The sequence below is a fragment of the Bos grunniens genome, chromosome 5 (assembly GCF_055505025.1).
Source record: "Bos grunniens cultivar Pamir isolate PY7600 chromosome 5, Bosgru_T2T1.0, whole genome shotgun sequence".
In the NCBI taxonomy this organism is placed as follows: domain Eukaryota; kingdom Metazoa; phylum Chordata; class Mammalia; order Artiodactyla; family Bovidae; genus Bos; species Bos grunniens.
The window spans coordinates 11303381-12456813 of record NC_141169.1 but is presented as its reverse complement, the minus strand read 5'-3'; the positions used below and the strand labels follow the sequence as shown (position 1 = coordinate 12456813).

The 1153433-nt window shown below is 37.8% G+C and overlaps 3 protein-coding genes, 1 long non-coding RNA gene and 2 pseudogenes across 16 annotated transcripts; 3 read left to right on the top strand and 3 right to left on the bottom strand.

Moving 5' to 3' along the window:
* Positions 1-342057: 342057 nt before the first annotated feature.
* Positions 342058-419435, bottom strand: LOC147371327 (uncharacterized). The gene is made up of 2 exons (XM_086398885.1): positions 419242-419435; positions 342058-342657 (listed from the first exon to the last, which is right to left on the bottom strand). The coding sequence occupies exon 2, from the start codon at positions 342653-342655 to the stop codon at positions 342197-342199; it is 459 nt and encodes a 152-aa protein (XP_086255011.1). The 5' UTR covers positions 342656-342657; positions 419242-419435; the 3' UTR covers positions 342058-342196.
* On the top strand, positions 342443-844832 carry PPFIA2 (PPFI scaffold protein A2). 11 transcript variants are annotated; one of them, XM_086398872.1, is made up of 32 exons: positions 342443-342697; positions 346825-347075; positions 446000-446053; positions 639710-639811; positions 650934-651098; positions 655663-655737; positions 692831-692947; positions 716612-716833; positions 727557-727703; positions 728781-728915; positions 735076-735159; positions 735406-735537; positions 737060-737122; positions 741248-741339; positions 746230-746365; positions 747716-747936; positions 757118-757355; positions 760229-760258; positions 764798-764928; positions 766878-767032; positions 779259-779352; positions 805695-805776; positions 810135-810335; positions 820842-820904; positions 822508-822537; positions 824557-824732; positions 828394-828491; positions 836368-836543; positions 837625-837693; positions 839705-839864; positions 841058-841149; positions 843434-844832. In XM_086398872.1, exons 2-31 carry the CDS (start codon positions 346827-346829, stop codon positions 841114-841116), a joined length of 3756 nt encoding a protein of 1251 aa, XP_086254998.1. In that variant the 5' UTR covers positions 342443-342697; positions 346825-346826; the 3' UTR covers positions 841117-841149; positions 843434-844832. The 11 variants fall into 11 exon arrangements, with proteins under 11 accessions (XP_086254998.1, XP_086254997.1, XP_086255003.1 ...); XM_086398871.1 differs by having other exon boundaries at positions 824539-824732; XM_086398877.1 differs by lacking the exon at positions 655663-655737 and having other exon boundaries at positions 824539-824732.
* On the bottom strand, positions 451147-451538 carry LOC147371326 (translation machinery-associated protein 7 pseudogene; annotated as a pseudogene). Its single transcript, XR_015163460.1, has one exon. The product of XR_015163460.1 is annotated as a translation machinery-associated protein 7 pseudogene (transcript).
* Positions 760894-762909, top strand: LOC147371325 (intraflagellar transport protein 22 homolog pseudogene; annotated as a pseudogene).
* A 740-nt stretch (positions 844833-845572) lies between the features above and the next one.
* Positions 845573-1024555, bottom strand: ACSS3 (acyl-CoA synthetase short chain family member 3). Of its 2 annotated transcripts, XM_086398883.1 has the most exons (16): positions 1024144-1024555; positions 993833-993977; positions 970273-970461; positions 966153-966287; positions 960415-960555; positions 950114-950194; positions 949938-950033; positions 923798-923949; positions 910394-910497; positions 891456-891551; positions 888723-888786; positions 874810-874891; positions 872238-872360; positions 849124-849223; positions 848867-849042; positions 845573-847724 (listed from the first exon to the last, which is right to left on the bottom strand). In XM_086398883.1, the coding sequence occupies exons 1-16, from the start codon at positions 1024449-1024451 to the stop codon at positions 847656-847658; spliced, it is 2061 nt and encodes a 686-aa protein (XP_086255009.1). In that variant the 5' UTR covers positions 1024452-1024555; the 3' UTR covers positions 845573-847655. The 2 variants fall into 2 exon arrangements, with proteins under 2 accessions (XP_086255009.1, XP_086255010.1); XM_086398884.1 differs by lacking the exon at positions 970273-970461.
* A 141-nt stretch (positions 1024556-1024696) lies between these two features.
* LOC147371322 (uncharacterized) lies at positions 1024697-1054383 on the top strand. The gene is made up of 3 exons (XR_015163461.1): positions 1024697-1025400; positions 1029353-1029470; positions 1054009-1054383. It is a non-coding gene; the product is annotated as an uncharacterized LOC147371322 (long non-coding RNA).
* The last annotated feature ends 99050 nt before the right edge of the window (positions 1054384-1153433 follow it).

Sequence of the window (1153433 nt, the reverse complement as noted above, 5' to 3'; positions counted from 1 at the left end):
AGAGACTCAGACACAACTGAGTAACTAAACATGCATTTCTTCCCTATAAGGTGAGAACAAAAATGCTTGTTGTCCTGATATTTGGTTTAACAAAAAAATTTATACATTAGAATCAAACAGAATTTGGTTGCAATCATAATCTCTCTACTTATTAAGTATGTGTTCTTGGGCAAGTTATTTAACCTTTATTAATTTCAGTTTTTTCATCTGAAAATTGGGATTTTCTGAGAAAATCATGATATATGATAGATGCCATAAACATGTTGGCAGTTGTAAGCAATCATTCAATTTAAGAACATCTTTTGATCACAAATGCTAGTAAATGTTTTGATGCCTGTTGTGATGTCTTCCTATAGGACTTGCCAAGTATATTTAAGTAATTTCATGTAATAATTATTTCTAGTTCAAAGTAGGGATCATGATTTGATAAGTATGTTTTTCTATACAGTGAATTTATTTATAAAATATTTTTAAAGTGTCAAAACACTTGGTAGTTAAATATCCTTTATTTGAAAGAAACACAATTTATTGGAATTAGGACTGTTGTGAACATCCTAGGACATAAAATATTCATTCCCAAATATAGGTGGTTATTTAGTGTCAAAAACTGATTAAAGAATGTAGCTAGTAAGTTATTATTAACTTTTGCTTGTTGTACTTATTATTCTAAATTGAACTTAAAAAAAAAAAACTCCTATTTTTGAACTTCAAAAAATATCCCAAACTTTAACTTGACATTTCATATTATGTTTTTTTAAAAATAAAGAACTAAAAAGTTTGTTTCTATCTTTGAAACATATAAACATAAGAGATGAAACTAACACACATGCAGACACAATCATTTTTTTTTTTCTTTCTGATACAAAAATAAGACTATGTTATGTGCACTTTACTGCGTCTTTTCTCAGGTCATGTCTCCTGTTTACATTGTGATAGTCCATCTGAGCCAGCTGAAAATTGTCAGGCAAGCTAATGCATTCTTCTGGGGATTAGCTAACATCCTGTGACATGTATTTATCACAGTGATGCACATTTGGCAATGATTGGAGATATTTTCAATTGTTATGACCTACAGGAAGTGTGGGAAGTGCTATTGGCATCCTCTGGGTAGAGGCCAGGGATGCTGCTAAAAATACTACACTGGACAAGATAGGCCCCCATAACAAAGATGAATCCAGTCCACAATGTCAATAGTGTCAATTTTGAAAAACTCTACTTAACTGTATACTTTCGCACCTCTTTCTTTTCTGGTTTTTTAATACCAAGTTGTGAAAAAGCCATTTCCTGTCTTGGTTATTATAAGCCTTTTCAGACACAAAGTTTCAAATAAAGTCTCAAGTTTTCTTCCAATATTTTTATTCTTTTTACATTTAAGTCTTTAATCAGTCTGATTTTTGTTTGTTTGTTTCATGCTGTGATTTGGAGTTCCAAGGAAAAAAGCCAATTTGCCAGCACCACTGATTAAATAACCTCTCTTCTTTCTGACTGTATTAAGATACTATCGCTTGGTACTGGGTGATCTTTATTTTGTTTCACTGATATAGTCACATACCCTCATACCAACAGCTCATAGTTTTAATTATATTGATTTTAACATCTGGTAAGCTGGTCAGGCTAACCTCCCCTTACTTTTACTATATCATACTTTTTGTTTCTTTTTTAACAGTTGTGATTTTTAAGATGATTTTTTCCAATCTTGAAAAAAATCTTTGAAAGGTATATAGTCTTTATATTGTAAACATAATTTATTTATAGGAATAAAACATTTTAATAAGTTTATATAGATATTTTATATAAAATAATAAATCAAATATATTGTTTTTTACTTCTATCATAGTTTTGCTAATATATTTCTCTATTTTTATTGCTCTCTAGCTTTTCACTGGCTAAATCTACTTAAATTTATTTATCTAATCTATTGTTGATGGATATTTGACTTGTTTCCAGTTTTTGGCTCTTTTAATTTGCTATAAATGTACTGACACACATCTCTTGATGTACTTACCTGTGAATTTCTTCTGGGTATATATATATATATATATATATATATATATATAGTAATAGAATATCGTGGTCACAGGGCATGGCCCATGTTCAGCTTTAGTACATACCACCAAAGAGTTTTCCAGCATGGTTCTTCCAATTCGTATTTCCACCAGTAGAGTCTGAAAACTCCTATTGCTTTGCAACTTTGCTAATACTTGATATTGTCAATCTTTTCAATTTTATACATATTGGCATTTGTACAGTTGTATTTCATTTAGGTTTTAATTTTCCTGATGTCTAATCTTCTCCATAATGGTACATTTTTTTTTTTTTTTCCAATTGATGAATCTATACTGCAGTCCATGGGGTCACTAGGAGTCGGACACGACTGAGCGACTTCACTTTCACTTTTCACTTTCATGTATTGGAGAAGGAAATGGCAACCCACTCCAGTGTTCTTGCCTGGAGAATCCCAGGGACGGGGGAGCCTGGTGGGCTGCCGTCTATGGGGTCGCACAGAGTTGGACACGACTGAAGTGACTTAGCAGCAGCAGCAGCAGCAGCATACTGACACATCATTAACATCTAAAGTTTAGGGTTTGTATTAGGGTTTACTCTTAGTGCTGTATATTCTATGGGTGCATTTGATTTTTTATTCTGACCTAAACAGTCTAATTTAAACATTTTATTTTGTTGTGCTTGATGATGACATATACAAATACAACACTTTTAAAAATAACCTTCTGTCCAGCAAACTTGTTAAATTTACTTATGGATTAAAATTTTCTATAGATTTTATGGAATTTATAAAATGCTGTCAAATTATCTGCAAATAATATTACATTTCTTTTCTGATTTTTCAGGTCTATTTTTTCAATTTTTTTTGTATCTTGCATTTGCTTTTCTTGTTTTAGTGTTCTGGCTATGCCTCTAGTACAATAGAAATTGTGATATGCTTTATGTTTCCAAACATTTTTTAAGCTGAACTTGAATATCCTGAAACTTTTGTGGGGAGGTGAGGATAGAGGGTATTAAGATAATGCATTCATACTCTAGCAATCTAAGTTATTTAAGGGTGAGTTTATTTTGTTTCTCTTTGGATGCAGGATCACTTTGCGGTCTCTGGGTCTAATGGCCAGAGTGCCTTAACTTCACTGACAGTTACAGTGAAAGACACAAGGGTTGCTATTGTCATGGGTTACTGGTTCACTTGCAAACAGTGTAGGGCTTTCCTGGTGTCTCAGACAGTAGAGTCCACCTGCAATGCAGGACAGCCGGGTTTGATCCCTGGATTGGGAAGATTCCTGCAGCTCACTCCAGTATTCTTTCCTTGAGAATCCCATGGACAGAGGAGACTGGTGGGCTGTAGTCCATGGGGTCACAAAGAGTCAGACATGACTGAGCAACTAACACTTTGCAAGTAGTTTCTTCACTGTGTGTTCCCTTTGCTTCTCAAAAGCTGGTACTCTTTAGTGACTCTAACAAAGAGAACTCAACTTGTCTATCTCACTTATCAGTTCTTTGGGAAAAATTAGCTTATTTTCTAAGGAACAAACATTGCTGTGAATAAACGTAAGCCAGGCTCTCTTTGGAATCAAGAGTTGGCTTTAATTTTCAGTTCAATTCTCTGCTGCTCTTACCTTGACTCTTGTCTGTACAGCTCTGTTCTTTAAGATCCCATCAGCACGCACAGCCTTGCTCACCTCCTCCAGGTACTGGAACCTGTTTGGTTTGAGAGAAACAGAGTTAGAGGGATTATATTTGGTGGACAAGGCCTGAGACAGCCATCTTCCTTATCTCTCATGTAGAAAAAACAGCAGCTGTTTCCAGCATTTTTGTTTATAAAAGGATAGTGAATATTCTCTATTAAGTTACCTATAAGTTTTATCCTATTTTTAGATATCCTGAAAGGAATAAAATTTTGCACATTTTAATACGAGAGAAAAATCCCCCTATTTTCAAGGCGTGTCCTTTTCAGTACGATAAGTGCTGCAATTATTTGAAAGAAAATATTACAAATAACTCATCTGAATGCTGAAATGTGAGCATTAAAGACTATTTATAGTGAAGGCCATGTCTAGTAAATTCCTTGTATTCTTTTGGAAGAAATGTTTGTAGAATTCTTATCAGGAATATGCTTTCTATGACACTTTAATAGTAGTTCTATTTTTATCTGGAAAGAAATGAACCTAACAATACTAATTTTCTAATTTAATGGATTTTCTTCTCTTAAATAGGCCCAGTTCTCTAATCTGGGGTGTGAAGTAGCTTGCTTTAGCCTGTGCAGAAAAGTGTGCTTACATTATATATAGGAAGTACATTCAAGTAAAATATGATCTTAACCTCTCTTTGGGAGCTGAAGAAGTCTGTTCCTAATTTCCTTTCATGTATCAATTTAGAGGCTGGTTTTGCAACATCAAGGCTTTTAAATTACACATGAACAATTTTCTGTGATGTGTCAATTGGTAGGAAAGGACATTTTTTTAAATGCATGAAAAAATACAAAGAATATGTTTTTATTGATTTAGTAAGTATTTCATTGTGTGCCCACTCTGTGTGTGCTCAAATCACTGGAAAAACTGGTGAGCAAGACAAATGAAATACCAGTCTGAAGTCTTATTCTACAAATGTAAGAATATAAAAATTTCTCACTTGAAAAAAATCAAGCATTTCTTTTAGTCTGATAGTAATTAAAGAAAAAAAAAAAACAAAAAACTGAAGACTTGCCCCTCACTAGATATTGTTTCATTATTGCCAAGGACATCTTTTAAAATAACAAATTTGATCCATTATTCCTCTGTTTAAAAACCTTTGATAGTTACCCAGGGATAAAGACGTTTTAATGTTTTCACCATATACCTAACTGGCCTGGTTTTCTGACATTTCCTCAGACTATAACATGGAAGCACCCAAACAATAAATGGCAGTAATTATTGAGTGTCATCTGCCCTATATTGGCATAAATTAGCTTCCAAAATACACCTGTGAAAAAGAAAGACAGTATCTGCCTTCATGGAGCTTACAGTTTTAAAGGAAAGAGAATTAAAAGGAGATCATATAGGGAAGGTTTTATTTTCTAAGCCTGGGAACGGAGGCTGTCACTTCTGTCCATGTTTTTTCACCAGAACCTGGTCACACTGCCAGGGAGTCTGGAGATGTGACATAGCCATCTACCCAGGAGGAGAATGCAATGGGTGAGCATTTGGCAATTTTTGCCACAGTTTTTGATAAACTTTGTGCATAAATGAAAAAGTGAATGAATAGTGCTTTTAAATTTCATAGGAAAAGGAAGACAGACCTCAGAATATAATCTCTTCCCTTTTGTAAAGGTATTTTCTTCGTGTTTTGTTTGGTGAAATTCTGGGTGTTCAGTTAGCCGAGACACTTAAGTTAGACAAAGAATGAAGAATGTTGAAGATCAATGACTTATCGACAGGAGACACAAGTAATGCGGGCACTTTCATTTTGCTTCTTCTTCCTGCCTATAATGTAGTCAATGCAAAATTAAAGTGTTGAGGTGGTTTTTCTTCCTTCATACACAGATTTTGACTTGGGTTCAATTAATTGTTGTACAGAATTCCTTGCAACAAGAATAAAAAGCTGAATTATAGTCACAAATGAATGAGTAATGTGGCATTTTACAATCTACGTGAATATAATCATCATTTAAGTGCTCACAGATCATTAAAGTTAATCTTCCATTACAGCGTTGCATGATTCCCTTATTCATTTTCTGAATATAATACTCGAATACCCTAATCTTTTTATATTTAAAAGTTCATTTTAAATGAATCCCTGTTAAATCAAAGAAATTATATCTTAAAGTGCATTTTCTTTTATACATCTCTAACAAATGTCATCGCCCATTATAAATATGAGTGTTAGTGGTTACTCATACTTGGTTGATTTTCTGTTGTTACAGTGAGAAATTTCCAGGGTTCAAGTATATTATTTGATAAAAATCAAACCATCTGAGAACTAGAAGATATAGAAAAGTCACCTAGCCAAACACTTTCATTTTACAGATTAGGAAATTTAAGTCTAGAAGATAAAGTAACTGGACTGAGGTCCTAGAACTTTCTAGCAACAAAGTGGAGTTTGATCCCCATGCTCATAGTCCAAAGATTTCTATTCTCATTAAATTTAAACTTAGTATATGTAAAATCCTCCTATTAAACATATATTAATAGTTTCTTTCCCAAATAGATACACATTTGTGTTTATAGTGAATATATAAAATGAATAAAATCAATATTGATAGATAATTATACAAATATTCCAGTGAGTTTTTATTATTTTACTACTAAGATCTCTTAGTGAAATATATGTGCTGTCTAATGGTGGGAGAGGCTTGCATATTGGGACATAGTAAGGGTTAAGCCTATATGAGAAACCTATATGCGGGTCAGGAAGCAACAGTTCGAACTGGACATGGAACAGCAGACTGGTTCCAAATAGGAAAAGGAGTACGTCAAGGCTGTATATTGTCACCCTGCTTATTTAACTTACATGCAGAGTACATCATGAGAAACGCTGGACTGGAAGAAGCACAAGCTGAAATCAAGATTGCCAGAAGAAATATCAATAACCTCAGATATGCAGATGACACCACCCTTATGGCAGAAAGTGAAGAGGAACTACAAAGCCTCTTGATGAAGGTGAAAGAGGAGAGTGAAAGAGTTGGCTTAAAACTCAACATTCAGAAAACGAAGATCATGGCATCCGGTCCCATCACTTCCTGGGAAATAGATGGGGAAACAGTGGAAACAGTGGCAGACTTTACCTTTTTGGGCTCCAAAATCACTGTAGATGGTGATTGCAGCCATGAAATTAAAAGACACTTACTCCTTGGAAGAAAAGTTATGACCAACCTAGATAGCATATTGAAAAGCAGAGACATTACTTGGCCAACAAAGGTTCGTATAGTCAATGCTATGGTTTTTCCAGTGGTCATGTATGGATGTGAGAGTTGGACTGTGAAGAAAGCTGAGCACCGAAGAATTGATGCTTTTGAACTGTGGTGTTGGAGAAGACTCCTGAGAGTCCCTTGGACTGCAAGGAGATCCAACCAGTCCATTCTGAAGGAGATCAGTCCTGGGTGTTCTTTGGAAGGAATGATGCTAAAGCTGAAACTCCAGTACTTTGGCCACCTGATGTGAAGAGTTGACTCATTGGAAAAGACTCTGATGCTGGGAGGGATTGGGGACAGGAGGAGAAGGGGATGACAGAGGATGAGATGGCTGGATGGCATCACTGACTCGATGGATGTGAGTTTGAGTGAACTCTGGGAGTTGGTGATGGACAGGGAGGGCTGGCATGCTGCGATTCATGGGGCTGCAAAGAGTTGGACACAACTGAACTGAACTGAAGGGTTAAGCAGGAATTATTTAGAAAATGAATATCCCCAGAAACACTGTCGCAGTACTGCAATCCATTCACATACATACACGCAACACACACATACATACACTTTAAACTAACTGTCGTGTTTTTGATCAGTGATGCTCATCAGTTACCATGATCACTGTTGGTATTTAAGTGTCCATCATTCAGTCATTCATAGATTCACACATTTAACAAATACACAGAGTGTACACTGTGTGTCAGGCACCAGAGATGCTTAGTGGATATTTTAATAGCCATACAGAAATATGGAGAAAGATATTAGAATCCTGAACCCACTTATATACACATCATAACTTCTAAGGGCTGCATTATACATGTAGGATAAAATTGAAAGAAAGAGGTCCTTGGAGGGAATTGCAGCTTAACTTGAATGATCTTAATCTCTGAAATTAGGCTAAGGCAATCTCAGTATGCCTGTGCCCCTAGGAGACTAGAAGCAGTATACCTTAATCCTCTCTAGAAGAAGACAACATAATTTTAGTATCCAAACTGTTTCTACCAACAATTTGTCAGCTACAATGCCTGATACTAAAAGCCTAAATAAGAGAAACCAACATGAAAAAAATAAAGCAGTAAAAACACTTGAAAGAGTCAGGCCCTATGATCTTAAGGAAATTGTATTGGGAAAGATGTTTTGTTGTCTATGAGAAGCCCCAGTAGGGAAATCTCATACACACACACACACACACACACACACACACACACACTTCCTGGAATTCTGAAATAAGGTCATGTCATATGCAGTAGATAATGACATGCCTCTTGAAAGGTCATTTCTGGAAATGCATTTGATCCCTGATAGAGTGCTTGACCATAAGACATCAAGTGACTATTCATCTAGAACTGTCCACTGTAAGACATATGAGATCACCCAATTCATAAATAAAATCAGGCAAGACCAGTACTAATCTTAGAAGATAGAAGTGCTACGTCCAGACTGAACTCGGGCAGTCTGCATGAGCAGGTAGCTCAGACCCCCACACCATCTCCCACTCTTGTCTGGTCCCCTTCCTCAGTTGACACCTGTTTAGGGTATCCCTTATATGCAGCTGACAGAGAAGAAAAACGCCTGAGCTGTGCTGGCCGCAGTGCATGGTTGTCAAGATCAGAACACATGTCGACTCGCAGGCGGTGTCAAGTAGCCTGGCCTTTTCGTTAGGGGCCTGAAGGGGACAGACAGGAAGATCAGAAACAAAAAAAGGATTGGGGTAGAGGCACACTCATGGATATATAGGAGTGAGAAAAAGTATGAAGTTTTTATATCATGTGTTATCTCCACAGGAGAGGGGAAGGGGTAGGAGAGAGACTCAGGAGGAAGGGGATACAGGTATACTTATAGCTGATTCATATTGTTGTACAGCAGAAACCAACACAATACTGTAAAGCAATTGTACCCCAATTAAAAGTTAAAATAAAATTCTCTCTCTATATATATACTCCTTAAATGTGAATTTTTAAATTTTTTCTTAAGATTTTTAGGTCTCAGTTGATAACTGATAGATATGAATTCATATTTAAGCATATTTCATCACATCAGAAAATAGATTTCATCACATCAGAAAATCAGAATCTATTCTCCGGTTCTAGAAGCTAAAGAAATCCAATATCAAGGTGAAACTGATTTGGTGTTTAGTGAGAACACTTTTTTTTATTTGCAGATCGCGATCTCCTCACTGTGTCCTCACATACTAGAGACAAAAAGAACTCTTTCTCTTCTTTTAATACCACTGTTCTGTCTGATCCAGGACCCACCATTGCAACTTCCTTTAACCTTAATTACCTCCTAACTACCCTGCTTCCAGATTCAGTTACATTGGGGGTTAGGGCTACAACATGTGACTTTGGGGGGAGATATAATTCAGGCTTCCCTGGTAGCTCAGACAGTAAAGAATCTAACTGCAACAAAGGAGACCTGGGTTTGATCCCTGGGTTGGGAAGATCTCCTGGAGAAGAGAATGGCTACCCACTCGAATCGGAGAAGGCAATGGCACCCCACTCCAGTACTCTTCCTGGAAAATCCCATGGACGGAGGAGCCTGGTAGGCTGCAGTCCATGGGGTCGCTGAGAGTTGGACACAACTGAGCGACTTCCCTTTCACTTTTCACTTTCATGCATTGGAGAAGGAAATGGCAACCCACTCCAGTGTTCTTGCCTGGAGAATCCCAGGGACGGGGGAGCCTGGTGGGCTGCCGTCTATGGGGTCGCACAGAGTCGGACACAACTGAAGTGACTTAGTAGTAGTATCCACTCCAATATTTTTGCCTGTAGAATTCCATGGACAGAGGAGCCTGATGGGCTATAGTTCCTGAGGTCACAAACAGTCAGACATAACTGAGTGAATAATACTTTCACAGTTCAGTCCATAGCAACATATTTATAAAATGTCTATCAATATTTATTTTATTGAAGGAGTCACATGCATAAAACATGAATATATCCATACAAAACATATAACTATGCCTTATAGAAATAAATAGGTAATACACAGTTGCACATGACATTGTCTATATTTGTGTTTAATGTATAAAATAATGGGTTTCCCTGGTGGCTCAGGCAGTAAAGAATCTGACTGCAATGCAGGAGACCTGGGTTCAATCCCCAGGTCAGGAAAAAATAATACACTTAAGTTTTTCTTATAGGAATATAATTCTTTCTACAATGAAAATGAGATTTTTGCATCTATTTACCTACAGTGATGGTGATTTTTAAAGAAAGCCACAAAAGATGCTATTGGAATGCACAAGTGTTTATACGAGAATAGATGACTGACACATTATTTAAAGATTTCCTCTTCTTATTTGTTTTCTTTACCCCCCACTTTTTCCACCAAGGTAGCAGATTGCTATAAATAACAATACATTGGTGAATAACTGCTGTTTTGTATGTTATTAATTTTTCCATTAAAAAACCACATGGTCATATATTCCAGTTTCAAATATAATCTCAAAGATAGATGGTCATTCTCTTCCTGGTGAATATCGAGGAAGAAGAAAATAAAAAAGAGATTATCATGGAGGATAAAAGGTAACACATGAAATTACCCAGCAAGTGTTTCTGAGATCAGATGAAATAGTTTTTTGTTTTTTTTTTCATAATGATTTCAAAACTGTCCTAACACCCTCTGTTTCATATCTAATGGGAATCCAAAGGGGTACTGGTCTAGCTGAGCTGCTTGATTTGGTTAGAATATTGCTGGGTATGATGCTGTTATTGATGGGTATGAATGAATCATAAAATCAGTTTCTTTTCTGAAAAAAATTTTATAAATTTTTTACTCTTTGGGGCCTGAATTTTTTTTCGCCATTTGGTTTTTTATGGTTAAAATCAGGGGGTTAACATAAAATATCTCTTCCCACTGGGAAAGTACAAAGTAAAATATGCCATACATCAGAGAAAATAAGTATGGGTGACAACAGTTGAAGGTCTACGGTCTAAAGGGTTTTATTTTTATTTTTTAATTTTTATTGAAATACAGTTGATTCACAATGTGTTAGTTTCTCATATATATATATATATATATATATATATAGAGAGAGAGAGAGAGAGAGAGAGAGAGAGAGAGAGAGAAATAGTTCCCCACTTTATATAGCAGATCCTTGTTATCTAGTTTATATATAGTAGTGTGTATATTTAAACCATAAATCCTAATTTATCCTTCTCCCCCATATAGACAGAGAGAGACAGAGTATAGTTCCCCACATTATATAGCAGATCCTTGTTATCTAGTTTATATATAGTAGTGTGTATATTTAAACCACAAATCCTAATTTATCCTTCTCCCCTACTTCCCCTTTGATAATCATGTTTGTTTTCTGTATCTGTGAGTCTATTTCTGCTTTGTAAATAAATTTATTTCTATTATTTTTTTTAGATTCCACATATATGATATTTGTCTTCCTTCTGTTTGACTTACTTCATTTAGTATCATAATCTCTAGGCCCATCCATATTGCTGCAAATGGCATTATTTCCTTTTTTATGCCTAAGTAATATTTCACTGTATATATTTAATATATCTTCTTTATTCATTCATCTATCAATGGACCCTTAAGTAGGTTGCTTCCACGACTTGGTTATTATAACTAGTGCTGCTGTGAATGTAGGGGTACATGTATATTTTCAAATGATAATGTTATCTGGATATAGGCCCAGGAGTGGATGGCTGGGTCATATGATAGTCCTGTTTCTAGCTTTTAAAAGAGCCTCCATCCTGTTCTCCAGAATGGCTGCACCAATTTGCATTCCCACAAACAGCTTTGGAGTGTTCCTTTTTCTCCACACTCTCTCCAGAATTTATTCTTTGTAGACTTTTTGATGATGGCCAGTGTGACTGGTATGAGGTGATTTAGACAAAATGAAGCAGAAATATGTTTCAGACGAGGGAACAAGAGAAAAACCCCAGGGGAACTAAGTGATACGGAGATAGGTAGTTTACCAGAGAAAGAGTTGGGAGAAATGTACCTGACACTAAATAAATCAACACTGTTATAAATTATTTTTAGCTTATTGACCATATTTCTTTACTCAGTTCTCTTAAATCTGTTGACAGAGGTGTATCTGTGATGCTGACCCTGGACATTCAGAGTAGTCCATCTTTCTTATTGCACTAATGAGCTTGTTTGAATGTATGACCTAAAGTGGACCCATCAGAGTGTCTCCTGTGGACTTTTTTTTTTTTTTTGGACTTTATTTTTCTTAAACCAAGACTCAAGCTTAAGTATTGTACCACTAGTATCTATCTTCTAAAGAGAGCAGGGAGAGACAGTCTGGCAGGAGGAAGAGAGAGAAAGAGAGTGAGAAATTTGACATTTTGAATATCTAAGTCCATTTACGCCATCAGATCAGATCAGATCAGTTCAGTCGCTCAGTCGTGTCCGACTCTTTGCGACCCCATGAATCGCAGCACGCCAGGCCTCCCTGTCCATCACCAACTCCCGGAGTTCACTCAGACTCACGTCCATCGAGTCAGTGATGCCATCCAGCCATCTCAGCCTCTGTCGTCCCCTTCTCCTCTTGCCCCCAATCCCTCCCAGCATCAGAGTCTTTTCCAATGAGTCAACTCTTCGCATGAGGTAGCCAAAGTACTGGAGTTTCAGCTTCAGCATCATTCCTTCCGAAGAAATCCCAGGGCTGATCTCCTTCAGAATGGACTGGTTGGATCTCCTTGCAGTCCAAGGGACTCTCAAGAGTCTTCTCCAACACCACAGTTCAAAAGCATCAATTCTTCGGCACTCAGCCTTCTTCACAGTCCAACTCTCACATCCATACATGACCACAGGAAAAACCATAGCCTTGACTAGACGGACCTTTGTTGGCAAAGTAATGTCTCTGCTTTTGAATATGCTATCTAGGTTACTCATAACTTTCCTTCCAAGGAGTAAGCGTCTTTTAATTTCATGGCTGCAGTCACCATCTTTTAATTTCATGGCTGCAGTGATTTTGGAGCCCAGAAAAATAAAGTATGACACTGTTTCCACTGTTTCCCCATCTATTTCCCATTAAGTGATGGGACCGGATGCCATGATCTGTTTTCTGAATGTTGAGCTTTAAGCCAACTTTTTCACTCTCCACTTTCACTTTCATCAAGAGGCTTTTTAGTTCCTCTTCACTTTCTGCCATAAGGGTGGTGTCATCTGCATATCTGAGGTTATTGATATTTCTCCCAGCAATCTTGATTCCAGCTTGTGTTTCTTCCAGTCCAGTGTTTCTCATGATGTACTCTGCATATAAGTTAAATAAACAGGGTGACAATATACAGCCTTGATGAACTCCTTTTCCTATTTGGAACCAGTCTGTTGTTCCATGTCCAATTCTAACTGTTGCTTCCTGACCTGCATACAAATTTCTCAAGAGGCAGATCAGGTGGTCTGGTATTCCCATCTCTTTCAGAATTTCCCACAGTTTATTGTGATCCACACAGTCAAAGGCCTTGGCATAGTCAATAAAGCAGAAATAGATGTTTTTCTGGAACTCTCTTGCTTTTTCCATGATCCAGCGGATGTTGGCAATTTTAATTGACTCCTAGACCATCAGTCAGTGAGCCATTATTTTCTATCCTCTTGTAATCCCTCCTTTCTTTCCTTCCAGTCTCCTGACCTCCTTTTTCTTTTTTCTCTTCTTTTATTTATACTAGTTTAAATTGGCTTTCTGTCACTTGTCGTTTGACCAATACATAGGGAAGAAATGAATATAATAATAATTTTAATATAGATTCAAAAGATTGGAATGGGGAATAATGCAAGGTAGACACAGCATTGAGACCTGAGGTAATTGTTTTTTCTTATGTAATATTGAATCAGTCCTATGAAATATCAGCACATATTCTATATATTTAACCTTAATACAAATTACTTATAGGACAAAAATCACCCTAAACAGTGCCTGCTTATACAACAAAATTTATTTTGCTTCTTGAACTTATTTATTATGAAGGAAATCATTATGTGTAAACCTTTATTCAAGGAATTTGCTCTTGTATAATACACATATTGAAGTTTAATGTCATTAATGGAATTTCAATAAATTACAGCTTCTTGTTTAGATGAGAATCTATCATTGAAGAAAAAGATTCATTCATTCATTCATTGATTTCCCCCCAGTAAGCATCAGTTTAATGTTTACAAGGGTAAAGAATACCACGTTTAGAATCTTGTAGGCTTGGACTTATGATTAAACTTGACATACTTATAGACTCACAACAGCCAAATGGAGTGAGGTGATTACCTGATAATAGTTTTCAAAAATGGTACCTTGGCGTTTACGAAGATTTGTAGAAAACCTACTGGAATGAGTGCTGTGACAGTGAATGCAGAACATAACATTCAAAGAAACTGACAAAGTTCAGTTTCATTTGTGCTCTTACAAGAAAAAGGATTCAGAAGAAGCCTTACAGTGGATCAGATTTGAGTATCTTAAAATGTTGCCAGCAAATAATGCATATAGGATCTCATTAAAGGCCTGTTCACAGCCACATTATTTAATAGAATATGTCTGTATTTGCATGGATATGGCATATATTCAACACATCCTTGTCAAGCCATTAAGAAAAATAATGGTTTTGTATTACAGGGAAGCAAGGAAACGTACATTTCAGGACTTAACATTTCAAGACTGTCAGAATCTCTGTATTAACTCATTGACTTTTCCCTATCTCTCTTGTCTTTATTTCATAATGAAGATACAGTTTCAGAATTTTTTGTTGTTGTTGCTGATTTTACTTAGGGAAAGAGAGATAAGAAAAATGTTTAAAGCTCTAAAACTCTAAGTCTCATTAATCTTTCAAATCTGAGGTTAAGTTCTACCTGCTCTCCAAATATTTGTTTGATTTACAGTCATTATTCTTTGTTCTGAGATCTTGTATTATCCTTACTAATTGTTCAGTATTCAATATTGAGGCCACTGGAGGTGGGAATAAAAATCATATCTCTATACTACTCAAATTCTGAGGCCGTTAAACAAGACAAATGGGGCAAACAGGATAAGAAATATCACTTTCATTACTGATAAACTTGATATAGCTAAATGTGTCATATCTTACAGACAAACAGTGTTCACCAGAATATTATAATTCTACTGCAGCAGAAATATCAGCCACTTACCAAATCTCCATATGCTTTCAATATTTCCTGGCTCTCTTATGTAAAACTAAATAATGTGATGAGTTCTAGAGAATGGGTTACGATGTATATGGTATATTACTTCCAGGTTAAAGCATCTAAAATGTGCCATGCAAGGTTTTGTCTTCACATTAACATTACCAGAAACTCATATGCTCAAATGGTACAATGATAAGATGCAAGCCAACTTGATCTCTGAGTCATTGTTTGGAAGTGAGGAGCTTTGCAGAGCTCCTGACCCAAGCCAACTTTGTACATGATGCCACTGAGATTTTCTTATCTCGGAACTGCCTATTTCACTAGAACTAGAACTCATTCCCACCTGGTTACAACTTGTAGAATGGGGCAGCAGAATGGAACACATTCTTTCTGTAGAGAAAAAGAACAGCAAATGACTGGGTTGAACTTTCTTTTCATTAACTCATGGATCATCATGGAGGTGGAATGGGTAATGATATGCAAAAATAGTGGAGCTCCTGCCAGATATAAGTAAATACCAAGAGTGTAAAGAATTTCCCTAACATCTAGCAGCTCTTTTTCTTTAGTGTAGTGGGTTTACGTAATGAGCCCGTGGATTACCAGCACTGTGGCTCTTCTCTTCGGGGGACGAAGTCACTGGCCTACCAGAAGTCCTGCTTATAGCTTCATGATACCGCTTCTTCCATATAAACTACTGCTCCTTGAATATTTTTCTCAGACCACTGATGGGCAGTACAATTTTGTTGCCACAAGGCTTTGAAATTGGATAAAAATTCAATATTAAATTAATATTCGGGTCACACTTGTAAAATACTGACAATTCATTTCCAGGTCTATTTCTCTCCCCAGATTGTTCCAATGTCGCCTATCAGGAGCTTATGACAACATCAAATGACAACATTAAGGTATTCAAATAATGAAGTCAACATGGAGATACCCCAAATTTAAACCTGAACACCTTCATTTTATCAATCATCAGGGAGAAGTTGACATTCAAAGAAATTCAATCCTCTTGCACGTAAAAAAATTCAAAATATAAAGGGATTGAAGTTTAATATCAAATACTCATGCTCTTGTTTTTTAAATTTCAAAGAAATTAAAGTTGAGGATTTCTTCTTCTTTCTCTTTTGCATCTCAGCTTGGAAGAATTTCCTGGGTTCAGGGTAATTTAGGACTTTGTCAAGAGCTGCTCCCTGGGAGAACTCAGGAGTTAATTAATTGAATTCCAAGTCTCTATGTGGCTCACTTCTTTTAAAATCCAAATACTTTTTAGAACACACATAAATATAGCTCTGCTCCCAGGCCTACTGAATTTAGAAAAGTAACCATTTCCCATTTAACAGAAGTTATTCCCAGAAAATGATATTGCCAAGAGCCATTAGGAAAGCTTCAGTTATTTGAGAGGAAGGGATTAGAATAGGGAAAGCATCACTCCCACAGTTTAGTCTCACTAGGATCCTTGTTGCTGCTGCTGCTAAGTTGCTTCAGTCGTGTCTGACTCTGTGCAACCCCAGAGACGGCAGCCCACCAGGCTCCCCCGTCCCTGGGATCCTCCAGGCAAGAACACTGGAGTGGGTTGCCATTTCCTTCTCCAATGCATGAAAGTGAAAAGTGAAAGTGAAGTCGCTCAGTCGTGTCTGACTTCTAGCGACCCCGTGGACTGCAGCCCACCAGGCTCCTCTGTCCATGATCCTTGTTAGCCTACACTAGAAACCTGGGATTCATGATCGTGAGTCTAAGCACAAGAAGGGAAATTTTCACATTAGACTGTGAGTTTTGGCATCATAACATTATCATACCTAGGAACATAATGCTCATGCTTCCTATTTATGCATGATGAGTGAGGTGTCAGGCACAGTGTCTGGCTTAGCCTGCTGCTATAGCAAACTATCCCATAAACTTAAAAAAAAAATCTTTTTTAAAAACATGTTAGCTACTAGTCACTTTAGAGCACCTGTGGGTCTGTTGCACATTTCTATTTTATTCCAGGATTCAGGCTGAAGAATCTTTGCTTATTTGGGACATGCTATTGTCAGAACAGAGGGAAAAGAGTAAGCAAAATGGCAACAATAGCAGTGGCTGTTAAAGCAGTTGTGTGGACGTGATGGATATCCCATTTGCTCACATGCTGTTGGACAAAGGAAGTGATGTGGCCAAATGCATCAAAGTGACATATGTGTACTCTTTCAATGGATGCACTGCAAGTCTATGGCAATGATGAGATTCATAATTCACCTACAGGAAGTAGGCTTAGTATTTGGGAACAATACAAGTGATTACTACCTCTTCTTTGCAAAATTTAAGACTTGTAAAGGAGATCATCTAATTTAATTGCTGGGTCTTCCTCATCCATTACACTAAATGTATTTTAAGTTCTGTTTCCTTTTTGAGCCCCATACTTCAAGAGCCTTAGTATTTATTAAAATGTGGGTTTTGCCTAGTGTAATAGCATCTAAAATCTCTTGTGAGAAGACATTAATTTTCACACATTTTCAATCCCTCTTGTATGGATTTGTTTAGGCACCAAATAAACTATCCTCCTAGGAAGTTTTATTATAAATTATTTGACATGTAGTTTTGAATGGTGTATTTTTGGTGTTTCGAATATACCTTTTGGATATTAACTTCCAATTTAATAGCAGTGTAGTCAGAAAATGTACAGTCAAGATAGTGATTTTTGAAATTTGTTGAGAGAGGTTTTATAGTTTAGTATGTGATGGATTGTGTAAATAAACCATATATGCGTGAAAAGAATGTGTGCTTCTAATTTGTAGGTGCAAAGTTCTGCATGTATTCATTTAATACAGACTGTTAGTTGTGCTTTTCAAACTTACTCTATTATTAACTTTAGAGTTTATTTATATAACTTAAAGAGTAAGTTTCTGCATGACTCATCAATCACTGAGAAAGGCATATTGAAATACTTCATTATAATAGTTCATCAGATTCATCCTTTATATTTGCCTTACATATGTTGAAGGTATTTTAACAAGGGCTTTCAGTTTTATAATCATATGTCTTTCTGTTCTGTTGAATTAGATGCCACATAGCCTCCTAGCAAGAGTTCCTTTTCTGGCCTCCTTTGCAACCAGCTGTATTCTTGTACCTAATTTGTAACTAATTATTGGGAGCAAAAGTGTAATAACTTATCACCTACACTGGAAAGAAAATGACTGCAGTCTCTCTGTTGGCTGAGACATGGACATGTTGGTGACCAAGCTTTATGCACCAAAAAACAAAAACCAGATGAACAACACTCCCACTGATGGTGGACCAAGGAAGCTGAAGGTCTGAGTCTTTTAATGACTTTGCTCCCTTTGCTACACTAACTCATCTCTTGCTCCTGGACTGTCTGTCCCCTGATAGAACAGCTGTACTCGAAGTATCACTTGTTTCTGCAGCTTAGGCTGTACCCTAACCAAGTTAACTGGCTTGAAGTCAAATTGGTCTGATAGGAAGAGCATCGCCCCAGCTCTCTTTTCATTAGTATTTTCCTGGTGTAATTTTTTCTAGCATCTTAGATGAAACTTTGCAGCCTATTATATTTTAGTTGCATCTTATAAAGCATATATAGGTAGAATGTTTTCTCTTCCAGTGTGAGAATCTCTGGCAAATTCAATATATTTAATTTTATTATTATTGCTGATAATTTGGGGCTTGTGTTAACTTTATTTTTTCTCTTTTGCCACATTTTTGTATCTACAGTGTTATTCAGAAGCTCTATTTTTTTTCTAATTCTTTCTTCATTTAATTTTGTCAGTGATATTGTAACATAGTTTTTACAATGATGTTTTGATCCAGTTTTGAGTTTTGTGTAAATTAAACAGCACACTCCTAAATACCTAATGGGTTAAAGAAAAAAATCAAAAGATATCTTGAAACAAAGATGAAAACATAACATACCAAAACTTATGCAACAAAAATAGTTCTAAATGGAAGTTTATTGTAATAAAGTAACAACAAATAAAAAATCTCAAGTAAACTAATACTTCAAGAGATTAGAAAGAGAACAAACTAAGCCTATGGTCAGCAGAAAGAAAAAGTACCAAAGGTCAGAGCAGAAATAAATAAAATTGAGAATAGAAAAACAACAACAACAACAACAACAACAAATGAAATCAAGTTACTTTTTAGAAAAGATAAGCAAAATTGACAAACCCTCAACTGGACTATGAAAAAAGAGAAGACAAACATGAATCAGAAAAGAAAAATGAAACACTACAACTGATACTACAGAAACACAAAGAATCATAATAGTCTACTATGAATAATTATACACCAACAAAGTGAATAACTCAGAAGAAATTAATAAATTCCTAGATACATACAATCCACCAAGACTGAATCATAAAGTAAAAAATCTGAACAGACTGGTGAGTAAGGAGATTGAATCAATAATCAAAAACTTACCCAAAATCAAAAGTCTAGGATCAGATGGCTTCATTGGTGAACCAGACTTTCAAAGAAGAATTAATACGATTCTCAAACTCTTCCAAAATATTGAACAAGAGGGAACATTTCCAAACTCATTTTACAAGGCCAGAATTAGAACATTGTATATTTAAAAACTTCTTTCATATTAATGCTTATTTTTTCACAGACTATATTTTCCAAAGATGGCCATGATAATATAGTCCATCCCACAGTCCCTTCTGCAATGTGATCTTGCCACCACCTCAACAAGAAGTGAAATCAAATCTGGATGAACACTGTGACAGCTTTGACCAGTATTCCATGGTAGAGATGACACTTGTTTCAATTCTGAGCAAGGCCCTTAAATGGCTCAAAAGTCTTTCACTTAACTACTTCTTGGGATTAACATTATTAATACTCTTTGGTTTAAGTGTGTCCCAGGCAATATCCAGGATACTTCATACTAAAGCAAAATTTTTTGTTTACCTGAAATTCAAATTTAAGTGGGTATCCTATATTTGTTTTTGCTGAATACGGCAACCTTACTTGGAAGCCAACAAACATAACAGAAATGTGATTAATATGGAATTACCATCCTTGAGGCCAAACTGAGTGGCTAGAGCCTGGAAGATGAGACACCATTTGGAGAGAGAGAAAACCAAGGAGCAATAGGCAGTTGACATATCAACAAAGACGACATCTAGGAAGTAGCTCCTCCAGCCCCCAGTGATTTCAACTGATCCCAAGTGGATCAGAGATGAACCACCTGGCTAAGACTTTCTCCAATTCCTGACTGTAAAAGTTTAAAAAAAAAAAAAAAAAAGAGGGAGAGAGAAAGAGATCTTTTTTAAGCCCCAAACTTTTGGAATGGTTGGTTATATTTATTAAAATAAATCTGGGGGAAAAAAAAAAAAAAAACTCATCTTTGTAGGTCTAAATTTGTTGTTAGTCCTGCTGAATCTTTTTGATTTTGGTCATCTTTGGTGACGTGCTTGTATCTGATTGCTTTTGATTGGTGAGAATCCTAAGTACCAGAATTGAAGATATTTCCCTGGAGGGAAAGGGAAACTTTGCTGGAACCAGATCTCAGGTTTAATGCAGGTGTCTCAATTACAGCTCCTTCATCTTACCAGAGGCCCAAAGTTTAGTATTATGATCTAAACAATTATATGGGCAACTCTACCTATTCAGGTTTCAGCTCTTGGGTTGTTGTCTTTTATTTTGAATAGAGGGGTGGTGACACGGAGATTTCTCTTGGTTCCTGTAAGTTTAGGTTTTATGCGGAAGTGTTTTTTAGGAGACATCCTCTCAGGTATCTGGCGTATTGCAGAATTTCCTTTGGCTGTTTCTTTAGGGATTTCAAAGACAGATTCTGAGAGACAGATTCGTATTCTGAGGTCCGAAAGGAATTACATCACCTCCTTGGTGGTTGTGAGTGAGCCCCAATTCCATAGGAACATCAATGACCCTCTCTAACACCCAGCACGATAAGAAGTTTGGGAAGAATTTTATTTTTTTAGGCCTTTCACTTAACAAAGAACAAGATGGCTCAGTTTGAGGCTTTTGTTCATTGGCTTTTGATGTCTTTAAATTTTGTCCCTAATTTCTTCCTTGGAATATAAAAAGGAAAGGAAAATTATCTCACATTTGGGAACCTTGCTTGTTATTATTACTAGCATATTCTAATTTGACATTTGATCCTATTTGTAGAATTTAGATAGTTTATATTGGACAATACTAGTTGAGTTTAATTTGAGATGGGAAATGGAAGCGAGGGTGTCCTGTTGGCTTTAAGTACAAAACAGCCTTGTAGTTAATTCCAAGTGGAACAGTCCTCCACTGTAATTAGTTGTACCCAAGGAAAAAATCATAAAGTTCAACTTTTGATGGCTCTATGCCTTCAGTTTAGATATTGTGCAGTTTTATATAGTTATATAACTTTACTTATCACATGAGTGATTGGACTGCTAAAATATTTTGAGCCATAGATCACTTCTCTGATTAAATAGAAAAGAGTAGCTGCTTGGCTAAGTAGGTCGTTAGCTGAAATTTTCCAAGTAGATTCTTCAAGTTTGATTTGCAAGTTTGGCTATGGGACTTTTAGATAAGTCTTCTGAGTTAAAGTTTTAAAAATTTCTGGAGCTAAGAATAAAGATTTTTCTTCCTTGTCATCAAAAGCAGTCTGTAAATGTCCCTATTTCATAATAGTTAGATTAGCTCTAAACTTTTCATTATGAAGGGATTAGTCATAATTCTAATTTTTGTCTCAACCAACTTAATCGTTATTCTAAATCATTTCAGAAACTGAGAAATGAAGTGTACACTGTCCACCAATGATTCCAGGAAGGTACTAAAAGAAGTAAAAGTTTGGTAAGGGGAGAAGTAGGCCTATGAAAGAGGAAACAAACTGTCATGATTCTCCTGTGATCTCCATCAAAAGGACCGATAAACTCCCATTTGACCATAAACTTAATGTTTAAATTCAGTGGGTTAAGGGGATTAATAGCTAAAGAAGATTTGTAGGTGGATGCTTCTTCCCTACTCTGGATATTCCCTTCTATCTGGAGGGAGTTACAAAAGTGTAACCTTCCTGGCCTCTGTCCTACTTTCCCTTACTTCCTTCTTGCCACAGATGTAGGAAGAGTTATTTTATTGGAGAGCTCAGAAAGAGATGGCGTGCATGTGTATTTTAGTTTCTTTCTCTCTTTCAATCTTTCTTTATCTCTTTAATACAGGTGATTTTAGGATTCCTTAGAGATGCTCTTTAAAAACTTCTGGGCCCCCTTTCCAGAAATTTGATTCAGTAGGTCTGTGACTTTGCATTTTTGACATTTTCCCCGGTGATGCTGCTGCTACTGGTCCAGGAACAATGCTTTGAGAAACACTGTTGTAGTACAATTTTGCCCAGAGACAGCACACATTTCACTCTGCTCCTCACCACTAACAGTTATGCAGAGGCAGCTTCTTCCCCAATGGGAGGGTTAGCACTAGGGTTACCTCTAACAAGGTTGGTGTCTGTCCAATTCTGGGTCAAAATAAGAATGCCTTCTTTGCCACAAATGGAAGTACCCTCTCCAGTTTCGATCTTCTAGCTGCCTTAACATTTTGTCTATATTTTAACTTGATTGGGATTTGAATAGGAAAGAAGAGCGCTATTGCTCCCTGTCCTCAAAATCTGAAAATGAGTATCTGTGCTCTTGTGTTTCAAAAAACAAAGATAACGGCATCCAGTTCCATCACTTCATGGCAAATAGATGGGGAAAAATTGGAAACCATGGCAGATTTTATTTTCTTGGGTTCCAAAATCACTGCAGATATTTGACTGAAGCCACAAAATTAAAAGACACTTGCTCCTTGGAAGAAAAGCTAGATAAACCTAGATAGCATATGAAAAAGCAGAGACATAATTTTGCCGACAAAGGTCAGTATAGTCAAAGCTATGGTTTTTCCAGTAGTCACGTATGGATGTGAGAGCTGGACATTTAAGAATGCTGAATGCCAAAGAATTGATGCTTTCAAACTGTGGTGCTGCAGAAGACTCCTGAGAGCCCTTGACAGTAAGGAGATCAAAACAGTAAATCCTAATGGAAAACAATCCTGAATATTCATTGGAAGGGCCGAGGCTAAAGTTAAAGCTCCAATACTTTGGCCACCTGATATGAAGGGCCAGCTCATTGGAAAAGACCCTGATCCTGGGAAAGATTGAGGGCAGGAAGAGAAGGAGGTGGCCAAGGATGAGATGGTCAGATAGTATCACCGACTCAATGGACATGAGTATGAGCAAACTCCAGGAGATAGTGAAGGACAGGGAAGCCTGGCATGCTGCAGTCCATGGGATTGGAAAGAGTTTGACACAACTTATCGACTGAACAACAATAAACAACAACAATAAATGCTCTCATGTAGTTTACCTATGTGGATTTTAGGAAATTTAGAGAGAAGGACAATAGTTCTCCATCTCTGTAAAGTCAGTATGCAATCCAGTAATGCTCTTTGGGCACTTGAACCCAGTGCTGATTAAATAAAGAAAATCATATATATAAATACTATTGTCACATCCAAGACAATGAAATGTTTCACTGTTAACTAGAATTTTAGAAGCTATCTCAAACATATGAAATTCCTCTTCTGCCAAGTGGACCATTAGCAACCTGCTTTGAAGGGCTGATGCTGCTGAAATTATTAAAACTGGACTTTCAGAATGATGTCCGGTGGTCGGTAAGATCTTGATATATGCTCTCCTGGGAAGTTAATTTTTCAGGTTTGATTAATCATTCACTTTATTCCTTCAAGGTTTTCTATCTCATGCTGGGTGGATTACAGTCCAGTGACTACTCTGAGCAGCTAGGCAGCTGGTGATAATTGCTGTTAATTTCCTAGTATTTGGCAACCGATTGTTTCTTGACAACTGGAGGGAGATAACGTAAGAAAGTGTCAGAAGGGAACTGCAAAAATAATACTTTTTTTTTGCCTGATTATAAAAAGTGATACATGCTTATAGCTGAAAGTTTAAAAATATGGAAAATATAAAGAAAAAAGCAAGAATTTAAACACAATCTTTGTAGTTATAGAAAAGCATAATTTTTGCATAATTTTAGTGAGTTTCTCATCTCTCATTCAGAGAAGGCAATGGCAACCCACTCCAGTAATCTTGCCTGAAAACTCCCATGGACAGAGGAGCCTGGTAGGCTGCAGTCCATGGGGTCGCGGAGAGTCGGACACGACTGAGTGACTTCCCTTTCACTTTTCACTTTCATGCATTGGAGAAGGAAATGGCAACCCACTCCAGTGTTGTTGCCTGGAGAATCCCAGGGACGGGGGAGCCTGGTGGGCTGCCATCTATGGGGTCACACAGAGTCGGACATGACTGAAGTGACTTAGCAGCAGCAGCAGCTGCATCTCTCATTATCTTTCCTTACATATCCTGATATTTACATACACACCACCACCATCACTTCTGCTAAAAATCTAGCATCATTCTGTTTTTCCAGCTCTTGATTCTACTTTTCTCCTTTTAAAAGTCAATCATCAGCATTTTCCATCTTTAATTTTCAGAAGGATTATTTCTCATGGCACTATAGTATTCTATTTTATGGTTGTGGAGTACACTGGTTTAAGAAATAACTAGGAGAAAAATGTTAATCAAATTGGCAATTGATACTGAAATTCATCGTAGAATCCAGTGGGACTGATTCTCGAAGCAGTCCGACAATGTTACTTCGCTTGTTAACTCTAGCCTCAGAGGGTCTACGCAGCCAAAGAAACAGGCCTAGTGCTGTAAGACACATGCTCTGTTTTTACTGTATATATTAATCACTCAAAAATTCATATATGGGAAAACGAACATTTATTTCATAATAACTAAATCTGAGTCCTAGCCTAGATCTATCTTCCTGAGTTTTAGATAAATTCACTCATTATCAGGACTTTCCTTTCTCCCAGGTATGCAATGTTTCCATAGTTCAATGCAGTGTCAAGATACTTTCTGCACGCAAGTGTTGTTTAAGGTATAATGCTCACTGGTCCAGCCTACAGGGGCTCCTCTGAATGCTTAAAGATTACCCTGAAAAATCAGTATTAGCCAGGATTCTTCAGAGAAGCAGAACTAATAGGGTCCATAGAGATAAATGTGAGGAGATCTTATTATTAGAATTGGCTCATCTGGTTACAAAAGCTGAGAATTCCTACAATATGTCATCTGCAAGCTGGAGAACCAAAAATGCTAGTGAAATAATTCGATCCTAGCTAAGGCCCGAGAGCCAGGAACTTGGATATCTGAGGGCAGGAGAAGATGAATGTTCTAGCTCAAGAAGAGTAAATTTGCCCTTCCTTTGCCCTTTTTTCCATTAGGGTTCCCAATGAATTGAACAATGCCATACACATTGGTGAGGGTGGATCTTCCTTAGCCAGTTTACTGAATCGAATGCTAATCTCTCCTGGAAACACTCTCACAGAAACACCTGGAAATGTTTTACCAGCTCTCTGGGCATCCCTTAGGCCTGTAAAGTTGGCACATAAAATTAACCATTATAGCATCCTTGGTGAGTACTCATTGGGCGCCTGTTTTTTAGGTGTAGAGCACAGGTATTTCTTCAGAGTCTTACCAACCTCCTCAGATTCTACCCCAAGTACCTAGGGATAGAATGCACTTTCTGGCCTCCAAATTTATTTTAGTGTGTGGAATATATCTCTTTTATTTTCATGCTCTATGAAAAAATATTTTTATTGAAATAGTTGTTAAGTAAAATAAGAAGAAACACTATCTTGCAACTGTTTCTGTTTTGGTGAGCAAAAATGTCTAAGAAATAGAAGTATCAAGGACTTAGACCTGAGTGAAAAGGACATTATACAAAGTTTAATATATATATTTTGAATACAAAAATGGATGAATGAATGGTTGAATTGTTACCAAACTATGAATACCAAGGCTTTCTCTAGTGTGTTATAGTACAAAAATCATGTGTTATTTTACTTCACAACTCTGAAGTATAGAAATTATTATTCCCATTTTTAACAGAAATTGGTGGTCAAAATAGTTTTTATCTGCTCAGGGTCACATTTGTTTAAAAAAAAAAAAAGAATCAGGTGTGTGGAGTTTTCATTCTAGGATAAGTGTTTATTTTGCCAAACATGACTCATACAATGGAGTAATGACTAGAGAAAGAAGAAATAGTACAAAAGTCAAAGGACGTTGAGTATATAAAAATTCATAGCAAGCATTCAGAGAATGGAGACTGATGACTCAGGAATGAAGGAAAAAAGTCTGTACTTTCTAACTAATACATATGAGACATTGCATCAAAGGAGTCACTCAAGAGAAAATATGCTTTGTGAAACAGGATGAGAGAATATTTGGAAATCACAACAAAGCCACACAGATAAAGAGTTTAGAGAAGTGAAGTAAGCAGGAGAGTAGAAAAACAAGCTGCTCTACTGGAGCTCTAAAATCAATAAGCATGTTCTATTATAGGAAATTTAGATTTCTGGGAAAAACAATGTAACAGTGTAATAAATTCCAAGTGGCACTGATTCCAAGAATATAATATAGTTCCTGGAAAGTACGAATGGTTGAATTAACTCCCAACTGAGTGTTGTAGGCCTAACATGATCCACTGGGAGATGCGCTCATTGAGAATGGGAGGTAACAGACAGCCTACCTTCTTAATCTAATCTTCTGCATGCTAGTTGTCCCTGCTAATGTATAAGGAGGTGAATGATATTTCCAGAGAAAGGCTATCCAAAATCTTAAAGCAACTGTGCAAAGTGATTTTGAACAGAAAACTTTGAAGTACTTCAAAGAACAGTGATGTTTTTAAGTGAATTCAGATATTACAAGTGGTACTGTAAAAGGTCATTCGGAGTCTGAATCATAATGTCAGAATCCTTGGCAAAGAAATTAGCCCACCTCACAGGAATCACAAGAGTTTGCTTTTTGCCTGAAGACTACATGACTTGTCCAAAAAATGCACTGAACTGAAAAGGGAGGAGAGATTCAAATTCTAAGATGAACAAAATTGAATACAAGTATTTTGTAGAGATTAGAAATACTGGCTATAAATAAACATAAACAATTCTTTAGAAGAGGCTACTAAGAAAATGTATGGTCTAAGATGTCTATCATAGACTAATGTTTAGTATATGGTTAATAAAAAAAACTAAACATGAGATTATTGCATAATATGGTAAGGTTTAACCTGGAGAATCCCAGGGACGGGGGAGCCTGGTGGGCTGCCATCTCTGGGGTCGCACAGAGTCGGACACGACTGAAGCGACTTAGCAGCAGCAGCAGCAGCAACCTCAGTGATGTCATGAAAATTGTTGGAATGGATTCACAAAGGAAATAAGTAATTGGAGATAGTAAAAAAAAAAAAAAAATTACAGATTAGGAGAGGAGAGCCAGCAGTAACCAACCTCAGGAAGACATGCTAACATGTGTTGGATTATAGAGTGAATCAGGGCTGTTACTGATAGACAGATGTGAGTACATTCTCCTCCTAACGGCAGTACATATATTTTACATCCATTCATCTTTATGGGGTTGCAAACAAGTCTTGACTTTTTCAGTACTGAGGGTGTCAGCTATATAGGCATTACCGGTGAACAGGAAAGCATTGGAAGGCAAATTGTAACAGAGCAGGAGGGTAGGAGTGGAATGTCTGGCACCTGAGGAAGAATTCTTCTGAACGAAAGAAAATTTCTGATCATCAAAGGACAGCAATGGCTTTGACTATAATCGGAAACTGAAAGAAAAGTGAGTCTGTAGTTTACTTCTTACCATTTCCCTCAACACAGGCGATTTTGACCAGATCTCCTTGTCAATATTCTGAAATTTACCAGCTGGAAGATATATAAAGATTTTTCCAGGAGTCATGGTATACTGATCTTTTTAGTGGATAATTTCTGTTTTTTAGGCTGTTTATTATAAAGAAATCTACAGTGGAATTATAAGACATGATTATATTGGAGAAGAGAATTTAGCTACATATTCTTTGTAGTTACATGATTAATAGGCTATAAAGCCCGAGGGAAGCCCACACTAGGTAGCTTCCTTGTAAAATCTGTAACAGCCTTTGTTAGTGCTGGTCACTCTAACCTAAAACAGACTTCATAGGAGAAGTGATTTTAGGAAGATGGCTCTGATGGGGTAAGGGCATCCCAAGTTTTGATTTGGCATTGATCATGGCTCCTTTCTTGGGACCTTTGTGAGGTAGGAGTAAAGCTCGGTACTAGATAAAACTTATTCTTTGTGGGTCTGACTGAGAATTGTGCCCTGTGGAGGAGGGTGAGGCTATTGAGCTAAAGAAGAACTGAGGCCCTGTAGCCAGGCAGGTGAGACTGATGAGCTAGCAAAATCTGTCTTTGATTTCATGTCCAAGTGGCTTCGAACGCTGGAGTGTTTATGCGAAGGTAAAAGGAGAGATGAGCTGAAGTAATATCATTATCATTTCAGTGCCAAATACGTAAAGGCTGCTTCTCTATAATCCTTACATTTGAAGGTGACAGACTAACAGATGGAAGGAATGGATGACGCATTCCTGACACAGAACACAGAACTGGCACCAAGGCAAACTGAGGGACTCTCTGGACATCTGCTGTAAGTCTCAGTTGGCTAAAATCAGAGTATCTGACAAGTTCTTGACTTGCTTTGCTGGTGACTTCATCTCTCAGAAGGCAAAGAGAGCAAGAACAGAAATTGCTATTCCAATTTTGAGCATCTCTTCAAAAGAACTGGTGGAATAGAAGAGATGGAAAGTCTTGAGGAAAAGAAACAATATTATTTTGTAAGTTACTGTGCCATGAAGGGAAGACTGGGCCTAACCTGACCTATAATACAGATATTGTGGAGGCTAACTCCATAAAAATCAGGAGAAAATAGGCTTCCTTCCATGAGCTAGAGCTCTATAAAGGAAGAGACCTGTGAGTGTATTGGTTTTCTACTGATATCACAAAATTACTACATAACTGATGGCTTAAAGCAATTATTACCTTACAGGGTTGTGGGTTGGAAGTCTGGGCACAGTGTGATTTAAACTGGATTCTCTGCTCAAGGCATTGAGAGGCCAAACTTAGCATCCTGGTTTATTTAGGCTAGAGTCTTATCTGGAGGCTCTGGGGAAAATTTCAAATCCCAGCTATTCAAGCTGTCAACCAAATTCATGGCCTTGAGGTCATAGGACTAAGGATTCTGTTTTCTTGCAAGCTGTCGTCCAGCGGCTAGTCTTTGTTTAGAGGTTGCCTGTGGTCCTCCTTCGGCTTTTCATGTGGCTTCTTTCTGTAACAGCAGATCGAGTCCTCTGACTTCTGCTGAATCTTTCAGATTCCATCTGGAGAAAGGCTCTGCTTCTAAGGGCTCGTGTGATCACACTGATACACATGGATCACCCAAGGTCGTCACCCTTTCTTCAGGTCTATAACCTTAATTATGTCTTCAAAGTTATTTTTCATGTAAAAGTGGGGAGATTAATGCATGGCCATCTTTAGGGGTCAGCCATTCTGCACAATAAATGAAGATTTTCTTGATATTGTTTAAACTATACACAGGATCAAAGTAAGGGATGGAAAGTGCAGATAAAATTTGCCTTAAGCTCAACATTTTAAAGAATTATGGGTACCAAGTTTTTAGAAATTTAAATTTTAAGAAGTGTCAGGAAGACTAATACCCTGAATGAGCTGATATATCTGAAAATGTTTAAAAAAAAAACAAAAGAACGATTACATTTATATTTTCATTAAGATGATAGAGAATTTTAGGCTTGGAGCCAGCTGAAAGAAGGATACTAATGAATATCCAAGAGTTGAGGGAACTTTTCCTTTAAGATAAATTATCTTCACACTGAAAAAAAATTTACTCAGAAAATATAAGAACTAATTGTTTCAGCTGCTCAAATGGGCTGCACCTTGGTGTACTCTAGCTGAATTATGTGCTAGGGCAGTGAGAGGACGCAAGGGAAAAAACACCAAACACAATCTCCGATACTGAATGGGGGAGATTCAAGAAATGCAAAGCATGAAAGCATTGGCTTAGTCTTGTTCCATTCGGTGTTTTAGAAAATGACATACACAGGATACAGAAAGATTTGCTTACAATTATCTTGTTTTTTAATGAGGAAGATAAGGGTTAACACACATTAAACCTTCCCAGAATCCTGATTTGAATGTTTATTGCTGGAAACTAAGATGGCAACCCACTCCAGTGTTCTTGCCTAGAGAATCCCAGGGACGGGGGAGCCTGGTGGGCTGCCGTCTATGGGGTCGCACAGAGTCGGACACGACTGAAGCGACTTAGCAGCAGCAACAATGAATACTCATTCAGATATTATGAGTTGATGTTTACATAAATGGTGGCCAAATGATATTCTTAAAAGGATAAGGGAGGATTGACAGTGCCTGAAGACTCTGTGTGTGCATGTGAAACAGAAATAACAAGATGATACATAACAAGTTCTCATTTCAATCACTCGTCTTTCCACATTAAGGAACTGAAAATTGTTAATGAGAAAAAATATAAATTGCCTCTAGCCTGATCTGTGGTCTTTTTATTTCAGAATTTGGTAATTACAAAAAGATTGTGCCATGTTCTTCTTATCCTGAACAATTTATACTTAGTAACCACTTTTTATTTCAAATTGTAAATTAAAATAATATATTCATTTTTTAGCAACTGATTTTTGAATACCCGTTATAGGTCAGAGCTGACTTCAGGCATAGTTGTATTCTTTCTCGAATCTCTGCTTGCTTGTGGGAGCAATTTTATTTCTGAAATGTGTTACTAGAGATGATTTCCTCCAGTGAGGATCTGTTGAAGCTAAACTTCCTCAATTCTTACGTGTCTGAAAATGCCTCTATCTCACAAGCATACTTAGTTTAGCTAAGTATAAAACAATATAATTTTATTATAAAATAAAATTCTCTTATCTTATTTCACATATTTAAATGTATAATTCCCTATTCTTACAATACTTTCGATGCTATTCAGAGAGCTATCATCTATTAATTATAATTATTCTATTGATCATCTGTTTTGTCTCTTTGGTGCTTCTTCTTGTCTTCAGCATTCTACAATTCCATTTTGATGTGTCAAACCATGGATTTGGCTTTGTTTCATTTCCTTGGAATTGTTTTTATACTACTCGATTGCTGATTTTTTATATCATTTATCAGTTTTATTTTGCCTGGGAAATCGCATGGACAGTGGAGCCTACTGGGCTACAGTCCATGGGATCACAAGAGTTGGATACGACTTAGTTACTAAACCACTATCAACTCTATATATCTGTTAGCCATTTTTGTTCCTTGAAAATTTGATTTTACTCCACTCTCTCTACTTTTTACATTGTATACCTTTACAATTTGTCTTTTAGAGTCTTTAATCTCTCTTTTTAGAAAACATTTCTAACTCTGCCTGCCTGTTTCAGATAATTTCTTCAGTTCTAACTTCGATTTTGCTAATTATCTCTTTTTCTTTTCCTTCTGGTTTTATTGAGGTATAATGGACACACAGTACTATATAAGTTTAAGGCACACAGCATCATGATTTGCTTTATATACATTATGAAGTGATTATCACAATAAGTTTAGTAAACATTCATTCTATCATATAGATACAAAATTAAAGAAATGGAAAAAATGTTTTTCCTCTGTGATGAGAACTTTTAGGGTTCACTCTGTAAGTAGCTATCATTATAACATAGAGCAATGTTAATTATATTTATCATGATGTACACTACATTCCTAGTACTTATTTATCTTATGAAAGTGAAACTGTTAACGTCTCTCAATCGTGTCCAACTCTTGGTGACCCCATGGACTGTGGCCACCAGGCTCCTCTGTCCATGGAATTCTTTAGGCAAGAACACTGTAGTGGGTTGTCATTTCCTTCTCCACAGGATCTTCCTGACCCAGGGATTGAACCCAGGTCTCCCACATTGCAGGCAGACTCTTTACAGACTGAGCAACCAGGGAAGCCCATTAGCTGGAAGTTTATTCATTTTGACTACCTTGACCCAATTCCCCTTCGTTCTCATCCCATGTCTCTGGTAATGACTAATCTCTTTTCCTATGAGTTTATTTTTGAATTATAATTGACCTGAAACACTATCTTTCCTCCTGTTATACAACATAATGATTTGTTATTTCTATATGACTATCTCTTACGCAATTGGTCTACTATTTGATGAAGCCACTGAAGCTTATTTTTATTTCACAGACTACATTTTCAATTTCTGTAAGTTCCTTGGCTTCTTTTCCAAAGTTGCCTGGTTTTGCTTTCTATAGATTTATTTCTCTATTTTCAACTCTGTGCATGCTTCTGTGCTAAGTCATTTCAGTCGTGTCCAACTCTTTGTGACCTTATAGTCTGTAGTCCGCCAGGCTCCTCTGTCCATGGGATTCTCCATGCAAGAATACTGGAGTGGGTTGCCGTGCCCTCCTTCAGGGGATCTTCCTTACCCAGGGATTGAACCCGTGTCTCTTAGGTCTCCTGCATTGGCAGGTGGGTTCTTTACCACTAGTGCCACCTGGGAAGCCCTTTTATTAACTTTATCTGTATAATTATTTAAAAGATACATTTGATAGAGCTACCTCATGACCCTGCAATCCTACTCCTGGGCATATATCTGGAGAAAAACATTATCCAAAAGGATACATGTACCCACAATGTTCATTGCAGCACTATTTAGAATAGCCAAGACACGGAAGCAACCTAAATGCCCATCAATAGAGATGGATAAAGATGTGGCACATATACGCAATGGAATATTGTGCGCTTCCCTGGTGGCTCAATTAGTCAGCCATTAAAATGAATGAAATAATGCCATCCATGGATGGACCTAGAGATTGTCATACTGAGTGCAGTAAGTCATCAGAGAAGGAGAAATATTGCATGACATCCCTTATATGTAGAATATAAACAGAAATTATATAAACGAACTTACAAACAGAAAGAGACTCACAGACTTAATGAACGAACTTATGGTTATCTGTACACACTGTTATATTTAAAATGGATGACCAACAAAGACCTACTGTATAGCACGTGGAACTCTGCTCAATGTTACATGGCAGCTTGGGTGGGAGGGGAGCTTGGGAGAAAATGGGTACGTGTGTATGTACGGCTGGGTCCCTCTGCTGTTCACCTGAAACTATCACAACATTGTTTGCTAATCAGCTATACTCCAATGCAAAGTTAAAAGTAAAAAAAGAAAGAAGTATCCATTTGATGATTTTTGAACTAATAATTACATTATCTGAAATTTATAAGAGTAATTACCATATATGTTGCTTTCACTGACTCTCACTGACAATGTCTGTTTCTTCCTATATTATGGAAATTTATATATTATACTTGTTTTCATAGGAGATTTATCTATAGGCACCCTGTGGGATATAGGAGATACATATATATATATATATATATATATATATATATATACACACACACACACATACACATATAGAATATATATACACACACATATATATAGTCAAACCCTGAAATTATATAATGGCAGAACTTAGAGAATTTTTAGGGGGAATCATTTATTCTATATTGGACAATGCTTTATTTGTTAGGAATTTAGTGATCTGGATATGAACGTAAGAATCCAAGCTAGCTTACACAGGAAAGGGGTTTAGTGGGGACAGATGACTTACAGAAAATCATAGAGTCCAGTTACTGGTAGATAAATAATACCTAACTCACCTGTCTGGATATATGTCTCTCTCTCTTTCTCTCCTTATGAATTATTGGAAAAAATGCATATTGGATCAATTCATAAGGTCTGAAAGCATGTTCATATCATACAAAATGGATTCTAGAGGACCTGCTCTTCAGACAGCTAGGAAATTAAGGAAGGAATAATTATAGTTTTGAGAGACTGGAAACTCTTTTTGGTGTTGTATAGAGCCATTAGCTCTCAGTTCTCCAATACTAGGCTATTTAAGCCAGTCATATTTGATCCTGGATGCTCTCAGCACGTGAACAGATGCACCCAGTGAACACCACAATCAGAGAGCAGAAACATTATGAAAAACCTAAGTTATGATTCTTAGAAAAGGAGGAAACTGCATGAGGTGCAACTACCCCCAAGGACTCCCTCATATATCACATCGAGCTTATGGGGGAGGGCAGTAATTCTCTGCCATAGTGAGCAGCACACCAAGGAGTGTGCTTGTCATTGCCCTCTGATGCTACAGACCAGAGGCAGCACAGTGGCCAGAACACAGATGTATGAGCTATGACACATGATTCCAATGTAAGATCCAATCCATGAACTCAAGCCAAAGGTTGGTCAGCAGCGTACTATTGGCAGCCCAGAGCCCTGAGTTCACCACATGCCCCATGTCAAAGAGCATCACACACAGTCAGCTTGTCCGCGCCATTCTGGAAGCTCATTCTTACATAAATAATCATGTGGAAGAAATGATAATACACTGGCTTGCAGGGAGCAGTTCTCTCTCTAGGTTACCTTCTTGGAAATAAGGCCTAGCCCAGGGGACCCTAAAGTGACCTCCTGGGCATGAGTCCTGGAGCTCTTTGGGGCCTCTGGTTGAACGCATGCATAGGACTGAAATTGGGAAAGTGCCTGGAGGGGAGGCACAAGGAATAGGGGCTGTAGGAGACCTAGCCTGCGCCTGAGAGTTGCTACCTGGATATCACTGCAGGCTTCAGGCTTTGGGAGGAGGACTTTGCCAATTTTGAGAAAGACCTTTCAACATCTAGGGCTCCCTAAAGAGCAGAGCCTGGGGCAGGGGCTTCACTTGCCTGGATCCAAAGGAGGTACTGGTCTCCACTGTGAGCTCTAAAGGGCCAGGGAAGAAATGCTTTCTTCACTGTTTCCTCAATACCAAACACTTGTTAAATAATTTGAAGAACGAATGGATTGGAACTTAATTACCACACACATGAAGGATTAATTAACCATGACAAAATTTTGACTTAGGGTTCTAGCCCTTTACATGTAAAGTATATATCATAATACCTTCCTCATAAGCTTTTTTTTTTAAATTACTGTGATAATTCATGAAACTACTTAGAACAGTGACTGGCAGAACATATATATAATTAATACATATTAGTTGAACATATAAGTGAATAAATTAATCCATGAATGAAAAAGGAAAAACTTTTTAAAAGGATTTTTTCTGCTTCTGGAGCTCTAATTAGTCATTATATTCCTACCTTCTGACTCTAACATGATTTTAAAAATTAATTTTAGAAATGGTAGGTCCTGGCCCTGATTTGCCCTGGTTGGTGCTGGAGAATATGTAGACTTTCTCTCCACTATTCTTTTCTTATTTTTATTTTTTCTTTTTTAAAGAAAAGAACTTCTGAGATTTCTGGGACCAGTATCTAGCTTAGTGTCTACATACGGTGGAGGCTTAATAAATTTTGTAGATCTTGGTTGCTTTCACTGAAATAAAACTGATTGGTTACATTACTGTTACTCTGGCCTTGAGGGAGCCAAGGTCTGTATATAAGTTCCTAGGATTTTCTTATCTGCCCTATGTGTGTAGAGGCCTTGAAGATTCTGAGAAAAATCCGGGTTGAGGTTTAGAGACTTCCCACTAGAAGAGCTGGAAGTGAACTTAGAAGGGTTAATTTCCCTGTAATATTTCCATTTTTTTCATCTCAAAAATAGCACACTCAAAGGCTCAAAGATTACAGAAAACATAACTTAAATAATCTGAAGTCTGTAGAAAATGCTAATTTTTCTTTTATTCTTAAGTTATGTATACTGTATAACAAGCAGAAAAATGTTGGATATTTAATTTATCTGTAGGACTCTAACTCATATTAACAAAAAAGTAAGCTGAGAATTGTTCATATCATACTTTTCCTTGGAATGTCTTTGAGGGCTAAGATTATTCTTTTGTACATACACAAAACCCTCACTCTCCGGTGTATTTTATCTTAAAATAACAACCACTGTCTGAGAAAAATGTATAATTCCTTTGTAGCTAAAAAGCTAGAAATATCTCTGCAGAGGTTTGGCATGTTCTGGAGGAGAATAAAAGGAAATCTATGTGATTTTATTTGAACTTAAGGTTAAAATAATCAAAATATGTATGCCTTTAAATTTAAAAATCATATTAATGATTTTGTATTTAAAACATCATTAGTATATAATAACACATAACTGGTGTCTCAAAACATTTCTCACCTTACATTGGGCTGCACTAGGATAGCAGCTGTTAGGATGGTCTGACAGAAATTGAGGAAGCTGCTCTTTTCCTCTGTTGTCCCACATACCCATGAATTCCCAGAAACCCATGAATATGGGGTCAACTTCAATAATGGTGCAACTGTCCTCCCCAGAGCATGTCATGATTTTCTTTATCACAGAGATTCAACCTGAACATTAGCATCATGCTAATTGATAATATATAGTTGACATTGGAGAGTTTACTTTCCTACTTTGGCCACCTCATGCGAAGAGTTGACTCATTGGAAAAGACTCTGATGCTGGGAGGGATTGGGGGCAGGAGGAGAAGGGGACGACAGAGGATGAGATGGCTGGATGGCATCACTGACTCGATGGACGTGAGTCTGGGTGAACTCTGGGAGTTGGTGATGGACTGGGAGGCCTGGCGTGCTGCAATTCATGGGGTCGCAAAGAGTCGGACACGATTGAGCGACTGAACTGAACTGAGCTGAACTGAAGGAAATATGGAAAATAAATAGATGAGTTGCACCATGAAGAATGCATAGCTGGACGACAGCTATTGTTCCTTGATTGTGGATGACTAATCGACATAGCAATTGTCCATCTACTAATTTAAAATCACTGTTTGAACATAGCTTAAAATAATTCCCTAAATATTTTCTTACTTAGAAATCTTAAAACAGAGACAATGACATGTATGCTTCTGATTGGCACTACGATCATTACTTAGGTTTCATTAATCTGGGATGGAGAGCACTTTCTGGGAAATGGCATTTGTTTCTATTGAGTCTCGCTATCAGACCTGTGAAATATATCAGTATACCACACACAGAATCATCTGTAAAGGTAGAATATGTTCCAAAAATGAGGAGGAGGGTGACATTTAGCCGATTTTCTTGTTGCATTTGATAATGAAAAGCCACAACATTCAAAATATTTTCAAATGCCAATTGCTCCCCACTGTATGCTTTTTATTCTTTCTTGCAATTGTAACTGGTTACAACATCACTAATTTACTTTTAGTTCACTTGTGCTCATTTAAGCTATTTTGGTATTGTGTGCATGCAAAATGAATTATTAATGAAGAATGCAAAGCAACGATCTTGCTTTTTAATAAATGCAGTATGTGTGTGTACCTGTGGGTTCTAATAGGAAAAGAAAACTACTATTGTTGATACTATTCTTCTGGAATAATTTCATCAATTCAGCCCAATGCATATTATCCACATCTAGATATGGCTAACATTAAAGATATACTGTAGATAGTTACAAAAAAGTAATAACATCTAAGTGAATAGCAGAAATTATTGTCTATTTAAAGCGGATTAGTAGATAAAAAGGAAGTTCTAAGCAGGTATATGTTCCCTATATATCTGACAGATTTCCAGATCTTATTTTTAGAAAAATATGTCACCATTACTTTAAGCTATTCACCACTGAAATAAGCAAGATTACAGACAAAATGCAGCTGTAGTAACCTAGCTTAGGCTTAACACATACTGGAAACATAGGTTTGATGTTAATTTGGGAAAAAAATTAGAATTAAGATTGCCCCATCCCCAAGCTCCTTCAACATTCTTAGCAAGGGATATTCAAGAAATTTTAAAACATCAGCTTGGCAATTAACTACTTTTGCTATTAGCCATGCTACAAGCTTTGCCTCAGAGCCTACAATCTGAGCTTTTGTCGGAAGTCCATCTCTCTTATGTGGGTCCCTACCACAGTTTTGTACCAATTTCTTTCATAACAGTAGATAGCATCACTAACTCAACGGACATGAATTTGAGCAAACTCTAGGAGATGGTGAAGGACAGGGGAGCCTGTTGAGCTACAGTCTATGTGGTCAAAAAGAGTTAGATACACTTAGTGACTGAACACAACAGCTTTCATATTGAATTTAACACAGCTCCTATATTTTATGGTTATGTTGCATTTCCCACTTTGGGGTACCTGTATTAATTTGCTGGGGTCACCATAACAAAGCACCACAGACTGGGTGGCCTAAACAACAGATAATTGTTTTCTCAAAGTTCCGGGGCTGCAATTTTCTCCTCTTATAATGATACCAGTCATATTGGATTGACTTCAAACCAGTCAATCCTAAAGGAAATAAGTCCTGAATATTCATTGGAAGGACTGATGCTAAAGCTGAAGCTCCAATACTTTGGCCACCTGATGCAAAGAGCTGTAATTAAGTTATATCTTTACTTTATAATAAAGAAAGCTGAACGATGAGAAATTGATGCTTTTTAACTGCAAGAGCCTCTTGATGAAAGTGAAAGATGAGAGTGAAAAAGTTGGCTTAAAGCTCAACAGTCAGAAAACTAAGATCATGGCATTGGGTCCCATCACTTCATGAGAAATACATGGGGAAACAGTGGAAACAGTGGCTGACCTTATTTTTCTGGGCTCCAAAATCACTGCAGATGGTGACTGCAGCCATGAAATTAAAAGATGCTTACTCCTTGGAAGGAAAGTTATGACCAACCTAGACATCATATTAAAAAGCAGAGACATTACTTTGCCAACAAAGGTCCGTCTAGTCAAGGCTATGGTTTTTCTAGTAGTCATGCATGGATGTGAGAGTTGGACTATAAAGAAAGCTGAGTGCCGAAGAATTGATGCTTTTGAACTGTGGTGTTGGAGAAGACTCTTGAGAGTCCCTTGGACTGGAAGGAGATCCAACAAGTCCATCCTAAAAGGAGACCAGTCCTAGGTGTTCATTGGAAGGACTGATGTTGAAGCTGAAACTCCAATACTTTGGCCACCTGATGCAAAGATCTGACTCATTGGAAAAGACCCTGATGCTGGGAAAGATTGAGGGCAGGAGGAGAAGGAGACGACAGAGGATGAGATGGTTGGATGGCATCACTGACTCAATGGACATGGGTTTGGGTGGACTCTGGGAGTTGGTGATGGGACAGGGAGGCCTGGCATGCTGCGGTTCATGGGGTCACAAAGAGTTGGACATGACTGAGCAACTGAACTGAACTGAACTGAACTGCGGTGTTGGAGAAGACTCTTGTGAGACCCTTGGACTGCAAGAAGATCAAATCAGTCAATCCTAAAGGAAATTATCCCTGAATATTCATTAGAAGGACTGATGCTAAAGCTGAAACTCCAATACTTCGCAATGATGCAAAGAACTGACTCATTGGAAAAGACCCTGATGCTGGGAAAGATTGAAGCCGGGAGGAGAAGGGGATGATTGAGGATGAGATGGCTGGATGGCATCACAGATGCGATGGACATGAGTTTGAGCAAGCTCTGGGAGCTGGTGATGGACAGGAAGGCTGGTGGGCTGCAGTCCATGGGGTGTCAAAGAGTTGGACACTACTGAGCAACTGAATGGGACTGAACTGAACATCCTCCTGTCAATGGTTGTTCAGCAGCTAGCTGCAATTTGGTGTTCTCATAGTAGGAGATGAACGTATTATAATGAAGCAAACTTGAGACTCTATCAGTTCAGTTCAGTCGCCCAGTGGTGTGGATCCTTTGCAACTGAACTGAATTAAACAACTTCATTTTAACTCAGTCACCTCTTTAAAGACCTTATCTCCAAATGAAGTCACACTTTGAGGCCCTGGGGGTTAGGATTTCAACACATAAATTTGGAGGTGGCTGTAATTCAGCCTATGACAATTCCCATCTTTTCTTCTCCTTTTCACAACAGCAACAGTGATTCTTATTATATTCATAGCTAACACTCATTGAGTATGTCTTACATGCCAGATACTATTCTCACTGTTTCACTTCTAATGTGTCAAAATGACTGGAGCTCTGATCCCACCCTTCAAATTGCAACCTTGTGACATGAAACTTGTTACCCTCTGCCAGAGTCTCTGACCTTAGCTGGTTGATACTTGACTTTGCAGAGGCGGGCTTGTCTGGTAGTTTTAAGTGTGGGCTCTTGGGCTGGGCAGCTCAAATTTTAATTATAGCCCTGCCCTTTACTGTTTGATTGATCTTGGGAAAGTTACTAAGCATTTCAGTTTCCTCATCGGTGTGAAGGAGTAGGTAATATTAGCTATAGAGTTGTTATTGATTAAATGAAGTACTCCAAGTAAAGCATTTAGTTTTTCTGGTATGTGGTAGGCACAGTGAAACACTGAGATTAATGCATCCTGCAACAATGCAATTGTGGATAAAAATGTGATTGGCAATCACCTCCCATCCTCTGCAGCAGCCTTAGGCCAGTCATTTCATTAACTTCAAATAGTGTAACTTCACATTATAAAGGTTATGTGTTTTGGATCTCACATATGGTATTAGGGTGTACAGTTTCACTGTACTTGTTATATTTTACCTCATTACAGTTTCATTTTTCCTGACACTGGAATTCCTACTTCTGTTTCTATACTTGATAATAACATCTGTTATTATCATTTATGTAGGTATTACCTTCCCGAATTGCCACCTAACTGTTACTCTGAATACTACACCAGCCCTACTATGTTTCTGACTGCCGCTTGTCATAGGTTTGCCCCACTCCACTGGTGTCAAATTCCTCATCTGGTTTGGTCATTCCAGTGCCGACGTTCCATACTAGAATAAGGCATGAACACTTAAGCTTCATCATCTGTTGTAAAGAACTTTGCTGTTAGTTTACTCCAGCTACTCAGCAATACTCTACTCAACAGCTCTACTGTTTTTTCAATATCTCATCCCATAGAAAGCTGTCAATAAAACTCTTTGTTTCCATGTGCTCAAAGTTGTGGGCATGGTAAAAGTATGTTTGGAAGGTGTTATGGTACATGAGTTAAGTCTATACCTCTGGAATCTATTGATGGGTCTGAGTATCAGCTCCGTCATTCACTAGCCTAATGATAGGAGCCTTAGTTTCCTCATCTGTAAAATTGGGGTATTTGCTCCATGGAGAGGATACAGTGAAATAATTTACTAATTAATTACATGTGCCAAATGCTCTGCAAACACTATCTTATTTGATACCCACAACAACTCTCGTTTCATTTATATGTGTTACGATTCAACAAGAGTAGACCTTATCATTCTTTCTACACTGTTCTACTTTTTTTTTGTAAAATATCTTCTATGATTTTGATGTTCAAATCTTATTTATGAGCCTCCTGAACAGTGAAAGTGAATTATGTTTTGCATCATGCTAAAATAATCTCTTATTCCTGATAATTACACACTATTTTTGAATAAGTCACCTAATAAATTTCTTAAAAGTGATTTTATAATGAAGCTTTATCACATGGGGACATGTCAGGGCAATTTAAGAGAAGTGTATTTTTCACTTTTCTCACAGAGTAGTCATATTTGAGATAGAAATCCCATGAATAAGAATGATGATAGCAAATGACACTGACCAGAAGAGATAACTGTTTTCAGTAGAAGTCATTTTGGGACTATCTTTCTTTTTTTTTTCCCTGAAAAAATGTTGCATTAGTAAAAGTTGCATTTGAAAAAAAAAAAGAAGGTGCATTCATGGATTGGCACATCTCGTATTTAATTTTGTCTTATTTTAAAAGATGACAGTAGAAGCATTTTAAGAAAACAACTGTAGTAGAAATGCCACACATTAGAAAAAGGTGAGACTGACTGGCATCAGAACTGTAGTCTATTTGGGCTGTGAAAGAACCTGCACAATGATCAAATCAATGCTCTCAAGATAAAAATAAGGAAACTGAACTCTGAATATACCCTGTGCTTTGGTCAAAATCACACACATAGCATCAGAGTTAGGTTTAGGACCTTGATCCTACGTTGCTAAAAATATATAATTATTGATGGATGTTGAAAAAATAGTCCTTAAAACTTTGTGTACTTTTTACAGCTTTATTCTACTATAGGGGCTTCCCTGGTGGCTCAAACAGTAAAGAGTCTGCCTGCAATGCAAGAGACAAGTTCGATCCCTGGGTCAGGAAGAGTCCCCTGGAGAAGAGTCACTACCTACTCCAGTATTCTTGAGAGTCCCTTGGAAAGAAAGGAGATCAAACTAGTCAATTCTAAAGGAAATCAACACTGAATATTCATTGGAAGGACTGATACTGAAACTGAAGCTCCAGTACTTTGGCCACCTGATGCAAAGAGCTGACTCATTGGAAAAGACTCCAAAGCTAGGAAAGATTGAGGGCAGGAGGAGAAGGGAGTGACAGAGGATGAGATCATTGAATAGCATCATTGACTCAATGGAGATAAGTTTGAGCAAACTCTGGCAGATAATGAAGGACAGGGAAGCCCGGCGTGCTGCCGTCCATGGGGTCACAAAGAGTTGGACACTGTTCTGAGCAAATGAACAACAGAACTCTACTGTAACAACCATGTTAGACTTACCTCATTTAGGTTCACATGCCATTACATAATTAATTCACCTACTAATTTGTGTATTTGTATCAAAGTCAGTCTTAGCTCTACACTGTACCCTCTTTGTCAAAACACTCATTTATGCTGTGTGCAGTCATTCAGTTTGCTCTTGGCTGTATTTTTGAATACATGAATGAATAATGTTATGTGAATAAATTTCATTTTGAATTCATTTAGAATAAAACCTATGTCTAACCTCAGGGGAAGCTGCCATGACATATGGAACCCAAAACACCTATCTATCCTTCCTCTTGAGAAGACAGAGATCATCTATCCAAGAACTGGTAGAAGGGGTCGTTGTGAGGATGACCACATTTCCTGTTATTGTTCCTGTTCTTATTCTTCTCAATGTTACCACATGGCAACATTTCAGCGTAGCAGACTTTGCTGAAAACATGAAATTTAATACTACTCAATGAAAACTGCTTATAATGTCTAAAACATCCCCTTTACCCATAAGGAAGTTCTCCTCTGGTTACTTCATTTTAATTCTCTCTCTCTCTCTCCTCTGCCCTCCCCTCTCTGCACCATTCCCCTCACCAATGCCCTGTCTCACTCTCTTCCTTCCTCATCTTCTTTTTTTAAAATCCTATTTCTCACCCTGATCCTCCTTATTTCCTTTCTTTTCTGTTCTTTCTCCCTGAAATTCTCATCGGTTTATTATGAAGTTCTGTTTAGCTATGGCTTTTGTCTACTTCATTATTGTATAACCTAGATTCAGCTTCCTCCCTAATGAGGTTACATCCCTCTAGCAGATTTTGGAACGAGGAGTTTTGCTTCACATCTGCTGCTGAATCAGTTCCATGCTGCAGCTGCTAATCTTACCGCCTCGTCCTCTTCCTCCAAGCGATGTTTCAGGTAGATGTTATCCCATACAAAGAAGCCTGTCCCTCCCCGCCCGCCCCACGCCCCCCCCCAACTTTTAAAAGCATCTAGGGCATCTGTGTTGTGATAATAATGTTTTTTTTCATCTTAACTTTAAAAAAATCTTGCTTTACTTTTGTATATGTCTTTACTCTTCATGTATGTCACTATTTGACCCTGTGTGTGTGTGTGTGTGTGTGCACGCGTGCTAAGTCGCTTCAGTCACGTCCAACTCTTTGCCACCCCATGGACTGTAGCCTGCCAGGCTCCTCCGTCCATGGGACTCTCCAGGCAAGAATACTGGAGTGGCTTGCCATGCCCTTCTCCAGGGAATCTTCCTGACCCAGGGATTGAACCCATGTCTGTTACATCTCCTGCCTTGGCAGGTGGGTTCTTTACCACTAGTGTCATCTGGGAAACCCACTTGACCTTGATGTTACCTAATTCAGTGCTTGCTCCTCTGGGCACTGAATTAGGATATTTCTAATTCATATTCTACTTGATTTCCACACCATTGTAGCAGGTGGTATTTGATAGGCATTCATGTTTCTTCTTTGAAGAAACACAAATGACTTATTGTATGATTCTAGTCTCAATTTTATTTCCTAACCATTGGCTTTGGCAAGTAGCATAAAAAATTAAGCAATTATGTAGCTAGAACTTTAACACAAAAAGAAAATTGGTTCTGTGCTAATAATTAACAAATGTTATATCTAATTTTATAGTTTTACTTATATTATAGAATTATATAACACATTTAACATCCCCTGAAATGGCAAGGCCCTGGGAACTCAAACAACTTCAAGGTTGTAGACCTGTCAAACTTATATCCAAAAATCAACCAATCGTTTCCTACCACAACTTGTTTTTCATCCTTGGTTTCCATGGTACCATCATACATGTCCCCTTGACCAACACATGGCTCATCCTTGACTGTTCTATTTCCTTCATTTCTTAAATCCAAATCTTCAATGTCTGCTTATTCTAACTGTTGAATATATCCTGAATATTTTATTGTCAGCCTATCCCTCCTGATAGAGACTGAGAGTCCCTTGGACAGCAAGGAGATCAAACCAGTCAATCTTAAAGGAAATCAACCCTGAATACTCATTGGAAGGACTGATGCTGAAGCTAAAGCTCCAGTATTTTGGTCATTGGATGCAAACAGATGGCTCATTGGAAAAGTCCCTGATGTGAGAATGATTGAGGGCAGAAGGAGAAGAGGGTTTCAGGGAATGAGATGGCTGGAAGGCATCACTAATGCAAAGGACATGAACTTGGGCAAACTTCAGGAGATGGTGAGGGACAGGGAGGCCTGGCTTGCTGCAGTCCAGGGAGTTGCAAAGAACTGGACGTGACTGGGCACCTGAACAGCAACAGCAATCCCTACAAATAACACATTACAACAACCTGCTAACTGGCCTCTTTGTTTCTAGTCTTGATTTTGTTCACTCTGTTCTTCACACTGAGTAACATTTTTAACATGAAAATCTGAGTGACTTCTTCCTTGGCTCAATTCAATATCTCTTAGTTGCTTTTAGGATACAGTCTAATGTTACATGCTAAATACAACAAACCCATGCATTCGGTTTTCCTTTCACCATTTCCAAGAATCCTTGGTTTCTATTGGCTCCCTATGATTTTATGGATATTGATTCCATCCATGGTCCAAGCATTGAGCAGGAGACCTGGGAAAGACAAAACAGTCCATGCCTATACCTAGCTTCCATGTGATCTAAATTGACGCAACAAAAGTGAATCTCAGGATTTTTTTTGTAAACAGTAGTCACTTTCCCCTCCTTCCCCCACCTTTTTTCAATGCTGAGTGTAAAGAGGAAGCAAAAGTAGATTTGGAGAGCTGCCACTAGTCACTTTAGGACTATCACTGCAGGGGTTAGCTTGCCAAGAGTGAATCAGTGGTATCAGATTTAAGAAAAGGAAAGACTGAAGTGAACCCTAGTTTAATTGACTGCCACTGAACTGAGGATTTAGAGGTGATTTTTCTGTTGCTTGATGCTGAAAGCATCTTAATTGATACCTGTTACCTTTAATTTAAACTGTACAATAGAATTGTATGGAATTTCATTCAGGTCACTCCTTCTCTCTTTTCTGGGTCATTGTGCACACAGTTCTCCCATGTTGAACAGTTTTCTCTCTTTTATGGCCTTTAAAACACTTGGATAATCTCCAAACATTTTTCCATCTGAGTTTTGGTTTCAGAAAGCCTTCTCCCAGTTTCAGAGTTCATACTGCTGTTGTCTCTACCATCAGTAAAATTAAGCACTTTCATGATAGGGATCATATCTATATCATTTATTACTACATCTCTGGCACCTGGTTCAGTGCATGGCACACGATCATCATTTATTTATGCACTCAGTAAATATTTATAAAGTACCTAATATAAACCTGGGACTCTTCTATGATCTGGGTTTAGCATTGTTTATATTACAGAAAGAGTCCTCTTGTCATAGAGTTCATATTCTAGGGGGTGGATATACACAGCACATCATTAAAACAATAAATATATAACAGGTTGCTGCTACTGCTGTGTAGTTGCAAAGTTGTGTCTGACTCTTTTCGACCCCATGGACTGTAGCTTGCCAGGCTCCTCTGTCCATAGGATTTCCTGGGCAAGAATACTGTAGTGGATTGCCAGTTCCTTTTCCAGGGGAATTTCCTGACCCAAGGATCAAATCCACATCTCCTGTTTGGAAGGCAGATTTTTGATTGCTGAGTCACCTGGAAAGCCATATAATAGGCTAGATGGTGATAATGGCTATGAAAATGAATATATTGGGGGAAAGCAGAGTAAATGAATAAATAATTTTAAGAAATTGGGCTTTTTGTTTGCTTGTTTGTTATGTTAATTTGAGAAACTTAATTATTCTGGGTATAGTTGACCTAAAATAGATTGCCAGATATTTCCCCAAGGATGGGTTTATTTGGGATCAGCAGAAAATTGCAATTTAGGGTACACAACCATGGCCAGCTGTGTGCAATAACCCTATGGCAAGGGTAGGAGAACACTTCATAGAGGGGGAAAGGAAGTTGGGATGGTTGTAACAGAGTCCACAGCTTTTCATTGGCTGAGACCTTGCCAAGAAAGAAGAGTGTCCATTTTTCCTTCCTGTTGGGCTTGGCTATTGTCAAAGGATGTGAGAGCTCCCCCTTCTGGCCTCCTGACTCTAGTGATGTTTTTGATTCATTTTTTACACACTTAAACTGTCCCTAAAATTATTTTCTAAAGAAAATGCTTTACTTTTTAAAATAAATATTCAGTAGTTAGGAGAACATTATTTAATCATCATCTACCAACATTTCTCTTAAACCTCCATCCAACTCTACATTTTTAATGCAATAAAATTATGAAGTAATAGTCCTAAGAATCTGTTTCACCTTCTTAGCCTTTTATTCATTGTGTTTGAATAGCTCAGATTATCATTAAAGTATAGGTTATTATAACTTAAAATAATAAATTCTAAAGATTATTTATGAATATTTAAATTCCTCAATCATATCTTTGAACAAGTTGTCACTTTAAAATTGCCTTTAAAATGATATCTCAGTCACTTTCACATTTTCTTTCCAGAATCATGAATTATATATTATACTATAGAAATATCTATGAAACAGGCCTGAAAAAGAGGTAGTTCATAACATCTTTGAAGTGGTTTTAAATTACCGTAATTTCAGCTTTTGAGTCCTGATATAAAATTCACTGAAATTAGATACATATGCTATGTAATAAAGGAAAGAGGTTTGTGTTACTATTTTTATGTACGCTGACTTTTAAAATATATTAAAAAACTTCTACTTTTTCAAATTATAGGTATTTGGAAATATACGTTTTTAATTTGATAGCAATATTTGTGTCCTGTGTATGTGCTTTTTAAGATTTACATATGGATATTTATTGATTTATAGTTCTTTTAAGAAGGTCCACTTTCCTTTGCAATATTAACAAAAAGCCTAACATATTTTCTTTTGTTACTTTATATAAAAAGGCAGTAGAAAGGTATCTTTAATTAATAATTTATGATGCCTACTATGTGAAAATTACTCTGTGCTCATTACTTTTAATTATTTGAGTCAGAATATAAATATAACATTATTAAAAATATCAACTAGAGTCATTAAGTTATATCATTGAAGTAAAAATTATATAGTTGTTTGGAAATCTTTCTGTACAATGGAGATGGATTCTGTAGCTCAGAGATTTAAAGGGCCGAGCGAGAAAGGATGCTTCTTCCAGAGGATAAATATGACTCAACTGGAGAACCCTCAAGAGTATCTAGACTTAAATGGATATGAGACAGTATAAAAAGTTTGCTTAAATATTTACTTGCTTGGTAACAGTGTGAGAAGCAGAGTGCTAAAGTGACATTTTGTGCTATTTCACTCTCTCAACTTTGCAACAGCGAGGCTTTCAGATTTCTCTGCTGGTTTTGCATTATACTCAGGTTAGAATAAAACCTATGCCTCTAAAATTTCCTGTTTGCTCAGTACACATTGTCTGGGCTACTGGGACAAGTAGGGCTCAGCTTACATGGTGGATCATGGCAGTTTGGTAGCCAGCCTCCTAGATTGTTCCTAATGATTCCTGCCTTTTTGTATTCATAACTTTATGAATTGTACCAGGGTTGAGATGGCTGGATGGCATCACCGACTCGATGGACGTGAGTTTGAGTGAACTCCAGGAGTTGGTGATGGACAGGGAGGCCTGGCATGCTGCATTTCATGGGGTTGCAAAGAGTCGGACACGACTGACTGACTGAACTGAACTGAACTGAACTGTCTCTGTGATCAATAGTGATTAGCAGAGGTGATGGTATGTCATATGGTTAGGTGTAAAAGACAAGAGCATCCATCCTAGGACTTCTCTCAATCTCTCTCTCAAATGCCACTTTAGGGAAAGTCATAATGCTGTGTAAGCAGGAGAGGCCTCTATGGAGAGCCCCAGGTGGTAAAGAATTAAAACTTCCATCAGAAATTACATGAATGGACTTGGAAATGGATTTTCAGCCCCTTAAGAGGACAGCAGCTTTAGTTTATTTGACTGGAATGCCCTAAGAGATTTCAAGCCAAAACCACACAGCCAAGCCCTGCTTGAATTCCTGACCCTCTTAAATTATGCTGAGATAATACATGTTTGTCAAAGTAAGCTGATGATTTGAAGGGTATTTTGTTACATAGCGGACTTCCCTGGCGGCTGAGATGGTCAAGAATCTGCCTGCAATGCAGGAGACTGGGATTTGATCCCTGAGCCATGAAGATCCCCTGCAGAAGCGAATGGCTACCCTCCCAGTATTCTTGCCTGGAGAATTCCATAGACAAAGGACCCTGGCGGGTTACAGTCCATGGCACTGCAAAGAGTTGGACAAGACTGAGTGACTAACAATTTCACTTTCGCTTTTGTTACACAGTAATAGATAGATAAACCAGTCCATTCTGAAGGAGATCAGCCCTGGGATTTCTTTGGAAGGAATGATGCTGAAACTGAAACTCCAGTACTTTGGCCACCTCATGCGAAGAGTTGACTCATTGGAAAAGACTCTGATGCTGGGAGGGATTGGGGGCAGGAGGAGAAGGGGACGACAGAGGATGAGATGGCTGTATGGCATCACTGACTCGATGGATGTGAGTCTGGGTGAACTCCGGGAGTTGGTGATGGACAGGGAGGCCTGGCGTGCAGTGATTCACGGGGTCGCAAAGAGTCGGACACGACTGAGTAACTGAACTGAACTGACTGAACTGAATAGATAACTAAAACACCTGTAAATTGTTTTTGTCTTGTGGTTTTATTTTCCTACAAATGTGATACTTGATCAAGATGATCACAATATTTCCCTCAGTTTGATGAAACTTGAAAGTGTGTTCAGTCATGTCTGACTCTTTGTGACCCCATGGACTTTAGCCCACCAGGGTTTCTCCAGGCAAGAATACTGGAGTGAGTAGCCAATCCCTTCTCCAGGGGATCTTCCTAATCCAGGGATTGAACCCAGGTCTCCCACATTACAGGCAGATCCTTTACCATCTGAGCTACCAGGGAAGCCCAACTAGGCTACAGGTTCAGCATAATGAATTTTAAATAATTCAAATCTATTCTTAGGGTAAACTCAGGAAAACTTAGACACTTGCCATGTTTTCCATGAAGTAGAAAATGCTTATTTTTTCAGCTTTCTTTTTCTTAAACCCATGGACATGTCTTTAAGGAAGGAAAAGAAGGAGAGAGAACTTGAAAGAGGGATTGTGGAGGGGGGCTATCTTGAGGGCTTTCTATATTTCAGACCTTGTGCTAGACAACCTATATAATCTTGTCAACAATGTCAACTCATCTTGCCAACTTCCTTTTTACACAGAAAAGTTAGATAACATCATGCAGCTAAAATATTCACAACCAGAATTCAAGCACAGGTATGCTTGAGTCCAATGACTGATTTTAATTATACAAGGCTGTTAAGTGAAAACATTAAGGACTTAAGTCCACAGTAGATGAATGCCATTTTGTCCAGTTCATTTAAAATATTTGGGAAATCCACTATAAAAGGGGGAAAATATCTGTATGGACAGATTTAAGGATAAAATGAGAAAGCAAATGCAAATAAAGCTTTTACCACTGCAAAGCACAAGGCAATGTAAGACAACGATTTTTGTAGGTTTTGTGATGGATTATCTATTCATGAAAAAAACTGCTGAGTAGAAGTAATTTTAACAGTTTCTATGAAAAAATGAGTTGCCTCCTTAGCGCAGTAGGCAGCACGTCAGTCTCATAATCTGAAGGTCCTGAGTTCATAGTTTTTAATACATATTAGCTTGATAATCTACATGTTTCTACAAGGCAGCATAGATTTTAATTTTTTATATACATGTATTCAATATATACTTATTTCTTACATTTGGGAGTCTATTTTTAAAATATTTCTATACATACAAAATTTGTGAGAGAAAAAATAATCTTCAAGTATAAAAATAATCTTCATTCTACACTGTCTGAAGTACAAGAGTGTTGATGAAAGAGTTTTAAATTGCTGAAAACCTAAGTTTTAATGTCAGTTTTGATTACTTTAGTTTGCCTTATTTTTGCCACTTGGTTTTGTATGTGTATATCATTTTCTGACTGCTTAATTTTAGCTGAGGCATTACCAATGTGCATTTCTGGGAATGATTTGTTTTGACTAATATCAAAATAGATTTGAAATTGTTCCTTTCAACTGAATGTTTGGTGGCATATTTGTACTTTTACTGAAAAACAATGTCAATTCTGAAAGCATCCATATTTACTGACAAAGAGTACTAACTTGTGGTTATAGCTAATTAAATAAGGGAGCAACTGAATAATGCTACATGTAAGCTATTGATTTATTATAGGGAAATGAAGAATCGAGTGAAAAAACCTGGAAATGGAAGTTTGGCCGGTTCTTAACAATTGCTTTGTAATTTTCAGAGCCACAGATTATATCTCAGTATTCCTATACAGAAATGTTTGTTAAATTCTTTTTGAAAGTATTTTGAGCTCCTTGACACAAAAGACCAGTAATTTATTTTGTACCTACACATAATGTGTTAAGACTAGAGGTCACACAGCTGGCTGGTTAAGGCTTCTAACATGGGTTGTGGGGCAGGGTACATACTTATAGCCAAAGAATGGGAAATTGTGATTAAAAAAAAGAAACTACATAGCAGCAGGCTTGTGTTGGCTCCATATTAATTAAATCCTTAATAACTATATACATTTAACATAGGAAAATTTTTTAGACTTTTTTACTTATTTAAAAATAAAATAACTAAAAATTAATAAATGGATTAATGAAGTTGGAGAAGCAACTACGAACCAGTTATTCAGGTTAAGACAAGGCTTTTAAATAGTATCCTAACAGACCTGGGGAACCACTGAAGAGTCTTAAAGAGGAGATGAACACATCAGTTTTAGATTATAGAAAGATCGTCTGATAGTAAATGAATTAAACTAGAGGCAATAAGACTGAATCTTAGCTGACCCAAGCAAGAGATGCTAGTTTGTTAGTAAGAATCACTAGAGTTAGGATGCAAATCTGAATGGTTGGCATGTTAGAAAGTAATATAAATAAAGTAATATGCTAATGTTTGGCTGTAAGTAGTAGCAAACCTGTCTTGCAGTGGTAAATGTCTAGTTTATTATTTTAACAAACTCCTAACAGTAGATGATGGCTGAAGTTGGTTCAGAACTTGGTGATATAAGGACCAGCGTCTCTGTAGTTCTAAGGAAAATCTCCAGCTTGTTTTCTTTTGAATACCAATGTGATGTGGGATAATAGCTGAAGAGAAAAGGGTTCTGCTAGGTCCATATATTCCTTTTTTCCCATGAAAGGAAACACTTTCCCAGAAATTCCTTCAGCAGACTTCCTTTTAAGTCTTCTTGACCAGAGCTAGATCCCAAAGTCATCCTACCTTGAGGGGAGGCTGGGAACTCAGGGAAAAATATGGTCATGATTTAGTATCATGATTCATAACTAGGGAACCACATTGCTTCCCTAAATAAAATCATGATGCTACCACAGAAGAAGGGAGAATGAACAGTGTCTTCCAAATTTAGTCATTTTGATCCAAGTGGCACAGTGAAATAGGTTTCTGTGACTCTCTCTGTATTTAGGTATAAATGGGCTGCTTCACTGTGATAGCCTTAATGAATATGCAACCTAAAGGGATATGAAAATTAAATTAAAAAATAAAGTTTCTCAATTTAATTTTCCTTATCTCTTATTTTCATTTATATCATCCACCCACACAACCTGTACCCACTAAAGCATCTCTCTCTTCAGCCATGCTGCTATAAATCTTTTTGTTTCATGATGATAAAATATACGATTTTCATGTCAATGAGAAGAAACTGAAATACACGCTTCAGAATTAGAATGTCAAAGAATACCATACTACTGATTTGCATTTAAAATTTTTCATTATTCAGAATTTTATCATTTTAAACTTTTTTCATGAAGACAGTGGGTTTTCTTGCATTACTAGTTCCTCAATAGGAAGAAAATCCTATGATTATGCAGCCTTGCACAATCTGCTTCAGTTCTTTGACAACAACTGTGGAAAGGACAATAACTCCGGGATCCTTCATCAGCTGCAAGAGCTGTAGCATCTGGCATGTTAATCAGGGATTTTTGTAAAGTCAGTAAAAACAAAATATCTCCTATGTATTTTTAATTCATTTAAAAAAAAAACTGAATGCCATAGACCTTTAAATGTTATCAATTTAGTAATGAATAACAGTAATCAAGCTCTTTGTCTGTTGAAGTGCAAGTCCTATATGATTCCCTAAGATACAGTAAAAAGAGCTTGCTTCCTGATACTATGCAATAAATATTACTTAATTTATCTTTAAGGGGAAATTGAATGTCTTAAGCAGTTTTGTTATAGAGTAATATTTTTGAATAGGAACTAAAAAATATATGTCTAAATATATATAATCAGAAAAAAGAAAAGCTAATCATCATAGTCAATGAAATTAAATGCATGTCATGTTTTCTATTTTCAAATTTTATATTTACATTATGATATACTTTTACTTTTATGTACTACAAATAAAAACTAAGATACAAATAGATGTGCCCTATTCCATAAGGTGCTAACATGTTAGATTATAGGCTGAATAAAAATATCCCACTCATATGAAAAACAAAACAATTGACAATGTAATTTTTAGAGTCATTGAATTTTAGATTATAGATATCATTTGAGATCAATTCCTTAAATCTACTTTCAAAGATAAAGAAATACATAGCTCAGGTCATTGAGTTACCTGTTTGAGATCTCATGGTTTATTAGGGACAGTCAGCACCAGGATCACAGACTCCTAATATTCAGTGTTCGATCATGATACCAAATGCATTTTCCTAATTAAATGGATATAGTAATATCTCAGTCCATGGGGTTGCAAAGAGTCAGACATGACTGAGCAACTTCACTTTCACTTTTCACTTTCATGCATTGGAGAAGGAAATGGCAACCCACTCCAGTGTTCTTGCCTGGAGAATCCCAGGGAAGGGGGAGCCTGGTGGGCTTCCATCTATGGGGTCGCACAGAGTCTGACACGACTGAAGTGACTTAGCAGGAGCAGCAGCAGTCATTTCTCAAAACAAGAAGTCCTTCAACTGTACCCCAACGTCATATTGGCCTATTATGCATCAAAGATGCCCCTAGGTAGTTACTCTTTGAACCTCAATTTGTAGAAGGGCGGAATCTGTGGGAGAATGGGAGACAGTTGACTGATAATCATTCAAGTTTTGTCTCATTCATCATTCATTCACATAATAGGTATATATGGAGTATCTGTCAAGTGCCACAGAGGGAGGAGGTGGGACTATAATAATGTATGAGACATGAATTTATTCTCATGGCCTTTTCATTTAGAGAAGATAAATAGGGATTAAGCAGGCAAAGAAATAAACAAGAATTGTATTTACCTGAATACATTCATTCGAAAAGCAAAGGAGAAAAGGAACGATACACCCATTTGAATGCAGAGTTCCAAAGAATAGCAAGGAGAGATAAGAAAGCCTTCCTCAGGGATCAGTGCAAAGAAATACAGGAAAACAACAGAATGGGAAAGACTAGAGATCTCTTCAAGAAAAATTAGAGATACCAAGGGAACATTTCATGCAAAATGGGCTCAGTTAGGACAGATATGGTATGGACCTAATAAAAGCAGAATATATTAAGAAGAGGTGGCAAAAATACACAGAAGACCTATACAAAAAATATCTTCACAACCCAGATAATCACGATGCTGTGATCATTCACCTATAGCCAGATGTCCTGGAATGTGAAATCAAGTGGACCTTAGGAAGCATCACTACGAACAAAGCTAGTAGAGGTGGTGGAATTCCAGTTGAGTTATTTCAAATCCTGAAAGATGACGCTGTGAAACTTTACTCAATATGTCAGCAAATTTGGAAAACTCAGCAGTGGCCACAGGACTGGAAAAGGTCAGCTTTCATTCCAACCCTAAGAAAGGCAATGCCAAAGAATGCTCAAACTACCACACAATTGCATGCATCTCACACACCAGTAAAGTAATGCTCAAAATTCTCCAAGCCAGGCTTCAGCAATACATGAACCGTGAACTTCCAGATATTCAAGTTGGTTTTAGAAAAGGCAGAGGAACCAGAGATCAAATTGCCAACATCCGCTGGATTATTGAAAAAGCAAGAGAATTCCAGAAAAACATCTATTTCTGCTTTATTGACTATGCCAAAGCCTTTGACTGTGTGGATCACAATAAACTGTGGAAAATTCTGAAAGAGATGGAAATACCAGACCACCTCACCTGCCTCTTGAGAAACCTGTACGCAGGTCAGGAAGCAACAGTTAGAACTGGACATGGAACAACAGACTGGTTCCAAATAGGAAAAGGAGTACATCAAGGCTGTATATTGTCACCCTGCTTATTTAACTTACATGCAGAGTACATCATGAGAAATGCTGGGCTAGATGAAGCACAAGGCAGAATCAAGATTGCTGGGAGAAATATCAATAACCTCAGATATGTAGATGACACCACCTTATGGCAGAAAATGAAGAACTAAAGAGCCTCTTGATGAAAGCAAAAGAGGAGAGTGAAAAAGTTGGCTCAAAGCTCAACATTCAGAAAACGAAGATCATGGCATTCCGTCCCATCACTTCATGGCAAATAGATGGGGAAACAGTGAACACAGTGGCTGACTTTATTTTGGGGGGCTCCAAAATCACTGCAGATGGTGATTGCAGCCATGAAATTAAAAGATGCTTGCTCCTTGGAAGGAAAGTTATGACCAACCTAGACAGCATATTAAAAAGCAGAGACATTACTTTGCCAACAAAGTTTCGTCTAGTCAAGGCTATGGTTTTTCCAGTAGTCATATATGGATGTGAGAGTTGGACTATAAAGAAAGCTGAGCACTGAAGAATTGATGCTTTTGAACTCTGGTGTTGGAGAAGACTCTTGAGAGTCCCTTGGACTGCAAGGAGATCCAACCAATCCATCCTAGAGGAGATCAGTCCTGGGTGTTCATTGGAAGGACTGATGCTAAAGCTGAAACTCTGATACTTTGGCTACCTGATGTGAAGAGGTAACTCATTTGAAAAGCCCATGATGCTGGGAAAGATTGAAGGCAGGAGAAGGGGACAACAGAGGATGAGATGATTGGATGGCATCACTGACTCAATGGTCATGAGTTTGGGTAATGGTCGGGAGTTGGTGATGGACAGGGAGGTCTGGTCTGCTGCAGTACATGGGGTCGCAAATAGTCTGACATGACTGAGTGACAGAACTGAACTGAATACATTCATTAAAGGTGTTTATTAACACCTTAAATTTCTCAACTCTGAGAGACCCTACACACTGTTTGAAGTAGATGAAAAATATACTGTTTTTCAGTATTTTTCAAATTTATATAAATTTCTTTAGTAAGGATATTATTGGAGAAGGCAATGGCACCCCACTCCAGTACTATTGCCTGGAAAATCCCACGTATGGAAGAGCCTGGTGGGCTGCAGTCCATGGGGTCGCTAAGAGTCGGACACCACTGAGCGACTTCACTTTCACTTTTCACTTTCATGCACTGGAGAAGGAAATGGCAACCCACTCCAGTGTTCTTGCCTGGAGAATCCCAGGAATGGGGGAGCCTGGTGGGCTGCCGTCTATGGGGTCACATAGAGTTGGACACAACTGAAGCGACTTAGTAGCAGCAGCAAGGATATTATTTAGCCTTCTCCTAACATTGCACACTAGAAAATTGTGAATAAAACACACCTAGGTTCCTATCTACACTCAAGTATACATCATATTTGTGACTTAAACTTTCATCAGCCTATCTCCTCACCTTCAAAATAGACTTAGCACTATGCCTAATGCATACTAGGTACTCAGTAGATGCTATTCCATTTTTTCCCACCATTCTTAGGGTTTGCTCTATACTGAGAAGTATATACAGTTTCAGTGTCGGAGTTAGGCCTGAAGAAATCTCCTATCTAAGGGACCTCTAACAAGAATATAATTCTGTTAGAAGTATAGAGCGAGTAATTACTAAGAGTTATTGGGTAGTAATATCTTGATATCATGTCCTCTAGCTGAGGACATAATCATATCTTCACTAGGCCTTCCTACCATTTTGCAGATGATAAGACCAACAAATCCCATGGACACTAGCCCTTTGCCTATGTCTTTGCCATTAGTCTGATGATTAGAAGTAGTGTTGTGTGGGACAAAATGTCGATATATTAGTAAGTCCACAGATGGTGATTCTGAGAGAAGTATGATGAGGAAGAAAAGGATATTCAAAAACATAATAAGTGCCTTTTTCAAAAAGGCTTTTTCACTCCCTCCTTCATGATGGAAGAGATCCAGTGTAGTCAATCTGTCACCTTCTAGCTGGCTGATTTTATTAGGGCATGATAGCATGCTGAGGTCCTAGAGTTAGTCATCATTTCTAAGAAACTGGGTGACAGCGGTGGAATACAGATCAGTCTTCAGGAAGACAACCCTGTGGTGCTATGCCCATGTGTATTCTTGTTCATGTCATGATGGCTGCCCACCTCATGCGCCCACTGAGCAAGCTCCAGTTTGCTCAGAAGGAGGTTAACCTACCTTCAGTGTAGGGGAATATGTACATCAGATTATTAATGGTTGGCTTCACTGTGGAAATGTTTTTGTTGAGTATTTCTTCCTTAATGTTCTTGGCCACAAGTCTTTAATCTTCTTTCTTACAAGTCTCTAATCATTAGCCATAGCCCAATAACAATTGGTACTGCTCCTTCCCTCAGGCCATCTATCTTTGCAAGCAAAGTGGACAATGAGGTTATATCAGCCAATATTCCACCAGCTGAAAAGATTTCCTTCAGTTTCTGACCTTCAGAGTCTTTCAAAATGTGGCTAAAGCAACCCCCTTTTGGATCTGTGCCTGGGCTTTAGCCATCTTCCACCTATTTGTCTGTGTCATGTGGTTTTGATTATATTTACTGTAGGGCAAATTTTAATAAACAGTATATATCAATACTTTCTTTCATAATTTTTCATTAAAAATATTACTATCAATACATGCATACTTCTTCTATGTGATTTTTTTTACATTAATTTAGGAAACCTGGATAGTTCTATTGTCTAACTCATCAGTTACTCAGGACTTTTAGTAAAATTGAGTATATATATTTTTTCCTGGTTTTGAAGATTGTCCATAATAGAACTTCGTTCAAACTGTTTAACCCTGCCTCAGTGATCAATCAGACTCTATTCCTAAGAGTCACCCACACAGCTATTTAAATTAATAACAGCAGTAAATTACTTTGAATGTACTCTAAGTTAGTTGCCAAGAACTTAGCAGAGTTGGGCAAAATATGCTTTCTTTCTTTGAGAAATTTGGAATGTAGCAAAGAGAAAATTTAACACAGGTAACAATGACACGAGTTAATTTGTAATAAATGTGGCATAGTAAAGATGTGATTCAATTATAAACGCAACCTGCCCCCATCCTGTCTCCATCACTTCCTCAGTATTTTGTTGTTGTTGTTCAGTCACCCAGTCGTGTCCCACTCTTTGCGACCCCATGCACACCAGGTCTTCCTGTCCCTCACCGTCTCCTGAAGTTTGCTCAAGTTCATGTCCATTGCATCTGTGATGCCATCCAGCCATTTCATCCTCTGATCCCCTCTTCTCTTTCTGCACTCAATAGCATCAGGGACTTTTCTAGTGAGTCAGCTGTTCACATCAGATAACCAAAATACTGGAGTTTCAGTATCAATCCTTCCAATGAGTACTCAGGACTTTAAGATTGACTGGTTTGATCTCCTTGCTGTCCAAGAGCCTTTCAGGAGTCTTCTCCAGCACCACAGCTCAAAGGCATCGATTCTTCAGTGCTCCACCTTCTTTATGGTGAGCTCTCAAAACCCTACATGGCCACTGGGAAGACCATAGCATTGACTATATGGAACTTCATTGGCAGAGTAATGTCTCTGCTTTTCAACACACTGTCTAGGTTTGTCATAGTTCTTCTGCTAAGAAGCAAATGTCTTCTGATTTCATGGCTGCAGTTACCATCCACAGTGTTTTTTGATCTCAGTGTTCATCCATCTTCAAAGCCCAGATCAAAATAATTTCTTACATGAGGTCTTATTTATTGACTATACTTCACAGTGATCACATTAATTCCATTATATTTCATAATATTAACTATATAACGAACACTGCATTTCCACTTTGTGCTAGATAATGTAGTAGGTGCTTTAGATTTGGAAGGTGTATTTTTCAAATTTTGCATGGAATGTCATTCTCATTTTACTGATGAGAGAACAGAGACTCAAAGAATTTTTGTCCTCTGAAGTTATTCAATTAATAATTAGTAGAATTAGAATTTGATCCTTTATCTTTTTGGCTTCTATGGCTCAGACTTTTTCCAACTTATTTCCTCTTCACTCAGATTAACACTAACTTAGATGCCACACTTTTTAGCTTCCCATTGAGCCATGTGTATTATTTTATTTCCTCAATGCCCATTTGTTAACAAAATTCTGTTAACATGTTGCCTGTACTTATTTAATGTCATAAACAATTCTTTTATATATTTAACAAATTTTGTGGTCCAATACTCCCTTAAAAAATCTTCTCTTTTACCTTGAAAATTTTTCAGTACATACTTTACTATTTTATCACTAGTTAATCCACAAAAATAGTGAGTTTAGCAAATAGTTCATAAATGTTCTAGTTTAAAAGGTCATGAGAGCCACAGTTTGATTGGCTCTACGTGATACTTAATTTTGTCTAAAATACTCACTTCATTCACTGTTCGTTTACTCAGTGTCTATGAGGGCATGGTTATAAATAAGTGAGGGTGAGAAGAGGCCAAACAGGCAGGAAACTGATTCTAGATTGCAGTGTTCCTGGAGCATGTGACACCTAACCTGAGATCAGATGGTGAGATGAAACAGAGGAAGAGCTTTTTAAACAATGGAAAAAGTATGTGTAGAAGTTCAGTGATTTAGGGAAGCATAAAGAATTACTAAAATAGAATATATGTGTTGGTATGGAGTGGGACTTGGGATTATGTGACACTAAATTGGGAGACCCAAGACCTGAGTTGTGTGGAGGGGGATGGTTACACAGCTTCTGAGAAGTCTGGACTAAGTCGTGAAGTCAGCGAACTGCCAGGAGACTTCAAAGAGGTGTATGGTACTCAGAATTGGGTGGTAGAAAGATTATTTTACTCTGGCTTCACTTTGGAGGATGCATTGAGCAGTGGAAGGTGATAAGACAAAAAGCAAAGAGCCTAGTTAAATGGACAAATTAAAAAGATACTCGAGGTGGAACCAGCAGGACTTTGTGATTGAATGCAGAGATTCAGGAGTATTGCAGACTAACAACAGTAGACCAGCCACATGCAACCTGAAGCTACAATTTTTTGAAGAAAATATTAAGGCATAATAAATGCAAAGATGATTATAATTATAGGTGTTACTTCTCGATAAGTTCTATAGTGGGAATGAAATATTTTATAAACAGTATTTTAAAATGGCCTTCAGAAAAAATAAATAAATAAATAAATAAAATGGCCTTCAGATGTGATCAACATGTAAAGGCTGTTTGAGGTTTCTGAAATGCCATAATTTGCTCCATTCCTGGTTTAATTCACAAACAATATTTACTTAGTCAAAGAGAGTCAGGAAGACAGTGATTCTTCATTATATGCAGTGGCTTTGGCTAGTTCAAACCTAATTAACTACTGCTGCTGCTGCTGCTAAGTCACTTCAGTCATGTCCGACTCTGTGCGACCCCATAGATGGCAGCCCACCAGGTTCCCCCATCCCTGGGATTCTCCAGGCAAGAACACTGGAGTGGGTTGCCATTTCCTTCTCCAGTGCATGAAAGTGAAAAATGAAAGTGAAAAGTGAAAGTGAAGTTGCTCTGTCATGCCCGACTCTTAGCGACCTCATGGACTACAGCCCATCAGGCCCCTCCGTCCATGGGATTTTCCAGGCAAGAGTACTGGAATGGGTTGCCATTGCCTTCTCCATTAACTACTACAGTAACATTATTTCTGACAATGTATTTCAGAAATATGTTGCTATTATATGCAATATGTATTTCATTGTTATTATATGTCCTTGCAGCTACAAGACCCTAGTACTACACAGAAATCCATTTTTTTTATCTGGTATTCATTTCCTCACTGCTATTAAACCTTGAATCTTTCCAAATTATTGCATTAACATTTTCTATTTTCCCTCAGATTATTCTGTTGTCCCTATAGGTGAAATGTGTAAGATGAAAATTAAACTAAAATTAAACATAATCAAACATGATTTCATCAAACCTCAATACATATTCTCTAATGAATGGAAATCTTTTTTCTCATTATACACTAATGTCCTAAGAATGAAAGGAAATTACATAGAAAAATCACCAATAAAGAAAAGGCAAAATGAATAAACTAATTGCAATGAGAGGACAAATAATTAATCTGTGAATATTTTTATGTTATTTAATTACAGTGCACTCTGTGGTGCCAATATTACTCAGTTATTTAATTCAAGTTACTGTCACTTGAAGTAATGTTTATTTTGTGGTACAATAGAAGGCAAAAACCATTGGTATAGTAACACTAATTAGAATTTTTTCATCATATTGGTGGGTTAAAATTGTTTTTAATGTTTTATTTATCTCTACCTACCTTTGAAAATATTTGGATATCACGTTTGAGAAAACTTTCATATTTTTTACCTTTTTTTTGATTCTACCAATAATTCTGTTAGAAAATTGTTTTTAATCAAGAAAAATTGAGATTTGGTGAGGTTAAGTAACTTTTCTGACAATACAAGCTGGTAAATATCAGAGCTGGCAGTCAAACTTAGATGTTCTGACTGCAAATCCTATTTTCTTTCTTACATCATTATGCTTAAAAAATGAATAATCATAATGGCTCATTTTCTATTCCACTGACACTCGCTGAATGCTAATTAAGTGTGTTCAGGTAGCGCTGTGCCACTCCAGGTGTAGAGTTGAACAGAAGCTCTCGTCCCAAATATAGGTAACTTCAATACATCTGGGATATGTCTTTTCATTTACATTTTTGTTGCATTAGTACAATCTCCAGTAAAGAATTTATGAATGTAAGCTTAATAAAATGAAAATATGCAAAGAAGTGCAAAAGAAATGCCATGCACTGTGAAAAAATGTGAAGAATCAAATTACAGTTCAGTTGGTTTTCACTAGATTCCAGTGGTAGGAAAGGAGGTGATAGTCTATATTAGTAACTCATCTTTGAGTACAGGTTCCTCCCCACTGTGGTACTAAAGAAAAGAGTTAAATAAATCCAATACGTGTAAGAACCCAAGTATGGCCTTCTGCCCTTTGTAAGATTTTGCACAGCTTTCTTCTGTCAAACCAACAATGCAGCACACCTCATTGCCCTATATCACAGGAACTAATGGAATATTCCAAATGCCACATTTAAAGTAACCTCTCTTCAAAGAGAGCCTATCTTTCACAAAGGTTTGAGAGATGAACTCTAAGTAGCTTTTCACACACACATACGCAAAACAAATACATATTTCTAACAGGCTTCCATGTAGTCTGGGGAGCAACTTATTTTTGAAGTAGGAATGGGACTTACTGGGTTTGTCCTTAAAAAGTAGTCTTAAAAAAAAAAAATGATGTCAAAACTATCTTTTACCTATTGGAGGTAAACATTAAATCTAAGTTTATCACATTAAAAAACTTCCTCCATTATATAAACTTGAGTCTTGAGTGAGTTTAGATAACGTTTTCAATTATAAATAGTGATTTTATTAGGGATTTACTAGGAATGAAATGATTGCTGATAGAGCAAGCAATATTCTCAGCAGCAAGTTAATAGACTATAAATAGAAATCCTCATAGGTAAATGATCAATACTCTGAAATTATAATACTCTGAATGCAATTATCTTTGGGAATGTGAACATTTTAATATGCTTGCAATTTTCATTTGTAGTGTTTTTTCCCAGTTTACTTCTTTTCATAGCCAGAGAGAAAGAGAAAGGAAAAAAACTGCTTATTTATTTCTGGAAACAGTTATTAGTGCTACTTGCTGCTGAGATTCCATTGGAACCGACTGAAAGCTTAAAGGATACTGATAACTCTTCTTTCTGAGCATGAGATCACTGAAACAAAACAAGCCTCAAGAAAAAACCATACAAATTCCAAATTTTTGAACTTAGGTAAGAAGCTTCAATTTTACATCCTGAGTAGATTCTTGGTAATTATTAAGGAATTTTTAAAGAACATATCTTGAAAAGTACCAGTGAATTTACTCTGTCTTTAGAAATCTGTATGCAGGTCAGGAAGCAACAGAACTGGACATGGAACAACAGACTGGTTCCAAATAGGAAAAGGAGTACATCAAGGCTGTATATTGTCACCCTGCTTATTTAACTTATATGCAGAGTACATCATGAGAAATGCTGGGCTGGATGAAGCACAAGCTGGAATCAAGATTGCTGGGAGAAATATCAATAACCTCAGATATGCAGATGATACCACTTTTGTGGCAGAAAATGAAGAACGAAAGAGCCTCTTGATGAAAGTGAAAGAGGAGAATGAAAAAGGTGGCTTAAAGCTCAACATTCAGAAAACTAAGATCACGGCATCCAGTCCCATCACTTCATGGCAAATAGATGGGTAAACAGAGGAAACAGTGGCTGACTTTATTTTGGGGGGCTGCAAAATCACTGCAGATGGTGATTGCAGCCATGAAATTAAAAGACGTGTACTCCTTGGAAGAAAAGTTATGACCAACCTAGACAGCATATTAAAAAGCAGAGACATTACTTTGCCAACAAATATCCGTCTAGTCAAGGCTATGGTTTTCCCAGTGGTCATGTATGGATGTGTGAGTTGGACTATAAAGAAAGCTGAGCACCAAAGAGTTGATGCTTTTAAACTGTGGTGTTGGAGAAGACTCTTGAGAGGCCCTTGGACTGGAAGGAGATTCAACTAGTCCATCCTAAAGGAAATCAGTCCTGAATGTTCATTGGAAGGACTGATGTTGAAGCTGAAACTCCAATACTTTGGCCACCTATTGTGAAGAGCTGACTCATTTGAGAAGACCCTGATGCTGGGAACGATTGAGGGCAGGAGGAGAAGGCGATGACAGAGGATGAGATGGTTGGATGGCATCACTGACTCCATGGACGTGAGTTTGAGTAAACTCTGGGAGTTGGTTATGGACAGGGAGGCCTGGCATGCTGCGGTCCACGGGGTTGCAAAGAGTTGAACATGACCGAGTAATTGAACTGAACTTAAATATTTAGAAATGCCCTGTATTAGGTTGTTGGAAGATTTGAAAGCATTAGCAAGTGGGGAAAAAGTGACCTTGTGCTGCTGATGGCAGGTGAGGGAACTCCTGAGTCTGGTCACTAAGAGGCGATGTTTCTCTCTGTTACCACTATGAGAAAGTGGTAACACTTTCACTGTTGTTTGCCAGACACAGTAAGTCAAACGCTGAGATGCTGAGGTTTGCAGCAGAGAAAGGGTTTTTCATGAGGCAGCTAAGTGAGTTAATGAAGAACAAGTCTCAAATCGGCCTCCCCAAAAGAGACGAGTTCAGGATATACATAAACTTAGGAAGTAGGGTGGTCTGAAGTATAGGGAACATGGGGAAACATTATTGGAGATAAGAAAAAGGTGAGGTCATCATCATTCTATACAGACGCAAGTAAGCTACAGGCTTCTTCATGAAATGCGCATTTATAACAATTCTTAAATCATTTGACTTATCCAGTTTTTCCTTTGAAACCCAACTCCTTCACTAAGTCAAATCCCTCCTCCATTTTCTTCTTCCTCAGATTTTTTAGTCTGTTCAACATATTCTGTTCTCTGTACATGAGGCTCAAAGCTATTCTACGCTAATTGTAGTCATTAATACACAGCACACAATGCTCCTTAGATATTGCAAAAAGATTACATTGTACTCTGGGAAAACTTTCTAGAATCAAATATATTTCCAACATTTTTGTTAATTGTCTTATTCATATGTAGACCGAAGTTTCAACTTTCAATATTTTCCTCTACAGTTTACAACTTTTAATTTTAACTTAAGTTTTAAGTGTAACTTTTTATACTAGCACATGAGCTTTTCTAGGGCTCTTAATTCAATTATTTCCATTAAAATCTTTTAACTCATTTTTGAAGACATCTTTTAACTTAATAATGTGGGGGAGATAATAGCCAAAATACATTTAAATGACAGAAATGCAAAAACACGGTCCTGTTGGAAGAAAAGCTGAAATAGGATAAGTTAATTTTTAATTCTCTTTTCAGATTCACAAGCAATTTATTTTTTGTTAACACATGAATACATATTCACTGTAAAGATTTTTTATTTAGATATAGAAAATTGATTCTACATGACAGCACTCCATGGAAGCACATATTCAGATAGAGAAATTTGAACTGGAGAGAATGTGGCCAAACGGATTTCTGTTCCTGCTCCTCACTCTCTCTCCAGTAACAGAATAAGACATCCATACCCTGTACCAGGCAACTTTACAGTCCCTCCCACTGTGGGAAGACTCCCTTCTCCTATCCCTTATCTGGGTTTAGCAAGTGACTTGCTTTGACCATATATTAGCAGATATAATGCAAACAGAGGCATGGAAAACCTTTGTAATTGTGTCTCCTTTCCACTGTCATGGGAAGAACATGCCATGTCAGTACTCTGGTCCTGGGAGGAGGATGACAAATACACGGAGCAGAACCAGCCAAGCCAGGATGACCACAGATCAGTCAACTCTCACCTTTTCCAGTGAATGAGCCAGTTGACACCAGCAGAGGCACTCAGTGAAGCCTGGACTAGAGCAGACCCTAGCCAACTCACAACTTGTGAATAATAACAACCGACAACTAGTGAACTAAAAAACATTATTGTGTGCTGAGATTTTTTTTTTTAATGTGTAATTATTGTAGCCATAGTTAATGATATAGAAGAATATTTATATAAATAACTGAAACATAAGTTTCACATAACAACTATTTTTGCATGCTAGCTTAACTTTATTGAATACTATGTACTCTGATTGTTCTATAACAATTTTATTTTCCCTCTTTTTTTTGTTTCTATTTATCCATCATTTAAAAGTGATGAATATAGTAAAGTTTCAGGATATAAAATTAATACACATAAATCCCTTGCATTCCTATACACTAACAATGAAAAAACAGAAAGATAAATTAAGGAAACAATCCTATTCACCATTGCAATGAAAAGAATAAAATACTTAGGAATAAATTTACCTAAAGAAACAAAAGACCTATATATAGAAAAGTATAAAACATTGATGAAAGAAATCAAAGATGACACAAACAGTTGAAGAAATATACCATGTTCATGGATCAGAAGAATCAATATAGGGAAAATGAGTTTACTACCTAAAGCAATCTATAGATTCAGTGCAATCCCTATCAAGCTACCAATGGTATTTTTCACAGAACTAGAACAAATAATTTCACAGTTTGTATGGAAACACAAAAAACCTCAAATAGCCAAAGCAATCTTGAGAAAGAAGAATGGAACTGGAGGAATCAATCTGCCTGATTTCAGACCATACTACAAAGCTACTGTCATCAAGACAGTATGATACTGGTACAAAGACAGAAATATAGATTAATGGAGCAACACAGAAAGCCCAGAGATGAACGCATGTACCTATGGACACCTTATCTTTGACAAAGGAGGCAAAAAAATACAATGGGGAAAAGACAATCTCTTTAACAAGTGGTTCTGGAAAAACTGGTCAACCACCTGTAAAAGAATGAAACCAGAACACTTTCTAACACCATACACAAAACTAAATTCAAATGAATTAAAAATCTAAATGTAAGACCAGGCAGTATAAAAATCCTAGAGGAAAACATAGGCAGAACACTCTCGGACGTAAATCACATCAAGATCCTCTATGACCCACTTCCCAGAGTAATGGAAATAAAAGCAAAAGTAAACAAATATGACCTAATTAAACTTAAAAGCTTTTGCACAACGAAGGAAACTATAAGCAAGGTGAAAAGACAGCCATCAGAATAGGAGAGAATAATAGCAAAAGAAACAACTGACAAAGAATTAATCTCAAAAATATACAAGCAGTTCATGCATCTCAATGCCAGAAAAATTAATGACCCCCCCAAAAATGGGCCAAAGAACTAAACAAACATTTCTCCAAAGAAGACATACGGATGGCTAACAAATATAACTAAAGAGCCTCTTAATGAAAGTGAAAAAAGAGACTGAAAAAATTTGGCTTAAAACTCAACATTCAGAAAACTAAGATCATGGCATCTGGTCTCATCACTTCATTGCAAATAGATGGGGGAACAATAGATACAGTGAGAGAGTTTATTGTTTTGGGCTCCAAAATCAGTGCATTTGGTGACTGCAACCATGAAATTAAAAAACACTTGCACCTTGGAAGAAAAGTTATGACCAAACTAGACAGCATATTAAAAAGCAGCAACATTACTTTGCCAACAAAGGTCTGTCTAGTCAAAGCTACGGTTTTTCCAGTAGTCATGCATGGATGTGAGAGTTGAACTATAAAGAAAGCTGAATGTATAAGAGTTGATGCTTTTGAACTGTGGTGTTGGAGAAGATTCTTAAGAGTCCCTTGGACTATAAGGAGATCCAACCAGTCCATCCTAAAGGAAATCAGTCCTGAATGTTCATTGGAAGGACTGATGCTGAAGTTGAAACTCCAATACTCTGGCCACCTCATGCAAAGAACTGACTCAGGAAAAGACCCTGATGCTGGGAAAGATTGAAAGAAGGAGGAGAAGGGGATGACAGAGGATGAGATGGTTGGATGGTATCCCTGACTCGATGGACATGAATTTGAGCAAGCTCCAGGAACTGGTGATGGACAGGGAAATCTGGCATGCTGCAGTCCATGGGGTTGCAAAGAGTCAAGCATGAGTGAGCAACTGAACTGAACTGAACAAACATATAAAAAGATGCTCAACATCACTCATTATCAGAGACCTGCAAATCAAAACCACAATGAGGTACCATGTCCCGCCAGTCAAAATGGCTGCAATCAAAAAGTCTACAAACAATAAGTTCTGGAGAGGGTGTGGAGAAAAGGGAACCCTCTTACACTGTTGGTGGGAATGCAAACTAGTTCAGCCATTATGGAGAATAGTGTGGAGATTCCTTAAAAAATTGGAAATAGAACTGCCATATGACCAGCAATTCCACTGCTGGGCATACGCATTAGAATTGAAAGAGACACGTGTACCCCAGTGTTCATCACTGCACTGTTTACAATAGCTAGGACAAGGAAGCAACCTAGATGTCCATTGGCAGATGAATGGATAAGAAAGTTGTGGTACATATACACAATGGAGTATTACTCAGCTATTTAAAAGAACACGTGAGTCAGTTCTAATGAGGTGCATGAAACTGGAGCCTATTATACAGAGTGAAGTAAGCCAGAAAGAAAAATACCAATGCAGTGTATTAATGCATGTATATGGAATTTATAAAGATGGTTATGACGACACTATATGCAAGACAGCGAAAGAGACACAGATGTAAAGAACAGACTTTTAGACTGTGAGAGAAGGCGAGGGTGGAATGATTTGAGAGAATCACATTGAAACATGTATATTACCATATGTGAATTTGGATGACCAGTCCAAGTTCGATGCATGAAATAGAGCACTCAAAACTGGTGCACTGGGACAACCCAGAGGGATGGAACGGTGAGGGAGGTGGGAGGTGGCAAGGGGCTTTGGGATAGGGGGACACATGTACACCCGTGGCTGATTCATATCAATGTATGGCAAAAACCACCACAATATTGCAAAGTAATTAGCCTCCAATTAAAATTAAAAAAATAATTTTTTTTTAAAGTGATGGTTATAATCAGCTAGAAGAGATTACATGACCACTACAGGGTCTCCATCCCAAATATCTTCTCATTGTGTCAGTTCACCTGGACTTTTCATATGCTTGGTGACATCTTACGTTCTATCTTTAAATGCCACATACTCAATTTTGAGATGCTGTTACTGTTTAGCTAACAGACAAGATTGGCAAGGCCAAGCCCAAGGCTTGATTGATCCAATTCATGAAGATACAATGAGTCACTTGTAGATTTAGACTATTTATTACTAACATAGGCAATGAAAAGAAGATCAGGCCAAAGGTGCCAGTTCCTAGTGATTCATGTTCCACACACTAAGAAGGACAATAATGAAACCAAAGGAGCTGGAGAGAGCAATAAGATCTGTTGGACCACCACTGCTGAGGAACCAAAGACAGACTATCTATGTGGGTTTATATTCTGACAGTATACTGAGGGAGATGGGGTAGAAAGCCTCAAACTTCATCAAAACCCAGAGACCAAGAGAAACTGCTTTGTAGACTGCCTCCCAGGGGGACAACGATGAGTAGGAAATGGCCTCATAGCAGATCCTTAGAGTCATCGCATCCTCTTGTATTCTAAAAGAATCATAAAGCATCCTGCCAGGACTCAGATCTAAGCTGTGATTCAAGTGAAAGTGAAGCCGCTCAGTTGTGCCTGACTCTTTGCGACCCCTTGGACAGTAGCCTGCACCGAGCTCCTCCATCCATGGGATTTTCTAGGCAAGAGTACTGGAGTGGGTTGCCATTTCCTTCTCCAGGGAATCTTCCTGACCCAGGGATTGATCCCAGGTCTCCCGCATTGTAGACAGATGCTTTACCGTCTGAGCCACCAGGGAAGTCATATGTGCAAGGTAACAAGGACATCATGATAGAGTTATTCCTCTGTAGTTAACACATTTGATTTTTGTTACAGCAAATGCTCAAAGTTCACAGATGTTACAGAAGTATGACATGCCTCCAGGACTCTATGTAAAAACAGTAATGGCCTGTTTTACTTGTTATCACAAATGGCTACACAATAAACATATTAGCATCTTTCTTTTAAATACACTTAGGAACTGATTTTTACCCCTGACCTAATAATTGTCTTCTCTTCAGTGATTAGTATTATGCTGTCCAAGGTATTTGAAAGAGTACTTAAACCTCCATTGGAAGGAAGACTAACTTTCTGTTTCAACTGTGAACTAAACACGGACTTAGTTTGGACAGTGACGTGGGGCTTCTCATGCAACACCAATGATTTTCATTCAGATGCAATTTGTTCATCCAAAGATTTTAACATTTCATTTCATTTGATATTATCATATTATTACCATGCTCCAGTAGTTTTTTGATGACATTTAGGATTTTCTATATATAGTATTATGTTGTCTGCAAACAGTAACAGTTTTATAAATGAATCCTATAAAGTTAAAGGACACAAAATTAATATACAGAAATCTGTTGCATTTCTATATATGAACAATGAAATATTAACAAGAGAAATTAAGGAAACAATACATTTACCTACCATTAAAAGTAACCAAATACCTAGAAATAAGCCTATTTAGGGAGGCAACAGGAATCAAGACCATCCCTAAGAAAAAGAAATGCAAAAAGGCAAAATGGCTGTCTCAGGAGGCCTTACAAATAGATGTGAAAAGAAGAGAAGCAAAAAGCAAAGGAAAAAAGGAATGATATACCCATTTGAATGCAGAGTTCCAAAGAATAGCAAGGAGAGATAAGAAAGCCTTCCTCAGTGATCAATGCAAAGAAATAGAGGAAAACAACAGAATGGGAAAGACTAGAGATATCTTCAAGAAAATTAGAGATACCAAGGGACCATTTCATGCAAAGATGGGCTCAATAAAGGACAGAAATGGTATGGACCTAATAGAAGCAGAAAATATTAAGAGGTGGCAAGAATACACAGAAGAACTATACAAAAAAAATGTTCATGACTCAGATAATCATGATGGTGTGATCACTCACCTACAGCCAGATGTCCTGGAATGCGAGCCAAGTGGGCTTTAGGAAGCATCACTACGAACAAAGCTAGAGGAGGTGATGGAATTCCAGTTGAGCTATTTCAAATCCTAAAAGATGATGCTGTGAAAGTGCTGCACTCATAATGCCAGCAAGTTTGGAAAATTCAGCAGTGGCCACAGGACTGGAAAAGGTCAGTTTTCATTGCAATGCCAAAGCGTGCTCAAACCACTGCAGAATTGCACTTATCTCACATGCTAGTAAAGTAATGCTCAAAATTCTCCAAGTCAGGCTTCAGCAATATGTGAACTGTGAACTTCCAGATATTCAAGCTGGTTTTAGAAAAAGCAGAGGAACCAGAGATCAAATTTCCAGCATCAGCTGGATCATTGAAAAAGCAAGAGAGTTGCAGAAAAACATCTATTTCTGCTTTATTGACTATGTCAAAGCCTTTGACTGTGTGGATCACAATAAACCGTGGAAAATTCTGAAAAAGATGGGAATACCAGACCACCTGACCTGCCTCCTGAGAAACCTGTATGCAGGTCAGTAAGCAACAGTCAGAGTTGGACATAGAACAACAGACTGGTTCCAAATAGGAAAAGGAGTATGTCAAGGCTGTATATTGTCACCCTGCTTTTTTAACTTATATCCAGAGTACATCATGAGAAATGCTGGGCTAGATGAAGCACAAGCTGGAATCAAGATTGCTGGGAGAAATATCAATGACCTCAGATATGCAGATGACACCACTCTTATGGCAGAAAGTGAAGAAGAACTAAAGAGCCTCTTGATGAAAGCAAAAGAGGAGAGTGAAAAGGGTGGCTTAAAACTCAACATTCAGAAAACTAAGATCAAGGCATCTGGCCCCCTCACTTCATGGCAAATAGATGGGGAAACAATGAAAAAAGTGACAGACTTCATTTTGGGGGGCTCCAAAATCACTGCAAATGGTGACTGCAGCCATGAAATTAAAAGACGTTTACTCCTTGGAAGGAAAATTATGACCAACCTAGATAGCAAGTTAAAGAGCAGAGACATTACTTTGTCAACAAAGTTCTGTCTAGTCAAGGCTATGGTTTTTCCAGTAGTCATATATGGATGTGAAAGTTTGACTGTAAAGAAAGCTGAGTGCCAAAGAGTTGATGCCTTTGAACTATGGTGCTGGAGAAGACTCTTGAGTGTCCCTTGGACTGCAAGGAGATCAACCAGTCCATCCTAAAGGAGATCAGTCCTGGGTGTTCATTGGAGGGACTGATGTTGAAGCTGAAACTGCAATACTTTGGCCACCTGATGCAAAGAGCTGACTCATTTGAAAAGACCCTGATGCTGGGAAGGATTGAGAGCAGGAGGAGAAGGAGACAACAGAGGATGAGAGGGTTGGATGGCATCGCCGACTGAATGGACATAAGTTTGGGTAAACTCCGAGAGTTGGTGATGGACAGGGAGGCCTGGCCTGCTGCAGTTCATGGGGTCGCAAAGAGTTGGACACAACTGAGCGACTGAACTGAGGGAGGCAAAACCCAAAAACTATAAGACACTGATAAAATATGTTGAATATGACACAAAAAGATGAAAAGATATACATTGTTCTTGGATTAGAATAGTCCATGTTGTTAAAAAAGACCGTATTACCTCAGGTACTCTGCACATTCAATGCAATTCCTATCAAATTACCAATAGCATTTTTCACATAACTAGAATGGAAAAAATTAAAAATTTGTATGGAAACACAAAAGGTCTCAAATAGTCAAAGCAATCTCGAGAAAAACAGGTGAATGGAGCTGGAGGAATCATGCTCCCTGACTTCAGACTGTACTATAAAGCTACACTAATCAAAACAATGATGGTGTCACAAAACAGACATAGAATCATATTGATTCTATCAAATGGGATAGAATGCCCAGAAATAATCCCACACACTTACAGTCAGTTAACATACCACAAAGGAGGCAAGAATATACAATGGAGAAAGGACATTCTCTTCAATAAGTTGTCCTCAGAAAACTAGGCAGCTATATGTGAAAGAATGAAATTTAAGCATTCTCTAAATATATATAAAATAATGTATAAAAACAAACTCAAAATGAATTGAATACCTAAAAGTAAGACTGGATACTATAAAACTGCTAAAGGAAAACGTAGGCAGAACACTCTCTGACATAAATCACAGCAAAGTCTTTTGATTCATCTCCCATAGTAATGGAAATAAAACCAAAAAATAAACAAATGAGGCCTAATTAAACTCAAAAGGTTTTATACAGCAAAAGAAACCATAAACAAACCAAAAGGTCCACAGAATGGAAGAAAATATTTGCAAATGCTGTGACCCGCAAGGGATTAGTCTCTGAAATTTACAAACAGTTCACGTGGCTTAATATAAAAACAAACAACCCAGTCAAAAAATGAGCAGAAGACTTAAGTAGACATTTCTCCAAAGAAGATACACAATGACCAAAAGATACTTGAAAAGATGCTCAACATCATTAATTATTAGAGAAATGTAAGTCAAAACCACAATGAGGTATTACCTCATACCAATCAGAATAATCAACTAATAAATAACAAATGCCGGGAAGGGTGAGGAGAAAAGGAAACCCTTCTAAACTGTTGGAGAGAATATAAATTGGTGCAACCTTGTGGAGAATGGTATGGAGGTTCCTTTAAAAATTAGATTTTCCATACGATGCAGCAATCATTCCAATCCCAAAGAAAGGCAGTGCCAAAGAATGCTCAAACTACAGCACAATTGCACTCATCTCACACGCTAGCAAAGTAATGCTCAAAATTCTCCAAACCAGGCTTCAACAGTACATGAACCAGGAACTGGTAGAGGAGCCAGAGATCAAATTGCCAATAACTGTTGGATCATCAAAAAACCAAGAGTTCCAGAAAAACATCTGTTTCTGCTTTATTGACTATGCCAAAGCCTTTGACTATGTGGATCACAATACACTGTGGAAAATTCTTAAAGAGATGGGAATACCAGACCACTTGACCTGCCTCCTGAGAAACCTGTATGCAGGTCATGAAGCAACAGTTAGAACTGGACATGGAACAACAGACTGGTTCCAAATAGGAAAAGGAGTACGTCAAGGCTGTATATTGTCACCCTGCTTATTTAACTTCTATACAGAGTACATCATGAGAAACGCTGGGCTGGAAGAAGCACAACCTGGAATCAAGATTGCTAGGAGAAATATCAATAACCTCAGATATGCAGATGACAACACCCATATGGCAGAAAGCAAAGAAGAACTAAAGAGCCTCTTGAGGAAAGTGAAAGAGGAGAATGAAAAAGTTGGCTTAAAACTCAACATTCAGAGAGCTAAGATCGTGGCATCTGGTCCCATCACTTCATGGCAAATAGATGGGGAAACAATGGAAACAGTGGTTGACTTTATTTTGGGGGGCTCCAAAATCACTGCATTTGGTGACTGCAGCCATGAAATTAAAAGATGCTTACTCCTTGAAAGAAAAGTTATGCCCAACCTAGACAGCATATTAAAAAGCAGAGACATTACTTTGCCAACAAAGTTCCATCTAGTCAAAGCTATGGTTTTTCCAGTAGTTATGTATGGATGAGGGTCTAAGAACTGATGCTTTTGATCCGTGGTGTTGGAAAAAACTCTTGAGAGTCCCTTGGACAGCAAGAAGATACAACCAGTCCATCCTAGAGGATATCAGTCCTGAATATTCTTTGGAAGGACTGATGTTGAAGCTGAAACTCCAATACTTTGGCTGCCTTATGGGAAGAGCTGACTCATTTGAAAAGACCCTGATGCTGGGAAATATTGAAGGCGGGAGGAGAAAGGGACGACAGAGGATGCGATGGTTGGATGGCATCACTGACTCGATGGACATCAGTTTGAGTCAACTTCAGCAGTTGGTGATGGACAGGGAGGCCTGGAGTGCTGCAGTTCATGGAGTCAGAAATAGTCAGACACGACTGAGTGACTGAACTGAACTGAACTGCAGCAATCTCATTCTTGTGCATGTATCTGGAAAAGACAAAAACTCTAATTTGAAAAGATACATGCACCCCAGTGTTCATGGCAGCATTCTTTACAATAGATAAGACATGGAAGCAACTTAAGTGTCCATCAACAGACAAATGGATAAAGATTGGTGTACATATATACACAATGGAATGCTGCTGCATCTGCTGCCGCTGATCACTTCAGTCATGTTGGACTCTTTGCAACCTCATGGAGTGTAACCCACAGGCTCCTCTGTCCACAGGATTCTCCAGGCAAGAATACTGGAGTGGGTTGCCATGCCCTCCTACAGGATAGAATGGAATACTAAGATTTTTTGTCTTAGAATGAAATAATGCCAGTTGAAACAACATAGATGAAACTAGAGATTATCATACTAAGTGAAATAAATCAGAGAAAGATAAATATCATATGATATCACTTATATGTGGAATCTAAAAAATGATACAAATGAACTCATTTACAAAACAGAAATAGAGTTACAAACATAGAAAACAGCTTTATGTCTACCAAAGGAAAAGGGGAAGGAGGAAGAATTAACTAGCAGTTTGGGATTAATAGATACACACTGCAAGGAGATCCAACCAGTCCATCCTAAAGGATATCAGTCCTGAATATTCATTGGAAGGATTGATGCTGAAGCTGAAACTCCAATACTTTGGCCACTTTATACGAAGAACTGACTCATTGGAAAAGACTCTGATGCTGGGAAAGACTGAAGGCAGGAGGAGAAGGGGATCACAGAGGATGAGATGGTTGGATGGGATCACTGACTCAATGGACATGACTTTGAGCAAGCTCCGGGAGTTGGTGATGGACAGGAAGGCCTGGTGTACTGCAGTCCATGGGGTAGCACAGAGTCGGACATGACTGAGCGACTGAACTGAACTGAACTGAGATACACACTGCTGCTGCTGCCGCTGCTGCTAAGTCACTTCAGTCGTGTCTGATTCTATGTAACCCCATAGACGGCAGCCCACCAGGCTCCCCCGTCCCTGGGATTCTCCAGGCAAGAACACTGGAGTGGGTTGCCATTTCCTTCTCCAATGCATGAAAGTGAAAAGTGAAAGTGAAGTCGCTTAGTCGTGCCGGATTCTTAGCCCCTCTGTCCCTGGGATTTTCCAGGCAAGAGTACTGGAGTGGGGTGCCATCACCTTCTCCGGAGATACACCCTACTATATATAAAAAAGATAAGCAAGAAGGAGCTATTGTATAGTAAAGGGAATTATATATATATTACTAGGCCTTCCCTGGTGGCTCAGACGGTAAAGAATCCACCTGCAATGTGGGAGACCTGGGTTTGATCCCTGGGTTGGGAAGACCCTCTGGAGAAGGGAATGGTTACCCACTCCAGTATTCTTGACTAGAGAATACCATGGACAGAGGAGCCTGGTGGGCTATAGTCCATTGGCTCACAAAGAGTCAGACACGACTGAGCGACTTTCACTTTCACTTTATGTATTAGTATGCTAGATAAAGATATTAATTAAACAAAAAATAGTTGGAAATTTGTATTTCAAATAGTATTGCCAGATGTAAGTTTTCTGTGATCAGACTTTCAGAGGAGGCAAAATATTACATTAGGTCAGTGAAGATACTTTGCATGATGGATACATGTCATTATATGTTTATCCACACTCAGAATGAACCTTAAAGCAAAATGTGAACTTGAGTGACTGTGATGTGTCCAGTGTGGGTTCATCAGTTATAACTAGTGCAGTACCCTGGTGGGGGATATTGATAATGGGAGAGGCTACGTCTGTGTGGAGGAAGGGGTATACAGGAAATCTCTGTACCCTCTTGATTTTGCTATAAATCTAAAAATGCTCTTAAATAAACAGTCTTTCAAAAAGAAGACAAAAATCTATTACAGTTCAACCATTATGTTGTACTTATTAAAATGTGGTCTATTTCAAAGTAAATTTGGTTTCCTTATAAATATAGAAAAATTTGAATTAGACCTTTACTTTTATATACAGTCATAAAAATGTCTTTTTTTTTTCAGAATTAGTATGATTAGAAAATTACAGAAATAATTACATTCATTATTTCATGAACATACATGGCTTGATTGTTCTGAAGGAAGTAAAACAATTAATTTTGCACATGGTTTCCACAAATGTTTTGACTAATAAATTCTTCAAGATAGTAATTTATGTCCCTTAAGATATGTTTTGTAGGACATAGGTAAAAGTAAAAACATCCCACAATATTAGAGCTAACTCTAATGATTTAAAATAGCTATTCTTGATGAAACTTTGCATGACAAGTTTAAAATTAGATAATAGTTGATGCAAAGTTGTTAAAAATAAAAGACGGGGAAAAATGTGTTCCTTTAACATATATAGTCAACAGTTTCAACACTTTATAAAAAGAAGGTTGTTTCACACCTTTCCTAGAAACTGCATTGAGAAAAAGTGCTATTTTTTGTTTCCTTTCTTCTCAGGATAAAATTGTACTCTTAATTTAGGGATCCCCCATGTTTTTGAACCACAGTCTTCCATTTTAACCTTGTGATATGTCACTTACAATTGTACCAAACATTCTTTGACTCACTGATGTCAGAGATAAAAATGGTAATGGGATCCCAATATAGCTTTCTAGTTGGGATTCCTATATATATTTAAAGTAATCTAGAACTGAGAGTACTCCTTTTGGCAGGGTGCATGGATGCAGTCTTGCTCTGGTAGGTCATCAATGAGTAGGGTGTTTTCCTGCCCTATCCCAGTAGGACATGCTGCTAATGTTAACATTCATGCATAATTCAACTCGTGTCTTCTGATTTCCCTAGACTGTGCCTATTGTAGCAAAAGGAAAAAAAAAAAAATCACTGAAACAGAAAAAAAATATATGTAATGAGGCAAATAAACTGCTCTGTACGAGGAAAGGAAATATTTCAATATATTTTTTATTGATATGTTGCTGCTGCCGCTGCTGCTGCTAAGTTGCTTCAGTTGTGTCCGATTCTGTGCAACCCCATAGATGGCAGCTCATCAGGCTCCCCGGTCCCTGGGATTCTCCAGGCAAGAACACTGGAGTGGGTTGCCATTTCCTTCTCCAATGCATGAAAGTGAAAAGTGAAAGTGAAGTTGCTCAGTCGTGCCCGACTCTTAGCGACCCCATGGACTGCAGCCTACCAGGCTCCTCCGTGCACCGGATTTTCCAGGCAAGAATACTGGAGTGGGTTGCCATTGCCTTCTCCGATTGATATGCTGCTGCTGCTGCTGCTAGCACATACTAAAAAAACCCTGACACAAAGGCTAATATAATGAAAATTAAGGCTCTTTCCATTACATGCCCACAATACCACCATCCTCAGAGGAAATCACCATGAACAGACTTTTGTTTTTTTTTCCGGAAGTAGTATTCTATGTGTTTGCAAATATAGAAAGATATATTTTTAAAGGTAAAATAAGGGTATACCTTGAGAAATCATTTTAAATTAATATGCCATACATAAGTATTCATATGAGTAGAACCATTGAACATATTTCCAATGGATATATTTAAAATATTTTACTGGCAGTAGCTGGTTCTCCCTAGATTCAATTTACTGACAATAATTCAACATTACCTATAAATTATGTTAATAATCTACAAGATTCCTATAAGGAATACATTATTCAAATAGGGTATTATTAACTTGAATAATAACAATAATGAATAAATTACTGTGAGTGCTTATATTAAATCATTGAGTGCTCACTATGTAGCAAACCCTCTTCTAAGTGATTTACACCCGTTAGCTTATTTAATCATTATGACAAAAGCCTACAGTTTTTTCCATTTTATAGATGAGGAAGCTGAATGACAGAAAGATAAGTAACTTGTGAAAAATCACAGCATATAGATAGCAAAAGCTGAGTTTTAACCCAGATACTCTGATTTATGTTCTTATGTACCCTGTTATATTAGTTATCAATATTTAATTAAAACTACTTTATTGTTCTTAATTGAAAATATTCTAAATATCATAAAGCTTTTAAAGAAAATTTCTATTACATCATAATACTCCCTTTATTTTTCCTTCTCTGTCTTTCAAACACAAAAGACAAGAAATCGCTCTATTTTTTCTGTCATAATATATACTCCATGAATCACTCTCCACAATTGATAATCCTCTAAGTCCTTACTCTTTCCAGTAGAATGCTCAGAAAAAAAGTTTCTATGGGGCTGTCTTGGCAGCTACATAGAAAATGCTGGATTTATCTTGTATATCTAAGTTATAACATCAAGCTTTTGGCCTCATGCAGATCCATCTGAAAACTGACTTCCTGTCTGTTTCAGCATCGTGTGCCTCAGCTATGTGACATTTAGATAGCTATTGGGCTCTTCTTCCTGGCTTCTCTCCTACCTTCCCTGTCACTCCCATCAAAACCAAGGATCTTTTAGTGATATGTTACCTCTTCTGGGACCAAACCTTTCTTTAGAAGAGTAACTGTGATTTTACAAAAAGAAAAAGTCTTCATCAGTGCTCTGGAAGTGTTGACCCACATTATCTTCCTCAATAGCAACATTTTGCTAACTGTGTCTGAACGCAGCTGTGCTTGACCAAAATACTTCTGTATACACTTTCCAGTTGTCCTTACATAGCAGAAGCTAAACAATATTGCTGGAAAGAAAAATAACTAAGATTTGAAAGTTTTTGGGAAGATCTCAGCTTCCTTTGAAAATTACATCCAGTTCCTATCATTGTAATTAGGTATTTATTTTAAGCCCTATATCTTAAGTTATTAAATCCTTGGATTATGTCTAATCAGAAGTTGAGTCACCTGAATGAAAATGGAAAGAAAAAGGAGGGTGCCACAGGAAGATGTTCTTAAAATTATTCTAAGAAGAATAAAGGTCTAGAAGTATGATTTAGTCCTTCTCACCTGACGGGGGAGATCCTATATATGGTATTTTACATTCAATTTTATGCAAGGGGCAATTTTAATCACTTAATGATGAGCTAGATGGGAAGGACTGGAGAAGAAAACGGCAACCCACTCCAGTGTTCTTGCCTGAAGAATCCCGTGGACAGAGGAGCCTGGTGGGCTGCTGTCCATAGCGTTGCACAGAGTCGGACGCAACTGAAGCGACTAAGCGTGCATGCGTGCATAGGAGAAGGAAATGGCAATCCACTCCAGTGTTCTTGCCTGGAGAATCCCAGGGACGGGGGAGCCTGGTGGGCTGCCATCTATGGGGTCGCACAGGGTCGTACTGAAGTGATTTAGCAGCAGCAGCAGATGGGAAGGACTGCTTGGTGTCAGTTTCTACGTTTTTCATAGGGCGCAAGTCGTAAAATAGTTTTATAGGTTTGTCAGGAACTAGAGATTTTAACTGCTTAGTTTAACTGCTTATAAATATGTGTGTATGTGTGTGTGTGTATACATATGCCTATTTTTGAGAAAATGTGCTATTGAAACCATGTACAAGCCTCTGTGTCCTTGTCTTTTGACGTAAAATGTTAACTCGAGAGTTAATGATTGGGAAATATGAAGATGAAGCGAAAAATAGCTGTTGGGTTAGAGAACTGATAACAATTTAGACTATAATTCTGCTGCATAGCAGAATCACCGAGCTCCTAGTTTTCTGACAGATATAGATAAAGGCGTGACACACATTTCTAAGTTGTTTTTACAGGAAGCAGACCCCCTGCAGATGAAAACTGCTGACCACAAAAATATAGACCTTAGGCTGATTGAAACCAGAAGGTTGATGATGCTTGAAACTTCACCTTGATGCCAACCAATCCAAGAACTGACCATGAGCTGATCATGCTCTGCTCCTTAAACACTACATAACTCCTCACCACCCACTCCAAGGTCGGTTACATGGTCCTCAGGGCATTAGCCCCCTGTTGCCCCTCTTTGCCTGGCAAAACAATAAAAGCCAAACCTTTCTATTCACCCAAAACTCTGTCTCTGTGTTTATATTTGGTACCCGTCAATAGAGGCCAAGTTTTGGCAACATTATTTGGCTGGATTAGTTTCATTATAATTTTGTTGTGGTCATTATGGCTATTCACAAATCTTTCACTTCTCTGCCTTTGGCACGTTGGGAAATTGTGACCAGATATAGTATGCATAACTACCACCTGTTACCATACCAGTGCAGGATGGAGACTCTGTCAACCTGGGTCTTTTGAGTGACCTCTGTGAACAGCCATTCTGATGACCTACATTGGACATGTAGCATGAGAGAGAAACATTTACTGTCTCAAACCATGGAGACTTGTGGATTATCTGATACTGCAGCATAACTTAGCTATCCTTGGCTTATCCTAACATTCATGATTTCTGTCTTTCAAATATATCTCCATGTATGCTGAATAATTTTCTGACAAAGGTCCATATAGTCAAAGCTATGGTTTTTCCAGTAGTCATGCATGGATGTGAGAGTTGGACCATAAAGAAAGCTGAGCGCTGAAGAATTGAGGCTTTTGAATTGTGGTGTTGCAGAAGACTCTTGAGAGTCAGTCCCCTGGACTTCAAGGAGATCAAACCAGTCAGTCCTAAAGGAAATCAACCCTGAATATTCATTGGAAGGACTGATGCTGAAGCTGAAACTCCAATACTTTGGCCACTTTATACGAAGAACTGACTCATTGGAAAAGACTCAGATGCTGGAAAAGATTGAAGGCAGAAGGAGAAGGGGATCACAGAGGATGAGATGGTTGGATGGGATCACCGACTCTAGGGACATGAGTTTGAGCAAGCTCTGGGAGTTGGTGATGGACAGGAAAGCCTGGCATGCTGCAGTCCATGGGGTCACAAAGAGTTGGACATGACTGAGTGACTGAACTGAACTGATGCTGAATGATTTATAATTTGTTAAAATTTCTAAGAAATATCTTGTTGGAACACACTGGTTTTGTTATTCCAGTCATCATATGGTATTGTGTCATTAAATTACATTCCTCATAATTCTCATTCTTGTTTCAACTTCTAAGAGAATTCATACTTGATTCTCCATGCTACCTCTTGTTCAGATCATACTCATATGTTCTCTGACTTTATTGTCTTAGCCATCATGCTTTCATATAACCTTGGCAGTTAATATTAAGGAGCGCCTCCACTGACCATATGTTTGATTCTTAAAATTAATAAACAATCTTGTATAAATTGGTGCACCTGATGCATACTCATCCCACTGCTTATAATAGAGGGATATATCAGTCTTCTGAGAAGCTGCTCTGATCTCACATACTAGGAAAAGAAGTTTTCCCTCCCTCCATTTATAACATGGGGAAGACTTTCATTGGCAACACTGACTATAAATTCTTTTGGGGGTTGATTCACAAAGTCATGTAGTTTAACACCATTTAGCAATAAGGTTCAGAAATAATGCAATTAACTAAATTACCTTTTAGTCCAACAACAAAGCTTTAGATTAAGATGGATATTGAAGAACAGAAATTTTACACCAATCATCAGAACCAATAATGTTACATATGACATTCATTTCTCTTTTTGAGAAATATGACATTATTTCTTCTTTTGCAGTCACTCTCTTGTGACTTAATTTGGAGCATTTAAAAATATTTCCATAGATAATCTCTCCACCAACTGATGCTCTCTGGATTTTACCTCTTGTCCATCTATCTTGTCTTCTATCCTACCTCAGGCATGAGTTTCCATGGAAATACCTCTAAGGCCCTGTCCTTTCCACAATTACAACCACTCCAAATTTCAATTTCATGTAATCTACACCCTAACCACATCCTTCTATTTTTATTGTTTACCTTGAATACCCAGACCTCAAGCCTCCTTCAGTTTAACCAGTACTCTCACTGCATTCATATAACCTTTATTTCACTGTTCTTCACTCTCTACGTATCTTTTCTCCACTAAGATTAAAATTGTGATCTCTGATTGTAATTCCTTGTGTATATTCTCTATTCCCTTTATTTTATGTTATTCTTGCTTTATTTTACTTCCTTAGGAAAACACAAGTTTTGTCTAATTAAACTATTCTCCTATACCAGGCTTCCACCTGTGCAACATAAGGCTGGGGAGAAAAAGCACAGCTATGCTAACTTGTCTCACTTTATATTCATGACTTTGAGTCACAGATGAATCCTTCATTCTGCCCAGCTCTCCTACTCTGCATTCCTATTCATATTTCCTCTCTTTTAGATAACTATTTATTTTCTTCTCCTCCTTAAAATATCCATACCTCTTCATCCTCACCTCAATTCCTAGTTCACAGAGAGAACTGTAGCAAGTATCAGGGAATTTTCACATGAAAACCACTACTAACCATTTACCAGTATTAGCACACTCATACTCCAGTCTTCCTGCTTGCTGCTGTGTGAGTATTCAAAGTGTTTCTATTGAAAGACTACTCCTCTGTTTATACAGTAGATGCCATCTTCTGTCACCTACTCAATGCCATCGTTCTAGAAATCCTCTCCTCTCCAATATGTTAATTTTTTACTTGCTGGTGGATTAGTTTGCAAATATATTGTTACTTCTTCTGTCTGAACATATTTCTTTCCCCATTAATTTCAGTGTTGTTTTTCCAAAGAAGATATACAAATAACCAATAGGTATATGCAAAGGTGCCTAACATTATTGATCATCAGGAAAATGTTAAGTAAAACCCACAGTGAGAAATCACCTCACACCTGTCATGATAATTATTATCAGAAAAAACAGAGATACCAAATGTTGGTGAGGATGTGGAGAAAAGGAGCACTTGCACATTGTTGGTGGGAACAGAAATTGGTATAGCCATTATGGAAAAAAATTAAAATTGAACTGCTGTATGATCCAGCAATCCCACTTCTAGTAATGAAGTGAAACAAAATCACTATCCCCAAAAGACATGCACTCCCACCTTCACTGCAGCATCATTCACAGTAGCCAAGACATAGACACAATCTGAGTGCGTTTTCAGATGAATAGATAAAGAAAATGTAGCATATATGTCCAGTGGGATATTATTCAATTTTAAAAGAGAAGGGAATACTGCCATGTTTGACAACATGGATGAACCTTGAGGGGATTATACTAAGTGAAATAAGCCAGATATGGAAAGACAAATACTGTATGTTATTACCTGTATGTGGGCTTCCCTCATAGCTCAGTCAGTAAAGAAACTGCCTGCAATGCAGGAAACCCGGGTTTGATTCCTGGGTCAAGAAGATCTTCTGGAGAAGGAAATGGCAACCTACTCCAGTATTCTGGTCTGGAGAATCCATGGTTAGAGGACTTTGGCAGGCTATAGTCCATGGGGATTGCAAGACTCGGACACAACTTAGTAACTAAACCACCATCACCTATATGTGAAGTCTAGGCTAAGAAAAGTCAAACTCATAGAAACAGAGAATGGCAGTGGTTACCAGTGGCTGAGGATGGAGAACATGGGAATACGTTAGTCAAAGGGTAAAAATCACAGTTATAAAATAAATAAGTTCTGAGGAACTCACAGTACAGCATGGTGACTGTAGTTAATAATTCTGTATTATATGCTTGAGATTTGCTCAGAGCAGATCTTAAGTGTTCCCATCATACACAAAAGTATCCATGTGAAGTGATGGATGTGTTAATGAACTTGATTGTGGTAATAATTTCACAGTGTGGATATGTATCAAAACATCAAGTTGTACACTTTAAGTATATACAATTTTACCTATCAATCACATCTCAATAAAGCTGGGAGAAAATTCACTATTTCAAATTAATTCTTTTTATTTTTTTTTTATTTTTATTTATTTTTTTTTTTTTAAATTTCAATACTTAGTTCAGTGCCGGCCCGCCCGGCCGACGCTCCCGGGCCGCGGCGGCGCACCGAGGCCGACGCGCCGCCGACACCGCGGGCTGGGCGCTCGGCGTCAGCCCCCGACGGCAGCACCGCTCCGGCGCCAACCCCTACGCAGACTCCCTAATTCTTTTTAGAGTAGAATATGATCTATCCCAGACTTAGCCACACATTTATATATTTTAGCTTCTAATTATTTTTCATGTTGTCTACAGTTTTCTTATGAAAAATCTATTTTTATACCTTGATTTCATAATTAAAAATGAAATACTATTCCATAAAATAATTGGTATCCCTGATGTTGCAAGCTAACCCAATAGAAAATATACTCTTCAAAGAATTTGTCAAAATCCTATAAACATGTATTATTCCAATTGTATTTTTCTGTCCTCACAAGTCCTTTATAGAAAAAAAAAAGGACATAATGCTATAAGTGTTTCAGATTCATCTGTGTATTTGTTTAAGAATTCTTCTAAACACGCAAAGGAAGTTGAACTTAAGGAGTATTATAAATGGTACACATTATTCTATAGAGAGGAAATATCTCATTTAAGTCATATGCCTGCTTAGTCTATAAATAATTCACAGATATCTTTGGCTAGCTCAAAATAGAGTCCTGCTAACTCATAAACTAAAAGTGGAAAATGTAAGAAAATAACAAAATGGGCAATTCTAGTTGCATAATTTTAATGGCAGATTATTGCAAAGTTTATTTGAATTTTTAACTGGTTTTCTTTATGAATTATATTTGACATATTTTAGATGAGCTCTTTACAGCATTTCATTTACAAAAATAATACCACACTTAATCCTTGCTTCTGGTTAACAGAGGTATACTTGTTTACTCAGAAAATGCTCTAAGATTCTAAGATTTTATTAGATTATAATTTATGATATTATAAATTGTTCCCTATATATTTAAGTAAAAGTTGCTACTTGTAAAATATTTTGAGCACCTTTATGATATTGTTTCAGAGTCAAGTTTTTGAGCAATAAAAGAACTAGCCTGATGAAACTGAATTGTGAATCACTCCATTTCACTGGTTTTTACATTTTTATATGCATGAGGAAAACTATGCCTGGAGTCCCTCTCTCTATATATAAATATCTACATACATATGCATATACATAGCAAAATTTTACGACATTCAACTAATTGAAAACACTATCAGACTTCTTCAACAATCACATACAGTTTTACTTGTGATCTTGATTTTTTTTTTTTTTTTTCTGAAGAAGCAGACAAGGTGAGAAGGTGAGGTCATGAGACTTAAAAATGGAGTTATAGTTATATTAAGTGAGCTTTCCCTTACAAAATAATCACCATCGGGGACTGTATGTAATGTTTAAAATATTTTAGAGCACCTTCTCAAAATTATTTTGGAGCTAAATTTATGGATAAAATAATTAGCTCATTGTTAGGCTTCATATATAATGAAGTAATAGTAATATTGTTAGTCGCTCAGTAGACTGTAGCTATCCAGGCTCCTCTGTCCATGGAATTCTCCAGGAAAGAATACTGGACTGGGTAGCCATTCTCTTCTCCAGGGGATCTTTCCAACTGAGGAATCAAACCTGGGTCTCCTACACTGCAGGCAGATTCTTATACCATCTGGGTCACCAGGGAAGCCCCAATAAATAATGGAAATATAGCTGAAATTATATTCATATTTTTAGAGTCAAAACAGCATTCTGAAATTTTAGTATGGTAACTATGGGCTGCATATAAGTTTGAAGAAAGAAAACTTGAAATAGTAAAAAAAAAAAATGTTTCATTTCATATATTGAATATAAGTTCTACTAATATGTGTTATACATTGCCTTAAGGAAATAATGGGGAAAAATGATTATGGAACACAATCACACATGCAAGAATTACCTGACATTATAATATAAATGTAACCGAAATTAGAATCCACTCATCAGTTGTATCATTTCATCAGTTCTTTTCAACCTACCATTGGTTTAAGACATGAATTAGCTACAGGCATGATCTATTGATTTCCATTGTCTAGAAAGTAAAATATTTCTATTGAGCCAATGCACCAATACTGAAGTTTTTTTGACAATATTTTTCTGACAACTGCACAATATGCTTCGGGCTTTGTTTAGAAAACCTATTTAAGTAAGATATCAGATCAGTTGTGGCTCTCTTTTGTAGTAAAATCAATACCATGACATTCTTCCATTAACTTTCTCTCTCTCTCTCTTTTTTATCTCCATAAGAGTAGTCATTTCTAAAATTTTTGTATCTTGTATTTATATAACTATGTAAATTAGCATAAACTTTTTAAAAAGGCATAAGTAAACAATAAAAATGTTGGTTGAGTGTAGAATAAAAAGAATAAAACTAAAAATGCATTTTTTTTTACACAGTGAACTTGCCATGAACAAAACTAAATTCCAATTATTTAAGTAGCTTATAGGATAACTAAATGAACGATTAACTATTAACTAATCTTAAGTAAAAATTCTGGCATTCGTTCACAAGTCTTTCAATAGTACATTATAAAGGATTGAAAAATTCTTTGTTACTGAAATTTCAAATATCAACTTTTTAAACTACATTTCTCATGCTACTGAATTCTGTTTCTTGTAATTTTCACTGTGAGCTGGGAGGTAGTATGATATAATAGTTAAGAATTTGGTGGTGGTGGTTTAGTTGCTAAGTCGTGTCTGACCCTTGAGACCCTGGAGTGTAGCCCACCAGGCTCCTTTGTCCATGCGATTCTCTAGGCAAGAATACTGGAGTGGGTTGCCATTTCCTTTTCTAGGGGATCTTTCCCACCCAGGGATTGAACCTGGGTCTCCTGCATTACAGGCAGATTCTTTACTGACTGAGCTATGATGGAATTCCATTTATTTTAGTCTTTATAAAATAAATGAACAAACCAAACCAAATAAAACCAAATAGGCAGATACAGAGAACAAATTAGCTGTCACCACAGGGAAGGGTAGGGGAGGGTAAATGGGTAAAGAGGGTCAGTTATATGACGATGAATGGAAGGAAACTAAACTTGTGGCTGTAAGTACCCTGTAATGTACACAGAAGTCAAATATAATACTGCACACATGAAATTCATACAGTGTTACAAGCCAACGTTATTACCTCAATAAAATAAAATAAAAAATGAACACATTAAAAAAGAATATCCCTTAGTGGCACGTTAAAAAAAGAATTTAGGCTTTTTATTTAAACTATATATATCAAATGTTAAATGTGCCACTTTTAAGTTTTGTGACTTTTAGTAAATTAAATTCTCTGACCTTCAATTACCCCCCATGTAAAGTGGGGAGAATAAGGGTACTTGATCAGAGGTTGATTGAGGTTTAAATGAGACTGAATATGTAAAATGCTACTGAAAAAGAAAGCCTTCAGTAAAGGTAAAGTATTCAGGAGAGCATTCAATACACGTTGGCCTGTCAACTTGTAAAATTTAAGTCCTTTCTAGCCTTAAAATGGTAGATTTCTATTATTTGGGGTAATGTCTATGTAAAGCAAAGTAGAAATGTAGTCAGTTATTCGGTGAACAGAGAAAATATCCAATCTATAATCAAGGTTCATGAACAAATTGTAAGGATTAGTTTTATATTAATGACCTATTGAATAAGTACTCACTTTTCAACTGTAAGAGTCAATCTCATTAAATCTTCCTTTTAAAGTATTTATATATGTCACAGATATAGTTATATTGTATGCTAAATTGTCTTAGTTTCCAATTACCTCATCCTTTTCTTCCAAATTATATTTTTCATGTCTCCTTCACATTAAAGATTTTATAATTAGAACAAAGCATGTATAAAATTCAGTTGAGCTCAGTCACTCAGTTGTGTCCAACTCTTTGCAACCCCATGGACTGCAGCACGCCAGGCCTCCCCGTCCATCACCAACTCAAGGAGTTTACTCAAACTCATGTCATTGATCGGTGATGCCATCCAACCACCTCATCCTCTGTCGTCCCCTTCTTCTCCTGCCTTCAATCTTTCCCAGGATCAGGGTCTTTTCAAATAAGTCAGCTCATCACATCAGGTGGCCAAAGTATTGAAGTTTCAACTTCAATATCAGTACCTCCAATGAGTATTCAGGACTGAATTCCTTTAGGATGGACTGGTTGGATCTCCTTACAGTCCAAGGGACTCTCAAGAGTCTTCTCCAACACCACAGTTCAAAAGCATCAATTATTCAGTGCTCAGCTTTCTTTATAGTCCAACTCTCACATCCATGCATGACTACTGGAAAAATCATAGCTTTGACTAGATGGACCTCTGTTGTCAAATTAATGTCTCTGCTTTTCAATATGCTGTCTAGGTTGGTCATAACTTTCCTTCCAAGGAGAAAGCGTACTTTAATTTCATAGCTGCAGTCACCATCTGCAGTGATTTTGGAGCCCCCAAAAATAAAGTCAGCCACTGTTTCCACTGTTTCCCCATCTATTTCCCATGAAGTGATGGGACGAGATGCTATGATCTTAGTTTTCTGAATGTTGAGTTTTAAGCCAGCTTTTTCGCTCTCCTCTTTCACTTTCATCAAGGGGCTCTTTAGTTCTTCGCTTTCTGCCATAAGGGTGGTGTGATCTGCATATCTGAGGTTATTGATATTTCTCCCAGCAATCTTGATTCCAGCTTGTGCTTCTTCCAGCCCAGCATTTCTCATGATGTACTCTGCATATAAGTTAAACAAGCAGGGTGACAATATACAGCCTTTCCCTATTTGGAACCAGTCTGCTTTTCCATGTCCAGTTCTAACGGTTGCTTCCTGACCTGCATACAGATTTCTCAAGAGGCAGGTCAGGCGGTCTGATATTCCCATCTCTTTCAGAATTTTCCACAGTTTATTGTGATCTACACAGTCAAAGCCTTTGGCATAGTCAATAAAGCAGAAGTAGATGATTTTTTTGGAACTCTCTAGCTTTTTTAATGATCCAACAGATGTTGGAAGTTTGATCTCTGGCTCCTCTACCTTTTCTAAATCCAGCTTGAACATCTGGAAGTTCATGGTTCATGTACTGTTGAAGCCTGGCTTGGAGAGTTTTGAGCATTACTTTGCTAGTATGTGAGATGAGTGCAATTGTGCAGTAGTTTGAGCATTCTTTGGCATTGCCTTTGTTTGGGATTGAAATGAAAACTGACCTTTTCCCATCCTGTGCCCACTGCTGAGTTTTCCAAATTTGCTGATATATTGAGTGCAACACTTTCACAGCATCATCTTTTAGGCTTTGAATTAGCTCAACTGGAATTCCATCACCTCTACTAGCTTTGTTCATAGTCATGCTTCCTAAGGCCCACTTGACTTCACATTCCAGGATGTCTGGCTCTAGGTGAGTGATCACACCATCGTGATTATCTGGGTCATGAAGATCTTTTTTTATAGTTCTTCTGTGTATTCTTGCCACCTTTTCTTAATATCTTCTGCTTCTGTTAGGTCCTTTATTGAGCCCATCTTTGCATGAAATATTCCCTTGGTATCTCTAATTTTCTTGAAGAGATCTCTAGTCTTTCCCATTCTATTGTTTTCTTCTATTGCTTTGTACTGATCACTTTGGAAGGCTTTCTTATCTCTCCGTGCTATTCTTTGGAACTCTCAACTTAATTTAGTTTGGAATAATGTTTTTATCTTGTGTTTGGTGAAAAGACACATTTTTTTTCCTTTTCTAAAATATGTTTATTCTCTCTCTCCTTAGTACTGTCAAAGTAAATATTTGCTAAAGGTGATAACATTAATGGAAAGATGGGTCCACTTTCTCTTCCAATAGAAGAGCAAAATAGACTTAAAGTTAACAACAGAAAAACATTATTGGAATTTACAATTACAGAGGGTCTGACAGCAGAATATAACTAGGCAATTGTTTTAACAATTTAGAGATCATACACAACATTTACTTCATTTCACTCCATGTCTTGAATTGATAGAGTAAGCTATCTTACTTATAAGCAAAACAATCTTTATTCAAAATATGCTGTGGAATTTTTCCTTCAAAATTAATATCTCTAAAAATGTGTGCATGATGAATGAAATTTTATACCTTTAGTGATAATCTTCACAATTCTCAACTATTTCTTACTGTGAAGTACAAAGTAGCTATAGTAAAATAAACTTGCATCAGGCTGTCCATTGTTTTCTTTAAACTGTTCACTGATTTCTCAGTTTTGGATTTAAGTGCCTGACCTGAAATTGCCTCATTGATTGTGATTCACCTCTGTGTGCTTCTTCTAGTAATTGGTTGTCAGAAAATGTGGCTTATACATTAAATGTTAATGGTTTGTATAGGATTGGGAGATATTTGTGATGACCCAAGAATAAAACACCTAGTATATAATGAAATACTGATAAACCTTAATGACATAAATAACATTGCAACTAGCAAATTCCATGAAAGCCTTATAATTAAAAATGGCCTTATAGTCACAGACATTCATAATTCTAATATTGCTCAAATATTATCTAAAATATGGAAGAAATTAACATATATATATATTAATGATGAATGAGGAAATCTCAAATATGCTGTTGGAAAATCAGCTTAACCTAAGACAAAGAAAAGACTTCTGCCCTCTTCTCTCTGCTAAGTCGCTTCAGTCGTGTCCGACTCTGTGCAACCCCATAGATGGCAGCCCATCAGGCTCCGCTGTCCCTGGGATTCTCCAGGCAAGAACACTGGAGTGGGTTGCCATTTCCTTCTCCAATGCATGAAAGTGAAAAGTAAAAGTGAAATCTCTCAGTCATGTCTGACTCTTAGCGGCCCAATGGACTGCAGCCTACCAGGCTCCTCGGTCCATGGGATTTGCCAGGCAAGAGTACTGGAGTGGGCTGCCATTGCCTTCTCCACCTCTTCTCTCTAGTTCTCTGTTAATACTAAATTTAGACCAGGTCTCACAAGCATAAATGCCTGAGGGAACTGTACTGACATACTAACTCTACTAACATTAACTGCTAACATAAATGGGTAAAGAGAGTAGTGTAATAGACAATAAATGTGTTTAAGAATCCCATGCATGGCATCTACCTATTTTCGCTGCTGCTATTAACAAACAGCCTAAACAGATCACACCTTGGTTAAGACTAGTTTTAACAGTTTGGTTTAGACTGTGTCTGCATTTTTGTCTAACTTGTAGCACCTATTGCCTCTGCCTTCCATCTCCAATAACTCAAATATACTCTGCATGTCACTACACTGTTCTACTGGATAACCAAGCTGATATTATCATTTCCTGTTGAAAATGTCCTCAGTTTCCTTCTCATGTTCTGCTTAGTTGCTCAGTTGTGTCCGACTTGTGACCCCATGGACTGTAGCCTGCCAGGCTCCTCTGTCCATGGAATTCTCCAGGCAAGAATACTGGAGTGGGTTGCCATGCCCTCCTCCAGGGGATCTTCCCAACTCAGCGATTGAACCCAGGTCTCCCACACTGCAGGCGGATTCTTTACCATCTGAGCCACCAGGGAAGCCCCAAAATACTGGAGTGGGTAACCTATCACTTCTCCAGGGGATCTTCCCGACCCAGGAATCAAACCAGGGTCTCCTGCATTGCAGGCAGATTCTTTACCAGCTGGGCTGCCTGGGAAGCCCCAGTTGTATTTCTTTCTTGATGCAAACACTTCACTTTCCAGTACTATCTTCCACCTTTGGCTTCACTGCAGCAGCTCATGCTCCGACATACAAATGTCTCACTGAGCCCTTCAAGTCCCTCAAGATTTTTCAAGACTAACATCCACCTTCTAATATCCCTCACTCCCTAAAATTTATGTGGGATATAATCCGTTCCTTTAAAACCAACTGTTTTGCATCCAGGACCCTGAGTCTACCTACATCAGTACCACTTCTCACACTGTATTGCAAATTTTAGTGTCTATGTAGGCTTCCAGGACAAAGAAAATTCTCATTCATGTTTAAGCAAAACCTAACAGTATCTAGTATTCAAGGGACTTTCGATTAATGTGTGTGTGTGTAGAAACAAATGAATGAGTAAGCTAGCCATGTGGTAAAATTAAAATTTGAATATGTGTACATCAAAGCATGGCAAATGTTTCCTATAATTTTTTACATAGTGAAGATTGCTTCCAACAAATGTGAAAGCATAGATATACACAAAAATGAAGCAAGAGTTTTCAAAGGAAACGTTTCCTTTATTTCCGTATTAGCTGAGATTAGTCTGTACATGTTATCTACCATTGTTTCTTAGCCTTGACCCAAATGACTTTCATATCTGCAATTCTTTTATGATTTGCTACTTTTCTGTAGAATTTTCACCTGCTTTTCATTTAAGCAACAGAACTGTCCTTGAAATCTCAAAGTTTTTAAAATAACTGAGTTATTTAGCCTACGTTTTTGAGATAACAGAATGAGAGAGTCATTTCCTAGGCAGGTTGATAAGAAGTCTAGGGGTCCCCAAGGAGAGAGGGGTCTGGAATCCTCAAGGAGGAAGAAAGGACAAACTTTTTTTTCTTTCTCTACATTCCTTAGGATTATATAACAATAATGTATCCTGCCTGAGGACAGTCTCTGGATTAAGGACAGTCTCTGGATTAAATTTTCTGTTATCTTAAAATGTAAATTATGGGAGTAGACCTGGTCTTTACAAGGATGTATCCTGCCTGAGGACAGTCTTTGGATTAAACCTTCTGGCTAATTCTGTTATCTTAAAATATAAATTATGGGAGTAGGTCTGGTGAGGTCTTTACAACCTCCAGACATTCTTTGGATTCATTGGAGAGTATATAACTTCATTGTTAACACTAGCAAGCGGGTACTCTTTCTGCCCCCTTCTGATGCCTATGTCAGAAGCTTTCTCTATCTCCTTTATACTTTAATAAAACTTTATTACACAAAAGCTCTGAGCGATCAAGGCTCGTCTCTGGCCCCGGATTGAATTCTTCTCCCCCAGGGGCCAAGAATCCTGGTGTCTTCGTGTGATTCAACAACCTTTCAAGACTTTTCTATGATATTCTGCGCCTGGGTCTCAAATACACCTCAAAAGACACCCCCAAAAAAGCATAAAAACTTTCATTTGGTTCACAAATGTGTGTGTTTAATAGTGGGCTCAAGGTAGTGACTTAAAAATTCACTGTAGTATTCTAGAACATATATTATTACCTAGGAATTTATAAAAATCTTTATTTTTCTTTGCTAGACTTAAAATATTGCTACTGCCTATCTCTGTGATTACTCTGCTCTATTATGGGAACAACTTTTAATTGAACTTCCATTAAAATTGATTATAAAGACTGATGAAGGAATAAAGTCATTGTTTACTTTTTAAAATAAAGGCAATGGTGTATGTCTAAGATATGCCATAAAACTTTCTTTTTTTAATTTTTTGTATTTTTTCTGACATCTTTAAAACATTATCTACATTTTTATTAAATTACACTTCAAAAATGAGAAACATTTACATTTCATATTGTTGAGTCACTTTAACACTTCTTTGTCCTTCTCCAGTTCTCTGGTGTACTACAAAGTTCTAAAACTGTTCTCTGTGATTTCTGTGTTCACCAGAGAGCTAAAATTATGAATCAAAACTTTAGTGTCAGATCCAGTTAGAATAATATCTCTGCCAATTAGTTCTATCTTGATTAAGATATTTAATGTTTCTAAGCTGTAGAGAAAATAATACTATTAGAACCCATGTCATAAAGTTGGAAAGATTAAATAATAAAATGCATGTAAAACAGATTGCAAAGTGTATAGCACATAATGAACATTCATAAACATTGGTTGCTGGAATAATAATGAAGTCAATGATGATGATGCTATTTTCCCAGTGCCCATTTACATGGCAACACCCTTGCAGTCTAGCTTCTGCCTACATTGCTTTACATATATAACAACTGCTGCCTATAGTGATAACCATTCATCATATCCGTCAATAAGACATTCTAATATGCACCAAGCATTATTTAAATGGATGGCTTGGCTGGTAAAGAATCTGCCCACAATGTGGGAGACCTAGGTTTGATCCCTGGGTTGGGAAGATCCCTAGGAGAAGGGAAAGGCTACCCACTCCAGTATTCTGCCCCGGAGAATTCCATGAACTGTATTGGACACAACTGAGTGACTTTAAATGTAAAAAAGTGAACAAAAATCCCAGTTTTTTGAAGCTTACATTTGGGCTGAGAGGCAATAAAGAATATGAACATAAAAGTGCACTGTGCTGTATTTTAGGTGTTAGTAAGTGCCATGGGGAAAAAAAAAAGGCAGGAATGGAGTAAAGATAAATAGGAAGCAAATATGAAGTTTTAAATAGGGCAGTCACAGCCCTCCTACTAAGAAGGTGATATTTGAAAAAACACAAAAAGGGGTGAGCAAACAATGTCAATTTCCTAGGAAAGTGTATTTCAGGTATACAGCAAAAGCTTGCTAAGTGTGATGATCAGTACAAAATCAGAGGGTTATAGAGGTCAGGATATGGCTACAGATCAGTTCCACTGTGATAGAGGGCATTACCATATTTTGCTTTTCTTCAGGGGAGTGGAGGTTTTGAGCTCTTGATCAAGTCTTTTCAGTTTAGGATTGCTGTATGCGCCTGCTTACAGAAGCAATGGGACAAGAGAGCACCAGAAGGCACCCAGGTGTATCATTTGGTTTCTACACAGATCCTTTACTGTCCTTATTGTGTGAAAGCATTTCGACTTCCTACTGAATGGAGTCAGTATCCGATGGAGGATGGTGAACATCTCTTTTTGCCAGTTGCTCCTTTGATATTGGAAATCTAAAGCTCTGACAGCAGCCATATCTTAAAATTCAGTGGGTCCTTCCAACATCTCCTGACAAGAGTGTGCCTCCTTTGGGCACTGAAGCCTCCAACACTGATGAACCCAGAGTGATGGGGCCAGGAAGCACAAAATCCTCCAGTGAGTCTTTGGAAGGGATGGTATGTAGGAGAACTCCTACTTTCTGGAAGGACATATGTATCTTTCCTATTTGAGAATATAACGCTATAGAATGGTCTCTGATTTAATGAATGCACTATGTCCCGAGGGGATAACACATCATCTTTTCAGAGTACTTTCTTCAGTTACACCTTTAGAAGATGGTTGCAGCTTTGTATGAGACTAGCTGGTTTCTGGATGGCATGGTGCAAGGCTTGATCAATAGATTCTATGATCATGAATTCTATGATTCTCTGAATCATCTCATATCTCCTTCACCATTAAGAGGGTCCTCTGGTCAGTTGCTATGCTGTGTGGGATTTCATGTCTATAAATTGGACATTTCAGAAGCTCCTCACAGTAGGTTTGCCTGAGGATCTCCAGGGAGGAAAAGCAAACCCAACCCATAAAAATTTCTCATGCTATGAGGACAAAGAACTGGCCTTTCCATGATGGAAGGCAGGTGATGTAGCCAAATATTCTGCCTGACCTTACTGACAGTTACAGTAATTGCTGCCTCTTGGTTTCTGGCAATTAAGTGCTAGTTTGTGCTTCCCAGACGGCTCTAGAGGTAAAGAATACACTTGCCAATGCAGGAGACATAAGAGATATAGGTTTGATCCCTGCATCGGGAAGATCCCCTGGAGGAGGGCATGACAACCCACTCCAGTATTCCTGCCTGGAGAATCCCATGGACAGAGGAGCCTGGTGGGCTACAGTCCATGGGGTCACAAAGAGTCAGACACGACCGAAGCAACTTAGCAAGCACACACATGTGCATGTGTGCTCAAGTCATGTCTGACTTTTTGCAATCCATAGACTATAGCCCCCCAGGTTCCTCTGTCCATAGGATTTCCCAGACAAGAATACTGGAGTGGGATTCTTTCTAACCCAGTGACTGAATGCATGTCTCCTGCATTGCAGTCGGATTCTTTACCACTGACCCACCTGGGAAGCCCCATTAAGTACTACCTCTAGCATCTATTATTTCTAGGTTCCCATCATTCCATGAACATTAACAACACCAGCTTTCTAATCTCCTCTCTTACCATCCTTCCTGGACTAGAGAGGATATCCATCAAGGGACTTCTTAGTGATAATACCCCTCTCACTAAACATTGGTGACTTGCTGAATGGCGTGTTCTTTGGATCTTCTCATGGATTGTAATCTTCTGGTGGATTTTTTGCCCTTACAGAATATAGCTATTTCACTATGCCCACTTCTTTCAGCTTCTTAATTCCTTCCTCAGTTATCTTCCAGGGTAACGTAGGCATTTTTACTTCACTTAGACTCAACCATCATTCTTTCCTAGCATCTAAGAGCCACTACAGGAAGAACTTTGCTCCATCTGATGATGTTCTTAGTAGAGTATTAAATCCACACCCTGAGAAAATGCCTTGCCTCCTCAGTCAATGAATTCTTCCTTATCCTGTATTATGTTCTGGCACTCTTGAACAAGCCCTCTTCAAATGCAATCCCAGGAGCATCCCCTGGCTCCTTTTGGTAAATGCCTGCTAAATCTTGCAATTCCTTATTATATATTGTTTCTATCCCCCCTTATCAGCCTGAGCATATCCTCAGCTGGATTTTGTTGGGATTTAACATTCATTATCAGCTTGGTGTCCAGGAGAGGAGGTGGAAGAACACTTGGTGCTTCATAAGAGGGAGAGGCTCTGGCAGCTTATTCCAGCAGAGTGACATGTTAGCTCTTACCAGTGAAGGGTGGATCACCTCTCTGCTAGACCAGAGAGTCTGAGTGGGCAAGGAGTCTCCATCTAGAGGTATCCATGTCATAGTTTAACATCTCAGGGTTTCTCTACCAGGCCCTAAGCTTTGTAAAACAGACTTGCCTTGACTGAGCATTTAAGAATTTCTGGGGTTTTGTGCCTTCAATTCATCCAGGTGCTATGTCTGTTCATCTTGTTCAGGTAATAACCTCTATCACAAAGGCTCTCTGTCCCACTTGGCCATTAACTGCTTTTGAATAGCCCTCAGTCTCTCTTAAAAGAATCTACTGTATAGCACAGGGAATTCTACTCAAAATTCTGTAATAACCTGTGTAGGAATATAATCTAAAAAAGAGTGGAGATATATATATATATATATATATATATATATATATATATATATGTATAACTGACTCACTTTTTTGTACAGCAGACACTAACACAACATTGTAAATTAGCTATATTCCAATAGAAATTAATTTAAAAGATAGCCTTAAGTCTCTCATTATCTTTCCATAAAGTATCAGTATAATTTAGCTGTACTCAGTTAACTTCACTGCCTTTGTAGGTATCCTCCCACTCCCAAATTTTTCAACGGCCTACATTATTTCATCTGCCAGGTTAAAATCTCCATTGGGACTGTTTTCTCACTTTTTAAATTTTCAAGTCACTACAGGTGAAATTTGTGCCAGTGACTATCCATGTCTCATTTATCAACCACAGTGACACTCTCTTCACCTTTTGGGCAGTGGGTGAGCCAACCCCAAATCCCCATCTTATTGCCCTCTTTCTCAAATCACCCTACTTCTGATATCACTTATAATAGTCCAGGTTCATCAACAAGCAGGTAGTGAGGAGCATTAAAAATAGGCAAGGACTTTAGTACAGAAAATGCCGTTAAGGCAGAAAATGAGAGGGAGCTGGAAAAAGCTGGTAGAAGCAAGTATGACCCAGGGTAAAGGAAGATTGAAGGAAAGCAGATTAGTCTGCCTAGGGAATTTTAGAAGCTTCAGCAAAGTCACTAGAGAGTCCTGGAACTATTTCAGGATGCACTCAATCATTGACTGGGAACAGCCAATAAGGAGTGTGGTGTTATTGAAGTTATAGTGGTAGGTTCAAAGTGCAGCATTTGATACCTTTGGCCAGTTAAGCTCCCTAGAATTGGAGGTTTGTACGTGCAACCTCATGCTTGCCATAATAGATGAATAAAATACAACATAGTAGTTCAGGGGGTGGAGAGGAGTGGATTATGAACTCAAAGCTATAGAGGTGAGGCAGGTAATACAAATTAAAAAAATAGGCAACTTGGTTACTGGAAACACTTCTCAAGCTTGAAGATAACTTAGTCTCAGTGTTGGAAAAACAAAGTTTGGTGTTGGGAGGGAATGATTGTTGCATGCAAAAATTGGAGTTCGCCATGGCTGCCTGGGGAGGCCTTACAAACAGCTATGAAAAGAAGAGAAGCAAAAAGCAAAGGAGAAAAGGAAAGATATAAACATCTGAATGCAGAGTTCCAAAGAATAGCAAGAAGAGATAAGAAAGTCTTCTTCAGCGATCAATGCAAAGAAATAGAGGAAAACAACAGAATGGGAAAGACTAGAGATCTCTTCAAGAAAATCAGAGATACCAAAGGAACATTTCATGCAAAGATGGGCTCGATAAAGGACAGAAATGGTATGGACCTCACAGAAGCAGAAGATATTAAGAAGAGATGGCAAGAATACACGGAAGAACTGTACAAAAAAGATCTTCATGATGCAGATAATCACGATGGTGTGATCACTGACCTAGAGCCAGACATCCTGGAATGTGAAATCAAGTGGGCCTTAGAAAACATCCCTATGAACAAGGCTAGTGGAGGTGATGGAATTCCAGTTGAGCTATTCCAAATCCTGAAGGATGATGCTGTGAAAGTGTTGCACTCAATATGCCAGCAAATTTGGAAAACTCAGCAGTGGCCACAGGACTGGAAAAGGTCAGTTTTCATTCCAATCCCAAAGAAAGGCAATGCAAAAGAATGCTCAAACTACCACACAATTGCACTCATCTCACACACTAGTAAAGTAATGCTCAAAATTCTCCAAGCTGGGCTTCAGCAATATGTGAACCGTGAAATTCCTGATGTTCAAGCTGGTTTTAGAAAAGGCAGAGGAACCAGAGATCAAACTGCCAACATCCACTGGATCATCAAAAAAGCAAGAGAGTTCCAGAAGGACATCTATTTCTGCTTTATTGACTATGCCAAAGCCTTTGACTGTGTGGATCACAATTAACTGTGGAAAATTCTGAAAGAGATGGGAATACCAGATCACCCGATCTGCCTCTTGAGAAATTTGTATGTAGGTCAGGAAGCAACAGTTAGAACTGAACATGGAAAAACAGACTGGTTCCAAATAGGAAAAGGAGTATGTCAAGGTTGTACATTGTCACCCTGTTTATTTAACATATACAGAGTACATCATGAGAAATGCTGGACTGGAAGAAAAACAAGCTGGAATCAAGATTGCTGGGAGAAATATCAATAACCTCAGATATGCAGATGACACCACCCTTATGGCAGAAAATGAAAAGGAACTAAAAAGCCTCTTGATGAAAGTGAAAGTGGAGAGTGAAAAAGTTGGCTTAAAGCTTAACATTCAGAAAACTAAGATCATGGCATCCGGTCCCATCACTTCCTGGGAAATAGATGGGGAAACAGTGGAAACCGTGTCAGACTTTACTTTTCTGGGCTCCAAAATCACTGCAGATGGTGACTGCAGCCATGAAATTGAGAGACACTTACTCATTGAAAGGAAAGTTATGACCAACCCAGATAGCATATTCAAAAGCAGAGACATTACTTTGCCAACAAAGGTTCATCTAATCAAGGCTATAGTTTTTCCTGTGGTCATGTATGGATGTGAAAGTTGGACTATAAGGAAAGCTGAGCACCAAAGAATTGATGCTTTTGAACTGTGGTGTTGCAGAAGACTCTTGTGAGTCCCTTGGACTGCGAGGAGATCCAACCAGTCCATTCTGAAGGAGATCGGCCCTGGGATTTCTTTGGAAGGAATGATGCTAAAGCTGAAACTCAAGTACTTTGGCCACCTCATGTGAAGAGTTGACTCACTGGAAAGGACTCTGATGCTGAGAGGGATTTGGGGCAGGAGGAGAAGGGGACGACAGAGGATGAGATGGTTGGATGGCATCACTGACTCGGTGGACATGAGTCTCAGTGAACTCCAGGAGTTGGTGATGGTCAGGGAGGCCTGGAGTGCTGCAATTCATGGGGTTGCAAAGAGTCGGACACGACTGAGCGACTGATCTGATCTGATTGTCAAATCATCTGATATTATTTTAAGAAGCCAGAAATGTAGATATTAATATCTATATATATTTATATAGATATTAGTTCTAGACACTGAAAACTAATTTCAAAAAATCCTATTAGGCTATCAGAATAGATGGCATCAGTAAGTTGATGTTGGCTTAAAGACCTCAAAGTTTGTACTCCCCCATTTAACTAATCCTAGTAGGATTCATTCTTCTCAGCTTCTTCTCTATTTACAGACTACAGGGAGAACGCTCTAGCTCATTCTGCATTCCCAAATGTGAGGTGGGATAACCCTAGCTTCATCACCTACTCTTTCTTCTCTGTGCCTCTTAGTGTTTGAGTTCCTGGCAGTGCTGCACACAGATACCAAGTGAAGCATGTTCTGCTCCCTGTGCTGTAGTGCTGTCACGGCCACTCCCAAGGATTCCTTCCACCCTTCCCTAAAAGTTTCTGGTGATCCGCTGCTTTGAGTTTTCTCTAGCCCTTGCCAATATCCTTCCCAGACATATTTGTCACCATTGTGTACCGGTCACCATTTCAACTCTAAAACTCTTTTGCTAGTTTTACACTATTATACTCTTTGCTTTAGACAAAATACTTTCCATGTGTACATACCTGTAGCTTGCCAGCTTTCTTCTTAATGCAGATGTACAAATGGAGATGATAAAAATGACAAATTTTTTCCCCTTGCTTTAGATCCTCATCATCAAAATTTTTCTAAAGCTAGAACAGGTTGAGACATCATGTCTGCTACATTAAAATGTGTTTCCCGCCCCGCGCCCCCCCCCCCCCCGCCCCCCGCACCCGTGAGAAAATACATAGTTTTTATCTGAATCGTAAAGGAGTCCTTGACCCAGAAAATAAATATGAAAATTTGTGTTCTTTGGTGTTTTCTTTTTTCGGACTTAAACCCCCGCCCCGCCTCCCTTTCTTGGAAGGAAATGTAGTTGGCCCCAAGCACCCTTGGGGCACATTTTTGTGTTCTCTGTTTCAAAGCCTTGACTTCCTCATCTACCAATAATAGAAATTTAGAGAGGTAAACGTTCTCTTCTGCACACTCCTCCATGTCTGAACCATTCCGCCTTTAGAATTAGTCCCACTCAATAAATACATGATTGCATTCTTCCACCTTTCTTTGCTGAAGTGTTCATCCAAAGAAAAAGCATTTGAGAGGTTGAGGTCTATTCGCAAACATTATTTTCAACCCCTAGCAACCTCAATCTAAACTATTTACTTGCTAAAATGCTAAATGTTAAAATGCTAAGAGCAGTGTAAGCTGAAAAAGAGGAATTATTATCTTAGCATGTGTAGATATAGAAGTCTCATTCATCCATTTCCTTATAAAAACAATTCCACATAGCTTACATGTCCCATAAGAATGTTATTGAAGATGTTGTTCAGTGCATTAAAGACGGTCTTCAGTCCACCAGAGAGGGTCTGTGGGATAAATATCACTCTGATCTCAGAACCACGAAGAGTTATTATTGCTTTTCTTGAGAAATTAGTTATTTTTATCTTAACATACTAAGAACATAGCTGAATAAATGCCATTCTTCTGGAAAGCTTGGAGCCAATGTGCGAACCCTTCAGAAAGGTTAATAGTATTTATGTTCTGTTAAGCTCATGCTGGTCCATTTTACTTCCCCATGCTTGTTTCTCTTTGTCTTGTTTCTCTTCTCGTTTTATTGTAGAATTTAATCTTACCTTGTTATATGGCATCATGTCTAAAATCACTGTATCTCTTAAGTCTTTTCTGAACCAAAGCAACATACAAATACATTGAACATAAAGTCAACACTCCTCCAACTAACAAGTTCCTAATTACCCTGAATGGCCACATCTGAGGCTTAAATATCATGTGAGATCTTATGAGAGCCTTTAGCCTGTCTGATTGCAAGACATATTACCACAGGTAGGATTAATTTTAGAGTTGTCTTCTGAGTACATGGTGACATTTATTGAAAACACATTGCAGAACGAACGCACCGAGTGAACTTCGGATATGTTTGCCAGCAGAAATCTTGTGAAGTGTGGCTGCAGAGGCTGACCTTCTTCAATCCCTGGTTCTCACGGGTGTCAGTTGTGTGAGATGAAACTTCCTGCAGAACTAATCTGAACTTCTAACCCTAGATATTTGTAAAGTAGAGAATAATTTGCTGCTCTTCCATCTAGATAGGGGTAAAGAGAAGAACATCATAAGCAGGCCAGGGTTTCACTAAATTTCTAAGGCTTCAACTCTTTCTTAGATCAATAACTTCTCATAAGAAAACACAGACCTTGGTTGATAGCGTCTTTATTTATTTATGTTTTGCTTGTAAAATAACAATTGTTGATTTCTCCAGTATTTTTTCCCTGCAAATTCTATGCTGTTTTATTGCAATGTGGATAAAATTACTCCTGCTATTTCACATGCTATCACTTAAAATGCCATTCACGTAGCTTACATTTAGTTAGACTCCTAATAGGTTAAATGGCCCCATGAAAATTTTCTATTTCAAAACGGTGGATATCACATCTCCACTGCCTAGGACCCTTCAAAAGCTCCCCACTGAATTTGGAATGAACCTAAAATCTATATCATGATATCTAATTCTCCCCTAATTTAAGGTCTTCCTAACTCCTCTGACCTCCCCCACCCACCATTCTCCCTTTTATTTCCTGGGCCCAATAATACAGATCTTCTTTTATTCCTCTAATGACCAACAGGGGTTTCCTCTCAAGCTTTTGCACTCACTCCTCCCTTTTCATGGAAGTGTCCCTGAGAATCTTGAAATGGCTGGTTCTTCTTCTTTATAAATAAACCTAAAGAGAAGACTTTAATAAATAATAGTCTATAATAGCAGAGAAGGCAATGGCACCCCACTCCAGTACTCTTGCCTGGAAAATCCCATGGATGGAGGAGCCTGGTAGGCTGCAGTCCATGGGGTAGTGAAGAGTCGAACACGACTGAGTGACTTCACTTTCACTTTTCACTTTCATGCATTGGAGAAGGAAATGGCAACCCACTCCAGTGTTCTTGCCTGGAGAATCCCAGGGACGGGGGAGCCTGATGGGCTGCCGTCTATGGGGTTGCACAGAGTCAGACACGACTGAAGAGACTTAGCAGCAGCAGCAGTCTGTAATAGACTACTTCCTTTTGTTTCCACCCAATCACCTCATCATATTATTCCATTGTTTGCTCTACACAAATTACACTAGTTTGTTTTCTTTTTATTAGTTTACTTACTTCCTGTTTGTTTTCCTTTTGGTTGACAGTAAGCTCCTTGAGGGTAAACTAGTTTGTCTAAGTGATTGTTTTTCTCCTTTCTGTGACAAAATCTAGTTGGCTCTCAATTAACACTTTTTACTGTTATTTTACTGAATGAAATAAAAAAGTACAATGGCTTATACAAACCATTGTATGTATATTGTGCTGGATATTAACCTCAGCTGTACTTTCTGACTTGGTGAATAGATATCCTAGGCATGTCTTCTCCCGCTGTTCTCTAGCAGCTGGACTGAGGAGGAGGACTAGACATGCTGAACCTTTTTTCACTCAGTGACAGGTTGTTTTTTTTTTCCTACCTGCAAATATCTGGATCTGTGAAATATCTCCATCAGTTTTAGAAGGTTCAAATACATGGCAGAAAGGGCAATCTGTAAGATTTACTTCTCAATTTGGCAAATCTCAATGGTTTCACTTGCAGTTCAAGTATACTTTGTACTTGAGCCTCTTAATTGGAAATAATATATATTTTGCTTGTCTGCTTTATTTTAAAGTTAGTCTCAAAACCCTGAAACCTGGAGTCACACAATGTGATTATATAAATCAGAAAAGCATTAGAATAAAATTGGTTTCTAAATTCCATGCGACAGAGTCTTTATTCTTGTTTAACCACATATTTGATGGTAAGACTACTTCATGATGTAACCTCATATTTTGTTCAAAGTATATGAAATACTGTTGCAGAAAGTCACAATGATAAAGTAATATTAACTAAGTTCATATCATGTGCCAGGACCGACCTTCTTTTCTAAGTACATTGATGCATTATCTCATTTAATCCTAGAACAAACTTCCTAGTTCTATTTTACAAATGAGATGATGGAGGCAAAGAGTGAAGAAATAGTGTGGAATTAGACTTTCAGTCAAAGTAATCTGTTCAATGGACTTTGTGACTTTCAGAAGGGAAAAAGACGAGCATTTTCTTCCCTCTCCACAGAGGAGTCTGTGGATCACCACCTACTTGCTATTTGCTGGGATCACAGTCTAGGCAGATTGTGAAATCTTCGTTCTTCCCCAGGATTTTCCTTCACTTCTACCCAGAATTCTCCTGCCCGTACTGTTGCTCATTCCTTCCTTAAACATTTGTATTTTGTTTTATTTTTCTTCCTTCCTTCTTTCTTTCTTTCTTGAAAGACAAATTTACTCAGATTTGGATAAGGAGGTGGGGGAGGCAGTACCAGCCAGTCACTTGAGGATCAATAATGCCATCAAGGCAGGAATGAACTGCCTCAGAATGTGTTGAGGTGGAAGCTTCCCATACCCTCCTGGGCAGTGTGTGGGGGCACAGGGCATGGCCTGTGACCTTCCACTCACAACTCAGATCACACAGAGCGTTAAGAGCTCACTTTACCTTCTGGGCAAACTGTGGGCTGAGTGAAGGAGCTGTCTTTCAATCAGGCGGAGGCAGACTCCTCTGTCCTCCATTCTGGAAGCACTCAAAGGGCTCCAGCTGCTGGAGCATCGTTTTCTGGCCTCTTTTGATGGCTTTTTATAAAAACATTTTCATTGGAGTATAGTTGATTTACAATTTTGTGTTAGTTTCAGGTGTATGACAAAGTGAATCTGTTATACACATAAATACATCCACTCTTTTTAGATTCTTTTCCCACATAGGCCATGACAGAGTATTGAATAGAGTTTCCTGTGCAACACAGCAGATTCTTATTAGTTATCTGTTTTATATATAATAGTGTGTTTATGCCAATCCCAGTCTCCCAATCCCTCCTTTTCCCTCCTCAACTCCTGGTAACTGAAGCTTATTTTCTATATCCATAAATCTATTTTTGTTTTGTAGATATATTAATTTGTACCCTAATTTTTGATTTCACATATAAGCAATATCATATATTTGTCTTTCTCTGACTTACTTCACACAGTATGACAGTCTCTAGGTCTTATCCATGTTGCTAAAAATGGTATTATTTAATTTTCTCTGCTTTCTCTGATTATGAAAATATTCTTCCATTCTGAACAATTTTTAAAGAGTAAAGATACATTTAAAAAATTATAAAAATTTCCTATAATCTCTAAATCGCTAACAATTCTTTCTTTTTTTCCAGTCTGTTACCATGTCTTCCCTTTATAATTAGAAGCTTTGTGCCCACATATCCTTATGTGTTGTTTCAGGTCTTCCTAGAAATAGATGCCAATGGGGCTAAACATGCAAGAGATTTACTGGAAGAAATGCCTGTGCCAGGACAAAGGGAAGAAGATGGGGAATCTTTAGATCATGACGCAGGCCTGATCCCAGGGAAGGAGCGTAGGAAGGAAAGAGGATGGAGTAGGAAGAGTTTTAACTGTAAGGCAGTTCTAAAAGGTTCAGTGCAATGGCAGATCACAGACATAGCAACTGCAGCTGTTCATCAATTATGCTCTGCATGGTTCATTGTTAAGGTCACCAAATGGCAACCCACCCCAGCATTCTTGCCAGGAAAATTACATGGACAGAGGAGTTTGGTGGGCTACAGTCCATGGGGTTGCAAAGAGTCAGACACACTGAGTGAGCAACTAAGCAGGCACTCATGAGGTCATTATGGGAGGGGTCCTAATGCAGGACTGCAATCTATTTAAGCAGATGGAAAAACCAGAACTCAGAAAAAGGCCATATGAGGACACAGCAAGAAGGTGTCAGTTGCAAGCCCAGGAGAGAGATCTCACCAGAAATGAACCAAGCTGGTAGCTTCATCTTGGACTCTAGCCTCCAGAACTGTGAGAAAATAAATTTGTGTTTTTTAAGCCACCCAGTCTGTGGTGTTATATTATGGCAACCTGAGCAGACTAACACTGCTGCCCACAGGATGGAAATTCAGGGAGGTAGCATCTGGAAGTGTGAGTCCAGTGGACTCTACAGCAGCTCTGAGAGAATGGGACAGAATCAAGTCTTCCACTCTGCATTTATTATCATATTATTCATTAGGCAGGCAACTCTGGAACAGCTGAGATTGTTTTAAATGTGAGTAAACTATAAAGAGGTGGCAAGAAAACAAAAATAACTATGCAAAAAAAGATCTTCACAACCCAGATAATCATGACGGTGTGATCACTCACCCAGAGCCAGACATCCTGGAATGTGAAGTTAAGTGGGCCTTCAGAAGCATCACTACGAACAAAGCTAGTGGAGGTGATGGAATTCCAGTTGAGCTATTTCAGTCCTAAAAGATGATGCTGTGAAAGTGCTGCACTCAATATGCCAGTAGATTTGGAAAACTCAGCAGTGGCCACAGGACTGGAAAAGGTCAGTTTTCATTTCAATCACAAACAAAAGCAATGCCAAAGAATGCTCAAACTACTGCATAATTTCACTCATCTCATATGCTAGTAAAGTAATGCTCAAAATTCTCCAGGCCAGGCTTCACAGTACATGAACCATGAATTTCCAGATGTTCAAGCTGGATTAAGAAAAGGCAGAGGAACCAGAGATCAAATTGGCAACATCTACTGGATCATGGAAAAAGCAAGAGAGTTCCAGAAAACATCTATTTCTGCTTTATTGACTATGCCAAAGCCTTTGACTGTGTGGACCACAACACACTGTGGAAAATTCTTCAACAGATGGGAAAACCAGACACCAGACCTGCCTCTTGAGAAATCTGTATGCAGGTCAGGAAACAACAGTTAAAACTGGACATGGAACAACAGACTGTTTCCAAATAGGGAAAGGAGTACTTCAAGGCTGTATATTGTAACCCTGCTTATTTAACTTATATGCAGAGTACATCATGAGAAACTCTGGGCTGGATGAAGATGAAGCACAAGCCGGAATCAAAATTGCCAGAAGAAATATCGATAACCTCAGATATGCAGATGACACCACCCTTATGGCAGAAAGGGAAGAAGAACTAAAGAGCCTCTTGATGAAAGTGAAAGAGGAGAGTGAGAACATTGGCTTAAAACTCAACATTCAGAAAACTAAGATCATGGCATCTGGTCCCATCACTTCATGGCAAATAGAGGGGAAACACTGGAAACAGTGTCAGACTTTATTTTGGGGGGCTCCAAAATCACTGCTGATCGTGATAATAGCCATGAAATTAAAAGACACTTGCTCATTGGAAAAAAAGTTATTTCCAACTTAGACAGCATATTAAAAAGCTGAGACATTATTTTGCCAAGAAAGGTCTAGTCAAAGCTATGGTTTTTCCTGTGGTCATGTATGGATGTGAGAGTTGGACTGTAAAGAAAGCTAAGCGCCAAAGAATTGATGCTTTTAAACTGTGGTGTTGGAGAAGACTCCTGAGAGTCCCTTGGACTGCAAGGAGATCCAACCAGTCTATCGTAAAGGAAATCAGTCCTGAATATTTATTGGAAGGACTGATGCTAAAGCTGAAACTCCAATACTTTGGCCACCTGATGTGAAGAACTGATTCACTGGAAAAGACCCTGATGCTGGGAAAGATTGAAGGCAGGAGGAAAAGGGGATGACAGAGGATGAGATTGTTGGATCGCATCACTGACTTGATGGACATGAGTTTAAGTAAACTCCAGTAGTTGGTGATGGGCAGTGAGGCCTGGCTTGCTGCAGTCCATGGGGTTGCAAACAGCTGGACATGACTAAGCGACTGAACTGAACTGAAACTATACAATTCCAATAAAAATTATTTTCCATTCACATTCTCATTAATAGTCTTGGATATTTAAGTTAACATTGCAAGAAAAGAAATAAAAAGGAAAAAAAATTAAAGCAAAAAGATAAAAATAACGTAATATTGAATATACTATCAGTTCAGTTCAGTCACTCAGTTGTGTCTGACTCTTTGTGACCCCATGAATATCGGCACACCAGGCCTCCCTGTCTATCATCAACTCCCAGAGTTCACCCAAACTCATGTCCATCGAGTCGGTGATTCCATCCAGTCATCTCATCCTCTGTCATCCCTTTCTCCTTCTGCCCCCAAACCCTCTCAGCATCAGGGTCTTTTCCAATGAGTCAACTCTTCACATAAGGTGGCCAAAGTATTGGAGTTTCAGCATCATCATCAGTCCTTGCAATGAACACTCAGGACTGATCTCCTCTAGGATGGACTGGTTGGATCTCCTGGCCGTCCAAGGGACTCTCAAGAGTCTTCTCCAACACTACAGTTCAAAAGCATCAATTCTTCGGTGCTCAGCCTTCTTCACAGTCCAACTCTCATATCCATACATGACCACAGGAAAAACCATAGCCTTGACTAGATGGACCTCTGTTGCCAAGTAATGTCTCTGCTTTTTAATAAGCTGTCTATGCTAAGTCACGTCAGTCTTGTCCGACTCTGTGCAACCCCATAAATGGCAGCCCACCAGGTTCCCCATCCCTGGGATTCTTCAGGCAAGAACACTGGAGTGGGTTGCCATTTCCTTCTCCAATGCATGAAAGTGAAAAGTGAAAGTGAAATCGCTCAGTGGTGTCCGACTCCTAGCGACCCCATTGACTGCAGCCCACCAGGCTCCTCCATCCATGGGATTTTCCAGGCAAGACTACTGGAGTGGGGTGCCATTGCCTGATCATAACTTTCCTTCCAAGGAGTAAGCATCTTTGAATTTCATGGCTATAGTCACCATCTGCAGTGATTTTGGAACCCCAAAAAATAAAGTCTGACACTGTTTCCACTGTTTCCCCATCTATTTCCCATGAAGTGATGGGACCAGATGCCATGATCTTAGTTTTCTGAATGTTGAGCTTTAAGCCAACTTTTTCACTCTCCTCTTTCACTTTCATCAAGAGGCTTTTTAGTTTCTCTTCACTTTCTGCCATAAGGGTGGTGTTATCTGCATATCTGAGGTTAGTGATATTTCTCCCAGCAATCTTGATTCCAGCTCGTGCTTCTTCCAGCCCAGCGTTTCTCATGATGTACTCTGCATATAAGTTAAATAAGCAGTGTGATAATATACAGTCTTGACGTACTCCTTTTCCTATTTGGAACCAGTCTCTTGTTCCATCCAGTTCTAACTGTTGTTTCCTGACCTGCATATAGGTTTCTCAAAAGGCAGGTCAGGTGGTCTGGTATTCCCATCTCTTTCAGAATTTTCCACAGTTTATTGTGATCCACAAATCACTGCAGATGGTGACTGCAGCCATGAAATTAAAAGATGCTTACTCCTTGGAAGGAAAGTTATGACCAACCTAGATAGCATATTCAAAAGCAGAGCCATTACTTTGCCAACAAAGGCCCATCTAGTCAAGGCTACAGAATTGGCAATGGCATCCCACTCCAGTACTCGTGCCTGGAAAATCCCATGGATGGAGGAGCCTGGTAGGCTTCAGTTCATGGGGTCGCTAAGAGTTGGACACGACTGAGCGACTTCCCTTTCACTTTTCGCTTTCATGCATTGGAGAAGGAAATGGCAACCCAATCCGGTGTTCTTGCCTGGAGAGTCCCAGGGATGGGGGAGCCTGGTGGGCTGCCGTCTCTGGGGTCGCACAGAGTTGGACACGACTGAATTGACTTACCTGTAGCAGTCAAGTCTATGGTTTTTCCAGTGGTCATGTATGGATGTGAGAGTTGGACTGTGAAGAAAGCTGAGTGCCGAAGGATTGATGCTTTTGAACTGTGGTGTTGGAGAAGACTCTTGAGAGTCCCTTGGACTGCAAGGAGATCCAACCAGTCCATTTTAAATGAGAACAGCCCTGGGTGTTCTTTGGAAGGAATGATGCTGAAGCTGAAACTCTAGTACCTTGTCCACCTCATGCGAAGAGTTGACTCATTGGAAAGGACTCTGATGCTGGGAGGGATTGGGGGCAGGAGGAAAAGGGGACGACAGAGGATGAGATGGCTGGATGGCATCACCAACTCGATGGGCATGAGTTTGAGTGAACTCTGGGAGTTGGTGATGGACAGGGAGGGCTGGCGTGCTGTTATTCATGGGGTCACAAAGAGTTGGACAGGACTGAGCAACTGAACTGAACTGAACACAGTCAAAGGCTTTGGCATAGTCAATAAAGCAGAAATAGATGTTTTTCTGGAACTCTCTTGCTTTTTCCATGATCCAGTGGATGCTGGCAATTTGATCTCTGGTTCCTCTGCCTTTTCTAAAACCAGCTTGAACATCTGGAATTTCACAGTTCACGTATTGCTGAAGCCTGGCTTGGAGAATTTGAGCATTACTTCACAAGCGTGTGAGATGAGTGCAATTGTGTGGTAGTTTGAGCCTTCTTTGGCATTGCCTTTCTTTGGGATTGCAATGAAAACGGACATTTTCCAGTCCTGTGGCCACTGCTGACTTTTCCACATTTGCTGGCATAATATACTATAACACATGATTAATATAGTACCTGAGTCTTTCTGCAAGAAGGTACTTTTTGCCTTCAAAAAGACATTTTGCTGAGATTGACCAAACTAGAAAGTAGAATGGTTTGAATAACTTTTCTTGTCATTCATTTTTTAAAGATCAAGTGTGAATAAACATAAATCTGATATATTTTAAAATCTTGAATACATAAGAAAACAATTTTCTACATATTTGGACATGACATCTCTGAGCCAGTAGATAAGTTCCTAAATTTTATTTTGCACCTACAATGTGTTTAGTATATGGTGGGGATAAAACAATGAAAAAGATAGATGATAGTTCCACCCTTAGGACTTTCCTGGTTGCTCAGATGGTAAAGCATCTGTCTACAATGTGGGAGACCTGGGTTCGATCACTGGGTTGGGAAGATTCCTGGATAAGGAAATGGCAACCCACTGCAGTACCCTTGCCTTGAAAATCCCATGGATGGAGGAATTTGGTGCAGGCACTATCCATGGGGTCGCAAAGAGTCGGGCACAACTGAGCAACTTCACTTTCTTTCATTTTTCACCCTTTAGAAGGTTATAGACTAAAGGATTCCTTATTAGAGTTTCACTGTAGGTGTCAAGGTTAAATATCTGTTACACCTTTTGATGTGTTTTGAGGCCTGTGTATCTGCTCTAATTCCATTACCATCTGCATCATCAAGAATAATAGCATAATGAGAGGAAAAACTGTCCAGAGTAGCTGTCATTTTATTCAGTTGAAACACACTGTGAAGATCAGAACAGATCAGATTAGTTGCTCAGTCGTGTCCAACTCTTTGCGACCCCATGGACTGCAGTACGCCAGGCCTCCCTGTCCATCACCAACTCCCGGAATTCACTCAAACTCACGTCCATCGAGTCGGTGATGCCATCCAGCCATCTCATCCTCTGTCGTCCCCTTCTCCTCTTGCCCCCAATCCCTCCCAGCATCAGAGTCTTTTCCAATGAGTCAACTCTTCACATGAGGTGGCCAAAGTACTGGAGTTTCAGCTTTAGCATCATTCCTTCCAAAGAGATCCCAGGGCTGATCTCCTTCATGATGGACTGGTTGGATCTCCTTGCAGTCCAAGGGACTCTCAAGAGTCTTCTCCAACACCACAGTTCAAAAGCATCAATTCCTTGGTGCTCAGCTTTCTTCACAGTCCAACCCTCACATCCATACATGACCACTGGAAAAACCACAGCCTTAAGTTGGAAATACAAAGAAAAGTGAAAATGAAAGTCACTCAGCTGTGTCTGACTCTTTGCGACCCCATGGACTACAGAGTCCATGGAATTCTCCAGACCAGAATACTGGAGTGGGTAGCCTATCCCTTCTCCAGGGGATCTTCCCAGCCCAGGGATTGAACCCAGGTCTCCTGCATTCAGGGAGAATCTTTACCAGTTGAGCAACAAAGGAAGCTGAAGAATACTGGAGTGGGTATCCTATCCCTTCTCCAGTGGGTCTTCCCGACCCAGGAATCGACCTGGGGTCTCATACATTGTAGATGGATTCTTTACCAACTGAGCTATGAGGGAAGCCCAAAACATAAGAACAAAGAAAGGAAACAGTGTACATGAATCAAATCCAGTTCAAACTGAATTCAAAGTCTACAGAAACGGGACCTTGATAAAAAAAAGTTAAAGTGTTTTATTATCCTCATAAGTTACATTCTATAGACTATTTCTGTAATATGTTCTAATGTGGAAAGATATTTACAAGATAATAAATAATCTCCAGTGATGGTTCTATGAAGATCTACAAGACCTTCTAGAACTAACACCTAAAAAAGATGTCCTTCTCATTATAGGGGACTGGAATGTAAAAGTAGGAAGTCAAGAAATACCTGGAAGTAACAGGCAAATTTGGCCTTGGAATATGGAATGAAGCAGGGCAAAGGCTAATAGAGTTTTGCCAAGAATGCACTGGTCATACCAAAGAGTTTCTTCCAACAACACAAGAGAAGACTCTACACATGAACATCACCAGATGGTCAACACCAAAATCAGATTGATTATATACTTTGCAGCCAAAGATGGAGAAGCTCTATACAGTCAGCAAAAACAAGACCGGGAGCTGACTGGGGATCAGATCATGAACTCCTTAATGCCAAATTCAGACTGAAATTAAAAGTAGGGAAAACCACTAGACCATTCAGGTATGACCTAAATCAAATCCCTTATGACTATACAGTAGAACTGAGAAATAGATTCTAGGGATTAGATCTGATAGACAGAATGTCTGAAGAACTATGGACAGAGGTTCATGACATTGTACAGGGGGCAATGATCAAGACCATCCTCAAGAAAAAGAAATTCAAAAAGGCAATATGGGTGTCTGAGGAGGCCTTACAAACAGCTATGAAAAGAAGAGAAGCAAAAGGCAAAAGAGAAAAGGAAAGATATATCCATTTGAATGCAGAGTTCCAAAGAATAGCAGGGAGACATAAGAAAGCCTTCCTCAGTGATCAGTGCAAAGAAATAGAGGAAAACAATAGAATGGGAAAGACTAGAGATCTCCTCAAGAAAATTAGAGATACCAAGGGAACATTTCATGCAAAGATGGGCTCAATAAAGGACATAAATGGTAGGGACCTAACAGAAGCAGAAGATATTAAGAAGAGGTAGCAAGAATACAAAGAAGAACTGTATAAAAAAGATCTTCACCACCCAGATAATCACGATGGTGTGATCACTCACCTAGAGCCAGACATCCTGGAATGTGAAGTCAAGTGGGCCTTAGGAAGCATGACTATGAACAAAGCTAGTGGAGGTGATGGAATTCCAGTTGAGCTATTTCTATCCTAAAAGATGATGCTGTTAAAGTGCTGCACTCAATATGTCAGCAAATTTGGAAAACTCAGCAGTGGCCACAGGACTGGAAAAGGTCAGTTTTCATTTCAATCCTTAAGAAAGGCAATGCCAAGGAATGCTCAAACTATACACAATTGCACTCATCTCACATGCTAGCAAAGTAATGCTCAAAATTCTCCAATCCAGGCTTCAACAGTACATGAACCACGAACTTCCAGATTTTCAAGCTGGTTTTAGAAAAGGCAGAGGAACCAGAGATCAAATTGTCAACATCTGCTGGATCATCAAAAAAGCAAGAGAGTTCCAGAAAAACATCTATTTCTGCTTTATTGACTATGCCAAAGCCTTTGACTGTGTGGATCACAACAAACTGTGGAAAATTCTCAAAGAGATGGGAATACCAGACCACCTGACCTGCCTCCTGTGAAATCTGGGATGACCCAGAGGGATGGTTTGGGGAGGGAGGAGGGAGGAGGGTTCAGGAAGGGGAACACATGTATACCTGTGGTGGATTCATTTTGATATATGGCGAAACCAATACAATATTGTAAAATAAAAAATAAAATAAAAAAATAAACTTAAAAAAATTAATTAATTAATTTAAAAGAAAAGAAGCAACAGTTAGAAGTGGACCTGGAACAACAGACTGATTCCAAATCAGGAAAGGAGTACATCAAGACTTGTATGCAGAGTACATCATGAGAAACGCTGGGCTTGATGAAGCACAAGCTGGAATCAAGATTGCTGGGAGAAATATCACTAACCTCAGATATGCATATGACACCACCCTTATGGCAGAAAGTGAAGAAGAACTAAAAAGCCTCTTGATGAAAATGAGGAGGAGAGTGAAAATTTTGGCTTAAAACTCAACATTCAGGAAACTAAGATCATGGCATCATGTTCCACCACTTCACGGCAAATAGATGGGGAAACAGTGGAAATAGTGACAGACTTCATTTTTTTGGGCTACAAAGTCACTTCTGATGGTGACTGTAGCCACGAAATTAAAAGACACTTGCTCATTGGAAGAAAAGCTATGACCAACCTAGACAGCATATTAAAAAGCAGAGACATTACTTTGCCAACAAGGGTCTGTCTAGTCAAGGCTATGGTTCTTCCAGTGGTCATACATTGATGTGAGACTTTAAAGAAAGTCGAGCACCGAATAATTGATGATTTTGAACTGTGGTGTTGGAGAAGACTCTTGAGTGTCCCTTGGACTGCAAGGAGATCCAAGCAGTGCATCCTAAAGGAGATCAGTCCTGGGTGTTCATTGGAAGGACTGATGTTGAAGATGAAACTTCAACATCTTCAACAACTTCCAGTACTTTGTCCACCTGATGCAAAGAAGTGACTCATTGGAAAAGACCCTGATGCTGGGAAATATTGAGGGTAGGATGAGAAGGGGATGACAGAGAATGAGATGGTTGTATGGCATTGCCGACTGCATGGATCTCAGTTTGAGTAAACTCCAGTAGTTGGTGATGGGCAGGGAGGCCTGACTTGCTGTAGTCCATGGGGACACAGAGTTGGAATCAGTGAGCAAATGAAATGAACTGAAGTGAATATCCCCTAGGACTCAGTCTTACAGAAAGTAGCTTCAGTTCAGTTCAGTTCAGTCGCTCAGTCGTGTCTGACTTTTTGCGACCCCATGAACTGCAGCAGGCCAAGCCTCCCTGTCCATCACCAACTCCCAGAGTTTACTCAGACTCATGTCCATCGAGTCAGTGATGCCATCCAGGCATCTCATCCTCTGTCGTCCCCTTCTCCTCCTGCCCCCAATCCCTCCCAGCATCAGAGTCTTTTCCAGTGAGTCAATTCTTCGCATGAGGTAGCCAAAGTACTGGAGTTTCAGCTTTAGCATCAATCCTTCCAAAGAAATCCCAGGGCCGATCTCCTTCAGAATGGACTGATTGGATCTCCTTGCAGTCCAAGGGACTCACAAGTGTCTTCTCCAACACCACAGTTCAAAAGCATCAATTCTTCGGCGCTCAGCCTTCTTCACAGTCCAACTCTCACATCCATACATGACCAGTGGAAAAACCATAGCCTTGACTAGACGGACCTTTGTTGGCAAAGTAATGTCTCTGCTTTTCAATATGCTATCTAGGTTGGTCATAACTTTTCTTCCAAGGAGTAAGCGTCTTTGAATTTCATGGCTGCAGTCATCATCTGCAGTGATTCTGGAGCCCCAGAAAATAAACTCTGACACTGTTTCCACTGTTTCTGCACCTATTTCCCATGAAGTGATGGGACCAGATGCCATGATCTTCGTCTTCTGAATGTTGAGCCTTATGCCAACCTTTTCACTCTCCACCCTCACTTTCATCAAGAGGCTTTGTAGCTTAGCAGGCAAATTACTCAAAGACCTTTGCCTTCCAGGGTAAGTCCTTGTTTTTGCTCTGTCCATATGACTTTTGTGAAAGGAATGTTCTTATGTGAATGAAACAGAAATGGGTCACTTGTAATAGCTAAGTGTTTGACAATCTCTAGTTAGGACCACAGCGGGCAGGCATCTTGAGGTAAGTGGTTAATTTAGCTCCTCACAGTGTTGGCTTCATGAGTTGCCAAGTTTACCTGATGATAGAGCTACTTCTGTAAAGTAAAGCAGTATTTTCATAGGAAAGTAATCCAAGGGCTTATTTCTCTGGTTTCAAAGGATCAGGCTTACCACTTGTCACAGCTTTACAGGAAAAGTGTATCTTATCTTTCTGTTTAAGAAGTGACAAGTATATTTCTGGCCTCTGTCGTGTTAGTAATGAAAATCTACATTTACTAAGTAATAAATTGCTGAATTTTTACTAACTACTCACAATAAAATTACATTAATTATATAATTATTTCTAAATTGGAATATATGTTGTCAAGTCAGGTAATACTTTCTTGTTTTGGTATTTTTCCAGAAATAAGATCTGTGAAATGTAAAATCTATTTGCAGAGCAATCATTGATCCAGAACATCTGAATAATACTCTGTGTAGAAGCTTCAAGAGTTTCTAAAAATATTTAGAAAAATTTTATGTCGTGGCAGGCTAACAGGGCCAAACAGACCTGAAAAATTATTATTGTAAATTCACACAATTGGGTTGAGATTTTGCTTTCAATTTCACATTCAATCTATTTACTTTCTCTGAATACACACACTCACACACATATATAATTGATTTATGAAAGAGAATATTGAAAATATTAGACTGATTGTACAAAAATGTCAGACATACTACTATAGACCTTACAATGCTGTATTTTAGCTGTGTCTTTTGTACTTAAGAAGTGTTTTACACAGTTGCTTAGCAACAGTCTGGTCATTTAGTTCAAAAGTGGTTTCTAAATCACAAAGCTTTCTGTCAAACAAATCAAATAATCTGATTTTCTTCATGTATAGGGGAAAAAAATGCAGAGGTCTTTTGTCATGCATGAAGAGCTATAACATTAAATGCTGAAAAATAACATTCTGACTAGATTACTTGTTGTGATCTTTAAGTCTTTCTATCTAATATATTAGTAACAATAAAGTCAATTGTTCTTCACTCTATTCAGTTGCTGGTTAATGTGACATCCAATTTATATCTGAAAGGTTAAGTGTGTAGAATGACTAATCTTTTAAGAAAAAGCTGTTTGAAAATGCATTCCTTTATTTTCTGTTTTTGTATTGCCTGAAGAAGAGATTAAGTAGGGACTTAATATATAAAAACATAAACATATAATATATGCATAGCACTGATTCCTATTATGGAAAACTTGTAACATCCTGCCTGGTAGAGCTTTGTGCATATTTTATCCTCCACACTAGTCTCTGTGTTCCTTAACACAGAACACTTTCTTATTCATCTTTGCGTCCTAAACCTAGTAGTATCTTGTATATAACAGACTCTACATTAATATGTGTCAAGTTGAGTATTTAATAATAGTAATAATCATAATAACAACCATGATATTTTTGAGCAGTTACCTATGTGTCATGTATTATGTCAAGTACTCTATTTCAACTGTAGAAGTATGGTTATTTTTCCTATTTATATTAAGGACAGAGGAGAAGGAAATTTACACTACAGCAATGAAATCAATGACCAAGAATTTGCAGTCTTCTATATTGTGATAAACAAGATACATTTAAGTGCTTGTATTTTTAAGCACTTTTATATTTATGGGTTTAGAAACTGTCTTTCACAAACTTGGATCTCAAAACGTATCAAGAATAACTGGCTATCCCTTAGTGTGGCAGGTATCCTGATGGTGCCTCTGCAGCATCTACCATCTCTTCTGGTAACAATATACTGCTTTTATCTTGGGGAACCTCCTCTCCTCTATTCTCAGTTCCTGTGGTTATAGTGGGACAACAGAACCCATCCTCCAACTGCAGGTGTGGGAGCATGACCCCGGCTTGGTCTGTGACAGGGGCCTCCCCTTGGCTATCTGAGGTATCAGTTCAGCAATGAATATATGATCTAAACGAAGGAAACTACCCGTGGCACTCAGTGTTTTGTTGCAACTGGAGGAACTGGTTCTTTCATCGCGACTGCTGAGCTGGTTGGATGTCACCAAGAGCAACTTGTAGTCCCTATTTCTTTAGCACTGTCCCTTTGAGACTGAAGCTAATGAGGAAGCACAGCTGTGGCAGACATCACAGAATGACTTTTCCAGACAATACCTACCGAAAAGTGATAAAATCATTGGGTGAAAGTTTGAGAAGAAACAAGTTGTTTACATAGTCTCAAAAGTGGCTCTTCCAAGTTATTTATCAATTACAAAGAGAGAAATATTAACTAATGGGGAAACCTGGCAGAGGAAACCTTAACCAGGCGATCAAGGTGAACATCTTCAGAAATAAGATATATTGGCATTGTTTTCCTTCAATATGATGCACTTGGAGAAGAAAAAAGTCATTACTTCTATGGTGTTATTGCCAAAATTGCATGACCTCAACCTAATCATTAGATAAGGAATACCGGAAAAACTCAAATGAGACCTATCTACAAAAGTGAGTGATCAGTATTCATCAAAAGTATCAAGGTAATGAAAACAAGGAAAAAATGGAATTTTTACAGTAGGAAGAGACTGAAGTGACAAAACAACTTAATGCATGGTAGCATTGTTTATTTCCCAGTTAGACAATTGCATTATGGCTATCTAAATGACTAATGTTAGGGAAAGCTAAATAAAGGATATATGTGAACTCTTTGTAATAGTCTTCTGAATTTTCTGTAAGTTAATAAGATTTTCAAAATAAAATGGTTAAAAAAACACAAAGAAATGGAATTAAGGGATAAAGAACAATAGATTCCTGGCACCTTATATACCTCTATCCAGCTATATTTGAATACACTAGGCTTTTCAGATGCATAAACTAACTGAAAAATTCTTTAATCATTTTAGCTGGATTTCTCTCATTTCCAAGCAAAAGCCATATGCCAAATATATATCTCTTACCTTTACCAGGGAGTTTACGGTGGCTTGTCTAGAAAATGCCTCATGACCAGTGAAATGTTTCATAGAAGGGAGTTTTCCAGGTTGCTTCTATAATCAAGGCAGCAATTCTTTTACATTTTAATACTTTTGCATGGAGGCATTTCCATACTGTATTTCTCACTTTCATGTCTTTGTGGTAGAGTGTACTGAAGATGATTTTTCATTCTTCCAGCGATTTTTGAGGCATCACTCTAAATTTAAATCATCTTACATCATAGAATGTGTTGGTATCATGATCAATCGAGGTGCAGAAATGTATGTTTCTACATAGATTGACTCCTGATTAAGATTTATTTTGTCTCATGATTTTTATGAAACCCCCTTATCTTTATGGCTTTACAAATATTTTTCATCTGATAACCTTTTTATAGCAGTTCCTTCCCTCTGAACTTTCTACTATATATTTGCTGTTGGAGAACACAAACTTGTTGCAATAAAATCTGATGAGGGCGTCTCAGATGATCAGAATGGATGCTCATAATTAATCTGAACTGATTGCACTTCTTCTCACTGCCCACATGCATCTGTTATTATCTATTCTTTTATTTTTCCTTCTTCAATCCAGCAGCAGCTACACTGTACTGTCATTTCCTTGGCTTGGAATCAATACTTTTCCTGCCAAGTGCCATAGATCCTACAAAGTGCTTCTGTTGCAGTAGTAATTTTGTTACCTGATATAAATGAACAGCATAGCTTCAGAGTCTTTACTATAAATAGCATGGAGTCTCTCAAAGGTCTCCCACTGATTGTGAACCAGATTAATTTAACCTCTACTAAGAGTCTTAATTCATAAATTGACATTTTAGCAGTCATTTCTAAATTTTTTCCCATCGCAGTGTCAACTATTTTTTCTTATTGTTTGTAGGTACTGGCTCTTAATTGTTTATTCTTTGTTTACTTTACAGCACTTTCATGTAAATATATCTCCGTTTAAAGAGGAAAAGAAGAAATAAACAGGAAGATTCAGAATCTTCCCCTATTTCTTATTCTTGTGAACTATTCATTGCTTAAACCTCAGAAAAGAATGTAACTGTGAAGAGACTCTTCTGTGCTTTTTGTCAATTTTGATCAGCAGTTGTTAAGCAAATTTATTGATCGCTGACTTTGCTCAGAGTCTAGTGTTCAGTAAGAGAAATGATGTAATGGAGAAAACTTTGGGCAGGGAGCCAGGAGAGGTAGGTTTAATCCCAACTATGCCAATATATTTCTGTGTGCTATTGTGTAAGTTCAATTCCATTTCTGAAAATAAGCTGGACTACATAAACCTAAATTGATCTTATTTCCAATATTTTATGAGTCTACAATACTGTGTTACTTGAGGAATTCACAATTTAATTGAGATGTACACTGAGAAGAGTAGCATTGCCTGCAATTTTTGTAAGAGTTCTGTAGCACAGGGACCATGTCTTGCTCTACAGTCCTTAGTCCAAGTACAAAACTCAAACAGAAGTTCCAGTTTTTTCCAACTGAGACACAAATGACAGATGACATTCACATTCATAATACCGACTCAAAGGAGTACACAGGATTATGGACTATTCCATATCTAAATGGTAGCTTGCACCCTTCTCTGTCATGTCTAAACCCAATAATATTCTTGAATCTGTTCATTTATTAAAAAATCTTGTGAGCATAAATGATATACAATAAACTTTGCATACTTCAAGCATACAATGTAATATGTCATTATATGGATACACCTATAAAATGATCACAATCAGTATAATAAACATATCTATCAATTCCAACAATTTCCCTGTGATTCCTTATAATTCCCTTTCTACTTCTTCATAGTATTTTTCCATCTTCAGACTGCAACTGACATGGTTTCTATCACTAAAGATTAGTTTGAGTTTTCTAAAATTTTAAACAAATGAAATCACGGAATGAGGAGATACTATTTTGGCAAGAGGTGAGGTCCGGCTTTTTGTACTGAATAATAATTTGGTATCTATTCATCTTGTTATAAATATAAATAGATCATCACTTTTTATCCCTGTATCATTCATATTTTATTATATGAATATACCATAGTTTATTAATCCTTTTCACTGTTGATAAACTTTCACTTGTTTCAAGTATTTGACTAATATAAAGTAAAGCCTCTGTGAACATCTGTGTATATGACTTGTATGGACATACATTTTCATTTATTTTGGGGTAAATATCCAGGAGCAGAATAATTGGATCATATGGTTGCTATATAGATCATATGGTTGCTATATGTTTACCTTTAAAAAAAATTTCTAAACATTTCAAAGTGATAGTTATACCATTTACATTCGTAGTAGCAGTGTATGAGTGTCCCAGTTTCTCCACATCTTAATCAGTATTATAGTCAATCATTTTAATTTTAGCCATTTTAATAGGTGTGGTGGTATATCACTGTGGTAAATTTCCCTTTCTTTAATGAATAATGATGCTGAGAATTTTGTGTGTGTATATGATAGATATCTGTGTATCCCTTGTAATATGTCTGCTAAAATTTTTGCTCACTTTTTACAAATTTGGGTTTTCTGTTTTCTTATTAAGTCTTGAGAATTCTTTACATATTATTGATGTAAATTATCAGATATATGACTTATACATATTTGCATTCAGTCTGTAGTTTGTATTCTTTTTTATAGTTTCCTTTGAAGAGCAGAATTTTTAAACTTTGCACTCATTTATTTTTAAAATAATAAATGGCTTGTATATTTTTGAAGAGTAATTTTGGAATACTACCCCTGAAAATAGGAGATGGCAACACAATAAGTTACTGTATGTAGAAAGATTAGGAAAGAGCTAAAGACAAATACTAGAAGTCCAATATCTATTCATTATCTCTCTAATTTTAGAGCTCCTAAGTTTTAGCAGAGCATATGGTTATCACGTACAGGATATGTTCCCAGTTTTCTCCACAGTTGGCATACCCGGGTGACTAAGTTCTGGCCAACAGGGCATAACTGGAAATAAAGAATGTCATTTATAGGCACATCCATAAAAGGAATTATATTTGCGGTCCCTTACCTTCTCCTTATTTCCTCATTGTGGCAGACAGTAAGTACTGAAACAGCATCTTTTGTCCCAAGGATGGAAGTCACGTATTTAGGACTACACATTGCCTTCTAATCTCAGAGAGATGAGAGATGAATCTACTTTCTTTGTTTCTATATTTTTTGATTTCTTTGTTATAGTAGCTTAGTAATTAGCAATGTCAAGATTATTAAGGAAAAGAGGTTATCATAAATTTCTAAAGAAGTATAGAATTTTGTTTCATATATTTTAATTTTTCTTAAGCTTGATAATATATGGACAACATTTTTAAATACTACCATTGGACTATTTTTTCCTAAATAAACTGTGTATGTTTTCACCTTATAAGAATGTTCAAAGGATTCATCTGCCAAATGATGTTTTTATATGTAACCTGAGTAAAATGGAATTCTTCAGAGATCATTTAAAAATCTCATGGATACTCTTCCGGAATGGTAAATAAAGTATCTGATCGCAAGATTAGGAATTATTGCCTAATTACATATTCAGTGGTTGCTGCTGCTGCTAAGTCGCTTCAGTCGTGTCCGACTCTGTGCGACCCCAGAGACGGCAGCCCACCAGGCTCCCCTGTCCTTGGGATTCTCCAGGCAAGAACACTGGAGTGGGTTGCCATTTCCTTCTCCAATGCATGAAAGTGAAAAGTGAAAGGGAAGTCGCTCAGTAGTGTCCGACTCCTAGCGATCCCGTGGACTGCAGCCGACCAGGCTCCTCCGTTCATGGGATTTTCCAGGCAAGAGTACTGGAGTGGGGTGCCATTGCCTTCTCCGATTTACTTCCTTCCAAACAAATTTGCTGATACACACATGTATGCATGCATATATACATACACATATGATGATCAGATCAGATCCGTCGCTCAGTCGTGTCCGACTCTTTGCGACCCCGTGAATCGCAGCACGCCAGGCCTCCCTGTCCATCACCAGCTCCCGGAGTTCACTCAGACTCACGTCCATCGAGTCAGTGATGCCATCCAGCCATCTCATCCTCTGTTGTCCCCTTCTCCTCCTGCCCCCAATCCCTCCCAGCATCAGAGTCCTTTCCAATGAGTCAACTCTTCGCATGAGGTGGCCAAAGTACTGGAGTTTCAGCTTTAGCATCATTCCTTCCAAAGAAATCCCAGGGCTGATCTCCTTTAGAATGGACAAAACTGATAACTCAGTCTTTAAGAATTGTACGGATCTGTTTTTTTAATTGCATTATTAGGTCTAAGATTTGTACATTTCCCAAGGTCTGAGCATCTTCTGGTTAAGGCTTGACTGAGGTTTTAAGCCTTAGATTAGCATGTGGGAGTTGTGGTAGTTTTGACCTTAATAGTGTTCAGAAGCCTATGAGGTTCTTGAAGTCAAGTGTTTCCTGTTTTGCAGTTGACTTTTTATCATCCAGCCTGGGGAGCTTGCCTTGATCTTAGCCTTTTGTAAGGGTTGTCCACGTGATTTTATGAATTTGCCAGGTCACTACACTTTAGGAAGGCTTTATTCACAGGCTTGTGGCAATTTTTATTTAGGTGAGCAAGTTCTATGCAGGCAAGGGGCTACCTTTAAATCAGTAGGACTATAGTAGCAGCATTAGGAAATGCAGGAGGACAGTATTGCCTTTAGCAATCTGGCACAGCAGAGGCAAGGATTCAGTTACAGACAAAAAGAGAGTAAATTAGATTATGTGACTGTGTCAACACATTTCCACAATTTTAATAGTTTAAAACAATACAAATGTACTATTTCGCTGTTTCCAGGGTCAGGAATCCAGGCAAGTGCTGGCTGAATCTTTTGCTCAGGTCTTCAACTGTTCCAATAAGGTATAAGGAGGGGATGCATTTTTCATCTGAGGTTTGAGGACCTCTTCCAAATCCATTGGCAGAATTCATGACATATTCCAGTTTTTCTCTTAGACCAACCCAGGGGAATCTTTCTCTTATACCTCATTTTATTCTGTGTCTCTGCCTATCTATCTACGCATTTATGTGTTTACTCATCCAGCTGTCTGTCTAGTTATCTACGTATATATCTACATATTATTTATTATTGTGGCAAGAATATTTAACATAAGTTCTACTCGACAGATTTTTAAGTGTACAATACAGTATTATAAATGGCAGGCATAATGCTGTATAGCTGACATCTACAACTTATCCACCTTGAATAATCAAAACTTTTTACCTGTTGACTGGCAAATCCCTATTTCCCCCTTCCCCCCGCCCCCTCCGGCAAATACTATTCTACCTCTGTTTCTCTAAACTTGAGTTTTTTAGATGCCCATACAAGTGGCAGTGTTTATCCCTCCGTGACTGCCTTATTTCACTTAGCATAATGTCCTTTAGCTTCATCCATTTACTGAATGGTGCTGGGAATGCTGAAAATTCACATGTGCAAGAATGAAATTGAACCCTTATTTGATACCACACACAATATCAGCTAAAATGTATTAAAGACTTAAACATAAAATCTAAAACTCTAAATCTCTAGAGGAAAACAGGAGGAAAGCCTTATGACAATGAGTTTTTTGGATATAACACCAAATGAAAATACAATAAAAGAAAACATAGACAACTGGGACTACATCAAACTATAAAACTCCGCACAGCAAAGAAAACAACCAACAAAGTGAAAAGGCAACCTATAGAATGAAAGGAAAATATTCACAAATCATATCCTTGATAAGGGGTTAATTTCAAAACATATAAGGAACTCCTGCAACTCAATAGTAAAAAAAAAAAAAAAAAAAAGACTAAAAAGTAGGTTAAGGCCTTGAATAGATATCTCTTCAAGAAAGATATACATATAACCAGAAAGGTGCCCAAACTCACTAGTCTTCAGGGAAATGCAAACTAAGACCATGGTGTGAAAATACCTCAAACCAGTTAGAATCGCTATTACATATTAAAAAAAAAAAAAAAAAAACAAGTGTTGGTAAGTCTATAAAGAAACTGGGATTTTTAAATGCTATTCATTGAAAAGAAAAATGGTGCAGAACTATGTGGAAGTTCCTCAAAAAAGTTAAAAAAGGCAGTATCATATGAGCCAGCAATCCCATTTCTGAATATATGTCCTAGAGTTGAAATCAGGATGTTGAAGAGATACTTGCACTTTTGTGTTCACTGCAGCATTATTCACAACAGCTATCTCCATAATGGCATTTATAGCATAATGGCATTACCTGATATCTCCAATGGCAGGTGGCATTTAGACCACCTCAATACCTGTCAAAAGATGAATGGATAAAATGGATAAAGAAAATCTGGTATATGTATTAATAGAATTTTATTTTAGCCTTTAAAATGAAAGGAAATCCTACCACTTCACTTTACTAAAAGACTTACTGATCAGATCAGACTCCCTTAGGATAATCTCCCCGATTTAAAGCCAGTTGATTAGGGAGTTTAATTAAAGATGATTCAAAGAAATGGAAATATATCCTATGCAGTTGGATTGAAAGAATTAATATTGTTAAAATGGCCATACTACACAGAGTCTACTGACTTGATGCAAGCCCTATCAAATTGTCCATGACATTTTTCACAGAACTAGAACAAATAATCCTAAAATTCATATAGAACCATACAAGATCACTCCAGTATTCTTGCCTGGAGAATCCCAGGGACAGCAGAGCCTGGTGGGCTGCTGTCTATGGGGTCACACAGAGTCAGACACAACTGACGTGACTTAGCAGCATACAAGATCAAGAATTGCCAAAGTAACGCTGAATAAAAAGAACAAAGCAGGATATGTAACCCTCCCAGACTTCAGACAATACTACAAAGCTATCCTAATCAAAAGAGCATGGTATTGGCACATAAACAGACATATGAATCAATGGAACAGAATAGAGAGCCTAGAAACACACCCACACACCTATAGTAAATCAATCTTTGACAAAGGACGTATGAATATCGTTGTTCAGTCATCCAGTTGTGTCTAACTCTTTGTAACACCATGGACTGCAGCATGTCAGGCCTCCCTGTCCTTCACCATTTCCTGAAGCTTGCCCAAGTTCATTTCCATTGCATCACTGATGCTATCCAGCCATCTCATCCTCTGATGCTCTCTTATTCTTCTGCCCTCAGTCTTAACATCAGAGACTTCTCAAATTAGTCAGCTGTTTGCATCAGATGACCAAAATACTGGAGCTTCAGCTTCAGCACCAGTCCTTCCAACAAGTATTCAGGGTTGATTTCCCTTAAGATTGACCGCTTTGATCTCCTTGCTATCCAAGGGACTCTCAGGAGTATTCTCCAGTACCACAGTTTGAAGGCATTAATTCTTTGGCACTCTGCCTTCTTTACAGTCCAGCTCTCATAACCATATGTGACCACTAGGAAGACCAGGGAGAAGGCAATGGCACCCCACTCCAGTACTCTTGCCTGGAAAATCCCATGGACAGAGGGCCCTGGTGGGCCACAGTCCATGCGGTCCCTAAGAGTCGGACACAACTGAGCGACTTCAATTTCACTTTTCACTTTCATGCATTGGAGAAGGAAATGGCAACTCACTCCAGTATTCTTGCCTGGAGAATCCCAGGGACGGGGGAGCCTGGTGGGCTGCCATCTATGGGGTCGCACAGAGTTGGACATGACTGAAGTGACTTAGCAGTAGCAGCAGCAGGAAGACCATAGCCTTGACTATACAGAGCTTTGTCAGCAGAGTGATATTTCTGCTTTTCAACATACTGTCTAGGTTTGTTACAGCTTTCCTGTCAAGAATCAACTGTCTTCTGATTTCATGGCTACAGTCATCATCTGTAGTGATTTTAGAGTCCAAGAAGAGGAAATATATCACTAATTCCACCTTTCCCCTTCTGTTTCCCATGAAGTAATGGGACCAGATGCCATGATCTTAGCTTTTTTAATATTTAGTTTTAAGCCGGCTTTTTCACTCTCCTCCTTCACCCTCAGCAAGAGGTTCTCTAGTTCCTATTCACTTTCTGCCATTATAGTGGTATCATCCACATCTCTGAAGTTATTGACAAGCAGACCATCTTACTTATAAGTAAGGTGTCTCCTGAGAGACTGGTATGTGGGTCAAGAAGCAACAGTTAGAACCCTGTATGGAACAACTGTTTGGTTCAGTATTGAGAAAGGAGTACAGCAGGGCTGTCTGCTGTCACACTGTTTATTTAACCTATGGGCTGAGCACATCTTGAGAAATGCTGGGCTGGATGAGTTACAAGCTGGAATCAAGACTGGTGGGAGAAACATCAACAACTTCAGGCAAGAATATATAACAGGGCAAAGACAGTCTCTCCAGTAAGTGATGTTGGGAAAGTTGGAGAGCCACAAATCAATGAAGTTATAATGCACTTTCACATCATACACAGAGTTTTCTCTGACATAAATAGTACCAAAGTTTTCTTAGTTCAATTTCCCAAGGTAATAAAAATAAAAGCAAAAATAAACAAATGGAACCTAATCAAACTTATAAGCTTCTGCACAGAAAGTCATAAATAGGGTGAAAAGACAATCTATGGACTGGGAGAAAACATTTGCAAACAATGTGACCTACAAGGACTTAATTTCCAAAATATACAAATAGCTTATACAACTAACAACAACAAAAGAAAAACCCAAAAAACCCAATTGAAAAATGGACAGAAGACCCAAATAGACACTTCTCTAAGGAATACATACAGAGCCAATAGACACATGAAAAGTTGCTCATCATCATTAATTATTAAGAAGGGCAAATCAAAACTACAATGAGGTACCACTTCACACCAGTTAGAATGGCCATTATTAAAAAGTCTACAAATAAGGGGTTTCCTGGTGGCTCAGCGGTTAAAAAATAAAAAGAAAAAATCTGCCTTCCAATGCAAGAAACATGGGTCTGATTCCTGGGCTGGGAAAATCCCACATGCCACAGAGCAACTCAACCTGTGCACTACAGCTATTGAGCCTGTGCTCTAGAGACGAGGGGCCAAAACTACTGAGCTCATGTGCCACAACGACCGAAGCCTGTGGGCCCTGGAGCCTGTCCTCAGCAGCAAGGTAAGTCCCTGCAGTGAGAAGTCTGCTCGCCACGTAAAAGAGTAGCCTCCTGCTCACCACAACTAGAGAGAAGCCCACGCAGCCATGAAAACCTAGAACAGCCAAAAATAAATAAATAAATATATTATTTTTTAAAAGTCTACAAATAACAAATGCAGGAGAGGGTGTGGAGAAAAGGAAACCCTCCTACACACTTGGTGGGAATGTAATTTGGTACAGCCACTATGGAAAACAGTATGTAGGCTCCTCAATAAACTATAATTAGAGTTGCCATATCATCCAGCGATCCCACTCCTGGGCCTCTACCCAGATAAAACTATCATTCAAAAGGACACATGCTTCATATATTCACGGCAGCACTATTTGCAACAGCCAAGACATGGACATGAACAGCCTAAATGTTCATCAAAAGATGAATGGATAAAGGAAATGTGATTTATGTATATAAAAGGATATTACTCAGCCATACAAAAGAATAACATAATGCCATCTTGCAGCAACATAAATAGACCTAGAGATGATCATACTAAGTGAAGTAAATCAGGAAAAAGAAAAACAAAGACAAATATCATATGATATTACTTACATTTAGAATCTAAAATATGACACAAATGAACTCATCTATGAAATGGAAACAGACTCACAGATATAAAGAACAGACCTGTGGTTGCCCAGGGGGAGGAGTGAAGGAGGGTTTGATTGATAGTTTGGAACTGGCAGATGCAAACTGTTATATATAACATGGATGAACAACAAGATCCTACGGTATACAACAAGGAACTGTATTCAATGTCTTGTAATAAACCATAATGGAATAAAGTATGAAAGGGAATATATATATATACACCAGAGAAGGCAATGGCACCCCACTCCAGCACTCTTGCCTGGAAAACCCCATGGATGGAGGAGCCTGATAGGCTGCAGTCCATGGGGTCGCTGAGGGTAGGACACAATTAAGCAACTTCACTTTCATGCATTGGAGAAGGAAATGGCAACCCACTCCAGTGTTCTTGCCTGGAGAATCCCAGGGACAAGGGAGCCTGGTGGGCTGCCGTCTATGGGGTCACACAGAGTTGGACACGACTGAAGTGACTTAGCAGCATATATATATATACACAACGTTGTAAATCATTTATACTTCAGTAATAGTTGATTTTTTTAATAGTTTTAAAAAGACATGAAAAGAACAAAAAAAAAAAAAAAAGAAAAATTACCAGATCCTCAAGAGAAATGTGGAAGACCATTAAAAACACCAGTGTACATGTATGTAGTAGGACTACCACAAGGAGAGGAAAGCAAGAGAGACTAACAATTAAGGAAATAAAGGCTAAAAACTCCCCAAAACTGATGAAAAATAAGCATGTACTACAGCCAAGAACCTCACTAAACTATAGGTAAAATAAATGCCAAGGGTGAAACACCCAGACCAATCACAGACAAAATGTGGAAAAACAAAGAGAAAATCTTGAAAGGAACAAGAGAAAAGGAATCATAACATCAAACTGACTGCTCATAAGAAACAACAGAAGCCTGAAGGCAGTGGGATGACATATTCAACACACTAAAAGCAAAAATTGTCGCACATAGACTGTTATGTCTAGCAAAACTATTTTTCAAAACTGAGACCGAGAAAAAGCCATTCCCAGATAAGGAAAAACAGAGAATCTGTTGCAAGTAGATCTACCTTAAAAGAAATATTAAAAGAAGTTCTGCAGACTGAAAACAAGTGAAAGATAGTAATTCAAAGCCACAAGAAAAAACAGAGTGCCATTAAAAGTAATTTTGTAGGTAGTTATTGAGAGAGTCAATTCCTACACAGGTTGATAAGAAGTCTGGGGGTCCCCAAGGAGAGAGGGGTTCGGAATTCTCAAGGAGGAGAAAAGGACAAACTTTTTTGTCTATATTCCTTCACTTCAGTTCAGTTCAGTTGCTCAGTCATGTCTGACTCTTTGCGACCCCATGAATCGCAGCATGCCAGGCCTCCCTGTCCATCACCAACTCTTGGAGTTCACTCAGACCCACGTCCATCGAGTCAGTAATGCCATCCGGCCATCTCATCCTCTGTCGTCCCCTTCTCCTCCTGCCCCCATCCCTCCCAGCATCAGAGTCTTTTCCAATGAGTCAACTCTTCACATGAGGTGGCCAAAGTACTGGAGTTTCAGCTTTAGCATCATTCCTTCCAAAGAAATCCCAGGGCTCATCTCCTTCACAATGGACTGGTTGGATCTCCTTGCAGTCCAAGGGACTCAGAAGAGTCTTCTCCAACACCACAGTTCAAAAGCATCAATTCTTTGGCACCCAGCTTTCTTCACAGTCCAACTCTCACATCCATACATGACCACTGGAAAAACCATAGCCTTGACTAGACGGACCTTTGTTGGCAAAGTAATGTCTCTGCTTTTCAATATGCTATCTAGATTGGTCATAAATTTCCTTCCAAGGAGTAAGCGTCTTTTAATTTCATGGCTGCAGTTACCATCTGCAGTGATTTTGGAGCCCAAAAAAATAAAATCTGACACTGTTTCCACTGTTTCCCCATCTATTTCCCATAAAGTGATGGGACCAGATGCCATGATCTTCGTTTTTTGAATGCTGAGTTTTAAGCCAACTTTTTCACTCTCCTCTTTCAACTTCATCAAGAGGCTTTTTAGTTTCTCTTCACTTTCTGCCATAAGGGTGGTGTTATCTGCATATCTGAGATTAGTGATATTTCTCCAGGCAATCTTGATTCCAGCTTGTGCTTCTTTCAGTCCAGCATTTCTCATGATGTACTCTGCATATAAGTTAAATAAACAAGGTGACAATATACAGCCTTGACGAACTCCTTTTCCTATTTGGAACCAGTCCGTTGTTCCATGTCCAGTTCTAACTGTTGCTTCCTGACCTGCATACAAATTTCTCAAGAGGCAGGTCAGGTAGTCTGGTATTCCCATCTCTTTCAGAATTTTCCACAGTTTACTGTGATCCACACAGTCAAAGACTTTGGCATAGTCAATAAAGCAGAAATAGATGTTTTTTTGGAACTCTATTGCTTTTTTGATGATCCAGCAGATGTTGGCAATTTGGTCTCTGGTTCCTCTGCTTTTTCTAAAACCAGCTTGAACATCTGGAAGTTCACAGTTTACATATTGCTGAAGCCTGACTTGGAGAATTTTGAGCATTACTTTACTAGTGTGTGAGATGAGTGCAATTGTGCAGTAGTTGGAGCATTCTTTGGCATTGCCTTTCTTTGGGATTGGAATGAAAATTGACCTTTTCCAGTCCTGTGGCCACTGCTGAGTTTTCCAAATTTGCTGACATATTGAGCACAGGACTTTCACAGTATCATATTTTAGGATTTGAAATAGCTCAACTGGAATTCCATCACCTCCACTAGCTTTGTTCGTAGTGATGCTTCCTAAGGCCCACTTGGCTTCACATTCCCGGATGTCTGGCTCTAGGTGAGTGGTCACAGCATCGTGATAATCTGGGTCATGAAGATCTTTCTTGTATAGTGTTTCTGTGTATTCTTGCCACTTCTTCTCAATATCTTCTGCTTCTGTTAGGTCCATACCATTTCTGTCCTTTATTATGCCCATCATTGCATGAAATGTTTTCTTGGTATCTCTAATTTCCTTGAAGAGATCTCTAGTCTTTCCCATTCTATTATTTTCCTCTGTTTCTTTTCATTGATCGCTGAGGAAGGCTTTCTTATCTCTCCTTGCTATTGTTTGGAACTCTGTAGTTAAATGGGTATATCTTTCCTTCCCTCCTTTGCTTTTTGCTTCTCTTCTTTTCACAGCTATTTGTAAAGCTTCATCAGACAGCCATTTTGCTTTTTTGCATTTCTTTCTCTTGGGGATGGTCTTGATCCCTATCTCCTCTACATTGTCATATGGATGGATGAACCTCCATCCATAGTTCATCAGGTACCTTATCAGATCTAGTCCCTTAAATCTATTTCTCACTTCCACTGTATAATCATAAAGGATTTGACTTAGGTCACACCTGAATGTTCTAGGGGTTTTCCCCACTTTCTTCAATTTAAGTCTGAATTTGGCAATAAGGAGTTCATGATCTGAGCCACAGTCAGCTCCTGGTCTTGTTTTTGCTGACTGTATAGAGCTTCTCCATCTTTGGCTGCAAAGAATATAATCAATCTGATTTCAGCGTTGGCCATCTGGTGATGTCCATGTGTAGAGTCTTCTCCTGTGTTGTTGAAAGAGGGTGTTTGCTATGACCAGTGCGTTCTCTTGGCAAAACTCTATTAGCCTCTGCCCTGTTTCATTCTGTACTCCAAGGCCAAATTTGCCTGTTACTCCAGGTGTTTCTTGACTTCCTACTTTTGCATTCCAGTCCCCTATAATGAAAAGGACATCTTTTTTGGGTATTAGTTCTTACAAGTCTTGTAGGTCTTCATAGAACCATTTAACTTCAGCTTCTTCAGCATTTCTGGTCAGGACATAGATTTGGATTACTGTGATAGTGAATGGTTTGCCTTGGAAATGAACAGAGATCATTCTGGGTTTTTTTTGTTTTGATATTGCATCCAAGTACTGCATTTTGGACTCTTTTGTTGACTATGATGGCTACTCCATTTCTTCTAAGGGATTCCTGCCCACAGTAGTAGATACAATGGTCATCTGAGTTAAATTTACCCATTCCAGTCCATTTTAGTTTGCTGACTCCTAGAATGACGACATTCACTCTTGTCATCTCCTGTTTGACCACTTCCAATTTGCCTTGATTCATGGACCTAACATTCCAGGTTCCTATGCAATATTGCTTTTTACAGCATTGGACCTTGTGTCTGTCACCAGTCACATCCACAACTGGGTGTTGTTTTTGCTTTGGCTCCGTCCCTTCATTCTTTCTGGAATTATTTCCCCACAGATCTCCAGTAGCATACTGGATCATACCGACCTGGAGAGTTCGTCTTTCAGTGTCCTATCTTTTTGCCTTTTTATACTGTTCATGGGGTTCTCAAGCCAAGAATACTGAAGTGGTTTGCCATTCCCTTCTCCAGTGGACCACATTCCGTCAGACCTCTCCACCATGACCCGCCCATCTTGAGTGGCCCCAAATTGCATGGCTTAGTTTCACTGAGTTAGACAAGGCTGTGGTCCATGTGATCACATTGGCTCATTTTCTGTGTTTCTGGTTTCAGTCTGTCTGCCCTCTGATGCCCTCTCTCAGCGCCTACTGTCTTACTTGGAATTACATTAAATCAGTATAAATGTGAAGTAGACTCTTATAAGTTAAGATGTGTATTATAAATCCTTGAGAAACTAATATCTAATACAAATTACTCAAAATATAGTTAAAATCTGTTTGTGACTAAAATTTACACTAAACAAAATCTGCTTAATATAAAAGAGGCCAATAGGGGAGAGACCAAGACGTGAGTTGGAAGACCCTCAGTACATGTCCTACTATGGACATGCCAAAATTACAACTATTTACAGAGCAATCACTGATGAGAAAGCCTGAAAACTAGTAGAAGATGTCTACAACTAAAAATACAAAGAAGAAACCACAACAAGACAGACATGTGAGGGAGAGACACAGCACAGTCAAGATCCACATTTCCTGGTAGATAACCCACAAGCAGGAGGATAATTACAATTTCTAAGGTTCTCTTCAAGGGCTGAAGGGTTTAAGCTCCACATCAGGCTCCCTAGCCTAGGGATTGTGCATTGGGAATATGAGCTCTGCCAACATCTAGCTTCAAAAGCCAGTGGGATTTGCTTTTTGGAGAACCAAAAGGATGTAGGAAAGGGAGACTCTGCTCTTACAGTGTACACAAACCTCACATGCTCTGAGATCTATGGCAGAAGCGGTAATTCAAAGGAGCCTGGAGGAGACTCAGTTGCTGATTTTAGAAAGCCTCTTGGAGAGGGCAGGAGACAATTTGGATTCACGCTGGGGACACAGATGCTGGCAGTAGTCATTCTTGGAAGCTCATTCTACCATGAAGACACTGGTGCTAGCAAGTGCCATTTTAGAGCTCTCCTTTTAGCTTACTAGTGTCAGAATCCAGTGCCAACTGTGGCCTGTATACACAACTCTCAGGACTTTCCAGCCAGCCTCACAGGGACACAAACCCACCCATTGGTAGGGTGTCAGCTGCCACAGCTCCCCACCTCCACCAAGACCCCCGCCCACCCTGGGACTTAGCACTGGCCACCATATGACCCGGCACCTAGTGACACAAACCAATGGGTCAGCACTATCTCTGGATCCTTCAGGACCATACATCCAGTCAAGTTGGGACCTGACCCTATCTACCAGTGGGCTGGCTCTGGGAGGACCTGAGCCCCGCATCCAGCCACCCCAGGAACCAGCTCCACTCACCAGTGGCTGGTAATCTATATATTAGACAACAAACAGAACCAGGGACAAACCATACCTACCAGTGTACCCACAGAAGTTGGTCCCACCACAACAGAAGGGCCAACACAACCCACATAAAGAGTGCCTCTAGACCATAAAGCTCTGAGGAACAGAGGGGAGTGTGTGCTGGACCCCGTAGGACATTTTCTACATCAGGACATGTCTTCAAGATTGAGAAAATAAATGACCTACCTGATACTTAGAAAGAAAAATAGAGAATCAGGCAAAATTAAGCAACAGTGAAACATTTTCAAAAAGAAAGAACAAGATATTTCAGAAGAAGGGCCAAGCAAAATGAATAAGCAATCTACCCAATAAAGAATTCAAGTTAATGATCTTTGAAAGTGAAAGTGAAAGTCACTCAATCGTGTACAACTCTTTGTAACCCCATCGACTATACAGTCCATGGAATTCTCCAGGCAGCCTTTCCCTTCTCCAGGGGATCTTGCCAACCCAGGGATTCAACTCAGGTCTCCTACATTGCAGGCAGACTCTCTACTAGCTGAGCCACAAGGGAAGCCCAAAAATACTGGAGTGGGTAGCCTATCCTTTCTCCAGTGGATCTTCCCGACCCAGGAATCAAACCGGGGTCTCCTGCATTGCAGGCAGATTCTTTAGCAACTGAGATATCGGGGAAGCCCCCAATGATCTTAAAGATGCTCAACTAACTCAAAAAAAAAGAATGGATAGTGACAAGTTTAACAAAAACCTGGAAAATATAAAGAAGAACCAAACAGAGATGAAGAATGCAATAACTGAAATAAAAAGTGCACTAAATGCAACAGCAAATTAAATGATACAGAGAAACAGGTCAACAAATTAGAAGACAGAGTAGTGGGAATCATCCAAGCTGAACAAAAAAACAAACAAACAAAAGCATTAAAAAAAAACTAGAAGAGTTTAACAGATTGCTGAGAAAACACCAAGTGTATTACATTCATATTGTACAGGTCCCAGGAGAAGAGAGACAGAAAGGGATGAAGAACATATTTGAAGACATAAAAATCAAAACTTTCCTAATCTAGGAGAAGAAACAAGTATTTGAGTCCAGGAAGCACAGGGAGCCCAACAAGATTAAACAAAAGACATCCACATCAAGACTGTTGTTCAGTTACCCAGTCATGTCTGACTCTTCATGACCCCGTGGACTACAGCATGCCAGGCCTTTCTGTCCCACACCATCTCTCAAAGTTTGCCCACATTCATGTCCATTGCTTTGGTGATGCCATCTAGCCGTCTCATTCTCTGACTCCTTCTTCTCCTTCTGCCCTCAATCTTTCCCAGCATCAGGGGCATTTCTGAGTCAGCTGTTTGCATCAGATGACCAAAGTATTGGAGTTTCGTTTCAGCTTCAGTCCTTCCAATGAGTATTCAGGGTTGATTTCCCTGAAGATTGACTGGTTTGATCCCCTTGCTGTCCAAGGGACTCTCAGGAGTCTTCTCCAGCACCACACTTTGAAGGCATCAGTTCTTCAGTGTTCCACCTTCTCTACAGTCCAGCTCTCACAACTGTTTGTGACCACTGGGAAGACCATAGCTTTAACTACACAGACTTTTGTTGGCAGAGTAACGCCTCTGCTTTTCAACACACTAAGTTTGTCATAGCTTTTCTGCCAAGAAGCAATCGTCTTCAGATTTCATGGCTACAGTCACTGTCCACAGTGATTTTAGAGCCCAAGAGGAGGAAATCTGTCACTACTTCCACATGTCCCCCCTCTTTTGCCATGAAGTAATGGAACCAGTTGCCACGATCTTAGCTTTTTTATATTTAGAATTAAGTCAGCTCTTTCACTCTCCTCCTTCACCCTTATCAAGAAGCTCCTTTGTTCCTCTTCACTTTCTGCCATTAGAGTGCTATCATGCACATATCTGAGGTTGTTGGTATATCTCTGGCCTATCTTGATTCCAGTTTGTAACTCATCCAGCCCGGCATTTCTCATGATATGTTCAGCATATAGATTAGACAAACAGGGTGACAGCAGACAGCTGTCATACTCCTTTCTCAATCTTGACCCAATCAGTTGTTCCATATAGGGTTCTAACTGTTGCTTCTTGACCTGCATACAGGTTTCTCAGGCAATATGTAAGATGGTCGGCTATTCCCATCTCTAAGAGCTTTCCACAGTTTATTATGATCCACACAGTCTGAGGCTTTGGTGTAGTCGATGAAACAAAGATAGATGTTTTTCTGGAATTTCCTAGCTTCCTCTATGATCCACCAAATGTCAGCAATTTGATCTCTGGTTCCTCTTCCTTTTCTAAGCCCCGCTTGATTATATCAAATTTCCTGGTTCGCATAATGCTGAAGCCTAGCATGCAAGATTGTAAGCATGACCTTACTACCATGGGAGATGAGTGCAACTGTCCAGTGTTTATCACATTCTTTAGTACTATCCTTCTTGGGAATTGGGATGAGGATTGACATTTTCTAGTCCTGTAGGCCACTGCTGGGTCTTCCAGCTTTGCTGACATATTGAATGCAAAACCTTGATGTCATTATCCTTTAGGGTTTTGAAAAGTTCTGCTGGAATTCCATCACATCCACCAGTTTTATTAACAGCAGTGCTTCTTAAGGCCCACTTGACTTCGCTCTCCAGAATGGCTCACTCTGGTGGCTGACCACACCATCATAGTCATCCTGTTCATCTGGATCTTTTTGTACCATTCTTCCGTGTATTCTTTTCATCTCTTCTTGATCGCTTCAACATCTACTAGGTCTCTATCGTTTATGTCCCTTATTGTATCTATCTTTGGGCAAAATGTTCCCTTGATATCTGCCATGTTCCTAAAGAGATCTCTAGTCTTTCCCCTTCTGTTGTATTCTTCTAGGTTTACACTCTATTCATTGAAGAAGGCCTTCCTCTCTCTCCATGCTGTTCTTTGGAATTCTGCATTTAGTTGGATACACCTTTCCCTTTCTCCCTTACTTTTTGCTTTTCTTCTTTCTTTAGCTATTTGTAAGGCCTCCTCACATAACCACTTTGCGTTCTTGCCTTTCTTTTTCTTTGGGGTGATTTTGTTTGCTGCCTCTTGTACAATATTACAGACCTCCATCCACAGTTCTTCAAGCACACTGTTTATGGGTTCTAATCCCTTGAATCTATTCATTACCTCCATTGTATATTCATGTGGGATTTAAGTCGTAACTTGCTGGCCTTGTGGTTTTCCCTGCTGCCTGATTTTTTTCTATGAAAAGCTGATAATCTGAGCCACAGTCAGCTCCAAGATCTTGTTTTTGCTGACTGTATACAACTTCTTCATTTTTGGCTACAAAGAATGTAATCAATTTGATTTCTGTATTGGCTATTTGGTGATGTCCATATGTAAAATCATCTCTTGTGTTGTTGAAAAATAGTATTTGCTATGATTAATGCATTCTCTTGGTAGAATTCAGTTAGCCTTTGCCCTGCTTCATTTTGTACTCCTAGGCCAAACTTGCCTGTTACTCCAGGTATCTCTTAACTTCCTACTTTTGCATTCCAATTGTCAATGATGAACAGAACATCATTTTTTTTTTTTTTTGGTGTTCTAGGATGTCTCCTAGGTTTTCATAGAACTAATCAACTTCAGCTTCTTTGGCATTGGTGGTAGCGGCATAGATATGGATTATGTGATGTTGAATGAATGGTTTGCCTTGGCAATGAACCAAGATCATTCTGTCATTTTTGAGGATGCACCCAAGTACTGCATTTTGGACTCTTTTGCTGATTATGAGGGCTACTCCATTTCTTCTTTGGGATTCTTGTCCACAGTAGTAGATATAATGGTCATTTGGATTAAATTAGTTCCTTCCAGTCCATTTTAGTTCACTGATTCCTAAGATGTTGATGTTTATTCTTACAATCTGCTTGACCACATCCAATTCACCTTGATTCACGGACCTAACTTTTCAGGTTCGTATGCAATACTGTTCTTTGCAGCACTGGATTTTACTTTCATCACCAGACATATCCACAACTTAGCGTCGTTTTCACTTTGGCCCAATTGCTTCGTTCCTTCTGGGGCTACTAGTAGTTCTCCCCCACTCTTCCCCAGGAGTATACTGGGCGCCTTCAGACCTGGGGGACTCATATTTCAGTGGCATATCTTTGTGTCCTTTTACACAGTTCATGTGGCTCTCACATCAAGTATATTGGCGTGGTTTGCCATTCCTTCCTCCAGTGGACCATGTTTTGTCAGAACTCTCCACTACGACCTGTCCGTCTTGGGTAGCCTTACACAGCACGGCTCATAGCTTCATCAAGTGATGCAAACCCCTTTGCCATGACAAGGCAGTGATCTACAAAGGGGCCTCATCAAGATACAGTATAATTAAAATGGCGGAAATTAAAGGTAAAGAGAGAATCTTAAAAGCAGCAGGGGAAAGCCACTAGTTATGTATAAGGAAACTCTCGTAAGATTATCAGCTGACTTTGAGTGGAAACTCTATAGACCAGAAGGGAGTGAAACAATATATTTATTTATTTATTTTTTGAAACAATATATTTAAAGTGATGAAAAGAAAAAACTTACAACTAAGGATGGTTCAATATCTGCAAATTAATCAATGTGATACACCATATTCCAAATTGAAAAGTAAAAATCATATGATTATTTCAATAGGTGCAGAAAAGCTTTTAATAAAATTCAGCATCTATTTATGATAAAAACCATTCAACAAAGCAGTGGGAATATAACTCAACATAAGAAAGGCCATATATGACAAGCCCATAGCTAATATCATATTCAGTAGTAAAAAGCTGAAAGCATTTTCTTTCAGGAAGAAGACAAAGATCTAGGAGAAGACAAAGGTGCCCAACCTCGCCACTTTTATTCAACATCGTATTGGAAGTCCTAATCACAGCAATCATGAAAAAATAAAATAAAATTGAAAAGGAAGAAGTAAAACTGTCACTATTTGTAGATGACATGATACTACATATAGAAAACCCTGAGGATGCCACAAAAAACTCTTAGAACTCACCAGTGAATTCAGTAAATTTGCAGAATACAAAATTAATTGCAGCACTATTCATAATACCTGTGATATGGAAGCAGTGCAAATGACCAGTGATAGATGAATGGGTAGACGGGTGTTTGTTTGTATTTGTGTGTGTGTGTGTGTGTGTGCGCCAAAAGAAATAGTCAAAGAAGAACAAAGTTGGAGGGCTTAAACTTTCTGATTTCAACCCTACTGCAAACTATAGTAATCAAGACAGTTGTTATTCCAGCAGTACTGACATAATTATAAACATATGCTCAATTTATTTTTGAAAAGTAAGAAAAGAAAATTAAATGGTGAAAAAAATACTCATTTTAACAAATGCTGTTGTGACAACTGGATGACTACATGCAAATGAATGTAGTGGGACCTTACCTCAAATCATATACAAAAAATTATAATATAATACAACACAATATGATAAAATGAAAATAACTCAAAATTGATCATAGACTTAAATGTAAGGTCTACAAATATAAAACTCCTGGAAGAAAACACAGAAGTAAATCTTAACAACCATAAGCTAGGCAATGGTTTCTTTGGTACTACACAAAAAGCCCAAATGATGAAAGAAAAAAAAAAATGGACTACATTATTTCAAACTTTTGTGCTTCAAATGATACCATCAAGAAAATAAAATAAGCTTCACATACTGGGAAAATACACTGGCACATCATATATTTGATAAAGGGCTTTTATCCAGATATTTTAAAAGGACTTTTCAATAATAAAAAAAACAAATAATGAAAATTTTAAATGGACAAACAATTTAAATAGACATTTTTTCCAAGGAAGGTATATTAATGATCAACAAGCACATATAAACATGTTCTACATTATAAATGAAAATTAAAAACACTATGACATACTACTTTACACCCACTGCTGATGCTGCTAAGTCGCTTCAGTTGTGGCTGACTCTGTGCGACCCCATAGATGGCAGCCCACCAGGCTCCCCCGTCCCTGGGATTCTCCAGGCAAGAACACTGGAGTGGGTTGCCATTTCCTTCTCCAATGCATGAAAGTGAAAAGTGAAAGTGCAGTCCTTCAGTCATGTCCAACTCCTAGTGACCCCACGGACTGCAGCCTACCAGGCTCCTCCGTCCATGGGATTTTCCAGGCAAGAGTGCTAGAGTCGGGTGCCATTGCCTTCTCCATTACACCCACTAGAATGGCTATAATAAAAGAGACAGACAATAACAAGTTTGGTGAGGACGTGGAAAAACTGGAACTTATACCATCATTGGGGGTAGTATAAAGTGTAGCCATTTTGCAAAACAGAATGGTGGCTTTTCAAAAAGTTAAACACAGTATTATCATATGACCTGAAATTCCATTCCTAGGTATACATTCAAATGAAATAAAAATATATGTCCACACAAAAACTTGTATATGAATGTTCATAACAGCAGTATATAGCTCCAGAGTATAAACAACCCAAAAGACCATCAACTGACAAATGGGTAAATGAAATGTGGTATGTCCATATGCTGCTGCTGCTAAGTCACTTCAGTTGTGTCTGACTCTGTGCGACCCCATAGACAGCAGCCCACCAGGCTCTGCTGTGCCTGGGATTCTCCAGGCAAGAACACTGGAGTGGGTTGCCATTTCCTTCTCCAATGCATGAAAGTGAAAAGTGAAAGTGAAGTCGCTCAGTTGTGTCCGACTCTTCTCGAACCCATGGACTGCAGCCTACCAGGCTCCTCCATCCATGGGATTCTCCAGGCAAGAGTACTAGTGGAATGTTATTCAGCAGGAAAAACTGAGGTACTGATATATGCTGTAACATGATGACTATTGAAAATATTATGCTAAGTTAAAGTCAGTCACAAAAGAACATATATTGGACTATTTCATTCATATTAAGTAGCAAGAATAAGAATATTTATAGAAATGAAATGTAAATTGGTGGTTGCTTAGTGCTAGAGTTTAATGGGGAGAATGGAGATTGATTGCTTATGGGAACAGGTTTTTTCCCCAGGGAGATTGAAGATGTTCCCAACTAAGATTTTCACAATGGCTGCACAACTTAGTGAACACACTGAAAAATGTCAAATTGTATACTTTAAATGGATAACACATAAGTATGTTAATTATATCTCAATAAAGCTGTTTGAAAACAAAAAACAACAAAAAGAGCTATGATATACAAGGCCTGAGACTTTGCAAAGCTGTACAAGACAATGTATTTAAGACCACCTGACAGAAGCTGGTCCATTCTAAGCCTCTGGGGTTACAAGCCACAAGGGGGGAAAAAAATCACAGGTAAGTTTTACCTTAGAGATATGCTGGCAGTGATTCTCCAGTTGAAAACACTAGAGGACTAGAGAAAACATTTCTTACGCCAAAGATTTCAGAAGCATCTACCCTTATTAAATGACCTAAAGTAGGAGGCTAAAATGCTTACATTTTAGTGTGAAATAATAATTGCTTACATAATAGTGTGAAAGCATACAACCCCAAAGAGAAATTGATTAGAAGGGATGGAATTAAATTTAAAGGCTAGACAGGGAAGGAGTAAGACAGCATATGGTGACTGGAGCTGACAGCAAATTTCTAGGCTTCATAAGAACGCAACAATAGCTCACATTCTGCATGAAAAGACAGCATGAGTAGGTGGCTTTCCCAGCGCCAAATGAAAAACACTTAGTGAAAAACATTAATCCCTCAATGGGAGCTTTCTCCTGATTTTGTTTATCACAAGTGTGTTTAAATATACACTGACAATGAGTAGTCTGACACTCAGCCATGGCTAAAATAAATGTTTCCCAATTTCTTCTCCTTCCTTCAAAACCAATTAAATTTCTGCTGTGGTCTATGGCAGTGATTTTTTAAACTCTGACTGGACATTAAAATACCCTGGGTCAAGATGTCCTTCAATGGGTCAATAGATATATAAACTGTGATATATCTTTGTGTTGGAATTTTATTCAACAATAAATAAATGAGCTCTCAAATCATAAAAAGACATGGAAGAATCTCAAATGCTTAGTGGTAAGTGAACACACTATATGATTCCAACCAGGGTATTCATGTGGAAAGGCAAAACTATGGAGACAGTAGAAGAATCAGTGGTTTCTAGATGGTGGGTGGAGGGAAGAAGAGATGAATAGGAGGAACCCAGGGGATTTTTAGGGCAGTTAAACCATTCTGTATAATACTGTAATGGTGGATACACATAAAAATTTTTTAATAAAGCACACAAGAGACTTTGGCTGAGATAAGCTGAACTTTATTGGTGCTGTGGGATTTATACTTTACTCAGTAGACAAAAACTGAAACTCTAGCTGCAAGTGTTGAGACCTCTTCTTGCAGAGATTAAATGATTCATGAAATTGGGGAAAACTTTAAATTAATTAGGCCTTAAAGTCATCTGAAAAAATTATTTTAGTTTTAAATATAAAATTTCTTTGGACTGCTTTTTCACATTTTCCTATGAATTAATAATGCAAGAGATTTATATTCAAATATGGCACGTATCTTAGTTGTTATTTTATCACTAGTATACTTAAAGTCACTTAATCTTATTGCTGAAGCTGATAAGCTATAATGACATGAACTGATGTAATTTGGGTTGGGAAATAGTAAAGGGTATTAATTTGGATTGAGAAACACTTGAACTTAATTTGATTGATGTATTAGGATGGGTTTAGGATGGATTGTGCAGCTTTTTCTGGAATATACCTTACCAAGCATAAGATCAAAGATAGTCTGAATAGGAGTTACTGGTATTTTGGTGGGAGCCTCTTGGGTATAGTAGTGGGATAATCCTAATGAAATTGCTGATATGCTTACCTGAGAGGGAAAACCACACCTAGGTAAATCATAAGTCAGATGATCAAGTCCTACAGCTGAGAGAAAAAAAAGTCCTGGGAGGTTGACAATGGCCGCTTCTTACTCTAGCAAGTCTTGCCTAGAAAGGAGGTTTCCAGGATGGGCTGTATATTAGATTCACCCAGAAAACTTTAGATAGTATCAATGTCTTGCTAACACCCAGGCTAATTAAAGAAGACTATCTTTGATGAGAACTAGCATCACAGACAAGTAGGCATGGCATTATTCAGTGAATTTTGGAGAACACACTGAATGTATGTAGATTACCCATTCTTTTCTTTGAGTGCAGAGAAATGTATTAGCTATACCACCTTCTTCAGGATCAGGACCTCATGAGTGAAACCTACAGTATTCCTTTTAGGTTTGTAACTGGGTATATATATCTGACAAATTTAGGGTAAGTTATTAGATTGCCCTTCTCTTAGATTTCATTACTAATTAAAGCTAACAATTTGGTCTCTGTTATGCTTCGAAGGTTGTCTCTCCATGGTTCTAGCTGGGACCTAATTGATGAGCTCCATTGTTGTTCAGTTGCTAAGTCCTGTCAGACTCTTTGCAACCCCATAGACTATAGCACGCCACACTCCTCTGTCCTCCTGTCTCTTGAAGTGTGATCACATTCATGTCCATTGAGTCAGTGATGCTATCTAACCATTGCACACTCTGCTGCCCACTTCTCCTTTTGCCTTCAATCTTTCCCCAAATCACAGTTTTTCCAGTGAGTCAACTCTTCATGTCAGGTGGCCAAAGTATTGGAGCTTTAGTAACAGTCTTTCCAATGAATATTCAGGGTTGATTTCTTCTGGATTAACTGGCTTGATCTCTTTGCTGTCCAAGGGACTCTCAAGAGGCTTCTCCAGCACGACAGTTCAAAAACATCAGTTCTTCAGCACTCAGCCTCCTTTATGTACCAACTCTCACATCTATACATGACTACTGGAAAAACCATAGCTTTGATTGTATGGAACTTTGTTGGCAAATGATGTCTCTGCTTTTTAATACACTGTCTATGTTTGTCATTGCTTTCCTTCTAAGGACAGAGTGTCTTTTAATTTCATGGCTGCAGTCATCATCTGCAGTGATTTTGGAGCCCAAGAAAATCTGCCACTGTTTCCATTTTTTGTACATCTGGAATTTCTTGTTTCACATACTGCTGAAGCCTAGCTTGAAGGATTTTGAACATTACCCTACTAGCATGTTAAATGAGCACAGTTGTATGATAGTCTGAATATTCTTTGGCATTGATTTTCTTTAGTCCTGTGGCTACTGCTGAGTTTTCCAAATTTGCTGGAATAATGAGTGCAGCACTTTCACAGCATCATATTTTAGGATTTGAAATAGCTCAGCTGGAATTCCATTACCTCCACTAGCTTTGTTTATAGAGATGCTTCCTAAGGCCCACTTGACTTCACACTCCAGGATGTCTGGCTCTAGGTGAGTGATCACACCATCATGGTTAACTGGGTCATTAAGATCTTTTTTTGTATAGATCTTCTGTATATTCTTGCCACCTCTTCTAAATCTCTTCTACTTCTGTTAGGTCCTTACTGTTTCTGTCCTTTATCGTGCCCATCCTTGCATGAAATATTCCCTTGATAGCTCCAATTTTTTTGAAGAGATCTCTAGTCTTTCCCATTCTATTGCTTTCCTCTATTTACATTTTTTCATTTAAGAAGGCTTTCTAATCTCTCCTTGCTATTTTCTGGAACTCTGCCTTCAGTTATGTATATCTTTCCCTTTCTCCCTTGCCTTTCACTTCTTTTTTTTCACTTGGCTGTTTGTAAAACTTCCTCAGACAAGGAAACAACTTATACAATTAGCTCTGTACCATCGTGATATGTCTGTGAAGCACTTAGGAACCAGAGTACTCTCAAGGAACCAAGTCATAAAGAATACAGATAGTTTCATGTGTATAAGGTTAATAAGTAGCCTCTGTTCTAATCTTTTGTCCTCTTTCTTACACTCAAATTCTCTCTTCTAATTATTTGCCTCAGGCTGCATACTGCACATTGCCTTCATTCTTTCCCTTCAGATAGGCAGTCTTGTCAATGAGTCTTTTCACAGCTCATGGTGACTCTAGGTTTCTGTTAACACTGGTTCAAACACTAATTGAAATGAACAATACCTTATAACTCCAAGAACCAATACCAACAAAGTAAGTCCCTGAATCAGAAAACATAAACTTCTGAAAGAAACAATAAGGTTAGGTTATTTTGGAATTTATGCCCACTTTTGTTCTCATTAGCAGTGCTTGCAGGGAAGTCACAGGTGCACAGGAGGGCAGTTTAACTCTTCATCAGAGCCTGGGTCTGGGGAGGCTTCTCAGATAATTATCGGCTGGGAAGATATCCCATAGTATACTTATAGAATCACTAGGTTTTTTTTTTTTTTTTCTTTTCTATTTCCATATTTATTCCAGGTCTTCTATAAAATTTCAAAAAGCCATGGAAACTTTTCAACCCATAATTGCAAAATTATAAACATTCTCATTGTAAAAATAAATGAAATAATTGTATTTATCATTTTGAGAATCTGAGGAAAAGCCCAATTCATTGTAGTTTTAGATGGTTCAATTGTATATATTAAAATTCAGATGAAATAGGAGCAGTTGTTTAAACTTCAGATGTTGTTACTGCAGGTAATACTACCTTGGGAATGATAATAATCACAATCATTGTATTTCAACAATGATTCTTTTTTAGGTACTAATTATTGTTCTATAATGCTTATAGATCATGGCATCTGGTCCCATCACTTCATGGGAAATAGATGGGGAAACAGTGGAAACAGTGTCAGACTTTATTTTGGGGGGCTCCAAAATCACTGCAGATGGTGACTGCAGCCATGAAATTCAAAGACACTTACTCCTTGGAAGAAAAGTTATGACCAACCTAGATAGCATATTCAAAAGCAGAGACATTACTTTGCCAATAAAGGTCCATCTAGTCAAGGCTATGGTTTTTCCAGTGGTCATGTATGGATGTGAGAGCTGGACTGTGAAGAAAGCTGAGCACCAAAGAATTGATGCTTTTGAACTGTGGTGTTGGAGAAGACTCTTGAGAGTCCCTTGGATTGCAAGGAGATCCAACCAGTCCATTCTGAAGGAGATCGGCCCTGGGATTTCTTTGGAAGGAATGACGCTGAAGCTGAAACTCCAGTACTTTGGCCACCTCATGCGAAGAGTTGACTCATTGGAAAAGACTCTGATGCTGGGAGGGATTGGGGGCAGGAGGAGAAGGGGACGACAGAGGACCAGATGGCTGGATGGCATCACTGACTCGATGGACATGAGTCTGAATGAACTCTGGGAGTTGGTGATGGACAGGGAGGCCTGGCGTGCTGTGATTCATGTGGTCACAAAGAGTCAGACACGACTGAGCGACTGAACTGAACTGAACTGAACTGAATGCTTATTTTTTAAAAATTAGAGCTAACACCTATCCTGCTCAAACTCTTCCAGAAAATTGCAGAGGAAGGTAAACTTCCAAACTCATTCTATGAGGCCACCATCACCCTAATACCAAAACCTGACAAAGATCCCACAAAAAAAGAAAACTACAGGCCAATATCACTGATGAACATAGATGCAAAAATCCTTAACAAAATTCTAGCAATCAGAATCCAACAACACATTAAAAAGATCATACACCATGACCAAGTGGGCTTTATCCCAGGGATGCAAGGATTCTTCAATATCCGCAAATCAATCAATGTAATACACCACAGTAACAAATTGAAAAATAAAAACCATATGATTATCTCAATAGATGCAGAGAAAGCCTTTGACAAAATTCAACACCCATTTATGATAAAAACTCTCCAGAAAGCAGGAATAGAAGGAACATACCTCAACATAATAAAAGCTATATATGACAAACCCACAGCAATCATTATCCTCAATGGTGAAAAATTGAAAGCATTTCCTCTAAAGTCAGGAAGAAGACAAGGGTGCCCACTTTCACCATTACTATTCAACATAGTTTTGGAAGTTTTGGCCACAGCAATCAGAGCAGAAAAAGAAATAAAAGGAATCCAAATTGGAAAAGAAGAAGTAAAACTCTCACTCTTTGCAGATGACATGATCCTCTACATAGAAAACCCTAAAGACTCCACCAGAAAATTACTAGAACTAATCAATGACTATAGTAAAGTTGCAGGATATAAAATCAACACACAGAAATCCCTTGCATTCCTATATACTAATAATGAGAAAATAGAAAGAGAAATTAAGGAAACAATTCCATTCACCATTGCAACGAAAAGAATAAAATACTTAGGAATATATCTACCTAAAGAAACTAAAGACCTATATATAGAAAACTATAAAACACTGGTGAAAGAAATCAAAGAGGACACTAATAGATGGAGAAATATACCATGTTCATGGATTGGAAGAATCAATATAGTGAAAATGAGTATACTACCCAAAGCAATTTATAGATTCAACGCAATTCCTATCAAGCTACCAACAGTATTCTTCACAGAGCTAGAACAAATAATTTAACAATTTGTATGGAAATACAAAAAGCCTCGAATAGCCAAAGCGATCTTGAGAAAGAAGAATGGAACTGGAGGAATCAACCTACCTGACTTCAGGCTCTACTACAAAGCCACAGTTATCAAGACAGTATGGTACTGGCACAAAGACAGAAATACAGATCAATGGAACAAAATAGAAAGCCCAGAGATAAATCCACGCACATATGGACACCTTATCTTTGACAAAGGGGGCAAGAATATACAATGGATTAAAGACAATCTCTTTAACAAGTGGTGCTGGGAAAACTGGTCAACCACTTGTAAAAGAATGAAACTAGAACACTTTCTAACACTATACACAAAAATAAACTCAAAATGGATTAAAGATCTAAACATAAGACCAGAAACTATAAAACTCCTAGAGGAGAACATAGGCAAAACACTCTCCGACATACATCACAGCAGGATCCTCTATGACCCACCTCCCAGAATATCAGAAATAAAAGCAAAAATAAACAAATGGGACCTAATTAACCTTAAAAGCTTCTGCACATCAAAGGAAACTATCAGCAAGGTGAAAAGACAGCCTTCAGAATGGGAGAAAATAATAGCAAATGAAGCAACTGACAAACAACTAATCTCAAAAATATACAAGCAACTCCTACAGCTCAATTCCAGAAAAATAAATGACCCAATCAAAAAATGGGCCAAAGAACTAAATAGACATTTCTCCAAAGAAGACATACAGATGGCTAACAAACACATGAAAAGATGCTCAACATCACTCATTATCAGAGAAATACAAATCAAGACCACTATGAGGTACCATTTCACACCAGTCAGAATGGCTGCGATCCAAAAATCTACAAATAATAAATGTTGGAGAGGGTGTGGAGAAAAGGGAACCCTCTTACACTGTTGGTGGGAATGCAAACTAGTACAGCCACTATGGAGAACAGTGTGGAGATTCCTTAAAAAACTGGAAATAGAACTGCCTTATGATCCAGCAACCCCACTGCTGGGCATACACACTGAGGAAACCAGAAGGGAAAGAGACACGTGTACCCCAATGTTCATCGCAGCACTGTTTATAATAGCCAGGACATGGAAGCAACCTAGATGTCCATCAGCAGATGAATGGATAAGAAAGCTGTGGTACATATACACAATGGAGTATTACTCGGCCATTAAAAAGAATTCATTTGAATCAGTTCTAATGAGGTGGATGAAACTGGAGCCTATTATACAGAGTGAAGTAAGCCAGAAGGAAAAACACCAATACAGTATACTAACGCATATATATGGAATTTAGAAAGATGATAACAATAACCCTGTGTATGAGACAGCAAAAGAGACACTGATGTATGGAACAGTCTTATGGACTCTGTGGGAGAGGGAGAGGGTGGGAAGATTTGGGAGAATGGCATTGAAACATGTAAAATATCATGTATGAAACGAGATGCCAGTCCAGGTTCAATGCACAATACTGGATGCTTGGGGCTAGTGCACTGGGACGACCCAGAGGGATGGTATGGGGAGGGAGGAGGGAGGAGGGTTCAGGATGGGGAGCACATGTATACCTGTAATGGATTCATTTTGATATTTGGCAAAACTAATACAATTATGTAAAGTTTAAAAATAAAATAAAATTAAAAAAAAATATGAGAATACAAAAAAAATTATTTAAAGTGTATATTAACTGCTCTCTTGGATATGTAATTTTGTTTAAAAATAGTCGCCACAGAGTTTTACTTCTCTAGTGAACTATGTACAAATTGAGTTTTGCTTTTCAAGAAGAGTGTTGAAAGGTAGCTTGTTACAGAAAGACTGTTTCATTTTGTTTCCTTCCCCATGCGTTTCAATTTTTTTCATTTGGTTGTACTTTTGTGAATGCTACCCACTCCAGTATTCTTGCCTGGAGATTTCCATGGCAGAGGAGCCTGGCAGACTACAGTCCATGGGGTCACATAGAGTTGGACACAACTGAGCGATTAACACTTGTACTTCATGTTGTAGGACTTGAAAATTTCCTAGGGAGATGAAAGTGCCTATTTTGGTTTCCTTTTTTATTAACCAGTCATTGATTCTAAGTAGTACTTTTGATAGTTGAAAAGCACTGGACAGAACCTCAAAAGACCTGTATTTGGTTCTAACTCTCTAACTAATGAACGGTATTACTTTGGGCTGGCCACAATATTTCTGAACCTCATCTGTTTTCTGAAACTCATCATAGTTTTCTCATCCATGAAATGTTAAAATACATTTTCTTTAGTTACCCTTCTAGCTCTGACCTACTCTTCTATGAATGATTCTGTGGCATAATTCTTGCTTTATGGTTATTATGATAAACAATCACACAACCAGAGAATTACATTTTAAAATATCTATGAAACAGCATCAGAAGTTCACTGACAATGAGAGAGATTGTACCACAAGAATCTGACACAGGATCCTAAAAACTGCTAGTAAATCTTGATTTATCCACATAGGTGAGTTGATCTAAATGGTCTCTGGATTTGTCTGAATAGAATGGTATGATAGTAAAGGTGAAATAAAAGATATGTGCAGAGTAGGGTCTTTTCTGAGAAATCTGAAAGTAAGTCTCCCAAATACAAATTTAGGAAAGCTTCGTGGTTGGGGTCTACTCCTGGTTTTGTTCATTTATTCCATTATCTTTAACGTGTGCTTTGGAACAGGGATGTATGGATGATGGAAGGCATGCAAGACAGAAGTCCAGACTCTGAACTGGTATGACATCACTCCCATTGCCTTCCAGGGGTCAAAGCAAGCTACATGACCAAGCCCTGTGAGGAAAAAAGGCTTCATCTCTTAATGGGAGAAGCTGCAAAGTATTGAAGCTATTTTTCAAATCTATACATCCTTAATTGTTATAAGATTAACATATAATATATACCTGAGAGTTTTCATGAGCATTGAGTAAAATACAGTGCTTGTTTCAGTGTCTGACAAAGAGTAGCCACTCAACAGATGTACCTGTTTATCAGCGACAAGCTGCTGCTTCTGCTGCATCGCTTCAGTCGTGCCTGACTCTGTATGACCCCATAGACAGCAGCCCACCAGGCTCTTCTGTCCCTGGGATTCTCCAGGCAAGAATACTGGGGTGGGTTGCCATTTCCTTCTCCTATCAGCTACATAGCTATTGTTTAAAAATATACGGAATCTAGAAAAATGGTCCTGAAGAACGTATTTACAGGGCAGCAATGGAGAAACAGACATAGAGAATAGACTTATGGACATGGGGAGAGGTGAGGAGGGGGTGAAATGTATGGAAAGAGTAACATGGAACCTTACATTACCATATGTAAAATAGATAGCCAACATATATTTGCTGTATGGCTCAGGAAACTCAAACAGGGGCTCTGTATCAACCTAGAGGGGTAGAATGGGGAGGGAGATGGGGGGAAGGTTCAGAAGGGAGGGGATATATGTATACCTGTGGCTGATTCATGTTGAGGTTTGACAGAAAACAGCAAAACTCTGTAAAGCAATTATCCTTCAATTAAAAAAAAAAACTTACCTGTGTTTGTTGTTCAGTCACTCAGTCCTGTCTGACTCTTTGCGACCCCGTGGACAGCAGCACGCCAGATTTCCCTGTCTTTCATTATTTCAAGTTTGCTCAAACTCATGTCCATTGAGTCGGTAATGCCATCCAACCACCTCATCCTCTGTCGTCCCCTTCTCCTCCTGCCTTCAAGCTTTCCCAGCATCAGGGTCTTTTCCAGTGAGTCAGTTTTTGCATCAGGTGACCAAAGTATTGGTGTTTCAGGTTCCAGCATCAATCCTTCCTGTGAATATTCAGGGTTGATTTCCCTTAGGATTGATTGGTTTGATCTCCCTGCAGTCCAAGGTACTTTCAAGAGTCTTCTACAACACCATAATTCAAAAACATCAATTCTTTGGCACTCAGCCTTCCTTATGGTCCAATTCTCACATCCATACATACTGGAAAAAATAGAATAACCAAATCCTGTTACTTCTACTCCTATTTTGCACTATTTCTTCTCTACATTCTCAACAGTACCTGTTGCTACTGACTGAATTGTGACCTCCATCTCACCACATTTATTGAAATAACTTATTAAATTATAAGCAGTTGGCCATCTATCTCTGTTGAGGAACTATAAACTCCATGAGGGCAGGGAGCCTGACTTTCTAATTTATAGTTGCACTTTTATTTCTTGATACACTACATTCTCACAGTAGATGCTCAACAAATATTTGTTGAATATATGAAGAGAAGATTAAACTCTAGGTACAAAGAATATTTTGAAAAAAAAATCAAAATCTTGTTACTCTGCTTTTTTGTATTCTTCCAATGGCTCCCCAAAGTGTTCAGAATTAAAGTTTCTTAGTTTAATTTTCCAGAGAAGGCAACGGCACCCCACTCCAGTACTCTTGCCTGGAAAATCCCATGGACAGAGGAGCCTGGAAGACTGCAGTCCATGGGGTCGCTGAGGGTCGGACACGACTGAGCGGCTTCACTTTCACTTTTCACTTCCATGCACTGGAGAAGGAAATGGCAACCCACTCCAGTGTTCTTGCCTGGAGAATCCCAGGGATGGGGGAGCCTGGTGGGCTGCTGTCTATGGGGTCGCACAGAGTCGGACACGACTGAAGGGACTTAGCAGTAGTTTAATCTTCGTGGCTCCATGATCTAACCCTTGGCTCTGAAACTTCATCTATCACTCTTTTGGTACAAGTAACCTATTTGCTAGTTCTCTGTATCACTTACTGAAAGATGTCTCCTTCCCCTGGAGTAGCCAGATATCCCTTCGTTACCTGGCCTGGTTCTGCCTGCCTTTAAGGCTTAGGTCAATAATTTCCTTCTCTAGGACATCTTCTCTGAAGTTCCATCATTAGTCAAACATCTCTCCTTTAATGGCATGCGTAAGCCTGTCACAACAATTATCAATCCACAGATCCCATGCTACATTTTCATCTCCATTAGACCAGCAAACATCTAGCATATAGTAGATGTTTCATAATTACTATGTGAATAGACAGAGGCAGGATAGCAGGTGTGGAGGCAATGAAGCTTTCAAATTCATAGCCAGGAGTTTGATGAAGTATCCCTTGTAAGCCTGGAGATGTATATTTCTTCTATTATTAAAGTCTCATTAGAGTTTCCCCCACTCAAAGGACTAAATTGCCTTTCTTTGTTCTTGAAATAACTTTGTTGTGAGCTTGGTATTACTCTATCCCCAAAAGACTACTGTCCTAACCTTTTTTTTTTTTTTTTTTACTAAAGCCTGACTTCATTTCTTTTTGACTGGTGCCTTATGTTTTATTCCTAAACAATTTCATATGAGTCAGACTACTCCAAATAAAGCTATGTTTGTATGATGCCAAACAATTCATTTGGTAGTGACTAAATTATTTTGGCATTTTGAGCACAAAGCCAGCCTCAGCTTCTTTAATAATAATAATGATACTTTGTTAGTATAAGTGCCTCCAGGAAGAAAGAGAAATCCAACATCAATTTGACAGGACTAATGCTTAAGTGGGTCCTGCTTCATTTGTTTTTCAATAGAAAAAGAAAAGTGATAGTCATACAAAGCACTGTGTGAATCCTGTGTGTGTCATTGATGCATCAGTTAAAGCAGCCCTGGGCAACCTTTTACTTACTCTTCTTTGATTTACTGTATTTGTTGAAGTGGAATACAAATGCATTCTAAACAATTTTAGGTCACCAAAGGATTTCCCCTATTTCCCAGCTATAGGTCAAATTTTAAAATTCTTAACCAGAGGAAGAGCAAGAAAAAGACACACAATTTAGTAAAGAAAAACATAGCAGAATTATCACAAATAATGCACAATATATGAGTAACCACAGTTTCCCATATTTTAAGAGTAAGTTGGAGCTAATCCTTTCATAAATACACTTGATAATTTCAGAAGATGAGGGGATTCTTTCTAGAAAAATTTTATCTCTTGCTTTTCTTTGTTATGTTACCTAAGATGAAGCATGTGCTTTCACTGTGTATTAATTAATTCCTCTCCTTATTGCACTAAAATGCAACCTAGGATGAGCAGAGGCATCCTTGATGAAAACTGACATTCTCTTTATTCAGGAGAGAAAAGTGAGGCCCAAAGAACCCATGAGACAAGGTCATACAGCTGCGGACAAAGAATATCATCTGACACTTCCATAAACAAGGCTGTCAGGGCCATAAAGCCATCACCCACTGTGACTGCCCAGAGGGTACACCCTGAAGGGAAGACAGTGTGGAGAAAAGCAGGTACGTATCAGGAGAGTGATTTCCATGAGCTTGGCATCTTGAGTTCTCCCATACATAGAAAAGCACTAAAATCATTAACTTTGAGTGTTTTTGTGATTAACAGTAATCTTTTGATGTTTTATTACTTTTTCATAAAAAACTATATATCCTGGCTTCTCTGCTACATCTTTGGAACAGTCCATCACAGCTGTCAGAGAGGCAGTTTCCTGGGCTTAAGTTCTCAATAAGTCCACCAAATAAAACATAATTCTCAAATTTTAGGTTGTATTTTTTTTTCAGTCAACAAAGGTATCTAATTCAAGAACTAAACTAGATACTAAAACATCAGTCTCTTTCTATTCTTTCTACTACATCAATATATATTTTTATTCTTTATTATTCTTTTGGTATCATCCTTCTGATTTCGTAGTAACTATGCTGCTGCTGCTAAGTCACTTCAGTCGCGTCCGACTCTGTGTGACCCCATAGACGGCAGCCCACCAGGCTTCCCCGTCCCTGGGATTCTCCAGGCAAGAACACTAGAGTGGGTTGCCACTTCCTTCTCCAATGCATGAAAGTAAAAAGTGAAAGTGAAGTCGCTCAGTTGTATCCGACTCCTAGTGACCCCATGGACTGCAGCCTACCAGGCTTCGCAGCCCATGGGGTTTTCCAGGCAAGAGTACTGGAGTGCGGTGCCATTGCCTTCTCAAAACTATAAATTGTTTTAAAGGTAGCTATATTGTGGTACATATACACAATGGAATATTACTCAGCCATTAAAAAGAATACATTTGAATCAGTTCTAATGAGGTGGATGAAAATGGAGCCTATTATACAGAGTGAAGTAAGCCAGAAAGAAAAACACCAATACAGTATACTAACACATGTATATAGAATTTAGAAAGAAGGTAACAATAACCCTGTATGAGAGACAGCAAAAGAGACACAGATGTACTGAACAGTCTTTTGGACTCTGTGGGAGAGGGCGAGGGTGGGAAGATTTGGGAGAATGGCATTGTAAAATGTATATTATCATATGTGAAACGGATCGCCAGTCCAGGTTGGATGCATGATACAGGGTGCTCGGGGCTGGTGCACTGGGATGACCCAGAGGGATGGGATGGGGAGGGAGATGGGAGGGTGGTTCAGAATGGGGAACACATGTACACTCATGGCAGATTTAAGTCAATGTGTGGCAAAACCAATACAATGTTGTAAAGTAAAATTAATTAAATAAAATACTTAGGAATATATCTACCTAAAGAAACTAAAGACCTATATATAGAAAACTATAAAACACTGGTGAAAGAAATCAAAGAGGACACTAATAGATGGAGAAATATACCATGTTCATGGATTGGAAGAATCAATATAGTGAAAATGAGTATACTACTCAAGGCAATTTATAGATTCAATGCAATCCCTATCACGCTACCAACGGTATTCTTCACAGAGCTAGAACAAATAATTTAACAATTTGTATGGAAATACAAAAAGCCTCGAATAGCCAAAGCTATCTTGAGAAAGAAGAATGGAACTGGAGGAATCAACCTACCTGACTTCAGGCTCTACTACAAAGCCACAGTCATCAAGACAGTATGGTACTGGCACAAAGACAGAAATACAGATCAATGGAACAAAATAGAAAGCCCAGAGATAAATCCACGCACATATGGACACCTTATCTTTGACAAAGGAGGCAAGAATATACAATGGATTAAAGACAATCTCTTTAACAAGTGGTGCTGGGAAATCTGGTCAACCACTTGTAAAAGAATGAAACTAGACCACTTTCTAACACCATACACAAAAATAAACTCAAAATGGATTAAAGATCTAAACGTAAGACCAGAACCTATAAAACTCTTAGTGGAGAACATAGGCAAAACACTCTCCGACATACATCACAGCAGGATCCTCTATGACCCACCTCCCAGAATATTGGAAATAAAAGCAAAAATAAACAAATGGGACCTAATTCAAATTAAAAGCTTCTGCACAACAAAGGAAACTATAAGCAAGATGAAAAGACAGCCTTCAGAATGGGAGAAAATAATAGCAAATGAAGCAACTGACAAACAACTAATCTCAAAAATATACAAGCAACTCCTACAGCTCAATTCCAGAAAAATAAATGACCCAATCAAAAAATGGGCCAAAGAACTAAATAGACATTTCTCCAAAGGAGACATACAGATGGCTAACAAACACATGAAAAGATGCTCAACATCACTCATTATCAGAGAAATGCAAATCAAAACCACAATGAGGTACCATTTCACACCAGTCAGAATGGCTGTGATCCAAAAGTCTACAAGCAATAAATGCTGGAGAGGGTGTGGAGAAAAGAAAACCCTCTTACACTGTTGGTGGGAATGCAAACTAGTACAACCACTATGGAGAACAGTGTGGAGATTCCTTAAAAAACTGGAAATAGAACTGCCTTATGATCCAGCAATCCCACTGCTGGGCATACACACTGAAGAAACCAGAAGGGAAAGAGACACGTGTACCCCAATGTTCATCACAGCACTGTTTATAATAGCCAGGACATGGAAGCAACCTAGATGTCCATCAACAGATGAATGGATAAGAAAGCTGTGGTACATATACACAATGGAGTATTACTCAGCCATTAAAAAGAATTCATTTGAATCAGTTCTAATGAGGTGGATGAAACTGGAGCCTATTATACAGAGTGAAGTAAGCCAGAAAGAAAAACACCAATACAGTATACTAACACAAATATATGGAATTTAGAAAGATGGTAACAATAACCCTGTATACAAGACAGCCAAAGAGACACTGATGTATAGAACAGTCTTTTGGACTCTGTGGGAGAGGGAGAGGGTGGGATGATTTGGGAGAATGGCATTGAAATACGTATAATATCATATATGGAACGAGTTGCCCATCCACGTTTGATACATGATACTGGATGCTTGGGGATGGTGCACTGGGACGACCCAGAGGGATGGTATGGGGAGGGAGGAGGGAGGAGGGTTCAGGATGGGGAACACACGTATACCTGTGGCGAATTCATTTTGATATTTGGCAAAACCAATACAATATTGTAAAGTTTAAAAATAAAATAAAATGTAAAAAATAAAATAATTTGAAAAAAAAAATCCCGAGGATGCTTTTGCCCATTAAAAAAAAAAAAAAGGCCCCGCGGCATGACGCGAGCACGGCAGCTCCGCCCCCTGCGTCTCTGGCCTCGCCGGCCTTGGGGGGATGGTACCAATTAAAAAAAATAAAAGAAAAAAAGAAAAAAAAGAAAAAAATAAAGGTAGCTATACATTTTAAAAGGAGTGAGCAATTTAGCTTAGCAAAATTATTTTTAAGAAGAATTTGTTTAAAAATAAAAGAGAATTACTATCTTGTCCTAATTTCAAAAAGCATTCTTTTTCATGGTATTTTACATAAATAAGAGAAATTACTATTTAATATATGTTACTATGAAGATTGTAAGTCTTATTAAGAGGTTATTTGGGGATATATACTATAGGGAAAATACATCTTGGAAGTAAAATGTATTATCTATTTTTAATTTGTATTGAATTTTATTTTTACTTGATGCATTGAGAATTGCTTGGAAGTATTCTAAACCATTGCTCTGGATCTGCCTATGACATCTTACGTTGCACTTAGCATCTAAAATAAAATAAATCTATATATAGAAACTAAGTATATTTATGATCAGTCTATTTTGCAGTTCTGGCTAGATCACTATTAATGCAGACAAGATATAAATATGTCTGTATAGTATTAAACAATAGCTGAGTTCCTTTCCTTTTAAACTAAATCCTTTGTATGCACATTCAAGTGCTATAATGTATATGAATTCTATACAGTTTACTATATTTGTAAATACATGAAAGAACTTGCAGTTTTATTTACAAAAGTAGGGTTATTTGAACAAGAATACAAATGTTGTATATTTCAAGATAAAAATTACATATAGGTAAGTCTGGAAAATAACATGGACGGAGGAGCCTGGTGGGCTGCAGTCCATGGGGTCGCTAGGAGTCAGACACGACTGAGCGACTTCCCTCTCACGTTTCACTTTCATGCATTGGAGAAGGAAATGGCAACCCACTCCAGTGTTCTTGTCTGGAGAATCCTAGGGACAGGGGAGCCTGGTGGGCTGCTGTCTCTGGGGTCACACAGAGTCAGACACGACTGAAGCGACTTACCTTACCTTACCTTAAGTATTTATATAGGTATTTCGTTTAAGATTTTGTCCATTTAATGTCTCCTAATTTTCTTTTACTTTTAAATGTGTATCTAATTCTTTGGAGATGTCATTGTCAAAGAACAATTTCACATGGTTCAATTATTTCAGAGCTCCTACTAATTAGGCTTTTGTAACATTGAAGGCTCAGCAGGTAAAGAATCTGCCTGTAATGCAGGAGACACTAGAGATGCGGGTTTGATTGCTGGGTCAGGAAGATCCCCTGGAGGAGGGAAATGGCAACCCACTCCAGTATTCTTGCCTGGAAAATAACCATGGACAGAGGAGCCTGGCAGGCTACAGTCCAAAGATTCACAGAGTCCTACACAACTGAGTGACTAAGTACACACACAACACTATGAGGGGTAGGTATTATAATTTTTATTAGGGGAGAGATAAAAATGTAGAAATAATTTTGTAAAATATGTGTTTCCTCAGGTAGTTTTATTGTCAAAATAGATGGGATGAGTCCCAGGTTTCTTGAGTTTATATTTTACTACCTGTCATGATCATGGCATCCGGTCCCATCACTTCATGGGAAATAGATGGGGAAACAGTGTCAGAATTTATTTTTCTGGGCTCCAAAATCACTGCAGATGGTGACTGCAGCCATGAAATTAAAAGACGCTTACTCCTTGGAAGGAAAGTTATGACCAACCTAGATAGCATATTCAGAAGCAGAGACATTACTTTGCCAACCAAGTTTCGTCTAGTCAAGGCTATGGTTTTTCCTGTGGTCATGTATGGATGTGAGAGTTGGACTGTTAAGAAGGCTGAGTGCCGAGGAATTGATGCTTTTGAACTGTGGTGTTGGAGAAGACTCTTGAGAGTCCCTTGGACTGCAAGGAGATCCAACCAGTCCATTGTGAAGGAGATCAGCCCTGGGATTTCTTTGGAAGGAATGATGCTAAAGCTGAAACTCCAGTACTTTGGCCACCTCATGCAAAGAGTTGACTCATTGGAAAAGACTCTGATGCTGGGAAGGATTGGGGGCAGGAGGAGAAGGGGACGACAGAGGATGAGATGGCTGGATGGCATCACTGGATGGACGTGAGTCTGAGTGAACTCCAGGAGTTGGTGATGGACAGGGAGGCCTGGTGTGCTGCGATTCATGGGGTCGCAAAGAGTTGGACATGACTGAGAGACTGATCTGATCTGATCTGATCTGATGTTTATACCTTATCTCTTTCTCTAGTGAAAACAGAGAACTGTGTTTAAATTAACTTTAATAGCTACACTTTCTCAAAAGAACTGTTTATTAAATAAGAGCAAAATGATAACTAGCATTTTGAGTTTGTTTCATCATGTCTGTATATGCATGCATGTGTTGACTTAGGAAAAGTTCATGATAATAGGAAAGTGAGAATGGTTCTGGAAGAGCATAAGACTATTTCCTGCAAAGGCTATTTGTCTGACCTTGGGAGAAAAATAAAGAAGTGACCAAGACAGGAACTCCGGGGCGAATGGCAGGAGGAAACATTGAGGAAGAAAGCAGTCTAAAAAATATCCCTGAATCAGCCAAATAAGCATTTGTTTGTAAGTAAGAGAAACTCAGCTCAATATGGCTTAAGCAAGAATTCTTATTACAAAACAACCCAGAGACAGATTTAGTTTCAGGTCAGCTAAATCCAAGGTTTTGACATTTTTGATGTCATCAAAATTTTCTCTACCTCTCTTAGCTCTGTTCTTGGCCTGTTACCTAGGAACAAGTTCTGTAAAAGAGGAATAAATTTAGGCATTATCACTGGATCAATGTTGATTATATCCTTGAAAAAGGATGAAATCACCCAGGAGAAGGTCCCAGAGAGAGAGGAGAAGAGGACCTTGAAGAGAATCCTGGAAATCACTAGCAAAATTTCAGGATGAGGGAAAATAGTCAAGCAAAGATTCTGAGAAAGATTCTCCTGAAAATAAAGAAAACTAGGAACGTGGGGTCCGTGGGAATGATGAAGGTGCCATACATTTTCTGACTAATTTACAGCAGTTTCTCTTTATCCAGAAGTAGTCTCTATACTCAGGTATGGCCGCCAGGATTATATGACTTGACTCCTGACCACAGCTGAACGCTTTAGTGGATCCAGTTGAGCCAAGCTGGCCCTGTCAGGGTCTTTTTTTCCAATAAATTTAAATTTAGAACTGAGAGACACAGATACCACACATGCAGGCTGGTTCAAAACAAACAAGTAAAACAAATTAAGTAAAAATGAAGCCAGGAACAAGTCGGGAAGTAAAAGAGTTTAAAGGGTCTCAGCAGAGAAAGAAGCAACTGTTGGAGAAGGTTGAGGAGCAAAAAGCATACAGACTGGGAAAGGTTTTGTTTTGTTTTAAAGTTGTAATGTCTTAATGTATTTGCCTCGCCATTCTCACCAGATGAACTTGATTCCTGAACCACAGAAAAAAAAAAAAAAAAAGAACTCAGGAAGGAGATCAAACCAGTCAGTCTTAAAGGAAATCAACCCTGAATATTCATTGGAAGGACTGATACCAAAGCTGAAGCTCCAATACTTGGCCACCTGATGCAAAGAGCCAAGTCACTGGAAAACACCTGATGCTGGGAAAGATTGAAAGGAGAAGGACAAAGGGGTGGCAGAGGATGAGATGGTTAAATAGCATCACTGACTCAGTGGACGTGAATCTGAGAAAACTCTGGGAGATAGTGAAGGACAGGGAAGCCAGGCATGTTGCAGTCCATGGGGTTGCAAAGAGTCGGACACGACTTAGCGACTAGACACCACCAACGAGGTAGAAAATTCCTCAACTCCTTGCTACCAACGCTGGAGCTATCAGCATCTTTGTTCCTTCCTTTGTTTTTCTTTGTACTGTGTCACAAAGGAAAAAGGTGTCTCTCAGGTAATTTACCCCACTCTAATATAAGTAGACCCCAAATTAAATAACGTAATATGTGAGGCTCACTTTATAGCAAGATTAATGAAATGGAGTCCAAGCCTGCACAGCAACCATCCTGAGTTCCAGGGATCTGTCTGCAAGGTACAAGTCCAGTTTGTTCTGGCTGCTGTTCAGTACCATTTAGTGCTGCTCCCCACTCTGGTTTAAATATATATGAAGATGATTTGAGGGCCTGAAGCTGGCTGTGACTTCCAGGATAGCACTTGCAATTCCAATGTTCCTAGTCATTTTGCCTCTGAGACCAGGACTGAAAAATACTGAAAGCATCACAATACTCGTATCAGATAAATTAGACTTTAAAACAAAGGCTGTGAAAAGAGACAAAGAAGGTCACTACATAATGATCAAAGGATCAATCCAAGAAGAAGATATAACAATTATAAATATATATCCACCCAACATGGGAGCACCGCAGTATGTAAGACAAATCCTAACAAGTATGAAAGGAGAAATTAACAATAACACAATAATAGTGGGAGACTTTAATACCCCACTCACACTTATGGATAGATCAACTAAACAGAAAATTAACAAGGGAAAAAAAAAAAAAAAAAACATGTATCTATAAAGTTCACTAAAGCAAAGCACAGTAAAATGAGGTATGGCAATAAAAGGCGTTAAATTTATCAAATACAAAAAAAAAAAAAAGAAACTCTCCAAGCCAGGAGGGAATGGCAAGACATACTTAAAGCGATGAAAGAAAATAACCTACAGCCCAGATTATTGTACCCAGCAAGGATCTCATTCAAATATGAAGGAGAAATCAAAAGCTTTACAGACAAGCAAAAGCTGAGAGAATTCAGCACCACCAAACCAGCTCTCCAACAAATACTAAAGGATATTCTCTAGACAGGAAACACAAAAACGGTGTATAAATTCGAACCTAAAACAATAAAGTAAATGGCAATGGAAAAAAAAAAAAAAAAATCTGCAAGGCTTGCAGTTTCCCTGCCTGACTCAAACCCCCTTCTGTATACTTCTCTTTGCCTCAGAAAACAAAAGTTCTGATCTGCTTTAGTTTGAGAAGAGAAGCTGGAGGCAGGACAGGAGCCTACTGCCAGGATCCACTGGGCTGCATGTTTCTCCTCTTTTCTCAGGCACTTTCTCTAGGGTTATTGTGTCCTCATTGCCAAGCATAGTGCTCAGCACATAGTTGGATTGCCACAGAATTTTGCAGAATACGTGGAAGGATGAATAAATGAATGAACAGGTGGATGATTTATGCAGGTTTGGCAGAGGCCAGGATCCAGAGTACAAGGAGAGGGATATATTTTCAGGAAGAGGAAATTTTATTTCCATTAAAACCTTTCTATTCTGCAAGAAAGGGACAATATGGGATTCTGCCTCACACACTACAAAGAAAAAAGAAAATCAGATAATAGATATTTGATGTTCTTTTAAATTCTCAGAATAAGGTTCTTGTGAATAAAGAATTATAATAATTGGGAATATCTTTCAATGTTTACTTCTAATTTTCATTTACAAGTGAATTAATTAAAGTAGCTTGATACAATTTTCTTATTTTGGAACAACCAGAATTATTAAAATAAGTTATCATGATTTTAACAGTTGCAAGATTTAAACTAAGCATGACTATTAAAGCAATGTATCTTGTGTTTGAAAATAAAGTGGCTTATTTACATTGCTAAAATTAAAATGTGGTTGGGTTTGAAAAAAACCTTTAGGTTTTTTTTTTTTTTTTTTTTTAGAAAAATATGTATACATATCCTTTTAAAATACTAATGTTCACTTTCTGCACCTTCGTTCTTTAAAACAGGCAGAAACAAAATCATATTCCCTAATTCTCTTGGAATTTTAATCTAAGGCAGGAAGAAGCAACTATTTAGAATGGGCTTTATTTTTATTGTATGTCTAACAGTCCCTTGGACAGCAAGGAGATCAAATCAGTCAATCCTAAAAGAAATCAACCCTGAATATTCATTGGAAGGACTAATGCTGAAGCTGAAGCTCCAGTCCTTTGGTCACCTGATGTGAACTGCTGACGTTGGAAAGACCCTGATGCTGGGAAAGATTGAAGGCAGGAGGAGAAGAGGACAACAGAGGATGAGATGGTTGGATGGTATCACTGACTCGATGGACATGAGTTTGAGCAAACTCAGGGAGATAGTGATGGACAGAGAAACCTGGCGGGCTGCCGTTAATGGGGTTGCAAAGAATTGGACACAACTTAGCAACTGAACAACAGGTTACATTGGTCCTGAACTTTTTCATATTGCTTGGTTTTATCTCATTATGAAACTATCCTTGGAACACTCTATCTGTTTGATAGACCCTTTCTGATGAATAAAAAAGTAAACTGCTCAGAAATCTATTTTCAAATTGCAAAAGGTTGGAGATCCTTTAGTATACAGGGGAGAAGATCAAAAGAAGTGTAATTTTGTTACTTTAATTGCACTTGGCCTCCATGCATAGAGCAGAAACCAAAGTTATAGTGGTAATATAGTTTCTGTGGGGCACCTGTTAGGGACAGTTTCCAGTTATGGTTAATTTTGTGTCAACTTGAATGAACTAAGTTATGTCCAGGTAGGTGGTAAAACATTATTTCTAGTTAGCTCTATGAGGGTGTTTCTGGAAGAGATTAGCATTCGAAACAATAGACTGAATAAAGTTCTCATCTCTGTAAGGGTGAGAATCATCAGTTCTCTGTGGGTCTAAATAAAATGAAAAAGCAAGGTAGAGGAAAGATGAATTCTCTCTTCTCTCTTCTTGAGCTGCCCTCAGACACTGGCACTACCTGCACTCAAACTTATGGACTCAGACTAAGAATTATACTATTTGCTCTGCTGGTTCCCAGTCCTTTACACTCAATTACACTACCGGCTCTCCTTGTTCTCCAGCTTATAGATGGCATACTGTGGGACTTTTAATCCTCCATAGCAGTCTGAATTAGCCTTTAATAAATCTCTTATATATATATATGATATAATTATTATAATAATTATTACATAGTTAATACATTATTATATATAAAGCCATATATATATATACATGGCAACCCACTCCAGTACTCTTGCCTGGAAAATCCCATGGATGGAGGGGCATGGTAGGCTGCAGTCCATGGGGTCGCTAGGAGTCAGACACGACTGAGCGACTTCACTTTCACTTTTCACTTTCATGCACTGGAGAAGGAAATGGCAACCCACTCCAGTGTTCTTGCCTGGAGAATCCCAGGGATGGTGGAGCCTGGTGGGCTGCCGTCTATGGGGTCGCACAGAGTCGGATACGACTGAAGCGACTTAGCAGTAGCATATGCAGACCATGTACACACAGAACTTAGCTTGAGGGGAAGAAGTCAGAAAACAGAATACCAATGTGTATGTTGGTTTTTGTTGATCACATTTGCCCAGGAATCACAGAAGGAAATGAGCTTAAAAAAGAATTTGCTAGTTCTGCAAGTAAGAAATAACGGGACTATATATCCCAGAAACTCAAAGTCTTAAAAAGCTGGCAGAGATGTGTTTTTTGAACCTAAACAGTGGCGATAACATCGAAAAACTCTTTAAGCAGCAAAGATATATGTGTGTGTATGTGTGTGAATGGGGGTGTGTGTGTGTGTGTATACCTATAATCACGTGTGATGCCATCTTACCACACTACATGTATCAGAATGGCTAAAATACAGGACACTGACAATATGAAATTCTGCTGAGCATATATAGCAACAGAAACTTTCATTCATTTCTACTGGGAATGCAAGATGGCACAGCCTCTTTGGAAGACAGTTTGATAATTACTTAAATATAGTCTTTCCATATGATTCATTAATTCTGGTCCTAAATATATACATACCAAAAGGAGATGAAACCTTATGTTCGCACAAAAAACTGAACATGAACATTTATGGCAGTTTTCTCATGATCGCCAAAACTTGGAAACAACCAATATGGCCTTCAGCTGTAAATCTTAAATTTATACAGCGATGTATGTCAATTCTTAATAAAAGTGGAAAAAAAGATGTCCATCAATAGATGAGTGGATGAGCAAACTGTGGTACATCCACGCAATGAGGTATTATTCAGTGATAAAAAGAAATGAACTATTAAGCCAGGAAAGACATAAAGAACCCTTAGATATATTTTGTTAAGTGAAAGAAGCCAGTCTAAAAAGGCTATATTCCGTGTGACTCCAACTACACAACATTCTGGAAAACTCAAAACTATGAAGACAGGAGCAAAACCGTGGTTGCCAGGGCTTCAGTGAGCCCTACTCTCTGAAAGTAGGTCAGACACTAAGATGTGGAACCAGCACAATCATTTCAGCTTTGACTGGAAATTTCTGCTGATATTTGAGTAGGCTTGATGAAGGATGAGGTTCAGCAATCAGCTTATTTCTCATCCTCAGCAAGGCCAAGGAAAACTACTTGAAACAAGAGTGAGAATCTAAGTGTTTGGTACAAATAGTTTGCATCTTTATGAGTTTTAATTCCATGTAAACTTTGGTAATATTCAAGGTAAATATTTACCTTCTTATTACACTATCTTATGTGAGGACAAATAGTTACCTTTTAGAATGTATATTGTGTGTGTGTGTGTGTGTGTGTAATTAAGTATATTGGACTCAGAGCTGCACACCTGTAAAATTAAGAATCTGTGGATATCACCCTTGTAAGAGATCTGAAGGAGAAGAGACTTGGATTGTCATAGTATAAGTGAACATTGCAGTAGTACAGTATAGTGGGAGGAACCTGGGCTTGGGGTCAGGCTTTACTGTTAGGGCCACTGAAGAATTTTTGTTAACCTCTATGAGCATGATTGGGCTTCCCAGGCACTAATGGTAAGGAATTTGCCTGCAGTGCAGGAGATGTAAGAGATGCGGGTTTGATCCCTAGGTTGGGAATATCCCCTGGAGGATGGCATGGCAACCCACTCCAGTATTCTTGCCTGGAGAATCTCATGGACAGAGGAGCCTTGCAGGCTACAGTATGTGGTGTTGTAAAAGTTGGACATGACTGAAGTGACTTAATGTGAAGTCAAGTGGGCCTTAGGAAGCATCACTATGAACAAAGCTAGTGGAGGTGACGGAATTCCAGTTGAGCTATTTCAAATCCTAAAAGATGATGCTGTGAAAGTGCTGCATTCAATATGCCAGCAAATTTGGGAAACTCAGTAGTGGCCACAGGACTGGAAACGGTCAGTTTTCATTCCAACCCCTAAGAAAGGCAATGTCAAATAATGCTCAAACTACCACACAATTGCATTCATCTCACACACTAGTAAAGTAATGTTCAAAATAATGCTTAAAATTCTCTAAGCCAGGCTTCAACAGTACATGAACTGTAAACTTCCAGATGTTCAAGCTGGATTTAGAAAAGGAACTGGAGATCAAATTGCCAACATCTGCTGGATCATTGAAAAAGCAAAAGAGTTCCAGAAAAACATCTACTTCTGCTTTATTGATTATGCCAAAGCCTTTCACTATGTGGATCACAAAAAACTGGAAAATTCTTAGAGATAGGACTACCATACCACCTGACCAGAAATCTGTATGCAGGTCAGGAAGCAACAGTTAGAACTGGACATGGAACAACACACTGGTTCCAAATTGGGAAAGGAGTACGTCAAGGCTGTATATTGTCACCCGGCTTGTTTAACTTATATGCAGAGTACATCATGAGAGACACTGGGCTGGATGAAGCACAAGCTGGAATCAAGATTGCTGGGAGAAATATCAATAACCTCAGGTATGCAGATGATACTACCCTTATGGCAGAAAGTGAAGAACGAAAGAGCCTCTTGAAGAAAGTGAAAGAGGAGACTGAAAAAGTTGGCTTAAAACTGAACATTCAGAAAACTAAGATCATGGCATCTGGTCCCATCACTTCATGGGAAATAGATAGGGAAACAGTGGAAACAGTAACAGATTTTATTTTTCGGGGTTCCAAAATCCCTGCAGATAGTGACTGCAGCCATGAAATTAAAAGATGCTTGCTCCTTGGAAGAAAAGTTATGACCAACCTAGACAGCTTATTAAAAAGCAGAGACATTACTTTGTCAACAAAGGTGAGTCTAGTCAAAGCTATGGTTTTTCCAGTAGTCATGTATGGATGTGAGAGTTGGACTATAAAGAAATCTGAACATGAAAGATTTAATGCTTTTGAACTGTGGTGCTGGAGAAGACTCTTGAGAGTCCCTTGGACTGGAAGGAGATCCAACCAGTCCATCCTAAAGGAGATCAGTCCTGAGTGTTCATTGGAAGGACTGATGTTGAAGCTGAAACTCCAATACTTTGGCCACCGATATGAAGAACTGACTCATTAGAAAAGACCCTGATGCTGGGAAAGATTGAAGGCAGGAGGAAAAGGGGACGACAGAGGATGAGATGGTTGGACGGCATCACCGACTCCATGGACCTGAGTTTGAGTAAACTCCTTGAGTTGGTGCTGGACAGGGAGGCCTGGTGTGCTGCAGTCCATGGGGTCACAAAGAGTCATACACGACTGACTGAACTGAATTGAACGGAAATGATTTAGCATGCACGCACACACCCAAGGGCAAGATTATATGTTAAGAAAGATAATTCAGAAGAAAAGGGAAATATAGGAGTGAAAGGGAGGAGCAAAAATAGACTGTGAAAAATCATAAAATGCAGTTGTTAAGTGACAGATAAAATCTGTGATAAAAATGCAAGTAGTCCATTTCTTATGATGGAAGTCAGGTAGAGAACACAAGTATTAGTGCAGTAGATTGAAGAATACCATGGTGAGAAAATGAGAATGTTCTGACAGACTAGGATATATCACTTTACTTCCTACTCTCTAAAAATTCTGAAAAAGATCTGATTTTTGAGCTTTCTTATTTCATGGGAGAGAAATGGACAAAGAATAAGAATACCATTTCTCCAAAGAAGATATACAGATGGCTAACAAACACATGAAAAGATGCTCAACATCACTCATTATCAGAGAAATGCAAATCAAAACCACAATGAGGTACCATTTCACGCCAGTCAGAATGGCTGCGATCCAAAAGTCTACAAGCAATAAATGCTGGAGAGGATGTGGAGAAAAGGGAACCCTCTTACACTGTTGGTGGGAATGCAAACTAGTACAGCCACTATGGAGAACAGTGTGGAGATTCCTTAAAAAACTGGAAATAGAACTGCCATACGACCCAGCAATCCCACTACTGGGCATACACACCGAGGAAACAAGAATTGAAAGAGACACGTGTACCCCAATGTTCATCACAGCACTGTTTATAATACACAGGAAATGGAAGCAACCTAGATGTCCATCAGCAGATGAATGGATAAGAAAGCTGTGGTACATATACACAATGGAGTATTACTCAGCCATTAAAAAGAATACATTTGAATTAGTTCTAATGAGGTGGATGAAACTGGAGCCTATTATACAGAGTGAAGTAAGACAGAAAGAAAAACACTAATGCATATATATGGAATTTAGAAAGATGGTAACGATAACCCTGTATGCGAGACACCAAAAGAGACACAGATGTATAGAACAGTCTTTTGGACTCTGTGGGAGAGAGAGAGGGTGGGATGATTTGGGAGAATGGCATTGAAACATGTATAATATCATATAAGAAATGGATCACCAGTCCAGGTTTGATGCAGGATACAGGAAGCTTGGGGCTGGTGCACTGGGATGACCCAGAGGGATGGTACATGGAGGGAGGTGGGAGGGGGGTTCAAGATTGGGAACACGTGTACACCCATGGTGGATTCATGTTGAGGTATGGCAAAACCAATACAATATTGTAAAGTAATTAGCCTCTAATTAAAATAAATAATTAGTGATATTCTGTTTAACATGAATCATGTTAAAGTTTATTCTTTAACAGATTTATTGAAATACAATTGGCAAAAATTATATAGATTTAAGGTGTACATCTTGATTATTTTTAGGACCTTACTTAATCCTGCCCCTGCCAGATCTATTAACATATAATTGACAAATAAAAATTTTGTATATTTAAGATATAAAAAAAAGAATAGGAATACCAACATTTTTTTTTAAATACCAACATTTATGGAATATTACTACATTCCACATACTCTAAAGAAATTTTTCTTGTTGTCACATTTTATCCTCATAAAACTCCTGAAATAAAGGCATTAGTGTGACTATTCTGTTGAGAAGAAACTGGGAGACAGAGACAATAAGCTCTTTGTCCAACATGATATGTTGAAACGACAAAGTCACTATTTAGCACAAAAGTTCGTTTGACTTTAGACTCCCTGCTCTTTCCATAACTCATCACTGCTTAAACAATTGAAAACCACATGCATGAAAACCTATTTAAATTCATTTTAATGAAAAATTAACACTAATATGTTTTTTAAGTACTTATTTTATTTTTTTAATATTTATTTTAATTGGAGGATAATTACTTTACAATACTGTGGTGGTTTTTGCCATACATCTTTCCTAGGGTGTAAATTTTATGATAGTGGTTGGACATTATTATAATCTTTCTTTCTTTTCAGTTTTCAAGGACGTAAGATCACATTGGCACTCTTGTAAGTACTTAACAGGCAATTCCTAAGGGAGGGCACTTAGAAACTAGTATGTATTTTTTAGAGTTCAAAATATGCCTTAATTTGCTAATTCATCCATTGTATTATATAATTTAATACCCAATAATTACTTATAATTTTTGAAACTGACAACACACCATATATTTAATGTAAAAAATCCACTACTATTTTCACAAAGCCTTGAATTTCAGGTAAAATATCCTCATTTTGAAAATAGTGCAATGTCAGAAAGTAACTGTACAGATGCTGCTGAATATAAGTAATTCTTTTCCATTTTTCTACACTAGGAAAATACACTGTGTATTCTTCCATTTTATTAGTGTTTACGGTTATTTATAAACCAACAGCTTAACTTTAACAAACATTTTACAACATTAGCAGATAAATATTTGATGCTATCCATACATAGGAGACTCAATAAGACTTGAGAAATCTTTATAAGTTGGAGAAAAGAAACCTCTATTCTGCTTTCTGTAGCTATTATTAATATTTTAAAAATCTCAGAAACATGTACATCACCAAAAGAGATTCTGTTATATACAAAGTTAGTAGAATGCAAAATAATTTCATGGCAGTCAAAACAAACTACACAAGGAACAAACTAATAATATATGTAACTCCACTCCCCTCATCCTTTTCAATGATGGAGACAAGTCACCAAGACAGAACAGGTCTTAGAAAATGTGAAAAAACATTAAGCCTGCTCAAAATGAAAATTTTCAGAAAAAGTATTATATGATATGTAGGGATGTATGAGACAAGTCTATTATGTTTCAAAACACAAATTATAACAATTAGAAATATTTAGACAAATTATTTTATGATGAACATTCTGGATGGTACATTATAGAAAGCCTGGATTATGTTGACTTTTTGAAAAGAGTATTGAGCTTCATTCTGGAAGGCAGTTAAGTAGAGCCTTTTGACCCCATAAAGTTTTATTCTTTGGGAAATTTATTTTAGTTTTATGCTTACTCCTAGGGTGTGTCATTTTACTCTATGCATAGTTCCCTTTGTTAAGATTTGGGCTTCTAAGAATTTTACCTGAGTAATGGCCTTACAGGGAAGTTCTCTTCACTTTCTTCAAGCTGGAATATCATGGTATGACCATCATTCAATCATGCAACACTAGGTCTTGCCCTTTGCATTAACATAGCTATTGATCAAAGACTAATAAGGAACCCCCACATAGGTTTCTGGATCATGATCCTTAGAGTTGAAATTGGCATCCATTTCATCATCCTTAATTCCAATCTGTGATCTTTAGTTCAGGGAAACCATGACTTATATTCTCTATGTAGTTTTATAATTATTTACATAGAGGATAGGTCCAATATCAATTACTCCATTGTAGCTGGATATAGATAAATTGTTTCTTATTTGTTTTTTATTCTCCCAAGACCTCTTTTCTTTCCTGAAATGTATGTATTGAGTCAATTTTAAAGTCATAGGCATCCTTTGTATGTTGTAAACGTGTCAGCCGCTCAATCATCTCCCACTCTTTGCAACCCCGTGGACTGTAGCCTGCCAAGCTCTTCTGTCCATGGAATTCTCCAGGCAAGAATACTGGAGTAGGTAGCCATTTCCTCCTCCAGGGGATCTTCCTGACCCAGGGATCGAGTAAATCAATACTATGCTTTGTAACTTATGCTATTTGTTGTTAACTGAGCTTTCTAGCCTAAAGCAACATGCTGCAGGTATTAAACCAAAGAAAGCAAGCAAATAAAAACCCTATAATTGTGCAATTCATGGGAAACAGCCATATGACCACTTTCGTTTTTCCCTTTTTAAAACTTTACACGTATTTTAAAGTAATTAACCTCCAATTAAAATAAATAAATTAAAAAAAAAAAAAAACTTTACACATTCCTCAATTGAAAAGGCCTAGAGCCAAAGACTGGGCTTCCCTTGTGGCTCAACTGGAAAAGTATCCACCTTCAATGCAGGAGACATTAGTTCAATTCCTGGGTTGGGAAGATCCCCTGGAAAAGAGATAAGCTAACCATTCCAATATTCTTGGTCTTCCCTGGTGGCTCAGATGGTAAGGAATCTACCCACAGTGTGGGAGACCTAGGTTCAATCCCTGGGTTAGAAAGATCCCCTGGAGGAGGGCATGGCAACCCACTCCAGTATTCTTGCCTGGAGAATCTCATGGACAGAGGAGCCTGACTGGCTACAATCCACGGGGTCACAAAGAGTCCAACATGACTAAGTGACTAAGCACAGCACAGAGGCAATGACCACATACTAATATCGAGCTCTTCTAGCTCTCACATAAAATATTTTCACACTAAAAAGGGAGCCTTCTTGAAAACATGATTGATTTCAAGTCTGTGTCCTGAAATGCACAAGAAGGGCCTGGGACATCCCGGTTTTGCTAGAAAATAAGTTATAGAAAACAAATGGGGAGATATCAAAGTTCACAGGAAGTATCACTGACCAAAGATGAGACAGCATGAATCTCAAAAAAAAAAAAAAAAGACTAAATTTGTTTAAAACAGAGTGAGTACAAAAGGTCATAATTTTATCACAGTATTTATAAGAGAAAGTAACAAAATTCACCCCATACCACAGGAAATAGCATAGAAATTATTCCAATTGGATTTAAAGTAGGATACTTCTTAAAAAAGAATTAATAAATTATTCTACCTTTTCAACATAAACTGTAATTCAATGTAACAAAAAGACCCTAGTAGGTGAAGAAAACTATCCTTTATAAAAGAATTATTCCAGGTAATAAATGTAGAACAAATAACAATTAGAAAAAACACTGTTTTGCTACTACTAACAAAAGAACTGATTTAGGCAATGGTCAATAATGGATGTTAAAACTATTAAGTAAAGATGGAGAATTTTGCAATGAAGGAATCAGGCTGTAACCATCTGAAACTGTATATCAATCAATATCACTGAATTGAGGCAACTGGAGAATATGTGCCTCCAAAGTGATACAATATGATGTACAAAGCATCATAGCATCATCTACAAAACATTTTTACAAGAAAGTAAAAAAAGTACTTGAATGAAATCAAGTTTTTAAGGACTTATATCCAGTCTAACAGAATAGAGTATGAAATGCCATAGGAAATAATCACCCAAACCAGACAGTGGATCATCTATAAGATAACTAATCTAATTTCCTCAAAAAAGCAATGCCCAGAAAAATAGAGTGGAAGGAGGGGAGACTTATCTATATTAAAAAAAAAAACATAAAAGGGAAAGACAGAAAGAGAATGACTTAGGAAATACAATTTGAATAGATCATTTGGATTAGATTCTAATGCTCAAAACAGCAAATTTAAAAGATGTTTTTGAGACAATTCTAGGCATTCTAGTTGATAATAAGAAATTGTTAGTTTTGTTAACTGTTCATAGTAATAATGACATGGATTTTTTGCTTTTGATGTGTACTAAAACAGAGTGAAATGATACACTATCTGGGATTAGCTTTAAAACATTTCAGGCCTATCCCTTCTCTTACCACCCTTCTTTTCCTGAAAAAAGGACAAGGAAGGTAGACTAATACAGTAAAATATACAGGGTTCTTGAAATGGGTGATGGAAATCACAGGAGTTTATTTTACTGTACTATAGTGTAGGTTTGGAATTTTATTAATGTAAATTTATAAAGAGATAATGAAGATACCTGTGAAGTTATATTCTACTGTCTTTGAAAAGTTAAAAACAGGCCTTATTTTAAAATGTAATGTTACTTTTCTCAATTGTCTTAGATAGGAACTTGAACTCAGTTCACATGTAGCATCAATATGATACATATTATATCCAGCAGAGAGCTCCAGTACTCTTGCCTGGAAAATACTATGGACGGAGAATCCTGGTAGGCTACAGTCCATGGGGTCACAAAGAGTCGGACACGACTGAGCGACTTCACTTCACTTCACTTTATTTACTTCAAGGAGATCCCAACCAGTCCATCCTAAAGGAAATCAGTCCTGAATATTCAGTGGAAGGAGTGATGATGAAGCTGAAACTCCAATACTTTGGCCACCTGATGCGAAGAACCAACTCATTTGAAAAGACCCTGATGCTGGGAAAGGTTGAAGACAGGAGGAGAAGGAGATGACAGAGGATGAGATGGTTGGATGGCATCACTGACTCAATGGACATGGGTTTGAGTAAACTCCGGGAGTTGGCGATGGACAGGGAGGCTTAGCGTGCTTCAGTCCATGGGGTCGCAAAGAGTAGGACACGACTGACCTACTGAACTGAACTGAACTGAACTGAAAAGATTTATGGAAGTGAGTATTATCATGGGCCTGAAAAAAACAAGAACAGGGAATGGAACAGTGTTAACAGAATCTAAGAGAGCTGAAACCCTGGAAATGGGCCACAGGAAAGCAGCTAGCGCCATGGAAACAAGGTGTGTGCAGGCAAAGCATCATCTTTTTATCCAGTGCTGGTGTTTTCCATCCCCGCAGAGAGCAGAGGCAGCAGGCCACAGAAAGCAGGCTTCAGGGGCACAGAGCAAGGCAGACATGGGCAGAGAACGGATGGTGGATGAGTCAGGTGAGGAAAAGTGCAATGGGGAAAAGCATTAATCTAAGTGTTCATTCCACTGAAAATCTGGCTTTGGTTTGCAATAAGTTCAGGTAACTTAAGGTGAAATTTTACAAGTTTTTCAGAAGCGTCATAGTATGGGTAATACCTGTCAAATTTGTGCATTTGTAATCCATAAGTTGTGCATTATTTCCATGACTTGGCTCTTCTGAGACAACATGGATGGACCTTAAGGGTATTATGCTAAGGGAAATAAGCCAGAAAGAGAAAGACAAATACTACACGGTATTACTCATATGTGGAATCTAAATAAAAAGTCAAACTCACAGAAACATAAAGCAGAAAAGCGGTTGCCAGGGACTGGGAGGTTGGATAAATAAGGAGAGATTGGTTCAAGCTTTGAACGAAAAGACGAGCAAGGTCTGATGTTCTACTGAATAACACTGTGACTACAATTGATAACATGGTACTGTATAATCTAAATTGCTAAGAGGATAGAACTTAAAAGTTCTCACCAAAAAAGATACATGTGTTAGATGATGCATCTGTTAATTAACTAGAGGGGAGGAATTCTTTCACATGTATACATATATCTAATCATCATGATCTATACTTTATAAATGTTACAGTTTTGTCAATCATATCTAAATAAATGTTAAAAAATCATTCATTGCCTTATGTGGAATTACTAATATGTTACATTTTAATAATATTTGATCACTATATTTATATTTTCAGTTCAGTTCAGTTCAGTCACTCAGTAGTGTCCAACTCTTTGTGACCCCATGAATCACAGCACACCAGGCCTCCCTGTCCATCACCAACTCCCGGAGTTCACCCAAACTCATGTGCATAGAGTCGATGATGCTATCCAGCCATCTCATCCTCTGTTGTCCCCTTCTCCTCCTGCCCACAATCCCTCCCAGCATCAGGGTCTTTTCCAATGAGTCAACACTTCACATGAGGTGGCCAAAGTACTGGAGTTTCAGCCTCAGCATCAGTCTTTCCAAAGAACACCCAGGACTGGTCTCCTTTAGAATGGACTGGTTGGATCTCCTTGCAGTCCAAGGGACTCTCAAGAGTCTTCTCCAACACTACAGTTCAAAAATATCAATTCTTTGGTGCTCAGCTTTCTTCACCATCCAACTCTCACATCCATACATGACCACAGGAAAAACCATAGCCTTGACTAGACGGACTTTGTTGGCAATGTAATGTCTCTGCTTTTGTATATGCTGTCTAGGTTGGTCATAACTTTCCTTCCAAGGAGTAAGTGTCTTTTAATTTCATGGCTGCAGTCACCATCTGTAGTGATTTTGGAGCCCCCCCAAAATAAAGTCTGACACTGTTTCCCCTTCTGTTGCCCATGAAGTGATGGGATCAGATGCCATGATCTTAGTTTCCTAAATGTTGAGCTTTAAGCCAACTTTTTCACTCTCGTCTTTCACTTTCATCAACAGGCTTTTTAGTTTCTCTTCACTTTCTGCCATAAGGGTGGTGTCATCTGCATATCTGAGGTTATTGATATTTCTCCCGGCGATCTTGATTCCAGCCTGTGATTCATCCAGCCCAGCGTTTCTCATGATGTATTCTGCATACAAGTTAAATAAGCAGGGTGACAATATACAGACTTGACATACTCCTTTCCTGATTTGGAACCAGTTCATTGTTCCATGTCCAGTTCTAACTGTTGCTTCCTGACCTGCATATAGGTTTCTCAAGAGGCAGGTCAGGTGGTCTGGTATTCCCATCTCTTTAAGAATTTTCCACAGTTTATTGTGATCCACACAGTCAAAGGCTTTGGCATAGTCAATAAAGCAGAAATGGATGTTTTTCTGGAACTCTCTTGCTTTTTCAATGATCCAGCGGATGTTGGCAATTTGATCTCTGGTTCCTCTGCCTTTCCTAAAACCAGCTTGAACATCTGGAAGTTTACAGTTCATGTATTGCTGAAACGTGGCTTGGAGAATTTTGAGCATTACTTTACTAGCATGTGAGATGAGTGCAATTGTGCGGTAGTTCTAGCATTCTTTGGCATTGCCTTTCTTTGGGATTGGAATGAAAACTGACCTTTTCCAGTCCTGTGGCCACTGCTATTTTAGAGTATACTAAAATGTCCTTTTTCTCAGTGTTACACTTTCTCCGTTACTTGCCAAACTTCTTAATTATAATACATTTTAACCTTTGTCTAAATAATTATGGACACTTGAAAGAAACCCGAAGCTAAAATTACTGTTAATCTTTAATTCAAATGATAATTTACAGAACTCTACAATGAAGGTGTACCTGAGAAAATAGCATACAATAATTTTAAAAACTGTGACATGAATATGATGAGAATTTAAATAAAAGACTTGTGTTGGAAACTATATTGGCAAACACTACATGGACCAATATCATGCTATTTCTTTTGATTTCAAAACTGTATCAAATTAGCAAGATAAGAATGACTTTGGTCAAGAGATTCTGAGTATCACAGTCCCATTTGATTTTGTGCATGGGCTATATAGCTGACTGAATAAAAGCTACGTACAAGTCAGCACTGAATCTTTGTCCATTTGACCCATTATATTCGTATGCATGTTAGTCACTCAGTCGTGTCCAACTCTTTGCAACCCCATGAACTGTAGCCCACCAGGTTCCTCTGTCCATGAGATTTCCCAGGCAAGAACACTGGAGTGGGTTGCCATGCCCTGTTCCAACATATTCACATAGTTTTTAGGAAAAGACAAATTATACCAGGTCAGTTAAACAGGCAATGAAGACTTTCTTCAAGACAATCACAATGGAAAAGAGAGACGGTTGTAACAGGGCAGAAATATTGAACTCGACTCCACTGAAAGGAAAAGTGGAAAGTACTGAAGGACACAGGGGTGTGGGAGGGGAGACTCAGTCAGTGTGAACGGGCCATCTGTGCTTACTAATTAACACTTAAAGAAGTTAGGTTACTACTCTCCCACAGACATGGGGAGACAGGAATAAAATCTTTTCTGATGATTACATTTCAAAAATAAAAATGAATCCCAGGTCCTTGAGAAAGACATTCCTGGGCTGTAGAAGATTTACAGAAAACTTTTCTGTCCTTTACAAAGGACAGAAAAATAATTTACAATTGCAAGTTTTCTTTTTTTTTTTTAAGAGCTTAAAACAACAAAATTTATTAATCTCACAACTTCTGTGGGTCAAGAATTCAGAATTGCAAGTTTTCTAAATTAAATGTTCTAAGTAGGGAGCTCAGGGGCATATACTCAGGAGGAAGCATGCTTAATGTTTGGACAAGCTGAGGGAAACATTAAGGTAAGTCCATCTTGGTCAACTATATCAATATTCTAAATACTGGATGGAGATGCTGCTGCTAAGTCGCTTCAGTCGTGTCTGACTCTTAGCGACCCTATGGACTGGAGCCTACCAGGCTCCTCTGTCCATGGTATTTTCTAGGCAAGAGTACTTGAGTGGGGTGCCATTGCCTTCTCTGGATAGAGATGAGGGTGCCATAAAACAATGTATTTCGTATTTGATGTTTTTCAAGGCATTTATGGATATATTACTATTCAAAGTTAATCTTATGTTTAACTTTGAAAGAATCTTGTTAGTTGGACATTTTGTTTTACCTCAAAGAGCTATTCTTCCATAAAACTAAGGCTTCCATATAACAGGCCAAAGGATGTGAGGACTCTATTCCAGACTGAAAAAGCAGCCAAATTGTTGTCATAGATAATGAGGGGCCAGGAGCAGCCCAACTGTTGAAAACGTAATAGGCTTGCCTGTTAACTAGAAAGGAACTCTGTACAGCAGGGCTCCTTTGTGGGAGGATTGGCATAACCATAAACCGTAAATCAAAGCATAAAAAATCATTGCATGACAAAAAAAAATTCTTTCAGGCAATTCAGTGAATAAAATCCATCAGATAATTGTTTTCTTCTCTCTTTTCTGTTTGAGATGCAATTAGTATCTCAAAAGGCTCTAGTTTCTTTTGGCTTAAAACTTTTTACCTTCTGCTTCTTGAGCTGTCTCTTTTTTTAAGCTAGGTGAAAGTATATAAGGAAATATGTTGTTAGAGTATTTAAGGGAGAATAATTCTATAAAATCTCTTGGAAAAGGGAAAAATAAGTGGTATTTTTGACCGAAGAAAGGGCAAATCTAAGGTTATCGTCTCTTAGATATGACCAAAAATGCTGCAATTAAAGGCATTTGGATAAATATGCTTATATAAAACAAAAGAATGACTATTTAGGTATAGAAAGTACATTTGCAAAAGGAAAAAAACAAGAAAGGAAAAGTCAACAAAGGATTATGATGAAAAATTGCAAAAGTAGGGAAAAGAAGCCATTTTCTGAAAATGCTGAAGTCCACTCTATATCTCAATGAGAAACTGAATACTAATATTAGAACAACTCTACTTTATTTAGCCTTTTATTATTTAGAGTTATGTAGCTGTTCATGCTTAAGTTAATCATTAGAACATAAAGTATAGCTCACATTAAGGTTACACATTAAAAATCAGGTTACACATTAAAAATATATATATATATATATATAATGCTTTTTTTTTTTTTCCTTTTCAAGCTCATTCTATCTGTTGCTAAATTTGAAGCTATTCAAAGCAAAGTGTACCAAAACTCTCCCTATCAATTACATCTATGACTGTGGCTTTTTGTCTGTTTAATCACATGAAGGATGACTGGATGAGTCACAACTTGCATATCTGATCAAGGATTGTACTCTAAACTTCAAAGCAAATACCAACAGTCTGCCTGGCATCTTCTTCTGGGTGTCAGAAAAGCACCTCAACATATCTGAAGCTAAATTAAAACCAATGCAATCCTTTGCCATTGCTCTCTATCCCGTGAAAGGCAGCATCCTGCTCATTTCCTTTTCTCATTACCCTCTTTATCCAGTGCTTTTCCCATGGCCTGTGATGATTACATTGTTTTAAATATCTGTTGAATCTTTATGCTTCTCTCCATTTATACTGGAAGTGAAAGTTTCTCAGTCATATCCAACTCTTTGCGAACCCATGGAATTGTCCAAGCCAGAATACTGGAGTGGGTAGCCTTTCCCTTCTCCAGGGGATTTTCCCAACCCAGGGATCGAACCCAGCTCTCCCACATTGCAGGTGGATTCTTTAGCAGCTGAGCCACCAGGGAAGTCCATTTGTACTGCCACCACCTTTATCCAAATTAGCATCATTGACATCTACCTAACTGTAACTGCCCAGAACATCCATATCTTTCCTCATTGTCCTTTCATCACCTTCTGCACCAGAGCATTTTTGCCACTTTTCACTACAGCTGGAGCACATTTTCTGGAGTGTAGAGCTAACAACCACATCTACCTCTTCTTTCAAGTTTTCAGTGGTTTCCCTTTGCTTTTAAATAAAACAGAATTAATTTCTATGACTTTCAAGAGTCCTATCTTGCCAGCCTTTCTCTCCTTTGCTGTTTCTCAGCAACCACATTGGCTTTATGTTACTTTTTTTTACCATTTCACTAACAAACTACATATAGTCATACATACCGTAAACTTGGTTCCAGACTATTGCAATAAAATGGATTTTTTGCCTTCTGAATGCTTATAAAAGTCAGGTTTACACTACATTTTAGTGTGCAATGACATCATATCTAAGCAAACAATGTATATACCTTACTTAAAAAAAAAAAAAACTCTATTGCTAAAAAGTGCTAAGCATCACCTGAACCTCTTTTGCTAGTGGGGGTCTCGCCTCGGGGTGGATGGTGGTGGCTGACCAGGGCGGTGGTTGCTGAGGGTTGGGGTGGCAGTGGCAATCCCTTAAAATAAAACAACAATTAAGTTTGCTGTGAATATCTTTACAGAAAAATGTCTACTTCTGCTTTACTGACTACACCAAGCCTTTGACTGTGTGGATCACAACAAACTGTGGAAAATTTTTGAACAGATGGGGATACCAGATCACCTTACCTGCCTCCTGAGAAATCGGTATGAAGGCCAAGAAGCAATACAGTTAGAACTGGACATGGAACAATGAACTGGTTCCAAATTGGGAAAGGGGTATATCAAGGCTATATATTGTCACCCTGTTTATTTAACTTATATGCAGAGGACATCATGCGAAATGCCAGGCTGGATGAAGCACAAGCTGGAATCAAGATTGTCGGGAGAAATATCAGTAACCTCAGATATGCAGATGACACCACCCTTATGGCAGAAAGTGAAGAGGAACTAAAGAGTCTCTTGATGAAAGTGAAAGAGAAGAGTCAAAAAGCTGGTTTAAAATTCAACATTCAAATAACTAAGACCATGGCCTCTGGTCCCATCACTTCATGGCAAATACCTGGGGAGACAGTGGAAACAGTGACAGACTTTATTTTCTTGGGCTCCAAAATCACTGCAGATGGTGATTGCAGCCATGAAATTAAAAGACACTTGTTCCTTGGAAGAAAAGCTATGACCAACCTGGTGGTGGTGGTGGTTTAGTCACTAAGTCATGTCTGACTCTTCTGACCCCATGGACTGTAGCTAGCTAGGTTCCTCTGCCCGTGGGATCTCCAGGCAAAAATACTAGAGTGGGTTGCCATTTCCTTCTCCAAGGATGACCAATCTAGATAGCATATTAAAAAGCAGAGACAAAAAATAAAATAAAATAAAAAGCAGAGACATTATTTAGATGACAAAGGTCCAGTCTAGTCAAAACTATGGTCTTTCCAATAGTCATATATGGATGTGAGAGTTGGACCATAAAGAAAGCTGAGCACTGAAGAATTGATGCTTTTGAACTGTGGTGTTGAAGAAGACTTTTGAGAGTTCCTTGGACTGCAAGGAGATCAAACTGGTCAATCCTAAAGGAAATCAATCCTGAATATTCATTGGAAGGACTGATGCTGAAGCTGAAGCTCCAATACTTTGGCCACCTGATGCAAAGAATTGACTCATTAGAAAAGACCCTGATGCTGGGAAAGATTGAGTGCAGGAGGAGAAGGGGGTGACAGAGGATGAAATAGCTGGATGACATCACTGACTGGATGGACATGAGTCTGAGCAAGATCCATGAGTTTCGATAGACAGGGAAGCCTGGCATGCTGCAGTTCATGGGGTTGCAAAGAATCGGACATGACTGAGCAACTGAACTGAACTGAAAGTTTTCTGAATTAACTGACTCTTCCTTTCATGAAAGATTTTGCTGTAGCATCAATGCTCTTTGATAGCATTTCACCCACAGTAGAAATTCTTGCAAAACTGGAATCAATCCTCTCACATTGGCTACTGCTTTGACAACTAAGTTTATGTAATATTTTAAATCTTCTCTTGTCATTTCAACAATATTCATAGTGTCTTCACCAAGAGAAGTTTCCATCTCAAGAAACCACTTCCTTTGCTCATCTCTAAGAAGCAACTCCTCATCCATTCAATTTTTATTATGAACTATCACAGCAATTCAGTCCCATCTTCAGACTCCACTTCTAATTCTAGTTTTCTCACTATATCCACCACACTTGCAGTTACTTCCTCCATCGAAGTCTTGAACCCCTCAAAGTCATCCGTCAGGCCTGGTATACACTTCTTCCAAACTCCTATTAACATTGATATTTTGTTCTTTTCCCATGAATCATGAATGTTCTTAATGGCATCTAGAATGGTATATCCTTTCCAGAGGTTTTCAATTTACTTTGCCCAAATCCATCACAGGAATCAATATCTATGGCAGCTATAGCCTTAAGAAATGCATTTCTTAAATAATAAGGCTTGACAGTTGAAATTACTCCTTGATCCACGGGCTTCAGGATGGATGCTGTATTTGCAGCATGAAAACAACATTGATCTCATTATCCGTCTCCATCAGAGCTCTTGGGCCACCAGGTGCATTGTCAGTGAGCAGTCATATTTTGAAAAGAATCTTTTTCTGAGCAACAGATCCCAGCAGTGTGCTGAAAATATTTATTAAACCATGTTGTAAACATGTGTGCTGTCACTCAGGATTTGCTGTTCCATTTAGAGAGCACAGGCAGAGCAGATTTAGCAAAATTGTTAACAGCCTTATTTGGGGATGGTAGATGAGCATTGGCTTCAACTTAAAATCACCAGCTACATTAGCTCCTAACAAGAAAGTTAGTCAACCTGTCCTTTGGAGCTCTGAAACCAGGCATTGACTTCTCTTCTCTAGCTATGAAAGTGCTAGACGGCATCTTCTTTCAATCAAAGGCTATTTCATCTACAATGAAAATCTGGTTTTCAGTGTAGCCACTGTCATTAATGATCTTAGCTAGATCTTCTGGATAAGCTGCTGCAGCTTCTACATCCGTTCTGTTTCACCTTGTACTTTGATATTAAGATGGCTTCTCTCCTTAAACCTCATGAGCCCACCTCTGATAGCTTCAGACTTTTCTTCTGCCGATTCCTTACCTCTCTCAGCCTTCATAGAATTGAAGGGAATTCAAGACTTGCTATGGATTAGACTTCAGCTTAAAAGAATCTTATGGCTGGTTTGATCTTCTATCCTGACCACAGAAACTGTCTCCATACCATCAAGAATGCAAGCTAGCTTTCTTATCATTTGCGTGTTCACTGGAGTAGCACTTTTAATTTCCTTCAAAACTTTCCCTTTGCATTCACAACCTGGCTAATTGTTTAATGCAATAGACCTAGCTTATGGCCTATCTCAGCTTTCAACATTAATTCTTTCCTCATTAAGCTTTTGTTGCTAAGTCACTTCAGTCGTGTCCGACTCTGTGCAACCCCATGGATGGTAGCCCACCAGGCTCCCCTGTCCCTGGGATTCTCCAGGCAAGAACACTGGAGTGGGTTGCCATTTCCTTCTCCAATGTGTGAAAGTGAAAAGTGAAAGTGAAGTCGCTCAGTCGTGTCCGACTCTTCGCGACCCCATGGACTGCAGCCCACCAGGCTCCTCCATCCATGGGATTTTCCAGGCAAGAGTTTTGGAGTGGGGTGCCATCGCCTTCTCCGTCATTAAGCTTAATCATTCCTAACTTTTGATTTAAAGTGGAAGATATGCAATTTTTCCTTTCACTTAGAAACTTAAAAGCCATTGAGGGTTACTAATTGTCTTAATTTCAAAATCATTCTCTCTCAGGGAACAGGGAGTCTGAGGAGAGGGAGTAAGATGAAGGATCTGCTAGTTGGTAAATGGAGCAGTCAGAACACACACATTTGTCAATTACGTTGGCCATCCTATATGGGTATTATTTATGGTGTACCCAAACAATTACAATAGTAACATCAAAGACCACTGGTCACAGATCACCATAACGGGCATAATATTAATGAAAAGTTCTGAAATATTGTGAAAATCACCAAAATGTGACACAAAGACATAAAGTGAGCAAATGCTGCTGAAAAAATGGTGCCAACAGACTTGCTCAATTCAGGATTGCCATGAACCTTCAATTTGCAAAAAAAATGCAGTATCTATGAAATACAGTAAAATGAGGCTTGCCTGTATCCTGTTCTCACCTAGAGATATATGCTTGCTGGTCCCTCTGCTTGAAATGTCTTCCCCTTAAATGACCATGTAGAATCCTCTTTAAGGTCTTTGCTCATATACCACTTCCTCAGTGGCCACCTTATTTAAAATTAAAACTTTTACCCCAACTTCTACACTTCCTATTGTTCCCTCTATTCTTTCAATGCCCTAGTTTTCCTCCATAGCCATTATCTTGTATACTATATATTTTGCTTATTTTGTTTCTTTTATGCACTGTCCCAGTGGGATGTAATCTTCCTGCCTGAAGACATTTTCTCTGTGTACTAATAATAACAAAGAGCCTGAAAGAGAAACGTAGTGCTACACATTCTCCATTTGCTTTACCAGATCTGCTTCAAGTTCTTCTCTTAAATGTTCTGTGCTATGGGAGGCTGGCCTCTACAGATTGCCAATCTGGACTTCCTTGCCCTCTGGCTTTACCCGTGTGGAATTTTGTGAGTAGGAAATACTTTCAGAGATTCAGAGGAGACAGGAAAATTAGGATGGCTGTTTATTCCCTTTAAAGTACCCAAGTAGCTAGTGGCTGTGCTCTCTAAGGCCACAGCTGTCCCATAACACCTTTCCAAAGGTTGCAGCATCCCCGGATCAGGTAACTACTAGCTGTCCTTGCCTCTCAGGGAACATGTCTCTGAATTCCTAGGTTTTCATCCTGTTTCTTTGGTTTCTTCATCCTTGTCATTTATCTTTCATCAAATTTCAGTTATTCACTAGAGTATGCCAACTATTTTCTGTAGGTATGCTGACTGATAAACTAAGCATTCAACAATAAGACCAAAAAAAAACTGTTAATAAAGCTATTTCTAGGAAAATTAGATGTGTAAAGCATGGTATATTTCTAAGTACACTGTTAATGCTCAATAAATGGTACTAATTATTAAGCCAAAATGTATTCTCAATATTGGCATCTTAATAAATTCTGTATAGCATATAGAATATAATATAACATTTTAGAATTTACTATAGCATGCAGTATAGCATTTTACTAAATCCATCTGCCCTTTCCCAGATTAAAATATGTCATCAATAACTAGAACGTAATATAGTAACAACTTGATTAAGACATAGGTCTTAATGATTAATTTGCTGTCCTTTTATAAAATGCACTCTTTAAAACTGCTGGAGAGGCAAAAATATATTTACTTTGTCTTATGTCAACTGGATGATTCCTCTGTGTACAATAATATAGTTCAAATACAGCTCAACTTATGATGCAAGAAGAAGAAGATAAATCATAGAACAATGATTCTAAAAATAGCCAGCAATTACATGTGAGCAATCTGAGTTTCAGACTGCTATAGCAAAGCGACTCACTTCTACTTAATTCAGACAGTAGCCACAAAATCCAAATGGCTTAATATAAAGCTATGGGGAATTCAATGATTAAAGGTAGGTTTCAAATTCTGTGTTCTTCTACTTAACGTTGTGGTGTGTATGTATATATATATGGAAGGTAAAATCTACATGATATTTATGACTTCTACAAATTCTCCCTAGTGGAGAAATCAAAGTTGCAGCCTTCTGTATGGAATTCCCCTTGAGCTCACACCTGAGCAAAATTTAATCTCTAAGACATTGCATGGAACCCCAGAAGATCTTTAATGAGCTTAGATAAGAATTATGCTGATGACTACAGGGAATCTTGCAAGCTCTTCACTGTCAAGAAGATAAGAGGGAAGACAAGGGTCTTTGGTAAAGAAAAAAAAAAAAATTCTGTAGTTTCACTTCTATAGCTACATCATGTAATTTATTTCATGCTATAATTATAATTTTTAAACTACATAATTAATAATTTTAGTCATTTAGTCTAGACATCTACTTTTATCAGCAGTACAAAATACATGATTCCAAAAAATCTGATGTTGTTTAAGGCCAAGTGTCCCTTGAGACATTCCAAATAAATCCATGTGGAATCTATATTTCTGTCATTCCTATTCACTATGATTACAAAAGGCAAAAAAATTCATATTCCCTTATTTTCCATAAATTCCTTTAATTCAAATTCTTCTGTGTCAACTACCTATTACATTTGTCTTCCAGATTTATAGCTAAGCAATTTGTCAGGCATCTCTCCACTCCTGGCACACAGAAACCAACCAGCTGTTTACAATTTTTATCCTTTCCAATTCTTTTGGCCCAGTGACAATATCTTACCTCAAAAAAAATCATTGATGCCTTGGAATATAATGATGAATAATAAACTTCTTTGGAAATCTCAATATGCACTATACACAAAAATTGTTGAAAATTTTATTCTATTCATCTAATCTCCAAATTGATTTGCACCTTCAACAAACAACATATTTCTCTTTTTTTTTTTTCCCACCCTGTCTGGAAATTTTTTCTCTATATTCTTATATCTCGGAGCTAGCAATGTCATACTTTCTGACTGTCACTGACATTCAGCTCTGGAGTATACAATGTCCTTGACCGTCTTCATCCGATGTCTCATTTCTGCCTATGCTAACTGTTTGAGAATGTGGGCAGACCCATAGCCACATTTCACAATTGTAGGGTCTGCTTAGGATTCTCCTGGAGTTGGGCAGTGTGGAAAGTAGGATTTCTCTGTTGATAGGCAAGATAAACAAGTTTAAAATCCTACAAAAACATTTGGTAAGTACACATCTAATGTCATGATAGAATTAATAAGGCTGACTACCACTACAAATGTGGGTACCCATGATATCACACCACAAAAAGTTGCTTCTGGGAATGAAAGGCCATTCCGGTTCTCCAATCTAATGATAAAAATGGCCACAAGTCCAGTTCGTTCACAGATTAAGATAAGGAAACGCCTTATGCTTCAGGGAGTTTAATTCTGAACATTTCCCACTCCAGAGTAAAATAAAGACTACTATGCTAACTATTTAACTTTTATGCAGGATGAAAGTGAAAATGAAAGTTGTTCAGTCGTGTCCGACTCTTTGCGACCCCATGGACTATACAGTCCACGGAATTCTCCAGGCCAGAATACTGGAGTGGGTAGTGTTTCCCTTCTCCAGGGGATCTTCCCAACCCAGGATACATCATGCTAAATGCTGAGCTGGATGAATCACAAGCTGGAATCAAGATTGCCAGGAAAAATACCAACAACCTCAGATACGCAGATGACACCACTCTAATGGCAGAAAGTGAAGAGGAATCTCTTGATGTAGGTGAAAGAGGAGAGTGAGCTGGCTGGAAACTCTGTATTCAAAAAACTAAGATCATGGCTTTGGGTCCTATCATTTCATGGCAAACAGAAGGGGAAAAAGTGGAGGCAGTAACAAATTTTATTTTGGGGGACTCCAAAATCACTTGGACAGTGGTTATAGCAATGAAATTAAAAGACACTTGGTCCTTGGAAGAAAAGCTATGACCAAACTAGACAGTGTATTAAAAAGCAGAGACATTACTTTGCTGACAAAGGTCCATATAGTTAAAGCTATGGTGTTCCCAGTAGTCGTGTATGAATGTGAAAGCTAGAGCATAAAGAAAGCTGAATGATGAAGAAATGATGCTTTCAAATTGTATGATGGAGAAGACTCCTGAGAGTCCCTTGGACAGCAAGGAGATCAAACTAGTCAATCCCAAAGTAAATTAATCCTGAGTATTCATTGGAAGGACTGACTGATGCTGAAGCTGAAACTCCAATACTTTGGCCACCTAATGCAAAGAGCTGACTCACTGGAAAAGACCCTGATGCTGGGAAAGACTGAAGGCAGGAGGATAAACGTGTGACAGAGGGTGAGACTCTTGGATAGCATCACTGGCTTAAAGGACATGAGTTTAAACAAACCCTGAGAGATAGTGAAGGACAGGGAAGTCTGGCATACTGCAATCCATTGGGTTGCAAAGAGTCGGACATGACTTAGGGACTCAACAACAAAAACAATGCTAATTGTTGTGAGTGTTCATCTTAATTTGTCTAATCTACCTGCATTTTTAAAGATCTACAATGTCTAAGTTCAATGAAAATCTACAGAAGATTCTTAAAGTTAATTTAAACTTGTTGATATTAAAGTAGCTTCAAATGCAGTCAATAAGAAGATCAATAACTGTTTTTAACTCAATAATTTCATTAATTCAATAATTTTATTAATACTTTATTAATCAGACCATATGATCTTTTCTCCTCATAGAATTCCGATTCCCTACTTTGGCCACTCCCACTTGACCAACTGGAAGCTAGTCAAGAGAGGCAACAGCTGTGGCATATCCCTTTGCTAAATTGTAATACCTCATGCTTATGCCTGATGGTGAGGTAAAGGGGAAAGCGGATGAACTGGAAAGAGCAATGAGAAAGGTACAGATGATCTCTATGGTGTCTTTTGGCTTGAAGAGTCTGGGGCCTGAGATTATACTCTAAATTACTCACTTAATTGTGCTTCTGCCTAGACAGTGCTCTTTACATACACCCTCAGCAATTATAATAAAATTAAGTTTTGAGATAATTGCTGCATCAGGCATATTATAACATTTCTTTCCAAGGTTTTTTTTTTTTTATGGAATTCATAGACTGTTACATTTTTCTCTTCATTGACTACTCACTACTCCAATTTTGCTTTCATATAAAGATATATATCAAAGTAATATGGAATGCAACTTAAAAATACATAATATTGCAAATCACAGTCTCCATTGCTAATCCACAGTAGTAATCATTTCTCATTCATTCAGTCGTCTCATGATATTTACCTACAAATTTCTAGGTAACATGTTAATATCATTACTTATTAATTTGTGTCTTTGTATAATAAATATTGGTTTACTTTTATTGCAGGTAAAGATTTTGTTTCCTTGTATTCTTGCTATTCCCTTTCTTTCACATAATAAAAAAACTCATAATTTTTAGTTAAATCAGTATTCAGTGTTCAGAATACCATGGCTATGTAAATGTTAAATTTTATTCACTGTTGAGTATATTGTGATTTATATTTTCTTTCTTGACTATATTTTCAAAAAGTTAGTGACTTTTTCTTTTTTCATAAATTTGTTATTGTTGTTATTGGATTCTCTGGTGAAAGTCTATAATCACAAAGATGACAAAATATGAAAAGATAATGTTGAAAAAGACACACTCATGGGAAATTCAAAATGATAACAGTCCATCATATGAGAGTTTTGTAGAGAAACAGAACCAATATGATGTGTGAATATATGTAATATGTCTATCTGTCTATCTATCTACCTATAGAGAGCGAATACGGAGCTGGCTTATACAGCTATGGGCACTGGCAGATGTCTAATGTGGAACAACAAGGTCAAAAACCAGGAGAGCTCGTGGTGCAGTTCTAGTCTGAAGGCCAAAAGATGAAGATTCAGGAAAGCCAATGGTACAAATAAACTCCAAAAGTAGCCTGCTGGAGAATTTGCTCCTTCCTGCTCAGGGGAGGCCATTCTTTTTGTTTTAATTAGGCCTGTAACTGATTAGACAAGGCTCACTCACACTATGGAGGGCAATCTGCTTACTTACACTTTACTGAATTAATTATCAATTTCAACCAAAACTACTCTCCAAGTTGATACATAAAATTATAATCATTACATCCATGATTTTATAAAGTACAAGAACTATATTGAAAATTACATCCCAGCATAACCATGTTTCCCCTAATATGCATAGCTTAGGAAAATTTTGAGAAAAAATATAATCTCCTTCATACATGATTATTTATTTAAAAGAATACTTGACTTTGTTGTATCCTCTGGGGATACAAAAGGTCAAATAAAGACAGGATATGAGCTTTGAGTGACTAGACATGAAGCAGAGGGAAAGAAATAAACTGTAATTTTAAAAATACTTTTCCTGTGCATGACATTTTAGAGGAAAATCAAAGTGCCTCATGTTTGGGGATGTGGCACATGAAGGAAGAGTGCAAGCCTATGGCAGGGCAGGTGAAGGACTAGTTTCTGAAGGTATGTAAAACATATTAACAAGTGTAGTTTTAGTCCCATGGAGAGTAGAAAAAACATTCAAAATTCTTGAACATCTAGGCAGCATAAGCAAACTACTTTCTTTGGAAGCAGCTCTCAGTTTTATGAAGAGAACAGGCTAGAAAGCAGATAGGATTTAAGAGTCAGTTTTCTGTGGATTCATATTATCTTTCCATCAGTCATAATCTGAATGGTCTGGTACAAGTTCCTTAAGCTCCATCAAGGCAAACCATTCAATATCACAGTAATCCAAGTCTATGCCCCAACCAGTAATGCTGAAGATGCTGAAGTTGAATGATTCTATGAAGACCTACAGGGCCTTTTAGAACTAATACCCAAAAAAGATGTCCTTTCCATTATAGGGGAAAGGAATGCAAAAGGAGGAAGTCAAGAAACACCTGGACTAACAGGTAAATTTGGCCTGGGAATACGGAATGAAGCAGGGCAAAGGCTAATAGAGTTTTGCCAAGAGAATGCACTGGTCATAGCAAACACCCTCTTCCAACAGCACAAGAGAAGACTCTACACATGGACATCACCTGATGGTCAACACCGAAATCAGATTGATTATATTCTTTGCAGCCAAAGATGGAGAAGCTCTATACAGTCAACAAAAACAAGACCAGGAGCTGACTGTGGCTCAGATCATGAACTCCTTATTGCCAAATTCAGACTTAAATTGAAGAAAGTAGGGAAAACCACTAGACCATTCAGGTATGACCTAAATCAATTCCCTTATGATTATACAGTGGAAGTGAGAAATAGATTTAAGGGACTAGATCTGATAGATAGAGTGCCTGATGAACTATGGAATGAGGTTCGTGACATTGTACAGGAGACAGGGATCAACCATCCCCATGGAAAAGAAATGCAAAAAAGCAAAATGGCTGTCTGAGGAGGCCTTACAAATAGCTGTGAAAAGAAGAGAAGCGAAAAACAAAGGAGAAAAGGAAAGATGTAAGCATCTGAATGCAGAGTTCCAAAGAATAGCAAGAAGAGATAAGAAAGCCTTCCTCAGTGATCAATGCAAAGAAATAGAGGAAAACAACAGAATGGGAAAGACTAGAGATCTCTTCAAAAAATTAGGGATACCAAGGGAACATTTCATGCAAAGATGGGCTCAATAAAAAACAGAAATGTTATGGACCTAACAGAAGCAGAAGATATTAAGAAGAGACGGCAAGAATACACAGAAGAACTGTACAAAAAAGATCTTCACAACCCAGATAATCACGATGGTGTGATCACTGACCTAGAGCCAGACATCCTGGAATGTGAAGCCAAGTGGGCCTTAGAAAGCATCACTACGAACAAAGCTAGTGGAGGTGATGGAATTCCAGTTGAGCTCTTTCAAATCCTGAAAGATGATGCTGTGAAAGTGGTGCACTCAATATGCCAGCAAATTTGGAAAACTCAGCAGTGGCCACAGGACTGGAAAAGGTCAGTTTTCATTCCAATCCCAAAGAAAGGCAATGCCAGGGAATGCTCAAACTACCGCACACTGCACTCATCGCACATGCTAATAAAGTAATGCTCAAAATTCTCCGAGCCAGGCTTCAGCAATACATGAACCATGAACTTCCTGATGTTCAAGCTAGTTTTAGCAAAGGCAGAGGAACCAGAGATCAAATTGCCAACATTTGCTGGATCATCGAAAAAGCAAGAGAGTTCCAGAAAAACATCTATTTCTGATTTATTGACTATACCAAAACGTTTGACTGTGTGGATCACAATAAACTGTGGAAAATTCTGAAAGAGATGGGAATACCAGACCACCTGACCTGCCTCTTGAGAAATCTGTATGCAGGTCAGGAAGCAACAGTTAGAACTGGACATGGAACAACAGACTGGTTCCAAAGGAAAAGGAGTATGTCAAGGCTACAGAGTGTCACCCTGCTTATTTAACTTCTATGCAGAGTACATCATGAGAAACGCTGGACTGGAAGAAACACAAGCTGGAATCAAGACTGTTTGGAGAAATATCAATAACCTCAGATATGCAGATGACACCACCCTTATGGCAGAAAGTGAAGAGGAACTCAAAAGCCTCTTGATGAAAGTGAAAGTGGAGAGTGAAAAAATTGGCTAAAAGCTCAACATTCAGAAAACGAAGATCATGGCATCTGGTCCCATCACTTCATGGCAAATAGATGGGGAAACAGTGGAAACAGTTGTCAGACTTTATTTTGGGGGGCTCCAAAATCACTGCAGATGGTGACTGCAGCCATGAAATTAAAAGACGCTTACTCCTTGGAAGGAAAGTTATGACCAACCTAGATAGCATGTTCAAAAGCAGAGCCATTACTTTGTCAACAAAGGTCCATCTAGTCAAGGTTATGGTCTTTCCTGTGGTCATGTATGGATGTGAGAGTTGGACTGTGAAGAAGGCTGAATGCTGAAGAATTGATGCTTTTGAACTGTGGTGTTGGAGAAGACTCTTGAGAGTCCCTTGGACTGCAAGGAGATCCAACCAGTCCATTATGAAGGAGATCAGCCCTGGGATCTCTTTGGAAGGAATGATGCTAAAGCTGAAACTCCAGTACTTTGGCCACCTCATGTGAAGAGTTGACTCATTGGAAAAGACTCTCATGCTGGGAGGGATTGGGGGCAGGAGGAGAAGGGGATTACAGAGGATGAGATGGCTTGATGGCATCACGGACTCGATGGACATGAGTCTGAGTGAACTCCAGGAGTTGATGATGGACAGGGAGGCCTGGTGTGCTGCGATTCATGGGGTCACAAGAGTTGGACACAACTGAGCAACTGAACTGAAATGAACTGATCCTAGGTTCTCATTTGCAAAATGGAGCTAATAATATTTCATGAGCTGTTAAGCAAATGGAATACAGCATGTAAAGAGTCTTTGAATACTTGACATTTAATAGGGGTTTTGTAATTTGCTAGTGCATGGTCCTTCCCTTATTCACATATATTTATATTAAAGCTATAAACGATATGAAATATAAATAATGTAGGTTTATATATATTTGAGCCCATAGTTCAAGATGATTTATACACGATTTAATTGCAGGGAAGTGTAAGAAGTTTGAGACTAGTAAACAGTCTGTCAATCAGCCTGTAACAGCTCTGAGTCCAGCAACATCAGAATGTAAATGAATACCTTGTAATCGAGTGGAAGCAGACATCTGCAGATGTACTGACCACCTAACTAACCAGATATTCTAAGATCCATGGGTGTAACATTAGGCACGGTCATAATACACACAAGGGAGAAATTAGTTTTTATCATATAAAAATGTTTTTTTAGTTAGTGCTATGGTTCACTGGATACCACAAAACCACAGATGTGGTGTCAATCTTTAAGAGATGTGTATAACTTATATTTTCTACAACTGAGAATACATAATATGAATATACTTATTTGAGCCACTCATATGGCTAGAAAGCTTCCTTCCAAGAGATTCATGTCATTAATCTTTTGCTTCATTCAGGCATCTGCTCAAGTGTAACTCTTCCAAAGGCACCTCCTTGACCATGCCATCTAAACAGCAGTTTTCCATACTAATTTGAAAAGTTATGTAGGCACCCCAATGTTCACAGAAGCACTATTTACAATAGCCAAGTCAAGGAAGCAATTTAAGTATACGTAGAGAGATGAATGGATAAAGAAGATGTGGTACATATATACAATATAGCTGTGAAAAATAATAAAATTTTGCCATATATAATAACACGGATGGACTTGGAGGTTACTATATAGAGAGAAATAAGTCAAATAGAGAAAGGCAAATACTATATGTTATCACTTATATGTGGAATCTAAAATATAAAACAAACTAGTGAATAAAACAAAACAGAAACGAATAAATATAGAAAATAAACTAGTGGTTACCAGTGGAGAATGGGAAGGAGAGAGAGGCAAGATCGGGGTGGGGGGGGCGGGGATTAAGAGGTATATATTTTATATTAACTATAAGTGAAGTATAACTTTTAAAAATTATAAGTCCCACTCATATACCTGAAATTTGTATCATAGTGTAAATCAATTATATTCAATTTTTTAAATAAAATTTATAGAAAAAATAATTAAAAAAAGAAATGCTCAACTAGTGAATGCACTAGTAGTGCTGATAAGATTTGGTCTTGTAGTCTTGTGTTTATCTTGGATTATTCTCAAACTCTAAATTGCCACATTTGAAATCTTTCACATGTTATAATAGATGTTTATACATATAGGGACTTCCCTGGTGGCTGAGAGGTAAAAGCATCTGTCTACAATGTAGGAGACCTGGGTTCGATCCCTGGGTTGGGAAGATCCCCTGGATGAGAAAATGGCAATCCACTCCATTGTTCTTGCCTGGGAAATCCCATGGACAGAGGAGCCTGGCAGGCTACAGTCCATGGGGTCGCAAAGAGTCGGACACGACTGAGTGACTTCACTTCAGTTCTTCACTTTATACATATTGAGGTACTGTATATAATAGTAAGAAAGTCAGAAAATTTCTAAAAGTTTATGGATTAGTATATGGATACATTCTAAAAGTATACGGATTAAAAATAAGAGTTGTTATTGTTGTTTAGTGACTACGTTGTGTCTGACTCTCCTGCAACCCCATGGACTGTAGCCCACCAGACTCCTCAGTCCATGGAATTTCCCAGGCAAGAATAATTGAGTGGATTGCTATTCGCATCTCCAGGGGATCTTCCCGGTCCAGGGACTAACATGCATCTCCTGCACTGCAGGTGAATTCTTTAATGCTGAGCCCCCCAAATAAGGGTACATCTAGATATTTTGCCTTCTCAAAAAATAATATACAGTAGACCTCTGAACACAACTACACTCATCTCACATGCTAGGAAAGTAATGCTCAAAATTCTCCAAGCTAGGCTTCAACAGTACATAAACAAGAACTTCCAGATGTTCAAGCTGGACTTAGAAAAGGCAGAGGAACCAGAAGTCAAATTGCCAATATCCATTGGATCACAGAAAAAGCAAGAGAGTTCCAGAAAAACATCTACTTCTGCTTCATTGCACTACGCTAAAGCCAATGACTGTGTGAATCACAAGAAAATGTTGAAAATTCTTGAAAAGATAGGAATACCAGACCGCCTGACCTGCTTCCTGAGAAATCTGTATGCAGGTTGAGAAGCAAAAGTTGGAATGGGACATGGAACAATGGACTGGTTCCAAATCATGAAAGGAGTATATCAAAGCTGTACATTGTCACCCTGTTTATTTAACTTATATGCAGAGTAAATCATGTGAAATGCCAGTCTGGATGAAGTACAAGCTGGAATCAAGATTGCCGGGAGAAATACCAATAACCTCAGATATGCAGATGACACCATCCTTAAAGCAGAAAGTGAAGAAGAACTAAAGAGGCTCTTGCTAAAAGTGAAAGAGGAGAGTGAAAAAGCTGGTTTAAAACTCAACATTGAAAAAACTAAGACCATGGCATCTGGTCCTATCACTTCATGGCAAATAGATGGGCAAGCAATGGAAACAGTGACAGACTTTATTTTTCTTGGGCTCCAAAATCACTGCAGATGGTGACTTCAGTCATGGAATTAAAAGACGCTTGCTTCTTGGAAGAAAAGCTGTGATAAACGTAGACAGCATATTAAAAACTGGAGACATTACTTTGCTGACAAAGCTCCTTCTAGTCAAAGCTATGGTTTTTCCAGTAGTCATGTATGAATGTGAGAGTTGAACTATAAAGAAAGCTGAGCACCAAAGAATTGATGTTTTTGAACTGTGGTGTTGGAGAAGACTCTTGAGAGTCCCTTGGACTGCAAGGAAATCCAACAAGTCTATCCACTGATGTTGAAGCTGAAACTCCAATACTTTGGCCACCTGTTGTGAAGAGCTGATCATTTGAAAAGACGCTGATGCTGGGAGAGATTGAGGGCAGGAGGAGAAGGGGACAACAGAGGATGAGATTTTTGGATGGCATCACGGACTTGATGGACATGAGTTTGAGCAAGCTCTGGGAGTTTGTGTTGGACAGGGAAGCCTCACGTGCTGCAGTCCATGGGGTTACAGAGTCAGACACACCTGAGCGACTGAACTGAGAGCTCTGAACAACATGGATTTAAACTGGAGGGGTCCACTTGTATGCAGATTATTTCAATATATATTTTGGAAAAAAATTTTTGAGATTTGCAGCATTTTGAAAAAAATCATAGATGAACTGCATAGCTTAGAAATACTGAAGGAAAACAAAAAAGCAGATATGTCATGAATGCATAAAATATATGTACATACCAGTCTATCTCCCATAGGTATAAGGTGAGTGGTAATATAAAATTAAGAATGTATTAGTGTTCTTACAGTTTTATAACTTTATTTTCAAAGGATTACATTACTACATAGTATGGCTCTCTCTATCATAATTGAGAAATTGTGTAATTTACATCAGCCTAGCATTACCAGTAGGTACCTTTTTTAAACAAAGTAACAATGTATCCAATACTGTAATAAGAATTTGAGTGTAGTACTGTATGCCAAAAAATTATGCAACAATCCATTCATTAGTGTATAGGCTAGGATATCTTGAAGCAATTGTATTGATTATACTAGTCTATCTTAAAGCAATCATATTACTTCTTCATTATCAATGTATGGATCATTTTACTTGTAAATAAACATAAATTTCTTTTCTCATTATCTTTTCATTTCTGATGTCTAGTGCTAGTAATATGTAGACCAACTCCAGTGTTTTGGATCATATAAGACAGTATTGATGTAGGTACTGACAAATAATTCATTTTGAAAACAGAGAATGTAAACACAGTATCAAAAAAAGACTGCAAATGTATTTTCTTTGCCTGATGACTTTCTTATAACATTTTTTCTCAGACTTACTTTATTGTAAGAATAAAGCACATAATAGCATATAATGCATATACAATACAAAATATGTGCTAATCAACTGTTTACCTTATCAGTAAGACTTCTGGTAAACCAGAGTCTATTCCCAGTGTAGTTAAGCTCTGAAGGAGTCAAAAGTTATATGCAAATTTTCAACTGCATGGGGTGTTGATGTCCCTTCCTCTCGCATTGTTCAAGGGTCAACTGTGTATCCATCTTTATTAACCTATTAAGCAAAACAATGCCCAAATTTGCATGTTATATCTACAATCAACCTGGAAGTTACTATGCATAGGGTATTCATAATTACTTTGAAACTTTGCTTATTAATTTTTTATTTCCAAATTTTCTGCAGTGAGGTTTTACTCATTATTATAACAGAAAAAATGAAATTCAGCAAAAGAAAAAGGGTATTTGTTAGGGCTACATTTATTCAGTTCAGTTCAGTTCAGTTGCTCAGTCATGTCCGACTCTTTGCGACCCCATGAATTACAGCATGCCAGGCCTCCCTGTCCATCACCAACTCCCAGAGTTCACTCGAACTCATGTCCATTGAGTCAGTGATGCCATCCAGCCATCTCATCCTCTGTCATCCCCTTCTCCTCCTGCCCCCAGTCCTTCCCAGCATTAGGGTCTTTTTCAATGAGTCAACTCTTCGCATGAGGCAGCCAAAGTATTGGAGTTTCAGCTTCAACATCAGTCCTTCAAATGAACACCCAGGACTGATCTCCTCTAGGATAGACTGGTTGGATCTCCTTGCAGTCCAAGGGACTCTCAAGAGTCTTCTCTAATACCATGGTTCAAAAGTATCAATTCTTCAGTGCTCAGCTTTCTTCACAGTCCAACTCTCACACCCATACATGACCACTGGAAAAACTATACCCTTGACTAGATGGACCTTTGTTGACAAAGTAATGTCTCTGCTTTTGAATATGCTATCTAGGTTGGTCATAACTTTCCTTCCAAGGAGAAAGCATATTTTAATTTCATGGCTGTAGTCACCATCTGCAGTGATTTTGGAGCCCCCAAAAATAAAGTCTGACACTGTTTCCCCATCTATTTGCCATGAAGTGATGGGACCAGATGCCATGATCTCAGTTTTCTGAATGTTGAGCTGTAAGCCAAGTTTTTCACTCTCCTCCTTCACTTTGATCAAGAGGATTTTTTAGTTCCTCTTCACTTTCTGCCATAAGGGTGGTGTCATCTGCATATTTGAGGTTATTGATATTTCTCCTGGCAATCTTGATTCCAGTTGTGCTTCTTCCAGCCCAGCATTTCTCATGATGTACTCTGCATATAAGTTAAGTAATCAGGGTGACAATATACAGCCTTGATGTACTCCTTTTCTGATTTGGAACAAGTCTGTTGTTTCATGTCCAGTTCTAACTGTTGCTTCCTGACCTGCATACAGGTTTCTCAAGAGACAGGTCAGATGGTCTGATATTCCCAGCTCTTTCAGAATTTTCCACAGTTTATTGTGATCCACACAGTCAAATGTTTTGGTATAGTCAATAAATCAGAAATAGATGTTTTTCTGGAACTCTCTTGCTTTTTCGATGATCCAGCGGATGTTGGCAATTTGATCTCTGGTTCCTCTTCCTTTTCTAAAGCCAGCTTGAACATCTGGGAGTTCACAGTTCATGTATTGCTGAAGCCTGGCTTGGAGAATTTTGAGCATTACTTTACTAGCATGTGAGATGAGTGCAATTGTGCAGTAGTTCTAGCATTCTTTGGCATTGCCTTTCTTTGGGATTGGAATGTTAAGAAATAATTTCAATTCAAATCAATATTTTCTTTTCTTTTTTTTCTTCCTTTTTTTAATTTTAATTTAATTTTATTTTTAAACTTTACATAATTGTATTAGTTTTGCCAAATATCAAAATGAATCCACCACAGGTATACATGTGTTCCCTATATTTTCTTAGTTCACTTCCTCAAGGCAATAGAAATAAAAGCAAAAATAAACAGGTGGGACCTAATGAAATTTACAAGCTTTTGTACAGCAAAGGAAACCATAAACAGAATGAAAAGACAACCTACGGAATGAGAGAAAATATTTTCAAATGATGTGACTGACAGGGTTTAACTTCCAAAATATAAAAACAGCTCATACAATTGAACAACAACAAAACAACCCAATCAAAAAATGGGCTGAAGACTCAAATAGACATTTCTTCAGGCATGCAGGTGGCCAACAAGCACATAAAAAATTACTCATCACTGCTAATGATTCAGTTCAGTTTAGTTCAGTCGCTCAGTTGTGTCCGACTCTTTGCGACCCCATGAATTGCAGCATGCCAGGCCTCCCTGTCTATCACCAACTCCCAGAGTTCACTCAGACTCATGTCCATCCAGTCGGTGATGCCATCCAGCCATCTCATCCTCTGTTGTCCCCTTCTCCTCCTGCCCCCAATCCCTCCCAGCATCAGAGTCTTTTCCAATGAGTCAACTCTTCGCATGAGGTGGCCAAAGTACTGGAGTTTCAGCTGTAGCATCATTCCTTCCAAAGAAATCCCAGGGCTGATCTCCTTTAGAATGGACTGGTTGGATCTCCTTGCAGTCCAAGGGACTCTCAAGAGTCTTCTCCAACACCACAGTTCAAAAGCATCAATTCTTCGGCGCTCAGCTTTCTTCACAGTCCGACTCTCAAATCCATACATGACCAGTGGAAAAACCACAGGCTTGACTATACAGACCTTTGTTGGCAAAGTAATGTCTCTGCTAATGATTAGAGAAATGCAAATGAAAACTACAATGAGGTAGCACTTCACAGTGGTCACAATGAACATCATTAAAAAGTTTACAAATAACAAATACTAGAGAGAGTGTGGAGAAAAGGGAACCCTCCTATACTGTTGGAACTATAATTGTGTGCAGCCACTATGAAACACAGTTTACAGGTTTTCAAAAAACTTAAAATAGAGTTGCCATATGATCTAACAATCCCACTCCTGAGCATATATCTGGACAAAACTGTAATTCAAAAAGATGCATGTACCACTATATTCACAGTGGCACTATTGACAATGGCCAACTCATGGAAACAATCTGATCTCTGACAACAGATAAATGGAAAAAAAATATAGTACCTCGATATAATGGAATACTACTCAACCATACAAAAGAATGAAATAATGCCATTTGCAGTGACATGGATGAGCTTAGAGATTATCATACTAAGTGAAGACAAAAAGATAAATATAAATTCCATATGATATCTCTTATATGTGGAATCTAAAAGTGAGAGTGAATGAAAGTGAAAGTGTTCATCACTTAGTCATGTCCACCTCTTCATGACCCCATGGACTGCAGTCCACCAGGCTCCTCTGTCCATGGAATTCTCCAGGCAAGAATACTGGAGCCAGTTGCCATGTCCTCTTTCAGGGAATTTCCCAACCCAGGGATCAAACCCAGGTTTCCTTCATTGCAGGCAAATTCTTTACCATCTGAGTCACCAGGGAAGTCCCATGGAAACTAAAATATGACACAAATGAACATATTTGTGAAACAGAAACAGATACACAGACATTGAAAACAGACCTGTGATTGCCAAGGGGGAGGGAGATGAGGGGTGGACAGAGTGGGAACTCAGGTTTAGCAGATGCAAACTATATACATATATACACACACATATATATAATGGATACACAAGGTTGTACTCTATAGCACAGGGATCTGTATTCAATATCCTGTGATAAACTATAATGGAAAGAATAGGAAGAAGAATGTGTGTATATATATATAAAGCTGAATCACTTTGCAGAAACAAATACAGCATTGCAAAATCAACTACATTACAAAAGGAAAAGAAATAATGTCACTGGTGATTAAACTGGTAAGAACTTCTAAGAATATTACATAACACATTAAATTTATTTTATTTCCAATTAAAATATAGCCATATGGGAAAAGTGAATATTGTATATAACAATTTAAGCAGGGGCTGGGAGAATTGATAAGTTGATCATGCTAACTATGCCTCACTGATTTTTTTGAAAAATATTTCTCGCCTACTATTTTAAAATTTTTGAAGCAAAAGCCTTTTTTTCTTGGATTTTTTCCATTTACAACAAACTTTGAACATTTCCAAAAGTTTCAAACTTCCTATTTCTGAATAGCTATGGATAATCTGGGGCTTCCCTCCTGGTGGCTCAGAGGCTAGAGCATCTGCCTGGAATGAGGGAGACCCGGGTTCGATCCCTGGGTTGGGAAGAGCCCCTGGAGAAGGAAATGGCAACCCACTTCAGTACTCTTGCCTGGAAAAGCCCATAGTTGGCGGAGCCTGGTAGGCTACAGTCCATGGGGTCGCAATGAGTCGGACACGACTGAACGATTTCACTCACTCAGTCACTCACTCATGGATAATCTGATCTGGAACTACAATGGGTCCTCAACTTGAATGCTTCACTTGGAACTTTTCTGAACTGCAAAAGGCATGTTGTATTAGGAGTTAGAGCTTCTAGTCCCAAAGCACAATATTTTTATATAATTTATGTCACAGAGGTTGCAAACAGGATGCCCCCTTATCACATCCTGCTTCAAGTCATGTTTTCTTTGGCTTACATGGTATTTCAATGACAATTTAAAAATGCTTCATTTCTTAGCAACTGAAATTTGGGATTCTCGGCTCCATTCTTACTATCCTGCAGGACAGAAAATCTTCTGGAATAAAGCAACTGCAGGGCTACCAGGATGAGGGCTTCACATTTAAGTTTGCCACACAATATCTGCATTGCTCGTGTGTCTTACTTGCCAGACTACTTTACAGAATTTGAATTAATGATCACTTCTTTAAGCTATGTCCGAAGTCTTGCCTGACAGAAAGTGATTTCCCAAAGTGCTTGCTATGTCATCAAATTTCCATAAATAAACACATTTTTTGGTTTATGAAACTACAGAATTTTCAGGCAGAGAGCAGATATGTATCATGGAAAAGGTTAATAACTTCATCCTCATGTTAACAAAGGTAGTGTATTAATGCCCGAGTAGTGAGCAGAGATCTGAGAGAGGGCGATATAGAGAATATGAGAGTGTTCACAAGGGATGCACTTAGAAGCAATAGGTACCAAATGTCTATAAAAGTGTGAGTGGTCAGGCTGCAGAGAGTTAAAACAACAGTTCGCAAAAAATAAAAGAGTTAATTTACTTTTTAAGTTAATGGGTAACAATTCCCTGACCTAGATGAACACAAATAGGAGCAGATTACAAAGCTGCTACATTGGCTCTTGAACTATTTTGAGTACATTGCAGATTTTTTTAAATACGTGCTTAAATATACATCTTTTTTTTTAAAGAAGAATCTGCAGAGGATTCCCAAATTGAATGCTTCACTTGGAACTTTTCTGAACCCTGAAAGGCATGTTGGCTTAGGGGTTAGAGCCTCTAGCTCCAAAGGGGTTGTATTTTTGACACAACTTATGTATCACAGAGGTTGCAAACAAGATACCTTCTTGTCATACTCTGTTTGAAGTCACGTTTTCTTTGGCTTACAAGATATTTCAAAAGTGTTAAATGATTTAAAAATATACAATAATATGTTTAATATTCTATGGTCCATTGATCTCAGAAGTGCTTTTTTAAGTCTCATGTTTCCCTTGCTTTTCAATAGAAAAAAAATTGAAATCTGTTATTTTCTCTTTAAGATACAATAATTAGTTTTTTTTTACATTGAGTAAACATGATTAAATGGTAATGAAACCATTCCTACAGCCATTAATAAAATGTGAATTAAGTCTATTTTTAAAAATTCCCACGTTGTTCTTTCAGTAAATCTATTCAACTCTTTGAACTTTGTCTCAAGTAAGTTTGGAACTGAGATTTACCACAGTGAGCCATTATCAGAATCATTTGCTGCAGTAAAAGATGATGAAAACTGACTCAGGGAATATAGGTCTAATTGAGGAAACAGAGTATATGCTCTCTTTACACATTCAAAAACATTTATCAAAACCTGATTACTTGATTATATATTAATTAAACTACTCCTTGCTGAGAAGATTATATATATATATATATGTGTGTGTGTGTGTGTGTGTGTGTGTGATCATTGTTATATATATTGTTGTTCCCATCCATAAGGAGCCAGCACCTTAACCAAGCAGAAAGTCAGCTAACTAGAACAACCCGATAACAGTTGTAATGATCTTGTGGCAAGTACAAAGGGAGCACAGTTCATTTCAGTTCATTTAGTTGCTCAGTCATGTTTGACTCTTTGCGACTCCATGGACTGCAGCACGCCAGGCCTCCCTGTCCATCACCAACTCCCAGAGTTCACTCAGACTCATGTCCATTGAATTGGTGATGCCATTCAACCATCTCATCCTCTGTCGTCCCCTTCTCCTCCTGCTTTCAATATTTTCCAGCATTGGGTCTTTTCTAATGAGTCAGTTCTTCGTATCAGGTGGCCAAAGTATTGGAGTTTCAGCTTCCACATCCGTCCTTCCAATGAATATTCAGGATTGATTTTCTTTAGGATGGACTGGTTGGATCGCCTTGCAGTCCAAGGAACTCTCAAGAGTCTTCTCCAACACCACAGTTCAAAAGGATCAATTCTTTGGCACTCAACTTTATAGTCTAACATCCATACATGACTGCTGGAAAAACCACAGCCTTGACTAGACGGAACTTTGTTGACAGGCAATGTCTCTGCTTTTTAATAAGCTGTCTAGGTTGGTCATAACTTTTCTTCCAAAGAGCAAGCATCTTTTAATTTCATTGCTATAGTTACCATTTGCAGTGATTTTGGAGCCCCAAAAAATAACGTCTGACACTGTTTTCACTGTTTCCCCATCTATTTCCCATGAAGTGATGGGACCAGATGCCATGATCTTCATTTTCTGAATGTTGAGCTTTAAGCCAACTTTTTCATTCTCCTCTTTCACTTTCATCAAGAGGCTCTTTAGTTCTTCACTTTCTGTCATAAGGGTGGTGTCATCTGCATATCTGAGGTGATTGATATTTTTCCCAATAATCTTGATTCCAACTTGTGCTTCATCAAGCCCAGCATATCTCATGATGTACTCTGCATGTAAGTTAAATAGGCAAGGTGACAATATACAGCCTTGACATACTCCTTTCCCAATTTGGAACCAGTCTGTTGTTCCATGTCAAGTTCTAACTGTTGCTTCCTGACCTGCCTAAAGATTTCTCAGGAGACAGGTAAGGTGGTCTGGTATTCCCATCTCTTGAAGAATTTTCCACAGTTTGTTGTGATCCACACAGTCAAAGGCTTTGGCATAATAAAGCAAAAGTATATGTTTTTCTGGAACTCTCTTGCTTTTTTGATGATCTGATGGATGTTGGTAATTTGATATCTGGTCATTCTGCCTTGTCTAAATCTAGCTGGAACATATGAAAGTTCACGATTCACATACTGTTGAAACCCGGCTTGGAGAATTTTGAGCATTACTTTGCTAGCATGTGAGATGAGTGCAATTGTGCAGTAGTCTGTCAACATTCTTTGGCATTGCCTTTCTTTGGGATTGGAATGAAAACTGACCTTTTACAGTCCTGTGGCCACTGCTGAGTTTTCTAGGTTTGCGGACATATTGAGTGCAGCACTTTCACAGCATCATTTTAGGATTGAAATAGCTCAACTGGAATTCCATCACCTCTGCTAGTTTTGTACAAAGTGATGCTTCCTAAGGCCCACTTGACTTCACATTCCAGGATGTCTGGCTCTAGGTGAGTGATCACACCATCATGATTACCTGGGATGTAAAGATCTTTCTTGTAGAGTCCTTCTCTGTATTCTTGCCACTTCTTCTTAACATCTTCTGCTTCTGTAGGTCCATACCATTTCTGTCCTTTATTGTGCCCATCTTTGCATGAAATGTTCCCTTTGTATCTTGAATTTCCTTGAAGTGATCTCTAGTCTTTCCCATTTTATTATTTTCCTCTATTTCTTCGTACTGATCACTGAGGAAGGCTTTATTATCTTTCCTTGCTATTCTTTGGAACTCTGCATTCAAGTGGATATATCTTTCCTTTCTTTTCTCCTTTGCCTTTTGCTTCTCTTCTTTTCATAGCTGTTCGTAAGGCCTCCTCAAACAACTGTTTTGCCTTTTTGCATTTCTTTTCCACAGGGATGGTCTTGATCCCTGCCTCCTGTATGATGTCACAAATCTCCGTTCATAGTTCTTCAGGCACTCTGTCTATCAGATCTAGTCCGTTAAATCTATTTCTCACTTCCACTGTATAATTGTAAGGGATTTGATTTAGGTCATACCCGAACGGTCTAGGGGTTTTCCCTACTTTCTTCAATTTCAGTCTGAATTTGGCAATAAGGAGTTCATGATCTGAGCCACAGTCAGCTCCCAGTCTTGTTTTTGCTGACTGTACAGAGCTTCTCCATATTTGGCTGCAAAGAATATAATCAATCTGATTTCTGTATTGACCATCTGGTGATGTCCTTGTATAGAATCTTCTCTTGTGTTGTTGGAAGAGCTTATTAGCTGTGACCAGTGTGTTCTCTTGGCAAAATTCTATTAGCCTTTGCCCTGCTTCATTCTGTATTCCAAGGCCAAATTTGCCTGGTTACTCCAAGTATTTCTTGAATTCCTACTTTTGCATTCCAGTCTCCTATAATGAAAAGGACATCTTTTTTTTTTTGAGTGTTAGTTCTAGAAGGTCTTGTAAGTCTTCATAGAACCATTCAACTTCAGTCTCTTCAGCATTACCAGTCAGGGCATAGACTTGGATTACTGCGATACTGAATGGTTTGCCTTAGAAACAAACAGAGATCATCCTGTTGCTTTTGAGATTGCATCCAAGTACTGCATTTTGGACTCTTTTGTTGACTATGATGGCTACTCCATTTATTCTAAGGGATTCTTGCCCACAGTAGTAGATATAAGGGTCATCTGAGTTAAATTCACTCATTCCAGTCCATTGTAGTTCGCTGATTCCTAAAATGTCAATGTTCACTCTTGCCATCTCCTGTTCGACCACTTCCAATTTGCCTTGATTCATGGACCTAACATTCCAGTTTCCTTTGCAATACTGCTGTTTACAGCATTGGACTTTACTTCCATCACCAGTCACATCCACAACTGGGTGTTATTTTTGCTTTGGCTCCATCTCTTCATTCTTTCTGGAGTTATTTCTTGACTGATCTCCAGTAGCATATTGGGCACCTACTGACCTGGGGAGTTCATCTTTCAGTGTTCTATCTTTTTGGGTTTTCATACTGTTTGTGGGGTTCTCAAGGCAAGAATACTAAACTGCTTTGCCATTTCCTTCTCCAAGAGGGAGCACAGGGGATGGATAAATTAATATTGCTATGAGAATCAGAGAGTTTCCCCCTAAACATAATAACTGTGAATTGGAGTTAGAAGACTATGATATTATCAGATGTCACAGGGATATAGAAAAAGCACATTAAGTAGTTTCAGGGAGCCAATAAACAAACTCATGATTGAAAAATAACTTTGATGAAAGATAAGACTGTAAAAGGGTATTGAAACAAGATAGCACATTTCATACTGAGACCTTGTTGAAGGAAAATTGAGGACAATTGCAAAATAGTCCAAGAGTCTCAGAAGTTACATACGCCTCAAACAATTTAACGTACTGGAGTTTTTTCTAAGAAAACAATGTGGATAGAGTCTGACACCGCAGCAATGATGGGACTCACAGGCTTTTCTAGAAACAAACATTTGGAAGAATCTTTAAGTGGGAAACAACAGGGACCTGAAATAGGGATGGAAATTTGGAACAGACCTTTAGAATTACCTACATTTTGATATTCAAGGATAGGATTTTATAGTTAAAGGAAACTCAGTTATACAGAGACCAGCTTCCAATGTCTCTAACTCTTTCAGGAGTTAACTATTTCTCATATCCCCATCTGCAACATTCCCATTGACTTTAATCACTTGTGAAGAAGTCAGTAGACTCAGAAGCCTGGGGGAAGTGGTTGGTTGACAGCTGAGTCTTCTGGAGAGAGAGCTAGGTTTCTACATTTGTATCCATTTCTTCATTCCTCACCCTTTGGTATCTACTGTTCATACATTTTATTTACACTTTTCAGGACAAATTTATGATGTTTATGTAAAATGTGAGTCTTAGTATATCTAATATATACTAAGACAACCTCCTATCAAAGGAAAGTTTTTTATTTATTCTAGCTTCTAAATTCAGAAATGGCATGTGAAGTCAGACAGCTTGACTGCAAACTTTACCTCCACCATATTCCACCATATTCTATCTGGGTGACCTTTGGCAATAAACTTAACCCTTCTCTTTCTCAGTTTCAGTTCAGTTCAGTTGCTCAGTCATGTCCAACTCTTTGTGACCCCATGAACTGCAGCATACCAGGCCTCCCTGTCCATCACCAACTCCTGGAGTCCACCCAAACCCATGTCCATTGAGTCAGTGATGCCATCCAGCCATCTCATCCTCTGTGTCCCCCTTCTCTTCCTGCCCTCAATCTTTCCCAGCATCAGGGTCTTTTCAAATGAGTCAGCTCTTTCTCAGTTTAGTCATCTGTAAAAATTTAAAACAAATTAAATTTACCTGTTATGGCTTGAATTGTGTCCCTCAAATATTTAAATATTGATGTCATAACCCCTAGTATCTCAGAATAGCACCTATTTGGAAATAGGATCATTGCACATATAATTGTCATTGAACATATAATTAAGTAATAATCATTTAATTATTATTTAAATGATGTCATTTGGGAGTAGAGTGGGCTCCCAATCCAATGTGACTGGTGTTCTTATCAAAGGGGAAATTTAGACACAGATGTGGACAAAGGAAGAATGATACAGCGAGATGGAGGCACAGATCTTTAGGCCAAGGAATGGTAGAGAGGGCCAACAAACCCCAGAAGCCAGGAGACAGACATGGGACAGATTCTCCCTATAGCCATCAGAAGAAACCAAACCTGGGATATTTTGACTCTAGACTTCTACCCTCCAGAACTGTGAGACGATGTATTTCTGTTGTTTAGATCACCCAGTGTGTGGTATTTTGTTAAGGCAGTCCTAACAAACTGATCGGAGAAGTCAGTGGCACCCCACTCCAGTACTCTTGCCTGGAAAATCCCATGGATGAAGGAGACTGGTGGGCTGCAGTCCATGGGGTCGCTACAAGTCGGACACAATTGAGTGACTTCACTTCCATGCATTGGAAAAGGAAATGGCAACCCGATCCAGTGTTCTTGCCTGGAGAATCCCAGGGACGGTGGAGCCTGGTGGGCTGCTGTCTATGGGGTCGCAGAGAGTCGGACATGACTGAAGCGACTTAGCAGCAGCAGCAACAAGCTGATATTACTACCTCATAGGACATTTGAGAGAATCAAATGTAAAGCTTATGGAAGGATTTTTCTGACATAATTAGCTAACATTTTAAGCTATGTACTGAAATGAAAATAAAACTCTAGGTACAGTTGCTCTTTGTGATATACTCCCCAATTATGACAGCTACCCAGATCTAGTCTGTTTTCTATAAACCAGGTAAACTAAAACTTAGCACTGAAATAACCAACTCATGATTAAAAAAAAAAAAATGCAGCGTGAACCCTTCAGGAAGACTGCTCCCTATCCAAAGAATGCTGTCATTTTATTTTTTAACCCTTTCAATTTGATACAAAAGCTTCAACTCATTTTCAGCTTTTCTATTTTCTTCATTTTATTTTTTGTGTGTATGTTCAGATTTTCATAGCACAGAATTTAGACTATGTTAATGGTCTCCATATTGTTTTCCTGTTTATTGTAAACTTAGCTGCTCCCTGAAATGCTTTTCTGAGCAAGTCATTACCTTGCTAGAAAATGTAGTGTTTTCAAAAATTGGTTTAAACTTTTAAACTTGACATTCAAGACTCTTTATGATTAAACTAATATTTAGTTTCCCAAACTCATATTTCACAACCAAAGTTTATTTCCATATTCTCACATAGCAAAAAAAGAAAAAAAGGCCATCTGTGTTTGCATTTCACCTTCTGCTAAACAAATATTGTGGTTCAATTTTTTAATAAACTGTCTTCTTTGTTCCCATAATACTTCACTACTATTGTTTTTATTTTTAATAACTATGTTAGATGTAGGAAAAAGCTTAAAAGATAATATGATGCATACTTATACACTAATTACCCAGAATAAAATATGAAGCATTAAAAATATCTTCAGATGATTCATTATGTGCTCCTCCCTAATCTAACCTTCTTTCTTAACCCTCAGAGAAAGCCAGGTTCATAAATGTCTTTATATTTGTACAATGCTTCTATCTTTAAAAATACATAATATCATTTATACATTTTGTATGTTATATTTATGCTGTATGTATCCTTCTATAACATTTTTCTGCCATATTATGCCTTTGGGACTCATTCTGTTGGTTCATGTAGCTCTAGATCATTTATTTTTCCTTTTGTATGGATTTTTATGTGTGTATCAGAAAGAATCCATTGTACTGTTGGTGGATATTTAGTTCATATCTGATTATATTTCATTCATTTATCCTTCATTAAACAAATAGTTATCAAGCATCAAAAATATGAGGAAAATGAATTTGCTGTCCTCCTGAAGCTTATGTTCTAGTACAAATCCATCCTCTTTTACAAACAAACATGAGCTTATCTAGAGCAAATTTCCACTGATGAAATTGCTGGGATATTTGTTATACATATCTTTAACATCAGTAGAAAGTGTCAAATTTTTCTCCACAGAGATTGAACCAAAATATTAGAATCTTACTTGATCTACATCCTCTTTAATACTCGACAGTGTCAAACATAAATTTTACCAACCTGAAATGGTTTCTCCTTATGGTCTTAATATGTAATTCCCTAATTACTATTGATACATAGTTTATAGGACACTTACATTTTCTGTGTTTTTGTCTACTTTTTCTATTTTTATATTTGACATTTAAAAACTGATCAGTAAAATTTCTTTACATTTTTTGCATGCTAATCTTAATGCCTTTAAACACAGTTTTATAATTTTCTCTACAAATGTCTTAATATTATTTTCAATATATTAGCCTTATCCTATATATTAACTTTTGGAAATGACACTTATAAATTACATTTTCTAATTGTTTGTGTCTGTGATTAGATTTTGTTTAGAGATCTAAGTCAGGGATTAGCAAATTCTTTCTATAAAAGTTTGGTTAGTAAATATTTTAACTTTGTAGACCAAGGAGCAAAACCCATCAATTATTCTCAACAAACAGCTAAGAAGTTTTTTACATTTTAAATCATTTTTATCTCACAGTTCTTAAAAAAACAGGCAGCAAAATAGATTTTCTCTACAGGCTGTGTAGTTTGCCTGTTGTTTGACTAAATTGTGCATGCGTGCCAAGTCACTTCAGTAATGTCTGACTCTGCGACCCCATGAACTGTAGCCCACCAGTCTCCTCTGTCCATGGGATTCTCCAGGCAGAAATACTGCAGTGGGTTGCCATTTCCTCCTTCAGGGGATCTTCCCCCCCGCCCCGCCCCCACTCAGGGATCAAACCTGTGTCTCTTAAGACATACATTGGCAGGCGGGTTCTTTACCACTAGCGCCACCTGTGAAGCCCAAGTGTCAGTACAGGGAAGCAATAATCACTGATCTCCAACGCCTGTGCTGCTGCTGCTAAGTCGCTTCAGTCGTGTCCAACTCCGTGCGACCCCATAGATGGCAGCCCACCAGGCTCCTCCGTCCCTGGGATTCTCCAGGCAAGAACACTGGAGTGGGTTGTCATTTCCTTCTCCAATGCATGAAAGTGAAAAGTGAAAGTGAAGTCGCTCAGTCATGTCCGACTCTCAGCGACCCCATGGACTACAGCCCACCAGGCTCCTCCGTCCATGGGATTTCCCAGGTAAGAGTACTGGAGTAGGGTGCCATTGTCCTCTCCGCCTGTGCAGTGCACTCTAAATTCTGTTGTTAAGCCTGGTGTGCTGCATTCCTTGGGATCACAAAGAGTCGGACACAACTGAGCGACTGAACTGAAGTGTGATAACCTGTAGATTGGTGTGAATGCTCTAGTTGGGCAATCATACTGTCTAGAATGTGGAGTACTTGTACTTATCCTGCTAGTGATCATAAAATGACACCTTTTCTATGGTATTTGCTTAGGATTTCCAGAAAAATATTTAGTAAAAGTGTGTTATGTACACTTCTGTTTTTTTAATTAATTGATTTTATTCTTTGGCTGCATCGGGTCTTTGTTGCTGCATGCGGGCTACTTTCTAGTTGCAGTGCACAGGCTTTTAATTGTGGTGACTTCTCTTGTTGCAGAGCACATGCTTTAGGGTGTGTGGGCTTCAGGAGTTGTGGCCCCCGGCTTAGTCATCCCTCACCATGTGGGATCTTCCTGGAGCAGGGACTGAACCCATGTCCCCTAAATTGGCAGGTGGATTCCCAACCACTGGACCACTAAGAAAGTCTTACACTGTTGTTTTTTGTATAAAAGGGACCATCTTAATATTTCACCATTCAGACCAGATCAGATCAGATCAGTTGCTCAGTTGTGTCCGACTCTTTGCGACCCCATGAATCGCAGCATGCCAGGCCTCCCTGTCCATCATCAACTCCCGGAGTTCACTTAGACTCACGTCCATCGAGTCAGTGATGCCATCCAGCCATCTCATCCTCTTTCGTCCTCTTCTCCTCCTGCCCCCAATCCCTCCCAGCATCAGAGTCTTTTCCAATGAGTCAACTCCTCTCATGAAGTGGCCAAAGTACTGGAGTTTCAGCTTTAACATCATTCCTTCCAAAGAAATCCCAGGGCTGATCTCCTTCACAATGGACTGGCTGGATCTCCTTGCAGTCCAAGGGACTCTCAAGAGTCTTCTCCAACACCACAGTTCAAAAGCATCAATTCTTCAGTGCTCAGCCTTCTTTACAGTCCAACTCTCACATCCATACATGACCACAGGAAAAACCATAGCCTTGACTAGATGAACCTTGGTTGGCAAAGTAATGTCTCTGCTTTTGAATATGCTATCATTGGGTGTGATTATTTGTTATGGGCTTGTATTGAAACATTTGTCAGATTAAGGGATTGTCTTCTTTTCCTAGTTTCCTGAGGATTTATTATTATAATTATGACTATTATTCTTATTTTATTATAAATGTATATTTCAGTTCAGTTCAGTTGCTCAGTCATGTCTGACTCTCTGCGTCCCCTTGAATCGCAGCATGCCAGGCCTCCCTGTCCATCACCAACTCCCGGAGTTCACTCAGACTCATGTCCATCAAGTCAGTGATGCCATCCAGCCATCTCATCCTCTGTCGTCCCCTTCTCCTCCTGCCCCCAATCCCTCCCAGCATCAGAGTCTTTTCCAATGAGTCAACTCTTTGCATGAGGTGGCCAAAGTATTGGAGTTTCAGCTTTAGCATCATTCCTTCCAAAGAACACCCAGGACTGATCTCCTTTAAAACGGACTGGTTGGATCTCCTTGCAGTGCATATTTAACCATGTTTAATTATTTTTCTTCATTTTAAAATTAAAATTATTATATATTCCTCTTATGACTAATGCAAAGCATATGGAGATATTTCTCATATTAAACTTTTCAATTACTTGTATTAAGGCTTTGCTGAATAAGATTTGCTGCTATTTTATTGAGAATTTTTCATCTATGATATATATGAGATTAATCTATAAATTTCTTTTCTCCTATTTCTCCTTTTCTGACTTGGGGATCAATGATGTATTAACTTCATAAAGTGAATTCAAAAGTATGCTCACTTATGATGCTTTGAAAGAATTTACATGTAAGTGAAATTATCTTGTTTCTTGAAAATAGGCTTCACCTGAAAAAATACTTGAGCTCAGTAGGTTTAGGTACGTATGTGTGCAGTTTTTAAATGATTGATTCCATTTCTTTAATAGTCATATAACAGTTGAGATTTTTATTTCTTAAAAGTGAGGTTTGATAAGATATGTTCTAGGAAAAATTGCCCATATTACCTAAGTCTTCAAGTTCACTGAGAAAGTAGATTTGTACTACTTTGAGTTTTAAGACATTTATTATATAAAATTTCCAAACATTCATCAAATAGATTAATAAATTTCCCTATATCCATTTGCCAACATCAATTAAAGTATATAAACATTCTACTGTTTAATTTCATTTATTTTCCTGACATATACTTTTTTGGCATAAACATTTTAAAACAAATCCAATAAACCATATATTTTCCCATAAATAATGTACTGTGTATTAATTTTAAAATTAATAATAATAAATATATTCTAATATCCATCTGCATTAAGCTTTCCTCTATTTTTTTGGAATGCATCCTTTGGGAGAAAGAACTAAGCTTCTAAGCTTAGTCTGTTTTTTTTTTTTTTCCTGTAATTTCTCACTTAGAATTAATTAGTTTCAATGCTCATATGGCCCTGTTAGTCATTTTATCTTCATAGCTAAAAACTATTCTGTAATTATAAGATAATACTTCATACAGAAAAAAATATGCAACTTGAAATTAAGACAATCTGAATTTTAATTCCCACTTACTACCTATATGCAATTTGCAAGTTATTTAAGTCTTTGTATCCCTGTTTTCTTAATTGGTTCAACAGAGAAAAGTATTTTTATTTATCTCCTACTGATAATTCAAGAATTTAAATATATACTAATACACTTGTAAATTTTAAAATGCTATAAAGAGTGTCATTTGCAAAAGCAATTATGAAATGCTCTGATTAAATCAGTGCAAACGTCTCTCAACTTCTGGACTCAGTGTGCATGATCTTGATGGCATATAAGTAGCCCAATCTCTGTGTATTAGGGATCAAGTTATAAATTTGTTCTGTAATATTTGATATGAGCAGAATTTTGCAAAGGACATAATTTAATAAAAGTCTTACTGCTGTTGGTTTGGAATTGAATAACAGAGGTGATGATATTTTCCATTCCTCTTTTAAAGATTATGTTCTACCCAATGGCAAAAAGAAGAATATTCTACTGTCCCAGTAGAATTTATACTTTGAAAATTATGGCAGAGGTGGTAGGACTGTATGTATTCATACATTTTCCAGCTACCATTTGCAATCTCTTCCATTCATTCTCTTACTCATTTTCCTAACCCTTGTATTAAAATATTCCATTGGCTTCTAGGCTTAAGCCAATTTTTGGCTGCTGAGATAAAAATGAGCAAGAAGTATAAATGGAAAAGTGTGTTATGTCATCTTTTTTCTATATGCTTGTCTAATTGTGGTACTGGATACATTTGGGTGATGATGGAGTTAATTTAGCTTAGTAAAGAGGAAGAAAAATGAAGGCATCAAGGGTAAGTGGGTATCCTAATTGAACTTATATAAAGACATTTGAAATGCTGAAATATGAGAAACTTGTTTCTATTTCCTGCCTTCCTCCCAATCAGTTTGCATATATACAGAAATGTGTTTGTTCGCAAGGACTGTTTCAAACTCTTAGTGTATGCAAGTATGTTTATATACATGTACACCCCCCCCCTCCACACACACACAACCCTTTGGCATTTGCAATTTTGTCTTTGTAGCAAATGATGTGATTTTAGTCCAAAAAAGATATGATGAAATTGTCTTAGAAATAAAGGACATGGATATATTGTCTCTCTACTCTTCTTCTCTGTTTAGGATGATATTTGAATCTTAAATATCTACTTTCCACAATTGCTTATAACATATATTAATGTGACTATGGCAAGAGCCCATGTCAGACTGCTCATGCCAGCTGATGTCCAGTCATTAAAGAACTTTATCAGTCACCATGATGCTCAGAATTGAAAAGTAATTTTATCACACTATAGCTGGCCATGAATAAAAGGCTAGTGGCCATTTTGAGTGTTAGCCTTTTGTTTCTACAGAATATATAAAACTGTAAACTTGATCCAGCTAATAAAGTCTTGCACTTCTGCAGATACTATAAAGCTGTAACAGTTTTACTAGGACTATAACTCACTTACCATCAAAGTATCAAAAACCTCTGAGTTCTTATTTTTCACATCACACTGGAGAGTAGATATTGAATCAGCAACAATAACAACAAGAAAACCATGCAGGATATTGGCAACCTGCTCAAGCCACCATAAGATGAAACCTAACCTTGCTAAAGCTTTATACTATAGCTATATGATTCAGCTGGTCCTAATATATGCCAGTGTGACATACCAACTGGGTGTTCCGATTATTCAGGCACTTCTTTCGACAAACGAACTTCTAAAAACACTGAACTTTATCATTGTTTAAAGCTTAATAATAAAGTGAAATATGATCAGGAACAAGATACTAGTTAATATAGGGGAGAGAAAGGAAGGTTTTTGAAAAGTGGAGGCAGTGAAAAATTGGATGGGGAGAAGGACAGCACAAAATGGCTTATGCTCAAACGCTTCCACTTATTACTTTTGAAATCTCTAAAAAGAGTCCTATAATTTACAAGTGAGGGTAAATGTTGTCAAAGGGATTTTAGAACACAGGGAATATACAGTGTTGTCTCGGCTTAGGAGACAAAGTATGATGTTGAGTGATCAGAAGCCTTACTTCGATTTCTGTGAGGATCATCCTACAGCTCTGACACCATGAGAACTGAAACATTATTAATGTCCAAGAAAGCTTCACATACAGATGGAAATAAGTAGAAGAACTTGAGAGAATGTCTTTGGAATCATATAAAATACACATTGGTGACCTTCAGAAACAATTGGAGATTGGGGAAAGAGCAGAATGAGTGTTGTGCTGAAGTCATTCTCTTAAAACTAGAAGGTGGAAAAATAGGGTAACAACAATAACCTAATACATATAAGTTACATAGATAACAAGGGATGGTACTTCATGATCTGATCTTAATAGCCACTGGTATAGAAGGAGAATATGTTTTTATGTATCTCATAAGGTTAATAAATTATACATATTTGAATTCATATTCAAAAAAAAGAGAAATTATCTCATATTCAGGGATTTTTGTGCAGACATTAACCATTTAAAAATAATTGATAAGTAGATGCTCTAATATCTGAAATTCAATATCTTTGTGGTTGAACATCTAAACATATTTTTGTTCATTGTTTCATCTGACTTTGACTTTTAGCGACTTCTTTCACATTTGATGATCTTTAATAGACTTTATGGCTTCATCTTAGCCATTGAGAATCAAGCATACCACAAATTGGGAAATCTTTTCTCTTAGACAATTTACTTCTACATTTACTAGTATCCACACTGAGATAATTTTAGCCTCCTGATGATCATAGTCAGTGTGGGGAATTATAGACTTTGTGTCTCAACTTCATTCCATCCAAGGATGAATATCTTTCAGCAGTGTTATTGCTGGAAGATGTCCCCAGAACAATCATTTTTAGGGTCATATACTGTTCTATTACCAGATCATATACATATGTAACTTTTACTATGAGGAAAATAATTAAAGACATCCTTATCTCTTATGAAACCAGCTCTGCCTTTTGGGGAGTGTTCTATTTAGGACATAGTTAGACTGTTGTAACAATGGCTTATCAAGTGTACACTTAGTCACTTAAAAACATAATGTGTGAAGCAGAAGTAACATTAACTATATACAGGCCTTTGTCATCACTATCTCCTAGAGCTTTCATTGTTAGAATCTACAAAATAATCTGAAATACTAGTGTGTTATGCTTCCTTTTTTAACTGATATTACTCTTTTCCCTTTTAAAAAACCTTGCAAGTCACCAATTAGAGAGTTTTCAAACAGTGTAAAATATTTTATGTCTGGGGTTTTTTGTTGTTAATATTAAAGTTTATGATTTTCTCATTTTGAAAAAAAATGTATACTTGGGCAATTATATATTTTAAAAAGAGGAAAAATGACAACTGTGATTCCCTCATATAGAAAAATTGTTGTTGTTCAGTCAATAATCATGTCTGACTCTGCGACCCCACAGACTGTAGCATGCCAGGCTTCCCTATCCTTCACTATCTCCTAGAGTTTCCTCAAACTCATGTCCATTGAGTCAATGATGCAATCCAAATATCTCGTTCTCTGTTGCCCCCTTCACCTCTTGCCCTCAATCTTTCCCAGCATTAAGGTCTTTTCCAATGAGTTGGTTCTTCGCATCATGTGGCCAAAGTGTTGAAGCTTCAGCTTCAGCATCAATCCTTCCAGTGAATATTCAGGACTGATTTCCTTTAGGATTGACTGGCTTGATTTCCTTGCTGTCCAAGGGACTCGCAAGAATCTTCTCCAGCACCATAGATCAAAAGCATCAAATCTTCAGCACTCAGCCTCTTTTATGGTTCAACTCTCACATCCATATATGACTACTGGAAAAAATCATAGCTTTGACTATATGGACCTTTGTCAGCAAAGTAATGTCTCTGCTTTTTAACATGCTGTCTAGGTTGGTCATAGCTTTTCTTTCAAGGAGCAGGCATCTTTTAATTTCATATCTACAGTCACCATCTGCAGTGATTTTGGAGCCCAAGAAAATAAAGTCTGTTACTGTTTCCATTGCTTCCCCATCTATTTCCCATGAAGTGATGGGGCCAGATGCCATGATCTTAATTTTCTGAATGTTGAGTTTTAAGCCAGCTTTTTTACTGTGCTTTTTCACCCGCAACAAGAGGATCTTTAACTCCTCTTCACTTTCTGCCATTAGAGTGGTACATTTGCATATATGAGGTTGTTGATGTTTCTCCCAGCAGTCTTGATTCCAGCTTGTACTACATCCAGCCCAGCATTTTGCATGATGTACTCTGCACAGAAATTATGTAAATAGGTTGACAATATACAGCCTTGACACACTCCTTTCCCAATTTTGAACCAGTCCATTGTTCCATGTCCAGTTCTAACTGTTGCTTCTTGATGGGTATACAGGTTTCTCAGGAGATAGGTAAGGCTCACTGGTATTCCCATCTCTAGAAGAATTTTCCAGTTTGTTGTGATTCACACAGTCAAAGGCTTTAATGTAGTCAATGAAGCAGAAGTAAATGATTTTCTGGAATACTCTTGCTTTTTTTATAATCCAATGGATATTGGCAAAATACCATTATCATTTTGAATTATTCAGTTTCAGCATACATAGGCATTATTACTAATATCTTTTCATTTAATATGAATAACATATTTTCCTTTAGGTAATATATTTCAAAATGAGTTCATGTGATCAACCTAGCAGTTCAAATAAACTTTAAAAGTTGAAACAAAAAATGACACAAAATTTTAGCACCCTTATGTAACCACTCTAATACTTTAATAAACACTTTCAAGATCTCTAAATAGAGACACACAAATACACACACCGTTTCCATATATAGCATATTATATAATATTATGATATACATGCTGTTCTGTAACTAGTCTTTTCTCTATGTTCCTAACTGCACAGGAACAATATTTTTTAAAAAATTACAATGAGGAGACAACTCAAGAGGATAGTTTAGTTGAGACACAGTGAAAACTTTATATGTATCATATTTATTCTTATCTTTTCAAGAGATCTTTCAAATATGTGCCTTTATAAACTAGTGCCATATGTAATTCGGTTGATTTTCATTCATTCTTGCATGCACTTATATATTAGGCATTAATTCTATTATCGAGAGTCCATTATTTTGAGTGCTAGAACTAGATGCTGGGAAACAAATGTAGCTCTGCCCTTGAGACACACCAGCTCAGTGAAGAAGAAACAGAATTAAATATATATGTAAAACATATTCATGACCTATATAGAAAACACTAGGGGTACTTAGAGGAACGGGCAATTTTTCCTAAAGGGGGAAAATGGTTTAAAAACTTTAAGGAAGGCCATCTGAGTTGAGTGCTGAAAATAAAAGATGCTTGTTTACATTATGGACTTGAAAGACTCAGAGTATAGGAGAAGAAATATGAAATAGTATCTGGTATTCAAGTTACAGCAAGTTCAATAGATTCAGTAAATCAAAAGCATAAGAGTATTAACCTATAGGTAGCAGTAGTAAAACTGCTTGCAGTAGTAAAACTAAGCAAACCTAATTAACAAGAAAGTTAATCAGGTTGAAAAAGACATTTTTCCAAATTCATTTTCAGTGATAGGTACTCCTTATATTATCAGTCATAGCAATATTATATGCTCTCCTGCTATGATGGTGAGATTAGATATTCATTTCAGTAAACACTTGAGTATGTTTTAATTAAAATGCCTTCTGAGAAAATGGAATGTCACAGTTTTAAATAGAATTTCAGGTTGCCATAGTAATGAATAAAACTGCCACTATTTATTCAAAATAACATAAAAACATCTTTAAAAATGGTAAATCATTTTCAAAGCATCCTGATCATTAGTTACTGATATTAAATTGAATTGCATTAACAATTAGTTGAATGTTTCATGTGTGAGAAACTGCAGAAAATGTATACAGAATAAGAGAAAATAGAGATACCTTTCAAAATCTTATGTGTTAAGATGGAAACAAATGTTTAATACAGCTTCTACAAAAGAGAAGACACTTTCCTGTTGCTCATCAGATCATTTGTTAAGTTCAAATCATCCAGTAAAAGTATTTTTTGTTGTTGTTCCCATGAAAGTACGCAAGCCACGGAAACATAAGGGTCGCTAACTGAGGGGAACAGTGAGTGACATAAGAGAGTCCTGCGTTCTAGAAATATGTAGCTCCTGTGGTAGAATTCCTGCAGGAATATTTTTTGCACACCTTCTGACACCAGAAACAAAAGACCAACTGCAAAACTGTTTAAATATTTAGTTTCTGCACAATATAATGAATGCAATTAAAATCTATGTGTGTGTGCTCAGTCGCTTCCATCATATCCAGCTCTTTGAAACTTCTTGGGTATCCCCCCAGGCTCCTCTGTCCATGGGATTTTCCTGGCAAGAAAACTGAAATGGGTTGCCATGCCCTCCTCCAGTAGGTCTTCCTGATCCAGGGGTTGAATCCGTGTCTCCTGAGTCGCCTGCATTGCAGGCAGATTCTTTACCACTGAGCCACTGGGGAAGCCCAATACTTTCTAATATAGTTTGAAAATTAGTGTAGTAAAATTAATACATAATCATGTCTATATTTATCCAATAATAACTGAGACTGGTATTTTTTTTTTAATTAAGTTAGGAGCTTGTGGTTAAGAATCCAAGTTTAAAAGTTAAGAAGAATGCCAGTCAATGGTTTCAAGGATATTATTCAAGGCTTGAAAGCAATTTCCAGAAATTACAAGTGTGCCTACTACTAGTGAACACCATGCTGCTTTCTCTTCTTTTAAAGAAGAAGATTAGTTGCTCAATTGTTCTAGTTGATCTTTCTCTGGCCTTCATTTCCTTATCTTCAGAATGGTGAAAATAATGCCTAACGCAAATTGATCAATGATTTTAAGGATTCGAGCACAATGCCAATAAGCCTTGTTTCCCTTCTTTTGCCCACCATCTTCAAGTTTCATAAGATTTCATAAATCCTACTTTGCCATAGGAATTTACAGAACAGTGCTTTCTTTGAAGCTATAATTTTGAAACTAAGGAAGAGTTAAAAAACTCATACAGATTTTAAAAAATGAGCCGACCACACATGGCGAAGCAAAGTAATTGCTTTCATCGATAAAAAGATGCAAAAATATTGTGAGATCTTTTGTCTTATTAGTGCTGACATGATTCATTACTTTCATTTAAGAATCCCATCCATATTGTTTTGCTTTTATGTCTTTGCATTTCCTAGATTAGTAAAAGAAAAAAAAAGTGTATTTTTACTTTTATAATGTTTTATTTGTATGTTTAAAGAATTTGAAAACTATAGCTGAAATCCTCCTTACATTTTAATGTCTTTCAAGGTTAGTCATTTATCAGTGAGGTTTTCAGGAATTTTTTTATGAAGTAATAAAACAGACATAAGCATATCTTATCCATAAAAAAAGTATGATAACTTGGAAAAGGAACTTAACTTTTAAATATAATTTTTTTGATTAACTATTTTCCTCATTTGTTTCAGCAATGCTTCACGGGTAACACATCTTTTCTTTAAGGTATGATCAAAAGAAAAAATTAAATTCTGTCAGAGGAAAAAACTGCTAGGCGTTCATAAGAAACTAATATTTTTGAACTAGCCCTGGACATATTAGTATTATTTTTAAAATAGTAAAACAACATAAAATGATGTCTGCTACTGCTAAGTCACTTCAGTTGTGTCCGATACTGTGTGACCCCATAGATGGCAGCCCACCAGGCTCCTCCGTCCCTGGGATTCTCCAGGCAAGAACACTGGAGTGGGTTGCCATTTCCTTCTCCAATGCATGAAAGTGAAAAGTGAAAGTGAAGTCGCTCAGTCGTGTCCTACTCTTAGCAACCCCATGGACTGCAGCCTACCAGACTCCTCCATCCATGGGATTTTCCAGGCAAGAGTACTGGATGGGGTGCCATTGCCTTCTCCAAAATGATGTCTACTAGCTAAAAATTATCCAAAAACCAGATGGCAAGAAAAAATTATTTTGGGTATCATCAATTAGTTCACATTAGTTCGAGAATTTTAAGGAAAGAAAAAATCTTAAAAAAATTTTTTTTCTAGTGTTAAAGATAATTACCCTGATACTAAGGTGGTGAAATCAAAGCATAAAAATTAGGTGCTAAAATTAGAAAATTGTGAGTTTTCATCTCATATCCACTGCATATATTGGGTATATTATTAACTGATGTAAAACCCAGTTTCCTCAACTATAAAATGGAGAAAACAGTTAACAACTACAAGTAAAATATGAGATTGTATGTGTGACACCTTTTGCAAACACTTTGTGTTGTTGATGGCAAACAATCAATAAATGTTATCATTGCACTTATATTTATTTTTCAGCATATAGTGTTTCATTCAACCTAACCAACATAAATTTACTTCATATTTTTATTCTCTTTGCATGGTTGCACTGTTGATCAAGGTAAAGCTAGCGGTGAAGCTTCAGGAAAAATACAATTTTCAACTTCATTTCTGCATTTCCCTCAAGTTTTCATGACCATTAGAAAAACATTACAACAAACATTCATACTTTTTTCCAAGGCATGCTATAATATACCAAATAATCAGCATTCTGTGAGGTGAAAGTGAAAGTTAGTCCTGTCTGACTCTTTCCAACTGCATGGACTATAGAGCCCCTGGAATTCTCTAGGCCAGAATACTGGAGTGGGTAGCCATTCCCTTCTCCAGGGGGTCTTCCCAACCCAGGGATCAAACCAGGGTCTCCTGCATTGCCGGTGGATTCTTTACCAGCTGACCCACTAGGGAAGCCCTTGCAAGGTGAAGGAGGGAACAAAATGACTACAGTTTCCTTGAGTACTTTAGTATTTAAAATACTTGCACATTCTGAATGGATATATGTTTAAGACACAGGAGTGTATCTTTATGCCACAGAATGCCCTGAAAAGCATAATGACAGATATTTAAGGATTAAAATATTAAAGGTAATTTTACCACATTATAGGAATATTCCTGAATTCCATCTAATTTTCAATTAAGTACAGTAACTTCAACCAAGTAACAGGAATAATTATACACTAAATTTGTATAAAACCATTTCATGCATACCTTTATAACTTTAACACATCAGAGGAAGGGCTGACAAATGTTTTAATCAGTGTTTTATAAACTATTTGGGGAAAAACTTGGCAATAAATTGGAGAAAACCAGTTTAGAAAGGGCTTACTGCAGTGTTTATCACATACAATCCCTCACTGTATACAATAATCACAACGTTTTATTGTTTCTGTATATAGGGATTTATATTTAAAACATTTATTAGTCTTAGAATGAGTTTCTGCATTATGTCATCAAATGTGTAGGTTTCTTTTCTCAAATCATGTTATAAATTCCTAAAGGACAGAACTCCTTTCCATCTGACTTTGAATGCACATCAGTCAGTACCTGGTACTCACGGCTGCTTGACTGGATTAAACTGAACTGCATTCAAGACTTCTGGAGTCTGATTTTAGGAGACTTAAATTCACATTCTAGGTCTTCTATAAATAATCTGTGGGAAACTGAACTGGTTGGAAACACCGACGCTATGATTTCTCAGCTCTGAAATAGGCATCATAACATTCTCTGTCCTGCTGACCTCTAAGGTCTATTTAGTGCAATAATATGAATGAAAGCCTTTGTTTTACCACAGAAGTATTGCCTCCTTTCTATCAGTCAGGAGCTGTCCTTTACCGAGTGATACTAAATTATAGGGCCCAGATTTTACAAGGCCAACCTTGGTTGGCAAAATAAACAGTCTTATTCCTATTTCTTTTATCAAAAACAAAACAAGCTATGTCCTCTAATATTAACTGATACACTTTTCTATAGAACCAATTATACAGTAAAATTAAGGAAATTGCCAAGGACAGGAGTATGGCTATTAAAATGTTGAGACTAATTTATACATCTGGATAATTTTATTACTTCTAGTACTCATTTCTAATTTGCACTGTACATTGTCAACTCTGACTGTTTGCATTTGATTTGCTTATTTATAAATTGCCCTGAACTGGGTTTGTGTCTCAACTGGGCAAAATTTTTTCAAACATAAAATCCTTCATAAACCAACTACAAACTTTTATTAGTGTTTTTATTATAGTATTTCTTGTAATTATTTTATTGAATTATTCTCACTATGATACCTAACATATATTTGACACTTTTATTAAATTCTCCATAACTACCTGTGTGAATGTACTACTTTTTTTTTTTTTTTGAGAAAAGACATGACTTTTAATATTGTCTTTGAGGATAATACCTTTTTAAATATAAATTTATTTATTTTAATTACTTGAGGTTAATTACTTGACAATATTGTATTGGTTTTGCCATATATCAACATGAATCCGCCATGGGTGTACACATGTTCCCCATCCTGAACTCCCCTCCCACCTCACTCCCTGTACCATCCCTCTGGGTCGTCCCAGTGCACCAGCCCCGAGCATCCTGTATCATGCATCAAACCTGGACTGATGATTCGTTTCACATATGATATTACACATGTTTCAATGCCATTCTCCCAAATCATCCCACCCTCTCCCTCTCCCTCTCCCAGAGTCCAAAAGACTGTTCTATACATCTGTGTCTCTTTTGCTGTCTCGCATACAAGGTTATCGTTACCATCTTTCTAAATTCCATATATATGCGTTACTATACTGTATTGGTGTTTTTATTTCTGGCTTACTTCACTCTGTATAATAGGCTCCAGTTTCATCCACCTCATTAGAACTGATTCAAATGTATTCTTTCTAATGGCTGAGTAATACTCCATTGTGTGTATGTACTACAGCTTTCTTATCCATTCAACGTACTGTTTCTTTATGGACACTGGTGACACAGAATACACAAGATAGTAACTAAAAAGAAAAAGAAGCTTACTGTATGTGAAGGATTTTCATTTTGCTAAAGGAGTAATGACTTGACTTTATCCTATAATCAGGATTTTAAGCAAAAGAGTGGTATTGTCAAATTTCCATGATTGCCCTAATAGTAATAACCCAAGGTCATGACAACCCAACATATCAAGAGATTCTGAAACTTCAGTATGGAGAACATTCAGATCTCATTGTTTAATAAAAAAATAAATTAACAAATGGCTTGCTACTTCAGTTTACTGATTGCTGTTAAAGATATTTATCCCTGATGGGACATGATACTGGAAATAAGGAGTATCAATATTAGTCTTTTCTCAATAATACCTTCAGATTTCTCACACATTCATCAGCCTCCATTCTTAGCCCACTTTGTCATTATCATGATTTTTTCTTTGTTCTACTATATCAAAAGTACTAATTGGCATGCCCCTGACATCTTATCTTGATTTGATTTGTATGTCGTTCTCACTTCTGAGAAGTTTCAGGAACTTTACTATCCTGTATAACATATTATGCAATTTTTCTTACACTTTTTTGTCAAAGTCAGAAATTCCACAACTTATTTCTAGAGATGTTCAATAAATGTTATTTATTCTTTTTAAGGCTGCTGGAAATTTTCAAAATAAATTAAAGTTGCTCCATCTTAAATAAGTTGATGAGGGGAAACAAAAATTTCCATTTAAAATTGTGAGTGTGTGGTATGCAGGGGACCAAAGAATCTATAAAGTCAGATTTGGTTTAGAACAGCTATAGTTATTGTGTTGGAGGTTGGATGGGGTGAGGCAGGAAGCCCACAGGATGCATTTCAACAGTATCAATAAGCTAAGTGAGTGAGTATAGAGTGCAGGGAAGAGATTTATAAATGAGTCACAAAACACAGAAGATGACATTAATAGAAGAGCTGCTGGCTAAATGTGGAAGATAATATAAATAGAGAACGGTCATCATTGAGTGAGACCTGGTACATGATATGGCTATTTCTGTCATTCTATGTAGGATCTGATGCTTTTGAACTGTGGTGTTGGAGAAGACTCTTGAGAGTCCCTTGGACTGTAAGGAGATCCAACCAGTCCATTCTGAAGGTGATCAGCCCTGGGATTTCTTTGGAAGGAATGATGCTAAAGCTGAAACTCCAGTACTTTGGCCACCTCATGCGAAGTGTTGACTCATTGGAAAAGACTCTGATGCTGGGAGGGATTGGGGGCAAGAGGAGAAGGGGACGACAGAGGATGAGATGGCTGAATGGCATCACTGACTGGATGGACTTGAGTCTGAGTGAACTCCAAGAGTTGGTGATGGACAGGGAGGCCTGGCATGCTGCGATTCATGGGGTTGCAAAGAGTCGGATACGACTGAGCGACTGATCTGATCTGATCTGATGTAGGATCTCATATATCATTGCTGGGGTTATAAACTGGTACTTCTTTCTTCCTATTTTCTGTTATGCTACTCCAGTGGAAGTGCTCTTGGGAAGGACACCGATGCTTTGTATGTTGCTACATCCTTATGGTTAATCCTGTTCCCATTTTATGTGACCTCGTAGCAGTGTTTAACAACATTGATCACTGTGTACTCCTTAATATACTTTTGTTTCTGGCTTTCTGGACACCACACTCTTGATTACTTTCCTGTATAATTGCTACTTTTTACCAGTCCCTCCTCTTCTTGACCTTCTATTTTCTTCTCTATATATAATCATGTCCTTATAGTTTTGTTCAGGATATTCTAACTTTTTCCAAATTTATATTGCCTGCTAAGAATTTACTAACTCCAAACTCCCCTTTCTCAAACAGAGAATGAAGCTGTTTCTTTGATATCCAATGGCACCCCACTCCAGTACTTTGCCTGGAAAAATCCCATGGATGGAGGAGCCTGGTAGGCTGCAGGTCCATGGGGTCACAAAGAGTCAGACATGACTGAGCGACTTCACTTTCACTTTCCACTTGCATGCATTGGAGAAGGAAATGGCAACCCACTCCAGTGTTCTTGCCTGGAGAATCCCAGGGACAGGGGAGCCTGGTGGCTGCTATCTATGGGGTCACACAGAGTTGGACACGACTGAAGTGACTTAGCAGCAGCAGCAGCAGCAGCTCATACAACTCAATAACAACAATGACCCCAAAAATAACTCAGTCAAAAAATGGGCTTAAGACTTCAATAGACATTTCTTCAAAGAAGACATACCCATGGCCAATAGGCACATGAAAAAAAATGCTCATTGCTAATTATTAGAGAAGTGCAAATCAAAATTACAAGGAGGTACCACCTCACATTGGTCATAATGACCATCATTAAAAAGCCAGAAAGAAAAACACCAATACAGTATACTAACACATATATATGGAATTTAGAAAGATGGTAACAATAACCCTGTATACGAGACATCAAAAGAGACACTGATGTATAGAACAGTCTTTGGACTCTGTGGGAGAGGAGAGGGTGGGAAGATTTGGGAGAATGGCATTAAAACATGTATACTATCATGTATGAAATGAGTCACCAGTCCAGGTTCGATGCACGATACTGGATGCTTGGGGCTGGTGCACTGGGACGACCCAGAGGGATGGTATGGGGAGGGAGGAGGGAGGAGGGTTCAGGATGGTGAACACATGTAAACCTGTGGCAGATTCATTTTGATATATGGCAAAACCAATACAATATTGTAAAGTTAAATAAAATAAAATTAAAAAAAAAAGTTTACAAATAACAAATTCCAGAGAAGGTGTGGAGAAAAGGGAACCCTCCTGTACTGGTGATGGAAACGTAGGTTGGTGCAGCCACTGTGGAAAACAGTATAAAAGTTCCTCAAAAAACTTTAAATGTAGTTGCCACATGATTCAGCAATCCCACTCCTGGGCATGTATCTGGACAAAACTATAAAAAGACACATGCATCCCTATCTTCAAAACAGCCCTATTTGCAATAGCCCAAGCATGGAAACAACCTAAATGTCCATTGATAGATGAATGGATAGGAAGATGAATATTACCTACCTACACAAAAGAATGAACTAGTGCCTTTTACAGCAACATGGATGGACCCAAAGATCATCACACTCAGCTAAGTAAGTCAGAAAGAGCAAGACAAATACTATATGATATCACTTAAATGTGAAGTCTAAAATAGGACACAACTGAACTACGAAACAGAAACAGACGCAGATATAGAGAACAGACCTGTGACTGCCAAGGGGCAGAGGGGGTGGGGAAGGGTTGCGTTGGGAGCTTGGAACTAGCAGATGCAAACTATTACATATAGAGAGGATAACAGCAAGGTCCTCTCATATAACACCAGGAACTGTATTCAATATCCCATAATAAATCATAATGGAAAAGAATATGAAAAACCCTGTATATTTGACATCTTTACTTGGGTGCCAAATGGATATTTTAAACTTGTATGAACATACCCAAAACTATGCTCCTGAGCTTTCTTCAACAAACTTTTTTGTTAGACATCATTTCAGTAGATGGCAACTCAAACTTCCGGTCACTCAGGATAGAAGTCCTGGGATTATATTTGACTTTTATATATCATTAAACATCATATACATTTTTTAAGAAAATCCTTGTCTGCTTAACCTTCAAGTGCAGATATCCTCCACTTTCTGAAATTTTACATTAGTCCATTTCACTTTTGTGAAAGATCTAAATACATTAGTACACACTGATTTTCCATAAAATAAAAATACTCTTTGAATTTCTTTTGGAGAGTGAAACTGGGTATTCAATTCTTGCTCGAATGAATTTTCAATAGAATTAAATTCTTCCCTGTCCTTGCTCAACAGTCCTTTCAATACACTTAAACCTATTATACTTTACCCCATAATGCTTATCACCTTCTAGCATACTCTGTAATTTACTTGTCACATGAATCGTTTGCATTCTACACCTACCTGTAAACTCGGATGAAGGAAATATCCTTTATTTTCATTCACTAATATACCATGGGTACAAAATGATGCTTCTCACAGTATTTAAAAAAAAAAAAACTTTTTGAATAAATAAACCATTCCACAAATCACTTTGGCATTGTTTTATGATATAGAACATTTACATACTCTCCAGCAGTTTCACTTCAGATTACACATACCCAAAAGAAATGTTGGCATACACTAGGAGATATATACAATCCAAAACATATAAGGGACTCCTGCAACTCAATAGTAAATAAGAAAATAACTCAGTTTTTAAAATGGGCAAAGAACGTGAATAGTTGTTTCTCTAAAGAAGTCATCCAAATGACCAATATTATAAAAAGATGTTCAACATCATTAATTATCAAGCATATGCAAATCTAACCACAATGAGTTATCACCTCATATCTTTTAAGAAGGCTATTATCCAAAAAACAAAAAAACAAATATTACAAATGTTGGCAAGATTGTAGAGAAATGAAACTTTTGTACATTATTGGTGGGGCTGTTCAATACTACAGCCACTATGAAAAACGAAATGGAGGCGCCTCAAAAAATTAAAAACAGAATGACCATACAACTCAGTAGGAGCACTCTGGGTATATATCCAAAAAATTGGATTCAAGATCTCAAAGATGTATTTGCCCTCCCATGTTTGTTGCATTACTATTTACAGTAGCCAAGATATGGAAACAACTCAAATATCTATTAACAAATGACTGGATAAAGAAAATATGGTACATGCATGAATGTAATATTATTCAGCCATAAAAAGAAGGAAATCAAGCGATCTGCAACAAGATGGATTAACTTGGAGGACATTATGCTAAGTGAAATAATCCAGTCACAGAAGGAAAAATATTGCATGTAAGGTATCTTAAAAAGTCAAGAAATAGTAATAGTAAGAAATAGTCAAGTATAGGAAAATATGCAATGAATCTTAGTAACAATATTGAGAAAAAATGCAGGTTCAAATAGACTACATATGGTGATAATAAATATAAAACCCAGAATACAAATTTGATTAGGAAAGGAATAAATAGTAAATATAAATTAATGTTATAGCTATTTCTGCTTCATTGACTATGCTAAAGCCTTTGACTGTGTAGATCACAATAAACTCTGGAAAATTCTGAAAGAGATGGAAATACCAGACCACCTGACCTGCCTCTTGAGAAACCTGTGTGCAGGTCAGGAAGCAACAGTTAGAACTGGACATGGAACAACAGACTGGTTCCAAATAGGAAAGGGAGTACGTCAAGGCTGTATATTGTCACCCTGCTTAAACTTATATGCAGAATACATCATCAGAAATGCTGGGCTGGAGGAAGCACAAGCTGGAATCAAGATTATTGGGAGAAATATCAATAACCTCAAGATATGCAGATGACACCACCCTTATGGCAGAAAGTGAAGAACTAAAGAGCCTCTCTATGAAAATGAAAGAGGAGAGTGAAAAAGTTGGCTTAAAGCTCAACATGCAGAAAACAAAGATCATGGCATCTGGTCCCATCACTTCATGGCAAATAGATGGGGAATAGTGGAAACAGTGGCTGACTTTATTTCTCTGGGCTCCAAAATCACTGCAGCCATGAAATTAAAAGACACTCCTTGGAAGGAAAGTTATGACCAACCTAGATAGCATATTAAAAAACAGAGACATTACTTTGTCAAGAAAGGTCCATCTAGTCAAGGCTATGGTTTTTCCAGTGGTCATGTATGGATGTGAGAGTTGGACTATAAAGAAAGCTAAGTGCCAAAGAATTGATGCTTTTGAACTGTGGTGTTGAAGAAGACTCTTGAGAGTCCCTTGGACTGCAAGGAGATCCAACCAGTCCATCCTAAAGGAGATCAGTCCTGGAGGTTCATTGGAAGGACTGATGTTGAAGCTGAAACTCCAAATCTTTGGTCACAGGATGGGAAGAGCTGACTCATTTGAAAAGACCCTGATGCTGGGAAAGATCAGAGGCAGGAAGAGAAGGGAACGACAGAGGATGAGATGATTGGATGGCATCACCGACTCAATGGACATGGGTTTGGGTGGACTCCAGGAGTTGGTGGACAGGGAGACCTGGTGTGCTGTGGTTCATGGGGTCACAAAGAGTCAGACACGACTGAGTGAACTGAACTATAGCTTTTAGTTGGTATTACATTTTTGGTACTATTTGTTTTTATAAAGAAGGAAAACAACTCAGAAGACTATATATTAACCAATGTTAAATGGTGTAACATGAGCTTCATAATATTTTACAATAAGCTATTTAACTAATTCTCTGCACTTAAGTTCCAAACAGAGAAAAAGAATAATATTATTTGGAATGTGGGGAGAAATTGTTTATATTTCTCTTGGTTGTACATCAACTGAATTTTCAATCTCTTTTCATTAGAAGGCCTCCAACTCTCCAGGGCAATTATTGCTTCCTTGTCCTGGAGTCTCAGATCTTCTTCTTCTTCTTTTTTTTTTCTTATTTATTTATTTATTTTGTTGCACTGGGTCTTCATTGCTGCACGCGGCCTTTCTCTATCTGTGATGAGCAGAGGCTACTCTTTGTTGTGGTGTACGGGCTTCTCCTTGCGGGGGCTTCTCTTGGTGTGAAGTACAGGCTCTAGGCACTCGGGTTTCTGTAGTCACAGCATTTGGGCTCAGCAGTTGCAGCTTGCAGGCTGAAGAGCACAGGGGCTCTGCAATTTTGGTGCAGGGGCTTAGTTGCTCCACTTGAGGCATGTGGAATCTTCCCAGACCAGGAAGCCAACCTGTGTCTCCCCTACATTGGCAGGCAGATTCTTTCTTAACTATTGGACCACCAGGGAAGTCGTGAATGTCTCAGTTCTTATATAGGCATGCTCAATAAGCTATTTGAATAAACCTGTATCTGTGACCCCATGGACTGTGGTCCGCCAGGGTCCTCTGCCATGGGGATTCTCCAGGCAAGAATACTGGAGTGGGTTGCTATGCCCTCCTCCAGGGGATCTTCCCAACCCAGGGATCCAACCAAGGTCTCCCGCATTGTAGGCATTTTCTTTACCATCTAAGCCCCCAGGGAAGCTCAAGAATACCAGAGTGGATAGCTTATCCCTTCTCCAGGGAATCTTCTCGACCCATGAAACAGACTGGGGTCTCCTGCATTGTAGGCGGATTCTTTACTAGCTGAGCTACCAGGGAAGTTCCGTGATCCAGAATACCAGAAGTTCAAAACATCTCCCCACTCATGTGGTTTCAAAAATAGAAATGTATTCTCAGCATGTAGATAAGAGAATTTGGTTTGACAATATATTCTCTTTAAAACTGGTCAAAAGCAAAAGTAGCTTAATTTTAATAACACCAGATTCTCTGGTTTTTGAACTAATTTATGAAAAAAAGTAGAAATGTGAGTAATTAACTACATGGATGAATTAAAATGAAAACAGCTACAAATATGATGAAATAATATTTAAAAATCAATTTCTTTGAAATACTGTCAAATTTAATTCAGGATGTTTTGGCCACTAAGAACTCTCATTTGGCTCTCCCAATACAGATAATCATTTTATTGCTTTTAAAATATTTCTGTGTATTTTAAAATTCAGCAATATCTTAGGTTATGAATTTTATTTTACCCAATAGACATAAGAAAGCAAATATGATGATGATGGTGAAGATAATATACTATTTATCCATGATACTTTCTGAAAATAATAATTAAAAATATGTCATGAGTGCTTGCAATATAATTCAAATGAAAAATAAAATCTGGATCAAGTAATTGACATAATTTAGGAAAGAGCTAGAGTTTTAGCCATTATAATTAGTCATATTTTTCTTACTGGAACAGTCTTATGAAATATATATCTAATATTTATAATAGTTCCAAGAGAATGATAGGAGTTTTGTATTTCCAAACATGCTTAGCAATACATGAATAATATGTGGCAAATTCTGTAGAAACAATTAAAATTATTTTTTTTCTTCCTTTTTTAATTTTATTTTTTAACTTTACAATATTGTATTGGTTTTGCCATATATCAACATGAATCCGCCACAGGTATACATGTGTTCCCCATCCTGAACCCTCCTCCCTCCTCCCTCCCTGCACCAGCCCCAAGCATCCAGTATCGTGCGTTGAACCTGGACTGGCGACTCATTTCATATGTGATATTATACATGTTTCAATGCCATTCTCCCAAATCATCCCACCCTCTCCTTCTCCCACGTATAGAACAAAAGACTGTTCTATATGTCAGTGTCTCTTTTACTGTCTCGTATACAGGGTTATTGTTACCATCTTTATAAATTCCATATATATGCGTTAGTATACTGTATTGGTGTTTGGAATCAAAGAGTAGATGACAAATAGGAAAGCCAAGTTTTTTGAGTAGGAAATATTTTATTCTTTCTATAAGAAGTTATAAAGTTTATCACTTTCCTGGTTCTTTACACTGCAAAAAGACTAGATAAAATTAACATGAAAAACTGTCTCTAGTGATAAAAATATAAATGCCATCACTAAAGACTTAGTAAAAATTTTTAATGAAGAAATGGTTTGTGATTTTATTAAGTATGATACTTTTATGTAAAAATTTCCATCTTGATTTTAAAACACTGGTTAAAGCCAGTTTATATTTTAAAATTTTAAAAAATAATAATATTTCACATGAAGCCAATGCCCCAAAATAAATCAGGTTCATTTATTGTGTTTTCCTAGAGATGTTAGCCAAAATTAGCCTTGACCATTATTATAACTAATTCAGGTGACAATGATAAGCAAAGCAGCATTAAAATTATTTTCACATTAAATAAGTATTTTCTAATGATAAAATTAAGTACATTAGAGTTCTTTTAATATGTGAGTAGTTGTCTATATACTCACAGAGCATAATCTGTTTGATATTGATAAACAACCTGCTGATTATTTCCTTTGTATTAAATATAATTCCATTTTGACCAATAAGAAAGCTATAGCCCTCTTGAAAAGAGAGAAGAAAACCAAATCAAAGGGGGTTAACTGATTTGCATGCTCTGAGATGTTACCAGATGTTGCACTTAATAATAAATGAAGTCATCACTTTCAACAATCTGGAAAATAAACTGAAATAATTATGTTTCAATTTTGATTTAACTGAAAAACAGTTAATGGGAAAGGAGCAAGCATTCTCCCAGTTGAAAAAAGTTGTAGTTCAATGACAACCAGGTCAAGTGTGTATTTTTCACAATGGCCTAATTTATTGTTATGCACATCCACTGAAGTGAAGGAGACTTCAGTGAGCCTGAAAGCAGAGCCCTAAGAATAAAACTCACAAAGCTCTATATTGACAGTTGCTAGATACTATTTAATAGCACTGTTTTGAGATTAATACTTATTTTTTATCTTATTTTATATCAATAGCTAACATTATCACTTTAACTTGTTTTTCTGGTACATTAAATATCACATTTAATCACCAATATATACCTGACAGAGGTTGATGCTATTATGATGCCTATTTTAAATGTAAGGCAAGTGAGGCTTATTCACTTGCCCAAGGTCCCACAGTAAATGACAGAATATGAATTTCTACAGTCTTTCTAATTCAGAGCCTGAGATTTTTCACCCCTGTGATGCTGACTTCCTATGTGCTCATTATTAAAGCACTATTTACGATGAGGAATTAATATGTACATCACTTATTTGGTTTAAGGAATATTTTCAAGAGAAACATAACAACTGTTTATATGGGCATATAGCGTTGTACCCACAATCTAGTAGCATGAATATGTAAAAGGCCCAATATTCCAAAAGACAGAACTAAAAATATCTAGCAGATAAGTTTAAATATTTTTTTTACCTGATCTTATAAGCTAGTAGTTGTATACCTAACTAGAGCAACTCAGGGTTAACAATGTACAGTTGTGGTGCCGTACACACACAGATCTGGTGGGCGTTATTCATGTTGCAGACCGTGTAACTGAGATGAAGCACTATTAAATAAATATCCAACTTCTGTATTCGTACTTCCAGCACATTTTAGACTTTTGATTCAAAGAGCTACCACTGTAACCCATACCTTTTCTATGTATCTCACTAAGCAGAAAATAACCAGGGATTAGTATTTACCTTCTCCTAATCAAGGAACTAAAATACAAATTAAGAAATAATAGAATCTTACATGTGTGCTTAGTCATTCAGTCATGTCCGACTCTTTGTGACCCCATGGACTGTAGCCCACCAGGCTCCTCTGTCCATGGGGATTCTCCAGGCAAGAATACTGGAATGCTTTGCTATGTCCTCCTCCAGGGGATCTTCCCAACCCAGGGATCAAATCCAGGTCTCCCGCATTGCAGGCAGATTCTTAACTGTCTGAGCCACCAGGGAAGCTTACATAGTCAGGGCTTTAAATATGTTCAAAGACAGACTAAAAGCAATATGTCAACTGGAATAGGTTAGATTTTTCTAGGGAAGTAAGAGTTCTGGAGTCTGTTTTAATCTGATTTCTGGTTTTCCTTACTAGAATTTACTACTAAACTATTTTATACATAAGTTTCCTATCTCTAAAATGAGAGCTACAATAGCATCTTTCTCATAATTAACTTTGAGAATTTAATGAGGTAGCGTATGTAAACCCCTAGGCATGGTGGTTATGACATAAACTAGTTCAATTAGTGTTCAGTAAGTATTAACTAGTTTTAAAACAAAGTTGCAAATATGGCAGAAATAATTGCTTGTTTTATAAATAATTCTTACAAATTAATTAGAAAAGATAAAATAAATTATAATTATAATATAAGTAGGCAAACAAAAGAGGAAATATAAGTAGCAACTAAATGTTTATTTTTAAAAATTCAGCCTTGGTCATTATCAAACAAATGCAAAATAAAAAAAGCAATTCTTATATACTCTTTAAATAAAATTAAGCTGCAATACTTTGGCCACCTGATGTTAAGAGCCTATATTGGAAAAGATCCTGATGCTGGGAAAGATTGAAGGCAAAGGAGAAGTGGGCAACGGAGGATGAAATAGTTAGATAGCATCACTGACACGATGGGCATGATTTGAGCAAACTCTGGAAGATAATGGAAGACAGCGTAGCCTGGTGTGGTGCCGTCCGTGGGGTCGCAGAGTTGGATACCACTTAGTGACTGAATAAGAACAACAACATTCAGGAGAACATGATACAAAATAGTTTTATCCTTCACTGATGGTGACACTGTAATCACACAATTGTATTAGAAATATATTAGGCAATTATTAAAAGAAATCTTCATGTGAATAACCTTTGATCTAATAATATCTGTGCTGTGGATCTTATCTAATGAAATAATCCTGATAATAAGAACAAATATATATGTTTGGGGCACATACAGGAAAAAAGTTACTGGAGTTCAAGAGTTTAGAAAATATATTCTGGAGGGACTTATATCTCAGCCAAATCTTGATGGATGAGAAATGCGCAGAGTCAGAGAATACAGCATGAGAAGAGATATTATAGAAAAAAAATGTCATGGAAGAGGCAGTTTGGTATTATTATAATGTAATCTACCAGGCAGAGGTAGTAAGAGATGAAGGCAGGGAGATAGATATTCAGGTCGTGGAAGAGCATGCGTACAATACTTAGGGAAATAAGCTCAATATTTCCTCTCTTGCTCTGGGTCATGGGCCTCTTATCACTCAACAAAACAAATTAACTGACTTCCCTTCAAAACTGTATATATTAAGAAATGTACTTGATTATTTTGTGCACAATTTTCGACAGCTCACTAAGAACCTGAAATCTAATAATTGACTCACCGAATCCTGTGACAAGTGAAAAGCAAAACAAAGCAGCAAAAACTAATCTCATTAATTAAGTAAAAATTACTGCAGAAAAAAAGAAGCTGTAATTTCTTTACCAGAAGGTCTACCAGTAAATCTCACTTGTTCTAATTCTGAAATAAATTCCAAATCAATCCGCTTTTTCCCCTTCCAAAGCCCGCTCCCAGACCTAAACCACTGTTTGGCTACCTACAAGACCTCTTAGTTTATATCGTTTCCATTCTGCCTTCCTAAAATCTATTCTCTGCCTTGCAGCCAGAGTGATCTGTCTAAAAGGCATACCAATTCATGGTTGCCATTGATTAAAACCCTAAAGGCATTTTACTGCACTCTGATTAAACCCACAGCAAGTACCAGGGCCCACGAGATTGGTGCTCTGGCCAGGGTTGACGTCCCTAGACTCACCTGATACTCTGCTTTCCTGCTGTGCCTAAGCTCTAGCACTGATTTCTTCATCCTCTTCCCCTGCCAACTTGTTTCCGATCTCAGGTCTGTGAATCTGCTCTTTCCTCTGTGTTATACACTTCTCCCAGCCTTCTCGTGATTGATTCCTTCCTAGCATAAAAAAACTCAGCTCAAATGTTTATTATTGAGAAAGGAATGCCTTAATAACCCAAACAAAAGTACCCTCCCATCACTATATTAATAATGTATTTTATAGTGACTATTAATACCTGGTATGCTGTGATTATTTATAATTATTAGTCTTTTTCTCTCTTTCCCCCAAACACCTCTGAATAGAATTTGACTGTTTAGTTCCTACCATCCCTATCTGCTTGGCAAACAGTAAGTAGTCCATAAATATCAGTTAAATCAAATTCTCTAAATAACTGAGATTATGTACAGTGCAGTATTTAGACTAAGTCTAAAATATTAGCTTCCATGTGTGTCCTGAACAGATGTAGAAAGGAAAGGATAATATCTTTTAGTATTGTTTCATGTTGACATTTCTGAGATGAACAATTAACCTCTGCAAATGGATTTAGGTGTACATGCAGTGCTTTGTTTTTCAATTACCATTGTTAAAGAAATGACAAGCAATGTTGCTTAAAAGTTTGACATTTCTGTATATATAAAGGGAACATAAAACTCTCTATATGTTTCCTCTCTCGCTCCTCTGCCAAGTTATTTTCTTGCTTATTTGAAGTATAAAACAGACATTGCTGAAAACTGTTTCTCAGTGTTGCTACTAAGTAGGCTCAATACAGTCAGTCCCAAGGATTTGGAATTAGTGAAATAAAAAAAAATTAGAATTATAGATATTTAAATGCTGGAAAAACAATGACTAACATGTAGCATAACTTCTTTTTAAAATTCGTTATGAAATATAAGGGGGATGACCATATATTTTCATGTGTCTGGGCTTGTCCTAGGTTATGTCTGCTGTCTTACCTTTATTATTTATGCTTTAATTCTCAAAGTGTCTGAAAAAAGACAGCAAATTATATACTAACTATAACTACAGACAATATTTAACTTTGGCAGCATTCCTTGTCAAATGGTAAGAAAGGATAATCATAGTATCTACTTTTATAGGTTGCTTTTTTAAAGCATTTGCTGTATGTCATGTGCGTAGAAGGGGACCTGCATTTGATGCATGTGAATAAATGTTAGCCTTCACTCTCTAGTTCCAAAGGAAAGGATGGATGAGCAAAAGCTGCTCAACTAGGCAAAATGACAGCATTCAGCGGATCCAGAAGCACTGGCCTATCACAGATACCTTCTTCTATCTAGCTGTGTTCAAATTTTCACCAGATTTTTCTGTGTAAATGGGAAGCCAAATAATCACCCAGACCACCTGGAGTCCTTTGAAATGAAGCTTACTTTGTTGGTGGATTTTCCTGGCATTTGATTTCAGTAGGAATAGGTTATGTTGAACAAAAGACTTTCAAAAAATACAACATTCAGACATTATCTGGTCAAGAATAGAGTAATACATTTTTTTTTTTCATGTGAGGAAGGAATTAGATTTTGAATCATGTGAGAACTGCAAGACTGAGGTAATCTGATTAGAAGTATAGTGCTTTAGTTAATATAGGTGTTCTAGGCCTCTTGTTTTAGAATAGCATTCACTCATTTATCTTAGGTAAATCACCGTCAGATTCAATAGACTCACAATTGAAATGAAATTATATGTATTACATTCATGGTGAACACCAGAGGGCTGCACTACTTCATGTATTCATGTCTTATATTTTATAATAAAATAGGATTTGGGGATTCCTTTTTTTTAATGTTCAAGATATTAAGCAAAATTTAAGAAATAAAACACTTGTTTTCTTTATGGGAAACACAAGTTTGTTGTTTAATTTATGCATGGAGAATTCAATCATAATAAATATGAAACAGTTTACTTAAATTTCTCAGGAAACATCATCAGTAGCAGAAACATAATTGGTCAGGAGATAATCACTCTTGAATATGTCTGTGTAAAAGTTCATTATTTATTTCAGGATGACAAGTTACCAAGGTATTTATAATTATTTCTTCATTTATAAATCAATTATGGGAGGATTTTGGAGAAACTGCTGACATATTTGTATTTTTATCATTGTTATCCCATTCTAAAAATTCATCTATCAGCAGATACTTCTGAGAAATCTATAGATGAAATCATCCTGATTATTGATAGAGAACAGTTAGTTCTTCAACTCCCAAATTTTGAGTCAGAACAAAGAATTTTCAATGCTTATATTTTTAGTCCATACTTCTTCAGATTATTGTCTTCTAGGAGTATATCTGTGGGAAATGTTTTGATTTTTTTTTAATTTATAAAAAGTATCAAAGTGACAAATATGGTGCATTTAAGTTGTTCATTACAGTGCAAAAGCAGATGCTTAATTTGAACTTAAAATCAGTATCACTCGCTTGGATTTATAATCCTTCCTATAGACTAAAACAAAAAAGTAACGATCATTTGCCAATAAATTGGTTGTGAAATACTCTGAGCCAGTGGAAAATATCTGGTTTGTGGATGACAGGAATCCTATATGATTGTAAGGAGCTAGAGAATAATGGTTTGTCATAAAAGGGTACTACTGTGAAAACAAGAAACTGATGACAGATACTCCAGAAGTGACAAAGAAAGTTACAGCCCAGGCAAAGAGAACTCCTAAGAAATAACATGTCTGATATAAGCTGTCAGGTAACAACTTCTGTGTTAGGTAGGATTTATACATCCAACAAAACTGATAGATTGTTGATTATGAAACGAATTACTGAAGATGTGATTAGACTCCATTGAAAGGGCAACCAGAAAAATGTAGTGCTACCACTTTGTCAAAGTAACCATTTGGTTATTTTAGATACTGACTTTCTTCTACAAACATGAAGCTGGCAAAACAATTGCTGAACCCCCTAACCAGTCATTTTTAGCGCATTATCTGAAATTAATCAGTAGAGTTGCTACATGCTAGCTTTGGAGATGATTATCAACCTGGATCATGCATTTGTTCATTTATAAAATAATGACAATAACCACATAAAAAAGCATTGTGCAAAACCCTGGAGATCCCCCTTTGTCAGAATAGCTTGTTTTCTTTGACTAACACAAAATACTTTTTGGGTCAAATGGCATACAGGTAACATGGACCTAAAAAATTGGATTTATTATTTAATTCTCTCAAGTTAGAGTTGATTGACATTTTTTCAGCTGTCTTATAGAAAGAACTGATTGATAAGACAACTAAGCAAATTTCAGAAATATTTCACAGTAAAAGCACTATTTATAACATTTATTGTGCTTTTATTACAGATGAGGCTATATGTTAAATCGTTCCTCACAACAACCTTAGGTCATTTGTATTAGAGTAGGTAATCTACTTTAGGCTTTCCCTAGTGGCTCAGACAGTAAAGCGTCTGCCTACAATGTGGGAGACCCAGGTTCGATCCCTGGGTCGGGAAGATCCCCTGGAGAAGGAAATGGCAACCCACTCCAGTATTCTTGCCTGGAAAATCCCACGGACAGAGGAGCTTGGTTGGCTACTATCCGTGGGGTCGCAGAGTCGGACATGACTGAGAGACTTCACTACCAAGATCACTGTCACTAATCTACTTTAGGGGCTTCCCAGGTGGCTCAGTGGTAATCTGCCTGCCAATACAGGAGATGCAGGAGACACAATTTTGATCCCTGGGTTGGGAAGATCCCATGGTGTAGGAAACACAGCAACTCACTCCAGTATTCTTGCCTGGAGAATCCCACGGACAGAGGAGCCTGGCAGGCTACATACAGTTCATGGGGATGCAAAGAGTCAGACACAATCAAGCACACACACACAAAGTAGAAAAAATCTACTTTAACAGATAGCTCATCCCAATGGCTTAGCTAAGTAGTCAAAGGAGATTATTATGGTAGGTGGAAAGCAATACTCCACACACTGACCTGACAACAGCCAGTGAAATCAGAGAGAAAGCATTCAAGAAAAACACTCTCTTTTTAATAATCTCGGTTCAGAAGAGACAAAGATTACTTCTGTCCAGATTGCTTCAGTAAAACCTACACTAATAACATGGCCACAGCTGGCTATAACAGTAACTGAGAAATGGAGTCTATAGTTGGGCAAATCTTGCCCAGCAAAACCTGACTAACATGGAATTGGAGAGAGTTGAATAGCCAACCTGCTTGCCTAGCATGTGTTAATGTGATCCTCATTTTACTGATGAGGAAAGTGAGTTATACAATTGTTAAGAAACTTGCTCAAGATTACATGGCTAATAAGTGATTTTGTTGAGAACGTGTTGCCTTTTTGTTTCCTATATCTTTAATTCTCAATTACTATTTTAATTAATTTATAGTTAATTGCAAGTTGCTTTTTAAATTTCTTTAGTTTTCTCACGTTTATATTTTGCATTTCCCTAGCTAGCATTTATATTTAACAACAGAGACTTTGCTTCTTCCCTTTTTTGTAACATTCTAATATCTTTGTGGTTCTGAGATCAACTCATAATTAATGTTCAATAAATTTTATCTGAAGATCTGACTACAGGTTAATGTTGAATCTAATTTAGAAACATAGGGTATGATGTAGAAATTGACATAAGAAAGAAAGGGTAGTAATCACTGAGTTAAGTGTCTTGGCAAATTTTCAGAAATAAATTACAATGTACCAAGTTGAATTATTAGCACAATTTCTGATTTACCAAAGATATGATGCATGTGACATAAAATACAACTAAAATTTTTTCTTTTGGTATCATTTGGAAAGATCCTTTCTAAATAAGCTGTTCATGCTGTATGATAAATAAAGGAATGATTGCTATAGAATGCTTAAGCTTATTTTTAAAATGCATCAAGCTCTGACTAAATGAATAATAACTATACACTTCTAATTTTTTTCAGAAACAACAGAAGCATTTTTCCAATAAAGGAACAAAATTTATTATGCAGGTAGTAATAAAAATATGCCACAGTAAGTACATTGTTAACTTACTGAATAGTCTCTAAAATATTTTATATTAATACAATGTTTCCCTTTCAATTTCTGTAGAATACTTTAAATCTAGACTTAAATGGGCAAATGTGTTGAGTATGTCCTTTTGGAAGAGAGAGGTCAGATTAAAATATGATCATATTGTAATTGTAGAATTGATGGAAATATTAAAAAAATTATATGAACCATTCTAAAACTTTATAGGTTGACTACATGTTGAAAAGATAGAGATAAAGCTTGGAATTAAACAAATGTTGAGTTTTACATAGGACATCTGGAAAAGTAATGTCTTTGCAAAAGACAAATTAAGCGGTCCTTATTTTGACACATTGAAATGCCTGGTCGCTGTGCTGGTTGAATTTAGAAGTTTCTTTATAGATTGCTTTCAAATCTTGAATATGCTATTTCCCCAAATTGAGGCACTTACATATGACTTTTGAAATTTTTACCATTTTGCAAACTCTATTAACTATTGTCTACTAAATATATTTAAATTGACTTTTTTTTTCACTTAGACTTAAAGGAAAACTTTATATCATGCTTTAAAGAAAAAAGCATTATTTTTTGAAAAAAAAATAAATGTAAATAAAAAGTTTAATCAATAAAAATAAAATTTATTAAAAATTTAACAAACATTCAAATTTTTTCCAGATAATTATTACTTAAAAAACATATATATCAAGTCTAGAAAGGTGTTAAAGACAAGCAGTAAAGTGAGATTTTCCTTTTGAAATAATTATAAATATTGAAGAGAATATTTGTCTTAGTATTTGATTTAATTTTTTAACATAGTGTTCACATAAATGAAATCATCTTTTACCACCAGTGGTATGATCCACAGTTGGGATGTATCAAGAAAAAGGTACTGGAAATTGTATTGGTATGGAAAGCATCAGTGTTTCTAAGGGAATTTGACTACATCTTGAGTTTTTGAGTTACTGCTACAGAGAATGAAAAAAATGGTTTACTTAAAGACAGTAAAATAGGTCAGGAATTTTTGCTACAGCCATTCTCTCTGCCTCAAGTATCTTCACTGCCATTTCTGCCTGTTAAACACTTCTTCACCTTTTAAATCCCAAACTTAGTGCTACTTCTTCTAAGAATTCTTTCATGATCACAGTCAGCAAAACATTTCTTCTCAGTTTATGACTGTTGACCTGGAATCTCAACTGATTTAATATATGTTCCAGAGTTTTCGCTGTTTAGTTATTACCAACAGTACATTAAAATAAACTGACATGCAATTGGTTGACCCTACCCTGCCCATTTTTTCCCATCATATTTTTTAGCAGTGTCTGAAATACATGTGTAGAGCACAGAGCTTTCACTTTAAAGTGCACACAAAATAGAAAAACAACCAGTATCAATCTACCTCTTTCCCACTGTCTTTTTCCAGGCACAAGAGAATAAACCCTCTCTTCACGGGCAGTATGAAGAACAACACTTCCCAGGTGGTTCAGTGGCAAAGAATCCTTGTGCAATGAAGGAAACATGGGTTCCACCCTTGGGTCAGGAATATCCCTAAGAGAAAGAATGCAACCCGTGCCAGTATTCTTACTTGGGAAACCCCATGGACAGAGGATGCTGGCGGACTATAGTCTATGGAGTCACAGAGAAGTCTGACATGACTCAGTGATTAAACAACAACACATGAAGATATTCTGGGCCTCTGCTGGGCACTGAAGTGACCATCAGTTCTGTCATGGCCCATTCGCAGTCTGTCAGATGTGTGAAGCTTTATGAAAACAGCATTATCCATTGGAAATTACAGGTTAGCTATATGAAATATGAGCAAGAAAAAGAGTCTCAGCCCTGTGGTTTAGAGAGCATAGAGATAATGAATGTTCCTGCTTCTATAGTTTTGCCATTTATTATTGGATATAAATGCATAGTATAAAATATGAATTTATTTCATGTTTGTTAACATTTTGAAATTTTGTTTGCTTACATTTAACATCTGCCATGGGCCTCATGATGATATCAATGGCCCATGAAAATTAAAAGTCATAAAATCTTCTTAAGAGGCATCAGCATCTACATCAAATATAAGTATTCATTTTAAGAAGATGGTGTTCCACAAGATGAGATTTCACTCTGAACCATGACTTTTTATTTAAAGCAAGTAAGTATTCTTCTAAATTAATTTCCTATTTTGCCCCAAATTTCTTTTACATGCAGAAGTGAAACACTAACCGTTAATGTGTTGTTCATTAGCAGAACTTTGGAAGCTGGTAAAGGATGGATAATTGTTTCATACCAACAATTAATTTTTTGTCAGTGTTATCTGATGCTTCAGAGAGAAAATCAGTTGTTGAGTTAATCTACAGTTTTCATGAAATCAAAGTAAAATATTAGAAGTTCATTTTGTACAAAGTGAAATACCTGACATAGTTATTAATACTACTATATTTCAGTTTAAAATTCAACATTAAACATAAAATGAGTGGTTTTGTAGTGAAAAGTTAAATTTTGATGGAGCACAGTCATGGAAAACTTGTTTTCTTATCAAACTCAGAACCCTTTCGAGGAGTAATATGGTTTGATTTTGATTACGGAACACCCCAATTTATGATTGCATAGAAATAAGCTGTGATATTCTACTAATCGAAATAAAATTGTCAACATTCACAAGTATTTTTTATACACTATTTATACTACCTAAACTATTTTACAATGACAAGTGAAAGTGTTAATTGCTCAGTCGTGTGCAACTCTTTGTGGCCCAATGTACTATAGCTCACCAGCCTCCCCTGTCCATGGAATTCTCCAGGCAAGAATATTGGAGTGGGTAGCTATTTCCTTCTCCAGGGGATCTTTGTGACCCAGGGATCAAACCCAGGTCTCCTGCATTGCAGACAGATTCTCTACTATCTGAGCCAGAAGCTGATGCTAAATACTGATACTTCAGCACAGCATTACGGGCTTGCTTTCTTTGCTGCCCATCACCAGCTGGATCTTTTAAATGTTGAGCCTTTGATGAAACTACCTTGTAAATTAAGTGCCTTAGAATAATAATGAGCTTATTTTATGAATTTGTGTTTTAAATCGGTTGAATTTGGCCAAAATTATTTAGAAGCCTAAAACCAATAAATGATGCAATAACAATCTACAGCTTTTGGAGATTTTAATAAGTTTCAGTTACTGAAATTGACACCTGCAAACAGGAATGGATGTTTCCTATCAAAGCAAGGGAGGCAGTGAACAAATTAGATGATGGAAACATAAGGGGTAGGAGAAGGCAATGGCACCCCACTCCAGTGCTCTTGCCTGGACAATCCATGGATGGAGGAGCCCGGTGGGCTGCGGTCCATGGGGTCGCAAGGAAGTTGGACACAACTGAGCCACTTCACTTTCACTTTTCACTTTCATGCCCTGGAGAAGCAAATGGCAACCCACTCCAGTGTTCTTGCCTGGAGAATCCCAGGGACGGGGAAGCCTGGTGGGCTGCCATCCATGGGGTTGCACAGAGTCAGACACAACTCAAGCAACTTAACAGCAGCAGCAACATGAGGAGTATATGAGATGTAGTTTTGAAATAGGGCCATTATTATTATATATTGATTTGTCTTAAAGCTCTTTGAAGGAATTGGTATACTTAACTGAATACACTTATATTCTATGCCAAAACTGAATGAACTGGAGAAGCCTAATGATTTTGTAGCATCTAAATTTTGTGACATGTTTAAAGAAGTAAATATAGAATTTATTTATTGTTTGTTGTTAAGTCACTAAGTCATGTCCGACTCTTTTGCAACCCCATGGGCTATAACCCACCAGGCTCCTCTGTCCATAGGATTCTCCAGGCAAGAATACTGGAGCAGGTTGCCATTTCCTTCTGCAGGGGATCTTCCTGACTGAGGAACTGAACCCATGTCTCCTGCTTTAGTGGTGGCTTAGTCACTAAGTCGTGTCCAACTCTTGTGACTCCATGGACTGTAGCCTGCTAGGCTCCTCTGTCCATGAAATTCTCGAGGCAAGAATACTGGAGTGGGTTGCCATTTCCTTCCCCGGTGGATCTTCCCAACCCAGGAATGGAACGCAGGTCTCCTGTATTACAGGCAGATTCTTTACCGACTGAGCTACAAGGCAGGTGGATTTGTTACCACTGAGCTGCCAGGGAAGCCCATTTATTGTTTGCTGTAAACTGTAAGAAAAGATTTTTGTGAGTGGAGGCATTTGAAAATCTGTGGGTTGAAATGACTATCTATTTCGGTATATAAAAAAAAAGTAGGGAGAGCCTCCATTTACTAGAATCTTCTCTGAGCTTCCTTTACCTCAGTGCCTATATGGAGATTATTTTCTCAAAGAAGATTATGGTCTCTAGAAGAGCTTCAGTTAAATATGTCAACCATAGCAAATGTATTAACCATAAATGCAATTTTGAAGATAATTCCAAAGGACAACTTTATGAAAAATTTTAAAAGAAACCCCTTATTCTTCAGAAATAGCAGACATGACATCAGAATAATACACATTTATGGATCACATTAAAGATTATGCACGCTCAGCAAGAATAACTTTGCTTATGGAGTATACCAGTGATTTTAAAGAAACTGTTATTTGAAGCAAATGTGTACAAGTTCACAAATATGTGTACATCTCTAAAGAGTTTCACTAATTGAATCCAATAATGTAATCAAGAAACAAAACACTACCAAAAGACATGAGCGCTATTTATGCCCTGCTCTACTTGTTATTGGGCTTCCCTGGTGGCTCAGAGGGTAAAGCATCTGCCTGCAGTGCGGCAGATCTGGGTTCCAACCCAGATCCCTGGGTTGGAAAGATCCCCTGGAGAAGGAAATAGCAACCCACTCCAGTACTCTTGCCTGGAGAATCCCATGAACATAGGAGCCTGGTAGGCTACCGTCCATGGGGTCGCAGAGTCGGACACGACTGAGTGACTTCACTACTTATTATTAAGCTATACATTTGTTTTGTTAGTTTTCAAATTTTACATAAATGGAGTCATATACTACGTAGCCTTCATTTGGCTTCTTATCTAAAAATATTGATAATAATCTTTTCATATTCCCTAATAGTTATACTTGTGGGTATTTCATTCTTATTGCTCTGTAGATTTCCATTATGTGAATATACTAAATTTACTTATACATTCTCATTTTGATGGACATCTTGGTAATTTTCATTTGGGCTAGTGGATAAAAGTATTTTATGAATATTTTAATGTATGTTTTTGAAAATATATTAATGGCTTAGTGTTGAGTATATAAGTAGAAGTAATAAGGTCATATGATTGTAGTTATGGTTTAATCATTTTATATATCCACCACAAATAATAAAAGAATTTTGCAAGTCAATATTTATGTACTGATTTAATTTTAGGTCTTCTTATCCTCTCAAAACTGTCCCAGTTCAACAATAAAATAAATGACCACACTAATAATAACATTTTCTACTTTATCAGTCTGCAAACAAGAAGGGATTATTTTGTTGGGTGTGCTTTTTGTTCCCCAAGTAAAAGGAAACAATTATTCACTGTGAATAAAATATATCAGCAATTAAAATTTTTCTTTGAATGTAACTCAAGTTGAACACAGTTCAAAATGGAGCATTAACAGAACATAAAATGTTCCTTGCCATTACTCAAATTTTTTTTCAAATAGCGACCGAATCCAATTTCATGTGAGTAATCAGAAGCAGAAAAAATGGTTTAAAAACTAAAATGATTCCTTTTTTAAAATCTCTTTTATTTAATGGGCAAATAATATTGAAAAAGAAATAGTAACATAATTCAATATTTTGAATACCAAAACTTTCCATATTTGAAACTATTACTTAAAACTAATACTTGAAATAATTACTTGAATACTACTTTAATTACTTAAAACTAATACTTGAAACTATTACTTAAAACTAATACTTGAAACTAATACTTAAAATATTACTGTGCAAGTATAATTTAACACAGTGCTATTGCTTTTGCATAGCATTCAAAAATAGTTTACATAGAAGTATTATAGAATGAAAGAATCCTATTTGAGGTTTTTGGCTAACTATTCTTAAGAACCTATGTAATTACTTTTTTTTTATATTTAAAAGCCTTCTTTCCTATTAGTAAATAAACACATCTTTTGAGATAATATTATATAGCTAAATATATTATAAATAACCAAGTTTTAAGCTTCTTCCTATGAAGTGAAGTGCTTTGGGTTTGTAAATTTTAAATGTGTGTTTTAAATGTTTATTGTCAAAGGGTTCCACAAATAGCAAATACAGCATTCTCCAGTTACTTCATAGCTTTCAGTACTGATTGGCTTTAAAAGAAATGGTGAACTGTCAAAGGAAGATGAACTATGACATTGAAGGCATTAGGCTCCCGTCCAACAACCTGTTATGGTTGCTACAGATTCTTGACTTTTTCCACAGAAACACATCTTTAGGCTCCCATCCAACAACCTGTTATGGTTGCTACAGATTCTTGACTTTTTCCACAGAAACACATCTTTTGATATGGTGCCCACTGGTAAAAGTGTAACTAAATCAAATGATACTATCCTTTAGTAGGGCGTGTGATCATTAATCCTGATTTAGACTGCTTTTATGTATTTAACTGGGCTTCCCTGGTGGCTCAGCGGTAAAGAACCTGTCTGCAAATGCAGGAGAGGTAAGACCCGTGGGTTCAGTCCCTGATAGAGGAAGATTTCTGGGAGAAAGAAATGGCAACCCACTTAAGGTTTCTTTCCAGGCAAATCCCATGGAGCGAGGAGCCTGGTGGGCTACAGTTCATGGGTCACAAAAGATTCAGACATGACTGAGCAGCTAAACACACAAAGTATACAACTATTTGGTTTGAATTTCTACAAGCCATAAAGCCCTAGTAAATTCTTTCATTTATTTAATAAATATTAATTGAGAACTTACTTTGTGTCCACCACTGACTAGGTATCTGGACTATAGTAACGAAGTTAGATAACAACTCTAGTGAGAGGAAACAGATGGGAGGATATTTTAATATATGTTTGAGGAAATTAAAACGGTGTTGTGAGAGAAGACTATGTACTTACTGTATGGTGAGAGTAATACATCTTACATATGAAATAACGCTTAAGATGAGAACTTCCAAGTGAAAGATGATTTCAATTTTCCAAGTTATTTCAATGAGAACAGATGTTAACAAGACAATTCTATTCATATACTAAATAAATCATCGGTAAGAAGAAACAATATTTTAGTTATCAAAGTGTACAATAAGCAAATTACCTATCAATGTGCATTTCCGCCAGCCTTTTCAAAGTTCCATGAAGTAGTGCTCCTTTTTTCCTCAGTAGATTTTTTTATTAAATCACTTTGGAAATTGTAGCATACTTTATTTTACTATTACTAAATCTCAGAGTGGTAAAGAATCTGCTTGCCAATTCAGGAAACATAGGTTTGATCCTTAGGTCAAGAAGATCCCCTGGAGTAGGAAATGGCAACCCATTCCAGTAATCTTGCTGGAAAATTCCCTGGACAGAGGAGTGAGTAGGACCCAGCTGAGCTATTGTGTAGGACACACACAAGCTGTTACACTATTAAAGTGTCTAAGAAGTCCTGCAGTACAGAAACCTATTTAATTTTATTTAACCCCAAACTTTCCCAGTATTGTATTTGATATTTCACATATATATTTCATAAGCATTTATTAAAACCTTAGTAAGTTTTTGATGCATGAAATGCATTTTGAGGCATATTTGGAAAATATGTCTATATCACCAAACACTAAAAAGAGATTTGAAAATTTTAGTCACAGTCTAAAGGTACACTTTAGACTATATCTGGAACGGAAAAAAAAACCAGATTGCTAAGTCTCTATTGAATTCTGAAGGACTTAAGTCATTGATATTTACTGATGGTTGACATGAACAAGTATTATTTAGTTCTATATTTAGCTCTTATGTCCTGAATATACCTATGAACACCTGCAAGGAAAGGATACCTGAGAAACAATTATTTAAACATTATATGTAATAAATATTATATACTTAATAAATATATGCATATATTGATATTTATTTACTTAGTGTTTCATTCAAATAAATTATTGTTGAAATGGAATATCTTAGAATATCATGGAGCTATTAATTTATTTAAATATATATTGTTGTAAAACAGGTTTAAAAATTTTCCTTATTTGTTTTGCATCCATTTTTGAAGAGATTTCCATAGCCATAACACCCTTGCTATGCTAAATGCATTTTAATTCCATAAGCCCAGCAGGATTAGGTATAAAATTTGCATAAAAAGAGGGAGGAGTTGGTCAGGATCATATCTTATTTTAAAGCATTTTATTTAGTATTTTTTGGAATATGGAAAGCATTGGGAATTTTACTCCAATTAGTTTGCTTCATTCAAGTGATTAGCTGAGTATATGTTTCTGGAAAAAACTACTTAGCTTGTAGAACACTGACTTTGTTAGGCAGGTACCAAATGATGTAGGCCATGTTGAAGATTTTTAATTCAATCCTTGGATCAAAAGAAAGACTGAAGATCTTCCAAGTACCATAATCATATTTCCAATTAAACATGATTTGAGGGGAATAGACTGAATTAAGGAAAAAACAGTGAGCTAAAGGTCAGTATAAAAGTTCAGTCTACTATTTTACCTACCTTTTGATTTTAGATCTCCTTCTTTGCCTGTTCTCCCAGTTTAAGCAAAAAATCCTGAATCTCCATTATGAAAGTTACACTCATCAAAACAAGATATAGAAGAACATCAAAGGAGAAAGAATCAAGAAATGGATTCTCAGTATAGGGCAGGTGGAATTACTTATAGGCAGGGGCATAACCAAAGGGAACCATGGAGTATGAATGCAATAGTTGTAGGCAATGTTTCAAAACCCAGAGCCTTAAAAGTCACTGCTCAAATCAATTTCACCTAATTTCTATTTCTTGGCAAGATCCTGAAAGAGAAAACAGTTTGTAGAGGTAAGGAGATAAGTAGGACAAATAGTAAGGAAAACTATTTTAAAATGATAATACTTAATCTTGAATGATATTTTAGATGTGTGAATTTTTATGTTGACTCACAAATCTGAAAATAAATCATATTCAAGTTGATTAATTATTTTTGCTAAATTCAGGTCATATTTAGTTTTCAAGTAGAATTTATCACTTTTGAAGTAACTTGCAATTTAAAAATGTATTGCTTACTTTCAACTCACCTCATGTATATTATGGCCAAATAGAAGTTATATCTTAAAAGAAAAGAATAATTATCTTTTAAATTATGTTTATAGTTTTAATAATTTTCCTTAAATTGTTTTATTCTGCAAAGCCTTTTGCTTTGATTGTATCAAAGAAAAAGCTTTATTAAGTCAAATATTTTATGTGAGATAGAACATATAGCTTTACATGTCTAAGAAATTCAACATATTTTACTTGATAATTGACACTCATGATTTTAAAAGGTTTTCTTGTGCAACTCAGAAAAATAAATAAAATGTAATCAGGTTAATAAACTATCTTTTATCTTTTATTTCTTTTTTGTACATCAATTCAAATTTTCAGTTCAGTTCATTTCAGTCACTCAGTCGTGTCTGACTCTTTGCTACCCCATGAACCGCAGCATGCCAGGCCTTCCTGTCCATCACAAACTCCTGGAGTTTACCGAAACTCATGTCCATCGAGTTGGTGATGCCATCCAGCCATTTCATCCTCTGTTGTCCCCTTCACCTCCTGCCCCCAATCCCTCCGAGCATCAGGGTCTTTTCCAATGAGTCAACTCTTTGCATGAGGTTAACATCAAGTATTACATGAAATAATACACTTGTGGCTTGTGGCTCAGATGGTAAACAGTCAGTCTGCAATGCAGGGATCCCAGGGTCAGGAAGATCCCCTGGAGGAGGGCATGGCAATCCACTCAAGTATTCTTACCTGGGGAATCCCAAGGACAGAGAAGCCTGGTGGGCTACAGGCCAAGGGGTCGCATAGAGTTGGACATGACTGAGCGACTAACACACATTACATGAAATATGTTCAATTCATTCACTTTTATCACATAAATAGTAGCCTATCAGTACTAAAAAATTAAGTATGCAACAAAATAACTTAATGTAAGCATTTTCAAAGAGATATAAAAATATGAGAGTGGATGGGAGAATGGTAGGCATCCTGAAAACTACAAATTGCTAGAGGCAAGCTCTACACTACATTTCTATTTGAAAAGCACACCCAGATTAACTATGGGTCTCATATTTTGAAGGAAAAAGGAAGTAACAACTTAAGGATATTATTATTATGGGGTAAAATTGCTAATCATTATAAAGAAAGAAATATTTTTTGAAAAATCCTTCCATCTTCAAAAGTGATTCATCATCTGTTCAATTCAGTCACTCAGACGTGTCCAGCTCTTTGTGACCCCATGAACTGCAGCACGCCAGGCCTCCCTGTCCATCACCAACTCCTGGAGTTTACTCAAACTCATGTCCATTGAGTCGGTGATGCCATCAAACCATCTCATTCTCTGTCATCCCCTTCTCCTCCTGCCTTCAATCCTTCCGAGTACAGGGTCTCTTCAAATGAGTCAGCTCTTTGCATCAGGTGGGCAAAGTATTGGAGTTTTGGCTTCAGCATCAGTCCTTCCAATTAATATTCAGGACTGATTTCCTTTAGGATGGACTGGTTGGATCTCCTTGCAGTCCAAGGGACTCTCAAGAGTCTTCTCCAGCAGTTCAAAAGCATCAATTATTCAGTGCTCAGCTTTCTTTATAGTCCAACTCTCATATCCATACCTGACTACTGGAAAAACCAAGGCTTTGACTAGATGGACCTTTGTTGGCAAAGTAATGTCTCTGCATTTTAACATGCCGTCTTGGTTGGTCATAAATTTTCTTCCAAGGAGCAAGCGTCTTTTAATTTCATGGCTGCAGTCACCATCTGCAGTGATTTTGGAGCCCCCCAAAATTAAGTCTGTCACTGTTCCCATTGCTTCCCCATCTATTTCCCATGAGGTGATGGAACCAGATGTCATGATCTTAGTTTTCTGAATGTTTAGTTTTAAGCCAACTTTTTCCACTCTTCTCTTTTACTTTCATCAAGAGGCTCTTTAGCTCTTCTTCGCTTTCTGCCATAAGGGTAGTGTCATCTGCTTATCCGATGTATTGATATTTATCCCGGCAATCTTGATTCCAGCTTGTCCCTCATCAAGGCCAGTGTTTCTCATGATGTACACTGCATATAAGTTAAATGAGCAGGGTGACAATATACAGCTTTGACATACTCCTTTTCTGATTTGGAAGCAGTCTGTTGTTCCATCTCCTGTTCTAACTGTTGCTTCCTGACCTGCATACAGATGTCTCAGGAGACAGGTCAGGTGCTCTGGTATTCCCTTCTGTTTAAGAGTTTTGCAGTTTGTTGTAATCCACCCAGGCAAAGCCTTTGGCATAGTCAATAATGCAAAAGTAGATGTTTTTCTGGAGCTCTCTTGCTCTTTTGATGATCCAATGGATGTTGGTAATTTGATCTCAGGTTCCTCTGCCGTTTCTAAAACCAACTTGAACATTTGGAAGTTAATGGTTCACGTACTGTTGAAGCCTTGCTTGGAGAATTTTGAGCATTATTTTGCCAGCGTGTGAGATGAGCGCAATTGTGCAGTAGTTGGAGAATTCTTTGGCATTGCCTTTCTTTGGGATTGGAATGAAAACTGACCTTCTCCAGTCCTGTGGCCACTGCTGAGCTTTCCAAATTTGTTGGCATATTGAGTGCAGCACTTTCACAGCATCATCTTTCAGGATTTGAAATAGCTCAACTAGAAATCCATCACCTCCACTAGCTTCGTTCATAGTGATGCTTCCTAAGGCCCACTTGAGTTCACATTCCAGGATGTCTGGCTCTAGGTGAGTGATCACACTATCATGATTATCTGGGTCATGAAGATCATTTTTGTACGGTTCTTCTGTGTATTCTTGCCACCTCTTCTTAATATCTTCTGCTTCTGTTAGGTCCCTACCATTTCTGTCCTTTATTGAGCCCATCTTTGCATGAAGTGTTCCCTTGGTATCTCTAATTTTCTTGAAGAAATCTCTAGTCTTTCCCATCCTATTTTTTTCCTCTATTTCTTATGACTGATCAATGACTAGGCTTTCTTATGATTCATCATGTCAGGATATTCATTGTAAAAGATTCTGGATGTTGTCAGCAAATCTCACAAAGCATGAAGAAAATAGAAGGGAGTCATTATGTATCAGCATAAAAGAATTTAACCAGACTAGGGCTTGAGGCATGTGACAGGATGATTAGGTATCTCTTCAGTTGAATGTGTCACAGGAAAAAGTAATGACTTTCTCCTCTACATTTCCAGAGCATTTGATCATACTTGTGTGAGCATGAGTGTGTGTGTGTGTGTGTTTATTTTAAAACTGAAGTCTCCATCCATACAGCTTATTGTTCTTATTTTAAGTGCATGGATGGATGAATTTTGCCCTATGATTTTTAACATGAATGCACTCATTTAACAACTACCCAGATCAAGATATTAAATTCTAGAAGTTCCCTCATTCTGTGTTTCACCCCACTGTCCTTCTACTAGAATTAACCAATATTCTGATATCTATCACCATTGGTTTCACCTATCCTTGAAGCTAATATACATTGAGTTGTCCACTGTGCATGAGTTCTTTTAATCAACAGTTTGTGAGATCTATTGATGTGTGGTTGTCACTAATTTGTTCTTTTTTATTGCTGTGTACTATTCCTCTATGTATGTATAATACACAATCTGTATACCCATTCTATTATTTAGAGCCATTTAAGTTTTTTCAAATACTTGGGTACTGTAAATAAAGCTCCTACAAATAAATCATTTATAAGACATACACAGTCTTGGGAACACCAAAATATTTAAAAGTAATGGGTCTAAGATAAATATAGGTTTAATTTTCCTAAATACTACCTAAAAGTTTGCCAACCTAGGTGTACTGATTTACACTATATTCAGCAACATATGTGGGTTTTCCTTACTCCTCTGTCCTAACACTTGGGATACACTCTCATTTTAATTTTTGCCACTCTGCTGGTTGATCTATGGTTTTAACTTGCATTTCTTTGATTAATAATTTGAAACTTCTCATATGCTTATTGACAATTTGAACATATTCTTTTGTTAGATGTTTGTCAGTCTTTTGGCCACTTTCAATTAAATAGAAACTTTTTTTTCAAAATGAGATTTTAAAAATATTTGCTTAGTAAATTTTTTATATTCTCAGTATGAGTCCTTTGTATAATATATTTACAGTGAACAATTTCTTAAATATATCTTATTTATTAACAAAATAATTTTTGATGAACAATTCAGTTCAGTTCAGTTCAGTCGCTCAGTCGTGTCTGACTCTGCGAGCCCATGAACCGCAGCATGCCAGGCCTCCCGGTCCATCACCAACTCCCGGAGTCCACCCAAACCTATGTCCATCAAGTCGATGATGCCATCAAGCCATCTCATCCTCTCTCGTTCCCTTCTCCTCCTGCCCTCAATCTTTCCCAGCATCAGGGTCTTTTCCAATGAGTCAGTTCTTCGCATCAGGTGGCCAAAGTACTGGAGTTTCAGCTTCAACATCAATCCTCCCAATGAACACCCAGGACTGATCACCCTTAGGATGGACTGGTTGGATCTCCTTGCAGTCCAAGGGACTCTCAAGAGTCTTCTCCAGCACCACAGTTCAAAAGCATCAATTCTTCAGCACTCAGCTTTCTTTACAGTCCAACTCTCACAAACATACATGACCACTGGAAAAACGATAGCCTTGACTAGACGGACATTTGTTGACATAGTAATGTCTCTGCTTTTTAATATGCTGTCTAGGTTGGTCCAACTTTTCTTCCAAGGAGTAAGAATCTTTTAATTTCATGGCTGCAGTCACCATATGCAGTGATTTTGGAGCCCAGAAAAATAAAATATCTCACTGTTTCCACTGGTTCCCCATCTATCTGCCATGAAGTGATGTGAACGGATGCCATGATCTTAGTTTTCTGAATGTTGAGCTTTAAGCCAACTTTTTCACTCTCCTCTTTCACTTTCATCAAGAGGCTCTTTAGTTCTTCTTCCCTTTCTGCCATAAGGGTGGTGTCATCTGCATATCTGAGGTTATTGATATTTCTCACGGCAATCTTGATTCCAGCTTGTGCTTCATTCAGCCCAGTGTTTCTCATGATGTACTCTGCGTAGAAGCTAAATAAGCACTGTGACAATATACAGCCTGACATACTCCTTTTCCTATTTGGAACCACTGTGTTGTTCCATGTCCAGTTCTAACTGTTGCTTCCTGACCTGCATACAGGTTTCTCAAGAGGCAGGTCAGGTGGTCTGATATTCCCATCTCTTTCAGAATTTTCCACAGTTTATTGTGATCCACAAAGGCTTTGGCATAGTTGATCAAGAAGAAATAAATGTTTTTCTGGAACTCTCTTGCTTTTTCCATGATCCAGTAGATTTTGGCAATATGACCTCTGGTTCCTCTGCCTTTCCTAAAACCAGCTTGAACATTTGGAAGTTCATGGTTCATGTATTGCTGAATCCTGGCTTGGAGAATTTTAAGCATTACTTTCCTAGCGTGTGAGATGAGTGCAATTGTGTGGTAGTTTGAGCATTTTTGGCATTGTCTTTCTTAGGGATTAGAATGAAAACTGACCTTTTCCAGTCCTGTGGCCACTGCTGAGTTTTCCAGATTTTCTGGCATATTGAGTGCAGCACTTTGACAGCATCATCTTTCAGGATTTGAAATAGCTCAGCTGGAATTCCATCACCTCCACTAGCTTTGTTTGTAATGATGATTCCTAAGGCCCACTTGACTTCACATTCCAGGATGTGTAGCTCTAGTTGAGTGATCACACCATCATGATTAATCTGGGTTGTGAAGATCTTTTTTGTACAGTTCTTCTGTGTATTCTTGCCACCTATTAATATCTTCTGCTTCTATTAGGTCCCTACCATTTCTGTCCTTTATTGAGCCCATCTTTGCATGAAATATTCCCTTGGTATCTCTAATTTTCTTGAAGAGATCTCTAGGCTTTCCCATTCTATTGTTTTCCTCTATTTCTTTGCATTGATCACTGAGGAAGGGTTTCTTATCTCTCCTTGCTATTGTTTGGAACTCTGCATTCAAATAGGTATATATTTCCTTTTCTCCTTTGCTTCCTACCTTTTCACAGCTATTTGTAAGGCCTCCTCAGACAGCCATTTTGCTTTTTCGCATTTCTTTTTCTTGGGAATTATCTTGATTCCTGTCTCCTGTACAATGTCATGAATCTCCATCCATAGTTCATCAGGCACTCTATCAAATCTAGTCCATTAAATCTATTTCTCACTTCCACTGTATAATCATAAGGGATTTGATTTAGGTCATACCTGAATTGTCTAGTGTTTTTTTTCCACTTTCTTCAATTTCAGTCTGAATTTGGCAATAAGGAGTTCATGATCCGAGCCACAGTCAGCTCCTGGTCTTGTTTTTGTTGACTGTATAGAGCTTCTCCATCTTTGGCTGCAAAGAATATAATCAATCTGATTTCGGTGTTGACCATCTGGTGATGTCCATGTGTAGAGTCCGGAGAAGGCAATGGCACCCCACTCCAATAATCTTGCCTGGAAAATCCATGGATGGAGGAGCCTGGTAGGCTGCAGTCCATGGGGTCGCTAAGAGTCTGACATGACTGAGTGACTTCACTTTCACTTTCCTGCATTGGAGAAGGAAATGGCAACCCACTCCAGTGTTCTTGCCTGGAGAATCCCAGGGATGGGGGAGCCTGGTGGGCTGCCGTCTATGGGGTCGCACAGAGTCAGACACGTATGAAGCGACTTAGCAGATGTGTAGGATCTTCTCTTGTGTTGTTGGAAGAGGGTATTTGCTATGGCCAGTGCGTTCTCTTAGCAGAACTCTGTTAGACTTTGCACTGCTTCATTCTGTACTCCAACGCCAAATTTGCCTGTTTTCCAGGTGTTTCTTGACTTCCTACTTTTACATTCCAGTCCCCTATAATGAAAAGGACATCTTTTGGTGTGTTAATTCTAGAAGGTCTTGTAGGTCTTCATAGAACTGTTCAACTTCAGCTTCTTCGGCGTTACTGGTCGGGGCATAGACCTGAATTACCATGGTATTGAATGGTTTGCCTTGGAAATGAACAGAGATCATTCTGTCATTTTTGAGATTGCATCGAAGTACTGCATTTCGGACTCTTGTTGACCATGATGGCTACTCCATTTCTTCTAAGGGATTCCTACCCACAGTAGTAGATATGTGAGTTAAATTCATCCATTCCAGTCCATCTTAGTTCACTGATTTCCTTGAATGTCAATGTTCACTCTTGTCATCTTCTGTTTGACCACTTCCAATTTGCCTTGATTCATGTACCTAAGATTCCAGGTTCCTATGCAATATTGCGCTTTACAGCATCGAATCTTGCTTCTATCACCAGTCCCATTCACAACTGGGTGTTGTTTTTGCTTTGGCTCCATCCCTTCATTCTTTCTGGAGTTATTTCTCCACTGATCTCCAGTAGCATATTGGGTACCTACTGACCTGGGGAGTTCATCTTTCAGTGTCCTATCTTTTTGCCTTTTCATACTGTTCATGGGGTTCTCAAGGCAAGAATACTGAAGTGGTTTGCCATTCCCTTCTCCAGTGGACCACATTCTGTCAGACCTCTCCACCATGACCAGTCCATCTTGGGTGGCCCCCACAATAAGTTTAATTTAATGTTGTAAGGTTAGAAATTTTTAGTCAATTTTTTGTGTGTCTTACTAAAGAAGTGTTTGCCTACTCTAAGATCATAAAGATATACTCCTTGGTTTCCTTCTATCTGTATTATTGTTTTACCCTTCTCTTTTGTATCAATAGTTGTAATTGAATTTCTTCTTTATTATGGTAAACATAGGAGCAGATCTTTCTTTGTTATTTATATTTTCTAGTGCCATTTATTGAAAAGACCACTCATTCTCCACTGTCTGACACTGGCATATTTATTTATAAATAAAATGACTCAGTATGTATAGGTCTACTTCTTGACTGTCTATTCTAGTCATTGGTTTATTTGACTAGCCTTATGGTAACATCACATTGTCTGAACTGTTATAGCTTTATAGTAATCCTTATAATCTGATGGTGTAAATTCTATAAAATTACTTTCTAAAAATTGTCTTCAATATTGAAACTTCTTTGGTTTTTCAATAAACTTTGGGAACTCTAATTAGGTTAGAGAAAGACCAGTTCATCTTTCAGCCTGTACACCTTTACTACAGTAAGCAAGACTTTGTTATTTTCCTATAATATTACTTTTTTGCTCTTCCATTAGCCAAAATTCTTCCATAGAAAAACTGGAGAAATTAGCAGTGAGATGTAGTTTTTATTATGGGCAATTATAAATTTTTTAACGTACCACTGAAATTTTCCAGAATATCTAGACTCATCAAAAGATATGAAAGAATAAGAAATTCACAGTGTATCTGACCTCATTTTGACACAAAGGTCATTGAGTTAAAATTCCAAAGAATTAGCTAGGAAATTTTTAGTTCATCAGTTGAAGCTTTTAGAAAAATACTATAAGAGGGTTGTGATTTTGTTTTAATGCAATTTGAAAAGATCTTTATGCAGATTTAAGATTCAAAAACTTTTTTTTTTAATTTTAAAATTCCTCCATATATTCTTAGCAAAAGAAAAAAGGAAACAATTTGTTAGCTAGAAAAGTGTTTGATTTAGGAAGGTTTTGCTCTTATTTGCTGGATTATAGGCTTGATCATGCTTTAATGCAAAGACTTAAAAGGGAAAACTTGAATGTAAAGGAAAGAGAAATGATAACCTGTGGTGTGAGTTGAGGTTCCTGAGAAGGCAGAAAGGTGCAGGATAGAGCACAGATAGAAGAATTGGGTTGGGATGTGATGAGGGACAGCTCCATTGAAATGGGAAGGATAGATAGAACAATGTGGACAGATGGTTTGCAAGATTGGTGGAAGAAACTTAAATGACTTTTTCTTTCTTTTCTTCTGTGAAATAGCAAGGGAGATCACTTGATGACAGGGAAGGCCCAGAGGACAGGATGCACAGAGTGGAGAAGTTTGCAAATAATCTACAGAGTAAGAAAGCAATTTGACCAGAGAAACTTTGTAGATCAGTTGTTGGGTGGGATTCAAGGTTACTGTTAGTTTTGTTATTATACATTTGCTTACTATAGAATTCCTTCCAGAAGTAAGTGTAAAATTGTCCTCTTATGTCACCATAAGTTATTGCGTTTTTAAAAGTCTTTTCAAAATGTTATCTCACAGAAGTTTATTTCAATACAAGTCTAGGTATTCTGACTTTATAGGCAAACAGTCTTTGATACAGAATGTTGTTATACTTGGAAGTTTTAAGAAAAGTCTTTATTTTAATGTTCCTAGATTATAAAACCTCTTGTTCTGTCTGTGGTAAAGAAGGAAAATAACTGTGAACCATTACTTGTATGACTGATTATCAGCTACTTAAAAGTATTTTAAAGTCATTGCAGCTTTTTATCACCAAATTAGAGTTAGAATTATATATCTACATAGGTAGATATAGATGCAGATATACATAGGTGCTCCCCTCTAGTCAGATGAGTTTCCCTGCTATCTGCTTTATATCCTGTTTTTTGAATTTTTATTGGAGTATAGTTGCTCTACAAGGTTGTGTTAGTCCCTGCTGTACCTAAATGTCCGTCAACAGGGGAATGGATAAAGAAGATGTGGTACATATATATTACTTTTAATTGTCAGGTTTAGAACTATTAATGCCTTATGTGTGCATAAAACTTTAAAGTTTATGAAATATTTTCTCTTCTCTTGCCCAAGTTCATGCAACCATTATGCTATAGATCTACACCACAAATGCAATTCTTCTGAATCGAATTCCAGTGTTGTTTCCACTATGCTATAGGAGGAATAGTAATACACATTTACCTAAATTGATTTAATTATACTAGGAAGATTGGCTTGTATATATTCCCACATCTGCTGTTATTTGAACATTACTATTCATATACTTGCTTTTATCCTTTAGTATTTCATAAATATATTGTATAAACTCACTATAATTAGTCAGATGATGATTAAACAATGGATAAATGTTCTAAAAGGATCCTTTAATCATTTCTTTCTTACTTGTCTTAGCAAAATAACATTTTATAGTGTATATGTAATTTTACCTTAATTTATTAGTTTTATAAATGTAGAATCTTTTTTCATTCCAGTACTTTTTAGAAGGGGCATACTTGGATTTATAAAAAGGAATATTAAATAACATTCAATAACCAAGAATTTGAATACCTGCTTTTTAACTCTGTATATTTTAGGGAACAAGCACAAGCTTTGAAGACACACTTCATGGTTTAATGTCTATACTAGTTGAGATTCAAAAAGTAAACAGCATGACCAAAAAGGAAAATAAAAGCTTCTATTACCTCATGACCCACATGAAAATTTTTGTTGCTTTTTGGTAAATACTTGTTGCTGTTGTCCAGTTGCAAAGTTGTGTCTGACTCTTTGTGACTCCATGGACTGCAGCATGCCAGGCCTCCCTGTCCCTCACCGTCTCCCAGAGTTTACCCAAGTTCATGTCCATTGAATCAATGATGCCATCCAACCATCTCATCCTCTGTTTCCCTCTTCTCCTTCTGCCTTCAATCTTTCCCAGCATCAGGGTCTTTCCCAATGAGTTGGCTGTTTACATCATATATAACAGCAAAAAATAGGACAACTGAAATGTCCTTTTGAAAATCGTTTTAAACTTGAAATATTAAGACAAGGCCATTTTAAATTTCAATCTATGTGAAGGATTTGAACAGATATTACTCCAAAGATGATAAGCACATTAAAAGATGCTCAATTTCATTAGTTATTAGGAAATACAAATAAAAACCACAATGAAATATCATTTTATAATCACTAGACTTGCTGTGGAAAAAAATAGATAATAAAAAGTGGTGGCAATGCTAAGGTAAAATTTGAATCCTCATACATTCTTGCTCAGAAGACAGAATGGTGCAGCCACTTTGGGAAACAGTTTGTCAGTTACTCCAAATATTACACAGGAAGCTATACAGCAACTTCACTCTTTGGTATACATCCCAGGTAAATGAAAATATATCCACATAAAACTTGAACATGAATGCTTATAGCAGGCATTCATAAAAGACAGAAAACAGCAAGAACTCAAATGTCTATCACCTGATGAATGGATAAACAAACATGCTATAGACATAAAAATGAAATACTATTTGGCAGTAAAAAGAATTAGGGGTTCCCTAGTGGCTCAAACAGTAAAGAATGCACCTGCAGTGTGGGACCTGGGTTCAATCCCTGGGTCAGGAAGATCCCCTGAAGGAGGATCTATTCTAGTATTCTTGCAACCATTCTAGCAACCCATTCTAGTATTCTTGCCTGGAGAATCCCCATGGACAGAGGAGCCTGGCAGGCTACAGTCTATGTGGGCACAAAATGTCGCCCAAGGCTGAATGGCTAAGTACACACAAAAAGGAATTAAGTATTGATACATACTACAACATCATCAAACTTGAAAGCATTAAGTCAAAGGAAAGAAGTGAGTCAGTGACTTCAGTATTGTATGATTCCACTTATATGAAATGTCCAGAATAGCCAATAAATAGAGATAAAACATAAATTAATGGTTGCTTCCTATATGTAAAGAAAATTGCACAAGTTAAAGAAACAAGGAAGACTTTATTCAAGGCTATTGTAATAGAGGAGAGAAACTGAATCTCTAAACAAAAGATGTGAGGATTGTTAAGTGACTAAGGGTGTACGAATGCCAAGGTCAGTCGCTTCTAGGAAATAAATACAGGACTCTATTGACCACTTTTGGTTCAAGGTCACAAATGGCCTTGTCTCCATCCAAACTTCTCCATCTCTTTCACTCATTTTCAACGCAGTCTGACAGCTTTTCCATCCTTCCATAGTTCCCTCTATTTCTTTATACACAAACATTTCAAGGACTATGGCAAACAGAATATGAGTTGGCATCAATACCCAGAGACCCAAAGTATTGTCTTACTCTCCTTCTTTCTCTCTTGAGTAAATGGGGACCTATGGGAGCCAGGTAATAAGTGGAGTTTTGGTGAAAGTCTGCCCCGCAGTGAGTCTACTGGGTCTGCACACCCAGTCAGTACTCATTTTCTCAATTCCTAACCATTAAGTGGAATTACTGTACTTGGCTGTAGGAGTGACTCCACATTGAGTCCCTGGTCTATGCGTATGTGCATGCTCAGTCGCTTCAGTCGTCCGACTCTTTGCGACCCTACAGGCCGTAATCTACCAGGTTCCTCTGTCCATGGGATTTTCCCAGCAAGAATACTAGAGTGGGTTGCCACGCTCTTCTCCAGGTGATCTTTCTGATCCAGGTATTGAATCTGCATCTGCTGCATCTCCTGCATTGCAGGTGGATTCTTTACCACTGAGCCACTGGGGAAGCCCCCCCTAGTCTACGGCATAAGAGCTAATGAAATTTGGAAAGTCAGATGGAATACTTGGAAGCTACCCCCCTTAACCTCGATCCAAGAAAACAATATGTTTTTCCTGAGGAGTATGATGAAGGTTAGCATTTAATTTGCTGTTGTGGTCATTGCAGAATTAAGAGAATTACCCGTAGACTATTTCAGGCTCTACCAACTAGCAGTTCCAATAGCAGCTGTTGTGTCACTGCTGGAGCAGATTAATAATACTTCAGGCACATGGTATGTGGTTATTTAGTTCACAAGTGCATTTTTTAATATTTCAATTATAAAATAAATCAGAAAGTGTTTGCATTCATGTGGGATGGACAAAATTTAGAGTTTTTTCCACAGGACTATGTCAACTCTACTGCCTTGTATCATACTTAAGTCAAAAAGATTTGGGCTATAGATAAATTCCATATAAACGATACCAAACTACATTGATGGACACAATGCCAATGTGACACAGTGAGCAAAAAGTGACCTGAGTTAAGAATTTATATAGATCCGTATTATTGATCATTGACTTGGTCAACTGGTCAGCAGCTTAGGTGAAAAAAGCCTGAAAGGTCAGAGACAAAATCTCCAGCAGAGGTGTGCAAATGGACATATGGTGCAGGGCACAAAGTAAAGTAAAATTTTGTATTTACCTTACACAAGAAAACATCCATGATGGAAGAGGCACTGAATAATGAAGTAGACAAAATGATTTAGCCAGTTTTCTTCAGCAACCACCCCCAAAATGGGATGTTAAGCACAATAAAAAAGTGGCCAAAATGGCAGACATGGAGGCTATTTATGGGCCCAATTTTACAAAGTATTTCACCAATGAATATCTAGCTACAGTTGCTTCTGAATGTGTAACGTTAAAAAACAGAAGCTAGTGCTGAGCCCTCCACATGAGGCTACTCCTTAAGAACCATCCGGCTATGACCCTCATCAGCAGAAGTCTTTAAGACAGTTCTACATATGAGAGCAGGGAGTAATACATGTGAAACCCTGGTGATCCACTTGGGATTCCTCCTGATAGTCCCTGGTTCCTTGTAACTGGACAGGCATGCAGTACACTGAGAAGGGTATGACTATCAAGTGTTCAGACCATCAGAGGGAGCGTTTTATAAGGATTTTTTTTTTAACTTAGTATTGATTAATTTACTCAATGTTGATGCCTTATACTGCTAAGTCACTTCAGTCATGTCCGACTCTGTGCAACCCCATAGACGGAAGCCCACCAAGTTCCCCTGTCCCTGGGATTCTTCAGGCAATAACACTGGAGTGGGTTGCCATTAGGCTAAAAAACAAACTAATTGCTTATTTTTAGAAAAAAATTTGTTTTCTCTATAGACTTTATCCATAGACTTCTGTATGCACTATATAAAAGTGATAATGCAGATTACCTTGAACTCAGGGGGTATTAGCTCTGTAATACCTTGTTACAAATTCTCACAGTTTTATCTAGTATCATACCACTGTCTCACCATATTTTCATCAGTCGCTTCCCATATTAATTTAGATTAAGATTAATACAAGATTTTACTTAGAAACATATTTCAAAGATAATGATTCATCCATATATTTTCACTTTCAAGAAAGTAACGAATTTTAGAAACTATCTTCCCTTTGTTGGTTACCCTTAAACACTATTGTGTTGAATAGCATCTGTTTACCCCATCCACCTTTTTACACTCTGTTTTCTGACCTAAGAGACTGACCTGCATATCCTATATCAATGGGTTCCATTTCTGTATAGCTTGCAGGACAAAAAATTGGGAACTGTGGCAAAAGATAAGAACAAAATATGAAAATAATGTTGGAAAACTTGTTGCCATGAAATCTTTCCTGAAGAGGTTCTTTAAACTGGCTGTTTTTCTCAACAAAAGTTGTATTTCTTCTTGTCAGCCTTTTAAATATGATTATGTGCTTACAAGTTCTTTAAACTATTTCTCCTTTCTGTCTCCTTTGAGGTTAAAGTGCCTGCCTGGAATTCAGGAGACCTGGGTTTGATCCCTGGGTCAGGAAGATCCCCTGGAGAAGAAAATGGCAACCCACTCCAGTACTCTTGCCTGGAGAATCCCATGGAGGGAGGAGCCTGGTAGGCTACAGTCCATGGGGTCGAAATTCACTTTCACTTTTCACCCTCAGGTTATTACATTAACCTTTATGGTTTTCCAATATCCTTCTGCTTCTGTTGTAAATAATATTTTAAATAAAAGTATTGCAGTGGGTGGTATAACTACAGCCATGAAATTAAAAGATGCTTCCTCATTGGAAGAAAAGCTATGACAAACCTAGACAGTGTATTAAACCTAGACAGTGTAGCAGAGGCATCACTTTGCTGACAAAGGTCCATACTGTCACCCTGTTTATTTAACTTATATGCAGAGTACATCGTGAGAAATGTTGTACTGGAAGAAACACAAGCTGGAATCAAGATTGCCGGGAGAAATACCAGTAACCTCAGATATGCAGATGACACCACCCTTATGGCAGAAAGTGAAGAGGAACTCAAAAGCCTCTTGATGAAAGTGAAAGTGGAGAGTGAAAAAGTTGGCTTAAAACTCAACATTCAGAAAGCGAGGATCATGGCATCCTGTCCCATCACTTCATGGGAAATAGATGGGGAAACAGTGGAAACAGTGTCAGACTTTATTTTGGGGGGCTCCAAAATCACTGCAGATGGTGACTGCAGCCATGAAATTAAAAGATGCTTACTCCTTGGAAGGAAAGTTATGACCAACCTAGAGAGCATATTCAAAAGCAGAGACATTACTTTGCCAACAAAAGTTCGTCTAGTCAAGGCTATGGTTTTTCCTGTGGTCATGTATGGATGTGAGAGTTGGACTGTGAAGAAGGCTGAGCACCGAAGAATTGATGCTTTTGAACTGTGGTGTTGGAGAAGACTCTTGAGAGTCCCTTGGACTGCAAGGAGATCCAACCAGTCCATTTTGAAGGAGATCAGCCCTGGGATTTCTTTGGAAGGAATGATGCTAAAGCTGAAACTCCAGTACTTTGGCCACCTCATTCGAAGCGTTGACTCATTGGAAAAGACTCGGATGCTGGGAGGGACTGGGGGCAAGAGAAGGGGACAACAGAGGATGAGATAGCTGGATGGCATCACTGACTCGATGGACGTGAGTCTAAGTGAACTCCGGGAGTTGATGATGGACAGGGAGGCCTGGCGTGCTGCGATTCATGGGGTCACAAAGAGTCAGACACGACTGAGTGACTGATCTGATCTGATCTGATCTGATCTGATCTGATGGTTTTTCCAGTAGTCATGTATGAATGTGAGAGCTGAACTATAAGAAAGGCTGAGTGCTTAAGAATTGATGCTTTCCAATTGTGGTACTGGAGAAGATTCTTGAGAGTCCCTTGGACAGCAAGGAGATCAAACCAGTCAATCCTAAAAGAAACCAACTCTGAAAATTCACTGGAAAAACTGGTGCTAAAGCTGAAGCGCCAATATTTTGTCCACCTGAAAAGAACAGTTGACTCTGGAAAATACCCTGATGCTGGGAAAAATTGAGGGCAAGAGGGAAAAGGGGCAACAGAGGATGAGATGGTTGGATGGCATCACTAACTTAATGGACATAAACTCAAGCAAACTCATGGAGATAGTGAAGGATAGGGAATCCTGGCGTGCTACAGTTCACAAGGTCACAAAGAGTTGGACACGACTTAGCAACAACAAAATATAGTAACTCAATGTCTCTCAATGTTTCTTCATTATCTCTCTCCTACAGAATTTTTTTAGACATTGCTTTTTCTAATTGTGCCACCCCCACATCCTGCCCTTCTTCCATCAAATGCTATTTTGATATTTCAGATTTTTTTTACACTCAAAACTCAACATCCCCCACTTAGGGATACCCCTATTGAGAATGAATGGAAAAGCGATAAAAGAATAAGTAGCCTAATGGGGTTTAAGGGTCTTATATTCATTTCATCAAGGACCTCAATTTGGGGGAGGGAACAGGATATAGTAGGCTTACAGGATATGTGATATATGCCTTAAACCTCAGCTCATGTATACCCAGAATGCATAGATATGGGAACAAAGAGATGACAGTGAAGGTGGCCTCTCTCAATATTACATATGGTAACATTTGGAGAAATTTTTATTTTTGGCAATGCAACATTGAACTTGGTAGGTGTGGGGGCTCTAGTGCTCAAAGAAGGAATGTTAGTTCAAAAAAAATACAGTCATGATTCCAACAAATTGGAGGCTAAATTTTCTCCTGGCCATTGGGGGAGGGTTCTCATGTCCCTAAATCAATAGAAGAGAACTAACTGGGGTCATTGATCCCTTTAGTTGGGATGTACTGGACAAAAAGAAGACTGTTATTGGAATCCAGGGGTTCACTGGGTGTCTCTTTACACTTCTATGTGCTTGTTCATAACCCTGACCAGTGAAATACTGTGGCAACACAAGGCGTCAGATTCTATAGGAAAGATGATTTGGATTACCATGCTAAGGAACTCTGTCCAGAAAGTTACTGGCACAGGGTAAGGAGAATATGGAATATATCATGAATTAGTTCAGTTCAATTCAGTTCGGTGGCTCAGCTGTCTCTGACTCTTTGCGACCCCATGGACTGCAGCATGCCAGGCCTTCCTGTCCATCACCAACTCCCGGAGTTTACTCAAACTCATGTCCATTGAGTCGGTGATGCCATCCAACCATTTCATTCTCTGTCATCCCTTTCTCCTCCCACCTTCAATCTTTCCCAGCATCAGGGTCTTTTCTAATGAGTCAGCTCTTTGCATCAGGTAGCCAAAGTATTGGAGTTTCAGCTTTAACATCAGTCCTTCCAATGAATATTCAGGACTCTTTTTCATTAGGATGGACTGGTTGAAACTCCTTGCTGTCCAAGGGACTCTCAAGAGTCTTTTCCAACACCACATTTCAAAAGCATCAATTCTTCAGCACTCAGCTTTCTTTATAGTCCAACTCTCACATCCATACATGACTACTAGAAAAACCATAGCTTTGATTAGATGGGCCATTGTTGGCAAAGTAATGTCTCTGCTTTTTAATATGCTGTAGCCCTAATCAGTGAAATACTGTGGCAATGCAAGGTGTCAGATTCTATAGGAAAAATGATTTGGATTAACATTCTAAGGAACTTTGTCCAGAAAGTTACTAGCAGAGGGTAAGGAGAATGTGGAATATATTGTGAATTAAGACATTTATAATCAACCTAGATCTTTTAATCAGTTAAAGAAGTGGTGACTTAGCCATATTTAATATTATTTAACTCTTTTTTTCTCTCTCTTTTTCTCCTACTTTCTTATATGAAAACTGGTTGCAGTTAATATTTTAGATGTCAGATAGGAGTTTGACTGACTGAACATGCTGTGGGTCTCTAAGTGTCTCTTGTATTTGCAACACATTCAGGCCAAAGACTACAGTGTATACTGAGAAACAAAAGAATGAATGGTGCCATATATCTTGCTTGTCTTATTAGATTCGCTCTTCACTCTACTCTCCTTCCTGGAAAGTACACCTGTTATTGACCATCTCTGAAGGCTCTCTTGTCCTCTTCCAGTTGAGTTTTGCCAATAAAGAATCCCAGGCAGATGATCAGAGAGAAGGAAGACAGACATGCTGGGTATTTAGTGTACCAGTTCCTCCCCTATGGAAGTCTTCAAAGGTTTTCACACTGCTAACTCTTAAAACAATCTCATTAATAAGCCTCTTCAATTTATCCCAAATGAATATACCATCTTTATCCTGCTGAGACCTTGACTTATACATTAACTCTGATATACTGATATTTCTGTTTATATGAGCCTAATTGCAAGATAATATATTTATATTAGTTATATCACCTATAACATGGTATTTAAAGCTAAACTGGAGGAGACAAAGAAAGTAATCTTAATCTTGAAAGCTATAAAATTAATTGGTAGTGTGTAAAAAACAGAACACAATCTGACATGATAAGTTGAATAATAACAGGGTAAGACATATGAAAACCGAGTTTGTTTTCAGAAGACTGCATGGTAATTTACATACTATTCAACTCATGGACAATAATCTTAATTGAACTATTCTCTATATTTGCATTTTTTCCACTCACATGCAGGTATAAATCATTGCATGCTTAATGAGTCTTAATGTATAATGTATTTGACTTGAAGTGAGTGAGTGAGAGTCGTGTCCGACTCTTTCTGACACCATAGACTATACAGTCCATGGAATTCTCCAGGCCAGAATACTGGAGTGGGTAGCCTTTCCCTTCTCCAGAGGATATTCCCAACCCAGGGATCGAACCCAGGTCTCCTGCATTGCAGGCGGATTCTTTACCAGCTGAGCTATCAGGGAAGCAGTATGTGACTATAACCCTGTATACGAGACAGCAAAAGAGACACTAATGTATCGAACAATCTTATGGACTCTGTGGGAGAGGGAGAGGGTGGGAAGATTTGGGAGAATGACATTGAAACATGTATAATATCATGTATGAAACGAGTCGCCAGTCCAGGTTCGATGCACGATACTGGATTCTTGGGGCTGGTGCACTGGGATGACCCAGAGAGATGGTATGGGGAGGGAGGAGGCAGGAGGGTTCAGGATGGGGAACACATGTATACCTGTGACGGATTCATTTCAATATTTGGCAAAACCAATACAATATTGTAAAGTTTAAAAATAAAACTAAAAAAAAATAAAAACTAACAATTCTATTTATAAATTTTATAACCCCAAATATAAAACTAGAGGTCAATTAAAATATTTTTAAAATATAATTAAGATTATTTTCTTAGGAAAAGGAAAGTGAACATTGCTCAGTCATGTCCAACTCTTTGCAACCCCATGGATTATAGTTCATGGAATCCTCCAGGCCAGAATACTGGCGTGGTAGCCGAGCGCTTCTCCAGGGGATCTTCCTGGCCCAGGAATTGAACTAGTGTCTCCTGCATTGCAGGCAGATTCTTTACCAACGGAGCTATCAGGGAATTTTCTGATTAAATGTATCATCTTCACTGTTTCTTCCCCCAGGGTATAGCACAGTGAATGACCTACTTTCATGAATTATAATAAACAATCAATATTTATTGAATGAACAAAACCTAGTTTAAAAAAAAAAAAAACTACAAAAGATAATACATAAAGGATCCAAACACCTTATGTAAAATCTAAGCATCTAAGCTAAATTCAAAATAATAGGAAAATGAATATAATGTAAAATTGTTGACAATTTTCAAATTTTGTTTATATAATCTTTTAGAGATATAAAAGATAAAAAAGTAATCATTATCAATAACAAAAACATGAGATTATTCTAGTCAACTCTATCAATTAAAATGATGCATGACCCAGACATTTAAATTAATAATCACAATTTTCTAGAATGGGGAATGAACAACTTGGATTTTCCTCTTTGTAGTCCAATGAACTTTGTTGATTTAGTCCATTTTGGAAATCCACATCTTTCAAATTTGCATTGTGACCCATCAGATTAAAAAGCAGAAATATCTGTTCTATAATTCAGAGTAATCTCTGTATATAATGATGTATGTCTACCCACTTTATATATGAGAATGTATATTTATGGAACCAGCTATTGAGTAATTTTTATTAACTTAAACTGCCCATGACATTCTTGCTTATATGAACTGTGTCTATGTCATGACTTGATTGTCCATAAACCAGAAAGGTAAATGTTTATAAGTAAATAAAGGGAAGTTTTTAAAATTATCAACTAAAGTAATCATCTAACAAATTATATTAAACTCCTCTCTAGTGATTTTAATGAAATTACTAAGAACCCTAAAGGGAAAAAAATCAAAGTTCCAATCTATGTGTTCAGAAAATTTCATTCAAATAAGAGAGATAAAGAATAATCATCCTTCCCTGTTTCCTCAAGGCAGCCTGAATTTCTACCTGTGCTCCTGGCTTAATTAACAAGACGCTGCATTTATTTTCAAAGGTGGTGTTGCCATGTCAATAAATCATATGGTCACCCCAGAGATAATGCATACCCAATAACTAAAATATAAAGTGGTAAGTAATAACTATTAGGATATAAGCACAAACCAAGTACCACTGCAATTCCTATTTGGGTGAGTTCTATTCTCCCTGGAGACCAGGGAAGGCTTCAAAGCAGAGGTGGCAGTTATGTCAGATCTTAAAGAAAGAGGAAGATTTCAATAGAGATAAGATGTATGGAATTTAAAATGTGTTTATACTGAATATGGGAAAGATAAGATGTATGGAATTTAAAATGTGTTTATACTGAATATGGGAAAATCACATTAAAGTTTGAATGTATGTTAAATATGGATTTTTTAAAATAACAAATTTGTTTCTCTTTATTACTGACCTTGAAGCCACTATTCAGTGGAAGAAATTTTAGATTTTAGTTTTATTCAGTTTCAACCCTCTCCCATGAAGATAATTTAATCAAGAGACAGACAATAAAACACAATGCTCAGTCTCTCACATTTTTTACTTTTTCATTCAGAAGAATATTTACTGTGAACTATTTGCAATGTTTTAACATGGTTGATTTTTTGTTAGAATTTTAAGAGTAGTACTATTGGTGTTGTTGTTCTGCTGCTGCTGCTGCTAAGTCGCTTCAGTTGTGTCCAACTCTGTGTGACCCCATAGACAGAAGCCCACCAGGCTCCGCCGTTCCTGGGATTCTCCAGGCAAGAATACTGGAGTGGGTTGCCATTTCCTTCTCCAATGCATGAAAATGAAAAGTGAAAGTGAAGTCATTCAGTCGTGTCCGACTCTTAGCGACCCCATGGACTGCAGCCGACCAGGCTCCTCTGGCCAGGGGATTTTCCAGGCAAGAATACTGGAGTGGGGTGCCATTGCCTTCTCCAGTGTTGTTGTTCAGTCAATTCTAATTAGTTAAGACTGCTATATTTTTTCACTCCAACAATATTTCCATCACAGTTTCCTCATCTTGAGTGAAAGGAGAGTGGCTGCTGGTATTTAGGGGTTCCGCTGAAAATGCTGTTGTTGTTATTGATTGGTTGCTAAGTCATGTCAGCTCTTTGTGACCCCATGAACTACAGCATGCCAGGCTACCCTGTACTTCACCATCTTCCTGAGTTTGTTCAAACTCATGTCTATTGAGTCAGTGATGCCATCCAACCATACCATCCTCTGTCACTCCCTTCTCTTGGCCTCAGTGTTTTCCAGCATCAGGGTCTTTTCCAATGAGTTGGTTCTTTGCATCAGAGGGCCAAAGTATTGGAGCTTCAGCTTCAGCATCAGTCCTTCCAGTGAATATTCAGGGTTTATTTCCTTTGGGATTGACTGATTTGATCTCCTTGCTGTCCAAGGGACTCTCAAGATCTTCTCCAACACCACAGTTCAAAAGCATTAAAAGAAAAAAAAAAGAAAACACTCAGCCTTCTTTATGGTCCAACTCTCACATTCATACATGACTAGTGGAAAAACCATAGCTTTCATTATATTGACCTTTGTTGGCAAAGTGATGTCTCTGCTTTTTAATTTACTATCTAGATTTGTCATAGCTTTTCTTTCAAGGAACAAGTGTTTGTTGTTGTTGTTGTTGTTTTTAATTTTGTGGCTGCAGTCACCATTCACAGTGATTTTGGAACCCAAGAAAATTAAGTCTGTCACTGTTTCCATTGTTTCCCCTTCTATTTGCCATGAAGCAATGGAACCAGATGCCATGATCTTCATCTTTGGAATGTTGAATTTTAAGTCAGCTTTTTCACTCTCCTCTTTCACCTTCATTAAGAGGCTCTTTAGTTCCTCTTCATTTTCTGTCCTTAACATGGTATCATCTGCGTATCTGAGGTTATTGATATTTCTCCCAGCAATCTTGATTCCAGCTTGTGAGTCATTCAGCCCAGCATTTCACATGATGTACTCTGCATATAAGTTAGATAAGCAGGATGACAATATGCAACCTTGACATACTCCTTTCCCAATTTTGAACCAGTTCATTGTTTCATGCCTGGTTCTAACTGTCATTTCTTATTCTGCACACAGATTTCTTAGGTAATTTCTAAGAAGACAGTCTGGTATTCCAATCTCTTTAAGAATTTTCCAGTTAGGTGTGGAAAGCCTTTCCACACAGTCAAAGGTTTTATCATAGTCAATGAAGCAGAAGTAGATGTATCTTTGGAATTCCCTTGCTTTAGGTTAAGAGTGATATGTTTTTGAAGATCACCCTTACATCATATAGAGTTCTGTTATGCTAGCTATATCAGTGCAGCAATGGCTTCCCAGAATTACTCCTACTACTCTCCACTGTGATAGCTCAGCCTACTTCATGACATGAAGATGGCAGGGCAAGAGGATTTAATATCATATGAACATGTCTGATGGCAGCAGAGATTAGAAGTGTGTGGGTATTGATGGAAGAGAAAAAATCTATAATGTATTAAATGTTCAGAGCCAGAAATTAATCTGTTAAAAAATGTCTTCCAATTATCAAATTATAAAATTGCCCAGGGAGTCTCTCTCTGTCTCTCTTTGTCCACCCTCCACTCTCTGTGTCTGCCTTTGTCTGTCTGTCTCTCTCTCAATATATATGAGATTCTATGTCAAACAATTCTATGATTGACATAGAATTGATCGGACTCCAGTTTTGTAGGGCACAAACCTGCAGCAATACTACCAAGAGTTAGGTCTGAAATCAGAGACCAGTAATACACAAAATCCATTTCCTTTCAGTTTGGTTAAAGCATGATGGTCCTTCCTTATAGACTTAGTTTCATCTCAGTACTTTCTATGACTTCCTACTTGGGTGACTCACCTGCCTCAGTGACCTCAATACCATCCTCAAAACCTAGCAGTCAGCACTCTCACTACCTTCCAGGTCCCACCTCAATTCATGCAAGAATTTTGAAAAATCAAACCTTACCATTATTGTCTGACTCAGAGGTTAAAGGGTCTGCCTGCAATGCGGGAGACCTGGGTTCAATCCCTGGGTCGGGAAGATCCCCTGGAGAAGGAAATGGCAACCCACTCCAGTATTCTTGCCTGGAGAACCCCATGGACGGAGGAGCCTGGTGGGCTATAGTCCACGGGGTCGCAAAGAGTCGGACACGACTGAGCGACTTCACTTTCCTTATATGATATGACCATCTACTCCAATATTGGGACCCAAGGTTGATGTGGGAGAAAACACCTGGGAGATAGTTTTATACACTAATCCGAAAGGAAATGGATTAGGGCATGCTCTCTATTTCATTATCTGACTCTACATTCCATGTCAAAGACTAGAAAGAAAAATCAGAAGAGGAGTTTTAGCAATTTTGCTTTCTTCTGTCTCCCTGCTTCCACAATTGCATGGGACAGAGAAGGACTGGCTTATTCCCATTCTCTATATCTTAACTCCTTTCTAGTAAGAACAAAGAACCTTCAAGCCTAGTTGTCACAGGAGGAAGAGGCATCTTCTATTTGCTATGGCTATATACTTTATTGCATGTTCAGATGAGTCTGACTCTTTGCAACCCCATGGACTGTGGCTTGCTAGGCTCCCCTGCCCGTGGGATTTTCCAGGCAAGAATACTGGAGTGGGTTGCCATTTCCTACTCCAGGGGATCTTCCTGACCCAGGAATCGAAGCCACATGTCTTGAATCTCCTGCATTGGCAGGTGGATTCTTTAGCAACCATGCCCCCTGGGAAGCCCTCAAAATGTTAAATGGGAGCTGAAACAGACTGGTCTTTTTTTGTTTTTCCTCTTCATAGAGCCCATTCTTCATGTTCAATGTCTTACTAAAAACAGGGAGATTCTACCCTCTCTATACACTTCCTGACTTAGTTCTGGAGGTGGGAGGTGGAAAACTCAAACATGATTTAAGGGGGAAATTAAAATGCATGTGGGTCATCATTTGCAAAATATTAATCATGGTACACAGCTTGTGTCTTTAAGCAGATTTTCTTTTTCATTTATCTTGTTCATAACCCAACCCTCCTTTTCAGAATGGAAACAGAAAAATGATAAAATAAATCCTGAGATACTTTTTAAGAGTATATAATATAAAACTGATAGTTTTTAAAAAAGAAAATCTCTGCTCCAGCCATTGTTAGTACCCTTTGAAACTATGAATTTTATTTTCCTGGGATAAAAGAACTTTCATGAGCAAAGTCCAGGAAACAATGCCTATATAAGAGTATTGAAACTTTTATGCATATGAATAAAAATAATATCAGTACTCTGTCATAACTTATAGCATAACTCTCAAATCACATCTCTGATTTATTTTCTTTTAAATACATATTTAATAAAAATAAACTGTATAGGTTAAAGTATCAAATGGTAACACAGAGTCTCAACTTATCCCACAGAAAATTCTGTTATTCTGATGCCTAAAAGTAATATAATAAAAACATCCCTTAGCTTTTGTCATATTTTCTGTGATAGGAAGAAAGGGAAGAATTCTGTCTTGAAAATCACTTTTAAAATTATTTTTTCCTATCACTGCAACTATTTATATTAGATATTTGCTCTATTGGGATAATGAGCTTGTTAATTTTCTTTAAGATCAAAAATCTGGAGGTTACAGGGTCCAAGTCCAGCAGAGCTACTCAAGAATATCTTCAGGGAACCATGCATCTATCCTTCTCTTCTGCCCCTAACACATACCTTTTCTTCCCTGACCTTAAGAAAAGTGCTGAACTTCTGGTCATCATTTTCAAGTTCTAGAGATGAGGAAGGTGATAAAAGAGGGTCAGAAGCAAAAGCCTTATTTTCAGGAGATTCTGACATTTCATTCATGAGGTAAGTCCTGGGGTATCCTTCTACATCCTACTGGTCAAAACTCTATATCCTGACCAACTCTGTAAGGAGGTTGTAAAGAGACTGGAGTAATTAGTGTTTTGCTTCCTAGTCCACAGTAAAGGGATGAAGAAAGGTTTTCAGTAAGCTATGAGTATAAGCCAACTGCCAGCAGCCCACACTGGTATAAGGCTGTCTTTTGGCATGAGTTCAAACTTAAAGGATCTTTGAAATTACAAATTACATTTCTGTGATAAAGATTTATTTATAGCAAATGTTCATGATTTGGGGTAAAGAGTGCATTAACTAGTGACTGTACCATTTTACATGCTATGTAGCATCTAGTACAATTAAAAATAATTCTGATCTATCATGGCAAAACTTTCTTCATGACTGAGACAAAAATTCTCAGTCAAGAACATAGTAAGCTGACAATATTTTCAGTTACAATAAAAAGTTAAGGTGCTCAATATTAATTTTTTCCCAGGAAACAAAAGCAATTGATTTTCAGCTGAAATTCTACCTGAGCCTCAGTGAAAAAATCTTTTGGTCAGCATATTCAAAGGAACACAAAAATTAAAAAAGGAAAAGGCAAAAGTCATGAATGAGGATGAACTTACTCAGGAGAATGTCATATGTAGCTCCTTTATTTCCTACAGGTAAAATTTTTATTACAGCTACAGTTAAAGGAATTATACTGGATTGTGCACGATAACTATGACAGGATAAGTTTGAGGATAAGGGTCAGATGGCATCTTAAATTTGTCTGAAATAACTGACCGTACAGTGACAGACACCTAGTGACGAGAATACAGTAGCAAAGGAGAGCGATGTCAAGATCTTTGATCCATGCTTTGAACTCAGCCTCCAGAACATGATATTACTATGCGTCCTGAGTTTAGGGGCTATTAGGGTAATCAAGAATCACAGTCTAGGGTGGTGGATCTCCACTGTGGTAGAGGAACAGCACTTTAGCAGTGGCTACAATAAAAGGTCTAGATATCAGTGTGTTGAAAAACTAATGCTTTTCTAGTTGACATACTGAACCTCAGAAGTGGATTTATTTTAGTGACAAGTGTGGCTCTTGGCTATTATGTGAATACTACATTTGGGGATTAGCGGAAAACCTAACAATATTCAAGAAATAGCCACAGGTTAAAATGTCTTAGAACTACTTCCCTCCTTTGCACAATGGAGCATTAAAGGCTAGCAAATCATGAATCTTATGTCCTACAATCAACCTCAGGCAGGGTGCTGGCTTGCTGCCTGAAGATGACCATAACTATGATAGAACATTCTTTTATCAGCCCTTTGTCCAATGTGTAGCTGCCGTCCCTAAAAGGACAGAGAGCTGAGAGAAGGAAAGGAAGACTGTGGAGGAAGGCTAACCTACTTCAAAGACCTCTTTGCCAGGTACTGTAATCTACAAATGTGAAACTAAAAGAATAAAAACTTAAACACTGTGCATGACCAAGTCTACTTAAGTCGGATGACAACAAAAAATACCTTACCCTATGGACCTTACATTCTAAGAGAAATGAATGATATAGACAAAATATAGTGAAACAGTGCAAGACTTATGGAAGCTTCCCAGGACAGATCCTTACCCCACCTCACGTCCTCAGCTGACATTTTGTCTTTAGGAAAACTTTAGGCAAAAAGTAAATTTAGTCATAGAAGTGAGGAGATGCAGAATCAAAAGAAAAACAATCAAAACAGGTCAAAATAATAGTTTAGTCATTAAAGAAAATTCAAGGACCTTTAGTTTCTCTTCAAGGGCTATAGATAATATTCTGAGCCATATCCTTGGAGGTATTTTGTAGAGACTGGAACCCTCACCACGTGGAAGAAATTAATTACATAATGACTAGACTGTAGCCATGACACACACTGCCACAATTCTGAGAATTGGCCTCAAAGAAATGGGGCAAAAATCAATCCTTGGTGGTGAAGGTTAAATGCACTTAGAAAAATCAAGATAGTGCTGATCAGACCACCACCTAATTTCAAGATAACTGTCAGAGCTGACTACACTGTTATACATGTAGATTCCTCTGTCTGCAGATATACACCCGAAACTCCCTTTTAAAAACTCCTTCCCCTTGATTGACAGGGGACCTTGGCTTTCCCCCCAGGTTGCAGACTTCCTGAATAAAGCAACTTTTCCTTTCTACAGCATGTTTCTCTTGAGTATTGGCTTCTGAGTGGCAAGCAGCTGGACCTGAGTTTGGTAATAGTCTATACTAAACTACTTTATTGAGTATTCATAGAATGCCTTTGAGTGAATGATGGTTGAGCCAAGATCTGAAGGAAAGGAACTGAAGCATTTTTTTTTAATTATATGAGATTTTTTTTTTTTTCCAGGTATCAACAGGATTTGGGAGCTCTTCTTCCTAAAATGTACATAAACCAAGGTTGTTGGAACTGCCTGCTAACCATATAAAATAAATAGTAGGTGGGAGAAAATAATCCTCAGTTTAAAAAAACAGTTTGGACATCTGGCTTTGACATGTGGAGAGAGACAGTGACTATACTGTACTTTATGATACATAAACTGAGACTGGAATATAAAATATTTAATGTCTCTTTCTATCCTAAAATTTAAGTGGTTCTTATTCTAAATAGTCAAGGACTAACTGCCATTGTAGACTTTGATATAAGTGAAAGTCTAGGCAAGTACATTTTTATAAGAGCTTCATTTTTCTATAATTCATATAATTTACAATTCATGGGCATACAATTCAATCACTTTCAGTAGATTTACAGAGTCATGCAACCATCACAACAATCAATTTTTATCCACAACCCCCCCAAAAAGACCCTGAACCTATTAGCAGTCTTTCACCACTTTCCTCAAACCATTCTTTCTAGCCCTAGGCAATCATTAATCAAGGTTCTATCTCTATGGATTTGCATACTCTTGAGTATCTAAAATGGCATCATAAATGGCATCATCATACAATATGTGGTCCTTTGTGATTGGCTTCTTTCACTTAGCATACCGCTTTCAACGTTCATCCATGTAATAACATTTATCACTACCTCATCTCCTTCATTGTCATATAATAATATTCTACTGTATGGATATACCACATTTTATTTATCCATTCATCAGTCGATTTACATTTTACTTGTTCTTACTCTTGCTTGCTATAAGCATTTTTGTGTGGATTGTGTTTTAATTTCTCTTGGGCATATATCTAGGAGTGGAATTGTTAGGGGAAGCACACTGATTGAAACTGCCCACTCTGGCCAGGCACCATAGTAACCATTTGCATGAGTTGTTTTATGACAGGAGATCCTGATAAGGAATACAGAACTAATAAGCTACCACCAACCGGAAGAACTCGGGAAAGGTCGAAAGGAGACACCGCATGTCCGTCCACTTCCCAGAATCCCTCTCGATAGCATCCATCTTGGCTAAGCGATGTGTGAGCCACCAGGAAAGACTCTGAATTAGAATGATTGGCCAAAGACCACCTGGAAATTAATCTCATCACCATAAAACCCAAGACTGCGAGCCATGCAGCAGAGCAGTTCTCCTGGGTTCCCTTACCCTACTGCTCTCCACCTACGTGCCCTTTTCCAATAAAATCTCTTGCCTTGTCAGCACATGTGTCTCCTTGGACAATTCATTTCCGAGTGTTAGACAAGAGCCCAGTTTCTGGCCCTGGAAGGGGTCCCCCTTCCTGCAACAAATGGTGACTCTGGTGGAACTCTTCTTCACTGAGACTGACATCCTGACCACTCGGGGTACTCAGGGGCCAGCTTGCCTGCCAATGGACCAGATCCAGCGGCCGCAACTGGGACCCTTTTGTCCCTAGTCCCCTCTGACGCAGACAACTGGCCAGAGTGCCCCAACTGGGTAAGGAACAAGAGACTTTATTGACCTCTCTCCCCTTCCCTCTCTCCTTTCCTTAACCCTTCCTATCCTTCCCCGTTTTTCTAGTCCCCCAGTCCTGAATGCAGGAATCTGGTCGAAAGGCCTCAGCCTGAGCTGAGGATTGGAGACTGATCACCATCCCTTGGCAGAGAACTCAAATTCTGGTTGTGGTCTGGTCTGATTTCTGGTAGGGCTGAGTTCCAGTCCTCCCTTTTCTGGAGGCCCAGGGTAAAGTCACATAACGCCTGGGTATCTGCAGGTGGCAGAAAACGTCTGTAAGGCCACCCCTTTTGCCCCCCTCTCCCGTCTCCTCCCCCTTTTTCTTTCAACCTGGCTTCCTTTCCTCCCTTTGAAATCTTTGAAGACCTGAGATATTTTCCTTTACTCTGTTAGTACTTGGATCTGAAATTCTGTGTCTCTATAGGACGTTTTCTGAGAGACTGTATTCTTGTATTTAAGGGAGTGTCTGATGAGGACTGCCAGGTTTATATGTGTGTTTTAACTCTGTGTTCTGTGTTGTGGTTTTTGATGGCCATTTTGCTTTGTCTGGCCACCATTTGGTTTAGACCTGCCGCCATTTTGTTAGAACTTGATTTTCTTTCCCTGTGCCTTGAGACCAGGGCTCTCAGGAACACTTATCTAGACCATCTCTAACTCCTGACACTGAGGAAAAATGGGAATGTGCCTTTAAAAGTTTTATTTATTCCAACGGTTTTTTTATAAACTAGTAAATTTTATATTGTAATGTCTAATTCATGACTAAACTTAGTAAATGAAGCTAGATCTTGCATTGTGTCTGTCTAAATATGTCTCAGTATGTCTTTATCTCTGGATAATATTTTTGAGGTTAATTTGTAAATGAGCTCTATTTAATTGGCTTAAAGAAAGGTAAGCACTTACAAATCAAATAATTCTAAATTAAACAATAAATTCCAGGTTCATGTGAACTGGTAAATATTCAGTATTAAATACCTGATATTAATGTTTGTTTGTTGATCTATCTAATATAGACATGTCTTAGAGTACTTAACATTAAATAGAATATTTACATTATACCTAGGTTTAATATAAGTTAAATATTATATCTGTTACAAGTTTGTCGACAAGGAAATTACCTTGAGTGAAGAAACTTCTAAAAAAATGTAAATGAGATATGAGCTTTTTTTTTGATATGAGTTTTATATAAACTCTATTAAGAATAATTATTCTTTAGGAATAATCTGTCTAAAATAGTCTCTCCAGATTGGCATAACTTGAATTTCTAAGGGTTGTGCTAAGTGTTGGAAGTCTATTGAGTAAGTTAGGTCATTTCCAAATAAAACAAGATTTTGAAACATTTACTACTAAACACTAATTTCCTTTTACAGAGAAACTAAAGAGATTTGGGACTATAAATGGATAATGTTTGGTGCCATACTAAAATGTTTTAAGAAACCAAGGGTTTTAGAAATTATCACCGGTACTTATGCTCACCAATCTACAAAATGCTAATATAAAAGTTAGTTCTTGGTTGCTAAAGGAAAGTAGGAAGTGTGTTTTCAGTTAAAAAAAAAAGTATGAAAAAGTATTAAAAAGAATTATGCATGATCAGGATTTTCTAAAATTGGATTACAATTAGTTAGATTAATGGATGTTGTTAGAAATGGCACAGCCATAAGAAAACTGGTTAGAGTCAACCAGGACCAAGATGGCAGAGCTGACTTTCACTAGACCTTGAGCCTTGGTATTTAGGCCTATTGTGACATATCAACAAGCTAAATGATACACTCATTAACATTGACTAAATCTGACCAAATGTTCTAAACCCTTTTAATTGATCTTTTCCATAAAACTTCCTAAGTCGAATTCTTTTGAAGTTCTTTTGACCTCTAGCTAACTTTGGGGTGCTTCAGAGGGCCCCAAAGAGAGATATTAAACTGTGTTTATTTGGTTGGTTAAACTACGTGAAAAAGATTATCAAATGAGTAATAAATCCACTCATGTTATAATGTATGGTAAAATTACTAATACAGATATCCTAGAAATTATATGGAGTTTTAACATTCTGATATGTCCCGGTATTCTAATGGAAAACCTGATGACTTCACAGAAGTTAACAAAGGACAGAATGAAACAGTGAATATGCTTATTACTTTTATGGTTTCTATCTGAAAAATTACAGGTTTGAATCTTGTGTTTTCCAGGAGTAGGGTAAACCTTCCTCTCAAACTAATTATGAAAATAATTTGGTAAAATTATACATTATAAACAAAACAATTATATTTTCTCTCTATCTGACTCCTCCAGAAATTTGAAACTCTTAGGTTTCCAGTAAGTTTATCAAATGAGCTAGGAAGTTTATCTCCCTAACAGGTACAAAAATCTCAAGGAATTTTTGAGACCTTAAAAAGGGAAGAATTCACCTAGATTTGTTAGGCAAAATCTGTGATAAGCCTTTGGTGTGCGTTTCTCAGCCCTGTTTTATTTTAAAAGTTCAGTCTGAGATTCTATACATGTTTCAGCAAAATAAAAAGTCTATGATCAATTAATTCTTAAAGAACACCCTAAGTTTGTTTCTGAAGCTTATCTCAGTAATCTATCTTTGGATGAAGATCAGATGTCTCATGACTTGCAACCAGGACTGGAAAAAGACATAATTTAAGGGACTGTCTCCAACCTGGATGGAAGGACTTTTTTTATCAGGTACTCTTAACTGGCTCATGCACAATGAAACTGAAGGGAAATTAACTCTTAGATTAATTCCTACTTCCAAAGTCCCCTACACTGGATTGGTCTATAGAGAAGACAGCTGACCTGATCTCACCTTAAAATGATACTCAAGCAAGAGAAACTACACTGCACCAGGATGAGAAGATGACAATATCAGAGGTAGACAGCTTGCCCAAGATGCTGGACCTGATTCGTATGATCATTTATGTTTTCTTGACTTCTTAGACCTTTGCATATAAATCAAATGCTTTTCTATCATAGGCCTGATTCTATGCTAGTTTTAGAAATCAATTCAATTGTTGGGTTTGTGGCCAATTACCTGTGTCTAGTTCTGGGTTACCTTGGTAAATTTCTTAACTACAAGACTCTAACTGGTTGGCCCTGAGAAAATTTACTTAAAAAAAAAATTATAGTCATATTCAGGTCACTGTGATATTACTAGATGGGATCCCCTCACTGGGCCAATTAATAATGCCTGCTCAGACTCTGGCCATAAATTTGAGCTGTTTTTTATTACTCAAGCTCAATCAAAGCAACAAGAAAAGTTTCAGCAAAGGAGGAAAAAAATCTCCCACAATTATGGGATGGATCTATATATATAACACCAGACTATGGTAATTTAGGTTTAAGGTCTCCTCTGTGTTGGAAACAATTAAATCATGCAGGAGGAGAAGGGGACGACAGAGGATGAGATGGCTGGATGACATCACTGACTCAATGGCCATGAGTCTGAGTGAACTCCGGGAGTTGGTGATGGACAGGGAGGCCTGGCATGCTGCGATTCATGGGGTCACAAAGAGTCGGACACGACTGAGCAATTGAACTGAACTGAACTGAAGGATAATCAGTCTAGTAACACTAGAAAACTGGGCTATGTGCCTTATAGACGGTGGTGCCAATATATAATTTCCCTGGAAGATAAAGATTCTACAGAGCAGACTAAGTCAGATGACCTGAGATATACTGGGCTACATCTAATGGAAGCTCTTAACTTAAGTCTTACTTGTGACTTTACTAGTACTGCTGGCTATGTTATTTGTATTTCACTTGTTTTACAAAATTGCTGTTTCTTACACTGTCAAATGTGTGTCTGAGGCCTCTAATAGAATAATATATAGTCCCATATGAGATTGATAATGGTAACAGTGTAACTCTAGATATGGGAAGAAGCAACAAGAGGGAATATTTTCCTGGACCAAGAGGCTAGTAAGACAGGTGGTCCAGAGAATTTTGGATACTGTTTTACGGCCTAGTCCAGTAACAGCACACTGAGTGGCCTGTCAACAAAATCTTTGCCAAACCTGAGAATGGACATTCTCAGCACCAGGGGATAAAATGGTCATGAAATGCCTCCCTCAAAATCATGGTCAAGTTTATGAGCAAAAAGGGGCTCTTCCAACTGAAAACTGACACTTGCCATCTACATCTACAAAGATTAAATCATGGCCACTGCAACTGCTGACTTTCAACACCCCTGAAAGGAGTTCAGGGTGAAAATCAGGAATGAAGCATTCTGTGCTCTGGGAAAAACTGGCAGAACAGGCCTTCAGATAGTTAGATCTTTTCAGGAGAAGATTTTACGAGTTTCAATTCTTGCATCTTCTCATACCTTGAAAAACACTGACGTCATTAATGGTGACATCTGCTTTGGCTATTAAGGAAAAGTTTACAATTAAAAGTCAAAATAGAGTAACTATGGTTCAGACATCCTGGGAAATAACTAGGCGATGCTATGGGTGTACTTTCAGATTAGACCTTGTGTTGCTAACACTTGAGTTTTCTGAGTCGTGTCAGGCTTGGATGCCACCATTCTCAAAACAATGTCTGCTAGAAGCTAGTAACCACAACCTTACTTTTTATAAAGCTAGGTAACTGGCTACCTGGCTACAAGTCTCCCCGAAGTGCCAGGTCCAGACTGGGTTTCAGACCTATTCTTCTAAAAAGAAATGAGATTTATTTTGTCTATTAAAATTCCAGTTATCCCTCCTCTAGCTACTTCTAATTGGGTCTGTTACACCAAAATGGCAGACCAAGGGATTGAGATTTTAATCATACAAGGCTCAGATCTAGGACTTGGAACTCAGGAATACTTCCAATTCAGTGTCTGTTCTCCAAGCTGAGGCAGTCCGATGCTCCATTTTGACAGGAAGTTATCACAGTCATAGTTGCCTAGTTCCCTAAATTAAAACTGAGCAGGACTCTGTGGGGCTGTGGAGTAGAGATCTGTCCTGTATTCTCCTTTCTTGTCTGTAGGATATATGCTTTGTTCAGGCTCCTTGACCTTCCCTGAGTTCCAAAGGGTGGATTCAAACAGTTGCTAATCGGGAAAGGGAGGGGATCCAGAAACAGAGGAGAAACAACCAAATGGTGGTACAGCCTTGAGACAGGGTCCTGGTTCCTACTCAAAGAAATATGCATAAAACAATGTCTTTGAGTTCTTCTATAGAACTGGAGCCCCCATCCAGGTGGAGGATGGTAACTTTAGACTGAACACAAGATTCCTGGAGCATAGCTCTGTTGCTTCACCACCAACCATCAAAAAAAAAAAAAAAGTCACAAACCCTGCAGCCCTCACCCCAAATGTTGCCTCCTCTTTCTGGGGACCAGTGATGTGGTCATCACTGTTAGGTCACCTGTTTGGCCCCTGTCTATTTCATCTCTGAGAGGAGCCAACAGTTTCAAACTAAATTGCTGTTACTGCAAGGGTGGAAGCTGGTTTCAGATGTGGAACACCCCAACTTAGATCAGGTAGAAAGAGACTTCTGCTCTGCTAGGCAGGCCTACGCCCATGCACAGCAGGAAGAAGTTACAGAAGAAAGAGACCTCTGCCCCAATTCCCAAGAAGTATCTTGAGTATGAAGTCTCTCAGGGGGGAGTTGTTAGGGGAAGCACACTGATTGAAACCGCCCACCCTGGCCAGACACCATAGTAACCATTTGCATGAGTTGTTTTATGACAGGAGATCCTGATAAGGAATACGGAACTAATAAGCCACCACCAACCAGAAGAGTTTGGGAAAGGTCGAAAGGAGACACCGCGTGTCCGTCCACTTCCCAGAATCCCACTCACTAGCATCCATCTTGGCTGAGCAATGCAGTGTGCCACCAGGAAAGACTCTGAATTAGAATGATTGGCCAAAGACCACCCAGAAACTAATCCCATCACCATAAAACCCGAGACTGAGGCGAGCCATGCGGCAGAGCAGTTCTCCTGGGTTCCCTTACCCTACTGCTCTCCACCCAGGTGCCCTTTCCCAATAAAATCTCTTGCTTTGTCAGCACATGTGTCTCCTCGGACAATTCATTTCTGAGTGTTAGACAAGAGCCCAGTTTCAGGCCCTGGAAGGGGTCCCCCTTCCTGCAACAGAATCACTAGGTCATATGATACTATATGTTTAAACTTTTGAGGAAATAACAGACTATTTTCCAAAGTTGATATAACATCTTATATTCTACAAGTAGTGTACAAGTGTTCCAGTTTTCGACATGAACATTTTAAAATAGTACCAACAGTGTATATGTATTAATCCCAATATCCTAACTCCTCTCATTCCCTCCCTTTCCTCCTTGGTATCTATGTATAAAACAGACAACTAAGGAGAACATACTCTATAGTACAGGGAGTTCTACTTAATGCACTGTGGTGATCTGAATGGGAAGGAAGTCCAAAGGGAGGGGGTCTACAAATATGTATGTCTGATTAATTTTGCTGTAAGTAGAAACTAACACAACATTGTCAAGTAACTATACTACAATAAAAATTAATTTAAAAATACGGGATACTGAAAAAAAGAGTCATGCAAAGCACCTAGAGGCTTTGTAAATTTTAATACTCCATATTATTTATTGAAGAATTGCTTTAAATTTTCTACCTTACCACATCTGAGCGTCTCACCTTTTCTGTCTGGAGAGTTTTGTGTATATGTGGACACTGTAAACAAACCCACATGGCTGCCGTTCTAGTTCTACATGGATCAAAAGGTATTGGCCATTTACATGTTACTTGTTTACAGTTCAGTCTTTTTCAGTAGATTTACAGAGTCAGGTAACCATCACAACAATCAGTTTTTATCCGCCCCCAAAAGAAATCCTGAACCTATTAGCAGTGATAATATTATCCACTGACAGTGCCCCGAGGGGAGTTTCAGTTCAGTTCAGTCGCTCAGTCGTGTCCAACTCTTTGCGACCTCATGAATTGCAGCACAGCAGGCCTCCCTGTCCATCACCAACTCCCAGAGTTCACTCAAACTCACGTCCATCGAGTCAGTGGTGCCATCCAGCCATCTCATCCTCTGTCGTCCCCTTCTTCTCCTGCCCCCAATCTCTCTCAGCATCAGAGTCTTTTCCAATGAGTCAACTCTTCGCATGAGGTGGCCAAAGTACTGGAGTTTAGGATGGAGGAAAAACAGGAAGCCTTCTATGCTGTGGAGTCTGGCCCTACGTAATTAAGTGAAGTAAAAAAGCCCTAAATATTCATTGGAAGTACTGATGCTGAAGCTGAAACTCCAATAGTTTGGCCAACTGATGCGAAGAACTGACTCATTTGAAAATACCCTGATGCTGGGAAAGACTGAAGGTGGGAGGAGAAGGGGACGACAGAGGATGAGATGTACATGAGTTTGAGTAAACTCCGGGAGCTGATGATGGACAGGGAGGCCTGATGTGCAAAGAGTGGGATCACAAAGAGTTGGACACGACTGAGCGACTGAACTGAACTGAAAAAAAGTAAAAGGGTTAGTTGCTCAATCGTTTACAACTCTTTGAGACCCATGGTGTCTGTGGTATTCTCCAGACAAGAATACTGGAGCAGGTAGCCAATTCTTTCTCCAGGAGATCTTCCTGACTCAGAGATCAAACCTAAGTCTCCTGTATTACAGGCAGATTCTTTTCTGTCTGAGCCACCAAGGAAGCCCAGATAGTTAAGATGCATATCTAAAGAAAACAATTTCAGTGAACCCAGATTCTTGCATCTTCCCACACACAATAAAGCACTAAAATCATTATCTTGAGTTTGTCTGTTCTTTGTGATTAGCAGTAATCATTTGACGTTGGACTACATTATTTTCTTCAGCAAAAAAAATTCATATACATTTTGGTTCCTCCTTTACCTCTTTGGAGTAGCCTCAGAGCTATCTGAGAAGCTGTTTCCTGGCTATACTTCTAAGTTAGGTCCCTGAATACAACTTAAATTGCAGCTATTAGGTTGCACATTTCCCTTTCAGTTCAGTCACTCAGTCCTGTCCAACTCCTTGCGACCCCATGGGCTGCAGCACACCAGGCCTCCCTGTCCATCACCAGCTCCTGGAGTTGACTTAAACTCATGTCCTTTGAGTCGGTGATGCCGTCCGTTTCAGTTAGCAGTGGCTAAAACCTGAGTAATGATGTGATGTTACTGTGTCTTTCAGCCTGTCACATCATTTTTGTCACAACACTGTGTGTTCCAAACAGTGTTGCCTGGATCCCATAAACCACTGGGGGAAATCCCCTAATAGGTGGCCCCTTTACTCAACCCACCTACACAGTGCTTGGTGATAAAGAGGTTTTTGCAATTCTGAAAGCTTCCCTGGGGGCAACATCCTCAGGCCTGCCACTTGTGCGTAAATTTGTTTCTACTTTTGGGAAAGGTACCTTGTTTGCCCTGATAGAGAGACAGTCACTCAGTCATGTCCAACTCTTTGCAATCCCATGGACTATACAGCCTGCCAAGCTCCTCTGTCCATGGAATTGTCCAGGCAAGAATATTGGAGTGGGTTGCCATTTCCTTTCCCAAGGAAGGAACTTCCAGCTCCAAGGAAGTTGCCGTTTTCCTTCTCCAAGTTATCATGCCATCTGCCATGATAACTCTCAGGCAAATATCTAATGGAGCTCAGCTCACATGGAATCCAGACTCCTAATTCAGTCCGGCATGGGGAGGGAAAAAAGCACCCTACACAAGCATATCAGAGTCATGGCTGGAAAGAAACAAACAAAATATTCTGAATTTTATGGATGATTTTTTTTTTTCAACAATGTTCACAGCAGTCCATATAATTTGATTTCATAAACACTATTTGGATTACTTAAGTGTGACATTCCACTGTCACATATGCATATGTGTAGAACACTTAGAATGCATCATCATATTTACTCTAAAAGATACCCTGGAATAGATATTATTAACCCCATTTTGCATTTGAAGAAACAAAGATGAAGATAAGCTAGGTAACTCAGAAAAAGGCACAGATAAAGGAGAGAATCGGGATTTAAATCTATGCCTACCTAATCTCCCAATAGCAGAAGGCTGTGCCAATGTGTTTTTAATCATTTTCCAAACATTGAACATGTAGGTTGTTTCCAATATCTTGCTAAGAGTTAAAAGTAATGCCACAATGATACACATGGATATTAATCTTTGTCAGAATTTTTATTGCCTCTAGTTAGAATAGTACAAAGTAACACACTAGGTCAAAGTGTATGCAGTATTTTTAAAGATTTTTTTTTAAATATATGAGATGAGATTGTTTCTCAGAAAAGTTGTTCTGGGCCATACTCGCAGTAGGTGTTAGAGTGTTTATTTTGTGCACTTTCACCCACACTGGGCTTCCCTGGTGGCTCAGAGGTTAAAGCATCTGCCTCTAATGCGGGAGACCTGGGTTTGATCCCTGAGTTGGGAAGATCCCCTGCAGAAGGAAATGGCAATCCACTCCAGTACTCTTGCCTGGAGAATCCCATGGACAGAGGAGCCTGGTGGGCTACAGTCCACGGGGTTGCAAAGAGTCGGACACAACTGAGCGACTTAACTTTCACCTACACTACTATTCTTTTCTCTTTGTGAATTTGACAGGTAATAGAATATTAATTTAAGCAATTTAGAACATTAAGCAATTCATGATGAGGATGAAAATTTTTGTATGTTTATTAGCCCTTCATATATCATCTATGAATTGTCTACTCATATCTTTTATACACACACACACATATATAAAAGCAATGATAAAGAATGTTCAAACTACTACATATTGCACTTATCTCACATGCTACCAAAGAAATGCTCAAAATTCTCCAAACCAGGCTTCAACAGTATGTGAAGTGTGAACTTCCAGATGTTCAAGCTGGATTTAGAAAAGCCAGAGGAACCAGAGATCAAACTGCCAACATCCACTGGATCATCAAAAAAGCAAGAGAGTTCCAGAAAAACATGTACTTCTGTTTTATTGACTATGCCAAAGCCTTTGACTGTGTGGATCACAACAAACTGTGGAAAGTTCTGAAAGAAATGGGAATACCTGTCTCCTGAGAAATCTGTATGCATGTCAGGAAGCAACAGTTAGAACTGGACATGGAACAACAGACTGGTTCCAAATCAGGAAAAGAATACATCAAGGCTGTATACTGTCACCGTGTTTATTTAACTCATATGCAGAATACATCATGAGAAACACTGGGCTGGATGAAACACAAGCTGGAATCAAGATTGCCAGGAGAAATGTCAATAACTCAGACCTTCCTTTGTTCTATTTTCATGGGCTTTTTTCTGCATTGTCTTTTAGCCACCATCATTCTGGACTCCTTTTCCTTATTCTAACTACATAACATATATATACATATATATATATATATATATATATATATACACACACACACACACACACACACACATATCTGGAGAAGGCAATGGCAACCCACTCCAGTACTCTTGCCTGGAAAATCGATGAATGGAGGAGCCTGGTAGGCTGCACTCCATGGGGTCGCTAAGAGTCGGACAACGACTGAGCGACTTCACTTTCACTTTTCACTTTCATGCATTGGAGAAGGAAATGGCAACCCACTCCAGTATTCTTGCCTGGAGAATCCCAAGGACGGGGGAGCCTAGTGGGCTGCCGTCTATGGGGTCACACAGGGTCGGACACAGCTGAAGCGACTTAGCAGTAAATATATATGTGAATATATATATATGTGTATCATGTATATATCATATATGTATGTATATATATCTTCACTGTTGTTGTTTATTCACAAAGCCATGTCCGACTCTGTGACCCCATGAACTGTAAAGCATGCCAGACTTCTCCATCCTCCACTATCTAGCAGAGATTGCTCAAATTCTTCTTCACTGAGTCAGTGATGCTATCTAACCATCTTATCCTCTGCCACCCACTTCTCCTTTTGCCCTCAATCTTTCCTGGCATCAGGGTTTTTTTTCCCAGCGAATCAGCTCTCCATATCAGGTGGCCAAAAGTATTAGAGCTTCAGCAACAATCCTTCCAATGAATATTAAGGGTTGATTTCCTTTAGGATTGACTGGTTTGATCTCTTTGCTGTCCAAGGGACTGTCAAGAGTCTTCTCTAGCACCACAATTTAAAATTCCCTATGCTATACAGTAAACCTTTGTTGCTTATCTAGTTTATGTATGGTAGCTTGTATCTGCTTAAATTCTCATGCTTAAATTTTATGATGGTTTTCTTGTTTTAAAAGGTAATTATATTTAATAATATTTTCACATTAATTTTTTCCTTTATGATTTATTTCATGATTTTGTGCTTAGGAAGCTTTATTATCTCTCTCCCCTAGATCACACACACACATGTTCCTCTATAATTTCATTTGTTCCTTTGTAGTTGTGATGTAGGAAATAGATGGGCTTCAGCTTAGATATTTATAACTGGCCTCTAGTTTACATTTCATGGGGCATGAAGAAGAGGGTTTCAGGCTGGATACTTACACCTGTTAGCATTTTCTGGGACAAGAGATAGTTGTGCTCTAGTTAAGACATTTACAATCAGCCTCCTGTCTGCCCTTCAAAATGGATGCAGAAACAGGGTAATAGCAAGTGTTTGTCGCTTGTAAACACTTTAAGGTAACAGTCATGGTGAGAGTCAAGGTAATAGTCATGCCAAGGACAAAGAGGGGTAAAATCCTGTTTGACTAAAGGGTTAAGGGATCTCTCCTCCCCCCACTTTCAGGACATTGGAGGCACTACACATGTGCAGAAAGGCTCCCTGTTGGTCAAAAGTCAAGGGATAACACCAGATCATAGAGTCGTGTGCCTCCCAAAAACCTTCAGTTTGAGATCCATCTTGGCTGAGGGGTGCATGCCTACTCAGGAGGTTCCCAGGGTAGGTCAGGTGTGGAAAAAGAAATCAGATAATTTGCCTGAAGGAAGACGAAGACCCGAAAGAACTGACTAAAATGATTTAATCGCTCTTATTTTGCTCTTCTTCATGAGGCAGGGATGCCCACATCTTTTCTCTCCAGCTGTGCATCTCTGTCTTGCTTCTGTCTTAACTAAACGAACCATTTCTCTACGTGCACTCGTTGCTGTGCGATGCCTCTAATAATTAAACTCTGTACCTGCATTTGCAGTTTCTGCCTCCGTGATAAATGCATTTCTCACTGGCCGCTAAGATCCAGGAAAACACAGCTTCTAGCCTCTAGCCCTTGCTGATCTGGTGGCTGGGATTACTGATTCTCATCCAGGCTACCCAGGTTCAGTTCTTGGGCAGAGAATTCAGATCTGGTTTCACAGTAGAAGCTGTAAAGTCCACTTGCTGTTGCCTTGCCAAGATCAGTTGTATGTTTCACACATAATTCTTCAAACTGCTTGGCATTATTATATGGTATGAGGTTAGAATACAAGTTTTTTCTCACATTTTTGTACATATGTCATGTATTGATTTCTTCTCAGTAGTTCTTAGTAAAGCTTTTAATTACACCTATATTACAGACATTATCCTCTACTTTTCTTTTTATATTTTTGTACTATTTTTCTAAATTTTTGTATCATTTTAATTTTCCTTTATTATCTGCAAGGATGCTTATAATTCAATAAAGCTAAATAATCAACTAAAATCATAGAGTTGATAACTGATGTGGCCAAACCTGGATTTGAATGCAAATTTTCAAGCTCTAATGCCATGGAGCTATCATCATGCCTGTCTGTCTCCATTTATTTTCCTTCCTTTACTTTCCTTCTTATTTCAGATAGCATGCATTGTTCATATATTTTAGTGACAGCACATAGTAAGTGCAGTCTAACATTTTCTCACATTTATTGAGGTACTACATTTTTAGAGTCAACTGTCTTCTACATTTTTAAGGCAATGTCCCCAATATGCCCTGCAATAGTCTTTTAATTACCCTAAGGCAATTTCCTTCCCTCAACACTTCCTACAGTTTCCTTTTTCATGAATAATGAAGCTATATCTTAGTAGTTTGCTGTTCAGCACAGACAAGATGTGGATTTTCCCCTTGGGCTCTTCAGGTCCACCTGGATGCTGCTAGAACACTCCTCTCAGATCTTCAGCTCAAGGACAGTTCAATGTAGGCATTTCCCATATTTGGCTGCCTTTAGCCAGTGTGGGCCTATAAGATTAAGGAATGGGCTTGTTCTTCTCATTTTCCCTGTTCTTCGAACTCTGAATGATGGCATTTCCCCTCCTGGATATTTTTGAGATAAATGATCTTTGTTTTGCTAGCCCCAGAATGGCTGCCCCAACATACAATGCCATTCACGTCCCAGGACTGAATCCCTGTCAGGAAAATTTCTCAGTTGGCCAAGCCACATCATGGATACTTAGTCTCCAGGGCAAATGCTTAGAGACAGGTCTAGTAATGACCTAACACTAAACAAAACAGATTCAGCTTTGGTGCAGATCGTGTTGCTCCAACGGCACCACCATTCATGTGATTGGGCCTGAATTTCAAATTAATGACTTCCCTGTGTGGTGGTGTTTGTTCCATCCACCAAAATATAGAGCAGCTCTGAGTCTTTGCAGAGTCTCGTATATCTGCTGTGTGGCAGAGGGAATGCCTCCCAGAATATGGCAAATCAGAATCAGTACTCTCCCTTCTAGAGGCATCGTGACTCGGACACTTGCGATTTCATGGGTAATCTGAAGGGAAAGTAGAGGAGGCGGATGAGTCAATCACTGAGAAGTGTTAGTCACCAACGCAAGAGAAAAGCCATACTTGTATAAGAGTTCTAATATTACACAAACTACAAAGAGCTACAAACTTGTGACGCATCCATTCAATCCATTTCCCTGAGAACTGTTGTTGTAGTTCATGACTTCAGGCAAGCTAATGCAAAATTTCTGCCTACTTCTTGCCCAGGCTTTGTACTTTTTCCTGTCTATTTCTCTTCATGGAACCCAGCACTATCATGTCTTTGTGAGACATAACCAGTGGTTGTAGGTTGACTTGTTAGAGTCAAGTTTCCCTCTCTTACCATTTTGCTCTATAGTTTCCAAGCACTCCTAATTAGTTACTATGCTTTTCTTCATTTATGAAGATAAATGCAGATAAAAGTTGCTGCTGCTAAGTCACGTCAGTCGTGTCGAACTCTGTGTGACCCCACAGACGGCAGCCCACCAGGCTCCACCGTCCCTGGGATTCTCCAGGCAAGAACACTGGAGTGGGTTGCCATTTCCTTCTCCGGTGCATGAAAGTGAAAAGTGAAAGTGAAGTTGCTCAGTCGTGTCCGACTCAGCGACCCCTTGGACTGAAGCCTACCAGGCTCCTCCATCCATGGGATTTTCCAGGCAAGAGTACTGGAGTGGGCTGCCATTGCCTTCTCCGAGATAAAAGTTACACGGGCCCTAAAAAAACATCCGAATCATTTTCCATTCCTTCTACTTCACTTATCTTTAAAAGGCACACATGATGAAGTCCTGTACCTATTCTCTTGGATCAACAGTTTGTGATTTAAGAATATCTTCTATTTTGTTTCCTCCTCCTCATTCAGTTATTATTTTGAAACAATTTTCAAAATATAAGGCCAATTGTTAGCAGTGTTTTCAGTGGCTTTCCCATAGTCATATAACTGATATATAAGTAGTAGAGCTCAAAGTGGATGTAAGGATGTGAATCTTGTGAATCTGCAGTTTAAAATTCTTGCCAATATAGTCATTACCTCATTGGAGGTTATCATTCATATTAAAGATAATGATCACAAATTAATATGAAATATATTTTGATAAACTATGACATAATGTGAATCCTTCATAAAGCTAATAAAATAACCGCCTTGATTATATTACATTTTATAACAGCTGATTAAAGGGAGTAAATGAGACAATAAATATAAGTGGTTAGCACAGGGTCTGGCACATAGTAAGTACTCAATTAGTCTGTGCTATTATTATCTATTAAGTGGCTAACAGATGCCAAGTAAGCATTCACTCTATAGCCAAGGAAGCCTTTAAAGCAAATTACTTAATTGTTCTGGATTTACTTTGGGGCTTTGATATTTGCCTTAGGTTTATTATATTTACCCACTATCATTTCCAGTATAATTTAAATAATGGTATATTATCAAATGATTTAGAATTTATGTGTCAGAGTGGTCTGGTTTTTGGTGTTTTTTTTTTTTTTTTCATTTATTTAAGTTCCTTTACTTGTATGCTGCAATTAACCAGCCAGGAACAGAACTGTGTTTGATGGAAAGAAATACAGTCTCACAAGTCCAGTTATAACATTTGTCATAGTTTCTGTTTGAAAAAAAAATGTTTAAAATGCTTTTATGCCCTAATATTTCTTACATACTTTGTATATCAAATGAAGCTCTGTGATTGAAAATAAGCAATTGCTGTGTGATAACATGGCTTCAGTTAGTACCAGATACACATTAAGGCCATAGCTGGGTAAGGGTAATTTCTAAATCTTCAAATGTTTAAAATGAAAGTGTATAATAATTCATTTCCCAAAAACATTTTTTACAGAGGGTGCCTAACAATTTCTGTGTATGAAACACTATCAGGCTGTATTTCCATTAGTAACCTAGGGTGAAAATGACAACCACAGCAATGCTCTTAATACTTTCTGTTCACAGAAAGTCTTATTTATGGTTATGATTGGGATTCCAAGACTCAGATCTTTCTGTTTTTCACAGTCTTCAAAGACAAGACCTTTCATACACCGTTTCCTGCCTGCTGGCTGGCAGCAGTGGCTAATCCTTTCAATTGTCCACAGCTGGCTTTCTGTCCCTTCTGGTGGGTGTCATGCTGACCTCTACTCATTCTTGGGTCTGTGTGAATGACTCAGACACAAGAAATGGAACATATGTGTACTGCTAGCCATCAGGCAGGGCATTCTGTCTATTCATTTTCCTTTTCTGCCCTAATATAAAACAAGCCCACGTCAGAAGAGGTATCGTGTCTGAATATGAAGTGAGACGAACTAGGGCAACATAACATGTAGGGGGTGACATATCCCTTGAGGAGAGGCAGAGCCCATTTTCTTTGAGAAGGAAGGCTTAACCTGCAAGGAACACATATCCTTCTGTGTTATTTAGTTGTCTTCATTGAGTAATACAGATGAAGAAGCTTGATTACATTCGGAATCAGGGACATTTCCTTCAGGAATTGGAGTTTGCTTGTGGTAAATCACTCTCTTTTCAGTATTCCACATCTCCAATTTTTTTTTTTCTCCACTATAAAGAAAATCTCAGTTATTTGTAGGTCAATCCCACTAAGGTGCTGATCTGAGAGTAATCTAAGGGAAAGATTTTCAGACTACATGTATGTATGTATATGTGTGCACCAAGAGGTAAAAGAGAGAATTTGAAGCTCCAGAATAAACATAGTTAGGAGGGAAGTTAATTTCATGTTAAAGAACCTGCCTATCTACTCAACTAAATAGAGATATAGTCTAGTTGCACTATCTAATATAGTGGCCACTGGATATATGTGGCTCTTATTTAAATTTTAAAATGCATTAGATTAAAAATTGACTCTTCAGTCTTACTGCTGCTGCTGCTAAGTCACTTTAGTCGTGTCCGACTCTGTGCAACCCCATAGACGGCAGCCCACCAGGCTCCCCCGTCCCTGGGATTCTCCAGGCAAGAGTATTGGAGTGGGCTGCCATTTCCTTCTCCAATGCATGAAATTGAAAAGTGAGAGTGAAGTCACTCAGTGGTGTCCGACTCCCAGCGACCCCATGGACTGCTGCCCACCAGGCTCCTCCGTCCATGGGATTTTCCAGGCAAGAGTACTGGAGTGGGGTGCCATCGCCTTCTCAGTCTTACTAGGTGCATTTCAAATGCTCTGTAACTCCGTGAGGACAATGGCTAATGTACTGGACAGCACCTAACAAAGCAGAAATTTCCAATGGACATCAATGGCAGTCACAGCACGGGTGACACTCAGACCCCTACTAGATTCTGACTGGTGGTTCACTGTCACCTATCCATGATTCCACAGTTCAAAGTGACCGCCTCACCTTCAGGCCTCATGTCAACGCTGCAAGCAGGAGAAAAGGAAAGAGGAAGAGCCAAAAAGCTGATTACAGCTGATTCTATCCTCATTTTTTTTTTCCAGAAAAATAATAGCTTTTCCAGAACCTCTTTATAGCACATGAAACTGAAATAGGTCACACGGCCTCCCCTGACTGGGAGAAGCTCTAGGGTGGTGAATGTTTCTATTGAAATATTGCTATTAAAAACAACATCAGAGTTGTGATGTAAGACAGAAGAATCAAGTGAGTAGGCAACGTCCGAGTCCAAAACTCATGGATACCTCTTTTATGGCATCAATTTTACACAATTTTAAATATTTGCTTTAAATTTTGGGGAAGCAAATTTTAAGCAATATAGAAAACCATAGTACACATTAAAATAAACATAAATATGATGTACTGAATGGTAGAAAGTAAAAATATGGTTTGTTAGAGCTTGATAATACAAAGAAATGTCTTTGGCATGACCACTTCAGTATATACCCAAACTTTGGGATCCTTGTTCCTCTTCTGCTGTTAGGGAGATTTTAGCTAATTAAATATAGCATAATTATATTTAATTAATTATATATACATCCATACTAAATATACATACATATACATAGGAATGTGTGTGTGTGTGTGTATATATATATATATATATATATACACATTTAGTTAATAATATATACATACACACACACATATATATATATACACATATAGTACTTCCTTTTGATTTTCATAGGGGAGTGTAAAAAGCTGGTAAGTCTTCAAGGTGTAAGGAAACAACGAGCTCTCCACCATGATGAGAGTTGAAAGTATCTTGGTTGTTTGGGGTTGTGTGGGGACCAAAGCTTTATGGAGTCCTTCAGATAAGCCTCAACCACAATTAAGTACATTTGTGATAATAATCATCTCCCTTAAGAGGCTCTTTAAAATTTATATACCATCTTCTTAAAATTAGAAATTAGACTTTGGATTTCCAAATAATATAGAGAGAAACCATCAATTTAATTCTTCTACCATCAAATGATTACTCTCAGGTTGTGACTATGCATTTATTAGCACATTTGTTTTGAAAGTCCTATAATATATCTTTTCAAACAACATTTGTATGTATAGAGAGGTGGGTAGAGAATGAAACCTTTTCTCCTTTCTGGCAAAATAAGCAATATTAGGAATGGCTTGCCTTTTTATTCCAATCACGGTAACTATTTTAAAAGTATAGTTTCTTTCACACATGCACGCTAAGCTGCTTTAGTAGTGTTCAGTAGTCACAGAGTTGTGTCTGACTCTCTGTTACCTCACAGACTGTGGCCCGCCAGGCTCCTCTGTCCATGGAACTTCCCAGGCAAGAATACTGGAGTGAGGTGCCATTTTCTCCTCCAGGAGATCTTCCCAATACAGGGATCAAACCCATGTCTCTTATGTTTCCTGCACTGGCAGGTGGATTCTTTGCCACTAGCACCACTTGGGAAGCCCAATTTCTTTCATGGCCATTACATTCAGATCTTCCAGGATCTGAGCCCAGTTGACTCACAATGTCTTTCCTTAAGCCTCTACTTTGAATAAACTTAATAACTCATACTTCCTTGACAATGCTATTTGTTCCCTCTCAGAATTTTGATAATGTTGTTCCCTTCACCAGCATGGACACAGGCTTAATGTACCACATGGGTGGGCACAATGAAGGCAAGTCTTAGTTGGGAAGAGCTATGACTTTGTAGAATAAGAGACCAACAGGGGATCAATTGTCCATGATTTTCCTGACTTCCCCTTCACACATTCTAATATTTACAGTTTAAAAATGGGTTTTGATACATCATCATTTCTTGATGACTTCATCATGAAAGTTTCATATTAGTCACAAAGACTAAAAAAAGAAATGACCCTTCATATTGTCTCTGTGGGTACACTGTTTAAGTCATGATTTAAAATATTTCATGTTTAATGTTCCTCAAGATGCAGCATTTTATTCTGTTGCTTGGACAAACCTCTACAAATTACTCTGCTCCGTATACTTCTAGGAAAAGAAAGCACCAATATAAGTAATCTCTCCCTTACAATTAGAATTTCACATGGATCCTAGGATGTGTACAACACAGCAAATAGCAAGAAGTGAATAAATTTAATCATTTATGTCTCAAATACACAGAAACTGAAGCAGTAGACATTTTACCTTTGCTTTTGTTGGAATGACAAGATTGGACAAAAATTCAAAAGGTCACTGAATTCACTAATTTTTTTAACTTTTACAACCAAACTATATGGTACATACATCAGTTCAGTTCAGTCACTCAGTTGTGTCTGACTCTTTGTGACCTCATGAATCATAGCACGCCAGGCCTCCCTGTCCATCACCAACTCCTGGAGTTCACTCAGACTCACGTCCATCGAGTCAATGATACCATCCAACCATCTCATCCTCTGTCGTCCCCTTCTGCTCCTGCCCACAATCACTCCCATCAGAAGGGTCTTTTCCAATGAGTCAACTCTTCGCATGAAGTGGCCAAAGTACTAGAGTTTCAGTTTCAGCATCAGTACTTCCAATGAACACCCAGGGCTGATCTCCTTCAGAATGGACTGGTTGGATCTCCTTGCAGTCCAAGGGACTCTCAAGAGTCTTCTCCAACACCACAGTTCAAAAGCATCAATTCTTTGGTGCTCAGCTTTCTTCACAGTCCAACTCTCACATCCATACATGACCACAGGAAAAACCATAGCCTTGACTAGACAGACCTTTGTTGGCAAAGTAATATCTCTGCTTTTCAATATGCTATTGAAGTGAATAAAATGGTACATACATAAAAGTACACAAATCAAACTGTATTGCCTAAGTGGTAAAATAAACACACCTAGGTAACCACCATCTATACCAGAATACAATAGAGACCCTGCACTTTGAAAAGATTCTTCCACATCACCCTCCAATGTTCACTCCACAGATCACCACTATTCTGACTTGAGTCACCAAAAACTATCATTGTTGCTTTTTTTGCATTTTACTATTTCTGTCCTTTATTAAGCCCATCTTTGCATGAAATATTCCCTTGGTATCTCTAATTTTCTTGAAGAGATCTCTAGTGTTTAAGAAGAGGAGGCAAGGATACACAGAAGAACTACACAAAAAAGATCTTCATGACCCAAATAATCATGATGGTGTGATCACTCACCTAGAGCTAGACATCCTGCGATGTGAAGTCAAGTAGGCCTTAGGAAGCATCACTACGAACAAAGCTAGTGGAGGTGATAGAATTCCAGTTGAGCTATTTCAAATCCTAAAAGATGATGCTGTGGAAGTGCTGTACTCAATATGTCAGCAAATTTGGAAAACAGCAGTAGCCACAGGACTGGAAAAGGTCAGTTTTCATTCCAATCCCAAAGAAGGGCAATGACAAAGAATGCTCAAAGTACCACACAATTACACTCATCTCACACGATAGTAAAGTAATGCTCAAAATTCTCCAAATCAGGCTTCAGCAATACGTGAACCATGAACTTCCAGATTTTCAAGCTGGATTTAGAAAAGGCAGAGGAACCAGAGATCAAATTGCCAACATTCACTGGATCATCAAAAAAGCAAGAGAGTTCCAAAAAAACATGTACTTCTGCTTTATTGCCTATGCCAAAGGCTTTGACTGTGTGGATCACAATAAACTGTGGAAAATTCTGAAAGAGATGGGAATATCAGACCACCTGACCTGCCTCTTGAGAAACCTGTATGCAGGTCAGGAAGCAACAGTTAGAACTGGACATGGAACAACAGACTGGTTCCAAATAGGAAAAGGAGTACGTCAGGCTGTATATTGTCACCCTGCTTATTTAACTTATATGCAGAGTACATCATGAGAAACGCTGGACTGGAAGAAGCACAAGCTGGAATCAAGATTGCTTGGAGAAATATAAATAAACACAGATATGCAGATGATACCACCCTCATGCAGAAAGTGAAGAACTAAAGAGCCTCTTGATGAAAGTGAAAGAGGAGAGTGAAAAAGTTGGCTTAAAGCTCAACATTCAGAAAACTAAGATCATGGCATCCAGTCCCATCACTTCATGGGAAATAGATGGGGAAACAGTGGAAACAGTGGCTGACTTTATTTTGGGGGGCTCCAAAATCATGGTAGATGGTAACTTCAGCCATGAAATTAAAAGATGCTTACTCCTTGGAAAGAAAGTTATGACCAATCTAGACAGAATATTAAAAAGCAGAGACATTACTTTGTTAACAAAGGTCCATATAGTCAAGGGGATGGTTTTTCCTGTGGTCATGTATGGATGTGAGAGTTGGACTGTGAAGAAAGCTGAGTGCCAAAGAATTGATGCTTTTGAACTGTGGTGTTGGAGAAGACTCTTGAGAGTCCCTTGGACTGCAAGGAGATCCAACCAGTCCATCGTAAAGGAAATCAGTCTCGGATGTTCATTGGAAGGACTGATGTTGAAGCTAAAACTCCAATACTTTGGCCACCTGATGTGAAGAGCTGACTCATTTGAAAGAACCCTGATCCTGGGAAAGATTGAGGGCAGGAGGAAAAGGGGATGACAGAGGACGAGATGGTTGGATGGCATCACTGACTTACTGGACATGAGTTTGGGTGAACCCCGGGAATTGGTAATGGACAGGGAGGCCTGGCGTGTTGTGGTTCATGGAGTCACAAAGAGTCAAACACTTAGAATGTGACTCCATTCTAAGCGACTGAACTGAACTGAACTTGTGTTTTATGGGAGGAGTAGAATCATAAAGTCTATGTTTTTTGCTTGGATTAATTTTGTTCAACACAATACATCTGACATGACCCATGCTGTTGTGTGTAACAGTGATTTTTTTTCAATTACTCTGTAATAATCCACTTTAAGAATGTAACACTATTTGCTTACTCTATTGCTGATGGTGATCAGCCCTGGGATTTCTTTGGAGGGAATGATGCTAAAGCTGAAATTCCAGTACTTTGGCCACCTCATGCGAAGAGTTGACTCATTGGAAAAGACTCTGATGCTGGGAGGGATTGGGGGCAGGAGGAGAAGGGGACGACAGAGGATGAGATGGCTGGATGGCATCACTGACTCGATGGACGTGAGTCTGAGTGAACTCCGGGAGTTGGTGACGGACAGGGAGGCCTGGCGTGCTGCCATTCATGGGGTCGCAAAGAGTCGGACACGACTGAGCAACTGATCTGATCTGATCTGATCTGATTGCTGATGGTTATTTGTTTTTTTTTTTTTTTTCCAGCTGAGTGTTACTATGAAGGGTGCTATTATGAATATACAGCACTGTATTCATATTATGTAGTTCTGTTTACAATTCTACTGTGTATCTGCCATGTATTATATCTACCTGGGGATGGAATTGAATAGATGATTAGAGTCTGTTTTTTTAGAAACCAGAAACCAGTTTCCCAAGGAGATTGTACCAATTTACTCCCCAGTAGCAGTATATAAGAGTTCAAATTTTTCCTTATCCTCAAGGACACAGCACTGACAGCTATACCTACTATTTTTTAAGGTCATCTTTTGGGTGTAGGGTCATATCTCATTATTGGTTTTCATTTTACTTTCCCCTGATGATTATGGATGTGAAACACTCCTTTATACACTTAAAGGCAATTTGGGTTTCCCCTTTTGTGAAGAGCCTGATCAAATCATTTCTCTATCATTTTTTTGTTTTGTTTTGATTCTGAAAGGGTCATCTATTTCTTTATTGGTGGATTTTTTAATTTGAAATATTCTGAATGAAAGGTCTCTTTAGTTACAAGTATTACAAACATCATCTCTAGGAAGATTGGCTTTACATAGTTCCTTTTGATAAATAAGTTTTTTTAAAAATGTATTGCAACTGGAGGGATATCGCTTCCATGCAGCAGAACTTAATAAAAATTTCTATAGGACTGTTCTTGTCTCATTCATCAGTATTTCCTCCTTCCCTTTCCTTTTCTGATGGCCTGTTTAACCAATTTGTGCCCACAAGTTCCTGTAAATCTGTGCTGTAAATTCCTTTTATTCTCCTATTCCAATCCCTAAATATATTTTATTTTCAGATATCTATTTCAATTGTGAATAAAAACACATTCATGGCAGGAAAATATTAAAATATTTCAAGACCCCAAAGCTTTATAAAGAACATGTGTTGCTTGCTGAGCTGGGTGATAAGAATGAGGAAATTGCAAGACTTGAGACGCTGAGGGATAACTGCATTCTGCTGAAGAAGAGCTGTGAAATAAGGAAACTCCGAGGGCAGATTCCAGAGGTTTAAAAGCCCTAGTCCTGAGGCTGGAGAGGCCTGTGCGGAAAGTTTGAGGGGAACAAGGAATAGAAGGTGCTTAGAAAGATTTTTCTGGAGTTCTGCTATGTGGTTGTGAAAAATTACCATTTTCAGTAAAATGTACACTGCAATTATTGCTTTCTAGAATTGTATCTACTTTGGGGAAGGGTATGCAAAACGTTCTTACTCAGGATGGGAAAAATAAATGAGATGACGACCACGGGAACGACATTGCACTTGCAGTTCTAACAATATCTGCATGGTTAAATACGCTATTAATATTTTTCAGTTGCATTTTCAGTAAACAATAAAAAATGATTTATAGCTCTACAGCAATGTATTTATTACAAAAATAAAATTATGTCATATTTCCAGTCTATTATACTTCTCTAAAATGTAGACATGGGAGAATTATACTAGATTACATTTGATTTGGGCTTACCTTCGATAATTAGTCTTTTTTGCTACATCCTTTTCATATTGTTATTAAATCACATTTAAATAGAAGGTCACTTGCTATTTTGTATCAATATTTACAAGTAGGATTTGTCTTATTTGACCTCCTTGTTTTTTCCTCTCAATTTACATAATTTAACTTAAGAGGCAGTGTGTTTTAATGTGTCCTGCAAAGAATACTGATAGGACTAAATAGTAATAGTAATAATTGCCTATCTTTTATATTGACATTTCTTTTTGAAAAATGAATGCTGCACCTTCGAAGGGTACTATCAACACTTTTATGTTTTAAAATTGTATTTCATCATGGTGTATCACTAATCTTCCCTTGATTCTCTAATGTTTTCTTTTCTATAGGTCTAGAAACTGATAAAATTTACTGAACTACTGTCCCTCATAGATAACTCCTGCCCTCCTTTTCACAAAAGAAAGACTTTCACCTAAAATTACTACCAAAAGAATTTCAAGATGTTTACCGGTTTCTATGCACGTAAAATCCTTGTAATGTACAGTCACAAAGGAACATACACTTACTGCTAAAATTATTGTTGGGGAGAACTGAGCTAATGGGAGGGAATGTCAACACGCTGCCAAGTGAAAAAGCAGAAGACGATTTTCATTGAGAACCTGGGTGTCAAAGCAAGAGTTTTGATGGAACACATTGCTTAGGTTTTCAGCGGAGATTTTCAAAGTCATGAACTTTAAATGCTGTTAATTCCAACATTTTAAAAAATGACAGATAACTCATTTTATGTTATCTTCTACCAAAATAAGTTAATTTTTGGTCTTTGTCTTGCTGTCAAGAGCTGATTAGATAGCACAGAATCTGAGTACTAAAAAAAATTCCTTTTTTAAATTAAGGAATTCATATCCACAACTTTCCAGAATGAAAAAGATGTCTACTGTTATGCCACTGGGATGAAGAGATTTTTTTTTTTTCTAATGGAGTGCACATAAAATCATGGAAAACATTCAATAGACACAAAGGGAATTTGCTGAAGTGCCTCCTCCTGTTTAGAGTATGGACATATGTCTCAGGAAATTACTGTTGCTGTATACACTGCCTTCTACACGTCTATAGACAATGACTACCAAAAATTCCCAGCAACCAGTGGGAAAAGTTACTTTGCATGAATTTCAACACCCAAGGAAGGTGGCCTAAAGATTCTTTTATTTTTTTCATTAGTCTAGAAAGAATGTTAATGAACAGGTGACAATTCTCACCATACTTTTTTTTTTTTTCTCTTCAGTTTGCCTTACAAACTGGTGTTTAAATAAAGCAGACATTACTATTTCTGTATATTTTACTGACTCAGGGGAACTGTGTCATACAAGATCAATGTAGAGTGTCCCCAGTCCTGCTGAATGTTTGCTCAGCCATCTGTTTCATGATTTTTCACTTTGCTTCTTTTATCTGACTCCAATAAGCAAACAGAGAAGGCAATGGCACCCCACTCCAGTACTCTTGCCTGGAAAACCCCATGGATGGAGGAGCCTCGTAGGCTGTGTTCCATGGGGTCAGTAAGAGTTGGACACGACTGAGCGACTTCACTTTCACTTTTTACTTTCCTGCATTGGAGAAGGCTGGAGAAGGCAATGGCAACCCACTCCAGTACTCTTGCCTGGAGAATCCCATGGATGCAGGAGCCTGGTGGCTATTGGAGAAGGAAATGGCAACTCACTCCAGTGTTCTTGCCTGGAGAATCCCAGGGCAGGGGAGCCTGGTGGGCTGCCATCTCTGGGGTCACACAGAGTTGGACACGACTGAAGCGACTTAGCAGCAGCAGCAGCAGCAGCAATAAGCAAACAGAAAGGTATCAGCAGTCTCAGTGGTTTTTCTTTCATCCAGTATGTATCATCCGGATGATAATTTTGTTCTCTTGAGGCCAAATATCATTAAAAACAAAAACAAATTACTAAATGCAGTATGTTGTGGAATGAAGAGGGAGGGTTTTGAGGCCAAGAGTCTTCAGTTTAAAAGTGGCCTTATCATCTACTTGGGAGTATGGACTTAGTCAAGTCACATATTTTCTGTGACTTGGTTTCCCTAATATAAAATGGTGATAACAACACCTAGCAGGAGGTGCTGTGTAATTAGATATATGAGATATACAATGTTCTTAGAATACTACAGGCATGATTTAAATGATGCCAGAAGTTAAAAAGCTAGGAGTTAAAAGTAAAATTTAATTTCTCTGTCCTTAAGCAGCTTAGAATATAACTGGAAATACGCCACGCATACACACAATCAGTTTTAGAATACAGTGCATAATTTCACCAAATGATCGATAGGGATGGTGACTAGGGAATTTTAGAAGCCCAAGAAAAAGATTCAATGACATTCTTAATCTAGTGACCTTTTCTGAGCCAAAAACACCACAGTGAAATTCTTGTCTTAGGCAGGCTGTCTTGACAACAGTTGCCCCAAGACAGCAGCTGCAGCTGTGGAAAGTCAGAAAGCTACTGCAAAAATCTAACAAGGTGTTAAAGGCCAGAATTGTACAGAAAGATAATTCTGTTTACGTTAAAATTAACATTTAAGTACTGAGGGTGGCAAGCAGCACAAATAGGTAATTCGCTCACCAAATGTTACACAGAGATAAGTGTAATTTTCTTCCACAGAGAGATGGGTCGCATCATTGATTTAAAATGAATTAAATTGCATTGCGCTACTTATTAATCCATAGAAAACCAACTGGGGCTATGAATAAGTATCTTTCCAAAATTTTTCCCTAGCAACTTCACACCCTGGTGCTAGTGTTGAATTTAATAAAATGGGGCCAAAGAAACTGTAGCAACTGAAGCATGAAGCTTAGCTGCAGAGCTGAGGGAGGCCATGCAGGGCTCTATCAAGACCATTTCCCCAGGATATGTAATATCCACAGAATGTGCCTCATTTTTGCTCTCCTACAAATTCTTAGTCCTCCCTTTACTCTCGGCCTTCCACATACAGATACTGAAAAGATAATACTAATTCTAGTGTCCGGTAGAGTAATACAGTAACTGTATTATTCTCCATTTGCTTAGTACTTTGCCGTTGTCAAAGTGCAGTCACATACAATTTCAGGAGTTGTTATCGTCTCTTTCCTAAGTTCCTATGGATATTTTTCAAAAATATTTTATTTTTTCAAAGGCTATATAATATTCACATATTATTGGAGGCTTTTTCTGAGAATTAAATTTAAAAGGTCATTTAAGATGTCACTATTTTCAAATCACTTTAGAGATATTAGAGGAAGTTAAGTCAGACTTAGAAGTTAAGTCAGAATAATTATGTTTCTTGGTAGGAAAGACAACAGAAGTGTGAAGGATCTGAATTTTGTTTAAGAAATCAAACTGAAGTGTTTGAAATGGGGCCTTGAAGATTCTGGGCAAGAGAGAAAATGGTAACATTTCCCCCTATATCTCAATTCAGCTTCCTTAGTGCATCAGTGTAACATTATTCTGGTTTCATAAGTCTTTACAGAAAGAGATTGGAGTTTCTAGGACTGTAAACTCCAACACTGGGAAGAATAAGTATTCTCTGAGTACTAAAACTGTTTCAAATACAGCATCCTCAAGGACAAATGCCAAAGTTAACAAGTATGTCTTGTTTATCATCAACTCTAATAAAGATGAGCTATGCAAGTCGCAATGTAGCTACCAGCATTTCTAACAAGAAATTGAGTATTTTTAAGAAGTATTGCCTTGAGTGGATGAGTGGAGATTCAGCTCTTCAACTACAGGATATCACTGGTAAAGCATAAGAAGCCAAGAACAAGTGAAATAGAGAGTCTTTTACCCTCTCTTGCTCTCTCTCTGTGTATAAGGCGGGGGAGGGGGGACACTTAGTACAGATGAACAATTGAGGTTAAAAAAAATTGAAAATGACTTTCATAAGTGCTGTAAAGCATTGTGAATTTCAAAGCAAATAGTCCAAGATTTTCATTAATACTACATTTCCTAAGAGTTTAAAAATCATATTTGGGGAAGGTATAGAAATAATTAAGACTTAATCATGTTATCTCTATTTTTTCAGTCAGTTCAGTTCAGTCACTCAATCGTGTCTGACCATTTCTGAACCCATGGACCGCAGCACGCCAGGCCTCCCTGTCCATCACCAACTCCCGGAGTATACTCAAAGTCATAACCATTGAGTTGGTGATGCCATCCAACCACCTCACCCTCTGTTGTCCCCTTCTCCTCCAGCCTTCAATCTTTCCCAGCTTCAGGGTCGTTTCAAATGAGTCAGTTCTTCGCATCAGGTGGCCAAAGTTTGGAGTTTCAGCTTCAACATCAGTCCTTTCAATGAATATTCAGGACTGATTTTCTGTAGGATGGACTGGTTGGATTTCCTTGCAGTCCAAGGGACTCTCAAGAGTCTTCTTTAACACCACAGTTCAAAAGCATCAATTCTTCAGCACACAGCTTTCTTTATAGTCTAACTCTCACATCCATACATGACTACTGGAAAAGCCATAGCCTTGACTAGATGGGCCTTTTGTTAGCAAAATTGTGAACCATTGCAAAGAAAAGAATAAAATACTTAGGAATATATCTACCTAAAGAAACAAAAGACCTATATATAGAAAACTATAAAACACTGGTGAAAGAAATCAAAGAGGACACTAATAGATGGAGAAATATACCATGTTCATGGATTGGAAGAATCAATATAGTGAAAATGGGTATACTACCCAAAGCAACCTATAGATTCAAAGCCATCCCTATCAAGCTACCAAAAGTATTTTTCACAGAGCTAGAACAAATAATTTCACAATTTGTATGGAAATACAAAAAACCTCGAATAGACAAAGCAATCTTGAGAAAGAAGAATGGAACTGGAGGAATCAACCTGTCTAACTTCAGGCTCTACTACAAAGCCACAGTCATCAAGACAGTATGGTACTGGCACAAAGACAGAAATATAGATCAATGGAATAAAATAGAAAGCCCAGAAATAAATCCACGCACCTATGGACACCTTATCTTTGACAAAGTAGGCAAGAATATACGATGGAGAAAAGACAATCTCTTTAACAAGTGGTGCTGGTCAACCACTTGTCGAAGAATGAAACTAGAACACTTTCTAACACCATACACAAAATAAACTCAAAATGGATTAAAGATCTAAATGTAAGACCAGAAACTATAAAACTCCTAGAGAACACAGGCAAAACACTCTCTGACACAAATCACAGCAGGATCCTCTATGACCCACCTCCCAGAATATTGGAAATAAAAGCAAAAATAAACAAATAGGACCTAATTAAACTTAAAAGCTTCTGCACAACAAAGGAAACTATAAGCAAGGTGAAAAGACAGCCTTCAGAATGGGAGAAAATAATAGCAAATGAAGCAACTGACAAACAACTAATCTCAAAAAAAAAAAAAAGCAACTCCTGCAGCTCAATTCCAGAAAAATAAATGACCCAATCAAAAAGTGGGCCAAAGAACTAAACAGACATTTCTCCAAAGAAGACATACAGGTGGCTAACAAACACATGAAAAGATGCTCAACATCACTCATTATCAGAGAAATGCAAATCAAAACCACAATGAGGTACCATTTCACACTAGTCAGAATGGCTGCGATCCAAAAGTCTACAAGCAATAAATGCTGGAGAGGGTGTGGAGAAAAGGGAACCCTCTTACACTGTTGGTGGGAATGCAAACTAGTACAGCAACTATGGAGAACAGTGTGGAGATTCCTTAAAAAACTGGAAATAGAACTGCCATATGACCCAGCAATCCCACTGCTGGGCATACACACTGAGGAAACCAGAATTGAAAGAGACACGTGTACCCCAATGTTCATCGCAGTACTGTTTATAATAGCCAGGACATGGAAGCAACCTAGATGTCCATCAGCAGATGAATGGATAAGAAAGCTGTGATATGTATACACAATGGAGTATTCAGATCAGATCAGATCAGTCACTCAGTCGTGTCCGACTCTTTGCGACCCCATGTATCGCAGCATGCCAGGCCTCCTTGTCCATCACCAACTCCCGGAGTTCACTAAGACTCACGTCCATCGAGTCAGTGATGCCATCCAGCCATCTCATCCATTAAAAAGAATACATTTGAATCAGTTCTAATGAGGTGGATAAAACTGGAGCCTATTATACAGAGTGAAGTAAGCCAGAAAGAAAAACACTAAAGCATATATATGGAATTTAGAAAGATGGTAATGATAACCCTGTATGTGAGACAGCAAAAGAGACACAGATGTATAGAACAGTCTTTTGGACTCTGTGGGAGAGGACAAGGGTGGGATGATTTGGCAGAATGGCACTGAAACATGTGTAATATCATATGTGAAACAAATTGCCAGTCCAGGTTTGATGCAGGATACAGGATGCTTGGGGCTGGTATACTGGGATGACCCAGAGGGATGGTATGGTGAGGGAGGTGGGAGGAGGGTTCAGGATGGGGAACATATGTACACCCGTGGTGGATTCATGATGATGTATGGCAAAACAAATACAATATTGTAAAGTAATTAGCCTCCAATTAAAATAAATAAATTTATATTAAAAAAAAAAAAAACAACCTAAAAGATGATGTTGTGAAAGTGCTGTATTCTCTATCTTTTGGTCTGTTCAAATATGTTGTGAATATAAATTTAATCTACAGCCTATATGAGACCTTGTCCAGGGATATATTAATATGACAATACCATAATAATAATGTTTAAGTATTATTAACATGAGAAGTCTGTGCATTGCCCATGTTTTTCACCTGCTAGGTGAGATGATCGCAGAAGCTGGACATTTCGCAAGAGCAGTTTACCAAATACAACTTGCCATACTTAATGCAAAAGTTAATAGTTAGATTTTACCAAAAGATGAAAAGTCTCAGGCAAAAATAGAACTGCATTTGACACAATTGTTGTTGTTTGGTCACTAAGTCATAGAATATGACACCATAACAGCAACCATAATTCAAGTCTCTCCAGAGCAAACCAAGAAATCGCATCATTCTGATTATATAAAGACTGCAAATGCCCATTTGATTTAGCAATATGAAGCTCAAAGTTAATCTTAGGTAGACAATATCACTGTGGGTTGTAGAATGAATGGAAGCTAATAAAATGGAGAGATCATAGATGAATATGTCAGGAGATTGGTTGTAAATAGGAAGAGACCTAGAGTAGTAATTGGGAGAAGAGATGGGTCCTTGAAGGGAATTTAAAAGATAGATGAGATTTGAGCAGGTTTATTTATTTCAAATAATAAGGAGTCAAAAGAAAATAAGAGGTTGATAATGAAAGAGAGAAAGAAGATCAATAGAACAAAACAGAGAGAGAGCTCCAAAACACAGGAATATATTTTCAACCTATTTAAATGAATTTTCAACGTTCTATAAAAAGTTCATTTGTACTTGTGTGAAACAAATCTAAAGTGAATCAGAACCAACAGAAATAACAGAAAAAATTACTCTTATTACTCTTATTAAGAAGGGATAAAATAATAAGTTATGAAGACAAGCCTTCAGCAGTTTGAAATGAATTTCCTTATAAAATACATTAAATAAATGAGAAAATATTACGAAGATTGATCTTGGCAGTAATGGGTTTTAAGTTTTATGAAATGCTGTGATAATTAGGATAGAATTTTCAAGTGGAAAATGAGTGATCATCCTTAGAGATGCAAAATATCCCTGAAACTTATAACAAGAATATCATTAAAGTACTCAAATAAATATAATTCTGGCTCAAAATAATGAGCTTTCATTTATCATCCTAATAAATTTTAGGATCCTAATAAATCCCAATAAAATTTACCTCTAAGTGTTTTTCTAGAAACTAAAATCTGTTTTATGTTTTTTACAGTTTCTGGATGAGAACTTCTAAAACTTCTAGAATTGAAAAAAAAATGCTCTTAAAGAGTTGAAAACCAGTGAAACTGCTGTTCAAATGAGATATAATTGAAAAATTCATTTGTTTAAAACTTTGATTCAATTTAGTCATTATTTCAACTTCTCACATAACCGTGTAACTCAATAAAGGTTGAGTTTATTGCCTACATTAGGCTGTGACATTCCATTCTTTTATTATTTATGCCAGTACTAGAAAGAAATCAGTACCTGTTTATCTGCTATCACTGATAAAAAGTAGGTTTCTTCATTATTAAGGTACATGATATGGTGACTCTAGTAAAAAACCTAATAATGAGAAATCCTATATCATATAAGAATGTGACTTTCTCATTGAGTAACAGTACAAAAATCAGTCTATCTTTTTGATATTTCACTGCTGCAAGTGAAACTGAATGAGTTTTCTTTTCTACAAAGATACAGCCATCCTATCCTCTAAGGCATTTTATCAATACTATTACTATCAATGATATAGTGTGTTACTAAGTTATTTTACCCAATGTGTTCAAAATTTTAATGAAATAGTTTTCACTTGCTGTCAAAGTGAGACAACATAATTTAAATGATTTTTATTTATAGTGGTGAAAAAGTTACAATGTGGGTAAGAAACTCATTCTTAATGCAGTGAAAGACTACACATAAGAGATGCCACATCTGCAGACACTTTGAGAATAACAGACAGATTTCAAAATTAAATGTCTTTTAATTGAAATAAAACATGTTTTAACGTGTGACTTCAGTCTGATTATTAAGATTATTTCAAGAAAAGGCAGAGCAACGTAAACTAAAGAAACATACATTTTGACTAGTTTTACTCTATTTTAGTGATTATCCATATGTGATTTAGTGATTATTCATAAACTGTAAAGCTGTATACAAAGATTTTCTTAGTATATTTGCATTCTGGCAGTTATTAATAAATTAATTTTATCAAAACTTGTGATATCAGGAAAGTAAACATTTAGGATGGATTTTATGAAACTGTGAAATTTTATTTTAATTTGCCATAAAGTTTGATAATTACATACCCACATATCCTGACACCAAGCTCTTTTGAAGTAGCATATTCTATGTATTCATTATTTAACTAATATATTATTAATTAACTAATTTGATGTTTTTATTGTTTTTGTGATGGACTAGGTACTATAAAACCAGAGGGGTCACTGGTTGCTAAGATGCTAAAGAATTTCCCTGCAGTGCAGGAGACCCAGGTTTGATACCTGGGTTGGGAAGACCCCCTGGAGAAGGGAATGACAGCTCACTCCAGTATTCTTACCTGGAAAATTCCATGGACAGAGGAGCCCGGTGGGCTACAGTCCATGGAGTTACAAAGAGTTAGACACAACTGAACAACTAACAGATGCTATAAAAGTATATATTAACTGTAGCTCATCATTTCTTAAGCTACATGCATTTAATTAGGTTTTGAAAAACTCTAATTACAAAATAATTCTTTCAGTGGCTTCATAGAGTTGACTAAAATTTTTCCCATATTACTGAAATAGCTTTCCTTAAAGCATCTTTTTGTTCTTCACTGTGAACTTAATCATATAATGTAAAAGTAAAGGGAAAAAATAACTTGAAAGATAATTCAGTATGGCATGTAAAGTGGAATAATTCTCCAACACTATACCACATTAGGGGAAATTTCTATTTCAAATGAATTTGGAAGCCAGAAATGCAGGGAAATTAATTTGTGTAGAGGAGGGCATTTATCCTAAAGTGGGGATGAGGGATGAAGGGTGCTTGTGAGTAAGAAGTAATTGGGAATGGTGATAGTAGCCAAAGGCCAGAGCTTGTCAAGGGGAATTCCTAGCCCATAGCAATGCTTCATGCCAGGCAAGAGTCGTTTTCCAGGTCCTAGTGGTCATCTGGCTTCCTGGAGCATATAAAGAGAAGCTGGAGTTGGGCAGCAGAGCCACTTGCAGGAGGTGGGAATCAGGAGCACTAGGCAGGGTATCGCCGAGAGCTATATGCACGGAGGTTCAGGGGAGAACTCCAACCTTGTGAGGGGACTGGAGCCGTCCGAGGAATTACAGTAGATCTTCAGACCTGTGGTTGCCAGAGGGGAGAAGGGTAGACGAGGAAAGGACTGGGAGTATGGACTTGGCAGCTGTAAACTATGTACACTATTAAGTATAGGATGGATAAGCAACAAGGTCCTACGTATAGCACAGGGAACTATATTCAATATCCTGTGATAAACCATAGTGGAAAAGGATATTTTTTAAAAAAGAATGTGTATATGTATATAACTGAGTCACTCTGTTGTACAACAGAGACTGGCATAACACTGTAAGTCAATGATACTTCAATAAAAGATAAAATAAAATATTGCTGAGTCTCTAGGGCATGCAGTCACTCACTCCTGTCTGACTCTTTGTGACCCCATGGACTGTAGCCAGCCAGACTCTTTTATCCATGGGATTCTCCAGGCAAGAATACTGGAGTGGGTTGCCATGTCCTCCTCCAGAGGATCTTGCCCAGTCAGGGATAGAACCCATGTCACCTGCATCGCAGGCAGATTCTTTACCACTGAGCCACTGGGGAAGTCCCGGGTCTCTAGTGAATAATAATAAAAAACCTAAGTGTGGACTTCTGCTTCTGGCCAAGATGACGTGACAGAAATTCAATTTAACCCAAAAACAATGAAAAAAATATATGGACAAAATCTGTAAATCAAAGATATTCAAAACATTGGACATAAAGCAAGGAAGGACAGTGATCCCTAAGAGATATGACAAAAATGAGATGAGACTTCTCCCAGCTTTTTGCCGTAAGAGAGTTCTCATGCTGTGTACACAGGGAGGGGGGACCTAGGTAGAGACCACCATCTCCCTGAGTTAAGTAGTCGGAGCTGAGGTCAGGAAAGCTGAGGTCTTTCCACAAAGGTGGAAAGAATTCTGCAAATCAGAACACCTGGGGGGGGGGGGCGGGGCGGGGAACCTGCACAGAGCTCTGCAGTGGATTCCCTGAGTACTGAAGACAATACTGATCAGTGCATGGCTATGAGAAGACTACCTAGACTGGGGAGAGAAATGCCCTAAAGGATGGGGATGTTGTTTATAAGCATGACATGACACACAGTAACCCTAAAAGCAATAGGTTAATGGATTTCTTTACCAAATAGCTGAGAATACATCAAAAAGGACAGAAGACAAATAATGAGAGATAAAAATGTAAGCAATACATTAAACAGATGAGGGCCAGTCTCCTGAGTATGCAAAACAATCCATAATTAGTTAAGAGAAAGATAACAGCCCAGTGGAAAATGAAGAACCTGGGAAAGTTGCAAAGTACGTGGAAGTGTGATTATTAAGGGATCATTTCTAATTTTAAAAAACATTTTTCTATATTCTATCAACGTGAGTCTCAGTGAACTCTGGGAGTTGGTGATGGACAGGGAGGCCTGGTGTGCTGCAATTCATGGGGTCGCAAAGAGTCGGACACGACTGAGCGACTGATCTGATCTGATCTGATCAAGAAAAATGTGGTTGAATATATTTTGGTACACCCACAAACTGAAATATTACTTAGCACAGAGAAAGAACAAGAAAAACATCTATATCCAGATATGAGGAGACAAATAGGACAGATTATTTTGAAAATAACAAACTGAAGAATATCAATATAGTATAATCCTACATTTGTAAAATATGTGGTTATAATATAAAAAGAAGATGGAAGTTTATAAAATTATATACCAATAATGAATAAATATAAGAAAATCACATACCAAATGCCATCATATATGATTATATGGATGTATTAATAAAAAACTGATTTGTAAAAATATACAGTTGATAAACAGCAGTGTTTACATCTGCTGTGTAAAACAGATTTATCAAACAGGTGGTGTTAATATAACTGGATTGAACACTTTTGTTAATAAGACAATGAATGTTGAAATTACTCTTTTAAAAAACTAGAAATTCCACTTGCAAAAGTTTGGAATAATATATGTATAGTCACTCTTTATAATAGGCAAAACTTAATGACTATTTTTAAGGGACTGCATTAATAAATTAAGGCTTTAAAATAGAAGTAACATTCTGAAATATTTTAAAAGAATATGGTATATAAGAATTTTTGCCCTTCCAGATCAGCTCTCCATCTCTCCACTAAGTTTGTGCTCCCTGGTTGTGTAAAAATGTCACCAATAGACTACTTTGACTTTGGTTTGCAGTTGCTGCTGCTGCTAAGTCGCTTCAGTCTTGTCCGACTCTGTGCGACCCCATAGACAGCAGCCCACCAGGCTCCCCTGTCCCTGGGATTCTCTAGGCAAGAACACTGGAGTGGGTTGCCATTTCCTTCTCCAATGCATGAAAGTGAAAAGTGAAAGTGAAGTCACTCAGTCGTGTCCAACTCCCAGCAACCCCATGGACTGCAGCCCACCAGGCTCCTCGGTCCATGGGATTCTCCAGGCAAGAATACTGGAGGGGGTGCCATGCCCTCCTCCAAGGGATCTTCCCAACCAAGGGATGGAACCCCCATCTCTTACATCTCTTGCATTGGCAGATGAGTTCTTTACTACTAACTCCACCTGGGAAGCTGAGTATGGGAGGCAATAAATCATAATGGTTGAACTTAAGAGATTCTGGAGTCTGACTTGAGTTCCAGCTGTACAACTAACAAAGAGGGGCTACAGGAAAATGGCTTAACTTCTTTCAGTCTTAATTCCACATCTCTAAATAAAGAAGGTGTTGTCTGCTCCACTGGGTTATCATGAGAATTAAATGAGAGGATGAATGTAACATACCAGTCAGAAAGACTTGGGTTGTTGGTAATGAAAGGCAATCTTCACCGATTACTCACCTGTACCACATATTCTAGAAACTCTGTATTAACTGTTTAGTCTTCAATAGCTTTATGAATGGAGACCACTACATATGGTGATATGTATATATTTATATCCTATATAGTGCTCAGATTGTAGACAATATTATATAGATGTTTTATATTATTGTCACTGTCATCTTAATTTCCTAAACTTAAAGATGAGGGAACTCAGAGTTTAAATACTGAAGGTTAGTTTATTCAGCAAGAAATTTACCTTTACTGTGAATTTAGAAAGTGGGACTTTAGAACACAATCTTTATTTTATGTGCACTTACTAAGTAACACCTATGATTGTTACTGTTAAAGTATTTGATTTCTGTATAAGTGAATGTGTATGTTCAGAGACTATGTCAAGGAAGACCATTCATCAAGCCATTATTTTAAAAATACAATTTTATGAATTCATATGGATTGGAAGAATCAATATAGTGAAAATGAGTATACTACCCAAAGCAATTTATAGATTCAATGCAATCCTTATCAAGCTACCAACGGTATTCTTCACAGAGCTAGAACAAATAATTTCACAATTTGTATGGAAATACAAAAAAGCTCGAATAGCCAAAGCTATCTTGAGAAAGAAGAATGGAACTGGAGGAATCAACCTACCTGACTTCAGGCTCTACTACAAAGCCACAGTCATCAAGACAGTATGGTACTGGCACAAAGACAGAAATATAGATCAATGGAATAAAATAGAAAGCCCAGAGATAAATCCATGCACCTATGGACACCTCATCTTTGACAAAGGTGGCAAGAATATACAATGGATTAAAGACAATCTCTTTAACAAGTGGTGCTGGGAAAACTGGTCAACCACTTGTAAAAGAATGAAACTAGACCACTTTCTAACAACATACACAAAAATAAACTCAAAATGGATTAAAGATCTAAATGTAAGACCAGAAACTATAAAACTCCTAGAGGAGAACATAGGCAAAACACTCTCCGACATACATCACAGCAGGATCCTCTATAACCTACCTCCCAGAATATTGGAAATAAAAGCAAAAATAAACAAATGGGACCTAATTCAAATTAAAAGCTTCTGCACAACAAAGGAAACTATTAGCAAGTTGAAAAGGCAGCCTTCAGAATGGGAGAAAATAATAGCAAATGAAGCAACTGACAAACAACTAATCTCAAAAATATACAAGCAACTCCTACAGCTCAACTCCAGAAAAATAAATGACCCAATCAAAAAATGGGCCAAAGAACTAAATAGACATTTCTCCAAAGAAGACATACAGATGACTAACAAACACATGAAAAGATGCTCAACATCACTCATTATCAGAGAAATGCAAATCAAAACCACTATGAGGTACCATTTTATGCCAGTCAGAATGGCTGTGATCCAAAAGTCTACAAGCAATAAATGCTGGAGAGGGTGTGGAGAAAAGGGAATTCTCTTACACTGTTGGTGGGAATGCAAACTAGTACAGCCACTATGGAGAACAGTGTGGAGATTCCTTAAAAAACTGGAAATAGAACTGCCATACGACCCAGCAATCCCACTGCTGGGCATACACACTGAGGAAACCAGAATTGAAAGAGACACGTGTACCCCAATGTTCATCGCAGCACTGTTTATAATAGCCAGGACATGGAAGCAACCTAGATGTCCATCAGCAGATGAATGGATAAGAAAGCTGTGGTACATATACACAATGGAGTATTACTCAGCCATTAAAATGAATACACTTGAATCAGTTCTAATGAGGTGGATGAAACTGGAGCCTATTATACAGAGTGAAGTAAGCCAGAAAGAAAAACACCAATACAGTATACTAACGCATATATATGGAATTTAGAAAGATGGTAACAATAACCCTGTATACGAGACAGCCAAAGAGACACTGATGTATAGAACAGTCTTTTGGACTCTGTGGGAGAGGGAGAGGGTGGGATGATTTGGGAGAATGGCATTGAAATACGTATAATATCATATATGAAACGAGTTACCAGTCCAGGTTCGATGCACCATACTGGATGCTTGGGACTGGTGCACTGGGACGACCCAGAGGGATGGTACGGGGAGGGAGGAGGGTTCAGGATGGGGAACACATGTATACCTGTGGCGGATTCATTTCGATATTTGGCAAAACCAATACAATATTGTAAAGTTTAAAAATAAAATAAAATTTAAAAAATAAAAAAAATAAAAATACAATTGTATGAATTCAAAGTAAATTATGTAGGTATCTCTGTGTATATCTGTATACTCTTTACCTTTATACATGTGGATGTTAGTATCTATCTATAAATGTATACATATATACACTAAAATGTGACAATTTCTTTATACATGTACAACAAAAATTAGCATATGCATTTGGTTATTTTGCTTGCAGTTCCTAATGTAAAGAACATATATATATTTTCTTGTAGCCAATGAATAATAGTCAAAAGTTTAAAACTCGTTTCATTGAATAAAATAATTAAATATATGTGTTAACAATATATAACAGAGAAAATAAAGTTGTTTTCTATGGATATGAAGAAGAATATTTCTAGCTACCTGAGAGGCATTTTGGTTTTGTGCTAGCACTAAACTTATGTGATTATAATTTTTATCTGCAGAATGCTATTTTACACATTAAATGAAAGAGTATACCTTGTTCATTTCTGTTTTATTTAGAAGCCTCTGATATTGTTTAATATAGTTAGTTGATCTTTTAAAACCTATCTCTTATTGTATCTCCCTCATGAATAGAAGTTGCTTTAAAAATACTGGAATATGTCTCAAATGATGGACATAACACAAATTAATAGAATCTCTGACTAATGCAGAACTTCTTCTAATGTAACCATGGTTTCATAATTTCTATTGTTAGTTCTCTGTTCTAATGGAGAAAGGCAAAACTGCAGGACTTTTTGATACCAGGATAATTTGCATATAAAATGACAGAATAAAATACAAAAGGAAGGTAGCTGAGCTTTATGTGAGTATGGATTTAAGTATACATCTTAATTTCCAAAAGGTGATATGGATTCCTATGCCAAAGCAGTGCCTCTAATTTGAACTACAATCTGTTGTGAAGAATGAAATTCATGATGAAACATTAAGGCAAACTGTCAGTACTAATGCTTAAATGTTGTGATTATAGTTTCTATTTGAGGGTAGAGACCATTTTGCTTGAATTATTTGCTGGCAAATTTACTGTTCAAATAATACGGTCCCTAAAATGTGGTATACAACAAATAGCAACAATCAATAGACTTGTGATTTATGTATCTGTTGTAGGTATTTTCATTGTTAGTTTATTTTGTATAAAAAAATAAAGAGGGCAAACCTGTGGGAAAAATATTGAAGATGCAAATTACAGATTATGCTTTTCATTCACTCAGTGGCAGGGAAATTTTAGGCATACACCAGCTTCACACATTAATTGGAAGAGAGTAAATCTTCTAAAAATATGTAAAATAAAAAGCACAAGCTTCTTTGGTAAATAATATTGAACAATACTATGTGATGATGAAGTTAAATTACACATCATTTATATTGATGGACAGATTTGTGACATGCTGATTGAATTAATAGCTATAATGTGAAGTTTAAATTTAAAAGCTCCCAGAGCAAAACCTTCAAAGATAGTAAATTAAGTTCCCTTTGACATATCAAACATTGATGGACACAGAAAAGGATACTTCTTTTTCGATAATGTTGCTCTTACCCTCATCAAATTGTATCCAAATAAACAAAACCCTCCAAACTTATCCTTTAGAATGCTGTATCAGAGTTCCTAGTTAGGTTTTGGCAAGTTTTTAAAAAATTCTTTAAACTGAGATATAATAATGATGATCTAATGACCGACTCGGTTAAATAATTTCTTGAAAAATATCTCAGTGTGGCATTTTAAAATGCCCATGACATTTTTTTTTATGGAATTTAGAAAGATGGTAACAATAACCCTGTATACAAGACAGCAAAAGAGACACTGATGTATAGAACACTCTTATGGACTCTGTGGGAGAGGGAGAGGGTGGGAAGATTTGGGAGAATAGCATTGAAACATGTATAATATCATGTATGAAACGAGTCGCCAGTCCAGGTTCGATGCATGATACTGGATGCTTGGGGCTGGTGCACTGGGACGACCCAGAGGGATGGTATGGGGAGGGAGGAGGGAGGAGGGTTCGGGATGGGGAACACATGTATACCTGTGGCGGATTCATTTCGATATTTGGCAAAACCAATACAATATTGTAAAGTTACTACAGGCTTTACATATATATTTCTTAAATTGTTTAGTATTGGAAAACATTTCTTAACTAATCAGAGATGCAGATTACAGGAGTAAACGTTGTATTTGAGTTCTAGCTTTAATCCTAAAGCACTGCGCAAAATGAAAAGAGTAATTTAATACTTATGGCCTGACTACCTTAAACAGAAGGTTTTATTATTATTTGTGTCAGTATTACTAATCAATGACTAGTGGATTTTTTTTTTTTTTAGTTCACAATAAGATAATGAAATGGTGTCATGTGTCGTGGTAGGCAAGAATTGGTCTTACTATGGAAATCATATTTTTCTCAAGTTCCTTACATGTGAATAAATTATTTGCACATGAAGGAGTTAGAAATTTACAAATGTATTTCAAGCCCTCCCATACTATATCTACTACTTAACATTTTATCTGATCATACTTGAAATTCTTTGAAGACATGCAGTATAATTAGCTTTATTATATTTGTGTGTATATACATATACGTGTGTTGTTGGACTTCACATGCACACAAGCATGTTTAATCACTAAGCTGTGTCCCAATCGTTGCAACTCCATGGACTATAGCCCACCAGTCTCCTCTGTTTATGGGATTTCCCAGGCAAGAATACTAGAGTGGGTTGCCATTTCCTTCACCAGGGGATCTTTCACACACAGGGATTGAACCCATGTCTCCTGCACTGCAGGAGAATTCTTTACCGCTTAGCCACCAGGGAAGCCCATATGTGTGTGTGCATACATAGAAAATCTAAATACATGTTTTTAATGTATGATACAAAGATAAGCAAATGCTTTTCTTCTGTGTGTTCTGCGCATTTTTAAGTTAAAGTTTTTAAAAGTACCTTTACTCATTTTCAAAGATCTAAATGAAAGTGTAGTTGTAGCCCTCTGTTTAAAGCTGTCATATAATGACTACATTTTAATGCATTTTCCTTTTACAATAATTAAATTGTAAAGTGCATGGCCAGATTAGCTCCTGATGTGAACAGTTTGCACTACAGTGATATCACTTAGGAATTGATTTATCTTAGAAAACTGACAGTGTAATGGATATAACATCATTAACCTTGAAACCAAGATCTATAATTAGCCAAAGTTGAAAGGAACAAAGGTCACCATCCGAAGGTTATCCTCAATATCTTGATCTAATTTCTAAAGGACAAACTACTTCATCTAACACCCATTGTCGAACTGATCAGAAAACAATCATTGTAAATTAGTCTAAACTAAATCACCTTGTCCATCTGTAGATTTCCTTTTTCCCATAATAGGTAAATGACAAAGGAAGGGAATATTGGATTACTCTTGTTGATGTCCACCTGGTGCCTGCCCCATAAACATATGCAGCCTATTAAGCCCTTTGGTGTTTTATTAATCTTGGCCAGATTGGCCAATGTGGTTGCTCCTTTCTAAAAGATGTTCTTCCTTCATCAAGTATAGATTTTTCTGAAGTTTTTCAAGAAAATGACATCATTGCAACCCTGGAGTCTTGAATAGTTTTCCCACTTGAATAAGTTTAAGCATATCTTGAAATGTAGCCTTCAATTTACATGATAAATACATCATTCCAGTAAAAGACAAGAAAATAAATAAGTACAACTATTATTTCAGAAAATCTTCATGTAATGTATAACATGGGTTTATAAGACAATATAAAGGAAGATATAAACGTAAATGGGCTTCCCAGGTGGTGCTAAAGAACCCGCCTGTCAATGCCAGAGACATAAGAGCCACAGGTTCCACCCCTGGGTCAGGAAGATCCCGTGGAGGAGGGCATGGTGACCCACTCTAGTATTCTTGGCTGGAGAATCCCATGGACAGAAGAGCCTGGCGGGCTACAGTCCGTGGAGTCGCAAAGAGTCAGACACGACTGAAGTGACTGAGCATGCTGCTGCTGCTGCTGCTAAGTCGCTTCAGTCGTGTCCGACTCTGTGTGACCCCATAGACGGCAGCCCACCAGGCTCCACCATCCCTGGGATTCTCTAGGCAAGAATACTGGAGTGGGTTGCCATTTCCTTCTCCAGTGCATGAAAGTGAAAAATGAAAGTGAAGTCGCTCAGTCGTGTCTGACCCTTCGTGACCCCATGGACTGCAGCCCAGGAGGCTGCTCCATCCAGGGGATTCTCAAAGCAAGAGTACTGGAGTGGGGTGCCATTACCTTCTCTCGTGACTGAGCATGAATGCATGCAAACTTAAATACCTAAAATAAGTGTGCATGTAGGAAGTAACTATAAGTAATATGAAGAGACTGGGTAAAATACTTCACAGAGATAGTTATTGATAAACGAAAAATATTCTTTAGTTGCAGGCTCATTTTACAATGTCATGATAAGTACTTATTCTATTAGTCATATCTTCAGCTATTTATCCAAATTTAAATATGCATAATGCCTTATGTACAGTTTTCATTTCTATTTAAATTATATTCATATGGAATATTATAATCTATTCATTAAAATTAGAGTTTTTGATATAAGTATGCTGCTGCTGCTGCTGCTGCTAAGTCGCTTCAGTCGTGTCCGACTCTGTGCGACCCCAGAAACGGCGGACCACCAGGCTCTACCGTCCCTGGGACTCCCCAGGCAAGAACACTGGAATGGGTTGCCATTTCCTTCTTCAATGCATGAAAGTGAAAAGTGAAAGTGAAGTCGCTCAGTCATGTCCAACTCCCAGCAATCCCATGGTTTGCAGCCCACCAGGCTCCTCCGTCCATGGGATTTGCCAGGCAAGAGTACTGGAGTGGGGTGCCATTGCCTTCTCCGGATATAAGTATAATGTAATGTCTTTTCTAAAATGAACCAAACATAAACAACACATTTAAATTCTTTTAATATAATGTTTATGGCAATAAACATAACAGGATATAATAATATTCTTAAACACTGATGGGAATAGAGTATTTTCTTACAGTTAATGGAGAAATTAAATTAAATTACATTTTCCCATATTAGAAAAACAAACTCCCAGTTTTAATCCCAATATAATTTTAATATTCAGTTTTTGATAATACAAACCAAAATATTCAAATCATCTCAGAGTCTTAAGAGATTTTCCTATAATTGTCTTCTGTTTGAAACAGTAGCTTCTGTGTAGTAATTACTTTTATTTTTTTTCTATTTTTTTAAATTTTATTTTATTTTTAAACTTTACAATATTGTATTAGTTTTGCCAAATATCGAAATGAATCCGCCACAGGTATACCTGTGTTCCCCATCCTGAACCCTCCTCCCTCCTACCTCCCCATACCCTCCCTCTGGGTCGTCCCAGTGCACCAGCCCCAAGCATCCAGTATCGTGCATCGAACCTGGACTGGTGACTCGTTTCATACATGATATTATACATGTTTCAATGCTATTCTCCCAAATCTCCCCACCCTCTCCCTCTTTTAGTGGCCCATATTTTATTTAAAATTTTGAAAATGTTTCCTTCTAAGAAAATGCAAAATCCCAAGATTTGGAGATGAAAATATTTTCTCATAAATGCTATCCTTGATGGTATCAGAAATTAACCTGAGACTGTTATCACTGCTCCATCAAATAAGTGACATTTTGGTGAAGAAGGAGGAGTAAACAAATAAATAAAACTGAGTTTTAACAAATACAACTAAGTCTGACTGAGAGTGAAGCAGTTTTGAAGTTATTCAAGTAAACTATCTTTGCATATTTCAATTTACAATTCTAAATGTAATTATTTTTTCTTTTCATGAGTAAGTTCAGTTCGTCAGCCACTTTATGCATTAGTAGAGTGATATTTAAGCACATACAACTTTATACCTTTTTAAAGCAAAAATAATACCTTATAATAGTTTGATTAGATACTGTTTGCTTTTTAAAAATTGAAGTATTAGTTTCAGGTATATAGCAATATAATTTAGTTACATATGTTATATACATATATTTTTTTCAGATTCTTTCCCATTATAGTTTATTACAAGATATTCAATATAGCTTCCTGTGCTATATAGTAGGTCCTTGCTCCTCTATTTTATATACAGTAGTATGTATCTGCTATTTCCAAACTCCTAATTTATTCCTTCTCCACCCTTTCCCCTTTGGATACCATCAGTGTTTTCTATGTCTGTTGGTCTATTTCTGTTTTGTAAATAAGCTCCTTTGTATAATTTTTTCAGACCTCACTTATAAGAGATATCGTATGCTATTTGTTTTCCTCTAACATTTCATTTAGTACAACAATCTCTAGGTTCATCTAGGATGTGCAAATAGCATTATTTCATTCTTTTGAATGGCTGAGTAGCATTCCACTGGGATTCCCTGGTAAAGAATCCACCTGCAATGCCGGAGACCCTGGTTTGATTCCTGGGTCATGAAGATCCCCTAGAAAAGGGATAGGAGACCCACTCCAGTATTCTTGGGCTTCCCTCGTGGCTCAGATGGTAAAGGATCTGCCTGCAATATGGGAGACCTGGGTTTGATCCCTGGGTTGGGAAGATCCCCTGGAGAAAGGAACAGCTACCCACTCCAGTATTCTTGCGTGGAGAATCCCCAGGCAAAACAGAGGGGCCTGGCAGGCTACATACCGTAAACACAGTACAGCATGGTATTCCACTGCATATACAGTAACTCCTCTACATGTGAAAGACTTCCATTCCAAGAGCACGTAAGTCCAATTTGTTCCTAAGCCCAAAAAAGTTAGCCTAGGTACCCAACTAACACAGTCAACTATATGGTACTCTACAGTAACAGGTTTATAATACTTTTCACAGAAATAATACATAAAAACACACACAAAAAAATACTTTTAATCATACAATACAGTACCTTGAAAAGTACTGAAGTACAGTACAATATCTGGCATATAGAGGCTGGCATTGGGTCAATAGGCAAAAAGAGCTACTGATTGGAGGAGGGAGAGGAGATGGGAGACGGCAGAACTGAAGGACTGTCAGCAAGAGGAGATGGAGTTGTTGTTGTTCAGTCACTCAGTCATGTCTGACTCTTTGCAACCCCATGGACTGCAGCACGCCAGGCTTCCCCATCCTGCATTATCTCCTGGAGTTTGTGCAAATTCATGTCCACTGAATTTGTGATGCCATCAAATCATCTCACCCTCTGTCACCCCATTCTCCTCCTGTCCTCAAACTATCCCAGTGTCAAGATCTTTTCCAAAGAGTCGGCTCTTCGCATCAGGTGGCCAAAGTATTGGACCTTCAGCCTCAGCCTCAGCCCTCCAATGAATATTCAGGATTGATTTACTTTAGGATTGACTGGTTTGATCTCCTTGCAGTCCAAGGGACCCTCAAGAGTCTTCTCCAGCACCACAGTTCAAAAGCATCGATTCTTTGGCACTCAGCCTTCTTAATGTTCCAACTCTCACATCCCTACATGACTAATGGAAAAACCATAGCTTTGACTATACAGACGTGATATCGCTGCTTTTTAATACACTGTCTAGGTTTGTCACAGCTTTTCTTCCAAGGAGCATGAATCTTTTAATTTCATTGCTGCAGTCACCATCTACAGTGATTTTGGAGCCCCCAAAAATAAAATCTGTCACTGTTTCCACTTCTCCCCCATCTATTAGCCATGAAGTAATTGCACTGAATACCATGATCTTAGTTTTTTGAATGTTGCGTTTTAAACTGTTTTTTCACTCTCCTCTTTCACCTTTATCAGGAGGCTCTTTACTTCTTCTTTGCTTTCTGCCATTAGAGTGGTATCATCTTGCATATCTGAGGTTGTTGATATTTCTTGATTCCAGCTTGTGAGTCATCGAGCCCAGCATTTTGCATGATACACTCTGCATATAAGTTAAATAAGCAAGGTGACACTACACAGCCTTGAGGTACTCCTTCTCCAATTTTAAACCAGTCAGTTGTTCCAAGTCCAGTTGTAACTGTTGCTTTTCGACCTGCATATAGGTTTCTCAAGAGGCAGGTAAGATGGTCTGTTATTCCCATCACTGTAAGGATTTTCCACAGTTTGTTGTAATCCACAGTCAAAGGCTTTAGCATAGTCCATGAAAGCAGAAATAGATGCTTTTCTGGCATTCTCTTGCTTTCTCCATGATCCAATAAATGTTGGCAATTTGATCTCTGGTTCCTTTGCCTTTGCTAAATCCTGCTTGTACCTCTGAAAGTTCCTAGTTCACACACTGTGAAGCCTACATTTTGGAGGAGATGGAGGGCAATCTGCAGTTTTACTCACTGACTCACAAAGATGGCACAGGTTCGGGCTCCTTGCTGGAACCAGATGCATGCTTGCGACTTGAATGTCTGTATGTAGGGGACTTAGTGTATATACCACGTTTTCTTCATCCATTCATCTGTTGATAGACATTTAGTTTACATCCATGTCTTGGCTACGTATAGAGCGCTGCTCTGAACACTGGGGCACATGTATCTTTTCAAGTTAGATTTTTCATCCTTTCTGGATCTATGTCCAGGAGTGGCATTACTGGATCACATGGTACTCCTATTTTTAGTCTTTTAAAGAACCTTCATCCTGCTCAAGTACTTACATTCTGAGAAAATGGAAATGACAACTATATTAAAAAGCCTTTTATAAATTCATTAATAAACTAAATGGTATGTTGGTGGCATACATGCTAACATAAATTCTACGTAATTTAGCTAGGTATTTTCTAGATGAAATCTCAGAACTGAGAGGGTAAAGCAAAGTATGTTTATCTATCAAGACCATCCCTGACATTTATCTGTTTACACAAATTTGCTCTATTGTATGTGACCTCTACTTTTTATCTCAGCTGCAAATACTAGGTTTTGCCTGATTTCTCAGGTCTGGAATTACTGGTGCTAAGAATAGCTGGCATTTATTTAGCTGTGTATATAAATGATCTCCTTTATCCTATGATGCAGATACTCTTTTATCCCAATTTTACACATAATATAATGGGAAATACAGAAAATCGTTTGCCTAAGGTAAGCTGGCCTATGAGAAGACGTGAGACCAGGCACCCTGTTTAGGTGATGCTTTTAGTACTATATTTTATTTCCTTACTCAGGCAGATGCTCTCCCTTGCTCTTTCAACCTCTGAAGGACTGAAATTCTGCTTCTGTCTATTTTGGAGTAAAGCCCACATGCTGCCAGGCATTCTACTTGCCCTGCTTGATACTGGATTGTGACCTATTATGTATGGACATGATGACTCAGATGCTCTGCTTGCTGAATTATTTGTGTATAGTTTATCACTGCACCTCAGTGGTATATCTCTCTGCCTGATTTTAGTCCCAAGACTCTCTCTATATCCTGACTTCCTCCTACACTTGCTGAACTCCTTCAAGATTATTAAAAACAACTCAGTTACATGGTGCTGCTGCTGCTAAGTCGCTTCAGTCGTGTCCGACTCTGTGCGACCCCACAGACGGCAGCTAATGTGGAGTGAATATTGAGTCATGATGGTAAAAACAGAAAGAAAAATTGAGAAATATTTTGTAGTTAAAGCCAAACAAATCTAAGTATTACATTAGATACTGGATCGAAATTTAGAAATAAATGGAGATTCCAAAATTATGATTCTTACTTATTGGGAGGATGGAGGTGTCATACTCAGAAAATGGACACCATGAGGAGTTAGGAATAAAAAAAGGAAAGAAAGAAATTTGGTTTTGGCTACATTCAGTTTGAGGAAAAGGAGAAATATGTGCAGAGTATCTTGACACAACCATGTTCACAAGTTTATCAATAACTCTGCAAGATATCATGATTTTTTCTTTTACTTTTTAAAATATTTCATAGAGAGATCAAGTAGGAGCTTCGTAAGTTGCACTAAAATCTACACAATATTCAGAAATTTCATTGTAAATTTAATTGTAATTATTAGACAAAGGCATAGATGATATCTACTCGTCATTTTACTACACTCAATTGATAATGAATTTTAAAAAACACATCAAATACTCTCATTAAGGCAGAATCTGCTTTACAGATATATTCAATTCATCTCAAAAACTTTCAGTGTCAAATTTAAGAATACTGTTAATAATTTTTATTTGTGACTTTAATAACTTTAAAGTGGAATAAATAATCAGTCTAAAAGTTCCTGACTAATGATCTTAGGTCTTAACTGCAGGTAATTTTTAGATGTCATAGTAAGTATCTTAGATGTTATAGCAAATATCTTAATATAGAATTCTATATTATAAAGAAAGAGAGGTTTGAAGGAAGGTATTTTAAGATTTATTCCTGGTAATTAATGCATTAATATTTATAGAGCAAAAAATTGTTGTTTTCTTTGACTTTTTCTCATTCTCTCTTTGAATTATTTAATTCAAACACTGAAATCCAATTCAACAGAAATTAATTAAAGGAGAATTATATTCTTTGCTATAGCTTTAAAACTGAATGCCCTCAGATTCTGAAGGGGTCTAAAAGACACTAGTATAATTTTGTGCTTTTTAAAGTTTTCAAATATTATTCCAAATTTGTCAATTTTACTATAACCTGGAAATATCATAATAGTCCTAAAATCACATATGAAAATAAACAAATGCAATAAAGAAATAACAGTTTTGAAAAGAAGTTCATTTTGCATTTAAGCTTTTCTGTAACTTCATAGGAATATAGAAGTGAAATGCTTTTTTTTAATGTAGTTGACTTACAATATTATAATAGTTTCACTTGAATAACATAGTAATTCAATATATATTCTACTTCATGTAAAGTTATAAAATATTGACTATATTCCTTGTGCTTCACATTACATTATTGTTTCTTATTTATTTTATTCACAGTAGTTTACATCTCTTAATCCCCTACCCTTATCTTGCCCCTCGCTGCTTTGCTCCCTCCAAAGCTAACCACTTTTTGTTCTCTGTATCTGAGTCTGTTTCTGTTTTGTTATATTCTATTTATTTTTATTTTCACATTCCACATATAAGTGAAAACATATATTATTTGTCTTTCTTTGTCTGACTTATTTCACTAATCATAATACTCTCCAGGCCCATCCATGTTGCTGCAAATGGCAAAACTTCATTCCTTTTTATGACTGAGTAGTGTTTCAGTATGTGTGTGTGTGTGTGTGTGTGTGTGTGTGTACGCATATATCTTGCTTCTTCCTTATCCATTCATCTTTGAGGGGTACTCTCAGTGTCAACTGAGGGACATTCAGTTGCTTCTGTATCTTGGTTATTATAAATAATGCTGCAATAAGCACTGGGATCCATACATCTTTTTGAATTAGTGTTTTGGTTTTCTCAGATATAAACCCAAGAGAAGAGTTGCTGGATTATCTGGTAGCTCTATTTTTAATTCTTTGAGGAAGTTCCATGATGCTTTTCATTATGGCTGCAACAATTTACATTCCCATCAACAGTGCACTTTTCTCCATATCCTTTCCAACACTTGTTATTTGTTGCATTTTTGATGATAGCCATTCAAACAGATGCGAAGGGATATCTTGTGGCTTTGATTTTCATTTCCCTGGTGATTAGTGATGTTGAACATCATTCCATGTGCCTACTGGCCATCTGTCTTCTTTAGAAAAATGCCTATTCAGGCCTTCTGCATTTTAAAAGTAAGATACTTGTTATATGTTTCTAGGGTCAAAACAAATTTTTTTTTCTCTCTCTCTCTCTACAAACACACACAGACTGTGGGTCTATGGTTTGAAAAGTACCATATAATAATTGATATTTATAGTTATAAACTGATATTTATAATGATATTTGTAACTGAGTCCCATACTACTGATGAATCATCTGATGAAAGATATGTAATAAATATTTTGGGATGAATGAATATTAGAATGTAAACTCCATGAGCACAAGCTTGTTTTGTCTTGTTTTGCTTATTCATTGCTACATTCTCAGCATCTACAACATTGTCTGGAATATCATAGATGCTTAATAAAGCATACACGGGATGAAAGAAATTAAATTTATAAATAAAAGGTAATAACAGGGAAAATTATCTGAGCACAAAAATATATTTCAGACTACTTGGATTAACACTGCCCTCCAATCCCTATCTTCTTAATTCTCAACCAAGTATCAAGTCACACTTTGGATTTCTAACTTAATTTCTTGTTCTTCCTCTCCTGTATTTATTTTCATATAAAATTAATATAATGTCAAAAGATCTTTACACCAAATGTCTTTTGGTTTTTTTTTCATCACTAAAGCTTTAGTGATGTTTGAATAAGTTAATAGTTTCATGTCTGATCATTTAGATGTCTCACTCCTCTGTGCCCAGGTCATTCTCTCAGTCAGATGATCTTTCTCATTATTTTATCCTTTTCTCTGCTTCTCTCATGCCCCAAATAAATTCTGTATATTTGTTCAAGTTATGTACTCATACTTTCCCTTAGAGTTTCTACTGTAACTCATAAGGAACAGTTAAAACCAAATTCATATTTACTTGAGACATTACTAGTTTGATCTGCATAAATTTTTACTGGCTTATAATTTTGCTTTTTCATGCTTAAATCCCTTGTGATTTTGTCTTATTTATCCCTTAAGGGGCCAAGGACTGAGGCACCCCAGTTTTCTCTTTGCATTGTTCATATTAAGTAATATAATGTCATCATTCAATATATACTCGTTCTGTGAAAAATTTCTTGATGTAGTCCTTCCTTTTCATTACTTATATAGAATGGGGAAGGGGAAAACACCTGAAAATGGCAACAATATCCAAATAATAGTGATGTGAACACATTAGAAAAGGTATAGTTTTGAAGAGTATATTTATGTACTACTTGGGCTGCTGCTGCTGCTAAGTCGCTTCAGTCGTGTCCAACTCTGTGCAACCCCATGGACTGCAGCCTACCAGGCTTCTCCGTCCATGGGATTCTCCAGGCAAGAACACTGGAGTGGGTTGCCATTTCCTTCTCTTGTTGGGCTGAAAGAATAGCAACTATTTCAGATATATGACAGAGGGAAAAAAGGCATAGGAAGTTGTGATGATCTTTCACATTTCTATTAGGTCTTGACATGGCCACTTCTGCTCATATTCCATGAACAGAAAGAAGTAACATGACAAGGTCCATGTCAGTATGGAAGGGATACATACTCCTTCCACAAAGGGCAGTAAAATGAGCATTGCAACAGGTAGTGATTTATAATCTTCTTCAGGGAATATTGTGAATAATGGCAAACAGTAATAAAATATACCATGATATGTTTTATAGTAAAGTAACAAGATTTGTTTTCCTGTCCCAAACCAAAAAAAAAAAGTCTCAATAATATTGTCATCATATATAAACTCAAGTCTCTTCAAGTTATAAAGATTATACAAATAGTGTATAAAACTAATGGCTATTTATTTAAATAATATACTATATACAACTCTGATTGGGCTTCCCAAGTGGTGCTAGTGATAAAGAACCCACCTGCCAATGCAGGAAACACAAGAGACGCGGGTTCCATTCTGGGTTGGAAAGATTCCCTGGTGGAGGGCCTGGCAAGCCACTCCAGTATTCTTGCTTGGAGAAACCCATGGACAGAGGAGCCTGATGGGCTATGGTCCATAAGGTCATAAAGAGTCTACTGAAGTGACAGCATGCACACACACAAATATAGCTCTGATTATTAATATTTTAATATTATTATTAATGCTAATATTAAAATGAGAGTTGGACTATAAAGAAAGATGAGTGCCAAAGAATTGATGCTTTTGAACTGTCGTGCTGGAGAAGAGACTCTTTTGAGAGTCCCTTGGACTGCAAGGAGATCCAACCAGTCCACCCTAGAGGAAATCAGTCCTAAATATTCACTGGAAGGACTGATGCAGAAGCTGAAACTCCAATACTTTGGCCACTTTATACGAAGAACTGACTCATTGGAAAAGACCCTGATGCTGGAAAAGACTGAAGGCGGGAGGAGAAGGGGATAACAGAGGATGAGATGATTGGATGGCATGACGGACTCAATGGACATAGTTTGAGCAAGCTCATAGAGTTGGTGATGGAGAGAGAAGCCTGGCGTGCTGCAGTACGTGGGGTCGCAAAGAGTCAGACATGACTGAACTGAACTGAATTAATATTTTGATCTCTGATTGCCTCAAGAATCTCATATTATAAATACTCACCTCAAATAAATGCACTTATGCATATACCCTGGTGGCTCAGAGGGTAAAGAATCTGCTACATTGCAGGAGACCTGGGTTTGATCCGTAAGTTGGGAAGATTCCCTGGAGAAGGGAATGGCTACCCACTTCAGTATTCGTGCCTGGAGAATTCCATGGACAGAGGAGCCTGGTAGGCTGTCGTCCCTGGGGTCACAAAGAGTCAGACATGACTGAGTGACTTTCACTTTGATTCATATACATGCAAATTTTGGATACAATTTTGAGATTCTGGAATTTTCTAATGCCCAATTAATCACCACCTAGAGCTCTATTGACTCCAAAGAAAGGAACTTTTATAATATCTTTTCAGCTTCCTTCCAAATCTTTCATACCATTAGTAGCTACATTTCTTGGATGGCCACTATTTCAACCTGTAATCTTCTTAAGCCATAGTGATTTTTTCCCTGCAATTCCACTTCAGTAAAACTCCCCTTGTTAAATATTCTAGTAATGTCTGTTGCTAAATCTACAGAACATTTTCCAGTTTTTACCTTACTTGATTTCTCAGTCATATCTGACATTGGTCACCACTCAGCCCTTCCTTCAAATGTTTGCTCTCTTTCCCTGGTATGCATGACATGTGTATGTGTGTGCACACACTTATATTCAGGCATGTTCAACTCTTTGCGACCCCAGGGAATGCAGCCTTTGCATTCCCCAGGGAATGCAGGCTCCTTTGTTCAATGTATTCTCTAGGCAAGAATACTGGAGTGGATTGTTATTCCCTTATCCAGGGATCTTCCTGACCCAAGGATTTAACCTGGGTCTCCTGAATTGCAGGCAGATTCTTTACCACTGAGCCATAAGGGAAGCACCATCTGTGACATATACTCACCTAATTTCCTCCCTTGTCTCTGCCGAACTTGTTAGGATTATTTCTTAAATATTTGTATTTATTGAGGTTCTATGATTCGACCCTCATCTTGTTTAATTCTATACACTCTTCATTGTCGCAAATGTCACCAATGATTCTCAAACATTTATCATTGGCCCGGGTTTCTCATTTGATAGATTATCTTTTTCAGCTCTTTTTTAGTATCTCTAATTGGACGGCTCACAGTCAGATAACAAAATTCAACATGATCAAAAGTGAATTCACTCTGTTTTCACTGAAAATACTCCTGCCTCTTTCATACCCCCTTGAAGGATTGTTCCAACTTCATATCTTAACCATAGCTTGTTTTGTTCCCAATTTTTACCCTTTTCCTTCCAAAATGTGCTCTAACTTTTCTTGATTTAAAACTTTACTAGACTTTGCATTCCCCTCAATACATTTTAAGCTCTTTAATAAGATTTACATGTTCTTTCACACATGGTCCCTGCTTAGATTTCCATTCACTTCTGTCAGTCTAAGCCTGTCTTATCTCTATACAGCAGCCAAACTGGCACTTTCCCCTGTTTCCTATGCAATCTATAGATTATCTGCCTCTGCTTACTTGCCCTTGCTGTTACATCTGCACACTATTCATTCACAGATTTATTTAGAAAATACTTCTCATCCTGGTCTTCCACAAGTAGATTAGATGGTTACTTGCTATGCTCCTACATCACTTCCATTATATCTCTTCATATTGTGTGACCCCTGACTCCCTACACAGCCACTTCCAAGATGATGTATGGACACCTAAAATTATGAGTGAAACCTTCATTTACAAATGTATAATATTATAACATAAGTTTCAGTACCAAAGACCCATTTTACAACTTCAAAACTCTAAAATTCATTGGGAAAGCAAATGCAAATAAAACACTGATGTATGCAGCAACAGTTATTTACTAACCATGGTGAAATGATTACTGAAATAAATTGAGTTACACAATATGCCAGTTTGCATAATTTCAAGATTACTCAAAGGGATCTTAGCAACACTGTAACCCCAGCTTGCCGGAGTCCACTTTATGGTTTCCCTGTGTAAATCTAAGTTGGGCCCAGTTACAGCTTGGCACTGTTTGATGATACTTGTCTTTCACAACATATGTTTCTGTGAGATGATTTTGCATTCTGTGACTGAAGGAGATTTCAGAGAGCATCCAGGAGGATGGCCCTTGGTTAATATCAGGGATTTTTGTTGCTGCTGTTATTGCTGCTTTTAGTTAGTTTGTTGTTGTTTTTGTGAGCCTAATCGAGAGAGTTAACACTGGAAAAATATAAAGATCCCCAAATTTCCCTTCCCACTTCCCAAGACAAAGTGTCATATGAGACATCACCCTGAGGGAATGGTAGCCTCCAAGTACATTACCAGCAAATGATGTCAGAGGTCACGGGATAGAAAAGCTCACAAAACAAAATAGTCAAAATCATTCATTTTATCAAGTCTATTAAAAACACACCAAAGCAAGGAAAAAGAGATAAGATATGTTAACACACATACGATAAGGTGCAGTGGGAAAGATCACACTATTTGAATGCTGGGTTGCTGCTGCTGCTGCTGCTATGTCGCTTCAGTCATGTCTGACTCTGTGCAACCTCATAGACGGCAGCCCACCAGGCTCCTCCATCCATGGGATTTTCCAGGCAAGAGTATTGGAGTGGGGTGCCATTGCCTTCTCCGGAATGCTGGGTTATCTATGTTCAGATGTCCTCTTCCTTCTTCTGCCGTATCAACTACACTGACTGGCGATGTGGTTATAAAGGCCAGAGATAAAGTCTGAGCTGGTGCCAAAATGCCAAAAGATGCTCTGGGTAAATGACACACACTTGTTCTACTAGAGAGATGGAGGGACGAATACACCTGGCCAATAGCTCTAGCTCTCCAATTAGCCTAACAAATAGCTAGGGATTTTATATGGTTACTTGAGCAGGTGACATAAAGGGTCACAACTGAAGTCACTAATGGGTGGCCAAATAAAGACTTCATGAAAGATAATTCTCATGTGTATCTTGTGTATCTTTATCTTTCTCAAGCCTACATTTGTATTCATTTTGTGAATCTTTAAACTACATCAAAAATGAGGATTACCCATATCAGTTATTTTCATCATTTAAGCTTGCACATGTCCTGAAGTAGTGAGCATTAAGGTAAAGCTCATTTTCACATTGGTGATTATTATTTTCCAATGATTTCTCATCCAAAGAATAGCAGTGATCACTGATCTCAACTTCATGCAGTTTATTTGTGCTGCCAATTGATTCAAAGAAATAACTGGATTAGTATCAGTGATACCAATGATCCAAGTAGGTAGGTAATCATGAATAAGTCTGAGTCAAGTTCTGCAAGATTTATATTTAATAGGAGGCATCAAAAAGTAGATATCAAAATTGAACCAGTGCCTGCTTAGTTTCTTTAGGTACTTGAGCCAGAAAACCCAGGAATTAGTGTTACTATATGCATCTGTAAGAATGGAGTTATATCAGAACTCTCAGCATAAAATTCCATGATTCTACAATTCTAAAGCAAGGCTCCCTGAATTGGAGTAGCAGCAAAAATTAAAATCTTTTCTTTCTAAATAATAAAACAACTACTGAATGCATTTAGAATGTTTCTTTTAATATTTTCCCTCACAGTAGTCTAAAGAGTAACGTAAGATAATTTTTCCCCATGAAATGTTATTTTTTCCTTAAAAAGGAGAAAATGTTACTTCATAAGGCATCACTATTCTAATTTATGTTTTCAGTGCCCTTATGTTGCTCTTCGATTTGATGTTACATAGTACTGAATGATGCAAAATAAAATTATCTGAAACCTGTCTTCTCTTATCATATTTTGACTTCAAAAAATAACAATTTTTGCTCTGCTACAACACTAAGATTCCTTAGTTATAAATTTAAATCCCTGTGACTATTTGTCAAATTGCTATATATTGTAATAATCTCATATAAATGCATAGATAAAGGCTGATTAATGTAGCCTCACAAAAAATTTATCTCGGTAGAATTGATACTCATATATTTGTGTGGAAGCACAAGAGTCAGCAACTATGTGTTTAAATAACTTTCATATTCTTCAGTTTGCTCTTTTAGACAGGTTAAAAGAAAAATGTGTAGGATAAACACAAGATACATGAAACCTCTATAATAAACAATGCTAACTGTGAGAGAATTGGGTACTGACTGTTATGACCATTGATTCCAATTAATTGCATTTTTTTAATGTACACATAACAGAAAGTTTAAACATAACATAGTTACATACTTTTTATTTCCACTGTCACTTTCACAAATAGTATGTGAGAGAAACTGGCTAAGTTTTTACCAAAAGGCTCTTTATTCTTTTTCCAGCCTTAAGGATAGACTGTCTTCCCAGGCTCTCTTGTAATTGAATGCTGCCATGTGAGTTATTCTCACCAGTGGCAAATGGAAAAAGTACGTATCACTTCTGGACCAAGGGTTTTAGAAGTGGTATGCTTATTTCTCCCATTTTTTGGACCATGTAGGTTCAAAACCCAAAGAAATGGTAGATATCAGACAAGGACCCTAAATTATTGTATGGACGAGAGTAGCCCACTGACCAATTCTTACCTTGGAATATTGAAAGAGTAAAAAATAAAGTTCACTTGAGTTTGTGACCCATTATTTATTTGGGATTGTTTTATTGCTCGCTCTAAATTATACAGCATAATAATATTATGTGGTCTTATTGTTTAATGGAAATAAATTCATGTTCTCACAAAACTATAGGTAGGTAAAGTGTATGGTAGAAGTTATTTATATTATCAATCTAAGCCATGTTAAATTTTAAATTCAACAGTAAGCATAATAAGAAAATGCAATTTAATTCTTTCAATAATGCTAGCATTAATATATATAACAATATGAATACTATTCATAATAGTTAATAAAGTGTCATGAACATAGACAAACTATGTTCATAAATGGTAAACTCTATAGCTGAAATGATGTGACACTGAAATTAAAATGTCTATTACAACTGTAAATATTTGCTTTACTTTGCATCAAAATTATATTTGAATTTAAAAGACAACTTACTGCAACTTCCTCAATCTTTGCTACTGTCATAGCCGTACTTAATTACTCATTTTCTTTGGTGCCTGATCTTAGCACACTTTATCTTGACATACAAAACCAAAGTGCTCATTATTATTATTATGCTATTATGTTACTAATATACCATGTGATATTTGGAATATCCAAAGAGATGGAAGGGCTGGCCACCACAGTAAATATGAGAGTAGCTGTATGACATGCTCCCCTTGAAAGAACATATAGACAAAAAAATGGTATTTGAAATAAAATATGTAGAATAAGAATTAATAAGTGTGGTTAGTGACACTGAATGCCTCTATGAATTACTTTTTTTCATTGAAGGTAGGCACTAAAATTAATGAAAGAGGTGGGTTCCACTACTTCTGCCTAAATGTAATTAACTTCTTAGAAGATAAGCATATTTTATCTTAACCATTGTTCCTTGGCTTCCAAACACCAGTAGGAGTAGAAGATAATCTCAGCATAATAATTAGTTTTATATTTGTGTGGGAGACTTTTTGCCTTAAATATATCAGTTGTTTTCTTGTTCTGTAATCATACTGTTCCCAAATTCCTTCAGATTTATTTATTTAGTGTTCTCAGAGTGGGATTCCTGACCGAGCAGTATTCTATTACCTGGGAACTTACTAGAAATGCAAATTCTCTAGCCAAACCACAGATTTGTGGTTGTTGTTCAGTTCAGTTGTGTCAGATTCTTTGCGATCCAATGGACTTACAGCAAGCCAGGATTCCATCTTTCATCACCTCCTAGAGTTTGCTCAAAGTCACGTCCATGGAGTCAATGATACTATCCAGCTCTCACATCCTCTGTTGCCCTCTTCTCCTCCTGTTCTCAATCTTTCCCAGCATCAGGGTCTTTTCCAGTGAGTTGGCTTTTCTGATCCGGTGGCCAAAGTTTTGGAGCTTCAGCTTTAGTATCAGTGCTTCCAGTGAATATTCAGGGTTGATTTCCTTTAGGATTAACTGGTTTGATATGCTTGCTGTCTAAGGGACTCCAACACCACAGTTCAAAAGCATTAATTCTTTGGTGCTCAGCCTTCTTTATGGTCCAACTCTCATATCTATACATGACTACTGGAAAAACCATAGCTTTGACTATAAGAACCTTTGTTGGCAAAGTGATATCTCTGCTTTAAAATATGCTGTCTAGGTTTGTCAGAGCTTTTCTTCTAAGGATTAAGTGGCTTTTAATTTTGTGAGTGAAGTCACAGTCCCCAGTGATTTTGGATCCCAAGAAAATAAAGTCTGTCACTGTTTCCACTCTTTCCCCATCTATTTGCCATGAAGTGATGGGACCGGATGCCACGATCTTCATTTTTGAGTGCTGATTTTTAAGCCAGCTTTTTCGCTCTCCTCTTTCATCTTCATCAAAATGCTTTTTAGTTCCTCTTCACTATCTGCCATTAGGGTGGTATGATCTGCATTTCTGAGGTTATTGATATTTCTTCGAGCAATCTTGATTCCAGCTTGTGATTCATCTAGTCTGGTATTTCCCATGATATACCCTGCATATAAGTTAAATAAGTAAGGGTGACAATATACAGCCTTGACATATTCCTTTCCCAATTTGGAACAAGTCAGTTGTTCCATGTCCAGTTCTAACTGTTGCTTCTTGACCTGAATACAGATTTCTCAGGAGGCAGGTAAGATGGTCTGATATTCCCATCTCTTGAAGAATTTTCCACAGTTTGCTGTGATCCACACAGTCAAAGGCTTTAGTGTAGTCAATGAGGCAGAAGTAGATGTTTTTCTGGAACTCATTTGCTTTTTCTATGATCCAACAGATGTTGGCACTTTGATTATTCATTCCTTTGCCTTTTCTAAATCTAGCATGTACATCTGGAAGTTCTTGGTTCACATACTGTTGAAGCCTAGCTTAAAAGATTTTGAGCATTAGCTTCCTAGCATGTGAAATGAGCTCAATTGTACAGTAGTTAAAATGTTCTTTGGCATCGCTCTTCTTTGGGACTAGACTGAAAACTGACCTTTTCCAGTCCTGTGGCTATTGCTGAATTTTCCAAGTTTGCTGGCATAATGAATGCAGCACTTTAACAGCATCATCTTTTAGGACCTGAAATAACAGCTGGAATTCCATCACTTCCACTAGCTTTGTTTGTAGTAATGCTTCCTAAGGCCCACTTGACTTCACACTCCAGGATGTCTGGTTCTAGGTGAATGATCACACCATCGTGGTTATCTGGGTCATTAAGATCTTTTTTGTATAGTTCTTCTGTATATTCTTTCTACTTTTTTTAAAATCTCTTTTGCTTCACTTAAGTCCTTACTGTTTCTGTCTTTTATTATGCCCATCTTTGCATGAAATATTTCCTTGGTATGTCTAATTTTCTTGATGAGATCTGTAGTCTTTCCCATTCTATTGTTTTCTGTTTCTTTGCATTGATCACTGAGGAAGGCTTTCTTATCTTGCCTTGCAATTCTCTGGAACTCTGCATTTAGTTGGCTATAACTTTCCCTTTCTTCTTTGCCTTTCATTTCTTTTCTCAGCTATTTGTAAGGCCTCCTCAGACAATCACTTTGCCTTCTTGCATTTTTCCCCCCTTGGGGATGGTTTTGGTTACTGCCTCCTATACAATGGTATGAACCTCTGTCCATAGTTCTTCAGGCACTCTGTCTATCAGATCTAACCTCGTGAATCTATTTGTCACTTCCACTGTATAATCATAAGGGATTTGATTTAGGTCATACCTGAATGGCCTAGTGGTTTTCCCTAGTTTCTTTATGTCTGAATTTCACAATAAGGAGCTCATCATGATCTGAGCCACAGTCAGCTCCAGGTCTTGTTTTTGCTGACTCTGTGGAGCTTCTCCATCTTTGGCTACAAAGAATATAATCAATCTGATTTTGATATTGCCCATCTGATGATATCCATATGTAGAGTTCTCTCTTGAGTTGTTGAAAGAGGGTTTTTGCTATGACCAGTACATTCTCTTGGCAAAACTCTGTTAGCCTTTGCCCTGCTTCATTTTGTACTTCAAGACCAACCTTGCCTGTTAATACAAGTATCTCTTCACGTTCTACTTTTGCACTCCAATTCTCTATGATGAAAAGGACATCTTTTTTGGTGTTAGTTCTAGAAGGTCTTATAAGTCTTCATAGAACCAGTCAAATTCAGTTTCATTTGCCTATTTATCCATAGACTTGGATTACTGTGATGCTGAATGGCTTGCCTTGGAAATGAACTGAGATCATTTTGTCATTTTTGAGATTTCAGCCAAGTACTGCATTTCAGACTCTTTTGTTGACTATGAGGGCTACTCCATTTCTTCTAAGGGAGTCTTCCTCAGAGTAGTAGATACAAGGGTCATCTGAATTAAATTTGCCCATTCCTGTCCATTTTGGTTCATTTGATTCCTAAAATGTTGATGTTCACTCTTGCCATCTCCTGTTTGACCACTTCCAGTGCACTTTGGTTCATGAACCTAACATTCCAGGTTCTCATGAAGTATTGTTCTTACACCACCAGACACATCCACAACTGGGGCTGTTTCCACTTTGGCTTAGCCTCTTCATTCTTTCTGGAACTACTTCTGTGTTCTTCCCCAGTAGCATTTTGGGCACATCTGAACCTTTAGGGATGGGGCCCCCAAATCTGTTCTGTAACCATTCCTCTAGAGATTCTCTTGCATGCTAAACTTGACAGCCACTAGATTAGAACTAGTGTACAACTAGTGTAGGGTTGACTATATCACCTAAATGTTATTTACGCCCTTTGCAGTGGTTTTAAGGGTGAGAATGTGAGAACATATAGTTTCTAAGCTGAGGATGACCATAAAGACAATTTATTCTCTGTAAAATAGTCTTTACTATATGCTTCCTGCCATCCATTATCAAAATGTTCTCTTTTGTGCTATCAATTCTGAGTTGGCCTTCAACTCTGTTGTGTCAACTATATGTGGGCATTATATTTAGAATTAATATTTGTACTTCTTATATGAATAGGAATCAGACAAATCAAGACTTTTCTTGGAAATACTATTAATAACAACTTTGTGGCTATACTTGGCAAATGTTGATTACCAAGGAAATTGTAGGGAAGGAAGGAAAAAATTCTTGTACAAAGAGACATGTCAACTGTCTCTAAAAATAAGAACGTTTCTGAGGTATAAAGAACATTTTATATCTTCCAGGGGAATTCCAGAGAATGAAAATTATGAGTACTGATATATGATCAGTATGAAAAATCTGTTATTAAATTAGATCTATCTGAAAATGGGCTGGGGTGCTTTGTGACTTAGTGAGTTTTCCTGTGATTAAGAATATTTAAGTCAACATCACATAGTAGGTTGACTGGGTGATCTAGATCCTTGCTACCCAAAGTGTAGTTTCATCCAGGAGTTGTTACAGATGCAGAATCTCAGGGTCCACCCCAGTCCAAGTGAGTCAGAATCTACAATAGAACAAGATCTATGGGTGATCTATGGGGCTTCCCCAATGGCTCAGTGCTAAAGAATCCGCATACCAATGCAGGAGAAATGGGTTCAATCCCTGGGTTGGAGAAGACCCCCTGGGGGAGGAAATGACAACCATTATACTTGCCTGGGAAATCCCATGCACAGAGGAGCATGGTATGCTATAGTCCATGGGGTCCCAAAAGAGCTGGACATGATTTGGTGACCTAAACAATAGCAATAAATATGCTGTGTTTGAGAAACAGTGCTCCAGTTGACATCTAATGAATCCTTACATTAAGATTATACTTAATTCTAATACTTATACTTAATTCTAATACTTAATTCTCTTATACTTAATTCTAATAAGATTGTGTTGTGATACAGAATTTGAGTAACAGTCTAGAAGAGAAGGGGGTAAATATGTGAGCTTGAGCTCACATTCTACTATGAGGTCATCAACTTAATTAAAGGGCAACCCACTCCAGTGTTCTTGCCTGGAGAATCCCAGGGATGGGGGATCCTGGTGAGCTGCCGTCTATGGGGTCGCACAGAGTCGGCCACGACTGAAGCAACTTAGCAGCAGCAGCCTAACATAAAATAGTATGTTTCTTGAATACTGTACTTAATGTAAGTGAGCAGTTATTTGAATAGTATTTCTATAGTTAGCTTTGGACTATTTGCCTAACACAAAAGTGAAACATATCTTTTGGATTTATTGCACTACATCATAAAAGTATTTGTACTAACTTCCAAATTATACACAATGTTGAACCCTTCTCCCAATTTTCTTTTGCATGTCCTCTTCTTTATACTAAAACTAGGATATCTTAATTTCCCTTACTGAAACCTTTCCTTTTTGTTTAGAGCAGGTACCAGTTTTGTCTTCTGCATCCTCTCTATCCCTGATGGGTCTGTATGAATGGACAGAAGAGGCAGAAAGAAAGGAAAATATGTTACGGGTTGTTCAGGTATGAGACAACTGGAAAAGATCCAGGGAGCAGACCGCTCAAAGCTAAAATTTACTCTGGCAGGGAGTACTTAACACACAATTCTCATCTCCAAAGCTATGAATGGAAAAGAGCTGGAGAGGTAATGAGAAGTGACAGATGCCGCCACACCCTAGATTGACTCAGGTCTCTACTACCGCAACTACCATGCCCTTGGTCTTGAGAGAAGGAAGCCGGTTAAAGAAATGACAAGCACGGAAGGCCAGAGAGCCAGAAGGTGCTAAAGCCTGTTCTGTCCCTACCAGTACGGGCAACACACGTCTTCTTGTAGAGACCATTGTGCGTGAAGCCAGGGCAAGGAGGAACGCACCCGCCTTGTCACACCTGCCCAGCCCCAGCCCTTGCCTTTGCCGGGGGCACTGGGACCAGCGCACGCCTCAGCAGCTTTGAGGGAGTCGTGTGTATCCGCGAGTGCGTGTACGTGAGGAGGAGAGCAAAGACGTGATTACTTCAGAATTTATTTAAGGGCCGGTGGAAACCACTGCACCAGCTTCCAGGGGAAGCCCTTGTTTCAGAGGAAGAGGAGGTGGCGGCTGCCAAGGAGGAGGAAGGGGGTGGAGGTGGGGGAGACAGACGGAGGAGGAGGAGCGGCAGCAGCAACCGCACAGGCAAGTAAGAAGATGCTGTAGCATCCGCACCGGCGCCCAGCAGGTTGGTTCTCCCGGCCAACCGATGCCAGCAAAGAGGCTGGGAGGCGAAGCTGGGTGTGGGGGTTCTGACTGCTTGCCCTTTTGGAGAAGCAGCAGCTCTTTTAAGTGAAATAAGACACCTTTAGCTTGGAAATAGGCAGAGGGCCAGGAGGGGATCTGCCCTGCTTCTCGCATCCTTGCGGACTCGCTTCCCTTTAGCTTTTCAACTCCTGGAGGTAGACATAAACTCCAGAGGGGCTCCGGGTCGGGGGCTGGTTGGAGAAATTCCCTTCCAGGTTCTCCTCACACCTCTTCCCAAAGCTCACGTTTGCGGGTGACACCCTCCAGGTGGCCCGGTGGCGGAGTAGCGCCGCTTGGTTAAGTTTCTACAAGTCAAACCCAGTCCCCACATGCCGACTCCCCGCCCCGGGTCTCCAGCTGCACGCGAGGAGCTGCGGCTGCTCTGGCAAACGGGTCGCTGCTGCTTTAAGAGCCGCCTCCCCCTCTCCTCCCTTTGACAATGGTCTGAACCGAGCTCTGCTTCCCAAAGCAAAATTTGTAATATGCCATTTTTCCGATGGACGCTTCTCCTTTTGGCTGCTGACGGAGCCGCGGGAAGATGCCGAGCTGCTGCCACGCCAGCCTGCCGGGGCACGTTCCGGGAGAACGCCGGGGCACCCGAGTGTCTAAGCTGTTTTTCTCCTCCCGTTGCTAGGGAAATGGTCCAGGAGTGCCGGCTGTGAGCCTCCCCTCTCGTCAAGCCTGAGACTGCGGTTGTCATTGCTCAATTGAAGAAGCGGGACCCGAAATTACAAGACATTAGGTACAGAGACTGTGTTTGAGTTACCTGGTTTCCCATCTGCTTTATTTTTTTACCCCTTCCCCCTCCCCAGCCCTGGCCCCACCCCGCCCCCAGGGAAGATGAGATGCAAATTCCCTCCTTGTCAATTAGTGTTCCTTACCTTTTGCTTTCCACCCCCACCCTCTGCCTTCTCCTATTTCCTCTACCTTGGCTGTCTCTTGTGGGGCAGGATGGACAATTTTGGTGTGCAGATCATGAAGTCAACTTCTTCAGGGTGGTGGGGGGGTGTGGCTGAGAGAGAACTGTCCAGCCAGCCTTATGGGGGTGAGCTGGCTCTTTGGCCAGCTGTAAATGCACTAGGGTGAAGATAGTGCAAAATGCTGGCATTAAAAATATAATAATATTTCCCGAGGACAGGGGACTTCAAAGAGTTAAATAGGAGGAGGAATATTCATGTAGTGTAATCAGACAATGGCTAAGATTTCTTTCACCGAATTATTCCTTGTGGATTAAGTGAGGCGGAGATAGGTAGGTTCTAAAGACTAAATCTTTGCAGAAGAAACTGACTACAGAGAATAATTAGATTTTTGTCTCCAGTAGGCTCTAAATCCTAATTATCTGTTTGAATAAAGTGAGTCATTGACAGAAAAAAAAAAAAGCTTTTGTAGTACTGTCATATCTGGATACATACTGTTGGAATAGCATATATTGCTAAGAAACACTCTGGATCTTGAAAGCCCTTGGGTAATGACTCCAGTGGGCATTCAAAAGTTTTATTTTGAAATCAGAGATTTAGAAGACAGTCAAGGTTATGTGCTAAGAATAAGGGAGTTGGTTTTCCTGGTATAAAATTCTTCAAGCTAAATTTCAGCACTGAGATAATTAAAACAGCTATTTTTCTTTTTTTTTTAACAAAAAAAAATAAACAATGTCTCTAACTAGCCCTTGAAACCTTCAGTAATTAAATGACCAGGGCATCAACACCTAGGAAGAGTATAACATAATTCATGTACCAGTTGATTTTGGGAAGGGAATGATGAAAAGGCAAATATCAAAGCAAATTGTTAGTATGCTCTCTCTAGTTTATTAGGAATTATGTCATACAATGAAGTTTTCAATATTGAAAATGATTCTAAAAGTTAAAAGTGGCAATATGAGGATGAAATAGAAGATAAGTTGAATGATCATAGCCTTCTGTACTATGCAAGTTACACTGAATACAGATTTTCAATTGCTTTTAACACCTAAAATGTACACTTAATAAGTTATAGTATATTTCAAAAAATATACAACTGTTTTGTAATTTATATTAGACGTAATATCAGTTTTATTGCAAGAAGCTAAACTAGCTCATGAAAGTTGCCTTGTTTTTTGTAGACAAATGTTTTCCTTCTAATTTTGATGAAAAGACTTTAGATTTACTCATGCGGGTTGACTGTGAGGGAAAAAAAAGCATCTACCATGTGTTCATCTTATTTTCTAAGTAACTTTTGAATTGGATTTGAAAAGTCTAGAGCACCCACTGGAATTAAACCTTTAGGCATAGAAGCAGAATAAATCATAAAGGTAAAATGTTCTTTTTGCAAAGGTTAATGTTGGCCATTTTATAATAGGAATAAATAGTTCTTTATAATTTTACTATGTGTTTTCAGTCAGGTATCCTATTGGAACTATGGGCTTGTTTTTTAAAAATGCCTACATTATTATTCCTACTTTACAGAAAAGAAAACTGAAGTTTGGAGACATGGAGTGAACTGCTCTGGCTCACATGCCTTGGGAATTGAATTGAATCAAGTTCTTTTGAGTGTAAATTTAATGGACTTTCTAAATCCCTTAGCTGCTTCTCATCATAGCATCTTCCAACTATGTCAAAGACCAACTTTTATATTTATTGATCAAAGAGCCTAAAGTTTCTGAATGTCTAATGTCTCCTGATGACGATGGTTGTCAGAACTAGAGTAGCGTATTCAGAAGAAAGCTGTAGCTGAGGTAATTGCTGCAGTTAAGTTTTTCCTCATAATTTAAAGTTATTATGAGTGACTTAGAGTAGAGGTTGGCTCAGAGCTTTCTTTCAGGAAGGACACATTTAGAACACAACTTTGAAAATGTCCAACCAACCTTAAACTGAAACCCTGTAAGTGTTTCGGCACTGATTGTCACTGTACAACCATTTCCTCGCCCAGGATTTTGTTTTAACCTTAAATGTCAGTAGAAACACATTGGCTCTTTATAATGAGTCCTCAGAATGACACAGCTGTTCAGTGTTGTGGATTTTATGCATGGCATGTGAACCAACTGCTTTAAATATTCAAATATATTAGAGCTTTTTTTGGTTTGTTTTCCAATTTCGTTTTAATTAATGTAAAGAAATTTATAACAGAAAAGAGTCTCACTTTTCCCACCTTTGTGCTATTGTTCGAATGAAATTCAGGTTGAGAAAAATAAAAAATAATTTATTTGCAACCATTAAGTGGTTAACAATATTAGCAAATGCATGAGTGTGATTGAGTGTGTACATGTGTGTTTTTAAATATTCATACGTCCTATTTGAATCACTTACTTTAGTTTAGGGTGAAAAAGAAATTGAACAAGTCAAGTTCTTGCCTTCAGGGAGCCCAGTGTTTTGAATGATGAGCAGTAATTCAAAGCATTACTTTGAATTGTTCTAAAATTTACCCCTGCCTTAATCCTTCTGTATAGGCTGTCAGTGACAGAATACTTCCTTTTATCTTTTTAAAAGTATCTCCTAGTTTTCAGTGGGCCTTGACCAAATAATGCACAGATAATTGAATTTCTCTATTTAATAACTCAATTTATATGAAGAATTACATAAAAAGTAATTAACTATTGAACTGTTAAATCTTGACATTTTATTTGAAAATATCACCAGAAATATTTTCCCCAAGGACAGGAATATGTAGACAGAAAAATAAATTGACCTTGTATTATAAAACCAAAGAATGCTGCAGGATCAACAGCCAAACCAGCCTTTCTCCACATCAGACTTTTGCAAAACCAAGCCCTCTAATTAATAGCTTCTGGCTTCAGTGCAACTGAAACTGAGATGGATTTGATGTTTTCTTAAACATAAGAAAGAAAAGAAAAGAGTAAATGAGATAATTTCTGATTTTTAAAATGCTACACAACAGGTCAATGTTACATCTTAATGTCTGTGTTTTCAATTTTAAGTAAATTAATTTAAAAATATTCTGAAGAGTTCAATTATTTTATGACTAGCTGCTACTGATTAGCAGTTAGGATGTAAACTTTCTACATTAGCTAATGTAATTTATGGCATCTGTTTTGTGGAATATTTGAAAGAGTGTTAGTTTGTATGGTTTGGATGGAAAGCAGACAAAGTAATTTGCAGGAAACAAAAGAATAAGAATAATTAGTAGCATAATAATCTAAACAAATTTATGCATTTCAGTCTATATCCTAAAGCATGTGTCTAATTCAGTCAGCATTACTTATCTACTCTGTGTAGAATATTGTAGGAATTCAGGAAGAGAGCTTGTAATAATAAAATGGGAGTTGTAAAGTCAAGAAGCTTTAAAATAGTTGTATGAAAAAAACTTGATAAAATTAAAAAGTAAAAGCTGATTTTTACATAAATGAATACCCAATTATTTTCAGATCTTCTAAATGAAAGAATGAACATCAATTCATTCATTTATTTAAGTAACACAAACATCATTTGCTTCCTACCTGTTAAATGTCAGCCACTATGCTTGCTTTTAACAATGTAATAACAAATAAGGGTAAGATGGAGGTATTAGCTATAAGTGATTTGTAAATTTGAATGGGAAGAAAGGTGATCAATTAATAAGTGTTGTGTGACATCTTATTATAAATTGAATGAGGTGGGGTAAATCATTTAAAAAAAAACAAATTTTGAGAAGTAAATGAAATCAAGCTGTGTTTTTGTAGGTAGGAGATATGTAGATTGTCATGCAAAGAGACAGCATGTTTGAGGAAGTCAGTGAATCATATTTCACTGATGTCAGATTTTTAGTATGGTAGGATTTGGGGCATTGAGGAGAGGAGAAAGGCTGATGAGCTGCAAAGAGTTGGGTGAGCTGAGAGTCAAGTGGGTTTATTGGAAATCTTGTTTTACTAAGATTTCTCTCCCCTTTAATTTCTTTAAGCAATGATGTGTGAAGTGATGCCCACGATTAATGAGGACACCCCAATGAGCCAAAGGGGTTCCCAAAGCAGTGGCTCGGACTCAGACTCCCATTTTGAGCAGCTGATGGTGAATATGCTGGATGAAAGGGATCGTCTTCTAGACACCCTTCGGGAAACCCAAGAAAGCCTCTCACTTGCCCAGCAAAGACTGCAGGATGTCATCTATGACAGAGATTCGCTCCAGAGACAGCTCAATTCAGCCCTGCCACAGGTATGCCTCCTGGGAGCTTCTGTCCTTCGTACTGCAGCTGAAAATGTGATAAGATATAATATGCTTTGCTTTATTTCCATTCTGATAATTATTTTTTCCCTTAGTAGAGATGATATGCAAATTTTGGTGAGAAAAATTTAAGAATAGATCATTAGTTCACATGCAACTTTGCCTCAAACAAAACAGTGGCACTTTGGTGGTGGGAGATTTGAAGCATGAGTCCCTATCTGGTGTTTCTCTTGAAATTTTATCTGTTTTTTGGTGGAGGTAGAAGATCACCTGTTGATCAGCTTTTAATTACCAGAGTGTGAGAATAGATAGTTTTCTCTTTCTTGCTTTTTAAATACTTTTATGATATTTGGGCTTCCCTAGCTCAGCTGGTAAAAAAAAAAAAAAAAAAAAATCCACCTGCAATTCAGGAGACCCTGGTTTGATTCCTGGGTTGGGAAGATCCCTGGAGAAGGGATAGGCTATCCACTCCAATATTCTTGGGCTTCCCTGGTGGCTCTGATCGTGGGAGACCTGGGTTTGATCCCTGGTTGGGAAGATTCCCTTGGAGGTGGTCATGGCAACCTACTCTAGTATTCTTGCCTGGAGAAGCCCCATGGACAGAGGAGCCTGGGGGCTACAGTCCATGGGGTCACAAAGAGTTGGACACAACTGAGCGACTTAGCACAGATGACATTTGGAAAGATGTATTTTACATTTTCAGTTTCGTGGTCTGTCTTTGGATATGATAGTGCTTGGAAGTCTGTTTTCCAATAGTTTTTGTCTTTCTTTAGAGAAGGTTAATACTGCTTAAAAGTATTGAATTTATTGATGTATTACCCTCCCTTCGAAAAAACATTTCAACCAGTTTCTTTAAAAAATAAAAGTATTTTGGAAATAGGAGAATAGACAAAAGTTCAGCTTTATTCTCACAAACTTAAAACTGTTAGATTTTAACAATTTTATTTATAAGTAAATATTTAGAAAATAATTATTTTATGTAATAACATGTTATATGCATTATTTATATGTATTGTAATAATATTATTATATGTAATAATATAAAATAACTTATTTTTACTATATTATTGTCATATACTTATTTTACAGAAAAAGATATTTTAAGGATTTTCAGCTAATTTATGTACAAATTTAATAATTAGTCAGTTCTCTTACTTAAGAATTGCATATTTTAGGTATGAGAAGCATCATAGAATATGAACTAAGTTTTTAATAATCACCCCTCAATAAATGATATTTTTCTTTTAAAACACGTTTGATTCGCCCTTCACTTAAAAGACAGTACAGCAAATGCTGAAGAGTTGATCTTTCTCCATAAATTTATATCTTGTAGGTAATATCTTTTCATAAATACTGAAAATTACATAATCAATGTTGATAAAATTCTAAACCAGCCATACAATAAATGTGTAGTATGATGTTGAGATATTTATGACTTTCAGAATAAAAAGGATCACCTAGATTGCTCTGTCACATTCCCATTAGGTAATTCCATAATTCCTGTCCCAGTTCTTTTCATTTTCAGTCTGCTTTGTGTTGAAATGCAATAATACTTCCAATAACTCTAACCTGTTGACTTACACTAACTTGTTTGCACAGAATGCATTGTATTGGTTCATTTCAAAGGACAACTGTCATACCTTCACCAAAAATTATATTTTTCAAACTAGACATTTCAGTGCTTACAACTGTTCTTCATACAGTCATTTCTAGAATGATTATCATCATGCTTACTCACCTCTAAAATTATCTGAGTTGGTTAATGCTGTTGTTAAAATATGGTCTTATAACCAATCACACTATTCATTACCTTCTGTGATGAGCATAGAATAGGGCAATCATTTCTCTTTCTGGATAGAGTGTTTCATTAAGAATCCTAGAATTGTATTATATTATAATTTGGGGGGCAAGTTCAACATAATTTTATTATGTATTAGAATGGCAAAAAACTGAAGTTTATAACTGAGTTGCAAAAATGCCATGTGTTTTTCCCACACTCTGTAAGTGTAGGACTATACAGGTACCCCTCCTAAAGTTATCTTTTTATATTTTATTTAAGCTTGATGCTATCAATTTGTGATCCTAACACTATTAAGATGATTCTAAGAATAATTTGGGTCTTACATTTTTTTTCTCTATCATGGTGATATGATAGAGACACGGGTGAATCTTTTATAAAGATGTTGTAAAAATAAAATATTAATGCTAGAACAAGGTATTCAGGAGGGAAAGGAGAAAACTGAAAATGTTTCGTATATAACTATATTGTGTAGATAAACCTCTTTTGAATGGTATAGGAATGAAAATATTTTAATTATAGCATTCAGTTATGTTGAAAATCTGTATAATATCATCAAAATTTGAAAGTGAAAGTCACTCAGTTGTGTCTGACTTTTTGCTAATGGGATTCTCCAGGCCAGAATACAGGAGTGGGTAGCCATTCCCTTCTCCAGGGGATCTTCCCAATCCAGGGATCGGACCCAGGTCTCCCACATTACAGGTGGATTCTTTACTGTCTGAGCCACACCTAAATTTAAAATTTTTGCTTTTAAAAAAAATAATAAATAAATAAATAAATAAAAATAAAATTTTTGACTTTTAATTATACTGGTACACAATATCTTATTCAAACCCATTGTGTTTGAAAGTTCAGAATTTTCCTTATTATGCATGTATTGTACAACTTAAACTATGATCTCCTCTAGCCAGATTCTAGGAAACACTATATAATTATACACTTCATATTTCTGAAGAAATATGAGAAATTCCTACTGTGTGAAAAATATTAAGACTATAAATGGCCTCATACTTACAAATAAATGTCAGTTTTCAGAGTGTTTGAGTTTTGGAATTATAGATTAGGGATTAGGAGCCTGTACATTTAATGGGTATAGTTCTAGTCTCTTTTATAAACACTTTGACACAGTTTTCAATATTTATTTGTATTTTACTATTAGAAATATTTAGTACCCTTAGCAACCCACAGGTCATTAAAGATAGTGATGGTCCTGTCATTTGTTAAAGCAAATATTTAATAACCTAATCTACAACTTCAGGGATTTAAGTTTTCTGCAAGTAACAGAGGAATACAAAATTCTTCAATTTGCATCCTTGAACCTTTTAAACTATTTTGTAAGCAATGTACCTGAACTGTTTGGTGGCACTACATCTGACATTCGCTTGGGAGAAGAAAATGACTCCCACAAATGTGAGTTTTTCAGTTCAGTTCAGTCACTCAGTCATGTCTGACTCTTTGCGACTGCATGGACTGCAGCACGCCAGGCCTCCCTGTCCACCACCAACTCCCAGAGTTTACTCAAACTCCTGTCCGTTAAGTCAGTGATGCCATCCAATCATCTCATCCTCTGTCGTCCCCTTCCCCTCCTGCCCTCAATCTTTCCCAGCATCAGGGTCTTTTCAAATGAGTCAGCTCTTCACATCAGGTGGCCAAAGTACTGGAGTTTCAGCTTCAACATCAGTCCTTCCAATGAACACCCAGGACTGACTCCTTTAGAATGGACTGGTTGGATCTCCTTGCAGTCCAAGGGACTCTCAAGAGTCTTCTCCAACACCACAGTTCAAAAGCATCAATTCTTTGGCGCTCAGCTTTCTTTATAGTCCAACTCTCACATCCATACATGACCACTGGAAAAACCATAGCTTTGACTAGACAGACCTTTGTTGAAAAAGTGTCTCTGCTTTTGAATATGCTCTCTAGGATGGTCATAACTTTTCTTCGCATCTTTTAATTTCATGGCTGCAGTCACCATCTGCAGTGATTTTGGAGCCCCAAAAAATAAAAGTCTGACACTGTTTCCATATTTTTTTGCCACAAAGTGATGAGACCAGATGTCATAATCTTAGTTTTCTAAATGTTGAGTTTTAAGCCACCCTTTTCACTCTCCTCTTTTGCTTTCATCAAGAGGCTCTTTAGTTCTTCTTCGCTTTCTGCCATAAGGGTGGTGTCATCTGTATAGCTGAAGTTATTGACATTTCTCCTAGCAATCTTGATTCCAGCTTGTGCTTCATCCAGTCAGCATTTCTCATGATGTACTCTGCATATAAATTAAATAATTAGGGTGACAATAAACAGCCTTGACATACTCCTTTCCCGATCTGGAACCAGTCTGTTGTTCCATGTCCAGTTCTAACTGTTACTTCCTAACCTGCATAAAGATTTCTCAGGAGGCAGGTCAGGCGGTCTGGTATTCCCATCTCTTTAAGAATTTTCCAAAGTTTATTATGATCCACACAGTCAAAGGCTTTGCCATAGTCAACAAAGCAGAAATAGATGTTTTTCTGGAACTCTCTCACTTTTTTGATGATCCAATGAATGTTGGCAATTTGATCTCTGGTTACCTCTGCCTTTTCTAAATCCAGCTTGAATATATGGAAGTTCATAGTTCACATACTGTCGAAGCCTGGCTTGGAGAATTTTGAGCATTACTTTGTTAGTGTGTGCTGCTGCTGCTAAGTCGCTTCAGTCGTGTCCAACTCTGTGCGACCCCATAGACAGCAGTCCACCAGGCTCTGCCGTCCCTGGGATTCTCCAGGCAAGAACACTGGAGTGGGTTGCCATTTCCTCCTCCAATGCATGAAAGTGAAAAGTGAAAGTGAAGTCGCTCAGTCGTGTCCAACTCTTTGAGACCTCATGGACTGCAGCCTACCAGACTCCTCCATCCATGGGATTTTCCAGGCAAGATTACTGGAGTGGGTTGCCATTGCCTTCTCCATGCCAGTGTGTGAGATGAGTGCAATTGTGTGGTAGTTTGAGCATTCTTTGGCATTGCCTTTCTTTGGAATTGGAATGAAAGCTGACCTTTTCCAGTCCTGTGGCCACTGCTGAGTTTTCCAAATTTGCTGACATATTGAGTGGAGCACTTTCACAGCTTCATCTTTTAGGATTTGAAATAGCTCAACTGGAATTCCATCACCTCCACTAGCTTTGTTCATAGTGATGCTTTCTAAGGTCCGCTTGACTTCACATTCCACGAGGTCTGGCTCTAGGTGAGTGATCACACCATCATGATTATCTGGGTCGTGAATTTCTTTTTTGTGCAGTTCTGTGTGTTCTTGCCACCTCTTCCTAATCTCTTCAGCTTCTGTTAGGTCCATAGCATTTCTGTCCTTTATTGTGCCCATCTTTGCATGAAATGTTCTCTTGGTATTGTGAGTTTTTAGGCAGAAATAAAGTATGTAAAATAAAAACTACAATAACGTAAAAGTGAAATTTGTTTTAGGAAATGGATAGAATTTCAAAGCTGAGTCAAATTTCATGACATATTATGTTTTCAATCGCCTATACAATATTTTTTAGTTGATGATTTCATGCTTTGAATTAGTCATTTTCTCTCCTATCATTTTTTAGGAACAAATGCAGTGGTGATTTTTACACTCCTAACCATGAAAATATTTTGTAGTCATATTGTTTTCTTTTTCATTATGTAATTAAAGATAACCGTGTTTAACAAGAATTGATAATTCCACATCATTCCACATTTTAGGCCTGATGTTTCTAAGCAACACACTAATGTCTAATACACAGATCCATTTTAATGAGCCATAGAATCTGAGATTCAAGATGCTCAAACTCAGTTATCACCTGCTGCTGCTAAGTCGCTTCAGTCGTGTCCGACTCTGTGCGCCCCATGGACTGCAGCCTACCAGGCTCCCCCGTCCCTGGGATTCTCCAGGCAAGAATACTGGAGTGGGTTGCCATTTCCTTCTCCAATGCATGAAAGTGGAAAGTGAAAGTGAAGTCGTTCAGTCGTATCTGACTCTTAGCGACCCCATGGACTGCAGCCTACCAGGCTCCTCCATCCATGGGATTTTCCAGGCAACAGTAATGGAGTGGGGTGCCATTGCCTTCTCCTATCATCTGCCTTTCACTCAACCAAAGATTCTCTAACTCTTCACCCAGACACTTGATAGTCCTCATAGCTGACTGCCCAAGAATAGCCCAAGAATACTGGACTGGGTAGTCTATCCCTTCTCCAGTGGATCTTCCTGACCTAGAAGTCAGACCAGGGTCTCCTGCATGGCAGGTGGATTCTTTACCAACTGAGGTATCAGGGAAGCCCCTTTCCAGCATCGTATTTAGCATATACTGAGGGTCTTCTGTGTATTACTGAATGATTACATATGTTTGTAAAGGGGATAGAAAAAAAAAAAAAAAAGAAACATAGTTTTTTTTTTCCCCAGAGAACTTAGGAAATAGGTATAACATTAAAAGATCAAAATTAATATAGTACCCGAAGATTACAGAGGTACTAAAAGTATTTGTACCACAACACTGATATGTAATAAACTACATAAAGTTTCATGTGGAAGATGATATTAGAGATATTTTTAAGAGAAGGTTAGAAGGGACTAGAGGATATTTTGTATCAGACAGTACAGTTATGCAGGGATGATCCTGCTGAAGGATATGTGGGGACTGGAGCTCTGCTCCAGGCTAGGTGAGGTGTTCCTAATTCCCATAAAGGAACCAGCTGGGCTAGCAGTATCCCTGATTAAAAAGAGAAGAGTAAATAGGGATTAAATAAGGAGAGTGACTCGGAGAAGGCAATGGCACCCCACTCCAGTACTCTTGCCTGGAAAATCCCATGGATTTTCCATGGGGTCGCTAGGAGTTGGACACGACTGAGCGACTTCACTTTATTTTTTCACTTTCATGCATTGGAGAAGGAAATGGCAACCACTCCAGTGTTCTTGCCTGGAGAATCCCAGGGATGGGGGAGCCTGGTGGGCTGCCGTCGATGGGGTTGCACAGAGTCGGACACGACTGAAGTGACTTAGCAGCAGCAGTAGCAGCAAGGAGAGTGACTGAGAAGTTTGTTGTTGAAGGGCTGTAGGGTAGGAATGCATCTTTTGTATAGTGACAGTGGAGGATTCTAGCCTGTTCATATGTGTGGTGAAAGGTAAGGATGGACATTTGTATACAGAGTAATCAGTAGAAGCTTGAGTGAACTAGTGACATGATAAGGCAATAATGAAGGGATATTGTTCTGCCATTTTGATTCAGAATAGGTTATATAATACTTGTGTATCAGTTATCTATGGCTAAAATAATGCTATGTAACAAACAACATAAAACCTAATTATCATGCAATATAATAGGTTTAAGGAATTCAGCTGACCTTTACTGGGCTTCCCAGGTGCTGCTAATGGTAAAGAATCTGCCTGCCAATGCAGAAGATGTAAGAGACATGGGTTAGACTCATAGGTTGGGAAGATCCCCTGGAGGAGGATGACACCCTACTTCAATATTTTGGCCAGGAGCATCCCATCTACAGAGAAGCCTGGTGGGCTACAGTCCATGGAGTTGCAAAGAGTTGGACAAGACTGAGTGCCTGAGCCTGACCTTGACTTGGATTGGTTAATCTTGGCTGGGCTTACTAGGCCACTTGTTGTCTGAAAGTTGACTCAGTTAACTGTATGTTAACTGGCTATTGTTTGATCTAGGATGGCCTTAGCTGGACCGACTTGGGCCCCTCAACTCTAAGTTTGTATCTGATCCTTCAATAAGATAGTCTTTGCATGTTTTCATGGTGATGGCAAAAGAGTAAGGGCAAAGCAAAAAAAAGCAAATTTACGCTTCTGCTTGGGTCATTTTTTTTTTTTTTTTTTTGGTAATACTCCTTGGCCAAGCCAAGAGACAGAGTGGAAAGCAATATTACATGGCAAAATTCCAAGGATGGATGCAACACAGTTACCATCAGTGTAACTAATCTACCATAAATAGGTGTTAAAAGAGTCATCTGGGTCATTATTATGTTAGAAGAACTTATTGTGATAATGTAATCATTCTGATGAGGTGTGGGAATTTGAAATAGGACTGTGAACCTTGAAACTAAGAAAGACATGTCAATGTAGAGAATACTGGGGAGAGAGAATGGACATAGCCAGAATATGAACTAAATGGCTGTGATTTGGGACTTGTTAGAAGATCTGAATTTGAATTGGAATTCTTCCACTTATTAGCTGAGCTGTCAAGGGTAAGTGACTGACTTCTCTGAAACTCTATTTTTTTAATTGGAAGGAGAGGATGATATCTATCATATGAGTGGTTAAAAGGAGGTGTGTGTATGTGCTTCAGAAACCTTAAACATTATTAAATGTCACCTGGTATTTTTCATAAATTGTGATGTGCCAGTATCTACTCTGATGAGGAATTAAGTTAAAAGAGGCTACTTGTGGAGAAGAGGGAAACATTTATACTTTAACATTAAAAAAAAAAAAATATTTAAGTGAAACTTACAGGAAGTGACAGAAGTCACTCTTATTCCAGAGACGCTGTACCTAGGTATATTTTTGGCTTGCTACTTACTAGCTTAATAACCTTGGTCAAAGTAATTAGTTCAAATAATGATAGAACCTGCCTCATAAGGTCATTATGAGACATAAATGAACTGGAACATGTCAAATGATCAGTTCCGTACCTCACAGATAGTACATGCTCAATAAATGTTAAATGCAGCTATTGATGTTATTATTACCATAGATATTACCATCATTATCCTTAGCCAATCTTAATGGCACAATTTTCCTAGGTAATAATGAACACCAGCACAAATTGAACACACTAAAAACCCTACTCTCCACAATCATTATCAAATTTTGTAAGTTTTTGATTGATCTTATTTTAAAAAAATCTTAACTGCATTTTCTTTAATTGTTTTCCCAATTTCTTCACCTCCTTGATGGCCAGTCTCATGTCTCTTGATTAAGTCAAACAACAGCCTTCCTGTTGTGCTAAGAAGATCACATCTGGATTGAGAGCTCCTTCCTTTTCAGTGAGACTTAATGCCACCACACCACATACAGAAGGGTTTTACCCCTCACTCCTGTCAAAAATAAAGATACTATTATCTTTTGCTATCTCTGATTATGGTTATTCTATCTTAAATGTGTTTCTCTTTCTTCCAGTTATTTTTCCCCCAGCCAAATGAAATGGTATTTACCCTCAGCCTTTATTGCCTGTTATTTATGGCCTTTTATTTGTCTTTATTTATAACTTTTTTGTGTGTGACTGTGCTGTGAGGCATGCAGGATCTTAGTTCCCTGACCAGGGACTGAACCCATGCCCACTGCAGTCGAAAGGTGGAGACCTAACCATCAGACTGCCAGGGAAGTCCCTCTCTTTTCCTTTTTAGCTCTTATAATCAGGCTTCTATCATCACCATTCTCCTGAAAACACACTCCTGTGTGCCACCGATGTGTGCACATTTGGCAAATCCAGTGATCCTCTTTCATTCTTCATGTTCATGGCCTCTTTGTGTCAAAATGTGCTATTAATTATCTCATCTTGAAATTCTCATGTCCTTAATTCTTCATAACCATTCTCCTCATAGGCTACAAGGTGTGGTGTTCTTTAGTACTCACTCTTTTCCTACATATTCTCATATACTTATTTATATCCATACTCATCTTTATTTACCTATGTTCTCCAACCTTAAGCACTACCCTTCTTGTTTAATCCTTCCCTCCAAATCCCCGATCCCCTCCTTTGTATCTCTTCCTTTGACTTTTTTTTTGTCTCCTGTATCTTCAATTTCTCCCTCTCCTTCTCAATTGGCTTTTTGGTAACATATTCAAGTCTATTCCTTACAAGTACAGTGATGGTAAGTACAATAACAACAAAAGGCTTCCTTAACACCGTGTCTCCATTTAGCTACAAATCTCTTTTTTTCTTTATTCCCCAACTTGTCTATTTTCACTGTCTCAGTATCTTCATCTTCTATTCACTTTCTGAGCATCTGCAGTTGGGCTTTTCTTCTAAAACCTTACTAAAAATTATGTTACCAGTTACCAACTGATGAATGTAGGAGGTTTGTTTTATTAAAATTCACTGCAAAATGTGACATTGTGATTAACTCCCTTCTCAAAAAATACCTCCCAAAATAAACGAACAACAAAAATTTCACTCTTAACTTTCATGATACCACATTGTCTTCATTCCTAAATCTTTCAAACTTTTTTCTCCTAATACTTTTTTCTGTGAGCAATTCCTCACTTAGCCACTTTTAAAATACTAAATAATAAATAGAAGATGACTGACAGTAATATCTAACATTTCTGAACACTCCATCTATGCCAGGTAATATTTCATTTAAGCATCCAGATATTAAAATGGGAGGCTGTCTTTCTGTTTGAGGGGAGGCTAAATAAGTGAGGTGCAAGACTTTATTCGCAGGAGGTGCTAAGATATAATCCAACTAATTAATCCAATATTAGCTTAAACTCCATTTTAAGACTCTACAGAAGTTGGTAAAGCTAGAAGAGAGACAGAGCTGTTTTGCATGGCAGCTGGTCTGCTGTGCATAATCTACCACACCACGTATGAAGCATGGGGTGATTTCTGTTCAACTTAGTCAAGTGAGAAGGGCTTCATGAGCAATGTTCAGAGAGCTTGATGTGCTTCCTCCACAAGTTGAAGAATATAGAGGCTGAAGTCTAGAAGCCACAGGTGTGGCCAGAAATGCCCCTTTCTCTACAGCAGGTTGAAGAGTCACCTGTCAGATAAACTGCAACTCCTCCAATATCAACACAAAGGTTAGTTTTTTGAAGAGCAAGAAGTTCCCTCGAAAGGGGATATTACTTAGGGTAATTTCTGTGTAAACCCACAAAGTAGAATGTTAAAACCCCGAGTTTCTAAATGGTAAGCAATGAGAGACAAATTGGGATACTGACTTCAGAGAAGATACTGAGAGCAAGTCAATGAAAACCAAAGAAGAATCTACAGAGGGGTTTTTTGAGGAAGCCACAAATGCACCTCGGAAGAAGGACCACTGATTATCTATCTGCCATTCAGAAAGCCCTGATCCTGGATGACATGTAGGTCAGCCCATACCACTGTGATCTTTCTCCCCAGTTTCCCCTTCCACGGCCCTGATTCTTAGAATGGTCAGAAACTACTGCTATGAGTAGGGGATGTCAGGGTAAAGAGAGACCATACCCTCATCCTCCAATGCAGACCTGCTTCAAGGCTTGAAACAAGCCTGAACTATGTGTGGTGGGTGGATGGGAAGGATGGCAGGGGCAGGGAAGGACAGAGCACATCTTTAGATTGGGATCGGAGCTCAGAAGTAGTATGTTATTGAACTAGCACTATGGAATTGTGAGACTGCACAATTTCAGAACAAAAGGAAAGATAGTTTGTTTTCTAAGCATAAGCAAAAAAACGTAAGACATTTGGTGAAATTTCATTTGGGGCTAATTTCTTTACCTGAGGGAATAGGAAGAGATATAATAATATTAATTTCAGAATCAATCCTTAAAACATTCCAATGAGGGTGTTATCATTCCCATTTTACAGATGATAAAACTGAAGCATAGACAGGTTAAGTAACCTGTTCAACCAGGGTTCTATTCATGGCTTAATTTTGTTTTACTCTAAGTCATCTTTATTTCATTATATTCATAAAGAAGTATTTAACTTCTCTAGAAACCTTTAGGGCTTCCCTTAGCCTAGCTCAGTCAGTAAATAATCTGCCTGCAAGGCAGGAGACCTGGGTTTGATTCCTGGGTTGGGCAAATACCCTGGAGAAGGAAATGGCAACCCTCTAGTAATCTTGCCTGGAGAATCCCATGGACAGAAACCTTTAAGAGACATGGGCCACAGAAAGCACTCATCAGAAATACTCTTAAGTTCTAACAAGGAAGGAAGGAAGGAAGTAAAGTCGCTCAGTCCTGTCCGGCTCTTTGCAACCCCACGGACAGTAGCCCACCAGGCTCCTCTGTCCATGGTATTTTCCAGGCAAGAGTATTGGAGTGGGTTGCCATTAAAGAAATGTGAAATGATTATTAGATCTGGTATAATTAGACTGAATATAAGTATTCAAGGACTCCAAATCTTCATATTTATGTTACCATGAATTTGCTTTTTATGTACTCAGCATACTTTTATAGCCCAAGTGACTTCACTTTCACTTTTCATGCACTGGAGAAGGAAATGGCAACCCACTCCAGTGTTCTTGCCTGGAGAATCCCAGGGACGGGGAGCCTGGTGGGCTGCCGTCTATGGGGTCGCACAGAGTCGGACACGACTGAAGTGACTTAGCAGCAGCAGGTCCATCTAATGAGTAGGACAGTATAGGCTTTATGGAAAAGTATTTAATTAGAAATTACAATACCTGGATTCTAGTTTCAATTTTTCCAAACCCTGTGACAATAGAAAACCACTGAACTTCTGAGGCTTCTGTTTACTTACATATAAAAGAAGGAATTCTAATACCATTTAATATGTTGTATACATTTGCCAATTTCAAATGATTATAAAGAGTATGCACCTCAGCTTTACTAATTTATTCACAGCCACTTAATACCCAATTATGGTTTATTCAACAATATTTTAGGGCCTACTCTGAGTCAGGTTCTGTGTTTACAGTATAGAGTGGCTGATACGTACTTTTTTTTTTCTTTAAGACTTTACCCAATTATGGTTTCTAGGAATCTGTTATGGTAATAAGAATCTAATGTCTATAATCCACTGAATATTATATTTATTTGTAAATTCTTTGAAACTATCATTTCTAGTTATTTTATTGCCTTTTATTCTCAACTGTGATGAACTGTCCATGTTTCTATAATAGGCTAGTTCCCTCTTTTGTGTTCTAAATCTCCTCCCCTCTTGCAATTCTAGGACAAAACATTTTCCCTCTTTTTTTCTGCATCAACAATAATGTGTCCATCTCTAATGAATTATAACCAACAGCATTAAATATTCCTATATTTCTCCCATTTAAAAAATATATTAACAACCCTGCCATACCAAGCTGTCACCACATTTATCTTTCCATTTGCTGGAAAAGTTAATTTTTTTTCCCCTATACTTGTTCTAATTTCTCTCTCCTTATTTCTCTTGAATCTACACCACTCAGGTGTTCATCTCAACAACTTCATCTAAACTACTCTTGCAAATATTATTTATAACTTCCGTATTGCTAAATATAGTGATAACTTTTCAGTTTCCATTTTTTTTTTTTTTTTATCATTAGACACTTTCCTTGTACTTGGCTCTAGGTCAGCCCACTTGCCTGGTTTTCCTTCTACCCTCATTGGTTATTCCCCAGTCTTTGTTGTTAGTTGCTTCTCATCCCCCTGACTCATTAATACTTTTTACTCCCTGGGCTCAATACCTGTACCTTTTCTCTTTTTATCTCTATTGACACCACTGGTTATTTCTTCCATCTCCTGGTTTTAGACAACATCTAAATATTGATAACACTGGAATTTACATTTCTAATCCAGACATTTCCTCTGACCTTCAGATTCATAGTCAAAATGTAGCAATTTAAAATGTCCAAAACTGAGTTTGTCATCTTCAATTAATCTCATGTATCTCAATTAATAGCAATGCTAATCGTGTGTGTGTGTGTGTGTGTGTGTGTGTGTGCTTAGTCACTCAGTTGTGTCCAATTCTTTGCAACCCTATGGACTATAGCCCACTAGTCTCCTCTGTCCATGAGATTTTCCAGGCAAGAATACTGGAGTGGGTTGTCATTTCCCTCCAAGGGATCTTCCTGACCCAGGGATCAAACCCAGGTCTCCTGCATTGCAGGCAAGTTCCTTACCACTAAGCCACCTGGGAAGCCCAATCTTATGTGGGCTTAGGCCAAAATATTGGTGTCTTTCTTCTTTCACATTTGTATTCAATTTAGCAGTTAAACATTTCAGTTTTAGCTTCAAAGCATATGTAGAACTGAACCACTATAATCACCTCTACAGCTGCATCTTAATGCAAGTATGCTTGGATTTTCCTAATTGGTCTTCATGCTTGTATCCCTGTACTGTATCAGTTTATTGTAAAAAGAACAGCAAGAGAGATCTGGACTCTGATAAAAGGTAGGTCAGATTTTGTTTCACATCTGTTCAAGTCTCTGAAATGCTTTTCCATCTCAATGTAAAAGGCCAGGTCTTTAACCTGGTTCAAAGGTCTAACATCTGCCCCCTGCTCTTTATCTGTCTGATATCATCCCCTGCTATTATCTAGTTCACTCAGCTGTACTCCTACCATCCTGATGTTCTTTCTTTTCAACATGTCAGGCATTCAACTGACTTACGACTTTGCCATGACTCTTCCCAAAGCCTGGGAAAGTTGCCTTTCCATAAACACATGCTCTCTCAGCTCATTCTGGGCTTTACTCAGATATCACATTCTCAGTGAGACCCTGCCTGATCACCCTATTTAAAATTATAATCTCTCTTTCTGCTAAGTTGTGTCTGACTCTTTATGACCCTATGGACCATAGGTCGCCAGGCTCCCCTATCCATGGAATTCTCCAGGCAAGATTACTGGAGCGGGTTGTAATGCTCTCCTCTGGGGCATTTCCCAACCAAGGGATCAAAGCTGTAGGTTTCTTACGTCTCCTGCCTTGGCAGGTAAGTTCTTTACCACCACCACCACCTGGGAATAGCCCCTGCTTAATACTCCCAGTCCTGCTCTAGTTTTACTCTATAGCAATTATAAGCATCCATCATAGTGCATATTTTATTTCTTTGTCTTGTTTATTATCTCATTCTCCCTCACTATGTTCTATTCTATGAAGCCAGGAGATTCTTTTTTAATGGTTCACAGCTGTGTTTTCTGCCTACAGCAGTATCTGGCATTTAGTTGTTCAAAAATACTAAATAATAAAATGAACACAAAAACCAGTTCTTTGCTTTTTTGAACACATTTTCTGTATCCTGTGCTTATTTGGCAAGTCATATAGTCATAAACATGTTAGATAGCATATATTAAGTATCTTCATAAAACAGAAGAACAAATATAATTTATAAAGCCTTATGGCTAGAGTGTTTATAACAGTAAAGTTATAGTATATATGAGGCTGGTGTTAAAACTATACCTCAAACCCCCTCACATAATGAAATGAGTTTTATATCAAGAGGTGGTGGCATTTTGAATATTTTACAAATCAGAGCATGGAAGATCAGAATGTAAATAACTTTCTTTGAAGATATGAATAAATTCTTCTGACTTCAAATTTGTTTTTGCATTTTAATACTTTTTACTAAGGAGTTTAGCTCCTAAATCAAGTCAGCTTTCATAAAAGAAATGGTAAAAATAGCTTTTGATGTTATAAAACTACTACCACTGTTTGGTATCTATATCTGACTTTCATTATGAGAAAACAATAAGAAAAGTAGAATGTTTGGGTTAGTTTTTTTTTTTAAGCCGTTTATTGTTCCACTCATTCTCATTTTCTCAAAAAAGAAAATATTAAGAGAAAAAGGCCATTAATATTCTCAAGATGAATTTCTAACCTGAATTTTCCAATAAATCTTATAGTCTACTTTAGTATACTTGATGTTAGCATCCATGTGATTCATTTGTTTCTTGTTCATCTTTGAAGAGAAAATCTAGATTCAATAACAAAGATATTGAAATTCACACTATTTTACTTGCCCTGGATATTTATTTTCAGAGCCTTATGGCTCAAAGCTAGGTAGCAACAACAAAAATGCTGTAGTTTGGGAAAAGAGAGTTTAGACTATAGTGAAATTCTTCTAAAACATAACTATCACACCCTGAGTAATTATATCATCCATCTTTGTATTGATTTCTAAAATTTAATTTACACAGAAGGCAATGGCACCCCACTCCAGTACTCTTGCCTGGAAAATCCCATGGATGGAGGAGCCTGGTGGGCTGCAGTCCATGGGGTCGCTAAGAGTCGGACATGACTGAGCGACTTCACTTTCACTTTTCACATTCATGCATTGGAGAAGGAAATGGAAACCCACTCCAGTGTTCTTGCCTGGAGAATCCCAGGGATGGCGGAGCCTGGTGGGCTGCCATCTATGGGGTGACACAGAGTTGGACACGACTGAAGTGACTTAGCAGCAGCAGCAGCTCTGTTCACTTATTCTGTATGGTCCTTAGCAAAACCTTACTATTTCTTGTCCAACAATTTAACAGTCATAAAGATTATGCAATTTAATCTTATTGAAGATTAGCATGTCAAAGGTACATAGGACTCAAATTTTAAATTACTCACTGTATTCTAATCCAAGTTTTATTTGTGATCCTAGTGATTTTTTTTTTACATTAAAGTCTACTAATTTCTCCCAAACATGACAGAATTTATTAAATGAGATTCTGTTCAGTTCAGTTGCTCAGTCGTGTCCGACTCTTTGCGACCCCATGAACCGCAGCATGCCAGGCCTCCCTGTCTATCACCAACTCCCGAAGTCCACCCAAACTCATGACCATTGAGTCAGTAATGCCATCTAACTATCTCATCCTCTGTCGTCCCCTTTTCCTCCTGCCCTCAATCTTTCCCTCACTTTTCAAATGAGTCAGCTCTTCGCATCAGGTGGCCAAAGTACCGGAGTTTCAGCTTCAGCCTCAGAACTTACAATGAACACCCAGGACTGATCTCCTTTAGAATGGACTGGTTGGATCTCCTTGCAGTTCAAGGGACTCTCAAGAGTCTTCTCCAACACCACAGTTCAAAAGCATCAATTCTTCTGTGCTCAGCTTTCTTCACAGTCCAATGCTCACATCCATACACAACTACTAGACAAACCATAGCCTTCACAAACAGACCTTTGTTGACAAAGTAATGTCTCTGCTTTTTAATATGCTATCTAGGTTGGTCATAACTTTCTTTCCAAGGAGAAAGTCTTTTAATTTCATGGCCGCAATCACCATCTGCAGTGATTTTGGAGCCCCCCAAAAAAATCAGCCACTGTTTCCAATGTTCCCCCATCTATTTGCCATCAAATGACAGGACCAGATGCCATGATCTTCGTTTTCTGAATGTTGAGCCTTAAGCCAACTTTTTCACTCTCCACTTTCACTTGCATCAAGAGGCTCTTTCGTTCTTCTTCACTTTCTGCCATAAGGGTGGTGTCATCTGCATATCTGAGGTGATTGATATTTCTCCCAGCAATCTTGATTCAGCTTGTGCTTCTGCCAGCCTAGCATTTCTCATGATCTACTCTGCATATAAGTTAAAAAGCAGGGTGACAATATACAGCCTTGACATACTCCTTTTCCTAATTGGAACCAGTCTGTTGTTCCATGTCCAGTTCTAACTGTTGCTTCCTGACCTGCATACAGTTTTCTCAAGAGGCAGATCAGGTGGTCTGGTATTCCCATCTCTTTCAGAATTTTCCACAGTTTACTGTGATCCACACAGTCAAAGCCTTTGGCATAGGCAATAAAGCAGAAGTAGATGTTTTTCTGGAACTCTCTTGCTTTTTCGATGATCCAGTGGATGTGGGCAATTTGATCTCTGGTTCCTCTGCCTTTTCTAAATCCAGCTTGAACATCTGGAATTTCACGGATCACGTATTGCTGAAGCCTGGCTTGGAGAATTTTGACCATTACTTTACTAGTGTGTGAGATGAGTGCAATTGTGTAGTAGTTTGAGCATTCTTTGGCATTGCCTTTCTTAGGGATTGGAATGAAAACTGACCTTTTCCAGTCCTGTGGCCATTGCTGAGTTTTCCCAATTTGCTGGCATATTGAGTGGAGCACTTGCACAGTGTCATCTTTTAGGATCTGAAGTAGCTCAACTGGAATTCCATCACTTCCACTCGCTTTGTTCATAGTGATGCTTTCTAAGGCCCACTTGACTTCACATTCCAGGATGTCTGGCTCTAGGTGAATGACCACACCATCATGATTATCTGGGTCATGAAGATCTTTTTTGTACAGTTCTTCTTTGTGTTCTTGCCACCTCTTCTTAATATCTTCTGCTTCTGTTAGGTCCGTACCATTTCTGCCTTTATTGAGCCCATTGTTGCATGAAATATTCCCTTGGCATCTCTAATTTTCTTGAAGAGATCTCTAGTCTTTCCCATTCTATTATTTTCCTCTATTTCTTTGCATTGATCGCTGAAGAAGGCTTTCTTATCTCTCCTTGCTATTCTTTGGAACTCTGCATTCAAATGGGTATATCTTTCCTTTTCTCTTTTGCTTTTCACTTCTCTTCTTTTTACAGCTACTTTTAAGGCCTCCTCAGACAGCCACTTTGCTTTTTTGCATTTTTTTTTCCTTGGGGATGGTCTTGATCTCTGTGTCCTGTACAATGTCACGAACCTCTATCCATAGTTCATCAGGCACTCTGTCTACCAGATCTAGTCCCTTAAATCTATTTCTCACTTCCATTGTAAAATCATAAGGGATTTGATTTAGGTCATACCTGAATGGTCTAGAGGTTTTCCCCACTTTCTTCAATTTAAGTCTGAATTTGGCAATAAGGAGTTCATGATCTGAGCCACAGTCAGATCTGAGCCCGGTCTTGTTTCTGCTGACTGTATAGAGCTTCTCCATCTTTGGCTGCAAAGAATATAATCAGTCTGATTTAGGTGTTGACCATCTGGTGATGTCCATGTGTAGAACCTTCTCTTGTGTTGTTGGAAGAGGATGTTTGCTATGACCAGTGCATTCTCTTGGCAAAACTCTATTAGCCTTTGCCCTGCTTCATCCTGTACTCCAAGGCCAAATTTGCCTGTTACTCCAAGTGTCTCTTAAGATTCTGAATAATAGCTAATTTCTTTCTTGGTCCATGAATTAGGATAGATTTCTCCCAAAATTAAATTTTAAAATATTTTTGCCTCCCGTACTGAGATCCCTTATCCTGGAACTTGGAATGGGTGCCATGGGAGCAAAGTCAATCTCATCTCTCTTGGCTCTTATATCCTCCTCCCTCTTCTTTCAGAAGGTGCTGAAGAGATTTCAGGTTGCTTTCAAAAGCAGGTATAAGAACTGACAGTTATTCCTAGAGTATTTGGCAGAAGACTTCTGCTTTGAAGTGTTCCTTTGCCTGTAAGCCCATGTTAATTTTGCTATTTGCCATCTATTTCTGCTTTACTGACTATGCCAAAGCCTTTGACTGTGTGGATCACAATAAACTGTGGAAAATTCTGAAAGAGATGGGAATATCAGACCACCTGACCTGCCCCTTGAGAAATTTGTATGCAGGTCAGGAAGCAACAGTTAGAACTGGACATGGAACAACAGACTGGTTCCAAATAGGAAGAGGAGTACGTCAAGGCTGTGTATTATCACCCTGCTTATTTAACTTATATGCAGAGTACATCATGAGAAATGCCAGGCTGAATGAAGCACAAGCTGGAATCAAGATTGCTGGGAGAAATATCAATCACCTCAGATATGCAGATGACACTACCCTTATGGCAGAAAGCAAAGACGATCTAAAGAGCCTCTTGATGAAAGTGAAAGAGGAGAGTGAAAAAGTTGGGTTTAAAACTCAACATTGAAAAAACTAAGATCATGACATCTGGTGCCATCACTTCATGGCATACAGATGGGGAAGCAATGGAAATAGTGAGATATTTTATTTTCTTGGGTTCCAAAATCACTGCAGATGGTGACTGCAGCCATGAAATTAGAAGATCCTTGCTCCTTGGATGAAAAGCTATGACCAACCTAGACAGCATATTAAAAAGCAGAGACATTACTTTGCCGACAAAGGTCCATAGAGTCATAGCTATGTTCTTCCAGTAGTCATGTATGGGTGTTAGAGTTGGACCATAAAGAAAGCTGAGTACTGAAGGATTAATGCTTTTTACCTGTAGTGTTGCGGAAGACTCTTGAGAATCCCTTGGACAGCTAGGAGATTAAACCAGTCAATCCTAAAGGAAATCAATTTGGAGTACTCATTTGAAGGACTGATGCTGAAGGGGAAGTTCCAGTACTCTGGCCACCTGATGAGAAGGGCTGACTCATTAGCAAACACCCTGATGCTGGGAAAGATTGAAGGTGGGAGGAGAAGGGGATGACAGAGGATGAATGGTTGGATGGCATCATCGACTCCATAGACATGAGTTTGGGCAAGCTCCAGAGTTGGTGACGGACAGGAAGGCCTGGCGTGCTGCAGTCCATGAGGTCGCAAAGAGTTGGACAAGACTGAGGGACTGAACTGAACTGAATAACAAGACTATTGTTATTTTTATATATGGGAAACATTATTTAACAGTTCTATTAAAAATGCCATTTAAACATTTTATTGCCTGATATATTCTGTTATCAGAATATGGTCTTATGAACTATACAATATATTCCATACAAAATATTCCATCGCAGTTTCCATCGCCAGAGGCAGAAAAATTTTACCTACTGATGTCTTTTTCTTAGAAAATATTTGATCTCTAAAATCCTATTTTTCAGAACATTGTTAAGTAAATTTAATTTTTCTTCTAAAAATTCAACTTCACTTTACAATTCCAAGTTTAAAGTTCTATGTTGGTATAAATCCAAACTTTAATGCCCCCCACTATGTATAAAGTTCCCATTTCTCTTCACAATTCTATAATTTTTTGCATATGTTTTGAGGTTTTTATTAGTTGTATTCAGCTGCGTCCTTGTTCTCTTCATGGTCAATTTAATCTTATGTCATCATGAAGTTTCTTAGACGGGAATTTTCTCATCAATTCTGTTGTCTCTGAGTAATAGTATTTTAGCAGATTTCTTTTTGGTTAGCTTTTGCACTGTACATCTTTTTCTATCCTTTTACTTTCAATGTGTCTGCATCTACACATGTATCACTCACAAGCAGCATTTAATTTCTGGATTTTGTTTTTATGTAGTTTGTCAATTTTCCTTTTAAAATTATTTGGTCTTTTTATATTTACTGTGTTTACCTGGATATTTGTACTTCATCTATTGTCTTACTACAGGCTTTTCATTTTCTCTGTATGTTTTGCATTTCTGTTACTAACATTTCATGTCTCCTTTTGAATTGATTAACAATGCTTTTTTAATCATTCAGTTTTCACCTTGTACTACTCTGGCAGTTTTACACTGTTTTGCTATTCTTCTAAAAGTTAATGTATAGATTGCAACATCTATTTCAGTGTACCAAAATGTAATGTTAACGTGTACTTTTCCTGCTTTATATTTCCATGTGTATGATATGAAGATATTATTTTGTAGTTGTCTATAGGCAATTTTTATTCCTTTATTTTTTTTTTATACATTTGCCATTTGTGTTACTAATCACTCTTTCTGAATCTTAGATCTTTCATTTGAGGTCATTTTTATTCTACTTGATGAGCAGTCCTTCCATATTTCCTGTACTGTTGATCTAAAGATAACTCATTTCTCAGCTTAGGACTTTCTGAAAATGCCTCTATTTCACCTTTTTCACTGGATATAGACTTTTAGATTAGCAGTATTTTTTTTTTGATGACTCAACATATCATTTCATACTGAACTTCATCATTGCTATCGAGAAGGTAGTTGCCAATTTAATTGTGGCCCCCTTAAGGATAAATGGGCTTCCCTGGTAGCTCAACTGGTAAAGAATCCACTTGCCATGCAGGAGACCCCAGTTTGATTCCTGGGTTGGGAAGATCCCTAGAGAAGGGATAAGCTACTCATTCCAGTATTCTTGGGCTTCCCTGGTGGCTCAGATGGTAAAGAATCTGCCTGCAATGTGGGAGACCTGGGTTCAGTCCTTGGATTGGGAAGATCCCCTGGATATGGGAACTGCTACCCACTCCAGTATTCTGATTTGAATTCTATGGACAGAGGAGCCTAGCAGTCTACAGCCCAGGGGTCACAAATAATTGGACAAGACTGAGTGACTTTCACTAGGATAAATAGTACTTTTTGTTTTTCTTTTTGGCTGCTTTAAGGGATTTCTTAAATGAGTTTTAAAATGATGATCCTTACAATGAAATGTATTTTTTTTTCCCTGTTTTGTGTTCATAGATATTATTGACATTGTAACTTAGTGCCTTTTATTATTTTGGGAAAAGTTTTTTTTCTTTTTTTCCTTCCATTCTTGAGTTCTACTTCCCATATGCTTATTCTTCTCATTTTGTATTCTATGCCTCCTATAGCCTGTCTGTATTATCTACATCTTTGTCTATGATTTGTCAAAAATCTTATTTGTACCTAACTTTTGATTCACTAATTTTCTCTGCTGTGTCTAATCTGTTGTTGAGTTCATTTATTTGGTTCTTTATTGTGTTTACTTTCCTTTTAGTTCTACAATTTCCATTTGTTTTGCTTTTAAAATTTTTGGTTTCCTATAAAAATTTACCATCTTGTCTTTTATCACTGAGTGCTGGAAGCATAGTTATTTTGTCTTCAATGTCTGTACCTCCTATGCCTATTTCTGTTATTTTCTATTTTTTCTTATTGCTCATTCCTACTGTCTTGTCATTTCATGTGCATGGTTATTTTTGACTCTGGCAGTCATTTATTTTAAAATTGTTAGTGGAAGTCATTTTAGTTCTAGGATTATATTATCTTCCTCTACAGGAAATATCGATTTATTTTGGCAAGGTGCCTAGGAAACACAGCAATCCTTAATTGCTGCTGCTAAGTCGCTTCAGTCATGTCCAACTCTGTGTGACCCCATAGACGGAAGCCCACTAGGCTCCTCTGTCCCTGGGATTCTCCAGGCAAGAATACTGGAGTGGGTTGCCATTTCCTTCTCCAATGCATAAAAGTGAAAAGTGAAAGTGAAGTCGCTCAGTAGTGTCTGACTCTTAGCGACCCCATGGACTGCAGCCTACCAGGCTCCTCCGTCCATGGGATTTTCCAGGCAAGAGTACTGGAGTGGGGTGCCATTGCCTTCTCCATAATCCTTAATTACCTCCATTCAAATAATTTCTGGGAAGATCCTTCTAGATTACAGGCCTTCAGAATCTCAACTCCAAATGAGGAGGACTCACCAGGGCCTTTCTACCTTGTCAGGAATTGACTCTAATATCTGTCTCTCTAGCCTCATGAAGCTGCAAAATGTGCTGATCCAGTCCCTCTAAAATTAGGGGAAAAAGCAACTAAAAGTCAGAAACCTAACCTCCTGATCCCATACTCTCTATTCTTTACTATCTTTTGTGTCATATTAGATTATAGGTGAACTTTTTTTTTTTTAATGTGAAACATTGGTAGTTTTCCTTATCAACAAAGCTGATTTTATTTGCAGTCTGCCATTATTGGAAGCAGAAGTCTACAAGCTTTAATGAGCTCAAAATGTAATTAATTGAAAAGACAGCTTAAGACAATTTTCTTAAAATAAACATAACTGGTTCTGTGAAAAAAAAGTAAGCAATTATCTTTCTTAATTCATTTCTGATGTATTTCTAGTCTTGTTACATGTTCCTGCTGGATTCTGGTTGTCAGTAACTATTCCAACAGTGTTGAAAAAATAATCTCTTTTGCTCCAGCATTTCCTCCTGCAAATACATACTCCTCACAGCTGCAAACTTATCTATTTAAAATTCAAATATGATTATACTACTCCCTTTCTTAAAATTCTTTCATGTGCAAAAGAAGACAGTGAGAAACCTCCCAAACTATCAGACCCAATAAACTAGTTCAGCAAGGTTACCAAATAAAAGAAGAATATACAAACATTATGTTCCTACCTAGTATGAAAAAGTAATAAAAGAAAACAATTCTATCCACAATAACATAAAAATAAAATAACTGAGAATAAATTTAGCAAAATACATAGCTTGTATGTACTGAAAATGAACACTGAAAAAACACATTAAAAGTTATAAAATATTGCTAATAAAAATTAAAGAAGATTTAAACAGAGACATTCCATGTCCATATTTCAAAGACTCAAAATTAAGAAAACACATATGCACACATTGATCTATATACTGAGCACATGTGTATGCTTAGTTGCTTCAGTCATGTCCAACTCTGCAGCCCTATGGACAATAGCCCTCCAGGCTCCTCAGTCCATGTGATTCTCTAGGCAAGAATACTGGAGTGGGTTGCCTGCCAACCCATGTCTCCTGCATTGCAGGTGGACTCTTTACTGCTGAGCCACCAGGGAAGCTCCATATTGAGCACAATTCCTATCAAAATGTCTGCAGACATTTTGCAGGTAGGGAGAAAGTGATTCTAAAATTTATATGGAAAGGTGAAAAACCTCAAATAGCCAAACAGTCCTGAAACATGACAAACTGAAGGACTTTCTAATTTCACAACTTATCCTAAAAGTGCTATAATCAAGCTAGCTTAAGAATAAACATGTCCTTAAGATATAATAAGCACAGACATAAGGATAGAACATGGAAGATGAGAGAATCCAAAACAAATTCTTCAATTTACAGTCAATTGATTTTTAACAAATAATGAGACAGTTTAATGTGGAGAATACAGTTTTTTCAACAAATGATGCTGGGATAATGGATATCCACATAAAAGCATTATTTTAGACCTTTATCTCATACCATACACAGAAATTAACTCAAATGGCCCAAAGATGTAAACGTTAGAGCAAAACAGTACACATTTTAGGAGAAAATGTTTGAGGCCTTGGATTAGGCACAGATACATAGTACTAAAAACAATTCACAAAATACTGATATATTGGACTTCAACAGAATTTTAAAATGCATACTTTAAAAGGACCATAAAGAAAAATGAAAAGACAGAGACAACTAGGAGAAAATATTCCCAAAGTGTTTACCTGATAAAGGACTTGTATTCAGAATATAATAAAAACTCTCACAATTCAATAATGAGATATTTAAATTATTCCCAAATAGAAAGTGATATCAAAAACGTAGTCACTCATATTGCCCCCTCAACAACAACAATTTGGCACCAATTCATGCATTAAAATGCCTTTGTGGAAGCTGTGGGATTCAGCACTACATGCCAAGAGACCTGAAAGGGGTCTCCCCCATTGTGTATTGAGTGATAGACATATAGATCCTGCGTCCAACTGCAGATCATGCAGTGGTCCGTGAACCATCTCCAGCCCCTCTCGGCTGTGGGCTTCCCCGATGGCTCAACAGGTAAAGAATCTGCCTGCAGTGTAGGAGACACAGGTGACACCTTTTCAATCCCTGGGTTGGGAAGATCCCCTGGAGGAGGAAATGACAACCCACTCCAGTATTCTTTCTTGCCTGAAAAATCCCATCGTCAGAGGAACCTACAGGCTAAAGTCCAAAGGATCGCAAAGAGTCAGACATGACTGAGTGCCTAAGCACTCATGCCTCTTGACTGTGGTACGTAAGGCATTAGAGAACACTGTCTTAGACAATCACCAATAATCAGGAGAGGCTTTGCGGAAATCCAAAATTCCAGTAGACAGGCTGCAGCACCAACAAAATTGGTACTTTCACTATGGAAAAGAGTATGGAGGTCCCTCAAAAAAGTGAAAATATACCTATCATATAATCCAGCAATTGACTTATGTTTGTCATGAGATAGAAGGAAATCCAGTCCTGTAAAAAACACAGATGGACTTTGAGAGCATTATGCTAAATGAAATGAGTCACATAGAGACAGAAAAACCCTAAGTGATCTTACTTATATGAGGAATCTAAAAGAGTTGAAATCATAGGAAATAGATGATCATAGATTGTATGAATAGAATGATGGTTGCCAGAGATTGAGGGCAGTATGTGAAGAGAGACTAGGGAGATGTTGATCACAGGGTATAAACTTCAAGTTATAAGATGAATAATTTCTCAGGATCTAGGGTACAGCATGGTGACTATAGTTAACAACAGTGTATTACATTACTGAAAATTGCTCTCAGCACAAGGAAGAAATAGTAATTATTTGAGGTGATGGAGGTGTTAACTAATCCTAGTGTGGTAATCATTTTATGATGTATAAGTGTATCAAATCATCATGCTGTACACTTTAAACGGACACAATGTTATATGCTAATTATATCTCAATAAATCTGGAAAAAATTAAGATAGTGGAACATTTAAAAAAGTGGGCAATTTGAATAGATGTTTCACTAATAACGATAAGTGGCTATCAATGAACACATGTAAATATACTCAGTACCTTTAGTCATTTGGAAATCCAAATTTAAACCAAAATGAGATTACAGTTCACATCCAGAGAATCCTATAATCAAAAACAGAGCCAATACTAAGCGCTGATGATATTGTAGAAAACCTAAAACTTCCATGAATTGCTGATTGGCATCTAATATAATACAGCCACTATCAAAAACATTTTGGCAGTTTCCTAAAAAAAATAAACATAAGTTCAATTTAGAAATCTACCAGGAGAAATGAACTCATATGTCCACATATAACCTATTTACATATGTTGGTAAAGGCATTATTCGTAACAACCAAAAATGGAAGTGGCATAAATATCCCTCAACTGGCAAATGTATGGACAAAACACTGTATATCTATGTAATGAAATGCTACTCAGAAATACCAATAGCGAACTACTGATACTACAGTATAAATGAAACTAAAAAGATCATGATAAGGGAAAGGAGCCAATCACAAAAGATTGCAAACTGTATGATTCCATGTATATGAAATATCTAGAAAAGGCAAAGCTATAGAGATGGAGAGTACACTAATAGCTTCCTAGAGACAGAGATTGGAAGACGGTGGTTGCTATGACCAGTGCATTTGCTTGGCAAAACTCTGTTAGCCTTACGGAGTTTCATTCTGTACTCCAAAGTCAGGTGGGCCTTAGGAAGCATCACTGTGAACAAAGCTAGTGGAGGTGATGGAATTCCAGTTAAGCTATTTCAAATCCTGGAAGATGATGCTGTGAAAGTACTGTGCTTAATATGCCAGCAAATTTGGAAAACTCAGCAGTGGCTACAGGACTGGAAAAGGTCAGTTTTCATTCCAATCCCTAAGAAAGGCAATGCCAAAGAATGCTCAAACTACCACACAATTGCATTCATCTCACACGCTATTAAAGTAATGCTCAAAATTCTGCAAGCCAGGCTTCAACAGAATGTGAACTGTGAACTTTCAGATGTTCAACCTGGCTTTAGAAAAGACAGAGGAACCAGAGAACAAATTGCCAGCATCGACTGCATCTTAGAAAAAGCAAAAGAGTTCCAGAAAAACATCTACTTCTGCTTTATTGACTATGCCAAAGCCTTTGACTGTGTGGATCACAGTAAACTGTGGGAAATTCTTCAAGAGATGGGAATAACACAACACCTGACCTGCCTCCTGAGAAATCTCTATGCAGGTCAAGAAGCAACAGTTATAGAACTTGACAAAGAACAACAGACTGATTCCATATCAGGAAAGGAGTATGTCAAGGGTGTATATTGTCACCCTGCTTATTTAACTTATATGCAGAGTACATCATGAGAAATGCTGGGCTGGATGAAGCACAAGCTGGAATCAAGATTGCTGGGAGAAATATCAATAATCTCAGATATGCAGATGACACCACCCTTATGGCAGGAAGCAAAGAACTAAAGAGCCTCTTGATGAAAGTGAAAGAGCTGACTTAAAACTCAACATTCAGAAAACTAAGATCATGGCATCTGACTCCATCACATCATGGGAAATAGATGGGGAAACAGTGGAAACAGTGGCAGATTTTATTTTAGGGGGCTCCAAAAACACTACAGATGGTGACTGTATCCATGAAATTAAAAGATGCTTGCTCCTTGGAAGAAAAGTTATGACCAACCTAAACAGCTTATTAAAAAGCAGAGACATTACTTTGCCAACAAAGGTCCATATAGTCAAAGCTATGATTTTTCCAGTAGTCACGTATGGATGTGAGAGTTGTACTATAAGGAAAGCTGAGTGCCGAAGAATTGATGCTTTTGAACTATGGTGTTGGAGAAGAGTCTTGAGAATTCATTGGGCTGCAAGGAGATCAAATCAGTCCATCCTAGGGGAAATCAGTCCTGAATATTCACTGGAAGGACTGATGTTGAAGCTGAAACTCCAATACTTTGGCCACTTGATGTGAAGAACTGACTCACTTGAAACAACCCTGATGCTGGGAAAGATTGAAGGTGGGAGGAGAAGGGGACGACAGAGGATGAGATGGTTGGATGGCATCACCAAATCAATGGACGTGAGTTTGAGTAAACTCTGGGAGTTGGTCATGGACTGGAAGGCCTGGCGTGCTGCAGGGCATGAGGTCACAAAGAGTTGGACATGACTGATGACTGAATTGAACAGAGGTAAGAAAATGAAGTGACTCCAAGTGAACACTAGGGGTCTTTTTTAGGATAATGGGAATATTATAAAATTGTATTATGTTGATTTCTGGTCCCATTACTTCATGGGAAATAGATGTGGAAACAGTGTCAGACTTTATCTTTTTGGGCTCCAAAATCACTGCAGATGGTGATTGCAGCGATGAAATTAAAAGACGCTTACTCCTTGGAAGGAAAGTTATGACCAACCTAGATAGCATATTGAAAAGCAGAGACATTACTTTGCCAACAAAGGTCCGTCTAGTCAAGGCTATGGTTTTTCCTGTGGTCATGTATGGATGTGAGAGTTGGACTGTGAAGAAGGCTGAGCACCGAAGAATCGATGCTTTTGAACTGTGGTGTTGGAGAAGACTCTTGAGAGTCCCTTGGACTGCAAGGAGATCCAACCAGTCCATTCTGAAGGAGATCAGCCCTGGGATTTCTTTGGAAGGAATGATGCTAAAGCTGAAACTCCAGTACTTTGGCCACCTCATGTGAAGAGTTGACTCGTTGGAAAAGACTCTGATGCTGGGAGGGATTGGGGGCAGGAGGAGAAGGGGACGACAGAGGATGAGATGGCTGGATGGCATCACTGACTTGATGGACGTGAGTCTGGGTGAACTCCTGGAGTTGGTGATGGACAGGGAGGCCTGGCATGCTGTTATTCTTGGGGTTGTGAAGAGTTGGACACGACTGAGCGACTGAACTGACTGAACTGACTGATAACTATATAACTCTATCCATTAAAATCATGGCAGTGTATACTTAAATCAGATTAATTTTGTTGTATTTAAATTATTCCTCAATGAAGGTGCTAGAAATATCTTTGTGTGGCTCTCAGTCCTTAGAAACTTTATTGAAAATAAGAATCACAATGCTTGTTGCCAATGACATCTTCATCTCTGGATATTTCGAATTCATATTTTTAATAATCACCTTAGATAACTCATATAATTAGATTTGAAAACACTAATCTGGTAAAATAAATTATTAATCTTCTTACTATATCTCAAAATCTGATCTCAAATCTGCCTTTCTTCCTCCTCATATTCTATTGACTGCCTCATAACTTAAAATACAAGTCTAAATTTCTTATTAATGCTGTCTTGCTCAGTGTCATTTCATTTATTTTCTTCTCCAAATACAGTGTAATCTCTTGAGAATATAGAGATTTTATCTTATATCTCCATATCTCCCCAAATTCCTAACACAGTGCTAAGCCTTGCCTTATCTAACAATCGTTAGATATTTGAAGAGGTTCATGTGGGTTAGAGAGAAAATCAAACTGTGAATACCACAAGCACAGGGAGAGCACCTGTCATTTTTACAACACGGTTCTCAGATTTGAGTGCTATCAGTTCAGTTCAGTCACTCAGTCATGTCCAACTCATTGCTATGCATGGACTGCAGTATTCCAGGCCTCCCTATCTATCACCAACTCCCGGAGCTTGCTCAAACTCATGTTCGTCAAGTCGGTGATGACATCCAACCCTGAGTGCTACATGTACCTTAAATAGAAAACAGTGGTAACATGAGACCATGGTTTTATCTAGGACAGTACTGAATGTTTTTAAGCTGGGAGACACTGTATTCCTACCCTTAATGATATTACATATCTTCAGAAGATACAGATTCCTAATCAAAACATTATAATAAAAGGTACATGTTACAGAGAGTCATGTGACTAGTAGTAATGGAGCACAAAGGGTAGATGTTTAGGTTATACTGGGGAGTTATGGGTACTTTCCTTTATAGAAATGAAAAAGGTAAATGAAAAATATCTGTCCCTTCAAGGAATGCCTAGTTTATTTAAGGTGACTGATGATCAAACCTATATTTATGATGATGTATGATAGATGTTTGACAATGATGGAAGTATGCAGATAATGAACAAGGGCAAAAATCTCAGAGTAGTGGAATAGTGGGAGGGAAGCATGTTGATTATGTATTATATTAGTTGACTCCTTTAAATGTTTTATTTTGTTCTCAAAGAGTTTAATATAAAATAAAAATTTTTTAAATAAAAAATAATATGACAGGAAGAAATATAAAAGAAACATCTGGATTAAAACAATCCCATAAAAAGAAAAGAGTTCTGAAAGTAATCACTTTATTTTTATTTTATATATAGTAAGATAAAATCTCAGAAACATATGTTTTCTCTCTCACACTACAGGTAAATATTAGAAGCAGGGTTTAAATACAGGTTTCCCTAATTGTTTTATCATTTTATTTATTCATTACAAAATTTTATTTATTATGTTAAGGACACAGTATAAGATGTTAATTTTTTTAAGTGCACAATACAGGACTGTTAACTATAGGGACAATGTTGTAGAGCAAATCTCTAGAACTTATTCATTTTGCACAACTGAAACTTTCTACAATTTTATCTTTGAAATGCAATCTCTCTGAAAGCACTTAAGATTTAGAGTCAAAGATAGTAGAGAGCCTGTAATGCGGGAGACCTTAGTTCAACCCCTGGGTTGGGAAGATACCTGCAGGAGGGCATAGCAACCGACTCCAGGAGAATCCCCATGGACAGAGAAATCTGGTGGGCTACAGTCCATGGGGTCGCAAAGAGTTGGACATGACTGAGCGACTAAGCACAGCAAATACTCAAGAGCAATATTAAACAGTTGGTACTTACTAGTAGTTTTCTTGAAAAATTATTTAACTGGAAACTTTAAGTAAAAAAATTCTTAAGAATGCTGACATACTTTAGAACCATAATTTTATCTGTATCATCATCATTATAAATTTAATATATTCTATATAATCCTACTATATAGAGACCTCAAAGGGATTGCTATCTTAATTTATAACATCTCTTCAGTAAGAGATTTGTCAAAAATACAAGATCAGCTATAACTATGAGAAATTTTTTTGGATGTTCTGAGCTGAAGATAACTAAGCAGAAGATATTAAGATATAAAGAAGATATTAAGATATTAAGAAGAGGTGGAAACAATACACAGAAGAACTGTACAAAAAAGATCTTCCTGACCCAGATATCATGATGGTGTGGTCACTGACCTAGAGCCAGACATCCTGCAACGTGAAGTCAAGTGGGCCTTAGAAAGCATCACTATGAACAAAGCTAGTGGAGGTGATGGAATTCCAGTTGAGCTATTCCAAATCCTGAAAGATGATGCTGTGAAAGTGCTGCACTCAATATGCCAGCAAATTTGGAAAACTCAGCAGTGGCCACAGGACTGGAAAAGGTCAGTTTTCATTCCAATCCCTAAGAAAGGCAATGCCAAAGAATGCTCAAACTACCACGCAATTGCACTCATCTCACATGCTAGTAAGGTAATGCTCAAAATTCTCCAAGCCAGGCTTCAGCAATACGTGAACCATGAACTTCCAGATGTTCAAGCTGGTTTTCAAAAAGGCAGAGGAACCAGAGATCAAATTGCCAACATCCGTTGGATCATGGAAAAAGCAAGAGAGTTCCAGAAAAACATCTATTTCTGCTTTATTGACTATGCCAAAGCCTTTGACTGTGTGGATCACAATCAACTGTGGTTAAATTCTGAAAGAGATGGGAATACCAGACCACCTGATCTGCCTCTTGAGAAATCTGTATGCAGGTCAGGAAGCAACAGTTAGAACTGGACGTGGAACAACAGACTGGTTCCAAATAGGAAAAGGTGTACGTCAAGGCTGTATATTGTCACCGTGCTTATTTAACTTCTATGCAGAGTACATCATGAGAAGTGCTGGACTGGAAGAAACACAAGCTGGAATCAAGATTGCCGGGAGGAATATCAATAACCTCAGATATGCAGATGACACCACCCTTATGGCAGAAAGTGAAGAGGAACTCAAAAGCCTCTTGATGAAAGTGAAAGTGGAGAGTGAAAAAGTTGGCTTAAAGCTCAACATTCAGAAAACTAGGATCATGGCATCTGGTCCCATCACTTCATGGCAAATAGATGGGGAAACAGTGGAAACAGTGTCAGACTTTATTTTGGGGGGCTCCAAAATCACTGCAGATGGTGACTGCAGTAATGAAATTAAAAGACGCTTACTCCTTGGAAGGAAAGTTATGACCAACCTAGATAGCATATTGAAAAGCAGAGACATTACTTTGCCAACAAAGGTCTGTCTAGTCAAGGCTATGGTTTTTCCAGTGGTCATCTATGGATGTGAGAGTTGGACGGTGAAGAAAGCTGAGCGCTGAAGAATTGATGCTTTTGAACTGTGGTGTTGGAGAAGACTCTTGAGAGTCCCTTGGACTGCAAGGAGATCCAACCAGTCCATTCTGAAGGAGATCAGCCCTGGAATTTCTTTGGAAGGAATGATGCTAAAGCTGATAACTCCAGTACTGTGGCCACCTCATGTGAAGAGTTGACTCATTGGAAAAGACTCTGATGCTGGGAGGGATTGGGGGCAGGAGGAGAAGGGGACGACAGAGGATGAGGTGGCTGGATGGCATCACTGACTCGATGGACGTGAGTCTGGGTGAACTCCGGGAGTTGGTGATGGACAGGGAGGCCTGGCGTGCTGTGATTCATGGGGTTGCAAAGAGTTGGACGCGACTGAGCAACTGAACTGAACTGAACTGAGCTGAATATCAACACAGTTTATGATACATGTTTTGCTGATTTTTCCATTTTGAGTCACATACTAACCTTGTTCAATTTTGGTCTGTTCTTGGAAATTACTTTCTTATATATTGCTTTTTTTATGCTTTGCTGAAAATGTTCACTTATCTACACCCACAATTATTTAAAGTTCAGTTTAAATAGATCTTTGTCATCTCTCAAACTAGTTTAAAGGGCTTTCCTGGTGGTTCAGTAGTAAAGAATCCTCCTGCCAATGCAGAAGATCAAAGCAGGGTTTGATCCCTGGGTTGGGAAGATGCCCTGGAGAAGGAAATGGCAACCCACTCTAGTATTATTGCTTGGAAAATCCAACAGATGGAGGAGTCTGGCAGGCTATGGTCCATGGCGTCACAGTCAGGCAAGACCCAGCAATGAAGCATAAGCATGAGCACACAGTTGAGACGCTTTTCTCAAAGTCAGAATCATACTATGTGTAATTTTATATGCTGCTTTTCTCATTAAACTATTATGAGCAATTTTTCTTGTCTTCAAAATTTCTTTCCTTTTTCTTTCATGTTTCCTTTTTTTTTTTTTTTTTTGCTTTGGCTGTTGAACTGGGTTTCTTTGGTTTATACTCTTCAATACATGACAAATACAAATTATTTGTAATCAAACTAGTGGATCCTGTTTTTCCTGAAAAAAATCACCTATATTTCTTTATTGTAATTGTATCATTTTTGCACAACTTATAAAGTGGAAGAATTGAATGTTTCTGTATTCTTGCTCTTCTCCTGTACTAAACTTCTCCATCTGTGTTAACATAAATTCATATTATTAGAAACTTTTATACAATACTTCAATGTATATTGTCTATTGGGTCACAGCCTTATTGTGGTGAAGGGGCTTCCATAACTCAATGAATCTATGAGCCATGCCATGCAGGGCCACCCAAAATGCACAGGTCATAGTGCAAAGTTCTGATAAATCCTGATCGACTGGAGAAGGAAATAACAACCTACTCCAGTATCCTTCCCTGGAGAACCCCATGGAGAGTATGAAAAGGCACAAAGATAGGATTCCTGAATAAGAGCCCCCCAGGTTGGAAGGTGTTCAGTATGCCAGTGGGGAAGAGTAGACGGCAATTACTAGTAGCTCCTGTAAGAATGAAGCAGGCGGGCAGAAATGATGCTCAGCTGTGCATTTATCTGGTGGCAAAAGTAAAATCCAATTCTATAAAGAACAATATTACATAAAAACTGGGAATGTTAGGTCCATGAATCAAGGTAAACTGGATGTAGTCAAGCAGGAGATGGCAAGATTGAACACCAACATCTTAGGAATCAGTGATCTAAAGTGGACAGAAATGAGCAAATTTAATTCAAGTGACCATTATATCTACTACTGTGGGAAAGAATTCCTTAGAGGAAATGGAATAACCCTCACAGTCAACCAGAGTCCAAAATGCAGTACTTGAGTGCAACCTCAAAAAAGACAAAATGGTCTCAGTTTGTTTCCAAGGCAAACCATTCAATATTACAGTAATCCAAGTCTCTGCCCCAACCACAAATGCCAAAGAAGCTGAAGTTGCCCAGTTCTATGAATACCAATGACACCTTCTAGAATTAATACCTAAAACAGATGTCCTTTTCATAACAGGGGATTGGAATGTAAAAGCTGGAAGTGAAGAGATACCCAGAATAACGGGCACGTTTGGCATTGGAGTACAAAATGAAGCAGGGCCAAGACTGACCGAGTTTTGTCAAGAAAACTTGCTGGTCATAGTGAATGCCTTTTCCAACAATCCAAGAGACTCCACACATGGACATCTCTGGATAGTCAATACCGAAATTTGACTGACTACGTTCTTTGTAGTCAAAGATGGAGAAGTACTATACAATCAGTAAAAACAAGACCTGGAGCTGACTATGTGTCTCAGATCATGAGTTCCTTGTTGTGAAATTCAGACTTAAATTGAAGAAAGTATGGAAAACCAATAGGCCATTCAGGTATGACCTAAATAAAATCCCTTATGATTATATAGTGCAGGTGATGAATAGATTCAAGGGACTGGATCTGGTAGACAGAGTGCCTGAAGAGCTACGCATGGATGTTTGTAAAAGTGTACAGGAAGCAGTGATGAAAACCATTCCAAAGAAAAAGAAACACAAGAAGGCAAAGTGGTTGTCTGAGGAGGCTTTAGAAATAGCTGAGGAAAGAAGAGTAGTGAAAGGCAAAGGAGAAAGGGAAAGATATACCCAACTGAATGAAGAGTTCCAGAGAATAGCAAGGAGAGATAATAAGGCCTTCTTAAGTGGATAATGCAAAGAAATAGAAGAAAACAATAGAATGGGAATGACTCTTCAAAAGATTTCTACAAGGAAACTGGAGATTCATCAAGGGAATATTTCATGCAAGGATGGGCATGATAAAGTACAGAAATGGTAAAAACCTAACAGAAGCAGAAGAGAGTAAGAAGCGGTGGCAAGAATACACAGAAGAACTATACAAAAAAGGTCTTAATGACCTGGATAACCATGATGCTGTGGTCACACGTCTAGAGCCAGACATCCTGGATTGTCAAGTCAAGCTTGCCTTAGAAAGCATTATTATGAACAAAGCTAGTGGAGCTAGTGGAAGTGATGGGATTTCAGCTATTTTAAATCCTAAAAGATGATGCTGTGAAAGTGCTGCACTCAGCACATCAACAAAGTTGGAAAACTCAGCAGTGGCCACAGGACAGGAAAAGGTTTGTTTTCATTCCAATTCCAAAGACAATCAATGCCAAAGAATGTTCCAACTATCATAAAATTTTGCTCATTTCACATGCTAGCAAAGTTATGCTCAAAATCCTTAAAGGTAGGCTACAGTAGTATGTGAACCAAGAACTTCCAGATGTTCAAGCTGTGTTTCAAAGAGACAGAGGAACCAGTGTTCATGGGAAATTGCCAACATTCATGGGACCACATAGAAAGCAAGAGAGTTTCAGAAAAACATATTTTTCTGCTTCACTGACTATGCTAAAATCTTTGACTGTGTGGATCAGAACAAACTGTGGAAACTTCTTAAAGAGATGGGAGTACCAGACCACTTTACTCGTCTTCCAAAAAGCCTGTATGCAGATCAAGAAGCAAGTTAGAACCAGACATGGAACAATAGACTGATTAAAAATTGAGTAAGGAGTACATCAAGACTGTATATTGTCACTCTGCTTATTTAACCTATATGCAGAGTATATCATGTGAAATGCCAGGCTGGATAAAGCACAAACTGGAATCAAGATTCCTGGGAGCAACAACAATAACATCAAATATGCAGATAGGAAAGGAAAGTGAGGTCAACCAGGTGTGTCCAACTCTTTGGGACCTCATGGACTGTAGCCTAAACCAGGTTCCTCCATCCAAGGGATTTTCCAGGCAAGAATACTGCAGTGGGTTGCCATTTCCTTCTCCAGGAGATCTTCCCTACCCAGGGATTGAACCTGGGTCTCCCACATTGTAGGTGGACACTTTAAGGTCTGAGCCACCAGGGAAGTCTCCAGATGGAGATGATACCACCCTTATGGAAGAAAGTGAAGAGGAACTAACGAGCCTCTTGATGAGGGTGAAAGAAGACAGTGAAAAAGCTGGCTTGAAACTCAAAGATCAAAAAACTAAGATCATGGCATCTGTTCCCATTAGTTCTGTTCAGTTCAGTTGCTCAATCATGTCGGACTCTATGCAACCCTGTGGACTAAAGCACGGCAGGCTTCCCTGCCCATCACCAACTCCCAGAGTTTACTCAAACTCATGTCCATTGAGTTGGTGATGCCATCCAACCATCTCATCTTCTGTCATCCCCTTCTCCTCCTGCCTTCAATTCTTCCCAGCATCAGGGTCTTTTCCAATGAATCAGCTCTTCACATCAGGTGGCCACAGTATTGGAGTTTCAGTTTCAGCCTCAGTCTTTCCAATGAATATTCAGGACTGATTTCTTTTCAGAGGGACTGGTTGGATCTCCTTGCTGTCCAACGGACGCTCAAGAGTCTTCTCCAACAACACAGTTCAAAAGCGTCAATTCTTCGGCGCTCAGCTATGTTTATAGTCCAACTCGCACATCCATACACGACTACTAGAATAACCATAGCTTTGACTAGATGGACAGTTTTGGCAAAGTAATGTCTCTGCTTTTTAATATGCTGTCTAGGTTGGTCATAACTTTTCTTCCAAGGAGCAACCATCTTTTAATTTCATGGCTGCAGTCACCATCTGCAGTGATTTTGGAACCCAAGAAAATAAAGTCTGCCACTGTTTCCCCATCTATTTCCCATGAAGTGATGGGACCGGATGCCATGGTCTTTGTTTTCTCAATACTGAGCTTTAAAGCAACTGTTTTAACTCTCCTCTTTCACTTTCATCAAGAGGCTTTTTAGTTCCTCTTCACTTTCTGCCATAAGGGTGGTGTCATCTGCATATCTGAGGTTATCGATATTTCTCCCAGAAATCTTGATTCCAACTTGTGCTTTATCCAGCCCAGTGTTTCTCATGATGTACTCTGCATATAAGTTAAATAAGCAGGGTGACAATATACAGCCTTGATGTACTCCTTTTCCTATTTGGAACGAGTCTGTTGTTCCATGTCCAGTTACTGTTGCTTCCTGACCTGCATACAGCTTTCTCAAGAGGCAGATCAGGTGGTCTAGTATGACCATCTCTTTCCGAATTTTTCACTTTATTGTGATCCATACAGTCAAAGGCTCTGGCATAGTCAATAAAACAGAAATAGATGTTTTTCTGGAACTCTCTTGCTTTTTCAATGATCCAGTGGATGTTGGCAGTTTGATCTCTGGTTCCTCTGCCTTTTCTAAAACCAGCTTGAATATCTGGAAGTTCATGGTTCACATATTGCTGAAGCCTGGCTTGGAGAATTTTGAGCATTACTTTACTAGCATGTGAGATGAGTATAATTGTGCTGTAGTTGAGCATTCTTTGGCATTGCCTTTCTTTGGGATTAGAATGAAAACTGACCTTTTCCAGTCCTGTGGCTACTGCTGACTTTTCCAAATTTGCTGTCATATTGAGCACAGCACTTTCACAGCATCATCTTTTAGGGTTTGAAATAGCTCAACTGGAATTCCATCACCTCTACTAGCTTTGTTCATAGTGATGCTTCCTAAGGCCCACTTGACTTCACATTGCAGGATGTCTGGCTCTAGGTGAGTGATCACACCATTGTGACTATCTGGGTCGTGACTATCTGCTATTCTTTGGAACTCTGCATTCAAATGGTTATATCTTTCCTTTTCTCCTTTGCCTTTCACTTCTCTTCTTTTCACAGGCTTCCTCACACAATCATTTTGCCCATTTGCATTTCATTTTGTTGAGGATGGTCTTGATCCCTGCCTCCTGTACAATGTCACAAACATCCATTCATAGAAACTTCAGGCACTCTGTCTCTCAGATCTAATTCCTTGAATCTATTTGTTACTTCCACTGCTTAATAGTAACAGACTTGATTTAGGTCATACCTGAATGGTCTAGTAGTTTTCCCCACTTTCTAAAATTTCAGTCTGAATTTGCCAATAAGGAGTTCATGATCTGAGCCACAGCCAGTTCCCAGTCTTGTGTTTTCTGACTGTATAGAGCTCCTCCATCTTTGGTTGCAAATAATATAATCAATCTGAATTCGGTATTGACAATATAGTGATGTCCACGTGTAGAGTCTTCTCTTGTGTTGTTGGAAGAGGGTGTTTGCTATGACCAGTGCGTTCTCTTGGCAAAACTGTTAGCCTTTGCCCTGCTCATTCTGTACTCCAAGGCCAAATTTGCCTGTTACTCCAGATATCTCTTGACTTCCTACTTTTGCATTCCAATCCCCTATAATGAAAAGGACATCTTTTTTGGTTGTTAGTTCTAGAAGATTTTGTAGGTCTTCATAGAACCGTTCAGCTTCTCCAGCATTAAAGGTCAGGGCATAGACTTGGATTACTGTAATATTGAATGGCTTGCCTTGGAAACGAACAGAGGTCATTCTGTCGTTTTTGAGTTTGCACCCAATACTGCATTTCAGATTCTTGTTGACTATGGATGTTTCTTCTAAGGGATTGTTGCCCACAGTAGTAGATATCATGGTCATCCGAGTTAAATTCGCCCATTCCAGTCCATTTTATTTCGCTGATTCCTAAAAGATGTCAACGTTCACTCTTGTCATCTCCTGTTTGACCACTTCCAAGTTGCCCTGATTCATGGACCTAACATTCCAGGTTCCTATGCAATATTGCTCTTTACAGCATCGGACCTTGCTTCTATCACCCGTCACATCCACAACTGGGTGTTGTTTTTGCTTTGGTTTCGTCTCCTCATTCTTTTGGAGTTATTTCTCCACTGATCTCCAGTAGCATATTGGGCACCTACCAACCTGTGGAGTTCATCTTTCAGTGTCCTATCTTTTTGCCTTTTCATACTGTTCATGGGGTTCTCAAAACAAGAATACTGAAGTGGTTTGCCATTCCCTTCTCCAGTGGACCACATTTTGTCAGAACTCTCCACCATGACCCATCTGTCTTGGTTGGCCCTACATGGCATGGCTCACAGTTTCATTGAGTTAGACAAGGCTGTGGTCCATGTGATCAGATTGGTTAGTTTTCTGTGGTTGTGGTTGTGTTTTTCATTCTGCCTGCCCTCTGATGGAGAAGGATAAGAGGCTTATGGAAGCTTCCTAATGGGAAACACTGACTGAGGGGGAAACTGGGTTTTGTTCTTATGGGCAGGGCCATGCTCAGTAAATCTTAATTCAATTTTCTGTTGATGGGCAGTGCTATGTTTCCTCCCTGTTATTTGACCTGAGGCCAAACTGTGGTGGAGGTAATGAAGATAATGGTGACCTCCTTCAAATGGGCCCCATACATGCACTGCTACATTCAGTGCCCCCAACCCTGCAGCACTTTATGGTAAATAGAAGCGGGGGCGGGGGCGGGGGGGTGGGCGGGGCGGGGAGTGGAAGCAGTGACAGATTTTCTTTTCTTGGGCTCCAAAATCACTCTAGATGGTGACTGCAGCCATGAAATTAAAAGATGCTTGCTCCCTGGAAGGAACAGTCTAGACAACATATTAAAAAGCAGAGAATCACTTTGCTGAAAAGGTCTGTATCATCGAAGTTATGGATTTTCTGGTAGTCATTTATCTATTTGAGAGTTCTACCATAAAAAAAGCTGAGCGCCAAAGAACTGATGCTTTTGAATTATGGTGCTGGAGAAGACTCTTGAGAGTGGAGATCAAAGTAGTCAATCCTAAAGGAAACCAACCCTGAATATTCATTGGTTGCTGATGCTAAATATCCAATACTCTGGCCACCTGATGTGAAGAACCGACTTACTGGAAAAGGCCCTGACGCTGTGAAAGAGTGAAGGCACAAGCAGAAGGGGTCAGCAGAGGATGAGGTGGTTAGATAGCATCACTTACTCAATGGACATGAATCTGAGCAAACTCTGAGAGATGGTGGAGGACAGAGGCATCTGGTGTGCTGTAGCCCAAGGGGTTGCAAACAGTTGGACACAGTTTAGGGACTGAAAAACAAAACATATTGTGTATAATTGTATTCATGGCTGCAATTAAGTGTTTAGCAGCTAATTAAATACCACTTATGTTTAATATGTTTGAATATTTGTATCATTCCTGAATACATCATTTATATATTTTTTTATAATTTTACCTTTCATTTCTTGGCCAGATGGAATGTAATCTTAAGTAACTTTTTCTGTGAAAAGATATTTGAGTGGTGGTATATTTTCTCAGTCCTTACATATTCAACAGTTTCTTTTGACTTTTTATATGGTAAAATTCCATATATATTCATCATATCATGTTATGACATAGGTTTTAATATTTGATTTTCATTATTGATCATGTTTTCTGAAATCTTTTATAACTGCTCTTCATGCAGCCTTGGACCACCAACTCTTCAGAGTGGTGACTAGGATCAGAAACAGAAATGATAGCTATTGTTTAAGAACTTATGTTCCAGAGACAGTTCTAAGGACTTTGCATATACAACATTCAATAGGAACCACTACCCTATGGGCCAAAGGTACTATTATTCTTCCTCTTTTACAGGTGAGGAAATTGGCATGGAGGTTTCATTCACCTTCTTCAGGTTGCAAAGGTAGTATAAGTCAGGGTTCCATTTCTAACAAAGTCTAATTTCTGAGCTCTCACACTGACAATCAGTCTACATTCAAACTTATCCGAAAAGGAAAGTTTAAGGTTTTTCCTGTTAAGATATTAGCAAAATAAAGCCCTTTAGCAAACCCGAGACACTGAGGTCTACAGACTCTAGACCGTGATATACAAAAAAAGCATTCCCTATGAAATTTGAAGTTTAGATTTCTAGTTACATAAATCTAGTGAAACTCTGTGCTGCAGATTTTTCACTTTTTAATAGTTACTAAGGTTCACATTGATAGCCAAGAAAAATCAGCAAAAAGGACTGAGCCTCCAAATTCAAGTATTTCACTTTGTCATAGTTCTTAGTTCTCCCAGACAGACCAGAGATAGTTTTCTTTTAACTGCTGAATTCAAAGAAGAAAAACAGAAAGGGGAATGAAAGAGAAGGCAGCAGCCAGCACCAGTCCACTGGATTAGCATCCAAAGCAAGACTTCTGAAGACAAAAACTGAATTTAGCTGAGCTTTGTAGCAGTGGTGGCAGTGATGTTCGTCAATGGAAATGGTGGTTCTTTCAGTCAGAGTTAGCAGATCCAGGAGGTCTGGAGCTACAGAGATTGTTGGCTCTTTTTTGCTATCATTAAAGAATACCGTTTGCGTGTATAACAATTTCACTGTGCCTTGTAAAAATTTTGCTTTAGTTAATGTATCTTTTTTTTACCTTAATTATTTATAATCCCAGGGAAAGTAACAACTGTTTTACACTAGAAATTTCTCAGAAGCAAAGCCTGTATCTAATTAAACTTTGGGTATCTAGCATATTGTATTAATAATTTTCATGCAAATTTTTGGTGAAGCAGCATGGGCAAAGGGCACTTTCTCCGAGTTTCAGAGAAAATTAATAGAATTAGAGATTTCAAGTACAAAGATATGTTTCAAGAAACTTTGCTATAAATAGGAAGATACAAACAGGTGGTAGTTGATAGGTAAAGTGGAATCAAAAGAAATAAATATTTTCTTTTCTTACAGATAGAATAACAGGATTTTTTATACTGTTGGTAATGATGGAAATAACCTCCAAAAATTTGTGATGTATGAAGATGGGGGGCCTTCCTGGAGTTACATCTTTCAGAAAGTTGTGGGAATGGGAGAATATATAGCATTTTACATAGATGAATACATGGTTGTTGTTGTTTTTTGTTTGTTTGTTTTCCTGTGATAGTAAATGAAAAGTTAAAGTATGTCAGCAGAGATGCTAGAGAGCCTGTAAAAGTTCTCTGCTGATTGCTTCAGTATTCTTAGTCCAGTAGAGAGCAAGGCAATCAATTAAGACTGAATATGGGAGAAGGCAATGGCACCCCACTCCAGTACTCTTGCCTGGAAAATCCTACGGATGGAGGAGCCTGGTGGGCTGCAGTCCATGGGGTCGCTAAGAGTCGGATATGACTGAGCGACTTCCCTTTCACTTTTCACTTCATGATTGGAGAAGGAAATGGCAACCCACTCCAATGTTCTTGCCTGGAGAATCCCAGGGACGGCAGAGCCTGGTGGGCTGCCGTCTATGGGGTCGCACAGAGTTGGACACGACTGAAGTGACTTAGCAGCAGCAGCAGCAGCATGGGTGATAAGTTGAGGATAGAAGAATAGATGTGAAATACATTTCTAAGAGAACAAAAGAAAAATGAATTTGAATGTAGAGTATGGTTGCTAAAAAAGCATTTAAAGATCCTCTTAAAGTTTATTATAGTACCTGTTGTTATTTTGCTGTTGTTCTCTTTGTTCATGCATTCTCCTCCTTCCTTTGTTCCTGATTAGAGTACTCCAAAGGTTATCTTTTTGTGTTGTTGTTGTTGTTGTTTCTCTTCACCTCGCTGACATTTATTTGGCTTGTGTGTTGTACTTTGTCGCTCAGTAATATCCCGGTCTTTGGACCACATGGGCTGAAGCTTGCCCGGCTCCTCAGTCCACGGGATTTCCCAGGCAAGAATAATTGGAGTGGGTTTTGACTTTCTTCTCCATTATTTGGCTTATTAGCTCTATAATATTTATGTTTCCCTATTCATCAATTTATTTTTTATCACTTTCAAATACTTTATTCTCTCACCTGTAGCTTTATTATTTGTTCTTTTTCTAACTTATATGTTGGATGTTTAAGTCAATTATCTTCAGTTTTTCTCATCATTATTTTGAGAACTAAGGATTTTTTTGCCCTGAGAATTGGATGGTGTCTCATCAATAGATTCTGATATGTAGTGTCCAAAATATTAGTATGCTGCAGTTTTTAAACATTAAATAATAGAGTAAGTAGTTTTGAACTTTTCAGATGAAATAGTTTTGGCTACTTTATCTAGTTTTATTGCTATTTTTATTTTTAATATATTCTGATCAGAAAATGTGGTCTCTACTAGTGCCAACTTTCAAATTATTGGCTTTTTAATATTCTTATATGGTAAAACTTGTGACCTTTCTAAAGCAACTTGGGTGAAAAAAAACTTCATGCTGTTATTTTCAAGGTAAAATTAATGTATATATTATGTAGACCTACCTTTTTATGCAATTCTTCTAAACTGTTATTTAATTTTGGTACAGTTGACCTCATATGAATTGAAAAAAGGGCTGAATTAATTATAAAAGAAAATTAATAACATTTTGACATTTTTAATAACTACAGAGCTTTCAAGTTATCAGCCATGTATATCAGCCAACTGTCATTTTGAAACATAATAAGTACAATGATTGACAATCACTATTAACGATGTCCAACACAATCTTTTAAAAGAAGATACTGTACAAATCTTTAGTATTATTTTTAAGATTATTCAAATTTAGAGATAACCAGTTGTGGCCAAACCAAAATATAATTGGAAATACTCTCATATGAAATAAGTTATAGTTTTCTTTCTTTCTAATATTTGCAGATAACCCCATTTAAAATAAGCAAAGCAATATAATATGAAATTCCTTAAAATGTGCTTCAATCTTAGACATTTTAGTTGACAATTTAGATAAAATTAACATAAAATATTGTATATAATGCATCTCATTGAGAAATGTCTTTAATTTTATCCTCTAATTTGTGCTTTCAGATATAAAGCACCTTAAGTGGCAGGAATTATCCCATTGTATTACGAAAAATTTTCTCAATGAGCTGCTTTATAGACAGAAATTCTAGAGAGTGTTTATATTTCATAATTTGCATTATAATAGATGTTTTTTGCAAAACAATGCACTCAACTGGCAGCTCTTTAATGTGTACAGAGAACTGTATTCTATTAAGCTATGACATGATCTTTTTTATGAAGAAGAGTAATTATTTTCTTGGACACCTGGAGACTGTGTTAGAATTAAAATACCAACAACAGAATAGGTGATTGTATTGATAGATAAGACTGGGTCTCATTGATTCTCCTAAGTACATCAATATGGACAGCTTTCAACAGAGTGATAGTCTTTGGTCACTGTTTTCATGAAACTAAAAAGCGAATTATTAACATTTTATTAACATCGCTTTAACTTTATATATTGAAAAGCAGAGACATTACTTTGTCAACAAAGGTCCATCTAGCCAAGGCTATGGTTTTTCCAGTGGTCATGTATGGATGTGAGAGTTGGACTATAAAGAAAGCTGAGCACCAAAGAATTGATGCTTTTGAACTGTGGTGTTGAAGAAGACTCTTGAGAGTCCCTTGGACTGCAAGGAGATCCAACCAGTCCATTCTAAAGAAGATCGGTCCTGGGTGTTCATTGGAAGGACTGATGTTAAAGCTGAAACTCCAATACCCTGGCCACCGGATGTGAAGAGCTGACTCATTGGAAAAGACTCTGATGCTGGGAGGGATTGGGAGCAGGAGGAGAAGGGGAGATAGAGGATGAGATGGTTGGATGGCATCATCGACTGGATGGACGTGAGTTTGAGTGAACTCCAGGAGTTGGTGATGGACAGGGAGGCCTGGCATGCTGCAGTTCATTGGGTCACAGAGAGTCAGACAAGACTGAGTGACTGAACTGAACTGAACTGTAGGTGTGCCATATATTATTACAATTAATCATCACCATAAACTGAGGCAGCATGTGCAATCTTGCCTGTGTATTTTCTGTGGACTGACAATGCATGTCCTTGTGTTTTCAACTGTAGGCAGAAAGGGTGCAGTGAATTAGTATTTCAAAGTGTTAATTATAGGTTTCAAAGAGGTTGCATGGAGTTAGTGGTGCAGTGAAATATGAGGCAGGCAAGGAAAGGCACAGCATATTTCTAACCTGTGTGTTCCTGAACCTGTTTGCCTATATGCTTTAACCTGTACACATGTGCAACTAAGGTTTTAATTGAGGCTAGGCACAGATGATAGAAGGTTATGTGCTCAGGCTAGATTCTGTTGTTCGGTGTTACATAATGCCAACAGACATGTGATTCATGTGTTTCGGAGACTGGACAAGTTGAAGAGGTAATTAGTATCCTTTATGTTTGACACGAAGCACTCTGTGAACTATCAGAAGAGAAATCTGGAAATAAATCATGTCATGGCAAAGCAGCAACAATTTTGATAAGCATCAAGTAGGCAAGGTTTTTAGAACAGAGATCTTCCTTATGTGGGTTGGAATGAAGCAATCTAGAAAATCTGTATCAAGACCAACATTTTGAATACTAAAAAATTCCTCCATAGAACCAGAGCTTGCTGAGATGGTATCCTGATTTGTCTTTGGGGAGACAAGGAGAAGAAAATATAGTAACTATTTCTTAAGAGATTTTGCTGTGGGAAGCAGAAGTTTCATAAAAAGTGAAATGGGTGCTCTTTCTCTCATGTGGTTCTGTGATGTTAGACAATCCTTTGTTGATAAATAAGGAATTAAAAGAAATGTTTTTTGAAGCAAACTATAGAAGCATTGTTACTTTTTATCTTAAAATATTCCAGAAAGTTTAGTCTCAGATCTAGCCAGTTTAGATTTGGGAATAAGATATATGTACACTGTGAAAATTCCCATATGAGTTGATGGACAGTGAATCCTGTTTAGAGAAAAGTCTATATTAGAAATGGGTTGATATATATGACATCAAGTTCTTATTGTTGATTATTGTATAGTGAATTCTAATTCAATTCGAATGCAAGGTTCAAGATACCACTTGATTTTTGGTTAAGATCAAACTTTGCTGGGAAGTAGGAGCTGGGGAAGAAGAGTGAGGGTGTGTCACATCACTGAACTCTGTCTGGGTTATACCTGCTCTATACATTACATTATCTCTATGAAGTTCTGCAGAAAAACATTATTTTAGAGACAAATGCTGTAAGAAAGAGCTTTCTCTGAAAAATGGGTATTTCCCCTTCTGGACAATAGGAACAATTACAAAGCAGAGATCTAAACTAGTGACCTATATCTAACACTACAGATATATTCTGTTTTACTACACATTATTTTAAATAGTAAAAATAACTAATATCTATTAAATTCTTATATCATATATCCTATTATCTCACTGAAATCCTTTAAAAACCTCTATGAAGCTGATATTATTGTTCTTCCATATGAGGTGTAGAGAGAATGATTGTCCTGCCCACGGAAAAACAATAGTAAATGATGAAGTCAAGGCATGAGCTCCAGCAGTCATGAGCTCCAGCAGTCATGAGCTCCAGCAGTCTGATCCCAGAGCTAATTTTTTTACTTTAAACTGCTAATTATAGGTTAATTTCCAAGCTTCAAATCTGGGAGATTTCACATAAAGTCTGAAATTAAAAGTCTCTAAAAAATTGGGCAATCTGGTGACTAGAGTCTGCATTTCTTCATGGAACCAGTAAATGTGAGAGGAGCACCAAATGGCCCTTTAGACCCGTTTTGGCAGTGCTGTCACAACTGCTTACGCTCACAGGGGCTGAGATTCTAAACAGTAAAAGCGATCATGTTCTCCTCTTTGTTTCGGTCACCAGGATATTCAGAATGATGTTTGTGACTAGTAATTTTCCCCCTCTGGTATTGAATTTTAATCTTCATAGCTCACTAAATTTTTGTGTGCATTTATTTTTAGGCCTGTCAAAGCTTCATAGGATGTTTTGACAACTGTGCTGAATCTCTTCTGTAATTGTATAAAAGCCTTGGGATTTAAACAGACATAAATTTTGTCATAAATAATTTAAATAGATTGGCATTGAAGAGTATTAGAGCTTCTATAGTTCCACCGTGCTATCCTTAAGTATATGAAGTTTATGTAACTAAAAAATTCTGTGGATGGTACAGTACCAGTGCTACATATGAGATTATGAATAAAGTGGTACAGTTGCTTTTAGAAAAGACTTGTAGTAAAATAATATTTTTCTAATGGTAAAATGGTGCAAAATATGCTTTGTGAGACCCCGCAATTCTTCTGAAATTGTGTCTCAACCACAGTTACCCAATCATTCAGGGCACTCTTAGCAATCAAACTGTCACTAAATGTGTATATGTGTGTGTGTACTTATTAACAGGAATGAAGTCAACATGTGTTAATAGAATAAAAATTCTCCAAGAGTCACTCTACTAGATAGAGAAAACCTAGTAACCAAAAGCTCTGTCCAATTTCAGCTTTAAAATGCATTAAAGAATGCAAAAGAGCTTAGAACACATGGAAAACATGTCCCCCCTGCTGAGGGGACAGCAAAATGGATCAGTGGAATTTTCCTAGGAAATCTCTGGGATCAATGTGAAAGAATATCCAAACCTGGCTTCATCTACACCTGTATCCCTATTTCACTTTTTTCTTTATTGCTGATAATTTCTAATAGTAGCAGCTGAGCAATAAAAACTGTTAATTTGTTTTTCTTGATAGGGTGTCAACATTTATTCATTAATCAACTTCCTGTTTCTCTTTCCAACTTAAGGTCTAAGGCACATTTTATGTGGCAATTTTTATTTCCATACAGTAACATTTTTTTTTCTTAACATATAATATTTTATCATTTTTGTGAGCTTTCATTGGCCAGAGATTTTTGCTTATAAGTAACAAAAGTTGATTCTGGCTAACTAGAGCCAAAAAAGAATTTATTGAAAGTATGCAAGGCAATGTATACAATGTATGCAAGGTCTCAGAAAGGAAACCCAATAGTTCTCAGAAAGAATAGGAACCAAGGAAAATCCATGGATGTGAGCAGGAACAAAAGAACAGTTAATGGGGTGTTTGCATATGAGTTCTATCACCTTCAATTCTTTTCATACAAAAAGAATTTGGCAAATTCTGTTCAAAATTCACATACCCAAGTGAAAGAACTGAAGCAGGCCAAGTTGAATCACGTGCTTACATCCTGGCCACAAGGGATCAGTAGGTTAATTCAAGGTCCAAGTGTCTGTACTGGAGGGGGTAGTGTTCCAAAGAATTTGAAGTCTCATTAACAGACAAGGGGAATTAATGCTGTGCTAGAAAATCCATAGATAACACTTCTGTTGTAGTCTTAAATTTATTCATTTTAGTTCCATTTATATGTATATAGCTCTTAGCCAAAGAATTTACTGTGTATATGCATTTGACATGCAGACCCAAATGTATTTAGTGCCAGTAATTTCAACTCATTTTTCTTCCAAAAAACATTTTAAAATCAGTTAGAGCTTTTTCCAGAACCATTTCTCTTCCTAATTAAAGAATCCTGTTGAGAGCAACTGTCTTCACAGAAGAGAGTAACAATTAGGGATTTTATTCTATTTGAAATTTAAGATGTGGGCATATGTAGGCTATGCTTTCTCACCAATTATATCACAGATTGGTTCACAGGAATCATATTTAACTTCTTAAAAAGAGAATGCCAGATTATGTTTAAATTGCATTAAGTTTTCTTGAGGTTTACTAACTTTAAATACATTAGAATGGTTGCAATTTGTTAATAAAACAAAAATACTTTAACTGTAAGGAAAGGAAATAATGCTCTTTCACACTTAAATACTCTTTATATTTAAAACAGGGTATTTAAATAAATTAAGCTAAGTATGTCGTGATGTTATCAGAAACACCCTATTTTAGAAGTCAGTGGACACACACACTATTTTGAAATGACTTTGTCCCACCAAGATATTAAAATATATACAGTTGCAGGAAAGTACTGAATTTTTTATTCAATATCTCTTTTAAGATGTATGGTTGAATGTTGATTTAATATTGACTTAATTAAACTAAGATAGACACAGGTATTCAGGTAAAAAATTTAACTCCTCCAAATTCATCAGTGTGCCAAGTTTCTCTCTGATATCATTGGAATCTCAACATGTTTATAAAAAAAGAAGCAGAAGAAGTGTGACACAGAGATGAAAATTAGGCTTCTTTTCCAAGGACACCTCCTCAGTAAGGCTTAATCACCACATTGAGAAGTTTTTAATGGCAAATAATCAGGAAGCACTATTAGGATCAGAAATTTGTATTAGGAGAGAATTAACATCAGAGTAAGATGTGGGCTACTTAAAGTAAATAATAAATGTGTAGAAACTTAAAGACATTGTGTTTCAAGAAAACAAAGTATGGTTTTGCACTGGAGCATATAAACGTGTTTTGATTTAATAGAGGCACTGGATATAGTAACTCTTTATTAAGCAAAAACAACATCAGAGAGCTGAAGCCGTTAAGAAATATTTCTATGAAGGCTAATACTAATGAAATGGAATATTTCTCTCAAACTAATAGAAGCGACAGGATACATTAGTGTTATTGGGTATTCATATGCAGTGTTATTTTCAAATTACTTTATAACTAGTTACTGATTATCCTTCAAGGGTAGTCTGCTGTTCTCCATTCATCAACTTGAACATAAAAAAATACTTTGGACTTGCTGGAACTTGCAATTTATGGAGCTATAATCATCCTGGCAGTAGCTGACCATTGCATGTAAGGAAAATATGGCCTGCTTGCTTAAAACCATTATCACTATTTTTCTTCCCCAAAGTGATGGAATTACAGCTAGAATAAATGCCAAGCTAATGTCAGACTGTGAACATACATTCTCTGTATATCAGCCAACTAGCTCTCATCATCAACAGTTTTGCCATGGATAAGATGACATTACGATTTAAGACTTAAACAAATGGAACCTATATATAGAAACTGTTTCAACATTTATAGCAGAATTTCCTTCAAATATATTAGACGGGAAGTTGCTTTTCATACACTTCAGAATTCTGCTTTTGCCTTTTAGCTTCAATGAGATTTTTCCACTGTAGAAACTCTCTAAAATGTAGGAGGCAGACCAGATGGCTTTGAGGGCCCTTCTGTTTTTAGCCATGAGGCAGGTATGTTATAGAACTTGGTGCATTTGTTCTCTTAGTGCAGGAGATTAATATCCTACTGTGATCTTCAAGGCTCTGTACAATCCGTCACCACCTCTTTCCTCTCTAGCCTCAGCTCCTGTCTCTCTACCCATTCTTAACTACTTCGGCCACATCCACCTTCTCACTCTTCCTAGAACATTCCAAGGCTAGTTCTATTTTCATTTATTGTCTTCCTTCTTTCAGATAGCTACATGTCCATGATTTCTAATGTCCTCATATTTCTTCTCAAATTTCACCTTATTGTAGAGGCCTTCCTTGACCACCCTAGCTGAAAGCAATCATTTCACCAACTTCAGTATCTGTCCTCCTTCACCCACACAACCATGTATGACCTGATATATTAAATATTTATGTGTTTAGTGTTCCTCTCTCCCTTTTAGTGGATGGGGATAGTTCCCTGGCTGGATCCCTCTACTGACCTCTCGCTGACGTGCCTATCTCCTTATCTTAGGAGAACTGCCCCCAGGTTAAATAGGAGCTGTCCATCCAGTGAGCCATGCTCACCCCCAGACAGGAATAATGAAGTCCAGTTCCCTCCCCTCAAGGTGCAGCCAACTGTGTGCATTCCTACTTCAAATCTTTTCCATGGGATTGATCTGAAACCAGTATCTAGGTAAAACTGTAATTCTTGCTTAGTTTTTACTTTCCTACAAAGCCTTGCTTCCTCCATTACCCTCTTCCTCAGGCTCTTGCTTCTGGAGAACTTGATCCAAGGCATCCCTCTGGAATGTAAGCTCTCAGAGGTTACACAGTTTGTCTCCTATATTCACTGCCATACCCTCAGCACCCAGGCTGGCACTATAAATGCTTAAGTGATTTTGAATGACTGTTTTGGACTTGAAGGCCCCCATTATTTTATGTAGAGCAACACCCTAGGTGGTTAGAACATGCCCTCTGCATTGGATGAAGACAATTAAGACAATGAAGACAATTAAATAACAAAACGTCCACCTACCACCTTGCAAGCATCTTACAATTCAATTACAGTTTATTAACATAAATCTTTACTAATATTTTCAACTAACATTGCATTTTCTGAAGTTCTATGATAATTTAAGCCAAACTTAAGCCTGTGAGTCAAATACAGCCCTGTTTTGTCCACAAGATAAAAAATGCTTTTTATATTTTTAAATGATTCAAAAAGATTGAAGGAGAATACTATTTTGTGACACATGGATATTGCATGGCATTCAATTTTCAGTGCCCATAGTTGCATCAAAACACAACCAGAACCATTTATTTATGTATAGTCTATTGCTACTTTCATGATACAAAGGCAGAGTTTTTAGTAATTGTAGCAGAGGTTACATGGCCCACAAAGCCTAAAATTTCACTATCTGTCTCACTGTAGAAAACATTTGCTGATTGTTTTCTTCTTCAGACCTAGACTCTCATGATGTCTCACTATCTCTTGGAGTCTTCTAAGCATTATTTTGGATCATGAAATGCCTTTAGTTCAATAAGACCTATGACATATTTTGTCATATCATCATTTTCTGACTTCTTTAAGCCAAACTGCTCTTCCTTGAAGAAGCTTCATTCTATTCCTTGTTAGCAGCTGCTACTTGTTCAGCTAGAATTCCTTCCTAGTTATCCAAAGCATTCACAACTAAATATATTTGGTGTCTCACCCAGGAAAACATCCCCAGCACAAGTCTTGCTAGCAGAAACAAGAAAAAAATAGAACACGAACAGAAGACAGAGGATTTCCATCTGTGGCAGTTTTCTTCTAAGAAGTCTTTATTCTTGTCATGCGTGTGTCCCACAATACTTCATTCCAAAATAATACTTCATTCCAAACTAATTTTATCTCCATCTCCTCTAACTTGCATTTCTTAGATCACCTGTATTTTCCTTCCTACACAGTGTATAGAGAAGAAAAAGTGCACACGTGTGTGTGTGTTGGCTTTCTAAGACGTAGTTTATTATCTAGTTGAAGAACAGTTGGGTGAGAAATAGAATCTCAAACAATAACCATGGATTACATTTTATATTAAAATTAAATGTCTTGGCAACTTTAGGAACTGCTTTATGCTTTAACTATCTCAGTAGTTAGACCATGATTCTAATGAGTTGAAAAGGATGAGCTAATTTTCTCTAAGCTAATTAGCTCTCTGTTCTTTGGTCACATAACTTGAATTGAGTGAAATGTTTTGCTGGTCTATTTCTTTAATGAGATAGAAAATATCAATTGAAGGAAAAAAGTACAATGTAAGATCAGTGAGTTTCAGTGTTACTGAGAACTATAACCGAGGAGACACTGTCAGATAGATATGAGGAACTGTTCTGAAGAGGTGGGGGAGAAGCAAGTATATATATATGATTTTTTGGGCGGGGAGGATCTGGGAAGTACATATAGTCAACCATAAAGCAATTACTGTTAATCATACAGAACAGATATCTCAAGTTAATGATTTTAGTGTTTTTCCATGAATTAGAAGATGCAAGAATCTGGGGTCACTGAAATTCGCCCCTAGATATGCATCTTCTCTATGGGTCCCTTTATCCAAAAACACAGAATGCATTCTATCTTTCTTCATTCTAAAGTCCCCTCAGGGAGTACTGGCACTGGGCAGCTGAAGTGGGCTGTGACTTAACCCTGTGTAGAAGGGGATGATGAGTGGTACTCTGTTCGTTTTGTTTATGAGAATAAGGCAACAGAGTGGATGAATTTGGTAGAGTCTAATTACATATCTTGTAATCATATTCTAGAAGAAATCTTATTTTATATAAGAAATTTAGATTACATTGAATATTTAAGATTAATTTAATATTTATGAAGTTATTCTAGATGACATGTTGATAAATACAAAATCAAAGGTAAAAGTGAACAATTAGTCTTTATTATTAAGGCTATGACAAGCAGTACTAAACCAAATGTTTTTAGAACTATAGCAGTGTTAAATGTTATTATTTTATTTACTCAATAATGCTTTATTAAAGAAAATTTATTAAAGAAATTTACGTTGGTTATATCTAAAGTTTTTAACTGAACTATGAGTTGAAATTTAAAACTTATGGTTCCATGCAAATTTTAGGATATGTTTTCTATTTCTGTGAATATTGGAATTTTGACAGAGATTTCATTGTATCTGCAGATCGTTTTAGGTAACATGGACATTTTATCCATACTAACTTTTCTGATCCACGGACAAAGTCTATCTTTCCATTTCTCTGTGTTCTTTTCAATTTATTTCATTAATGTCCTACAGTTTTTAGTGTAGAGATCTTTCCCCACCCTGGTTAAATTTATTCCTATGTATTTTATTGCTGTCAGTGCTATTGTAAGCAGGATTGTTTATTTTCAGATAGTTCACTATTAGTGTATAGAAATGCCATTGATTACTATATGTTGACTTCGTATCCTTAGACTTGTGTTGTTCATTCGCTCAGTCGTGTCCAATTCTTTGTGACCCCATGGACTGCAGCACACCAGCCTTCCTTGTCCTTCACTATCTCCCAGAGTTTGCTCAAACTCATGTCCTTTGAGTTGATGATGCTATCCTTAGACTTACTGAATTCATTTATTAGTTCTAAAGGTTTCTGATGGTCTTTAGTATTTTATTATAACTTTATTCATATAACATGAATAAGTTCTGGGGATCTAATATACAAAATAGTGACTGTAGTTACTAATACTGTATTATATTTTAAAATTTCTACAACAACAATAAAAAGTAATTATGTGGGGAGATGAATGTATTAACTAATCTAACCTTATTGAGGTAATCATTTTACAATATATATGATTATCAACTCATCACCTTGTATACCTTTAACTTATACAATGTCATGTGTCAATTATATCTCAGTAAGGCTGGAAAAACTATGTATAAGGTCAATCCTAAGTATTGATATATAGTCATGTTGATAATGATATGCTTAACTTTGTTTTAAATTATTTTTATAGAGATATAATAGACATACATAACTTTGTATTCATTTTGGGTTTACCACACAGCAATTTGATATTCATGTATTACATTGTGAAATGATCACCACAATAAATCTAGTTACTATCCATCACCATAGTTACAATTTTTTTTCTTTTGATGAACTTTTAAAATCTACTCTGTTAGCAACTTTCAAATATACAATACAATATTATTAATTATAGTCCCCATGCTGTGCATTATATCCCCATGACTTGTTTATAACTAAAATTTTACCCTTTATTTTTAAATGGTAAAATATACAAGGTAAAATGAGATTAAGGATGTATAAGTTACTAGCTTCTCTTAAATGCATGTGAATCATATACTTTTGCCAGTAGTTGTTTATTTGATTTATATAATTTAGATGTCTTTGCCTAAGTTTTGTACATCCAGCTTGCAAAGCACTATTTAAATTACAAATGAGTCTTCATTATTCACCCTAGCAGTGAAGTTTATGTTCATAAAATCTGAGAGTAAATGCTGCATTCCTCTCATTAATGTTATGGCCTTAATGTTATGGAAAAAAAAAAACCAAACAGAAAAAAGCACATAACATTTGATTATTATCTAATCTGCCTATTCCCAGTAGCTTTTTTTCACCTGAACATTCAACATAAAATCATTTGATAAAAATGTACCCTTAATTATTATCCCCTATTTTAAAAATTTAAAATGTTTCTTATATAAAACTTACAGCACAAGCATGAATTTAAGAACATGTACCAGATTCTGCTATTAATATGTAGATATGAATGCAGCACATTCTCTTAATATAAGTAAAAGAGAGAAACAGGTGAATGAAGATTAAAAAAATTCTGTCTTATCAATGTATAGAAAGTGTTCTTAGAACTAGAACTCTATGTAAAAATTGTGTTATTTCTATGGTCTGTTGTGTATATTAGGAAATTTTCTGCACCAGGGTTCTTGTGCCATTTTGGGAGATCAGGGCCAAGGAGCACTTTCATTTCTCCACAACTTTACCTCCTACTGCCTGCCAGATTAATACTGAGAAAAATGACTCAGGGGAATTTGTAAACAGACTTTCCTTTCCATTAATATCAGTTGACCATTTAAAGATTTTTATAACAAATTCTCCATCTTTACCTCTTGGAAATGTTCAATGTTGACATATGCTCTTGGTCCAATACTATGCCAAGAATTAACATAAGTATCCCTGTTTATTGCCTTTATTTTCATAAAATAACATCAACTTCATATTCTTAGTTCACTGGAAATGCCAAAGGCTTTTCCTTTATTCAAATTCATTATCTCCATGAACTCTACCATGAATCTTTTATGAAAGTGTAGTTGCAAAACATAATACACATATTGTCATAGAATATCGTCTGAAGGATATTCAGATCCTATTCTTCCAGAATTTATATTCTAATTCTTCCTCATTATTTAAACAATGTAATTTCTCTATCATATTCCTAGCCTCTAAATGTCAGCTGACATCAAAGTTGGTCCTTTGTCTTTTCCTTTTACGCGGATTCTGAGGGTAAGCTCATTCAGTCTCATGGCATTGAATACAGTTCATAATGTTACACCTCCCAGATTACATCTCCAGCTAGTACTGCTTCCTCAAGAAGAATTTACAACTGCAACTGGTTATTCAATAGCTCTATTTTGACACTGAATAGGAATCTCAAATTTAACATGTCCATCAGATCAGATCAGATCAGTCGCTCAGTCGTGTCCAACTCTTTGCGACCCCATGAATCGCAGCACACCAGGCCTCCCTGTCCATCACCAACTCCCGGAGTTCACCCAGACTCACGTCCATTGAGTCAGTGATGCCATCCAGCCACCTCATCCTCTGTCGTCCCCTTCTCCTCCTGCCCCCAATCCCTCCCAGCATCAGAGTCTTTTCCAATGAGTCAACTCTTTGCATGAGGTGGCCAAACTACTGGAGTTTCAGCTTTAACATCATTCCTTCCAAAGAAATCCCAGGGCTGATCTCTTTCAGAATGGACTGGTTGGATCTCCTTGCAGTCCAAGGGACTCTCAAGAGTCTTCTCCAACACCACAGTTCAAAAGCATCAATTCTTCGGTGCTCAGCCATCTAACTTCCACCCCAAACCCTGACCCTAAATTGCTCACCCATTTGCCCTCAACATCTTTGATTAAATGCTAACCAGCATTTACTATTTCTAGCTCTACTTTAAATCTTTAAATACATAAAAATATGTGCATGTCTGCATATATGTATGTACACACACACACATTTCCCATTTCATATGCCCCTCTATCTCTTTGACCATATTATGTGTATGCTGAGTTGCTTCAATCGTGTCCAACTCTACGCGACCCTATGGACTGCAGCCTACCAGGCTCCTCTGTCCGTGGGATTCTCCAGGCAAGAATACTGGAGTGAGTTGGAGGTCCTCCTCCAGGGGATCTTCCTGACCTGGGGATCGAATCGGAGTCTCTTTATGTCTACTGCATTGGCAGGAAGGTTCTTTACCTCTATTGCCACCTGGGAAGCCCCTTTGATCATACCACTCTCCTCTATTTTTTTTCCCTCCAATCACATTGGATATTCTTCAGAACTCTTTCTGAAGAGGTCTTCTCTCAGAAATCTACCTGGATCATGCCTTTATTTCATTTAGGTCTTTAATCAAATATCATCTTATTGTTAAGGCCTACCCTTACCATCTCATATAAAATGACTCCTCCCATCTTTGATTTTTTCATCCACAGCACTTATTGCTCACAAATTATTTATCACTTAGCACTGTTACCTAGAATATAAGCTTCACAAGAACAAGGATTTTATTTTATTCTTTCCTCTTTTCCCAGCGGCTAGAACAGTAACATATACATAGTAAGTATTGAATAAATTCTGATGAATAGAACCAGGCTGACCCAGGAGTTAGTATACATAGCAGAAAACTTCATGGCAATGACATGAGAAATATGCCTTAGACTAAATACATTGGTGAGCCCATAATACAACTCTAATGCATTAGGATTTCCAGAGCTTCTTAGGAGTAACTGCAATCAGGTTGCTGCAGAACTTGAGAAGCTAGTCTTGCTCAATCAGTGAAATGTCGATCACTTTCATTATAACCCCATCATAACTTCAGAGTATGGAAGCTGGAGAAAAGTGTAAGCTGTATGAAGCAGTTGGGGAGTGTACTCTTTGGAGGTGCTGTAGAAGCAGTCTGCCTGCCTTAGTGTTTTAGCTCTGGAACTCCTAGCTATGTGACCTTTGCTAAGTATTTTACTTTTCTGGTCGTTCAGTTTTCTTGCATGAAATAGAAACAAAATAGTACTAAACCTTATAAATTTGCTATGATGATTAAATGAATTAATATACTTAAAACTCTTAGTATACAGTCAGTCCTCACAACAACTTTGTTATTATTATTTATGGTATTTTCTAGCAAATCTGTACTGAAATAGTAAAGGGGACCATAGAAATATTAATCATGGCTATGAATCACACAGGTGAAAATTTGTCTTATGATTAATTTCTATTATGCCTAAAAAGAGCAAGAAAATTAAAAATGTTAGCCATGAAAATGAAAAATGCAGTATTTCAAGCTTCCAAAGCTGGGCTCCAGCCTTTGTCTTGAATAATGAGTTTATGATAAACGCAAACTTTACTTACACAGTGGGACTCTAGCCACATTATCACTTCTCTTGGAGATGTGGTTGAAAATAACACAACGTTTAAGGAAGTCTTAGGCACTGACAGGATGGTAGCTTCATTATCCAAGTTAAAGACAGTCAGCATAATTGGAAGTATAACTCAGTCATTTCTGCGTGTGGCTGGTGTCAAAAAAAGAACAATCATGTCCTCTAAAAATCCCTTTATGTTATTGTTACAGCCAGAGTGAAGGGGCTGAGTCACTCACTAAGCCACCTGTTAAATCATGATGTTTCAAACTGTATCTACCTTCAGAATATATTTAAGAGTGGGCTGTTCCTTAGTCACAACTGAAAACATTAGGTGGTACAGAGTGCAACCTTCACAACTGGTACTCATAACTAAACTCTTACTGTAAGTCTCTAAGTCTGTTTTGAAGTCTGCTGCTGCTAAGTCACTTTAGTCATGTCCGGCTCTGTGCAACCCCATAGACGGCAGCCCACCAGGCTCCCCCGTCCCTGGGATTCTCCAGGCAACAACACTGGAGTGGGTTGCCATTTCCTTCTCCAATGCATGAAAGTGAAAAGTGAAAGTGAAGTCTCTCAGTCGTGTCCGGCTCCTAGCGACCCAATGGACTGCATGCAGCCTACCAGGCTCCTCCATCCATGGGATTTTCCAGGCAAGAGTGCTGGAGTGGGCTGCCATTGCCTTCTCCAGTTTTGAAGTCTAGACAGCCCCTTTTAAGGCATATCCCTATAAACCAAAATTAAAGTCAGTTGGGAAAGACACATTTGCAATTAAGAGATTTTAGCATTTTTGTCCTATAGAGAAACAGTATTATTTGTGAGGTTCTCTTTGAGAGCAATAGAAAATATTTACCATTTTGCATCAGACTATTGGAATGATACATTGATATAAGCCTTAATATTTCAAACTTGCAAAGTAATTTCTCTGATACTTATAGATTTTTTTGAATAAAGATGCAAGTAAGAAAATATATAGTATATATATATGTGTGACACATTACAATATATACACATTTTATATATGAGTGTGTGATTTTCATCATCTTGGGATAAAGTGGCACTTTTTAAAACTTGATAGTAAAAATAAAAAACCTGAAGGAAACAGATTTTACTATCAAACAGCTGGAAAAAACTATATGTAACTGAGAGTTATTTGACTATATATTAAACAATCTTAATACATGAATGGGCTTCTCTGGTAGCTCAGCTGGCAAAGAATCTGCCTGCATTGCAGGAGACCCTGGTTTGCTTCCTGGGTCGGGAAGATCCCCTGGAGAAGGGATAGGCCCACCCACTCCAGCATTCTTGGGCTTCCCTGGTGTCTCAGACAGTAACGAATCCTCCTGAAATGTGGGAGACCTGGGTTTGATCTGTGGGTTAGGATGGTGGACTACAGTCCATGGGGTTGCTAAACACACATAAAAAAGATAGAATACATATTAAAAATTGGAAAAATTTATATGTAACTGACAGTTATTTGACTATATGTTAAATAATCTTAATATGTAAATAGATCTTAGAAACCATTGAGAAAGATAAACTTTCCAATATTCCAAAGGCCATGAACAATTTATTCAAAGAGAAATGATATATCCTCCCCTTTTGAATTGACAAGTATTGATAATTTCCATATTGGCAAGACTATGGAGAGATAGTCATTTATATACAATGTTGATATAAGTAGAATGGGTAAAATATTTTTGTAGAAAAGTATGGTAATATGAGTCAAAATTTGTGTTTTTTTTTTTTTTTTACTTAGTTTATCTTAGGAGAACTTATCTGGAGGAAGTAATCAGGCAAGTGTTGAAATATCTACCTACAACATTGTGATTCAAAATATTGTTTATAACAGTGAAAAAATGATAGGAACCTAAATATCCAACAATAGAAGATGTGAGAACAAACTCTAGTATATTGAAATGGTGGAACACCCTGTAACCATTAAAACACATTCTGCAGAGATACGCTTACGAACTTTGAAAAGCTAATAGACTTTTAATAGAGAAAAATATGCTACCAAATATCAGGAGCAATATGACAATACATACATTTATAAATATATATGTGTGTAGCCTGTATGTATGTATATCATCATTTTAATAATCAGTTTGTTAGCAGAGGTGGACAACCCAAATAATGTTTCTGCTTTCATGGAGTGTGTGTTCTGCAAAGGAAAGGCTAACAACAAACGCTGCATACAAATTAACAAAATAAATTCTAATTTGATGATTATTCTGAGGCAAAGAAAGGAATAATTCCTGCATTAGGGAAAATGATGGCACTTTAATAAGGGAACTCTGGAAAGAGGCCTTCCAGGTAATAATGTTTGAATGGAGATTTAAATGAAAAGAAAGAGCTAATTATGAGAGATCTGAGGAACACTGCCTTCTTGGAAGAAGGAACAGCTAGGACGAGGATCCTCAGACTGGAATAAGCTTGCAGGGAGGGCTGCAGCAGAAAAAAGGCCTCCATAATAGGGGTCCCTGCACCCCGAGAAGTGTGTGAGAGAAAGTCTGAGATCCTGGCAGTATAATGGCCCTACTGGGTCCCGAGTATTTAAAAGAAAAAGTGTACTTTAATCTTAGTGCAGTCTATGAATTTTTTATAGTTACAAAAACAATGAAACAATTTTATTTTTAAAATTCCCTTGCCTTGGCAAGTAAAAATTCACATAGAATCTTCAGCATTGCCCTCTTAAGACAACACTGTTTTGTGTTCCCCAACAGTTTAACAGGGGATCAGGTTCACTGAATTGCAGCTAATTGTAAAGCTTTCAAAATTAGCAGAAATCTTCCATTAAGGGCCCACTGATTATGTGTACTGGTTTTTCTGGCCTGAATGTTACTAGGTAAAAGATGCCATTACAGTGTAATCTCATGCATTTTAAAAGCTGTGTTATTCCTGATCATTTGAAGAAGCTGACTGAGTCTCTTATATTAGCAGAGATTCCCTAAACAGTAAATACTAACAATCCATTTTATTTTAAGGCACTTCACAGAAATTAGTGAATCTATGTAATTAGTTAAATGTTACTGAATGCCACTATTGCTTCATGCTAACTCTGCTAAATAAATATTAGTTGTAATTTTTGTATAAGTAATAATTTTGTCAAACTCAGAAACCTTTTTTATTTTAGGTTTATGACAAGTAATTTCTAGGTATATTTTCTTAATTTTATAATAATTGGTAGACGGTCCCCCAAATCTCTAGTTTTAACCAAAAAATATTGACCATTTTAAGCCATTTTCAATTTGATTCCAAATTATGTTATCCTCTTTACTTTCATATTTCTCAAAATTAAAAGAAAAAACTAGTCACACTAAAAATAATTGCACTACATTTCTACCTTATTTTTAATTTTACCTTTCACATATACGAAGTGCTTTTAAAAATAAACAGAGTCAAAGGAAGGGTATCATACATGGATCAGAAAAGCATTTTTGTATGTTAATTTTGTATGGTTGTGGAAATAACAAAAGTAACACAATAAATAGCCTCATTTAAAAACTAAAAGTGAAGTGAGGTCGCTCAGTCGTGTCCGAAATTTAAAAACTAAAGGGGTCGTGAAATTCTCCGCTTTCTAAGTTTAATTAAAATTACAAAATACAGCTTCTCTAGGTGAAACCACTTTTTAAAAAATGCTCAATGTTTTCCCACGTGTGTAAGAGAATACTTCTGTGTCATAAAATACTGAACTTTTACGGCTTTCATTCTAATCACATAAATTTTAGAAAGGATTTTATGTGCTCAGTGTTGAACAATCCCTAATCTTCTAAATTGGTGTTGTCCATTCCTAGGAAATACTATTAATTTTGTTTTATAAACCTTTTTTAGAACAGTACTCTTTAATAGAAATAGCTGCACGTGTAGTTTAAAATTTTCTAGAAGTCATTTAAAACAGGAAAATTAAATACAGGCATACCTCATTTTATTGCATGTTGCTTTTTGTGCTTTGCAGATGTTGTGGATCATTTAAAAAAAAAACAAAAAAACAAATTGAAGGTTTGTGGAAACCCTATCTTGAGCAGGGCTTCCCTGGTGGCTCAGAAGGTAAAGAATATGCCTGCAATGCAGGAGACCCGGGTTCAATCCCTGATTGAGAAGATCCCCTGGAGGAGGAAATGTCAGCCAACTCCAGTATTCTTGCCTGGAGAATTTAATGGATAGAGGACCTTGGCGGGCTACAGCCTAAAGAGTCAGACATGGCTGAGCAACTACCACTACCTCAAGCAAGCCTGTGGGTGCCATTTTCTACAGGCTCTGCTCACTCTGTGACTCTGTCACATTTTGATATTTCAAACTTTTTCATTATTATTATATTGTGGTGATCCGTGATCAGTGATCTTTGATATTAATATAGCAAGAAGACTAAGACTCCCTGAAGGCTCAGATGATAGTTAGCATTTTTTAGCAACACAGTATTTTTGAATTACGGTATGTATATTGTTTATTTATTTTTTAGACATAATGCTATTGCACACTTAAAAGAACAGTTCAGTGTAAGCATAACTTTTATATGCATTGGGAAACCAAAATATTTGTGTGACTCACTTTATTGTGATATTTGCTTTATTGCTGTGGTCTGGAACAAAACTAGGAATATCACTGAGGCATGCCTGTAGGGAAATCATATTAATAATGTTTTATTTAAACCAATATATCCAAAATGTTCTCATTTCAGTGTGTGGTAATAGCCACGTTTCCAGTGCTCTGTGGCCACCTGTGGCTTGCAGCTCCTAATTGGGCAGTGAAGCTTTAGAACATGCACTGATCTATGTTTTAAAAGAGTTCCTATAGTTTCTCCAAAAGGTAAACTATTTTTCATTTAACGAAGATAGTTAACAAGGCAGAAAGAAATTAAATGACTGACTAGGCAGTTTTACATTGTGGTGAAACAACCAGCTGTATCACAGTATTTGGTTTGAGTTTTTGCATTTTTCCTTTAACTAGGATGTTTTAGCTTGGGTAGGCAAAGTCTTGTATGCTCCAAGAACCTACTGTATTAATTCACCAAGACTTCTTTGCATTCCATTTTCCACAGATACCTCATTTCCTCTCCGGCCTATGACTTTAAACAAGCCATTTCTTCTACCTGGAATAAGTGAAGTGAAAGTTGCTCAGTTGTATCTGACTCTTTGTGACCCTGGACTGTAGCCTGCCAGGCTCCTCTGTCCATGGAATTCTCCAGGCCAGAATACTGGAGTTCTCCCAGTACTGTAGCCATTCTCTCCTCCAGGGGATCTTCCCAAGCCAGGGATCAAACCCAGGTCTCCCACACTGCAGGAAGATTCTTTGCCGTCTGAGTCACTGACTTTGAATGAGTCATTCCTTCTACCTGGAATAAGCTTCTCTCATTTTTCCAGCAGTCAAAACACCAGGGCTTCCTTGGTGGCTCAGATGCTAAGCAGTCTGCCTGCAATGTGGGAGACCTGGATCTGATCCCTGGCTTGGGAAGATCCCCTGGAGGACGGCATGGCAATCCACTCCAGTATTCTTGCCTGGAGAATCCCCATGGACGGAGGAGTCTGGTGGGCTACAGTCCATGGGGTTGCAAAGAGTTGGACATGACTGAGAGACTAACACACACACACATTTTTCACGCAGTCAAAACTCTACTTATATTCAAGGCTTGGTTCAAATGACATACTCTCAGGCAAGGCTATTGGTGCCATTGACTCTGTGTAAACTTCACTGTAGACCCCACAAGCAAATTAGTTGACTCTTCCATTGTGGCACTTGCATAGGATCTGTGTGTGCATTTCCTTCTATACCACCTGTTGATTCGGTATTTATATGATTATTTTACTTCCCTTTCCCTCAACTGCACTATGGAGACACTGTGAGTAGGTAGTATACGTTATTCATTTTTGCCAGCCTGACATCAGCCAGAATATAATGCAAGATAGGTTACTATTGTTTATATATTATATTTTGCCACCCCGAAGTATTATGTTATTTGACTTCTTCAGATAACTACAATTCTGAATTTTTTTCTGCAGGTATTAAAAATTCCCAAGGCACATTAACTTTGCATGTGTACACACATATGTGATGTGATTCTGTAACTTCAGTGGGACCTCTCATAGGTGGTCACTTTTTGAAGGGCCATGACTATTCATCAAAAAGACCATTCATTATCATTAAGTTTCCTTAAATATTCTACAGCTATTTTTCACAGTAGGAAATCATTTTCTGCATCTTTTCCATGTTGTGTATTTAAATATTAGCTCCTCTAGATTGGAACCCTTTTCAAGAGCAATGATTATCTTTATTTTTATTCAACTCTCCCTGTAACACCAAAAAACAAGCATAAGGTAGATACTGGTTTCAATAAAAACATATTGGTGAACTCAAAATATTTCTCCATAACACTTATGTATAATATTTAAACATTACTAAACTAAGCCATGCCCGTGGGGCCACACAAGATGGGTGGGTCATGGTGGAGAGATCTGACAGAATGTGGTCCACTGGAGAAGGAAATGGCAAACCACTTCAGTATTCTTGCCTTGAGAACCCCATGAACAGTATGAAAAGGCAAAATGATAGGATACTGAAAGAGGAACTCCACAGGTCAGTAGGTGCCCAATATGCTACTGGAGATCAGTGGAGAAATAACTCCAGAAAGAATGAAGGGATGGAGCCAAAGCAAAAACAATACCCAGCTGTGGATGTGACTGGTGATAGAAGCAAGGTCCGATGCTGTAAACAGCAATATTGCATAGGAACCTGGAATGTCAGGTCCATGAATCAAGGCAAATTGGAAGTGGTCAAACAAGAGATGGCAAGAGTGAATGTCGACATTCTAGGAATCAGCAAACTGAAATGGACTGGAATGGGTGAATTTAACTCAGATGACGATTATATCTACTACTGCGGGCAGGAATCCCTCAGAAGAAATGGAGTGGCCATCATGGTCAACAAAAGAGTCTGAAATGCAGTACTTGGATGCAATCTCAAAAACGACAGAATGATCTCTGTTCGTTTCCAAGGCAAACCATTCAATATCACAGTAATCCAAGTCTATGCCCCAACCAGTAATGCTGAAGAAGCTGAAGTTGAACAGTTCTATGAAGACCTACAAGACCTTTTAGAACTAACACCCAAAAAAGATGTCTTTTTCATTATAGGGGACTGGAATGCAAAAGTAGGAAGTCAAGAAACACCTGGCTGCTAAGTTGTGTCAGTCGTGTCCGACTCTGTGCGACCCCATAGACGGCAGCCCGCCAGGCTCCCCCGTCCCTCGGATTCTCCAAGCAAGAGCACTGGAGTGGGTTGCCATTTCCTTCTCCAATGCATGAAAGTGAAAATTGAAAGGGAAGTCTCTCAGTCGTGTCCGACTCTTAGCGACCCCATGGACTGCAGCCCACCAGGCTCCTCCGTCCATGGGATTTTCCAGGCGTAACAGGCAAATTTGGCCTTGGAATATGGAATGAAGCAGGGCAAAGACTAATAGAGTTTTTCCAAGAAAATGCACTGGTCATAACAAACACCCTCTTCCAACAACACAAGAGAAGACTCTATACATGGACATCACCAGATGGTCAACACCGAAATCAGATTGATTATATTCTTTGCAGCCAAAGATGGAGAAGCTCTATACAGTCAGCAAAAACAAGACCAGGAGCTGACTGTGGCTCAGACCATGAACTCCTTATTGCCAAATTCAGACTTCAACTGTAGAAAGTAGGGAAAACCACTAAACCATTCAGGTATGACCTAAATCAAATCCCTTATGATTATACAGTGGAAGTGAGAAATAGATTTAAGGGCCTAGATCTGATAGATAGAGTGCCTGATGAACTATGGAATGAAGTTCGTGACACTGTACAGGAATCAGGGATCAAGACCATCCCCATGGAAAAGAAAGGCAAAAAACCAAACGGCTGTCTGGGGAGGCCTTACAAATAGCTGTGAAGAGAAGAGAAGTGAAAAGCAAAGGAGAAAAGGAAAGATATAAACATCTGAATGCAGAGTTCCAAAGAATAGCAAGAAGAGATAAGAAAGCCTTCTTCAGCAATCAATGCAAAGAAATAAGAGGAAAACAACAGAATGGGAAAGACTAGGGATCTCTTCAAGAAAATCAGAGATACCAAAGGAACACTTCATGCAAAGATTGGCTCGATAAAGGACAGAAATGGTATGGACCTAACAGAAGCAGAAGATATTAAGAAGAGATGGCAAGAATACACAGAAGAACTGTACAAAAAAGATCTTCATGACCCAGATAATCACAACGGTGTGATCACTGACCTAGAGCCAGACATCCTGGAATGTGAAGTGAAGTGGGCCTTAGAAAGCATCACTACGAACGAAGCTAGTGGAGATGATGGAATTCCAGTTGAGCTATTCCAAATCCTGAAAGATGATGCTGTTAAAGTGCTGCATTCAATATGCCAGCAAATTTGGAAAACTCAGCAGTGGCCACAGGACTGGAAAAGGTCAGTTTTCATTCCAATCCCAAGAAAGGCAATGCCATAGAATGCTCAAACTACCACACAATTGCACTCATCTCACACACTAGTAAAGTAATGCTCAAAATTATCGAAGCCAGGCTTCAGCAATATGTGAACCACGAACTTCCTGATGTTCAAGCTGGTTTTAGAAAAGGCAGAGGAACCAGAGATCAAATTGCCAACATCTGCTGGATCATTAAAAAAGCAAGAGAGTTCCAGAGAAACATCTATTTCTGCTTTATTGACTATGCCAAAGCCTTTGACTGTGTGGATCACAATAAACTGTGGAAAATTCTTCAAGAGATGGGAATACCAGACCACCTGATCTGCCTCTTGAGAAATTTGTATGCAGGTCAGGAAGCAACAGTTAGAACTGGACATGGAACAACAGACTGGTTCCAAATAGGAAAAGGAGTAAGTCAAGGCTGTATATTGTCACCCTGTTTATTTAACTTATATGCAGAGTACATCATGAGAAACGCTGGCCTGGAAGAAACACAAGCTGGAATCATGATTGCTGGGAGAAATATCAATAACCTCAGATATGCAGATGACACCACCTTTATGGCAGAAAGTGAAGAGGAACTAAAACGGCTCTTGATGAAAGTGAAAATGGAGAGTGAAAAAGTTGGTTTAAAGCTCAACATTCAGAAAACAAAGATCATGGCATCTGGTCCCATCACTTCATGGGAAATAGATGGGGAAACAGTGAAAACAGTGTCAGACTTTATTTGGGGGGCTCCAAAATCAAGTGCAGATGGTGACTGCAGCCATGAAATTAAAAGACGCTTACTCCATGGTAGGAAAGTTATGACCAACCTAGATAGCATATTCAAAAGCAGAGACATTACTTTGCCAACAAAGTTTCGTCTAGTCAAGGCTATGGTTTTTCCAGTGGTCATGTATGGACGTGAGAGTTGGACTGCGAAGAAGGCTGAGCACTGAAGAATTGATGCTTTTGAACTGTGGTGTTGGAGAAGACTCTTGAGAGTCCCTTGGACTGCAAGGAGATCCAACCAGTCCATTCTGAAGGAGATCAGCCCTGGGATTTCTTTGGAAGGAATGATGCTAAAGCTGAAACTCCAGTACTTTGGCCACCTCATGCGAAGAGTTGACTCATTGGAAAAGACTCTGATGCTGGGAGGGATTGGGGGCAGGAGGAGAAGGGGACAGCAGAGGATGAGATGGCTGGATGGCATCACTGACTTGATGGACGTGAGTCTGAGTGAACTCCGGGAGTTGGTGATGGACAGGGAGGCCTGGCGTGCTGCGATTCATGGGGTCCCAAAGAGTTGGGCACGACTGAGCGACTGATCTGATCTGATCTGAAATTGGCAATATAGTTAAATGTTTATATTGTCTAGTTTATAATATACCCTACTTGGTTATTCAAGTGCATGTGGTATGCCTATTTGATACTTGAGTTCATTCATTTAGCACATTGAGTGCTTCAGGTCTAGCAAATGTGCTGGAGACTGAGTGTGCATTAATGAATACAAGGAATAAGATCCTGCCCTTTTACATTTTATAGTGTAATGAGAAATACAGATAGCAAATAAGTAACAAATGTATACAGATAATTTTCTTAATTCATGAGGAACACATGATTGAGAAAGAATACCAAGGGGAATCCACATAGATGAAGTGGGCAGGGCCTCCATGAGTAAAGGACATTTAAACTGGATTGGGGGCAGGAGAAGGGGACCACAGAGGATGAGATGCTGGATGGCATCACCAACTTGATGGACATGAGTTTGGGTGAACTCCAGGAGCTGGTGATGGACAGGGAGGCCTGGCGTGCTGCGATTCATGGGGTTGCTAAGAGTCGGACACGACTGAGCGACTGAACTGAACTGAACCTGGATCTGAAGGACTAACACAGAATTGCTATATGAAGATCAGGAGAGACAGCATTCCCAGGAGAGCCAACAGCATGAGTAAGACAGAGCATGGTGCCTGCTGGGATTTCAGAGATGGCCACTGCAGCTAAGACTCAGTTGCTTGAAATGAAGGTAGAAGGTTGGGCAATGCACAGGATTAAGCTGAGATCTGCAGGCAACAATAGGTTGTTACTTAAAAGATTTTGTAATGAGGGTGTCATTAATATTTAACAGAAAAATCTGCAGAAGCAAGTGGAGGAGGGCAGGAGAGGAAACAGAATAAGAGTAAGGGGCACACTCTGGGAATTCCTAGGATAGAAGACGGTTACTTGAGCAGAGTCACAGCAGTGGTGAAAAGAGAGAAGAAGACAACGTATTTTGGATTGATTTGGAGAAGACTTAAGGGATAGTACGGGAGGATTAAAGGCAAGTAAAGAATCAAGAATGACTAACACGCTTCTGCTTTGCAACTTGTGGGTGTGTTAAAACTTTTTTTTTTTTTTAATGGGCAAGACTAAGAGAGAAACACAATTTAGGAGGCTGTAAGACAAACAGACTTGAAACTTAAGTTTGAGTTATCTGTTTGAGACCCAATAAAATGCAGGATAAACACATTATTATAAAAATCTGGGGCTCGAGGAAATTTAGGAGGACAAAAGTACAAATCTGGAATTCATTGACACAGGTAAATAGTCTTTAAAACTCATGGAACTGGATGAAAACCTCTGGAGAAAAAGTTTAGAGAAGGAAGGAGGGGGTCTCCAGACTGAACCCTGGGGAACATCTGTATATGAGTTCAGGCTGCCATAATAAATACTATAGACTGGGTGACTTAACATCATTTAGTTCTGGAAGTTGGCAAGTCCAAGATCAAGCTGCCAGCAGATTTGGTTCTTGGTGAGTGCCTTCTCTCTGGCTTGCAGACATCTGCCTTTTCTTTATGTTCTCAAATGGAAGAGAGACTGAGAGCTTTGGTGTTCCTCCTCTATTTATAAGGGCACTAATCCCATCATGGGAGAAGGCAATGGCACCCTACTCCAGTACTCTTGCCTGGAAAATCCCATGGACGGAGGAGCCTGGTAGGCTGCAGTCCATGGGGTTGCTAGGAGTCAGACATGACTGAGCGACTTCACTTTCACTTTTCACTTTCATGCATTGGAGAAGGAAATGGCAACCCATTCCAGTGTTCTTGCCTGGAGAATCCCAGGGACCAGGGAGCCTGGTGGGCTTCCGTCTCTGGGGTCGCACAGAGTCGGACACGACTGAAGCGACTTAGCATAGCATAGCAATCCTATCATGAGACCTTCACTCTCCTGACCTCATCTTAAGCTAATCACATCCCCAAAGCTCTCTCTCCTAATACCATTGCTCTGGGGATTAGGCTTCAACATGTAAATTTTGGGGAGATGAAAACATTTAGTTGATAACAACTGGCGTTTAGAGTTTTGTTTGAGGAGGCTGCACTGTAGAAGGAGGCATAAAGCCCAGACAGAATAGTGTCATTGGAGTCTTCCTGCCCCAAAAATCTTTCTGTGGTTTTGTAATGCACTTTGGATAAAACATCAAAAGGCTTATTGTGATGTATAAATCCCAGTGTTTTGAAAAACAATGTGAACAACTCCAGGAAATGCTGCTGAAATGTAGCAAAATGGACTTAAATAATTTGGTGATGTCAATAAGACTGGCTTCCCTAGAGTGAAGGTATTTGAAGCCAGACTGGCCTGAATGGGTGATACTTACAGAGGAGGGAGCTAGTGGAGACAAGGTTATAATTGTGGCTGTCAGAGGCAAGAGAGCAACATAGTTACTGGGAAAGAACATGGACAGAGAAAAGATACATTTAGCAGGGACATGCTCTTGCAATTTCCATATGGAAGTGGAGTGTATGCAGAGCAACATCAGCTTGCAAAATCTGGGCTCCAGTGTGTCCCTGGAGAAGAGTAGCTGCAGTGCCTTTGTGGTGGGAGTGGGACTCAGAAAGAGAAGCTGCAGTCGGGTATTTGCCACCTGCACTATATTTCTCGTTCCTATCCAGCAGGCAGCTGCTAGGAGCAACTGATAGGAAATTCCTGCTGACATCACATGTTTTCTCTCACTTTCTTTGGTTACCAGTCTGCTGTTTCTTTCTCATTCCTTACTTATCCAACTCTTACACATCTCAGCTTTCAGCCACTTTCTTTTTCATTCTTTTTACCTTCCCAGAATATATACAGCTTACTTTTATGAGGTTAATTGAAAGCAGAAAAAGTTCAGTTCAGGCTTTACCAGAACAGTTTTGTGATGTAATGATGCATAAGTAATAAGCCTCTATTTAATAGTTTTAATGGATAACCTCATTAATATTTTTACAACACACTTGAAGGAGAAAATGGTAGATTAGGCAGTGATTGATATTTATCTATTGAGCACTATATTTCATATGCTGGTATAAGTGCTTTATGTGAAATGTTATTTAAATTTCACAATAACTCGGTCAGCCATTATTTTCATCCTCATTGTATAGATAAAGAGGTTACATGAATTAAGATCATGCATTTGCAAGTCTTGGAGCCAGGAGTTCATTCAAGTAATCTGACACAAAGCCTAAGCTTTAACCCTTAAATTCTACTACATGAGGAACCGTTACATGGTACGGATGCAGGTCCAAGCAAAGTTCAGAATCATGTGGTTCCTCAGAGATGGTGCTCTCTGAAAGGATCAGTTTGATCCAAGCGCCAAATGGAGAGAACCATGTCTCTGTCTAAAACTTATAAGCAGTAGTAATAGCAGCAGCTACAGCAGCTGCTTTTAATTAAGAGTTATCCTCTGAATGGTGCCTGTCAGGCACATCCCAACCACTTTACTTGTGGCATTTTCATTTCATCTTCCCAACAATGCTGTGCAGAGGGCTCATGCTGATATTCGTCTCACAGACGAGGGAAATGGGATTCACAGCGGCTGAGTAATGCACAACCTAGCCACGAAGTGTAGGAGGACTCAATATTCCTCTGCAGTTTAGGTTGTCAGTCTCAAAACCTTGGATACTTTTCACTTGTTCAAAATTCTTACTGAGTATAGCCATTTCTCCATAGTCCATTTCTATTTTCTAAACCTTTTAATCTCAATTTGGGAGCCATCTGTAGGTGACATTTTGTTTATTTTTAATGAAAGCAAAATATAGATAGTCCATATTTTGAGCATTCTCAGTGAAGCTTATTTCCATTCAAAATGCTTCCTTTTACTCAAATTTAATAGTCAACTATTTGGACTTTGTGTTTTTTTGTTTTCTTCTTCCCTGCTGCCTTTACTGGTAATTGTCCTGTGAAATATTTCTGTAGTAATTTTTAGCCATCACTTTACTTTTTATATCATTCTCAACACTGTATACATTTGAAATGTAAATTCAAACATAATGCATAATGCCAGAAGTGGAACTAGTAATCTTTTATATAGTGATATAAAACTGTTTTGAAACACATGTTCTAGAACCATATGCTTTGGAATGTGAATAAAACAAAACAAAACTTTAGACAGAGAAATTTTCAGGTTCCATGTTTTATTCCTATAAAGAATAAGAATCTTTATTCCTTATAAGAATAAGCTCATCGTTTTTTTCATAAGCTATGACAAGTTTTATACTCGGCAGAAGAAAACAGCTTTAAAAAGCCTAAGAACAGGAATTATAACTTTTTTTTTTTAATTTGAAAGCTATAGACATAGTAAAACTTTGCCTTTGATGAACAACTGTAATGTTTCAAAACATTTTCATTCACACATCAAGTACAATGATCTTTGTTATCACTCTTACAGTTACATAGGCTTATCTTTGCTTTTCAAAGGCTGTTTTGGTCTGCCGAGTGTAGCCTCAGAGAGCCAGATAATGTTATAAACAAGCAAGCCCAGAAATAACTAGATGGCAAAGATAGAACATTCTACTTTTCTTTTTTTTTTTTTTGTCATTTTGGCCCTTACTCAGGGACATCGCTCACAGTAGGGAACAACCCTGTGGATCCAAGAGGTGTCCCCAAAGAGAATCAAAAAATACTACCCTCCCAAATCCAGTGCCACTCCTAAAGACAACAAGAAAGGATTCAGACAATTCCCAACAGTCAGTAGGAACATTAGCTGGAGAGTACAACCCACATTTCTGTCCAGCCATGTTTTGGGGACCCCCCCACCCTCCGCGCCAGCCTGACTGTTAGGAAGCCAACAAGACAATCAAGAAGGCAATAGCTTTCCTGGAAAAGAATCAGCAACCAATCGACCTCCAAAAGCAAATTCACAAGTCAGTTCAAAGATCTTACTAGGGCTTTCTGCCTGCCACTATGAATTTGGGAAGGAAAGGACCACCTGAAATTTTACTTTCCTCTCTCCACCAAGCACCGCTGATAGAAATCTAGTAAAGCTGACTTTGATAAGCATTCTTACCCTTGGCTGTCTTCTGCCAGTTTCCCCCAGGATTCCGCAGACTCTGGAGCGAGTGGGATATCCCAGCTGGCTTTCTCCTGGTCGCCAGGAGCTCATGAGGAGGCGGAAAAATAGTTTTGAGTCTACTCTTGTTATTGAGTTTTAGCCCTCTCCCCTCGCCCTTTTTTTTTCCACTAAGGCACGTCGTAAATGGAAAAGTTTATCCAGGTTAAAAGTTCTCGCGTTGGCCGCTGTAACTCAGGATTATCCTGGATAAGGTTAACCTGCTTTTTCGGCCTCAAAACACAATAGGATTCAGCTGATGCTTCACGCCGGGCCCAGTCCAGCTTCAGGCGGACCCACACTGACCTGGAACCAGTCCAGTCTCTAACTTGTCCGAGGTCCAGCCCCAAACCCGGTCCGTTTCTGAGTCGGACCGCAGTCAGACCCCTAGTTTGGTCCTGTTTCTATGTTGGACCCAGTCCGACTTCCGAAGATTTCCGCGCAGTCTGAAGCCCGGGAGACATTGAGAGGGAAGGACCCAGCACCTCCGGAGGCGAGGGGGCGGGAAGGATGCGCGCTCAGCACTCTGCAGGTACCGCGGCTGCTTGCTAGTGGCTCCTGGGGCCCTGGGCGTCTGCTTCGGTTCTCACACTAAGAGCTTTCAAAAGATAAACTGAGGCGTGTTAAAAAATTTAAAAGTTTATAGGAGCAAAAGTCAATTCAGTCGGGCAGCATCCATCTTAACAAATAGAAAGGGGCTCCAAGTTGAAAATGCAGAAGGGAGCAGGAAGAAGGAAAATAGGCCCAAAAGCGCGTTGGTTATAGCAGTTATTTTCTTTTAACGGATGGCAGGGGTCCTCACGCAGATTACTTAACTGGCTCTGATCTGGCGACTGATTGCTGACTGGTGTTTCTGATGCTGTTTCTGGGAGAGCCAAGCGCTGTTTGGTGATGTGCTTAGCATAAACCACTCCATTTTGGGCTTCTTGTTTTAAATAAAGAATAGTCTTTTCTAATGCAGTAAAAAATAGAAGAATAAAACATGAAAAAGAAGCAGAAAAAGGTATCTTACTGGCTTATACGGCTAAGAAAAGACAAGGTACCTTAATACATCCCCCATGCCTCCACTCCTTTCCAAGTGTTGTGCATTACCAAATGTTACAGGACTGATTTCACAACAGAGGGGTGCCTACATGCCTAACAACATTATTAGTTCCTTCTGTTCTTTGGTGTCTCCTTATCCACAGCCAATCTTCAGCCTGTAAGCGTGTTCAGATCTTGCCCATCCTAAAAACAAAATTCCTGTACTAGAAATGTAGATTTTCATCCCCAGAACCTCTGGATCACAAACTTTTGGGTGAAAGTGTGGGATATGTCTTTTTATCAGCTTACTCTCTGTGCACTGAAATTTGACACTTACAAGATAAAAGTAGCAGGACTAATTAAATATGATCAGATCAGATCAGTCACTCAGTCCTTTCCGACTCTTTGCGACCTCATGAATTGCAGCAGGCCAGGCCTCCCTGTCCATCACCAACTCCCAGAGTTCACTCAGACTCATGTCCATCAAGTCAGTGATGCCATCCAGCCATCTCATCCTCTGTCGTCCCCTTCTCCTCTTGCCCCCAATCCCTCCCAGCATCAGAGTCTTTTCCAATGAGTCAACTCTTCGCATGAGGTGGCCAAAGTACTGGTGTTTCAGCTTTAGCATCATTCCTTCCAAAGAAATCCCAGGGCTGATCTCCTTCAGAATGGACTGGTTGGATCTCCTTGCAGTCCAAGGGACTCTCAAGAGTCTTCTCCAACACCACAGTTCAAAAGCATCGATTCTTCGGCACTTAGCTTTCTTCACAGTCCAACTCTCACATCCATACATGACCACAGGAAAAACCATAGCCTTGACTAGACGAACCTTTGTTGGCAAAGTAAGGTCTCTGCTTTTGAATATGCTATCTAGGTTGGTCATAACTTTCCTTCCAAGGAGTAAGCGTCTTTTAATTTTATGGCTGCAGTCACCATCTGCAGTGATTTTGGAGCCCCAAAAAATAAAGTCTGACACTGTTTCCACTGTTTCCCCATCTATTTCCCATGAAGTGATGGGACCGGATGCCATGATCTTCGTTTTCTGAATGTTGAGCTTTAAGCCAACTTTTTCACTCTCCACTTTCACCTTCATCAACAGCTGTTTTAGTTCCTCTTCACTTTCTGCCATAAGGGTGGTGTCATCTGCATATCTGAGGTTATTGATATTTCTCCCAGCAATCATGATTCCAGCTTGTGTTTCTTCCAGGCCAGCGTTTCTCATGATGTACTCTGCATATAAGTTAAATAAACAGGGTGACAATATACAGCCTTGACTTACTCCTTTTCCTATTTGGAACCAGTCTGTTGTTCCACGTCCAGTTCTAACTGTTGCTTCCTGACCTGCATACAGATTTCTCAAGAGGCAGGTCAGGTGGTCTGGTATTCCCATCTCTTTCAGAATTTTCCAGAGTTTATTGTGATCCACACAGTCAAAGGCTTTGGCATAGTCAATAAAGCAGAAATAGATGTTTTTCTGGAACTCTCTTGCTTTTTCCATGATCCAGCGGATGTTGGCAATTTGATCTCTGGTTCCTCTGCCTTTTCTAAAACCAGCTTGAACATCAGGAAGTTCACGGTTCACATATTGCTGAAGCCTGGCTTGGAGAATTAAGCATTACTTTACTAGCGTGTGAGATGAGTGCAATTGTGCGGTAGTTTGAGCATTCTTTGGGATTGCCTTTCTTTGGGATTGGAATGAAAACTGACCTTTTCCAGTCCTGTGGCCACTGCTGAATTTTCCAAAAGAAATGCAAAAAAGCAAAATTAAATACAATAGAGCTGCTTAAATCCAGGGGTTCTTCAAAGTTTGCTGTAGGTAATGAGTGGTGATATTAATTGAGGTATGAAGGACAGTTGAAAGGATGAAGACTTCAGTTTGGATACAGTGTATTTGAGATTTCTTGATGACATTAAGCACCAGGAAAGGTAACAATTTAGAAACCATCAGTATATATTACTACTAGTGGTTATGACTCTATGAATGAATGAGATCATCCCAGGGAATCACAGTGCAAGAAAGACCGGTCAAGGATAGAATTCTGTGGGATACCAGTTTCAGGGGCACTCAGGTAAAGAAGTAATCATGGGGTTAAGAGTAGATGTCAAATATTTTATGGAAGAAAAGTTTCATGGATTAAAATTTTAAGGAGCAAAGATTCACCCATGTTATAGTAGTACTGGCATCCAGTAAGAATTTTATTTAGCAGCATTTGAGATCACTGTGCCTTTGACAAGATAAGATTCTGTACAATTGTGGAGGCAGAAATAGGTTTGGGATTGAATGATTAGTTAAGATATGGAGAGATATAAATTTATACTACATCTAGAGGATGAACTGGAAAGAGAGATAGGGAGATACCTGGGGACAATTCATATGTTCAGAGACAATAATTAATATTATTCCAATATTATAAGATGGAGAATTATCATGGTGATAAAATCCACTGAAAGCAAACTTTTGTATTTATAGAACTATCCAGAATCCAATCATTTACTTTCCTTTCATTATGACTGTACTTAATTAACCTCTTATAATCTGTAAGAGTTATCCTAAACTATTAATAATCAAGGGAGAAACTCACTTTTGTTTTAGAGTATGTTTCATAATTTTTAATCTCTATATTCTCAACAAAAGCTTATATTGCTAATATGAATAAAGTGATTTTACCACTACACAATTTTTTACATCAAATATTTACAATAAACTGAAAAAAAATTAAATCAAGAAGAAAATATCTCTGCAAAAAGTCATACTTACCCAATTATAACATCATAAAAAATTTTCAATAATTTTATGTATTGAGTTGACCAAAAGATTCATTTGTGTTTTTCTATAACATCATACAGCAAAACCCAAACGAATTTTTTGGCCAACACAATATTATTAAATTTATTCTTTAAAAAGCTTGCAATGTATAGCAGAATAGGGTCTGTGCAACCATATCACATTTTTAAACTGCTGTTGAAAACAAATCAAATTCAAATCAGTAGTCAATTGATCTGGTTTTATCTTTGAGGATAAATCTTCCCATTAAAAAAGGTTTAAACACTATGTACCACCTTTAGTAACTTTATAATTTCTTGAATCCTATAATGTTTTATTTCTGAGGTTTTGATTTTGCATATCCTTTGATGGTAGAATATCTGATCTAAAGGCTTTTCTGAGTTAGAGAAAAATAACTCTGCTTTCCATAGTTTGGAGAAGGAAATGGCAACCCACTCCAGTGTTCTTGCCTGGAAAATCCCATGGACGGTGGAACCTGGTAGGCTTCAGTCCATGGGGTCGCAAAGAGTCAGACACGACTGAGTGACTTCACTTTCTTTCCACAGTTACTAAAAGCTAGCAAATATCTTCAGAGAAGGCAATGGCACCCCACTCCAGTACTCTTGCCTGGAAAATCCCATGGACAGAGGAGCCTGGTGGGGCAGTCCATGCGGTCGCTAAGAGTCGGACACAACTGAGCGACTTCATTTTCACTTTTCACTTTCATGCATTGGAGGAGGAAATGGCAACCCACTCCAGTGTTGTTGCCTGGAGAATCCCAGGGACGGGGGAGCCTGGTGGGCTGCCGTCTATGGGGTCGCACAGAGTCAGACATGACTGAAGCGACGCAGCAGCAGCAGCAAATATCTTAGCTCTGACAATATTTGTTATAAAATCTCCTGTGCTCCAATGTATTTTATTACAGTACATGGTAATTATCATGGAACATGAAACAGATAACTTGCATTCAGGTTACTTGAAACCACTGCTTTAAAGAAGAAAAGGAATCAATCTGTTTCCATAACGGTGTTTGTGTGTGTCTGTCTGTGTGTAAGTGTGTGCATATATATGAAAAGGATAAGGTAGGTTAAATTAATAGCAACTCTAAGCCACACTTTCTGAGCACCACTCCTCCATAGGTGCAGGAAATGGTCAAAAGTTACACAAATTAAAGGATTTGCCTCAAATTAGATAAAAAGTATGTTTTATCCTCAGGGGCCTATATCTTCATGCTCCTTCTTCTGACTCTTTACCCACAGCAGTCCTACATAAACAAATCTCTTTTCTTAGAAACAAATATTTTCAACTCTTGCTCTACTAAATCAGAAAGTCTCTGAATAAGACATGACATCAGTATTTTTGTCATCTTCATGTTTCTCTTCTGGAATAGTAATATACATGATGAAATTTATATATATTTTTTGTGACTTATTTTAGAATGTCCCTCAGTAAACTTATCTGAATAGAGCTATTCTTATCACATTGGTTATAGTTGCTTGTATTGAAGACTTTTAAACACTATATATAGATTTGTTTAAAAAATTAATGTCAGTTATTTCCTTGATTGATTATTCTAGCCTGACTTGAATTGAAATGGTATATTCATCCAGTCACTCAGCCATATTCATTGAGGGCCTGTCTTATGTACACATTGATCCAGATTCTGGAAATTGAGCAGTGAATAAAACAAAGTCTTTGCCTTGAGGAAACATGCTGAATAGTGAAGGGGAGAGACAACTTGAGAGCATTTGTAACATTTTAGAAGTTTTTATTGATCGATTTTAATTTTACTAAAGAAAACCCATATTCTCTTGCAGTTTCTAGGTCAATGTTATTGCTAGAAAGTGTAAAGTGCCCTCTTCTGAATAATGTAAATCTAAATCCAATAGTGTGATATAATTATATATAGATTTTTCAGCTGAAGTGGCCTATAAAACTCTTCATAATTACAAATATAACATTTAATTTCTCTGTTTTTCTTTTCCTTTTCTTCCCCAAACTAATTGGATATATCTCCCTAAGTCTGAGCTGAGAGTTGTTGTAAGGGAATAAAATTGTAACTACAGTAAATAATAATATTTTGTAAGTTGGTTTTAAATAGATTATTATATACTACAGCATTTAGTGAACAAACATAGCCTTAAGGTCTTAAAAATTGTTTACTGATAAATTATCTCATTTGGAATATATACTTTCCAGTAAGACCTCCCAATTGAGAGGGAGGAGGAAAGATATCTTCCTTTTTATGTTTAATTCATTACACAATTAGAAACATGTTCATTAAATAACATTTAGAAATCAGAGGAAAATCTACATTTCATATGGAAGCCTGACACTTCTCCCATTACGTAATGTCTATCTATGATTTAGTTCAATAATAAAAATGATTCTACATTCATAATAAACCGAGATTTGAGATTAAAATCATTTACTTTCACATGCAAAAAAGTCTTTGATTTCTTAAGCGAAAAAATGAAGGTCAAAAGTCAGAACTTTTAAGTGTATGAGGTTTAAGGATGAAAGACTGTCTTTTCATCTAGTGGAGAAAAACAGCAGGGGATCAAATAGGTCAGGACTAATTGGATCCCATTTTAATAGGTTAACTTTTTTATTGCGTATTTTCAAAAAACTGTCCAAAAAAATCTTTAATTCCTTTCCTGAGAGAAGAATTCATGATATGGCTTTAAAAATTTCTTGATCAATAATGAATTCCAAAGAAATGAAAATACAGTAACATGTATTATAGATAAAAAGTTTTGCTGAAGCCATTACATATCAAGAAGACTTTAAGAGACCATACTTAATTATAAGTCCCAATTAAATCTGCAAAAATATCATGAGATCTGCTCACCTTGGTTTGTGTCTGTGCTTCTTTAGATAAACCTGGTTTCTTCATAGTTTTGTAAGTCAAATATAAAAGGTTTAAATGTAAAAACATGCATTTTGTGTCTTTTTCCTTAAACTTGACTCAGTCACAATGTATCCTGATGAAATTATAATCAGATCAGATCAGATCTGTCGCTCAGTCATGTCTGACTCTTTGCGACCCCATGAATCACAGCACACCAGGCCTCCCTGTCCATCACCAACTCCCAGAGTTCACTCAGACTCACGTCCATCAAGTCAGTGATGCCATCCAGCCATCTCATCCTCTGTTGTCCCCTTCTCCTCCTGCCCCCAACCCCTCCCAGCATCAGAGTCTTTTCCAATGAGTCAACACTTTGCATGAGGTGGCCAAAGTACTGGAGTTTCAGCTTTAGCATCATTCCTTCCAAAGAAATCCCAGGGCTGATCTCTTTCAGAATGGACTGGTTGGCTCTCCTTACAGTCCAAGGGACTCTCAAGAGTCTTCTCCAACACCACAGTTCAAAAGCATCAATTCTTCGGTGCTCAGCCTTCTCCACAGTCCAACTCTCACATCCATACATGACCACAGGAAAAACCATAGCCTTGACTAAACGAACCTTTGTTGGCAAAGTAATGTCTCTGCTTTTGAATATGCTATCTAGGTTGGTCATAACTTTCCTTCTAAGGAGTAAGCGTCTTTTAATTTTATGGCTGCAGTCACCATCTGTAGTGATTTTGGAGCCCAGAAAAATAAAGTCTGACACTGTTTCCACTGTTTCCCCATCTATTTCCCATGAAGTGATGGGACCAGATGCCATGAAATTATGATACCACATTCTTTATGACTGGATTATGAGAATGGGGAACCTATAGGCTATATACCTGGTAGAAGAATGGAAAAACCAGATTTTTCTCTCCTACTGGTATGTGGGGGCTTCCCTGGTAGCTCAGCTGGTAAAGAACCCTTCCTGTTTTGGGACAATCTCCTGGAGAGGCATAGGCTACCCACTCTAGTATTCATGGGCTTCCCTGGTGGCTCAGATGGTAAAGAATCTGCCTGCAATGGGGGAGACCTGGATTTGATCCCTGGATTGGGAAGATCCCTTGGAGGAGGGCGTGGAAACCCCCTCCAGTATTCCTGCCTGGAGAATCCCTATGGACAGAGGAGCCTGGCAGGCTACAGTCCATGGGTTCGCAAAGAGTCCTACACAACTGAGCAACTAAGCACAGCACAGAATCAATATGTGATTCAAAAAAAAAAGCACATCAATGACCACTGTTGTTTCTACAATGGCTACTTATGCTACTACCAGCTAAACCTTATTTGTACTTGCTATGTGCAATCATTTACTCCCCTTTCAATCATGTGAGACAGTTACTCTTATTAGATAAATTTCATATATGAGACACTAAAGCACAGAAATGTAAAGTAGCTGCTAAGTCGCTTCAGTTGTGTCTGACTCTGTGCGACCCCATAGATGGCAGCCCACCAGGCTCCCCCGTCCCTGGGATTCTCCAGGCAAGAACACCGGAGTGGGTTGCCATTTCCTTCTCCAACGCATGAAAGTGAAAAGTGAAAGTGAAGTCGCTCAGTCGTGTCCAACTCTTAGCGAACTCATGGACTGCAACCTACCAGGCTCCTAGTCCATGGGATTTTCCAGGCAAGAGTACTGGAGTGGGGTGCCATTGCCTTCTCCGGTAAAGTAGCTAGCCAAGATTATATATCTAATCAGTGTCAAAGTCAAGATTTGAACCTAGCTATCCTGGCTTCCCTGGTGGCTCAGAGGTTAAAGCATCTGCCTCCAATGCGGGAGACCCGGGTTTGATCCCTGGGTTGGGAAGATCCCCTGGAGAAGGAAATGGCAACCCACTTCAATATTCTTTCCTGAAGAATCCTGTGGACGGAGGAGCCTGGTAGGCTACAGTCCGTGGGGTCGCAAAGAGTCAGACACGACTGAGCGACTTCACTCACCCACTCACTCATCCTGGCTCTAAAGCTGTGTAGACCCATGTATTAATAAAACACTAACATGAACTACATGACAAAACCATAATATATTGAAATTAAATTATCACCTTTGTTGAATTTCTGCTTGCAAAATTCTGGATAAATTTTGTCATTTGGGGGGGTCCTGCTTGTTCAGACAATTCTGTTACAACACTAGGAATTAGGAATGAGGTCAGGGAGCTGCCTAAGGAAATTAGAGTTGAGGAATATAAATGCAAAACCATTTAAAAGAAGCAGAAATCAGTCGAAGTGTAGAGGTGGTCATTGGAGGATAACATTTTTCTAAGGGAAACTTTTTTTTTTTTTTGACTACCATGTGTATGTTCAGAGTGAGGCTAGACCATTTGTAAAAGCTCCTGTGGAGGAGGGGGGAATTCTATACATGGAGTTTTAGGATTGTCATATACTTCCTTGTGCCTTCTTGAATGGATGCTTTTTAATTACCTTACGTTTTACTCAAGCACTGCTGCTGCTGCTAAGTCACTTCAGTTGTGTCTGACTCTGTGTGACCCCATAGACGGCAGCCCACCAGGCTTCCCCGTCCCTGGGATTCTCCAGGCAAGAACACCGGAGTGGGTTGCCATTTCCTTCTCCAATGCATGAAAGTGAGAAGTCAAAGTGAAGTCGCTCAGTCGTGTCCAACTCTTAGTGAACTCATGGACTGCAGCCTACCAGGCTCCTCCGTCCATGGGATTTGCCAGGCAAGAGTACTGGAGTGGGGTGCTATTGCCTTCTCTGACTCAAGCACTAGATAGGAATACATTGGATGCGTATGTTCATATTTTTAATTCATGATCAGATACTGAATGAGGAATATTTTTAATCTATGTTATAAAATGTCTCTGGTTAAAAATAACATATGAGTCATCAGCCATGATGGTATATTCAGCATCTAAAAATCACGATGCTATTTAAATATTCTTTTGTGTCAGTGTGACTGAGTCATTCATACATAATTGAAAAGAAATTGCTTTTTTTTTTAATAGAATTCCATGTCATAGCTGATAGTTACAAGTGGCTTTGAGGTATCAAAATTCAACCTAGTAGTAATCACAGCGAAAATTGTTTTTCTTAGAAATTTAAGAATTCTTAAATATTTAGAAATGGCTAAGACAACAGAAATGTGTATGGAAGAAGATGTGTTGTGAGTTTTGCATACTTTTATGATTCATACTGAGAGTTGTTAATAACCATGTAAGCAATTGGTTGATCACTTAGTGTTTATACCCCCAACATTCCTTTTAGAATGTTTTTGGAAACACTGTTTTTAGATAGAGTTGTATAAATGCATAAAAACCAGAACAAGAAAAATGTTATTTCTTTTATTGACTCATTGGTATAAAAATTTTAATTCTGTGAAATACTTCTACGTTATATTGAGCCCTTATGTGGCAGAAACTATTAGAAATGTATATTGAGTTTAGTTGCTGTATTAGTTATCCATTCCTATTTAGCTGCTATCCATCCCTGCATAAACAATTACGCAGTTTTATAAAACTCAAAACCAGCTGACTTAAAACAACAATATTTGTTATCTTATGGCCCCTGTTGGTAGGGATTTGGGGTGGTTTAGCAGGTTCCCCAGACTTAAAGTCTCTCATAAGTCTGCAATCAAAGAATCCACCAGGGCTGCAGCCATCTCAGTCTCACACAGGGAAGCAGTGGCTTCTGAGTTCACTTACATGAGCTCACAAGCTTTATGTCCTGGCTGCTTGTTGACATGAGACGTTAGTTTCTTACCATGTGGACGTCCCCATAATGATACTTGTAAGGGGCAGCTTCCCCTAAGGGTTGAGAGAGAAAGACAGAGACACAGAGAGAGATCACAATTTTTGCAGCCTAATCTTAGAATCTCGTCACTTACATCTCGTCACTTTTACTATGTTTTCAACAGATCCGATTCATATTCAAGGGGAGACGAGTACACAAACCTATGGAATTTAGGAGATGGGATCATTGAGATTCGTTTTAGAGTCTCTCTACCCCAATTTCTAAAGATATATTAAACAATATTGTAAAATAAGTGAGATATATCCTTTCTCCCCTTTCCCTTTTTGATAATTTTCTCCTTTATGGAATTCTCTCCCTGAGTGTTACCTCTGGTCTGAAATGATGCATCTCCTTTCCATGACTGATGAAAATTTGCTTTGAGCTATTATCCATCGGTAGGTACTTGTTGAAGTAATGTTTCATATGCAAGACATTTGGCAAATGCATTGTGGACAGTGAAAAAGGATCAACTTCTTCCCATTGAGTTTGCACTTGAGATGTTTGAGATTGGATAGAATCTGTGGAAATGATTCACTTAGTGTTAGTGACTAATTCCAATAATGTGTCATCTTTCAATGCCCTAGAATAGAAAAATAATTTATAATAGGAGAATATAAAGTTGCTGGGGCCTGAAGGAGATTACTTTTTGGCAGAGGCCTTAAGAAAGCTTTGCTACAACCCTACAGTCAGCTGTTAACTCCAGCTGTTAACTCCAACTTTGGGGTTTTTTGAATCAATATATTTTTGAGAATCCACACAACATAGAGAGGTAGATAAATCTCTGCTAAGAGAGTTTGAGTTTCTATGGAAAGAAAGCACATAGAATGATAATATAGGGCATATATATATATACATAAATATAATAGAAATTCAGTGGATGCAATTTTTGAAAAGTGTATTTGGCATTTTTATTTTAGGGTACAAAAACAACCTAACAAACTCCTGGCTGGGCTGGTCAAGAAAGTGTTGTTTGTTCTGAATCTGTAGTGTCCTCATACATCCTGTGATTCAGGCCAAGCCTACTCTGGCTTGCATTTTTAATATCCCCTTTGGTAGATTGAATAATGGATCCCAAGACATCCACATCATAATTCCCAGAACTTGAAAATATGTTACCTAACATGGTAAATGGGACTTTGTAGATTATGTCTAAGGATCTTGAGATGGGGAGATTGTTCTAAGTTACTTGGGTGGTTCAGTATTATCTTAAGAGTCCTTCTCAGAGGGAGGCCAGAGGGTTAGAGTCAGACAAAGGGGATGAGAAAGTGCAACAGAAATCAAACTGATGTTCTTTGAAGTTGGAGAATGGGACTATGAATCAAGAAATGTAGGTGTCCTTTATAAGCTGGATAAAACAAGAAAGTAGGTTCTCCACTGAGGTCTCCAGAAGGAACACAGCCCTGCCACCACCTTGATTTTCAGGTTTCTGGTCTCCAAAACTGTAAGAAAAAAAACTTGTTTGGTTTTAAGTCACCAAATTTGTAGTAATCTGTTAAAGCAGCAATAGAAAAATTAATAAACGTCTTCCCCTTTGGCATTCTTTTTATCCACCTCCGGGCTAGTTTGCTCTGTCCTTCTGGGTAGTCCTCTTGGGTCTACTACATTTCAGGATGCACCTTTCCTATGCAGCCAACAGCTAGTCTTAGGAATGAGTGTGTGTGCACACATGTGTGCGTGTGTGTGCATGTGTGCTTAGAGGTTAGGGAGTGAGAAAGAAAGACAGTCTTTGGTGCTCGTGTCTAAAGATGTCAAACGTCCTGAAAAACAAAGATACCATACTGTACACACAAAAAGGCAACAAATTTTGGTGAAGATATAGAGAAATTGGAACCCTCGTACACTGTTGGTGGGAATGCAAAATAGTGTAGCCACTATGAAAAACAGTAGAGATTCCTCAAAAAATTAAAAATGAGATACCATGTGATCCAGAAATTTTATTTCTGGATCTTTACACACAAGTATTTAAATCATAATCTCAAAAATATTTTTCACTGTGACACTATTCAGAGCAGCTGAGATGTGCAAAAGATCCACATGGATGAATGGATAAAGAAAATGTGGTGTTTATACACAGAGACTTACACATATACACGCACATGGAATATTATCCAGACTTAGAAGGAAATCCTGCTAAATGCAAGAACATGAATAAACCTTGAGGATATGCTCAGTAAAATAAGCCAGTCCTAGAAGAACAAACTCTGCATAATTCCATGTATACGAAATACCTAAAATAGTTCAAGTCATAGAAGGAGAGATTAGTGGTTTCCAGGGGCTATGGAGATGAGGAAATGAGGAGTTGCCAACCAACAAGTATAAAATGTCCATTATACAAAATGAGTAAGTTCTAGAGATCTGTGCAACATCGTGCCCACAGTTACTAGTGCCTCACTGTGCACTTGAAATTGTGTTAAGAGGATAGAACCCATTTTAAATGTGCTTAAGGTATGTAAAATGTATATATATATATATATATATATATATATTTATTTTTTTCCTTTCAATAATGCGAATAATGCCCCCATTAAGAGAAGAAGCTTTTTTATTCTGGCAGAACTTTTCATTACAGTAGTTTATCAAGACCTGGTGCAGCTACTTGCTTGAGGATGTGGGGATGCCTGTTACCTTAGCACTGTTCTTGGCCTGTGGGCCAACCTAAAATGGATGGAGGTTCGTGACATTGTACAGGAGACAGGGATCAAGACCATCCCCATGGAAAAGAAATGCAAAAAAGCAAAATGGCTGTCTGAGGAGGCCTTAAAAATAGCTGTGAAAAGAAGAGAAGCGAAAAGCAAAGGAGAAAAGGAAAGATATTCCCATTTGAATGCAGAATTCCAGAGAATAGCAAAAAGAGATAAGAAAGCCTTCCTCAGTGATTAATGAAAAGAAATAGAGGAAAACAACAGAATGGCAATGATTAGAGATCTCTTCAAGGAAATTAGAGATACCAAGGGAACATTTCATGCAAAGATGGGCTCAATAAAGGACAGAAATGGTATGGACCTAACAGAAGCAGAAGGTATTAAGAAGAGGTAGCAAGAATACTCAGAAGAACTGTACAAAAAAGATCTTCACAAAGCAGATAATCACGATGGTGTGATCACTAACCTAGAGCCAGACATCCTGGAATGTGAAGTCAAGTGGGCCTTAGGAAGTATCCCTACAAACAAAGCTAGTGGAGGTGATGGAATTCCAGTTGAGCTCTTTCAAATCCTGAAAGATGATGCTGTGAAAGTGCTGCACTCAATATGCCAGCAAATTTGGAAAACTCAGCAGTGGCCACAGGACTGGAAAAGGTCAGTTTTCATTCCAATCCCAAGGAAAGGCAATGCCAAAGAATGCTCAAACTACGGCACAATTGCACTCATCTCACACACTAGTAAAGTAATGCTCAAAATTCTCCAAGCCAGGCTTCAGTAATATGTGAACTGTGAACCTCCAGATGTTCAAGCTGGTTTTAGAAAAGGCAGAGGAACCCGAGATCAAATTGCAACATCTGTTGGATCATTAAAAAAGCAAGAGAGTTCCAGAAAAACATCTGTTTCTGCTTTATTGACTATGCCAAAGTCTTTAACTGTGTGGATCACAATAAACTGTGGAAAATTCTGAAAGAGATGGAATACCAGACCACCTGACCTGCCTCTTGAGAAACCTATATGCAGATCAGGAAGCAACAGTTAGAACTGGACATGGAACAACAGTGGTTCCAAATAGGAAAAGGAGTATGTCAAGGCTGTATATTGTCACCTTGCTTATTTAACTTATATGCAGAGTACATCATGAGAAACATTGGGCTGGAAGAAGCACAAGCTGGAATCAAGATTGCTGGGAGAAATATCAATAACCTCAGATATGCAGATGACACCACCCTTATGGCAGAAAGTGAAGAGGAACCAAAAAGCCTCTTGATGAAAGTGAAAGAGGAGAGTGAAAAAGTTGGCTTAAAGCTCAACATTCAGAAAACGAAGATCATGGCATCTGATCCCATCACTTCATGGAAAATAGATGGGGAAACAGTGGAAACAGTGTCAGACTTTATTTTTGGAGGCTCCAAAATCACTGCAGATGGTGATTGCAGCCATGAAATTAGAAGACGCTTACTCCTTGGAAGGTAGTTATGACCAACCTAGATAACATATTAAAAAGCAGAGATATTATTTTGCCAACAAAGGTCCATCTAGTCAAGTCTATGGTTTTTCCTGTGGTCATGTATGGATGTGAGAGTTGGACTGCAAAGAAAGCTGAGTGCCAAAGAATTGATGCTTTTGAACTGTGCTGCTGGAGAAGACTCTTGTGAGTCCCTTCGACTACAAGGAGGTCCAACCAGTCCATCCTAAAGGAGACCAGTCTTGGGTGTTCATTGGAAGGACTAATGCTGAGGCTGAAACTCCAATACTTGGTCCACCTCATGCGAAGAGTTGACTCATTGGAAATGACCCTGATGCTGGGAGGGATTGGGGGCAGGAGGAGAAAGGGACAACAGAGGATGAGATGGCTGGATGGCATCACTGACTCGATGGACATGAGTTGGGTGAACTCCAGGAGTTGGTGATGGACAGGGAGGCCTGGCGTGCTGTGATTCATGGGGTCGCAAAGAGTCGGACACGACTGAGCAACTGAACTGAACTGATCTGAAAATTGAGAACAATTCCAGTTCTACTATTGGTTATATATAGCTATTGCACTATGTGTTCAGGATTCACATTCCAGTTTTGGGGATGCTGGAGGCAAAGGAATAAAGACTAATCTACCTTTTAAAAGTAACTGCAGGCAGTTCTTACGTTGCATGCCGCCACGTTAACTGAAACCAGTCCATGTTGAAAACTCAAGAGCTGTACTCCTGCTTTACACAGCAGCTGAATTGCCACAGACCAAGCCATTGAAAACAGGATGTGGTTCTTATATTCACCAGGTTTGATTAACACTGTATCAAGCAAAGTGTTGGCTGTCTGCATTTTCTGCCTGGGTGGCTTTATTTAACAGAAATAGTCAAATTTCTTTGCCACTGAGCTAACCTAAAGAGACTTTCACTTTGGAGTTTCTGGCTGTATAGCTCAGTTGAATTGCTCTCATTTACATCTAGAAGGAATGATAAATAAGGAAAAGTAAGTTCCAGAAATATTACAGAAAGGGGAGATAAAGATTCCAGTTTTATGTGATTTATCATGTCTTACAAATCAAAGCATATTTATTATAAACTTTGAAACTTGGTTTTGATTTTTTTTTTTTTTTTTTTGCAACTTGTTCAGTTGAATAGAATAAAAGAAGACTATCTATAGAACATATACTGACTATAGAACATTTTGTAATTGCCTCTGAATCTCCAGGTTGGAAGACTCTTATACTATGCTATAATGTCAATTCATTTAGTAGCATAATATCAGTGCAATCATGATCTGATTTCAGTCAGTTTTATTCCTTTATTCCCTTTTATTTAATTGTATTTTTTAAATGTGATATTGATCTTGTGAACATGGATTAGTATCAGAATCTCGTTAGCATCAATTGAAATATAGCTGCCCATAAGAAAAGTAGAAAAATGATATATCCTCTTGCTATTTCTGATTACCATTATAGTCATCATTCTTTATTTCAAAAGGAGAAGAAACAGGAAATGAATGTAAAATTTATCTCTTGTGATCTAGAACTTAAGTTTTTCTCTTAAAAATAGCATTATGAAGAGAACTCGTCTGCATACCCATTAGATTCAAATTAGACTTCTTTCTGAAAATTTTGCATGTATTATTTTCCGTAATGCTACTTACCACCTGACCTGCCTCTTGAGAAACCTATATACAGATCAGGAAGCAACAGTTAGAACTGGACATGGAACAACAGACTGGTTCCAAATAGGAAAAGGAGTACGTCAAGGATGTACATTGTCACCCTGCTTATTTAACTTATATGCAGAGTACATCATGAGAAATGCTGGGCTGGAAGAAGCACCAGCTGGAATCAAGATTGCCGGGAGAAATATCAATAACCTCAGATATGCAGATGACACCACCCTTATGGCACAAAGTGAAGAGGAACTGAAAAGCCTCTTGATGAAGGTGAAAGAGGAGAGTGAAAAAGTTGGCTTAAAGCTCAACATTCAGAAAACGAAGATCATGGCATCTGGTCCCATCACTTCATGGGAAATAGATGGGGAAACAGTGGAAACAGTGTCAGACTTTACTTTTTTGGGCTCCAAAATCACTGCAAATGGTGACTTCAGCCATGAAATTAAAAGACGCTTACTCCTTGGAAGGAAAGTTATGACCAACCTAGATAGCATATTCAAAAACACATGTATGCCTGTGGTGGATTCATTTCAATATATGGCAGAACCAATACAATATTGTAAAGTTTAAAAAAAAAAAAGCAGAGACATTACTTTGCCAACAAAGGTCTGTCTAGTCAAGGCTATGGTTTTTCCAGTGGTCATCTATGGATGTGAGAGTTGGACTGTGAAGAAAGCTGAGCGCTGAAGAATTGATGCTTTTGAACTGTGGTGTTGGAGAAGACTCTTGACAGTCCCTTGGACTGCAAGGAGATCCAACCAGTCCATTCTGAAGGAGATCAGCCCTGGGATTTCTTTGGAAGGAATGATGCTAAAGCTGAAACACCAGTACTTTGGCCACCTCATGCGAAGAGTTGACTCATTGGAAAAGACTCTGATGCTGGGAGGGGTTGGGGGCAAGAGGAGAAGGGGACGACAGAGGATGAGATGGCTGGATGGCATCACTGACTCGATGGACCTGAGTCTCAGTGAACTCCGGAAGTTGGTGATAGACAGGGAGGCCTGGTGTGCTGCGATTCATGGGGTCGCAAAGAGTCAGACACGACTGAGTAACTGAACTGACTGAATGCTACTTATTACTATTTTATCTATTTTTCATCTCTCTGATTCTTTCATGATTATTATTTCCAAAATTAAGGTATTATCTATACATACTTAATAGTTAGCTGAAAATCCTGTGTCAGACTTTTCTGGAAGCATGAACTTAATGAATTTAAAATGTTTTATCTGCATTCTCACCAGTTTCTCAAGATTAGCTTAAAAATTCTATGTGTTAGTTGGCCTAATACATAAAATTCAGAGAGATATTGTTAGATATTTGTTAGAAATATCTGATGTAAATCAAAAGGATACATGTCTTTGAGATACTAAGTCAGATAATAGTTGGATAAGAGTTATATTTTACTCTTTTCTCTAAAAAAGTCACCTCAGGATAATATTCAGATTTTTTTTAACCCAGTAAAAGTTTTAAGCAGTTATTTACTGAGTTAAAAATAAAACCTGATCTAAAAAAGGATAGGTAGGGTATTGTATTTTTTTCTAGTTATTTACTTGTGTTTGTATCAGATAGGAAAAGCTGATGCATCATATAATTGGAGGTTTAATTGTAAATTAAGATCATAGAAATTGAGTCTCAACCAATGAAGGATAATAAGATACATTTTCATGAATTTTGTGTACCTAGGATCATAACATTGATGCCCTCTTTTTAATGTTGTATTCTTCCTCTCACTTGCTATAGTGCATTTCAAACAGACTTAAAGCTGTTTACTATGGTATATAAATATGTGATAATGTCATATGACTCAACACTGAAAGAGGAATAAATTGTGTATACATTCATGAATTAAAAAAAAAATCATTGTTACTCTGCTGCAAAAAGATTGCTCACTTAGAATAAAAATTATGCCTTTAAAAAAAGATACTGGTGAAAAATGTGTAAGAACTGAAGCCGTAGAAATGTGTAAAATTATAGGGATAGGTGAGGAGGTAGAATATGACACTTAGCATCTCTTGCCTTTCAGGGAAAATACATTCTATAAATTTAATAGGGATTCATACCTAGAATTAATCTGGATCTGGATCTCATCTACATGCCTGCTAATGCTTATGTTTCAATGTATATCAATATGTAATGTACCCGTAGCCCATCTTTATTTTATACATGTGTAATCTAATCTATACCTGTGCATGCATAATAAAGCTACTTTTAATTGATAATTTACTATATAGTTTATCAATATAACTTTCTATGAACTATTATAATTAATAACCCAAGGTCCTTCTAGGATAAAGTAGTAAGACATAAGTTGACTTATATGAGACATATAAAGCAATTTGGCCACGGTAACATAGCTAGTAAGTAGTAAAACTAGGCTTGAACCTGTTCTCTTGATCACTAAGATATTTCTACTTGCATGTCTATTGCATTTTGTAGGCGTGAGGTAGAAATAAAGGGCTGCTGGCTACTCAGCCAGATTCTCTTGGGATGGTCCTCTGTTGTGTTAACAAAGATATCTAATCATCAGTTTTGTCATCTAGAAGTTTAAATTTTGCAGTAAACTCAAAGATAACCAGCTTCTCAATGGCTGGTATACACTAACGAAACCGGTAGATATATATCCATAATGAAAACGTTCTAATATAGGATAATGCACATTTCAGAGTGGTCCCAAATACTACTGTCAGCCATTTAGCTCTCCCTCTCCTTATAGGACTTCACGGGAGGCTAAATTCAACATAGATTTATTCCTTTAACATTTATTGGTCATGCTTCATAATAACTATTGAAGATACACAGAAGGCAAGTCCCTCACTGAGCTAATTTATCCCTCGAATGGCAAAGACAGATGAGGAGAATGACAATTATAAAATGATTTGGTAGAGTTGTGAATGAGTTAAGTGGAAGATGCTGTGGAAGTAGCAGCAGAACCATTACCCCAGCTCTTGGGACTCAGGAAAGTCTCCTGAGAAAAGGTTGTGCCTGGGTGGAGTTTCAAAGGGTAAGATTTATCCAGAGGAGGGAAGGATGGCTTTCTAGGCAGAAGGATCTGTGGTACAGAAGCACAGAAGTAAGAAACACTTGTCACAAAAGGAAGTACAGGATTCATTATGAAGGGAGTATATGGTTTCTTTTGAGGAGGCGGTAAAAAGTGAAATAGGAAAAGAAGTCTAGAACCATATAATGAAAAACCATGCATAAAGATACTTGATATGTTTCTAAGAAGAATAAGATCTTATTATTAAGGATAGAGCATGCTGCTGCTGCTGCTGCTGCTAAGTCGCTTCAGTCGTGTCTGACTCTGTGCGACCCCATAGACGGCAGCCCACCAGGCTCCCCCATCCCTGGGATTCTCCAGGCAAGAACACTGGAGTGGGTTGCCATTTCCTTCTCCAATGCCTGAGATTGAAAAGTGAAAGTGAAGTCATTCAGTCGTGTCCAACTCTTCGTGACCCCATGGACTGTAGCCTACCAGGCTCCTCCATCCATGGGATTTAACAGGCAAGCGTACTGGAGTGAGTTGCCATTGCCTTCTCCGAGGATAGAGTATAGGAGTTAACATATACATGTTTGCATTTGAAACACATCATTCTGAAGCAGAGATTCTTAAACTTTACCCTGCATCAAAACTCAGCGGAGGGCTCAACAAGCATTAAACACAGAGTTTCTGATTCAGCAGGACTAGAGTAAAGCTCAAGAAAATGCATTTCTAAAGTTTCCAGGTGATACTGATGCTCCTAGTTTCTAGGTCACATTGCAAGAAGCACTTCTCTGGAGAAAAGACCATATTGATATAAGGATTAGAGTAGATAAAAAAGAACTCAAGAAAGACACTATTTTGGAGAAAGCTAGGAGTATGGGGAAAATTAGTTGAGGCTTTGAACTAAGGTAATGACTGGAGTGGATAATGAAAGGAGGTAGTAGAATGAACTAAGCGGAAACCCAGAAGGAAAAAATTGACTGACATTGTTATTTGAATACCAGAGTGAGGGAATACTCTACTGACCTCCAGAAATCTTGATAGACTGTTTTTTGGGAAATGCCAACAGAGATAAATGCTGAGGGAAGAGACTGGGTGGAAGCAGTTGGCCGGAGTAATGACAGAGGAGGAGAGGAGAGGAGGTCTGATTTGGCTATACTGAATGTGAGACAACAAGGACCCATCAGTGTGTAAACAAATGTTGGCAAAACCAGAGCTGAGTCTGAGTCAAGATTTAGCACAAGTTTCCCTTTATCACCTCAGCCATATGCAAGGGAGCAGACAGGGAAAAAAGTAACACACACACACACACACACACATGCACACACACGATAGTGGAAAGTGCTTCCAAGAGGGCCCTCCTTAGAAAAGGCAGAACCTTAAATCTCTTCAGTGCTTTCTTCAGAAAACCCTATTCCATGCAACGCTGACACAATTAGGTTTTTAAATTATGTAGAGTTCCTGTCCTGGTTTAAATTATTTGAGGAGGATACTTTGAATTTAGAAATATAGAGCAAAAATCTTTGGAATTTTACTTTTTTGCTAAATCCAGTGGTGTCAACGCTCCTATCTGTAGATCAAACAAGGGTGTTTTTTGTCCCATCAGAAAATATCCACCTCACTTCAGCAGAATTCTGCTTGAAATTTTATTCATTCCTTATACAAATATTAAACAAATATGTTTTATCCTAAGTCTCTGTGTGGTGTGCCAAGATGTCCTCCATAGTTTTTCCACACCTCCAGTTAGTCAAGAGAGCCTTGTTGTTAAAAATCATTGCCTCTGAAGTTAGCCTATCTAGATTTGAACACTTATTAGTTATGTAACCATTGTCAAATCGTTTAAAGTCTTGAAGATTGTTTCATCATCTGAAAAATGATGAAAATATTAACAGCTAAATGAACTGGGATGTTAAATGAGACAGTAGAGCTCTCAGCATGGCATCTGGTACAATAGGTGCTTAATAAATGTTAATTATTGTGTCACCCAACCAAGATCTTAGGGCAGACTTACCTGGTATGCATTCAAAAATAAATACAATTCCAGCAACATGAAATACTCAGACTTACTGTCTCTCTGTGAAATTTACCCCATAACCCCGATGTGTTGTGAGTTTAGCACCTGATTTCTCTGAATTCTTCCTCATGTTGTTCTTCAGATCGATATACTGAAAGATGCTTGAAGTCAGAGAGGATGCCGTAGCCTCTGGATTCCATCCATCAGATTCAGTGTGGTGCCTTATGCTTATTTTGTGTGTGATATGTTTTTGACTAAGTTGTCGTTGTCCTTCTGATGGCCAGCTGAACTCTGGACGCTTTGAGAGCTGTGACTTTGACTTATTCAACATCATGCTGTCTGTATCCAGCCCAGTGCCTCAGTCATAACAGGTGTTCAGTCATTCTCATTTTAAGGAATTAATTCTGTGGCTCAGAGAAAATTCATATTTGGGCCAGACTATGTTCAAAGCAAAACTGTAGCTATTTTCCTCTATTAAAAATTTTAAAGAAGTACTAAATAGAACTCTCTCTGACCTTAAGGAAGACGATTTATGAAATTGGTTGTGTGTTTGTTGCTTCTCTGCCTCCCAGGAAATTTACCCTGTAAAGTTGCCAAGGGAAGACTAACAGCTTAAGTCTGGTAAAAGAGGAAAGATGCCTCATTAATAAACTCAGATTCATTATTTGGATGCTTGCCTCAAGGAGCTGGTGTTCTGTGATGAAAGATTGTTTCCATTAAGTCTTGTGTAAAAAAATGAATGATTTTTTTAAGGAAATTTTGTTTTCTGACTTTTACTCATATCCAGTACTATGTACCTACACTCTGAAATGTTACATAAAAATGAGCATTTTTGATTTTTACTTTAATGTATTCGAACTGTTTATTAATGTTCAGTGCATATGTTATATAAAGTTTTCAACCATTGATTTATTTATTGTACAATAATTAGGGTATCAGGTCTTTAATTTGAAGTATTGGCAGTATTTCATCAGAAGATGAATTTAATGTTTCAGTTCAGTTGAGTCGCTTAGTTGTGTCCGACTCTTATTTTCTGTTAAATCATTTTGTATATTTTCCTTCTTTGAACTAGAAACCATGGGTATAGAGAAATGTATTGCCTCAAGATAAGATAATATAGAGTTGAGTGTCTTTTTTGAAGGAGGATATCTCTTTAGTGATGTATAATGGAAAAAAAATGTATACTGTGCTTGAAGTTATAACACCCAGGATTTCAAAGGTTCTTTGGAGCATTTACCAGATGTGTGCTCTTGCACAAGTCATTCATTAATTTGTTCATTCAGGCATACTAAAAATACTTGGTATGCAGACACTATCGCCTTGAGCCATGCTTTCAAAGTGATACATTTATACAACAATGAGAAATACTTCAATTACATCCTCTGAGACTTGCCTTTTTTAAGTATAAATTGTATTACCTGATTTATCCATTCAGTCATTCATCTACAAAGTACTTCTTGAGCTCCCACTGTATGGCAAACTGCTCTAGAGGCTGGTGAGTGGTGATCCTCCCTTGCTGAACTCCAGACAACTCTGTTCTGTCACCAAACTCCTTTGGGCTTAGAGTGGTTATGGCTTCCTGCCAGTCTCCATGCTTCACCATCGCACTGGATCCATTAAACCATCCATATCTCTGTAAAATACCCTCGGATTAAGCATCTTGCTTTTGAGTTTGCCTGTTGCTTTTGGGTGGCACCTTCACTGATTCAGACAGTCAATTGTATTTGGGTTGTTTTTCAAGCAGCAGTGAAGCCAGTGTGGCTGGGTGGCATGAGAGAGAGGGATGATGGCAAAAGACAAGATCAGTGGGACAGCCAAAACCAGATCATCAGGGGCTTGCATACCATAGTACTAAGTTTGAATTTTATTCTAAGATTAATGGGAAACCATGGAGGGGTTTGGATCATGGGAGTAGTCTGACCTAACCTTCATTTTAAATGGATAGTTCTGACTGTGTGTGGAGAATATATGCAGAAAGAAGGACCCATGAATGGACAACAGTTAGGAAAATAATTCTTTAGCCCAAGGGAGGATATTGTTGATACGGTCCAAGGGGTTAGGATGGTAGCAACATAGATGGCAGGGCTTCGTCGGTGGCTCAGTGATTCTTTAGAATCTGCCTGCAATGCAGAAGATGTGGGCTCAATACCTTGTTCGGAGAGATCCCCCGGAGAAGGAAATGGTAACTCACTCCAGTATTCTTGCCTGGAGAATTCCATGGAGAGAGGAGCCTGGCAGGCTACAGTCCATGGGGTTGCAAAGAGTCAGACATGACTTAGAGATTTAACAACAACAGCAATGGAGGTAATAAGAAATAGTCTACTCCTAGGCACCCCACTCCAGTACTCTTGCCTGGAAAATCCCATGGACGGAGGAGCCTGGTTGGCTGCAGTCCATGGGGTCTCGAAGAGTTGGACACGACTGAGCGAATTCACTTTCTCTTTTCACTTTCATGCATTGGAGAAGGAAATGGCAACCCACTCCAGTGTTCTTGCCTGGAGAATCCCAGGGACGGGGGAGCCTGGTGGGGCGCTGTCTCTGGGGTCGCACAGAGTCGGATACGACTGAAGCCATTTAGCAGCAGCAGCAGCCATATTTTCAGAGAAGGCAATGGCACCCCACTCCAGTACTCTTGCCTGGAAAATACCATGGATGGAGAAGTCTGGTGGGCTACAGTCCATGGTGTTGCTAAGAGTTGGACACGACTGAGCGACTTCCCTTTCACATTTCACTTTCATGCATTGGAGAAGGAAATGGCAACCCACTCCAGTGTTCTTGCCTGGAGAATCCCAGGGATCAGGGAGCCTGGGGGGCTACCATCTATGGGGTCACACAGAGTTGGACACAACTGAAGTGACTTAGCAGTAGCAGCAGCAGCAGCCATATTTTAAACATAGAATTGGCAGGATTTGCTGATGGATTTGGACCTGACAAATCTGATAAATGGTGATGTCAAGATGGACAGTACTGGAACAGAAACCTACTTTGAGGGAGGCGTTGAGGTGAAAATCAAGTTTAATTTTGCAGTGTTAAGTGTTAGATGACTGTAATATACCCAAGCAGAAATTGGAGTAGGTAGTGTAAATCTATGAGAATAAAAGCCATGGTACTGAATAAACTAAGGGAAAAAAAAGTATTTCAAAGTGGTTAGCTGTGTCAAATGTGGCTTACAGATCAAGAAAAATGATGATGGAACACTGACCATTGATTCACCCAGTTAGATGTCATTACTTTGACTTTTCACTTTCATGCATTGGAGAAGGAAATGGCAACCCACTCCAGTGTTCTTGCCTGGAGAATCCCAGGGACAGGGGAGCCTGGTGGGCTGCTGTCTATGGGGTTGCACAGAATCAGATATGACTGAAGTGACTTAGCAGCAGCAGCAATAGCAGATAACAATCCATATAAAAGAGGCTATGTCATGCTGATGTTAAGCAGCAAGCCATCCCTGAGCAGCACATGGCAGGTGCCAGGTTAGCTTTCCACATTTCTGTAGATTTGACTGAGGAGACAATGAGTCCAAAGGGACTGAAAGAGTACATTACATATACAGCATGAACAGTCACCATTGTGTCAGCTTTCCACACCCCTAGAAAGGCCAAGAGTAGGGTGAGAGATATTTTATAAGACTGTTTATAATGTATACAAAGCATTTAAAGAGTATCTGCATGTAGTAAATGTTCAGTAAGTAGTAATTATTTTATTAGCTATTAAATCTAAATTCCATAACCTAAAAAAAATCAAAGTTTGATTTGAATGTTTTAATCAAATAGCATTATTGCAATAGCAAATTTTAAAATTATCTATAAAATTAATGTTTTTACTTTCTAGTGTCTCCCTTTTTGTTATGTGTTTATGAAGACATGTAAAAACAAAATAGACACATTTATAAAAGATTTAAGTTATATTTGGCAGATGAAATATTCAACAACCATCTAAAAGACTGACTCCCTTTCAACTATTTTCAGAGTTTCTCAAGGGATTTGCTTATTTCATCTATTAATTTTACAAGATAAATGCATTTACACATGCTTCTCTTGTTCACAACTGAAAATTTTCTTGGCATCAAGTGATGGGTAAGCTGTGTTTAACTTGGGTTTCTGTGCAAGTAGGAAACTGTCTCAACTTCACTCAAAGTAGAATATAAGCTCAAAAATTGTTTTTTAATTAGAAGAGTAAAAGAATACATCTGTATTCTCTTTAAAGCCATGAATTCATAATTTGCTTTCATTCAGCATGTTAAAAATCTTGAATAACAATGCCTTTTCCATGCATCTTCAGAATTCTCTTGTTGATTAATTTTTCTCAAGACAGTGAGAATTAGAAGCATTCTTAATGACATCCAGGTGTTTGGCTGATTCTCTGATCATAGATATTTAAATTTCTTTGCCTTCTGTCTTTACTCAGTTGCCTTTCTTTCATCTCCGATTTCTAGCTGCAACTACTTCCCCAGATTCCTCAAACCTATGCATTCAACTAGAGGCAAACAGATAAGAAGTGACCAGAGTCTCAAGAAAGAAACATTTTAGCAAAAAGTGCGATTTGCTTATGTAACCCTAAACTTCTTTCTGCTACCTCTGAGCAGACTGTTTGTTTTCTTTTTTCTTTTTTTATTTGGGAGGAGAGGGGGCTGGTTTAAAAATTAAAAGCTGCAAACGTTAACATCCCGAGAGATTTTACTTAAAAATCTACAATTCTAGCTTCTTTGGAAAAGATCATGATTAGTAACCCTGGAACCAAAGCCATACAACTGATAAGAAAGAGCTGCAGTTGTCCCTAAAACAGGGCACTTGCTTTCTAGTCCGTCACAGCATCACCCATTTCTTCATTTGTGGTATCTTTGTCAATTGTAAATTTTACTTAGGCATGATCTACTGTGTCTACCAATTTAAGATTCGAAATCAGTCCTTGTGAAAGAATAGCTAATCTGTCCAGATCTGTTTAAATTTTCATCTTCTATATGTAGTAATTGCAGAAGGAAATGGCCACCCACTCCAGTATTCTTGCCTGGAAAAATCACATGGACAGAGGAGCCTGGTGAGCTGTAGTCCTTGGGGTCACAAAGAGTCAGGCACGACTTAGTGACTGAACATGTATAGTAATTGAGTGAACTGTAGATAATTCGATTTTTTTGTAGTTTGAGCATTTTTCCATAGGTTCAATATTCTTGCAAATAATGTGATAAATTGCAATTTCATTCAATTTTCTTTATTCAGTTCCACCCTCACTTCAGCTTCTTAGAGGACGAAACATCTGCTTTCTAACCTAGGGCCATTTTCTTTGCATATTTAAAGAATAATTAATGTTTGTATTTTTTTTTCTATTTACAGATTGTACAGAAAATATCTAGATCTTTAGATAACAACAATTGGCATAGCTTTACCATAAGCAAAATTATCTCAAGACAAAACAAAAATGTAGTTGAGTGCCCTCATTTTGTAGCTAAAAAATATAGTGCACTGTGGGACTGGGAAATTCTCCTTGCTGTTCAGTAGCATTTTACAATCAACACCTCTCCCCTTTTCAGGATATCGAATCCCTAACAGGAGGGCTGACTGGTTCTAAGGGGGCTGATCCACCGGTAAGTTAGATTCTTCATTAAATTTAACTATTGACAAATTGAATTATGTACATACCAGATCATCAGGATTACTTGTATACAAGTGGTTGTACAGGTAACTTTTTCGAATAGGTTCTTTACAAACTTTATAGCTATTGCAATAACTAATATAAAAATGTGAACTTGCTTCGAGGTATCATATGGTCTTTTAAAAAGTTTTAATAATTCATAAAATTCATCCCTATATTGACTCTAAAAATAAGAATGAAAGCTTCATCAGAACGTATAAACACTTTGCATCCTACTAATGCGCTACAACATCAGTTACAACATTTTGGAACTTGAGAGTTTATTGTTTCAAATAAGTGTATGATTTTGGTTGCAATATACTTTCTTGTTACTGATGGAAAAAAACACAATTTTTTTCAGGCCATTTTTTTCACAGTGTTGATTCTTGATATCATTTCTTTCCTACTTTACCCAGGAAATGCATGAAAATTTTAGAAGAGTATTATTTTTAGACAATAACAAGAGATTAATAGTCTGGTATTGGAACACTGTAGTCTTTTCTGTGATGTCTGATCTCAGAAAACATTCAGTAAAGTAACATTCCTGTGATTTCACGCTTCAGGCACAAACAAGTTCATGGCACTATCTCAAGTGATAAAATTCAGTGTATTTCAACAGATAGCCAATGTATAATTTTTTTTTTTCTTATCACTGCTTCCTTTTCTCTTAGCTCTGTGAGGTTTAATGTGAAACACAATCCTGTGTTATCAATTTTCAGCTATACTTCATCTAGGCATCTACCTGAAGTCCATAATTAAATTAAGACATGACTGAAGTGTTAAAGAAAGCTAATTGTAGCTTTTTCTCTCCTGTCTTACTCTCATGTATCTCCTGATGCTGTCTAATCTTTATCAGATTCCTCCTAAAGTAGGCTACACAACGTATTTTAGTCCATTCCTGTCCTTTTAGTTTCATTGTCTAAATTTATGCAGAAAGAAAAATGTATTTTCTTCAGATAGCTGCTTAAATTTAGTCCCTGAACCTATTATACTGAAGCATAAGAAAAGATGAAATGTAAGTCAGCCCAGCAAGTATATTATGACAGGATTTTTGGCCAGTCCTATCCACTTCCAATTTGATTGTTTACTTCGCTGCTCATTTTCTGGAGAAGGCAATGGCATCCCACTCCAGTACTCTTGCCTGGAAAATCCCATGGACGGAGGAGCCTGGTGGGCTGCAGTCCATGGGGTCTCAAAGAGTCGGACACGACTGAGCGACTTCACTTTCACTTTTCACTTTCATGCATTGGAGAAGGAAATGGCAACCCACTCCAGTGTTCTTGCCTGGAGAATCCCAGGGACAGGGGAGCCTGGTGGGCTGCTGGCTATGGGGTCGCACAGAGTCTGGACACGACTGAAGCGACTTAGCAGCAGCAGCAGCAGCAGCATAGCAAGTAGTGGAGGTCCCTGCTTCTGTGATGCAATTCCACCCTGCTGCTTTGCATTATGTTTGTGTATAGCATTCCCCTTTTATTAGAAGAATAAGTCCATTCCCTTTAAAATACCTCCCCTCACTGTTCACTGATTCCTGAAAGAATTCTGCAATTAGAGATAAGTTGGTTTTAAGAGGATTTGTCTCCTGTTCAAAAATAAACAAAAGACCTCTCTTCTACATGTGGCCATAAAACTCTTACTTGCTATTTTCATGTTAAAATAAGTTAATCACATCCTTTCAAGAAGGCAAATTTCAAAACATGGAAGATTGAGCCAGCATTAAAGCCTCGTTATTAAAAGAAGCCACTGTAGCCAAAAGGTCACAGAAAGGAAAGTTGATGACCTGAAGGCAAACTTAACCAACTTCATTTCTAAGTGCTAAAGTGAAGTGAACATGTGTCTGTGTTTTCTACTACATGTTTGTCTTCTCTTTGGACATAATTTATAAAATCATGAGGACAGAGGTTCTCTCTTGGCATCTCCTACCATGAAGATGTGTTTATTTTATAACATTTTGTAGAGTGGAAATTCATCACACAAATGTCATTGTATTTAAGAGCTTAGACAATCTAGGGTGTTAACAGTGTACATATATTTACTGTTTCCCACTGTTAAAGAGATATCCAAAGCATATTACCAAGAGCTATGTAATAAAATCACTTTTTAATATTCTATATAGCTTATAAAAGTAGTCCAGATATGAAGGTGAAATGATAATAATGTCTACAGTTGCTTCAGTCATTTAAGACTTTGAATTGAGATACCGTTTTTGCACCCAGAGTAGAAAACTGAAAGTCAGATTAAATCATACATAACCTAAGTGCATTTGAAGTTTCATATTACTTTTTTCTTTCTTTAAAAAGGGTCTTTATAATAGATTTTCTAAATACTATTATTCATTATCCATTTCTAAAATTATGTATTTTTAATAAATGTTTACCGTGTATTACTAAAGCCATTCTGTGTTGAAATTTTCATTGGTAAGAAATTCAAGGTCTTATAATTTTTGCTCATTGAACAGAGTAATATAAAATGTTGAATGAATGATCTCTCACAGGAATGCATAGCTGTGGAGTAATAGCTTTACCAGTGTAATAGAAATACCAGATACATCTTTAAGTATGAGTGTATTTAAAGCTTGAAAAATTTTCTGTGAATGGATATAAATATTATTTCTGAAGCATTGAAAAAGAGAATGTTACATTTTTTCATATAGCAAGCATATATAAAAGTTTTTGTCAAATTTGCAAATGTGTTTATACATTTGCATATCTGGTAAGAATAAATTTGTGTAACTCTAGGAATTTAGTTTGCATTGATATTTTTAACTCTAAATGTTAAGGAGGTATTCTGAAAATTCAGTAGTCTCAGTTGTAATTCTAATAATGAAAAGGAGACTGGTTCATTCATTATTTTCAGGGAACAAGTCAAGATGTTTTATAATGGTTTTCTTCTGAAAAGAATTTTGGGAAGTATGTTTTTAAATTCATAAACTGGACAACCATTGTTGCTTCATATAGAACTTACAGATTTTTCTAAACCACATAATTATCTTAGACAAAATGTCTTCTATCATTGAGAAAAATATTGCCTATTATGTTAACTTAAAATTATCTTTGAAAAATTGTATCAGATATTTTATATTCTGCATATATTTTTCATTCACAAAAATTAGACCACAGATTAACCTCTAGTGTAAGCACATTGCATATATTCACATATAGACATAGGGAAACTTCTTAACAGTAAAAAATCTGCCTGCAACATGGAGAGCCAGGTTTGATCCCTGGGTTGGGAAAATCCCCTGAAGAAGGGAATGACTACCCACTCCTGGATTCTTGGGGCTTCTGTTATAGCTCAGATGGTAAAGAATCTACCTGCAATGCAGGAGACCCAAATTCAATCCCTCGGTCAGGAAGATCCCCTGGAGAAGGGAATGGCAACCCACTCCAGTATTCTTGCCTGGAGATTTCCATGGATAGAGGAGCCTGGCAGGCTACAGTACATGGGGTTGCAGAGAGTCAGATGTGCTGCTGCTACTGCTGCTGCTGAGTTGCTTCAGTCGTGTCCGACTCTGTGCGACCCCATGGACAGCAGCCCACCAGGCTCCTCCATCCCTGGGATTCTCCAGGCAAGAATACCGGAGTGGGTTGCCATTTCCTCCTCCCAGTCAGACATGACTGAGTGACACACCCATATAAAATAAAGGGAAGACAAATAGATCATTAAAATGTCATTATTAAATTAAATAGTGCTTTTTAAATACACCATTTCACCATATTGTTTTAAATTTTAAATATTAAAAGTGAAAAACTTGTGAAATGTTAGATGTCAGGAATGTCTCATATTATCAAATTGTCAGGCCCTCAAGCCAGCCGATAGGAAGGTAAGGGTAAGGTCTAAACAACTCGGTTTCTGATGGCCAAGGGGATTTTGATGCTGAAAATCAGGTACAAAGCATAAACGGTTCACCTGCTACACCAGCTGAACCTTGTATCTGGAGAGCTGAGGCTATGCAGGACCATGTAGAATCAGCAGTATGACAGATCTCTGTCTTGTTTTGAGCCCATGAGCCAACGAGGCAGAGGTTTTGGCCACCCCTTGGCCCAAAAGCTCGGTACGTCTAAGTCTGCAGGGGAGATTTAGTAGCTAAGCTTTGGCCACAAAAGTTAAGTTTAGTGATACAGAGCTAAGCAGACTAACGTACACAATGAGAGGAGTTTCTCTTTGTCATTTGGTTTAAGAAATGCTCTTACTATTTATATGCTGATATAAACCGGCTATTCACTTTCTTATTGTTTCTGATTATTTTTAAGAATTAATATGGACAAAATCTAATAAAGAATAATGTGAGAGAAACCCTAGACAGACTATGTGAAACAAATTTCTGAGCACACTGGTCAAATGTCAAAGTGTCCTGATAGTTCAGAGTGCTATGACCAGTGTTTGAATTAAGTCCACGCCATTGCCTAACCCAGGACTTAAACAGCAGTGCTGCTGGGGCTATTCAGCTCCTCCCTTAGTTTCTTTCTATTTGTTACCTTGGCGGAATAAGATCTATACATTTGCTTCCTACACAACTTAGTGTTTTAATTTTTCTAAGCTTCCTTTATTCAAATGCTACTGCTTCTCTTTATTTCTAGAGTATGGTGAATAAGTGACTATCCATCTAATCTGTATCCTTAGCTTGATATGCACACTGTCCTGAACATTCTCCATCTGTATTAATTTTTTTCCCACTGTGGAAGCAGAATTGTACATTCCATATTTTTGTACTTTCTGTTCTCTTTTTAATGGTCTTCCTGATGGTTCTTAGTAATTTGAGTAAACACGCCACAGGACTTAAAACCAATTCATTTTCCTGAGGGTGCTGTTTAGATCAGGTTATATATTTTTCAGATTGTAAATAGCATTAAAATTTTAAAGTTTCCAAACTGATTTTAATTTGATTATTCAAAAAATACCAATGTTCTAATCACTTGCTTCAAAAGATAAGGCAATGCAAAATGTGAGTTTGAATTGTGATCTAATTTAATTTCTTTCACCTTGAACATTCTATTGCTTTATTACTTACTTTCATGTCCTATTTGTTTAGTCAGATTTCAGTGTATATTTTTTTTTTCTTACAAAAGTTTATTCTTAAATGTACAATAGGTTCCAAGACAACACTTCATTCTAGCTATAGGTGGCAACAGATATTACGGCAGGGAATCCAGGTGTTTAAATAGAAATGGAACTAAGGGTCATCATTGCCTCAGGCACAAGGAACAGCTTACTTTTTGCCAGATTTCTTAATTCCACCGGTGGCCAGGGGGCCTTTCCCCGCGGCCTTTGCTTTTAGCTCCTCAAGTTTCTTCTGCTCCTCTTTCTGCTTCTGCTTGAATGCCTTATCTTCCTCGTCCATCTCCTTGGCTTCCTTCTTGGGCTGCTTCAGGGGCTTCTTCTTGCCACCTTCACGGCCCGACATGGTGCCTGCCGCCCCTTCCCCAGACCCTGCCACCGGAAGCGGTTCAGTGTATATTCGAGTGCACGCTGTGTGCTAGACGTTTACTTAGATTTTGGAAATACTGTGGTAAGCAATTCACAGTTTCTTTTTTCAGCATCTTATAATATAGTTAAAGAGACAGGTTGGTAGAATAATTACAATGTAATGTAAGTACAGGTTGAAATGAAAGTAAGTAAGACGATCATGTAATCCAAGTTGGGAGTAAGAGGTGGCTGGAGGATCAAAGAAGGCAAATAAAAGAAAACAAAGTCTAATTGTAGAATGAGTTGAAGTTTTCCAACTGAAAAAAGTCAAGCATGGAATTTTAAATAAGGAAATACTATATGTGTAAGTGAAAAATTAAAAAATAGAGTGGCTAGGGCAATGGAACCCCACTCCAGTACTCTTTCCTGGCAAATCCCATGGACGGAGAAGCCTGGTAGGCTGCAGTCCATGGGGTCGTGAAGAGTGGGACACGACTGAGCGGCTTCACTTTAACTTTTCACTTTCATGCATTGGAGAAGGAAATGGCAACCCACTCCAGTGTTCTTGCCTGGAGAATCCCAGGGACGGGGGAGCCTGGTGGGCTGCCATCTATGGGGTCGCACAGAGTCAGACATGACTGAAGTGACTTAGCAGCAGCAGCAGCAGAGTATGAAATAAGCTGGAGGATGGTAGGTGGTGATGAGATAGAAGGTAAAAGATAACTCAGGGCAAGAGGAAGCAATTCCATGGAAAAACATTGAGCTCTGTACTAAAGAACATGAGGACCCGTGAAAGTCTTTAAATAGGAGAGTCACTTAATCAGCTCTGTCCTTTAGAAACAATTTTCTGGCTCTACTGAAGAGAGATTTAGAGAAAAGCTGAAGCAAGAAAGCCATTGAAAGAGGCTCTTACTGTCATCCCAAGGACAGATGATACAAATCATCATGGTGACTTTTTTTTTGGTCTTGTCCCAGTACATTATAAAACTAATTGAGGCACTATCTCAGGGGAAAGTCAACATTTTATTTTGTTAAAACATTAAATTTTTAGTTTGAGCCTATCAAGTGACAGTGAGAATGGAGGGGAATAAACTGATTCATGAGCTATTAAGGACTTGATGAACACAGGGATAGGTGGTTGGTTGGAGGGAGGAGAATAAAACTTCAGGCTGAATGAGAATGAAACATTCAGGCAGATTTTGAACTTTCTAATTTGGCAATTTAGTGAATAAAGGTACCATACATAGAGACAAGAATCCTACTGGGTGGAGCATTTCTGGAGAGGGGATTCTGAGTTCAGTTTTTCATACATTAAATTGAGGTATCAGAGGTGGGAATATATAAATGATTTTGGAATTTAAAGGTCAGATATTATTTGTAGTCACTGATTTGAACATGTAGAAGTTAGAATAGTTGAATAGAATAGAACATGTGAAATAGTTGACAAAATATTGGAGCTGATGAAATCTCTCCAAAAAATGTATTCTTTTTTTTTTTTGAACTAATAACCAAAATTCATCTTTTTAAAATTTATTTTTAATTGGAGGAAAATTGCTTTACAATGATGTTTTGGTTTCTAGCATACAGCAATTCAAATCAGTCATAATAATATATTTATCCCCTCCATCTCGAGCCTCCCTCCCCTCCCCCTGACCCACTCCTCTAGGTCATCACAGAGTATCAGGCTGGGCTCCCTGTGTTATGTAGCCCAGCCCCTTCTCAAGAGTTGTCCGTTTTCCACATGGTAGTGTATATGTGTACTTCTTTCTCAAGTCCAATCGTCTCCTTCCCCTACTGTGTCCACAAGTATGTTCTCTACATCTATATCATCATTGCTTCCTTGCAGATAGGTTCATCAGTACTTAAAAAATGTATTCTTAAAGAGAAGATAAGAGAATTCAGAATAAAGCCCTGAGTAAGAAAAGTATTTAGAGGTCAGAGGAAAAGTAAAGGTAAGAGGAAGAAAAAAAGAAAAAACAGAGATGATTACAAGGAAAGAATACCAGAAAAATGTGCAGTTATGCATGTCAAGGTCACAAGAGGCTGGCGAAAAGGATTTTTAGCAGATTCATGATGTTGAGAGGGTACAGGATGGGGAACACATGTATACCTGTGGCAGAGTCATGTTGATATATGGCAAAACCAATACAATATTGTAAAGTTAAAAAATAAAATTTAAAAATTAAAAAATAAATAAATAAAAGAACCTCTCTGGGGGAAAAAAAAAAAAAAAAGAGTTCAAAAACAGAGTGCCCCATTAAAAATTAGCAATAAGAGGATAAAGGGTGGTCTGCTATTTAGCTGCTAAATCTTGTCCAACTATTCTTCTCTTCTTGTCTAACCCCATAGACTGTAGCCGCTAGGCCCCGATGTCCATAGGATTTCCCAAGCAAGAATACTAAAGTGGGTTGCCATGTCCTTTTCTAGGGGATCTTTCTGACCCAGGAATCAAATCTCTTTCTCCTGCATCGGTGGGTGGATTCTTTACTACTGAGACACCAGGGGAGCCCGAAAGGTGTTCTGCTGCTGCTGCTGCTGCTGCTAAGTCGCTGCATTCGTGTCCGACTCTGTGTGACCCCATAGACAGCAGCCCACCAGGCTCCACTGCCCCTTCAGGCAAGAACACTGGAGTGGGTTGCCATTTCCTTCTCCAATGCATGAAAGTGAAAAGTGAAAGTGAAGTCACTCAGTCGTGTCCAACTCTTCACAACCCCATGGACTGCAACCTACCAGGCTCCTCCATCTATAGGATTTTCCAGGCAAGAATACTGGAGTGGGTTGCCAATGCCTTCTCCGAAAAAGTGTTCTAGGTGAGAGTAATTATAGTGGAGTAACTCAAGTAGGATCTAGTTCATTTCCAAGGCAAACCATTCAATATCACGGTAATCCAGTCTATGCCCCGACCAGTAACACTGAAGAAGCTGAAGTTGAATGGTTCTATGAAGACCTATAAGACCTTATAGAACTAACACACAAAAAAGATGTCCTTTGCATTATAGAGGACTGGAATGCAAAAGTAGGAAGTCAAGAAAAGATGTCCTTTGCATTATAGAGGACTGGAATGCAAAAGTAGGAAGTCAAGAAACACCTGGAGGAACAGGCAAATTTGGCTTTGGAGTACAGAATGAAGCAGGGCAAAGGCTAATAGAGTTTTGCCAAGAGAATGCACTGGTCATAGCAAATACCCTCTTCCAACAACACAAGAGAAGACTCTACACATGGACATCACCAGATGGTCAACACCAAAATCAGATTGATTATATTCTTTGCAGCCAAAGATAGAGAAGCTCTATACAGTCAGCAAAAACAAGACCGGGAGCTGACTGTGGCTCAGATCGTGAACTCCTTATTGCCAAATTCAGACCTAAATTGAGGAAAGTAGGGAAAACCACTTGACCATTCAGGTATGACCTAAATCTAATCCCTTATGATTATACAGTGGAAGTGAGAAATAGATTTTAAGGGACTAGATCTGACAGAGTGCCTGATGAACTATGGATGGAGGTTCCTGACATTGTACGGGAGACAGGGATCAAGACCATCCCCAAGAAAAAGAAATGCAAAAAGGCAATATGGGTGTCTGAGGAGGCCTTACAAATAGCTGTAAAAAGAACAGAACTGGAAAGCAAAGGAGAAAAGGAAAGATATAAGTATCTCAATGCAGAGTTCCAAAGAATAGCAAAGAGAGATAAGAAAGCCTTCCTCAGTGATCAGTGCAAAGAAATAGAGGAAAACAATAGACTGGGAAAGACTAGAGATCTTTTCAAGAAAATTCAAGATTTCATAATTCAAAATTCATAATTTCAAGAAAATTAGAGATACCAAAGGAACATTTCATGTAAAGATGGGCTCAATAAAGGACAGAAATGGTACAGACCTAACAGAAGCAGAAGATATTAAGAAGAGGTGGCAAGAATACTCAGAAGAACTGTACAAAAAAGATCTTTATGACCCAGATAATCACAATGGTGTGATCACTCACCTAGAGCCAGACGTCCTGTGATGTGAAGTCAAGTGGGCCCTCGAAAGCATCACTACGAACAAAGCTAGTGGAGGTTATGGCATTCCAGTTGAACTGTTTCAAATCCTAAAAGATGATGCTATGAAAATACCACGCTCAATATGCCAGCAAATTTGGCTGACAGTAAGTCAGCAGTTGCCACAGGACTGGAAAAGGTCAGTTTTCATTCCAATCCCAAAGAAAGGCAATGCCAAGGAATGCTCAAACTACCAAACAACTGCACTCATCTCACACGCTAGAAAGTAATGCTCAAAATTCTCCAAACCAGGCTTCAACAGTACCTGAACTGTGAACTTCCAGATGTTCAAGCTGGATTTAGAAAAGGCAGAGGAACCAGAGATCAAATTGCCAACATCTGCTGGATAATTGAAAAAGCAAGAGAGTTCCAGAAAAACAACTATTTCTGCTTTATTGACTATGCCAAAGTCTTTGACTGTGTGGATCACAATAAACTGTGGAAAATTCTGAAAGAGACGGGAATACCAGACCACCTGACCTGCCTCTTAAGAAGCCTATATGCAGGTCAGGAAGCAACAGTTAGAACTGGACATGGCCAGGTTTGGTGCATGATATAGGATGCTTGGGGCTGGTGCACTGGGATGACCCTGAGGGATGATTTCGGGAGGGAGGTGGGAAGGGGGTTCAGGATGGGGAACACATGTACACCCATGGCAGATTCATGTTAATGTGTGGCAAAACAAATAAAATATTGTAAAGTAAAAAAAGAAAAGAAGAACTGGACATGGAACAATAGCTGCTGCTGCTGCTGCTGCTACTAAGTTGCCTCAGTCGTGTCCAACTCTGTGCGACCCCATAGATGGCCTCCTACCAGGCTCCCCTGTCCCTGGGATTCTCCAGGCAAGAACACTGGAGTGGGTTGCCATTTCCTTCTCCAATGCATGAAAGTGAAAAGTGAAAGTGAAGTCACTCAGTCGTGTCCGACTCTTAGCGACCTCATGGACTGCAGCCTACCAGGCTCCTCCATCCAGGGGATTTAACAGGCAAGAGTACTGGAGTGGGGTGCCATTGCCTTCTCCGATGGAACAACAGATTGGTTCCAAATAGGAAAAGGAGTACGTCAAGGCTGTATATTGTCACCCTGCTTATTTAACTTATACGCAGAATACATCATGAGAAATGCTGGGCTGGAAGAAGCACAAGCTGGAATCAAGATTGCTGGGAGAAATATCAATAACCTCAGATATGCAGATGACACCACCCTTATGGCAGAAAGTGAAGAAGAACTAAAGAGACTCTTGATGAAAGTGAAAGAGGAGAGTGAAAAAGTTGGCTTAAAGCTCAACATTCAGAAAACGAAGATCATGGCATCTGGTCCCATCATTTCATGGCAAATAGATGGGGAAACAGTGGCTGACTTTATTTTGGGGGCTCCAGAGTCACTGCAGATGGTGATTGCAGCCATGAAATTAAAAGACGCTTACCCCTTGGATTGAAAGTTATGACCAATCTAGACAGCATAGTAAAAAGCAGAGATATTACTTTGTCAACAAAAGTCCATCTAGTCAAGTCTATGGTTTTTCCAGTAGTCATGTATGAATGTGAGAGTTGGACTATAAAGAAAGCTGAGCACCAAAGTATCGATGCTTTTAAACTCTGGTGTTGGAGAAGACTCTTGAGAGTCCCTTGGACTGCTAGGGGATCCAACCAGTCCATTCTAAAGAAGATCAGTCCTGGGTGTTCTTTGGAAGGACTGATGTTGAAACTTAAACTCCAGTACTTTGGCCTTCTGATGCAAAGAGCTGACTCATTTGAAAAGACCCTGATGCTGGGAAAGATTGAGGGCAGGAGGAGAAGGGGAGGACTGGGGATGGCTGGATGGCATCACTGATTCAATGCACATGAGTTTGGTGAACTCCAGGAGTTGGTGATGGACAGAGGCCTGGCGTGCTGCAGTTCTTGAGGTCCAACGAGTTGGACACGACTGAGCGAGTGAACTGAATTGAACAATAGGAAGATAAGAATTGGATTCTGCTGTTAAGGAAATAATTGCAAAGAGTTTAATTATGAAGGAAGTGAAAAGAAATAATAGCCAACATTAGAGATGAGCTTGAGAAATTGTTTTAAGGAGAGAAAATTTGAGTGTGTTGAAGCCCATAGAAAGCTCATAGAGAGGGAAAAGAGTTTTTGAGACAAGAGAAATTAATAGGTCACTGGATGAAGCAGAGTAAGATGGACTCCAGGGCATGCTATATAGAAAGAGCAATATCAGTTCAAATGTGAAATAAGGGTAGAAAAAATTATGGAAACTGATGCAAACATTTTTTTTTGGCGGGGGGGTGGGGGTGGGGCGGGGAGCTCTTATAAAGCTGAGATAGTTTCCATTGAATGGCTTCTATTTTCCCCACATTGTAAAAAAGAGCTAATTAGCTGACAGTGGTGGGGAGATGATGAGTTAAGATAGTTCAAGAACATAGAGAAGATATATTTAGCCTTTGTGGATTGCAGAAGAACTATGCAAACCATAGATGGATTAGTGGAAAGTGTTAGGGTCTGCTTGTTGTAGGTAGTGAATTTGTACTGGTTATAAATATGTAAAGCTGTGTTTGCTTTTGCTTCAACAGTGCTCTGTAGCTCAAGTATGGGACAGGGGAATGCCTGCAGTTATTTTGATTTCAGATTGTTGTTCTGACAGGCAATTACTGTGGAAGACCAATGAAGCAAGGTAATTGAAAGCATTAGCAAGAATATCATAAAGTCTAAGCTGAGTAAGAATTGCAGTGAATATAGGAAAGGATCTCAATAAGTTGAGAAACCAGTACAGTGAGGGTAAGGTGTTACAAGAGAGTAGGATGCTTGATTTAAGCACTATAAGACCAAAACATTCCCAGGTGCTGGTAAGATCCAGATTGTGGTCATGGAAATAGATGAAGTATAGAGGGCATGAAGTTCATTGGAACTGATGACATCAAGGAACTGAGAAGCCAGTTTGATGGATTATTTATGTGGACCCTGCAATCTTTTTTACCCATATTTACTCCCTTGATAATCCTAACCTATTTTACAGTTTAAGTGCCATCTAGACACTGATAATTGAATAATTTACAGCTCTAGACTGATCACTTCCCTGAACTTCAGACTTGTATAATCCAACTAAATATTTGACATACCTATTTTTATATCCAATAGAAATTTAAAGCATAATGGATTAAAAACTGGAGCTTCTGGTCTTCTCTGTCAGTTTCCACAAATCTGCATTTTACCCCTAAAAATAAATGTCTATTTCATACCACTATTTCCAAAAGTCAAAACCTTAGAGTCATCCTGTAGGTTTTGTCTTCATAATTTATTCATAATTTAACCAATTTTCACCACCCCTACAAAATTACTGCCCTGGTATGAATCACCATACTTTCTCATATATCCTTTCTCAGCGAACGAAGCAAGATAAATTTCTTAGAATATGTCAACTCGTGTTACATCAGGGCTTAAATCATTGTTGGCTTCCCATCAGAATAAAATTCCCAAAGCCCGTGGGGTAGTTTCTAAGACCCTTCATGACTTCTCTCCTTACAAAGTCTCTAGGAACTCAAGTCGTAGCTTCCTTTCCATAGTTCATTCCACTCTGATGGCACCAACGAGTTTCTAGCCCTTTACAAGGGCATGCTGTTGCCATTATTCCTTCTGCTTACCGTGATGTTTCCACAGATACCTGCTAGGCCTACTCCCTCACTTTCTTTAGGTCTCTGTTCAAAAGCTACTTTATCAGAGAGATCATCTAATATTCTTTTCTCTGCTCCTATGTGCTTATTGTTTGTTTTCTTGCTGGGAGAAATATCAATAACCTCAGATACGCAGATGACACCACCCTTATGGCAGAAAGTGAAGAGGAACTAAAGGGCCTCTTGATGAGGGTGAAAGAGGAGAGTGAAAAAGTTGGCTTAAAGCTCAACATTCAGAAAATGAAGATCATGGCATCTGGTCCCATCACTTCATGGGAAATAGATGGGGAAACAGTGGAAACAGTGTCAGACTTTATTTTTGGGGGCTCCAAAATCACTGAAGATGGTGACTGCAGCCATGAAATTAAAAGATGCTTACTCCTTGGAAGGAAAGTTATGACCAACCTAGATGTCATATTGAAAAGCAGAGACATTACTTTGCCAACAAAGGTCCATCTAGTCAAGGCTATGGTTTTTCCTGTGGTCATGTATGGATGCGAGAGTTGGACTGTGAAGAAAGCTGAGCGCCGAAGAATCGATGCTTTTGAACTGTGGTGTTGGAGAAGACTCTTGAGAGTCCCTTGGACTGCAAGGAGATCCAACCAGTCCATTCTAAAGGAGATCAGTCCTGGGTGTTCTTTGGAAGGAATGATGCTAAAGCTGAAACTCCAGTACTTTGGCCACCTCATGCGAAGAGTTGACTCATTGGAAAAGACTCTGATGCTGGGAAGGATTGGGGGCAGGAGGAGAAGGGGACGACAGAGGATGAGATGGCTGGATGGCATCACCGACTCGATGGACGTGAGTCTCAGTGAACTCTGGGAGTTGGTGATGGACAGGGAGGCCTGGCGTGCTTTGATTCATGGGGTTGCAAAGAGTCGGACACGACCAAGCAACTGAACTGAGTTGAACTGAACTGAATTATAATAAAAGCTCCGTGTAGTTAGAGACTGTCTCATTTGTTCACTATTATATTGCAAAGATCTGGAAGAATACCGGTCATATGACTGCATCAATGTATATTTGCTGAATGAATAAGAACACAACTCAGACACATGATATATATGATCATATTTGTGTGCTTAATGTAATAACTCTAGCAGAATACTGCATGGTGAAAGGGATTGAGCCTGTTATAATAATTCTGGAATCAGATTACATGAGTGTACTTCACAATATGTTAGTGGTAGCAGGAATTAAAATAGTAGAGAATAAAAACCTTACAAAGGCAGTATTAGTAGAATCTTCCAGTGGGAAAAGATTAAGGACTCAAGGGTAACTTCAAATATTGACCATTGGGAAACATAATGGCAATGCCAAAGCATAAGGATATATTTGGATACTGAATATCTTATTTGTCTCATTTAATATCACTAAATATAATCCCTTTGAAAGCAGAAAATTCTGTCTGGTTTATAACTATACACTTCAGTGAACAAATGAATGAAGAAGAATCTAGTAGGTCTTCAGACAGAATTAATGTGAATCAGGTATTGAAAATTTTCAATAAATAAGAGAGTAAAAGAAAGAAATGGAACTTTCATTGGTGGTTTAAAGTTATACTTAGGGCCTCAGAGCATAGTGTCATTGGTGGTAAGTATCTCCACATTGTATGGAGTAGTGCTAGACATACTCAGCACGCGTGCGTGCTCAGTCACTAAGTCGTGACCCCATAGACTGTAGCCCACCAGGCTCCTCTGTCCATAGGATTTCCCAGGCAAGAATGCTGGAGTAGGTTGCCATTTCTTTCTCCACATCTTCCTGACCCAAGGATGTAACCTGGGCCTCCTGCACTGTAGGCAGTTTCTTTACCATTGAGCCACCAAGGAAGACCATACTCACCATAGACTTGTTAATTAATAATTACAGTAGTGTCAGTACTGCCACTGTGAATCACCACCTTTAGCCTCTCTAAGTGGTGACCAGACAGGACTTATTAGCAGAATTTCAGCTGGTAAGAATTGGTGCAGAGTTTTAACTCTCATGATAAAGAGAAGGGTGTGCTTCTCCTAAGCCAAATGAGAATGGACCCAGAGCAATGACTCGTGGAAGAAAGCAGTGCTATCTCTCTTTGGATATTTATTCAGCAGCTACATCAGCAGGCAATTCCGTGGGATATAAGGCAAGGGGGAAAAAAATTAATGTGTATCCCTTAGAGTTTGGAGATACACATAACAACTGAATCAGATGTTTGCTTCCTCTATGCAAATATGGATAAGGGATAGGAAAGGAAGAAGTCAATAACTTCATTTTAACTATTTAATTTATTAATATTTTAGCTAGTCAGAATAGGTACTTAAACTATTAGTGTCATAAATATGTAGCAACAATAATGAAAGCTCATATACAGGGATTTTATCATGAGAGAAATGTAATGCTCAGTGTAAATAATACCAGAAGATTTACATGTTAGGTATTTTCCTGTTTATTAATGCTTTATTGATTAGACCAATTTAAATATATGTATTTCAACACTAATTAATTAGAGGGTACCTTTGAACATGGTTCCCTGTATTCAAAGATTTGAATCATCTTAAATATGAAAGGGAGCAAAAAAGATATGAATTATAGACTAACATCCAAAGGTTGCATTAGAATAACACTGAATGTGGAGGCATTTTTTTTTTTGAGATCTCTCAGGATATTGCTTCACTGGTGTTTTAATAGGATAAGAGACATTTTAGAAATGGTTTTTCTATTACAGGTGAAATTATATGAGAAGCTGAGAGTAATAAAACAACTTATTAGAAATAAGGGTCATGTAACTTACTATTAATTTCTTATCAATCTATAAAAATAAAGATATAGTACTTGAAATTTAGGCAAAAGGGAGCAATGTGATATATGAGGCAAAAGCAACATGTTAATGAAAAAGGACATAGTAAAATAAATTAGGAACTTGCATTATTGCAAAATATATTATTTTTGTTAATAATAAAACATTGAACTATATATTAATATATACTCAGTTTTCTGATCATATAAAGCTTAATATGAATCATTTTCATTTACTTATCTTTGTTCCTTAAAAGCTATATAATAATTCTGTCAAAAATAGTAATATACTTTCAATTATAGATATTGTACATGTATTATGTTATTTCCCTAGTTGCTTTTCTCTTTCTCTTTATTTTTATTATACAGGAATTTATTTATATATGTGTATATTTATATATATATACACACATTTAACTGTGTATATACATACATATTTATATATATATACATTTTAATATATATTTCACCCTACAAAAAATGGGATCTTTTTTTAGTTTCTTGACTAAACAAGGGGCTGGTTTCTAATTAGACTGTTCTTATCCCACATAATAAAGTGGAACTATTTTTATTCTTGATCAAAGATGCTTATAATTTAGGATGTTTATCTGAAAAGACAGATGGATGAATACAGCTTTATGCATGTAACTGCTCATTAAAATGTGAAACATATAAAATAAAAATAAAGTTTTATTTAGGAAACATATTTGTAATGCCTATTATGTGTGCAATACTATTCTCAGCACTTGAGAAGAAATGAAAGATACTAATTAAGCTCTATAGATTTTTGTACTTTAACTGGTTAGCAGTTGTTTCTTTTTAAAACATGATTGATAAGTGTAAAAATGGTACATAGATAAATAATTGCTTTTCTTTTAAATGGAAAGAACCATGGTAAGTGTGTTTGGGGGATTTTATTTTTACTTTTTGTAAGACTTATTTTGAGAGGTGAATGTTGAACCAAATCTTGAAGATCTAATTTGCATTTAATTAAAACCTTTATTTTGGATGGAAGGAATTAAGGGTCTGTCTTTCTCTTGTATCCAAAAATAGTTCAATTCTGTAGACTTCGGCAACTCATAAAATTGACTATATACAGTATATCAGTTTAAATGTAATTACTTAAGCTTAGAATATAAGATTTAAGGGGTCTGGGGTATTTTTTAACTGTTTTTATTTTTTAGGAAACCCCAGACACCCTCCATGTGCCTGTGCAGCTTAATGGGGCTAAACACCTGTTCGGCCTCAATGAGATTAGGCTTCAGGCCAAGGGTTGTTTGGCTCTTCTCTAATAGAAGAGTCATAACTGCAAACAGTGAAAGTGAAAGTCACTAGGTCGTGTCTGACTCTTTGTGACCTCATGGACTGTAGTCCATGGAATTCTCCAGGCCAGAATACTGAGAGGGTAGCCTTTCCCTTCTCCAGGGGATCTTTCCAACCCAGGAATCAAATTGGGGTCTCCTGCATTACAGGTGGATTCTTTACCAACTGAGCTATCAGGGAAGCCCATGACTGCACACAGCTGGCTTTCTTAAAAGGAGGTCTGGTGGGCCATTTCATATAACCTGAGACAATAGGATTTGCACAGATTTAGGGCTGCTGCTGCTGCTCTCCCAGGGATCCCAATGAGGTGATACTCCACCTCCTCTGGGAAAATGAGAAATGAGCTCATTTTCTGAGGATTTTCCCTTTTCTACCATTCAGTTCAGTTCAGTACAGTCACTCAGTCGTGTCCAACTCTTTGCGACCCCATGAAGCGCAGCACGCCAGGCCTCCCTGTCCATCTCCAACTCCCAGAGTTTACTGAAACTCATGTCTATTGAGTCGGTGATGCCATCCAGCCATCTCATCCTCTGTCGTCCCCCTCTCCTCCTGTCCCCAATCCCTCCCAGCATCAGAGTCTTTTCCAATGAGTCAACTCTTCACATTAGGTGGGCAAAGTATTGGAGTTTCAGCTTTAGCATCAGTCCTTCCAATGAACACCCAGGACTGGTCTCCTTTAGAATGGACTGGTTGGATCTCCTTGCAGTCCAAGGGACTCTCAAGAGTCTTCTCCAACACCACAGTTCAAAAGCATCAATTCTTCGGCGCTCAGCTTTCTTCACAGTCCAACTCTCACATCCATACATGACCACGGGAAAACCATAGCCTTGACTAGACGGACCTTTGTTGGCAAAGTAATGTCTCTGCTTTTGAATATGGTGTCTAGGTTGGTCATAACTTTCCTTCCAAGGAGTAAGCATCTTTTAATTTCATGGCTGCAGTCACCACCTGCAGTGATTTTGGAGCCCAAAAAAATTAAGTCTACCACTGTTTCCCCATCTATTTCCCATGAAGTGATGGGACCAGATGCCATGATCTTCGTTTTCTGAATGTTGAGCTTTAAACCAACTTTTTCACTTTCCTCTTTCACTTTCATCAAGAAGCTCTTTAGTTCCTCTTCACTTTCTGTCATAAGGGTGGTGTCATCTGCATATCTGAGGTTATTGATATTTGTCCCAGCAATCTTGATTCCAGCTTGTGCTTCTTCCAGCCCAGCTTTTCTCATGATGTACTCTGTACATAAGTTAAATAATCAGGGTGACAATATTTCTACCATTAGTATTCATCAAAACTTAGCGGGGTTAGAAACTGCAAACTCGTGGCTCCCCTTTTTCCTTATTGGGCTTCCAGAGGAGGCAGCATAAAGCTTCCTTGTCTTCTGGTCCTGTGTAGGAACTTGTGCCTCTATGTGAAAGAATACTCATCTGGAAGGAAAGCAACTTACTCTAGCTACTTCCCAGTAAAGATTATCTTTTTCAAATGAACACTCACGGAAACATGAATAAGCAAAATGTAAATGCTGAAATTACATGCATATGCTTATTTTTCACTTAACATTAGTTGCAACCACCAAAGGCACTTTAAAAAGGAATCTGATTATATGTTCATAATAAAGTTAATATTATACAGAATTCTTACTTTTCAAATAAAATCTGTGTTGTGTTAAGAACACCACATAATAGGAATCTGCCTCAGAGATGTATGATAGGCTATTAAATTGTTTTTGTAAAGATATATGAAGTTATTGGTATATAATTATAAAGTTATAAGTATTATGGGGGGGAAATGGACTTCCCTGATAGCTCAGCTGGTAAAGAATCCTCCTGCAATGCAGGAGACCCCAGTTTGATTCCTGGGTCAGGAAGGTCCACTGGAGAAGGGATAGGTTACCCACTCCACTATTTCTGGGCTTCCCTTGTGGCTCACCTGGTAAAGAATCTGCCCACAATTTGGGAGACCTGGGTTCCATCCCTGGGTTGGGAAGATCCCCTGGGGAAGGGAAAGGCTACCCACTCCAGTATTCTGGCCTGAAGAATTTCATGGACTTTATAGTCCTTGGATTCACAAGGAGTTGGACACAACTAAGCAACTTTCACTTTCACTTCATAGGAAAAATAGAAGAGTTATAATATTAAAAATTTAATATTTGTCCAAAAACATTCATCAAGCTTCCCTGAAATTTGCAAAATTATCTGTTGTCTACATAATACATTCTCCAGATATTCTTTTGTTTTACTCATAGGAATATTTTATATTCTTATTGGAGTATGGTGGAAAGTTTTGTGGTAATGCTAATTTTTCTTCTGTTTTTCCTTTTCTTCATCATAGATTAAAATGAGTAATCCACAACTGACTATTTTTTCTTCTAGGAACAACACTTTTTGCAAAAAAAAAAAAAAAAAGAGAATTTAAAATCTTAGTATTCATATCTAGAAACACTAAGTTTCATTAAATTCGTATGACCATTCTCTAAAAGCCCAGATAATTCATTAAAGTTTGACATTGCAAACAAGATCATTATTCTAACTTTTAAGTAAATGTATGTAAGTAATTACATTAAATATAAGTGAAAAATAGTCAATGTGAAATAAAGATTGTCAGAAAAAAGTTTTTAAAGTATATGTAGTTTGTAAAAGAATTCTAAAATATAGAAATGAAGGTTGAAACCAAAATGATAGAAAAGGCATACCATAGAAAATGAGGTGACAAAATAAAGCAGGTATAACTACATGAATACCAGAAAGTGTAGTCTTTTATAAAGAAATACTAAATATAAAAAGAGAAACTTAAATATAAAAAAATGGTATACCAGGAAGATAGAAATTTTAAATGTTTATGTACATGATAACAAACACTTAAAATATATAGAAAACAAAAATTAGCAGAAATAAAAGGAGAATAAAAATGTCCTCTGTCATGGTGGAACATTTCAATAATTCTTTCAATACCTGACTGAACAAGAAGATAAAAACTGTAAAGATAATGATAATTTGATCAATGTGATAAACTTTTCCTCAGTAATGTATAAAGAATTTTGCATTTTATTTCCCCAAACTGAACAAATATGGGTCCTACAGAAAGTTCAAAAAATTTTGAAGACATGAAATCATACAAAGTATGTTCTTTTATACTATCAGAATTACACTAGAAATATAAAAATGAAGTTAAAAGTGATAAATAGGAAGTACATAAGTTTTTGGAAAGTATGCTTTATATTTCTAATTAACTCATGGTCAGAAAATTCAAAGTAAAAATAAGAAAAAAATGTTGAATTCAGTGATATTGGACTACTACATACTGAAAAATCTTAGGATGAAGTTAGTGTCACCCCAGTCCAGTACTCTTGCCTGGAAAATCCCATGGATGGAGGAGCCTGGTAGGCTGCAGTCCATGGGGTCGCTAAGAGTCAGACACGACTGAGCGACTTCACTTTCACTTTTCACTTTCGTGCATTGGAGAAGGAAATGGCAACCCACTCCAGTGTTCTTGCCTGGAGAATCCCAGGGACGGGGGAGCCGGGTGGGCTGCTGTCTATGGGGTCGCACAGAGTCGGACATGACTGAAGTGACTTAGCAGCAGCAGTGCCACTTAAAGACATATTTATATCATTAATATAGATTAGAAAAGATTAAGGCCCCAAATCAATGATCCAAGCATTATATCAAGAAACTAGAAGTAAAACAGCAAGTAAAACCTAGGGTATAGAGAAAGAAGGCAAAAATGAAGCTGCTGCTACTGCTGCTGCTGCTAAGTCGCTTCAGTCGTGTCCGACTCTGTGCGACCCCATAGACGGCAGCCCACCAGGCTCCCCCGTCCCTGGGATTCTCCAGGCAAGAACACTGGAGTGGGTTGCCATTTCCTTCTCCAATGCAGGAAAGTGAAAAGTGAAAGTGAAGTCGCTCAGTCGTGTCCGACTCTTAGCGACCCCATGGACTGCAGCCCACCGGGCTCCTCTGTCCAAGGGATTTTCCAGGCAAGAGTACTGGACTGGGGTAAAAATGAATCTAGCAACAAAAATTAATAAAGTAGAAATATTTAATATAGAGTATAAGCAAAGCAAAACATTTTTTTTAAAGAATTAACTGATTATTCCCTGGCGGGTTAGTAAAGTTTAAAATAGAAGTTTGAACACAGTTTATGTGGGTGCATTTAAAACTGTAGATGAAATGAGAAAATTCCTAAGCAAGCACATCTTAACAATGTTGACCCCCAAAATAAAAAAGTACAAATACTTTGTATGAAAGTAATGGAATCTTCAATTAAAAAAAAATCTCACAAAGAGAAATCCAGGACAAGATGGCTTCACCTGTGAATTATGTAACCATTTAAGAAAGGAATTGTACTATTAAAGTTCTAAGAGAAGAAGCACTTCTCAAGTTGTTTTATGAGGTATATCAGTTTCCTATTGCTGTATAACGGATTAATACAATCTAATAGAATTAAAGGAGCTTCCCTGGTGGCTCAGTGGTAAAGAATCCACCTGGCAATGCAGGAGGTGTGGGTTTTATCCCTGTTGTCAGGAAGATCCCCTGGAGAAGAAAGGGCAGCCCCCTCCAGAGTTCTGGCCTGTAGAATTCTATGGACAGAGGAGCCTGGCAAGCTACAGTCCATGGGGTAGCAAAAGAGCTGGACACGACTTAGCAACTAAACACACACAATAGACTCAAAACAACACACATCTTATCTCAGTTTGTGGGTCAGGAGTCTGAGAATAGCTTAGGGGACTCCTCTGTTGAGGGTTCTAACTGGTTGCAATCAAGTTGTGGGCTAAGTGATATTATTATATGTACATGTATGTATATGTGCATACACATATATAGACATGCATTTATATACGTATTTTATTTAATTAGACGCAAACTGTAGGCCCTGTAATGCTCAACAGTGGCCCTCATATTCATCCCTTTTGTCAACCCCCTGCAGTTGCTCAAAAAGAGGGTTTTATGGAAGGAATGAACATGGAAGCCAGCTTTGGATCTGTCTGTGATACAAGGCCAAAAAAACTTGAAGCAAAACATGATATATTAACTTAAAATTTTGGCTAGTTAAATGAAGCAATGCATAAGGTATGACATCATGGTATATCAGGAAGACAAATTTTAAATATTTATGTACACATTTATGTATACATGTTACTCTATGTCTTCTCTTATATTTATACATTTAGTGTGTGTGTGTATATATATATGTATGTCCATATATACGTATGTATTTCATATGATACATTTAAATATAGTATTGAAATTATAGTTGTTTGGCTGGTGTTGTGAAGGAAACAACAGAATGGAAGACAAGACAAGGATGTTTTCTCTGAGGAAGTGACTTCAATAAAGAAGAGTAGTAGATGAATATTTGGGCAGATGTAATAACCTGAGGAGTGTAGTGGGTTAAATAATGTCCCCTTCTAATTCATGTTTACGCAACATCTTGGAATGTGACCTTATTTGGAAGTATAGTCTTTATAGATAGAGCTTAGAATTTTGAGATGAAAACATCCTGGATATAAAGTGGGCTCTAAATCCAGTCGTTAGTGTCCGTATGAGAAGAGGAGAGCACATAGAAAGACACAAGGAAAATGCCTTGTAAAAATGGGGACAGGGTTTGGAATTTGGCACCTATAAATCAAAGACTGCTAAGGATTGCTGACAATCACCAGCAACTAGGAGAGAGTCTAGTTAGAATAGATTCTCCTTCAGACTTTCCAGAAAGAACCAAAGCTGCCCAGTAATTTGATTTCAGCCTTCCGGCACCCAGAACTATGCATTTCTGTCATTTGAAGCTACCAAGCTTTTGGTCATTTATTATAGCACCCTTGGGAACCTAAGACAGGGATCAAGAGTGACAAAAGCTTAGTAAGTTAACAACAAAGTGCATTTGCTTGGAGTTGTTGCATTTGATTGGAAGAAGAGGCAATAGCATGGTCACGTTGGGTCTTACAGGAGTTTATTTCAAGTGCTATAGGAAGTCGCTGTTGGTCAGTCACTCAGTCATATCCTACTCTTTGTGACCCAGTGCACTGCAGCATGCCAGGCTTCCCCGTCCTTTATCTTCTCCTGGAGTTTGCTCAAACTCAGGTCCATTGAGTCGGTGATGCCATCCAACCATCTCATCCTCTGTCATTCCCTTCTCCTCTTACCTTCAGTCTTTGCCAGCATCAGGCTTCTTTTCCAATGAGTTAGCTCTTCACATCCGGTGACCAAAGTATTGGAGCTTCAGCTTCAGCATCAGTCCTTCCAATGAATATTCAGGACTGGTTTCCTTTAGGATTGACCAAAGGTCAAGGTGCAGCCCAATGGACTCTCAAGAGTCTTCTCCAACACCACAGTTCAAAAGCATTAGTTCTTTGGCACTCAGTCTTCTTTATGGTCCAACTCTCAGAGAGAAAATTACTTAAAACTTATGTGCTAAAATAACATGGTGGATGCTCTTTAAAATTGAGTAGAACAGGATAAGAATTAAAGCAAGAAGAACCTAGTAAGGGGATAGGATACCATGGAAGTCCAGGTTAGAGATGGTGGGAGTTTGGTGTGGAGTCATGGCAACCGAGAAGTAAAGCAGGCTGAGATATATTTTGAAGTTAGAACTGATGACTTACTGATGGATTGTAAGTACATGTTGAGTAAAAATTAGAAACGTCTTCCTAAGATTTGAGCTGAGCTAATGGATACATGTTCATGAAATTTACCAAAACAGAGAGCATGAGGGAGATAAATTGGGGAGGAGTGAGAAAGAAGGATGATTTTTAGCTTGACATAGGTGAGTTTGTTTTTTTTTTTTTTTTGTATGGATTGAGATTTAAATTTCAGGGACTCCAGTATGTAAATAATATTGAAAGGCATGTGAATAGCTAAGGTCATTTAGGGAGAAAGTGTAGAGAGAGTTTTGTCCAAAAACTTTTTGTCAAAAGTTTTGTCCAAAAAAGAGTTTTGTCCAAAACACAAAAGTGTAGAAAGTTTTATCCAAGCCAAAACTGAAGAAAATTAGAGGAAAATATGCAATTTGTGTGTGTATGTGTTAGTTGCTCAGTCGTGTCCAACTCTCTGGGACCCAATGGACTGTAACCCACCAGGCTCTTCTCTCCATGGGATTCTCCAGGCAAGAATACTGGAATGGGTAGCCATTCCCTTCTCCAGGGGATCTTCCTGACCCAGGGATGGAATCCAGGTCTCCTGCACTGCAAGCCAGTTCTTTACCCTCTAAGTCACCATGAAAACCCCAAAATATGCAATACAGGACCTTAAATAAGAAGCTTCCTGCTGGAAAATTTATGAATGTTTGTGAATGTTATAGAAATAGAGGTAAGTAGGGAACTAAGTTCTACCCACTGCTATAGTGACTATAGCAGATTTATTTGTGTATAAATAAGGGATTCATGAGTCAAATGATTCAACGTTTAGGACTGTTTGCCTATCATCTCAAGAATTTTCCTCAGTAACACAGTCAGAGTAGTCTCTGCCACTTCTGTGTTTTTAGTCCTTATGCTACTTTTTACTATTTAAGATGGGATAAGGATTTCTGAAACAAACTGCCAATGACATTTTTGTAAATCCACAAATCTAATTCACATTGCTTTTGATAGCTTCTATGAGCAATAAATTTCAGTAGTATCCTATTCTTAATTTCATAACCAGTTCAAATAGTAAACTTTAAAATGTTTACATATGAAATCCAAATGAAAAAAAGGTGGGTATAAACCTATACCCAATCCAAACTTTGGATCATCTATATGGTAGAACTGGTCTTTTACAGTCAATTTTTATGTTTATATACTGTAGAACTAGAATTGACCTCACAGACTGTATGACTGTATACCTTTACTTTACAAGTAAGGGTGTCAGGATTCAGAAAGACAACCTTTCCATGGGGGTCATGTCTTGTTAGTGGCAGAAGTGGAACTAAGATCACTGGTTTTCTTTTGTCTGATCAAAACTGTAACTGGAAACTCTTCTTTGAAATTAATCTCAAGGGGGTGCTTCCTTTAAAATGCCGTATTAGATTTTAGTTTCATTGAGGGAAGCTAAATATTCTCTCTTTTGGAGAGGGAATATTTATTAAATACCGTGATTATATAAGATAGAAATAAAGTCTTAAGAAATGACCCTAGGGTTTAATCCCAAATTTTATCACTTTAATAAGTGTTTGGATTTTAGACCAGCTACTTATTCTCACAGAGCATCGGTTTTCTCATCTGTAAAATTAAACCCACATTTCACTGTTATGTGAGGATTTTTCATGTTCCTTTAGTAACTAATTAAGATTCTGAGCCTCTTGTAGCCTTCAATAGCACTATTAAAGTAACACAATTTTGAATCATCACCTTGGAAGCTGGCCTTGAGAGGAAGAATCAAGTAGAGGTTACTGGATAAACTCTGGCTTGTACTGATGAGTGATGTGAACAAATAATATACAATTTTGAATATTATTTTGAGCCTCAGAAAGGTGAAATATAACAATATTCTGAGAGGCTTGAGGGAACTAAGTTGCACTGAAGAAATAGCAAATTCACTCTTCTTAGCTCATATTCAAGATGGATGGATAAAAATAATCACTGTCATTATTCAACTTCTTCTTTATTTCTTTCCTTCTTTCTCACTTTTTCTATTTTTTTCTCCTGATCTCTTTGCTTTCCTCCCTTCTTCCCCGATAGCTGAAGTCTAGTTAATAAAATATGCTTACTGTATGACTTCTTTGTACTTAATAATGGAGATTTTCTAGACAGTTTCCATGTTGTACTCCAGCTTCCTTCTATTTCCAGAGAAGAACTTGTTGCATACAAACTTATATTCTTACTGTGTTTTCCTGCCATGTTTTTGCTTATGAATAGAATGCATTTTGCCATTCAGATCTTAACTCTTAAAACCTCTAAACTTTCAATAACTGAATTGCTACCACAACTTGATTGCTCATTTGATCATTTACAATATGCTGTGAAGCCTGCATTATGTCTCTGAGCACTATGCAAATACAGAAAAACTGCTTCCCATTGGAATTTTTAAATAAAGAGCACCACCTTGTGGGAATATATGCTTATATGTACTGGAAGACAGGAATATTAATAATAGTTCATTTAAAAAACAGTGCTTGTAATTTGTACTATACTAAGTTATTAACATAGAAATAAAACCTCATGCTTTTTCCTAAGGAAAATTTAAAAATGGAAAGATAAAATTAGAAAAATTTTATTTTAACCATATAAAATAATTTTATTGTACATCAACTTTTTCTGTTTAGTGAATCAATGAAAATCATCTGTAAAATTATATACTAATGATTCCTTTTATATGAACATTATTTTAGAACTAATATTTAGCATAAGATAATAAATTATAAAAAACTATTAAGACCTGATCCAAAAAAAAGCCTTACTTTAAAAATAAGGAAACCAAAATTGAGGGAGTGAATTTATTGTGTTCACCAAGTTACATATAACCAATGGAGGGCTAAATATGGCCATGAAAACATCAGTCCTGTCTGCCTGACTCTTTTTTTGATCAATTGTCAGATATTAGAATATAGTAATAGTTCATTGACCAGCACTAGGGAATCCTTCATTGACCTTTACTGGGAACTAGATTATTTAACAAAAATGAATTTTGTTATCTTAATAATAAAGCAATGCTCACATATACTATTGTGTACTTGAAGATAATACTTACTTTTCTAGCGTCTTTCTAGATTCTGGTGCATTATCCCAGTTTTTCTAAGAACAAGTAGTTTATCTAGTATTTCTTGGAATTTACCTTGAAAAAGCTTTACTATTTTTATGTATTATATTGATGCTGATTCTTTTAAGGTTCCATGTATGACATTATTTCATCTCAATTTACTTTGAAGGTTGAACTAAAGTTTTAAGCTATTCCTCTTGCAATGGAGAGCCCACAGCTGAAAAGTATTTCCTCCTCATGAGTATAAAAATAACATGGGTTTCATCATCTTGCAAACTCAGACATTGTACTCATGCTTTGGGATTCCAAATTACCTTACAGCATTTTATAAGTCATATTACTCCTCTGTGTTGAAACTATGGAAGAATAAAATCCATTCTGGTTTTTGTGTTTTAATGGTTTATTGTTTGGTGGTTTAGTTGCTAAGTCGTGTCTGACTCTTGCAATCCTATGGACTATGGCCTGCCAGGTTCCACTGTTCATGGGATTCTCCAGACAAGAATCCTGGAGTGGGTTGCCATTTCCTTCTCCAGGGGATCTTCCTGACCCAGGAGTCAAACCTGGATCTCCTGCACTGCAGGCAGATTCTTTGCCGACTGAGCTATCAGGAAAGCCCCTAAAGATCAAATTTTCTTAAGCCAGGTTTTCCTCACCACTATTCTAACATGTTTGACTTGGGCGACTTTTCTAATGAGTCTAAGCAATGTGACTTTCATCCTTCTAGTTTGTTAGAATCTTTATATGTCTTGCTTCTGTTCTTTGCTCCTTATTTCTATAACTTTGAGTGATAAACATAAATTGTAAAGGTGCCTTTCTGTCTTCATATACAGCAATGGCAAACTATTAATGGGTCAGTTAAAAAAACTTGAGTCTTATTCTGGGAACCAACATTCAGGTGACTTGTAGGCCACATATTCATGCCTTATCTTTTATCCAAAAACCTCAATTCAGATAATCATACCCACCAGGATTATTGCACTATAGCAATATTTATCTTTCTTTTCTTATAACAAATTGTAATTCAAATAAACATTTTTCTTGCATTAATAATTCATTATGTCTAATTAAAGTATGATTCTGAAGAACTGCTGCTGCTGCTGCTAAGTCGCTTCAGTCATGCCCGACTCTGTGCCACCCCATAGATGGCAGCCCACCAGGCTCCCTCGTCCCTGGGATTCTCCAGGCAAGAACACTGGAGTGGGTTGCAATTTCCTTCTCCAATGCAGGAAAGTGAAAAGTGAAAGTGAAGTTGCTCAGTTGTGTCCGACTCTTAGTGACCCCATGGACTGTGACCCACCAGGCTCCTCCGCTCATGGGATTTTCCAGGCAAGAGTACTGGAGTGGCGTGCCATTGCCTTCTCCATCTGAAGAACTAGTCACAGATTTATTGGATTTTGCATGATTTCAGACATCATTATATAGGGTAATTCATGGTAGCTTTAGGACAGGAATCTGTGAAGGCGTTTTAGTAGCTGAGAGGTCTTTGATGTTTTTCTTTTAGTTTTTAGATAGGGCAGGTGTGTTCAGTAGCCAGCAGTGGCAGAGGTTTGAAGATGGAGAGCAGAGCTTGAGAAGTCTCTTGAAACTTTGATTCAGGACTCATACAACCTCATTTCTGGACCATTCTATGGTCCTCAGTAAATCACATGCCAGCCCAGATTCAAGGTGTAGATAACTGTACTCCAGCTTCCCTGGTGTCTCAATGGGTAAAAAATCTACCTGCCAATGCAGGAGCTGTGCGTTTGGTCCCAGGTTTGGGAGGATCCCCTGGACAAGGAAATGGCAACCCACTCCAATATTCTTGCCTGGCAATCCCATGGAGAAAGGAACCTGGTAGGCTACAGTCCATGGGGTTCAAAAGAGTTGAAGACAACTTAGCAACTAAAACAGCAGCAGCAAACTGTACTTCACTTGTTAGTGGGTATATCTGCAAAAAATTGTGACCGCTTTTGTAACCTACTACAACCAGGTTTGTAGCAGTGGAAATGGAACTGGTACTTTTTTTGTATTCCTGGACCAAATTCCAGTGTGTGTGTGGGAAGAGGGATTGGGGGCAGTCTGATAATTTAGCTCAAATCTGACACTGTCTATCCAGAGATAAATCAGACTCCATAGGTTGAGGGTTCATTTTCTTAAGATTCCCCCAACCTCCACCCCATACACACACACTCAGATACCAGCCAGTTGTAAACCTAAGCATTGCCTGGGCTTTGACCAATAAGCTACAAATTGGAGGTTCCAATGGCCCACTCCTTTATTTTGATAATTTGCCAGTGTGGCTCAGCAAACCTGTTTACTCACTGGATTACCATTTCTTATGACAAGTCTAGACAGTATATTAAAAAGCAGAGATATTACTTTGCCAAAAAAGGTCCGCCTAGTCAAAGCTATGGTTTTTCCAGTATTCACTTGTGGATGTGAGAGTTGGACCTTACAGAAAGCTGAGCACTGAAGATGCTTTTGAACCATGATATTGGAAAAGACTCTTGGGAGTCCCTTGGACTGCAAGGAGATCAAACCAGTCAGTCCTAAAGGAAATCAGTCCAGAATATTCATTGGAAAGACTGATGCTGAAGCTGAAACTCCAATACTTTGGCAACCTGGTGCAAAGAACTGACTCATTAGAAAGGACCTTGATGCTGAGAAAGATTGAAGACCGGAGGAGAAGGGGACGACAGAGGATGAGCTGGTTAGGTGCATCACCTATTCGATGGACATGAGTTTGAGCAAGCTCCAGAAGTTGGTGATGGACAGGGAGGCCTGGCGTGCATGGTGTCACAAAGAGTTGGACACGACAGAGTGACTGAACTGAACCATTTCTTATAAAAGGCTTTAACTCAGGAACAGCCACACAGAAGAGATGCATATGGCAAAACATAAAGCAAAGGTGTGGTTTCACAGGTGCACCACTTTCCCCGAATCTCCACTTGTTCACCAATCCAGAAACTCTTGAAACTGTGTCCTTTGATTGTTTAGCTTTTTGGCCATTGGTGACTGAACTCAATGTCCAGCCCATCACCCTCCACAGAGGTCAGTGAGTGGGACTGAAAATTCAAATCCTCTAATTGTTTGGTTGGCTCCACTTTCATAAGAGCTAACCAAAAGACAACTTTATCACTCTCCACACTTAGGAAATTACAAGGATTTTGGAAGATGTGAGCCAAGAGCCACACAAAGACCAAATGTATGTGGGTAATATATTTTGGTCATCTGAATGACTATGTATGTGTCTGTGTATCTATGTATGTATATATATATATATATATATATATTTCACAATATTATTATATACCCTGTGAGATAATAATCAATGGTACCTGATATCAAGGAAAACATTGAAGAAGTGAGAAAAGTCAGGTTAAATCATTTGACCTAAGTGGCTTTGTTAATGAGAAGCAAAATAATTTTTGTGTTTAAAGATTTACAGTAAGACTGCCCTGGATTAAAAGTCTGTTCATTTTAGCACTGACTTCCCTTTCCTAAAAACTGACCTTAGACATGTCATTTATTTTCTGTAAGTTCAAATTTGTTTATTTGCAAAAAACTGGAAATGATAATAGCTACCTTATCAGGTAATTGGTTGGATTAAAAGAAATCATGCAAGTGCATGACTGTATGCTTAATATAGTAAGTGCTCAGAACATACGATTAGTATATTATTTATAGAATTAATAATTTCCTTAGTATTCTGAATAGTGTTCTGATTACAACAAAAACACATGTCAGAAAGAAAACTCTGTTGAAAGTAATCTGTGTTGGACAAGACTTGATTGGATTGTCAGTGGAAATAATTGCTGGGGCATTGAAAGTTTAAAACTGGGATTTTAGATGGAAATCACAGATAGAAGTGTCCATGTGGAGATGAACATAAAATCCTTGGCAGTGAGGTAAATTTAAAGCAAATATCTGTACAAGAAAAAGAGCAGGCAATCAAAAATAAATATTTCGGATTTTGGAAGACTAGATCATGATTAATTTGGCAAGCTTGATGAAATACATAGAATAAGATGGTATTGTGTTGTTTGCTTTTCTGGCACTATATTTTTGCTCATCGTGTTTCTAGTTATTGGAATTGTCAACTGCTAGAATCCTTTCCCTCTGAGGTGACATTTCGTACATCCCCAACTTTCCATGCTTAATGATCTCAGCCTGAAGTATAGTGTAGGTGAGTAACAATAGCTCAGGAAATATTTTAATTAATTTTAAAAGTGAAGATGCAAGGTTCATAATATAAATAAAGTTCCAAAAATGTTACGATTGTCCTTCATATTGCATAAACATTCAATCTAAACATATCTAACCGTGTATGTTTTTACATAATCATGTTCACATTTGAGGAACATCAATCATAGATAGCTAAGCTTCCCCTAAACTCAAAACTCAAATACTTATTTAAAAAAAACAACAAATAGTTATTCCCATAATTGAGTATAAAATTAACAGTACCATATACAAATGGTAGTAACTAACTGAATTGATATAGAAAACCATGGAATCATCTGGTTCTTTCAAAAACAACCTTACATTCATTTTATTAATGAATAAAATGAATTCATTAATTCATTTTGAATGAACTGGACAATATCTAGTTTGTCAACAGTCTTGGACTCCTATATAATGATCACAACCTTAGTGTGAGCTCTTTTTTAATTGAAGTCTACCTGATTTATAATGTTGTGCTAGTTTAGGTTTACATCAAAGTGATTCGGTTATTTTTAACTGAATCATATATGTATTATAGGTATATATTATTTTCAGATTCTTTTCTATTATATATATCATTTTTATATTCTTTCATATTCTTTTCCATTATAGGTTATTACAAGTGTGAACTCTTTAGTGAAATATGACAGTTTTGGTTCTATTTAATAGACATTTACTGAGCTTATATTCTTTGAAGGATGTTCTCATCAATTAAGAAAACATTTATAACCTTTGTGTGAAACACGTGTACTTTAACTTTCTTAGTTTAAATCCAAAAATATATTTCAGCATTGGTAAAACCTATTGTGGCTGAATAATGTATGATATTTTATTGCTGACTTTAGGAAAATTTAATTATTCAACTGAGTAGACATTCTCTGTAAGTGAGGTTAAAAGGAAAGTGTGTGTCTGAGTCATGTTGGCTGTGGGAGGGTGTTGTGGGTGGTTGTATTTTATTTTTCTAGGCTGTAGGTGGTGTGTTGATATATTGGGGGATATTTCAAGGCTTGGGAGTGAATGTTCTATTGTAGTTTCTGTTTTCTTTTGTCAGAGATCTGCTGAATGTTGTTTTTGTTGCAAGTGGTATTTGGAAATGTGATCCAGAGGAACATGTTTTCAGAGAAAAAGAGGGGGAAAATTGATACCAGTCAAACGTCCTCCCACACTACTCATCTGGTAGTTGTGACTGCTTCTGTAATTTTGTTCCTCAGGAGATGGATAGTGATGAACAAGATTGTTGGCTTTCCTATTTGACATAAGAAGGGCTTTGACAGTCCCCTTGCTAACAATTACTTCCTTCAAAGGACAGAAGGGAAAAGCCACAGGAACCTAGAGAAAAAATGTGGGAAGGAGACTTCAAAATATATTGGAGTGAGAAAGAAAATTTAAGGCAAGTAAAGAAAAAATTGAAATTACAGTTTTCATCTTACCATGCCATATTTGGAGCTCTAAGAAATCTTTGAATAGAGACTCCACACATTCATAAATGATAATCATCCTAGATAGAACATATGTGGATGAAATCAATTAGACAAATATTGCTTAAAGATCCCTCCTCAGATCTCTGCTTATCATCTCTCCATAAATCATCTAAACCTGTGACTGCAAATATAGTTTTAAAAATTATGTATCATTATAAAGATAAATTTATCTCAACATATGCTGCTGCTGCTGCTAAGTCACTTCAGTCGTGTCCGACTCTGTGTGACCCCATAGACGGCAGCCCACAAGGCTCCCCCGTCCCTGGGATTCTCCAGGCAAGAACCCTTGAGTGGGTTGCCATTTCCTTCTCCAATGCATGAAAGTGGAAAGTGAAAGTGAAGTCACTCAGTTGTGTCCGACTCTTAGCGACCCCATGGACTGCAGCCTACCAGGCTCCTCCGTCCATGGGATTTTCTAGGCAAAAGTACCTGAGTGGGGTGCCATTGCCTTCTCCCAACATATGCTAGTTATTACTTAATATTTATTACTTAGGCTTCTCTGGTGGCTCAGACAGTAAAGAATCTGCCTGTGATGCAGGAGACTGGGGTTCGATTAATGCATGGGGAAGATCCTAGATTTTATATTTCAGTAAATGGTTCCACCACCAAGTCGGGTGCTTTCACTGAAGCACTTAAATATTCTTGAATATTTTTTTCCTGAACTACTCTTTCATCACAACTTGCATCAATGTATTCTCCAAGCTTCATCAATTAAATCTTTAAACTAAATCTCAAACCCAAACATCCCTTCCACTGTTACAAACCTAGCCTCAATCATTGCTGTCTCCTAACTGGACCTCTGCAATAGCCTTCTCATTAGGCTCCCCTATACACAGCTTCATTCCCTGAAATTTTCTCAAACTGCTATACTAAGTTGCTGCATGAAATGTAAATCTGATCACAGCACAGTTGCAGTGGAATACTGGAAGCAGTGAGTCGGAGCACAGGAGATGGTCGTCAAATAGATTCCTCAAGCTGGGCTTTAGAAGATCAGGACGTCACTGGTGATGAAAGATCAAGTATTGCCATATGAGTATGGGTGTCTGGCAAACTAATGGAGGCGAAGAGACTGAGAAAACTAAACTAAAAAAGGAGGCTTTTGAATGACTTTCCTTTCATTTTTTAAGCTATTAAAGATGGCAGTAGGAATAGATGGAGAACCTGGACTTCTACTCCTACCTGGAATTAATGAGACAGCAACCTTTTCACCACTGGAGAGCAGACCGTGGAGGTTTGCTAAATATAAATTTTTAAAATAAGGTTTGGAATTCATACCATGATACCCAAAATGTGCAAGTTTCAATAGGGAATTATTAGCATAGCAAGAACCAGGTAGAGTTCAAACTGGATGAAAATTAACAATCAACAGACATCAATCTTGAGATGTCACAATTGTTAGAATTATTTGTAAAGCTTTTTAAAGCAGCCATCACTAAAATGCTTCAGTGAGCAACTATAAACATGTTTGAAACAAAAAGTAAAGTGTCTCAAAGAAATAATGAAGTTTTAGCAAAGTAATAGAGAATATATTGTTATTTAGTCGCTAAGTCTTGTCCGACTCTCCTGCAACACCTTGGACTATAGCCTGCCATGCTCCTCTGTCCATGGGATTGCCCATGTAGAAATACTGGAGTGGGTTGCCGTTTCCTTCTCCGGGGATCTGCCCCCACACAGGGTCTAACCCACATCTCCTGCTTGACAGATTCTTTACCACTGAGCCACCTGAGAAACCCTAATAGAGAATATGCTGCTGCTGCTGCTGCTAAGTCGCTTCAGTCGTGTCCAACTCTGTGCGACCCCATAGACGGTAGCCCACCAGGCTCCCCCATCCCTGGGATTCTCCAGGCAAGAACACTGGAGTGGGTTGCCAGTTCCTTCTCCAATGCATGAAAGTGAAAAGTGAAATTGAAGTCGCTCAGTAGTGACCCCAAGGACTGTAGCCTACCAGGCTCCTCCGTCCATGGGATTTTCCAGGCAATAGTACTGGAGTGGGTTGCCATTTCCTTCTCCAATAGAGAATATAAATGGAACCAAATGGAAATTTTAGAACTGAGTAGTACAATAACAAAAATAAAAATTCGAGTGGCTGGATTCAATAGCAGAATGGAGAAGGCAGAGGAAAGCATTACTGAATCTGGAGATTAAAAAAGAAACAGATATCACCTAATCTGAAAAGAAAAGTCTAAATCAACTGAAAAGCAACATAAATAGTCTCATGAACATATGCAACTGAAACAAAATCTCTATCATTCATGTCCATGCAATCCAAAAAAGAAAGGAAGAAGAGGGTGGGCTGGAAAAGGCTTCTAAGAAACAATAGCTGACATTTTCCGATTTTCCCTTTCTACCTAAATTTCTGAAAACAAGACAAAGAAGATATCTTGAAAGCAACCAGAGAAAAATTACATGTTATAGATAGGGGAAAGCCAATTCAAATCACAGTGGAATTTCATCAAAAACCTTAGCTGTCTAAGAATGTACTGCGGTATGTTTTTAAATGCTGAAAATAAAAGATCTGTCAACAGAAAATCTTATATCCAATAAAAATGCCCTTTAAAAACATGGGATAATCAAGAAATTCTCAGATGAGAGCAAAGTAAGAAAATTTGGCACCAACAGACTTCCTCTAAAAAACAATGTCTGAAGAAAATTCTTTAAACAGAAAGGAAATAATAAAAGAAGAAAACTTGGAACATAAGGGAAAAAAAATTAAAAACATGGAAGGGGCATAAATATAGACTTTCCTTTTCCTCTTGAGTATTCAAAATTATGTTTGATATGTGGAATAAAAATTATTACTCTGATGTGGTTCTCAAAACTAATTATGATGACAGGTAATATCTATGAAAATTGTATCATAATGTGCAGCATGTTCCTTAAAGGAAAAATATTTCACTTTTATCCACAAGAGGGCAATGCAAGAGCCTTGGGGGAAAGGAACTTGTTTTAACTGTGGAGAATTAATGTGTAAGACAATAAAATGACTCAGTTTCAGAAAGTTATTAACAGCCTTCCCTGCTTTGAGGAACAGGAAAGTTACAGTTGAATTGGATCACTTCATCAAGTCACCTAAAGAGCAGAAATACTGCCTTTGCCATGAGGAATACAAAATAAAAGCTTAAATGTTTTCCACAAAATAAGCTTACAGAAATTCATTCTGGCTATGAAAATTAAGGTTAGTTAATTGCAGCAAGAACATTCAAAAAAAGAATGGAGACTTCTTGCCTTATCCATAATTTTAACCCTTAGTTATAGAGTTCATATTTCAAGCCACAGAAAGATGCCAACCTTCAAACTAACAATTTATGTACAGCAGTTCATGAGATCAAAACCTATTAAAAAGATTACAGACATTTCTAGAAGTGAAAGAAGCTCCAACTTCTATTTGCATTCATACTTGGTGTGGAAGGGCACAAAAACTGCTTTACTGACCAAAAAATGGTAATATTTTATGTATATTCCAAGTCATTCCAAAGTGAATACCAGCTTACCACAGTGAGTACCTGTAAGTAGACTTTCAAACTTTGCCAAAGAGTCCAGCAGAGTTTTGAGTACTTGATTCTCTAATTTTGGGGCTTCCCTTGTGGCTTAGCTGTCAAAACATCTGCCTGCAATACAAGAGACCTGGGTTCAGTCATGGGTTGGGAAGATCCCCTGGAGAAAGGAAAGGCTAACCTACTCCAGTACTCTGGCCTATACAGTCCATGGGGTCGCAAAGAGTCAGACATGACTGAGCAACTTTCACTCTCTCTCATTTTTGGCATGAATTTTCCTGAGATCCTAATAAAAATAGAAACAATCTCTCTATAACCCCCCGCAAACACTCACACACAAAATAAAAGTAAAATCACCTTAGATATCATCATAATAAGGGATTATGGCTCATTTTATACTCTCCTATCTTGTTTAATGGACTTCCCTGGTGGCTCAGATGGTAAAGCATCTGCCTACAATGTGGGAGACCGGGGTTCAATCCCTGGGTTGGGAAGATCCCCTGGAGAAGGAAATGGCAACCCACTCCAGTATTCTTACCTGAAAAATCCCATGGACGGAAGAGCCTGGTAGGCTACAGTCCATGGGGTACCAAAGAGTTGGACACAACTGAGTGACTTTCTTTCATTTTCTTTTCATCTTGTTTAATAGTTTTCATTTAGTCTTATTATCTTCTTCTATTTATACAGTTTTTATTTGTATAAATCTGTGATCTTTAGTTTATTTAGACTTCTTTCCTTTGATCATAAAATTCCTCCTGCCTGGAATACTTTATTACTGTATCTACCATATTGCACTTAGTCGCTCAGCGCTCGATTATGTCCGACTTTTTGCGACCCCATGGACTGTGACCCACCAGGCTCCTCTGTCCATGGGGGTTCTCCAGGCAAGAATACTGGAATGGGTTGTCATGCCCTCCTCCAGGGGCTCTTCCCCACCCAGGGACTGAACCCAGGTCTCCCGCATTGCAGGTAGATTCTTTACTGAGTCACCAGGGAAGCCTATTCTTCTCTATTCACCAATTCTGTTTTAGCTTTCAAGAACAAATTTAAAAGTCACTTCCTATGGGAAATCTTTGCAAGTATTTTCTTGCTGTCCTACAAGAAAAAGAAAAAAATGAAGAAGAAGAAGAAAAACCATCCTAACCTAACCATGACTACAACCATGTCTTAGCTGAGTTCCTAGGTGACCATGCATCACATTGTATTAGAATTGTTTTCCTGCTTATTTCATTGAAGAAAAATGTGCGCACCAGATTGTGGTTCATGCAGTGTATTATGTAAAGGAACATATATTAAAAGTATTTCTAAGAGAAAAATGCAATGTATTACAAAACACCTATTACTTTTTTATTTTAATGGTTTACTACAGTAGAAACATATGGACTAAATAAACATAGTATATGTCCCTAATAATGGACACAACTGTTATTCACTCAATATAGATTTGACTCATCCCTGGCTTAACATTACTGTATTTATAACTAACACGTACTGAGTAGTTATCCTCTACTAGATAATGCACCAAATCACTAAGGCCTTACGTCACTAAGTCATGTTTCTAACTTATGAGGTGAGTACTGTGATGACTACCATTTTACGGGTGAAGAGGGTTGTCGGGCGGTTGCAACTAGGTGAGAGCTAAAACTGGGTATCAGGTCTGTCAGGAATGCAGTCTTTGCTGTAGAACACAGTTCTATACTTCCTAAATGTTTAGAAGCCATTGTAATGCAGTATTGGGATGACAGTGTTCAGTTCAGTCGCTCAGTCGTGTCCGACTCTTTGCGACCCCATGAACCGCAGCATGCCAGGCCTCCCTGTCCATCACCAACTCCCGGAGTCCACCCACACCCGTGTCCATTGAGTTGGTGATGCCATCCAACCATCTCATCCTCCGTGACAGTGTTATGGAAACATAAATACTGAGTAGTAGACATTGTGGTAATTATGTTGTAACTTGACTGAGATGATTATCTTCCAAATTAAAATTCAGCAATTCATGAGTTAGGTGTTATATATTTATCACCAGAAAATATTAAAAAAGAATGAAAGACCATTCTGAGTTTTGCCTTTTGTGTTTGTATTTTTATATGACAGTTCTGTAATTTCATGCAGCATTATCATTATCATTTTGTTTTCCCTTCACTTTAACACACTATCAGACCTTTGGGTTAGGTGAGGTAGAGGATTATTCCGCACACACTGCATCTTCTTTATCCAGTCCGTTCATCTGTTGGTGGACACCTCGGTTGCTTCCATATCAGTTGAATTGTATGAGCTGTTTATATATTTTGGATGTTAACCCCTTATGGGTCATAATATTTGCACATTTTTCTCCCATTCAATAGGTTGTCTTTTTGTATTGTCCATGGTTTCCTTTTCTGTGCAAAACCTTTTGTTTAATTAGGACCCATTTGTTTATTTTGACTGTTTCTTTTGTCTTAGGAGATAGATACAAAAAATTATTGCTATGATTTACATCAAAGAGTGTTCTGCCTATGTTCTCTTCCAGGAGTGTTAGAGATTAATTAGATTTTTTTAAGTCTTTACATCTAAAAAATTTTTTTTTAATGATGCATAAGTTTTGTGTTCCTGTCTACTTAAATCATACTATCAAAGCTCATTCAATGCAATATAAATTTTATTGGTATAATCAATACATTGTAACATCAACATATATATTATAGATAGGTACCTGTTCTCAGATCTGTTATATAAATATTTGCAAAGCTTAGGTGATCTAATCTATGTCCATTTTTTATTCCAGTGTTAGCACAGAGCTTATTTTACCTTTCTTCTTGGCATATATCCCTTCTGGAAGAGGTAGAAAGGTCAACTAGCTTCATTTACCCACGGGGGCCTGCTCAGCCTCCCTCTGCCTGTGGTCCTTTTCCTTCACTCTTTTGGCTGTGAGCCACATCTTGCCAACCAGCACTGAAAACAACAGGAGACTGTAAACATGGTGTGTCACTGAGTTCCTTTGTTCTGCAAAGAACCATCTCTGAAGCCTGCACACGTGAACCGGAGGCAGCAGCCTCAAAAAAAAAAATGAGAACTTGGTAGATGTTTTGACTTGCATTCTAGAAATCAGGTGGAGAGAGGAGAAATGAGAACAGAGCTGTTGATTGCTAGTTAGTTCTTGTGAATGGGATATATTAATAGATGAATCTAAAATAGGTGTTAATCAAGATCACCTGGCTCAAATTTCTTATTTTACCACTGAGGAAACCGAGGCCTAGAAAGCTTAAATAGTAGCCCAGGATCAATACATTTCAACAGCTTATGTGCCTGGTGTACCTGATTGTATATTGTTATTATTTTTATGGTGTCTTTGAGAATAAACATGCTTTAGTAAATATGTTAGAGAACCAAGAAGAAATTCTAACACCAATATCAGTACTTAGTACTAATCTTAGATATTACTATTCTATTCTAAAATTTCCTTTTCCTGAAAATTATATCATATATAGCACTAAAGCCTTATTTTATGATATTAAATCATTATATTAGTTTTATGGATCAATGCATGTTCATGGTTCGAAACTAATAAATAACCAAAGCAAACCTTTTACCGATTATATTTCTTGAAAAATTTTATTGCTGCCAATACTGAATTTTTAGAAATCAAGATTTTGCTTATAATTTAAATTGAAGAATATGCATGGTTATTTATCATTAACTATAAAGTGAATTTTCAGATGTTAATAAAACCTCAAGGCTTTTAGCTAGAACAAAACTAAACATATAGCATTTTCATTTTGTTGTTAGTAGCAGCATATATATGGCCACAAGAGGGCGATCGAAGAAAATAATTGAAATTCCAAGGATTATTTCAGCTGCATATAATGTGAGGATGTTATAAGTTATCTTTGATCATGAATTTAACATTATTGTCGGTTCTGACAATATAAAGCTCCATAGTACTCATCTTGGAAATGAAGACAAATTAAGCTCAATCTTTTCCTTTAGGTTGTGATATTCACAATTATGCAATTGATACATCATCCCATGTATGATATGAGAATAAGAATACATCCTTCTTTGTAACGATGTCATGGAAAAACAGTTGTAATGAACAGCCAGTACTCTCCCAGGAGACTGGAAGTCTTTCAGTGATCAAAATCACTCTAATTTTTAAAGACTGTCATGGATATTGATGACCTTGCCTGATCGCTGCTGATGTATGTAGTTATCTGCTTTCAAGCACATCATCTAAGACCAAGATGAAAAAAAGGATCCTGTATGAATTAAGATCTATTTTGAGAGTTAAAAGGAGATTGATTCGTAATATTGTCTGTATCCCCATAACTTAAGGTAATGTAGCATAAATAATTGCTTTTTCTAGGGCAAAGAAGAAAAAGTATTTAGAGGATAAAGAAAGATTTAATATACTGAGTACTTCAAAAATCTCTGTCCATGCTAACCTCAAATCCCCAAAATAATGCACATCATTCAAAATGTGCGTTTGCCTTGTTCCCAGGGAAATAATGCAATCGTTTCCCAATTGAATTTCTGGAAGCAGGTGTCCTTTATGATAGCATCACCTTAATTCTTGCCAAGAACATAATGTTCAGAACACAATTCCTGTTGTATTAATTTCATTATTGTTTGTAGTACTCTGCCCATTCTACCAGACATACTGCAGGGTGATTCAAATAGCTCGAGAGAATTCCTATTTATATCCAACGTTGTGTCTATTTGATCACATGCCTTAGTTTTGAAGATGATATGATTTTTTAATTTAATGAGGATGTAATAATATACTAGATTAAATAGTTTATGGATTTATATTTTTGATGGTCCCTCACACCATATAATATATAGCCTTAGATTTAAGATTTTGTAAGTTGAAATAGGCTATATTAGTAGAAAAACATCCCTTTGATGTGCAATGGAGAAAGCTTGAAAATAGCTTCCTTTTCAGTTTACAGAGAAGAATTCTTTCAACTTTAGAGTCTTTTTTGACCTAGAATAAGTCCTCTCCACTGGCTTTAATATTCCTAAAATAGGTAGGATATATAAATTACATTTACAAACTTGCTATAAATGCTATCTGCATGGGTTGCTAATCTAATTTAGAAAAGGAGTAACAAAAACTAGCTTTAAATATTCTGCTATGGGATCTAGAGATATCTGTCAATTAAGGCTCTATTTATTTAAATGAATGTAGTTTTGAGCCAAGTTTCTCTACGGCGCAGGACAACTGTAAGACAGTGTGAGTGTGGAGTGACAGTGCCTCTTCAGAGAGTGATTTTAATGAAATCTGAGAGTGATTGCTGTTGAGAATCGATCTCTCCTCTTTCTATGGCTTACAAATCATATTTCTCTCTATCACGAACAGCTAAGTCATAGCACACAAGATAATTATGGGGAGTAAAAACAAGAGAGAAAAAGTCAGGAAATGGCAATAATACTTAGAAAATACAGGAGAATAATAGAAATAGCAGAAATGAGTTTACTACTTATCATGATAATTATTTTCAAATAAGATGTTCGAATACAATCTGCTCAAGAACTCTGTCAGATATGTGTTATTGTAGCCAGTTTACAGCCTTAGAAACCATGACTTTCAAAGTCAAGAATCAAAACAAAGCAAGTCACGAATCTTGCCCAGGGACACAAAATAGCTGCTATACAAAGTAGCAGAGCCAAGATTCATGCCGTCTGAGTCCAAGCTGGGTGATCTTTTTTTTTTTCCATCTTGTGAAAGTTTCTAATGACAGTCACTAGATTACCTGAACACTGGAGATCAGCAAGTTTCCTGGCCTGATAGAAAAGATTGAGGAAGAACATAAAAGGAGGAAAAACGGAGTAAGAGCAAAGAAGAGGAAAAGTTTGCCAGAACGGGAAATGGAGAATTTGGGGCTCTGTATCTGAGAGGCCCCAGGGCCTAATGGATCTGTGTGGCCCTTCTCCACACAGATGCTCTTGCTCACCTGTGTTCCGTCCATCTTGACCCCTGCTCTATGCTCGTGCCGTCATCCCTTCTGGTCTGTGCATATGTCTCTCCCAAACGTGATAAGGCTTCCTCTCAGATATTACAGCTATGTCAGTCAACTTTGGCTGAATTTTGAAAGCTCTTTGGGCCTTTGGCTCAGGCTCTTTTTTTTTTTTTTTTAAAGCTGAGAGATTTTTGTTAAGTCTGACCAAGGAACCAAAGAAGATCATGCCGTGACATTACTATATCAGTGATACCAGCTGTGGATTTTAATACACAGCCTTCCTCTCTTTCCTTCACACTGAGTTTTCCTGCCTTGTTGGTGAGCCCTCCAAAGAGAGTTCACATTTCAGTAATGAATCTGAGCACAAGCATGATTTCTCTTGTTAAATTTCTTGTTTCAGGATGTAAACATAGGCTTTGAATCCTTATTCACATCTCTAACAACTACTTAGGGCATGTCCACACAAATCAGACATATCACAGGCAACCTTGACATATCAGTCACAGAGATTGATAAGGTTAGACCCCAAGCGTTACCCTAAAGTGTGTAAGTACATGACAGTGACATGTTCCATTCTGTCATGAATTTTTATTTAAATGAACTTGGTAGTTTTCAGCCAAGTTTCTCTATGGCGCAGGACAACTGCTTGTAAGACAGTGTGAGCGTGGAGTGACAGTACCACTGCAGAGAGTGATTAATTTATGTGAGCAGCATCATTCCATCATTAACCTCTATGCTTTAACAAACTGAGCTGATGTCATTCTACATGAAATTTGCTCAGTTATTCACATTTAACTGACTAATTAATTAAGTTACTTTGCAGTGTTTTGCTAATAATGTAGTTCATTGCAAGATAGCCTAACCTCCTTGACTTTTGCAAGTTGATATCATATTTAACATATGGAAAGATTTAAAAATGTATACAACCTGTAACTTGGAAGTAATTACTTCTATCAAAATTTTGCGTAAGGCCAAAACCAGTAAAGTGTATGTCATTATCTTAATTCTTGTTGTCTATGGTAGATTTGGGCTCCAAAATCATTGCAGATGGTGACTGCAGCCATGAAATTAAAAGACGCTTACTCCTTGGAAGGAAAGTTATGACCAACCTAGATAGCATATTTAAAAGCAGAGACATTACTTTGCCAACAAAGGTTCGTCTAGTCAAGGCTATGGTTTTTCCAGTGGTCATGTATGGATGTGAGAGTTGGACTGTGAAGAAAGCTGAGCACCGAAGAATTGATGCTTTTGAACTGTGGTGTTGGAGAAGACTCTTGAGAGTCCCTTGGACTGCAAGGGGATCCAACCAGTCCATTCTGAAGGAGATCAGCCCTGGGTATTCATTGGAAGGAATGATGCTAAAGCTGAAACTCCAATACTTTACCCACTTCATGCGAAGAGTTGACTCATTGGAAGAGACCCTGATGCTGGGAGGGATTGGGGGCAGGAAGAGAAGGGGACGACAGAGGATGAGATGGCTGGATGGCATCACCGACTCGATGAACGTGAGTTTGAGTGAACTCTGGGAGTTGGTGATGGACAGGGAGGCCTGGTGTGCTGTGATTCATGGGGTTGCTAAGAGTCGGACACGACTGAGTGACTGAACTGAACTGATGGTAGATTTTGAGGGGTAAACCTTTAAGATATCTCATCATTATCCTTATGATTAGATATTATGTATAAAAGTGTGTTCTGAGGTAAGTGCTAAGCAATGTATGAATTATAGGATTGGCCTGGTTCTGAACTTAAGAAAATTAATAATTAAAAATTGGGGTATACAGAGAGTAGTAACAGCCACATATCTACTGTGTATTTTTTGGATTTGCAAGTTGACATATGATTATCAACTACTCTACGAAGAGTGTGTTTCGACCGTTAGTGCTTGTGGAAATGAAGATCCTCTTTTCAGCCTGTCTTCATTGAACCTGTTCCTTCCTCTGTACCGCTTCACATGGAATCTTTTCCTTTGGCAAAAGGAAGACATTGATCACAATAACCAATTAGTACAAAATAATATGACATGTGATTATATAAAGGATTACTAGCATAATGTTCTGATCAAGGAAATAGGGAATATTGTTTTTGGTTGTGTGTCTGTTCTTTTTCCTTTTTATGTAGTTATTTAAGTAGTGCCCAAAATTTAGCTGACTTGTTTACAGGAGATAAAAGAGTACTAGGTAAAATTTACCTTTTTTAACCCCAATATCACAGTCTTACTTTCATCACATCTTAGGTGGAAAATGATGTGGATAACACTTCTCTATTCAAAATAGACTCCAAACTCAAAACATGATATCTTTAGCTAGCACATAATAATTTCCATTTTCACACACAAATTTCTTGGCATCCTGATTCGTCTAACTTGAATTCTACTTGTTTAAGATTTCTTGTATAAGCTTTCTAAACTTATATGTATCGCAATAACACAGGCTATTTATTCTGATATCTTGTATTGTTAATGTAAGTTACTCTGACATCTTTAGGGCTTCCCTGGTGACTCGGATGGTAAAGAATCTGTCTGCAAGGCCAGTTTCAAGCCCTGGGTCGGGAAGATCCCCTAGAGAAGCGAATGACTACCCACTCCAGTATTCTTGCCCAGAGAATGCCATGGACAGAGGAGCCTGGTGGGCTAAAGTCTATGACATCTTTGGCAGGTCATTTCACTGCTCACCTTTGTAAACTAGTGATACATCTTTCAGCCTTAGAAGAAATAATGTCCCAATTCGATGTAGTAGATGGACGAAGTTAATGTTGTATCATTTAGGCTATTAAAGTTGCCAAAGTTCCTCATCACTTAAGTGAGCATTTATAAATACTGGTTTGTATGTCTCATGACTCTTATTTTATCTTATCTGCTCTTTTAAAATAGTCCATGCCTTTCTGATTGTCTCTATTTTCCCTATTTTGAATACCTCCTAACAGTCTCACATCTCTAAATAAGTTGGAATATTCCTCTTGAGGGACTCTGCAAGATTGTATTCTTATTCACACTTCCACTTAGTACTGGCAGGAAGGCTAATTCCCCATTTGATTAAAATAGATTAATATTGGATGCAATTGTAGGTTCATTATCGAGTGTGCTCCATCACAACTTCTGTCTTTCCCAAGGTGGTTGTGGAAGAGCATTTTCACTATCTTGTTTTCCTTTCTCTTTTAAAAACTTTTAAATGCATTTTTTTAAACCCCTTTACCTTAGAATCAATGTATTTGTGAAATGGATGAAACTCACTGAACATGTATATTCTTATTCACATCAAGTTTAGTTTTATTCTGGACTATACATTTTATCTCTTCCTTAAAATTATGGTTTATTTAACAGTATTGCTAGATGATTCTGGTCATCTCCAAGATGTTTTCTTTAGTTTGGAAGTTTTACAACTGAGATATCACAATTCTGGAGGCAGGAAAATCCAAAACATTGACAACCTGGGCTCAATCTGTCTATCTGGTCCTGTTTTCCCAGACCTTTCCTGAGAGCTTCAAATGCCAATTTTTTTCATGTCTAACCTGCTTTATGTTTAAGTCTCTGCCAGTGTTCCTAAGCCACGTTTACCAGGGCTCTAGGACTATGTCAAGATGCCCAAGAACAGTCCAGTAGGAGCTCTGAACAAGCATGTCTCTGATTCTGCTACCTCTGCTTCAAACAAAGACATCTCACTTTTATATGTCTATATCATGGGTTTCCACGTTTAATTTTATTTAACATACATTCTGTTTAGGAAAGAGTCTAAATTACTAGTTACTGGACTATATCAACATTTTATCAAAGAATCTGTAGTGTACCCCATAGCACTGACATCTGGCCCTCCAGATTATTTTGGTGTTGGTATTTAGTTCTGTGGGCTTCCCAGGAGGTGCAAATGGGAAAGAACCTATCTCCCGATGCAGGAAATATAAGAGATGCAGGTTTGATCCCTGGGGTGGGAAGATCCCCTGATAGGGGACATGGCAACCCACTCCAGTATTCTTGCCTGGGGAATCCCTTGGACAGACGAACCTGCTGGGCTACGGTTCATAGGGTCGCAAGGAGTTGAACACGACTGAAGCTACTTAGCATTCATACTCTGTATATCAGATTGCAAGCACATATTGTTTACTGATGTATTTCCATCCTGCCTGCCATTAAAGTCAGAATAGGATAATAATCACGTGATAATTTGTCACTTCATTGGTCACTACTGTGGATTTGGCAGACCTGGTTGGCTGGAAAGAGGCAACCTCCTTTTTCAGTCCACCTAGCTATTTGTCCAAATTCTTAGCTTGGACAAAAAGGCTGTCTGCTCTACACAGGAGGCTCTTTCTTCAGGAGAAGACTGCTCTGCCCATGGAACCCCAGTCCCAGCACTGTGATTGCTGACACCCCCTTTTAGGCCCCTTTAGCTACTTTTTCAGCCCTTCCTCATTTCACTGGATTCTGTGATGTCGGGGTGGAAGATTCTGTTGTTGAACTCTCCTCTTCTCGCCTTAAATTTACTCCTATACACTGAAGCCTTCCAAATGTATAGTTCTTGCTAGTACTCTACTGAAATCCAAGTTCATACATCTAACTGTCTACTTGACATCTCCCCGTGAATGTCTCATAGTTATCTAAAACACAGCTTGTTGAAAGCTGCACTCTGGATCATCCTTCCAAACCTGATCCAACCATAGTCTTCCCATCTCCGTTTATGGTTATTCTACCCTTTTATGTAGGTAAAATTCTTCAGTTTTTTTTTTTTTTGTACTCCTGTTTTCCTCATATCCAAACCTACCTTCAGAATATTTTAGAGCGTAGGTAAGTCTCACCAGCTTCCCTCTACCACCTTGGTCTGAGCCACCATCAGTGTTCACCTGAACAGCCTTCTAGCCTGTTTTCCTTGTTCCACTCTGACTACCTCCCTCCATGCTTTTGTTCTCAACCCATCATTTTTGAATGGGGACTTAACTCCAAAGAAGTAGTGTGATGATGTTCACAATCTTTGTGTTTTGATTTTTATAATTATATATATAAATAGTTATATATATATATATAAAAGGCTGTTAATAATTAAAGATGCCATTTTAAAAATAATTATATCCATCTTCTGAATGTGTGTATATTCTGTGCTTAGTACAAAGTTTAGAATGTTATGAGCACTCAACAACTATTGAATTAATGAAGAGGGATCTCATTTAAAGAAGTTTGGCAGGTCCTTGTTTTCTATAAAAAGTACCATGGGCATAAAAAAGGCAGAATTTTAAAATAGAAATTATTTTCCCAATTATTAAGGAATAATATATTATTGAATAAATTTCAGTTTTCTTGGCTTTACCTTTTTCATTTAATAACCATGAGCTGAAGCTAATTATTACCTGCATTTATTTATTTAATAGATATCTATTATAACTATGGCAAATACTGTCCTAAGCACTAGAAATAAAACAGTTTATATATATATATATATATTCATTGTAAAATGAATAAATATATAATGTAGTGAAGAAAATAAAGCTAATTAGGGGAGTAGAGAGCTGCAGTGTGGGAGCGGGAGCATACATTTTACCCTCTTCAGATAATGATTTTCAGAAATGTTGACATTTAGGGAGACACTTAAATAATTGATATAAGGAACTATGTGAATATTGGGTGGGCTGGCAAGGGGAGAGCCAGGCAAAAGGATTAGCAGTTGCCAGTGCTGGGGGAGAACATGCTTAGCATGGATTTGAAATCACAACTAATCCCTTCTTCCCTGGCTCTTCTCCCTTTCCTCTACCCTGCTCCGCCTCTTTCTATTGTACTTATCCCTTTTGAAAGACAATATAATTTACTTATATTGCTGATCTCCACGCTTCTTCCCACTGGAGTGAAAGCTCTACAAAGATGGGTATTTGTTTATTGTATTCACCGATGTTCCCCAGATGCCTAGAATGGCATCTGACTCATAGCTTCTGATCAGTAGATCTCCACTGTATCAATTGATATTATATTCTGGGGCAGAGAAGGAGACTGTGTGGCCTCTGGATAGTGTGAAAGGGCATGGTGGAGTGCAGTGGACAGGCAGGGCCAGGATCAAATATTGATGGCTTTGTAGGCTTGGAAAGGACTTTGGATTTCCTCTGAAGTGTGATAGAAACGTACTAAAGAGATGAGAGTAAGAGAACAGCATGGTCTGATTCACATATTTACAGATATTATAGACTTCTGTATGAAGAAAGCAAGTCATATTTTCTAGGAGCTAGTTGAGTGGACAGGTGCACCAGTATGCTAATTGCTCACCTGTAGCAGGCCTTGGTAAGGGCTACAACTGAAGTACAGACTAGTGGTGTGGAAATAAAGTTTCTGGACTGGTGAGACTTCATAGGCAATGGACACTGGAGTTGGCCCCTGAATTTCAGTGAAAAGAGAATTCTGGGTGATAGCAGGCAATCAAGAAAGGCAGAAGTGCAATACAATCTATTGGTTTAAAAAAGGAAATTTAGAATGTAGATTTGATTCTGATTGAGAGTGGTGATGACACTTAGAGCTTTACCTACATAATCTTACTTGATTTTTACAACACCACCGATTGTTCAAACCTGTTTTAGTCCTCACTTCGGAGAGAAAGAAAACTGAGGCTCAGAGAGGCTAACTCAAAGTTTTATTAGTCAAGAAAATAGAAGCATGGGGATTTGAAATTGGGTCTGTTTGATACCGGTCTTCCCAGGTGGCACTAGTGGTAAAAACTTGCCTGCCAATGCAGGAGACATAAGTGATATGGATTTCATTCCTGGGTTGGGAAGATCCCCTGGAGGAAGGCATGGCAACCCACTCCAGTATACTTGTCTGGAGAATCCCCATGGACAGAGCAGCCTGGCGGGCTACAGTCCATAGGGCCTGAAAGAGTCAGAGATGTCTGAAGCGACTTAGCTTGCTCTCACTCTGTTTGACCGAGAGCCCTTGTACTGAGTCAATCATTTAATGATAATATAATTCCAAGAAATATCCAGTTCCTTGAATTTAATCAGTTCAGTCAAATTAACATTTTTTTATGACTGGAGTTGCCAGTGCTGCCCAAGACACTAAAATTATTTTGCTGATTATGTGCCCTTTTGATAATTAAAGCAAACTGCTGCTGCTGCTGCTAAGTCACTTCAGTCATGTCTGACTCTGTGCGACCCCATGGACAGCAGCCCACCAGGCTCCCCCGTTCCTGGGATTCTCCAGGCAAGAACACTGGAGTGGGTTGCCATTTCCTCCTCCAATGCATGAAAGTGAAAAGTGAAAGTGAAGTTGCTCAGTCGTGCCCGACTCTTAGCGACCCCATGGACTGCAGCCTAGCAGGCCTCTCCATCCGTGGAATTTTCCAGGCAAGAGTACTGGAGTGGGGTGCCATTTTCTGCCTCTGTTATGAAGTGTTAATATTTATGTTCCTTTCATTTATGTATGTGTGGTGGATGTCAAGTACAAAGCAGATAAATTGAAGGAATTAATAAATGCCCACAATTTATCATGGAATAATAAAGTCTTAATTCTGTGTTTATACAGCTTCCTAATCAACAAGCTACCAAACTGTGACTTGATCACAGTCATTCAGTTATCTGTCTACATTTCCAGCTAAGAAATTGTATTCTGGAATAATAATTCACTGTCAGTATGTTCAAAATAAAGTTTTACTGAGGTCATTCCCTGTCTTAGTGGTGGTCAACCATTCATTCCTTATTTAATTATTGGACTGAAGAATGTACTAATAACACAAAACTGGTCACATGACCTGGATTTAGAAATGATCAACATTAAAAAAATGGAATTTAATAGAGAACAAGGTGAAAGATAATCTTCTCAGAGAAGAAATATTAGTCGGCAAATTTTGAGGATAAGGGTGTACTAGATCAGAGTTTCTCAAACTTGTTCACATAATGACACAAAGAGAAAATCATGGTATTTCTCTGTCACACTAATGCAGGCAGGGGAGGATGCTCAAGCCTGGAACTGAGCAACCTCAGGAACCTAGGAAGTCGCGACTTTGAGGAGTCACCCTGAAGCTGAGAGACTGGTGTTGCAGCGTGCTTGTAACCTATTTGCAGCACACTAGTTGAGATGCTGTGCCCTAGTTAGCTCAGAATGATTCATGGTATGACCAAGAAGAGCAGGACATTTTTATCTCTCTTATGTTCAGCTTGATTGCAAAATAAAAGAATTGTACTATGTCAGTGATCCCTTAGTGTTGACTGCACTTTGAAAAACACCAGGGGAGCTTTAGAAAAATACTAATTTGGCATCCTTAAACTAATTAAACCAAGAGGGCTAGAAGTAAGGCCTAAATATTAGTATTTTTTAAAGCACCCTAGAGAATTCTAATGTTGGAAGATTCTACTGTGCTGGATGATTGCTAGGGCCCTTTGTGTCTCTAACCGTCTGAAACTTTGTTTGGAGATAGTCTATAGCAAGCTAAGTTTGGAGGCCAATGAATAATGGATGCTTTAAAGGGACAATCAAGGAAAGAGATATGGATAAAAGATACCATAGAAGAATGATACTTAGGAAGATCCTCTTGTAGACTTGAAAAGGCCAGGAAACTTCCCTTTCTCCTTGTGACAAAATCGAGTGGAAGGATCAGTCTCAGACTTTGAGATGAGGTGAGACACAAAGATAAGCATGGGTGCAAATGTAGGTAAGAGTACAAAGAAAGGGATTTCAGTATAAAGCTTCTGTGAGTGAGTGAGCAAGCAGTGGAGAAAGACCTTAAACAGATTAGAGGAAAGTTTGTGGAAGTGCTGTGAAAGGAGACAAGTGGGAGATGAGGAGGGGCAGGCAGCACAGGGAGCACTGCTGAGGTGGAGAATGGCCCGCTTGAAAATGCATCAGTTGTGTGATGTACTCCAACAGCACATATCCACTCAGGCTGTAGGAGACAAAATGGACAATTGGATTAAAAAATATTTACTGAATGAATCAAATAAAAATGTATTAGGAAAATAGGATGAGAATAGCAAGAGAATGGAAGATGTAATAGATCATGGATTCCTGATTAGGTATGGAGAGAATGGAAATAAAAGTTAACTTATAAAGTAGGAGAAAACTGGGCCAGATGATTCCTATTTTTAATATGTCCAGGAAAAAATACAGTGAATCATAACAAACCGTGGAATATTGTTAAAGAGTTGGGAATACCATATCATCTTACCTGCCTCCTTAGAAACCTATATGCAGGTCAAGAAGAACAGTTAGAACCAGACATGGAACAACAGACTGGTTCAAAATGGGGAAAGGAGTACGTCAAGGCTGTATATTGTCACCCTGCTTATTTAACTTATATGCAGAGTACATCATGTGAATTATCTGGGCTGGATGAAGCACAAGCTGGAATCAAGATTGCTGGGAGAAATATCAGTAACTTCAGATATGCTGATGATACCACTGTAATGGCAGAAGAGGAGCTAAAGAGCCTCATGATGAAGGTGAAAGAGGAGAGTGAAAAAGCTGGCTTAAAACTCAACATTCCAAAAACAAAGATCATGGCATCTGGTTCCATCACTTCTTGGCAAATAGAAGGGGGAAAAGTGGAAATAGTGACAGATTCCATTTTCTTGTTCTCTGAAATCACTGAAGATGGTGACTGCAGCCATGAAAATTAAAAGATGCCTGCTCCTTGGAAGAAAAGCTATGACAAACCTAGACAGTGTATTAAAAAAGTAGAGACTTGACTTTGCCAACAAAAGTCCATATAGTCAAGCTATGGCTTTTCCAATAGTCATCTATGGATGTAAGAGTTGGACCATAAAGAAGGCTGAGTGCCAAAGAATTGATGCTTTTGAACTGTGGTGTTGGAGCAGACTCTTGAGATCCCTTTGGACAGCAAGGAGATCAAACCAGTCCATCCTAAAGGAAATGAACCCTGAATATTCTTTGAAAGGACTGGTACTGAAGCTGAAGCTCCACTGCTCTGGCCACCTGATGCGAAGAGCCAACTCATTGGAAAAGACCGTGAGGCTGGGAAGGATTGAGGGCAAGAGGAGAAAGTAGCAACAGAGGACAAGATGGTTGGATGGCTTTGCAGTCAATGGACATGAGTTTGAGCAAACTCAGGGAGATAGTGAAGGACGGGGAAGCCTGGCGTGCTGCAGTTCATGCAGGTCACAAAGCGTTGGACACGACTTGGGGACTGAACACCAACAAGTTAGATTATGAGAATGAAAATGCGGGATGTTTGTTCTGGGAAATCCCTTCTAGTTTATGAGGCATTGTGCGTCCCCATGTGCATGTGTGCTCTGTTGCGAAGTTGTGTCTGACTCTTTTTGACCCAGAGAGTCACAAAGCCTGGACTCCAGCCAGGCTCCTCTGTCCATGGGACTCTCCAGGCAAGAATACTAGCATGGATTGTCATTTCCTTCTCCAGGGGATCTTCCCAACCCAGTGATTAACCCCCGCCTCCTGCACTGCACACAGATTCTTTCCTGCTGAGCCCTAGGGAAGCCCCCCGTGCGGCAGGGACACCACTGTAATAATGAAATGATAATGAAAGTTGCTCAGTCATGTCTGACTCTTTGCAACCCCATGGACTATACAGTCCATGGAATTCTCTAGGCCAGAATACTGGAGTGGGTAGCCTTTCCCTTCTCACTTCTGGCCTAACTGGTATTCTTCAAAGCCGAACTGATTTCCTGGGTAAGCAGTCTGAGAGAATTAACAAGAATCATGTCTTGCTTTATTCTTCCCTCCCTTCATTAGTCTCTGGAACCGCCTGCCTCCAGTGAGCCTCCATTCTAAACTGCCTTTTGCCAAGCTGAAAACTTTGTAGCTTCTCTCAGCCCAATCATCTATTGCCAAAGCCTTTAATTTAAAGAAGTAAAGTCAACTAATTTGCTCACATATCTAATCTGTGTTCTTTAATATGGATGTATTTTAATATTCTCTCTCTCCTACATGATTAATATATACCATTCTGTTACATCTCCAACATTCAAAGCACCCTTCCTCAATTTACTCTCAGCTGATAACCTTTCTTCTTAAGTCCCTGGAGACTTGCACCACCTCCCACCACCACCGTTACCAAAATAGGTATTCAGTACTCTGCCTTCCATGTGTTATCAAAGATGGGATCCTCTTCCTCTCTAAAGCTAGTCTTTTTTCTAATAGATTCTATCTCCTCTCATCTACTGCAGAAATTTGCCTCTTTTCATTCTACATCATCAGTTTTTTATCATCTGCCTAGAGCCTTTCCCTCCGCAAAATGTGTTCTTATTTCTGTCCTTTCTCTCTTTTTGCCAGCCAGTGTGCCATTTCTTTAATTCCCTTTGCAGCAATATGTTTTGCTGCACAGTTTCCAATTTCTCTCCTCCCATTTTATCTTAAGCTTCCTTTAATCAGCTTTTCTTGCAACCCTCCACTGAAGCCAACCTCTGCTTGTTATTAATAACTCCAAGAGCCAATCTTCACCTTACTTGGTCTCAGCATCTGATACAGATGACCACTCTCACTTCTTGGATTCAGGCTGATCAGTGGTCTTTCAAACACATCATTGTTTTGGTCTTCCCTCTGCTTTGCTGATTAATTCTGCTCATTCTCCTTTGCTGGTCTACCAAGATGCTTATAAATAGAGTGCACTAGGGCTTTGGCTCTGACCTCTTTTCTTTTATATTTGCATTCATTCCAGTCTTTTGGTTTTCATCTGTATGCTTATTTGGTATCCAGATTTGTATATTCAACTGCCTTGTAAATCCCTATTTAGATACCTAGCAGAAACCTCAAGCTCACCATGTGCAAAACTGAACAACTGAATTGTCCCTAAACCTGCTTCTCTGGCAGTCTTCTTCATCTCAGTTGGTAGCTATTTCATTCTTCCATGGATAAGACCAAAAAAAAAAAAAAAAAAAACAAGCACACACAAAGAAAATGTTAGTTGCTCAGTTGTCCAACTCTTTCCAACCACGTGGACTGTAGCCTGCCAGGCTTCTCTGTCCATGGAATTCTCTAGGCAAGAATACTTGAGTAGGTAGCCATTCCTTTCTCCAAATATCTTCCCAACCAAGGAATCGAACCTGTGTCTCGTGTGTTGCAGGCAGATTCATTACCATCTGAACCATCAGGGAAGGCCCTTCCATGGATCAGACCAAACACTTGAGAAATTGCTCAGGTCAAAAGACTTGAAGTTGTGGATTCTTTTCTTTCACAACCCACAACTGATCCATTAGGAAAATCTGAGCACTTTAATAATATTAAAATAAATAGTTCATCAGATAGCCCATCATCTAGAGATTCTTAGATGTATGAAATCAATCATTCAATCAATCAGGTTTGTTTTTTTTTCCTTTTTTTGTATTTCTGTACTAAATTAAAATCAGTGGTGGATAAGCAATGCCAACATATAATTTTGAGTTGTAGTGTGGTTTTGCCATTAGATAAACCTGAAAGTAAGTGACTCTCTCACATACCTGCTGGGTGACCTTAGACAAGTTATAATTTTTCTAAGATTCAGATTCCTTATATATAAGTGAGAAATAAAATACTTCCTTTAACAGGTTTTGAAAAAGGCAACACTATGACTGACATATAATATCATTCAATAAATGGAAACTACTGAGCCATTGTTCTTGCTCTTAAAAGAAAATAAAACCATACAGTGATTGGCTTTAGCTTTCAAGGAAAATTCTTGGAAAAAATAAAATTAAGAAGAAAATAATGTACTTGCTACCTTGGCAACTGTGGCAGTAGAGAATTTAAAGAGTTAGAAATAAGATATTCTAAAGTTTGGAAATCTACTCCAGAGTTTTGCATAATAATGCCCTTGTTCCTGTAATCTTGCAGTCTTTCTAATTTAACATGGGATTATGAATGTCATGTACATCCATATAAATTAACGTTTTTTTAAATCATCTCATTATTCCAAGCAAACCATGGTAATAATGCTATCATGAAGGTCTTTGTATAGAATTGGTTACCATCATGATTTCTCTAATCCTATCAGTTAAATCTGTTTCTCCTGGGATGATATAATCAAGATGTTTAGTATAAAGTAAACTTATATGCAGAGTACATCATGAGAAATGCTGGGCTGGATGAATCACAAGCTGGAATCAAGATTGCCCGGAGAAATATCAATAACCTCAGATATGCAGATGACACCACCCTTATGGCAGAAAGTGAAAAGAAACTAAAGAGCCTCTTGATGAAAGTGAAAGAGGAGAGTGAAAAAGTTGGCTTAAAGCTCAACATTCAGAAAACTAAGATTGTGGCATCTGGTCCCATCACTTCATGGCAAATAGATGGAGAAAGAGTGGAAACAGTAGCTGACTTTATTTTTCTGGGCTCCAAAATCACTGCAGATGGTGATTGCAGCCATGAAATTAAAAGACGCTTACTCCTTGGAAGGAAAGTTATGACCAACCTAGATAGCATATTGAAAAGCAGAGACATTATTTTGCCAACAAAGGTCCATCTAGTCAAGGCTATGGTTTTTCCAGTGGTCATATATGGACGTGAAAGTTGGACTATAAACAAAGGTGAGTGCAGAAGAATTGATGCTTTTGAACTGTGGTGTTGGAGAAGACTCTTGAGAGTCCCTTGGACTGCAAGGAGATCCAACCAGTCCATCCTAAAGGAGATCAGTCCTGGGTGTTCATTGGAAGAACTGATGTTGAAGCTGAAACTCCAATACTTTGGCCACCTGATGTGAAGAACTGACTCATTGAAAAGACCCTGATGCTGGGAAAGATTGAGGGAAGGAGGAGAAGGGGATGACAGAGGATGAGATGGTTGGATGGCATCACCGACTCGATGGACATGGGTTTGGGTGGACTCTGGGAGTTGTCCACCAGAGACAACCAAAAAGTCAGACATGACTGAATGACTGAACTGAACTGAAATGTAAAGTGAACTGCATAAAAAAGCATTAGAATATCTGTCTTGTTTGCTTGGAGTATATGTTTATTTTCTTTAATATGATATTTCTCTCAAAGCTCTGTGAATATGTGGATGGAGATGAATTTATGTGTACATTTGGGTGAGTGCATTCATATAAGTGTATAAAGTGAGGTGTCTCAACATATATTTTTAAATATATTTTCTAAACCACTATACAGCATTATTTAATAAAAACAATATAAGTTGATAGAATATCTATATTTGTCCATTTTTATTTCTGTTCATTCATTCAGCAAAGACTTCCCTATTATATACCAAACAGTGCACTCAGCCCAAAGTTGGAACATTAAACATACCACATACTAGCTGTAAGAATCTGAGAATGATGAAACAGATTTCTAAATGGTCCAGACTAGTCAACAAGTCAAAATGAGATAATATTAAAATGTAGTCTTTGAAAAGAGAGAAGCAAACCAATCAAAGGAGAATGTTTCAGTCATTACCCAAGTATTTATTGCATACCTGTTCTGTGGCATGGGCTTCCCAGGTGGCTCAGTGGTGTAAAGAATCCACCTGCCAATGCAGGAGATCTGAGTTTGATCTCTGGGTTGTGAAGGTCCCCTGGAGAAGGAAATGAGAACCCACTCCAATTTTCTTGCCAGGGAAATCCTGTGAATAGAGGAGCCTGGCAGGCTACAGTCCATGGGGTCACAGAGTCGGACATGACTTGGTGGCTAAACAACTCTATGCCTGCATGGCGCTGGCTCTTGTTAGGGACAGACTAGAAGATAAGTTCCATATAGGTCACAACTTTTGCACACTAAGGAAGATTCTTTTATCTCAGACTTTAACAAGGCATTATATTTCCTGATTAAAAAAGACTAAAATTCAGATCCTTTATGAGCAACTGAGAATTCTCTGAATCTTGATGCAATAACTTCAGTGTATAGTATCTGAGAACATATATGGAAACTGGGCAGTGAAGAAGAGAACACAAATTTGTCCAGAGTGAAAGTATTTGTCTGATCATGAGTAGATAAGAATTTTACCAATTTTTTAAGAAAAAGTGAAATTTAGTGCAAAAACTGTACTATATAGTACAGCATGTGGGGCATATCCAATTTCAGGTTCAGCATATAATACTATATATGGGTTATCATGCCATAGAATGGACCCACAGCTTCTCAGCTAACTGTTTTTATGTGTATAAAGTCAGAGCTCTGAAATCTTTTAAAGTATTATAATAAAAACTTGAGCTATTTGAGCATCTGATATCCAGAGTGGTAGATTAGGAAATAACATCCTGTTATAAAACTTTATGTGATTTTTATAAAATCAAATTGATGATATATATTTCAGAATATAAGCAACGTATTGTAACGAAATTACGGACTTGTAAAATTTAGAGTTCTAATCAGCTAATATTTTTCTCTGTTATAAGACAAAACAAAATTGAATCCTGAATTTCAGACAATTAATATTTGTAATTTAAGAATTAAAGTATTCATAGTCTATCATCATAATACAGGTAAACATTTGTGGAAGATGTGGTTCAGTTAAAGAGAAACTAAAGTGAAAGAGAACAAAAAATATAAAAAGATAATATTTAAAAATTTTCTAATTTGAATTTTGAAGACAATATACTTGCATATATGTGTGTCTATATGCATATATGCAATGACATGTGTGCATGAACATGTGTATATGTATATAATTCACATATATGCATATACATGCACATATATGTACAGACATATATAAAACTTTATGAGATAATGTAAGAAAATGCAACATACTATTATCAAGATATGGATTAAAGCCAAATTTAATATTTTTGTTTTGTTATAAATGGAAGGTTGTAAAATTTTATTTCAATATGCCCATTTTTTTTTCTTGGTCTACATGGTCACAAATCTTGAAGGATACCAAGGATTGTCTTGATTTATTTGGGACAACCTCAATGAATGAATGATTAATTAGCTAAAAAACAGTCTTAAACTTGTCAAAACGTCTCTGAGACATTAGAAACTTTTTTTTTAATTGAAATACTTTAATCAAGTTCTCATTGCTAGAGTTGATGACACCTGTTGGATCAATCATGTCTTTGACATGCTACTAAATGAGTATTTCCTCTCAGTTCACCTGTCTTTCATTTCTGTCATAACTATAATGGGTATCTGACACATCATTTCTCTTCAATAAAGATTTGTTGAATTAATAAATAAGTGAATGAATGAACAACGTGCTGTGAGTGTCAGAAAATAGAAAACTCAGAAGCAGGATGTGACGTAATCTAAGAGTTTTGGCTATATGTATAGGGTCATCTTTGCTGCATCCTGAAAAGCTCATGATATAAAGACACTATAGATATGGATAGTGATGCATAATTATGAATATATATTTAGATAAATAAATAGATGTTTGATAGATAGGTAGCAATATATGCTTAACTGTCTTCCATATGCCATCCATATGGATTCACTAGGATGTATTTCCCATCTGGGCTGTAAATTTCACTCCATCTGGCATGACTTCTAACTGAATGCTTGGCTACAAAATTCTTTGTTACCTTATAATGCTATGATGAAAACTGTATTGATATCTCTCCTCTCTCCTTTCCTCCTCCACCTCCTCCTCATCTTACTCCTCTTCCTTCTTCTGCTCTCTCTCTCCTATTCTTCATCCAGTATGGCATTTATTGGAAACTAACAGCAAATGAACAGCCCTTTTCATTGTACTCCTTTAACTCTGCAAATTCTTATTTTAGCAAATGTTTGAGTGTGTTATCCAATGCCTATAAGTGAATGAAAGACAAATTATATTGAATTGCTTGTCTTGAAGCAGGATATGTTATTTGCTGGAAAAAAAATGTGTAGAGGGATGAAAAATGTTTGTGCTTAATCTTCCTGACAGGATATGAAATGGTAGCTTTAAACTATTCTCGAACTTTTTATAAAACCAAACTGATAACCTATATTTCAGAAGACTTAAGGGTAATTATTCCCAGAGGCAGAAAGATGTATTATATGATTTCTGGGAATCATCTCTGTAAGTCTATTAAAAACAAGTGTCTGGCTTGAAGAATTTTATTTTACTCATTTAAAAAAATGTAATTTATTTATCCTTTTTTATTTTCAGTTTGTTTTTTTCTGTAAAAATTCAAGCGCTTGAGATTGCTGGCATTAAGCCGTCTGGAGTTAATATTGTTAATTTACTTCTTTTTGTGGAAGATAGATCTTGAGAGATTTAAGGGAGTGATCTGTGTGTAGTAATTGAAACAGACATATTTACCCATCCTGTGGTTAATATTGCCTGGAAACTGATGATTGCTACCATCAGTGTATTAAATTTTATATTACAGAACAATAATGTACTCTTTAAACTTTTGAGTTAATACTTAACATAGTCTTAATTTAATTCAAAAACAGTCAAGCTAAGTATGGAATTTCTTGACAAGCCACAATCATCCTGGAAAGCTATTTGGAAAAGTAATTAACTATAAGTAAGAGAATATGTCTCTACACTTCTTATATTTTTAAAAGACAAGTATGTTCTAATTTCACTGGATTTCATAGGAAAAGGGTGTTGACTAAGTCTCTTTACTAATTTCACATGAGCAAATGTTTCTATATGAAAAAAAAAAAAAAAAAAAAACACCTAGCAGGGTCACTTCTTATGCCCCGCAATATTTTCAGCCATGCTTTCCCAGTCACTCTACTTCTATGCCATCTTGTGCCTTTTCACATATATATTCTTCTCTTCATCTCTTTTGAGACATTTTCCCACTCAGAACTCTTGGGGAGCAGGAGTTACATGACCCCATGCTTAACAGTAAATATGATCCCAACATTTATCTTTAAAAGGGAAGAACCAAAAAAAAAAAAATATATATATATATATATACACCACTGATTACCACAACTAGTATGTGTGTATAGTTATTTGAGCATCAATGGAACAAATCCCACGTGGGCTAAGAAATCAGAAGGGGAAAAGCAGTTAATTTGAGGAATGAAATAATATGGCTACTTTACATAGAAATGGAAAAGGAAAACATGACTTTTCAAGTAAACTTGCAGTAGTAATTAGAGTTATAGTTAAGGAGACTAAAAGTAATCTTAGCAAATAATATTTATACCAGAAAAAAAATTTTTTTAAATAATCATTTGGGCTAAAAAAAAAAAAAAAGATGGGAACATATTGAAGGGAAACAGGATCCAACCTGAAGGATTTCCCAGTGACCAATGCTAGGACAATTTAAGCATCAAATAAATTGTATTATAATCCAAAGTATGAAATAAACATACCTGAGTTCATGCCTACATAAATAAATAATTGAAAAAATAATCGAAGGAGAGATGCAAGGCTTCTGTATAGAAGAATTCCATATAATATACATACATACTCTCCCCTCAGGGAGGTAAAGCTTAATTTCATCTCTCCATATTTCTTCTTTGAGAGTGTGCAACTTCCAAAGAATAGAGTGAACAACTTCCAAAGAGTAGGGTATGGAAACAGAAAGAGAGTAATTTTATAGTTGAAAAACCTGACAAATACTTCTTTAACCAAATGACTAAAGTTAACATCGCTAGTAAAATGTGGATATCGTTCATGCCTAATATGATGTGGTGAGGTCACTTCACTAATATTAATATGATGTGATGAGACAGACACTTCACCCCTCTAGTATTCTCCAAAACCCATGCTAAGTCGCTTCAGTCGTGTCCGACTCTGTGTGACCCCACAGACGGCAGCCCACCAGGCTCCCCCGTCCCTGGGATTCTCCAGGCAAGAACACTGGAGTGGGTTGCCATTTCAACCTAGTCTAATCTTGAGGAAAACATCAGACCAAGCATTGGGAGATACCCTACATGATACTTGACCAGAAATTCTTTCTAGTCTTCAAGATCCTGAAAAATATGGAAAAGCTTAGAAGCTGTCACAGACCAGAGGAAACTATGGAAAAAAACAAAAAACGAAATAACTGTGGTACCCGCCACTGGCACCTAGATCAGAAAAGGGACACTATTGGAAAGACTAGTGAAATCCAAGCGAAGTCTGAAGTTTCATTAATAGTAATGTTCTGTATTGGTTACTTAGTTTTAAAAAATGTACCATAGTAATGTAAGATGTTGACAATTAGAGAAATTGGGTGAGGGACACATTTGCAACTTTTCTATAAATCTAAAATTATCCCCCAATTAAGCATTAATTTAACACATTATCTTCTGCTTTGTTTAGTAGCTTGGTAAGTAAACAGTTACCTACTTACATAACTTGCCAGAATATAGGAATTCTAGGAATTAAGAATTTCTTTCTATTTTCTACTATTTGATATTATGAATTAGAATCATAACTAGAAATTCAAAAGTAAAAAGGAATAGTAATTTAAGTTTTGAGAGCTCATCACCAGCATATTACTTTTATAGACTTCAAGTTCAGAACAGTTAGTTCCTGGTGGTTGGTTGTGAATAACTATGTCATCTTAGATACATTCCCAAAGACACATTTTTTGGTTCCTTTTAATCTCTGTCCTCCTGAAGTCTCCACTTTTGAACCATGTGTAAATGGAACGTTTATTTTTACCTCTGAAAAGTGTAAAGTCATCTGAATATGATCCTTTAGACAGACTGAGCAATTTGTGTAAAAAGACATAGAAAAATGGACATGCATCACAACACAGTCTAAATATTTATAATCAATATTTTGAGAGTTTGGGTCAAAATTTTCATGTATCTAAAGTATGTTTTATTAATTATTTTCTACATGTTTGAGATAAAGTTGTAATTATTTAGAATAAATGTATGGTACTTTATAAAGCATTTATTATGATATCATTTTTTTAATTGAGGTAAATAAGAAAGCAATGATACATTCATATTCATGATGTTATTTAAAAGCAGAAATTAAAAATAATTGATACATTTTATTTGATAATATGCCTAGATTATATAGCATTACTGAATTATATGCCTTGCCCCAGAAAGTTTTAGCCAGCTGCAATATGATTTGATCTATACAATTTATACAATTTAAAAAGAACTGTTTTTTTTTTAAAGGCTTTAAAATTTAAAATCATGTTGAAAATACATGAGTAACAAAGAGATTTAGAAAGGTACAGAAATAATCGTGATGAAATTATGTTTTGTTACTAGATATATCTTTAAATGGTGTAGGAAACACGCTTCAGGTTAGTCAGGAGAGGTCCTCAGAATTACACCGTGCATGTTTCCCTGAATTGAAACTGTATGTTATTGGTTAACCAGGATATTTAGCATAATCACTCTGCTAGACTGTGGTGGAGGGAGGTGATTATCACTGAGAACAGATGGGCAGGTCCACAGCACTGCCAGATTCTGCACAAGCTCCATTTATTGTTGGTTCTTGCTTTTTTCCTTTGGTGTTTTAATTTTTTTTTTTTTTAAACACTGTATGTTCTAAAGAACTAGCTGCACAAAAGGTCAGTAGCTGATGACCTTTCAGCTTAGATTTCAAACGTAGAAGAAAGATTCAAAATGCTATCACTGTGTATCTAAGAAGGATGGAGCAGGTTTCATTTTACACTCTAGCCTCCCTCAATGCATGCACGGATTTATCTGTGTGCTAAGCTCTCTGCTCTGCATCTGTAGCTCCTTGTGGATTATATTGTCTCTCTGATCAGAAATGATCTTCTCGGATATGAACACCGTTTCTGGCTCCCCTAAAGTGCATCCTCCTAATGGGACCCGGTTTTATACTTTTCAAGTAAGTGTGCTTTAAATGGCTTCACTACCTAGGGAGTTAATCCATAGTCCAACTTTTAATAAAGAGAAAAATAAGGGAAGGAAAACTGCAAAATGGAAAGTATTAAAGAGGATGTAAGATGTAGAAAATGTGCATGTCCTTTTAATCCAGGTTTTTTGATATGGAAATTAGATAGCATTATGATTCTCTGTGAATTCAAGCCAAATAATAGTGAACTAATTTTCACAAGGATTTTTAAATCTGCTGTATTATCATATTTACAAGGTTTATGAGATAGTCTCCTGAAATTGTTCTTTATGGATATAATATGGTGAAAATTATTAAGTTCCTTCCCTGATATATTACAGAGAAGATAAAATTAAAAGACATTTTATGGAACTTTGCAAACTATGTTCTGTAGGCTTAGAAAAATTTTGTATTTCTTATACATAGCTTAACATGACTCTTGTTATTTACTTTTATGAGTGCAATATAAAATTAATCAATAATACAGTAGCTTAAGTGTCATGTTTAGTATGCTCTTTCTATTTGAGGTAAAGTAGAAACTCATTAAGATGGAAGATTTCCTGTGTTATCAAAAAGTCAAAATGATTTACAATATAAATGTAAATGTGTGTTACAAAGCTGTTACTGACTTTCAGTTGCCTTTGAATAAATCAGTCATCAGTCTAGAAAATGGTTACGTCTAAAGTAAATCATATTCTACCTCATTTTTATCCTCAAATTGCATTTTTCAGTGCTAAGGTTTACTTTGTAGTTCAATCATATCATCATTAGATTAAAAGGGGGAATGAAACTCTTCTCTGCATATTTTACACTCTGGGAATATGAACAGCCTAGCATTTAATTATTTTAGCTATAAAGTTATAATGTACTAAAAAATAAGTGCAAAAACCTAGAGAATTAATGTAGTAGAGGTAATATTTCTTGTAAAAAGAAGCTCTGAATAAATGCACATATGATTTATTAAAATCTCCTGCCTTTGCACACTCTAGCAGTAGATATAATTACTCTCTCTCTCTCCTCCTTCTTATACTTCTATTTTTAATCCTGTTGCCTCTCCTGCTTTACACTGATGTCTACTGATAGTGCAAGTCTGTGCTGTTACAGAATATTTTTGCTTCCCAGTGGCGATCAGCTTATTGTGGAAGTGATTCAAAATGCAACTGCCCTGGGGCTCTTGTACAGAATTATTACTTTTTTCTTCTCCGTACACTGAGATATAAACACTCCTTACAATATCCTGTAGCTGCCTTTTAGGGGCAGTTTTTGACATTGGGTATTCTGCTTCAGTCTCTTAAAGTTTAAGGGTCAGTAAATTCCATATGCTCAGTCATGACAGGCGTTTTACAATTCTTTCAGCAGGTCTTGCTGACACATTTCCTGACAGGTGATTTTCTTTGAAAACACACTGGAATGATTTTTAACCACTCTTTTTTTTTTGCTGATGTTATAACAATTCATGTAAAAAGCAGTAAGATTTCAGATAAAATAGAAATGTTGACAAATATGAGATCTATTTTGCTACATTTTTAAAATCACAAAAAGGTATTTGATCCTGACATTTGTGGTAACAGGCGTTGTGTGTTTAACTTTTTGTTGCTATTGTTTGTTTTTGCTTTTGGTGGAAGAGAAGGATGGTTTTTAAAGCATGAAAACTGGCTTATAAAAGTTAACTCTTTGCTTTTGTCTTCAAGGGACTGAATTATGCACGATTATCTTTCTTATTTATATATACATTAGCCTATTTTAAGGTGATGTAGTTTTGATTGTAGTACTGTCATGAGAAATGAGATGCTGTAAAATAACAGACCATTTGTCAGAAGTATATCTTGTGGAAATGATTAGTTAAATTTTTGAAAGTGGTTCTCATTATGGAATGGCATAAATGCATTTCTGAAATGATTCTGCATCAAGGAACTGAGATTTTAATGCTTACCTTCTTAAATTAATTCTAGCACAAGAGTTAACATATGCAAAAACATTTAAGATAGCTTAGCATGAATAATATTGAGTTTCAGTTCCATTTCTCATCAGATGTTTAAACTATCCTGTCATTTTTTGCTGAAATTGTATAATATCAAATTTTAAAAGTAAGATTTAGAACATATTTGACCTGAACTGTTTAAAGGTAAAAAGATGACAAATAAGAAGCTGAAGGATATTCTAATTACAAGCCTATATTTTTCACTGCATTTTAATTAGTCACATACATTTACACTTCTATTCACATGTGCAAATACTATCTTGTATAGACTAACACTTAATTTAAATTAATTTCCTTATAAGTGAGATCTCAGTTCTATATACTATGAAAATACTTGAATCTGCATTTTTCATTCAGAGGTCCCTGTACCCTGAATGATGCCAACACCCAATTTGCACTATATATTTAGTGAGTAACTTGCCTCCAAAAATTCAAGTTCTAGAGTATAGTTGTCTAGAATGATTTTTGATTGACAAAAATTAAAATTAATTATAATATTTGAATGGATTAAAGCTGTCAGTCTATGGTCCTCAAATATGTACAAATGGGAAACCTACTTTAAAACAAAATTAAAGTATATATATGAATGCAATAAATTATTTTTAATTTTATGTCCATAAAAGATGATGTCCTAACATCATTTCATATTTAGTTCTATTTCTGCAAGTAAAACTATTTACTATATTTTACTAAACCTGTAGATAAGCTAACCAAGACATAATGTGTAAATTCTCCCAGAAGTATTGATGACCACCAAGCTACCCCGTCATTTCCTAGAAATTAAGTATCTTCATCTAGAGGTTTCATACTGTCTGCAGAATCCTAAGATTCGAGGGGTGCTTGTCAGTAGTTGCTAGAGACAGTAGGGAGGAGGAATACATTCTTCTGAGCTTATTAATGCTTCCTCATTCTACACTTACCTGTTTTATTCATTGGAACTCTATGCAAGCCTTCAGGCACAGCAAGTAACAAATGGCATATTCCTTTCAAAAACAAGGCAAAAGTGGTGTGCAAACCACTTCCTCAAACCAAAGGAGTTAATTTCTGATGGACCAGTTTTGATTTATTGAACCCACAGAGCAATTATTTCTGCTTAGGATATATTTCTTTGCCATTTAATCCTGGCATTAATAACATGTACTGCCAAGAATGTGTGAAAGTGTTTGACTCTGTTGCCCGCTGGCACCCACTGAAAACAAGAGAAAGACACTTTGCCACAAAGCAGGGAAACATATTAATGTGCCATTTCCATGTTTAGAATAGTTTGTGTCCCCTGTCCTTAGAGAGTAAAATTCATTTCTTTAGTTTGTTATAAAGAAGCTTTTCCTGATCTGGAGCTCATGCAACATACTGCTTTCTTGACTTGCTTTCCCAGAAAATTGTCTGTATGCTTCTGTTCTTTGCCTCTTCACTGAACCTGTCTATTGAAAAGTTGTTTTTATTTAAAGACTTGTTTTGAATGCTACCTCCCCATGAAGCCTTCACTCATTCACCTGATTTATTCATGATGTATTAAGTACATTTTCTTTGATCATTTGCTTGTTTATATCACTACAGGAGTACTTAATATGCTTTGTTTTAATCACTGAGAACATTTTATTCATCTACATCCCTAGCAAATGGATATAGTTATTATCCCTGTATAAAAAGTGGGGCTTGTTGGAAAGTAAATGATTAAAATTAGAAAATTCAACACAAAAACTATAATTTTTTGTTTAAACTATATAAGCATTTGTTGATATATATATATTATTAGAGAAGTAGCTAAAGATATTTAAAGGTAAATGTATTTAAAACTAAGCCTTTGAGTACCATCATTGGGTTCTTCAAAATAAATAACAGTTACATTATTGTTCTCAGAAAAGTTTTAATTTCATCGTTTTTGTAACAGATTTCTTTTACAGCTAGACAAAACATTTTTGAAATTTTTTTCTTTATACCTATGTATAATTCCTTAGTAATTGAGGCTTTTTATACTTTATCAAAAGAACTTTAAAATTGTTTAATGTATAATTTTTAATTTAGCAGATACTATTACTTGAAATATGTAGAAGAGTAATAGGCAAATTGAAAATCTCAATTGCATGAACAATTTCACTCAAAAGATATTACTGATAATTAGCGTGGGGTACCATATCTTTGTGATCATATGAGGTTGAGGTAATTCTGGCTTTTCAGAGGAAAAAAACAGATTTTTTCATATTCTATCATTTTTTTTAATACCTGGGAATCCACTGTTACTCATATTATTTGAAGCACATTATATTAACTTCCTACTGTTGATATTTTTTAAAAATGCACTGAATATATTTATCAGTATGCTTGGAACATGTTCTGTATTTAATAGAAAATGAAAGCAAAGTAGCCCAATAGAAATAAGACAGACCCTGTGGCTCTAGGGTTATAGAGTAACATAGGCAGATTTCCCCAGCTCAGTGAGAGAACCAAGCTTTTTCTCTGTCACCCAATTATATGCAGTCATGATTATGATTATAAATGGTAGAGACAACGCAATAAGTCTTTCAAGCAAGTAGACTGACAACTTCTTGGTGTGTGGGAAAGGCAGACTTTAATATAACTAAAACATAAACTGGAGACAGGAAATGGCTAAAAGTCAATGTCCAAAGTCAAGAACATAAAGGTAGGTTTGAATGTCAAGTCCAGATCCTCAGGAACTTGAACTTAGGATTCAAGGATTTTCAATGAGAAATGATAGGCTTCAATTTACCATTTAGCTGGAATACTGGATTATGCCTTGGCTGGTTGATGGGACAGCAAAAACTATTCAGTGGCTTTCCAAAGTAAAAAAAAAAAAAAAAACCTAGAGGAATTATGAAATTATGATTTCCCTGCTTTAGAGATAGAAAAAACTGATGCTCAAAAATGTACTTAAAGTAGTTGTTAATAATATAAGACATATGTCTGAATCCAGAGTTACTGAACCCAAAATTCCATACTCTTTCCCCTATGTTCTTCTGCTGAAATTGTTGATGATTAAATACATCAGCAAAATTATTTCGAGGTATATAATTTCTAATCCTCTGTTGATCTATTAATTCAAAAACTTATAGAAATTTAGCTCTACTTCTTCAAAACATTGTATTTCAGACTCACTGAGTTTTTAAACTTGAGATTCTTGTTTAGTTACATCTCATTTAATCCTTATTGACACTTTTCTTTTAGTTAGAAATATGTTTTTATAGTAATCAAATTGCCAATCAAATTGTGCTGAAAGGTAAAAAGGGAAACCAAGGGGGGAAGTGTTTGCTTAATACACACCTTTATTTACACAAGAATGCTCTTTACATTAGTGAGACCAACCATAGAAAACAATGAGTAGCTCCTGGGCTCCCCATAGGAGATCATATCTCTTCCATCTGTAGAGGTTTCTGTTTAATAGATGTTGGCTACGCTATCTGTTCTGTGAGGACAGGCCCTTCTGTCCTCTTTTTTTTTTTTTTCTTTCGTTGTTAAATCACGAACACTAAGAGATTGTGCAGCACAAAACTGTAATTAGTAAATAGGTGTTGAATTGAATTATAGACTGAAAAGAATGTATCCTCATCTAGAATGACTTCCCCATAGGAATATATAAATGGTGGTAAAATTCCCAGCATGAGGTCCACAAATGTATTTCACTTATATACTTAGCTACAATAACTTAAGTTTTCAAGTATTGACTGAAGGAGAAGGAAATTGGCAGTAGGGACATTTAATTAGGGTGCTCTTAAGAGTTGAGCACCCTAATTAATGTCCCTACTGTCAATTTCCTTTCCCTTCAGTCAGGAAATGGCAACCCACTCCAGTATTCTTGCCTGGAAAATCCCATGGACAGAGGAGCCTGGTGGGCTATACTCCACGGGGTAGCAAAGAGTCGGACACAACTGAGCGACTTCACTTTACTTTCTAAGAAGAGTTGACTCATTGGAAAAGACTCTGATACTAGGAGGGATTGGGGGCAGGAGGAGAAGGGGATGACAGAGGATGAGATGGCTGGATGGCATCACCGACTCCATGGACATGAGTTTGGGTGATTTCCGGGAGCTGGTGATGGACAGGGAGGCCTGGCATGCTGCAATTCATGGGGTTGCAAAGATCGGACTCGACTGAGCGACTGAACTGATGCCAAGGTACCATGTTTCCTATGCCTGACTTACAGGAGGACAGAATTGCCCAAATCAAGGCGACTAGTGGGTCATGAAAGGTACAGAATTAGCTGGGAGCACATTTTCCACTCTCTGACTTCTTTATTTGGTAGACATGTATTTAGGTTCATTTTCTCTGTTTCTATTTGTGTACATGTACTCTACTGAGGGAGAAGGCAATGGCAACCCATTCTAGTATTCTTGCCTGGAAAATTCCATGGATGGAGGAGCCTGGTAGGCTGCAGTCCATGGGGTCGCTAAGAGTTGGACACGACTGAGCGACTTCACTTTCACTAAGATAAAGTATTTAATTCAGGGAGCATAGTGCCTGCTAGTTAGTAAGAGGTCAATAAGCTGCAGTCACAACAGAAGCAGGAGCCAAAGGGGGGGTCTGCAAAACACACTAGAGGTGGCAAGGGTATGAACTAAGAGATGTTAAGGGTGAGGGAAAAGTCATTAAGAGAGAGATTTTAAAAATTCATTAACATACTGAATATAGGAGACAAGACCACAAAAGGCAAGATTACCTCCGAAGTTTCTATTGAGGGAGAGAGAAATATAGAGGAAGAGTAGTTTTGAAAACCAATATATTGAGTTTGGTTGTGGGCAGACTGAGTAGACAGTTGGAAATATGGGTTTGGCTCTCAGGAGAGAGGTCTGTCTGAAGAGTTGACGTAAATGTGGGAGTCGTCTGTTTACAGGGTTAGGGGAAACTGGAAGTGGATGAAAAGACTTTGGCCGAGAATGAGGAGAATTGGGTAGAACGATGGGGCTGGGCATGAAATCCTTGAACCTACTGACTTCCCAGAATTACTGTCATTTGGAGTGTGTGTGCTTGGTTTATTTTGCAAATACAGTTTGAAAGCTTTTTCCTAATTACCTCTCCTTGAATATCACCTCAGAATCTAATTTAGAGGCTCCTGCCTTTTTGTGTGTGTCTTTGCTAAACTCCAGAAAAGCCTAAAATTTATTTTACTTAACTACTTATATTTGTTTATTGACACCTAGCCTGATGCTTGTCGTATAGATGGTATGTGTTTTCTGAATGAATGAATTTGTGTGTAAATTGAAGAGTATCTAAAATTAATTCTCTTATATTAGTTTGTAAAATCATTTGATACACCTTGTTCTACATCCCCATTATGCCAGACTTTAGTGATAATGAGCAAAACACCAGATTTCTATGCTCAAAACTCTTAGAGTTGCCTTGTGGAAAATTATCCAAAAATAATAGCACATTGTTTGTTTCTCTGAAAATACTTTGACGTTAAGGGTTTATATGTTGTTGTTGTTCAGTCACTAAGTTGTGTCCGACTCTGCAACCCCATGAACTGCAGCACACCAGGCTTCCCTGACCTTCAGTGTTTCCCAGAGTTTACTCAAACTCATGTCCATTGAGTAGGAGATGCCATGGAACCACTCATCCTCTGTTGCCCACTTCTCCTCTTGCCCTCAATCTTTCCCAGCTTCAAGGTCTTTTCCAGTGAATTAGCTCTTCACATCAGGTGGTCAAAGTATTGGAGCTTCAGCTTCAGCACCAGTCCTTCAAATAACATTCAGGGTTGATATCCTTTAGGATTGACTGGTTTGATCTCCTTGCAGTCCAAGGAACTCTCAAGAGTCTTCTTGAGTACCACAGTTCAAAAGCATCAATTCTTCAGCACTCAGACTTCTTTATGGTCCAACTCTCACTGGTGTCACAAAGAGTCAGACACAACTGAGTGACTTTCACTTTCAAGAACATCCATACATGACTACTGGAAAAACCATAGCTTTGACTATACAGATCTTTGTCAGGAAAGTGATGTCTCTGCTTTGTAATAAACTGTCTAGGTTTGTCATAGCTTTTCATCCAAGGAGCAAGTGTCTTTTAATTTAGTGGTTGAAGTCACCATCTGCAGTGATTTTGGAGCCCAAGAAAATGAAATCTATTACTGTTTCCACTTTTCCCCCATCTATTTGCCAGATGTGATAGGACTGGATGCCATGATCTTCATTTTTTGAATGTTAAGTTTTAAGTCAGCTTTTTTATTCTCCGCTTTCACCTTCCTCAAGAGACTAGTTCCTCTTAACTTTCTGCCATTATAGTGGTGTTACCTACATATCTGAGGTTGTTTATATAGATATTACTATTATAATTTAGATAATTTCATGCTTATTCAGTACAACCTTATGAAGATGGTGATCATGAAGAAAAAAATACTTCCTCTAAGAGACTTTCACAAATAGTCTCATTCCTGAGCTAGCATGGTATTCTGAAAAGAGCAATGACTGTTGTTTTACTGTATCCTAAACATTCAACTTTTACTCTTTTTTAAAGCAAAAACTATTTTGCAAAACAAGAAAGAAACTATGTATTTCCTTTGACCATGTACATATGTATCCACAGAGGGTAGAGAAGACTAGAGAAATCAAGAAGGGTGAGGGTAAAGGAAGAACTGCAACATTGGCCTTGGAAGGAAGAAAGCTTCATCTTCTGAGAAATAAGGTGAAGAAAGTGAAAATGGATCAAGAGAGAGGAAGATGGCTGAGCCCGAGATAACAGACATCAAGTAGAACGAGAATTGAGCCAGGATTGGAAGCATAGTTTTGGATCAGTCTTAATAAATGAGTTTCTTGTTAATCTCCCTAAATGGAAATTGGAATGGGAATAAATATTGGCAAATGTGGCAAAAAAATCAAGCAATCAGAGTGCTAATGAGATTAAGGTTGAACTGAGTGTGGGTCAGTCTTCAGTGTTAATGAACATAGGAAGTAATTGATTGAAATTTCATTTTTTAAAGAAAAAAACTCACTGAAAAATTACACTTTACTCAATGTTTCTATAATATATTGTTAAAAACATAAATTCTGAGAAATTATATTTTATTTAACAGTGATTCCCAGAGCATTCTATCATGCCTAGTACTTAGTAAGCTCTCCAAAAATATAAGTAGAATGAATAGATGTTCTTTAATAATATAAATTTAAAGGGGTTTTTACCTCATGAAATATTACAACTGAAATAAAGTTAGTGTAGTTAGCACTATTAGGTAATTCTCATATTTATTTAAATATTTTGCCTGTATGTAATATTAAAGATTAAATGGAGCAAATAAAACATTGTAAGTAATAAGGATACAATAGTAACTTATTATAAGCTAAAGAAAATGTAGGAGACTTTGTGCCTCTGTGGGGAAAGATCAGCATTACAATCATATACATGGAATGCCCCAAACTAGATTATCCAGAAAATTACTCTTACTTTTCACATTACATTAATGTAATTTCATTATATATAGCCTGTTAGGGTACAATACTTTAAATTAAATACAGAGATAAATCTTTAATACAGAATGCTGCCAGCATAATTTATTATTGAAAAACAGATCTTTGAAGAAAAGGTGGAAAAAATTGTGGATGTTATGTAGTCAGGGAAAGAAATGTGGAAAAAAGACATCATCTCTGCTGCTAGGATTCCCTGGTGGCTCAGACGGTGAAGAGTCCGCCTGCAATGTGGGAGACCTGAGTTCAATCCCTAGGTCAGGAAGATCCCCTGGAGAAGGAACTGGCCCCCACTCTAGCATTCTTGCCTGGGAAATCCCATGGATGGAGGAGCCGGGCAGGCTACAGTCATAGGGTCACAAAGAGTTGGACACCACTGAGCGACTTCACTTTCATTGCCACTCAAAAGAGATGTTCTTTCGGTTTGAATACAGTGAAGTTGTTCAGCATATGTGGTAAGAAAACTTCAGGAATACGTGAGTCTGAATAAAAACAGAAAAGGTTTCAGTTGAATATAGAAAATGATTCTGTTCGAGTGATAAAACACCGAAGTGGGCAGTTGTCACTGACATCTCAATGGAACATTTGTATTGGAGATTTTCAACATGAGGCAGAGTACAAAAAGCAGGGAGCAAGTGAGACTCTTGGAGTCTCATATCTGCAACTTGAAATGGGTACATATACAAAAATTATTAAACTTCACTGAGATTCAATTTCTTTACCTTTAAGTAATGAGAATAATAAATATATTTTGCAGGGTTGATATGAGAAAATGTACTTGAAAGCATTTTGTACATTTAAAAACAAAGTTCAGTTAAGGCTCTTTTCAAGCAACAAAAAGTGACTGCGGTATGTTATTCAAAAGAGAAATATTTGAATGATATGGGAAGCACTTTTATTGACTCATGCAGTCAACTAAGTGCTTGCCCCTATTCTATGCATTGGATAAATTAGTGAGCAAGGGAAAAATCACCTTATATTCAGTGGGGGGTGGGGAAATGGATTATAAATAGGATAATGTGTAGCAGTGAGTAAGTGAAACATGAAGTTTATATTCTAGTTGGATGAAACAGTAAAATAAATAGGATAATGTATAGTCTGTTGCTGCTGCTGCTAAGTCGATTCAGTCATGTCCGACTCTGTGCGACCCCATAGACGGCAGCCCACCAGGCTCCCCCGTCCCTGGGATTCTCCAGGCAAGAACACTGGAGTGGGTTGCCATTTGCTTCTCCAATGTATGAAAGTGAAAAGTGAAAGTGAAGTCGCTCAGTCGTGTCCGACTCCTAGCGACCCTATGGACTGCAGCCCACCAGGCTCCTTTGTCCATGGGATTTTCCAGGCAAGAGTACTGGAGTGGGTTGCCATTTCCTTCTCCGGTATCATATGTTAGATGTTGATAAATGCTAAGGAGAAATATAGAACATAGGAAGCAGATAGGAAGCATCCAAGTGCACAAAGAAGACATTCTGAAGAAGAGAACATATGAATCAGAACAGCTTTGCATCTTTGTACTGGAATAAATTGAAGAGTATTCTGTTCACAGTGCTGTCACTAAATAGGTTAACTCTACATGTATTCTCTCCATTCCCAAGATTTTAATTCAAGAGAGATAAAGTCTGTTTTATCCAACCTGGATCTCACTTAATCATAAACATGCCATCATCTGTATGTATTAACCTTCTATCTGGCTTGTTCAACCTAGGTCCCAGCAATTTTCTATTTACTCTAATGAGGTATGGGCTTTCCTGATGGCTCAGATGGTAAAGAGTCTGCCTGCAGTGAGGGAGACCGGGGTTCAATCCCTGGGTCAGGAAGATCCCCTGGAGATGGAAATGGCAACCCATTCCAGTATTCTTGCCTGGCAAATCCCATGGATGGAGAGGCCTGGCAGGCTACAGTCCATGGGTCGCAAAGAGTCGGACATGACTGAGCGACTTCACTTATAATGAGGTATACTATCGAAAGACTGTGGTGCTCAAACAGATTTTAGGCTTCCTTTAAGACAAAAAAATTAGCAATTGCATCTCTATATTCCTCAGAGGTCCTAAAACTTTCTTTCCCCCTTTTCTATGTTTGTTCCAAACTCACTCATTCTTTCAAACCAAGTACAGTGTGTGTCTTTCATGAATGTGTCACAATTCCCAGTTAGGTTCACCACCATCCTTGGTGAGATCCTGTAAAATGCTGCGCTTCCTTATTTAACACCAATCTAATTTAAGTAGGGGCTTCCCAGGTGGCTCAGTGGTAAAGAATCCACTTCTAATACAGAAAATGAGGAGACACGAATTCGATCCCTGGGTTGAGAAGATTCCCTGAGGTGGAAATGGCAACTCACTCCAGTATTCTTGCCTGGGAAGTCTGATGGACATAGGAGCCTGGTTGGGTAAAGTCCATGGAGTTGCAAAGAGCTGGACACAGCTTAGAGACTGAGCGCACACACACACAAAATTTAAGTAGGTGTAGAGTTTCCCCATTATACCATGAGTTCCTTAAGGACACCATATATATTCGTTAGGTGAACAAATTGTGAGTGCTTAATAGGTATCAGTGGAGAAGGCAATGGCACCCCACTCCAGTACTCTTGCCTGGAAAATCCCACGGACGGAGGAGCCTGGTGGGCTGCAGTCCATGGGGTCGCTAGGAGTCGGACACGACTGAGCGACTTCACTTTCACTTTTTACTCTCATGCATTGGAGAAGGAAATGGCAAGCCACTCCAGTGTTCTTGCCTGGAGAATCCCAGGGATGAGGGAGCCTGGTGGGCTGCTGTCTATGGGGTCACACAGAGTCGGACACGACTGAAGCGACTTAGCAGCAGTAGCAATAGGTATCTGACTATATAAAGGATATATGTCGTTATCTCAGAAGTTACAAGTTACCTTTTATACCAAGCTTTCTGTTGAGACCATGTCAATTAAACTTGACATTGTCACTATAAAATATGAATTATCCAAGAGAAGAGAGGTGATTAACCCCATTATGTTGCCTAAGTGTCTGTGTATGCACATGTGCATGTGAGCACATGTTTATATTATTTTTGATGTTGTTTTCTTTTTTTGGTGGAGAGAAGATATAATTAACAAAATAAGTTTGGTAAAAATTTTGGAAAAAAAATTTTTAACATTCCAAAATTTTACATAAATATATTCTTTCTTATTTAATGTCTACTAAATGATGTCAGGATCAATGCACTTCATGTGAACTGCATGTAACACTTAGATGTTCCATTTCAATCTGTTTGATATTCTATATTACCATGCTGTACATCAGCTTCAATTTTCTTTGAATATCTAATATCTTCCTAAAGTTATCAGGCTTGAGTAGTAGTGGTGGTGGTTTAGTTGCTAAGTCGTGTCTGACTTTTGCAACCCCATGGACTGTAGCCTGCCAGGCTCCTCTGTCCATGGGATTCTCCAGGCAAGAATACTGGAGTGGGTTGCCATTTCCTTCTCCAAGGGATCTTCCTGACCCAGGAATCAAACCTGGGTCTCCTGCACTGCAGGCAGATTCTTTACTGACTGTTGGAAATGGCAAGCCACTCCAGTTATAGTGCTATATTATAGCAGTTTGAAGTCAGATAGACCTAAGTATTAATCATTCTCTGCCACCTACTAAACAGGTGACATAGTCTAACTTCAGTTGTTTCATCTGTAAATGAAATTGGAATATTGTCCTCAAAGGTTGTCATTAAAGTCAAGTGAATTGTTTACCATGGGGTTCAACAAGTACAGATACAACACAGTAGTATTTACAGCATAATTTTTAGTATTATTCTTATTAAAGTATCAAAGAGTTGAATGAAATACTTTGTTTTCCAAGGCTATGCTACTTCATACTGTCAATGCACATTCTCTCTGGGAATGGAAACTGGGCTTTCAGATTTTATGTTATTGACAACAGCTTATTTTATTCTTCTTCTGTTGTGGATCATAATAAAAATACTTAGAGCTGTTATATGGGTTGTCAAACTTTAGAATACGTAATTATCCAGAAATTCAAGCTACCATATTACCGCCCCCAGAGATGATTCAGAAAATCTGGTAAGGGCCAAGGAATCTTAATTTTTAAACAAAATTCCAGCTGATGTCAGTACAGAAATGTCACACATTGAGAAACAGTGGACAGGAGGAGATAGAGTTCTTTCAGCGCTATAAATGGTACTTTCTATTTGAAAGACAACTGCTGGGTAGAAGGTTAAATATCCACAAGGCCTTTTTCTAGTTATAAATAATTATTCTTCTGTTTTATAAAGGCATGATTTTGATTGGTTGTGATAAAGTCATTTAGTTATTTCTTCTTGGACCAATTTATAAGTTCAGTTGAGGTACTAATTGTGAAGATTCCAAACCATTTTTTTTTTCATTAAAATAAACTAATTATATCAAGGACTGGCCCTCCGTAATGATGACCTTTACCTTACTTCTCCTTTAGGGCATGTGTTTGTCAAGGAATTTTTCAAACTCAGACTTAATATATTGATGTGTCAAGAATGATACTCATCTGTTAGTAGTTAATGATTTATCTGTAACCCAGAAACTGTGTAAAATGAAATAAAACCTTTAAATTATCTACCATAGTAAAAGTGATCAGTTCTATTAAAAAATTTTTTAATCAAATTTGATTAAAGTAATAAATGTTCATTAGAAAGGTGGTGTTACATGATTGCTATTCATTGACTAACTAATCTTGAATACCAAGAACACAGCCCTTGTGTGTTTGATGATTATGCCCTCAGCGGAATTTCAGTAATAAGGCCTATGAAGTATCACTTTGCTTTCATAAAATATCTGCCCTTATGTTAAGATATATTTGCAAGTTCAAAGTTACAAGTTCGTAGGGAAATTATGTTAAACTGTCATGAAGAAAGTCCTATTTTGTGTTTGGTTTCAGTTCAGTTCAGTTCAATTCAGTCACTCAGTCGTACCCGACTCTTTGTGACCCCATGAACCTCAGGCCTCCCTGGCCATCACCAACTCCTGGAGTCCACCCAAACCCATGTCCATTGAGTCAGTGATGCCATCTAACCATCTCATCCTCTGTCATCCACTTCTCCTCCTGCCCTCAATCTTTCCCAGCATCAGGGTCTTTTCCAATGACTCAGCTCTTTACATCAGGCAGCCAAAGTATTGGAGTTTCAGCTTCAACATCAGTCCTTCCAATGAACACCCAGGACTGATCTCCTTTAGGACGGACTGGTTGGATCTCCTTGCAGTCCAAGGGACTCTCAAGAGTCTTCTCCAAAACCACAGTTCAAAAGCATCAATTCTTTGGCACTCAGCTTTTTTCACAGTCCAACTCTCACATCCATACATGACCACTGGAAAAACCATAGCCTTGACTAGACAGACCTTTGTGGGCAAAGTAATGTCTCTGCTTTTTAATATGCTGTCCAGGTTGGTCATAACTTTCCTTCCAAGGAGTAAGCATCTTTTAATTTAATGGCTGCAATCACCATCAACAGTGATTTTGCAGGCCAGAAAAATAAAGTCAGCCACTATTTCCACTGTTTCCCCAGCTATTTGCCATGAAATGATGGGACCAGATGCCATGATCTTAGTTTTCTGAATGTTGAGCTAAGCCAACTTTTTCACCCTCTTCTTTCACTTTCATCAAGAGGCTCTTTTGTTCTTCTTCACTTTCTGCCATAAGGGTGGTGTCATCTGAATATCTGAGGTTATTGATATTTCTCCTGGCAATCTTGATTCCAGCTTGTGTTTCTTCCAGTCCAGCGTTTCTCATGATGTACTCTGCATATAAGTTAAATAAGCAGGGTGACAATATACAGCCTTGACGTACTCCTTTTCCTATTTGAAACCAGTCTGTTGTTCCATGTCCAGTTCTAACTGTTGCCTCCTGACCTGCATATAGATTTCTCAAGAGGCAGGTCAGGTGGTCTGGTATTCCCATCTCTTTCAGAATTTTCCACAGTTTATTGTGATCCACACAGTCAAAGGCTTTAGCATAGTCAATAAAGCAGAAATAGATGTTTTTCTGGAACTCTCTTGCTTTTTCTATGATCCAGCGGATGTTGGCAATTTGATCTCTGGTTCCTCTGCCTTTTCTAAAACCAGCTTGAACATCAGAAGGTTCACGGTTCACATATTGCTGAAGCCTGGCTTGAAGAATTTTGAGCATTACTTTACTAGCATGTGAGATGAGTCATCTGCATATCTGAGGTTATTGATATTTCTTCCTGCAGTCTTGATTCTAGCTTGTGCTTCCTCCAGCCCAGCATTTCTCATGATGTACTCTGCATATAAGTTAAATAAGTAGGGCGACAATATACAGCCTTGATGTACTCCTTTTTCTATTTGGAACCAGTCTGTTGTTCCATGTCCAGTTCTAACTGTTGCTTTCTGACCTGCATAGAGCTTTCTCAAGAGGCAGGTAAGGTGGTCTGGCATTCCCATCTCTTTCAGAATTTTCCAGTTTATTGTGATCCACACAATCAAAGGCTTTGACATAGTCAATAAAGCAGAAATAGATGTTTTTCTGGAACTCTCTTGCTTTTTCGATGATCCAGTGAATGATGGCAATTTGATCTTTGGTTCTTAAAGTTTATTAATAGCTGTCTCAAGATTATATTGAATTTAGCTTCAATGAAGAGATAGCAATCTTATTCTAATATTATAAAATAAGTATCATCATCAAGTCAAAATACCTTAAAAATACCTGAATTATTTGTGGTGATTAATGTCTCTGTCTCATGCACTTTACGCTGCATTTAAGAGGTGCAGCAGTCACCATGCAGACATTTTTTCATCCAGCAGAATCATCCTAGAATGGACAATATTTTCTGAGACTTCATGGCATGGATAAAGGAGTGTAAGATTAGAAATCAGATCAACATATATCCTGCCACTAACTACCTGTGTGACTTTGGGCAAGTTATTCAACTACTCAATTTTAGTCCTCTCACTATAAAATGAACACAGTAAAAGCTATCTCTCAGGGATTTTATGCAGATTAAAAATGGGTAAACTACCAAGCATGGAGTTCAGTTCAGTTCAGTAGCTCAGTCGTGTCCAACTCTTTGTGACCCCATGGACTGTAGCACGCCAGGCCTCCCTGTCCATCACCAACTCCCAAAGCTTTCTCAAACTCATATCCATCGAGTCGGTGATGCCATCCAACCATCTCATCCTCCGTCGTCCCCTTCTCCTCCTGCCTTCAATCTTTCCCAGCATCAGGGTCTTTTCCAACGAGTCAGCTCTTTGCATCAAGTGGCCAAAATATTGGAGTTTGAGCTTCAGCATCAGTCCTTCCAGTGAATACCCAGGACTGATCTCCTTTAGGAAGGACTGGTTGGATCTCCTTGCAGTCCAAGGAACTCTCAAGAGTCTTCTCCAACACCACAGTTCAAAAACATCAATTCTTCAGCACTCAGGTTTCTTTATAGTCCAACTCTCACATCTATACGTAACTGCTGGGAAACCATAGCTTTGACTATATGGACTATATGGACCTTTGTTGGCAAAGTAATGTCTCTACTAGGTTGGTCATAGCTTTTCTTCCAAGGAGTAAGCGTCTTTTAATTTCCTGGCTGCAGTCACCATCTGCAGTGATTTTGGATTCCAAGAAAATAAAGTCTCTTACTGTTTCCATTGTTTCCCCATCTATTTCCCATGAAGTGATGGGACTAGATGCCACGATCTTCATTTTTTGAGTGTTGAGTTTTAAACCAGCTTTTTCACTCTCCTCTTTCACTTTGATCAAGAGGCTTTTTAGTTCCTCTTCACTTTCTGCCATAAGGGTGGTGTCATCTGCATATCTGAGGCTATTGATATTATTCCCAGCACTCTTGATTCCAGCTTGTGCTTCATCCAGTCAAGGCATTTCTCATCGTGTACTCAGCATATAAGTTACATAAGCAGGGTGACAGTATACAGCCTTAATGTACTCCTTTCCCAATTTGGAACCAGTCTGCTGTTCCATGTCATGCTGTCAGTGTTGCTTCTTGACCTTCATACAGATTTCTCAGGAGGCAGGTCAGGTGGTCTGGTATTCCCATCTCTCGAAGAATTTTCCACGGTTTGTTGTGATTACACAGTCAAAGGCTTTGGCATAATCAACAAAGCAGAGGTCGATGTTTTGATCCCTGATTTGGTTTTTGACTGTGAGGATAACCACCAGTGATTCTCACCTCCTAAAATGCATGCCTTTTGTGTAGACCTCTCCTTCATTAAATTAAAACTGCCCTTATGTGAATAAAATGTGGCCTAAGTAAAAGTATATGCCTTCTGAAATGAGGTTATGAAGTCATTGCAGCTTCTACCTTGTTCTCTTGGAATTGTTCACAAGCCAGCTGCCATGCTGTGAGGGTGCTCCAGAAGCCCTGAAGCGATGCCCACAGAACTGAGGCCCCTAGCCAAGAGCTAGCACTAACTTGCCAGCCATGCAATTGAAATACTTTGGCAGTGGACCCTCTGGTACTGCAGTCAAGCCTTTAAACGGCTGCTGCCCAAATCAGTCTCTGACTGCAACCTTCTGAGATGCCCCAACGTAGAACTTCCCAAGTGAGCCATCCCCAAATTCCTGACTCACAAAATAATGAATAATAAATAATCACTATTGTTTTAAGACGCTAAATTTTAGGATTCAATTTAGTACTAGATGATTAGCACAACCCCCAAGGCAACCTTGTCATCTCTAAGCAAGTTCGTAGTAAGCAATTTTGTCTATATATATCTCATCACCCCTCACAGAGCTTTCCTACCCAAACCAACTTGCTCTTTCTCCACTTAATTTATCTTTGCTTTTCACTTACCTCCCTGTTTTACTTCATAAATACTTCAGTCTTACAGCGTCAATATCTTTCACATGAAAACTATTTCATTGGCCTTTCTTTCAGAAAGTCTTTTCTAAGATGTTTACAAAATACATGTATACACTGCTTTTATCAGCAAGTACCTTAACTTCTCTTTTTTGTACTCTTCTGGCAGCTCATCTGGTGTAATCTCATTTTATGGAAGTTAAATAAATATATATATGCTCTCTGGTACTTACCAATGACTTTTCTTAGTAAAAAAGTCATGCAATTGAAGATCATGTTTGCTTGCTAAGATTATGCATATAGGACAGAAGCTTTTCAGGCCGTGGATAACCAGTCCAAAAACGAAATTTGGAAGAAAAAAGAAGCAACCTTCTATAGGATTTTTTCCCCCCAGTGGAATATTTTGATTAATTTATAGGTTTTTTTTTTTTCCTAAACGGAGGCATGTTTATTTTTGTAATCTGGATAGTTAATTATTTTATGAAGGATAAGATATACTATGTTTATTTTCCTTGAATAAAATAGCATTTTGCTTGGAAAAAATTGAACCTCTATTAAGTAAATATACAGATTAAAATAGCCTGGTTAGTAACGCGTTTTATTATCCTAACAACATTTGGAATAGCATGAATTCTCATATTTGAGGTTTGATAGTGTTTATGTGAAATTTTAGTATCGGCAGTGGTACTTTAAAACTATACCTGTCGACTCTGGGTTTGTCAGCAAACAAATGATTAGCTTAAAAGTATTTGAAATTGTTTTCGATAAATTTCTAATCCCCTCTCCTCAAAAAATATATTGGCGGGGATATTTTTGGAGAATGTATATATCAGAAGAAAACATATGCACTTAAACTGACTTATTTTAGCATATGTTTTTGGATAAATATTTCCTAAAATATGAGATTTTATTATCTAAACATTTTCAAAATTTTTGCTGTAGCTCAACAAAAAGTATTTCAAGCAGATCCCCTTATAGAATGTTTATGTATGTGTGTGTATGTATATATGTGTGTGTGTGTGTGTGTGTGTGTATATATATATATATATGTACTCATTCTTATGACATTTATGTGATCTTGACTAGATTTATTTCCTTATGTATCTGTAATAATGTTCGAAGCTTATATAAACTCATAAGAATAAACCTAATGTAATTAGTGAAAAAGCAAAAAACATTAATGATGTGCTGGGCTCAAAATAGTAAAATAGAGAACCTGGAACTTGTCTAAAGGGTTAACAAGGGCTGTTATTTTAGATACAGTTAGGATTCAGCCGAATTGCATATCTCTAAATTCTCAAAATAGCATTGCCTACAAGAGAGAAGTTCTTTTCTCTCCTACTTAAAAGGATACTAAATACAAGTAGTCTATGTCCAGCCACGTTGGAGGCTATGTAGTCATGTGGATTGTGCATCAGCTGGGAATACGCTTCACTGTCCCCTTCCTCCCACCACTTGTTTAACATTTATGCATTCTGCAAACCTCATTTTCAAAGTCATTTTCCCAAGCAAGTTATGGTAAATACTGCTGCTGCTACTGCTAAGTCGCTTCAGTCGTGTCTGACTCTGTGCGACCCCACAGACAGCAGCCCACTAGGCTCCACCGTCCCTGGGACTCTCCAGGCAATAAGTGGGGTTGCCATTTCCTTCTCCAGCTACTTGCCTCCAAATATGTATTTTTATCTTCTCTATTTAAGTAGCTCAATTTTTAATTAGTGATATCTTATGTGACTATATCATCCTTCCTCAAAGCTAGGTATGACTATATGACCAAGTTCGTACCCACTAATGTAATAGGACTAGTTGTGCAATACTTCTAGGAAGCTCTTTTAAAGAGTTGAAAGGCACCATTCCCGACTTTACTCCTTATTGATAGTTGGAATGCAAAGCTGACTGTTGGAGCTCACGCAGCCATATTTGATGATGAGGTAAAAGCCCATGCTCAGATTGAGAGAAAAAAAAGAGAAGGAATATGGGCCTCCATCTTATTGGAACTTCCACAATTAGCCTTGGACCGCATACATCAATCAGTCTTTTTTATGACACAGAAGTGAACTTCTTTCTTGCTTCTGTCCCTTTTTTGTAATTTTTATGTCAACTGGACCTGATCCTAACTAGGAAAACAGCTATTGCTAACTCATTAGATAATGTCAAGTTCCTCTGTTTTACAGCTTTATAAGTGCCACACTCTTTGATGCTAGTTTTCTCAGTACATAATTATACACATATGTGTATTAGGTTTTTTAAATTGAAATCCAGAGAACAGAGCCAGTGTGTGTTTTTGTTCACTTTTCTTAACTGAAGCCTATCTTGATGCTGACCACAAACTGAATATTTCATAAATATCTATTCTATAAGGACGGTTAGTATGTATGATCTGAGATTGACAAGCTTAAGTGGAAATTTAAATTTCTCATAGATTCTCATGTTTGTACCGGTTGCCTGTCCAGCAGTAGTGGTGGATTTATAACTATCTGCTTTGTCATAAGACCTAGTTAATGAGAAAAGTAGTGTGAAATATTCTCTGTTTTGGTGTCCTCATCACTTTGATGAAGTTCTCAGTTTCCACTTTTCTTAATTACATTTATCTTTAGTTTCATGAACTATTTCCATTTGGAAATGGGAATATTGAAAAAGTAATTATTGTTTCTGATCTTACGTTTAGATCTTTAATCCATTTTGAGTTTATTTTTGTATAAGGTGTTAGAAAGTGTTCTAGTTTCATTCTTTTACAAGTGGTTGACCAGTTTTCCCAGCACCACTTGTTAAAGAGATTGTCTTTAATCCATTGTATATTCTTGCCTCCTTTGTCAAAGATAAAGTGTCCATAGGTGCGTGGATTTATCTCTGGGCTTTCTATTTTGTTCCATTGATCAATATTTCTGTCTTTGTGCCAGTACCATACTGTCTTGATAACTGTGGCTTTGTAATAGAGCCTGAAGTCAGGCAGGTTGATTCCTCCAGTTCCGTTCTTCTTTCTCAAGATAGCTTTGGCTATTCGAGGTTTTTTGTATTTCCATACAAATTGTGAAATTATTTGTTCTAGCTCTGTGAAGAATACCGTTGGTAGCTTGATAGGGATTGCATTGAATCTATAAATTGCTTTGGGTAGTATACTCATTTTCACTATATTTATTCTTCCAATCCATGAACATGGTATATTTCTCCATCTATTAGTGTCCTCTTTGATTTCTTTCACCAGTGTTTTATAGTTTTCTATATATAGGTCTTTAGTTTCTTTAGGTAGATATATTCCTAAGTATTTTATTCTTTCTGTTGCAATGGTGAATGGAATTGTTTCCTTAATTTCTATAATAGGTTCCAGTTTCATCCATCTCATTAGAACTGATTCAAATGTATTCTTTTTAATGGCTGAGTAATACTCCATTGTGTATATGTACCACGGCTTTCTTATCCATTCATCTGCTGATGGGCATCTAGGTTGCTTCCATGTCCTGGCTATTATAAACAGTGCTGCGATGAACATTGGGGTACACGTGTCTCTTTCCCTTCTGGTTTCCTCAGTGTGTATGCCCAGCAGTGGGATTGCTGGGTCATAAGGCAGTTCTATTTCCAGTTTTTTAAGGAATCTCCACACTGTTCTCCATCGTGGCTGTACTAGTTTGCATTCCCACCAACAGTGTAAGAGAGTTCCCTTTTCTCCACACCCTCTCCAGCATTTATTGCTTGTAGACTTTTGGATCGCAGCCATTCTGACTGGTGTGAAATGGTACTTCATTGTGGTTTTGATTTGCATTTCTCTGATAATGAGTGATGTTGAGCATCTTTTCATGTGTTTGTTAGCCATCTGTATGTCTTCTTTGGAGAAATGTCTATTTAATTCTTTGGCCCATTTTTTGATTGGGTCATTTATTTTTCTGAAATTGAGCTGTAGGAGTTGCTTGTATATTTTTGAGATGTTGTTTGTCCGTTGCTTCATTTGCTATTATTTTCTCCCATTCTGAAGGCTGCCTTTTCACCTTGCTAATAGTTTCCTTTGTTGTGCAGAAGCTTTTAAGTTTAATTAGGTCCCATGTGTTTATTTTTGCTTTTATTTCCAATATTCTGGGAGGTGGGTCATAGAGGATCTTGCTGTGATGTATGTCAGAGAGTGTTTTGCCTATGTTCTCCTCTAGGAGTCTATTATACAGAGTGAAGTAAGCCAGAAAGAAAAACACCAATACAGTATACTAACACATATATATGGAATTTAGAAAGATGGTAACAATAACCTGTGTACAAGATTGCAAAAGAGACACCGATGTATAGATCAGTCTTATGGACTCTGTGGGAGAGGGAGAGGGTGGAGAGATTTGGGAGAATAGCATTGAAACATGTATAATATCATATATGAAACGAGTCGCCAGTCCAGGTTCGATGCACGGTACTGGATGCTTGGGGCTGGTGCACTGGGACGACCCAGAGGGAGGGTAGGGGAGGGAGGAGGGAGGAGGGTTCAGGATGGGGAACGCGGGTATACCTGTGGTGGATTCATTTCGATATTTGGCAAAACTAATACAATATTGTAAAGTTTAAAAATAAAATAAAATTTAAAAAATAAAAAAAAAGAAAAAGTAATTATTAAGTGGAAGTTCACAAATCTACAGTAAGAGAGAAATTTAACGATCTTAAGGAGATTTTAAAATCAGTGATCTCACAAACATTGCATACTTAAATCTAGAGGATATCCTTCAACCTCCTACATATTTTGAAGATAATTTAAATATATACACACATTGCTTCAAGAGAATTCTGTCAGTTTTCAGAACCAAGACCCCACAGTTTGGTTTTAGTTTGTTTAGCATTCAAATTAGTTTTGATACAGTTCCATGAAAACAGGAGAAAATATCAAAAGAAACTGGGTTTCCTGTCATCTAACCTCAGGAACACAAAGCCTTACCAAAGCAATGTAAGCTTTGCAAATGTAAGAGCAGTGTGAAACACAAAAGAATAAATTAAATTAGGACTTTGTTTCTGTAATTGGACATGAATGTAAGCCTTCTCAGGGGAATAGAGGTTTTTTCCCCCAAGAACAACAAAGTCTATGGAGGTGTCATGGTAACTACACAGGTAGAAATGAATCTGTATTTTGTTCATGGGAACTGGAAAGTTGAAGGCTATTCTAAGGCTTATATTACTAAAACGGTAATTGGTAGGTTGATAATTGCAAATTATTATCATTGCATTCAATAGAAGAATGTAAACATTTATGTCTGGGAAGCTAAACACAGTGGCATAAAAATAAGAATCATCCTCCTCTAATTCTTACCATTTTCTACTTAGTGGGATTTCTCTAAGATTTTTTTAATACAAGTAATCTTAAAATACTGATGGTCCTCCTGAAACATCAAAAAAAAAGAGTCAATAATACTTCATGAAGTTTTAGTCTTAGATATATTTTAATTTCTTAAAAAAGACAATAAATTGCTATTAAATAGAATCTTATTATCTAGAATTTTCCATTACTTCCCTGATTTAAAACAAAAATATATTAATAAGCAATACATCAACAGATGGTAAGGCGTGACATGCAACCTTCTGGCTGCACAGAAGTAGATGATAAAAGAGGAAATGTGAAAGTTATTTTTCCTGGGTGTCTACAGAAAATGGATATGCAGCCCATGATAACTATTTTTGTATTGCAGTATTAGAAGATGTAACATTAAATGTGCAATTGAATGCCATCTGTCTAATTGCAAGCCAAAATCATGATCACAGATCAGGCAAATTAAGTAAAGCTCTAATGATAGGGTGAAAGTCAGAGGTACAATTCCTGCTGAGAATGCTTCCAGCCTAGAACAGTATACAGATTGGATTTAGTTTTTCTTTCAGTTAAGATATTAGAGTATTTTAAGTTAGAAAGAAATATTGACCATTCTAGGATCTTGCGGTCAACTAAAACTTCTTTAACAGCCGTACATTTTAAAAATAATTTAATACATTTAAGGACTATAATGAATTGCTATTCCATAGGAGCGTTGTAATGAACAGTTCAGAACCTTCTAGCATCAGTGATTGAAAGCATGCTACTCTTTCTCTGTCTTCCATAAGGGGCTTATAAATTCTTGGGAAAGTGAAGAAAATGTTTGTGATTGTCAGATGAAACCCAGGATCAAAATCATCAGGTTAAGGCTCTGATGTTAGAGACAGAATGGAATGTGGGGATTCAAGTTTACCAAAAAGAGCCTAGAAGTAGACACAACTTGTGAAATCTAAGTATTAACGGTGTTATTTCCCCTTTGAGGATATAGTCTTGCTAAAGCCAAGTGGGGGTCAAAAATCAGAAGAATCGGAGTCTGTAAACATCTTTTAAATGGACACACATAATTGTTGGCATTCCAGAACCATGACATAAGGTCTAAGTATAGAACACTGTTAGATTGTTCAGTTCAGTTCAGTCGCTCAGTCGTGTCCAACTCTTTGTGACCCCATGAATCTCAGCACGCCAGGCCTCCCTGTCCATCACCAACTCCCGGAGTTCAACCAGACTCACGTCCATCGAATCAGTGATGCCATCCAGCCATCTCATCCTCTGTCATCCCCTTCTCCTCCTGCCCCCAATCCCTCCCAGCATCAGAGTCTTTTCCAATGAGTCAACTCTTCACATGAGGTGGCCAAAGTACTGGAGTTTCAGCTTCAGCATCATTCCTTCCAAAGAATTCCCAGGGCTGATCTCCTTCAGAATGGACTGGTTGGATCTCCTTGCAGTCCAAGGGACTCTCAAGAGTCTTCTCCAACACCACAGTTCAAAAGCATCAATTCTTCTGCACTCAGCTTTCTTCACAGTCCAACTCTCACACCCATACGTGACCACAGGAGAAACCATAGCCTTGACTATACGAACCTTTGTTGGCAAAGTAATGTCTCTGCTTTTCAATATGCTATCTAGGTTGGTCATAACTTTCCTTCCAAGGAGTAAGCGTCTTTTCATTTCATGGCTGCAGTCACCATCTGCAGTGATTTTGGAGCCCCCAAAAATAAAGCCAGACACTGTTTCCACTGTTTCCTCATCTATTTCCCATGAAGTGATGGGACCAGATGCCATGATCTTCATTTTCTGAATGTTGAGCTTTAAGCCAGCTTTTTCACTCTCCACTTTCACTTTCATCAAGAGGCTTTTTAGTTCCTCTTCACTTTCTGCCATAAGGGTGGTGTCATCTGCATATCCGAGGTTATTGATATTTCTCCCGGCAATCTTAATTCCAGCTTGTGTTTCTTCCAGTCCAGCGTTTCTCATGATGTACTCTGCATATAAGTTAAATAAGCAGGGTGACAATATACAGCCTTGACGTACTCCTTTTTCTATTTGGAACCAGTCTGTTGTTCCATGTCCAGTTCTAACTGTTGCTTCCTGACCTGCATATAGATTTCTCAAGAGGCAGATCAGGTGGTCTGATATGCCCATCTCTTTCAGAATTTTCCACAGTTTATTGTGATCCATACAATCAAAGGCTTTGGCATAGTCAATAAAGCGGAAATAGATGTTTTTCTGGAACTCTCCTGCTTTTTCCATGATCCAGCGGATGTTGGCAATTTGATCTCTGGTTCCTCTGCCTTTTATTAGAAAGAAATTGGCCATTTCCTCACAACTACAGAGAATGTGATAGCAGTTGTGTATCCATCCCTTAGGGAGTCAACTGATAAGGAAAAGACAAATCAAGATAATGCTACTGCTTTGACTGGTACCCCTTCTTTTCATAAGGTCTGTGACTGTCACCATTTATATAATTGGGAACTTACAGACCAGGCATGGGCCTCCCAGATGGCAGTAGTGGTAAAGAACCTGCAGGAGACATGAGATACGGGTTTGATCCCTGAGTCAGGAAGATCCCCTGGAGAAGGCAATGGCAACCCACTCCAGTATTCTTGCCTGGAGAACTCCATGGACAGAGGGGCCTGGCGGGCTACAGTCCATGGGGTCACAGAGAGTTAGACACGACTGAAAGCAACTTAACACTAGCACTAGAACACTAGAACATCTGTGTTGTTTCTTTCCATCAATATGCAACCCAATCTGATAATCTAAAGATACTCATATTTGATATTTGGAGTATGATATTCAATTAAACTTATCATTAATTTAATTAATAAATTAGTTAATCAAGCTTATCAATGCCTTCTTATGATATCAACCAGGCTATATTAGTTTCTATTATATATTTTACAAGTATTTTTGAATTTAGGTTATGAATTTTTGTTAATTTTCCTCAAGTACTTTCTTTACATATAATGTGTTAATAACTCACCCTTATTATTAAGCAACTAAAGGCTTTTCTAGAAAAAGAAAATGCTTTATTAAGCATTGAATTTTTTATATGATTATAATTAGGATTATAAAAAAATTCTTATTTTATAATTAGGATTATAAAAACATTCTTATTATTTTTATAAACTAACAACAGCAAAGCTGACTTATTGTATACAGTTCTGTGAATTTTAACATGTATATAGATTCATGTAACCACCGCTGCAGTTCAGGTACAGAACTGTTCCATCACCAGGAAGACACCCCTCTTGCTCTCACTAAGTCATCCTACTCTCCCTCTGTCTCTGTCCCCTGGCAATTTGCTCTGCTCTGCATCATTATAGTTTTACTTTTATCCTTCAGGAATGTCATATAAATGGAAGCATACATAATTTAACCTTGTGAGAATACCTGCTTTCATTCAACCTAATACCTATAGGGATTCATCCAAGTAGTTGTATGTACTAATGATATGCAAGCTTTTAAAAGCTTCTTATACACTGTTCTGGTGGTAATTTTTGTTCCAAATGCCTGTATCTTTTTCCTAGTAAATATGCCATGGATTAAATTATAATTGTAATATCTCTTACTAGAAGCGGCAAGCTTTAAGCTACCAGGCCAAAAAATTTTTGTTTGATCTCTATTCACAATAATGGTGTGGAAAAAGGCAAGATTTTATTTTAAAAAATTTGCCAGAGGCTTTATCATAAAAGCATTTTAAAATTGGATGTTTAAAAATACTCTTTTTTAGCAATCCATTCAACCATTTTTATCCACAAGTATCAGAGTAGAGACATATACTTTGAGTGTGTTTAATGGGAAGAGTTAGATTTTAACAAAGTTTATACTAAAAATGAATTAATTTTTATTTTTTAAATATCTGAAAAGTAGCAATTTGGAGGAATGGCCAAAATTTTTTTTTTTTAAATCAACATGTAAAGCAGTGCTTCCCAACCAGAGAAAATTTTGCTCCCCCAGGGAACATATGACAATTTTTATAGACATTTTGAGGGATTTTTTTGGGGGGTGAAGTGTAAAAGGACAGTATCCAAGCATGTAGTGGACACAAGCTGCAATATTTTTAAACGTTCTACAATGTACAGGACTGTTGCTCACAACAAAGCTATCCAAAACGCCACTAGAGCCAAAATAGAGAAATCTCAAATAGGGTGTTGTATTCCACAAAGGTAAGCAAGTCGTTTTCATTAACATTTTAAAATTGAATCCAAATATTATATTATGTATTGTCATTATGCCCATTTTAGGCCTTTCAAGTTTTGGCACTTATATTTCAACTTTTTGTTATGAAAAATTTCAAAATACAGTGAAATTGAAAGAATAGTATAATGAAGATTTGAATTACCATATCTTGATTCAATATTGTTTCTTTATGCAATATTTGGTCATATTATGTCTATTTTTCCTTTTTCTGAACAATCTCAAAGTAAGTTGTATACATTCATTGCAATTCAGCATGAGCTCCTAAGAGTAAATATTCTCCTCTATAACCACCATCACATCACATGTAAGAATATTAACACTATCGCCTGATACACAGTTCATATTTCACATTTTTCCAGCTGTTCCAGAAATATCCTTTATGACTTTGTCTTTTGAAGAAGAATCATGTATGACACATTGTATTTTTGTCTTTTTAGTCTCTTTTACTCTAGAACAGTTACCCAACTTTTTTAGCATTAAGGATCCATGGTCCTTAAGTGTCTTGTTTTCCTTTGACAGTTATGAAACAGTAACTTTGTATTTTCTCTTCTATTTATTAGCTGGGAAACCACTGTAAAGAAGGGCTTTCTCTTATGAACTGTGGATGAACTACAGTTCCACCTAATAACAGAGTTCGTCTGAATTACCAATAGACTAAAGAACCCATGCTATAGAAATTGTCTTATTTTGTATGTGTACATGGATAGAGATTTTATAGGTGAAATTTCTATGTAAAATAGCACAGGAATCATGTTAGACATAGTACAATCAATATAGCTGGAGTTACACCTGTGCTGTGTTGCTCAATGCTATACAACTCTTTGCAACCCCATGAACTGTGGCTCCTCTGTCCATGGGAATTCTCCAGGCAAGAATACTGGAGTAGGTTGCCCTGCCCTTCTCCAAGGGATCTTCCCAACCCAGGGATCAATCCCAGATATCCTGCATTGCAGGTTGACAACTCAGTTGCCTCACAAAATTTGGATATATGATTTTAAAATATCTTTTCCATTCAGTAAGTTGCCTTTTCATTTTGATTATGGTTTTCTAGGTATGCAGCTTTTAAGTCTGATGTAGTCCCCTTTGTTTATTTTTTCATTTGTTTTCATTTGGAATCAGATCCACAAAACATCACTAAATCCAATGTCAATGTGAGCAGTGTCTACATTTTATGCTAAGAAATTTATGGCTTAGGTTTATATTCAGGTCTTCAATTAATTTTGAGTTAATTTTTGTGTATTGTGTAACATAGCGGTCTAGTTTCGTTCTTTTGCATGTGGTTGTCCAGTTTTCCCAACACCATTTATTGAAGAGACTGTCTTTTCTCCATTGAATGTTCTTTGATCCTTTGTCATAAATTGTTGTTCATATATGTATGCATTTACTTGGGGACCTTCAGTTCTGTTCCATTTTCCTGTGTGTCTGTTTTTGTGCCAGTACCATATTGTTTTGACTACTGTAGCTTTGTAATTGTCATTATTGTTTAGTTGCTCAGTGGGTCTGACTCTTTGCAACCCCATGGATTGCAGCATGCCAGGCTTCCCTGTCCTTCCACATCTCCCAGAGCTTGCTTAAACTCATGTCCATTGAGTCAGTGATGTCAGCCAACCATCTCATCCTCTATCATCCCCTTCTCCTCCTGCCTTCAATCTTTCCCAGCATCAGGGCCTTTTCTAATGAGTCAGTTTTGTGCATCAAAGTGTTGGAGCTTCAGCTTCAGTAACAGTCTTTCTAATGAATATTCTTGACTGATATTCTTTAGGATTGACCGGGTTTGAACTTGCAGTCCACGGGACTCTCTCCAACACCACAGTTCAAAAGCATCAATTCTTTGGAGTTCAGCCTTCTTTATGGTCCAGTTCTCACATCCATACATGGCTGCTGGAAAAACCATAGCTTTGATTGTGTGTACCTTTGTCAGCAAAGAAATATTTCTGCTTTTTAATGTGCTATCTAGGTTTGTCATAGCTTTTCTTCCAAGGAGTAAATGTCTTTTACTTTCATGACTTCAGTCACCATCTGCAGTGATTTTGGAGCCCAAGAAAATTAAAGTCTGTCACTGTTTCCATTATTTCCTCACCTGTTTGACATGAAGTGATAGGACTGAATGCCATGATTGTCATTTTTTAAATGTTGAGTTTTAAGCCCACTTCTTCAATCTCCTCTTTCAAGAGGTTTTCTAGTTCCTCTTCACTTTCTGCCATAAAGGCGGTATCATCTGTATATCTGAGGTTATTGATATTTCTCCCAGAAATCTTGATTCCAGCTTGTGCTTCATCCAGCCCAGCTTTTTGCATGATGTACTTTGCATATTAGTTAAATAAGCAGGGTGACAATATACAGTCTCGATATATTGCTTTCCCAATTTGGAACCAGTCCATTGTTCCATGTCTGGTTCTAACTGTTACTTCTTGACCTGCATACAGGTTTCTCAGGAGGCAGGTAAATCTGATATTCCCATTTCTTTAATAATTTTCCAAAGTTTGTTGCAATCCACACAGTCAAAGGCTTTAGCATAGTCAATGAAGCAGAAATAGATGTTTTTCTGAAATTGTCTTGCTTTTTGTATGATCCGGTGGATGTTGGCAATTTGATCTCTGGTTCCTCTGCCTTTTCTAAATCTAGCTTGAACATCTAGAAGCTCTTGGTTCATGTACTGTTAAAGCCTAGCTTGGAGAATTTTGTGCATAAGTTTGCTAACATGTGAGATGAATGCAACTGTGCAGTATTTCGAACATTCTTTGGCATTGCCTTTCTTTGGGATTGGAGTGAAAACTGACCTTTTCCAGTCCTGTGGCCATTTCTGGGTTTTCCACATTTGCTGGCATATCGAGTGCAGCACTTTCACAGCGTCATCTTTCAGGATTTGAAATAGCTTAACTGGAATTCCATCACCTCAACTAGCTTTAATTCATAGTGATCCTTCCTAAGGCCCACTTAACTTCACACTCCAAGATGTCTGGCTCTAGGTGAGTGATCACACCATTGTGGTATCTGGGTCATAATGATTTTTCTTTTTATGGTTCCTCTGTGTATTCTAGCCACCTCTGCTTAATATCTTCTGCTTCTGTTTGCTTCATACCATTTCTGCCTTTTATTGTGCCCATCTATACATAAATGTTTCCTTGGTATCCCTAATTTTCTTGAAGAGATCTCTAATGTTTCCCATTCTATTGTTTTCCTCTATTTCTTTGTATTTTTCACTTAGCAAGGCTTTCTTCTCTCTCCTTGCTATTCTTTGGAACTCTGCATTCAGATGGATGTATCTTTTTTTTTTTTTTCTCCTTTGCCTTTCACTTTTCTTTTCTCATCTACTTATAGGATCTCTACACAGCCATTTTGCCATTTTGCAATTCTTTTTCTTGGGGATGGTTTGGATCACTGCCTCCTGTGAAGTGTCATGAACCTCCGTCTCTTGTTCTTCAGACACTGTCTATCAGATCTAATCCCTTGAATCTATTTGTCACTTATGAAGCTAATCAAAGAGTGTGATACCTCTAGCTATGTCCTTCTTTCGCAGAATTGTTTTGGCAATTCAGATCTCTTGTGGTCTCAAATTAAAGTTTTAGAAATTTGTTTTGTGAAGTATGCTATTGGAATTTTTATTGCATTGAATCTATAGATTGCTTGAGTTTTAGCAATATTGTACATGTGTGCTCAGACCCTTATTGTGTAGGACTCTTTGCAACCCTATGGACTGTGGCCCGCCAGGCTTCTCTGTCCATGGTATTCTCCCAGTAAGAATACTGGAGTAGGTTGCCGTTTCCTCCTCTAGGGAATCTTCCCAACCCTGAGATGGAACTCACATTTCTTATGTCTCCTGCATTGGCTGATGGATTCTTTACCACTAGTGCCACCTGGGAAGCCTTTTAGTAATATTAATTCTCCTAATTAATGAACAAGGAATATTTTTCCTTTATTTTTGCCTTCCTTAATTTCTTTTATCAATGTCTTATAGTTTTTAGTGTACAAGTCTTTCAGATCCTTCATTGATTTTATTAGTAGATATTTTATTATTTTTTGAGGCAATTGTAAATGGGACTATTTTCTTAATTTGTCTTTCTGACAGTTTGTCATTAAAATATATAAATGCAATAGAGTTTTTAAAAATATTTATTTATTTGGTTGCATTGGTCTTAGCAAAGTAATGCTGAAAATTCTCCAAGCCAGGCTTCAACAGTACATGAACCATGAACTTCCAGATTTTCAAGCTGGATTTAGAAAAAGCAGAGGAACCAGAGATCAAATTGCCAACATCTGTTGGATCATCAAAGAAGCAAGAGAGTTTCAGAAAAACATCTACTTCTCCTTTATTGACAATGGCAAAACCTTTGACTGTGTGGATCACAACAAACTGTAGAAAATTCTGAAAGAGATGGGAATACCAGACCACCTAATCTGCCTCCTGAGAAATCTGTATGAAGGTCAAGAAGCAACAGTTAGAACATGACATGGAACAACAGACTGGTTCCAAATTGAGAAAGGAGTACATCAAGGCTGTATACTGTCACCCTGCTTATTTAACTTATATGCAGAGAATATCATGTAAAATGCCAGGCTGGATGAAGCACAAGCTGGAATCAAGATTTCTGGAAGAAGTATCAATAATGTCAGATATGCAGATGACATCACCCTTATGGCAGAAAGTGAAGAACTAAAGAGCTTCTTAATGAAAGTGAAAGAGGAGAATGAAAAAGTTGGCTTAAAACTCAACATTCAGAAAACGAAGATCATGGCATCTGGTCCCATCACTTCATGGCAAATAGTTGAGGAAATAATGGCAACAGTGAGAGAGCCTATTTTCTTGGGCTCTAAAATCACCGCAGATGGTGACTGCAGCCAAGATGCTTGCTCCTTGGAATAGAAGTTATGACCAGCCTAGACAGCATATTAAAAAGCAGAGACATTACTTTGCCAACAAAGGTCCATCTAGTCAAGGCTATGGTTTATCCAGTAGTCATGTATGGATGTGAGAATTAGACTATATAGAAAGCTGAGTGCAGAAGAATTGATTCTTTTGAACTGTAGTGTTGGAGAAGACCCTTAAGAGTCCATTGGACTGCAAGGAGATCCATCCAGTCCATCCTAAAGGAAATCAGTCCTGAATATTCTTTGGAAGGACTGTTTCTGAAACTGAAACTCCAATACTTTGACCACCTGATGTAAAGAACTGACTCATTTGAAAAGACCCTGATGCTGGAAAAGACTGAAGGTGAAAGAAGGGGACGACAAAGAATAAGGTGGTTGGATGGCATCACTGACTCAGTGGACATGAGTTGAGTCAACTCTGGGAGTTGCTGATGGACAGGGAGGCCTGGCGTGCTGCAGTCCATGGGGTCCCAAAGAGTCAGATACGACTGAGCGATTGAACTGAACTGTACTTAAAATTGCAGTTTAGACTGCAGGTAGACTTGACTTCAATTCTGTAACCTTGAGTAATTGACTTACCACATCTAACCTATTAAAAAAAATCAATAAAAGAAATAATGAGAGTGCTCATATAGTGTTTACATATTAAGTAAAATAAAATATAGAGTTTTTGTGCAATTGTCATTTTCATTAAGGGCTAGTGAAAGCTACTGCTTGGTGTTATTTAATTACTCCTGAAAGTGTTCTGAACTTTTTTAATATTGTAATTTTATGTTTATTATTTGATATTAAATTAAACATGTAGGGCACAGTGTTCCATGTACAGTGCAATCCTATTGTTCTAAATTTTATGAGTGACTGTATTTAAAAAATCCTGCAAGTATGCCCTGAAAGATATTGCAACCAGTTTTCTTTCTTTCCAGATCACTAAGGTTTTCAGTGATTTTACATGTCACAAAATACTAAAGAATTTTTTGGTAAGATTTGAAAAAATTTTAGATAATTTTTATTTTATTTTTGCTTATTTATACTTTTAATTTGTTTCAAAGTAAATGTAGTTCACTTTTTTGCTAGGAGAGATAAAATTTGCATACAGTACTAATCTTAAAACATCCTTGTAATTCTTCACTTGAACAACATAGTTAATAAATAAGGTCCAAAGTTCTTTCAAATCAAGGAAGCCTTCTAGGTATTTATCATGTGTTTTGGTTATTAAAGATAGAAGAACATAACAACTCTATAGTCACCAGTGCCTACTTTTAGTCTATATAATGTTACTGTGAGCTTGTTTATTGTTTCACTCTGACCTGAATAAACCTGAAGAACTGAAGCATAGAAAGATGACATCATTTATGCAAATTGTGATACCATGTAAGTAAATTTTCTTTTTTTTTTTTTTTAATTTTCACTAGTATTAATGAAAAGGCATGATTCAACATAAATGAGTATTGGTGACCGAAGTAAATACTTCAAATATTGGTTTGTTTTAAACAATTCTATTTGAATATATTATTAAGAAAAGTATAAAAATACCTAATTCAGTTTTACTGTAAACAGTGGTTCTCTATTTTTGGCTTCACATATTTTATTATTTTAAATAATTAAAAATCTATATCCTTATTTAATGAAAATAATGTTTTGAAAAAAGTTATTTTCCCATCAAACCATGGTTTCGTTGGTAGCTTCTGACCTCTGACACTGAGTAATGATGTAGAGAATGAGATAAAGCCTGACCATGTCTAACAAGGGGGAAAATAAAAGGAAGGATAGACAAGAATTGAGCAGTCCACATATGGTAGGTAAAAGAGTGGCCTATAAGGCAGAGGGATGTTTTGACTATAATGGACTTCTTATTAGTTACTCTGAGATGAGATTCCCTCAACTAGGGACAGTTTAAATTATCAGACAGCATTAAGTTCACTTCTTATCTATCACCTAATATGTGTAGCTCCTTGAGGAAAATTAGATGAATTACATAATAAACAGACAACTCACTCTACCTTCAGACATGGTGCTGGTCACATTTATGGCAAAGTTCCTGTAGTGCAATTCTGACACCAAATACCCAGCATTAGCGCAGACCTCATATTTGAGGGCATAAACCTCTACAAGAGTCTCATACTGCAGACACCAGTGACGAGCTCTGGGGTTCCCAATCCTCCCACACATCAGACCAACTGTCTCTAAATTTGAGGGTCCCCTCTACCTCTCAGTTTCAATAATTCACTTAGTTCAGTTCAGTTCAGTCGTGTCCAGCTCTTTGCGACCCCATGAATCACAGCACGCCAGGCCTCCCTGTCCATCACCAACTCCCGGAGATCACTCAGACTCACGTCCACCAAGTCAGTGATGCCATCCAGCCATCTCATCCTCTGTCATCCCCTTCTCCTCCTGCCCCCAGTCCCTCCCAGCATCAGAGTCTTTTCCAATGAGTCAACTCTTCACATGAGGTGGCCAAAGTACTGGAGTTTCAGCTTTAGCATCATTCCTTCCAAAGAAATCCCAGGGCTGATCTCCTTCAGAATGGACTGGTTGGATCTCCTTGCAGTCCAAGGGACTCTCAAGAATTTTCTCCAACACCACAGTTCAAAAGCATCAATTCTTTGGCACTCAGCTTTCTTCACAGTCCAACTCTCACATCCATACATGACCACAGGAAAAACCACAGCCTTGACTCGACGGACCTTTGTTGGCAAAGTAATGTCTCTGCTTTTGAATATGCTATCTAGGTTCGTCATAACTTTCCTTCCAAGGAGTAAGCGTCTTTTAATTTCATGGCTGCAGTCACCATCTGCTAGAACACATCAAAGAACTCAGGAAGCTACTATACTTCTATTTAAGTTTCACTGAAAAGGATACAAATCAGGACCAGCCAAAAGTAGAGACACTAGGGTAAAACTGGGAGGTTTTATCTTTCTGAAACAAATCATTAAAACATTTTTTTCTACTATATACATGTGTATAGTTGAGTAATGGCATGCATATACATAGTATATATATATACGTAATACATAGCTGGTATACACAGTATAATATATATATCAGAGTATGTACACATATATATATGAACAAAGTGTATATTAAGCGAGATGGCACCATTTGGACATGTACCTTAGGTAAATTCAACTATTCATGTACTGCAACAGCCGAAAGGGAGACAAATAAAGATGTAAATATTATAGAAGATGCTATGCAATGAGCATATCCCCAAGTGACTGTGATATGGGGAACCTAAACAATTTCTATAGTAGCTCCTGTGCTTCTTATAGTGTGAGCACCTTGTGAAGCTGAATGTAATCCCTGTTTTAAAAGATAATTCTCATCCATCAAAAAGTACACATTGTACTTTTCATTCCACAAAACCCTGAGGCAGGGCAGCTCATCCATCCGGTGCTCTTCCCCAGTGGGAGTCATATGTTCTAAGTTGGGAGGGGAACGACCTGGGGTGGACTCAGTGGATTGTAGGATGCTGATCTCCATTGTGATGCCTCCCTGAGGTACTGTCTAGAGTGGTTTTGAATAAATTGGTTTTTGCCTTGTGCTGCTGCTGCTGCTAAGTCACTTCAGTTTTGCTTATGAACTGACTTTATTTTTTTTTCATTTTATTTTATTTTTAAACTTTACATAATTGTATTCGTTTTGCCAAATATCAAAATGAATCCATCACAGGTATACATGTGTTCCCCATCCTGAACCCTCCTCCCTCCCCATACCATCCCTCTGGGTCGTCCCAGTGCACTAAATCCTAACCCTCTCCCCAGAGAAGATGTGATTTCCCTGTAAACATATATATATGACAGGATTGAGGACACCATGTACAAGTCAGCCTTAGGCAACTAATTAAAAAAGAAAAAAAAAGAGGGAATAGTTTCAGATTTGTCCTAAAATAAAGTGACCAGATGACAGGTAACATAAATATTTGTTGCATTGCCCGTGACAGTTTTTGAGACATAGCTCATAATTTTTTCTATGAAAGACATTTTTAGCAATCTAATTTTCTCATTCTTGTTTCTTAGGGCAACACAGTTTCAGTTATGTTAAGTAACGTCAATTTGATCATTCCTGGGAGTTTAACACTGTGTTTAGAAGTTGGTTTATCATTTTATAATTGTGGGGGTAGGGGGTTCAAAAACACATGTGATACTAATTAAAATATTTTACTTTCAGTTCAGTTCAGTTGAGCTGCTCAGTTGTACCCGACTCTTTGCGACCCCATGAATCGTAGCACGCCAGGCCTCCCTGTCCATCACCATCTTGTGGAGTTCACTGAGACTCACGTCCATGGAGTCGGTGATGCCATCCAGCCATCTCATCCTCTGTCGTCCCCTTCTCCTCCTGCCCCTAATCCCTCCCAGCATCAGAGTCTTTTCCAATGAGTCAACTCTTTGCATGAGGTGGCCAAAGTATTGGAGTTTCAGCTTCACCATCAGTCCTTCCAATGAACACCTAGGACTGATCTCCTTTAAAATGGGCTGGTTGGATCTCCTTGCAGTCCAAGGGACTCTCAAGAGTCTTCTCCAATACCACAGTCCAACTCTCACATCCATACATGACCACTGGACAAACCATAGCCTTGACTAGATGGACCTTTGTTGGCAAAGTAATGTCTCTGCTTTTGAATATGCTATCTAGGTTGCTCATAACTTTCCTTCCAAGGAGTAAGCGGTCTTTTAATTTCATGGCTGCAGTCACCATCTGCAGTGATTTTGGAGCCCCCCAAAATAAAGTCTGACACTGTTTCCACTGTTTCCCCATCTATTTCCATGAAGTAATGGGACCAGATGCCATGATCTTCTTTTTCTGAATGTTGAGCTTTAAGCCAACTTTTTCACTCTCCTCTTTCACTTTCATCAAGAGGCTTTTTAGTTCCTCTTCACTTTCTGCCATAAGAGTGGTGTGATCTGCATATCTGAGGTTATTGATATTTCTTCCTGCAGTCTTGATTCCAGCTTGTGCTTCCTCCAACCCAGCGTTTCTCATGATGTACTCTGCATATGAGTTAAATAAGCAGAGTGACAATATACAGCCTTGACGTGCTCCTTTTCCTATTTGGAACCAGTCTATTGTTCCATGTCCAGTTCTAACTGTTGCTTCCTGACCTGCATATAGGTTTCTCAAGAGGCAGGTCAGGTGGTCTGGTATTCCTATCTCTTTCAGAATTTTCCAGAGTTTATTGTGATCCACACAGTCAAAGGCTTTGGCATAGTCAGTAGAGTAGAAATAGATGTTTTTCTGGAACTCTCTTGCTTTTTCGATGATCCAGCGGATGTTGGCAATTTGATCTCTGGTCCTCTGCCTTTTCTAAAACCAGCTTGAACATCTGCAAGTTCACAGTTCACGTATTGCTGAAGCCTGGTTTGGAGAATTTTGAGCATTACTTTACTAGTGTGTGAGATGTGTGCCATGAAATTAAAAGACGCTTACTCCTTGGAAGGAAAGTTATGAGCAACCTAGATAGCATATTCAAAAGTAGAGACATTACTTTGCCAACAAAGGTCCATCTAGTCAAGGCTGTGGTTTTTCCTGTGGTCATGTATGGATGTGAGAGTTGGACTGTGAAGAAGGCTGAGCACCAAAAAATTGATGCTTTTTAACTGTGGTGTTGGAGAAGACTCTTGAGAGTCCCTTGGACTGCAAGGAGATCCAACCAGTCCATTCTGAAGGAGATCAGCCCTGGGATTTCTTTGGAAGGAATGATGCTAAAGCTGAAACTCCAGTACTTTGGCCACCTCATGCGAAGAGTTGACTCATTGGAAAAGACTCTGATGCTGGGAAGGATTGGGGGCAGGAGGAGAAGGGGACGACAGAGGATGAGATGGCTGGATGGCATCACTGACTCGATGCATGTGAGTCTGAGTGATCTCCAGGAGTTGGTGATGGACAGGGAGGCCTGGCGTGCTAAGATTCATGGAGTCGCAAAGAGTTAGACACGACTCAGCGACTGAATTGAACTGAGATGAGTGCCATTGTGTGGTAGTTTGAGCATTTTTTGGCATTGCCTTTCTTTGGGATTGGAATGAAAACTGACCTTTTCCAGTCCAGTTTTCCAAATTTGCTGGCATATTGAGTGCAGCACTTCCACAGCATCATCTTTACTTTAGACTATTGTAAATACTTTCAAAAAGGGATGTGTGCATTTCATGATGTAGAGTTACTATTGTGCTCAATTTTCCTATTTTAGAAAGATCATTTAGAAAAGAGCATCCTGAGTTCTAATTCAGTTATGCCCCTAAAATCTGTAATGTGGAGCAAGAACCTTCCAGAGATCAGTTCTTTCTTTATAAAATAATGGTGGTGTTTTAGTCACTAAGCTGTGTCTAACTCTTTGTGACTCCATGGACTGTAGCCCACTAGGCTCCTCTGTCCATGGGATTTCCCAGGCAAGACTACTGAAGTGGGTTGTCATTTCTCTTTCCCAGGATATTCTCTGACCCAGGGATCAAACCTGCAGCACATTGCAGGTAGATTAACACTGAGTCACCAGAGAAATCCTATAAAATAATAGGCTGGGGCTAAATGGTCTCTAAGATCCCTTCAGCTTTAAAAGACTATATTTGTGTGTGTGTGTGTGTGTTTCAGTTCAAATATACCACCTCTAAAGTGCCATTTGAATAATGATTAATTTCATGTTTTCAATGAAGATGAATCTTTTCTGTTTACAATGTTAATCAAAACTAATATCATTCAAAATAATCATTTTTCATACTCTAGTCTATTTTACAAAATGAATGAGTAATTTTATGTCATTCACACAGAACTCTTTAGAAGCCATTATTTCTATTTAAAGGATGAGCTTTATATTGAGTAACTTTTGTTGATTTTATATAGTGGAATTGAAGCAGTGATTTATATTAAAATTTTAAAAAATGATTCCTCTTCCCTGATACTGTATTGTAATGTAAATATCTCTACTACAGCATTTATCACATTTTATGACAATTATTTGTGTGCTTTTTTCCCCTAAAAGTTACAAGGACCACACCTTACTGAAGTTTATATTTTGGCATCTACAATAATGTCTGCCGAATGATAATGGTTTAATATCTGTTAAGTGGAAAAAATTAATGAATAGTGACTGAAGAATGTGTTATTATAAAAGGCACGAGTGGAGACAGTTTTAAAGAAAGGAGTAATCAACTGTATCAACAACAGATTATTAGAAGTAGACTAAAAGGATAATTGGATTTAATTCATTAGAAATGAAGCCAGATTGCAATGAACAAATTAAACTAAGTGGAAGCAGTGAAGTTAGACTACTTAAGAAGCATAGAGATGAAAAGGAAAAATCTAAGGCAGTAGAGGTTGTAAATATATTAAAGGCGTTTTTAGTGATATATAATATTTGAAGGTCATCATGCAGAAGGATCCAGTGGAGACCCTGGGAGAAGAAGGTACCCAAGGTGTGACACCTCAGAGGAGGTAGAGGAAGATAAAAGTAACTCATAAGCCAATTGATATGTGTGGAAAGGAATAGATAACTGGGTTCTTTGTTTAAGAAATTTTAAAAGTAAAATGAATACATGCATAGAAAAGAGGATAAGATAAAGATATTCACACCTAAAAAAGACTAAAAATGGAGACCATGACTTCTCTGTGTAGACAATATTCATTGTCCATTGTGATGAACAATGACTTATAAAAATTTCTCTCCTTGTCTGATACTCTGAATTTATATTAGCATGTTGGAATTCTCCAGAGTAAGTGGCTCTTGTTCAGTCAACACAAACTCTCTTATGAAGTGGTTATAAAGTATGAAGTGAAGTGTTAGTTGCTCAGTCATTTCTGACTCTTTGCAGACACGGGAGTCACAGACTGTAGCCCACCAGGCTCCTCTATCCACGGAATTCTCCAGGCAAGAATGCTGGAGTGGGCAGCCATTTCTTTCTCCAGGGGATCTTCCCTGACCCAGGGATCGAACCCAGGTCACCTGCATTGCAGGCAGATTCTTTACCAACTGAGCCACTGGGGAAGCCCCTAAAATGGCTATTCACTTTGAAATATTCCTCAATGAATTATTTTCAGCTATCACTGTTAGTCCTAACTACAGAAGAGTTTTAATTTTTTTCTCTAATAGTATTGTTTCTACAATTATCTGTAGAATAAAATTATCCATGGACATTAAAAAGAGTGCATAATTCTTGAATTATTTTCATTTTATATGCTGACAATCATCTCTTAAGTTATAATTTTATGATCAGAAAATATCTGAAATTAACCACTGTTTATATATCAGTGTGGTATATTAAACTTTTCAATTAATCTTCACACTATAATACTCTCTGGATTTTAGGGGCCTCTTCTTGAAAAGCTTTTCAAAACATTTATCTGAACTTTTAACTATGTATTTTAGAGTAATACTGAGAGCAGAGTTTTAAATTGGATAATTGTTGATGTTAAAATGCATTCATGCTTTTCATATTCTCTTGATTGTAGATATATAACAGCTAGTTTTTTATAGAAGATGTTGAACTGAACTCAAAATTCCTGAATTATTATCACTAGATGTATAACATCTTTTTTTTTTTATAAAAGATGCTAAGCTATACTCACAATTCCTGAATTATTATTACAATTATTTTTATCAAAGTTATTGTTTTTTTAACTTATAAGCATGCAATTGGAAGAAAAGTAGATATTTTTACAATTGATTTTCTTTATACTTTAATGTATGACTGTATTTATTCTTTTTAGTTATTTTAAAGTACCCACCTGGAACTTTTTCAGACCGACGATATGATGATTTTCAACACAATGAGTGCCTATTCCAAACTCTGTGGGTTGCTTCTCCGTATCAGGAAGCCCCTGGTTCCCTCTTACATCGTCTGAAAGATGAACTCTACATATGTTTTGTCTTACTTCCTCGATGAATCATCCTTGATTTTCTTCCCACACTATTCTCTTTTCCTTGAACTCCATGTGTTATCTCCTAATAACCATCTCAAAAGTTAACGAAAACATGAAATTAAATGACATCTGTACAATGACAAAGCACCTAGAATATATCAATCCTTGTACAGATGTCATCTAATTTCATGTTTGTGTTAACTTTTGAGATAATAATTCGGTGCTCAGTATATACAAACTCTCCCTTTGATGAAGTAAATAAGTATTTAAAGACAGACATTTCGACTTTAACCGAACCATGCAAAAATAGGTGCTGTTTCATATATATATGTGTGTGTATATGTATGTATATATGTGTGTGTATATATACACACACAGCCTAGGAAACACATACACACACATATACACACACACAGCCTAGAAAAAAGTTAATGGCTTGCATCTGATACTAATTCCATCAGAACTCTGTTGTAATTAGGACAAAGTGGTTTTTGAAACTGTGTCAGTAAATTCTCCAGAGAATACAAAAATTAATCACCAATAGAAGCCAAACCTTTTATCTACATAGGTTTAGGAACCCCTGAAGTGCCTGATGCAATGTCTCTACACACTGATTTTCACCTGACCCACACTTTATAAAGCCGTATCTTTCCTATACACAGTCTCATACCTGAGGTAAGCCTCATATGAAAGTTTTAATAAATTATGAGTTTAGTTGTATGTTTGTAAAATGTGAATAGAAATCAGCAATTAGCTTTTCAGTTTTAGAATCAAAACTTATTTTTTATAATTTGCGCAGAATGTCTTTGGCATAAAAGATGATTTGTGGATGTATATTCTTCATGATCAGAAATCTCAATTAATTAAATTTATCAGCTGTTTTTAGACAGAAATATTGTGTTAGCTTTTACAAACTTTGATCTCTACAGTCACCACAAAATCATTTTTATAATGACAGAATCCGAGGCACCTATACTAGAGATGAAACTGAACTTAGGTCTCTGTGATTCCAAATATGACTGCCTTCTCCAATCCTACGCTTTCTGTTGCTTACAAATATAAGGTTATATGATGTTTCAGAATAGTAAAGGCAAATTGTTGAAACTTTTAAGTCAAGTTAAAATATTTAGAGCTATACATTTAAGATCTGAAAAGTCTTCTGTGAGAGAAAGCCCAGTTTTCTGCCTGACAAAAATAAGTCAGCTCAGTTTTTATTTAAGGTATAAACAACTCCAGTTCTTTTCAAAATACATAAGATTCTCTGCTCATATTTTATAAGAACAATCAAATTGTGAGGTCATGGCAATACTTATAACTAATATATAAGTACACATTGCTTTTCACATATAATTCTTAATACAATGCTAAAGAATTCTCTCTCCTCTCTCTGTTTCTGTCTCTCACACATGCACAGTTATGTTTCTTAAAAAAAGAGAGAGATGCCGGTACTTTTTCAGGCTCTGGTACCTGTATTTCTCATGATTACAAGTATAGTCCAATAAGTGAAAGTGATAGGCACCTCAGTCGTGTCTGACTCTTTGCAGCTCATGGACTGTAGCCTGCCAAGCTCTTCTGTCCGTGGAGTTTTCCAGGCAAGAATACTGGAGTGGGTAGCCATTCCCTTCTCCAGAGGATCTTCCCAACCCAGGGATTGAGCCTGGGTCTCCTGTATTGCAGGCAGATTCTTTACGGTCCGAGCCAAAATGTCATTTAAAAAGACGAAAACAAGAAAGAAGGTATACAAGTCTTCTGCCTCTGTTGGTGTAAGCATATAAGGTGTTATACTTTGGTTGAAGGAAGCTACACTGGCCCACAAATTAGCATTTGAACTTTTTATTCAGGCTAAATGAGTCTACTGAGATACACTGTTTATTAATTTGAGCAGATGTATGTCAACATCACTCTGGGGAAATAAATGAGCCAAAAGACTACAAAAGAACTTAGCATTATGGAAAAAGTATTGGATAAGAGAAAAATGTAAAATCATTTAATAAATATTTTTACTTTGCAATTTTAAAGAGAACATCCTATTTAAATAAGAAAATCTTTTCTTTTGATGTTCTTGTGAACTCTTTGATATAGTAATGCATGAATTTATTCTTAAGTCTAGAATTACTGAGCCCCAAACAAAGAGTCTTTTAATGGCATCTTGGGTATAATTTTCCATATATTTATAACATTTTTTTAGCTTGAAATCATATGTTTGGTCATGCAACAGGAAAACCATAGTTTAACTTTGGGATAAATATTATTTTCCTTTCAAATGAATAAAACTATGGAATCCCATACCACTCAACTACGTGAAATTCCAATCTTGGATCATCTTTTCTTGGCCTTTAATTGTCCTACTACCTAAAATGTGTGCACACACACACATGCATGGACACACGCATATATATACACACACTGCTGTCATCTCACTCACCTTCCATTTTTAAAAAAAGAAAAACAAGGCTCTTTAACACTTATTTTTGAAATAGAGCTGTTACTATCTGAGTTTTGTACCACTTAGAGTATCATAAAACAATTCTTGATTCCTTTAGTGAAATGGAAATGACCTTTTCTCCCTGTGTTTTAAAAGTTTTTCAACTGTTTCATGAAACGTAGCATTTTTTAAAGGTTCAAAATTTCTTAATTTTCAGGGGTGTTAATTCTGAGATAAGTTTTAAAAAAGAGATTTAGCTAGCCAAGTAGCCCTTTGTTGAAATTCAAGAACTTATAAAGCAAGTTTTATGCTGTTTCTAATGAAAAAAGGACTAAATTTCAGCTTTTTTTAATACATAGCTTCTCATCTAGAAATGGTGCTAAATCCATTGTGAGAGATGGACTGGTAGATAGAATGTGAGATAGTATGGAAAACATGCCTGAGATAGATGTGAGATAGAATGGAAACATGCTTATGGTTCATAATAGGCATTGCAGTGCATGCTTCCCCGGGCAACTCCAGCCAGAGTTTAAACTGACAAGTGTGTGCATGACTATAGCCTACCAGGCTTCTCTGTCCATGGGATTCTCCAGGCAAGAATACTGCAGTACGTTGCCATGCCCTCCTCCAGGGGATCTTCCTGACCTAGGGATCAAACTTGCATCTCTTACATCTCCTGCATTGGCAGGTGGGTTCTTTACCACTAGTGCCATATGGGAACCCCAATTAGCAAGTAGTAACCCATATTCCCCTAATGGCTCAAACAGTAAAGAATCTACCTGCAATGCAGGAGACCTGGGTTTGATCCCTGGGTCGGGGAAGATCCCCTGGAGAAGGAAATGGCAACCCACTCCATATTCTTGCCTGGGAAATCCCACGGACAGAGGAGCCTGAGGGGATACAGTCCATGGGGTCACAATCAGTCAGACACAACTGAGCAACTAACACATGTATTTCACTAGCTATACTCTCCTATGCCATTGCAGGACTTTAAATATTTAGCATAGGGCCAACCACATCTTTAAGTATTTTAAAGGTCTCCTGAGACATCTCAGGAGTTCTAAATAAATTCGATGAGCTACTGTTACCTTCATTGGCTGTCCTGGCTTCTATAATGTGCATTGCTTGATAGCTCTGTGATCATACTCAGATGGTCTTGTCTCCACTATCACCAATATTCCAGGACTATGCTATGTTCTGTGCAGAAACAGGGGGATGCTTTCTCTGGGTGGTCCAGAGAGAGCATTCTCATGTATTTCACTTGCCTAGTTTTCCTGACTTTTTTCAGTGAGCTTATCTCATGTTATAAATGATAAAATATACTCACATTTGGGTAAAGAAATATAGATCATATTAACTATGTATCAGTCCTCCATTTGTTCTAAATACTGGTTGAAATCCAAACTCCAGAAATTGAGAATTATAAAGAACATTTGGAAAACCATGAATTTAATTTTCTATACATTTCAATTTAGTTGTGTGAATAATTGGGCATGATACAATAGTATTTCTTACTTATTATAGAGTGAATCATCTATATTTCCTTTGAGGAATGAGCCAACATCTGGGATCTCAAGAACCTATTGATAAACACAGTAGAATATTATCTTTTAGGGTGATTTTGTTCAAAAGGATATCTTTAAATAACAATCAGTCTAGTCACTCAGTCGTGTCTGACTCTTTGCAACCCCATGGACTGCAGCACACCAGACTTCCCTGTCCATCACCAACTCCCAGAGCTTGCTCTAACTCATGTCCATTGAGTTTGTGATGCCATCCAACTATCTCACCCTCTGTCATCCCCTTCTCCTCCCACCTTCAATCTTTCCCAGCATCAGGGTCTTTACCAATGAGTCAGTTCTTCACATCACGTGGCCAAAGTATTGAAACTTCAGCATCAGTCCTTCCAATGAATATTCAGGGTTGATATCCTTTAGGACTGACTGGTTTGATCTCCTTGCAGTCCAAGTGATTCAAGAGTCTTCTCCAACACCACAGTTCAAAAGCATCAATTCTTCGGTGCTCAGCTTTCTTTATGGTCCAACTCACATCCTTAGGTGACTACTGGAAAAACCATAGATTTGACTGTGTGAACCTTTGTTGGCAAAGTAACATCTCTGCTTTTTAATATGCTGTCTAGGTTGATCAGAGCTTTTCTTCCAAGGAGCAAGCATCTTCTAATTTCATGGCTGCAGTCACCATCCGCAGTGATTTTGGAACCCATGAAAATAAAGTCTGTCACTGTTTGCATTGTTTCCCCAGCTATTTGTCATGAATTGATGGGACTGTACGCCATGATCTTTGTTTTTCAAATGTTGAGTTTTAAGTCAGCTTTTTCACTCTTCTCTTTCACCTTCATCAAGAGGCTCTTTAGTTCCTTTTCACTTTCTGCCATAAGGGTGGTGTCATCTGCATATCTGACATTATTGGTATTTCTCCCAGCAATCTTGATTCCACCTTGTACTTCATCTAGCCCAGCATTTTACATTTAACATTCTGCATATAAGTTAAATAAGCAGAGTGACAGTATACAGCCTTCATGTACTCCTTTCCCAATCTGGAACCAGTCCATTGTTCCATGTCCGGTTCTAACTGTTGTTTCTTGACCTGCATACAGTTTTCTCAGGAGACAGATAAGGTGGTCTGGTATTCCCATCTCTTAAGAACTTTCCAGTTTGTTATGATCCACACAATCAAAAGCTTTGGCATAGTCAATAAAGCAAAAAAAGTAGATGTTTTTCTGGAACTCTCTTGCTTTTCTGATGATCCAATGCATGTTGGCAGTTGGACCTCTGGTTCCTGTGCCGTTTCTAAATCCATCTTGAACATCTGGATTTTCACTCTTCATTTACTGTTGAAGTCTGGCTTGGAGAATTTTGGGTATTACTTTGCTAGTTTGTGAGATAAGTGCAACTCTGTGGGTGTTTGAGCATTCTTTGGCATTTCCTTTCTTTGTGACTGGAATACAAACTGACCTTTTCCAGTCCTGTGGCCACTGCTGAGTTTTCCAAATTTGCTGCCATATTGAGTGTAGCACTTTCATAGCATCATCTTTTAAGATTTGAAATAGCTCAACTGGAATTCCATCTCCTAAGCCCCATGAACAGTATGAAAAGAATAACAATATAATGACTCAAAAATGTTTTAAACATTATTATTATTATTCCTCTGATACTGGCAAATTTCAGCCAGACCACTTGGTTCCAGGAGAAACCCTATAGTTGTGCCATCCTATGACTTTTATTTAAGAAATTCTTGAGTTTAATAAAATATATACATTTCTTGTCAGTGAGAGTGAGTTAGCTTTTACAACTATTTTTTCCCCAATTATAGCTTTTTCTCTGCATTCTGCAATATATATCTTTAAAAATGTATATCTTATTCTCTACTATTTTCAAAATGAATTATAGATTCATATTAAAATATTACTTATTTGCATTCTGTATTGGATAGTGTCAATAAAATGTGCAATATAATTTTTATTATAATACCAATACTTGCAAATCTAGATAAATTTGGTATATTTTCTTACTCCAGTAAAAATCATTTAATTGTTATTCAAAATAAATGAAATGTGTGGTATTATACTTCTGCATGTTAACACTGTAACAAAATTGAATTATTCAATCAGATCAGATCAGTTACTCAGTCGTGTCCAACTCTTTGCAACCCCATGAATCGCAGCACACCAGGCCTCCCTGTCCATCACCAACTCCCGGAGTTCACTCAGACTCACGTCCATCGAGTCAGTGATGCCATCCAGCCATCTCATCCTCTGTCGTCCCCTTCTCCTCTTGCCCCCAATCCCTCCCAGCATCAGAGTCTTTTCCAATGAGTCAACTCTTCGCATGGGGTGGCCAAAGTACTGGAGTTTCAGCTTTAGCATCATTCCTTCCAAAGAAATCCCAGGGCTGATCTCCTTCAGAATGGACTGGTTGGATCTCCTTGCAGTCCAAGGGACTCTCAAGAGTCTTCTCCAACACCACAGTTCAAAAGCATCGATTCTTCTGCACTCAGCCTTCTTCACAGTCCAACTCTCACATCCATACATGACCACAGGAAAAACCATAGCCTTGACTAGATGAACCTGTGTTGGCAAAGTAATGTCTCTGCTTTTGAATATGCTATCTAGGTTGGTCATAACTTTCCTTCCAAGGAGTAAGCGTCTTTTAATTTCATGGCTGCAGTCACCATCTGCAGTGATTTTGGAGCCCAGAAGAATTATTCAATATGAATATATTAATGTAACAAATTCTTTGGAGTTATGTTAACAGCTATCATAAAATTTGACCCAGTACAATTCCATATTTCTACCTTTCAGATTTTAGAAAGTAAAGGCAGAAAATTTCTTTGCCACTTTTTACTTAATAAGATAGAAAAGCACAATGAACATTACATTTTGTTTGTATTAGTTATGCAAAATTCTTAAAATGAATCATTTGAACATATTTTTAAATAGTATCACTAACATGTTTCTTATCCGATGAAGTAAAACACCATATTTTATGCCCAAACTTATTATATGAACCAAATAAATGCAATTAGAAAAGGATTGTTGTGTAATTGTAAAATTATGAACCATGGCCACTGACTCCCAGCACATACTTATAGCTGGAAACCCACCATACTTGAAGGACTTTGTTGATCACTTTTTCTATGATAATTCATTTGGCTCTTGAGAAACATGTTAGTCACATATGAGTGTGTGAGGCTTAGTACATTTATTAATTATTCATATAAATATTCATACATATTAGACCATGGCTTTTCTAGAACTCCTTTCCTGAACTTCTGATGATATTTGAGGCATAATTTATGGCCAGAAACTTTATAAGTGCATTTTACCATAAGTATTAATTTTCTCAAACCATTAATACTTTTAAGTAAATTACCCACTTAGTGAACTGAATGTTGTTTAATTTGAGAAGGCTCAGTTATGATCTGAAATTATTTAACTGAGTAATAGCCTAGATTTTCTGTATTTTCAGGAATTAGCTCTAATAATAGAGAAAGGAAATTATTGTAGCCATTCACCTATTCAAAGACTAACTTTAATGATAGCTAATAGAAATTGCTGAAATAATGCTGCTTCCCAGAATAATTGATAGCATTTGTGATAAGAACTTTGAATAAGAAAGCATAACTCAAATATATAACTTTTAAAAGTTGATAAGTTTTAAAGATCCTTCTCTGCTCAGGTAAGCAGAAAAAAAAATGCAAAAGTTCTAACCAAAGGGATTTTATATATCTGCAGCAGAAAATATTTTAAATATTCCTTTAAGGTTTTGGTATTTAGGTGTTTTGAGAGTCTCTCCTATGCAAGAAACTGTCTTGATCTGGGAATATCCTGATGAATGAAGGTAGTAGGCCTGATCTCTTCATTTGTGCAGCTTTCTTTCAGTCCTGCTGGCAGACAGTAATCAGTCTAAATACAATAATATATAACTGTAGATCACAGAAGAAAGTTCAGTTCTATAAAAATATGTCAGAATGTCCTTCCTTTCATTTGTAGAGGGAACACGGTAAGGTTCCATAGGTAAACATAATTATATTCCTTTTGATTCAAAAGTTAGTGGAGGGGGTAGATAAACTGAATCAAAACAGCCTGCTGCTGCTGCTGCTAAGTCACATCAGTTGTGTCCAACTCTGTGTGACCCCATAGACAGCAACTCATCAGGCTCCCGTCCCTGGGATTCTCCAGGCAAGAATACTGGAGTGGGTTGCCATTTCCTTCTCCAGTGCATGACAGTGAAAAGTGAAAGTGAAGTCACTCAGTCGTGTCCAACTCTTCGTGACCCCATGGACTGCAGCCCACCAGGCTCCTCCGTCCATGGGATTTCCCAGGCAAGAGTACTGGAGTGGGGTGCCATCGCCTTCTCCCAAAACAGCCTAACATTCATGAAAAGCTTGCTCAAATTTCCCCATTTCCATTTCACTGCCTACCAAATCTCACCTTAAGTAAAAAGCTTTCACTCATAGAATGACCTATTACACCCAATCAACATATTTTACATTTAGTTGTTTAAAACAGTACAGAATTTTGCATCTTTTAAAATGCATGAAGTTATAAAAATAACCCTGTGTACGAGACAGCAAAAGAGACACTGATGTATAGATCAGTCTTATGGACTCTGTGGGAGAGGGAGAGGGAGGGGAGATTCGGGAGAATGGAATTGAAACATATATATCATGTATGAAACGAGTCGCCAGTCCAGGTTCGATGCACGATACTGGATGCTTGGGGTTGGTGCACTGGGACGACCCAGAGGGAGGGTATGGGGAGGGAGGAGGGAGGAGGGTTCAGGATGGGGAACACAGGTATACCTGTGGTGGATTCATTTCGATATTTGGCAAAACTAATACAATATTGTAAAGTTTAAAAATAAAATAAAATTTAAAAAAATATATATCCTATTTATTTTTTTGTGAAAATATTCTATAATCACAAAACCAAAGTGAATGAGGTTCAACAAGAAGCCTGTTTAAAATGTTAGAATGTCAATAAACCCACTCTGTTATGCATAGTAAGATACATTATTCATCTGATAGCCATAGATTTTTGTTTATTCCTTGGGTTAATTTTGGTAAAATAACCATGACACATTTATAAATGAATAATTATTGGACTATGGTGGTTTTTTAGTCACAAAGTCATGTCCAACTCTTGGGACCCCATGGACTGTAGCCCACCAGGCTCCTCTGTCCATGGGATTTTCCAGGCAAAAATCCTCGAGTGCATTGCCATTTCCTTCTCCAGGGGATGTTCCCCACCCAGAGATTAAACCCAGGTCTCCTGCATTGCAGGCAGATTCTTTACTGACTGAGCTATGACAGCTCTCTATTGGACAATCTTCACCTCAAAGTATTTTGCCTAATCAAAAGTTTTAAATATGATGAATAAGCCATGATAACTAGAAAGTATACCAATATAATGTATATTATTTAAAGTATTTGGAAACCATTGGAAAGTGAACTAGGTATCTCCAATCTAGTGATTCCTCATGTCATGGCTAGTCATAGACGAGTGGTGTATATAAGAGTTTATTAGTTCCATGCCAACAACTTGTTATTCAGTTTATTTAATTTAGGGTTAAGCCCTGGAAGTCTCTCTTTCTACAGATTATTTGAAGTATCCTGACAGGCAGCAATGTATAGGAGCTACTGAATTTGACTGTGTTCTGTTACAATATTTATCAGTGTCAAATTTAAACACCCAGAAGTGTAACTGTAGTATCCCTGAACCTTAAGTTTTGTGTTCTTCAGACATGGATTGAGATTCTGGATATATTTTTGTTTCTCATTTGCAATTAAAGTTCTATTGTTTATTTTGAAAACTATCTCAACTCTATCAAGTTACTGATTTGCTGATTTGCACTCAAATATTATTTTTGCCCTTTTATGGAATTAATTATAATGATTTGTGTTTTGCCTAAGTATCAGCAAAAAGATTAAATAACAGAAACCCATGACTAAAGACTGTTTTATCCTTTCATTAATTCTGTAACTGTTTGAAAATTATGCCTATTAAGATTTACATTATCAATTCAAAGAATCTCAGATTAGTGAGGCATAATCCCTTTTTGGGCTTCCCAGGTGATAAAGATCCCTCCTGCCAAAGTGGGAGACTTAAGAGACACTGGTTGGATCCCTGAGTCAGGTAGATCCCCTGGAGAAGGGCATGGCGACTGACTCCAGTATTCTTGCCTGGGGAATCCTCATGGACAGAGGAGCCTGGTGGGCTACAGTCCATGGGGTTGGCCAAGAGTCCGACACAACAGAAGTGACTTAGCACACGTGCAATCCCTTTCGGGAAAGATACGAAAAGAATTAGTGTCAGTGTTCTTTAGTTATAGTTATCATACTTAAAGAGATTTCCTTCTCAAATTTCTTCCTATCTCTGAGTCTTCATCTCTTTGGCCATTAACTATCAATTTCCACCAGAGTTCACTTCTTAATCTACTAGTCTTTTCACTTAAATTTTCTTTCTTCACATTTTTACTCACATATTTACCTTCACTCCTTATGTTCTAATGACATAGCAAAGGCATCTTGAGTTTATTTTAACGTTTATTTCTACTAAAGAATCATCCTGTGTGCATATTAGTTCAACTTAAATGGCAAATACAAAACACCATTAAACATTACTTTTACACTGCTCTGTGGAGACCTCAGCCAGAATCCTCTTAGTCCACTGAACCCAGATTCTGAATAGGAAGTTTGTTTATGTCCAAATCCTGTAAGTACTAGTTATTTCCACTCTCTGCCTTACCGAGATCATCTAAATATTAACCTACTACCTTCTGGCTAATTGCATCATATCATTTTATATATACCCTATCAAAAATATTCCATTATTATTTTTTCCAGATAAATTACTTTCATGATTTTACAAATGCTTTTCCCTAGATCTGGAATGCCTTAACCTCCCAAATGCCTAGCACATTCTTATCCATCTCTGAAGACTTAGATCAGATGTTTTCTGTACATGAATCCTCCCCTTCGGCCATGAGCTTGATAATCTCTGGATTTTCCCAGCTTCTTAAACACCCCGTAGAACCCTCTTACAGCATTTAATTAATTATATATAACCCTTTTCACTTTTCCCTCTTCCTGGCTAGACTGTGATTTTTTTTTTTAACTTTATTTCTTTTTTTAAAATTTTTTATTTTATTTTTTTTTAACTTTACAATATTGTATTGGTTTTGCCATATATCAACATGAATCCACCACAGGTTTACACGTGTTCCCCATCCTGAACCCTCCTCCCTCCTCCCTCCCCGTACCATCCCTCTGAGTCATCCCAGTGCACCAGCCCCAAATATCCAGTATCGTTCATCGAACCTGGACTTAAACTTTATTTCTTTTTGGCTGTGCTGGGTCTTCGTTGCTGCTCATGGTCTTTCTCTAGTTGCAGCAAGAGGGGGCTACTCTGTAGCTGTGGTCCATGAGCTTCTGTTTCTGCAGAGCACTGACTCTAGGTGTGTGGGCTTCAGCTACTGTGGCCAGTGGGCTTAGTCGCCTCAAGGCATGTGGGGGTTTATCCTCCTGAACTAGGGATCAAACTGGTGTCCCCTCCATTGTAAAGCTTTTTCTTGACCACCAGGGAAACCCTAGACTGTGAATTCTGAAAAAGCAAAATTTATATCTCCTGTGTCTAGTGCTAATTGTATAATGGTCCATTTATTTGGTATTAAAAATTGTAAATGTTTTTGTACTAAATTATCTGTTTTACCAAGAAGTTCACAAACTCATCTCAGAAAGAAAGCTACTGTCTGCTTCAGAATGTATGTTAATGACTTATTTTCTTAAATTAAGATAAAATGATCTGAGGCTGATTTGGGATAGGCAGAGACAAGTTAATTGCTTTGCATAATAAGTTAATTGGGATCTGTGGATACAGAGAGAAAATAATAGACCTCCCAACCGAAAACCAGTCAGCTTGGCAGCAACAAATTCATAGTGATGTGGGAAGAAGTGGCTAAAATAGCATTTCAAAATAAGACTCCCTCATACTCATAGATTACTACTATTTTTTCTGTTGTTACTATGTGTAACTATTATTTATCCTATTACTATTATTAAACATGCAAATGAGTCATATAAATAATGCTTTGAGACCCTTTGGGGGAAAGGGCCAAATTCAAGAATTCAGTGAGACAAGAATTTTGAAATAGGCTATTATGAGAATGAGCATGCCCATATTTTTAAAAAAATCAAGGAATGTATTATACTTCCCACTGGACATGATATGGGAGTAACCATCAATATTACTTAAATCTCAAAATCTAAAAGGCCTCAGTTGACATCTAGGTCATATTTTTGTAGAAGCTAAAATCTCTTGTTTCTCTAGCATCTAACATATATCATCAGATATCTTAAAAGTTGTTTTTTTTTCTTAGAATATATTAATATTTCACTTGTCAATTCAAATATTATCTCCATTTATGAATGGTAGTGACTGGCATCTTTCCAACAAAGCTTACTCAACATCATTAAAGGACAGAAGGCTCTCAGAATATAGTGGCAAAGCTAGAACTATATATAAATGAGAGGAATAATAAATATATGTGACAATGCTCTTTCCAAAGAGGCATGTGTTTCTAAAGGATGCAATCGGGTTGGGACAGATGGGAGAGCATGATTCACTACTTGTGTGGAGGCAAGCTATGGCTCAAAGACATTGAATTTTGCTATTTATTTCTCTTGTGAGAAACTAAGCTTCCTTATATTTTTTGCTAATTAAAAGCTTACCAACTAAGTCTTGGGAATGGCAGAAATATCTTCTTTGCAAATGTGTTATGGTTGTATGAAAAGCACCTGCAGTCTCTTTGTGTATAAATCATAGTACCTATTGTAACATTAGTTTAATGACCAACCTCATAATTCCTAACTAAGGCTATAGGAGTCATGAATTAATATTGTTATTATTTAAAGGAAAGTAAATATTCTAATTCTCTCTCACTTTTTAAAAAGTAATAATAGTCCTTAGCTGGTAAAACATAACAGAGTTCCACTTCACTTCCTTATTACATTTTCCTAGATACTTTTATTGTTCTTAGATACTTTTAATTAAAGATCACTTATTATCCCTGTTTTCCATATTAAAATATTAGTCACATGGAATTTACATCATTTGTCAAAGAATTTTAAATTTGTTCCAGAACAAATTATGGTGAAATATAGCTCAAATTTGCTATTCTCTTCATACTTTCTATAATTTTGTTGTCTCTTTCATTAAATACATCACATCCATTTCTTAGTCAGCCAGTTAACAGTTACCATAAAGTGAAGAGTGTGTAACTTTGTTTTAGACTGAGACTCAGAAGTAGACTTTTGATACCTGGATTTTAAATCATTCAAAATATATTATTGATCAATACATTTTTGGTAATAAAATGAAATGCCAGTGAAACTTATACAATATAACTTAGGTTTGTAGTTAAAGTGAGCATAGTTCCATAAATTGAACACAGTTTCCACAGAAGATAAATGCAGATTGTCATGGACAAATAATTTTACTGCCAACACCAAAATCTAGATACTGGAAAATATTATTTTCTTTTCCCTTCCAGAACACCCACCCCCAGCATCTGCCACACTTATCACTGCCAGGCTTAGGGCATGATGAGACACTGAGGAGTCACAGCCTGCTGTCTCTATACTGCAGGAAAAAAGAAGACCAGAAGCTCCTGAACCAGTGGTGTTCAGACTTCCTAGACCCTACAATCCTGACTTATAATAAATCCAGTGCTTTCCATTGTGATGCTCTTTTTTATTTCCTTAAGTGAAACTCTTACAAAATATAATTCATCTAAATTTTTAAAAAGTCAATGTAACACTCTAACTGAAGTATAAAAGAAATGTTGTGGTGGTTTATTTGCTAAGTCATGTCCAACTCTTGCGATCCCTTGGACTGTAGCCCACCAGGTTCCTCTGTCCATTGGATTTTCCAGGCAAGAATACTGGAGTGAGTTGCCATTTCTTTCTCCAGAAATGTAAAAGAAAATAAATGCAGTAATATATAGCACATATTTTAATATGTAAATGTTCAGGCACATCCAGACCTAATGAATGTTTAAGGTGTGTTTAGTTACGTATAGAATCTATGTGCATATGACTGATGAAATATGTTATATTGGTGACTTGAGTCACTGGTAGTTAGGCTTTCCAAAATGTTTTCATATAAAATAGGATCTGGTCAGTATTCCGTTTGCTATCGGGGTATCATTACCTCTAGGCCCTTTCAATTGAAAGAGTAATTAAATACATGCATGCTAATCTATCTATTAATGTCTGTCTATCTACAAAGAAGTGTATCTAGATATCTGTCTAGATAAATTAGATAGATATATAATATAGATATATAGATCTATATTCATTTCCAGAGACTGCTATAATAAATTGTCATAAACTGAATAGCAAAAAAAAAAAAAAACAAAACAGAAATATATTCTCTCACAGTCTGGAAGCTAGAAGCCCAAACCTGAGGCAGAGCCATGCTCTATTCCAGGACTCTAGAGGAGAATTCATTCCTTGCCTCTTCCAGTTTTTGTGGGTTCAGGTATTCCTTGACTTTTGGCCACATCACTCCAGTCTTTGCTTCTGTCATAATCATTGCCTCCTCATCTTTTGTCTCAAAACTTCTTCTGCTTTCTCTTGTAAAGATACATGTGACTGCCTTTAGGGCCACCAGGATAAACTAGAATAAGCTAGGGGCTTGCCAGGTGGCTCAGTGGTAAAGAATCCACCTACTAATGCAGGAGACGTGGAAGGAGCCTTGAGATGGATCCCTGGGTCGTGAAGTTTCCCTTGAGAAGGAAATGGCTGCCCACTCCAGTATTCTTGCCTGGAAAATCCCATGAACAGAGGAGCCTGGTGGGTTATGTCCATGGATTGCAAAAGAGTTGGACACAATTTAGTCACTAAACACCACAACTAGATTCTTAACTTAATTACATCTTTTGCCAGCTAAGATAATATTAATAGGTTCCAAGGATTAGGACAAATGTATCCTTTTAGGGTTCATTAAGTATCCCACTCAGGGCTTCCCCAGGGGCTCAGCAGTAAAGAATCTGCCTGCCAATGCAGGAGACGTGGCAGGAGCCTCGGGTTCAATCCCTGGGTCCCCTGGAGAAGGAAATGGCTACCCACTCCAATATTCTTGCCTAGAGAATCCCATGGACAGAGGAGCCTGGTGGGCTGCAGTCATTGGGGTCTCAAAGTGTCAGACGCGACTGAAGTGACTTAGGACACACGCAAGTATTCCACTACAATGTTCCTCTTTATCTCTATTAAACTAAGCGTGAATTCATACTAATGTCTCTAACCCTAATTCAGTTTCATATTGATCATTCTGGTCTTCTTCCCTTGCTTCTCTATAACCTATCAATCCAAGAGAGAAACCTAGCTGCCCCCATTGGCCAAACATTACTTAATTGTTCAATTCCATTATGTGTCTACAGTGGTTTCAAAACTGTTAAGTTTAGAGCCTGGACAGGTCAATTCCGGAGCAAGTCAACTCAAGAAAAAGTGCTTTTTTGTCAGAAGCCTGATCATAGTTATCCTAAATATTCAAGAAAATACCATCCTTTCGTTTACTGATCACTTTAAAGACATAATCAATCTGATTAATATTTTTAAAAAAAGGAGCTATTTTGTTGAGCAATAACATTTTTTTCATAAGTCTGTTTCATTTTCCACAAAATAAAGCCTTTTTTCAAATTGTCATTGATACTGTAAACATCATGTGGAGAACCACCAAAACAAATTCACTGTGTTGTATATTCCTTCTTGAAGATTATGGTTTTTCCTTTGGCCCTTGATTTCCCACCACAGAAGACAACTTTTTTCATGGAAACTTCTTACAGAAACATTAATTTATACATAAAATTATCTTACATTCGTATGGACAGCTGTTGAGGTGGGGCTTATGGTCAGGATTGTCAGATTTGACTGTGCCATGGAAAGTTTCCTACAGCTGAGTCCATTTGAATTGCACTCATTAAAAAGAGAAAACACTTGCCAATGAGCTGTTTGCAATTCGAGAAGAAAAAACAGTAAGAAATGACCTGATTTCTTTATGAAAGAATAAACTGTTTTTTTCTTGTAGTAGAAGACTGTTTCTCAATGAAAATAAATGGACGACAGCTACATGTATCCATAGTGATAAATTTCAAAAATGTAATGTTAAGTAAAAAAACTAAGTTATTTATGCAAATTTTGGACACAATACTTATATATACATGTATAATTGTATAATATGCAAGAATCATTGTGGGAATAATATGCTCCATCTTCAGGATAGTGGATATCCCTGGAAAAAGAGATAAAGGCGGTTGAGCTGAGGGGGTACAGGCTTTAATTGTATGTCTGACATGTAATCTTTTTCCTAAGGAGAGATCTATAGTTAATATGGAAATATGAAGCATTTCTAAAGTCTTGATATGTATGGGTTGTCTGTCATATTATTTCTGTGCTTTTCTGTCTGTTACTTCCATTGAAATGGAACAAAATGTCTTAGAATTCTAAAATGTAATATTTTTAAAATATGGATATTTATTTGAGTGTGTAACTTTTTGTTTTGAACACTCCCTGTTTTTGTCAATAATAGCACAAATAAATACATAGACATATGCTTTATACTCTTAAAAATATTTTTAAAGCTGTAAAGAGCTATATTTATTTAATATTAAATGATTGATAAATTCCCCATGTCAAAGTTTCCTTTTTTTATGAGAGATAATTTCTCCCATCTATTTTGATAGCAACTTAACCTTTACTGCAGAGAAGGCAATGGCACCCCACTCCAGTACTCTTGCCTGGAAAATCCCATGGACGGAGGAGCCTGGTAGGCTGCAATCCATGAGGTCGCTAAGAGTCGGACACGACTGAGCGACTTCACTTTAACTTTTCACTTTCATGCATTGGAGAAGGAAATAACCCACTCCAGTGTTCTTACCTGGAGAATCCCAGGGATGGGGGAGCCTGGTGGGCTGCTGTCTATGGGTTTGCACAGAGTCAGACACGACTGACGCGACTTTGCAGCAGCAGCAGCAGCAACCTTTACTGAGTTCCTAGCTTGAAAAAGGTTTTGTCACATGAGAGATTCATCTCAGCCTTCATGGTGGGTTTGAAGGAAAGGCTTTCTAGTTGTATACATATTTGTTGTTGAACATGAGGAGGTTCTGAGACGATAAATCACTTTCCACAGATTAGTCGTTGAGTTAGAATCCAACACAGTTCTTTTCATCCTTACTTGCTAACTCTTACAATAAATCATCCTACCTTCCTTAAACATTAGAGAGAACTTCAAAAGGTCTGTCAGGTATTTATTCCCTGATTTGTGTGTTTATTCTCTTGCTATTTGCCACTTTATTTGGTTTGTTTGCTTTGGTAAGGCAGGAGTGGTAGCTGACAAGAAGTGTAAAATCTGTGTAAAATCGGCCATTTACCCAAACCTCTACTGGTTCACTCATCCCCTCTCTGGCCCTCTGTCTTCCCTCCCACTATGGGAATTCATTTGGGTAAATGAGGTCCTATTTTGGAATGTTACTTATCCCTGGTTAAATAAAGCTTTAGTTAACTTCAGTTGCTTTAATCAGATTAAATAGAAAGACATTGAAGTTAATAAAACTTTGGGAAGATAAAACTAGCTCCAAGCAATTATGCCTAATAGAAATGGAAAATGAGAGAAAAAGGAATATGAAAGTAAGTAAAAGCATTAATATATGCACTGTGTCAGACCTTGGAAAACATTAGTGAAACAAAGAGTTTACTCACTAAGAAGAAGATGGGATTCTTAAAATACTTTGTGATCTGCACTCTAGTAGAGGTGTGTTGACAGTAGAATAAATTTTCTACCAAGGGCATCTACATTTACCAGGAGGTACAGGAAGCCACCTCAGGGATCTGGGTTAGGTGAGTAAATTATCCAGAAAATGTTGGTTGAAAGCAGGAGAGGGAATCTAGCTACAGGGCTCTGCATGGTCAAAGAGACAGATTGAGAAAAGCTGATATATTCTTAGATGTCCTCAGTTCTAGCTGGGGCCATTCTGTACTGTTCTCTCTCCCTCCCTCTCCTCCTTTACTTCTTTAACTTATCTTTTTTCTTGTAAGTTAGGGAGTAAAGGATTTAGAGATAGTGTCTGGATGGCCAGTGGGAAGGATTTGTGAAAAAAATGGTAAAAATCAGTCAAATGTCTAGATGCTGAATCTCATCTAGGACTTAATTGTCCCAGCAGAGATTTTTTTTAAACCTTATATCACATCAAATAATTATTCTCTGTCTCTGATTTCTCTATGACTGTTTCAGATTAAACTTTGTATTTCATCTATAAAGTACATATGTACATATTTAAGTGCTTTATTGGAAGATCCTTATTTTTAATTCTTTATCCTTCTACTTTCCACCTAGGTTTTAGGGCCTGTATTTTACAAATACTGCATGATTGATAAATTAGTATTTACTGATACAAAAAAACAAAATTATCAGGCATTGGCAGGGAACCATACATGACTTTTAAAAATATTTATTTTTAATTTTCTCTAATGAAGTCACTCAGGGGAATACAAGAAGTCTTTAGCTGATATCTAAAAGTAATTTTTAATATGGTACTTGAAGAGTTTGGAATATACAATTGAACTCTATTTGTAAAGTACAATAAGAATCTGAGCTTTAAAATTATAGTTTATGTGTAATATTAAATATCTGACTATGTTAGATTAAAATGTAGACGTTATGCTGAGTCAGTGAGGATTGCTGGATAGATAATTCAGAATGGATGATACATTTATCTTGTTTCATGTTTTTCTTCAGCTAATCTCATGTGGAAATAAGTAATAGCTGTTAGCTTTGTCATGATAATTGATGAATTTTAAGTGCTTTGACATTTGATTCTTATAGTGTATTCTACACATGCTAAAATGCCTACTATATTTATAATACTCATATTTTCACTGAAGAGTTAGCTTTAATGATGTATGAAAATGAATTTGAGAACAGATCTGAAAATCTGACTTTGCTTGTCTTTTATGACTTGCCTAATTTAGTGATGTGACTAAACAGCACAGTTTGCTAATGTTTTTTTTCCTAGTTCTTACCTTATATTTTTATTTTGGTTTCATATATAAAAGAGAGACTTGTACTGAGTTACAACAAAGAACACGTGAGTGAGTTTTTCAAGTTATGAGTCTTATAATAGAACTTCAGTTCAGTTCAGTTCAGTTCAGTCACTCAGTCTTGTCCGACTCTTTGTGACCCCATGAATCACAGGACGCCAGACCTCTCTGTCCATCACCAACTCCCGGAGTTCACCCAAACTCATGTCCACTGAGTTGGTGATGCCATCCAGCCATCTCATCCTCTGTCGTCCCCTTCTCCTTCTGCCCCCAATCCCTCCCAGCATCAGAGTCTTTTCCAATGAGTCAACTCTTCGCATGACATGGCCAAAGTATTAGAGTTTCAGCTTTAGCATCATTCCTTCCAAAGAAATCCCAGGGCTGATCTCCTTCAGAATGGACTGGTTGGATCTCCTTGCAGTCCAAGGGACTCTCAGGAGTCTTCTCCAACATCGCAGTTCAAAAGCATCAATTCTTCAGCGCTCAGCGTTCTTCACAGTCCAACTCTCACATCCATACATGACCACTGGAAAAACCATAGCCTTGACTAGACGGACCTTTGTTGGCAAAGTAATATCTGCGGACCTTTGTTAGCAAAGTAATATCTGTGCTTTTTAATATGCTATCTAGGTTGGTCATAACTTTCCTTCCAAGGAGTAAGCGTCTTTTAATTTTATGGCTGCAATCACCATCTGCAATGATTTTGGAGCCCAGAAAAATAAAGTCTGACACTGTTTCCACTGTTTCCCCATATATTTCCCATGAAGTGATGGGACTAGATGCCATGATCTTCGTTTTCTGAAAGTTGAGCTTTAAGCCAACTTTTTCACTCTCCTCTTTGACTTTCATCAAGAGGCTTTTTAGTTCCTCTTCACTTTCTGCCATAACAGTGGTGTCATCTGCATATCTGAGGTTACTGATATTTCTCCTGGCAATCTTGATTCCAGCTTGTGCTTCATCCAGCCCAGCATTTCTCATGATGTACTCTGCACTTAAGTTAAATAAGCAGGGTGACAATATACAGCCTTGACGTACTCCTTTTCCTATTTGGAAACAGTCTGTTGTTTCATGTCAAATAATGTGTGTGTGTGTGTGTGTGTGTATGTAGCCATTGGTGTCCATTGTCCTGGACACCAATTTTGAGTACCTTTGTCGTATTTCAGACTGGACTGTGCCAGATCTGCTAAGGATGCTCTCATGTTTATTCATCTAGACAGCCTCTCCAGTCATTAATTATGGTGTTGTATTGTGGGGACCATAGCACCTCATAACACTGGGGTTTCTCTGAGGGCATTGTGGCTTGCCAAGACTGTACAGGAGAAAGCAGGGAATTTCCCCAAGATGATCAGTTTCTCTAATCAACCTAAGTTGATTCAATATACCTAAATCTATTTGTATGTCAGTTACTTTATCTGCTCTTTGTTCTGACATCATGGTCTATCATCTAAACTTTGTTTCTTGATAGATATAAATTCTCCTTTGATTGCTTGAAGAGAAAACGTTTAATCTTTTGAAAGTCTGCTTAGCTATGATTTTTGTAGTTCAGTTTGAAGTTCAAAGTTCAGCAATGAACGTTTAGTCCTAGAGGTTCCCTCACTGTTCCCTAAAATAATTCTTAAAGAATGAAAAGCAACAAGAAAGTAATTTAATTTCCAAGAAGGGAAAATGCATTGAAAATATTTCAAAACTTCGGGCCTTCTTAGTTGCACTCTTATTTGGTGAAATATCCAGCTAGGAAGTGATGATTGAAAGATAAATATGACATTTTTCAAGGTCATTGAGAACCAGGATAAGACAGTAGGATAGAACAATGATTTGAAGCAAGGAAATGTGAGTTTAGGAACCATTGTAATTGAAGAGGATCTTTGTTGTAATATTGATAAGCTGTAGTTTATATTTCACACATTTGTCACTATAGTACTATTCTAAGTCAAAGTTTTCACACCCAATTTCATTCCCACTCAAAATTTTTACAGATTTTAAAATTAAAAAGTAGTAAAAGTAGTAAAAGTTTTAAAGTAGTGAAAATCACTGTGGAAAGTCTGTAACTGAGTATAATCTATAAGCCCTTATTGCTGTGGATTTTGAGGTCTGCTGAGCTGTATTTTTTGTTTTTAAATAAACTGTACCTAAAGGATAGGATAAAAAGGGACACACACCATTTAAAGAATATATGTATATATTTGATAGACCCTAGATTTATATATGAACTTTGGAGGAGATTAGTACCTTTATAGAATACCCTTTTACATCAAATGTTGCAGCATTATTTATAACAGTACCATATTGAATACATATACATTTTGAACGTTTTGACCAGTGACGCTTCCATCTGGTTACCCACTGCATTTCATTCATCCCTTTCTTCAGCTGAGGCATTGGTAACACTGAATATGAAACTGAACCCTACTTTGCTCAGAAAGCTAAGTGCCCCTTCACAGCATTTCATACCAATGTTATGATACAAAGTTGAAATGTCAGCTACATTTCGGCCAAAACCAGATACATGAGACATACACTATTAATAGAAAATTCTTAAGTGATATTTGATAAATGGAGACAACTTAATTGAGATAAAGGGGCTTTTGCTCCTCTTAGTGAGAAGCTACTTCTATTAATATGTTGAAAGAGAGGAAGCTGCAGATAACAAACTTAAAACCTTTCTAAGACATACTGCTAAAAATAGGAGGTTTGGGGATGAGGAAAAAAGCAAGCAATAGGCATAGTTCATGCTTTGATAATTTCATCATAATATCAAGAAACTGCTAATAATTGATACCAAAAATTCTAAAAATAAAATGGTGTATCCAAAAAAGATATACTTCTATTAACTAGATATTCACAAAGAAGCTGTATTTTCTTTTGTACATAAAATAAAAGGAAATCCTAACTGCAAAGCATCTAGTGTGTTTGATTATTGATTTCTTACATTTTCCACCCAGTGTTCTTTTAGTTGCAAGCAACAAATGCATGTGAACTAGATCAAATAACAGAGAATATTAATTATAAAGTGTTAAAGGACCTCACAAAACCCAAGGATAGGAGTGAAAGGATTAGCTGACTCAGAACCAGCAGAATGAGCCAGTTCAGGCTGGGAGCTGAGCTGCATGAACAGTCTCTCTGGGACTGCATGAATATTATTTCACTTTCTTTTTTATGTCTGCTCTATCCTCCTTTCTCTACAAGTTGGCTTAGTCATCAGTTTGCACAAGTCTGAATATATCCACCCCAGAACCTAAGGATACAAACTCTTCCAGCTATAAAGTCTACAGCTCACTAGTAACAATCTCTCAACTCTAATGTGATTGGATTAACTCATCTGTTAAAGCCAGACCACCCAAGTCATAAAGTCTGTCCAGCCAATGTCCTGGCTGCATTTATTTCAGAAGACTATTTTCATCCAATTAACTGTGACCAAAGGTTGTGGTTGGGGAGACATTAAAGATAATGCTGACCATTTCGAAAACCGAGCAAACACAGTTCCTAGGAAATATGTCTATTACGTTTATTTTCTTAATTAACATCCATAAATCTGTTATTCCCAGAAGTGATATCGTAAACCTGGGAGTTGATCTCTGAGTTTCTAATTTTCAATTTTGTTGTTCTCATTATTTCTTACCAAATTAGTTATTATCATAGCCCTTAAAATCACCTCCTTGCCTCCAGTCTTGGTCCATTTCAGTCTTACTCCTCCTGTGTCATTCTCTTTAAAAAAAACAAAAACCAAAAAAAAAGCCCTTCAAAACTCCCCAGCACCCTTGGGAAGAAATCTTCCCTTTCACATCCTAAAACATATGTGGGAATGAAGAACTTCTTCCTTCCTGTCTCATATCTTCCCATATCCTCATATTCCAGTATATCAATCATCTGATCACTTGCTGGTTGCCAATTATTATCTTCTTCATCATTTCTTTGTTTTTTTTGTTTTGTTTTTTTTTGCAGTTTGACTGATTAAGTCATAGCCTACGTAACTCGTTATTCAGAATTCCATCCAAATATTAACTCATTGTGAAAGTCTCTGATTCTTTGATGTTGCATTTTTTTCCCCTTTTCTGTGATGTCATGGTATATTCTACTTACTGTATCATCATATTTTATTCTCCAGTTTTATTATCTTTTATCTTTGTGAGAGCTGGACTATAAAGAATGCTGAGTGCTGAAGAATTGGTGCTTTTGAACTGTGGTATTGGAGAAGACTCTTGAGAGTCTCTTGGACTGCAAGGACATCCAACCAGTCCATCCTAAAGGAAATCAGTCCCAGATATTCATTAGAAGGACTGATGCTGAAGCTGAAACTCCAATACTTTGGCCACCTGATGCAAAGAATTAACTCATTGGAAAAGACCTGGATGCTGGGAAAGATTGAAGACAGGAGGAGAAGGGGATGATAGAGGATGAGATGGTTGGATGGCATCACCAATGCAATGGACATGAGTTTGAGTAGGTTCTGGGAGTTAGTGATGACAGGGAAGTCTGGCCTGCTGCAGTCCATGGGGGTCACAAAGAGCTGGACATAACTGAGCAACTGAACCGAACTGAGAGCCTTGTTGCATCCCAGGCACATATTAAATAATTACTTAATTACTCAACAGGCATTTTTTAATGAATAAATGCTGTAATACTATTTATGCCAGTGTGATTTGCTGGCATGGTTTCCTTTTCCTAGATATTAGAAAAATAAAAATTTTCTCTTGAGAAAGGTGAATGATAGAGTAGAATAATAACATTCTATTTTATATTTTTATTTCCAAAGAATTATAACTTTTTGCACCTTAGATTTCTCACCAATAAAATAAAGAACAAGGAATCAATGATCTCTAGTAAGTTTTCAACACTAAAACATTGCCATTATAGAAAAATACTACTTTTTTAGGGTTTAGTACTAACATCAGTGTTTTTTTTTTTTTAAATCACAATAATGGCTATGGTAAATCAAAGTTCCCTTGGTATCTCTAATTTTCTTGAAGAGATTCCTAGTCTTTCCCATTCTGTTGTTTTCCTCTATTTTTTTGCATTGATCACCGAGGAAGGCTTTCTTAGCTCTCCTTGCTTTTTTTTGGAACTCTGCATTCAAATGGGTATATCTTTCCTTTTTTCCTTTGCCTTTTGCTTCTCTTCTTTTCACAGCTATTTGTAAGACCTCTTCAGGCAACCATTTTGCATTTCTTTTTCTTGGGGATGGTCTTGATCCCTGCCTCCTGTACAATGTCACAAACCTCTGTCCATAGTTCTTCAGGCACTCTGCCTATCAGATCTGAACCCCTCAATCTATTTCTCATTTCCACTGTATAATCATAAGGGATTTGATTTAGGTCATACCTGAATGGTCTAGTGGTTTTCCCTGCTTTCTTCAATTTAAGTCTGAATTTGGCAGTAAGGAGTTCATGATCTGAGCCACAGTCAGCTCGTGGTCTTGTTTTTTCTGAATGTATAGAACTTCTCCATCTTTGGCTGCAAAGAATATAATCAATCTGATTTCAATATTGACCATCTGGTGATGTTCATGTGTAAAGTCTTTTCTTGTGTTGTTGGAAGAGAGTGTTTACTATGACCAGTGTGTTCTCTTGGCAAAAACTATTAGCCTTTACCCTGCTTCATTCTGTACTCCAAGGCCAAATTTTTCCTGTTACTCCAGGTATTTCTTGACTTCCTACTTTTGCATTCCAGTCCCCTATAATGCAAAGGACATCTTTTTGGGGTGTTATTTCTAGAAGGTCTTGTAGGTCTTCATAGAACCATTCAGCTTCCTCAGCATTACTGGTTGGGGCATAGACTTGGATTACCATAATATTGAATGGTTTGTCTTGGAAATGAACAGAGACCATTCTGTCATTTTTGAGATTGCACCCAAGTACTGCATTTTGGAATCTTTTGTTGACCTTGATGGCTACTTCATTTCTTCTAACTTATGTAACTTATATATAACTTTTTTAAGCGTATTTAACTTATATGCAGAGTACATCATGGGAAACACTGGGCTATATAAAGCACAAGCTGGAATCAAGATTGCTGGGAGAAATATCAAAAACCTCAGTTATGCAGATGACACCACCCTTATGGCAGAAAGCAAAGAAGAACTATAAAGCCTCTTGATGAAAGTGAAAGAGGAGAGTGAAAAAGTTGGCTTAAAACTCAACATTCAGAGAACTAAGATCATGGCATCTGGTCCCATCACTTATGGCAAATAGATGGGGAAACAGTGAAAACAGTGACAGACTTTATTTTTAGGGGGTCCAAAATTACTGCAGATGGTGACTGAAGCCATGAAATTAAAAGACGCTTCCTCCTTGGGAGAAAAGTTATGACCAACCTAGACAGCATATTAAAAAGCAGAGACATTACTTTGTCAACAAAGGTCCATCTAGTCAAGCTATGGTTTTTCCAGTAGTCATGTATGGATGTGAGGGTTGGACTGTGAAGAAAGCTGAGCGCCGAAGAATTGATGCTTTTGAGGTGTGGTGTTGGAAAAGACTCTTGAGAGTCCCCTGGACTGCAAGGAGATCCAAGCAGTCCATCCTAAAGGAGATCAGTCCTGAATATTCATTGGAAGGACTGATGTTGAAGCTGAAACTCCAATACTTTGGCCACCTAATGCCAAGAACTGACTTATTTGAAAAGACTCTGATGCTGGGAAAGATTGAAGGTGGGAGGAAAAGGGGATGACAGAGGATGAGATGGTTGGATGGCAACACTGACTCAATGGACATGAGTTTGAGTAAACTCCGGCAGTTGGTGCTGGATGGGGAGACCTGGCGTGTTGCAGTCTATGGGGTCACAAAGGGTCAGACACAACTGAGTAACTGAACTAAACTGAACTGAAATCAAAGTTATGTTTGAGAATTATACTCTAGGCTTATGACCAAACTGATACAAATGAATTTGAAGCATATTAAAACAAAGAACCAAATAAACAGGTATAAGTCTCAAGTATATTTCTCTGCTGCCCTGACTTCCTAGCCGTACATAACGTGTATATCCAGCCACATACTTCACATCTCTACTGAGATGTCTAAATACATACCTCAGACATCCTCAAAGGAGGATTTTCCTCCCTCAAGCCTTGTGTACCTCTAGCCATCTCCATTTCAGTAAATAACATAGTCTCTTTCAGATTCTCCCGAAACTCTAAGATTCATTTTTTCCTTTTTAGGATTCATTCTTGATCTCACCCTTTTGCTTTTGTATACCTCATCTGCCAATTCTCAGTGAAAATCAGCACATTCTGTCAACTTTCCCTGATGTCATACATCCAAATACTCTAATTCCCTTCCAGCGTAAGACAGTGTCACCTCTTCAGTGAAATAGAATAGCCATTCAGCAGGCCTTCCATGCTTCCATTTCATCTCCCCACCATAGCAACCAAGGTGGTCTCTTAAAATACATATCAAGTCTCCTGTCTTCCATACTTAAACCCTCTAAGGTTTTCCAGTGTACCTGGTAAAAAGAATTCTTCACATCCTGACTCTTGCCTACATAGTCCTCCCCTCCTATTCTCATGCATGGTAGGAGTGCTCTGCCCCCAGATTTTTGACTTCCTCTTAAATGGCACCTCCTTACCACTGGGTTCCCTAGTCAAGAGTTCAATTCATGTTTCTCTCATCATACTGTGATCCACTTTCTTTTAATATACATTGCTATGTAAAATAATATGCATTAAGATTATTGGTTTTTGTTTTTGTTTCATTCCCACCCTTCAAAAATATCTAGAGAGACATGTAGAAAATATTTATTAAATGATTATTTTAAGAATTAGTATTCATTGGTTTAAAGTTGTATCTCTCATTTTTAAACCTTAAATTTCTGCTCGTAATTGTAGCAAATTTTAACATTTGCAGAGCTTTGTTAAATTTATATGTTGTCATTTACAAACTTAGTACCTTTTTATATTTCGGTTTGCATTTGTACAGTGCATACCTTAATTTCCCTTTAATGGTTTAAATTGCTTGAAAGATAACATTATAAATTGCTTAAATTACACTTTAATAAGTATAATATATGGAAGTCTAAATTTCCTTAAGTATTTTACTTAAAATAACAATTATAACTGACATAGAATTGGAAATAACCTTGGTCACCATTGTAACTAGAACAATCTTGTTACACAGATAATTTCTCTCTGTCTCTCTGTTTCTATTTCTATCTCCCTCTTCCTCTCACATCTCCGTCTATACACCTATAACTGGAATAAATATACAGATTATATTCTTCCTAGAGGTTAGTCCTTCTTGGTGGACTATTGGATTGGGATTTAGTACTCTCATTTGCACCCCACTCCAGTACTCTTGCCTGGAAACTCCCATGGACGGAGGAGCCTGGTGGGCTACAGTCCATGGGGTCGCTAGGAGTCGGACACAACTGAGCGAATTCACTTTCACTTTTCACTTTCCTGCATTGGAGAAGGGAATGGCAACCCACTCCGGTGTTCTTGCCTGGAGAACCCCAGGGACGGGGAGCCTGGTGGGCTGCCGTCCATGGGGTCGCACAGAGTCGGACATGACTGAAGCGACTTAGCAGCAGCAGCAGCAGCACTCTTATTTGACCTTGCATTTTTTTTCTCTCCTTCCCCCCCCGCCTTTGTATTTTGTTTTTTAATGCCTTACTCATTATTTTAGAATTGTAAAATAAAACATTAAGAATATTATATTGAAAATAGGAAAATATAATTTTGAAGAAATTAAGATGTTAGCTCATCACTTGATCCTGGAAAGGAAAATAAGATATTAGCATTAGGCTCAAAAGTCTTCTTTGACTAGCTGGAGAAATCTATAACAACCTCATTTTTACATTTTGTTTCTTAAATCTTTATTTAATATACAGGAATGTTTTCTTTGTTAATGATGTTCATTAAAATGAAAATAATTCTCATTTTGGTGGTCAGTTGTTTTTTTTTTTAATTTCTCTGACACATTGACTCTACTAGTCTGTGCCTTTTTTGTTTTCAGATGAGTTGTTCTTTGTGCTGAGAAGAAAATAGTTTCCTGAATGAGTTATAAATGAAAATGATTTCTTGCATGTCTTCTTTTAAAACTGAAACTCTTGATGCAATGCTTTAATTTTAGAAATAATACAAAATTGGAATATGATCCATTTTACTGATGTTGAAAATACCACTATTGTTTCTTTTCAAAGCTATTGTTATAAAGTATGTTTTTTACACTCACTGGTTTCTATATGATTTTAGAGTGCACAATGGCTGATTTATGTGTAAAATATAATTCCATGCTACTGATTCTGTTGTGTGGGTAAGCTCCACAGTCCCATGAATCTGAGAAAAATAAAACTTGGTTTTAGTGCATTTCCTCTGCTGCTGATTCTAGGATAATTATTCTGATGTTGCTCTGGAAGTACTTTTAATCATGCTTTTGGTAGCTGTGTTGCTGTATAATATTTCTGCTTACTTATTTGCAAATTTGTGAACTTAAATTGTATTTTGTGGGCATAGACAGTTATAAGTCACTACTGCTTAGGGCTGAACACATAAGTACCCAGTAATTTGAATGGAATGTAGATTCCCTCTCATTGTTAGGAACTCATTTTTATTTCACCCCACAGAAGTTATATTTGCCTGCTTCCACTTATAAAAAAAGCTCTATTTAAAATAAGTTCTGGCTTTAGAATATATGAAGTATGTATGAAAATTACATAAAAGCTGATGTTTTATCTAGTTCTGTTCTTTCATTTTACCTAGTCTTTTGTAGAATCTGAATTCCTGTTACCTATACTATTTTTTGACTTATTAATCCTTTTAAATCAGCCTGTGTGCTTTAGACTGTATCCTGACATCCTCTGTCTACCAATAGTGGCTTCCTTAATTCTTGCTTACTTGATCAATGGTTCTCTCTCATTTATTCAACAAAAATTATTGTGTGTCTACAAATGGCCAGGCATTGTTCTAGGACCTGTGATATTGCAATGAAAAAACACTAGAAGCCTTCTTTGTGGAGCCTACATTCTAGTGAGAGTGACTGGTGATGATGACAAATATATAAATAAAATATAGAGAATATCAGATGATCATTAGGCACTAAAGAGAATGGTAAAGCAGGGTGCTGGAGGTTTGCTGCTGCTAAGTCGCTTCAGTCGTGTCCAACTCTGTGCGACCCCATGGACTGCAGCCTATCAGGCTTCTCCGTCCATGGGATTCTCCAGGCAAGAACACTGGAGTGGGTTGCCATTTCCTTCTCCTTCTGGAGGTCTAGGTAAGGCTAATCTAAGAATGTTACATTTGGACATGAACTCAAATGAGGTGAGGAGGGGACTGTGCAGATATTTGAGAGTGAGTGTGTGTGTGGTGTCACTGTGTACCTTGTCAAAAATAAGCTTTGGTCAAGAGGATTTAAGAGGAAATAGCACGAGTGTAGGTAAATACCGTATGTAGAGACACTTTTTTAAAAGAATTTTATTCTAAAGGAAAGTAGAAAAATGGTAGGAGTAGGTAGGAGGAGACAGAAGGATAAATAAAGTGTCTTTCAGGATGGAAATTATCCAGTGAAAAGAGGAAAGTAATGATGCGTTAGATGCATAATTCTGGGTAATTAGTCTGTTTTCATCTAGTACTGACACCTATTAAGTTTAAATATTGATTATCCCAGTTCCTATATTATGGTTAAAAAATAGATCAAGACTCAAACACTTTGACTATATAATTTGCATGCATTTTCTTATAAAACTAGCAGAATTTCCCATCAGTTTTTCTGTTAGATCAATGCCTTGGTTTTAATCAAAGGCTAATTTAAATTCTCGTGGAAATTCTTTAGTTTAACCATTAAGTCATACTCCCATCTAGAACCATAATTTTATTATTGGAATTCAAAAATATGAATAACTATATCATTTAAAACAGATATAAATCATATGTAGCCTAAACTTATGCAGAACCACTTGAGTATGAGGAGCTAGAGATAAACACTATCAAGAAATTAAGCATATTAAATGTTTTAAAGTATCTGATATTGATTATTCTAGTTATATAGCAACATGAAGGTAAGAAATGCATTATTTTCTGTTTACATTATCATATAAGGACTGTATTAACATGTCAAAATTATCAGTTCATTTATTTGACATTCCATAAACAACTAGTCAAATGACTAAATGTTTATATCAAGTCCTAAGAATATCATTTAAGAAACTGTAAATATGTTAAAGCAACGAAATCTCATCTAAGACTAATTTTAAACCATGAAGAGATTTACCAGTAACTCATCCAAAAATAAGGTAGGATTCAGCACTGGGTGAACAGTGCTTCAACTATGTCATCAAGAACAGTTTCATGTTTCTCTGCTCAGCCCTCCAGAAATGTCATCACCATCCCCAAATAGGCAAAACTCAGAGCCAAAAGTTATCTTCCGTTAGCGAGTAGGACCACATGAATATTTATTCACATCTAGTAGAAGACAAAACACTTTCTGTTTCCAGGATTCCAAGTAAGAGATTCAATCAAGGGTACATCCCTAGGCTAGTGTCCGAGAACAGAGAAAAGAAAATTCTGGTTCTCTCAAGTCAAAAACGTACTCTGAAATTAGGAGATTAATTAGCTTTTCCCAGGCTACCTGGGATGCATGTAGGAGGGAGAAATAACTGTTCTAAAATCTAGATATTTAGAAAGAAGAAAAGGACACAGCAGTGTCCACTACTGAGACCTAGATTTTATTAGAATGTCTTGATTTTTAAATTTTATCTCTTTTACTAATGACTAGATTTCTTAGACATGTAAGTATGTTATTTAATTCTGCAAGAAAATATTTACTGATTTATTAAGTTTTATAGATGAAATGTGCTTCCCACCTTCAAGGAACTTAGAGTCTCACCGTGAAGAAAGGCATGAATGTGGCATACTTACAGTATGTTAAGTGTTCCTCGGTGTTGAATAATACATTACCACAAGCATAGCAACTTAAAACTGGATATAGAGAGAGCATCACTGGGGCCATTGTTTAACAGCTATTGATGGGTTAATATGGGTTTAGCAAGACAAGAGATTTAGGTGGGAAAATTCAGACTAATTTGCTGAAGTTAGTATAAATTTTTTATTTTTCAAAATCCTTCACATTACAGAGTTAAGTTCTAGTTTCTTAGATAACACAGAGTACAGATCCATCTTCATACAGTAGAAGGAAAGGCCAGGAAAGAATCCCTTGTAAATAGAGCTTAATAACAGTGGCAAGAGGGATGCCGATGAGAAAAAGGATGCAGAATTCAAGAACTACAATAATTCAAATGTCCAAATGACAAGAATGCGTAAAGCAGTTCACACAAGTGTACGTGAATATGGGTGGCAGAAGAGATGAAAGGTAAAGAACAATTACTTATGTTGAAATAAATTTTTTAAAAAATCTGGAAGCTAGGTTTTGGAATGGGTCGACCACATAAAGACTAAAACTTCTCACATTGATGAAAATATAGAAGGCAGTCAATTCTAAGATGTGATTCCTATGCAAGTCTCAATGAATAAAGAACTGTTTTATAAATAGAAAATGCCAGCAACATGCGCCTGTTGTACGTGAAGCATAGAATACTGAGAGACTGCTTAGTTATTTAGCAAAACCGGTTTCCTTTCCTTCCATGCACTTGGCTATAGGATATGTCCCTTCTTCCCTTGTTCTTAAGAGCATCCAACCGACAGATTTGTGGCCCGTGAATGAGTGGCCACAAAAGCAAACACCAATTTCTGGCCTATAAAATCCCATGTCATCTTCTGACCCGTGGATGTTGATTCCACAAGTGTACTAGAAGCAACATATTAAAAACTGCAGAACCTCCATCACCCTGGGTCCTTGATAGAGGACGTGGAGCGAAGTTCCCAGCCTACTAATTAGAAAATGCTTCTATTGAGATTTAAGACTTTCTCTGCTCCAGGAATTGGTGAGGGACAGGGAAGTCTGGCGTGCTGCCATCCATGGGGTCACAAAGAGTCAGACACGACTGAGTGACTGAACTGACTGACTGTTATAGAAGCTACCATTCCCTTAACTGATACGGAATACTATCCCCACAAGTAAGGGAACAGGAGAGTGATGCCTTCTAAAGAAAGCTTGCTTTCAGTTAAGGGCAGGCAATTGGAAAAGTATTTTGTAAGGAAAGCAAAGAAGAGAGTTATTATTGTGGAAAAGGGTTTCTAAGGAAAAATTTGGTTGGGAGGGAAATAAAATGGGGTGAAATAAAGAACTAATGTAGCTTTTACAGTAATATGTAGGATAGACCGTACTACTGAACTAGCAGGAGCTTGGAGGAAGAAAGCTTGTGTGATTTCCGAGTCAGAAATACTTCTGTGTATTTCTGACATTGTACAAATAGAAATACAGATGTATTTCTATGTATTTCTGACATTGTACAAATAGAAATACAGATGTATTTCTACATCTGCTGAGACAGATGTAGAATGATTGACTCAAGTTTTTATATCTAAGGTTTTCTGTATGAGAATTGTTAAAACATTTTTTTTTATTTTTTTTTATTTTATTTTATTTTTAAACTTTACATAATTGTATTAGTTTTGCCAAATATCAAAATGAATCCGCCACAGGTATACATGTGAGAGAGCTAATCTTCAGATGGCTTCCCAGGTGGCTCAGTGGTAAAGACGTGGTTTCAGTTCCTGGGTCGGGAAGCTCCCCTGCAGGAGGAAATAGCAACTCACTGGGCTATTCTTGCCTGGAGAATCCCATGGGCAGAGGAACCTGGCAGCCACAGTCCATAGCATCGCAAAGAGTCAGACACACACACAAAAAGCGACTTAACAGGCATGAGATAAGTCAATTTTAATGTATCATACCTTCTGAACATAAAGACACATAGAGTTACATCAAATGTTGCCTATATTGTGTTTTATGTATAGGATCCACAGTAGAGAGTCAATGCATATTTCTTGGATGAAGTTAAATGTATACCTAGGAGAATACATGTCCATTTTGGAGGGAGGTGTAGGCAGTGGAATCAAAGGAAAAATATAACCTGCAATAGATTATTTTGAGTCAGTGAAATAGCTAGCTTTAAATATCTTGAATAATGGATGCTTGCAGCCCAGTTCACATTGCTTATATATTCAAGTCTACAGATTTAATATTTTCCAAAAGTCATGATGGATCAAATATCTGAAAGAAGCTATATTTTTGGTGTTTTCCTTAATGCATGACAATTATTTGCTTAGAGAAGTGTATTCTCTGATTATGTTTGGTTGGAATGAGAACCACTGAAAAAATCAATTCTTGCTGTTTTCTTTACATATTGATAACAACCTATAGTGTAAATTTTATGTTACAAAGTCAAGCAGTCCTGGATATAATTTATCTTCTTCAGAAGATAAAAAATTGATAAATATATAAAATGTGAAGTTTTAATAACATCTATTAACATTAAAATTTTTTTCATTTGGATGTCTCATCACTACTTAAAATACTTCAGTTAATAAATTAGCGATATTGAGTGCTTACTGATACATATATTGCTCTTGCAGAAGCTTGCAATATATTGCTTCTTTTCCAAGAATTCATGATTAGTAAAGATTAAAATAAACCTCCATTCACTCAATTAGATGATTAATATCTCAAATTACCACTCACCAGAGTTACTGCATTAAGCAGTATTTAATAAGGACTGTTATCTAGGGTGTGCAGAAGTCTCAAAACTCACTTTGATCTTTTGTTAATGATCATTAAGCCACATTTTCCTTCATGTGACTCCTTAAATTTGTAAGGGTCAACAATACATTGTTTTCCATTAACTAATCATTTAGTTATACTCTAGCAATCCATCTATGAATATTTAGCACCGTCCTTATTTTAAAAATATATATACTGTAGATTTTGGATTTATGTCATTCTCTAACATTAAACACAAAGTAGGGCATTATATAATAAAAAGAAGTTTCTGCTATTATCTTTTATATGATGCTTAGGTAATTTGACACTAACCCATCTGGGCTCCCTCCTGAAAGGCACTGTGAGCCCTGCTCGGTCGCCTTAGTCCTGCCTGACTCTCTGTGGCCCCATGAATGGTAGCCTGCCAGGTTTTTCTGTTCATGGGATTTTCCAGGCAAGAATCCTGGAGTGGGTTGCCATGTCCTCCTCCAAGGGATCTTCCTGACCCAGGGATTGAACTCGCAGCTCCTGCATCTGTCTCCTACACTGCAGGGGATTCTTTTACCACTCAGCCACTGCTACAGGGGGAAGACCCAAAAGCACTATACCGGCTTCTCATTGTGCACACAACAGAATGCAGATTCCCGCTCTGGGCCACCAGACACTGCATGGTGTGAATGCTGACCACCTACTATCCCCGTCCTTTCATACACTCACTGTCATCCCTTCTGTCCCAACACACTAACTCTTAGAATATGCTTTGCTTTTCCCACCAAAGAAACAGGAAAGCATGCTGACCCCCTTTCTTACAGCTATTCTCTTAATTGACTGCTTCTTATCTTTCAGATCTCAGACACTTTTTTCTGTCTTGCTATGTGTTATCCTGCCAAACTTGTCAAAGTACCTGGCACGTAGCAGGTAACCAAAAAATATTCGTGGAAGGAAGGAAAGAAAGAAATCAGAAAGGAAAAGGGGAAGAAAGCAGCAGTTGCCTTTTGTACTGTGAGAGGTTACAAAATACACAAAATCAGATAATTCCATTCTTTAAATAACCCATCATAAATGTTATTATGATAATCTCTAAATAGCATTTTGTTGTGATATGCTTCTACAGCTAAAGACTGTGTAGCTTTTAGGAACATGTTAATTACAAAAAGACTTGAAACTTTTTTTTCTTAATAGACTACCTCATGCAATTTGACATACTATAGATCTCTGGAAGGTTCACTAGAGTAATGAAAGCAACATCACTGTCAGCAATCAAAGTTAGGTGCATGTAAGTGTACAAATATAGGCTCTCCTTTTGCATGCTTATGTAATATGAGCCTCTATAATTAGGTAATCAGTTTAAGTAGTTTCCTCTAATTTAATTTTCTTCTTCATTTCCTATTAACAGATTGTCATGGTTGACTTACCTGATGTAATTAATAGCTTGGGAACTACATTATGACTGCTGAAAGGCATCATTAAAATGAATCTTTAAATATTTTCAAGCTATTTAATTTCCTTTCTTAAAGACAAATTGAAGAGAGTAGAATCAATTTGAAAAGAATAAGAGTTTCAGTACAACATTAATATATCTATAGTTATTTTAATTGACCAATCTGAGAATTCATTCATTTAGTTATCTCACATATTTTTAATCTTTAGACATTATATTGTTACTTTGTGTGCTTAGTCACTCAGTTGTGCCCAACTCTTTGTGACCCCATGGACTGTAGCCCACCAGGCTTCTCAGTCCATAGGGATTCTCCAGGCAAGAATACTGACGTGGTTTGCTATGCCTTCCTCCAGGGGATCTTCCCAACCCAGGGATTGAATCCAGGTCTCCTGCATTGCAGGCAGATTCTTTACCATCTGAGCCACCAGGGAAGCCCATGAATACTGGAATGGGTAGCCTATCCCTTTTCCAGTGGATCTTCCCAACCCAGGAATAGAACCAGGGTCTTCTGTATTACAGGTGTATTCTTTACCAGCTGAGCTACGAGGCAAGCCCATTGTTACTTTATTTGAAGTAATTATCATCAAAAAGGTGGCAAATTTTATAAGGGAAAATAAAAGAGGAAAATTTTTAAATTTTATATTTTGAAAATTTTAATTTTACATGAAATTTTAAATTTCATAAAATATAAATAAAACATCAAGATAACTTTGTATTTCTTAAGTATTATTGACTTTACAAAATGGCCTTTTCCACTTACCTTTAATGGATATACCAAATACAATTGTAAGGGCTTACTTCATCTTAGAATTGCGGTTCTTTATGACTTATTTATTCAAAAAAGTATTTGAGCACCTACCATCTGACAGCCACTGTTCTAGTTAAATTAAAGAATCATTATAAGATAACTATGTCATTTATTTACTCAGAAAATATTATTTGAGTTCTTATTACATCCCAGACATTACTGTACAATCTGGAGCAGCAGCAGTGAATAAAACAGTCTTTGGCCTCATGGCAATTGCAGTCAAGTGAAAAAAGAAAAAAAAGATAGATGGCTACACAGGTGTTAGGGAAAATTATACATCAGGAAAAGTGGTTTAGAAAGTACATGAGAAGACAAGGAGATGCTTGGAAAGGTGTAGATGTCTGCACAATTTTAATTATGAATTACAGTATCTAAGATGGATGTTAGGGATGTAAGGACTTGAGATAGAATGAAGAGATGATATGTAGTAGATTCAGGCCCTTCTCACTTTGGAGAATTACTGATTCTTAGGTATTTAAGGGAATAGTTAGAAATCTAGAGGATGGTATATAGAAATGAGGTATTTGTAATTTAGATTATGATATTAGGGTATAGCTATTGATGTTAGCAGTGGGCTTCCCTGATAGCTCAGTTGTTAAAGAATATGCCTGCAATGTGGGAGACCTAGTTTCAATCTCTGGGTGGGAAGATCCCCTGGAGAAGGGAAAGGCTACCCACTCCAGTATTCTGGCTTGGAGAATTCCAAGGACAGTCCATGGGGTCACAAAGAGTCGGACATGCCTGAGTGACTTTCACTCACTTATTGATGTTAGCAAGACAAAGCATGACCTTGAAAGCTGGTGGTAGTGTTGTTTAGTTGCTAAGTCATGTCCGACTCTGCAACCCCGTGAACTGCAGCACACCAGGCTTCCATGTCCTTCACTATCTCCCTGAGTTTGTTCAAACTCATGTCCATTGAGTCAGTGATGCCATTCAACCATCTCATCCTCTGTTGCCCCCTTCTCCTCTTGCCCTAAGTCTTTCCTAGCATTAGGGTTTTTTTCCAATGATTCAGTTCTTCGCATCATGTAGCCAAAGTATTGGAGCTTCAGTTTCATCACCAGACCTGACAATGAATATTCAGGGTTGATTTCCTTTAGGATGGACTGGTTTGAACTCCTTGTAGTCCAAGGGACTTTTCCAGCACCACAGTTTGAAAGCATCAGTTCTTTGGTGCTCAGCCTTCTTTATGGTCCAAGTCTCACATCCATACATGATTATTGGAAAAAACATAGCTTTGACTACATGGACCTTCACTTGCAAAGTAATGTCTCTGCTTTTTAATATGCCGTCTAGGTTTGTCATAGGTTTTCTTCTAGGGAGCAAATGTCTTTCAATTTCATGGCTGTAGTCACTGTCTACAATGATTTGGAGATCAAGAAAATGAAATCTGTCACTATTTCTATTTTTTCCTCATCTATTTATTTGACATGAAGTGATGGGACCAGATGCCCTGATCTTAGTTTTCTGAATGTTGAGCTTTAAGCCAACTTTTTCACTCTCCTCTTTCACCTTCATCAGGAGGCTCTTTAATTCCTCTTCACTTTCTGCCATTAAAGTTGTTCTTCTACATATCTGAGGTTATTGGTATTTCGCCTGGCAATTCTGATTCCAGCTTGTGTTTCATGCAGCCCAGCATTTTGCATGATATACTCTGCATATAAGTTAAATAAGCAAGGTGACAATATACAGCCTAGACGTACTACTCTCCCAATTTGGAACCAGTCATTTGTTCTGTGTCCAGCTCTAAATGTTGCTTCTTGTCCTGCATACAAGTTTCTTAGGACAGGTAAGGTGGTCTGGTGTTCCCATCTCTTTAAGTATATTCCATAGTTTGTTGTGATCCACACAGTCAAAGGCCTTGGTGTAGTCAATGAAGCAGAAGTAGATGTTTTTTGGAATTCCATTACTTTTTCTATGATCAAAAATGGGTGACTAAGGTACAATTGAGGATCAAAAAATAGGTCAAGATTCTTTTCTATGCATCAAAAATTCTGATTGGAAAAAAAATGATTTTGAGCCAGGTGTTAAAATATTTAATGTATGAAAGAAAGTAATTAAATCACATCTTTAAATTACTACAGAAAGAAGTGTGGCTGGCAGTGCAGCATAAGAGTTGAGTTTCAAAACTGGAGGCTTTTAGGAAGGAAACAGTCTGCAAGCAGCAATGAAGAGTAAGAACTGCTATACAAGAGATTTCATCGTGCGCCTAAGTTGCCTCCATATCAAACCGACATTGCTAGTTTATCTGGTGGTATGGTAGGTTGGTGCTCAACACCATCCTACTTCTAATGGGGCGTGATGACTAGCAGAAGGCAGACAGCTACAACCTACATTTTCAAGATTCTCTTGCAGTCAGAGTTCCTAAAGTGATTTTATTCAGGTTCTGTCAATGTCTGGAGAACGCAGTGGCACCCCATGCCAGTACTCTTGCCTGGAGAATACCATGGATGGAGGAGCCTGGTAGGCTGCAGTCCATGGGGTCGCTAAGAGTCCAACACAACTGAGCAACTTCCCTTTCACTTCTCACTTTTGTGCATTGGAGAAGGAAATGGCAACCCACTCCAGTGTTCTTGCCTGGAGAATCCCAGGAACAGGGGAGCCTGGTGGGCTGCCATCTACGGGGTCGCACAGGGTCGGACACAACTGAAGCGACTTAGCAGCAGCAGCTGTCAATGTCATATCTCTCTCTGTGGCTTCTGTCCTGTCAGCTGAAATGCACAGCAGAGAGGAATGTAGGACTTCTCTGGCGGAGTTAGCAAAGGTCTCAGCATCCTGTTGGGCACTTTGTGGATGCTGAGAGGCAGGACATGTGGCACAGATCTCACTGGTGCCGGCTCTAGCAGGGAGACTGGGCTTCTGGAGCTTCTGCCGCTGCTGTTTTCCTGATCACTGTGTGTTGTCTGAAAGCTGGAGACTTCCTGATTGGGAAAAGAGAGCACGTCCCCTGGGTCCCTGTTCTCTGGGTTTACTTTAGGGTTAGTTACTAAATGTTTAATCTAAAGTTTATTTATTTAGCCCTCTCAGTGATTCACTTAAACTATGGTCTTTCTAATAGAAGCCTCTTTGCTGCTAAGTTGCTTCAGTCGTGTCCAACTCTGTGCAACCCCGTAGATGGCAGCCCACCAGGCTCCCCCATCCCTGGGATTCTCCAGGCAAGAACACTGGAGTGGGTTGCCATTTTCTTCTCCAATGCATGAGAGTAAAAAGTGAAAGTGAAGTCGCTCAGTCGTGTCCGACTCTAGCGACCCCATGGACTGCAGCCTACCAGGCTCCTCCGTACATGGGATTTTCCAGGCAAGAGTATTGGAGTGGTGTGCCATTGCCTTCTCCAGCTATTAAATAGAAGCCTCTTTAATAGTACAATAATCCAGCAGTTAGAGAAATTACACAGAATTTCAATGGTAGACATACAGAGAGGAGTTAAGGAAAATGTTACACGAATGACTTTGTTCAGCTTCTCTTGATCATGAGGGCTTCCCTTTGGCTTGGTAGAATGTAAATGTAATTATTTTGACATGTTTCCCTCTGAGATTTATAGAATTTCATGTGTGGCATTATAAATGTCTTGAATTATCTAGTTACCTGTGTACTAAGTGACACATGATCTACATATTCAAGTGTGTCTTTTTTCTTACCTAACCCTCTAAAATGGTTAACACAAGAATGGACACATTTACATGAAACAAAACTGCTGCTTTACTTTGCTGGATTTTCTTTTACAAGGTATTACAAACCAGGTGGCTTAGACAGTATACATTTATTGTCTAATAGTTTTAGATGCTCAAAGTCTGAAATCAAGCTATTGGCTGAATTAATTTCTTCTGAGAGTTATATGGGAGAATCTGATCCATGCTTCTTATTGCCTCCGGGATTCCATGGCTTTAGATAACGTTTTCCCTGTGTCTTCACCTTGTCATTCCTCTGTAAGTGTCCGTCTACCCAAATTTCCCCTCTACTTATAAGGACACAAGCATATTGGATTAGGATCCAACCAAATGACCTTATCTTAGTGTGATCATCTGCAAAGATCTTATTTCCAAATAAGGCCACATTTATAGGTACTAGGTCTTAGTACTTTAGTATCTTTCGGGGTAACACAATTCATCCCATAACAAAAACCTAGTAAAAATGTAAATGTCTGACAACTGAAAAGGAAATGTATAGTAGAGTTGATAAAGAGACAAGATTGTATATCTAATTCACTAATCTCCATAAGAACTCTGTCAGAAAATATCATCCTTATTTTATTAATGACTAGACGGTCAGGATATTCTTTCTTAATTTGATAAATGTACCAAGATTATATAGGATGTTGACATTCTGGGTATTTGCACTATTTAGCTAAATTTAAACAAGAAAAAAAAAAAAACTTTGAACTCTAAAGTTCTAAAATTAGTCTATTTGAAACAATTCCAGTTCACTTTTCTACTCTTCTATACTGTTCTCCCCAAATATAAATCTACACAAGAATTATAAATCTACTGTAGAAAGCATATTTCCTTGATTTTCACAGTATTCGGGGAAAAAATAATGTTGTGAGAACTATTTCAAGCATGAATTTAAGTTTAGTTGCTCAGTCATGTCCGACTCTTTGCGACCCCATGGATTGTAGACTATCAGGCTCCTCCGTCCATGAGATTTTCCAGGCAAGAGTACTGGAGTGGGTTGCCATTTCCTTCTCCAAAGGATCTTCCCAGACCAGGAACTGAACCTGGGTCTCCCACATTGTAGGCAGACACTTTACTGTCCGAGCCACCAGGGAAGTCCATGCAGGGAAGTTTCAAGAATGAGGAACAGAAAATTTGATATGCTGAGAATTTAAGGTCCTTCCAGGTATGTGATGCTACTGTGTGGAAACTCTGGTAATAGTTTTTGTAAGAGGTGATGATTGTGGGGAGGGAGAGATGAATAAGATCCTATAGATGTATCTGGTGTAAAGTTTATAAGTCTTATGAGTTATTGGATGTATAACAATGAGAAAAAAAAAGGTTTTGAATGACTCCCAAGTTTCTGATTTGAAAAAAGTTCAGTCACAAACTTCTCTGGTGACCCAGATGGTAAAGCGTCTGCCTGCAATGTGGGAGACCCAAGTTCCATCCATGGGTCGGGGAGATCCCCTGGAGAAGGAAATGGCAACCCACTCCAGTACTCTTGCCTGGAAAATTCCATGGATGGAGGAGCTTGATAGGCTACAGTCCAGAGGGTCGCAAAGAGTTGGACATGACTGAATGACTTCACCTTCTTTCTTTTCTGTCTCAGTTATAAAAGCATTCATGTATATGTAAAACTGTATTCAAAAAGAGAAGATGCAGAGAAAGTAAGTTTTGAGGACATTGAGTTTGAGGGGACTGAAACATTCAGGCGATGTGCACTAAGTTCAAATATGAGAATCTGAGCTGATGGAAGAAGCTGGTGATAGTCTTTGGAGGCCTGGACTGAACATCAGAGTAAATGTTGAAAAGCAGCCAATTCCATATATGAGTCAGAAATCGGAAAAATAGATGATGAAGCTGACATAATAGTGGCACAGTGTTGAGAATGTTTTGCCATTTCCTTTTTTATTAAGTAAGCAAAGTATGTTGATCAACATAAATAATATCCTTTTGGATTTGTGTATGATTTATAGTCATTAAAGCGTATTTATGCACATAAGTTGATACTCCAGATTTCTAAGAAACAACAGGTTTTGTCCTCCATGTAAGTTGCCTTTTGATTTACCCTTTGCTGATGATCCAGCACATCAATGGGGTAGGAAAGAGGCAAGTAGACTTGTTGTAGATTACATTACTGTTGAGTTAGCATTATCTGTTATTTTTCAAGTGTCAGATACTGCTCATTACACATAAAGTATAGCATTAATTGTCAGTCCACTTTTATAGTGATTTAAAAATACTTAAAAGTAAATGAGTGTTATAAAATTCATGGAGATGTCAATAATAGGAACATATTATACTTTTTCTCTTGTTGAATCCCTTTTAGTTTCCATGTGTATCATCTCACAGATTAAAGTTAATGCAGGAAAGAACACTGAAGGAATGCCAAAAAAAATACGTAAGAAGGAAAACACAAAGTCCACAAGTGATTCTTCTTTATAATAAAAGCATTGGTGACAGCTTAAATACTAGAATGACATAGAATAACAAATGAGTTAATTTATTTCCACAATCTGTTATCAAGGAAAGGAAAAGGATTGCAGAAAGGAAAAAAATAAACCATGCAGCATAGTTTAGTATGTTTACTATAAGCAATAGAAATCAAATTTATTGTTATTGTATAAAAGTGATTATTTTGAATTTCCAACTTTGTCAATAATGTATTGTTTAGTTGCTTCAGAATACTATGATACCTCCTTAAAGATGTTTTTCCACCTAATTTCCTGGCCTCAATAAAGTGTTTATTGATATGTGAATAAATTATGAGAAAGTGCCTGAGTGCATCCTAAGTCACTTCAGTCGTGTCCAACTCTTTGCAACTTCATGGACTGTAGCCCACCAGGCTCTTCTGTCCATGAGGATTCTCCAGGCAAGAAGACTGCCGTGAGTTGCCATTTCCCAGGGGATCTTCCAAACCTAGGGGTTGAACCCAGAGGTCTCTTGCCTCTCCTGCATTGGCAGTTGAGTTCTTTACCACTAAGTGCCACCTGGGAAGCCCTATGAGAAAGTACGTGTCTCCATACAGATCCTAACTTTGTGTGGGTGAAAATGCTCATTTGTATAGAACAGTCTTATGGGCTCTGTGGGAGAGGGAGAGGGTGGGAAGATTTGGGAGAATGGCATTGAAACATGTAAAATATCATGTAAGAAACGAGTTGCCAGTCCAGGTTCGATGCACGATACTGGATGCTTGGGGCTAGTGCACTGGGACGACCCAGAGGGATGGTATGGGGAGGGAGGAGGGAGGAGGGTTCAGGATGGGGAACACATGTATACCTGTGGCTGATTCATTTTGATATTTGGCAAAACTAATACAATTATGTAAAGTTTAAAAATAAAATAAAATTAGAAAAAAAAAAAGCAAGGAACAAAATGGAAAAAAAAATAATAAAAAAAATAAAAAGATACTTCTAAAAGAGTTAAAGTATCCTGACTTATAATTAATTCATTTTCTCAGATGATTGCAAAAGATAGGTTACAGGCCTTTATTATTTAGCAATTCCGTATGTAATTACTGTCATAGGATGTAAAAGTCAAGGCCTTCGTTTTGCTTGTAAATTAGTCTGCCCCCAGGGTAAAAAGAAGGTGATGTATGCTGAATGATGGCATCAATAGGATTGTACCTGTGGGAGGGCTTAAAGAAAAGAAGAAATTTTCTGAGCAGATCAGCTTATTAGACTGACTCTGTGTATTTAGTTTGTGTCCAAGGGTTCAGGGGAGGAATCTGGGCTGGGACAAAAAAGGGCAAGACCAATTAACAAATATAGTTTTTACTTAGATCCTTCTAAGAATTCTGTTGAAACAGAACTTAAAAAAATTTTCTGTGTATCCTCACAATTCCAACTCAGTCTGCTCATGTAGTACTGGTTCAGGTCTTGTACTGGTTTAGTACTGGTTCAGTACTGGTCTTCAAGAAATAATCATATAAATAAATGAGAAGATGAAACACAATTTCTTGCATATCACACTTATTTTATTTTTATTGTTTCATTTGTTTATTTTTATAGAGCAGTGTGGTTTAATTGTGGCACAGAAGGGAAAATCATATATAAGATGGGCTGCTAATTTCTTGCTATTTAAATGTCACAAATGAGAAGTAAATCTAGATTTGTCTGATCAATTGCTATTAGAAAACTGATCTTGAGACCAGTCTACCTATCTATGCTTGGTTAGTCTACATTTATTATGTGTTATTGATCTACTTCAAATGATGTAGCTTTTTAAAAATACATAAATAATTTTTTTAAAGTGTTAATTTCTTAGTTTGATAAATATATCAGCATTATGTAAGACGTTGATATTAAGAACATTAGGATACAGAGTATATGGGAACTATATATTTAGAGCTCTTTGAAAAGAATATAAACTGTCTTTGTTCAAAGATGACATAATAGTCTCTGGATAAAATCAAAAAGAATCCTGACAAAAACTTCGGGCCTGATAAACAAGGTGATAGGCTAACACACTAAAGTCAATTGCTTTCCTATATACCAACGATGAACAAGTGAAATTGAGATTAAAAATACAACATTCACATTAGCTCCCAGCAAATGAGAGGCTTAGGTATTAATGAAATAAAATATATACAAGATCAATATAGCACAAAATACAAAACTGATGAATGAAATCAAATAACTAAATCAATGGAGGAATATTTCATGTTGATGGAAAGAGGTCTCCTATAAATCTAAAAGTATTTTGTAATAAACTGTTAAGAAAGTAAATGTTGTTTAAAAAAAAAAACTAAAGTTATAAAAGAAAACTCAGTAAAAACTAAAACACACAATCTACTTCTTTTAATGACTGTATAGTATTCCATTGTGTGGATATATAGTACTGCATGTAATCATACGTGAATGATGGCTGTTGAGTTCTTTCCAGTTTTTTGCTGACAGAAAAAGTAGTGCAGTAAGTTTCTATTTACATACTTTTAAATACTTTTAATAGTATATGCGTGCATGCTCAGTCGCTTCAGTCATGTCTGACTCTTTAAGACCCATGGACAATAGCCTGCCAGTCTCCTCTTTCCATTTTCCTGGCAAGAACAATGGATTGGGTTGCCATGCCCTCTTTTTTAGAATTATATGGTACAATAAGTTTTTAGAAGCAGAATTAAAGAGTACCTGCATTTTCAACTTTGCTAAATATTACTGAGTTCTTTTCCAAAGAAATGTGTGACTTACGCTTCACTAGTTGAATGCGTGCCTCCTCTGCCTAAATCACCTGATCAATGATATTTGTGACTTTTATGATCTTATATGTGACAACTAGACTATGAGGAAACACTAGCTTCCTTTTATAAATGAGGAAAATGTATATATAGTCATATGGATATTTATTTTTTCTGTTTACTGACCTGTTGTGTTATTTGACAAAGCCTTTTTCTGCCTTTTACCCAATTTTACAAAACAAGTTTGGTTTCGTTTTTAAAAATGCAAGGTATTCATGTTTTTAAATTTATCTCTAAATTTTTATTGTTTTGTTAATCTTACCAAGCCCTTGTTTTTCACTGATAGCCACTGACACTGTTTGCCAATAACTCTATGATGGGTTTTATGTATCTATCTAAATATTAACACTATTCATACATCCCAATAAAAAAAATGAACGAGAGTATTAACTTTTTGGTTTCCTTATTTTATATTTTCCCAAGTCTCCTCTTTGAAGACATTAGGGAATAAGTTACATGTACTCTCAAATATAATTTTTTTAGTTTTATTAGAAACTATTAAGGCCTTCCCATTAGCTGTTAGACTATTTTAGGAAAGAAGTCTTAATGGTATTTGAGATATGATAAATGACTTTATCACACACAAGGTTACACATATATTTATGATGGAAAAAAGGCAGATGATCAAAGCCTGTAACAATAAAGTACTGTGTTAGGAAAAGAGGCATGCCAATGAGATGCTCATGAACATAAGTATTTCGTTTCTAATTTGCAAAGTACCTTGGAAAGCTAGATCCATGTTGAGAGTGCTGTTAGGTTTAACTTGTCTCTTTGGTAAACCTGCCTTAAAGAATTAAAATTTCTCTGAAAATTTAAGCCTTTTTTGGTTCTGAAAATACTGTAATTTTTAAACTAATTTAGTATAGCAGCACATCAATGAAATGACTTCATAAATCTCTATCTGGGGCTAAGCTTTGTTTTGAGCACTGGAAAAGAGAGTATAACACAGTACTTGACTTTGAGCGTGTGCCAGTTTAGGGGGAGGACAGTCAAGGAAAGCTGCAGTGATGTTGGAGGCACGTAGGGGCTTCCCAGTTTTGCTAGTGGTAAAGAACCCACCTGCCAGTGCAGGAAATTTAAGAGACACTGGTTTGATCCCTGGGTTGGGAAGATCCCCTGGAGAAGGGCGTGACAAGCCAATCCAGTATTCTTGCTTGGAAAATCCCATGGACAGAGGAGCCTAGCGGTCTATGGTCCATAGGGTCACAAAGAGTCAGACAGGACTGAAGTGACTTAGCATGCAAACATGCAAATATGGAAGAAAGACAAGTCCAGCTGAAAGAAAAGATGGCAAGTTTTAAATTTTAAAGAAAGATTGGAAATCAGGCCAAGGGAAAAGTGTATTCTAAGCTGGGGTACAGCATGGCAAAGTCCACAGAAGAGAGCCAGGGAGTATAAGTAATGTGGTTTGGCTGAGGGCACCTACTTTTGGGAGATGGGATAGGACTGGTTGGGAGGTGCCAGGCTGTCCAGGGTGTCTTGTGTCATCATGAGGAGTTGCGACTTTGTCACACAAACAATGGGGAGATATTGTGGGATATTAAATGAAGGATGATAAGTCAACTAAGTATTGAACACACTGTGAGCTAACATGCTGACATTTATGGACACTATAGAAAATACAGCTGAAAGTAGGCAGAAAACATTGCATCTCAGTAGGCCCTAAGGGCTTCAATTTGCAGTTAGCACTTCGTATCCCCAGGTTCTGCCTCCCAGGATTCAACTTAGGGCAGGTCAAAAATACTAAAAAAAAAAAAAAAAATCAGGAAAGTTCTGTAAAGTAAAACTTGAATTTGCCACAGGCTGGAAATGATTTACACTGTATTTACATAATATTTATTTGTTATTAGGTATTATAAATCATCTAGAAATGCTTTAAGTGTATGGGAGGATGTGCCTAGGTTATATTCAAATACTATGCCGTTTTATATGAGGGACTTGAGTATCCTCAGATTTTGATATCTGTGGGGTGCTGGAATGGATTCCCCTCAGATGCCAAGAGACAACTGTACTACAGTAACTGCAGCACTTATTTCTTTCATGCTATATCTTTATGTGTAAAATGCTTTCCGTGCCCTGTGTCGTCTAAACTGCACAAAAATTCTATAGATTGTAACTAGGCTGTTATCTTTTATTTTTCATGAGCAAATAAAAACACTTTACTACTTGACTTTGCAAAAGAGTGAGACAGGATTTAGCAGCTAAACAACAGGAACTTAATTTTGCAATGCTGAAAGAGAATGCAAGAATATCTGCCTGTGTAGATGTGCTTGGTCTTTTGAGATAAACAATCAGTTCAGGAGTTGGAAATGGTAAGATCTTTAAAGGATCTTCTTACCAGATGAAATGAAGTGAAGTGAAATGAAAGTTGCTCAGTCATATCTGACTCTTTGCAACCCAATGGACTGTAAAGTCCATGGAATTCTCCAGGCCAGAATATTGGAGTGGGTAGCCTTTCCCTTCTCCAGGGGATCTTCCCAACCCAGGGATTGAAGCCAGGTCTCCCTGGTCTCCCACATTGCAGGCAGATTCTTTATCAGCTGAGCCACAAGAGAAGCCCAAGAATACTAGAGTGGGTAGCCTATCCCTTCTGCAGTGGATCTTCCCAACCCAGGAATCGAACCCAACCCAGGTCTCCTGAATTGTAGGCAGATCCTTACGAACTGAGCTATGAGGGAAACCCCCTTACAGATATCCAACTATAAACATTCATTCGGTTGTTAATTTTATTTTTTTGCATTGAGCATTCAGTTCAGTCACTCAGTTGTGTCCAACTCTTTGCAACCCCATGAACCGCAGCATGCCAGGCCTCCCTGTCCATCATCAACTGCCGGAGTTTACCCAAACCTGTCCATTGAGTCAGTGATCCCATCCAACCATCTCATCCTCTGTCATCCTCTGCTCCTCCTGCCCTCAATCTTTCCCAGCATCAGGGTCTTTTCAAATGAGTCAGCTCTTCACATGAGGTGGCCAAAGTATTGGAGCTTCAGCTGCAACATCAGTCCTTCCAATGAACACCCAAGACTGATCTCCTTCAGGATGGACTGGTTGGATCTCCTTGCAGTCCAAGGGACTCTCAAGAGTCTTCTCCAACACCACAGTTCAAAAGCATCAATTCTTCAGGGCTCAGCTTTCTTTATAGTCCAACTCTCACATCCATACATGACTACTGAAAAAACCATAGCCTTGACTAGACCGACCTTTGTTGGCAAAATAATGTCTCTGCTTTTTAATACACTGTCTAGGTTGGTCATAACTTTCCTTCCAAGGAGTAAGCGTCTTTTAATTTCATGGTTGCAGTCACCATCTGCAGTGATTTTGGAGCCCCCAACCATAAAATCAGCCACTGTTTCCCCATCTATTTGCCATGAAGTGATGACCCGGATGCCATGATCTTAGTTTTCTGAATGTTGAGCTTTAAGCCAACTTTTTCACTCTCCTCTTTCACTTTCATCAAGAGGCTCTTTAGTTCTTCTTCGCTTTCTGCCATAAGGATGCTGTCATCTGCATATCTAAGGTTATTGATATTTCTCCCAGCAATCTTGATTCCGGCTTTTGCTTCCTCCAGGCCAGCATTTCTCATGATGTACTCTGCATTGAGCATTACTTATGTAAATTACATGCCTGAGACATGAAAGTGAACAGCACAATTTTTCCCCCAAAGATTCTCCAGTATAGAGGGGAGCTTTATGTAGCTTTCAGTGTATTTTTATGTATTTGAAATAAAATTTTATATATACATATACATATTATTGTCCAGTGCTTTATAAACAGTACTGTTTAGGAATATTTTTCTAAACCATTTAAATTTGAATGATTATAAGTTGTATTTTAGTCAATTTTATTTACAGATATCTTCATACATAAAATTTGATTTGCATTTCTGATTATTCTTATGGTGATTCCCTTTAGGGTATATTATTTGTTTAAAAAATTAACTTTGCAGAAGGCTATACAAGTTAACTGGAGAAGGCAATGGCACCCCACTCCAGTACTCTTGCCTGGAAAATCCCATGGATGGAGGAGCCTGGTGGGCTGCAGTCCATGAGGTCAGTAAGAGACAAACATGACTGAGTGACTTCACTTTCACTTTTTACTTTCATGCATTAGAGAAGGAAATGGCAACCCACTCCAGTGTTCTTGCCTGGAGAATCCCAGGGACGGGGGAGCCTGGTAGGAGGATGTCTACGGGGTCGCACAGAGTCATACACGATTGAAGCGACTTAGCAGCAACAGTAGTTACCAGTTAACACCTCCCACAAAGTGTTCAGTAGCAATGATTAGAGGGTTTTTTGTAAAATGGTTTTTCAAATGTAAATATTTTCTCTTGACATATTGTTGGGAAATATTCAAAGATGGGTCAGAAGTGGTCACACAACTGAACTAGAATTTTAGGGAATCTTCTTTGTATGCCAGAGTTTTCTGCTTTTTATTTGAATTTTTTTCAGAATTTTCTATTGCTATTACTTTCAGAAAATCTGTCATATATTCTGCAATGAAAATCTTACAGTATGTGGCTTTTCCTTTTACTAGTAAATTATTATTGTGAATTTAACAACTATACATCCATCCCGCTTCCTTCTGAAGACTATGGAAGAAATAAAGATGGAAAACAAAGGGAAAACAGAAGACATCTAATTAGAGTACTTTAAAAAGTGCATAAACTTCACTAGCTGAAGCTCAGTTAGTTTTGCATGGGTGGATATGTGTTCAGACTTGGCTCTTTTTATTTTTCCTTGTCATGAATATTTCGTTTGCAATAGCAATTTCTTTGAAGACTCTCCTTTTATGATAACTGTACAAAATTAGTGTACCATAACATTGATTTGGAAAAAAATAAAAGCAGAAGTAGTTTTGAATGAAAACTCTGGGTCATAGCCTGTGTTTAAATCCCTGCCTTGCCATACGTATTTGTAACTTTCTGTACCTCCCTTGTTTTCACTGAAATTGGTGTAAAATTGGTGTAATGAAACTTATCTCATAGCATTGTTTTCAGAATTAAACACATTAAAATTTGTAAAGAGCTTTGAATACTACTTTGTATCTAACAGGTGGTAAATCATGTTAGATATAGGATTCTATATTTTTCTTTTAAAATTCTTTTTAGTAGTCAATGATTTTATTATGGCTGTACTGATAAAGTTACATAAGGATCAAATTCAAACTTAAAAACAAATGTGAATTTATATGTAAAAATTGGAAAAACTAACATATAGACATTTGAGGTTCAAATAACCTGAGAATGGTATATTTCTGAGGAAAGTTATTATGCTTATAATATGTACACATACACACAAATGCATCTCTTATGTGTCTATTTGTATATATATTATTATGGGAATATATATAAAATAGCTGTTTGAAAAATATTCAACTTCAGGGGGTTTAGCTGAGATTTGGAATATGTATTAAGATAATTTGCAATGTGCCAAGTGAAGAAACCAAATTATAAGGCATAGGCAATCAGGTAGTTAGAATAGTTAGGTTGCTGTATGTTTGTGGAATATGTACCTTTCTTTTTACCTCTTCTAGTCTTCCTTAACATCTAATAGATAGAGAATAATGGTTCTGAACTTTTAAAAATGTTCACATTACTTCTGATGAAGAAGCACAAAGTTGAGTTCTCACAGAAAAGATCTTGAGTTCTTTGTTGTTAGAGAAAAAGGGAGAATATTTTCTTTCAAGGTGGTGTCTGGCTTTCTCTTTTGTTCAAGCTCCGTTTTCAGAACCTGACCTGTCCTGGATTGAAAGGAGCCACATTTGATAGGGGAATGAGCAGAGGTGACCTAGAGCTTTGAACTTAGGGCAGAGAGAAACCAAAGACTGAATTTCACACAAGAAGGCATTATACAATTTCAGGTTTAAAGAGAAAAATGGATCCATGTCTACGTATGGCTGAGTCCCTTTGCTGTTCACCTGAAGTCATCACAATATTGTTAATCATCTTTACCCGAATACAAAATTAAAAGTTCAAGATTATGTTTAAATTTTTTAAAAAATCAAGAACTAAACTTGAAGTGAAGGGTCCTTATGTGGGGTTAGGTAGAGTAAGCAGGTTTAGACAGCAAGGCCTGGAAGTGCTCCCTGAAGCAAGAGGACATGGTTCAGGGGCACATCAAGAGTCCCAAGATCCCTGGGACAGAGAGGACTTTATATAAATCACTGTAAGTAAAAGCTTGTTCACCTTGGCAGTATATTTTGGATTTGGCCTTGATGTACGATCTCAGACCAAAGGTAGGAGAAGAGAGTGATGGAACAGGTGCACTAGTAATATAATTTGAAGGACTTCTCTCATGAGCAGGAGGGCTAATGTTAAAAATCTTTTTCCCCTTACTATTTTCCAATTTCTGTGTAATATCTGAAGTCTGAGAACCACTGTGGAGGGGCACCACCCAGATTTCCACCATCTATACATCCATACTTAACCAGGAATTAATGGACAGATAGCTCTGCTTTCGTTCAGACCCCTGTGAGGTGGTCTTGTTTCTGTTCTTTAAAATGCCTTATTTTGTGTGTAATATGATTGAGGAAGACTGCTCTAGAGGAGAGCCACATCTGTCTGGTCCCCTGTTTTTGTAAATAAATGTTTATTGGAACAACCACACCCATTCATTTACATAATATCCATGCTGCTTTTGTGTTGCAATAGTAGAGTTGAGTGGTGGGAAAGAGAGTGTATGGTCTGCAAATCTGAAAATATTTTCTATCTCGCCCTTTACTATCCAACTGATAGTCTGGATCAATGAAAATAATAGACCGACTGTAGACCTTTCTGGTTATATAATATCTAAATATTATGTCACATTTATCACAAAAGACATCAGTAAACATTAGTTTTGAGATAAAAATGAACAGAACAGTATAGGCATAGTAAACCTAATATCAATTTATCAACAAATAGTATCTTTAGTATATAACAGTACTGTATTTTGTTTGGAGTAAAGAATGAGCTGCAGTCCATGTTGTCAATGTCAATCAACTAATATCTAAATACAGAAAATATACATAAAAATATAATGCTATGTGGCAATATTAAGGGAGAGTTATAAGCTAAGTGGTATCCGAATGTTAGTTAGTTCTGGTGGTGAAATGGGAAAGTTCTATACAGAGTAGGCATTTGACCTGAGCTGTTAAAAAACAACAACAACAGCAACAAAACAAAACACCTTGGAATTTGCTAGGAAGACAAGAAAGAAAAATTATTCTAAGAGAAGGCCACCCAGGAGCAAAGTATATGAAAGTTATAAAAATATATGGGATCTCTTCAGTTCTTTGGCATGCTATAACAAAAAAAAAATGGAGTTTTTATTGCTTTTTAACAAGTTTTATACCAAGTATTACTTAGAAGTCTGACTCAGTTTTCTATACATTGTAGATTCAGATTAAAATAACTTTTTTGTATGTTTATTCATGAGCTTTGGCATGACTACTTGGTCTTTGAGGTCAATTTTTAAATGTAAGACACATAGGAAATAATGAACAATCTTCTCAACTTTACCAGGGACCCAGGAAAATAAATTTCTATACAAAGATTGAGATTTCAGTTCATATTTTACCAAAAGGCTATCAAAAATGCATTGAAAACATCTGCATCTTTTTGTTTTGTTTTTTCAGTTAGTAAAGGTTTTCTTTTTACAAAACAACAAAGGAGTGAATAATTCTGTATATCTAGACTTGGCTAGCTAGAGTTGCACCAGAAAATTTGATCAAAGTTATGGAAAACTTTATACATCATGCCAAACCTCTTAATCTTTGAACTTTATCATGTGAACAATGGGAATCTGTTGGACTTCTTTTTTTTTTTAACAGTGTGATGAAAAGATCTGAGTTTCAGGGATATCTTTTGGAGATGTGAAGTGTTATCTGGAATGCAAAGATTTTAGAAAGGAAACTCGTTAGAAGGCTGTTACCATAACCCTTGCCAGAGGAACCAATCTGGACCAGGGCTGTGGCAGTGAGGAGAAAATGAGAGAAAAGGATGCAATAGAGAGAAGTGGTTATAGGAGATGGAGACATTCAGTCTGAGAATAAAAGTCGCACACAGGGTTTCAAAATGATTGAAGTGTTCTTGTTTGTTCTTAAAGTAAATGTTCTCTGTCTGTCTGTCTGTCTCCCTCTCCCTGTCTCTGTCTCTACTCTTTTGAAGTTTCTGATGGCAGGTAGCTTCTGATGGAGGCTGGGCTTTTTCCGAGAGGACTTACCAAGTAAAGGAAAAGTGTAAGTGTTATTAGATAAGAGACAGTGGCCTACGTTTATGAATCTTAGATCTTATTTAGATTAATGATGAAAAATAACTGTAGATTAGCTTGAGTTCCAATTATCTAAGGCTGAAACTAAGAAAGACTGAAAAGTTTGCTTATAATAAGAAAAGGTAATTTTATCTATTTTCTTAAAATTATAAATCAGGTCAAGGCATGGATTCCACGAAAATACGGTATTCCACTGGGAAACAAAGAAGTGCCCCCCAAATGCACATCCCTTTTTCTGAGAGAAAAATGTTCCTTATTATGTAACTTCCTCTCCATGCCAGTGCTCAGATCTCTCTCTCTTCAAAGCCACACTAATGTCTCTAGCTCTGGGCACCCTTGGCTTTCAGTTCTTCTTTGATCTACCTTAGCAGTGAATTGACAATAGGAGTATTAGAAGCACTAAATATACTTAAGAGACCATCTTCATCTTGGAAATAATACTGCCTTTAGCATATTATTTTAAATTTTTCATTAAAAAATAAAAATACTAATTTTTAAGTATAAAGATTTAGTACAGTAAGACCACATATCAGCTTCTAAGAACTAGCTCATATTATTTAGTAAAAATAATCCAAGCCACAAACATTTGCAAAAGTTGATAATGACATGTCCATTCATTTATTCAGTCACTTGATAAATATGTTTCAAGCATCTGTTAGGTGCCAGGTATTTCTCTAGGCTCCATAATATAACAGTGGTCAAAATACAGAAACGTGCCTTTATCATGGAGTTTACAGTGTTCAGGGGGACTAGACAATGAACACAACAATCTAAGCAAATATACAGTATGTTGGATAGTGATAAATATCCTTATTGCAAATAAAGCAAAGAAGAGATATTAGAAATTTTAGTAAGGTGACAGAATGCCTTGATGATGTGAGGGAGAAACTCTCTGGGAAAGGCAAGGAGAATAGCAAGTGGAAAGTCTTTGTGGTGAAAGCATTCCTGGAATGCTTGAGCAAAAAAGGACAATTCTGCTATAAAAGAATAGATTAGGGGGAAAAGTAATCAGTGATAAAATCAGAGAAGAGGTGTGCAGATCATGTAGGACATTGTAGGCAATAGCAGTGACTTTGTCTTTCTTCTACTGTGAGTGAAGAAAGAGGCCCCTCAAGGATGGTGAGCAGTGGGTGGAGGTGCTGAGCTCACTTTGGTGTGAACAGACTCTCCCAGCTAGTGTTGAAAATAGACTGAAGTAGGGCAACTACTATTATTGGCAATGGTTTTGACCTCTTCCCTGATGCAGCTTTATCTGAATTAATCTGATTATGAGTAGCAGAAATCAGGAGTACAAGAGTTAAGTCCATGGACAAACTGAAACAGCACTTGAGAAATCAGGCTCAGATTAACAGATAAAATTCAGAAAAGCCCACAGTTCAAAGATATGGGTCATATAGCAGGTCAGGATTTGAACATTATTAGCACAAATGAATGAGTGACCATGTGACACCCTAAATGCTACTTTCAGTAAATAGCGTCTTTAATGCTATTTAATGTAGCATGATACCCAAGTAAGACAAATATGTGAATTATGTTGTTAGATTTTTAAAACAAATAATTTACTGTATTGTTTGAAACTAGAAAGTGAGCAGCTTCTACTGTGTATCAGGGGCAGCAGGTTTTTATCATGACAAGATGTTGGATGCTGTTTGCCAAAAGTAGTGTTGTACGCGGAGTGTGTTCTTTGATCTGGAAGCTTTCCAACCTGAAGTGGCTAAAATTTGGGGTAAAATTATAAATGAACTCGAAATGAAAAATGAACCCAAAAAATGAACTCAAAATGAAAGCTTATGGCAATTCTCAAAGTGGTGGAATGCTCATTGTGTTCAAAGGATCTTACAAGAAGGGGCTGGGCAGGGCTGGGTGTTGCAAGCATGCACAGGATAGAGTGTCTTTGGTTCAGAAGTCACGTTTTCAGCCAAAGAGACTAGAACTTCAGCACGCCTACTGGGTGGTTTTATCACACTGAGTAAATAATTTAATCTTTCTAAACCTCAGTTTCCTCAAGTGTAAATGGGGCTTTGTATTATAGGGCTGATGGAAGATTACATAACTATATAAAGTACTTGAAGAGTTCAGCACATCACAGCGACTCAGTTAATGGTGCTAATTGCTCTGTTGCTGCTTTTTGTCTAAGTTTAAGAGTTTACCAGTTTTATGATAGCAAACTCTGCAATTCACAATGTTATGTGTTATAAAATAGATTGGGTAGTATATAGAGATAGATGGCTCAATGTAATTGCAAGAAAGTTTATCTAAAGGTGTCTGGTGGAATCAAGAAAGATGTCAGGAGGGAGCCAATAAGCCGAATTTTGAAGAATGCATTTGAGTTTCCAGGTGGAGGTCATCATTCATTCATTGTCAGTCATTTAATTAACATGCAAGGAGATGGCAACCCACTCCAGTATCCTTGCCTGGAGAATCCAGGATGGATGAGCCTGATGGGCTGCAGTTCATGGGGTCTCAGGGAGTCAGACACGACTGAGCAACTTAACTAACTAACTAGCATGTGTATGCTATATCCTAAAATTGTCCTGGAACTGAAAATGCAAATCTTGATAAGAAATGATCTTTGCCCACCCTTTTCCACTATGATGAGAAAAAGAACTTGTAAAATATCAACTGTTAAACTATGTGAATGTGTGTTTTCCTAAATCTGCCTGTAAGTTATATGCCCTGAGAGTGGAGTGGCAACAAGGTAACCTTTGAGTCTGTTTGCAATAATGAGAAAAAGAAAATGAAAAGAAAATCCTGCAATATCCATTCTTGATGCTTTACATACTCTCTTAACCCTTACAACAAACCTATGAATCAAGTAGGTGTTCCTCATGTCACAGATGAAACTAAGGTTTGGGGATGTCAACTATCTTGTTCAGGTTACTAGCAAAGGGAAGAATTAGGATTTGAAGGTAACCACAGCTAACTTCAAAGAGGGAAGGGAAGTGTGTGTTGCTATGTGCCCAAAAGAAAACAAGACCTGGGACATTTGTAAGCATCCCTAAAGACATCCACAGATGGCTTCCTTGAGGGGCTGATCAGAGTTGCACCGGCTGAAGTAAGTCAGATCAGGAGGATCATGTCCTTAGATGTAAGGTTTCCTGGGGATGGTGGTTTAGTCGCTAAATTGTGTCCAACTCTTGTGACTTGTGGACTACAGCCCTCCAGGCTCCTCTGTCCATGGGATTTCCCCGGCAAGAATGTTGGATTGGGTTGCCATCTCATTTATTTTCCAGGGAATTTTCCTGGCCCAGTGATCGGCCTGCATCTCCTGCATTGATTGCAGGCAGATTCTTTATGCTGAGCCACCCACTAGTGAAGTCCAGTAAGTGAAGTTTCCTGGTAAGGGCTCAAAATCGCAGTGCATAATATTGCAAGAGTAGTGTTCTGGAGAGATTGTAACGTAGGCATTTAGGCATAAGAATAATCAGAGACCCAGACATGGAATCTCTTAAGAAATTAAGTTTTCTGAAAGTGCTGGACAGCCCATGCTGCCGTGAGAAATAGGGAGCCCTACAACCTTGAGTAGTAAAGAATCTGTCTGCTATGCAGGAGATCCAGGTTTGATCCCTGGATAGGGAAGATCCCCTGGAGAAGGAAATGGCAAACCACTCCAGTATTCTTGCCTGGAGAATTCCTTGGACAGAAGAGCCTGGCAGGCTACAGTCCTTGGGGGCGCAAAGAGTTGGACAGTACTGAGTGACTAACACTTTCACTTTATCACTTTAAGGCCTTGAGCATGAAGAAATTTGTTCTTTAAATTTAAGATCTTTACAGATAAGTAAAGCCAAGAGTTAAGGTAAGAATCTTTGTCTTTAGTCTCTTATTTTGCCACGTTCCTACAAGGAATTCTTAGTTATAGTTGTATATGACACAGGGAGCCATCAGAAACAGGGAAAAACCATTTTTGTTTGTGCTTTTTTGTATTAGAGTAGGACGAGCCATGTGAAAGGAGAGGCACTGAACTCTTAGGGAGATGAACAAAACCCTCAGACCTCTAACAGGGTCCAGTCCACATACAATCAAACAGAATTGAATAAGAACTTTGTGGAACCCTTTGTGTTTTGGATATTATTGTTTACATCCATCTCTTCCTTTTAAAAGGGATCAGAGTCATAGAAATAGCCTTTGCCAATTATTTCAGGGTGATTATCTGGGTACTCACCCTCTAGGGGAATGGTATCAGGATTGGATTTGATTGGTCAAAGCGTGAAAATGTATGCCTTTTAACCTTGAACTCAGACAGTGTGCACTATCTATATCTCCGGTGAGAAAAGGAGGGACCTTTGGCTTTACCCCTTACTACCTGACTGTCTTTGAAGAATTTTTTTAATCCTACTGAACTCTTCTCTCCTCATCTGTAAAACAGGCAAAATAATATTCACCTCATAGGTTCTCAGATTTAAATAGGATCTGATGGAAAGTGCTGAGCATGGTACATCCATCATGACTCATCTTCCCTTCCTCCCCTTTTGTTGTTCTTCAGCAATATAATTAGTATTAGCTGAGCCAATATCTCCAAGGTGAGAATTAACTTAGGGAAGAGTGTGGACTCCCCTGGGGCACAGCTTTTGACTGTGTCTCTCTGCTCTGATGTAGATTAAAAGAGACGATTGAGAAAATGAAAGAGAGAATAAAAGTTAATAGCCATTTTTTGAAGTTATCAGCAATTTTCTTAGCTTGAACAACAACAACCACAACAAATAACAGTCAGGGACTCCCTTTATGGTTATAACTGTTGACAATAGAAGGTGGAGAGCAGCTGTGTAATGGCGCACCCTTTGAAGGGGCATTGCAGAGCCATGGTGCCCACTCAGGATGTGTGCCCTGGCAGAGAGAACATTCCATGCATTCGCTGCAGGGGCAGTAGGGCCTGCAAAGATGAATGTGGTAGAGGTACCTGAGTCCTTTCAGCACCCTGCATGCTGACTTCTAGTGTTGCCTTATGGGAGCAGGCCAAAAATGCCAGCAGGGAAAGAGTATCATAGTAACTTTTTTTCTTCCATCGCTTCATGCATTATGCTTTTCTTTCCCAAGGGGAAACATGCATTTCTAAATCTCTATAACTGCATGCCCTGAGGATGCAATAAGAGGGGCATAAAAATTCATCATCTCCATGTAATCATGAGGAAATATCAGATAAACCCAAGTCGAAGGTCATTCTACAATATATGTGGCCAGTCCTTTTCATAAATGTCAAGATCATGGAAGACACAGAAAGACTGAGAAATTGTCACAGATTAGAGGAGGCTAAGAAGACCCGATGACTAAATACAGCATGGTGTCTCAGGATTGGATCTGGAATAGACTAACATTATTAGTGGAGAAACGTGGGAAACCTGAAGAGTTTAGTTGACAATTTTGTACCAGCATTAATTTCTTAGCTTTGGTAAATATTCCATGCTTATATAAGATGTTAACAGTAGGTGAGCTTGGGTACAGGATATATGGGAATTCTCTGTGCCATATTTGTAACTCTTCTATAAATTTAGAATTAGTTCACACTCCATTTGTGGTGTTGGAGAAGACTCTTGAGAGTCCCTTGGACTGCAAGGAGATCCAATCAGTCCATTCTAAAGGAGATCAGTCCTGGGTGTTCATTGGAAGGAATGATGATGAGGCTGAAACACCAATACTTTGGCCACCTCATGCTAAGAGTTGACTCATTGGAAAAGACTGTGCTGGGAGGGATTGGGGGCAGGAGGAGAAGGGGACGACAGAGGATGAAATGGCTGGATGGCATCACTGACTCGATGGACATGAGTCTGAGCGAACTCTGGGAGTTGGTGATAGACAGGGAGACCTGGCGTGCTGCAATTCATGGGGTCACAAAGAGTTGGACCCGACTGAGCGACTAAACTGAACTGAACATTTGAAGAAAAAAAAAAGTCCTCTATGGCGTATACCACAGTATGCCCTCACCAGCCAAGCCAACTTTATGTAAATTTTTGAGAGAAACATCTATTAGGGTTTTCTGTTTATAAGCATTTGTAATACTGTGTCCCCTTCCTCCAAATCAGTTTTATTGAAGAGCCTGGGAAAAGCAAAATTATGGAAAAAAGAAATTGAGCATGACCCATGAAATGTGAAAGAAACGCTTTAAATCTAGAACTTAAGCTTGTGCTTAAGAGGATCAAAAAGGACCCTAACTGTGAGTTATGGGGCCTTATTGAGACACAAGATCATCATGACTGCTATAAGGGCAGAGAGGAGGCCTTTTATAATTCATCCCTATTACGTTTTCTTACGTAATCCATATGCCAGAAACACATAGGGAAACCTGTGTTCTAGTAAAAAGATTGATTTACAAATAATCTCAGTAAGAAAAGATCTCAAGTCACCAGTCTCATCTTAGGAATTCAAAGACATCTCATTTTTTTAATCCTTAATTTTCAATATTGTTGAACCAAATATAATCATGAAATGACCTGAAAATGTGGCCTCAGCACAATGGTTTCTGTTTTCATTGCTATTAATCACAAAGAACAATCTGTAAGAGGATTATTTCTGTAGTCACAACTGTCATTAGTGAATAAAGCATTTGGTTGTCTCTAGGGAAGTGGGGCTGCTGCCAAACAGCTCATATGCATGAGAAACTAAGCATGGGTTAGAACGTATATTTTGACCTTTATGATTTTGGAGTATTCATTATGGCAGATTTTCAGTACTGACTGTTGCATTTTAGAAAACAATCTGTACCCTCACTCTCCAGGGAGACAGTGGGCCAGTAGGACTAAAGCCATTTTAATATTAAGGCAGCTCCATTTGCTCTGAGGCATGCTATAGTCAAGAAGAGCAAGTTGTGGTACCTTGCATAATATACTAGCTTCTCAAGTTTATTTTTATGCCTCAAATCTATCTCCTTTTCTATTGTACTAAACCATCCATCTAGTCTTACTCATATAAACATAACATCATCAAGATCCTATGATACATATATATTAATACTTGGCATATCCCTTCTGTTTCATTGCTGGGTGTTGAATTATCCCGTACTATACAGCAGGTTGGGAGAAGGCAATGGCATCCCACTCCAGTACTCTTGCCTGGAAAATCCCATGGACGGAGGAGCCTCATAGGCTGCAGTCCATGGGGTCGCTAAGAATCAGACACGACTGAGTGACTTCACTTAAACTTTTCACTTTCATGCATTGGAGGAGGAAATGGCAACCCACTCCAGTGTTCTTGCCTGGAGAATCCCAGGGACGGCGGGGCCTGGTGGGCTGCCGTCTATGGGGTCGCACAGAGTCAGACACGACTGAAGCGATTTAGCAGCAGCAGCAGCATACAGCAGGTTGGGTGCTGTTAATAGAAACACTGAACTCCGACCATGTGTATTAAAGCTGACAAAACATAGAGTCAAAAGTTTATTCTTATCAAGTTTTCCCTTCACCTACATTTATGATATTTTGCACATTTGCTTCACTTCTTTCTCTGACTTTTTATCTGAAACATTATAAATTAAGTGGCAAATTACATTGTGCCTCAACCCAACCCTAAAAACCTTAGCATCAGTTTAGTTCAGTTCAGTAGTTCAGTCATGTCCAACTCTTTGCAACCCCGTGAATCACAGCACGCCAGGCCTCCCTGTCCATCACCAACTCCCAGAGTTCACCCAAACTCATGTCCATCGAGTCGGTGATGCCATCCAACTATCTCATCCTCTGTTGTCCCCTTCTCCTCCTGCCCCCAATCCCTCCCAGCATCAGGGTCTTTTCCAATGAATCAACTGTACGCATGAGGTGGCCAAAGTATTGAAGTTTCGCCTTCAACATCAGTCCTTCCAATGAATATTCAGGACTGATTTCCTTTAGGATGGACTGCTTGGATCTCCTTGCAGTCCAAGGGACTCACAAGAATCTTCTTCAACACCACAATTCAAAAGCATCAATTCTTTGGCATTCAGCTTTCTTTATAGTCAACTGTCACATCCATACATGACTACTGAAAAAACCATAGCCTTGACTAGACGGACCTTTGTTGGCAAAGGAATGTCACTGCTTTTTAATATGCTATCTAGGTTGGTCATAACTTTCCTCCCAAGGAGTAAGCGTCTTTTAATTTCATGGTTGCAATCACCATCCCCTCTTGCCTGCTGCTGCTAAGTCACTTCAGTCATGTCTGACTCTGTGTGACCCCATAGACGGCAGCCCACTAGGCTGCCCTGTCCCTGGGATTCTCCAGGCAAGAACACTGGAGTGGGTTGCCATTTCCTTCTCCAATGCATGAAAGTGAAAAGTGAAAGTGACATCGCTTAGTCATGTCCGACTCTTCCCAACCCTATGGACTGCAGCCCACCAGTCTCCTCCATCCATGGGATTTTCCAGGCAAGAGCACTGGAGTGGGCTGCTATTGCCTTCTCCAATCGCCTCTTGCCTACTCAGAGACAATTTCTGTATTCTTCCTCTCTCTCTCTCCTTTTCTTTTCCATCAATGTTCAAAACTCTGTTACTTTCCATTATTAATAATCACATTTGTACAAGTTCTCTTGACTCCATTGTGGCTTTACTTACTCCCCACCCCAGTCTCTCTCATTTCCTGTACAGCAAAGTGACTCAGAAAATTGTGAATGCTCATTGTTTCCAATTTCTTCTAATTCTCTCAGGCTCTTGTCACCAGCTCTCCAGTGAAACTGATAATATTAAGAACATTAGTGATCTCAGTGTTGCCAAATCCAGTGATTAGAGTTTCTAGTGTTCAGGGGTATTCAGCAGACTTGATTACTCTCACCTCGGAACATCTTCCAGCCTTCTAGTAATAACATTTCTTTTTTTTCCTTCTGCTGCCTCTTAGACTCTATTAGTTTCTTTTATTGACTCCTTTCTCATCTCCCCCATCCAAACACTGAGACGTGCCCCAGACTCAGTCTGTGAACCTCTTCACATTTTATTCATTTTATCTCATCCATTTGATAATCTTGGCTAAATTACAGATTTAAGTACCATTTTATATATAATGATTCTCACATTAGTGTTGCCAACGTGTATTCCTCTGCTAAACTTCAGACTTCAAAAAAATCCACCTTAGTTTTCTAAATGACATCTGCATTTAAGACATCAAAAACTTACCTCCTAACTCCCTGCCCTTGCTCCAAACCTGCACTTCTCATAATTTTCCAGATCTCTATTCTGTTTTTCAGATGCTTTGGACCAAATTCCCCAAATCGTCACCCATCATCCTTGACTTTCCTCTGTATCTCACACCCAGATATAATTTTACAACATATCCTATTAGCTTTATCTTTAAAGTATATTCATATTATACCCTGGTTCCTGAAACTGGCTGCCTCAGTCTGGTCCAAGTCACCATTGTCTTTCTCTGGATTTTTGCAAGAGCCCTTTCACGGGTCTCCCTACTTCTTTTCTTGCTGCTCTTAAATTGCTCTCTCTCTCAAGCAGCTACTCAAAGGATTCCATTAACACAGAAATCCCATCATGTCACTTCCAAATGCTTCCCTAAAGCCAAGTCCTCACACTGGCCTACAAAATTCTACATGCTTGAGCCCCAGGTTAGCTCTGGGACTTGGTTGTCTTCTCTTCCTTGCTCCCTTTGCTCAAAATATGCATGCATGCTAAGTTACTTCAGTTTTGTTCAACTCTTGGCAACCCTATTAGTCTGTAGCCTGCCAGGCTCCTCTGTACCTGAGACCAGGCGACAATTCTGGAGTGGGTTGTCATGCCCTCCTCCAAGGGATCTCCCAAACCAGGGATCGAAGCCACATCTCCTCTGGCTCCTGCCTTGCAGGCGGATTCTTTACTGCTGAGCCACCAGTATTGCTCAGAATACTCCATCCTTTATATTTGCCCTTCCATCATACCAGAAGCACTTCACCCACCCCTTAGATATTCATGTCTAACTCCCTCATCATCTCTGGCCTTTCCTCAAATGTCACACTCTCCCTGAGTGCTTTCTGCACTTTTTATCTATGTTGCAACCCCTTCCCTCCCTGTTTTGTTATACTCCTTAGCACTCACCAGGGCTTCCCTGGTGACTCAGAGGGTAAAGAATCTGCCTGCAATGTGGGAGACCTGGGTTTGATCACTGGGTGGCAAAGATCCCCTTGAGAAGGGCATGGCCACCCACTGCAGTATTCTGGCTTGGAGAATTCTGTGGACTGTATAATCCATGGGGTTGCAAAGAGTCAGAGACGACTGAGCGACTTTCACTTAGCACTCACCACCATCTACTGTTCTCTATATTTGCCTATTTGTCTTCTTTACTCTCTGTCTTCTTAGCCCCTACCACCATCTCTTCAAGAATGAAGCTCCCTAAGGGCAACAATTTTTGTCTGTTTTGACTGAATATGACTCTATTTCCATTTTCTGACAGAGTGCTTGATCCTCAACTAGGAAGCCTATCAGTGTTTTGGGGTGAATGTGATGAATTTTTTAAAAAAATGATAATTGAAAGGTTTTTTTTTTATTTTACAACTTTATCAAATACAAACAGCATAATGATCCTTTCATACAACAATTTATGACTATTTTAAATTGTCTTAATATTTAGGAACACAAAAATCTTTCTGCTTAGATCTGAGTAGGTATGAATAAAAAGGGAATGATCGTTAAATTCTGGAACAATTGGAGAAGTGTTCATTGAAGTGTTAGTAAAACAAAGAAAAAGATTTATATATGTAGATGAGTGAATGAGGCAATAGAAATGATGTGATACTGAACTGAACAGGCAAGAATGTATGTTAACATGATTTTTTAGTCCCTGAGGCAGAGCATTCCTTTTAAAGGACTAATAGAAGTTGTAGTTTGAGGTTTTCCTGGTGGCTCAGTGGTAAAGAATCTGCCTCCAATGCAGGAGACTTGGGTTCAATCCTGGGTTGGGAAGATTCCCTAGAGAAGAAAAGGCCAACCCACTCCAGTATTCTTGCCTGGGAAATCTCATGGGAAGGGAAGCCTGGGGAAGGATACAGTTTATGGGATTGCAAAAGAGTTGGACATAACTTAGCAACTAAACAGCAAGTTATGCTTTAGGGCTATAGATAGAGGCTCCACGTGGTGACTTTGAACAAAGGGCTAAGGACTTTTACTTTTATCCTCTAGGCATGGGGTATGTATCAAATATTTATTATATTTTAGTAGGAGAGTGGAGGAATGAGATGGTTAAACAAGTGTTGGGATCAGTGCATTCTAACTGTAAGATGAATTAAACATAAGAAAGATTGAAGGCAGAAAATCCAGATTGGCAATTATTTTAGTAGAGTGGGACTAAAGCAAAAAAAAAAAAAAAAAGCTAAAATCAAAGAAAATATCTTTCTTTGAAGGTAATTTTCCAAAAGCATGAAAGAATAGAGAGAAACTCTTATGGAGAGGTTGCAGAAACTTAACTTAGAGTGGGTGAAAAAGAAGCCCTCTCTCAGAAGATCGCATTGAAGACAGAAGAGCATTTCAGGCTTAAAGAAAAGCAAATGGGAAGCCCATCTTTAGGCAAGAGTCTGATGTAACAGAGGAATGGGTAAAAGTAGCATTATGCTCAAGTGAGAAATGGCAGCAGATGAGGCCAGAAATTGTCAGAGGCCTTGAAAAAAACGAAGGCAAATAATCACTTACAGTTGACAAGTTAGGCTGTCGTTTCCTTGCATTGGAAGATTCTTAGCAGAGGACTTTATGTCAAAGAAAGGATGAATTGAGGGTGAACGTGAGTGAAGTCAGTGGAACATGTTTAAGCAAATGCCTAAGTTTCAAAAGAAGAAAGCAGGAAAAATCTAGTGAGACTGAAGGAAAATGCATATTTGAAAAGTAAGGGAGAGTTCTGTGATAAAGAATCCAAGGGTTTGGAAGTCTATGAAGTCTGAAGAAATTTTTGTTGCTTTTTCCCTTGCATAGAGCTATGTAGCAAAAATTACTTTTATCTGATATGAATATGACACACACAATTCCTATAGTATCTAAATACATAAATTTAATTTAACCTCTAATTGTATTTAGTTGTCTTATTTTTGCATTTTCTTAAACATAAGCATCCAATTTAGAAGAAAGAGTATGTTGCTTATTTAGAAACATTATTGGTTGCAAAGTGGTGATAAAACAATGGAAAAGAAAGATGTTGATACCCAGATACACTTTTCTCTCTTTGACAATTATGAGCTTCCACTGAGGCAGGTGTTTATGTTTATGCTGAGTTTCTAATATTTGCATTTGCAATTTTCAGTGGGTTGCCTTTCTATGATAGAAATATGCTACAAAGCTGTATGCCCAGGGTAAAATTAACAACATAGACAAAAAATCAGAATTTTCCGAAATGTGACCTTACAGCTCCTAAAATTCCCTGGGTAGACACAACTATAAATCAGCAGATGTCATAAGTTTGAGATTTGTATTTCCAAACTAATTAATCAGTTTAATTACCATATGAATTTTTTAGTCATCTACCATATGCTCAACACTGCTAATGTTTGTTTATCATAATACCAAAATGAATGTTAAATCTTATAACAGGAAAGATCTTGAATGGGGAAACTGGACATATATACAAAAGAAAGACTGCAATAATGAAAGAGAAATATAAGTAGCACTTATTTCTAACTAGGAGGATATTTGAGTAGGCCTCTCTGTAGTGGTAGAATACAAAATGAGCCTTGAAAGATGGATACTATATCAAAAGGAAATTATGCATAAATAAACCCATGTTCTTATTTATGATTGATTAACCTACAACCAAGCAGGAAATAGTATATATTTTTGAGGAAAGACAGTCTCTTCAGTAAGTGATGCTAGGAAGCTCCCTGGTGGTCCAGTGGTTCAGACTCGGAACCTTTGTTGCCTTGAGCCTGGGTTCAGTCCCTCACTGGGGAGCTAATATCCCACAAACCCCATGGTACAGCCAAAAAAAAAAAGTGGTGCCAGGAAAGCTGAACATCTAAATAGAGAACAATGATGTTAGAAGATTTCCTCACCCTGTAAACTAAGACAAACTCAACATAGATTAAAGACCTAAGTATAACATCTCTCATCATCAGAGCAGTGCAAAACCCACAATGAGATACCACATCATACCTATCAAAATGGTTATGAAAACGTTTAAAAGGAACAAAAGTTAGTGAGGATGTGGAGAAAAGGGAACTATTGTACATTGCTGGTGGGATTGTAAATTAGTGCAGTTACTATGTACGGAAAGGATTATAGAGGGGCCTCCAAAAGCTAAAAATTGAACTAGCAAATGATTCAGACACTAAAGAAACTGCCTGCGATGCAGCAGACCTGGATTCCATCCCTGGGTCTGGAAGATCCCCTAGAAAAGGGAGTGACTACCCAATCCAGTATTCCTGCCTGGAGAATTCCACGGACAGAGGAGCTGGAGGAATACAGTCCATGGGGTCGCAAAGACTCAGGCATGACTGAAGCACTAACACTTTTCACTTTCATATATATGTATAGGCCTGGCGTGCTGCGATTCATGGGGTCGCAAAGAGTCGGACATGACTGAGCGAGTCGGACATGACTGAGCGACTGATCTGATACATATATATATATACACACAATGGACTATTATTCAGCCAAAAGAAAGAAGGAAATCTTGCCATTTGTAACAACATAGATGGAACTTGAAACTGATTTTCACTATGCTAAGTAAAATATATCAGACAAAGACAAATAGTGTATGATCTCAATTATAGAGGGACTCCGGAAAAAAAAAGAAAGGCGCTTATAGATTCAGAGAACAGATTGGTGGTGGCCGGAGTCAGGGTGAGGGATAGGCGAGTGGATGCAGGTGATGAAAAGGTACAAACTTGCAGTTATAAAAGAAATGCATGGGGGTGTCATGTACAGCATGGTAACAATAGTTTGCAATACTCTGTTGCATATATTTGAGAGTTGCTGAGACATTACACCAGACTAGACTTCTTGTGGTGATTATTTCACAATATATACAAATATTGAATCTTGTTGTATACCTGAAATTAATATAATGTTATTTGTTAATTATACCTTAATTTAAAAATCCTGAAATGTCATAACGGCAGGTGATGCAAATTATCAGTAGTGCTGGTGGGAGGAAACAGATGACAAAGTAGTGCCTTTTACTAATTTGCTCATGAAAATTGGAGTGGATTCTGGTTCAATATGGCCATACCCTCTGTATGTGACAAATGTTTCACATTTGTCCCATCCTATTCTCCAAATGCAAATATTTAAAAAACTTGGAATAATAAAATAACAGGAAAAGACTGAAAGACAAACTTAAAAGAGAAACTATCAACTCTGTAATTTATTTTGTGTAGTATTATTACATAAAAGAACTTTTCTTTGGATAAGTGCTAGAATTCTCAGCAATAATGTATTCATAAAGCATTTAACAATTAATATATTTTAAATCACTAATTTAAATATGAAAATAAATAAAAGTTTAAATGGAAATGCTAACGCTAATCAAAATAGATTATGAGACTCATTATCCTCACACACATTCTAACTTGTTTGTTAGTATGATATATTTTTTACCTTTTATATCTGTGGTCATTTATATTAATTATTTTTTTTGTCCAGTTCTGTTCAGATCCTTTAAACATCAGATTGACCATCGAACATCATATTTTTATGATATTCGACCCAAATGCAACCGTTTTTTTCTCTATATAACAGAATTAATTGAAATTGACTATCATAGAATTCTGAGGAGGGACTTGAGAGCATGGATGTGAAATATCGTCCATGCAAGCTGGTGATTAATGTGACAATATCAGACCCTATTGATAGGTGGGGCTTAGGAATATAAAGTTTACTCCTATAATCACCTGTGACATGAGCTTCTGTCCTTAAAGATACAGGCTCTGAGTTTGTTCTAGTAATAATAAAAACAATTAATAATAATAATAGTGTTAATCAGCAAGTACTTATACTTCTAAGCACTTTACATGAATAAAGTAGTAATTTCTCACAGCAACCCAAAGAGATGTGAGATTAGTTCTGTGATTCATCTCTATTTTACAGATGATACAGTATGAAATATAAAAGGTAAATTTCCAAGCAGCTGCTAAAGGGATGGGGCTAGGATTCTAACAAAAGATTGCCTCCAGAGTTGGAGATTTTAATCAATTTCCTATTTTACCTTCCCAGAAGTCACCTTTCTCTCTCATGTAAATGAACTTATGATAGACTCAATGACAGATTTAACCAGAAGGCCCTATCCCAAGTATATAGCTATCTGCTTTGTTTTTCCCAGTAGATAATCAGAATCAATGTGGTTGAAACTACATCTTATTCAAAAATGTCTAGCAGAGAGTCAGGCATAAAACAATGTGGACTAATTTTTTTTAATGTGTGCTTTATACCTACCTCAAAGAGTATTTGATTCTTACCCTGGTGGCATTTTCAGCCATTTATTTGATCTTAATAGGGTAGTAAAATGAAACTAAAATTATTAGAATATAATGGAGATTTTTAATAAGGAAATGGCCTTTGCCCAGGCAATCCAACATTTAATTTTTTTCAGTGTCTTTTAAGAATATATGACTGCAGATGAAGGAGTACGGCATTTTGAAAGTGATCCCTACCCCAAAGGCCCTTCAAAGGCCCCATGGCCTCAGTCCATGGGGTCACAAGAGTGTGACATGACTGAGTGACTAACACTATTTTCACTATATTCTATAGAATTGAAAATAATAGATTTCAAAAATTGGGGAAACTGTCTTCTATGAAAGTCATTTTCCATTTTGATTTTTTTCAAATAATTGAAGGTAGCTCCCATCCCCTCTTCTCTCAGTCCTGAGGTTTTGTTTTTCTTCTTCAGACCAAACGTCTTAACAGAAAGCACTTTCAGTGAGGAAATATGAATATTTTAGTTGACTGAATTATTTTAAATACAGATCATATTTTATGTTATATAAACCTAGATTCCTTGTGTTTTCTTTTATGAACTCATTAATTCTTTATGTCACATTTGATCATATGTCTCACAAACTAGGTAACCAGCAAAGAAAAAAAAAAATTCCCAATGATAATTCCCTGATGGCTTGAATTATGTTTAATGTTAATTCAGTATGGAAAATAAGCATCTATGAATATTTTATCATGTTCAACTTCCACTTTCTGCTAGTGTAGCAAATAGGAAAGCCTCAAGGACCTTTATAGTACAAAAGCCTGGATAAAAAATAACAGATAGGCTGTTGAAAAACTAATGCAGTGTTTTCTGAAGACGTAAGCATCCTGATGACCTTTCCTGATCCCAGGAGCTAAAAATTTGGGGCTTATTGTCAGTGCAGTACGCTGGGAGCAGGGCCTTGAATCTAGGAAGAAAAATAATTAAAACCCCTGTATAAATCCAGAACCACTGAAGGGCTATCAAAGTCAGGATAGCCTAGAAGAAGACTACCATCAGCAAAAAGATGTTCAGACTGTCACTATGAACCTGAGTTAAGGCCTAGGAAAAAACAGTGATTCCACAGTGCTCTCTTTGAACTTAGAATTTTAAGTTACTAGCCCCTGCTTCACAGTACCTACCAGAAGGAAAAATATATTCTCTCTGAAAGAAGTTCTTTCAGCCAGACCTCACAGAATTCCCACACATTAAAATAACCAAACATGAGCTTGCAATCACTATTTTAAATCCCAAGAACTAAGTTGCCTTATGCAAAAATCAGATAAAACAGTTTCTATTCTCAAGGATGTCAAATATTAGCATTATAAAAAATGTAATATGTATTCAAAATGTTTAAGGAATAGCACTTTTAAAAGAATGAACGTGGTATGTTTTAAAATTCATACCGCAGTAGCTTTATCAGAATAATATTTTAGTTGTGTTTTTTTCTGTTGCTAATTCATCTGCATTAAAGTTTTCATTACTAAATGTGAACAGTTTAATACTGTCTTTATTTAACAAATATAATCTCTTTGACAAATCCAGAGTGAGGAATTGGCACTATAACAGAGGAAAGAAAGCCTTAGATCTGGCCCTCACAGAATTTACCACCTAGATGCAGAGTTATTTGTTATATTGGATTAGAATGAAAACTTCTAGTCTGCTGTCTTACTGGGATCTGAAGACTTACTACCCTTGAGTAACAAAAATTCAAGCAGGAGTGGCATGACTAATTTAAATGAGATAAGCCACGTACAGAATCTCATTAACTTTAAAAGAACATTTCATTTTAATGTTATATGTATCATTGTGCTCTAAACAATTTATATTTAACATCTCTGAGGAGTCTTCAACCAATCTGGGTCCTCCTTTTGCCTGTAACATTGACTTCATCACTTAAATAATTCTAAGAGTAATTTTTCTCAAAATGAGCAAACTCGTGGCTGAATAAGTGGAGAAGGCAATGGCACCCCACTCCAGTACTCTTGTCTGGAAAATCCCATGGATGGAGGAGCCTGGTGGGCTGCAGTCCATGGGGTCGCTAAGAGTCAGACACGACTGAGCGACTTCACTTTCACTTATCACTTTCATGCATTGGAGAGGCCAAATAAGACTAAATTTTCTTTAATGCATTAAAAGCAGATAAATAGAACAGCTAATTTGATTTTTGCTTACTTGTGAAGTATAAATACAAGATTTTTTAAAAACACAGTAAAGCCTAAGGCAGTAATATATTTCAGAGTAATTAATGCTATTATAGTGAGTCTGGGTGCTAGTATGTATTCACAAGTGTGGTGCTGTTAAATGAAAATGTAAAAACTCAGCATGAAGGAAGTGTGGAAAATGTTTTCTTCCCTGAAAAAAATAATATCCTTTTACTTTTCGCTGTATAAAATTCTTACTCATAAAATATAATCTTCTTTTTGAGGAATATTAAACTATTTCCACACTGAAAGCTAATATTAAACAAATTAAGCAAACTAATATTAAACCATTTCCACATTGAAAAATAAAATTGGGAAAAAGGAACATCTGAATATTTACTTTGACTCATAGCTATTTTCCATTCTCCCAAGAAACATTAGCTTAAGTAAATTAAAAACAAATAAGGAGTGCTATGGACTTTCAGTCAAATAAAGAGACTTTCCAGCGTTGCTTTATCTGCATAATGTGGACAAGAGTCAATCATTCTAATTCTTTTGAATCCTTCTAATATCTTTTGTCTACACACAAAAGATAATCTAAGATATGATTCCACAGTTGAAAAAATTGTCTATAGAAGTTAATGGTTTGGACTATTTGCAATACTTTATTTTTTTAAGAAGACATGAAAAAAATGTACAATTTTTGGGTCCACTTTTCAAAAATGAAAAGTAAAATGAAAGTCATTGAGTTGTGTCCAACTCTTTGCAACCCCATGGACCGCCGCCTGCCAGGCTCGTTCTGTCCATAGAATTCTCCAGGTAAGAAAACAGGATGGCAAATAGGGTTCATCTCCTCTGCCAGTTTGGGTAACTAAGTAGTTGCTACTTAAAGTTCAACATCAAGGACTATTACAAGACTGCTTCAATAAATAAGTGATTATTTCATGTTGTCTCAAGCAAGGGAAGATATGGTGCCAACGCACATGTGATTTATTTCATGAAGTTGTAGAAAGGCCTTATAAGATAGTAAAAAAATCTATGTATTATATACAGCATTATACATTATACCCTATATGTAATTTTATGCATATGTATGTTTGTGTGGCAATTCAGTATTGATAAGATTTGTTTTATAAATAAATATCTATAGGGTAGAGGGAACTCAAAAGTTTTTCCTAGCTTTGGCTAAGTCTTTGTAGATTTCTTATGAGCAATTGAAGAGGTTAAGAATATATGTGAGATATTTTCCACATATCTTCTTCTTGAAAAATTTATCTTGAAGAGTACTTCCCGAGAAAGTAGCCTCCTGAGTTTCTTCCTGCATCTACTGACCAGAAAGATACTCAGATGTTAGGGGATGTTTCCTTGAAGGAGAAGTTAAAGTGGCATATTTCTTATGTAAAGTGTTGTTCTAACATCTTTTGTTCCTGGAGAGAGGATATCAAGATGGTCCAAAAAACAGGAATGGAAAAATTTCTAATGACAACAATCAATGTATGTTATTGAAATTAAAAGAATTGGATGTCTGTAAGAAGATTGAATGGTTATTAAAAGGAATTTGCCAGGGTATTGTTACCTTATACTTTTAATAAGACCCAGAATCCTTCCTTTAGCTTGGCAAGTCCAGAATTTCGTTGTTTTAGTATCTCTGAGTAGTTGCTGAACTCGTAAGAAGGAAGATAAAATTAATAATGTCATTCTCCTGCTTAAATCTCTCCCATAGCTGCCACCAAAGTTCAAAATATTTAGCATATCATACATCACACTGAAGGGCTTCCCAGGTGGCTCAGTGGTAAAGAATCCGCTTGCCAATTCAGGAGATGCAGGAGACACAAATTCGAACCCTGGGTTGGGAAGATCCCCTGGAGAAGGAAATGGCAACCCACTCCAGTATTCTTGCCTGGAAAATTCCAAAGACAGAGGAGCCTGGGGGCTACAGTCCACGGAGTCGCAAAGAGTCAGACACAACTGAGCACACATCCCCACTACACTGAATCCACACTGAACTGTCTTTTTCAAACAGTTTTATTGAAACATCATTCACATGTCATCTAATTCACCCACTTAAAATGCAGTCCATTGGCTTTCAGTAGAATCATGGTGCTGTGCATTCATCACCACAGTCAATTTTAGAACAGTTTATTACCCCCAAACATCACCTCTTCCAACTTCCCCTTCTCCCCTAGTATTAGCAAGCACCAATTTCCTGTTTCTATATATTTGTCTTTTCTGGACATTTAATATGAATCGAATTATAAAATATACCATCCTTTGTGACTGGCTTCATTAGCTTAGCACAAGATTTTTAAGGTTCATGAATGATATAGTAAATATTAGGACTTTTGTTTCTTTTATTTCTGCATAATTTCCATTTTATGTATATACTACCCTTTTCATCAGTCCTTTAATTGTTGAACACTTAGTTTGTTTCCATTTTTTAGCTATCATGAATAATGCTACTGTGAACATTCATGTTCAAGTTTCTGTGTGGATGTGTGTTTGCCATTTTCTTGGGTATATTCCTAGTAGTGGAATTGTTGGATCATATGATATCTCTTTTACCATTTGAGATATGACCTGACTGATTTTCAAAGCAGCTGTGCCATTTTACACTTCCATCAGCAGTGTATGAAGTTTCTCTTTGCTAACATCTTTGCTAACATTTATCACTTATCTTTGTGATTATATCCATTCTAGAACATGTGAAGTGGTATCTCATTATGGTTTTGATTTGCGTTTCTCTGATGGTTAATGATGTTAAACATCTTTTCTTTTGCTTATTGGCCATTTGTACATCTTTGGAGAACTGTCTATTCAGATTCTTTGCTCATTTTAAAATTGGGCTATTTGTGTGTTTATTCTTGAATTGTGACAGTTATTCATACATTCTAGAAACAAGTACTTATAATAAGGTACATGATTTTCAAAAATGATCTTTCATTGTATGGGTTGCCTTTTCCGGATGATTTCATTTGAAATGCAAAATTTATTAGTTTTGATAGTGTATTAGTCAATTTGGACTGCCATAACCAAATACCATAGACGTGGTGGCTTAAACATTTATTTCTTCACAGTTCCAGGGACTGAAAATCTGAGTTCATGATACAGCATGGCCACATCCTCTTCCTGGCTTACATATGGCTGTTTTCTGACTTTTCCTCAAATGGCAGAGAGAGAAATCTCGATTTACTGCCTCTTTGCTTTCTTACAAAGGCCAATAATCTCACGGCCATGACCTCATCTAAATTGAATCATCTCCCAAAGGCCCCATCTCCAAATACCATCACACTGGGGGTTGGGGCTTAAACATGTGAATTGGGTGAACACATTTCAGGCCATAGCAGATGGTGTACAATTTATCTATTTTTTCATGTGTTGCTTGAGCTTTCAGTGTCATCTCAAAGAAGCCATCGCCTAATCCAAGATTCTAATTTATCCTTGTGGCTTTTTTAAAAGTGTTATAATTTGAATGTTTTAAGGGGTTTTTTTGGCATGGGGGGGTGTTGTTTGTGCTGCTTCTTTGATCTGGAAAAATTTTTACTGAACAGATACTTTACCTGGCTAACTCTTACTTATTTTTCACATATTGTGTTACATGCTCCCTCCATACCCATACCCACTCCAGGGGTTAGTTGAAACATGCCTGTGCACGCTGAATACCCTGGTTATAGCTCCACCGTAGTGTTTCTCATATTATATTGTAATTGCTTCACTTACCTTGGTTTATTGTGTCTTTTTCACCCTTGTTCACATTGCAACATCTGAAAAAAATTGCAGAATCCCCTACATATTGGGCAGTCAATAATATTTTGTGGAGTTAATAAAAGAATATTCAAAATATCAGTTTATTCATTTACAGTGAGAAAGAATTGTCAAATAACCTGGTATCCAAACTGGGCTGACAGATCTCTTCACTGTAGGAAACTACACAAAAAATTCAATTATTCTAAGAATATTTCTTGGTATCCATGGACTCAGAACATGTTCATTTCAGTTCAGTCACTTGGTTATGTCTGACTCTTTGCAACCCCATGAACTGCAGCATGCCAGGCCTCCCTGTCCATCATCAACTCCTGGAGTTTACTCAGACTCATGTCCATTGACTCAGTGATGCCATCCAACCATCTCATCCTCTGTCATCCCCTTCTCCTCCTGCCTTCAATCTTTCCTAGCATCAGGGTCTTTTCAAATGAGTCTGTTCTTTGCATCAGGTGGCCAAAGTATTAGAGTTTCAGCTTCAGCATCAGTCCTTCCAATGAATATTCAGGACTGATTTCCTTTAGGATGGATTGGTTGGATCTCATTGCAATTCAAGGGACTCTCAAGAGTCTTCTCCAACACCACAGTTCAAAAGCATCAATTCTTTGGCACTCAGCTTTCTTTATAGTCCAATTCTCACATCCATACGTGACTACTGGAAAAACCCTAGCTTTGACTAGATGGACCTTTGTTGGCAAAGTAACGTCTCTGTTTTTTAATATGCGATCTAGGTTGGTCATAACTTTCCTTCCAAGGAGCAAGCGTCTTTTAATTTCATGGCTGCAGTCACCATCTGCAGTGATTTTGGAGCCCCCCAAAATAAAGTATCTCACAGTTTCCATTGTTTCCCCGTCTATTTGCCATGAAGTGATGGGACCGGATGCCATGATCTTGGTTTTCTGAATGTTGAGCTTTAAGCCAACTTTTTCACTCTCCTCTTTCACTTTCATCAAGAGGCTTTTTAGTTCCTCTTCACTTTCTGCCATAAGGGTGGTGTCATCTGCATACCTGAGGTTATTGATATTTCTCCCGGCAATCTCGATTCCACCTTGTGCTTCTTCCAGCCCAGCGTTTCTCATGATGTACTCTGCATATGTGTGTTACTGAACTTTTAATGGTACTAAGTCGTGTAGTGTGTCCTGCCAGTTCTAGACTTCTAGATGGAACTCCACATCTCTCTCCTCTCTCCCTGATGACTCTAATCCTTGAGATTTGACTCCCTTTCAAAGACAGAGTACCTAGAAGGGCCCTGCCAGCTCTTCCTCTCCTATGGCCTGTGTTTCTTTGCTATTTGGTGCCATCATCTCCCCCATTTCAGTGACAATTTCTGCTTTAGTTATATATCAATACAATATAATAGAACACAGTGTTTTTCTCTGGGCCTTGATCCTCTTATAAACACTGCACACAGTAGAATTCTCCAACACAGAACAGTGCATTTTAATATATTTTATAACTTCTATAACACCTCCTGCAGCATTTTAATTTGTGTGTGCACGTGCTCAGTCGTTCGTCTGTGTCCTTCTTATGTGTCCTTCTTATGTGTCCTGGCAGAGGCCTGCCAGGCTTCTCTGTCTGTGGAATTTTCCAGGCAAGAATACTGGAGTAGATTGCCATTTCCTACTCCAAGGGATCTTCCCGACCCAGGAATCAAACCCACCTCTCTTGCGTCTCTTGCAATGGCAGGCAGATTCTTTACCACTATGCAAACAATGTCATAGAGCAAATATTTTTGGCTATATAATTATAACTCTTGTTGATTTCTAGAGAGACATGATTTAGTTTTGTTTTATTTAGAGTTAGAGCTTTGTTGGGCTATGTTGGGAGATTTAAATATTCAGCTTGAATGCTATTTTATGTGCCTGGGGGTGCTCGCCACAGCAGGTGTTACCTAACCAGATGCTAAAGCCTTTTAAATTAATACACAGCATCTTGTCAAACATGCCTCCTGCTTTACACTGTCAGAGCTGTTGAAAATTGGCTTTTCCTGCCAACAAGGTTTTTGGCTGGCAGTGACTAAGCCTGACATGCTTTAGCTACAGTGCTTGCTGGGCCAGGTGATTTTACTAATATATCCAGAATGTTGAGTTTTAATAAGTGTCCAGATTTTTCAAGCACAAATAAGCAGATATATTTTGGACATTGGTGGAGATAAAATATTATTTCCCCCTTTCCATAAAGATGAGTCTAAATCAAAGACAAGATCATTAACTGGGTTATAGAACTAGAAGCCTTGGTTCCTCTGTGAGGATTTCTCTCTGGTGATCTCCCTCTCTCTACTTCCATACATCTGATGCAATAATATCAGGCCCAAGGGCTTTTTCTGTTTGACTAAAAAGTACACTGGGAGCTGGAGGAGGTTAAAGGGAAAGGATTTGTGAAATGGGTAACTTTAATCTTGATTCTAGGCCTTTGGGTTTGTCTTTCTCGTTCTAATTTGTAATACTAGGCAGAGGGCAGGATGAGGAAGTCAGAGAAGCTGCTCAAGCTTAGAGACCGAGCCCAAGGAGGAGAGCTCTTCATTAAACATCGTTCGTCCTCATCTCTTGGGTCAGGAAATCTATAAAAGGTTTTACATTATAGCCCTGGATTCTGGCCAGACTTATAGGCAGCCACACTCCTCTGAAATAGGATCTTATCAAAGCCAACACAAGGATTCATTGAAAGCTCCTCAAATATGTTTTACTCTGTCATTTCACCTCTTACACCAGACAATATCTTGAGAGTTGTGTAAACCCCAGGGTAATGGTAATAGATACAATCAAAAAAAAAATGCGGACAGAATAATAGCAGATAAGGTCAGAGACGTATTTTCTAAGAAACTTTAAAGAACAATTTTGTGATGTTCAGTGACTTTCCTCGTAGTTTCTGTCTTTACAGCTGTTAACATTACGGCTTAGTTTAATAAGAGGACATACTGTGTTGCTCAGTGTGTTGCATAATAATAACCTCATTAATTGATCAGCAATAGTTTACCAACTGCAAAGGAACAGAGGGGTAAAATAAGCACTTTCTCTTTCAAAAATGTGCTGAGTTTACTGTGTCACATTGCTTTGGATAATTTTTTATCATTCTAGTCCACTAATGATAAAGTGGAACCCTCTCTTCTTTATAGTTACTCTTGAGAACAATCTTCCTCTCCCTGATTTATTATTAGGAGTGATATCAGGATCTTCCTCAAAAAGAGGAGATAGATAATTAACGAGATTCATGTAATTTCAGTTACCACAAAGAAAAAAAAAAAAAAACATGCATTTTCTTTAATTTCCTGAAGCACCTAATGAAATGTCCCATCCTAACATGGAAAATTTTTTCTTGGAAGAAAAATATTAACTGTCAAATAACTACATTTAGCTCAAAAGCTACTAGTATATATCACTTATGAACATCTATTATAACGAGGACCTATGCTATTCACATTTCCACTAATGTCTCATTTTTTTTATTCTTAAGACTACGTAAAATATCATGTATGAAACGAGATGCCAGTCCAGGTTCAACGCACGATACTGGATGCTTGGGGCTGGTGCACTGGGACGACCCAGAGGGATGGTATGGGGAGGGAGGAGGGAGGAGGTTCAGGATGGGGAACACATGTATACTAAAAAAAAAAAAAAAGATGTATAGAATAATGATTTGATTTATATATGGCATGAAATGATTACCCCCAATAAGTTTAGTAAATGTCCATCATCCCATATGTTAATAAATACAAAATAAAAGAAAAAAAAAAGGCTTTATTTTTTAGAGCAATATTAAATTCATAACAAAATTGAGAGGAAAGTACATAGACTTGCCTTATACTCCTGTCCCCCGATGTGGATAGCCTCCCTATTATTCATATAGCCACCACCAGATGATACTTTGACTCATTATCATTTAGAAGTCTATAGCTTACCTTATAGTTTACTTTTGATATTGTACATTCTGGGGTTTTGAAAATGTATAAAGACATGTATTAGTCATCACAGTATCGTAACAGAGATTTTTCACTGCCCTAAAAATCCTCTGTGCTTTGTCTATTCATCACAGCCCACTCCAGTTCAAACCCTGGTAACCACTGGTGATAAAAGTGTCTGTCTCCACAGTTTTCATTTTTTCAGAATGTCACATAGTTGAACTAATACAGTATGTAGTCTTTTTAGATGGCTTATTTCACTTGTAAAGTGCATTTCAGGTTTCTCTATGTCCTTTTATAGTTTGGTAGTTCATTTCTCTTTAGTACTGAATAATATTCCATTGTATGGATGTGCCATTTCTCTTTTTAAAAGTTGGTTTATCTCTGTACCTATTGAAGGACATTTTTGGTTGTTTCCAATAAATACATTGCCTGCTCTTGAGAATTCAACAACAAAGCTGAATCATGTCAAATGATGCTGTTAAAGAGCACCCAATACCCGGGGCAGCTCTATACACATACTGACAAGTTAAAGTCTGCAAAACCAGCAGGGGTAATATATAAGATAGGCACATTTCAGTGGGAGTGAGTAAGTGAGGCATGATAGGAACATGACTTGATGGTCAGAGAGCCTGAAGCAGCCTGACAGCACTGTATCTGACTCAACAAACATCCACTTTTGGATAATGACAATTACCTTGATTGGAAGATTTTTGAAAATAAAATCACCCAGTACCCATGTCCACATCTACCATGAAGTGTCATTTGTAAGCATGTTTGATTTTAAAGACACCTGCATCTCTCAGGTCATTATTAACAGAATCTTCTTACATTAACATAATCTTCTATTATGCAGTTTTAGCAAAAAGACAAAACAGTGTCTTATTGAAACAGGCATACATAAAAATCAAAGGGATACAAAATAGTATTTGCATAAAGTTTGAATCTAATTTTCCTTTTAAATTAAGCAGGCTTACTCAACAATTTCTGTGAAGACTCTGGAAGTCCAGTTGTGCCTGTCTAATTGTATTAGTTACGCGGGCAACTCTACCTTCGAGCTGTCTAGCCCAGGGCTGCCTGTGAGACGCGGCTGTTTCTCACAGTAATTTTGGATGACAGCTTTCCCTGGGCTCATGCAAGTCTAGGAGGCAATTATAAGACCAGAGGTCATTAACACCACATTTGATTACATAACATAATAAAATAGGAAACAATATATGTAGAGAAGAAGAGAGAGGGATTCCTAGGAAATAAATGTGTTTTTTTGTTTGTTTGTTTCCAAACTAAATTTATAAAGACTCTTGTGAATTTATAGCAACTAATATTCTGAGATTTGTACACATATAACATTTAGGGACTATATCAATTATTTTAGCTGATTTGTTTTCACCTCTCTAGTGTAATACTTCCGTTATTAATTCCAGGATGTGTGGTGTGGAGAAGATGTATATCTTTATACCTGTAAACTTATGACAAGTTATATCCAGCTAAATGTAGGGTTAAAATCCAGAGCTTTCCACCAAGTATTACAAATAGAATTGCTTGAAGAATTTTCAATTTTCAAAAGAGGAGAAACCAAAATATACTAAGTTGGGGGCACAGCCTAAGGAAGTCATTATAAAAACATGTTGAAGTAGTTAATTTGTCTAATTTAAATGCTAGATGGTCAAGTCAGCATGCTTTCATGCCATATGCTTTCCTCAGAGCTATTTTTGAATTGCACAAATGTTAGATGCTTGGAGAATAAATTTTAAAAATGCTTTCTGTGGTTAGGGAGGGTGTTGGTGGTATGTAGGAAAGCTGCATTTTAGCTCATCCTTTATGTTTTTTCTTCTCTGTCTGATTTTTCAGCCAGTGCTTACTCATATATGGTTGCAGAAATAAGGCCATTGTCAGTTCATTAATTAAGTGGCCCACAGAATGCAGGTTTAATTGAAAGATAAAGAGTGTTAAAATTGTAATTATGATGAACGGATTGTCATAGATTACTCTGGAGACTGCTGCCAGGTGTCAATGACATGAAATTAAAAGGCTGAATTCCCCTCCTGTCATGAAGCTTCTCCTGACCTGCTTTTAGGAGGTGAGGACTCATCTATTAAGTCAAGACCTTTTGGACATTTAGTTAGTGAGAAAATATATCATTTTTTCTTCAAATAAATCTCCTCAAGTAAGCACACCATCCTGAACTGAGGCAAAGAAGTCAGTAGTCTCTTTCCATCCTTCCATCTTTAATATTAGCTATCAAAAAATGCATTTGAAGATGAACATGTATACTGTTCTGTATCTGTGTGAAGCTGGCAGCCTGTAATCTGTGGTGATTCACAAGGTAGAAAGAGACATAAGGAGAAGAGAAGAGGAAGGATGGCCTGAGGAAGCTCTGAATCTATACACTTTTCACCTGACCAGATTCCCTCTATAGAGGGTAAGTAGGCACAGGATCTGAGTCAATCTACACTTTGCTGATGTATCTTTTCCTTTGAAAATATACATGGAGGGACCAAAACAGGAGAAGTTTCTCTGCACTAAACTGAGAACACCCCACGAACCTAAGGGATATTAATTGAAGTATTAGCAGCTCAGGCATGATATCCTGATGACCCTCCTTAGCTCACTTGCCAGCACGCACCAGCAAAACCACTGTTAAGATACAAAGGCAGGCTAGCTCTCTCTGGGGAGCTGACAAGCTTGAGGGATGTTGATACCAGCATGGATATTGTTGTGTATCAGCATGAGCCTTGCTAGAGCTATTTAGTCTCTTTCATTCAGGTTTTCTCATCCAGAAAGAATAAAGCTGTCATCATGAATAAATGATGTAACAAATGTAAGGATCCTAACACTATCTCTAACCTTTAATAAGTGCTCAAGAAACAATAGCTTAAAAAAAGGATGAGGTGGGCAGGAGAGAAAAGAAGTAATACCAAGAAGTTAGTGTTAAAAATCGACAATAAAGAAACTAAATTTCATGCAATTTCTGAAACTTGTAACTTAGAATTAGGAGGGTGCAGAAATTAGATAACTTGTGCTGATTTCTAAGAAGTGATACCTTCTTCTGTTGTACAACTGAAACTAACCCAATATTGTAAATCAGCTATAATCTGATTTAAAAAAAGGAAAGTAGGGGAAAAAGGCAAAAAGAAATTATACCTTCAATTTTTTTAAGAAATGTGTTTTATTTTGCTCTCTTTCTAAAGGAACTAATGCTCTATATCATGAGTTGAATTCGTATTAAGAGGGGATTGACATAACTAGAAATGATTTGCTCTGAATAAAAGTATTTTGAGTGCTAAGTACCTGAAAGTGTATAAACATTTTGAGAGTAGGGACTTTAACTTGCTTCTTTCACTGTCATCTCCCTAGCATAGAGGGAGTGGTCATGTGAAGTGTGTGTGTGTGTGTGTGTGTGTGTGTGTGTACACACACACATATGCGTGTGTGGTGTGCATGAATACATGCTAAAAAGGAAACAGGACACTCCCTTCTGTCTGGGGGCATTTCTGTGGCACTTTGTGTCCTGACCGCTCTTAAAATAATTCCAAGAAAAAAGTGCAGACTGGGGGAAGTCATTTTGGTTCTTGGGAAAAGTAAGAATTTTGGCAGGCTATGTTTGGGGAACAAAATGACTAGTCTGAAAAGTTGTTGAATATGGTTTCTGATTGGCAACTGACCTACTAATTCTGTCTCAGTGATTCAAAGCATTCTCCTTTGACTTTAGATGGGGAGGCAGAAATGAAGTTTTCATCTAAAATTTATCCTTCGCTGCCTTTAGCTTCTGACAGTGCTCTGTGTTACACATTATGTTCTGTATAACTTACCTCTTTTCATGCAAGATTGTATTTTTGAAACCTTCACGTGATATTATATAAAGCTCTAGCCAACTTGTTCTGCCTTTTACACATGTACATTTACTATATTTGATTCATCCATTTTCCTATAGATAGAAATCTAGATGGTTTCCATTTCTTGGCCACAAAACCAGCTTTCGTCATAATCTCTTATGTGCTGATGTCTATAGTACATTTTCAAGAGCAAAATATATACCATAAATCATTTCTCAAATCTATTTGGCCTTTTCTTTTGGCTAGGAAACTTGTGGAAATACTGTTCTATGGAATATAGTTTAAGAAACTCTAGATTAGAGAAGTAACATATGAGTTAAATATGCATTTTTATTTTGAGAAGGAATAAGACTGAAATAGCATGTCCAATGAACAAATGATAAATATGAATGTGTGATTTGATAGGAACAATAGTATTACTTCATATACATGCAATAAAATATAGCAGACAGTAAAACCATTGCTATGTAGAATATAGAACAGCAGAACAATAAAGTTTCAGATATTGGAGAAAACAACAGAAATGAAGCAAAAAGAATATTGGGCATGTTCAGTTCAGTTCAGTCTCTCAGTCATGTCCAACTCTCTGCGACCCCATGGACTGCAGCACGCCAAACCTCCCTGTTCATCACCAACTCCTGCAGCCTACTCAAACTCATGTCCATTGAGTCAGTGATGCCATCCAACCATCTCATCCTCTGTCATCTCCTTTTCCTCCTGCCTCCAATCTTTCCCAGAATCAGGGTCTTTTCAAATGAGTCAGTTCTTCGCATCAGGTGGCATGTTATAAATGATCAAGTTCTAACAATCTCAGAAAAAAGAAATGACTCTTAATTATTTACACTTTTTAAAAAAGTGTTTTTAGTATTAAAAGCAAGCATTTAGGAAATGAACTATTCACTTACAAGGATTTATAGAATATCTGCAATTTGTCCAAAACTCTGCTAAGTTCTAAAGCTATAAAAATAAACAAGGTAACAACACTGTTTTAAAGGATCATGCTGTTGATTTGGAGGAGATGCACAAATAATTCAATTATTATGAAAAATACAGTAACTGCATTGCTAGATCTTGAACAAGTTATAATAGATCATTAACAAGTCAAGCAGGTACTTTACACATATGTCAGTTAGTCAGAAAGGATAGGGAAAAGCATTCTTGGTAAAGGAAATAGTATGTGAAAGAAGTAGAAAATAAGAGAGATGAGAAAACCTAAAAATGGAGATAGAAACAGGAATAAATCTTTGGTAGAGGTAGAAGATAAACCTGCTAAGAGGAAGGTACTAGAGCAAGAGTTAACCTGTTAGTCAACAATGCCTCTAAGCACATAAACCAGTATTACCTCCTGTGTGGCACTTTGGAGATGGGTTTTCAGTGCTTATCAGTGATGAAAGCTCCTGATATGAATGAAATGTGAATTCCAAAAGATCTATGAGGGCAAGTGCAACAACTATGCCTAAGTTATTTCCACATCTTCAGCCCCTAACACAGGGTCTGGTATGTGTAGCTCAGTTCAGTCGCTCAGTCATGTCCAACTCTTTGCGACCCCATGGACTGCAGCATGGGACAGGCTTCACTGTCCATCAGCAACTCCCGCAGCTTGCTCAAACTCATGTCCATTGACTCAGTGATCCCATCCAACCATCTCATCCTCTGTCCTCTCCTTCTTCTCCTGCCTTCATTCTTTCCCAGCATCAGGGTCTTTTCAAATGAGTCAGCTTTTCACATCAGGTGGCCAAAGTATTAGAGTTTCAGCTTCAGTATCAGTCCTTCCAATGAATATTCAAGACTGATTTCCTTTAGGATTGACAGGTTGGCTCTCCTTGCAGTCCAAGGAACTCTCAAGAGTCTTCTCCAACACCACAGTTCAAAAGCATCAATTCTTCACCTCTCAGTTTTCTTCACAGTCCAACTCTCACATCCATACATGACCACTGGAAAAACCATAGCCTTGACTAGACGGACCTTTGTTGGCAAAGTAATGTCTCTGCTTTTCAATATGCTATCTAGGTTGGTCATAACTGTCCTTCCAAGGAGTAGGCATCTTTTAATTTCATGCCTGCAGTCACCATCTGCAGTGATTTTGGAGCCCCCCCAAAATAAAGTATGACACTGTTTCCACTGTTTCCCCATCTATTTCCCACGAAGTCATGGGACCAGACACCATGATCTTAATTTTCTGAATGTTGAGCTTTAAGCCAACTTTTTCACTCTCCACTTTCACTTTCATGAAGAGGCTTTTTAGTTCCTCTTCACTTTCTGCCATAAGGGTGGTGTCATCTGTATATCTGAGGTTATTGATATTTCTCCCGGAAATCTTGATTCCAGCTTGTGCTTCTTCCAGCCCAGCGTTTCTCATGAAGTACTCTGCATAGAAGTTAAATAAGCAGGGTGACAATATACAGCCTTGACGTACTCCTTTTTCTATTTGGAACCAGTCTGTTGTTCCATGTCCAGTTCTAACTGTTGCTTCCTGACCTGCATACAGGTTTCTCAAGAGGCAGGTCAGGTGGTCTGGTATGCCCATCTCCTTCAGAATTTTCCACAGTTTATTGTGATCCACACAGTCAAAGGCTTTGGCATAGTCAATAAAGCAGAAATAGATGCTTTTCTGGAACTCTCTTGTCTAGGTGCACAATGCTATATGTGTGGATGGAGAGTTAGAGGGATTATATGTTTATATCAATTGTTACTATTGAAAAATTTGATGATTTTCCATTTTCAGTGAGGAAGAAGCAGTGTTGCAGAAATTAGAATTTTGTAATCAAGGTGAATTATTTTTAGCTGTGTGACCTTGAGCAAATTATTCATCCATGCTAAGCTTCAATATTCTCATCTGAAAAATAGGAAAGAAATGAAGTAATTCATATAAAATACTAGGTTCAGCATGAAGTGGCTCTTGCTCAAAATGGTAGTTTCTGTTTTTTGATGAAAAAGAAAGCTAATTAATTGAGAAAGGTCGTGTTTTGGATGGTTTGGATTTTAAAAGTTAAAAATATATTTAAATTTGATGTGCTTAAAAGTAGAAAGCTCTGAAAATTTTTGTGAGCTTGAGGAAAGTATAACTTTTCAAAGACTAAGAAAGGGCAAATTAGAAGGGGAAAGAATGTGGTCAGGAGAGGGGAAAATAGAAAAATAGTCTACTGTAGTCATCCAGTGTGAACCAGCTTGTCTGATTTCAGAACCCAGCTATACCATGACTAAGTGTCCAACTTTGCAAATTTTATTCACTTATCTAGGCCTCAGTGTTGTTGTTTTTTTTTTTAAGATTTTATATTCATAGAGTAGTTTAGGATCATAGCACAATTTAAAGGAAGGTGCAGAGGTTTCCCATGTACCCTCTACCCCCACATATGAGTGATCTCCACCATTAATTACATCACACATCAGAGTGGTACATCTGCTACAATTGATGAAACGACATTGACACATCTTTATTACTACTGGTCCATAGTTTGGATGTTGTATGTTTAGAGGTTTGGACAAATGTTTAATTACATGTCGCTGCTGCTAAGTTGCTTCAGTCGTGTCCGACTCTGTGTGACCCCGTAGACGGCAGCCCACCAGGCTCCCCCGTCCCTGGGATTCTCCAGGCAAGAACACTGGAGTGGGTTGCCATTTCCTTCTCCAATGCATGAAAGTGAAAAGTCAAAGTAAAGTCGCTCAGTCGTGTCCGACTCTTAGCGACCCCATGGACTGTGGCCCACCAGGCTCCTTCATCCATGGGATTTTCCAGGCAAGAGTACTGGAGTGGGGTGCCACTGCCTTCTCTGTTAATTACATGTATAAGTCATCAAATACCACACAAAGCTTTTTCATTTCCCTAAAAATCCTCTGTCCTCTGTCTGTTCATCCCTTCCACACCTGCAACCCCTGTGGCAACCATTCATCTTTTTACCAGTCCCCAAATTTTATTTTTTTAAGAATGTTATATGGTTGGAATCATACAATAGTAGCAATTTCAGATTGGCTTCTTTGATTTACTAATATACATTGAAGGTCTCTCCATGTTTTTTCCTGGTTTGATAGCTCATTTCTTTTTAGCACTAGATAATACTCCCTTCAGAGAAGGCAATGGCACCCCACTCCAGTGCTCTTGCCTGGAAAATCCCATGGATGGAGGAGCCTGGTGGGCTGCAGTCCATGGGGTCGCTAAGAGTCGGACACGACTGAGTGACTTCACTTTGACTTTTCACTTTCATGCATTGGAGAAGGAAATGGCAACCCACTCCAGTGTTCTTGCCTGGAGAATCCCAGGGACGGGGGAGCCTGGTGGGCTGCTGTCTATGGGGTCGCACAGGGTCGGACACGACTGAAGCAACTTAGCAGCAGCAGCAGCAGTACTCCCTTGTCTAAGGGTGCTACTGTTTATTTATCCCTTCACCTACTGAAAGGCATCTTGATTGCTTCCAAGTCTTAGCGATTATGCATGGAACTGCTATAAATGGTGTATGCAGGGTTTTGTGTGGACATAGTTTTCAACTTCATTGGAGTGTGATTTCTTTGGCATGAGATACCATGGAGTGAGATTTGCTGAATTGTATGGTAAGCGTTTAGCTTTGTTTAGCGAGATTTTAGTATCACCTTACAGAATTTCATTAGGATTAATGAGATAATCAATATAAATTGCTTGGCAGAGTACCTGGTGTATGGTAAGGGCTCACTCAATGTTAATTACCTCTTCTATTATTATTATTAATGTTATCTAGGAAAAGTTGATTTAAAAAACTCAGTTCATGTGACAGTATGGATGGAGAAGTTGGTACAGAATAGAGAAGTGTCAGAGAAAAAGTGTAAAAACATTTGATGATTAACTCCATACAAGACAGCTGCATCTACTTCAGTCCTAGATTTTCAGGATGTCCTTGTCTCACACTTGTAACCCTGCATGGAAGAAATATGCCACTTCCTAGATCCCCACACTCCCTTTGGACTAATTAAGAAGGATCATATCAGGTAATTATAAGTAATGGTTATGTAAATCTCCAGATAAAGAAGAAGATTGCTGAATGTCCTCCAACTCTGAACCATACATACATGCCAGGTCAAAATGGTATAGTGGGAAAGCCCTGGAAGTCCAGTCTGGAGAGCTGTATTCACAATATACCTCACTATGGGTTATGAGCTTTGTGAACTTGAACTTTTATCTTGGTAATTCAGTTTCCTCAGCCATGAAATGGAAATGAGACTCCCCCACTAGTTACTGAGAGAGTAAAATAGGATAATGAATGTGAAAATAGTGCCTGGAATTTGAGAGAAAGTTAATAAATGTAAGATTAATCTTAATACATGGAGTCACTAAATAGCTTGTTCAGAGTCAGCGCCATGATAGTAAACTAAAAATGCAAAGTCGTCTGTCACTAGTAACATCTTGACTAATATCTGTCATTGGTTATGAACACATGACTGTTTCAGTGAATTTATAGATTCGCATTTTCTTTTATTCACTAGGCATAAAAGCATATTTATTCTAGAGAGTTTTGATAGCAAAATACATAGCATAAAGCCAAAAAAACAAAATTCACTTATAATTTTACCATCTGGAGATAAGAAATGTTAAAATTATAAATTATTTTCTTCTGACCTTTTTTCTTTCTGAAGATAGTAAGTTAAACCTCTAAAAAGATAATCCAGATATGTTTCACTTTAAAAAATGGTATGATACTACATTTACAGATTTGATTAATATTTTGTCTTATGATATTCGTGTAAGTTTGCATGTGTTCATGCTAAGTCCCTTCAGTCATGTCTGACTCTTTGCAACCCTCTGGACTACAGCCCTCCAGGCTTCTCTGTCCATGGGATTCTCCAGACAAGAATACTGGAGTGGGTTGCCTTGCCCTCCTCAAGGGAATCTTCCTGACCCAGGGATTGAACTCACGTCTCTTCTCTCTCCTGTATTGGCCAGCGAGTTCTTTACCATTAGTGCCATCTGGGAAGCCCTATTCGTGAATATAGGATTAATTTTAAAAAGCAGTGCAGGTTCTTTCTTACTCTCTTCTTTTCTCCATCAAAACTATGCAGTTTATATGAAGAAAATTTTGTTTTCTATACAAGTGTTGTTTTTTTTTTTTCTACTTGTTGCTTATTTCCATTCTCCACTTGAATAATATACTCAGAATATGAACATTTAAGCAGGCAGCAATCAGAGGAGAAAACATTTATCTGTAATGCCAGCCAAATGAAACAATGAACTCTTTCATCTTGATTCTAAACTCTAAATGTCTGCTCCGAGGTTTTTGAAGTATCCAGTTGGTTTGAAGCCACTCAGAGAACCAGCAAAATAAGTGGTTGAAGCGGGCAAAAATATAAACCCTAAACCTTTCCCAGCTTTGCATAATCATCATATTCATTTACTTTTTACTAAATTTGCCTTTGTGAGGGTTAGGTCAACCAAACCTATCTCTCCATTTTTGCTTTTTCTTTTTGATATTCTGACAGTTCTTTCCCAGTCTAGTCCCAAATTTTCCCAAATACTTAACACATTTGACAGCCATCAATTTTATTAAAGAACCACTGTGAAGAATTTTATAATAATATGGATATGTTAAAATTACTTAAAAATATTTATTTGTAAATTGGAGTAACAGAATAGTTCAATAGGTGTTTCTGCCTTCTTTTTAAGCATTCTTTATTGTGTCTAAACACACTACCTAATGGTAGAAATACTCACATTATTTAATCTCTGATCCCATTTTGGGGAAGGAAGCCATTGACAATTACTCCAAAGTGTCATTTGTAATGGAGAAAGGATTACTCCAGAATATGTTGTTGTTTACTTGCTAAGGCGTGTCCAACTCTTTTGTGACCCTGTGGACTGTACCCTGCCAGACTCCTCTGTCTAGGGATTCCCCAGGCAAGAATACTGGCTTGGGTTGCCATTTCCTTCTCCCGGGCATGTTCCTGATCCAGGGATTGAACCCCCATCTCCTGCTTGGCAGGCAGATTCTTTACCACTGAGTCAGTCACCTGGGAAGTCCTCCAGAATATATTACCTGTGTTCTTTTATTGAAAATAAATACTAGTTGAGCACCCACTATGTCTTAGACACTAGGACTTTAGCAGTGAAGTCAGTTAAGTCAGTAAAGTCCCACTTCACATGAAGCTTACCTTTCAGAATGAAAAACTGAGCAATACATAAATTAATAGGAGACTCTCAGATAATGATATCAAGTATTAGATGCATTTTATTATTATATTATATATATAATTATATATTATAAATATATTATATTTATTATTTTGTAGGACACAGGTGTATTCTCTTTCTTCATCCTATTTAATAAGTACACTTCTTAATCTCTAAGTAGTGTATTTAAGAATTTTAGCTTGGTGTTGATGGTAGCTGTTTTTTCCTTATGATGTAGTACACCCAGTCTAAACTTTGTGATACGGAGTGAGAGTGTAAGATCTTCAGAGTTGTTCACAAAATTAGCAAAGTTTAAATTATTCCATATTATCAATATGTTATCATACTAATGTTAAATTCAATATGCTATATCTGATACATTCTGAAATATATTTTATACTCTCATCTGAACAGTGTATTATAATATTATGTGTATGTTAAGTATCATGGACTAGCATTTGTTGAAGGTTGGAATGAGGTTGATTTAATGACAGCAATGTATGTATACATAACAGCAAGGTATAGTCAACTAGGCCATTTCTTTCTATTCTTTACACTCAAAAGTTTATATTTTGATGGTTTTTTTTTCCTTCCTGCTAGAATACATTTTTTAAAAATCTGGTATATGTCTTCAAAAAATTTTTTTATTCCCCTTTCAGGAATTTGCTGCTCTGACAAAAGAATTAAATGCTTGCAGGGAACAACTTTTGGAAAAGGAAGAAGAAATTTCTGAACTTAAAGCTGAAAGAAACAACACAAGAGTAAGTATAAAACTGCCTCTGCTTGGAAGTAATTCCATAGTTCAGTGTCTTATCTCTAATACATTCATAAAAATAGAAGCCTTTAAAAACTTCAGGAAGACTTCAAGCAGACACCAACTTATTGTCTGTTACTTAGAGTAAAAGAGAATATACTACAAAACTCAGAACAGGAAGACCAGAAACCTAAATTATAGCCTTGCCTACTGAATCATGGTGTTGCCTTAAAAAATGTTAGTGTTTCTTCTGACCTTTGTTTTTTTTTTACTTTAAAAGGAAAAGTGGCATTTCCATTGTGAGTTCCAGACTGTTTTGCAATGGAGTAGGTGGGTCATGCTTTAGACACTGGGAGTGGGTAAGATGGTAGGGTCACAGGTTTGAAAGGGGAGCATGATTTTGCCTTCTGGGTACTATGAGGGAATGGCCTGACATTCATCCTCACCTCACCCTCAGAAAAACAATGATTTTTTAAAAAGATGTTAAAAATGTAAATCACTGAAAGAGGACTCTCCTAATTAAAAGAGGCATACCTTTTCTATTTTAGAAGCTCATGAAGGAGACTTCCAGTTATGATATTTTTATTTCATGAACCTGATGGAAATTACAGTAGTCTGCTCTTGAAAACCCATGTATTTGTTTAATCACATGACTTGCTATCATCAGAGGTACCTTATTTTCTAGTTCAGAAGAAAAATTTACTAAATTTCAGACTGTGTAAACTGTCATATTACTTATCAATGAGAGAAGTTTTTCTAGTAAAATAATGTAAAGTAAAACCACTTTGGTGTGACTGTAGTTCAATTTCAATATGAAGTAAGTGAAAATATTTGAAGTGTTAAGAGTTCTGGCAGATTAATACTGAGAGAGTAAGGTATGTTAATTATGTACTCATTGTATGCTTGGTCTTAGTAACATAAAAATGACAGCTGAATATTGTAAGACAAAACATGAATAAAGCTAGAAAACATTTTTTCTACCTTTCTAAATGATGTGGAGGATTTTTGTTGTTGATTACATCAAGGGAAATAGATTTATGAAGCCTTCCTTGTGCAAACCATTGATTTATATGTAACAACTTAGTTACATAATCACCTCCCCCACCACCTCAGAAATATCGAGGTCTGAAAATCAGAAAATCTTTACTCTTCCCCTATAATGCCCTATTCTGTTCAGTTCAGTTCAGTCACTCAGTCATGTCTGACTCTTTGTGACCCCATGAATCGCAGCACGCCAGGCCTCCCTGTCCATCACCAGCTCCTGGAGTTCACTCAAACTCACATCCATCGAGTCAGTGATGCCATCCAGCCATCTCATCCTCTGTCGTCCCCTTCTCCTCCTGCCCCCAATCCCTCCCAGCATCAGAGTCTTTTCCAATGAGTCAGCTCTTCGCATCAGGTGGCCAAAGTACTGGAGTTTCAATACCCTATTAAATGTTGCTAAATATAAGATTTTTAAATGGATTTACATAATAGTTTCTCCTTCTGTGTGGTGTATTTTTCTTCTTGCTATAAACACCCACTTACTGGTCATGGAGAGAAAGCAACAAAGTAATGTGATCTCACACCCAAAAAGAATTTTTTATTAGATTGTGGGAAAGTTTGAGTAGAATTGAGTGTCTCAACTTCTAGGGTCATGATAAGCTTGTGACTCTCTCTTTTAACATTGAGAGGTTAACATATGCTTACAAACTAAAATAGATAACACAGAAAACACAGTTCATAAAGAGAACTCATAAGTGGATGGAGGTTTTGTTGTTCATTTTGAGTATCAGCAAAAACAATAGATCAAGAGGTAGGATATTTGAGTGAATTATATCTGTTCTCAAATAGAAAATAGAATTTTCAGAGGAAGATGAATGAATAAATTTTATCTTGTGTATCGCACAATAATAATGGTAATCATATAGTGACATATTGATTAAAGGTGAAATGTCTCTCTCTCTGTTTTACGTGTTTCACTCACATTATCCTCACAGCAATCCTATTGTCCCCATTTAACTGATGAGAAAACTAACACAGCAACTTGCCCCAAGACACACAGCTTGTAAGTGACACACCCAGAGAGTGCGCTCTGTGGCTTCATCAATGGCTGTATATTTTAAAAAGCATATTCCTGTTACTCACAAGTAATGTGTGACCTAAGGGATTATCTCTAGGAAGGAGCAGAGTTTGTTCAACTTCTTGTAATTCAGCCCCAATCTGTTTAGTAATCTATTTTCTATCAGCTGTGTGGAAAGTAATGTGCTAGGTATTTATTCTGATGTCACAGGTAAAGCTGTGGCCATTTATCATTTTGTCACTACAGATAAACCTGATCCTTGCCCCCAAAATAAAAGTGTACAAAAAAAAAAAAAAATCAAAGTAATCACTAGAGTTGCTCCTAAACCCAACTGCCTCAAGTAATTAAATTGAGAAAATCCAAATAAAGTCATGTTAATCTTATTCATGATTGTACAAAAATAAAAACTTCAAAAATTGTAGTGCATATTTACAGAAACATTCAAAAATCTTTATTGTTTAATATTTCCACACTAAAAAGAATGTAGAAAAAAATAATGAAACAAAATTTGTTATTCCTAAAACTTCTCTAACCATACCCATGCAAGTTGTATTTGTAGAAAACAGCATTCCTGCCATTTTTCAACATACTGAAATCAACTGCTGAAAATTACCATATTTTTGCAGAATTATTCGAATTAAAGGGTGAGGGAAAAATATAAATATTTATATAGTTACTATTTCTTAATATAAGAGTAGAAAAGTTTTGTTGTTGTTTCACTCTTGCTGTTTGTTGTTTCAACTGCTCTGGTACCTGAAGAGCTCAGAGATGACTTATTAACAATGATCCTTAGTTTAAATTAAAGACTGAGTTTGAAACATTCCTTACTATGCCCTTACTTTTGTTTTGAGCCAAAAGAATTATTTTAAATGAATGTTCAAATAAAATCAGACACTAAAGAAAAGCTTCCCATTCTTGATCAGCCTGTCTGTACAAGTTAAAATCCCTCTAAAGTTGTTTCCTTGAGGAGTAGAAAGTATAATCCAGCTGAGAAAAGGAAGACCCTGGTAGTTAAAAGCAGATAAAATATGTGTGTGTTTGGGTTCATGTATATTTTTTATCAAGTGCTACAATAGGTTATGACAAACACAAGAGTGAGTAAGGTACAACACATGTTCTCCCTACAGCTATTCAGTGTGGGACTCAAACGTGCATAAAACCCATTGTCAAACGATGGGTCATGTCCAGCCCTTTTGCAACCTTATGGATCATAGCCCACCGGACTCCTCTGTTCATGGGATTTCCCAGGCAAGAATACTGGAGTGGGTTGCCATTTCCTTCTCCAAGGAACTCTTTTCTTAATGTGAAAAGAAAACAAGATCCTGTAGGGTACCTAAGCCATGTTTGAGAGTAAAGGATACTAAGTGGACTGATTAAGAAAGCAATTTGACTGTTTTCATTTTCCGATGCTGCTATTGTGTTATTTGACCGTATTACAGAGGCCAAATTAGTTTACAGGGCAGAATACATTTCTACTTGAATATTGTATGTGATTGAAGATAATTGCACACAAGGTGATGTTGTAGAAAGACTTATAGTTTTAGAAATTTAGTTTAAAAATTCTCAGTGAGGCAATATGTGTCTATGGATATAGGATTTGATATGTTTATGTGTATAAATATCCAGGCTGTGGTCATTTAAAGTGAATTCCAACATAAATTAATGGCCACTCACATCGTCCCTCCAGTCCTTTGAGTGTATACCAAAGGGTGCCTTCTGCAAGATTCATTAAACATCAAAGTTTTGTTTCTAGCAAAGGTGTACAAATTAGTAGACTGTTAGTGGCATCTTAGGTAAGTTCCTTTTTATTTGTAATAGGTTTTCATTTAAAGCTTAAAAGCCATAGATACCTTCTAGATTAGAACATTTTCTGGCCACGTTCTCCAAGATAGATAATTTACAAGCATTATTACTTCAGTTCAACAACTATTAAGCCTCTATTATAGAGAATATTTTTCTAGGCATCAAAGAGTGTTCAGAATATTTAAACTGTCAAACTCTTTAAAGAGTCTGGTTTATATCACTAAAAACACAACTGTTTTTGTTATTACATGGACGAGAGTTCCCAATTGCACAAAACAGTACAGTCTGCCGTTTTAATCAAGAAGGCTTTAATTAAAGCCTATGAGAAATGTCTAAACTGAGCTTACGTGCATGATTTCTAGGACAGCATTTCTTAGCTTTGTGTTTTTCTTCCATCCGATGTCCCAGAGACACGCAGCCTCTGCTAATACCTGTACCAGCAAGAGGGATGCCCCCTGCCCAGCTCCTGTCCTCACCTGACTCCCCTCAGAATCTCTCCTGTGCAGGGGGCCGGCTATTAAGTCACACGTCTGCCACCTGGTGGTGAACATGCCTGAGAAGTGTTTTTTGGAGTGTCCATTGGAATGATGGCATTCAGAATGTGGGGGCCTATCAAACATGGAAGATACATTCAAAAGATTGGGGGCAACCTGAGATGTTAGCCTGCATTACCACCCAGATTTTATCATACTTGTTTTCATATTAAAATTCCAAAAAGCAGCAATACTGATATGTATCTACCCAACAATACAAATAGACTTCTTAGACAAAAATAAAATCTCCTATTCACAAAAAAAGATTAATAATATCTCAATACTGTATTCAGCCACGTGCATATGGTTCTTCAGTGCACAGTTATGCTCTCATTAAATATCAATATTATCCTAATATTTTGTAACCTATGGACTACATAGGTATTCATCAGAATCAACATCAGTTCAGTTCAGTTCAGTCGCTCAGTTATGTCCAACTCTTTGTGACCCCATGGACTGCAGCACACCAGGCTTCCCTGTCCATCACCAACTCCTGGAGTTTACTCAAACTCATATCCATTGAGTCGATGATGCCCTCCAACCATCTCATCCTCTGTCGTCCCCTTCTCCTCTCACCTTCAATCATTCCCAGCATCAGGGTCTTTTCTAATGAGTCAGTTCTTTGCATCAGGTGGCCAAAGTATTAGAGTTTCAGCTTCAAAATCAGTCCTTCTAATGAATATTCAGGACTGATTTCCTTTAGGATGGACTGATTGGATCTCCTTGCAGTCCAAGAGACTCTCAAGAGTCTTCTCTGACACCACAGTTCAAAAGCATCAATTCTTCGGCACTCAGCTTTCTTTATAGTCCAACTCTCACATCCATACATGACCATTGGAAAAATGATAGCTTTGACTAGATGGGCCTTTGTTGGCAAAGTAATGTCTCTGCTTTTTAATATGCTGTCTAGGTTGGTCATAACTTTCCTTCCAAGGAGTAAGCGTCTTTTAATTTCATGGCTGCAGTCACCATCTGCAGTGATTTTGGAGCCCAAGAAATAAAGTCTGACACTGTTTCCCCATCTATTTCCCATGAAGTGGTGGGACCGGATGCCATGATCTTCGTTTTCTGAATGTTGAGCTTTAAGCCAACTTTTTCACTTTTCTCTTTCACTTTCATCAAGAGGCCCTTTAGTTCTTCTTTGCTTTCTGCCGTAAGGGTGGTGTCATCTGCATATCTGAGGTTATTGATATTTCTCCCGGCAATCTTGATTCCAGCTTATGCTTCATCCAGCCCAGCGTTTCTCATGATGTACTCTGCATATAAGTTAAATAAGCAGGGTAACAATAAACAGCCTTGACATACTCCTTTGCCTATTTGGAACCCGTCTGCTGTTCCATGTCCAGTCTAACTGTTGCTTCCTGACCTGCATACAGATTTCTCAAGAGGTGGGTCAGGTGGTCTGGTATTCCCATCTCTTTCAGAATTTTCCACAGTTTATTATGATCCACACAGTCAAAGGCTTTGGCATAGTCAATAAAGCAGAAATAGATGTTTTTCTGGAACTCTCCTGCTTTTTTGATGAATGTAAAATAGAATAAAAAGTAAAAACATAACAAGAAAATGGGAAAATAATTTAATATATGCTACGTATATGATACCATAAAGTAGAAAGATCTTGTTTTCTCCAACTGGTCACAAAGCCCTATTAGCAAATATAAATTCCAATTCTAAACCTTGATTCCTGGACCTGTGTATATAGACCCATACATATCCTGAGAAAAATTGAACCTTGCTTTCATCACTAATTCTGAGTGTATACTTACAGAAAGGGAGCATCCCAGCCTAGCAACGTGTTGTCTCTCAGCTTAAATCAACATAGTTTCTTCCTTGGATGACTTAACCATTCTTTAGGATTAGCAGCTTCTGAAGATGTGATGGCATGGTAAAACCAGGGCTGAGAGCATCAGGCCATTGCATTAGCTCTTTCACTGTTTTTTTTTTTTTTTTTTTTTAAGGAGGTAGTGTTAAAGTAGTGTTGTGTATGATAACAGGATTGTTAGCAAAAATCTAATAAGATGGTGTTACTGGTAGAAGCATAGCCATTAGAGAAGGCAAATCTATATTCAGAAAAAGGGTTTATTACAGTAACAAAAAACGGCTGCTTTTTTGATGGGAGGATTTGACTTAATCTGCTTGCTTCAAGATAAATAGTTGGTTTCCAATTATATTGTATTCAGAAGTTCAAGGTTGATGGCTACAGCAAATAACTTGGCTATTGGTCTTGGGTAGTATCCTATCAACCTTGATGATGAGAACCCCATTTTGTCAGGCCAGTGAATAAGTCCTATCCCTGAAACCATGGTCACTATTTTATGCCCACTGAGAAAATGCTGTGGTGGTCAAATAAATAGGCCAGTTTATCCACAGGATGAATCATTATGTCTACCAGATTATTGAAAAGCTGTACACCAGTGAGCACCAAAAATGTAGTTTTAGCTTAGAGCTAATATCCAAAGAAATGTTTGCATTCTCTTTTCCTTAGGGAAGATTTCCTGATTATCTATTGCTTCAAAACAGACCATCCCAAAATGTAATGACACAAGCAATATTTTGCTACACTCACAGTTCTATGGGTCAGAGATTCAGAAAGGGCACGGGTACGACAGCCCTTTTCTGCTCCGTAAGTTTTGGGCTCTCAGCTGGGATGACTTGAGGTCTAGTGGGCTTCCCAGGTGGCTCAGTGGTGGAGAATCTGCCAGCTGATGCGAGAGATGCAGGAGACACAGTTTCAGTCCCTGAATCTGAAAGATGCCCTGGAGAAGGAAATGACAACCCACTCCGGTATTCATACCTAGGAAACCCCATGGATAGAGAAGCCTGGCAGGCTACAGCCCATGGGATTGTTAGGAGTTGGACACGATTGAGTGCACATGCAGTGACTGGTAAACAATTTATTTTTTTTAATCTGAAAAAGAAAAAAATATATAGTGTTACTCATTTTCCATGGTGAAAATACTCCCATTGTTGCTGATTTCAAACTACCAACATGCTGTCACCGAATGCAGAGTTGGGAAAAAATGCACAGTAGTGAACCATTATATAGTATTTCTATTATTCAAATAAATTGAAGTAAACAACGCCGTGGACATTGGTAATAGTAAAATATAATAAGATAATTAGGAAGTGATATATTTTGAATGGTTACTATTTTTTAAAAATATTTAATTATTTGTTGTTGTTCAGGCTCTAAGTCATGCCTGATTCTTTACGACCCCATGAACTGCAGCACGCCAGGCCTTCCTGTCCTTCACTATCTCCTGGAGTTTGCTCAGACTCATGTCCATTGAGTCATAAGCTTACATAATTTAAGCTTTACTTAACTGTGTTTAACCACAAGCTCACAAGATTTCTGAAAATTATCCTTTACCATAAGATGGTATGGGCCAACTTTAGCCTATGGTCTTCAGGTGGTGACTCAAATATCTGGGGATTGAAAGGTCTACTTGTGAGATGACTTCTTTGCTCTTGTGTCTGGCACCTAGGCTGGAATGACTGAAAGACAGACAGGTTTAATTGGGACTTTACGTATAAGAACCTCCATATGAGCTCTATGGCACAGTGGTCTCAGCGTAGTGAGTTTTTATGCAGTGGCTCCAGGACCTAAGAGCAAGTGTTCCAGTGAGCTAGCTGGAAACCGCATTGCCTCTTAGGACCTAGACTCAAAAGTCACAAATTGTAACTTCACTGTACAACGCAGGTTGGTCAGAACAGTCAAAGGCCTCCACAGATTCAAGAGGAGGGAACATAGGCTTTGTTTTGCAAGGTAACTGCTCTAAGTGAAGTCATGCGTGGTCACCAAGACAAATGAGATGTAACTTATCAGTAAAGTGTGGCAGCTCATTGGAGTTTGGGGGATAAGAGTATTTTCTAAATTTACTTTTTCTAATTCTTGGGGGTGCCTTTTTATTTTCAAAGTAGTTCCAAGTTTTCCGAATAAGATATCTGGTAAGGCTCTGAATTCATCATACATTGTAATTCAGTGACCTCTCCTAGATCAGGCTCTTTCTCTTTTTTTCTGTTTTGTCTTGGGACCTCAATAAGAGGCTCTTCTGAGCAGCCGCAGCAGCTTCTGGGTTCTCTGAGCTTTGACCTACATCTTAAAACCTTATGCTAGTCATTTTATTTCTTTTAACTCTTCAATGCAGTTCAAAGCAGCCAGCTCACCTCATTGTCCTTATATTCCTCCTGCCCTTCAAAATGGTCTATTGTCCCTATGACTCAGTCCATCAAAGCCTTACTTTCAGAGACACCTCATTTCAGAATAACTCAGGTGGTCATTTAACTATCCATGAATCATAGAAGATACTGTTCCTTCTTTTGATGTTAATTTAATTATTGATTTTTCAAATCTATCTGGGTCAGATATCCCAGATTCCCATTTGTCTGAGGAGTTCTTACTTATAGACAGAGCTCTTACAAACTCCTGTTTTAATCAGGGTTCATTTATTCATTTAACAAAAATTTGTACACATCTATTATGTGCCAGTCTTCTAGGCACTAAGAGATATGGCAATGGACAAAATAGGGAAAATATTAATAAATAAAAATACTTTCTTTCCTCATGGACCTTACATTGTTTTTTGAGAGACAGACTTAAACAAGGTGAATGTGTACAATAAATGGTGAATTAGATATAGACAAATACCGAGAAGGGAAAACTAATATTAGATAAAGTTGGAGAAATAGGCAGAGCTCTATAACTTATGTGAAACAGCTTGGATTTAAGCAATGCACACATCTATAGATGTGTCTATAGAATCTATATAATTCAGGGGAGTAGAATACCATGATTATAATAAGAGGTTGGTAAATAAAAGCTCTTTGAAAATAATGATTATATCATCTTTATACTGAAGAACTTTAAATATTATTTTGATGCTTAAATATGATTCCTACTGACTGATCTATATACATTTAGTATCTCAGATATTTGTGTTTTTTTGTGTTAATAATAGGCAAAGTTTTCTGACATACTGAACCATAATTAATGACAGTGAATACAGAAAAAATAACATATTAAGAACTGAGAAACATGACACTAATATGTGACACTGAAATTAATAGTAGTTTTGTGGGAAAACTAAATTTCTCACTATAGTATGAGCTTTAGGAAAACTCTTGAAAGATAATAGTTTTTCTTTACATCTTTCCAACTCAGTATCTTATATCTGCCTTTTCCTATATTGTTTCAGTAATCCTGCTTGTTTTGCCTAGACACCATTTGTTAGCCTATGCTTTCACTAGCCTTCTGAAAATCTTTTCTCCTTACTAGTCATTTGTTGTTCAGTTCAGTTCAGTCGCTCAGTTGTGTCTGACTTTTAGTGACCCCATGGACTGTAGCACGCCAGGCCTCCCTCTCCATCACCAACCCCCAGAGTTTACTCAAAATCATGCCCATTGAGTCAGTGATGCCATCCAACCATCTCATCCTCTGTCGTCCCCTTCTCCTCCTGCCTTCAATCTTTCCCAGCATCAGGGTCTTTTCCAATGAGTCTGTTTTTCCCATCAGGTGGACAAAGTATTGGAGTTTCAGCTTCAGCATCAGTCCTTCCTATGAATATTCAGGGCTGATTTCCTTTAGAATGGACTGGTTGGATCTCCTTACAGTTCAAGGGACTCTTGAGTCTTCTCCAACACCACAATTCTTCACTAGCAAAATTTTAATAACTGATAACAGCTTTTTCTTTTTTTCATATATCTTTGCTTTTAGTTGCAGAACTGCGTTATAAAATAAAGGTGAAACTCCAATTCACAAAACATTTAAAAGCAAAATTTATTTGGGAAAAGTCAGAGCATAAAGTCTGTGACAGAATGAAACATTGTTCACTGGACTTGCCCCTAATCTCTGTCGTGGCACCAAAGACTACTCTGGGTGAATGTACATTCCAGAGCAGACAGTTTAATAATTATGTCCTTAATCTCTTTCCCCAAAATGACTACTGCTGGTCTCAATTACTATATTCCAGTTGGCTGCATATATTTTTCTGTTATGTAATCCAAGAATTTAATTGTGAATAAAATCATTAGTGTTACCACATTAATTACTATAGCAACATGTGATTGTCATTATAATCAAGTTTAAAGCAACATGAAGTTTATGCTCATTTCCTTCAATTTAAAAAATTTAAATTATCAGATATAAGTGAAATTAATTTTGACTTTGAATTCTATTTTCTAATAAAGTCATCATTGTATAACATTTTTCAATAGTTATCCTATTTATTGGATCTTCCCCTGTGGCTGAGCTGGTAAAGAATCCACCTTCAAAGCAGGAGATCTGGGTTCAATCCCTAGGTGGGGAAGATCCCCTGGAGAAGGGAAAGGCTACCCATTCCAGTATTCTGGCCTGGAGAATTCCATGGACTGTATAGTCCGTGGGTTTGCAAAGAGTCGGACTCGACTAAGCAACTTTCATTTTCACATATGGTGTTTTCTAGTTCTCCTCAACTTAAACTGAAGTTATTAAATCTTATAAAAGAATGCATATAATTCACATTATATTTTAAATTTAATAAATTGTTATGTGATAGAAATGCAATTTACTCTTAGTATATTTTTGAACCCTGGTTTATGAACTCAGGTTTGTGTTTCACTGATGCTACCTGTAGGATAATCTGATGTTATCATTAGATAATATATAAATCTTCAGTCTGCTAAAGTAGAAGTCCTCTCTGTGCATTAGTGACCTGTATTCATAAGGCAATTACATTTTCTGTTAAACCCAATAGCTATTACTGGAGCATTTGGAGTGCCTTGTGTCACGACACGAGAGGTCGCTGAGAATGACGGTGGTGAAGCGACAAGCCCAGTCACCCTCGGGAGTGTCCAGCGAAGTTGAGGTTCTCAAGGCGCTGAAATCTTTATTTGAGCACCACAAGGCCTTGGATGAAAAGGTATAGTACTGGGAAAGGATTATTACAATTTGATATGTCAATTATAACTTCAATAAAGCTGAAATTAAAAATCAAACTACTGGAAAAAAGGTATAGTATTACCAAAAGATTTCAAGCTTAACTCTGCTTTTGTCATCATCGTCAAGCTCCTTGTCTTCATCCACGACTCAGTTGATTGCTGTAGTCAGGCAGTTCAGAGGAACATATTTGAGTTACAGGAAAAAATCACTCAAAAAATGCAACTGGACTATTTCATGTATATTATTAATATTCATAACCACATTCTTTTGTTTAATCCCACTGAATCTATGGCTTATTAAGACTCCTATTATAGCACGCTATAGTCCTAGTCTAGAGGGCCATTTGAAATTTAATACTGTCATTTAGCCTTTCTTTCTTTCTCCCTTTCTCTCTTATTCTCTCCCCACCCCGCAGTCTCTCTCCTCCCTGCCTCTCTGAAGTGTGTCGCCATATAGAAGACTCCTAGCTGACAGTAAAACATCTTGAGATGTAAATTGGATGTACTTTAACCTTTAGAGATTCATATTAGAAGTTTAGGGTTTTATTTGGGGAATTTCTAATAGCTTAGTACTGAACACACATTTTAAAGAGTCTCCACATGGGGCAGCATAAGGCATTAGTAGCAAAATCTGCTTTAGGTCTTTTTTAAAGTAACTGTAAGTTCTCTTAACTGTTACTCAAATAAGTTCTATGGACATTAATAAGCCAATATGATGATAATATTCTTTGGAGATTAGTAAGGCTTATGACACGATTTCAATTTTGTTAAATTTCAAAGATTAAAATTTTAAAATTAATAAGGCTTTAGGATTTTCTACAGTGGGAATTGGGGCACTTCATTGTAAATTATCTGACAAGTTCTGAGCACTAAAATCCAAACTAGGGATTATTACTCAGTTATATATAGATTTTGAGCATACAGATACTTTTGCTCTATTTAATATTTATATCCATACATATTTTTATCATCAGTCTTTCAGATGTTCTTAGAGCAGGGGATTTTGTGCATGTATAAGGATAACTACAATTCTGTCTTCAAGATTATTAATAAGAAACTGTATCTTATTTTTAATTTTAGTATAAGAGGCAATTAGTTTATAAATAATTTTGAATAAAACACAAATGGATATTATATAAAAATCCCTATCTATATAATATCAACTAATATAAAACAGTAATTTAATATCTTTAATGTTTACTTTCTTATTATATTTCTTTTCTTAGTATAAAACTGCATTAATAAGAATTAGCAAGACTGTACATTTATACAATAGTTTATGTGTTAGACTTCTTGGCATGTATTTGGCACACTTTCTTTACAAGTAAGGAGTTCATAGCGCTGGAGTTCACATGTCAATAACAGGCTATGTGAAGCAAAGATATATACAATGTGATATGGAGTCACAGGAAGAGTTGCAACTAATTGTGCCGGAAGAAGTAATAAGAACATCAAGAATGTCTTCACAGAGGGGGTGACATTTGATCTGGGTATTAAAATGTGTAAGGGTTGTTAGGCAGAGAAGTAAAGATACTCTAAGCAGTATGCTCAATATGTGAACTAACCAAGAGTGTTGAAAAGAGCATGGCCTATTCAGAGAAAATCTAGCAGTTTTGAGTGACTTGAGTGAGGGTCTAGAGAGTGAATAGTTTTGGCTGTTCCCCAGATGTCCCACATCACTTAAATGAGGGATGCTGTTATGAAAAAAAAATGAATAGATGGCAATAAATAAAACAGCACTTCATACAAATATGAGTACATTTAAGAAGAAAATGGTTGTTGTACAACTTAGGATCTAAAAGTAATTTAGTACATATTAAAGTTCAGTGAGCTTAGCATAAGCTATTTCATACTGTGACCATAGGAACTGTAATAGGGTTTAGTAACTCACCAGAAGTACCCTGGATGTTGCTAAGTTCAGGGCCAACTGAACTGATTGTCAACTAAGTAATAACAAATAGCCTAAAGGAAAAGTATTATGAGCATGAACTTTGGAGTTAGACTGAATTAGACAAGTGTCTTAAGTTCTCTAAGCTGTTTTCTCTTCTTTTGAATGAAGAAAATAATAATACCTACCCTACCCAGTAGAGTTGTCTGACATATAAAGCTCCTAGCCAGTACTTAGTAAATGACAAATGCTCAGTAAATGTTAATGAATGTTATTGTTAATGATAAATTTCAGCACTTGACAAAAATTACAAACTACGTAAAGATATTAGTATCACTGTTGATTCACATGCTTATTTAAATTAGCATTTCATTTAATTATTCAGGGGTTGACGTGTGCCTAAGCATCTTCATAAACAATTTTCCTAAGAATAGCTAACAGCTTCTTGTGGTGATCAGGAGAGGTGAGGAGAGACCCATATAAACAAGTACTTACAATATTCTATTTTAAGTGCTATGGTTATCAACATAAAACATATATGAAAGATCAGAAGAAGATGTAATGAAAAACTTTGCCACAGAAGGTTTAGAACACAAGAAGAGCTAAATAAAATACAAAGACTGAGCATAGCTCTGGACAATTGCAATGACTGGCAGTCTTCATTATTAATGTCCTCATTTATATATTCACTGAGCTGTAGGGTAGAATACACACCAATTAGCTAAGACCAGCAGTGATTTTGACATAGTTCTCCAATATGTGTACCAATTTTGTGGGCTAGAGGAAATGAAAAATGTATGTCTTTTAAACATAATACTCTAACCTCTTTATTTCAGTCTAAATGTGATCTGATTAGTGTTGCATATGTTGAGATTAATTTACATTTTGACTATTTCATATTGCTCTTCTCATCAACCAAGATTCTTAGATTTTTATCAGAATATCCATATTTTATATCTAGTATTTTAGGAAATGGTGCATAAAACTTTACAGTCATCTCTGTTAAATATCAAGAACTTCTACTAAGGTTTCTGTTGATATCTGCATTCAGTGGATCAGCAGTCCTCCTCATTTTCATGCCTACGGAATACTTGTTTTGTTTGCATCTTTCCAAGCACTCACAGAAAAAAGTATTTCCCAAGTCAAATCATCAAAGATTTCCTTCTAAGTCACTCTTGTTTGGTTATTAATCAACATAAGTTTCATGCATTTTTATGAACAGTTGGATATTTGTCTAACAGCATTGGTACCTGGCAGCCAATCTGGCATACTTAAATATCGTGAAGGATCTTGTGTAATTACATTTGATATCACATATCCATTTATGCATGTATTATTAATTTTCAGATGTTAAACATAATGAAATATAATGAAAATATCAATGAAATTAATATTAAAACTCCACTCAGGCATTAATTCTTTCTTATTTAAGATGTATTTCAAGAGTTAAGTACACCCAGTGACCTGAATAATTTCAGTTTCATTATGCTGTATTAAAATAATTGAGATTTTTTTTAAAATCTGATTAGAGTCTAGATTCATAAGCTATCACTTGTTTTTTATGTCTGCTAACTAGAAAATGTACTTCAATTTTAAATTTATTATGTATATAGGTTTCTAGATATTCTGTGTATTTAACTTATATCCCCAGTTAAATCTTACTTTAAAAAAGAAAAAGTATTAATTATACTATACCATTAATAAATTAATAAAATTGAATTTTATTATGTAATTTATTTATATAATTACATATTAAAATGCTTACTGTTATATTCCCATGGAAAATCAATGTTAATCATAAATAATCTAAAACTCACCATGCATTCTATTTTAAATTAAATTTATAAATTTTCTTGATGTTTTTAAGGAAAATTAAACTGCTGTAGTCATTTATTTTAGTTTAGCCAAACTTCTTTCTCTGAGCTTTTCTACTTTTGATGCATTTAATATGAAGCATATCTATAAATCTGAACATAAGATAACTAAAACAATTTTAGAAGTTCTAAGAAAACAAAGATCAAAGAAACTTTTCTCTGAGTTTCATTTGTATATGAAACATTTGGAAATCATTACTTTCAAACTGAATGTGCATTCTTTGGTTCTGTAAAATATAATGGTTTAACCTTTGGTATCTGAAAAGTAGTTAGGAATTCCAGAGTAATTACATACTTTCCAATCCCTCAGTTATGATGTAGACCTCTAACTAATACAAAATTAATTTTGTGAGCAATGGGCAACAATTTTCAGGTTCTAAGAATCCTTTGCTTTTAGACAAATTATTTTGTACTAAACATCAAAGGAAAAAACTTATTTTTTAAAGCAGTAAATTTTTTGCCTTTATCTTATGCTTAATCAGTGACTGTTTTTCAGATGAATTCATAATAAACTTTTGAACTTTGCCTCCACTTTGTATCAGAATTCAGTACAAGAGGAGTTGATCTTAACTGAAACACTAGAAGGACTTGTTTGCAAGAAAAATCCCTTGTTACAGTCATATTGTAAAGTGACAACATAGTCATAGTATTCCTGAGCACTTAGGGATATAAATAGTTTAATAGTTTGCCAAATGTGACTGTCTCTGGTAATATTAATGGATTCAGCACAGTTCAATATGTATGGGATGTACATTACTGCACATATTTTGGTTTTTCTTCTAGGTAAGGGAGCGACTGAGGGTTTCTTTAGAAAGAGTCTCTGCACTGGAAGAAGAACTAGCTGCTGCTAATCAGGAGGTAACATACCAAACTTTCTCCTCTTTCGAGGTGCAATATCGATAACATTATATCCCTTGTGTTTCACGTCACATTTATTAAAACTGTCACAAAAAATAAATTACATTCTGTATATGCCACTGAACAAGGCCTGTTCAAACTAGCTGCCAGAATTATGTTTTCTGATTTCTGGTGATTCAGATCTGTCACTAAGAGAGGAAAGGAAAATTATCAAGAGCTAGTGATATGAGAGCTACTGAGATGGGGATTTAGAAAGACTGCAGTCAGAATGCCAGTCCTTTTAAGAAGTAAAACACAGCTCCAAAACTGGAACACATGTCAAATATCTCTTAAATTAGGAAATTGTTACAAATGAAGCATTGTGCCCATGTTTAGTGGCATCATTGAATCCACTCTTTTGCTCTCATTCATGACGTTAAGAAAGTATTTTATAATCATAATCATCCATGAGATTTACAGAGTTGTTTTTCCTTTAGAATATTTTATTTCCTTGTTTGTCTACCAGTGAACTTGGGTCATTGGATAAGATATAGATGAGTGATAGATAGATAGATGGATCTCAAATTAAATGTATTCAGGCCACTAAAATAGCCCCATCTCGCTCTGTCTCTCTCCTTTTCTCTGATAATTATTTACAAGGCTACCTTTTTTCAGAAGTCTGTTCCAGGAATGTAAATACAGGTATTATTATTACTAAACAATTTAGCAAAATCTTCGTACTTTTAAATACTTAAGCAAGTGGGAGATCAGTGTCCCTAATTATAGGTTTGCCAAGAGATTCTTAACAAAATAATACATTTACACTTCACATACAAACAAGTATATATTTACAACCATGCTAAAATTCTTGTCTGGTACGAACTCCCTTGTTTTTTTAAAATTAGCTAGGCTAATGAAATAAGCTTCTATAGGCTTTTGTTTGTTCTAGGTTTAACAATTTAAACTTCAGAAATAATGCATTTCCCATTCTCACAGATGATTTTAGAGTTAGCACCCTTTAACACTTTTCTTTATGTAATCTATTCTTCGGAGACTTCATCCATATCTCCTTCATCCAAGACTTCAACCATGACTCCTGTGAAAAAAGAAACCAAATCTGTAACTCAGCATTCATGCTCTTTTCTGAGCTCCACTAAAGGTTTTAAAAATTGGTTTGGAATCTTCAAGGGCTCTGCTAATGTTTGTATAGATTGTTCTCTGCCACAGGTGTCCAGCAAGCATGAATCAAGGATTAAACCATTTTAGGATTTAATAATGAAGACATGCACTAAAGGGACTGTAAACATTTATAGGCACCCATTGTTCTAGTTAACAAAAAGTTACCATGTGTGCTGACGGGCCTCCCTAGGTTCCCTCGTGCCCCTTAGATTCTATGTGGCATGTTAATGAAGTGAAATAAGCAGTCTTATTAAAAAGAATATGAGATAACTGTATGTTCTGTTCTGAAAGCTCCAAAGCATTCTACTATGGAAAAAGGAAGAGGTTGTACAGAGTGCTCCCAATTTTGCACAACTACAAATAATAGTAATGCAATTTTTAAAAATTAATTAATTAAGAAAATAATGTATTACTATAGGACTAGAAAAAAAACTAGCCAAATTGTTACCATTAGTTGTCTTTGGTGTTTGCAAACATGTACTATATATTTCTATAGTTTTTGATTTTTTAATTAACTTTTCATTATACTTATAAATAAATGAAATAATAAACATTTTAGAGTCAGATGCCATTTTCCATATTAGATTATTCTATTGGTATGTTAATAATAGCAATAGCTAATATTATTGAGTGCTTTAAATCTCTAGGCTTTACGCTAGGTACACATATATCAGCAGAATAATACTGGAAGTTCAGTTCAGTTCAGTCACTTAGTCGTGTCTGACTCTTTGCGACTCCATAGACTGCAGCATGCCAGGCTTACTAGTATTATTTTACAAGTGAACCCAGAGAGATTGTTTCTCCTAATGTACCACTATTCTCTCTTGAAAGTGTGATTGTCTTTGAATTTATCTTAGCTCTATGCATTCACGGGGTTTCGATGCATACATTTAACCTTATCCACACTCTATCCTGCACTAATTTGTTCTCATTTTTCCATATACATCAAAACCACCATAGTTCAGATCTTCCTTATTCTCAACTGGGATATTACAGTAGGGTTTCTGCTGTATAATTCTTCAAGGTTAAATACACTAAGCAAAGCTCCATTCATACTGATTATTATCATATTTTCTGATATATAATGTAATCTATGCCATATTAATATGTTACTAACATAATGATATAATTTACATATTCAGTTCAGTTCAGTTGCTAAGTTGTGTCCGACTCTTTGTGACCCCATGGACTGCAGGACGCCAGGCCTCCCTGTCCATCACCAACTCCTGGAGTTTACTCAAACTCAAGTCCATTGAGTCAGTGATGCCAACCAACCATCTCATCCTCTGTCATCCCCTTCTCCTCCCGCCCTCAATCTTTCCCAGCATCAGGGTCTCTTCAAATGAGTCAGTTCTTCACATCAGGTGGCCAAAGTATTGGAGTTTCACCTTCAATATCAGTCCTTCCAATGAATATTCAGGACTGATTTCCTTTAGGATGGACCAGTTGGATCTCCTTGCAGTCCAAGGGACTCTCAAGAGTCTTCTTCAACACCACAGTTCAAAAGCGTCAATTCTTCGGCACTCAGCTTTCTTTATAGTCCAACTCTCACATCCATACATGACTACTAGAAAAACCATAGCTTTTACTGGATGGACCTTTGTTGGCAAAGTAATGTCTCTGCTTTTTAATATACTGTCTAGGTTGGTCATAACTTTCCTTCCAAGGAGTAAGTGTCTTTTAGTTTCATGGCTGCAATCACCATCTGCAGTGATTTTGGAGCCCCCAAAAATAAAGTCTGACACTGTTTCCACTGTTTCCCCATCTATTTCCCATGACGTGATGGGACCAGATGCCATGATCTTAGTTTTCTGAATGTGGAGCTTTAAGCCAACTTTTTTACTCTTCTCTTTCACTTTTATCAAGAGGCTCTTTAGTTTTTCTTCACTTTCTGCCATAAGGGTGGTGTCATTTGCATATCTGAGGTTATTGATATTTCTCCCAGCAATCTTGATTCCAGCTTGTGCTTCTTCCAGCCCAGTGTTTCTCATGAAGTACTCTGCATATAAATTAAAAAAGCAGGGTAACAATATACAGCCTTGATGTACTCCTTTCCCTATTTGGAACCAGTCTGTTGTTCCATGTCCAGTTCTAACTGTTACTTCCTGACGTGCATACAGATTTCTTAAGAGGCAGGTCAGGTGGTCTGGTATTACCATCTCTTTCAGAATTTTCCAGAGTTTGTGGTGATCCACACAGTCAAAGCCTTTGGCAAAGTCAATAATGCAGAAATAGATGTTTTTTCTGGATCTCTCTTGCTTTTCCAAAAATTTACATATTTATGAATGTTAATAACATAATGATCTCTACTACTAGGGCTAATAACTCTTATTAGCCCAATTTTCTGAGTCATTCTAACATCTTGTTAAATTATAGTATTCATTGTTTTTGAAAGCAGCCAGCATTTTTCCTGACTCTAAATCTTACTTACGTTAATGTCTCTCTTGGAATGTGTCCACAACCCCTATTCACCCATTGAAATCGTACTTCCCCATTTAAACTCAAGTTCAGACATCACCTTTCTAATGAAATCTTTTATGATTTCTATCCGATAATCATTGCTTCTTTGTTTAAATTGCTTACTCTCATTGCTTCAGCATTTGTTTTGACTGTTAAACAAGTATTAGAGTTTATTATATACCTAAGTCTAGGTTGTTAGTTCCCTGAGAAAGTGAGCTATGTCTTGCTTATTTGTGCTTATTTCACTCAGTACAGTGATATCAACTTTGTGATCAATATATATTTGTCAGCTTGCATTGTATAGAGTTCCTTCTATTTGGTTTTCACATTGTTCCTTGGGTATTTCCTTAATTAAGTAGTTGGAACAACCTTCATCATGCTCAATAAACAGCACTACATTGATCATGTCTATAAAATAAGGGTATTTGTCTTTTCAAAATATAATTTTTGAGTAACTACTATGTACAGAATATTCTGTGAGTCTCTGATGGTAGAAATAGAAAAAAAATGAAAGGATAAATAAGCATTATGCAAATGTTTATATGGACTTCCCTGGTGGCTCAGAGGTAAAGAATCAGCCTGCCAGTGCAGGAGACTCAGGTTTAATCTCTGGATTGGAAAGATCTCCTGGAGAAGGAAATGGAAACCCACTTCAGGATTGTTGCCTGGGAAATTCCATGGACAGAGGAGCCTGGCAGGCTACAGTCCATGGGGTCTCAAAGAGTTGGACATGACTTAGTGACTAAGCAACAACAAAATGTTTATATAATTTGTCCTCCAGTGATGAAGATAAACATATAAACATAAGTAAAATGTAATTTAGTACAAAACTAAATAAAAATAAAACAGAGACTCAAATAAAGTACAAAAGAGCAGAGAGATGAAGAGTATTTGTTTTGAATCAAATTATCAGAGAAAGTTTCACCCATGAAGGAAAATTATGATTTGGATTCAAAACTGTAGGGAAACATTTTAAGCTGAGCAAACAGTATGATTAAGGAAACCTGAATTTGCCTGTTTCAGAAATAATGGATGATATTGTATTGGTAAGAATCTAAGTATGAAAAAGTGTGGAAGAGGAGGGAAGAGAGGATAATAGGACTCAGATTCTAGAAAACCCTGAAGTCATGCTCAGAATGTGGCATTTACTCTTTATGAAATTAAAAAGCACTGAGGTGTAGTTTTGTATTTGTTTTGTAGTGTTTTATTTTTGGTTTTTGTTTTTGTGTTGGTAAAGTGAAATCCACTGAAAATGTGTTCTCTTTTTCTCTTTTATAAACTGTGGGGTTAGGGTGGAGTAGAGCTGGAAAGTTGACAATCTGATATGGCTAGCTGACATAATAAAATGTGATTTTGAGCATGATACATCAATTCAACAGACATTTATTGAGCATTTTCTGTTTACCAGCCATTATATTAAGTACTGGGTATAAATATATTGATAAACTCAGATATTAATAAAGCAACAGTTTTTTTTTTTTTCAAATCTGTTAGGGAAAATAGACACAGTAAAAAGTAACTACAATGAGGAGTTACTATTTAAGGGTCCAGAATCTCAGTTTGGGAAGATAAGAAAATTTTTGAAGTTGAATGGTGTTGATGGTTATATAACAATGTAAATCTATGTATTGCCACTTAGCTGTACACCTAAAATGTTTTAAATGGCAGATTCTATATACTATTTACCACAATAAAAAGTAATTATAATGCAATAATACTAAAGTGAAAATGAAACCACAAGCTTTAGTAGTAATTAATTGTATGGACATGAATGAGGAAAAGCAGATGGTATTACAAAAAACTTCCTAGAGATATCCTGCCATTTACAACAACATGGATAATGATGAACTTTGAGGGCATTATGCTAAGTGAAATAAGTTAGACAAAGAAAGACAAATACTATGTGATCTCATTTATATACAGATTCTAAAAATGTCAAACACACAGAAAGACTAGATTGGTATTGCTAAAGGCTAGAGTTTGGGTAAAAAGGGGAGATGTTTGTCAAAGAATATAAACTTTCTCTTATACAATGATTAAGATTAGGAGATCTGATATACAGAATGGTGACTATAGTTCACAACACTTATCAGTTCAGTTCAGTCACTCAGTCCTGTCCAAATCTTTATGTAGTATACCTGAAATTTAATAAGAGCAGGTCATAAATGTTCTCAGCACACACACACACACACACACACACACACACACAGACGTGAAGTATTAGATATGTTAGTTAGGGCTTCCCTGATAGCTTAGTTGATAAAGAATCTGCCTGCAATGCAGGAGACCCTGGTTCAATTCCTGGACCCAGAAGATCCACAGGAGAAGAGATAGGCTACCCACTCCAGTGTTCTTGAATTCCCTTGTGGCTCAGCTGGTAAAGAATCTGCCTGCAATGTGGGAGACCTGGATTCAGTCCCTGGGTTGGGAAGATCTCCTGAAGAGGGGAAGGGCTACCCACTCCAGTTAGTTAACCTTATTGTGGTAATCTTTCATAATATATACATATATCAAATATTCACATTGTATACCTTAAACTTATAAATGTTTTTCATCAGTTATATATCCATAAAGCTGGAAAAAAATTTTAAATATTCCTAGGGAAAAATATTTACCTAGAATTTTGAGGGTGACTACAAAGAGCTTGTCAGATGAAGCTGGAGGAAGAAAAGAGAAGCAGGCAGTATTACAGATGGGGATGAGGCTGCAGAGAAAGGCAAATCTGAGTCTGGGATGCCTAGAGCCTGGCTTCATCCTGTAAACAATGGTGAATCAGCAACAAGCTTTTTTAAAGGGAAGAAATATAATCAGATTTTTAATGTTGCAGACTAGCATACAAGAGTTACAACTAAAAAAATATATGTCTGAGTCAATATTCTATGTTTATAGTTCAGATAAAAATCACTACTGCTTCTTGAAAGAAAGAGGACTCCTGATGCAAAATACAGAAGTTAAACAGAGAACTTGAACAATCTGGCATTTCTTAAGTTCTTTTACTAATGGAAAATACTAATAAATGAAAGAATCAAAACAACATTGTAAATAAATACATATACATAATGAAAATTTGCTGTTATTGTATGCCTCTTTGAATAGCCCCACAAGGGCAGACTGTATTGTTAACATTGAATACATCTTCCAGGCCATTGTCCTAAAAAAGTGAGTCCAGATTCTTTAGACAGAGAAAATGCAATCAAGTCTTTATTTCTTGAAGAGTACTTTTGTTATTGCTTAAAACTGGAAAACTACAAAAAAAAAAAAAAAGTACAATAAAGGGAAGTACAGAGGAATAAATAGATTACATTCTAACAATGTGTTCTCTTTTAGCAGAAGCCCATATGCTTTTTTAATTATTTAATTAAGCCAGACAAAATGGATTATTCGGAAGCTACAGTAAAAGTTCAATTGACAGACTAATTTCACTGAGTACACAGCTGTACTTATTTTAAAAGCTTTTCTACGTGATTGTGTTATATCTAAAATGAACTGGCACATTTAGTTGTAGACTGTATTTTTATGTTACTTTTATTCTATGTTTTCATTTTATTCCAGCCACTGAATCTTTCAACTTTCAATAAGAATTATCTTAAAGAAATTAGCATTTCATGTTACTTCATCTACAACCAGCCTTATTCCTAAAGTCTTATTTCCTAAGGAAAAATTAAATAACTTTATGGGCAAACCAGGTATCATTCACATTCAGAATACTGGATCAAGATCATGAGAGGGGCTAGAGACAACAAATTCACATTTGAGGAGTTTATGGAACCTTGGAATATGGCCATTGTATTAAGTACATTGCACTTTTAATCATCACTACAGTCTTTTGAGTTAAGAACCAGTACTGTATTGAATCCATGGATGTGGAAAAGGTAAATAGGTACAGGCAAAGGTGAAACCTACACCAAAAAGTAGTCAAGAGTCCTCGAAGCAAAAAAAAAAAAAAAAAAAAAAATGATATTGATCAATGGAACAAAATAGAAAGCCCAGAGATAAATCCACGCACGTATGGACACCTTATCTTTGACAAAGGAGGCAAGAATATACAATGGATTAAAGACAATCTCTTTAACAAGTGGTGCTGGGAAATCTGGTCAACCACTTGTAAAAGAATGAAACTAGAGCACTTTCTAACACCATACACAAAAATAAACTCAAAATGGATTAAAGATCTCAATGTAAGACCAGAAACTATAAAACTCCTAGAGGAGAACATAGGCAAAACACTCTCCGACATACATCACAGCAGGATCCTCTATGACCCACCTCCCAGAATATTGGGAAAAAAAGCAAAAATAAACAAATGGGACCTAATTAACCTTAAAAGCTTCTGCACAACAAAGGAAACTATTAGCAAGGTGAAAAGACAGCCTTCAGAATGGGAGAAAATAATAGCAAATGAAGCAACCGACAAACAACTAATCTCAAAAATATACAAGCAACTCCTACAGCTCAACTCCAGAAAAATAAATGACCCAATCAAAAAATGGGCCAAAGATCTAAATAGACATTTCTCCAAAGAAGACATACAGATGGCTAACAAACACATGAAAAGATGCTCAACATCACTCATTATCAGAGAAATGCAAATCAAAACCACTATGAGGTACCATTTCACGCCAGTCAGAATGGCTGCGATCCAAAAGTCTACAAGCAATAAATGCTGGAGAGGGTGTGGAGAAAAGGGAACCCTCTTACACTGTTGGTGGGAATGCAAACTAGTACAGCCACTATGGAGAACAGTGTGGAGATTCCTTAAAAAACTGGAAATAGAACTGCCTTATGATCCAGCAATCCCACTGCTGGGCATACACATGGAGGAAACCAGAAGGGAAAGAGACACGTGTACCCCAATGTTCATCGCAGCACTGTTTATAATAGCCGGGACACGGAAGCAACCTAGATGCCCATCAGCAGATGAATGGATAAGAAAGCCGTGGTACATATACACAATGGAGTATTACTCAGCCATTAAAAAGAATACATTTGAATCAGTTCTAATGAGATGGATGAAACTGGAACCTATTATACAGAGTGAAGTAAGCCAGAAAGAAAAGCACCAATACAGTATACTAACGCATATATATGGAATTTAGAAAGATGGTAACAATAACCCTGTGTACGAGACAGCAAAAGAGACACCGATGTATAGATCAGTCTTATGGACTCTGTAGGAGAGGGAGTGGGTGGGGAGATTTGGGAGAATAGCATTGAAACATGTATAATATCATGTATGAAACGAGTTGCCAGTCCAGGTTCGATGCACGGTACTGGATGCTTGGGGCTGGTGCACTGGGACGACCCAGAGGGAGGGTAGGGGAGGGAGGAGGGAGGAGGGTTCAGGATGGGGAACACGGGTATACCTGGGGCGGATTCATTTCGATATTTGGCAAAACTAATACAATATTGTAAAGTTTAAAAATAAAATCAAATTAAAAAAATGATAGAGGGAGAGAGAGACAAGAGTTTTAAATGGAGATTGGATGTGTCAGCAGCATCAAATGTTTCATAGAAAACTGTGAGATCATGTCTAATATGAGGTTATTTGATTTGCAATTAGAAAGTCTCTGAAAATGTTTGCAAAGACATTATAGTAAACTATAATGGAAGGAAACTATAATGGCACTATAATAGAATAGCTGTGATGAAAAGAATTTGAGTAAATTAGAAGTCTAAAAATGGGAGACAGTGAGGAATACTCATCTGAGAAGTTTGGCAATGGAGAGAGGAGGGTGAAAGCTAAATAAGTAGGCAGTATTCAGGGACAGCCTGTTGAAGATGCTTACAGCCACTACAAAAAAGGAGAAAGAAGGGGTTATTGATGGACAACAGGGAAGAGGATAAAAGTGATTTGGAGATCAATGGAAAGTAGTAGCACTCCTACCTTTGAGAATTGTGGGAAGGAAAATGGAATGTGTAGTAGAGACGTGAATGAAGATTTTGATCTGGAGAGGAAAGAAGACATAGCAATTTTATCAGAGGGTCATCCCAAGGAAATGGATTATCTGCTAAGGGAGGTGGAAACAGAGTTACTTTTGTGAGTTCAAAAAGCTTGAGAATACCATAATGTAGAATATGGCAAAGAGTCAATTAAGACTAAGCAAGAACAATTTGGGGTGGTGTGGTAGACTCAGAGGAAGCTCTCATTAAGTTACCCTGGCAAATTAAATAAAGCCAGTTTCCACAGCACTTCGGAGAAGGCAATGGCAAGCCACTCCAGTACTCTTGCCTAGAAAATCTCATGAACTGAGGAGCTTGGTAGGCTGCAGCCCATGGGGTCACTACTCGTCGGGCACGACTGATCGACTTCACTTTCACTTTTCACTTTCACGCATTGGAGAAGGAAATGGCAACCCACTCCAGTGTTCTTGCCTGGAGAATCCCAGGGAGGGCAGAGCCTGGTGAGCTGCCATCTATGGGGTCACACAGAGTTGGACACGACCGACCGAAGCAACTTAACAGCAGCAGCAGCAGCCACAGCACTTATGAACTGAAACAACATAGATTCGTCATGGTATTTCCTTATCTAAATCTATGAAGTTCTGTTCTGTTATTCATCATAATTTGAAAGAATGAGATACAAATATGAAACTAAAGTTGTCTCAGGTGACTTTGCTTCAGAGGTAAAATGTTGCCCTAAAACTTGATAGAAGTAAAATTCAGGAAGCTTCTGAAATTCATGAGCAACTCAATATTTAAATAATTAGAAAGAAATTTGTTAAAGATAAACCAGAAGAACCAGGGGGAAAGTGGAAAAGTGGTTGAGCAGTGCTTATTAGAAAAATTTGCCTTGGGGGAGCTGATAGCAAAACTTATAGAAATTTGTAGGATCACTTATTTGCAGAATTAATGAAATGACCAAGTAATTTTTCTCTTTAAATTAAACCTGCCATTTCTGTTAGTGGAAAACTCCAGATATAGAAAAGGACACCACTGAAAAAGTTCTTGAGTTAAATTATTTCATAATCCTAAAATTGGTAATTATTTATGTTGATAGGCCTTTTGCCAATTACTCATTTTTGGGGTTCATTTCATTCTATCTCTTTCCCAGTTCTATGAGATAAAAGCAGATTTAATATTTTATGTCTCTCACTGCCTTTATTAAATGATTAATCTTAAAACAGCTTGCTGATTTCCTACATGTTTATGTACACAACATATCCTAATTCAACTGGTTGGTTTATTTTCATCATTAGTAAATGAAACTTTTCATTATCAGTAAGTTCCTTGATCAACTTGAATTCTCATTCCAACAGAAAGTCTAATGTAAGTTTCATGTCTTATTAGCATTTGAGTCATCATGACTCAATTTTATTAGCATTTGAGTCATCATGGCTCAGTTTTATTTTTTTTCTAGATGTTTATTTGGATTTTATTTTTTTATTTATTTTTAATTGAAGGATAATTGCATTACAATATTGTGTTTGTCTATCATCAACATGAATCAACCATAGGCTTTCCCATGTTCCCTCCCACTTGAACCCTCCTCCCACCTCCATCCCCATCCCACTCCTCTAGGTTGTTAGGAGCCCTGGTTTGAGTTCCCTGAGTCATACAGCAGATTACCATTAACTGTCTATTTTACATATGCTAATGTATGTTTCCATGTTACTCTCTCCATACATCCCACCCTCTCCTTGCCCACCCCCGCCAGCCGTGTCCATAAGTCTGTTCTCCATGTCTGTGTCTCCATTGCTTCTCTGCAAATAGGTTCATCAGCAAAACTTTTTAAATGACAACAGTGTTTGCATAAGATAATGCCATTCTTGCAGCTGCAAACTTAGATCCCTGAAGGTAATAAAAAATCCTCTGACATGGTCTTTTTAGATTGCCTGCAAACTGTTATGAGTTTCCACAAAGCCACTTACTGGGAACCTACTCTTCCTGTTGGAGTTGTATCATTTGGAGTTAGAAAATTGTGTAATTGTTAATTGATTTTATTTAATGGTAGCGTTTAATCATCATGAAGGATGTCCTTTTTTGGTTGATATTGATCAACTCAAAGTTTCAGCATTGTCAAACCTATAGTTGTTCACAAAGGCTTACACTTCCCTATGACACCTCTAGATGTTCCTTTGTGATGGTACTCCACTATGAACATAAGTATAGAGACTGTAAATTACCCAAATTATTATCATCAATAGAAAATGTCTTCTTTGTTGCTGATCATTGTATTGTTCCAGTACAAAGAATATTTCCCAAATAGAAAGGAATCAAGACATCTTACAACAATGTAGGTTAAATCTCAGCAGTGAAAAGAGAGCTAAAGAAACTGCTATTTGCTACTTCCATTATTTTTACTATTTTCAAGACCGGTGTGAAGCAATTGTTTAAAATATAGTTTAAAATTGTCTCCTGTTGTGTATGAGATGTTTGAAGTCTGTCTTCAAGTCTTTTAAAAGTCTCTGTTTTGGTTAGAATCTTGTCTTTGATGAAAGTATAAAGTTTGTTTTTCTTGTAATAGCAGACTTGGTTGTTTTATATTTGCATATGGAGATCATGAATTATTTTTTTCTATTAGCAAAATCATGCTTGATATTAGTATTAATACTTTGGTCATAAACATCTTAATTGATGGGTATTACTTTACCCATGTGTTTATTAGCATATTATTTTTAACTCTAAAACTAAAAAGTTGAGCAAGATTATTTATCCTTTTTAAGTGTAGTACTGAATTTAGTAAGAGACAAGGTACAAAATAAAAATTAAAAAAGTATGTTAAATTCAAGTCAAAAGATTTCAGTTTCAGTTGACTCCTATATCTATCACTTATTGATTCTATAACCCATGGTAATTTATTTAACCTCTGCACCTCAGCTTTTTCATCTGTGAAATGGAATATTAATAAATTTTGGAAAATAAATAAATAAATAAAATCTGGGCTAGCCTATCTTTCAAGGGAGTCATGATTTTAGATAAAATAGTATACAAGGAAACACTTTGTAAACTTGAAGTACTTAAGTTGTATTACTTTTATTAGGTTTAAAAAGTGAATATCAGCTAATTAGTTAAATAGATGAAAACTCTCTTCTGTTGACAGTGCAAACTTGATGATATAATAGCAGTGCTTTATTTAAACTCAGAACAAAATCCCCTTTTATTAAAGAAACAAAAAATATATTCATTCATAGGATGATTCTGTAGCACTACACAAACGTTATATATGACTTTTCAATTCACTCATTTATGCAGTTCGTAAAAATAATAGCACCTGCGAATCTGAGGGAGATTATTGTGTGCCTGGCATTATGCTAGGCACTATTCCTACCCCCCATTAGACATGCACACACAGAGACATATTTTTCAGTTAATCATTACAACCTATGAGAAAGTGTAGTTATTACTTGCATTTTGAAACTGAAACTTCAAGGAAATAAGTGAATTGTTTAGCATGTTGTCACTACTCAGCAGGGATCCAAAGCCAGGATGTCAGAAGACTTCAGATTTTAGTGTTTAACAGTAGCCACAAGACTACCTGGCCTTTCTCTTAATAACAAAATTTCTTTAAATATGAAAACTGTTTCTAAATCAACAGTTTACTTAGTAGTAGTTATTTAAATTCATCATGACATCTTTATATTTGTTGTGTTTCTATGGATTACTTCAAGGATCGTGGCTTCATTATATTGACAGAAAGATGCAACAGGCATTAATTAATGACATGCATTAAATCAGTTGGGCTTTCCTGGGTGGCGCAGTGGTAAAGAATCTGCCTGCCAATGCAGGAGATGCAAGAGATGTGGGTTTGATCAATGGGTCCAGAAGATTACCGGAACTAGGAATTGGCAACCCATTCCAGTATTCTTGCCTGGAAAATACCAAGCACAAAGGAGCTCAGAGGACTGTAGTCCATGGGATCACAAAGAGTCAGACACAGTGTTTAATGTTCAGCAACTGAACACACATACACAAACAAATCAATTAGTTAAATTAACGTGCATTTGAACTGCCTTATATTGTGTTGAAATTAAACATTTCACTGTATAGAAAAAAGCACATTAAAACATCTAGATGCTTTTGTAATTATTTGGATAAATTTAATTACTAGATTTTGGACCTTGCATCTAAATGTTTTCCCTTGGTGTAAACTACAGTATAACTCTGCCTGGAATCCTGAAGGAAACAGCATGAGAGCATCATGGTTGTTTTCAGTCAGTCAGTTGTGTCCGATTCTTTGTGACCCCTTAGACTGCAGCTGTCTAGGTGAACTCCGGGAGTTGGTGATGAACAGGGAGGCCTGACGTGCTGTGCTTCATGGGGTTGCAAAGAGTCAGACGTGACTGAGCGACTGAACTGAGCTGAACTGGACTGAAGCATGCCAGGCTTCCCTGTCCTTGACCATTTCCCAGCGCTTGCTCAAACTCCATTGAGTCAATGATGCCATCCAACCTCTCATCCTCTGTCTTTCCCTTCTTCTCCTGCCTTCAATCTTTCCCAGCATCAGGGTCTTCTTCCAGTAAGTTGGCTCTTCATATCAGGTGGCCCAAGTATTGGAGCTTCAGCCTTAGCCTCAGTCCCTCCAATGAATATTCAGGACTGATATCCTTTAGGATGGATTGGTTTGATCTCCTTGCAGTCCAAGGGACTCTCAAGAGTCTTCCGCAACACCACAGTCCAAAACCATCAATTCTTCAGCACTCAGCCTTCTTTCTGGTCCATCTCTTACATCCATACATGACTACTGGAAAAACCATGTCTTCGACTAGACGGACTTTTGTTGCCAAAGTAGTGTCTCTGCTTTTTACTGCGCTGTCTGGGTTGGTCATAGCTTTTCTTCCAAGGAGCAAGTGTCTTCTAATTTCATGGCTGCAGTCAGCATTGGCAGTGATTTTGGAGCCCAAGAAAATAAAGTCTGTCATTGTTTCCATTCTTTCCCCATCTATTTGCCATGAACTGATGTGACCAGATGCCATGATCTTCATTTTTTGAATGTTGAGTTTTAAGCCAGGTTTTTCACTTTCCTCTTTCACCTTCATCTAGAGGCTTCTTTATTCCTCTTGGCTTTCTGCCATAATGGTGGTGTTATCTGCATATCTGAGGTTATTGTTACTTCTCCCAGCAATCTTGACTCCAGCTTGTGCTTCATCCAGCCCAGCATTTGGCATGATGATTGTGCATATAAGTTAAATAAATTGACATTTGCACCTTGATGTACTCATTTCCCAGTTTGGAACCAGTCCATTGTTCCATGTCCAGTTCTAACTGTTGCTTCTTGATTTCTCAGGAGGCAGGTGAGGTGGTCTGGTATTCCATCTCTTTAAGAATTTTCCACAATTTGTTGTGACCCACAAAGTCAAAGAATTTAGCATAGTCAATCAAGCAGTTGTTTTTCTGGAACTCTCTTGCTTTTTCGATGATCCAACAGATGTTGGCAATTTGATCTCCGGTTCCTCTGCCTTTTCTAAATCCAGCTTGAACATCTGGATGTCCTTGGTTCTTGTACTACTGAAGCCTAGCTTGGAGAATTTTGAGCATTACTTTGAATTTGAATTTGAGAGCATTGTATTGGTCCCTAAATTTTCAGTGTAGAAAATTTGAGACCTCACTTTTACTAAACAAAATCAGAGGATTTCTGTAGCACTTCTCTATTCCCATTTCACTTTGGCAGGGAAGGACAATGGATCTCAAATGTTGAGAAATTTGGAAGTTCCAAAAAGGTGAGCTACGGTGATACTAAAAAGAAATATATGGAACAGAAAGTTTGCATGGATTTCTTTAATCTGCTTTGTGTGTGTATGTCAATGTGTGTGTAACTATTAATTTGACTGCTCATAATTTTACTTTTTAAAACCTTGGTAGCAGAAAACATCATACTATTTGTTTGCCTTAGCCTTTGGTGGGGGTGCTTTAGTCATGACCGACTCTTGGCCTTTAGGGCTGCTGAAACAAACCACTGTAGGCTGGGTGGCTTAAACAAGTGTTTACTTCTCACAGTTCTCCACGCTACCTCATCAAAGATCAAGACCTGGTAAATGTGGTGTCTGATAAGAATTTGCTTCCTGGTTAGTCAATGGTGTGCAGAATGAATGAGAGAGACCTCTAGAGTCTCCTTCATAAGGGCACTAAATCCCACTAATGTGGACTCCACCCTCATGGTTTAATCATCTCCCAGAGGCTACACCTCCTACAACCATCACATTGGGAGTTTGGATTCAAGATATGGATTTGGGAGCGGGGAGGGCACATAAGTCTTCAATCCGTTAACACCATTACAAGCATTTAGCCAAACTTCAAATTCCAGGGACACAGTCATTCATAAGACTGGCCTCACTTTTGACACCAACTCCAAGTTTACGGGATTCACTAGAAAGACTCACAGAACTCACTGGATGCTATTACATTTACCATTATGGCTTATTACAGGGAAATGATACAGCTCAAAATTAACCAAGGAAAGAAATCTATAGGGCAGAGTCTGGGAGGGTTTCAAATGCTGAATTTCCATTGTCCCCAGGATATATTACCCTCCTGGAACTGACGTGAGATAATTCTCCAAGCTGGGAAATTCACTCAAGCTTTGACTCTCCAGAGTTTTTATTGAGTTTTATTTTACTTATTATGTAAACATAACTGATAGTTTGATTGTCCGTGTGGTTGATCTCAGCCTTTAGGTCAAGACACAAGCCCTCCTAAACCATATGGTTGGTCTTTCTGACATTATCAGTCCTGAAATAAAACTATTAAGTGTGACCAACCACATCCTATGATCCTCTGTAATTAGATAATTAGACCTCATTCTAAATGAAGACATTCCTATCAAATTTGATGCAGATTACCTCCAAAAGCTATAGGCAGAGGCCTGACCTCTCTTCAGGCAGAGCCAAATTCTTCACTACACAGCTAGAGATCATCTTAACTGTCTCTATCCTAACTGAAGATTTTTTAAATGAATGATTAGTGTTGATAATATCTCCTTATTTAATAACATGCTCATAAAGCCAATATGTTATTTTCTACTCAGAAAATACTGAGATTGGGAGATAAGGAGGGAGAAAAAACTCTGTAAGTAGAATCAGAATATGTGTTGAGAAAGTTTTATAAAACCAATTAACAAGAAACTGAGAGGGACAGAGAGAGAAAAAGAGAGAGAGGGAGGGAGAAAAGCCTGGAAAGGAGTAGGAGAAAGAAAATATAATTTTCTTAAGATGAAATTTCAATACAGTTATAGTGTCAGAAATATTTTAGGGGAGCCTACTATTTGGGGCAGTGGACGGGGTCAAGCACTTCAGTGCTGCGTTTTAACACACTTCCAGGAAATTTCACTGATTTGCCCTCCTCACCTTTATGGAACTCCAGATTATGAGATAATTGCTGCTATTAACAGTGAGAAGTTATTGAGATCCTGCTAATGCCTCATCACTGTATAAGGCAAAATGTGGTGTCACAGTTTTAAAGATGCAGAAGACATGGTTCTAAAGCATAAAGTAACTCACCTGAAATACAAAGCTAGTAAACATTTGAGCATCTGTTCTTTCTTTGAGTCTATTCATTTCTTCACATCTCTGCCTTTTAAAACGTTTTGTGAGGTAGTGATTAATTCCCACTGATTCCCAAAGGAATAGCTATTTTCTATCCAAGGAATTGGATGGGTTTGCACCCTTGCTGATATTTTTGTTGTATCAAGAACAAAAGTGACTAGGTGAGGAAAATAAGTTACTATTTCAATATTAGAAAAAGAGAAAGCTACTGATATCTTTTTTAAAATATTCTTTCTAACACAGAGAAGCCTCTCATACAGAAGAAGAATAGAAAGTTTGTCCACCCTGGGGCACTAGTTCTCAATCTTGACTGAACACCAGCTTCACCTGTAGAGCTTTTGAAAAATACAACCACATCTAGAAATTCTGATTCACGGTTAGCATGAAGCCTGACTATCTGCATTTAAAAATTATATAGTTTAATTCTGATTAAAGAACTATAGGGATATAGTAGAGAAAAACTATAGCAGACAGACATAGGTCTGTCTAATTGACTCAGTCTGCCAATTAAAAAACTATGTGGCTTTTACAAATATTATCACTTAATAGAAAAGGAGAAAGTCACAGAGAAGGTAAATAAGGTCATATTGTGAGAAAGTGGTAGAACCAGAATTCTGCTTCACAGTTCATGATCTTAATAAGTGCTCTGCAGAATCTACTGGACAGCTATCAAGTACTGTTTTGTGTCTTGAGGACATACCACTGACTAAGTAAGAAGTAACTAACTGCCTGCTCTCAAAGAGCTTATATTAGAAATGTATAAACCTAAAATTAAGTTTAGGTAGAGAAAGATTCTGTAAAGCAAATTACACAGAGCTGTGAATAGAAAGCACTGCAAATATAATCTACACTTATTTTTAGTTTTTTTATACATTCTCTCAGTTCTTACATTTGTAATGTTAACCAATGTCATCTAAAATATTCCTATTTAGACACAAGTTAGCAAAGAGTATGTGGGAAAAAAATCTACTTCATCAAATAATTCCTTTTCAGGGATAATTTATTCTGTGTTTCTACTGATTTAAATGAAATTAGAAATAATGTGTGAAAGTGAATAGAAAGCATAAGTCTAAAAATCAGGAAGTAGAGTTATAATTCTGATCTTCCCTAAGTCCACTTGAATAGTTTTCAAAGAAAGAGATGGACATGAGCCGCTACACCAAGGATTAGCAGACTTCTCTTTAAGGACCAGGTTGTAAATATTTTAGGTTTTATGGGCTGGAAGCTCTTTATCACAACTTTTTATCATTACAGAGAAAAAGCAATCAGACAATTATGTAAATAAATAAGCTTGGCCCTGTTCCAATAAAAATGTATTTATGGATAGTAGAAATTTAATTTCTTTTTATTTTCATGTATCACAAAGTATTATCCTTCTTTTGATACTTTTTAGCCATTCAAATATGTGAAAACCATTTTTAGCTTGCGGGCCTGACAAAAATAGGCAGCCTGAAGGCTGTAGTTGGCCCCCCCACAATACATGATCCCTCAGGTCATGTCCTGAGGCTTACTGTCACAGCCTTCAGAGATCTTTCACTGGGCTGCTGCCTCTGCCCGCCATACAGTAATAGACAGGAAAGAAACCCTCTGTACCCGAAGACCTCATATGCATTGGTCCTCAAACAAAGGGGTGTATAACAGTCACCCCTGTTAGAATATTAAAATATTAATTTTGTTAATTTTATATTAATATTAAAATAATAAAACCCACTGAAAGAATATTAAAAAATGCAGATTCATTAAAATGGGATCTGCATTTAATTCATTTATTTGTTTTGCAGTGAGTTATTTATTTTTTATTAATTCATTTTTATTCACAACGTTGTGTTAGCTTCTACTGGACGGCAAAATGAATCAGCCATACATATACATACATCCCCTTCGTTTTGCATTTCCCTCCCATTTAGGATACCACAGTGCATTACGTAGAGTTCAGATATCATATACTAAGCTGTATATGTAGAATCTAGAAAAATGGTTAAAGAAGCATGACGATGATGTTGAACTGCTAAGAATCCTGATCTAAACATAACATAAATATAGGACATAAAACCTATAAACTGCAGATTGCAACACAGTGAGATATATATCACAATAAAGAAGAGACAAAAATATGAACTGTTCTATGAAAAGTGAGTAGTAAAGAGCCGTTAGAAGTTAGTATTGGCAAATGGAGAGAAAGTAGCAAGTGGTGTACACAACCGTCCTTCTATATAGATTATTCAGCTGAGTGCTGTGCATATATTCTGCCCTGGCCAATGACAAGAAAGGCCTGAGCACACTCTAAACAGGAGCTGTAATCTCCACCCGGGGGGAATTCACTTTCCCCCTGAATAGTTCTGTTCTTTGCTAGCTCTTGACTACAGGCAATTTCCTTATAACCTGTTTCCCTCAATTGCATGCATGCTAAATCGTTTCAGTCGTGTCCAACTCTTTGCGACCATACAGACTATAGCTGGCCAGGCTCCTCTGTCCATAGGATTCTCCAGGCAAGAATACTGGAGTATGTCGCCATGCCCACCTGCATCTCTTATATCTCCTGCATTAGCAGGAGGATTCTTTACCACTAGCACTGCCTGGGAAGCCCAATACCTCAATTCTAATAGAATATTGCTCATCAGATTGTCAAGAGGTTTAAATGAGTTAATACATTTTTGGCTGAAAATTAATGCAGAATGTGAGAGTTGTGAGTTAAGTTTTATTTGGGGCAAAATGAAGTCTATAGTTTGGGAGACAGCATTTCAGGTAGCTCTGAGAAACAGCTCCAAAGAGTCAAGGGGAAAGTCAGAAAACAGGTGATTTTTGTGAAGGGGGAGTCCATGCAATCCAGCACTTATGTTTTGCAGAAGGTTATTGCTAGTCATGAAGGATTTTAGTGCTTTTCTAGATATGAGGAAATGTGAGAATTGGGCTCATAAAATCTTCTCGGGAAAATATCTAACCATCTGAAGACCAGTTCTGCCAGTTTTTTTTTCAGTGCCTCACTCCTGATCCCCACCCTGAACTCTTTTCAGGAGATGTTGAAGCCAACACCTTCTGGAGCTCATACCTTGCAGACTGCAAGTGCCAATGGCAAGCGCCAATTTGTGGGTGACACATAGAGTGCTTAAAACTGTGCTGGGCACATAGTATTTTTCAGTAAATCTTATTGCTATTGATGTTGACATTGATCTTTTCAGCCATGATACTGTTGGACCTGTGTTTAATAAGACGATTGAATTGAGATCTGTAGAGGTGGAGTGTGTCCACAGTAGGACTGACCAGCTGGCAGTTATCGAGTGTGGGACGTGGTTTATCGTTTACTCTCTGTAAATATCACTTTCTTCATCCATTAACAAAAGGTATAAAGACTACATAAGTTCTGGACAATTCCCATTTTGACATTTTATAATATGTACACAATTTAAAGTCATATAAATACAATATTAGAATGCATGCAAATGAATATAACACAAGATTATTACTGTTAGAACCCAATTAAATGGATTGTTTTAAAAGGGATTGTTAAGAATAGTGGGTTTAGTATACTTCCTTTGTGATGTCCAAGGAAGGAACTAAATGGATGAATCCTTTTTATTACCCTGGCTTGCTTTTTTATACGCAAGAAATACTAATGGATATGGTTTCTGCCTTCTACAGTTTTTCAAGTACTTTCAAGCACCTTGAAATACTTTTATTTGCCTCAAGACTCTTTCCCTTAGCATAACAGAGCTAAAAGCAATTGTTGCAAGACATAGCCTATAATTTTGTCACTTTTGCCCTGATTGAAGGGAAAAAAATCAACTGTGTTCTTACAGTGTTAGCCCTGCCTGGCTGAAAAAAGTGAAAAGGTCATTTCTCATGGTACTGAAAGGATAGTATAGTCCATCTCCAAAGAGATTTATTTTATTTTTTTCATATGCCTGTTGGCCATTTTGATTTTTTAAGCATTATTGAGGTATAGCTGATATATAAAAAGTACACTTTAAAGTATGCATCTTGATGAGTTTGGACATACGCATACACTCATGATAGCATCACCACAATCAAGGTACTCAACTTATATATCAACTTCCAAAAATTCCCCTTGGTTCTTTTTTTGGTTTTGTTTTGTTTTTATTTTTGCTTTTGTCATAAGAACACTTAGATGAGATCTATCCTCCATTAAAAAAATTTTGAAGGAAACAATTAAGCTGATACAGACCAGCTTTATATAACACCCCATGAAACAGTCTCTTTTCAGAGAACTGCAAAATGAGATGGAAGGCAAGAAGGTTTTATAAGATAAAGAGTAAAGAACAAATAATAGAAAACATCTGATTGGCTGGGGCGGCATTTGTCACCTTTATAGGAGTGAAAAGGCCCAGGGTTGGCTTGGCATTTGGCATTGGCTGACCAGACATGCTGCTTTTCTGGTCGAGCAAAGCATTTACAAGGACACAAAAGTTACCCAAGTTCTGGTGTGCTGATGTGGCTTCATGTTGGACCTAGGAAGTTATTCCAACACCTAACATATTTTAAAGTGCACAGTATCATAGCGTTGACTCTAGCCCCATGTAGTGCAGTGCATCTCTAGAAAGGATTCATCTTGCATAACTGAAACTTCATACCTATCAAGCAACAACCTCCCATTCTCCTCTACCCCCAAACGCCAGAAGGTCCTAATATTTTGTCTGATCTCTGAAGCAGATTCCAAGCCTGGTTAGTACTCAGATCGCAGGGATGAATTTTAATGCAGTCTTTTCAAATATTTGTTGATGGAAATACAGCATGTTTGGATTACTAAAACATAATGTTCATTCTAAAACACCCCAAATTTCCTAACAGCGGATGGGCTGCACTTGAATAAACAGATGACAGAGATGTGATTAATATTATGTAGACTTACCTTGATTAATTTAATAATCAGTATTTGCTTGATGAATTTTAATACTGCTTAATATACATGAAATAACTAAAGAAGCTTTTATTCATGTCAGCATAATTCATAAAATATATTGAGGATTTTGAAGACAGAGATTCATAAGTCTCAGAGTGTACTTGCCGCTGCATAAATACATCATGTAGGGAGTCATTGGACCCACTCCAGTGTTCTTGCCTGGAGAATCCCAAGGACGGGGGAGCCTGGTGGGCTGCCGTCTATGGGGTCGCACAGAGTTGGACACGACTGAAGCGATGCAGCAGCAGCAGGGAATCATTGGACTGTTCAGGTTCCTGTGACCTTCTTATTCTCAGCATAACTTGGTCTCCTTACTTTGCCCTCTTTTTTATTTCTTTGGAGGAGGAAGGATAATTACTTCAGTCATTCCTCTGCTTTTGGCTGAAGCCCAAACCAAATTAGCATTTTTGATACTTCTGACATTATAGAATAATGGTCCTTAGGGGAAGTGATTGTGGCGAGTATGAAGAAGGAAGCCTTGTTCTCTGTCAAGAAGTATTGATACTTTATCATAATCAACACCTTTAGTAAGTCCTATTTGCTTTTTTTCATTGTGACCCAAGAGTTGAAAGATAAACTGAGGCAAATTAAAAATTTGTAAGAGTTTATTTGAAAACAAATCAACTCAAATCAAGCAATGTCAAACCAGGAATGCATGATCAGGAGTGCTCCACCACAGGAGCCAAGGGAGAACCTCAGATACAGTGCAGAAACGAAGAAGAGAAATTACAGTATTCAATTGATGACAGCTTAAAAAATAAAGCCTGGTTGGCCGTCCATGGATGGTTATCCTAAGCGTTTCAATTTCGCAACCTTGAGGCATTACAGGCTTAAATTTTGGTTTACTTCTATAGGTTACCCTGGCATTAAAGCCACCTCAACTTACTGGTCTCCTTTTCTAATTAAACAGACACCAGTTTATTTTTAAATAGAATTCTGCTGTCCTTTTTGGGCAGGGAAAGTTGTAAGCAATGGCATCTTCCTGGGTGATAGAGATTGTAATATATTTTTTCCATGACATTCAAAACCTTCAGCTAAGTGGCTGCCAACATTCTCAGCACTCAACACCAAATTTTGCCTCTCACGTGTGGTGGTGCACTTCTCAGTGTCTTTCGTGTACTTCAGTGAATATTTTCCACCTGTCCTCATTTATTTATTTGCTTATTTATATTTTCAAAGGAGGCTTGCCTGCTTTCAGTGAAAACTATTTTTTTCCAATGTGTGTTTTCCTATTTACTGATACTTTTAGAAAACTCTTTTAGGATTTAATTTTTGCTTTTGTTCTCTGAACTAATTCTTGTACTTTATCACACTAGCAGTTTCCTCGGTCATTTTTATTCCTATTCTTTTATCTTTTCCCATTCTTAGCTGCTATCTACTACAATAGCTTTATAGTGCCTTAACAATATCCACTAATTCTGTCCAATTTAAGTGGTTTATATTTTCTGAAGCCATTTATATGCTTCTAATGAAAATGCTGGCATTTGATTTTATTGTCATTTAAAATATCAGACAACAATTTGAGTAGTGGAAATAAATAAAAATAAAGAGTAACCAAGTATCCAAAAAATGTAATGACTGAAATACCGATTAGATGAACAGAATAGAGATTCATCTGATAGGGAGTTGAATTTATATTAGAATTATATATCAATCACTATATTAAAAACATAGTTTTTTTGAATGCTATAGTTAATGTTGGAGATAGAGATTATAATTATCCACCATAAAAGCAAATCTATCTAAGCGAACATCTGAAGTTTTTGCTATTGCTACTGTTGTCTTAAACTTAAAACTAAAAATAACAGTTTTCCAGGCCTGTTATTTTAAGAATCAGTCTTAAAATGTTTAATATTATTTTTAAAAGAATTTTTTCATCATTAAGAACTAAATAAGCTTAGATTCCACGGTCAGAGAGAGTATCCTTGTTTTTAGAGATAAGCCAAATCAGTTCAGATATAAAATTTGAAAGCAGTCAAAATTCATGTAATGTTCATATACTATATTTTTCATCAAAAGATCACCAGAAATTTAAGGTGATGTGCATATAAATTAATGGAGAGGGGAAAGGCTACCCAGTCCAATATTCTGGCCTAGAGAATTCCATGGACTGTATAGTCCATGGGGTAATGAAGAGTCGGACACAACTGACCGAAATTATAGTTCCTAGTCAATTTATCTAATGGGAATTGGGGAGGTTCATCAGTCAAAATGGAGGAATTTTTTAAAAAAATGTATAGTGTGTTCTCATTCATTCAATAAACATTTGTTGACTGAACAGAGATAGAGCAGTGGTAAAAATTCTAAGCAACCACCAACTTAAACTATACTTCCCCCTTCCAAGCTATTCAGTCATTCATTAGAAAAAATGGATTCACTCATTAAGTTATTAAGTAACTATTTTTTTGAACTTGACAAGAGATGAATCCTCACAATGTAAACCTCTGAGTCTCATCTCAAAGCAATTTGATCATTCAATGGACCAGTTCTGTTATATAGGTTTTTAGTCTATCCATTCTCACGGACAAACATTGAAAATGAATATTACACATGAACTGATCGAACTGCATTGAACTACATAAAGTTACTTTACACTGGTTTTAATATGCTTCAGTGATGCTTTTAAATCTCATGTCCAAAAGCCAGAGTTGGAAAGTGAAATTGCTATTGGCTTAGTGTCCTTAGTTCTCTTTGGAATAAGTGTCTCAATCTTTTTGGTTTCCCAATTAATAGATAACAACACAAATCCAAACTGTTGTGTCTGGAGAGTTGCTTAAATGTAAATTATGAATCCCTATGCTCTACTAGTTTCCTGTCTTTGTTTTTTGTTGTTGCAACATCAGTATAATCTAAGCAGAGAATTCAACTAAATTAGAATAAGTTATTTGTGCAGAAGCCAAATTATGTGTTGGTGTAGTGAGACTTCTCTAAGTCTCACTCTTGGAATTGTTAATTGAGTTTGGAGTAAAAATAGATGAAAAGAATCTTGCTAATTAGATGTGGGCACTGTCTGGAAGTTGTTGTTGAATAGGTAAAGGCGAATATGAGTTTAAAAGCATCAGAATGAAAATCTCTAGAGAATTAGCATGAGGATGGTAGACATGATTTATTTAAAAAGTTTGGAAAGTTTTCAACATAAAATGACATACCTGTGCCACAGAAGAGTTATAAATAAAAGTGATAAATAATGTAAACAGCATGATTTTTATTCCAAAAAAATAATTGAAGACATATTTTGTGTCTAAATTGTTTGCCAAATCAGGGCAGGTAAATTCCCCTACCATCAGACCACAGAACTGTAGTCATGACCTAGATAAATATTTGGATTGTGTATACAGTGAATGACTTCATTACTTTTCAAAAGGCATTATAACATAATACTTAAAAACCATCCCTTTGAAAGGTATCATACCTGGATTGAAAACCTGTCTCTATCATATCCTTTTCTACAGACTTTGAATATATTACTTATTCCCCTTATGTTAATTTCCTAATTTGTAAAATAAAAATAGTACCAAATATATAAGGTTACTGGGAAGATTAAATGAAATAATGTAAGAGTATATGAATTGCTTTGCATATGAAAAGTGAAAGTGAAGTTGCTCAGTCATGTCCAACTCTTTGCAACCCCATGACTATAACCTACCAGGCTCCTCCATCCATGGGATTTTCCAGGCAAGAGTACTGGAGTGGGTTGCCGTTTCCCTCTCCAGGGGATCTTCCCAACCCAGGGATCAAACCCAGGTCTCCCGCACTGCAGGCAGATGCTTTACCTTCTGAGCCACCAGGGATATGTGGCATATGATTAATTTTCAACATTCAGCAACTGTATTATTGTTAGCTGTTCTTAATTAGAAATTTAATTTCTAAACTCCTATTTCTTATTGTCTTCCTTCCTCATTCAACCTCAGAGAAACATCCTGTGCATTAACATTTTCAAAAATATGAGGGAAAAGGGGGAAAGTGACAGTTAATTTACATTGCTTTTCTGTGTCCAGTTTAAGAATTTTTTGGCACGAATAAATTCCTAGATACCCTTGGAATTACACATTGCGTCTAATGTAAATCTCTTCTAAATCTAAAGCATTTAAGCACAGTGCTGCTTCAGTGCACCTGAATCACATTACCTAGGTTACAATTGTGAATGTTTTTTAATGTTTTAAGACACAATGACATTTCCTATTACTTTGTATTTATGTACTATTTCTTATAGACGTTCCTTAAGCTGCCCTTCCGAGATCCTATTCTGACCTTCCTGTGCAGTTGCCTGTGCTGTCTACTGTGTCTGCCTCCTCACACCGAGACTTGTGAATACTCTACAAGACTATGGCAATATTTCTTGTTCTTTTCTTTCTTTATCTACCCAGTGAGCTCTTCCACACCCAGGGTGCCTTTTTTAACCTTGAATCATGTAATATGAACATTAGGAAAGACTTCAAGTTCATGTGGTCTTTACTGTGGATAACTAATTTTCTTCTCCATATATACATTCTTGAGTATTTTTCCAACTCCCCATAGGTCTTTTCCATTCATACAGTCTGCTGTCATTCAACACTCCATAAATATTTCTAGAGTGCTCTCTACTTGTCAACAAGTTACTAAGAACTGGGAATAATCAATCAGATATAGTTTCTGATTTCAAGAAACTCAGTGTCAAAATGGGCAGTCACAGAAAAAACAGCCAGTCAGTCATGCTGAAGAGTGATAATTTGTATGATATGAGTTACTGGAGAGTGCTAAGGAATTTTGTAACTTAAATCACTGGGGTGCCACCCATCCCAAACATAATAGTTCAGTCAGCTCAGTTCAGTTGTGTCTGACTCTTTGCGACCCCATGGACTGCAGCATGCCAGGCCTCCCTATCCATTAAACAACTCCCAGAGTTTACCCAAACTCATGTCCATAGAGTTGGTGATGCCATCCAACCATCTCATCCTCTGTCATCCCTTTCTTCTCTCACCTTCAATCTTTCCCAGCATCAGGGCCTTTTCAAATGACTCAGCTCTTCACAGCAAGTAGCCAAAGTATTAGGGTTTCAGCTTCAGCATCAGTCCTTCCAATGAATATTCAGGACTGATTTCCTTTAGAATAGACTGGTTGGATCTCCTAGCAATCAAAAGGACTCTCAAGAGTCTTCTTCAACACCACAGTTCAAAAGGATCAATTCTTTGGTGCTCAGTTTACTTTATAGTCCAACTCTCATATCCATACATGACTACTGGAAAAACCATAGCCTTGATTAGATGGGCTTTTGTTGGCAAAGTAATATCTCTGCTTTTTAATATGCTGTCTAGGTTTGTCATAACTTTTCTTCCAAGAAGCAAGCGTCTTTTAATTTCATGGCTGCAGTCATCATCTGCAGTGATTTTGGAGCCCCAAAAATAAAGTCTGTCACTATTTCCATTGTTTCCCCATCTGTTTGCCATGAAGTGATGGACCCAAATGCCGTGCTCTTAGTTTTCTGAATGTTGAACTTTAAGCCAACTTTTTCACTCTCCTCTTTCACTTTCATTAAGAGGCTCTTTAGTTCTTCTTTGCTTTCTGCCATAAGGGTGGTGTCATCTGCCTTAAACCTAGGACTCATAAGACACTCTCCCTTTGAACTGAGGTTCCTTGAATATCTGAAGTTATTGATGTTTCTCCCAGCAATCTTGATTCCAGCTTGTGCTTTATCCAGCCCAGCATTTTGCATGATGTACTCTGCATAGAAGTTAAATAAGAAGGGTAACATTGTACAGCCTTGACGTACTCCTATCCTGATTTGGAACCAGTCTGTTGTTCCATATGCAATTCTAACTGTTGCTTCCTGACCTGCAGGTTTCTCAGGAGGCAGGTCAAGTGGTCTAATATTCTCATCTCTTGAAGAATTTTCCACAGTTTGTTGTGATCCACATAGTCAAAGGCTTTGGCATAGTCAATAAAGGAGAAGTAAATATTTTTCTGGAACTCTCTTGCTTTTTCAATGATCCAACAGATGTTGGCAATTTGATCTCTGGTTACTCTGCCTTTTCTAACTCCAGCTTGAACATCTGGAAGTTCATGGTTCTGGTACTGTTGGAGCCTGGCATGGAGAATTTTGAGCATTACTTTGCTAGCATTTGAGGTGAGTGCAGTTGTTCAGTAGTTTGAGCATTCTTTGCCTTTCAGAATGCCTTTCTTTGGTATTTGAATGAAAACTGACCTTTTCTAGTCCTATGGCCACTGCTGAGTTTTCCAAATTTGCTGGCATATGGAGTGCAGCACTTTCACAGCATCACCTTTCAGGATTTGAAATTGCTTGACTGCAATTCCATCACCTCCAGTAGCTTTGTTCGTAGTGAAGCTTCCTAAGGCCCACTGGACTTCACATTCCAGAATGTCTGGCTTTAGGTGAGTGATCACACCACTGTGATTATCTGGGTCGTGAAGTTCTGTTTTGTACAGTTCTTCTATGTATTCTTGCCACCTCTTCTTAATATCTTATGCTTCTGTTAGGTTCATACCATTTCTGTCCTTTATTGTGCCCATCTTAGAAAAGTTCCCTTGGTATCTCTAATTTTCTTGAAGAGATCTCTAGTCTTTCCCATTCTATTGTTTTCCTTTATTTTTTGCATTGATCAGTGAGGAAGGCTTTCCTATCTCTCCTTGGCATTCTTTGGAAATTTGCATTCAAATGGGTTTATCTTTCCTTTTCTCCTTTGCCTTTAGCTTGTCTTCTTTTCACAGCTATTTGTAAGGCCTCCTCAGACAGCCATTTTGCTTTTTTGCATTTCTTTTTCTTGGGGATGGTCTTGATCCCTGTCTCCTGTACAGTGTCACGAACCTCCATCCATAGTTCTTCAGGCAATCTGTCTATCTGATCTAATCCCTTAAATCTATTTCTCACTTCCACTGTATAATCGTAAGGGATTTGATTTAGGTCATGCCTAATGATCTAGGGGTTTTCCCTACTGTCTTCAATTTAAGTCTAAATTTGGCAGTAAGGAGTTCATGATTTGAGCCACAATCAGCTACCGGTCTTATTTTTGATGACTGTATAGAGCTTCTCCGTCTTTGGCTGCAAAGAATATAATCAGTCTGATTTCGGTGTTGACCATCTGGTGATGTCCATGTGTAGAGTCTTCTCTTGTGTTGTTGGAAGAGGGTGTTTGCTATGACCAGTGCGTTCTCTTGGCAAAACTCTATTAGCCTTTGCCCTGCTTCATTCTGTACTCCAAGGCCAAATTTTCCTGTTACTCCAGGTGTTTCTTGACTTCCTACCTTTGCATTCCAGTCCCCTATAATGAAAAGGACACCTTTTTTGGGTGTTAGTTCTAGAAGGTCTTGTAGGTCTTCACAGAACCATTCAACTTCAGCTTCTTCAGCATTACTGGTCAGGGCATAGGCTTGGATTACCGTGATATTGAATGGTTTTCCTTGGAAACAGATCATTCTGTCATTTTTGAGATTGCATCCAAGTACTGCATTTTATACTCTCTTGTTGACTATAATAGCTAAGTCATAAAAGATGATGAGAGGCAGTTAAGGAGAAAAGGTATGTAAGAAAAACTCTCTTCTTCCTCCTATGATTCTCCTTTACTCTCACACTACTATCATACTTACCAACACTTCTGACAGCAACACTTCCCCTACCAAGCAATTCACTGCAACACCAGCAGGATGTCCTAGAGTTTAACTCAGTTCTGACACTGCCAACAGTTCTGACACTGGAGGTAGCATCAGATCCTACAGGTCAAGGGCTCAGTTCCACTAGAGCACGCCCAGCCTCCTTCAGATGCCACTTGCAAGTCCAATTTGTCATTTGTGCTTCTGGCTAATTGGGTACAAATCAGAGACTCCCACTAACCCCTCCTTGGGTTCGATTAATTTGTTGGAGCAGTTCATGGAACTCAGGGAAACATTTACCTACATTTATGGCCACCTGATGCAAAGAACCAGCTCATTGGAAAAGACCTAAATGCTGGGAAAGATTGAAAGTAAAAGGAGAAGTGGGCAGCAGAGGATGAGATGGTTAGACAGCATCACTGATTCGGTGGACATGAATTTGAGCAAACTCTGGGAGTTAGTCAAGTATGGGAGAGCCTGGAGTGCTGCAGTCCATGGAGGTGCAAAGAGTCAGACACGACTTAGCAACTGAACAACATAGTAATAAAGGATACAGATTAACAACCAGATGGAAGGATACATAATGAATAAGGTCTGAGAGGGTCCTGAGTTCAGGAGCTTCTGTCCCTGTGGGGTTAGGATGCATCACTTTCCAGTATGTGGATATGTGCACCAACCTGGAAGTTCCCCAATCCATGTACTTTTGGGAATTTTATGAAAGCTCCATTACATAGGTATGATCAATCATTTATTGAATGAGTAATTAATCACTGATTCATTTCCCTGTTCCCTGTCTGGAGAATGGTGGGTGGAGCTAAAAGTTCCAAGCTTGTAATAATGACTTGATCCTTCTGGTGATGAGCCTCCATCCAGGAGCCCACCCAGAATCCCCCATTAGAAGAAAAGATGCTCTGAATGAGTACTGTAATCACTGAGGAATTTACAAGAGTTTTAGGATCTCTATGTGTGAGCATTCCAAATGAATATAAAAGCATACGGCCAAGGTGGCATTTTGAGTATGTGTGACTGCAAATCCTTCATCAGCTAGAACATGAAGTATGAATAAGAAGATAAAGGTGATCCTCATTATTACATTATGAATATTGACATAATAAACACTTAATGTACATCATATTTGACTAAGAACTTTACAAACACACTAAAACATAGGTATTATTATCCCTCATTTTATAGCAGAGGAGCATTACCTTAAGGTTAAGAAACTTTTACAAAGTCAGACAACATTTTCCCCCAATTAAAAGTAAATTAAAAATGAAAAAAAAAATAGAGTCAGAAACCAGTAACAACTAGATGGGCCAGGATTCCTCCTAGGCCTTTTAGGAATATTTAAGAATGCTATGCTTCTGGGAATCACCTCCCAAATAAACTTGTGTGCAATTATTCATCTTAGGGAGGGTCTGCTTTCAAGAAATCTTGAACTCGGAAAGAAAAGATACTCTAGATGAAAAGATGATGTAAAGAAGTACATTTATATAATGTGTTAAGCCCAGATTTTGGCACATTTTAAGAGTTCATTAGATTGTTGGTGTTTGTTGCTGCTGTCTTAATGTTTCTTTCCTTTGCTAGAATGTAAGCTTCTTGAGGGAAGGGCTTTTCTCCCAGTGGTGTCTCATGCTTAGAACAATGATCAATGAACATTTGTTCAATGGATGAATTAATATAGTTCCAACACTTGAGAAATCCCCAAATGTGAGAATATAGAGATACAAACTACACTGTATTATTTTCTTCCAAATCACCTTTCTCTTAAGAATCACATGTTTCTGTGCACTTCTTGACACCTGAAGTTTCCAAGACATCAATTTTCAGTGATCTTTTGAAGGAATCAGTTTTCAAGATGTCGACTTTCAGCTATCTTTTGAAGACATCTTACATCATATGAAGAACTCACTAAAACATTTTTATGAATCTCAGACTTTTGTTTTCAATAATGATTTTCATTTTCTGAACCCTCTGCCTGAAAAGTTTTCTCCCAGGTATCCACATTGCTTCCTCTGTCTCATTCAGATTTATACTCAGAAAGCACCTAGTTCCTAATTGTATCCCTCCCTTGCTTTAATTGGGCTTCCCTGGTGGCTCAGACAGTAAAATGTCTGCCTACAATGCGGGAGACCCAGGTTTGATCCCTGGGTCAGGAAAAGCCTCTGGAGAAGGAAACGGCAACCCACTCTAGTATTCATGCCTGGAGAATCCCATGGACCGAGGAGCCTGATGGGCTACAATCCATGGGGTCACAAAGACTTGGACATGACTGAGCGACTTCACTTCACTTGCTTTAATTTTCCCTTTACAATTATCACCATTTAAAAATGTATTCCACTTATTTTTTTTTACAGTTTCTCTCAGCCAACAAGAATGAATTAAAAGTGTTTCTGCCTTTTCCCCCTAATAATTTCCCTAACACCTGATACATCATCAGTGAAATATCAATGAATATTTGTGAAGTGCATGAATGTCTCCAGACCATCAAGGAAAACTGTTTTTCAAAGAAAGAAGATAGAAGAGAATCTGTTGTAAAGCATACTAGGATCCTTGAAATAGTCTGATAGAAATAAAGGAATGGGGACTGGGGAATTTTCCTGACTGGAAGACAGGCCACCAAGACCAGCCGTAGTCCACTGTGTGAGATCAGAGCTTATCAGAGATTGATAAGGGCCAGAAGCAACCTGACAGAGGCAAAGGTTAAAAAAAAAAAAGAAAAAAACTTGGAAAGTTGCCTTGGAAATATAATGGGTTTGGGAGTGCCTAGAAGCAGAGTCAGGCTGTCAGAAGCTTAATAAGCTATCAAGAAACCCAAAGAAGGGTCAAGGCAAACCAATAAGCTGAAGAGAAACAATCACACAGATGCCTGAGTTTTAGTTGAAATACTTTAGCTTCCTGAGTCACCTGTCATTCTTCTATCTTCTTCCAGATATGTTTCCCACCGGAATATTAAACAGCCTGCAGTACTCGGAACACAAAGAGCTCATGCTCTCCTGACTACTGAAAAGTTGTCTCCTACTGTCTCTCTCATAAACTCTTAGTCATTTTTCCAAATCCCCATGTAGATATTGAGTGTGTTGTGTTGCTTTCCATGTTCCCTGTTATATTTCCAAGGACACTTTTAGTTGCAATTGAGAGAAAATCAATACAAAGTTTAAGCACAAAGACAAAATTTGGGGCTCATTTTATGGAGATGTCAGGGATAGAATTGATATAAGATGGCTAAAACCAGCAGTAGAAGTCATTCATCAGGGCTCCATCATTTCTACCTGCTTCTCTATGAGGAGGAACTGATGGTAAACAGTGCTCTGATTATATCCCACTAGCCTACTTTCCATACTAGAAAGAGGCTCTTACCCTATAGTTCTGCAAGAAGCTTCTCTCAAGGAAGCTGCTGACTTAGACCATGTGCTCACCCATCTTCCATGGGCTCTGGCTGCCTAGTGTCTCTAGGATTAAAGTGCATGCTAAGTTGCTTCAGTCAAGTCCAACTCTTTGTGGCCCTATGAACTGTAGCCTACCAGACACCTCTGTCCATGGTATTCTCCAGGCAAGAATACTGGAGTGGGTTGCCAGGCCCTCCTTCAGGGGATCTTCTCAACCCAGGCATCAAACCAGCATCTCTTACATCTCCTGTATCAATAGGCAGGTTCTTTACCTCTAGCACCACCTGGGAAGTCCAGGATGAGAGCTGAGAAGGAAAATTCCCCAGTGAAAATGTAAGATGTCTTCACCAAGAGAAATATGAATGAATTCCGGGCATTTAAAAACAAATGTCAACAAACACTTGACAAATCATGGTTTATCAGTTAAAAGGATTGTGGAAAGACTCTTGACCAGAGTGTCATGGGCCTTCAGTGGATTGATATGCGTAAAAATGCGTGCAGAGTTCTGCCTACAGGTGCCTCTCTTTAGGGAGGGGTCCATAACTTCAATGAAGTACAGGGAAGCCCAGGGTGGGCAGACAACAGTACTTGGAAAAGAAATGCTTCCTACCCACCCTCACCCACTGTTAACTTCCCCTGACTTATCAGAGCCCAAATGCAAAGCCATGCAAGACAATGTGATAGAGTAGAAAACCTAAAGATAAGGACTTTTATTTGATTCCTTAGTTCTCATTAAGTTCTCTTTGTCTCAGTTTAATCACTTGCTAAATGTGGGTCTTAAGACCTAACTTGCAGATGAAAATAGTTTAACATGGTGGGTTCCCAGTACATTCTTGCAGTTACATAGCAACTGAGTAAGCTACAGAGACTCCCCAGAAATGACTCCTCTTGCCCACCACACCACCCTATTTGCAGTAGGGTTAGCAGTTTAGCAATGAGGGATTCAGTCCCTCTTTGGTATTCCAGGCAAGTCACTTGCACCCTCCCTTTAAGAGCATCCACTGTCAGTACAGCCAGAGAATCAGTCGCTTTCATTCCACTTGCTATTTGTGAACTACTTCCCAAGCCACCTTCTGCATTCGTTTGTGAAGTCAGCCGGGAGAATTTCCTAAAGAGGCCTGTGCTACCTTCAGCTACAGATTTCTAGGTGACCTTCTCTGCCCCTTTGAACACACACAGAAGAGCGAGCCCTACCCCCAAAGCAGTATTCACAGGAGAGAACCTCTCACTTTCCCCAGTGTGAAAGGAAGAATCAAGCTTATTAACACCTACAATTAAATCAGAGGCTGGAGCTTTGCTTTCAGAACTACTTAGGATAATTTGTTGTTGGGCAAAAATAGAACAGAATATAACCATATTAGAATGATAGAGAATATAGAGGATTTTGCATCAGTTCTCCAGTTTCAGAAATCTTATTTGTGAGAATGATTTTAGAAAAAGCAGGGTTTGCACATTAATGGCTGAAAAGTTTGTCTTTCTTGGAATTATCATGGGTATATGTTATGAAAAACTGGAAGCTTGCAATTTTTAACATAGTGGCACAACCATATTGGCGTAAGTTTTCTATATGAATTTGACATTTTGACTTTTTTAGTTAAGGTCATTAATTAATCCTTTCACTGAGTCATTTCAGTAAGTCTTTACAGATGACCACTTTATTTTAGTCACTAGGGTATATCTGATATTTATCTGAATTACTATACAAATGTAAGTTATTCTGTAAAGTGAGAAATTTATTTAAAAGGTCTCTCTTCACTTCTGAGTAAATTACATAATGGAAGAAAATGCAAAGAATTTTTAAATTAGTTGTTACCTTTGCCTTAACATTATTTGTTAAGTCATGAATGTTATCTGGGATTCCCTGGTAGCTTAGATGATAAATAATCTGCCTGCAATGCAGGAGACTCTAGTTCGATCCCTGGACAAGGGAATGCTACCCACTCCAGTATTCTTTCTTGGAGAATTCCATGGACAGAGGAACTTGGTGGTCTATAGTCCATGGAGTTGCAAAGAGTTGGACATGACTGAGCAACTAACACTGGTGCTGGATGTTGTCTTAGTGAGATTTCAATATACAATTCTTTAATTTTTAAAATTCATAATAAAGTTTTATTATGTACTGATAGTACTATAGTATTATTGCTTTCTGCAAGAGACAAGATGTTAAGAATGTAATATAAAAATGGTATATTCAGAGACTATTTCACTCCTGTTTTTCCTTTGATGTAATTCATTTCTATGCCAACATGAGAGGAATGTCCCTGAAGATTCTCAAGCACTCTAAATCTTTATCTATGGTTATTTCTGAATAAGTTAGATCTATATTCTTTGGTTTTCCATACCCATTCATTTTTTAATTCAACATTTATATTGAATCCCTGCACATACTAATGTGATGTGCTGCTTCATTTGAAAATGTTGTTTTCAATAAGGTATTCCTTTGAAAATTATTTTCCCATGAGATGTCATTAGGACTTCTGCTAGCTAAATAAACAAGCAAAGTGAGTAAGTAAATAAAGGAATAAAATATTAGATTTTAATGAGTAAGAGGCACACTGAAATAAACACAGATATATTATAAAACATATAATGGTTAGGTACACTTTCCTGGAGGAGCATGTTTTTCTGCTGAGTTTTGAAATATGATTGTGTCAGGTGTACTCTGAGCTGGGGAAGAATGCTTCAGATGGGAAGATGAGCAAGTCCCTCAGTTCTGAGTGAGAAAGAGTCCAGTCTATTTGAGGGACTGAAAGGAAGCCATTGTAGTCAAAAGGATCCTGAAGGTCAAGAAGTTTAAAATTATGCTAAATAGGGAAAAATAGAGAGGTTGTTTGGAAAGCTAAAGAGAGACACAATATAGCTTAAATTTAGAAGATGACTCTGGCTGCTTTGTGGAGGATAGGTTGTAGGTGGGCAAGAATGGTATTTTTAGGGAACCAATTATTTGGTGATCACAGTACTGCAAGAGAGATGCACCTTTTCAGAGTTGTTCTTCATTATGTTGATATGCCCTTAAGAAATGTGTTGACCTGCTGGAGGTCATATGCACAATCACTTTTTCTCAAGAATACGCTGCTGGCATATAAGCAGCAGAGGCAGACAGTAGGACAAATGACCAGTCTCTTGATGTATTTTGTTTATTGGATAATTATTTGTCTATGTGACATGTTCATCTTATAATTTCAACATATAAGTTTAATATGATTCCATATTTATCGTGTACTGAATACTATGGACATTAATTTCCTCTAGAACCAATACTGACTCAATATTTGAGTTGACATTATAATAAAACTTGCTAAGAAATGACTAATTTGTGGTATTGATATAATATAAAGTACTTTTGAAATAATATGCATAAATAGCAAATATATTTTAAAACACCATTTTAAAATGCTAGAACATGATCTTCCACTCTGTACATTAAGATCACTTAAACTGCAACTATCTGAGAATCTGTTTCTTAGTTCAAAGTATCATGTGTATCAAACTGAGCTAAGGTTTTACAAGAATTAATTGCCTTCTGAGAATTCTTTTTGTAAATTAACTATATTTGGACTAGATCTACTAAGATAATGACTGTTAAAATAATGACAGTGAGACCAATTTAACTCTAAGTGCTTATGGTAGTGGTACAAAATTAAGTCCAGCTTACTTATTTGCTTGTTTTAAAGCTGCAGATGTACTGTCTCTTAGGGAAGATGAATGTGCTCATAATTGGTCTTCAGTATTCAGTCTTATTTTTTTTTATACTTTAAGGATTCAGACTAAAACAAATTTTATTGCATTTCATAAACTAAGAAGTAATTTCAGAGTTAAAAACTCATGGATCCTACCACTTTAGAAACATTTCAAACTTGATAGATACATTTTCCAACTAGAAAATATTTTAAGTAAATTTTACAATGCATAAATATTATAAATATTTTTAAAAATGCTAATCTAAATTTTAGAAATATTTATGAAATAATGAGTACAATTTAACGGTTATTTTATGGTTATTTGTTTGTGTTCACTAGTTCTTAACCACATTCAAGTAAGCTCAATTTTTGTATACTTCATGTTGGTATTTTAGATTTTAAAGGCACGATGGTTTTATTTTGCAGATTGTGGCCTTGCGTGAACAAAATGTTCATATACAAAGAAAAATGGTATCAAGTGAGGGGTCCACAGAATCTGAACATCTTGAAGGGATGGAACCTGGCCAGAAAGTCCATGAAAAGGTATCATGCATATGACATGCTCTTACATGCAAATGTGTACTTGCTATACCGTTTGACAGGAATATGAAATATCTGTGTAATTCTTGTAATAAACACTATGTTTTGACTTGGTCAAAAGTGCCTTATGATTTCCCTTATTAATTGCTCATAGTCTGATTTTCTCAAACATATTATGTGTGTGGATTTGCACATATATATATTTATGTGCATAAATATAAATCAAATATACTTGTTATTAACTTGATTCTCTTAAGAAGAATTTAATTATATATCTGACTGAACAGATCTATAATTGAATAAATATGTCTGTGTATATATATATATATATTAGTAATATATATACAGGACTGTTTAAAGTAAAATAAGTTTGATTTATAACTGGTTCTATGTATAACTGGTGACTTATCTGTGGCCTATCACTGCAAAAAATGTTGATAATATCTTATTTGACTTTTCATTTTCCATGTGTTTGATGCTAGAGGTACTCTAGCAGTACCTCTGTTAATGAGAAATTACATGAAAGGATATCTGAAGTCATCCAACTTTTGCTATTTTTTTTAGAAGGAATTGATTTTCCTTGTGGGTGGGGCATAGACCAAGGTCAAGGAAACCAACAGTCTCTTCTGGCACCTTTCTGCACTCTTCTGTGCTGAACCACTTGTTCCCAGCCCAAGAGAAAGAAGGTCAGATGCTGGTAGATCTGGAATCACATGAATATTAAATATGGGTATTTGTACATCCTGCGCGTGAGGCTTGGACCATCTCCTGGGTGTTTGCAAGTTATAGCTTTGGATGGCTGAGCTCCTTAATCATCAAGAGCTCATGAAGCAGGTGTCTAAACTGGTATCATTGTGAATATCAAGAGGTTTTGAAACATAGAGATTAAGAAGTAAGTGACTGGACCACAATACAAATAGTCCTAGACCTTTGTTGTTCAGTCACTAGGTCGTGTCCAACTCATTGAGACTTCACGGACTGTAGCCCGCCAGGCTCCTGTCCATGGTATTTTCCAGGCAAGAATACTGGAGTGAGTTGCCATATCCTTTTCCAAGGGATCTTCCCAACCCAGGGATCAAGCTTGCATCTCTGCATCTCCTACATTGCAGGTGGATTCTTTACTGCTGAGCCACCAGGGAAGCCCTAGACTTCTTACCATAAAATAAATTGCACATTTCCTCATTTGTCCAGTTGAAACAAGTGAAGGGGCTTCTTATGTTTCCTCCTTTAAGTGTTAAAGCAAAAGAAGTCAAGTAAATCAAACTAGTTTCCCAGGAACGCCATCAATTCTGATGGCTGAGACGCAAACAACTCTTCATTAAAGGCCTTAGTATTTTAGCCTTTATCCATGTATTTTATAGAAATCTTAAGCTAGGTATTAAAAATAAGCTACAATCTGACAGCCAGATTTCATGAACTATATTTCAAATTTGAGTAAAACTTATTTCTCTTTTCTTTAGATAACTTAACTGACATTAACTCAGTAAATAAACCACCAAGCTCTCAAGAATAAGGCATCTACATGAAATATTCAGTTTAGGAAACTAGCATGTCATTTTTCTATTACTGTTTCAGTTTAATTATGTCATCAGTGATACAGTGATATATCTTTTCTCAGAGAATTACATAATCACACTGTTTTGAATGTGAAAATGAACTTTATGGTCATTTAGTCTTTTTCTTAGAAATCTTCAAAATATAACGATGCCACATTATGCTAATCCAAAGTAAAATTAAAAAAATATGCTTTCAAAGGTATAAAAAGTTTAAGACCGTATCTATTTGCTAACAAACCATTTTGTGCTTAAAGCATTTCTTTAATACTTCTGGGGAGTGAGCAGTACTCATACATGTATTTTGTTTTCAAATTTATTTCTTTGAAATATAAACCCTAAATATTCAGGCATTATAGAATGTAAGACAATTGATGTCAGATTAATTACCTAATTACAGAATTAGAATGAGAACCTACAAATAAATGATGTTTGTCTCTGTTGGACTCAAAAGATAGTGGTGTATATGTGGAGGATTCTGAGTATTTTAAAACCCAAAGAACTTGTTTTTAACGATCTTTGCCTTCTAGTTCTGGGTGAAGGCTTTTCAGCCAGTGCAGAAGAGAAACTCTGTGCCATTGCTAACTCACTCTTTTTAAAAGGGTGTAAAGAATGGATGTAAATGGATTAAAGATTTTTAAATATTGTAATTAACAGTATTCTGTTTTTCAATTTCCCTGAATTGTAGGAAGAGTGATTGCCAAATGCTCAGAGTAGTGATATACTAGGGTATTTCCAAATATCATGTACCTATCCTGAAACATAATCCTAAAATAAGTATTATTTTATCATCCTTATATAAACACTTAAATTATATAGATGAACATTATAAATCTTTTCAAAAGTATCCCTTCTAACAGGATTATTTAAAGTGTGTTAATACCATTGAATAACAAGTGTTATAAGGTTGTAATTTAATTCCTTACACTTAATTTTTCTATAAGGAGTATTTAGAAAGTATGTTAAAGCAAAGGAAAAGAGATTATTTGGGGGAGTGTCTGTGTAATGAAGGTTATCAGTGTAGGATGACTGGAGTATTCGTGTATAAATTGCAAAGTGGTTGTTGGGAAGGAAAACACAAAACTATTACTAGATGCTGTGGAACTGTCAGAAAGTGGCTGGTAAATCCTAGTCACAAGGATTACTCTTTGTTTAGGGCAGTAAAGTTATTTAAATTACATGGTCAGAGTGGGTTATTAGCCAAGAGGAGATGTTTTACGTCAGTGGCTTGAACACTCTGTTGACAAAATAGTTGATAAAAATAGTCTTACAAAGCACACTCTGAAACAGGCCTATTACTCATAGAAAAGTTGTGTAATTATTACCAACATGTAAAAAATAAAAATGAAAAGAAAAAATAAGTTTAACTGAAACAAGTCTGTTTCTTTATGCCACACATTTAATCGGTTGTTCTAGAAGAACATAAATATCCACAGGATAATAACAATTTTTCAGAACACTAAATTTTGCCTCATTAAAAGTTCAGACTAGGACCAATAAGTTTCTTCCTGTTGCTTTCTACAGGGGAGTTAATGTGTGGAAAAAACTTAGTAAACACACTGCTCTGGTAAAAGAGGTAATAATGCTCCTGACTTATAACTCTACTTGCAATTATTTTTTTCAGCTGAAAATGTTTGCTAAGTAGAATGTTAGACAGTGATTGAGATTCAGAGGACATAGTCACTAAATTTTGCAGGAGTGAAAATAATCTGCCCAAATTAATATTGCAAAACGTGATGAATAAAGTGATGTCAAAAATGATAATAGATTTTAAAGGAGAGATGCATCAGTTGTGATAGGAGGTGTCAGTGAGGCAGCATGGAATAGTAATTTGGTTGAAGTCAGTAAACCCGGATTCAAATCCCGTCTGTGCCATTTAAATAGTAGCTGGGTGTCCTTAATGCTACAACCTCCCTGAGCATCAGTTACAAGTAACTAGTCATGCCTTCGGAGAAGGCAATGGCACCCCACTCCAGTACTCTTGCCTGGAAAATCCCATGGATGGAGGAGCCTGGTAGGCTGCAGTCCATGGGGTCACTAAAAGTCGGACACGACTCATCGACTTTACTTTCACTTTTCACTTTCATGCATTGGAGAAGGAAATGGCAGCCGACTCCAGTGTTCTTCCCTGGAGAATCCCAGGGACGGGGGAGCCTGGTGGGCTGCCATCTATGAGGTCACACAGAATTGGACACGACTGAAGCGACTTAGCAGCAGCAGCAGCAGCAGTCATGCCTTGCTTGTAACTTTGTTGTTAGGAAAACAAGCAATGGATAAGCACTACGGTCATTATATTTATTAATACCGGGTTCTCATGGTCATTGATTTTTCAGTAAATTTTTAGTGGTGAACTTACTGAAGTGCTCAGAAATAGGTTCTGTTCTGGGTGGTTGGAATGCTAATGAATAGGGCAGAGGTAAGTAAAATAAGTACGTACACATAAAGAGAAATGAATGTGATCACGGGGCAGGTGCGAGGTCGATGTGAAGGTTGCTAAGTAGGCAGGGCACTGAATGGTTTCTCAAGAGGTGGTGTTTGAACTGGAACCTGAAAGAGCACAGGGAGTCCGTGGAAAAGCGTCAAGAGTTCTTGAAACAAAGGCAACGCTAAATGCACATGCTCCAACAGTGGGAAAGAACTTCTTGGGCATATTCTTGGGAAAAAAGGAGCCTAGTTGTCAGGAGAGGGAGAAGCAGGGGACACGGCACACAGGGGCAGGGTGTGTGCCAGACAGTCTTGTTGGCTGCAATAAGAAGTCCAGTTTTATTTTCAGAGAAATGGGAAGGATTTTAAACGTGGAAGCATCTTGATTAGATATTTTTTAACAAATCATTTGTACTACATCTTTATATCCATTTATCATTTTTTCTCATATCAGACTTCTGAACCTGTGAGAGATTTTTTTCCCTTTTCTTAATTTTATAGCCAATGAAATTGAGGTCTGCTTAGATTGAGTGACTTATTTGTCTAGAGTAGGACCAGAACTTTGGTCTTCTCACCTCCTCTGTGCTCTTATGTTCCTTCATGCCAGGATGCTTTCTCTAGGTGTTATATTGGTTTCTGGAAAGTCATTCTAATCCAATATTATTTTTTTATGAACTTTTAGTCTTTCATAATTATACATATGTCCTTTTTTTCTAGAATTATTTTAGTCTATTTAAGAGTATGCTTTTAAAAAATTTCTTCAATTTTTTCTTCCCCCAAATCTCCCAGTTATATTCCTTTTTACTCTGAACAGGTGCTTGAAGACAGTGGCATTTACAAATGTTGATTGCTATGAATATGGTTTTTAAACCTAGGCAAGAGGGGTCCACAGTTGAGTGGGGTCTTTCTCTGGCCCCTCGTGCCCCTCTCTGAGGATGGGCACAGGGAGAAGTTGCAGAGGTGTGAGTCACAGCAGCACCTCTTCTTGACAACCTGCCAAGTTCCTAGCAGCCCAAACTTTCAGATCAAACAGACCTTACCCTCCAGAGCCTTTGTGAGTTTCTTCTTAGGAACAACGTCTGTCTCTGCCCACACTCCAGTGGACCTCAGAAGAAGCTAAGGGACACGTATTTTTAGAAGCACTGTTTATGCAGATAAAGCATACCAGGATTCTGGAAGGAGCTGAGGCTGGGAAGAGAAGCAAGCTACAGTCTAGGGCATATCTGGGTAACTAAGCTCTGCTGTGGAACTTCATTAGAATTATTCATTAAATCTAGCCTAAAAGTCAGTGTGAAAGGCATTTCAAGGAAGATAGTAGGATGATTTTTTTATTTGACTGTCATATTTGGATTTATGGCATGTAAGCCTCTCTGTTCTTTTGCCTTGGGATCCACAAGCACTAAGGACCCACCTGTCTGCTCCCCACTGTAAAAAATGTAATTCAGTTGCAACATTTTACTACGCACTTTTGTGTTCATATGTATGTATGTATATATCTGTGTGTGTGTGTGTGTGTGTGAAACTGAAGTCTCACAAACCAGTAGTTACATTTGACACAATACATTTTGATGTTTGTTGTTCATTAATAACTAAGAGATTACTGTGGTTCTTCTCAGAGCTCAGGGTGAAGTGGGTGGCCGATCTTTCAAGTGATCACACAACGCATCCTTGGCACGTCATAGGAGATCCTTTCCCAACTGGCTGACCTCTTCTCACCTTTCAAGCTTCTCTGCTTGTCACCCCACTTTGCACTTAGGTACTCTTAGTGAACCAAGCCGGTGCTTCCCTTTCCAACAGCGCTGCTCTCATTATTCATTCCTCTTAGAATTTGACATTAATTCGTGACTGTTCTTTAATACAATGCAACAAAATAATTGGGTAACAGTCAATGTAAATGTGCACGCTGAGTCAATATAAAATCAGAAACAGATTTTTGTTGGCATTTTTTTCAGTTTTTTAATTCCTGCCAGGAAGGCAGAAGAACTTTGGCCAAACACATGTAAAACAAAATGAAGGATCGGTGGCAAGAATAATACTCAGATCAAAAAATATAGCAATTAAGTGTCTAATGGTTGCATTCTGTGCATAAAAGACACTGAAGTTTTATAAAAGATGAAATATGGAATGTGCCTTTACCAAAATTAAGGGTTTTGTGGATTTTTAGTGATGCAAGACTGTTTCAGACTGAACCACCAATAACAAAAATGGGCACTTAGAAAAAGTTAATATAGCTTTGTGAGCAATGTGCTCCTCACTGGTGACAAAAGGGCTTTATTTCCTCATACCATGGCACTGGATTATAAAATACTGTAATACGCAGATTCTACATAGTCTCACACAAGCCTATTAGCTATACATTTAAATGTTTGGCTTATGAATATACTACATATCTATTTTAAAAATACTATAAAAGACCATTAACACAAATGCCATTCTTTTAAAGATCACTACTATGTTACAGCCGAAATCCCTCATCCATAGGGATATCTCCAGTAATTAATTGTGTTTTGCTAATTTTTATATGCTTTCCTCATCCCATGTCAACTACTTTCAGTAACTGTTCATCAAAAAATTCAGTTCTTTCTTAATTATGGCTTATTTTATTCATTGTTAAGTTTCTTCTCTGTTTCAAAGGTAATTATCCTTGGGATTTTTGTTTTACCTCTTAATCAGGCTTCCCAGGTGGCTCGGTGGTAAAGAATTCAGCTGCCGATGCAGGAGACTCCAGACCTGGATTTGATCCCTAGGTAGGAAAGATTCCCTGGAGGAGGAAATGGCAACCCACTCCAGTATTCTTGCTGGGAAATCCCATGGACAGAGGAGCCTGGTGGACTACAGTCCATGGGGTCACAAAGAGTCAGACATGATTGAGCCAGAAAAGGTGCAGCCCTAACAGAATAGTTTCTTCTGTGTGTTGATCCCCTATGCAGTGATGTAATTCCTCATAATAACATTATAATAAAGTATACAGTTCCCTTTTATCCATCAATTGAATTTTTAAGCATTGGAGCCAAACAAAAGGATGAGATTTATGAATTTGCCATTTTGGGATTGGTGCACCTCCCAGGAAATAGAGGGTCCAAGTACGGCTTACATATATAAGGCTTGAGTGGCCTAGAAGTCTATGATTGGCTAGAAAAGGGCACAGAAGAGGCAAGGTTAGGCTGTTTCGTGGTTCATCCATATGCACAGGAAGTTATCCCGTATCAACTTTATAGGAGCTGAGTTGGAGAGGAAGATTATAACCAAAAGCCATCTTTTATAAACAATGGCAAAAATAAGAAGCAAAAATCTTCTAATGTTGTGAGTGAAAATCACTCAGTTGTGTCCGACTCTTTGAGACTCTAGGGACTGCATAAGTAAGTAAGTGTTAGTAGCTCAATCGTGCGGACTCTTTGCGATCCCATGGACTGCAGCCCACCAGGCTCCTGCGTCCATGAGGTTTTCAAGGCAAGGATACTGGAGTGGGTTGCCACTTCCTTCTCCAGAGGATCTTCCCAACCCAGGGATCCAACCCAGGTCTGCTGCCCTGCAGGCAGATTGTTTACTGACTGAGCTACAAGGGAAGCATAGTCCATGGGATTCTTCAGGCCAGAATACTGGAGTGGGTAGCCTTTCCCTTCTCCAGGGGATCTTCCCAACCCAGGGATTGAATCCAGGTCTCCCGCATTGCAGGTGGATTCTTTACCAGCTGAGCCACTAGGGAAGCCCAAGAATACTGGAGTGGGGAGCCTATCCCTTCTCCTGGATCTTCCTGATCCAGGAATCCAACCAGGGTCTCCTCCATCACAGGTGGATTCTTGACCAACTGAGCTATGAGGGAAGACCTCTAATGTTGTATGAGAACTTAAAAAGTTCAAAACAAATCCTTTGAATCCAGTGACTGGGTTTTTATATTTCACTATACTTTTAATAGATGGGAAGTGAAATGGACTCCTCTATCTTTAATAACAGATTTAGTATCATTTGTATCATTAGCCCAAATCCAGGGGAAGCAGGATAAACACATCTTTGCTGAAGCAGGATAATTTCAGACTTTAAAAGGCTGACTGATTCACAAGAGTTTGACAGAAAATTTGTTCATCTACCTCTGTCCTATTGGTATAATTTGAGTGTCTATTTTGCGCCAAGGACTCTGCTTTCATATAGGGATATAAAGAACAAGTACTTTTCCTTCCCTCGGCATTGTTTTGTCTGATCTTTAAGCCAATTCAGGAGAAATTTTAAGTCTATCATTCAGATGTTCTGCAATTGACCTAATTTTATTTTTCATTTTGGTAGGGTTTATCCATCTTAATATTTCTCATAAAGCAATAGTCTCCAGAAATTTAATGGGTGTTTTATAGAACCCATTTCCCCAAAAAAAGATTTCTTGGGGATAAGAATATTAAGATATATTATGCTATACAATTTTGAACTGTTATCTTTACTGTAGTATTTATTCAAATTCCCCAGTACTACATGTTAATATTATTCAGTGTTTCCTAAATTTGTGTGACCAAAAATCTTATTAATCCTCAGGAGAATTGCACATGCCAAGACAAGTATTCTGAAAAATATTCCCTAATGGTGGCTCTGGACTTATAAAGATAGGCAGACTGTTCTTCAAAGTTGTCCGTAAACCTCATTAACAAAAGGGCTACATGCCAATGAGAACAAGATAAATAACTTCTGTAAAGCCCTTTACAGTTTCCAAAAGTGCTTTTATATAGTTGTTTTACTTGATCTCTGTAATAACCCTGTAAGATTTATAGACCAAGGATTATTGGCTGTAAAGTCACATAGCTTGTGAGAAGGAGGAGCCAAGATAAATAGTGTAACAAGTATATAAATATTAAAAGTGAACATGAGTGAAAAGGTATCACTGAAAACTACATGATTTAATGAATTTTGAAATATATGACTATTTATGAAGTCTGAAATCTGGTCAGGTACCTAGAAGCATGAAAGAGCTTTTTAGACAGAAGCATAAGCCTTTAAGAACTTTTTAAAAAAGACCTCAGACAAAGGAAACTTTGTTACACCATGTCAATGTTTCCCAGTCATCTGGTCAGGTGTGCGTGCTCATGTTCAGCTGTGTCCAACTCTTTGCGACCCTTTGGCCTGCAATGTGACAGGCTCCCCTGTCCACGGGATTTTTTAGACAAGAGTACTGGAGTGGGTTGCCATTTTCTCCTCCAACGGCTCCTTTCCACAAGGGATTGAACCCACCTCTCTTGTGTCTCCTCCTCTGCAAGTGGATTCTTTATTGTTGAGCCATCAGCAAAGTCCCCTTAGTCACATGTCCTTCTCCAGCAATTCTTACTGTGCTTTCCTTTGTCTTCAATTTTTTTTTCTTCATATATCCTATTGTAACGCACTAAGTTCTTCAGCTTAAATTCTTTTTTGGTCCTACTTATACAATCAGCTATTGCTTCATTTTTTACTCCCCTGTGTAGCAAAGTTCTTCAAAATAGTGGTCTACTCACTGTCCACAATTGCTTTCTTTATGAACCTACCCCGGGAAGGTCTTTGCTCCATCACTGCACAGGAACATCTCCTGTTACCATCATCTCTGATTTTATATTGCTAAATAAAGTGAACAATGCTCAGCCCTTTTTGAGTTAACGTCATAGTTGTTTCAGGGCTTCCTAGGTAGCTGAGTGGTAAAAAATACACCTGTTGATGCAGGAGACTTAGGAGATGAGGGTTTGATCCTTGGGTAGATCCCCTGGAGGAGGAAATGGCAACCTACTCCTGTGTTCTTACCTGGACTATCCCATGGACAGAGCACCCTGGTGGGCTACAGTCCATGGAGTCACAAAGAGTCGGACATGACTGAGCAAGTGAGCGTACATGCATGCATGCGGAGCTTTTTAATTTACTCATTCCTTCTAAATTCATTTTTATTTTTCATTTGCAGTATAGGAAAGTATACTCTGTTTTTCTGTTACCCCACCAGTTATTCTTTCTCAGTCTTTTTTCCTGGATCATATTCTCCTTGATTTTTTTAAAGCATCTAGATATTCATGTTCAATGAGAGTATTTTATACTGAGAGTTACATTAAATTTGCTTTAAACTCCTATTCCCATAAAGTGGAAACTCCTATATACTTGCCAAGATTTCTTCAGATTCAGAAAGATTACATTCTCATGGTCAGAACTTGCTCTAATATTTATTTATTTATTGAAGTATAGTTGATGCAAATATTATACTAATATTAGTTTCAGATGTACAGCATAGTAGTTCAGTGTTTTTTAATAGATTATTTAAATAGAGTTACTTCCTGTTTTCTTCTTGAATTCTTAATGTTGGGATAATTCAGGGTTTAGTCCTCCATCTTTTCTCTCAGTGATTTTGATCATAAATGCTATCTGTGTGTGAATAACTTATAAATCTTTACTTCTAGTTCAGACCCTACAACCAAGCATATATATTCACCTGCCTATTGAACATCTATCTCCACTAATATATCTAAAAGACACTGAACCTTAAAATGTCAAAAAACTTATCTTTTGAAATTCCCCTCCAAAATTCCCTGCATCTGCTCTATCTCAGATAGTGCAAATCTCAGCTTTCCAGTTGCTCAATCAAAAGAATTTGGAATTATTCTCAGGTCTTCCCTATGTCTCATGAAAGTGAAAATCACCCAGTCGTATCTGACTCTTTGTGACTCCATGGACTTCCGTGGAATTCTCCAGGCCAGAATGCTGGAGTGGGTAGCCGTTCCCTTCTCCAGGGGATCTTCCCAACCCAGGGATCGAACCCAGGTCTCCCACGTTGCAGGCAGATTCTTTACCAGCTGAGCCACCTATATCTCATACTGCACATCAAACTGTAAAGAAATTCTGTTTGTTCTACTTTCAAAATATGTCTAAAATCTGCCACTTCTCACCACCTCCAGTTAGCACTCGGCTCTAAACCACTATCATCTCTCACCTGGATTATTGTAGTCAGACTCCTTCCAAGGCTCTCTGCTTCTCTCATGGGCTCTTACTGTCTATTTTTTAACATAGCATGAATCAGTGATTTTTAAAACCTAAATCTGAACATGTCAATCATATGCTTAAAACTCTGCAAATATTTCCTATTTACCACAAGACTCTACATGATTTATGGGGATTCCCAGGTGGTGCGGTGGTAACAGGAGCTGCGGGAGATGTGGGTTCAATCCCTGGTTTGGGGAGATCCCTGGGGTAGGAAATGGCAACCCACCCCAGTATTCTTGCCTGGAGAATTCCATGGACAGAGGAGCCTGGCAAGCTACACTCCATGGGATGGCAAAGAGTAGAAATGGACTGAGCAACGAAGCATGCCCACTTCATGATGTGACTTCCCTTATCTTCCGACTTCATCTCTTCCCTCACCCCAGCTACACTGGCCTCCTGTTGACTTCTTTATGGCAGTTGATATCTGCCATACCACATTGTGAATCAGCCTTAAGTATACATATGTCTTCTCTCCTGAGCCTCCTTCCCATCCCCCCACCACATCCTACCCCTCTAGGTTGAGCTTCCTCTGTTATACAGCAATTTCCCACTGGCTATCTATTTTCAGTTCAGTTCAGTCACTCAGTCGTATCTGATTCTTTGTGACCCCATGAACTGTAGCATGCCAGGCCTCCCTGTCCATCACCAACTCCCGGAGTTTACCCAAACTCATGTCCATCGAGTCGGTGATGCCATCCAGCCCTCTCATCCTTGTCATCCCCTTCTCCTCCTGCCTTCAATCATTCCCAGCATGAGGGTCTTTTCAAATGAGTCAGCTCTTCGCATCAGGTGGTCAAAGTATTGGAGTTTCAGCTTCAGCATCAGTCCTTCCAATGGACATTTACATATGATAATGTATGTTTCAGTGCTACTCTCTCAATTCGTCCCATCCTCTCCTTCCTCCACTGTGTCCACAGATCTGTTCTTTATGTGTGCGTCTCTATTCTTGCCCTACAAATAGGATCACCAGTACCATTTTCCGGTTGACTTATGACTTGATCTCCCCTCTGTCTAGAATGCCCTTCCCCCAGATATCTGTGTAGCTATTTCCCTCTCTTGCATCAAGCCTTTGTTCAAGTGCCATTAATGTATTCTAATATAGAGTATAATTCATTTATTTATAATACCTATAATTTATAGTTTGTTGCTCTAGCTAAGAATAAACTCCATGATGTTTAAAGTTTCTGTTTTATTTCTGATCCGGCTTAAGTACCTAGAACAGCTCCTGGCACGTGGTAAGCTCTGAAAGTGAAAGTGTGAAAGTGTTAGTCCCTAAGTTGTGTCCAACTCTTTGCAACCCCATGGACTATAGCTCACAAGATTCCTCTGTCCATGGACTTCTCCAGGCAAGAATGCTGGAGTGGGTAGCCATTCCCTTCTCCGGGGAGTCTTCGTGACCTAGGGATGGAACCTGGGTCTCTTGCATTGCAGGCAGATTCTTTACCATCTGAGACACCAAGGAAGACCAATAAGAATATGTTAAGTAATTAAATGCCACACTATTTTAACTAGTATTACCTAAATCCTGATTATTAGAGCTTAATTATAGTAACAGTTTTTGAAGTCCCATTTTAAAACCCTATCATATTTCCATTGGAATTGCTTAAGTAAATAAATGAATTTTGGGAGAATAGTCACCTCTATGATACATTGATTTTTTTTTTTTTTTTTTTTTTTTTTACCATGGGGATGGTCTTGATCCCTGTCTCCTGTACAATGTCACGAACCTCATTCCATAGTTCATCAGGCACTCTATCTATCAGATCTAGTCCCTTAAATCTATTTCTCACTGCTACTGTATAATCATAAGGGATTTGATTTAGGTCATACCTGAATGGTCTAGTGGTTTTCCCTACTTTCTTCAATTTAAGTCTGAATTTGCCAATAAGGAGTTCATGATCTGAGCTACAGTCAGCTCCCAGTCTTGTTTTTGTTGACTGTATAGAGCTTCTCCATCTTTGGCTGCAAAGAATATAATCAATCTGATTTCGGTGTTGGCCGTCTGGTGATGTCCACATGTAGAGTCTTCTCTTGTGTTGTTGGAAGAGGGTGTTTGCTATGACCAGTGCATTCTCTTGGCAAAACTCTGTTAGTCTTTGCCCTGCTTCATTCCGTATTCCAAGGCCAAATTTTCCTGTTACTCCAGGTGTTTCTTGACTTCCTACTTTTGCATTCCAGTCCCCTATAATGAAAAGGACATCTTTTTTGGATGTTAGTTCTAAAAGGTCTTGTAGGTCTTCATAGAACCATTCAACTTCAGCTTCTTCAGCGTTACTGGTTGGGGCATTGACTTGGATTACTGTTATATTGAATGGTTTGCCTTGGAAACAAACAGAGATCATTCTGTCATTTTTTAGATTGTATCCAAGTACTGCATTTCGAACTCTTTTGTTAACCATGATGGCTACTCCATTTCTTCTAAAGGATTCCTGCCCACAGTGGTAGATATAATGGTCATCTGAGTTAAATTCACCCATTCCAGTCCATTTTAGTTCACGAATTCCTAGAATATCAACATTCACTCTTGCCATCTCCTGTTTGACCACTTCCAAATTACAAATACCTGTGAAAAGAAGAGAAGTGAAAAGCAAAGGAGAAAAGGAAAGATATAAGCATCTGAATGCAGAGTTCCAAAGAATAGCAAGAGGAGATAAGAAAGCCTTCCTCAGTGATCAATGCAAAGAAATAGAGGAAAACAACAGAATGGGAAAGACTAGAGATCTCTTCAAGAAAATTAGAGATACCAAGGGAACATTTCATGCAAAGATGGGCTCAATAAAGGACAGAAATGGTATGGACCTAACAGAAGCAGAAGATATTAAGAAGAGGTGGCAAGAATACAAAGAAGAACTGTACAAAAAAGATCTTCACGACCAAGATAATCATGATGGTATGATCACTCACCTAGAGCCAGACATCCTGGAATATGAAGTCAAGTGGGCCTTAGAAAGCATCACTACGAACAAAGCTAGTGGAGGTGATGGAATTCCAGTGGAGCTATTTCAAATCCTGAAAGATGATGCTGTCAAAGTGCTACACTCAATATGCCAGCAAATTTGGAAAACTCAGCAGTGGAAAAGGTCAGTTTTCATTCCAATCCCAAAGAAAGGCAATGCCAAAGAATGCTCAAACTACTGCACAATTGCAGTCATCTCACACGCTAGTCAAGTAATGCTGAAAATTCTCCAAGCCAGGCTTCAGTAATACGTGAGCCATGAACTTCCAGATGTTCAAGCTGGTTTTAGAAAAGGGAGAGGAACCAGATATCAAATTGCAAACATCTTCTGGATCATGGAAAAAGCAAGAAAAACATCTATTTCTGCTTTATTGACTATGCCAAAGCCTTTGACTGTGTGGATCACCATAAACTGTGGAAAATTCTGAAAGAGATGGGAATACCAGACCACCTGACCTGCCTCTTGAGGAACCTATATGCAGGTCTGGAAGCATCAGTTAGAACTGGACATGGAACAACAAACTGGTTCCAAATAGGAAAAGGAGTACGTCAAGGCTGTATATTGTCCCCCTGCTTATTTAACTTATATGGAGAGTACATCATGAGAAACGCTGGGCTGGAAGAAGCACAAGCTGGAATCAAGATTGCCAGGAGAAATATTAATAACCTCAGATAAGCAGATGACACCACTCTTATGGCAGAAAGTGAAGAGGAACTAAAAAGCCTCTTGATCAAAGTGAAAGAGGAGAGTGAAAAAGTTGGCTTAAAGCTCAACATTCAGAAAACGAAGATCATGGCATCTTGTCCCATCACTTCATGGGATATAGGTGGGGAAACAGTGGAAAGTGTGTCAGACTTTATTTTTTGGGGCTCAAAAATCACTGCAGACAGTGATTGAAGTCATGAAATTAAAAGACGCTTACTCCTTGGAAGGAAAGTTATGACCAACCTAGTTAGCATATTCAAAAGCAGAGACATTACTTTGTCAACAAAGGTCCCTCTAGTCAAGGCTATGGTTTTTCCAGTGGTCATGTATGGATGTGAGAGTTGGACTGTGAAGAAAGCTATGCACTGAAGAATTGATGCTTTTCAACTGTGGTGTTGGAGAAGACTCTTGAGAGTCCCTTGGACTGCAAGGAGATCCAACCAGTCCATTCTGAAGGAGATTAGTCCTGGGTGTTCATTGTAAGGACTGATGCTGAAGCTGAAATTCCAATATTTTGGCCACCTCATGCAAAGAGTTGACTCATTGGAAAAGACTCTAGTGCTGGGAGGGATTGGGGGCAAGAGGAGAAGGAGATGACAGAGGATGAGATGGCTGGATCACATCACCGACTCAATGGTCATGGGTTTGGGTAAACTCCAGGAGTTGGTGATGGACAGGGAGGCCTGGCATGCTGCGATTCGTGGGGTTGCAGAATCAGACACAACTGAGCAAGTGAACTGAACTGAACTTACAGTTTTGTTGCTATTGTGATTGTTAGTTCCTTTTAATTTTTCCAATAAATTAATAAAGGCATATAAAGGTACAGTTGATTTCTAAACAGTAGTATGACATGCAGCAAACTTGCTAACCTGTTAGTAATTCTAAGGGCTTGCTCTTGAACTTTTAAGTAGTAATTAAATAAGGAGTTTTACTCTCTTCCTTCTCAATTTTCATTTTACTTCTTATATACTGGTCCAATACAGTGTGAATAGCATGGGTCAGAGTATCATGCTTAATTTTATAGTCTTCAGAGTTTCACTTTTGGAAATCAGTGGCCCCTCAAAATCAAATGCCATCCATGTACTATTGCAATAACCCACTGACATACAAGCTAAATGAAACCATTCCATCCTAATTACTGCCCTGGTTTTGAAGTTTTGCCAGCAGCAGTATCATTCCCTAACAGAGTGGTTCTTCAGAGAACCTTTGCTCTTTACAAGTTATGCTAGATTGAGGCTTAGTTTCACACTTAAGTTCCCAAATGCATTGAGATGACTGAGCCAGGAAGGTTATACTCTTACTTCCCTCATGACAGGGTCTCCTTGTTAACCCTTAGAGACTTTTCTCATCCAGTCAATTGACTTAGTCTGTAAGAGAATTTGGAATAACATTAAACTTCACAATTAAAAGGTGAGTAATTGAAACTCTGGTTTGCCTTCTCCCTTTGGAGATTTCATTGTAATTATGCAAATGCCCCTCCTCTCATCAAGACATAGTGGAAGAAATAGTTTATCGAGGCTGTACTAAATATTATTCCTCTAACACAGGGTGTATACTTTTTATATTTACATATCTAAACGGACTGCTAAGTAATTCTTGTAGCTGGAAAGATCCTCGTCACTCTTACTTGTTTGTTCTATAGCTGAACAAAGAAACACAAGAAGACTTTTAATTGAAAACAAAAATAAAAAACAAAATCAGACCAAAAAATCTTTATGTACTCTTCATGTCCTTATATCTTCTAGTTATATAGATTATTTAAGAATTTTACAGAGGAATGTTTTTCCATATTAATATTTTAAGATTTGTATTTTATGTTGTAATATGGGAAACAGCTACTTTTCCCATTTATGAGTGTTGTTAATCTTGATCATAGGAACATTGACTAGAAATTTCTTGATATTTTATTTAGACTTAAGAGTATAAAAAAGAAATGTATTTCTATTAAGCCACATACATCAGAGAGTGAGTGATTTGTATTCTAATTTAAACATAATGAGAGCACTGGAACTTCAGAATAACTGAGGTTCCTCTGATGAAACGATCCTTCTTTTAAATTTTGTGGAAATTTAAATGGCTTAGAACTTCTGTAAAAATAATAAATCTATTTTATACTTATTAATAAACACTGTTGATCACATTAAACTAAGAACTGACAAAGGCCTTTTGCTGGGCATTTGGATTGAATAAAATTATCAGGGATTTAATATATCATAATGAATTTGCAAATCTCAGTTTTGAACAAAAAAATTATTAATGGAGAGCTAACTATTAATATAAGAAATCATCTGGTCTAGAAACCTTCCAAGAAGAGCAACATTTAGCCAACTCTATTATAGAGGTGTTTTTCTTCTCATCTTTCATGAATAAGAAATAAAGTCAGGTCATTCCATCTGAAATGTACATTAAAAATAATTAGTTTTTTATTAGGATAAAAAATACTAATTTCTTGGGTCTATTATCAGATCTTTTATTAAAATTCATTTCATCAATCCTTATTTTATTTTATTACTTTGAAGCTTTCCTCTTTGGGCCAGAGAGTTTGTTTAGGTTTAATAAATAAATTGGATATAGTTATTAGTAAAGTACCTGCATAATAGAGGTCTGTGGTTCTTAACCTCAACTAAACATTGCAATTACTTGGGAAGATTTAAAAACAATTATATGTCTGGACCCCACAATTGGATGGAATATAGAGTGATTTCCATTCTATATTTTTATTCAATTCTTCCAAGGATTCTAATGTGTGGTCATAATTGAGAATAATTGATATGTAGTACAAATATTAGTGCTTTGTTCTAGGCTCTAGGTTTGTAGGGATTGTAAATAGATGATTTATATATAGTAAAACAGGTTTAAAGAGCCACTGTGGAATTGAAAATAACAGCTGTGAAATCTGTATTGGAGAATTTCAATTCAAAGACAAAATGTTATTTGTTGAACAATACTTGAAATCTGAGGTCAAGTCTGATTTTCTGAGAGCTAAAAAGCAATATGTGTGCTGGAGATTAAAAAAAAAAAAAAGAAAGAAAAACAGTTTAAGCAGGCTAAGATGCCCAAAAGCAATAACCTTGAAGCATTAGGAATCCACATTGTTTAAATGCTATCTGGTCCTTATGAATTTTATTTTGTTGTCAATCAGTTGTGTCTGACTGTTTGCTACCCCATGGATTGCAGCCTGCCAGGCTTCCCTGTCCTTCACTATCTCCTACAGTTTGCTCAAACTCATGTCCATTGAGTCGATGATGCCATCCAGCCACCTCATCATCTGTCACCCACTTCTCCTCCTGCCCTCAACCTTTCCAAGCATCAGGTGACTTTTCCAATTAGCTGGCTCTTGACATCAGGTCGCCAAGGTATTGAAGCTTCAGCATCAGTTTCAGCATCAGTCCTTCCAATGAATATTCAGGACTGATTTCCTTTAGGATTGACTGATCCCCTTGCAGTCCAGGGGACTCGAGTCTTCTCCAGCACCACAGTTCAGAAGCATCAATCAATTCTTTGGTTCTCAGCTTCCTTTATGGTCCAACTCTCACATCCATATATAACTGCTGGAAAAATCATAACTTTGGATATATGGACCTTTGTCGGCAAAGTGGTATCTTTGCTTTTTAATACACTGTCTAGGGGCATCATAGCCTTTCTTCCAAGAGTCAAGTGTCTTTTAATTTCCTGGTTGCACTCACTATCCACAGTGATTTTGGAGGCCAAGAAAATAAAGTCAATCACTGTATCCATTTTTACCCATCTGTTGCCATGAAGTGATGGGACTGGATGCTATGATCTTCATTTTTTAAATGTTGAGTTTTAAGCCACCTTTTTCACTCTCCTCTTTCACCTTCATCAAGAGGCTCTTTAGTTCTCTGCTTTCTGTCATTAGGGTGGTGTCATTTCTTAATTGGTTGCTTTATTTGATTTATTCTTTTTCCCCACATTATGTTGTATTTAGGCAGGAATCTTCATATTCCTGTTTCACAGCACATCCAACCTAGTATCTGGCATATGGTAGAAGCAAAGGAAATAGAGTCTTGGTGATTGAATGAATGAGTAAATGAAACAACAAGTAGGTTTAATGAATGGTTAAATGATATAATAAATGAACAAAAGAGAATGAACAAAGACATAGAAAGAGAGAGAAAATCAACAAAAGAAATAAGAGTGACAGGAGTAGATTCCTAGGAATCAGAAACTTGAATGCCTTCATTCAAATCTCCATCTTACGACGTTTCAGTAATTTGACCCTAAAATATTTACACTCTGTGCTTCAATTTCCTTTACTGTATCCAATAGGTTGTTATGGACCTAGAGTTTGTCATATAGAGTAAAGTCAGTCAGAAAGAGAAAAACAAGTATATTAACATGTATGTAGAATCTGGAAAAATGGTACAGATGTACATATTTTCAGGGCATGAATAGAGATGTTGACATAGAGAATGGATTTGTGGACAGTGGGGTAGGGATAAGGTATGGGATAAACTAGGAGATTGAGATTGATGTATATGCACTGCCATATGTAAGTCAGATAGCTAGTGGGGACCTCCAGTAGAGCACTGGGAGCTCAGCACTGTGTTCTGTGGTGACCCGGATGGTTGGGATGGGAGGGGAGGTGGGGCTGGAATGGAAGGCCAGGAGGGAGGGGGATATATGTATACCTGGAAGCTATAATTTTCATCATTCTAATGAAAATGCAGTCTTAATTTGGATTTGGAGGCAAATCCAAATTTGAAAATTTAAAGTAAAATGAGGAGTACAATGATCTCTTGGAATAAAAGGAAATACTTGCAAGGGTATCAGATCAAGAGAATAATGATTTGGAAAAAAAGCTATATATTCTTTTTTCAAGACATAAATCACAGGTTTAAAATGACCTTTCTACTCTGAAATTATGAAAGCGTATATTAAACTCAGCACAGAATATATTTAAGATGATTTGAATAGATGAAATATATATTTTTTTAAACAGATAATGCCGTAGTATTCTTGCCTGGAGAATTCCATGGACAGGGGAGCCTGGCAAAAATTACAGTCCATGTGTCACAAAGAGTCAGACATGAATGAGCAACTTTCACTTTCATGTACTTCAGAAGATAAAAATGAGAGTTCAAAAAATTTCCATGGATAGTCCAAAATTCCAAAGTAGCATAAAGACTTTGTAAGACACATCTGTTACTTAATGGACTTAAAGGAATTGAGGAGGTTAACATTATGAAAGTGTTTTATTTTCATTGTCTGATTACTGTTTATATTTACTTAAATTTCTCTTGCCTTGAGCCCATTAAAACTATGCAATTTTTAGATAAGATTTTAATGGACTTCAGATGCACAAAATTGGAATAATCGTTTTTCTAATTAGAAAATTAAGATCAATCAGTTGCAGTGAACAAATATTTGCAGAATTTATATACATATGTGTGTGGTTGTGTACGTGTGTGTGTGCTGTTTTATGTATGTTCATATAGCTATATACACACACACAGCCGTATTCTTGGTACTTGTCAATACCATCCAACATGTGTTGTTTATCCTTTAGATTATATGTCCTAATTAAAAATAATAAAGTATAGATGAAATGAACTGTGAATTCAAAGTTTTGCATTTTAATTCAAGTCAGCTTTGTGTAATTACCTAAGTCTCAGTTTCTCCAAAGTTCTTAAGGACTTCAATCTTGAATGTAATATTTCAATAACATAAAACATTTTTCAAATAAAAAAATTTATTTTCTAATTTTCATAGTTTCTAAAACTTTCCTTTTTTCTAGTTGGCTAGAGAAAATTCTCAATGTGAAGATGTAGAAATTCTATTAAAGCTCAAGGTTTCCTCCTTACTTATAGGTTGTATATAGAGATCAAAAAAATTTGCTGTTATTATAGAAATTCAGTAATATAATACCCCAGTGATCCCAAATTTGGACATAACTGACTGGCAATTGGCTCTAGCCTTTCTTCCTAAATCAGTTCTCAGTTGCTGTCTAATGAATGTAAATTGGCTCTTCCCAGTTCAACGTATAGATAATTATGTCATATTTTAGACCAGTTCAGTCACTCAGTTGTGTCCGACTCTGTGTGACCCCATGGACTGCAGCATGCAGGGCTTCCCCATCCATCACCAACTCCCAGAGATTACTCAAACTCATGTCCATTGAGTTGGTGATGCCATCCAACCATCTCATCCTCTGTCATCCCCTTCTCCTCCCACCTTCAATCTTTCCCAGCATCAGCGTCAGTTCTTCGCATCAGGTAACCAAAGTAATGGAGTTTCAGCTTCAGCATCAGTCCTTCCAGTGAATATTCAGGACTGATTTCCTTTAGGATGGACTGACTGGATCTCCTTGCAGTCCAAGGGATTCTCAAGAGTCTTCTCCAACACCACAGTTCGAAAGTATCAGTTCTTCGGCACTCAGGTTTCTTTACAGTCCAACTCTCACATCTATACATGACCACTGGAAAAACCATAGCTTTGACTAGACAGACTTTTGTTGGCAAAGTAATGTTTCTGCTGTTTAACATGCTGCACTGAGTGCCCCCAACCCTGCAGCAGACCACCGCTGACCCACGCCTCTGCCGAAGACTCCTGGACACTCATGCAGTGACCCCAAAAGAGACTGATCCAGACTTGCCCATGAATGTCATATATAAAGGTCACAATCAATGTTTTTCCATTTTGTGTTCTTAAAAACTGTCTAGAATGTTGGATTTTTATTAGCTTCACAATATTACTGGTCTATGTGGTCAAGAATTCACCTGCCAGTACAGGAGACACAACAGATGCAAGTTGAAGAAGATCAACCTGGGCCAAGAAGATCCCCTGGAGTAGGAAATGACATCCGTGTCTAGTGTTCTTGCCTGGAAAAAAATTTCATGGGCAGAGGAGCCTGGCGGGCTACAGTCCATAGTATCGCAAACAGAGTTGGACACAACTGAATGACTGAGCACAAACACAATACTGGTCTGTGTTGTATGTGGTACTGCATACCCCAGGAAGGACTTTTAACTCTGGAAAGGCAGTTCCCTTCCACCAACAGCAATTCCTGGGCATGTTCTCAGCTCTGATCCCTCAGTGAGCATCAGTCCCAGCAGCTAAGGGAATCAAAACTGAAGGAGCATCTGGTCGACTGATCTGTGGTTCCTCTTCAAAATCCCTACCTAATTGTAACACCTCTTACCCATTTTACTAAGTAATTAGAAGTTTGGCACCTGCATTACAGACATTCAGTAATATTTTTGAAGTACTAACTGCAGATCCAGCTGGTATCTTAAGATGCTGTCTAAGACTGTCTTTCTCTGGCCTTTTAATTTTGATGTGTCCAGCTGTTTCTCCACATGTTAGGTAACTGGACTTATCAACATGCCTTGCCATTTGTTTGCTTTCCCATTCTCTCTGTTTTATCTTTCTCACTTATCTTCTGTGATGCAGTTGATAGCCCTCCTTTTCTCCTATGGGCACATGTGCTAAATCATTTCAGTTGTGTCTGACTCTTTGCCACCCTTTGGACTGTAGCCCACCAGGCTCCTCTGTCATGGGATTCTCCAGGCAAGAATACTGGAGTGGATTGCCATGCCTTCATGCAGGGAATCTTCTCAACCCAGGGACTGAAGCTGAGTCCCTTTTGTCTCCTGCATTGCAGGCAGGTTCTTTACCACTAGTACCACCTTTTGTCTAATGTGACATTTGCATTCCCAAGTGTCATGAGTTATGCAAAATCACAAAATAAAAAACACAGAGCTCATGGGGGAAAGGGGTTTGCAGCACAGCTTAGTGACTTCGAAAAGAAATAGAATACTAGTAAAACTGGTAGCACAGTTTTACCCATGTTAAATGGTTAAGAATTGCATAGCTATGATAAATTTAACTCTTTACCTTGAAAAAGAGGTGAAGTTTGCTTATTAAAGTGGGTGTCGGAAGGGGTATAACTGTGAGCTGTTGTGAAGTGGTGGAAGGAGCGGGTAAGTAAAATCGGACAGGCGTACAGATATGGATGGTTTAACCCGAACTGCTCCCTGAAGTGTGAGTTCGGTGTTTGATGCTTGAGAAATGAGCATGTGTGGCATTTTGATTAATATATTCCTACACTGATTGATTCAGCAAGGTCTGTTTTTCTGCATTCGGCCAGTGATTCTCAAGAATGAGATTGCACGTGAGAAAACACAAATTACATTATGTTCAATTTGTTCCTTAATGTATTTATCATGCTAGAACAAATTCACGTTTCTCAAACAGGCATTCTAGCAGAATTGATAATACTTTCTTTGCTCTCTCTCCATTCTTTCCTATTTCTGCTTGATTGTAATCCTTTTGTTTTAGAACTTATTTCTCCCCAGTTCCTGCACTGTCTTCACCACAAAACTCCAGTGCAGCTTGGTTGTAGGGCATCAGTCTGAAGACATGGATCACCCTGGTTTCCAGGCAGCCCCTTCAAAAAGAGGACAAATCAGTCTCAAATTATTTAAACTCTTTCAGCCTCTTTCCTGTGGATTGTGCACACTCATAACTTTTATGTTGATAGCAATATAGAAAGCAAGACTTTTCTATGCCATACCTTTGTTCCAACAAGGTCAGATTCACAATAGGAATAATCTTATTTAAAAGAAAAATGTTGTGTAAGCTCATTTACTGAGTGTCATTGAAAATTAATTGCAAATTCATAAAGGATCTTGAATAAAAGTAGAAAATATTACATAGTTTCTTACTAATGATAGGCTGTATTACATAAATATAATATTATTTTATAATAAATTTCATATGTAATTGATTAAAAATAGCTGCCACTTACTGAATGCTTAGGGTTTACCTGTGTTTTGTGCTAAACTGTGTATAATGTGTATATAGTAGCTTCCAGTTCAAATGCGCCTTTTAACCTACTTGAAAATTACTGGTCTACTTTTATATTTTAATGTCAATTAAGAGTTTTCTCAGAAGCTTAGTTTTCCTCCAAAGTTAGTTCTATTAGAGTTCTTACTGTTCAGTACAAAATGTTTATCAGTCTTAGATCTTTAAGGTCATGGATTTCAAATTAAAGAGGTAGATAATTCTCAGTGTCATTTCTTTCTTTTTTCCCACAGCGATTGTCCAATGGTTCTATAGACTCAACTGATGAAACAAGTCAAATAGTGGAACTACAAGAATTGCTTGAAAAACAAAACTATGAAATGGCCCAAATGAAAGAACGTTTAGCAGCCCTTTCTTCCCGAGTGGGAGAGGTGGAACAGGAAGCTGAGACAGCAAGAAAGGATCTCATTAAAACAGAAGAAATGAACACTAAGTATCAGAGGGACATTAGGGAGGTAAGTGATTCATAACACTTTCAGTCTCTGCTTCCTAAATGCTGCCTCTGAGATATTTTTCCATAATTTCCACTGATGGCATGTGCTCATATATTTTCCCAAAAGATCATAAATTGGAATACATTATGTTAGTTATGAAACTTATTCACTAAGGCAAAAATAGTTTATTTCATCACTTCTCTAAATATGTACAGAAAGAAAATGTTGGTAGCAAGTCTCAGAATTAATGAAAACTATAGTTTTTTAATGAATTTTTAAAAGTTTAAGCTGTTAATTTTAAATAACCCTAGATTTGGGTATGAATAATGAATTGCTATACTCTTAGCAGATGGGAATACCCACAGACATTACTTTAAAAATGTCTCTCTTATTTTGGTTTTGTATCTATGAATGTGAATGTACATGTGTGACAGTGGGAACCTTTCTTTTTCTATATATTCAGTTCTTCCTAAATGTAACATCACTTCATCTATTTGAAAAAGAGTACTTTATGACAAAAGTTACAAGGAGATGTCTTATTTGTGACATTGCGGGATCATCTTACCAACTACAGTGCAAAGTTTAGAATCTTCATTTTATCACTCCATTTAATTAAAAAGAAAAATTATCTACATTCATGAACTTTTTATGATTTTCACATTTTCCATTTTACATGTTCTTCTAAATCACATTTTTAATTTTTTTATCTTTTGTGTTTCATTAATTAGCTATTATTGGAGTTGATTCTGTGTATCCAATTCTTTTCTTCCCATTCTCCTTTGAGCCCCTTTTATCTGTCATACTTTTGCTTCCACAGTCCCGTCAAAACAGTTCTTATTTAGTTTAACTTCCATGTTGCTAAATCCAGGAGCCACTTCTCAGTCCTTTGAAGCACTTGATCTGATTCCTGATGTACTTTTTCATCCTGCTACTAGCTCACTACACTCTTCCTGATTTTCCTGCATTTTTGCTTGCTACCCCATCTCAGGCTGCTTTACGTTCTCTGCTTCTCATCCCTAACTGTGGAAAGCCTTCCCTCTTCAGTCAGCCTTAACGCCCCTGGTAAACCCATGCTGTTTCATAGCTCCAAAGACTACCCATGGCCTTATGATTCCCAATTTATATCTGCAGCTTATCTGTCTCTCCTGATTTCCAGATGCCTGAATCTAGATCTCTAATGGGGGTCTCAAAATTAACATCCTCAAGACTGGTTTATTGCTATTCCCCCTAAGAAGTCAGATTTATTTGCAGCCTTACTTATCGCATCTGATGGCAATACTACTTATTGGTGTTCAGACCAAAAACCTTGGAACTGTCCTTGGTACCTCTCTTTCACTCACACTGTATTTGATACATCCACAAAGCGTATTACTTCCAACTTCAAAATGAGTTTGTCACATGACCTCTTGCCACAGTCTTCGTGGCTCTTGCTTACTCCACACAGCAATCTTCTGCCATTAGAGCATCATGATAGTGTATACTCAGCACTGCAGCCTGAGTAACCTGTTACTGTGTAAGTCAGCTCAAGTCACTTTCTCCTTGAAGCTCTTCAATGACTACCTATTCTACTTATAGTAAAAGCAAGGTCCTTGCGGGGGTCTACAATCATACTATCTCACTGCCACCCTCTGACCTCTTGGAACTCTACTCTTTCCCTTTAATCCATTCAATTCAATTACTGTGGCCTCTTAAACAAGCCAGATCTATTCTGTTGCATTTTCTTTTCCTTCTGCTTTTTACTCAAATGTCTTCTCATGGAGCGTTCTCTAAACCTAGTGTTTATAAATATACACTCTCCTTCTTTCATTTTTTAAAAATCTCACAGAATTGCTGCCATCTGACAGCAGCATATACTTTACTGATTTACTTGTTTGTCATATGCCTCCCTCTCCAGTGTACATAAATATTCATAAGAGCTGGGATTTTGTGTTTTGCCTAGTTTTGTTCATTGCTCTATTTTAATCACATATACAACTATTGAGTATATAATAGGCACTCAAAAGCTCTTTGTTGAAAGAATGGATATTTATGAGTGTTTGGTGTAAACATCGAAAGGCATGGATGAAACCAGGATATGTCTGCAAACAATGCCTACTATCTCAGAGTAAGATAGATGATCCATGAAGTGAGAGACCAATCTGCCACTGCTTAGATAATGCTCTCTATGCCTTTATATTGGAGAAGGAAATGGCAACCCACTCCAGTGTTCTTGCCTGGAGAATCCCATGGACAGAGGAGCCTGGCAGGCTATGGTCCATGGGGTCACATACAGTAAGACATGACTGAAGCAACTTAGCATGAATGCCCGCCTTTGTATGAATTAACAGTTCACAAATGCATCTCTCATCTTCACTCCTTCCAGCACTCAAACTCAGATAATTTATAAAGTAGGTGAAGTGTAACCTCTCTTCTGTATTACTGTTATGAAATGCTACAATTTTTGAGCAGTAAACCACCAGGGCCATTCTTGAACTTTTAATCATTTTCTACTTCTTCATCTCTTAGTCTCACAGAATTAGCAGTGTTTTGTTTTATTTTGTTTTCACTTAACACTCACCTGTTCTATTTACACTTGTTTAATCCAGTGTCAACTTAGACAGCATATTAAAAGGCAGAGACATTACTTTGTCAACAGAGGTCTGTCTAGTCAAGGCTATGGTTTTTCCAGTAGTCATGCATGGATGTGAGAGCTGGGCTATAAAGAAAGCTGAGTGCTGAAGAATTGATGCTTTTGAACTGCAGTGTTGGAGAAGACCCTTGAGAGTCCCTTGGACTGCAAGGAGATCTAACCAGTCCATCCTAAAGGAAATCAGTCCTGAGTGTTCATTGGAAGGAATGATGTTGAAGCAGAAACTCCAATGCCTTGGCCACCTGATGTGAACAGCTGATTTATTTGAAAAGACCCTGATCCTGGGAAAGATTGAAGGCAGGAGGAGAAGGGGACGACAGAGGATGAGATGGTTGGATGGCATCACTGACTCAATGGACATGAGTTTGGGTGAACTACGGGAGTTGGTGATGGACAGGGAGGCCTGGCGTGCTGCAGTCAAGAGTCAGACACAACTGAGCGACTGAACTGAACTGAATCCAGTGTCACTCGCAGATAGAGCCCAGTATCCCCAGCTACCCGTTTCTTATGATCTATGTAAAAATAAAACTTTGATTCTAAATAGTTTGGATGTAGGTGACAAAAAGTTGAGTCAGATTTAAAATATCAGTCACATATTTGATGCCGGATATTTTTGTTCAAATTAGGAATTCCTTTCAATAGCTAAGGTGTGTTCTGCTTTCAGAAGGAATTCTTTTAAAATAGAACTATTCTTATCAGCTCATAATTTCTATGTAGTTATAATATAGAAAGGTTTCATGAGAAAGGAATATTTCTCATCATTCACATTTGAGGGAGAGTGGTGCAAACACAAATGCTTCCGGAGCTCAGGCAAACAATATAACTGTGTAAAGAGGAGATGCATACAGTAGGAAGTGATAGGGTTAATGAGATCTGGACGAGGAACCTATATTCTGCCTGTCTTTTGGATGCGTCGTGTGTGTGTGTGTGTGTGTGTGTATTAAGGACACTGTGAAGGCCAAATAAATTATGTCCCATAACATCCAGGTCACAGGCCCTGGGGCTCTGGTTTGCTGCTAGAAATCACTTGAGAAGCGACCTTGGAATCGATTCCAGATGGATTATGTTTAATTTCTTTCATTTCTCCTGTCCTATAGGGGAGCTACTTCTAATTGTGCCATTTTTCTCAGGTTATGGAAATAACTTGTCCAAGGCCTACCCACTGTTCTCCCAACACACCACTTCCCCAGTTCCCAGCACCATGAAGGACGGAAGACTATTCCATCTTCAGAATCCGTGCTTCTTCCTTTAGGGGTAGCTTCGAAATCAGCAAGATGCAATCATTTATTCAGAGATAGCAGCCATCAAAAAGAATGCAGCTCACTATAACTACTTCCTATATTATCAAGCCTTTTACCTTTTATACAAGCAAGAAAATATGAAAATCATGTACTTTCAAAAGGTATCATATAAACATTAAAAATTTCAGACTTTGCTTAGTATCCTTGTCTACTAACTTGCAAGCTACAAAGACTACTAGCTTGCAAGATTTCTAAGTAGAAAACAAAATAAGGTGATCCTCCTTGCTATCTCTATAATGCTGCCAGCACAGTATCATTTATATATGATATACGCAATAAATATTTGTCTAATTAAGAAAAAAATAGAGAATAGGAAAAATTGACCATAAAATTAAAAACTTCGATGCAGTTGCTGTGCATATGCATAGTCGAATATATCTGAAACAAATTGTGTGCTTATCTTTCATTAATGGTTTCAGACTATATTTTAGCAAATATTCTTTGTCAAGAAATAAATCTATTCAAAATTAATTTTTAAGTTTCATCTTAAGTGCTCCTTAAATTGACTGTGGCCTGTTAGAGTAGGGGCTTGGTTGAAGCTTTGCACAGGACTCACACTAGAAAATATAGTCAGTCTCATGACAGAGACTGAATTACCTCTCCACTCTTTAAAAAAGGCTACTAGTTAGTAGTAATGAGTAATAGTAATACCTCATTAAACATATTGCTAAGTAAAGAGTTAAAATTTTCTGTGAAGTATTTCAGTTATATTTTATTTTGTGAATAAAAACAGCTCATCACTCTAACTTCTTAAGAGCTCTTTGAATGTTCCCTAAGTGATTGTATGAATGACTACATATAATTTAATCTTTTCTGTTATCTGAAACATGGAGTTATATTTTTTCACTTTAGTAACTCTAAGTTATTATAGAATTACATTTATTTGTTATAATAAAATATAGTCTATAACCTTCAAGTCAAGAGAAAATTAATTATGCAGTTTTCTCCCTTTTTTAGGCTGAAGTTTTTAGGAACTAGGAAAAACTTTCTTGCTTAGAATTTCTTAGTAATACACAAGGAAAAGATATTTCTCCAACTTGTAAATTCAAAATTTATTTTTGGCAACACAGCCTGTAGTTATAAATTGAATCTCCTATATGAATCATTGAAATAAAAGTGAAATACCGAAGTCCCATCCAATGACTCTTACACATAACATATGTCATAGTCAGATTAGCTATTAATAATTGTAGGCATAATAGTAATAAAAATAATACATAAATAATAACAAAAAGCTATTATTTATTGAGTGGGTATGGTACATGATAATAAAAAAGAAGCTAGCATTTACTGAGTGTGTATTATATACAGGACATCATGCAAAGCACTTACAATATTATATCACGACAGTGTTACGTAGTAGGTATTAATATCCCAACCAAAGTCCAAATTTTAAGAAAAAGAAGATGACACATAGAAAAATTAAGCAATGTGTACCTAAAGCAGAGCTAATAAGTATCAAAAACTAGGATTAAAAGCAAGTATATGCTACTTCATAGTCACATTCTGAAGAAGCACATGTATGCATTTAACTGAATTTTGCAAGACATTTATATATGTAAACTAGGTTTAGAATTTTTTCTTGGGCTACAAAATTGACATAATATTCCCAGAGTTCTGAATGAAAACAAAATTAACACTACGATATATAACAATATGATTAATAATTGTAGGCACTCTGAAGGAATACTCTGAAAACCCTACCATCGTTGGACTAAAAAATATAGAAAATAGAGTAAGTCTAAATTTTAAGGAAAAGTTTTTTAAATTGTAGCTTCTGTTTGGATGGCTATGATCTAGGGAAGTGTATATACTGTTGAAAAAAATAATTTGGATAATTTTTGACAAATTGATGGATTAATTTTCACACTTTTGAACATTAGTATAAACATAAATAACCAAGGAGGTGTTAATTTGGTCTTGAAGTTCAGTAGGATTAAGGTAGTCAAAGAAGGCAACAAAGCCTAATTTCAATCCTTTTAGCCATTACTTTCGGTATTTCTCTCTTATTTAAACTTAACCTAGATGTCTAAGAAAATTATCAGCTGTGGTTTTAAAGACTGAAATGCTCTGAGACTTTCTGAGCCAAAAAAATGTTACCTTTATATTAATTGTTGTTTGACAAGTCGTAAAGTCTTAAAGCCTTCTGTGAGAGGTATTTAAAGTACTTTGAGACCTGGTTCATGCCCTTCAAAGGCTGCATTTAAAAAAGAAGTGTTACTAGTAGTAGTAGTAGCAATGAAAGAAAGGAGATCTAACAGAAACCTTTAAGTGCCTTTTGATTTGAAAACAAAAGAAAAAATCATTTTGCCATATTCTACAGGAAGGAAGACATGCTGTTGCACTTCTGCTTTGGATATGGTTGTGATCGCTTACCTTTCGTTCCTTCCTTCTGGGTGTGGACATTCCCTAGGAGTGAAGTTGGGGTCTGAGATTCTATTGCAGCTTTATAGCTTCTACAGGCAGACAAGTTTTCAGAGGAGTGCCGTTGTCCTCTAGAACTGCTTCTATGCTATGCTAAGTCACTTCAGTCGTGTCCGACTCTGTGAGACCCCACAGACGGCAGCCCATCAGGCTCCACCATCCCTGGGATACTCCAGGCAAGAACACTGGAGTGGGTTGCCATTTCCTTCTCCAATGCATGAAAGTGAAAAGTGAAAGGGAAGTCGCTCAGTCGTGTCCAACTCTTAGCGACCCCATGGACTGCAGCCCAACAGGCTCCTCTGTCCATGGGATTCTCCAGGCAAGAGTACTGGAGCGGGGTGCCATTGCCTTCTCCAGAACTGCTTCTAGTCTTATATAACTGCCTGCGTTAAGTGATATTTATTGAAGACAGTACTAAAGAGCTATATTTTATATTTGAGGCATGTAATTTCTAAACTAGAGTGGGTGAAAATCCTATTAATTTAAAACAGGTATAGAAAACAGTTTTGATATGATCATAAAACCAGTTCTTACAATTTAAAAGTTCTTTGCTTTAAAAAGAACCAACTTTCTGAAAGGAAACTTTCACTGAAGTCTTTTTTTTCGATGAGCTTAAAAAGCCCTATGTCAGTTGTAACTTCCTTTATACCAGTTTAGTGTGATAAAGTGCAATTTTCCAATATGAGATACTGGCTTAAATAAATTTGACTTTGGATATGAAGGGTATTTTTAACATAAGTAGTTTTAGCAAACAATTGTATTGCTTTTTGATAAGCTTAAAAATTATTTGGACTAGTGGGTGATAGGGTTGAGGATTTTGCTATTACTAAAAGAATTCCCAAAAGAACAGACATTTTATTGAAAATGAAATTAAAAAACATGTTTTTATGTATCATGAAAGCATGCTTGTAAAAGAAGCGCCATATAAATGAATTTATTTCTCTAAAAATATGTTTGTTACTTAGAAATAGCAACTGATGTTGAAGTATTATTCACATGGTTACATTTGTGTTAATTTGTTTAAAAAAAAATGCCAACAGTTTGGCATATGTTTTTTGTGAGGTCTAGAAGAGTTGTATACTTTAACAATAAAATAATTCCTTTCAACAACTTTAATTATAAAACTAACACTGTTAGTTAATAAAATAAAACCTTTCTGTGTATAAATTGATATGATTTAAGAAATGTGTATGAGCTTCCCTCATAGCTCAGTTGGTAAAGAATCCGCCTGCAATGCAGGAGACCCCGGTTTGATTCCTGGGTTGGGAAGATCCGCTGGAGAAGAGATAGAGTACCCACTCCAGTATTCTTGGGCTTCCCTTGTGGCTCAGCTGGTAAAGAATCCACCTGCAATGCAGAAGACCTGGGTTTGAACCCTGAGTTGGGAAGATCCCTGGGGAAGGGAAAGGCTATCCATTCCAGTATACTGCTCTGGAGAATTCCATGAACTCTGTAGTTCATGGGGTCACAGAGAGTCGGCACGACTGACCAACTTTCACTTTGACTATGTCTTGCTATCATATGAGGATTTTTTTTTAATTTAATTTTATTTTTAAACTTTACATAATTGTATTAGTTTTGCCAAATATCAAAATGAATCTGCCACAGGTATACATGTGTTCCCCATCCTGAACCCTCCTCCCTCCTCCCTCCCCATACCATCCCTCTGGGTCGTCCCAGTGCACTAGCCCCAAGCATCCAGTATCGTGCATCGAACCTGGACTGGCATCTCGTTTCATACATGATATTTTACATGTTTCAATGCCATTCTCCCAAATCTTCCCACCCTCTCCCTCAATCAAAAAATGGGTCAAAGAACTAAATAGACATTTCTCCAAAGAAGACATACAGATGGCTAACAAACACATGAAAAGATGCTCAACATCACTCATTATCAGAGAAATGCAAATCAAAACCACTATGAGGTACCATTTCACACCAGTCAGAATGGCTGCGATCCAAAAGTCTACAAATAATAAATGCTGGAGAGGGTGTGGAGAAAAGGGAACCCTCTTACACTGTTGGTGGGAATGCAAACTAGTACAGCCACTATGGAGAACAGTGTGGAGATTCCTTAAAAAACTGGAAACAGAACTGCCTTACGATCCAGCAATCCCACTGCTGGGCATACACACTGAGGAAACCAGAAGGGAAAGAGACACGTGTACCCCAATGTTCATCACAGCACTGTTTATAATAGCCAGGACACGGAAGCAACCTAGATGTCCATCAGCAGATGAATGGATAAGAAAGCTGTGGTACATATACACAATGGAGTATTACTCAGCCATTAAAAAGAATACATTTGAATCAGTTCTAATGAGGTGGATGAAACTGGAGCCTATTATACAGAGTGAAGTAAGCCAGAAAGAAAAACACCAATACAGTATACTAATGCATATATATGGAATTTAGAAAGATGATAACAATAACCCTGTGTACGAGACAGCAAAAGAGACACTGATGTATAGAACAGTCTCATATGCGGATTTTATCTGTTTTGTTCCTTTCACTTCCTTTCTCTTCCATCCAGCCTTCCACTATACTCATCTCAAAATTACATTCAGTGTTGTTATTGTGTGAATGTGTGTGTGTGTGCTCAGTCATGTCTGACTCTTTATTATGTTCATCATTATTATGACTATATAAACAGTTTCCACAAATGATCCGAGGAGTGGTTTTTAATAATATTTTCTTTTGAACAGCTTTCTGTTTCTCTAGGATTTTATTAATTACCTGATAAATTAATTTGCTTACTTAATTTTAAAGCTATGGTGAATCTTCCCATCCTCTCCAACAGTTCGGTTTCATAGTTTCAATTCAGTTATGGACAGTGGTAAAGCAAATGATTTATCTTTTTTATTTTTATTTTCTTTGAATCATCTCTTTTTCCTCTGCCCTCCACCTTTAATGTATAAAACTTTTATACATACAAAACTTTTATAAGCCTGTTTCATTCTTTCAGCTATTGTTTTGAGATTTACCTCTACTATCAGCTTGAAAATTCAAGAGAAAAAAGTGATCAAGATCTCTACAGTAGAAAAAGCATAAAGCCAGAATACATATAATGAGTAAACTTTGAGGGAAGGCACAACAGCTGTTCTAAAGTGAAAGGTAGAAGTTAAGGATGTGTGGATGTGGTTAAATTTCCAGATGCTGGTGAGGGAAGTTCAGGATGCTAAAAGGCTGTCCATTTAAGGGCTTCTATTTCTCTTGGAAAATAGGAATAGAATTTATCTCTTCTGTGGGTGTGGCAGGATTGATTCTGCCTGTAGGAGAGTAAAAGAGACTGGTTGGGAACAAGTGATTAAAGAGACCTTGATAGTAATATATGGAAGCTACCGCCATCTCCTCAGTTTTAGGCTTTTTATACAAAAATGGAGAAGGAAATGGCAACCCACTCCAGCTTTCTTGCCTAGAGAATTCCATGGACAGAGGAGCCTGACAGGCTACAGTCCATAGGGTCGCAAGGGTCAGACACAACTTAGAGGCTAAACCACCAACATGTAAAAGCGTTTTCCGAATTATCAGAAAACCACACCAAGCCCAAGGTGTTCACTTCTGGAGCCGATTTTCCCCAATAGCTCAAAGAAGTAGGTTATCTGCCTATTAATAAATTCTCATCTAGGCTCTTTGGAAGATAAAATTATGTCCATGTTATCTGTGAATTATATGGTTTAAAAGTATTGCTTAATGTAATATTTAATATTATATTTATAATATAATATTTAGAATTATTGCTCCTTTTGCACCAATAGTTGATTTTTCCCCTAGAGATCTGTGTTTGTTGAAGTCTCTAAATTCTTTTTTAATTGAAAAATAACATATTCCAATTAAACAAGGGAAATGGTTAAGTTCCAAAGTAAATTTGTCAATTCATTTGTGTGACTCAAGTTTACTTTTTATTTCATTTTTGCCCTGTTTTAACCACTGAGTTATTCTTACTTATACATGAAGATAAGGATACTGATGATATTTATTATCGTCATTTGAAAATTCCTATGCAATTTGGAACTGCAGGTACCATTGTGCTAATTTTATGGTTTGTAACTCTATCCATATTTGTACTTATCTCTACTGTATAACGAGCTAATTTTTCTGCCGCTTCTTTTCTAAGAATACCAGTTGTGCAGTAGGTAGATTTTAAATGTACTTTGTTGCATTCTCAAAGAGACAATGCTTTTTGCTAACCCAAGATGCAAGAATTCTGACAGATAAGCTGAGAAAATACATATGAGATCCTGCATCCCTTTTATGAAAAGAAAAGAATGAAATTTACCTCAAGGAAGCAATAGTTTTTTTTTTAATATCTTACTATTTTATTTAAATGATAATAAGATAATACACAAACTGAGAATCTGATTTGATTTTTAAATTATTTTCATTTTAGGCTATGGCTCAGAAGGAAGACATGGAAGAAAGAATCACGACCCTTGAGAAGCGTTACCTCAGTGCTCAGAGAGAATCTACCTCCATACATGACATGAATGACAAACTAGAGAATGAATTAGCAAATAAAGAGGCCATCCTACGGCAGGTTCAGTATCTCCACCTTGGTTTCGTTCTGGTCTGTATGTGTTCTCACCATGCTCACAAAGCATGGAGTACGTAAACTATGGTATTCCTTAGCAATAAATTATTCTCTGCAATTTAGAATCAAACTAACTAAATAGATGTGATTTTCAGTATATAATCTAGAAATTTGTCTTAAAAATTATGATTAATATTTACTTTGGATCTGGACATGAACCAGAAACTGTGGTAACCTATATATATATATATGTGTGTATATATATATATATATATATATATATATATATATAAAACCTCACTTAAATCCAACCACCACCTGTAAGTACAATTATTATAGTGTAAAGGATAATAATTATTATACAATTATTTTACTGAGAGTAAAATAAGTACATTTATTATACAGAGGAAACTCAGGTTCAGAGAACATGACTGCCTTCCCAGGGTCACAAGTACAGTAATTGCAGAGTCAATAATGGAAGCCTAGGTCTATCCGGCTCTGGAGAAGGAATGGGCAAACTATAGCCCACATGCCAAAACTATGGCTCTGTTTTACAAGTATAGTTTTATCAAAACATAACCATACCCATTCATTTAATCATCATCTCTGACTGCTTTTGTGCTACAATAGTAGAATTGAATAGTTGAATTAGAGACTTTCTGATACACAGAGCCTGGAGTATTTACTATCTGGTCTTTAGCAGAAAAAGTTAGCCAACTTCATCTCTAGAGCCTGAACTCTCAATCACTGTGATCCGTTCCCTCTCCTACTCTAGCTATTGTTAAGATTTTCAGTCAATTGATATTATGGTGCATTTGAGGTTTGAGTACTAAGTTGTGTCTCATTTGTCCAAGTTAATTCTCACTATTAACTTCATTCCTTTTTGCTGTTGTTGGTAAAAGGTTTTCATTTTTTATGTGCTAAATTTATTAAGGCATATTGATAAGCAATATATGAAAACAAGTGGTAGTAGTAGCTGATTTTAACTCTAGGATAAAGGCTGAAGCCCACAGCCCCTAGTGACTGGTGTTTGCTATCCTAACTGTGACAATTCAAGTGTCTCTTTCTTCATCCCTGGTTCAGATGGAAGAGAAGAATAGACAGTTACAAGAGCGTCTTGAGCTGGCTGAGCAAAAGTTGCAGCAAACTATGAGAAAAGCTGAGACCTTACCTGAAGTAGAGGCTGAATTGGCTCAGAGAATTGCAGCCCTGACAAAGGTACTACAATAAAACAATTGGTCAATCTAGATATATTAATACTTTTAGAAATGACTAGTAATCGAGATGGAATCTATAAAGATGTTCTTCAGGCTTTATGGAGTTTATATTATATTGGTCTGTTGTTTAGATGACCTTTTATATTACATATATCTTATTTATGTTGAAATGAATGATTGATAAATGAATATGATTATTTCTTTGCCTATTTAAACATTAGCAAAAACAAAGTTTCATGTTCTTATAGCTAATTTTCCATGGTAATATTTGTACATAAGAATAATCACCAAATATAAAAACATAATGATTTTAACATGGATATACATGAGACATAATAATTTAGTAAGCTTAATATAAATTGTATAGTTTTAAAAATGCAGGAAGTATCATAAGCAGTTGATTTCTTTCTGATTACAGTATGAAAAAAATTTGTTAGAAGTTGAAAATTAGATTTGTAGAGCCATAAAATCTAAAGGTATTAAATAGAGAAAGTGATTTTAATAGTTGAAATTTCTTCTGAACCAATAAAATCGATAATATTCTGAAGAATGTTCAGAATTAACTGCTCCATTATGGACGTAAAATTCTGCAATTTGCTTACTTTAGAACTTAGCAACCATTATAATGTTGTAAAGTGAAAGTGAAAGTTGCTCTGTCATGTCTGACTCTTTGCAACCCCATGGAATAGCCCATGGAATTCTCCAGGCCAGAATACTGGAGTGGGTAGCCTTTCCCTTCTCCAGGGGATCTTCCCAACCCTGGGATTGAACCCAGGTCTCCTGCATTGCAGGTGGATTCTTTACCAGCTGAGCCACCAGGGAAGCCCAAATGACTGCTCTTACCTTTCACGGTTAAATGGAAATGACAATTGCTTCAAAGTGTATATGCATGTCACTAGAATAAAGGTCCAGATTTTGTCACTAAAAGCATGTTTGAATATTAATATCAATTCAAAAAGGTATACACGTTTTAGATGTTTAAACATTGTTGGTGAAAAGTGAAAGTGTTAGTCACTCAGTCATGTCTTGACTCTGCAACCCCATGGACTGTAGCCCGCCAGGCTCCTAGGTCATGGAAGCTTTTTTTCACGCCATTGTAGTAAATAGCTCAGATAGATATATGAACTGCAAATGATAAACTCTGATGTTAGGGATTATCCAAAACAACTGATGCAGCAAAGTAAAAGTAGGCACACATTGTTGCTTTCAGAAGAAGCACATGGTTAGAAAGAAACAGTAAACTGATGCCTGTTCATTCAAATAGGGTAGTTAATCAGATAGAGAAAGGAAAACAGTTGACAGAGTAGAAAGTATTGGAATAGTTGGGTGTCGGTAGAGTTACTGGACTAACTAGCTGAATAGAACTTTTGTCTGATTAGGGTGATAAAATGTGGATCCTTCTATAGTCACAGATCAGAGTACCATAAACCATTATGGCAGTTTCAGAAATGTATGCTTTCTTTTTTTTTTTTTTATCTTGTTGTTATTTTATTTTTTTAATTAACATTTTATTTTATTTATTTTTTTGATGGTTTATTTTTATTTTATTTTTTTAATTTAATTTTATTTTATTTTTTAACTTTACAATATTGTATTGGTTTTGCAATATAAAATAAATATAAACTTATTTAATTTGAGAAATATTCTTGAAATTATATAAAAAGTACAAACAGATTAGTAGTATTCTATTTTTTTGGAAGCACATTTTAAATTACTGTAATATGGATTAAGATATGCATACTTAGGCTTTTCATCTGAGGAATATAAAGGATTTTTATAGTTATCTTATTGAATTGAAATATTTTAGAAGGAGTTAGGCAAGTGGTTAAATAATAAAAGTAACTTTTGTGATATTTTAGTATAAAATAGTCATCAATACTGTGTGAGTAAAATACAAGAACGTCTGGAATCTCTCTCCCCAAATCACAATTTAAAATTCAGCAAATTTGCCCCAAATTAACCTCTGATTGATTGAGAATAAAGCGTAATTTAAAACATAATACTTGACAAATGAGGCTTTAATTAAATATCCCTAAGAATCCTTAATTTAGAATTTAAAAATAACTTAAAGTAGGTATCTCATCTGTCTCGCCCTCCATTTAATTGTATTGGGATCCTATTTGATACCTGTATTCATTTATGCACCCAAAGTACTTCCTCAGTTTATTGGACTTCCCTGGTGGCTCAGATGATAAAGCATCTGTCTACAATGCGGGAGACCTGGGTTCCATCCCTGGGTCGGAAAGATCCGCTGAAGAAGAAAATGGCAACCCACTCCAGTACTATTGCCTGGAAATTTCCTCCGTTTACTCCTACCTATTAATACTTTGGGCTTCCCAGATGGCTCAGAGGTTAAAGCATCTGCCTGCAATGCGGGAGACCTGGGTTCGATCCCTAGGTCAGGAAGATCCCCTGGAGAAAGAAATGGCAACCCACTCCAGTATTCTTGCCTGGAGAATCCCATGGACAGAGGAGCCTGGTGGGCTACAGTCCACGGGGTTGCAAAGAGTCAGACACGACTGAGCGACTTCACCCAGAACCTCTCCAATAATACATTACTAAAATTCTACTTCATCTAGACCTTTTGGTTTCCTCCCTTTTGAGCAGTTTTATCTCTCTTAAAATGTGTGAAGCTGCTAGAATTCACGCTGCTTGTCCTTTTTGCTGTTTTCTCTACTGACTGGCTGTGTATCAACAGATTATTTCAGATATATAGTTTTCAGATGGCCATATTTAATTCATTATTCACGCTCCTCCGGTCCTGAGATTTTGTTTTCAATTTACTCCCTCTGCTTGTAACCTTTTTATAACATTTGAAGATCAGTCTTTCAGTCTTTCATTTGCTCTCCCAAGTTTGATGGCTAAAATAATTTTTAAGCATTTTTTAATCTTCTGTTCTCAAGACCTAAAGGGACTGTCTCTAAAACCAGCTTTAGTTCATTGTTTCCATACCTGTTTGTTTTTGAAACCTTACTGTTATTGACCTCCGTAGTCTTTTTCTACTTCATAATATTTTTGACTTCTCACTAATTTATGATGTATGCTTAATTTAAATCTAGACTCCCTATCCTATGTTTTGAATGATTTTATTAACAACCTTTCATGTATTTTATTTGGTCTATATGTATTTTTTCTTTTATTATCTGCTATGTATTTTTTATTCTCTTTGGCCCTCCTCTCTTTAATTTTAATTCCTTCTCCATTTCCAAATATATTCCCCTTCTTCTCAAAACCATTTTTTCCTGTAATTTTTTCTAAAACTTTAGCTTATTTGAAAATTGTCTTGTCACATTAGAGAGTGAAACCACTATACGCCCTATATCCCATCAAGGAGTCATAAAATTGCAGACTGTTTTTGCGTGACTCTAGCATTTACATCATTTCCTTAAATTGCAGTCTTCCTCGGGTTCAGATGAACATAAATCAGTAGTGCTTGCACATTTATCCAGTGCTTGTTTAGAGATGATGTCTGAATTTACCTTTTTGTTGATAAGACAACCTTTTCTTCTGCTGGTGGTGTGTATGTATGTATGTATGTGGGCTTATGTGTAAAAATAGGTAGCTAAAGCTCAGTTAAGGCTTTCAGAAAGTCAAAAGATTTGAATGCTGGTGGCTAGGGATAAAATGAAAAATTTGGCTTCGGTGAGTGAATACACAACTAATAAACATTTTGGGCTCCCAATCTTTTGATTTATGATGTTTACTTTTTTAATTAAAATGCATATTCCCTCAGCAAGGACATAATTCATCTTGAATTTCATAAGGTATTTCATCCGTTTTTAGTACCAATAAAAAATATGAACAAAATAGTGACTTAAAAATATCAACAAAATAGTGACAGAATTCTTGTTTAATCTCTGAAGTGGAGTTTCACAGTGTTTGGTGTGTTTTCAGTCGTTAAGATGTAAACAGTAGCAGTTTTAAGGACCTTGGAAAGATATACTAACTCTACTTGTATATTGGAGTGAACAGTTTTGCAAATAGAAATGTTCATGCTTTGACTACCTTGAATCAATCACCTGACTAATTGTCATAACATTACTTGTTAAAATTTAATTTTGAGAGATTACAGATCTGTTTAAGAATTTAAAGTATATCATTTCAGTAATATTTTGACCTATATACAGTATTAATAATTGAATTATAAATTTTAAATAATATTATAAAATTGTCTTGTAGCATTTGAAGACTATGGTAGCATTCTTTATTGCTTCTGGTTGGAGATTTGGGGAGAGAAATTGTTTATTTCTTTTTTCTTCATTACTTTGCCAATTTATGAAATAAAAATATCAGAAGGAAAATCTTATAAAATATAAATGTTGAATTATAATTCACATAAGCCGATTAGTTAAATGTTAAATGTTCATTTTATAGATTAAGTTGGAATTTGTTGGATAAAATAGTACATATGCATATGAACCAATACATGAATAGGTTACTATTTCTTTTCAGGTACTGCATGACATATTTATATATAGTCTCATATTTGCATAAAGTAAGTTTCTCTGTTTTAGAATGAACTTATAAAATGTAATAGAATATGCTCTGGAGTTAAATATTGTTTATACTGATATAAGGTACTTTGGCTGTTGTGATCATTTAACTTGTAATTATGATTAAAATGTTGATGTAACTTTACATGTAATCTGTGCATAACATACTAATACAATTCAGCTATCAGCAATGTCATGTGTTGAACACTGCATCTGTGGTTACCTGACATTCACCTCCAAGACATGTAACTAACCTTGTGACGGGGCAAACATTAAGTGCCTCACAAAGGCACTGTCCCGCCTTTTCACTTTAGGGCACTCTTTAGTTTCCATAGCAACAAATCAACGCAGAATCGGTTTTGGAATGGCCCCTTGTGTCTTTCAGGAAAGTTCACCATAAGTATTCTTGTCCTCACGGCACTACTATCCCTTTGGTAATTTGAGGACTTTTAATCGTTTTCATTTAAAATGTCAAATTAAGGCTATGTCTAAGAGTAGATGCTAAGGTTTTACACCTACAACCATAGTGTGTATTCAGAGACCAGAAGTCATTTTGTAAGTTTGCCACTGTTGCTGAGGAAACTCAATCCTGCTTGAATTGGAGAATACTCCAATTATTAATTAACCCCATAGCTTAGCTTCTTCTCTGATTTCTACAGAGTTGGGTTTATAATAAATACTGTTCCAAATTTATTTCACCTGAGATCATTGCCTTGGCCTACTCCTCAACATTGAGGTACACTGTTTCCATGATTTTTAAGTAATATAACAAACCAAAACACAAAACTTATGACAGTGTATCAGAAACATATTCTAGTGTTTGGTTTCCCATAATTCCAACGATTACATGACTCTCAGAGTTGCTTTAATTCGTTCTGTAGTAATCGTTCATCGCCAGCCATCACTAACCTTTCATACCTTAGGTTGGTAGCTTTTTATTTGAGCATATCATTGTTTTTCACTTACAACCATCAACTGCATCATGTTCACCAAATATCAGTGTAGTTCTTTCCACATAAAATTCTGTCTATTAAAGTATTAAATTTGCTGTCACACTTTTCTTTTAAGCATTCTGTGCTATGTTCTGTTCAGTGTCAGTGTCTTTAGTTCTGATTTTTCAATTTTGTCCCTCTCCTTTTCCTTGACTTGTTAGTCTGATCCAACCTCTTCTACCTCATCTGATGATTATCAATATGTTATGGAAGCTAAACTACAAGAAATGATCTCCATACGTAGGAAGGTAGTCCTACTGGACTTTACTTTCTATCGCTAAATAGAATCCATCTAATTTTTTCTTTTCATTTCTAAAAATTTTGTTACTTTTTGTTTATTGATAATCGACCATCTGTGCAGTTGAGTGCTTCAGGAGCTTAAGATTGGACAATGGCAGGTTTGTGTTCAAACCATGCACAGTCTGCATGTTACATTTGGCTGATCTCATTGCTCATAAATAACTCCAATGTTTTGCTGATGCTTGGATGTGACAGGCCTTTGTAGCTGACACATTTCAAGCAATGCTGTTCAGCTGCCTGTTGAAAGAAAGTTTATTTTTTGAAAACTACATTTGCAGTTGGTAGTAGCTTGCTTTACATTTTATTTCAGTTTATTTAGAGGAAAAGTCTTAACCACATCTTACGTGTCAGATGCATTCTTCATATTTCTTAACAGGCTGAAGAAAGACATGGAAACATTGAAGAACGGATGAGGCATCTCGAAGGTCAACTGGAAGAGAAAAATCAAGAACTTCAAAGAGTATGTATTTTAACAGCCATCCCTCTCAAGCCTCAGTTTATGGATTTATACTCTACATATAAGAAATGAATGCCTTTCTTGATTATGGGTTATATTTAAAAATCATATGGATATGCCAGAGCTTCTGCCAATTTAATCAAAACAGACATAAAATTAAATCCAATATTTAAACTAGAAAAAATATAAAAACAAACCCAAATAATTTTTAAACGATTCTTATGTTAAATTTATTTATTTGGATATAAGGCTAGGCAAAGAGAGAAAATGAATGAGGAGCACAACAAAAGATTATCTGATACTGTGGACAGACTTCTGACAGAATCCAATGAACGCTTACAGCTACATTTAAAGGAACGGATGGCCGCTCTAGAAGAGAAGGTAAAATGACCAATCACATGATTATTAGCTATATTCTTATGATCATGCTTGCTTTCTGCTCTGCTGCAATCATAGTATTGGTCAGAGGATCCATTTACTTTCTTTAATTTGAAAGGAGCCTGATACATCTTAAAAGTGAACAAATGGCTTCTATAAAAATATGTAAGATCAATTTTTAAGTGAATAAAAAAAGTTACATGTTATATAATATATGTAGCATGATCATATAGACAAATGTATTGAAATGTGGTATGGTTTTGTGATGAAAGTGTTTCATTTATTTCTCACCTGGTGTGCAAAAAAGATTAAGACAAAAAATAGTATTTTGGATATGAACCATTCAAATGTTTCAAGTATCTGAATCTGCTACTAATCTAAAAGCCAAAATGTGAGTGAGTTTATATCACCATAAAACCAGTGTCAATCTCACCACAGAATTTAGAAATGCAATACTTTCAGCCATATTGTTTCCAAAAACAGGCTTTTGTACCATCTGCAATTTCACTCACAATTTATACGTCTCATTAATAGTTGTCAACTACCAGATCAACAAAAGTTTTGTCAGCTGATTGCCAGTTCCATGGTATAAAAAAGGTAGGAATTAAAACCCAGGTGGAGAAATCATTTTGGAAATTTAGACTGAATGCCAGTCACTACTTAAACTAGACATTTCCCCCTGCTCCATACAGTAAACCAAAACAGGAAAAATGTTTCAAGAAAATGTTAAAGAAATTTGATCAGTTTACCCATCAAGTCATAAGGCATACCTTCTTCCTATTCAGTTCCAAGTGCATGCCAGTTCCCAAACTCTTACTTTTTTACTCTATGAATTTAAAAAGAATGCATTATTATAAATCATGCTTTGTAATACTACAAGAAAAATATAAAGATTCTAAAAATAGTAATACTTTTATGGCAAGGATTTTTTTTTAATCTATCATGCAAGTTATTTATATATCATGTCATGTAACATTAATTTTTAAATAGCTAAATTTTATTTTTATTTAATAATTTAATCATTATTAGAAATTGTTCATTCTGTATATGAAATAAAGGTTCAGAAATTGAATCTTTAAAATATATGATCTTAAATTTTTCTTTCTTCAGGTAATAAAAATGAGTTCATCTGAATTCTTCTCTGTGACAGCTTTAGCTAATATTTTGCTTTTTATTCACTTTTTCTCATTTAAAGAGTAAACTGATTATTTCAAATTTTATTTTTTTTTTTTAAAAAGACTAAGAAGAGGTTGACAAAAATAGTTTAAAAGTTAGTAGTTATCTTATATGTCAATCCAACTGTTACAAAATGACACTTCCCATTTTAATTATGTATTTCTAAAAATGTTCAAGTGTCTTGTTTAAAGATTCCATTGAAACTTAGTTTCCATGGAAACCAAAAAATAAATGGTGCCAAGGAAGGAATCAAAGAAAATTCTTGAGTCATAGAAAATTAATCTACACATTGAGTGATTTTCTCTTTACTTTATTAATTATTTATCTGTTCTTCTTTCCTTTTCTGTAGAATGTTTTAATTCAAGAATCAGAAACTTTCAGAAAGAATCTGGAAGAATCTTTACATGATAAGGTATTATGGAACCTTACATTTTGTCCACTTTTCTATTTCACCATGGTGAATGTTTTTTTGTAAAATAAATTTGATAATAATTTTAGGATATTATCTTTTAAAATAGTTTAAATTTTATGTAATACATACAGAAAAGTGTACATATAGAAAGAGAGCCTGATAAACTTTTACAAGCCAACACACTAAAAATCAACAGCCTGGAAGCCCCCCGTTGTTAGCCTATAATTGCAACTTTTATGCTAAAGGATAATCACTATCTTGACTGCTAACAGAAAAATAAAAATTATTTTTACTTTTTTGAACTTTGTATAAAATTGTATGCACTGATTTGTGTCTAGTCTGAGATTATTTTAGCTGCAATGTATTAAATAACTACTGTGCATAACAGTTGTGATAAGCTACATCTTTGCGAACAAAATCTTAGTTCTAAAGTATCTGAAAAAGTCTCAGGGGAAAAAGCACAAGGCAATGAATTGTAGAGTAGCAGATGCCAAGTGCCAAATGAGGGAAATAGACGATAAGAACTACAGGTAAGAGAGATCACCATATGCTGATGCTCTGAAGAAGGTTTCAGAAAACTTTAAGGAAAGATAGGACTGTGGTGCAGGTCTTTCAAATACAGTACCTGTGCCCTGATTGCAGGTGCTTAGAGTGAGGAGAGGATGAGTAGTTAGGTTTGAGATCTTAAATAATAATGGGCTTAGCAGTTTTACTGGAATCAGTTATTCTTATTGTAGAATACATGAGAGACTAGACAGATAAGGACCAGATTATGAAACATTAAAAGCTGTCATTGATAATGTCTTTTCCTCCTTCCTTAGCGTGTAAAATTCTTGTTAGCAATTTTGTCTTATTTTGTTCAGCATAGGTAAATGAAATAATACCTAATCACTGTCTTAATAAGTGTGCTCAACAAAAGATGAAAGGAATGGAAACAGAGATGGGCAGGAGGGAGGGAAAGAGGGAGTAATAGAGGGAAGGAAGAAACAGATGGAAGGAAGAAAGGAATGAAGGGAGAGAGGCAGAAAAGGAGAGGGAGAAGGAAGGGATGGAAGATCTGACAACATATGACATTTGGAAGGTATTGGAAAAGATGAGAGAATAAAGAGAAGAAGGAACAATTGTACATCTAACCATATTGAATGCTACATATTATGGTATTAATTTAAAAATAGCTATTTTGTCCCACAGTCAGGATGCACATACTCTTATCCCCTGAAAGATAGGTGTATAAGAACAATTCAGTATGGTGCCTACAAGATAGCATCTAATTCTTTCTGGAGTAGTTCAGAATGTCTCCATGAAGAAGATGATGTTTCATCCAGCTCTTGAAGGCACATATGATCTTAACCAACAGAGAAGGGTAGGGAAGAGGACATACCTATGCAGTAGTGTGGAGAAAAAACAAAGATGGTTGATTTGCTGAATCACCAGAAGTTTGCTGTGACTGGTATGTGTTTAAAGGACTAGAGTGTTACCAGATTGTGAATTTTGGACTCGATCCTATTCTGGAATGTTATGTTATTCAAAGCTCTGTGTGCTTCTGGCAAGATCCCCAGAACCCACTCCCAAACCACCTACCTGAACCTTATAACTCCAACAATCTGCCCAGGCAATCAGCAGTACAAATCATTCCATGCTTTACATCCCTGTTCATGTCAGTACCTAGAGGAAGCAAATCCCAGGTCATACATCATTTCTAAATGCCATTCCATACAGCTGAACACATTTCCTAATCTAACCCACATCTATAACTTCTCAAATTTCCACTCAATTATCTATAACTCAAAGTCCATTATGGAGAAAGCAATGGCACCCCACTCCACTACTCTTTTGCCTGGAAAATCCCATGGACGGAGGAGCCTGGTGGGCTGCAGTCCATGGGGTCACTGAGAGTTGGACACGACTGAACGTCTTCACTTTCACTTTTCACTTTCATGCATTGGAGGAGGAAATGGCAACCCACTCCAGTTTTCTTGCCTGGAGAATCCCAGGGACGACGGAGCCTGGTGGGCTGCCGTCTATGGGGTCGCACACAGTCAGACACGACTGACACGACTTAGCAGCAGCAGCAAAGTCCATTATGAGTAAAATCCTTCATATACTCAACTTATTTTCTTCATGTTTCTCTTCATTATCTTGATCTCTAAAGTTCCTAGGACCATCCTTGGATATATTCTGTATGTTCAGTCCTTGGTGAGTTCATAGATTTTAAATACCATTTGTAAATTGAGTACTTACAAATTTAGATCACCTACTGGGTCCTCGTTCCTGAAGGAGTTCATTTATTCAAGAGCCAATTCAGTATCTCTATTTGGACTCACGGGCATCTCCATCTTAACAAGTAATCCCCTCAACTCCCAAAACACCACTACCAATTAACCTAATCAATACCCAGCAGTCATATCAATAGGTCACAACTTCTTCCCCTTAATTATTCAGGTTAAAAATCTTGGAGCTATTCTTGACCTCTTTCTTGATCCACACCCCTTAGCCAGTTCAATAGCAAATTCTCTCAGTTCTATCTTCAGAATGCAACCAATATCCTTGCCATTCTCTTCTGACACCACGGTTGTCCAAGCCATAATCCTCTTGGCCTGTTTTTGGAAGAGCAGTAATAATTTCATTTCTTCCCTGCCTTCCAGTCCCATTCATCAGTTCACCTCACAGCCATCAAAATCATCAGGTCACTTCTCTACTCAAAAATCCCCAAGTCATTCCCTATCTCACTCAGAGTAAAAGCCAGACACTTTAAGATGGTTTACAGAGCTTTCAGGCCTACCCTTACCAAATCCTGTTAGCATGATTTCCTAAACCGATTACCACTTGCCTTTCTCCTTAACTTTTCCAGTCCAGACACAAAAGCCTCCTTGCCCTCTCCCTCACCAAATGTGGTCCCCCAAAGAGGCCTTTGCACCCACCATTCCTCCTACTTGCCATTCCTTTCCTGAAGGTATTTTTTTTATCTCCCTCCCTTTCTCTCCGTCTTTGATCAAGTATCACTTAATTCAGAGCCTTCCTTTACTCTGCTATTTTCTACTTCCTACCAACATCCTATAAACCCAAATTGTTTACTGTCTTTTCTGCTAGATTGTAAATTACATGAGGGCAGGAAATTTGATAGTTCATTGCTGTAGCATGCATGCTGTATCTTAAAGCCTACCACACAAGAGGTGCTCATTGTATATTTGTGGAAATAATGAATCAATGAATTAATAAATATAATAAGAATGTATCAGATAACTATAAGCAAGAGTTTTATTTGATCATATATGTCTTTAAAGATGATACAGCTAGCAGAGGAATGTGTGGGCAAGAGATGGAAGGGAATGATGCCTCTGTGGAAGTTGGTAAAATAATTCAGGAAAAAGGTAAAAATATGTGTAATAAAGGATGGCAGTAGAAAGAATAAAAAGAACAGATACGATAAACATTGCAAAGGCCACACTGAAAAAAGGTCATGGTGAGAAAAGAAGTATGGGTCCAATAAAATGGCCATCATTGGCCCCTGCGAGGGGGAAAAATAACAGCCATGGAAAATACAGAAGGACACATTTAAATATTTATAATGCTATAAAATTTATAATCACAAAAACAAAACTGAGTGCTTACATGAGCATTTAATTAAGGGCTATAAGATCACTCTTGTCTTCATAAATTTACAGACTGAAACTGATAATGCCAATCTTAGAAAATTCTCAGATGCACAAGTTATTGTACCAATACCAAGCTAATAACTTTAGCTCATATCAGGTGATGACTTTTTATCATCCTTTTCTTAACCTTTTCTTGATTTTTTAAACAGCTATGCTTTCTACTCTGATTTTGAAGTGATGTATATATAGCTAGTCATGATCTTATTTTTCCCATATGTTTAGAAAGATTTAGGATTAGTGAGTACTAGAGAATGTGGGTAAAATTGTATTAATTTCTTCTGTCACATTTTCATCTCAAGGGGAAAGTCAGGCATTTTTTGCTGTCATATCTAACAATACTTAATAAAAATATATTAATTCTTTTTCCATTTTTAGAAAGTTATTAAGCTTAGTAGTTGGTTTATCATAATTGAATGTTGGTATTATTGGTATATGCCTATCATCCGAGTAACACCTCTTTGATTTTTAGGAAAGGTTAGCAGAAGAAATTGAAAAGCTGAGATCCGAACTTGACCAGTTGAAAATGAGAACTGGCTCTTTAATTGAACCCACAATACCAAGGTAATATTAAATTAAAAGCTTATCTATAGTTCACCAAAAATCAATGTGAACTTTCTTATGGGTTTTGTATCTCCTCAAATAAAATAACTAAATGCCTTCTGTTGTTCAGCAGGCATTGCCCTATTTTGATTCCTTACTGATTTATAGTTTCTATGCTCCAAAATAATTCTTTAATTTAGTAATTCTTTCCTCACACATGCAATAAAATATAAATCATTACCTTTTGTATTCTTCATTTAATATATATAGAAATATATGTCTTCTTATATATTATAAACCATACATTAAGACATGGAGCTATAGATACAGAGATTACATGTTTTTCTAGTAAGAGGCATCGGTCATTTTCTCTATATGCAGAAATGCTTTCAGTGTTTCCTGTTACTGAAGAAGCATCATTGGTTATGATTACTTATATTTACTCATCATTGGTAAAGATCTGTTTTTGTCGAGGCAAAAGAGGAAAGGAGAAATATGTTAAAAATTTTTCAAGTAAATTTATTTGTACTCAGCTGCTTTGAGTCAATACCTCATCTTTAAAAAAAAAAGCAAAGAGATGCTTATTTACTATGTAGATAGATATATATCTAAGTTAATAACAAGCATTTATTTGTTAAACAACACAGTATCAGCTATTTGAAACTTTTGACCACCACAGACTTCTATGATAAAAGTCCATTTTTTTGGTCTTAAGCTTATCCTAAGAATGTTAGCTCCACAAGGGTTGGAGTTCTTTGCCTGTTTTGAGTACTATAATTTCAGCACCCCATATATATATATATATATATATATATATATATATATGTGTGTGTGTGTGTGTGTGTATATATATATATATGACTCTCAATAGATATTGTTGAAGAAATGCATATCCAGTAAAGCATTTTTCAAGCATTCAAGTGAAAAATCCAAATAAAAAAAAATCCTAAAAGTACTTATATTCTCTTCAGAATTTTGAATTCAGTTTAATATAAGAATCAGTTCTACAGATGTAAATACACCCAAGGAACTTTTAGATATGTAGATCTTTGATTTTGAAAATAATGTTTAGTTTTCTAATGTTTTATTATGATTTGTGTATCTGAACTTGTTATTGATTCAGTGATATACATGGTGATGATGATGCTGATAATGGTAAAGATGAAAGAAAACGCCAACAGAGTAAATACACAGAACTAGCATTATTCAATCAACAAATGTATATTTTATTAGGACCAAATGGCCATTTCATTGTCTTTTTTACCTTCAGTCTCAGAAATACAGAGTTGTAAAAGTGCTATCTAAAAGTTTATCACTGTAGTGAGTCATCATGGCAGCTGAACAATGTGACATTTATTGACAGTGAAGAATCATCAGGGAAGCCTGGGAACTACATGCTGCTGCTGCTGCTGCTAAGTCGCTTCAGTCGTGTCGGACTCTGTGCGACCCCATAGATGGCAGCCCACCAGGCTCCGCCGTCCCTGGGATTCTCCAGGCAACAACACTGGAGTGGGTTGCCATTTCCTTCTCCAGTGCATGAAAGTGAAAGTGAAGTCGCTCAGTCGTGTCCGACTCTTAGCGACCCCATGGACTGCAGCCCTCCAGGCTCCTCCGTCCGTGGGATTTTCCAGGCAAGAGTGCTGGACTGGGGTGCCATCGCCTTCTCCTGGGAACTACATAGGGAACAACTATTCTTTGGTACAACAGGTTGTAGAGGAAACACTAGACTAAAAACAACTAAGTCGACATTCCTAGGTCTTAGGCATATAATAACAAAATAACTGTTTGATTTTGGAAAACCCTTTTTTCCTTAATAAATTCAAATTAAATATATATATATTTACATTAATTACATATAAAATAACATTTTATGACAAGTTTACTTTGCAGATGAGACAAGTGAGAAAAGGGTGTTTTGTAAACAGTAAATCAACTCACAAATATACAGTATTATAGGAATTATTAAGACAGCTAATTTATAAAAAGTTAAGAGACAACTGAAACTTTATTAAACAAATTATTTCTTGAACAATCATATTCTGAGTGCACACAATTGAAAAAGAAATAAAGAAAACAAAGTACACGAGAACTTCATCTAGTTTTTGATCTTACATGTGGGAAAGTAGGAAGAGATGAGCTGGAGTGAGTAAGACAGTGACCAATATCCTCTACTAATATAGTGTTTTGAAAATAATGTTCATTTTTCTAATGTTTTATTATGATTTATATATCTGAACTGAAGTTATTAATTCAGTGATATATATGGTGACAATGATGATAAGAAAGAAAAATGAGTTCCAAAGTGACTGGAAAAAGGCCTCATTTGGCTCATCTCTGGAGAAAGGTTAGGATCTGGATAATTGCAGAGGACAAGAAAGGACATCCCAGGAAGCAGAGAAATGAGCAACAGGTTTTCTCCAAGAAAATTCATATCTACTTATCTGTGCAAGTTCCTTTATGAGATTGTATTCAAGAGTCCCAGGAGATCCTGGAGGGGAAACCTCATGGTTCCTTGTTTAAGGGAACCAGGGACTGTGTTGTAACTTCCATCTATCTGCCAATGCCTCTCAAAATATTGTACACCAAAAATAATTTAAAAATTGAAATATAGGGAAATACTGCCTCTGACAGATCAGAGTTGAATAAAAGGAGAGAGGTGAGGAGTAACTGCTTCCAATAAAATAATAGCAATGCTTTCCTACAATTAGTGTTGCTTCAGGTCTTTTGTTCTTTCAAGATAACTTAAGTGCTTTCTACTTGTGAGATGTTGTAACATTGGAGATAGGTGATGGTAGTGAAGAATACATGTTCCAGATGGAAAATGCACAAATACGAATTTGAGGATTACAGGGCTTCCTGTAATCCTCAGGAAGTCAGGGCTTCCCTGCTGGCTCAGACAATAAAGAGTCTGCCTGCAATGCAGGAGACCTGGTCAGGAAGATCCCTTGGAGAAGGGAATGGCTACCCACTCCAGTATTCTTACCTGGAAAATGTCATGAACAGAGGAACCTGGCAGGCTACAGTCCATGGACTCTCTGTGAGTTGGACACAACTGAGCGACTAACACATTCACATTCATAGGGAATTCACAGGGAATTCATTCACAGGGAATTCACGTTCATACAGGGAATGTGAATACATTCACCAGGAGCTAGAGTAGTATATGACGTTGAGACTTTTAAGCCTCAGCTTAAATAGAAACAAGAAATAGTAATCATATAAATGTGTGAAGAGACAGAAAGAATAGCATGTTCAAAGGCTTGAAGCAAAAGAAAGTTTGACTTTGAGAGTAAATGGAAATGAAACTGGGAAGTAGAAGCCCAGGTAGAGGGCTTTGTAAGAACAATGAAGAGTTTTGAGGAGGGCATCAATGGGACCAGATCTGTGTTTGTTTAGTGTTTTTATTGATGACCTGGAATTGAGAGATAAAACAACATGAAAACAATACTCCTAGCATGATGAGTTATAATTTTAGAAACTCTAGTGCCCGAAGAGACATTACCCTAAGCAGCCACAGACTAATAAAGGTCCTTAAACAGGGAATATGCTGACCTGGACAGTCTGGACTATATTATTAATATAATCAATTGCATTCATTTCTTGTCTTACCAGATATTTATCAAGTTCTTATTATATTCTAGGAATATCTCCTTGAACACACAGTGGTGACTAAAATCCGATCTTTGTCTTGATGAAATTTATATCCTCTGCTATAAATAAAGACTGACAGTTGTGCCATTTAATGGCTATGGCCTGATTGGCTAGTTTGTAATATATAACTAATTCACAATAAAGCCATTTTGCCTGATTAAGCCTCAAGTTCGCTGCTATAAAAACAATAGCTGTCATCTATTTGGAGGATGATTCCTTAGTTCGTCTGTTTTAACATCCAATTGGGCTAAACAAGAACCTGCATCAATTAAGTCAGTGTCTTCTACTTCTTCAAAAACCCAGAACTCACCTAACCTTTTATAGTCTTGCCAAGTATTTGGAGATGTTTGTTTTTGTCCGCAAAGAGAACTGAGAGTAAGAGCAGAGTAGATCAACAGAAGCCCCAGGTTCAAGAGAAAACAGCTTTAAGAGTATTTCCTATTGATGATGGATCATTTATATGACAGCATGTTGCATTTGTTATTATCATCATTACTATAGCTGCAAACTTAATTTTATATAAATCCATATATAAATAATATACTTGGAGAAACCTTTAGTGCACTTCAATTACAATGTACTTTATTTTCATGTTTATTGAAAACTAGTCTGATGATATTTTCCAATTAGAATTTTCAAAGTGTTTTATCTCTAAGCAGATTTCAGAATTGAATGTGCTTATTAAAAGATTCTTCCTTAATATTTTTGGAACAATGTCTTATCCAAACCTGAAAAACTGTTCTGATGGACTATCCTATTTTATTTTCCAAAAAAAAAAAAAAAAATTATTAACCTTAGGTCAATCTGATTTTAAGTATTTTGTTAATTTCCTAAATTGAAAAATAAAACAGTAGAAAATAGATAATGCAGTGACTCAAAATGTTTACTCATTTTTCTCTTAGGTTAATGAAGAATATTTAAAACAAACACAGTGATAAATAAAATGTATTGGATTATCCACTAAATAGCTCAAAATAAAACAGAGTTGTCAGAATGTAAGCCAGTGGATTTTGGTTGTCAATCTTAACATGTTTCAATTGGCTAGGGAGTTAGAAAATGATAATGAATGAACAGAAAGGCTTTTTAATATTCTAAAAAGAACCTGATCTTCAGAATGAACCTGAGACTGGAATGTATGACGTAAGCCTCTGAAGAGACCGCTAAGATTCATAACATATTTTCTTCCCCCTTGAGCGTTTGAGTTTTGTTGCCAATTAAGTGGTGGATGGTGATTTGCTGATAAGTTTTCCTCATTTCCAGAACTCATCTAGACACCTCCGCCGAGCTGCGGTACTCTGTTGGATCCCTAGTGGACGGCCAGTCTGATTACAGAACAACCAAAGTGATAAGAAGACCAAGGAGAGGCCGCATGGGTGTGCGGAGAGATGAGACAAAGGTTAAGCTTTTGATTTCAAGTCTTTGATGGTTTAAGTAAATACACGCTTCCATTTTGGATAGTATTTTTATACTGAAAGCATTCATTTGTGTTAGTTTCAAGTGTGATATATGACAGATTTTTTTTTAACTATAGCTAACATAAAACCCCTGTGCACGTGCTAAGTTATTTTAGTCATATGTGACTCTTCATGACCCTATGGACTATAGCCCACCAGGCTCTTCTGTTCGTGGGACTCTCCAGGCAAGAATTCCCTTCTCTGGGGGATCTTCTCGACCCAGGGATCGAACGTGCATCTCTTATACCTCCTGCTTTGACAGGCAGGTTCTTTACCACTAGCACCATCTGGGAAGTCCAACATAAAACACCTTCTAGGTACCAAAAGTTGAACTAAGCATGTGTCAAGTATTTATTCATGTAACCTTATAAATTGAGTACTATTTTATACTAATTTCATGTATGAAAAAAATTGAAGCCCAGGAATTTTATGTGTCCTCCCTTGCATAGTCAGCCAAGTGATAAGAGTCTAAACTTGTATCTATATTTGAGTGATTTCAAATTATGCCATGTGGCCAAAAATGGCTTTTTGGGCAATATCACTTTTGTGGTCCCCCCCAAAATCATTTTACATCATCACAAAAATGAAAACCCACTTGTAAATAGCAGGAAATCTAGGACTGCTCTCTTTCTTTCAGCCATCTCCTGCCTTCAGGTCATAGCCTGAAATTTCAAGCACTGGTCTCTTGGTTACTTAAGACTGTTACTCATATGGAGGATTTATTGTATTAATTTTAAAAACATAGTCATGTAAATTGATGTGCCTCGGGCTTAAAAAAAATCAATGAGGCATTTAAGCAACCAGAGCAGTGGAGATTAAATTAAATCTTTGCAATGTTTTTGCTACTTTGTTAGAATACAGGAGAAAGAATTCCTGTGTAATTTATTGTGTGATAATATGTGTTCCCTCAGGCTAATTATTAATAGTATAAGAAATGGAAATGCTTAAGTACAAGTAAATAGAGATTGTTAGATTTACAAAACGTGAAAACATTGGAAACATAGATGCTTTAAAATAAGTACTACCTTGAATTGAGGTTGAACTAAAATTCATGCAGAAGTTTAACATTTTTATTCCTATTAAAATATTGATGTTTATGCTGAAATTAGTACCTTCCATTACTTAAGTATCAAGGAACTATCTTACTGACATGATAAATAAAATGTTAATAATCAATTCTGCTTTTGCCAAGGAAGCTATAAAAGCATGTGTGTTTTTGGTTTTTATTTTCAAAATAGTGCTTTGAAAATGAGCAAGATGAAATATACTGTAATTTTTCCTTTACCATCCAGGTGAAATCTCTTGGAGATCATGAGTGGAATAGAACTCAACAAATTGGAGTGCTAAGCAGCCACCCTTTTGAAAGTGACACAGAGATGTCTGACATTGATGATGACGATAGAGAAACAATTTTCAGCTCAATGGATCTTCTCTCTCCAAGTGGTCATTCTGATGCCCAGACACTGGCCATGATGCTTCAGGAACAACTGGATGCTATCAACAAGGAAATCAGGTGAGTTCAATGATTTCTGATGGTCTCAAGGGATTGGTAGACCTTGATTCTAAAATTGTGATCATCAAATCAGAAGCACTGGCATCCAGATACTCAGACCTCACCCTGCGTCTACGGAATCATAATGTACAGTTTCACAGTTTCCCAGGATAAACTTAGGACAGCTTTCATAAGAAACATATGTGAAAAATGCAGATTAATGATGTTCACGTCAGTTCAGTCACTTAGTCGTGTCCGACTCTTTGCGACCCCATGAATTGCAGCACGCCAGGCCTCCCTGTCCATCACCAACTCCCGGAGTTCACTCAGACTCACGTCCATCGAGTCAGTGATGCCATCCAGCCATCTCATCCTCTGTTGTCCCCTTCTCCTCCTGCCCCCAATCCCTCCCAGCATCAGAGTCTTTTCCAATAAGTCAACTCTTCACATGAGGTTGCCAAAGTACTGGAGTTTCAGCTTTAGCAGCATTCTTTCCAAAGAAATCCCAGGGCTGATCTCCTTTAGAATGGACTGGTTGGATCTCCTTGCAGTCAATGATATTAGAGCAATATAAATGAATGACATAAAGGTGAAATCTTCGATCAGTTTTCCAAATGAATTGAATATCTGAGTAGAACTGGATCTTTAGTTTGATTAAACTTCAACCTATCTCTTACTCAACTAGTTCCTCTAATTTGATTTTCCTTTACAATTAATAGAATGCCTAGAGTTTAAAACTGTATTTTTTTATTTAGCAAAACCATGTCACCTCTCACCAGGTTTTTCTGGAGTCGTGTATGGCCAATCATTTTAAAGTACAAAATTTCTTTTTTTTTGAAGAGGAGGCAGTTTTTCCATTGGAATGTGTTTAAACATTATTAATGTTGTACTATGTTACGTTATTAAACCTTGCTTTGGGATTCTGATCTTTCAGATCAAATCAGATCAGTCGCTCAGTCGTGTCCGACTCTTTGCAACCCCATGAATCACAGCATGCCAGGCCTCCCTGTCCATCACCAACTCCTGGAGTTCACCCAGACTCAGTCCATCGAGTCAGTGATGCCATCCAGACATCTCATCCTCTGTCATCCCCTTATCCTCCTGCCCCCAATCCCTCCCAGCATCAGAGTCTTTTCCAATGAGTCAACTCTTCGCATGAGGTGGCCAAAGTACTGGAGTTTCAGCTTTAGCATCATTCCTTCCAAAGAAATCCCAGGGCTGATCTCCTTCAGAATGGACTAGTTGGATCTCCTTGCAGTCCAAGGGACACTCAAGAGTCTTCTTCAACACCACAGTTCAAAAGCATCAATTCTTCGGCACTCAGCCTTCTTCACAGTCCAACTCTCACATCCATACATGACCACTGGAAAAACCAGAGCCTTGACTAGACGAACCTTTGTTGGCAAAGTAATGTCTCTGCTTTTGAATATGCTATCTAGGTTGGTCATAACTTTCCTTCCAAGGAGTAAGCATCTTTTAATTTCATGGCTGCAGTCACCATCTGTAGTGATTTTGGAGCCCAGAAAAATAAAGTCTGACACTGTTTCCACTGTTTCCCCATCTATTTCGCATGAAGTGATGGGACCGGATGCCATTATCTTCGTTTTCTGAATGTTGAGCTTTAAGCCAACTTTTTCACTCTCCTCTTTCACTTTCATCAAGAGGCTTTTTAGTTCCTCTTCACTTTCTGCCATAAGGGTGGTGTCATCTGCATATCTGAGGTTTTTGATATTTCTCCCGGCAATCTTGATTCCAGCTTGTGTTTCTTCCAGTCCAGCGTTTCTCATGATGTTCTCTGCATATAAGTTAGATAAGCAGGGTGACAATATACAGCCTTGACAAACTCCTTTTCCTATTTGGAACCAGTCTGTGGTTCCATGTCCAGCTTTAACTGTTGCTTCCTGACCTGCATACAGATTTTTCAAGAGGCAGGTCAGGTGGTCTGGTATTCCCATCTCTTTCAGAATTTTCCACAGTTTATTGTGATCCACACAGTCGAAGGCTTTGGCATAGTCAATAAAGCAGAAATAGATGTTTTTCTGGAACTCTCTTGCTTTTTCCATGATCCAGCGGATGTTGGCAATTTGATCTCTGGTTCCTCTGCCTTTTCTAAAACCAGCTTGAACATCAGGAAGTTCACAGTTCATGTATTGCTGAAGCCTGGCTTGGAGAATTTTGAGCATTACTTTACTAGCATGTGAGATCAGTGCAATTGTGCGGTTGTTTGAGCATTCTTTGGCATTGCCTTTCTTTGGGATTAGAATGAAAACTGACCTTTTCCAGTCCTGTGGCCACTGCTGAGTTTTCCAAATTTGCTGGCGTATTGAGTACAGCACTTTCACAACATCATCTTTCAGGATTTGGAATAGCTCAACTGGAATTCCATCACCTCCCCTAGCTTTGTTCGTAGTGATGCTTTCTAAGGGCCACTTCACTTCACATTCCAGGATGTCTGGCTCTAGGTCAGTGATCACACCATCGTGATTATCTGGGTCGTGAGATCTTTTTTGTACAGTTCTTCTGTGTATTCTTGCCATCTCTTCTTAATATCTTCTGCTTCTGTTAGGTCCATACTATTTCTGTCCTTTATCGAGCCCATCTTTGCATGAAATGTTCCTTTGGTATCTCTGATTTTCTTGAAGAGATCCCTAGTCTTTCCCATTCTTTTGTTTTCCTCTATTTCTTTGCATTGATCGCTGAAGAAGGCTTTCTTATCTCTTCTTGCTGTTCTCCGGAACTCTGCATTCAGATGTTTATATATTTCCTTTTCTCCTTTGCTTTTCACTTCTCTTCTTTTCACAGCTATTTGTAAGGCCTCCCCAGACAGCCATTTTGCTTTTTTGCATTTCTTTTCTATGAGAATGGTCTTGATCCCTGTCTCCTGTACAATGTCACGAACCTCATTCCATAGTTCATCAGGCACTCTATCTATCAGATGTAGGCCCTTAAATCTATTTCTCACTGCCACTTTATAATCATAAGGGATTCAATTTAGGTCATACCTGAATGGTCTAGTGGTTTTCCCTGCTTTCTTCAATTTAAGTCTGAATTTGGCAATAAGGAGTTCATGGTCTGAGCCACAGTCAGCTCCTGGTCTTGTTTTTGCTGACTGTATAAAGCTTCTCCATCTTTGGCTGCAAAGAATATAATCAATCTGATTTCGGTGTTGACCATCTGGTGATGTCCATGTATAGAGTCTTCTCTTGTTGTTGGAAAAGGGTGTTTGCTATGACCAGTGCATTTTCTTGGCAAAACTCTATTAGTCTTTGCCCTGCTTCATTCCATATTCCAAGGCCAAATTTTCCTGTTACTCCAGGTGTTTCTTGACTTCCTACTTTTGCACTCCAGTCCCCTATAATGAAAAGGACATCTTTTTTGGGTATTAGTTCTAAAAGGTCTTGTAGGTCTTCTTAGAACCGTTCAACTTCAGCTTCTTCAGCATTACTGGTTGGGGCATAGACTTGGATTACTGTGATATTGAATGGTTTGCCTTGGAAATGAACAGAGATCATTCTGTCGTTTTTGAGATTACATCCAAGTACTGCATTTTGGACTCTCTTGTTGACCATCATGGCCACTCCATTTCTTCTGAGGGATTCGTGCCTGCAGTAGTAGATATAATGGTCATCTGAGTTAAATTCACCCATTCCAGTCCATTTCAGTTCGCTGATTCCTAGAATGTCGACAATCCCCTCTTGCCATCTCTTGTTTGACCACTTCCAATTTGCCTTGATTCATGGACCTGACATTCCAGGTTCCTATGAAATATTGATCTTTACAGCATCGGATCTTGCTTTGGGTGAATTTAAAAGGCACCATGATAATAAACTTCAGACTAACAGAATTCATATTCTTTGTGTAAATGAAATATTATAAATAAGAGTAGTTATATTAGAATTTTTAATAATGTCATTTCTTAGAGAAGTCTAAGATTCAGAGCAAAATTGAGAGAAAAGTGGAGTGAGTTCCCATATACCTCCTGGCCTCAAACATGCATATCCTCCCCCATTGTCAACATCCTTAATAAGAGTAGTTTTTGTTACAACTGATGAACTTACATTGATGCAGCATATTTTTCAAATCCATAATTTACATTATGGTTCACCTTTTTTTTTTAAATGTCATTTTATTGTGGTAAAGAGGCTTCCCTGGTGGCTCAGACAGTAAAGGCTCTTCCTGCAATCCAGGAGACCTGGATTTGATCTGTAAATTGGGAAGATCCCCTGAAGAAGAGAATGGCTACCTACTCTAGTATTCTTGCCTGAGAAATTCCATAGACAGAGGAGCCTGGGAGGCTACAGTACGTGGGGTCACAAAGAGTTGGACATGACTGAGCGACTAACACTATTGTAGTAAAAGTCACATAATATAGAACATACTATTTTAACCATTTCATGCAAAAACTGGCACAATAAAGGACAGAAATGGTATGGATCTAAGAGAAACAGGAGATGTTAAGAAGAGGTGGCAAGAATACACAGAAGATCTATACAAAAAAGATGTTAATGACCCAGATAACTGTGATGGTGTATCACTCACCTAGAGCCAAACATCCTGAACTATGAAATCAAGTGGGCCTTAGGAAACGTCACTATGAACAAAGCTAGTGAAGGTGATGGAATTCCATCTGACCTATTTCAAATCCTAAGAGATGATGCTTTAAACTGCTGCACTCAATATACCAGCAAATTCAGAAAACTCAACAGTGGCCACAGGACTGGAAAAGGTCAGTTTTCATTCTAATCCCAAAGGAGGCAATGCCAAAGAATGTTCAAACCACCACACAATTGCACTCATTTCACATGCTAGCAAGGTAATGCTCAAAATTCTTCAAGCTGGGCTAAAACAGCATGTGAACTGAGAACTTCCAGATGTTCAAGCTGGATTTAGAAAAGGCAGAGGAACCAGAGATCAAATTGCCAAATCCATTGGATCATCGAAAAAGAAAGAGTTTCCAGAAAAACATCTACTTCTTCTTTATTGACCATGCCAAAGCTTTTGACTGTGTGGCATGGAAACTTCTGAAAGAGATGGGAATACCAGATCACCTAACCTGCCTCCTGAGAAATCTGTATGTAGGTCAATAAGCAGCAGGTAGAATCAGACATGAAACAATGGATTGGTTCCAAATTGGAAAAGGAGTATGCCAAGGCTGTATATTGTCACCCTGCTTATTTAACTTATATGAGGAGTACATCGTGTGAAATGCTGGGCTGGATGAAGCACAAGCTGGAATCAAGATTTCCAGGAGAAATATCAATAATCTCAGATATGCAGATGACACCATCCTTATGTCAGAAAGCAAAGAGAAACTAAAGAGTCTCTTGATGAAGGTGAAAAGAGGAGAGTGAAAAAGCTGACTTAAAACTCAATATTCAAAAAACAAAGATCATGGCATCTGGTCCCATCACTTCATGGGAAGTAGATGGGGAAACAGTGCAAACAGTGGCTGACTTTATTTTCTTGGGTTCCAAAATCACTGAAGATGGTGACTTCAGCCATTAAATTAAAAGACACTTGCTCCTTGGAAGAAAAGTTATGACCAACCTAGACAGCATATTAAAAAGCAGAGACATTACTTTGCTCACAAAGGTCTATATAATCAAAGCTATGGTTTTTCCAGTAGTCATGTATGGGTGTGAGACTTGGACCATAAAGAAGGCTGAGCACCTAAGAATTGATACTTTTGAACTGTGGTGTTGGAGAAGACTGTTGAGAGTCCCTTGGACCGCAAGCAGATCAAACTAGTCAATCCTAAAGAAAATCAGTCCTGAATATTCATTGGAGGGACAGATGCTGGAGCTGAAGCTCCCATACTTCGGCCAGCTGATATGAAGAACCAACTCATTAGAGAAGACCCTCATACCGAGAAAGATTGAAGGCAGGAGGAGAAGAGGATGACAGATGCTGAGATGGTTGGATGGCATCACTGACTCAGTGAACATGAGTTTGAGCAAACTCCAGGAGATGGAGAAGGACAGTGAAGCCAGGCTTGTTTCAGTCTATGGGGTCTCAAAGAGTCAGGCATGACTGAGCAATTGAACAACAACATTTTAACCACATTTATCTGTAGAGTTCAGTAACGTGAAGTACATTCACATTGTTCTGCAACTCTTAACATCACCCATCTTCTGAATTTTAACCTTCCTGGACTGAAACTCTGTCCCCATTAAACACTAACTCCCCATTCACCCTCCCCACCCTACCCCATGTCCTGGTTCCTGGCATCTACCAATGTACTTTCTGATGCTATGAACCTGACTATTCTAAATACCTCATATCAGAGGAATCAAACAGTATTTGCACATTTTGGTTCACTGTTGGTTGTCTGGAAAATTTATGATGATATATACCCAATATCATGATATCATACAGACAGAATATTTTTACTGCCCGAAAAACTCACTGTGCTCTGTCTATTCATCCCTTTCCCCATCCCAACCCCTGGAAATCCCTAATCTTTTTTTTGTATCCATGGTTGCCTTTTCCAGAGTGTCATATATTTGGACTCATACAATATGTAGCCTCTTCAGATTGGTTTATTTCGTTTAATCATATGCATTTATTGTTCCCCCATGTCTCTTCATGGCTTGATAGCTCATTTCATTTTAGCACTGAATGTTATTCCATTGTATAAATGTACCAATTTATGTATCCCTTCACCTACTGAAGGATATCTTAGTTGTTTTTAAGTTTGGACAATCATGGATAAAATTGTTCTAAACGTCTATGTGCAGGTTTTTGTGTGGACCTCAGCTTTCATATTCTTTGGGTAAATATCAAGGAACACAATTATTGAATTATATATTAAGAGTATGTTTAGTTTTGTAAGAAATTGCCAAACTTTTCCAAAGTAAATATGTAAAAAGAAAACTTTGTGGTGATCATTACCTTGAAATTAAAGATTATATATCATTGGAAATCACAGTAATCCATTTATACTTAAGAGGAAGATATCTCAGGATGGATCAAATTGCCAACATCTGCTGGATCATGGAAAAAGCAAGAGAGTTCCAGAAAAACATCTATTTCTGCTTTATTGACTATGCCAAAGCCTTTGACTGTGTGGATCACAAGAAACTATGGAAAATTATGAAAGAGATGGGAATACCAGACCACCTGACCTGCCTCTTGAGAAATCTGTATGCAGGTCAGGAAGCAACAGTTAGAACTGGACATGGAACAGCAGACTAGTTCCAAATAGGAAAAGGAGTATGTCAAGGCTGTATATTGTCCCCCTGCTGATTTAACTTATATGCAGAGTACATCATGAGAAATGCTGGACTGGAAGAAGCACAAGCTGGAATCAAGATTGCTGGGAGAAATATCAATAACTTCAGATATGCAGATGACACCACCCTTATGGCAGAAAGTGAAGAGGAACTAAAACGGCTCTTGATGAAAGTGAAAGAGGAGAGTGAAAAAGTTGGCTTAAAGCTCAACATTCAGAAAACAAAGATCATGGCATCCGGTCCCATCACTTCATGGGAAATAGATGGGGAAACAGTGAAAATAGTGTCAGACTATTTTGGGGGCTCCAAAATCACTTCAGGTGGTGATTGCAGCCATGAAATTAAAAGATGCTTACTCCTTGGAAGGAAAGTTATGACCAACCTAGACAGCATATTAAAAAGCAGAGATATTACTTTGCCAACAAAGGTTCGTCTAGTCAAGACTATGGATTTTCCAGTGGTCATGTATGGATGTGAGAATTGGACTGTGAAGAAAGCTGAGTGCCAAATAATTGATGCTTTTGAACTGTGGTGTTGGAGAAGACTCTTGAGAGTCCCTTGGACTGCAAGGAGATCCAACCAGTCCATCCTAAGAGACCAGTTCTGGGTGTTCATTGGAAGCACTGATGTTGAAGCTGAAACTCCAGTACTTTGGCCACCTCATGCAAAGAGTTGACTCATTGGAAAAGACCCTGATGCTTGGAAAGATCAAAGGCAGGAGGAGAAGGGATGGCAGAGGATGAGATGGCTGGATGACATCACCAACTCGATGCACATGAGTTTGTGTGCACTCCGGCAGTTGGTGATGGACAGGGATGCCTGGCATGCTGTGAATCATGGGGTCGCAAAGAGTCAAAAACGACTGAGCGACTGAACTGAACTGAACTGATCTCAGGAGAGATGTTTCTAACCCCCATTTTTCAAATAAATTATATGGGTACACAGTTTTATTATAACAATATGCAAATTGTGTATAGATTCAGCTTAAATAGGATCTTTGCAGCAACCCCGCTAATGTTCTTTATTCTTTCTCTTTGTAATAAATAATTTATGTATATTCTTGAAATTTCTCCCTGATAAAGAAAAATAGTAATAGTGATTTGTCTTCTCAAAAGCATTTACAGCAATAGTTTTTCTTAAAACATTTAACTATCTAGCATATATACATTATTTAAATTGCTTAGTGCTTATGTAAAAGCAAGTTGGCTAAGTCAGGGTTTTATTTGGTCAAATTATAATTATGAATGACCATTTTTTGAGGAGTCTATCAATCATACTTTTTCACTGGATAGGAGGTAAGAGCCAATGACCTTGTTGAGACTTGAGTTCTTAAAAGTCTCACATATTAGTTCCTAAGTACAAATGTAAGATTAAGATTAGAGGCAGTAATTAACTAGACACTCAAAGTTTTAAAAGAGTTTTAACAGGTAGCAGTATAGAAAACGGAGAAGGCAATGGCACCCCACTCCAGTACTCTTGCCTGGAAAATCCCATGGACGGAGGAGCCTGGTAGGCTGCAGTCCATGGGGTCGTGAAGAGTAGGACATGACTGAGCAACTTCACTTTCACTTTTCACTTTCATGCATTGGAGAAGGAAATGGCAGCCCACTCCAGTGTTCTTGCCTGGAGAATCCCAGGGACGGGGGAGCCTGGTGGGCTGCCGTCTATGGGGTCTCACAGAATCGGACACGACTGAAGCAACTTAGCAGCAGCAGCAGCAGCAGTATAAAAAGGGTATCAAACTGTAAACCCAAGGGATTATATGTCATTTGAAAAAAAAGATTTTCTAGTTCTCAGCCAAGAAGTCTCTGGAATTTATTGAAAGTTATATTGTCTAGGGAAAAAATAAAAATGTTAGATTTGATATAAAAATATTCAGTTATTTATTCATTTATTTATTTGATGAATTCCAAATATTAATAACTTTATAACAACATGTAATGTATCAAAATTAAACTAATATCTTTCAGACTAATTCAAGAAGAAAAAGAATCCACAGAGTTACGTGCTGAAGAAATTGAGAACAGAGTGGCTAGTGTGAGTCTGGAAGGCCTGAATTTAGCAAGGGTCCACCCAGGTACCTCCATCACTGCCTCGGTCACAGCTTCTTCGCTGGCCAGCTCGTCTCCCCCTAGTGGACACTCAACACCAAAGCTCACACCTCGAAGTCCTGCCAGGGAAATGGATCGGATGGGAGTCATGACACTGGTATGATGTGTCCAGAGAACCTTTGCTTCCATTAGAATTACTGATGCATTAGCTAAAATTTATTGGATATTTCTTCTCATCTCAAAGCTTTCTGTGTGTTTTATCATTTTTCTCTTTTTCTTAACAAACCTATGTGATAAGTACAAATATTAATCCAACTATTTCATATTAATATGAAATATTAATAAATATGAAATTAATATTTCACATTAATATTTCCTCATTTCATAAATGAGGAAACAAAGCCTAATAAAAACCTATGTGATAAGTACAAATATTAATCCAACTGTAAAATAAGGAAATGAAGCCTACACAGCTATAATTTCCCAAGGCCACATAATTAGTAAATGGAAGGAAGAGCAGAAATCTAAATATCACATCAGAAATCTGAATAATTTACACCGTTAAGTTCATTTTTACTGATGACATCTTGATGAAGTACATTGAGACTGGGTGTTTTTTTTTTTAACACAGTTTCAAAAATATTTATTATAATTGCTTCAATACACCAACATAGAATGTTATAATTTTATAATGTAAAATTATAATTCTAAAAGAAGAGCTTAAATTCTAAAACAATAGCAGCAATTTCCTGAGCCTTATAATTCCATGTCAAAAGTTTCACCCTTCTTTATCCTTTAATCTTTTATTTCATGTATCTTCCTTTGAGATTAAAAGTCAGAAATCTAAATTACGAAGTACTCTTAACATATGAAAGAAAAATTAAAATACCCCTTGCCAAAAATAATATAGGCAGAGTGACTGCTGACTGTCATGATGTTTAGTCACTTTATTCTCATGATAACATTTGAAAATCTAAGGGCATTATCTTGACCATAAGTAATTGAAATGTTGAGAGTATGGATAAGTGTCCTTGTTCAACACAGCTAGTAAAGAGGAGCTGAATTTTTCTTCAAATTTGCTAAGTCAAAAGCATATACTATTTTATCTTTGTTGTTTTCAGTGATTAGGAGGGAAATATATTTCAATATATTTTCTGTGATTACCTGGGAAATATGTTGAAAGGACAACAATAGTGAAGATGTAAATATTCTGAGTGGAAAATCTATGTTTTGTCATGAATATTAGAACTATATTAAAACAATAAAATTTAAATTAAAAATAAAAGTTTGGAGATGGAGATTAATTAAAATGTAAATAGATCAAATACTAGATGATATTCTGCAAAAATCTAGTACAAGTATAACAAATGGAGGAGAAATTAATAATAGGACAGAAGAATATGAATATAAGTGTATATAGTATTTCTGGTCAGAAGGCTGTGAAGCCTCTGTAAAAAGTGTCACAATGCCTGCATCTGTGTACATGTGTATAATATATGAACAATGAAGTTTAATTCAATTTCTAAATGATCGTTAAATAAATCTTTAAAAAAATATGTTGCAATAATGTGTATTGTGGTAAAAAATGGCATTAGAATTAATATATATAAATGCACACATGTGTGCATATATGTATGTCTGTGTGTGTGTGTGTGTGTGTATATATATATTATATATATATATAATATTCTCACCCCAAGGGGAAAACTACCTTGTAAGTAAATGATTTTTAGATTTTATCTTCATAAAATTTCTCCTATGTATATCAGTTTAGGTATGTTTTTCTTTAATTTTGCACTGAAAATTGGAACAGAAGGCTATTTATGAGGCAGTATTTCCTATATCCAAAGTCTTTACAATTATGAAACTTCCAGGCAATAAAATCTATAGAAAAGAGAAATGATGAAAAAAAATTAAAAAGGAAATACCTCCTTCAACCATTGAGTATCCTGCTGCTGCTGCTGCTAAGTCGCTTCAGTCGTGTCCTATTCCTTGCTTATTTCCAGATGGAAAATCCAAATAAAGACCAACTAATCAAAGCGGATCCCAGCTAGATACAGCACAACCTTTTAGCCAGTGTACTAAGATAAACTAACCCAATATACTGAGCTACATTTTGATCTATGACCAAATTATGATCTCCTTATTTTAGACATCAGGAACCGAACTTCCTTGGTGGTCCAGTGGTTAAGACTCCACACGTCCACTAAAGGGAACACAGTTTTGATCCTTAGTCAGGGAACTGAAATCCCACAGGCCGTGGGGTATGCCCTCCCCTCTAAAATCCGGGAACCATCCATCTGATTAGAGTCATTAAAAATGATATTGTATTTGGCTTAGTTTCTGCATGTGCAATTTATGCTATGTATATTGATGATCTACTTGTCATCAAAGCTGTAGTAAGAATATTGGCCCACAAGGGTATAATTTACTTAGCATTCAAGCCAAGAGAACTTTGATTATTTCTGTACTGCTATTATTTTCTACACTTTTTCAGCCTATTATTTTGACCTTTTAAGTATTTTCATTATATATTAGCATTATAACCCTTGACAGTGTTGTTATTTTTATAATAACAAAATAATATATTTGTATCCATTTAGACATAATGTTTGGTTGTGTATGAATAGGATGCCACTGCTCTCATGCATTTTCTTGAGCAGTTATAAATAAAACAATGGTAAATGAACATTACTATACTATAATTAGAGTACTTAATATCTGACTCAATAAAACAAAAAATAAAATCCAGGAGGTCCTTATCACCTAGTAGAACTCTGTCATCAAATTCATTTTTGTTATGGTGAAAGACAGGTTTTCCTTTACCTGTAGAAAATACTGGAGAAAAAAATAATTTTGTTGGATGTAATTCATGTTTGAATATAAATTTGAAATCAAAGCAAAATTTGAAATTTTAGGGACAGACAAGCAGAGATTTAAATTATAGCTACTATTTAAGTTTGTGACCTGGCCAAATGATAATCATTAACTGGTTCTGTTTTGTGTTGTTTTTATTACTGCCAATCATAGCCAAGTGATCTAAGGAAACATCGGAGAAAGGTACTGTACATTTCTTTGATATGATTATTAATTGAATGTTGCTTTTTCTATGAAAGATTTAAAATTATCTTTCTGATAATTGAAGCATTTTATTAACATAAAAATATTAAAAATATTTAAGTGCTTTTGAATTGCTTAAATGCAATCATAAGAGCAAATGTCTAAAGATAAAATTGTATATACTTTCTAGGGTAATGTTTAGACTGTGGGGACTAAATTATCCTGATTTTCCACAGAATTTATAGACCTCTTTTGGAATAATTAGACAGTTTACTGTTGATACTAGAATAGTGATGCTTGTTTTAAAATGTAGGTTTTAACATTGTTGTTGTTCAGTCACTAAGTCATGTCTGATTCTTTGTGACCTCATGAACTGCAGCACACCAGGCTTCGCTGTCCTTCACTATCTCCCAGAGTTTACTTAGTTACATAAGACAAGCAAATCAAGAAACAATTACCAATAAAAGATAAAAGATAGCTTTTACTATCTTTAGTAAATAAAAGATAGCTTTTATTTTTTAATAAAAGATAAAAGATAGCTTCTTACTCATACTTCCCAAGAACCCGGGCATGCCATGATATGTCTGGCCAAGGGGAAGCACCAGGTCAGGACTCAGAAAGTGTGAGGAGAAATCATGGGCAGGAATGTTTATTGTGAAGGTAAATAGGGTCGCAAAGAGTCGGACACGACTGAGTGACTGAACTGAACTGAACTGAAGGTAAGCAGGCTTAGGACTGACTAGTTTGAATCATTTCAGTGGGTCATAGGGTCTCGGGTCTATCTCTAGTTGTCTGACACCTAGCCTGTGATGATTAAGGCAGAATAGTGCCTCCTAGAGGGTAAGGACTTCCTAATAGCTCAGTTGGTAAAGAATCTGCCTGCAGTTCAGGAGACCCAGGCTCTATCCCTGGGTCAGGAAGATCCCCTGGAGAAGGGAATGGCAACCCACTCCAGTATTCTTGCCTGAGAAATCCCATGGACAGAGGAGCCTGGCGGGCTACAGTCCAGGGGTTTGCAAGAGTCAGACACAATTTAGTGACTGAACCTGGGTTTGATCCCTGGGTTAGAAACAAAATGGAATAAAGTTCAGATTCACCAAATAACATTGTGTTAGATAATTGAGAGTGGAAGAGCTCAGATTCAGGAAATCAGATGGGACAAATTTTAAAGATTCAACCTACTATCCAATACATAAATAAATCTATTTTTCAGCATCTTCAAGATGTGATAATCAGCCTATGCCCAAATACTTCTGCAACTAGGGAACTTTTTTTTTTTTTTTTTAATTAAGGGAATCATAGTATGCTTACATGACCTAAATTGATTGAATTTTCTTTTTATTGTCCATCATCTATCTTCTTTTAGTATCTTCTCCTTGACGCTATCCGTTAGTTCTCAACTGCCAAATTTATCACGCATAATGTTATTACCACTTGTCTTTGACTTTCTTCACCACTTAAAAGGATTATACTGGAAATACAGGAAGAAATCTGAGTATATGATATGTGAAATAATTTCAGTGTGCATAAGAGGGGGAAAAAATGTAAAGGAAGATCTTGTGCAGAAATAAAGCCTCAGGGAATTTAGGGAATATAGAAAGATGATTGGTAAGAAAGGAAGGTTATAGTGCGATGACTTCCGCTCCGCGCAGACTGCAGCAGACTCAAGCGGCGCCTGCGTGGGCCCGGGACTGAGTTGCTGAAGGCCAGAGTCCTCCTTGGGGGCCCCTGCGAGAGTGGAAAAACCATTTTGGCCTACTTTCTGACACAAGCTTCTGACATCACTGAATACAACCCAACCCAAGGAGTGAGGATCCTGGAATTTGAGAATCCACGTGTTACCAGCAAACAACGAAGGCGCGGGTGTGAATTTGAGCTCTGGGATTGTGGTGGTGATCCAGAGTTCGAGTCTTACTGGCCAGCCCTGATGAAGGACTCTCATGGGGTGGTGATCGTCTTCAATGCCAGCATCCTAAGTCACCTGAAGGAAATTGAGATGTGGTATTCCTGTTTCGTTCAGCAGCAGTTCTTACAGAATACCCGTGTCTGTTAATTGCACACCACAAACCAGGCTCCAGAAGTGACAAAGAAAACCCAGCTCTGGCACCACCCTTGAACAAGCTGAAGCTGGTGCACTCGAATCTTGAGGACTACCCGGAAGAGATCAGGATGGAATTCATCCAGTATTTAAGAAGCATAATCAACTTAGTGTCCGAGAGCAGAGACCCGGAGGAGATGTCCACATCCCAAATGAAGTTAATATCAGTGCAGAGCCTGAAGTCCATCCACCTAAGAAGGTTCTCATTTCCCTTTGGCTGTGAAGGCATTTTCTTTATTTGCCCCAAAGACCAGTCAGCCAGGGAGTTGACTCCCTACCGTCTATTCTCTATCCTTAGTTCAGCTGAGAAAATCCTACTGTTGAATTCTGATTCCTTTGCCCCAGATCTCTCCAAAGAGCTGAAAAGGCAAGGTGATTTTTTTTTTTTTGCCATCTTCCATATGTCATGTCATTCAAGTTGTGGAATTGTAAAAAAGAAAGAAAGAAAGATAGGTTACAGAAAGAAAACCACAAACTAACATTTATTGTATATCAGGGTAAGGAGTTATATGCGTGATTTAATTTGCACTTCAAAAGAAATTAAACTGAGTATATTCACTTCTATTTTATTGATAAGGAAATTTAATCTTAGAGTAGATAAGTAATTAGTACATGTCACTCAATAAAGAAGAGAAGTCAAGATTCAAATCCATCTCTGAATCTGAAGTCTTTCTCTTCCACTTTACTCATATAGCATGAGATTTAAGTATTATTCAGCGAAAGGGTTTGTCTTTAATGTTTTTAAGAGCTGATATTTTGAAAGTTGGCCTAGTTTGACCTGCCATCTGGAGAGAAGAAGGTGTTTTATAAGAGGGTGTTTCAGAGGAAAAGTCTGAAAACAGAAATAATCAGGCTTCCCAGAAACAATTGTGGAAAACAATCTTGGTAAAATAATGGAACTGTGAAAACATAAATATGTATTAGGAAGAGTTTTGAAATACGCTTTACAAGTTTAGATGAGATGTGAGTTTAGAAAGGGTTTTCCATAGTATCAACATTATGCTGAAAGCAGTTCTTGAAAAAGATTCTTCTAATAGCACTATATTCATTGAAATGGAGAAAAGAGATCTTATTAAGATGTCCTATCCTGTTAAGGGCTTCTTAGGTGGCTCAGTGGTAAAGAATCCACCTGCAGTGCAGGAGAAGGAGATGAGTGTTTGATCCCAGGTCAGGAAGAGCCCCTGGAACAACAGATGACAACCCACTCCAGTATTTTTGCCTGGAGAATACCATGAACGGAAGAGCCTGGCAGGCTACAGCCCATGGTGTTGCAAAGACTGAAGTGACTGAGAACACATGCACTGTGCTGGTAAAAGTAACCTAGGTTTGAATGACAAGAGCCCAGACAGACACTTGTATTGTTTCTCCAATACATGAAGTATCACATATAAACACACTTAAGTATAATAGCTTAATGTAAAGAAACTAGCGAGACATTTATAGACAGAAGACGAGAACATAGTTTTAAACCTTTTGTTATAGCCCTATTGAGACATTTCTTCATCAGAACTTCTAGAACCATACATCTTTCAGCTACCGTTTCCACAATCTCTCTCTCTCTCTCTCTCTCTCTCTCTCTATATATATATATATATATATATATATATAATGCACAGTGGTACTATGAAAAATGCAGCATTGTTTTTAAAAATCTTTATCATACAATTCAGTTGGTTGTTGAAAAGTCTTATTTTAATACAGTTCTGTATATCCATCTCTGGCAAAATTTATGGTATCGTGAATTGTTCTGGACTTGGAACTAAATTCTTTAAAGAAATCCCTTTCATCGCATCTGCTTATGGTGAACTGTATGTCTTTCTCAATTTTCCCATAAGAAGTAGTGAAATTAAACAGTTTGCGAAAATTCCATTCTTACCTTTATTATTCTCACTTTAAAAAGAAAGTTTTTTTCTTATAAACTGCAGCTTTTTTTTTTAATATCTGGGAACACATTTAATTAGCCTGATTTAAAACACCCTATCTGATAACATTTTATTTTGTCAAATTCTCACTTCAAAAGTCTCCCACTTAAAAGATGACTATGCATATTTTTAGTGAATTAGTTCAAATATGTGTTCAATAACTTTGTAAAGCTTTTACATTCTGATATATTTAATGGATTCCAAGATAGCTTTTCCATAGTCCCTAGATATTGATGTATGGTGTTTATTTACAGTTAACTAATATTTTTATGTAGTAAGTCCATTTATGTGTGTGTATGTCTCTTTTAACTGGAGTGTCTTAACTTTTAAATAGTTATGAAATTCCTGCTCTTTAATAATGTGAGTTTTTATGTGTAAGACTTATATGCCCTAAATTTCTTGTTTTGCTTTTATATTATAATTACTCAAATAGCCTTGCTTTAATGAGTCTCTATTTTCATCAGTTTCAGTTAAAATTTAGAAAAAGTGAATCTGGTGTATTTTTTTTTTTGCTTCCAGATTGCAGTGGTAGAAGAAGATGGTCGGGAGGATAAAGCAACCATTAAATGTGAAACTTCTCCTCCCCCTACCCCTAGAGCCATCAGGATGACTCACACCCTCCCTTCTTCCTACCATAATGATGCCCGAAGGTATGACCTTCCCAGCGCACTGCCACTGTATGTCCTCCTCCCCCAAGTATTCCTTTTAGTGTTATCAGACTGCTTAAAATTTATATAAAGTTTTTTATTTGAGCTGTAATTCTCCTGCTCCCTCTTCACAATATCACTTGTGAAAAAGCCGAATTTTCATTCTGAGATCAAATTTTCATTTTTAGAATTAACTGTATATTTTTAATCTTGTTACTAAATGGAGTCAAAGTATAGGAAGTACTGGTCAGGACTAGTTACCAAAAACTAAAGAGATTCCAAGGCAAGACTATAAGCTTGGCTTCTAATGTAAAGATAATGAAGATCTTCAAGTCCATGATTGAACCCCAGCTACTTTTAACAGACAGGTATGTAAATCACCCTATGGGTGCTGCTACTGCCAGCTATAAAGCTCCTCCTTAGAGAAGGAAAAAAAAACTGAAATATTAAAAGAAGAGATAAGTTTACATGGGAAAATACCCTATTTGTCATAGCAACTCATCATACTGTCCTTTCCATCTGCCTAAAAATTGAAGCAGATTTCTATAATAACTAATGCCATAAATAAATACATCTAAGCATACAATTTACATCTTAAATGTATGTTCTTTCACTGTCATCATTTATAGCATCTCTGAACATGTAACTGAATATAATGATTTAAGTAAGAATCTATCGTCTAACTAATGTGTTTTACAATAAACATTTTTGAAAAGACTTTTTTGTGATATCAAGCATTTTTTCTTTGTTTTATTTTTATTTCCTAATGTGAAAGTTATTCCAGGTTCAAAATTTATACTTAGTGTGTTGTGTGTGTTAGGCACTCGGTCATGTCTGACTCTTTGCAATCCCAGGGACAGTAGCCTGCCAGGATCCTTTGTCCATGGAATTCTCCAGGAAAGAATACTGGAATGGGTTACTGTTCCCTTCTCCAGTAGATCTTCCTGACCCAGGGATTAAACTGAGGTCTCCTGCATTGCAGGCAGATTCCTTACTGTCTTACTGAACTCAGATTAATTAAGATGAATAAGTACAGTTAAATAATTCATCATGATACTGTCAAATTAGCAGCTATAAAAATGATAACAGTATCATCGAACCTATCCTATTAAAAGTGTTAAATACATTGACCAGGGATGGAACCTAGATCAGCTTGCTTGGAAATCATTTCAGCTTATCATGTACCTACAAGACCTGAGAACTATAAGGAAAATATACAGTGATCACTAGGGTATATGATTTGTTACTTCAAAATCTCACCCAGATGATTTAAAATTCAACAAATTAAGCACAAAAACTGAGAAAGATACCAAGAGGAAAATCCAGTTAAACCATGGGCTAGAATATGAGCATAAACTTCATTAGTTATATTTAAATTTCTTGTCATAGGTCATTATGTTAAAGATCTAAAAAAATAAACTGCAAGAAAGAAATATGTAAAGGGTCCAGGACTAAATTATAGAAGGTCACTTCACATGAACTTAATAAACCAATCTATGTTCATTGATTGGTTTGATATTGTATGAAAAATAAGGAAAAATACTAGGAAAAATATTTTCTAGAGAAAATTTGGAGGCTGAGGGCCCTAAGGCTGAGGAAATCATACTTTAATGTGCTTAAGAAGAAACATGGGAGGCAAAGGAGAAAGTAGCATTCAAGTCTACTTGTTCCTCCTTTGGTGCCTTTATCAAGGAATTAGGTCTTATGTACCCTGTGGAAGATCCCCTGGAGGGCATGGCACCCCACTCCAGTATTCTTGCCTGGAGAAGCCCATGGACAGAGGAGCCTGGCGGGCTGCAGTCCATGGGCTCGCAAAGAGTCAGACACGACTGAGTGACTTAGCACGCACGCCCCTTGTGGATGTTGCAGAATTGTCTTGTGACAGGTACAGTCTTGTGTGCCTGCTGAATGTTGCACCAAAGCAAGCAGTTTTCCCTCTTTTATGTTTGCAGTAGTTTATCTGCCTCCCTCGAGCCCGAAAGCCTTGGGCTTGGCAGTGCCAACAGCAGCCAAGACTCTCTTCACAAAGCCCCCAAGAAGAAAGGAATCAAGTCTTCAATAGGACGTTTGTTTGGTAAAAAAGAAAAAGCTCGTCTTGGGCAACTCCGTAAGTATGCATGTTTGACTTTCCACTGCCACTCATTTTCCTTACTTTTTAATACCCATCTATCTTTCATCTTATTTCCCCTACCTGATAAACTTTCTAGTTGAATCATCTTGTAACCAATTTAGCTGAATAATGCTTGGTAAAAGTTTCAAAGGAAGATATTATAAAATTTCCAATCCTTGTGATTCCTCTGTTAATAATAAGAACTAGAATATAGGTAATTTTAACATTGTGATAGACACAAGGACTCTCAAGACAGGTGTTACTAGTGTCATCCTTGTTTATTGATGAGTAAGGAATGTATTAATAATTAGCCAAACTGAAATATTCGTCCAAGGCCACGTTTCAAAACCAGCTTGAAACCATTGAGCACACTACATAGATGTATATAAAAACTAGCTGTGTGTATTTTAAAAGTTTTTCTGTTGAAAAAATTAAGAAACCTACAAAAAAAAATCCAAAACAACTATTTTTAGGTCAAAATAAAGCATTTAAAGGACCTAGATGTAAAGGGTAAGGTTTCTTTGTTTTAAAATATTACAACTTTGTATTAACAAACTCTATAGCCTATAAATGGGGAGACAGAGGAAAGGGCAATAGGAGTTTCATTAGAATTATTGTCAGTGACTAATTAACGAAATATGGATCAATACATCTGAAATGACCCTAGGTAAATATATACATATATAGATAGGTTGATAAACGGATGGATAGATAGGTAGATAAATAAATAGATATAGTCTGAAACAAAAAGAATATGTGAATTGTATTTTCTAAATGATGATATATACTCTTGGCTTTTTTTTTCCTTTGATGTCATTTTACGTATTGAATTTTTATCCTGAAATCCTTTTCGTCATCTTGCTTATTTATGCTTACCTTTAATTTTTCCCTGCTCTTCTCATTCTGCTGAGTTCAGAACTAGAGTTAAATTACAGAGAAAAAGATTTAGGAAAAAATTTAGCTCCTGCTTCTGATGGTAAGTGATGAACAGAATGCGGCACTCCCTTAATATTCATTTTGAGTTCTCAAATAAAGGAATGATTATTCACAAATAATGTCCCATCCCCCAGAATTAGTTTACTGCCCTGGCACTACAAGAATTTCTGAGAATAGTGTTCATATTTGCAGATTTACAACTGTAGTATTATTCAAAAATACCTTCCCCAAGTTCCACAGTGTGAAACCCATAAAAAACGTCAGAAGCCATAGGAAACCCATCTCTGTAACACATGGGCAGTCAACTCTGTGACTGTTACTCAACAGAAGAACATGTTCCTTGGGCTTCTCTTTCTCAGGAAAGGACCCTTTTATGCTAAAAGAAGGTGGTTATTTGGGGGATATAAAACACACCAAGACATTATTTTAAAATCTGTTTCACTTGACAACTATTTATTGTCAGAATCAAGATATCAAGGATATAATTTCAAGCCTGCAAAAATATAAAAGCTTCTAGAAACTTAGCCTTTTGACTCATTTTCAGTGACCATGTGTCTCTATGTTAGAACAGATGAGAAGAGAATTAATTACAATTATGTTCTTATCAACTCCATCCAAATCAGAAAATAGCAATAGTTTTTCAAGATCACATTGTAGACCTGAGAAGATTTCTGAGTTCTGAGCAATTTTGTTTTGCTCTGTAGAACAATAGCGTATAAACAAAGCTAGTGACAATAGCAGAGTAAGAGCTACAATGCTGATGAGGAAGACAAAGACAAAAATCTGTACTTCCGGAGCTGTAGAAAAGCTACATGGTGGGTGGAACAAAGTTCCTGCAGAAACCAAAAATAAAGGTCTTTGTTGGATATAGTACTTGAGAAAATAAGGAAACACAGGCACAAGTGAGCTTCAGTACATCATGTTTTGATGTGTTTTGTTTTCTTTTCCTGAAGAAATGGTACCTGGTACCACTAGTGCTTTGGCTGAGGAATACAGACTCATGTTCACGTCTGTCCTGAAAGATGGGCTTCCGCCTTGTGAGGGGAAGACCGTGGAAGCGTAACCAAGTCCACGGCTTGCCACCTGGTGCTGCTGATGCACACATTAGAAGGAATTAGGGAAACATCTCTAAGGATCATGATTTTAATAACTTGATCTAGAAAATTCAGACATGGGAGCACTGTGCCAATATTCTTTCTTTCATCAATGAAAAGAGAAATAGGAGATAGAAGATGATGCCGTGGAAAGTAACATGGTAGAGGGCTGATGGTGTCAAAGAACCAAAATTGAGATTTGGGACTGTGTCCCAGGTCTTAGAACTCTTGAAGAGTTTAGCTCATAAAGGCAAAGAAACCTAAGTTAACTTGACAATAGCTACGCTGCTGCTGCTGCTGCCAAGTCATGTCAGTCATGTCCGATTCTGTGCAACCCCATAGACGGCAGCCCACCAGACTCCCCCATCCCTGGGATTCTCCAAGCAAGAACACTGAAGTGGGTTGCCATTTCCTTCTCCAATGCATGAAAGTGAAGTCTCTCAGTCATGCCTGACTCTTCACGACCCCGTGGACTGCCGCCCACCAGGCTCCTCAGTCCATGGGGTTTTCCAGGCAAGAGTCCTGGAGTGGGGTGCCATTGCCTTCTCTGGACAATAGCTATGCTAGATGCATTTAAATGAAATGTGGTGCAGAGGAAGGAAACTTTCTAAATAAAACTATGAAAATCTTCACTCAATTCTGTCTAGTTTGACAAACAACAAAGGAGAAATTCATAGTAATTCACAGAATAGAATATTTGTAAAGGGAGTGTTATTCACCTTATAGATTGTTATATACAGTCTGAAAAGCTAAGGTAATAAAGTGAACATCAGATGTGATGGATCAGTCAATGTGACCGCATTGATAACTGCTAACCATGGAGCATCAAATTCAATATACATAGATCTATTTTTTATTGGAGAAGGAAATGGCAACCCACTCCAGTGTTCTTGCCTGGAGAATCCCAGGGACGACAGAGCCTGGTGGGCTGCTGTCTATGGGGTCGCACAGAGTCAGACATGACTGAAGCAACTTAGCAGCAGCAGCAGCACATCTATTTTTTATGAATATGTTGCTATCAGAGGCAGTATAAATGTGGAAACTCCAAAACTCAAAGGAAGCAACACATTGAAAAGCATTTGAATAAAGCTAAAAATACTTTACAGATAAAGGATTTAAAACGATAAACCGTATTTATGAGCCTTGTCTCCTTGAAGGTCACAGTTGAATTTGGGGAGAGTGTCCTGACAGAGGGAATATTGTTTTAGCAGACTTGGGGGTCTGGTTTTAGTTTCTCTCTCTATTTTTTCTTCTTTGATTTTCTCTCACTTTCTTTCTATATTACAAACCCCTAAAAAAGATGGAAAAAAAAAAAGGTTTAATAATCTCATTGAGAGACATGGAAAAAGCAGTCCAATAAATATCTCTGCTTACTTCCTAGAATATAGAATAGATTCAGGATGTAATAACATGCATTTTTTTAGATTAGCTTTTATTAGAGGTTAGTTGATTTATAATGTTGTGTTAGTTTCTGCTCTACAGCAAAGAGAATCAGTTAAATGTATACATATATCCACTCAGTTTTAGATTCTTCTCCCATATAGATCAATACAGAATATTGAGTAGAGTTTACTGGGCTATATAGCAGGTCGTAAAAGACTTAACAGCCCAGTGACCATGGTTTCGCCCCCCTGATTTATGCATCCAGATGCAACGCATCTCTGTTGCTTCCATAAATGTTTAAACATGCTCATATCTAACCTTCATTTTAAAAGTCATTACTTGATCCTGCCATCTTCCCTAAATATTGACTTATTTTTCCCTACCCGTATCATCCAAGCTTAAGTGAGTTTTTTCTTCCTCATCTGTCAGTCACATTACAACCTACTATATGCTGACTTCCACACATAAAATTCTAGACACAAGTTCAATCTTAACCAACCTGGAAGACTGGTTAGGACATCAAAGCTAGATATTATCAAAGAAATAAACTCACAATTATATTTATGATGATGTAAACTTAAGCAGTATATCTAAAATAGGTGACCTCTTCCTAAAAACAAATTCTAAAATGTTTTTTACATAAGTTGTATCTATGTGAATGACAGATATAGTTGAATGTCATAGATAAGTAAGAACAGTATCCAAAAAGGCACCAACCAAAATAAAGTGATAATTGAAAAAACTGCCCAGGTCAAAAGGGGAATTATAAAATTCCTATTTTTTATTATTTTTGTTTATTATTTTTGAAAGTTTAAAGAAAATGAATAAAACAAAGATTTAATGTATTTGAACAAAATATGCAAATAAGTGCAACTATTCCAAAACACTTTTGCCTCTATCTCCTTACTTGAAAAGCAAAACTTCAACCAGAAAAGAGGCATTAACAAGAGGACATGGAAGCCCAAGAGAATTGATATTTTGATGGGTGGGGGCAGGTAGAATGTTGATCATCCAAAGTCATTTATCTACTCCTATTTTGAACAAATAGCATATGATGAGCCACCGTGAAGTACAGAGTACTGACCATGGACTTCAGGAAAATGGTGAAAGCATGGCACTGACGTCAAAGAACACTGAATTTAGCAACGGGGATGGTATATAAGCATAGACAGCCTTTCATTTAAAAAACAAACACTTCATACTGAAACGTACTGTTTCAGGCCCAAAAGAGCTTTACCTGCTACATTGTCTGAACTCAAGACAATCAGGAACAGAGGTTCTAAATCTCAAGATCCACGATTATGCATCAGTAATCAGAATGTTGACTGGCTTGACTTGTAATTTTATCCAAAGGCATCAACCTGTTTCGAAGCAAAGCAAATTAAATTGTGTTCAAAACAGCCATGTCAGATGAAGCCTGTTTGTTTCTCTGACAAAGTTACTCAGTAATAGAACAGGAAAGGCATTTGGGTGAGCTGGGATTCATGGCAGCCCTGTACACAAGATGACAAAATGGAGCCTGAGTGATGGAAAAATTAGGTGGAATTTGCAACCAGGTGAATAATCCTCCTTTAATAGTGATGATGAGTAGAGTGATGACATCCTGAATCCAGGTTTCTAATGGCTTGATGAGGATTCACTGTTTGTGATCAACACATCCCCCAATCACTTGAACATGAATATTTCAATAGCACAGTGATCTGATTTATGGATTGGTGATATGGAAAGAAATCACAAATAGAAGAAAAATAAGTGTTCTTCCTTTAGGTTTACCTTGAAAACCTGAGACATGGAAGGCCCAAAATATCCTATTTTTAAAAGTGTAACTCTTGGGAGCATTTTTTGCAAGAAAAATTTGGATATTCATGTAACTTTAAAGTTAATAAGTCAATGAATTTAGGACACATTAATAGACATACAGTATTGAGATAAAAGAAGACCTTTTCATCCTGTTCTTCTATTGTAAAACATGAGCCAGGGAATAGAATCCATCTCTGATAACTACACTTTCAGAGGCATATCATAACTTTGAAGTAAGTTTGGAGGGAAATATTAAGCTAATAAGGAGAATTGAAATTATGTGAGGAGTAACTAAGTAGAAGGGCATGCTGTTCCCTTTGCTGACCTGTCTGGATGACTGATTATGAATATTTGAAAAGCTTGTTATATGCAGAATCTTTGGCCTTTTCATTGTTTAGTAAGGCTACAAAACTCTAGCCAAAGTGTTAAAAGACCAACTTCATCTCAGTAAGAAAGAGAACACTGCAGAGTCACAGTTATATACAAACAAACTGGCTTGTGGAATAATGGGTTATTAGTCACTGGATATCATCAAGCAGAAGCTAGGTAAATAGTAGGAAGAACTGTTGTAGAAAGGGGTCCAAGAATTGGAAGGGCAGTTGGACAGGATGATCTTTAAGGCCTATTTCAAACCTAGTAGTCCTGAATCTATGAAGCTCTAACATTTAAGCCTTAGACCCAGCAGCTCTCCTTTCTATAAAATACGTAACATGAGTTTTGTACTATGAAAATGCATTTTATTTTTCAAATTACAGACTTTTAGAGATAGAAGATATCTAAAGGCCATGTAATGACCCATGCTCTATACTGTACAGAAACAGATGATTTTAACAATCATCCAGGCAAAGCAGCCACTGGTAGGAGGGTTGGCAGTGGTTCCCAGCTCTCATTGCTCGGCGAGTGCTCCAGACAATATACTCTTGGGACTGTTTCCATCAGAAAGAACTTCAGTGAGCTCTTATGGAACATGTTTGGAAACTTAATGAAATTAAACTTTTTTTTTCAAAAAGTTTATAACTTCTTGAGGGTATTACACATAAATGCATAAAAAGTAAAGAACAATTCAAGGCAATAGTAAAAGCATCACAGAATATATTATAAACTTTCTTATAGAATATATAGACATAAGGTTAATTTTTTCCCTCCCTCGGTATGTTTGACTCTACTCAGAACAAAGTGCAGTTTTCCTTTAGAATTGAAAAGGTATAAAACTTGAGTTTCAAATAAGACTTATCTCTCAAAAAAAAGTACTGAAGCCACATGAAAAGATAAACTCCATGGGAGATGTGATGGAAAGGAACCTGGGTCTTTATAGGGTTAGTTAGGAAGTGGATGCCAGGCTGGGGTGTGAAGTGTGAAACCAAATGATCAAGCCAAAGAAGTGATAAGGATTGAGGATCAAGTTGCCTAGCTGTGGAGACACTGGAAATGCATAGACTAGGAGGCAGCCCCCTGAAGGAGGCACAGCACGCCAAGGAAATGGTCTGGGTCCCGGGATCAAGTATCCGAGCACAAGCGAGAGTGAGGAGTCGGAGCGATCGCACACCATGCTGTGCTTCAGAGGCAGTTAACCAGTGAGGAAGATGGCAACAGAGGGTCAAGACGTAGTGATGCTAAATGCATTTATTACCTCTGGTGGGTCATCTGTTCCACATGATTTTAACAGATTTACTACCTGGGAAATACCCAGGTAGAAGACCCACCCAGGACTTCAGAGTCCTAATAATAATGACCGTAAACAAAAATGAACAGAGCACACGTGATTACCCAAGCAGGTGGGAAAATGCTAAAAGCAGAAAATACATATAAATCATACAGGCAGTATCCCTAATTAAAGATACATAAAATGTGTATATTATTGAGTAAAAAAATTAATAAAAACTACTGTTGCAAGTTTCCCTTAAATGCATATGAGAAGCAATACATTTCAAAGACACGTTTATGCCTGCTAAATTGCAATTGTCTTCATGGTTATCTGTCAGATTGTATTATATCATAATGGTCTGATTTCTATTATTTATTATAATCAGCATAAGAAAATAATGGGCAGAAGCAATAGCAACATCAGAGCAACATTGTTTAGCAAGCATGTTTCTACACATAAAATCTGGGTTGCTGTGCTAGCCTTTACCTCAAAATTCAGATTGTTCCTAGATGTTATGGGAGTAGTAAATACAATATAAATTCTCAAAGCATCAGTTAGAGATGAGTCATGCTCTACATAATAAAAATGTCTTCTTCTGAAGGAAGCAGTGTTTAGGTTCAGTTATGAATGCATTTATTACATGCCATTTAGGAGCCAGGCACGGTGCCTAGGTGCCTCCTCCAGAGAACTAATAGACTGAGTCATGAAACAAGTCATCATTTATACATTCAAGTGTGTTTAAAATCAAAATGAGTAGTATGGATTCATTCCAAAGAGAGGTCAAGTAGACGAAAGATGGAAATACTGATCAGCTGCAGATTATAGTTTTAATCTCTCTGGGATTAGATTTTCTTTTGAATACAATAGCAAGGAACTCTGCTGGACAAATGGAGATATAGAGCCCTTGCCATGTGGGTCTTGGCCTGAATTTCCTACAGATTCTTACCTCAAGTGCCAACAGGAAATAAATTATACTCAGTAGAGTCTAAGGCCAGGCAACATAGAGATATTTGCCTTCACAATCCCAATGAACAGATATCTCTATATAGTACCCGTGGAGAAGAAAATGTCAATCCTCTCCAGTGTTCTTGCCTGGAATACCCCATGGACAGAGGAGCCTGGCAGGCTACAGTTCATGGGGTGGCAAAGAGTCAGATACAGTTTACCGACTGAACAGTAACAAAGCCATCCATAGATCTAGGCCTTTGCACGTCCTTTGGTAAATTTCTCAGCCTGGATCTTAGGAGATCTTATGCTGTAGCACCTCTCCTGAAATTTCTCCAAGACCTTCCTCTGGTGCCTGGGAGAGCTTGGGACTGGCAATGCTATCCCGGCAGCACACCCTTTTCCCAGACCTGTAACTGTGTGGGTCGAGTCTCTGCTGCTGCCAAGTCACTTCAGTTGTGTCCGACTCTGCGTGACCCTATGAACCGCAGCCCACCAGGCTCCTCTGTCCATGAGATTCTCTAGGCAAGGGTACTAGAGTGGGTTGCCATGCCCTCCTCCAGGGGATCTTCCCAACCCAGGGAATGAACCTGAGTCTCCTGCATTCCAGGCAGATTCTTTACCACTGAGCCACCAGGGAAGCCCCAGGTCAAGTCTCTAGAAGCATTCAATATTTTTGTTACCTTTCAGATGGAACCAGACAGGAAGGCAGTGCCATCTGGGCACGATGCCTGATACAACCAAACCATGTGCACCTGGGTCCCTGTTTCTCCCTAATTCTCTGAACTGTATCTGGTATTCTCCGGATTCCTGGGGGAGCCTAGAGACTTTACCTGTAGGGTTGCTCTGGGCCAGAACCACCTGTCCTTGTTGCCTGACCTTGGTTCCAGAAGGATGGCCTAATAATTGAATCACTCCTGCTGACAGAATGGTGTCATATGAGATTGGATCACAATAGATTGTTGTTCCACTAATTTTGGATTACTCAAAATATTTGTCTAGAAAGGGGTCTGGAAGAAATATTTGACTAGGCCCCTCACACCCTAAAAGCGATCCTGTCTCAAACACTTCAAAGTCCTTGAAAACCTCACAAAAGAGTCTGCGGAGTGCCTGATGGCCCAGAGAACTTCATAGAGGGTATGGATTTTGCCTTGGGCTTTTGCATGTGCCACCTCTAGGGGGCCACTGACAAGGTGATAAGCAATATATTACCTGAGTATCCACTGAATCATGGGACTCAAGCCTTCTATGCCTAAACACCTTATGCCGTGAGATGGGGTATAGTAATGATGCTCTTGCCGTATCACTAGGCGCTTCCCAGGTGGCACTGGGCTTCCCTGTGGCTCAGCTGGTAAAGAATCCGCCTGCAATGCAGGAGACCTGGGTTCAGTCCCTGGGTTGGGAAGATCCTCTGGAGAAGGGAAAGGCTACCCACTCCAGTATTCTGCCTTGGAGAATTCCGTAGACTATACGGAGGGGTCACAGAGTCGGAACAACTGAGCGACATTCACTCCTTGGTGGCGCTAGTGGTAGAGAACCCACCTGCCATGTAGGAGACATAAGAGGTGTGAATTTGATCCCTGGGCCAGGAAGATCCCCCTGGAGGAGGGTATGGCAACCCACTCCAGTATTCTTTCCTGGAGAAACTCATGGACAGAGGATCCTGGCCGTCTACAGTCCATAGCATTACAGAGAGTCAGACACAACTGAAGCGACTTAGTATGTACACACTCCGTATTACTAAGAGGTCTCCTGGAGAATGAATGTTTCTCACTGGGCAAACTCTTGCAATTTCAAAATGGGTAAACTAAAGGATTTTCTACTTACTGAAGGGTGTTTATAATTCTTGACTCCTATCTAATGTATATCTGTTGCACTTCGCAATCGTTGTGACATATAAAAATTTGCCTCCTTTCCCCCACCAACATATGCAAATATTTACACTCCCTCTGAAAACTGGTATTGTCTCCTGTATAGAACCAATACAATGGAGATATAATGCAAGCCGCAAATATGAGTCACATAGGTAATTTTCAATTTTCTAGTAGCTATATTAAGAGGGTTAGTAAAAACAGACAGGTGAGATTAAGTTTAATAATGTTTTTATTTAAACCAATATAGAAAAATTATCATTTCAACATGTTCAGTTCAGTCGCTCAGTCATGTCCGACTCTTTGCGACCCCATGAACCGCAACACGCCAGGCCTCCCTGTCCGTCACCAACTCCCGGAGTTCACTCCTGGATCAGTGCTATGAAAGAATGTTTTTCTCATCTATAAATGTTTTATTTGGACTTAAAAGTGCACATAATTAGATTTTTTTCCTGCTTAAGGGTACAGCCCATGCCACTTGAAACTAATTTTGCCTACTGTGGCTTATGTGTCATTTTCTATTGGCATTTTCAAACACGATGTAGCAACAATTCTTTATCAGATTTCTTTAAAGAATATTAGATTTTGAAGTGATCAGAGTATTTCCAAGCCCCTCATGCCTTCTACTTTTAGAACTGTATTTGTGAGAAGAAAAGTCTACTATTTTTTTCTGGATCTAGTTTGGACTCACAAAATTCCTCTAGAGCTCTCTTTGTTTCTCTTCCAGAGCACTAAACTTTTTAAAATGTTCTTTTCTCTAATTAAAATGTAAAAAATTTAAATCATAATTTACATGTTCTTTCCTCAGAAGAATAAAAAGCCTGATTTATCCAACCACATAGTGGTTGAGAATATCTCATTGTTTATGAAATAGGTCTACTCATCAATTTCTGTGTCCCCATCTGGACTGATGAAGAATTTTGTGACTTTTAAGTGAATCGCTATTCATTTCCATTTATATTTCCAGAGAGCAATTTTATTGTTATTGCATATGGTGAATAGTAATTTATAGATGTACAGTAGGGCAGGGATACCAATGAGAAAAATAAAATGAAAATATTCACTCATTCTGCATAGTGGAAATTTCCACATTTAAAAATATTCCATGAGTACTTTAGTCAACTAGTAGGTGACTTCCCTGATAATACCCATAATGAAAATCATTCACAATATAAAATTCTTTAAGTTTTAATTGCTTATGTGTATAATTGAATAAAGTAAATTTCATTCCTCAAACTCTGAATCCCTGAGTAAGATCTAGATAGCAATCAATATGTTTTCAGTTGAAGATGACTTTCTTGTAATTATTCAGTTCAGTAACAGAATAACTGGGCTATGAGATTAACTTATTTATGACAGTGTTCCTGAACTAATAGTATTGAGTAGTTAAATTATTCTCTAAAATAAATTATGAAAAACAATTACAACAAAATTATCTTTAATAGTACATACCTACTGATATATTGGTGAATGTTTTTGTGTAGTCTTTGTAAGAGGATTAGCTTAAATCTCTCTACCTAATCTTGAGCTTAAATGGAATTTAAATCTCTTTTAATTAAAAGCATATGTATACCATAATGTACTTAAAGATAAATTGACTTAATGTTTTCCACACAGTAAATAGCAGAGAGAAAACAGAGCCCAGGTTTAAGTTTTCATTTTTCAATTACAACTGATAATTTATGAACAATGATATGTTAGAGATGCTAAATAATTGCTCTGTAAAATTGTTCAATGCCCAACACACTTACATTCTCCTCTTACTCCAGGGTTATATAAATATATCATATATATCCCAAAGCCAAATGAAACTGACTCTATATCAAATAGTTTATGAACTGCTTGGTAAAAACAATTCTTACCAGGGTCTTTTGAAAAAAGATTTAGAATTTTTTTCAGGTATTTCATTAAAATTACGAAACAAAGCAAAGCCTTCCAGAACGTAGTAAGCTCTGAAAGTCAGGTTTGTACTGAAGGATATAGGAGTCAGCCAGGTGAGCAGAGGAGGGTTCTAGAGCAAAAAGTTTTAACTCAGCAAATATCTCTACATTCTCTCAATTTGGAAGAGAAGACATACACTTGAGTTTCTGTGCATTGGGCTATCATTTATTCCATCATACATGAAAAATTTCAAATATTTCAAACAGTGGAAAAAACCTCACACACAGCACAAATTTTTTCATTTTTCGTAAGAAAAGTAGAAAAACAAACCTCAAAGCTTGCAGACTATATAGTTAAGTGTTTTTCAGTGTGTAGGTCACATGTGTTAGTTGCTACTAGGTGTGATTGAATGGCCTACCTTTTTTTTTATAGGTGCTTTTTTCCCCCATTCTCTTGGTGTGTGTTTATGTGTATACCCACCCCCATTCTCTCCGTGTGTATACCCATGCCATTGAATGCATATTGAGTTGGAAATACAAAGACCAGCCAAAAAAGAAAAAAAAAAAGAAAAAGTGATACTAAACAGTTGCTCAAATAAACTTTAAAAAATGTAATTCCAGAATTGACACAATGTATCCAACCTAACATGAACGGTTACTTCTTCACAGGAGGCTTTATGGAGACCGAGGCTGCAGCTCAGGAGTCCCTGGGGTTAGGTAAATTGGGAACTCAAGCTGAGAAGGACAGAAGACTGAAGAAAAAGTAGGTTTGGAGATTTTTTTTTTCCCTTCTCTTTCTAACTTTTACTTACTTTGTATCATTGTTTGTGGGGAATTAAAAACAGAGTAATTGGAAAGAAAACAATAGCCGGAGGCCAGTGTTATCCTGGTATTCCCTGAAACTATTTGGTGCTTCAATGTTATAATCATCCAACTATTAAAAGATTTTAGTCCCTAGTATAAAGAAACAGTTTTGTTTTTTTTTTAAAGAGATCAAAGCTTTTATTTCAAAACTCAAAAATATTTAAAATATTTAAATGTAGCCTTACAAATAATATAATATTCCATTTGAAGTTGAATTCAGTACTGAACTGGCATGATAAAATGGAGATTATACCATCCAACTTTTATTTCCTCTCTTGACAATTAAAGAACCTCCTCTTAAAATGGAGTATTTAAAAGGAGACCATTTCTCTGATTGAATGTAAACTTATTTTAGAATCACAGCAGATTGTTTTGCATCTGTCAGGAAACTGATAGTATATTTTTTCATTCACATATAAGATGGAACATTTAAATGAACTTGCAAAATTGGCAATTTTGGAGTCTCAGCAGCTGTTAGACACAAGTGGGTCTATATGTAACATATTTTTTAAATGCATAGTAACATTTTCAATGATGAAATAGCACCTTTAGACCATGTTCTTTAAAATCCAAAGAATTTCTCTTTATTCCAGGATCTATTAGTTGGTTATTCCTTTTCTTCCCTCTCAAATATTTATTATGTTAGGCTTGTAGTTTTCCTATTTATCTTCATTCCTATGAAAGTATGTTCATCGCTCTAGTCATCATTATTATTGACATGCAAGTGGCTATACTATGCTAATTAATTTACCTCATATTTTCCCTTCTCACTTGCTTTGCAGATGTTTGCTAATAATGAAAAAAATATGTATTTAAAAGTTGTAGAAGAATCCACTGGTATAACTGTTGCATTAACTTTCTACTTACTAAAATTAATTATATATCCAAATTTAGTGGAAATGCTATACAGAAAAAAGAAGTGACCTTGGGAGCATTCTCTCTTGAATACAATTAAATGCTCGATCACATTCCATACTAATAAATACTACCTTTTTATTTACTGGTCACTCAAAGTATATATATAAATATTAAATTTACTTGAAGTCTAAAGGATTTTCAGTGTATTTATTTGAGATTGCTTTAAGTCTAAAGTAGTAATAATAATCAAACCCTAGCCTGGCTAATCCACTTAGTTTATTTCCCTTAAAAGTTAATTCTCATTTTCCCCACAATGAAATATTTAAAAATAATGGCAATCTGTCCAGTTTTCATCTTACATATAAGGCAATATGGAGGCAATGCCTCACATAATTCGTTTATTGTTTAAGACCAAGTTAAATGTCAATTTCAACAGCTACTGAAGTTAAAAATTCCAATTATACCATGACTTAACAAAATCATAAATTTAGAATTAAAGTTTAGGAATTGTTAACTTTATACACTGTTTGATTGATTTGATATTAATCTTATGGAATTATTCCTTAAATCCTAAGTATTCTCACCGTAAGAAAATAATTTTAAGTTCTGGACTTGGTTTAAAGATCTTCCTGTGCTTAACTTGATTACTTCATTTTGAAATACATTTGGGCAAAATATAATTTTAAAATGTAGTACATAGAGTCCTTGTCTTGAATATCAAGAAGAATATTAAGAACAAGCCATAATACAACAAAGGCTAACATTCCTTAGCACAACTATTTCCTATAGAATAATATTATTTGAGTTAAAATGGATACAACAAGGCAAAGTGTTGTTGCTAATTAGTGAAAAGACCGAAGCATCTCTCTTATTATTGACCATCTCATAGCAAAAGACCAATAAGCATAGATATTCAACCTATATTTGTAAGACATATAAGGAAGTGCTAATGCTCATCCGTGCCTTCTATGGCACCGTGTCTGGGTTTCTGGGTTACTAAAAAGTCACGTGTACTCATGTAATGGGTTTTACCAGATAAGCAAGGTAAATTATTTTTAAATGATATAGTTTCAAACTTTACTGCCATCAAATTTCTTATTACATGATTAAACATTGGTCATGTTCTCAAATTTTCTGAAGCATTTAAATTTTTATTTAAACAATTCTCATGTTCTATGTTTAAAAGACACTATATCCTCTTTAAATGTGCTTCAATGAATCATACTCTTTTCTGTGTTCAAGTTTCATATATCTACTTTCAAGATGAAAAATAAATTCAAGTACATTTTTTTAAAAAAATACACAAAAAAATGGAGAAAACAATTTCAAATCTTTAAACACTATAGTTTGTGCATACGTGGTTACAATGACTATGGCTTCCCACCAGTTCTTCTACATTCTATCCAATGACCAAGCCAAGTGATGTGTCCGGGACCCAGTACTTATACTTATGATCACTGTACCAAAGTTCATATCAGAGATTCATTTCATTAGTCTCCCTGTGGAAATAGCATAGCTGGAAAATCTTATTTTTAACTTTACTAAGATATCAGGTATCTCTGATTGACAATCTGTGAGTTTAAATTTAATTGATTGAAATCTTTAAATAAGTTACTTATGACACATTTTGAAAAACCATATGGGAGAGAAATCAGAGAGCAGCATTCAAGATATTCCAAATGCTTGCAAAGTCCAGAAATTTACAATGTTGGCAGTCCCAGACAAAGTCTAATTTGAGGTACACTTACCATCCAGCAACTAAAGACAGATAGATTAAAACATCTTACTAGGTCTGTGTTCCTACTTTGTTCTGCTTTTGCTTTGCTTCCCGGTGCAGACATTTGTTTTTCTTCTATTTCTAGCTACTGTCCTATGATGAGAAATAGGAAATTAAGAATACCAGATCTGTTAAAGCATCCACTGTTTTAAAAATTCTTAAGCTGAGTACTATCTTCCTGAGTTGTGTATTATCACACAGGTGCAATTCTTCCCTGAGAACAGCATCTAACCTGAAGGTCTAAAGTCAACCTATTGTTGTTCTGCCTGGTTCATTTTATTACATCTTATCTTTGTTATACATTCCTTAAAAGCTTCAGTTCCATAAATTTCTTCAGCAGGCTTATATGGAATACAGTTAATACCTATGATAATTATGTCAAACTGAAACTCATCTTGAAATTCTTTGAGCTGTAGTTGTTTAGTAGCTAAGATGTGTCTGACTCTTTGCAACCCCATGGACTGCAGCACGCCAGGCTTCCCTGTCCTTCACTATCTCCCAGAGTTTGCTCAAACTCATGTCTGTTGAATCCATGATGCCATCCAACCATCTCATCCTTTGTCGCCCCCTTTTCCTCCTGCCCTCAATCTTCACTAGCATCAGGGTCTTTTCCAATGAGTCAGCTCTTCGCATCAGGTGGCCTAAGTATTGAAACTTCAGCTTCGGCATCAGTCATTCCAATTAATACTCAGGGTAAGTGAAAAGTGAGTGAAGTCACTCAGTTGTGTCTGACTCTTTGCGACCCCATGGACTGTAGCCCAGCAGGCTCCTCCATCTGTGGGATTCTCCAGGCAAGAATACTGGAGTGGGTTGCCATTTCCTTCTCCAGGGGATCTTCGCCACCCAGGGATCAAACTCAGATATCCTGCATTGCAGGCAGATGCTTTAACCTCTGAGCCGCCAGGGTACTTCACATTAATTTGTCTAGTCTTCCTCTTTAAAATTGGGCCAGTGTTTCTTTAGCCTTGTGGTATAGTTCTCCAAATCCTAAAGGATTGCATCATTTATTATTTTCAATATGTCTCCGTATTAAAATTGTGATTCTCCAGAGTTCTCTTAATGTGTCACTACTATGTGAGGTCTTTTCCACCGTCCTTTGTTTGATTTCATCGGATGGCAAGCATCTTTTCTAATTAATATCAATCGGCTATCTTTGCTATTCCTAAGACTAGACCTGAGAACTTCACTTCTTCCCTTTTATACCTTCCATCCTGATCTTCAAGAACCTATTTCCCTATCTTAACTCTCCAGCAAATGTTTTAGACTAAACCCTAAACCTTCTTTCTCAGGATGGCCAGTTAGTCAACCACACAACTCTATAAAAGAACTGCACCTTATTAAAAAGCTACTGCAAGATCCAAAATGTACATGGCCTAGCTCACCAAAAACCTCAGTTTATAAATATCCTTTGACTCCCTAACTCCCTGAACTTCTCTTAGAATCTGGATGTTGGTATTAATATTTTAGTACCCAGTGAATAGAAACTCTGTTCTTTGCCAAAGTTTAGAATTTATTTGCTGCTAAACAGAGGAGTCAGACAATAAGAGATAAAAATGTCAGCTTTGTTACTGATGCAGCTGTTACAACACAGCTTAGGTATATGGAAATAAAAGGAGGTTCCTAAAACTGAACCGCCAAGTTAAAGTCACTTGGCACAGAAAGAAACGCTAGTCACACGTTTCCAGGATGTACAAGTGTAAGGTATATGTAGTGCAGTGAAGTCGCTCAGTCGTCTCCAACTCTTTGTGACCCCTTGGACCTCCGTCCATGGGATTTTCTTCTTAAAAATAGCATTTGCATCATTATGATTCCATAAATATGTTACTCTAGAATCAATAACTATGAACTCACAAAAAAAGAAAAGAAATTTTGTCCTTAGCATCTTTGCCTAAAAAAGAGCTTTAGAAGTATCCATTATATGTATTAATACCTCTTCAGATTTCTTACCCTTTTTTTTTTTTCCTCCTGGAACATATTTAGCTGCTAATTTCCCATATTACCATCTCCATAAATGTGTTGGTAAGGTTTATGACAAACTTCTTATATGCTTAGAGATCTGTAAATATATTTTATACCTAAATTAATGGAAAATTATAAAAGTATTAGTTTAAAATAATTTCCCCTCAAAGCTTTAAACATACTACTCTTTTGGCTGCCACTTACGTCTAATGTCAGTTGATTGTCATTGTTTCCTGGTATAACATTCCTTTCTCTTTCACTGAAAGCTTGATTTCTCACTTAATCCTGAGGTTCAGAAATGTCATAATACATTTATATTCAAATAATTTCTATGTTTCATTTTTCTACTTTATACTTTCAACCTAAAGACTTGTTAGATTAGACTGCCTTTCATATATTGACCTAAAAGATTTTTATTGCTAAGCTTAACTTCAATTCTAAGAAGCTTATTTTTACAGAGACTGATGAGATTAAAGAGCAGTTGTCTGTTTCAGTAGTAATACACTTGTCTAACACTCATGACAGTTCATGATAGTCAGTAAGCATATTAAAATCTACAGTTACCCAGTGAATAGCTCCAGAAATATAAATCCTAAATTTTTGTATGTTTTTTATCTGCTTGTTTATGTTTTATTTTTGCATTTTTAACACGGTGTAATTTTTTATTAAAACATATATACATGTTGAAATCGGTATTTTGAGACTAAATTGGAAGATACTATATGAATATTAATATACTAATTTATCATTTTTAATATTTAGTTATAGTATAGGTAATATATTATTATATGTTAGATTTGTTATGCTCTCCTGAATGGATACCACTATGAAGTGAATATGGATTCTGTATTTGAAATCAATTTTTCAGCATCATTAAAATGAAATTAACATTCCAACTTGGCAATCAGCAGCATCCTCCAGAGAAGCAGTTTTATCCTTGGAGCATAACACTCACAGTTAATCACTACCAATGAATCTTTATGTTAGAACATCAAAGACATAAAAGTGAAGCTCTATAGATTTAGTTAATTTATTTCTATTGCAATCCTAAGGGTCTCCTTCAGTGCATAAACATTAATGTGTTTTGAGACTTGGCATTTTTAATCTTTAGCATTTGGAAGTTTCAGAGCTTGCATATCTCTAAGCAAAATAAATGTCACTGAAAATATTCATACCTAAAGGTATCACAGAATCTCCACAACATTCTTTCATTCAACAAATATTTATTAAGTACCTGGGTGCCAAGTTAAACTTGTAAAAGAGTTGTATTCCATAAGTTAATCTGTAAGACATGTATTATAAGCTTTGAATACATTTTTCCATCCAAGTAAGGTCATATACATGGAAGGTAAATGTCTTTGCTTCCCTCCACAAAAATATGTTTTGAAGAATGTTATAGAAACTAAATTTGGCTGAACAAAGCCAAAAAAAGAAAAAAAAGGAATTCACTTGTAGGATATTAGAATGTCTTAGAAATTGCAGAAACAACAGAGCCAGGACCACTCTAAAACTTCAACCATGACAGATTATGAAATGTTTCTCTAGAGTATTGTCAATAACTTATCTTTTCCATTTCACATTTTTAAGCTCCTGGGTGAAAGAATCTGGTTGGCCTAATATGGAAGAGATATTTGTACTTGAATCAATTAGTTATAGTCAAGTGTTCCTTTAGTACAGACATGGTTAAAGGGAACACTCGTGGGTAATCAACTCAAAAAGATCTAATAAAGTAGAATATTTCAGAATCTAAACCCAGTGTTCTCAGTATTTATCTGGGAAATATATCTCAGTTTCCAGCTTTGAACTTCGGAAATTTGCCCTCTCTGCCTGCACTGAGTTAGAGCTATCATTGCCTTACCATCTGATCATGCATGTCCTGCCAAGCTCCTGCCGCGAACAATTCTAAGACTTCCCTGAATCTAAAAAATAATAATAGACAAAGGCTAAAGGCCAAAATCTACTGAAATTTGTTAGGAAAAAAATGAATCTAAGGAAAACCAATGTGCCCTCTTGGAGGAAGGAAAAAAACATGGAAGAAATAGGGATATTGTTATGAACCTATGGTGCAATGTTAGTAGATTACAGAGTAAGTATCAATAGAATCAGAATCCCTGTATAGCCTCTGTATTTTCTGCCCATGAAAAATAAAAAGAATACACCCACGGCAGATTCATGTTGATGTATGGCAAAACCAATACAATATTGTAAAGTAATAAATAAATAAATAAATAACAAAACAACAACAAGAATAATAATAAGTGAAAACTCAGATAGTTACATGTACCAGAAAAATGACCTCCTTCTATAAAAAGATCCATATTGTTTGTCTTGACTGAAGTAAATCCTGGATTAATGAAACATGCAAATGATAACTTTTCAGTCATTTACTTAGTGCCCATTTTTTTCCAGGAACTGTGTGAGAAACGACTGATATTTGAATTATACAGCCCTACTTTTCAAAGAGCTTGTAGAGAGACAGTCATGAAAACAAATGATTGCACTTTAGTATTTCAGTGCCCATGATCCTTTCTCTAAGTTTCTGGCCTTTGAGCAGAACGAGAAGAGTGCTATATGACTAAAACCACATAACGTTCTTATTTAAAGGATGTTCTCCAAGTTAAGGCTGTATATTGACACCGTGCTTAGACTGGTTAGCTTTTCAAAATAAACAAAACATCCAATAGGTTATTTTTGAACAGTAAGAAAGGGATTTTCAATCACCAAGAATAAATGGAATCCCTTAAGAATGAACTGTGTCCTTAAACATTTCAGACATTTTCTATACATGTAGATGAGAAAAAGGCTGTAGAAACACCACACATTGAGTTCAGCAAAGTGTTTTGATTACTTTCTAAACGAACATAAGATTGGAATGAGACTAAAACCATGAAAATATAACTGGTGGAGTCCTTGTAATCACAGGGGCTGGACAAGTGAATTCCTGATGACTGAGTGAAATGGAAGTTGGCAAACTCAGCACTTTAGTATTTGACTTAAATATGAATATGATATTTGTGAAAGCACGAAGCTAGAAGACGTAGTTAAGTTTAGATAAAGAATTTTGTTTAAGGGAAACCTTTGAAGAGAGATGCAAATCTAAGAAGATGAAGTTTAACAGGGTCATTTATACGTTAATAAATCTGCATCCAACTTCATATATGCTGAATGCTTATGTATAGGGGGATATGTATAATTTAACTGCAACTCCTGAGAAAAATGTTTCTACAAAAAAAGATAAATTGCCAATGCCTATAAAGATATTAATGATTTTCAGTACCCAAAAAGCAGTTGATAAGGCCAAAATTCTATGTACTGACCAGAACATACCTGGATATTGTATTAATTTCTGGGAAATATGCTTGAAGCAGATATATTCAAGCAAGCACATATTCGGAAGAACATGATCAGCATAGCAAGATGACACTGAACGCCTTCAAGGAGTGTTGCAAACAATTAGGAATATGTGGGGTACGGATAACAAAGATCCAGACGCTCCGAAGAAAAAAGAGCAATCAAATGTGTTCTTTTGGCTGCATGAGAAGATCTTGGGCCCAAAGTGAAAGGCTGTTAACAGATAAATGTGAGCTGCGTGTAAGTGAGGACTGCTAACAATCACAGATCTGAGAAGAAAGAATTGACCCCCTAGAAAGAGAGCTATTTCTCGTGATTAAGTCCAACATAGACCTACCAAGTGTATGAATGTGGCTAGATTATTATATGAGGGATTCAGATTTCAGTTGAGAAATTGAATTACATGCTCTTCAAATTGCCCCTGCCCTGGATTCTGTGTTTTTCTACATAATTCAAAAAGCTGGACTCAGAGAACCTCTGCTTTTTTAAACAAGTGCAGTGCCTGGCACAGTGTAGATACTCAAGACATGCATTTTGCATAACTGAATACATAAATAGCATCTGGGTGGAAAAAGAAGAACAAAAACCCAAGAATATGGAACAGGAACTGGGGCAGTGACTTCCACAAACTAACCGAACTGGAAACCAGGGCTTCGTCTCTGCCCTCATCCTGCCTTGTCCTTGCTCTTAGCTCTGTGCGCCTCCACACAAGGTGATCTAGATAATAGCTCTTTAAAATCTCTCAAGCTTGCTGATTTTCTTCTTTCTTGCTCAGACCATCATACTAAAACAGTGTCTTCTAGTCTTGCCTTCCTCAAATTCATTCTTCACACTTCAGCTAAAGAAATCTATCTAAATCATTATGTCTAAACTTGCCTAAAATCCCTCAATCATTTCCTAGCATCCCTAGGATAAATCTCAAATGCCTTCATATAGTCCCTAAATCCCCACATTATCTGGTTCCTATCTATCCCTTTGTCTCTGCTTCCCATCCTGCACGTTCTGTTCTTAATATACTTAATATCTATGTCTTTTTTATGACTACTCTTGTCTCCGTGTGTATGTATATACTGTTCTGTGTTCCTCCTCATCCTTTTTGCGGTAATGATAATAATGATCTTCTTTATATGTAAGAAGTATTTAATAACCACATTGAGTAGTTGCAATATGCCAGGCACTGTTCTATACATTTACATGCATTTTTGTCTTGTAGTTTTCACAAAGCCTTTGAGGTAGAAATGCTGTTGCTTCCACAATGAAAAAACACAGCTTTCCAAGCACTGTGGTATACAGAGGTGCAGACCTCTGGAGCCCTATTTTCTCTGAACTATTTAGAATCTCAGGATAAGGCTGCAATTTAAAGATTATGTAGTCCAAACTTTCAGCTGGATCTTAAGTCTCCTATCTAATTTTAAATAGTCTCCATGGGGAGTCAAAAAAGAATCTCTCTCTTTATACTCTGAAAAGAGAAGCATAGTTTTTTCCATAGGGAATAATTAGTTTCTTATCTGACCCCATCCCATCCTTCCAAATTAGCAACAAATGTATTTAAATCAGACACTTATTTAAGAATGAGAAATGGAGGTAATTTCAAAGTAGTGTAGTTACTTTATAAAGTTGATTTTTTTCTAATGTAATTAGCCACACATACTATCACCAAAGTTTGATATAAGTATAGTAATGATTACTAATAAGTTATGTAAGAAATGTAAATGTCTGCTTGAATCAATCTAACATTATTTGTCCCAATAAAATTTTCAAAGTCGGTGTCTAACAGTAAGGATGATTAAGTTCTTTCATTAAAAGAAAAGAAAAAAGTGACTAATTAGGATACATTCAAATATAATGCTGACTGACATCTTGATCTAAAAGGTATTCTCTATATTTGTTTCCATAATATAGAAGCTTATATTAGCTCTATATGGTATTTTTATAAGGTCTTTGAAGATGTGCTTTTTGCCCATAGTTATTTAAAGTTAGCCTTTCAGAAGCAAGCTTCTCTACCTTGTTCCCACATTTCTAAGGTCAGTGATTATCTATATCCTATTGACAGGGTTTTATAAAAAAAATAGATAACAAGAGACTTTTCATTCAAAAAATATATGTATGCATGTATACATATATATAACTGATGCCGGGAAGGGCTGAAGGCAGAAGAAGGGGCCGGCAGAGGATGAGATGATTGGATGGCATCACTGACTCAATGGACATGAATTTGAGCAAACTCCAGGAGATAGTGAAGGACGCGGAAGCCTGGCATGCTGCAGTCGATGGGGTCACAAAGAGTTGAACATGACTTAGCGACTGAACACACACACAGATATATATATCTAGGCAGCATATTAAAAAAGCAAAGACATTACTTTACCAACAAAGGTCCATTTAGTCAAGGCTATGGTTTTTCCAGTAGTCACGTATGGGTGTGAGAATTGGACTATAAAGAAAGCTGAGTGCTGAAGAATTGATGCTTTTGAACTGTGGTGTTGGAGAAGACTCGAGAGTCCCTTGGACTGCAAGGAGATCAAACTAGTCAATCCTAAAGAAAATCAGTCCTGAATATTCACTGGAAGGACTGAAGCTGAAGCTCTAATACTTTGGCCACCTGATGTGAAGAACTGACTCCTTGGAAAAGACCCTGATGCTGGGAAAGATTGAAGGTGGGAGGAGAAGGGAACAACAGAGGGTGAGATGGTTGGATGGCATCACCAACAGAATGGACATGAGTTTGAGTAAGCTCTGGGAGCTGGTGATGGGCAGGGAAGCCTGGCGTGCTGCAGTCTATGGGGTCAAAAAGAGTCAGACACGGCTGAGCGACTGAACTGATTGATACATATATATATATTACATATATATACAGCATACAGTTAAATGTATTTATTTCAGATTCTACATACTTAAATTTTTTAATTGGGCCTTGACTGGAATATAATCACGGGCAAAAGAATAACAAAATTCTTGAAAAAGTAAAGATTTCTCAGCCAGAAAAATTACTTCTGTAGAAGTATAATAAACCATACTTAACACTTCTGAATCATTTTCTTTAATTTATAAGGATCACTATAAATGTGCTTGGCTATTTATTTTTATCTGTATCCCATCACTGTATATAAAGCAATTTCTGCTATCATCCCTGGGTGCTCTTATATCCACATAAATCAGCTGTTTGCAACTTAACCTTTAAGTTCATGGCTTCATTACTTCCAATGTCATTCTCTCTTCCAAGTCAGACACATCCTATGTTATATTCTGAATCCTGTCGTTGCTCCCAGATCACCCCTACTCAGAAGTTACTAATTCATGCATATCATTCCTTCCTATCTCCTTCTTTCAGCTTGGTTTTATCAACTTCTTCTACTATCATCTTTTTAAAAACTTCTATCACTTTTTAGTCTATCAGCTGCATTTGGTCCTCTTCTATCTCCCTATTTCGCTTGGATTCTATGACCATAATTTCACCATGCTCAGAAATTCCAAACCCATGATTTTTTTTCATTTGGTTATGTACATATCATAACTAGAGTCACCAATGAATTTTTCTTTCTCCATGGCTATGTTTGGGTTACCTGAGTGCTACAAGAGAAAATTAATGCAAGGGAATTTGAATCAGCTTCATGTGGGAATTCAACACTGCCAGGTATTCCCAATATTTTTCTGTTACCGGTCTTCTTTCTATTCTCTGCAGCTTTTGTCAGAGACCTCCACTGTCCTCAAACCTGTGTCTTCTGCAGGTGCATTCACATTCTACTCTAGAGGGAGAGAGAAAGAGACCACCTCAGTCCTCTGAATTATTTGCTGCTGAATTCACACTAACTCTTGCCCCCATCCTGCTTTAACACAGCAAACTAGGTTAATTTCTTCTCATTTAAGACCATCCCTGCTTATTTTGTCTGTCTGGTTGTGCCAGTTTCCCACTTGTACTTCAAATTCTCTTCCAATCCTCCTCTCTTCTGGATTGTGGTCATCAGCATTTAAACATGCTCAAGTTTCACCTATTAAAGGAAATCATTTCTTCATTCTACTTTTTCACTTCAGTCACTATCTGTTCACTCCTCAATCTCAATTGTTAACAATTGATTTTTTAAATTTCTGAGTCGTTAACTTGAACTTTAAGAAGCAAAAGGCAACTACATTCCACATATGAAGTTCATTTAATAAATATTTCTAATGTGAAATTTTGCATTCAAAGTTAACTAGTTTATAAATAGACGGCTCATTCATTCAGTGGAAGATCTAGAAGATTAAAGTGAGGCAATTAAACATTTAAGAATCCTGTTTTTAAATATAAGATATATGTTAGTTGATAATATCTTCTTGTTTGTGCCTGGATGTATGCTGATGTTCCCAAGGAAAATATTGTGCCAATAACTGACTTGTTCTTATTGGTTAGAGGGTAACTTAAAACCTATTTTTTCTAGGTCAGTGAAAAATTATTTGTCTATTATGTACTACAGTGGTCTTTAAATGAAGAAGATTAATTTTTGACAGAATCTCTCTTGGTATTCTCATAATTTTGACAATCTGGAGTAGAAAGAAAAAAATAAGTTATATGTTCCTATAAATAATTGCATGTAGAAAAGAATATCAATTTTTATAAGAAAAAAACTGTCTTTATCTAGACCAAAAGCACTACAAATATGTATTATCTCTGATATGAATTTATAATATATTATCACAAACTCTCTTAAGAGTCATTTATAATTACAGCTTTTTGTCCGTTGCAGAACATGTCTTTTTGAAAGTTGTGAGCTGAAATACTTAATTCTAAAATGAAATAGCTAGTCAAGATTGCTCTTAAATTAATTGCCTGTGGAGGAGAAGAAAGTTAGTAAAAACTATGAGAAGTCAGATAACTTATGCATACTGATAAATATATTAGAACTTTAAGCAATACTTTTTGAGTCATATGTTTGTATTTCCTGTTTATTTTCACAATTTCTCATGTTTTATATTTAGGGTATTTCTATAGGTACAGATTTCCTATTTTAAAAATGATAAATATGTGAAAAAAATTAATATTCCACTGTGTGCATATTTATTCAACTTTATTAGAGAGCAATGCCTAGGTAACTTGTAGGCTGAGGAAGATTATTTTGTCCATGGTAATAACTGGCCCCAAATGCTTCATGAAAAATAGTTTTCATGGAGAGCTCAGAAATTGCTTTTTTCTGATAACTCATCAAAGAGTTCACAGGTATGTTGACAGGAAAATCATTCTAACCACCTAGAATGTATTTCTTTGGGTCTTAATTTCCTTTCTGTTGCATATATGATGCAAGAAAGATGCCTTAAGTTTCTTAGGACATTGAGATGCCAATGTGTATGGGCTGCTGTGTTTTTGTTTATGTGAAAAATTTAAAAACTGGTCCCAGCTGTTCTGAAGCTAAGGTCAAAGAACTGCATTTCTCCAAAATGCACATTTAGTGAAAGAATACACAGTTTCTCTGAATGAATGCATTTGGAGGAGGCACGTGCAGGGTGTTCATCGCACTTCCAGCTTTTCTTTATAATGATTGTGTAATTAAAAAAGGGAGCTCTCTAACTTGCTTCATTTCTTAGATAGGAGTCTCTGCTTCATATTTTGTTACATTGACTATATTTTATGTAGTAAAATTTTATTTTTCTAAGAATTGGTCTAGTATGCTTTTATAAAAAAATTTAAAATAATATTCTCATGGCTTTTTATTGGGTTATTTAAATTCCATATTTTCCCAGTGCCTCTACTCTCCCCAGGGAACAAGTGGGCTACTTCAAACACCACAACAAAATCAACCTTTCTGTGATGACATCTGGTAACATTGGTGAACTAATCTAGTTCATTTTCCCCCTCAGAGCAATGTTTACCAACATCTGTCCAAATAAATAAATGTGTCTACTTAAAGACACCCAGTTGCCAGCTTAAATAGAGGAGGAGGAATTACTCTTCTAGAGGGGAGAAGACTGACAGAATTTTTTAGGACTTTTTCATGACCTGATTACTGGCACATAATTATTACTATTGTTATACCACATGTGTAATGTCACAATAAAATTATGGAACTAGGATGTGAAAATTTCTTCTTGCCTCAAATTAAGTTCGGGAGATTGAACATCAGAACCTTACCAGTGATTTTGATCAAACCATGTATGTGAACCAGAATCCAGATAGACCCACCCTCAAACCAGTGCTTTCTTCGAGTCACTTTCTTTCCAGAAGTCTGCTGTATTTTTCTTAAGCTCTAAGCTTATAAATCTGTTTGAGATCCCAAACATCACTTAATAGGTTACTGCTTCTATTTGTAAAATAACCTGAGTGGCCCGAGGTGAAGAATCTTCTTTAACAAGCTGCCTGACTTCCTCCCGGGGTTTACTATAGGCTGGGAAAATGTGGTCATGCATGTTTCAGAGTGGCTCATTTTCAAGAGACAGACTACTGGTCAACTATTAGAACTGCCTTCAGCCTGATTATGCTTTTGGATGCAGTGAGTATCTGTGTCATGGTGAAATTAAAAAAAAAACAAAAAACAAAAAACAGAACACCATGTCTTTCTCATATCTGAGCTTTAGCACATCTGAAATGATGCTCTTGTTTTATTCCATGGCTTTCTTTGGATTGAAATGTATCCATTAACATTTGTGTGCTTTTCTTTTTCATCTGTCCTCCTCCATCTCATGAAAAGCACATCAGGGTAAGTTGAATCACAATGGCTGCTGAACATGTTTATTTTCAGCACCATCCTCTTTTTCTTTTGTCTTTAGTATTTCTCCTTTCAGTTGTAACACAAGCTGCACGGCCTCTGACCTAAAATGAAAATTGTGAAGTGTATTCATTTTCTTACCATAAAAGGAATCATTGGTTCAGAGAAATGTTCACATTTAAATGAATCATGTCGGCCTTTCAGACACTTCAATTTCTTCAGTTCTACTAGACACACATCAAAAGACAATCCAGATGACATTTTCCCTAGTTCTTAAGTCACTCTCTAGGGGTGAGTATGACATTCAGTGAGGCTTAAGTAATAGCTGCAGGTCACTTGGGTATTTTTGACTATGCTGCATGGCTGACTCTGCCTGTGTGTTTCAAAGTGCTTCATGGTTCTCCACTAGCATTATATTCAAGAGATAAATTTATTTGTCAGTTACCAGAACTGCCCTTTGATGAAGAGGGTTAAATGTTGAATCTCCCCCAGTAGAACTTATACGTAATCCTTGGTTTTGGCTGAACCCTTTGGTCTCATGTGTTCCTTCTCCTGTTTCCTATACTATGAGTTAATTCTTAAAGCTTTGAAAGGTGTATTACTAAGATTACTGTTCCAAATTTCAAATCCTGCTTTTTGAACTAAATTTAGAATATGTTATGTATTTCTAAAACCAAGTAGGCTTCAGTTTATGCATAATATAAAGTATTACGTTTCTATAAATGCCCACATGGACAACATGATGAGCTATAAAACACTTTAGATGGAGAGAGGTATTGATTTTTACACTTTAAGCAAAACATTTTGAGGGAGCAAATAAAATGGCTCCGGCTCTACTGAGATGCAATTTTTCAGGAAGCTATGGAAAGTGTCACTAATGGGCAATATGGATATTTTATACACCAATACAGGTCATGTGCTTTGTTTATTAGTTTGGTTTACATTTGTTACATTTTTCCTACTCTAAGATATAATTACTACTACTAATTATTTAACAATGCAGTATTTTCTTAAGTTAGGATAATTTATATTAAGGAAAGCTCTAGGAAGTGTTCTTTAAAATGCAAGGCAAACTGTGATTGGAGTACTATTCAACTACATTGGCCAAATGCAAATTGTAAGACCTTACTTTTTTAAAATATTCAATACTCTGACCCTGGATTTTAAAGAATTATTTACATGTCATCATGTAATAGTGGCCTTCTGTTTTCTAATGATTTTAAGTTTCATGAGAAAAATAATGCCAAGAAAAAAACTTTATTCTCCCTTTTCTTTTTGAATGCAATATTGAAAAATAATAAATTCATAATACATCAATGTCTGTGGACTTTAAGAAACTGATATAATTACCTTAATTCTAAAATTTAATTTCTTGTCTTGTGCATGCTCCTAGAATTTAAACATTTTAAGGCCCCAAAATCATTTCCTTGGTCCAATTACTAAAGGAAGCTTGGGAAGTTAAATGTCAGGAGAAGACAGTACGAACATAGCATAGATGTGGGAAGATTTGGGTGGAAAGAATATTGAATTAGGAACAGAAGACAAGACTTTAAGCTCCATGTGTTTTCTGCATACCTTTGAGTGAATGACTTATATTATCTGTACTTTCTGCCAACTTCCTAATACTCACAAGAGTATGGGAAAAAAATAATCTCAGAAGCTTAGAACTATAAACTTCAAATCTGATTTAAAGAGGACACAAAATTAATGAAGCACCAAAGCAGTCTAGTCTAAATGGCCTCCAAATAAACCTGCAAACTTCCCAGTGTCTCTCCAGTAAGTTCCTATTTAACAATCAGGAAGGGACTGGGGAGGACAGACCACAGTGTACTGCAAAAGGGAAATTGTTTACCGGGAAGAAATACAAGCCCCGCTAGCTGTCAACAACAGCATGAGTAACTGCATTGCTCCATCACATTTGTGCATGCATGTGTGTGTTTACACCTTTTTAGCGGTTTTGAAAGTAATTAAATTCAAAATAAAATGAGGAGTGAAATTATGTAAATCCCAACTCAAATTCACAAATATATTTCTTTCCTGAGGCTCTGCCCTCCATTTTTGCAGGAAAAAAAAAAAAAGGTTTCAACATGAATGAACTTAGGATTTATGTATTCAAATAATTTCAGTTTCAAGCAATGTAGCATGCATCTGAGGATCTAAATAAAGCACCACTTAAATGTGCAATGGACTTTTATATGTACTACATGTGAAAATGTGCCAAATAGGATATACCTACATGTACACTTGCACTAACCCACATACAGAATCACAGCATGCTGCGCTTTCAGATCAAGTCAACCTTGTTAATGTTGGATTTGAAACTCTTAATTTTATGGAGCTAAATGTGTATATTTAGGTAATCAACGTCTGAAGCAGTTGATTGGGATTTGGAATATATTTCTGTTCAGAATAATTATGTTAATTTATATATATATTTTCAACTTACATATGTTTAAAAAAATTGACATGGTGCTATATTTCCTTCATGTTTACTGACCAGAGTTTGAAACAGTTTTTTGTACTTTTGATTCTCACAGAATTGGTCAATAGATATAGATTTCTGAAAAATGGCATTATAACCCATTGTCTGGTTGAAATTTGAAGAGATCATGTTTTATTTACCCTCTTCACTGTTGAAGTTTATAGGAATAGGATACATTTTATAATTAATAATAGTGCAAAGTTATATAAATTTGCTTTTAGAACTATGTATAGATTTATTCTCTGTACTATACTGTTAAGTAGATTCAACTGTCAAATTATTTTGACTTACATTTCATTCTTGGTTCTTATCAAGTCATTTATTTCTCCTGGTTATATTAATAAGTAAGTACTTGCTGTGTGCCACAGTAAATAAATAAACCCTAAAGATAAATTTTTCAACCAGATAATTACTTTGTATTACAATAATGCAAAATTAAACTGAAACAAATTACAAATTCAGCTTTTCCATCCTGATTATATAAATGGGGCTAACTTCCTTCCTCTGGCCAAGATTCAGAACCTGTTTTTAATAGGAAACAGCAAGAAAAGGAAGGTTCCTTTTTTATCTTATAGTGTTGGGAACTGATGTGTGATGGTGAAGGTGGTAAAGACTATCTATATTACCAGAAATCAAATTAATGTGAGTCTACATGTGAATGAACAATGAGAGGAGAAATAAAGGTGGGAGAGCATCATTGCCTTTCATTTTAACAAAGACATGGTTACTCCCATCCTCCTTTCATGATTGTGAAAAGTTCAGAGAGGTTAGTTAGCTAAAGGATAATGTGGGGGGTAAGAGGCTGACTCTAACCAGGTTGTTGGTGCTCAGATTCTGGCTCTGGCTCACTGACTGTGTGTTCCAAGTGGTCTCATCTTCAGTGTCCTCATCTGCAAATGTGTATCAGCATGTATCTTGTTGGATGTGAAGGTTCATGACTTATACGTATAAGGCACTAAGGATCGTGCTTCACACTGTCACTCAGTATCACAGAGTAAGTGGTAAATGCATGTCAGCAATTATTATCCAAGATCCAAAGCCTAATTCGTCTGCATACAGAAACATAACATTTTCAAACCATGATATTTTATCTCAGAATATGAAGTGGTTCATATAAACAAGAAAGTACAATAGATTCAATTACTCACTGTAGTCAATTGTAATACATTTCAATTACATTTAAATACAATATTAAATCATAAATGAGAAATACAGCAAGTGCAATAACTAGAATGTATACAAGTTATAATATTTGAAGAGAATATGTATTCTCTTCAAATATATGTATTTGTATTATATGTACAGAATATGTATTCAAATTTCTCTTTCTCTCGTAGAAGAGAAAATGAATTCTGCCTGGGAAAGGTCTTGGAATCTTGACAGGAAGGATAAAGTTTAGACTGAGTCAGGAATATAAGTGTGAGTTTTCCACAATTATGGTGCAAAGAAGGATGTCTCGGGCAGAAGATAAAGGCATATACAAAGTCATGGAGGGTAAAAAAATAGAATGAGGTATTTGGGACATAGCAAGCACTGCAGTATTGGTTGAGCAAAAGAAGCTGGGAGAAATCCAAGGGCCATTTCACCAAGGGTCTTTTTAGTTGTGCCAAGATATATGACCTTTATTTTCAGTTCTCTGTGTGCGCTCAGTCATGCCCAGCTCTTAGTGATCCCATGGGCTGTAGCCCACCAGACTCCTCTATCCATAGGATTCTCCTGGCAAGAATACTAGCATGGGTTGTCATTTCCTCTTCCAGGGGATCTTCCTGATGCAGGGATCGAGCCTGCATCTCATATCTCCTGCATTGGCAGGTGGATTCGTTACCACTGTGCCACCTGGGAAGTTTATTTTTAGTTGCCTGCTTTAAAATCTTCCCTCCCCCTTTGAAGTTTTTAAAGCAGGCAACCCTTCCAAAAATATTTGTGTTTAGAAAGGTCTTTCTGGAAGGTGGAACAAGGATGAGAAGTAGGGAATACCACCGGAGAGGCAGACTGGGAGTTCACTGCCATGATCTACAAATGAGTTTGAACAAAAGCTTTGGTAGTAGCCAATCAATTTACAAAATATCATATTTAATTTTAGAGAGGACATTTTAATCTCTTTCTGCAGCCAATCTGTGTAACTGATAAGCAAAATTCTTACTTCTTATTAAGATGTAATAAGTAGTTGGATCTTAACAAAAACATAGAATACTTAAAAGTCAACCTTCGACCAAGGATCCTGGATGGTTGTCAACACTGAGAATTTCATGGATTACGAGACAGCAATCTCTCAAAAGATGTTCTTGGCTAGATCAAGCAAAGATGCATGGTGCAGTAGACTATACTTACTTCTGAATGTTAGTCTTGGGAGGAAGATGAACCTCATGCATTTGGTGCCGTTAATGGGCTTCCTAAGTGGCACAGTGGTAAAAAATCTGCCTGTCGATGAAGGAGACGCAAGAAACGCAGTTCAATCCCCATGTCAGGAAGATCCCTTGGAGTAGGAAATGGCAACCCATTCCAGTATTCTTGCCTGGGAAGTTCCATGGACAGAGTGGCCTGCCAGGCTAGAGTCCATGGGGTCACAAAGAGTTGGACATGACTGAACACACACGCAGGCAAGAAGGAAACAGTCTTTATGAATGACGCTCACACTATGAATTTCCAGATTTTGAAAGATAAAAGAGTCATTGTGGGATCTGGGATGATCAAAAATAAGAGGATGTTTTATGATTTAGGTGTCCCAGAGCTTCTCTGATAGCTCAGATGGTAGAGAATCTGCCTCTGAGGCATGAGACCTGGGTTCGATCCCTGGGTCGGGAAGATCCCCTGGAGAAGGAAATGGTAACCCACTCCAATATTCTTGCCTGGAGAATCCCATGGACAGAGGAGCCTGGCGGGCTACAGTCACAAAGAGTCAGACATGAGTGAAGCAACTTAGCTAGCACTCGAGATTTTGATCATCAAAGACAAGAAACAACTTACTATTGCTAGAAAATGGTACTTGCAAAGATGGAATTATTCATGTTCAAATTATTTGGCAAAGTAAGTTTCTAGGTCTAATTAGAGGTCAGGGAAGATTATTAGAAAGGAAGGTTTAGTCTTTGTAATCCAAGTTGATGATTGTGTTGTAGGCATTTGAGTAACTATTGAATGATTTTCAGAGGACAGTTCAATAATAAATAGCTCATATTTATTGGTTGTTTCTTTTGTACACATTATAGTTGTCATCACATTAAATATATTTTCTTATTTAACTCTCATACCAACCCTCTGAGATAGGTACTGTTATCAACTTCATCTTACACATGAGGAAGCTGACTCTTTGTGACTCTCTTTTCACTGATACCAACGAACCATCCACAATGGGAAAAATATGGAGAAGGAGACTTCACTGCCCCCAGGGTTGTGAATTTTTGAATAATGAATTTCATTTCTCAGCGTTTAACATCTTAGTGAATTTGTTGATTTACAAGTTGTTCTCCCAAACTATAAGAGCATGAGATCAGGGACTGCGGACACCCTGGGACTAGGGTCAGCAGGCAGTCAGTAGATTCTTATAGACCTACTATGCATTGAATTTTTGACCTCAAAACAAAATAAAACTAACAAAATTTCTGACTCAGCAAAATGTTAAAGATATTCTAGGGAAAATTGTTTGGTACTGAGGGGCCTAAAAAAATAAGTACTAAGTATTGCCTCCAGGTCTAGGGTAGGCTGGTTTCAGAGAGAAAGCGTTTTTGTTGTGTCTTGAAAAACAAGACACAGTGGGAAGACAAGACAGGAAAGCATATGGATATCATTCAGTATGAAAGACACAAAGCTAAGAAACGCAAACATACTCTACTTGTGAGGTCAAAACTGAAACAGTTGAAGATATAAAACCTAGAAAGGAGGAACCAGACATTTCTATTTGGATGGAATCATTCAAGCAAAGCCATACTTGCTTAAATTAGTCTGGATTAGGATTTAGGGACTACAAGCCCAGAAAATGCCCTTGATGGATTTACATTTTTTAGACATTTCCAGCCCTTTATCTAGATGTCCTTGGTGGTAGATATCACTAGGGTGCCCACGCTTTGCTCCTGTCTTCGGATCAGGTGCAGCAAGTGCAGGCTGCCTTCAGCACGTTTCCCTGTGAACTTGCCAATTATTCACACCCCTGAGTGTTCCCCATGTGCTTCTCGACGCACCGCATTCCATTGACAGTAACTCACTGACACCCTTCTCAAGAGAGTCTGAGGCCTTTGGGGAAATCTAATGGCATTCTTGGAGAAGGCAATGGCACCCCACTCCAGTACTCTTGCCTGGAAAATCCCATGGATGGAGGAGCCTGGTAGGCTGCAGTCCATGGGGTCGCTAAGAGTCGGACACGACTGAGCGACTTCACTTTCACTTTTCACTTTCATGCATTGGAGGAGGAAATGGCAACCCACTCCAGTGTTCTTGCCTGGAGTATCCCAGGGACGGGGGAGCCTGGTGGGCTGCCATCTATGGGGTCACACAGAGTCGGACACGACTGAAGCAACTTAGCAGCAACAGCAGCAATGGCATTCTTTCCTGCAGACAAGAATGTGTTTGCTGAAAAGACTCGGCAACTCAGAAGTTTTTCTGATTCCAAACTGACCTTCCTTTACAACCAGTACTTTGTTTCCACACAGGAAATGACAGTCTTGTACCTGAAACTTCCTGTACAAGGAAGTGCTACTGACTGTCCTCTAAAATCTGTTCTAAAATTTAAAACAAATGTGGGTGCCCAATATTCTCTGGTGGCTCAGACGGCAAAGCATCTGCCTACAATGCAGAAGACCCAGGTTCGATCCCTGGGTGGGAAAGATCTCCTGGAGAAGGAAATAGCAACCCACTCCAGTCCTTGCCTGGAGAATCCCATGGACGGAGGAGCCTGGTGGGCTACAGTCCATGGGGGTCACAAAGAGTCGGGCACGACTGAGCCACTTCACTTCACTTCATGGGTGCCCATGTGTATAGTGATGGGTAGATGTAGGTGATTTGAGGGGAAAGGATGGCTAGATATTAGATTATCTAAAAGAGAGAAAGGAAGAAGGAAGGGAGAAAGCAAGAAACAAAGGAACAGAGAGAGAGAAAGAGAAGGAAGGGAGGGAGCAAGGCAAGAAGGAAGGAAGGAAGGAAGACAAAAGCAGAGAACACCAGTGTATCCAAAATGCCTATTTATCCCGTCACTTTTTTTTAATTTAGTATTTCCTAATACTGCAGGTCACTATTTCTCTGAAAGTATCTTCAAAATATCTGATGACCACAAGCATGCCTTCATGCAATTAATGCTATACTCATTCTTAATAATCTCTCGTGAGATCACCATGTATTAAACTCAGTGATTTCCAAGAACTTCAGCAGTAACCATATTGCTTCATTTTCCTAACCATGCCTCTCTCCCAAGCCAGTGTGTCCAGATATATGTCACTTAAATAATTTCCATATGATGCAGATTTTTTTTAATAGAGAAAAATTAAATGAAATATTGCTTTGAGAATTTCAGTGCATTGCTTTACATAATTAATACCGCCCTTGGGTTAAGGAAAAGCAGATCTGGATTAATATCATGCAACATACAGTCATCCACTCCAGTCTGACCTGTTTCTCACAGTTTCAAGTGTATCAGTTCAGAGGCCTCTATTTGGGATTTAGCCCTGCCAGCCAAGGGCCAAAGGCAGAATCCCCTGGACCCTTACCTCATTATCTTTGTGTTAGGTAGTTAGAATAGGAAAAAGGAGTCCAGAATGGCAGTGGCTAAAAGACAAAGTAGGGAAAAGCCCTCGAAAATAGAACAAAGGAAGGTCCGGGGACTGGAGTGAGACCCTCAGGTAAAACAAACAGCCCTCCTGGCTCGCCCAATTTACATAGGGCAGGCTCAGGGGGAAGAGAAAAAACATTTGAAAAGAGCCAAAATTGGGCCTCTGGCCTCTCTTCTCTTCACTTTTCCTTTAAGGTCAGCTTGCCTTCATGCCTTGAGGGTGTATGTTCCTTTGCTTGCCAAATAAAATTCTGAGCTGTAATCGAGCTGTGACACTGGTCTGCTGTTTCAAATGTTTGCGGTGAGACAGAACGAAGGAAATTACACGCTCCCCATGACATTTGCATACTCTTACTAAAGCTGCTGTGCTATGAGTGTTTGTGATTTAAACATAACAAAGCACAAAGAAAAATTTTCCATGGGATATAATGTCCGATGATTTCTCAGACAACTGTATGATAAATTTCTGTTCAAAAGGAGAATAGGATTATTTGAGCTCATTGGATTGCCTCTTAATCAGATTCCTACCAGGAATCTCAAACCAGATCGAACTCTTAGAATCATCTGTCATGGGTGCTGTTCTCATAAAGTGACTGGAAAAAATATACTAAAAATATATTATGAGATGTAATTTATTGAAACAAGAAGCAACTAAACGTAAACAAATACTGGCTGACATGTTCAACATTCACTACTGTTTACCGAACACCTCTTTGGTGCCTGGCTTTGTTCTGGATGCTTCAGATGCACCTCTGAACAGAGTATGTACTTGAAGCATTGGTCCCCCTTGAGCTTACTTTCTTTCATGAGATGACAGGTCGAGACATAAATGATACGTTATGTTAGAAGATAAGTGATGTGGGAAAAAATAAGACAAGGAATGGGGATAAGGAATGTCTGCTTGGTATTATGGGAAAGAGGGGAAGAGACATTCAGAGAGAAAGTGACATTTGAGTAAAGATTTAAAAGTATACAAAGAGTAAGGCATGTGAAGATACAGGAGACAAGCATTCAAAATGAGGCAACAGCATATGCAAAGGTCCTGCGGCAGAAAAAAGTCTGGACTGTGTCCAGGGAACAAGAAGGAAACCAGTGTTGCTTGCTGAGATGGGAGTTGAGTCCGAGAACAGAGGGTAGAGTGGATCCTAACAGCTGCTTTAGCTTTTATTCTCAGTGAGGCAAATAGTAATTGGAAAGTTATGAGCAGAGAAGTTACATTATCTGACTCAGCTTTTAACAGGATCACTCCAGTTCCTGTGGTGTGCTTTTTAAATTAGGGAACTCATTAGAAGTTTCACAATTGAAATGTTCTACTTTCCAAAAATGGCTTATGTATGATTTATGTCATTTCCTTGTGAAAATGTTATGTGCTTTCTAGGTGGTGAGTGCATATTGACTTGCCTTTTTTTCTTTTTTTTTTTTTTTGCTAAATGTAGCAAAAACCAGTTGTAAATGTGTATTTGTTTCTTCCCCTTTAATGCTACTCACCTGTCACATAACTGAAGTGTTTTCCCCCCCTAATGGATATAACGTTGCAACTCTTGATAATGCTCCTGGGCTCTGTGGAAACCTACTCTGAATTTTCTTGCATGTGTCTTGTGTTCAGTCCTGCCTCTGCCCCTCCGCGCTTACTGCTCGTCATGCTTGGAATGTCATCCCTAACTCCTTTCCACCAGCCCTTCAAAGTCAGTTCAGTTGCTCTAAAGTCTCCACTGCTCATTTCCATTGCTACGAATATTAACCCCTTCTCCAAAACATCCCACTCAGAATGTGCTTCATTGAGGTTAGCATCTATTTGTGAATTGTACTATATTTTTAAACAGTTTCTTGTATTTGCTTTTTCTGTTTAACCAGGGATCTCCTGTAAAACTGGGTGCTTGTCTGTGTGAGTCTCAGGTCTCAGCTCACAATAGGTGCTCGATAATTACCTGATGGTTTGTCGTTTAACCCTTCAACTCATTTATATTCAATATATTGAATATATTGATATATTCTATAACAGTGAGATTAGGCTATTCAAAAAGCCCAGTTCTCAGTGCAGGAATGTCATTGGAAAGCCTGAGGGGATGGGTGAGAGGAGAGCAAGCCAGGTTCGAGAACTGCTCTAGTTTCACTCTGGAGTCAGGGCGCCAGTGTCGCTGTCCCCCTTCCCAGGTGCTGAATAGCTTACGCACGCTTTCTTTATTACCCTGTGAAGTGAAAAAGCAGTTGATTTATGTGTCTCTTCAGCTACAATTAACTTCAATCTTTGTTTTGCCTCCTCATTTCTTTGTTGCGCTGCATTTTGTGGTAGCATCTATCGCAGACATGGAAAGCTTTTGTGTTAGAAGACATCTTTATTATATATTCTAACATGTTATAGTCCACCTCAATAAGCAGTTAATCAGTTGATAGCAGGAAATAATCAAATGCTTCATTTTGGAGTTCCTAAGCATGAAAGACACACATTCAAAATAAAACAATATGTATAAAATGTGTGTGTAAGATCAATGTATCTAAGGAATAGAGAATATATTTTCCAGTATAGTCCTGGCCAGGGATATATCAATTTGAGTTCCAAAGAAACACAAACTTGTTATTTCAATCATTAACAAGCTGAAATTGGTTTTGTAAATGGATGTCAAGGGTCAGTAGTAGGGATAGTGATTAAAGATGCATTTGTCTAGGCTCTTCACATATTTTTGTTTTCAGAAACAACCATTTGTTGTCATTGAGATGCTTTGCTTTTATTAAAACCAGTAGTGATTGTAAATGAAAATAAGTGTACTATTGAATTTTATACCTTACATTGTTTTTAAAGATGGAAGTCAATGTACCTCAGAGTTCCCTTCAAATGAGAAGTAATGTTGTAGTCTATACAAAAAACTAACTCCTAAGATAGCCACCTGGACCCAGAAAGCACACTAAAATCAAGTGTATCATTTAAATGGGGCTAAAATTATGGACTTGATCTTCTGCCTCTATAAACAGGCATTTTTTTTTTTACTATTGAAATAATAAAGAGAAGCAGACAAGACAGATGGAAGAAACTTCATTTAGACCCTGTAATGCATGCAGGAATATGTATATGTGGGCCACTTTCTTGTTTAAGGGATAAAGATATTTGCTGATAATATAATTCAGTTTCTTAGTCCATTAACATTTAATGTTTGAATTTCAGAGAATCAGTGTTTAGATTATGTTTAGATATCAATGTTTCATTTCTAATAAAATCAATGGATGATTTGCATGTATTATTCAAAGAAAGAAAGAATTCTGTTATTCTGTATTAACTCATTAAAAGCTTATAAAGATTATTGGGCTTTTAAAAAATATTGTCATTAAAAATAATCACAGCCGTCTTTTCCCATATTACCTGACTAATAATCCTTGCTGTATACTTCAGGCATGAACTTCTAGAAGAAGCTCGGAGAAAGGGATTACCTTTTGCCCAGTGGGATGGGCCCACTGTAGTCGCATGGCTAGAGGTAAGAGAATTAAATCAGAAGACTCTCATCCAATCCAATGTTTAGAGACAAGTAAAGCTGGGTTCCTGACGTCTTCATTTTTCCCATAGTCTGGAATAGCTTATAAAGAGAATGTTTGCTTTATCTAGGGACCCACAGTCATAGCTGTGACTTTACTCTGATGCTTTCTTGTGACTGTGGCAGAAGCAGCAGGCAGTGAGATCAAAGAAACTCTTAGTAAATTCCGTGTTCTTTATATCTAGAGTAAATCAAGAAGCAATTCTTGAGTGACACTCCTCGGACAGTAAAGAATCTGCCTGCAATGTAGGAGACCCGGATTTGATCCCTGGGTCAGGAAGATCCCCTGGAGAAGAGAATGGCAACTCACTCCAGTACTCTTGCCTGGAGAATCCCATGGACAGAGGAGCCTGGGGGGCTACAGCCCATGGGGTCACAAAGAGTCAGACACAACTGAGTGACTAACACTTGCGCTGTGTTGTTGCTAGGAAGCATCTGTCCAGTACATTAGTCCAGAGCCCTTCCTCATCAGCAGGTTAACAGAAAAGAGCCATCTCCGTATTTTTAACACTTCTGTGTGATTCAAGACATTTGCAGCCATTCCTTTGCTTGTAGTATAATTCCTGAACATGAAGGAGCCAGCTAGATTTAGACATTTGGAATTTTGCAGAATACACAAACCCTTGTTCCCTTCTGGGTCTAGACTGAATGTTTTTAATGAAATGAGAACTACATTTAGCATATCCTGCACAATACAAGGGCCTGGATAAATGAATCAATACCTGATCAGCAGAAGCAGACGAGAATGGGGAAGGAAATACATATTTGACCACAAGGGCCCTTTCATGCCACTTATCAATAGTTTCACCACCCCTTCCATTCAGTTCTCTAATGTGGGCTGTTGGCAGCTGCTAGGAGATGCTGATGTCAAGATGAAGGGGAGTATAGTCAGTCCACCGTATCCATGGGTTCCCCGCCCGTGGATTCAACCAAACACGTTCAATCTGAAACAAATCCATGGATGATAAGCCCTGGATAGTCAGGCCCTACAGGGACTCCAGCATCTGCAGATTTTGGTCTGCGATGTCCTGGAGCCAATAGCCCAAGAACACCAAGGGACTGACTGTATGAACTTTTGTTGCTTGGCAGAGGCAATTAGAAACCATTGTTTTAAAAGGTTCAGGATTCTAAAATTGTTCACCTTCATTATTATATCAAATCCAGAGCTAACGAATTAATCAATGAGGGACAACAAAACATTTAATTTTAAAAAATTATCTTACACAGATAAATATAAAAACATGCTTTGCATTTTTTCTTGGACTGAGTGAAAGAAGCCTGTGTCTTGCTTTATTCTTTCATATCAGTCAGGAAATTTTTTAGCTTATTAGTGATCACAGCTGTTCTTCCGAATATGTCTTTAAAATTACTATATTTTAAAAATCAATTTATAAGACAAAATGTTTAAGAAAGCCCACTGCAAAACTGAGAGCAACTCATTGTGCAGTTTCTCTCCAGCGAAATGAGCTACAGTTTCACAGAGTTAGCTGCTATTTTGGCAAGTGATGAACAGATCCTTTATTAAAAAAAAGATTTACTGACATTAAGGGCCTAGGGAATGACAGGCAGTGACGTTTCTGCTAATTAAAACTATCCTGAGCACACAGAAATTGCTCCTAGTGTGTTCCCTAAAGTGACTGAAATTATAAAATGGAATAAACATGATGAATGAGGTGGGTGATCCAGTGAATGAGAGCTCTTAACTTTCACCTCCTTTAGTACTTCCTTGCTTGCACAGCCCACTGAGTGATGGGTACAAATAAGTCTGATGCTTCATACACCGTTTATAGACACCAAGAACTTTGTGAAAGTCTAATCAGGAATGGGGACTTTCCGGGTAGCACTAGTGGTAAAGAACCTGCCTGCCAGTGCAGGAGATGTTAAGAGTCATGGGTTCCATCTCTGGGTCTGGAAGATCCCCTGGAGAAGGGCATGGTGACCCACTCCAGTGTTCTTGCCTGGAGAATATCATGAATGGAGGAGCACGGCAGGCTATAGTCCATAGGGTCGCACAGAGTCAGACATGACTGAAACGACTTCGCACACAGAACAATCAGGAATGACCTTGGTAACTAGGTATTGGCAACCATATATTGGTAATGTTAACTGGTATGGAAGTCCAAATATCTTAGTATAGAGGAGGTGAAAAGAAGTGAAAATCATTCAGGTCCAGTGAAGGTATATTTAGATGTTTAGTTATTTTGAACTTCAGGTTACAAACTATGAATTCAAATCCCGTCTTTACTCGTATATAATCATTATCTGTCAAGGCAAGGTCAATTCCCATGCCTAACATGTAGGAGATGCTATCGTCAGTCATGCATTGCACCTGTCTCCTTTCTCTCTCCATCACAGCCCAGGCCACATTGTGTGAACAATTTGACTTTTTAATTCCTCTACAGAAGCAAGCAACCCCTTAACATAGAAGAATTTTTAAAATTAAAAAAAAAATCAGTATTAGTTATTTACTATCATGTAGCAAATTATCCCAACACGTAGCATTTCTTTTCCTCATGACTTCTGTGGGTCAGGAATCTAGACATGGTTTACTACGGCCTCTTTCCAGAGTCTCTCACAAGACTGCAGGCAGAGTGTCAGCCCAGGGCCCCAGTCGTGTCAAGTCTTGACTTGGGGGAAAATCCAGTTCTGAGCTGACTCCATTCCTTGCTAGCTGTTGGCCAGAGACATCTGTTCCTTTCCACATGAGCATCTCACAGGACTGCTCGCAGCTCGACAGCTGGCTTCCCCCAGAGCAAGAGCTCAGAGAATAGAGGCAGAGAGGACCAGCTGGAATGAAGCCCGTCTGTTCGTAACCTAACCTGGAAAGTCATGTCCCATCATTTTGCATGTGTGCTAAGTCGCTTCAGTCGTGTCTGACTCTGTGCGATCCTATGGACTATAGCCTGCCAGGCTCCTCTGTCCATGGGATTCTCCAGGCAAGAATACTGGAGTGGGGTGCCATGCCCTCCTTTAAAGGATCTTCCCAGGGATCAAACCTGGATCTCTGGCACCCCTTGCATTGACAGGTGGGTTCTTCACCACCAGCGCCAGTCACTTTCATCACACAGTCTTTTCATTACAGTAAGTCTCCAGGTCCAGCTGCAACTTGGAGGAAGAGGGTGATACACGTGCAGGAATATCAGGGAGTGAGATTATTTGGAACCATCTTAGAAGCTGCCTAAAACAAAGCCTTAGAAATAATAAAGCCAAATCCCTTCCATTTTACAAAGGAGGGAAATAGGGCTGAGGTACAGAGGACTTGTACAACTCACTGATGACAGGGAAGGCCTGAGCCTTCTGATTCTTAGTCTAGAGCTCTTGACGCTATATATTGCTGATTTATGGTTGTTCTTCACTTTTTCCTTCACTTGCTCTCACTCTCCTTTTGCTCAGTCTGTTCATACCAACAAATAAAATACCCCTCCCCCCAAAATAGTACTTTAGCTTTTTAAAAATTTAAACTCACCAGCACGTGCCCCGCTTCTTCTTCATAGGGGAGTGGGGAGAGGAATGGCAAGAATATTCCTTATTAAAATAGTGTGTGTAATTCTGCTGCTACAACTCAGCACATCCACCCTGGGCTTCAGATGCGTGCTGGGCATTATGCTGTGTTCATTGCACTGCCAATTCAACTCTTTCCAGAGTCTCACAGCAAAGTTGAAAAATCAGAATCCGTAATTTCTAGAGCATTATTTGTTTCATAACTCTCTTTAATTAATGTTTTACAGGTGCTTATACTGTTAGCCTCTTGCATTAGCCCATCATTTCGTTCTCCAAAAAGTATTTTCCTATTTAGCATCTAATTGAGCACATACAAATTAGCACATAGCATAGGTAGGTAGGTAGGTTGGAAATGTCGCTTAGCCACATTAAAGCCTTTGATTAAAAGCACTCAGAATTCCAAAGGAGAATTCTAAATTGAAGTCATTTATTAAACAAATGTGTTAATTGAGCCTTTACCAAATGCAGCTTGTAGCCATTCTTGTCCTTAAACTCTAGAGGAGGTTTGGTGAGGTGCAGCTATTATATTTATCCCTCATAAATTCGTTGTTAAATTGCAGACCCTGAAGGCTACCTTTCCAATCTTTATTTCCATTACTGCCTAACTGGTTCTTTGAATAAATTATTTAATGTCTTTATGCCTCTCTCTCTCCTGGGGGAAATAAGAATTGCATCTCTTTCATGGGGTTGTGGTAATAAATGAGTTCATACAGGTCAGATAATTAGAATACGATGTAGCACATAGTGTTAATGGTTAACTATGATTATAATCTGGGTACATTTTCCCCCCAATCCAACAGCTCTGGTTGGGAATGCCTGCTTGGTATGTGGCAGCCTGCAGAGCCAATGTGAAGAGCGGTGCCATTATGTCTGCTTTATCGGACACTGAGATCCAGAGAGAGATTGGAATCAGCAACCCTCTGCATCGCTTAAAGCTCCGATTAGCAATCCAGGAGATGGTTTCCCTAACCAGTCCTTCAGCTCCTCCGACATCCAGAACTGTGAGTCCCTTTGTGCTCCTTCCCTCTCCCAGGGCTGGGCAGACAGCAGCCTCCCCAGGCCCACAGAGCAGAACTGTGGCAGCAAGCATGTCAATGTCAGCATGCATTATTCTCAGGAGATCTAGCTTGCTCTTCATTAACCTTGCTGCTACTTTTAATAGGCTTTCAATTGAAGAGCTATGATTCCTATCAGACTTGAAGGCTGCAACCAAAATAGACTTTTGAGCTAGCCTCTAAAGTTTAGATTTTTCTCCCAAGCGAGACCAAGAGTTTATTCTTTCATGAGATTTTTCCTTTTTAATGTAATCCAGCATCTCAAGAGATGAACTCTGGGCAGCAGTACTTTTTGAAGATGTAACGCTAAACTCACTACCTCTTAAGCAGTTTTCATAAATCAAAGTACCTGATATTTAATGTTTTATAAATACCATGTGAATTACCTGCCCTCAAAACCTGTTTGCTTTTTATTTATAAATCCCTATTTCTCTCATAATTTTGTCCCTGTCTTAATATTAGAAAAGATCAAAATATTTTAAAAAGGAATGCCAGATGACAAATTCAAACACTGAGAGAAACTTGCAAATAACATTCATTCCTTCCTTAGTCCTTCTCCAAATTATATCATTTTCTGATAAAGAATGTGATTTCTGATGTTAATTGGATTTTTCTTATCCCATGTCTTATACAAAAAAAAAAAAAAAGGAAAAATGAGGTAAGTTCAAATAGTGGGCAAAAGATAGGAAAGCAAAATTATTTCAGTTTTCAGGCACACAGCTAACTTGAGTATAACTTTTTTTCATATGGGTCTTAAACATCACCGTAAATTGGAGAATTGGCTTCATTTTATTATATATATTCTTATATTCCTTCCCAGTGTACTAGATTCCAGTGCTAGAAACACAAAGTCAAAATTTAATTGTTTATCTTTCTTATATAATTCCATTTTAACTTTTTCCTAAGATATATTTAGGAGAAAATATATACTTTAACAAATTCTTATATATGACTTGTTGAAAGTGAAAGAGGAGAGTAAACGTTGAGTAAAAACTCAACATTCAGAAAACTAAGATCATGGCATCTGGTCCCATCACTTCATGGCAAATAGATGGAGAAAGAGTGGAAACAGTGACAGACTTTATTTTGGGGGACTCCAAAATCACTGCAGATGGTGACTGCAGCCATGAAATTAAAAGATGCTTGCTCCTTGGAAGAAAAGTTATGACCAACCTAGACAGCATACTGAAAAGCAGAGACATTACTTTGCCAACAAAGGTCCGCCTAGTCAATGCTATGGTTTTTCCAGTAGTCATGTATGGATGTGAGAGTTGGACTTTACAACTCTTTACAGTCCAACTCTTTACAGCATTGCTGAAGAATTGATGCTTTTGAATTGTGTTGGAGAAGACACTTGAGAGTCCCTTGGACTGCAAGGAGATCCAACTAGTCTATCCTAAAGGAAATCAGTCCTGAATATTCATTGGAAGGATTGATACTGAAGCTGAAACTCCAATACTTTGGCCACCTGATGTATAGAACTGACTCATCTGAAAAGACCCTGATGCTGGGAAAGATTGAGTGCAGGAGGAGAAGAGGGCAGCAGAGGGTGAGATGGTTGGACGGCATCACCGACTCAATAGTCATGAGCTTGAGTAAACTCTGGGAGTTGGTGATGGACAGGGAGGCCTGGTGTGCTGCAGTCCATGGGGCTGCACAGAGTCGGACACGATGGAGCAACAGAACTGAACTGATAGCATATTAAAATGTATATAAATGTTATATACTATAGCTGAAGTATTACTGAAGCTAAAAAAGTAATTCAGAATATATTTAAAATAAAAACTGAGAAGGCCATTAAAATAGTTACTACAGAATTCAGATCTGATGATGAGTTTCCTGCGTAACTTCCAACTGAGAGAGAAGTATCATGACTGGTTTATGTTAACATTCTCCTCCCAAGAGCAAATTTGAACAAAAATGTTTAAAATTTCTAATCTTGCAAAAATAAAAGCAACAGAAGTCCCAATTTAAATATGAAAAGTAGAGTATAATTTATAAATATTTAGCATCCTATTTCTTAAAGGAAAATTGAATAATTAAGCACTATTTTTCTAAAAATCTCTAAACAAACTGAAGGAACTTAAATCACAAGCTGTTAAAGGTAAGAGCATACTCAATTGTTCAAAGAATAGTCAAATGTAAAGAGAGCTTATGAGACCCTTCATCATCTATTCTCAATTCCCCTCAAAGGCTTTATTTCCTCAGATCAGGATCCCAGGAACACAGACCTGATTTCAGTTTCCTAAACTTTTATGATTTGGGTTGATCATTAGCTTTTTCAGTCATTCTTCTCTCTGCCTGGAACATTCTTTCCACTCCAGGGTCACTGTCCTCCAGTGATGACCCCTGAATGTCCTTCCTCTAAAAAGTTTTCACCAAACTCCAAAGTCTGGGCTTGCTTCCCTTCCCGAGTCATCGCTCTGTATACTTAGAAGAAAGGACTACATAATTTTCTATCCTTGATTCATCCCACACTAGAGCAAGTGTATTATGAGGTTTTCCATAGTCCCTGGGCCTTAACTCAGGGCCTGGCAAATTGTAAATAGTCAATAAATATGCACCTTAAAATGATGATTTTATAAGTTGTACTACCCACCACTACACAGGATATGAAATATGTATGCCCTGATTACAGAGAGGGCAACCATGCTAAGAAAAGGAAGACATAGAAGCAGAGTGCTCTGGCATTCCAATGAGGGAAAAGTCACTTTTGATTAAGGCTCAAAGAGAAGTTAACATTTGAAAGACAGCTAATATATTGCTAATTATTAAAATAATTCATATTTTCACTATTAACTCTTTGATAGAGACCTTTTCATTCTACTTTCTTTCTCATTTTATAAAAATATTTTCACATAATACATTATTTTGTACTTTTAAAACTCAGTAATATGACATGAATGTTTCCCCCATTTTATTAATATTAAATATGTAATTGTAGTATCATTGTTAATTGCTGCATACCTCCTTTAATTTATTTAACCAACCCCCTTATAAATTGGACATTTTGCTTATTTAGCAATTTTCATTGTATTTACAATACAATAGTATGAATATAGTTATGTTATTACATTAACTGTGGTTATTTCCATACCAATATTTGTATATAGGGCATTTATATTTTTATTACTTTTGAACCTTAAGTACCAGATAGTATTGTGTAGTCTTTTCTCCCCCTTTGTCAAAGTTAATGACTACATTGCTTAAGTTTACATTTTAAAAGTTACTAGTAAAGTTAAGATGTTTTCATATTCTTATTTATTTTAGTATTTAAATGAATTTCCTATTCATAGCTTTTTTCATTTTTCTGTCAGATTATAGGAATATTCTTTTTTTTTTCTTTTTGCTAATGTGTAAAAGCTCTTTATTCACAGAAGACATATGCCCTTAGCTAAATATTGATACAGGTTACACAAGAGAGAAGTTGTCTCTATTTGCTTTAAAAATAATCTACTGAGTGCTTTTTGTAAATACTTCTTTAACTCTATCTACATGAAAGTATTTACTTATTTTTAATATATTTCAAATACGATTTTCTTTGCAAAAAAATTACATGTCAATTTATAGTAATTAATCTACTACATAAAGTGAAGATGAAAACATTTTAAAGTCATCACCTAAAATTATATACTAGGATTCACTCTTTGAAATTTTAAAAGGAGTTGACTTTTTTTTTTTAAGAAATGTTATCATGTCTTCTGGAACACTGCCAACAGTTCTGATCATAAAAGATATTCCGTGTGTTTAGGTTTGGGTTCCTGAGAAAGATGTACCTTATTCATTCACTCAAGTTCTTAAGAGAAAAAAACAAGATACTTAGATTAAAAAAAAAAAAAAAAAACTGAACAGAACTCTGCCTCCTTTTGTGTTTAGATGAAATGGACGAATAGAAAAATCTAGTGTTTTCATTCATTATTATTATTTACATTTACTATTTCCCTGGGCCAGCCCTAATCTTCCAGCTTTCTGTTTCTTTTTCCTAAGCTGTTACTATAGTTACTATAGAAGGCCTCCTATATAATAGAATAGAGATGGAGATATCAGATAATTGAAATATTTGGTTTAAGAGGTATATCATAAAGAATACATAAATTCTTTAAATATTTCATCTTAAGTACAAATATGTAAATATTCAGGCACTTGCAAATTTAGATGAAACCCTAAGGACTTTTCTTTTAGCTAATTCCAGTGCCTGGAGTTTCACATTATGTTTATTTGATAGCTTCATCCTTTAAACATTTTCAACTTTTTTAGTTTGAGTTTCTTTTTAAAGTGATAACTAAGATACTCGAAAAGCTATGTGAATGTAGAATCCTCTTGGAAATTTACAGATTCTTCCCTAGACTTTGCTGAAGTTGTATTTCTGATTGATAATGTGTTTTAATATTTATCCTTATCTAGTCTTTCCCAATAATTCAGCTTAATGTTCAGACATGAGCCAACTTCATTTAATTTTTGGCTCTATATAATATTTACTTAAATTGCCTGATTTTTTTTTAAAGTGCTGTGAAAGTAGAAAGGTTTGGAAACAAAAACAAGTGATCTTTGGTAAACATATAATTTAGCAATTTTGAGCAGACATGGAAGGCATAAGATAAGTTTCAACAAAATGTACAGGGGAAATAAAGAGCATTTATTAAACTAAAGATTTGCTTGGGCAGAGATTGTTTACGAGAATTCTAGTAAAACTGTAGTAACAGCCAACATCAATGGAGAACTAAGGTCAGGCCCTGGTCTAAGTGTTCTACATGCAGTAACTGATTTGAGTCTGAGGACGATATGAGATGGGTACTTTCATGATACCTATTTCACAAATGGGAGGAATTGATGAACAGAGAGGTTAAGTGACTTGTCCTAAGGTCACACCCCAGGTGGTTTTGCCCATAGTCTGTGCTCGTAACAAGTGTAGTTTCCTGCTTCCTGCACTCTACCAGTTTTCCTTCTTTTTCACAACATTCTTTCAGTCTACTTTGGTTCCCCTTTACATAATTATTAACCTCCTAAACCTCAACCTTTAAGTAAATAAGGTGACATACAGTTGTGTTAAACTAGTCTTATTATAATGAGAAATATTTTTCCTTATGGTAGAGAAACATGAAGTCAGATTAGGGAGAAATGTGGATACAGGCCATTTTAAATGTGGAAGATAAGATCAGATCAGTCGCTCAGTCATGTCCGACTCTTCGCGACCCCATGAATCACAGCACGCCAGGCCTCCCTGTCCATCACCAACTCCCGGAGTTCACTGAGACTCACGTCCATCGAGTCAGTGATGCCATCCAGCCATCTCATCCTCTGTCGTCCCCTTTTCCTCCTGCCCCCAATCCCTCCCAGAATCAGAGTCTTTTCCAATGAGTCAACTCTTCCCATGAGGTGGCCAAAGTACTGGAGTTTCAGCTTTAGCATCATTCCTTCCAAAGAAATCCCAGGGCTGATCTCCTTCAGAATGGACTGGTTGGATCACCTTGCAGTCCAAGGGACTCTCAAGAGTCTTCTCCAACACCACAGTTCAAAAGCATCAATTCTTTGGCGCTCAGCCTTCTTCACAGTCCAACTTTCACATCCATATATGACCACAGGAAAAACCATACCCTTGACTAGACGGACCTTTGTTGGCAAACGAATGTCTCTGCTTTTGAATATGCTATCTAGGTTGGTCATAACTTTCCTTCCAAGAAGTAAGCATCTTTTAATTTCATGGCTGCAGTCACCATCTGCAGTGATTTGGGAGCCCAGAAAAATAAAGTCTGACACTGTTTCCACTGTTTCCCCAATTATTTCCCATGAAGTGACAGGACCAGATGCCATGATCCTCGTTTTCTGAATGTTGAGCTTTAAGCCAACTTTTTCACTCTCCACTTTCACTTGCATCAAGAGGCTTTTGAGTTCCTCTTCACTTTCTGCCATAAGGGTGGTGTCATCTGCATATCTGAGGTTATTGATATTTCTCCCGGCAATCTTGATTCCAGCTTGTGTTTCCTCCAGTCCAGCATTTCTCATGATGTACTCTGCATATAAGTTAAATAAACAGGGGGACAATATACAGCCTTGACGAACTCCTTTTCCATGTCCAGTTCTAACTGTTGCTTCCTGACCTGCATACACATTTCTCAAGAGGCAGATCAGGTGGTCTGGTATTCCCATCTCTTTCAGAATTTTCCACAGTTTACTGTGATTCACACAGTCAAAGGCTTTGGCATAGTCAATAAAGCAGAAATAGATGTCCTTCTGGAACTCTCTTGCTTTTTCATGATCCAGTGGATGTTGGCAATTTGATCTCTGGTTCCTCTGCCTTTTCTAAAACCAGCTTGAACATCAGGAAGTTCATGGTTCACGTATTGCTGAAGCCTGGCTTGGAGAATTTTGAGCATTACTTTACTAGCGTGTGAGATGAGTGCAATTGTGCGGTAGTTTGAGCATTCTTTGGCATTGCCTTTCTTTGGGATTGGAATGAAAACTGATCTTTTCCAGTCCTGTGGCCACTACTGAGTTTTCCAAATTTCCTGGCATATTGAGTGCTGCACTTCACAACATCATCTTTCAGGATTTGAAATAGCTCAACTGGAATTCCATAACCTCCACTAGCTTTGTTCGTAGTGATGCTTTCTAAGGCCACTTCACTTCACATTCCAGGATATCCGGCTCTAGGTCAGTGATCACACCATCGTGATTATCTGGGTGGTGAAGATCTTTTTTGTACAGTTCTTCTGTGTATTCTTGCCATCTCTTCTTAATATCTTCTGCTTCTGTTAGGTCCATACCATTTCTGTCCTTTATCGAGCCCATCTTTGCATGAAATGTTCCTTTGGTATCTCTGATTTTCTTGAAGAGATCCCTAGTCTTTCCCATTCTGTTGTTTTCCTCTATTTCTTTGCATTGATTGCTGAAGAAGGCCTTCTTATCTCTTCTTGCTATTCTTTGGAACTCTGCATTCAGATGTTTACATCTTTCCTTTTCTCCTTTACTTTTCGCTTCGCTTCTTTTCACAGCTATTTGTAAGGCCTCCCCAGACAGCCATTTGGAAGGTAGATTTCAAATTAATTTACTTTGACATTCAGTTATAAAGTAAAAAATGCTTCAAAATGATGTAAGTCATTATAGCAGTGACAGCTAGATAAGGTTCAGGGTTGTTCTGAGGTCTGGCTGCTTTATTTATTTTGTATTTCTGACAGCAAGAGAATTATTTTCCCCCAATTAGTTTTCATAAGTTATCCCTTAAACTCATTTTAATATTTATTTTTATATCATAAATCTCTCCTGAATGATTTAATTAGGTAAGTGCTTTAATTCTTAACCTCCTTTAGGAACTTTCCTTCTAGATTTCAATTGATAATAGTAGCTGCATATTCTACTGCATCTGGGCTAAGGTCAGGCTAGCAAGGCACCTCCAACGAAACTGAATGACGGTCTCACTGTCAGTGCCGACCTTGCACTTCCATGACCCTGAGAGTGAGTGCTTCCTTAAACAGAGCCCCCTTGACACCTCACCTACCTCATCCTAGTCCCAGCCCTGGATCAGAATATATTGCATCATAATTTAAAATCATTAGGGTCTTTTACAGTATGAGTATGTAGTTTTAGCCTACTTAACAGATGTAGAATCTAGAGAAGCTTGGGAAATGACCTAGTTACTGAGAAGTGGCGCTGCTAGAACTCAAACCTCTTGATTCTGATTTAGTAAATTTCTAGATAACTAAAATTTTAGAAATCATTTTCTGGGCTCAAATGGTATTTGCCATACACACACAAAAAATCATTTACTGGTTTGCATTCTCCAGTTCATTTATCAGGGTTTGCAGCATTGACACCAAGGGCAGTAAGTAAATGATTTTCAGTGGCTCTCAGAAAGCCACAGCCAAATGATATGATGCTTGTCCTTTATGCTTTTCCAGGCCACTTTTTGCAGTCTTTATCCCTGGACTCAAGGCACCAGTGTCCTATATCCTTTGCTTCTCAAAGCATCCCAACTCTAGCTATTCTCTAAGATGTGCTCTTTGTTGAAATGCTCATGCTCTAAAGCACCCTTTTTATGACTTACCCAGATGAAAGTTCCATCCTTGAAACTGGTGATAAAAAGAAACAAATCTAAATAATTGACTTACTACCCATAGGTGTGCTTATAAAATAAACTTGTTGAAAACCTCAACTAATGCCTAAGTGGTTGGGTCGTATAGGAGTCATTTTATGAGTTACTTTTCAAGACTCTAGAGCAGGCAGTGCTCCTCACAAGTAAAACTGCAGAGCACAAGTGAACAACCAACTTACAACTTCGGGAAGTTTGCCAACCATACTTTAGAAAATTGTCCTGGATATATACTCATTTTGTATATAAATTGTCCTGGATATACACTCATTTTGCATGCAAAGATACAGATTAAGTCATAGCTCCTTGAATCCTACTCCAAAATATGGTGATAGACCGGCAGATACAGACTTTAAATAACCTGTGAAAGAGATTATGTGAAGTGAAGTGAAATCACTCAGTTGTGTCCAACTCTGTGACCCCATGGACTGTACAGTCCATGAAATTCTCCAGGCCAGAATCTGGAGTGAGTAGCCATTCCCAGAAGATCCAGAGGATCTTCCCCAACCAAGGGATTGAACCCAGGTCTCCCACATTGCAGGTGGATTCTTTACTAACCAAGCCACAAGGAAAGAGATTATACGTGTCTGCATTTCAGTATGAAATAATACTGGTCAAATTTCTTACAGAAGGAGGGCAATCTTCATTTCTTGGATTCACAAACAAGGTGGAATCTATAGACATCATTGTAAAACAGTCTGGCTTAAATGAATTTCCTCTCAAGTAACCATCATTGAAGCTTGTGATGAAGAGACAGTACAGCCGTTCAGGCAAAGCAGTGTCATCACTGAGTGTAAAGGGAATGTGACAGATAAGTGTAAAAACACTTTTTGAGCATAGTACACTCCTCAAAAAGGCAGTGAAAGCAGTTTCTGCCAAGTGATTTAATAATCATATATTCATATGCAACTTTCTGTTTATAATGAGCACCATTTTTAGAAGCTGGGGCTAGAGGGAGGGGCTTTTAATGACATGGATGGCTGCTGTATTCCAAGTATATATTACAGTTGTGCAGTTTTATCTTTTAAGAAAAAAGTTCATTTATACTCAGAATTCCAAAGTGGTAGGAAAATGAGAATTCTATATGTATAAATGATACTTATCCCTTGAGATCTTTATGCCTATATGATTTACTTATAATAATGAATATTTACTGTTTCATTGCTCAACCATGAGTAATTCTCTTATACAGGAGATTTACCATATGTTGAATTATACTCATTGGTTTAGTTTATATGCAGTTATTTTTTAAAATATTAAATTCCATCATCTATAATAGAAGCTAAGTTAACATGGCACTGTATCGGTAGAAAAGGCCAGAGAAAATTATGGTAATGACATATTGGGGTGTCAGTTTTGCTACCTCCAGTTCTTTAAAATGAGACCCCTTCCAAAATAAGTAACAAGTAATACATAGGATGTAAATGCCACTGTAACTATAGAATTGCTGTACTTAGACAACGTTGAAATGTTCATAATGATATCCCAGTTAAATGGTGGAATTTGATGGGAAGTGGTTCCCAGTGATCTGTGTGTTACTAAATGGACTTTGGTTTAGAAATTGTATGTAACTCGGTATATAAAAGAAATATCATGGGTTGTTTTTATTAAAAGAAAAATGAGACTTCATAATAGAATAGTGCCTGCTAGAGGGAAACTTTCCGTTTCTCTATAATGGTGTAGGATACTGCTGAAAAACCAGATAACCCAAGTTTTGTGACTTCTAACAATATTTACTGAAAAAAAATAACTTTTATTACATCCAAAATAGCATTTCTTTTTTTTTTTTAATAATATAGGAAAACAACATATTTACTGAACTATGAAAGGAAGAGGTCATTTGGGAAAAACTGATATCGATTTCCAGACAGGTTATGATAGTACTTTCAGCTTTGTATTGACAATCAATTTTTTCTTTCCAAGGACATTGAAGAATCAAAACTCTGTGAAGGAAATATTGGCAATAACATGACAAAACACATGTGTCTTTGTTTACTGAAGAAAAAATATTCTTCTACAGATCAAATTTATTCGGTTCTCCATGATTACAAAAAGATGGATCCAATAGCCTCATACCTTTGAAATGCAAATTTTGATTAAGCCTTTTTCCTAATTAATAATTACAGAAGTATCATTTTAAACCTATCCCACGTGAGCTTCACAGCATGCCTCTTTCTATTTAATCTTTTGAAGTAGAAGCAAAAGGGAGCTGTGAGAAGCCAGCAATGCTGTCTCTTGCACATGCTGTAGAAGCAAGAGCATGGTGCGTTACTGTGGTTCCGTTAACTCACAATGGCGCTGCCTTTCTTCTTTACCACTGCTTCCTCCCGTGGATCCCACTGCTTCCCTCTGGGCCTCCTCACCAGCCTTCAGGAAACGTCTGGGTGACCCATGAAGAAATGGAAAATCTTGCGGCTCCAGCAAAAACGGTTAGTCTTTACAGCTTTGTTGAACATGCAAAACCATTATTTTGCTGCTATTTGGATGGAAAAGCTATTTGGTTTATACCATAGGATCAGAGTAATGGGTATGTTTACACAGTGATATGCAATGATTATGGTCTAATTTCACTGCACTTAGACATTTTTAAATAAAGCCGTACTAGATTGTCATAATGTGGTTAATATAAGAGTTTGTAACATGCAAACAAGTAATCAAGAATTCAATAATATTTATCTATTTCACAACACTGGAAATGTTTTATAGCAAATATCACTTAAAACTTAGCATATTCCCAGGTAATGCATGTTACGAAACCCAATTAAATTTGTAATAGAATGTATAGATTGAATATCCTTTTTTTTTTTTTGTAAATCTATGATTTATTTTTTTTCTTTTTTTTTAAAATTTTATTTTATTTTTAAACTTTACATAATTGTATTAGTTTTGCCAAATATCAAAATGAATCCGCCACAGGTATACATGTGTTCCCCATCCTGAACCCTCCTCCCTCCTCCCTCCCCATACCATCCCTCTGGGTCGTCCCAGTGCACTAGCCCCAAGCATCCAGTATCGTGCATCGAACCTGGACTGGCATCTCGTTTCTTACATGATATTTTACATGTTTCAATGTCATTCTCCCAAATCTTCCCACCCTCTCCCTCTCCCACAGAGTCCATAAGACTGTTCTATACATCAGTGTCTCTTTTGCTGTCTCTGAATATCCTTTTTAAATGCAATCATTTAGCTTCTTGTACTTTCCCAATCTCAGATACAGAGCTTCACCCCCCATCATCCCCATGAAAAGTGTTCAGTTTTTAAAATTATTAAAAGTACATGCTTAAAGAAATTCATGGTGACTCATAATTGTCAGCTTTTAAAAATACAATATTATGTATAGTCATTTCTCATTTAAAGTTGCAAAGTTGGGCATGCCATGCATTTTATTATGAGCAACTTATTTTTAATTTAATGTCCTTTTCATTTTATTCATTTGAATTTATTTAGCCTATGATGAATAAAAATGCCAATGTTGTTTACTAATTACATTTTTACTTTAGCTTGTGGTACTTGGTCTTTTCTTATTGAGTTTTGTTTGTTGCTGCTTGTTGTTGAGACCCATTTCATTACCACAAAGCTTAGTTGGAAGGATGCAGTTCCTTTGTCCACTCCATTAATTTACTTTGCACCGGATTTCTCCATCATATGTATATATACGCATTTGTGCATTGTATATTTGTATGTATATAATCAAAATTTTTTATTATAACTTATTATGAAAAATCCCACAGTTTTAAGAATCAAAAAGGTTCAGAATGACCAGATCAAATGTATCATGAAAATTCCATATGTCACATGTGTGTATTTAATTAGCCTAAATTAGAAATTACATAGGTGCCCTCGTAGTCACCCTTGAACTCCTCAGTTGATTGCTGTGATCTCAATAAGGATTGTGTATTTATTTGCCTGTGTCCTAATTAACACTTTATTAGCAAAACAATTTTACTTCTACTAGAAAAAAAATTACTGTATCAATTTTGAGATTAATTTATATTTATCTGCTTTATTAATCATTTCCTGCTGCTAACACAGAAAGAATCTGAGGAAGGAAGCTGGGCCCAGGTAGGAAATTCATATGCTTTAAAACAGTATCATTTAGTAGGCTATGAATATATAAAGTAAGAAAACTGTATGTCATAATATTATAAATCTTCACTTAGCTTAAGATTAGCTTAATCGTGTATTCAACTTTATTATGTTTAATACTATGTAAGTCTTTTTAATCACCATATTTTGCAATCAAGAAGCTGATTGTCATTTTACACCTGGCCTCTTTTGAAAGGAAAATTTCCTTTCTCCCTTAAAAGAACTACAAATTAAACTTCTTGGAAATCGCCCTCTGAATATATTTAATCAGGAATCATTTATGTTGGATGTAAGGGGAAGAGGAGAGATTTCAAAAAAATTGTTTGGAATCACCTATTCTTTAGGTGGCACTGGTAGTAAAGAATCCTCCTGCCAATGCAGGAGACGCAAGAGACATGGGTTCAATCCCTGGGTCAGGAAGATCCCTTCGAGGAGGAAATGGCAACCCACCCCAGTATTCTTGAGAAACCCCATGGAAGAGGAGCCTGGAAGGCTATGGTCCATGGGGTCACACAAAGTAGGACATAACTGAATGACTGAGCACACACAAGCTGTATAGTATAATGAAAAGTGTGTGAGAAATGGAGTTGGAGGGGCATGGGTTAGCTTTGCAACTGCACATCAGAAGTCACTCCCATTTATTGAGATGGCGTTATGAGCCAAACATCTGTAATGTGAACATACATATATGTTTGTAGAGAAGTTATTCCTTTTTCAACATTTCCGCACTATACTACTAAAGTAAAAGAATTAATGTGTTTTAGGTAATGTGATTCAAACTTTGACTGTATGAAAAATTTCGGTAGTTATTACTAGGACCTTGCTGCTGTTGCTGTTTAGTTGCTCAGTCATGTCCAACATTTTGTACCCTCATGGACTGCAGCTGGCCAGGCTCCTCTGTTCATGGCATTTCCCAGGCAAGAATATTGGAACGGGTTGCCATTTCCTTCTCTAGGGCATCTGCCTGACCCAGGGATTGAACCCGCGTCTCCTGTGTCTCTTGCACCGCAGGCCCATTCTTTACCTCTGAGCCACCAGGGAAGCCCAGATACTACTAGGACCTACATTTAGTAAGTTAGGGTTGCATTAGGTTTTTATTTTGGTAAGCATTCCATTTTTTAGGAACACACAAAATAAGAGGAACACCTCAGTTTTAATGAGAAATACATGTTCTAACTGTGACTTTGATAAGGACCTGAATGGAAAATACTGTCAAATTAATAGAGAGTAATAATTCTTTTTAAAAATTGCTTTAGTGGTGATGGTTGATCTGAGTTTTAGACTTTTACAAACAGGGTTTGGTAAGATCAGTTTATATTGTTATATTAAATAATTAGATTATATTTTACCATTTTGGTCCTGCTCTGATTCTTTAAATACAAAGTCTGTATTGACTGATATCTAGAAAAGATTGCATCAGTTTTTATAGAGTACTGGTTGCATGCTTCACTAGGTAATGGCAGAGGCCACATAAAGCGTCAGCATTCTGCCCTCTAGCCTTGTGGCTCCTTTCTCTCTTCATTTACTGAGGCTTCTGTTTTCACAAGATTTGCCATTACACCACAGCAATATAATAGTAGCACTGAAAAGAGGGAAATGGTGGCATACTGGCTGACAGATAAAGATAAAATTAGTTGAATTAAATAAATCCATCTGTACAAAGTAAGGATCTTTCAGCTCAGCATTTGTTTATATCATTCATTTTAACTTTTGAATTTAAAATGTATTTTGTATAAAATGTAATTCCTTTTGAGAAAACAAAGTGAACATAATCATTCGCTGTAAGCAAGGACCCTGTAGGCAAGGACACAGACTTCCACTTTGTACAAAATACATCAAATTTAGAGGCTAACTATTATTTCTGCTCCATTTCAATATATAAAAGAATTAAATATCAATTAAAATGACAGCCCATATCCTCCAATTACCATCTCATTTTATTGGTTAAGAAACTTGACTGCTATAAAACAATTCTAGTGTCCGGTTTTTCTACAGACCCTGGCATATGGAGATATGAACCATGAGTGGATTGGAAACGAATGGCTTCCCAGCCTGGGGTTACCTCAGTACAGAAGTTATTTTATGGAATGCTTGGTAGATGCAAGAATGCTAGATCACCTAACAAAAAAAGATCTCCGCGTCCATTTAAAAATGGTGGATAGTTTCCATCGGTAGGTTTTAGGTTTTTTCTGAAATAATTTAAGTGAAAAAGTAATTAATGTATATATTACTAGAACATAAAGAGATATTTAAGAAATATAGAGTATGTGCTCTTTGAAACATCTGTGTACATCTAGTTGGCAAAAATATCTTCATGCAATTAATTGCAGGGAGTGTCTAATGTAGAGCTGGGTGCATATTACATGCCCCAAATTTACAGAATTAGACAGTACTAAATTCCATACAGTGTGGATCTTTTCTCCCCCCTGTATATTTAGGAAATTTCATGTTTGCAATTTGAATCTATGTGTTCATTGTAGAAAAATATTTATTAAGAGTAAATTCATCAGTTTCAACTATAGATATATGTAGTTATAAATTAAATAACTTAGGGATATGCTAGAAAAAAATTTTGAGAAGGAATTCTCCGCTGAAAAACATTTTTGTTTTTATATAAATCTTTCAGTGCTTTTGCTTATTCGTGCATTAATTTTCAGGGAAAAAACCACTGAGTAGGACATGAGACAGTGGGAGGAAAACAGAGCAGTAAATTGCTGTGATTAAAAATATGAAAATTCTTTTTTCAAGTTGTTTATTATCCAGGGGGTAGAAAAACACTTCTTATAATACCATGTCATAGATGTTATGTTATAGCCTGATCTCCTTGTAAGTTATCTGCAAAACTGTCAGTTGTATTATGATCATTTTATGTATAGTTAATTATAGTAAATTAATAAATATAAATCTAGACAATTTGGCAAACTATTTGCTCACATCCTGTCCAACATTTAATTAATGACTGAAATTAAAATGGTATAAAAATCATTTATGTTAATGACATACAGTTAGGAGAAAGAGATAATAATTGAGATTCTTCAGTCAAATTTATCAAAATCTTTTGAATCTTAACAGTTGTTGACACTATTGGATTAAATTTAGTAGAAACAAATATAATACCATTTTTAAAAACCATTAAAATGCCGGATTGGGAATTCATTATTTAAAAGCAGTTCAAGTGAAAAATATGTTATTTATAGTTGACTTCTGTGACACCTGTCAAGCCATTAACCAGCACTGAGACTGTGTTTATTGGCAGGCACAATAAGAGTCCTACAACGTGGTGAGATGACGATAAGAAACTGTGTTCATTGATGGATATTAAACTGTGATAGAGTGGTAGAAGTCTAGGGGGAAAGAAGGAATTAAATTTAGCTTGGATAGGGAAGAGTTCAGATAAATTTACTTATGTTTTAACATATGTGATAGAAGAATAATATTTGCTGTCTTGAACATACACTTTCCTATTTCAAACAGGTGTAGATTATAGAGTGAGTGATTTATGTCCAATAGAAAAAACCTTTGTATCACTATTGCTGAATAGCGTACATTGTGAGGTAGTGAGTTCTCTGTCATTGAATGTTTAGGCCCTCAAATTTTGTGTAGTTGCAATAGGCTTTTGAATACTAGAATTTTTGATGACACACTTATGCCTGTTTTGTATTCTTCAGTAGATCGAATTTAGTTATTATTATTATAATAGATATGGTTAATCCAGTGATCAGGTTTTTTAAAAAAAAAATAAACATTGTTAATTAGCCATAGCCCAATCAAAAATGTTTGGGGTGTTAAAAAATATTTCAAAGAAATCAAAATTCCTCAAATGGCAGAGTTCTTGTTTGTCCTGAGCTCTGACTTAAAGCAGGTAGGACTTGACTGCATATGACAGCCCACTGTCTTTATAGCTCAGTTTGCCACCTGTCAGACATTGTTATAACAATATATATATCCCCTTTACAGCACAATTTTACATTACATATAAAAGTTTGGCAGAAATTAGGCAAAGAGCCACTGGTTTAATCTCAAGCTGGCTAATGTCTATGATGGTTTTCACATCAGTATTATCTGGCATCCACTGAATTAGTTTAATTGGGCTAACATAACCAAATACCACAGATGGGTGGCTTAAACAACAGAAATTTACTTTCTTAAAGTTCTGGAATCTATAAAACAAAGTGTCAGCATTGCAGGTTTCTTCAGCTTGACTTGCAGATAGCTGCTTTCTCAGTGTGCGCACACATGGTCTTCCCCGTGCCAGAATACTTCCCAGTTTTCTCCATGTTCCACATTTTCTCTTCTGTAAGGACACTGGACATACTGGATCAAGGCCTACCCTGATGTCCTTATTTTATCTTAATTACCTCTCTTAAGATCCGATCTCTAATTACAGTCACATTCTGAAGTAGGGTGTGTTAGGGCTTCAACACAACAATTTAGGGGAATACAATTCATCCAATAGTAGCAATTAATGTAGAATTTTTTTTTTTCATTTTCCTCTGATTCTGAACTATTTGAACTCAGCATTGTTTTACGAAAAATGCAGGGCTTAGAAGTGCATCCAGCACGTAAGAGTAGCCTGGCCAGCGTGTTGTGTCTAAGTGAAGTGAGGTGAAAGTCACTAAGTCATGTCCAACTGTTTGTGACCCCATGGACTAAGCCCACCAGGCTCCGCTGTCCATGGGATTTCCCAGGCAAGAATTCTAGAGTGGGTTGCCGTTTCCTTTTCCAGTGTATGTCTTTGTCTGTAATTCTAAACATTTAAGAAATCACTAATAATCAGTGTTCTTCATTCCTGAGGCCTAGAGATTCTTTCTACCTATTATACTCTTTCATAACCTTTATATATAGTATCACTAATTCTTCTTTCTTCTCTTCAAAGATCCCTGGGTTTTGGATTTTCTTTTCATGCTTTTCATTGTCTTTATCGTGAGCATTATTTTGACAGCACTGATTCCTCATTTCCCTGTTACCTAGAATTACCTATTTCTCCCAACTCCTCTTTTGCTATCAGATTCATTCTTTCTTAAATCAAAACCTTTCATGCTTTTCTCCTTTGAAAATTGTCCAGTAATTTTCTGTCATCTTGATATGTCCCACATTATTGTGAATGCACACTTTTCTTAATGTAACCCCATTCTCCATGTGAAGTCACATTCCTCCTTATTTCCTGACATGGATTCTCAACTCTGGACAGTGGGTCTCAGTACCACCACATATTTAACATTTCATCAGCAATCCTATGTCATGGTGCCCCATAATCTTTCTCTGCTTGATCTTTAAGGATCAGTTTTTCGTTCATCCACAATATCTTTTCCATAGGGAGTTCCGTTGTTTATTGACTTTTTCCTTTCACATACTTCTCTGTCACTTAGAGTTGGTGGCTATTTATTTTATTTGCTTCTGTATGTTAATATTTTACTTACTCATATTTTTATATTATTTTTCTCATCATGAAAAGGAGGGTAACCATTTCCTATAAATTCCTTCTTGACTCCATAATAGTGACTCTCTTTAAGTTATTTTCAAATGAGTAAGATGTTCATTTGTCTTCAAACAATACTAAAATAGCTTAACGGAAAACAAAAATGTAGATGAACAACAAAATCCAAGATTGTTTTAAGACTATGCTTAATTTATTTCAAAAATACTTTCTTTACTCTTTAGAAACACTGAGTGCTTAAAATAACTATAGTTTTATTTCCCTATAATCCTAAATAATTTAATTACAGATATAACATTAACGTATTGTTGAAGAAGTAAGACATAGTGTTGACTATGCTTAATCATCTACCAAGTAAACTCACTGTGTTTTCTCCTTTTTTAAAAAAATAACAGAACAAGTTTACAATATGGAATTATGTGCTTAAAAAGGTTGAATTATGACAGAAAAGAACTAGAAAGAAGACGAGAAGCAAGCCAACATGAAATAAAAGGTACTATGTCTTTCTTTCATACCAAATCATAAGTCTTTCTTTGGGGGGCGGGATTTTTAGTTTTCTTTTTTATGAACATAAAGTGTTGTATGCATTACAGTTGTCATTAAATAACATAAATATTCGACTAGAAGTATCATCATTATTTCTTTTTCATAACTTTTCTGATTAAAACTCAGAAAAGGATATCATCACTATATAAGATAGATATCCCATTGGGGTCATATTCTTGATTTTCTGAATTGAGGTCTATTCCTCTGAACCTATTAATTATACATTCTGTTTATCCTACAGATGCCTCCACATAGCTATTTTTGTCAAACTTTTAATAGAACCTTCTCATTATGATTCAGAGAAACATGGTATATAATTTATTTATAGCAGTTCATCTTTGACTTGTATCATTTGATTTTATTTCAGTGCCCAGAGATTTTATTTCTGTAAGACATATAAATTATATAGGAATTTTTATATAGAAGTTAGAGAGGAATTTTTCCCCTATGAGACTAGTTCACTAATAATTTTAACTAGAAATGATTTTAGAAAGATTACTGGCTGCTGCAACTAATATTTGTATGAAAATATTTGATTTGAATTATAAGAAAAGACATTCCCTGTAACAGACTTTTTAGAAAAGTACTGTATTTAGTAATTGACCTTTAAACATTGAGATATACCTTAGTATACAGAGGAAAGAACTGTTTAAAAAGAACAACATGTTAGGTCTTATACTTGTTAGAGACCACTTTATTTTTATTATTGTTATTGTTGAAGGAAAATTTAATGATTTGATGTAAGATATAAGTTATCATGGAGAAGGCAATGGCACCCCACTCCAGTACTCTTGCCTAAAAAATCCCATGGACGGAGGAGCCTGGTAGGCTGCAGTCCATGGGGTCGCTAAGAGTCAGACACGACTAAGCGACTTCACTTTCCCTTTCCACTTTCATGCATTGGAGAAGGAAATGGCAACCCACTCCAGTGTTCTTGCCTGGAGAATCCCAGGGACGGGGGAGCCTGGTGGGCTGCCGTCTATGGGATTGCACAGAGTCGGACACGAGTGAAGCAACTTAGCAGCAGCAGCAGCATAAGTTATCTATAGGACTTTTGTGGGGGGAATCATGTCCTTTTATGTCTATTTTTAATGGAAAAAAGGCTCAAAGTTTTTGAAAAAAATTTTGAGTATAAGCTCAAAATGAACTCCGTATAAGTTATTATTTGTTTGCTATTTCCTGGGAGTTTATGTTTAGAAGCATTTCATTGAATTCAGTAAGTGTTTGTAATTAATTGTTCAAAGTTAGACGTGACTTTGTTGTTATTTTCACTGCCTTTAGGGCTTACTTTAGATATGAAAACAGTATGTATTACATGTTATCTATCTTCCCCATATTAAAGTTTAGCACTGTTTTATTCTTTAAGATGTTAGACTTCTATAGTTTTCATTTGTGATAAGCATTGTCAGAAATTACTTTTACCTTTGGCATTTCTTGGACAGTACATTAGTTATAGTAGAATGGGTCTGAATGCCTGTGAAGGTGATTGATTAAAAATATTTTTCGATAAATGGTTCATTGGAGACTAGACAGACACAATGGATTTCTTGTAACACTTCATTTGACTCACTGCTTAGGAGCAAGAAAGTGTCTTTCCATTATCAAAATTGAGTTGTTTGATTTCACTTTGTTTTGGGGACCCAGGAAATTGCAAGCTATCTTTAGACCACTGCTGTTCAGGTGAATTGAAATTTGGGGATTAATTGGCCAAGAAAGACCCCAGAAGGAAGTCTGTGTTTAACCTAACAAAAGATGCTTTAGCACACAAATAGACTTTACCATGGGACATGCCTTTCTGGTTTTCTTTTTGAAGTACTGTTTTCCAATTAGATTTTATTATGCTTGGTTTCACCACGGAATGCTTCAGATATAGATGTTTTTGGCACTACATCAAATATTATATTAGTACTTGGCAATTGTAAGCATAACTCTGAGAAAAACTGCCATGATTCACCGTGATTATACACAGGCAACTCCATGTGTGATGTAGCTCTGAGTGAGATCATAAAAATAGCCCATTTCCTATGACTGATCTGATACCATTTACAGGAATAACTCTTGACTGTGACTAGGGGGTCTCTGTTATTATCTGAAGTATTAATTAACCTTGACCTTAATAAACAGCTTTCTGAAGTGAAGAGACCATGTGCATATCAAGGATCTACAAGCATTTAATTTGTTGCTAGGAAACCGTCAACACTGATCTTTAGCCATTTATTGTTTAGGTCAAGAGGATCCTTACAAAGTTTTAAAGTCAGAGCATAAGTTTTGCTTCAAAACAGATTTATAGAATGGGATCTAATTTACAATATGAAAAAAAAAAAAAAACCTATAATGTTCTGAGGAAGAGCAGTTGGGATTAGTATCTTATTTACCTTCAGCCTGTAAATAAATTATTTTATATTATTTCATAAACAGCTACAAGTATGTTAATAGAATTTTTGATAGACATATATTTATAGAAATATGGTAACTATATATGTCATAGAGTAACAAAACATAAACCCAGCTCTAGAAAAGAACGCTTTCTATTTACAAATTTGTTTAGCATAAAGAGAACTCGACATTTTTGTTGAACTGTTGTGCCATTAGTAAAAATAATTACAGAACTGTTACTGCCAACCATACATACCTACCCAACTTTTGACATACAGTGTGGTATAATCAGTAGATAGAACTATAGTAACTGATTAGTGAAAGTGAAGTCACTCAGTCATGTCTGATTCTTTGCAACTCCATGGACTGTAGCCTATCAGGCTCCTCCCTCCATGGGATTCTCCAGGCAAGAGTACTGGAGTGGGGTGCCATTGCCTTCTCCAGGGGATCTTCCGGACCCAGGGATCGAACCCAATGTAACCAAAATATAATACCACCAACTTACATCCTGTTTTCTGAGGTCTAACACCTCAATGGAAAAAGTTAATGAACACAGAGGAACACATATACTTTAGGACTGACCCAGGGAGACCCAGTGAACATACATAATATAAAATGTCCTTAGATAGTAAAGATCATTACTGAAGTCCTTTGCTTTGCTGAAGACATGGGGAAAGAAAGAGCTAGAATTCTGAGACAATAAACATCCTACTTCCTGAAGAAATTCATTCTGCCTAGGCTGGAGCAGGATATAGTAAAGTGATTCTGAAAAGTGGGCATTTTGAGTCTTTCCTCAGATGTTTCTCATTAAACCAAATCCAAGAGACTCTTAGGGGCTTTGCTTTGAAGATTGTTTGCTTGAAGATTGTTCAAGCCACAATTGAAGTTAAGTAGAGGTATGTGAAGTAGATATGCCTTCCAGATTCATATGCAAATACTTTACCATCGCTGTGGATTGGCAGAGACAAAAAGAATACAAACTAATCTGAGGAATTTCTACTTCTGACTATAAATGGAATACATTCAATCAGATCAATCTTCAACCAAGAACAAGTAGAAAAACTAGATCAATCAATAAATAGCTGTTTGAAGGCAGCAGAAAGCAACTAAGAAACACCCAAGCCTTGAGAGGCCATGATCTTGAGAAAAAGAGAAATGTGTTGAGAGGTAAGCCTGTAGCACTGGGTGTTTTAAATTGTGAGAGTGGGTATTTATTTAGCAATATCTGCTAACATTAACTGTATGTATATAACATGACATCAATTCTATCATTGGCTACTCAATAGCTGTATATATATTCACAATATACACCAAAATACACAAATAAGAGTGTTCAAGGCAGCGCTATTCTTAACTCACAGTAGAATCCACATTTCCATCCACAGTAGAGTGGATCCATCGTGGCATAATCATACAATGGAATATTAAATAGCAATGAAAATAACCATAGCATGGGAGAACTATTGAGTGAAAGACACAGACACAAAAATACATGTTGCATGATTTCATTTATAAAATGCTAAGAAATCAGACAAATCTAACCTGTGGGGAGAATAGTCAGAATATTGGTTACCGTTGGAGTGAGGCTCGTGACTTAGAAAGGACATGAAGGCCTGGTGCTGAGGTATCACTTAACTGCTTTAATATTATACAAGAAATCCTAAATTGGTGATTAATTAATGTATTATACAATTAGTATAATGTTTTTGAAATTCATGTATAAATACTACATACACACATTAAGAAGAAAATAATATTAAGATTTTTGCAGATAATTTGGAAAATAAGCAGTTGAAGAATGTTTCTCAATGTATTCTTTATACTTTTTGTGGATAAGGTATAAATTTCACTCAGAAAGAAAAAAATATATAAGTAAGGAAAACTTATTTTTACTGTACTAGTAAACTATGGACTACATTTCCCTTTCTACAGGATTGAGAAAAACTTTTTTTTCCCCCTCATTTCCCCTAAGTTCTTAAAATATGAAACAATCTGGTACTTCTATTTTGATGTATTTCTGTCACTCATAATGAAAGAAAATGAGGAAAAAGTGATAAAACTTTTGATATGTTTTGATATTTTTGATACTTTGATGTGTTTTGGTCCAAATAAAGGTGTACCTAATATTTTTCTCTAAAGGTTTTAGTTTTAGAAAATAAAATTCAAAGTATTTGTACCTCAGTAAAATACTGCTTTTCAACCTGAAAGGAAAAAAAAAAATTATGACTTGAGAGTCATTGATTTTTGGATTAATATGTAATTGAGAAATAGTGGGTTGACAAAATAGTAGGGTAAGTATTAAACTGTTCAATGTCTGTTCTATCTTATTCTGACTTATTGCTTCAGATGAAAAAAGAGTTTCTTCTAGTACATAAGTAATAATTAGGTAGTAGTTTGAAAACCACTCTGATGAAGAACCATACTAAACTCTCATCTTGCTGTCTTGACAGAAGAGCTGTATATCGACACAAATAAGAAATGTCCCCAGTTCAGTAAATTCAGTCATTCAGTCGTGTCCGATTCTTTGTGAACCGCTGGACTGCAGCACGCCAGGCTTCCCTGTCCATCACCAACTCCCGGAGTTCACTCAAACTCTTGTCCATCAAGTCAGTGATGCCATCCAACCATCTCATCCTCTGTCATCCACTTCTCCTCCTGCCTTCAATCTTTCCCAGCATCAAGGTCTTTTCTAGTGAGTCAGTTTTCACATCAGGTGGCCAAAGTATTGGAGTTTCAGCTTTAGCATCAATCCTTCCAATGAATATTCAGGACTGATTTCCTTTAGGATAGACTGGATCTCCTTGCAGTCCAAGGGACTCTCAAGAGTCTTCTCCAACACCACAATTCAAAAGCATCAATTTTTGGTGCTCAGCTTTCTTTATAGTCCAACTCTCACATCCATAGATGACTATTTGAAAAACCATAGCTTTGACTTTTTTGACCTTTGTTGGCAAAGTAATGTTTCTGCTTTTGAATATGCTGTCTAGGTCAGTCACAGTTTTTCCTCCAAGGAGCAAGGGTCTTTTAAGTTCATGGCTGCAGTCACCATCTGCAGTGATTTTGGAGCCCCCCAAAATAAAGTCTGTCACTGTTTCCATTGTTTCCCATCTATTTGCCATGAAGTGATGGGACCAGATGCCATGATCTGTTTTCTGAATGTTGAGTTTTAATCCAACTTTTTCATTCTCCTCTTTCACTTTCATCAAGAGGCTCTTTAGTTCTATTTCACTTTCTGCCATAAGGGTGGTGTCATCTGCATATCTGAGGTTATTGATATTTCTCCTGGCAATCTTGATCCCAGCTTGTGGTTCATCCAGCCTGGCATTTCTCATGATGTACTCTGCATAAAAGTTAAATAAGTAGAGTGACAATATGCAGCCTTGATGTACTTCTTTCCCCATTTGGAACCAGTCTGTTGTTCCATGTCCAGTTCTAACTGTTGCTTCCTGACCTGCATACAAATTTCTCAAGAAGAATCTCTTGAAGAATTGTCCACAGTTTGTTGTGATCCACACAATCAAAGTCTTTCGCATAGTCAATAAAGCAGAAGTAGATGTTTTTCTGGAATTCTCTTGCTTTTTCGATGATCCAGTGGATGTTGGCAATTTGATTTCTGGTTCCTCTGCCTTCTCTAAATCCAGCTTGAACATCTGGAAGTTCACAGTTCACGTGCTGTTGAAGTCTGACTTGGAGAATTTTGAGCATTACTTCGCTAGGGTATGAGATGAGTGCAATTGTGCAGTAGTTTGAGCATTCTTTGGCATTGCCTTTCTTTGGGATTAGAATGAAAATTGACCTTTCCCAGTCTTGTGGTCAATGCTCAGTTTTCCAAATTTGCTGGCATATTGAGTGCAGTACTTTCACAGACTCATCTTTTAGGATTTGAAATAGCTCAACTGGAATTCTATCACCTCCACTAGCTATGTTCATAGTGATGTTTCCTAAGGCCCACTTGACTTTGCAATCCAGGATGTTTGGCTCTAGGTGAGTGATCATACCGTTATGGTTATCTGGGTCATGAAGATCTTTTTTGTATAGTTCTGTGTATTTTTGCCACCTCTTCTTAATAATGAGTGTAGCAGTGTGTGTATGGGACCTTTGGAAGGAGGTGGCCATTATCTTCACTACCTCCATCATAGTTTGGCCTCAGGTCAAACAACAGGGAGGAAACACAGCTCCACCCATCAACAGAAAATTGGATTAAAGATTTACTGAGCATGGCCATGCCCATCAGAATAAGAGCCAGTTTCCCCCTCAGTCAGTCTCTCCCATCAGGAAGCTTCCATAAGCCTCTTATTCTTCTCCATCAGAGAGCAGAGATACTGAAAACCACAATCACAGAAAACTAACCAATCTGATCACATGGACCACAGCCTTGTCTAACTCAATGAAACTATGAGCCATGCCGTGTAGGGCCACCCAAGACAGATGGGTCATGGTGGAGAGTTCTGACAAAACGTGGTCCACTGGAGAAGGGAATGGAAACCACTTCAGTATTCTTGCCTTGAGAACCCCATGAACAGCATGAAAAGACAAAAAGATAGGACACTGAAAGATGAACTCTCCAGGTCGGTAGGTGCCCAGTATGCTACTGGAGATCAGTGGAGAAATAAATCCAGAAAGAATGAAGAGACAGAGCCCAAGCAAAAACAACACCCAGTTGTGGATGTAACTGCTATTGCCTAGGAACTTGGAATGTTATGTCCATTAATCAAGGTAAATTGGAAGTTGTCAAACAGGAGATGGCGAGAGTGAACATCGACATTTTAGGAATCAGTGAACTAAAATGGCAATGGCACCCCACTCCAGTACTTTTGCCTGGAAAATCCCATGGACGGAGGGGCCTGGTAGGCTGCAGTCCATGGGGTCGCTAAGAGTTGGACACGACTGAGCGACTTCCCTTTCACTTTTCACTTTCATGCCTTGGAGAAGGAAATGGCAACCCACTCCAGTGTTCTTGCCTGGAGAATCCCAGGGACAGGGGAGCCTGGTGGGCTTTTGTCTATGGGGTCGCACAGAGTCGGACACGACTGAAGTGACTTAGCAGCAGCAGTAGCAGCAGCAGAACTAAAATGGACTGGAATGGGCGAATTTAACTCAGATGATCAAGAAATGTCTCCATCTGGTGGTAAAAGCACTGAACTTCATACAGACCCCTAGAGAATGAAAACAAGAAATGCTTTGAGACATTATGTTCCATGTGATGGAAATGCTCTCATTTCAGTGATAATAAGCACTCTTAAAATGACAGAATTTTTCTAGGCTAAAAGTATAGTTATTCAGACAGTAAATATGTGTAACACAAGGGTGCCAGGTGCCTTAGGAAGTAGATAAAGAAGTCAGCATAAATGATGATCTGGCCAGACACTCTTGGCTTATTTTAGTTAGCAGTTTTTTATTTATTATGCAAAATACCGAAGCCTAAAATATTGCACCTCTTTTCCTAGATGTGTTGGTGTGGAGCAATGATCGTGTTATTCGCTGGATACAAGCAATTGGACTTCGAGAATATGCAAATAATATTCTTGAAAGTGGTGTGCATGGCTCACTGATAGCCCTGGATGAGAACTTTGACTACAGCAGCTTAGCTTTATTACTACAGATTCCAACACAGAACACCCAGGCAAGCCCCTCTGTGCTGCAGTTGTGCTGTGTCCTAGCTTATATAAGTGAGAGTGAATGTCACTCCACCATATCCAGCTCTTTCCGACCCCATGGACTGTACAGTCCATGGAACTCTCCAGGCCAGAATACTGGAGTGGGTAGCTGTTCCCTTCTCCAGGGGATCTTCCCAACCCAGGGATCTAACCCAAGTCTCCGACATTGCAGGTGGATTCTTAACCAGCTGAGCCACCACAGAAGCTGTACATAAGGACAAAGTAAACTTTTCGGGAAAAAAAAAAAAAGTTGTGTATTCATGATTCTTAATGGGCATTAGCTCAACCTTTGAAATATGTCACTGGGGCTTTAATTTTAAGCTACTGGATTTCTAGCCAAAACAAAATCATAAAATGAAGCAGCACAGGATTTAGAAGTTATGTGGTCCACCCTCCCACCTGAATGCCAGATTCCCCCAAGTAATGTCCCTGACAGATGGCCTTTAGTCTCTGCCTCTCTGTGGGCCAGTCATTTCTATTCACATGTCTGAATTAGACAGACAAGCAGCTTTGCTTTTTGCCATTGATTCCCAAGCCTGGGTAATTATTTGAATCACGGGAGCTCCTTAAAAATTTAAAAGAAAATTTGCAATCTACATCACAGGCCTAAGAAATCAGATATCAAGAGAGAGGACACAGAAATCCTAATTATCTAGTTTCCCTGAATGATGATCCTTGGTCAGATTTGAGAACTGTCTGCATAGATTTGATAAAAGTATGGCAGTCTAACTTTACTTTCCAATTCATTTTTACATATTTCAAAGTTTACATCAAGGACTCAATTAGAAAAAGTAATAAGTGAGGTCAAACCCCTTTACCTCAGATATTTAGGCGAGGCTATATGTCCGCTGTCCACACTAAAGAAAATTGTCCTTCCTTGTGTTTATAGTTAAAATTTACAATGGCTTATATATGGAGGACAAAAAAATAAGACCCTTATAAATAAAACAGGGTATTAGGATATTTTCGGAGGTAAATATAATCGCTATCATTTTTTTCAAATAAACTGTGACTTCCGTGATGGTAACTGTAATTGGATGTCAACAGGCAAGGCAGATTCTCGAAAGGGAGTACAATAACCTCCTGGCTCTGGGAACCGAACGGCGCCTGGATGAAGTAAGTCCTTGTCTGTCACTCAAAAGGGGCCTTAGTGCAAGCAAAATGGCTTTCAAGGACCACTGCTCAAGTGTTCCAGATGCTTGTATAGATGGAATCTAGAATTTCCTCCACTTAGATATTTGTTATTCATTTGATTTGGAAAAGAACTTTATGAATTCCTAAGTATTATCATATCAACAGTTAGATACAGTAAGAAATAATTCAGAATCAGCCATTTTTCATGAGTTGTTAAAGCAAAATACTGTTGAGCAACATTTTTTAAATTATAAGTAATGGTAACACTAGTCCTGGTAAATTCAGCTTTTCAGTAAGGCATGTGCTTATTTCTAAATACCAGTTTATCTTCACAGGAAACTTTAGGATATTTAAAGAAACAGAAAACTTGCTTTCAATAAATGGGAAGCTTTATTTTAGATATTGTTATTGTGTTTTCCTTAAAAACATATGTGTAACATTTTAACAGTCATAGGAATTGAAAGCTATATTGAGTATGAGAAATTCTATGCATCGTATATGCATGTTTAAATGATTTGAAAATAGTAAACAGGTAAGTAGCCTCCTGAGATGAAGGAATACCAGGGACTTTATCACACTCTGTGCACTGATGAACTGTGGATTTTAATAGTCCTTTTGAGGTTTTCAAAGATCTTTCTGGAAGAAATGGGGAGGAAAATCTGAGTATGAGGTGGAAAATACAGAGATGCATAATTATGCGTTGCAAAATGCAGGTGTTTCTAAGCTGTCAAGAAAAGCTGATTACAATAGCTTTGTGAGTGAACCCCGAAATTCTTAAAATGGCACAGTAATACCACATTCAAATGGGCAGGGAACATGATCTTGGTTTTATAAAACTCAAGCTTGTCCTTTGTGGAGGAGGTTAGAGGTAGACAAGTTCTACGGTCTGAACCTCAACTAGCTTCCTAAAATTCTTACTCCTGTGCGATTAGGATAATATTTACTATTTTTAAAAACCAATATAATATTGTAAAGTAATTAGCCTCCAATTAAAATAAATAAATTTAAATTAAAAAAAATAAATGCTTGTAAATACAAAAAAAAAAGTTATTTAACTGACCTTAATTTTATAATTTGTTGGATAATCTTTTCAATCCTTAGTCCTTTTTAAAAAATTTATTTAAGTATAGCTAATCTACAATGTTGTGGTTTCTGGTGTACAATAAAGTGATTCAGTTCTGTATCTATTCTTTTCATATTATTTTCCATTATGGTTTATTATAGGATATATTATTATTATACAGTTTCCTGTGCTATATAGTAGGACCTTGCTGTTTATATATTTTGTACAAAATAGTTTTCATCTGCTTTTAATCTTTATTCTTAATTGTTGAAACAGAAAGATAGTCTACATAAACCCATACACACTTTTAAATACAACTATCCTTACTTAAAAGGTAGAAAAGGAATTTTAATAAAAATTGTTAAAGATCTGTCATAGTGTTAGATTCTAAAACACAGACTGACCTGAAGCAGAGGTCTAGGCTGAGGTACATGTCTCTGTGGGTTCTAGTGTTGCTTCTTGAAAATCATGGACAAGCTGAAAAGCCTAAATGGAACACAACTATCTGCCTTTAAAATATGCTGCCTCTTTTTCTTAAGAGCAGCACATGACTTTATCACTGAAACCCTCTAGTCTCTTGTTTTAGTGTTTTGTTTGTTGCTGTGCTTGATTTCGGTTTTGTTCTTTGAATGTGAACAGAAATATCTAAACAACTTAGCTAGAGCCAGAACAGACTTGTTTCTGAGAGAAGCTGATTATTCATATCCCACTGAAATAATCTCATGGGCTTCTATAGATGCCACTGAGAGCATATCCTCAATTGAGATTAGAGAGCATATCCTTTAATATCCTCTCATGGAAACCTTTTCCCGTGATGTTGTTGCTTATCGTTCTCATTAACTTTGTTACGTGTTTCTAAGAACACAGTTTTAAGCACTTAGACTAGTTTACTTGTTTTCATTACATCAAATTATAACTCTGTGCTGGCAGAGTGAGGACAAGAATTTCAGGCGTGGGTCAACCTGGAGAAGGCAGTTTCCTCCCCGTGAAGTACATGGAATCAGCATGATGCCCGGGTCCTCAGAAACACTGCCAGCTGGATTCAGGTTAACTACAACGTCTGGGCAGTCGAGGAAAATGACAACGGATGGTACAGTAGTTTTGCATTTGTGCTTACAAAGTAAAACGCTTGTTTAGCAAATGCTATCATTCTCTGATCTTGCACAGCTTTCTGAAATTGACTCTTTCCTTAAGTTGGTTTGCTTTGCTTGAAGTTTGCTTTGCTTTCATCAGACTATTCTCTTTTGTAAATTGCTAATGCATGAACTCACAGCACTTTATTCACATTTAAAAAAATAATTTAAAATTAAATCCTGAAAAGGACAATTTTGGCTAATGTCCACATCTAGGAAGAAAAACATCTGCATGATTTGTGTTTCTTTACTCTTCTATTCACCAAGTAAATAATTTGTTTAGAGTTTGGATTTGGACTAACTGTCCTTAATAAATGGAAATTAACTCCACTGTTGCCCTACATGCTTGAATATTGCAAAGTTTTATATTTCATCTTAAAAACTTGGACTCATCAGATATTTTCATCTCTGACCAAGGCAGAAGGCCTTAAATAAACAAGCACAACCATGAGAAGAGAATTAAACAAACACAAAACCAACAGTAATTTCCCAATTAGTATTTCCTTCTGTGGACATTAGACTTGTGTTGTATATTTCACAAAGGAAAACAGCCATTCTGGAGGAGAGAGACAGCCCTGAAATTGTAGTCACCAAGTTTTGTCTGTTGGGTAGGCACTGAACAAAAAAGTCCCACTCTCTTTTACTGAGAAAACCACCTATAAATCACTATTTCTTTGTAAGGTGGGAGCTATCATGGCCCTTAACATTAGTTCTAGTGTAAGCCGTGAGTTTGGTCTACATTTCTTCTAATGTGTTCCTATTATGGATACAGTATCAAAATTCATGAGGAAGTTAAGATGATCAAAATGAGTGTAGAAGCTTTTCACTGTCGGAGGGGAAGAAAATCCATCGTACTGAATTCTCCAAGAGCAATCTTTGCTTCAAAAACAGGAGCACCCAAGGGAACTGTTGCTATTAACAGACTTCATCTTAGGAGGAATACAACTTGAAAGCTCAGTTGACTCACACTGGAATACATTTTCATTAGTAGCTTGGTCTCAAGGAAAGGAATATGAGTGGCTTCTGTCTGAGAGAAAGAAGATCTATTAATATGTCCAGATCCCTTTATGCAGGGAAAGTAAACCTTTCTCATCGGAAATTTTGTACTCCATCACCTGAGTCCCTCTAAAGCCCTTTTCTCCGTTTGCAGTTGCTTCATCAAGACTGCAGAGGTTAGACAACTCCACTGTTCGTACATACTCATGTTGACAAGCCACTCAAAGGAGGCAGCACTGACTTGCTGTGAGTAGTTTTCGTTGGCTGACAAAAAACAAACCACCAAAAAAAGAAAAACGGAACCTACATAGACTAGGAAATATATACATGATACTCTTTGGTATGGCCTAGCAGTACAGAAGTGAAAATAATAACCCCTTTGAATTTCTAGAGAGTAAAAGGCCTCTTCATAATGTAACTCTTCATCTAGGATTTTCTATCACTGTCTGTCTGCTATGGTTTAAGGCCTGTCTGTTGGAGGCCTGTTACTCTCTTATTTCACATCAATGCATTGCTACCACCTTGGCTTCTACTTTTTAGGAGCATTTTATATTGATGCACATAGCATTTGATGATGAGAGTCTGGCATTTATAGAATAAGACACTATTAAGTGAGTACTTTATATAGGGGAAGCGGAAGTAGGCAAACAGTTATTCTTGTAGGTGTCCAGAGTCAAAATAGTAGTAGAGACAGGCAAATGACTTGGAGGTGATTTCATATTAAAAAAAACACAAAAATATAACTGAGAAAAACTGAACGTCTGGTATGTTGTTTTTCATCAATATGATTTATATCTGTTGAAATACATAGGAATTTTAAGTATCTCAGATATACAGCATAGGAACAAAGTGAAATAACTTTATAACAATGGTGGACAGAATAGAAAACCATGCTGTATAATCATTAAGGTATAAGGTATTTGTACTTGGAGAAATACTAGTTGATGGAACCTACTTCCAAAGTTTTATTAAAGAACAGTCTTTAGCAAAACTAAGTTTTCCTAGAGTATAAATGTCAAGGACATTTTTTTAATCTACAACTCTACTTTACTAAAATAGTCTACCATGGACAATGGATCGATATTTTGGAAAAATGTTTTTTAGGGCAATATTTAGAAACAAATGCGTGCACAGGGATGGGGAGAGGAACAGCTCATCTTGTGCTGTTTATTCATTGCCTTGAACTAAAAGCTCCACGCGGTTTACTGATGGTCTTCGGGGCCTAATATAGGAGCTGGTATGCTGCCTTATTTGGGTCACTATTTTGAAACTGCTGATGATAAAACAAAAGCTTTCAGATAAGAGTTGTAATTTCAGAATGTAAAACCCTAACATTAAAAATTTAATGACAGTATCCAATTAATAATTTGGCTAAATGAGAGGTTTTCCAAAATACCATTTTTAATAGTTTCTACACATAATATAACAATTTACCAGGAGCAGAATACATCACTAATTCACAAATGACTATTTAATATATTGAGTACTGCTTGCTTCTTAGCTCTTAACTGATGGGTAGAACTACTCTTTAACTATTTGCAGTCTGTATTTTGTGCATGGCATTCTAGTTCATACTTCCTAGCTTTTACCATTAAATGGGATAAATGTATTTATTTCCAGTAAATTAACCTGGGACGACCAATTTCTATTTTGAGGAACTATTAGCACGTTTGTCATTAACGTAATTCAGAACATATTGGGCTGGCCAGAAAGTTCATTCTGCTTTTTCCATAAGATCTTATGTATACATATGTACGTCTGCGCACACTCCGTCACGTCCAACTCTTTGTGGTCCCATAGACTGTAACCTTCCAGGCTCGTCTGTCCATGGAATTTTCCAGGCAAGGATACTGGAGCAGGCTGTCATTTTCCCCTCCTCCAGGGGAATTTTAGTGACCCAGGGATCAAGCCCACATCTCCTCTGTCTCCTGCATTGGCAGGAGTGTTCCTTATCACTAGCGCCACCCAAGAAGCCCCCATAAAACCTTATGGATGGAAAAACCTGAATGAACTTTTTGGCCAATCCAATGTTAATATTTTTCTTGTGTTGGGATAGTAATTGTGATCTTTTCCTTATTATGACTGGAAAGAATCTGTGATGACCCAGATTCTTTATGTTACTGATTATCACTGTTTTTGTCACTATTAAACAACGGTATCTTTTGAAGAGCACATAGAAGTTAGAATACAGATCTATTCCATGGAAAAAGTCAGCTCAGTGTATTAATGAGCAAGCCATACATTTTTCAAAAAGGACTGCTGACATTTTCTCTGAATACCTTTGTTTGTATTACGGCCATACTTTCCATGAAGTTGAACAAATCTTATTTTTGAAACTTGCCTGCACAAAATTAGAGAGGAGCAAATATTAATTACATACAGCTATTAGTTGGCCCCAAGATAATCCCCTACTCATTATCTCTTAGGACAAAAGTGGGCAAGATGCATGGAACTGCACCAAAAATAGCAGAGGGAGAGTTTCCAGTCTGGGGTCTTTCTGTAAACTAACGCTGTCCATTACACATTTTAGATGTCGTCTTTTCAGTCTACTCTACCTAAAGTGCACTACCATCCAAGAAGACAAGCAGTGAAAACCTTTGTGAAGACTGGATTCCAAGGAAATAACCACAAGTAATGCTTCACTGACTGAAAATGTGATTCTGGGGGGAGTCAGATATTAAGTTTGATTAGTTTACTACACTTGTAAGAAAATGCTCAAGTCATTTGAATACTAAGCATCATCCACATCATAAATTCTGTACAACAGATGCTTTTATGAAATGGAGCCACTTGTTTTTTCATGTTTTATTGTAATATACTAGGCCTTTATGTATTACTGTGTATGTATTTCTTTTTAAATGTGTAAGTCTTATGTAAATGGATATAAATATGATTTTTTTAAAAATAAAATATATGGTTCATGGAGTCCTGAGTGCAAACATTTGACAATTCCAAGTACTGTTTGTATTTTACCATTCCACCATTTTTACAGTTTTTGAATTGTAACAGTCAAATCGGTATGTTTCCTGGAAGCATGCTTCATGCTTCCACATGGTTCTCCTTCAAGTCTGTCAATCCTTAAAGCTGAAAACCTGCCTCTGATCATGTAAAAAAAGAGTGATTTAACCTGGAACTGGAGCCAAAAACAGACCTTTAAAGGCAATCAGGGATGTCCTATATCTTTAGAAATAGCACTGTGATGGCTCGATCTCCTTTTCAATACAAAACAAAGCCAAACTGTTTACAAGAGTCAAAGCAATTATTTAAAAAAAAGAAAATATTTATAAAGAAAAAACATTATCTTCTCTTGTTACCTGTGGACCAAGGAACAAAAAACCTCTTTACTAAGAACCCCACGTTCATCCAAATACCCTGCACGGCCAGCCGTCAGCAGCACTGTTCAGTGACTCAACCACTGCAGAGTCTGAGGTCATCTCCACTGGAAAAACAGAAATCCCCAGAAACCCTTCCTTTCTGTCAATGTAACAGGGCATTAGCCAGACTCATGTCTAATGTTTTAAGCTTTTAGCCCAGAAGGCCTTGTTGGGACTTCCCTGAAGTCAGTCTTATCAGAGGAAATAACTGAAAGACAGAATGATGAACATATATAGTGTATAAAAGTATCGAAGAGTAATCTCTTCCCTGTGGCTTTATTTGGTGGTGTTAACTGTTGTTTATTCTTTGTTTATATGGGAGATTTCAAAGTAAAATCTATTTAATAATATCATTTATCTAACTGCTGATTTTCTGCTGCTTGATCTTATTAAGAGCAAGACCTGTCATTAGTAATTCTTTTTTTTTGTATTTAATTTGCTGTGTTTGCACGTACATTACATTTGTTTGGATGTCGATTTTTTGTTTAACAGACTCAGTCAAAAGGTAATGGTAACAGAAAACCTCTCCATTGTCAATAAAAAAAAATACTTCCAGTTCTCTGTTTAAGCTTTATTTTCTAGTCACATATAAAGGTTTTACTCAAACTATAATGAAAATCATTCTTTTTAGTGAGTCTCAATCTAATATTTAGCTACAAAGGTGAGGCTGCCACAAGAGGGTGCACTAAACTTGCTTGTGAAAGTGATTTTAAATTTTCTAAAAATGCTGCTTGATTGGAAACAATGGTAAAGAGCTTTTTAGGTTCATCTGAATATGGGGATCTTGACTTACAGAAATGAAGTATAACATAGAAATTATGGTATCATAATAACAAAGTAGATTTGTATCTACTGTTATGCATGACTTAATTGTGTAATAGTTTTTCCCCTTTAGAGATCACCTAGCAAGACATATTAATCATTTAGAATAGACTCAAACATACAGAGATATAGAGTTACTTACCTCAAAACCCATAAAATATTCTTCAGTGTATAAGATCATTTGTGTCAGATTCTAAAACCCAATTAACTGATTAAGCTTAGAACCTTGGTTTTCTTGCTTTTAACCACCATCATCATGAATTTTTATATTTTTAATAATCAGAAATTTACACGTATAATTTCCTATAAATAAAACTGCTTCTTGTAAAACAGTTCTCACTTATATACACTTAGTACATTTTAAAAAGCAAACTAGCTTCATTAATTGGCAAACACTTTTCTATAGATTTTAAAATATTTACATTTTAATTTTTCTAATACCTTACAGTAAAAAAATTCTATGAAATGACAAATGAAGATCATACAGAATTTATTTCAGCAAATTACATTTTTTAGTAACATTATTAGTGTTATTTTTAAAGACATGTTTAATTCAAAATATTTTAAATACTTTCGAGTGAAAGTACCTTATAGTCAGTATTAAGATAGAAAATTCCTTTTTTTCCTTCAAAATTTAAGCAATCTGTTGGCTTGACTGTATTTTTCTGGTCCCACATTCAGTCTTGTGAGAATAACAGTACTTTCTCTGACCCTGCAAAGGAGATCAATTTCCTCAACCAGATACAAGAAAACATTACTTGCCTGGTCTTGTGCACTGTTTCCCAATCCCACTCAACTGGAAAATAGCTCAAGCCTGCTTGCTGAAGTGTCTTCTCCAGGAAAAATGTACAAGAGGATCAAAGACAATCTGTATGCAATTGTTGGATCTGCCTGAGCTTACACCTCACAAATGAACAGCTAACGAATGTGCCATTTCAAATCAACTGAATTTTATATGAAAAACACGGCAATACATCCTAACGCGAAGACATTAAAAAGTGTATTATTTGTTAAGATTACAGTTGTGATAATAGATAAAATGTACGGAAGAGAAGAGACAGTTTAAGGAACCTAACAGCTTCAAATTATAAATTGAATATCTATCTAATCAGTGTAACTCAGGCTTCTAAAATAAAGGGAACAATTAGATGAATGTATTTTTTCAGGTGTAACAATCAAAAAGTCAATTTTAGCAAATAACAATTTACTCTGAGAAGCCATTTGTTTTACAGTCTACGATCCAAAGAATCCTAACATTTTCAGAATGTCTTCATACAATTTGTAAGCAATTTTTATGGAACAAACAAGTAAAAAAGCTCATCTATTATTTCTCATATATACTTCTTCATGTGTTACCGGACTTTTATGTTAGGACAATTGCTCTTAAAATAACGTTACTGATGGACTGAAAGATTGAGGAATACTTTGAGAACCATCAAAGACTCAATAGGTATGGCATTTTTTTTTTTTTTTAGTTTGAATGTATTCTTTAATAACTGATACCATGTAGAACCCTAAGTAAACCAAATGTTTAATTATCTGTATATACTCTGGTTAACTGGCACAAAGACTCATTTCTAGTTCTTTGTTAATGCTCAATAATTTTACAAAAGTTTAAATAGAAAGATGTGCTTTGGATGTGACAACTTTTTTTCAGTGAGTTATTTTAAAATTAGAGATTTCACATAAAATCTGGAATTTTGGTTTCTCGTAAAACTTCTCCTGGTCTTTAGCATATGTAAAATGTAAAAAATTTTACATTTCTTCCTTAAGAGCTTTCCTTGACAGTTTACCCATTTCTATGTCATTTCCTTTTTTCCAAAAGAAGTTGAGATCATTACAAAGTATCTAGTCAACTCTGAACCTGAAGCAGTAAGAGGGGCTGCAAAGAGGCCTCATCTGCATGACTAAGAGATTGGATGAATGGACCTCTGTGCTCTCTACCTGGCCTGTGACCTCCCTTGACCAAGTGACACAGGACTGGAGAGAGCTGTACCTTTGTACCCAGCGTTCCCTGAGGATGTGTGAGGAGACAAATTCTCCTACCTAGAAAATTATGTCTCAGTGATTATCTAAAACTTCCCATTTCACCCATTTCATTTAAAATAACCAACCCTGTGAGCATCTCAAGAATATTCAAAGATATTCAGAACTTCTATAAGAAAATAATAACTGTTTTCTGACTTCAACTTGAGTTTTAGGTCTTGGATCAAAGCTGCAGAGTCCTAATTTAAGGAAGTGGCTCGATAGTAGTGTCATTTTTTTGGTGGGGGTAGGAGTTACAATTTATAAAAATCACACATTAGATATATTTTTCTTAAATGCAAGTTCTAGAAAATCTATATAATAATGAGCATGATACAGACAACTGGTGACAGTGCTAATTGGGCTAATCAAACAGAAGGCACAGGTCTTATTAGTCTTCAAGTACAGTCTTTTAGACTAAGCCCTACAATTTACATTTCAGTTTGCATATTATTTCGATATTTATTTCTGGGAAGTAATTCTAAAAACTTACTCCAATTAGAAAAGTGACTCAAAAAAGAAGAAAAAAAGTCATGATGCCTGCTTCAACATGTCTTCTATGTGCTCAAAAATTCCAGGATCTTCAATTGTAGGAGACACCTGGAAAGAAGATTAGAGTCTGATGAAGGTGCTTTCATGAACCCCTTCCACTCTCTGTATTAGCAGTTCAATGCAATTTTGTATTCCCTACTATCATATATATATGGAAAGGTTCAAAAATAGCAAACTTGAACTTAATATTTTAATATGGCTTCCCTGGTGGCTTAGACAGTAAAGAATCTGCCTGCAAAGCAGGAGACCTGGGTTCGATCCCTGGGTCAGGAAGATCCCCTGAAGAAGGGAATGGTAACCCACTCCAGTATTCTTGCCTGGAGAATCCCATGGACCTAAGAGCCTGGTGGGCTACAATCCATGCAGTGGTAAAGAGTCGACATGACTGAGCGATTAACATTTTAACAGTAAAATAAATGGTTCAGTTAGCAAAACGATCAGTCCTAGATGCGCAGCATTTAGTCACTCAGCCCTGTCAGTCCTAAATGGTACTTTTTTTATCGGTCTTTGAATGAACCTCCATAGAAAGATTTTTGTTTGTTTGTTTTGCTTTGCCCACACAACCACTCTTTATTGCTGTATCACTTTTTGCAAGACTTTTATGATTAAAATGTATAACTATGCATATATAATATGCACACAAATTAAAAGAATGCATATGTTTGAATCAACTTAAATACCCTAAAATAATTTTCACTCAAAGCAGGAAAGATAATGAGCATATATATCAAATTAGAACTGTTAAAATATCTTATAGCCAGTCTCAAGTGTTTACTTTCTCACTAACAGTCGCTATTGACTGCAATGAAGCAAAATTTATCCTTAATAAGACTGAGTTTCCACAATTTGTTTGAAATTAACTGACATATTCACTAATACTTTATTAAATAATAAAGATATTTAAAATATTTTTATTTAAAAAATAAAATTTTAAATTAAAAAATAAAATATTTCACATACTGGTTCTTATAATCAAAGAATATGATCTTAATGTTTCCTCCAAAACCGTCATTCCTATAGAGAGAATGGCTATGCAATCTGCTCCTTAACATTAAAAAAAAGAGAAGTACTATTATGTATTTTTTAGGAATATAATTCATGATTGAGAACCATTTAAAGAGTTTTGTTGACACCAAAGAAATGGGGGAGAACATTTCAGAACCAAGCACTAAACGGCCTTGATAATTTACCTTATATGGCTTGCCATTGACAAGGGCAGACAGAGTTGAGCGGGGAATTTTGCCAGATCTGGTTTTGGGTAACTGTTTGACAAACACCGCTTTCCGAAAAGCAGCCACAGGGCCAATGGTCTGTCTAACGTGTTTCACAATTTCTTCTAAAACTTGTTCCTCTGTTGTATTTATATCTAGGGAGAAAGTTCAGATGGTAAGCTCTGCATTAACCTTAATCATTCAGGGCCCAAACAGGGAAGACAAAGACAGCTTACCTTTTTTCAACACGCAGAGGGCTAATGGGATATGACCTTTCAAAGAATCTTCCTTCCCAACAACAGCACAGTCGGCCACAATGCCAAGGGAAAGGATGGACTGTAATTTAAAAAAGCGTTCATTTAGATGTTTATACACATATATATGCAGTATATATAATTTCAACTCGGAAAAACAGTACGTGACAGAGAACTTAAAAACCCAGAGCTGCCTCTGTGAAAATGACTATCAATTCACTATTCATATCTTTATGACTGAGGTGAATGGTTAAGATCCCAAAGTCACTAAAGACTGGCAGTAATTAAGACAAATTGCTTAGCTTACCTGGAAAGTAAGGGAATGACTTCTTCATCTCAGTTGTTTATTAATGAAGTCAGGGAAACTATGCAATGGATACCACTTGGGAACAAATTGCAATGGGCCTTGGAAAACAGATGGCCTCATGGTGATTTGACTTCAGTGCTGGCTACCAGAAGAACCCCAAATCATGAATAAACAGTGATTTTATTTCTCTTCTTGAGTGCCCACCTATCCAGAGAGGATTTTCCAAGAAGTGGAGAAAGAAGTTGGACAGAAAGTAAAGCCCTGACATCAGATAATCACCATTGTTGAGCACCCATTTTCATATTGTTCACCCTAAGCTCTAGAAAATGGGCTTCCCTGGTGGCTCAGACTGTAAAGAATCTGCCTGCAGTGGGGAAGACCTGGCTTAGATCCCCGGGTTGCGAAGATCCACTGGAGGAGGGCATGGCAACCCACTCCAGTATTCTTGCCTGAAGAATCCCCATGGACATAAGAGCCTGGTGGGCTACAATCCATGCAGTGGTAAAGAGGAGCCTGGCGGGCTATAGTCCATAGGGTTGCAAAGAGTTGGATTCAACTGAGAGACAAAACACAGCACAGCACAGGCTCTAAATGCCTTAAAGAGCAAAGCAATTTCTATCCGGAATCATGAGAACCCACAGAGTAATCACATGAAATAGAGAAGCTTAGGATTAAAAAACAAAACAAAACAAAACATTCTGTTATGATGGGACTTTTAAAAATGAATGTTCAAAAATTTCTTTTCCATGAGATTAATATACATTTCTTATGACTTCTCCCCTGTGGGAAGCTGGTGCCCATCGAAGGCTGAGTTTTCAAGGAAGGATTTCCCACACTCACTACATTTAGAGGGCTTCTTTCCTAGATGAGATATACATTTGTGTGATATACATTTCAGTGACTCCAAACCCTTAATGGCTGGAGAAAACAGTAAGCAAACTTGTAACCAAGGGCTAGTGTGGCAGTCCCCATTCTTTCTTCAGCAAACATTTACAAATACCTCCTAACCTCCAACCCCCTATATTGCAGAAGGCTCGGTGGTGAACAAAAATAGGCTGGGTACTGTCTTAATGGTACTTGCAGTTTAGAAAGAAAGGCTTCCCAGGTGGCGCTAGTGGTAAAGAACCCCCCATGCCAATGCAGAAGAAGGAGAGGAGCTGGGTTCAATCCCTGGGTCAGGAAGATCCCCTAGAGAAGGGAATGGCAACCCACGCCAGTATTCTTGTGGAGAATCCCATAGACAGAGGAGCCTGGGGCTACAGCCCATGGGATCACAAAGAGTTGGACAAGACCAAGCAACTGAGCAGGCAGAGAAGTGATTAGACCAAGAGGAAGACAGGGCCAAAGCCAAAGGGAAGGGCTGGGCATGTTCCATTCAAATAAAAAGGAGACCAGTGTGGCTGGAAGTTCAGTTCAGCTACTCAGTCGTGTCTGACTCTTCGTGACCCCATAGACTGCAGCATGCCAGGCCTCCCTGTCCATCACCAACTCCCGGAGTTTACTCAAACTAATGTCCACTGAGTCGGTGATGCCATCCAACCATCTCATCCTCTGCTGTCCCCTTCTCCTCCTGCCCTCAGTCTTTCCCAGCATCAGGGTCTTTTCCAATGAGTCAGTTCTTTGCATCAGGTGGCCAAAGTAATGGAGTTTCAGCTTCAGCATCAGTCCTTCCAGTGAATATTCAGGACTGATTTCCTTTAGGATGGACTGGTTGGATCTCCTTGCAGTCCAAGGGACTCTCAAGAGTCTTTTCTGACAACACAGTTCAAAAGCATTAATTCTTCAGTGCTCAGCTTTCTTTATAGTCCAGCTCTCACATCCATACATGACTACTGGAAAAACCAAGGCTTTGACTAGACCTTTGCTGGTAAAGTAATGTCTCTGCTTTTTAATATGCTGTCTAGGTTGGTCACAGTTTTTCTTCCAAGGAGCAAATATCTTTCAAGTTCATGGCTGCTGTCACCATCTGCAGTGATTTTGGAGCCCCCAAAAAATAAAGTCTGTCACTCTTTCCATTTTTTTCCCCATCTATTTGCCATGAAGTGAATGGGACCAGATGTCATGATCTTAGTTTTCTGAATGTTGAGCTTTAAGCCAACTTTTTCACTCTCCTCTTTCACTTTCATCAAGAAGCTTTTTAGTTCCTCTTCACTTTCTGCCATAGGGTGGTGTCATCTGCATATCTGAGGTTATTGATATTTCTCCCAGCAATCTTGATTCCAGCTTGTGCTTCATCCAGCCCAGCGTTTCTCATGATGTACTCTGCATTTAAGTTAAATAAGCAGGGTGACAATATACAGCCTTGACGTACTCCTTTCCCTTTTTGGAACCAGTCTGTTGTTCCATGTCCAGTTCTAACTGTTGCTTCCTGACCTTTATCCAGATTTCTCGAAAGGCAGGTCAGGTAGTCTGGTATTCCAATCTTTTTAAGAATTTTCCACAGTTTGTTGTGATCCACACAGTCAAAGGCTTTGGCATTGTCAATAAAGCAGAAGTAGATGTTTTTCTGGAATTCTCTAGCTTTTTCGATGATCCAACAGATGTTGACAATTTGATCTCTGGAAAGCCTAGAGCAAAAGTGAGAATGGTGCAAGAGGAAATGAAGCTACAGAGGCAGAAAAAGGGCTGTGCCTGTGAAGGATTTTCTTATTGTACTAGCATTGTCTGTGTTCATTCACCTCTGACTCTTTACAACCCCTGGGATGGTAGCCCTCCAAGCTCCTCTGTCCATGGGATTGCCCAGGCAAGAATACTGAGTGGGTTGCCATGCCCTCTTCCAGGGGATCTTCCTGACCTAGGGATCAAACCCCTGTCTCCTGAGTCTCCTGCACTGCAGCCGGATTCTTTCCTGAGCCACTGGGGTTTCCCTTTAGTAGCACTGGAAGATGGTAAAGCACTTTCAGGAGGTAAGGAGGCTATGAAAGATCAGAATGGATTTTTTAAGACTATTTTTTTCAGAATAGTTTTAGATTCATAGCAAAACTGAGCAGAAAGTCCTGAGTTCCCATGTATCACCTGTCCCATTTACACACAACCTCCACATCATCAAAATCCCTCACCAGAGCAGTGCAGTCGTTACAGCGGGGGAGCCACCACGAACACCACTATCACCCCACTCCAGAGCTGACATCAGACTTGGTGTACACTTTATGGGTTTTATGCCACATAGCCATGATTACAGTATTCTACTGAGTACATTCACTGCCCTAAAATCCTCTGTGTTCCGCCTCTTCATCCCTCACTTCTCAATAACTCCTGGCAACCACTGATCTTTTTGACTGTCTCCAAAGTTCTTATCCAGAACATTAATACACCTGGAACTGTACAATATGTAGCTGTTACCAATTGGTTTCTTTCCCTTCAGTGTGGATTCTGAGAAACACAGACTTTGGTTTCATTGTGAAGAATAAACAAAGGGTTGTTGAATGTGGGTGCAATGATTTACACAGAGAAAACCCTAGAGAGGCTATAAGAGTAGACTGAAGTCATAGGAGGGGGTATAAAAAGATCCAGTTTTTTAGAGGTAAAATGGACAAAATTTGATGATAAATGGGATATGAAGCAAGAAGTTAAAGGGGTTAAAAATGATTCTGTGGTTTTGGCCTGAATAGCTGGTGTCATTTTTCTTTTCTTTTCTTTTCTTTTTTTTTTTTTTTTTATTAAGTTTATTAAATATTTAAAAAAAAAATCACATGCTCCCCATCCTGATTCTTTTCTTTTTTTTACAGTTTTTCAATTTTATTTTATTTTTAAACTTTACAATATTGTATTGGTCCTGCCATATATTGAAATGAATCTGCCACAGGCATACACGTGTTCCCCATCCTGAACCCTCCTCCCTCCTCCCTCCCCATACCATCCCTCTGGGTCGTCCCAGTGCACCAGCCCCAAGCATCCAGTATCGTGATCGAACCTGGACTGGCGATTCGTTTCATATATGATATTATACATATTTCAATGCCATTCTCCCAAATCATCTCACCCTCTCCCTCTCCCACAGAGTCCAAAAGACTGTTCTATACATCAGTGTCTCTTTTGCTGTCTCGTATACAGGGTTATTGTTACCATTTTTCTAAATTCCATATATATGCATTAGTATACTGTATTGGTGTTTTTCTTTCTGGCTTACTTCACTCTGTATAATAGGCTCCAGTTTCATCCACCTCATTAGAACTGATTCAAATGTATTCTTTTTAATGGCTGAGTAATACTCCATTGTGTATATGTACCACAGCTTTCTTATCCATTCATCTGCTGATGGACGTCTAGGTTGCTTCCATGTCCTGGCTATTATAAACAGTGCTGCAATGAATATTGGGGTACACGTGTCTCTTTCAATTCTGGTTTCCTCCATGTGTATGCCCAGCAGTGGGATTGCTGGATCATAAGGCAGTTCTATTTCCAGTTTTTTAAGGAATCTCCACACTGTTCTCCATAGTGGCTGTACTAGTTTGCATTCCCACCAACAGTGTAAGAGGGTTCCCTTTCCTCCACACCCTCTCCAGCATTTATTGCTTGTAGACTTTTGGATCGCAGCCATTCTGACTGGCGTGAAATGGTACCTCATAGTGGTTTTGATTTGCATTTCTCTGATAATGAGTGATGTTGAGCATCTTTTCATGTGTTTGTTAGCCATCTGTATGTCTTCTTTGGAGAAATGTCTATTTAGTTCTTTGGCCCATTTTTTGATTGGGTCATTTATTTTTCTGGAATTGAGCTGTAGGAGTTGCTTGTATATTTTTGAAATTAGTTGTTTGTCAGTTGCTTCATTTGCTATTATTTTCTCCCATTCTGAAGGCTGTCTTTTCACCTTGCTTATAGTTTCCTTTGTTGTGCAGAAGCTTTTAAGGTTAATTAGGTCCAATTTGTTTATTTTTGCTTTTATTTCCAATATTCCGGGAGGTGGGTCATAGAGGATCCTGCTGTGATGTATGTCAGAGAGTGTTTTGCCTATGTTCTTCTCTAGGAGTTTTATAGTTTCTGGTCTTACGTTTAGATCTTTAATCCATTTTGAGTTTATTTTTGTGTATGGTGTTAGAAAGTGGTCTAGTTTCATTCTTTTACAAGTGGTTGACCAGTTTTCCCAGCACCACTTGTTAAAGAGATTGTCTTTAATCCATTGTATATTCTTGCCTCCTTTGTCAAAGATAAGGTGTCCATATGTGCGTGGATTTATCTCTGGGCTTTCTATTTTGTTCCATTGATCTGTATTTCTGTCTTTGTGCCAGTACCATACTGTCTTGATGACTGTGGCTTTGTAGTAGAGCCTGAAGTCAGGCAGGTTGATTCCTCCAGTTCCATTCTTCTTTCTCAAGATAGCTTTGGCTATTCGAGGTTTTTTGTATTTCCATACAAATTGTGAAATTATTTGTTCTAGCTCTGTGAAGAATACTGTTGGTAGCTTGATAGGGATTGCATTGAATCTATAAATTGCTTTGGGTAGTATACTCATCTTCACTATATTGATTCTTCCAATCCATGAACATGGTATATTTCTCCATCTATTAGTGTCCTCTTTGATTTCTTTCACCAGTGTTTTATAGTTTTCTATATATAGGTCTTTAGTTTCTTTAGGTAGATATATTCCTAAGTATTTTATTCTTTTCATTGCAATGGTGAATGGAACTGTTTCCTTAATTTCTCTGTTTTCTCATTATTAGTGTATAGGAATGCAAGGGATTTCTGTTTGTTGATTTTATATCCTGCAACTTTACTATAATCATTGATTAGTTCTAGTAATTTTCTGGTGGAGTCTTTAGGGTTTTCTATGTAGAGGATCATGTCAACTGCAAATAGTGAGAGTTTTACTTCTTCTTTTCCAATTTGGATTCCTTTTATTTCTTTTTCTGCTCTGATTGCTGTGGCCAAAACTTCCAAAACTATGTTGAATAGTAATGGTGAAAGTGGGCACCCTTGTCTTGTTCCTGACTTTAGAGGAAATGCTTTCAATTTTTCACCATTGAGGATAATGTTTGCTGTGGGTTTGTCCTATATACCTTTTATTATGTTGAGGTATGTTCCTTCTATTCCTGCTTTCTGGAGAGTTTTTATCATAAATGGGTGTTGAATTTTGTCAAAGGCTTTCTCTGCATCTATTGAGATAATCATATGGTTTTTATTTTTCAATTTGTTAATGTGGTGTATTACATTGATTGATTTGTGGATATTGAAGAATCCTTGCATCCCTGGGATAAAGCCCACCACTTGGTCATGGTGTATGATCTTTTTAATGTGTTGTTGGATTCTGATTGCTAGAATTTTGTTAAGGATTTTTGCATCTATGTTCATCAGTGATATTGGCCTGTCATTTTCTTTTTTTATGGGATCTTTGTCAGGTTTTGGTATTAGGGTGATGGTGGCCTCATAGAATGAGTTTGGAAGTTTACCTTCCTCTGCAATTTTCTGGAAGAGTTTGAGCAGGATAGGTGTTAGCTCTTCTCTAAATTTTTGGTAGAATTCAGCTGTGAAGCCGTCTGGACCTGGGCTTTTGTTTGCTGGAAGATTTTTGATTACAGTTTCAATTTTTGTGCTTGTGATGGGTCTGTTAAGATTTTCTACTTCTTCCAGGTTCAGTTTTGGAAAGTTGTACTTTTCTAAGAATTTGTCCATTTCTTCCACGTTGTCCATTTTATTGGCATATAATTGCTGATAGTAGTCTCTTATGATCCTTTGTATTTATGTTGTCTGTTGTGATCTCTCCGTTTTCATTTCTAATTTTATTGATTAGATTTTTCTCCCTTTGTTTCTTGATGAGTCTGGCTAATGGTTTGTCAATTTTATTTATCCTTTCAAAGAACCAGCTTTTGGCTTTGCTGATTTTTGCTATGATCTCTTTTGTTTCTTTTGCATTTATTTCTGCCCTAATTTTTAAGATTTCTTTCCTTGGTGTCATTTTCTAAGCCAGAAAATGCTAGTGGAGGGCTAAGCTTGGGAGGAAAAATCATGTATTAAGTCTTCGAAATATTCCATTTGAAGTACTTTTAAAGATATCCAAGTTGAGGCAGTTGGATCTGAAGAGAGTCTTTACCTTAAAATGTGTATTTGAATGCAATTAATGATCATGAAGGACATGGCAACACACTCCAGTGTTCTTGCCTCGAGAATCCCAGGGACAGGGGAGCCTGGTGGGCTGCCATCTATGGGGTAGCACAGAGTCAGACACAACTGAAGTGACTTAGCAGCAATGATCATGAAAGCTATGGACATGGATGAAATTATTTGGGGACAAAGCAGTAGGGTGGGGGGCAGGAAAGGGCAAAAGCCTTAAAGAATCCTGATATCTAATGACCATATGAAGAGGGAAAAGCTGAAAAACTCAACAAAAAAAGTTACATTCAGAGAGAGAAGAGAAGAACCAACAAAATTTGACATGCCACTAAAAATCCCTAACTTTCCACAGAAAAAAGTTAAAAATGGGTCCAAGCCGAAAACGAGCTTTCTCTTCTCCAAACTCCTAGAAGCCTCAATGAACTGCTAGAATGTTTGGTACAAACGCAGTGGACACACTGCCCCTAATTAAGCATGCAAGTCAGCATTTCCCATATCCTATCATCAGCATTAGTCGTGAGATGTTCAGTTGTGAGGTTTGCCATCCATATAGTTTTTGATTCCTACAATGCTCTTGGACAATATGAGTTAAATAAACGATTTTTATACTATTGTTTTCTTAACTTCATTGCTGAGGTAAAGGTGTCCACACCCTCTCCTTCAGTTGGTACAGACTCAAAAACTTCTGCAAGCACACTATGCAGATGCCAAAATACCACTTTCTCTCACTGCTTGAGCATGAACTCTCAAAATGTTTCCTACAGCTTTGCCATTTGTTAAGGTCTTATTTACTTTTCAGTCCATATGCTAAGAGTAGAGACACATTTTACTGCGAGAGTTTTGTTCGGGCAGTTGGTATGGACAGTCGCCCATCATGGAAAACAATACCCTCTTGACAGCAGGGAGGACACAGACTTGCTAGATTCAATCCTTTCATCCCAATTTAACACTACCTTTGTGGATAGAGAAAAATAATTTAACCTAGCTAGCCAGAGTTTTACATATACTGAAGTGTTCACTGCTGCTTCTATACCTGAGTTTTTAAAGTTTTAGTTTAAATCACTGTTTAAAAATTCATACATCCAGATATTTTGTCATCTAACCACTATGACTATGATTCTCATTGAATTGAACAACAAAAACTTCTAATGTGCTATTATTTCACCTGGTTATTTTAATTTCCATCCTCAGTTGCAGTGTTTTTAGAATAGGATGGGAAAATGCTAACTGGTTTTTCCATAAGGGCAGAGAGCATTTTAAAATCAGAAGTCATATATAACACAATTGTAGTATCAAAGCGTCCCATTTTTGCAGACTGAAGACAAAGTCTTAAAAATCTGTGGAAAACATGTCGTTTTCCAGAATTCCACGTCATCTGTAAATACAGTTCATTATAGTGGATAAAACATTATATTAATCTATCAGTGCTAAAAAGATGCCATACAGGCAGGAGGCAGCTTTCTATGTTGGCTCCACAAATGGTATTTGCATGCCAAATAATGATTTCAACAACTGACTCGTTAAAAAGAAAAGCATCAAAATATGTCCTGGCAACATTTAAGAGACAGAAGCCAACCAAATGTCCTACGGGGTGGGGGAGGGTGGGAATCAAAAGCCACATTCATATATTCCCTCCATATAAAATCCATGAAGCATCTGTAGTGAATTGGCACTCAAGTACCCAAAATGTGATACAACTTAAAAGGTGATTGTTTCACCCAAAGCGAGCACATAAATGCTATGGCAACAAATTGCCTTTGTTTCTGGGGTACTGCCAGTTTTGTGTAAATTTTAATGAATTTTAGGGTTTTAGTTTGCTAAATTATACAGGTTTCTCAATTATGCTTTAAATATTTTAATTTTAGAAGAATTAATTTAAATCAAACACCCTGGTAAGATGCAAGGAGCCACTGTGCCGTGGAAGATTGTCTCTGCAGTAGGAAGAGGAGGAATATTGTTTTCTTTGCTCTGATACTGGAGTGATCTAGAAAACCATCAGCTTCCACATCTTCATCAATATTCATATCAGTGCCTAGAAAAATATTCAGCAATTTCACAACTATTTAAATCAATATTCGTTTAATATTGGGTAGAAATGAAATTGCATGGCATCTTTGTTGAATGCATCCTTTATAGAAATGTATCCAATCTAGAAGAAATCATTCCTAAAATAGCGAACAAAATAGCTAACTTGGAAAAACAAACAGTGACAGTTTGGTCAGAAAAAAGGGCAAATTTTATGTGAACGCTCCCCTAGGCTTTGAAAGTGAGTGTTAGTCGCTGGGTTGTGTCCAACTCTGTGATTCCATGGTCTATAGCCCACCAGGCTCCTCTGCCCATGGGATTCTCCAGGCAAGAATACTGGAGTCAGTAGCTATTCCCTTCTCCAGGGGATCCTCTGGACCCAAGGATCAAACCTGGGTCTCCTGAATGGCAGGCAGATTCTTTACCATCTGAGCCACTAGGGAAGCCCTAGGCTTTAAATACAGTATTTTAATACCAGATTTCCAAGTTCCCAAGGATACTCCTAGGATTCTTTAGCAAACTAAAACTTAAGTTACAAGCAAACAAATGAAATCAGGGAGCCCAATTTGCTCCCTGCAGATGTCTTTGCATGAAAAGATCTGTTATCAAAAGTAAAAGAGAGCTAAGCAGAAGGACCACACTGACTCCTAGTAATCTGGGCTCACAAGACCTGAACTAGGAGATTCAGGACAAAACTTTTTTAAGAATACCTTGAACTAGCTAGATGCTAGGCTTTCAAAGATCAACTGTTCAAAGCAGATTTGCTTATTACCTAATATTTATAGAAGGCATGTGTTAAGATCTGCAAGAATAATGCCCTCTTAAATTTCTAAAAGCCATCCTAGAATTCTGTTTTCTTACGGTGGGGCTTCCCTGGTGGCTCAGTGGTAAAAAATTCGCCTGTAATACAGGAGACGCAGGTTCGATCCCTGTGTGGACGATCCCCTGGAGGAAATGGCACCCCGCTACAGTATTCCTGTCTAGGAGATCCCATGGACCGAGGAGCCTGGCAGGCTTACAGTGCATGGAGTCGCAGGAGAGTAGGACACGACTTAGTGACTAGACAACAATGTTGAGAAGAGAAAACCGCACATTAATAGTTCCCTGATATATTTTTGATGTCATTTTAGTAGAATTTCTCTTTGATTTAGTCTTATATAAGGTAATAAACTGTCAAATGAAATTTTAAAAGGTTAGATGTTTTCACTGTATATAAAAACAACAGTATTTTTATTTCCACAAATAATACTCCCAGTGGATTAAGACACTCAAGTCCTATTTCAAAAAAAATCAGAGTAGAATCCAGTATTCATTGCTGAGAATCCTGAAAAAGCATTTAAGGATAAAATTTGGGGCACTGTAGTAAAAGCTGGTAATGTCATCAATATAAACATCTCATACACATATTATCAATTTGTTAAGCAATTTTTCTAGGTGCTAGGAAAAAGCCAGTAAAAATATTGGTTCACAAGCCCCTAACAGATTCTAATATGGAGAAGACAAACTTGATATGAATTAAGATATGATTAATAATTTCCTTATTAGACATAAATATGCAGTAAAGAGAATCTTGTCATTCATATGAAGGGAGACATTCACTTCAAGAAGGCTTAACCCTGAGAGGTGTCCTGCTGCGTGCTATAAGAACTCTTAAGACCCAATGGCAAAATTCTTATTAGATGCCACAGGTCCTGTCCTTTTATTTTTTAATTTTGCCATTTTTAACTGCCTATCTTCTGCTTGCCCCACTCTTCTGTTACATACAGTGAGAAGCATGTCAGTAGAAACATATTAAAGCACAATATATATTTGAATAAGTTGGCATTTCCTTCTAAAAAATAAAAGAGAGAACCAAGAATTTCAACTGAAGAGTTATGCATATGTAAGCTCTGTATTTGGATCAGCCGAGTCTGGAAGAAATGCAGGTGAATACTGGAGGTAATCTATGAGTAAGAAATTAAAAGTTCATGCACCTGCAACCACCTTTTGTCAACGCGCCAAAACACATGAAGCGTAAATTTCAATTTCAGGTTATCACAAAATTCACAGTTGGTTAAAAACAAGGCAATATTATAATAGCAGGTAAAAGTCACATGTTCCAAAATATTTTATAAAATTCTTTCCTTTTACTCAAATAATATCACACTGACTATCACTAAGGGAAAAGAAGGCCTTCATGACAAGTAGTGTTAAGTCAGTAAGTCTGAGCTGAAGTATAACCTTTAGAGAAAGTGACCATCGTCTAAGTAGAGAGAACTAAACTATGTTTCTGCATACTCTGATCATACTGCATTATCAATCATACTATTTTAAGCATTTTCTTTTATCTTTATGGCAGTGTTCCCCATTTCATCCAAAAACTATTAGGGGTTTGGCTCCAAAAAAACCGGAGTAGATACATTCCACCCTATCACTTCCACTACTTGCGATGGAGTACTCTGGGCCATAATTTGTATAAGAAGACTCCATCAGAACTTGAGAGGCAACCCGGTGGTTGAGTCCCCTGTTTTCTGTTTGCTCAGAAGCTTCTGGGTTTTGTTGTGGTTATGGTTTGTTGGTTTTGCCTCCTATGTATTCTGGCTTGGGTTCTACTGCAGTCCAAAATATGGACAGAAAAAGCCCTAGAGATGCTCGCAGGGTCTACCCAGACGTCCAGGAAAAGAAGCAAAGGAGCCGGGGAACAGAAGCCTTTGGTTTCATCCTCCCTACTCCAAACCAAGAAGCGGTGCCCCTCTTCCTTCCTATAGAGATGTAGTGACCTTGTTGACTCTCCACACCTTTCACCAGGTGAACACAGCCACAAAGCTGTGTCCTTTCCCTTCTCCACCATCACTATGCAGCAGATCCTGGGGATGGAGCCCTGCCCACTCTCCTATCCCAAACCAATAGAGCCTGGGAAGATTCCGGGCCACTTGCCCTGCCCACTAGTGAACATCCAGTCCCTGAGCGTGAATCCCTACTGACTCCCTTTGTCCTATGGGAGGCGAGTGCTAGCAAAGAGACGAGTTCCTTCCTCCCCTCAGGGACACTGTGCAGGCAGACTGTGCAGGACGGAACCCTGGGAGGGCTGCCAGGAGGCTGAAGCCCTGACTTTACACTGAGTAGAACAGTAAGGGAGAGCCCTGAGAACCAAAAGGAGAAGATCGCAGAGAGAAAGGAGCTAAAAAAGGGATACTTTAAATCCAAGTATGATGTCCTGGTCTGATCTAACTGGGCTGACCATCTGCTAAAAGAAACAATCACAAGAACTTAAATCCAGATGACTTTAAAAGGATCCAGAATACCATAATGTAAAAGTATAATCATAATGTAAAAGAATTCAGAAAACCTAAACACCTCGGGAAAGGAGCATTTCAAGGCTGTATATTGTCACCCTGCTTATTTAACTTCTATGCAGAGTACATCATGAGAAACGCTGGACTGGAGGAAGCACAAGCTGAAATCAAGACTGCCAGGAGAAATATCAATAACCTCAGATATGCAGATGACACCACCCTTATGGCAGAAAGTGAAGAAGAACTAAAGAGCCTCTTGATGAAAATGAAAGAGGAGGGTGAAAAAGTTGGCTTAAAACTCAACATTCAGAAAACTAAGATCATGGCATCCAGTCCCATCACTTCATGGCAAATAGATGGGAAAACAGTGGAAACAGTGTCAGACTTTATTTTTTTGGGCTCCAAAATCACTGCAGATGGTGACTGCAGCCATGAACTTAAAAGACACTTGCTCCTTGGAAGAAAAGCTATGACCAACCTAGACGGCGTATTAAAAAGCAGAGACGTTACTTTGCAAAAAAAGGTCCATCTAGTCAAGGCTATGGTTTTTCCAGTAGTCATGTATGGATGTGAGAGCTGGACTATAAAGAAAGATGAGCACTGAAGAATTAATGCTTTTGAACTGTGTTGTCAGAAAAGACTCTTGAGAGTCCCTTGGACTGCAAGGAGATCCAACCAGTCCATCCAAAAGGAAATCGTTCCTGAATATTCATTGGAAGGACTGATGCTGAAGCTGAAACTCCATTACTTTGGCCACCTGATGCAAAGAACTGACTCATTTGGAAAGACCCTGATGCTGAGAAAGATTGAAGGTAGGAGGAGATGGGGCCAACAGAGGGTGAGATGGTTGGATGGCATCACCAACTCAATAGACATAAGTTTAAGTAAACTCCGGGAGTTGATAATGGACAGGGTGGCCTGACATTCTGCAGTCCATGGGGTCACAAAGACTCAGACACAACTCAGCGACTGAACTGAAACACCTCTTTAAAAAAGATGCTCAACAAACGCCAAACCCAAGATGACCCAAGTATTAGAAATACCAGATAAAAATTTTAATGTAGCTATTATATCTGTAGGGCAATATTCCCCAACCATTTGGCACCAGTTACCGGTGTCATGGAAGACAATTTTTCATTGGTACAGGGGTTGGGGGGAAAGGGGGGATGGTTTCAGGATGATTCAAGCACATTGAATTTATTGTGTACTTTATTTCTATTATTATTATATCAGCTCCACCTCAGATCATCAGGCATTAGATCCTGGAGGCTGGGGACCCCTCCAGTGCAGGGAAATAAAACTTTTCCAGATTTCTCATTGCTCCTATAAAAAACCTAGCCTTCTGAGACTCTTCAAATACCTTGAGAATTTGATCAACACCTGTTGGTTAGTTAATTGCTCTGATACGGCAGGATAATAAAATTTTCTAATTTTCCTGGGCTACAAAATGCTTACAGCCTAGACGAGATCCCTGGGGCTTCTGAGGTGGCACTAGCGGTAAAGAACCTATCTGCCAGTGCAGGAGACTTAAGAGATGCTGGTTTATCCCTGGGTCAGGAAGATCCCCTGGAGGAGGAAATGCCAACTCACTCCAATATTTTTTTGACAGGAGAATCCCACAGACAGAGGAGCCTCGTGGGAAATAGTCCATAAGGTCGCAAGGAGTCGGACAAGACTGAAGCAAGTTAGCATGCAAGCACAAACTAGATCCCTAGGTTAAACTCAGAAGGTGCCGAGGAGACTGGCTCACTATCTTCCTTGGTATTTACATGTCAAAAAAGAGGGTTTTAGAAGTTGGAAACATTTCTAGGATATAAAGGTAGAGACACACAGGGCTATCTGCCTCCTGGAGAGACGTTATGTACATATCAAAGAGCTGGAGTTTAGATTCCAGCTCTTTGTTACCAAGGAGACCTCTTTAGGAAGAGTGAAGCATAGGTGCCTCCCGCCTCTTTATCAGCAGCTGCTGCTAAGTCGATTCAGTCGTGTCTGACTCCGTGCAGCCCCATAGACGGCAGCCCACCAGGCTCCCCTGTCCCTGGGATTATAAGCAGAGAAAAGTTATTTTCCTTGTCTCTCATCTATGGTGTGTTTATGTAGGGAAATTTCCCATAGGCTCTTGTTGGGTCATAGGGATAAGCCCTGGAGTAAGAGAGCACTTAGCCTTAAGAAATCTGTTTTTGACCCAGAACATCACATTTACACATTAAGGGTAAAATTAACAAAGATAAATATTAAAAACCCCACAGCAGCATGACCCAAAAGTATGGGCAAGCACCCTTGGAATGAATGGAGAGGTTCTCAGCAAAGAAATGGAAGTTACAAAAAAACAACCAAACGACTTAAAAGAAGGGAGAGGGATTTCCCTGGTGAACAGTGGCTAAGAATCTGCCTGGGATGCAGGGCACATGGGCTTGATCCCTGGTCTGGGGAAGATTCCACGTGCTGCAGAGTAACCAAGGCCGTGTGTGTGCCACGACTCCTAAGTCCGTGTGCCGAGAGCCTGTGCTCTGCAACAGGAGAAGCCACCACAATGAGAAGCCCACGCACCCCAACAAGGAGTGGCCCCTGCTTGCCACGATTAGAGGATGCCCACGTGCTGCAATGACGACTCAGCGCAGCCAAAAATAACTAACCAAAAAAAAAAAAGGGGGAGAAAATATAATATGAAGGAAATAAAAAGAGAAAAGGAAAAAAGGAAGCTAATAATAAACCTGGAGACATAAATATATCAACACTTGATTTAAATGTAAATGGTCTTAAAAAACATTAGTCAAGAGATATAAATTGTAAAATTGGATTAAAATAAAAACTAGGCCCAACTATATGTTATCTACAAGAAGGGAAATATAATGATCCATATATATCAAAACGGAAAAGATAAATATAATATAATGGTTCATATATATTAAAACGGAAAAGATAAACAATACTAACACTATTTAAAAAATGCTTACAATCAGTTGACTTCAGATCAAGAAAAATTACTCTAATTTTTAAAACATCAATATATTAAAACAATAATATACTGCAAATAAAGCTTATCCCAAGTAGTGCAAGATTGTTCAACAGTTAAAAATTAATTAATGTGATTCACCATATTAATAGGCTTAAAAAGAAAACCCATACAATCAAAGCAATAGAGGTAGAAAAAGCATTTGACAAGATTTAACATTCATTCAAATAAGAAAAAACCTAGCAAATCAGGAATAGTAGGAAATCTGATTTGATAAAGTTCATCTTTAGAAACATCTACAGATGACATCACTCGTAATGCTAAGAGATTGAACCCTTTCAGTTTAAAATCAGCAAAAAGATAAGGGTAACTGCCACCATCACTCTTACTCAATAGTATACTGGAGATTCGAGCCAGTTCAAGAAAGCAAGAGAAAGAAAGAAAACACATTCAGGTTGGAAAGAAAGCAATAAAACTGTCTCTAATGAGAGACAACGTGATTGTCTACACAGAAAAATCCCAAGGAATCTATACACACACACACAATTTTTAGAATTAATAAGCAAATTTAACAAGATCATAAGATACATATCAGTTCATAAAAGTCAACAGTATTTTTATATCCACTGTGCTGTGCTGTCCTTAGTCCTCAGTTGTGTTTTGTGACCCCGTGGACTGTAGCCCACCAGGCTCCTCTGTCTATGGGGATTCTCCAGGCAAGAATACTGGAGTGGCTTGCCACCCCCTCCTCCAGGGGATCTTTCCAACCTAGGGAATGAACCTAGGTCTCCTTCATTGAAGGCAGATTCTTTACCAGCTGAGCTACCAGGGAAGCCCAAGAAAATTTGGAAACCAATTTTTTTTTTTTTTAACTTCTATTTACAGTAGCTAAATGGTGACTGCAGCCATGAAATTAAAAGACGCTTACTCCTTGGAACGAAAGTTACGACTAACTTAGACAGCATATTCAAAAGCAGAGACATTACTTTGCCAACAAAGGTCCGTCTGGTCAAGGCTATGGTTTTTCCTCTGGATGTGAGAGTTGGACCGTGAAGAAGGCTGAGCGCTGAAGAATTGATGCTTTTGAACTGTGGTGTTGGAGAAGACTCTTGAGAGTCCCTTGGACTGCAAGAAGATCCAACCAGTCCATTCTGAAAGTGATCAGCCCTGGGATTTCTTTGGAGGGAATGATGCTGAAGCTGAAACGCCACTATTTTGGCCACCTCATGCAAAGAGTTGACTCATTGGAAAAGACTCTGATGCTGGGAGGGGTTGGGGGCAGGAGGAGAAGGGAACGACAGAGGATGAGATGGCTGGATGGCATCACTGACTCGATGGACGTGAGTCTGAGTGAACTCCAGGAGTTGGTGATGGACAGGGAGGCCTGGTATGCTGCGATTCATGGGGTCACAAAGAGTCGGACACAACTGAGCAACTGAACTGAACTGAAGGTATATATTAGGAAAATATTCTACATACTTAAAAATAAAATGTTAATGAAACATCAAAAAAATAGACTAAATGGAGAGATGTATGAAATTCATGGATTAGACAATTCACTATAATCCAGATATCAATTTTTCTCAAATCTGTCTACAGATTTAACATAATCGCAATTAAACATCCATGCAGGATTAATTTTAACTATAGAAAAGCTCACTCTAAAATATATATGGAAAAGGAACAGAACATCCACAACAATTTTGAAAAAGTGGAGCAATTTTGAAAACTGTGGACACTATTCAATTCTTAGACATTATACAATGCAATAGTATCAAGACAGAAAAGTATTGGTGACAAGATAAACACAGAGATTAAAACAACAGAAGATACTCTGGAAACAGATCCACTCAAATACTGTCAGCTAATTTTCTACAAAGGTGCAAAGGCAATTCAATGGAGAAAGTCCAGCCTTTGCAACAAATGACACAAGGAATAATTAACATCCATATTTTAAAAAATCCTCAGCCTGTACCTTGCACCATATTAAAAAAAAATGCTCAAAATGTAAATGTAAATTGATGTAAAATGTAAAACAATAAAACTAAGGGTAAACGACAAAATTACAAAATGTTTAGGTGAAAAAAAAAAAGAAAATATGACCTTGGTTTAGGAAAGAGTTCTTAGATAAACACCATGATCCATAAAAGAAAAAAAAAATGGTGAATTAGACTTTTCTCTATTAAGATGGCTTAATCCTGGATCGGGACGATCCGCTGGAGAAGGGATAGGCTGCCCACTCCAGTATTCTTGGGATTCCCTTGTGGCTCAGCTGGTAAAGAATCCACCTGCAATGCAGGAGACCTGGGTTGGATCCCTGGGTTGGGAAGACCCCTTGGAGAAGGGAAAGGCTATCCACTCCAGTATTCTGGCCTGGGCAATTCCATGGACTATACAGTCCATGGCGTCACAAAGAGTAGGACACGACTGAGCGACTTTCACTTCACTTCATTAAGCAGTAAAGAATTCACCTGCCAATACAGCAGATGAAGTAGATGCAGGTTCATTTGATCCTTGGGTCAGGAACATCCCCTGGAGTAGGAAATGGCAACCTACTCCAGTATTCTCGCCTAGAAAATTCCATGGACAGAGAAACCAGGCAGGCTACATTCCATGGGATTGCAAAAGAGTTGGACATGACTGAGTGAGCAAGCGCTATTAAGAGTACTTTTAAGAGAATAAAGACACAAGTCACAGACTAGAAAATATAGGACTTGTATCCAGAACATTATATATATATATATATATATATATATATATATATATATATACACATATACATATACACACACATATATGTATCTTCTTTGGTGAAATATCTGTTAAAATCTTTTGCCTATTTTTTAAAAATTGTTTTTTTTTCTTATTGCTCAGTTTTGAGAGTTTATATATATATAGGAGCCTGACAGGCTACAGTCCATGGGGTTGCAAGAGTTGGATACAACTTAGCAACTAGATCATCATCATATATACATATACATATAATCCCCAGGAGTTCATATATTTTTTAAAAATAGGCAGAAGATTTTAACAGATATTTCACCAAAGATATACGAATGGCAAATAAACACAGGAAAAGGTTTCTAGCATCACTAGTCATTGTTGCTGTTGTTTAGTCACTAAGTCATGTCTCACTCCTTTGTGATCCAGGACCAGGCTCCTCTGTCCATGGGATTTCCCAGGCAAGAATACTGGAATGGGTTGCCTTTTTTTCTCCAGGGATCTTCCCAACCCAGGGATAAAAATCCACATCTCCTGTGTTGGCAGGCGGATTCTTTACCACTGAGCTACCAGGCAAGCCCCATTAGTCATTACAGGCAAGCAAATTTAAAGCACAATGAGATACCTTTACATATCTATTAGAATGATTAAAATTAGGAATAATGACAATTCCAAGTACTAATAAAGATGAGATGAAACAGGAGCACTCAGACTCTACGTATGGGAATATAAAATGGCACAACCACTCTAGAAAACCAACTGGCAATTTCTTAGAAGCTTAACATACACTTACCAGTGTAACCTAGCAAACTCACTATTAGTATTTAACCTAGAGAAATGAAAATTAATTTTTGCAAAAAAACTTGAATGTATACAACAGCATTATTTACAACTGCCTCAGACTAGAAGCATTTAGGGAAAGTGAAGTTGTCGCTCAGTCGTGTCCGACTCTTAGCAACCTCATGGACTGCAGCCTACCAGGTTCCTCCGTCCATGGGATTTTCCAGGCAAGAGTACTGGAGTGGGGTGCCATTGCCTTCTCCGAGAAGCATTAAAAAAAAAAACAAAACCCTTTAATGGTGAAGGACACACAAATGGGTTAGTACATCTACACAATGAAATACTGCACAGAAACATAAAAGGACTAATTATCGATACACACAACAACTTGAATGGATCTCAAGTAAAATAACCCAGTCTCCAAAGGTTACATACTGCATTATTCCATTTATACAACATTCTAGAGGAGGCAAAAACAACATAGGAACAGAAAAAAATGAGTGGTTCCCAGGGGTTAGGCACGGGAAGGGTCACAATAACTCTTTGGCAGCGCTGAAATTTTTCTTTATCCTATTTGTTTGTGATAGTTACAAGAATCTATACAAGTAAAAAGCTCATAAGTGAAGTTGCTCAGTCGTACCCGAATCTTTGCAACTCCATGGGTAGTAAAGTAGGAAGTCAAGAAACACCTGGAGTAACAGGCAAATTTGGCCTTGGAATACAGAATGAAGCAGGGCAAAGACTAATAGAGTTTTGCCAAGAAAATGCACTGGTCATAATAAACATCCTCTTCCAACAACACAAGAGAAGACTCTATACATGGACATCACTAGATGGTCAACACCGAAATCAGATTGATTATATTCTTTGCAGCCAAAGATGGAGAAGCTCTATACAGTCAACAAAAACAAGACCAGGAGCTGACTGTGGCTCAGACCATGAACTCCTTATTGCCAAATTCAGACTTAAATTGAAGAAAGTAGGGAAAACCACTAGACCATTCAGGTATGACCTAAACAAATCCCTTATGATTATACAGTGGAAGTGAGAAATAGATTTAAGGGCCTAGATCTGATAGATAGAGTGCCTGATGAACTATGGAATGAGGTTCGTGACATTGTACAGGAGACAGGGATCAAGACCATTCCCATAGAAAAGAAATGCAAAAAAGCAAAATGGCTGTCTGGGGAGGCCTTACAAATAGTTGTGAAAAGAAGAGAAGTGAAAAGCAAAGGAGAAAAGCAAAGATATAAGCATCTGAATGCAGAGTTCCAAAGAATAGCAAGAAGAGAGAAGAAAGCCTTCTTCAGCGATCAATGCAAAGAAATAGAGGAAAACAAAAGAATGGGAAAGACTAGGGATCTCTTCAAGAAAATCAGAGATACCAAAGGAACATTTCATGCAAAGATGAGCTCGATAAAGGACAGAAATAGTATGGACCTAACAGAAGCAGAAGATATTAAGAAGAGATGGCAAGAATACACAGAAGAACTGTACAAAAAAGATCTTCATGACCCAGATAATCACGATGGTGTGATCACTGACCTAGAGCCAGACATCCTGGAATGTGAAGTCAGGTGGGCCTTAGAAAGCATCACTACAAACAAAGCTAGTGGAGGTGATGGAATTCCAGTGGAGCTATTCCAAATCCTGAAAGATGATGCTGTGAAAGTGCTGCACTCAATATGCCAGCACATTTGGAAAACTCAGCAGTGGCCACAGGACTGGAAGAGGTCAGTTTTCATTCCAATCCCAAAGAAAGGCAATGCCAAAGAATGCTCAAACTACCGCACAATTGCACTCATCTCACACTCTAGTAAAGTAATGCTCAAAATTCTCCAAGCCAGGCTTTAGCAATATGTGAACCGTGAACTTCCAGATGTTCAAGCTGGTCTTAGAAAAGGCAGAGGAACCAGAGATCAAATTGCCAACAGCCGCTGGATCATGGAAAAAGCAAGAGAGTTCCAGAAAAACATCTATTTCTGCTTTATTGACTATGCCAAAGTCTTTGACTGTGTAGATCACAATAAACTGTGGAAAATTCTGAAAGAGATGGGAATACCAGACCACCTAATCTGCCTCTTGAGAAATTTGTATGCAGGTCAGGAAGCAACAGTTAGAACTGGACATGGAACAACAGACTGGTTCCAAATAGGAAAAGGAGTTCGTCAAGGCTGTATACTGTCACCCTGTTTATTTAACTTAGATGCAGAGTACATCATGAGAAATGCTGGACTGGAAGAAACACAAGCCGGAATCAAGATTGCCAGGAGAAATATCAATAACCTCAGATATGCAGATGACACCACCCTTATGGCAGAAAGTGAAGAGAACTCAAAAGCCTCTTGATGCAAGTGAAAGTGGAGAGTGAAAAAGTTGGCTTAAAGCTCAACATTCAGAAAACGAAGATCATGGCCTCCAGTCCCATCACTTCATGGGAAATAGATGGGGAAACAATGGAAACAGTGTCAGACTTTATTTTTCTGGGCTCCAAAATCACTACAGATGGTGACTGCAGCCATGAAATTAAAAGACACTTACTCCTTGGAAGGAAAGTTATGACCAACCTAGATAGCATATTCAAAAGCAGAGGCATTACTTTGCCAACAAAGGTTCATCTAGTCAAGGCTACGGTTTTTCCTGTGGTCATGTATGGATGTGAGAGTTGGACTGTGAAGAAGGCTGAGCGCCGAAGAATTGATGCTTTTGAACTGTGGTGTTGGAGAAGAGTCTTGAGAGTCCCTTGGACTGCAAGGAGATCCAACCAGTCCATTCTGAAGGAGATCAGCCCTGGGATTTCTTTGGAGGGAATGATGCTAAAGCTGAAACTCCAGTACTCTGGCCACCTCATGCGAAGAGTTGACTCATTGGAAAAGACTCTGATGCTGTGAGGGATTGGGGGCAGGAGGAGAAGGGGATGACAGAGGATGAGATGGCTGGATGGCATCTCTGACTCAGTGGACGTGAGTCTGAGTGAACTCTGGGAGTTGGTGATGGACAGCGAGGCCTGGCATGCTGCGATTCACAGGGTCGCAGAGTCGGACATGACTGAGCAACTGATCTGATCTGATCTGATCTGGGTAGTAGCCTGCACCAAGCTCCTCCATCCATGGGATTTTCAAGGAAAGAGTACTGGAGTGGGTTGCCATTTCCTTCTAGAGGGAATCCTCCCAACCCAGGGATGGAACCCAGGTCTCTCACATTGTAGACAGACGCTTTACCGTCTGAGCCACCAGGGATGGTGGCTCATAGTATTACACAATAAGGGCTTCCCAGGTAGCTCCACAGTAAAGAATCCACTTTCAATGCAGGAGAGACACAGGAGTCATGGGTCTGATCCCTGGGTCAGGAAGATCCCCTGGAGAAAAGAACAGCAATCCACTCCAGTATTCTTGCCTAGAGAATCCCATGGACAGATGAACCTGGTGGGCTACAGTCCATGGGGTTGTAAAGGGTCAGACACGACTGAGCAACTTAGCACAAGCATTACACAATAAAAAGGAGCATTTTAGGGTAAACAAAAAAAAAAAGAGAATATTTTAAAACACTCTTCTGGAGACTTGGTATAATTTACATTGGAAGAAAATTCTCAGGATTTAAGAATACAATAAAATGTTTAAATATCACACCAAGTAAAGACTATATACAAACCTGGTTATTAAACAAGAGCAAATCAAGATGCTAGAAGCAATCAAGTAGCAAAGATCGAGGTGCAAATGTATACAGAGTCTCCCATAAATTACAAATACATGTAAGTGCTTAAAATTCCTCTCTATTATGCAGGCAGAAATCAGAGGAATATGGAGAACAGGAAAATCTACAGGAGAGAAAGGAAGGTGAGGGAAATACCTGAGTGACCACCAAGCCTATGCTTCAGAGGAAGGGCCTGATCATTTTTCAGGTCGAATGACAACCTCAGTATTGACTTTAACTTAGATTTGTCCCTAAATACTATCTAGAATAAAAGACCAATATTCATCAATACCTCCTCAAGGGCACCTGCAGAAATCCTGTGACCTGCAACATTTATCACGTCATCAACTCGAGACATAACATAAACATAGCCTTCTTCATCCATGTACCCAGCATCCATGGTGTCATAGTATCCCTGAAAATAAAGAATAAAGAATGTCTGATTAGCATCTAGTATTAGGTAATGTAATTATTTTTAATCTTGGTAAAATATAAAATAGGATAAAAATAGGTTTGCATTTGGCTTTCTCACAACTAGCCTATTGAATTCCATTACTTCTGGTTTTGAAAGCTTACTATTAATAGAATCTGTTTGCTCCGTTGACATCCAGGAATAAATTAAAGTGTTCTTATATATGTTGAAGCTAAGCATTTGGACTGAAAGTTCCAAAGTTTATGAACCCAATTTCTTCTTTTAATGGAGAAGTAATAGCTCAATATTTCCAGTAGGCTTTGGTATTGCAAAAGTAGTTCTTTGATAGATTTCTTGTGTTAATTTCTAAAGGTGTTAAAGCTCTCTATTAATAATTACAAAATAGACCACTAATTTATTAACATAGATTTGGATTGGACTCGAGCTTCACTGAAATTATAGTTAAATAGTAAGTATAAAACTTAATTTTCTGTCAACTCAGAGTAGCAGTACAGTTTCACTGGTCCAGATGTTACAACAGAATGAAAAATCAAGAAGAATAAAATTAGAAAGAAAGAAATATTCCTCCCCCTAATGCTTCAGAATTGCGTTAATACCTGTATTATGAGCTTGGGCTTTCAGATAAATCCAGGCAAGTCACTATTTGTGCTTCTTAATCTTCCTAAAACTCAGTATGCTCATCTATTAAATAGGATAATGGACCGTGCCTTATAAGGCTATGAGTAGCATAAATGAGACGAAGCATATGAAGAGGGCAGACTGACGCACATCATAAATCCTCAATAATTGGCAACTCTTACAGCAATTACTACAAGAAAGGCCATCTAGAATACAGTTAAGAACGTGGGCCCTGGAGCCAGAAATTACAGGTCCAAAAGTCAGCTCTGTTCCTCTAAACAGTGAGCAAGTTACTCAACCCTTCTGAGCTGTTCAGCTGACAGGGCTGAGGTAACAAGACAGAGTATAGGTTCACTATATCTAGTTTAATCATAAACTACGGTCCATGGGGCTTTGAAGGAGCTTTCCATTTTGTTAAAGGTGCTCATGTTGAAAACTACATGCGCATATCCTGTGTCACTGTCAGGCTGTAATTAATCACATCAGTCCTCTGATGATTTGACTGGGGCCCATCGGGCAGATAGATGGGGCTTATTGGCGTCAATTCTAGACAAATCTTCTCAGCCACAGTCCTTTGGGGCATGTTTAACCTTGGCTACTGAGGTCATTTAACCCTGAGATGTCTTTCTCAAGGAAGCTATTTTAATTCTTGTCATTTGTCTAGTTGATTAGATTAGGTTTCCTTCACTCACAAATAATAAGGATAGAATGCTAAGTACTTAGACTCACCTTTGTTTTTTAATGCAATTCTAATCATTCACTCTTTTTTTACCCGGTGCATAATGAGGACCAGGTATTTCTCTAAGGGAAAGAAATAGAGGTGAAAAGACAGCAGCAAGATGAGAGTGGGGCCCTTTTGCGTATTATCAATTACATACTATTATAAACATAAACCACAGAGTAACAGGAAAATGATAAAACAGAATGCCAAAAGATACTTTTCGTTATCCAAAGCACTACAGTTGGATGTTGAGTATACTGTCTTTATCCTGTATTTGTATTTCAAAATAAAGAACTCAGAGGGCACTCAGGAATGAATGCCAATAATAGGCAAAGGGATTAAAAAAATATAATTTCTGGCAAACAGAACAAATGTTCCTCAAATTTTGCTCATACAGAGGAGTTGTGCATGCATGCTAAGTTGCTTCAGTTGTGTTCGACTCTTTGCAACCCTAGGGACTGTGGCCCGCCAGGCCCCTCTGTCCATGAGATTCTCCAGGCAAGAATCCTGGAGTGGGTTGCCATTCGTCTTCCAAGGGATTTCCCCAAGCCACAGATCGAACCCATGTCTCTTATGTCTCCTGTACTGGCAGGTGGGTTCTTTACCATTAATGAGGTTCTAATGACAACTGTCCAGTTCTGATCAAGTGTTCTCAGTCTGTGAGGAGAAATCCAATGCAAGAAATCATATAGAAAGTCTCCAAAAGTTTTAGTTTAGCAAAGGGAAGTCGCTCAGTCGTGTCCGACTCAGCGACCCCATGGACTGCAGCCTACCAGGCTCCTCCGTCCATGGGATTTTCCAGGCAAGAGTACTCGAGTGGGGTGCCATCAAAGGCTGTTAACTTTCAGAAAAAAATAAGAGAAACTGAGATATTTCTATGTCCAGAAACTGATTAAAAAAATATTAAAATGACTTATTTAGACATTTGAGCTTTGGGCATTCTTTCCCTCTGAGGTCTGGAAACTGGTCCAGATAACCTTTAAGGGTAGTTTTGCGATCCATGATTCTAAGAGTAAGCTCCCTAAAGTAATAGGCGAGAACTACAGAGAAGTATGTAAGGTGAGTTTAAAAAAAGAATAATAAAATTCTTACAGGAAATTTTTCAAAGTATAAATGCTTGAATGCCTCTTGATTCTTCCAGAGTCCTGAAAAAGCTCCAGGTGGTAATGGCAACCTTGTATAAAAACAGAGCATGGGAATTAGGACAAAAGTGGTAGTAAAGACAGATTGATTAGAAGTACTCATTTTCCGCCATGATGAGTAAGAACAATTCAAGTCCCACATTGAATTGTAACCCTTAAACCTGATAGATAGATCATGTCTAACTGAGGGTGAGCAGCTGACCAAGACATAGCAAATTCACAGAAGGGTAACTATAGTTTCTGAGAAGGGCACCAAAGGCACACCATCTTGGCATTCAGATAGTGATTAGCATCAATCACTCTTTTGGTAAGAAGGATAACATCTGCAAAAAGGAACCAGAAATGCATCATTATATTACTTTTTAAGGGAAATTTCCTTCCACCATAGGCAAATAAATCAAAAAAATTTTTGACGTATCAAGGTACCAACTGCCACCTTTGCCAGTCTCGTTGTGCAGTGAGATGATCCAATGAAACGTCCCATGCATAGTCTTATCTTCACAATCAGTGTGTCTCCCCACTCTTCCATCTCCTGTTCTTCCTTTTCATGACAATCCAGACCTATGTTATTTCTCACCCCTATGAACCCATGAAGACATGTGAGCATATAAAATAGAAGATAGCATATATCTGTTCTTTGTAATCAATTTCCTCTTCAATTTCCTTCTTTTTTCCCATAATATTAAACAGGGATTATACATAAGAATCTGCCTGCAATGTGGGAGACCCCAGTTTGATTCCTGGGTTGGGAAGATCCCTTATGGCTCAGATGGTAAAGAATCTGCCTGCAACGCGGGAGACCTGGGTTCGATCCCTGGGTTGGGAAGATGCCCTGCAGGAAGGCATGGCAACCCACTCCAATATTCTTGCCTGGAGAATCCCCATGGACAGAGAAGCCCGTCCATGGGGTGCAAAGAGCCAGACACGACTGAGCAATTAAGCACACACATATGACAAGGGCTCACCTCTATCTGCACGCATGTGTGCTCAGTCATGTCCGATTCTTTGTGACCCTGTGGGCTTAGCTCGCCGGGCTCCTCTGTCCATGGAGTTTTCCAGGCAAGAATACTGGAGTGGGCTGCCATTTCCCACTCTACAGGATGTTCCAGATCCAGGGATCAAAACTGCGTCTCTTGTGCCAGGTGCATTGGCAGGCGGATTTTTTACTACTGTACTACCTGCGAAGCCCATACCTAGCTACCTATCTTTACATGAATAAATACGTAAATTCTTATATCAGTTCCCTGTAGGAAGTACCACCTATCAAAAATAACCGCTCAGAGTACTTTCTGGACACAGAAACTTTTGAGATGCTTTATAGTTTGTAAATTCAGATACTGTCAATTTAAAGATTTTCAAAACCCTACCCTCTGGTACTCACAAAAGACACCAAGTGAAGCAGTGATTTCACAGTGCTGAGGTGGGAAATGGAAAGGGAGGCAGACGCGGAGACTGCCAACATGAGGCAACATCAGCCGCTTCCAACCCCAGTCCCAGACTTCTGAGACACTGAATTGTATTCTCACATTCTGTCAGGAGAAAATGCTGTTCCCGTTGGGGTCAGCCACCAGCTAGGATCATCCTTTTCCCCCATGTTAGCCTGCCCACAGCTCTTCCTTGCTGTCTCCTTTTTGTACTTTTTTAAGATGGAGGAAAACTGTGACCCCAGTGTTTCTGGACCTCGTATCGTTTCATAAAACACACGGGAAAGCATTTTATAACCTGAGAAATTAAAGACCACAGAGATGCTGCTGTATCGTTACTGCTGTTACTATTACTGTTCATTGCTAATCTGCAGGAAGGCAGCAAGCTGAAGCACACAGTCCCTTCAGGTCCTTTAACTGACTTTTCTATGTTAGGCTGTACTGGAGACAGCAGAGCTGGGTGGGGTCTGAGGTACATTTGAATGTACACGTTGGGTAGAGGGGGGAGCAGTTTTTACTTAGTTCCACCTGATACAGAGATACACAGAACTGCTGATCCAAATTCTTAAACACGTAACATTGCCCATACGAAGAGCCATGAGTACAGAAGGACATGCTGTTCAAGTGTCTCATCCATTGTATCTACCCCAAATGTAAGATTTCCAACATCCATGCACGGCCTCTTCCCAGTAAACAGAGACTTCTGAGGATCTGCAATAATAATCCAAATGAGTTAGTACTTCATGTACAGAACGTGAGCTGCGTTTCCTCAGTCCAGTTCAGTAGCTCAGTCATGTCCGATTCTTTGCGACCCCATGGACTGCAGCATGCCAGGCTTCTCTGTCCACCAACTCTTGGAGCTTACTCAAACTCTCGTCCATCAAGTCGGGGACGCCATCCAACCATCTCATCCTCTGTCATCTCCTTCTCCTCCCACCTTCAATCTTTCCCAGCATCAGGGTCTTTTCCAACGAGTCAGTTCTTGGCATCAGGTGGCCAAAGTATTGGAGTTTCAGCTTCAGCATCAGTCCTTCCAGTGAATATTCTGGACTGATTTCCTCTAGGATGGGCTGCGTTTCCTAGTGGCCTACAATATACCTAGTTCAGTGTGTGCACATAGGACCAGGAGTTTAGCATTTTCTGGTAAGAGTGTTCCTGGAGAGAAAAGGAAATCTTACACTTCCCAGAAGTTGATTAAGTTTGCAGTCTCTATTCATAAAAGAAGACATCCTGATGATCTGTTTTCTCTTACTTCCTGAAAAAGTTTGATACTAGCGATTAGTAACATATAGATTGTATGTGTTAGTCACTCAGATATGTCTGACTCTGCATCTCCATGGACTGTGGCCTGCCAGGGTACTCTGTCCATGGAATTCTCCAGGCAAGAATACTGGAGTGGGTTGCCATTCCCTGCTCCAGGGTATCTTCCTGACCTAGAGATCCAACCTGGGTCTCCTGCATAGCAGGCAGATTCTTTACCATGTGAGCCACCAGGGAAGCCTAACAGATAGATTATATTCTTATAATTAATTAAAGTCTAGAGGGTTACAAGTACAGATAGCAATTCCTTCAGAAAAATTAAGCTTTAAGGATACTTGCTTTCTCAGCCACTGCACAAAACTTTAAATATCTTCACAAATTTTCTGAAGAATAGGGACAGCAGGAATTTTTATATCATCTGTGAGAAAGGTTTGCCTAAGTTTGGATACACCTATAGACCCTGGGAATTAAGTATAACACAGCAAGAGTATGATCCATGGAGAGGAGTACAGAATATTAAGGAGAAATACAAGGTCAAATATGAGTCTTAGAGAGGGACCAAGAAAAAGAAAAAAAAAAAAGACCATGAAGAAAAAGAAGAAAATCAGAGTTGTATGAGAACCAGGAGACACTCGTATGTGAAGAGCCTCCCAAGCAGAGTTTTAGTAATACTGAGTGTTCAACAAGGTCAAGTGAAGGGCAAATTATTTTCCAAGTGGATTCAACAGAGGTCATGCAACTCAGTGACCAAGATATTGTGAATTTCCCTCAGGACAGCCATTTCTGCAGAGTGGAGCTGAAATGACTGCAGTGATCAGAGAGTAATCAGGAAAGTGCAGACGGTAAGGTTAGACTATACTTTTTAAAAGTTTGTGGGTGACCAGAAGGAGAGAAGAAAATTGGGGTTTAATGAAGAGACAGGCAGATTTAAGACGTGAAATACTTAAGCAGAAGTAGCCAGTGGAGAGAGGGTGGAGATTTGACAGTTAAAGAAGAAAACACCAGAAGAATTCTTTGACCATTTAATTAATTTATTCATTCATGCACACATTAACTCATGCATTTGTTTTCTGCACTCAATCGCGTATTTGTGGAGTGTCTGGCATTCCTCAGTCACTGTGTTAGACATGAATGGTAAATATATATAAACCATTTTCCAAGATGAACAGAGATTCTGGCATATTGTATATTACAGGAAATTTAGTACTTTTTTAGAAGGCAATGGCACCCCACTCCAGTACTCTTGCCTGGAAAATCCCATGGACGGAGAAGCCTGGTAGGCTACAATCCATGGGGTTGTGAAGAGTCGGACACAACTGAGCGACTTCACTTTCACTTTTCACTTTCATGCGTTGGAGAAGGAAATGGCAACCCACTCCAGTGTTCTTGCCTGGAGAATCCCAGGGATGGGGGAGCCCGGCGGGCTGCCATCTATGGGGTCGCACAGAGTCGGACATGACTGAAGCGACTTAGCAGCAGAATACATGTAGGGAGAAAGACTGTAAAGAATGATGTCTAATCCATTAAATTAATGACATAACATCAAAACATCTTGAATTTTTATATTCAAGAAAATTTGTCAGGCAAGTTTTACAGCAGATGGTTAAACTCTATACTATCAGGAACTCTTGGAAGGGAAGTTTTTTCATCACCAGCCAAGGTATGGATCTGTGGCAAATGGCATATGTGTCTGGTCCTGAGTCATTTTTGAGATGCCCCTAGGAAACTTCTTTATTATCCCCAAATCTAACTGAGGAACAGGCAGGAAAGCAAGATATGAAGTTGCAGTTGATAATTAGTAGGATAAAGTAAGAGAATGCTACCGATTCTTCACTAATAAAGTCTGGTGAATTGAAAAATTCAAATGTTAATCGACTATTGAAAAGAGACTCTAAAGAAGGAACCTTGGAAGGTAACACTTAACGGTCCTAATGCAAAGCAAGAAAGAAGAGGGAGTTCCAGAATTGGAAGTATCAGTGATTTTGTACATGAATATGTATAAAATATGTTATAAGAGAAGCAATAGTCTCCAGAAAAAAAGTTAGGTGTATATGAACTAGAGCAGAATTGTTTTCTGCAGTATTCAAAAGTAACACTTTTCTTGTTGCTAACCTAATGCTTATTCTATATTAAATGCAGGTTTTACTTAGAAAAAGAATATTTTTTTTTTCTGTAGTTACAATAACATAAAAATTCATTGGAAAGGTAGACGGAAGGAAATTTTCTGAAAATACTAAGGAACATGCTGGTTAATGCTTTGTTGTCTGCAAGTTCAGTCACTAAGTCCTGACTCTTTGTGACCCCATGGACTGCAGGACCCCAGCCTCTCTGTCCTTCACTATCTCTCAGAGTTTGCTCAAACTCATGTCCATTCAACCATTTCAACCTCTGTCGTCCCCTTCTCTTTCTGCCCTCAATCTTTCCCAGCATCAGAGTCTTTTCCAATGAGTTGGCTCTTCACATCAGGCGGCCAAGTATTGGAGCTTCAGCTTCATCATCAGTCCATTCAATAAATATTTAGGGTTGATTTCCTTCAAGATGGGCTTTGCTTGTAACTCAGCCGGTAAAGAACCCACCTGCAATTGGATTCGATTTCAATTGGGTTGGGAAGTTCCCTGGGTTGGGAAGATCCTCCGGAGAAGGGAAAGGCTATCCCTTCCAGTATTCTGGCCTGGAGAATTTCATGGACTGTATAGTCCATGGGGTTGCAAAGAGTCAGACTTGACTAAGCAAAATTCACTTTCCTTCAGGATTGACTGGTTTGATCTCCTTGCTATCCAAGGGACTCTCAAGAGTCTTCTCCAGCACCACAATTCAAAAGCATCAATTATTTGGTGTTCAGCCTTCTTTATGGTCCAACTCTCACATCTGCACATAACTACTGGAAAAACCACAGCTGGGACTGTATAGACCCTTGTCAGCAAAGTGATCACTCTGTTTCTTAAAACACTGCCTAGGTTTGTCACAGCTTTTCTTCTAAGGGGGAAGATTCTTTTCTTTTCCTGGATGCAATCACCATCCTCAGTGATTTTGGAGCCCAAGAAATAAAATCTGTCACTGTTTCCTCTTTTCCTGTTCTATTTGCCATGAAGTGATGGGACTGAATGCCATGATCTTTGTTTTTTGAATGTTGAGTTTTAAGCCAGCTTTTTCACTGTCCTCTTTAACCCTCATCAAGAGGCTCTTAGTTCCTTAGAGTGGTGTCATTAGTATCATCTGCATATCTGAGGTTGTTGCTGTTTCCCCTGGAAATACTGATTCCAGGTTGTGATTCATCCAGGCCAATATTTCACATGATGCACTCTACATATAAGTTAAATAAGCAGGGTGACAATATACAGCCTTGATGTACTCCTTTTCCAATTTGGAATAAGTCTGTTGTTCCATGTCCAGTTCTAACTGTTGCTTCTTGACCACATACATACCAGGCACATAAGGTGGTCTGGAATTCCCACCTCCTTAAGGTGGGATTTTCCACAGTTCGTTATGATCCACAAACGCTTTAGTCAACGAAGCAAAAGTAGATATTTTTCTGGAGTTCCCTTGTTTTTTCTATGATCCAGCAGATGTTGGCACTTTGATCTCTGGTTCCTCTGCCTTTTCTAAATCCAGTTGTTATATCAGGAAGCTCTCAGTTCACATACTGTTGACATAGCTTGAAGGATTTTGAGCATTACCTTGCTAGCATAAGAAATGAGCACAAGTGTATGGTAGTCTGAGCATTCTTTGGCATTGCCCTTCTTTGGGATTAGAATGAAAACTGACCGTTTCCAGTCCTGTGGCCACTGCTGAGTGTTCCAAATTTGCTGGCATATTTATGGCAGCACTTTAACAGCATCATCTCTTAGGATTTGAAATAGCTCAGCTGGAATTTCATCATATCTACTTTGTTCATAGTAATGCTTCCTAAGACCCACTTGACTTTATACTCCAGAATGTCTGACTCTAGGTAAGTGATCACACCATCGTGTTTATCCAGGTCATTAAGACCTTTTTTGTACAGTTCTTTGCATTCTTGCCACCTCTTCTTAATATCTTCTGTTTCTGTTAGGTTCTTTGCCTCTTCTGTCCTTGATTGTGCCCATCTTTGCATGAAATGTTCCCATGCGATCTCTAATTTTCTCAAAGAGCTCTCTAGTCTTTCCCATTCTATTGCTTTCCTCTATTTTTTGCATTGTTCACTTAAGAAGGCTTTTTTTCTCTTCCTACTATTCTCTGCAACTCTGCATTCAGTTGGGTATATCTTTCCCCTTTTCCTTTGCCTTTTATTTCTCTTTTCTCAGCTATTTGTAAGGCCTCTTCATACAACCACTTTGCCTTCTTGCATTTCTTTTTCTTTGGGATGGTTTTGGTCACAGTCTTCTGCACAATGTTATGAATCTCCATCCATACTGTTTCAGGCACTCTGTCTACCAGATCTAAGGCGTTGATTATCATCCTTCAAATACAAGGTCAAATGCTACCAGCCTGTGATATATTCCCTAAGTCTTCCCAGAGTGAAAAGGAGAGTTCTATTACAACCCATCCAATTGAGAATGTGGAGTTCCTCTTAAAGAATATTTTTTCCAAGTGTTAGTCGCTCAACCTGCCAGGTTCCTCTGTCCATGGAATTCTCCAGGCAAGAATACTAGAGTGGGTTGCCATTCCCTTCTCCAGGGGATCTTTCTGACCCAGGAATCAAACCCGGGACCCCTGCATTGCAGGCAAATTCTTTACCATCTCAGCCACCAGGGAAGCCCATTCTTTCCAAGGAAATCCTTAAATAGCTAATAAAGGAAGAGAAGATCCATCACTGTAGAAGGTAAACATCCCTGACCAATCTGAAAAATAAAATTCCTAGGTCCCTCCAGTCCCACACAAAAGATGGTCTATATTCAATACTCTGTCAGGAATGCCCGTTTGTATCAGAAATAAGTTGAAGACAAAACACCTGTTACCTAGAGAATTCTAGAGTCATATCCCAACTTTGCACTCTCAGAATTTCCTGTGAGGTCTGTAGGCTATACTGGAGATTTTCCTATGAAGTTATTTTTCATCTCCCCAGAAGTGACTTCAGTCAGTTCAGTTGCTCAGTTGTGTCCGACTCTTTGCGACCCCATGAATCGCAGCACGCCAGGCCTCCCTGTCCATCATCAACTCCCGGAGTTCACTCAAACTCACATCCATCGAGTCGGTGATGCCATCCAGCCATCTCATCCTCTATTGTCCCCTTCTCCTCCTGTCCCCAATCCCTCCCAGCAACAGGGTCTTTTCCAATAAGTCAACTCTTCGCATGAGGTGGCCAAAGTATTGGAGCTTCAGCTTTAGCATCATTCCTTCCAAAGAACACCCAGAACTAATCTCCTTTAGAATGGACTGGTTGGATCTCCTTGCAGTTCAAGGGACTCTCAAGAGTCTTCTCCAACACCACAGTTCAAAAGCATCAATTCTTCAGTACTCAGCTTTCTTCACAGTCCAACTCTCACATCCATACATGACCACAGGAAAAACCATAGCCTTGACTAAACGGACCTTTGTTGGCAAAGTAATGTCTCTGCTTTTGAATATGCTATCTAGGTTGGTTATAACTTTTCTTCCAAGGAGTAAGCATCTTTTAATTTCATGGCTGCATCACCATATGCAGTGATTTGGGAGCCTAGAAAAATAAAGTCTGACACTGTTTCCACTGTTTCCCCATCTATTTCCCATGAAGTGATGGGACCGGATGCCATGATCTTTGTTTTCTGAATGTTGTGCTTTAAGCCAAATTTTTCACTCTCCTCTTTCACTTTCATTAAGAGCCTTTTTAGTTTCTCCTCACTTTCTGCCATAAGGGTGGTGTCATCTGCATATCTGAGGTTATTGATATTTCTCCCAGCAATCTTGATTCCAGCTTGTGCTTCTTCCAGCCCAGTGTTTCTCATGATGTACTCTGCATAGAAGTTAAATAAGCAGGGTGACAATATACAGCCTTGACGTACTCCTTTTCCTATTTGGAACCAGTCTGTTGTTCTATGTCCAGTTCTAACTGTTGCTTCCTGACCTGCATACACATTTCTCAAGAGGAAGGTCAGGTGGTCTGGTATTCCCATCTCTTTCAGAATTTTCCACAGTTTATTGTGATCCACACAGTCAAAGGCTTTGGCATAGTCAATAAAGCAGAAATAGATGTTTTTCTGGAACTCTCTTGCTTTTGTGGATGTTGGCAATTTGATCTCTGGTTCCTTCTCTTGCTTTTGTGGATGTTGGCAATTTGATCTCTGGTTCCTCTGCCTTTTCTAAAACCAGCTTGAACACCTGGAAGCTCATGGTTCACATACTGCTGAAGCCTGGCTTGGAGAATTTTGAGCATTACTTTACTAGCATGTGAGATGAGTGCAATTGTGCAGTAGTTTGAGCATTCTTTGGCATTGCCTTTCTTTGGGATTGGAATGAAAACTGATCTTTTCAGGTCAGTTTTTTTTCAGGTCTTTATTGACATTAGTAGGCCACAATTTCTTTCTCTCTGGGTTGACAAACAACTGGGTAAGAAATGTGAGTTCTGGCTGCATGACTACTAATGATGCTTAGATTTTAATGATGTTTTAGATAAAAAATTAGATAATATATGTCCCACTGCCAAACTCACAGTGTTGTTTTAAGGTTAATAAAAAGATCATACTAAAATCTGCATAGGAGATGCAGGAAGGAATGGGATAACAACCCCATGCCACCCCTGGTTTAGTCACAGGATACCCTGGTGAAGAAAAGCTATCCTGATCTTCTCCCGAGACGGCAGCCCAGGGAGTGACCAAGTCACTCTTGCCAAACTGTAAAGATGCAAACAGACATCATTAAGGGCCGTGTTCAATATCCAGAGGCTGAGAAACCAGCAGGCACCAGAGTAAAAGCCCCCCAGACGAGGCCATCTAACTCCCTGGCACCCCATTACTGTGTGCAGGGCACAGGCCAGCGGGACACACAGCAGGAGGCAGACAAGCTGTGCTTCTGAGAGCAACAACTGTGTCTGGTCAAAGAAAAACGTGTGTCCACAAGTCAGGAAGAGGCAGAGACCTATGGCTTTAATAACAGTGAGCGCTGTGGCACTGAGGAAAGCAACTGCAGTTCAACTTTTCTTTCATGCCCTGCATGGTGTTGTCTGGAAATTACTGACTCACAGTTTTATTTCTGTACTTTGGAGCTCTGGATGCAATTACAGAAAAACCTTCTAAAATTCATGAACATTCTGTATTCATAGCAATTCAGATATCATAACTTACCCACAAAATTAACTGCCTGGAGTAAGTTTCAAAATCAAAAGAATTTTCTACCTCCATGCAGGCATGTCGTTTTCTCTTCTTGTAGAAAGATAAATTCTTTGAAAGCAAGAAATCTACAAGAACTGTAAGATTCATGTTTATTACATCATAGGATCTACAGGAGTTTAGGAATCAGTAAAATGTCTACCTTCTCGTTAGGGATCCTCAAGAGAAAAGCAGAGATTTTCAGAAAGCCTTAACAAAGGAAGTTAAAAGAGCAAAAGTGGATCAAGAGGGTTTTTTTTCAAAATTACCACATATTATTATTTCTGATTTGGGGATGAGTCATCGTAACATGATAAAATGAATCATATAATGGTGCTAAGCATAGCTTAGCACCTTGTAAAACTTGGACATATGATTATAGCTTCAGATTTTAAAGAAACTGCCAGAGAAAGATAATTTCAAATATCATTTACACTAGTCATAACAGATTTTATAGTGCAACAAGAAGCTACAGCTGTATTTACAAAAAGCAAACAAATTTGGAATTAAAACAGTGAGACATAATATATATTTTTTTACTGAATTACTTTAATGTAGTTTGAGCCCCATACATCCCAAATATTCCATGTAGATTTTTCTTTCTATTCTTTCTAATCACTACAAGTATAATTAGTGAACATGAACAGCATTACAGAATCTTGTTCTTTTAAAGAATATTCCTCTTAATTATTATATAAGTACTAACAAAAAGTGTAAGTAGGAATAATAGAGAAGAATGACACCTAACTCTGACTGGCAGTCACCCCCCACAATGGCTTTTAAAACCAGATCAGTTTTAAGTCCCTCATGGACTGAGTCATTCTTATTATTGGTGGCCTTACTTTATATCCATGCAAAGATAATAAAACATAGCAATACACCATACAAACTAGAACATTTTCTGAAAAAGAAAAGGTTATATTTTTGCTTTTGAAATCATACAGCAAGTAGACACACCTATAGTTTACCATTCATTATTATTTCTTAACGATCACTGTACAGATTTAGCAATGAGGGGAAGAAAATACAACCTGCATGTTTGCAAATAAAATGAAACATTTATGAAGACTATATTGACAATGAAGTTGTTATGATGTTAAATGTTATAAATTTTTAATTTCTCAATACAGTTGAGAAATACAATGTATTGAGTCAATACATTTCTTAAAGATTAGAAGCTCAGATATTTTGTGAACCTTAAATATCATATACAATCCTTAACCAAAAACCTTTTGAAAGTGAAAGTGTGAGTCACTTCAGTCCTGTCTTTGCAGCCCCATTGGCTGTAGCCCACTAGGTTCCTCTGTCCACAGAATCCTCTGGGCAACAATACTGGAGTGGGTTGCCATTCCCTTCCCCAGGGGATCTTCCCAACCCAGGGTCTGAACCCAGGTATCCTGTATTGCAGGCAGATTCTTTACAATCTGAGCCACCAGGGAAGCCCACAGCCACCAAGCGGTTCTGGGGACCCAGGTAGCTACTTTAGAATACGATTTACCTAGAAAATTATTCTCTTCTCAGACTACACAGTTTTTTTAAGCCATGGTAATGTTTTTAAGTAAAGAAGGTGTGCTTTTCACTTAATTCACTTAAACATATATCTATTGTGTGCTCTTAAAAAGCATTCATTGGCCATTTTCCATTCTGGATGAATGATACATCCCCTCAAGGCACACAGAATAGCTCTAGATGAATACACACAAGCCTTGATAGACATTAAATATGAAATACCCTATGCATACTGCAAGCAACTATTGGGATGCGTGAATAATTTTCAGGTCAATGAGTTCAGAATGGAATGGCTACTGCAGATGAGAGTTTCAAAATGAAATCCTTACTATCACAGGTAAAAATGAGTTCCTGAAATAAGGTTTCAAGAGTCTGAGATTTTAAAAAAAAAGGAGAGATCTTGGTGGTAACTGTTTTGGGTTTTTTTGGTTTTTTTTTTTCATTATTTCTACCTTACTTTTTGAAAATAACTATAACTATCTATCTATCTATCTATCTATATATAAATATTTACAAACACCTAGTTTCACTATTAACCTAAGGGAGGAATCCAAGTCCACTGCATGTCATAATATTCTGTATCATCAACTAATTTATAATGAAATCTCAGAATCCTGAATCTGTACAATAAAATTCCCTGTTTATGAACAGAGAGGGGGAAAAAAATCATTCTGAATTGGAGACAATCTAAAGCACTGAATATTTTAAGACAATAGTTGTGTCATTTTCAAGTACTTGAAGTAACACTAATGGGTATGAGAAAAAAAAATTATAGTTTATTTGCTTTATTATTTTGGAATGGTTGTGGGGTGAAGCCACCAGTGATTAGAGTCACAGGATGCATGAGGGATTAAAACTGCGCTGGCATCAAACGCTACCTCTGGGATCTTGCAAGCACTGTTTTATGAAACAGATGACTCACTTAGAGTTAGGGTGATATAAAAATGTAAGCTGCTGGAGTGCTTTTAAAAATTCTCACAAACCATGTACTTCCCTAAGCGAGCTAGACATTCACCCACAATTTTGTTCAGATTTATTATTTAGCAAGCCCTCCCCTTATTTCAATCAACTGAAAGATTTCAATCAATTCTATGTTAATATGGATTCCTATTCAGAAAAAATATGAATGCAAATGGCATATTCAGAATTAATTTTCCATTTGCCAACACATCTTAACATTTAAATTAAAATAATGATAAAGCGTTTTCGTGTTTACTGATTACAATAGGAATCTGAGAAGAACTGTATCATAAGGTGCATCTCCTCTATAGAATTTTGTAAGGTTACAGCATCTCTCCCTGAGAAAAAACACATGCTTTTAAAAATTACTACCTATCATTTAGTCTTTAAAGAATTTAAAATGTTCATTAACCTGAGAAAAATTTTAGACCAATTTGAGAATGCCAAGTAATAAGAGTTCTTTTAAATAAATAGAAAATAAAACTTAAAAACACACATGCAATGTTCTTTACTTATAACAGCTCATTCTGGCAAATTCTACTATTTAACACATGTCAGTAAAGATGCCAACATTGTGCTAATCAGAGGCACTAAAGCTACCTGTATCAGTTATTAAAATGTCACATACTATGTGTCTCTAACTTAACTTCCATTTCAGCTGCTCCAAGCTTAATAACTTCAAAGTATTGATTCAACCAAAGTAAATTTGAATATTTTTATGATAAATTCTAACACTTTATCTGTCAAATGAACAATGATGAAAACTGTTAGCGAGGAACTGTGGTACCTGAAGAGTCAGGAATTACATGTCATGCTACTATTTGACCCACGCTACTAATTACACATTTAGAAATTTATTCAGTACCATTGTAATGATCAGAAAAGAAAAGACAACACAGAAAGGATATTCAATACAGCATTATTTATAATCATAATATTCAAAAAAGACTAAGAGGCCTAGAAAGGGATAAACATTTTTAAGAGGTAGATAAAATTTAAAATGCTGTGAGATAGCATTAAGTAAAAACAGGAATATATGAGAATAAACTAATCTCAATAATCCAAAATCCTTGTCAAAAAAATGTCATGTATATTTATATATTACAAAATCAACACTGTATTACTGAAGGGCTACAGTATAAAAACTATATACTTCTTTATATTTTTGGTATTCATATTAATTTTATCATCTGTGCATTACTCATATAATCAGAAACATTTTTTAAAAGATGCAAGATTTATCTTTTTAAAAATCGTATCTAAATTGGTTCCACTTTATGGGGCTTCCATGTTTAAATTACAAAACCAGGCAATGAGTATTCTCAAACAATACACAAGCTTCTTCTGCAACCTCTTCACTAGTAATACCATTGCAACCACTCTACTTTTTCTTAATCTTATATATCAATTCTTGCTCTTTTAAATAATAGATGGCAAATGTTGCTTACTTTACCACGATGTTTCCTAAACACCGAGCCTTCAGTTTTTGCATGTTGTCATCCAAAATCATAACTGCAAAGTAAAATATGGATAAATAAAAACAAATAACCTTAAAGCATGAAAGTTTTCATATTTAATCTCCCAACTCTAGCTTAAAAAAGGCATCCTTTAACTCCTGTGAGGTCACGAACATATATAAATAAGCTAAAATGTCTCACAGAAAATTTAAAGTGTACATGTCTTTGATTTTTAATTAGATAATTCATTTTCTTCGGAGCCTTCCTTAAATAAGGACACAGTATTTTAAACACTCTGGTACTATTAAAGTCTATGTTTATACCCATTTGGTTTTAGGAAACCAAAGCTTGCACCCATAGCAGTAACCTAGTACAAACTAGAAATAAGGACATATCATTATGTTTTAAGCTTTAATAGATCCTTTTTGTGGCTTCATCCATCCAAGTTATGCTACTCAAAAAAGCGATCAGAAAAGAAGAGCATTACTTATAGAAAAAGTTAGTCGCTCCCATCTCTGTGTTCCCAGATCACTATTCTATTCTGACAGTTATTAGTGGTGTCAGTATCTGTCTCTCCCTAGATGTGAGCTCCTTAAAGGTGAGGCCACAATGCATGATAATTCATCTTTGTTTCCCCAAATCTCAGGACAGTGGCCAATTTACTATGTGCCCCAGAACATATTCTCATTCTATTACCCCTCCAATTTCTCTATCTAAAAACTGGAAATAATTCCCTTCTCATAGTGTTGTACAGTAATCACTTGAAAAGAAAACTCAGTGACAATCTTGCATAACGTACTAATTGAATGAGAGATTAAGTATTATATTACATTGCATATTTTTTACACAAAATGGTGTTCTTTCCTTTCCCAAAAGGATATGGCTTTTTTCATTATAATATTAAATGTTACATTATACTTTTGAATCTCTGAATAACCACAAAACATAAAAATCATGAGTCATAAAGTCTTTATTTCCTTGGTTATACTTTAGTTCTAGTGCTTAAGCTGTGCTGTCTGTAAGCCAATGACTTTCAGACAATGAGAAATGTCTGTACTGAAATTCCATGAGGCCTCAAAGCTTTAACTCTTTCTTATAACTGGATATAAAAATGGTACTGAAATGCTGAAAGGGAAATGGAGTCAACATCTCCCACAGTCATCAGCCCCCAAAATGGCCCAACACAAAAGCATTTTTTCTGATAAAAGGAGTAGAGATGACAGAACTGTTCAAAGGGAGGATTTCACTGAAGTTGGGTTCACCCTTCCATGCCTGGAGAAGTCACTGACTTCACAAAGTATCTATTCTTACACACACAAAAAAAACTTGTGTCTTTTTATAAATATATCTGCTAGGCTAAACCAAATAATCCTTAACCAGTCATTGTCCTAGAAAGAAAATATAATGGTTTTATATTAGAGAAGTAAAAGACAAATCTCAAAACTTTGTAATTTTCATGCAAATACAAACTGCATGCAGGAATTATCCTCTTTCCAGATGCTGGGTTTAAGCTAAATGTGTGACCTTATGCAAATAGCGTAACTTCTGTATCTCATTTTTCTTGTCTGTAAAATGAATGTGTACATCTAAAACAAGTCAGTCCCTCTGGCTTCTCTGAAATACTAATGATCCTACTAGCTAAGACTTCGTTCGGTTTTCCTACCAGTAGGCATTATGCCACTGCTTCACTGTTTCATCACAAAACACAACCCTACGAAGCATACAGAATTATTATTCCTGTTTAGAAATAAGGAAATTGAATGTTTGACTTGTAACACATACAACTAAGAGGTGAAATCCAGAGGAAATTATTGAACTATTATAATCACTACTGATGACTTTAAAAAACTTAGATGGAAAAGACAGTGTATCTCATTGTCACATACTGCCAACAAGGATGAAACCATTTTTTCTTTTTAGAATCTTTACTCTTCATATTCATCTTCTAGCCAACAAGTTTTAAAAACTTTATTATCACCCCTAAAATAAAGATAATATATATAATGGGAACAACTGCAGCTTTTAATCCAGAAACAAACAAACAAAATAAAACACAATGGTCTGCACTGTCTTCAGGACCTAACCAGCTGAATTACTTTAGTGAAGTTATTTAGTCTCTCTGGGCACCAGCTAACTTATTGCTAAAATGGGAATATCACTAAATTAAATAAACTCATGATTAACTGAAATAATGTATGCAAAGTACTCAGCACCTAGCATATATTCCATAGGAATTAATCTCTCACATAGGTTCTTGTACGCATGCTAAGTCACTTCAGTCATGTCCGACTCTTTGCGACCAGGTGGACTATAGCCCACCAGGCTCTTCTGTTCAAGGGAGTCTCTAGGCAAGAACACTGGAGTGCGTTGCCATGCCCTCCTCCAGGAAATCTCCCCAACCCAGGGATTGGACCCGTGTCTCTTATGTCTCCTGCACTGGCAGGGGGTTCTTAAGTGCCACCAGGGAAGCCCATAGGTCGTTAACTTGTCTAATATTTTGATAGTCATTTACAACATGCCCTTAGAAGTCTACAATATCACTTCTGACAAAATTGGCTAATAACAAAAGTTATCACAAAAAGAGGTTTTTAATACAAGGCATGAACTCAATCAAATACTTATTAAGCACCTACTACATTTCAATCAATATGATTCACGCTAAATACAGAAAAATACCAAATTTATTAACATTAAATATTTCAAGTAATCAAGGTAATTTCTCACCATTGTATCCTGGAACACTTTTTCCTGCTTGCCCTGGAGGAGGTGTTTTAGAATTACCTAATCCAATGCAAGATGCTGTAATTGGGGATCCAGTTTCTGGAGAAACAAGCAATATTTATGATTTAATACTTCAACTTGAGATGATGTTTCTTTGGTGCTTGCACCACCCCTCTCCCTCCACAGAATTTCATTGCATGAGGAATAAATAGGGCAAGTCTATTTTTAAAAATGAAACAAATCCAATAATTTATATCATATTGACATTTTTAAAACTTAGGCATACAAATTTAGAAACACATACATAGTAGTGCTCCTTTTAAAGAAAGGCTTCTTTAGTGTTCTCAGTTGTGAATCAGCAGGCGTGAAGAATGGAGAATTATGTGACTGTAACAGTTTTACAAAACACAGTAAAAACTGAAAAATCTCTAATAAAGATGCTTTCTTTTAATTCACCTAAAGTTATTTTATCAGGGTAAGTAACAGCGATAGGAAAAATATTTCTGTAATTTATAACTTAGTCTCTGGAATAGGTAACACCAAGATTTTTAAAAATATATATGAGCAGTATCATATTCTAATGTTTTAAGAACTACTTTTGCCTAGAAACCTTGCTTCGAAAACTAAATTCATCAATGTTTTATCAAATTCCTTAATCTGCTGCTCCTGGACTTCTGAAGGCCCAAAACCTAGGGAGGAAGATATTTATGTTATGCTGATTATTTCCTCAAGACCAGAGACTTACAATTAGCCTGCATTGATTATCGAAAACTTTTAAATTTGTCTTCTCTGTCTCAAGTTATAATAGAATAATAGCAGCTATTATTAATACATGATAATCTTAAGTTCTGAAACTTTTATAATTTTTTATAAAGCAATGCATTTGTTATTATTGGCAAATGCAAGTTTGAAGTTACCAGAATATTCTGAATATGAGATTTGTCTCTGTGAGGGGCAAGTGGGTATTGATACTAAAAAGTTTCAGAACTACTTTACATACATAAATGTACATCTACATACACGCAAGGGATTGACTGTCAAAATAATGAGATACAAAGTAATCCAAAATATTAATAACATCTATCTTCCTAAGGACCCAGAATGTGTTTCTTTCACCATGATTTGTCACATATTTGTGTCACTTTAGAATACATCTATTACTGTTCTTTACCTTCTAGAGTAGTTCAGTTTATTATTCACATTCTGATGGCAGCTCAGCTGGCATCAGTAACAGAGGAAGACCTCTCAAACATCAAAACCTAGTTCCTGAGTCACAGTCCAGTGCTTAAGATGCTAAGCCAGATGGTCACTGCTGAGCAGAAGCAGTGAGTAACCAGAGCAGACATTGTTGATGTTTAACAAAGAATTCTCAAATAGTTTCATATGATGACAAAAAATCAAGAGGTATTTTATGACATGGCATTCTATCAGCTATGAGCATTCTCCCCGCAGCACAATCAAAGCATGGGAGGAAATCCACAGGTTTGGAAATTTAGCAGCATTTTCCCTTTGCCTTTTGGAAAATATCTGAGTACTCATCTCATCTCAGCTGCCCTTGAAGAGCAGTGAGACAAGAGCCGTGGTGATGACAGGAAGCAGCCCTGCAGAATGAGGTGGTTAAAGGAAGGTACTCCGAACAAAGTGACAAGAGGAACAGAAGCTACTAAGACACAGTAGGAAAGAAGACGTCCCCTTCGAGATGCTGCTGCTCCCTCCCACCCTGGAGAGAAGCAGCTGTTGAAATCAATCTGCTATTTCTGAAGCATATCTTGTCAAGTTGAGTTGATGAGTAGGGCCACTCCAGTCATCTGAAGTTCAAATTCTCCACATTTCTCAACACCATGAGGCCTCTCAGCAACTTATCAGTGGACAGCTCCGGAACCTACAAACGGACCTTCCAGGGGCTCTAATGCCTATCGACACTTCTAGAAACGGCTGCCTACAAGAAAAGCAAACAAACTACCACAACCAAACTCTGAGCTGCACCCTGCTTCATCTCATCTCAGTTTGGATTTTTATAAAGGACGCGGGCTCTCTGTTCTTCTGATAATACTGGGAGTAGGGAGGATGGGAAGGAGAGGTGAGAAGAAACCTACTCTGAAACAAAGACTTGAGAAACCGGAGCACTGTCAGAAGCTGACACTCTGGGGCTTTCCAAGTGGCTCAGTGGTAAAGAGTCTGCCTGCCAAGCAGGAGATGTGGGTTTGATCTCTGAGTAGGGAAGACTCCTTGCAGAAGGAAATGGCAACCCACTCCAGTATTCTTGCCTGGGAAATCCCATGGACAGAGGAGCCTGGGGGCAACAGTCCATGGGGTCACAAAGAGTTGGACAGGACTTAGCAACTAAACAGCAACAAAGCTGACATTATATATCTTTCCCAAGATTCTTAACCATCTTCTCATAGTGATTATGTATTCATAATCTTCAACCTTCAATTGTCTTGTTTATGAGTATAAAACAACTATGAAAAGTAGAAACTTACAATAATACCATATGTAAAATAGATAGCCAATAGGCATATGCTGTATGACTCAGAGAACTCAAATAGGGACTCTATAACAATCTAGAGGGGTAGGATGTGGAGAGAAGTGGGAGGGAGGTTCAAGAGGGAGGAGACACATGCATACCTATGGCTGACTCATGTTGAGGTTTGACAGAAAACAACAAAATTCTGTAAAGCAATTATCCTTCAATTAAAAAATAAATAAAAATTTTAAAAGTATATTCTTTTCTTCTGTATGATCATTTTGACTGACTTTTAAGAGCAATGGAAAGGATTATGCATTCAGTTACTTCAAGTAGATAATATAAGTTTATATGTTGAAAATTAGTAATTTCAGTACCTTGTTGATTTTATTTTGTGCAGGGGCCACACTCATCTTCTCTAGATTTTCTTTTTTTTTTTTTTTTAAATGATAAAACATTTTAAATTTTATTTTATTTTATTTTTAAACTTTACAATATTATATTAGTTTTGCCAAATATCGAAATGAATCTGCCACAGGTATACCTGTGTTCCCCATCCTGAACCCTCCTCCCTCCTCCCTCTCCATACCCTCCTTCTGGGTCGTCCCAGTGCACCAGCCCCAAGCATCCAGTATCTTGCATCGAACCTGGACTGGCGACTCGTTTCATACATGACATTATACATGTTTCAATGCCATTCTCCCAAATCTGCCCACCCTCTCCCTCTCCCACAGAGTCCATAAGACTGATCTATACATCAGTGTCTCTTTTGCTGTCTCGTACACAGGGTTATTGTTACCATCTTTCTAACTTCCATATATATGCGTTAGTATACTGTATTGGTGTTTTTCTTTCTGGCTTACTTCACTCTGTATAATATTAGTGTATGTGCTACCAGAGAGAGCACTCATTGACTTTATTTGGATATTCACTTTGGGGATTAAAAAGAACTGTTCGTGGTGACATACAAAGGGCACAGACAAAATGACAGATCCTAGGAATCGAAGTCTAATAAGGAGCCACAGTCAGGACAAAAATGGGATGCGAAAGACCCAAGACTGGTTGGTAGAGACTTTGCTTTTTCTCTTTATACCTCTGAGCGTCCTGAGACCCAAGAACTGATCCATCATTACTGGAGGCACACAGGTGCGTGCTCACACATTCCTGCACACCCACTGATTATATAACCACCCTGGCTGCCCAGTGGGTCTGTATACAGAATAGGCTTCCAGCTGGGGAAAGCCCCCAGGAATGCTGCAGTCCTTAAACCCCAAAGGACTCCCAAAGCCCCATTTCAAAGATGTGCTAAACCCATCTGCTTCATATTGCGCAGGCTGTAATTAACTGGCTCACAGTAATCTAAGCTGACAGGAAATCCAGATGTAACACGTGGACTGGGAAATAGCTACAATGAAGAAACCACAACATTCTCTTTGAAGTAAACAACTGGACATTTCATTTGGAGAACTTTCCAAAGACATCCAACCTTAGAAAGGTACAATGCTCAGCAACTCACCAGCACAATTTCTTCAGATAAGAGACAACCAGGAAGAAGATCGGTGGAAATAGAAAGTTGTGAAGAATAAGTCACCTGGGTGTGTTTATATCCATACTGTCTTAGAAGCTAATACAGACACTTCACTATTATTTCAGCATTTTTACTGCCTCACTCTACCTTATTGCATCAGTGAGCTATTATCCCCATGTAGTTTCCTTAAAACCTCTAAAGTAGGAAGAGGAAAGAAAACAAGTAAACATAATTTTCTCAAATATGAATTATGCTGTGTACCATGTGTAAGTGCTTTTTGCCTGTATTATTGCACTGAATTCAACTATAAGCAGATAGAAAAGGAAATATCATTTTAACAGATTTAAAGTATTGAAGCCTAACATAGAAAATTTAAACCATTACCCTAGTCCACATAGTTCTTTTCAAAGAGCAGAATGGAACAGACAAGTGTACTACTTGGAAGGCTCTCACGTAGAACGCAGACGATGAGAAGAAAAGAGAGCTCATCCAGACTACGTAACAGCAGAGGAAGAAAAACCTTTCTGACAGGGAGTGAGTCCAGTCTCTCATATTTGCAAATGGAAGTAACGTGGGTACATATCACTTACTAGCAAATATTTATTGAGCAGCTATTATGAGCTAGGTGCTGTCATTAGAACCGGGGATAGAGCAATAAACAAAAGTGATCAAAATCTCTATGGAGTTCATAGTTTATTTGGGGAAACAAACAATAATAACAGATAAAAGTATAATATATAGCATGTTAAAAAGAGATAATTACTAAGAAAATAAAGACAGTATAGACAGGATATGAGATGAGATGTGAAGGGAAAAGACTGCAATTTTAAACTGGGTAGCCAGAAAATAAACTCCTAGAGAAGTGACCTTTGAGTGAAGACCTGAAAGAAGAGAGGACATGTGCCTTGGATCTAGGGACAGAGGAGCCTGGTGGGCTGCAGTCCATGGGGTCGCTGGGAGTTGGGACACGACTGAGCGACTTCACTTTCACTTTCATGCATTGGAGAAGGAAATGGCAACCCACTCCAGTGTTCTTGTCTGGAGAGTCCCAGGGACGGGGGAGCCTGGTGGGCTGCCGTCTCTGGGGTCGCACAGAGTTGGACACGACTGAAGCGACTTAGCAGCAGCAGCAGGGACAAAGAGTCAGGAAGAAGGAACTGCAAGTGCAAAGGTCCCAGAGGTAGATGTATTCCTAGAGTATGTGAGGAACAGTGAGGCAGCCAGTTTGACTGAAGCAGAACAAATGAGGAAAGTATTAACAGGAAATAAGGTAAGAGAGATACTGAAGAGGCAGCAAAACTACTTCAAAGTTCTCATCAGTTCAGTTCAGTCACTCAGTCATGTTGGTCACTCTTTCTGACCCCATGGACTGCAGCACTCCAGGCTTCCCTGTTCATCACCAACTCCCAGAGCTTACTCAAACTCATGTCCATTGAGTCAGTGATGCCATCTAACCATCTCATCCTCTGTTGTCCCCTTCTGCTCCTGCCTTCAATCTTTCCCAGCATCAGGGTCTTTTCAAGAGTCAGTTCTTCACATCAGGTAGCCAAAGTATTGGAGTTTCACCTTCAACATCATTCCTTCCAATGAATATTCACAGTTGATTTCCTTTAGGATTGACTGGTTGGATCTCCTTGCAGTCCAAGGGACTCTCTAGAGTCCTCTCCAACACCACAGTTCAAACAGCTGAGAAAAGAAGAGAAGCTAAAGGCAAAGGAGAAAAGGAAAGATATACCCATTTGAATGCAGAGTTCCAAAGAATAGCAAGGAGAGATAAGAAAGCCTTCCTCAGTGATCAATGCAAAGAAATACAGGAAAACAATAGAATGGGAAAGACTAAAGATCTCTTCAAGAAAATTAGAGATACCAAGGGAAAATTTGTGGCGTTAAGATGGCAGAGTAGAAGGACATGCACTCATCTCCTATGAGAACTCCAAAGCTACAACTTGCTGCTGATCAACCGTCAACTGGAAAATGTTGGATCTCACCAAAAAGAGATACCCCACATCCAAGGGCAAAGGAGAAGCCCCAGCAAGATGGTAGGAGGGGTGAAATCGCATTTAGAATCAAACCCCTTACCCACCAGAGACGCTCAGAGGGTTCAAACAAACCTTGTGCATACCAGGACCCAGGGACCCAAGAGACTGAGCCAGAACTGTGTTTGGGTGTCCCCTGAGGAGGTACGGGTCAGCAGTGGACTGCTGCAGGGCAGGGGCTCTGGGTGCAGCAGACCTGGGTATGGCAAAGCCCTCTTGGAGGAGGTCGCCATTAACCCCACCATAGAACTGCCAGAACTTACACAGGACTGGGGAAACAGACTCTTGGAGGGCACAAACAGAACCTTGTGTGCACCAGGACCCAGGACAAAGGAGCAGTGACCCCACAAGGGACTGACCCAGACTTGCCCTGAGGTCAACGGTGGCCCCGGCAGGGTCAGGGGCACTGAGGGCAGCAGTGTGAGCATGGCCCTGCCCATCAGAACAAGACCCAGCTTCCCCCTCAGTCAGTCTCTCCCATCAGGAAGCTTCCATAAGCCTTTTATCCTTCTCCATCAGAGGGTAGACAGAATGAAAACCACAATCACAGAAAACTAACATGAGACCTTAAATTTTTAGTCTGAGTAATGTTGCCATCTCAGATATGCAGATGATACCACCCTTATGGCAAAAAGTGAAGAGGAAGTATAGAGACTCTTGATGAAGGTCAAAGAGGAGAGTGAAAACTCTGGCTTAAAAACTCAACATTCAAGAAACTAAGATAATGGCATCTGGTCCCATCACTTTATAGCAAATAGATGGGAAAGCAATGGAAACAGTGACAGACTTTATTTTCTTGGCTCCAAAATCTCTGCAGATGGTGGCTGCAGCCATGAAATTAAAAGACATTTGCTCCTTGGAAGAAAAGCTATGACCAACCTAGAGAGCATATGAAAAAGCAGAGACATTACTTTTCAACAAATGTCCATATAGCCAAAGCTATGGTTTTTCCAGTCATGTATGGATGTGAGAGTTGGGCCATTAAGAAAGCTGAGTGCTGAAGAAATGATGCTTTTGAACTGTGGTGTTGGAGAAGACTCTTGAGAGTCCCTTGGACTGCAAGGAGATCCAACCAGTGTATCCTAAAGGAAATCAGTCCTGAATATTCATTAGAAGGATTGATACTGAAGCTGAAGCTCCAAGACTTTGGTCACCTGATTGAAGAGCTGACTCATTAGAAAGGACCCTGATGCTGGGAAAGATTGAAGGCAAGAAGAGATGGGGATGACAAAAGATGAGATGGTTAGATGGCATCACCTACTCAATGGACGTGTGTTTGAGTAAGCTCAGGGAGTTGGTGATGGACAGGGAAGCCTGACAAGCTCCAGTCAATGGGGTCACAAAGAATCAGACATGACTATGTGACTGAACTGAACTCAATGTTGCAAGCTAATGAAGACTTTCAAACAAAGAAGTTAATGAATCACAACAATGCAAGCTGGGAAAGACTGAAGGCAAAAGGAGAAGGGGATGGCAGAGGATGAAATGGTTAGATAGCATCACCGAATCAAGGGACATGAATTTAAGCAAACTCTGGGAGATAGTAGAGGACAGAGGAGCCTGGCAGGCTACAGTCCATGTGTTGCAAAAAGTCAGACATGATTTAGTAACTGAACAACAAGAACAATGCAAATAGAATTTACTTAAATATTTGAGCATCATACGGGTTCTATGATCAGGTTTATTCTATCTGGGGTTTTGAGAGGGATATATGGGACAAAATGGACAGATGGGAGCTGTTTTAGGATGGTTGGTTAATGATAGAGATTCCTGTGGCTTCCTGAACATCAAGAACCAATTCAAAAGACTGACAAAAAGACTAGAGCCCGGTTAGGCGGCAGACAGGACACAGACTGCCCAGACAAGCCAAAGACGGTCATTTTTGTTATGTAAGAGTTGTGCGTGTGTGCATGCTCAGTCATGTCCACCTCTGCGACCTCATGGACTGCAGCCTGCCAGGCTCCTTGGCCACAGGATTTTCCAGGCAAGAATACTGGAGTGGGTTGCCCATTCCAGTTGCCATTTCCTCCTCCAGGGGATCTTCCTGACTGGAGATCGAGCCCACATTTCCTGCATCTTCTTCACTGGCAGGCACATTCTCTCCCACTGTCACCAATACGTGCGTGCGTGGTAGGTCGCTTCAGTCATGTCTGACTCTTTGCGACCCCATGGACTGTAGCCCACCAGGCTCCTCTGCCCATGCAGCATTTCTGAAAGGCAACATGGCAATTCTCATAAAAAGCCTTAAAAATGGCAATTCTTATAAAAACTCTTAAAGACTGATCATAGCCTTTCACGCAGCTGTTCCACTTTATGGGATATACACAAGGAAATATTTGAAAGAGCTCACAAACATTAAGCACCAAGGATGTTTATCACATGTAAATGTTTATATTAGAGTTTAAAAGATTATCCAAAAAATAGGAATTTTTCCATATTAAGGAGTAATGCAAAGTCATTCAAATACCATAGAAAATTGTCTAGTGATAGGAAATAATTCTTACCAACCACTATTTAGATAAAAGTTGTAAAACAATGAATACTATGATTTAAGTTTTTTATAAATATTATACATTGGGGAAAAATATATATTTTGGCAAGGGACACATTCAAGTATTAACAGAATCTCTGAACACCACTTATGAATTATGAGCAAAGGGGAAATTACACTGAAGAGTCCTGAGGCTACATCTACAACTCTGAAATCTCTCCATGGTGGTGAATTAAAGGTGGATGCAATTTACTTTGGGCTTTTGATGGCTTTGAGTAACAGAAAAGAGTGAAAGTGATGCTTTGTCAGTTTCTAAGCACAGACCTTAAGAAATTCAGAATACTGTCTCAAGAGTGAAATGCCATGTAAGACGGTCCGCTACTCCAACACCTCCAAGCTAAAAATGCCACTTGCAAGCTTTCCAGACAACAGTCCTATCTGAGTCCAGCCTTCCAGCCTATCCCGGCATGACTGGGATGCCATCTAGGACCCTCTGGACCAGCTCATTCATCCCACAATTTTCTCTGGGTTGTCTCAATCAATCGTACAAAATCCCTAATTGAGCTCAACTCATATATTTGATCCAAAACACCATGAATTAGGGTGGCTGTAATAAGCCATTAGGTTTTAAGTATTTTTTGCACAACAACAGATACTTGGAACACTTGCCATTATAAATGTGACAAAATCTTTCAGAAGAGAATTGTGCACGTAATTATATGAAAACACTCTCCTGGCCTGCAGCTGAAATTAGATGCTTCTTGGATGCTTTGAGAATCATTTGTATCAGTAGGACCAAAGTGTAATCCCTGACATTTTGTGCTTGGGAAATGTTTTCTGACTAGTAAATACATACTTACATAATTTAGGCTCAGGCTCCCAATATTAAGATCAGGGTTCTTAAAAAAATAAGCAGCAAATCACACAATGCAATCCCAAAATGGATAAGGGAGCAAGACAAAGAGAAGACTCAGGTAAGCAAGGAAAAAAAAAAAAAAAGCTGTATATTACTGTTATGATTCTGCTACAATCTTTTTCTTATTCTAAGAATGATATTCAAAGGTCAGTCCTTCAATAAATATTTATTAAATATATGAGAGTTACTTAACGCATTTCTTTTGGGGAAAAAGGAGTGTTAAAGGCGGAAAGACATGCCTAACAGAAATAGAAGGATGTGCAAAGTTGAGAAGTTAGATCAACCACCAAAGGACTGACTTCAAGCTGTTTAGCAGAGCAAACTTTGCAGGAGTTAGGGGTGGGGGGTTGAGTGTGAGAAGAAGAGGTAAAGTAAGAGAGATAATAAGGACCAAAATGAGAGGGGGAAAAGGAGGACCACTAAGCACCTTCTGTGCCATGTTAAGAAGTTTGGCTATTATTCTGGGAACACTGGGGGACTCAGGGATTTGTTCAGAACTGCATTTTAGAAAAATCTCTTCAATTGCACACTGGAGCATTAAAATGAGAATCCCAGCCCAGAGCAAGAAATCAATCAGACGGTGGTGGTCTGAGGCAGCGGTAGTAGACGACGAGACCAACTTGGAGTGACACTCAGCGTTAAAAGGCCTTGCTGATGGTCTGGATACAGAGACAGGAAAAGAGGGAGAAATTTAGGACAAGCTCCAGGGTTTTGGTTTACAGATGAAAGACAACATAGAAAGAAGAGCAGATGTGAGTGAGGGCTAAGAGGAAGAACGTTATGCAGGTTTAGATCTATAAATAAGAGCTCCTGCTATATCTGGAAGTCGCCACTGTGCTCCCACTGAGGCTCTAGAAACACACATTAAAACAATATGGATTTTAGAAGTTGGTGGCCCATGCAGAGAGTTAAAGTCCTGGAAATAAATCAATTCAGTGGCCCAGGGCCCTTGAGTCATATTAATCACAGCATCATGATGGGCACAGAAGCAATGTGTAAAGAAACCATTCTCTACACCTCTAAATCTATACTGTGAGCTATAAATAACTTGAATGGTGGTAGCAGAAAAAAAGCAGAAACAGTGAGATGTACCGCAGTGAAAGAAAATCAATTTAATCTTTTGTGTTCATGAGATAGGACGATCACAGTTTAAAATACTTAATTCAAAGCAGTCTAACTTTTGGTACTGGGAGTAGATCATTAATTCAAGCTGTGAGACACTGGTCTTATCCTACTCTCTTACCAGCAAGCTGCCTCTCACCTTAGAGACTTTCATAAATAACCTGCAGCTGAATTAGATAAGAAATGCTGAATTAATGAAGGCATAAGATAAAACATACAAAGAAAGGGCTCTAATCAACACAGAACAATGAGGCTCTGGTCCTAATCTTAACTAGTTGACTCTAAGAAATTAAATTCTCTATGATTAATATTTTCTTTTATGAATTAAGCTCTTATGTTCTAAGTTTTCTTGGGTCTGAACTACCTACAGACCAGAATGCTAAAAGATGGCCTTTATATTCATGAAAGGTTATTATTCATAGAAATGAAAGGAAAAGAAAAACATTCATTGAGTGTTAGTAAAAGCCAGAACTCGCTGCATTGTTCATACATATTTCACTTCATTTCAGGATTTCTACAAACCTTTGAGCAAACAGACGTGCCCTAGAGATTAAGGACTTGCCAGTGGCTACACAATAAGTGGCTAAACCAGGATTTAAAGTCTTACTGGGATTCAGTGTCACTTTTTACTACCTGTGTTGCTTGTTAAAGAGAATAGCCACTTTTTGTTTCCTAATTAGAACTGACAACAAAAGAGGAATCGGGAACTACTACTTCATGGGGCCAATGGGCCCACAGTGCAGAGAATTACATGCAGGAGGGGAAAATCAAATTTCCAGACAATAAGGTTTATCAAGGGAGGGTTTCGGAACTCTTTTCCTTATAAAGATCTACAAAATCATTACATATTTTCACCCTTCTAGAATGGATTAAATGTGATTCTTGCCAAGGGTAGGACAATTAAAATAGATGATATTTCTAAGACCAAATCAATTTTACATTCTTAATTTCTCAGTGTTTAGTCACTAAGGGACTTCCCTGACAGTCTAGTGGCTAAGACTTTGAATAAGGGGAGTATGGGTTTGATTCCCTGTAGGGAGTTAATATCCCACATGCTTCATGGCCAAAATTAAAAAACAAACAAACAAACAAAAAAACACAGAAGCAATATTGTAACAAATTCACCAAAGACTTTAAAAATGATGCAAAAAGATTATCACTGATATAATAATGGGCATAAATAGAGATTCTAAAAAGCAAGTATACATATCTGAACAGCTTCATGTATAGTAATCATACCTGAAAAAATAACAACATGGAGTTCTTCCCACATTATAATGCTATTGAGATGAAAATGTCTGATTCAGTGGCTGCTATTTGACTTGGGATATTCATTAGCAGGTGGATTAACAATCTGTAAACAGTTAACTCATTTCAAAAAGAGAAAGCCTCATCATGCCTGTCTAACATTTGACAAAAGATTATTCCTTCCACAAACCAAATTCATGTAGCTTACCTTTAAGCTCGTGTTCTCAAATTATCAGTAAACATTATCTACTTTAGACTAATGAAGTCTTGCTCTAAATGAGAAAAAAATCCGGTTGCCAGGCAACAAAGACACCATCAAGACAAATTTTTCCCCTCTCACCAGATGAACACTATCACAGCATCACCAGCTGAATGTTGCTGAGATGACTCTGTGTCTATATGATGGTTCTTCCCAATCACAACTTCTCATGCCAAACTATCTACAATTTCTTTCCCATGAATGAATAAAAAAAGAGATGAATTTATTTTCCATGGTTATGTTGAGAAAAACAAAAATGCATCAGACAGTACTGATTCATTCATATTACTAAAGACTCTTCACACTCTAAATCATAAGGTACATTCTGGACAAACCAGTTCATGGGGCAGTGGCCTTGTCTGTTCAGTCTGACCCAGCTCTCTGAGTTCCATAATGTATATTTCAAAAGTCCAGTGCAATCTATTGTCTTTAAAAATGTAGGCCTATACTTTAACCAAACCCTACAACCACAGCCCAAATTTGATGGGCTCAGAAAATATTAAGGAAAACCCAGAAAGCAGGGGATGACAGTTTACAAGTATTAAAATCTAGGAAGGCAGCATTTGGTTGTATATAGAAATTTTTTACTTCAAGATCTGCAACAAAAGGAATGTTTGCTAGAGACTATAGGCACCCAAACCACAGAAAACAGATTTTTGAATAATTAAAGATAGTGTCATCAAGATCAAATTACCAGGAAGATACTTTTCCTCGCTGTACTGTTAGCCATACAGAGCTTTTTATCTCTTAGCCCTAGGAAGCCATTTTTCAGGAAAATATATAGGATTTTGCATGGGGCCAAGCTAGGTATATTAAGATGGAAGAAAGTCACACATCCAGCACGTAGTTGTAACATGGCTTTTTCAAAGGCACAATAACCAGACTCATAAAATTCCCAATAGAGACGTCCAGGGATGAAGAAAATCCCCTATCACGGACTAAACTCAGGACTACACACTGACAGGTAGAAATTCCTCTGCAACAAGTCCATCAATCCAGATGCCTGAAGGTGGAATGTGTGAAACACAAAGGTGACAAAGGAAGAGGATGAGTCAGAAGAAAAAAAAAAAAAAAGCACGACAAACTGACATTCTGCCTCCAGTATCAAGTCACAATGCGTCTACCCGGGAGGAAGGAGACAGAACTACATTTGAGTCTATCATTTGTCATAGAGCTCTCTGTTTAGGATAACTGTTGTTAAACTACAACGAACTATTCCATTTTGTGGTTTTGATTCTTGCAAATAAAAGGGATTGCCGCCTTTAAAAAATCCTAGGCTGATGGATATTCTCCAGATACACCTAATGATATCGACTGAATCTGGTCAACCTAACCAATCTTCGTGGCCCTCAGGAAGTATATCCTACTGAATACTACATAAATAAGGATTACTGGATCAGGCAGCCTTGACATATTTTAATAATATGGTATTAGGATGTATGTGCCTTTAGGATCAATGATTTTGATTTAAGAGCCAGCTTGATTAAAGTTTGCTGGAGCCTGTGGGTCTACTTTAATAAAATCTAGAATTATCAGATTCCTCCTCAAAGGAGGAGGATTTAGGCTATATATAGAATATATTTACTTCAGAAGTAGCAATTGCAATTAAAACTGCAGCAGTTCAAACAGGGAGAGAAACACTGTGATTACTTTAAAATATAAGAACTCAGCAAAGATGGCTCAAGGCAGCTAAAGTAAGATCAATAACTTCAATCGCCACCCATGTCTCAATCCATTAGGAGACTACCATTTTCTCATTGAAATCCCTCCTAGAGGCTTTAAAAATTCTAGGAAGAAATTTACTCCTCCATTAAAGTGATGGAAACAAAACAAACAACAAAATCACCCAGTGCTACTCAAGTTGGTGGTCATTACCTCATTTCAATTACTTCATCACTACTGGGGCATCACTTAAAACACTTTCAACAGAAGCTTTGTATCTTCTGATGCAAACCACAGAGATCTGTTCTGCTAGCAGGTGGAAAGAATCATGGATTCTTTTGATCTGAGCCCTTCACCAAGTTGCCTCTTATAAAAGCAACTGTGGAACTCAAGTATTCTACCTTTGCAGTCAATACCTTTAACGGACTGATAGCAAATGAAAGAATACAGTATTTCTACTTAAAATTAAATAACATAACAAAGCAGGATGCCCAACTTTTTTGTTACAATCATTTCCAAACCAGTGCCACACGTGCTCAGGCACCTCAGTCATGTCCAAATCTTTGCCATGACCGAAGTGACTGAGCATGCATGGCCAGGTCTGGAAATGACTGTGCCACATCTTACAGTAAATAGGGAGGAAGGAGAGAAAGAAGGAAAGAAAGAGGAACAAGAAGAGGAGGCAGGAAGGAAACAAGGGGAAAAGGAAGGAGGAAACTTCGAAAAGGAGTAAGGTCTACTATGTTTTGGGTTTTAGTAGTCCTCTTGCCTGGAAAATCCCATGGACGGAGGAGCCTGGAAGGCTGCAGTCCATGGGGTCGCTAGGAGTCGGACACGACTGAGTGACTTCACTTTCGCTTTTCACTTTCATGCATTGGAGAAGGAAATGGCAACCCACTCCAGTGTTCTTGCCTGGAGAATCCCAGGGATGGGGAAGCCTGGTGGGCTGCCATCTGTGGGGTCGCACAGAGTTGGACACGACTGAAGTGACTTAGCAGCAGCAGCAGTTACTTGCTTACACTAGACGATTCACTCATAAGGAAAACATTTCCTTCATAGTCATCTTAAGTCGGGGAAAAAAAAAAATTCTTGCCAGAGACACAATGCACTGCACTGAGAGTTCTTTCTTTGTGCAGTTTGATTACTGGAAAAGCTCATCTTAGGACTAAAAATGATCTGCAACACTACAGTGTTTTATTAGTGATTGTACAACTGAGGATAATGAAGTTCTGGCTGTTTATATTTTTGTGCACAAATTATCATATCTTAAGGGAAGAATCATCAATTCTCTTAATTTACCCTTCTCAGATTATAACTGTGACACCTCTGTTTCTCAAACTCCAGGTTAAAAAAAAAAAAGAAAGAAAAATTCAGTCAATAATCCAAATGCTTTCAATCATTTTATGGATAAATTACTGTGAAGATAAAGCACCTGGGTAAATGACATTCATCTATTACCCAGAATTATGAATCATGTATATACAACTCTCCTATATAAACTAGCAAGACCAATTTCCTTCATGAAAGCATTTCATGTTTACATTATTACAATCCAAAACAAGCGTTTAATGCTTCAGTGGTGTTGAACGGTGACAATTCTTTATTAAATGCCCGTACAAGGAGTTGATCTGTTCCTGGATTTTTTTACAGATTAGTTTGCAGTTTAGAATCTTAGGTGCTATTTAAATCAGACATCAGAGAGTGTTGATATTAACAGATCAAAAAAGTCACTAGAAATGTTGTTGCTAATAAAAATTTCACTTGAGTAACAAAAAAAAAATGCTGCTGCTGCTGAGATGCTCAGTCATGTCCAACTCTTTCTGACTCCACAGACTGCACCCCACTAGGCTCCTCTGTCCATGGACTTTTCCAGGCAACAGTACTGGAGTGGGTTGCTATTTCCTACTCTATGGGAACTTCCCAACCCAGTGATCGAACCTGCATCCCTTACATCTCCTGCACTGGCAGGCAGATTTTTTACCACTAGTGCCACCTGAGAAGCCCAACAAAAACAATGTCGTAACATAAATGGATTGACTGCAGAATGCCTTCTTAGAACCCAAGTCACAGGAACTAATCAATTTTCACTCATATGCTTTAGTTACTTACCATATCCCTTACTAATTCCAAATTATACATCACGGTTTCTTAACAGCTCATTTGTATACATATATTAATGTAATCAGAGAGCAAATTCATAAATTATGCATTGTATCTGAGGCTCATAAAAGTGTATGATTATATAAAATAATATCAATTTCTAAGTCAATAACAAGAACAACCTTGTAGAAAATTTGAAATTTTAAATAAAGAAAAATATTCCTTTGGTGAAATATTAACCTTCCTCGAAATGTTATCAGGTTTATACTGACATACCTCTTGGTGAGGCATACACCATCTATTTGACATGCAAAATATTAGGAAACTCATAAACGAGCTAGAAATATCAAATCTTCTCTTCTTTCTGAGTTAATAATAACCCATAAAGTGTTTACCTTTTCCCCTAGTAATCTGATATCTTAAGAAAAGTGAACAGTTACAAACATTAAACTTCATTTTTCAATTATTTACCACAACATATATCATTGAAAATAGTGAACTAATTTCTTTTATGCCAATGAATAAAGATTCTAACTAAATTTTCTGTTAGTTGCAGACACCTGCACCACGTAGGATGAATTTTTCTTTATAATGATTAAAACCACTAAAATAGCTAGTTCTCTGAAGGCAAAAAGTGAAAGTGTAGGTTGCTCAGTCATGTCTGACTCTTTGCAACCCCATGGACTGTAGCCCGCCAGGCTCCTCTGTCCATGGAATTCTCCAGGCAAGAATATTGGAGTGGGCTGCCATTCCCTTCTTCAGAGGACCTTCCCGACCAAGGGATTGAACCCAGATCTTCTGCATTGCAGGCAGATTCTCTCTCTTTTTTTTTTTTTTTCCAAAATCAAAATATATAAGCCTTTATTCTAGGACCATTTCCAGCTTGGTCTTTTTTTTTAAAAATTATTTATTTTAATTGGAGGCTAATGCAGGCAGATTCTTTACCTACCATCTAAACCACCAGGGAAGCGCAGCTAGATACTTACCCATCTACATACCTATCCCTATGTATGTATTTGCGTACTCAAATGGATACAGTATCAAATGCTGTAAAAATAAATGTGGTGGATGGAAAGAATCAGTTATTGTTAGTAGAAATTCACTGTTTTCCACAGTAATGAGCAGCCATTAAAAGCTGATTAAGGTGACTGCACACTGACATAATGTGGTGATTAATTCCCTCTGAACGATACATTAAAGAAAAACTGCAAACTCACATGGAACTCAGTACTCACCAGAGACCTCTTATGCTTGTTTCTCAGGCTTCAGTGAGCTTTTCTGTAAGCCTGGATTCACTAACTGCACACATCTGCACAGGCTATTATGTGCAAATATCAATAAGAAAAAGTAAAGGAATCATAATTTTATTTATTAACGCACTGATTTCCTTCAACAATCTTCAGCATAGTCACCTTTAATGGAGCCAGGGGTGGGGGACAGAACTCTTGTGCAAGTATTTGTGTAAGGTCACTTGTATATTGGAAACAAACTGTACGTTGACCAGGAAAGGAAAACCATCATGGAAAGCAATCTTAACGGTAATCAAATATTTTCCTCTTTATGCCCAGGAAAATAACTGTTGGAATTTTCCTGGTGAATAGGCGATGCATCAAGTCTATAGACACTCTTCCATACAGAGCAGTAATTCCTCACTTGTTTTCTTTTTTTTCTAATTTTATTTTATTTTTAAACTTTACATAATTGTATTAGTTTTGCCAAATATCAAAATGAATCCGCCACAGGTATACATGTGTTCCCCATCCCGAACCCTCCTCCCTCCTCCCTCCCCATCCTCACTTGTTTTCTATATGTATTTTACACAAAGCATTGCTTCCTCCACATTCAATCTTATCTTTTTTATTTCCCAAATAGTTACAAATCTGAATTTAGATAAGAAATTTCTTCCTTAGCAAATCAGACAGAATAGAACATTTCTTTCTAATTTTCATCTTATTTAAAGAACATGTATTCTTCTCTGATCATTCATTTTATATTTCAAGTTACAAAGAATATAGAAAACACATTTTTTCCAAAAGAGCAACATCCAAGAAGATAATACAAAAAGTATAATTTATCAGAATCAAAGAGTTCCAAAATATTAAACACCAAACTTCAGTTTTAGTCTCTCAATCTTCTAGACTGAGTCATTTTAAAATGAGACCTAACTTTTACTAAGAAATTTTATTATTTTAATTCAAATTTGATGCCCTGCCTAAAATGTTCAGAAGATGTAAATTCTGAAAACATTCATATACAACTGTTGATCTAATTAGTTGAACTAAGTAGGATTGAACTGAAATATATCCATATGAAGGCTACAAGGCTCTCATAACTCATAGCTATTTTCAGTGAGCCAAATGGCAAAGCCAGCAAAATCACTACCTTCGGTGACAGGGAAAAGAAATTCCAGATGAACTACTTACTTGCACATATGTACATAATCATCCCTCAAAAGAAGTTACCAAAGTTTTATTCTATCTACTTAATATGACAAGTTGTTTCCCAAGGATCACTCAGTGGGAGGAAAATAGAGAATAAATAAATTACACATATAATGATAAGTGTGTTGGAGAAAAATACATTTGTCTGTCGAGTGCTAAGCAGAAGAGATCTGATCCTAAGAAAGGACTAGAGAAGCACAGGAAATTCTATAAAAGAAACAGAGTTTTTAAAAAGTACTCTTGGAGCAGTTATAGGAAAGCTAGGTTACAGGACAGCAGAGAGAACAGAGATGAGTGATGACGATAATTTCAGTAAGGGTAGATGACAGCGCGGCTGCTGCAGCTCAAAGGCAATCAGAGCGCTGAAGGTGGGATGAATCCAAAGGAAAACCTGAGATTTAGTGACTCACCAGATATATGAAACAAGGAGGATGAGAAAGCAAACGAGGTCTCAGGGCTTTATATCCAAGGTCAAGAGAAAGATAGAATCAATGTAATTTAAGAAGATTTTTTAACAAAAGGATAATCAAATAATTGCTTCCTTCTACTGAAGCCAGAACCGCCTGATTGCTGAGTTTGTGCCTGATGGTCACAGTTCAGAATTCCCTCCCATCCCCGCGTGTCTCTCAGCATTTCTGCAATATTTATGGACATGTTTGGGAAACTCTCACCAGTTTGCCACCAGTGGTCTAGCACAGGTACTCTGAAGACCTTTTTGGACCATTCCAGCGTCTCCACATCACATCGTTCTCCAGCCACAAACAGTGTTTTGAACCTGAGTGTTAAAGGGAGAGTGAATTGAAATTATTCATTGAAACTAAACTGAAACAATTTCAGTTTTTGCCTTCTTTTAAACACTGTAGAATCTAATCACATTAATTCTCGGAGGAAAACACTGTAGAATGGTTGTAGAAAGCAGGCATCACTTGTTTGGACCCAGCACGCTACGCAGGGCTAATTCACTTCAGTCGTGTCTGCCTCTTTGCAACTCTATGGACAGTAGCCCGCCAGGTTCCTCTGTCCACGGGATTCTCCAGGCAAGAATACTGGAGTGAATTGCCATGCACTCCTTCCAGGGGATCTTTACGACCCAGGGCTTGAACCCATGTCTCTTAAGACTCCTGCATTGGCAGGTGGGCTCTTTATCACTAGCGCCACCCAGGAAGGCCCCAGTATAACTAAATACATATCACAGCACTGGAGAGAAATGCTTCAGAAGCATAATTCACAGCTATAGCTTTCCAGTTTTGAGAAAAGCAACTGAGTTGATCTTCATAATATATCTGTCATATTCATCTAATAATCAAAAAATGAAAAATCTTTTCCTCCTTGACATTACCTCAGCTAATTTTAGCTCCAAATTTGATTGCTGTATGCTATTTAAGTCCATGCACAAAAATATACTCTAGAGTATCAGCTAAGGCAACAAATGTGCTCATACATATGATACACTTGCTCCTTCTCATGAGTTCCTTCAATAAACATTACTCTGATTTCAACATATATTTCTCCTATTTCAAGGACATATAGGAAAGGTAGGTGATTTAAAAAGAAATGGCATTGTGGCCTTCCAGGATAAAAAGGATCTTATCAAAAGGAATAAATGATTACTAAGAGATGAACAATCCTTTGCAGGGAACACTATGCCACAGTGTATAAAGGATGAAATAGAAAAAAACAGAATTGGCTTGACACCATTGGTGGTTCATTGAGAGAAAAACTATTTTTTTTCTTCCATTCTCAATGGCCTGTCTGTCAAAACAAAGAAGGTGTGTATGAAAACCTAATTCACTATCATTAAAATAAAAACATATTAAATACAAATCAAATGTAAAAACCTGCCTACCCATCCTGTATAATGTAGTACAGCCACAGAAGATTTCTCATTCCCTTAACTTATTTCATAAAAATCTCATGAAGATTCAAATATTCCCACACTATGCTCCACAACCATGGAGCCTCTATGCTGCCTCCGTTACAAACATATATCTCATCCTATAATTACTTGCTTCTTGCTAATTTCTCACAGCTCCTTAGGATCATTCATCTTTATGACATCAATACCAATCAAAATATCTGAGAATTTTAGATACTTAAACTTTATGCAAACTACATATATATTTGTAATTCAAGCAAATATATTACCTAATATTACCTAAAATTTAGGTAATCAAATATGTATTCACTTACAACTTGCTTGAAATTAAAATCTGGATTATCAATTATGACCTCATCAGGCAGACATGTTATAGCAGGGTGAAATAGATAGTAACACATTAAGCTATTAAAGTAGGCTAAAATATAACAAAGACTAAAGTTGTAAAGTTTAAAATAAGGTTGATATATCTATAATTTTAGATACTATATAAAAACAAGACAAAATAAGGATATAAATGCCACACTGTTGATAATCTTATGACTGAAAAACATGAACATATTTTAATTGTATCTTATTCAAACTATCAAAACTATTTTTTTAAACTTCTGTGATTAAGTATATTATACGTTTCTAGGGTAAATGAGGAGCAAGTGAAGCCATCTGGAGAGCCAGTCCTGGGCCTTGTCACAAAGGAGTTTATAGAACTTTCTAAAGAATTTGGATTTCATCCTGAAGGTGGTAAGAGGTGTGATGACTCACCTAGAGCCAGACATCCTGGAATGTGAAGACAAGTGGGCCTTAGAAAGCATCACTACAAACAAGGCTAGTGGAGGTGATGGAATTCCAGTTGAGCTGTTTCAAATCCTGAGAGATGATGCTGTGAAACTGCAGCACTCAATACGCCAGCAAATTTGGAAAACTCAGCAGTGGCCACAGGACTGGAAAAGGTCAATTTTCATTCCAATCCCAAAGAAAGGCAATGCCAAAGAATGCTCAAACTACCGCACAATTGCACTCATCTCACATGCTAGTAAAGTAATGTTCAAAATTCTCCAAGCCAGGCTTCAGCAATATGTGAACCGTGAACTTCCAGATGGTCAAGCTGGTTTTAGAAAAGGCAGAGGAACCAGAGATCAAATTGCCAACATCCGCTGGACCACAGAAAAAGCAAGAGAGTTCCAGAAAAACATCTATTTCTGCTTTATTGACTATGTCAAAGCCTTTGACTGTGTGGATCACAATAAACTGCGGAAAATTCTGAAAGAGATGGGAATACCAGACCACCTGACCTGCCTCTTGAGAAACCTATATGCAGGTCAGGAAGCAACAGTTAGAACTGGACATGGAACAACAGACTGGTTCCAAAGAGGAAAAGGAGTACGTCAAGGCTGTATATTGTCACCCTGTTTATTTAACTTCTATGCAGAGTACATCATGAGAAATGCTGGACTGGAAGAAGCACAAGCTGGAATCAAAATTGCCAGGAGAAATATCAATAACCTCAGATATGCAGATGACACCACCCTTATGGCAGCAAGTGAAGAGGAACTAAAAAGCCTCTTGATGAAAGTGAAAGAGGTGAGTGAAAAAGTTGGCTTAAAGCTCAACATTCAGAAAACGAAGATCATGGCATCTGGTCCCATCACTTCATGGCAAATAGATGGGGAAACAGTGGAAACAGTGTCAGATTTTACTTTTTGGGGGCTCCCAAATCACTACAGATGGTGACTGCAGCCATGAAATTAAAGACGCTTACTCCTTGGAAGGAAAGTTATGACCAACCTAGGTAGCATATTCAAAAGCAGAGACATTAGTTTGCCAACAAAGGTTCGTCTAGTCAAGACTATGGTTTTTCCAGTGGTCATGTATGGATGTGAGAGTTGGACTGTGAAGAAAGCTGAGTGCTGAAGAATTGATGCTTTTGAAGTGTGGTGTTGGAGAAGACTCTTGAAAGTCCCTTGGACTGCAAGGAGATCTAACCAGTCCATCCTAAAGGAGACCAGTCCTGGGTGTTCATTGGAAGGAATGATGCTAAAGCTGAAACTCCAATACTTTGGCCACCTCATGCGAAGAGTTGACTCATTGGAAAAGACCCTGTTGCTGGGAGGGTTTTGGGGCAGGAGGAGAAGGGGACGACAGAGGATGAGATGGCTGGATGGCATCATCGAATTGATGGACATAAGTTTGAGTGGACACCGGGAGTTAGGGATGGACAGGGAGGCCTGGCGTGCTGCGATTCATGAGGTCGCAAAGAGTCAGACGCAACTGAGTGACTGAACTGAACTGAAAGATTTTCAGCAGGAGAGTGGCACAGTAAGATTTTAGGTTTAGGAAGATGCTACTGGCAGGAGTGGGGAGGATGGAAGATAGTCAGGGCAGGATCCCAGGGCCCTGGGTTTGGGAGGCTATTACCATCACAGAGAAGTGGTGAGACCTAAACCCAGGCAGCCCTAGGGGGAAAAGATGGAGGTGGGTGGATTATCTGAGAAGTCTGAGCAACAGGACTTATCACCACTGACAACTCCTGTTTCCTTGAAAAGCCTTTTAGAAATATTTGTATGTTGTTGGAAGAAGAAAAACCAATACATAAACAACACCAAACCCAAACTTTAAAATACCTGATCCTGACTATGTCAAAGCCTTTGACTATGTGGATCACAATAAACTGTGGAAAATTCTGAAAGAGATGGGAATACCAGACCACCTGACCTGCCTCTTGAGAAACCTATATGCAGGTCAGGAAGCAACAGTTAGAACTGGACATGGAACAACAGACTGGTTCCAAAGAGGAAAAGGAGTACGTCAAGGCTATATATTGTCACCCTGTTTATTTAACTTCTATGCAGAGTACATCATGAGAAATGCTGGACTGGAAGAAGCACAAGCTGGAATCAAAATTTCCAGGAGAAATATCAATAACCTCAGATGTGCAGATGACACCACTCTTATGGCAGAAAGTGAAGAGGAACTAAAAAGCCTCTTGATGAAAGTGAAAGAGGAGAGTGAAAAAGTTGGCTTAAAATTCAGCATTCAGAAAACAAAGATCATGGCATCTGGTCCCATCACTTCATGGCAAATAGATGGGGGAACAGTGGAAACAGTGTCAGACTTTATTTTTCTGGGCTCCAAAATCACTACAGATGGTGACTGCAGCCATGAAATTAAAGACGCTTATTCCTTGGAAGGAAAGTTATGACCAAACTAGATAGCATATTCAAAAGCAGAGACATTAGTTTGCCAACAAAGGTTCGTCTAGTCAAGGCTATGGTTTTTCCAGTGGTCATGTATGGATGTGAGAGTTGGACTGTGAAGAAGGCTGAGCGCCGAAGAATTGATGCTTTTGAACTGTGGTGTTGGAAAAGACTCTTGAAAGTCCCTTGGACTGCAAGGAGATCCAACCAGTCCATTCTGAAGGAGATCAGCCCTGGGATTTCTTTGGAGGGAATGATGCTAAAGCTGAAACTCCAATACTTTGGCCACCTCATGCGAAGAGTTGACTCATTGGAAAAGACTCTGATGCTGCAAGGGATTGGGGGCAGGAGGAGAAGGGGACGACAGAGGATGAGATGGCTGGATGGCATCACTGACTCGATGGACGTGAGTCTGAGTGAACTCCGGGAGTTGGTGATGGACAGGGAGGCCTGGCGTTGAAACATTTTCCAACAGTGAAATTTCTCATTAATGACATTGCCACTATTTTATTAATTTCACAAACAGATGAATGCCCCATTTTAAAAATTCAAAAATGTATTTTTATTTAAAAATTTATAATAGTGAAAATTAGCCATCTTTTCACAGGTATTTGGACTCTCTGGAGAGAAAATTTACTCATATTCATTATATACATCCTGTCTCTGCACTGTACAATACGGTAGCTACTAACTATCTCTGGCTATTTAAAATGTAGTTAAAATTGAAAAAAATTAAAAATATCAGTTTCTTCACAGTAGTAACCCTTTGTCAAGAGTTCAGTAGTGACATGTTGCTAGTAGTTACTGTGCTGTAGATATCAGTTTTACCGGATAGCGCTGCCCTAGATTGTAGAGTAACTCAGTATATGAGAGATACTCAGATGATGGCAACACATGGAAAGATGAACCTACTTCCAAATGTGTAACACTAAAAGGATAAACAAAATGACAATATACAGTATCTAGAGCAGAAAAAATGGAGAGAGAGATGAATGGGAATGAGACCTATACATCTTTCCTCATTTTTATATAAAATCAAGCACAATTCAACACTCAAATGAAGTTGAAAATTAAGCAATAAGGGAAACAGTAAAATGGCATTGTTGTTAAATTAATTTTATTCCTAAATACATAGGAAGCTGCATAGTAATGGATAAAAAGCCAAAGCCAAAATATGGTGAAGAATTTTTGGTAATAAAGTATAAGCAGAAGAAAACTAAAATGAATATTTTCTTTGAAGGTCCATAAACTACCAAACAATAGAAAACTACTCTTTACTTGTGCCAACATAGGTTAAATAAAACATATCATTTCAGTAATGCCTTATCAACTTCTAGTTCACACAACAGAACATCATCATTTTTTACATCAATGTCCCAGTGGTTAACTCCATCTTTTTCCTTCATTCTATTTTCTCCCGACTAGAAAATTCAAATAACCTTTTGAAAAAAACTCTCCACCATTTTATTACTGTTATTTTGGCTTCTGTTCAAACAGAACCGAGTCTTCCCTCCAAGTCTCTTAACTGTCCTTTCAGACTTTTTATTTTGTCTGTTTTGCATTCTGAGTAATTTCGTCAGTAATATGCTATCATTTTAACAGAGCCTTTCATTGTATCCATATACTTATTTAGTTTACACTATCCACTGTACTTTTTTATTGTTTCATATCCAAGTTTAATAATTTTACATAGAAGTTGTTAGTTTACGACTGATTATCCTCAAAATACTTATTTTCAAGTTTGATTTGACTATATTACAAAAATAAGGTCAATTGGAATGAATCCATGTTCTGTTGATTTAAATAGCATTAGAGTTCTTCATGTATTTAGAATTTTATTTCCCACAATCTTTTCAAAATAGAAGTTCTCTGTTGTCATTTGTATCTCTTTCTCTCTCTCTCCTATGCTCACCTTCTCTGTTCAATAGGTTTGTGACATCTAATGCCATAATGATGGTTCAGAATTATTAATCCACAGTGATACTTGGGATATCACAGATCCTATTCCAGGATGACGATGGGCAGTTTTGTTCAGTCTCTGATTGCTGGATGGTCCTTTGTCTGATTCAGACCCCTGGACCAACGTCTGCTATAAGTCACAGTCCCAGAAAACAATTGACAGTCATTATTATCAGCCGCCTTTTCTGAGTGGTGTGTTAACACCCCAGCTCACCCTCAATCAGTGAGCAAACTCTGACTCCATAGGGAGTACAAGGCAACACTGGGTCCCTATTACTCTGCCAACACCTGCCTGTACACCTAGCAAGCCTCTGGCTTCGGCCACCCTTGCCATTTTGCCACTCTAATCCATTTCTAGTCCACAGAAGAGTTTATTTTTCAGCTCAGCACTGACGCTCTGCTTCTTCTTTTTCATATTAACTCTCATTGCTATGTAATTGGAAAAGAAAGGCTACATCAAAGTATGAGGTACTGCGCTATCTTGAATGGAAATCCCAGCAGAGATTATTTTTCTAACTTTACTGAAATTGAACTAGAAGATCATGGGGAAAAAAAATCACTATGATGTATGAAAAAGAGCAGTGAATTAGAAAGCAGATGATAATAATAGCTAAGACAGTCTATGTTAAGAACAGTTCCAAGTGCTCTGCATGAATTACGTACCTTCTATTTTCATTATATTCTTGCACTAGCTCACACACACACAAAAAAGAACAGAGAGACTACATAACTTTCTGAAGGTCACACAGTCAGTAAATGGTAGATTTGAACCCAGGGAGTCTAACTCCATAGTCAGAATCCAAATTACCATACAGTACTGCCTAGCCCAGCTCTTGCCCTATAGTAGCTTTATAATCCTGGGAATGTTATTTTACCTCTTTGTGGCAAAGTTTTCTCTACTGTGAAATGAAATGATTTCACTAGACGATGTCTTACCTATTTTTCCAAACTCTAGTTGTCTGATAAAATAACATAGTTCTGGTTAGTTACCTATTTCAGAGTACCCTCTTAAATTTAGGGGAAATCTTTAAATTTATTTTAAAACAACCTTTGATGAGCTATATAACATTTAAAAAGAAAATACCATCACAAAACATTCTACAAAAGGAGAGAGAAGCAAACTGCAAATCAATCTCAAGGCTGCGATTATAATATCTAAGAAATATCCATTCAGTAAGTCATCATGAAATTGCCTTGAACATAAATATAAAATTAAAGGTATAGTTGTATGAGAAGACTTGGGTTCTGGTTTTCATTCTGTCTCTAATCCAAACTTAACTTTTTTTGAACTCCGGTTGCCTACAGTAAGATAATTGGATTTTGGAGGTCTCTTCTAACATTCTGTTAGTCCACTAGTCAGAATCTATCAAAGTAGATCAGTGAAGGTACTATTCGTATAGACTATAAATATATGAAAAGGAAAAGCTGCATTTATCCCATGAGTGACAAAAATCCCTAGGTCAAGTTAGTCTGCTAACTTACTTTATATAGAAAGTGTTATGTTAATGGTATTTAGTTAGGAGTGTAGGCTCTAGTTAGATCGCCTGAGTTAGTTTCTTGCTAAGAAGTCACTTAACTTCTGGCCCTAACCTCCCTTACCTGTAAGATGAGAGTAATCATAATTCCTACTTATTGTGATAACCAGTGAGACAACAAACTATGACTGCTTATGCCTAGCACATAGTAGGTGATCAGCAAGTGTTTGCACTTATTAATAGTAGTCATTTGAATAATTAAGGCTGTTTTAGAGTCTGCATTCCTAAATAGATACTTAAAACATAGGTTCACTTCATCATGAATAACTTAAATGCCTAAAGACAAAGGGGCTTGATCAGGGGAGTTTATTGCAATTTCTCTTACATTAACATCTCATGGACTAAAATCTCATACTCTGTGTCTATACCTATTAGTTTGAAAGAGTTGGTATTTTGGTATTGAAATTCATTCAATACCAAATGAATACCTATTAAATCTGATATTTAATAGGTGTTCATTTATTGGTGATTTAATAGGTATTCATTTGGTATTATTTGACCCTTTATATGGAGAAGGCAATGGCACCCCACTCCAGTACTCTAGCCTGGAAAATCCCAGCCTGGTGGGCTGCAGTCCAAGGGGTCGCTAAGAGTCTGACACGACTGAGCCACTTCCCTTTCACTTTTCACTTTCATGCCTTGGAGAAGGAAATGGCAACCCACTCCAGTGTTCTTGCCTGGAGAATCCCAGGGACGGGGGAGCCTGGTGGGCTGCCATCTATGGGGTCGCACAGAGTCGGACACGACTGAAGCGACTTAGCAGCAGACCCTTTATCCTTCAGGCAAATTAGAAATGGTTTCTTGCCTTTCCAGTGAAGGATGTCATCTGAAACCCATGTACCAAATGGGAAACGATGATGTAGCAAACAACAGACTGTAGCTTGGTCGTCACACCCCCCTGCCCTGTGATCAGAATGCCTTTGTCAGAAAGGGACGCTGCAAGAATCAGGGCACTATTTCTTCAAAACCCCTGCACTTACTTGTGTTAAGACATGGAGACTATACACAGCCTCAGATGTTTTTACCAAAACCTATGTTTCTCTTCTTTTACTGAAACAGAGTAAACGAAATCACAATGTAGTAAATAAAGTGAATAGAAATATAAGAGTATTTTATGAACACATTGTATGCTCATTTTATGAACATTTTATGTAAATCCAGATCCCTTCTTTTTTTTCCAAAAAGGAAACAAATGAACCAAATCACTGACCCTGCCCAAATTGAAATCTTCTTGCTTACATCTGCAATTGCTGTACGGTATCTGTTTTAACCCCTTCTTTGGGTCATAGCAGCATAAAATTCATAACATCTGGAATTTAATTTAAAAATTTCAAACTGACTTAATTTAAAACCAATTTTGACTTGAAGAAACTACAAAATCCTTTTAGTTTATGATAGCAGTGACCTATTTCAGAAAGGTTCAATGAGAACTGATGCTGGAAACTGCCTTGAAGATACAAATTGCTATAATGTACATATCATTAAGCTAAAATGAATGGCAATAAAACAGCACAAAAAAAGGAAGAAATGAAGAACCCCAGGGTTAGTAGAAGGAAAGAAATCTTAAAAATTAGAGCAGAAATAAATGCAAAAGAAACAAAAGAGACCATAGCAAAAATCAACAAAGCCAAAAGCTGGTTCTTTGAAAGGATAAATAAAATTGACAAACCATTAGCCAGACTCATCAAGAAACAAAGGGAGAAAAATCAAATCAATAAAATTAGAAACGAAAATGGAGAGATCACAACAGACAACACAGAAATACAAAGGATCATAAGAGACTATTATCAACAATTATATGCCAATAAAATGGACAACGAGGAAGAAATGGACAAATTCTTAGAAAAGTACAACTTTCCAAAACTCGACCAGGAAGAAATAGAAAACCTTAACAGACCCATCACAAGCACGGAAATTGAAACTGTAATCAAAAATCTTCCAGCAAACAAAAGCCCAGGTCCAGACGGCTTCACAGCTGAATTCTACCAAAAATTTAGAGAAGAGCTAACACCTATCCTGCTCAAACTCTTCCAGAAAATTGCAGAGGAAGGTAAACTTCCAAACTCATTCTATGAGGCCACCATCACCCTAATACCAAAACCTGACAAAGATCCCACAAAAAAAGAAAACTACAGGCCAATATCACTAATGAACATAGATGCAAAAATCCTTAACAAAATTCTAGCAATCAGAATCCAACAACACATTAAAAAGATCATACACCATGACCAAGTGGGCTTTATCCCAGGGATGCAAGGATTCTTCAATATCCACAAATCAATCAATGTAATACACCACATTAACAAATTGAAAAACAAAAACCATATGATTATCTCAATAGATGCAGAGAAAGCCTTTGACAAAATTCAACATCCATTTATGATAAAAACTCTCCAGAAAGCAGGAATAGAAGGAACATACCTCAACATAATAAGAGCTATATATGACAAACCCACAGCAAACATTATCCTCAAAGGTGAAAAATTGAAAGCATTTCCTCTAAAGTCAGGAACAAGACAAGGGTGCCCACTTTCACCATTACTATTCAACATAGTTTTGGAAGTTTTGGCCACAGCAATCAGAGCAGAAAAAGAAATAAAAGGAATCCAAATTGGAAAAGAAGAAGTAAAACTCTCACTATTTGCAGATGACATGATCCTCTACATAGAAAACCCTAAAGACTCCACCAGAAAATTACTAGAACTAATCAATGATTATAGTAAAGTTGCAGGATATAAAATCAACACACAGAAATCCCTTGCATTCCTATACACTAATAATGAGAAAACAGAAAGAGAAATTAAGGAAACAATTCCATTCACCATTGCAACGAAAAGAATAAAATACTTAGGAATATATCTACCTAAAGAAACTAAAGACCTATATATAGAAAACTATAAAACACTGGTGAAAGAAATCAAAGAGGACACTAATAGATGGAGAAATATACCATGTTCATGGATTGGAAGAATCAATATAGTGAAAATGAGTATACTACCCAAAGCAATTTATAGATTCAATGCAATCCCTATCAAGCTACCAACAGTATTCTTCACAGAGCTAGAACAAATAATTTCACAATTTGTATGGAAATACAAAAAACCTCGAATAGCCAAAGCAATCTTGAGAAAGAAAAATGGAACTGGAGGAATCAACCTACCTGACTTCAGGCTCTACTACAAAGCCACAGTTATCAAGACAGTATGGTACTGGCACAAAGACAGAAATATAGATCAATGGAACAAAATAGAAAGCCCAGAGATAAATCCACGCACATATGGACACCTTATCTTTGACAAAGGAGGCAAGAATATACAATGGATTAAAGATAATCTCTTTAACAAGTGGTGCTGGGAAATCTGGTCAACCACTTGTAAAAGAATGAAACTAGAACACTTTCTAACACCATATACAAAAATAAACTCAAAATGGATTAAAGATCTCAACGTAAGACCAGAAACTATAAAACTCCTAGAGGAGAACATAGGCAAAACACTCTCTGACATACATCACAGCAGGATCCTCTATGACCCACCTCCCAGAATATTGGAAATAAAAGCAAAAATAAACAAATGGGACCTAATTAAACTTAAAAGCTTCTGCACATCAAAGGAAACTATTAGCAAGGTGAAAAGACAGCCTTCAGAATGGGAGAAAATAATAGCAAATGAAGTAACCGACAAACAACTAATCTCAAAAATATACAAGCAACTCCTACAGCTCAACTCTAGAAAAATAAATGACCCAATCAAAGAATGGGCCAAAGATCTAAATAGACATTTCTCCAAAGAAGACATACAGATGGCTAACAAACACATGAAAAGATGCTCAACATCACTCATTATCAGAGAAATGCAAATCAAAACCACTGTGAGGTACCATTTCACACCAGTCAGAATGGCTGCGATCCAAAAGTCTACAAATAATAAATGCTGGAGAGGGTGTGGAGAAAAGGGAACCCTCTTACACTGTTGGTGGGAATGCAAACTAGTACAGCCACTATGGAGAACAGTGTGGAGATTCCTTAAAAAACTGGAAATAGAACTGCCTTATGATCCAGCAATCCCACTGCTGGGCATACACACTGAGGAAACCAGAAGGGAAAGAGACACGTGTACCCCAATGTTCATCGCAGCACTGTTTATAATAGCCAGGACATGGAAGCAACCTAGATGTCCATCAGCAGATGAATGGATAAGAAAGCTGTGGTACATATACACAATGGAGTATTACTCAGCCATTAAAAAGAATACATTTGAATCAGTTCTAATGAGGTGGATGAAACTGGAGCCTATTATACAGAGTGAAGGAAGCCAGAAAGAAAAACACCAATACAGTATACTAACGCATATATATGGAATTTAGAAAGATGGTAACGATAACCCTGTATACGAGACAGCAAAAGAGACACTGATGTATAGAACAGTCTTATGGACTCTGTGGGAGAGGGAGAGGGTGGGAAGATTTGGGAGAATGGCATTGAAACATGTGAAATGTCATGTATGAAACGAGATGCCAGTCCAGGTTCAATGCACGATGCTGGATGCTTGGGGCTGGTGCACTGGGACGACCCAGAGGGATGGTATGGGGAGGGAGGAGGGAGGAGGGTTCAGGATGGGGAACACATGTATACCTGTGGTGGATTCATTTTGATATTTGGCAAAACTAATACAATTATGTAAGGTTTAAAAATAAAATAAAATCAATTAAAAAAAAGAAAAAAAGAAAAAAAATAAATAAAACAGCACAAAAGTATCTATTCTGAGCACATTATTACAAAACAACAGGAAAATAATCTCCTTCACTCTTTCAACATAGGTAATTTGGACTATAATTTGCACATTTTATCTTTATAAGTAAAATCAAGTATTTTCCCTCTATTTAGACTATTAGTCTATTTTCAAAAGGTAGATATTATATATATACATATATATTTATATATATGTACATGTGCAGGCTAAGTCGCTTCAGTCTGTCCGACCTTTTGGACTGTAGCCTGCCAGGCTCCTCTGTGCATGGGATTCTCCAGGCAAGAGTACTGGAGTGGGTTGCCAAGACTTCCTCCAGGGGATCTTCCTGACCCCGGGATCAAACCCACGTCTCTTATGTTTCCTGCATTGACAGGTGGGTTCTTTACTACCAGAGAGAGTGGGGCTTCCCAGGTGGCACTAGTGGTAAAGAACTACATTACAAACTCACACACATATACATATATATTTAAATCACAGTTAGCCTTCTGCTTTAAGGAAAATATAAGCAGAGTAGTTTTAAAAAGAGAACTATTTTGAGAAAATTTGAACAGAAATAAACAGGACGTGGTATTAAAAAATATTCACAGTATAGCTAATTTCCAACTCTTTCAAAAATACATTTAGAACAGCCATTCTTAACATTCAGAACCTCTGACATCTTCCGTAACGGTACTGCCGTGCTAGAAAAAATGTACAGTGTTCGGTTATTCACTGTGATTGCAGTTTTTAATGTAATTTGCCCTGCGTATCCCAAGTTCACCTTGTCAGCGAGTACTGCTTCCCCAAGGCTGCCCCAGGGTCCTGTTGACGGATCGCTCTAATTGCAGTCGGCGCTGTAAACAAGGCAGCCACTCCATGCTCCGCGAGCACACGGAAATAGGCGCCAGCATCTGGTGTCCCCACAGGCTTCCCCTACAACGAGATTCATTCAAAGCGTCACCGGATAAAATCTCTCCTATTTCATTGACTGTTCAATACTTACACATTTAACATAGCAATATTAATAAAATGGGGTTCTCACCGTATCTTAGTTTTAATATGTTCCCATGTTCTGTCATAAATAAACAAAATGCCCAGGCATCAGACAAGCGATTTGCTCCAATACTGTATCCTAAAAGCTTTTCAAATAGCAGCTTCTCCTTTCTTAAGTTTTGAAACACAAAGGACTAGAAATATATATATATATATATATATATATATATATATATATATATATAATTAAATCAATAAAACAGTCTTCTATTTTCCAAGTAATTAAATATATTGTTTTGTCTGGCAGACTAAATGAGAAATGTGGTTGCTATGAATTTCTAACATTACACATTTTTCATGATCTCCATTAAAAATGACAATAGCAAGTCTCAAAATATATGAGAAGACAGAAAAACCTGGAATCACAATGATTTCTCAGCACTGACCTTTTCAATTAAATGTCTCACTTCAAGAAAACCAATTTCTAAGAATTTAAACAAATCTAATAAGATATCTCAAAATGTAGGTTTTCTACAGCCTCAAAATGACATTATGCATGTTCAACAAATAATCCACTCACAAAAACTTAACAATCTTTGTGGACTATGCAATTCAAAAGGACACAAAACATTTTTAACTGAAAATGAGCATGGCATAAATAAATCAGTAATTCTGTAAAAAATCAAAGTATCCCATAGAATCTATGTTGGTTCAACTATATTCCTTCATTCCTCAATCCATTCTCATCACTGGTACTTCTTCCTTTGTTTCTGAAGTCAGGTCCTGGAATGTTTATATGTATATAATGTATATTTCACAATCAAATCCTTTTGGAAGTGGTTGAGATAAATAGGTTTCCTATTTTGGACCATTTCTTAAAGACTGAAGAGCATATGAGCATCCTTTGGACCTTATATCCTGGAAAACACACTTGGGAAACACTGAGCTATCGTAAGCAAAGAAAAGAAGAGAAAAAGAAAGAAGGAGGGAGGGAGGGAGGAAGGAAAGAATTTGCTGCTGCTGCTAAGTCACCCCAGTTGTGTTCGACTCTGTGTGACCCACAGACGGCAACCCACCAGGCTCCCCCGTCCCTGTGATTCTCCAGGCAAGAACACTGGAGTGGGTTGCCATTTCCTTCTCCAATGTATGAAAGTGAAAAGTGAAAGGGAAGAATTTGCTAGAAGCCAACTTAGAGGTCTCCCCAAACAACTAATAAAAGTGGATAATGATATGACATTTATCATAAGTATGATATGATAGCCGTTTAATAATTTTGATTCACTATCCACTTCTAATTGGATCTCTCCTAGGGTACTATTTAGTTTTCACATATTTTTTAAAGTTATTCTCAATATTCTTTAATATAGTTATACTTTCCTTTTTTTAATTACCTCTTTATTTTATTGTTACTTCTCCTTTTGCTCTTTAAATACCAAAGATACTTCTTGCAATTAGAAATTCATTTTTATTATCACAACTACCCTGAAAACCTGATTTTAATTTATTTCACTACCATCGTAGGATTTCATTACCATCGCAGGTCAACACATTGATGTAGTAGAAAAAGCTGCCAAATACATTCTGGCAACTCAGGTATGTAATTTAACTTATACATTTTGAAGGCATGAGCATATCAGCACCAACTTTATTATTTCTAACCAAGGCAGGTAAAGATTTGACTTTTACTTCTTCAGTCTGTCTTAGGCACTGATCACCGGGGGCAGTAGACTGTAACCTTGGAAACTTCACCTCACCCCCATATAAATGATTTTTCAACTGACCTTACACAATTGGCTTGCCCTGTCAATGCTGCCATTTTCTTGTCTGCCAAATAAGAATAAATTGCTTTTCCAATAAGTCTTTGATAAGCTAAAAGCACTGAGATAATATTTTAAAGTGGTTTGACCTCTACTGAAGAAGGTTATTTTATAGCCAATTTGAGTTGAATTCTACTACAGCGCCAGTGTCACGAGACAATGATAGTATACTCACTGAAGAGTGACATTAGTCACCAAGAAAATGCTACACCACAGTGACGACCTACACACAGGACACTATTTCTTGTATTTTACAGCACCTTCAAATTAATTATATCCAAGGATAATGAAACAATAGTTCCTTAGAAATAATAGTTAAAACTGTACCATATTTTTATAGATAATAAATTCTGACCCTGCATCAAACAAAATTCCATTAATATTATATTTATTAAGCATAAAAAATGATGATAACATGTCATTACAATTAGGATACTAATGGAAGTGATGAATAAAAGCTCACACTTTTTTGTAAGTTAGTTGAACTACGAAAGGTTCAGTTATCTTGCATTAGATTGTCTATTCCTCAGAAGAACACGAGGCAATGAGTGATATTTTTTTATTATGGAATTCAAGTTCTTTCAGCCGCTCAGTTGTGTCCAACTCTTTGCAACCCCATGGACTGCAACACGTCAGGTTTCCCTGTTCATCACTCACTCCCGGAGCTTTCTCAAACTCATGTCCACTGAGTTGGTGATGCCATCCAACCATCTCATCCTCTGTCATCCCCTTCTCCTCCCGCCTTCAATCTTTCCCAGCATCAGGGTCTTTTCAAATGAGTCAGTTCTTTGTATCAGGTGGCCAAAGTATTGGAGTTTCAGCTTCATCATCAGTCCTTCCAATGAATATTCAGGACTGATTTCCTTTAGGATGGATTGGTTGGATCTCCTTGCAGTCCAAGGGACTCTCAAGAGTCTTCTCCAACACCACAGTTCAAAAGCATCAATTCTTTAGCAATCAGCTTTCTTTATAGTCCAACTCTCACATCCACACATGACTACTGGAAAAACCATAGCTTTGACTAGATGGACCTTTGTTGGCAAAGTAATGCTGTAGAGGTTGCTCATAGATTTTCTTCCAAGGAGCAAGCATCTTTTAACTTCATAGCTGCAGTCAACATCTGCAGTGATTTTGGAGACTGTCCCCGAAAAAAGTCTCTTATTGTTTCCATTGTTTCCCCATCTATATGCCATGAAGAGATGGGACTGGATGCCATGATCTTAGTTTTCTGAATGTTGAGTTTTAAGCCAGCTTCTTCACTCTTCTCTTTCACTTTCATCAAGAGGCTCTTTAGTTCTTCTTCGCTTTCTGCCATAAGGGTGGTGTCATCTGCATATCTGATGTTATTTCTATTTCTCCCAGCAATCTTGATTCCGGCTTGTACTTCTTCCAGCCCGGCATTTTGCATGATGTACTCTACATATAAACTAAATAAGCAGGGTGACAATATTCAGCCTTGATGTACGCCTTTCCAGATTTGAAACCAGTCTGTTGTTGCATGTACAGTTCTAACTGTTGCTTCTTGATCTGCATACAGATTTCTCAGGAGGCAGGCAAAGTGGTCTAGTATTCCCATCTCTTTAAGAATTTTGCATAGTTTGTTGTGATCCACACAGTCAAAGGCTTTGGTGTAGTCAATAAAGTTGATGTTTTTCTGGAACTCTCTTGCTTTTTTGAAGATCCAGCGGATGTTGGCAACTTGATCTTTGGTTCCTCTGCATTTTCTAAAACCAGCTTGAACATCTGAAAGTTCACGGTTCATATACTATTGAAGCCTGACTTGGAGAATTTTGAGCATTACTTTGCTAGCATGTGAGATGAGTGCAATTGTTCAGTAGTTTGAGCATTCTTTGGCATTGCCTTTCTTTGGGATTGGAATGGAATGAAAACTGACCTTTTCCAGTCCTGTGGCCACTGTTGAGTTTTCCAAATTTGCTGGAATATTGAGTGCAGCACTTTCACAGCATCATCTTTCAGGATTTGAAATAGCTCAACTGGAATTCTATCACCTCCACTAGCTTTGTTCGTAGTGATGCTTCCTAAGGCCCCCTTGGCTTCACACTCCAGGATGCCAGAGACTAGATGAGTGATCACACCATTGTGTTTATCTGGGTCATGAAGATGTTTTTTGTATAGTTCTTCTGTGTATTCTTGCCACCTCTCCTTACTATCTTCTGCTTCTGTTAGGTCCATACCATTTCTGTCCTTTACTGTGCCCATCTTTGCATGAAATGGTGTCTTGGTGTCTCTCATTTTCTTGAAGAGATCTAGAGATCTCCTTCCCATTCTATTGTTTTCCTTTGTTTCTTTGCATTGATCACTGAGGAAGGCTTTCATCTCTCTCCTTGCTCTTCTTTTGAACTCTGCATTCAGATGGGTGTACTTTTCCTTTTCTCCTTTGCCTTTCAGTATCAACAGCACTTCAGTCACTCAGTCGTGTCTGACTCTGCGACCCCATGGACTGCAGCACGCCAGGCTTCCCTGTCCATCACCAGCTCCCAGAGTTTACTCAAACTCATGTCCATTGAGTCTGTGATGCTATCTAACCCTCTCATCCTCTGTCAGCCCCTTCTCCTCCCACCTTCAATCTTTCCCAGCAACAGGGTCTTTTCAAATGCATCAGCTCTTCGCATCAGGTGGCCAATAATTGGAGTCTCAGCTTCAAAATCAGTCCTTCCAATGAACACCCAGGACTGATTTCCTTTAGGATGGACTGGTTGGATCTCCTTGCAGTCCAAGGAACTCTCAAGAGTCTTCTCCAACACCACAGTTCAAAAGCATCAGCTCTTCGGCACTCAGCTTTTATAGTCCAACTCTCACATCCATACATGACTGGAAAAACCATAGCCTTGATTAGACGGACCTTGTTGGCAAAGTATTGTCTCTGCTTTGTAATATGCTGTCTAGGTGGGTCATAACTTTTCTTCCAAGGAGTAAGCGTCTTTTTATTTCATGGCTGCAGTCAGCTTTGCCTTTAGCTTCTCTTTTTTTCTCAGCTATTTGTAAGGTTATACTCCTCAGATAATCATTTTGCCTTTTTGCATTTCTTTCTCTTGGGGATGGTCTTGATCCCTGCCTCCTATACAATGTCATGAACCTCCGTCCATAGTTCTTTAGGCACTCTGTCTATCAGATCTAATCCCTTAAATCTATTTGTCAATTCCATTGTATAATCGTAAGGGATTTGATTTAGGTCATACCTGAATGGTCTAGTGGTTTTCCCTACTTTCTTCAATTTAAGTCTGAATTTTGCAATAAGGAGTTCATGATCGTGAATTCCTTATTTCAGAATTACTTTAATATTTATGAATTTATTTACTTTCTTAAAACTTCTATTCAATCTCAAATCTTGATATAAATATGTTATATCAAAGAAATTATTGTTTCCCAAAACAGCCTGCTGATTAACATGAACATTAAGTTCTGGACGATATAACAGCTCAGCAAATACAACACAGCACAAAATAAGATCTGTCATCAGAAACCATTGTTGCATACAATCATAATACATTAGACCGTGCTAACATATTCATTCATTTAATAAATATTTATTGGTCATCTACTATGGGCTAGATACTCTTAAAAATCCTAGGAATAATTTTTTGAACAAGCCAGGAAAGGTCCTGCTCTAAAGGAACTTATACTCTAGTAATTATGGAGGGTTACGGAGGAATGGTGGCTCAGATGGTAAGGAATCCACCTGCCATGCAAGACATATGGGTTTAATCCCTGGGTTGGGAAGATCCCCTGGAGAAGAGGATGGCTACCCACTTCAGTAGACAGAGGAGCCTGGACAGGCTGGCAAGCTTCAGTCCATGAGGCTGCAAAGAGTCAGACATGACTGAGTGACTAACATCTTCAATTTCATGTAGTAATACTATTAAAAATTACATAGTAGGTGCTGTAAGCTATTTTGTGTCTAATAAATGGAAAAGACCATCATGACAAACATAGGACCCATATATCTTCAACACTAGTAACTTCAGAAAACTGAAGCAAAGCTAGTAAGCCTCCTGAACCACAAACTCTAAATGAAAATGACTTAATAATAATCAAACAGCTTATTGATTTGATGGAATACTCTCCGCTCCTCCCCTCCTGTACATCATTGGCTCACGTGCACATATACACATCCATGCACACATAAGTAATACAACTCCTTTACAATGCTTTTAAAAATTAACCATTAATACACTAAGCATGCTGAGTTGCTTGGAGACACTGACTCCAGAACTTGCATATTCAATAAGGGGCAATAGTCCCAAACCCATTCAATTTTAAAACAAGAAGAGTCTAAGATTATAGGAATTTTCAACAAACACACACATCCAAAGCAGTAATACAGCTAAAAGGTAGCAATAACTGAAAATCTCTTTAAAATTCAGTCAATGTCATTACCATTTGCTTTGATTTCCTTCCTCTGAAGTCTACAGTGTTTTGGTTGCTACCCAGAAAACAAAGGCAGGAAGCAATCGCTAAATGGCAAAGCAGAGATTATGAGCTTTCAGCTGTTACAAATCATGAATTTTTAACATCGGAGATTTATAAAATGTCAACTGCTTATATTTACACATTGTGGTTAGCAATGGTACAAAGCATGGAGAATGTGACAGTTTTCTTAGACACCAAATATCATAAAATTAAGCTTCACTTACAAACCATCTAGGCCTTACTGCTTCAAGGTGTTAATATTAATGCACCACAAGTGTAAGTTCAGAGTCAGAAAAAGGTAGTATCTAGACTTCTCACACAGTTTCCAATAGCTTAATTTTTCAACACAGAAGACTGTGGAATACAACAACTTAAAACAAAGGTATACTTAAATATTAAATTTTTGAGCAAAAAAAAATTTAATTGACTTAATTACTAATCCTATGATTTCATTTTATTCAAGGCTTGGGGGTCAAGAGTATGTATGATTTCTTAGACTCTGACATAACATTTTTGAGTCAACTACAGTTTTTGCCTCTTTTTGTGGCAAGATTTGAAATACACTTGGTCTCTTTTTGAACACTACTTCTGAGAATGTCATCGAAGGCATGTTTTTACTGCAGTTCGAAAGTGAAGACAGCAAAAACCCCTTATGGACTACTCCTAAATTTCATTTCAGGAGACAGGTGCAGCAGAGTCGGCTGATTTATTTTGGGAGAATGATGAAATTGGCGATAGCATTTGTTGAGTTCCTACGACATGCCTGGTGCCTTTATCAAGGGATACAAGTTTGGGCATGCAACATCTAAACTGGAGACTTGTCAACACATAAGCAATTCTCCAGGGTATATTATTTAGTGAAAAAGCCAAACATAGAATAGTGTGCATACCATTTGCACAAGGCTGTTTGTAGACAAAAAGAAAAGATGCGGTTTATACATGAATGAACTACTGTAAACAAGAGATTGACTGCTTCCAAGTAAGAGAAATTGGATAGCTGAGCACAGAGAACAGGGAGATGCATGCTCTTTACCCTTTTGTGAGCTCTGAAATATGTGCCAAGTGACTATATGCTTTGTTTTTGTTTAGTTGCTGAGTCATGTCCAATTTCTGTGACCCCATGGACTGTAGCCTACTATGCTCCTCCGTCCATGAGATTTTCCAAGCAGGAGTACTGGAGTGGGTTGCCATTTCCTTCTCCAGAGGATCTTCCTGACCCAGGGAGTAAATATACCTATAAAGACAATTTACTAACTAAAAAATTATATCGACTGACTCTATTTGCTAGAGATTTTTCACCAGTCCATGGGCTTCACCTGTGAGGATATGCTTTTATCTTGCTTTCCTTCATTGTATCCATGTTGCTGCTGCTTCTTAGTCACTCCAGTCATGTCCGACTCTGTGCGACCCTAAGGACTGCAGCTTGCCAGGCTCCTCTGTCCATGGGATTCTCTAAGAGTGTTAGAGTGCGTTGCCATGCCCTCCTTCAGGGGATCTTCCCGACCAAGGGACTGAACCCGGGTCTCCTGCACTGCAGGAAGATTCTTTACCGCTGAGCAACCAGGGAAGCCCCCATTATATCCATACCACCATCTAAATCAATTCTAAACCAGTGATTGCCACAACTAAATATACATTAGAACTTCTCAGAATTCCTTTGAAAGGTACCAATGCCTGGTCCCCACTCCTTGAGAGTCTGATCTAATCAGCCTTGATATGGGGTTGGATATTGTTATGTTTTATGTGTCCTCAAAGTAATTATTAATATAATCCACAGCCAGGATTGAGAAACCAATGCCTAGTCCTTAGACTAAGCATTACCTAAGGCTTCTCTGGTGGCCCAGTGGTAAAGAATTCGCCTGCCAATACAGGAGTTGCAGGAGACCCAGGTTTGATCCCTGGGTCAGGAAGATCCCCTGGAGGAGGACATGGCAATCCACTCCAGTATTTTTGCCTGGAAAATCCCATGAAGAGAGGAGCCTGGCAGGGTACACAGTCCATGGGGTTGCAAAAGAGTCAGACATGACTGAAACAATTGAACACATTACCTAAGGCTAGGCTATTTTTTCGCTATCTACATGCCTGGTTATCCCAGTAGATGAGCCTAGAATTTAACACTAAATTTTGCTGCTTTTTTCCATTTTTTATCAGTAAATGAGCCAATCTAAGTATTGATAAAAAGAATATATTGATATAAGTGAAATCTGATAATAGGAGGCCATTTACTGAGAAAACAATCGAAGAGAAATGCCTTATTCCCCCAATTACTTATGCCTTGATCCCTAAATCAGATTCCAGACTGGAGATACTGATATCTATATCTATATTTCATGATTTGTAGACTTAGCACCCTGTGTAAAACTGCCTTATCCACAAAGATGAAATGATTAACCCCTGCTCAGCAGAGGTTAATGTGTTGTCCAGAGACCACTGAAAATTAAGTTTTAGTTTGGGGTTTTACTTTGGTTTTATTACTGCTTGAAAGCAATATACCTTTATCTTTAAATGAAGGGTTTCTGATCTGAATTTCAGAGAGGTTCATAAATATTCTGATTTTTTTTAATGTGTATATGCTCTTTTTCCTAGGGAAGGAAGTCAATTGCTTTTATCAGTTTCTGAAATCCTTCATAACCAAAAGATTTCTACATATATCCCTAGGTTTCTAGGTAAAATCTCTTTAAGATTTTGTTTCACTCTGAGAAACAGCTTGATGAAGCTAGAGGGCAGATGATCATAACTCAGTTCATTTTCCCCCCAACAGGGTGGATAAGCCTCCCTATTGCTACCCTCTTAATCCACTTTTACAAAGGGCTGCAAATAGTCTCAAAAATCCAAACTTAGTGTCCTGTCTGAGGTCCCCAACCACACAGTCTTCTTTATCCCCCTATTATTTTGATTACAATAATTTGCCATTTTTGTAAATCAAAGCCAGTCAAATATCAGAAGTTTCATGTGGTTCAAATTAATGCTTTGAATACATTTGCTATTTTGACAATCCCTCTTCACTATCTCCTGTGGTAGATACCACAGAGTTGCAGTTCCTCAGGTTTGAGTCCTTGCCTTTCTTCGGTTAGGAAGGATAGGCTCTAGCTTCCAGCCTGAAAAGGTAAGACTTCTCCATGCCTACATTCAGGCTGCATATGTTGATCTATAACCTCATCTAGATCTGTCCCTTTTGTACAAACTTTCAGCCATAAGGTGAATAGCACCTGGGGATCTAATATATAATATAGTGACTAACAGTTGACAATACCATATCACTGAAATTTGTTAAGAGTAGAATTTAAATATTCTCAACAGGAAAAGAATGATTAATATGTGAGACATTTTAGTTAAGCAAATGGGAGAAATCCCTTCATAAGGTACATGCAGGCATGCACGCTCAGCTGTCATGTCTGACTGTCTGCGACCCCATGGACTGTAACCTGCTAGGCTTCTCTGTGCATGGGATTCTCCAGGAAAGAATACCGGAGTGGGTTAGCATTTCCTCCTCCGGGAAATCTTTCTGACCCAGGGATGGAACCTGTGTCTCTTGCATCTCCTGCATTGGCAGGTGGAGTCTACCACTGAGCCACCTGGGAAGCCCTTATGATGCACACATGTATCAGACAGCCTAAATTTTATTCGCCAATTATACCTCAATAGAGTTTTAAACAATCAAAAATAGGTCTGTCCGTTTTGGTTTGTTTTCTTCCCCTGCCTTTTCCCAACTCTGAGAGTTGACCATACTGACACTTTTGACGATCTTACCCTCAATGGGATAAACCATTTCTTTCACCTAGGTAATAAACGTTATTAAAAAGATGCTTACTTTCAAAAGTTATTAATGCCAAGTAAATGAAGCAGAGCACAGTAATCGGTAATTCCACAGACCCAGTGCTGAGCTAATTAGGGACTCTGACATATGTACCGTTCTCAGCAATCAGAGAATATTTATCACTAGGATAGCTGGTAGTTCAAGGCTAGATAAAAGCAGGACTGCTTTCCTCTCTGAATTCCTCCATGCGGATGAGCAATCACTCTGCTATATCCTGTAATGAAGGAACAAATTCAGGCTCTCTTTACTCATAGCAAGGAGTGAGAATTCACTGTTAGAGAAACTAAATGGCCGCTTGCATTATTACACCAACAGGTTCCCGCCCAGAAAATAAAGTGTATTACGTATGTATACTGCAATTCAAAGTGTATTCAAAATAAAGTGTATTCAATATGTATACTGCAATTCAACCTGAGGCTGTACAAAGTCTAACTCTTCCACACCGTTCCATAATTTACCAAATACAAACTTCAGCATGCTCTTGTTTCTCCATGTTAAAAATAAAATGAACACACAAACTTTCCTAGGAGACTGCCCTCATACACCCAAATTGCCAAAGCTCTCTTCAGTCTTGTTCTGCCAGCCCTCTCTCCATAGCACTTAGCTCACCGATTCCTCATCTTCTGGAAGACCTCCCCTCCACTGGTTTTAGGAAATGGCTTTCTGATTCCTTTATCACTTTTCACTTTCTCATCCTCAATTTATATTGCTTTCCTTTCTCAGACTTCACCTCGCTGCATAACCTGATCACTTTAGGTACCTGAATTATTAACTCTTTCACATCTCTAATTCTGAAAGTTCTTCTGAGTTTCAAACCTCACTTCCCAACACCACACAAATGTCTGAGTAGCTCCTTTAAACTCAACATTACCAAAACTAAAAGTACCGTTCTCTCCTCCACAATAGCCGTCACTCCTACTACAGTATTTCAGTTGACAACTGCCACTACAGCAGCTGTCCTAGCTGAAGACATCTCAACTATTTTCAATTTCCTTTTTACCTTTGTCCTACAATATCCACCTGACACTCTAACATCCTGCCTTCTCCTTTATGTTCAGATCACGGATACTCTGGTTCTGGCATATAGTAGAGCAAACTAGTCTGCACTACTCAAGTTTCCCAACTGTTCATCTCAAAATTATGAACCCAAGGACAGAGACTTTGCAGCCAGAAAACCTTGCTTCGAATCCCAGCTCCATCACTCTTATGCTATTGGCAAAGTTATTTAATGTCTCCGAAACTAAGTTTCTACAACTGTAAATAGGTAGGCAAAATATTTATCCCATGAGTTTGGAGACAGAATTAATTAAAACCATATAAACTGCTTAGAGGAGTTACTATCACCCAACACTCATCCATAGAAGCTGCTGTTATTACTTGGACTATATCATCCACAAACCTTTACTGTCTACTCTAGTCCTAAACTTCTCTTAAGGGACTAATAGAAAGATTTTTGAGCCAGGATATAATCCATTTACAAGGTATGTGACCTAAGGCAACTTATTTAATTTCTTTGATCTTCATTTAGTTCTGTCATCAGAAAATTGCACCAAACCAGGTGCAAGTATCTAATGTAGAGTATTAATGGTTCAATGTAGCTTCTGGAAATTTTTTCACATTTTCTACACACTGTAATACATTTCTTAGGTGGTGTCTTCAATTTTGCTTTCTATCCTTTACACTACTCTTAATTCTTTGACTATATTGTCAGTGCTTTTATTGCAAGGAGGGCATCTGATACTTTCTCTGTTTCTCTATCAATCCTAGCAAGATGCTACGCTCACAACAGGTACCCAATAAATATTGTTGTTGGAGCTACGACAATAGTTGCACTTGCCTGTTCTATCATGAAACACAGGCACACACAGAGAAAAATACTCAAAAAAAGGAATCTTTCAACAACTAGTCTTGTAAGAAACCTAAAAGATGCTAGCATCAGGTTTACAATCGGTTCCAATTGAGATACTAAAATTATACAGCCTGAATCAAAGTAATAACTGAGTCATCATTTTTCTTATTTCATACAAACACAAAAAATATATTGTTGTTATACTATACTTAAAAGAAAGAAATAAATTTCCATTATACGAGGAAAAAGAGAGAAAGTCTTTGGTGTATGCCTATGGAGTATATTAGTTAACAATATTATGGCAATTTGTGGTTAAAAAAAAAAGGAACAGATTTCATACTTGAAAGAAGCAAATCTCTGTCCTTGAAAAGGGGATAATCAATAAAGAAAACAGGTTAACATAGATGGAAGTGCAAATGTCTTGCAAAAGGATTATAACTCTATACATGCAAGTAACAATTACACTGTTAAAATGAAGCCTGGGAGGCACTGAGAATTCAGAACATCCACATGTGGAAATACATCATAGGATGTCTTCACAGAGATTACAAACACAAAGCCGAACAGAGCAGATGACAGCCATGGAGGAAACACTGGGGATGACCTAACAAGAGTGTTCAATACTAAAATAACTTGAAAGTAGTTCAAAGAAGTATCCTCAATATTCTGCAACATGAGACTTTCATACTGTAAAATGTTTTAACGTTTTGATCCAGGTATATATGGTGATGATAATGTCACTATTTCATATAAATTGATATTATACATGCTATATTTTGTATATATTTTATAGATACATATCCATATCATAATATTTCTTTGAAGCTTTCACACTGACTTCACGTACATTATTTTACTAAACTTTTACACAAATAAAGGCGAGTGCAGAGTTCATTTCTACACTAAGCATACTGTAAAGAAAAAAAAAATAGGGCTATCTAAACTTTTCCTTCCTCCCATGAAATCAGGAAAAGAACATTCAAAAAGAGACTATCAAGCTGAATGACCTGAAGTTTTCAAAGATATACAGGCAGTTTAAAAGCTTGTACTGATAAAGCCCATCAAAAAGTAGAAGTGAAAGGTTATATATGTTTGGATAATAATGAACCATGAAATGTTCTGTACTATTTGCAGATGAAAGACTTCCAGGCCACTCTCATTTCAATCACAAGTTCTACTCTGAAAGGACAGATTCTTGAGGGGAGAGACCACGGGGTTATTTTCCACATCTGCTGCCCATTGTTCAAAGATGGTAGGAGCAGGATCAACACATGCCCGTGTGCTGATTCCTTTGACTGGTGCTCAGAAGAGAATGAATGGGATCCAAAGGGAGCGGACTCTAATGTGCTGATGACCACGTCAGAGTTGGGAGGACAAACACTTTGAAAGAAGAAATGCGGAATATGTGAAAATTCAAGCATTACAATGGCTGGACTGCATGGGAATGAATGCCTGGTGTTTATATTGTAGAATTTTATTCTGGGAAAGAAAATATTCATAGCTTTGAATAACAGTAGCTTATAATATCTAGCATTTATGGCACAATTATATTCTGGCAACTATCCTAAGGTATTTCAATGGATTAACCAATTTAATGTCATGTAAGAGAGGTACTATTAATAGTAATATTTATAGATGAGAAATAAAGGGCTGAATTATTCAGAATTGGTTTGTATATTTTAATTGGGCAGGCCAATGTGGCTTCCAGAATTGCATATATTAAATATGTACACATCAGTGAACAAAAATAAATCTTTGTTTCTTGAAAAAGATACAATGGATTACTTAATTTGTTCATGAAGTTCTCTACTAAAGAGAAAATCAGAATTACTTTTTCCTTTCTTGGGGGGAAAAAGTCTTTACTTACAAATCAAGTTTTTTTTTTTTTTCCTGATATCTCCATTCAGGCATTTATTAACAAATATTTATTGAGAACTGAAAATCTGTCCCGAACAAGACAAGAAGCTGAGACTCGATGGTGAGCAAACACTAACATGATTCCTTCCCTCACAGAGTATGGAGCAGAGAGAGGTAGATAAATCAGAGGAGCATAAAAATTAAAGTGAAATGGCAATGGTGACATAAACCAAGAAGGAAAAAAACCCAGGTGCTTAAGAAAAACTACGTAGATTTGCCCTAGTCAGAGAGGTCAAGGAAGGCTTCTCTGGGGAGGTGACACTTGGCTGCGCTGTAAAGGATAAGAGGTATATATTTCAGGCAACGAGTCAGAAGATTCCTGTAGCAGATATGAGCATAACAGTAACATCAGAAAAATAGAAGCATGTTTTCCTCAGAAGGGAAGAAAGTAACTAAGATAGACGAAAGTCAAAACTTCCAAACATTGAAGAGTCAAATATGAAGAGGACTGAAAATGTCCACTGGCATATGCAAAATATAATTACTAGTTGCTGTTGTTGTTTAGATGCTAAGTCCTGTCTAACTCCTTGTGACCCATGAACTGCAGCATGCCAGGCTTCCCTGTCCTTCACTACCTCCCTGAGTTTCCTCAGACTCATGTCCATTGCATCAGTGATCCATCCAACCATCTCATCCTGTCTCCCCTTTCTCCTCCTGCCCTTAATCTTTCCCAGTATCAGTGTCTTTTCCTAACAGTTGGCTCTTTGCAACAGGTGGTCAAAGCACTGGAGCTTCAGCTTCAGCATCAGTCCTTCCAATGAATATTCAGGACTGATTTCCTTTAGGATTGACTGGTTTGATCTCCTTGCAGTCCAGGAAACTCTCGAGAGTCTTCTCCAGCCTCATAGTTTGAAAGCACCAATTCCTCAGCGCTCAGCCTTCTTTATGGTCCAACTCTCACATCCGTACATGACTACTGGAAAAAATCATAGCTTTAACTATATAGAACTTTGTTGGCAGTGATGGCTCTGCTTTTCAATACACTATCTAGGTTTGTCATAGCTTTTCTTCCAAGGAGAAAGCGTCTATTAATTTCATGGCTGCAGTCACCATACACAGTGATTTTGACCAGGAAAATAAAATCTGTCACTGTTTCCACTTTTTCCCAATCTATTTGCCATAAAGTGATGGGGCCAGATACTACCATCTTTGTTTTTTGAATGTTGAGTTTTAAGCCAGCTTTTCCCCCTCTCCTCTTTCACCTTTATCAAGAGGCTCTTTAGTTCCTTTTTGCTTTCTGCCATTAAAATGGTATCATCTGCATATTTGAGGTTGTTGATATTTCTCCTGGCAATCTTGATTCCAGCTTGTGAGTCATCCAGCCCAGCATTTCATATAATATACTCTGCATATAAGTTAAATAAGCAGGGTGACAATACACAGCCTTGATGTACTCCTTTCTCAATTTGGAACCAGTCCATCATTCCATGTCCAGTTCTAACTGATGCTTCTTGTCTTCCATTCAGGTTTCTCAGGAGACAGGTAAGGTGGTCTGGTATTCTCACCTCTTTAAGAATTTTACAGTTTGTTGTGATCCACACAGTCAAAAGCTTTGGCACAGTCAGTGAAGCAGAAGTAGATGTCTTTCTGAAATTCCCTTGCTTTTTCTATGATCTAGAGGATGTTGGCAATTTTATCTTTGGTTCCTCTGCCTTTTCTAAATCCACTTTATACATCTGAAGTTTTCCGTTCACGTACTGCTGAAGCCTGGCTTGGAGAATTTTGAGCATTACCTTGTTAGCATGTGAAATGAGTGCAACTGTATGGTAATCTGAACATTCTTTGGTACTGCCTTTCTTTGGGATTGGAATGAAAACTGACTTTTCCAGTCACTAAAGAAATTATCAAAAGCTGTTATTATGAAATGAAGATGACAGATGTCAGTTTGAGAGGATTGTGGAGTTAAGTTCTAGGTTAGAAAGTGGAGCTATTGGGTATAGGCAAGAGCCTTCCAAGATGAAGAAAGCTGTAACTGCATGGGGACAGGGAATCAACAATTTATGGTTTTTTTTTTTTTTTTTTTTTTTTTTTTTGCTGCTGTTTGTTTGTTTTACTGAAAGAAACAGGAATGTGTTGAAAATTTGGCAATTGTCAGGAAGCTAAAATCAAAGCAGACAACCAGGAACATGTAGGCCTACATGGCCTGTATGGCAGGAGTTCCCAGCTTCCAGGATCTAATGCCTGATCATCTGAGATGAAGCTGATATAATAATAATAATAAAAATAAAGTGCACAATAAGGATAATGTGCTTGAATCACTTGAAACCATCCTCCAACTCCAGTCCGAGGAAAAACTGTCTTCCACGAAACTGGTCCCTCGTGTCAAAAAGGTTGGGGACTGCTGCTCTGTGGCAAAAAAGAAAATCTTATTTAAATATCCATTGTAAGTTTTATGGTGAAACAGATTGCTTCAAGTGGGTAACTATTCTGTACTTGGAGGTTTCACTGAATATCCAACTTAATTATAACCATTTTTAATTTTTTTTCAGCTAATGTAATTATTCATTCATAATATCATAAACCATTTGTACTCAATAAAAGAGAAATGTTTCATGAGCTGATTTTTGTACTCTAGATGATTTGGCACAGAGTAAGCTGCAAATCTCCTAATACTTCAGAACATCAATTTTTGTTAAATTAAAATGCATCACTAGGGAAAGATATCATCACAGATACCAATTCACTGTCTACCTCATACTATAGTTTTAATATGCTATAATTCATTAAGAATAAAAATAAATCTTTGATCAATGAAATTTACAAGTTTATTTTTATTCAGAAAAGATAATCCTATGAAGACATGAATGATCTACTAAATTATTCTGTTCACTATTCAAAGAATGCATTTATATTATGTAATGGAAGATTTTTGTTTCCTAAATTAAAAATAATAATAACACTAAAATAAAACAATGTCAATTTAGCAATCCAACTAAAATTGGGGCACAAGTGGGACAATTATTTTGTGGAAGTTAATAAAGACTTTTTTCATTTCCTGGCCTAGTGACGAGTCAGGACTCCGTTATACTTTAGTTTTGCTTTAATTAATCAAGCAAGTTTTCGCCCTGTGTTCTGCATGCTCCAGTTGTCAATTAATCCTCTTAGAAATTCATTTACACAATGAATTTTCTGTGTTTCCTGAAAGGCACTGTGCTGGACACTGCACGTACAGAAATGACAAACATCCCCGTCCTCAGTTGACAGTATCACAGGCCTGTATTCACAAGACCAAAGGAATCTAGACGGTATAATGCAATTATAAAGAACTTCGATCAGCCAGAGGAAAGCACGGAAATATCAGAGAGAAGATGAAATCCAAGTTGATCCCTTAAGAAAAAGAACCACTCTGCTACATGATCAGAACAAAAGTGGAATTTCAGTAGAGGAGACAACTTAATCACTGGCAGTTCGATCCTGGGTTGGGAAGAGCCCCTGGAGAAGGGAAAGACTACCCACTCCAGTATTCCGGCCTGCAGAATTTCATGGACTGTATAGTCCATGGATGGCAAAGAGTCGGACATGACTGAGTGACTTTCACTTTCACTTTTTTCTGTTCATGTAAGTGCTAATAATGACTGGATTGCTGAGTAGGAAGCTGAATTAGAGGTCAGAACAAGAGACAGATGTTAAAGATGGGCAAAGAGCAGATGACTACAGATCATTCATATCATGCAAATAAGTTTGAATTTTGTTCTTTGACATCTCTTTTAGTAACTTTTCTAAAGGAGATCAGTCCTGGGTGTTCTCTGGAAGGAAAGATGCTAAAGCTGAAACTCCAGTACTTTGGCCACCTCATGCGAAGAGTTGACTCGTTGGAAAAGACTCTGATGCTGGGAGGGATTGGGGGCAGGAGGAGAAGGGGACGACAGAGGATGAGATGGCTGGATGGCATCACTGACTCGATAGACATAAGTTTGAGTGAACGCTGGGAGTTAGAGATGGACAGGGAGGCCTGGCGTGCGATTCATGGAGTCGCAAAGAGTCGGACACGACTGAGCGACTGAACTGAACTGACTGAATTAAGTTTTTTATATGAGATAATTTTAGATTTACAGGGAACTGTAAGAAATAATACAGAAATATGTCATGTACCCTTAACAGCTTTCCCAATCAGTAACATCTTGCAAAACTATAGCTTACTATCACAATTAGGACACGATATAATCAAGATAAAGAACAGTTCCATCTCTACAAGGAGATGTTGTTGCCTTTTTGTAGCCAAAGGTGTTTACTGCAGTATGTAGGAAAACCACTGATGTTTGCATGTTTATCTTGTATCCTGAGATCTGGCTGAACTCACTTATTAATTACAGGTTTTTAAATATGTTTTATAATTTCCTAGACAATCATGCCATTTGCAAATAGAGACAATTTTATTTCTTCCTTTCTGATATGTTTCTCTTTTTGTTTTCATATATTGCCTTATCAAATTAACTAGGACCTTTATTGAATGAAGAGGTGAGAGTGGACATCCTTGCTTTGTTCTCAAACATAAGAAATACTTAGTCTTTCATTATTAACTACTGGCCATTAGCTGTCCCTTTTAGAGAGGCTTATGGCTCCTCCAGTGGCTCAGCAGTAAAGAATCCACCTAAAGCGCAGGAGACGTGGGTTCGATCCCTGGGTCAGGAAGATCCCCGGGCATAGGAAATTGCACCCCACACCACTATTCTTGCCTGGGAAATCCCATGGACAAAGGAGCCTGGCAGGCTTCACACTCCATAGTGTTGTGAAAGGGTCAGACACGATTTAATGACTAAACAATAAGAAAGTGGTAACACATTTTCCAAATTTTTCTTTCCCTTGAGAATGTCTTTATTTCTCCTTTATCTTCAAAATATATTTGCATAAATACAGAATTCTGATGGACAGTTCCTTTCTTCTCACACTTGAAAAACATTCTGTCACTTTCCTTTGACCTCCCTAGTTTCTAAAAAATCCTATCTTTCAAAGGGATTTACCCATACAGATGAGAAATCTTTTCTCTCTCACTACTTTCAAGATAATTTTTTTTGCCTTCAATTTTCAGAAGTTTGATTAAGGTTTTTTTGTGTATGTGGATTTCTTTATAGTAACGTTGTTTAAGGGTTTACTCGGTCTTGAACCAATAGATATATATATCATTGGCCAAGTCTGAGAAGATGAGAAGTTTTCAGAAGTTTTCCATTATTTTTTTCAAGCCCGCTGTCTTTCTCCTCGCCTTTCACGACTGAAATCACAAATGCTATATTTTTTGTTATCATTCCATATATCCCTGAGGCTCTGTTAGTTGTTTGTTTTCAGTCTGTTTTCTTTCTGTTGTTTAGATTGCTTAATTTCTATTGCTTCTTTTTCCAGTTCATTAATTGCTTCCTCTGTCCCCTCCATTCTGGTATTGAGCCCATCCATTGAGTTTTTATCTTTGCTATTACGTTTTTCAACTCTAAAATTTCCCTATGATTATTCTTTATAGTATCTATATCTTTGCTGGAACTTATTTTTTAAGGTATTTTTATTTATTTATTATTTTTTTAACATAGATTTATTTAAAGCAGAGGCTAATTACTTTACAATATTGTACTGGTTTTGCCATACATCGACATGAATCCGCCACGGGTGTACTTGTGTTCCCCATCCTGAACCCCCCTCCCACCTCCCTCCCCATACCTTCCCTCTAGGCCATCCCAGTGTACCAGCCCTGAGCACCCTGTCTCATTCATCGAACCTGGACTGGAGATCCATTTCACATATGATATTATGCATGTTTCAATGCCATTCTCCCATATCATCCCTCCCCCTCCCTCTCCCACAGAGTCCAAAAGACTGTTTTATATGTGTCTCTTTTGCTGTCTCGCATACAGGGTTATTGTTACCATCTTTCTAAATTCCATATATATGCATTAGTATACTGTATTGGTGTTTTTCTTTCTGACTTACTTCACTTTGTATAATAGGCTTCAGTTTCATCCAACTCATTAGAACTGATTCAAATGTATTCTTTTTAATAGCTGAGTAATACTCCATTGTGTATATGTACCACAGCTTTCTTATCCATTCATCTGCTGATGGACATCTAGGTTGCTTCCATGTCCTGGCTATTGTAAACAGTGCTGTGATGATCACTGGGGTACACGTGTCTCTTTCAATTCTGGTTTCCTCAGTGTATATGCCCAGCAGTGGGATTGCTGGGTCATAAGGCAGTTCTATTTCCAGTTTTTTAAGGAATCTCCACACTGTTCTCCATAGTGGCTGTACTAGTTTGCATTCTCACCAACAGTGTAAGAAGGTTCCCTTTTCTCCACACCTTCTCCATCTTTGCTGGAACTTTTTATTTCTTAACTGTAACTATTTTGTTGACCTTAAAAAAATAGAATGTTTAAAGAATGTTCATCATCACTTGTTGAAGCATTTTTACCACAGTTGCTTTAAAATCTTTGTCAGATAATTCTAACATCTCTGTCATCTCAGTTCTGGTACCTATCAACTGTCTTTTCTCATTCAGCTTGAGATGTTTTTAGTTCTTGGTATGAGGTCATCAAATCCTGGATAGTTTCTTGGTATTACATTATGAGACAGACTCGTATTTAAATCTTGTTTCAGGTGGCTTATTTAGATTTCACTCCAGCAAAGAAGGAAGACATAGGGGTAAAAATCCAGGTTCCTCATTTGACCTCCATTGATACCCAACTGGGTACCTTGGTGGCTCAAATGGTAAAGAATCTGTCTGCAATGCAGGAAATCTGGGTTTGATTCCTGGGTGGGAAAGATCCCCTGGAGAAGAGAATAGCTTGGGAGAATGCTCTTCATGACTCTGGGTTGGTTCCCGTTCTAATTGTAGGCTTCTAAAGGCACCTCCCTGCCTGGATAAAGTAAGAGCTCCCTGTTACTGCTCCCAACAAGGCCTCCACTGATATCACAGGGAAGAGACAGGTGGTCTTGTTATTGAAAATCCCCAAAATCCTGACTCTCTACTAGGCTTCCACTGACTCTATCCCAATGGAGAATGGAAGGGGTATCTCATTACTGGTAGGTTAGGGAGATAAGCCCAGGCTCCTTATTTGGTCTCTACTGTTATTGCTTGTTCAACGGGTCCTCATTATAATCTAACAGGAAGGAAAATCTTGGCTTCCTATTCAAACTCCTCTGACACCACCCTGTGGGAAGAGGGTTAGAATTAAGCTCCTCCTTAAAGCCTAACAATTGTGGAAGTCTAAACTTCCCACTCAGCCTTTGCTGTTGGCAGTGGGGTTGGGACCATGGATGTGTGTGTGTCATCTGTCTGGAGTGCAGCCATCTAAAAGTTTCATGTCTTAGACTGCTCCTTCCTAAACCTTTGGCTTGAGAGGTCAGGCTTGTTGTTTTTGTTATTGTTGTTTTCCTTTTCAGAGGGTTTAGTTTTGTTGTGATTTGCTTTGTCTGCAGTTGTTGGCACTTATAGGTTGTCAGCTTCTTTAGACACAAATCTAAGAGGGAAAAATAAAGCCAAGGTGTCCTCACTATGTTATTTCTCAAATTTCAAGGTCCCTAAAGTCAGTTTTCCTTCTTATCTCCATCTTTTTTTGTTGTTGTTTTTGTTTTTTTTTTATCTCCATCTTTTAGTCTTACATTTGTTTTAGACATAATGCCTAAAATGTTCAGTTCTACTTAGTGGGAGGAATAGAGAAAAGTATGCCATCTCTAACTTCCTGGAGGCAGAACTCAACCCTTTGAAAAAATTTAAGCAGCGAAGTTCTGCATTCATCTCTGCATTTTAGATGGACAGTGAGGAGAGCTCAGAAATTAGAGTTTTGGCAGAGATGGCCTGGAAAGACATCTGAAGGCAGTATTTATTAGAACATGGTCTAGACTGGCTGTCTGAAATATACAACTGGAAAGCACAGGCACAAGTGAGATCAGAGGCCAAACACAGAATGCACACCAGTCAACAACACACTTACTAAATTGTCACAGCCTCGACTATGCGGCAGGAGGCATGGAAACAAGAGGACACTTTTGACATGTGCTAAAATATGGGAATACCAGACCACCTTAAAATATGGGAATAAGACCACCTTACCTGCCTCCTGAGAAATCAATTTGCAGGTCAAGAAGCAACAGTTAGAACTGTTCATGGAACAACCGACTGGTTCAAAATTGGGAAAGGAGTACATCAGGGCTGTATATTGTCACCCTTATTTAACTACATAAGGATACATCATGTGAAATGCCTGGCTAGATGAATCACAAGCTGGAATCAAGATTGCCGGCAGAAATATCAATAACCTCAGATATGCAGATGACACCATCCTAATGGCAGAAAGCAAAGAGGAAATCTTGATGAAAGTGAAAGAGGAGAGTGAAAAAGGTGGCTTAAAGCTCAGCATTTAAAAAATGAAGATCATCGCATCCAGCCCCATTACTTCATGGCAAAAAAGATGAGGAAAAATGGAAATAGTAACAGACTTTATTTTCTTGGGCTCCAAAATCTGGCCAGACTTCTTATAGGCAGCTGGACTCCTCTCAAATAGCATCTTATCTGCTATTGTGACCAACACAAGGATTCATTGAAAGTTCCTCAAATATGTTTAACCCTGTCATTTCACATCTGACAGCAAGGAGATCAAACCAGTCAATCCTAAAGGAAATAAACTGAATATTCACTGGAAGGACTGAGACTGAAACTCCAATACTTCGGCTTCCTGATGAGAAGAGCTGACTCATTGGAAAAGACACTGATTCTAGGAAAGATTGAGGGAAGAGGGAGAAGGAGGTGACAGAAAATGAGACGGTTGGATGACACCATGGATTCAATGGACATGAGTCTGAGCAAACTCCGGGAGACAGTGAAGGACAGGGAAGCCTGGAGTGCTGCAGTCCATGGGGTTGCAGAGAGTCAGACATGACTGAGCAAATGAACAACGAGAACAAAAAAAAATGTAAATCAACAAGCTGTAGTGAGCAATAGAATATGATACATAAGGAGAATGAAGTTAGAATCACTTCTTGATTCTTAGTTTAGCTGACTGTAACGTTAACAACAGGGCAGAGTACATGGAAAGAAATGTCTTTGGAGGGAAAAGTGGAGACTGTGAGTTCATTTCACAGCACCTTGACCATAAGGGATGTCTGGGCCATCTGAAAATCCCTAATAATAAGCTGGTGCTTAGCAGGAAGGTTAGATATAGATAGGAGGAGTTAGGAGCCTGGGTTTAAATAATAATACTCAAATTCAATTGCATGGAGATTATCCAGGAAATATAAGCAGAATGAGAAAAGAGGGCTAAGAACAAGACTCTACTATCACCCAATGTTAAGGATCAAAGTAAAAGAAACCAAGAGAGGAAACGGAAGACAGGATGTCAGAGAGGCAGAATGAGAACAGAGAAGTAGCATCCAATTTAGTTCCATAAGCACTTGCTACATGTTTAGTGTGTATTGTCTACTACGCTGAGACTGGCTTGTGACGCCCTCACACTTGACTAGATATAATTCCAGAATAGTGTGGTCAGCTAACTAACAGACATATGTTCAAGGGGCAATGGAGCCACAGACAGGGGAACTGAGCAGTCAAAGACTTTGAGGAAATTTTCCAAGCGATGATTACATCTAATCAGAGTCTACAAAATAGATGGAATGAACCAGACAAGGAAGGACAGAGGGAAAGTCATGTAAGGCAAAAGAAACAGCCTAAACAATAGCAAAAGGATATAGGGGACTCAAGAGGGCAGAGAGAATTACCATCACCAAACACAGGCACCAGGGTTGATGCCATTGAGAGAAAAAATAAAATCAAACTGAAGAAAATCCTTGATTTTGTTCCTTACTAAGCCACCACTGACCTCTGATATAGTAGCTTTATGAAACAATGTGGAGAAAAACTGGACTTCACTGGGTTGGAGAATAAGTGGAAGAATATAAAGTTCAGACAATACAGGAAGGGTATTTTTTCCAAGGACTCAGTGGAGAAGAATATAAAAATGGGATAGCTAGAAATGTGCAGAAGTCTAAAAGGCTTTGTTTTATGATAAGAGAGAATTGAGGATGTTTATAAGTTGTAGGAAAGAAACCTGAGTTCACAGATAAGATTTAAAAGGTTAAAAAAAGAAAATCACCCTTTTGTACAACAAATACTAATAGAGCATCTAGACTGTTCTTGAGCTCATCATTTCAAGATAAAGACAAGCAGAGCCCTTTTAATGGTGTGGCAATTATGTTTTAAATAAGCTTAAAAAATAAAAAAGGCCAATGGTAAATGCACAAAAATTACATGTACTATAATCCTAAAGGCAAACTAATACTTAATAAATACTTATCAATATAATGGCATCTTTGGCTTTGTCACTTTATATTAGCAATTCCACAATTCATTATAAGTATTTAGTGTTAAGGCTTATTTTGTTTACTTCCGTGGGAATTATTATTTTAATAAAAACACTTATTCTATTGCAAGGACTTCAGTATGGACATAATTGTCAAGATTATTTTATGTTTTAATTATTATAAATACCACAGGGCATATTAAGTCTACAAAGGACAGAGGGATAGTATAAAAGACAAGGAGTAGTACAAGATGGCATAATATTTGTGTCAAAGTTTGCCTTAATATCTCTGAGCATTTCAATACAGAAAATCAGCCAGCTGAAAATGCAGGAATAATCATGCTTTTAAAAGTTGACTGGGACTAGGAGATTGCCACAAAGATTAAGAACAGTCTCTGATTCTTTCAGAATCATTGACTTGCAGAATGCTAAGATTTTAAAGAACTTTGACATAATCTAATACTATTATCCACACGTCACATAAAATTCTCTTTTTCATATTCCTCTCTTGATGTTGAAAGACTTTAAGTGAAAGAGAGCCTTCTATTTCAGAAGCTGCCTATTCTACCAATGAACAGTTAAATTTTCTCTGATTTCACCCAAAAGATAGGTCTCTGGAATTCCACATTACTACATTACTATGTGGCCACTCTTTAAATGTCAAAAGGTTCTTAACAAATATGCACACTAAATATATTACTATTATCAGACTAAACCATTCACAATTCCTTCATTGCTTTCTTGTATGACATTTTCACTCTATTTCCTTTCATCCAAATGCTTTCTAATAAGTTAATGATTTTTTTCTTCTCCTCATTAAACTGAACATAAGTTTCCAAATGTAAGAAGGGAAAATAAGATACTATTGCATATGGTGACTATTTTTTAAAGTCATCCTATCAACCACTGATGTTTGAACTACAGACAATTATAATCACAGGGATTTAACCACATAAATTGTAACCAACTCAAAGTTCCCTGACTTTATTTTTGCAATTATATTTTAATATAATTATAAAAGGATTTCCATATTCTCCCATCTTATGTGTTTTATCCCAAAAGTCCAAGATTATTTTGTGTACTGATTTAGCAAACTACCATTTTACTGTTCCTCTCAACTTCCGATATCCTACAAATCTGATGGACATGTGTTTTAAGTATTTATTCTAGGCACTTACTAAAATTAAATAGAATAGGCATAAGAGCAGAATTTTCTAGTATACACACAAAAGTATTATTCCTGGTTAACATTAATCCATGCAACTGAATCTTAAAGCTACGAAGATTCAATCTGATCAGTCTAGAAGCATATATACCTCCAACAATTATACATACATACAACATCATCAGAAATTATACATACATCATCTATTATACATACAGAAATTATGTATACATCATCTATTATACATACAACAATCATCAGAAACTACCAAAAATATCTGCTAAAATCAAGAAACCATACAGTTGAAATCCATTAATTCTCTAAAAACACAAAAAGGTGAATCTCTGTTTTGTGATGACTGTTTTCTAAGGTTCTAAATCAGGATCAGTCCAATGATATTTTCTAGAAAGGGACAGACATAAAGTTTTTTAGTGTACATTTTTCAGAATATAATTTTATGGCTTTGTTCAACACAATTTAAATAGTGTATTTTTTTCTGTGTATTTCTCTGTCTTATGAAATCATATTTTTAAACTGGAAGAAGACATAAAAATGTTCCCTGTCCCCATTTAATTTTTTTTGTTCCTACTTAGACTACTTCTCAGAAACTTTCAGTGAAATTAACACTATGTATATGTGGTATGAATTTTATTACCTCATATAAAACTGTAGTATTTCCATGTAGAAGAGGTCCATAACAGATATACGAATGTCCGACAACCCAGCCTAAGTCAGAAGCTGCCCACCACACCTAAACAATAAGAAGAAAATAAAACGCATATATCTTAATCAGATAAATGTCATATAATATGAACTTAAAACCATGATTACCTCTCCAGGTTTAAGTCCATATATGGAAGACATCGACCAGTTAAGCATTACAGCGTATCCTCCAGTGGGCCTCACCACACCCTAAAGGAAAGAAGAGATGAAGTTAAAATCAATAGACAATGTGTTAAAAGATCCTCTTTCTTCATACTATCCACTTAAGAAAAGCACCTGTTTAAAGTATTTCATATTCTCAAGCTATAAATAACTTGGGCTTTCATGTATTAATAATTGTATCTGAATCACCATTTCTTTGACACCTCCAATAACAAACACAGAATAATTTGTTCATACCAGTCCATTTGTAGAATTCATTCTCACAGACCATTCTGGACTTTCTAAAGAAAATATGATTTCACAGAATCACATGCAATAAAAAGAAAAATTTCCAGGGGTAACATCAATTATCAACACTGCATTTTAACACATATTTCCAGAACAAAAATGAAAACCTTCAAAATTAAGTCCACAGAAAGATCAAAGATAGCTGTGTGCCTAAGACACAGACCACCATAAGGATATTTATTCCTTAATAGTATTAAATAATAATAGGATGCCTAGAGGAAACAGTCATATTCTAACTAGAGTCTTATTAAAATGCTAACCTGAAGGACCATGCTATCACAGTAGTAGAGCTGAGCAGTTCTTTAGATCTAACTTCTGATGAGTTAGATCTAAGGCTGACAGATTTGATGGTTACAGCATAGCACCATAGCGTTCATGAATCAGTTTGTGAGCAGATATTCTTGAGAGTGAATGTATTCAATGTTAATACAAGATTAATATTTGAAAACTAAGTGCAAGAGTCATCACAGATAAGAACTGACAGCAAATTTAATAACTAATTTCATTTATTGCTTCATTATAAACATTAGTCATTATTGGCTCACAATGACTTAATGATGTGAATATTCAGAACGAGAAAGTGAATGCTTGCTAAGAAATATGTTATAGTTCACTCACAAGTATTTTCAAACATCTCTTAGTAGAGCAACTATAATCACTCAGTGAAGAAAATAATTATTTTACCTGAAAGGCCACACATGGCTGTAATTAATGTACGTGCTACTGGTTGAACTATTTTGGCACAGCTCTGTAACTATAACACACATGCATGCATCAGGAGAATGAAAAAGAAGCTGACTTCCTGTTTGTTACTAAAATTGCTACTTTCCTCAGGTACCACTAATAAAACATAGGTATCAAGCTGTGGAATACATTTTATCTACCAGCAGCAACACCTGGTCTCTTGGCAAATGTCACAGGAAGCTTTGCTGGCATTTGACAGGTATGCTTTCTAGCTTGTATGACATGGGTAGCATGCAGCTGGCTCTTTTGATCATCTTGGGAGAGTTAGAAATCCTAAGCTCCTACCAATAATTTTCACACATGCATTTTCCCATGTAAACTGAGCAGATCTTCAATTGCTATATACTATACATGTCTTCCATGTACATTGTTAATTTTTTGTCTTATTGAGAAGATCTTTTCCTACAGTTCAAAATCTTGATGAATTTGAAACGAAACCACTTGCATACACTCTTTTCTAAAAAGTTTTATTCATTTGGTAAAGGATAAAATTGGAGGTTTTTTCCATAGACAATATGCTATCAATATTCTGTGAAATTTAATGTCAGGCATGATTTCACTTAAGATGTTTTAGAATTTCTCTTCACCTGTCTGTTGTCCCTGCATTTAGAGGTCATGTTTAATTAATAATTCTAAATATCATTACAAAAGGGTAAATTTTTTATATTAAATGATAGAGAGTAAGAGTAATCAACTGGAAGTGATAGAAAGGAATAAAAGGCTAAGGAGAACATGAATGAGTAGTAATTCATTTGTAAAACTTAGAAGATAATTTAAAGGACAGGTTGTCAAATTTCCGCTTACCTCTCAAGTGAACCCTTCTTTAAAGGTTATTTACCAGTGTTACTTTGTCTATATAATGGTGGCTACTTAAATTCATTTAACCCCAAGAAAGTTAGACTTAAAAATGAAAATTTGCATGAAAAAACTAAGAATTATACAGTCAATAATTTAATGTCTTACTAGCAAAATTATTTTCTTAATTCTAGCAATTACTGTTTTTTATGTTTCCCCACACAAAAGACAGAAATGTCAAAAAATTAGAGGTTGTTATCAGAGATTCTCATTAAAAACAATGAAAACAGAGTTAACAGAGACAGAAAAGCCATGTCTGTTTTTCACTGATATTAACATCCACTTACTTTTAATTTTTTAACAATGAGTATAAAATTTTCTCTATTCATTGACCTATATTCTCAATATGAAATTTGGTCTTGCTGCTAACATATTCAGATGACAGCTTTCAATTTTCTGGTTATTTAGTACAGTGTAGGGAAAAAGTGCATAATATCATACTCTCCATGTAGATCTTTTTTTTTAATTTTATTTTTAAACTTTACATAATTGTATTAGTTTTGCCAAATATCAAAATGAATCCGCCACAGGTATACATGTGTTCCCCATCCTGAACCCTCCTCCCTCCTCCCTCCCCATACCATCCCTCTGGGTCGTCCCAGTGCACTAGCCCCAAGCATCCAGTATCGTGCATCGAACCTGGACTGGCATCTCGTTTCATACATGATATTTTACATGTTTCAATGCCATTCTCCCAAATCCTCCCACCCTCTCCCTCTCCCACAGAGTCCATAAGACTGTTCTATACATCAGTGTCTCTTTTGCTGTCTCGTACACAGGGTTATTGTTACCATCTTTCTAAATTCCATATATATGTATATATCCATGTAGATCTTTCATAAGAAGTTCAAGAGTAAAAACACTGAAAGATTAGTTTTAAAAAGATAGTTTCTTTCTTATAATATTCAGTTCAGTTCAGTTCAGTTGCTCAGTCATGTTCAACTCTTTGCGACTCCATGAATGCAGGACGCCAGGCCTCCCTGTCCATCACCAACTCCCAGAGTTCACTCAATATTAACATGTGGTTAAAATTAATATGATAAAGCATTTTTGTTTCTAGTCATTTTTTCCAGGTAATGATAATTAAAATGCAACAGATAAACTCTGTTCAACCTCTGAAAATACATAAACCGTGCTCAAAAAAAAAACCCCACAAATCATTATATTCCAGTATGCATAATTAACCAGAAACAAAAACTGGCATTCTGAAGTCTATTTGAGTATGAGGTAAAAATACTGGTGACCATCAGTGCTTACCCCTACAACACAAGCATGCTGCATTTCATTCTTTTGAATCTGTTACTTTATGCACTTATATCCTACCTTCCTTAAAAGTAAAGACATTAGATGACCTAATATATTTTCAGAAAAGCCCTATAGCCTCCCAATACACTGCTTTGGTTTTTGTAGGATCAGCATAATACTTAAATTCTTCTGGAAAACTTAAAGACGTTCAGGTGGGAATAAAACTCTGTGCCCCAAATAAAGACACAGAAGTGAATTCTATCTCAGTACAAAAGTAGACAATGTGAAAGTGTTCTTTAAACAACACAAAACACTTTTAATGTATATAGATATTCAAAAAAATTCAATCCACACAAGTGAAACTAAAGGCTAATTATTTATCCCCCAGGAATAACAGTTAGTCACAGATGGTTCTTTACGGTTTCCAGTTTAATGAGCTGCCTTTGAACAAAGACAGCCACAAAATATCATAAATGGGTCAATTACTGTAAAACAGAAAACTTGTTTATATCAAGTGTGCACTGTTTGGGTACTACAATTTATGAAGAATGCAGCTGGAATAACATCAGTTGTAGTACAAAAAGTAAGGAAGACTGAGATATGTGGTAAGATTAAGACTTTGGGAGTCTTATCTGAAAAATGTTTTATAATAGATCTAAAATTTGAATGGAAAATCTCAAAATATTCAGGTAGGAGAAGTCTACATAGAGTAACCAACAAAACATTCTTCCCAAGTTAAGCCCCGCTATTAACCTGTGCTATGAGTTTAGTCACTTAGTCGTGTCTGACTCTTTGCGACCCTGTGGACTGTAGCCCGCCAGGCTCCTCCGTCCATGAGATTTTCCAGGCAGGAATACTGGAGTGGGTTTCCATGCCCTCCTTTAGAGGATATTCTCGACCCAGGGATTGAACCCACATCTCCTGTGTCTCCTGCATTGCAGGCAGATTCTTTACCTGTTGAGCCACCAGGGAAGTCATAAAGACTTGTACAAGACAAACACACAAATATACATACATATAATATATATCCATTCACACATACATATGTAAATACATATGCATATATGTCTACATGTACACACATATGCATATGCTTTGTATGTATGCATGCTTATATATACACTTCAATTCAGTCTGGCAAATTAAGTAGAAACAAAAGAAGAAGAAAGGGGAAACAAAAATATTACCTGAAAAAAAGAAATCCACCACCATGGGACCATTGGAGTCAATGAGTTGAAAAGTATGAGGTATTGCTCTGCTTACTTAAAAAATCCACCAACCAACAATATTCTTGTTCTTATAAGAGTTTTACGGATGATATCCCCTCTTTCTAAAACGAACCCTCACCCCTTTTCTGCACCTGGTAACCTCCTGCTTCATCACAGGAGTACCTAACAGCATTGTGAAAGTGCTGCCTCTTCTGGAAGCCATCCAAACCCACTGCTTGTGTTAAAAGCTCTCCCCGCTTTTTCATGGCCACAAGTCCTGCACACTTCGCTGAGCCTCTGGGCACTAACAACATCCACCCACTGCTCAGTCTCCTCCTCCACTCTCAGCACCATAAGAATGCCTTTGTATCTTCAGCATAGAATAGACAATTAATACATATGTCAACTGATTTAAACAGTGAACAATTTAATGAATAAGCAATATATGAAAACTATAATTAAAAAAATATTATTCTTTGTTCAAGAGAAATCCTTGAAATTTACAGAACTTAATGCCGTATTAGTAGAAATGGAATGATTCCATTTGGTTTACTTCTTCAAACATAAAATATCTTGCTGCAGGCTTTCTGATGACTCTGAAGCCACCTCTATCGATGATACTTCAGCAGCAGCATAATTTTTTATGGATCTGAGCAACTGTGAGATCAGGGACAAAGGTATAGTGAGTTCAGCCTTTAGCTGCAAGAATTGTGAAAGTGAAAGTCGCTCAGTCATGTCCAACTCTTTGCAACCCCATGGACTATATAGTTCATGGAATTCTCCGGTCAGAATACTGGAGTGGGTAGTCTTACCCTTCTCCAGGGGGATCTTCCCAACCCAGGGATCAAACCCAGGTCTCCCGCATTGTAGGCAGATTCTTGACAAGCTGAGCCACAAGGGAAGCTGCAAAAAGTGTACTACAGATTAAAAAATTTTTTCACAGGTTTTTTTATTTAACTTTCTCTTATCTTTCTCTATGGTCTAGAATATAAATAAGTCACCTAACACATAGGAATAAAAGTTGATGTAAGTTATAGAAAACTCACATCAGAACAAAGGCCTTGCCTACCACCTTCCTGTTACGTCCGTCTTCCTAATTATTTCCCCTGTGCTCCCGTGGCACTTTTTATTTTTTTGGTTATCACCATACCTCCATGACAGCAAGCTGAAAGAAGGTAAATATGACCATCACTAAATCTCCCATTCCCAGAATGACACCCAATCCAGAGGAGGTATTCTTCTACTGTATAGTTCCTTGAAGTACCTTGAATACAGTCAACCAAACCAAACAGAATAAACACGCATGACAATACAGAAATGTATGCAAAGCAGCTCAGTTGTAGAATATGCTAGAATATGTGCAGCAGCTAGCAGATCAATCTGTCATACAACAATCTGACAAATCCCGAATTGGCAGATGCAGAAATGCAAATATGCCCTAAATATATCTGCAAATTACAGCCAAAGAAGAGAAAGAATTATGTGTCTTATAGGCACCTATGGGAAACGAGCAGTTTTAAGTAGAGTATTTTTATGGGTTCACAACACTATTTTTCTTCATGAAGATCAAGAAAACAAACTAAATTATGACATGAAATTTATATTTAAATATGTCATAAATTCATGTATGCTCATCTTTCCTGTATTTCTATTCCTGGAATCTCAATATTAAAAATTCAGATCCTATTAATCCTGATTATACCTGCCAAAAATGAACTGAGAATCTTATGAATAAAGAGGCATCGGGATACTCAGTATTTTGTGATATCTATAATGGAAAATAATATTTAAAAAGAATATATATTTATATATATATATATGGGATTTTTGGTTCATGTAGTTGTTATTAAATTATGAATTGATTTTAACATATATATATTTATATATGATTGAATCACTTTGCTGTATACCTGAAATTAACACAATATTATAAATCAACTATATTTCAATTTAAAAAATTAGAGGAATCTGGAGCTAACTGGAAAAGTAGATTATTAAATATTTTGGATCTGCTATGGCCCAGTTCTAAGGTTAGTGCCATAGTATATTCAAAGGTGTATGAAATATATTCTACACTTTTAGAGAACATGCAATGTTATGAAGATAAGTAAATGAAAAGTAATATATTTCAAAAGTAGAATAAAATAAGTGGCAAAAGTATTTGTTGGCAACATATACTTTCAATGCAATTGAAATTCTAAAGTGCACTGAAGGGATAAGAGAAATATTTCTGAAAGACCTTTAAAATTGACTACTTTGTGTTGCCATTCTGCATGCCCTGCTCTGTAAAACCTACTCAATCCCATGAATTAAACACTAGTCCTCTACATCATCTAGCTGATGATATTCCAAGGGTCTAGCTCCAAATCGAGATGTACTCTTGAACCCAGAACTTCATTTCCAACTACCGGCTGGGCATTTCCATGTTAATGTCCCAAAGAGACATCATACTCAGCATATACAAAACCTCCCACTTTTCCCAGCCCCAAACCATTCTCTTGTTTCTAGTTTAGTAAATAAACAAAACCACTTTCCTATGTTCTCAGGTTCAAAGCCTTGTACTCTTCCTCTGTTTTACTCTTATCCTTGATTGCTGCTGCTGCTGCTGCTGCTAAGTCGCTTCAGTCGTGTCCGACTCTGTGCGACCCCATACACGGCAGCCCAGCAGGCTCCCCCGTCCCTGGGATTCTCCAGGCAAGAACACTGGAGTGGGTTGCCATTTCCTTCTCCAATGCAGGAAAGTGAAAAGTGAAAGTGAAGTCGCCCAGTCGTGTCCGACCCTCAGCGACCCCATGGACTGCAGCCCACCAGGCTCCTCCGTCCATGGGATTTTCCAGGCAAGAGTACTGGAGTGGGGTGCCGTTGCCTTCTCCGATTGCTCCCTAATAAATGGTCCAAAACTAAGCACAGCTTGAAATCCAATCTCCTTGCTTCCATTGTGTAATGGTGCAAGGGTTACCTTCCTTCATATTTTTGTCTCCTTAAGAAACATCGGTGCTCTCCATTCCTTACAGGCAGTATATAAGTTAAACTTCTTGGGTAAATTTTAAACAATTGGCCCCTGCCTATAAATCTGGCCATTTCTCTACTTTTTTTTGCACCAACTGCAGTAGCCATCCTGGAGCCTTACACGCTCCTGTCTTTACTTATATTGACCCAATCAACCTGGAATGCCCTCCTCCTCATGAGGTCACCTGATGTAAAATTTCTACTCGTCCTTCAAATGTCATACCATCCAGTGCTTTCCCTGACATCTCCCTGATAAAACAGCACTCTCACTCTCCCTCACCCTTCCTTTGTTTTATTTTTCCTCATAACACATCACCTATTACATAGCTCTTTGTTCAGTGCCTGTATCCAGCCACAGAACTCTAAAAAGATGGTCAGATATGTATTTGGGTGCTCAGTAATATTTGTTGAACTAATGGAATTTAATCCTTCAGATGCCATTCAAACTCATCTTTTCTTCAAGAGACCAAAGTAGGGTTTTTTCCTCTTAGGGAAAGATCACAGTCTATCTTACATTATCTGTGTTGATATATATTGCAACCCCACTACGCTGAAGGGACTGTGGTTTACTAATTTTTTATCTCTTTTAGCACCTAATGAACATCCATGAACTAAATTCAGCGTGAATAGAAATCTTCAAACAATTAAAGCTTTCTCCAATCTATAGAAATAGATTAATCTTTGGGATGGTACTGTTAATGTAACAAAAAAAAAAAATGAGGATGATAAAAACATCAAACAATCTTCAGTTTGGGCATCTAAGAATTCCAGAAAGTAGTTCTTGATGCAAAGAAAATATGTGATATCTAGGTTTCTTCTTTATTTGGAATCATCACTTTTCAGACTGAATGCCCTATATATTACTTTTATTTCCACTACACTAGCTGAGTCAATTTTAAACTGATGGCAAACTATTCTTCTGCCCTCTCATATTGATCCCCATCCAGGCAACAGTGAATTTCAGTGATTAAAAGTCTCAAGGTAGCACCAAAAGTTTTTGTAAGATTCCTTCAGGCTTTTAAGGAGCTAAAGTGATTTTTATTTTTTGGTTAGGCTCTACTATGTTTTCAGGGTCAGTGGTTGGCTCTCATGTTGATACTTTTATATTAGATTATAACTTGCTGAGTCCCTTTTATTTCACAGCCAAATGTTCATTTGGATTCATTGTGGCTGGTACATAATGCTTAACTGCAAAAAGTGGAAGGGACAGACTGCATCCAGTAATCATTTGGACTGCTTAAACAGACAAATCTGCAATATAAGAAAATTTTATTTTTCAGATGACCAGAGTTCTTAAAAAAGCACAGGGCTTTGATTCTACAATGACACAAATATTTTTATGTATATGCATTAATTTATTTATTCACACAACAAAAGTGTGGGTACCAACTACATACAGAACACGATGGTAGACCAAAATGTAACAAAACATTGTGTCTGTAGTCAGAGAGAATATACCCTTCTACCAAATGTTTTCTTTTTCACAAGCAAGTGAATTTCATATAAAATGTTTTAAGTCTTGATCTTCCTTTGCTGCTGCTGCTGCTAAGTCGCTTCAGTCGTGTCCAACTCTGTGCGACCCCGTAGCCAGCAGCGCACCAGGCTCCACCGTCCCTGGGATTCTCCAGGCAAGAACACTGGAGTGGGTTGCCATTTCCTTCTCCAATGCATGAAAGTGAAAAGTGAAACGGAAGTCGCTCAGTCGTGTCTGACTCCTAGTGACCCCATGGACTGCAGCCGACCAGGCTCCTCCGTCCATGGGATTTTCCAGGCAAGAGTACTGGAGTGGGGTGCCATTGCCTTCTCCGTGATCTTCCTTTATTTAAATCTAAACTAACAGAATCACGATTTTGAGAATATTAACAGGTTATGGTTCAGAATTCTGATGCTATAGAGTTCCAATATTAATAGTGGGCCAATGTCATATAGGATTTGAGTGACTGTGAAAAGTCCCTTTGCCTACTAACATTCTGTGATTCAATGAATACTGAACTCCCTAATAAAGATGAAAGATGACTGCATAAATCTTTATGAAGTTGTATAAAGAAACAGTGTTATTTGGAGATACCAGGCAAAAGTGGTAATGGTTTGGTATCTGACACGTTCAAGAATATTGACATTGTTAACTTTGCTTTGTGAAAACACCTTTCAGGGTAAAAAGACTTAAAAATCCTTGAGTATCTTCAGCGCTGCAAATCAAATAGCTCAACACTCTGGATAAATTACCTGTTGATCAAACTGTCTAGGCCAGTTCTCCAAGCTGCATTTATAATGATAAATCAAATTCCTCTAAATAAAAAATCAACTTCTGTATGAAAGTTATACTTCAGTTTAAAAAATAAAAATATTTCACTTAAAATATATTTTATAAAATTTTATTAAGCCAACTGATATTCAATCAAATATATGTTAAAACCTTACTAAAGCAATTGAATATTGCTGATATTGTAAAGATTTTTAATGAAATACAGACAAAGCATTTGGCATTAAATATAATGAATAGTTCTATATATTTAGACACAGGATTTAAGATATAAACTACTTAAGCCTAAACCTCAAGATAAAGTCTGCAAACATTTTCAATCAGTAATCAAATATTCTACGTGCAAAAAAATCTGTCACTATAACTATCCCTAAGAGAGTGCCTATTTTGGCCACCTGATGGGAAGAGCTGACCCATTGGAAAAGACCTTGATGCTGGGAAAGACTGAGGGCAGGATGAGGAGGGGGTGACAGAGGATGAAATGGTTGGATGGCATCATCAACTCAATGAACATGAGTTTGAGCAAACTCCGGGAGATGGTGAAGGACAGAGAAACCTGGCGTGCTGCAGTCCGTGGGGTCACAAAGGGTCAGACACGACTGAGTGACTGAAGAACGCAACAAGAGAGAGCATACCTTTGGCAACCCCGTCGTTCCAGATGTGTAAAGGATATACAGCGGATGTTCAGAAAGAACGGGAACACAATCATGTGACTGTGCTTTTGAGAGCTCTTCATCCCAATCAAGATAACAACCTGGAGCCAAGGGAACCATATCCTGCAAAACAAAAACCCAGGAATATGCACTGAACAAAGGAGATTACATCAGGAAAACACTGGAGAGTAACGAAATCTACATTAGTCTGAGTGTCTGACTGAAATCTAGGCCTATACAGCTAAATGTCAGACCTATAAGTCAATATCTCAGGGTCATGAGTTTGGATAAATGTTCATAAGAAATTCAACAGTTTGATGTTGACTTCAACTGAACTTATCGCAGAAAATGTTTTATTTAAACCTAGAGATATATTGAAGAAATTAAATGTGATGCAGGCATGATTTCATCAACAGTAAGAGCTTAACTAACAGAGGTTCATGATTCTACAACTGTATGTACACTATCGACTTTAAAAACTAACTTCTATTTATCATAATCTATTTCTTTTTACTTTAGAACTACTGTCTTCACAATGAAACCTCAACTAACCTACTAAAGTTTCTCTTTACATAAGGGTAATACTGCCATTTAAGGGTAATACTGTGGTCATTTTTCCAAACAGGAGAATATTAAATCACTTTCAGGGGAGGAGGGTTAATCTACTTTCACTTTTTTAAGGACAAAAATCAGTTCTGAAATTAATGAGAGTATGAGACATGTATACAAAGCTACCCAAGTTTTTCTCCACCTACAATACTAATATGGTAGAAATGTGTGTTTTCTTTTGTGTTCCTAGAACCAAGCTCTGTGTTGCAAACTTATGATAATAGAGCCATGAATTGGACAGACACATCTTAAGTTAGACAGGTGTCTTTAAAAGGTGCCAATGAAACAAGCCAGTGAAGAAGAAAAAAGTGGCTTAGGGAAAAATTATTGTAGTGGAGAGTTATAGCTATTTAGAGTTATGATCCAGTACATGTCTAGTTATTTTCTGAAATGTTGACTAATCTCAAGATGACAAAACAGTAAATTTACAGTTGCTGAACCTGTTAGTAAAGGCACAAGGCAAGACTACACAGTCCTCACTGAAAATAAGTTCACCACCTAGAGAGCATATGTAACTATTACACTTCATTCAGGTAATCCCTCAACTAAATTCAGAGACACTGACAGATTTTTACAAGCCAGGTCATTTCCGCTTCTCTGGTTCCTTAATTTATTGATTGAGGTTGTAAAAAAAAATGGTCATATATTTAAATGGATACAATTACAAACTGCTACTTCAATATATTAATAGTATCACAAATATAATGCCTATATGAATAAGCACATGATAGACAATAATCTGAATTGACCTTCAAGAAGGGGACGTTTTAGCCCCAACTGATTTTTCCAGCCCTACCGTGGATGTGTCCTGGAGGCACCATTTAGATAAATAAATATAATTAACTGTGATCAAACTTTCCATTTCCATTTGTTTTTATGCATCAGATAAACACAACTCAATTCAAACTATCAAGCCTAGGGCATCACAGTTACAGACCTATAAAAAAATCATCACACTGTGTAACAAAAAAAAAATGTCAATTGAGTAATCACAAAAATAACTGCAGTTCAAACAAAATGAGGATTTGAATGAAGGGTTATTCTTCAGGCTAAGAAATGCAGGCATGTTTAAAGAAGATCTAATGAAAGGAAGACAGGGGAAAATCAACGTTAGCCTTTCCATACATGCATTTACTTCTATAGACATATCCCTCCTAGTTGTTATCACTCTTAAAAGGCAGTCCTGGGGGAGCACAACAGATGAGTGATGTGACCTGCCAATGGAGCCCTCACAGCCTCCCTGAGGCTTAGGAGTGGCAGCCAGGTTTTTATCTTCTCTGGCAAAAAAGCAATCCTAGTTAGGAGATGCATCAGCGAGCCTCATAATTTGTATCTTTTCTAAACTCAAAGCAAAGCCAATCCACTGGGTTTAATTACTGCCTCAACAGAAGGTCAGATATGAAGGACAAGAGACATCCAGCTGAAATAAAGGAGAGTCAAAACAGAGGAAAGGTCTCAGGAAAAATAAGGAGAGGGAGAAAGGGAGCTAGTTATGGGAGGGGGGAAAGTGACAGTGGATCTCTACCTATTAAGAGGAAAGAGAAGGCTGTCATCCTTTTTAATCAAATGTACATGGATTTAATATTAATACTTTATTTAAAAGGCAGAGACGGTCAGACTGGATGAAAAAATTAAGATCCCAAAATGTTATCTATGAGAGTTTTTTTTAAAAATACAAACACATTACTGTTAAAAAGAAAGACATGGGAAAACGTTACATCATGCAACAGAAAGTACAAGATTAAATAGTTATATATCAAAGTAGATTTTTATAAAATACCAAACAATAAAGAAAATGAGCAACTAGAACTCATAATTTTCTGCTGGAATAATAAAATGATTATGTCCACTATGTAAAATTGTGTCAAAGTTCTTAGTAAAGTCAAATATACATCTACTATATGAATCAGCAATACTACCTCCATATATTTACTTAAGAGAAATGGAAACACATGATCCACACACAGCCCTGATTAAGAATGTTCATAGCAGCTCTAGTCATAATAGCTCCAAAGTGGAAATAACCCAAATTTCCATAAATAGAAGGATAGAAAACCAATTTTTTATATATTCATGCTAGGAAATACTACTCAAAAGTAAAAAACAATGAACTATTGATACATGACACACAAGAAGTGTAGCTTCAGAACATTATATTGAACAAAAGAAGGGAGACATAAAAGTCTATGCATGGTATGATTCCATCTATTTGAAGCTTGGGAATGAAGCAGCAACAACAAAAAATCTATGACAGTACAAATCAGAAAGCATGTGCCTCTAGGAATGGGGAATTGTTGACTGGAAAAAGGAACAAATATGGAAAAATTCTCTATCTTGATTCGGATGGAGTTATGCAGGTGCATGCAATTTTGAAAATGCATCAAAATGTACTCTTATGATCTATCTTAATGTATTAAAGTGAAAGTGAAAGTGAAGTCGCTCAGTCGTGTCTGACTCTTTGTGACCCCATGGACTGTAGCCTATCAGGCTCCTCCGTCCATGGGATTTTCCAGGCAAGAGTGCTGGAATGGATTGCCATTTCCTTCTCCAGGGGATCTTCCCAACACAGGAATTGAACCTGGGTCTCCTTCATTGCAGGCAGACGCTTTACCATCTGAGCCAGCAGGGAAGCCTAATGTAATAAATTATCTCAAAAATTAAAATAATAATAATCTTCTGAGTGCCTACAATATGCATAATATTGCATTAAGATGTGAATGTTAGAGATGTATGCAAATATTAATAATAAAAAAGGTAAAAGATTATATTTGCTTGAGAAAAATCTGATTGGAAACATATCCATATCCACAGCATTTATAAAGCAAAAGAAAACAGCATATATCTCATTGGTTAAAAGTCATTAAACTGAGTTTAAATGCTGGCTCCACCACTTCGTGGCTGTGACTCTGTGGTGTGACCTGTCCATGACTGTATTTTCATCTGTAAAATTGGGCCAGTAATAACATCTACTTTACTGGTTTATAAGAATGTAAGAATTGAATAAAGAATATCTGAAAATCCTTTGGGTCTAGCCTTAAGTTCTTTGGAAATTCTACATGAATTCATACATGTGTGAATAGCATACACACACACTGAACACTTGTGTTATTGTGTTCCTACCCTTCCCCTAGCCTTTTCTTACTCAAAGCCTTCTGGATTACTGACTTTACACTCCCTGACCCAACAGCAACAAGTCTTTTTTAAAAACATGCTGGAGGTCATCTGAAAGAAATTTAAAATTCTCCTTCAAGACATTGAAAATATTAAAATCACTGAGTGCAGCCTTTCCTGAGGAACCACAGACTACTCAGACTACACTGGAACGTAATGCGGTGATGGGACTTCCTAGGTGGTAATCAAACTGAGAGAGCTCTAATGCTCTCTGTTCTTACATCTTGTCATTTAAGCATTTTCCACAGATAACCTCTCAAGAGTTCTACAAATTATGCATGATTCTTTGCACGCTTGCAATTTTCCTTCTGCAAAAAATTTTAATCTGCTAGAAACCCAAGTCAGTCTAACTATAAATAGCTGGAGACCTAGCTTGGGATGTAGAAATAAGCTGATTATTTGGGCCAATTTACTAGGAAAAAGCATTGTAAAATACAGTCATTTATGTATTATACTGCTTTTTCTTCCTTCATGGATCACAGTAATTTATCTGTTTAAAATATTCATATTTTGTTTTCCTGAACATAGTTTTTATTTCCAGACCGATTACTTTTTCTAACATTTTTAAAAGACATTTTAAAAAGAAATTAATCACACCTCACCACAGGACTAGGTAGCTGAGAGATTAAGCATACTGTCAGAATGCACGCATTCAGATCGTGACCCTGATGCTAGCTGGACAAGTTACTTTATCTCTCTTTTTCCTGGACTCCTCTTCTTTAAAACAGAAGTAATGCCAAGCTCATAAAGTTATCAGGAAGTTTTAAAAAAATTATCCATGAATGGAGTGTCTTAAAAATTATACGGTAAGCTGTCAGTAAATGTTTCTGGTACAGTTGAACCTTGAACAATACAGGTTTGAACAACAAGGGTCCACTTACATGTAGATTTTTTTCAGTAAATATGTTGGAAAAATTTTTGAAGATTTATAGCAATTTGAAAAACTTGCAGATGAACCATACTACTTAGAAATATCAAAAAAGTTAAGAAAAAGTGATGTCATGAATACATATGTGGAGATACTAGTTTGTCTTTATATAGGCATAAAGTAAGTGATATTTAATATAAAATTAATAATGTGGTAGTTTCCCTACTGTTTCCTAACTTAGAATTACATTACTTTACAGTATACCTCTTTCTCTGGTACTTAGAGAAACTGGGTATCAGCCTATCATCACAGGGAAGTGATTTTTTTTTTAAGTTAACAATGTTTCCAATATTATAGTATGAATATGACTATAAGGCCATGCCATATGCCATAAAAACTGTATATTTCATTCATTAGTGTATAGCCCAGGCTATCATGAAGCAATTGTATTGTTGCTTCTTTGCTATGAATGTGTGAATCATTACATCTGTAACTAAATATGAATTTCTTTTTCACATTATCTTTTCATTTTTGATGTCTAGTGTTGTAATATGTAGTACATCTGCAGTATTTTGTATCATATAAGACAATATTGATGCAGGTACTGATAGACAATTCATCTTATAAACAGACATAAACTTACAATATGGATAAGTATAATTCAGGTAAATACAGTTCTTTCTCTAGTTAAATTCATGGGAAAGCTATTAGTTAAATTCATGGGAAAGCCAAAAGTTATAAGCAAATTTTCAACTGTCTGGGGGCTGATGTCCTTAAACCCTGCATTGGGTCAACTGTATTATTATTAAAGTTATAGTATAAATTAATAAAGGACACCACAATAGACTATTCACTGGATCCAATTCATTAATATTACAGATATTTCTATGTTTCAATCTTTTTAAGTTAGTTTTTTATAAAGACAGAAAACATCATTGTCTTTTGCCCCAAATAGTGACATTCATAAAGGATACTTAAGAGTTTATAAATCAAGTGCTCCTGTCAAATCGTCAACAACAATCATCCTTAGCACACCAGCATAAGCAAGAACCAAATTCAGTATTCATATTACCGTATGTGGACGATTATAGATGAGAACTTTATCTGGCTTGTGTTGTCCTATTCTCAGAGCCTCTTCTACGAGTGGTACGTACTCTACCTTCCTTCCAGGTTCAATGCCAAATGATGCTGTAATAACCAGCTTGGGCTACAATGAAAAACAAACGACAAAGCTGAACCATCCTAGTTAAGGTAATCACAATATTTCAGATGTAGGCTGACAATTTAACATTTCTAAAGAAATGTTTGAACGATTCTGTTCTCTCTTGAATAAATGGCCTGAAAACCAAGAAACTAGTTTTAAATGGTATAGCCCTAACCACTTCCACATAAATCTCCCTTACCTGTTCAGAATTCCACATTCAATGATGCTTTTGGCCAACAAACAGGAGCTGTTAAAAAAATACTTCCCAAAGAATTCATTAAGCCAGGTAGATGTAAATTTGCCATGAACCAGTGAAATGGAAGCTTAGAGTCCCCTCACTTGCATACGCCCACATAACAGCTGGTTGTTACTGAAGTTGTAGCATTTCTTAGAGGGGAGAGACCCACCCTGACTGCTATCAATAAGCATTTCTAAGGTTTTTCATGTAAGCGTCTTTGCTTAAACACCTAAAGTGACCTCAGAAGGAAGAGACTGGAATCTCTAATACTTTTTTATGATTCTTTCTCATTTCAAATGCATACTCATTTTCACAAAATATTATATTGCAAATTTGTCCTGTGTTTCTTAAAAGGGCCCTCAAATGATTTAAGTTTCAAGTCCCACAGAGTCTGAGTCTGCATTAAGACACACTTGGCACTTTCTTTGGCCGACAATTGGCCAGTCATTCTTCAAGATATGTGCAGGTGTAGCCCAAAGAGTCAAGGTGAGTCTTCCCTCCTTGGTAGATCCTGAGCAGGCCTCAGATATCCATGTAGAGTCAAGGTGCTCCTTCGTTCCCATCTCTGCACAGGGAGCTCTCCACGGACAAGTCTGGGCCCCAGTACCTCCCTGTCTCCTATGCCTGGTACAACGCTTGTCGTAACATAAGCTCTCAACAAAATACTTGTGGCATGGAACCAAAATTCTCAGTAATTTACAAAACAAACATGCCTTTGTTCTTTTAAGTACACTGCTTCTTCACAGAGAAATCCAAAGCAAAGGAGACAGATAAATTATTCAGGAGACAGAAAAATCAATCCCAGAAGGTGCATCCATTCCTGAATTTTGATTTCTGGTTACAATATGCTTCCTCTAGGGAAGGTTTATATTGTGCCAAATATATGCATATATAGCACTTTCCAGTTTTCAGTATCATTCAATATTCGCGGAACTGAGGCCCAGTGTCAGCGGCATAGTGAGCCCCAGCTTATAAGTGGTGGAATCAGAAAGAGGGCCAGTTCTGACAGATTTCAAAACATTCCTCTTTCCACTATTTTAAGCTGCCTTTTAAAAGCAAAAAAAGAAAAAAGTAAAAAGTAAATCATGTATCCTTTTATTATATTTTTAAAGGTCAGACGTTTGAATATAATTCACATATTAACGTCTGTAATATGTACAAAAATAACTCTAGATAACACTCCCTACAATTAGAATTCTGAATAAATGAAAGTTACACATCAAATTAAAAACATGTATAGAATATATCAAAAGTTGAATAAGTTAATAAAGTCAAAATTAGATTCTTCCTCTAGAAAATCATTCTTTTGCATTTCTATTAACAGCCTTTTATTGCAGGTTTTATTCCATCTCAATCAGAATACATTTTTCCCATCTTCATCTATTAAAATAAAACTCTTCTCAAGCTATTTAGTTGAAAATCATGACATCAAAATCATTCCTGGTTTCAAATATTAACTATTTTCAATTATCTCAGGTATGTATTGCTGTCTCCATCTTCTCATCATCAATTTGACCTGCTCAAAAGTCTTGCCCGTAAGAACACACACTTATTGCCTAAACTCCTTAACAAGATTAGGGTACGTATGTGTGTGTGTGTTGTTATGAATGAAAAATGCCAGTGATGCAGCATAAGTTTTACAAATTCTTATTATGTGTGTGTGTGTGTATATGTTTTTTCCCCATGTCATATAAAAGCTTTTTATAAAAAACAATGTATCTCATGTGTTAGTTGCACAGCTGTGTCTGACTCTTTTGATCCCATGATCTGTAACCTGCCAGCCTCCTCTGTCCATGGAATTCTCCAGGCAAGAATATTGGAAAGAGTAGCCATTCCATTCTCCAGGAGATCTTTCCAACCCAAATGCCCAAATGCTGTTTAAGAATTTCTGTAGCTAAAAAACTAGAGAAGTCTCCAACTGCCCACTGATTTGCAGATCAGTGACACATTTCCCCCTAGACTTCCCTTCAAAGGACTAAAGGAAGTGAAAGTTAATTCGCTCAGTTGTGTCCAACTCTTTGTGACCCCATGGACTGTAGCCTACCAAGATCCTCCATCCATGGGATTTCCCAGGCAAGAGTACTAGAGTGGGTTCCCATTTCCTTCTCCAGGGGATCTTCCCAACCCAGGGATTGAACCTGGGTCTCCCACATTGTAGGCAGATGCCTTACCATCTGCACCACCAGGGAAGTCAAAGGACTAACTCAACATGTTTTTAAAAGGAGAGAGGGAAAAAAAAGAACCAGCCAATTTGTGTGCAAACCAGCTTCCTAGTTCTAATAACTGATCTATTTATTACCAGATGAAGTCACATATGTAAAACCTCACTCCCTGCCTAGCACTCAGGGGACCCTCAGTATATACTAGTTCCCTTTTTGTTAAGAATGTCTCATCCTGGGCTTGCAAAACTCTCCGGATCAATCATCTCCTACTCCCATAATGACAGTCCTTCTTTAACCTTCCCACTGCTATTCCTCTCCTGCACATCGCTCACTGGCCACTGATTCACAAAGAGACCAGCGACCGAAGGTTCTCATTCCCGCCTTTCTCCCATTCACACCATATTGCCAGACTTGCCTCCTCTTAATTAACATTGCTCAAAACATGAGAGTCACCTGCTCAAAAACTTGACTGGTCGGCATCTACAGGATGCAACTCAGACAAAAACTGCCTTTGCAAGCTCACCTTCTCTTCCTCTTCAATCACATTGATCTATTTGCTGTCCTTCAAAAGGGTTTTACCCTTTCCTGCCTCTAGTGCTAGCCTCTAATTCTTTTTCTCACCTTTTGGATCCGACTACATCATTCTTTTCAACTACCTGAATCATAACCAAGATATTATATAACTCAAATCTCACCTCTTTCAGGAAGCCTTCTTCAGCCACCCCAACCAAGAGATATCATTCCTGTCTCTAAATCAGGGGTCTGAAAACTATGATTCAGAGCCCAATCCTACCCAAATTACATTCTGTAAAGTGTTGTTGGGACACTGCATGCCCTTTGCTTCTGTAGTGCTTAAGTGCTACAACACAGCTCCGTAGTTTCAACAGAAGCTCACATGTGACCCACAATGCCTAAAATACTTACTACCCGGTAACTTACAGAAAAAAGTTTGCTAATCCCTGCTCTAAATTCATAGAATAATAACAGCTAATCTTTTTTTAATGGGTACTATATCCCAGACACTATGTTAAGTGTTTTAAATTCAATATCTCAATGATATTTCACAACAGCCTTTCAAGTTTGTGATGTCAGTACCCCATCTAAATGTATAACTTCACCCGTCCCTGACACTCCCTCTTAACCACTATGCTATATACCACCATTCGTGGAAATATACAGGTTATAAAACTAGTCATGTGCCCCATCCATGTGATAAGTATCATTTATTAACCAGTTCCAAGGAGAGTACCAGACATAGAGTGGAAGCTTAATAAATACATGCTGAATGAGTATATTAGTTATTATCTTTCTTAAAGTTCTTATACATCCAAATGTAAATGGCAAGTTAATTTGAAAGACTTGCACCTTATATGTCATACTCTTCACAGTATTTAGAGTGATATCTTTCACATAGGACCTACTCACAAATAAAATTTTGGTTAATAGTGTATGCCAAGTAAAAAGTCAACTTTATCTCATTTGATAAGAGGATCTAGTAAACACAATCACTCTTGCATGGTTCATTTGCAGATGAACACAGCTGTACTATATGTGGTTATTGCTTGATTTCTCCAAACAAAACACTTACCTTTGCATGATCAATGCGAGTGCTTAGTTCTTTGGATGCAAATCCCCCAAATATGAGACTGTGGATGGCTCCTATCCTGGCACACGCCAGCATGGCGTACATCGCCTGTGGGATCATGGGCATGTAGATAACCACGGTGTCACCCTTCCTGACACCATGCTTGACCAAAACACCAGCCAGCTTAGAGACCTGTAACAGCATCACCAGATCAGCAAAGTGTTCTCTGTATTAATTCACTAAACTTGTAAGGTATAGGAGTAACCCTACAAGACATTCACCCCATTGGCAGTGGATTATAGAAGCCTGAGTAATACATATTGATGATGATGATAAGTGTTTAGATGGTGACAATAACAGACATTTGGACTATTGTAATAGACTACAGGGCTTTCCTGATAGTTCAGTTGGTAAAGAATCTGCCTGCCATGCAGGAGACTCCAGTTTGATTCCTGGGTCAGGAAGATCCCACCCACTCCAGTATTCTTGGGCTTCCCTTGTGGCTCAGCTGGTAAAGAATCTGCCTGCAATGCAGGGTACCTGGGTTCAATCCCTGGGTTGGGACGATCCCCTGGAGAAGGCAATGGCCACCCACCCCAGTATTCTGGCCTGGAGAATTCCATGGACTGTACAGTCAATGGGGTCAGAGAGTCAGACCCGACTAAGCGATTTCACTTTACTTCACTTGACTACAAGCCGATTTACTATTATTATGCCACGTGAATTTCATGGCTTAAATTTGCTTAATTATTCACTCAACAATATTTTTACTGAAAAACTATCATATGCCATTGTGTTTAAGGTTGGGAAAACAACACCAAAAAAAACAAAGACACAGGCTTTTCCCTGTGGAGCTTGTATGTTAAAGGGTAATCTGTCAAGCGAACAGATAAATAAATGAGTCTCAAATTCAGATATATGTTGGGCTAATTGTTGAAGGAAACAAGCATGGATTAACAGGGAAAACATATCATCAAACATTTATAAAGTAAATAAGACAGATTCTATTATTATTATTATTCCTATTTTAAAGAAAAGGCAACTGACACTCAGAAATAATAAATAGCTAACCTTAGGTGTAACCAGGATCCATTACAGGCCTTTTGACCTCATATTCTTGGTTCTTTCTGTTGCCCTAAAACCAAGTATTTTTTCTTTGCTGTTTTTAATACTAATTATCTACATAAAGTGACTGCCCTCTATATTAAGAGCATACATTCAAACTTTTTTTTTACTTCTAACATGCATTTAGGAATCAAACAAATATTTTTCATCTTAACATGTACTTCTAGTAATAAAGACAAAAATGGGTTTTTCCTGGTGGCTCAGCTGGTAAAGAGCCCATCAGCCAATGCAGGAGACACAAAGAGACACAGGTTCGATCCCCGGGTAGGGAAGATTCCCTGGAGAAGAAAATGGCAACCCACTCCCGTATTCTTGCCTGGAAAATTCCATGGACAGAGGTGGCTGGCAGGCTAAAGTCCATGAGGTCGAAAAGAGTTGGACACGACGGAGCACACACGCAAGTCCAAGTTCAAAGATAAAATAGATCATAAGCCTACACATGACATAGTTTGTTGCAAGAAACCTTTCCACTGCAGCAGACTGCAGGAAGTATGCACAGATTTAAGTGAATAAGAACTTCAACATTTTTTCATCTAAAAAATATATATTGAGTTTCCATACATCACACACATTGTTTTCTGACACATCAGTAAACAAACAAGACAGAGATCTCTACCCCCAGAGTACTCGTGCTTGTTTTAACAGAGAGTATGAAATGAACATAATAATCATATATTACGTTAAAAGGTACTGAGTGCCATTTGATGGGGGGAGTAGAGCAAACCAGAGGGGACTGGGATACAGGGGATATAATTCTCAATGGGACCATCAGGACAGACCTAAGAAAGCAACCCTTGAGCAACGACACGCAGGAGGTCAAGAATAAGTAGCTATCTGTGAGTATACTATTTCAGGCAGACAGGACACCAGTACGGTGGTGTAAATGGGATCATATGTGATGTGACTGTGGAACAGAAAGATCAAATGAGAAAGTAGTCACGTATCAGGTCAGAGCACTTAAGGGGTGGAAGGGATCCGCTGGGCAAATGGAAGGACTATGCTTGCCTTTAAATGTGACATTTAAAAGAGTGAACAGAGGAGGCCTGGGAGAAGGAATTAGGCCACACCTCTATTAGTGGTTCCTTTCATTTCACTCTGCCTCTCCTACTTTTTGAACAAGTTCAAAGGATTCAGAATCCTGATCATTCTTCCTTTTTCTCTCTATTCACTTCCTCTGTGCAGATGGCAAAAGATGTGGTCAAGGTCAAGGGCTCTGGGGAAATACAGAAAGTAACAAACAACTATCTCAGTGTTTCATCCTGCCCTGTATTGCAAACTCTAATTTTGTGCTATTTTTTTAAGAACCCCAAGTTGCCCAGTAGGAAGTTATAAGAAAAATAAATCAAAGTAACATCAACCATGAACTTAAATTCCTAATGGAGTTTAAGAACCAAGGTAACACCAAAAGTTATATCCAAACATCTCACTGTAAACCCTGCAGAAAGTAGCCACGCTCTGGGGTTGCATTACTGGGTGTTCCATTTAAGGTGGAGCACTGGGAGAGACCAACGAGAAGAGTTTGTCCTATTCACAGCTATAGTCTTGGCATCTTAAATAGTGTTGAATAAAAAGAATTTTCAACCAAAATCCAATCCAGCAGTGATTCAGTAACTTTAAAATCCAGTCTCACTTCACAATGTTGCTGGAAGATGTCTAAAATTTGTCTGTCCTCTTAAAGAAATGAAAATCACTAAATTCAGCTCTTAAAAAAAAAAAAAAAAAGATCTCACAATGGCTAAATGTAGCCCCAAGATGTATTTAAGGTGAGGTCATGTCACACCTAAAAAAGACAAAGAGCCAACATATTAAAATCAGAAGATTTCATATGCAAATTCAGATTTCTAGGTTCTCTTAAAAAACTGGAAGGTCTAGTCACAGTGGCTTTGTGTTCTTGAATGACAACAATCAACTGAACCCAAAGATCAGCTGCTGGGTTTGCCATGAACTTGCCATTCCCTAGGGTTATTCATAACAGAGCTTGCATTGTTCTTTCCTTCTCAGTTTAAAATATATTCTTCTGCAACCTGTTTATTTTGTCATGTGCTTACACCACAGTTCCATAATTAAAGAGATGTGAGTTTTGTTGTTACTTAGTCACTAAGGCATGTCTGACGCTTTGCAACCCCTGGGCACTGTAGTCTGCCAGGTTCCTCCATCCATGGGATTTCCCAGGCAAGAATACTGGAGTGGGTTGTCATTTCCTTCTCCAGGGGATCTTCCCCAACCTAGGAACTGTACCCATGTATCCTGCAGTGGCAAGCAGATTCTTTACCATTGGGTCACCACAGAAGCCCACAGAGATGTGATAACTGATGGATAACTGATTTTTCTCCCATCCATTTCTCCCATACATACTACCTGCCGGGCTTCTGCAGGCATCTGAGTTGTTAACCACGGCCCTGGAAGACTATCTCGTCAAATTAAGCTGCACTATGTCTGTGTCACCACTAGATGGTGCACTTTTGGCCTTGTTACCCTCCCTCCAGGCAGCTACTCCTCAGTGTTTAGATGCTATACTAATCACGCTTGAGTCGCTAGGAAGACACACGTTTTATACGATCGATAGAGAAAATACCTTTTTTAGTACTTTTTGGGACTAAATGTTACTCCAGCAAAATTTTCCACCGTTACTTGTAAATTATAAAATAAATATAATTAATATTTTTTATAAATTTGAAAATGAATGGGGAAATAGGTTTCAAGACTTTTTAATAAATACACTCATGAAAAATAAAATATTAGCTCATAAAAAATGGGATTTATTAATATGAAAGCATTTGAGAATGTTTCATTAAAAAATATTCCCTCAACACAAATATGAACATTAGTCAAAACTGATCAAAGATTATGTTCCACAGAGTAAACAGCACTTGCTTCACAAACCACCAGTGTGTCCATCTAAGGAAAATCACTGTTTGTAAGACAATGAGAGCATTGTTGTCCAAATTATAGTAAAAAGATAACAATCAGAGGCAACCTTAGGGCCATGTCAAAGAAAATTATATGAAAGAGAAGACAAGAGAAAGCATATTTCTAAATAGCAATGATGTTACTCTGCAAACTCTGCTTGAATCAATATCAGAAAATGGAAGTAGCTTAAAAATAAATTATAGGGGCTTCCCTGGTGGCTCAGTGGTGAATCTGCCTGCCAATACAGGAGACATGGGTTCGACCCTGATCTGGGAAGATCCAACATGCTGCAGAGCAACTAAGCCCGTGCACCCCAACTACTGATTCTGTGCTCTAGAGCCCGGGGGCCGCAACCACCGAAGCCGGCGTGCCCCGAGCCTGTGCTCTGCAAGGGAAGCCACTGCAAGGGAAGCCTGTGGACCACAGCTCAGGAGAAGTCTCAGCTAGAGAAAAGCCCACGCACCAACAAAGACCACGCACAACCAAATGAATACATACAAGTATTATTTAAAAAGCATCTCTTTACCAAAAAAAAATTAATTATAATATCTGAGGAAACAGTTTACTAAAGTTGGATATGAATGACCTGCTCTTCAGACTATACTTAATTTCCCATAGAAAGAGTTAAGTACCTAAAGTACCTATATTTTACTTTTAAACATATAAATTAATCACATATTTTGTACCCACACATCATACAGACATGGTTTTGCTTTTTCTTTACTTGTACATACATAGAGAGCCACCAAGAAGGTAAAAATTTATCTCTAATGAATTGTTTCTTCTTTTGGTCATGCACCAACCATGCATCCAGGTAAATAAGTATCTGTGAAAAGAATAAATTATATCAAAACTGCTTAAGATGTGACATAATACTAAAATTATTTGAAAGGAACCTTTCAGGAATGCAAATATTTTCATCTAACATAAGAAGTTTCTACAAATGTAACTTTTTAAGACAGTGACTACTTATTGGATATGACATTGAGATAATTTTCTGTTAAATATGATGCTATATTAAGTCTATTCAATTGTAAGCTATGCTTTTCAATAGAAAGAAGGTAGAGGTGATGTGATGTTAATTAAAAGAAGAGAAATCAACCTTTCCTCAAAAGATAAAACTATACCATTTATATTCAAGAATAAAATGTATTATTACTATCTAAAACAAATAATATGCATTCATATTTTAAAATGGAATTCTATTGAGTTTTAGAAAAGAATATAAAGTAGTATCTTATGTTCAAAACAGTTATCTGATAATGAACTAGAAAATATATACTAACACATTTCTTCCCAAATAGTTTTCCCCAAATGAAGGAATTAATATCATTCCTGAGAGTAATCATTTTTCTCATTCCCAACTTTCTTCACAAGTGGGTTTCAATCATTATTTGGTCATTTTAAGGCTGTGTATTTGCAAGCAGAATGAAATGGAGAATTGTTTAATCTATTTAGTTCAGGCTCAAAATAACCACAATTTCAATAATCTGTGTACTTTCAAGACTAATGTGATTTTCAGACTGTATTTCACAGAAAATTAGTTCAATCCTACCCTTTTCTATGCATGTTGCTCAGAGACTTGATAAGGAATATGTTCTCCATTTCTTTAATGTTGATATGCTGCGATTTACAAGCAGATCATCAAAATTTATCACATCTTAAAAAGGACATCTTGTTCATTTTAAAATAGTACTCCTATTTCAGTCAGGCCATTGTTGACAGAGAAAATAATCCTCCATAAAGGAGAAGTCCAAGGTCTAAAAGAATAGAAAATGTAATTAACGCCTATCATTTACTCATGACATGACTACTGTATGTATAATTAAAAGGAAAGAAACTATATAGAAAAGAATAATTAAGGATTGCTTCCACTTTTTACCATTTTAACATCTTTTCACTCAGGGCATTAATGGTTGAGTAATAATGACTTTCTCCTGCTTTTACTCACTTGATAGTTTCTGCCAAAATTCCTAATCCTCAGGAAATTTGCTATTTTGATTAGGCATTTGTCTGAGAAAGTAAAGCAGTTCAGAATAGACAAGCAAGAATTCAGGGTGAAGAATGTTGTGAGATGACTTGGAAAGATATAGAGATTCAGTACCATGTATCTTTTAGAACCTTGCTAAGCTTTGTTAAGTTAGATTTATATTCAGGTTAAGATCTCTGTAGAAGTAGGCACTTTCCTTATCCTTACAATGAATTATTTTTGCAAGATCTAGGGCTGTGACAGTGGTGATAAAAATAAATGACATGATTTGAGAAATACTTTGTGTAGACCATATAGGAAATGATGGTTGAAGGATGCAAGAAGTAATGGTAGGAAAGAAAGAACGGGTTCAGGTTTGGGTTCCAAGAACTGGTTGGCAAATGCTTTCATCCACAAAAATCAGTTGCCAGGCTTGAATCAAAGTTCCCTGTTAAGCTTGAGGCACAGAAATGGGACAGTCAAAGGTTTAAAATAGGCTTTGGAGGGCAGAAGACAAAACTTACCAAAGAAATGCTAAAGGAAAAAAGATACAGGACTGAAATCCCAATGGATACTGGGGATGATGGATTTGTAGTAAACCCCTATTTGCAGTTAGGACATTTTTCTTCAGTTTTTCAAGCGAGGTGGGCTTCCCAGGTGGCGCCAGTGGGAAAGAACCTGCCTGCCAATGCAGGAGACATAAGAGATGTGGGTTCAATCTCTGGGTCAGGAAGATTCTCTGCAGAAGGGAATGGCTACCCACTCCAGTATTCTGCCTGGAGAATCCCATGGACAGAGGAGCCTGGCGGGCTACAGTCCATGGGGTTGCACAGAGTCAGACACGACTGAAGTGACTTAGCACACACAGCATGCATTCAACACATTAAGATACAGAAATGGAGATGGCAAAAAACTAGGCTGATCAAGGTCTGCAGTTCCATCATGGAGGTGAGATGGAACAACAACAGGTTAGACAGGTGAGGACATTAGCGAGAGGGCTGCGTTGTTAAAGAGTCTAAGCAGGGTAGCTGAGAAAGAAAAACAGAAGAACCCTTAGGTGGTGACTACACACAGAACCATTTAAAACTATGATATTAAAACTTTGAGACATTTGTCTGCCATCTTCTCGGTCAGCCAGCTTTTTAAATAAAGTCATATTCTTTGTCCAACAACAAGAAAAAAATGATACTCTGTCTAAAACGCAGACTGTGTGTAAACGTGGTTTTGCTGCATTATCTACCAGAGGTTTAAAACAGACACTATGAAAGTTATAAACCCCAATTTACATGTAATCTTGACCCTTTCCCCACCTTCCATCTACCAAAAAGCCAAACTCCGGGGTCCCCTCCTGGATCCATTTCCAGCTGATCCTCACAACATCCTCCTTTTGTCCCTGGGACATCATACCATGTCCCCTTTCCTGCCACTGTTTACCCTCTCAGTTTATCCCACCTTAGGCAAACCTCCTCCTTACAGACCACCTCCACTTGTCTTCTTCACAGTAACATCCACCTCTGTAACTCTTCAAACTGCCCAGAAAGACTCCTCAGAACTAACTCATTGGTCTCTATCTCTACACTCTTCTCTAATTGCACGTGTTTTTTCTCTAGCACCAATATTTCCAATAAATTCTCATTCATTTTATTTTCTTCGCTTAAACCCTGAATTACAAGTATTGCAAGCATACTGACTGTATTATTTGTCACTGCTAATGCACTAAATTATGCACTAAATTATGTCCAGCTAAATTATGTGTTAAACAGTTTGGTAGCCAGCCTGGAACCCAAGCACCACTCAGAAAAGCACCATTCAGAGACACATGGAGAAATATTATACAGATTCCAATTAAAGACTTCTCAAATGAATTTTTAAACCATAGCTCAAGTCAAAGTTGATTACTTTCTGTATGCTTTCTAGAGTGTTTCTAAGGGAAATATTCCAAGTCCTAAAGCAAGTTTTATTACATTTTTTTACAATAAACCCACCTGGACTACAATGAAACAGAATTCAACTATTGGAGAAGTCATTCTTCATAATTTTGCACTCTCATAGCTTTACAAAGATATTCTAGAAAAACTACAGTATAATGTAGTTAATGTACACATTTTTCCAAATGTATTATATGTTTAAAAGGTACAGAATCTACTATGCTCTATTAATAAAGAACATTCAATTAAATATAAACTCATGTAAGTCATCTGGATATGGCTATATTCTTCAATGAACATAAAGACCATGATAAAAAATCACTGCCTTACATATTTGTGTATATAGTAGTAAACAAGCAAATTGTAAAATGAAATCAATATTTACAAAGAAATTACAGTGTGACTGCTATAAACACCATGTTAAAAGACCAATGGAAAATATTTTAAGTAGCACTAAGTGAATTAAAACTATATTCCTTTTTCTCAGTCTAATAAATTGTTTACTGTTGTGTTTCTCAACCTGGGGTCTGTGGAGACATTCTCATGGTCATCCATGAATTCTCTATGAGAATTTTTAAACCTGGTGTTTTGATTTTGATGACAATTTTAAAAAAATTAATCATGTAAAGCATATTCTGGATTTATGAGCACTCATGCAGTTTCACTGTATTTATTTGTAATTTTTTTTATAATTCATGCATATTAAATAAAAGCCAGGTGATGTAATGATTTTTATAACAAAACTGTAAAATAAAAGGCTTTATGAAAGTTTAAGCACTACTACGCGACTTCACTTTCTTTCTTTCTATAGTTCCTTTTGGAGAAGGAAATGGCAGCCCACTCCAGTGTTCTTGCCTGGAGAGTCCCATGGACAGGGGGGCCTGGTGGGCTGCAGTCTGTGGGGTTGCAAAGAGTCAGACACAACTAAGCAACTAACACACACACACACACACACGTGACAGAAGAATTGAGGCATCACAGAGAACGGGTTGCCTAAACTCAAAGGACCCAGGGCCGCAGCACTCAAACCATAAGCACCTTGCAGTTAGATGTTCAGGTCTACCTCAACATTACTCACTATATGAAATTAATTTTGTCAATCTGAGCTTGGTTGACCTTGTAGATTTGTTTTTATCCTGGCTTATAAATCATAGATGGCTTTATGTATCTATTGAGCTATAAAGAAAAGACATTAAAACCTAGTTTTAATTGCACATTAAAAAACAATTTGTGTCAATACAAAAAGTATGTAAGAATGCTTTTCCTTTATGAAGTATTCATATGTCTCCATTTTTAAGAGGAAAAAAATTGCTTCATTGATCTTTTTTCTCATAAAGAAAGACAAATATAAAAGCAGCAAGAGATGGCAAGAGATGTCAACAGGAACCTTGCATCATTTAGATCGATTCTACACTGATTATTTAATCAAAGCTTTAATTAAACAAACACCCTCAGCATTTTTATAGACAGTACATAAACATGACAACTACTCCGGGTACACCAATCATACTTTCCAGAATTTGCCTGTGTTCCTGTTAACCTTTATGATTTCATTGGTCAATACAATCTAGAAGTCAATGAATATATACAAATGGCTCACAGAGAAGTTGCTAAATATCCCAGGAGTTGTACAAGGACACAAGATCATTGCAATAGTTGGGTCTGTTCCCAATAGCATTAATATCACTCACCAAAAAGAGGCACACATTATCTTTAAAAAATGAAAAATTCACAAAGATAATGCACACACTAGTAGGTAATAAGGGCTTCCCAGTGGCTCAGTGTTAAAGAATCTGCCTGCCAATGCAGGAGACACAAGGGCACAGGTTTAATCCCTGAGTCAGGAAGTTCCCCTGAAGAAGGCAATGGCAACCCACTCCAGTATTCTTACCTGGAAAATTCTACGGACAGAGGAGCTAGGTGGGCTACAATTCAGGGGGTCACAAAGAGTCAGATGCAACTGAGCAAGCATGCATGCAGAGTAGCTAATAAAGCAATGTAGATCATCACAAATGCCAAGAATATATCATAAATACCCATAAATAGATAAAATTTCCCATAAAAACTATATATGATATCAGATCAGATCAGATCAGTTGCTCAGTTGTGTCCAACTCTTTGCGACCCCATGAATCGCAGCACGCCAGGCCTCCCTGTCCATCACCTAAAGTTAACATAATTCAGCTTTATAATGAAAACAAAATTATCTTCAATCAAGTATAGCATGAAAAAATGAACAATCAATTCCCCCACGATCTCCAGTCTTCACAATAACTCTACTGAATGCAACATGCATTGATTTATTAACATTTATTTTACTTAACTAGTACAAATGTCAAAACTATGAGTATAAAACTGTCAAATGAATTAAACTAAAGTTAATAGCATCATTTCCCATGTGTAGATCTTTACTGATTTCAAAAAGCCTAACAAAATATTTCACACACTTGAAATATGATTCTATCCTCACATCTCTATTTGCATCACTTAAGCCAATCAATGTCTTCCATCATATTAATTAGCTTTATCCTCAACTTGCTTTGAAAATTCTATCAAGTCAAATAATTTCGTAGCTTCAAACATTTATTATTAAAGGTCAGAAGCTGAAAGCTGATGACACGCTCAGCTGTCCTAAAGTCGCTGACAGTACAGCGAGTGCAGGTGGTGGTCAACAGAAGAATAACTGTTACCAGTTCCTCGCACTTCCACGTGGAGGAGCACAGTTTCTCTTTCTACTCAGTACCTTCTTGACTTTAGTAACTGTCTCTCTCGTGTTCTTCAGCCATCTTTCTACTTGGGATCCCAAGTAATTCATCTTGTTGGCCTCCCCTAGGTCAGCAAACACAGCCATTCTTGCCTTCACAGTGCACGCCATCATTAACCATGTCAGGTCCAACTCTGGCACAAATCTGCTGCAGACCAGGGACACCTGTAGGGAGGCCATCTGTGTATGGGGCACAGATTCCTCTCCATCTGTATCTCCATTCCTGCCCTGAAAACAGGTTCATCAGAACCATTTTTCTAGATTTTATATATATGCATTAATATATGGTATTTTTCCATGTTGGAGAGGATGTGGAGAAAAGAGAACCTTCTTGCACCGTTGCTGGGAATGTAAATCGATACAGCCACTATGGAGAACAGGATGAAGGCTCCTTAAAAATCTAAAAATAAAACTATCATATGATCCAGCAATCCCACTACTGGGCCTACACCCTGAGAAAATCAAAATTCAAAAAGACACATATACCCCAATGTTCACTGTAGCACTATTTACAACAGCCAAGACAGGTGGCACATATTTCTTTCTTTCTTTTATGATCCAACTAATGCTTCACTTTCACAGCAAAGCCTTCTCTCAACTACTGGAGCCAGATTAGTCCCTTCTTCCTCTGTGCTATAAATGTTACATTACACACAGTTGCTTTTGTGTTCTTCTCACCAGGCAAACTAGGAGTTCCTTGAGAGTAGGAAACATTCATTTTTCTGAGCCCTCTGCCTCATACAATAAGCATTCAATATCTGGTTGAATATGCATTCCTCGGAAGACGTCTTCCTTCTCCATCTCTCGTACGCCACCTATGGGACTTGGTTTTCAGCTATTATTTGTCTCCCTGAAGAATTATTTACTGTTCAAACAAAATGTCTATTATAACATTAACAGGTTAAAATATTTATATATCAAAATCTGGGATTTGTTGTGCACGTGCTAAGTTACTCTGCTGCTGCTGCTGCTAAGTCGCTTCAGTCGTGTCCGACTCTGTGCAACCTCATAGAGGGCAGCCCACAAGGCTCCCCCATCCCTGGGATTCTCCAGGCAAGAACACTGGAGTGGGTTGCCATTTCCTTCTCCAATGCATGAAAGTGAAAAGTGAAAGTGAAGTCGCTCAGTCGTGTCTGACTCTTAGCGACCCCATGGACTGCAGCCCACCAGGCTCCTCCGTCCATGGGATTTTCCAGGTAAGAGTATTAGAGTGGGGTGCCATTGCTATGGACCACAGCCCACCAGGCTCCTCTGTCCATGAGATTCTCCAGGCAAGAATACTGGAGTGGGCTGCCATGCCCTCCTCCAGGGGATCTTGCCGACTCAGGGATCAAATCCGTGTCTCCTGCATCTCCCGCACTGGCAGGCAGGTTCTTTACCACTACTGCCACCTAGGAAGCCTTTTGCCCAATATCATTTCCTCCAAATGTTGACATGGTTTCTTCCAGCCTTTATCTGAGTCCATGTCACTGGGTTATCTCTTCAGTGATAAGCAGTTTTCTCAGACAAATCTATATAAAAGAGAGGCCAGGTCACTCTAGCCTTATGCTTTTCTTCCCTTATGTCATGGTATCTTTTCACTTGTATTATCTTTTTATTCATAACCTATCTCCCCAATTAGAATGCAATTTTCCTGTAGGCAAAGACTGTATCATTCACTACTGTAATGCATGGTGTCCACAGAAGCGCCAAATACATATTAGGTATCTAAAAGTATATTTTGAACAAATAAATAAACTTGGCTCCATCATCATTCCAGTCCAAGAAAATAAATGGAAAGCAGATCATCCACTGATCTTACCGAGTTAACTTTCAAAGAGGTCAGAGTTTAACCACCTTGTAGACAAGACAAATCATCTAACAAGAACCTACCAATGAATGATAAAAATAAATTCATTAAGCAAATGCAGGAATAAAAACTACTAGAGACCAGACTTCTACATTTCCAAAATGACCAAATCAGGTAAATGTTTTAAGCAGAACTTTGAGATGCAGATAGAAACTTTTAGTCAAGCAAAGCATTAAAATAAAGAAGATTTTTGCCCTATTAAAAAATTTAAATTTCCCAATATATAAAAAAAATTACAATGTGGAAGAGACAAGTGATATTTTTGGAAATGATTATTTCTCTTAGACAATAGTTCAATTTTTCTTTACTTTTTAATGAAAGTTACTGAATATTCTATTCATGAATTCATTCAGTATGTAATTTGAGCTTATGCTATGAGGCCTATATTAAACACTGAATCAATTCAGTTCAGTCACTCAGTCATGTCCGACTCTTTGCAACCCCATAGACTGTAGCACTCCAAGCTTCTCTGTCTATCACCAACTTCTGGAGCTTGCTCAAACTCATGTCCATCGAGTCAGTGATGCCATCCAAGCATCTCATCGTCTGTCATCCCCTTCTCCTCCAGCCTTCAATCTTTCCCAGCATCAGGGTCTTTTCCAGTGAGTCAGTTCTTTGCATCAAGTGGCCAAAGTATTGGAGTTTCAGCTTCATCATCAGTCCTTCCAATGATATATATATTGGAATATATATATTATATATATACTTATATATATAATATATATATATAATATAAATGATAAAGCACTGTATAAATAAAATAAATTGATAAATAAAATATAACCCTTATTCTCAAGAAGCTTTTACTATGGTCACGAGGTACATTAATAAATACGTAGGTATACCAATAGTGTAGGTACACTGCTAAGTAAAATAAAAAGCAAAAAGAAACCAGTGCTTAGAGAAAGGTACAAGTAAAGTGGTCTGGACTTCGAAGCATGGTGAGGATTTCTGGCATAGGGAGAGTGGAAAAGAAGTGAGTTTATACTGCAGACAGAAAATTGATTTCAGAAAATTAGAGAAATATAATTTCTTTAAAAACCTGGCTGAGACAATTCAAAAGGGTTGCCCATATTGTTGCTATTCTGTGTTGATGTAAAAATTATCTTTAGACATTTCTAGTGTTGAATGCATGGCTCTAACAATAGGGAAAAAAGAAGCCAGGAAATACCAAAATGTTGTTTTCTGATTTAATTTATTCCCTTCTATATTATCTATTAGATTGATCTAATACCTATTTTCTTTCTGTGGAGTACTCTCAGAATCTAACTTAAATTTCATTAAGCTGAAAAGTTACTCAAATAAAGTTCCAGCTATAATTTAGATAAAAACTTAAATCAGTAGTTCATATGTAAACATCTTCAATTTCAAATGAAATATAAGTGTTTCTGCTAAACCACATTATACAACTTTGCACTGCACAAATTAGCTCACAAAAATAACAAGGTTTCTGGGAAAATTAGATGAAGCCAGACCACTCAAAAATCAATGTAAGTAGAGCCTTTTAACATCCATGAAAGTACTAACACAGCATCATCTTCAGTAGATCATTTACAGCCTTAACACTGGGGCTCATGCTTCCTGCTTCTACTGTAAGGAATTTGCTTCCAAACTTTCTTCAAAAAAAAAAAAAGGTTAGTCAAGATTAGTAAAGCATAGACTTTCACATTAATTATTTTTAAAACAGGCAACAATGTCCTCATCTTTAGATTTCTAAAACTATTTAATCATCATTTTTACTAAAGGACCTTCATCTTTTATTCTTAAGGTTTTCAGATATTGATAAGCTATTCTCTTCAATTGTGAGAAAATCTCTCACCAAAACTTCCTGGCGTGGAAACGATCCAAAAGAAAAGTAAATGCACAAAAGACCTGACTGGGCTCTTCAGAAAAGTAGAACAATAAATGGCCCCAAAGCACAGGACAAGGAGTTAACTGCATTAGCCATTAGGGATGATGAAATTAAATCCAGACTTCTCCAGGGGTCCGGTGTTAAGAATCCGCCTTGCAATGCAGGGGACTCGGGTTCAAACCCCAGTGGGGGAACTAAGATCCCACATGCCGTGGAGCAACTAGGCCCGTGCACCACAACTGCTGAGCCCACGTGCTGCAACCACTGAGTGTGGGCAGCATAACAAAGATCCCACATGATGCAATGAAGTTCACGCAGACCACAACTAAGACCCGACACAGCCAAATAAATCATAAATATTTAACATGTATTTATTGCCAGAAGGCAGTATCAGTGCACAGCTACTCGAAAGGCCCAGACTAAAAAGACTTGGCATGGGCAACATCAAGTTTTGGCAACTAGCACTCTCCTACCACCAACACTCAAAATGTTAAGTTGGTACAACCACTCTGCAAATTGTTTGACCTTATCTATGCAAGCCAAGCGGAGAAGGCAATGGCACCCCACTCCAGTGCTCTTGCCTGGAAAATCCCATGGACGGAGGAGCCTGGTAGGCTGCAGTCCACGGGGTCACTAAGAGTCAGACAGGACTGAGCGACTTCACTTTCACTCTTCACTTTCATGCATTGGAGAAGGAAATGGCAACCCACTCCAGTGTTCTTGCCTGGAGAATCCCAGGGACGGGCAAGCCTGGTGGGCTGCCGTCTATGGGATCGCACAGAGTCGGACACAACTGAAGCGACTTAGCAGCAGCAGCATGCAAGCCAAGCATGTGCCTGCTCCATAATCTGCCATCTTACTCCTAAGCTTGTCCCTCCAATTAATGCACACATATTGTCACCAAATTTTGCTCACAAATATATTCATATCAGCATTATTTGTAACAGCCCCAAACTAGTCATTAATCAAGTGACCCAACTACAGCCTCTTACAATTAAATGAAAGAGTCTCATAAACAAAAAGTTGGAAAAAAAAAAAAGTATATTGATTTATTCCGTTTCCACAAAGTTGGAGAAAGCAAGGCAACCTCATCATAGATGGTGTTTAGATGTCTGGATAACAATCACATGCGTGTTGAGAGAGAAATGACTAAAAGGAAGCATAATAAGTGCTTCTGGGAGCTGGGAGTACTCTGTTTTCTGATCTGGTGACATGAGTGTGTTCTGTTTGTGAAAAATCTAACAAGTTTATACTTATGACCTGTACACTATTCTAAATGTATATCACATTTCAATAGAAGTTTAAAAACCTGCATGCTAGAAAAATACATGAACTGCTTTAAATTCAATCTCATAATAGCCTCGTTCACAATTTACCAACCATGGAAAACATAAGCTGTCTTACAGAGATATAATTTTTAGTGGTGCAGACTGTAACACAACTGAAGTATTTATTGTTTATTTAGGAAGTTTAAGAAAAGAAAACTAAGTATACCCACTGCTGTATATCTTCTCCTCAATAAGGCAACCTCTGGCAGGGCTGGACTTCTGCGTGTTGTGGTTTTGGTGATTTAGGGGTTTGCTTCTGGAAATACTGATGATGTGGCAAGCAAAGAAATATGAGATGATCTTACCCTGACATGTTTCTGAGAAGACAAAATTCACATTTTGAAGAGAGCTTCCTAAAGGGGGCAGAGGTTGGAAGGAGGCCTTCTCATGGGATATAGCCCTTGATTTCAGAGTAATTTTCTCCTCTAAATTATTCAGCCTTTATAACTACAGCTCCTGCCGTAATTATATTTCAAAAGCTACCTTTAGTAAAGATAATAGACACTTTCAGTTTGAATTAAATCAGGAAAATGTAGTACACACTGGGCTTCATTTTCCCTGCATACATATATTTATGAAAATTTCTCAAATGCCCTTTAGGGGGTCATATTTTTGTTTAGTGAATACACACATAAAAATTTACAACTGTATGAATACCAAAAAAACACAAACTTAACACATGTAGAAGTAAATTTAAAATGTAATTAGATGCAGAGAAGATAAACTCATAGTAGGAATTTCTAAAAAGAATAACTACATATAATATACACATACACATGCAACATAAACTCACACACACTTTTATTTCAATGAGCTTTGCTATAACTAGTAATTTGGAAAAAAAACAAAGAGAAGGAGAAACGCTGGGCTAGAGGAAGGACAAGCTGGAATCAAGATTGCCGGGAGAAATATCAATCACCTCAGATATGCAGATGACACCACCCTTATGGCAGAAAGTGAAGAGGAACTCAAAAGCCTCTTGATGAAAGTGAAAGAGGAGAGTGAAAAAGTTGGCTTAAAGCTCAACATTCAGAAAACTAAGATCATGGCATCTGGTCCCATCACTTCGTGGCAAATAGATGGGGAAACAGTGGCTGACTTTATTTTGGGGGCTCCAAAGTCACTGCAGATGGTGACTGCAGCCATGAAATTAAAAGACGCTTACTCCTTGGAAGGAACGTTATGACCAACCTAGATAGCATATTCAAAAGCAGAGACATTACTTTGCCAACAAAGGTCCATCTAGTCAAGGCTATGGTTTTTCCAGTGGTCATGTATGGATGTGAGAGTTGGACTGTGAAGAAAGCTGAGAGCCGAAGAATTGATGCTTTTGAAGTGCGGTGTTGGAGAAGACTCTTGAGAGTCCCTTGGACTGCAAGGAGATCCAACCAGTCCATTCTATCTTTTTTTTTTAAATTTTATTTTATTTAACTTTACAGTATTGTATTGGTTTTGCCATATATCAAAATTAATCTGCCACAGGTATACATGTGTTCCCCATCCTGAACCCTCCTCCCTCCTCCCTCCCCATACCATCCCTCTGGGTCGTCCCAGTGCACCAGCCCCAAGCATCCAGTATCGTGCATCGAACCTGGAAACCAGTCCATTCTAAAGGAGATCAGTCCTGGGTGTTCTTTGGAAGGACTGATGCTAAAGCTGAAACTCCAATACTTTGGCCACCTCATGCAAAGAGTTGACTCATTGGAAAAGACTCTGATGCTGGGAGGGATTGGGGGCAGGAGGAAAAGGGGACGACAGAGGATGAGATGGCTGGATGGCATCACCAACTCGATGGACAAGAGTTTGGGTGAACTCCGGAAGTTGGTGATGGACAGGGAGGCCTGGCGTGCTGCAATTCATGGGGCTGCAAAGAGTCGGACACGACTGAGCGACTGAACTGAACTGAACAATTCAAAGATAAAAAATCCCCACAATAAAGGAAGCTACAGTCACTTAGAAATTCCAAATGGTAGCTCATTCATTAATTTTTTTTGCACGTTCATGCTAAGTCACTTCAGTCATGTCCTGAAGTGACGATCCTATAGACTGGAGCCTGCCAGGCTCCTCTGTCCCTGGGATTCTCTAGGTAAGAGTACTAGGGTGGGTTGCCATGCCCTCCTCCAGGAGGTCTTCCTGACTCCGGGATCGAACCTGCATCTTTTATGTCTGCTGCATTGCAGGAAGGTTCTTAATCACTAGTGCCCAGCTGGGAAGCCCATTCATTCATTCATTGCTTCAGTTCAGTTCAGTCGCTCAGTCATGTCCGACTCTTTGCGACTCCATGAATTGCAGCACGCCAGGCCTCCCTGTTCATCACCAACACCCGGAGTTCACCCAAACTCTTGTCCATCGAGTTGGTGATGCCATCCAGCCATCTCATCCTCTGTCGTCCCCTTCTCCTCCTGCCCCCAATCCCTCCAATGTTTTTTCCAGTGAGTCAACTCTTCGCATGAGGTGGCCAAAGTATTGGAGTTTCAGCTTTAGCATCAGTCCTTCCAAAGAACACCCAGGACTTATCTCCTTTAGAATGGACTGGATGGATCTCCTTGCAGTCCAAGGGACTCTCAAGAGTCTTCTCCAACACCACAGTTCAAAACCATCAATTCTTTGGCGCTCAGCTTTCATTGCTTCACCAGTCAAAAAATGTTTACCATGTGCCAGGCACTATTCTGTGAGCAAAACAAAAATGCCTTCCTCCATGGAACTGACATCCTATTTTACTTATAAAATAAAATATCAAGAGTGGTACTCAGTAATAAATAGGTAAATTTTAAAAGGAAAAAAGGAAAGCAGTAAAAGGACTCATGAAGTGGGGTGCATGGGAACCTCTGTATTTAACATGGCCAAGGAAAGTCTCACTGAGAGAGTAATATTCAGGTACCATGAATCATAAGATATCTGGAAGAAACACCATCTGAAGCAGAAGGCAGGCAAGTAGAAAGGCTCAAAGGTGGGTGTGCAGCAAGCCTGGGGAGTTGACTGCAGTAGGTGGGGGGCAGTGGGTGCTTGCTGGGGTGTGTAGTGTAGTGCAAGGGGGTGTTGGGGAGGAAGTCCCAGGACTCATATAAGACACTGACTCTTGCAAAAGCTTTCCTAAACCCTATTTGCCTCTGGCTGAGTTGGGTGCCTTACCACAAAATACTATGCTGCTAAGTCGCTTCAGTCGTGTCCGACTCTGTGCGACCCCATAGACAGCAGCCCACCAGGCTCTGCCATCCTTGGGATTCTCCAGGCAAGAACACTGGAGTGGGTTGCCATTTCCTTCTCCAATGCATGAAAGTGAAAAGTGAAAGTGAAGTCGCTCAGTCGTGTCCGACTCTTAGCGACCCCATGGACTGCAGCCCACCAGGCTCTTCAGTCCATGGGATTTTCCAGGCAAGAGTACTGGAGTGGGGTGCCATTGCCTTCTCTGACAAAATACTATACTACCCTACACAACCAGTCTTATGTTTCCATGATTTTTTTTAGCTCTTTAAATATAGAGAATAAGTTCATTTACCTTTATTCCTTATTCCAAGGAAGGTGTGGCATGCAAACTAAGTATGTGTTGAATGAACAAGGGATCTTGAACCAAACCATCTCTAACAAATATCTTAAACAAGCGTTTTCATTATCAGCTCCCCCCAAGAGATGACAGTTTGAGAAAAGCTCTACTTCTGAATCATTCTGTAAAATCTTCAGATCCTTCATGTCACTGAAACACTTTACCCTAAAATGTTCTGGTTCACTAATTAACAAGTATGGACTTTAGTTTTACCTAGACAGAAACTCCCAAGAAATGAAGCAGCAGAGATAAAAACAAGTAAAGTACAAAGGCTCTTCTTTTTGTTTGTTCTCAATGGCCTTACCCATTAAACCTTTCTTTGTCTGTCTTCTCTACTTAATAAAGCAAAAGCCACAGGGAACCAGGAGCAGGTAATCAAAATACAGCACAATGCCCCCCTCTTTCCTAACAGTCCTTCCTTTAGTACTTTAGAGAAGAAAACCCTGGGGAATCAGAAGCTGTCAGCAGATGAGAGAAACAGGCCTTTTAAGTACTTTGATGTCAGGCCAATCTGAAACCAATGAACCAGTACAAACCTCAAAAGGGTCTAAGAGTCCAGACTCCATATGAGAAAACCAAGAGGAGTTAACAGAATGGCCTCTAAGCAAACTGTGTGTGTGTACTTATCAGATACACTTACTAATTAAAAACAAAACAGCAGAAAATGAGAGTAAGAACAATGTATTTAACACTTCCTAGTGTATGTTTCCAAAGTGTGTTCTCTGACTCTGATGTTTGGTCATGTATCAAATTCAACATACTGATATAGATCATATATGTTAAATACATAAGTAAGTTTCCTCATCAGGTTAGCAATTAAGATTAACCAGGATCTTAATATTGTTGTTGTTACTGTTTAGTCACTAAGTCGTGTCTGACTCTTTTCGGAGCCCACCAGGCTCCTCTGTACATGGGATTCTCCAGGCAAGAAGACTGGAGTGGGTTGACACTACCTTCCCCAGGGGATCTTCCTGACCCAGGGATTGAACCCATGTCTCATGCATTATAGGTGGATTCTTTACCACTGAGCCACCTAAGAAGCCCATCTTAATATCAACCTGTCTTAATTATGAATGAGACTATGACCATATACCCAAATCATAGGATTAAGGTTTTGAACACAGGCTATAAACCTTATCTAAAAGCTGAAAACACAAACATAAAATAAAACACAGAATATAACAGGTTATCAGATTTATGTTATCTTTTAAAATAAAACACAGCCTCAGATGAAAACCAAAATTGTTTGATAACAGACTGCCTTTCCTCCTCATACCACTGTAAACTCTGTCTCTAGATACTTCATTCTGAAAATACACAGTTCCCACGTTACAGACTCACGAAAAGTATCCAACACTGTATTTGCAACATTATTTTCTTTTTTTCTGTAGTCAGCTGCCCAGTATTTGAACTCTCTTGTTAGACTGGAATTTCCCTAGTATGAGTCCCAGAAAGAGGCAAGGCCCTATTCCTGCTATGAAATGAAAAGACAAGACAGTTCCTCCCAGCTGCCCGGGACTGGAGGCGTGTAACCTAGTTAGCCAACCAGTGCGCTTTCTCTGGCAGTCTAGAAGTCAAGTCAGCAGCTCTACTTCTTAGGCAATTTGTGGCTTCTCCTTAACTCTTCACTGCTACCCCTTCTCCCTTGGGGTCTTCACTTTTCATAAATTCCTCTTATGTTCCAGTGAGCTGGAGGTAGAATTTGTTGCTGTAGCCAGGCTGCAAAGCCTCCTTGTTTCCTCCCTTTATTGCTTGCAGCAACTCGGGACTGGGGCAGTAATAGTTTTCTCTCAGTTGCTTTGTTTGAAATCCCTTAGAAGGCTAAACAGAAACAAAGATGGTGCCAAAGGATATTATTTCAGAGAGCCAGGGGGAGTTGACCAAATACTCTAAAACTTGCATGGAAATTCTACATGAGTTTAAAAAAAAAAAAAGCAAAATAAAAGAATGTGATTCAAAAACCCTCCATATAAAAGTAAAGGCATTTACATGGGAGATTTCAGCAATACCTGCAGACATTTTTGGTCATCACGACTGGGAAAGGGGTGCAAGTAATGAATGAGAGCAGAAATGCCGCTAAGAACCCTACAGTGTCCATGACAGCTCCCCACAACAGAACTACCTGACCTAAAACGTCAACAGTGTCAAGGCCGGGAAACCTTGCCCTCCAGTCTACCTCCCTTCAAATCACTAACAAATAAAAGCCCTTCCCCAGAGCAAGAATAAGTCTCCTTCAGTCCACAATACCCAAATACTTTTTTTTTTATTTTATTTTTTAACTTTACAATATTGTATTGGTTTTGCCATATATCAAAATGAATCCACCACAGGTATACACATGCTCCCCATCCTGAACCCTCCTCCCTCCTCCCTACCCATACCATCCCTCTGAGTCGTCCCACTGCACCAGCCCCAAGCATCCAGTATCGTGCATCGAACCTGGACTGGCGACTCGTTTCATATATGATATTATACATGTGTCAATGCCATTCTCCCAAATCATCCCACCCTCTCCCTCTCCCATGGGAATGCAAACTAGTACAGCCACTATGGAGAACAGTGTGGCGATTCCTTAAAAAACTGGAAATAGAACTGCCTTATGATCCAGCAATCCCCCTGCTGGGCATACACACTGAGGAAACCAGAATTGAAAAAGACACGTGTACCCCAATGTTCATTGCAGCACCGTTTATAATATCCAGGACATGGAAGCAACCCAAATACTTTTATAATTACTTAGGACATCTCATTTCTACCCTAATATTGGAAGAAAAGAATCTCATAACTTATCTGCCAATATCATGATTCACCTGAGAACCACCCAGATGGGGGGAAAAAAAACCTAAAAAAGAGCGAATAAGGGAAATGAATGAGCATGTACAAAGACCTTTAAAGGGCCAGGAGTGCCTGAGGGAGTGTAAGGACATCTAGGGTGAAAAAGAGTTGTATTCATGGCCAAGAGCATTGGGGAATGAAGCTTGGAGGGAGGCTGGGATCAGATTCCAAAGTGTCTTATACATCACAGGAATCCAGATTCTGCTCTCTAAATAACAGTAGTTTTTAAAGAAGAGGTTTGTACATGGGGGTAGAGTAATAAGTCGTTTCTTAGGAAGAAAATCTTAGTGTCATCTTGGTGGCAATGTGTGAGTCAGAAGGCGAGGGGACCGCTCCAACAGCACAAGAGTTGGAGAGAGTGGCCAGGTGATGCCAGCATGGACGGAAAATGAAGGCCAGAGACAGTAAAAGCACACTATTAGAGATTCGTTGACCTCTTCCTTTAAAATAAGGTCCCATTTCCAGTTTATTTCTGTGTATGATGTTAGGGAGTGTTCTATTTTCATTCTTTTACATATAATTTTCCAGTTTTCCCAGCCTCTTATTGAAGAGGCTGTCTTTTTTCCATTGTATATTCTTGCCCTCTTTGTCATAGATTAAGTGACCACATGTGCGTGGGTTTATCTCTGGGATTTCTGTCCAATTCCATGGATCTAGACAGTGTCATACACAGTGAGGGAAGTCAGAAAGAGAAAAAAATATCATATGTTAATGCATATATGTAGAATCTAGAAAAATGGTATAGATAATCTCATTTGCAAAGCAGAAACAGAGACATACACGTAGAGAACAAACATATGGATATCAAGAGGGAAAGGGGTGGGGTGAGAAGAACAGGGAGTTTGGAACTGATACATATAGCCTTTTGATGTTTGCTGTCGTTGAGTTGCTAAGTCACATCCAACCAACTCTTTTGCAACTCCATAGACTTCAGCCAGCCAGGCTCCTCTGTCCATGGGATTTCCCAGGCAAGAATACTGGAGTGGGTTGCCATTTCCTTCTCCTCACCTAGGGATCGAACCCATGTCTAAGGCATTTACCACTGAGCGACCTGGGAAATGCTACATGATTGATACTATACATAAAATAAACAACTGATGGGAACATACAGTGTAGCCTGGTGAGCTAAATGGGAGGGAAATCCAAAAGGGAGGGGATATTTCTATATATATGGCTGATTCATTTTGTATGCAGTAGAAGCTAACACAACATTGTAAAGCAACTATAATGCAATAAAAATGTTTAAAAATAATAAAATGAGTATCTTTTAGTACTGTAAAATATAAAGAATAAAAACAATTTAAGTGAGTAAACACACATCTATTTACAGTGTGCACTAAAAGTACAATAACATGTCAATGAACTAAGAGAATTAAGGCTATGCAATGAGAATGTATGCTATTTAAATTAATTTCTGTATGATTTCCAAAGAACATGTATAGAAAGTTAATAATATTACCTGTTCCAGGACTTCTTTATAGGTAATAGTGGCTTTAGTGTTTGTAACAGGACTGTCATAAATGATAGCAATCTTATCTCCTTTACCATTTTCAATATGACGATCGATGGCATTGTAACAAATGTTCAGCATCCCTTCCACAAACCTGAAAAATAATTGGAAAGTCAAAGTGAATGACTCTTTTCGAAACATAAACGTTGCTTAACTAGGTTTCTGTAGTTCTAGTTTGGCGAGCTGCCCTTAAAACAGTGTTTTCCCAGGCATGTTATACCAAGTAATGATGATTGTAAACTATTTAAGATGGTACAGAAGTGACATTTTGATTTTAATAAATATGTGCTTATTTTCATGTGCACTAGAAGAAAACATACCTCGCACTTCAAGGGGGGCTTCCCTTGTGGCTCAGACGGTTAAGAATCCGCCTGCAAGGTGGGAGACCTGGGTTCAGTCCCTGGGTTGGGAAGATCCCCTGGAGAAGGAATGGCTACCCAACCCCGTATCCTGGCCTGGAGAATCCCATGTACTATACAGTCCATGGGGTCACAAAGAGTCGGACACGACTGAGTGACTTTCATTTCACTCACTTCACTTCAAGGTGACAATTTTGTGGATATTATTGCTTAGGATGAAACCAGAGTATACAGCACCAAAATAATCTACTTTATATGAAATGAATTGTAACCAACTGCAGCACAGATGCACAAAGTTGAGAGGGCAAATAGTAGATGCATGACTGAAGTCTGGGTCTCTGCTATAAAAAGACAGACTTACTGGAAAGAAATCAATTCTTCTTTGAAATATTTATATTCCTTGAAAGATATATATTTGTTTCAATTAAATGTAATACCCCCAATTTCACAAAGTATAGGTAAGTTCTTTTCAGAATTTTGAGACACTTCATAATTTGAATAAGCAATCAACATGTACATATGGTTAATAAATTTTTTAAACTTCTCAATTCACTACCTTATCTCTTAATTGCTGAGTGCATCCCTTGGAAAACACAGATATAATGTAGATAGATGGAGATAATTTTTAAGAAAATATAACTCATTTCCCTGAGAATTGAATTTTCTACTTTTTTAGGAAGAGAATGTTAGATAAAAAATACAAGTATAGTAATGGTTCATTTGTTCCAACATCAGACTAGCAAATATTATAAAAATGCAAAATAATAGGAAAATATTGAAGCAACAATAAAAAGTCCCCTTATAAAACTGAGTGTCACCATCAGGTACTCATTCAAATAGCCCTGTGTGAAAGGAAGCAGGTAATACACCTATAGATACAGTGGCAGCAATAAGAAATAACAGATACAGAAGGCAGTAGGAGGAGGGATCATTTAATCAGCATCAAATGAGGTTGCACGCATCAGTGATGGTGAAAATGATGACCTTACAGTACAGCACAATGAGTAATTAACACAATGATTCTGAATTGCCAAGTGCAACAGATTCCACGTTTGTTCAAAAACACGGTCTCTTCTCCTCGCCTCTTCTATTAAAAATACTTTGTTTCTTCCTCTTGCCTCCGTTTTCATCAGTGGAGAATACTTCCCCTGACTTTGGGGCCATCCATGTGACTTGCTTTGGCTATCAGCAGACAAGAGGCATGCACTTACTTGAAAGCACTTGACACAGCAGATATAATTAGGCTCGCTTTCCAGCACCTCTACCCTCTCCTGGAGGAGAGCCTCCAGGCATTCCTGCTGCCTCCTCTTCAGCCTGGAGCCCGGAATGAATATTTGCAGGTGGAAGCAGAGCCCAGAAAGAAGCAAGGAGCCCAACTCAGCCAGATAGATAGATATCTGAAAGCAACATTTCCAGTCATACCGATCCCATGACAACCTACAGATTAACTGATGAATGAGCGACTTCCCTTTCACTTTTCACTTTCATGCATTGGAGAAGAAAATGGCAACCCACTCCAGTGTTCTTGCCTGGAGAATCCCAGGGATAGCAGAGTCTGGTGGGCTGCCGTCTCTGGGGTTGTGCAGAGTCGGACACGACTGAAGCGACTTTGCAAGCATCTTCTGACTCAGATTTTTGTGGAGATATGAAGCATAATTATGGCCATAATTAACTAACACATCAAGAGAAAAGTAAAAAACGTTTACTCAGGCTTAAGTTCCAGCTCCTCATTAGGCCTCAAAGAAGGACCTCCTTACCACTGAGCTAGGGTCAAAGTTCAGGCTCCCACTAGGCTTCCAGTACATCATTCTAGCTCCAGGGGGAATGGCATCCAGGCTCCCACTAGGCTTCCATTACATCATCCTGCCATCCAGGGGGAATGGTACCTCACTAAGACTCCCCACATGGACTCCACTGACACTGCCAGGGCCAAGAGCCTCCTTACCTCTTTATCTCAGCTGTAATGAAAGTTCCGATTCCTGATAAAACCTTTTCTGATACCGCTAGGGGAGCTGGCAATGTTTAGGGTACCCTTGACACAGCCTGGCAAAGTAGAAGCCTAGATTCCTCACCATCTTTTCACTGGTGAGGATGGGATGGGGATCCCAGTTTGCTGTACTGTTTGACTGGATTAGGGTGGTGACTGTCCAAAGAAGTCCCATCTTGGCAGGCTGCCCTTCCCTACCCTTTTTTATTTTGGGTGTAGGGGGGAGGGATCCAAAGAGAAAATTTGCTGGTACTTTTTTTCTACATCCATTGGCATTTCTGAATTGCCACCTTCTCCAGCGCTCAGTCTAGGATAATATAAGCAAAAAAGAAAACTTGGGGAATTCACGTGTCATGTCATTTCTCCGGTCCCAAATCTGAGCTGATCTGGTTTCTTCTCTTTTCCTTTCAGAGTCTTCTTATGTGTGTTTTATACATAATGTCCTATGTTTTTAGCTATATTTAACGGAATGAATAGGAAAAAGTACATTTTGTCCACCTTGTCATGAAAGTCTCTAAGTAATATTTATTAATAGCTTACTCTAGACCAATATTTCATGTGTATTAAGTCATCTAATCAAAAAACAACCCTAGGGACCCTTGTGCACTGTTACTCAGAATGTAAATTTGTTCTGCCACTATGAAAAACAGTATGGAGGCACCTCGAAAAATTAAAAACACAACTACCATAAAATCTAGCAATTCCATTTCTGGGTATTTACCAGAAGAAAACAAAAGCATTAATTCAAAAAGATATATACACCCTTATGTTCACTTCATCATTATTTACAATAGCCAAGATATAGAAGGCACCCAAAATTCACCTATACTCAAAGAACTTTGTTTTTTTTTTTTTTCCTCCAATTATTTTCAAATTTTGGGTGGCTTAAAATGTAAATTATTTGCACACTAGCATTTTCTTTTTTAAGTATGCCCTTAGAGAAATTTAAAGAATTTTAAGGCACCCTTCGGGACAGACAGGAAAGAAATTCAAACAGAAGGAAAGGCCTGCAAGCAATAATAAGCAAGAACTGTTGAATGGAGTGACATGTTGGCGTGGCTCCAGAGGTGGTTACAGGTAATGAATATACTGCTATAAACTGGCTAAACTTAAGGGCTGGATTACTGCAGATAACGGGACCAAGTGACCTGCAAAAGGCCTCACAGCTCAAAGATCTGATTACTCTACTAATACAAGATTTTATTTCATTTCAAATCAAATCATTTCAGTAAAGATTAACTGGATGCCTTCTATGTGCTGTCTCTTCACTACCCCTTCTAAAAATTTATGAGATTTTAAATGGTTTGTCAGCCCAGATTATTAAAATCACTAATGCTCACTGTAGAAATTCCAGAAAATCTACTATGGAGTATTTTCTTTTATTTTTTTTACATGTAAATATTTTGCCTCTGTTTAAGAACACATTATAAGTTTTTTCCAATGACCTGAAAAATTCTCAAAACATGCTTAATCAAGGCATTATATCCCATTCAATTGCTGTTCAAAAATAGCTTCTGCAGCACTATTTAAGCACAAAGTTCCCTTGCATTGTGGCAAATTGCTTTTCACAATGCTGTCATTATTTTAAATGATCCCAGGATGATGTTTCTTTTACAGAAACATTGGTCACATTGCTTTTTATTATGTATGCCAACAAGATTCCTACAATCACACACACACATACACACACACACTTTCACACACCAAATGACCAAATTGCTTTCTGGACATGTTGAATCAATTTATATTACCATCAGCATTACCTGGAAGTTCATTTTATCACACTACTCTAAACACAGACTGTTCTCAATTTTCTTCAATTTTAGAAGTAAAAAACTGTTTTAGTTTTGCTTCATGTGACTACTAGTATTAAACACAATGCCTTGCCAATTTTTAAATGCTCTTTATATAGGATATTGAATTTAAGTCTAACATTTATAAATTATTTTAATTTATTCACAAATTTTAATTTATGGTATTTCCTTCTGAAAGACATGGGAATACCAGACCACCTGATCTGCCTCTTGAGAAATTTGTATGCAGGTCAGGAAGCAACAGTTAGAACTGGACATGGAACAACAGACTGGTTCCAAATAGGAAAAGGAGTTCGTCAAGGCTGTATATTGTCACCCTGCTTATTTAACTTATATGCAGAGTACATAATGAGAAATGCTGGACTGGAAGAAACACAAGCTAGAACCAAGATTGCCGGGAGAAATATCAATAACCTCAGATATGCAGATGACACCACTCTTATGGCAGAAAATGAAGAGGAACTAAAAAGCCTCTTGATGAAAGTGAAAGAGGAGAGTGAAAAAGTTGGCTTAAAGCTCAACATTCAGAAAATGAAGATCATGGCATCCGGTCCCATCACTTCATGGGAAATAGATGGGGAAACAGTGGAAACAGTGTCAGACTTTATTTTTCTGGGCTCCAAAATCACTGCAGATGGTGATTGCAGCCATGAAACTAAAAGACGCTTACTCCTTAGAAGGAAAGTTATGACCAACCTAGATAGCATATTCAAAAGCAGAGACATTACTTTGCCAACAAAGGTTCGTCTAGTCAAGGCTATGGTTTTTCCTGTGGTCATGTATGGATGTGAGAGTTGGACTGTGAAGAAAGCTGAGTGCCGAAGAATTGATGCTTTTGAACTGTGGTGTTGGAGAAGACTCTTGAGAGTCCCTTGGACTGCAAGGAGATCCAACCAGTCCATTCTGAAGGAGATCAGCCCTGGGATTTCTTTGGAAGGAATGATGCTAAAGCTGAAACTCCAGTACTTTGGCCACCGCATGCGAAGAGTTGACTCATTGGAAAAGACTCTGATGCTGGGAGGGATTGGGGGCAAGAGGACAAGGGGACAACACAGGATGAGATGGCTGGATGGCATCACTGACTCGATGAACATGAACCTGGGTGAACTCCAGGAATTGGTGATGGACAGGGAGACCTGGCGTGCTGTGATTGATGGGGTCGCAAAGAGTCGGACACAACTGAGCGACTGTTCTGATCTGAACAGAAAAATATTTTAAATTCATATGTCATCAAATAAATTCACAATTTTCCATCACAATTTCCCCTCTAAGATAATTCATATTACTCTCTTCTGATTTAATTTTTTTATACTGATGTCTTAAAGGTATTATTAACATATTTATATACATATATAATCTGTGTGTAAAATCTGTTATATATTATATTTTAATGCTTATATTATGATATATAAGCCTCCCAGGTGGTGCTAGTGGTAAAGAACCTGCCTACCAATACAGGAGACACAATAGACTTGGGATCGATCCCTGGGTCAGGAAGATTCCCTGGAGGAGGGCAAGGCAACCAACTCCAGTAGTCTTGCCTGGAGAATCCCATGGACAGAGAAGACTGGCAGGCTCCAGTCCATGGAGTCACAAAGAGTCAGACACAGCTTAAATGACTTGGCATGCACTATGATACATGTGTTATATGTGTATATATATAGATATATATATATTTTGATATGGCAGTACAGTTAAATTTGTTTATTCATCAACAAATTGCCAAGCATCGTTTTTTTTGACTAATCCTGTTTTCATTCATTTGTGATGCTCCAATATTCCCAAATTTATTAGTATTTCATGTATCACACAGAAACACACATATATTTGTGTGTATGAACATATATATATGGACATCAGCATCTGTATCAGGCATATACAGCCCCTAGACATAACCTCTGGAATGTTCTGCCAATACAGTCTTTGAATAGCTCTCTTTTTAAACTCAGATTTAATCCTGCTGCAAAGAGGAAAAAACTTCATATTCTTTATCCTACCCAACCCCTGCCCTGAATTTCTTCTGCAGAAAATTGGAAGCAATCTGAAATTGCCATATCTACCTGAATAAGAGAGAAAATATAAAACTAAAATAAAATTGAAATCAATATGGAACCCCTAGAAAATGGTGCTGCCACTAGATCAGAAAAGTGGAAAAAATTTTAATTTATAAAACAGATAGGATCAATGACTGGTAAATCCAGAAATCATGAGAAACATGGCAGACCCATAGAATTTGTGACATTTTATATACTGCTAAGTTAAAATAAAAAAATAAAAAAGGAGGAGCAGAAAAATGTATACAGCCCTACCACAGAATACATTCATAAGGAACCTATAAATACTAAGCAGGAAATACAAACACTTATCAGAAAACCTCTCTTTTAATAAAGCTCTGAAATAACTCCCAGATCAGAGGGAGGTAGGAATAAAGAATGGGTCACTGGTGTTTAGATGGAAAATTAATAATAATCAAACACACTCACTCACATGCATCATGCAAAAGTTTACCTTTCTAGAGTCTTTCTGAAACAAGTATAATCTCTGCATGCATAATTGTCCTGAAGATTTAAGACCTGTAAAATAGGAACAATGCTCTACATAACTTCCAAGAGGCCCAGAAACTTTGTATACCACTGCCACCTGGCAATTCCCTCTTCTCCCTGAAAAATTATAGAAAGAAGGACTGTAGCAATCAAAACCTGCATCCACTGATGAGTGAATATGGATCCTTACTTGGATTTTGAAATGTTCTCCACTCAGCTACCTGCTATACCTCACACTCAGATGAGCACATTTGGGTGTATGTGCGTGTGTGTGTGCGTGTGTGTGTGTGTGTGTGTGTGTATTATGTGTTTATGTGTGCATAAAATAGAAGACAAGATAAAGTCGAGGTGTGGGGAGGGTGGGGAGGGCATATTCTCAACATAACTAACAAGTAAGTATGTGTTAGTTGCTCAGTCGTGTCCAACTCTTTGGGACCTGATGGACTGTAACCCGCCAGGCTCTTCTCTCCATGGAATTCTCCAGGCAAGAATACTGGAGTAGGTAACCATTCCCTTCTCCAGGGGATCTTCCCAACCCAGGGATCAAACTCAGGTCTCCTGCACTGCAAGCAGATTCTTTACCATTTGAGTTACCTAGGAAGCCCTAACTAACAAGGGGAAAGGTACATTTGCAACTTCAGTAATATTCAAAGTGCTCCTATGAGTCAATAAGAAAAAAAAAAATTTAAATCTAATAGACAAAGAATTTCAGCACACTATCCACAGAGGAAAAATATAATAGCTAAAAAGCATAAAAATGGTACTCAGTCCTACAAACATCAGAAAAATGAACATTAAAACAATAATGAGAAGTCATTTTTCTACACTGAAAGTGAAAGTGAAGTCTCTCAGTCACGCCGACTCTTTGCGACCCCATGGACTATAGCCCACCAGTGTCCTCCATCCATGGAATTTTCCAGGCAAGAGTCCTGGAGTGGGGTGCCATTTCCTTCTCCCGGGGATCTTCCCGAGCCAGGGACTGAACCCAGGTCTCCAGCATTGTGGGCAGAGGCTTTATCGTCTGAGCCAACTGGTATAAAAAATATAGTATACACACTGTTGGTGATAGTAAAGAGAAACTGGCATTCTCACATAAAGTAGGTGACCAAGTAAATTAGTTCAGCAATTTAGGAATATGCATACAGACACACACACACATACAAAATGTACTTTTAACATAGCCATAGCAAGTTGCATACATGTTCATCTCTGTGTTGCATAAAAGCACAAGAAGTCTAGAAAAATGGACAGGAAAATATTAACAGTGGTAAACTCTGCGTAAGAGAAAGTTGAGGGACAGAATGGACAAGGGATAGTCTATATTTTTATATGATAAATACTTCCTGTGTTATTTAATTTTCATGAGCATGTATTTATATATTGAATAGATGATTTAAATATATTTCAGTCAGTTCAGTCACTCAGTTGTGTCTGACTCTTTGTGACCCCATGAATCGCAGCACGCCAGGCCTCCCTGTTCATCGCCAACTCCCAGAGTTCACTCAGACTCACGTCCATCGAGTCAGTGATGCCATCCAGCCATCTCATCCTCTGTCGTCCCCTTCTCCTCCTGCCCCCAATCCCTCCCAGCATCAGAGTCTTTTCCAATGAGTCAATTCCTCGCATGAGGTAGCCAAAGTACTGGAGTTTCAGCTTTACCATCATTCCTTCCAAAGAAATCCCAGGGCTGATCTCCTTCAGAATGGACTGGTTGGATCTCCTTGCAGTCCAAGGGACTCTCAAGAGTCTTCTCCAACACCACAGTTCAAAAGCATCAATTCTTCAGCGCTCCGCCTTCTTCACAGTCCAACTCTCACATCCATATATGACCACAGGAAAAACCATAGCCTTGACTAGACGAACCTTTGTTGGCAAAGTAATGTCTCTGCTTTTGAATATGCTATCTAGGTTGGTCATAACTTTTCTTCTAAGGAGTAAGCGCCTTTTAATTTCATGGATGCAGTCATCATCTGCAGTGATTTTGGAGCCCCAAAAAATAAATATATTTAAATAACTTTAAATAATTTGTCTAGATGGCTTTTCTCCTGATTTGACTGAATCTCAACTCTGTAATCAGCATAGCTACCATTAGTAAAAAAATTTTATAACAAAAACATCTTTTTTAAATATTCTTCTGGTAAAAAAGAAGCATTGCTTACATATATGATAACATCTAAACTCAGTTTATTATTCTGTTCCTGCATATTTGTGGTCCCCTGTTTGGTGCCATGTGTTTCTGAATTCAGGTAATATAAAATGTTTCTGTGCTTACTGGATACTGTAGGTAAACCAAATTTTGATATTATTTAATTTTAAAAGAATGAGAGTCTTTATAACTATATGTATATTTATTTAGCCACAGAGCATAGCTTATTAAATAGCCATTACAGATGTGTTTCCTCTTCCCATCTCACCGTCCCCAGTTCCAGCTAAACTTTAGGAAGTGAAAAATACAAAGCAGCTGGGAAAATGATTGTAAGAATTTAACAGCTGTATTTGAATGACTTAAATATTTTAGAGTCAAGTACAAAATAAAAATTATCTGATTATTGTTTAATAAAATTTCTTAAAGATATTTAAATGAAAAAAAAAAAAGAAACCAAAATTTGGGCCATAAAAACTTTGTTCTTTTTATTTTTTTTCACCAGAATTAACCTCAAGCAGCTGAAGAGTCAATAATAAATAGCTAGATAGAACCTTGAAATCACATAAAGATATCTGTCATAAATTTGTGTCATTATTCCTGCTGTCCACTATGATTTTGGCTGTCCTCATTCCAAGCACTTGTAGGACTGCACTTTCATATCCACTTGAAATGAAGTATAACTGCATGGCTTGCTGTGGCCCATGAAATGGCAAGAGAGGTAATATACGGAGTCTTCAAGAGCAAATGCAAGCTGACAACTTCTCCTCCTCCCTGCCACAAGGATACTCCAAATGGAACTGCACTATCAGCCTATATCCCTGAGTTAGGATGGATGACATGGAGCGAATCTCCTGGGTAACCCAAAATAAACCTGTAATATGAGTGAGATACACCTGGGCTATTTTAAAACACAGAGATTTGAGGGCTGTTTATTCCTGCAGGATGACTTAATCTATCCTGATACAAATCTTGAGATCTAGACACTTTCACAAATGCAAACTAGCTTTAAAAATTGTCCTATTTTATAATTTAAGAGCCAGTGGAATGAATTCTAGGACAAACAAAATGGGAGAAATCTCAGCTAGTGTAATTCTGTAGCAGTAATGTTAGATTCCTTGAAAAGAAGTCAGAGATGAGCTATTATCAGTGTCTGAGCTCACAAAGGCAGGACTAAGGGGGGCTCTGGAGAGAAGAAACATCTTGAAATTCCTTCTAGATTTCCTGAAGACAATTTACTACTTTTCTTTGCCTCTTTCTCATCAACCCCTGCTAGCTTATATCTGGCATAAAATCTTAGACTTAGCTCTTCAGAAAAAATCTGCCTTGAGTTGTATTCTTCTTCTGTTTCTTCACTTCAGCTTACCCTGAGTCTTCCCTGTCGTTCCTAATAGCTGATTCTAGCCAATGGTGTATTTGACTTCAGCTTTTTCATCATATGAGTTAGACTGGAGTGTGTACTTGGCCCACACCATGAGCTAAGGTGGTGACTGTGGATGGATGTCTGAAATTTTTTTCAGAAGCAGGGAGCCTAACAAGTTTCATGGTCTTGATCTCTTGAAGCCAGAAAGAGCTAGTGGCAAATGTGTATATGATTCTTCTGTTCCCATCAGTTCTCATCACCACCACCCTTCCCTTTGTTTAAGGCTAACTTTCCTTTTTAAGGATGTATTTATTAAGTCAATCTTCAAACATTACAAAAGGAAAAAGAAACTCTGACACTCAAAAAAATAATAATCCTTGTTTCAGAAGGGGAAATTGATGGAAATTTATTCTGTGAATCTGATTATCCAGCAATGAAAAGTTAAATCAGTAAAGTCTAAAATGTTCCTCTCAATTCTACCACTGCCTCCCATGCCAAGAATAACATTTAATAAAGCAATGCTTTTAACAGGGTGGCCTATGAAACTCTTTCACAAACTACAATATTTCAGTTTCCATGAAATAACTATTGAAAGCTTCCTCCAGCAAAACCATATTTAGTGGTGACAATGTTGTAACCCTCTCTATATACTCAACTACTGATTTCTCTACTCTGTAAATTTTCATTACTAAATAACTGGAAAGTCTAACTTATAATTTACCTTCTGATATGAGCTTTCTTCCTTGGATCAAATTATAATTTCCTTCTTTGAAGATCTCCTATGGGGGTCTTCATTTCATCATAGTTTCAGGGGAAAAAAAGAAACTCCAAGCTCTTTTTCAAAAATTAAATAAACCAGAAGCAACATACTGAAAACAATTTGATGATGGTGAATACATTTAGTTATCTGTATACGGAAATACTGAATCTATAAACTAAAATAATAATAAACATATAATTTTTATAATAATTCATTATTTTTTAAGACGACTACAGCTGATTACAGTCTCCTCTATTAACTGTCAATAATACTTTTAAAACATTTTTCTATCCGAAAATTTTAACAATAAATAATCTGTTGTTGATTAGCTGAGACTGTGAAGGAAGGGGAAAAAGTATAACTGGGTACATGTTCTCTACGCTGAAAGGCAGACTAATTTGCAATAACTATAATAAGAAGCAAAATGTGGCAAATTTCCTGACAGAAGTACAAACCAAGTATGATGAAAGCACAGCAAAAAGAGATTAATTCCAACCATGGACATGTGTAAGGAGTGGTGGATGTTGAAATGAATGTAGTAAGCCTGGGCTTTAAGGTCAAAAGACCAGAGTTCAAATCTCAGACATGTCATTTACAAGTTGCATGAATGCAGACATATTAACATATCTAAGTCTTTCTTCAATCACCTATGAAACTAGAAAAATAAAATGAAAACCAACTACATCGCCCTTACTCTATATCAACATAATACTATGAGCATTTAATACAAATTAATTTAATTATCCCAAAAATGTTATGTGTATACTAATATCCCCATTTTACAGATGAGGCAACTGAGGTACACAGAGTTTATGTGGCCTATGTCTGGTCCATAGTGAAGTCCGACAAGCTGGAACTGGATGTCAGGATGTCACACGCTGGGTCACAAACACTATTCTATGTGGATAAGTTAATGTGAGAGAAATCTAAATCCACCATGAGTACAATTTTATACACATTTCATTGACCCCTTTCAATAACCCTATGAGGTGATTACCATCACTACATACATTGACAAGTGATGACATGACTTCGATGAATTATGAAAGAACAGTTCTGTGCCAGTGGGTACAATGAACTGCAGCAGGAACAGGAGAGGGGACTAATGAGATTTTTTGCAGTAATCAAGTACTGGGATGATAAAGATGGAAAGGAAGGAGAGATCTGAGAAATACAGAAGAATGAAAAGAAAATGTTTTAGGAAGTGAAACCAGGGCTCGAGAAGGGTCAGCAAATTCTGGCCACATGCCAGATCTGGCCCACCACTTCTTTGTATAAATAAAGCTTTATTGAAACACAGTCACACATAGTTGTTTATATATTTTCCGTAGCTGCTTTTGTTTGACAACAGTAGAATTAAGTGGTTGCAATGAAGCCTATCTAGCGTGAAAAGCCAAATATTTACCATTTTGCCCCTTAAAGAAAAATTCTGCCAATCTTTACTCCAGAGAAGCCCTGTCCAACAGAAATTTCTGTGATGATGCAACTGTACTATATCTCCACTGCTCAACAGAATAGCCCCAAGTGGCTGGCTAAATTTAAACTAATTAAAACACAAATTAAAAAAAAAAAATTTTAAATGTAGTTCCTCAGTCACACTTACCACCTTTCAAATACTCAAGAGCCATATTAGCTATGTAAATTAAATTTTATTTGATTCTAACTAAACAAATTTCAGTAACCACGTGTGGCTATAGGCTACCATCCTGGACAACAGAGCCATGGGGAATTTCAGAGGTAGAGATGGTCCCCAGAGTCAAATACTAAAGAGAGATCAAACAAGGTAAGGACTTGAAGTCAATACGTAGAATTAAGCAATAAATTGACACTGATGAATATTTGGAAGAGAATCTGGGTCGAGTGATGAGGCCTGAGGCCACCTTTCAGTGGACGCAGGAGTGTAAGAGAAAAGAGGACTTGGAAAACAGACAACAAGGTAAGACTTTATGATGTGAAGAGAAGTATCTCTTTATTTATGCCGATCTTTCAGCTGGATTGTATTCAAAGAGAAGGGCAAAACCTGAAGGTAGCTGAGGGGAGAAGGACAGAACACCAGTGGAAATACTGTTTGTTTTTTAATGGCACTGGCAAGTGGGAAAGTGAAAAACAGGGCAAAGTTCAGGTTCTGTTTTACAAGTGCATCAGTGCTGCGGAAAGAAGAGATGTGTGTTTGGGGTGGGAGCATAACAAGAGCTAAGGCAAGAAAGACCCGTGGAAGCCTTACCTTAAAGGCCTGGAATACCTTGTCAAGGAAGGGGAGGCCTTTTAAAGGGAATGCCCTGTTCAGGATGGGATTTCAGGTCACAGTGGGAGGCAAACAAGGAAAGATAATCAGTTCGGATCTATTGACTAGCCTAGAAAATCACAGGAAGTAAAAAAAAAAAAGAAAAAAAGGTGGTGAAGTGTAGAAACAAATCAAAGGAGCTTAAAGTAGGAAGAAGGGTGTATCAAAGAAAACTGAGGTCTTATCATCTCTGGGTATCAGGTTTATGTTCTCTTTAAGGGAGACCTGAAATAAAAAAGAAAAATAAATACTTTTTGAAGTAAGAGAAGGAATAGCATTTTGTTAATTACCCATAATGGGCCAGGTTCTGAGTTTGGTCGTTTAAACCGAGTTTGGTAAAGCATTTAATCCATGCGCTATCCCTTGAGAAAGACAATATTATATCTATCTTACAGATGAGAAATGAGGCTTAAAGAGGTCAAAAAGCTTCCCAGAATTATCAAACTAACACATTGCAGACTAGAACCCAATACTTTCCGACGCCAGGGAAAATGTGAAGAATTTCCAGTTTTCCATGTCTGTATGCTAATTTGAGTAATTCTTGTACCCTCACTAGATACCACGTCCTATGGGCACAGGCCATGTGCTAGCTCATTAATGTGAAGTCACTCATTCATGTCCGACTCTTTGTGACCCCATAGACTGTAGTCTACCAGGCTTCTCAGTCCATGGGATTTTCCAGGCAAGAGTACTGGAGTGGGTTGCCATTTCCTTCTCCAGGGGATCTTCCCGAGCCAGGGATTGAACCCAGGTCTCCCGCATTGTAGACAGACGCTTTACCCTCTGAGCCACATTAATGGCATATTGCAAATGCTCAATTATTATTTTTAAATTAATGCTGCAAGTGTGAATGAATGTATATTGAAATAGCACTCTTCTGACACATTAACACAAATAAGAATAAGGGTTTCATGAGGTAACTGCTCAGCAAAAACAACGACTAGCTCAAAAGACTACTATTGGACACAGAGAAGGCTTTAAGCATTTTTAAGAGGGCATCATATTGCTTTTCTCACACTGTGACATCTCATCTAAGTTACAGGTACTTGGCCTTGGACAGTATCAACTGACTGTTCCAGGAAACCCTCCAAATTGGGTAATTGCTTACTTGGGGCAGCATAATAACCTCATGCTCATTTAACCACTAAGGATATTGTGTTTGTAAAAGAAGCTAGAAAGCACATCTCTCTATAGGACAATATTTTAACAGAGAAACCTAACATAAAGTGAGAGGTGCTCTTTAGCCCTATTGATAATGTCCACACTAGTAAATACACTCAGAACCTGGCCCCAGTCTACCAGCTTTCGCCACAAACTGTCCCACCTCAGCATGAAAGGACATGAAATAATGATCTACACCCTTGCCAGATCATCTCGGATTAAAACAGAGAGAACTGCCAGTAGTGAGAAATGCAGCCAACAGGAAAAAGAGTAAAAAGAAAGGCCTTCAAGAAATCAATACCTGTTATCTGAACTGGATCCATTGTCAATAGACAGAAAAGGCATGAATGAGTGATCCTAAAGAGCCCTAGGTTGTGAGTCATGCCTGGCAGCTAAATTCAAAGCAGAAGAAGAGGACACAATTTTATCTTGCTTGTTTTATTTTTATTCTAGAGGAAATGCAGGAAAAATGAAGAATTGAAGCAAAAGGGAGTAGGATTCAACTCAATTCAAAAAAGGAAAAGCTAAAATCAAAATTAAGTAAAGTTAAAGGTCAAATGTAAAAGTTAAGATCAAGATATTAACATTTCAAAGCATAAATTTATTAAAATATAAATATAATCCTCAATAAATATATATTTAAAAGTACATTCTAAAGGAAAGTTAACTTTATCAGTCAGCCCTTTTCAAGAGAACTACTTAGGGCACTCAGGAGCAACCTGTCAACCAACTCAGTCAACCAACTCAGAAACAGATCACGATGAGCTCATAAGGAACAGAACTCCAAATCAGAGCAGGTTCCTGGAAAACCAGACCTACAGACCAGGATGCGCATGGAGACCTTAAGCAGGTAACCCTGAAATCTCCGAACCATCCAGAAAATCAGAGGGGGCCGAAGAGGGTGCACACTCTCCAATGCCAACCTGTACTGATCGAAGAAAGAGAAGATGCCTTTTAGCATTTAATCCTGATGATAGTGATGACGTGATAAAGAAAGAACGTGATGACGTGATAGAAAAAAGGAAAGGATAGAAAGAAAGAAAGAGCAACCCTAGCACCCAAGGGAAGAAAAAGCCAATTTGATGACACGGTATTATTTTGCTCTGGTTTTCATGTATTGGAGAAGGAACTGGCAACCCACTCCAGTGTTCTTGCCTGGAGAATCCCAGGGACGGGGCAGCCCAGTCTATGGGGTCGCATAGAGTCGGACACGACTGAAGCGACTTAGCAGCAGCAGCAGCAGCAGCAGCAGCAGGGAGAAATGGGAAGAAGAGAGAGGGAAAGTAGAGGATTGAAACTAATGTGCTCTAAACCTGAGGACTTCAGGGCTGTATTTTTTCTACGTTCACATTACGTCTTCATCCTAGCTATCCATTTCTTTCTCGTTAAGGCTATAACTCAGGCAGAATGACACTGCAATGTTCTGAGGAAATTGTCCTCTACAGTTGAGGCTCCCAGAAGACAGACACCACATTTATTAACTCATTCTACACACTTAGCTCATGTCCGCAGAGAAATGGTCTATACAAGCTCTTATTAAAGAGGAAGAATACAATCAATCATTTTAGAATGTCTAAAAAGAACTTTTCTTCCCATTGAGACTTCTAAATTATTCTGAGATTGTTTCTATAAAGACTATATAATTGGGGGAGATACACAGGGAGCATCAATTTTGTTTTATTTCTTAAAATAAAATGATCTGAAACAAATGTGACACAATATTAAGATCTTAAAACACCCAATGTTCAGTCCACTAAATTATTATCTTTATTTATTCTCTAAATATCTCATAAGGAAAAAGGCTGTGGAGCCTTACAATATTTACTAATATTTTTGGAGAAAAATTTTGACAATATATATCAGAAAGCGTATAATTCCTCTTTGACTCAGAAATCTAAGAATTCATCTGCAAGAAGGAAGGAAAGAAACAGAGACAGACAGACAGTCAGACACAGAGACACAGAGATCTTTAGAATGCTGTCTCCAAAGAAGAAAGTATTCTTGCAAGTAAAGAGAAACCACCTCAAAATCAACAGGAAGGGATTGTGAAAAAAATAATTTTACATTCACCCAGTATGTTTAAATATTCTGCATACATAAAAATCACGGAATAGAAGAACAGAGGTATGAAAAAAACCACAACTTACTCCAACTGGGAAAATAAGCTATCAAACAATATAACAGTATAACTCTAAAGTTCTATGTTTTTATAATTCTATTTCTCTGTAAGAAAAACAGTAGAGAGTCAAACAAACTGACAAAGAGAAATAGATACTAGATTTTTTAAAAGCACAACACATACACAAAACAAAACCTGGTGAATCTGAGTAAGTTGGTTGGTCAAGTTAATTGTATTGAACCAATGTCAATTTGTTTTGATAATTTACTATAGTCATGTAAGGTGTTGCCATTGGAGGAAGCTAAGTGGTGGATATAAATGACCTCCTCGTACTATTTTTGCAACTTCTTATGAGTCTATAATTATTCCAAAATAAAAACTTAAAAAGAAAATGAAAGACTGAAGGGAAATATACCAACTATACCAAGATACATATGAGATTAGATATTGAACTATAATTGATATTCCATCTATTCTGGCTTTCCTGAGTTTACACAATTAAAATTTAAAGTAACACTGCATCTTTCTGGGGAAAAAAAAGCATAAACCTAAATTTCAGTCAGAATTACTTTTGAATAAGAAATGTCAATGAAAAGTTATTCAAAATCTATGTCTCAAACCAAGGCTTTTGGATGATAAAATCTCTGCTCTTTTAATTAAACCCCACTAAATCTCTTCCAATTTCCCACCTTTACTCTTGCCAAAACAACCTTAACACACAGCTGGAAACTAAAGCCAACTTAACCAACCAGATACCATTGAGTGTAAATTAAAACATTAAGAAAAGTAGACAAAATTGTTATTGTCTTTTCCCCTAGTCTTATCCTCAAAATAATCTAACAAGGTCAAAAACTGTCTTTGCTTTATCCTTGCCCATTCCCTCACTGTCTACATATAATATCATAGATTAAACATTTTCCATTCACATTTCGTTAATTTGAAACTTGAATGCAGTGCAGCCTGCTCAATTATCCAAGAGTTCATTATCTAGCTGATGCTAACAAAGCCCATTATTTCTCTTTATTCTTTTTGTGTTACTTGTCTTTTCCTCACTTTCCTGGGTGTTAGCACTTCTGGCAGAAAATGAGAAGCTACACAAAGGGATAAAATTAAAATTGGTTGATTATTTTATGTATCAAAGGATTTCTTAGTTAGAAAATGGCCACGGATCACCATGATGTGAGCCTGTATATTCTAGTTACTCACACCTCAATGGTCAAAGGTAATTCAGAGTAGACTTGATTGCAAAATAAAGCAAATTTTATTACCCGTATTTTCAGAAAATAACTCGATAGTCCATATCACCCATGATTACTCTCCTTTTATTAAATAGGAAAATGAAAGCTATCTTATTACAAGCAAAAACACTTTTTCCCTTTGATGTATGAAATCACTCCTCAACGTTATACTCTACTTGGACTCTTATTCAGCACCTGGAATAGTGCCTGGCCTAGATGACCATTCAGTAAACATTAATGAGTGAACAATAGAAAGAAAGGAAGAATAAAAGAAGGAACAAACAGATTAAGAATTAATAAGTTCTAGAACCAAAAAAAACAGAGAAGGCAATGGCACCCCACTCCAGTACTCTTGCCTGGAAAACCCCAAGGACGGAGGAGCCTGGTAGGCTGCAGTCCACGGGGTCGCAGAGTCCGACACGACTGAGAGACTTCACTTTCACTTTTCACTTTTGTGCATTGGAGAAGACAATGGAAACCCACTCCAGTGTTCTTTCCTGGAGAATCCCAGGGACGGCGGAGCCTGGTGAGCTGCCGTCTATGGGGTCACACAGAGTCGGACACGACTGAAGCGACTTAGCAGCAGCAGCAGCACCAAAAAAAACTCCACTTTTATAACAGGTCAGCAAACATGTCACCAAAAAACTATGGTAAGGAATATTACTGGTGCTATTCTTACTGTAATAATATATATTTGTGTTCTGTAATGCTTTAACACACTCAAGCAAGTACTTAAGTATTTAAGATGCCCCTCACCCATTTCACCTGCACCCAACTCCATCTCTGACAACCACCAATCTGTTCTCAGCATCTGTGAGCCTGGTTTTTGTTTTGTTTTGTTGTTTGTTATGGTTTTTAGAATTTACATATAAGATCAGGGCTTCAGAGAAGGCAATGGCACCCAACTCCAGTACTCTTGCCTGGAAAATCCCATGAATGGAGGAGCCTGGCGGGCTACAGTCCATGGGGTCGCTAAGAGTGGGACACGACTGAGCGACTTCACTTTCCCTTTTCACTTGCATGCATTGGAGAAGGAAATGGCAACCCACTCCAGTGTTCTTGCCTGGAGAATCCCAGGGACGGGGGAGCCTGGTGGGCTGCCGTCTATGGGGTCGCAGAGTTGGACACGACTAAAGTGACTTAGCAGCAGCAGCAGCAGCAGCAAGATCAGGGCTTCCCTGGTGGCTTAGTGGTCAATAATCTACCTGCAATGCAGGAGACATGGGTTTGATCCCTGGGTCAGGAAGATCCCCTGGAGGAGGAAATGGCTACCCAGTTCAAATATTCTTGCCTGGGAAATCCCATGGGCAGAGGAGCCTGATGGGCTACAGTTCATGGGGTCTCAAAGAGTCAGACATGATTTAGTGACTAAACAACATAAGTAAGATCATATGGTATTTGTCTTTTATTACTTTTAAACAGTGAGTTTTCTTTTGCTTATCTGCTAATATGTTTACTAAATAAGGTGACTAAAACATGACAATCTGGTAAAATGACATGGATACAACTCTTAAACCTGAAATAGTTTGACAGACATATACAAGGTCAGGTGCATTCCACGGTAGAGACAGCAAAGATGACTGAGACCTGACCCCTGCCCTCTGTCACCTAGCTGTGATCTTTTAAGCTACTGGTAAAGAAAAGTATCAGTGGAGGATGAGCTTACATAGTGGATGTATAGTGACCAAATGCAAATGGGAATTGAACATTCTTTGCCAAACTAGTTTAAAGGGAAATAAGATTCAAGGTGATAGGCTTTTTAGGAAAGAACCATTTACCAAGAAGACAGGTACAAGTTGACTCTGGGAAAATAGTGAAGATTTAAATTCCACTAAAATGAGAGAAGAAAATGGAAGACACATAGAAACATCAGTGACAAATGAGAGAAGGGAAGTTACATCTCTGATTAAAAAATGTTTTTAATTCAAACATTGCTCTCATTCCTTTGTACTTTCCAGGTACAGTCATGTGACAATCAGGCAAAAGACGTTTTAAAGAGTGTAGTCACAATTCATTACAGAAATTGGGCTCTTACAGTGTGACCCAACGGGTGTGAAAAATTAAGTCTACCACTATATTACAAGTCATTTAATCGCTCTGTCCTTCAGTTTACACAGTCATAAAAATGCATTATATGTATCTCATAGGGTGTCAGAAGGATTCAAAGTACACATATAGTATTAGCATAGAGTCTGACTCGGCACAAGTGCTCCACAGTGATTTCTGTTGTATCGCCATGATTGTTATTACTGTTATTATCATTATTGAAACGCATTCCTCAGTCTTACAGAAAAGAATGAATAACTCAGTCATGTGCTAGAGAACAGTCATGTGTGTTTTCTTCTCAATCTATTACAGACTCTTCAGATATTGCTGTGGCTCATCCCTTAGACACTCAAAGGAAGGTTTAACATTTTCAGATTATTTGTTCCCTAAAGTTTGGCAACACCTATGGAATAACACAGGTTAGTGAGAGAGCCCACAGTTCATGGTTCTTGTACTGGATTTCAAAAATAAGATATTCATCTTAGAAACAAGAGAGATGGATGCAATATGATTCCTTGGGGAAAAAACTCATCCCTGCACTTAACATATGTTATGTATCAAGGTCTGTCCACCTGCATTAGGATCAAGATGAGAAGCAATGGAAGCAAAACAGCAAAGAATACTATACTTGAATGCACTAAAAAAAAGTAATCAAAACAAACAACTTCCATAATTACAAACATGTAACAAGTCCTATTATTTTTTCCTGAGAAGTTGGAGGAAAGGAAATTTTTCAAGTACTCATAATTAGATGAATTAATTAGGCTATTTATCATGTGTTCTCATAAAAATAATGCTAAAGCACACTACAAGCAATGAGTAATAATGTGGTCATTAGATTTTCCTTAAGACAGAAAACCAACATAGCATTCTTAAGAGAAGGGATTAATATCGCTTTCTACTGTTCAGGAAACATTTCTAAAGTAGGTAACAATTAATATAAAGTCCCTCTCCCACCACTTTTGGGACTGTTGTATACATTTTAAATATTTTACATCAAACATATAGTTTATTTTTTCAAAGAACATCAGTCTATCATTCTAAATAAAATAGAGATACTTTCCAAATGCTTCTGAGATATAAATCCAGATTTTTAAAGTTACTTTTAGTAGTTTCAGTGGAGAAGGGGTAAGAAAAAAAAAAGCAAAAATTAAATAAGACAATTATTATGGAAACAATATAATGTAGTGTATATTTAGAGCACAGATGCTAAATTCAACCTGTACCATGCTGTGCTATGTTGCTGTGTTTAGTCATATCCAGCTCTTTGAGACCCATGGACTATGGCCCGTCAGGCTCCTCTGTCCATGGGATTTCCCAGGCAAGCATACTGCAGTGGGTTGCCAGTTTCTTTTCCAAGGGATCTGCCCCAACCCAGGGACTGAATCTGAGTCTCCTTCATTAGCAGGCAGATTCTTTACCACTGAGCCACCTAGGAAGTGCAAATTCAGACTGCCTGGGTTCAAATCCTAGATCTGCTACTTATTAGTTTTATATGTTTAGGCAAGTTTTCTTAAACTCTCTGTATGTTCATTTCCATACACACTAAACAAGAGTATAAGGTCCCCTACCTCACAGGGTTATTAGAAATATTAAATAAATTCAAGTACTTAGTATTCTATCTGGCTCATAGCACAGATACCGTAAGCCTAGCTGTTTTCACTATATGCTGGACTGCTAAATTGCTGCTAAGTCACTTCAGTCGTGTCCAACTCTGTGCAACCCCAGAGATGGCAGCCCACCAGGCTCCGCCGTCCCTGGGATTCTCCAGGCAAGAACACTGGAGTGGGTTGTCATTTCCTTCTCCAATGCATGCAAGTGAAAAGGGAAAGTGAAGTCACTCAGTCGTGTCCCACTCTTAGCAACCCCATGGACTGCAGCCCACCAGGCTCCTCCGTCCATGGGAGTTTCCAGGCAAGAGTACTGGAGTGGTTCGCCAATGCCCTATGCTGGACACTTTCATTCAAAAAGTTCTATGTTATTATTATATGTTATTAATATATACATTAATGATGTCACAATCAATAAAATAGGCTGGATTACACACAGTAACAATAGCGAATACTCAGTAACTTGAAACAATGTTCATTCCTCACTCATGCACCCTTACTGAGGCTTCAAGTGGACTCCCCAGAGAACCATCCCCTGCATGTGCTCGGTTCCCCAGGCTACACATGCTTCCACCATGGCTCTGACTGACAGGGAGGACTAAGCATTGAAGCACTAGCCACTGATTGTTTCACAGGAAGTGACACGCCTTTCTCTGGCTGCTTTAGCCAAAGCTAGTCACATAACCACCCCTGGGAGGAGAAGCTGGACCCTCCTGTGGGCTCAAAAGCAGAGAACAGACACTGCTGAACAGCAGTACTCACCATGGTCCACATTTTGGTACAGTAAACTGCTCAAGGACTGGGGACCTAAGTTTTAACCCAGAAATCAATTTGTTTTTCTCCACTAATAACAATCCTCAACACTTTTTCCCCTACCCACATTTTTACCCAAGGGGAAAATGATAGCATATGGTACAAATTTGCATCGGTAACACTGGCAAACTTCATTCAGCCTTGATTAAGCAGGGAGAGTTGGGAGCAAGGCAATGTCACGGCATTTGTGGCTTAGAAAAGCACTTAACTCACAACTGAGAATCAGTGAAACTGAAAATTTTAAAAAGCGTGGAGAGAAAGCAAAAGAGATTAGTGCAAAAGTAGACTTTTCTAAGTTCCAGGGCTTTCACTTACGGTTATTTTAGCAAACAGTCAATAATAATGATTTTACATCCCTTGGGCTATTTAAATTTTTTATCATTTTATTGTACTACTTTTTTTGCACAGATATCTATATTGATCATGTCTACAGAGCAATCTTTCCTTTCCCTTAATCTTCCCAAATTTCTTTTACTTAACTAATGTCACTTGGGAGAGATATCTCAAAAATTATACTTGGGAAATGTTGCTATTCTAACATCAAAACCTGGAGAAGGTATTCCTCTTGCCTAGAGTTATCTCTTAAGTCAAGACCTAACTTTAGATGCTTTTATCCCACTTAGAGCAACTAGTATTTTAAATCAGTAAAATTCACTACTTACCTAAAAGTTATAAATCGAACTCTCCTCTAACGTAGTTACCTGATCTGTTTTCAGCTATTCTAAGACTTTCAGCTGGACGATTTCAAACTGGAAATTCTTAAACTTCAATTTTCCTAGATAAGAATAATACTTCTCCTTTCTATGCATTGTCCCTTACCTCATTTGGCCATAATGCCAGCAAAAGTACATATAATTCATACTTTTTATAAGTTCTCTAACCACATGGTTTACATAAAGAATATAAGTTTTTCAGATGTGTTTCCTAAAACTGTAAAGAGGTTATTACATTCAGATACATTATCACAAATATTCATTAGCCTCCCACATGTTTCTCTCACAAATTTCACACAATAGAAAGAAATGCCACCTTCACAGAGTCACTGCTTAAGTGGAAATTCTTTTAAGAAAAAAAGAAGAAGGAGAAGAACAAGGAAGGATGCAGGGAAGAAGGTGGGGGGAAGGGGAAAATGAAAAAAAGGAGGAGTTGGAGGGGGAAAAGGAGAACAAGAAGAGAAAAATAACCTCAACTACTGGATTTTTTTCGCAACTAATAGTATGTGGCATGAACAAAAGAAAAAGTAAGCCACCTTCCAGGAGGTCCTAAGAGCGTGGACTTTACCCCACACTTGGTAGAAGACTGGTCACAGCTGATTGAATTTCCATTGTGCACTGACTGTGCATTTGTCAGGCAATCCATCCCTGCTTATGTAATCGCAGCATTCCAGTAGTTCATTCTGTTCTGTCCTGAACCTTCAGCAGCATGACAGACTGAGAAAATTAGATACAGCACAGCACCAAGCTGTTGACCTTCAGAATATAAAATAAAGCCCATCTTTTTAAATTGGTCTTTCTTGATGAGTCTATCTGAGGGAGAGTATTGCTAACAGGCCATTTTTCATGCTCACCATGTACCCTCATAAAATATTTTTTCATTTCTAAAAAATGATAATTTAAAATTTAAATGTATCTGTACTGTGCACAATATTATGAATAAATTCATTTCATTTAGAGTTTGTCAGAAAGGGATACATTTTTTTCATCCCAAGATAAAACTCTTACCTTTCAACTAGAACTAAATACACTGATAAATATGAAGGAAATTTTATTAGAGAAAAGAAAGAGAGGGAGGGAGGCTGAATTTCCAAGACAGCTTAATGTGGCTAATTGTTTGCCAAAGAATCAAAATTCAATAGAGGAATAAATTACTTTCTGATTATATAAAATCCACATTATATTTTCCTTATTTGTTTTCCTTTGAAAGAATGTCAGACTCAGAAAAGTTGCAAGTAAAAGATAAAGAACTTTTTTCCCTCTGAACCACTTACTGACAGGTCTGAAACCCCAGAATAATTTAACAAATCAACAAATATTAGTTCTTTCATCTTTTTTTTTAACTGTCTCTTTATCTTCCCTGTTAAACTCATCATCAAATGCTTAGCTATCTACCTCATGTAAATCTATTAAGTAGCTTTTTATTCCATCTTTTAGACTTTTCCATTTTGTTTTTTCCATGAACTTCTGGCATCTAAAGAAAACAACAGATAAGAAACCACACAAAGTTCAACTTGTAAAAACAAGGAGTCCTATTAATGAGGAACAGGTTTCAAAATAAGCAAAATTCCCTTCATTCCTATTTCCCAGATTTCTTCACTTCTTCCTTTAAACAAGAGATGCTCTTAAAGGGGGAGGTGGGGAAAGGAAAGATAATGAGGAAACTTCTTTTCAGGTAACCCAGACACCTCCACGTGCTGTCATCTCGCCTCCCCTTCCTGTCATTGTCCAATATATTCCTGGACTGTTTTTGCCTACCACCAGTTCCCTCTGTATTTCGGGATCCTGGTTTTGGCCTTCACTTCTCCACTGACATCACATTATTAAAAATCACTGAAGATTTCTGCGTCAAGACTGTTATCTTTCAGTCCTCAATAGACTCAAAACTTCTCTAGAGCCCTTGACCACTGTCGACCTTCCCTATTTTTATCTCTTCTCTCCCTCTTACTCCATGGCACCAAAATATTCTGCTCTTCCTTATCCTACTTCTCTCAACAAGCCTCATCCACTCTCACAGGATTTTCCCCTCTTCAATTTATCTCCCCAGTTCAGTTTTTAGTATTTTGTTCATTCTCTCTCTCTAAATTGCGCTCTCTCTCCCGCCAACTCAACATTCACCAAGCTTTAGCTCTCAGGTCTTTACAAATGTCAGTCAAACCTATAATCCTATAAGCTCATGCCAAGTCTTCAAATCAGTATCTTTAATTCACAATCAATTCCTCCACCTGGGTACCTGAGTCAAATTCTCAGGTTTATCATAACTCCTTTACTTCCCTACACCCCACCTGGTGATCGGTGTGTCTAATCTCACCTGGGACAGCAGCTACTCAGTTCCAGCCAAGTGTTGCCATGTAAAAATGCTGACCAAGCGCTGACAGTTAATCTGCTTTTTTTCAAAAGAAGACCCCCCAGCCTGAATCATTAAAGGAAATTTAAATTTTAGATGAAATCCTCCAATGTTTAAATACTGACAACTACTTCAAAAACAGACAAACAAAAAACCCAGCACCTAGGTCACACAAAACCTATCTGCAGACTTACAGACAGGTTGTGACGTACAGCCTAAAAAGCGAATGCAAATGTCTTAGCTTGCTATTCCAAGCCTTCCAAAACCATCCTGAAACCACCTTATGGAGTAACTGTAACTCCACAATAACCACTACAAGCCAACTGATCTCCTATCCATTCTGACCTACAAGCATATTTGGTTCTTTCTCTCCTCTATGCCTACGTCATGTTTGGTTTGGACACAAAAGTTTTTCTTTTGCACACAAAAAGTGGTTTTCTTCCTCTAAATCCTACTTTAAGATTGAGTCCATATGCTACCATTTCTCTGAAAACTTTCTGGTCCACACTAGCTTCTGGGAATCTCGCTTCCAAATTTCAAAAACATCAGTAACGAGGTCTGTGCGCCAGGTACAGTCCTAGGCACTTTATGCTCCCACCCACCTCTATAATCCTAAGAAATTGATCTTATCGTTGCTCTTATTTTACCAGTACGGATATTGAAGCCTATCCAAAGGAAGTGGCAGAGCCGGGGTTGAACCCAAACATTTCTTGTTCCAGTGCAGAAAGAAGAGTAGGAAGTTCAAGTTTTGATCATCCACTATGGGACCTGTTTGTGCTAGGAAAAAAAATTTTAATCCTTAACATGACTCACCAGACCATTCACAATATGGCTTTCTCCTTCTGTTTCTTAATTATTACCTGCCAAGTCAGCCTTCTTTCAGTTCCTAGAACTTATTGAGCTACTTCATACCTCACGACCTTTTCATCTGCTGTTCTCTTTGTCTGGAATGTTCCCTCCTCCTTCTGAGTCTAATCCCTACACGTTGTGATCTCAGTTTAACCATCATTTCTTCAAGACTCCTACCACAATCCTTCCAGAAAAGATTATGGCAAATCCCCTTATTATTTCATAGCATTTACTACAACTCTAAAGAAATAGTTTTGTAATAATTTACTGTATGTCTCCCATCTCTTTCATCATTTTCTTTATACTATACACACAATGAGTGAATAATTGATATCTTTAACACTTATAAGCCCTTTTAAGACTTGGAGACTTAAACAACCTTTATCTCATAGTCAGTCAGAAACTGAGATCCTGCATGTTAAAAAAAAGTACCTACACGATTTCCATTGTAGATATGTTAACCAAGCAGAAATCATTTTCTAATCATCTGCATTTAGACTTTTCTTTGTTAGCTTATGGTCACTGTTAATACATTTAAATTAAATAATCAAAAAAAATAAATCAAACAGTATGTGAGAGTCTGATTATTGAATGTTGTTTAAATATAAACAAACTAAAATAGGACTGCAATGTTTCCAGACAAAGGGATAATTAATGACCCAGACCGCAAAAATTAACCACAATGCATAATGCAAAAGTGAATTGCCTAATTCTTCTGAGAGGGGTAGCTGGATTTCACTTTCAGGAAAGGCAGTAGGATGTCTAATTCATCAGGAGAAAACAACCAAAACATCCTTTCTGTGGTCCCAGGACTACAGAAATTACTAGGGGTTCTAATTGCTTCACCATATAGTCAGTTCTCCACTGAAGTCTAATAGAGACTTTATTCTCCCCAAAGCTAGGTGTCAACAATGTGAATGAACCAACAAACTATGAGGAAAGGTAATTCTTCACATGTTCCTAAAGCACCTACATGGAATTTGTTTTTCAAAGATCTCAGAGATTACAGAGAATACAGAAATCTATTCTACAGGGCTATTCACTACAATGGAAGGTCCCTAAAGTATCACCCTCAAAGACTTCGATTCCATGCTCATACTACTGCATGTGTAAACTACTATTGAGTAGTTTATGTCACTGTGAAACCTAATATGCATTACTATTTATGTGTTGGGGCTTTTGGTAGGCCTGTAGATTCAGAGGGGAGTTTGCTTCCACAAAAAATAAACAGATAAGCGTATAATGAGGAAGAATCCATCCAACTTCTGGGAAACCATGGGGCTTCAGCAATCTTGACTACACACCTCTGTCAGCTCCACCTCGAAGAGAACAGCTAGCTGTAGCAGCCCTTCCTCATTTTTCTTAAGGATTGGTGGTCAACAGCTCCCTTCCCCAGATCCCAGCTTCAAAAAGTAAGTAAAGCACCTTCATATCAAATTGTGCCTGTATCCACTTGCCACCTCCCAAGACATGCAGAATCAAAAATCATTAAGTCTGTGTATCCTGTTACCTATCACTTTTTAAATTCATGTGTCTGTTCTGCCCTAGAATATAGGGGTGTAAAGAGGGGCGGGTGAACATTTGCCCTGACCTTGAGTTTACCTTTGCAGAAAAATGTTAACCAACGAAGAATAACTCCAAATAGGATTCAGATTGAAACCATTTTTTGAATGGAGTTTCAGATTGGATGGATGGTCTCCTATGTCTACTTGCCTCTCCAACTCTGCTCTGCCAACCAAACTCCTCAGTAAGATTGAATCACACTGCTAAAACAAATACAGACTCAAAGACTTATCTGTTATTCACTTTGATCTGTTGGGCTGCTATAAAACAGGTACAGCCACGTGATTCCAAGAGTACAAAGATGAAGAATTTGGATACAATATTATCAAATACTGTGACCTACAATGTACTGATACTGGATGCTTGGGGCTAGTGCACTGGGACGACCCAGAGGGATGGTATGGGGAGGGAGGAGGGAGGAGGGTTCAGGATGGGGAACACATGTATACCTGTGGAGGATTCATTTTGATATTTGGCAAAACTAATACAATTATGTAAAGTTTAAAAATAAAATAAAATTTAAAAAAATAAATAAAATACATACAAGGACCCTTTGGCCAAAAACCTCTTTAAAAGTAGACATTTTATGCCTACAATTTTTAAAAATTCAGGCAAGCAACTAGAAATTAAGAAGAGGAAAAACATAGAGGGAAAATCTCCAGATCTTAAAGGTCGATTTGATGGACATTTTGAGTTCCACATTCTCTGTACTCCCTTGAGCCCTCCCCAACTTCAATTAATCCTCTAGAGACCCGTTCTAGAGGTAGTGCCACTGCCACTACCTTATGTCTGGCCCTCATTGGTTTTGATTTGGAGTGTCCCAGTAATTTCTTGAGTTTTCTGCACAGTTTTATGGGACGGTGGTCACATAAATAATTTCAGTTCCATACTTTTTGACAGATATATGGACACAGAACTTTGAGAACACATTCTCAGGTGAGACAATAATCTCGGTGTTTTGATCTTCTCAGATCTAGAGATTTCCTGCTCTTAAATAACTGTGGAATGAGAGTGCAAAGATAGCTATTCTTACTCTAACATTTATAGGGTCTATTTCTTTTAAGACTTGGTCTTAATCCTTTACTAAATTAATCTTACTAGTTACACATTTATATATGACAAAACTGAAGAACAGAGCGATTAAGTAACTTGCCTATGAACACACAGCCAGTAACTATAAAAGCCAGAACTCAAACACAAAATTCTGGCCCCAGAGAACAGGCTGTTAACCATCATGACACCTCCCCGTGCCCCTTGCCACATGCATGCCACATGCTTGATTCGCTGATGGGTACATAAGAGAGGATCAATCAAACACTACTGGAAAACTTGAACTGGATGGGGAAACGTGCTAGACTCTAAAGGTAAAACCATGTAAATAGCTCCAAACAATCATGAGGGGACAGAGCATGTTGGTGACAGAGAACAGTCTCTGGTCGAGAGGTCATTCTCCCTTCCAGATTCCTACTCCCAACAAGAACACATTCATCAAATGCAAACCTGACCATGTCATTCTCCCATTTCACTGCTGGGGACTTGGAAATGGCAGTGGGAAACCTCACTGCAGTGCTTTGCAGAATTTTTTAGAGAAAACATCTCTCCCTCGGGGCTGCCTGAGGAAAGCAACCACATTCTTAAGGGCTAGGCACATGGCCCAAAGAGCAGCCATAACTCGAGTCCTCCTGTGTGATTCACCCTTAAGAATCTGACAAGTTTGGCATTTATTCGACAAATGTATCTTTTGTTTGTTGTAACACAAAAACAATGTTTATAACTACTTACAATCATAACTCTAAAAGAAAAAGAAAAAAGCACCTTTATTCCTACCATGATTTCTAGCACCTCCTAGGCAGGTATATTACCTATTCTCTCTATGCAGAGAGAATAGGTCTCTCTATACAGCCCTATCCTGTATATGCAGCTTCATATACAGGATAGGGCTGTGGACCCGATCCCAGCTACTTGGCGTGATGCATAAATCCTTTCCCAAACCAACCCCTGACTCACCAGTCCCCTTTCCCACCAACACAATTATTCGCAGCCACATCAACAGTCAAATTTCAACCTGTGTTCCACCTCCTGGACTTTAATAACTGAAGCCTTGTGAACTTTGAGAGGATATATCCATTTTTCCAATCTCTACTTAGGTGTGATCTTACTGAAGTCTTTCACCAACTCTCTTCCTCCCCACAGCCTGAGGATACTTAGAAACCCTTAGTTCATCACTCTGCTTGCACCTGTTTCCATGGTTGCTTACCCTTCCAGACTGTGTGTCTCTCGGGGGCCGGCTCTTGCTCAGCTAAGCAGAGCCTGGCCATACAGGTAAATTTCTGGTCTACAGGAACCAGGGCTCTCACCCTAGGTAACCGAATCCCTCAAGACAAGGCAAGAGAGCTTGACTTATGAAGTTGAAATTAAACACGGATTTAAAAGGTGTGATCACACCTCCAGTCTCACTCTCTTTTCCCAAAAGAACTCCAGGTTCCGATGCAGGGGACGTCGAGCCTGGACGCCCAAAAGAGATGGGGGTGGGCGCAAAGTCACTCACCAACTGGTGGAAGGCGAATGTCTGTTCTCCAGCGTCTTGGTCCAGGGCTTGTACCAGCTGATCTGCTCCGCGGCTTTGCCCCAGAACCTCTCGGGGTCGGTCACCGAGGCCGCGAAGTGGGTCTTGTACTCGCCGCCGCCCGAGGACAGCGCCCTGCAGCCCCGGCCCCCGAGAGCGCCCCGCGGGCCGGGGGCCACGTACGCCCGGCGGGCCGGGCCGGCTCCGCGCGCGGGAGAGGACGCGGGCAGGGACCCGCCGAGGCCCCCCGCGCCGGTGACTTTGCGACACTGCAGCCAAGACGGCTTCATAGCTGCCGGCGGGGTCGCCCCTTCCTCCCCAACTCCTTGCAGGCTCCGCCGCGCGCCGCCCGGAACGCACCACCCGTGGGGCGCTCGCGACTTCCTGGGGCCCCAAGGAGAGCAGGCGGGAGGCGGGAGAAAACCCCGAGGTGTGCCCAGGGCCCTGGGACTTTGGAAGGCACCACCAGAGTCGCCGGGAAAAACCGACCTGGAGCGGCGGGGGGAAGCTGGAGAGGGGGCGCGGAGTCGGGGAGGGGTGTGGGGTCCCCGCGTCCTGGAGAGAAACCCGGCGCGTCCGCAGCCCCGCGACCCCGCCGGGAGGGGCGCCCCCGCCCCGACACTGGAGAGCCCCTAAGGCGAGGACCGCCGGCCCAGCCCCCCCTGTTTTCCAGCAAACAAGTAGTGTGCAGCTGATCGGGGTCGGTCTCCGAGAACCGGCGGGAAGAGCCGCCTCCCCCCGGGGGGGCGGGAGCCGTCGGCCGAGCCGAACTCTGCGGCCCTCGGGCCCCTGAAGTCTCAGGTTTTTTTATTTACTTCTTTTGAAAACAAAGCTCCATCCCTGGCCACTTAGAAAACAAGTGGCTCCGGGGCGAGGGCGGCTCCAGGATTTCCTGACAGCTGAGAGAGGAGGAGTAGAGGGAGGTTGCCCAACCGAATTGGAAAGAGCCTCGTGGGGGTGACTGACAGGCCGCAGGGAAGGTAGCCCCCCACCCCCAACCTTGGGATGGGACCTTCGGCTCAGAGCCCCCACGCGAGCTCGGCAGAAAGCAGGACGACCTGTTGCTTTCTCTCTCTTCCCATTTGCCTCTTCGGAGTTTCTTTGGCCCGTTTTTTGTTGTTTTTTTGATGAGTCAAAAAAAACCCAACAAAACAAAAATTTAAGTCAAAAGGAAGAGCAAAGTCAAGATGAATCAAAAAAGAGGAAGCTGAGGAAACTTTAAAAAGAAAGGCAGGAGGTGTAAGTTACTGTCTGGTGGACTTAACATTCTTTAAACTCCTCACTATTCTGTTTGGTTTGGGGTTTGGGTTTTTTTGGTTTTGCTTTTCTAACTCATTAGTGAAATTCAGAGTCTATCTCGTTTGCCTTGTATTATGCCACATGCTATTTGGTGTGACAGCATTTGCACTTTTAACTGTAAACATGTGTGTGCCCAAATCCGACATAACAAATGAAGAATGCCCCGACCCTAGGAAGATTGTAAACTTGAGAAGCTGTAAACAGATTTTTTTGTGTGCAGGAAAAGAATAATGTGAAAATAAAGGTTAAACAGAACAGGGATAAATATAATAAAACAAAGAACATATCTTTAATCACCTCAGCCCTTTCCTTTCATCTAAAAAACAAGACACTAGACTTTTCCTTAACACCTGCAGCCAACTCTTCTAAGGCCTCAGGGCCAGTGATTTCCAAAAGCAAAGGCACTTCAGTGCAGAGGCAGGAAGCCAGATAACCTCCTGCCTCCTCCTGTCCTCTGCCCAGCTGTGTGATGCTGCTCTCTGGTCTACAGAATGCTCTGACCCCAGATCATCCTCTGTGGTGTTACAGTGCTGTCCATCTTAGTCATCTGATGAACAAATACGTTGGCCCCTGCATTGTGTAAGTTGAGACTGACTCAGGGGGATATAAAGGAAGCAAGGAGATCTCTGCTGGCTCCTACTGTGTGTCAACATTGTGCTGGCACTTTCAGATATGTTTGCTCCTGCATTTCCCAACCAGTACTAAGAAGCAGGTGAGAAAGAATTCGTAGGGCCTGAAACTCCATGTTAGGCCTGTTCATGCTGATCATGCTCAGCCACCTTTCCAATGGACTCTGAACTCTGGGTTTAGTGCCTATGAAAACAACAACAGAAGGAGAAGACCCTCTCCAGACAGGGGAACCTTGAAGATCGTATCTAGCTTACTCATCGCCTAAGAGAAACCATACACTAATCACCCCTTCCTCCAGACAGGCCGTAAATTTTTCTGTATCTACTGGAGTGTAACCTCGGCTTTATTGATTATTGGCTAACTGTTTGACTGTTTGAGCACATGAGCACATAGCACATGAATGATGGGGTTATTGGGACTGTATTTTCCTTGGCTTATGTAAGTCTCAAGGGATTTGGAGTGGTGGGTTCAGATACGTACACATGGGGTATAAAAGATTTTCACAAATGCTGGTCGGGGTCCTTGGCTAAGAGGAGACTCTGCCTTGGGCCCGCCGGTGTAATAAACTGCACTCCACTATCTGCATTGTCCTTCTGAGTGAGCTTGTTTCCCGGAACGCGTGGCTACAACACAGGAACTGTAATCCCCATGTTGACCACCTTGAGGCAGTGTGGTGGATACCTTGGCACTCCTGTGATTCAAGGTGCACTGACCTGTCGTGTTAGTGCTGCCACTTACCCCAGCATACAACACAAATACATTTCCTCTCTGTGCCCCAACTTGGAAAAGGTGGGGAATCTGACTCCAAAGTCCACAATTTTCACACCAGGCTAATGATTCAAAAGAAGAAAGATTTTAGACTTCCAGCAAAATATAACAAGGTGACTACCCACATCCATTCCTCTTCTTCATCTTCCTTTTCTTTCTAAAAAAGAAAGGACAGTGGTGATGGTTGTGGTGGTGACTGTGATGGTGGTGGTAAAAATCTGTAAGAATGAAGAAAACAGGAGAGGACAACAAGCCAAATGAGACAATGGAAAGAAATTAAATTCATGGTGTATGATTTAAGGGGGCAAGAGGGTGGCAGGGGGAAGCTGAAAGGAGAAAATGCATTTCCTTATCAGAAACCTGAAATGTTTCAGCATTAGGAGGCCCTGGCTTCCTCTGAAAGTTCAGGATGAAGTTTAAGGACTGAAAAACAAAAGGGCTGATTAAAAGATTGTGTAAGAAAAGTTAGACCCCCACACTGCTGGATTAAACTGTTTTTTCTGGACCCTGCATTGTGCTGTTTTGGTTTAAGTACTTTTTGAAATAGATTGTGATTACCAGTTTCATTTCAAGAAAAGGGAAGAGCATAAGTAAAGGTCAGTCCACAGGAGGAGTAGTGGAGATGAGAACTGGAGTGAGCAATAAAACTAGAAACTTGAGCCAAGCTCCCCCGTCCCTGGGATTCTCCAGGCAAGAACACTGGAGTGGGTTTCCATTTCCTTCTCCAATGCATGAAGGTGAAAAGCGAAAGTGAAGTCGCTCAGTCGTGTCCGACTCTTATCGACCCCATGGACTACAGCCCACCAGGCTGCTCCGTCCATGGGATTTTCCAGGCAAGAGTACTGGAGTAGGGTGCCGTTGCCTTCTCCGAGGAAGCTAGAAAGTAGTGTGCAGATCTGCCTGAGGTTAGACCATTTCACCTTTAACACCAAACATTATTTGAGGCTGATAATCCTTATCTCACAGGATTGTTATAAAATTTAAATATGTATAAACTGCATAGCACCTAGGCATTAGCAAACCAACACTCAGTCCAAAAAATAAATCCCTCAAATCTCCAACTTCACTAACACCCTTAAAATTTTAGTCAGAAATTTTTGTAAGAAATTATTTTAATTGAAGCATGCATGTACATTCTCTACTTCTTCAAAAAAAGCAAAATTATATTTTTAACTAATTTGGGGGCAACGTGGTTTTCACGCCCTCTAAAATTCTAGCTTTTTGTAATAAGTACAATATTTCATTGTATGGCAATAAGTGGTATGTTTAATATGCTATTCAAGATGACATATTAAACACCTTGAGCAAAGATTAGTAGATCAAGATTATCTGAAACTTTCATATGATGAAGAGGCATGCAGGGAAAGTGCATAGAGAATCAAAGAAGTGTGAAAGACTGCTTGAGAAAGAATGAGAGAAAGGAAGGAAACTGGAGTTGGAACACTTACTGCCTAAGGAAAAGATGCTGAAAGTTAGGATGACAGAGTAGAATTAGAATTAAAAGAGGAAAAAGATACAGGATCCTACAACTTTTTCCTAGGATTATAACAGCCTCTGATCAGTCATTCTTAGTACAGGCTAAACTTTTAGAGTTGTTATTCAGTCGCTAAGTCTTGTCCGACTCTTTGGAACCCCATGGACTGTAGCATACCAGGCTTCCCTCCCCTCTAGTATCTCTTGGTGTTTGTTCAAACCCATGTCCATTGAGTCTGTGATTCTATCTAACCATCTCATTTTCTGCCTCCCCTGTCCCCTTTTGCCTTCACTCTTTCCCAGCATCAGAGTCTTTTCTGATGAGTCAGCTTTGCACATTAGGGGGCCAAAGTATTGGAGCTTCAGCTTCAGCATCAGTCCTTCCAATGAATATTCAGGGTTGATTTCCTTTAGGATTGTCTGGTTTAATCTTGCTGTCCAAGGGACTATCAAGAGTCCTGCTGCACCACAGTTCGAAAGCATCAATTCTTCTGTGCTCAGCCTTCCTTATGGTTCAACTCTCATATTCATATTCATACATGACTATTGGAAAAATCATAGCCTTGGCTATCCAGGCCTTTGTTAACAGAGAGAGTAAAAGGAATGAAAAAGTACACAGTTTAAAAATAAGTGTAGACTACCCTGATCATGTATTCTGCTGGCTACAGAATTTTCACATAAATTTGTTTAGAGTTAAATGTCTACCTTTGTGTATTGGAACTAGTAAGATTTTTACTACCGACAAAAGTAAGAATGTCCTCATATATCAAATTTCCTGGATATTATGAAAACTTGGCATGGAAGTATTTGCATAAATTATTTCTGCAGCAGGTAAAGACTGTGCTGAAATTTGAGCCTGCAGAAACACTGCAGATTAATTCTGATTTAGTAAAGAATTTCTGGAAAATATGCTAGTTTTCATAGCTCAGTAAATATTTTTTAAACTTCTGAAGTGAAATAGCTAATAGTAATGTAATTATAGACTCCTGTTTTGAAACTTTCTTCTTTTTTGCTCACACAGTAACTTCAGTAAAGTCAAGGAGGAAAAGGCAGATGAAAGAATTGTTTTAAAACAAATAATATTTCGGTGGATGGGAAGAGCTCTACAACTTCAGTTCATCCTAGCAACCAAATATAAGGTATGGGATTCATCAACCAGCTTAATTTTTATTTTTTAAAGACATTCCTTATCAGTTGCATGAGTGCTAAGTTGCTTCAGTCATGTCCAAGTCTTTGAGACCCCATGGACTGTAGCTTGCCAGACTCTCCTGTCCATGGGGATTCTTCCTTCAGGCAAGAAAACCCAAGTGGGTTGCCTTGTCCTCCTCCAAGGCATCTTTCCGACCCAAACCACCATCTCTTACATTTCCTGCGTTGGCAAGCAGGTTCTTTACCACTAGTGCCACATTATCCTTTTTAAATAACCAAAAAGGGTCTATTGTATAGCACTTGGAACTCTGTTCAATGTTATGTGGGGCAGTCTGGATGAGAGGGGAGTCTGGGGGAGAATGGATACATGTATATATATGGCTGAGTCCCTTCACTGGTCACCTGAAACTAACTATCACAATATTGTTTGTTAATCGGCTAACCCCAACACAAAATTAAAGATTTTTTAAAGTAAACAATAAAACATCTTAAAATTTATTTTTAGTTAGTAAAAGTTAATAAAAATATAGTTGCTTTTATTTGAAGAAAACTGAAAAGGAACAACCTAGGCAAATACTTCTAATCATTTTTTTCAAGTTCTTGGGGGTTTTGTTTGTGTTTGTTTTTCTCTGTATAACAATTTACAGTTGGGGGGGAGAAAAATCTCATCAGTGGAGCTGTGAATAAAAATGGTTAATATTTTAATCAGATCCCCCAAATCCTTTAAAGATCATTTTAATTCTTTTTCAGAGGTAATTCCTTAGAAAGTATTGCTTCTACTTTATTGTCTTAAACTAAAACCACTGCTTGTTACTCAATTTTTGTATTAATAATAAAACTTTATACAAGAAAGGATCTCATTATCAGGGAACAAATGATGAAAAGGAAAAGAAATATCCTTTATAATAAAAGTTTTTGTAAAATGTAGTTGATTGCCTAACATTACTTCAGGTTCCCAGTTTGTGTGTGCATGTGTGTGCACGTGTGTGTGTGCACGTGTGTGTGTGTGTGTGTGTATTTGGAAGATACAAAGTTAAACCAGAAAATGAAACAAGTCCAAAACAAGAGTTGCTGTTACATAACAAGGAAGTGGGTAATGACTTTGAGGTTTTAAAGACAACACAAGTATTTCAGATGAAGTACTATTTTAAAATGGAAGAAAATATGAAAACAAAGAAATTACTTTTAGTAGATCGTAAAAACGGATATCTCATTTATATGCATAAGACAGTTTTAAAGTATTTGGACATTTTTTCCAGCCATTATTCTGAATGAGAAGAGTTTAGCTGATTCTTGTGATACTAGTATGTGCTACCTGTTGATTCAAATCCCTACCTTTTAAAAAAGTAAATAACTGAATATTTAGAGTTCTAGGGTGTGTTCACAATCTCCAATGAAGATATTTTGTGTATAGCAAGGATTTCAGTGGACTTCTCTTTGTTACTTGATTACACTTGCTTTTTTGCTTAATCCAGATACTCCTATAACTTGGTATGAATATAAAATTTGTCTCTTTATATCTGTTTACTTTTGTAGATATGATACAGGGTTTATTTCTTTATAACATTATACTGCTTCTTCCCATTGAAACTTTTATTAGCCTAGTATAAACCAACTCATAAGCTTTGAAAGAGTAAGACAACTGTTGTTGCTATTTTTACTTTTCATCACTTTTTGGTAGCATTGTTTTATATCTACGAACTACAAATAATATTGCTGGGTTCTGCCAGACTATTCCAGCCACCAGAATTCTCTTCCTTTGATCTCTGCTGTGACAACACCAAGAGACAGTACAAAGATTTAAGCTTTTTAATAGGTGATCGCACCTGCAAAGCTAGCTATTAGTGTGTGTGTGTGTTGTGTGTGAAATGACTGATTTCTCCTTTCTTCTCCTTCTCCTTTGACATCTCTAAAGGCCATTCCTTCATCATTCCTTCAGCAAGCTAATCTAGTCACTTGCTAGCCCAACTGCCTTTCTGCAGGCTCTACCACCTCCTATCACTCAATTAATTCGCAAGTGTTTACTGAGTCCTCTCCCTACTAATGCTCAGCAGAGTTCTAGGAGCACCAAGAATTATTTATAAATGACCAAGAGGTACTAATAGATCCATTTCTGATCCTGAGTAGCTTATAGTATAGTCAGGAAAATAACACAGCAAGTGTCATATACTGTTAGGTTCTTCAGAGGCAGATGAAAAAGCAATAGTGGAGGAAGGACCCCAAAATGGAATGGAAAAACCCTATGACTAAGGCAAAAGTAATCATCCTAAAACATGAATCAATTTTATCACTCCCTTGCCTAAAATCTGTCAATGGCTTCTCACCACCTATAGTAAGGAGTCTGAAGCTGTTAGCATTGATCTGTCATTTTCACTTGGGATCTATTCTGCTCCCCTTAGAAGTCATTTGAAAATGAGTAGTATATTATTATCTATTGCTGTTTAATAAATTATTCCCTAACTGAGCAGCTTAAAACAACAGACATTTATTCTCTCATGTGAGCGTCTGTGGATCAGGAATCAGGATGAGTTAGTTAGCTGGGTGGTTCTGGCTCTAATGAAGTGGTAGCCAGGCGGTATCTTGCTCAGGACTAAGACCATCTCAATGGGCAGGAGGATCAGCTTCATGCTCACTAGCATGGCTGCTGCCAGGAAGCTTCAGTTCATGGGGCTGTTCAGAAGACACGACAACTGACATCCCCCTGACAAGTGACTGAGTGATGGATTGATTGAGTGATGTGCTATGTGTGGGTATGAGAGAAAGACAGAGAGAGAGAGAGCAAGACAGACCCCACAATCTTTTATATAACCCAGTCCCATTAGTTCTGCTGCTGCTGCTGCTAAGTCGCTTCAGTCGTGTCCGACTATGTGCGACCCCATAGACTGCAGCCCACCAGGCTCCCCCATCCCATCAGTTCAGTTCAGTTCAATTGCCCAATCATGTCCGACTCTTTGCAACCCCATGGACTGTAGCACACCAGGCTTCCCTGTCCATCACCAATTCCCGGAGCTTACTCAAACTCATGTCCATTGAGTCAGTGATGCCATCCAACCGTCTCGTCCTCTGTCGTCCCCTTCTCCTCCCACCTTCAATCTTTCCCAGCATCACGGTCTTTTCCAAGGAGTCAATTCTTCACATCAGATGACCAGAATATTGGAGTTTCAGCTTCAGCATCATCCTTCCAATGAACACCCAGGACTGATCTCCTTTAAAATGGACTGGTTGGATCTCCTTGCAGTCCAAGGGACTCTCAAGAGCCTTCTCCAACACCACAATTCAAAAGCATCAATTCTTCAGCACTCAGCTTTCTTTATAGTCTGACTCTCACATCCATACATGAGTACTGGAAAAACCATAGCTTTGACAACATGGACCTTTGTTGACAAAGTAATGTCTCTGCTTTTTAATATGCTGTCTAGGATGGTCATAACTTTTCTTCCAAGGAGCAAGAGTCTTTTTTTTTTTTTTTTTGAGTGAATGAATGGGCTTGCTCAAAGCAGGTTTATACTTTCTATGACAAAATAATTAAGTGATTAGATCTGCCTTTTTTTTTTTCGTTTCATACATGACATTTCACATGTTTCAATGCCATTCTCCCAAATCTTCCCACCCTCTCCCTCTCCCACAGAGTCCATAAGCCTGTTCTATACATCAGTGTCTCTTTTGCTGTCTCGTATACAGGGTTATCATTACCATCTTTCTAAATTCCATATATATGCGTTAGTATACTGTATTGGTGTTTTTCCTTCTGGCTTACTTCACTCTGTATAATAGGCTCCAGTTTCATCCACCTCATTAGAACTGATTCAAATGTATTCTTTTTAATGGCTGAGTAATACTCCATTGTGTATATGTACCACAGCTTTCTTATCCATTCATCTGCTGATGGACATCTAGGTTGCTTCCATGTCCTGGCTATTATAAACAGTGCTGCGATGAACATTGGGGTACACGTGTCTCTTTCCCTTCTGGTTTCCTCAGTGTGTATGCCCAGCAGTGGGATTGCTGGATCATAAGGCAGTTCTATTTCCAGTTTTTTAAGGAATCTCCACACTGTTCTCCATAGTGGCTGTACTAGTTTGCATTCCCACCAACAGTGTAAGAGGGTTCCCTTTTCTCCACACCCTCTCCAGCATTTATTATTTGTAGACTTTTGGGTCGCAGCCATTCTGACTGGTGTGAAATGATATCTCATAGTGGTTTTGATTTGCATTTCTCTGATAATGAGTGATGTTGAGCATCTTTTCATGTGTTTGTTAGCCATCTGTATGTCTTCTTTGGAGAAATGTCTATTTAGTTCTTTGGCCCATTTTTTGATTGGGTCATTTATTTTTCTGGAGTTGAGCTGTAGGAGTTGCTTGTATATTTTTGAGATTAGTTGTTTGTTGGTTGCTTCATTTGCTATTATTTTCTCCCATTCTGAAGGCTGTCTTTTCACCTTGCTAATAGTTTCCTTTGATGTGCAGAAGCTTTTAAGTTTAATTAGGTCCCATTTGTTTATTTTTGCTTTTATTTCCAATATTCTGGGAGGTGGGTCATAGAGGATCCTGCTGTGATGTATGTCAGAGAGTGTTTTGCCTATGTTCTCCTCTAGGAGTTTTATAGTTTCTGGTCTTACGTTGAGATCTTTAATCCATTTTGAGTTTATTCTTGTATATGGTGTTAGAAAGTGTTCTAGTTTCATTCCTTTACAAGTGGTTGACCAGATTTCCCAGCACCACCTGTTAAAGAGACTGTCCTTAATCCACTGTATATTCTTGCCTCCCTTGTCAAAGATAAGGTGTCCATATGTGCGTGGATCTATCTCTGGGCTTTCTATTCTACTCCATTGATCTATATTTCTGTCTTTGTGCCAGTACCATACTGTCTTGACAACTGTGGCCCTGTAGTAGAGCCTGAAGTCAGGTAGGTTGATTCCTCCAGTTCCATTTTTCTTTCTCAAGATCGCTTTGGCTATTCGAGGTTTTTTGTATTTCCATATGAATTGTGAAATTATTTGTTCTAGCTCTGTGAAGAATACTGTTGGTAGCTTGATAGGGATTGCATTGAATCTATAAATTGCTTTGGGTAGTATACTCATTTTCACTATATTGATTCTTCCAATCCATGAACATGGTATACTTCTCCATCTATTAGTGTCCTCTTTGATTTCTTTCACCAGTGTTTTATAGTTTTCTATATATAGGTCTTTAGTTTCTTTAGGTAGATATATTCCTAAGTATTTTATTCTTTTCGTTGCAATGGTGAATGGAATTGTTTCCTTAATTTCTCTTTTTTTCTCATTATTAGTGTATAGGAATGCAAGGGATTTCTGTGTGTTGATTTTATATCCTGCAACTTTACTATAATCATTGATTAGTTCTAGTAATTTTCTGGTGGAGTCTTTGGGGTTTTCTATGTAGAGGATCATGTCATCTGCAAACAGTGAGAGCTTTACTTCTTCTTTTCCAATTTGGATTCCTTTTATTTCTTTTTCTGCTCTGATTGCTGTGGCCAAAACTTCCAAAACTATGTTGAATAGTAATGGTGAAAGTGGGCACCCTTGTCTTGTTCCTGACTTTAGAGGAAATGCTTTCAATTTTTCACCATTGAGGATAATGTTTGCTGTGGGTTTGTCATATATAGCTTTTATTATGTTGAGGTATATTCCTTCTATTCCTGCTTTCTGGAGAGTTTTTATCATAAATGGGTGTTGAATTTTGTCAAAGGCTTTCTCTGCATCTATTGAGATAATCATATGGTTTTTGTTTTTCCATTTGTTAATGTGGTGTATTACATTGATTGATTTGCGGATATTGAAGAATCCTTGCATCCCTGGGATAAAGCCCACTTGGTCATGGTGTATGATCTTTTTAATGTTTTGTTGGATTCTGATTGCTAGAATTTTGTTTAGGATTTTTGCATCTATGTTCATCAGTGATATTGGCCTGTAGTTTTCTTTTTTTGTGGGATCTTTGTCAGGTTTTGGTATTAGGGTGATGGTGGCCTCATAGAATGAGTTTGGAAGTTTACCTTCCTCTGCAATTTTCTGGAAGAGTTTGAGCAGGATAGGTGTTAGCTCTTCTCTAAATTTTTGGTAGAATTCAGCTGTGAAGCCATGTGGACCTGGGCTTTTGTTTGCTGGAAGATTTTTGATTACAGTTTCAATTTCTGTGCTTGTGATGGGTCTGTTAAGGTTTTCTATTTCTTCCTGGTCGAGTTTTGGAAAGTTGTACTTTTCTAAGAATTTGTCCATTTCTTCCACGTTGTCCATTTTATTGGCATATAATTGTTGATAATAGTCTCTTATAATCCTTTGTATTTCTGTGTTGTCTGTTGTGATCTCTCCATTTTCATTTCTAATTTTATTGATTTGATTTTTCTCCCTTTGTTTCTTGATGAGTCTGGCTAATGGTTTATCAATTTTATTTACCCTTTCAAAGAACCAGCTTTTGGCTTTATTGATTTTTGCTATGGTCTCTTTTGTTTCTTTTGCATTTATTTCTGCTCTAATTTTTAAGATTTCTTTCCTTCTACTAACCCTGGGGTTCTTCATTTCTTCCTTTTCTAGTTGCTTTAGGTGTAGAGTTAGGTTATTTATTTGACTTTTTTCTTGTTTCTTGAGGTGTGCCTGTATTGCTATGAACTTTCCCCTTAGGACTGCTTTTACTGTGTCCCACAGGTTTTGGGTTGTTGTGTTTTCATTTTCATTCGTTTCTATGCAAATTTTGATTTCTTTTTTGATTTCTTCTGTGATTTGTTGGTTATTCAGCAGGGTGTTGTTCATCCTCCATATGTTGGAATTTTTAATAGTTTTTCTCCTGTAATTGAGATCTAATCTTTCTGCATTGTGGTCAGAAAAGATGCTTGGAATGATTTCTATTTTTTTGAATTTACCAAGGCTAGCTTTATGGCCCAGGATGTGATCTATCCTGGAGAAGGTTCCATGTGCACTTGAGAAAAAGGTGAAATTCATTGTTTTGGGATGAAATGTCCTATAGATATCAATTAGGTCTAACTGGTCTATTGTATCATTTAAAGTTTGTGTTTCCTTGTTAATTTTCTGTTTAGTTGATCTATCCATAGGTGTGAGTGGGGTATTAAAGTCTCCCAAAGCGTCTTTTAAGTTCACAGCTGCAGTCACCATCTGCAGTGATTTTGAAGCCCCCCAAAATAAAATCTCTCACTGTTTCCACTGTTGCCCCATCTATCTGCCATGAAGTGATGGGACCAGATGCCATGATCTTAGTTTTCTGAATGCTGAGTTTTAAGCCAGCTTTTTCACTCTCTTCTTTCACATTCATCAAAAGGCTCTTTAGTTCTTCCTTGCTTTCTGCCATAAGGGTGGTGTGATCTGCATATAACAGTTTATTGATATTTCTCCCAGCAATCTTCATCCAGCCCACATCCAGCTGTGCTTCATCCAGCCCAGCATTTCTCATGATGTACTCTGTACATATTCCATGAGCTGGTACCTCAGACACTAAAGAATCTGCCTGCAATACAGGAGACGTGAGTTTGATTGCTGGGTTGGGAAGATCCCCTGGAGAAGGGAATGTCAACCCACTCAACTATTCTTGCTTGGAGAATTCCATGGAGAATTCCTGGCAGGCTACAGTCCATGGGGTCTGAGGTCAGGGGCGGTGGCCAAGAGGAGTTACCCCATGCCCGAGGTCAGGGGCGGCAGCTGAGAAGAGCAACCCCATGTCCAAGGAGCGGCAGCTGCATGGGTGCAGGAGGACTGAGAGGAGCTACTCCACATTCAAGGTCAGAAGGGGCGACCATGAGGAAATACCCCTCGTCCAAGGTAAGGAGCAGCGGCTGCACTTTGCTGTAGCAGGCATGAAGAGATACCCCATGTCCAAGGTAAAAGAAACACAAGTAATATGGTAGTTGTTGCAAAAGGACATCAGAGGGCAGACACACTAAACCATAATCACAGAGAACTAGCCAATCTGATCACGTGGACCACAGCCTTGTCTAACTCAATGAAACTAAGTCATGCCGTGTGGGGCCACCCAAGACCGGCGGGTCATGGTGGAGAGGTCTGACAGAATGTGGTCCACTGGAGAGGGGAATGGCAAACCACTTCAGTATTCTTGCCTTGAGAACCCCATGAACAGTATGAAAAGGCAAAATGATAGGATACTGAAAGAGGAACTCCCCAGGTTGGTAGGTGCCCAATATGCTACTGGAGATCAGTGGAGAAATAATTCCAGAAAGAATGAAGGGACGGAGCCAAAGCAAAAACAATACCCATTTGTGGATGTAACTGGTGATAGAAGCAGGGTCCCATGCTGTAAAGAGCAATTGCATAGGAAGCTGGAATGTCAGGTCCATGAATCAAGATAAATTGGAAGTGGTCAAACAGGAGATGATAAGAGTGAATGTCAACATTCTAGGAATCAGAGAACTAAAATGGACTGGAATGGGTGAATTTAACTCAGATGACCATTATATCTACTACTGTGAGCAGGAATCCCTTAGAAGAAATGGAGTAGCCATGATGGTCAACAGAAGAGTCTGAAATGCAGTACTTGGATGCAATCTCAAAAATGACAGAATGATCTCTGTTCATTTCCAAGGCAAACCATTCAATATCACAATTATCCAAGCCTATGCTCCAAACAGTAATGCTAAAGAAGCTAAAGTTGAACGGTTCTATGAAGACCTATAAGACCTTTTAGAACTAACACCCAAAAAAGATGTCCTTTTCATTATAGAGAACTGGAATGCAAAAGTAGGAAGTCAAGAAACACCTGGGGTAACAGGCAAATTTGGCCTCTTCCAACAACACAAGAAAAGACTCTACACATGGACATCACCAGATGGTCAACACCAAAATCATATTGATTATATTCTTTGCAGCCAAAGATGGAGAAGCTCTATACAGTCAGCAAAACCAAGACCAGGAGCTGACTGTGGCTCAGATCACGAACTCCTTATTGCCAAATTCAGACTTAAATTGTAGACAGTAGGGAAAACCACTAGACCACTCAGGTATGACCTAAATCAAATTCCTTTAAGTGGAAGTGAGAAATAGATTTAATATTAAATCTATTAATTTAATAGATTTAATAGACTAGATCTGATAGATAGAGTGCCTGATGAACTATAGACAGAGGTTCGTGACATTGTACAGGAGACAGGGATCAAGATCATCCCCATGGAAAAGAAATGCAAAAATGCAAAATGGCTGTCTGGCAAGGCCTTACAAATAGCTGTGAAAAGAAGAGAAGCAAAAAGCTAAGGAGTAAAGGAAAGATATAAACATCTGAATCCAGAGTTCTAAAGAATATCAAGGAGAGATAAGAAAGACTTCTTCAGCGATCAATGCAAAGAAATAGAGGAAAACAATAGAATGGAAAAGATTAGAGATCTCTTCAAGAAAATTAGAGATACCAAGGGAACATTTCATGCAAAGATGGGCTCGATAAAGGACAGAAATGGTATGGACCTAACAGAAGCAGAAGATATCAAGAAGAGGTGGCAAGAATACACAGAAGAACTGTACAAAAAAGATCTTCACGACCAAGATACTCACGATGGTGTAACCACATCCTGGAATGTGAAGTCAAGTGGGCCTTAGGAAGCATCACTACTAACAAAGTTAGTGGAAGTGGTGGAATTCCAGTTGAGCTATTTCAAATCCTGAAAGATGATGCTGTGAAAGTGCTGCACTCAATATGCCAGCAAATTTGGAAAACTCAGCAGTGGCCACAGGACTGGAAAAGGTCAGTTTTCATTCCAATCCCTAAGAAAGGCAATACCAAAGAATGCTCAAGTGAAGTGAAGTCGCTCAGTCGTGTCCGACTCTTTGCGACCCCATGCACTGTAGCCTACTACACTCCTCCATCCATGGGATTTTCCAGGCAAGAGTACTGGAGTGGGTTGCCATTTCCTTCTCCAGAGGATCTTCCTGACCCAGGGATCAAACCCAGGTCTCCCGCACTGTACACAGACGCTTTACCCTCTGCACCACCAGGGAAGTCCAAGAATGCTCAAACTACCGCACAATTGCACTCATCTCACACGCTAGTAAAGTAATGCTCAAAATTCTCCAAGCCAGGCTTCAGCAATATGTGAACCGTGAACTTCAAGATGTTCAAGCTGGTTTTAGAAAAGGCAGAGGAACCAGAGATCAAATTGCCAACATCCACTGGATTACGGAAAAAGCAAGAGAGTCCCAGAAAAACATCTATTTCTGCTTTATTGACTATGCCAAAGCCTTTGACCGTGTGGATCACAATAAACTCTGGAAAATTCTGAAAGAGATGGGAATACCAGACCACCTGACCTGCCTCTTGAGAAACCTATATACAGGTCAGGAAGCAACAGTTAGAACTGGACATGTACCAATAGACTGATTCCAAATAGGAAAAGGAGTTCGTCAAGGCTGTATATTGTCACCCTGCTTATCTAACTTATATGCAGAGTACATCATGAGAAACGCTGGGCTGGAAGAAGCACAAGCTGGAATCAAGATTGCCGGGAGAAATATCAATAACCTCAGATATGCAGATAACACCACCCTTATGGCAGAAAATGAAGAGGAACTAAAAAGCCTCTTGATGAAAGTGAAAGTGGAGAGTGAAAAAGTTGACTTAAAGCTCAACATTCAGAAAACTAAGATCATGGCATCTGGTTCCATCACTTCATGGGAAATAGATGGGGAAACAGTGGAAACAGTGTCAAACTTTATTTTGGGGGGCTCCAAAATCACTGCAGATGGGTATTACAGCCATGAAATTAAAAGATGCTTGTCCTTGGAAGGAAAGTTATGACCAATGTAGATAGCATGTTAAAAAGCAGAGACATTACTTTGCCAACAAAGGTCCGTCTAGTCAAGGCTATGGTGTTTCCAGTGGTCACGTATGGATGTGAGAGTTGGACTGTGAAGAAAGCTGAGTGCTGAAGAATTGATGCTTTTGAACTGTGGTGTTGGAGAAGGCTCTTGAGAGTCCCTTGAACTGCAAGGAGATCCAACCAGTCCATTCTAAAGGAGATCAGTCCTGGGTGTTCATTGGAAGGACTGATACTGAAGCTGAAACTCCAGTACTTTGGCCACCTCATGGGAAGAGTTGACTCATTGGAAAAGACCCTAATGCTGGGAGGGACTGGGGGCAGGAGGAGAAGGGGACGACAGAGGATGGGATGGCTGTATGGCATCACCGACTCAATGGACAGGAGTTGAGTGAACTCCAGGAGTTGGTGATGGACAGGGAAGCCTGGCGTGCTATGATTCATGGGGTCACAAAGAGTCAGACATTACTGAGTGATTGAGCTGAACTGAACTGAACTCTGTATATAAGTTAAATAAGCAGGATAATAATATACAACCTTGAGGTACTCCTTTATCAATTTGGAAGCAGTCTGCTGTTCCATGTCCAGTTCTAACTGTTGCTTCTTGACCTGCATACAGATATCTCAGGAGGCAGGTAAGGTGGTCTGGTTTTCCAGAACTTTTAAAGAACTTTCCACAGTTGTGGTGATCCAGATAGTCAAAGGCTTTGGCATAGTCAATAAAGCAGAAATAGATGTTTTTCTGGAGCTCTCTTTCTTTTTCGATGATCCAACAGATGTTGGCAATTTTATGTCTGGTTCTGACTTTTCTAAATCCAGCGTGGACATCTGGAAATTCACAGTTCACATATTGCTGAAGCTTGGATTGGAGAATTTTGAGCATTACTTTGCTAGTGTGTGAGATGAGTGCAATTGTGTGGCAGTTTGAACATATTTTGGCATTGCTTTTCTTTGGAATTGGAATGAAAACTCACCTTTCACAGTCCTGTGGCCACTGCTGAGTTTTCCAAATTTGCTAGCACATTGAGTGCCGCACTTTCACAGCATCATCTTTCAGGATTTGAAATGGCTCAACTGGAATTCCATCACCTCCACTAGCTTTGTTCATAGTGATGCTTCCTAAGGCCCTGTTGACTTCACATTCAGGGTGTCTGGCTCTAGGTGAGTGATCACACCATCGTGGTTATCTGGGTCATGAAGATCTTTTTTGTACAGTTCTTCTGTGTATTCTTGCCACCGCTTCTTAATCTCTTCTGCTTCTGTTAGGTCCATACCGTTTCTGTCTTTTATTGTGCCCATCTTTGCATGGAATGTTCCCTTGGTATCTCTCATTTTCTTGAAGATATATCTAGTCTTTTCCATTCTATTGTTTTCCTCTATTTCTTTGCACTGATGACTGAGGAAGGCTTTCTTATCACTCCTTGCTATTCTTTGGAACTCTGCATTCAAATGGGTATATCTTTCCTTTTCTCCTTTGCTTTTTACTTCTCTTCTTTTCACAGCTATTTGTAAGGCCTTTTCAAACAACCATTTTGCCTTTTTATGTTTCTTTGTCTTGGGGATGGTCTTGATAACTGCTTCCCGTACAGTGTCACAAACCTCTGTCCATAGTTCTTCAGGCATTCTGTCTATCAGATCTAACCCCTTGAGTCTGTTTGTCACTTCCACTGTATAATTATAAGGCATTTGATTTAGGTCATACCTGCATGGTCTAATGGTTTTCCCTACTTTCTTCAATTTAAGTCTGAATTTGCATTAAGGAGTCCATGACCTGAGCCACAGTCAGCTCCCAGTCTTGTTCTTGCTGACTGTATAGAGCTTCTCCATCTTTGGCTGCAAAAAATAGAATCAATCTAATTATATATTATATATTGACCATCTAGTAATGTCCATGTCTAGAGTCTTCTCTTGTGTTGTTGGAAGAGGGTGTTTGCTATGATCAGTGCATTCTCTTGGCAAAACTCTGTTAGCCTTTGACCTGCTTCATTCTGTATTCCAAGGCCAAATTTGCCTATTACTTCAGGTATCTCTTGACTTACTACTTTTGCATTCCAGTCCCCTATAATGAAAAGGACATCTCTTTTGGGTGTTAGTTCTAGAAGGTCTTATATGTCTTCAGAGAATCATTCAACTTCAGGTCCTTCAGCATTTTTTCTTGGGACATAGCCTTAGATTACTGTGATATTGAATGGTTTGCCTTGGAAACGAACAGAGATCATTCTGTCATTTTTGAGATTGCATCCAATTACTGCATTTCAGACTCTTTTGTTGACCATGATGGCTACTCCATTTCTTCTAAGTGATTGTTGCCCACAGTAGTAGATACAATGGTCATCTGAGTTAAATTCACCCATTCCAGTCCATTTTAGTTCGCTGATTCCTAAAATGTTGATATTCACTCTTGCCATCTCCTGTTTGACCATTTCCAATTTATCTTGATTCACGGACCTAACATTTCAGGTTCCTATGCAATATTGTTCTTTACAGCCTTGGACTTTACTTCCATCACCAGTCACATCAACAACTGGGTGTTGTTTTTGCTTTGGCTCCATCTGTTCATTCTTTCTGGAGTTATTTCTCCACTGTTCTCCAGTAGCATATTGGTCCCCTACCCACCTGGCAAGTTCATCTCTCAGTGTACTGTCTTTTTGCCTTTTCATACTGTTGTTGGGGTTCTCAAGGCAAGAATACTGAAGTGGTTTGCCATTTTCTTCTCCAGTGGACCACATTTTGTCTGAACTCTCCACCATGACCTGTCCATCTTGGGTGGCTGTGCACAGCATGCCTCATAGTTTCATTGAGTTAGACACGGCTGTGGTCCATGTGATCAGTTTGATTAGTTTTCTGTAGTTGTGGTTTTCATTCTGTCTTCCCTCTGGTGGATAAGGATAAGAGGCTATGGAAGCTTCCTAATGGTAGAGACAGGAGGAAACTGAGTCTTGTTCTAATGTGCAGGGCCATGGTCAGTAAATCTTTAATCCAATTTTCTGTTGATGGGCAGGGCAGTGTTCCCTCCCTGTTGTTTGTCCTGAGGCCAAACTATTGTGGAGGTAATGAAGATAACGGTGACCTCTTTCATAAGGAAGTCAGCATGCACTGCCAACCTCAGTGCCGCCAACCCATGCCTCCGCGGGAGACTCCTGGACATTCATGGGCAAGTCTGGGTCAGTCTCTTGTGGGGTCACTGCTCCTTTCTCCTGGGTCCTGGTGAGCACAAGGTTTTGTTTGTGCCCTCCAAGAGTCTGTTTCCCCAGTCCTGTGTAAGTTCTGGTGGCTCTACGGTGGGGTTAATGGTGACCTCCTCCAAGAGAGCTAATGCCATACCCAGGTCTGCTGCACCCAGAGCCCCTGCCCTGCAGCAGTCCACTGCTGACCTGTACCTCCACAGGAGACACTCAGAGGGAGGTCTGGCTCAGTCTCTCTGGGGTTTCCTGGTGCACACAAGGTTTTGTTTGAGCCTTCCAAGTGTCTATGGCGAGTATGGGGTTTAATTATAAACATGATTTCACCCCTCCTACCATCTTGCTGGGGCTTCTCCTTTGCCCTTTTATGTAGGGTATCTTTTTTTGGTGGCATCCAACATTCTCCTGTCAATGGTTGTTCAGCAGCAAGTTGTAATTTTGGAGTTCTCGCAGGAAAAGATGAGTGCATATCCTTCTACTCCACCGTCTTGTACTTGTACTCCCAGTCCCATCTCAGAAGGGCAATTTATCACTTCTGCTTTATGGTGTAGGTCACACAGACAAACTTTGGTACAGTGTGGAAGGAAACTATACAAGGGTGTGAGTAGGAAGAGTTTGAATGATTGGGGACCATCTTGGCAGCTGGCTGCCAAAAGTAAGAGCACTTTTGGCTTTTCATAATTACTGGAGTTTACTTATTAACATGGGCAAAGACCAGGGATAGTAAAATCTTGTACAGGAATCATGACCCCCTAGCAAGCTGCCAACAGTGTTGCCAAATAGCTCTTCTACACTTGTGTACACTATCTTTTCCTACATATTCACACCTGGCTCTATTTGTACCTAGCTTCTTACAGTTCCCTATAAAATCCTAGTCCTTCAACTTCCACAAATCTTCCTTCAGCTGCAGTGCCTTCTTCACCTTGGCAACCCTTTCAACTCCCTCTTTAGGGTTTAATATATGCAAATCTCTTCATCTCGCGAATGTGTCCCTGATGGCATTAAGCAGATGAGCCCTTGCTATTCTCTGCCCTATCCATATATTTGTTATATCATCTATTACACTGCTGTAATTATTACCTTCTCCTTCAGAAGATTGTGAGCCCCTGTAGTAATGTGTGTTACAAGTTTACTCTCAGTGTCCCCAGGCCTTCCACAGTTGCCACACATGGAAAACACTTAATACAACAAGCTAGTTAAATGAATGACCAACTTAGTGGCATGTTGTCTGTGTTTGTGTATGTGAGCGTACAAGGATGGTGCCACTTAAGAGAGAATTGCAGAATGCAAAAGCTTGGGAACAGCCGATCTGCTCTGTTTTAATCCAGACTCTGCTTTGTTCCATTTGTTTCCTATTAAAATACAAATTTGCCTTCATATCCCATAATCTATTTTTTAAATAAATGTTTTCTATCTTTGCCAAAAGGATAGCTGAAAGTTATATTTTCATAGACATGTCTATGAATTTTAGGAGGCACTACCTGATTAATATACTTATTTTTCAGAAAATGTTCATGTTAAGGAATTTAAGATCCTCTCTAAATCAAGAAAGAATAATTCTGCTTCAGTGCATTTAATGATGTTTAAATGTTAAGCTCAAAGAGTTAATACAAATTCTAAATGTGCTACAGCCAATTGAATTTATTAAAATGAATCTGCAGTAATAGATCAAAAGGTTATTATCCTAAAAGAGTTATGACAAGCACCAAATGGGCCAGGTTATGGGAAAGAGCAATCTGAAGCTATGAAACTTAAAGTTTTCTATTCTGAAAGAGCTAATGTAATATCCAAATGCATTTACCTGAGGATTATTTTATTAACTAAAGTATCTATGCTATTTAAAGTGAAAGCGAAGCGAAGTCACTCAGTCGTGTCCGACTCTTAGTGACCCCATGGACTACAGCCCACCAGGCCCTCTGTCCATGGGATTTTCCAGGCAAGAGTTCTGGAGTAGGGTGCCATCTGTGCTATTTAGAAATAATTTAATATCCTACTAGGGCTCGGAGTTTTGCTCCTGGTGCTGGATTCCAGAATTGTCCATTTTCATGAATTTCTCTTTATGAAAGATTCAGCCTGCCAGTCATGAATGTACCCTGATACACTTCTGCCAAATTTTCCAGATGTTGGTGACTTCCTGGACCTTAACCTGCTTCAAAATGCCTCCGATATTCAGTTTAGAGATATGACTGGTTCAACATGTTGGGGAAGTTTGTAATTTCCTCAGTTCTGTCTCGTCACAACAAAAATTTCAAGCGACGAATGGACCAGTGTTACAGCCCCATATTACAGCTCAGTTTTATTTAGAAAGTAAAGGAAAATACATCCTAGAGGCATAACAGCAGGCCGACCCAAAAGACTTGAAGAAAAGAGAAGCCCCCAATCCTTCTAGGCTTCCTCCTTTTATACCTTTCTTTCCTCCCCTCTGAGCCTGCCCTATGTAAATTGGGCTAGCCAGGAGGGCTGTTTGTTTAGGTCCTTAGGTCCTCACTCTGGTCCTCGGACCTTCTTTTGTTCTATTTTTGTGGGCTTTTCTCTTCTTTGTCTTTTAGCCACCACCATTTTGGACTCCTTTTTCCTATTCTAACTACCTAACATTCCCCCCTCAAAAGATGGGAGGCCCAATTCTTTGTGAATATGGGTGTGAAGGTCTCTCTGGCTACTTCCTGCTGAACTGGGATGGCGAGGGGCATTGGGCCTCCCTCTCTTGCTAGTCTCAAGGCTCGGAGTCCTTATAGTGGTGTTCATCTAAGGGTGAGTGATATTTCCTGTGGTCAGGTGTAGTTTTACATATCCTTGAACTGGCACTGCATGTTGTAACTTGTTGACCTGGGCAGAGACAAAACAGGTTAGACAACTGATAATACATGGAGCAACCATAAGCAGCATCAATATCATGATGACAGGGACTATTGGGGCATTCAGTTCAGTTCAGTTCAGTTCGGTTGCTCAGTCGTGTCCGACTCTTTGCGACCCCATGAATCGCAGCATGCCAGGCCTCCCTGTCCATTACCAACTCCCGGAGTTCACTCAGACTCATGTCCATCGAGTCAGTGATGCCATCCAGCCATCTCATGGGCATTAGCCTACTCCAAATTTCCCGTCACCAGGAGGATCCCCCAAAGAGAGATGGTAGTCACCCCAAGAACTCTCCAGCTCATTCTTTGAGGTACTGTAGGATCTATAATGTTTTAATTGAGGCCTGAAACTCCAACACTTTTGCCACCTGATGCAAAGAACTGACTCATTTGAAAAGACCTTGATGCTGGGAAAGATTGAAGGCAGGAGGAGAAGGGGACAACAGAGGATGAGACAGTTGGATGGCATCACTGATTCGATGGACATGAGTTTGAGTAAGCTCCGGGAGTTGGCAACGGACAGGGAGGCCTGGCGTGCTGCAGTCCATGGGGTGGCAAAGAGTCGGACATGATTGAGTGACTGAACTGAACTGTAGACTTTCTTTAACTTAGCTGGAGATATTTACCTAAAAACAATACGTCTCATTCAAGATGGCTCAAGTCCCTCCTTGTTCAGGGATCAGGAGATCTATCTCCTCTCTATTTTGGAGTACAACCCCTCCCAAGCTGCATTGGCTCTTTAGCTCTATCATGAGAAATCTTATCCCCAGAAACTTGATTTTGGGGGTGTTCATTGGAATGGCACTCATTTGTAGTTCTGAATAGGTATCTGAGACCTCCCAGGGGCTCACAGGTGGATTGAGTGTCCTCTTCTGTTTTCTTCCATGGTTTGACTCATAAGTAGTGAATCCAGGAGTTGTGTCCTGGAACTGTGACTGCTGTGGGGGTAGAAAGATATACAGGGTAGGGGCCCATCCATGGGGGCTGGAGTTGAGCCTTCGGGGATCCATCTTTCCAGACTTTAATTAGGATTTGAATCCATGGAGCATATAGTGCTGGCTCTTTAGAATCTTTTGGGTCCTGGTTGACATTCCACAAGCGTATATCCTGTTGGAATTGCCTAGTGGTCATAGTATAAGACTGGAGGGTCTGAGCCTTTGATCTAGGAAGAGGTCATTGACATAAATAAAAGGTCTCCCATATAGCATCTCATAAGGACTAAGACCAACCTGTTCCTTAGGGGCAATATGGGTGTGGAAGAGAGCTATTGGTAAAGCCTCATTCCATCCCAAGGAGATCTCCTGGGTTATTTTTTTATCTCTGATTTTAAGAATTGGTTGGCTCTTTCTACTTTTTCCTGAAGACTGAGGCCTCCAGGCACAATGGAGATAGTAAGTAATGCCCAGTGCTTTAGAGACCCCTTGGGTGACCTTAGAAATAAATGATGTCCCATTGTCACTTTGTAATGATCTGGGCAGACCAAATCTCAGAATGATTTCATGGAGCAGCTTTTTTTTTTTTTTTTTTTTTACCATTTCTTCAGCCTTCTCAGTCTGGGTGGAAAAGCCTTCAATCCATCCTGTGAATGTATCTGTCATGACTAATAGGTATTTATACCCTTGAGAAACTGGCATCTGGGTGAAGTCCATCGCCAGTCCTCTTCTGGGTAGGTCCCACACTGTTGTACGGGTTGGGCCAGCTGGGGTCTTCGAGCTCCTTGGGCATTTGTTTGACTGGCAAGTGGGACAAGAGTAGACCACTTGCCTTATAGTGGTTTGGAGGCCTGTTCCTCTGAAGGACCTTTCTAGTAATCTTTGGAGGGCCTTTTCCCCTAAATGAGTGGTGGCATGTAAGGAGTTAACCAACTTCCACTGGAAGTTTCCAGACAGAAAACGGCGTCCCTCCTTTTGGAACCACCCCATATGATCTTCTTGAAAGCCCTCACTCCTAGCTTTAAGAGTTTCACCTTCAGTATATGAAGGAGTATCTGGCAAATTAGTCTGTGAAACTAAGGTAGCAACACCTATTAGGTCATTGTTCTGTAATGTTGCTCTCTTAGCTGCCTGATCAGCTTCTTGGTTCCCTTATGCCACTTCTGTGTTCCCTTTTTGGTGTCCTTTACAGTGGGAGACTGAGACCTCAGTGGGCAGATGGACTGCCTCCAAGAGCCTAAAGATTCAATCACCATATTTGATTGGGGACCCTCGGGTGGTCAGGTGGCCTCTTTCTTTCTAAATAGTGGCATGTGTAGGTAGCACCAGAAAGGATACTTGGAGTCATTATAAATGGCTATTTTTTTTCCTTTTCCCAGCTCTAAAGCTTGAGTCAGGGCTATGAGCTCAGCTAATTGGGCTGAAGTACCTGGTGGCAAAGGTTTAGCCTCTATGGTCTCAAAATTGGAGACTACTACATATCTGAGTGTCCTTTGATCAGACATCCATAAATGGCTTCTCCCATTCAGGAGTTGTTTCACTTGCTGGCTGGGAAAAATAGTCAGTTTGCCCCCAAGAGAGAGTTTTAAAGCATCTTCTATCAGGACTGCAATATCTGCAAGACTTGAAGGCAGGGAAAGATCTTTTCCCAATAAGGGACCAATAATAGGACCCAATAATAGGGACCACCAGAAACTGGTGGGAAAATATTTGTCCACACCAGCAACAAAGAAGTGCTCAGGTGAATATTTTTTTTTTTTTCTGTAGCACCCAAAATAGTACAGGTTTGGGAAGAGAAGGCTTCGGAGTAGGAGGTCAGGACACAGTAGGTAGCCCCTGTGTCAACCAAGAAATTCTCAGACCTACCTGCCACATGCAGTTGTACCCTTGGCTCCAGCCCCATGATGGTTCTCTGTGCCAGGCAGGCTGGCTGGAGCGGCTGCTTTAGCCAAGGTCTTGTTGAACCATCACAAGGGAAGTCTTGGCGCTTGACCTTGAGGCTGTTGGGTCCTGAGGGCACAATGCCACCCAGTGTCCCAACTGATGACATTTGCAGCATCATTTTAGGAGACTTGTTTTGGTTTGGACACTCTTTGGCCCATTGTCCTGCCTATCTACAGATTAGGCATTTGCCTCATGCCTTGTCCTTCAAGGGTTGTGCTGTAGGGCTTCCCTGGAGGGCAGCCAGTGTCTGGGCATGCCTTATCTCTTTCCTTTTCTCCCTTTCCTGGGCCTTGGCCTCCCTCTCCTGTTCTCTGTTACAAAAGGTATTGGTGGCTGTCTGGACCATCTCATCTAAAGAGGCAGCAGGGTTCTGCTGCTGTAGCTGTTGTAGCTTTATCCTGATGTCTGATGCACATTGGGACAGGAATTTGTCCTTTAAAATCACTTGTTCCTCATAATAGTCCAAGTCCAGATTGGTAAACTTTTGGAGGGCTTCTTTTAGCCTTTCCAGAAAGGCAATGGTGTTCTCATTGGGCTCCTGAGTTATTGCTGAGACCTGGGCATAGCTGATTACTTTTTGCTGGGCTGCTTTCAGTCCTACCTTTATACAGATCAGAAAATGATCACTTTCCCAGATGTGCTCAGGGCCATTATAATTCCAATTAGCATCTGAGGAGGAGACCACATTCCCCTACTGGGCATTTATCACTTGATGTGTGAAGCCCCATAGCATACCTTTGGGCTTCCTTTAAGATCTTAGCATGCTCAGTGTCAGATAAAGTTTGACTAAATATGACCATGATGTCCTTCCACATCAAGTCAAAGGCCAAGGTAACGTGTTGGAATGTATCTATATATTTGCCTGGGTCATGTGTATAGCTTCCCAGGTCTTGTTTGATCTGTCTTAGTTCTAAGAGGGAGAAGGGCTTACAGACCTGGGTTGGTCTGATTTCTGCTCCAGTTCCGACTAAGGGACATACTCGAGTTGGCTTTTGTGGAGGGGGTGCTCCCAGATATGGGGGGGGATGTTTGGATACAAGAAAGAAGCACCAGGTAACTTGGGGGCCACAAGCTCCTTCTCTTGGTTGTCTGTGTCTAACACCATTTGCCTAGCATGCTCACTTTTAGGGCATACAACAATCCCATAAGTTAAGACAGAGTTCCTTCATGTCTCTTGAAGTGAAGTTGCTCAGTAGTGTCCGACTCTTTGCAACCCCATGGACTGTAGCTTACAAGGCTCCTCTGTCCATGTAATTTTCCAAGCAAGAGTACTAGAGTGGGTTGCCATTTCCTTCTCCAGGGGATCTTCCCGACCCAGGGATTGAACCCGGGTCTCCTGCATTGCAGGCAGACACTTTACCCTCTGAGCTACCAGGGAAGCCGCCATGTCTCTTAGTTGGAAGAAAATTTGGACATAGGGGATCTCTGTGCATTTCCCTTGTCTTTTACAGAATAAGTCTAGCTACAGGATGGTTTTGTAATTTAAGCTCCCATCCTCAGGCCAGTGTTCCTTGTCCCCCAGAGGATACCGTAGCCACTCAGTGGCACAAAAGAATTTTAAGGAACTTCTCCTTAGAGATAGAATCTCCTTAGAATCTGCCTGCAATGCAGGAGACCTGGGTTCTATTCTTGGGTCAGGAAGATCCCCTGGAGAAGGAAATGGCAACCAACTCCAGTATTCTTGCATGGAAAATCCCATGGACAGAGGAGCCTGATGGGCTACCATCCATGGGGTCACAAGAGTCGGACACAACTTAGTGAGTAAACCACCACCACCACCCTTAGAGACAGAGGATCAATCAGCTTCCAGTTATTAAGGATGCATCTCAAGGCCATCTGTCAAGAAGTAGATTGGTTATTTCCCCTCTGAAAGACAGTGATGACAGGGAGGAAAAGAAAAAACTAATAGGCCTCCTTCAATTTCCATGGGTGGACTTCCTTAGGGGTAAGTCTTTTTGAAGCTTATCCTACCCAGTACTGTTACAACCTGAGAACCAGGCATCCCCAGGTCAGGGTGCAGATCACTAGGCAAACTGAGGCATGACAGCCTATTGGAGATCGAATCCCCAGGCAGGTCGAAGCATGTTGACCTCCTGGGACCCCTGGACTGGCAGATCCCTGAGCAGGTTGAGGTATGACAACCTTTTGAAGACCAGATCCCTAGGCAGGTCAAGGCAGGTCGACCTCCTGGGATTCCCAGGCTGGAGTTGGGCATCCCCGAAGTCTCCAATGTGACTAGTACTGGGTAAGATTAAGGGGTTGTAATCTTAACTTATTGCTGGCTTGTCCACCACGGATAGGAATAGATACCATGATGTAAAGCAACCCAAGCCTGTCCCTGAGACTGGGAACCTGGAGAAATAGCCATAAGCCTTATCCTCTTATTGCTCTGAGGGAATGTAAGTCACCAGTTTCCTCCCCTAATCCTCCATAAGAGCAGGTTAGGGTGTCTCCAATGGTAAACATTGTCAAAGACCCACTCTAGGTAATAACAGAAGTAATGACAAAGGAGTGGGCTATCTGGTCCCGTTAAGGGCATTAAGAGTATTTTAATAATAATAAGTGGGGTGGAGTGATGTTGCCTACAAGTGGGCAGGGTCCTAGTTGTAGGAGTTAGTACGTGGCTTAAGAACAAACTGATAAGAGGCAACAGACCAGATGTTCCATAAAAGTGGAGTGGAGATTTGATCCAGGGGTATTTTTGTAACTCTTAGGAGAAGTGTAGTAAGTGGGCCCAAATGGCCTGCAGGGTTAACTCCCAAAGTGGCAAACATTATCCCTGGAAGCCCAGTTGCCCTTGAAGGGATGCCAACAGATGGACTTTTAACAGGCGTACCTGTCACCCATCCTAGCGGGTTCAATGAGAGATGCTGTTGTTGCACATGTTGTAGGAAACACGGAAGATGAAAGCCTGAATATCTAGAGAGACTGGATATTATACGGTATTTTCCTCCCAAGGGCCAGCTATTTTCTGTTTGTTCCTCCAGAAGATTGTAGAGGCAATATTGTGGGCCCAGACACGGCTCAGGAAAAGAGCATGAAACAGGAGGGAAGGGAGCAGGGCACAACTTTTGAAAGAATGACATAGCACAAGGGCATAACGTAAATGGATTAAAATAAAATGGGTCCAAGATGACAAGTCAAATTCAACTAAGCATTGATCCTCAATCTGCAAGCTACACCCAGAGGTGACAGGACAGTTCCAAGGAGTGAGTGGTTCCCTTATTGTTGGAATGATCCTCCCACTCATTAGCATATGAGATCACCCAGCTTGGAAATCACACCACATTCCAACACTGAAGCCCTCTCCTCCTGCAATGGCCCACATCCTGCGGGGTGTGTTTCTCTCTGAATCCAAACAAATCCACCTCTTATCTGTGCTGTGTCTCTCACTGAATTTTTGCAATGAGACATCAGAGCCTGAGCTTCATTAGGTCCTGAGGCCAGGCACGGTGGGTTTTGGTTGGGCTCAAGTCCCAGGAGAGAGGAGCTGAAGGATGGAAGGAAAAACACAGTGGGAAAAACGTGCCGAGGAATCCCCTTCATAACCTGCCAGAAAATCTGCTATATACCTGACCTGTGCTCACAGTTTTCATTGGCTTGATCCTTGGCATAAAGAAAAGTAAGGACAGAAGGGCCCCTACCCTCTTGGGCAACAGCTCCTGGGGCCCACCAGATAGTGGAGCCTTTGGGACACACTGAGGAGTAACCCCTGCCAGAGTCCCTCAATTGCACCCAGTGTTGCTCACCTGTTCATGGTGGGGGGTTGGGGGGCGGGTTCTGTGAGGAAACAAGAGACACAAGGTTGTAAAGGAATTAAGATTTTGTTAGCCATATGTCCTTCCAGCCATCAGAGCAAGGACCTCCTACCTTAACCAGAGGTCTTCTGGAATCTGAGACTGAGCCATGTGAGCTTTCTGCCAAGTTTGTTTTTGCTGTCCGGCTTCCAGCATGCTGGGCTTCTTGATACTTCCCTGGAGCTGGGTTTTCTTTGCATTCTGCTTTTACCGTGGGAGCTTTCACTGTGTTGGGCTTCCACTGTGCTTGGCCTCTGCCCTGTGGGGGCCAAGCTGAGGTTGTTTTAGCCAGGTTAAATCCGAGTCATGGTACCATAGATGTCAGGGGAGTTTGTAATTTCCTCGGTTCTGTCTCGTCACAGCAAAAATTTGAAGCGACGGACGGACAAGTGTTACAGCCCCATATTAAGCTCAGTTTTATTTAGAAAGGAAAATACATCCTAGAGGCGTGATGGCAGGTAGATCCAAAAGACACAAACAGAAGAGAATCCCCCAATCCTTCTAGGCTTCCTCCTTTTATACATTTGTCTCCTCTCCTCTGGGCCTGCCCTATGTAAATTGGGCTAGCCAGGAGGGCTGTTTATTTTACCTGAGGTCCTCACTCTGGTCCTAGGACCTTCCTTTGTTCTATTTTTTTGTGGGCTTTTCCCTTCTTTGTCTTTTAGCCAGAACCATTTTGGACTCCTTTTTCCTATTCTAACTATCTAACTCATTTATTCAGGTAGTCTTGAGAGGGAAACAGACAGGAAGGCCAGGGGTCTCCAAAAGGAGGAAATAGGCTGCAAGTGTCAGACGTTTTTTCTCTCTCTCTTAAGTGGCAGGAGGAAACAAACAAGTGTTAGATTTTTCCCCTTCTCTATAAAAATTTAAAAAGAGGTTTTGGTTAAAATTCTGTGTTGCCAGGATGACACCTGACTCCACCTGAACTTAACTTTTCTCAAACCTTGAGCTAACCAATGTGTTTTTCTTATGGAAATGTTTTTCTTAAGCCATGTTAATGAACTTTGTATTTACCCTAGACTCTGTCTTTCTTCAGGTTGTTTCCACTGAAGACTCAGAACTGATAAGGGCTCAACAAACCAGTATGTTTTACTCCTATCATTGTTCTCCTAATATATGTTAATGAAACTTTATATTTACTTGGAAACCTGCCTCTCTTCAAGATTCATGCCAATGGTTTTATTGCCTGGAATGACTCACCTGATGCCAATGTTATCTCAAAATGCATGCTGTGGGTGAGGGGCCTGGTGTCACTCTGAGTTTTGAGACATCTCCTTTCCATAATTAATAGTTTGCTAGTAGCTCTACAACATCCAGCTAAAGACTAGCACTCTTTCTGTCCCCTTCTGATGTCTATGTCAGACGCTTTCTCTATCTCTTTTATACTTTAATAAAACTCTATGACACAAAAGCTCTGAGCAATCAAGCCTCGTCACTGGCACTGGATTGAATTCTTCTCCTCCAGAGGCAAAGAATCCCAGGGTCTTTCGTGGTTCAACAATAATCTTTCAGTCCTTTTAGCAGAGAGCTATTGAATATCAATTTATGTCAGGAGTATATGGAAAACAGACACTTTTTGTTATATCTCATAGTGTTTACATTCTAGTGATCAGATATAGAAAATAATAACCTAGCATGTACTATAACACAATGCATAAATACATAAATACACCATGATGCTGGGAAAGATTGAGGGCAAGTAGAGAAGGGGACGACAAAGGATGAGATGGTTGGATGGCATCACCGACTCAATGGACATGAGTTTGGGTGAACTCTGGGAGTTGGTGATGGATGGGGAGGCCAGGCATGCTGCGGTTCATGGGTCGCAAAAAGTCGGACACGACTAAGAGACTGAACTGAACTGAAAAGGCAAGTGAGTGAATTCTTTTAGGAGGTGATATTTAAATGAAGACCTGATCTATAGGGAGGAATTGCCAATATGACTATCTGGGGGACGATAAAAGAAAAGAAAGAACTCCTGCAGGGTCTCCATGGGTGGAACAAGCCTGATGAATATGGGAGTTTGAAAGTTAACAGATGATGCTGGAGCATGTTAAAGGATGGAGAGATGCTGTTTAGAGACAGGAGGAGTTAGATCATAAAGGACCTTATAGAATACAGAAAAGAATTTAGATTTTTAATCTAAATGTGGTTGAGAGCTGCTGGATGGATTTTAAAAATAGAAGTGTGTCTGATTTATGCTTATAAAGTTTTGGGATTTGGAGCCTCCTATTCTGGTCCTTGGGGCTTCCCAGGTGGCTCAGTGGTGAAGAATCCACTTGCCAATGAAGGAGACATGGGTTAAATTCCTGGGTCATGAAGATGCGGGAAGGCAACCACTCCACTATTCTTGCCTGGAAAATCCCATGGACTGAGAAGCCTTTCAGGCTACAGTCCATGGAGTCGTGAAGAGCTGGACACGACTGAGCACACACACACATTCTGGTCCTTACGTCTATGACAAAAGGCCTTCAAAGAGGTGGCTTGGGGTTTGCTAGTGGGATACTGTCTCCTTTTATCTATGATGTTTGTATTTCATAAAATTTTAATACTGAGTCCCACCCTGACTCAAGTTTAGGAAGCTCTTTCTCCTAGACTCTGTATTCCAGTTTTACCTGTTGTATAGACAGGCATTTAATTCTTCAACCATTCTCAGCCTTTTGCTGTTTCTCTTGTCTTGTCCATATTAGAGAGCTATAAAGAAATTTTATTCTCTTCACTTGCAAAAACAAATTTAAAAACCTAAACAAACAAACCCCCAAGCCTTCAACATCTCAAACTCCATTCTAGACTTCCTGAGACTCAAGAAAAGTTGAGTGCATTAGCACCGCCCTCCCAAAGTATATAATATTAATGGTGTTAAATAATGCCAAATGCCCCCTACCCCTTATTCATTCACTGTCATAACTGACAGTCATTTTCCAAATTGGAGTACACTTAATGGCTATTCTAGACCCAGGATATCCAGCCTGCTTAACAAAAGTCTTAGCCTACTAACCTAGACAAAAGATCAGTGATTTTAAAGATATTCCTCACCTCTTTCCTCAAAAACATTTTCCTCAACATTATCAGTTCAGTTCAGTTCAGTCACTCAGTCGTGTCTGACTCTTTGCAACCCCATGAATTGCAGCACGCCTGGCCTCCCTATCCATCACCAACTTCCGGAGTCCACCCAAACCCATGTCCATTGAGTCGGTGATGCCATCCAACCATCTCATCCTCTGTCATCCCCTTCTCCTCCTGCCCTCAATCTTTCCCAGCATCAGGGTCTTCTCAAATGAGTCATCTCTTCACATCTGGTGGCCAAAGTATTGGAATTTCAGCTTTAGCACCAGTCCTTCCAAAGGACACCCAGGACTGATCTCCTTTAAAATAGACTGATTGGATCTCCTTGCAGTCCAAGGGACTCTCAAGAGTCTTCTCCAACACCACAGTTCAAAAGCATCAATTCTTCGGTGTTTAGCTTTCTTCACAGTCCAACTCTCACATCGATACATGACCACTGGGAAAACTATAGCCTTGACTAGATGGACCTTTGTTGGCAAAGTAATGTCTCTGCTTTTGAATATGCTATCTAGGTTGGTCATAACTTTCCTTCCAAGGAGTAAACGTCTTTTAATTTCATGGCTGCAATCACCATCTGCAGTGATTTTGGAGCCCAGAAAAATAAAGTCAGAAGAGATACCCCACGTCTAAGGTAAGAGAAACCCAAGTAAGATGGTAGGCACTGAGAGAGGGCATCAGAGGGCAGACAGACTGAAACCACAATCACAGACAACATTATCAAGACCATGCTTTTTGATGTATGTTCTCTGTGATGAGAAAACACTGAAAACAAACAGGAGTCACTTTGTATAAACAAGTACAGAAGAGGCAGAGACTCAGTTAAGTAGATGCCTCCTTTGTAATTTATAATTTAAGAGATCAGATGCACTAAGAACTGAACTAAACCTTTATTTTGTCATTGAACAATACTGTTTTGAATGACACTTAGACCACAATCAATATTTGAATTAAAAGTTTAACTCAGAAAACACAGTTTTCTTAAACATACACATTTCTTCTTTTCAGAATTAGGTAAGCAATAATAGAAAAGTGACTAACTTTTGCTCTGTATTGTTTGTTACTTACTTCATGGGCAGTGCCCATTGAGTCAAACAATGCTACGTGTAGTAGCACTCTATTAGACTCTATAGAAGCAAAACAAATTTGAGCCTTCACACTGTAAGTGCATTTGTGGTAATTAGATAGACCAAACAATTATAATCAAGTTATAATTAACATATGTAACAAAATTCTTAAATTTCTATGAAAATCAAAATACCTATGTAGAGCAGAGTAAAGATGGTTACTGTAAAAACTAAATTAAATCTATCCTAGGGATTTTAGTTATGGTGCATATAACTGAATGGTAACCAAATATTTTCGTGATTGTTATGATAACCCCAAAGTTGACTCGTTTCTCCACAAATATTATTAGAAAGCAACATTTAAGTGACTTATTGCAGTACACTTTTAAATCAATTTAAAATAAATAATCCTGTGAATATTTAACTGAACTTGCTGCAGTTTTACTTTTGGCAATTTGATCAGGATTTTTGTGCCAGATCTAGATCTAAGAGATTTGGGGTTTGCAGGCAATATTGCTCTGTTTCACAAAAATATGCTTAATCAGTTCCAGTTAGAAAGATAACAATCAGAAAAGCTTGCCAAGGAAAGAACGCAACCCACTTCAGATTTCTCTTTGGAAATGGAACATAGGTTAAAAAACATTTAAAAATAATAATACCATTGATATGCAGTCAAAACAGATTTATTAAGAGAAAAGAAGCATAACTCTTTTAACTCTAAACTTAGCTGTAACCTGTGCTCTTATTAAGAAAAAGAACCGAGAAGCTTAATAGGTAGCACTAGTGGTAAAGAATCTGCTTGCTGATGCAGGAGACGCAAGTGATGCAGGTTTGATCCCTTGGTCCGGAAGATCCGCTGGAGAAGGGAATGGCTACCCACTCCAGGATTTTTGCCTTGAAAATTCCATGGATAGAGGAGCCTGGCAGGCTATAGTCCATGGTGTCTCAAAGAGTTGGACACAACTAAGTGACTGAAGCACAAAGCACACATAACAGGAAATAAGGGGAAAACTGTTATAATTGAGTGGATGAAAGTTCAGTTTCTTGAGTAAGATAGTCCTTGCTTTCAGTCCTTACTCTGTTGCTTACTAGCTGTATGATCTGAAACAAGTCTCTTATTCTAATAAGAATCCACCTGCAATGTGGGAAACCTGGGTTCGATCCCTGGGTTGAGAAGATCCCCTGGAGAACGGAATGGCTATCCATTCCAGTATTTTGGCCTGGAGAGAGTCGGACATGATTGAGCAACTTTCACTTTCTTATTCTAAGACTCAGTTTCCTCATGTGTAAAATGGCAACAATACTGGGGAGCTTAAGTAAGAGTGTAGATAAAGCAGTTGGTAAAATGCTTAACTCATAATTGGCACTAAACAGATAGTTCTTTCATTCATTCATTCAATATATATATTTTTTAGTTATCAGCTATATGTCAGGCATTCTGTTGGCTACTTGGAATATCACAGGAGCAAGATTCTTGTTGTCATGAATTTATAGTTTAATAAGAATAAATTAAAATAATCAATTACAAGAAAAGGGCTGTGGGAGTATGGAAGCACTTGATAATTCATGAAAAAAGTTGGGGAAGGAGGTAAGCCAGAGAAGTCTGCTTGAACGAGATGATTTTTAAGCTAGAAATGCAGGGACAGACAGGTTGAGCAGGAAATAAGGTGCCAGAGTGTTCCAGACAGAAGAAAAAGCTTATAAAAATGGCTGTAATTTTTTCAGAGATTCGGGTAGGCCTATGCTTTTCTCATCTTCACCTCTGGCCATTTTCATGTGTTGTAATCTCTGTCTGGAACACACTTGAGCCTTGTTGTACTTTCCCCCTGTGTACTCGCTGTAACACAGAGGTTGTTACTAATTGTCGAGTGAAGATGTGGCCAGGATTTATAAGATCGTATTAGGTCAGTGCAAATGTAATTGCAGTTTTGAACCATGAGTTTTAAATCATCATAACTGGGGAGGGAGATGGGAGGGGGGTTCAGGATTGGGAACACGTGTACACCCGTGGTGGATTCATGTTGATGTATGGCAAAACCAATGCAATATTGTAAAGCAATTAGCCTCCAAAAAAAAAAAAAAGACATAAAATATAACTAGGCTCAAATGCATCTTTATTAAACAAATAGGAGTTGTAAAAGCAACACATTTTTGCCAACAACAAATAAGTCTGTTTATTCCTGTAGCATAAAAATCCATGCCTCAGGATTCAGCAAACTCTTGGAAAGTACTTTCTGAATCCTGCTGATTGTGGAAGACTTTTTGCTGCCAAAAGTTGTTGAAATGCCTGAAGGAGCAGTAGTCCGTTGGTGAGAGGTCATGTGAATGAGTGAATATGGGTTGCTAGGAATTTCCTAGCCCAATTGCTTCACCTTTTGGTTGTGCAACTTACTGTAGGGTGTTGTTGTGGAGAAGAATTTGGCCCTTTCTGTTGACCGGTACCGGCTGCAGGCATTGCAATTTTCTATGCATCTCATTGATTTGCTGAGCATACTTCTCAAATGTAATTATTTTGTCAGGATTCAGAAAGCTGTAGTGGATCAGACCAGCAGCAGGCCACCAAACAGTGATCATGACCTTTATTTGGTGCAAGTCTGGGCTTTCCTGGTGGCTCAGATGATAAAGAATCTGCCTGCAATGCAGGGGACCTGGGTTAGATCCTTGGGTTGGGAAGATTGCCTTGGAGGAGTAAATGGCAACCCCTCCAGTATTCTTGCCTGGAGAATCCCATGGACAGAAGATCCTGGTGGGCTATTGTCCATGGAGACACAAAGAGTCATACACAATTGAGTGACTAACTTTGGCTCTGGGAAATGCCTTGGAGCTTCTTCTCAGTCCAACCACTGACCCTGGTCATCACTGGTTGTCATATAAAATACACTTTTCATCAAAATCACAACCCAATAAAGAAATGGCTCATTGTTGTTGTGTAGAGTAAGAGAAGACAACACTTCAAAACAATGAGTTATTTTATTTGTGGTCAGCTCATGTGGCACCCACTTATCCAGCTTTTTCATGCCACTATGCTCTTCATCTCCAAGGCTCTCATCTCCTTTGCAAAACTTCTTGAATGACCACTGCACTGTATGTTCATTAGCAGTTCCTGGGCCAAATGCATTGCTGATGTTGCCAGTTGCCTCCACTGCTTTATGACCCATTTTGAACTCAAATAAGAAAATCGCTCAAATATGCTTTTTATCTAACGTCATTTCCCTAGTTTAAAATAAACATAAAATAAACATCAAGAAATAAGTGATTTGGAAAAAAAATAAAGCAAGAAATATACATTAAAATAACATAACCACATTCACTTAAGCATGTATTCTAGTATCAAATGGCAAAGTTCAACAATGCAAAAACTTCAATTACTTTTGCAGCAACCTAATATTAGTGCCTTTTAAGCCACTTAAAATTATATGGAATTTATCTATAAAATCACAGGAAATTGAAATTTTGTTAAATATGTGTGCATGTACCTCTGTGTGTGTGGTAGTGTAGTTTCCTGAAGGGTTATACTCCCCATTATACTTTATTAATTACCTTGAAGAAAGGAGAAATGGATGTTCCTGGGCTGCTAAGAAAAGAGACTGATAGGTGGAATGGTCCAGAAGCTTCAAGTAAAAGCATTAAGTTTCAGATAGCCCCAGGGTCAATGTGAAAATGGTATCTGCTGTGATAAGAGGCCAATAACGTGAATCAGGAAGGAAAACTGTACCCAACAGGATATAATGTTTAAGTGTGCAGAATAAATCGGTTCAGTTCAGTCGCTCAGTTGTGTCCGATCTGCTACCACATGGACTGCCACATGCCAGACTTCCCTGGCCATCACCAACTCCTGGAGCTTGCTCAAATTCATAGCTTGGACTATATGGACATTTGTCAGCAAAGTGATGTCTCTGCTTTTAAATATGCTGTCTAAGTTTGTCATAGATTTTCTTCCTAGGAGCAAGAGTCTTTTAATTTCATGGCTGAAGTCACCATCTGCAGTGATTTTTAGAGCCGAAGAAAATAAAGTCTGTCACTGTTTTCATTGTTTCCCCATCTATTTGCCATGATGTGATGGGATCGGATGCCATGATCTTAGTTTTTTGAATGCTATGGCAGTGACAACAGACACATGACTGTATCCTGAGAAAACTCGCAGAGGACTTTATGCTAAAGCAAAAGCAAAAGTGTTAGTCACTCAGTGTGCCGACTCTTTGTGACCCTGTGGACTGTAGCCCAACAGGCTCCTCTGTCCGTGGGATTCTCTAGGCAAGAATACTGAAGTGGGTTGCTATTCCCTTCTCCAAGGGATCTTCCTGACCCAGAGATCGAAACTAGGTCTCCTGCATTGCAGGCAGGTTCTTTACTGTCTGAACTACCAGAGAAAGCTAAATTATGACCCAAGATATGCAGGTCAGAGACAGAAGAGGAACTGGAAAAATGTTTTGATTTGCCTATTCCACTCCTTGGATGGACATCAAGAAGATAAGACCAGTCAATCTTAAGGGAGATCAACCCTGAATATTCATTGTAAGGACTGATGCTGAAGCTGAAGCTCCAGTATTTTGGTCACTTGATGCGTACAGCCAACTCATTGGAAAAGTCCCTGATGCTGGGAAAGATTGAGGGCAGAAGGAAAAGAGGGTGTCAGAGGATAAGACTGTTGGATGGCATCACTGATGCAATGGACATAAACTTGGGCAAACTTCGAGAGATGGTGAGGGATAGGGACGCCTGGTGTGCTGCTGTCCATAGTGTCACAAAGAGTTGGACATGACTGGGTGACTGAAGAACAACAACATTGCAATCCAAATAGACTAAAAATTATTCAACCTAACTTACAAGGCCCTCCATGACCTCGCCTCTCTTTAGGTCCCCTTCCTTATCTCTTACTACATCTCCAAGTGGTTCCCTGGACTTTTAGTTTCTTTAAGACTGGTTCTCATACTTCTCTGCTAATACACAGTATTTTGTTTTGCCTGACATTTTTTTTCTGAGATAATTCCTCCATAGCCTTAAGATCTCTCCTTATACATTGCCTCTTCCAAGAAGCTCTAAGTACAGGAGATGCCTCTGCTTCCGCTGTCTTAGCACTCATCACACTCCACCCTCTGCCAGAATAAACTCCATCTTGTAAGGGTAAGGATCAAGCTTACCTTGATATCCATGATATGTAGCATGGTACTGTTACATAGTAGATATTTAGTAAGTGTTTTTGGAGAACATATCTGATTTGCCAACTGAGTTAATGGGTGAGTGAATTGATAAGGCAAAAAACAAACAAACAAAAAAACCCACATAAAAAGTCAAAAATCAAAATGACAAAAAAACTTCAAGACCATGGATAAAAAAGAAAAAGCAAGACACTCTTGAGCTTTGCCCATAGTGTTTACAAAGAGTTTACCACTCATGTTATTTAAGTTTTTTTTACAAAACCTTGTTAAAATGAAAGGTTTATCCCTATTTTATAGGCAAGGAATTTAAACCTCAGAAAAATAGTTGTTGTTCAGTTCCTAAGTCATGTCCAACACTTTACAACCCTGTGGACTGCAGCATACCAGGCTTTTCTGCCTTTCCCTATCTCCCAGAGTTTGCTCAAATTCATGTCCATTGAGTGGATGATGCTATCTAACCATCTTATCCTTTGCCTCCTCTTTCTCCTTTTGCCTTCAGTCTTTCTCAGCATCAGGGTCTTTTCCAACGAGTTAGCTCTTCAGGTGGTCAAAGTATTGGAGCTTCAGCTTCAGCATCAGTCCATCCAATGAATATTTGGGGTTGATTTCTTTTAGGATTGACTGGCTTGATCACCTTGAAGTCCAAGGGATTCCCAAGAGTCTTCTCCAGAACCACAATTCAAAAGCATCAATTGTTTGGTGCTCAGCCTTCTTTATAGTCCAACTCTCACATCCATACATAATTACTGGGGAAACCATAGCTTTGACTATCCGGACCTTTGCTGGTAAAGTGATGTCTCTGCTTTTTAATATGCTGTCTAGGTTTGTCATAGCTTTGCTTCCAAGGAGCAAGTGTCTTTTAATTTCATTGATGAAGTCACTATCTGAAGTGATATTGGAGCCCAAGAAAATAAAATCTGTCACTGCTTCCACCTTTCCTACTTCTATTTGCCATGAAATGATGGGACTGGATGCCATGATTTTAGTTTTTTGAATGTTGATATTCAAGCCAGCTTTTTCACCTTCATCAAAAGGCTCTTTACTTCCTATTCAACTTCTCCCATTAGAGTGGTATCTGAAAAATCAATACCTTACTAAAGACTAAACTCATAGTATTAGAAGAGCTTGTCAGTCAGTCAGTTCAGTTGCTCAGTCACGTCTGACTCTTTGTGATGCCAGGCCTCCCTGTCCATCACCAACTCCCAGAGTTTGCTCAAACTCATGTCCTTTGAGTCAGTGATGCCATCCAACCATCTTGACCTCTGTCATCCCTTTCTCCTCCTGCCTTCAATCTTTCCCAGCATCAGGGTCTTTTCAAATGAGTCAGTTCTTCATGTCAGGTGACCAAAGTATTGGAGTTTCAGCTTTAGCATCAGTCCTTCCGATGAATATTCAGGACTGATTTCCTTTAGGATTGACTGGTTGTTCTCCTTGAAGTGCAAGGGACTCTCAAGAGTCTTCTCTGACACCACAGTTCAAAAGCACCAATTTTTTGGGATTCAGCTTTCTTTATAGTCCAACTCTCACATCCATACATGACTACTGGAAAAACCATAGCTTTGACTAGACGGGCCTTTGTCAGCAAAGTAATATTTCTGCTTTTTAATATGCTGTCTATGTTGGTCATAACTTTTCTTCCAAGGAGTGTCTTTTATTTTTTTTATTTTTATTTTTTTCAAGGAGTGTCTTTTAATTTCATGGCTGCAGTAACCATCTGTAGTGATTTTGGAGCCCAAGAAAATAAAGTCTGTCACTGTTTTCATTGTTTCCCCATCCATTTGCCATGAAGAGCTTGGACTAGAATCAAATCAGAAATGAAAAGGTTTTGAGTTAGAGAGTAAAATGTAAATACAAAAATATTGTTAAGTGCTGTAGAACTTCGATTACTAAGTAGACTCACATGTATTGATATTTAAAGTGAAATAAATATGATCACCTTTGATGTGAGTATAAAGTTTGGTTTTCCACAGTTTTATGGACATGATAAAATTATTGCATTTTTTAAAGTTTGAAAATATGTAGGTAAAAGTATTGTAGTCCACCTAGTATTTGGATGAGTAAATGCTTTACCCAAACAAACAGTGGGTCATGGACCACACAATCCAAAGCATACAGTGAGTCATGTGGTCATGAGTTATTTCACTGTGGGAAAGCTGAGAGTTGGAAATTCAGCCCCAGATATCTTACATCTCCCCTTCTTGGATCCCAGCTTTGTCATGATAAAGGGGTTTGCATAAATCAGTGAAGCTATAAGCTAACTCTTGCAGGACCATGTGTAGGCAGAGGACCCAGAGATCAAATTTGCAACATTTTTTGGATCATAGAGAAAGCAAGGGAATTCCAGAAAAAAAAATCTGCTTCTGCTTTATTGACCATGCTAAAGCCTTTGACCACGTGGATGACAACAAACTGTGGAAAATGCTTAAAGAGATGGGAATACCAGACCACCTTACCTGTCTCCTGAGAAATCTGGAAAAGCAACAGTTAGAACTGAACATGGGAACAACAGATTGTTCAAAATTGGGAAAGGAGTCTGTCTGTATATTGTCACTCTGCTTATTTAACTTTTATGCAGATTACATTATGAAAAATGAGAGGCTGGATGAACTACCATCTGGAACCAAGATGGCTGGGTGAAATATCAACAACCTCAGATATGCAAATGATACCACTCTAATTGCAGAAAGTGAAGAGGAAGTAAAGAGCGCCTTGATGTGGGTGAAAGAGGAGAGTGAAACTAGCTTAAAACTTAACACTAAAAAAACTAAGATCATGGCATCCAATCCCATCACTTCATGGTAAATAATGAAAGTTGCTCATTCATGTTTATCTCTTTGTGACCCATGGACTATACAGTCCATGGAATTCTCTAGACCAGAATACTGGAGCTGGTAGCCATTCCCTTCTCCCAGGGATCTTCCAAACCCAGGGATCAAATCCAGGTCTCCCACATTGCAGGTTGATTCTTTACCAACTGAGCCACAAGGGAAGCCAAATAGAAGGAGGGAAAGTGGAAGCAGTTACAGATTTTACTTTTGGGGGCTCCAAAATCACTTTGGACAGTGACTATAGCCATGAAATTAAAAGACGCTTGCTCCTTGGAAGGAAAGCTATGACAAACCTAGACAGCATATTAAAAAGCAGAGACATCACTTTGTTGACAATGGTCTGTAAAGTCAAAGCTATGGTTTTCCCAGTAGTCATGTGTGGATGTGAAAGCTGGCCCATAAAAAATGCTGAGTGCCAAAGAATTGATGCTTTCAAAATGTGGTGCTGGAAAAGACTCTTGAGAGTCATTTGGACTTCAAGGAGATCAAACCAGTCAATCCTAAAGGAAATCAACCCTAACTATTCATTGTATGGACTGATGTTGAAGCTGATGCTCCAAAACTTTGGCCACCTGACTCAAAGACTCTGATGCTGGAAAAGATTGAGGGAAGGAGAAGAAGGGGGTGACAGAGGATTAGATGGTTGGATATCATCACCATCTCAATGGACATGAGTTTGAGTGAACTCCAGGAGATACTGAAGGACAGTGAAGCCTGGCGTGCTGCAGTCCATGGGGTCACAAATGGTCTGACATGACTTAGGAACTGAACCACCACAGCAAATCTACATCTGCTGATAAACAAATATCACCATTTTTAACCAACAGCGTTTGCCCAGTTTTTCTCAGAGTAAACATATTTTTAGGAGTGGAGATTTAAAAAAATCTATATCTCTAACATTTTTAATGTACATTAATTAAAATAAATGTAAATGGCACCTCCAAACTTGAGTGACTAGAATATTGAGAGAATTAAAGTTAAACTTAAAGTTCTTGATACAAATATTTTGCAAATTCAAATCAATGGGCCAGGCTTTAACATCTGGTAAATAGTAGTACAATAGATGATGAAGAATATCTATACTTCAAACACCTTTAACTTAGCAAGGTTTGGGTATTGTTCCTTTCTTGTTAGATCCTGTCATCATAAGATTTATGTCTTAAACATAGTATGTCATATTTATGTCAAATATAATATGTCAAATTTCTGTCATAAATATAGTAATTTATTTGCAAGAAGATCTCTTATGAGATTTTACTTTTATGATTGTCATTTTTATTATTAACCTTGAGCTTTGATGCTTGTTTACTTGAGTATTATGGAAAATTGTACTTAATCTTTGTGGATTCTTTTTAGGAAATTAGATTTTTAAATCATTCATATTTAACCAGCTGGCAATTACTTAACTGATCTTGTTGTAACAGATGTAATCTCTTTACAATAGAATTAAATCCATATGTATACAAGGCTGTTTAGAATCTCACAGAGTTAGAAATGAATGAATTAATATCAATTATGATTAAATAAAAAGTTTCTGAATGTAACAGAAACATCTGTAAAAGAAACAAAAATCAATAAGAATTTTTGAATTTAAACCAAATCCTGAATTTCTATAGAGGATTAGCAGAGCCCATCCAGTTGGGACTAATATCAATGTTCTCATCTTTTTTTTGAATGATGTATACTATCCTCTTGAGAAATCTGTATGCAGGTCAGGAAGCAACAGTTAGAACTGGACATGGAACAGCAGACTGGTTCCAAATAGGAAAAGGAGTACGTCAAGGCTGTATATTGTCACCCTGCTTATCTAACTTATATGCAGAATACATCATGAGAAACGCTGGACTGGAGGAAGCACAAGCTGGAATCAAGATTACCGGGAGAAATATCAGTAACCTCGGATATGCAGATGACACCACCCTTATGGCAGAAAGTGAAGAGGAACTCAAAAGCCTCTGTTGCTGTTGCTAAGCCGCTTCAGTCGTGTCCGACTCTGTGCAACCCCATAGATGGCAACCCACCAGGCTCCCCCGTCCCTGGGATTCTCCAGGCAAGAACACTGGAGTGGGTTGCCATTTCCTCCTCCAATGCATGAAAGTGAAAAGTGAAAGTGAAGTCGCTCAGTCGTGTCTGACTCCTAGCGACCCCATGGACTGCAGCCCACCAGGCTCCTCCATCCATGGGATTCTCCAGGCAGGAGTACTGGAGTGGGGTGCCATTGATGAAAGTGAAAGAGGAGAGTGAAAAAGTTGGCTTAAAGCTCAACATTCAGAAAATGAAGATCATGGCATCCGGTCCCACCACTTCATGGGAAATAGATGGGGAAACAGTGGAAACAGTGTCAGACTTTATTTTTGGGGGCTCCAAAATCACTGCAGATGGTGACTGCAGCCATGAAATTAAAAGACGCTTACTCCTTGGAAGGAAAGTTATGACCAACCTAGGTAGCATATTCAAAAGCAGAGACATTACTTTGCCAACAAAGGTCCGTCTAATCAAGGCTATGGTTTATCCAGTGGTCATGTATGGATGTGAGAGTTGGACTGTGAAGAAGGCTGAGTGCCGAAGAATTGATGCTTTTGAACTGTGGTGTTGGAGAAGACTCTTGAGAGTCCCATAGACTGCAAGGAGATCCAACCAGTCCATTCTGAAGGAGATCAGCCCTGGGATTTCTTTGGAAGGAATGATGCTAAAGCTGAAACTCCAGTACTTTGGCCATCTCATGTGAAGAGTTGACTCATTGGAAAAGACTCTGATGCTGGGAGGGATTGGGGGCCAGATGGCTGGATGGCATCACTAACTCGACGGACCTGAGTCTCAGTGAACTTCAGGAGTTGGTGATGGACAGGGAGGCCTGGCGTGCTGCGATTCATGGGGTCGCAAAGAGTCGGACACGACTGAGCGACTGAACTGAACTGATACTATCCAAGGGCTTTCCATGTAGTGCCAGCAGTAAAGAGCCTGTCTGCCAGTACAGGAGATGTACTAGATGGGGTTCGATCCCTGGGTCAGGAAGATCCCCTGGAGGAGGACACGGCAACCCACGCCAGTATTCTTTCCTGCAGAATCCCATGGACAGAGGAACCTGGTGGGCTACAGTCCTCGGGTCGCAGAGTTGGGCACGACTGAGGCGACTTAGCATGTACGCAGGCATACTATCTGAGGTGGGTCCCAAACCCTTGGATGAGATACTCTCGATATTTTTTCTTACGTCTGCTGTCTGCCTGCAAAAGTTCTGTGGAAGACTCTAAGACCTTAGAAAATGCTAAAGCTGCCTGACAGGAATCTATGTCCTAGAAGTGTACCATTTCCTAGGTTAGATGGAACGTGAGTGAGAAATAAACCTCTATTGTGTTAGGACATTGAGATTTAGGGATAGTCTGTTTTGGTAGGTAGTCTAACCCGAATAATACAGAGGATGTGAGGGAAATCCCAAAGATTCAGTGTGTCTCATGTTTTCCTCTCAACATCCTCAACCTTGCTGCATATTAAAGTATCATTAATTATGCACCAATTGGTCTAAATAAGAGTAGCTTTGATTTGGATATTGCTAGGAAATCTATTTGTTGCTTGTTTCCAGCATTTCTGCAATAAGAAATGTAAGTCTAAATTATAATTATACAGTGCTTACCACAGGGCCAAAATATTCCCTTTGTCCCACAAAACATTGAAATGATTTTGTTAATGATTACTGATGTTTTCCTCTCCCACAAGCTCCATATTTTATGCTAAGACAATTTCCTATCAGTAGAAAAAGCACAATTTGGAATTCTGGGGAGTCTGATTTAATGAAAAGCTGTATTGATAGTTAAAACTCATTTCAATTACAGTTAACCCTCAACTTATCTGCACTTATAAAATGAATATATTTTCTATTAGAAAACCACAATTTTATGCTAGCTATCAGACTGATTAATTTTTAGCAATATAAAGTTTCTTATTCTTTAAATGTACACCAAAAATTTGGTCCTGAAGGCTAACAAAAATAGTACAGATATTTCTGAAGCAGTGTGCACTACTTTGACTTAATTATACACAGAACCCAAACAATAAGTCTCTGTTGTTCTGAAATAGCATTTTTGACTTATTGATTTTATGGGTAAATGAAGTATTTATCTTGATTAATTCAACCTAAGAGGATATGAGCATTTTACATTGTCATTTTACGGATGAGAAAACTGAGATTCAGAGAAGAAAGGAAACTTCCCCAAGGATCCACAGCTGGTAAGGGGGAGAGCTGCAATCTGAGATTGACTCTGATGGTCTGAGCTCTTAATGACAGTCCATTAACCAAAATTTCTCAGACCTGAGGCCCTGCAGATTGTTGAGAATGTTTCTGTGGATCCCAAAGAGTCTATGGACCCTAGATTGAGAAATACTATAATTAAATATTAAACACATGTTTAAAATTTCTACTCAGCACATATGTCTCATTTGGTAATATCTTGGTCTAGTAAAACCAGAAACACAAATTTACATGGAAAGTACAAAACAATTGCATGATGACAAAATAGTCTATCAGATGAAAAAAAAATAATCAGATGATCTAAAATGTGTGTATACATACATGCAAATCTATCTATTTTTTCAGTTATTGAAGACTCTAGACTTCATTGCGTACAAAAAGAGAGCTTTAGTTTTCTTAAATCACTGGCTTAATAATCTGTGGAGCAGTTTTTAAACCTCAGTATGCAAACCACTATAATGCCAAGACTTTAAAAGGAATAATGGAGCAATAATGTATTCTTTCCTGAGACAGATATAGCTGAGGGTGACTGTAGAAAAGACTTCGAGGCAGTTTCCTCGCTTCCACTTTCCTCTCCCTATCTGTTCTATCCTGCTTCACAGAAGAAAGGCACACCTCTCAAAAATCTCTCTGGACATCCAAGAAAGTGACTTCAAAATATTGGTGTAAGAGAACAAATCAGTATCAATGGATAGCCAAGGAAATACAGACCACCTCAGGATGTGTGTCTCTTTCGGTCTTGCAGATATTTCTGTTAACACGTGACTACTGACAGGGGAATTTTTGCAGAAACTAATGCCTACGTCATTAATATGCCTCAGCTCAATAACGTGTTACAAGTGAAAAACTGGTGTTTAAAAGGCAGAGGGAGAGGGTGGGGAGATTTGGGAGAATGGCATTGAAACGTGTAATATCACGTATGAGACGAGTCGCCGGTCCAGGTTCGATGCACGATGCTGGATGCTTGGGGCTGGTGCACTGGGACGACCCAGAGGGATGGTACAGGGAGGGAGGAGGGAGGAGGGTTCAGGATGGGGAGCACGGGTATACCTGTGGCGGATTCATTTCGATGTTGGGCAAAACTAATACAATATTTTAAAGTTTAAAAATAAAATAAAATTAAAAAAAATAAAAGGCATCGGTATTGATAATTGCTGTTTAAAGATTTCATTTCTTCCAACTTTTCATATTGTCAAAGAAAGCATCAATTTTTGAGGTAGTTCCAGAAGAGCAAAGCAAATAACATAGTTAAGAAACATTTAAAAAAGAAAATAGCTTTTTTTCCCCATGTATTTAAATATAAGCAGTTCTTTTCAGCTGGTCTTAAGACTCATCCTTGGGAAACATCATTAGCTAAAAAAAGAAAAAAATACTTTGAAGAGTTGGAGCACTCTAGCTTAATGAAGTAGATCATAATTGGAATATGTTTAACATAATTGGAATATTTTTTGAGATTACCAAAATTTTCAAGATACACTGGATAAAACTCATGGGCAAAATCTTTATGCTTTCTTTCAGATTAGGTATGTATTATTGAAATATTTATCATAATTGGAATATTATTTGAGATTATCAAAATTTTCAAGATACACTGGATAAAACTCATGGGCAAAATCTTTATGCTTTCTTTCCAATTTGGTATGTATTATTCAAAGTAGTTAAAATCTACTTTATCAAGTCAAGTCATATTGTGAGATATTTAATTATTTAATTCTCCTCTTATTTCATCTTATGAAATGACTATATTTTCTACCTTCTATTAATAAAAAGTAAAAGTAAATGCTAGCCAGACTTGTTAGTTTTGGCTATAGAGAAGTTTCTCCATTTAGATACAAGATAAGTTTGTTTGATCATGATAGCTAGTAAAATTAGTAGAGTTCCTTCTGGTTTTACACATTCTTTATTTATTCAAATGACCAAGCATCAGAGTTTGATACATGTATACATAGATTTAACAAGGAAATATTTCTAGGTAAATAAATTACTTATGATCTGAGCTATGTAATACATTGCATTATTAAAAATAAGTAATAAGAAATAGTATATTGCTTTATAAATTTATTTTATGAATTATAAAATTGTATGAATTAATCTTAAGAGGATGCTATCTTACATGTTCTACACTCTATTTCTCAGTGGTTTTGAAATACTTTTCAAAATAAGTATTGACATACTTATTTGACTAGAAAAATAAAGTTAGGCTTTCCATGATAGTGGCTTTTTATTTTGACAATGAGAACTGACTTTACTAATTAAATTGCTTGGTAATCAAGTTTAGCTAAATCTGCAGCTCCAAAGTTTTTTAAAGTCTATTTAAAGCATATGGCAAGATAAAAACCTTTTATCAAAAAATATTATATTGGTAAGTATGTATTGAAATTGAGAATGCTTTTATTTTCCAAATATTTCTGAGTACACTGAGGAGCAACTTTTAATTCAGTTGATAACAGAACAAACCAGAGTAAGATGACCTGAATTCACATTCTGAATTTATTGCTTTTTATCCAAGAAAAATTAAGCAAATGACTTAACATCTCCTTACTTCAGTTTTTGTCTTTAAAATGGAACATCAGCAGGACCTATCCATAAGGCTGTGACGAGGAGTGAAAGGTTAAGATATAGGTTAAATTGTATGAAATTTCTGTGTTCAATCACTTTTGACCTATAATTACAGCAATTTCATATGATTCCTGATATAGTTAGGAATATAATTAGTATTCCTAATATATTTCCCAGAAATGGAGAAAGTAAATGATTTTGACCATGAGGTAATAAGTCCTTTTGGTCCGTGTTTTTCAAATGTTTAGATTTTGACAAAATCGAAGGAGGACCTAATTGAGCTTTGAGAAAATAGGTTATTAACAACAATTTTTGATAATAATGTTATTTTTACTTATAAAAAGAATTCAAATAATTGAGAGATATTTATATTAAAAAATAATGTCATTCCAACCAAAATGTTTATAAAAGCCATTTTTGATTCATACAACTATAAAAATTTGAAATAGAAATAGAATTGATGTGAACTTGTTGCATTCTAATGCTAATATAAAAAATATTCTAACACTAAGAAATATGACATAGTCATCTCTGCATACATTAATATTTTGAAATTACTTAATCTCACTGAGACTCATTTCTAAGAAATTATTATATATTTTAATAAAATTTTACTTTTAGTTATTGTGTTTTGATGAATTACAGATCATATTGAACCAACTGGTTCCAGAAAAAATACATGTTAAGTGTACAATTATAGGAAATTTTAAGTAAATCACATTCACTTTATATCCATAATCTAGTTCTCTTACCTCTGAACAGATATGCATAAATCAACAAGTATGCTGCATAAGAAAACAACTCACCTGGGTAGTAAGATAGCAATGTTGTTGAAGATACCAGTGTTGACTTCTCATTTCTGGTGGTGGCATTTCTTGAGACTTCTCTCATGGATTTGGTAAACACCATTTCTTCACTCTTAAGGCAAGGAAGTGAAAATCCATAGTTTCTTCTTTAGGTCAATAATTCACAACTTAAATACATTTCAGCTCTCCCGGTTTGCCGGGCTTGTGCTTAAAACAGTTTAGAGTTGGGATAGAGACCAGGAATAATGAGTAGTGGGAACCAGCCATCAGAGAGCTTGAAGCCACTGTTATTTTCAACATTCTTTAAAATGCAGAAAATTGAGTCTGCTTTTTTCTCAACCTTCATTTTTTGCTGTTGAATTTAGGACTTAATAAGAACATTGCTACTCATCATACATACACAGAATGCAGCTCAATTTTTTAAAAATTGAACAGTGAAATGATTGTTAAAAACCGCAGAATACATCCTCAGATCCATGTGGGCTGAAGATCCCAACTTCAGGTTCTATAAGCAGAATGCTTTCCAATTTTTAGACTGATGCCATCTGAATCCAAGACAGTCATGAACTAGAGATTATATCATTCTCCACAGAATAAGTCTATCCTACTGTTCATAAAATGAATTTCACTGGAGATGCATTAAAAATATCAAAATAGATATGACCATTTCTAAGTAATCTGCCATTTTATTGAGAAATTTCAAGAAAAATCATGAGGAAAATTAAGATTATCAAAATCAACATTGTAGGTTAAAATTCAGAACAATTTTTAGTACTTCAGTATCAATTGATTCTTTAAAAACTTTATTAAAGAATAAATATACCAAAACTACAAGAGAATGAATAAAAATATAGAACTATAATTGTTCTAATTAAGTTATATTTTTGTAGGGACTCCAACAATCTAGATGAAAAGAATATTGCTTCAGTACACAAATACTTACTAAAAATAATTATCTAAAACATTGCTTTTTTTGACTTGTTTTTGGTCACTGTTTTCTAATTTATCACCCACTTAATCAAGTTTACATCACTAGCGTCTGGGAATAGTCTTCAAGTACATGAAAAAAAGTTTGGGAATATATAAATAAACCCAGAGAGTTCCCAAAGGATGCTCACTAATCACAGGTTTCAACTTATATACCACATTATCCTCTCAGGGTACCATTGAGTACAACTGATTCTGGCCCCACATACAGAAAGACAGCAAATTGTAAAGTTGATGTGTGAGTTTTCTTTATAGCTAAATCAATAACTAAATATAAAAATCATTTAAGGCAAAGCATAGCTCAGTCGGTAAAGAATCCACCTGCAATGCAGGAGACCCAGGTTCAATTCCTGGGTCGGGAAGATCGGCTGGAGAAGGGTTAGGCTACCCACTCCAGTATTCTTGGGCTTCCCTTGTGGCTCAGCTGGTAAAGAATCCACCTGCAATGTGGGAGACCTGGGTTTGATCCCTGGGTTGGGAAGATCCCCTGGAGAAGGGAAAGGCTACCCACTCCAGTATTCTGGCCTGGAGAATTCCATGGACTCACTATACTGTCCATGGGGTCAGAAAGAGTTGAACACGACTGAGCGACTTTCACTTTCACTTTTTATATGCTTGTTAATAATAGTATTCCCCAAGAGCACTATGTATTATTTCCACGTGTCATTTCTCATTGATAATAACATCTGATTTATTCAGTGATCAATCTTTGGTAAATTCAACATCTAACAACTCTGAGAACTTGACAGTGAATGGATAAAGTTCTGATCGACTGAAATACCTGGTATTGAAAGATTCATGTGACTTGTCTACTGGCTAGACCATTGAGTCAACCTTAGATATATAATGAATGTACACTTTCAACACTTGGGTATCTTACTTCTCTGTCCACATTACATTAGTAAGGGCTTCATCTGAGAATTCGTGTGTTAATTCCATAAAATTTTTTTAAAACTTCTCATGTGCTCAGCACTTCACTGACAAACTAAATTGTTATTTAATAACTAAATAATAGTAAGAAATGAACTAGCAACCATACTAAAGCCAAGCATAAAACTGATGATTGTAAAAATAACTCTAATTGTTAAAAGAAAACCTAAATTATGCTTGATATTTTCTGCTTAAAAAAAGCAGGTAAGTGTGTTTATTTTATTAAAAAATAATATTGTATTTTCAGGTTAGTAGAATCATAACTTGAAATACATATTATTTTAAAAGGTTATTCTTTATACTTAAAGAAACAGTTTGTTATCTGAAGTTCATTTATTGAAGCAAAGTAATTCGTAACAGCAGCAGGTGTATGATGTTAGTAAGAGGCAGTGTCTCACTGCTTCTTTAGGAACTTTTAGAATGTATTCTTATAAAAATAGTCACCCCTAAAGGCTGGTACAGAAAGTTAATAAGCTTGAGATTAATGATGATTGAATTATGTGTCAGAAAATGGACACTGTGAGAGAAAGCACAGCTAGGGTCCCTGGAGAAACCACAGTGATTATTTTCAATTGGCTATTTCTATTAGATACAGGAATAGCATTGTGAAGCTTTGAAAATTTAATAGTCTCTGTCCTTCCTAGAGGACTAAATCAGCACATTGAAATGAAATGTTATGCTGGATTTCAGAATAGAATATTGGGAATTATGAACACAAAAGAATATTAGTGGTCATTCAGAAGAACAATCAAACATGGCACGTGTTAAACCAACCATGTAGACTGGCGTGGGTTCATAAGTTCAGGGGCTTCATAAAATACTGCTGTGTACAAGTAAACATTTAAATCAAGATGGAAAATATATCCCTCAGATTTGCAGCATCGTGTACTTTTCAGTCTGAGCTATATATGCATTAACCCATTTTGTGACCATATAAAATACACAGGTTCCCGAAATAAACAAAGTTACCTCCAATCAAGTTATTAACAACCCAGTGAAATTGAATTTGGCTAAAAATCAAAATTGGCAATCTGATCTTCTATAGATGTCCTTTCTTCCCTGTACAATATATCCATTGTTTTAACCTAACGACATGCACCAGTACTAATCATTAACAAAAACAACTCTGCATGAGCATCCATATATTTTGATACGTAAAGCTGACAATGGTTTCTGAGAAAATGTTTCATATTTTACTTGCCACCTACTGATTTCTAGACTTTTCCCAGAAATGGCAGCTTTGAATTAATAATCCTACATTGTTATTATTATGTTCCTATAAAAACATTCTAACTGTTCTTAGCACTCCATTATATATAATTATAGTTATAAGTTCAAATGAAATAAAAATAAAAATTCTACTGGATGTTTGATTCATCCATTGGTAAAGCAATTGAATAAAATGAAAACCTGCCATCTGTTCTATGGATTAAAAATCCACACATTTGTAACATGGCCTTTTATATAGCTTTTTGATAGCTATGATTTCCAGAGGGAATGTATTAATATAATTTTTGTTATACTTCTCAAGTTATTTTGGATTCCCAGGAGTTTTATGACTTTATGTTTCTTGATCTGATGAGTTTTTATTTCCATTCCTTTATATTATGAATCATATAGGTATTTTAAATAATGAAAATAAACTTTTAGCTTATTTTGTTTAATGCTAAAAAAGAATTAAAGAAAAATGTGTTTTTCTGGACCCTATCACTGAAATCTCAAAAGAATGAGTTTTTAGACCTATTACAATTGGGGAAAATAGAGTTTTTTTTAGTACTGATATTGTATAAAGTCACCAGATGGCATCTTCTAGTCAGAAGATTTCTGTTCTCTTGGTAGACAAAACATTTAAAAGAACAGCAGAAAAATTATGCTATACTAAAAAGGAGCCATTTCCATGTACTAACTACTTGTTTTGTATTGTACTTTTCTCACTTGTTAGTCTCTTGCTTCCATTTGTACTGATTTCAAAAAACATTTATTGCCTATGTAAACTGTAAGGTTTATAGACAAGGAGAGGTCTCAAATCAATCACTAAAATTCTCTTCTTGAAATCTCTCTCCAAGGACGTTTAAGTCCAGGGTGAATGTCAAGTATCTTTCTAAAGCCCATAATATGATAATGGTACTTCTAATTTAAAGCTGAGCTTTGCTACAAGAGACAGAGCCCAGAAGACAAAATTAAATGCACAGTGTCTAAACTGAGCTCACTGATCATTCTTCTTTCCCTCTGAGAATCTCAAGCTGTGGTTTACAGACAGTTTTCTTGCAGGAAGTGCTGTGAAATAGCAAATGGAGTTTAACTTATCTGTTACCTTGGGGCTGTGTTTACTTTCCTAAATGGAGAAGCAGCAGGATGTAAAGAAAGAATCCTGGAAAAGTAAACCATCTAGAACTGTTTCCCAACCACTCTTCCAAAGAAAAACATTATGGTCAAATATATTGTAGAAATAACTGATTAAACACAGATAAACATTTTTGTTTATTTGCTTGTTTGAGATGGCTCAGGTTCAGTTCAGTCGCTCAGTCGTGTCTGACTCTTTGCGACCCCATGGCTCAGGACTTCTATTCTAATGTGTCTGCTGAATTTCTCAAAAGGAAATATGGATTGAAGGAGTATAAACAGTTCCTTCACCCCAGTATATGTATTTTGTTGATTTCTTGTCAAGATTTTTATTCGAATGAATATACTTTGGGAAAAGTTGACCAGGAGGAAGGTAATATTAATCATCAGTTTTAAGGGATCAATTATAAAAGTTTTCTACAGTATCATTTATGATGTAATCTTTTTGCTTGCAGTGTGATGTTAATGAATGAGCACACTTGAAATAATTTTCTATTCCAACTTCTATTGCTATTTTCTTTCACTGTTTAAAAGTAGAATGTTTCTGTGAAAACTTTGGTTAGCAGAAATAGAGTAAAGTAAAAAAGCAATTACCCTAGGGCACATCTTGTTAACAGCATACAAAAATAAATAGAGATAAAGCACAGATGCCCACAGACAGTTCAAAGCTATGGCGGCCTGACACGGAGATGCTGAGCGTAATCCCAGGAAAGGAGTTTCGAAGTGCCCTTTTGCTGCTGGGGGGTAAGCGCTGCCTCTACAACTGGATCCCTGGAAAACAAATACTGAATACTTATGTCCGTTTTTGCCTTTTTTCCTAAAAAGGAAAACCCTCTTCAGATTTGTTTCAGTTAGCAAAAACAAGTGTTAATGTGGGTCTTCTGTAAAAGCAAAGTGGTATAAAGCAAACTTGAAAAGAGGCAGATACCTGTATGTTGTATTCCATTTAGGTATTTTGTATGGTATCGTGTTTTCTCAAAGAGAAACTTCCCTACATTTGAGACTACCTGAGTAATTGAACTTTTTACTTCTATGTGAGATGTGTTGATGTAAAGTGTGACATGGTGCACTTGCTCAAATAGATTTTTTTTTTAATTTCCTGCTAAATCATACAGAACGTTAAGTATGAAGATATCAATGGGGCTATCTTAACAAAGTTACCTCCATCATTGTAAGGAAATTCCAGCTCAGGGAGGCAAAATAATATGTTCAAGTTTGAGTATTTTTTAAAGCAAAATAACATAAATGAGACAAGTTCAAGTCTTTCACACATCCAGAGAGCCCAGAGGTTTCCAGCCTAGGCTCCTGTCTTGTTACTATGCTAAAAAGGACTCCCATTCCCAAGGCCACCTCAAGGTCCCTGATAACTGTTAGAGTCTCAGAATTTAGGTGCTTATTTTAACCAGCAAGAAGAGAAGGATAAAAAGATCCTCTTTAAAAGCATTTTCTAGAAGTTGTGCACCCTGTTATCCTTAGAGTCATTTGCTAATACTTAGACATACGATCATACCTAAAGGCAAGGAAGGTCTGTGCCCAGCTAAAAATTGAGAATAAAATAAGAATAGTAATCAGGAGATAATTAGAAGCCTCTGTACTCAGGTAGCTGGTGAAGGCAGAACTTGAGATTTAATTCAGCTCGTTAGAAGGTCTGTCTTTTCTTTCTTTCTCACATTTCCACTTACTGTGTGAATATACTCAAGGTTCTTTTTTGTTACATTCTTCAAACTATAATTCACATCTCCCCTACTTCACGAAGTTTTTCCTAACAACCACATCTCAAAATGAGGATATAGCTCTCTAATTTTGATGTTCAGTCTCTACCTCCAAGTCGGAGCTGTATTGGATTGTAGATGGTTCTGTGTCTGTGAGGCCTTTCTACAACAGCATTGCAACTTTCAAGAAGCAAGGCAGTATAACTTTATTACAGGGTTGTGGCTGGCCCTAGGTTTTGATTTTCTGAATCGATCCAATGGTCTTTGAGTCCACATCCTAATTTACTGGGTGTAATCTTGTCTTACCCCTTGGCTTCTGTGGCATACTGCCCAACTCTTCTTATAAGTGCCAACTAATGTGGTAATTTTGGAAAACTGTGTACCCAAAACCCACAGAAAAAGAGATCTTTAACTCTGATCCCCCTCAGTGTTCATTTATAGGATATTTTATTTAGTACCATCAAAGTTTGTAGACTATTACCCTGTAGACTGGATCCAGCTTGGACACATATTTTGTTTGACTCATATAAGGTCATTAAAAGAATGATTTAATTGCCAACATATAAAAATCAGAGATATCAAATTTTAAAGAAAACTGAATTTCTATCTGCTCTTAAAAAATAGAAAGGTCTGGCATCACAGGTCAGCATTCCCACATGCTGAGCAGCTGTCATCTCTCGTGGAAGAGACAGTGCTTTGTGCTCACTAAATCTCATTTCTTTCCCTGTGCACACAACTAAATTACATTTCCCAATAAATTAGGTATGGCTGTTTGATTGAGTTCAATCTATCAAGTGTAGATTTGTAACTTCAAGGACTGGCTATCGAAAAAATTACCCATAAGATGCTCAGTGCTCACCTTCTCACCCAGTATGTCAGAATGATGTGCTTTTACTTTGATAGTTCCTAATATCAAAAACAGATACATAAGCTTTTATGTTTTTTATGTGAACTCCATCAAAACAGGTCCAATAACTATACAGTATAGCTATGTTTAAATTTCATGCTGATTTGTACAGAATTCCATCATCAAGATATAAAATATGTTTAAGTGGCTTTCCTACAATAATTCCTTTACCCAAAAGCATCAAGTATTTCCACACTTCTATCCTTCTCTGTACTTTTTCAATTTGTATGACCTAATTTGAAATGAAAATGTGAAAGATACAGTTGAAGTCACTTCGCTTCTTCTCCAATTTTATTCATATCTTTCTCTTTCCAGAAATAACTGTTAGCCTAAATTTGGAATTTATCATTCCCGTGCATTAAAAATTATTATTATGTAAGCAAGTATCAAGTTGCATATTATTGATTACATATTATTTTGAGTTATATATTGTTGTTGTTCAGTCACTCAGTCCTGTCTAACTACTTGTGACCCCATGGACTGCAGCACACCAGGCTTCCCTGTCCTTCACTATCTCTCTGAGTTTCCTCAAACTCATGTCCATTGAGTCAGTGATGCCATCTAACCATCTCATCCTCTGTAGTCCCTTCTCCTCCTGCCTTCAGTCTTTCCCAGGATCAGAGTCTTTTCAAATGAGTCTGCTCTTCGTATCAGATGGCCCATCTGATGGGCCATTAGTATTGGAGCTTCAGCTTCAGCATCAGTCTGTCCAATGGATATTCAGGATTGATTTTCTTTAGGATTTACTGGTTTTTTCTCCTTGCTGTCCAAGGGACTCGCAAGAGTCTTCTAGAGCACCACAGTTTGAAAGCATCAATTCTTTGTGGTCCAACTCTCACATTCATACGTGACTACTAGAAAAACCATAGCTTTGACTATATGGGTCTTTGTTGACAAAGTGATGCCTCTGCTTTTTAATTCATTGTCTAATTTTGTCACCGCTTTACTTCCAAAGAATAAGCGTCTTTTAATTTCATGGCTACACTCACTGTCCTCAGTGATTTTGGAGCCCAAGAAAATAAAGTCTCTCACTGTTTGCATTTTTTCCCCATCTATTTGCCATGAAGTGATGGGATATGATGCCATGATTTTAGTGTTTTGAATATTGAGTTAAAAAAAAAAATAAGCCAGGTTTTTCACTCTCTTTTTTCAGCTTCATCAACAGGCTCTTTAGTTCTCCTTCACTTTCTGCCTTTAGGGTAGTGTCATCTGCATAGCTGAAGGTTTTGATATTTCTCCCTGCAATCTTGATTCCAGCTTAGCTTGGACTATTAATTTTACTGCTGCTATTATTTAAGATGCAACAAGTTCTGTTTTAGATCTTGATCTAGGCAAGGAGAGAGGACACAATAAGAGCAGAATCGGGAGTGGACAGTGAGAAGTCAGAGAAGGATGGGCTGGCGAGTGGCATCAAAGGATTGGGCAGTAAGTAGAAAGGACTGAAATGAGGATTGGAAAATGAGAAGGGGGGCACAGGAGTAATAAGCCTTACATACATCCAGTAATGTTACTTATATATTACATAAACAAGTGTCAGTAAGTTATATAATGTTTGCCTATTGTAAAAACATATACATGCACCACACAGAATGCAATTTTCTTTTTCTTATTCAATTTTATGTTGTGTTTTAGAAAAAGAAAATGAACTTCTGTTAACTATTTTACTTATTTTTCCCTTTAAGCCTTTAAACATTTAATTAATTTGTGAAGCAGCTAATTCATTCACATAGATTCCAAAGTCAATTAGCATAAAAAACTATAGAGTTGAAAGTCTCCCTCCCACTTCTGTACTTACAGCCACTCAGTTTCCACCCACCTCAGTCCCCCAAAATAGGTACCCATGGTTACTAGTTTTTTCTGTATCTTTCCAGAACAGTTTTATAGGCATAAATACATGTTAGCGTGTGATGTATTATTTTGTACATTGCTCTTCCATTTAATAACTTATTGATTATCTTTTCATATCAGCGCATTAAGAGCCTTCTTATCCTTTTTTGGTGTAGCAGCATGTTTTATTTTTGAATGAACCTCCACTTATTTAACTATTATTCTATTAATGTACATTTAGATTGACTCTATTTTTTAGCAATTATAAATAATGCATCAACATATAACATACATATATAATTTTTCCTATATGAGTTATGGATGGGTGCTAAATCACTTCAGTCATGTCCAACTCTGTGTGATGCTATGGACTGTAGTCCACCAGGCTCCTCTGTCCATGGGATTCTCCAGGCAAGAATACTGGAGTGGGTTACCATGCCTTCCATGTATGAGTTATATCAGCTATTTATTATTACATAATAAATTAGCATTTTAAAATTGATAAGCATTGATTATCTCACATTTTTTTGTGGACCCAGAATACAGGCAGAGTTTATCTAGAGTCTTCTGCCTCAGTAAGTCTCACAAGACTGTAAAAATTTGGATCTGCCAGTTCTGTGTCTTCATTTGAAGGCCTGCTTGGGGAGGATCTGCTTTCCAGCTCATTCACACAGTTGTTGTCAAGATTCAGTTCCCTAAAGACTTTTAGACTGAGGGCTTCAGTTCCTCATGGATTACTGGCTAGAGGCTTTCTTTACTTCTTTGCCAGATTGGCCTCTTTATAGGGAAGCCAATAACATAGCAGCTTGCTTCTTCTAGAACAAGGGCTGTATGACAGAGAGAGAATGTAATGTAAACAAGGAGCTACACAGAATAAGAAATACATTAATAAATGCACATGCACGGGTGTGTTTGTGTATGGATGAAGAGGCTGCCGGTGGAGGGGAAGTAGAAGCAAGCAGTGGAGCCACGGGCAGAGCATGAGAAGGGAAAACCCTGCAAGATAGTCACAACCAGAACTGACACTGTGGGGGAGTTTGGGCATGCTCCAAATGTCGGTAAGTGCAAGAGCTTGTAGCAAGGAAGTCTGAAGGAGAGGGGACATTCTATCTCTAAGAAGGCTTGAAATTGACCCGCCAAGGCTAGCTTCCAGGGCAGGGCCCCCAGGGAGTAACTTCTGGAAGTTGAACCCAAATTTAGCATGACAAAAATAACAGAGAAGAAGGAAAAGAGGTGTTCAGGTAATAGCTGGGGAGAGAAGAGAGCCAGGTATGTCAGGAAGCAAGTTGCTACAGCAAATGACAGAAGAGTGAGCTCTGTGAGATTGGAGAACCAATCAAATCAAATCAAAGCTTCCTTTAAAAATTCAAGAAAATTAATTTCACAGAAAAAAATGAGTAAGAGAAAAATAATGCGTGAATCTCATAAGTAAAAAGAATAAAAAAGACATGGAAGAACATCTACACAATTCAAAGACCCCAGAAAAGACATACAATAGAGAAATATTAAAACCATGCTGAGCGAGCTAGAAGATATCAAGAAAAAGACATAATAAATAAACTAATAAAGATGCAACATGGAATCAGAATTAGAAACTCTCAGCAATGATATGACAGAACTAAAACAACTCAGTTTGACTTTTTAAATGCTCTTATAAATATTTTGTTCCTTGAACTTGGAACACATGTGCTACAGTTTCACTGAGGCGTGTGCCTCGATGTGAGATCGCTCTAGCAACGTATGTGAACATCTTCAAATTTGTTTCAAATGTTCCCAAATTACTGTTTAAAATGGTTGTGCTAGTTTACATTCAATCAGTATCTTGGAGAATCAACAGTTCTGTTTTATTACCCACCTCTTTTGTCAGCCTGTTATGGTTTTTTCTATCTATTGGGTGCGAAACAGTATCAAAATACTATTTAAAGTTTTATCTCTGTGATTACCAATGAGCATTTTTAATGTAATTTTATCAAGCTTTTTCTGAGTCATCTGCTCACATCCTGTATTTTTCTTCCGTGTTGGTTCTGTTTTCTTTATTGATTCATAATAATTCTTTTATTTATTCTGAAAAACAGTATATTCTGTTATATAGATTTTTAGGTATTTTTTTAAGCTAAAGATCTATCCAGTCCAGGTTCAGTGCATCATACAGGGTGCTCGGAGCTGGTGCACTGGGATGACCCAGAGGGATGGGATGGGGAGGGAAGTGGGAGGGGGGTTCAGCATGGGGAACCCATGTACTCTCATGGTGGATTCATGCCAATGTATGGCAAAACCAATACGATATTGTAAAGTAAAAAAAGAAAGAAAGAAAGAAAAAAAAAAAACTAAAAAAAAATTAATTAGAAAATTAAAAAAAAAAGATAAGTCATTTTAGTTTACAATATCTCTTCTCAAAATAAACCTGGTAATTTTAATATAGTGTATATTTCAATAAGTTTTCAAACATGGTTTGTGGTATAATGTTTTGTGCTCTTTTTCTCTTCTATCTCAGTAACCAAAATAAATGCCCTCTAAATTCTTGAACATTTTTATTAAGTTTTGCTTTTACATTAGAGTCTTTAACCCATGTGGAATAGATGTTAGGTATAATGTAAGAAATGGTTCTAATAATTTCTGTTTTCATGTCAATAACCCCAACCTAGATAGCATATTCAAAAGCAGAGACATTACTTTGCCAACAAAGGTTCGTCTAGTCAAGGCTATGCTTTTTCCTGTGGTCATGTATGGATGTGAGAGTTGGACTGTGAAGAAGGCTGAGCACTGAAGAATTGATGCTTTTGAACTGTGGTGTTGGAGAAGACTCTTGAGAGTCCCTTGGACTGCAAGGAGATCCAACCAGTCCATTCTGAAGGAGATCAGCCCTGGGATTTCTTTGGAAGGAATGATGCTAAAGCTGAAACTCCAGTACTTTGGCCACCTCATGCAAAGAGTTGACTCATTGGAAAAGACTCTGATGCTGGGAGGGATTGGGGGCAGGAGGAGAAGGGGATGCCAGAGAATGAGATGGCTGGATGGCATCACTAACTCGACGGACCTGAGTCTCAGTGAACTCCAGGAGTTGGTGATGGACAGGGAGGCCTGGCGTGCTGCGATTCATGGGGTTGCAAAGAGTCGGACACGACTGAGCGACTGATCTGATCTGATCTGATCAATAACCACATTGAAACCAATTTTCACTAATACAAACAATGCTGCAGCTGGTACCGCTGTGCTTCCTTTTGGGAGCACCTAGAAATGGAGGCGGAGAAGGCAATGGCACCCTACTCCAGTGCTCTTGCCTGGAAAATCCCATGGACGGAGGAGCCTGGTAGGCTGCAGTCCATGGGGTCGCTAAGAGTCGGACACGACTGAGTGACTTCACTTTCACTTTTCACTTTTAAGCATTGGAGAAGGAAATGGCAACCCACTCCAGTGTTCTTGCCTGGAGAATCCCAGGGAAGGGGGAGCCTGGTGGGCTTCTGTCTATGGGGTCGCACAGAGTCGGACACGACTGAAGCGACAGCAGCAGCAGCAGCCACAGAATTGAAGGGCTGGGATGAAAAGGATGCACATTTTTTTAATTCAGTAGCTGCTATTAAGAAATTATTCTCCTAATGGAATTTTTGAATTGACACTATCACCGAGGAAGTGTGAATTCTGCTTCCCTATGAGTGTCATCAGACATTAATTTGAACCCATCTGATAAATACTAATTGCTTTATCAGTAGTCATTTTACAAAGATTTTTTCTTTCAATTTGTTTCCTTGAACTATATAATTACTTCAGCTTCAAAGTGGGCTGTCTGTTTTCTGAAGTTGTATGATTTGTGAATCCTAGTCTATTTCTTTCAGAGTGATAAGCAAATATCCCAAAGAAGGTATTAAGCATTCCTCCCCTGCATTGTTACCTTGTATGTAAGATACTATTTTACAGAAGATCAAGGAAAAGGAATTTGATTATTTATTTGAATTTTCTCATGCCCATGCTTTAAATATTCATACTACTATTAATAACATATATGTATGGGCACTGGACAATTTTTTCAAAAAAATATTAAATTGGAGGGTGATTGCTTTACAATGTTGTATAGGTTTCTGCCATACAACATTGTGGATCAGTCATAAGTATCCATATAGCCCTTCGCTCTTGAGCCTGGCTGCCACCACCCACCCCAACCCACCCCTCTAGGTTGTCCCAGAGCACTGGGATGCAGTCCCCGGGATACACATCAGCTTCCCACTACTTGTTTCACAAATGGTAACCTATATGTTTCAATGCTACTCTCTCAATATGTCCCACCCTCTCCTTCCCCTGTTGTGTCCACAGTACTTGACAATTTTAAAGACTTCTAGAGATGGCCGGATGGAATCACTGACTCGATGGACATGAGTCTGAGTGAACTCCAGGAGTTGGTGATGGACAGGGAGGCCTGGTGCACTGCGATTCATGGGGTCGCAGAGTCGGACACGACTGAGCGACTGAACTGAACTGAATTGAACATTCATTTGGACAAGAATTTAAAACTCAGATCAGAATTTCTCATCTTAAATCTTAAGAAAAGTGATAAAATGTTCTTTTTTTGTGTCAATGAGTCACTTCCAGTTTTCAGCTACCTATTATTTTATATTTTATCAAAAATGTTTGCATATTTATATCAACTTTCTATTTACCCCTTAGATTATTCATGCCTGAGTGGTGTGCCAGCTGTAGAAATGGAAGTTTAATGAGCTTCATGGGAATACCTCATTCCAGGAACAAAAACTAGAAAAGGAATAAAACACAAGGGCTTGCATACTAATACGGCCCCTTGTTAGAACCAATCTCAGAACACAAAATGATAGATAGTCCCTACATAGTATACATTTCCTTTAGAGAGGCCTTTACTTCCAATCTGGCTTTCTTCATGTAAATTAATCTCCTGCAGACACCACACTAATTCCAAGCATATAAATGATGACAAATAGCCAAAGACAGGGGTTACTGTATTTCTCTGCACCTGCTCAGGTTTTATTTTATAGACTACTGCTTTGTTCTGCTGCTTTTTTCATTCTTCTTCTTCTTTTTTATTTTTAAAGAACCATTATTGTTTGTAATAGAAATGGTTGCCATAAAAACAAACATTTAACTTATTAGCATTCTACACAGACATTGTTTTCCATTGGAAGAGAGCCTTAATTTACTTTGGTGAAGATAATGCATTATAAAGCACCTGTTTTACATATTTAATATATGCTAGGTAGTACTAGTCTATTGGGACAGCAAGCAAAGTTAATTTGAAAGAGTAAAATTTAAAGTTGATCTATGAAATGCATAAAAATGGAGAACTAAGGTAATTACTCATGCTTTTCAGATTAAAAATTCTGATATACATATAAATAAAAAGAGAAAGACTTTAGACCTCTATAATTTAGACACATTATTTTATGTATAGTTTCCTTTTTGTGTGTGTGTGTGGGCATACACAGCAAAATATATGGAATTATAATCTTGATATTCTAATACTCATGATAAATTTGATATTAAATTTCACAGTAAATAAAAGATTTTCAAAGAACTCTGCATTTCTTAAACCCAGGATAGTTTTGGAAGCAATATTATCCAGTGGTATTTGGAAGAAATCCATTAATTTGTCTTAAACATAGGGAGAAATAGTGCTTGATTTAGTTTTGGTCACTTTGAACACTTTAAGTGGGTACCTTTAAGATGGATAACTCTAAAATTTTCCAATTTCCTTAGATTTCAAAGAAAATAATTTTCACTCATTAAAGGAGAAAAGTGCTGATTCCTCCACACATTAAAAAAATACTCTGATGTGGTGCTTAGGTGACGATGGTGAAGGAGACAGACAAGAGAGACAAATAGAAATGAACATTAATGACTAACTTATGGTGAGAACTTTATACATATTTATATTATCATTGTGTAATATCTCTTGTAATCCACTCATTTCATTAAGAAGAAAAAAGCATTCTTCTTTTTTTGACAAAAGACCTGAGACAAGTTAGCAATTCCTCTGTTTGCATGGTTGGTATTAGAGTTGGGATCAAAATCAAGATTTGAACTATTTAGTCTGTATGAGTACAAAGTCTGTATCCTATCCTATCTAAAACACCATGCAACAAGGAGAAGTAAATAGGAAATTTTGACTAAGGGTGATAATATGTGCAAATGTGTTCATTAAGAGCATAAGTGTGCTCTTAATGCTATTCAATATTGTAGAGAAGGAATGAATGTATGCCAACACCATTTACCTAAGGAACACAGGTGGCCCAGACAGTAAAACCTCTGCTTGCAATGCGGGAGACCTGGGTTTGATCCCTGGGCTGCGAAGACCCCCTGGAGAAGGAAATGGCAACCCACTCCAGGACTCTTGCCTGGAAAATTCTATGGATGGAGGAACCTCGTAGGCTACAGTCTACGGGATCTCAAAAGAGTCGACTTCAATTTCACATAGTGATATATTGCTGCTGCCGCTGCTAAGTCGATTCAGTCGTGTCCGACCCTGTGTGACCCCATAGACGGAAGCCCACCAGGCTCCCCCTTCCCTGGGATTCTCCAGGCAAGAACCCTGGAGTGGGTTGCCATTTCCTTCTCCAATGCGTGAAAGTGAAAAGTGAAAGTGAAGTGGTTCAGTCGTGTCCGACCCTCAGCGACCCCGTGGACTGCAGCCTACCAGGCTCCTCTGTCCATGGGATTTTCCAGGCAAGAGTGCTGGAGTGGGGTGCCATTGCCTTCTCCGAGTGATATATTAGTTTGGCACAAAAGCAACTGTGGTACTTTTAACCTACTAGAATTTACAAAAATCTTTTATGATTTAGATACCATTTACTGAAGGCTCATTTTCTGCCAGTTATAGTCCTTTTATCACATTTCATCTGTTCAACACGCCAGTGAAGAAAAGAAAAAAGTATTAAAAGTATTATTAACCACTCTTTATAGAAGAAACTGAAGTTCAAAGACTAATCAACATCATAGAGCCTTTCAGGGGTTTATCAGAATTTAATCTAAGGTCTCCAAACTCCTCTAAACTCATGCTCTTTCCACTATTTCAAATCAATTGCTCAATACATCAGATAGAGAGGACTTGCAAAACCCCACCAATGATTCCAAGTCCTCTAAACTCATGCTCTTTCCACTATTTCAAATCAATTGCTCAATACATCAGATAGAGAGGACTTGCAAAACCCCACCAATGATTCCAAGTTAGAGAAGTGGAAGAAGTGTTACGACTGTTCATACTTTGAAAATTCCTCTTTTTATACAGAGTGGTCCAACTATTTGGATTCCAAAGCATCCACATTATGATGTCTATCCTTTAGTTCACATTGTTCCAAACAAAGCAAAACCAAAAAACTCAAAACCCCAAACAAAAACCAACCTCACCATCACCATTTTTTCAATTAGGTGAAGAAATAATAAAAAATACTTCTTTAAACTTTTTTGAACGTGATAGTAAATGCTACGGTGTTTCCCAACATCGTTTAGGAAGACCGTCTATTGTAATGGTTGCACACTCTAACGCTAGAGTTCTGACTTCCAGAAGCCAAATTCTACTTTTAGAACTTACATTCTTAGGCAATGACATAGCAAATTTAATTTTCCCCATGTGTGTAATGGAGATAATAATACATCTCTGACTCAATTTGGATTCTTGATTATAAGTTTCAAAAAACTACCCCCCCCCAATTTGAATAGCCAAAATGTATTAGCTCTTGGAAATTGAGAATTCAGAAGTTTCAAGGATGCTTTGCTCACAGCTCTGGCTCCATTTTTATGAGGTTGTGTGCCAGTGCTAGCTGGCTGTGGACTAGGCAAATGTCTAGCCGTTGAGATCCTCTTGTTTCACCGTGTTCCCTCCAGAGTAAGAAAGCCCTACTCTCCCCACAAACGTCAAACACCAGCCCTTCAGACTTCATCTGGATTTAATCATCCAGAGGCTCATGCCTACCCTTTAAAATCATTTCTATCAGAGGAAAAATGGCAAAGAGTGCTCTTACAGGTTTAGAGCAATGTGTTGATCTGGGGCTGCGTTCAGTCTTAAACAGACCACATAGCAGCTTCACAGTGACGGGAGAGAAACGATGGCTGGGGATGCCAAAATCAGCGTCCCGTGCAGCCTCTTTATTAGGGTAGTTGTAGACTGAAAGAAATCACGTATGTAATGCACCAAGCAGAGCTTCCGATACACAGTAAAAGACACATAAATGTTAGATGATATCCTTCTACTGTTTTTACTTTATTTTTATTTGATTTGATAATTTTATTAGTAGGCAAATGAAAATATTGAAGGAAAGATTAGATACAGTATCTTAAAAATAATTGTTCTGGGTATAATTCTGCTGCTGCTGCTAAGTCGCTTCAGTCGTGCAACCCCATAGACGGCAGCCCACCAGGCTTCCCCGTCCCTGGGATTCTCCAGGCAAGAACACTGGAGTGGGTTGCCATTTCCTTCTCCAGTGCATGAAAGTGAAAAGTGAAAGTGAAGTTTTTCAGTCATATCTGACTCTAGCGACCCCATGGACTGCAGCCTCCGTCCATGGGATTTTCCAGGCAAGAGTACTGGAGTGGGGTGCCATTGCCTTCTCCGTCAGGATAAAATTCTATACAACCAAATTAGACTGTTGTAACTTTATGTGTTGAATTTGGTCTTAGAAGAGAACCAAATCATATATCTTGATTTCACCAATTCCTTTCTCACATCCTCCTTCATTTTTTTCCATGAAAAATATTTATATATTAAATTAATCTTTCAGCAACAGTTGCTTTGCCAATAAAAACCACAGTAATTTCATTAACTAGTCCGTTGGTTCTCAAACTGCATGCATTCATGATACACTTTCAAATGCATCAATTTTGGCTGAATACTTAAAGGGATTAAAAGAAAATGGGGGATTTTTTTTAAGCACACTTTAGAAAACTGAAGGGAAGAAAACCCTCATTTCACAGTTATATGGCTATCCACTCCAGAGCTGAGCCGCTGTGTGGTTTTATTTTCTACTGTGACCACCACACTGTCATGAACTTGCAGGGCAAATTTGTCACATGTTCTGATGAAAATGTCATTTTTTTCTTCTTCACTTTCCCTTTCCTTCTTATGCTTATAAGAGATTCACCAAATCCAGTTTTTCATAACGATGATAATAGCTAAAATTTATTGAGTGCCCATTATTTCTCACAGACCGTTTGAATTTTTTTATATGCATTAATTCCTTTAAGCCTCAAAATGGTGACCTTTCTTGTGAAAGGTTTTTATGGTCCTTTATGCTGTAGTACACATTATTTGTGAATCCTTGAGTATGCCTGTCTTTTAATACAGTGTATGCTTTACGAAGTTATCTTTATAGTTTGAATAACGTACTATGAGAAAGAATGCTTTCATAGTCATCCTCTAGCACAAACACAGACACACATGCACACATCTAGTCTATGTAGTAAGTCTCAAGCTCTTTATTTATTTTTATTGGGGTAGTTTCTTTACGATGTTGTGTTAGTTTCCGCTGTACAACAAACAACTAAATAAGCTGTATGAATACATTCACCCCCTCCCTCTTGGACCTCCGTTACACCTCCACATCCCACTCATCTACGCCATCACAGAGCTCCCTTGATATACAGCAGGTTCCCACTAGCTATCTCTTTTACACATGGTACTATATAAATGTCAGTCCTAGTCTCCCAATTCATCCCACTTGTGCCCAAACGTCTGTTCTCTATGTCTGCATCTCTATTCCTGCCCTGCAAATAGATTTGTCTGTACCATTGTTCTAGATTCCATTTACATGTTTTAATATGTGTTATTTGTGTTTCTCTTTCTGACTTACTTCATTCCAAGTTTCGAGCTCTTTAACTAGCATCGATCTCCATACACAGGAGCTCTGCAGTTCCTGAAGTTACAACTTTGGATTCACGTACACATGAAGAATTGATGCTTTTGAACTGTGGTGTTGGAGAAGACTGTTGAGAGTCCCTTGGCAGAAAGGAGGTCAAACCAGTCCATCCTAAAGGAAATCAGTCCTGAATATTCATTGGAAGGATTGATGCTGAAGCTGAAGCTCCAAAACTTTGGCCTATCATTACTATCATTACTGTAGTGTGAGTTGAATCATTTTCATTCAGTTTCTCATAATTTGAGTCAAAGAAACTATCCTAATATTGTCATAAACCTATATTGGAATAGAAACTTCCATAAGAAATTATAGTTAATATTCTTATACTAGCGCAGATCACATAATTAGCAAAATTTGTAGAACACTGCAGTAATGATACATTGCTGTCTGCAAGTATTCTGCCATTATACTTATTATTTTTTAGTTATTTCTACAAGAAAAGAATTGAGGAAAGACTATAAAGGCAAACAAAACACAGAAGTGCAATAATCAGTTCCCTGGACATGATGTCTCTAGAAGCTTCTTCACATCATTTCATAGAGAGTAATATATGCTATAACTGAGTTCTGTTCGCAACTTTCTATGAACCCCTCTCTTCTTGTCTTGTTTGTGCTTTCTCCCCACTGTACTGAAGAATACCATAGTTTTCTTTGTTAACATGAAGAACCACAGACTTTCTTCCAAAAAGCGTACTAGTTAGTAACTGTAATGTTCCCTGGGAATATTAACGTGTGCAGTAAAAGAAAGAATAAAACCCTGCATTAGACATAGAAAACAGACTTACGAACACAGCTGGGGAAGCAGAGGGGGGGACAAATTGAGAAAGTAGCATTGAAATATACACTCTAACATGTATAAAATTAGATACCCAGTGGAAATTTACTGTATGATGCAGGGAGCTCAAACCTGGTGCTCTGTGACAACCTAGGTGGCAGGTGGGAGGAAGTTTCAAGAGAGAGAGGACATACATATATCTATGGCTGATTGATGTTGATGTATGGCAGAAACCAACATAATATTATAAAGCAGTTATCCCCCAATTAAAAATAAATAAATTTTAATAAGACCCTAAAAGAGCCTGAATTAGCAATTTAAACTGAATCTCAAATCAAGAATCTGAAGTTCATCTCATATCCAAGTTTTTTTTAAAGAAGGCAACATTTGATATTATTAATCTTCTAATTTTAACAATTCCAATTTCTGTGCAGTGATACCTCACTATATTTTTAATTTGCATTTTGCTGATGACTAATGATACTGAACATGATTTCATGTTTTTGGTCACTTGGATCTCCTCTCTTTGTAAGCCTTTACCTTTTCCCCATTTATAAAATCGTGATCTGTGGTTTTCTTATTGATTGATTTTCTTAATCTTATTGATTGATTTCTACTGAATAAGAAGTATACATATTCTGAAGACAAGTTTTCTGATGGATGTATGTGAGGCAGTTATCTTGTTCCACCAGTGGGTTAGCTCTCCACCCTCAAAACGGTGTCCTTTGTGGAACAGGTATTCTTAATTTCATCAAAACCAACTTATCATTTTTTTTTTTCTTTCATCATTTGGTTTTTGTGAACTGTTTCAGGGATCTTTGAGTACCTCAAGCACTTGAAGACTGCCTATATTTTGTCTTGAAAGGTTTATTATGATCATTTTATAATTATATCTATGATCCATCTCAAATTAAATTTTTATGGGTAAAGGTTTATCCATGTTATTTGCGAATATTCAGTTGACCCAGCACCATTTATTGAAAAGACTATTTTTGTACAACAAACTTCAGTGACGTTCTCATCACCAAACATGAACATTGAGTCGTGCATGAGTCCTCAGTCGTGTGCAACTCTTTGTGACCCCATGCATTGCAACCCACCAGGCTCCTCTCTCCATGGTATTTTCCAGGCAAAGATACTGGACTGGGTTGCCATTTTCTTCTCCAGAGGATCTTCCTGACCTAGGGATGGAACCCATGTCTCTTGAGTCTCCTACATTGGTAGGTGTGTCCTTTACCGCTGAGCCACCTGGGATTTCAATGAGCACACACATGTGAATCTGAGAACTCTCTGTTGTGTGTTTTTAATTTGCATGGCTATCCTTGCACCAATATTTCTGTAGATTTATGTATTGATGTCGAAGAATATAAGTAATCCAGCTTTATTCTTTTTCAAGATTTACTTGACTCATTTTTTTGCATTTTCTTAATAAAGTTTTAGAATTACCTTGTTAATTTTAATTTTTTAAAAAGCTGCTAGGATTATTATTGGAATTTTGTTAAATGTATAGATTAATTTGGGTGTGATTTAGAAATTTTAGTTTGGGTTTCTATTACTGCATAACAAATTACCAAAAATTTGGGGAATTAAAATGACACCCACTAATTATCTCATGTTCCATAGTACAAAGTCTAGGCATGATTTATATGGGTGCTCTACCCAGGGCAAGGGCTCACAAGGTTGCAGTCAAATTGCTGGCAGAGTCTGGGATCTGATCTTAAATTCAGGGTCCTCTTTTACGTATTCATTTCTTCTTCCTTTGTTTTCCATTTTTGCAGCACAGAGCACTTTATTTGACTGATTGTTGTAACAATTGAGGTAGCATCACAGTTCGCTCCGGGTGTAAAATAAATTGGAAGATAGGGGATGGAAAGGGGAGTGGGAAAAGACAAATGAAGAGACAACTAAATAATCCAGGAAGAGAGGAGCGCAAAAGAGGAAAGGGATTTGGAGCAAGAGGAAATGTATAAGCCGTGGAGAAAGCCACCCACCAAGAGTGCCCTGAATTAAACACTTTCAACAGGTAAAAGCTGGTTCAAATTTTTCAAATCTGCATTTGGTAAGTCATACATGGCAGGTGGAGTAGTTAAATAACCAGCATAAAGTAAAGAAGCCGGATACCCTCTAAGATGGGGGTGGGAGGGCAGAAAGCTACTAACTTGAGGGGTGGAGGAGTCGGATGGAGGGAGAAACAGGTTCCTGCTGCCCTCCCAAACCTCCTGATCTTGTTCTTGGATGAGTTTAGAAGTAAGCAGGTAGGCAAAGTATTACAATGAGGTTTTGACCAACAGTTTCATCAACATAAGCTTTCCCTTTCAGGTTAGTCCTGTCCCAAGGCCAGGTACCCCTAATCCAGTTGGCTCTTCAACCTCACAGTTTGTGAATGTGTAAAAGTGGTCCCAAACATATGTCAATCCTCTGGATCAACTCAAATTTCACATGGGTCTCATAGACTTGGACTGTGATTTTATTGTTTATTTCTTGGATACTCCTGGAGCCCTAAGGCTGAAGGTGGACTAAGTTGAAGTGGTAGATGCTCGTGGTGAGACTCATATAAGTGTCAGCTATCTGGAAGACCCAGTAGTGACCACAGAACTGAAAAAGGTCAGTCCTCATCCTGATTCCCAAGAAGGGTGGGGCTAAAGAACGTTCCAACCATTGGACAGTTGCACACATCTCCCATGCTAGTAAGGTGATGCTTAAAATGTTGCATGCTAAGCTTCAGCATTACATGAACCAGGAACTTCGACATCCAAGCTGGATTTAGAAAAGGCAGAGGAACCAGAGATCAAATTGCCAACATTTGCTGGATCATAGAGAAGGCAAGGGAATTCCAGAAAAACATCTACCTCTGTTTAATCAACTATGCTAAAGCCTTTGACTGTGTAGTAGTAGTAGTAGTAGTTAAGTCACTAAGTCGTGTCTGACTCTTCAAACTGTGGAAAGCTCTTAAAGAGATGGGATTACCAGACCATCTTATCTGTATCCTAAGAAACCTGTATGCAGGTCAAGAAGCAACACTTAGAACCCTGTGTGGAAGAGCTGATTGGTTCAGGAGCAGGACGGGGCTGCCTCCTGCCACTCTGTTTGTTTAACCCGTATGTGGAGCACATCATGAGAAATGCCAGGCTGGATGAGTTACAAGCTGGAAGATACATGGGAGAAGCATCAACAACCTCAGATATATGGATGATAGCACTCTAATGGCAGAAAACAAAGAGGAAATAAAGAGCCTCTTGATGAGGGTGGAGGAAGAGAGTGAAAGAGCTGGCTTAAAACTAAATATTAAAAAAAACTAAGATCATGGCATCCGGCTGTGACAAATAGAAGGGGAAAGAAGTGGAAGGTGGAAGAAGTGACAGATTTCCTCTTCTTGCTCTCTAAAATCACTGTGGATAGTGACTGCAGCCATGAAATCAGAAGGTGATTGCTGCTTGGCAGGAAATTTATGACAAATCTAGACAGTGGGTTGAAAAGCAGAGACATTACTCTTCTGACAAAGGCTTGTGTAGTCAAGGCTATGGTCTTCCCAGTGGTCATGAACGGTTGTGAGAGCTGGGCTGTAAAGAAGGCAGAGTGACAAAGAATTGATGCCTTTGAACTGTGGTGCTAGAGAAGACACCTGAGAGTCCCTGGACTGCAAGGAGATCAAAACAGTTAGTCTTAAAGGAAATCAACCCTGAATACTCATTGGAAGGACTGATGCTGAAGCTGAAGAAGCTCCAGTATTTTGATCACCTGATGCAAATAGCAACTCATTGAAAAAATCCCTGATGCTGGGAAAGATTGAGGGCATAAGGAGAGGAGGGCATCAGGATGAGATGGCTGGATGGCATCACTGATGCAATGAACATGAACTTGGGCAAACTTCAGGAGATGGTGAGGGACAGGGAGGCCTGGTATTCTGCAGTCCATGGGATCGCAAAGAGTCAGACATGACTGAGTGGCTGAACAACAGCATCTGTGTTACAGTAGTCACTACAGTAGTAGTTACGGGCTAAGACTGACCTACAGGAATATGGATTGCATGATCTGATAGAGCAGTTGGTAGCCCAAAGCTAGGTCATCAAATTGAATGATGAATAAGGGTCAAAGGCATTCAACATGTGGAACTGGACACAGTAAACAGTTCTTAATGAGCTCTAGGATCTCCTGACTGTCAGTGTAGGGTATGTCTGGGAGTTGATTTTGACCTGAATCATTGGGAGCAAAAATACTTACTTGACCCCTGCATCAAACATGGTAAATGTTATGAAGGGCCTTATCAGCTCATTGGTTATGTGATTTCTCTTTATTAATTTGAGACCTTGGTCTCTTTCTATATTAGATCTGCCTCAGGCTCACTCAGAGGTCAGGAATCAGTGTCTGTTCTTTCACCATATAGAAATCAAGACAGCTTGTTTCGTCAAGACCAGGAGGAATGAGTTTCTTGACTTCTTCCTTCTTTGCTGTCTAAACTCTTTTTAAATGGTTCATGTGATAGCCAGACCCACTCAGGACAATGACCCTTTTAAAAAAAATAATTAGAGATGTTGATTATATCTGTAAAATCCCTTCACCATTGCCATCAATTCAGTTCCGTTCAGTCACTCAGTCATGTCCAACTGTTTGTGACCCCCCGGACTGCAGCACGCCAGGCCTCCCTGTCCATCACCAACTCCCAGAGTTTATTCAAACTCATGTCCATTGAGTCAGTGATGCCATCCAACCATCTCATCTTCTGTCGTTCCCGTCTTCTCCCGCCTTCAATCTTTCCCAGCCTCAGGGTCTTTTCAAATGAGTCATTTCTTTGCATCTGGTGACCAAAATATTGGAATTTCAGCTTCAGCATCAGTCCTTCCAATGAATATTCAGGACTGATTTCCTTTAGAATGGACTGGTTGGATCTCGTTGCAGTCCAAGGGACTCTCAATAGTCTTCTCCAACACCGCAGTCCAAAAGCATCAATTCTTTGGCGCTCAGCTTTCTTTATAGTCTAACTCTCACATCCGTACATCTTCTATAGATTAGAAGCAAGTTAAAAGTCCCACCCATTGTTTCAAGAGGAGGAAGTAATGCAGTAGTGTAAATCATTGGGGCTCTTTAAAAAATTCTACATGGTGCAAAGTAGTGAGTTCCAATGCAGGAATGTGGCATTCTTTCTATTCATTTTTGTTATTTTTAACATGTCTCAACCATATTTTGTAGTTTTAGCACATCCATTGGAAGACTTATTTCTAGGAGTTAGATTTCTGGTGTTATAAATGATATTTTATTGTTATTTTCCTTTTTTATTAAAATTTTTGTTTTGTATTCCAGTATAACCAATTAACAAATATTGTGATAGTTTCAGTATTATTTTCTATTTTTTGTCTTCAACATATAGAAATAAAATTTACCTTTGTATATTATTATTAGTTTTGAATCTTGATAAATTTATACAGTAATTTCTCCTAGCTTATCTGGAAATATTATTAGATTTTATAAAGATACACAATCATGTCATCTGTTTCCCTTTATCCTCTCCACCTTTATCCTTTTCAATACTTTTTGACCTGGACAGAGGCTACAATTCAGAGCTTAATAGAAGTGGTAATAATGGCATTCTTGCCTTTTCCAAGCTAAAGAAAAAATGTTAAATATTTCATCATTAAATGTAATCATAGCTGTGGATTTTTAAAATAAATATCCTTTATGAAATTTAGGAAGTTTTCCTCCATTGCCATTTGTAGTTTTTTTTTTTTAAATCATCATTGATGTTGAATATTGTCAAATGGCTTTTCTGCATTTATTGATTTATTGATATAGTTAAATTATTATTTTTCATTCTCTTAATGTGGTTAGTTATATTAACTCCTCTAATATTAATGCAAACATGCTTTCCTGAAACAAATCACAATTCATCATGATAACACATCATATATTTTATATATTACTTTATTTGACTTGCTAATGTTTATTTAAGGATTTTGCCTACATGTCATGAGAGATTCTGGCCTGTAATATATCTTTGTTACATTGTCCTTGTTATATTTTCATATCAGATTTATTCTGACTTCATAAAATACACTGGAAAGTAGTCCCTCTCTCTATATGCCAAGGAAGGTTTTGCATTGATTAATGCTATGTGTTTTTTGTATATTTAGAAGGACTCACAAGTAATGGCTGGTATTTACATTTTTGTGAATGTTAATTTACAGATTCGGTGTCTTCCATAGATATAGAACTGTTCAGAAACTGTTTTTTATTTTGTAATTTTTGGTAAATTATCTTTGTTAAGGAATTTTTCCTGTCGTCCTTCTGTGTTAGTCTCAGTCCAGGCTTCTAGAATCTCCAACCCTACTCAACTACCAATAGAGAGTAAGTTAATTATTGGCACAAATTCTTTTGAAGCTGTTAAGTAAGCTTACTATTAATGGTTGATATATTTGAAAATTTTCTATTTCTGTCTCATAACTAATTGACCATAAACAATAATCAAGTAAATTTTGTTTATATTTCAGTTCAGTTCAGTCGCATAGTGGTGTCTCTTTGCGACCCCATGAACTGCAGCAAGCCAGGCCTCCCTGTCCAACACCAACTCCCGGAGTTCACTCAAACTCCTGCCCATTGAGTCGGTGATGCCATCCAGCCATCTCATCCTCTGTCATCCCCTTCTCCTCCTGCCCCCAATCCCTCCCAGCATCAGAGTCTTTTCCAATGAGTCAACTCTTCGCATGAGGTGGCCAAAGTACTGGAGTTTCAGCGTTAGCATCATTCCTTCCAAAGAAATCCCAGGGCTGATCTCCTTCAGAATGGACTGGTTGGATCTCCTTGCAGTCCAAAGGACTCTCAAGAGTCTTCTCCAACACCACAGTTCAAAAGCATCAATTCTTCGGTGCTCAGCTTTCTTCACAGTCCAACTTTCACATCCATACATGACCACTGGAAACACCATAGCCTTGACTAGACAAACCTTTGTTGGCAAAGTAATGTCTCTGCTTTTGAATATGGTATCTAGGTTGGTCATAACTTTCCTTCCAAGAAGTAAGCGTCTTTTAATTTCATGGCTGCAGTCACCATCTGCAGTGATTTTGGAGCCCAAAAAAAATAAAGTCTGACACTGTTTCCCCATCTATTTCCCATGAAGTGATGGAACTGGATGCCATGATCTTTGTTTTCTGAATGTTGAGCTTTAAGCCAACTTTTTCACTCTCTTCTTTCACTTTCATCAAGAGGCTTTTTAGTTTCCCTTCACTTTCTGCCATAAGGGTGGTGTCATCTGCATATCTGAGGTTATTGTTATTTCTCCTGGCAATCTTGATTCCAGATTGTGCTTCTTCTAGCCCAGTGTTTCTCATGATGTACTCTGCATAGAAGTTAAATAAGCAGGGTGACAATATACAGCCTTGACATACTCCTTTTCCTATTTGGAACCAGTCTGTTGTTCCATGTTTATATTTAGTGTCTTTTAAATCCTTTTTTTTTAAAAGAGATTTTGGTTTCTATAAATTTTGCTAAGTGAAATCTCTGGAGAAGGCAATGGCACCCCACTCCAGTACTCTTGCCTGGAAAATCCCATGGATGGAGGAGCCTGGTAGGCTGCAGTCCATGGGGTTGCTGAGGGTCAGACACAACTGAGCGACTTCACTTTCACTTTTCACTTTCATGTATTGGAGAAGGAAATGGCAACCCACTCCAGTGTTCTTGCCTGGAGAATCCCAGGGACGGCGGAGCCTGGTGGGCTGCCATCTATGGGGTCGCACAGAGTCAGACACGACTGAAGCGATGCAGCAGCAGCAGCAAGTGAAATCTCAGTAGCTGAAGTAGAGAGCTGCTAAAAAGTCTGAAAGGACTTCAAGCTGTTCTTTGCATGCTACTCCAACCACTGCAGTTTGTCATGAATTAGTCATATAAATATCCTCTCAATAAGTCACCTAATGTGGATATACCTTATAATAAAAATGAATTTTTTCATGTCTTCATAATGTCAAAACATCCTAATAAAAAGTGAAAAATCTGAATAACCATTTGAATATTGATAGCTTCTACCTAAAATACATGATGTTTTGACTAGTTCATTCATTATATGGATATATATTTTTAAGTATTCTAGAGATACTTTTGTACATGGGTACTAGAATATTAGGAAATACACCTAAAATTGGGGAAATCTGGAATTAGTTACCATATGTTGTTGTTTAGTCACCGAGTCTTATCTGACTCCCTTGTGACACCAGGCTCCTCTGTCCATGGGCAAGATTACTGGAGTAAATTGCTGTTTCCTGTTCCAGGGAATCTTCCTCATCCAGAGATTGAACTCACGTCTTTGCATCTCTTGCATTTCAGTCAGATTCTTTACCATGGAGTCACCTTAGCAAACACATTTGAATTTGGGGAAATCTGAAATTTGTTACCGCGTGTGTGTGTGTGTGTGTGTGTGTGTGTGTGTGTGTGTGTTAGCTGCTCAGTCCAACTATTTGCAGCAATGGCACCCCACTCCAGTACTCTTGCCTGGAAAATCCCATGGACGGGGGAGCCTGGTAGGCTGCAGTCCATGGTGTCGCTAAGAGTCGGACACAACTGAACGACTTCACTTTCACTTTTCACTTTCATGCATTGGAGGAGAAAATGGCAACCCACTCCAGTGTTCTTGCCTGGAGAATCCCAGGGACGGTGGGGCCTGGTGGGCTGCCGTCTATGGGGTCCCACAGAGTCAGACACGACTGAAGTGACTTAGTAGTAGCAGCAGGACTGCAGTCCTCCAGGCTCCTCTGTCCATGGAATTCTCCAGGCAAGAATCCTGGAGTGGGTTGCCATTTCCTTCTCCAGAGAATTACTATCCAGGGATCAAATCCAGGTCTTCCACATTGTAGGCAGATTTTTTTACTGCCTGAGCCACCAGGGAAGCCACTTTTTACCATACAGTTAATGCTTATGTAAATACTATTTTAATATTTTTTAAAGATTGGGCATACTTCATGAATCTGTGAAATGACAGTATTAGACTAAACATTTGGGAATTTTGAGTTTTAAGTCTTTATTATCTCTTTTAGTTTTTACTTATTACCAACACTTATAATTGTACCAAAATTATACTTGTTTGAAACTAATCTTAGAATACTATATCATTCTCTTGTCTAATCAAATAGAGAGATACTTATTTTTACAAAGTATAAAGAAACAAGGTTTCAATTTATACTGTTCTGTATAAAGTAAAAAACAAAAATCAGGCAAATAAAAATTGCCTGATTTTGTTCATTGGTTGATTGGTGTTTGCACTCTCTTGCTTGTTTCAGGTACACTTGGAAGGATATAGAAAGCTATTGGAGGGGTTAGCGAGGGATCAGATGGAGGGTATGCATACTCAGACAAAGACATGTATGAGTTAAATATTCTGTGCTGTGTAATAAGCGTGATCAGTGTTTCACACACCAGTTACATATACTGTGTTTGCTCTGAAGTCCAACAGAAGGCTGTCCTTTCTGTACACTTCAATGCTTTATCCCCTCTCACTGCCTAAGTAGTTTCCGGCTGATACTCAGCTGACATGCTAACTACTCTTTCCTGCTGCCAAACATTCCTTTGATGGCCTCTGTCTAGACCTCAGTCCCTCACTACCTATATCTTTAATGCTTAAATGGTTTACACCATTTATTTTCTTCTGCCAAGGTAAACCTGAGTTGGTGCCTGAAACCCAAGGAAATAGATCTGTAACTGTTTAATACGGAGGTGCAAATGTATGACCAGCTTTCTCTGGGAGTATCTATTTGGTGGTCTGATGAATGAGAACATTGCTTAAATAGACTATAGTATTCAGATTCCACCACTTAAGTACCCATCCCCTTTTGGTCCTCATTGTTAAAATCCACGTATATTTCACAGGGTAGGCTCTACCTTACACTGTTGAACACTTGCCTTATAGAGAACAATCATTTGAAAACTAGAGTCCGTGGGCAAAAGAACCTTATTGCCAAGGTTAGAAAATACATTGATAATGGAAGAAGGAGCCCAGCATGAAGATTAAATGTTTGGGATGCAGAAAGCTGTCTTCCTATAGATTTGTCGTATCTTTACCTATGTTGATTTTGTCAAAATACATTTATTTTGCAAGTGGGATCAACTGAAAAAGACACTTTGATAAAAGTTGCAGATTATATTTTCAATCCTTTCATATGGGTTATTTTAAATGAAGAGAAGAGTTATTTCTCCTGTCTGCTATATTTGAAAGATTTTCAGTTAAACAAATACCTCTTCTTTGTGCATAAAAGATTTTTTTCTAAACACAGTGGATATATACAGACTGAGATTAAACTATGGGAAAGAAAAAGATAAGACACACAACTTATCTTCTGGCAAACCCTTTGTATTTTCCATTAAGCCCTTGTTTCAGAATCTTTGCATTCTAGTATCAGCGTCATGAAACTTTAGAGCTGATAAAGACAATCTAATTCACACCCCTCATTTCCCAAGTGACGAACAATCTCCTAAATCCCAGTTCAGAGGTGATTCCACAACATCAAATGCCATTGTCTCCCTTACATATTTATTTTTATTTATAGTTGTTTCAGGGATGGAACTAATATCTGTACAACAATAATGTTCAGATTAGTTAGCATATTGGGGTAATTTTTGAGTAAGTGCTTTAGACAAAGCAGTGTTGACTAGCTATTAGTATCAAAGGTCATATGTTTTAGTGTATATTTTGTTCAAAGACTAAGTATTTATTTTCATGTCATGTGAAGATGCTAAAATGACATTATCAGTATTAAATGCATATAAATTAATATAAAATCTAGTCAAAATTCTCCCTTGGCTAAGTGGACTTATACATAACACATATATCATTTGGAATTTCCATTTTAAAAAGCATAAATCCAAGTATTCAAGTGAGACGTATTAATAAACCATCTGTCTTTAATTACAGTTCAAATTACTTGCACTTTAAAGCATGAAACTTTACTAAAAATCCTTAGTTTAAATTCACTCGGTGCTTTTAATTTTATGCAGCTTTAAGTATTGAGTGTCCTGCAGCTCTGTATCCTTCTATTCATTAAACGAAGATTTTGAACAAAGAACTGACTCCTTGAAATGCATGTTGTTACATTTTACTAAGTGAATGACTAAGTAGATCAAGAAATAAACTTAAATTCTTCTGACTTAACACACTTAGCACTAAAATATTTTAGTGCACTGTATTTTAGAAGTTATATTAAGTAAGAATAACTGGGAGGAAATATTTTCATAAAGTACATAGACATAGATGTGTAAAATTGTCAGATTTATAGGGTACTTTCTGGCAATCTAGCAGTTAGGACTTCACACTTCCTTCACACTGTTGGAGGGCCTGGGTTCAACATCTGGTTGGGGAACCAAAATCTCGCCAGCTGCGTGGAGCTTCCAAAACATAAAAATAAAAATATTAGATTTATCAAATTTCTAGATCTATAAAATTTAATTGTAAGAACATTTATTAGTTAGAAAGACTCTATCTTGAGCAATTTTCCCCTCCCCTTCCAACTTCAGAAAATGGAAAACTATGGCAAAAATAAAGTAAATGAAATTAAAGAAATATTTTTTAAAAATATCTGACCACTGTTCTTTCAGGTTAGCTGTATTTTGGTCACTACTTCCTGTGCTCGTCTAAAATTGTGGGACCACATTTCAAGAATCACTGAATCACTTGACTTTTATCTACTTTTTCTTCATATCTTTTCCAATTGCCTGTTATTCTAAAGCTTTATTTGTCATTCTGAAAAGTGGAATCCTTGAAAGTTTTCCCCTCTTCTGAATAACATATTATTCTGATACATGAATGTATTTATTATCTGCTATTGTTTTGAATCATATAAAATTGCCATTTGACTAGACAAACATTAAAATATTGGTAGTATAAATATTGAATTTATAATTCAAATTAATATATGCCAAGCAGTTCATTTATGCTTTCAAATGTGTGCTTTACTTCATTCCGTCACATCCTCATTGTATACCACATTTTACTTTAATATATGTAATTAAATATGTATCAATTTCCCATCTAACTTATAAACTCCCAAAGAAAAGAATAGTTACATTTTTTGTTTTTACTAAAGTAGAGCAAAAAAAAAATTTTTGTTGAATGAGCAAGTAGAAAAGAAGTAAATGCTATCATTGCATTAACAAATGCACTTTTAATATCTCTTAGCCTGAGTTCTGACTTCTTATATAGCTTCTTATTGGTTAAGAAAAAAACAGAGAAGCAATATAAAATTTCTTCAATAAGTGATATGTATCTTTTAATACAGAAACATAGGTATTCATTCATTCAACAATATGTTGGCTGCACCTACAATATTTTGGACATCATAATCTAGGCATGAGAGGAAAATAATATCAAATATTTATTGAGTTCTTGTATGCCAGGCTCCATTCTACTGGTTTACGTATTTTAAGCTCACATGGAAACTATGAAATACTATTGACAATTATCAAATGGTGAAAATGAGGCACAGAGAAGTAACTTTTCAAGGGTATTTAGCTCGTAAATAGTAGAGATGGGCTTCAAACAGTGCAGTCTAGTTCCAAAATCTGTTCCCTTAACCACTGTCTAGGTACTGCTTCTCAAGACAAAATCCCAATACATTCTGCGGTAAAAAATCATTTCTATTGTTTTCATCATGGTATCCTGAGCACCTATACCAATACCTCTTACATCTTATGTACAGAATAGCTGTTGTTGAATAAATGAATAATGTTCAAGAATTCCACTAGAGAACTGGTATGATGAGATAAAATCTGTTATAGACACATGAAAAAAGTATTGTTGAGGGTCTCAGGATGCAGGACCTAACCTTGTCTAATAGAATTACGACATGTTTTTTTGAGTAATTTGTGAGTAGTATTGAAAAGATATTAGCTATAAGCCTATTCTTGATGTAGAACACAGCATTTGCAAAAATTTAAGTCTTGAACAGAGTTAGGTTCTACTGCTGGGTGTTAGAAGACAGAAGAGACTGGAAAACTGGACAGGTGCTCTGAGATGGGACTATAAAGAGTGATATATCTCAATTTGGGGTGATTGCATTTATCCCAGGGGCAAGGGGAAGGCAACCAACTTGTTTTCTTTCTTCTTTTCTCTCTTTCTATTCGAATACCTTTGAAAAGTGATTGTCAAATAATCCACTAGTGTTATTGTTATTGCTCTCAACTACATCTTACTTAGATTTACTGAAATATCAGTCATTAAAATGACAAGTTTCAGATTTTAAAGCAAAGTAGTAATGTATTAAACCAAGCCTCCAGAAAGTCAAGGTGAATGAACAATAATTTAACTGTTAGAACAAAAGTAAACACTTTCAGAGGAAGATGACAGAATTCAGTTTTTACATCTTTCCCCTACAATGTCTAACACTGTCTAACATGTAATAAAGATGTTAGATGTCTAACATTTAATAAAACGTACTCAACCTCAAAGAATCAGGGAAAAGTGATTCATTGTCAAGAAAAAAGAATTTTAAGTATTCAGTAGGAAAAAACTCTAAGATGGCTGATGTATTGAAAATAGCAGATAAGGGTTTTACGTATGTTCAGTGGGCTTAACAGCAGATTGGAGACAACAGAAAAAGATGTCAATGAAATTGAACTTAGGTCAACTGAAATTCTCCAATATGAAGATAGAAGAAAAAAATGTAAGATAAATAAATAAAGAGTATCACTGAACTGTGATAAATGCTACATGGTCTGCCATACATGCAAATGAAGTTCTAGAAATATAAGAGGGAGAATAGGGCAGATTAATTGGAGAAATTTTTCACAAGCGTGGAAACCAATAAGAAGTTCAGCTAACTCCACACAGGATAAATACAAAGAAAATACACTGAGAGACATCATAATCAAACTACAAATGAGTATCAAAAACAAAGAAAGTGTCTTAAGTAGCAAGAGGGGGGAAAACATACATTACAATCAGAGGAATAGCTATATGAATTAAGTGGACTTGTTTCTCATTAGGAAAAAAAAACAAAACAAAGAAAATGCAATAGCATCTTCGAAATCAGAATTTGATGTTATGAAAATTATTCTTTTAACAGTAAGAATAAAAAACACTGTTTTTCAGATAAGCCGAAACTGAATTCATTTCAGATATCTACACTCGTGGAAATGCTGAAGACTGTAAAATGTGGCTGGGCACACTGGTTTTCTTCCTTTGTGCATTCTTCCTATTGCATGTTACAATACCTGACACAGGTAATAATAATCTTCTCAGAATCCATGTTTGCAGTTAATTAACAAATAAAAAGTAGTTTCGGATTAGTTATCTGCACTATGGATCCTATCATTCTCCAACTTCCACAATTTTGTTTTCCTAGTCCAGTTTTTTTTTCCTGGCATTTTTAGGTTTTGATTTACTTATATTCTTCAAAAAACTACTAAATTTAGGTCAATGTTTAAATAGAAAATGAGATTTGTGATAGCCAAACAAATTCTGAACAACCAACCATTTTCCTTGAAAGATTCATGACTTCATTTAATCATTCTTTATGCCTGAAGCATCCAAGTAATTGCCTTTTGTTTACTTACACTTTATCATGGTGTAATATATTTAAATATCTGTACCTTTATTTTCTGAGCTAAAATATAATTTTAAAAGTATTAGTGTGCATTTTTCTGGAATATGCTTTAAACTACGGTCTGGGAGAAATAATTATGAAAAGCGTTTTGCTGCATGTGCGTGTGTGTATGTGTTTGGCCTGGACAAAATTTATTATACCCCTATTCGGAGAGGGCAATGGCACCCACTCCAGTACTCTAGCCTGGAAAATCCCATGGACGGAGGAGCCTGGTGGGCTGCAGTCCATGGGGTCTCTGGGAGTCAGGCGTGACTGAGCAACTTCACTTTCACACATTGGAGAAGGCGATGGCAACCCACTCCAGTGTTCTTGCCTGGAGAATCCCAGGGACGGGGGAGCCTGGTGGGCTGCCGTCTATGGGGTTGCAGAGTCGGACACGACTGAAGTGACTTAGCAGCAGCAGCAGCAAACCTTCTATTATGTATTTTTATTATCTTAATTTCCAAAACTGGAATACAAATTCTCATGAACAGAATATAATCTGGAATCCTTTGCTACAGTGTTTTCTCCCTAGCAGCTGCTCAGCTATTGGTGAATGAAAGAATGAATGAATATGACAGATGATAGAATCTCTAGTTGGGTGTACAATCCTCTAAATTCTAGTTATTCCAAAGTTTGATATTAAAGTAGTTGTATTGTTTGCCACACAATCCGATTATTTGCATGTTTTTGACCTCATAGCCAATATCATAGAGTTATCTATATTTCCTTTCTGTGTTTGTACTCTACTCTCCCTTTTTTTACACCCTGCATTCCACTGAAACTCTGTTTATCTTGGTCACAGTACTTGCCATCTTAATGCAATTGCTTTCTTTCTATCTTCATAATATTTCAACTTTTAGAACTAAAACCCAACCCGTTACTGAAACATTTTTCTCTACATTTCTATAATGCCATATTTGCCTAATTTTCCTCCTGGTTCATCAACTTCTAGATGTGTAATTCTATTATATAGTTTTGATAATTTATTGAGATGGTGATTTTTCTGTACTACATTGATGATGTAATATCAATATCTTTCCCAATATTAATATATCCTTGAATTCCTATGGATAACTCTATGTGGTTGTAGAGGGTTATTAGCTTGTTATGATTTTTTTACTGAAGCATGTGCTCAGTCGATCAGTTGTGTCTGACTCTTTGCAACACCACAGACTCTAGCCTGCCAGGCTCCTCTGTCCATGGAATTATCCAGGTGGAAATACTGGAGTAAGTTGCCATTTTCTACTCCAGGGGAACTTGCTGCTGCTACTGCTGCTAAGTCGCTTCAGTCATGTCTGACTCTGTGCGACCTCATAGACGGCAGCCTACCAGGCTCCCCTGTCCCTGGGACTCTCCAGGCAAGAACACTAGAGTGGGTTGCCATTTCCTTCTCCAATGCATGAAAGTGAAAAAATAAAGTGAAGTCGCTCAGTCGTGTCCGACTCCTAGAGACCCCATGGACTGCAGCCCACCAGGCCCCTTCATCCATGGGATTTTCCAGGCAAGAGTACTGGAGTGGGGTGCCATTGCCTTCTGATCTGGAATTGAATCCCGATCTCCTGTGTCTCCTTTGGTGGGCAGATTCTTTACCACTGAGCCACTGCAGAATGTTGAGTTAGTTTCTGATGTATAGCAAAGTGATTCATTTTCTTTTTCCATTATAGTTTATTACAGTATATTAAATATAATTCCCAGTGCTCTGCAATAGGGCCTTGTCGTTCCTCTATTCTCTGTATGATGGCTTGCATCTGTTAGTTCCAAACTCCCAATTCGGTCCTCCCCCCTTCTCGTCCCCCTTGGCAACTCTCTGTGAGTCTGTATCTGTTTGTGTTGTGATTTTTTAGTGAATCCCGAAGGTGCTTTTTTTATTCTACATATTCATAAGCAGGTTTGCCTACAGTGAGTGAGGGAGAGAGAATTTTCCTATATTCTGAGCTCAGGAGGATGTTCACTTAGAAAATGACAGAGAAACGTTCTATGTTTCTAACCTGTGGTAGTTTGTATAGAATCAGTTGCATCTACAATTAAGCCATTAAGGAAAGAATTCTTTAATAAATTTAATAATGTATTTTTTTATTTTTCCATGGTTATTATTCAATTTTTTTTTTACTCTGGAGTGAGTATTGGTAATTTTTCAGAAAATTGCCACTTGCAATAATATTTTCAAATTTATTAGTGGGTCTATGAAAGGTCTCAAATTTCTTATCTCTGATTTTATCTCCTATTATATGTTTAAAATTAATTTTTTCTTTTGTCACATTTGTTACAGAGTTTATGTTCTATGTGTTACACATTCTTTCTATCCCTACTCCCCACAAACACGTAAGAACAAAGATAAGTACAATAGAAATCACAAATTTTGGATTTACTTATGAATGGTTTCTCTTCTAATATTTAAAAATTTTTCATCTTTCTACTTTGATCCCATTTATTTTCGTTCTCATATTTCTATAAACTATTTTCATCTCTTCTATATTCTTTATCTGCATAATTTATTAATGTTTTCTTTTTTAAAACATGATGCCCTCTTTGAAGCATGTTATTTTACTTCTGAGTATACATTTGGCTGTATCCCCTAAGTTCTCATTTTTCTTTTTATCTAAGTAGTTTTTTAATGCAGATTTTATTATCTATTTGAATAAATAGTTGCTTTGGGAATTTTTAAATTAAAATTTTAAATTCTTACCCTTTGAAGGGCTCTCTCCTGAGAGAGATTATTTCCTATCAATGTTTAATACTTGCCAGTCAGAACTTCCTTTTCTCCCCTGACATCCTGCACCCAGCAGTTTCTCCTTTAGATTCCACAGGTCTCATATGCTTTCTTTATATGTACATGTGGTTTCCATAATCTCCATGCTTCCTAGTTTTGTAGAAAATATAGTTTGCAAATTCATCCTTTTCCCCTCTCCATTCTCCTTGATGCTCTCTATGGTTTCTAGAGGAGCAATGAGAAGATAAATAACTAAGCCGTTGCTGCTATATTTTGGAGACTGAATTTGTAAAATATTTATAGTAACTTAATAAATCTGCTACAGCAAAAAGAGTCTTTTCTCTCCACCAAAGTCTCTGCTCATTGAATATATGAATATACTTTTTATACTGTCTCATTACTACCAAAGTTAATTTTAAATTAAACTTTTTCATCAACTAATCTAACCTTAATTAATGTTCAGGCATCCTGTATCTGTTCAGAGAATGTATGATTAACATTTTAAAAACTAAATTGATTTTATACCTATTATTGGAATTATACCAACAGTGGTAGCTAGATTATAAAGCATTTTGCCTGAATGTTTTTAATACTTAGAAAACTAAGTAAATGGCTAGAACAATCTATTTTTTTAAATTTTATTTTATTTTTAAACTTTACGTAATTGTATTAGTTTTGCCAAATATCAAAATGAATCCGCCACAGGTATACATGTGTTCCCCATCCTGAACCCTCCTCCTTCCTCCCTCCCCATACCATCCCTCTGGGTCATCCCAGTGCACTAGCCCCAAGCATCCAGTATCGTGCATCGAACCTGGACTGGCATCTCGTTTCATACATGATATTTTACATGTTTCAATGCCATTCTCCCAAATCTTCCCACCCTCTCCCTCTCCCATAGAGTCCATAAGACTGTTCTATCTATTTTTTATCATGGACTCAGTTATTTATATGACTTAATGAGTATTATTGTTTGACTTCTTTTCTGAGTTTGATTTGATTAATTTGTATGTATGATATGATCAAATCACCATATATTTTAGACTCTTTGAGCTTTTAAATATAAAATGAAAGTCCATTCAGATTTCTAAATAGAGGAAAGTATTAATATTTATTAATGTAAGTTTAAAAATATCTTTCGTTAGAAGAATATTATTGAGATCCTGATTTTCAAGTTTTAAGTTACAGGCTATAAATAGTGAGATGGCACCCCACTCCAGTACTCTTGCCTGGAAAATCCCATGGACGGAGGAGCCTGGTAGGCTGCAGTCCATGGGGTCGCTAAGAGTCGGACACGACTGAGCGACTTCACTTTCACTTTTCACTTTCATGTATTGGAGAAGGAAAGGGCAACCCACTCCAGTGTTCTTGCCTGGAGAATCCCAGGGACGGGGGAGCCTGTTGGGCTGCCGTCTATGGGGTTGCACAGAGTCGGACACGACTGAAGCGACTTAGCAGCAGTAGCAGCACACACAAGATCCACTCTTACCAAAGGTACAAATGAGCCTGCTACATATAAGCTTATTATTCATCACAATAGCATAGTCTCTCTTCCAGCTAACAAAATTGTCTTTAAAAATTCTGGTGGTAGATTTATATTCATGAGCACTAACCTGTCTCATAATACTAAATTGCATGCACATTTCAAACTATCATATATGATTACCTTTAAAAGTTGCTACCTTTTGCTTGCCTCATTTCCAACACTATTTTGGTTTCAGTTTTTTTTTAATTAATTAATTTATTTATTTTTGGTTGCACTCGATCTTCGTTGCTACATGCGGGCTTTCTCTACTTGTGATGACTGGGGGCCCTTCTTGGTTGCAATACACGGACTTCTCATTACAGCCTCTCTTGTTGTGGAGCCCAGACTCTAGGCAGGAGAGCTTCAGTAGTTGCAGAGCAGAGGCTCAGTAGTTGTGGCTCCTGGGACAGGACTGCACAGATTTCAGTAATTGTGACACAAGGGCTTTAGTTGCCCCAGGCACATGGAATCTTAACAGTGCAGGGATGTTTAATCTTAACAGTGTCCCCTGCATTGGCAGGCGGATTTCTATCCACTCTACCAGCAGGAAAGTCCTTGGTTGTAGTTTTGAACACAGCATATTGTGTTTTGTTTTACACTTATTTTGCAATTTTAATTCATACCTTTTATGGTTACTTGCCTGGGGCTTCCCAGGTGGCACGAGCGGTAAAGAATCCACCTGCCAATGCAGGAGACTCAAGAGAGGAAGGTTCAATCCCTGGGTTGGGAAGATCCCTGGAGTGGGAAATAGCAACCTGCTCCAATATTCTTGCATGGAAAATCCCATGGACAGAGGAACCTGGTGGTCTATAATCCATGGGGTCGCAGAAGAGTTGGACTTGACTGAGCATACACGCATACACATCCATGGTTAACTTGATTAATAATTTGCAGAGGTTCTATGGACCCTGCTAAGAGTAAACTGGATACTTCTGTCAAAAGTATTATAGTAGCATTGTGGTAATTACATTAATAATTTCTACATTAATACATTTTAATGTATTTCACACCAACCACACAAACCCATTTTCTTACTAATAACGTAACTGTGATATCTACGAAGTTCAATCCTTTTCTTTCACGCCGTAACTCAAGTGTTATCTTCTTGGCAACATCTTTCTTAGCCATCCTATTTAAAAATATACCTCCAATGTCCCGTATCCTCTAACCTGAAATATTTTGCTCCATAGCATTTAAAAATTTTTTTCTATTTCTTTACTTTTTTTTGGCTTAATGGGTCTTCCTTGCTGTGAGGACTTTCTCTAGTTGTGATGAGTAGGGGCTGCTCTTGATAGCAGTGTGTGGACTTTTCACGGCCGTGACTCCTCTTGTCGCAGATCTTAGGCTCTAGGGCATGCAGGCTTCAGTACTTGCAGCACATGGACTCGGTGGTTGCGGCTCCCAGGCTCGGGGGCACAGGCTCAGCAGCTACGGTGCACAGGCTTCGTCGCTCCATGGCACATGGGGTCTTCCCAGACGAGGGATCGAACCCCCATGTCTCTTGCACTGGCAGGTGGATTCTTTACAATTGAGCCACCAGGGAAGCCCACTCCATAGCATTTATCATCCTCTGATACTGTCTGTTTTACTTATCTGTTGTCTGCCTTTCCTCTTTAGAATTTATGTTTTCTGATGTCAGGAATAATATGTGCCCTCTCCATGTTCCAGTCTCTGCTGCCAGAATAGTTTCTGGAATGCAGTAGGTGCTCAATAAATATTTGTTGAATAAACAAACAACAACAACAACAAAAAAACAGAATAATATGGACCTTATAGAAAAAGATACATAGAAAGTGTCAGGGGTGTTATAAAGAAAGTAACGTTTGGCATAATCTTGAGATAGAAAAGAAGAATGGAGTCTCAGCCATCTGGATTCATGTTTACAATAAAGATGTTAAATCAGTAGTGAAATGATGATCTGGGCATGGGTTATGAAGGGGTGAGAATGTAGTAGGAGCCAGAAAACTGAGTCAGTTATGTTCGTGCTAGGTTGCTTCTCCGTTTCCCTTCAGATGCTGGGTCCCATTCAGTCATCCTCACTGTGACCTGACTCTCACTGTAAAGAATACTCTGCTTGAAAGATTCAAGACAGCTCCGATCCGGCTGATTGTTTTCCTGTCTTTGGCATGGATGGTACTCTGGGGAATAAAAAACCCTTGATATAGTTGGTTTCTCTACTATTTAAGGTGTTTCTCAGTGTTTCACGAAGCAAACTGTTCTATAACTGAGAAGGCAGGCGCATCACTACCAAAGCAGCTAAAATCATAGCTCATTTTGCCACTAGTACCTGAAGCAGAATGAAGAAAGCAGCAATGTGCCAGGTGGAGAATAGTCACTTAGCTGACTGATTACATCAAATTACTCCCAATGTAATCAGCCGGGACACATTTACCAAATTGGCATTTTAAACCATTGTAAGGAAGTTGAATTAACTACCTCGGTATGTGGTTTTAACATTATGTATTTGGTATGTACTCATAGCAAGCACTTAATAAAAAATAGAATAAAATCATAACTGATTTCTTGGTAATGCTAGACTTATCTTTACATTGTGACTCTGCAGTATTGTCCTAATGGTAAACTCGGTTAGGCATCAATGAATGTTTTTGATTACCCGAAAATCTGTACTGAGACAGAACAGGCTACAACTTCCAACACTCAGCACCTGAAATTTCCTTGTGTCATTTTCCATTTAGAGTCAATCAAAACTGGATTACAACTTGTTTTTAAATGTCCCTGGTTCTTCACTGCTATGTCTGCCAGCCCCTGAATCACACCTCAGCTGTGCTATGTCCCACATACAGTTCCCTTGATTAAGAGGCTTGTTAGTTGGTTGTGATGAGGTTGTGATTGGGATCCCGTGATCCCACAGAGCTCACTGTCCTGACCATTTTACATTTCATTACATGGAGAAAACGAAACTTGGGAAAGATTGGGGCATAATATACATCATTTTTCTAACCTTTGAAACTGATGACATGACCAATGGCAATAAAAATGCATTTTAAATCCTAGTACAGTGACACTGAAATTAATATAAATGGTAAGTTCTGTGACTATCTTCCTCTTGCACTACAAATAATTGTTGAATACCATTGCCTTTATATCATAACAAAAGATTTTTAAAGCTTTTTTAAAGCTGTTTCCAAAACTAAATTATCTTTTTCTTAGCAACTTTAAAATTCTTAAAACATCAAAATTACAAAGATAAAGAATTTATGAAGGCTTTTTAATCACTTCAAAATAATTCAATCAGAGAGCCTCTAAAATTTTACTCCTGGCACATAAAAAAAAAAAAAAAAAAATCCTACCTAACTATTAACATTGGCAACCTTATGAAGGACTGATTTTTTAAAATTTGACTTTATTAAAACCAGAAATATAATTTTTTTAATTTAAAGTATTTAACAACATGCTATTGCTGCTGTTTAGTCACTCAGTCGTGTCTGACTCTTTGCAACCCCATGGGCTGTAGCCCACCAGGCTCCTATGTCCATGGGATTTCCCAGGCAAAAATATTGGAGTGGGTTGGCATTTTCTACTCCAGGGGATCTTCCTGACCCAGGAATAGAACCCAAGTCTGCTGGAAAAACTATAGTTTCCACTATATGGATATTTGTCAGCAAAGTGATGTCTCTGCTTTTTAATATGTGGTCTAGGTTTGTCATAGCTTTCCTTCCAAGGAGCAAATATTTTTTAATTTCATGGCTACAGTCACCATCTGCAGTGATTTTGGAGCCCAAGAAAATAATATATGTCACCACTTCCACTTTCTCCACTTCTATTTACCATGAAGTGGTGGGACTGGATGCCATGATCTTATATTTTTGAATGTTGAGTTTTAAGCCAGTGTTTTCACTCTCCGCTTTCACCCTCATCAAGAGGCTCTTTAGTTCCTCTTCACTCTCTGCCATTAGAGTGGTATCATCTGCGTATCTGAGGCTGTTGATATTTCTCCCTGCAATCTTGACTCCACCTTGTGAGTCATCCCCCTGGGCATTCCTCATGATGTACTCTGCATATAAGTTAAATAAGCAGGGTAACAACACACAGCCTTGTAGTACTCCTTTCCTAGTTTTGAACCAGTACGTTGTCCCATGTCTGGTTCTAACAGTTGCTTCTTGACCTGCATACAGGCTTCTCAGGAGACAGGTAAGGTGGTCTGGTATTCCCATTTCTTTAAGGATTTTTCACAGTTTGTTATGATCCACACAGTCAAAGGCTTTAGTGTAGTCAATGAAACATAAGTAGATGCTTTTCTGGAATTTCCTTGCTTACTCCATGATCCATCGAGTGTTGGCAATTTGATCTCTGGTTCTTCTGCCTTTTCTAAATCTCCATCTGGAAGTTCTTGGTTCAAGTACAGCTGAAGCTTAGCTTATACATCTGGAAGTTCTTGGTTCAAGTATAGCTGAAGCTTAGCTTGAAGGATTTTGAGCATAACCTTGATAGCATGTGAAATGAGCAAAACTGTACAGTAGTTTGAACATTCTTTGGCATTGTCTTTCTTGAGACCTGGAATGAAAATTGACATTTCCTGGTCCTGTGGCCATTGCTGAGTTTTCCAAATTTGCTGGCATATTGCACTTTAACAGCATCACCTTTTAGGATTTTACTTCGTTCAGCCAGAATTCCATCACCTCCACTAGCTTTGTTTGTGGTAATGCTTCCTAAGGCTCGCTTGACTTGACACTCCAGGATGTCTGGCTCTAGATGAGTGATCACACCATCGTGGTTATCCAGGTCATTAAGACCCTTTTTGTATAGTTCTTCCATGTATTCTTGCCACCTCTTCTTAATCTTTTCTGCTTCTTTTAGATCCTTATTGTTTCTATTTTTTATCATGCCCATCCTTGCATGAAATATTCCCTTGGTATAACCAATATTCTTGAAGAGATCTCTGGTCTTTCTCATTCTATTATTTTCCTTTATTTCATTGTGTTTTTTATTTAAGAAGGCTTTCTTATCTCTCCTTACTATTCTGTAACTCTGGAACTCTGCATTTGCTTGAGTGTATCTTTCCCTTTCTCCCTTGCCTTTTGCTTCTCTTCTCTCCTCAGCTATTTGTAAAGCCTCCTCAAATAACCACTTTACCTTCTTACATTTCTTTTTCTTGAGGATGGCTTTGTTCACTGACACCTGTAAAATGTTACAAACCCCTATCCATAGCTCTTCAGGCACTGTGTCTGTCATATATTTGTCTCACTCTGTCTGACTTACAACACTCAGTATGACAATCTAGGTTCCTCCATGTTGCTGTAAATGACATTATTTCATTCTTTTTTTTTTTTAATCACTGAGTAATCTTGCACTGTGTATATGTACCACATCTTCTTTATCCATTCATCCGATGATAGACATTTAGGTTGCTTCCCTGTCCTGGCTATTATAAATAGTGCTGCAGTGAACATTAGGGTGCAGAACTCACGTTTCTGGCTCAAAATTTATGGCACTGGTTCAGAAAGAGTAAAGATGCAGTGGATATGGTTATATAAGTGAGATTATTAGGATTTGAAAACATGCGCTCATTATCCAATCCTATTAACCAGATTTAAAAAATCCTTTTCATTTGCTTAACAGCTAATCACCTTGCACGAGAGTATCCTGTAGACAATTAAATCAATTTCCTCATATCCAATGGCCCAATCATACTCATGATCTCCAGGCTTCCAACTGGAGCCATGTATCGGCATGTTTCATACAGACTCAGAGAGCTTCAGAACTTTGATATTTATGTGTGTAAATGTGTGAAAACAGAGGGTGCTCCACCAAAGAGGGAGCGATGTAATTTGAAACTGCACTGAAGGGCTCACTATGAGCACGCTTCTCAGAGAGTCCTGATTCATTCAGTGTGTTACCTCAATTTGCTCATATGGGTCTACTTATTTGCTCCCCTAAGATGACTTATGACTGGTTACCCAATTGAACTGAGCCACGTTAATGCCCAGTATCCCAGACTGCCCCTACAGAGAGTGAGAATGAGAGTTTACTGCAGTCAGATGGTTGGTTGAGTTCTGGCCAAAGTCTGCCTCTTGGTTGGCCCAACTGAAGACAAGTCCATGGTGATTTTATTTCACAGGTCCTGACACTGTTCTGCCAATTTCATTTCTGCTGAAGTTAATCGGAGTTCATTTCTATTGCTTACAATAGAGGTCACTCACTGGCTGATGCAGATCTGTGGAACTTATCCATGTCTTTCATTGATTGGAAAAGGGACTGGTGTTAATATGAATACACCTACTTTTATTTTTTTTTTACTTTTTTTTTTTACTGCCTTTCATTCTGTTTCAATACAGTCATCATTTTAGAAAATAATGGTTTGGCTGCACCAGGTCTTGGTTGCAGCAGGCAGCGTCTTCGATCTTCACTGTGGAGTGCGGGATGTTCAGCTGCATCATGTGAATTCCTAATCACAGCATGTGGGACCTAGTTCCCTGACCAGAGATCGAACCTTGGATCCCCTGCATTGGGAGCTCAGAGCCTTAGCCACTGAGCCACCAGGGAAGTCCCCTCTACTTTTAATTTCAGCTTTGAAACTAAATAATGTGTTACTTTGAGCACCTACTTTCTTCACTTGTAAAATGAGAAGATCTGACCATCATTTGGCTTGCTCCCAAGCCTAAAATTCTTGATTCTTTACACCATAACTGAGTCTACATGTAGCATCTCCAAACTGCTTTTATTTTTAACCCAGTGGTTTGACAGCTCCCAAATACGAATGTGTCAATAGAATTAGAATTATTGATAAATCCTGCTCGAAATCTGGGTGTTGTTGTTGTTGTTGTTGTTGTTTTTTCCACTTTCCTGCTCAGTGATATAGTCACCAAAGTTCTAAAACATAAACCTACGTTCACTAGTTTATCCCCTGAAAAAGTGTTTTTTCCTGTTTATTTTCAACCATATGATTATTGTCTTTGTTAATTTACAACAGTTACAACTAGATCAATTTCTTTAGTCTACAGTAGAACATAATCTCCAGGCCAAAGAGGAGACAAATACAAAGAGAATAATTTTACAAATAGAACAACTGTGGCAAGTGCCACCGAGTTTAACAGGGAGCTGTGAGATCACATAATGAGACAGACACCTGGCAGATAACTGCCTCTGCGAGAAGCATTGTGTGTTTCCGGGGAATGCTAAGATGAAATCTGGATCACTCTAAGGCTGGCAGCTGACAGGTACAGGGCTTCTCCAGCTAGTATGTTAAAGTGAAGTGAAGTCACTCAATCGTGTCTGACTCTTTGCGACCCTGTGGGCTGTAGCCTACCAGCCTTCTCAATCCACGGAATTCTCCAGGCAAGAATACTGGAGCGAGTTGCCATTTCCTTCTCCAGGGGATCTTCCCGACCCAGGGATCGAACCTGGGTCTCCCACATTACAGGCAGACGCTTTACCGTCTGAGCCACCAGGGAAGCCCCGCTGATATGCTAAATGCAGATCAAACTGAGGCACAGGGTAATGTGTGGTGTGCCAGTTTGCTGACATCAAAATGCTGTATTAATCCTCACTTCCTCTTGGAGTTCTGGAACCTGAAACCTCAAAGAGCTAAGATCCAGGTTTCTTCCCCTCATCAGCCCCAAACAGTGTTCATTTCACTTGAGAAGGAGAGGAATGGAAAGGCAAATGCATGCCTTCTGCTTCAAACATCAAGATATCTGCAAAACTCTGCCTTATATCTCTGCAGCCTCCTCTGGTTAGTTCCACTTTCTTTAAACTAAGCAAATAAAAGTTCTCACCTACACGAAATAAATCCAAAATTCTCCTTAAGAAGCAGTGTCCTATAAAAATCCACTATCCACAAAGCAGAAAGTAGATTTTCTTTTAGGCCTCCTGTCCTCATTTGCTTTGCCACTTTCATTTAATTTAGGCCCTGGGCATGAGTTTATTTTCGCAGAGGTATTTATAAAGAGAAGAAGAAAAGAGAGAGAAGTTTACACTTTAATTTCTCCAATGCCTTCAAGATGCTGGGGTTTTCTCTAAGGCACATAAATGTATGGATTTCCTTCATGGTGACAGTTTTCTGAACATGATAGCCTGATTAAGTGCCAGGCTCTGGAGAGAGTAGGCTGGGTTATTATTGATGCTGTCATCTACATGGAAAAAGCACTCAATCACCTAAGCCTCAACTTTTCCAGTCTGTGAAATGAGAGCGGTAATAAGGTTGAATAACACACATTTTTGAAATGCTTGGCATGGTACCTGGCCAATATCTGCTCAATAAACATTAGTTATTAACATAGCCATCATCATTACTTTTAACAAATAGCCAATACCAGAAAAATGGTGGGAGTCAAGAGAAGGGGGGTGCAGAAAGACAGGCAAAGGAGCATAATTATGTTACAAGAGACAGCCTCTGAAAACATTCTAACTTAATATGCTCACCTACATTATACATTTTAACTACTTTTATTGACTATACCTCTTTGGATTAACTTTTTATTTATTGCTTGTATCAAAAAGCAGCACATTGCAATGTTTAAAAGTAAGGTCTTGGTAAGATTTTCTGTTAGGTCCTTGCGTTTTTGTCCTTTATTGTGCCCATCTTTGCATGAAATTTTCCCTTGGTAGGGCTTCCTAGATAGCTCAGTTGGTAAAGAATCTGCCTGCAATGCAGGAGACCCTGGTTTGATTCCCACGTTGGGAAGATCCCCTGGAAAAGGGATAGGCTACCCACTCCCGTATTCTTGGGCTTCCCTTGTGGCTCAGCTCACTGTAGAGTTAGCTACCATCTGAAGTTTATTTTGACTTCCCTGGTGGCTCAGACGGTAAAGCATCTGCCTACAATGCAAGAGACCAGGGTTCGATCCCTGGGTCAGGAAGTCTCCTGCAGAAGGAAATAGCAACCCACTCCAGTATTCTTGCCTGAAAAATCCCATGGACATAGGAGCCTAGCAGGCTGTAGTCCATAGGATCACAAAGAGTTGGATTCAACTGAGCCACTTCACTTCACTTCCTTTGGTATCTCCAATTTTCTTAGAGATCTCTAGTCTTTCCCTTTCTATTGTTTTCCTACATTTCTTTGCATTGTTCAGTTAAGAAAGCTTTCTTATCTCTCCTTGCTATTCTCTGGAACTCTGCATTCAGTTGGCTATATCTTTCCCTTTCTTCTCTTTTCTCAGCTATTTTAAGGCCTCCTCAGAGAACCACTTTGTCTTCTTGCATTTCTTTTTCTTTGGGATCATTTTGGTCACCATCTCCTGTACAATGTTACAGACCTCCATCCATGGTTCCTCAGGCACGCTGTCTGATATGGTCCCTTGAATCTATTCGTCACCTCCACTGTATAAACATAAGGGATTTGATTTAGGTCATACCTTAGTGGTAGTAAAGTAATGCTCAAAATTCTCCAAGCCAGGCTTCAGCAATATGTGAACCATGAACTTCCAGATGTTTAAGCTGGTTTTAGAAAAGGCAGAGAAACCAGAGATCAAATTGCCAACATCTGCTGGATCATGGAAAAAGCAAGAGAGTTCCAGAAAAACATCTATTTCTGCTTTATTGACTATGCCGAAGCCTTTGACTGTGTGGATCACAATAAACTGCGGAAAATTCTGAAAGAGATGGGAATACCAGGCCACCTGACCTGCCTCTTGAGAAACCTATATGCATGTCAGGAAGCAACAGTTAGAACTGGACATGGAACAACAGACTGGTTCCAAAGAGGAAAAGGAGTACGTCAAGACTGTATATTGTCACCCTGCTTATTTAACTTATATGCAGAGTACATCATGAGAAACGCTGGGCTGGAGGAAGCACAAGCTGGAATCAAGATTTCCAGGAGAAATATCAATAACCTCAGATATGCAGATGATACCACCCTTATGGCAGAAAGTGAAGAGGAACTAAAATGCCTTTTGATGAAAGTGAAAGAGGAGAGTGAAAAAGTTGGCTTAAAGCTCAACATTCAGAAAACGAAGATCATGGCATCTGGTCCCATCACTTCCTGGGAAATAGATGGGGAAACAGTGGAAATGGTGTCAGACTTTATTTTTTGGGGCTCCAAAATCACTGCAGATGGTGACTGCAGCCATGAAATTAAAAGATGCTTACTCCTTGGAAGAAAAGTTATGACCAACCTAGATAGCATATTCAAAAGCAGAGACATTACTTTGCCAACAAAGGTCTGTCTAGTCAAGGCTATGGTTTTTCCAGTGGTTATGGATGTGAGAGTTGGGCTGTGAAGAAGGCTGAGCGCCGAAGAATTGATGCTTTTGAACTGTGCTTTTGAAGACTCTTGAGAATTGATGCTTTTTGAACTGATGCTTTTGAAGATTCTTGAGAGTCCCTTAGACTGCAAGGAGATCCAACCAGTCCATTTTGAAGGAGATCAGCCCTGGATGTTGTTCTTTGGAAGGAATGATGTTGAAGCTGAAACTCTAATACTTTGTCCACCTCATGCGAAGAGTTGTCTCATTGGAAAAGACTCTGATGCTGGGAGGGATTGGGGGCAGGAGGAGAAGGGGACGACAGAGGATGAGATGGCTGGATGGCTTCATTGACTCAATGGATGTGAGTTTGAGTGAACTCCGGGAGTTGGTGATGAACAGGGAGGCATGGTGTGCTGCGATTCATGGGGTCACAAAGAGTTAGACATGACTGAGCAACTGAACTGAACTGAACTGAACTGACCTTAATGGCCTAGTGGTTTTCCCTACTTTCTTCAATTTGAGCCTGAATTTTGCAGTAAGAAACTGATTATCTCAGCCACAGTGAGCTCCAAGTCTTGTTTTTGCTGACTGTATAGAAATTCTCCATCTTTGGCTACAAAGAGTATTATCAGTCTGATTTTGGTACTGACCATCTGGTGATGTCCATATGTAGGGTCATCTCTTGCATTGTTGGCAGAGGGTGTTTGCTATGACCAGTGTATACTCTTGGCAAAACTGTTAGCCTTTGCCCTGCTTCATTTTTTACTCCAAGGCTAAATGTGCCTGTTATTCCAGATATCTCTTCACTTACTACTTTTGCAAGAATGCACAGAAGAACTGTACAAAAAAAGGTCTTAATGACCCAGATAACCACAATGGTGTGGTCACTCACCTAGAGCCAGACTTCCTGGAGTGTGAAGTCAAATGGGCGTTAGGAAGTATTACTATGAACAAAGCTAGTGGAGGTGATGGAATTCCAGTTGAGCGATTTCAAATCCTAAAAGATAATGTTGCTAAAGTGCTGCACTTATTATACCAGCAAATTTGGAAACCTCAGCAGTGGCCACAGGACTGGAAAAGATCAGTTTTCACTTCAATCCTAAAAAAAGATAATGGCAAAGAATGTTCAAATTACCACACAGTTGCACTCATTTCACATGCTAGCAATATTATGCTCAAAATCCTTCAAGCTAGGCTTTATCAGTACATGAACTGAGAACTTCCAGATGTTTGAGCTGGATTTGGAAAAGGCAGAGTAACCAGAGATCAAATTGCCAACATATGCTGGATCATAGAAAAACGAAGGGAATTTTTTTTAAAAATCTACTTCTGCTTCATTGACTATGCTAAAGCCTTTGGCTGCGTGGATCACAACAAACTGTGGAATAGTCTTAAAGAGATGGGAACCCCAGACCACCTTACCTGCCTCCTGAGAAATCTATATGCAGGTCAAGAAGCAACAGTTAGAACTGGACATGGAACAAGGGACTGGTTCAAAATTGGGAAAGGAGTACATCAAAGCTGTATATTGTCACTCCGCTTATTTAACTTGAAATAATGCAAAATTATGGGCTGGATGACTCACAAGCTGGAATCAAGACTGGCAGGAGAAATACCAACAACCTCACATATGCAGATGACACCACTTTAATGGTAGAAAGTGAAGAGGAACTAAAGAGCCTCTTGATGAAAGTGAAAGAGAAGAATGAAACGCTGGCTTAAAACTCAACATTCAAAAAAACGAAGGTCATGGCATCTTGCCCCATCACTTCATGGCAAATAGTTGGGGAAAAAGTGGAAACGGTGTCAGATTTCATTTTCTTGGGCTCCAAAATCAATGTGGACAGTGACTGTAGCCACAAAATTAAAAGACACTTGCTCCTTGGAAGATTAGCTATGACAAACCTAGACAGTGTATTAAAAAGCAGAGACATCACTTCGCCAATAAAGGTGCATATAGTTAAAGCTATGGTTTTTCCAGTAATCATCTATAGATGTGAGAGTTGAACCATAAAGAAGGCTGAGTGCCAAAGAATTGATGCTTTTGAACATTGGTGCTAGAGAATACTCTTGAGAGTCCTTTGGATTGCAAGGAGATCAAACCAGTCTATCCTAAAGGCAGTCTGAATGTTCATTGGAAGGACTATGCTGAAGCTGAGGCTCCAACACTTTGGCCACCTGATGGGAAGAATGATTCATTAGAAAAGACCCTGATGCTGGGAAAGATTGAAGACAGGAGGAGAAGGGGACAACAGAGGATGAGATGGTTGGATGGCATCACCAACTCAATGGATATGAGTTTGAGCAAAGTCAGGAAGAGAGTGACGGACACCTGGAGTGCTGAAGTTCTTGGGGTCTCAGAGTCAGACATGACTTAACTGAACCACAGCAACAAGATTTTCTAAAAAATATTTTTAAATCATTACATCACTCTTTTGCCTTACTCCAACTTTTCTAGCCTTCTTTCAGCTGCTTGTAGTCACTGTGCTCTCGCTCGCCAAAAGATTTCTGTGGCTAGCAACCTTCTCTTTCCGCTTTTGCTAGTAAATGCCCATTCATCCTCAGGTTTCCACTGAGCTTTACTTCTTTTAGGAAGCCTTCTTCAGTCACTCTAACTACCTCAAACACCTTCTTATGAGTTTTTATAGTGCTAGAGACTTTTCCTTTGAGAAATATTAAGGGTTGAATTGTGGCCCCTCAAATTCACATGCTGAAGTCCTAATCCCAGTACCCCAAAGTGTGACTTTATTTGAAGACAAGGTCATTACAGAAGTAAAGTTAAAATGAGGTCACTAGGGGGATTCCCCAAACCCCTTCCTTTTTGCGGGGTTTCCCAAGTGGTGCTAGTGGTAAAGAATCCACATGCCAGTACAGGAGATGTTAAGAGACATGGGTTTAATCCTTAGGTCAGGAGATCCCCTGGAGGAGGACACAGCAACCCACTCCAGTATTCTTGCCTGGAGAAAACTATGGACAGAGGAGCCTGGCTACAGTCCATAGCTACAGTCCATAGCATCGCAGAGTAGCAACTTAGCATGCACAGGGGTTTCCCAGGTGGCACTAGTGGTAAGGAACGCATCTGCCATTGCAGGAGACAGAAGAGGCTCGGGTTTGATCCCTGGGTCAGGAAGATCCTCTGAAGAAGGACATGGCAACCAACTCCATTATTCTTGCCTGGAGAATCCCATGGACAGAGGAGCCTGGCAGGCCACAGCCCATGAGGTCGCAAAGAGTCAGACATGATTGAAGCCACTTAGCACGCATGCACAAGGTCACTAGGGTGCTCCCCAATCCAACAGGATGGGAGTCTTTTCAAAAGGGGAATTTGGACACTGAAACTGTCAAGAGAGGGAAGATGATGTGAAGAGACACAGGGAGAAGATGTCAAGGAGAGAGACTTGGAACAGATCTTTCTGTCAGAGCCCTCAGAAGGAGCCAAACCTCTTGACACCTTAATTTGAGACTTTAGACTTCGAGCCTCCAGAACTGTGAAGCAATAAATATCTGTTTTAAAACCAACATAATAATAATAATAATAAATGTAAAAAATTTTAATACAAGTCATATCTCTGGAGTCACAATACCTGGATACAAATGTAGTCTTTACCATTTTCAAATTCTACAATGTTAGGCAAATTACCTATCTGAGACTCTGTTACTATATCCTTAAAATAGGAGTAAAAATAGTGCCTGCCTCATAGGATTATTGTGAGGATTGTAAAGCTTTCTGAAAACAGTCCAACACAAAGTAGGCATTCAGTAAGTATTAACTCAATATAATCATAAAGTATCATAAATTTTTTATATTCTTCCCCAAGAATCAATAGTGTTATCTCATTTCTTACCCTGCAAAGCCTGTTTAAGGATTTTGTTTAGTGTGGTAAGAGTTGATCTATAAAATTTTCATTTCAAAATTGAGGCTAAAACAAGAAGTATTGCCAAATCTCAAAATTTTTAAATTGATTTCAGCAATTGCGTGGTATCAGTCAGAATTCAGACATAAAAATGAAGAAACCAGTCTGGTATTGCAAGCAGGAAGACACTTATTTATTTATTTATTTATTTAAAGCAGAAGCCACTTTTATTACATTATTCCTGTTGAAATCTGTTCTGCTTTTGCCTGTAAGACACAGGGAGCAACTTTTTAATTTTATTTTATTTTTAAACTTTACAATATTGTATTGGTTTTGCCAAATATCGTAATGAATCCACTACAGGTATACATGTGTTCCCCATCCTGAACCCTCCTCCCTCTTCCCGCCTCATACCATCCCTCTGGGTCATCCCAGTGCACCAGCCCCAAGCATCCAGTATCATGCATGGAACCTGGACTGGCAACTCGTTTCATACATGATATTCTACATGTTTCAATGCCATTCTCCCAAATCTTCCCACCCTCTCCCTCTCCAACAGAGTCCATAAGACTGTTCTATACATCAGTGTCTCTTTTGCTGTCTCGTATACAGGGTTATTGTTACCATCTTTCTAAATTCCATATATATGCGTTAGTATACTGTATTGGTGTTTTTCTTTCTGGATTACTTCACTCTGTATAATAGGCTCCAGTTTCATCCACCTCATTAGAACTGATTCAAATGTATTCTTTTTAATGGCTGAGTAATACTAAGACATTTAATACAGTGAACTAGTGGCTTAAAAATACATTGGAAGGGCTGGAGAAGCAGCGACCGTAGAAAGCATTCATTATTAGTCACTATTGCGTCCCCAGCCATAAGGGCATTAGGAACTTCTAGGATCCCAGGCAACTTCCAGTGATGATCTCAGGTCACTGCTACACCAGAGGAATAACTTCCAGGAGGATGCAGTGGAGCTGCAAAGCATCTCTTGTTGAAGCCCAGGAGGTCTCCTGATTGGATGAAGAGCAATGATTTCTGTTTCCCTTGGCATTTCAAACTTTGTGGCCTCTGCCTGGTGGACTCCAAACTAGAAACCTACTGATAAGAGATTCTGGGAAATGTATTTCCTAGGCTTCCAGCCACTGTGGCATAAGGCCAGCAAGGAAAAGAAATTAGAGTTCAGGCTGGTTGGTTCCCCTAAAATAATACACAACACAGTCATTGCTTTGGCTATTCAGCATTCATAGAGAACCTTCTACCTATATTCAAATTTTAAAATAACATTATTAACTCTAACATAATATAATTATTTCTTCTTCAAATAAATATATGCTAGCTCTCTCCCTGTAAAGGTATGGTCCCACATTCCATCAGTTACTTTATCCAAATCAGATGATATACTTATCCTTCTAGTTTGGTCACAGTTCTTTTGGTATAAATAGCCCAAACTTTAAAAAATAAGTGATAAAATTAATCGCCCACCAAAATAATTGAAATAGGAGGAAGTGAAAAAATGACATAGGTTAATATACATAAATATATTCATAGCAAATTAAGCAAGAAAGTATACCATACCTGGGCACTATGGTGATTTCTGCATCTGGATGTGAATCAATAGTTGATATTAGTTACTTCCTTTCTCTGGTACCTGTTCTTTGTCCCCTTCTCCCTTGGCTGCTCTTCTGGCTTTTTATCTGGTGGAGTGCCAGGTAAAGAATTCTGTGGTCCCCACCTTCATTTGGCGGCTGTAATCCTCCATTCATTTCTTCCACCCTCAGAGAGATCAGAGATCAGTCGCTCAGTCGTGTCCAACTGTTTGCGACCCCATGAATCGTAGCACACCAGGCCTCCCTGTCCATCACCAACTCCCGGAGTTCACTAAGACTCATCTCCATTGAGTCAGTGATGCCATCCAGCCATCTCATCCTCTGTCGTGCCCTTCTCCTCCTGCCCCCAATCCCTCCCAGCATCAGAGTCTTTTCCAATGAGTCAACTCTTCGCATGAGGTGGCCAAAGTACTGGAGTTTCAGCTTTAGCATCATCCTTCCAAAGAACAACACCCAGGGCTGATCTCCTTCAGAATGGGCTGGTTGGATCTCCTTGCAGTCCAAGGGACTCTCAAGAGTCTTCTCCAACACCACAGTTCAAAAGCATCAGTTCTTCGGCACTCAGCCTTCTTCACAATCCAACTCTCACATCCATACATGACCACAGGAAAAACCATACCCTTGACTAGACGGACCTTTGTTGGCAAAGTAATGTCTCTGCTTTTGAATATGCTATCTAGGTTGGTCATAACTTTCCTTCCAAGGAGTAAGTGTCTTTTAATTTCATGGCTGCAGTCACCATCTGCAGTGATTTTGGAGCCCCAAAAAATAAAGTCTGACACTGTTTCCACTGTTTCCCCATCTATTTCCCAGGAAGTGATGGGACCAGATGCCATGATCTTCGTTTTCTGAATGTTGAGCTTTAAGCCAACTTTTTCACTCTCCTCATTCACTTTCATCAAGAGGCTTTTTAGTTCCTCTTCACTTTCTGCCATAAGGGTGGTATCATCTGCATATCTGAGGTTATTGATATTTCTCCCGGCAATCTTGATTCCAGCTTGTGTTTCTTCCAGTCCAGCGTTTCTCATGATGTACTCTGCACATAAGTTAAATAAGCAGGGTTCTTCCACCCTAGATGGAAGCAATAAGAGTTTCCCAGAGAATCCCTTCTATATCACAAGCCACTCCACTGTGTAGCAAAGACCTATTTTTCCTTAATTATCAGGACCCTTCATCTAAGACAATTCAGTAAACCTCTCCTTTGCCTGTTGGTTCATTGGCAATCTCAACTTCTAGTTTTATAGAAATGTGTTTTGTTCCAGGGTAGGAGTATTCCTGCCTTAGGTATCAGGGAGCCCGAAGTTATTAGGACAGGAATTGAAACAATAGTACTGGTTTGAATCATTCCCACTTATTCTGTTAGTTCCACACCTACATGTTCTCATTGTACTTTTAGATGTTTGAGGACCAGTAAGGTCAGTAAATCCTTATTTTATTGCATCACACTGCACAGTAAATGAGTTTCTTGGTCAGAAACAATGTTTGAGATTCCATGACAATGAATAAGACATTCAGGGGCCCAAAACTTTGTGAAAGGATTACAGAACTAAGGAATATTCATATACAGTGACAGACTATTTTTGTGGGCTCCAAAATCACTGCAGATGGTGACTGCAGCCATAAAATTAAAAGACACTTGCTTCTTGGAAGAAAAGCAATGAGCAACCTAGACAGCATATTAAAAAGCAGAGACATTATTTTGCCAACAAAGGTCCATCTAGTCAAAACTGTGGTTTTTCCAGTGGTCATGTATGGATGTGAGTTGGACTGTGAAGAAAGCAGAGTGCTGAAGAATTGATGTTTTTGAACTGTGGTGTTGGAGAAGATTCTTGAGAGTCCCTTGGACTGCAAGGAGATCCAACCAGTCCGTTCCTAAAGGAGATCAGTCCTGAATATTCATTGGAAGGACTGATGCTGAAGCTGAAACTCCAATACTTTAGCCACATGATGCAAAGAACTGACTCACTGGAAAAGACCCTGATGCTGGGAAAGATTGAAGGTGCAAGGAGAAAGGGATGACAGAGGATGAGATGGTTGGATGGCATCACTGACTTAATGGACATGAGTTTGAGTAAACTCTGGGAGTTGGCAGGGATGCCTGGCGTGCTGCAGTCCATGGGGTCGCAAAGAGTCGGACATGACTGAGCAACTGACCTGAACTAAACTGAAGTGTCCGTTCAACAGAGCACAAATTGCTACCCTTAATAAGATATAAAAATTCAACATGTCAGTTTGTTACCAGGTGAGTGGTTGGTCCTGGGAAATGGTGCCATATTAGGGACTCAGCTTTCATCTCAAGTCTTGACAGACTGCATGTTCAGCAATAGTGTTCACTGGCCAGATAACCCTTAGAGAAAGTATGCCCATGTGGCTTAACTTTGGTACTTCCACCTGAATGGCCTTGGACACTGTTCTTTAATCATTGAGCAAACACTGGGGTGGCTGTTGAGAGAGACTGATTAACATCTATAGGTCATGTCATCATATCTACTTGATTATGGAGAATCTTGGCACTGTATGCCTTTTGATGAGACAGGGTATATATGGGATACAAATTTCTTCTCACTCAGTAATTACCTAAAACGTTCTCTTCTGTTGATTTCCCATTTTCTTCCTCCTCTGACTTCCCTATTACCTATGCTCCAATTACGTTCCTTCCATAGTCATTATTACTCAGTAAATTCATTGAGACCATCTATTAATTGGTATATACAGACTTATGATGGTTTGACTTATGATTTTCCAACTTCATGATGGTGCAAAAGTGATACACAATCCAGTAAAGACTCTACTTCAGATTTTGAATTTTGATCTTTTCCCAGGCTAGTGATATGCAATCTGATACTCTTCAGCGATGCTGTTCAGTTAAGTGAAGATGAACGATGGACACTTTTACAGCCATCCTGTGTCTGCACAACCATTTTGCTTTTTACTTTCACCACAGTATTCAACACATTATCTGAGATGTCCAACACTCTATTATAAAATATACTTTGTGTTAGATGATTTTTTGTTTCCAGCTGTAGGCTTGTATAAGTGTTCTGAGCACGTTTAAGATAGGCTAGGTTAAATTATGATGCTGCAGTCCATGGGGTCGCGAAGAGTCAGACACAAATGAGGGACTTCGCTTTCACTTTTCACTTTCACTCACTGGAGAAGGAAATGGCAACCCACTCCAGTGTTCTTGCCTGGAGAATCCCAGGGACGGGGGAGCCTGGTGGGCTGCTGTCTGTGGGGTCGCACAGAGTCGGACATGACTGAAGCGACTTAGCAGCAGCAGCAACCCCATTATAAGTCAAGGAAGATGTGTTTCCATGTATCTTGTTATTTTATCTTGTTATTTCCATTACCAGCCAAGTGAAACACTAAATGTAGTGTAGCTCAAGCTGCTGCCCACTAGGCGGGTCTCGCTGGGTCTTCTAGGACCCCAGCTGAGGGGAGTTGTTATGGTATATTGTGTCATTCCGACTGGCTGAGTTCTGTTTTCTTGTGTAAACCATCCTTCAGAGTTTCTTTTCTCATACAACTGGCTGTAAGAACCTTCCCATGAGGTCACAAAGCATGTGGAGGGAGTTGTGGCAATGCAGGTTGCCTGTGAAGTTTAGAGGGGCCTTTTTCTCAATGATAAGGGGTGAGATGCAAGATGAAGCAATGTGTCTTTTACTCTGGAAGGACTGTGTCACCATAACACAGGCCAATGACACTTTAGAAAATTCACCAAGATAGCAAGCCCTGGAATAATCCTGGAAATTATTACTCAGCTTCTGGTACATTGTAATGCCAAGGCATCTGAGATATTTGTTGGTATATCAACCAACTAGATGTTCAAAGGATGTTATTAGTTAGTAAACTCCAAACACTATGGGTTGAAGAGATGATTAAGATTTCTATACAGAATTCCTGTGGTGTGGTAGAAAATTAAAATAATCCTGGTAGGTGAAAAAAAAAAACTGCTACCAGCAATAATTTTTATGAGTTTAACTTCAAAGACAGACTACAGGGTTTTAATTTATGTGAATTACTGCTTTAGAAAGATTCAAAATTGGATGAAAAAATATTTTCATATCTAATAAGCAGATTTATAAAATAAAGCCAGTGAATAAAAGTGATATCTAAGAATAGGATAAAACTATTATGTAAAAATAAAAAATAAGCATGTCAAATGGCAAGAGCTAACAAATAGGATCATAGGATAGAAGTTAGAAATTAAAATAGAATTTTAGAGAGATAATGAATATGAGTTTGGAGAAGACTTTTGAGAGTCCCTTGGAAGGCAAGAAGATCAAACCAGTCAATCCTAAAGGAAATCAACCCTAAATATTTATTGGAAGGACTGATGCTGAAGCTGAAGCTCCAATACTTTGGCCACCTGATGTGAAGAGCTGACTCATTAGAAAAGACCCTGATGCTGGGAAAGATTGAAGGCAGGAGGAGAAAGAGATGACAGAGATCAAGATGGTTGGATGGCATCAATGACTCGAAGGACATGAGTTTGAGTAAGCTCTGGGAGTTGGTGATGGACAGGGAAGCCTGGTGTGCTACAGTCCATGGGGTTGCAGAGTTGGACACGACTGAGTGACTGAATTGAACTGAACTGAACTGAACTGAATGAATATGAGGCAAAAGTGCGGATAAGGCAAGGGGAAAAAAGCAATGATTATAAAGAATGCTGGGATAATCTACTTATGAATTATTCTGTCTACTATAATTATTTTTTTTTAAATTAGTATCTACGAAAGCGAAAATATCCCTGGTGCTAAAAGCAAATATGACTGGTATAGAAAAAAATAACATTTTGCTACAATGCTGATGCAGCAAAATCATAGGTTTTATTTGAAATTTAAATGTGCCCAGTGTTCATCTTTATGTAGATATTTAAAACTGAAATATGCTGATGCATTATTTCATTTTCTTAGTTGCCATTGTTCTAAAAAATTTAAATATTTCTCTTGAATAATTCAATGTCATTCTCTCCTAGTAAAGTTAGTCACCTTCATGCTACTGTTTTAAATCAGAAAGATATTGCTAGTTTTAAAAATAGATTTCTTTAGTTCAGCTTTAACATAATAAATACAAAAGCATATTTCCCCCCAGTTTCTTCCAGTTTAATGCTATTTAATAATTATTTTGTTTCTTTTAAAATTCACATTTTATACCTTTATTTTATGTTAATGAGCAAATAACAGACTTATTAAAAATCAGAATATATTTCTAGATTATTTAATTTCACTAAGTCTAAAAGTTTCAGAAGTTCACATTCTTAATACTGCAGTGCTGGAAGAAGTTGAGAGAGAAGCATCATTAAAACTTTGTATTAGGCATCCATATTGTAGAGTTGACACCACGTTAAATATAATATAAAGCATAAGTGCTCATTTTCATCTGGTAGCATGTAATCTAATTTATAAGCCACTCCATATCCCTCCTCATTTTATATAAAATGAGTAAATAAAATTTTAGAATCTCATTTCATTGTTTTATAGTTTGTTTTGTGTTTTATAACTTACAATTCTAAGTGTCAGAGTAGAAGGTTAAATGACTAGCATTCTGTTCTTTGTTTTTATTTTCAGATTTCAGCTTTGCCAGTTTAAAACTTACAATTATATTGAAATATAATTCACATACCATGAAATTCAGTTACTTAAAGTGTATAATTCAGTAGTTTTTGGCATATTCATCACTATCTAATTTTAGAACATTTGATTATTTCCAAAAGAAACTTGGTAGCAATCATTACTCATTCCTCCTTTACCTCAGTCCCTAGAAATCACTATCTATTTTTTGTCTCCATGGATTTTTCTATTCAATATATTTCATGTAAATGAAATCATGTATTTGTTGTTGTTGTTCTGTCACTCATTCGGGTCTGACTCTTTGCAACCCTAGGGACTGTACCACACCAGACCTCCCTGTCCATCACCAACTCCCAGAGTTAACCCCAAACTCATGTCCATCGAGTCGGTGATGCCATCCACATCTCATCCTCTGTCGTCCCCTTCTCCTCCTGCCCCCAATCCCTCCCCGCATCAGGGTCTTTTCTAATGAGTCAGTTCTTTGTATCAGGTGGCCAAAGTATTGGAACTTCAGCTTCAGCATTAGTCCTTCCAATAAATATTCAGGGTTGATTTCCTTTAGGATTGACTGGTTTCAAATCATGTATCTAGTTTCACTCACTTACAATGATATTTTCCAGATTTATCCATGCTCTAGCATGTATCAGTACTTTATTCTTTTTAGGATGAATAGGACTATAGGATTATACCACGTTTTGTTTATCCATTCATCAGTTGATTGACATTTAGGTTGTTTCTAGTTTGACTACCATGAATAATGCTGCTATAAGTATTTATATGCAAGCTTTTCTGTAGACTTGTGTTTTCAATTGTCTTGAGTATGTATATATATAGGTAGGACTGGACATGCTACATCATATTGTAACTCTATGTTTAACGTTTTGAGAAAATGTGAAGCAGTTTTTCAAAGTGGTTGTAGCATTTTACAGTCCCATCAACAGTATATGAGGGTTCCTGTTCCTCCACACTCTGATATTTGGTATTATCTGTTTTGTTTAAGCCCTCCTAGTGTGTGTGCAATGGCACCCCACTCCAGTACTCTTGCCTGGAAAGTCCCATGGACAGAGGTGCCTGGAAGGCTGCAGTCCATGGGGTCGCTGAGGGTCGGACACAACTGAGCAACTTCACTTTCACTTTTCAGTTTCATGCATTGGAGAAGGAAATGGCAACCCACCCCAGTGTTCTTGCCTGGAGAATCCCAGGGATGGGGGAGCCTGGTGAGCTGCCGTCTGTGGGTTCACACAGAGTCGGACATGACTGAAGCGACTTAGCAGCAGTGTGTGTGAAGTGGTACTTCACTGTAATTTTAATTTACGTTTAGCTAATGAGTGGGCATTTCCCTGGTGGCTCAGATGGTAAAGAATCTGTCTACAGTGCAGGAGACTTGGAGAAGGGAAAGGCTACCCACTTTGGTATTCTTGCCTGGAGAATTCCATGCACAGAAGCGCCTGGTGGGCTACAGCCATGGGGATCACAAAGATTTGGACACGACTGAGTGACTAACACATACACACAATGAATGAATGACGGTGTTGTGCCTCTTCATGTGTATTTTTTTTCTCATTGGTTTATCTATATTAAAGTTCTTTTTGCCTTTTAAGAATTAGATCATTTGTCTTTTTATTGTTGAGTTGTAAGAGTCTTTTGTATATTCTTGATACAATTCCCTTATCAGATATATGATCTGCAAATTTTATTTCCTCCTGCAAATATTTTTTCCTCCTCTTTGGGTGGTCTTTTTACTTTATTGATGCTGTTTTTTTGAAGCTAAGCATTTTTGTTTTGATGAAAATGAACTTACCCATTTTTTTTCTCCTGCTGCTTATGCTACTGGTGTCATGTTTAAGAAACCATTGCCTAATCTAAAATTGAAGATTTACTCTTATGTTTTCTTCTAAAAGCTTTATAGTTTTAGCTATTACATTTAGGTTTCCGATCCATTTTGAGTTAGTTTTTGTATATTATGTGAGGTAGGGGTTCAATTTCATTCTTTTGCATGTAGTTTTGCATGCATATCCAGTTTTCCTAGGGTTTTTCCATGGAAAGACTATCCTAATTGCTAATGCCTACAATTAGCATTTATATTTGATTGTTATTCATCTATGAAATATATATATATTTTTAACATAACAGTATAAATAAATAAAACTGAAAATATGTGTATCAGTAAAAGTAAATTTCATTCTTTTTTTTTTTTTTTTTAAAAGGCCAGGCTAAAAACTTTGTGAATGCCTTTATCTCACTTAGCATGTACCTACTTGGATTAGTATAAATGTCATTTTCCCTCACCTATGTTAGTTGGAAACTTAGGACCATTTCTGAATCATTCTATTCGCTGTCTGTTTCCCTTGCCAATGAGATTGTGGCCTAGATTTACCAAGAAAGGCTCTCATGTGAGAAACAAAAAGCATTGCTCCCGGTCAACAGTGGGATATATTCGAGCTTCAGTGGATGTGAAATTTTGCAATAACCTCTAAGAATTTTTCTGCAAATTATCTGCCTTGGAGCTTCAGGCAACTGTAAACCTACATAGTAGATCCCTACAATTTCCTTAAATGGCCTGAGTCTCAGAAAGCTAGCAGTGAATCTACAAGTTATGGTACCTTTTTCTTACCTTTACTCTTCTAACATAGACAATGGTTTTCCAAGCTTCCAGTTCTTTATATTAAATCTCTTCCTCTTAGATTATGTAAAGTAATTTTTGTGTTTATTTTGCAAGTATAACTGATATATTTATGTTGGAAGATATGCCACATACATATTTTTAAGTACCATGAGTCAAAATTATACTCACACATTTAAGATTTTTTTAAGCCTTAACTATCATTAGATTCTTTCTCTTGCTGCCATCTCCCTTGCTTTGAAACTGCTGTAGCTTCATCTGGAATATCTACAAAAGAGCAAAACTTTTCCACTCATATGCCTTACTGAGATCAGTGTTTTAGTCCCTGTTGCATAATGGGTTTTGCTTCCTATCCCCTGAAAAGCCATAGCCCCTAGAATGTTCTTTCCATTTTCATCAGATGTTTCCTCATGGATGATATATAGAACCTTCTCTGACTTCTTATGGGAGGACTGAGTCTATATTTAAGCCTTTATTAAGGAAGTTTATGCCTTCCTTCTATATTATTCCAATCCATCCTCCATTACCATGGGATGCTTTTTTTCATAAGCACCTAATATAGTCCCCTTTGCTCATAAATTTTCAGAGGTTCCCTACCACCTACACTCTTTAGTATGGCTTAAATTTCATTCTATACTATACATACCACACTTGGTTATTTGACCCCCAGAACCTACTGTCTTGCTTCCTTTTCTTCCTCCAAACTATATCTTATTCTACCATGTTTTCCCTCTGTCTTGCAATTCTTACACGACTGGCAAGCTCCTAATCATTCTTCATGTCTTGCCTCCAAAGAGCACCTTCTCTGTGAAGGTTCTTATGATTTGATTTCTTCAGGGAAACTTGGACAGACCTTTTCCTCTGCTCCCATAGCTTCTTGCATATGTGTGTAAGCAAAGTATGCCTTGGTCATAAGTTCACTGTGGAAATTAATTATCCATGTGAAAGACTCAACAGAATGCCTAGCACACAGTAAATGCTCGTCAAAATATTTGTTATTATTTTTCTGTTTTTATTACTAAGCATTACCCAAAAATATAAAATTAGCACATTGAAATTTTTAGTTCTTATTATAGCTTTCCATTTTTTAATTTTTCTACCTTTTATATTATAAATTCTTTTTACATAGTATTTGTGTTTCTGACCAGAGAAAATCCTGGGAATATTCTAGGCAGGGCTTGATGGCTATAGTTACCTCTTGCCAAAGACTGTCTAGTTGGTTGACAAACTTGGCAACTTGAAAAATTTTGAAAAAGTTCTTAGGCCCCTGTTTTTGTAATGTTTATTTATTTGGCAGCGTCGAGTCTTAGCTGTGACGTGTGGGACCTCGGTTGCATCACTCAGGGTCTTTTATTGTGGTGCACAGGCTTAGTTGTCCTGCGGCATGTGGGATCTTAGTTCCCAGACCAGGGATCGAACCCATGTTCCCTGCATTTGCAAGGTGGCCCCCAGGGAAGTCTCTTAGGCTCTTATTGAAGACAGTTTGTTATGATGATGTACATGTCGCTTTGATTTAAATTGCATGATGGACTGGGAAGAGCTGAAGTGAACCAGCTGAGTATCTCTGGTCATGGCAGAGGAGAAACACAGTTTCAATTGCTCAGCTATCTGAAAGGTGGTGGTGCCAGGCTGCTTTCAGGAACAGCTTAATGGAACCACACAAGCTCCTTGCCTGCTCTGTTGGCTGCCATGACAACATGCTTATAAAGGTTTCATCATTTAACTAAAGCATAGAACTTGACACAGACATGGAGTCAGGTCTATAACCAGAGTAACATCCTTAGACATCACTAACGCACTTAAAAAAAAATCTTTATAACCATAATTCTTAGCAATATATTTGTACCACATCAGATATTGGGTGAAAGATAAAAGGAAAAAAGGGGGGAAAAGAGAGAGAGGTAGAGGGAGAAATGGAAAGAAAAAGAAGGAAGAAACGAAGAAAGGAAAGTAAGGAAAGGAAGGAGGTTATTTCCTCCTTCAATGTAAAGTCAATGTAAAGAAAGGAGGAGATGGTTGGAGGTGACATTTGTCACTTTTACTGAATTCACCATGCCCATCTTCACTTTCCTGTTGCCTATATCTCTGGATTGTTTGCTAAAGAGTGTTTTTTTCCCCTCCACATCTTTTTACATTATGCTACCCTGCAACAGCCAGTTTCTATTGTAACTATTCTTTTATACTCAGAGCTCTTATGGCAGACATAACTAAAATTTTCTTGGATAGACAAGAAGAAAATCAGTTCAGTTCAGTTCAGTTCAGTCGCTCAGTCATGTCTGACTCTTTGCGACCCCATGAATCACAGTACGCCAGCCTCCCTGTCCATCACAAACTCCTGGAGTTCACCCAAACTCATGTCCATTGAGTTGGTGATGCCATCCAGCCATCTCATCCTCTGTCGTCCCCTTTTTCTCCTGCCCCTAATCCCTCCCAGCATAACAGTCTTTTCCAATGAGTCAACACTTCTCATGAGGTGGCCAAAGTATTGGAGTTTCAGCTTTAGCATCAGTCCTTCCAAAGAACACCTAGGACTGATCTCCTTCAGAATGGACTGGTTGGATCTCCTTGCAGTCCAAGGGATTCTCAAGAGTCTTCTCCAACACCACAGTTCATAAGCATCAATTCTTTGGCGCTCAGCTTTCTTCACAGTTCAACTCTCACATCCATACATGACCACTGGAAAAACCATAGCCTTGACTAGATGGACCTTTGTTGGCAAAGTAATGTCTCTGCTTTTCAATATGCTATCTAATTTGGTCATAACTTTCCTTCCAAGGAGTAAGCGTCTTTTAATTTCATGGCTGCAATCACCATCTGCAGTGATTTCGGAGCCCAGAAAAATAAAGTCTGACACTGTTTCCACTGTTTCCCCATCTATTTCCCAGGAAGTGATGGGACCAGATGCCATTATCTTCGTTTTCTGAATGTTGAGCTTTAAGCCAACTTTTTCACTCTCCTCTTTCACTTTCATCAAGAGGCTTTTTAGTTCCTCTTCACTTTCTGCCATAAGGGTGGTATCATCTGCATACCTGAGGTTATTGATATTTCTCCCAGCAATCTTGATTCCAGCTTGTGCTTCTTCCAGCCCAGCGTTTCTCATGATGTAGTCTGCATCTAAGTTAAATAAGCAGGGTGACAGTATACAGCCTTGACGTACTCCTTTTCCTATTTGGAACCAGTCTGTTGTTCCATGTCCAGTTCTAACTGTTGCTTCCTGACCTGCATATAGGTTTCTCAAGAGGCAGGTCAGGTGGTCTGGTATTCCCATCTCTTTCAGAATTTTCCACAGTTTATTGTGATCCTTGGAAGGAAATGACCAACCTGATAGCATATTGAAAAGCAAAGACATTACTTTGCCAACAAAGGTCCATCTAGTCAAGGCTATGGTTTTTCCTGTGGTCATGTATGGATGTGAGGGTTGGACTGTGAAGAAAGCGGAGCACCAAAGAACTGATGTTTTTGAATTATGGTGTTGGAGAAGACTCTTGAGAGTCCCTTGGACTGCAAGGAGATCCAACCAGTCCATTCTGAAGGAGATCAGCCCTGGGATTTCTTCGGAAGGAATGATGCTAAAGCTGAAACTCCAATACATTGGCCACTTCGTGCAAAGAGTTGACTCACTGGCAAAGACTCTGATGCTGGGAGGGATTGGGGGCAGGAGAAGAAGGGGATGACAGAGGATGAGATGGCTGGATGGCATCACTGACTCGATGGATGTGAGTTTGAGTGAACTCCGGGAGTTGGTGATGGACAGGGAGGCCTGGAGTGCTGCGATTCATGGGATCGCAAAGAGTCAGACACTACTGAGCAACTGAACTAAACTGAACTGATTGTGATCCACACAGTTAAAGGCCTTGGCATAGTCAATAAAGCAGAAATAGATGTTTTTCTGGAACTCTCTTGCTTTTTCCATGATCCAGCAGATGTTGGCAATTTGATCTCTGGTTCCTCTGCTTTTTCTAAAACCAGCTTGAACATCTGGAAGTTCATGGTTCATGTATTGCTGAAGCCTGGCTTGGAGAATTTTGAGCATTACTTTACTAGCATGTGAGATGAGTGCAATTGTGTGTTAGTTTGAACATTGTTTGGCATTGCCTTTCTTTGGGATTGGATTGAAAACTGACCTTCTCCAGTCCTGTGGCCACTGCTGAGTTTTCCAAATTTGCTGGCATATTGAGTGCAACACTTTCACAGCATCATCTTTCAGGATTTGAAATAGCTCAACTGGAATGCCATCACCTCCACTAGCTTTGTTCATAGTGATGCTTTCTAAGGCCCCCTTGACTTCACATTCCAGGATGTCTGGCCCTAGGTGAGTGATCACATCACTGTGATTATCTTGGTTGTGAAGATCTTTTTTGTATAGTTCTTCTGTGTATTCTTGCCACCTCTTCTTAATATCTTCTGCTTCTGTTAGGTCCATACCATTTCTGTCCTTTATCGAGCTCATCTTCACATGAAATGTTCCCTTGGTATCTCTCATTTCTTGAAGAGATCTCTAGTCTTTCCCATTCTGATGTTTTCCTCTATTTCTTTGCATTGATCGCTGAGGAAGGCTTTCTTATCTCTCCTTGCTATTCCTTGGAACTCTGCATTCAGATGCTTATATCTTTCCTTTTCTCCTTTGCTTTTCACTCCTCTTCTTTTCACAGCTATTTGTAAGGCCTTCCCAGACAGCCATTTTGCTTTTTTGCATTTCTTTTCCATGGGATGGTCTTGATCCCTGTCTCCTGTACAATGTCACAAACCTCTGTCCACAGTTCATCAGGCATTCTATCAGATCTAGTCCCTTAAATCTATTTCTCACTTCAACTGTATAATCATAGGGATTTGATTTAGGTCATACCTGAATGGTCTAGTGGTTTTCCCTACTTTCTTCAACTGAAGTCTGAGTTTGGCAATAAGGAGTTCATGATCTGAGCCACAGTCAGCTCCCGGTCTTGTTTTTGCTGACTGTATAGAGCTTCTCCATCTTTGGCTGCAAAGAATATAATCAATCTGATTTTGGTGTTGACCATCTGGTGATGTCCATGTGTAGAGTCTTCTCTTGTGTTGTTGGAAGAGGGTGTTTGCTATGACCAGTGGGTTCTCTTGGCAAAACTCTATTAGTCTTTGCCCTGCTTCATTCCATATTCCAAGACCAAATTTGCCTGTTATCCCAGGTGTTTCTTGACTTCCTACTTTTGCATTCCAGTCCCCTTAATGAAAAGGACATCTTTTTTGGGTGTTAGTCCTAAACGGTCTTGTAGGTTTTCATAGAACCATTCAACTTCAGGTTTCAGCATTACTGGTTGGGGCATAGACTTGGATTACTGTGATACTGAATGGTTTGCCTTGGAAATGAACAGATACCATTCTGTCGTTTTTGAGATTGCATCCAAGTACTGCATTTCGGACTATTTTTTTTGACCATGATGACTACTCCATTTCTTCTGAGGGATTCCTGCCCACAGTAGTAGATATAATGGTCATCCCATTCCAGTCCATTTTAGTTCGCTGATTCCTAGAATGTCGACGTTCACACTTGCCATCTCCTGTTTGACTACATTCAATTTGCCTTGATTCATGGACCTAACATTCCAGGTTCCTATGCAATATTGCACTTTACAACATGGGACCTTGCTTCTATCACGAGTCATATCCACAACTGGGTATTGTTTTTGCTTTGGCTCCATCCCTTCATTCTTTCTGGAGTTATTTCTCCACTGATCTCCAGTAGCATATTGGGCACCAACGGACCCGGGGAGTTCCTCTTTCAGTATCCTATCGTTTTGCCTTTTCATACTGTTTATGGGGTTCTCAAGGCAAGAATACTGAAGTGGTTTGCCATTCCCTTCTCCAGTGGACCACATTCTGTCAGATCTCTCCACCATTACCGGCCTGTCTTGGGTGGCCCCACATGGCATGGCTTAGTTTCATTGAGTTAGACAAGGCTGTGGTCCATGTGATCAGATTGGTTAGCTTTCTGTGATTATGGTTTCAGTGTGTCTGCTCTTTACCTTGGACAAAGGGTTCTCCTCACCGCTGCCCCTCCTGGCCTTGAACATGGAGTAGCTCCTCTCAGCCCTCCTGCGCCCAAGAAGTAAATAGGTCCTCTTAAAATCAGGAACGTCCATGTGACTTACTTAGGTCCATTATGTGTGAGCAGCAGTAATGAGTGTCTCTTTTCTTCTTTTGGATAGAAGCGTTTCCAAATGGAGAGCAAATGTTCATTGCCTCTTCCCTGCCAGGGCAAATGTGGAAGCATCATGTTAAGAGAGCAATTTGTAAACTAGCATATCCTTGTGTCACCATGATATGCCCAGCTTTCTGGCTAACCCAAATTCATATATGTAATATAAATAAAGAGTAAACATTATTGAAACTTCCTAGACATATGTATCTTTTGTAAAGTTGATCACTTGGGCTACACAAGTCATTAGCTACACTGAGTTTAAGCCTGACCTCACAGTATTATTGGTCCATCTCTCAGTGTCTTGGCAGAAATTCTTTTATCAACCTTGTTGATATTTGTGAATGAAAAGGAAAGTTGCATGCCCCCATTAAAGTAATAATATAGAAAAATCTTTGGCTTACAATGGACAGCTACCACAAGTTAAATAGCCACTATTTCTCTCTATTGATATTCTAACTTTTACCCTGATAAAGACAAATCCTTATGACTAAAAGAATGCTTTCCTATCCAGCACCCTTCTTACAAATAAATTCTACCTTCTCAAAATAATTACCATCAATCATTTTTTTTGGGTTCCTTGCATTCCTAATTATATTCAGTTCCAGCCTAGCTCCTATGATCTGATATAGCCCAGCATTCCTTTGGTTTCTGTTTCATAGTACTTAAAGTAGCTGTAGTTACTCAGAGATTTTAAGAAATGTAGAAGGCTAGGTCATTCTGGTTTCCTTTTTCTCATTGCAGGAAAATGAAGGGTGTAATAGGAGCAGAACTGTTTCCTTGTTTCCCAGGGATGTGTCTATAGTTCTGTTGGGGGAGTTTGTAATTTCCTCAGTTCTATCTCGCTGGAGCAAAAATTTAACACAACAGACGGGCCAGTGTTATAGCTCGGTTTTATTGGCAAGCAAAGGAAAATACATCCTCGAGGCATGAGGGCAGGCCGACCCAAAAGACAGGAAGAGAAGAGAAGCCCCTGGCTCAATTTTAGCTCCTCTTTCTATATGTTTTTTCTCCTTCCCATGAGCCTGCCCTATGTAAATTGGGCTAGCCAGTAGGGCTGTTTGTTTTACCTGAGGTCCTCGCTCAGGTCCTCAGACCTTCCTTTGTTCTGTATTCATGGGCTTTTCCCTTCTTTGTCTTTTAGCCACCACCATTTTGGATTCCTTTTTTCTATTGTAATTACCCAACCGTTCTAAACTAAATTAAACACATCGGTCTGACAACAATAATTACTTTCCTATGGAGGAAACCCTTAAAACCCTTTGCAGTCTTCATTTATTTATTTATTAAAATAAATATTTACTCTGTAATGATAGTAGTTCAGGTGGTTTTCTAAGTCCTGGTGGCCTTGCCCTCATGGAGATAACAGATAAATAATATACAAGAAACCAGAGGAACTAGAAAATGTCAGGTAGTGATATGGGTTACAAATAAAATGGAACTGTTATTGGACTAGGCAGTGCCTGGAGGTGGTCACTTTAGATTGGGTGGTCAGCAAAGACTCCTTGCTTTATTTGTGGGCTCATCCAGGTGAGTATACACCTGGAAGCAAAACAAAAATAGTAGTGGATAGAAAACGACCCTCCAAGATATTAGTGAATTGAGGAAGAACTAGGACCAGATTGACTCCAGAGAATCTGTGTTACTATGCACGCCAGGCCCCCCTTCCAACAGTCAGGCCTGAACCAAATCCAGCCACAAATTTCCACCAGAACAAGATCAGGGTTTATGAAAGTGGTGAAGCATACTGCCTTCTGACCCTGCATTTGGCTCTGAGTGGTGCCCCAGGCCTGGAGACATGTAAAGCCAATTCACTTCAGATCTGAAAATATCAACAGTATTATATTCACTAAAGACCCTCACTTTCATCACAGAGCTTTTATTGACAGATATAAAAAGGCAAATTAAGCTAATCAAAAGCAAATTTTTTAAAAAGTTAATGAAAAACGTTCAAGTGCCTTGGGGATACCAAAGATATTTTGTTCTGTGTCGACAGTAAATGAAATAGTCCTTTAGAAAAGCTAATAGCATGTGGATTACATGGTCAACAAAGACTTAATTCACAGTCGATTTGAGTCTTTCATTAACATCTAGGAGGGCAGTTATTGAGCCTCAGTGTGTGGAAAGCTAAAAAATCCCCCTCTGAATTTCTCACTCATGCTCATACAGAGGATGACTTTCCAAAAGCTGGACAATCATTTAGCTGACACCTACAGACTGAAGGAAAGAAGGAAAAGATAACGTTTTATTTAGTGTTTCTGGTGGCTACTCATCCCAGGTGCCCTTCCATTTCCAATATTGGAATATTTTACCAGGGTATCAACCTTGGCCCTTCTAGACTCCTCAGTTGTGTTCTGGTCATTCTGCAGCATTTACTGGGACATAAACAGGGGCTCCATTGCTGTAGTTATAGTTTATCAGTTCAGGAGAGCAGTGCACATATTCCCATAAGACAAGTAAATACAAACTCATAAAAGATTAAAAGTGCATATTTACAGAATCAATATAGAGACTGTATTTAAGAGATGGAGAATTCTGTGTTGTAACCATATCCAAATTATACATGCATAATATCTCTGATAAAAGAAATAGAAAACAAAGGACAAGAAAGAAAGTAAGCAAAGGTTTCTATTGTCTTGCCTCTGATTTTTTTAAAAAAAGCATTTTATAAGGTAAGATCAGCAATGAAAAGATAATGTCAATACTGGGAGGAGATGAAGGGAAGAACCAGACGCTGGAACGCAGGTTGACAGCCTCTGAGGCGTACACCCTTAGGCTAGGACATGAATTAATCCATCCCCCAAGGGTTGCCTCACAAGAGCAGACTGTCTATTAACGCAAGGTTGAGAGACTGTCTTATTTATCATCTGGGTTTTTGTTGTTTCTTTTTGTAACTATAGCATAACGGACTTTTTTTCTCCTATGTTTTCACTTGAACCAAGGTTATAAAAGTGATCTGAATTGTATATTAGCCATTTTACATCCTCATGAAATCTCTCAATATGACACTTTTGAAAGTAAATGATTGTGTGAGATATGTTTAGAATAGTAAAGTTGTACTGGGAAATGTGGATTGCATTTTTGACATTTATCCATAAATTAATTACTCAAGTATTCATGCATAAGGAAAAATTGTTGAATTATCTTCTTATGTTAATTATTGACCAAGATCTTGTTAATATTAAGATATACATCATTCTGGCATTATTTTCTTATGTGCAGTGTGTCTCCAGAAATAAAATAAAAGCCTCTAGGGAAATTGAAATGCCACTACATTTTACAATTATCAGATAAAGTCTAAGTGACAAATATTGCTTTTAAAATGCCTGGGAAACTATAATTTCTAAAAATAAATTGTAAACTAAGCATGATTTTATTTTGCAGGGCTTTGAAGCTATGAATCAATTTATGCTTGCCTCTATTAATTTAACCTATTGTTCCCTCACTTTCCTGTTTCCAAGGAAGTGATGATAATAACCCCTCTGTATCTCCTAGGTGCTACTATAAAGATAACTGGAATAATATATGTGAGCATGCTTTGGGACACTTGAATGAGCATACTTTTGGGAAAATTTGAAAGAATATATAAATTACAATGTGGCTAATGTTAATTTTTGTTGAGGAGCTATAGAATGAGCATTTAATAAGATTTTTATACTTTAAAGAAAATTTCATAAATATATTCAACATATTTCAGTAAAAGAATCAGTGACTTAAAACATCCCCTGATTCAGGTGATTCAGAATAAATGCTGTTAATTTCCTACTGACTTTATTGTTTCTGATCCTCCTAGGAAGTCCTCACAGGCCAACATTCACTAGTGCATTTTATGGTCTGTTGAGCCTAGATTCAGAAACACACCCATACCCTCCTACCCTGTGTTACAACTATAAACAGTTAAGACAGTGGCTATCTAGAGTTAACAAATTATATTCTTCAAGTTAATTTTTAAAAGTCATTGTGTTATTGTCAATCTTAATTGTGTTATTTTAAATCCACCATTTTATTCCTAAATAGAAATAATGATGTAAGTTATCAGAAACAACAGATAATCCATTGATCCTTTTCACAGAATAAGCAGTTGTGTACAATGGGAACCATTATGGGGACTGTAAAAATGTGGCTGTTACTAGGATGAATTTCTTCTTTCTATGTCTTTAGTATATTATTGAAGGAGAGTCCCATCTGTGCTCTTCAACCCCCTTGCCAGTGGCTATTCATGGTTTCAAGGTCATCAACAGTCAGCAAATGAATGCAGATTAATATAGGGAATTGAATTTAATTCTCATTACTCTGGAGAAATAGCACTGGGAATGGATGTTATGCCTGCTTGTCTAATAGACCCTTCTTCTGTGTTCCCCAGGCACCTTGCCTACAGAAATATTTTCACTTGGACAAATAAATAAGTTAGACACTGGCATACATCCTTTAAAAGATTAAAAACATGGATTGTGAAGTTTAACCCCCAGAAACTAGAGCAGTTGTGGGATAGAATTAATGTAATATAAAATATTTGAATGAATGAATAAAAACATTCATTGACAATTTTAGATCTTAATTTGGAAAAAATGTTACTCTTTTATTCTGTCATTAGATAAAAGTAGAAAAAGAGGCTTGGAAAGGAACTTTGGACAAAGTGATGGAATTCAAATAGTCCTTTAAAACATTGATGGCTTTCTTGGAGAAGGGAAACACCTCATTAGGCTATTCAGTTACACACAAATAAAGTAAGCACTCTGCCTCCTATTTTTTGTTCTTGAGGGAAACTGGTACAATTATTTGGACCTTTTAAATCAAAGCTCTACTTGATTTTTCTTTTGTCCAAATGTCTTTCTTTCTTTTGTTTGAATATGTCTACAGCAAGATGCCCTGCAATGCCAAAGTATTTGCTTTGTAGATGTGGTGTATTCTTCTTTGGAAAGTTACTTATGAAATAAAAAGATGAGTCAGGGTCACATAAGATGATGATAGTTTCTGTGGAGTATTAATTTTTCAAGTGTTACCTCCATTACACTATTCAAACATGAAACTTTATAGACTAATTCCAAGTATTGCGTTATAACTTTATAAACAATTTCAGACAAAATTTTCCAAATTGAAGTTTTTAAAGCAAATAAACATATTTAAGAACTATAATGTTCAGCCAAGATCTAATTTGGCATTACTGTCAATAGAATACAAATTATATGAAAACCTTGATTATAACAATGTAATAAGTAATTTTGCTGAGGGCTAAAATATTAAATTATATGAAATAAATATATAATTTGCAATTTGCTTTACTTTATTATTCATCCAAATATCTTCCTCTTTTCAATGGACTAACCAAGTATGGATCATAATATTTAAACTTGTTCATTTTTGGTATTTTGCTGACCTTCAGTAATGAAAATTACCAGAGCCTAATGGATATTTTTCAATGTGTTTATTATAAAGTAAGTAAGTGTTATTCGTCCAGTTATGTCCGGCTCTTTGTGACCCCAAGGATTTTAGCCTGCTAGGCTCCTCTGTCCGTGAAATTCTTTAGGCAAGAATACTAGAGTGCGTTGTCATTCCTTTCTTCAGGGGATCTTCCCAAACCAAGGTTTGAATCCAGGTCTCTTGCATCGCAGACAGATTCTTTACTGTCTGAGCCACGAGGGAAGCCCCATTATGAAGTGACATTTGTCAAAGGAGGAGAGAAGAATATATTTCATTTAATAGACTCTAGTCATAATTTATGTTTTAAACATTTAGTCTTACTGTATATGGACCTACATTCGTAATATTTTCCAAGTCCCACAAATATTAGGTATAAATCTGAGGACGATTTGCTCTGAAGGAAGTAGTCATTTCTATTTTTACCAATCTTGTGAAGAAGCTAATCAAAGTATCAAAGTATAATTTTCTAAAAGTTAAAAATATAACTCACAGAAACAAAAAGTAAATTCAAATAAAAAACATTAGTGAGGGATTAAGCCAAATGTTAAACTGACTCAACGCAATACAAGAAAGGACAAAGTATATACTACAGTCAGAGGAAACAAACTGCTGAAATGACATTGCTGAATGAAATGCAAAACTGTTTAATAGCTTCCCTGACCATAAAATGTAATCTTTTAGGTTATCTTTTCAATTAGAAATCATTTGTATCTCAAATGAACAAAAATCATTAACAATTTAACAATCTTCTAAAGGTTAACAAGGGCTTCCCTGGTGGCTCAGACAGTAAAGCATCTGCCTTCAATGCAGGAGACCCAGATTCAATCTGTGGGTCAGGAAGATCCCCTGGAGAAGGCAATGGCAACCCACTCCAGTACTCTTGCCTGGAAAATCCCATGGACGGAAGAGCCTGGTGGGCTACAGTCCATGGGTCGTAAAGAGTAGGACACGGCTAAGCGACTTCACTTTCACTTTAACTTCAAAGGTTAACTTCTAACTGCATAGAGTGTGGAACTTTATCAATAGTAAATAGTTAATCAGACAAATCTGAGTCCTTTTAGAGAATTAGATAAGCCTTGGGCAGACCTGTTAGATATTGCATCCCAAGTTTTGGATACTTTTTCTTAGTAAGGGAAAAGAAACAAACATTGGGAATTCAGTCTTGAGAGGGACTTCTCTAACTGGAGCTTGGAAACTGGGCCAGGACTCTGTGAATGGAGATAGACACAAAAACATGCCACATTGTACGAGGAAGCTGGACCCAGCCATTTAGAGACAGGTCTGAGACAATACTGGTCATAGCAAACACCCTTTTCCAACAACACAAGAGAAGACTCTACACATGGACATCACCAGATGGTCAACACCAAAATCAGATTGATTATATTCTTTGCAGCCAAAGATGGAGAAGCTCTATACAGTCAGCAAAAACAAGACCGGGAGCTGACTGTGGCTCAGATCATGAACTCCTTATTGCCAAACTCAGACTTCAATTGAAGAAAGTAGGGCAAATCACTAGACCATTCAGGTATGACCTAAATCAAATTCCTGAAGGGCTGGAAAAAGATTTTCCATGCAAATAGGGACCAAAAGAAAGCAGGAGTAGCAATACTTATATCAGATAAAATAGACTTTAAAACAAAGGCTGTGAAAAGAGACAAAGATGGTCACTACATAATGATCAAAGGATCAATCCAAGAAGCAGATATAACAATTATAAATATATATGCACCTAAAACGGGAGCACTGCAATATGTAAGACAAATGCTAACAAGTATGAAAGGAGAAATTAACAATAACACAATAATAGTGGGAGACTTTAATACCCCACTCACACCTATGGATAGATCAACTAAACAGAAAATTAACAAGGAAACACAAACGTTAAACGATGGAATAGACCAGTTAGACCTAATTGATATCTATAGGACATTTCATCCCAAAACAATGAATTTCACCTTTTTCTCAAGTGCACATGGAACCTTCTCCAGGATAGATCACATCCTGGGCCATAAATCTAGCCTTGGTAAATTCAAAAAAATAGAAATCATTCCAAGCATCTTTTCTGACCACAATGCAGTAAGATTAGATCTCAATTACAGGAGAAAAACTATTAAAAATTCCAACATATGGAGGATGAACAACACCCTGCTGAATAACCAACAAATCACAGAAGAAATCAAAAAAGAAATCAAAATTTGCATAGAAACTAATGAAAATGAAAACACAACTCAAAACCTGTGGGACACTTTAAAAGCAGTCCTAAGGGGGAAGTTCATAGCAATACAGGCATACCTCAAGAAACAAGAAAAAAGTCAAATAAATAACCTAACCCTACACCTAAAGCAACTAGAAAAGGAAGAAATGAAGAACCCCAGGGTTAGTAGAAGGAAAGAAATCTTAAAAATTAGGGCAGAAATAAATGCAAAAGAAACAAAAGAGACCATAGCAAAAATCAACAAAACCAAAAGCTGGTTCTTTGAAAGGATAAATAAAGTTGAAAAACCATTAGCCAGACTCATCAAGAAACAAAGGGAGAAAAATCAAATCAATAAAATTAGAAACAAAAATGGAGAGATCACAACAGACAACACAGAAATACAAAGGATCATAAGAGACTACTATCAACAATTATATGCCAATAAAATGGACAACGTGGAAGAAATGGACAAATTCTTAGAAAAGTACAACTTTCCAAAACTCGACCAGGAAGAAATAGAAAATCTTAACAGACCCATCACAAGCACGGAAATTGAAACTATAATCAAAAATCTTCCAGCAAACAAAAGCCCAGGTCCAGACGGCTTCACAGCTGAATTCTACCAAAAATTTAGAGAAGAGCTAACACCTATCCTGCTCAAACTCTTCCAGAAAATTGCAGAGGAAGGTAAACTTCCAAACTCATTCTATGAGGCCACCATCACCCTAATACCAAAACCTGACAAAGATCCCACAAAAAAAGAAAACTACAGGCCAATGTCACTGATGAACATAGATGCAAAAATCCTTAACAAAATTCTAGCAATCAGAATCCAACAACACATTAAAAAGATCATACACCATGACCAAGTGACCAAGTGGGTGTATCCCAGGGATGCAAGGATTCTTCAATATCCGCAAATCAATCGATGTAATACACCACATTAACAAATTGAAAAATAAAAACCATATGATTATCTCAATAGATGCAGAGAAAGCCTTTGACAAAATTCAACATCCATTTATGATAAGAACTCTCCAGAAAGCAGGAATAGAAGGAACATACCTCAACATAATAAAAGCTATATATGACAAACCCACAGCAAACATTATCCTCAATGGTGAAAAATTGAAAGCATTTCCTCTAAAGTCAGGAACAAGACAAGGGTGCCCACTTTCACCATTACTATTCAACATAGTTTTGGAAGTTTTGGCCACAGCAATCAGAGCAGAAAAAGAAATAAAAGGAATCCAAATTGGAAAAGAAGAAGTAAAACTCTCACTGTTTGCAGATGACATGATCCTCTACATAGAAAACCCTAAAGACTCCACCAGAAAATTACTAGAACTAATCAATGATTATAGTAAAGTTACAGGATATAAAATCAACACACAGAAATCCCTTGCATTCCTATATACTAATAATGAGAAAACTGAAAGAGAAATTAAGGAAACAATTCCATTCACCATTGCAACAAAAAGAATAAAATACTTAGGAATATATCTACCTAAAGAAACTAAAGACCTATATATAGAAAACTATAAAACACTGGTGAAAGAAATCAAAGAGGACACTAATAGATGGAGAAATATACCATGTTCATGGATTGGAAGAATCAATACAGTGAAAATGAGTATACTACCCAAAGCAATTTATAGATTCAATGCAATCCCTATCAAGCTACCAACGGTATTCTTCACAGAGCTAGAACAAACAATTTCACAATTTGTATGCAAATACAAAAAACCTCGAACGGCCAAAGCTGTCTTGAGAAAGAAGAATGGAACTGGAGGAATCAACCTACCTGACTTCAGGCTCTATTACAAAGCCACAGTTATCAAGACAGTATGGTACTGGCACAAAGACAGAAATATTGATCAATGGAACAAAATAGAAAGCCCAGAGATAAATCCACACATATATGGACACCTTATCTTTGACAAAGGAGGCAAGAATATACAATGGATTAAAGACAATCTCTTAAACAAGTGGTGCTGGGAAAACTGGTCAACCACTTGTAAAAGAATGAAACTAGAACACTTTCTGACATCATACACAAAAATAAACTCAAAATGGATTAAAGATCTCAACATAAGACCAGAAACTATAAAACTCCTAGAGGAGAACATAGGCAAAACACTCTCCGACATACATCACAACAGGATCCTCTATGACCCACCTCCCAGAATATTGGAAATAAAAGCAAAAATAAACAAATGGGACCTAATTAAACTTAAAAGCTTCTGCACAACAAAGGAAATTATTAGCAAGGTGAAAAGGCAGCCTTCACAATGGGAGAAAATAATAGCAAATGAAGCAACGGGCAAACAACTAATCTCAAAAATATACAAGCAACTCCTACACCTCAACTCCAGAAAAATAAATGACCCAATCAAAAAATGGGCCAAAGAACTAAATAGACATTTCTCCAAAGAAGACATACAGATGGCTAACAAACACATGAAAAGATGCTCAACATCACTCATTATCAGAGAAATGCAAATCAAAACCACTATGAGGTACCATTTCATGCCAGTCAGAATGGCTGCGATCCAAAAGTCTACAAGCAATAAATGCTGGAGAGGGTGTGGAGAAAAGGGAACTCTCTTACACTGTTGGTGGGAATGCAAACTAGTACAGCCACTATGGAGAACAGTGTGGAGATTCCTTAAAAAATTGGAAATAGAACTGCCTTATGATCCAGCAATCCCACTGCTGGGCATACACACTGAGGAAACCAGAAGGGAAAGAGACACGTGTACCCCAATGTTCATCGCAGCACTGTTTATAATAGCCAGGACATGGAAGCAACCTAGATGCCCATCAGCAGATGAATGGATAAGAAAGCCGTGGTACATATACACAATGGAGTATTACTCAGCCATTAAAAAGAATACATTTGAATCAGTTCTAATGAGATGGATGAAACTGGAACCTATTATACAGAGTGAAGTAAGCCAGAAAGAAAAACACCAATACAGTATACTAACACATATATATGGAATTTAGAAAGATGGTAACAATAACCCTGTGTACGAGACAGCAAAAGAGACACTGATGTATAGATCAGTCTTATGGACTCTGTGGGAGAGGGAGAGGGTGGGGAGATTTGGGAGAATAGCATTGAAACATGTATAATATCATGTATGAAACGAGTCGCCAGTCCAGGTTTGATGCACGATACTGGATGCTTGGGGCTGGTGCACTGGGACGACCCAGAGGGAGAGTATGGGGAGGGAGGAGGGAGGAAGGTTCAGGATGGGAAACACAGGTATACCTGTGGTGGATTCATTTCGATATTCGGCAAAACTAATACAATATTGTAAAGTTTAAAAATAAAATAAAATTAAAAAAATTCCTTATGATTATACAGTGGAAGTGAGAAATAGATTTAAGAGTCTAGATCAGATAGATAGAGTGCCTGGTGAACTATGGACGGAGGTTCGTGACATTGTACAGGAGACAGGGATCAAAACCATCCCCAGGGAAAAGAAATGCAAAGGAGCAAAATGGCTGTCTGGGGAGGCCTTACAAATAGCTGTGAAAAGAAGAGAAGCAAAAAAAAACAAATAAAAGGAGAAAAGGAAAGATATAAGCATCTGAATGCAGAGTTTCAAAGAATAGCAAGAAGAGATAAGAAAGCCTTCCTCAGTGATCAATGCAAAGAAATAGAGGAAAACAACAGAATGGGAAAGACTAGAGATATCTTCAAGAAAATGAGAGATACCAAGGGAACATTTCATGCAAAGATGGGCTCTATTAAGGACAGAAATGGGATGGACCTAATAGAAGCAGAAGATATTAAGAAGAGATGGCAAGAATACACAGAAGAACTGTACAAAAAAGATCTTCACGACCCAGATAATCACGATGCTGTGATCACTCACCTAGAGCCAGACATCCTGGAATGTGAAGTCAAGGGGGCTTTAGAAAGCATCACTACGAACAAAGCTAGTGGAGGTGATGGCATTCCAGTTGAGCTATTTCAAATCCTGGAAAATGATGCTGTTAAAGTGTTGCACTCAACATGCCAGCAAATTTGGAAAACTCAGCAGTGGCCACAGGACTGGAAAAGGGCAGTTTTCATTCCAATCCCATAGAAAGGCAATGCCAAAGAATGCTCAAACTACCACACAATTGCATTCATCTCACACGCTAGTAAAGTAATGCTCAAAATTCTCCAAGCCAGACTTCAGCAATACGTGAACCGTGAACTTCCAGATGTTCAAGCTGGTTTTAGAAAAGGCAGAGGAACCAGAGATCAAATTGCCAGCATCTGCTAGATCATGGAAAAAGCAAGAGAGTTCCAGAAAAACATCTATTTCTGCTTTCTTGACTATGGCAAAGCCTTTGACTGCGTGCATCACAATAAACTGTGGAAAATTCTGAAAGAGATGGGAATACCAGACCACTTGATCTGCCTCTTGAGAAACCTATATGCAGGTCAGGAAGCAACAGTTAGAACTGGACATGGAACAACAGACGGGTTCCAAATAGGAAAAGGAGTATGTCAAGGCTGTGTATTGTCACCCTGCTTATTTAACTTAGATGCAGAGTACATCATGAAAAACACTGGGCTGGAAGAAACACAAGCTGGAATCAAGATTGCCGGGAGAAATATCAATAACCTCAGATATGCAGATGATGCCACCTTTATGGCAGAAAGTGAAGAGGAACTAAAAAGCCTCTTGATGAGAGTGAAAGAGGAGAGTGAAAAAGTTGGCTTAAAGCTCAACATTCAGAAAATGAAGATCATGCATGTGGTCCTATCACTTCATGGGAAATAGATGGGGAAACAGTGGAAACAGTGTCAGAGTTTATTTTGGGGGGCTCCAAAATCCCTGCAGATGGTGACTGCAGCCATGAAATTGAAAGACGCTTACCCCTTGAAAGGAAAGTTATGACCAACCTAGACAACATATTGAAAAACAGAGACATTACTTTGCCAACAAAGGTCCATCTAGTCAAGGCTAAGGTTTTTCCTGTGGTCATGTAT

Coding starts and splice junctions, on each gene's coding strand:
- ACSS3 (XM_086398883.1), bottom strand. CDS start 1,024,451: ATGAAGCCGTCTTGGCTGCAGTGTCGCAAAGTCACCGGCGCGGGGGGC. Junction 923,950..949,937: donor ATACTACAGTTTTATATGAG/GTAATAAAATTC, acceptor ATCTCGTTGTAG/GGGAAGCCTGTGGGGACACC. Junction 910,498..923,797: donor AAGCAGTACTCGCTGACAAG/GTGAACTTGGGA, acceptor TTTAACACTCAG/GTTCAAAACACTGTTTGTGG.
- PPFIA2 (XM_086398871.1), top strand. CDS start 346,827: ATGATGTGTGAAGTGATGCCCACGATTAATGAGGACACCCCAATGAGC. Junction 747,937..757,117: donor GCTATCAACAAGGAAATCAG/GTGAGTTCAATG, acceptor AATATCTTTCAG/ACTAATTCAAGAAGAAAAAG. Junction 828,492..836,367: donor AAGCCAACATGAAATAAAAG/GTACTATGTCTT, acceptor CTCTTTTCCTAG/ATGTGTTGGTGTGGAGCAAT.
- LOC147371327 (XM_086398885.1), bottom strand. CDS start 342,655: ATGACAACCGCAGTCTCAGGCTTGACGAGAGGGGAGGCTCACAGCCGG.